Below are 1,153,433 nucleotides of genomic sequence, written 5' to 3'. Positions count from 1 at the left end.
ACCATCTTTCAGAGCACAAACCGTATCCCAACTTGGGAAGGCCATATTTCATCGGCAACAATAGATTACATCTTTGTCTCATCGGTCCTGCTGACGACTATCACATCTTTTACAGTCATCAAAACTATGGCAAGTGACCATAACCTATTGTGCACATCATGGCCAGTCACCCCAATTGAAAAGGCAACGTTCAAACCAAACGTTGAAGTCAATCTGAAAGGCAACCGCCTGTCCCTGTGTTTAAAAAACATCAATACTCTAACAAGCAAATATGCGCAGCTAGAGAATCAAGGAGAGGCTTGTAAATTACCTGACTATGGCGCCCTCCTCAACACCTTAAAAAAACAAAATCAGAATTGTGCAACACCTATTGAAAAACCGGTCCACAACTATGATCTGGTTCTGGTTGCTAGAAGACGCATACTCAGGAAACTTCAGAGAGCATTCAAAAGGGACAGCTCTGAGGTCAACAAACTAGCCTGGCTCCTCGAAAAGACAAATTACAAGTCGTGGCTAAAAGAACACTGCCTCTCCTTGTATCAAAGAGACTCGGAGGAAATGTTGAAGCTTGTGTGTTGTAAAAACTCCCGCAATTTCCGGGCACTGATTAATTCAACAGAAAGAACCAACACAGACTCAATAATCAATGGCATTGGCGAAGACACTTGGACAACTCACTTCAAAAAGCTCTTCTACGACCCAACCGCGCCATCTACCACTACACAGGACCACAGTGCCCGGCCATGGATTGAGCTTCATGACCAGGAAGACATCGTGGACATCCTGAAAAAACTGAAAACATCAAGGGCTCCGGGACCGGACGGCCTGACAAATATGCACCTAAAACAGCACCCTGAAGCATGGGCGAGGTTTATCAGTGAAGTTTTCCGAATATCAACACTATTGAAGGCACTACCTACATCCTGGGCCACCGCGGTAGTAGTGCCGATCTACAAGAGAGGAAAGAGAGAAGACCCTACGAACTTCCGACCAATTGCTCTTTTAAACGTGATAGGCAAAGTCTATGGATCTCTTCTTCTCCGCCATTTCCAAAGCTGGGCGAGTGGGGCACCCTGCAACGACCCGTTCCAATCTAGCTTTAAAAAAAAACATGGGGACCAACATCAACATCTTAACACTGAGCGTCCTAAAAAGTAAGTTGCAAGCAGGGGGGCCCAGAACATACATGACCTTCATCGACTTAAGTCAAGCATTTGACCAAATGGATAGGCAAAGACTTTGGAACAAGCTGAGAAAGTGGAATTTCCCAGCGGCCTTACTTCAGCCACTCATCGCCCTCATACGAATACCAGAATACAAGTTAGGCTTGACCATCAAGGAACCCTATCTGAAGAGATCACAACAAATCGCAGGGTCAAGCAAGGATGCCCATTGGCCCCGGCGCTCTTTTTGAGCTTTATAGGAGATTACAAGGGCGCAGAGCATTTGGTCAGAGCTTTTCCGCCTCATTTGGGAAATATAAAAACATGTCAAGAATCCTGTATGCAGATGGCGTAATCTTTGTTGATCAAACAGCAATAGGACTACAGCACCAGCTTAACAACTTTGCTAAATACATCTCTGAAAACTGTCTGGAAATCAACAAGTCCAAAACAAAAATCTTATTCTTTGGAAAGGGCAGAGAAAAAAGCGATAACTTTGCCTGGAACCTTGGAGGTGAACGTATTGAGAAGATCGCCGAGTTCAAATACCTAGGCATAACGATCGATTACACTAAACATGAAGACACCATGCAAAAACAGCTGCTGATCAAAGTAAAGAGCCTAACCTCGCAGGCAAAAGCGATAGACAGGAAGTTCGGTCATTTTTCTCTAACTCCCATCGTGGACTTCTACAAAGCCAAAGTCATTCAGTCGCTGGTTTATGGTGCTGAAGCCAAGCCAGGGATACAAAAAAAAACTTGGCTTAAGCTGGAAAGTCACTACTGGAGAGAAGTACTTAATCTACCCAATACCACACCAATCGTCCTTACAAGACGCAAACTGAGACAACTCTCACTATTAGCAATAGTGGAGAGAAATACAATGATGCTGTTTAGGAAGCTCCTGTTGGAGAACCGCCCAAAGCTACTTGAAGCGGTAAACAACGAGGTTGAGGGAGTCCGATGTCTTGCCCTAAATCAGTGGTATGAGGAACAAGAACTAAAATTGAAGCTGATCATGTGCTCCAAAAAAGAGCTAATGGAGAATCCCACGAAAATCCATAGAAAGCTAAATGAACTGGATTGGGCTACCACCTGTGATAAAGCTGCATTTTACAAGTTGGTTCTTCATCTGCAGCCCATGCACTATAAACTCCACGTTCTTCAACCATTTGTTGAAAAATATCCAAACCGGAAGATGAGTACTTTTTTAAGAGCACGCCTCAACCTGTTACACACGAATGAAATCCTGAAGCTACGCGGCTTGGCACTTTCAAACAAGTGCAGATTCTGTAAAGATCCATCCGCAATTGAAACAGTGAGGCACCTCCTCTTAACATGTTCGGGAGTCGAATCCATCAGACAACCATACTTGAAGCCAGTCTTGGCCACAGCCCACATTTTGGACAAAGACGTCTGATGGTCAAGATTAATTGGGGGTGGACGAACCACCTGGGTAACTGCCACAGTGAAAATTCTGGATTTGATCCTGGCAACCGCAGATAAAGAAAAAACAGACTAAGGTTCAATGGACATGATGGACAACGAAACACAAAACTTTCAAAAACCTTTGGGTAAAATAAAGTAAAAACATTTTTTTTTAAATGTACCTGTTTGAGTATTTGGTATTGTTATTATAGATTCTCATATGGTGGTCGGCTAAGAACACATCACGGCACAAGATCGGCCCTCCAATCCAGCACCCACTATTCTCTTTCTCTACTATAAACATACTATATTGTGCTCAGTTGTCCCCCCCACCAGAGATGCAAATAGGGGTCAATTTGCAATCTGTTACCAAAAGAGTAAGATTGAGAGCGGAAGGGATAGCTGTTAATTCAGCAGTTTTTGGTTGGAGGCAGTTTTTCAGAATGTTCCTCTGGTAAAACCCAGCCTGGTTAATACCCAACACATGCTGCCGCAGCTATGGCATGCCCCGAGAGGAATCGGTATTAAATATGGTCTGTGAGTTTGACTTTCAACTTGCAGTGATAAAACTGATGTGCCATGCACTGGGCAAGCCGTTCACCCATACATTCTACAACACAAGTTTCTGGATACAATGTTACAAATCCTTTTATTGGACCAAAATGTATAAAGATGGCATAGTACATTAGCTTTCGAGTATTTTCGCCTGTAAATGTATTTATGGCAGAGGATTCATGTTTAAATATACAAAGTGTTGCATCACATTACTTGTAAATAAATGGGCATCTATTCCAACAACCTGGAACGTAGCCTTTAGATGCAAAACAAGATTCTGCATGCTCCTCGACATACAGGACTACACATTAGCTCCTCCCCAACGCAGGCCCCACCCAAACTCTCACTAGGCGTAACCATTATTGTGACAGAATCACGATAATGCACCTTCCTAGAAAATCTCGACATTGTCCCAAAACAGCAGTAGGGCATAGAGGCAAACGATAGGGCATTCCTAGACATCTAAGGAGTGAGTGTGAGGGGTGTACTGATACCATCCCAATTAAAATTAGAAAGAAACAGGAAAAAGCACAATTCCACACACTGATTGTGCAGGTCGGTAAACCCCCATAAATCCTACCAAACAACCAACAAATTAAATAATAAATAACATCAAAGTCTGCATGAAATCAGTCTTTCTATGTCAAACACTCTGCTGTGGGCATTTAATAATAGCAGGAGAATGAACTGGAGCATTGCATTATTGCGTCAAAGGGAATCATGGCTGTTTTACTGGTGTGCATTTCAGCAGGACAAGCATTTTAACTGTTTCCCTTCATTGCTGGGTATCAAGTATCAAGGCTAACCCGTTGTAATGCCACCCTTCCTTGTGGTAGTAGGTATTCCAGTGTTATTTCTGAAGCATGAAAAAAGTGCAAAGAGCAGGGATTTGGAGGCACCCATCGGGTGTTGATGCTGTCAGGCCAGTTGCCCAGAGGACCAGAAGCAGATATTGATTGTTTATAGATGCTGCATATGGATGTGGTATCCGACACTGGGTCTAATAATTACACAGGTGCCCCAGTTGGAATGTTTATCCAGAGTCTCCTGTCCATTGTTACATTTCTCACCCTGGAAACAGGTTACCATGTTCCACAGGTCACAAAATGTGAATTGGTCACTGGCCGGCCATTGCCTAGTGATAATTTGACTGTTGGCAAGTATGGGTGAGCGGTGTACATGTAGAGAATGAGAGGTAAGTAAATGTGGATGCTTGGCTACAGGCTTACAACTTGAAATGTGTACCCCGTTTTATCAGAACAGTGAACCCTAGATTGTTTCAGAACCGTGAAGGTAGTGTTTGTGTAAATCTTACAAAGTTCAAGTTGCAAAAGCTGAGCAACCCTTTTGGGCCAGGGAAATTCCTTGGCAATAGTACTGTATGCACTGAGTCCAAGGAATACCTACAGAGACATAAGAAAGCTACACATAAAAGTGAAGTTTTATTCTGGGCATATATGGATCTCAGTGTTTCTCATTATATTGGTTGTTCATACACTGTTTACCGCTCCTGCAGCAACAGTTTGTCACTGGCTGGCGTAAGGAACTCATGGTGGCAACAGTAAAGACATATACAAGTGATCACAGTTCAAGGGTGTTTATTAAACTGTATAGGTAGGTTGGAAAACGAACTAATCTAAACTTAAATCTAAGATGGGAGCAAGCTACGACCATCAAATAATAATAAGGCAGTCCTAGTGGCGTCTTGTCAAATAAAAGGGCCTATACTAAAAAAAAAAATATTGCCAATCCTTACAACTAAATACCAAAGAGTGTGGAATAGGATTCACACGAAAGAAAGAAGTGTTCACAAATGATAAAGCTGGATGTGATAGCCGGGGTGGCCCTTCCCCACGTTTTGAGCACGGGACAAGGTCGGCACTCCGGAGCACAGCAGTCACCCAAGCTTTCCCAGCACGAGACTACAGTTCTGTTCTCAGGTATCAGGACCTTCAGTGGTTAAGTCTCTTTTCTACAAAAAGTCTCTTGCCTCCGACGACCTGATGTATTCAAAATAACAAACAAAAAGCTATTTTCTGTATGTACGTTTGGTGATAACTTTTCACCCCTGGATCCCCCCCTTTTAAGTTCAGACCCTTCTCGAATGTTAGCCTCTCTCCGTCGGGTTCACTATGGCTTTTCCCAAACAACTTCACCTGTTGTATTCACAAGTCTTAATGTCCTTTTAGACAATCCACTGTGGACATCCATCCTGTCTGGTTCACTATTGTCAACACAAAGTTCATTATGCTTTGCCCCGTTCTGCAGGCATCCCTCCGCCGGGTTCACTTTTGCCAGCCTCGCAATTCTTTCTACTTTCTCGCATATGCAGAATTCACTTCCCTTAAATTTCCAATGGTTTGCTGGTCAAAGACTTTTGACTGTAAAGAGGATTTTGCTAGACCCCTGTATGACCACTTTGATATTTTCCTTACATCTTTCCTAGGGCCTTCTGGTATTGGTAGTTTCAACAAACGGGCAATCAACTAGATTCTCTCAAATGAACACCCACATGGTGCCGGACCCCTCTGCAGCTAGTTTTCCTCTAACGTGTTAACAGTTCTTTGAACTGATATTAATGCTACATATGGTGATCCACTCTTGAATGAAATGTATATCGTATTACAGTGATACCGTAACCATTTTTTTCTTAGTGTACTGGAACAATGCTATGTGATGACACTTCCTGTTTTGTCAAGGGGTGAAATGCCATGTCTCATCACTTCCTTTGATGTCCATTGGGGGCTGGGTGAAATGATATCACTTCCTGTGATGTCACCAGAGGTCAAGCGTGTATGATGTCACTTGGTGAAATGACGTCCCTGGAAGTATATTTTAGCGTAGAATGTATTCAAATTGTTTGAAGAGAGTGGAAAAGAAACATTCCTGTTGTGCTCAATTTAAGCATAAAAAGTAACTCTAAGGCTCTCATTATGAGGTTGCCGGCAGGCCACCGGTAGTACTGGCTGCCTACCGGCAACCTCAGCTTACTGTTTCTGCAGCCGGATATTATGGGCAGTGGAGGAATGGTAAGTTCCCATTCCTGTAGAGTCCCGTTAGTAACAGTGCTGTGCTTCAGTGATGATTTTTCTGCTGGTAGGGGCATGAACTACCAGCAGGTTAGGCCTGCTGGTAGTTCACAGCCCCTACCGGCAGACATGGAGTGAGCAGATCCGGAAAAGGTGCCAGTAACTGTAGTTACCAGCCCTTATTTCTGGTCCGGCTCACTCCTAATGAGGGGCTAAGTCTAACAGAGAAACAGTACTGCTGTTGCACGGTATGTTACTGCTTATGTGACCAAAGCTGAAAGCAGTGAGGCAAACAAGGTTTGGGCTCATTCAACAGCAGATAAGAGCATGAGGCAGAAGTTTTGTTTTGGCATCAACATGCTCTCACTGAGTGTGGAGCATATAAAGCTTCTGGCAGAGTTCCCAGCACTCCTCTATATGGACAAAGTGTCAATATTTTGTGGTTGAGCCTTGGACCAGCCATTTATAGGTAATTTGTGCTAAAACACTTTCTGAAATTGAAGATTTGGCCAAAAAAACCGTTCTGTAAAGATTGAAGAAGACAATTCCACTCCTTGACATGCCTTCAATGACATGTGGACAATTTTAGCTTGTTAATGAGGCTGAGGCTTCTGGCTTATATGAGCACTACACTATTCACCCTTTGAATTATTGTGAGGTAATGGGTGATGTAATTGAATTATACCAATTGCAGCAAGTAAGGGGTTCACAAATTAGTTTGTGGAAGAATAGTTTAGAGGCTTGATGTCTCCCAATGCGTTTTCCTTCTGGAAGAGGTGGTTGGTTGAATGAACACCCTTCACCCATTTCTTCATCAGAAAACCTTTGTACACGTAGGTATTCTGAGGCCCCACGATTCAAAATAGAGGGTACATTTTCTACTTGCTGTACGAGAGGGCGATCTCCACTCTTTGATTGGTTTGATTTAAATTCACACAGTGTGTGTGCCAATGTATATTGGCACACACACTGAAGATTGGCAAGCATTTTCAAAACAACACTGCAAGTGAAATGGTGCCAAATGGGGCAGAAGGTGAACAATTAAGATGATGTGTTAGAAAGCAAGACAACACATATTCTTGTTAACATGCGTGAATCTAAAGAACATCATTCAGATGTCAGGTGCATGCTGCGAAATGTAGGTCCACCCACTTGGCTTGTAACTCTGAGTTGTGCAGGGTATGGATTGGTGTGATGACCTGGTGTATTTTATTTGTGAAAGCAACCCCTCTAAAAGTGTGGTAGAGCACATGAAATTAACTGCACTATGTGACATGCACTCTGTTCTTGTCTACCTTGCTTTTTCAACTGTCGTTTTCTAGCTATGTTGTGTTTCATATGCAGAAAAGAGAGAATGTCCACTTGGACATGCATAACTTTTTTCTGGGAGGAAGACGTATCAGGCAGGTAGAGCACCTCACATTCATATGTTTGTTATGTGTGAGCGATGCCTCAAAGTTTGGTGAAGATCCAGAAATATATACTGAAAAGCTATTTGATTGACAAGTATTATCCAAAGAGGCCCAGTGCTATGGAGGACCTATGCTTGTATGAGGTAGCTGAGCACTATGTAGATGGCACACGGAAAAAGGGACATTTCAAGTTACATGATTGTCCAAGGTGCCTGGTGAGAATGGTTTTACTTTTGCATCTTGCAGTTGATTTTACTGTGTCATAGTGAAGAAGATTTGCTTGGTACTTTTGAGTCTTATCAAGCAGTATTTGAGAAGAAAAAGGTATGTCTTTTATCACAATTTTTGGAAGTTACTTACAGATGCTAGAGGAGAAAATCCGCCAGGAGGTGAAGGTGGCAGCTGAAATTGCACAGGCAACTCCTGAAGGAAGTCAAGAGTTTGTTGATAAGTCAAAATGCTGTTGGAAATCCATTTGTATGCAATGAGGCTGAAATTGCTATGGGACAAGTAGAAAATGTTATGCAACAAGCTAAGGATTATGAGCTTCAACTTCCGGGTTTAGTGGCAAAACAAAAAAATGAGCAGGAAGCAATATTCAAAGACGTCAATGCACGTTTCTCAAGGCCTTGACCTTGAAAGAAAAGTATGTTCATGCTCAAAATGCTGTCCTTTGTCGCGCTATGTAAGTGGACATGTTGGAATAGGAAAACGTTTCTTAATTCATGCCCTGAATGAAACGACCAGCTGTTCTGTGTCTTGTGTTGACTGCTCCCACTGGGTTGGCAGCATTTAATATAAGAGGTGTTACTCTGCATCACTTGTTGATGTTACCTGTTGAACATGACAACAAGCTGGAATTCTGTACAAACCCTGGAGAATCTGCTTATGAAGTTTGCAGGATTCTCTGTAAAATGAAAGGTCTCATTGTCGATGAAGTTAGCATGGTATCCTATTGTATGGTTGCTTTTGTACTTTTGAGGATTCAGTAGGTGCAGAAGAGAGACTGAGGAACTGTTACGCTCACCTGGTTCCCACAGGGGCGTCGATTGGACCCGGACAGCTGCGGTCTCCACCAACGTGATGCGTAGTGCCGAGATGACTGTCTGGACTGGCCCGCCTAATCTCGTCTGCTTGATCCGTAGAAGTATTCTCCTGAAAGTGGAGAAAGGGATGTAGCCACCCGTGGATTTTAGTGATGGCCCTCTCCCACTGTTCTCGTTCTCCCCTCTTGTCACCTCCTATATCTCCTTTAGTAACCTCACCTTATGTTTTTAAAAGATGAGCTCTCCATCCTGCATGTGTCACGGCTCGCTCTCTTCGCTCCCGTTCTCGCTCCCTTCGTTCCCGTCCCCGCCACTTGGGGGCATGTTCTGGGGTTTATTCCTTACTGGACATTTCCTTCGAACCCTATGCTACAGTGTTCTGATGAATGGGGAGCGTTAAAACCTTATTTTCCCAGTTACTTCCCTTCCGGATCCATTCCTGGTTTTTGGCAGCCAGCATGCTATTTAAATCAAATGACTATGTTTCCCAGAATGCCTTGGCTCACTGTTTCACCTCCTGCTTCCCAGAATGCCTGGCTCACTGCTTCATCTCCTCCCTGGCATCCGGCATGCTACTTAAATCAAATGACTATGTTTCCCAGAATGCCTTGGCTCACTGTTTCACCTCCTGCTTCCCAGAATGCCTGGCTCACTGCATCATCTCCTCCCTTGCAGCACAACGCTGGGAGGAGGATAGGCAACAACTGTGGCTGCAGGTGCAGCAGGCGGCACGCCTGAGGGGTGTGCTCGTTAAGCAGCTTTAAAAGCCTCAGTTTGCTTCAGTCCGGCGCTGGTCATTGTAGCAGTGTACCTGTTGTGACTAGTCCCTGTTTCCTGTACTTAGTTTCTGTGCCTTGTACCTAGTTCCAGTTCCCTGTTCATAGATATTGAGCCAAGTATCTATTTCCAGTTCCTTGTTCCTAGTTTCTGTGCCTTGTACCTAGTTCCAGTTCTTTGTTCATAGATATTGTGCCTAGTATCTAGTTCCAGTTCCTTGTTCCTAGTTCCATGCCTTGTACCTAGTTCCTGTTTCTAGCTTTGTGCCCAGTTACTAGTTCCTGTATCTTGTTCCTCTGTCCTGGATTTCGGATTTATGCGCTTATTTGATTTATGCTTTCTGAATTTACCTTTCTGTCTTCCTCTGTCTGCAGACAGCCTTTCTCTGTACTTTACTATTTGATGCAGCCCAGTCTGCCGGTGTTTTCTGTCCCTTTATGCTGTCCTGGTTACTGAAAAGCATGATGTATTAATATTTACTTTTGTAGAATTAGTACAGCCTTTTCTCCTTGTATTGGTTGGGAAAGATTTCCTTTTGTGATATCATTTTCCCTGCTCCTGATCCTACTTTATTGAGATTCCACTCCATGTTTTCCATTACACTTCTGCATTAATTTTCCATTGATTATTAGGTGTGGGTTTGTTGTTACAAGTTCCAGAGTGTTCCCCTTTTAGTTTTCCTCACGATTTATTATCACAATTCAGACTTGCCTTTTACTAGGGTTTATGTATATCATTTTCCCTGCTCCTGATCCTACTTTATTGAGATTCCACTCCATGTTTTCCATTACACTTCTGCATTCATTTTCCATTGATTATTAGGTGTGGGTTTGTTGTTACAAGTTCCAGAGTGTTCCCCTTTTAGTTTTCCTCACGATTTATTATCACAATTCAGACTTGCCTTTTACTAGGGTTTATGTATTTTGTTATCTTTAACCCTTTTGCTTTTACAGCCTTCTGGGTCCCTGTTTGATCTACAGGGTTCGTGAATTACTGACATTCAAGTGGTCTTTCCGGTCCTCGTGAGTACTGTTTATAATTTCCTTATTCAGTATTCTACAGATTGTCAGTTCACAGAATCTGTCCTTGCTTGCCCGCTACGTGGGTTTAGCGCTGTCAGTATCTGTAAGAGCATAGTGGGTAAAGAGTTTGCCGACTTTCCTTTCAGTCATAAGGAGGTCCTAAGTGTTTACCCCACATCCCTTTTCCTATATTGGTAATACTGTTTTACCTTATTGACGTTCCTGGGTTTTACATATATACACAAGACTTGGGTATTATATACACGTTGTTAGATTCAGAGTTGTTCACAGTGCAACTGTGTGCATTTTCCCTTTTGCCATAGTATGCCTTCTTCCTTTCTTAACAGAATGACCAGCCCTTCTTCCCGTTTGTATACGGCCAGATCAAGAAAGAAGGGTAGCAAGGCTACTAAAAAATGTGTACAGAAAGTTTTGACTACGTTTGCCTGTGATAATCAAAACACTGATCCAGACTTAAATGAACTCCTTGACACGAATGGGTATTTACGTGCAAAATATTATACCCATCGCCTGGCTCATCATACATTGCCTGATCCTAATTCTGTTTTTAATTTTGATCCAGATATGTCCGCACAAGCCTTAGCAGCGGAAAATAAAACACTGTTAGATTTACTAAATATGAGTACATCTGTTGTTGAACCCCATGATTCCGGTTGTGCTTTACCTCAGATTGAACAGTTTCATGATTCAAACATAAAGAATGAAGGGATTCATTACATAACTTCTGTTTTCAGCCCTCAGCCAACTGCTTACTCCTCTGCACAAGTACTTACTGTAGTCCCTAATGTCAAGAGGTCTGATGTCAGTAGTTTACTTAAGGGTAACACAGACCAAGTCGGTAAGCGAGAGTATAGATCACAAGACCTGCAAGCAGTAAATAACGATGTACAATCAGTACACGTCCAGATGACTAGGGCAGGTTCCAGCCCCGATGCCACCATGCCTTCCCTTGTGACTACTGATAGGGATGTACAGTTAAGCCTGGGCATGTTAAGAGTTGAATTTGAGGAATTAAGACGAGAATACATCAGTTTACTAGAGGAGAATAAAACTTTACGAATTTTTCTGACTACACCTCAAACTTTATCCGTTGATGAAGTGAATACTGTTCAATCTCTGAGTGAGGAGGTTTTAGTAGGTCATGATACTTGTCAATATGAAAAACCTATTGGGAGTGAAAGTCCTCTTTCTTGCACAACACTTATTCAGAGCACAGATTCTGACAATTGTTCTACCGTTGGTCAGGAATTGCTGTTAGTAGAAGATTTACAAGTCACTCCTTTGCCTAAGAATTCCTCTATAGCAGTCATTCATAATTCAGAGTTTGAACACATACATGCTTCTGTATCCCAAACACAATCCACAATGGTTGCGTACACAGAATCAGTCATTACTGTAGGCTTAGGTTCAGCCCTTGATCCAGCTGCTGAGACTGAAGTAAACACTCAAGCTGATGTGGAAAACGATGCTACCTCTGTGTTCCCTCCTCCTTCTGCCAATTCTTGTCACAATGAACAATCAAAGACAGTACATAATTCTTGTTTTGATGGACTCATTCCACAGTATACTAAAACAAGGACCAGGAAAGTGATTCCTGAACTGTTGATTGATAATCTGCCACCTTCAGAAGTTAAGACAAAGGAATGGACACTTGACGAAATCCCGATTAACAGAGACTTTGGAAATGACTCTGTGTCATCCACTAAGGAAAGGTACGGCATGGGTCCAGCTCAGTCTTTGGTTAATGGTGTCATGGAGTCAACCGCCTTAAAGGTGCTTTCCATTCCTGAGCCACAAATATGTCTGTCGACTTCTGGGACTTCAGTCTGTCCTTCTACAACTATTGACTCTTCGACTACCCAGTCCACGGCTCTGCAGTCATCATTGTCAAACGTGTCTTCAATCAATGAACAATTGCTATGTCTGCCAGTCACTCAAGAGCCTTCACCATGTACGTGGTCAGAGCCAAAGACCTTGACAAGTTTGTCTTCAGCTAACGAGACGGCTCCAGCTTGCATGCCCTCAGCCTCTGAATTTCCTCTGGCATGCCTGTTTTCAGATACAGTGACTCATCCAACAGTTTATCCTTCAGCCATGAAGCCTCCGGTAGCACATCTTGCGTGCCTGTCTCCGGTCCCAGAGCCTACTGCTAGTTTGGCTTCAGTTCATGAAGGACCTGTATCCTGCTCAGCCTCGCTGCCAATATCGGAGGTGAACCTGTCTGCTCTGTTTGATCATGTTGCAGATTCATCTACTTCAGAGCTACCTCCTAAATCCCAGCCATTTATTACGGATGAACATCCAATCTGCCCATCCTATGCTTCAGGAGGATCACCAGAAGGCCTGCCTTTTACACAAGCTAATTCCTCCAACTGCTTGTCTAGAATTAGCACCTCCCGCATATGCTACATCTGAGTCTGAGACTTCTGCCAAAAACATCAAGCTGGTTCACGACTTGGGAGAGCCTTACATGCAAGGCCGTTGGACTTGCCTGGAGTGTTACAAGAGGGTGACGGATACCATCAGCCATGGCCTAGACATCGAACAAGCAGCCAACCAGGATAACGGGCCGGACGGTTCACATTTGGGGGCCGGTTTGGACAAGCCGCTTGACAGCCCTTTTGTTGCCGAATCTCACATGAGCCTGAAGGAAGGGACGGGCACGGTTCCCCAACTGCTGCACCATTCGGGTGCAAGTAGCCAAAGGAAGGATATGACTGCTGCAGTTCAAGATGTGCCTGTTATTGCTCCAGCTGCGAGTGTGCCTGATGTACCAAGTACTGTGTCTATCACTCCTATCGGTATGCCAAACGTCCCTGCGGTTGTATCCCACGTGCAACAAGGTGGCCATATGACTGACATCAGGAATGCCAGCCTTGTACAACCCATTGGACTTCCAGACCCCCAAGGTGTGGAACAAATGCAATCAAACCTTGGTCACCCTCAACCACAGGCCTTGAACCAGTTACCACCTTCTTTGTCTGAACATGAACATTGTCTGAAATCCGCTGTTTTCTCACCTCCTGCGTGTTCGCTCTCAGCAGGGGGGCTACCAGAGAATCTATCATTGTCCAAAGCATGCACCAGCCAGCCTCCCTCCTCAATGATGTATGAGTGTTCGCTCCCAGAGACTGACCTTCCTGGACTTTCCAACTCTGCTTCGGGTCCTGCAAATCCTTCATGCTTTTCTTCAACCCATGAGTCCTTTCCTCACCGAAAACCTGCCTATGACTCTTATAGACTGCAGCCTGATTCTATTCATTCCAGTCCTTCTGCTTCTGCCTGTGGATCATTGTTTTCGTCAGTGCCACCTCCAAAGACAAAGCGCTCCAGTCATGGAAGGAAGATGTTTTGTGCGAGTAACGGCCGCCTGGAGTCGGCCGTGGGAGAGGGTATAGTGTCACGGCTCGCTCTCTTCGCTCCCGTTCTCGCTCCCTTCGTTCCCGTCCCCGCCACTTGGGGGCATGTTCTGGGGTTTATTCCTTACTGGACATTTCCTTCGAACCCTATGCTACAGTGTTCTGATGAATGGGGAGCGTTAAAACCTTATTTTCCCAGTTACTTCCCTTCCGGATCCATTCCTGGTTTTTGGCAGCCAGCATGCTATTTAAATCAAATGACTATGTTTCCCAGAATGCCTTGGCTCACTGTTTCACCTCCTGCTTCCCAGAATGCCTGGCTCACTGCTTCATCTCCTCCCTGGCATCCGGCATGCTACTTAAATCAAATGACTATGTTTCCCAGAATGCCTTGGCTCACTGTTTCACCTCCTGCTTCCCAGAATGCCTGGCTCACTGCATCATCTCCTCCCTTGCAGCACAACGCTGGGAGGAGGATAGGCAACACCTGTGGCTGCAGGTGCAGCAGGCGGCACGCCTGAGGGGTGTGCTCGTTAAGCAGCTTTAAAAGCCTCAGTTTGCTTCAGTCCGGCGCTGGTCATTGTAGCAGTGTACCTGTTGTGACTAGTCCCTGTTTCCTGTACTTAGTTTCTGTGCCTTGTACCTAGTTCCAGTTCCCTGTTCATAGATATTGAGCCAAGTATCTATTTCCAGTTCCTTGTTCCTAGTTTCTGTGCCTTGTACCTAGTTCCAGTTCTTTGTTCATAGATATTGTGCCTAGTATCTAGTTCCAGTTCCTTGTTCCTAGTTCCATGCCTTGTACCTAGTTCCTGTTTCTAGCTTTGTGCCCAGTTACTAGTTCCTGTATCTTGTTCCTCTGTCCTGGATTTCGGATTTATGCGCTTATTTGATTTATGCTTTCTGAATTTACCTTTCTGTCTTCCTCTGTCTGCAGACAGCCTTTCTCTGTACTTTACTATTTGATGCAGCCCAGTCTGCCGGTGTTTTCTGTCCCTTTATGCTGTCCTGGTTACTGAAAAGCATGATGTATTAATATTTACTTTTGTAGAATTAGTACAGCCTTTTCTCCTTGTATTGGTTGGGAAAGATTTCCTTTTGTGATATCATTTTCCCTGCTCCTGATCCTACTTTATTGAGATTCCACTCCATGTTTTCCATTACACTTCTGCATTAATTTTCCATTGATTATTAGGTGTGGGTTTGTTGTTACAAGTTCCAGAGTGTTCCCCTTTTAGTTTTCCTCACGATTTATTATCACAATTCAGACTTGCCTTTTACTAGGGTTTATGTATATCATTTTCCCTGCTCCTGATCCTACTTTATTGAGATTCCACTCCATGTTTTCCATTACACTTCTGCATTCATTTTCCATTGATTATTAGGTGTGGGTTTGTTGTTACAAGTTCCAGAGTGTTCCCCTTTTAGTTTTCCTCACGATTTATTATCACAATTCAGACTTGCCTTTTACTAGGGTTTATGTATTTTGTTATCTTTAACCCTTTTGCTTTTACAGCCTTCTGGGTCCCTGTTTGATCTACAGGGTTCGTGAATTACTGACATTCAAGTGGTCTTTCCGGTCCTCGTGAGTACTGTTTATAATTTCCTTATTCAGTATTCTACAGATTGTCAGTTCACAGAATCTGTCCTTGCTTGCCCGCTACGTGGGTTTAGCGCTGTCAGTATCTGTAAGAGCATAGTGGGTAAAGAGTTTGCCGACTTTCCTTTCAGTCATAAGGAGGTCCTAAGTGTTTACCCCACATCCCTTTTCCTATATTGGTAATACTGTTTTACCTTATTGACGTTCCTGGGTTTTACATATATACACAAGACTTGGGTATTATATACACGTTGTTAGATTCAGAGTTGTTCACAGTGCAACTGTGTGCATTTTCCCTTTTGCCATAGTATGCCTTCTTCCTTTCTTAACAGCATGGCATGCAGGGGCGCGTAGCTAACAGTTACTTCACTGGTTTGAGGGTGCTTGTGGAAGTTCCGGAGCAATATTGACTCCGGGGTTTATAAGTTCAATATGTCCGATGTTCACTCTTATTCCATTCCCTTGTTGAATTGCAACTGGTTCAAAAGAATATTGCCTGGAGGCAGCTGATGGCATTCAGGTAAGAGTCTGTATTACCCAACACTGTCCGGTATAAGTTGCATGAGTTTAACTTGTTGTTTTCTCCCTTTATAGGTGCGGCAAATGAAGATGAGGCGTATTAACGGGTAATGCCTCCGGTGATAAATCAGGTAAGCCTTTGATGGTAAGAGATTGTATTTGTCGGCTCTCTTGGCTCACCTTGTTGTTTCTTTTGTTTATTCCCCCAGGTGCTGGAGTTCGGCGAAAAAAATGATGGAGGCAGCACCGGATCGAAAAATGCTGCAAGGACTGGTGAGTATGGTGCGGCGCTGCAGCTGGCGATGCGACCGTGCAGAAATAATGTCCTTTTCAAGTTCGAAGACGTGATAGATCCGGAATCAGGTAAGGATTGAAATAATGTTGTTGTTATATCCTTTCCTTCTTCTTTCCTCTTTTGCTAGGAGCTCAGGATTCGAGACGGGCGTAGCTGAAGACTGGATGCTGACTGCAGGCAGGGTGAGCGTTACGCTGCTGGATGCCGAATAACGCGAAGCGTGTGTTGCTGATCCGGCGTGGTTTAAATAGCCTCCAAAGTAGTTCCAGGTAAGAAGTTCCCCAGAACCACACCCGAGTAAAAAATAATCCCTGTAACAAAATAGTCCCATCCAAGCCTCACGTTGGCTTGGATTCAGTTGCAGCATGGTCTGCATGAGGTAAGTAATGTCTATGAGCCTGGCGCCTATGGCGCCAGGACTGAACCCAGACAGCCCCTAGCCGCGGCTACTGGGGTTTTAATAAATATCTGGATGCCTGCTCCCGGGGCTGATGGGCTTGGTCCGGATGCCCTGGGGTAGGCGTCATGACAGCACTCCCCCCCTGCCCCCCCAAGGCCCCTCCTAAAGGTGTTCTTCCCCTCGGTCCTGGTTTGTCTGGGAAGTTCTGATGGAATTTTTTCACCAACCGAGGTGCATGAACGTGATCCCTAGGCTCCCATGACCTTTCCTGTGGTCCGTAACCCTTCCAGTCGATTAAATAAAAAAGTCTTGATTTAATCATTTTAGAGTCCAGGATATTTTTAACTTCGAATTCGGGTTCCCCATATATTAGGATGGGGTCGGGTGGTTTGGCTAGTCTTGTCCCGGGTTGAACTGGTTTCAGGAGTGAAACATGAAAGACAGGATGGATCCGCATATTAGTAGGTAATTCCAATTTGACGGCCACCGGGTTGATAATGGCCTTAACAGTGTAAGGCCCAAAATATCTAGGATTAAAAGTCTGTGTCCCTTTTAGAGGTATGTGTTTTGTGGCCAGCCAAACTTGATCTCCAATCTGGTATTGTGGGGCTTCACTTCTATGTTGATCAGCATTTTTCTTGTATTTCTCTTTCGCTTGTTTCAAATGTTCTGTTGCTTCCTTAAAGGCTTGTGTAATAGAGTGCAGATGATTCACTGCGGGCATTTCTAAGTGTTGAGGCAAATCGAGTTCTGATGTTCGAGGATGATGTCCATATATGGTATAAAAGGGGCTTTGTCCGGTTCCAGAATGTACAGAGTTATTGTATGAGTATTCGGAAATCCATAAAATATCCTTCCAATTGCTTTCGGTTTGGTGTAGCATACAACGTAGGTACTGTTCAAGAGTCTGGTTGGTCCTCTTCGTCTGACCATTGGTCTGGGGGTGGTGACTGGTTGATAACCTCACGTCGATTTGCGCTAATTGACAACATCTTTTCCAAAATTGAGAAATGAATTGGCTACCTCGGTCAGAGACCAATACAGAAGGAAATCCATGTATTCGAACAATGTTTTCGAGAAATTCCTTGGCCAAAATTGAAGAGGAAGGTAATCCCTTTTAAGGAATAAAGCGGGCCATCTTGGAAAAAAGATCCACAATAACTAGAATGGTGTTAAATCCATTACATGGAGGTAGATCAGTAATAGTCTAAAGACAAAGTATGCCAAGGTGTAGGAGGAATATCCAAAGGTTGTAAAAGACCAGCTGGTTTCTTCTTTTGACTTTTGTTTTGGGCGCGGATACCACAAGATAGCACAAATGACTTTGTCTTTTCAACAGGTGGGCCACCAGAATTGTCTTTTAAATTTAGCTTCAGTTTTTGCGATACCTGGAGGCCCTTCCATCAGAGCATCATGATAATTGGAGATAACTAGTTCTTGTAGTTCCTTGTGTGGTAGAAATAGATGCCCTTGATAGTAAGGTAGGTCATTGCTGACTGAATGATCTTTGCCTTTCTTTACCCAGTCCTGCAGGGCTGCAAGAACGAGAAGTTGTTGGATTTTTAAATGAATATCTTCTAAAGTCTGTAGAGTAGTTATGCCAAGAATTCTTTGTTCTGAAATGATAGGCACCGGTTTCGGGTTCAAATATGCTTCTCCCATCCCTATTCGGGATAAGGCACCTGTCTTGCCGTTTTTACAACCAGGTCGATAAGTGATCACGAAGTCGAATTCGGCAAAGAATAATGCCCATCGAAGTTGACGCGATGATTGGGCCTTGGCTGTTTTCAAATACTGCAGATTCCTGTGATCGGTGATTACAGTGATGGTATGCCTAGCACCGAGAAGATAATGCCGCCAAGCCTTGAAGGCGGACTTGATGGCTAATAACTCCTTATCAGTTACCACATAGTTTAACTCGGGTGCTGAGAACTTTCTTGACCAGAAAGCTACTGGATGAAGTTGACCGGTTTCAGGATCCTTCTTGGACAGGACAGCTCCCATGGCTAAACTGGATGCATCGGTTTCAACTATGTATGGAAGCTCTGGGCGTGGATGCTTTAAATCAGGTGCAGACGTGAATTTCGACTTTAGCTCTTGGAAGGCTCTTTCAGCCTCTTCAGTTCACAAAAAACATTTGTTTTTTTGCAAAAGTGCTGTGATGGGTTGTACAATATGTGAGAACTAAGGAATAAATCTGCGATAGAAATTAGCAAACCCAAGCATGCTTTGTACACCTTTAACTGAACTGGGTGATGGCCACTTGAGGATTGCGTCCACCTTTCGAGAGTCCATTCAAACTCCTTTTTGGAGTCAGGATAAATCCAAGGAATTCAACTTATGTAGAATGAAAAACACATTTCTCCAATTTTGCATATAACTTGTGCTTGTGTAGTTTCTCGAGGACTGCACGAACGTGCTTCGCATGGTCTGATTCTGAGAAGGAGTACACTAGAATATCGTCTATGTATACGACAACACAGATGTCAATGAGTTCACGAAGGACATTGTTCATAAAATACTGGAAGGCTGCTGGTGCATTGCACAACCCGAAGGGCATCACCTGGTATTCGAATAACCTGTACTTGGTGCGAAAGGCAGTCTTCCATTCGTCGCCTTTCTTTACACGTACCAGATGATATGCCTCTCGGAGATCTAATTTAGTGTAGATGCAAGCGTCCTTTACTTGGTCTAGTAATTCGGGGATCAGAGGCAATGGGTATCGGTTCTTAACCGTGATCTGATTTAATGCGCGGTAGTCTATGCACGTTCTGAGGTCACCTTCCTTTTTAGGCACGAAGAACAAAGCTGAGGATGCAGGGGACTTGGATGGACGAATGAAGCCATTAGCAAGGTATTGGTCTAAGTATTGTCGTAGGTGAAGGTTTTCGGGTTCCGTAAGGGCGTAGATTCTACTACATGGAGGTTGTGCACCGGGTATGAGGTCGATTTGACAATCGTATGATCTGTGAGGTGGTAAGGTGTTTGCCTGTTCTTTTTGGAAAACATCCTGGAATTCTTGATATTCCTGAGGTAACTGCACGACTGGAGTAGTGACTGTGGCCAGGCCTTTGTTCAAGGGCTTTTTCAGGTAACAGGTGTGTGCACAATCCGGGAAGGTTATTCTCTTCTCTCGCCAATCAATACAAGGATTATGTGTTTCCAACCAAGGTATCCCCAGTATTATTTGGAACTGCTGGGCTTTGATTAAATCAAACACAATAGTCTCTCGATGCCCATCCTGACTCAACAGTGTCATCTCTGCGGTGGAATAAGTTACAGGCCCAGAGACAATTTCAGTTCCATCGACTGTGGTGATGACATCCCAGGTGGTCTTTTTGCAGAGAGGTAGATTCATCCTAGAAGCCAATTCGTGGTCCATATAGTTTCCTACGGCCCCGCTATCAATGTATGCCCTTACTGTGTGCATACGTGATGGCTGCCTTGGATCAATAAGGACCATTGGTATGATGAGGTGCGAGGTCGGAGTATCCTTCTTCAAGCTCGGCAAGCGGACCTCTACGCTTGTCAGGCGTGGTCGTTTTCCCGAATCAGGCTCTGTCCGATTTCTATCAGCAACTCCGACTACTTTCTTGGATGGTTTTATAGGGCAATCCCGTAGAAAATGTCCTGAGGTCCCACAGTACAGACACAATTGCATCTGCCGTCTCCTTTCTCTTTCTTTTTGAGTTAAGGGTCCCTTAACCCCCCGATCTGCATTGGTTCTGATGCATCTGTTCCTTTGGGGGTAACATTGGGTTTAACCAATACCCGATTCTCGAACTTAGCTCGATCAGCCTTTCTATTCTGAAGTCGGTGGTCTAACTGGACCACTAAGTCTATATATTCTGTGCAATCCTGAGGTGGGTTCACAACTTGGGCCAAAACATCTTTGAGTTCACCCCGAAGTCCACGATGAAATAATGTAATTCGTTTTACCTCTGGCCATCCGGTTTCCACCACCAACCTATTGAAGGTTGCGATATAGGTTAGTAGATCCTGGTTACCTTGTCGTAAGGATAAAAGTTTGTTATCCAGGGTCTGTCCCTGTGAATGTCTAGCAAATAGTCTTTCCATGCTTAATTGAAAACCTTGAAAATCCCGAAGAAGAGGGTCATCCTGGTTGACTAGTGGAATTGACCAATCCGCTGCGCTGCCACTAAGGTATGATAGTACAAAGGCTGCTTTGGCTTGGTCGTTTGGAAAAGCTCCAGGTCTGCATAAAAAGTGCAAGCGGCATTGTTTCATAAACACTGCAAACTTTTTTGGGTCTCCAGCAAAACGTTCGGGTGGAGCTAAAGGAATGCTCCCTGGTAGCACCACTTGCACAGGATTGCTCGATGAAACAGGAGTTGGATTCCCCCCCGAGTCCAGGTAATGGTGTTTGCCCATCTTGGTTCTGCAGCAATTATCTAGCAAGATCATCAGTGCGCTCCTTTGACACAATCAGTTCTCTCCTGAGGGCATTAGTTTCTTGGCGCGCGGAGTGCACTTCTGCCCTAAATTCCCCTAACAATAGGGCTAGTTGGTCGGTTTCTGAAGTTTTCATTACGCCCGGGTGGGGATTTGTAGATAGGCTTTGCGTTCTGTTACGCTCACCTGGTTCCCACAGGGGCGTCGATCGGACCCGGACAGCTGCGGTCTCCACCAACGTGATGCGTAGTGCCGGGATGACTGTCTGGACTGGCCCACCTAATCTCGTCTGCTTGATCCGTAGAAGTATTCTCCGGCAAGTGGAGAAAGGGATGTAGCCACCCGTGGATTTTAGTGATGGCCCCCTCCCACTGTTCTCGTTCTCCCCTCTTGTCACCTCCGATATCTCCTCTAGTAACCTCACATTATGTTTTTAAAAGATGAGCTCTCCATCCTGCATGGCGCGTAGATACCAGTTACTTCACTGGTTTGAGAGTGCTGGAGGAGTTCCGGAGGAATATTGACTCCGGGGTTTATAAATTCAAAGAGTTCAATATGTCCGATGTTCACACTTATTCCCTTCCCTTGTTGAATTGCAACTGGTTCAAAAGAATATTGCCTGGAGGCAGCTGATGGCGTTCAGGTAAGAGTCTGTATTACCCAACACTGTCCGGTATAAGTTGCATGAGTTTAACTTGTTGTTTTCTCCCATTATAGGTGCGGCAAATGAAGATGATATTAACAGGTAATGCCTCTGGTGATAAATCAGGTAAGCCTTTGATGGTAAGAGATTGTATTTGTCAGCTCTCTTGGCTCACCTTGTTTCTTTTGTTTATTCCCCCAGGTGCTGGAGTTCGGCGAAGAAAATGATGGAGGCAGCGCTGGATCGAAAAATGCTGTGAGGACTAGTGAGTATGGTGCGGCGCTGCAGCTGGCGATGTGACGCGTGCAGAAATAATGTCCTTTTCAAGTTCGAAGACGTGATGGATCCGGAATCAGGTAAGGATTGAAATAATGTTGTTGTTCTATCCTTTCCTTCTTCTTATCTCTTTTGCTAGGAGCTCAGGATTCGAGACGGGCGTGGCTGAAGACTGGATGCTGACTGCAGGCACAGTGAGCGTTACGCTGCTGGATGCAGAATAACGCGAAGCGTGTGTTGCTGATCGGGCGTGGTTTAAATAGCCTCCAAAGTAGTTCCAGGTAAGAAGTTCCCCAGAACCACACCCGAGTTAAAATAGTCCCTGTAACAAAATAGTCCCATCCAAGCCTCACGTTGGCTTGGATTCAGTTGCAGCATGGTCTGCATGAGGTAAGTAATGTCTATGAGCCTGGCGCCTATGGCACCAGGACTGGTTCCTATTATGAGCCTGGTGCCTAAGGTGCCAGGACTGAACCCAGACAGTCCCTAGCCGGGGCTGCTAGGGTTTTAATAAATATCTGGATGGCTGCTCCCGGGGCTGATGGGCTTGGTCCGGATGCCCGGGGGAAGGCGTCATGACAGGAACTGTTTGGTGGAAAACACGTTATTGTTTTTGGTGATCTCCTGCAGTTAACTCCTGTCAAAGGTCAGCCTGTTTTTAAGATCCTGCGTAATAGATACATAATGGTATTTTGGCAGTATAGGAAATGTGAACCTCTGGTCATATTTCCAATATCATGAACTGACTTATTAGGCAGATATCCTAAAAGATGTCGGTGTGGGTGTATTTAGTGATGGCACATGCAAGGACTTCGTAGGTAGGCACATTTCCAACATATACCGCAAAGGGTGCAGTACTTCTGAGATTGTTGAATTTGCAACAAAGGGAAATAGAATGCATTTGGTTATTGTCTACTATTGCAGAATGTGATTGATTCCACTCTGTAATGATGGCAAGTAAGCATGAAGACATTGTAGAAATAAAATGTGTAGATGTTTTGGAAGGCCAAGCAGTGCCATTAGAATTAAATAGAAAAGAAAAGGCACATCTGGTTGACTTAGAAAAAGTCAATATCATGGATAGCAGGATAAGAATCCAACTTAAAATTGTGTCAATCCTGGGTTATGTTGAGACGTAACTTGAAAGTGGAGATAGGACTTGAAGAGTAGTGCACAAATATCAACGTTTAAGTTCTGATGTTGCACTAGTGGATGTTGGGAGGACTGTCTTTAAGGAAGGTTTGTCTTTTGTGGCATTGTCTCATGTGAGAAGTTTGCAAAGATTATATTCAATAGCGTTTGAGAAGTCTAAAGTTGCTGCTGATGTATAATGTATTGTAGAATATATGTCTATGGTTATAATATGCTCCTCACCTGGCTGCACTGCCAGTTCCTGGGAGGGCTAGTTTTAAAACAAAGAGTACATATGGTGTTACTGAAAGACAAAGGGACGAAATTGTCCCTTTTAAAAAGCAAATATTGGTGAAGGAAGAGAACATTACAGTTTCTTTTGATGGATTCACTGAATTGGCTTTCAGTAATATAACAGGAGTTGAATGCTATTGCTCTTTGCCGTTTCAGATGTCAACAGTAATGAAAATGAGTAACCGGTGAGGGACAGTTGTATCAAACACTCTGATTGGGTCTTGCCGGGTCGTTACCCAACAGACAAAGACTCTCCTGCTGTCTGTCCCAGCTTCATGTCCCGCAGAGTTCCGTCACTTTCGCCGACAGGCCCCCATGGAAAGGGAAAAGGGACTATGTGTACCTGTTCCATGGCAGCCATTTTGTTTGTTTACTTTTTTTCTATTTTCTTAATAACCTCCTTGGAAAAGGTGAAGGGAAGGGACTACGTGTAGTCCGTTCTCCCTGATCCCTGGTGGCCATTTTGTTTTCTTTTTTTTTCTCTAGTTGAGAAATGGTCAGAACGCTGTGTCTCAACTAGAGAAAACATGCTATTAGTAACCTGGTACAACATGCTGGAGTACTAATAGCAAAAGAACCCAAGGAGGGTGGGCATTACCAGTCAGGTAATGCCCCTGGGGCGATAGTTACACGCATGAGTGTAACTGCATGAGTAAACACTCATGCAGACAATATTCTCTGTGGGGAATTAACCACTTTGGAAACGCTGATTAAGGCAGCTCCACATGATATGCACTGTGTATTTGCAATTTGTTGTGGTTGCAGGTGCAAGTCAACATTCATATTTTTCTGAAACCTCTCAAGATGCACATGAGTTTCCCCATGTTAATGTTTGAAGTTCTACAAAACGAACATGTTACTGTTGACTTATTTTTGGGTTTGTCATATGAGGGGTTACATGTTTGTTCTGGTTGTCATCAAATTATGGACTGTGAATGGTTAGAGCAGTTTGCGTACCTTTCAGTACCAGAACCCGACATACTGTTTCGTTTTGTGACCTGGTTACCAACGCTTACCAGGACATTGTCTGTGGTCAGCGTGTTGCTTACTACAACTTAAGAAATTTGCACGGTCAAAATGATTTGATTATTTTGTTGCAGCAATATAGAGATGACGGGACAAACATTAATACCAATATTTTGAAGTTTGCTCAGTCAGATTTCAATATTGCAAAAAACATTTGTAAGTTTTGGAATAATATTCCACAACGGAGTAAACATTCACAGTGGCCACTATACCAGTTGGCTGCGACGAGAAACAAAGTGGCTTCTGTTTCTTTCAAGCCTAGATTGCCTAGATATCTTAAAATTGCTTAATTAATTTGATTGGAAACAAAATGTACAGTGTAGTTTTAAATAAAGATTATTTATTTACTATTTTTACTATTATACTCTATGGATATGACACTCAACAGTATTTTATTGCATGCATAAGAAGTGTCATTAATTTTAAACAAGTACAAATTGCATAATGGTAATTGTTTCACTATACAAATTAGTAAATTTAATCAATACATATAGTACTAGCATTCTGCAATCTTTTCTTTCTCCTTTTTATGTAAAATGTGGTGTGGGAATGCATATTTGTACTAACATTTCCTATGGATAATTAGGTTGTGTGTTGTCCTGGCTACATTATTTCTGGAGAGAGTTCAATTCTTAGGTCAATGTGTTCAATGATGGCAAAATATGAAGTTAAAGTAATAAGAATAGATGCACTCTGTGATGTTTTCATGAGACACTTAAAAAGGAGTTCCTTCTTATAGATATGGAAGACAGTTATGTAAGGTAAAGTTCTTGTCAAAGAAGTTTACGAGAGGGACTAGTATTCATGTGTCTAGCTGGCCCACTGTGAACGCACACAATTGTAGATGTGTTTTTATATGAATTATTAATTACAGTTATGTGTAGATGAGTCCAGGATTTCAAGTGTTTAATTAGCAATTTAGAACTTTTTTGCCAAACAGTATATTGATTGTGCAAATTGTTTCTTTTCAAATATGATACTAGTTTATCATGGGAATTCATGAAATGTCTGAATTATCAATAGCAGCAATATTGTACCTTTGTATATAATACGTACCTCATTCTTTTTCATTCTACTGAATTAGCATGTGATTTTGAAATTAATGTAGTCTTACATTAGTAAGATTAATTGATGGCTCTACAGAATTCCCTAATATGTACGACACAATTTAATGTAAGTGTCAAAGTTTTCCTTTAAGGGTTGAAACATAATCCTAAAACGTTTTTGGTAATGTCTAAAACATTTTCTGGACATGTTATGTATTTACTACTAGTCTAGTTTTTATATTCTTCTGTTATGTTCTTATTGAGAACTAGCAAAAAGTACCCATTCTCTGAACGGCTTCTGTGGACAGATATGACAACACTCTTATGAATTATTGAAAATCAATGATCCTGTAGGTCGCTTTTCCGATTCGCCTTATCGCTTGATGTGCTTTGCACTCTGAATTAAACCTCACTGAGAATCGGCATGTGTGGCTGGCTGACCCCAGAGCAGACATTGGGGGAGGTGATAGTTGGTGTGCGGGTGCATATTGGGACCAACTGTGCTGTCTCCCCACCTGTTGCCTCACCTCTTTGCAGTGCATTGCAGTGAAAATGTCCCAGAAATCGTGCATTATAGGTTTCAGTAACCGGTTCTTCTACGACCACATTGATGTTCGCCGATTTCAGGCAACCGTCTCATGTGTGAAGGTGCTGAAATCTTGGGAAAGGGATGGGCGGTCCACATGCCATGTAGCCAGTTATCTCTGCAGGGTCCTAACAGCAGTGATCCATATGAGATTTCGAGGTGGGAGTATTTTACTCCCCATTTTTAAACTTTGAGAGTAAATGTGATTTTAAGAGAGTAAAAATGACTTTTCTCCTTTGAAAGAGAGTAAAATGTATGTGACATCCAGCCGACATGTGCAAAAACTGTATGGAAATCATTACTATACGGCAGCTTTCTGCATTGTGACAGAATACACCTTTCATTATTTCTCTAAGGTCTGGCCATTTCATCTCTCCTGTATATATTTAAATGTTGAAAACACAAAAACCCAGCCAATTACATACTAACGCAAACATGAATCCTACTGTGTGTTTTGAGGTTCGATAGCAGAATTGTCTTTTTGGTGTTTAATGAAAGTCCTCATTTCCCTACCTGATGGTATGCCAATGTTATGATACAACAGTGCAGGGAGGCAAGGACTCCATGCTAAATTCTATATCTAATCTCATGGTCAAATGGTTATGTATGTAGTGCTTTTGGCAAAGCGCTGTACATATAACATATTTATCACAATTATCACCAAATTGAAGTCAGTACTCCTTTATCGACCTCGAATGGATGAAAGGCTGAGGTGGCTTTGCTGGGATTCGAACCCGCAACCTACAGATCGCACACAGACCGCAGCAACGAGTGCTCAACTCGCTGGGCTATCTTATTGGCTAACATCCTTTAGAGGTCGGTTAACTGAGTATTGACTGATGTATAATAATCACAGTGCCTAGATGTTGGACGAACAATCCGTGAAGTGCTACATAACGTTAAATACCTATCTGGAGTATCACAGGACAGGTTTAGCTGAGTTTCTGTTTCAATTACAAATGTAACTTTAATTTGTTTGTTTTTTAACAGCGCTTGCATTTCCTGGCGAGTCAGATTTTTAATGTTTGAATTGCAGTCTTGAAGATTTCAGAGGCTAGAACACCTGTGATTGGTGTAATGACAATCACTCATCCTGGAGCAAAGACTCTGCTTCCACTGACCATTTATAGTAATCACTCCATTGACTGCAAGGTTGAATGGGTGCAAACTAGATCTTGCATAGTCCTCATTTTACACACTATCTTTATAATTAGAGTGTACATTAAATTGTAAGTGTAAAAATGATCTGCCTCCGCATGATTATGCACACAGCACAGGAACTCTGAAAAATATTATTGTGAAATACTGATTTACTTTCACTGGAAAAGAAGCATAATTTGTTACAAAATGTTAATTCTCAATTGCAGATTAGTTTTCCATCTTATTAATTATACAATCCTAAAATGCTTGGAAAATAAATATGCACAGTGCTTCTGTTTGCTCCATGAGTAGTAACACACCAGAAGCTGACTGGAAATAAACCATTCCTTTAATCACAGTGTGCAGAAAGGCTTCAGAGAAATACATTGTTTCAGAGGCTTTTATCCATGGCTTGCATTTACATCCATCTAGATAAAAATCAAAAGAAGCGTTCTGGTTTGGTCAAGTAACCTGACCTTTGCACTGGCCTCTGCTCTAAACTTGTGTCTAAATTTTCACAGGAACATAATAAAGCTGTCGGTTTTACAAGATTTGCATGCGTAAAAAGGCCTATACGCACCTTATCTGGAGGCATGCCTAACAGGTAACTATGCACAATTCCTCGCCAAGCCACACACCCAACCCAATGTGATTTTTTTAAAATAGAATTATTTTTGATTTATTAACATTTTAAACATTTTTTGGAAATGTATACATTTTATTTTTTACGAGTATAGAATATAGAGGAGTATAATAAATGTTAATTATTGTATCACTTTTTCATACTGTTATTTGATGTAGCATACAATTTAATATATTACTTTTTTTTACTATTTTGAAAGTTGCGGTACACTAACAGAGCTGCGTTAAATATTCACACATCTTTCCGATTAATTTAGTTAATGTTAAACTATTTGTAGTATTGTACATTAAAATGCAAAAATCCAATTTTTATCTGGAGTTTTTTTTACTCCTCAGTGAGGTGATTTTTCCTCCACTGCCCATTTATATTTCACAAACGGAGATAGTTGGGTACATGAAACATACATTTTTTTTGTTTCTGATATGAAGGGCTAAAAGAAAATATATGTGTATTTTTGTATTGGTTGTATGCTTCGTTTAATTATTGATGCACTGTTTTCTTTATTGTCTTTAGAATGAGACGATATTTCCATATCAGTCAGTATCACAGTTGTTCGGAAGAGTAGTTGACTCCTGAAGGTAAGAGTTTATACATGTGTCACGTTTGTATAATTACAGGTATATGGAAGATATAGCATGACAAATCCCTTGAAATTCAGTGAAAAAGCTTTAGATGAAGTGACATTAAGGTGCTGAGTTAATGCATCGAAACCCATGAAATTTGTTAGGTGCTGGAAGCTGCGCCATTTTTCCTATGCTAACCCATTGCGCTGCCCCCAAGCACACTGATGACATCACAAATGACATCACATATGGCATCATGAGTGACATCTCTGGTAAAGCAGATCACGTGGGCAAGAAATAGAGATGCAACATTTGAAAAGCATGTTTCTGCATATAAGGGTGGATTCGGCTTGGTTGAAGTTTGCATTTAATAATACTGTCAGTTTACAACCATAGTAGTGTTGGACATCAGAGTTACTCTGTGTTGATTAAGCATTCACCTTGATGAGATAATCTAATACCTAACAGTGCCCTATGCAAAGAACACATTTGAGTACTCTGATGACACGTGTAAAGTTATAATTAAAGAATACAACATAGACAAGCACCCTTTTTGCAGTTTTCATACTTTTTCTGTCATTCCTACGCAGGCCTACTCATCTTTCGAATGCCTCGTCTGCAGGCTCTCTCTCTCTCCTGGCCATTCCCTTACTGTGGCTACCATCTACCGGCCACCTGGTCAGATCTCCTCCTTCCTCTCTGAGTGGGCAGACCTCTCCTCCTCCCTCTTGGTCTGGACTACTCAACTCCTCCTTCTTGGAGACATTAACATCCACCTGGATGCTTCCTGTCCTTCCTCTGGACTCTTTGCGACCTCTGTGACTCTCTCCCACTCTTTATTCTCCCCTCTGGCCCGACTCACTCTGCAGGGCACACTGGATATTCTAATCTCTTCAATCCTTCCCCTTTCAATCCCTCTCACCACCCCTCTCTCCTGGAGTGATCACTTTCTCCTTTGCGCCCAGCTCACCCTCTCTAACCCGCAGACAATGCCAACTCCAGCACTGCCACCTACCTTCTCGGTTATCTGAGCCATGAAGCGTGTGTCAGTTGAGGCCTTCGCAGCCACTTTCTCCTCGCCCCTCCTCCCTTGGCCGACTCACATCTGACACAGCCCTTTCCATGCTCCACTCTGCTATACCTGATACTCTTAATGTTCTTGCACCTGTCATGATGATCCGCTTGAAGCCCAAAGCCAAGTGCAACTCTTGGTACGACTCCGACTTCGTCACCCTTAAATGCAAGTGCAGGGTGGCTGCGAGGAAATGGCATGCTTATGGTACACCCTCTGACAAACTGGCCTGCCGCCTGCTCCAAAGGCAATACCGACTCTCTGTCTGCACCAAGAAGAGATCCCACATCCAAGCCAGTGTAGGTGCCTTTCCCCGTCTTACTACGTGTGAGAGAAAAAATAAAATAGCAGACAAAACCCCTTGTCGGGGAAAGAGGCACTGAGATCCGGCTGCAAAAGTTCAAAGGATGGTTTATTTCTCCAGCTAGGAAATAACCCAAAAAAACCTCTCCCTTTTTTCATTACATCTTATTCATATTTATATTAGTCAAAGTAACTCTAACAAAAAATGCTAAATGGACCCGATTGGTCAGACGGTGTGGTGCTGTAGGTGTGGGTAGCATCTCTTCCTCCTGGTTGGCTGAGTAGCTGACGGACGTTAAACATCTTGTGCTCCATGCAGGTCAGGGTCCGGTCACTGTGGTCACTACCTAAGCTAACATGTTACATACTAAATAACAAATTATTTAAAACATTTTATGCTACTTGTCACATTTCTACATAAGTTATACACAATGATGATTGTCAGTACAATTGGGTCATTCGTGGCTTTAATTGAAGGCCTTGACCTTCATTGTGCATGTAGAAGAATCAGGCTATGTTTCGCATCTCTTCTAGGTTTCAAACTCATTGGTACAAGTAAAAACATATATAGTAATAAAAATGCTAAAGGTTAGTAGTGGGTGTGTTGGGTGGGTTTCGCAGCGCAGGCGAGGGTCTGGCACTTGAAAGAAATACCTTACAGGGGGTGCAGGGTCAGGATGGCAATAAATTGTTCTAATGGGGGTGGGTGGCTTGCACGTTTATGAGGACGAATCGAACAGAAAGTGCTTAGCTCATCCTTGTTCACATGCCGGTTCTCAGACGAACAGTGATCTCAGAGGAAGAAAACTGTAGCATATTGATTGTTTCAACTTTCTCCAGCTTCAGCGTGAGAATGGAAGCGCAGAGTTTTCCTTCGCAGGGGGAGTGCAAGGGTGGGGGCTAGCCAGCTGCCTGCACGCCTTGTGTGTGTGTCTCTGTCCTTGGCTGCTGCGGTGGAAAGGGGAGCTGAGCATTGCTGTACTATCGCAGTGAGGCCTGTTTACCCAAGATGGAGTCGAAAGGGGGCACAAAATATGGATGCCCCGTGTCCTGCTCAGTAGTCCCATCTATGCAGCAGTCAACCGTGGTTAACTTTACATAAGGGCAAGGGGCAATCCCACTACCGGAGGCACGTGGTCCAAGCCTTGTACTGAGGAGCGTACGACACGAGGGGGCCTGAGGACCCCTCTCTCCCATACATTCCCCCCTTTCGTTACATCTAAAGTAACAAACTACTTTATCTTGTTCTTTCCGTTCCCCCTTCGGTAGCGCTCCGCTTCAGCCACAGCCTCATCCCAAGCAGGTGTACCCTTTATTGGCATCCATGCTTTACACAGACTTCTTAAGCTGTTACCTCTTCTTGCGTATTCTTCTGGGGTGACCATTAAGTATATCCCACCATCCCCATCTAAATCTATCCATACCTCGTTATACCACAGCAAGTTTTTTGGTTCTCTAATGGTAGTGTAATGTAGATTATCGACCACATCCTCATACTGCCTGTAGATGGCAGTCATCCTATACTGTGGTGTGGTGTATTCTCCGGTTTGTACTTGGGCATCTATCATGGTAGCCACCGTTGTCTGTCGGCCCACTGTTACAATCATCATTGCTGAATTAGGCATATTATTTTCACAGCATCTTAGTCCCAGTTGGCACACACAGAATATTAGGAGAAGGAAGACTATGATGGGAATGAGTATCTTTGCTGCGATGTTCACCCATGATGGTATCCAGCTGAACAGATCATCGAACCACGTGTTGTTGTCTACTCCACCTTCTGCTCTCATTCTTTCTCCTAAATTATGCACTGCTGTTATCACACGTGACAGTGTCCCGTTATCAGCATCGGAAGTTGGTACGAACGTGCAACACGCCCCCCCAATTTCTTTGCAAACACCACATCCATCGCTGTGATAATATCTAAGACATATCTGTTTTGCATCGTCATCAGGCGCAGTGCACGGAGCTCTATTTTTATGATGTTGAATCCTTCTTCAGTGTCGTTCGGCAGCTGGATGAGCTCCCAGCGTGTTATCTGCAGCCATTTCGCGTTTGCCCTTGCTTGAACGCCTGCTGCTTGGAACGAGGCAAAGAATGTTTCTGCAGATGAGAAAAGCTTATACTGTTGTGGGATTTCAGCAAGAAATTCTGATGATTTGGACGAAATATAATTGGATCTTTTGCTGCGTGACAACTTGGTTTTCAAAGTTTCTTCTGACAATAGTTCGTATGTTGGGGGCTCTGTGATTGTCTCATCGGGCGCTGTCGATGGTTCAGCCGATTGCCCTGCTGTCGATGTGTCAGCCGAAGGCCTTGCTGTAAACTGGACGTGGCTCTCTGGTATCACCATTACTGCTGAGTGAAGTGTGGCTAGGACACAAGTGCCCCTCCAGGATGCTGGGAGATGCAGGTAAACTCGTTTGCCACAGATCCAGTATATGTCCATTAATGCAGCAGTGCCTTTTTTCATGACTGGCATTATTAAAGTCTTATTGCACTGCCGCACGGTTCCCATGTTCACCTTTCCTTCTCCATGGAAGCAAAGTTTGTGCTGTATTTCCTTTTGAATATTTATGGGTCTCTCCAGGGGTGTGACCCATGTCAGCTTGGTGATATGCTGTGTCCAGATGGGGATGCACGTTTCTTTTGCCCATTCGCATATTTCATCTGGCAGCCCTCGAAGCCCCTCAGCTTTGCATTCAATCGTTTCATCATGCCACTTGTCATCTGCATATCTTGTGCCTTTTATAACGAAAAATGGCTCCTGGAGGCAGATTACTCCTTGTCGTCTGCTGGTGCAAGTTTGTTCGTTTTCCAATTTTTCCTTAGTGACTGTGTGTGCTTGAAATGTCTTTTTTATTCTACACAGCATCAGATGAATCAAACATTGGGCCTCAGACAAGGGTACTTCCTGTGGGATTAACATTTTTGGGGTTCCAGTTGCGTGAGGAATAAGTGAGCACACATAACAACTTTCGTTACTTGCTTGCTTTGCTGCGGCGCTCATGTCTGAATACCATTTGTTTGATTGGTCAGGGTGTCGGAGGTCCTCTATTTCATCTAACCCCAGGTTATGATAAATATCGTATCTGTTTTTTCCCACCCCCTTTTTCTCCTCCTTCTGTTTTATAATTGGGTACCAACTCGTGGATATTGCAGCGGGAATATTCTAGACCATGCTTCATCTATATTGTTCATGGTGACGTGTGTATTCAGTAGTGGTTTCTGGTGCAGTGTGTGTACGCATGCTTGTATTTCTGGAATTAGTTAACCAATAGTAATCATCATTTACATTCCATCCAAGCTCTATTTCCTTGGCTCCAGTATTATTCAACAATGGAATAGCAGTTTTGTTTACGTGCAAGTGTTCAAGGGGCAAAGTTATATTTTTACTATTCAATTCAATGTTATAAGTGTCCTTCAAAATAGCGGTCGCTTCAGTCCATATTAGTTTCGACCCTGGTTTTGTCATATCAGTTCCGCTCCCCCCTTTGTTCATTTCATTTGCCACATATAAAACAACATTATACCAAATAAGATAAAACATCATTATTGCAAATAGTATGGCAGCGTATTTTATAACACATTCCAAATTATTTAATCTACTGGCCCTAGTGGCATCCCTATTTCTATCTAACATTTCAGCTTTCTCAGCCATTTCGTCGCATTGGCTCATGTTAAACCTATGTGGGCGAGACAAATTCGTTAAGTCATATGAAAGAAAAATAATTGCAATTATTCATTCTTTTTCATTTCTTTACTCAGTTAGGCATTTAACAATTCCTTTTTATTTCATCATAGAAACAATGAGGAAAAAATTGAAAAAACAACACGATTTATATGAGAAGAAAAGAGAGAGAGAGAGAGAGAGAGAGAGACAAAATATGTAAAACCTTTGCTTTTCCCCTATTCTTTCCCTGTCTAAGTTGCAATTTTCATCATGTCAACCTGTGCCAGTGATGGCATCCACACAGTCAGTTTCATTTTGGGGAGGTGTAACACTGTGTGCCCTTTTTACGTCTGAGAGGTGCACCCAGTACTTTAACCCTGTAACTTTAACTGCAGTTGGGGTGCTGTACACCACTGTGTATGGACCATGAAATCTTGGTGAATTCCACCTTCTTACAAAATTTCTAACAAGAATTTGCTCTCCGGGCTGTCTGCTGTCGGCATGGAGGTGTCTGTTGCTACATCTTCAGTAAATGGTGAAACAATTTGTTTTGCTATGCTGCGTACTGTGCGCGTTAGCTGTGTTAGGTATTCCTTAAACTCTTCTCCCAGCACTGTGGCAGCCCTGTGCGCATCGGACGCCCTCCTAACAGGAGAGGGCGGCGTGTGCATTCTTCTTCCCTTCACGATTTCGTGTGTGCTTAAATGGTGATCCTTGCATGGTTGGTTTCTGAGTTGGAACAGTGCTAGGGGCAGACAATATACCCAATTTTTTTTCAACGTGCTGCATAATTTCGATAAATTGCTCTTGAGCAGCCCGTTGATCCTCTCCACAACTCCATTGGCCATTGGATGATAAATCGAACATAGTTTGTGTTTCACCCCCACGAAAGGGAGGTTACTTCTTTGAACAAAGTGCGTGCCGTTGTTTGAACGGATCACGTCACAGATTCCCCACCGTGAGAATACTTCTCGCACAAGGAACTTGGCAGCACATTTTGCATCAGGATGGGGACAGGGGCCCGCTTCCACCCACCGTGAAAAAGAGCATACCACCACAATCCAGTATCTTGCTCCGTTACATCTTTCTCCCATATCGGCATAATCGATATGTAGTTCTCTAAATGGACCTGTAGGGCGTGGCAAAGTGCCACGCAGAGTTCGCAATGTCATTCCTGAATTGTAAGTTTGGCATGTAGTACATTCAATCACAAATTTAGTCAAGTATTTGTGTAGATTAGGAACAAACCAATCCTCTTGAATATCTGAGGCAATGTGTTGTGTTGCAACGTGAGCTGGAAAATGCAGTTGTTGGAATGCTACTTCTAATAATTCTACGGGCATCACTACCTTGCCTGTCGTTTCCTGTCTCCAAATGAGATCTGTGGCTGATTGCTTACACCCTCGTTTGCTCCACAACTCCTGTTCTTCCGGTGGAGATCTTCTATGAAGTTCTATCAATTGTGCTATGGGCGTGTTATTGTATGCATCTGCTGGTTGTTCTGCTGTGGTTGTTTTTACAATGTACTCTGATGTTGGTGTCTTATTGAAGTACGAGGCTTCTTTCGCTGCTGCGTCGGGTGCCGCGTTCCCCAATGAGACGGCGTCTGTGTTATGGATATGGGCTTGGCATTTAACCACCGCTGCTACCGATGGTTCTGCTAAAGCTTTTATTAATTCATTTCGCAAAGTGGCATGTTGTACAGGGGACCCGTCTGCTCTTCTGAACCCTCTCCTTCACCAACGTGATAGCCCTGAGTGAACTGTGGTGGTGACATAAGCTGAATCTGAATATATGGTCACGGCACAATCTTTGGCTGTGTGTAACGCGCTGATTAGCGCAGTCAGTTCGGCTGCTTGTGCAGAGTAGTGTGAGGGGAGGCGTTTTTGAACAATCACTTCGTATGTGTCTTCTTCCATGCGCACTACCGCCATCCCCACATGTTTCTCTGAGTTTATGGATTCTGACCCATCTATGAAATAAATTTCTCCTTCTGTAAGGGCGTTTTCGCTTGCTTTGGGAATGTCATCGCCCTCTCCCTCATATGTGCTACAATCGTGTTCCTGTAAATCCTCAGTTGTGCATGGCTCTGTAATGAAGGTAGCTGGGTTCACTGTCTTGCATCTGACCACATGTACATTTGGACTTGATAATATTATTTCATAAGCAGAGGCTCTCTGTGTTGTGAGGGTAGATTTTGATCTTTCTAAGATAGCAAATAACGAGTGTTCCGCATATACCGTCACTGAACATCCCATTACGATCGTGGCACTTTTCTCAATGGCGAAGGCCGCTGCAGCGAGGGCCTGTTCGCAAGCGAAATGTCCCTGCATTACTGGGTCTAATATTCCACTGTAGTACGCTAATGGTTTGTGGCCTAGCAATGTCTTTTGGGTCAATACTGCTGTCATTAATGTTCCATTGCTGTGTGAAAACAGGAAAAATTCCCTTTCGTAATCTGGATTTGCAAAGACTGGGGCGTCTGAAATAAGGTCTTTTAATCGAGAGAATTGAGCAATTGTCTCCTGTGTCCATTTTATTGGGGCTCTGTTCTTTTGTGCTTCTTTTAGTGCTTGTAGCATTGGCCGTGTATATGCTGCGTAATCGAGGATCCATGCTCGGCAATAGTTACATATGCCAAGAAATTTCTGCATGTCCTTCACTGTTTTTGGTATGGTAATGTGTCAAATGGCTGCTGCTCTGTCTGGTAGTATTATTTTTCCATCTTTAGATATTTGCTGGCCAAGATACACAACGTCAGCAAGGCAGTATTGTAACTTTCCTTTGTCCACCTTGTATCCCTTGGCGGCCAATACGTTAAGCAGTGTTATCGAGTCTTCTCTACACTCTTCTTCTGTTTTGCTGCAGACGAGTAAATCGTCTACGTACTGTATAATGGTGCTCCCTACATCTATGTTGCCAATGTCTTCTCGTAGTACTCTGTTAAAAATGCTTGGGCTCTCGCAATACCCCTGTGGGAGTCTGCAATGTTCATATCTGCTGTTTCCTAATGTAAAAGCTGTAAGGTACTGCGACTCTGGTGCGAGTGGCACAGAGAAAAAGGCATTTTTCAGATCAATGACAGTGAAGCAAGTTGCCTCTTTTGGTATACTACACAATATTGATGACGGGTTAGGCACTAAAGGGAACTCTTTTTGGATGCCGTCATTGAGTGGGCGAGGTCTTGGACCATTCTCCACGCCCCTCCTTTTGCTTTCTTAATCGGAAAAATTGCTGTGTTGCATGGGGAAGTTGATGGCACTAAAATACCTTGGCTTAGGAGTGCATTCACTGTTTCTCTAATACCTTCCTCTGCTTCTTTGGCTATTGGGTATTGTTTCACTCTGGATGGGAGGGCACCTGGTTTCAGTTTTATTTTTATGGGAGTTACCTCGTGCAACAATCCTACATCGTGTGGTCCTGTAGTCCAAATTTCAGGTGCTACCCTGGCCATGTCTTCTTCAAATATTGTCAGTGAGGCCTTTATGTTAGCCATTAGTGGGTTGTGTATTTCTCTGTATTCAATCATAATGTCACATTGTATGCTTATTTCCATTATTATTTCTCCATCCCCTTCGTAATCAGTAAACAATTCTTCATCAGTTATATCTTTTAGCATTATGTTTGGCTCTATACACAGCACACTTCTCCACTCGCGTCCTTGCGTGTCCAGGCCTATGACCACAATGCGTTTGTTAGAAACTTGAACTGCCTCAATGTCTATAGACATAATTGTGCCTGGCACTACATCTGTTGGTGTGATTGGGCGGAATATGAAGTCGGATGGTATTCTCCACTCTTTTTGGGTTATTTCAGGCACTACTCGGGCTAATACCTGTATTTCATAGACGAACATGTCCATGTCAATGGGAATCCCTCTTACTGCAACTTCCTTTGTAATCGTGCTTATTATCAAGAGTGCCCGTACGGGACATACCCCTGGCGTCGAACACACTATTCCTCTTTCAGTAAAGGCTATGGTCATGTTTAACTTACTGAGCAAGTCTCGTCCCATCAAATTGATTGGCGCGTCTTCGTAATACAATAAGGGTGCATGCACTGTTTTTCCCCCCACTGTTACATCAAGATCTTTTGTATAAGGAACTTTTAGAATAGCCCCAGAGAACCCCTGCGTCTCCAAATTTCTTCCCGAGAGCTGAAACCGCCCTTCTGTGAGGCATGATTTTTCTGCTCCAGAGTCTACCATAAAGATAAACTGCTTGTTTCCTATCTCTGCCGCCACTAGTGATTCCTCATTTGCACTTTGTGTGGTGGATAGGACTGGACACGCAAGTGCTCCCTGTGGGCTGTCCTAGTCTTGGTATCTTTGCTGACCTGGCATTGAGAAAACGTTGTCACCCACGACCGTTACACCGCGTAATGGTGCAGGGGCACCGTTTGCGGCCGCTGCAAAAGGGTTGTTTATGTTCCCTACTGGGTTTTGTCTCGCCATGGGCTGTAGTGCGTTTTGCTGTTGTGGCTGCTGCTGCTGCTGTTGTGGGGCTTGCTGTCTCTGTTGCATTTGGGGGTCATAGCAGTATTGATCCTGTTGTCCCCCCCTCCCCATTGGAGCTCCACAAGGGCTACCTGGGTGTGGGCAGCCCCACCCCTGTTCATTGTTCATGGGCTGTTGTTGTTGCTGTTGAAAATACCCTGATGGTCGCATTATACAATTTCGTGAATAATGTCCCCATCTTCCACAATTCCAACACGACCCCTTTTGTCCTCCCCTTGGTCCTTGCCCATCATACCCTCTGTTTCCCATTCCTCCGTATCCTCCCCTTTGCCCGCGGTACCCACCTCTTCCTTGGGCCGGCCTGTTCTGCCACTGCGATCCTTGGCATGGTTGTTCCTCTCCGTTCCACTGTCCTTGGTCCTCTCCAACCCACTGCGCTGCTATCCCGACAGGCCTTCCTCCCGCGTTTTCCTCTCCTTCGTTTCCTCTATCTGCTGTTGCACTGGCAGTAATGGCGGCAACCTTCACTAAATTCATCTGTACCACTTTTGCTTCGTCAGCCAGCCTCTTTTGCGTGACCTCCTTTTCCTTCTCTTTGATCCTCCTCCAGTGGTGTACAATTATGCTCTGAATTTCAGGCCACCCTTTGGCTTCGATCCGAGCTATTTTGTCCAAGGCCTTCTGCACCTCTTTCGGCAACCCCTTTTTAATGATAAAATAGAATAAAGCTGTTGATTGATTCCATGCCATACCAGTTTCGCTTCTCCATAAAACTTGCACTCGCAAAATGAATTGCGCAGGATCCTCGTTCTCCTCCATTGTACACTGAATCACTGCATCTAAATCTGGAACGTCTGGAAATGCATGCCGCAACGCATCCCACACTTGTGCTCGAACATTGTTAAATGGTGATCCATCGTGTCGGTCACAGCTCATTGTTACTCCCGGGAACCCTGCCCTTTCCCAGATTGTGTCAGCTTGGTCCCCGATTTCTGAAGCTAATAGACTTTTTACATCACCTATAGCTAACGGCACACCTGCCGTGTTCTTCTCAAATACATGTATCCACTTACCTGCCCCTCCCGTCAGCGGGGGGAGGAGTTTTAACAAGTTGGTTTTGTCCATTTGGGCCCACGGAATGTAGTTTGGCCTACCTGCTCCTTTATGTATCAGTGGCATTTGTAGTTTTTGTTTCTTTCCCGTTCTGCTTGTCTTCCCTTTTTCGTTTTACTTACCAATATGTTTCCTATCCTCCCTGTTCGTTGTCTTAATCTACCTTGCCATAGTGGTGGCGATAGTGTGTCTGGGTAATGGCGGTTTGGCAGTGGGGAACCCTCCGCGGCAGCTGCCTCTTCGTATTCATCTAAATCGTCCCATATTTCTTCTATTTCTGACTCTAGCTCATTATTATCCTCCCAGTTTTCCTTGGGTTAATTTCCTTGTCTTTCACCCTGGTCTCCACTTTGTTGACTCTCTGGTGTATCTGGGCGTATAATTCTCACTGGCTTATTATTCAATTGGAACAGGAACTGTCCTGACTGCCACTCTAGTTCTTGCTTCTGCTGCGATGACGTCCCTTGCGATACTATAGACTCCCCTGATACCGAGGCTGCTGGGGTTGCATTGCTTGTTGCCCCTATCGGGGGTGTGAGATCTGCCAGTGACAGCGGGGGTACCTCCCCTCCCCCTGGCAGCATTTGCCCTTTGTCACATTAAGCTCTTAACCGTGTTATTTCCATTTGTGCGTGTGCTAGCTGACAGTTCAAATCACCTGTTAAACGTGCTATGTCCACAGGAGGTGCGCTCGTGGGGTCATACAGGCCTCCCTTGTCATATGGTGGAGGTTCGGGGGCTGTTGCCCCGCTCTGGGCCGTGGCAGTGGGTGGTATATACAGGGGTTCACTAAACCCTACCGCTGGCCTAGTCATTAAGGGATAGATTTTTGTTACTTCGTTTTCGGTTGTAGTTGTTGAGCTTTCCCCTTTTGGTGTCTCGCCTACTTCTTCAGGGTTTTTCTGCTTTTCTGTCATTCAGCTTGTACCTACCTCTGCCGTGGGGGCAACTTCCTCAAACATTCGCCATAAATCTAACACTTCTCTCCGGTTCTGTAACTGTTTCCCTTTGTATCGCGCTAGCAAATATGTTGATACTAGGTCCAACACTCTTTTGTCAAATGATCCTCCTTCTGGCCAAATTGGTGTAACCCCGTCTCCCTTTTGCTCAGTGATCCACTGATCGTGATACTTCTGTATCCTGTCGCTATAAAGTGGAAGGTGCTGGCAAATATGTGCCAGTGGTGTTACTCCCCCCATGGCAATGTTTCTTTTATTTCTTGTGTATTCCAGTACCTTTGAATCTCTTCCCACCTCTAACTTGGTATGTCAGTTACAATATGTAGAAATAATACTTTCTTTATCAATGCTCACAATTACCATATGTCACATTAGCCTTCTGAGAGGTGTTACCTGATCACCCCTCACAGTTTATTTCTTCTGCTTTACCTTATATCAATCACAAATTACTTGTATCAAAATACTTTAGCGTGCTCAACAAGACATATACATAAAAGCAGACCAACAAACATATAATCATGCAACATACACATGCACTGCCTGCGCGTGTTTGTTCTTTCCCTATTCCCGTTACTGTTCCTTTTTTTTTTCTTCTTCCCTATATTACCTACTATTTCGCATTCACTCCCCACCTCTTTCACCTTTATTATGTCTCAAGATTTCTTACTTCCACGGAAAAAGAATATTCTAAAAACTACTCCGAGCCTACACAAGACCCCTACTATTTTTCTCTTTATCTCTATTCTGTACTTGGTCGGGACAAATGCTACGCGGCGCCGCCTTCTACCCCCTACGGGCTAGGATAACACTTCTCTTCTTCTTCTCACTTCTTACAACACCTAATGGCCATATAAAGGATAGATCAGAAAAGCCTCACCATCACTCACGCAGACCCTATTCTTGGCTACCTTCCCTTTGTTGCTAATTCCCTTCTTCCCGTATTTCCTCTTACCTTCCTTTGGGGTCTTTGCAACCGGGACTCCACGTGTTCAGTCAGGTACTCCGAGGGTCGCCGCTCACGGCCGGACCTCGCTCAGGTCTGTCCCCCAACCAAGCCGTGGCCTGCCTTCGCGAGCAGCTGTTTTCGATCGGGTATTCGTCAACCGGGAACCCTTGACCCTTTCTTCTTGGTGTGCACAGTCTGGTCAACCGTGGAGGCGATGGTTCTGCTGGGGAGCGCCCTGGATCTCGCTGCCGGGCGGCGCAGGCCTCAAGGCGGCACCTCTCTAAAGCACGTCGGGGTCACCAAAAATGTAGGTGCCTTTCCCCGTCTTACTATGTGTGAGAGAAAAAATAAAATAGCAGACAAAAACCCCTTGTCAGGGAAAGAGGCACTGAGACCCAGCTGCAAGAGTTCAAAGGATGGTTTATTTCTCCAGCTAGGAAATAACCCAAAAAAAAATCTCCCTTTTTTCATTACATCTTATTCATATTTATATTAGTCAAAGTAACTCTAACAAAAAATGCTAAATGGACCCGATTGGCCAGACAGTGTGGTGCTGTAGGTGTGGGTAGCATCTCTTCCTCCTGGTTGGCTGAGTAGCTGACGGACGTTAAACATCTTGTGCTCCATGCAGGTCAGGGTCCGGTCACTGTGGTTACTACCTAAGCTAACATGTTACATACTAAATAACAAATTATTTAAAACATGTTATGCTACTTGTCACATTTCTACATAAATTGCACACAATGATTATTGTCAGTACAATTGGGTCATTCGTGGCTTTAATTGAAGGCCTTGACCTTCATTGTGCATGTCAAAGAATCAGGCTATGTTTCGCATCTCTTCTAGGTTTCAAACTCATTAGTACAAGTAAAAACATATATAGTAATAAAAATGCTTGAGGTTAGTAGTGGGTCTGTTGGGTGGGTTTCGCAGCACAGGCGAGGGTCTGGCACTTCAAAGAAATACCTTACAGGGGGTGCAGGGTCAGGATGGCAATAAATTGTTCTAATGGGGGTGGGTGGCTTGCACGTTTATGAGGACGAATCGAGCAGAAAGTGCTTAGCTCATCCTTGTTCACATGCCGGTTCTCAGACGAACAGTGATCTCAGAGGAAGTAAACTGTAGCATATTGATTGTTGCAACTTTCTCCAGCTTCAGCGTGAGAATGGAAGCGCAGATTTTTACTTTGCAGGGGGAGTGCAAGGGTGGGGGCTAGCCAGCTGCCTGTACGCCTTGTGTGTGTGTGTGTCTGTCCTTGGCTGCTGCGGTGGAAAGGGGAGCTGAGCATTGCTGTACTATCGCAGTGAGGCCTGTTTACCCAAGATGGAGTCGAAAGGAGGCACAAAAGATGGATGCCCCGTGTCCTGCTCAGTAGTCCCATCTATGCAGCAGTCAACCGTGGTTAACTTTACATAAGGGCAAGGGGCAATCCCACTACCGGAGGCATGTGGTCCAAGCCTTGTACTGACGAGCGTACGATGCGAGGGGGCCTGAGGACCCCTCGCTCCCATACACCAGCGTCTCTGCGGCATCTAACAACTCGGCCAAACTCTTTAAAATCTGCAAGGAGCTGGCCAATCCAGCTGCAGTCTCTACCTCTCCTGTCCCCTCGCAGGCACTCTGCACAGCCCTGGCTTCTCATTTCATCTCTAAAACTCAGGACATCCTGTCCTATCTCTCTTCCTTTACCCCTCCTCCCTCTACTCCCTGCTCTTCCTCTGGCCCGTCATCTGCCACCTCTCCTCCCTCCTTCTCTTCCTTTCCCCTGTTCTCCCTAGACAAGGTTTCTAGAAAAGTCTGATCTATGAAAGTCTCGTCAAAACAGGTTCACTGCTGTTCTTCCAAAACCATCAAAGACCACATTGACACCCTGGATCCTGCTCTGGCTGACTTCTGCAACCACTCCTTGACCACTGGAGTCTTCCCTTCCCCCCTGAAGCACTCCCTTATACACCCTCTTCTTAAGAAACCCTCTGCCAACCCTTCCTGCCCCACCAACTATCGCTGAATTGCCATCACTCCTTTCCTGGGCAAACTCCTGGAAAAGCTTGCCATCTCCCAGCTTAATCTTCACACTGAATATGTTGGTTGTCTTTGTGATCATCAGTCTGGCTTCAGAGCTGCCAGAAGCACAGAAACTGCTCTCCTGAACATCTGTGAAGACCTGCTTTCTAACTTTGATTCCAACGCCCCCTGTGTCCTCATCTTACTTGATCTCTCTTCTGCCTTTGACACAGTCAACCATGCCATCCTGCTCAACTGTCTCTGTGATAACCTGGGTATCACTGATTATGCCCTGGCGTGGCTGACTTCTTTCCTCTCCGATCGACCCTCCCAGGTCCAACTTGGTTCCTTCCTCTCCTCTATCTCTACCTGTGGTCTTCTCCAGGAGTCTAACCTCTCTCTGTGGCTATTCAACCAATACCTGGCACTTCTTGCCCACCGCATTGCTGCTCTCTACCCCAACTTTCAGTGCTATGCAGATGACACTAAACTCATTTTCAGGCTCCCTTCTGTCACCTCTTCTCCTTCTCTCATCTCTGACTGTCTGTCTGCTATCCAGGAGCAGTATGCCGTCAATGATCTCTGCCTCAACACCAGTAAGACCTAGATTCTCCTCATTGGCACACCTGCTCCCTCCTTTACGTCACTCTCTTGGCCCTCTTCCTGCTCCCACCTGTGAGGCTAAAAACCTTGCAGTCATCTTGGACTCCGCACTCTCCTTCTCTCCTCACATCTCTGACATCTCTAAGAAGTCACACTACCAGCTGCACCTCCTCAGAGGTATTCTTCCTTTCCTCTCCTTCCCCCAGAAGCTCACTGTCTCCAGAGCTCATGTTCTCTCTAGGCTGGGCTACTGCAACATCCTCTTTCTAAACCTGCCTGCCTCCACTCTCCGGCCTCTGCAACTCATCCAAAACAGGACTGCGAGACTTGTACTCCTTGGCCTCAAGCCCAGGGAATGTATCTCTCCAGGACTGAAATCTCTGTACTGGCTCCCAGCGGCGGCAAGGATTAAGTTCGAAACCCTCTGCATTGTCCACTAGGGCTTCTGGGGCCTCAATACCTTCAACTCTCTCTTCCTAAATATGTTCCTTCTCGAGCTATTTCCTCATTCGCCTCCAGCTCCCTCAGGGTCAGTTGCTTCTCCAAGCAGCAAGTTGGTGGTAGATCTTTCTTCTTCTGGGGCCTACCACTGGAACAGCCTCCCTGCCTCTCTGAAACTTGGGGAGAACCATCTCCGGTTCCAGAAGCACTTTTTGACTTTAATCAGTATCAAATGCAATTGAAATGTGTTTTGTGTATATTACTTGTGTTTGCAAATAGTTCATGTCAAATGCAATAGGTTTGAATGCATATATGTGAATATACTTCTCTCTGTGTTTGCTAAAACCTGCCAAAGTCAATAGGCAATACTGCACAAAGGTTTCAGTTTACCTTGGATTGTAAGCTGTTCAATCACAGATATATGTATGCAATATGTGACAGGTCTTGGACTTTCTCCAAGTCTGCCCTCTACCTGATCATTCCTCCTGCAACTTCCTTCCTGATCTGGCCCTTCTCCACCTCGGTCCTCTACCTGATATTTCCTTCCTCATCCGCTCTGGCTCACTTCCTGCTACTCGCTGTCCAACTCTCTCAAAAAACCTTTGCCCTTGATATGTTGTTACCCTTTCATGTCTTGGTGATTATGAAATTGGAGCAATGAGGGCCTGACTGGGGACGACACCTTGGCCCTGTTGCGACATGGAATTGGATGATTTTTCGTGTAGAACCTCTGGGCCAAGGCTTAATCAAGGGATTGAAATCAGTCAGCCCCTTTATGACAGCCACCTGATCCCACTGTTTCTTTGCTGGGTGAATGTGTGTAGTTTTCTCTCTTTCCTGCTTCCTAGTTTCGATCAATGGGATTGTGTCTGTGTTCTGACTTGCTGACCGACCTTGATCAGCACCCCTCCCTCCTCCATTCTGTGCTTCTCTTGTAGTTCTCTTATAGTTCATGTGATGAATCCAATGGAGTCCTCACGGATTCCCCGGAGGTAGCCTCCTCCCATGTGGCAAAGGAACTGCCGCCACTACCTGATCCTGACCCTGAGGGTGGCTATATGAGGGAGGATCACATGGGAGGAGATAGTCACCGGGGAGATGTCATGGCTTCATTGGATGAGGCACGGTATCCCCCATTTTCCCCCCTGATACCAAACTCTGTAATGGCCTATTGCCATACTACTTTTCCTTCATGTATGTTTGTTTGTTTATTATTTGTATAGCGCACCAGACCCGAGGGTATTCATACGCATTGCAAAGATTCATCAAGACTTAGTTACACATACAAAAAGAAAATATATATGTTGCATAGGATCCCTCCAAGCTTAGTTACACATAAGAAGGAGAAAGTACATTCAATATATTTACACAATGAAAATAGTACGGTTACAGCTATAGTATATTTACAAGGATGGGCTGAGGTAGTGGCAGGCCAGAGTGGCCTATGGGGAGAAGCGAAAATTTGTATGGTAGTGAAAGAAAGAATGTTGATCGGTGACAGGGTGGGTCAGTTAGCCAAGGTGTGGCAAGACTGCTAGTGGTCAGAGTCTTTAAGCCACTTTATTATGCTAAGTCGGAATTTTTGGTAAGACTGCTCCAGTCTAAGGGAGGAGGGAAGTGAGTTCCAGAGTTGGGCTGATTTGACCTGGAAGCTGCTACCTCCCACTCTGGACAATTTGAATCTGGGAGTCAGAAGGCAATTCGTATTTGGAGAGTCTAGTTATTCTTGTCATGGTTTTCATGCTAATTCTGTCCGAGAGGTAGAGTGGAGCTACCTTGTTTATACATATATGAGTGAGCGAGGCAACTTTTAGTTTGATTTTGTCAGCTGTGGACAGCCAATTATTGGCTCTTCTCGTTTCAGAGATGTGATCTCTCCTAGCCATTCCTAATGCCATTTCTAATGCGGCTCTGAGAGCGTTATTTTGCAGAAATTGGATTTTCTTGGTTATTTGTTTGTTTGCCCCTATGTACATGGCATTACAATAGTTGAGATTTGATAGAATAAGTGCTCTGGCAAGGGTAATGCAGCTGTCATTGGAAAAGAAGGCTTTACCTGCTCGTATCAGTTTGCAAGTATGGGCTGTGGCAGACTCCATGGCATTTACCTGTTTGTTAAAGGAGAGAGTGGAATCCAAATAGAACCCCAAGGTTTTGACTTCCTTGGTGACTGTGATGATGTTTTGGTCAATGTTGAAGGCTGAATATTTAGGGCTCAGTTTTTTGAGGGAGGGTGAAGTGCCCAAGATGATGATCTCAGTCTTGTCATCATTCAGGCGTAGTCCGTGGGTGGCCAGGTAGGAGGATCTGTGTATCAACTGCATAGTTAGTGTAGGTGATACCCAGATGATCCAGATCATCGAAAAGGGGATTTGTGAAGATGTTGTATAGAGTGGGTTAGACACAGGATCCCTGAGGCACACCACACGTGATGGGAATAGGGTCAGCTGCGGCCGTGGGTGAGAAGACTCTCATGGTTCGGTCGCTAAGAAAAGATTGTATCCAGGCAATGGCTTCTGTAGAGAAATATGCCACTGAGTCCTCCAGATGACTACATAAAACCTGGTGATCAACCAAATCAAAGGCGGCCGATAGCTCCAAGTGTAGAAGAAGGGCTGAGTCTCCTTTGTCCCTCAGTTCATCTATCTGGGCCTACAAGTCTATTAAGGAAGTTTCTGTTCCGTGCTGAGGCTGGAAGCCAGATTGCCTTGATCCTAGTAAGGAATTCCCCTCCAAGTGTTTTGGGATTTGTGAGTAGGCCATTTTATCTAGGATTTTCAGAAGAAAGGTACCGTAGTGATGGGTCGGTAGTTTTTTGGAATTGAAGGGTCTAAAGTCTGTTTTTTTAGTAGTGGGCGTACCCGGGATTCCTTGAGGTTAGTTGGGATAGTGTTGGATACAAATGACGCGTTGATAAGTTTTGTGATTAAAGGTGACAGATCTCTGGCTGCATCCTTTATAAGTTGAGCAGGGCATGAGTCGTCCTGACAGTTGGATGGTTTGAGAGATAGTATGGTTTTTTCAGTTTCAATTATGGTGACTTTGGAAAACTTGAACCGGGGTGGTTTGACAGTGTTTTTGGAAGGGTCTAATGAGGTTCTGATAGGTGTGGTACTAGTTAATGAGGCTTCTTTTATTAGCAATTTTTGCTTGTAGAGTCATAACTTTGTTTGCCAGTGCTTGTTGAATGTTCGAGCACCAAAGTTTGTCCTTGGTGCAATTACCTGGCACAGGGATAGGGGCTTCCATCTCTTTGAGGATAACGAATAGTTCTTTAGTACTAGAGTTGGCTTGGGAAATTCAAACATTATAGGTTTCGCGTTTAGCTAGTAATATTTCATTTTTATATAAGCTTGTGATAGCGCTGAGATTAGTCTTGTTTTCTTCGGACGGAAGAGTTTTCCAGGATGTTGCGCATAACCTTTTTTTGGCACATAGTGCTTTCAGGTGTGGTGTGTACCAGGAATTGAGGTGTGCTTTGGGTTTGCTTTGTCAGAGTTTAAGTGGTGCAATAGCGTCTAGGGAGGTGGTCATAGTGTGATTATATTCCCTGACCAGGGCATCTGGTCCCAAGTTGTCTGCTAGTGAAAGAGCTGGTCCTGCGGTGGCATGGAGCCAAGATTCGGTGATCGCTAAGAAGTCAAGGATTTCTGCCTGTATAATGTCTGCTATTTTAGTAGCATGAGCAACCATATATCTTGCATTTATTAGAGCACCCTTGAGACTTTTACAGACTGGAGTTGGAGCCGATGAGCCTAAGGTGATTTGGGATCTATGGGTAGTAGGGTTAGAAGTAGTAAGTCTGGGATGAGCTTTGGTTTTAGGGAGGGGTGTAACATGTAAGGGGGACGATCTTTTGTTACTAGGGGAGAGAGTTCTCGCTGGTGGGTCATAGAGTTTGGAGAGTCTAGATCAGAGTCTTCCATTTCTGTCAGGCAGAGTACATGGATATGACTTCAGTGGAATGTCTGGTAAGCTATATTTAGTTGGCCTGTGTTCACTTGTAAGAGGAGGTACTTGGGTCATGTTAGGGTACAGATTGCAGTAATGCTATTCAACCAGTGTAGTCAGTAGACATGCTATGACTATCACAGTAGTAAGGAGAGGCGATAGACTCCTTGGAGTGTGCATGTTTCGAGTGATCTTGGGCACTCTGATCGTCAGGTGGCGAGAGAACACTATATGAGTGGGGGTGGGCAGGGCTCAGGTAGGGTTATCAAGGCATTCAATGCAAGTACTGTAGGTAAGCAGTAACCAAGTGGACAATGCATGTTCAATGTAAGTAACTGGCAGTCAATGTAAAAACAATGCAAATAACGAGGTGGTCAATATGAATACACTGCGAGTAACCAGGTGGTCAATGCAGATACAATGCAAGAAAGCAGACAGTCAATGCAAACATGGTATGTTAGGCAGGTGGACAGCAACCAAGGTAGTTCCTGCAGGTACAATGGTATAGGCAGATAAACAGCCATGAGTCTGAGCAGGTATGGGACAAACAATGCTGCGAGCGCTGTCGATGCAGAAGCCAAGTTTTAATTGCCAAGTATAGTGGCATAGTTCTAGTCAAGTATAAAAGCCAACCGTAAGTATGCCGGGCGGTAATGGCTATATTCTGCAAACAATAAACTTACAGGTAGTCGCTGAGTGGGCTAATCTGGTGGTAGGTTCATGCAGGTCAGAACAAGGAGTAGGTGAAGCAAAATCGGGTGTGGAAGGGAGCTGTGTGCCTAGAGACGGCATTCATGGTATAGAGGAGGGTAACAAACTAAGGCGTGCACGCGTCTAGCCAATAAACGATAACACATATTGGGCCAGGGGCGTATTCATTCATAATGTTTTTAAACAGTCTCTTAGGATTGGATGCCGCATGTAGAGTAATAGAACATGTAACGGTCGTTCCTAATGAACTTACGAATCTCGGGCATGCAAATGGTAAAAAAGTAGGGTGGAACTGCAGGTGTCACCAAATTACGGTAGTTGGAATCACGGGCGGGAAGTGCTATGGTTATAATCATTAAAAGGATATCATGCACATTATGGATAAGATAAGGGCAGCGTTATACAATCCATATAGATGTGTGCGGGGAGTTGTTGTAACATACACCACCTTAGTGTGCGGTTTAAGTTGATGCAGAGCATTCCCTAATGGATGAACATGTAATAATGTTACTTGATTAGCAGCAGCGGTAGTCGGTCAACGCTGATGTGGCTAGAATTGAGGGTAGACGACAAAATGCTGTCCGATCACGTAGCCGGCGCAGGGTGCATACCCTAGTACAGTGCGCCCCACAAAGGTGCGTGTTGCGAAAAGCGAGATAGTAATGATAGGTAAGTCAATCACATAGGTAGCAAATTATGTTGGAGTCTGTAGCCGTTGTCATCGGACGTAGCATAGGGCTGTTAGGAGTGGGGTAGAGCAGACTGTGGCGGTCACAGGTCGACCATCTGGGGTGATTACTGTGGAGCCGTTTAGTAGTTGAACAGGTGTTAGTGTTGCAGGACTGCTTCGCTCTTATGTGTATGATACATGAGCAGGATGATCAGTGGTGTGTCTCAATAAGGTCGGTGACTCAGTACTCACGGTTCTATGAAGAGCATTTTGGGCAGTCGGCACGTCCCGACACAGGCACAGACAGGCCAGTGCCTTTATCTATGTGCCTTAATCAGGTGGCCCGGCTCACGCCTTCCGGATGGGCTCTTTCACAGAACTGATCTTCCATGTGAAATCATTGAGGAAGACCCTCCAAGTACCATGCAAAAGAAACCATCAATGCACTTCAGTTCCCAGAACCACCTAAGTACTGAGACAAGGAGGATCTATTTATTGTTCACTTGTTAGGCGCTTATACAGGAAGTAAATACTCTTTCAAAGCGCCCACAGGGCAACAGAAAGGGGACAAGGGGATGTGAAACAATTAAATACATAAAAATATTAAATACATTGGGGGGGGGAGGATGAACTTACTATGCTGGGGTGCTCATGGGTGAAGTGGTGAAGTGCTATGCAAGGTAAGTGCGAGCCCCCAGGGTGGAGGGTGAGCTGAGGCAAGTGCTGAGGATCAACAGAAGCTGGGGGCAATTCGGTGTGGGAGGTCAGGGTCCCAAAGATGCATAAGGGCCCTGAACACCAAACAAGCAACTGTGAGATTAGCAGAGGAGAGAGGGGGGAAGGAGGAGATGAAGAGGAAAGTCTTGATGAGCTTCCGGAATTTAAGAAAGTCCTGCTCAAGATGAAGAGGTCGGGGGGAGGCTGTTCCAAAGAAGGGAGCCAGCTGAGGAAAGCGATCGACCTCCTGCCCTCTGTTTAGCGAAGCGCTTTACACACAAAAGGTTGGTGCCAGAGGAGCGCAGAGGTCTAAAGGGGGAATATTTAATGAGAAAGAGTTGCGGATAGTTTGGTCCCCGTCCCCAGACAGCCTTGTGGATGATACTGATGCATTTAAATTTCATCTGTGAAGATTTACAGGGTGTTGGTCACCGCTAATCTCGAGGGCAGACAGTTGTTCAAGCAGATCTGGGAGGAGAGACTGGGACTAGCCCTGGATGACCATACGTGGGAATTGGTCTTTAAGTCAATCTTTTCGGGCAGGTTATATACGGCTGCCATGGAACATAACTTCAAGATTCTCCATTCCTGGCACCGTCCCCCTGTCACCCTGTCATGAATGTTTGCTAAGGTGTCGCCTTTGTGTCCTCGGCTGTGTTCGGGCCGCGGCACCTGGTTCCATATGTGGTGGGAATGCCCGATTATCCAGGTCTATTGGGCCGAGTTGCTCAGTTGGATCAAGGATGTTACGGGAACAAGCCCCGCCCTTCACAACCATAGATGTTTTATTGAGCACTCCTGGGCCGGATAGTGATTCCTTGCCATTTTCTAAAGTGATGGGTGCTATGTTGAGGGCGGAGAGACGGGCTTTGGCCCAAAAGTGGAAGAGTCCCTCTGCCCCCACTAAGGCAGAGTGGTTTAATAAACTGATTGCTATTTTCCCTTATGAGAAGCTGACAGCCATCGCTAACGACACCATGTCATCTTTCCTGGAGGATTGGACTGTGGTTTATCCTTAATACAGACTGTGAGGATTTGAAACTTTGACCTACTTTGGGGAGCATTGTTTTTGGGGGGTGCATGAAGTGGCTGGGGGTTTACCAAGTTGTGACAGTTCAACACTGCTCCGGGGAACTCACTTTGTTTTGGGTTTTTCTGTTTTGGGTCGCTCGGTAGGGTTGGCATTTGCGTCCTGCCATGTCCTCATGCCTCATGTACTGGCTTTGTTTGGAATCCTGGTATGCCTTTGTTGGGAGGGGGGGGTGGGGCGGGGAAGGAGTTGGGGGGGAAACTGGACATGTTCTGTTTTTTTTTTTCATGGTCTGTTATTGTTGGGAAATGCCTGGGGTGGCTGGCGACTTGTTGATTGATGAAAAACGCAATAAAAAATAAAGTGGAAATTTCATCTGTGAAGCAACCGGGAGCCAGTGAAGACTTTTTAGGGCAGGAGAGATGCAGTCCCTAGGCTTGAAGCCAAGGATAAGTCTCTCTACCCCATTCTGGATCAGCTGGAGGGGTCACAGAGTGGAAGAAGGTAGATTCAGAAGGAGGCTATTGCAATAGAGAAGCCTAGAGAGAACCAGAGCTCGGGTAACATTGAGCTTCTGGGCGAAGGAGAGAAAAGGAAGAATTCCGTTGCGAAGGAAGAGCTGAAAGTGGGACTTCTTGGCAATGTCCTAAGTGTAAGGGAGGAAAGAGAGAGAGGAGTCGAAGATTACTCCAAGGTTTCTGGCTACAGAAGAGGGGGCAGGAGGGGAGCCCATGGAGGAAGGACAGAGTGAAGGGAAGAAGTCAGGAGCAGGGGTCCCAATGGGAAGGATCTCCATTTTGCTGGCATTGAGGATGATGGAGGGTCAGCAGGAGGTTTGAAGAAGAGTTGTGTGTCATCAGCATAACACTGGAAGTTGGGGGAGAAGGAGTAAATGAGGAGTGCCAGCTGAGTAACGTAGATGTTAAACAGCCAAGGCGAGATAATAGAGCCCTGGGGTACACCACATGTGGAGGAAGAAGTAGGAGAGGAGAAGGTGCCCAGGATGACATGAGAGGAGCGGTCAGTTAGAAAGGAGGTCAGCCAGTCCAGTCCCCGCTCAGAGATACCAAGGGTGTCGTGGAGCCTTTGTATGACGATGGAGTGTTTCACTGTGTCAAATGCAGAGGAGAGATCAAGAAGGATGAGGACAGCTGGGGATTTGGAATCCAGGGATGCAAGCAGTTCTTCACGGGTGTTCAGATGCACAGAATCCAGATTGATGGTCTTAGATACCACCAAACAAGTTCAGTGTAAGAGTTGAGTTGGGACAGGGCCAATGAAGGAATTGACACAGGAATTTATACAGAGCAGCAGTAGCATCAAACGTGATTTGCGTGCTAGTTGGTTGAAAACACATGTGCGCTGAACCTTTAAAAATGGTAAACGACCTTTGCGAGAGCGCTCAGGAGAAGACGTGGCATCCCCAGTGAAGGCAGACAGAAGCTGGAGGCATGAGCCGGTTTGTGGAAGCCGGTGGCACGGGCCAGTGTGGCGGAGCAGAGGAGCTTGCCATCAGAGAAGGAAAGAAACGTGGTGCGAGCAAGGTGTACTGTAGAGATGCCAGGAACTGCGAGAGGATTCCTGGGCATCCAGTAGCTACAAGAAGCATTGTTGTCCTTACCGGGAGCTGAGAAGAGGCCGGCATGCAGGTGCGGAACAGCAAGGGGAGCTGGAGAGACGTTGGACCCGCCCAGAGTGGGAAGCAAGCGGCATGTACGAGTAAGACCGAAGACAGTACAGAGAGCCGGTGAGTCTGCCCGAGCAGAGTGGGGACCCTGGGGCATTTCGGCGACCGCGCCAAAGGGAATTTGAACATTGTGAAGTTATGGAAAGGGAAATACAAAAAAGATTTTAAATCGAAAGGGTAGAGTGCCAACCCAAACCCTCATAAGGAATTAATACAAATATGGGGAAAGCTTAAAAGAACAGTTAAAGCAAGTAGATATACCAAGACGAGAAAGGTATATGCTACTTGGATGTAAAGAGGAACTATAATATATGGGCAGTCCTGGCAATGATACACAAGGCAGTTGAAGCAAAAGAAGAGAAGTCCTGGCAGGGTAGTACACCAGGCAATTGTTAATGCAAGAGAAGACCTGACAGGAGAGTTCACCAGGCAGTTGTGAATGCAAGAGAAATCCTGGTAGGAGAGTACACCAGGCAAGTGGAAGTGCATAAAGAATCCTGGAAGGGGAGTATACCAGGCACATTGTAAACCTACAATGAGTGTCAAGCAGAAACAGGGTTTGTTAAAGCAGGACCTTGTATTAAAAGAAGGGACTTTTTATTAAAGAAGAACTTACACGGCTGAACCGTTTCTATCTAACAGGATTGTTTTGGGCCAAAAAAGACTCAATAAAATGTAAGACCCAGAGACATTTGTGATACCAGTGAAGAATCCATAGGAGAGGAATCACCCTGTGGAACGAAGGTCCTTTCCATTTTGGAAAAACATGTACGTTGGAGCTATTCTATTTTTGTCTAAGAACATGTTTGCAAATACCAGGTTAAAGACGTTTTCCTTTTCACTTCATTATTTTGTTTATAGTGTGAGGGTCAGGATAGAACACTTGGACACAAGGATGGCTTTTGATTTACGACATCCTATATTATTTTTAAATGTATAAAGTGCACAAACAGCCCACAAGCATTGTGGTGCTGTTACAGGAAGGTGACTTAGTTACATAGAGCATACATAGGTTGAGGAGCATTACATACAGTTAGGTATTTTGACAAATGGTGCTTTACATAGCATAGTGTATGTAACTGAACAGCTGTGGAGTTCAAGCAAATAGCAGTGTTTTGATAGCTTTTTACGGAAAACTAGATGCAAGGTTTCAGCTCTGAAGTGGGGTGGAAGGGAGTTCCATTGCATGCATCAATGGGGTCCCCTCGGTTTCCTGGCTTGGCCAGATGAAGCGCTAAAAATGATGGGGCTTCCCAAACTCCTCTATATCTTCCAGGCCCTCCCGATCCAAGTCCTGGAATCTTTTGTTCGCACACTACACCAACTGATTACCCCGTACATCTGGAAAAAACCTCCCCGCATAGTGTTGAAAACAATGATGCTCTCAGTCAATGGTGGACTAGGCCTACCAAACTTCTGCATGTACTACTGGGTGACCCAGAATACGGGACGTAAGGTACTGACAAAGACAGATCCTTAGTGTTTGGTTTTAGGTAGGGAAACTCCTCTTAGAGCAGGGTCAGAGAAGCATTTTCTCAACCCGTTTAAGTTAATGTCTTTAACCAAAAACATGACATCTTTGTGTCCGGCTTTCATTTTTGACCCCTCAAATTCCCCATCAAGAACCGCTATTCCTGTTTGCATGAACCGCTATTGTTGTTGGCACTTTTCAATCCCGTCTCGTCTTCAAATATCTGGGTTGCGGATGAAAGGAGTTAGACTATCTGAATATTAGACTAACTCGGGGGACAGGGGGGCGATGTAGTTGGCCTGAAACAAAGCTGTGAATGGGCGAGATCCCCCGGGTGATCCTCCAAGTATTGCCTCCAGGAACAGTGTGATTCCATCATACAACGCAGATGAAATCTACAACATCTATTTTTATTTTACAAAGGCATGGGATCTATGTTATTTAATCATTCTCTACAACATCTCCTTTCCTAAAAAATCACCTGTAAATGATCAAATACCTAAATCTATACCCAAGATACTTCGATCATGCAACACTAAACGCTCAACGACCAAATCTTACTAGTAATTAAAACCAACACCTGAGCCAAGATATGGAAGTGAGGCACGCCCCTTACCACTCCACCCATAAACGTTAAACCTTTGCCTAAGTACTAAAATGTTACATCAATTTGCACATTTGAATCAAGTTCTCTACTAATCACATGTAGTTAAATGTAGAAGTCAATGAGTTAAAGAGGGATGTGCAGGTTTACAAGATATACCTTCCTTTGATATTTCTAGAGATTCCTTCTGCTCAATCTCAAAATATGTGAAGTGTAAAGCAGCTTCTTTTGCATTATTAAAGTCACATTAAGAATCGGGGCTTGAAATGCAACATCCAGTTTGTGTGTGACAATTGCTGATGGGCAATGCTTGGCATGCATGAATCACTGATACGCCATGTCATTTATAACGCACCTGTACACAAGTGTTTCTAGGCGCGACAAAACAAGGGAGGGAAGACAGAGTGAGGACAAGACAAACAATCTTACTAGGCCTTGTGTCATTCAGATCGTGCAAGTGCGAGAATAAGAAGTGCAAGGGGAAAGGGAGGGGGTGGAGTGAAAGAGAGAGGGTACGGAAAAACAGGACAGCAATGCTCTGAGTAAGTGCAGCCAGGGCAGCACGGCTCAGGGTAGTGCAACGAGAACAAGGGTCTGTAGGGTTACATTTACAGCCGCTAAATGCGTGGTAGGCCCAAAGGCAGTGCAAGGGTGACTAATCAAGAAAGAGCCTGGTACCCAGGGAGACTCTGAGGGGAGCCAAGCAACCAGTCAGCACAACAGACAGGTAGGTCAGTAGGAGAGGGAGAGAGAGAGAAAGCGGAGGAGAAGAGGAAAGTTTTGAGCTGTTTCCAGAACTTCAGGTGGTCCAGCTCAGGTTTGAGAGGGGCAGGGAGGCCGTTCCAGAGGGAGGCCCCTGCAGAGGAGAAAGAGATCTACTCCGCACTCTCTGTCTGGAGAAGCATCTAACCCGTAGAGAGTTGGAGGTAGTTGAGCGAAGGGCTCAAGAAAGAAGGTATTTAGGAAGAGAGCGTTGGATATAGGGAGGGCACCGGCCCCGGAAAGCCTTTTGTACAATGCAAAGTGTCTTTAACTTGATCCTTGCAGCCACTGGGAGTCAGTGGAGAGATTTCAGGGCTGGAGAGATATGTTCCCTAGGCTTGAGGCCAAGGATAAGTCTTGCAGTCCGGTTCTGGATTTGTTGCAGAGGGCAGCGAGTAGAGGAAGGCAGATTGAGAAAGAGGCTGTTGCAGTCGTCCAGCCTAGAGAGAACCAGGGCTCTGGAGACACTGAGCTTCTGGGGGAAATTGAGTAGGGGAAGAGTCCCTTTGAGGAGGTGCAGCTGGTAGTGGGACTTCTTGGCGACGTCTGAGATGTGAGGAGAGAAAGAGAGTGGAGTCGAAGATAACACTAAGGTTTTTTGCCTCGCAGGAAGGCGAAGGAAGAGGGCCCAAGGTGGGCGGCCAGAGTGAGAGAGAAGAAAGCATGGGCATGGGTCCCAATGAGAATGATCTCTGTCTTACTGGCATTGAGGCAGAGATCGTTGGAGGCACACCAATCCTGAATCACGGTTACACAGTCAGGAATGTGAGGAGAGGAGAGGAAGCTGAGGGGAGCCTGAAGGAAAGCTGAGTGTCATCCGCATAATGCTGAAAGGTAGAGGAGGAGGTAAAGATCAGGTGGGCAAAAGGGCCCAAGTAGAGGTTGAAAACCCAGGGTGAGAGAATAGAGCCATGTGGAACGCCACAGGTAGAGAGAGAGAAGTGGCATAGAGAAAGGGACCAAGTTGGACCTGGGAGGGGTGGTCCAAGAACAAGGAGGTCAGCCACTCCAGGGCCTGATCCATGATGCCCAGTTTCTCATGGAGTCGATTGATCAAGATGGCGTGGTGGACCATGTTGAAAGCAGAGGAAAGATCAAGGAGGATGAGGACAGAAGGAATGATGTAATCCAAGATAGAGAGCAGATCTTCACGGGTGTTCAGGAGAGCAGTTGCCATGCCTCTGGCAGCTCTGAAGCGAGACTCATGGTCATGGAGACAACCAACAGATTCAGTGTGGAGAGTAAGCTGGGAGATGGCCAGCATTTCCAAGAGTTTGCCCAGGAAAGGGGGATGAGATTGGGCGATAGTTTGCTGAGCAGGTAGGATTGGTAGATGCCTTCTTTGAGCAGAGGGGGAACAAGGAGTGCTTAAGGGGTGAGAGGAAAATTCCAGTGGTGAAAGAGTGATTACAGAAATCAGCCAAGGCTGGAGCAAGCGTGTCAATATGGTCCTCGATGGTTCTTGAGGAGCAGGAGAGCACCTGTTTGGAGGACACTTTGATAGATCGGACTTGTCTAGAAACCTAGTCAGGTGTTGTCAGAGAGAAAGAGGAGGAGAGGGAGAGATGGCCAAAGGGAGTCGAGAGTGGAAGAGGAGATGAAGGACATGTCCTGAGTTTTAGCAGAGAAGTGAGAGGCTAGAGCTGTATCGAAGGCTGGGAGGGAACAGGAGAGGTAGAGACTGCAACAGGATTGGCCAGTTCCTTGCAGATTTTAAAGAATTTGGCTGTGTTGTTGGAGGCTGCAGAGACATGGGCTTCTTGGACAGGACAGAGAGTCTGTATTGACCTTGGAGCAGGCCAGTTTGTCAGAGGATCTGCCCGAAGCCCTCCACTTCTTCTCAGCTACCCTGCACTTGCGTTTCAGGACAGCGAGGTTGGAATCATACCAAGAGTTGCACTTAGAGGTAGCTTTCTGCCGGATTCTCATGACAGGGGCAAGGATGTCCACAGTGTTGGAAATAGAAAGATGGAAATTGGAAAAGGCTGTATCAAGGTGTGAGTCAGCTGAAGGAGTAGGAGGAGCAGAGAAAGTAGAGGCAAAGGCATCCACTGACACATGCTTCATGGGCCGAATGATTGAGAAGGTAGATGGCAGTGCTGGGGGTAGCTTTGCCTGAAGGATAGAGAGTTTCAAATGAGAGGAGAGTAGAAAGTGGTCAGTCCAAGAGAGAGGAGTGGTGAGAGGTTTAGAGACTGGGATGTCTGAGGTAATGAGAACATCCAAAGTATCTCCCATAGAATGTGTCGGGCCAGAGGGCGAATGGGAAGAGAGAGAGTGTTGCAGAGGTTGAGGAAAAGCCCAGAGGAGGGATTAGAAGCATCCAGGTGGATGTTGAGATCTCTGAAGAGGAGAAGTTGAGAAGTAGAGGCGAGGAGGGGAGAGGTTGGCCCATTCAGAGAGCAAAAGGGCGACCAGGCCAGGTGGCCTGTAGATGGTGACCACAGTTGAAGAGAGACCAGGAGAGAGAGAGCCTGCAGACTAGGCATTCAAAGGAGTAGGCCTGCATAGGGATGACAGAGGCCGGGACCCACTCTGGAAAAATCAGGGCTACTCCACCTACAGGACGGTTGGCTCTGGATTCAGAGAGAATCTTGTAGCCCACAGGGAGGAGAGTATCAAAACTCGTGAGAGAACTGGCCATAAGCAATGTCTCGTGGAGAGCAAGGACATCTATTTCCAGTTCTTCGAGGAGGTGACAGATGTCAGAGTTGTTTTCGACAGCAGACCCAGAGTAGCGACGTGTAGCAAGTTGCCACATTTGAAGACTTCCATGGAGGGGTAAAGGCTTGAGGTACACCCTGCAGAGGTGGACAAGGGGCCCGGGGGTGGGCAGAGGAGGAAGATAAGGGTGGCGGAAGGAGTAACAGTGAGGAAGTTGATAAGACGTGGGAAACACCTATCAAAAAGGAGGAGATTGGGCTGAGGGCACTGAACCAAGACGGTGCCGTTCACATAGACATTAATGATGGTCTTGGAGGAGTGGAAGGGGGCCAATAGGACCTCCCACCTTGTGCCACCGTTAATGGGAGAGGGGGAGAAAGAAGAGAGAACCAAGTTCTGTCATTGATAAGTGACAAAATTCAAGACACAGCAGAGACGAGACTGGTGATTGATGAGAAGATGAGCTGACGAGAAAAAGTGATGACCTTTATGCTTGACGACATTGTAGTGGGTGAACATGGGACAATGCATGTTGTCAGGCTTGAACTCACTGATACCCTATAGGTATTAATAGGAGCCAGCCCTGACCTTCTCCCCTTTCAACTCCTCCACCCTCAAGGATAACCTGGTGTCTGCAAAGGTGACCAAACTGCTTATGGGTAGGTATGGCAGAGCAATAAGGCTTCATTCAATGGCGGAAGGAGGGTGGTGGTGAGGTATGGTTAGTCCCAATAGACACCACAAGAGAATACACTACACAGGTATACTTCAAAATGTATACTCTATTATAGGGTTACACATAAAACACACAAAGTTAAAATACGTAGTTGAGTTATAAAACAGTAGCGCACCATATAAGTGTAAAGGCACAAGGGTGGAAGGAGGCTTAACAGATATGGGAATAGCATTCCAGTTTAGGGTTATTTGGCTCAAGTGGGTGCAAGCAGAGTGTGAGGGTTATGGTTAGGCAGAAGTGAGAGAGAGGCAGAGCAAAGAGCATGGTTAGTGTCTAGAGAGGGTAAATAAGGTGGGGCCCGACATGATAGCATTTAAAAAAGGAGGCAGAGAAAGTTGAAATGCAGCAAGCGTTCAGTTAAGAAGAAGGGGAATGTGCAAAAATACCAGAGTTAAGAGAAGTCAGAATCAAGAGCTGCCAGCTCCAGAGGTAGCATCATAGCTGCTGTGCTCCTTACCTGCCTCCTGTTGTTTGCGGACTTTGTAAAGATCTTCAATTGAAAGCCATGCCTGAATCCATATACCCTTTCAGTCACCTAAGAGAACTAGGGGAGAGAGTGCAATTTGGGGTTATGGATGTAGAGGACACTGGTGTGAGCTTTGTGGATCTGGTCCCTTCTGAAATTACACTTGTTAAGAACGGTAGGGTCGCTAACAAGCAGACTAACACAAATGCAGGACTCCCTGGCCAGCCTCACCCGCAAGTCTGAAACCAGCATGCCAAAGGGGGAAGATTTGCTTTTAAAATTGGAGAAGCATATTCAATGTTTCACATTACAGCTGGACCAGATGTGACCTATTATTCACATTTTTCAGATACCGAAAGATACAGAGAAGGGTAGACATGGTGAATCATGTCAGGAAAACCTCCAACAAATCTACTTTTACCACAGGGGAACTTGATATACACTGAAATATCTCACCACACTTCAGCTCCAGGACCCCCAAAACGGGTGGTCAGAATACTCCCCAACAGATCATCAAGAAATCACTCCTATTGCCTACGAAGGAACACATTCCTAAAAGTGCCAGAAGCTTAAAAACCTGACTCTAATGGATAGTAAGACAATGAGTTTCAGTGACCTTAGTAGCAACATCATGGACCAGAGGGTGCTCTTCAATGGAGTTAAAAGTAGAGCATGCGGACAGAAGATGAACTATTTTAAGGTCCACCCTGCCTACCATCTTCTAGATTAACAATGGTCCAATAGTCTGGTTACAAGCTTGAAAGGCCACCCCCTCGCCCAAAACCGTCAAAGGACTTACTGCAAAACATGGCTCTTGTTCCTATTGAAAAGCCCAGGCTCATTACAGCTTTCTCAGTCAATCTACTTTGTTTAATATCTGTTTCTAAGGATGGGTTCGGTCTAGTTAACCATGGGTGCTTTGTGAGTTTTGTCAAATCCTCTGTGATGTTTTACTTTGTTCTGTTTACTGGGGTGTTTGTTTTTTGTAGTTGGGGTTGTCACCCTTTTGCCATTCATACGTATGCTTTTTTTAATTAGAGTGTCTGGGTGGTGCATTGCAGGATGTCAGGTCTTCGATTTACTGTATCAATTTATTTGGGCTTTCTAAGACGTAATTTCCAGTCCTTACCAAACAATTGGTATTTATTTGAGGGTTCTGAGTGGCACACAGGCGAGGAGCATGTCAGGTAGTTTATCAATATGCATACCAACCTGCCTGTGAGATATGGGCCAGTACCGTGCATTTTACAACACATACATTTACCTATATTCTGAAGGAACAGCCGCATGGTTTTACCAACAGTACATGATCTAAGTGCACCACATTACCCTCTGAAGTGGAAGAAAATCTTTATAGGAAAAAAAGGACAGAAATATAACGAAGTTGCACTGGGGCTGAGAGGATGAGAATAGGGGAGCTCAAAATGGAGAAAGATTAACAGATGGAGTGCAGGAAATGCTTAGAGAATGAGAACAAGTGTAGAGACTTAGAAATTGAATTTGAGAAAGGGGAGAATGGATCTAGGACAAGTGAGGCCAGTAGAAACAGAAGGAAAAAACCCAGGAAGGGAGAGAAGGGTGCACGGAAGTGAAGAGAAGACCAAGTACATTAACTAATGGAGAAAATAGCCAGAGAATCGGGGAGCTTATTGATGAAACAAGGAGAACAGAAGGGCGAAAACCCAGGAATTGAGAGAGAAAATCCAGGAATAGAGTACTCCTTTTATCGACAGAGTGAATAGTTATATAGTGGTTATTGGTGGCCAAAAGACCAGAATCAATCTCCCCTATCGCCTTAGTTCGAATTGTACATAATAATGTGGCATTATGCATCCATTCCACGGGCAACACTGGGGGTAGCGGCCTGAGTTAACAGCCCAAGTGAAGGGTGATTAACAGGACCCCCGGGCTGTAACCCTCCCTACCCCCCAGTGTAGCCCATGTAATGGGCGCATAACGTCATTAGCACCCTGGTTTACAAAAGCGGTAACCCGGGATGCTAAAAAAGTATTTTCATTAATTGAACAGGGGCATCCTGTTCTGCAATGAAATTACTTTGCCAAAATGGCCACCATGGTTATAGAAGACTGTGCTCTGTATGGAGCGCCTCTTCTATTACCATGGCGGCCAGACAAGCGAGATGAACTGAAGCTTCTGCGGTGCCACCGCACCAACAATCGGGTAAGTGGGGCAGGGAAGGGAGGTTGGGAATAGACTACAAAAAGGGGAGGGTTGGGGAAGATGGTGCTTCAGGACGGGGGAGGCAGCCTGTGGGTTCTGTGGAACGCAGGCTGAGATCAGAGGTTTCAGCCTGCAATCCACAGCACCTGATTGGCTGCGCCCCTTGCCCCGGGTGTTAATCGATCTGCGTGTTCCTACATCCATTATTAGAACTGTCCAGAACAGAACCATCACATTTGTCCATCTCAAGATCTAAAACTACAGGATAGTGGACATGTTCAGCTCCCATAGTGATTGGTAAATCATCTGCTCACCACCGGTCACTCGGCCTGCATAAAGCATAGTCAATTGGTACAGTCAGTGTCCATACAAAAGTACCTTTTGCTTGAGCCCACAAAGATTATGATTGTCCAACAATTTTATCAATGATTAAACCTGATTATTAATGTAGGACAATTGGATTGTAATTGGCCTTATGTCCCAAGATTCGGATTCATTAATCGCAAGATTGAACCTATTTGCGCATTATAATAACCTAACCTAATATTATACTTAATTCATCCCTTTGGTGGTGATCGCTAGAAATCAACATCCGAGTAAATAAGTTATCTAGTTAAAAAGAACAAGACCAATCACATGTGCATCCATTAGAATTATTATAAATATTACATAAACATCCACCACCTACCTCTTCTAGGTCAAAAGTCAAGATTTGAATATTATCTGTTGAACAGAAATCTAAATTAAAAGACCCAGCAATATGATTGGATATGGTTTAGACAATGGCCTTGTTTCCTGTAAGCAAATAAAATACAAAGTAGAAATATACTGACACCAGTCAGACTCCACAATGTTTGTAGCAAGACCTGCATGTTCCATGATGTAATATGCCACATTGGAGCTTTCGGTGGAGTGCTAGATTGCTAGCCAGACAGGCCAGTACCTATTTTGCTATTAGTCGTCAAAGGCTGAGCATTCTGAGAAGCACCCTTACAATTGCCAAAATTAAACTGGTCTGCTCTAAGAACATCTCTATGAATATCTATAAACAGCCGTTAAGATGCTTCGGGTAATGACTGCACTTATAAGGAAAACTAGAGTGGCGCTCAAGGAATCCATTTGTTAACTCTGGTACCCTTGGTGCTACCAAGTTATGATATTTTCCATCCCTGAAATTGCACAATGATGTTCAAATAGTAGAACATAAATCTGTTAACTGGCCCTTGGGATGCAGAAAATGTATTGTTAACTTTAAGTACACAAGGGGTCATCACAAGTATGTGGTGCGGTAAAAAACTGCAGTAACGTGACAGTAATTCCGTTACTGCCACACTACGGGTTTGGCAGTGAGGTGGAAGATATTTCTCCAGCAAAAGGCTGGAGGTAAATCCGCCACCTTACTGCCAGAAAATCGGGGGAATTCCCGCTTGCAGAATTACTGTCGGTGGTCATTCTGCCTAAATCCCCGTGGAGTCCTGTGGACCCCAGAAAATGGGGACTTGCACCACCTACCACCACTTGTAATCCGGTCATAAATCTCACGGACCAGCTGGTGGTAACAGCTATTCCATTTGGCAGTAGTTCTGCAGAATATTACCGGCATACTCGTAATGACCCCCCCACTGCCTCTATTTGTCACTGCATTATCTTGTGAAAGAACCCATTCTGTACATTTTACTCCATTTACTTTATCCAATCAAGAAACGATATTTTAACAGTTTGAGTACTGCAGGATTAGCTTGTAAATCAACAGGGTCAACACATTACACTGTGGGGCTGATTCATGGAATTTGTGCGCCGATAAACGAGGATTTGTGCGCCATTCTACCCGCAAATCCCTTTTTAACAAATAGGGACTTGCGGGCAGAATGGCACACAAATCCCAGGTTTTTCAGTGCACAAATTCCATGAATCAGCCCCTTAGTGCCAACTGTAGGTGATTCAATTGATTATTGATAGGCCATAATACTAAAAGATATCCTCTCTACATCGGTCGTCATGGTAAGCGCTGTAGTTAGTTGATCTTTCAACCAGGGCAGTTCATGGTTAATTCACTGAATGTGTTCAAATAACATTGAAGTATATTTTAGCAATTCATCCATATTACCAAAAAGTGTACATATATCGAACACTTGTGACAGACGCTAACAAATTAGCTGGGTTGTCACTCATAACAGGAATGATAATGGTTCTACCTCTACTCGAGGAATCCAAAACAGCTGTATTCCTATAAATCATACCAGCATTATTATTACAATTCTTAAGCCTCAATTGGGGGGATCCATTCTGCCTACACAGACACATTAAATGATTAGCCTTATTTTCAATGACGTCTTTATCCTCATTGGATAGGGAAGAAAGTGGCACAAAGCGCGTTGTCAAGGCTATACCTATTTAAATAATAATGGCTCCCAAGGAGGAAGCATCAAATGCTTTGCCATTGGAAACTATATCACTAGGTGTGTGAACCTCGATTGGTAAACAAAATGTGAACCCCCTTCTGATCCAAATTTCTTGTTATTCCAAACTAGTCAATGTGAAGGCAAGTGTTCCAACTAATGGCATGGGTTCTGAGGAGTTTGCAATGGAATTGGGCACTAGACAACGGTGTCCTTTTCGCTTTTCGTGGTCACTCTTGCCCTGGGATATCACCACACATAAAGATACTTAAAAGTGAGCTTAAGGGGGGTGATTTTGAGCTGTTCCTAGTTCCCCCTTCAGAGCCCGAAAAAAAGTCAACACACTTCACTCAAAGGCAGCTGGGGAGCCAGGGTTCCTGAATGAACAACAAACACTGTGCTTCATTGTGGCTATTAATTTTATTTGCTGCTATTCTTTTGCTGGTGGAAGTAAATAAAACAAACCCCATAATCTCACATGTTAATTTTGACTGATGTTGGTTTGAAGCAAGAGCGCTAAGGGAGTCGGCGGGAGTCTGCCTGTACTGTTCATGCCACTACTGTGTGGAGGAGGTGCTCCCTGCCTTAACCCAGACCTTGAAACGTTTAATTACTGTTCCTGTGGGTGAAGTAGTCATGTGAAGGGAGAGCTCTAAGGGAGTCAGCGGGATTCTGTCTGCGCTGTGGGTTGCATTGTCATTTTATTTATTTATTTTATTGTTAATTCATAAAGCGCTTAATACCAGTGAGTGGGTTTCTAAGCGCAAGATCAGGATTCAAATCTGTGTTGCGCCGCGTTGTCTTGCTTCGAAGTCAAATGCTTTGCCCCTGTGCTATCATTCCTCATGTGGAGGAAGAGCTCCCTGCACTAACCTGCACATGGAAACATTTAATTTTTGAACTGGTGCGTGAAGCTTGCATGTGAAGGGAGTCATTTCCGCTGGTGATGTTGAGTTGCACAACCAAATGAAAGGATACCAGGGTAAGGGAGTCATTCCCCCCTCGTTGTATCAAATTCTGAAGCCAAGATACCAGGAGAAAGAAGTCATTCTCTTGGTAAGCAAGGCCATGGGAAGGGAGTCATTTCCCCTGGTTGTGTTGAACTGTTAAATTATGATACATACTAGGAGAAGGGAGTCATTCTCCTAGTAACCAAAGTTGTAAAGACTTTCTGATAGTCTGTTGGAAGATAGGCAGTGTATCTGCCAAGGAGAGCTGCTTGTTTTTGCCTTTTGTTATGAAGGACAATTTTGACTGCGGGAAGGGAGTTGTTCCGCTAAGAGGAAGCCAACATCTGGAAGCAAACGTCTACACCCAGGCCAGAAGAAGGGAGTCATTCTTCTGGACCAAGCAATCATCATGCCACCTTTGTGTCTGTCTCCTCCTTCTGCACCCTTACACTACCTACTTGGATTCGGTTGTTTCTGCTTTGATCCCCCCTGCAAAGGGTTTACTAAAAAGTAGGTATGTTTATAATAACACCTAATTAGTACACCTAAAAATTGTATGGTAATTGTATGGCATTTTCAGCAGCATTGTTTAAGGCCATAAAAGATTTGATCACATAAATTGGGCAACTCTCCTGGAGTAGCTTAAAATATCTGCATTTGGGAATCAATGCACACCTTTTTTTTAGGATTGCAGACCTAAGTGTGAAGCCAAGTGTTCCTACTAATGGCATGTGTTCTGAGGAGTTTGCAATGGAATTGGGCACTAGACAGTGTCCTTTTCTTTTTTTGTGTTCATTCTGGCCCCGGACTATCACCAAACATAAATAGACTGAAATGTAGGCTTAATACTTTTTACTCAGATGATGTCGGTGCTCCTTACAGATTCGGAGTTCACTCTAACTCTGCTCCTTGAGTGCTTGTTGAAATTCGGCATGGTGTCTAGAATGCAGTATATTTTGATAAGCAGGAAATCCTAACCTTATCCAGCAACTATTTAAAAAACATTTCAAGACTAGTAAACTAGTGGGGGTGGTAAATACTTTGGGTTTTAAAATAGTTTGGGCAACAGTCCCCATTTTCTTCTGAGAATGTAGAAGTTATGGATGCTGTAAAAGGGGACATTAACCAATGGAAATTTGACCTTATGGTGTTTGGGGGGATATTGGTACGATAGAAATGGTGGTTCTATAAACAGCTTTATGTAGTTCATTCCTGTGGTTTGCATACAATTAATTCAATATATCAAACTCCTTTCCTTGTGCCTGTCTGCCATCGTACAGGTTAACGCAGTACAGTCTAAATCGTTTGCTCTTGGTAGGGGCGCACGACAAGACTGCCCACTATCGCCCATACTTTTTGCCTTGGTGATCGAGCTTATGGCTGACATTATTCGACATCACCATAGAAAGCAGGGACTTCAGATAGAATGGACGGAAATTATCTCGCTATATGCAGATAAAGTGTTACTATACATCAAGGATCCTCAAAACAATCTGGACCCCATCATGGAGGACATTATGCACATAGGCCAATATTGGGGATTCACTGTGAACTATGATAAATCCGCAGCATTCTCCCTAACCAACAGCAATCACGACCCAGAGGGACATTCCCTTTACAATGGGCACCGGAAAGGTTCAAATACATAGGCGTCATGGTCTCCAGAGACAGAAACAGACTGACGTGCGATAACTTCACTGCTCACGCAATGTATGCACACACGAAAATTGATCTTTGGTCAAAAGTGCTGATGTCCCTGGCCGGTTGGTTAGCATTGATAAAAATTGTGTTGGTACCCAAGCTACTGTACTTGTTTGTCAATGTGCCAATGTTGCAATTTCTCAATGTTCCAAAGCAGTATTTTAAAGACTTACACAGTGACATGTCTAGATTTATGCGGCAATCTGGGGGAATTAGGAAAAAATGGCAAGACCTGGCGAGGCCTTATAACAAAGGGGGTTCACTAGCTTCACTAGCCCGCACATGGAGATATATTGGTTAGCAGCCCATTTGCAAGTTTTTGGTATGGAACAGACGTGCTCCCACCACATGTTAAACTGGAGAGGGCAGCAGCAGGGAAGGTGAACATGAAATCCTTGATACTAGATATCATTTACAAGGATGACTGCCCATTTGATCCTGTGCAGGCAACATTATTCGCTTGGGGAGCCATTTTTGCAATAATAACTGAAGTGAGCGTACCATATTACCGATGGTGGCCGCTGTGGAACTTCCCAGACCTCTCGCCTACGTGGGATGTTTCGCTTACATCGAATTGGACTAAACTGGGGGATCGGATAATAGACGACTTGTTTCCCCGAGGGTCGGTTTCTGACGCCCCATACTCGGCGGGCGGAGTATTAAGGTACACTTACGGAGCTGCTCCAGTTTTATGATGGCAGCCATGCGCAAAACATGGGAATGCAATCCGATTGAGCCTCCTGAGAATTACTGGTTGTCTATATATCCAACTCTTATGGTTGCCGTAGATTACTGGCTGCCCCATACAATGGTATTATAGATGGGGCCCTGTAGGTGGTGCAGCTGGGCGGCAGAATTGGAGATGGATATGACGGATGGACATTGGAGCTCAATGTGTATGCTTAGTAAGACAGTGTTAATGTTAATGTTGATGTTAAATATTTTTACAGGGCGCAACTCACCCATGGGCCTTAGTGCACAGCATGTAAGAGGAGAAACAGGAAGTCTAGAAAACCAAAAGAAGACGGGAAGAAGTAAGGAGCTTAGTCATTGAAATTAAAGAGATACATTTTTAGACATCTGTTAAATGAGGATAGTTCAGGGCAAAGATGAAGATCAGTGGGCAGCGTATTCCACATGCGAGGTGCAATAGAATCAAAGCAGGTGCCGCCAAATTGAGCCAGTCTACAGCGAGGCTGCTTGAGTCTATTAGAGTTGTTAGATTGGAGAGGACGGGAGATACAGGGTCGCCTAATTCTTTTCTTCAGATAAGGAGGTGTGTCACTGAGACACTTGCAAGTAAGGAGAAGAATTTTATAGGTGACACAATGTTTAACTGGAAGCCAAGTCAGGGATCTATGAGCCTCAGTGACATGATTCCTTCTTGCCAGACCACAAACATCTCGAACAGCATTATTCTGAGCCACCTGTAACAAGGCCAAGTTGGGCGCAAAAGTGCCTGCCAATAGACTATTTCCATAGTCCAGTTTACAGTTGACCAGAGCAACAGCGAGGTTAGCAGTTGTAGAGAGGAAGGGCTTGATTTGCCTAATAAGGCGAGTAGTGTATTCACAGGATCTCTTCACCTGTCTAACGTGCTTATTCATGCCAAGAGAGGCATCAAAATAAACACCAAGAGTCTTGGCCCAGGGGCTGGTTTTAATAGAGGCATCGGAAATATCAAAGGCGGCATACTGAGTTTACCAAAGACATAGGTAGTGCGGCATCATAAATTTGGTTTTGTTCCCGTTTAGTGCCAGTGAGTTGTTAATCATCCACTCCTCAATCAGAGTATAGATAGAAGTGATCATCGACCGATCCCTCTCATAGTCGCCAGCCAGCTTGATCAATATCTGGGTATCATCGGTGTAGTTAGTGTAACCCACGCCAATGCTATCCAGAAGATCGAAGAAAGGACGAATATAGAGGTTAAAGAGGGTGAGAGAAAGGCAAGCACCTTGCGGAACACCACAAGTAAGGAGTTTGGCAAGTGAATTAAAGCCACCGGAGGCTACACCGGCAGAGCTGGGTCCCAAAAAGGAGGCCAGCCATCACAAGACGCTACTGGAAGAGTTAGCGATGGTCCCCAACCTCTCCAACAGCAGAGAATGGTCAACAAGGTCAAACGCTGCTGAGAGGTAGAGGAACATCAAAATAGCAACCTGACCAGAGTCAACCATATGGCACAGGTTGGCCTTAAGATCCAACAGAGCAGTCTCAGTGCCATGAAGCACTCTAAAGCCAGATTGCAAAGAGCCCAAGAGCCAATTTTTCTCAATATGCTTCTAAAGCTGCAGGTAAACAACCCTGTCCAGAATCTTCAACAAGAAAGTTGCAATGGTGATAGGATGGTAGTTCTCTACGGCAGCTGGGACAATAGAGACCTCCTTGATTACAGGGTAAATCCAGACATTTTTGCGAGACGCCAGTACTGTAGAGGTGACAAAGGAGGAATTAACTAATTTAGTGACAAAGGGGGCTAGACCGTCAAAAGATTCTTTAATTTTAGATGGTGCACAGAGATCACAAGGGCAGGAAGATGGCTTCAGATTGCGGACTATATTAGAGAGTTCAGCTTCGTTATTTCTTTAAAGTTAAAAATAGGGATAGTGCAATTAAATGTTTCAGTGCACTCAATTCCATGGAATGGGCATTGGTCAAGGTGGCATGACCAGTGCGTAGGAGAGTGATCTTATCCCGATGGGCATTAAGTTTCTTACTAAAGGCCTGTTGAATAGCAGGGCATCATGATCACTTTTTGTGATAGGAGGAAAAGGGTTATCTTTCCATTCAAATTCCTTGAGAATGGTGAAGAGTTCTTTTTGGGAGGAGTTTGCTGTTTCAATGCATTCTTGATAATAGTTGCATTTAGCAGCCAAGATGGACAGTATCTACTCAGAGGCAGCTCTACGATAAGCTGCCAGAGTCAGTTGAAGGATTTCTCTGCCAGAACTGCTCTTTTTGTCTTGTACATGTTCGAAGTTGAAGAATCTTATCAGAGAACCATGATTTACGAATGATTTCAGTCTTCACGGTTTTAGTAGAAAGAGGTACAAGAGAGTTGGCAATGGTTGCAGTAGTCTCATTGCATTGATCACGGAGAGTCACACCATTGTTGGGGGGGGGGGTAAGATTGGCCAGTAAAGGCAAAGCTTGTTCACAGAAAGCCGCAGGGGTGATCTTATGGCTATTCCTAACAACCATGTCAATGAATATGAGATTTAATGAGTATAAAATCCTACATATGTTGCATTTCACACCACGCAAGCTATGGAAACTATGCCCTGAGAATGATGATTACTGCCCGAGGTGCGGTGGGACAGATACAGGTTATATACACATTCTATGGTCTTGCATGGAGCTCGAGGGATTCTCCGAAAGGGCCTATGACACATTTTGCACTGTAATTTGGAAGTGGATGGAGAAGTTGCCTATGAGTGTTCTATTTGGGGTTTGGCAAGAGGTCCCGAGAGACAGCTGAGGTCCTTTTTGAATATTGGTTGCATGGTAGCTAATCGCTGTATTTTATGAAAATGAAAAGACTCACACCTGCCTAATGTCAGGGACAGACTGAGGGAATTAGCATGAATCAATGACTGCGAAGATACGTATATAACAATGCAGACAATTTCGTTGCAGCTGAAAGACTTATGGGGGGAATTTCGAACATTCCTTGTTAAAAATTAAAATAGTGATATGTAACACTGTGACTGAACCACATGGTTGATATTGCAATGATTGTGCCTATGAACAAGCCTGCAGCAGTGAAAAGGGCGCTGCTTTACTGTTGGGCTGTCTGGCGTTTCAATATTTTACTTTGCTTTTGCTTTGTTCTACTCTGTTTCTTTGAACTGCACATAGTCCTCTACTACTGTGTGAAAACTGCTCCTGTGTGTTTAAGGGCTGTGTACACGCCCCCCCAGGAAGTGAGGACCAGCATCTGGATAAAAGCCTACCCCCGCCGCCCTCGTGGCGATAAGCCCGGAGCAGTGAAAAGGGCCCCGCTTGACTGTTGGACTGTTGGACTGTTGGGCTGTACGTTGGTCGTGGAATGTTTGATAGATCTTGATTACTTCCTTCGGCTGGGTAAGCTTCTGAATCCCCAATACTTGTGAAACTTGTTAACTGTAAAGCTAATGGTGGTTCATTAGCATGCTTGTACATCGTCTTAATTGACACAGTTGCATGCCTCCTATTCGAACTGTACGGCTACTGGACTCCTGAATTCTGCAGAGTTTGGGGTTCCTGGTTAATTAACTCTGAGCTGCCGCCTGATCAGCTTTTAAAAACTTTATAGCGGTTCATACGGCTTGGTCTGTTTGTTGTTTGCTCGCTGACCAGCCTTGGAATTCTATTGTATGGAAAACCTGAACCGTCAGTCCTAGGAAAGTGGACTGGCTGAGTTTGCAGTGAAGCGATATTCTAAAACTTCTATTCTGAACAATTCGAATCTGTTTAAACAGATAACTCTTTACTGTGCTTAACCATATGGACGGGGTGAATTATTGAATTTAGAACTTTGAATTCGCGGATTACTTGCTGCGGTTGGGGGCTGGAGGATTTCTCATCCCCTGTGTGTCGAGGTGATTCTAATTGCAAACAACCTACGCTGAGTGGCTGCGATAGATTTCTCCCCTATTTTGCGATTGTTCTATTTTTTGTTTTTGATATTGGAAAAAGTTGTAAGTTTAATGCATGGTTTTTAAAACTTTCCGCTGTACGTTGCACTTTATTGCATGAACGGCCCTTGACTTTATATCTGCATAATGAGTATTTTTTGATATATTGATGGGGCCCTCATCTGATTAACATTTCCCACACTGCTCGAAGGGATTAAATCGACCCTGTGATTAACTTTCTGATATATGACCTAGTGTTTTGTTATGTATGAAAAATCAGTTCTGTATAAAATTCTTTTTTCCTCACCATAATTAGGTAAACTGTCGGGATTGTTTCAGACTCTGGTGTATTGGTCTGTTTTATTTATCTTCTTTTGTATCTAGGCTATTTTATTCTTCTGTTTTCACCTTAGAACTCTGCCCTGTGTTGTACAACGGGCAGGATTGTATTTGAAGGGGATTTAACGGGTTCCCTCGTTCTATTTCTTTTCTTATATTTAGGGTGTATTTTTACTCTGTCATACCACTGCCTTTTCAGATTTGTTGTGATCTTGGGAGACTTCTTTGGCGTTAAATCACTTCACAAGGGCAGTGACCCCTCTTTGAAAGTGATATTATCTAAATTCTCTGGACACTCTCTGCATATTTAAATTTCTGGTGTTTCATACGTAAGAGGCAGGTAGACTTGGTTATAAGTAATACATTTGGAGGGTAATTATATCTCTCTTATGGCTCGAATGAGGCTTAGGAGCCAATGAGCCATAGAGGAGATAATTGATCCTCATCAACCCATAAATATTTCAATAGAGGAGATAATTGATCCTCATAAACCCATAAATATTTCAATGGATATGAATACTTTGGAATTGCCTGTAGAAAATACATTTGTAGGTGGGGAAGAGGTACTAAATGGGGAAATGGCTATGGTACCAGACACTGATTTGGGGGCTCCATGCAAATCTATAGGGTCGGCAGTGGCCCAAATACATAATCACCAAAATATGGATGCTCTAATGACTCCAGAAAATAGGCCACATTTCTCGTGGAAAGATGCTATGGGTCTTAGCTGCTTTTTCAAAGGGAAGGATGATATTTTTATTAATGCTTAAGAGGATAGATTAGCAGCTACCCTTGCCCAAAATTTAGATGATGTGGTACCACCATACTCGGGTGATACGCCAAACAGAGGAACCTATAATGATGGGGCACCAATTAAGCAAACTAAGGATACCCCAACGGTACCCAAAGTTAATATAATGGGACATACTAAGGAAGATTCTAGTCTATGGGAAGATGAGGACTGTGAGAACAAAAAGGACATTCTACAAGAACATGAAACCTGTTTATAATAATAGTGGCACAATTAACAACGATTCTACACCCAATAAGTCTATTCCTGACTTACCTACCTCCAATAAAAACTTGAAGTTACAAATTGGTAAAAAAAGATATTTGCCCAGAATCTAATGAAAAGAACCAGAGTTCTGGTAAAAAATTATTCAAAACACTGACACTAGGATCCTGGGTCAATACCCCAAACCACAAACAAACTAAGAAGCAACTAGGAGGACCCATTGCTGGAAAAAAAGATTTAAAAGTTTTGTTGGTAAAAAAATGGCAACCAGTACTGAAATAAAACCAATTATATCAGCGATATCAGAAGCCAGATTAGATAATTCCCATTTGGCTGAAGTTGCAAAAAATATTGAAAGTCCATGATGCTACACATAACGATATAGATGATCTTAGTATCATTGAATGTGCCAATCAGGCAATTGCTGACAGCAATTTGGGACATAGAGATAGCGAATCCAACAATGTAATTCAGCAGACATGTGATGCCTCATACATGGGATCTCCATCTGAACTCACCAATTTCATCGACGAATATACAGAGAAACAGAATTGGCTAAGAGAAAGGGGGCTTCTGCCGGAAGTTGCCAAAGACAATCCTGAAGATACAACAATGCATCATACTCTAAAGGAAGCAGACAAAAGGATTAGACTCACCCAACCGAGTCTGCTCTAAACATGGTTTTAAGTTCCTTTGTCAATCCATATGACAACATTTGGGCAGAAGTTTGATCTCATTCCGAACGTCTTACAGAAATCTATACGAGATGTAGAAGGTTTGGAAGGTTAAGATTGTCTGTTGAAGCATATGAGGGAGGTTGAACTGACTCCCATTAACCCTATGGGAGTTGGACCCCCTATTAGCCCTATATTATCAGTCGACCCAGGGGGCCAAGCTGCAATGAAGGGGGACCTCGATAAGGTTAATGTGGTAAAAGTAGATCATATTAGTGGAAGGGTTATAAAGGGACAGGATATTTTCTGCCCGCATCACTTATAAGAGCTCCCGAACTTGATAAAAACCAAGACATACATCGGGAGATAACCCTGTTTCCAATAAGGAGTCCACCATTATTGATCTAACTAAAGATGAAAGACCTGTAAAAGAAAGATTATAGCTGGCAAAAGACTTACTCAACAAATTAGGAAAATGAAAAGAATTTCAAAAAACGGAATTCCATAACACATTGTAACGCTCACCTGGTATCCATGGGGACGTCACTCAGCCTGTTCTGACCTCTTACGACCTCGAACCCTTCCCTGGAGGCTATTCGACTGGAGACTGGGCCTGAAACACAGGATTGGTAGAGTTTAACTCCCTATTGTCTCTGTGTGCTTGAACCCCTTCTTCCCTGGCGTACAACCCTACCCTTTGATCCACAGCTCACCTTGTTTTCTTGCATAGTGTGCTCTTCGGCCTGCTTTCAGAGCAGGGGTGCATTGATTGATGTAGGCTCGTTGCTGCCTAGTTACTTCACTGGCAAGAGTCCGACAGGTAAGTATGAGTCTTTTGAACAGTTCTCTAACTTCGTTCCTTTCCTTCCTTAGATGATGGCCGGCGTCCGGGGATGGCGGCGTGCTGCTGAGATGAGTAACGCTGAAGGTGAGTGAGAGCGCGATGCACCCCTTTCGTATTTTCATTGAACTGTGTTCTTTTTCTGTGTCTTTTAGGTGCCGCAACGTTTTCAGCGTGGATGCCGGTTATGGAGAACAAATGCGGTGGGTAAGCGCGGTATGTGGTGCCTCTAGATGTTTCCACGCTAACCTGGAGTCTCTTTTCCCTCTTGCAGATGGATGAGAAGTTCCGGAGACAGAGTTCTCCCAGAGCGGCTGGGATTCAGGTAAGCGTTTGAAGCTCGTACAGTATTTAAAAATAAGCGAAGATTTGCAGAATGCTTACTAATGCCTTTTTTCTGGTCTTTTCCCTTTTCCTTAGGAAGCAGCATGCCGGGATGGGATGCCTGCAGAACAGAAGGAGCGATGAATGATGGGCAGAAGCGCTGCACGGTAAGGCTGTTCCTAACGGTGTTCTTGTTCTTGCAGGAGCTGAGCGCAGAAGAAAGATGCAGGCCTACTGGAGACCGATCCGAACACGATGAGTGTCACGCTGCAGGTGCAGAAAATGCAAAGCATATTTCTCAGCCTGGGTGTGGCTTAAACAGCCTCTGGGTATCCCAGGTGTCTCTGGGCTGAACCACACCCAAAAGACTAGACCGCACATGCAGTTCTGGGAACCGAAATATGTGGGGGCATCCATCTTGTCCCCATCAATGCACTCCAAGTCCAATCCCCAATGTTATCCTATGGGAGTGAGTGAGTCTGGTGCCACAAGCGTCAAGTCTGACTCCAAGTGGGTCTTTGGTGGGATGGAGAGGCCCTTGAGGGCCATGTAGGTGATCGTGGCCTGGCTCCATCCTGACACCTTGGAGGGCTGGGGACATGAGGGGCAGGAATCATGACACACCTAAATATTTTTAAAAAAATTGACCGTACCGGAAACATTGCAATGTATAAGGAGGGGAATTCAAAAAGGTGGGGAAATTAATGTTTAGATATCGGAACTAATTGATAATGAAAAGGTTACAGCAAAGAAGCAAGGGAATGTTGCGGAGACAAAAGGATCTCCCGTCTGCTATTTCCCTTTTACCGAATACTGTAGAAGAAAAAGATCCAGGCTCTCGAAGGGGAGATACAGGAATCCAGACAGAGAAATCCCTGATACCAGAACCAGAGGCGGTAACTATAGGTACGTTTACATTAGTACATCAAGGAAATGTTGCAGAGACAAAAGGATTTCTAGTCTCTGCTGCTATTCCCCTCTTAGTGAATAATGTGGAAGGAAAAGATCTTGGTTCTCTTAGGGTAGATACAGGAACCCAGACAGAGCAATCCCTGATACCAGAAGCAGGGGCGGAAACTATAGGTAAGGTAGCATTTGCACATCTAAGGGATGATCTAACCCTCCATAGGCCCAATAGAGCATTCAGTGAACCTGATGCTATTAATAAAGAGGATGGAAACCATACATTTGAGGGTCCTAAAGACAAGAATCAGATGTCTCAAAGGTCTGCGCACTCTGCCCAGGCCAATGAGATGGCCCCAGACATTACGAGCCCCACTCTCGTTAATATTGCTTCGGCAAGACGACTTCTATTAGATCTACCTAGTCAAGGCATCCAACAGGTTGAAAGACCCTATACAGGATCAGATGAGATATGCGGCTGAGGCCCATATGAGAGGTAGTAGATTACCCATGGGACCCCCAAGTTGAACCAAAACTTCTGGGTGACTTATATGTGCCCAAGTTATTAGAGGGTTCAGGGATGTGGACTACTAAGACAACATCTTTTGAGGCCCAAAATAGAAAAACCATGGGGCCGCATAATATAAAGAGAGGTCCAATTATTATTATTTTTTTAATCTTTTTATTAATTTTCAAATATAACTTTAATCAACATCGGTAACTCCCCCCTCTCTCCCTCCCTCCCTTCCCCCATCCCCCAGAGTCCCCGAGACTCAAGACGACTAAAAACATGGTTATCACACCTTAAAAATCAGTACAGAGATACAGTTTTAAAACAAGTTTAGGATGCAGATGTTATGGGGGCTCCATTGAAGCATATAGTCACTCTGCAAGTACTGGAGTACCGGACCCCAGTCCACCAAAAAGTTCTTGGTAGCGCCCTGGAGTTTGCATGTCGTCCACTCCATCGTGATAAAATGCCACACCTTTCTGACGTGGGGGGGGGACTGTTGCTTCCACCCATGGGCAACCACCAACCACGCGGATATCACCAGGACCATAATCACCTTCCGCTGGCGCTTGGTGTGTGATTTCTGCATGGGGTCCCAAATGCCCGCCAGCCAAACCCCATCTCCAATGTTCTCCAAACCCTGAACCATTTTCCCAGCTTAGGCTCTCATCTCCTTCCAGAAGCGAGCAACAACTGGGCATGTCCTCCAGATGTGTCTCAGTCCCCATCCTGGCGACATCCTCGCCAACATAAACCATCCGTCTCCGGATACATTTCCTTCAGTCTCTTTGGTGTAAGATCCCATTGTAGCAGGACTTTTGCCACATTTCCCTCAGGTGGATGGATCTTGTCAGCATTTTAACACTCCGCCAAACCTCTTCCCAGTGGGATCGTGGGATATCCACTCCCAGTGTCTCCTCCCACCTCCTCATGTATTTTCATTTAAGCTCTTCCCCTTGCGAGTTCAGATGGGCGTACAGATTGGATATCAGTTTGCTCGTACCGGAGTCTGTTATCAAGTAATTCTCAAATTCAGTGAGGCCTCTCGATCCCGCTTCTTTATTGATCGGGGAAGAAAGCCAGTGGGTCAATTGAGTGTATTGGTACTTGTCTGTTCTCGCTATACCTATTTCTTGAACACAGTCCTCAAACAACATAAGTGCTCAATCTCTAAACATATTGCCAATCCTTGTGTAGCCCGCCTGTTTCCATGGCAGGAAGGCCTTTGGGTCCATTACCGGTGGGAAGTCAGGGTTATGGAAGAGGGCAGTAAACGGTGAGGGGTGTGATGTTAAGTTCCCCCTCTTTACTGCCGAATCCCATGCCCCTAGAGGAGCACTCAATATCTCGCTCAGATGGGTATTCGCATGTCTATGCCTCTTGTGGGACCAGAGGAGATTAGAGAGCGGGTCCCCGCAGTTGCGCCGCCTCGTAATATCTTTTAAAGTGTGGAAATGCCTGGCCCCCCTCCTTTACAGCTGCTGTCAGGGTAGCCATTGCCACCCTTGGCCTCTTGCGTTGCCATACATATGCTGATGTCATCCTGTTGAGAGAACAAAAAAATGATCTGGGGAGCCTGGAAATAGTACAAGACTTTGGGAAGAATCGTCATCTTGACAGCTGACATTCGTCCCCACCATGAGGTGGATAGTGGTGTCCATCTTGTCAGCAATTTTTGGAGGTGGGTGAGGAGTTCTGGATAGTTTGCCTTGTAGAGTTGCTGGATGCTGGAGGTAAGCTTGATTCCTAGATAGGTTATACTGTCCCATGCCAATTTCACTCCTTGCTCCCGGGCCTGAGATGGTCCCAAAAGTCTCCAACTCATTCATAAGTGTGGCCAGAGAACTGGAGGGGTCCGTCATGGATACCAACATGTAATCTGCAAAAGCCATGATTTTATGTTCCAGCCCGCCCATCTGCACTCCCTTAATTCGGCTTTGCTGTCGTATCCTTGCCAGAAAGGGTTCTAAAAAGAGAGCGTACAGAAGGGGGGGATAGTGGGTGCCCTTGCTTTGTGCCCGTTGTCTGGGCTACAGACTTGGACAAAAAGTTGTTGACGGCAATTCTTAGGGAGGGGCTGTTATAATCTGCCATGATCATTCTCATGTATGAGTCTCCAAAGCCCATGCGTGCCATCGTTCGAAATAGTTGCGACTATTCAACTCGATTGAATGCTTTCTCAGCGTCAAGGGCCACCAGAACAGCCTCCAAACCCGTCCGCTCGGCTTTTTCTATTATGTGGCAGACTCTCCTGGTATTGTCCGCTGTTTGCCGTGAGGGGACGAAGCCCGACTGGTCTGCTTCCACCAGAAAGGGTAGATGCCCTGTCAGCCTGTTAGCCAGCAGATTGGTGAAAAGTTTTGCGTCCAAATTTATCAGGGCAATCGGTCTATAGGACCCCGGGAGGGAGGGATCTTTATTCGGCTTCGGGAAGAGCACTAGTTTTGCCTCGTTCATTGAAGGGGTGATATTACCCCGAGTTTTGAAGGTGTTGAACAGGCTCGTAAGTCTGGGGGCTAATACATGCCAGAATGTCTTATAAAAATGTATCTGTAAACCCGTCTGGGCCTGGTGCCTTGTTCTTGGGGAGTTGTTTGATGGCACTGAGAACTTCCTCCAGGGAGATATCTTGGTCTAGCACTTCCCGGGCTACTTCGGTCAATTGCGGCAGAGGCACTTCCCTGAGATATATTTCTTGGTCTTCCTCTTTTGGGTTGCTGGTGGTATGTAGGTCTCGATAAAAAAAGTTCTCATAATCTCACCCATTTCTTCGTTTGTTGTTTTCCTGGAACCTGAATGGTCCACCAGTGCCATTATGGATCTCTCCCTGGTCATTTCCCGGAGTTGTCGAGCCAGAAGGGCTCCTGTCTTGTTGGCAAGGATGTAGTATCTTTGCTTCATCCTCATGAGGGAGTGGCCCACCTTCCGGGTATGAAGGAGCTCCAGTTGGCCCTGGATGTGCCGCATGGCCCACCTCTTGGCTCGGCTTGGAGTCGCCGCTGCCCCTCTCTGTGCGTCTCGCAGCTGTCTTTCAAGGTCTCTTTCCCATTGCGCTAGCAGTTTATCCCTCTTTGACTTCAGGGCTATTAGTTCTCCCCTCAACCACTTTAAAGGCATCCCATACTATGTATTGGGGGGTCTCCCCGTGTCATTTTCGTTGAAGTATATTTCTATCTTCTCTTCAATTTCCTCCACCAGCCTTGTGTCTTGTAGGAGCTCCGATGGGAAATGCCAGGTCCAGACTCCACCCTCCCTGGCTTTGAGTGCTAAAGACAAAGTTAGTGGGGCATGGTCCGAGAGGACGATGGTGCCCATTTCTACCTCCCTGATTGTGCCTAGGAGATTAGTGGAGACCCATATATAGTCTATTCTCGATAATGAATTGTGCACATGATAGTAATGCGTGAAGCCCTGCCGATCCCCGTTAATTGATCGCCAGGTATCGTGTAGGGAGAGGGAGTTGAATGCCTTCTTCAATGCCTCCGAGGGGGCTTTGGAGCCCTCGCTGCATCTTCCCGTCCTATCTTGGGTGGGGTGCCTGGCCAGATTCAGGTCTCCCCCCAGAATGATGTCTCCCGTTGCAAATTCTTCAAGCGTTCGCAGCAGCTCGTTTAGGAATACCTCTTGACCCACATTTGGGGCATATACTGATGCCAGGGTGATCCGCCTCCCCTCGACCGTGATGTTCAAGATGATATATCTCCCTTCCTTGTCAGGTCTGTGGCCATAAATCTGCGCTTTCAAAGTGTCTTTTATGGCAATCAGGACCCCCGCCCTCTTTCCTTCAGCATTTGATTGGAAAATATGCTTCGCCCCTTTTATCTTCACTCGGGTTTCATCACTTCTCTTTATATGTGTCTGCTGGTACATTAGAATGTTAGCTTTCTGTATCCCTGCTTGTCTGTCCAGCTTGGCCCTCTTGATGGGAGTATTCATGCCCCTTACATTCTGTGAGAGGACCGTCACAGGAATTTTATGCATCGTATTCATGGGAAGGCTGTTGTGTAGGTTTTTCGAGGTTGCCCCATTCTCCTGGTGTACTCTGTGTTCTGCCAGATGTTTGTTTGTCGTCATGAGCTCACAATTTCCCCATAATCCCTTCCCCCCAACAAAATCCCTTGAGGAAAGAACTGGGTTGCTACGTGCCCTGAGAAAAAGTGTCCAGTGCTACCAGTTCGTAAATCCCCTCATAAACTCATTGCGGGGAATCCTAAACCCCACTGAAGAATCCATTCGAGGTCTTCTGCTTCCTCTCCTCGGCCTGCTGATAGACCATCAGATGATTCCATTGTGACCTTTTAGTTTGGGTGGAATACGCCAGGGCGACACCTGACTTAGTATGAGCTCTTGGTTAGCGTCGACGTGACCTTTTGCCGGCTAAGCTTTTCTATCAGTTCCCTTCTTGTGGACCGTCTCCAACCCCTCCCGCTGCTTTTCCCCCCTGGGTTTCCTCTGGGGTTTCGAGTGTGCGCCATCCCCTCCACTCGATATGCCCAGAATCTTTTCTCCTTCCTCATGGGAGGTGATCCTGTGCTGGGATCCCTCCCATGTAAACAGGAGGCCAAACGGAAAGGTCCTTTTATATTTCACTTGGGCAGCAGATAAGTGGCGCACCACCGGACCCATCATCCGCCTATCGAGAAGGGTGGACTGGGCCAGATCCTGGTATAGTTGTACCTCTTGGCCATTCACTCTCACCGGGGGGGGGGGGAGTCTGGCTTTTCTCAGAATCTGTTCTTTCTGGGCATAAGAGGTTATGGCCACAAACACGTCTCTGGGCCTCGTTCCCGGTTCGAGCCCCATTTTGGGGCCCACTCTACGGATGCGGTCGATCCCCACTCCCTGGCACCCCTCCTCAGCCAGGATGCGTTACCGTCAACTTCAGGTCAGGTTCCCCTATGGTTTCCGGCAGATTTTTGATTCTCACATTGGACCTCCTCGATCTGTTTTCAGGTCCTCGCATTGTTGTTCTAGATACATAGTCGTCTGGGCCACCCTATCCAATGTTTCTTCGGATTTTAAAGAGTCCTCCTCTAATTGCTGCAGTTTTATCTCCATTGAGTTGGTTCTCTCCCCCAATATGGTAATATCTTGCCTGATTTCTTGGATTGACTGAACCATCTCGTTCAAGAGTAAATTGCTCTTGAACCGATTTGAGCAGCTGCAACTGAAGTTCCTTAAAGCAGGTTTGCATGTCCTCTTTGTTCATGAGAGTTCCCTCCATCCTATTTCAGGTCAAGGTGGAACCCAGTGGGGGGGGGGGGAGTCGTCCGGCGTAAGCGTTGGGTCGTCCCGCGTCCCCCAGAGCTGTTTCAGATTCCTTCCCTGATTTCTCTGCGGGGAGGATTGTGCTGTGGATTTCAACCATGACTTGGACATTTATACACCTTATCAGGCCTGGTGGTGGTTGTCTGTGGTGGTCTCCGTGGGTGGGCCCCAGTGGACCTGATCTAAAAGTTCCTAGAGAGAGACAAACCGCGGTTCAGCGGGTATCCCGTGGCGCCTTCTAAGTTATAGTGAGAGACGGGAACCGCCTGCAGAAATAGGTGCTGCGCGCCATGTTCACCCATCCGTCACCTATGGTGTCCAGAGCGTGGCCCCTCTGCAGAATGTCTTTCTGGTGGTCCTCCTCCCTCCACTTGTGCCCCCTGCACCCAATACACTGTGGAGGGTTAGGTTGATGCAGGCCTGTTAGTGTGTGAAAGGTAGACACTGTTTTTCGGTGTATTCCGTAGTATTCAGTCGTGCAATGGAAGGCTTGCTTCTGCTGCAGGCTGCCCCCCCCACCAGACACCCCTCCTTAACACTCCTCTCCTGAGGATGCAGTGGGCTCCACAAGGGGCCCTCCCTCTGGCTCAGCACCGTGACACCGGACGGCCGCCAGTATGCGCGGGGGGGGGGCAAGTCGTCACGAGGACCTCCGCCAGCGCACCACCTTGGCGCGCTGATGAACTGCAGGGCTCCCGGCAAGTCGCTTCAGGGCTCCGGTGATCCGCCGACATGGCGGGGGATTCCGGCGTCATCCGGGGGGGGCGCGGGTCCACCCAGCCCGCCGACTGCACTCCTCCTGGGGGACCCACCTGCGTCTTGTTGGTCTCTCTGCTGCCCGTCTCCTGCGCTCCCCACGGGGGACGGATGTGCTTCGGATCGGGGGAGTGGGCATCCACCAAGACGGTCTCCCCTCCCGGCGGCCCGCAGATTGCTCCTCGGCAGGTGCACCACGCTCCCCTTCAGCTTTGCGCCAGTTCCCGCCCCGGGCCGCCTCGCAGCGGTGCCGTGTATGATACAAGCTGGGAGCATGGTTTTTCGATGTGCTGCGTTAGTCTTGGACCCCCGGGCTGGCACAGCTTATGCTTCCATTCAGTCAAACTTCTTTATGTCCTCGGAATGGCCCGAGGTGCTTGATGATGGGCTATTAATCGCGGCCTTACGAGGAGCGACAGGTGGACGCGTCTTCACTCGGCGGCGGCCATCTTGGATTCCGAGAGGTCCAATTTTAAGGGGGCAAGGGGCCCGGAAGATCAATGAACAAGATATGATTGAACTAAAGGGAAACGATGAGCGATCCCGTGCAACGATGAATGGCGAAGGTGAACAACTTGACGCCTTGCAGCTAATAAGTCTCTGGGAAGACGAGATCCCAGTTTGCCTCAATCGCAACGTTTTGAAAATCTTCTCCCAGATTCCAACTTTATCTTTGCTGTATACTTATGATCTTGATAGAATATTCTTCCCAATTAAAGGCTGCTTTGACACAAGTAATGTAGACACTGCCCCAGCCCCTCCGTGACAACGTGGTGCTCCGCCATCCTCTGCACTTGCAGGTGCTCCCCCGGATGGCAAACAGGACGGATGCTACATCAGGGCCAGTACGCCAAGCCAATCAGGTGGACTACAACCTGCATGGGGAAGCTGTGTGGCTGTCACTACCACAACCCCTCTGGCACAACGTGGTGCCCCACGTACCGGCAGCCAGAAAACATGCAGGCGGCAATGGAAAGACTGCTAGTGTATTCCCCTGAGGCAGCAGAACCCTGCCGAAACTGGGTAATTTGAAAAGAGTATCGGAGGACCCGTAACAAGACATTGGTTCATTTTCCGGGCCAGCCCAGAGCTGCGATAACAGCCGCTATCCGCTTGGAGCCTGCTGGACAAAGGCTGTTTTCCTCGCATACAGATCCAACGAACAGCCACTCTGAGATCAGCCGGCACAGGGAGGTAGCATCTCGGGGAGGTGCAAGACGCAGCGGCCATACGGGGTCACTGACCCAGTGCCAACCCACCCAACCCACAAAGCCACAAAGAGTAAGCCTGGCCCACATTGGTCTGCTGCAGGTTAAGAAGGGCACAGGGGCCTGCGCTGATACCCGGGCCGCAAATATAAGACACAGGAAGTCCATCTTACGACCAATACCAGCGCCTACCTGCAGTGCATACAAGCCAGATGCCATGAGAGCCTCAGAGGCAGCCGGGGGATGAGGGGGCGGTAACACGATCCCCACCCTCCTTTCACAGGGTGGCGCTCCACCGTCCAGAGGACAGAGAGCACCCGGCGGCACACGACGCAGACCAGGGAAACCAGATGAGGACACAGTACCAGAAATTCAGCAACGTGGGGAACAGAAGGAGTCCAGATAGTGCTGGTTGTTGCGCAAGCAGGACAACACAAAGCACAGCAGAAGGACCAGGGAAATTCATGAAGAAGGTCCCCTCGAGATCAGCACACCGGCAATGGACGTCTGCTGACTTGGCCACAGCCCCAGAGGGAACAGTGAGTAAAGACCGAATAATATGAACAGAGTTTTTTAGCCCACAATGCTAGTCTGAGCACAGAGTACCATGCTCAAAAAAATGTCAGGCTTATACTGCCTACTCCCCTGGGACCTGTTGCGAGCCGCACTGTGTGTGGTTATAGTATCTAACTCTTGCAGACTCACTCCCCGTCTCCGATACCTGGGGGGGGCAGGTGTTGAAGCATGCTAAGTGTCTCGGGGGATAGAATTTGATGCACAAAGCCCAGGCACTGCCAACATACGAAGGCGGTTTTTTATTGGCATGGAGGGAATATGACATTACAAGACACAAGCAAGGCTAAATCTTTGCTAGAAAACTGTACCAGGCTAACAAATGCAGGCCTATGCTGCCTATCCTCCCTGGGCCATTTGAGTGCTGCTTTGTGGTAAAAAAACATATCGGGGTACTAATCCTGTTGATAGTGGGAGCCCCAGAACGCCAGAGTGACACTTCCCACCCCAGCATTTCTACAGCACACAATAAGACAAAGATGTACATTTTTCCTTTTCGTTACCGTCATAAAGATCTCTAAGGAATGCAATTGTCAGCGGCACAGCCCAAGGAGAAGCTATGACAGATGGTTGCGTGAAAAGTTTTAAACATGGAGCTTACTAGTCATGTTGGCCCGGGAGCCATGTCTGAGCTGAATGTCAAAAACCAACACCCCTAGGGTCAAAAGGGACATGCATTTTCCCTCTGAACACCAGCCCTGGGCGCAACGCACTACCATGGGAAGACAGAACAAGCACTTGCATTGGAAGCAAGATGACACAGAGCAATGCAATCTACTGAGTTCCAGTGATTTTTCAGCTCGAGAACCCACCTCTGAGGACAAAATTAATAGCGCCCCACCAGGGGCCGTATCACAAGTGAATCAGTCGGAGGGAAAGGCAGGATGCCTCCTCCTTTAACCCAAGGGCATGGAAGGGCACAAGGCCCAAGCCGAGATCAGGTTGGCTGCAGGTGGAAACACAAGAACCCACATCCCAGTGCCCCCTCCTTCAACCTGAGGGCATGGAAGGGCACAAAGCCTAAGCCTACACCATGTTGGCTGCAGGTGGAAACGCAAGAACCCATCTCCGAGTGCCCCCTCCCTCAGCTTAAGGGCTGGGTGGGGCGAGGCAAGGTACCACGTTTTTTAAGAACAGGTAGTTAGCGCATCTCGCCCTGCTTCCCGCACCAAGGTTAAGTAATACACCCCTGATTAACCAAGCTGGAGATGCAAACACAGATTAGTATGTCACTATAAAATGCAGGCCAATAGCATAATTATGTGTTGTCAGAAATTACCATATCACACGTACAGCAGGCTTGATTAAAGGGGAGTACGGGGAAGTCAATAAGCCAATAAGCCAGAATCCAGCATATAAAACGAATAGGAATAAAATACACAAAAAGGCGCTCCGCTAAGCAGGCAGGAATAAAAGACACAAAGTAATTGGTCATAAAAGAAAGCCCGTGCTTCAAACCTACCACCTACTAATGCCGCAAAAGTCACAGAAATAATAAAGTCATTGTGTAAGCCTAGAAGGAGGTCGACCTTAAAAGAAATTACACAGGAAAACTGGCTAGCGAAGGCTGCTAAAGGAGGCTAAAGCGCATAAAAGATTGGCATGAGACAAGCGCCGTACCAAAGAGGCGGATGTGGCAGACAGGCGCAGGAGATCCCCATGTGCACCACCCACTGAAACCGCAGGAGGCATAACCATAGCCAGGCATGGCAGCAATGGTTGCTGGGGGGGAGGGGGATCTCCATCCCGCACCCCACAACAAAGTGACCGATGGAATACAAAGGTATTTCAGGTAGTAATAATTCAGAGGGGGTTCCCACAGAAGAGCTACTTTATTCAAACAGTGGGCCCGCGAGTTCCAGATAGGGGGTCAGGGAAGCCAAAACAGCACTCAGAGAAATGGTTCATTTATAGAGATCAAGGAGGGAATTCAACTTGGCGGTCCCCGGGCAGTATAAGGAGCTACACAGGATATATTTTGAGGGGACCAGAGGGGACGTAAACCCCCACAGGGTGGCGGCAGGGATCAGCCTCTAGTTGGCCCTACGTGGAAGTAGTGTCCCCGCTCACCTGATCCCTTGTTCCCAAAAATATTTGTGTGATATTATTATGTTTGGTTGGTTTTCTTTCCACCACAGCTTATGATATAATAAAGCTTGTGGCCAAAGTTTTTCCACCCTCCCTCTTGTTTGGCCTCATGTTTATGGCACTGTCATTACTGTCACCCGTCACACCCTGCATGGCTCCCTCACACCAAAACACTTCCAGGCTTATAGTCATGGGCTCTTCCCCAGAGGTGGAAGGCCCAGGGCCATAAAATGGGAGGTGGGCTTGGTAGGGGAGGGGGATACGGAAGCGGGCAGCATCTTTCAGGTGTGTTGGGGTGGGCCACTGGCCCACAGCACAATAGGGACCCAGAGTCCAGGGCGCCCATAAACTGCGAGGAGGTGGCAGGGGCAGGTGACAACAGGTAGTCACTGCCCCTGACATCCACATCAAAGGTCCGCTCCCATCCGGGCGGATGGGAGACAAAAGGCTGGTTGATGCTTCAAAGAGAAAGGGGGGCTGCCTGCCCTCAGGGCAATTCTGGCCTACATCTGGAGGAGGGCAGACAGCCTCTTGTCTTCTTTTCCCCGGCCCCTGCAGCATGGCAGGAGCACTGCCGCCGCCGCTCTGCGAGAGATGGGCAATAGTAAGTTTAAAAAAAAACTCCCTCCCACCCTTTGGTAGACACACTACCAACTTGTGAATAGTGGTCAACAGGACAGGCACCAATGAAAAACTTAAAACTAATGATTTAAGAGCTGGCAACAACCAAAAGCATTAGTGCACAAGATGGCTCGAAAAAACAAGTTACCACAGGACATACTGTTCTAATGTAAGTGGTAAGTATCAATCAGCACCAACGCTGCAGGTGGCAACTTCACAGAAAGTAAGTATAATAAGCCTCTCGGAATATAATTAAATAACAAAAACCACAGCAGCAGGTTGCCGGCTCAAGGTGAGTTGTAGTTAACTGAAGCGCAGTGATCCACCTACAGGAGGTGAAAACTCTAAATTAACATAAAAGGAAAACGCTTTTGCAAAACCTATGTAGGTTCACAGGAACATGCAAAGTAAAAAGTTATCATGTACATCTAAAGAATCATTTGAATAAACAAACCAATTGGGCAGGTTGCCTTACTTGAAGTAGAGTTGGTTGTATGCTGAAGCTCAGTAGAAGCCACTCTGGTTTTAATCTAAATAACCAAACCACATTGGGCAGGTGGACAAACCTGAAGCAAAAGTGCAAGGAAGCCGAGGAGCGGTAAAATGCCCCAATGGAGTCCGGTAAATATGCAAATCAAATGGGCAGGTTACCAAACTTTAGGTAAAGTCGGAGGCAAGCTGAAGTCTAGTCCATGCCTCACGGGAATGAATGAAATTACCAACCCATAGGGGCAGGTGTCCAAACTATAGGAAAAGTTGAGGAAAAGTAAAGCCAAGGAAACACCGCAAGGTTCACAAATAGAAAAACCAAACCACAGAGGCAGGTTGCCACACTTGAAGTAAGTATGGACACAAGCAGAAGCCCAGTAATCCGCCAGTAAGGAGGAAAAGCATAACATACCAAGAAGGCTACGTCTTAAGAGGCCTTCAAAATTGTCAAATAATAATAATAATTCAAAGGCCAAGAATGGAGATAAACACGGGCAAGGGATCGAGAATCCAACTAGGAAAACGCTGGCTCATAGAACCCACCCCCGAGGAGAAGCAATGCAATAAGAATGCATAGGGGTTGTTTCAAACACAAGTGGATCATGAGCAAAGTAAAACGCCAAATTTAACACCAAATTGGGAGACAAAAAGGCTAAAACGCCTTAAAAAATAGTCAAAAGATAATAATATACAAATACAATGGCTCAAAGAACCCACCCCCGAGGAGAAACAATGCGATAACAACGCACAGGGGGTTTGAAACACAAGTGGATTGTGAGTTAAGTGTACGCCAAAAGGCTAAATCACATTCAAAATGGTTAGTTATTACAACACGGGCTCATAGAACCCACCCCCGAGGAAAACAATGCAATAACAACACATAGGGGGTTTCAAAACGCAAGTGGATCATGAGCAGGGAAAAACCCTATTAAGGCTCTAAGAACCCACCACCTTTGAAAAACAATCCAATAAAAGCGCTTGGGGAGTTTCAAAACACAAGTGGATCATGAGCAGGGAAAAATCCTAGTAAGGCTCTAAGAACCCACCCCCGAAGAAAAACAATCTGATACAAGCGCATAGGGGGTTCAAAACACAAGTGTATCGTGAGCAGGGGGAAAATCCTAGTAAGGCTCTAAGAACCCACCCTGTCGAAAAAATAGTCCAATAAAAGCGCTTAAGGGGGTCTCATATCCAAGTGGATCAGGAGCAGGGTAAATTCATAGTAAGGCTCTAGAACCCACCCCGTTCATAAGGAATCCAAGAGGAGTGCTCAAGGGGGTCAAAACGCAAGTTGATCATGAGCAGGGTAAGTTCCTAGTAAGGGTCTAAGAACCCAACCCCGTTGAAAAAATAGTCCAATAAAAGCGCTTAAGAGGGTCTCATAACCGAACGAATCGCAAGTGGATCATGAGCAGGGTAAGTTCCTAGTAAGGCTCTAAGAACCCCCTCCCTTTGAAAAACAATCTGATAAAAGCGCATAGGGAGTTCAAAACACAAGTGGATCATGAGCAGGGAAAAATCCTAATAAGGCTCAAAGGACCCACCCCCGATGAAAACAATCTGATAAAAGTGCATAGGGGGTCCAAAACACAAGTGGATCATGAGCAGGGAAAAATCCTAGTAAGGCTCTAAGAACCCACCCTCTTTGAAAAACAATCTGATAAAAGCGCATAGGGGGTTCAAAACACAAGTGGATCGTGAGCAGGGGAAAATCCTAGTAAGGCTCAAGGAACCCACCCCCGAAGAAAAACAATCCAAGAAAAGCACATACACAGGCTTGAAGAACCCACCCCTGAGGAGAAACAATGCAATAACGCATATGGGGTTTCAAAGGCAAATGGATCATGCGCTAAGCAAATGCCGTATGGATAAAATGGCTTCCAAAAATTGTCAAATAAGAATAATAGATAGGTGGTCTTAAATCTGTTAATGGGGGAAATCAAAGGCTTCAGAGAGTTGGGCTTCGAAATTAAGTCCCTGAAAATAGATCAGAGCCAACCTAAGGGACAAAAAGACACGGAATATAAGGGGAATTTGATAATGGTCCATCGACTGGAAAGAAATTCCCGGGACCAGCAGAGGCATCTTCCGAGAGGGCAGTTTAGAGAAATCCAAGTTTGGGCCCAAATCACTTGCGCCCTGTGGAATTGATGATAATATAGGAAGCCTATATTCTGTGGTCGAAGTGTACAAAAAGTAGTAGTGGAACTATGTTCCCTACTGGACTGCACCGCTCCCACACACCCCATTGCTGCCCCCCCCCATGCACAACGCAAACCCCTAAAAACATTCACCTGCTGCTTAAGGGCACGTCCAATGCAGTGCACAGAAAGTGCAAGTTTCATCTTCTTCCTACACATTTATTTTTAAATGAAACTGTTCCGGAACAGTTTCTTTTTCAAATAAAAGTATAGAAACGGTAAAACCTATTTAAAATAAGTAGAGGAGCACCGCTCCCGACCTCTCCCGCCCACTTCGACCACTGCCTATATTCCTGTTCTGGCCAATCACGTACAGTACATTTGAAGTGTATCTCGAGGAACACCAGGGGGAATATGCATTTTTTCACAAACACTGATGCAGCGCTTATGCTTATAGATAACAATTGCATCTTCCTTCAAGAAACATGGTTGCTGGTGGAACCATTTGTAGATGCCTTCGAAGTAATTACACAATTGGCTAGACCAAGTAAGGGTGGAAGGCCATCAGTAGGACTTATTATTGCACTTAAGTCAACTCTGGGTTTTTCTACTTCGGTGATAGATGGCGTTCCTCTGGGAATTCTTGTGGTAAAGGTGGGCTCCAAGGATCGATTGGTGGATATTCTACTGTTTAATGTCTATGGGCATTCTGGGTTGGCACCTCTTGAGGTTTTCTTAGAAAAGATCACAGAACTAATCCTAGACTGGAAATTAGCATCTACATATGGCAAAGTGATCCTCGCTGGGGATCTAAATTCCAACTGCCGTACTTCCTCTGATGAGGGTTGTAGGGACTTGGGAGAGGACATGCAGGATCTATCAGATATGGCCAGACATTTCAATGGGGTAGACTGCGGAACCTCTCCCTTGACTCCATGGGCTTAGAGTGCCTCAATGTAACACTGGACCTGACTAGGCCTTCCATACCAACCTGGCAAGGGGAGCGAGGTCATCGACAACAGACCATATTATTGTTGAGGAGTCTCTAGCCAAACTATCGTCTGGCTTTTCTGCGAATCTAAATACATGGAGTGATCATAGTACTCTGAAAGTAAACTTCTACCTCCTGCTTAATACGATTCGTGCAGGCGGTGGAACAAATTTAAAAACCTTGGGACAAGGCAGAGGAGTCAGATGGTCACCTAGGGACATAGAAATCCTAAATGGTGAACTGGTAGATACCCTGAACTATACCGCCTATCTTTGGAAACAGGAGGTTTTTAATGCCCCTGAATTTGATTCCTTTTTGACGGATTTCCATGGAAGGGTGCACCATAACCTCAGTATGGGGCCCCCGATAAGAAAGAATACACACATCTATGATGAGGGAGTGGCTAAAGCAAAGTCTCAAATGCTTAAGATGCTCAGAGTGGTACGTAAATCTAATACTGATCAATTAGAAAAAAAATATTTGACTAGAAATATCAAGCAGAATTAAAAGAACTTCTGCATCTCAAAAAAAGCCACTATGTAGCAAAAAAGATGCCGAAGGAATGTTAGGTGTAGGGCTTTTTGGGGACTTATTAATTCTCAAGATATACCACTTGTGATAGATCAAGTGAATCGAGTCTCGGAGGGACATTGGGTCCACTTTATTATGGAACTACATGGGAATAGGCTGGATGATTCCCCCATTAAAAACCGAAGGGGATTGTGAGAGTGGGAAGCTCTGGGCTCCTGATATTGAGTAAATTAATTAAGGTGGTGAGAAATGTGCATGCTGCAGGCCCAAATGGGCTCAAAAATGACACATTGAAAGCAATGCCAGTAGTATGAGCCCAAATTCTTACAATGCTATTTAAAAACATTGTAAGAACTGGTGTGCTACCATCTAGCTGGCAGACAGCCCATATATTACCTATAATACCCATATAATACCTATCTTTAAGAGAGGTGACCAGAATGCAGCCAAGAATTATTGGCATATAGCACTGATAGACGCAGGTTGTAAACTATTTGCGTCACTGTTGCTATCACATGTAAAAGATTGGGTGGCAAAGAGACATATTTTAAACAAATACCAGACTGGGTTTAGGGTAGGGCACTCAACAAATCTAAATGGGCTGGTTATGAGGGCCCTTCAAGAACCTTATATGTCGCTAGCATTGACTTGTCAACAGTATTTGACTCTGTTATTAGGTCATGACTGTGGGCCAAACTTGCTAACTGGGGTATCCCTGATGGCTTACTAAAGTTAATTATGGCCATGTATGAAAACTCAGGGATACATGTTCACCTAAATTTAGAGGGTAATCTGTCCAGAAGGATTAGAACTATGGTAGGAGTTAGACAGGGTTGCCCTTTAGCACCCTGTCTCTTTAACCTCTATGTTGCGGATGTTGGAGAATACCTGGAAAAAGCATGTTTGGTAAATTGAAAATTGGGTGAATTTAGGATATTGTGGTTAGCAGATGCTGATGATTTCCTACTTTTTGACCAAACTAGAGTGGGATTACAGCGCCTTATCGATAAATTCGCACAATTTGTGGAAATTAATGGCTTGAAAATAAATCCCAGTAAAACCCGCATTCTGACAATATCTAAAGGAAGAAAGGGAAAAAAGATGGGCTGGAATATAGGAGATCAACGCATTGAAAGAGCACGGAAAATCCTATATTTGGGCTTTCAAATCATGGCGCAATCTTCAAATTCCGAACTCCGTACTTTTCTTAAACAGAAGATTATACTCCTAATGACTTAGATTGTCAAGCTGGACCGGAAATTTGGTAGAATCTCTCTGACACAGCCGTTGATTTTTATGAAGGGAAAATAGTCCCAAAGGTTATTTATGGAATGGAGCTCCATTTCTTGGAACTACAGACCTTCTGGGAATCTATTGAATAGTTATTTGGAGGAGAGTCTTGAAAATACCTAATGCCATCCCAATGTCGGCAATTCGATTTGAATTGGGCTTGGTGTCCTTGAAAGCGAGATCTCTGTGGCGGTTGATGGCTCTATTCGGCAAACTACTAAACCCGATATCCGAAACCCTCTCTTTTAGGATTTAGGGAAATTAGTCTCTACCCAGGGACAATCCACATGGGAATAAATATCTGTGCAATTTTAGAGACTTTTGTGATGAGACCCTACAAGATCTGTCAACGGATAGGGAAATGTTAGTGAATAACCCAGATAAAGTTAAAAAAACTCATTTATGAGAATGACTGGATCAGTACAATGGAAAGATTCCACAGTTATTCTTCGCTTACCCATCTGAAATATTAACATAAAAAAGAGGAACAGTCTCCTTTATGATGAGACAGTTCCCGAATGATTATCATCGCTCCCTCCTTCTTAAATTAAGGTGGACAATTCTTACAACCAAAGAGGTAATGAAGAGAAGGGCACTAGTTGACGATACTAGCACCCTCTGTAGATTTTGCCACAAGATGGGGGTTTTAGAAACCAACCGCCACCTCTTTCTTGAATGTACTAGCTTAAAATAAAAAATATGTCTATATATGGAGAGGTTTGCCATTATGGGCATCTTGGAACAAGACAATTGTATTTGGTCAAGATGCCTTTCAATCTGTAATACGGGGGAAGGATTGGCAGTGGCAGATTTCATTAAATCTTTAGATCTTTACATGGACCTTGCTCCGCCAGTGGGAGATTCTCAATTTTAGATATAGACTTTACTGTGGGGCTCTGGTAAATAAAAGTTTCCTTCTTTTTCTCTCTTTCCTCTCTTTGGGGAGTTGGCTATTGTAAGTAATTCTGATAATTAGGCTGATCATATTTGGGGTATACTGTTATTCTGCATGCATAGTATTTAAGAAAAGAGGCAATGTATTTTATGTAATTGATTTTAAAAAACTATTGCTCTCTTCTGAATAGAATTTTTATAGGATGAGATATTGATTGCATTTTATGATTGTATTTTTATAACTCATGAATTCTGTATAGTAAATGTAATGAAAGTTTCAGAACTTGTTGGCTAGATATGTCTGGTCTAACGTGGCGACATGTTAAGCTCTGTACTATCTGTATTCTTTTAGCCAATTCGTTTAGTGCAGTAGGTTGCGTCTCGCTGGGTTGTGGTTTAGCCAAAAGAGACCACAAAAACAGGTAAAGTTGAAAAATAACCCAGAAAAGAGACTGCGCCCCAGGTTGCAAAGTGATTGATTTATTGCATACAAAGAGTTGCCCTTCCTGATGACACGTGTTTTGGCCTTTCTTTAGGCCTTTTTCAAATCAGGGCTGCTTAATCGAAACAACAAAAGCATAGGATATTACAAAACATATTACAGAAAAGAAATCAAGAAGCACGCACAATTACAAGATAATATCACCATTGTGCAATAATAATATGTGCATAAACAGTAGTGTGAAAAAATAATGAATAGAAACATATGAATATAACTAAATAATAAAGCCAGATAAAAAGGGGAGGGGCGTTGGGGAGGATGCAAGGGAGGGGAACAAGAGAAAAACAGAGATAATGTTTAGTTTGTTGGTTTTGTGCATGTTAAGTATCCATGTGAAGGTTCCAGGAAATGAATAAGTGTTGCCATGTTACCTTGTTATCTTGTATGCCCCTTAATACGTTAGAAAGCGTCTCCGCTCATCATTATCCGGGTTAGATCCCTTAAAAAAGTGAATAGGTCGATTGTCACTCTGTCTCAAAGACATTCTTTATAAATATGGTGATTCGAATATTATTCATTCCCTGACTGTTCACATTGGTTATAAGTATTTAGTTAGGGGTATCAGCCTTCTATCTGTGATAAAGTATCTCTCAAGAATTCTCATCCTAATTCACATAAAATACACAGGAATCGCCCTGTGCTTATGAAATACAATCACTTATATCTACAGTTGTGCGTGCATATTCGCGCCGCGTTTCGATTAAGCAGCCCTGATTTGAAAAAGGCGAAACACGTGTCATCAGGAAGGGCACCTCTTTATATGTAGTAAATGTAATGGTTTCATATGTAAACCATATACAATAAAAAAAAAAATAATAATAATAATGCTAAAATGATGCTGTGTTTATTGTGTTTGCCAAACTTAAAGTAAAAGAGAAATGGTGTTCATGGTGCAGGGCCATTTTGCTTAGGGTACTGGAAATGGGTAAGGTTCAGTTGGGATTGTATGAGAAAAGATGTCACACGGGTGTAAATTAGCAGATTTTTAAAGTATTTTAGTGCTTTGACACTACCATAAAACTGCCCCTTACTGTTGGATTAAACAAGTGAGCAGGAGCAATCCAAACTGCATGCACAAGGAAAGAGGTTCTGTTGAAACCTTTCAGGTTAGATGTCAATTGTACAGGGAGAAGTGTTGAGAAGTGCTTTGATTCTGAATCTGTCCCAGAGGCAGCTTCTAACACTGTCAGGGTATGAAAAGATTGCATCCCTGATGTGGGATGTTCCATGAGGAGGCTTCACTGTGGAGCCATCAAGGTTATTGACGAAAAACTGTATTGGAAATCTTGAATTGAAGTAGTTAGGTCAAAGGTGTCCCTGGGGAAGATTCTATTCATGCCGGCTTTCGTGTGGGTACAACTACCTTCTGACTTTCTGAAGTTCAAATATAACCTGCATAATTGAGATCGTAGCCAATGCTACAGTCAATGCACATTACTGGACTAATTGACTGTGTGGCCTTCCAGTGCCACATTTGAAACACTGTTTTTGCACATTGATGGGTTTGACTTTGATGGCGATGAAAACTTTGCAGAAACATATAATTCAAGTGCACTACATTGATGAAGGTAATGCCAAACGTAAAGTGGAGTCAGAAATTAGGCATATCAATCTGAGTCGCTTAATTCTACAGTAGGATTAAGGCCAGAAAATGGGACATGAGCCTAACATTTTTCATGCAGAGAGTGGTATGTAGGCACCACAGGTCACCAGCCAAGATGTTTCAATGCTCTCTGAGGATTTGACGTAACTACTGGTCTTGTGGAGTGAGTAGTGGGACCAATAGGCAGAGGAGGTACCTGGTAATTCGTGTTGATTACATGTCCCTTCACAGCTTTGTAATGTCAGCAATTTTCAACAGTATTCCTCGTTAGATGAAAATATTCATCCACTGCAATCATCTACAGGGCATTTGCCTGCACCAAAAAGAATATTCTAAAAGTGGGTAAAACTTCCAGTCGAGCGATCGATGGAGGATTGGATTCACAGCCGAACCGTCCTAGCCTCCCACAGTAAAATAAGTTCCAAAGGCTCGACAAATCTAGAGAGAGAGAGAGATCCAGAGCTCGACAAATAGAGCGAGAGAGACAGAGAGAGAGAACAAATCGAGAGAGAGCGAGAGAGAGAAAAAGAAAGAAAGAAAGAAAGAAAGAAAGAAAGAAAGAAAGAAAGAAAGAAAGAAAGAAAGAAAGAAAGAAAGAAAGAAAGAAAGACAGACATTTCCCGTTTTGGCCTTAAAAGTACGTCTACATTCCTGATTTTATTTAGTAAATCAATTATTCCCTAGCCCTACAGCCCCTATTGGCGTGCCACCCAAAATGTTAACAGAAAAGTTAAAAAAAACATTGTTTTTGTAATATTGTATATTTTTCTTTAGATGAGGTCATCACTAATTTATTTTCAGACAATGGTTGTAAAGATGGTACAAGTATTGTTAGAAAAACCCACATCTCAACAGTTCTAATAATCACATACAATTCCCCAATTTACACCCCGAAAAAAGAACAATCTTGTCACCCTTGCTCACCAACTTCAGACGTTTCCACCCATTTCATCCCTTACAGGGCCTCGTTTAAGAACGGTTCTGAATTGTGTCCACAAACCCAGTATCACGTCTGATGTTGCATGTTTTGCCACAGTTCATTGTGAAACATGCCCATGACCCCCAACCAAAAGAAGTACACCAATCTCTTTCCAGTTGCACTTTAATGACTTTACATCCAAAAGTAAGTAGGCTGCCAAACAAGGCAGCCAACTCGTATTTCATCTTCTCCTTGAGACCAACATTGCTCAAGTTAGCCACCATTGAAAACCTTTAGGAGGATTGAACATCTGCGATCGTTTGGATATTCAATTCTAATACCTTACAGAACCGTTTGATTCTAGGGTAGTTAAGGATTGCATTGTTTCAAGTGCCAATCTCTGAGTCTCCGGACTAGCACCTTGTTGTCTCTTTTATCCATCATGATTGCATCTTAGATTTGGTGCATACGGCTTTGTCAAGTAGCCTAGCCTCCTCTGTCAAAAAGGCTGATGCAAAAGCCTTGCTTGCCCCTTACTCAAACTTTGGACCATTGTGGTCTTGTCTGCTTTGTTTAAATGTCTACTTGACCAAGAAAGTGCCCTCTGACAAGGTCACATGTGGGAGACTACGATGGTAGGGTGGTGACCCTGGATCCAGTGACAACCACCTGCTCTGTGATACTGGCCCCATGGGTACTATACAGGGAATCAGCTAGATCCCCCATCCCTGCCCTAGACTATTTTGTAAAAGATTCAGCACCACCCCGAGATCCCTGTTGGGCCTCAGAAGCATATTACAAAAAAAGAGAATCTGGGAGGTTGCGGAAGGAGCCGCAACTGGAGCCACGGCCATCAGACTCTGTAAACCATGCAGCAAGAATAATTAATCCATGTGTGTTAGAGTGAGACAAGCGAGCAAGCTTCACTTGTGGGCATGACCACTGGATCCACACACTGCTCTGCCCTGCAATTGTTTTACAAAAAACACACTGCATGCCTTAGAGAGTAGTATGCCACCTCAAAACCTGGAGGTCCCAGCAGGAAAACGAATGACAGACACAGGCAGACTAATTTAAAGATGGCAGACAGTCGATTTTTAACCTCAGTGTGCAGAGCTGCAGGGTGCCTGTGGAATCTGTCGTTCATCCAAGCTTTGGCCAATCACCATGCTTCCTTGCAACACAGGACCCTCTCCGCCCCCCCCAGCCACTCCACACACACACACAGACACACATACATACAGACACACGCATGCACATACATACACACACACCCACCACACCATTCACCAATATGTCTTTCACACCACCTGGCCCCAGCCCCTAGAGCTTTAGTGAGGAGGTGTTGGAGAGTGCAGATTAGTGCCTGGTGGAGCAGTGAGGAGGAGGAGAGGGAAAGGGCAGAGATTGGAGTGGAGGAGAGGTCAGAGGGGAGAATCATCAGAGGTGAAGAAGAGAGGGATCCCGTAGAGCCTAGCCCAGGTAAGATGGAGAACTAGATTGTTTAGTCCGACCAGGAGATGAAAGCTGACGGTATCCTGGGATTCAACTGGGACCCGGTCAGTAGACCTTAGGATACCAGGTGCATGTACATGTTAGGAGAGTCCAGGAGGAGCAACACACTACCCAGACGACTACTGACCAACCTCATGACAGAGTTAAGAAAGATGTATACTGGACACTATTACTCCCAGAGACTGTAGGGGACTGTTTTGCCCGCTGTGGAGGTAGCCCAGATGTAGGGAGAGAGGGAAGGACTAAAGCCAGGGTCAAAATAGTTGAGGGCACGTTGAGTGCCGATTGTGTGCTCTAACGCCTCCCAAGAGGATCAGTTAAACATTATCCCTACATTGATTGAGAAAAATAAACCAAGGTAAATCTTAAATGGTCACAAGCAGTTTACTTACCCCCTGGCCAGGCGTCCTCTCTCATTGCCATTCTCATATAGGTGTGCTACATAGTGACCCTGTTTCTAACCAGCCACCAAGAAAGGTTGTCTGTGTAGTATGCACTAAATATATTGTGTATATAAATACACATCTAAAGCATAGGGCAGGGATTTAAAGGAATAGAGTCACATTGACTGTGGCCTTTAGACACTATACACACCAAATTTCTTCTATTCCCACCCAACAGTTCTCACAAATCACAGAACTGTTCCACTACACATTGCTATACGCATCTTCCATTAAGTGTGCATTTAGCTTTTTTGATACAAAGTTTGTTGTATAGTAAATGGACTTCTTTCCAGCTGAACCATCCCTGGTTTTACATGCCATGGGTCCTTGACCATCTGCATTTGTGATAACGCTGCCACCACACATTTCAATCTCAATAGCTCATGGGCAGGGCTCTCAGCCTATCCAGCTAGTTTCTTTTATCTGCCTTGTTTGCTTTCATTGCACTGTGCCATTGGCTGGACAGTGCGGCTCTTTTGTCAACACTACTGTTTATGCTGGGAGGAACAGCCCCAATCTATTTATTTATTTATTCATTTATATTGCGCCTTAGACCCATAGTCAAACGGCCACAGATTCAAACAATATTGACCAGCAAACAAATAATCACACCAAAAACAATAATCAACAAAGAAACGCAGAAATGGAGAACAGAAAGACTGAGGTAAAAAAATTCAATAATACATGACAAAGCTATGCTCGCAAAAAGAGAGAATCAAATTCCATAAAAGTAAATAAGTGGGCTACAAGGTGATGTTGCAGGGCAGAGATGAATCGCCTGCCTCAATGTGTAAACTGGATATATATAGTCAACCCCACATTTTCAAGTAAGATGACATATCTGCTTCCACAAAGTGAGTTTCTGATGCATCAGCAATTACAAACCACAGAAACGTAGACCATTTGAAACGATAAAACATGTTAAACATATAAATTGATCCTAACGTCATTTTGTACATAGTAAGATCATGGCTTTAAAATTAAGAAAGCATGTACCCAGCGTCAAATGTTACTGGTTCATTAACTCCTAACCAGCTCTCCCTGTCTTGCCTATGCATCCTCTGCATAGTCGAGCACGATGTTCAGGTTGGATTGCACATTCAACAAGCTTTTGCATACACTCAGTGGGAAAGGTTACTTTTGCCACATCCCACTACTATGCAGTCTCTATTACTAAGGGAGCGCCAATCACTCCGTACCCTACAAAGGACTCAAGTCATATGATCTTATACATCGCTCCCCACTTTCTGGGGCAGCCAGGCTAGAACTTTATTTCTTTGGGCTTCTCGTGGTTCATTGTCCATTGGCTTCTCCACACACACTTGTAATGATTATATTCCTCTCATCCAGGATTCAGCCGTGTAAGTTTCTGTCTCGAGTTTTTCCTATACGGATGTCCCTTGAAATAGGAGACTAGGTGTCCTGGGGTTGGGCTTACAAATCTGGTTGGAGATTGATGAAACAATGCGGCTCCGCAAGGAGTTTCTGCTTGGATGATTACAGTTCAGTAACATGGATGCCCACATTAACATTTTTCTGATGGCATTTTCAACCTGAAAAAAACAAAATGCTTGCATCCCTGTACTCAAGCATTCCCTCATTCGCTGAGTCTCTGCTTTTTAATTTGGGTTATTGGATGTTGGTAAAGCACCACCTGTACGTCAAAACTATTTCATTGCAGTACGGCTAGGAGGAAGATAGGATGTCAGGAGGGGAGACAGAGCTTGTGGGTCTTGTTTGACATTTTACCCATCCATTGACTCCCTCTGGCCATGCTAATCCCTATGAACATTCCCACCCACTTCCTGCCACTCCTCACCTCACACACCCACCCCTCGGACCTCTCTGAGCTAGCTCGATCACACAGAAACATCAAAATGTGTGCTATGTAAGGGTCTATCGATGTTATTCTGCAGTTAATGGTTAATTGCAGCTGTGTATGGTTTCATGGTAAAAATAAAATGTCTAAACCAAGTGTGTGTTCAACCACTTGATTTGTAAGCTATGTGTGTGTCCTGGCATCTGTTCCTTACACTGAAGACCTAGCAATCGCGCAATAGCAAAGCCCACAGTTTAAACTTTGTATAGGTATTAGATATGCATTTGTCAGACACTGATATCATATGCCCACGTCCAACTCACACCATTTCCATCTGTTGTCATCTTGTGACCAGGTTGCTATTGCCTCGCAAATGCATATCCCATGTGACAGCCATGTTGGCTTTGCCAATGTTTGTTGCATTTGTTTTCGAAATCGCAGTATGTCTGCTGATGCTACAGTGAATGTTTAAAGCCCAATTCGGACTCTTTCCTGAAAAAATGCACCGCTTGCGTTTTAAACATTACAAAAGCGGATCCCACTTTAATGCCGTTAAGGGCAACTCCAAAACATAGCCTAACTCTTGTGTATATTCTTTTAGAACAGTTACATTAAAAATAGACTGTTCCCATAAACTCGTAGATTAAAAAATGTTTACAAAAGATAATAGCACTTTTTCAACATTGATTGAATGCTAGCATTTCCTGCATGACGTGCACGCTGCCAAGGCCTGTAGAAACCCCAATAAATGATTAACCATTGGCAAATGTAGTCATTACTTAATAAATGATTGGAGCACATACAACCGATTTCCACAGGGATGCGGAGGTTGTATCGCAGTAGAATTTGAATGCAACAGATTTCTTTTGCCAAATTTGGCTGCAAATATCTGTGGGGGGTTGGGGTAAAGGTAACAACTATGTTGGGGGAAGTGAGGGAAGGCACTGCACTGGGTCTCCCCACCCCCCATATATTTTCAGCCAAATGGGATAAAAGAAGAAAACAAAATGACAGTATCGAATTAGACGAAAAAAAACTGCGAAATCACATAGAACCATTTCCACAAACTGATCACTTCATAAAACCATATAAATACATTCTCAACATGTGCTAAATATATTTTCACAACTCATTGTTGGCCACTGATACCCGCTGCCTGTTGAAGTGGCAAGCCCTGTAAGTGTTCAGGGCAGCTTCTGACTGGGAGGGGCAGAGCGCACACTCACCTCCGGGATCCGGTGAAGGGCCCCACAGCTCCTCAAGGACCAAAAGAAGTGCTATTGACTCTCTTTAAATTTCAAACAGCTTTGAACACTCAAGCTCATTTTGGTCCCTTTAAAGACCCAACAGAGCTGTGCTTGATCTTCTCTCAACTTCCAGATAGCTCGAGTACTTTCGAGCTACGCCAATCGGAATATCGCCTTTCTGTCCCGAACATTTTGCAGTCAGGAGCCATTGCCACCTGTTCAACTGCACCTCTGTGTGGGATCCATTTGAGGAAACCCGCTGCTGAAGCCTAATCTCTGCTTTCCAGGCATCAAGACCCTGTTGAACCTTTGAGCCACGCTAACTTGACGTTCCATGCCTGCCCCAAGCTTCCTCGAGCCTGAAGCCATTGCTTGTCGATGTACACGGCTGTATTACATCCTGTTGAGGCAGGTTGAACCTGACTCAACGCTTCGGAAAGCAGGCAGACACTTGATTCGACACCTGAAAGAAGATAACAAGTTATAAATCTGTTGGTCTGTCCCCATGGCCATCTTCTTTGGACCCTAGTGACAATTCAAACCCCATTTTATGCCTTAAAAACATATTCTTGCTTTTGACTTTTCTACAAGACTGTTTACCCGCAGACCCTCTTCTTCAATGCCCAGCATGCCCCTTTCTCACACTTAACATACCATTGTTGTTTGGATGTTTCCATACTGGCTCACGCCCTTCTGAAGAGTGTACAGCCTGCCCACGGCCAATGCTGCCTTCAGAGGCAAAGGAGCCATACTATTTATGCTGTGTCTGTTTCACCTCTATGCTCGAGATCACTGCTGTTCTAGTAGAAGTGTGGGGCTGAGCTGAGTAGTAGCTTAGAAGCCACTGCTCTTCCCTGTCCTCTTGCAGGACAGTAATAATTGTGTCACAGGCCTCGTCCTCCAGGCAGGAGTCTACACCTGGTTGCTTGATCACTCTGGTTCCCAGGAGTTGCCACCTCTTGTTTACTGTTTCTGCCCCAGGTGACCCTCCAAGTCAAACAATCACACCTCCTACTGCATCTCTTACTCATGCCCCTCCTCTTACTCATGATCCCGCACCACCTGTTCCTCCTCCAACTCTTCCTGCCTTATACTGCTCTTCGACCTCTTCCTGCCCCTCTTGCAGTCTCCCATTGCTTGAACGCCAGCGTACCTCCACATGTTGGAGTAGTGCACTTTTTTTAATATTGTGGATAATAAGGTGATTGGGGCAATGAGGGCTGGCATTGTCTAGCCTTTATGTCTCTATGTATCCATATTCCTGTGTATCCACCAACTGCACTTGTGGGTTATGCCCTCTCCCTTCTAAAATTCCAATTGAGGACAGTTGTGGAATATCTGAGTTCAGCCCCTGCACAGGTCCCTCTTATTGGCAGCAGGCACGGGATTCATAGTGGCATTCAGTGCCAGCATTCTGGCTACCTAGTTCTTTGTGAATCGACTCTCCTGCCTTTGATCATGTATAGTAAAATGAATATGGTGGTGTGTGTGCATGTACTGGGTGTGAGTGCCTCATTCCTACCACGTGCATATGTTTTGTTCTGAGGCCTGGTTCGTGATCCATGCCGGCTTTTTCCCTCTGATGAGCCTAAATATGGGACTACTGATCCAGGCCTCCATCTGCAGACTCAGTTCAGACTATTTGGCGAGTCTTTGTTTCATCAACCAGATGTGTGTCTGAGGTTTCTACCCCAGCTTTGGAGTTGCTGCGGAAATACGTAGAATGTACATGTGTTCTTGGTCTCTTTTGTTAGTGGTAGGAAGAATGTGGGAGCTCTGGCGGACCCCTCTCCCTTTTCCCTCCTCAATGGGTCATATTATGGAGCGATTGGCTTCCCCTTGACTCCCCGGTCTCCATTTGCCAGTGTCGCCACAGTAACTTTAAATCGCTATAACTTCTTTGACTTATTCATGTACTTCAGAGAAAATGCGACCTGTTTTTATTGTGGCCAAAATGTCGTCAGTGTTTATCTTTTCTGATGACGGAACGTTTCACAACGGCAATATTACACCCAGCAGACTGACGCACAACTTTCTCAACCAGACCGGACGCAAGAGCACTGTACGATGCAACAATTCATACAGTGGTAGAAATATGAAGTTCTGCTTTTTTCAGAAAACTTGTGAAAATACATTCGATCATGAGGACAGATTGGAGCAGTGATAGCAGGATCATTGAATAAAACGTGTGTATATATATATGTATATATATATTCAGTGAAAAAACCTAAAGGGATGTTATGGTAAAAACCTATGCAATTCAATGGAAAACGTTGTTAAAGTGACGATATAGTTACAAGTATAATGGAAAACCCCCCAGAAATGTGCCCATTATGGTAAGCTAAGCAACCGTGAACTGCTAAGACTAACACCCAGGGCTTGAAAGATGTCCTCACAAATGTCATTGATAACTTAATTGATGACATCACATATCTGGGCTACTTTAATCAGTGACATGTCTAGGCTACTTATTGTTTTTACTGACAATGAGAATTTAAAAAAAATCTAAAGGTGCTATACATCTAGACATGGACATTAAAGATGACTTTACAAATGTCATTGATGACATCACATTAAATCTATTTAGATGAACAGTCCCTACAAGGGGATGTGTTTATAATGTTGTTAACAAGATGTCAGGGGTGATTGGGAGACCTATCATGACCTACTTAATGTATTAAAGAATGTATTCATCTAAACAAAACATATTCAAGGGTTATTACAGGAATCATATCCTACATACACATAGGCAATGGCTGCAGCATGCACCATAAAAGTACCATATTTTTAATCTGCTAATTTCCGATAGTAAAATAATAAATGCTACCGTATCAGAGTTTTGAGTAATGGAAAACTTGGAATAAATAGCTAACTATTCAAAACTTACCACACACTTGTGTTAGTAAGAATAATACATATAAAGACCCAGAATGCATGAACATTAGAGGCGCACACACAGGGATTTACAGGGAAAACTAAAGTAAGGAAGAAAGAAAAAAACAGCACCAAAAAATGACACTAACATTGCTTATTTCCCCATGTATGTGCACAATGAGCTCAGATCAAACTATAATTAAAGTACTTTAAGAACATATGAGAAGGTTATATACTTGCATAGGACCAACAATGTTCCTTTCCCAACATGACATGTTCATTTTGACAAGGGACATTATAACTCCATGTTTTATTACTACAGCTGCATCACATGCAAGGCCCAATCAAAAAGTGTATTTCTCTTCATTTGCAATTGGCTTTTTAATGTGGCAGGTGCAAGTGAAATGCTGATGTACATTTTGGCATTCACAATGTACTTTTCCAGTTCCTTTCTGCAGTCTGGTTTCATTTTAATTTGTGCATATTCCTTGTTTCAATTGTAGAAATACACACAGCTTTAATTCACTAGGCTTGGCTGTGTTAAAGTTTGGAGGCTGGCTTTTCATTCTGGCAGTGTGCCTTTCCATGAGAAGGATGTATTTCAGCACATTAGGGCTGAACATGGCCTTTCTGTTCATTTTATCCTGGGGCTGCCATCATACCCACAGATCCCTCCCCTTTCTCTTTCATGACGGTGACACTCCTGGGAAAGAGCAGGGGGTTCCCTAAGATTTTTTTAAAAAGTTTTTTTCTGTTGGAGCATGTCGTTTTCCTTCCTCAAGGAGTGGGCACTCTGGTCTCCAACTCCTTGTTTTTGCATTGCAGGGGTGTGGTCACGGAAACCCTCCCTCCTTTTATATTTGTTTCCTTGGTTCTTTTCTAGGGTCCTAGTTTTGAATATCCCTGTCAATGGACAGGATGTGCCAGTGTTTCTTTAAAATTCTCTGGTATTTGCAACTGTCTTGGTTATATTGGGTTACAAATCTGATACACTCGTCAGTGTCTGCTTGTTGTCCTTTTTTTGGGGTTGGCGCAAATTAACCCTCAGGGTAGCACTAGCTTTGGTTATGGCAGAGCTAATGTTTGTCAGTGATGCAACTCAACCACGTGTGTTTAAGCAGCACACGGTGTAGTGACTCGCAGGCATCCCGTTCAGGCCATTTTGTGAATAGGATTTTGTACATTCTCTAAGTATGGTTCACTACTGCAACCCACCCACGTGTGTCTAAACTTGTATATAAACCCCTACACAACTCACAACCACGAATTCCATCTCTTCACCACTGTAACCCACCACAGTAATGCACCTCGCTTAGGCAGGATCACATGAAATGTAATGTAACAATAAGTAACTTGCAGGGAGGCTAATGAGCAACTGTAATGTTTTGGAAAGCAGAGGCGCCCGCCATTCATTAGCATATAGCCACAAGGCATTCCACTACCATTCATGTTTGCTTTTGCTGGTCTCCTGTAAACCAAGGGGGCACTACTAGCCTTTCGTCGCAGAATCTGTACAGTAACAGCCATCAGATAATTTGGTTGCAAAGATCAAGCCTTAAACACAATCTATAATTTCTTTCTTCCCAGCAGCACTACTCAGTGCATCCATTCATCATTGTCTAGATGCCATATTATAATCCGGAAACATATCACATTTGGTGAACCCACAATCATTACCATTACACAATTATGTACTTAACTTTATCATCAAAGTCATTATGGAACTTACTGCGAACTAACACATTCTCCTGTTCCCTTCCTTCCCTTGTTTTGCTATGTCTCTCTTGCTGTACCATGTTATTATTTAAATTTGTATGCAACGCATACACCAATCACACACAAATCTGTAATAATTATACTGCATACTGATAATGGGCAACTGATTATGTACATATGATGAATTGATGTCAAGACACAACCCATCCCTTTTTTAAACTTATGCACATGTCACTACACACACTTTTCACTAAATCACTCTGCACCTGTCACACTTGTGTTTGGATACGATAATCTATCAATATGTGAACAAACAATGTATGATGGATGATGACCACAGGCTTGATAAAGACCTTGATTGGTAAAAACAAGTGTTGGCACACACAGTGATAATAAAGACCTAATAGCACTAATATACAACGAGTGGACTACATTTCTCATCGCTATAGGACTCCACAGAACATAGGAATCCTCCTAGAAATACAATCTATGTGTTAAGCGCCAATATTGTAGGAATGCAGCACACACCCACTCATCCCTCACTTGGGGCGCAAGAGCATTGCCCTAAGGATTCCTACAGCCGGCGGCTTTTTAACAACACCTACGTGCAAGGATGAGTTTGACGCAGTAGCTAAATGTTCCTGGTGCTCTCACCTCCTTCCATCTCATGGCTATCCTTGGCAACCCGAAGGCAAGAATGCCCCCGTGAAATGCACTGTGGGGTTTACGTCTATAGGACTATAAATTCAACATGTTATACCACCCAGGGAAGGAGGCAATTCCGGCAGACTACTTGTCCAGACACCGACAGGGCCAGCGGGGGTGGGCTCATCCATTGCTGATGCATATCTCAATCACGTTGCACACCACATGCAACCTTTCCCCGTTGACTGTGCCACTCTCAAATGCAAATTGGAGGGTGATCCGGCTTTGCACATAATTGCCTTCTTTGTAACCAAAGGGAAGATGATGCATGCCTATCCTATCCTAGTGCAGGATGAACTCACAGTTCATCCTGCACTATGACTTAATAAGACTGTGGACTACCACAGTCTTATGAAGGGATGTAGAGCTGTGTTACCCAGCACACTCAGGCAGCGTGCGGTCAACCCCGCTCAAGGAGGACACCCTGAGGTGGTATCCACAAAACATCTACTAAGACAGAATGTCTGGTTCTCCAAGTTGGACACCATGGTGGAGGACACGATGCAAAGCTGTGCCACATGTCGCATGATGGCCCCGCAAACCCCATCCCAGCCCGCTACACATGTCTCCTCTCTCGCAGGGAATTTGGGAGGAGTTGGCTGTGGATTTCTTTGGCCCTCTATGCAACGGATCTTATGTACTGGCACTGAAAGATGAACATTCTCATTTTCCTGAAGGCCAGGTGATCGAGTCCGCATCTGCCATTTGCATCGTACCCGTACTGGATCACATGCCTTCAGCCCAAGAAATTCCCAAAGTCATCAAATCAGACAATGGTCCCCCATTTACAAGTCAGGACTTTGCGAACTTTGCAAGATATATGGGTTTTCAACAAAGGACGATCACCCCATTATGGCCTCAAGCGAACAGAATCGCTGAACACTTCATGGCAAACATTAAAATTAGCTCTACAAGTAGCAAACATCACCAACAGTCCATTTGAAAAAACCTTATACATACTAACTGCTGAGGGAATACCGACATACACCACACAGCACCACAGAAGTGTGTCCAGCTGATCTCATGTTTGGGAGGGCTGTATGCACCCGCTTGCCAGAAGGCCTGATCAGGCATTCCAAGAACTCAATAGAACAACAGGTCAGTGCTTGTGACCAGGTGGAGAAGCAGAAAATGAAGGACCAGGCTGATGCACGTATGGGAGCCAAAGACAATGACCGAGAGGTTGGAGACCAGGTTGTGGTTTGTCAACCAGGAGTCAGAAAGGAGAACTCCATGTTATCGCTGGTGCGGCTGGTCATAACGGACAAGAGAGGCATGATGGTGGCAGTGCAAGGAGGATCTCGAAAAACAATCACCCGCTACACCTCACATTTCAAGAAGTGCCCACGTGGAGACGCACACCTGTGGTACCCCACTCGGGCTGATCCGAATAGCTCAGACTTTGACGACTCAAATCTGGGGGATGGAGAGATGTCAGAAGAGGAAGAGGTGACCATCGGACCAGCCAACGATCCGGAGATTGCAGCGTCGGGGCAAGAGAGACGCCCTCAGCGGTCTCGTATAAAGCCCTGCATTATAGGGAGATGGGGTAAATGGTTCATCTAATATGTTAAAGAGGGGGGAGATGTAATAGTGTGCATATTGGGCCATAGCCCACCCTAGGGAGGGTTCCGGGGTGTTGTGGTTAGTTTCGGTTTGCAGCTAAAGCAATCAATACACTCCCATGTCCGCTGTCTGTTCTTTATATAACCAGCGGAGCAGCCCTACGCTGCAGTGCTCTGGTTGCACTGACACCCTGGTTCAGGTTTGCAAATGTTGAACAATCGATATAAAGGGCCATGCTATGCATGGCCTCTTCAATTTGGGGGCACAGTAACGCAGGAAGGACTGGAGTCTAAAAAGAGCCCTTTCTGTACTTCACTTTACACTGCTCCTGACCTATGACAGGGAAGTCCCAGTACCAGTGGCAATTGCAAGACGGGCGGCTATCCTCATCCTATCGATTTGCCACTCGCGCCACATGCTATGAAGCAACAGTTTATGTACTAGCTGAAGGGCCTGATTCAGACCTTCATATAAAATAAGAAAACCCTAAAATAAGGAAAGTGTGCTTCCAGGGTTGCTTGACACCTTTCTTGTTTTTACATTAAACTCTAGGTAGCTTGGCGTGAAATTCACTAATTTAAACTGCCTCTGTAAAGGGCAAAATTGTTGAACGAATTCTGATGGCGTCACATGACCTTTAAAAAAAGAAAAGACATTACTGTGCTTTTGTTTCCTTCTCCCATTAATATTGGGGTGTAAATAGAAACACATAGGGTGTTCAGACCATGGAATGCAGATGTCTCAGAGAAGCGCCACAAGAGAAAATAACAGGTTACTATTTAATCCCATAGCTGGGATATGGTCTATCATGTTCGGCGTCTGTGCACCTCTTTAAGCTGAGAAAGGCTTTTGCCCAGTGATGACACAGACTGGCAGGGCACAGCAAAACCTACATTTTGGTTTTGGGGCTAACTGGTGATGCGAGGGACCACTTTGGAAAGTGGGCAGGGCAAACCTGGAGGCTCCACCCCCTCTGTTCTACCCCAAGAGTTGGGGCCCAAGTATCAAATGGTAGCGGCCCAGCATTAGACATAAGAACACACAATTACACATCCACTCACTCATTTAAACATCCCATTCAACGTGAACTCGCTCATTTACATGCACATTTTATTTTATTTAACATTTATAAAGCACTCACACAGCCCGCAGGCATCGAGGCGCTGTTGCAGGAATTGTTTGTTTTTCTTACTTGCGTAATTGTGTTTTTTTGTTTTTTTTGTCTTAGTTACGTATTTATAACGCGCTTAAACACCCAGAGGTTTCTAAGCGCGGACCCGGGGATCGAACCACATCCCACCCCCATACATCATACACTCATTCACACATACATTACAGACACACTGCTTGAACACACACATAATGAGCTAACATGCAACACCCTTTAACACTACTAGTTTCAAAAAATGCATCCCTCGTCTCTCTGCCTAACAAAAAGCAAGTGTGCACGTCAGCCCCTTCCCCTCAGATGCAAACATTGTTATAATAATTTGGCATTTATATAGGCTGCGCACCCTTAGGTATCTGAGCGCTGCTTATTATTACCCACGGTGTGTGGTGCTCATTTATCGACCTCGGAAGGATGAAACGCTGCGTTTGGCCCCGCCGGGATTGGTGCTCATTTATCGACCTCGGAAGGATGAAACGCTGCGTTTGGCCCCGCCGGGGCTCTACTCGTTGTGCCACTTGACCCGCCATGAGGTAGTCCACTCCATTCTCTTTGGTGGCCACTCTAATCCTCTGCAGAAGATCTGCCATCTCATCTCATTCTCCATGCTTATTGCCCCTGGGACCTTCTTGGGACCCTTGGACCAGACCTTCTTGGGCTGTTTGCTAAATTCAATTTATCTTGAAACGTCCTTTGTGTTTTTAAATGTCTGTCTGCCGAATTAAGCCTTTTCTTCTCCCATTTTTCTGTGTTTGTTGTAGTGCTCCACTCATTGACTGTACATATATGTTCGCTTGCATCCTTGGGGAGGGGACTGATGTGTACATTTGAGTTTTGTTAGGTATAGAGGTGAGGGAAGCCTTTCTTGAAACTAGCAGCTTTAAGGTTTTGCTGCGTTTGTGCAAATTAATTTTTGTGCACAAACACTGTAACACTTTAAAACCACAAATTTCAGGAAAGCCTATGGCACGGCCTGAAGGGGCTGAGTGCACCAGGGCTTAACATGGCAGAGTGAGGCCAAGCCCCCGCCCACCTCCTTCTCCTTTGGAGAAGGAGCAGGAAGCAGGGATCACCGGGAAGGTGGCCCCATTGGAAGAGGAAACCAAGAAATAAAGGGGCTTTGGGGACAGGAACGGGGGAAGACCCCTCCACTGGGTAGTATTCTGAATGGAGGGCAAAGGTATCCTTGCACCGCCATAGGTGACACCAAAGGCCCCTTTTGGGGCCTCTATATCTAGGGGATGCGCAGGGGGAGTGCTCTCTTTTCCCGCTCTAACCCCTTGCTGCGGGATCAACTTGGTCGGCTCCTGAAGATTGCCAAATTGAATTGAAGATTTACAAGTGCGGCGGAGGAAGCTTACCCGAAAAATGCAGTCTGCCCGCAGAGGACCAAAGCTGCGGCTCGCCAGGACCGTCGGGCTGCTGGAACTGGTGAGGTGAGATGCATCCTGGCATGTGGCAGGGACCACGGAGGCTGTCTGCTGTTGGGATCGCCACCGCCAGTAAGGACTGCGGGCGGCTCGATGCAGGATGCACAACGATTTGAATTAGTGGGCATACGAACTGGACTGCAGGGTCTGTCCGGGCCAAGTAGCAGCGTACTGCTTGAATTGGAGCCAACTCGTGCAAGAGACACGGTCACTAGAGGAAATGACCCGTAAACATGTGGGAGCATGGCAACCATCTTGGGTTGCCACAGCAACCGATAAACAATAGCGTTGTGGTTAGGGAGACCGTAGTAACATGGACAGGCGTATCCAGGCGGGCACACAATATATTCTTCGTTGGTCAGAACGGCAATTGGAATGCCACCAACCGGCCAATGAGGAATATGAGCAATATGTACAGTCAATGAGTGGAGCACTACAACAAACACAGAAAAATGGGAGAAGAAAAGGCTTAATTCGGCAGACATTTAAAAACACAAAGGACGTTTCAAGATAAATTGAATTTAGCAAACAGCCCAAGAAGGTCTGGTCCAAGGGTCTCAAGAAGGTCAAGAATGAGATGAGATGGCAGATCTTCTGCAGAGGATTAGAGTGGCCACCAAAGAGAATGGAGTGGACTACCTCATGGGCCAAGCAACGGCTAGAGAAGAGAGCAAGCAGGGCGACATATTGGTGCTGGAAGAGGCAGAAGGGGAAGATTGCATTCCGGATATGCAGCCACAGCGGGCTGAGACTGAAGCAGCGAATCCATCGACAAGTGGTTGGTCACAGCTAAAGAAAAGGAAGAGCGAGATCATGGGGGAGTATTCAGAGGCACCAGACGGATTGGAGGCTGCTTTTAAAAGAAAGAGCATCGAGGAAGAAGACGACCTTCCAGCATCCAAGAGGTCTCAAAGAGTGAGGAAGTCGTTGGTGAAGCCAGCTGAAGCAAATGTTGAGAGGGAAATGCTGAAACCGAGGCAGCAGATGAGCGCCAGAGGAAAGAAGACACTGGGGGCCTCAACAGCAGCGGCTGAAAATGACGAACTAGATGAGAAGATAGTAAAATTGTTGAATTGCGTGTTGAAAAAGTGCTGCAAAGTTTGCATGATAAGTTGTGCGTTGACAATATAAATTCCTGCTGAGACAATTATGGTTTAGAGGCAGATACCAGTGTGGAAAGCAATACTAAAAAGGGATGGTTAATAAAGTGGACAATGACGCAGAAACACTTGCGAGGGGTGCGCAAGTGCAAGACATGAAAGCAGCATTTAGTTTACAGCAAGCGTGTGGCTGCTGCAGCAAGCAGCCTAGACCAAGCAGGAAAGGAAGCATTTGTCCCATTACAGATAGGTGTCCTAGGGTTGGCTTGGGGCCTCAAGAGAAGGGGCAACCAGGCAACAGATGGCCAAGAGGACAAGCTGGCTTCAGCAGTAAGGGACTGAAGGAACCCAGGGTATACCCCTATGGCTACGAGAGCAGCAGGCCTAGTATGACATGTACCTGTGGAAATCCAAGAGAAGATATGGAGTAAAGTGTTTACCAATATGTTCACCTTGTTAGAGCTGGAGCAGGTGGGGTTAGGTATAGTAAAAGAGGCAAGGAAGGATGATGAGAGGCAAGAATGCAAGAAGGCAGTAAGGAAAAAGAGGAACATTACGAATTGGCTGTATGCATTCAGGAGGTATACCTCCATACTGGTGGAAAGATATCCTGGGGATGCTGCTGCACTGATGACATACAAGCAGCGCATCCACGAGACAAACAAAGAATATGGGGGAGATGCATGGCTAATAAATGATGAAGGGTTTAGGCACAAGATGCAAATGCATCCCCTGATGAATTGGGATGCCGAAGTTTCAGGGTACATACATAAAATGATATCCAGGAATGGGCACAGGAACAATGTAGGGGAGGAGCAGCAGACAATTCGGAGGAAGTACTCAAGTTGGAGGGGTAGGAGCTACCACAACAGCGATCGAGGAAGGGCAGCCCTTTTGCGGCGAGGTTGGTGGCTGGTTCAGAGGTTATGAATCAGAAAAAAAAACACCGCCTGCTGGAAATTCGAAAACAGGAACTGTACTTGGTGAGCCAGTTGCAAGTATAAGCATGCGTGTAGCAAATGCGGCAGAGACCATATGGTCGCCCAGTGTGGTAACAAGGATTAGCAGGTCCCAAAGAAGAAAGGGGAAACAAAACATAAAGGAGGAGGGACCTATGTTAATGAGAAAGCCCCAACAATGATCTAACTAGAAACATTGCGGCTGCTTCTTAATGCTTATCATGACAAAATAGCAGATGAGACACTCCTAAAATACTTCTTAGATGGGTTTAGGATACCGAGTCACAATGTTTTTAGTGGCTCGATTACCAGGAATTTAAAATCGGCAAACCAGACATAGTGGAACTAAAGATTCAAAAAGAAATGAGGCTTGCCAGAATAGAGGGACCGTTCGAAACAACACCATTTGACGAAGAAAGAGGAAGGTCAATTTAGGCTGATCCATCATTTGTCATACCCCAAGGGAGCTTCAGTGGGATAGATAGATACAGAGCAGTGTATAGTGGGTTATACATCTTTTGACGAGACGCTTGACCAGGTGAAGCAAGCGGGCAGGGGAATTCTGTTGGCCAAAACGGCCATGGTGGCCGCATTCAGACTATTGCCAGTCCATCCAAAGAGCTTCAGATTACTGGGTCTCCAATTTCAAGGGCAGCTGTATTTTGACAAATTCATGCCTGTGGGCTGCTCCGTCTCCTGCTGTTATTTTGAGCCATTCAGCACCTTCATAGAGTGGGCCATGAGGGAACTACTAAAATGACTTTTTTTGTGGGAAAGGAAGTAGAGGAAGGATGCAAGGCAGCATTAAGTGCATTTGAGAAATTTGTAAATCAGCTGGATGTCCCATGAGCTCATGAAAAAATAGTTAGGCCAACAATGAAATTGACATTCCTGGGAATTTAAATTGACTTAATTGAAGGTAACGGTAAGCTCCCTGCAGCGAAGGTGGAGCAATACAAGAAGATAGTACAGGAAATGGAAGAGAGAAAGCCGAGCTGCAGACATATCTGTGGTAACTTAACTTTGCAACATTTCCTTCACCTCGGGAGCCTTCCCCTCCCCTCTGAAGCACTCTCTTGTGCACCCTATTCTCAAGAAACCCACAGCTGGCCTTCTTGCCGGGCTAACCATCGCCCAATCTCCATCACTCCTTTCCTGGGCAAACTCATGGAAAAGCTGACCATCTCTCAGCTTAACCTTCACACCAATTCTGTTGGTTGTATCCATGACCATCAGTCTGGCTTTAGAGCTGCCAGAAGCACGGAAACTGCTCTAGCGAACATCAGTGAAGACCTTCCCTCCACCATCCCTTCTGTCCTCATCCTCCTCGATCTTTCTTCTGCCTTTAAAACAGTCAACCATGCCATCCTGCTCAACCATTTCGTGACAACCTGGGTATCACTGATCAGGCTTTCGCCCGGTTGACTTATTTCCTCTCTGATCGACCCTCCCATGTCCAACTTGGGTCCTTCCTTTCCTCTCTCTCTCTTTTTACCTTTGGCGTTCCCCAGGGGTCTAACCTCTTTCTCTGGCTTTTCAACCAATACCTGGCACCTCTCGCCCACCGCATTGCTGCTCTCTGCTTCAATTTTCAGTGCTATGCGGATGACACTCCACTCATTTTCAGGCTTTCCTTTGCCACCTCTTCTCCTTCTCTCATTTCAGACTGTATGTCTGCTATCTAGGAATGGTGTGCCACCAATGATCTCTGCCTTAATGCCAGTAAGACGGAGATTCTCCTCATCGTCACACCTGCACTCTCCTTTCCTGTCACTCTCTGGCCGGCCTCCCTTAGCTCTCCTCCTATCCCCACCTGCGAGGCTAAGTACCTTGGGGTCATCTTCTACGCCACGTTTTCCTTTTCTGCCCACATCTCGGATGTCTCTAAAAAGTCAAACTTCCAAATCCACCTCTCCTTCCCCCAGAAGCTTACTGTCTCTTGAGCCCTGGTTCTCTCTAGGCTATATTACTGCAACAGCCTTTTTCTAAATCTGCCTGCTTCTACTCTACGCCCTCTGCAACTCATCCAGAATAGGACTGCAAGACTTGTCCTTGACCTCAAGCCCAGGGATCGTAACTCAGCTGAAACAAGGGGGGTTGTCCTACCCTCTATGGATCTTAGGGGTGCGCAGGGTATGTTCTGTGCACACTGGTTTTAGACCCTTACAGGTGCCCATGCAGTTTGGGCAACCGTTGAAAGAAACAGCATGCTTGCTGCTGTCAAACAGATATCTCTGATACAATATTCATGTACAAAATTCCAATTCTTTTATGCAAAATTGCAGCTTTTTATTAATTAGCTGATGCTTATTTTCTTTGTGCAAAGCATTTTAGTAGACTTTTATATATGACAATCTATAATGTCCATTGTGGAACACAAAAGCATAGTTAAACATTCACTATGACATAAATGTAAAGGTCAAAGGCATGGTAAATAAAGCATTCATTTGTACATTTTAACTGGCAGTTTGTTTGTAAGAAAAAATGTTCCATGCCAATGAATGTAGAAAACACAGGATGAAAATGCAGATGAAGGAGACGTTGGAAATCGGTCTCCTATGCCCGGCTAAAGTCTGACCTCATATTTGGTCCTGACCTCATATTTGGTCCTGACCTCATATTTGGTCTACGTCTGGGTGTGATGTTAGGAAATGAAAATGCAACACAGGATGAGAGCCCGATAGTATTTTGGGGAAGCGTGCTGCTGACGTTTCGGCAGAAATGTATGGTAGCCTTCTTCTGGTGCCAAAGAAAGTCAGGAGACTCACTGAGAGGCGGAAGTAGCCTGTGTGGGCGTAGGTTGAGTGGATGGCCGGGATGCGGGCAGGCGGCCTGTGGACAAACCATGCCGGACCCTCGGGGTGGATAGCGGGGTCGTTAGTAGATCCGCGAGAGTAGAACCTGAAACTGATAGGTGGGGTCCCACCAGGATGGAGCGGGGGACCGTATCACGAGCAGTCCGGGAGCGAAGTCATCGGGGCTGGATGGCTCTGAGGAGAAAGAGCATCTGGTACGCCCTGCAGTCAGTCGAGGCGAGCAGAACTTGGACCGGCGTCTCGAAATGGCAGGGATCGTAACTCTCCAGCCCTGAAATCTCTTCATTGGCTCCCAGTGGCTGCAAGGATTAAATGTAAGACCCTTTGCATTGTCCACAAGGCTTTCTGGGGCCTGGGACCAACATTCCTTCAACTCTCACCCATAACTTACTTCCCACTCTAGCTCTTTGCTCCTCCACCTCCCTCAGAGTCAGTCGTTTCTCCAAGCAACGAGTTGGGCGTAGATCTCTGTCTTCGCCTGCAGCCTTCCTCTGGAACAGCCTCCCTGCCACTCTGAAACTTGAGGGGAACCTTCTCAAGACCTTCCCCTTTGCTTCTGCCTTCTCTCCTCCTCTCTCCTGCTGATCTGTCTGCCTCAGCACTGTGCACCTGGTTACCCTCTGATTTCGGGCCCAGGTACATGCCCACCCTGCCACACACCTACACTGCCTCCTGGCAACCCTTGCACTTGGGTCTGTACCTGTAACCCTACCGTCCCCTTCTCTGCACTTTTTAGACTCCCCCTGTCTGTGCCTTAAAGCTAGCTACCACTTGTTGTTTTTTTGTCCTTTGCTCAGCACTTTCCACTTCTCCCCCCGCCTGCAATTTCTCCCTTCCCTCTCCCGTGCACCTGCACGTTCTCAATGTCACTGGGCCTAGTAAGATCGTTGTTTTGTTCTCCTTCATTCCCCTCCCTTACCTCGTCACGCTCTGAAAGACTTGTGTATGAGCGTGATACAAATAAAATATCATATCATAACTTTGCAGGGAAGGTCATCACAGCTGGCAGAGCAAGACAGGTTTGAATCCTGGGTCCGCGCTTAGAAACCTCTTTGGTATTAAGCACAGTATAAAAACAATTAAATTATAATTATAATAATGGCACAGGAAACACTCGTGGAGAATTCATTGACCCCAGGCACATTGCAATTTTACAAGGGTCATTTTTTCAACTTCATGAGATTAATGAAGCCCAGGGGAGCAATTCAAGAGCAGGACATTATAGAGTTAATAAAAAACGGCCTTTAAGGTCAAGAAGAGAATGGCATGGGCAGCAACGAGTTTAGCAGCAGTAGCATTTTTCAGCAGGACCAGAGGAGTCAAGGACCCCACAAAAAGCGAGGTTATTAGGGCAGCCATGAAAGGCTGGTGGAGGCTGGAATGCAGGGAGCCAGATCGCAGATGCCCCATTACATTCCCAGACCTGACCGAAATGATGCTCAAGATTGCACAGGTATGAGCAAGCGATTTTCAGATTAAACCTTTCAGAGCAGCTTTCGTTTTAGGATTTTTTGGGGCCTTTAGAGTAAGTGAAGTTGCTGAAGCCAACAAGGCAGGTGATGGCCAAGGGCGCTTGAGGGAGGCCCACATGGCATTACAAGAACAGGAGGTTAGGATTTTACTGAGAAGGACAAAGACGGATCAGGTAGGTAAAGGGCAGTGGGTCTGCTGCAGTGCATACAAGATGGCAGCTGCTGCCCAGCGTGTTTGCTAAGGAATTTTCTGGCATTCAGACCTATGGGTGCAAAGAACCTGCTGGACCAATAAAACGGGATACCATTAACAGGTTTTTAGTTCTGGGCAGTGATGGGCATATTGTTGAGAAGAGTAGGTAGGGGCCCAAAATATTACGGCACCCACTTATTCAGAATAGGGGCAGCCACCACGACAGCAGGGGCCGGTGAGCATTCAAGGAACTAAGGTTATCGGGCGATGGAGAGATCGGATGCCTACAGAAAGTATGTTAGGATCGAAGGGATGTGGGGCAGGCCAATTATGGTTATATATTTTTCTCCCCCTGTGATAGAGGATGCCACAAGTAGCAGAAATATTGCCTGGGTGATTGGTCACTCGTTCGTAGTGAGAGCAGCAGAATGAGTGGACTTCAGGTGGAATAAAAGAAATAGCCACTTGGAAAAGACAGAAATTCGATGGTTTGGTAAGCAAGGCATGAGATGGGATGAACTTAAGAGCAAGGTGTAGAGTTAGACTGAGAAGGAAGCCCCTCCCGAAATGGTGGTTATTCATCTTGGGGGTCTGTGTGCTGGGGAACCACTGTCTATTAAAAATGGTAGGGTTGGCAATCCTACCGGTAAGCCTATGGCTTTGCCAGTGAAGAATGATTTTTCTCTTAAGAAGCAGAGTATTTCTGAGATTTTGGACCCTAACCTAAAAAATTGTATTATGGAATAGGAGGAACTTTATTTTAACTAATGTAAATAAAGCTGAGCGGTGGGAATCGAGACCTTTAAGGGAATTATTCTTTAAAAAACACGTTTTTCCACTGGTTGAAAGTAAGAGCGGCACCTGGGTGCATTCAAACGCATGACTTTAGATTTCTTCGCAGGACTCGGGTTAAGGGTTGGTTCACAGAAGATAATTATGATTGTATCATTATAGGTTGTGGTTCTAGTAATCTTTCCGTCTCTGTGTGGGTTTATGGACTCTAAGATCAAGATTAGTTTATAATATGGTCCTTGGACTGATCAATGGGATTTAATATCCATAGCTGATATTTTTCTTTCTTTAATTTAAATTGGCCAATGTATTGTATGTACATGTCTTGTGTTTTTTGTTCGTATTATGTGCAAATGTGCACATAGATGCCTGCAGACCTTTGGCACGTTATAAATAAAATAAAAAAAATAATAAACAAATAAAGAAAGTCACCTGCCTCAGATTGGCAGGGGGTGGCTGCTGAAAGAAATGTGCCACACGTGTTTGGGTTCTTGATCAAGGACCTGGGGTCTTGCAAATTGATTTGGTCCAAGATGATATCTAGGTTTTCTTGGAGAAGGGCAAAATCACATTCAGCAGTGGAAAAGTCGAGGAAGAAATTGAACATGGCCATGGCAAGGTTTTGCAGGGGGCTGGCTTTTCAACAATTACGCACAGGCTGATAAACCTAGGAGTGCCTAGGTATTATGAGAAGAACAGGGTTCATCCCTCAGAAATTGGTTTGACCCTCTTTTTGTTCAATTTGGAAGGCGCTCTAAGAGAACGAGGTTGTGAATAAAAAAGCACATTTTTACACCAATGGGTGGCAAAGGGGCGAAAACCCCTTTTTGTTTTGGCGGTTACTCAGGTGACCAAGCAGTGCCAAAACGAACCTCCTGACGGGGGGCAAGGATGACCAAGAGTAAATTGCCCCTTGTTAGTCTAGTACGGCGGGGGCGCAAGGTTTGAGAAAGAGATGCACCCCTCAGTGGTCGTCAGCTTCCAGACTTGGCTGGTGGAAAGGAAGGCATAATGGCGCTCACTGCAGCCCAACAGCAGCGGCTGCCAGTGGGGTTTCCCCTGAGAGGGCGGTTCAGGGAGGTTCAGAGAGTGAGACCTAAGTATGCATGTTAAAGATTTGATGAGGAGAAAAACAGAGCTGACTGGAAATTAATAAAGAGATCAAAAGGAAAAAAGGGGGTGCAGATGATGAAGAAGAGTAAACAAAAGGGTGCAGCTGTTCGTCTGGGTTATTAAAATATTAATGTGTTTTTGAAATGTATGGTTTGAAATATGTAATAATAAACTATGGCCTTGTTTTGCCACAATCGGATGAGCTTGGTCTGGCTTCAGTTTTTTTAAATGTAGGCTACAGAGGCATTGGGAATATGTTGCGAGGCGAACAGTACCCGACTGCCCATGTCATGCTTCTCTCCCCTCCCTGACTAACAAAAAGCTTTGTGTGGAAGCCCTGCTCCTCAGCTTAAATTTCAGGGGGGAGGAGGAGCTGAAGACCGTTTAGCTCAATGACGTGGCACGCCTGAAGACTGGCACAATCTCACGTGCAGTCACCAGGCTGTACCCACATCCTTTTATTGTTTGTTTTTTAATATTCGAAACGTTGCTGCTTTGGATTTTGTTTTTGGTGGTTCCATCTAAGGATTGTCTCACGCAGAAGAAACGAGATATAAAAGGAAGTGGGTAACTGTGTAAAAGTTTCATTGCTTAAATAACCAACAACATCCTAGTTCAGCATGGCCTAATGCATTCAAGACAATATTGTCACTATATGATGAAGCAAGTGACATATTGTGATGCTAAGCGCTGCCGATTGGGCCGGCTCTGGCTCTCACCGGATCCGAGATCCGGCACCAGAGGTGTAGCTGGATCTCGGGATCCGGCCAGAGTCAGCTCTGGAGGAAAAGAAAGGGCCTGTGAGCAAACTGTAACTTCCTCTGGTGACCATGTGCAAGGGGTCACAAGAGGAAGTTACAGCCCTCAGCCACGACCCAGTTTATTTATTAATGCAATGTTTGTCGCATACCTGTATCCAACAAACATTGCATAAATAAATAAATATGCAGGTATCCGACAAACATTGCATGAATAAATAAATAAATACCACTGCTATTAACATTGAATCTATCACAAACGATGCAGCCACCCAACTGCTTTCAGAGGGGAGCTCCAGGAGCTGTTTAAGGTGTGGTTCAAGTAAAAGAAAACGTTGCTTATGGCGAACAGAAATCACCCTGTTTGAATAATACCCAAGGGGGACTTTTAAAAATAAATTAAACGGGATGCAAATTGTGCATTTTAAAGAATATTTACTCAGCAGCACTGGTCAAAATTATCTACATAGTGAAGTAACTCATCACAAGTGCCATGGAAGTGGCTTAAAGTGGAATTGCTATAAAGTTTGGAAAAGAAGCAGCATGAAAGAAATAGCGCCATTTTAAACTATTATTTTGTCCAATTCCTTTGATCAGAGGTCAGCTGCCAGCTACGCCCCCCTAAACAATGCCTCCTCGCCCTCTCCCACCCCTTTGTGAGATCCCCCACCATTTTTTTCCATTTCCACCACTGGTGATGCTGAATGTTCTGGGGCAGCACCAGCATAGAGCCGTCTTACATCGTCTGTTGCTTAGCAACTGACCCACGAAGAATGGGCGAATCTGCTGTGGACTCTGCGGGCTGTCATAATTCATGCCCTGGCTCTCGCGGCCCTTACACGTCAGGAATTGTACAGAAACGAAGCCCCTAGGCAGATTTCTGTGAACTACAAGACAGAAGTCTTTTTCCTGTGTTTATTGTTCAAAATAGATATCTAACAAGGATGAACAAGGACAATAAACTTTGTTCTGGATCTTTTGGATCTTTTTACTTTGAAAAAATTGTACAAACAATTAAGTCAAATAAAAAAAATAAATATCTAAAAACATTACTTGTACACCATGTCTGCCTCGCAAAAGTATTTACTGGCTATTTTGGGCCTATTGAAAATAGCATGGAGCCTGTGTGGTGGATAATAAGAGGACCTTCTACAAAATTGCTACTGACACAAAACGCGCCTTGGAGTCACAATAATTCCCTAAAAATTCCCGATCTTCCCATTAAGGACTTTTAAAACCCAGAATATGTACACGTAAATTGAACGCCTGTCTTTGAGTCCTGTAGCTGCAGCAGCTAATGTTTACTAGTGGCCCAATGCTAGAATGGCCAGGATTGGCCATGTGAAGACAGTAGGACTGGCTTTGTAAATGTAAAGGGTCTGCATTTTCTTTAACCCGTGGATGCGTCACAAACAATGTAGCCTCTACGTTTACAACGCCAGATCTATTGGCTTTGCCCATGCTTATTCCTAGAAGAGGCTAATTGTACGCACGTTCTGATTGGTGTCAGAGAGTGTTCCATAGCGCAGGGCCTGGCAGAGAGACCTGCTTTGGATGATTGGTAAACCAAAACAAATGCTGGCAACCAGGAATGCGGGATATATTAAGTAAGCTGCGGCTAAACAGAAACGCATGAGGTGCAGTAGTTCAATTGAATGCTCTCCAAGGTGTTTCTTTTCCTATCCATAATTAAATAATTATTTTACTAACGGGACAGATGTGGGATTTGCAGGATGTCACCGGATCGGAAAATTGTCTTATGGAAGATGATCGAGGTTATTAGAGGAATGACTCGGGGCAAGTGAATTACAGAAGCTAGCTTGATGGTATGTATGCAAGAAGCTCAGGCAGAAGACGCCTAGATTTCCGTCCTAATAGAGCACGTTCTCATTTTCGACCTCCACTTCTGCAAAATATTTCGAATCCTCACCAGGGCTTGCAGAAGACATTCCGCCAGGTTTCTCCAATAGCTTCTTTTGTTGGATAGTTTGAAAAGCAGTTGCATATCCTCAGCACATGAGCTCAGGAATAGTTTGTTTGAGTATTCTGTTGAGAAGACGGATGATATACATGTATTCCCCAACCCCAAAGGGACCAAGTTAGAAGTGAGGAGTTTCAGCCACAAAACCTTGCATTCATAGGAATGTGTGTCAGAAAATCAGACATTGGCAGTGTAGGTGTTTTACTGATGTACCCTGTCTGGTCCTGAAGGTGTTTGTGGGGGTGCCTTAGGTGGCTGGCCACCCACACCAGCTACATGATGTTGAGCGTGCGGGCAGTAATGAGAGGATCACCTGCTCTCCCCCGCAGCACTGGGGACCGCCACATTACATCATTACCACTATTGGCCCATCAAGGAATCTGCACCAAGATGTGTGGTTGAAAGCTTTGTAAACTGAGGACTTGGCTCATGCGGACCTACGGATAGCGGGGAGACAGTTTACCGTCCTTAGTTTCCAGCAATGCAACACCACTGCAACTGTTGCACGTACTGCTGACTCCGATCTGTGAACTTTGCACACATGCTTCTACCCGCAAGCATGGGGGTGAGGGTGCCAACAGGGTGGACCAGCCTTTTAAAGACAATATCGTGTAGTGATGCCTGAAGTGAGGAAGTCACACCTTAACACACCTTATTTAGAAAATCCTTAGGGCACATACATTCCCAAATACTTCCTAATCCTAATATGCAGATGCCTCTCATAGGGAGAAGGCCGATTCAAGCAGAGGAAAAAGCACACCCCTATAAGAGAACCAGATGATGTCTGTAGTTGGAGAAGGGAGGTGGACTGAAGAGGTGGCAAAGGACTGGGAGATGAGGGTGCAGGGGGAGCGGTAGGTGAAGGATCAGGTGAAGGAGATAGAGCAGAAGAGGTTGGAGACAAGGTGAACAGCAAGGAGGAGGGGAAGGGCAATTGAGGCTGAAGGAGATGGGCACCAAGGAAGAAGGAAGAGGGCAGAAGAGGGTGAAGGAGGTACATATCAATGGGAAGAGGATAGAGTAGGAGAGGTTTCAGTAGAGCGAGAGAGATGGGTGAAAAGAAAGAAGTAGGAAAGCCAGGCAGTGGCCAAGTCCCTTTGAGTTTTAGGAAACGTCACAGCCACAGAGCAATACAACACAAGTCTTTTTGGTTTTGTTGTATGGAGAAGTGGGAGGAGCAACAAGCATGTGGTGGGAACATCAAGGTTTTTAGTTGAAAGCTAGCCCGAAGACTCCCGGTGAGGTCTAGCAACAGGCCCTCAGGAATTGAGTGAACATCAACTCAGCAAGGAGGGAAGTGACACCGGGTTGGGGGGTTATAGGTTCTGGATCCTAAGAGAGGGAGAACCAGACCCCCTCCCCGCAACCAGGCATTCAGAGACAGTCCTGGCCAAGCAAACCTCTAAGATTCACTGGGGAACTTGTGGAATAGTCAAGTGCTCCAACATTGATACCTGCAACATATGAGCAGTGCTACTCAACTTGGGGGCTACTTGGAGAAGCCGCCCTTTGACCGGGACATCAATAGTCAGGGCAACCTTTGTGACAAAGACCGTGAGTGATGCTAGGGAGAGAGCGAGAGACCTGGTGGGACTTTTGAAAAGCTTTTCAATGTGAGAAGACTTTGTTCTGCCATTGAGGTAGTCAATAATGTACATAGTCACAAATAAAGCTTTGCTACCTGCTATGTGGCGTCTACTTGACTTTATGATGAAGCTGGGAAGGTACAACATGCCATTATGGAGGCGAGGATGGTGAGTCCCTCCTTCTGTGTGTGATATTTTTCACAGATGGGCCTAAGTGTTGAGCAGGCCAAGGCTACCCTCTCCTGCAGAAGTGCATGCTGAAAGGGGACTTAATGGGGCTTTGAGGAAATGCTGCATTGCTGATGTCTTTTTGTGCGGCTAAGTGCCTTTTTCCTTAAGACTCCAGGGCCACCACTTTCAATGATGAGTGGATGTTAAGCAGTAGAATTAATGGCCAGTAGTAAGGTTGCCATCTGCCTCCCAGGGGGTGCCGTCATGTGAAAGGCTGGCAGATCCATTTTAACGATTGTTGGCGACCAGGGAGCAGATTTGTTGGGGCCTCCACAAACTGATCAAATGAAGGGATCACAAAGCGCATCTTGTCATATTTAACTGCAATACATTTAGGTTTCAAGCTGAATGAACATTTAGAAATTATTAATGTTTAGAAATCAGAAATGGCACATACCAAGACAGCACAGCATTATTTGTCATGAATCCCACCTTAATGCCACCATTGCCAAAACAATAAGGTTTGAACATATGTTTTACAAGGTAAGGAATGACTTAACCTTGCCTGGTTTGCCACTGAAAGATACCCCAGATAAATACACCCCAAAAGTCTGTCTGCACAATCACACGTGTGGCATTAGAGCAGTCTTGAGGTAAGCTTTCTCGCCTGTAAGGATAAGAAGCTCATTACAATGGTGCCCTTTCCGGATGCCACAGTGCTAGCCATGAGATATGAATAGAAATGCATGTGACAGCCCTAGGGGCGTGATTCCTATTTTAAGGAAAGGGCACCAGGCCAAAAAAGAAATAACTTGCACTAGTCCTTCTGTCTGCATACACAGGTCCAACCAGCAGAGTTCCAACAAGAAGCCATGGTGTTGCCACCATGCAGACGAGGTAAAAAGCGGAGGTACGGCATAACTTCCGGACCAGCTCCCTTAAGTACTACCAAAAAACACTTGACAGGAAGAAGGTGTAAAGACTGGAGGGGGTTATCTGTACTCCTACCCTCTATATGGCAGAATAGAAGCACAGAGCACCTCAGCCAAGATTCTCTATATGGTAGTATGAACAAGCAACCAAGGCTTAAGCTCTCAGGAGGTGATGCAGGCTGGTTCTTAAGTATAGTGTAGTCCCCATGTACCCCACAAAGGAATAACCACACACTATGTTATGTGCTAACACACTTTGTACTTTGGCAAATCTAATATGGCAAATATATACAATGTCTATGTGCTACCACACTTAACTATTGACTCTTTTAAAATGCACCAACTGCTGAAAGTTCTAATGGCATACAAATCAAACAGTCATGTGTTTCAGCATAGGACATAGGGAGGAAGACACATCAGGTTGCACAATGGCAGAATGGTTCTCTTGCTACTAAGACACAGTTCTGTGTGAGGTTCCCCCCACCTGGGCAATCTGTAATAAAGTGTATGAACAAGCCCAGTCCATTTATGTTTAAATAGTTGAGTTTCCTGGTAAAAAATGTTCCACTATGCCAATGTACCTGAGTTTAGCAGAGTTTCTTCTACGGTTTGTTGACAGGTTTCTCGTGAGTGGACTCCCTTTAAAGCCAGAGCCATAGTCGTCGAGATTCCGCAAAGAAAATGTGAACCAAAATACCTTCAGCTATCCCTCCGCAAATAACTCCCCTCTCGAGCTCTTCGCTCCTCTACCTCCAAATCCCTCAGAGTCAGTTGTTTTTCAAAGAAACAAGCTGGGGGTAGATCTCCTTCTTCGGCTGGAGCCTCCCTCTGGAACAGCCTCCCTGCCACTCTTAAATTTGAGGAGAACCATCTCCGGTTCCGGAAGCACCTCAAGACCTTCCTCTTTTCTTCTGCCTTCGCTTCCCCTCTCCCCTGCTGATCTGTTCTCTCTTGGCACTGTGAACCTGGCCACCCTCTGTCCTCCTGGTTCAGGTACCTGCTCACCCTGCCACCCTCCCGCACTGCCTCTGGGCCACCCCTTGCACTGGGGTCTGTATCTGTACCCATACAGTCCCCCTTTTTCTTCCTGCACTTATCAGACCTACCCTGTCTGCTGTCTTAAACCTAGCACTTGCAAATTGCTGGCTGCACTACCACTGTTTGTTGCCTTTATTATTTATTTATTGTTATTTATCTGTTTCTCCTCTGTTTCGCACTTTCCACTTCACCCCCCTTCCATGCACTTTTCCCCTTCCCCTCTCCCATGCACTTGCACATTCTCAATGTCACTGGGCTAGTAAAATCGCTGTTTTGTTCTCCCCTGTTCCCCTCCCTTGCCTTGTCGTGCTCAAACACTTGTGTACGAGCGCAATAGAAATAAAATATCAATATCAATAACACTGTCGTCGGGACAGCAGCTTTGAATTTCGCGGTGCTTGTCAATGATCGATCGTGGACGTCCTGCATAGATGAGGTGTGGAGTGCACCTCGATGACAGAGTTTGGTGCGACAAAGAGGACTCAGTGATGAGTTTAGCCCTGGCAGCGGTGTCGGTGTTGGCATCGACGATCGGGACTCAACCACAGCTGGATCGTCACTCGTCGACGTCTTTGTGGACTTCAGGTGGTGGGAAACCCACTGGTGGATTCTCCTCGGTTGTCGGCGACCTTGACTTTCTCTGGCGGGACAAAGCGGTCGACGGAGATAGCAAAGGAGCCCTTGGTTTAAATGTTCTTAGGCAATGGTGGAGTGTTCCGGCTCCGGTCACCGAGCAGCACGGTGTCAAGCTGTCCCGGCTTCTGGGCAACACGATTTAATGGGCTTCCAGCGTTCATGGAAATCCTCCAAACCCCGGTCGATGGTGATGGATGCCGGCGCCCTTGATGTCCTGGTGCATTACTTCAGATTTTCTCGGCGGACCCCGTCTCCGGTCAACAGCCTTTTGGGACTGACTTCCAGGATGCCTTGATGAAGATCAGCTTCTGCACAATGTTCCCTCGTAGCTCAGGCAGAGGTCTCCTAAACGGGTCCTCTCTTGGATCAGTCCTCGACAGACACGACAGATTTCGGATTTTGTTGACGGTGAGCAGCAGAAAACCTTCTTCTTCCAGCTGGGCTTCAAGGATCAGCAGCTTCAAGTTTCAACTTCAGCTTCTGAACAATTTTGGTAAGTGAGAGGTCCCCAGATATACAGATCTGTCCCTAATTCACACTGCTGAGCCAAGCTCAATCAGCCAATCAGTCAGCAGGGCATTCATGCAGGCAGGCAGCCAATCAGGTTCACAGTGAATTCAGGCCATTCACTTCCACCCAGACACCCATAACAGGGAATGTGAATTTGGGGCAAGCACACAGCCTTTCAGCACACCACACTGCAATCATGTCAGTTTCAGGCAGGGCTGTCTCATTCATTGCGTCACACACACAGAAACCAGACACCCATAACATGGAATGCATATTGATCACACACTCCATTCACCCAGGTCCCGCCCAAGGGTGTACCCACAACATGCAGTCACTGGGAAGGCTCCAGCCAGACTGGCCTGGACTTCCCCACAATACCATGTATGTTTTTTCCACCCAACAGCCAGTTAGGGTAAGGGACAGAGTCAGGGCTTCCCAGGACTTTGGTAAAACAAGGTAACAGGTCATGGAAACCAACAGGCCACAGGGGCCATCTTGTCTTCTATCAGGAATCCATTGATTCCTATGGCAGGGCCTTGGTATCCCAAAATGGAGGATATTCAGAGCACCTGTCAAATTCAGCATAGAGCTGTCACCAGGCCATACCCTGCTTTCTGGGCCACACACAGGTGCCCAAAAACATATACCCATGGGTGCTATAAGGTTATCCCAATGATCTCTGTTCACCACAACCAAAAAGAGGAAGGGCTGCACTACCAGGTGTCCCACATGGATTCCTAGCAGAAAGCAACACAGAACACACGTGATAAGTGGGTACAGGACAAGGATATGGAGGCACTATCCCTCCAATGCATTTCCAGCACCACAGGAGGTTATGTAAGCACAACAATGGATTGAGAAACTTCCTAGTGATCCCAATGCAATCAAGTAAATGGTATAAACATAGCAAAAAAGGAGTCAATAAATGCCAGGATTGTTAAGGCAAAATCTGATTGCAAAGAACTCTTCAAAATATTAGGAACAATCACATATCCCAGGTCCAACGCAAGAGCCTATTCTTAAAAATAAGCTTTGGTGTACAGGAATCCAACAGGCCATGTGGAATAAATTGGAAAAAATCAGAGAGACTATAGAGATTTTAAAAAAAACTCTTTGAATATGAAAGGGCAGGAAGATAATATACACCTCTTGGCTGCAAAGGACAAAGAACAATCCTCCTTTCGTTTCATGCCGATTTACAAAGATGAACTGGCCAAAACTATTGTTCAACTTCAGAGTACAAGCTGTAAAGGAGATCCTTGCTCCGCCATTATGATTAAGGAATGTTCACCTATCTTGATCCCGGCGCTTACCAAATTTGTGAATGCTTCCTTTTCGCTTAATCGAGTGCCAGACAACATCAAAAATGCCTGGATCACCCCACTCTTGAAGAAACCCAATTTGTGCCCACTAACATCATCCAACAATAGACCGATCACCAACACCACCTTCTTGTTAAAAATCTTGGATCAAGTTGCTTATAACCAAATCTCCATATTTTTGAAGCAAAATAAGATTCTTCATAAACATCAATCGGGCTTCCGTATTAATCATGGAACAGAGACGGCCCTTCTTCCCCTCAAATCTCACCTTTAGCATGGCATGGATAAGGGACACATTGCTCTCATTAGGATTTTAGATCTCTCAGCAGCCTTTGACCTGGTGGACCATTCCATTCTGTCCACCAGGTTAAGGGATTATGCCAACTTTTCCTCTGAGGCTATCCAATGGAACTCCTCTTTTTTGAAGGGTAGACAAGTAAGGGTTACCAGCGAGCTGGCAGAAGCAAACCCCATGACATATGGGGTCCCACAGGGAGCCTGCGTCTCGCCGTGTTTCTATAATAGGATTATTTTGGCAAACTACGCGGATGACACACAATGTGTACCACCAATCTCTGGTACCCACCAAGAGGATGAAATCCACATTAATTAAATTTATTTAAAAATTCAAAATTGGATTGTCTCAAATGGATTAGCCTTAAATAGTGCCAAAACAGAACTTCTCTTGGTTGGTTCAGCAAGCAAAGTTGAGAAACTAGGTTCTGACTATAAGAGATTTAATTTAGACAACTGTGTCATTGAGGTTCTGAACAAGGTGAAGGCTATTGGTATCTATCTGGACAAACATCTGAATATGAAGGCACAGGCCAATAGTCTGATTTCATCATCCTCATATTTTATCAAACTCTTTCGCCATCTGTGCCCTCTTATATCTGAAAAGAACTCAGAAACCCTGGCCGGGGCTATAATAGGTTCCAAATTGGATTACTGTTGGAGCCTGTAAGTGGGTTCCGCAATCAGATTTTCAACACCTTCAGGTGATCCAAAACGGGGTGGTGAGAGTGGTCATGGGCCTCCCGAGAAGAGATCACGTTTCTGAGGTTAGAAAAAGTCTTCACTGGCTCCCGATCAGAGCAAAGGTGTCTTTTAGGCTGCTTCTTATTACCCATGAATGTATCATGGGTCAAATGCCTATTTATTTGACAGAAGCCACTGTCATCAAACATAATATGAGGGCTTTAATATCAGACAATGCCAATCTTCTTATTGTTCCCTGCAATAAATCTAATGGGGCACAGCAGGGGGCCTTTGGCCTAGCGGCTCGTATGGCTTGGAATGCCCTCCCGCCCATATTGAGAACCACAGCCTCCACAGAACTTTTTAAGAAGCAACTGAAGACTCTGCTTTTCTCCTAGAGCAATTTCCACTCACTGAATATATTTTGCCCTTGCTGAGAAGTATTTTCAATCATTCTCACTTTTTTTGTTGTGTATGTTCTTCGTATCTTAGTCTGCACCCATCAGCCTTCGGGTACCTGGTGCACGTTATAAATACTAAACATAAACATAAACAGACACCCTAGAATGATAAATCCACCTGCAAAGTTATAAAGCATACCCAAGCTGCCATTGCTAGTACCAGTTAACATCAACTTCAGACCTGTGGAGATCAAAGTATCACAACTGTCAAACAAGTTTACGTATCAGGAACCCGACGATGTAAACCTACTGTAGAGGAGGAGCCAAGTACCCCCACTCCAACTACCCCGCCTACATTACCTGACACTTAGAAACCAAAATATGATGTATACTGAACAGTTAAACCAACAAAGAGAAGAGAGAGGGCTCTGTGCAGTTGCCATAATAATACCTATACCTGAGAGAATATGGGAAGTAAAGTACCCATTGAGGAAACCATATTTGCATCCAAGACAATATGATGGCCATTTGAACGAGATTCCTGATGAAACAAAGAAACTGAATGACCAGGATGAATGGTGACGTCATACAAAGTTGAATCAACACCCAGATAGAAAGATAACCAGATCAGAGAGGCAGCCGATTTATAAGACCAAAGAAGTACCATAGATAAGTGACATCTTGGGATCAAGATGAAGAAACTTATGCCACAAATGTGATGAAGATATTTAGTTAGTTTAAACATGTACAGATGCAATGAAAGGCAAGCAGCAAAGCAATCATGAAGCTGCCACATACTTAAATAGATTAGACTGCGGCAAGCGCCAACATATACCTATATACCTCATAGATACATATGGATTGAGTGATTAATGAAGTTTCCACTACATATAAAGCAGTACTGAACAATGCAAGAAGGCCTCATTTCTGTGTCTCAGTTATAAAAAGCGATTGCATTAAACAGAATCCATTTCAGCTAAGGAGTTCACTAAGCCAAGAAAGCCAAGGTCTTATCAAACTAGGAGTTGGCTGACATTGGATACAATTAACGTGAAAGTACAGAAGCTCCTGTTCAAGAAGGTCAAGCGAAAACAAAAGACGTCAGAGGACTATTGAAGAATAAAATCTCAATTCATGGTCTCCAGTCATGTGATGGAAGAAAGTTGGATGGACAAGATGGTCACACCTACGCACAGAAGCCAGATAGCGCCGATACTCCTTAAAAATTCTCAGAGAACAGTACAAACTCAAGGCCAACTTCAAAGTACTAATTGACACTGGACCATTGAGGTGATGATGGATGATAGTTTAATTGGAGGGAGGCTGGTGCAAAGACAAGCTTATCCACACCTGGTTGTTGAGTCTGTGTGCTGCTCACGTAGGTGGAAATTATTGAGGGGGGTTAGAAGCCAACCAAGTATAGGGGACCATGTAGTTAGGGGTCCTATAGTTTGTATAGCCAATGGGACGTTGTACATTTAGTGATGTTCATAGTGGCCATTTTGGAGGGAGGGCTTAGTGGCCCCACCTGATGTTAGCTATCCTATTACCTTTCTCCATTACTCCAAACAGATGTAGCACCTATGCTTAGTTATTCACTTAGACCCAATCCCGCTTCCTGATAAATTTTAGTAGTTTGCCACGTTGGATGACGTTGGTAATGACGTAGGTCAACACGTCAGCTATGACCAATTATGGGTTTAAGAACCCAGCTTTTTAATGAAATGATTGAGAGTCAGAGTATCAAGTGATTGCTGATGTTCGTTGTACTCCCTTTTTAAAGACTTGCATTAAAACAGACAAACTTTGCCAAACTAGTTGTGTCGTCTTGATTATTGATGCATGAGAATAATCTGCATACCCACCCTTCTCCAGGGTATTGCTGCTCATCTTAAAGGGCTGGAAGCCTCCAGTTCACCTGGTAGCAGAGATTGATGGTCAGATGAGATATCATCGGCCGTCGACATAAGTAATTTTAGAGATTCAGCAATATTGCACAACCTTTGCCATATAGCTGACAGGACATGAAGCTCTACGCACATAGTGGTTAGAATAGGTAAAACCCCTGCAGGGAAAGGTTTGACGAGACCCCTATTTTGACAAAGAAACTCCTCCCACATCTAGGAGAAGCGGATCGGAAAGCGGATAGAAGAGGCGGTAACGAAGGCGGTGATCCCGAGGGTCCAAAGATGAAAAACATGAGAACGGTGAGTGAATAGACCAAAGAGTGTGTCAAAAGGGATGCATGCATTGTAAATAATGGAGAGTAATGGAGGGAAGTGGGATAAAATATAATGCAAGAGTAAGAGTGTAATATATATCTATATGGGAGATGAGATATTTATTGACTTGATCATGATCAAGTAATATATGAGGGAAAATATTTGTGAGTGTAGCCACGCTATTAGCATATGCCCTGTTCCTAGACTTTAAAGAGTGCTAGCAGAACTTTGATTCAGAGCCCCTTTACGTGGGACATATAGGAGACGAGATAAGTTTAAAGAATTTCTGAAAGGAATTAGTTTAGGTTCTAATCAGAGCAGATCTAGAGGGTAAGACGAGTCTTAGAAGAAGATCATAGGCAGTACGCACATGTGACCGGTCAAGTCTGTCTGTTTTGTTTTATGTGGTTAAAAGGTGTGATGACGTCAGAGTTCAAAAAACAAATGTTTTAAGTAATTAAAAAACGTGAAGTTGAGACGCAAAAAGTGATTGTTTTAAGATTAAACTTTGATGTTTTTTATTTTTAATATAACATTTTATTGTTTTTTAACAACACAAAGAAAAACATACAGCCCCGAACAACGGGGTAACCAATATTTCCGTTTCCCGCCCATTCGTAGTATCACATCTTGTTCCACTTACAGAGGAGCTTGGTACAACCCCGGACATTTAACCACATTAATATTATGCAAACTGATTCCCTTACGAATCCTTGGGTTTTAGCGCATTCTGTCCATGCACGTTACTGTTCAGTGTGCGTCTTCCCATTTTTGCCATATTTTCTGAGCTTTCTCAGGACACCCCCGGGCTGTATACACTCTTTTTTCCATCGCAATACAAATGTCCACATCTGTTAACCATTGCTCATAAATCGGTGCTGTTGCAGAGCCCCAGAGTTGCGCTATATTTCTTTTCAGTATTGCAGAGGTGGTAGATAGAAATGCTTTTTCATAACGTGTTAGCTTGATGTCCTCTTCTATTCCCAACAGTAGTTGTTTGGGGCTCACGTGAATTCTTTTGCCCATTACTCTTGACAGTTCGCTGCAACATTGCTGCCAGTATCGTTGGATGACGGTACATTCCCACAGTATGTGATAGTAGGAGCCTTCCTCCCATTTACATCTCAGGCAGTGCGGGTCGGTGGCTTTCCCCCAGTTGAATAGTGCTACCCTCGGGTAATAAATTCTGTGCAGTACCTTCAGTTGTATTAACCTGAACCTGGAGGAGATAGCCACCTCTCTGGGGAACATTAATGCAGCCACCCAGTCCTCAGGAAGTATGGCGCCCACTTCCCTCTCCCATTTGGCCTTCAAACCTGATAGTTCTTTCGTGGCGAAGGAGGTTATGGCACTGTATAAGGTAGACGTGACTTTGTGTCTAATTATTTCTGGGAACAGGTTGCGTTCCAGTGGGGAGTAGTCTGGCATGTCTATCATATCGGGGAGATGGACCTGTAGCGCATGTTTGAGTTGCATATAGTGGTATTGTTCATTGGAAGGGAGCGTAAAAGTGGTGGCTAAAGCTTCAAATGGTATTATTTCGCTTTCTCTCACTATCCCCTATATTCGTAATGCCTAGTTGGGACCAGGAGCGCCATTTAGGGAGCTTGTTCACTTCTGGGAGGTGTTTATTATTCCATAGTGGTTGTGCTAGGGTTAGCTTCCCGTCCCAGCCTAAGTATTTATGAGTATCTGACCATATTAGAGTTATATGTGTCTGCATGGATGGGCCTGCAGCCCGGTCTTTTTGGCAATAGAGGTATTTCATGATGAGTCTTTCTTGTGGGTTGGAATCCGGCATTCAGTTGTGCGGTAGTGTGGTGTCCCCTTGTAGTTTATCATTTATTATTGCCATTTGACTGGCCCAGTAATATGTTTGCAGACGGGGGAGTCCGATTCCGCCTTCCCATATGGATCTTTGTAGGGTTGTGAGTGACAGGCGTGGGTTTCCCCCTTTCCACAGCAATTTCCTGAGTATTTGATCTATTCTATGAAACTCACTGGTCGCAACAGGCAGTGGGGCATTTTGCAATATATAAAGAAAGCGGGGGAGGGCCATCATTTTGAAAAGTGCAGCCCGTCCTAATAATGTAAGTGGTAAGGACATCCAATGTTGGACATCATCTTTGAACTTTAACGTTATAGGGAGTAAGTTCTTGGGCACATAGTCTGACAATTTATGTGTAATTTGTATGCCTAGGTATCTAAATTGCTCCCTTTCTATGCGGTATGGGCATTCATCTGGTACTGCTTTGTCTAACTGCCTCACTGGGAACAGTATGGATTTCGACCAGTTGACACGGAGGCCGCTGAACCTGCCGTATCTTTTTAGCAGCTGCGTCACGATAGGGCAAGAGTCAGGTGGGTCCTGTAGGTATAACAGTAGGTCATCTGCATATAAGGACACCTTGTCCTCCCAGTTTTCGATGGTTGTTTGTTAGCAAGATTAAAGTTTAAAAAAATTGCACTGTGACGGGATTGGAGCTTGCGACGGTTGGTGCTTGCTCATAAGTGTATACTGATTAAGATTAAGACATAACATTGAAAAACGAACTAAAGCATAAGCAAGTGGTAGCAAAGAGAAAAGTAAAGGTTAAGAAATGGAAGAAGTTACGCCATTAGCGTATCTTTGCAAACAGCTACCAAAGCATGCACTTAACCTTAAACAGTACAGTGCAGAATGGGTTAAAGGAACCGCAGATAAAATGTTTATGCCATGGCCACAAGGCGGGTCATTATCGAGAGCAGTTCTGCAGCATATGACGACATATTTGCATGCTGCGTACACAGGAAAAAAGTTTGAAATGTGCCTACCGAGTCTAGAGCTTTGAAAAACATATGAACACGAGAAGGGGAGGAGCCTCCTTTAGATTGGATACTCAATATATGCAAGGAGGAGGGGTGAAGAGCCTTCTGCTCTGCCCGCCCAGTCTAAAATGAAAGACGAGATTAAGAAAGACGAAGGATTATACCCATTAAGGGAATTTAAAGCAGCGACGGGATATAGTAACCCGTTGTATGAGTCACCAACGCAAAGTAGTGACGAGGGCTCAGAGAAAGACACCAAGAAAGATATAACCTCCAAAGTCCTGAGGGACAAGGAGAGACACGATAAGGAGAGAAATGATCGAGCAAGTACATCTCTAGATATAAGGACAGAAATAAAGAGATGGAAAGGAGATAAGGACAGAACTGATGAGATAGCGCTTGAACAGAATGAATGGTTGGGAGATCAGATTTTACTTAAACTCGATGGTAAAAGCATCGAAGTGGTAAGAAAAAGAGGAGATCAAGACGAACAAGACAGAAAAGATAGAGAGGGAGGAACGATTGAAAGATGAATGAGCGAAAAGAAAAGATAGACAAAGACAAGAACAGTTATATCAAGATGAGCAAGCTAAAAAACAAGAGAGCAAAAGAGCAAAGAAAACGCGATAATAAAAGGAGAACAGCCGATGAACAGGAATGGCTAGAAGGAAAAAGCATAGAAGATGAAGAACAGGAAAGCATAAGAAAGAAAAGAATAAAAAGACGAAGGGATGAGGAAATTCAAAGGGCATATGAATGAAGGGACATGAAAAAGAAAGAGGAAAATAGAGCAAGAGAAGATTTGAGAAAGCGCGGAGAAGTCAATGATGACATGGAACGTAAAAGAAGACAGAGAGCACGCGATCTCGACTCTTTGGAAAGGGAAGTAAGAAATCCAAATCCACAGTTAGCATGGGAAGACAGATAAATTATTTCCTGAGTCCGAGTCATTAACAGTCTCGAAGACAAGTTTGACTCACAAAGCATTGGGGACACAATTGATAAAGTATACTATGAAATACAAGCCCAGAAAGAATCACAAGGGAAAGGGAAAAAATTATCGTCTCGAGAGCACTCAGTTTGTATGACACAGAGGAAGCCTCCTGTAGTGCGAGACATAAGGAGCTGTCTTTAGACAGACTAACGTTAAATAGAGATGATGAGGAGAGAAGTTGCACGAGTTGGGCACAAGAAGTATCAGACGAAGAAGGGGAAATCTTCCAGAGGGAAAAGAGAAGTGACATATGTGGTCCAGAGGGATGTTCACCTATGCATAAGGAAGTAAGATGGTCAGATTCAGAAATACCTATGTCTAAGGCACCAGAGCCACTGACATAGTCCAAGCAACATAAGAGACAACCCCATGATCAGAGGGGGGAGTCCCTGCCTTATGTAAGCAGGCTAAGATCATTTCCAGGTAGACGGTGTAGAGGAGGTCCCAAATATGGCCTGCACTCCAGCCACTCATGTTGAAATGCCAGAAGCATACTCGCCAAGATATGTGACATATAAGGAGCAAATGAATCAACAGAGAGCCACGGTGGGGCTCTGTCCAGTACCCATCATAGGGACATGTATACCTATTGAAGCACCAATAACCAGACAACCGTGGGCTGCAAAGTATCCACTGAGACAACCATAACAGCAGATGACACGATACGAAGACTACTTACAGACTGTCCCCGAAGAGGCCCACAGAGCTTTAATGGAAGGCAATTGGTGACGATATAAGAGCCTAGACGTGACATACAAACAACCATAAAACGACAAGCAAAAGAAAGTACATAAGGACGAACTGTAAAAGAATAAAGATGTGACAAACATATAAGAAGATACCACGTTGCAGCACAAAGAGCGTACCCAGGATCGAATCGTGCAACTGACTGAATGCATGTAAATAGACTTGGAACACAAGCTAAGTAAACGACACTGCTTGCAGTGCTTAGTAGAAGAATAGAGTGGCATGTGTCAATTATATCTCTTGGGTGGCTAGGCCGAACAAAAAGCAAAAAAAAGTACACAAGGACGAACTGTAAAAGAATAATGATGTGACAAACGTATAAGAAGATACCACGTTGCAGTACAAAGAACGTACCCAGCTGCAACTGACTGAATGCATGTAAATAGGCTTGGAATGCAAGAAGCTAAGTAAACGACACTGCTTGCAATGCTTAGTAGAAGAATAGAGCAGCATGCGCCAATTATATCTCTTCCTCAAAGAAGCACGCTATATGAGTGCTACTCCATTTTGTAAAGCAGAACTAAGCCCAGTCTGCAAGGGGGTCACCAAGGCCGAGATTCATATTCCTGCTAAAGCCAGAAGGGAAGAGCGGAATCGAAACTCAGCAAGAAGTAGCTCATGCTTGTGAATTCGAGGTCAACTCCAGGAAGGGAGGAGAGCGGCTACTCTGAAGACTCAAAACGTCAGAGCATGACTGCCAGCCAGTGAAGGTCGAGATAAGAAGCCTCAGGCAGGTGGCTAGGCTGAACAAAGAATCAAATATACAAAAAGAAGGAAAATGAAGCAGATTCACAGTGAACAGACAGGTGACCAGCCAAGGACAAAGAGGTACCAACGTCTGATGTCACCCAGAACCCGAGGATGCCATAACTCTTCCTGATAAGAACTACAGTTTCGAGGCCATCCTCAGCCAACTAATTGACACATAGCCCTAAAGGTACTGATTGATGAAAGGGAGGCAGGGTGAATCTCGGGGGCACTCCGCATCTGGGTGTCTACTCTGCATGCTGCTAATTAAAGTGGAGATTTATGTCTAGGGGTGTAACTCACCAAATAATCTAGGGTCCTATATCGAACCAATAAGACGTCGTAGTTGTAGTGACATCTATCACAAGTGATGTAGTGGGATGGGCGTAGACGCCCACCCAATCAGAATTACCCAATCTGCATGCTCTGTTACCATATACAGATATAGCACCTATACTTACCTTTCCAACCAATAGAAATTGCATGACAAACTTATGAGTTTTGCATGTCAAATGATGACGTATTTTGCCTATAAAAGTTGCTGTCTGAATGAAGAAGTTGGGAGTTCAGGCGAGACAGGCGATCACACCATTGATGATTACCATTTGTTTCCCCGATTTTTGTACTTGTCATTAAACAGACTTCCCTTTGCCAAACCATTGAGTTGTCCTTATTGAAGTGTGTCCGAGTAAATGAATCCTGCACCCTAACCTCCTCAAAGTGCAGCTATCTTGTCTTACAGGTACTAGAGGGTGAGTTCTGACCTATGGGCCCGTCAGAGGATGCTCTGCCTTCCTGTACACTTGGTAGCGTGAGGATGGTTCGACCATCAACTATTGATTGATTAATATTAAGACACACATAGACCGACGGCACGAAGTAACTCTAGGCAATATCACAAGTCCTTCGCCATTCAGCTGAGTAGACTGAGAAGCTTCCCGTGGACAATGATAGAAGTAAGTCCATCAAATCTGCAGTAGGTCTGAAGGAACTTGCCTTTCCAAGCATAACCCTTCTCATTCCCACAGGCAGCGGATCGGACGAACAGACCGCAAGAGGCGGTAATGACGGAGGGGCTGGTGATCCCGAAGTTCCAGAGAGGAAAAGATGCGAGTGGTGAGTGAAACAACAAACTCATTACTTTGGCAAATGTCTTGTAAGCATTAGAACAAGTAAGGGAAAGGTAACGGAGGGTGGTGGAGAAAAAATAAAAATAGTTAGATGTAGAGAAGACTGTATATATATATATAAGAGGTTAATGACTTGAGTATGATAGATAAAAAAGTGGTTAGCGGGAGGACCCCCGAGAGAAAAGGTAAGGTTACCGGGAGGACACCCGAGAGAAAAAGTAAAGTTACCGGGAGGGCACCCGAGAGAAAACAGTAAGGATTTGCCTTGTTCCTGCGCTTTAATACAGCAGTCAGAAGAAACGTGAACTCAGAGCCCACATAATAGGGGACGATTAGGCTACGGTGACAGTTAAAGATGGCACAAATGGAGTTCGTTTAAACCCCATGTCGGGGTATTGATTAGAAGGCAGGTATATGTGTGTCCAGCTGGTGTTCGTCTAGTCTGTCAAATGTCTGTCATATGTGTCCTGTTATATGTGAAATGTAAAGAACTGTATCATTGATTGTTTGAAATGAAGTTTGGGCTTTTCACGATTCCGTATCTAAGAGGGAATCGCCAATGAATTGATGTTCTTGTGTAAATTGATGATATAAGAATTTTGGCGGGAAAAGCTTGGATTGGAGCTTGCGTATTGGTGCTCGCTCACACTATTGGAAGGATAAAAACTGCATAAGTATTGTTGATAATGAAATTGAGAACGGAGGAGGTTACCCCACTTACACATCTGTGTAAGCAGTTACCCAAGCATGCACCTAAGCTTAAAAAGTACAGTACTGAGTGGGTTAAGGGTACCGCCCACAAGATGTTTATGCCGTGGCCACAAAATGGGTCCTTATCTAAAGCCGTCTTACAACACATGACGACTTACCTACATGCCACATACACAGGCAAAAAGCTAGAGAAACTCCTCGCTGTTTTAGAACTTTGGAAGATTTTTGAACAGGCGAAGGAGGAAGAACCACCTGCAGACTGGATATTAAACCTATGCACGGAGGGAGGTGACACGCCTATCGCGCCACCAGCCCGCCCTGAGCCAGTCATCGATGGAAGTAAAACAGAGGGACTCTACCCGCTAAGAGGACTAAAGGCAGCCATGGGGTATAGCAACCCCGCATATGAGTCACCTACGTACAGTAGTGACGATATCAGAGAGAAGGACCAGGAAATTAAACTTGCCTCCGCATTCCCCAGGGACAAGGAGAGACACAATGATGAAGGGAAGGACCAGGCACAGAGTTGTGCACCTCTCATTAAGGAGAGAGAGGGAAAGAAATGGAAAGGAAGTAAAGACAGAACAGATGAGATAGCATTCGCAAAAGACGAATAGATGGGAGGACAGATATTGCTGAAACTTGATGGAAAAGGAAGTGATGATATGAGACCGAGAGAGAAGTCTGATGAGACGCAAAGAAGAGAGAGAGAAAAGGAGAAGGAAATGAGGGACGAAAGAATAAGAAGAAAGAATAGGCTGAAGCGAGAACAACTATATCGCGAAGAGCAAGAGAAACAGCTCGATCGCAAACAGAAAGCAGCCTATGCCCAGTACAGACAGAATAAGCAAAGGTTGGAAGAAGAGCAAAGAGTACGTGAGAAGAGGGTGAAGAGAAGAGAAGAGGAGGAAGTTAGAAGGGCAAAGGAACATAGAAACGATAGGATGAGGGAAGTAGATAAGGCTAGAGAAGAAGTGAGGAAGCGCAAATAAATAAATGAGGAAAAAGAACGTAAACGCAGACAGAGGGCACGAGATCTGGAATATTTGGAGCGGGAAGTTAAAAAACCCAATCCTGCAAATGACTCGGTACCAGGTACGAGTGGGACAAATATTGTGGATGACTTCGACACCAGAAGCATCAGGGAAACGAATGATAAAATATACAATGAAATGGGGCTGGAACAGATTTCCCAAGGGGAAAGGGAAGATGAGCACTTGGAAAGCACTCAGCTTTATGACACTGAGGATGTCACCCTAAGTAGTGGGAGCAGGAGACTGTCCCTGGATAGGCTAGAAATTAGTAAGAATGAAGAAGATGCAAGGAGTTCCATGAACTGGGAACAATCAGCGTCCAACTCTGGTGGGGAAACGGAGGAGGGACACACGAAGAAGGGAGACAATGCGAGAAGCGGCTCCCAAGGGACCAAGGGGTATGATGGTCAGACACTAGCGAGTCCGCACCTAAGGCATCAGGGTTCGCCACGCAGCCTGGCTGACATGAGGGAATATCCCGCGGTCAGAGGGGGGAACCAGCACCTGCCTATGTAGACAGATTGAGGACATTGCCAGGTAGATGGCGATGCAGGAATGTTACACCAGCGATAGACAGGAGAGCTATGGGGAAAGAGAAGCAAGACTGCGCATTTCAGTTCCTGCTGCTAGAAAAGGGGGGCGCAAGACCACAGCATATTCCATGGCCAAACATGGATCGAGAGAACTTAAAAAACATGCTTCCAATGCTGATATCGGGAGCCGGGAAATGGATACACGAGTTAGAAAAAATGACGGGGGGTGTCACGTTGGCTATAGCGGACATTAAAGGTCTCCTGATCGCCATACTGGGTGAGAGAGCAGATGATGTATGGAAGCGGGCTGGGTACCCTGGGGTAACCATAACTAACACTGCCAGTGACGGAGCACCATTCAATAATTGTAGAGCAGCAGTGTGGAAAGTGCTGCGAGTGCTGGACCCAGACACTTCCAATATGGAGCTATAATGACTCAGAAAATTAAATAGTTAGAGGATCCCTTGATTTACATCCAGAATTTTCAAGACGTGTGGGTACTCGAAACGCATGAATCTTGGACGAAATCTATCCCTGTATTCTACCACATATTGTGCGAAGGGTTGCCAGAACCAGTGCAGAAACGGCTCAAGAAATTTGTAGGAGTAGAAGCTAAACCATGGGCCAAAATACAGTTGACAATTGCACACTACTGTAGATTGTTGCAAGAAAACAACCGAAAAAAGGAGGCAACTCATAAAGGTGAGCAAGCGAAGCTGGTGCAAAAGAAACTCTCAAAGTATGCTCTCGAGGGAGCCATGCTGACAAACCCAGCTGAGCCAAGCATGCAACAAGTGACTGAACCATTGCAGAATAACCAGAGTAGCTCAGGATTTTACTCGAGGGGTAGGGGATTTGGAGCAAGAGGATGGCAGAGTAATCAGGGAGGATTTCAACGTAATCAGAGAGGTATTCAGAATAATCAAGGTGGCTTTCAGAACACGCAGATGGGCAGTCCAGCTACGCCAGATGGACAGATGGCCCGACCACCGCCAGTGTGCTGGCTGTTTGGAATGACAGGACATGTGGCGCGCATGTGCAGAAGCCAAGGCATGTGGCAGAATGGCGAAGGGACGGGAACAGGCATGGTAAATCAGCCTGCCATCCCACAACAAGACAGTGCACAGAATCACGCAGTGCAGCAGCAGGCGCCAGGCTTGCAGCAAGGTACTCTGCAAGGGGTTCAACCCCCGAATATGGGGAATTTGCCACAGGGGCAATCCCAACAGGCACCGCTGCAAATGTTGCAGGGCACTAACTCCGGAGGGGGAGTCAACCCTGGAAATGAGGGCAATACACAAGTATATAACAGACCAAACCTATATATATAATAGGACAGCTCACAGGAAACTCTGATGTGCTCTATCCTATCAGTGACACCAGACCCTAACAGGGAGCCTAGGGTAAATATCATAGGGGGGAAAGAATATTCCTTCTTAGCTGACACGGGCCCAACACGCTCGTGCATACGAGAAGGCAAGTTTTCCTTGTCCAGCCAGGCCATAGACACTCAAAGTTTTACAGGAGCTCACAGTAGAGTTCCCTTTACGGACAATCTCCCAGTCTCTGTGGGGGAATGTGAGATGAATGTGCCCTTGTTATATTCACGCCAGACCCCAGTAAACATTTTGAGTCGAGATTTAATGACAAAGTTGAATATGACTATATCATTCACAGAGGAGGGCATAGTATGCTCCACTCCAGGAATGCATTATTCTAACGTATGTGAAATGGTCAGAGCGTACTCCAGACGTATAGCCATAAGAGCCATGCCATTAGAACCGGAAGTCTTCGCATATGGCATGCGTGTGCTTATGGCGGGACTGCCAGGCCTTGCAGATAGGACTATGAGAACCCCTGATGAGTTTCGATTCAGACCAAGGATACCTATGCATGAAGAAGAGGGACAAGTATTTCCCTTCTCGATACATATTGCAGCAGTACGAGGGAAGGTAGTAATGGTTGAAGGGTACGATGATGAAGGCAGACAATGGTGTGCAATTAACGCCATTGAAGAAGGGTATTGAGTGACTGATGTCACCGATGATGATCTGTTCGAATAACACCCTGACTCAGAAGAGACAAGGGTGGAAGTAAGTCTCATATTCTGGGTCAAAATGATCAAACGAGAAGTGCCACAGAGAATGATGTTGGCGCTGATCCGCCCTGCATACTTTGATGACGACATGGCCCAGGTGCCTGCCTCAGTATGGACTACAGGAGGACCCTATGATGTAGGACTCCTGAAAGGAGCAGGAGAAATGAAAATTAAATTGAAACCAGGAGCAATTTTACCAAAGGCACGACAATATCCCATGTCCAGAGAAGTGGATGAAGGGATTGCAAAGACAATTTCCGCCATGATGGAGCAGGGCATCCTTGTGATGTCAGAATCACCATGCAATACAGTGATTTACCCCGTCAAGAAATCAAATGGAGGGTCGTGGCATTTAATCCAAGATTTAAGAGCATTAAATGATATTGTTGAAGCCGAGTTCCCTATAGTCCCTAATCCATCTACGATCTTGTGTAACATACCGATCGAGGCGAAATACTTTTTTTTTTTTTTTTTTTTAAATGTATTTTATTTTATAACGACCACACAGTGCAACAGAACATAAATAGAACACATCAAGCCACAACAAAGGCCAAACAACAGATATGAAAAAGAAAAGAAAGAAAAAACAGAACAAAATTAACTTAACAATCCCCTTCCCTCCCCCCTATGAGCCTGTAGGGTGTCCACCATCATTGTCCGTTCCGTGTGGTGGGGTTCCGTCGCTCTCAGATCCAGCCGAGGTCGACCCCGTACTAAACAGTTCAGCCAATAGCACCTTCCATGCCGTGAGGGAGCTCACCTCTTCCTCCCCTCCCGCCCTGCTGGCCTCCCACCATGCTGTCGTCTCGGCGGCAGCCCATTTCTGGAGGTCACGCCACCATACCTCCACCCGTGGCCTCTGACAATTCTTCCATCCCATGGCTATTCTGCGTTTGGCAAGTGTATAAGCCAAATCTTTAAGCTTCTCCACGTGCGAAGCTTGCGCGCCCTGGGGTACCCTCCAAGCAAACAGGCCCAGGCCGAATCTATCTTAAGTACAATGCCCCTCCCTGCCAGCTTCTGCGCCACTTCACCCCAGTAGGTTGCAATCACAGGGCAGGCCCAGAACATGTGAATCATATCAGCGTTCTCTGTGTTATACTTGGGACACGCCTGGCGCCCAGCGTCTCGAAATCTGGAAATTCTCAGGGGGGTCATGTATGCCCTATGCGTGATATATAGTTGTATCTGTTTAAACCTGGCATTCCTCGATACTTTTTTGTGGTACCCCAGGGCGCGCTCCCACTGCCCATCCGCCATCGGGGCCCCCATCTCTGTTTCCCATTCCAACCTCAGGTACCCCAAATCCTTCCCAACCTTTGCCATCAGCATCTCGTACAGCCTGGAGACCTCATGCCCGCCCTCGGATGCGTCATACATGATCTCCAGCGTCGCATCCGGCTCGTCAGCCAATACGGTCTCGGGCCAGGTGCTCCGGACCTCCCTGACCACTCTGTGGAACGTCATGTATTGCCCCGCATGCAGCCCCGCCCCCGCCTCCAGATCTGCGAACTCCGCCAAGGCCCCATCCTGCCAAATGTCCCCCAAAGTGACCAGCCCCACTGACTCCCAGTATGTTCGCAGGATGGCCCTAAGTTGTCCGTCTTCCCCTGCCAAGGCCACCAGCGGCAGCTGCGGCATGCACGGCAGGGGATCCCCCATCATCCGGCAGGCTCTTCGCCACATGTTCCTGCCCAACGCTAGCATCTTAGGACGCCCCCTCATCCATGTGCTGGATACCCAAATAATCTCTCGCAGGTAGAAGGGGGAGCAGTCCTTTCCCAACAGTCTATGTTCCGGGGTTTCGTCGTCCGAAAGCCACTTGGCCACGTACTGCAGCTGCGCTGCCACGTAGTAGGCCTCAAAGTTCGGCAGCCTCACGCCGCCTTTCTCATAAGCCTTCTGCAATTTCCACAATGCGACCCTGTTACGCGTGCCCTGCCATAAGCTGCCATAAGAAATCTCTACATACCCCATGTAGTCTAGCAAAAAACCCCTTGGGTATCATGTATGGAATGTTATTGAAATAATGCAGCAGCCTAGGTAGCACGACCATCTTAAGCATAGCACCCCGGCCCATCATCGCCAAGGGTAGTTTCTCCCAAAACCTCATGCACTTCTCGATCCTCCCCACTGCCAATTCAGTATTGTGCCTGTGTTCCTCCCCGGTCGTGTGATATACGTCTATGCCAAGGTACCGAAAGGTGCTTGTCGCCCATGGGATTCGCAATACTGGCAACCTCTCAGCCGGTATCCCCACATATCCGCCCAGCGGGAACAGGGTGGATTTCCGAGGGTTGACCGCTATACCAGAAAGCCAAGCAAACCTCTCCATCACCTCCAAGACATATTGCAAGTTCTCTTCAGGGTATTGGAGGTACAACAGCATATCGTCGGCATACAGGGATATCAGATGGCTCTCCCCCCCCACCTCTATGCCCACCGGGTCATACTGTTGCCGGAGGTAAATTGCCAAGGGCTCAAGGGCCAGGATGTACAACATTGGGGACCAAGGACATCCCTGCCTGGTGCCTCTACCTAACTGCCACCTATCCGACACTACTGCCCCCGTACGAACTCTGGCTAGAGGCGCGCTATATAATAATTCGGCCCACCTCCTGTACCCTGGCCCCATTCCGAAGTGATCCAGTGCCGCCAACAGCCACGGCCAACGAACAGAGTCGAACGCCTTGACCGCATCCAGCGCCACTATCGCCATTTCGCCGTCTTTGCTACATCCCCATTCGACCACTCTGTGTAGGCGTCTATGGTTGTGGGTAATGTTCCTGTCCGGGACATAGCCCGTCTGGTCAGGGTGAATCAGCTTGCCTATCACTCTCCTCATTCTAGCCGCCAAGACAGCTGTTAGGATCTTGCTGTCCTGGTTCAGCATTGACAAGGGTCGATAGGAGCCGCAACCGTGTCCCGGTGTATTGTGCTTGGGGAGTGGCACTATGACCGCTTCCCTGAGTGATTCTGGTAGCTGTCCCAGCTCAAACGCCTCATTAAACATGTCCAGCATGGGTGGGAGTACCTCCTCCCCATACGCCTTATAAAACTCGCTGGGGAACCCGTCCGCCCCCGGGCCTTGCAAGTGGGCAGCTGTCGCACTATTTCTCTGAGCTCTTCCAGAGTGATCGGAGCATCCATCTCCTCTCGCTCTTCATCGCCGATTCTGGGCAGGCCTATATCCCCGAGTACTTCATCTATCTCCTCTCGGCTCCCCCCTTCCCGATCTTCATACAATGTTTGGTAGTATTCTGCGAATGCCCCATTTACCCCTTCTTGCGTATCGATCTCCGCACCCCCTTCAGTGATGACCGATCGGATCGGAGCCCTAGGGGTTTCGCTCTTATATAGCCAAGCGAGGAGCCTGCCTGTCTTGTCCCCACCCGCATGCAACCTCTCAATGTACTTCGTATAATTCAGGTTACAAAGTCTGTCCCAATGCCCAGAGCACCGCTGCTGCAGCTCAGTAACTACTTCCACATCGGTCCCACCCTTCTCCAATTCTTTTTCCAGCTCGATCTCGGCCTCTCGCAGGTCGGTCAGGATTCCGCCCATTAATCCCTTGGACTTCGCGATAGCAACTCCCCTCATCACCACCTTAAAAGCCTCCCACAAAGTACCAGCCGATTTGACACTCCCTGTGTTCGACTCAAAGTACGCGACTATCTCCTCCCTCATGTCCTCCTTGAATACCGGATCCCGTAGCGCTTCCGCCCGAAGGCGCCATGTTGGAATCCGTGCACGTGGGGGGCGCAGCCGCCAATGCATGATTAGGGGCGAGTGGTCCGAGAGGACCCTCGCCCTGTAGTCAATCTGTTCACACTCCGTAAGAATGTCTGGAGTGGCAAAAAAGTAGTCGAGCCTCGTGTGCAGTTGGTGCGGAGCCGAATAGTGCGAATACTGCCTCCCACCCGGGTGTCTCGCTCTCCACACGTCTACCAGGCCTAGATCCGCTAGCAGCGACTGCAACACCTTGGCCGCTGGGCTGGGCCTAACCATTTTGTCATCCGACCTGTCCTCCCTGGGGTTAAGCACACAATTAAAGTCTCCACCCCAGATTACTGTGCTCCCCATCCCTTCACCGAGTCTCGCGCACAGTGTCTTGAAGTAAGTCGCTGTGTCCTGGTTGGGCGCGTAAGTGTTTATGATACAGACAACTCTACCTTCCACAATCCCCCGAACCATGGCCAGCCGCCCGTCCGACTCCACAACCTCCCCCAAGAGCTTGAACGGGACATGTGGTGCAACCCAAACCAGCACACCCCTGGCATACGCAGAGAATGTGGATCCAACCACTGTCCCCCTCCATTTTCTCCGCACCATTTCAAGTTTATCCCGTGTCAAATGCGTCTCCTGTAACAAGGCCACGTCTATCCTCTGCCTCTTCAAATACAACATGACCTTATTACGCTTCAGGTAGCTATTCAACCCTCTAACATTCCATGTCAATACCTTAAGGTCTCCCATGATTTATCCGTAGCTCCCACTTCCCCCTCTGGTCTGATCGCCTCCCCCCAGTCCCGACTACATCCCTTCTCAGTTTCTTCCCCAGGCTCACATAACAACTAACACCCCCCACCCCCCTAACCCAACCAACCGCCCAGCTCCATCCCTGGATCTCAGGCATCCCCGTGTTCGGTTCTCCACGGAAGCCCCCGTAGAGAACCCGACAGGGTGTCACACCTCACACAGTGACTAACCTAACCACACACTGGGGTACGAATAAAACGGCCCTCGGATGCCCCCTACACATTTATATCCGCGCTCGCGGACCATGTTAGAAACAGTTAAAAAATGCATCCCCATCACAAAGTGGCAAAGACTATATTCCAGTCCAAATGTTCAAAGTCCGCCAGGCCCACTGTTTCACTTAACTCTCCCTGCTCCGTCCGCCATCTGCTCATCAGGCTCCTGAGGGCAGTTCTGCGCATCGAGCCATTCCATGGCCTCCTCAGGGGTGTCGAAAAACAGCGTCTTAGCCTTGAAGAAGACCTTAAGTTTGGCTGGGTAGAGTAACATATACTTGAAACCGGCCGTCCGCAGGCGCCTTTTGACCGCCCCAAAGTTCATCCGACTGCGCTGCACTTGTAGAGTGTAGTCGGGGTAAGCAGAGATGGTTGCCGCCCCTCGCCGTATGGTGCCCCCTTTACGAAAATGTTCCAGAATCTTCTCCCGGTCTTTGTAGTTGAGGATCTTGGCGATCACGGGCCTGGGCGGATTACCCGGCGGTGGCCTTCTGATCAGGGCCCTGTGTGCCCTCTCCACTGCAAATCCCTGCGTTAGGGCACCTCCGGTGATCTCCTGCAGCAGCAAAGTCTCAATAAAATCTGTGGGATTCTGGCCCTCAGCTCCCTCCGGTAGGCCCACAATCCGGATGTTGTTTCTGCGGGCCCGACCTTCTGCCTCTTCAGCCCTGCTTTCCAGGTTGCCTACCCTCTGCACCAGGGCATGGATCTCTCGTTTGTGCGCGGTGCATTCCGCCACAGTCGGGCCCATCTCCTTCTCCAGGGTCTCTGTGCGCTCGGCCAGGGTTCGCACATCTTGCCTCAGGAGGTTAACGTCCTCCTGTACCGCCCCGACCTGAAGTTCCATCGCAGTTTTCAGTTCGGCCACCGCAAGTTGGAGTTTGGTCTCCCATGTCGCCTTCAGATCTGCGATCGCTGCCAGGACCTCCTGGTTCGTTCCTCCTGCGGCCATCTCCTTGGGCTGGGCCTTTTCTTTGCTCCTGGTCCCCTCGGTGCCAGGCGATGTCTTGGCAAATTCGTCGAGCGTGGGCTGTTTATTCTTCGCCCTCAGGAGCTTGTTCGTCATATCTTCGATCAGGAGCGTCCCTTCGATCTCGCTTAGGCCCCAGGCCTGGGGGCACTATGTCCCCCCGTCGCCACACAGTTTCGGCTACCTCCAGTCAAGCTTGCTTTCGCTGGATCGCGCTGAACGTGAACTGAGGGAATCGCCTCCAGAATCCGGTCCCCGATCCTTTGTCCCAACATCAAGCGGCGGCAGCCATTTTGTCTGCCGGCGAAGCTCCGGCCCAAAAACTTCACGCGGCTCCTGAGGACACAAGCGCTGCACAATCCCGTATGAAAATGCATCCACATGTGCAGCCGAGCTTCGCATTTACAGTCATCACCGTCTATGCCACATCGTAGCGGCCGTTGCGCGGATTCAGCCGGATAATGTTCGGATCAGCGGGAGCTCCCGTTCAGGCACGTCCTTTCACATGGCGTCCAAGCCACGCCCCCCGATCGAGGCGAAATACTTCACGGTGATTGATTTGAAAAATGCTTTTTTCTCAATCCCGCTGCACCGTGACTCACAAGATCTGACGTCCTTCACATTCAGACAAATGCGTCTGAAAAGCACGAGGTTGCCGGGTTGCCGCAGGGGTACTGTGAGTTCCCATCCATTTTCAACCGAGTCTTGCAAATGAACCTAGGTAACATTACAGTAGACAGTGTTGTTTTGCAGTATATGGATGACATTCTGATCTGCAGCACCACTGAAGAACAATGCAAGCACGATTCTATCCAGGTTTCTGACTATACTGGCTGAAAAAGGATATAGGGTTGACGAGGAAAAGTTACAATATTGTCAACAAGAGGTGCTTTACATAGGCCAGCTAATCTCGCATGAGGGGAAAAGGATCATCTCAGAAAGGGCTGAAGCTATCATGAACACGGCTAAGCCACTCACTATAAAAAAAAGCAGAGCTTCCAAGGCCTGTGCAACTATGTTAGGGCATGGGTCTTCGATTAGAGTTCGTATACCAAGCCCTTGCTCCAGGCCCTGAAGAAGGCCCGAGTGACAAAAGAACAAATTGAATGGACCGAAGAGGGGTTCACAGAACTAAAGAGAGCAATTTGCGCATCTCCAGTTCTCGGGATTCCTAATTATGCAGAGGAATTCTACCTGTTCTCGCACACGAATGGCAATGTTATGACAGCAGTACTCGCTCAAGAAACCTTGTTGGGGTACAAACCCCTCGTGTATTACAGTGGGAATCTGGACTCAGTAATAAGAGGCCAGTTCCCATGCGAACAAAGCTTAGCTACCGCAAGCGTTCGCCATAGAGAAAGCAACAACCATTGTAATGGGATGCTCCATGACATTATATGTTGAACACTCATTATTTTCCATATTAGAGAAAACAAAAGGTACATTGACATCTCAAAGGGCCTCTGCCTATGAGGTGATCATATAGAATCCATCGATCAAAATAGTTCGATGTAAAACAGTGAATCCAGCCTAGTTCATAGCTGAACCAGTCACTGAAGGTGAGCCGATACATGACTGCGCGAACTGCGAAGAATTCTATGATGAAATCCCCAGGGTAAAAGAAAATGCCCTGGCGGGAGGTGAGGTCATTTTCATTGACGGTTCTTCGTGAATGGACCAAGAAGACGGACAAAGATATACGGCGTTGCTGTAATAAAACATATGGCAAATGAAGAATTTCGAGTGCTCGTTAGTGCACGAATACCATCTCATTATTCAGCACAGGCTGCAGAATTATTGGCGTTGATACTCCCCATAGAGAATCATGCAGACAAGGAAGTAACAGTGTACAGTGACTCCGCCTATGTGACGTCCACAGTGCATGCAGGACTAGCGCACTGGAAGAGGAGGGGCTACCTCCGAGCAGACTGCACGCCAGTGTAGCACGCAGCCTTATTGGACAGGCCGATCAAGGCACTACAGCTCCAAGTGGGCATAGCGGTCATGAAATACGGCGCCCATACTCACGGGACAGATTTCGTGTCACGCGGAAATCAAGCAGCAGACACGGAAGCCAAGCGTATGGCATACAAAAATCAGATAATCATGGAAGTAGAAGTGGCACGCACCCATGAGCGTATGATGATAGTTCGAGCCACTCCAGAGGCTTGTAGTAATATGGGGCAAACTCAAATGATGGAGCTTCAAGTGGAGGCACCACATGATGAAAAGAACCTGTGGAAACGTCGACGGTGTTTTTTAAACCCCTCGGACGGATTGTGGAGTCAAGACAGCACAGGTAAACCAGTAATGCCTGTAGCCCTACTAAAGATATCACTAGAACAATTACACTACCCGTTACATATGACAAAAGAAAATCTAGCTGCAATGCTCGCAGAAGACTGGTTCATTCCGAATTTAGCAGAGCAGGTTGCATTTTTTATAGTGATCTGCATAATTTGCCAGCAGTTCACAGCTGGGCACACATTAAAAGTAGTGAGAGGAGTCATCCCCCGGTCAAATGGGCCATTTCAGCACTTACATGTCGATTATGTCGACATGATTCAAGTATGCAACGGGTACAGGTACTTAATTGTAGTGGTGTGTCCATTCTCTAGATGGATAGAAGCAGGTCCCTGTACACACCCAGACTCAACCTGTGCTGCCAAATTCCTAGTAAGGGAAGTATTCCCTAGATGGGGGGTGTGTGAGGTGATGAGATCAGATAATGGGGCTCATTTTGTAAAAGTTTTTGAACAGATTAACTTGTTGCTTGGTATAAAGCACAAGTTCTCGTCGGCGTGTCATCCAGAGGGTAATGGCATATGTGAGAGGCTCAACGGCTTGCTAAAGGAGAGGATAGCCAAGTTGAACCTTACTATAAAGAAAGGATGGCTGCACTGTCTACCACTGGCATTGTATGCACTTCAGAACCAACCAGGCTCCGACCATCATCTCACGCCGCATGAGATAGTCACGGGAAGGAGAATGAGGACCCCCCCATACCCCTCGAGAGCTAGATGTGATGCCCAGTCTACCCGAGAGGTCCTGGGATCCGAATTGTCAGAATATGTGAACTGCATGACATCAAGCATCGCTGTCATTTCAGACCAACTGCAGCGACAACAAAAAGGGTGCAGCACAACACCAGACGCAGCTCAAGGACTACGTACGCCAATCATCTTCCCCGGTGACACAGTTCTTGTGAGAAACCACACAAGGAAAAGGTGGGACGAGCCAAGATTCAACGGCCCGTTCATCGTGGAAGACTGCACTCCATCAGCCGTGAAACTGCAAGGCAGGAGAGCTTGGATCTTCCTAAATGACATTAAACCTTATATCGGTGAGATCCCCTTAGCTGCACCACACCGCGAAGAACCTACAGATAACGGGGAAGAAACTCAGCACGTGCAGACGAGAGCTATGACGAGGAAGGAGGATGCATGAGCAGGAAAATCAAGACAAAGAACCTGGAAGCAAGTTGTGGCTTAAAACTGGACAGTTCCTCCAAGCAAAGGGGGATAAGGACATAACAAACACTCTGTGCATTCTAGTTGCAGGGAAAAGAAGAGAATCGCACATCTAAGCCACATCACATTGATGATGCGAACTTTTGAATCAAGCCATATCCAAGCATTTTCAGCAAATGAGACTTTGATGAACTAACAGCAAAAGTTAAGAACATCACACAGTCACCTGAATCAACCAACACCCAGACTTTGCTTTGCAGAACGTATGACATCCCCAACAGACATATCACAAGGGATGTGCTGTCCTGTTTTCAGTTAATACTAGAGACATACCCATCGCTTGTAGGGAGAGCTACCAGCATCACAGACTTTGTCCAAGATCCTGCCAACAAGAAGGTGTTCTGGCAACTACTGACTGTCATCACAGAAGCCTTCATTGTCCTACCTGAATACGGGAATATTGACACAGATGCTTCCTCCACAGGTGATAATAAATGAACTCACTTATACACTTTTCTTTCGCATCACAGAGGAGTGCCCAGGACTTATTGGGAGAACCACGGATACCCTAACATTCATCAGAGATCCAAGAAACAATGAATACCTGAACCAAGTGTGGATGAAGCTAAACTATGTGGTCGCAATCCACGCAGCAGGAAAGTGCAGAGACTGTTCTCGTTGAAAGAAAGGCCTGTGATCCAGAACCCAGCCAAGCAGGACAAATGTCCCTGTCACCCGAGGACAGTCGCCTGGCGCACAATGTCATGTTCTGTCTAGTCACCGACTATCCAGAAATGGCGGGAAGGCCTGCAGATGTTGACATCATCACCTTCCTCAGAGACCCAGCTAATGTCGCACATATGGGCACACTCCTCCATGGAATCATGCTCCAGGAGGAGCTATCCAATGTTCAGCGAGAATACCTGAGGAGATTCCAGTGAAACTTTCCGCCGTGGGACAGATCGAGAAGAGCAGAGAAGAGAACTTCACCGTTTTGGTTATTTTTATTTTTCATTTTTATGTTTATTTTTCATTTTTTGATTTGATTTTGAATGGTATCATTTTTCCGTGTTCCATTTTCCATCTTTTACCATTTTTCCAATTTTTCTATCTTTGTCGCATTTAAACAAGACTCCAGCATGTCTTCTGGACTAAGGCAAATTCGGTGGGTGGAGTGGGAATTGACCTATTTTGAATATGCTCAATGAGTATGACTCACCAAAGAGGCTAGTCTAATCTTTTTCCATAGTATTTAAGGGAGCTACATAGCAAGGGAACTACATCCCACAACAAGAGACAATCGCCACCCTAGAGAGGGGGGACTCTTATGAAGCACAAGTCACTTTACGTCTAAGACCTCCTCAAAGACCATTATGGAGTAAATGAAAAGAAGAGATTGTTCTAGAACTTTAACTACTGATATGATTGAAATGGCGGCCCAGAACAGTAACCTAGTCCTCCAACAAGCAGGGGGGGGGTGCCCCAATTCCCTGGAAGAAAATGCTGCAAATTGTCTTATCGGACAATAATGTGCACATGTATAGTTATTATTATTGTTTTTCTGTCATTAACAATCAGAACTACATTCTTTATTAGTGCACAAAGCACTCCAATTTCAGTGCACCCACCAGATAATGTACGTACAAATCCCACAAAAGCACCCTACCCTATATAGTCATTTCGATTCCTAGAAAAACTGACGATAAAGTAAACGAACTAAAATGAAATGTAATTAGCAGTGATTCATACACATTTGAGGTAACAAATGAAGAGAAAAGATGGAGACAGGGTTAGCATGGAATGAATGAAAACGTAGCAATGACTACTACACGCACACACACACTGAATGCACACGAACAAGGGCAAGTGTCAATGGCTACAGAACCTCGAATGATGGCAACAGAAAATAAGAGACTGCCTACCGAACAACCAGTTCCAAAAAATAGTGGAAGCAACCAAGAGGAAGCAAGCGAAAGGCCAACTGAAAAGGATATAACCAAAGCACTCAAGAAGACAGACTGCTACAAAAGAATTCGCTGCAAAGACACAAATGCTGATAGACCATTTGTTCCCGGTTATAGCCAGAGCAAAGGAAGTGCATAAGGAGCTGAAAAATAGGGCCACAGTGATTATCGCAGCAAGCACATCAGTTCCCACGAGCACCAGGCCCACGATGAGGCCACACGGTGGACAGACGATACATAGATGGTGGTTAAAGGAGCCCTACCGAAGAATGCAAGAGGAGAAGAAACACACAAAACCTTCTCCTACCACAGCCTGAGAATCCTCCAGCAAGAAAAAGTCACATAGATGCATTTATAGACGTAGTTATAGCTAACTACAAAAAGACATTAAGAATCAAGAGAAACCCACATGAAGACAACAATGAACTAAACGATTACCTAGACAGCACAGTACATCTAGGAAACAACATTTGGTACCAACACATGAAAGAGGTCGGAAGAAGAAAAGCTGAAGGAGAATGCTACGTTTCCGCACTCCTACTGTACAGCATGGGAAAGTCCAAGATCTTTGTGGCTGTAGAAATTGATGTCCCGACAGCACACTGTTTATCACACGTAGCAATGTGCAACACAAGAGGACAATTCATGGGAAGAGATGACTCACTGATATGGGCAACAGAAACAGCATACCCTGATGAAGACGACTATATCCAAGACATCAAGACAAGAAACAGTGCTCACACCAGGAATCACGTGATTAGGTATGCAAAGCCAGAAGCACAAGGAACAGGAACAAGATGGGAGATAAGCCCAAGACTGAACGTCCAAGGGAAAACTCCAAAAGAAGCGCAAATATGGAGAAATAGAGGCCAGATGCAGATTTGGGGAACAGTGCTTTCCCCAGATGGATGGGAAGCAGGAGTAGTGATATGCCGAGCATGGATGGTCCTTGGAGCCTGCAAGGAAGCAATAGAAAACTCTCAAAAACTGTGCAAACCACTATGGCCAAAATTGGTGAAGTTACCAACATGGGTCAAAGATAGAGGGGGTCCCCTGCAGGTAGTGCCACTGGAAAGCCCGAAATTATGCTTTAGGAACAATGGCACAAGGAAGATGGGAGAGAATCAAAACTGCGGACAAATCTTTGAAGCCCCGGGAATGACGCAAGGGACTGCAGTAATCATGGACGATTACTGGACGTGTGGATCCAAGGCATACATAAGACTACCGAAAAACTGGGGAGGCATATGCACACTAGTGAACGTCCACATTCCTGCACTAGTGATCCCGAAAAATGACCTGAGTATTGACAGTTTCCCGAAAGCAGATGCTCATCTAAGGAAGAGGAGATCTGTAGAATTGGTATCCCGGATGAAGAGAGAAAATTACTTTTCTGCCAAATCAGAAGAAGCATTCCATGCAATCCCATACGAGCACAGGCTGTTTAGCCTCACCTCAACAGTATTCACAACACTGCTCTTGCCCCACGTCCAAGTTGGAGTAAATACGAAATGGTTGCAGATAACCAGATGGGAGTTATTGCAGACGATCAACACTACCATAAAAGGATTCAACGCAATCAAAAAAGAACTGAGAGCAATCCGATTGATGACCCTCCAGAACAGATATGTACTTGACATGATCACAGCAATGGATGGAGGTGTTTGCACAAAAATCGGAGAATCATGTTGCTCGTTTATACCTTCACATGATGAAGAAAATGGAACCTTAACAGAAGCCATAAGTATGCTGGCAGATCTGCAGAATCAGATGATCAAGGAAACTGACGTATTGGATGATGACAGCTGGTTTGGAACACTGTTTCTATGGGTCCCTCAATGGATGCCAGACATTCAAAATTCTGGGAGCCCTGCTAGTAATGATACTACTAGGATTTTGTGTTATCAAGATAAACGTAACACAATGCCAGAAAACGGCAAAGAAAGCCATTGGGATGAAAATTATGGTCGATGTCGAACCACGATGGAAGCCCAGAGACCTAACAGATGAGGAAATAATAAACTTTGTGAAGGCCAGCGAATTTGCGCCAGAAGGAACAAAGTTAGCATACCCCAGAAAACGAAGAAGGTATGAAGGGAAATGGTTTTACTGCAGCCCAAATGGGCAATGCCAGCTAATGACCTGGAACAAAGACGAACACGTAAAAACAACAGGAAGTTTGAAAGGAGTGATAAAAATATGGACTCCAAAGATGCACACGTTCACACCATCATGTACAAACGCAGATGACGAAGAAGTGGATGTGGAAGAACAAAGCAAGAATAATTTAAAGGAAGGAGAAGAAGTGGTTGATAAACCGACCAGAGGGGGGTGTGTAGGTGAGGTCCCAAATATGGCCTACACTCCAGCCACTCATGTCGAAATGCCAGAAGCATACTCGCCAAGATATGTGACATATAAGGAGCAAATAAATCAACAGAGAGCCACGGCTGGGCTCTGTCCAGTACCCATCAGAGGGACATGTATACCTATTGAAGCACCAATAACCAGACAACCATGGGCTGCAAGGTATCCACTGAGACAACCATACCAGCAGATGACATGATACGAAGACTACTTACAGACTGTCCCCGAAGAGGCCCACAGAGCCTTAATGGAAGGCAATTGGTGATGATATGAGAGCCTAGACGTGACATACAAACAACCATAAAACGACAAGCAAAAGAAAGTACATAAGGACGAACTGTAAAAGAATAAAGATGTGACAAACATATAAGAAGATACCACGTTGCAGCACAAAGAGCGTACCCAGGATCGAATCATGCAACTGACTGAATGCATGTAAATAGACTTGGAACACAAGCTAAGTAAACGACACTGCTTGCAGTGCTTAGTAGAAGAATAGAGTGGCATGTGTCAATTATATCTCTACCTCAAAGAAGCATGCTATATGAGCGTGACTCCATTTTGTAAAGCAGAACTAAGCCCAGGCTGCAAGGGGGCCACCAAGGCCGAGATTCATATTTCAGCTAAAGCTTGAAGGGAAGAGCGGAATCGAAACTCAGCAAGAAGTAGCTCATGCTTGTGAATTCGAGGTCAACTCCAGGAAGGGAGGAGAGCGGCTACTCTGAAGACTCAAAACGTCAGAGCATGACTGCCAGCCAGTGAAGGTCGAGATAAGAGGCCCCAGGCAGGTGGCTAGGCCGAACAAAGAATCAAATATACAAAAAGAAGGAAAATGAAGCAGATTCAGGGTGAACAGGCGTAACCAGCCAAGGGCAAAGAGGTACCAACGTCTGATGTCACCCAGAACCCGAGGATGCCATAACTCTTCCTGATAAGAACTACAGTTTTGAGGCCATCCTCAGACAACTAATTGACATTTAGCCCTAAAGGTACTGATTGATGAAAGAGAGGCAGTGTTAGGCTCACCTGGCTCCCACAGGGGCGTCGGTCAGACCCGGACAGCTGCGGTCTCCACCCACGTGATGCGTAGTGCAGCAATGACTGACTGGATCTCCCCTCCTAATCTTGTCTGCTTAACCCGTAGAAATATTCTCCTGCAAGTGGAGAGATGGATTTAGCCACTTGTGGATTCAAGTGATGGCACCCCCACAGTCCTCCCCAACTAATCACCTCCGAAATGCCCTCACAGCAATCTCACCTTATATTCTTGAAAGATGAGCTCTCCTTCCTGCGTGGATTTGCAGGGGCGCGTCGATTCCAGTTACTTCACTGGTTTGAAGGCTCGGGAGAGTTCCGGAGAGTATTGACTCTGAGGTACCTGGTGAGGACCAGTAAGTATTAAGTTCATAGAGTTCAATATGTCCGATGTTCACTCTTGTTCCCCCCTTCCTTTCTTGTCTTGCAGCTGGCTCGTGAAAAGATGCTCTTGTGGCAGCTTGTGGCGCTCAGGTAAGAGTCTGTATTACCCGGCGCTGTCCGGTAAATGTTGCACGAGGAAAACGTGTTGTTTTGTCTCTCTTTACAGATGCGGCACGTGAAAATATGGAGAGTCACAAAAGGATGCCTCCGGTGGTAAATGAGGTAAGTCTATGGTGGTAAGAATTAGATTTGTTGGTTCCCTCGGCTCACCTTGTGGTTTTCTTTTGTCTCCTAGGTGCCGAAGTTCGGCGAAGAAATGATGGAGGCAGCGCCGACCCGAAGGATGCTGTGAAGACTGGTGAGTATGGCGCGGCGCTGCAGCTGGAGGTGCGGCGCGTGCAGAAATGATGTTCTTTACAGGTCCGGAGACAAGATGGATCCAGAATCAGGTGTGGAATAGAAATAAGTTTGTTTTCTAACCTTGTCCCTTTCTTTCCTCTCTGGTTTAGTAGCTCCGGATTCGAGGCGGGCGTGGCAGAAGACTGGATGCAGGCTGCAGGCACGGTGAGTGTTACGCTGCTGGATGCAGAATAACGCAAAGCGTGTGTTGCTGCTCGGGTGTGGTTGAAATAGCCTCGAAAGTAGTCCCAGGTAAGAAGTCCCTAGAACCACACCTGAGTAAAAAATAGTCCCTGTAGAAACATAGTCCCTTTCAGGCTTCATGTTGGATTGGAGTCATTTGCAGCATGGTCTGCCTGAGGTAAGTAATGACTATGAGCCTGGTGCCTTAGGCGCCAGGACTGATTCCTACTATGAGCCTGGCGCCTAAGGCGCCAGGACTGAACCCAGATAGCCCCTAGCCGGGGCTGCTGAGGTTTTACTAAATGTCTAGATGCCTGCTCCCGGGGCTGATTGGCTTGGTCCGAATGCCTGGGGGTAGGCATCATGACAGGCAGGGTGAATCTCTGGGCACTCTGCATCTGGGTGTCTATTCTACATGTTGCTAATTAAAGTGGAGATTTATGTCTAGGGGTGTAACTCACCCAATCACAATGTACCAAATAATCTAGGGTCCTATAGCTTGTAGAACCAATAAGACATCGTAGTTGTAGTGACGTCTATCACGAGTGATGTAGTGGGATAGGCGTAGACACCCACCCGATAAGAATTACCCAATCCGCATGCTCTATTACCATATACATATATAGCACCTATACTTAAGTTACCTTTCCGACCAATAGAAATTGCATGACGAACTTATGAGTTTTGCACGTCAAATGATGACAAATTTTGCCTATAAAAGTTGCTGTCTGACTGAAGAAGTTGGGAGTTGAAGCGAGACAGGCAATCGCACCATTGATGATTACCATTAGTTTCACCGTTTTTTGTACTTGTCATTAAACAGACTTCCCTTTGCCAAACCATTGAGTTGTCCTTATTGAAGTGTGTCGGAGTAAATTAATCCTGCACCCTAACCTCCTCAAGGTGCAGCTATCTTGTTTTACAGGTACTAGAGGGTGATTTCTGACCTATGGGCCCGTCAGAGGTTGCTCTGCCCTCTTGTACACTGGCGATGTGGGAATATTACCCCGGCGGTAGATAGACAAATGATGAGAGATGAGAATGAGTTTGGAGCGTCACAATTCACCTTTTTGGAAAAGGGAGGGGCCAGGCCGCAATATACACCATGGCCCCAGATGGACAGAGATAATTTAAAATGTAAACTCCAAAATGTAACTTCTGGTGCTGGAAAATGGATATATGAGTTAGGAAAAATGACAGGAGGGAACACGTTAGCTATAGGGGATGTTAAAGGTCTTCTAATTACCATACTTGGTGAAAGAGCTGATGACGTGTGGTCAAGGGCAGGTTACCCTGGTGTGACTATAGCCGAAGCGCACGATGGAGCACCGTTGAATAACTGTATAACAGAGATTTGGAAAGCGCTTTGAGTGCTATATCCAGACACGTCAGATATGGGAGCTATGGTGACAAGAAAAATGAAGGAAGGAGAGGATCGGTTGCTTTACATTCAAAGTTTTCAAGACGCATGGGCGCTTGAAACAAGGGAGACTTGGGGGAAGTCCATAGCTGTATTTTATCATATATTATGCCAAGGGCTGCCAGAGCAGGTACAGAAACAGCTCAAGAAATTAGTGGGGATTGAAGCTAAACCATGGTTGTAAATCCAGTTAACCATTGCAGATTATTGCAGACTCCTGCAGGAAAAGAATCGCTAAAAGGACTATGCACGATAAGGTGAAGAAGCAAAATTAGTTCGGAAAAAGCTATTTAAGTATGCCATTGAAGGGGCAATGTTAACTAACGTAGGTGGATCAAATTCAAGAAAGGCAGTGCACATGCCACAAGTAAATCACCAAAGACAGTTTGATCAGACAAATAATGGATATACTCCACGAGGAAGGGGATATTGAAGGAGAGGTTGGCAAGAAAAATCAAGGGTATTGGCAGAATAGTCAGGGAGGTTTTCAGAATGGACAACAAGGGTTCCAGAATATGCAAAATGGTAATCAAAACATGCAATATGGGCAGATGGGGGAGACAGCCGATTGTATGTTGGACATGTGGAATGACAGGGCACGTAGCTCGCATGTGTCGAAGACAAGGGATGCTACAGAATGATCAATTTTCAAGACAGGGAATGCCTAATCCACCTGCATATTCGCAGCAGGGCGGAAATGGATTTGTGCAAAATCAAACAGTGCAGCAGAAAGTGCTGAGAGTGCAGCAAGGCTTGCAATCACAGCAAGTAACAGGTAATCAACAGCACGGACAATCGCTGCAATCTCCTATGCAACTTCAGCAGAACACAAACACAGAACCGTCTATAACACGTAGAATAGGAGGCGTTACTGTTGATGGAGGAAATCCATTCACGGGTGATGGAGTGAGACTGAACCCGAAATATGGCAGCTCACTTGGAGATCTGATGTGTTCCGTCCTATCTATTAGACCGAATCCTCATGAGGAGCCAAGGGTAGACGTAATTATAGGCGGCAAAGCTTTTTCCTTCTTAGTGGACACGGATGCAACACGCTCGTGCATACGTGAGGGTACATTTTCAATGTCTGGCGATGCAATGAATACTCAGGGCTTTACAGGAGCAACAAGTCGTGTTCCTTTTACAAAACAATTACCAGTCTCCATAGGAGAATGCGATATGAAAGTGTGTCACTGCTTTATTCGAGGCAAACACCTGTCAACATATTAGGACGAGATTTAATGACGACAATGAATATGACCATTTCATTTACAGATGATGGCATAGTATGCTCAACACCAGGAATGCATTATTTAAACGTATGCAAAATGATCAGGGCATACGCAGGGCAAGTAGCGCTTAGAGCAATACCATTGGAACCGAAAGTGTTCCATTATGGGATACGTGTTTTGTTAACATTGCTTTCAGGTCTAGTAGGGAGAACCATGAGAATACCAGATGAGTTTCTAATTAGACCTCAGATACCCATGGACGAAGAGGAGGGGCGAATGTTCCCCTTAGGCATAGAAGCAGCTATATTTCGAGGAAATATGGCTTTGCTTGATGCAACTGATGATAAAGGTAGACGATGGAGCACAATAATTGCCTGAGGAAGGTTGCAGAGTGACTGACGTCACTGATGAAGACCTGTTTGGAGATGACAGATATGATGATTTTGTGATATTTTAAATGTGTATTAGTAATTGGGTAAAAGCGATTAAGAGAGAAGTTCCGCAGAGAATGATGCTAGAAAAAAAGCGTCCTCAATATTTTGATGAATATATGGTGAAAGTGCCAATTTCATTATGGACCTCTGGCACTTATGATGTAGGCTTACTGAAAGGAGTTGGGGAAGTAAAGATTAAATTGAAACCAGGAGCAATTTTACCTCAAACACGACAATATCCCATGTCTCGAGAGGCAGATGAAGGTATTTTCAAAACAATTTCTGCCATGATGGATCAAGGTATTTTAGTGACGTCAGAGTCACCGTTTAATATGTCAATTTACCCAGTGAAAAAAGGGAAGGGGTGTTCTTGGAGACTTGTGCAAGACCTTCGCCCAATAAACCAAATTGTAGAGGCTGAATTCCCTCTAGTCCCGAACCAGTTTACGATTTTATGTAATATACCTGTTAATGCACGATATTACACATTGATTGACTTGAAAAATGCGTTTATCTCAATCTCATCGCACAAAGACTCACAAGATTTGACATCGTTACTTTTAGACAAGTGAGATTAAAAAGCACAAGGCTGCCATGAGTACCCATCAATTTGTATCCCCATCCTCCAGATGGACTTGAGCAATATTGCTTTAGAGAGTGTTGTGCTGCAATACGTAGATGACATTCTAGTTTGCAGCACCACAGAGGAAGAGTGCAGACGCAATTCTGTTCAGCTGATGATTATACTTTCTGACAAAGGATATAAGGTTGACAAAGAAAAGTTACAATATTGTCAACAAGAAGTGTTGTACATAGGCCAATTGAATTCACATGAGGAAAAGGTCACACTTGAAAGAGCTGAGGCCATTTTAAAAACAGCCAAGCCACACACGATAAAACAAATGCAGAGTTCTCTAGGACTATCTAAATATGTAAATATGGGTCTTTGACTACAGCTCATATGCAAAGCCCCTTTTACAGGCCTTGGGAAAAGCACAGGCAACGAAAGAAAAAATCGTGTGGACTGAAGCAATTGAAGAAGGGTTTGATGAATTGAAAAAAGCAATCTGCACAGCTCCAATTTTAGGGATCCCCAATTATGCAGAGGAATTATTTTTATTCTCACATACAGATGGTACTTTTATGATAGAAGTACTCACACAGAGAACCACGTAGGGGTACAATCTCCCTTGCATATTATAGTGGAATTTTGGACCCAGTTATGAGAGGTCACTTTCCATGCGAACAAAGTTTGCAGGTGCTGCGTTCACCATAGAAAAGGCTACAAGCATAGTGGTGGGATGCCCCATGATGGTATTTGTTGAACACGCATTATTTTCCATTTTAGAAAAACCAAAAGGCACGTTGACTACTCAAAGGGCTTCTGCCTATGAGGATATCATATCAACTCCAGCAATTAAAATAGTTCGATGTAAAATAGCGAATCCAGCCATGTTCATAGCTGAGCCAATTACTGAAGGAGAACCTATACACGATTGTGCAAACTATGAAGAATTCTGTGATGAGCTCCTTAGAGTAAAAGAGAATGCACTCGCAGGGGGAGGGATTGTCTTCATTTACGGGTTTTCGAAAATCGATCAAAATGACAGGCAAAGATATACAGGTGCCGCGGTAGTGAAACATTTGGAAAATTGAGAATTTCAAGTGCTTGTGAATACTCGATTGCCAGCTCATTATTCAGTGCAAGCTGCAGAATTATTGGCATTGATACTCGCAATTGAGAATCATGCAGACCAGGAAGTAAGTGTACAGCGACTCTGCCTATGCGACGTTGACGGTACATGCCGGATTAGCGCGCTGGAAAAGAAGGGGCTACCTCCGAGCGGACGGCACTCCAGTGCAGCACCCATCATTATTGGTTAGGCTCATTAAGGCACTACAACTACCGGTGGGCATAGCAGTTCTTAAATGCGCAGCTCACATGAAAGGGACGTATTTTATTTTGTGTGGAAATCAAGCAGCAGATGCTGAAGCCAAGTGCATAGCAAATACATATACAGGGATGGTGAATACCGAAACCATTAACGTAAATGAAAGGATGACTGTGATGATGAGTGTGGACAAGGGATATAATCGTATGTCTAAAACACAGATAGTGGAGCTTCAAGGAGCGGCACTGCAAGAGGAAAATAACTTATGGAAGCAAAGAGGGTGTTCGTTAAACCCCTCCGAAGCATTGTGGGGACAAGACAGCACTGGTAAACCAGTGATGCCTATAGCCTTATTAAGGGTACTTTAATAAGGCTATATCTAGCGCATACAACTAGGGAGAATTTTGCTGTAACCATTGCTGAGGATTGCTCCATACCGAACCTAATGGAGCATGTTGCATTTTTATGGTAAATTGTATTGTTTGCCAACAATTTACAGCTGGGCATGCACTGCGCATAGTAAGGGGAATCATCCCAAGACCTAATGGCCCTTTGCAGCGCTTGCATATAGACTATGTCAACATGATACAAGTTTGTAATGGATATAGATATCTATTAGTTGTAATATGTCCTTTCTCTAGATGGATAGAGGCAGATCCATGCACGCACCCAGACTCTACCTGTGCAGCCAAGTTCTTAGTGCGCAAAGTATTTCCCATTTGGGGAGTGTGCAAAGTAATGAGATCAGATAATGGACCTCACTTTGTTAATACAGTTTTAGAGCAGATCACTGCTTGGTATGAAACACAAGTTTTCTTCGGCTTATCACCCGCAAGGAAATGGTATCTGTGAAAAGCTCAACGGCCTTTTAAAATAATGAATAGCTAAGTTGAAGCTTACTTTGAAAAAATGTTGGTTGCACTGCCTACCACTGGCATTGTATGCATTGAAGAACCAGCCAGGATCTGACCACCATCTTATGCTGCCCGAAATCGTGATGGGAAGGCGAATGAGAACGCCTTTAGTGCCTCCATCCCGAGTTTGAAGTGATGCTCAGCCAACGTCAGAAGTTTTAGGACTTGAATTGCAAAACTACTTGAACTGTTTAAAATCTAGTTTTTCTGTGATTTCTGGACAGTTGCAGAGACGAGGGTGCAAAGCAGTACAGAACACAGAGGGAGATGCTTCAACAACCCAAACTACTGAATTTCTATGTCCAAGAATCTACCCAGGAGATAAAGTCCTAATTCGTAACCACACAAGGAAAAAGTAGGACGAGCCCCGTTTTCACGAGCCCCGAGGACGTGACGCCATCTGCTGTCAAAGAGCAGGGTATGCAAGCTTGGATTTTCCTGGGAGACACAAGGATCTACTCCAGAGAAACCCCTCTGCTTGCACCCCACCGTGAAGAAGCTACAAACATCGGGGAAGAACCACAGCACGTGCAGACGAGATCCATGAGGAAGAAGGACGCATAACCAGACAAGTGGAAAGAAAGGAACCTACTAATGGACTGTGGCTTAATTTGGACACTCCCTTTTCAGCTACAAATAAAAGGATAAAAGGACACATTTGAACACTCTGTATCTTAGTTGCCGAGTAAAGGAAGATCTGCATGCTTAAAAGCCACAGTAGCCATTGATTTTGGACTAAGGCAGACTTAAGCCTTGATAAGAATAAGGATATGTCAAATTTTGATCGTGGACACAGCAACTGGAAAAGGGTACAGTACCCTGATTCCTTTTACACTGAGGTATTGTTTAGTCTTATTCATGGTGTTACCCAGTGATGACCTTTCTAGGTTCGTACTTACGTATTTTGAGTTGGTGTTACGTTCTTATCCATCATTGGTGGGGAGAACTTGCCGCATTCCAGCTTTCATTCGGTATCCTGACAATGAGAAACTCATAGAAAGATTGCCTATAATCATCATTGAAGAATTCTTGAAGTTACCTGATTTCAGTGAGGAAAACACAAATGCCCCTATCAAGCGACGCAGCATATTGACTGGTCAGTGTGGTGTTCTTTCGTCTAATTGAAGAATACCCGCATCTCGTTGGAAGACACACAGACGTAGTAACCTTCTTAAGAGACCCAAGAAATACTGCAAACTTAAATATGATCCTGGAAGGAATCATCATCCAGGTGGCAATCTATTCTGAAAGAAATCAGAGCTTTGTAGAAACTTTCCTCTGAGGGATACATTGAGGAATTGAATGAAGGACAAAACTCTTTGTTCATGCTGATAGGGAAGCAATATGTCATCTGGACTGAAGCAGATTTGAGGCATTGATTGGGAACTAATAAATGAAGCAGATTTCATAGAAGCTCACTAAGGAACCCAGATGGATGATCCTGCAAATCGACCAGTAAGAATAAGCTATACTGATGCATTCAGAGATGTAGTTATAAGTAACTACATGAAGACTTTGAGGACCAAAAGAAGTACGCAAGAGTATAATTATGAACTGAATCATTATCTGGACAGCACAGCACACTTAGGAAATAACATATGGTACCAACACATGAAAGACGTTGGAAGAAGGACATCAGATGAAGAATGTTTTGTATGTGCACTCCTGCCATACAGCATGGGGAAGTCAAAGATCTTCATAGTTATTGAAATAGATGTCCTAACTTCACACTGCATAGTGCACCTAACTTTCTGTAGTACAAGAGGCCAATTCATAGGTCGAACAGCCTCTCTCAAATGGGCAAATGAAGTAACAGATCCAAATGAAGATGACTATGTTCAATACATGAAGACAAGAAACAATGTCAAAGCAAAGAATATTGCAATCAGATATGAGAAACCTGGAGTAAAAGGAACTGGAGTAAGAAGAGAACTAAAAAAGAAAAGGAAAGTTCCATGGCACTCTACAGAAGAGATCCGTAGATGAAAGAACAGAGGCCAGATGCAGATTTGGGGAACTGTCTTATCACCAGATGGCTGGGAAGACGGAGTAGTAATCTGCAGAGACTGGGTAATAATGGGTCACTACCAACCAACAATCGAAAATGCAAGCCATTATGGCCAAAACTTGCTAAACTACTGACATGGGTCGAAGACAGAGGAGGACCCCTGCAGATAGTTCCATTGTACAGTTCTAAATTGTGCTTCAGGAATAATGGTACAAGAAAAATGGGAGAAAATCAGAACTGTGGTTGAATCTTCGATGCATAAGGAATGAATATTGTGACTGCAGTAATTATTAATCATTATTGGGCATGTGGATCCAAGGCCTATATCAGACTGCCTAAAGACTGGGGAGGAATCTGCACATTGGTGAATGTCCATGTTCCTGCATTAGTGATTCCTAAATGTGGCCTGACCATTGATAGTTTCTTGAAAGCAGATGCTCACCTGAGGAATAAGAGATCTGTGGAGCTGATAAATCAAATAAAGAGGGAGAATTACTTTTCAGCTAAGACAAAAGGAGCCTTTGATGCTATTCCATATGAACATAGACTGTTAGTCAGACTTCTTCAGTGTTCACGTTGATCTTCATGCCAAGGATCCAGGTTGGAGCAAATACCAAGTGGCTTCAGATCACAAGATGCAAACTGCTACAGATGATTAATACTACCATAAAGTGATTCAATGTAATCAGAGAAGAGCTGAGAGCAGTAAGATTGATGACCGTCCAGAACAGATATGTCCTAGATATGATCACAGCTATGGATGGAGGTGTTTTTGCCAAAATTGGAGAATCATGTTGCACATTTATACCTTCTCATGGTGATGAGAATGGAACATTGACAGAGGCCATAGATATGCTAACGAAGCTACATGGCCAGATGATAGAAGAAGTTGAAGACATTGCTGATGACAGCTGGTTTGGAACTCTCTTCTCATGGATTCCACTATGGATGGCAGATATGTTCAAGTTTTTATGAGCTTTATTATTATTAGTAATGCTTGGATTCTGTGTGATCAAAATAATAATCTCACAATGCAAGAAGACAGCAAAGAAAGCCATAGGGATAAAGATTATGATTGATGTTGAACCAGGATGGAAGCCTAAAGATCTGACTGATGAAGAAATCAGAGACTTTGTGAAGGCCAGCATTCATGCACCTTTGGGAACAAAGTTCCTGTATCCAAAGGACCATAGGAAGTATGTGGGGAGATGGATCTACTGCAGTCCAAGTGGACAGTGCATGCTCATTACATGGAACAAGGATGAGCATGTGAAATCAGCTGGATGCTTGAATATATGGATCCCTAAGAAGCATTTCTTCAGACAAGGGTGTCTGTATGTGGAGGAAGATGTGAGAGTGGTCGATAAATCGCCCAGAGGGGGGAGTGTAGAGCAGGAGCCAAGTACTCCCACTCCAACTATCCCACCTACATTAGCTGAAACATATTAACCAAAATATGTGACGTATACTGAACAGTTAAACCAACAAAGAGAGGATTGAGGGCTCTGTGCAGTACCCATAAGAATGCCCATACCTAAGAGAATATGGGAAGTAAAGTACCCATTGAGGAAACCATACTTGCCTCTAAGACAATATGATGGCCATTTGAACGAGATTCCTGATGAAACAAAGAAATTGAATCACCGGGATGAATGGTGACATAATATAAAGATGAATCGACACCCAGATAGAAAGATAACCAGACCAGAGAGGCTGACGATTTATAAGAACAAAGAAGTACCAAGGATAAGTGACATCTTGGAATCAAGATGAAGAAACTTATGCCACAAACGTGATGAAGATATTTAGTTAGTTTAAATGTGTACAGATGCAATGAAACGCAAGCAGCAAAGCAATCAAGATTGCGGCAAGCACCAACATATACCTATATATCTCACAGATACATATGGATTAAGTGAAGAATGAAGTTTCCACTACGTATAAAGCACTACTAAACAACGCGAGAAGGCCTAATTTCCGTGTCGTAGTTATAAAAAGCAATTGCATTAAACAGAATCCATTTCAGCTAAGGAGTTCACTGAGCCAAGAAAGCCAAGGCCTTATCAAACTAGGAGTTGGCTAACATTGGATACAATTAACGTGAAAGTACAGAAGCTCCTGTTCAAGAAGGTCAAGAAAAAACAAAAGACGTCAGAGGACTATTGAAGAATAAAATCAAATACATGAAAAGGCTCAATTCATGGTGTCCAGTCACGTAATGGAAGAAAGTTGGATGGACAAGATGGTCACACCTATGTACGGAAGCCGGGTAGTGCCCATACTCCTTAAAAATTCTCAGAGTACAGTACAAACTCAAGGCCAACTTCAAAGTACTAATTGACACTGGACCATTGAGGTGATGATGGATGATAGTTTAATTGGTGGGAGGCTGGTGCAAAGACGAGCTTATCCGCACCTTGTTGTTCAGTTTGCATGCTGCTCACGTAGCTGGAAATTACTGGCAGGGGTTAGAAGCCAACCAATTATAGGGGACCACATAGTTAGTGGTCCTATATTTTGTGTAGCCAATGGGACGTTGTACATTTAGTGATATTCATAGTGGCCCCCCCTGACGTTAGCTATCCTATTACATTTATCTGTTACTCCATACCGATATAGCAAGTATGCTTAGTTATTCACTTGGACCCAATCCCGCTTCCCAATACATTTTAGTAGTTTACCACGTAAGATGACGTTGGTAATGACGCAGGTCAACACATCAGCTATATCCAATTATGGGTATAAAAACCCAGATTTTTTATTAAATGATTGCGAGTCAGAGTATCGAGCGATTGCTGATGTTCGTTGTACTCCCTGTTTTAAGACTTGCATTAAAACAGACGAACTTTGCCAAACTATTTGCGTCATCTTGTTTATTGATGTATGAGTAGAATCTGCATCCCCACCCATCTCCAGGGTATTGCTACTCATCTTAAAAGGCTGGAAGCCTCCAGTTCACTACTGCACTCCATAGAAGGGCTGCCTCTGATGCAGCAGCCTGCCATTACGACCCTTGCATAGCAATACCATGAATTGAACCATATATATGCTACCCATACCAAAAGATGTTAGCAGGAAGAAAGGTTGACGGTAAAGAAAGTCCGAGCCGTCAGGCTCAGGGAACAAGATTGTGGATCTGAAAAAAGCCCTTAGAGAGGGAATTTTAAAGGGACACAGGGGTTTAGGTGGAGAGACTCCCTTGTTTGCCATTAGAAGACAGATAAGGTAGCCTGATGTTGGATTGAGTGCTGGAGTGTGACACCAAGGGTTGACCATATAGTGCCATCCTCAGTTTGTTACCCCTAAGTGTGAGCCTAGGTGAATTTGGAAGATTAATCTCACTGTTTGGTTTCATTCCTTCACAGGTTACTGGTCAGGGAAGTTCCAGATATCCTTGCCTACAGTTGTTCTCGGTGGTTCTAAGAGCTCTGAAGAATCCAGCTTCCACATTCCTTTCATGTAGGGACCCATATAGAACATGCTAGACAAGGTCCCCTGGTCACACTGGGCAAAGGACTGTTTAACCCAGTCCTGACTTCCATTAGTACATTTGTGTCAGAGGTCAGCATTGGCAGAGTTATGATTTAATTTCACTTTGTTAGAGTGCCTTTTCTGATCATTTCTATACTGAAAGGAAATTGAGTTCTTGGAATGAGATCATTTTCAAGACTAGGGAGGGCGGCTGTGGTTGTTTCAAGAGGTAATCTGTATCAGTTATTTTGGAGCAATGTATACCTTTTAACTATTTTCTAGTTGGTTTATGAGGAGCTGTTATGTTATAAAGACCTACACACAAAAACAAGCCATCAACGAACGGGCACCTAGAGCCAGGAACCCTCTCCACATTTGTGTCGCACCTTCCATCATCACCTTCTGCAAAAGATTCAAAATGTACCTCTTTCCCAACAGCTAGAGAGAGAAAATTACATAATCACAATAAGTTCAGACTAAATGCTAAATACATGTTTAGGGTTGAGTTCAAAATATACAATATATACAGAGGGTGAGAGAGTAGGGGGCAGTAGGACAAATCAGTGGGGTGGAATGAAGCAGAAAACCCCATACAGGGAATGGAAGTGTAGTCTGAAGGCCTCTCAGAGGCACACATTTAAGGCTGTGTTGCCTGCTTTTTGGGATGCCAATTTTTCGATCATTTATTTTATATTCAGGAGGGCATTGGCACATAAGGCACTCCTTGTTTTGTTTCACTCGATAGCAACCATGTCATCAGCATATATGAAGTAGCTGGTGTAAAATGGATAAGGTGTTCCTGACCAGAGAGGAATATAGGAATTCTTTACCTTTTTGGGTATTGGTTGGAAATAGTTTATTAGCTTTTAATCTTCTTTCAGTAAGTGTTGTGTCTTGGCAACTCAGTTAATGTATTATAATTTCATATGGTTCAACACTCCCGAATCTTTTAAAAAAGGTATGTGTGTCCACTTTCAAAGAACCGAGTCAGTCCCAGAGCTGGGTTTTAGTGTTAATGGTCTGGTGTGCCAGTCCGACTTGGCTAGAGGCTGACTGTTTGATTATGAATATATATTTATATTTTGAAAAAAGTTTTTTTACAAAAGAGTTGAGATTAAACCAACAAATCCATAATGTCTGCAAACATTAGAAATGATAACATTAAGGTAACAAAATAAACTGTTTTTGGTTTACAATGTTTTGGTTTTGCTATCAAATGCTTAAAGTGAAATTATTCTAATGTGTTTTGTGAATATTTGTCTGCGTTAAACAAAAATGTTAAACTGTTGCTAATTATGTTTCTTATGTGTATTACATTTGAGTTGCTTATGTTAGTATTTACATTTTCTTATTTAATTTAGCACACATATTTGCATCTTTGTATCCATAGTATGTTTGTTGTACTTTAGATGTTACTACATTTGTACATTATAAATATGTATATATTGATATTAAATGTCACTAGGTTTTTACTGTATACAATATTTTAATAGCTTTTTTAGTTTAGTGTATGTTTTATGTTTTTTATGTTGATTGCTTACTAAATGATATATTTGCAATAATTACATTTACTTTGTAAATTAATGCTTAATTTTCTTTTATTATTGATAGATGTTTCTGTGTATTTCATTTTTTTATTGCACTTTTTGGAGGAATCCTGCTGTGTATATTATAATCTCAGCTTATTATTATATAATAATATTGTATTACAAAACGTTGTTAAACTTTAACAGTTATTATAGGTGGACATGTAATCTACATTTTTATAGTTTTATGTTTTATACAATAACTGGTTTGCATGTGTATAATTATTACTTGATATTATGTGCTTGTACGTTTGTGGGTGAGTTAAGCTTACCATGATATTTGATTTTAATATACATTTTATAATGAATGGTTAGTTTATTATGTTACCTTGAATTATCATTTATAATGTTTGTAGACTTTATATTTTTTTGGGGTTAACCTTAACTCTTTTGTAAAAAAATGTTTTTCAAAAATGTTTAACTTTTTTTATGGTTACATGATTGTTTTTGATTTGTAATGTACATAATTCCCATGTGCGTGGACATTTTGTATAAACACTGACTATGTGGAATGTACATACTCTCCATATAGGTGCGCATTCTGCAAAGAAGCTGTAAAATCATTCGGAGTGTGTATGATGTTGTTAGGCAGAATCATATACAGTGCCCTTAGGGACCACTGCACACAATTAAGACTACAAGTGGTAATACAATTTCACCTTTGGTACAAGCCTGTACTACACAGAAAGAGTGGTAGCAATGGCTGAGCAGCCAGACTTATCTCAAGAGCAAATGAGCAGTAGTAGAGATTACACAAAGGACTACAATTACTGTGACTCAAGCAAACACTGACTCAAGGTTTCTGGTTAAAAAATATAAGTGCATTTATTTTTTAAACCATCTGTTCACAAAACATTTCACTTCTATTAAAATAAAACCACACTTCAAATACACTACGCACAACCAATTCCCCTTGTGGAGATAAATTCCAGGTAAGTACATTGGGATTTGACAGACCAGTGTTGTGAAACAAAGACGTTACCGGGAGTACATATGCGATCACTTCTTGACAGTAATGACAGTTCGGTCTTACGAAGAAATGTAACCGTAGTCAAACACACTTAGCACATGAATTCACACAAGAAAATTGGGGATAAGAATCATATGCAATACTTTTGTCAAAGCAGATAGAATCAGAGGGCAACTTCTAACCAGTAGATAAAAGTCAATAGGCATGCGCCAGTGTCAAGTGTAACAGGGGTCCTGTTGCCGAGGATCACACGGTTAGTACAGTTCACGATTCGAGATTGCCAGGAGTACTTAGATATTGTCACTAAAGGGAGGCAAAAGTTATAAGAGGGAAGGACGAAAAGGACAAGCCTTTGGTGAGGAAGAAGGGACCACCCCAATTCCATGAAGTCAGAAACAGTACCTTATTTGTTGAAGAAAGCTGGTGCCACGGCAGTTGTTCCTGGTAGTTCGTGCAGACTCACAGTTCCTGGAGCTTCAGTCATGGGGACAAGAAGGACGATGTCTGGAGCGATCTGCACTACCCAGGGTTGAGGTCAGCAGCAGCAAAGTAACGGTGAATAAAAGGTGCGCTCCTTTAAAACAGGAGAGGTTCTTCAGATGACTATCCGGACTACTACAGCAGTGTGCAGCGATTTCGACCACGAAGATGATCCTCTGGCTGTGGAAGATGAGCTGGTTGATCCCACCAGGTTGACTCCAGACTGGATCTTCTCTTGTCGTTGAAGGGTAGATAGCTCAGGAATGCAGCAGGGCTTCACCGGGACTCGAGACTTGCAGCAGCCGTCTTCTTCTCCACTTCTGTTCGGCTCTTTGCAGTTCCAGTGGCGACTCTGACTTCAAGCCCAAGAGTCCTGCCTTTTATGCCAAAATCCCCCATTCACACAGCCTGGCTGTCAATCACTCAGCAGGGGGGTTGTCCGGCCCGGACAACCACCTCAGCCAATCGAAACAAAGTGCGACTTGGGTCTCCAAGTAGAACCTGTGCAGGGGGTGACTAAACCCCTCCCTCAAATTCAGCCCACCTAGAAACCCAGACGCCAAAGGAGGGCTTCTGGACAGAAGCCCGCCAAAGGTCGGCGAACAAAGAAGGCAAACCTGGTTTGGCGCGAAAAGTAAAACACAAGAAGGACTTTAACAAAAAGAAATGGAGACTCAACCCGACCAGAGCCAAAATAAAAAGTATTTGGTCAAGCGGGTTTATGTTTGAGGCTAATATAATAGCCTAAACAGTACCATGTTTATATAGTATAATCGCGGTAGAAAAGTTAGGGTAGATACCCACTGCCACCAGCCAAGTCTTAATGTTAAGAGAGCAAAACAAAGCTCAGAGAGGCACAGACAAAAAGGGGTAGGAATTAGCCCTTTCCTATACTCCATGTAAAATGGGGTGTACTGGGTCTGTAGTTTAAAGTGACTATATAAAGTTAATGGTAACTTTACATGTTTCTGGGGACAGTAGTCAGCCCCAGAAAAAAGGAGTCAGGGGGAAGTCTCAAAAGACAACCCTCTGTCACTGCACTGAGGGTGTTGTGTAACACACACAAAAAGAGGGGCTCATGGAGTGGTGTGGCTCCAGAGCCCAAGATCACTCAAAAAGTAGAAATACACATGGCAAAACACATGTAAGAGTGGGAAAAAAGGCTCACCATACTCTTACCAGGTGGAAAAAATAAACCCCAGAAATCCAGCAAAGCTGATGAGAGACTCACTAGGTGAGGGAAATTAGCCATAAATGAGAATTCTCCCTAACACTTGCCCCCCCCCAGAGTAGGGGACAGGAGGATTTAATCCACTCCTGGATGGATCTCATACCTCTAGTTGGTTATAAACATCCTAGAGAGACCATCAGCATTTTGGTGGTGACTTCCTGCTCTGTGCTCAAAGGTTTTCCTTTGTAAGCTATATGACCTACACACCCTTTAAGATACATCGCTCTTTTTAAATCTATAGGAGATCTGGTTGACCAGTCCCTCAGAAATTGGTACAACTCCTGAACCTGTGATAGGCTTTTCAAGGGGTCCTCATAAAGGAGTCCCTTAGATCTAGAGGGGCCTCCAGGGTGCCTCACCACCTCTCTTTTGGGAGCAGGTTGGGTCTCAGGTATCTTGGTTGGAGGGGCTGGGGATAAGCAAGGTACATGCTTCCCCTTCCTCTTAGATCTAGGATTTGCTTTGGAGTCTTCTGTAGAAGGTCCAACCGTCTGAAGGTTTTTGGCCTTAGACTTTTCTTTTCTGGTTTTCCACCAGCACTGAGAATTACCAGTTCTATTAGGTCTAGAGAGGGGTCCAGTTGGTCTATCCACCTCTTCCTCAGAAGCAGGGGGAGTCAGAGACTTTAAAACTGGGGGAACAATGATGGAGCTTGGTTTGGGCTCCCATTTCCCTAACATACTAGTCTCAAATTTGCCTGGGTTAGAGGTCAACTTACTAACACCAGGGCTTGTAGTGGGGTTCTCTATAGAGGTTCCCACAGGCTCAGAGGGGTCCCTTAAGGTGGCCTCTCTAGCCAATTTGGTTCGGTTCTGCTTTTCCATACTGGGAGGCCTGGGGATACTGGATACTACTCCTATAGTTTTTAGATCATTCCCCAACAGGACTCTCCCAGGCACCTCACTCTGAATACTGACAGGGATCCTCACTGTCATTTTGTTATACTGAATGAGAGCTGGGAGAATCGGAACCATTTGGACAGGGCCTCCAGCAATTTTGGTGGGGCCTTTGGGTGCTTTAGCAACATCCTCAGGCCTGAAAAATCTTTAGTCCACAACTGTTCTGCTGGCCCCAGTGTCTCTCATGGCAGAGGTGTCCTGGCCATTGACAAGAACACTGTCCACATAATACTCCTTAGAGTTTTCAAGAATGGAGTCATGCACATCACTATGTTGTTTCTTACCCAGACCCTTGGACTTTAAGGATACAGTTGCTTGAAGAGCCAAAGGTTCTTCAGCAAACAAGTGAAGGTGAGCACTAGCCATCTGTACCTCTCCCTCTGGGGAGAAGGCTAGCGAGGTAGTGCTGACCCCTGCAGGGTTACCCTTGCATCTGGGATCTCCTCTCACATGGTCAGTTGACCCACAACTAAAGTATTTACCAGATGCTCTCTGGAATGGGGGTCTGTCCTGACCTACCTCTGGTTTGGCACCAGGAGGTACACTCGCCCTATTAGATTTCCCTTGTGGCTTACCCTGGTTATGTTTGGATGGGAGGTATTGGAATTCTCCTTGTTATCTTTCTTTGGCTGCTTTCCCTCATCCTTCTTCTGAGTTGTCTCAGAATCCTTGTGAGTAGCCCTGTTGGCAACCCACAAGTCAGCAGCCTTAGCTAACTTCTTAGGATCTATATCCTTTGAATCAGTTAAGTGCTGTCTAAGCTCAGGAGAGCAGGCATCATAAAATGACTCCAACATAACAAGATTCCTCAAACCTTCATAAGTGTTCACTTTGTAATACTTAATTCAACCATCTAAGTGTTTCAAACATTCACACACCCAGGTATCCCAAGGGGTACCATCATGCTTTTTTAGGTTCCTAAACCTCTTAAGGTACTGGGAAGGGGGACTTCCCAAATCTAGCTATCAAAGCTAGCTTCACACACTCATAATCCTGCTTATCCTCCTCCCACAACCCAATTACAGCATCACTTGCAACAGGGGGGAGCCTAGAGAAAAGCCAAGGAATCAACTGATTCCCTGTGATACCCTGAATCCCATGATTATACTCAAACATTGCTAACCAATCCAAAACATCAAGTTTAGTCTCATACATACCAATCATTTCCTTTGGCATACGGGGTCTCTTAGGGCTGGAAGACCTATAAGATTCTGGGAGAGAGGCCTTTTCCAAAGACAATTTTTTCATCTCTGAAGAATGCGCCATCTCATTTCCCTGGGTCTTAACTCTTGATGTTTCATGGCAGTTTGTGCCTCAATACGTTTCACTTCTAATTCCAGTCTCATTTTCTCAAGGGCAATACATTCAGGAGTTGAGTGTAGGACCTGATGGGGTCCCTGTGGACAGAGGTTGTGGTTTCTGAGCAGGTAGGGGAGTTGTAGGGTTTCCTAACAAGGACTCATCTACTTCTTCTAATCCAACACTCCAGAATCAGAAACATCATTATCCCCATTTGCTGGAGTGGTAGGCCCTTCTGACCCACTCTTCAGACTTTGTTTTTCCAATAATTTAGCAACCAGTTCAGATTTCCTTTCTTTACCAGAGAGGCTCTGTTCTCTACACATGGTTCTTAAAACCTCAGCAGTGTAGTTTAGGAGATTCTCTTCACTGTAGTTTTCCATACTTGACATGGTTTTTCAGTTAACAGATATAGTGGTTTTTAGCCTTGTGGTTAGTTGACCCAAGGTAATAGCAGCACTGTAAGTGTAATCACTATACTTAAAAATCCCACCCTTGCCACCAGTGTTAGACAGAATCATATGCAGTGGCCTTAGGGACCACTGCACATAATTAAGACTACAAGTGGTAATACAATTTCACCTTTGGTACAGGCCTGTACTAGACAGAAAGAGTGGTAGCAATGGCTGAGCAGCCAGACTTATCTCAAGAGCAAATGAGCAGTAGTAGAGATTACACAAAGGACTAGAATTACTGTGACTCAAGCAAACAATGACTCAAGGTTTCTGGTTAAAAAATATAAGTACATTTATTTTTAAACCATCTGTTCACAAAACACTTCACTTCTATTAAAATAAAACCAAACTTCAAATACACTACACACAACCAATTCCCCTTGTGTTGATAAATTCCAGGTAAGTACATTGGAATTTGACAGACCGGTGTTGTGAAACAAAGACGTTACCGGGAGTACATATGCAATCACTTTTTGACAGTAATGACAGTTCGGTCTTACTAAAGATAAGCGTACCCGCGGGAAGAAATGTAACAATAGTCAAACACACTTAACACATGAATTCACACAAGAAAATTGGGGATAAAAATCATAGACAATACATTTGTCAAGGCAGATAGAATCACAGGGCACCTTCTAACCAGTAGATAAAAGTCAATAGGCCTGTGCCAGTGTCAAGTGTAACAGGGGTCCTGTTGCCGAGGATTCCACGGTTAGTACAGTTCACGATTCGAGATTGCCTGGAGTACATAGATATTGTCACGAAAGGGAGGCAAAAGTTATAAGAGGGAAGGAAGAAAAGGACAAGCCTTTGGTAAGGAAGAAGGGATCACCCCAATTCCTTGAAGTCGTAAACAGTACCTTATTCGTTGAAGAAAGCTGGTGCCAAGGCAGGTGTTCCACTTAGTTCCTGCAGACTCACAGTTCCTGGAGCTTCAGTCATGGGGACAAGATGGAGGATGTCTGTAGCAATCTGCACTACCCAGGGATAAGGCCAGCAGAAGCAAAGTAATGGTGAATAAAAGGTGTGCTCCTTTAAAACAGGAGAGGCTCTTCAGATGGCTATCCAGACCACTACAGCAGTGTCCATCGATTTCAACCACAAAGAGGATCCTCTGGCTGTGGAAGATGAGCTGGTTGATCCCATCAGGCTTAAGGGAAGAAGACTCCGGACTGGATCTTCTCTTGTCGTTGAAGGGTAGAAAGCTCAGGACCGCAGCAGGGCTTCACCGGGACTCGGGAGTTGCAGCAGCCTTCTTCTTCTCCGCTTCTCTTTGGTTCTTTGCAGCTCCAGTGGCGACTCTGACTTCTAGCCCAAGAGTCCTGCCTTTTATGCCAAAATCCCCCATTCACACAGCCTGGCTGTCAATCACTCAGCAGGGGGGTTGTCTGGCCCGGACAACCACCTCAGCCGATCGACACAAAGTGCGACTTGGGTCTCTAAGGAGACCCTGTGCAGGGGGTGACTAAACCCCTCCCTCACATTCAGCCCACCTAGAAGCCCGCCAAAGGTCAGCGAACAAAGAAGGCAAACCTGGTTTGGCGCGAAAAGTAAAACACAAGGACTTTAACAAAAAGAAATGGTGAATAAACCCCACCAGAGCCAAAATAAAAAGTATTTGGTCAAGCAGGTTTATGTTTGAGGCTAATATAATAGCCTAAAACAGTACCACGTTTATATAGTATAATTGCGGTAGAAAAGTTAGGGTAGATACCACTGCCACCAGCCAAGTCTTAATGTTAAGAGAGCAAAACAAAGCTCAAAGAGGCACAGACAAAAAGGGGTAGGAATTAGCCCTTTCCAATACTCCACATAAGATGGGTAGTACTGGGTCTGTAGTTTAAAGTTACTATATAAAGTTAATGGCAACTTTGCATGTTTCTGGGGGACAGTAGTCAGCCCCAGAAAAATGGAGTCAGTGGGAAGTCTCAAAAGACAATCCTGTGTCACTGCACTGAAGGTGTTGTGTAACGCACACAAAAAGAGGGGCTCATGGAGTGGTGTGGCTCCAGAGCCCAAGATCACACAAAAAGTAGAAATACACATGGCAAAACACATGTAAGAGTGGGAAAAAAGGCTCACGCTCTTACCAGGTGGAAAAAATAAACCCCAGAAATCCAGCAAAGCTGCTGGGGGACTCACTAGGTGAGGGAAATTAGCCATAAATGAGAATTCTCCCTAACAGATGTACATACTCTACATGTCCATGTACATATTGTATAGACACTCTACATTTATTCTGAGCATGTGTAATGTACATACTTTGTATGTCTGTGTACATATTCTATAAAATATGTACATTCATTTTGAGCACATGTAATGTACTTACTCTACATGTCTATGTACATTTTGAATATAAGATGTACAATCATTCTAAACTTGTGTAATGTACACGCTCTAAATGGCTGTGTGCATTTTGTACAGAAGCAGCATATTTATTCGGAGCTTGTATAATGAACATACTGTATATCCTGTATACATTTTGGATAGAATTTGTATATTCATTAAGAGTGTGTGTAACGTACAAACTCTACATGTCTGTGTACATTTTGTAAAAAAGCTGTACATTAATTCTGAGCTTTCTTAATGTATATATTGTATATGTCTGCATACATTTACCATAAATGAGGCACATTCATTGTGAGAGTGTGTAATGTACATATTCTGCATGTCTGTGTACATTTGGTACAGAAGCTGTGCATTCATTCTGAGGGTATGTAATGTACGTACTCTACATTCCGTGCACATTCATAGGAGCATTGCTTGTAGGAGCTTGTGTCTTAAAAGCCTTTTGTTGCAAGAGCTTGTGTCATAAGGCTGTGTGTCGAAGGAGTGTCGTAAGAACGATTTTTGTAGTAGCACATGCAGCTGGAAAACCTGTTGTAGGAGCATGTGTCGTAAATTAGTTTGTCATAGGAGCATGTCTCCTAAGAACATGTGTCGTAGAAGTGTGTGCTGTAGGAGCGCTTATTGTATGAGTGTGTGTTGTAATAGTGTGTGTTTTAGGACCATATGTCGTAGTAGTGCATGTGGTAGGAGATGTATAATAAAAGGTTGTTAAACCTCATGTGCTGTCAGAGTGATAGTTGTAGAAGCGTGTGATGTAGGAGTGTGTGGTTAGAGGGTGTGTTTCATGAGCGTGTGAGGTAGGAGCGTGTGTCGTACAAGTGTATGTCCTAGGTGCACATGTTGTGAGAGCTTGTGTTGTAGGAGCGTGTGTTGTAGGAGCGTGCATGTGTAATAAGAGAGTGTGTTGTAGCAGCGCTTGTAGGATTGTATGGTAAGAGGATGTCGTAGAAGCACTTGTTGTGGGAGTGCTTGTCGTAGCTGCCTGTCTTGTAGGAGCGTGTGTCCTCGGAGTGTGCGTACTATGAGTGTTATTAGTGTAGATATCCAAAATGTTTATTTCACACGCATACATGTAAGGTTTTAATTATAAAATGTACCCTTATTATGCTCATGAAATGTATTCCTCCTGTATGTATGAAAGCTCACATTAGTCAAGTCTAACTTTTGTTGTGCGTTTTCAATATGTACAAAAGGCGTATATAACATTTACAGTTCATACTTGAATTAATGTGCACAAACTGCAGAAAGAGGCATAGGCATTTGACAGTTCGTACATTACAAAAGTTCAATCTCTTGAAAACTCACATTAAGGTCAGCCTTCACTTTTGTGTGACTTTTCAGGAGATTTCAGTTGCTTAATGTAACACATTTAAAATTCATACGCCTCCTTGTACAGTGTGTGCACATTAATAACATCTGAAAACTAACGTCAGCCCTGACTTGCTTAATGTATAAACAGTGAAACACATGCGTTCTTGCACAGTCAGTATGAACATTTCACATTCATTCTGGGCATGTGTGATATATAGATGCATTTAAAATGTTAACTCAAAATTGGCCAAATCGATTTTCAATTTTTTTTTCCAGTGCACCACTTGCAGATGAAATGTATGTGCATGCCAAAAACTGAGAAAATTGAAGAGGCCAATTTTGAGATATTTGGCCTGAAAAACTATGTATTTTTCTTGTGGGAAAGCCCCATTTGAAATGCTGTTCAAAACCTGATCAAAGTTTTAAAAAAATTCTATTTTTAAGCCGTAAATGTACAGCTCTGAAATTTTGCATCCACAGGCATCTGCCTTGAAATATCACAGTGGATTATTTTCTGATTTTGTGTATGCAAGGTTTCCAAAGTTATTCAGGAAAGTTAGTTTCTGAAACTCCATAGAGACTTGGTCTTAACCTTAGCTATACCTTGGGCTAGCGCGTAGGGAATATATATATATATATATATATATATAAGGAAAGAAAATAAGCTGTGCACTCCTCCACCACCAAATTGCACAAAATCACAGGAATCAAATCCTTTGGCAGCACATAGGGCCTCATTACAAGTCCGGCAGTAATCGTGCCTGTAAAACCGGCAGGTTGCTGCCAGACTTGCACATTTTACTGAATATAACGGCGCCTGGCTTGCCGGAAACACCGGGGGATTACAACCCCAGCGTTCCAGGAAGTCAGGTGCCAGTAATTGTAAATCCCCATTCCCATTTGAGTCCTATAGGACTCAATGGGAATGGGGACCACGGAAGCAATGGCACCATTAATAACGGTGCCAGTGCTTCCGTGTAACTCTGCGGGTGGGTGCCGTTCTGCCCGCCAGGTGTGACCCAGGCAGGACAGCACCCGCCTACAGAGTTGTACTCTGCTGGTCCGGTAACAAAGGTGCCGGTAGGCTTACCGGCACTGTTATTACCGGACCGACATAGTTAGAATGAGGCCCACAGTCTTTTATTGTCGGTCCCTCATAAGGGACATAAAAAAGCCAGTATTATGCTTTTTGCAACAACTTGTTGCTTGATCACATACACACATGTGTGTGTGTATATATATATATGCAATGCATCGCTCTGGACTGAACTGAAGGTGAACTTTCAGAATGACTAGCACTGTGGCTTATTTGCCTTGTTAGCTGAAATGGCCTATCCTATTAGGTAGAATGATTTATTTCATTCCTTTTTTAAGCCCACCATAACACTGGAGTGTTTGATATATATATGTGTGTGTTTATTTATTATATTTATTTTTTTTTATTATTTTTTTTAAATAATAATATACTTTCAGCCTTTTGTCTTAGTATATACAACATAGGAAGAATTGCATAAATTACATAAAATTACACATGCAGAGTCCAATTATACATTACTAATGTGGTAGTACAACTGAAAGGATAAAATTCATCATGTATTATTACAATCATCATTCCAAACACTTTAAAATCTCTAGAATTTTCCAATAAAATTTCACCATATAAAAGATAAGATTTATATCCTCTCCAATCATAAAATTCATCCATAAGTACGAAACATTATTAAAATCACTCAAATTATCATAGGACTTTAGATAGTTATTGCGCACTACCGATAGACTCTCACAGTTTACCATTAAATGTTCGAGCGACTCAAGGACTTGTCACACACACAAGCGGCCAATTCTCGCAATGCTACATAAGCCTAGTCGGGCACTTTGGATCTCCTAAGTCTCACAGTAATTAAACTTCATCTTAAGGAAGTGTCTGAGCATCTGTGGACTAGGAAAAGCCATAATGTATTTTAGTGTAACTGTTCGCTCCATCCTGTTTCTGCAGAATGAGCCACTGTGAGATTTTGTGGCTAATTCGACTATGTGACATTCATGACTATATATTGCTATCTTCTTTTTAAACCACCTTTTGAACTGTAGGTATTGTCTCATTGATAACGCTGTTACATACCCAACAGCCCACTTATGGTATAATGTTTTAATTACACCCAAAGTCCCCATTTTACTACATCTATCAATTCTTAAATAGGCCTGAATGTAGCTTACAATAATTGTGTTATTCTCTATTGACATGAGTTTCGCATAACACATTACAGTTCCACTTACATACTCATGTGAGATACTTTTTATATCAAACTCAAGATAAAAATATTCCACTGTAATACACTGAGGTAGGCAAAGCAGTTTGCAAAGTAGCATAGCTTCAAACTTTTTAAACATACTCTGATATTTGTGACCCCATATTTCAATACTGTATAATAGTATTTTAGATGTATACAACATTAATACTGCGTGCACTGAGAAACCAGTGCATCTTTCGATGAAACTACTAACTGCATTAGCTGACATTAAGCATTTAGCCTTTGTCTGCTCCCAATGTTTATCTTATGTAAGTCGATCATCGACCATGACTCTGAGATATTTGTATTCTTTTACCTGTTCTAGGAGAATGTTATTTAGATTCCACACACATTTCTTTGGTGCTTTTTTAGCTGAAAAAAACATCTTGCTCTTTGCAATATTGATTTCTAGACCATTCATTTTAGAATATAGAGCCAATGCATCTAACATGGTCTGTAGACCTGTAGGTGTGAGATCCAACAACAACAGATCATCTGCGTAGGCTAGCCACCCCTTCACAGGGTAAGATATCAAGTCAGCGAAGCACTGCTGTATATCGGCCAACCATAGGTTGAAGATAGTGCCCGCCACTATACAACTCTGTTTAACATCCCGGCAGGCAGATATAGGGGCAGACAACTTCCCTCGAGCATTTAATCGTATGCGCACTGTGCTTTCCAAATATAGCAGCATGAGCATTCTTAGGAGCCCTTCAGGTATATTCTACTGCTGTAGCTTGTTCCACAGCCTGTTCCTAAATACCGAATCATATGCTGCAGAAAAGTCAATGAATGCACAATATACATTAATTCCCCTTCATATTCATATTCAATTGCTGACGTCAATATCAACAAGTTGTGTATGGTACTGGATCTAGGCCGAAAACCTGTCTGGTTAACAGGTAGAATATTTTTAGAGGTGAACAAGTCATTTAAGTCAGCTAATAGAACTCTGGTAAACATTTTAGACGGCACATCTGACGTGGCCACCATCCTGTAATTTATGGGATTGCCCCAGGCACCCTTTTTATATACTGACAATATATGACTACATTTCCAGGTATCTGGTATTATACACAGAGTTCCAATTACTACAAATAATTTATGCAGAGCGGAGGCCCACAATTGCGGTGAAAGTTTCAGTAAATTATTACATGCACCGTCTGGGCCAGCCGCTCTAGATTTGTTCAATTCTCAATAATCAGAATAATATCTAGTTCAGTTGCCTTACATATCAATGGAGCATTAGGCATAGGTGACACTAGCTTGTTCTCACTAGTTGAGCCTAGGGTTGATATTATATGTTTTCTCCATTGCTATTCAGATATGCAATTAATTGTTAACTCCCTTTTTTTGGACTCTTGAATGACTTCCCGTATTGCGGTCGAGTTATTAAATAGAGGGAGATTCGCTATTTGTTGCCACCTCACCTTTTGACAATTAGCTATATGATATTTCAGCCATCTAAAGTAGCACTTATTGATGGATTTAATTTGGGCAGAGACCTTGCTAGCATATAGGTGCCCTGGCCAGGATTCTATTGCTACAGCAATTTCCTTGCACATTTTCTTTTTAGCTATACTAATAGCTTTATCATTGTATTGTCTCTTAGACATGTTCCTTTTTGAACATTCATGGACAGATTTGTAATTGCGGTTTCCACACACTTTATTGGCAATAAGAGCCATCATCTCAACAAATCGTGGTATTATGCTATTATCTATTCACTTATCCTCTTGCTTACATGACATAAGATATTTAGGTATAATTTCTACTATTGCTCTATTTGCCACATTAAGGTTCGTTGCATGGCATAGAATACGATTTTGACTCTCGTTCACATAGAGTTGTCCGTTCTGATCATACTGATATGTATTACTCTGATCTACAGGCAGTCCCAGTATCGAGCAGAGGGGAAGATGGTCGCTGCCATATCCTTTATATAACAGACACCTTCACTATTACAAAACATATAATCGATCGTTGACACGGAGCGCCCATCAATACAAGTGAAGGCCATCTTTGGATCGCTAGGGGTATTTCCATTAATTCTGAAGAGCCCATACAAGGATAACATCTTGGACCATTGCAGCCCTTGTCAGTTCATACGTATTCCATTAACCGGTGAGGATTTCTGAGTGGTATAGAATAACCTGCTTGCGGGTTTTAACTCAGTTGTAGCATTAAAGTCACCCATAATCCAAACAGGATATCAGTGACTTTAATTACTTAAAATTCCTTCAACTGTTTTTATAGTCCCTGCTGTTTCTACTATATTTAGGGGATCATATATGTTCAAGATTATTCAAACAAATTGTTAGTTAATTAATTTAACTGCTTGCACGGTCGGTGAAGATCCTCTATGGCCCATGGTAGTTTAACAGATACTAGTAATCCACCTTTCGGTCTTCCTTTTTGACCCTTTGTTGCTAATTGTTGCACCGTCACTCGACCATCAAAGTATACTGTATTAATCAACCATGTTTCTTGTAGGTCGAAAATGAAAAACATATCCAACATCCCCACCAGCCCTTCTTCACCAAAAAGATGTGTATGCCCTCGGCTATTTCATACATATATGAGATCAACATCATTGATACTCCGAGGAGAAGTCTTGTTTAAAGGATACTGGTATCCACTGCCAGTATCCATCACATTGTGTGATGTTAGAAGAATCATTGGTTATCTTACTCACTGTTACTATTATTTTGCTCGTACACCCTCTAAAAGTGATTCTTATAATCTCCCTAGTACCAGGTTTACCACCCCCTTGTCCATTGGTGACCCCACCATCGCCAGAATGGGCAAGAGGAGTTGTCCTAGATACAACATCGCTCCCTGTGGTCACATTACTATGCAGCTTTGGTTTAGCTGCTCGAGATTTTGTTACTGGCATTAGCTCAATTTTACATAGGTAGCTCAGCCTAAATAGCTCCTCTTCGTAACACAATATATAAACTAGAGTTTTTTCAGTTTTAAAACACACATTTGTTACAAACTTAGCTACTAATTCCACTTGGTCAACGATTCTAATATCGTCAGATGTTATTACTCTAAGCGGAACTATAGGGTGTAGTACACGTAATACAGCAGTACAATTCAGTGGAGGCTGCTTACAATCATAGGAGACCTGTTCCAATTGCGGCACTCTGACCTTCTCACTTTCCAAGATCACATTCCCCACAGTTAAGGGTAGGGGTTTATAGGTCTTAGTATTCCATAGATCTGGCAGTTTGCTTTGCGACTTAATGTCAATACTAGTAGACTCTTTACCACCAGGCTGAGGCTGGGAGGCATTACATATCTTAGAGCTGCATGCACTGCAAAAGGGTTATATACATTGTTTTGGATCTCACTGTAGATTCCACTGAAACCGTGTTTTCAACAGAGGCCCTTACTTTCTCTATAGGTGTTCTACACAACTCAAGTGGTAACTCTGAGGTACTAAACTGTGTAATCCCATTGCTTTCCTCTTGTATACTCACGCCTTTCTTCGCATGTTTTAAGTATTTATGTAATTCTATTTTATTATTATACATAAAGGCCTGCTGTATAGGTTTTGTCTTCATTTTCTTTAGTATAACTTTTCTTTTTCTCACTAGTGTGATCTACTGCACAGGTATTCGTTGTTTTCCAATCTGCATTTGGCGTGGGTGGGGTCATACTAGTGCTTTGTTCCCTAATTGGCCTTCTACTGCGATTTATACTCTTGTGAAGTAATAAGGATTGGATGTCTAACTTTTTTTCTAATCTTTCTATGAGTATTGTGAGCAAGTTCTCATGCGTTAAACGTGTCACTAGATGACATGCTTACTGAACTAACCTCATTCATACTTGTATTTACTTGCTCACTTGGATCTAATATTGCCTTGAATTTCTCTTCTATATGGTTAATCTTGTCCTTGTCTCTACCTAAGGTATTATTTCCTCCAAGTGTATTTTGAGGATAATGTTCATCCAATGATTCAGCTTTTACAACTCAGGGATATAGTAACCCAGCTAAAGGATTTGAAGTCAGCATCTCACGCTCTAATGTTGGAGTGGAGTATTCTTCATTAAGTGAACCCTCCATGAAATTTCACAAGAACTCTACATCTGTTTCCTCTATTTCGTCACTATTGAGATCAATCTTAAAGGGCTGAACAATAGGGCTTCGATTAGTATGCACCAAAACATCTACACACTGTTGTTTTGGTGCCAGATGTAGTTCATTGCCAATTTCCTTGTGCAAGATTGCATTCTTACCATCATTACCATCATTTCCCCCATTACTATCTTCATCTGGGGCTTCAGCAGTACCACACATCACATCAGCTAGCAATTTAGAACTAACACAGCCCAGTACTTCATTCAGTTCATTCGCAATTTCCTTGGCTGCAGCACCTGTATCAACATTTTCACAGTTAGATATTTTCAGAAAATATTCTGTTAACTGCTTATAGGCAGTACTAACTTTTCGATGGCTTCTAGGTTTGAATATCACCTTAGGTATGCATATTCGACGACCACGTAGTGTCTTAAGAGGACTCGTTTCAACTAGGGATTCCTCCATAGTTATAATTTCGCACAACGCTGCCTAAATACTCACAATAGGAACAGCCGCTGTAACCGCAATAGCACACGTTGAACGTGAGAAACACTTAGTAACTGCTCACGATATTTCAACAATGCAAAGAGTATTTTGTCAGCAGTTCAAGGAGCATAAACAAAAAGATACACAGTCGACTGTATTAAACTGTTAACATTGGTTAAACTCTACCCTTTCCAGTAACTGATGTTAACAACAACGATTGAATGGTATCTGTATGAAAAATGTATTATCTTACTCTTACTTAACAGAGGACAACTGGCCAGTCGTTGTTAGTGTACACCATTGTTTTTTCAATGCCAATCCACATTAACACACGCGTTTGAGGTTCTCTAATCACTATGCAGCACTAAACGCAGAGATATTCAATTGTACTAGGATCAACACTTCTTAACCATAGGGCAGTAAAAGGGGGTTAGCCGCACTCCACACCTCCCACCGAGCAGCGAACAGCAGTCACTACTTGGGAGCTACTTACCGGAGCGCGCATGCAGGAGCGTGCAGCCTCTGGGCAATGTAGTCTTCCTGGTGCAGGGGGAGTGGCCACAAACAAATTAACCTAAAAATAAGGATGAAGGATTGTTACACTACTTTTACTTGGTGTAAACATAGCGGTATAGGTTACAAGTGTCCCAATGAGGATTCTAATCCAGCGAAAATGAATAGCATACCACTTCAGTAATGTCCAAATATCTTTCAGCCGTAGAACGTAGTTTCCTTTCAGCAAACAGTTGCTACTTGGGAGCTACTTGCCGGAGCGTGCATATATACACATATTGTGACAAATTGAGGGAATTCGTCCCTTCTCCCCAAAAGGACTGACTCCTACTCCCCCTCTGTGAAGCTAGGGAGGTGAGCCCATTCAGCAACACCCCCCAGGGGTCGAGACAAGTGGGACCTCACTGGGAGAGACTTCCTCTTTGGGGACAATGACTATCGTTCCTGTGAGGAACCCCCAATTCGCATCCCATGGTGGCATACTTGGGATGATTGACAAGTGCATAAAACAGTATACAATCCAGAGACTTGGGTGATGTTACGCTCACCTGGTCTCTGCAGAGGCATTGGGGCACGGTTGCAGCCCTCCCTGGCGTTCAATCTCCCCCTTCTGGTTTCGTCCCCTGCGGATCAGCTATGGGTGGCGACAATTGGTGGCACTGCTCCTGCGTGGATATGGGAAAACGTGAATGCGCTGATAGGTGACTGTGGTATCTCCCAACCCCTTCGAACCAAGGTGCAATTTCTGTGGGCACGTACTCGCCCATAAGACTCACCTGGTAAATGTGAATGATGAGCTCTCCGTCCTGCTACTTCTGGCAGGGCCTCTTGTTGATGGAATCTAGTTCCTTCACTGATTCCCGAGTAATAGTCCAGTCCGGCTGCGACTAAGTTCCTCTTTCTGCTTCCTGTCAATGAGTTTTGTCATTTTCCTCTCTTTCTGCTTTCTTTCAATGCCTCTTGTCTTTTCCTTCTTTCTTTTCCCTCTCAATGTCTTGATGTTATTGCTCTTAATGTTGTTGTTTTGCCCTGAGTAACGTTCCTCTCTGTTTTCTCCCAAATAGGTGGAAATGCGGGTTAACAACGGCTGTGGAGGCGTGGAACGTGGCTGAGTGGAAGATGGAGGCGACCGCAATGTCTGGCAGCAGGTGAGTGATGGCTTTAGGAAAGGCGCAAGGTTTTAATGGCAGCGTGCTCTTAACGTAATGTCTGTTAAGTGTCTAACCTTGTCTTTTGCCTTTCTTTTGCAGCTGCTGCGAGTTTGGATGGAGTGCATCGTGCCACAGTGCCAGGAAGAAGATGTCTGCGCTCTGAGATGTTTGCAGGTGAGCCACGATGCCTGGAGGAAGCATACAGGTGAGAGCAGGATTCTCCAAAGGTAAGTATGGATGAAGATGGCAGGATCTCTCCAGGTAAGATGACCGTAACGCTGCACGGAGGAGCAGAATAACGCGAAGCAGGCGCCTTGGGGTTGGGCTGTTTTATGTAGCTGAGCTCTTAAGGCCACGCCCCCTAGCACAGTCTTGCATGCCACACCCTGCCACTTCTAGAAGTTGCATGTGCATATACAGATGGAGACCACACCCGGACTAGTTACACACAAATGAGAGTTCTTGAGAGTATTCTTACCCATAATAAAAGAGTTCATGTTCCATTCTAAGCACTTCTGCCCATAATGGAAATGTCTTGTTTAAGTTCTTCCATGAGCCTACCGCCAAAGGCGCCAGGACTGTGTCCAACCAGGCCCCCCGTGTATAAACGTCCCAAAAGGACGTGCGTGACCCATGTTGCCCTCTGCTCCCTCTACTTGATGGTGCCACTCCTGTGATCCTGGGCCAGTGGCCATGACAGGTGAAGAGAAAACTAAAATATACTATTGCTAGCCAGAAAGAGGGTCTGTCCCTTTACACAGAAATCGCCATTTAACTGGGAGGAGGAGACGCTGATGTGAGTCGAGGCAGAGAGACTCATTTGCATTCAGGGGATGCCCCCTGGCCACGTAACACCAGAGAGGGGAGGAGTCCCAGGGAGCCGCAGAGCCTGCAAGCTTTGAAACTGCTTTCGGAGGAAGAGCAAAGAAGTCAACGCGCCAGGTCCACCAAGAGGGAGAAATCGACGGTGGTTGTGTGACCACCACGACTTTGCAGTGTGAAGGGCCCATTTGAACAACGTTGAAACCAATATGCTGCAAAAGAAGCAAACCGCCCGGAAACCCGCAGCTTTCATGGAGAGGGAACACAGAGAACAGGACTCCAGCGAAGATGGATATGTGAAGGAAGGAGGCAACCGAGCAGACTTCGAGCTAAAAGATGCCCCAGAGGAGTTTAACCTCCGTGTCCAAGGGAACAGGGATAACGGGAGACCTCGGAGGCCAAAAGGGTATCATTATGGAATAGCTGAAAGTCGTCTAGGTAGAATTTATTCGAAGCAACATTGAAGGCAAAGAAGTGGAACTTTAATAATGAGAAAGAGAGAATAATGATAAATGTTGGGAAAGAGATCAGAAAGACGGATACATATACCCTGGGAAGAGGGGTGAATATTATATGTGATAAGGAACAGAGACTGTGGAGTCAAGATGAGACAAACAAAACGGAGGGGGAACCTTAACTATCAGGAAAGCATAGCACAGCTAAGGAAACGTGTGCTACTAAAGTAAGGTACTTCTTTGTAAAGAAAAAGATAAGAGAGAGAGACAAAAGCGGCTCATGGAAAGCAATTCATAAACATGAGATAAACCCCACAGAGCTTATGAAAGAATTACAAGGACTGATCACAAGAGTGACAGGAGACTTGAAGCAAGAATACCTTAAAAGAAAAGACAATCAGGAGAGGGGCACATTCTCCTGACCTTATTTTTGTTCGAATAGTGATAGGGTCAGTTAGGATACATTTTTTTCGACAGCAAACCTTTTTTTTGTTTTGACTTCCTGACAAAGGACAAGCAACTTAGTTAGTTACATAGGCAGGGAATAACCACATAACAGCAAGGAAATGTAGACCTTTTTCTTATAATTTAATAAACATCCAATCAGAATGCCAATACTGTGTCCCCTTCCTTCTTCTGCTCCTTCACAATATATGTATATTCAGTGAAAAAAACTCAATTAAGAGAGAGCTAAGGTGACCTGGTTTATCGCAAGAAAACCCTTGAAATTCAGCCAGTGTGGGAATGCCCCCCTTTGATATCACTTATGATGTCATTTTGTATCTCACATTGAACCCTTTCTGTGATTTCATGTATGTGCTCATGGGCTTTGTAACGGGGGTCGGGACTCCGAGTTAAGATGCTCATCACTTCCCACACCCACTGAATTTCGAGACCCAGAATCCCCTGCCCCCCACTAGATCGCACAAGCCATAGCTTAATCCCATTGATTACCAGTGGCCTCAGGGTCAACTACCCTTTGGCCATGTCCATTGGTCCAATCTACATGTTGACCTAATATTTGAAAACACTGTGTGGCCTCATGGACCACTGGCCATGACCTTCAGCTATGACCACTGGCCACAGCCTTGCGTGTTCACCGAAAATGTTGCACCAATGATTGAAAATAAAGGAAGGCTACAGGCCTTGGGCGCCTTTTTGGAGGGGCCCGGGACACCTTTCTGAAGAAACTAGACTTCATTTCTGGGTGGCTAGCTTAGGTTAAGCGCTTGCTCTTGACATTGGGCAAACTTGCACTTCACAAGTTTGAATCCCTAGCAGTCCAACCCCAGATTTTCATCCAAGTACAATAGGTTGAGCATAGTTAAAAGTGGACTCCGTCATGAAACATTACCGACGAATCTGATATTTCTTGTCAGCATAAGCAATTCAAACTATCCATGACTAATTTATTTTGAAATGTGAGGTCGGATCTGAATGTAATGGTCCTGGTCCCGCCTGTGAGGGGAAGGTGGGGGGGTGGCCTGTTACAATTGAGCAGTAACTCATTTGCTGTGACTAGTTTGCAATTTCGTATTTTGGGACATGACATTTGGAAAACCAACACCTGTACGAATCTGTTCCTGGATGTGTGCTGGCTCAGAGGTGTAGACAGGGTAGGGCCTGGGCGGGCAAGGCCCATCCAAAATCTGTAAATGCCTAAGTGTGTCGTGTTGCACCTGCTCAACGTTAACTATCCGTTCTTGGGGTACCTGCCCTACTAGAACTTCTTACAAAATGTCATTATTAGGACACACCTGCTTTAACATTGTTCTTCTCTGTGCAGAGTGCAGGAGGGTGTTGGTGACCAACATCCTGCAGTTGATGTCATTTTGGTAATCGTTTTGAAACGTTCCTAGGTTCTTATTTTTTCTGCTTGTGGTTGGATTGTGATTGGATGAGAGGAGCCCTCAGGAAGCAGATAATTGAGATAGTGGTTACAGCTTCTTGCAGAACTGTGCCACACTTCAACGTCAACCAGCGGCCGCCGAGACATTGAGTGTTTATCATTTCTTTATTTGAAAAGCTTAAGATTGGGCCAGACCAGAGGATGGATAAAATAACTGCGAGCGCGTTGCTATTTGTTTGCGGTAAGTAAGGTCTCTTTATCTTTTCTCTGTTATTACTTAATGTTTCATTTCATAACTCCAAAATTACAGTTTGGCAAGCTGAAAACATGGGCTCGTTCATAGGGGTACGCGATCAGAATAGGCGGGCGGGAGGAGGGGGGGCTGCGGGTGACCCAGCCCACGTGTACTATCGGAAATAGGACGGGACTGTTAATCGCATTTGCGCTCAAGGATGGAGACAGGCCATGGCACACTGGACGTCTCTGGCATTATGATGGCACAAGCACACCCCTTGCTCTTTTGGAAAACATTTTTGGTGAATAATAAAAGTCTCTGAACTGGTGCCTATGCCTACGTTGTTGCTGTATATTAGGCTGCCAAGTCTCTAAACTGGTGCCTACGTTGTTGCTTTGTATTAGGCTGCCAAGTCTCTGAACTGGTGCCTATGCCTACGTTGTTGCTGTATGTTAGGCTGCCAAGTCTTTGAACTGGGGACCTGTACCTACGTTGTTGCTGTATATTAGGCTGCCAAGTCTCTGAACTGGTGCCTATGCCTACGTTGTTGCTGTATATTAGGCTGCCAAGTCTCTGAACTGGGGACCTATGCCTACGTTGTTGCTGTATATTATTCTGCCAAGTCTCTAAACTGGTGCCTACGTTGTTGCTGTATATTAGGCTGCCAAGTCTCTGAACTGGTGCCTACGTTGTTGCTGTATATTAGGCTGCCAAGTCTCTGAACTGGTGCCTACGTTGTTGCTTTATATTAGGTTGACAAGTCTCTGAACTGGTGCCTATGCCTACGTTGTTGCTGTATATTAGGCTGCCAAGTCTCTGAACTGGTGCCTATGCCTACGTTGTTGCTGTATATTAGGCTGCCAAGTCTTTGAACTGGGGACCTGTACCTACGTTGTTGCTGTATATTAGGCTGCCAAGTCTCTGAACTGGGGACCTATGCCTACGTTGTTGCTGTATGTTAGGCTGCCAAGTCTCTGAACTGGTGCCTATGCCTACGTTGTTGCTGTATGTTAGGCTGCCAAGTCTCTGAACTGGTGCCTATGCCTACGTTGTTGCTGTATGTTAGGCTGCCAAGTCTTTGAACTGGGGACCTATGCCTACGTTGTTGCTGTATTTTAGGCTGCCAAGTCTCTGAACTGGTGCCTACGTTGTTGCTGTATATTAGGCTGCCAAGTCTCTGAACTGGTGCCTACGTTGTTGCTGTATGTTAGGCTGCCAAGTCTTTGAACTGGGGACCTGCACCTACGTTGTTGCTGTATATTAGGCTGCCAAGTCTCTGAACTGGTGCCTACGTTGTTGCTGTATATTAGGCTGCCAAGTCTCTGAACTGGTGCCTACGTTGTTGCTGTATGTTAGGCTGCCAAGTCTCTGAACTGGGGACCTATGCCTACGTTGTTGCTGTATGTTAGGCTGCCAAGTCTCTGAACTGGTGCCTATGCCTACGTTGTTGCTGTATGTTAGGCTGCCAAGTCTCTGAACTGGTGCCTATGCCTACGTTGTTGCTGTATGTTAGGCTGCCAAGTCTTTGAACTGGGGACCTATGCCTACGTTGTTGCTGTATTTTAGGCTGCCAAGTCTCTGAACTGGTGCCTACGTTGTTGCTGTATATTAGGCTGCCAAGTCTCTGAACTGGTGCCTACGTTGTTGCTGTATGTTAGGCTGCCAAGTCTTTGAACTGGGGACCTGCACCTACGTTGTTGCTGTATATTAGGCTGCCAAGTCTCTGAACTGGGGACCTATGCCTACGTTGTGCTGTATATTAGGCTGCCAAGTCTCTGAACTGGGGCCTATGTTGTTGCTTTATATTAGGTTGCCAAGTCTCTGAACTGGTGCCTATGCCTACGTTGTTGCTGTATGTTAGGCTGCCAAGTCTCTGAACTGGTGCCTATGCCTACGTTGTTGCTGTATGTTAGGCTGCCAAGTCTTTGAACTGGGGACCTATGCCTACGTTGTTGCTGTATTTTAGGCTGCCAAGTCTCTGAACTGGTGCCTACGTTGTTGCTGTATATTAGGCTGCCAAGTCTCTGAACTGGTGCCTACGTTGTTGCTGTATGTTAGGCTGCCAAGTCTTTGAACTGGGGACCTGTACCTACGTTGTTGCTGTATATTAGGCTGCCAAGTCTCTGAACTGGGGACCTATGCCTACGTTGTTGCTGTATATTAGGCTGCCAAGTCTCTGAACTGGGGACCTATGCCTACGTTGTTGCTTTATATTAGGCTGCCAAGTCTCTGAACTGGGGCCTATGCGTACGTTGTTGCTGTATATTAGGCTGCCAAGTCTCTGAACTGGGGACCTATGCCTACATTGTTGCTTTATATTAGGCTGCCAAGTCTCTGAACTGGGGCCTATGCCTACGTTGTTGCTGTATATTAGGCTGCCAAGTCTCTGAACAGGTGCCTATGCCTAAGTTGTTGCTGTATATTAGGCTGCGAAGTCTCTGAACTGGGGACCTATGCCTACGTTGTTGCTTTATATTAGGCTGCCAAGTCTCTGAACTGGGGACCTATGCCTACGTTGTTGCTGTATATTAGGCTGCCAAGTCTCTGAACTGGTGCCTACGTTGTTGCTGTATGTTAGGCTGCCAAGTCTTTGAACTGGGGACCTGCACCTACGTTGTTGCTGTATATTAGGCTGCCAAGTCTCTGAACTGGGGACCTATGCCTACGTTGTGCTGTATATTAGGCTGCCAAGTCTCTGAACTGGGGCCTATGTTGTTGCTTTATATTAGGTTGCCAAGTCTCTGAACTGGTGCCTATGCCTACGTTGTTGCTGTATGTTAGGCTGCCAAGTCTCTGAACTGGTGCCTATGCCTACGTTGTTGCTGTATGTTAGGCTGCCAAGTCTTTGAACTGGGGACCTATGCCTACGTTGTTGCTGTATTTTAGGCTGCCAAGTCTCTGAACTGGTGCCTACGTTGTTGCTGTATATTAGGCTGCCAAGTCTCTGAACTGGTGCCTACGTTGTTGCTGTATGTTAGGCTGCCAAGTCTTTGAACTGGGGACCTGTACCTACGTTGTTGCTGTATATTAGGCTGCCAAGTCTCTGAACTGGGGACCTATGCCTACGTTGTTGCTGTATATTAGGCTGCCAAGTCTCTGAACTGGGGACCTATGCCTACGTTGTTGCTTTATATTAGGCTGCCAAGTCTCTGAACTGGGGCCTATGCGTACGTTGTTGCTGTATATTAGGCTGCCAAGTCTCTGAACTGGGGACCTATGCCTACATTGTTGCTTTATATTAGGCTGCCAAGTCTCTGAACTGGGGCCTATGCCTACGTTGTTGCTGTATATTAGGCTGCCAAGTCTCTGAACAGGTGCCTATGCCTAAGTTGTTGCTGTATATTAGGCTGCCAAGTCTCTGAACTGGGGACCTATGCCTACGTTGTTGCTTTATATTAGGCTGCCAAGTCTCTGAACTGGGGACCTATGCCTACGTTGTTGCTTTATATTAGGCTGCCAAGTCTCTGAACTGGGGCCTATGCCTACGTTGTTGCTGTATATTAGGCTGCCAAGTCTCTGAACAGGTGCCTATGCCTAAGTTGTTGCTGTATATTAGGCTGCCAAGTCTCTGAACTGGGGACCTATGCCTACGTTGTTGCTTTATATTAGGCTGCCAAGTCTCTGAACTGGGGACCTATGCCTACGTTGTTGCTTTATATTAGGCTGCCAAGTCTCTGAACTGGGACCTATGCCTACGTTGCTGCTGTATATTAGGCTGCCAAGTCTCTGAACTGGTGCCTATGCCTAAGTTGTTGCTGTATATTAGGCTGCGAAGTCTCTGAACTGGGGACCTATGCCTACGTTGTTGCTTTATATTAGGCTGCCAAGTCTCTGAACTGGGGACCTATGCCTACGTTGTTGCTGTATATTAGGCTGCCAAGTCTCTGGACTGGGGCTTAGGCTGCGTGGGCAGGTACTATAGAGCAGATCCACAGGAGCAGTGCAGTTTTGCAATTCCATTTGCGCAGGGACACGACGTGCTTGGACAATGACATATCGCTCTAGCACTTTTTTGACTAGGGTAATTTTCTTGCACTTGCAGTGGGGAATTGTGCAAGAAATGTATTTTGCGTCCCATATAAATGACTTACAATTTGCAACAGGTCTCCTGGAATATGGACCACTAATATCAGCAAAAGTTCAGAAGTGATCACAAGTGTTCCCACCTGAGGTTGAAATAGGATGGAATTACAGGTCACGCGGTCCTCTACTTTAAAAAACAATACGTGGGGTACTGTTGCATAGTTTTTTGGTCAAACAGGGGTTCAAAACGGTGTGCTGCAGATCATGCTCTGGCAGAGTGCGCAAGCTTCCCAGTCCTGTTTTTTGCTTAGAATTCTGGAAATTGCCTTTGCCCTTTTCAATCGAGGACTACCAATCCCAGAATTCCACGAAAGAAACAGGATGGTAGACTCAGAAAGGGAACGTGGAAACTGGAGAGCTCTGCATCGGGGTCAGAGTTCGTTGAGCTATCTCGCCAACACAGCTTTGTTTCGACTTGTTTCATTTAACTGCTTGGGACATAAAGAATTTTCAGTGTGATGCAGGGTCTCAGCTGTGTGTGGGAAATTGGGGGTAGCTAATCAGAGGCGTGGCCAGGATTGTCTAACATGTGGGGCCTGAAGCTAATGTAGTTTGGCTCCGCGCAGTGACATTAACATCTGTTAATGCCCACACAGCGCTGCTGAGTGGGCATTTACAGACTTTGGCTGGGCCTTGCTCACTCAGGCCCTTCCTTGTCTATGCTTCTGGCTATGGTCCTTCGTATGTCTCTTATGAGGAGCGGATGGTATTTGATTTGAAAGGGGAAGTGTGCAAAAAGCTGCATACTTGGGGCGACAATGATGGGTGATTATATGATGCATTTCCTTTCACGGTTTGTTTCTGGCGTAGTAGTGAAGCTGTAAAACAGATGGTGAGGCCCACCTTTCTAAAGGGGCTTTTATATTGCGGTGAACTGGAGGAGAGGCAGGACGCCAAGGAAGGGGTTTCTCGTCATTTCACACAGGGTCGGCTTTAGTGGCGGCAGTGCTCCAGGCAGCAAAACAAATATTTGGCGCATCAGCGTTCTATTGTTAGTAAATGTGTTCTGCTCCGGTGAGCATGGCACATTTATTTTCAATAGGGCGCCTGCCGCGCATTCTCTCACCATACCAGCTTGGGGGAGACCTTGAAAGACTCCATCGAGCTGGAGTGGCAGGGGGGGGGAGAGGGCAAAAGGCAGGGCGCCCTGTGTGTCCCTGCCCTAAGAACGGCCTTGGTTTCACACCAGAAGGCATAAGCAGGTGGACGGGGGAGCAGGCTGGTTGGGGCAGGCACTCATAGTTACACTCTTTTTTTTTGTTTGTTGCATACTTGATATGATATGATAAATCATTTCTAACATGCCTGTACACTAGTGTTTCTATGTGTGACAAGACAAGGAAGGGGGGACAAAGGGGAGGACAAAACAAACGATCCTACTAGGCCTTGTGTCAAGGCAGGGGGAGGGGCGAGGGGAAGTGACAGAGAGAGGGAGAGTGCAAGAAGCAAAGCTCAAGTAAGTGCCTCTGGGGTGGCCGGTTCTAAGTAATTGCAAGTAGGCAGGGGACTGTAGGGTTGCAGATACAGTCCCTAGTGGGCGTTAGCCCAGAGGCAGAGCATGGGGCTACTGGTCGTGAAGGATCCTGGTCCTCATAAGGTACAGAGGGAGGCCAGGTAACCAGTTAGTGCAGCAACATCAGCAGGAGAGAGAGAGAAAGCAGAATCGAAAAGGAAGGTCTTGAGTTACATCCGGAACGTGAGGTGGTCCTGCTCAAGTTTGAGAGAGACAGGGAGTCTGTTCCAGAGGGAGGCACCAACCAAGGAGAGAAATCTACCCCCCACTCTCAGCCTGGAGAAGCATCTGACCCCCAGAGAGTTGGCGGTGGATGAGCGGAGGGCTGTAGAAGGAAAGTGCTTAGGAAGAGAGAGTTGGATGTAGTGTGGTCCCCGGCTCTAGAAAGGCTTGTGGACAATGCCGAGGGTCTTGAACCTGATCCTTGCAGCCAACAGGAGCCAGTGGAGAGATTTCAGGGCTGGAGAGGTACAATCCCTGGGCTTGAGGCCAAAGGCCAGTCTTGCAGTCCTGTTCTGGATTAGTCGCAGAGGGCGGAGAGTAGAGGCAGGTACATTTAGAAAGAGGCTGTTGCAGTAGTCCAGCCTAGAGAGAACCAGGCCTCTGGAGTCAATGAGCTCTGGGGGAAAGTTAGGAAAGGAAGAATACCTCTGAGGAGGTGGAGTTGGTATTTTGACTTCTTAGAGACGTCAGAGATGTGAGGAGAGAGAAGGAGAGTGTGGAGTCGAAGATGACCCTGAGGTTCTTATAGAGAAAAGTGTTCTTTAAAATTCACTGTTTGGACCAATTTTTTCCAAATTGTCTTGCAGGAGATCCACGAAAAAACCCATTTAAAGGGGTTGGAATTGCTCACCCAGTGAAATATGGGACCATTTTTAACAACCATTCTAGGGCCCTTTTGGAACACGGTCTACCCCTGCCTTTGCTCATGCCTGCCCACATTCACTGATCCAGCTTTGCTGTATGCAGCGATGGAGCAGTGCCACCGCCGGGACACACTATCACTTGTGCTCTCACAAGTCTCTCCATGTGCTTTGTGTCTCCGGTGATATCTAACAAATTGCCACCAAGATCATGGACACAGCCTTCATGCAGCCATAAATCAGAAATGCAATGTAAACGCCAGGCACAATTTAAGATTCTTTTTTTATTATTACTATTCTAAGGTTTATTCACATGTTGAGTTGTGTTGTGAGGATAGCTCAGGGGCAATGTGCTGGTCTTGGAAGCAAGTGCACACTAAGCAGCTTGAGTTTGATGCCTGGTCCTGTCATTAGACGCTGAACTCTGGCATGAAGCGAAACATAAAAGCCAAATTTAATTTTTTGTTTTAAAGTTCATTTCATCAGTTAAGTAAAAGTCATAATTTACGGTCAATTCATTTATCAACAGAACATAAGGTATATGCATTTATCAATAGCAATGCAAGCCTATAAATATTGCAACATTTACCACCTTTATTGCTCTAACGTCAGTTGCTTTTATCTTCCTCATAGTGGATTTTAATACTATTGATATCGTGTATTTGCATTTGTTTGAAGAACAGGGATGTCAATTTCGGTCAGAAATGACTTATAATTGTGCAGTAACAGAAGGCGTAGTCATTTCCCGGGAAGGTATCTGTACAATAGCACAAAGAGGAGAACCAGTGGTGAACCAGTTTACGAGGGTGTGACCAAAGTGGGACATAAACCAGAGACAAAACAAAGAAAAAAAAGATGTATTGGAAAATAGGTGACTTACAAAGGTAACATTAACCTAGGGGGGACAAGTGCTTCAAACTAAAGAGGAGTGCTATATAACTTTACAAGATTAGATGTAGCTCTCATCATCATTGTGCTTGGTCAGCTGGACCCAGATATTTCTTAAATTGCATTCTTGGGGCGCAGAGGATGATGTGGTCCACCTACACTCTCCCACATCTTCTTGGAAGGGCCTTCCATGCCCTTTTAGCGCTGCTTCTGTTCCTAACTGTTCTTATCCTCCACTATATCCCATGGACTCAGCCCACCCCCTTCCCTCTGCTAGCCTGACTACTCTTCCCTGCTCTCCCCATCCCCATTAGTCACTCACCTTCCAAATGCCATTCAGGCCGCTTCTCTTTCGCCCATTGCACTCCCTGCAACCTCATCTACCCTATGCACGTCCCATCTGCTCCACCAACTACATCCCCTACATATGCTTCCCCTGTTGACCTCACTATGGGTCTGTGGAATGCCCAATCCCGCAGCCAAAAAACTCCTTTCTCACGAATTGTTTAGATTCCCATCACCCCAAACTAATAGTGATGAGTATCACCGAAACCTGGAAGTGTTGGTCTCATGATCAGCAAGTACACATCATCAGCGCCCCTTTCCCTCTATGATTCCACTTCCTCCCCCTTTGAGCATATCTCGGTCTATTTCCCAACCACTACACACAACCTCTTCTTCTCTAAACTTTACCTCTTACTTGAAACGCTTCCTGCTAATGTCCCTGCCATCACAATGGTTGACCCCGACTTCCCCAATGTGACTAAGACTCCAACTTGATAAATGACAACTCACTAATCAACCTACATAACCTTCCAATCCACAGAAAAGGAAGCTTTCTTGATCTCATATTCCTATTTTGATCCCTGGTCTCCCCTGCAATTGACACCCCATCTGACCACACTCTCATTCTCTTCACTCTCTATATTCCCCTGCTACTCTCCCACCCCCCATCATCTATCACTAAACATAAATTCAAGCCTGACTCCATGGTACGATACCTAAACCAAGGCAACATTTTGCACCAAGCTCTCACCTTCTTTCACCTGCTCACTTCATTGAACTAGCCTTCACCAAATTCAATTTTGCACTGTTTACCCCCTTCAGGTATCACTACTTTGCCCACCCTTTTATCCCTTTCCTGAACCATGTATTACCCCCACAGGGCAATGCTGTGAAGGCTGTTCTGGCAAAGACTGCCCCCCACCCACTCTTCTAAATATCTACAAGGACTTTCTACTGACCACTGCCCTTGACACAGCCAAATGTTCTTATTATATTAATTTAGTTTTCTGTTTTCGCTTGCACCCACAAACACTAGCATGATTCTCCAGGTCATGGTTTCCCCATCAATTTTATTTTTCCATTTCCTCTTTTCCCTCCACTGAGGTTTTTACCCCCTACACCACTAAAATCACAAAACAATGAGACGCCGTGCCCACCCTTTTATCGCACACACACCCTCCACAAAACTGGTGCAGTTACACCTGTCCGAAATAAACTACCTACTGACCCTAAAACCCCCTCATTCTACAGATCTGTCGCTCACCTTCAACCATATAGTGAACTATCTAGAGGTACACTCACCTGATGACCCCTCCAATCTGAATTTTTGTCAAAATACTCCACCAAGACTGTACTCATCCACGTCACCAGTTGTCATACCACTGCCAACACTCTCACGTTTTCCTTTGACATTGTGGATCCCCTCCTTCCTTCAAACTCTTCTCCCCTTTTCTTCCAGGAAACTATACTCGACTGGGAGTCGTCCTACTTTTTGGACCACTCCTTCTCCCTCTCATGGGCTTCCAGCACCTCCTGTCCAACACCCCTTCTTGTGGCATGTCCCTAGTATCCGCCTGGGGCCCACTCCCTATGCAAACTCATTTCCTTCTTTGCCTTTTACTATCATGTCTTCCCTGACGATACTCCGATATTATTCTCCTTCCACACCTTAGCCCTTGCTATATCTGAATGCAGAAGCAACTGACTAACCACCGGGTGGCTCTGTGTTGCCTCATGCTAAACTCTGTCTTGAAAGACAAAAGAGAAATCCTGTCCCTCCCTGCCTCCAGTGCCAACCCCACTCTCCCTTCTCCCATCCCGTTCCCCCTGAACTTCCCACCGCTCACTCATGGCTTGCAACCTTGAGGTTCTCTTTGACAGCGACCAGCAACTCCATTAGTTAATCACAGCCCCTTTCACGGCAGCCAGACTCAGATCCCTGAACATTCGAAACATTTGCACACACCTCATGCACCACTCAACTAAAACTCTTATCTGTATTCTTGTGTTGAGCAAACTGGACTTCTGTGTATGCCTAATTCTTGGTCTTCCCTTCAGCTATTTGGCTCCCCTCAACAAAGTCCTCAACTTTACAACACACACTCTTTTCAACCTGCCCAGTTCCTCTGCCATCTCTACCTATGTGCTCCACGGCTCTCTATGCAGAATCGCTCTCTTAAAATTCCTTTGCTCCTTGACTCTTCACGACCTATCGGTCCTGCCCCAGCTATGCCTCCTTCTGCTTTTTTCCCCTACTTTTCCCCACTCCACAGGAATGCCGCCTCCACCCCCATCGACCATGTTCGGTCTGGGTGTTCCATCAGACTGCACTGTGGTTCTAATCAGATGGGCGTGTTCCTTTTCACAATAGAGACCAGCCTTGCAGACTGGCTGATGCTCGCATGCGGTAAGTTGGCAGACCATCAAAGCGTTCGCAGCTCACAGACTAGGCCTCTGATCCCTACTTGTGAATGTCTGACTGAGTGGGCTGGTCTCTCCCCTGTTCGTTTATTGGGGCGGGGGCGGGGAGTGCTTACTTTGTTTATCCCAATGGTGAACCTTTATGTACAGTACCCTGCGATAGATGTGTTGTTGGGTGCAAACTGGTCAAGTGGGAGCCCAATGTATCAGCTGGGGTCCCCGCTTTGTTATACATATGCACAGAATGTGTCGCATTCACTAGGAAGCAGGATGATGAGGGACATATGGGGGGACTCTGTGGAACCCTATATGCTGCCTCCAGTGTTGACTCCGCTTAGTGGGCAAGCCACCCCGATCCGTAGAGCCTGGTGATGCGTGCCAATGTGACTTTGTCACTGTTGGCACACAGGGATATGCTCGGAGACCATTGGGATTAATTTTATGGGGAACCTGACAGATCAAGGTGCTCTTTGATTCCTGTGTGGCACAATTGATTTTGAAGCCTCATGCGTTCAGTTCATATTGGTTATCGGATTAATATGGTATGAACACAGGGTGTCTGGATTGGAAGTGTTATTAATCCAAGTCAGCTCGGGCTATAGGCTATGTTATTTCGTTGTGTTTATTTGTTATGTCAAAAGACACAATTCTTGCCTTCCTGCACATCTTTGCCCATTTTCATAGTGTCGAGATCAAGAACTGTTTGTCGAAGATTTGCGATGAGATTTAAAGCAGAGTAAAATGGATGCCCTTTCATGTGTTAGTAAATTTGCTTGTGACCGTGATTGTTTGGAAAGTGCACCGTATGTTTTGTTTTGGGGGCAGGGGTGGTCACTCATTAAAGAGGAAATTAAGCATGAGTCGCCCATGTGGCTGTCTGAGTTGGTCACACTTATTGACTTTGGCCTCCAGCAGAGAAAGAAAGATAAACGGAGCCTTCATTTCCCCTCAAAGAAATGTTGGTAAATAAGTGAAATAGAGCAAGTTGTGAAGACCTTGGACACGTTTTGCAACTCATTTGCGCCGTTTTCTTTTTTAGAATACTAGCTTTGTTTACATTTGAGGGTTAAGTTCTGTTTGTTTGTTAGGTTACGTTCTATATTTCGTCTTGTGTCTAATCACAACTGGGTGATTTAAATGTGGTTTTCAATAAGACAACACATCCCTCTAGTATGTGATTAAATAAATCACTAAATGAATCGTACTGTTAAAGGTATTTGTATTTATTTTATTTGTAGCGCGCACCAGGCCCAAAGGCATCCGGGCGCGAAAACTTAATAGGCAAAGTTACAGAACTGAACAACATATACAAAATATACAACATAGCGTAAATTACAGTATAGTACAATAAATTGTATATATAAGGTATATTATAATAGACATAATTACAGAGGTAAGTAAAACCATAGTGTTACATAGACAATCATATTGGGCAGTTTATCAGAGGAACATATTAAGCGAGACAGAGTTAGTGCAGGCAGATAACTCTAAGTGAATGCTACAGGCAGAAGGCTGAATCAGATTTGAGCGAGAAGCCCTGATTTCGTTTTCAGTTTGAATGAAAACTGTGTTTTCTTAAAAAGGTGTAGTAAAATAGTGTGTGCTATTTCACCTGAGAAACATAGAATTGACTTATGCACAAAAGCAGATCCTGGCTGGCATTTGAAATAGGTGGATCTTTGTCTTCTGGTAGGATCTCTATTGTTTTTCTCCAGTTGTGAAAGTGGCAAGATTGTCTCCAACAGAGGAACCTATGACGTGGCTCAGGATATGCTTACCATCACGGTGTAAAGAAGCATTGTATCAGGAAATCTGGAGTACATCCCTTGCAACTGCAGGGAAACAAGATCACCCACCTTGTTTGAGGAATGAGAGGTTGGGAGGATCCTTCTACTTGGTTATCAATGTTTGCCAATTGTGTCAGTCAGTTATTTCCACGTGTGAAAGTTTCATGGATGCACATGGTCACACCTTGCACAAAGGTGCACATCGCGGTGTCTCCAGCGACTGTGCGTATTATGATCTATGCTATAGAGGGTTCTTTGTAGGCTTCTGGGTCTGTGGTCACTCAGGCTATGTTCCCTCATATTGTCTCTTAGTCTCCTGTTCATTGTTGCTATGCCTGGTTTACACAGACATAATGCCGACATAAATGGTAACACACTCTCAATGACCACTGGTTCTGTTTTTGGCGAGGGGAATTCTCTGAATGAAATAAATGAGCAGGTAGACATGGGAATTAGAGAAAATAGCCTTCAGGTGGAATCCTGGGATTTATCTCACATGGTTTTCCTGATGCTTTTCAGAAGCTGGAGGGCAAGGTCTTGCCACCTCATAGACAATATGCTTGTGCCATTGAGCAGGAACGAGAATGTGGTCCCTGGTGGCCCTATGCATACACTTTTGGAAAGGAACACAGAACATCTCAACCATTGTCATTAAGAGATTTCTCATAAGGGGTTACATGTTCTATCTAAGAGGTATCCAGTCCACGGATGTTCTTCAAAAAGAAGTTGAAGACTCTGCTGTTTACCTAGGCCATGGATTTTTTGGCTCTTTGACTCTCGCTATCCTATATATGTGGATATTATTTAACTGGTCTTTTACGTTCTTTTTTGTATGTCTGTCTACACCCTAAAACCCAAGGGTCCATGCGTGCCCACTATACATTTTTTAAAGTAAAGACTGAGTCAACATTCCCGGCATTGTTACTTTTTGTGATCAGAAAACCTTTGACTTGCGTGTCCAGTCCAGGTGTGGAATATGAACATTATTTCGGTCATGGGTCAGCAGAGGGTTGGTCACTGTTAGGGTAAGGTAATTTCTCTATTCAGCAGGTTTCTCATTGGGTTATCACCATCTACATCTCATCCAGTGTCTTAGATCCCAGATGCACTGAGACGGTCTCCAAATACACTCGGCCTTGTCACTTTACTCCAGAGTAAGAGAGAGAGGTCCTCAGGAGGTGGAGCTTGGCTTGTGATAGGACCTGGGGATGGTGATAGAAAACAACAGACAATTTCTCTGTGTTAGTCCTGGCAAATAACCCTCTGGACTGTGTGTCCGGATTCGTTTAGATTCATTATCATCTCTCATGCCTGTCCCTTTCTTCAAGGACTCTTCCTCTGTTCTCTTATTAGACATCTGTGATTCCATAGCCACCTACTTCTCCAACCATCTCCCCTTCCTGCCAAGGTCGTGAGTGGTCGCAGTTGGGGATGGGGTGTTATAGCTTCCTGGATTTTGTTGTGCCGATTAAGGTGCTGCTGACTAAACGCTTGGATGATTTTCCATGTCTGGTCATGATGAGTGCCTTCAACCGGGTGAATGGACCTGTCATTTCACTTTGCGGGGTGCATCCGCATTTCCCTTTCACCCTGGTAGCTGGTTAATTGGTATAGGGATTTGCCTCTGCGAGATAAGTCCATGCTCTCCTTCCTAACAACCCGACGTGGCCATAAGCAAATGCCTGCCCTTTGTCGTCTTCTCTCATGTGAATAGCTGCAGACTCTCTTTTTCGGACTCCTTTTGCGCCACAGCCGATATTCTGCGACACTCATTAGGGAGCACCCCCACCACTCAAACTTCTAATATTGCATGAGTACCAGGAGTTCCCAAACTTTGTGAATCGCCTGGCCCTCCTCAGAAAAAGGCTCTCGGGCATAACGGATAAACAGCTCCAGACATGGGCCCAAGGTCAAAAGGGCTTTCTCCATCGTCCTCATGACCATTACATGTCTCAGAGGAACCCCTCAGTGCTTTCTAGGTCCCTCATCCTGCCCTTGGAAGATGGACAGGAGAAGGATTCTCTGTTCCATGTGATAATGTCGCAGTGAAAAAGATCACCAGGTAGGTGACTTTTTTTTCCTTGAGCCCTAAAATTCTTTACCCAAATATTCTAGTAGGGGTATAATTATATATCATTACCTCCAATCCTAGAATATTTGGGAAAAGTGTTTGATTGTCTGGAGGTCGCAAGTCAGTGGCCATTTTCACAGTGGCATTTTTATCACTGGATACCGGATTCTCCTGGTGAGATCCAAATGTGGTGTTCCTGCAGCACTGCAGACATGTAGGAATAATGCTAGCTGATCCACATACCACAGATACCTGATAATGTGAGTCAGATCGATAAATATGCGCAGTCTGGCCAGGATTATATGCAAGACCACACTCCTGGCACAATAGACTAGAAGGAACTTTTGTGAGGCCGTATTACATCTCACAAATTGTCCTTTTAAGGAACTGGATGTGTAATGTCTCATACATATGGTAGCAGGTACAGAGAGGCCGGGGACTTGTAGAAAATGCAGAACATCCCATTGTCGTTGGTTAGGAAATAAGTACGGATATCCTCTTCAATATCTGTCCCAAAGACAAGAGTCCTCATTACAAGTCCGGCGGTAGCCGTGCCGGTATAACCAGCAGGCTGCAACCAGACCCGTAGTGAATTACCGGCGCTGGATTTACCGGGGCATTACAACCCTGGTGTTCTGGTAAATCCGGTGCCGGCAATTCTGTTAATCCCCATTCCCTTTGGGACCACGAAACACCGGCACCATGTTGTAATGGTGCCGGTTTTTCCGTGCATCTCTGCGGCTGGGTGCCGTTACGGTCTCCAGTTCAGACCTGGCGGGTGGTACGGCACCAGCACCCAGAACTCGTAGTTTGCCGGTCCGGAAAACGGTGCCAGTACGGTTTTACCGGCACCATTAATTCCAGACCGGCAAACATGTAATGAGGTCTTGTAGCGCAGCAGATTTAAACTTCCACATACCACGCTCAGCCCGGGTCTTACCCCACTCTAGGGAGATCATAATTGGAGAGTGATCTGAGTAGGTGTTATGTGTGTATGTCAGTTTACGTCACATGGCCCACTAAGTGGTCTGACACCAAGAACATGTCTGTCCTCGAAGACATGTTGTGTACAGTGGAATAATGTGCAGTTTCTCTCTGTTGGGTGCAGCGTACACCATATGTCTAATAGGTGTAATCTTTAAAGAATATTAAGTATGTTAGTCGCCACCTTTGGAGCTGGAACGGTCCAAGGTCAAATCTAAAATGGTGTTCAGATCACCTCCTCATATCACCTCTGTGGGCATGTAAGGTGTTAGCAAGTCTATCTTATCATAGAACCCTGGGTCATCAATGTTAGGTCCGTAGGTATTTACCAACAGAACCGTTTTGTTGAGAAGTTTGCCATGTACAATAACGTATCTGCCTTCTGGGTCAATATGTGTGTGCATTTGGATAAAGCCTTTCCTGTATGTACCAGGTTTAGTACCCCTCTAGAAGGTGTAGAATATGCAGTATGGAATCTGTTTGACCCCCAATTAGCTGCTATACTAGTATTACCCACTCCCGCAGTAGGTGTGTCTTGTGGAACCAAAATCTATACCTTGTAGCGATTTAAGTAGGCCACAATTCTCCTTGCTTTGGAGTAATTCCCCAGTCCACGTATATTCCAACTCATAATTTTGATAATCTCCAGGGTGATTTAAGAGAGTACCATAAAACCTGCATGAGTGCAAGTGTCGCTCTGCTCCTGTTGTATCCCATGTGTATCTGTTAATTACTTTATGTATTTCGCTGAACATTTATTTCCCATTTTCCCCCCAAATTGCCAAGCCCCCACCACCCACATCACCCTCCCAATCAGGGGCATGAATTCCTCACTCCCACTATCCCCACTTCCCGAAACTGTTGTACACTCCCACAACTTGTGTACTATCACAGTAACCAACAATACCCTGCGACCTTGCATGGGGGCTGCCGTTAACCTCGCCGACCCACCAGGAGGGGGGAGGCACCGGCGATCTGGTATGTGGGTATAACTACCTTTATATGCAAAATAAAGTACAATTAATCCACTTTCTTGCTTGCTTAACTATGTAACTATCAACACATGTTTATCATAGTAAAAAAAGAAAATTAACCCAGAGTAGGCAGTAATCATCAATCCCTCAGCAGTCTACTTGACCAAAATGTTCCCACCAGGTGTCGGAGAACATGATGGCCCACTTCCTCCTGTCTCTCCCTCGTTAACAACAATAGGTATATTAACCTCGATAAAATTCACAGCATCTTCCGGAAGAGTAAATAATAGTGTAGTGCCTTCCCCGGTCTGGTGTATGATCCGCAAGCATGCTGGGTATAACATTACATATGGTATGGCCCTTTCCTGGAGCATTCGCTTCACTGCCATAAATGATCTCCGTTCTTTCTGAACAGCCAGCGAGAAGTCTGGGTATAGATGAATGACAGTGTTGTCAAGGCGTAGTGTACCTTTCTACCTGTCTAGACGCAATGCTGTGTATTAAGCAGTTTCGCTATTATGGCCGGGGGGGGGAGCACCAGGCTTGGGATGGGCCAAAGGTGTTCTGTCGACCCTCTCCACAACAAACATTGGAGAGATGCCCTGTTCACCAAGTAATTCTTTCAGCAGGTGTTCAATCCTCTGATAGCTCTATTATACAGATGTTGCTTCTCCGTGACCGTGCTTCCAAATTATCGCGTTTTGTCAAAGCTCTTTTCAGGTCGGTAGTGACTTTCACCATTTGGTTCTTTAGAGTGAGTAGGCCATCTTCCGCCCTTCCACCTCTGTCATTCTAGAAGACACTCTTTCAATTTACCATTCAACATATTAACATTGGCTGTGATCCCATCTAGTTTGTCATTCATAGAAGCAAAGCCAGCCTGCATACTGTCCAGCCCTTGTTTGAGGCTCGTAGGGTCGGCGGAAGGCTCACTGATGGCTATCTTGGTCTGTGTCGCAGTCGTTTTTTCAATGAGGGAGGGAGGGGTTGGGCTGTCTGGTATACACACCAGAGTGTTCAGCTTCTTTTGGTGACCTCCTCCTTTGGGCCTTGTTCACTTTGCTGTTTCTGCAAGAGTCGTCTACCAGCGCCCATGGTTTCTCCGTTGAGATCAGTTGCTGAATTGTAGGCAGGGGTGGTCTCTGTTCAGTATGTCAGCTTTCGTGGGGGTAAGAATTGCTATTTATGCCTGGTGTCTATAAGTCAAACTCCAGAACCATGCACAGAGTCCCCCGTTACCCGGGGAACATTTGCATAGATTATATTTCACTGCCAGTGCCTCATTTATTTCTCTTCTCCGTGGTTGCCCTCCTGGTCATAGAAGGGCCCTCCTGGTCATAGAAGGGCCCATCACCAACCTTTATTCTTCTGGTCCACATACACACATTGCACCCATTAATAATTTCACTCACAAAAAAATCATGTATATGCAAACAAATTCACAAACACCCAAGCCCTAATATGCACGTGCACACACACTGCACGTATTATCTCTCAAACACATCCACACTCACAACCCCTCGCATGCATGCATGCATGCATGCATGCATCAGTTTCTTTTTTCAACACAAACCTAGTCGTCAGTACTCCAAGTCTGGACTTCAGCTGCCCACATACTGATCCACATGATGTGTGCCTGAAGCCTCTGCAGTCTGAGCATTTCTCCAGGCCTTTACTTCTTATCTCTTCTGGGCATGTGGGGGACTTGGGGTGGGAGAGGAGGAGTTGTTCAGGCCAGAGTACCACGGAAGCACGAAGAGGTAGTGAGTCTGATTTTACAACAGCATTCTGGGTGTAGCGGGCTAGTGGGTGGACTGTGGAAGATAACAGATGCACTCAAATGGGGATATGTGGTGCTCACAAGAGTGGAGACATAGTCAGAATTTTCAATGGAGTGGATGGTGGTGTTGTGTAGCAAGCAGAGGAAGGATCACTGTGCACAATTCTGTAATTAGGCACATGCTTTCATATGTAAGTCTTGACTGGCACAATTAACGTAAAGCCCACACTCCACATAAAATAGAAAATGTTGCTTTTTCCAATACCTGCCACAAGCTCTGCCAGTTGCCATGCCGACCAGATAACTACTTTCACACACCCCTTCTCTCTCATGTTTGTAGCAATGGTTTTTGGGCATCTATATTAACAAAACGACACAAAAATTTATGATTGAGGCACAAACTATTCCAAAGTACAATTAAGGTAGTTAATCACTTGGCAGGTCTGAGAGGAAAAAGTCAATATGTGATTTGCTTTGATGTTGATCACTGTGATATTTTGATTTGATGGAATGGTGCATAGTTCAGTGCTAGCTTCTTGGATCTTTTAACTTCCCATCTGTAAGGAATCCTCATTAAAATGATGTACCATGTGGTATGATCCCTAATGTGCATAGCCACCTTTGTGTGTACTGCTTGGTCGGCACCTTTCAGCAGTGTATTCGAAGCCTGTGACCACTGCAGATTCACATGAGTTGAGAGAGTATCTTGTGCCTGCATTGAAAAGGGCCATGGACTTGATGAATTCCTATGTCTGCTGTATGGTTTGTTATGAATGTTGATTTCAGTGCTGGCTTTTGGTATTTCTTCTTTTCCTCTCTTTTTTCTCCTTCTCTCTTTTTCCTCAGCGTTCTCTTTTCTGTATGATGTATTCTGCTAATTACTGATGAGTTGTTTAATATGTTTTGCCTTTAATTGACTTTTTATATGATTAATTGTTCACCATTAGCCTTGTTTCCGCTTCAATACTTGTTGTTGTGATAATAAAATATTTAAACTCGAAAAGGGCCATAACGACCAGGGGGTGTGTCGATGAACGCACCTTAGCGCAAAGCTCCTGGGTGCCTGGAAAAGGGTGCTGAGTCCCCCCTTTGAACCTCCCCAGAGGTGATTTGAACTGCTCACCCACTGCTCCACCAGATGGCGTGCACATGGGGCCCATCCGCAAGCATATCGGGGTGTCTCTCGCAGGAGATATGCCAGAATAAAGCCCAGTCCAAGGAAAGGTGGCGGCGGGCCCTGTGACACAGCTCCAGGCAGCTGGATCAGAATTATGCTGGAACCCGCAGGGTCTTTCGGGCCTTGGCCCTCTGTTATTGAAGGGCCCACCAAGCCGGGGACGTGACAGCACACTGGTAGGGTGTGCGGGAGCACCCCGCTGAAACCCCCGGCAGGTCAAGAGGAGGAAGCGGAGGCCAGAAAACATCCCTGCCACCCCGGAAAGGCGGGTACTCGCAATGTGACGGGGAGGACACAAAGGAGACGAGATCCCAATGAGGCTCAGGAACTTGAAGTGCCCAGGTTGCAGGCCTCGCTGAGGACCACAGGGCCAACAAAGAGGTGGGCAGCCAGATTTATGGGCAGATCGGCCCTGTGGTGCTGGAGCCTCCCCGTGAGGATTGAGTCTTGGCAAGCCATCATCCTATGATACAACACAAGCGAGCCATCAATCTGAATGGTGCCCCCCCCGCCCCAGATCTGAAAGACAGGTGTGTGTCCATCGCTCTGACCCAGTGGGCTGTGGTGATTCCCATGAGATTGTTTGGGTGCGTGCTTTCAGGGGGAGGTAGTAAGGACCTCAGAGGCGGAATTGGGTCTTCTCCCCCTGGGCCTGCTTACGTGGTCTGCGCTTGACTTGGAAGAGTCTCCCTGCATCCTCAACAATAAGCCCGGTGGGCCAGGAGAACTGGTCGAGGTGAACTTGGTGGGCATATAGCCTGCCTCCCCCTGTATGGACTGGAGAACCTCCCTACAGCAATTCCAGTACATGCAGGGCCCTTCCCCACTCCTTGTTGTGCACCTCAGAGCTACGGTGGAAGACACCAAAGACCAAGCATCTACATAGAAAGACATTGCCTCCCTAATGGAATAAATAAGGGGAATGTGAGCAGATATAGGAGCCAGGCTTGACAAATTAAACCAGCGAGTCGACACGATAGACGAGAGTATTCAACAGGTCGAGAACAACCAATCCTCCTTGAACACCTTAGATACACAGAAGTACATGCAATTATTGAAATTGGAAGGGAGGGAGACTAAAATAACCCTAACGATGGATGATTTAGAAAATAGGGAAAGCAGAAATAACCTATATTTCTTTGGAATTATGGAAAAGGAGGGCAAAACAGAGAGAGACTTAAGGAGAGCTATCCACGAAGCTGCAAAAATCCTGTTTGGCGATGACGGTATTGATGGACCTAAAATTGACAGAGCTCATCGAGCTGGGGGAACGACCAAGGATCCAAGGTCAGTGTTAGCTCGGTTCTACCACTAACCCGAAAAAATGAAAATTCTCCAAAAAGCACTGCAGGTGGGTGTGGTACACCAGGGTGAAGCCAGAATCACCATTTTCCAGGAACTGTAATCATTTACCCTGGCGAGACGCAGGATGAGTGGGCTATTAACTAAATGGCTCAATGAAAAGTTCATCTGGTATAGGTGGGAGATCCCCTTTTCTATTTCCTTTGAGAATGAAGGCTATAAATACCATTTAATTACTGAGGACGACATACAAAGAGCCACAGAAGAGTTGGTGGTAACCCAGGAGAATCCACTGCAGGGGACTGAAGGTCAAGCCAAGTAAGAGCTGTGACACATTAAACAGCCTAATAGGCATTGAATGCCGGGCTCACAGAAGTTCAGAAAGCTAAATACTCCTCATAGGGGACTCTCAGAAGGTATGCTGCAATTCAGCTGGACCAGACTATACACAGTGTCCAAGGGGGGCCTATAATCATCTAGTCACAGGTGTGAGAAACCTGAGGCGGTTCTCCCATGTTATTCCCAGAGTTCTCTGACTCAGGTGGCCAGGGAAGGGCCATCGCTCTTGGGGGCGGACAAATGAGGGAGGACCACCTGGGAAGGGGCCCCTTGGAGACTGTGGGAGGAACTCCCTCGGGCGGGACATGGTATCCCCCCTTTCCAATACATCCCTACCCGACATCCCCTCAGTCATCATGGGATGTTATCACCCAAAACCCATTCACCCACAACAATACATCTGCCCCGTTTACCCTGACAAAAGCCCACATGGTTTTTCCATAATCCCTAAGAAAAACTATGACTCCCACAATCGCTTCATCCACTATAAAAACCCAAAGACCAAGACTAGGAAGATTGCCTATAATGATATGCATCGACCCTGTCCCACTAATAAGACCAAGCAGGGTCAGGCGCTCAGTCACCATCTGCCTTGAGGAAATATGTGCAGTGCCATTTCATGCCCCCACCCCCATTTCTGAACAATACTTAAGAAGAAGAAGGGGAAAAGGGAGCGATGAAGAGTACACATAGGAGCCAATGGCAAGGTGAGGCCTCCCTCCACAATCATTACCACCTGAAACCTGTTAAACCTCCCAGTCAGTATAAAAGGCAGAGCACACAGGCACACGTTTGACGAGCTAGGGAGGCTGAGAGGATCATGCTGGCCAGAGGAGCCAAGGAGAAGCTGCAGAGACCCTGGGAAGGAACTCTGAGAAGGAGGACAGGCTGCCAAGTCACTGTGCCTGGGAGTGCAGGAGAGGCTGTAGTGTGGCAAGAGAGCTGTGCTTCCAGGCAGCTAGACCATGGGCAGCATGAGCTATCTGACAGGACCCAAGCCAAGGCTCATCCCCTGGGTGTAACATTAAAACCCAGGCCTCTGAGGGGCAGGTTGGACAACCCTGACCCCAGAAAAGCCCCATTGGAAACCGCACAACTCCCTGAACCTGCAGAATGCCGTTTTGGGGAGCTGGCAAAGTGGAAACAAAAATGAGACTGATGCATTGTGGACCATGAAGTCCTTTGACATTTTGTTTTTATGGACTTTTTGTGAAAAGCGAGAGGGTCCAAGCCCGACTGAGGGAGGCCCATGTGAGAAGCTAAAGGAGGGGTCTGAGCCTGACTGAAGGAGGCCCATGTGAGAAGCTAAAGGAGAGGTCCGAGCCCGACTGAGGGAGACCCATGAGAATTGGAGCAGGGTGGAACACGAGAAGGAGCAGAACTTCTAGGGCAAAGACGAACCCACTGGAGCAGAATGACCAATGAATAAGCAACCGTGATGTTCCCTGCAGGAGGTTGTTGCTTTTGAAAACCCAGGAGAGAGTCAAGTCCTAGAAAGGAAGACTGCATTGTGTTTCAAGGATGCTAGCGACCCTCCAGGGTAAACAGAGTTGGGGAGGCGATACCAAGCCTGTGGTATTAACTTTGACTCCTGAGTTGAAGCCGCAAAGTGAATGCACTCTGAAATGCATAATGGTCAAGATTTACCCTGGCAAAAGGGGAAATGAAAAGGTGAATGCTTCAAGAGGAAGAATTCTTTGAACTTTTTGCTTATACTACAGAACTACCAAGACCAAGAGACACTAGGGCAAATAACACAAAATGAGAGTGGAAGTGAAAGTTGAAGTCGTCCTGCGGAGGTCCATAGTAAAAGCCCTGCACAATCGAAAGTCTTTGACATCGGTGAAAGGTGTGAGCTTGACTGAGGGGGACCTGGAATGTGAAATAAGTTAGGGGAAGGGAACCCCAAACTAATGTGAATAAAGCTTGGGGAAGGGAACCCCTGTGAGTGCTGTGATTGCGGGAGAAGATGGCCAAGCCTATGAGGAGAGGGGAAGATCAAGGGAAGAGTAATTTGGGGCAGGGGGTTTGGGAGAAGGGAAATGTTGAACTGTTGAATTGTGAGGTTTATTGCAATCATTCTCGTTGTTTTTTACATGGGGGGCTCAGAACTTGAGAAGGGACATGGAGTTTTCCCAGGGGCCAGGAAAGCTGGTGGCGGTCGGTCTGAGGTCGCATTGGTGGTCAATGAAGACTGGGCGCATGGGGGACTGGGGAGTGTGAGGTGGAATGGGTGATAGAAAGTTAGATGTTCGGGGAAGCTATTTCAAGTGTCTCTATCATTGAGGTTTGGTTCGAGTTGGTACACAATGTCGATGAAAGGGTACATTGCACAGGGGATGAGGAGAAATGCGGAAGACTGTGAGGTGATAGGGGAGACCAAACAACAAAATGGTCATGGGGATTGACATAACTATTTGTTCCTTAAGTTCAAGGCAGGGTAAACTCAACAACAAAGAGTTCCCTGCTGCTGAGGGAATTCCAAGGGCACAGTTGGATGTTATGTTGGTGCAGGAAACACACTGGGTATCAGGAAAACAGCTATCGTTGAGGGCAAATATAGTGGGAGGAATTTATAGAGACTTGACCAATTTGAAAAAGAGGGGAGTGACATTTCTTCTGTCTAACCACCTGAATTTTAAGGTGGAGGGCACTGATGGCGGACCAGGAAGGGAGGATCATATTCATAAAGGGCAAACTAGGGGGGATCCCTCTGACGAATGGATCGGTTTACTGCCCAAATGTGGGACAAGTTTAAGGAGTTTTTCGAGAGTCCTTTGGTAGTGGGAGGGGACTGTAACATGGTCTTGGATCCTGTCAAAGATCGTCATAGAGTGGGGAGTGGGGAGTATTAAAATGAGTGGGGAGTATTAGTGGGCATTATTAAGATGCCAGGTCAGGGACAATGTCTCTGAGCAATTCTGTAATGTGAATAGGGAGCTTGAAAGAACCGTGAGGAGAGGTAGATCTTTTACATACTATTCTCCGATATATGATTCCTACTCAAGAATCGATATAATACTAATCATTCACATACTGAATAGACAGATCACAAGTTCACAAGTAGAGACGGTTCCATGGACTGACCATGACTTAGTGGAAATAGTGGTGGGAAACTAGGCTGCTGAAAACCGAGGGGGAGATGGATATGTAATGATGGTCTCCTTAAAGGTAAAGAGATAGCCCAAGTCTGGCTCACAGAGATTAAAGACTACTTTGAACACAATAACAATGAGGAAGTGGGGGTCCAAAACCTATCGGAGGGATTCAAAACCACTATACGTGGGTTGCTCATTAAAATAGTCTCCGGGAAGAACAGGGAGATGGTGCGACAAGAAGAGGATTTGCGGATAAAGATAGCAGGAGCCCGGTTAGGCTACCAGGTGGGATCTTCCCTCCACCCCGGGGAAGTTCATGAAGTCAGAAGTTATGAGACGCAGCTTAAAACATTGTTAGTACAGGACATTGAAAGAAAGCTGCTGTTTCTTAAGCACAAATATCATGAGAAGGGGGACAAAGCCGATAAAATTCTGGCTTGGAAATTACGGGAGGAACGGAAGAGAAAAATGGTAACCAATTTTCAGGTTCCGGGGGGTCCCATGGCTTATGATGCAAAGAAGATTGAGAAGCAATTTAGTGCTTTCTTCGATCGCCTCTATACTATGGAATACAGGGGAGATGGATCTCACATAATGGACTTCCAGGAGCGGTAGCCGCAAATATAGATAACCCAGTGGAATTGGATAGACTGCTTATTGTACTGTTAGTGTGTGTGTGATTACCTTTCAGCTGCTATGAGTGCATTGCTATATGTGTGCGCGCTTTCTTAAGCGTACTGCAATCATTACTGTTGTTTCTGAGCAGATTTGGAAGTCCTTTCTTGTGCAATTTCTGTGGGGATATTAAAATTCCTGACCTAAACACGGCATGCAAGTCGCTGGAAATTTGCTTTTGAGGCAGCCTGAATTAGAAAACCAGCAATATACTTCACCTCACTGCGCAGGGAAACTACATCGCCCAGTAGCCCCATTTCTCCTCATATTGGGTGACCAGGCACACCAGCGCCGGCAAGCTGAGTCTAGCCCGGTCTTCGCCGGTCCATGCCGGATGCACAGCATGTACACTTTGGCTTGCGGTTTCTTGCTGTCATTAAGTTCTTTATATCATAACCATGGGACTCATACCAGAACTATTGCTGGTATTAGCTGTGCAGAAACTAAGCCGCGAAAGAATAGTTAAAAAATATATTGCACAAACATATCTCGATATGGACCCAACGCGACACGGAAAAGTGCCCACCCCATTGAGCCCAGAGCAAACCGAAAGCCCCTCGACAACATTGCCTGGCTCGGCTCCACCAACTACTAATGAATTTAGAAGCCCCACACTCCTGTTACAACCTAACTTACCAGGGACTCAGGCTAAATCAAATGAACTGTCCATCTTTTGCAAATTATGATGTGTCGAAATGGGAGAGAACCCCTGTCCACACCGCTACTACCTCCATCAAGCACCATTGATCAAGGAGGATGTACCTTGGACATAGAACACTCCCTCCTGGTAGAAATGGGAAACTAGATTTGGAATCTCTCTGGGTCCTTTAAACCCACCCCTAAGAGGGAAGAACAAAAGATCAATACCATAGAAAAATAAAAGGCAATGTATAATATCCAAAAACCTGCCATTATGAAAATGCACTGCTAACACTTGCTCCCTTGCTAAGCATGCTATAAGCATTCCTGATTACATAATGGATAATAAGTTGAACATTATGTGTGTCACCCAAACATGGCTAAATGATTCATGTGGCCCTAAGATTAGCATGGCTACCCCACTCGGTTTCAACTTCTTTGCCAGAAACCATAAGCAGGATAAAGGAGATAGCATTGCCCTCCTGATCAAATCAGACTGGCAGGTGCACAAATCTCCTATCGAATGTGACAATTGCGAGATTATCCACATAAAGTTAGTCTCAAATGTGAACTGCTGCATTAACATTGTGCTTTTATATCGCCCACCCAAAACCATGCCAAATTTCAATTATACTCACCCTCCTGAATAGACCAAGCAGCTCAACTATAGTCCTTGGGGACGTTAATTATTGGTTGGGCAATCCAAATGACAGCGATGCCAGAGACTTGGAAAAACAGCTAAACAGCATGGATTTTAAAATCATTACTAAGGAGCCAACACATCTAAGCGGGAATGTCTTAGACTGGATCGCCACTAGAAATATCGCCCTGGAAATCACTGATACGAGAGCTTGCCCTTGCCCGTATCACTACTTTGTAGTATGTAGTATTCAATTACCCAGCAAGCCATTAAAAAACACCCTCTGCCTAAAAAAATAATTAGTAGGAACTTGAAAAGCAGAAATGCGGGAGATCTAGAAAGATGTCTTGAGCAGATTATGGATCTCACTCGGGATACAGACCCACCTGAACTCGTAGTGTATACCTTCAATTCAGTTTTAAAGTTTCTTGGATCGAGTCGCCCCACTAAAATCTAAAACAATTCGGGATAAAAACAACAAACAATCCTGGTATACATCTGCCCTGTTCCATCCTAACGCAAGAAAAAGAAAGTTTGAAAGAATCTGAATAGAGGATCCTACTTGTTAAAACAAAGAAGCTTGGAAACAAATGCAGTATACATATATAAGCAAAGGCCAAAATATATTTTTACGATACAGAAATCGAGTTGGCAGGACACGACTCAAAAGAATTGTTTGAAATCAACCAGGCATTAAAGAAGCCCATATTACAACCTCCACAGTTCACGCCCACAAACGAGGAGTGTGATGAGGTACAACAATCATTCGCAAACAACATAGTATTTTCTCCGATTCAAAGATTTCTATCTCATTCAAACAACTTCCTGATTTCAAGATGGCTGCTGTGGCGTGAGGGTGTATCTCCTGAGCTCTGGCAGGCCGATGATCAGCAAGCCTGAGGGCTGGTGGTCTTAAAAGAACAGATGCCACTCTGAACACCCTGCAATGAATGTGGAGGGTGTTATAGCGGAGGAAACAGCGGATTAACCGCAGGAAAACATGCTTTCAATCAGGGAAAATCATTGAACATTGGGTAGGGCACGGCCCATGCATGAGAGGCTCTAATCTGTTGACATAGACTGAACAGCGTGTCCCCTTGGATATGTCTGGCCCCTCAACGATGATGGGACTATAAATCAAAGAGGCAGGTACAACGGCACAGGCCATGATCCCACTCTTTAGAAGATTCTGGAAGGTGGAAGACAGCGTAGGGCCGACAGATGGTGAGTGGCGGTACATCCGGACAGCCATGGCCGAGAGCAGACAGGTGCCCAATAGGGTTCGGGGCAGTATTACCACCAGCAGTAATTGCACCAGCAGTAATAGTGCTGAAAACAGGTGGTAAGGGAACATTTTTACCTCCAGCAAAAAGCTGGAGGTAAAACTCCCACTTACCACCCGACTCATGATTGGGCCAATGCTTAAATGCACCGGTGATAGCGTTACTGCCATTTAAGGGCTACTGCCCAACTCATGATGGGGCTCTGAGACTGAACAAATCGACCTTGACTCTCCCGATGGAATATCGTGGATTTGTCCTTCCCAATCTCCAGGGATATTATTGGGTGGCCCAGCCTAGGGTCTTGTTCGAACATATGAGGGAGGACCAGAGGACTTATTGGATGTACCTGGAAGACCTAGAGGAACATCCTTGAAAGGTGAGGGACTTTTTGTGGGCCCACAAAAGGATATTTCATCTAACCTGAAAAACCATCCGACTATGGGCGATATAGCAGAGAAGAAAGGAAACTAGCAATTTGTCATCACGACCCTCACCCCTGACCTCATGTGGGGCCCCCAGATTGGCCGCGACCAGCAGAACTCTAGGTACTCTCAACAATGGTCGGATGGGGGACTAGATTGAGCGGGCCAGCTTTCCCGTCAGGGTCATTTTTTAACTCTCGAGGAACTGAGGGAAAACTTGCTTCAGGGAAAATTTCCAATCTTCGATTATATAAGGCTGAAGGGGATATTCATGCCGTCCAAGTAGGGGGGCTGCTTGTTAAGAGACCTTATGCCCTTTGAGAAGGTGCTGAATTTAACAGTGAATAAGAAAGGGATGGTATCACGGCTATATAAGGTACTCAAAATGGCTGATCTTAGAGGGTGGCAAAGATTTAAGAGGTTTTGGTAAGACCTGGCAGAGAGGGAAATCTTGGGGAAAGAATAGGACCGAATATACAAGATAATTTTCCATGGGAACTTGTTCATTGCCACGATGGAACATAACTTTAAAATTCTTCCGGGGTAGTACAGACTTTCAAAGATGCCCCAGAGCTTGTGGTAAGGTGGGGCCCTTCACCCAAATGTGGTGGAGATGTCCAAAGGTGCAGCTGTTTTGGGTAGAGGTCTTGAGCTGGATCAAAGATCTAACTGGGGAACAGCTGGAGCTGGACCCCCTCCAGATGCTGTTAGGACTCCCGGCTATTGTTAGGTAACAGTTTAGATTGTCTAGGCGCTTAGAGCCGCTAGGATAGCTATTGCCCTGAGATGGAAAGACGGAAATCTCCAGACGAAAATGTATTGGGAAGAAAAACTCCAGGGCAATATGATCATGGAGTAATTGACGGCCATAGTTAATGACTGGCTTGGTACATACCAGGAGGACTGGGACCCCCTGATTACTAAATGGGAGGAGGAAGGGAGAAAGAACTGAAGGGGTGGGTGAGGAGGAACAGCCGGCAGAAAGCCAACCCAAGAGGAATATGAAGACGGGGTAAGGTGGAGTGGCTAGCAATGGGAAGGTGTAACAGGGACAAGCCCTGGGGGAGAGCAGCTAAAAGGGATTGGAGAATGAGAGATTACATTTGGGGAGGGGATAGAGGGGCCAAGGCCATCAGTGTATCCTGGTAAGCCCATGATAAGATGGAACCCCTATTTCTTGTGCAGGTTTGTTCAGTAAAAGAAGCACCCCAAAGGACATATGGAAAGGGTATGTGTACACTACAGTTAGTCACTTTGAGCGAGGGGAGTGTTAGGGAGGGTTAGGGGAAGTTATAGATTATTGATGTTGTGGGATGTATCAACCCACTAATCCAAGCCCTGCAACATTACTGTGCATTGCTGGCAGCAGAAACCTCAGAAATGGCCACCGGAAAGCATGCTGCTCGCTAGAAATCATCACAAAGTGCGCAGTAAAAAGCTGAATAATAGACCGCCATCCACTTTTGCCTATGTCAGTGGTAACACGGGTGAGCACTGCCAAAACCCATCATTTGGCTGCCCACAGAGCAAAATCAGTGCAAAAGAAATACAGAGATGTTTAAAAAATCTGTTTTTATTTGGTGTCAAATTTGCAAAAATCATGGCTCACAAACCACCCAAAAAGATCCCACCTCCTTGTTGGGTGGTCAACATCATTCTCCTTCAAGAATCTACATAAATATAAGGTCCACAGAAGTGTATGTTATCTGAATAAAGTCCACTTTTGAGGATTGCTTGCTGGAAGAAATCTGTCAAAAAATTGGTGTAATACCGTTACTCACCTCTATCAGAAGCCGGCGATTTAAAACCAATTTGTTTGTAAAGTTGAACATTGAACTCAAACTATGCCAAAGAAAGACTTGCTATCAGAAGCCTAAGAGGTGGATACAATTCAAAACTATATTCTGAAAAGGCTTGAAGTAAGAAATTCTTTGATGTATTTGTGAAAAAATGTGAGTTATATTTTAAGGCAAGACAATTTTTAGACATTGGGTTGAGGAGTTAAAGTTTCCCACACTGTGCTTCAAATAAATTCCACACCTCCTCCCTGAACAAATGAAACTTCCCCCTGCCCTTGGCTAAGAGATTGCCAGGCTGGTGTGAAAAGGAACTAGGAGGGGCACCCTGGCCTGTTGCTCTCATGGCAGACAAAGGAGTCTTTCGGCTGAATAGGAATGCTAATTCGGGTGTGACTGACAACAAACTGCTGGCAGGAAGAATGACATGTGACCCTCTGAGTCAGCCCAGCTCTGGAGGCAGACCAGACTGAGGATGTGGATTTAACATTGGATTAAATTTATGTTTAAGGAAGTACTTCTAAGATATTGTACCGCACTGACAAAAATGTGAAACTTTGAGATTGTTAAAATGAAAAATTCGCTCACAGTTTAAGACTAAGCTGGAATCCGTGCAATGTTCTGAGACTAAATCCCGGAATTATTTTCATATTGTAGCTACTGTGTTGATGCTAGGAACATGAAAAATTACAGAAATGTGCTCAGATGGGATATGCATGCATGTATAAACACTGGTGCAGAACTAATATTGAGAAACCCACCAAAAGCGCGAAAAAGTTGTCATTTCTGAACCAAATCTCTTAGGACGATGAGAGTTGAACAGAAATGTAGCTTAGGCTATCTGTCATGTAATTTATGTAGTATTAAGACGTTGTGCATCTTGTAAATGTTATTTTTGAAAAATAAGATATACTGTGCAGAGAAAAGGGAAGGGTTTCTCCCCTAAGCCATAAACATGACACATGATGACACAGGGTGACACACTGCTCCCTTCTCCAAACAAGGGACAGGGAATCCTATGACCTATCAGATCCTTAGAGGGTTGGGCATAGAGAATCAGCCTCCCCACCCACTTTGGAAATACATAAATAGGGTACATAAATAGGGACTGCTGAGGACAGGCAGGACACACACTTTTCCACACATCAACCGATTTCTTGGCGAAGCACCCTGCAAGAAGATCCAGACATAGATCCAGAAACCGGACTCCAGAACTAAGCTCTAGAACCAAACTCTAGAACCTTGAGGCAGAGAGGCATAACCCACAAGCTGAACCTTTTTCAGAGGCCTTCAGAATCTTTTGCAACCTGATTCTAACCCCTAAACTTCCACGGGGCCTAACCAAACCATTCAACAGCCTGGCTGAGCTGTTTTGCTATTCTAGCTAAGAACCCTGTGCTAGAACCCAAATCCAGACCCAGAGAGCAGAGCTGTATCCAGAACCTGTCAGCTCCAGTCCAAGAAGCCACGCAGAACCCAGCGCCTGAGACCTGTCCGGTGGTGAGAGAATCCTAGCCAAACCGTTGACCAGATCTTTGACGGGGCCCACTCCATTCCAAAGCATAGGAGTGAGTATCCAGTCTAGAACTGCACATAACCAATCTCTTAGTTTAAAGTAATCCTATTCCATCCATTTAACCTGTCCAGAACTGCATTATAGAACCTCTTTTGTCTATCCTAAATTCTTCTCTCCTCCACATAATTCTTGATAATTGTAGCGATAATCATCTATGCGCTGATATTTTCAAGTGTTCCAATTCCTTACAGTTTTGCTGTAATCGCGTTTCCCGCACGCGGAAAAATTGCTGCGAATGGCAATTTAGCTCAATTCCACCATATGTCAAAATAGCTGTTTCTTGTTTTCAACTGCTGAATTTCGTTTTCAATCTGATAGTCATTCATGAATCATCACTAGTGATGACCTGAACCAATCCAAAGTAATTTCTCTAATTCTGAATCCCAGTTAGTGAATTAAAGTCATTTTTAGCATTTTTCCCATTCATTGCCAACCACATTTAAAAGTGATTGATCTGTTTTAAAAGCATACCTGTTCTCTCTAAGCTTGCTGGGGGAACTGGGATTGAACTGCATTGCTGATTAATATTCCTGAAACCTGTGTGCCCTCATTTCCACCTCTTCATATTGAATAATAGTGGGGGGAGTGAGTAGTCACAGAGGAAAGAGTGATCATATTGCCTTGTGATTGAAATCATACCAAGTTTTATTTCTGTGCTGCATTCTTTCCTATTATTGCATTTCCTTGAATCCATATAAAGTATTCCCTGCTAACTTATCCTTCCTATTCCTACTCCTAAGTGATTAAAGAGATTGCTGATATTGTAATATTACCCATTGCTGCTCATTGTTCATATTCATCAGTTTGCTATTCAGATATTATTCCTATTCATAAAAGTGTGATATATATATTGTTCAATTCTTCAAATAAATCTGCTAATTTGCAAAACAAACCTACTGCTTGCTCAGTGAGGTCGGGGAGATTCAAAGAGAGGGGCGTTATATAAGAGTTCATCATCCAGATTTAAAGAACTTTTGATATAAAAATATATAAATTAGCGTTTCCATTGGGCATCCCATACTAGGCATTGACTTAGTCGGAATGCTGGATTGAAGTCACTTACAGATTTGGGGCTTGTAGTGGCACTTCTGGATTAGATCTACACTTGTGCAGCTTAATACAGTGTGCTAACTAATAGGATACATAAATCCTGTTGGACCACCACGCTGTGTTACGCTGTAAAAGCACCCCTCAAAAAGGAACGCTCTAAGGAAACGGTCTGTTTTGCAAATAAAATAATAAACTTCTGTAAATCAGGAAGGAAATCAATTTCCAGAATGGCAACATTGGTAGACATCAAGATAGCTAGAGAGCACCTTTTATATAAGCTATTTGTGAGAGGTGAGTGGACTGAGCAGGACCAGATGTGTGGTGGCAGGCGATTACACAACAGGTCACTGCAACTGGGTTAGATACCTGGAGAGATAAGGGTCCTTTACATATTGGAGGTAAGGTTGTTATTGTTATACTGTATAGGCAATAACGCGCATCATGTATAGCCCATACTTAAGGGCTGAGATTGAAATCAAGGGGAAAGCAATATGATTGAATTACCACATTGGATAGGATTCAAAAGGAGAAAATTCAAGATATTAGCAGCCTTACATCACGACTACAGAAAAATAAGAATTGATTGTGCCATTTACGGCAGTTGCACCCCTTGAGGAGCGGTGCATCCATGCAACCAATTGTAATTAGACTTAAATTTGTAAGTGAAAATTTAAAATGTAAGCATAATGCCCAAAGGCAAAACACAAGGTGACTAGTGTTGTCTATACAGGACCGTTCTTTTACAAAAAATATGTATATGCACATGTGGCAAACAGCATCAAGAGACACATAGGCATTTGGACAGTATGACTTCAGAGAAAAACCGAAAATTCATGATTTATTTATTTTATTTTTATTTTTATTTATGATCATTGTTAAGACCGATTGATACAGTACGTTACTGGCAGATTAGCCGTGCTTCAAGTTGTCTTAGTTTCAGGGTCAAATTGCCGCCACGTTGGGGCAAAGTTACTTTTGCCATGCCGGCAAACCTGATTTCGGACTTGTTGTCCAACTGATGATTTATTTGCCAATGTGTGGCCAAGGGATATTTAGAAGCTTGACTTGAAATAGTGGATAGATGCTCATGTATCCTAATTTTAAGTGGATGAATTGTACTACCAATGTAGTATTTATCACAGACACACAGTATACAATATACACAAAATTTGGAGTTACAATTGATAAATGCATTCACTTTAAACATACCCAATTTGCCAAAGTCAATTTGAGAGACCTCTAATGCATAACAACACATGGAGCATTTACCACATTTATGAAAGGCATGATTACTATTCTGACTTTGCCAAGGTGTAGCTGGTTGCTGGCTAGGCATGAATGATGACGATACCAAGTTTTTGAGATTGCTTGCCTTGCTGTAAATAAAATATTTTGCAACCCAGGTGAAATATTACAAGGCCAAACCCACTGTACCCTGTCCATCAGATATTACTTAGGCAGTGACATTCTCAATCGCTTTGCCATTAGTTTGGACCTAATAAACTTCAAAGCTTGTTCCCGATTAGCGGATAATCCCATGGGCTTTGAAGATCCAGAGAAAGCATTTAGGTCAGCTCAACTGCTGCCTTATGCAGTTGAAATTCAGATTGGAGAGGAAGTCACCATCCCAGAAAGGACCCGACAATTCTCCCTGGAAGTGAAAGTTAAAAGAGGACAGAAATTGAAAAACCCTGATGCCTATGTTCATCTAAATGCTTTTCTCCAACAGCAAGGGTTAGGGGTAAACCCAACACCATTAGTCAATATAGAACATGACACCATTCCAATAGAGGTGGATAACAGCGACTTAAAGAGTATCACTCTAGCCGCAGGCACCATTATTGGAATGGTGGTTGATGACCGACATTATTCCATTGATCTAGGTAATGAACTGTTAGGACCACTCCCCAAGGACTGTTTTGACAGTGACAGTGATGACAACACAACACCAGACAGGATCTTCACCCGGCATGGGAGAACTTCCTGGTGTACACCTCCTGCCCTTATGGTAAGGAAGATGTGACTTGTGACTTCAGGAGGGATGAGGTGATTTTCCAGGTCCATGAGGGCTGCCTCCCCCACCTGAAGCCACCAGTCCAAATCAGCACTCTGACCAGGGACTTCTCCACCCAGCTGGAGGAGGCTGCTGAGATTGCGAAACCAGAATTCTTTCCAGGCTTCAGGCAGATGGTTGAAGAGAGAGTCAACCTAGCTGATGCCTGTGAGACTCTGGAGCAGAAGCAAAAGTTTTAACAAGTTTTCTTGGATTTTCAAGATCTCTTTGCGGTGGACTCATATGACTGTGGTCGCACCGACATCCACACAACAACAGTTCCCACGGACCCTGGCATGACTCCAGTGTTTGTGAAGCAATATTGCTTGCCTCTCGCTTCAATGGAGTCCCTTACTGAAATAATTAAGAACCTTGAGTCCCGTGGGATAATTCGTCCAGTCCACAGCACCTTCGATAATCCGGTGCTTGGGATTTACAAACCAAACTGCCAGTGGAGACTCTGTGCTGACCTACGAGAGTTCAACAAACGGGTCCATACTTCCCTATGGCCTCTTCCCTACATTGACCAAGGGCTGGCCCAGATCCAGGGGTCAAAGGTATACACTGCAACAGACCTGACCAATGGATACTGGACTGTACCTGTCAGTAGGGAGGACCAATACAAGCTGGCTTTTCCCTTTGGGGGCCAGTAGTACACATGGACCCGGACTCCCTTCGGATACCTCAACTCCAGCAATGAATTCAACATTTTCCTACATAAGGCCATGCCCGGCCTGGGTGAGAGGGGTAACCTGGCTTATGTAGATGATGTCCTCATCAAGAGCTCAACTGTTGAGGGGAAACACAGCGGAGATCCATTATGTTCTGACACAGTTGAGGGCCGCCGGAGCAAAACTTTCCTTTCAGAAAGCACAGTGGTGTAGAATCCGTGTTAATTTCTTGGGGCATGGGATTACTCCTCAGGGTCTCGGTACCCAGGAAAAGAAAGTGGAAGCCCTCCAGAAACTAAAAGACCCCACAACTCTGCAAGAACTAAGGAGCCTCCTTGGACGGACTAATTACAGCAGAAAGTTCATTGAAGGCTACGCAGAGATCACCAGACCCCTGATTCATCTTTTGAAGGGGGGGGTCAAGTGGGAATGGGGTCCAGAACAAGCCGAGGCAGTAAGACAACTCAAAAGAAGCCTCTCACAAGCGCCTTGCCTATCCTACCCTGCCAGAAACAAGAAGTTCTTCTTGGAGGCAGGGTTCTCTAATACATGCTTGACTGCAGTGTTATACCAAAAGCATGACAAGGTCAATATAGTAATCTCCTATGCGAGCAAAACTTAATCGTCTGTGGAGGAAAAATTCAACGATTGTGAGAAGGCACTCCTGGCAACGGTGTGGGTATTGAAGAATTACCGCCCGTTCATCCAGGGTGAACACATCATAGTGGAAACTCCACACCAGCCTCTGCAATATCTCCAAAGTGACAGAACCCGGGCCAGAAATGTGAGTAATTCCTGAATTACTTCCTGGATTCTGTCGATGCAAGGCTTTCCTGTGCGGGTCAGATATGGCCAAAACAAGAAGTGTCTGGCTGACTTGCATGATTGTGCCAGCGAAAACTGTCTTGAGGACGAAAGTCTAAAACTAAAGGACAACATGGAGGCATACCTCAATTCCCCCCCACAAAACTTTGAAGAAGACAAGTGTGAGGGAATGCCCACTGTCTATGTGGATGGATGCTCTTACCATGTTGACAACAACAGGGAAAAGGGACTTGTGGCCGGCCTAGGGAATGCATGGGTGAATGAGTCCACAGAACCCTCCGCTGGGTACAAGATTGGTCCCCGAAGTAGTCAAGTGGCAGAGTTGAAGCTGTGCATCAAGCCATCCTCACTGCTGTCCAACATCAACTCCACGAACTGGTCATAATCACAGATTCAGATTATGTACGGAACGTGTTCGTGGAGCATCTGGTTAACTGGAAAACCACAGGCATGTTATGTGCTGATAACAAACCCTTGAAACATGGGAAGTTAATTCAAAATATTAATGATCTGGTCACCTCGAATGGGATGACCATCTACTGGAAAAAGATCAAGTGTCATTCCAAAGTAGAGGGACCAGACAAAACTGGAAATGACTTAGCTGATCAGCTGGCCAAAACCAGGGCCATCCAAGGGGATCTAATAGAGGTTGAGCCCCTGTTGGGGGAAATCTAGGTCACTGCTATCATTAGGTTCCAGACAAATGCTCACAATGATCTCTCAACTGCACAATGGAGTAAGGAGACCCCAGATGCTGATTTGATTACGGCTCAAAAAGGGGATCCAATAATTGGTAAGTTTTATCAGCACATTGAGGACCCTGAGAACTTTCCCCTGACGGATACCGATTACATTGGGAAAGAGGACCTCATAGTGTTGATGAAATGTCCAAAAATGTTCCGAATCCAAGACGGTTTGTTGGTGAGGAAATCCCTAGCTGGCCATGATCAGTGGGTGGTTTCTACCTCATTCCAAAGCCTGATGTTAAGTCACGCCCATGATGCGGCCACAGCCGGTCATAGGGGTTTTCATACAACACTTGAAATCTTAAGAGTGGTTGCAAACTGGCCACACATGGGGCAGGACCGCGACCAATATTTGAAAGTGTGTCTTGTGTGTGCACAATTTCAGCCAACATCCCTCACACACCGTGCGCCTCTCCAAAAGAGGGGGATGACACTGCCATGGTCAGATTTGCAAGTAGATTTCATTGGGCCCGTGATTCGCTCCTCTAGGGGTAAATAAGTATATGTTGACCGTGACATGCTTATTTACTAAATGGGTGGAATGTCTCCCGCCCCCAAACTGCAAGGCAGAAACAGCAGCTGCCCTGATGATCAACCACATCTTTTTGCGTTTTGGACTACCCCAAAGGATCGAGTCAGACAGAGGTAGCCATTTCACCAGCTAAGTAATGACAACAATGTGGGAGATACTTGGGGTTAAAAGGAAGCTACATATTGCTTACCGGTCAGCCTCTAGTGGTGCAGTAGAACAATACAACAAAACCATTGTGAGCATATTAAAAAAGTGTGTGGCAGATTCTGGGCCAAGTTGGGATATCCGATTACCTCTTGTCCTAATGGCCATCAGATCTACCCCTTCATCTGCAACTAAAATGTCACCGTTTGAGCTGATGACTGGACGCAGGATGGTACTTTCCCAGCATCTTCTCTATAGGACCCAAGAGCAGACATTGATCAATGCCTCCACAACTCATGAGTATGTTGAAAATTTAAGAAAACACCTTCAACATGCTTTTGCCTATTCTCAGCGAAATCTAGAAAGATCAGCCGACAGCATGAAGACCCACTATGACTTGAAGACTACCAGAAAAGAATACAATGTAGGAGACTGGGTCTACTTATACAATTTCAAAAGGAACCAGGCCAAAAGCGGAAATTTCTGCCTACCTGGAAAGGACCTTTTGAAATTGTAGACAAAATCTCACCAGTCGCCTACAAGATCCGCATCCCCAAAGGCAGTTTGGCAGAAGGGGAACATAAGTGGGTCGATATTAATCAGCTAAAGTGTTGTCATCCTAGGCACACTCTGCAGCAACTGGAGGAGTCTTCTGGAACCCCAGGGGGGGCCGCTCCAGATCCATAAAATTCCAACCCTAAAATATTCCACATATAGTCTATAAAATACAATAATGCAAATGTCTCCTGATTTATCAAATGTATATCAATAGTGGTGGGGAAATGTCTACAAATATGTTTTTTTTGCTTTGTCATCCTAGGAGAAATAACCTATAGTTGACTGGAAACCACGGAGACCAACCAAGTAGAACGACCCGGGGACCGGGAGCAAAGATCCGAGGGGCCCGGAGTATCACTCAATACTCCCAATAGGATTGGCGAGGAGAACTGATCGATCCACCCCTGATGGAGGAAAAGATGCTGAACTTTGCCATTCGTGGAATCCGGAGAGATGAGGCTGACATCCCAGTCTTGCGAGTTTCCATTGGTGGAAGATCAACGCCCATCGCTGGAGGGGGAGCTTGTGGGATGTATCAACCCACTAATCCAAGCACGGCATCATTACTGTGCATTGCTGGTAGGAGAAACCTCAGAAATGGCCACCGGAAAGCATGCTACTCGCTAGAAATCCCAAGAAAGTGCGCAGTAAAAAGCTGAAAAATAGGCTGCCATCCACTTTTGCCTATGTCAGTGGTAACACAGGAGACCACTGCCAAAACCCATCATTTGGCTGCCCACAGAGCAAAATCTTTGCAAAAGAAATACAGAGCTGTTTCAAAAATCAGTTTTTATTTGGTGTCAAATTTGCAAAAACCATGGCTCACAAACCACCCAAAAAGATCCAACCTCCTTATTGGGTGGTCAACATTATTCTCCTTCAAGAATCTACATAAATATAAGGTCCACAGAAGTGTATGTTATCTGAACAAAGTCCACTTTTGAGGATTGCTTGCTGGAAGAAATCTGTCAAAAATGGGAGTAATACCGTTACTCACCTCTATCAGAAGCCGGCGATTTAAAACCAATTTGTGTAAAGTTGAACATTGAACTCAAACTATGCCAAAGAAAGACTTGCTATCAGAAGCCTAAGAGGTGGATACAATTCAAAACTATATTCTGAAAAGGCTTGAAGTAAGAAATTGTTTGATGTATTTGTGAAAAATGTGAGTTATATTTTAAGGCAAGACAATTTTTAGACATTGGGCTTAGGAGTTAAAGTTTCCTACACTGTGCTTCAAACAAATTCCACACCTCCTCCCTGAACAAAGGAAACTCCCCCCTGCCCTTGGCGAAGAGAGTGCCAGGCTGGTGTGAAAAGGAACTAGGAGGGGCACCCTGGCCTGTTGCTCTGAGTGCAGACAGAGGAGTCTTTGGGCTGAATAGGAATGCTAATTCGGGTGTGACTGACAACAAACTGCTGGCAGGAAGAAGGACATGTGACCCTCTGAGTTGGCCCAGCTCTGGAGGCGAACCAGACTGAGGATGTGGATTTAACATTGGATTAAACATATGTTTAAGGAAGTACTTCTAAGATATTGTACCGAACTGACAAAAATGTGAAACTTTGAGATTGTTAAAAAGAAAAATGTGCTCACAGTTTAAGACTAAGCTGGAATCTGTGTGATGTTCTGAGACTAAATCCTGGAATTTATTCATATTGTAGCTACTGTGTTGGTGCTAGGAACACAATAAATTACTGAAATGTGCTCAGATGGCATATGCATGCATGTATAAAAATTGGTGCAGAACTAATATTGAGAAACCCACCAAAAGCACGAAAATGCATTCATTTATGAACCAAAGCTCTTAGGAAGATGAGAGTTAAACAGAAATGTACCTTAGGCAATCTGTCATGTAATTTATGTAGTATTAACAAGTTGTGCATCTTGTAAATATGTTTTTTTATGAAAAATAAGATATACTGTGCAGAGATAAGGGGAGGGTTTTTCCCCTAAGCCATAAACATGATACATGATGACACAGGATGACACACTGCTCGCTTCTCCAATCAGGGGACAGAGAATCCTATGACCTATCAGATCCTTAGAGGGTTGGGCATAGAGAATCAGCCTCCCAACCCACTTTGGAAATACATAAATAGGGACTGCTGAAGACAGGCGGGACACACACTTTTCCACTCATCAACCGATTTCTTGGCGAAGCACCCTGCAGGAAGATCCAGACATAGATGTTAATGTCAATGTAATGTTCAAGGACATTTGTACCACGCACTATCCCCACCGAAGTGGTACCCTGGTGCTCTGGCGGCTCTGAAAAAGGGGAGGAGAGGGTGTGGGGTAGTGGGAATAAGCTGGAAAAGTGCAAGAGAGCAGTGATGTGCTGTTGGCAGCCTCAGCCCGGTGGGTCCGTTGGCTAGGCTTGGGGTGTTTTACGGTCTGTAATCGTTGTGTGCTGTTGTGCAAGTCTATGTGTGGTTTGTTTTGTTTTTGCATTGTTGTGAAGTTTGTGTGGATTGCAGTTTGAGAGGTGTATGCAGAGGGATGGAATTGTTAGTTTGTTGGTTAGTTGGCATTGCTGTCCATTGCAATTATGGGATTCCATCTAGGTGCGTGTGTGCATGTTAAGAATAACATTTCTATCTAGGTGCGGCGCGAGCTAAAGTTCAGAATTCCATACTAGTGTGGCACATGCTAACAGTCACACTTCCATCTGGATACGACGCATGCTAGGGTTCAGAATTCCATGCGAGTGTGGCACATGCTAACAATCACATTTCTATCTAGATGTGACGTGAGCTAAAGTTCAGAATTCCATGCGAGTGTGGCACATGCTAACAATCACATTTCTATCTAGATGCGACGCAAGCTAAAGTTCAGAATTACATGCGAGTGTGGCACATGCTAACAGTCACATTTACATCTCGATGCGGTGCAAGCTAAAGTTAAGAATCCTGAGTGTGGCACATGCTAACAGTCACATTTCCATCTAGATGCAGTGCAAGCTAAAGTTAAGAATCCTGAGTGTGGCACATGCTAACAGTCCCATTTCTTTCTAGACGCGACTCATGCTAAAGTTAAGAATCCTGAGTGTGGCACATGCTAACAGTCCCATTTCTTTCTAGATGAGACTCATGCTAAAGTTAAGAATCCTAAGTGTGGCACATGCTAACAGTCTCATTTCTTTCTAGATGCGACTCATGCCAAAGTTAAGAATTCCATACGAGTGTGGCACATGCTAACAATCACATTTCCATCTATATGCGGTGACGGACATTAACCTGTCCGGTGGCGAGAGAATCCCAGCCAAACCCTTAACCAGATCTTTGACGGGGCCCACTCCATTCCAAAGCATAGGAGTGAGTACCCAGTCTAGAACTGTACATAACCAATCTCTTAGTTTAAAGTAGTCCTATTCCATCCATTTCAACCAGTCCAGAACTGCATTATAGAACCTCTTTTGTCTATCCTAAATTCTTCTCTCCTCCACATAATTCTTGATAATTGTAGCTATAATCATCTATGCGCTGATATTTTCAAGTGTCTTGACGCACAACAATCAGAGCGAAAGGCGCACTGTTTCTTGTGGTTGTCCCGTTGGGTATCTTGTAGTTTCATAGCCCTTAGTATAAGTCCATATTGATTCCAAATCTTCAAAGCGCAATCTTTATTTTGAAATCTTGATTCTGTTTCTGAAAAATCTACCTTCACAAAAACTTCTGTAACTTTTAAACCGCACATCCTAGAACCGACTGTCATTTTGAAGCTAATATCCTAAGCTTGCTAACGAACCTAAAACGACATTCCAATTCCATAGTTTTGCTGTAATCGCATTTCCCGCATGCGGAAAAATTGCTGCGAATGGCAATTTAGCCCAATTCCACCATATGTCAAAATAGCTGTTTCTTGTTTTCAACTGTTCAATTTCGTTTTCAATCTGATAATCATTCATGAATCATCGCTAGTGTTGACCTGAATCAATCCAAAGTAATTTCACTAATTCTGAATCCCAGTTAGTGAATTAAAGTCATTTTTAGCATTTTTCCCATTCATTGCAAACCACATTTAAAAGTGACTGATCTGTTTTAAAAGCATACCTGTTCTCTCTAAGCTTGCTGGGGGAACTGGGATTGAACTGCATTGCTGATTAATATTCCTGAAACCTGTGTGCCCTCATTTCCACCTCTTCATATTGCATAATAGTGTGGGGAGTGAGTAGTCACAGGGGAAAGAGTGATCATATTGCCTTTTGATTGAAATCATACCAAGTTTTATTTCTGTGCTGCATTCTTTCCTATTATTGCATTTCCTTGAATCCATATAAAGTATTCTCTGCTACCTTATCCTTCCTATTCCTACTCCTAAGTGATTAAAGAGATTGTTGATATTGTAATATTACCCATTGCTGCTCATTGTTCATATTCATCAGTGTGCTATTCAGATATTATTCCTATTCGTAAAAGTGTGATATATATATATTGTTCAATTCTTTAAATAAATCTGTTCATTTGCAAAACAAACCTACTTCTTGGCTCAGTGAGGTCGGGGAGATTCAAAGAGAGGGGCGTTATATAAGGGTTCATCATCCAGATTTAAAGAACTTTTGACATAAAAATATATAAATAAGGGTTTCCATTGGACATCCCATACTAGGCATTGGCTTAGTTGGAATGCTGGATTGAAGTCACTTACAATGTTATGATGAAAAATGTGTGAAGTGTTATGCGTGAATAAAAATGCTAATAAAATTCACAGTTTAAAAAAATGAAAAGAGCCATCTCTGAGATGTGACATCATTCAGTACTGAAGCATTCAAAATAAGAGGCAGAGTAGGTGAGGGAGGGTATGGTGCATCTTCATTAAAAAAGGGTCTACTATGATGAATCCTGCAGAGTCATCACTGCCCACCAGCCTAAAGTATCTTCCCATGTGGCCCGGCAAAGGAAGTCACTAACTGATCCTGACTCTGTGGGCGGTAATATGAGGGAGGATCACATGGGGGGAGACGGCTGTCAGATGTGATGACTTCTGTAGGAGGGACGCAGCATTCTTCTTTATATGAAGAGGAAAACCCTATAATACCTAATTTTCTGATGGCATGTTGTCCTTCTGTAAAACCCTCCCAAACTACTATGTATGAAACCCCTCCCCAGTGGAATAACCTTTACCTCTCGGGTATGCATGGTTTACATTCAACACCCCATGATTGTAAAGAGTGTTACCTGGGTAAAGGTTTTCAGCAAAACATCAATATACCCAATGTTCACATAACACCTCCTGGTTCTGACAGTTACTATTCAAACAAGTATCTGAAACAATATTGCCTAGAAAAGTCTAGAACAGATGTGGACTCCAATTCCCATAACCATTGGTGAACTGAGATGAAGAAGATGAACAAGTAGTCAATGGGGAGGAAAAGTGACTCCAAGTGTGATGTGCATTCTAGTTGTCCAAAGTGGAATCAGCTGAGCGGCATATTGAAACTTGGTTACCTGAAGCTGGGGGATCGAGGAAGGAAAAAGAGGAGAGATGCTGCAGAGTATGTGGTGTGGGAAGTGTGACTGGTCACCGAGGTAGTTCACAGGAGAGGAGCTGTGGGGAACACAGTGAACTGCCTGCAGCAGATTGGCAGCGTTCTAGACTGGAGAGGAGAAACTCCAGTAATGCGATGGTGAATGACGCGCAGCAGGGTCAGAAGAGGAGAGCCTCTGCAGAGCTGTGCAGTTTCTGGTGCTGAAAGAAGCAAATGCTGATCTGAGAAACTAATGAACCTCTGTGCAGATGGAGCCAGCCCCATGAAAGATGCTCGCAGCAACAGCACAGTTTACCGGTGAGTCAGCCTGAAAGTGAAGGGGGCCCTGGGATCTGCAGAGACTTTAAAGAGTATTTGAAGAATACTTTTGAATATAGACCAGATAGATAGATAGATAGATAAAGAGAAGGGAAACATGGTACTATTCTCCTGACATGTGATGTCAGTTGGGGGACACCTAGAACCAGCATTGCCATCAGCCAGAAGACATTGTGAGAGAAATAAGGAGGTAAGAGTTATGCAGTTCTCCTGACAGGAGATACTAGCTGGGGGAAATCTGGGACAAGCATTGCCAAGAGTCAAGAGAGGTAGAAAGAATGGTTGACAGACAGAGCTTGAATAACCCCTCATATATGAAATATCTGCATGGGGGAAATTAGTGCAACTAACCACTGAAGTGGACGAGTTGTGCTATTGAAGAAGAGTGATTGAGTGACACCCAGCAGGAGAGTGTACCAGGAGATCTATATGAGTCAAAAAGGAGATATTCCTGGTCGAGAGAGAAAACCAGGATATCAAGAGTTTTTCAGTTAAAGAAGTTGAGAGATTCATGGGAGGGGAGTATACCAGGAAAAGAAGAGTGTTCCATGAAAGAGACATTTGGTTTTGCCATCCTGAGACAAGTGTTCTATGAAAGAGACATTTAGTTTTACTGCCTTGAGAAAAGTCTTCTATAAAAGAGACGTTTGGTTTTGTCATTCTGAAAACAGTGTTCTATGAAAGAGATGGTGGTTTTGTCCTCATCAGAAAAGTGTTCTGTGGTAAAACATGCTTTTGGCTAGTCTGACAACCGTATTCTATGGATGAGACAATTTTACTTTACTAATCCAAAGAGATATTTTAATTTCATTTGGACAGAACATTGTTGGAACAAATATATTTCCACTAGGCTTCCTGAATTGGTTCAGGGGAAGGGAGCCAACTCCTGAATACAAGGATTGCTTTACTGGAGTTACCTATTTTAACTTTCACTCTCTTTCCTTTGTTGGGTTGGAACTAGAGTTCTGTACCATCCACAGTTTTATATATGTTAGTGTGAGGGTCAGATACAATTTGGATACAAGGTCAAGTTGCTTAAGTTTTAGTTTCATAGGTAGGGACATTCTCATTAGGATAAGGACAGAGAGACCCATTGCCCACCTTTCTTTGTTTAATAAACATGGCAAATGTTAGCGCATACCCTAGAGAATTGCGAAATCCTTCCTCGTACACTATCGGACCACTCCCCGGTGATGTTGGAGATCGTTTTGAAAGATGCCCCAGACCAACTAGGAGGTGGAGAATGCCAAGAGACATACTAAAAGACCCGAATGTTGTTGAAACCCTGCACATTGAAATTGCCAACTTTTTTACAGACAACATTGTTTCTGTAGAACACATATCGTCAGTATGGGAGGCTTTCAAAGTCTGGGCGAGGGGGGCCCTAATATCTAAGACCACTGGTCTTTTGAGGGAAGTGCGCCGTGGGCTGAAGGGGGTGGAGAAAGAGTTGAACACACTAGAAGAAATCCACAGCCGCACGCATGGTGGAGACACCCTGACTGCAATACATAAGTTACTTAGGAATTTTGACCGACTGGCAATAAGGGAAGTACAATATACAGCAGCCCCCACCAGGGCTCGCAGATATGGAGAAGGAAATAAAGCAGGGAGAATGTTGGCCAACTTGGTTAAATACGAAAAACATATGACCCCGATTACAGCGATCCAAACGGCACAAAACGAGATAATAACAAGTGAACAGGGCATAAATGATGAGTTTGTTCAATTCAAACATTTGTATAAGAATAGAGATGGGAAATCCCCCAATGAGATTAAAAGATATCTTGCTATGCTACATCATCCCACAATCCCAGAAGAAAGCAAACTAGCACTTGAACAACCTATCACTGCCGAGGAGCTTACTGAGGCGATAAAGGGGCTCACGTCTGGAAAGGCACCCGGCTCGGATGGGCTCGGTGCTGAATTCTATAAAGAATTCCGGGAATAATTGGTGCCTGTGCTGTTAGAGATGTGGGGAGAGGCTCTGGGGAAATAAATGCTACCCCCGACAATGCGTGAGGCCATCATTACAGTGTTGGCCAAACCCAGACGCCCACCACAAGACATGTCATCCTATAGGCCCCTGTCCCTGATAAATGTAGACGCCAACATTTTCGCGAAGGTGCTGGCGAATCACATGTTACCCATAACACCTACGCTGGTTCATGCAGATCAAAGTGGGTTTATTCCCCATAGGTCCACTACCCTAAATTTGCGTAGGCTATTCGGCATAATGTCACAAATCAACCCGAGCAAGCAAGCAGTCGCAGTGTCCCTTGACGCCGAGAAGGCATTTGACTCGGTCTCCTGGGAGTACCTCTTTTTGGTGCTGGAGCCGTTTGGGGTGGGCCCCAACTATATCAAGTACGTCAGGCTGCTGTACACGGCCCCGGGTGCAAGGGTGTGCACAAATAGAACTATATCTGAGCTGTTTGAGCTGGGACGTGGCACCAGACAGGGGTGCCCCTTCTCCCCTATCCTATTTGCGTTGATAATAGAGCCCATGGCGGCTGCGGTTCGTCTGAGACATATTAACAAGGGTGTACCATTGAAAGGTGCCACTCAAATAATATCCCCATACGCGGACGATACCTTGCTGTACGTCCGCGAACCAGACAAAAACATTGCTCCTATTATGGCAGACATCAACGAATTTGCGGAGTACTCTGGGTACACGGTGAACAGTGCTAAATCAGAAATGTTCCCGCTCACCCCATCCACAAACTGTCCGGCTAGGATGTGCGGCCTTAAGTGGTCGGAGCGACACATCAGATACCTGGGAGTCCTGGTTTCAAGTAATAGATAGACCCTATCTGCTGACAACCATGACAAGGTGCTACAAACACTCCGTAACAAATTACAGACCTGGAGACACCTCCCAATCTCACTACACGGTAGAATTGCCATTCTTAAAATGATTGCACTCCCAAAATTGCTATATCTGTTTGTAAACATACCTATATGGCCGGGTAAGGAATTTTTCTCTAAACTTCGTTCCATGGCAGTGTCATTCCTTTGGAACGGGAAGGTGGCTAGGATTGGGTGGGAAAAGATGATAGAACCATATGAAAAAGGGGGAATAGCAGCACCAGATTTTGAGCTCTATTACATGGCGGCACAGGCGCAGTTCGCAAAACATTGGTACGACGAGGCAGACAATACACCCACACGTGGATAGAAGAGTACACTACTACACCCATAGACGTTAGATCAGTTATCTTTGATACAAGACACAAGGACTCATGTGAATTTGACCCTGTTAGCTGCACAGTGAGAGCCTGGGGGGTCATAAACAAGAAACTGGACATTGAGATCCCCTATAACCCTGAGGCCCTGTTATGGAAATCCCAAATATTCCCCCCACATTTGACATCAGCATCCAGGAAGCCTGGGATCCCGATACAGAGATGAAGGTGGGAGATATGTACATAAACGGGAAGTTCGTGACCCTTGCAGTATTCTTGAGGGGCGTGGGAGGAGGATCCCTCAGAACATTACAGTACTATCGGATGAGGTCCGTATTTAAAGCACACTGGCCATCCTTCCCTGATGAACCCCCCTCTCACCCGTGCACACAACTGGTTACAACACAAGGGGGGCTTGGAATCTCCAAGTTGTATACGACGATACAGACCCACACTCCTACAATCAACCGAGTGAAAGAGAAATGGGAAGCTGATATGAAAATGCTTATTCCTGAAGAGAAATGGGTAAGGTACTGTATGCTTACAAGAAGGGTATCCCTCAATGCGGGATTGCGCCAAATACAATTTAAAATCCTTAATAGACTGCACTATACCCCGGCCAGAATTGCTAAATTTACGCCGGGTGATACAGGTGACTGCCCCAAATGTAAGACCCCGCAAGCGGGATCCTATCATATGTACTGGGAGTGCCCGGTTGTGGTTCGATTCTGGGAGAAGGTTGCAGCTACGCTGACAGAATTTACACAAATCCCCCCGTATTTGTCCACCCAAAAATACTTGTTCGGGGATATTGGGAAATGCTCTGAAAAAATCAGAAGGCTGTTTAATGTGTCATGTGCTATCGCCAAAAAATGTATACTGCAATCATGGAAAAGCCCGAACTCCCCTGCCATGAATACCTTTTTACGTGAATTAACTTATACAAATGAATGCGAGGAACAATATGTGCTAACCCAACCGAGCATGAGCCGACCAAAGGAAATCTGGAGCCCCTTCAGGGCGTATCTATGTGACCTGCCCTCGGATAACGAAACAGCTATGTAGACTGTAAATTATTGAACTTTTGATGAAGACATTGTTGTATGTAAGACCATGTGATGTATTGATTGGGTGCAACTGTAACTGCTGAGACCTTACTAAAAAGTTGTTTAAAAAAAAAAAACATCGCAAATGTTGAGAATCCTACAATTTTGTGTCCCTCTCTCATTTCTGAACCCTTATACTATTCAAGATGAAAGTAAGATGTGTGCGTGAATGACTAAGTGAGAGAGAAACTATGAAAATACAGAACATATAACAAATTACTAGTAAAATGAAGCACTGAAATAAAGTTTAGTGTTGAAAAAACATGCAGCTGTGTGAACATAAGTGATAGAATAATGACATGCCGAAAAGCTGCCCATAAGGGCATTCCCTGTCCTTAATTATAAACCTTAACTGATGACAAAGCATGGGTGAATAAAAGGTACATGATGTTCGTAGGTAATACTAAGCAGCGCCCTAGCAGGCTCACTGCTTCACCTCAGCTGCTGCCATCTACTATAGTGAGTAGGGTGACCAGGTTTTCAAGATGAAAAACCAGGACACCCAACAACATAAAAGAAGGACTACCCACTCACAGCCCATCCCCCAACCCTGCTACCCCTCCTCAAACTGCCCCTCCACCCCACCTCCCTACATCCAAAGGTGTTTCCAGAACTGCTCTAATCCTATAAATTGCACGCTTTAGACTGTGGATATAAGCTTATTAATAATAAAAAGAGCGTTTGCTTTGAAACATATTACAAGCCTTGCTCTTCATTCATTTACCAATTGGCCATTGTGGTACAGTCAGTTGATGCATGTGCCTGGTACCTATATGGTTAGGGGGTTCGAGCCGTGCTTTCCATGGCAAAATTCTCTGCATTTCTGAATGTATACTTACTTTATTATTGTTGTCTAAACCCGGCCCCCCTTTTCTCCCAAACTGCGACAGGGCTTTTTAAATTGAAAAAACTCTCGGGAGGGGCGAGGGGGCTGAGGGCTCAATTCTGGGTCTGTACCGGCAAAACCGGGTTGTCTGATTACCCTAATAGTGGGTGGCTCCTTTCTTGGGTCTTTGTGTGGCCCCGTTCAAGCTGCTCTCTTGCTGCGAGATGTTATGGATGCCACTTGGGTCGCAAGGCTGTACAGCAAAACGTACCTAATTGGACTCTCAGGGGCTTTTGAAAAGTGCATAGAGGAAATAGCCTCGTTCTGTCCTCCTTGGAAACAATGGTAATGGTAATAATCAGTTAATATTACTAATTGCTGTTAAGCATCGTTACTGGGAGGCACATAGGCATATTAGGTAGCACTGGCTGCCACTGCGTTCCACCAACCAGCATTATTTTGATTATAAGCGCAGTGGAATCCCCCGAATGTACATATATATTAATTATCACATACTTTTATTTTGGCATCGCCATAAAAAGTGTAACAAAGCAACAGTCAAAATACATACATATACACATAAATACATACTAGATATGCCAGAAGAAAACAGAATACCATAAAATAATCATCCTATTTGGGTCAACAAAGATGGTTGGACTTGAGGGCAGAGGATCTAATCCTTTTGGGGAACAGGTAGTCCACTCCTTCTTGAGCCTGCCCTTATACCATCAGGGTGGTTTTGAGGCACTTGTTTCTAAGCAACCAGGCAAGGTATACATATATAGGTTGCAAGAGCAAATGTCACCTGCTTGTCGGCTGTGAGCCAGGACAGTGATAATGCTCCTTGTACATGTCTGATATTATGTTTCAGCAAAACAGGCTTCAGTAAATTGTTTCTGAGATCCAAATAATAACAGCATTGTCACGTTGACGTCTCCATAGTTACGGGGGGTGGGTCCATGGGAAGGGGAAGTGATGTTGGGGAACGGGATGTGATGGGAGGCGGGACCAGGGGCAGTTAGCGTGAGGAGAAATAAAGAATAGACGTGTGTAGCAGCGCTCCGTCTCTGTCTCCATTTGTGCGCGCCACACTCAGCGGTCCAAGCATACCCACGCCATGACACTGGCGATGAGGCGGGTGGCCTCCCGCGGTGCGCACATGGAGCTGCAGTCAAGGCGAGGGTGGATGCGAGGCGAATGAAGAAGGCCTCCACTGCCACATATGCCAGAATGCAATCAGAACGTCGGAGACCCGCCACAAAGGAGCTAATTAGGCGGCAACTTCAGACACCGAGCTGCGGTGATGGGAAGTGAAGCTGGGGGACTCCAGCAGACAAGCACGTGCCGGAAAGAAGAGAAGAGCAGCCAGCAGCACGGTAGGCAGGGGAACTGCAGGCCCAACACGGGGAGACTCACCAGAGCAAGGCCCTCCCTGACAAGTCCACAAAGACACGGATGGTGCTCGTGCCCTGAGAAGCGGCCATCTTTGAGGATTGTGAGAGTGAAGGCACACTTTCACAGGAACAGTGACACTCACAGGGCAGGAAGCCCTGCAGGGATTAGTGCTCGTGCCCAGTGAGGTGGCCATTTCCCCAAAGACAAGGGAGCTGGGTCCGGGAAACCCCACGCCGGCACAACATAAAAGAGAGACCAGAAGGTCAAGATGTCCGGGCAGGACAAGGATCAAGGGGCACAAGCCCAAGGCCAGGGACAACCGGGACGCGACCCCCAGGTCGCGCACCAGGTCCCATATAGGCTGCCAGACACATTGGCGGGCCAGGGGCATTCAACGTCACCGACAAAAGCAACATGGGTCCAAGGTGGAAAAAATGGATCGGAGACTTTGACTTATACATGGGTGCTACGGGGCCTATAGAAGATGCTTGCCAAAAATGTCTCCTCAAACTGGCAGTGGGCTCTGCTACTCGTGACATCATCGACAAAATGCCCTCTGACTCCACTGACTCTATTCAAGACCTGAAGGACACTCTAGCTGTGTACTTCACCTCTCACACCAACGTGGACTACGAGAGGCACCTATTTCACAGCACTAAGCAACACAAAGGTGAGACCATGGACGCCTACATCATGCGGCTGCGCACAAAAATAAAACACTGTGACTTGGCAAATTATTCCAACACTGAAATCCTAAGGTCCCAAATTATAGCAGGGTGCGAATCGCAGAAATTTAGGAGGAAACTGCTCCAAAAGCAGCGCACCCTGAATGAGGTACGCTAGCTCGCGCAGAGAGAGCCACAGACTCACAGGTGGAGAGCTTCAACAACCCCATACCCGGATGAACCATACACAGACTACAACCCGAGAGGAGGTCGGAGGAACTCTTCTGCTATAAGTGCGGGTTTGAGTACCCCCATGAAGGGAGTTGCCCCTCTGTCGGTCAGCGGTGCGCCACTTGAGGAAGGACATTTCAAGTCTGTGTGCAAGCTCCTCAGTGACAGAGGAAGAGATTGTGCCAGAGAAATGCTACCCCGACACAAGGCAAAGCCCCAACCTTCCCCTGGGAGCCACCCTGGTGCCTCCTCTCAAGGACCATCTAATCAGGCCGATGCCGATACCCGGGAACAATACTCGGGGGAAGACAAGCAAAGAAGGGAGAGGAGAGACAGAAGGATATACGTAATGAGAGCAAGACTGGAGCGACGATCAAGGTGCCATGTGCGCTACCTGGTAGAACAGTCACCATCTGACTCAAACCCCAGCTCTTCGGGGAGCGACTAGAAGAAGAAGGCATACATATATGCTTTAGGAAATCCCACGGCCACGGCACACAGCCCTACATTGATCATTAAGTTAAATGAACAACCCACTGAATTCCTGATAGACACTGGCGCCACGGTTAATGTGATCAGCAAAGCCATCTTCAAGGAACTCCCTGCGAGACCCAAACTGAGCCCCGCCATGGTGGACATCTATGCGTATGGCACCAAGGCTCCCCTTAAGTGCCTGGGACAATTCGAGGGCACGTGTCGATAAAAGGGGCATGAAAGAAAAATACCCATTCACGTCCTGGCAACCAAAACAGACAGTGGATGCGTGCTAAGCTTCAAAGCTTGGGTCTCATCCATATCCTCTACAACATTATGCTCCATAAATATATCAATCAGCAACCTATATCCATGCATTTTCCGAGGAACGCAGAAAGTTTAGGAACAGACCAATCAAACTACATATAGACGATTCCATACGCCCAGTGGCCCAACACTACCGAGGGATCCCGATCAACATTCAAAGGAAAGTGGAGGACGAATTACACAAGCTGCTCAAGCAGGATATCATCAAGCCGGCCACCGGCCCCACCACATGGTTATCCCCCATAGTACCAGTTCCGAAGAAAGGATCGGAAGGGATCCGGCTCTGCGTAGACATGAGACGCCTGAACCAAGCCATATGGCGGGAAAGACACCTGGCCCCACGCATCACTGACATGATTCATCTCCTGAATGGGGCCAAGGTGTTCTCGAAACTGGACCTACAGAAAGGCTATCACCAACTGGTGTTGAGCCCGAAATTCGAAACATAACCACATTTGATACCCACCTAGGACTCTTCCGCTACAAAAGGCTAGGTTTCGGGGTGTCCTCGGCCGCAGAAATATTTCAGGCCGAGGTACACTATGTAATCAAACATATACCAAACTGCCTCAATTACAGCGACAACATCCTGGTCTTCAGTACTGACGTCAATAAGCATGATGAAGCCCTAGTGAAAGTATGCAAGGCCCTGGAAGCAGCCAACCTCAACCTCAATCGGGACAAATGTGAATTCCGCAAGAGTACACTAAAATTCTTTGGGCAGATCTTTTCGGAATTGGGCATGTCTCCAGAACCCGACAAAGTGGCCGCACTAAATCACACTGCACCGCCTGCAAATGTCTCATAATTGCGTTCTTTTCTTGGGTTCACGAGCTACTGCTGGCATACCCCACGACAAACAGAAAAACAGAAAATGAGAGTTAATAACCCGCCACCTAAGAAGTAGCGTGTTCAGTGACAACCTACACAACCAGTGCTTTGCATACAATGATCTCATCATGGGGGTGGTAATATCGTCCAGGTACTTTTCCCTGCCTAAAGTTAGTTTAAATCGAGCATATTCTCTTGCCTGGACCATCGATGTAAAGTAACTCTTGATATCACATTGAGACTTGAACCAGTATTTGTGTTTGACCTTGGCCTTCGTCTGCGAGTTTATTAATTTTGAGTTAGACCATAATTGCGACATGTCCAGTGAGCCCAGTTCTTTCCTCACATGCATGCATCACTGGATGCTACTACCACCAGATCGCAGCAGTACAGACGCATACCCAATATAAAGTGGGTCTGCTGACCAGAATGTCTGCCAGCCTTTGCTGTGTTCGTTCAATGTGGAGAGGCATATTTTGAGTACTCTTGGGCGCCCATAATATTTTATTCAAAAAGCATTTTCAATGGTTTGCAGTTGCGCACAGTTAGCATAGGCCCAAATATCTGCTTCATATAGAGCTGCTGCCCTAGCGTGCCTATTATAAAGATTAGGTGAGGGAGACAAACTGCCACCACCAAATGAGCTGGCTAGTTATAACAGGACGTTGCATGTTCACTCCATTGTAATCCCTGTCTTCTGTACTTGTGCAGACCAAGAACCCTTATTTGCAAATCTGATGCTCAGATAGTCGAAGGTATCTACCGGCTCAATAGATAGCCTTCTATGGATACCCTCAGCTTGGGGCACTTCTTGCTGTCGGCCAAACAACATACCATGGCTTTGGTCTTTGAGATGTTAATTGTGAGGCCACTGTCGATGCAACCTTTATGGAATGCATCGACTTGCTTTTTTAGTTTTGGAAATCAGAATGGCATCGTCGGCAAAGAGCAAGAGGGGTATGAGATCAGAACCCATTCTTGGAGCGTCCGTTTCTACCTGGGACAAGCCACGAATCAGCTTATTAATGTAGATGGAAAATAGTGTGGGTGCCAATACACAACCCTGCGGACGCCAAGGTCTATGTCAATGGGGCCCGTCGTCTTCCCTGCCAAGTTTCATCTTACCTTCCCAGTGTTACCAGTGCACAGGCTCACAATGGAACGTAAAAGGCCTGCCGGTAAACGATTGGCTGGTAGGTCCCTCCAGAATTTATGACGTGGAACTCTGTCAAATTTAGCCCTGAGGTCAATACAAATATATTCGTTTCAATTTAGCCTTATTCAGAATTTCCATAAAAGCACATCAGACTACATCATTCATAAAACGCAGTGCAGAAGAAGGCAAACCATTACATTGGAGTTACGTAGAGTTACAGTCCTGCAGCGGACTGTGTGCAACCTGTGCTCCTGAAGTCTCTCTACCGCTTGTACTATTGTGCGTGGACCCACTGTTGAAAAGCTTTTCCGTGCCGGGAGCGGCCACATAGTTACGTAGAGTTACAGTCCTGCAGCAGACTGTATGCAACCTGTGCTCCAGAAGTCTCTCTACCACTTCTACTATTGTGGGTGGACCCACTGTTGAAAAGCCTTTCTGTGCCGCGGAGCGACACAGAGTTACGTAGAGTTACAGTCTTGCACCGGACTGTGTGCAACCTGTGCTCCTGAAGTCTCTCTTCCACTTCTACTATTGTGGGTGGACCCATTGTTGAAAAGCCTTTCCTTGCCGCAGAGCGGCCACAGAGCTACGTATAGTTAAAGTCCTGCAGCAGACTGTGTGAAACCTGTGCTCCAGTAGTCTCTCTACCGCTTCTACTATTGTGGGTGGACCCACAGTTGAAAAGCCTTTCCGTGCTGCGGAGCGGCTGCAGAGTTATGTAGAGTTACAGTCCTGCAGTCCTGCTAGGACTGCCTGGACTGCTGGACTGCTTCAACTGTTGCTCTATCTCTGCCTGGCCGCCGCCTTACCTTGTAAACAACTGAATAGCTGAGAAGTGCCCGTAGACGTGGATTAGATGGGGAAGCGGAAGCGGCACCAGAACTAGCTCTCCCTCCTGGTGCGTGGTCGCACCATTGTCCGCATTCACAGCAACCACGGCAGAGCGTGATTCCGGAGCTGGCCCCGGTCGCACACAGAAGCGAGTGTAGTGATGACGAGGCTCGCCTGGAAGAACCAGGTAAGCCTTGGCTCTCTCTGCCCCCTTGGCTACCTAACCAGCCCAGCCCTTCTAATTTGCTAGTGTTTGGACATACCAATCAAACGGAACATACTCCTGATCCCTTGAATTCAATTGAACCCAGGGTCGAAGGTTCTGCACTTCACGTGGCAAGGAACATTGTTCATTGTGGGGCTCGCTCTTTTCGAGATCTTGCCCCTTTGCCCTCGAACCTTGACACCCTTGCTCAAAGACCAACTGAGCCTAAAGAAACCTGCACACGTCCATTAAAGATGCCGGACCTTCCCCCCACTACGGCACATGTGATTACAACAATCCTAGCCCAAATTCATGCTATGCCTGATACGGGGAACATTCCACTCTTACCAATAAGACGGCAAACTGATCATACTCTTGACGAGCCTGGAGAGATGGCAGTTTGCCGCCCAGGGACGCCACCCCATCTCAGTCCGTGTGTGGGCACTGTCTTTCCCTCGGGTGAGCCGGTGCATCTCGATCTGGTCGACATGGTAGGCTTGCTCAATGAGATGGGCAGCCTGCCGGTGGAGGGGAGATGAGTCGTTTGTCCTGATGCAACCAAAGACTCGACTTCACTTGCCCCTGTCCCAGCTAAGAAATCCCCAGTCCTTTTCAGCGCAACACATCACTCAAACAAGGGAAAAAACTTTCAGTTCGAAAAAGCGAAAAGACATTACTTTGGAAAACACAACAACAGGGCCAGCAGGGACGAAGGAACTTAAATAAACCTACAAAACAAACTCAGAAATTGCCAGATACCTTTTTGGAGGATAAAGAAAAAGGAAAGCCCTCTCTACCCTCAAACAACATCAGTAATAAAATAATTTCCTTAAAGCCCCAGAAGTGGGTTTATAGGAAAATTAAAGGAAGGGCTTGCTGCTGTCAGAAAGTTTTAAAAACTTCTTTCTAAAACAGAAGTTGATCGGGGAGGAAGCATCGGCAGTATCAGCCCATGACCTTCAAGACGCAGAACTACTGGAGGGAGCGGGGGTTGTACTGGAGGGTGAATTACAAGCTCCCTTGCATGATCAACTTACAGAGAGTAAAGAAAATAACTGTTCTGTAAAAATATCTCTATCATCAGACTCTAGTCCGATAATCCCCAAGCCAGATGCCCTCAGGACGGAGGATAAAAAAATCATGAAATATACCATCTGAAGGGCCGATTCCATCCGAAGTGCCGATCCAAAATAATACAGGGCCAATAATCTCAATACAAGTACCGGCTGAGAAAGAGACGCCACTATTGAATCCCCAGAGCCTCAGTTCTCGGCCCCCCGCTTTTGAGAGGAGACCATCGGATGCAGGCTTTCCTGTCTTTGAGTGCTTGGAAGGTTTAGGTACTCAGCCATCGATTATCACTCAAGCACGTTCATCAGCCACCATGAGAAGGAGCAGTAGAGTCCTTAACTCACTGCACCGATCCTCTTCTCACTTGGAGAGCCATGAGTTCGCACCGAATTCCCCATGCAGAGGTGACAGGAGATCTGAGGACTTCTAGGATCCAAGATCAAATGGTACACCAAAGAAGCCTGATTTGTTGTCTATCATGTCCACTGTCACCATCGCTCTTGCACCCTTTTCAAAGTTATACGAAGCAATAAATGATACCATGAAGGACCACACAACGCTTATAGCCTTGATGCACACTAAATTTATCTTTCTGGAAGGATACATCATGGCTATGGAGAAAACTTCAGAACAAGTATTTAAAACCAAAGACGTTCAATTAGAAAAGGGTTGCCAAACCACATTCGACTTTGTAGTGGAACAGGGTGTGAATAGAAGCCCCCCCAAAACAACCTTGTCTTGCCAAATTGATTTTACGAGAGAGACATCCAAAAGATCAACGCAAACATCTTCATACCTAAATCCTCCACAAGTCCGAGAGACTCAAACACCTCTGACTCCCGGCGAGAAAAGCTCCAAGCCAGCTGGTGATCAAGCAAGAGGACCCACCAACCAATGTGTTCTCCTGAAAACAGCAGGACAGGTGCAGAGTCACCCCTCCTGCCAACAAATCCGGAAGGTCATCATCGAAGAGTGCAATGAAGGAACCAATAATAAAGACTACTGGATCTTCGAGAAAAGAAACCCCAGACCCACAGATTTATTGAACAGACCTAGTAATGGCCTAAAGGGCAACCAATTTCATCAGGACAAGGACCTAGAGGGATAAACATCAAGAACCCCACTGAAGGCTTTTTGCCCCAACCAGCGAATGACAACGTTCTGGTTATCGAACGCAAGCTCCCCGTAGGCGCTTCCCGTGAAAACGGAAATTCGACCAGCGCACTTTCCAGGCACATAAGTGAGTCCTCGGAAACCCTTACAGATCTGATCAACCTCTCACAATATCCAATCGAGGACATGCAGGCAGACTGTTTGCAAACAGGGCCAACTGGAAACCTTGAACATAACGATAGAAGCTGTGAGAAGTCCAGATGTACTCGACTCCTCGCTATTCTTAACACTGTCAGAAAAGAAAAACGGCATAACGGAAAAGGCTAGGTTCCCTTTCCCTCGCTCAAAGCAATGCCAACCTTGCCATCCTATCACGCAAGAACAAAAGCCCAAACCTTTGGATTGCAACATTGGAGGGGCAAAAAAGGATCAAAACATCACTGCCAAGTTAAACCTGACCCAGACCAACAAAGGCCTGCCCTACAACAGAGGGGGCTCTGAGAGCAATCATAGACACCCCATGCCAAGAGCCGCGATAAGAAGTCACCTTACATCTCGACTCCAGTCTGACAATCACAGACGTGATCAAAACACCTTGCACCAGAGAAACGACCAAAGAGGAAATAGGTTGTTTAAGTTAGAAAGCATACTAGATGAAAGTAACAAGATCATCTTGGAACTGAAGAACTATCATACAGATTCTACACAGTATACCTAACTTATGCCAAGTAGTGTCTAACGATATAAAAATCGTAGAGTTTGGCATAAAACATCGAACTGACTGTGTTTTTCTTCACAAACCATCTCGGGTGGTACAAAGGATGCTGACTGAAGAGACGGACACCTTGCGAGTTCTAGGCTTCGATTTAACGCCAGTGGAACAAGAGTTCATTGCCGTCCCAAAGAGGAAAAGACCTTCAACTTCTGAAGTTGCACAGTCAAACCAAAAACGTAAGGAATCGCTTAGTCAACCCTTGAGCGAAAATGGTCGCCAAAAATCCCCTGAGGCTCCAGTTTACTTAGATCCGCTGGGTATAGGAAGGAAACCAGCTGGACCAAGAACAGCCATTTAAATCACTCTTCTAGCAGAAAACCAGAATCCTGCTTCATCAACATCCTGGAGGTCGATGGGGAATGAAACAATCGTGCCTGTGGTTGAGGGCTGGTCATGGATTCAAGACGTGCTTTGTAACAGGAAAACATAGCCACTCGGTTTGTTGCCAAAGGCCCCCAGGGATTCTTGGGTAAATAAATAAAAACTTGGAGCCATCTCATTGTGTCCAAATTGGCAAAGGCCAACCCTTGAAGCTGACCTGTTGGAACACCAGGGGATTTCACCATCTAACGACTCCAAGCGACGTAAACCTGGGCGTCTATGATACATTATGTTTTCAAAAAACATGGCTCATTAACTGTTCATACATAGATGGCTATGAAGTAACTGCTGTTTCGGCAGCAAAGGGAACAAAAGGACGTCCCTATTCCGGCCTTCTGATAGCAGTAAGAACTGGAATTGGGTTAACTGTAATCAAAACCATACATTCGGACCTTTTCTGCTTGGTAATCATTGTTGAGTGGTCAATGAATCATGAAGCCGACGAGGTAAGAAATTGCAGCAATTTGATGATACTAACATGTTATTGGAACCCGCAAGCGATTTCAGACAAAAAATTCATCAAGCTACTTGCTTCAATACTAGACAACTCTCTGGTGGACAACAAGATCAACCACATTTTAATCTGTGAGGATTTAAACGCTATTTGTGGCTCTGTAAAGCAAACTTCCAATCCTCAAAAAGTAAATATCTCGGCCTCACGAAGAGACAAAAAATGGTCAAGGCTTATGAAGGACAGAGACTTTTGCCAACTGAAAAAGGAGGAGGGCACTGCCCCTACTAACACCCCAACATGGGAAAGAGAAAATCAATCTGCTGACCTGGACTACATCTTTGTCACTCCTGATCTACTTCAAGTTACTAAATCTGTGCCGTCATAAGAACCGCAAATAGTGATCACGACCTTCTAGAATTAACTTTACATCTTGAAACTGCCGGTTGGTCCTCTATAATGACGACTGGAGTAGAGAAAAATAACGCCGGGAATAGGCTGCATCTGAAATCAGAAGATATAATATCGGCCACAAAATCTTATACTGCCATAAGAGAGATTGGAAAAGAACCTTCAAAAACTATCGACTATAGACCACTGCTAGCTCCAGTCAACAGCAGTTCGTCCAGAAATAACCAAACCAACCTGAGACGCCATTCATACGATGCCACCCTGGTCGAGAAACGAAGATAGATGAGATGCATAAAATGGCAGGCTGCAAAATCAAACTATCCTGGTTTCAAAGCTAAAGCTGCTAAATCCATAAATGAATATAAATCTTGGATAATTAACCACAGACACAAGTTATTACAACAGGATGCAAAGCAAATGCTAAGAGTCCTTAGTGGGAAAAAATCCAAAGCATTCTGGTCTCTGATAAAACCATCATCGAATATCAACTACAAGACACAATCAAACAGCGTGAGCGAACGAGCTTGGACATCCCACTTCTCTGCCCTTTTCATGGATTTGAATTAGAGTTCATTGTTTGTGAATTCAAATGAAGCCGGTTCATCATGGGCTTGCGAGTATGAGGCAACTGACATCATGGAAAAGATAAAAAAGCTCAACAGATCGACGGCCCCCGGCCCTGATGGTCTGACCAATGTTATGTTAATCGAACATCCACATGTTGTTTTCAGAGCCATTTCTAAAGAAAGGACAATACCAGACTCATGGAAATTAGCAACAATAGTTCTCATCTATAAGAATGGAGATAAGACAGCCCGAAGAATCATAGACCTATATCGTTGTTGGACGTTATAGGGAAAATCTTCTGGAAAAATATGCAGCCTGGACCCTGCACGCAATTGCAATCGACCCGTTCTAGCCCGGATTTGTTCAAACTGTGGGAACTTCTGTAAATCTAATGCTGCTAAGCAAATTGACAGATAAGTCCCACTCCTGTAAAGGCCAGATCTTCATAGCATTCGTGGACCTTTCCAAGCTTTCGACAAAGTTGATCTGAAATTGCTGTGGGCCAAGTTGTAGGATTCAGGATGCCCCGAAGAAGTCATAGGTCCTTTGAAAGCGCTCCACACAGGTACCAAGATCAAAGTTCAGTTGAATCAATCAGGGCTCTTATCGTCCTCAATTCCAACTTACCAAGGAGTCAAGCAGGGGTGCCCCTTGGCCCCTGTTATTTATACTTTTTTCACCTCGGACATCCATCAATTCGAGCCTGCATTGAGATTCTTCCCACCAGCAATTGGAGAGGAGAAAGTGACGCGTTTGGTATACGCGGATGATCTCATATTGACCGACCAAACAAGAATAGGTCTGCAAAGACAGTTGGACAGTTTACATAGATACGCCATTTTGAATCATCTGGAAATAAACCAATCAAAGACTAAAGTTATGTGCTTTAAACAAGGAAACCAAAAGAAAGAGTCTTTTACATGGACTGTGAATTCAAATCCTATTGAAAAAGTCGAGATCTTTAAATATTTGGGAACGATCACTAATAACAGTTCTGTCGAGACTCCGCTTCTTGAAGATCTACAAGTTAAAGGTAAACACTTGGCTAGCCAAGCGAAAATAATGGATGCTAAATATGGCCGATTCTCATTGGTGGCAGCTATAAATTAATACAACGGGAAAATTCACCCTTTCTTAACATACACAGTGGAAGGTATCTTGGACATCCCTGTTGAGATTTCGGGAAGACTAGAATCAATTATCTGGAAAAAGATTCTAAACCTCCAAACTCAACTCAAATTGATGTGATCCTCAGGGAATTAACTTTATCATTGATCCAAGCAGCAGTTGATTGGAAAAGGCTCACCGTGTTTCGGAAAATAATTACACCAAACGGTCCGACAGTGTTGAGAATAATCAACAGCGAGATTAAGAAAAAAACCATCCCGAGATTGGCCAATTGGGTAAGCCATATCAAGTCGACCTTGGACGTTTTGTGTTGCTAAGAAGAGGACCTAATTGTAAATCCGATACATGTGAAGAAAAATCTGCTTCGCCTTGATTGGATTAGAACCTTGCAGAAGGCCAACGCCTCAAAATTGGTTAAGGAGGTGCCACAGACGGTCTTGAAATGTAACGAGGTGCAGCCTTATCTCTTGACATTTCCAGACCGTTCTTACAGGGTAACTTTTATGAGAGCACGCCTTAACCAAATTCAAACTAATGAAATTCTGGCTATAAGAGGGCTTTGTCAGTCGAACAGCTGCAGATTCTGTACAAATCGTTGTTGGTGGAATCAAACATGTGATGATCAACTGTCCTGGCTTGATCGACCTACGACAGCAGCTCCTAACACCCCTCTTTCACTCACTACAAACTTTGGATGATGACCAGCGATGGACAGCATTGATGAGTGGGGTGACAACTCCATGGGTGATCGCGGTAGTAAGATTTATTCGGAAAAGTTTACCCATTAACTCCAGCAATTACTTCCAATGAAAGGACTCAGGGATTGCAATGTCTTTTGAATACTTGGTGGAAGGATTGAAAAAGGAAATTTAGTAATGGGATTATGGAATTTTATACTCTTGTTTTTGTAAAAATTGCAATGCAATTAAACCAAATAAAAAAAACAAACAAAAAAAACAGTGACAATACAAAGAATAAAAACGATTTATACAGTCAAGCAATTATCAAATTCAGATAATTAATATAACACAGTTAACCTCGTAAAAAAAAAAAACAGTGTGCAACACAAATCCTGTCAGGACTTTTATAATTATATTGAGCTTATCAAAGCAACTAAATCTTCCTAGGCGATGGTAGCACATCCTCTGCCATCATCATAATAAGATTCCTCCACCCAACATGCAGAGATTCTGAACAGCTGCCAACACGAGACAAGATGCTAGACCTCCTGTTCTAAGCTCTTAGCAGGTATTTTGCCACAGTATTCAGTACTAAACTGTCAGACAGCGCATATTTAGAGCCTTTACTGTAGACCTAACATACTTGCTTAAAACGTTTTTGAATGTCCATGTACAAGGGGCAAATTAGTAAAAGAAATGGGGGTGACGTTGGGCCCCATTACGAGTCCAGCGGTAACTCTGCCGGTGCTACCAGCTGGTTGCCGCCAGACTCGTGACATTTTACTGACCTCTAGCTTGCCTGTGCCACCGGGACATTACAAATCCTGTTGGACCGGCAAGCTAGGTGCTGGAAAATGTTGTTCCCCAGTCCCATAGAACTCCACGGGAATGGGCTCACGGAAGCGTTGGCACGATTGCTAACAGTGCCGGCGCTTCTGTGAAGAGTCTGCCTACCGTGGCCTCAGACCTGACGGGAGCAGCGATCCTGGCAGGCAACCTAGTAATTTGCTGGTCGGGAAACAAAGGTGCCGGTGAGCTTACCGGCATCCTTGTTTCCGGACCGTCAAAGTCGTAATGAGGTCTATTATCTTTGCGTCTTGCAATGGTGACATTTTGGCACATGACCTTTATACCATTTATTATGGACAGTAGCCAATGGTAGGATTCCTACCTGCATCTTGACATAAAGTGCTCACATATATAAACAGAAGTGAAATGCAGAACAACGTTGTTATTCTCAAACTTTAGATTAGTCCAGCTGCAAGATCTGTGGGTGAGAGCCAATGGGACAAGCCAGGCTAAGTCTTATGTTTGTGCTACTGTGGGAATAGAGGGCGTGGGGCCTTAGCACACTTCATTTCCTTCTGTAGCTGGAACAGGGAGATAGCCTCTGTTCATGTGGCTCTAAAACTGCATGGCGGCAGCAGACAAAACGCAGCATCTACTGTAGTAGTGCACTCTCTGTAGGTTGATGGACTTCCTCCTGAGGGTGCATTTCTAGCCATCCTAGGTGCAACATCTACTGAAGCAGTGGACTCTCTTCAGGCTGGTAGCCCTCCTCCCGGTGGTGCACTTCTTTCCTTCTTAACATCATCAGATATTGTAGTAGTGGGCTCTCCTCAGGCTGGTCTCCTGATGGTGCACTTCTTTCCTTCTTAACAGCATCAGATATTGTAGTAGTGGGCTTTCTTGTGGCTGATCTCCTGATGGTGCACTTCTTTCCTTCTTAACAGCAGCATCTACTGTTGTAGTCGGGTCTCTTCAGGCTAGTAGATGTCCTCCTGATGGTGCACTTCTTTCCTTCTTAACGGCATCAGATACTGTAACAGTGGGCCCTCTTCAGGCTTGTAGGTCCCCTCCCGGTGGTGCACTTCTTTCCTTCTTAACAGCATCAGATATTGTAGTAGTGGGCTTTCTTGCGGCTGATCTCCTGATGGTGCACTTCTTTCCTTCTTAACAGCAGCATCTACTGTTGTAGTCAGGTCTCTTCAGGCTAGTAGATGTCCTCCTGATGGTGCACTTCTTTCCTTCTTAACAACATCAGATACTGTAGCAGTGGGCCCTCTTCAGGCTTGTAGGCCTCCTCCCGGTGGTGCACTTCTTTCCTTCTTAACTGTATCAGGTAATGTAGTAGTGGGTTCTCCTCAGGCTGGTCTCCTGATGGTGCACTTCTTTCCTTCTTAACAGCAGCATTTACCGTTGTATTCAGGTCTCTTCAGGCTAGTAGATGTCCTCCTGATGGTGCACCTATTTCCTTCTTAACAGCATCAGATACTGTAGCAGTGGGCTCTCTTCAGGCTGGTAGACCGCCACTTGATGCAATTCTTTCCTTCTTAGCAGCACCATTACTGTAGTAGTAGACTCTCTTCAGGCTGGTCTCCTGATGGTGCACTTCTTTCCTTCTTTGCAGCATCATCTACTGTAGTAGATTTTTTCTTTTTTTTCTTTTTTTATTGTGTTTTGATTTATAAAATGAATTATAAACCTTTCAAATCATACATGTAGTACAAAAACGAAAGAAACAAGTTAAATCAAATTGCATAAAAGAAAGAAAGAAAAAAAGATAAAATACAATGTTAAACTCTTACAATTAATGAAAAGAAATATGACATGGCATGAATCCTCCATACACTTCTTTATCTCATTGTATACAGTGTCAACTCCAAGTTAAGATGACGGGCCCATAGTTGCCTTATGCCAGCCAGATTTCTGTTCAGCAAATACAACCTCAGTCCCAAGATTACTAATGACGATCCCAGCCACTATTGTATCTGGCCATTCAGTAGGACAGGAATCCCATTTTGGGAAGACGAGGTATATTGCCTAGTGATGCCTAAAGGGCTTCCAGCCTTATTCTTAGAATTCTTAAAAAGGCACACAATGATAGTATCAAGGTTTGGCAATCGCCCCCCATTAGCCTAACCCATGTGAGCTCTGACAGCTTTGTTGACCCCAAAAAGTGTACCCTTAACTCTCACAGTGCTAACATTCCAAAACCAGATGCTTTTATACTTTCCAGAACATCACAATTGTTACACAGTCAGTCCTAGAACTGTCCCATTTACCTATCAACTCCAACATTAAAAAATTGTTTAGACGGAAGCGTAGGTATTGTATTCAGGAATTGGGACATGGAAAAAGGGATATGTATTTCATAATATCCTCCCTTTTCCTTATGAACTTTGCATATTCTATGTAGATAGTGTAAAATGGCAGCAGATCAGTTGTCTCACACCAGTCATATTTAAACAGCTTCTTTTTAACTTTGCACATGTTGTTAGTTAGCTCCTCCTTTGTGGAGCCAATTTGTAGTAACATTTCGTTCATAGATGTTTTGAAGTTGTTTATTGTGGCTGCTGTGTTTGAAGTCTGATCACCACCCCACTGTTGATAAAGAGAGTTTGTTGGAGCATTTAGCAATCTGGAAAACTCTGCAAGTTTCCTCCATTTTGCTCTAGCGGCTAATGAGATCAGACCAAACTTGTGTCTGAGGACTGCGTTAGGAGTCGAGCTTGCCAATCCTAGAGCTTTTTTCATAACAGCCCTTGTAGTGTATTCAAGTAAGCCCCCATATCAAATGGTGAGATGTGTAACCCGTACAGTAACGTTGGTTCCACCTTTAACAGGTAAAACAACGAGTGGCTGCAAGGAGTACCGACACAACTGAGAGTAGATTCTCTTCATCTTTGCCAAGAGTGGGGTATATTTACCCTTTAGAAACAGCTTCCATCCCGCCATTGCGCTACTGTTTGCCAAACAGTAGCCCAAGCACCTTAGGGATTCCACTCTTTCCAGAGATTGGTCTCCCACTCTCCAGTTACAGGTATTTTGGTGGTGGATATTATGACCATGGACCTTTGTCCATTTACCATTTACCTTTCAGTTGTTATCTAAAGCTATGAAAAAGAGAAAGCTTCCTATGCAGACCGATTGCGGTTTGGCCAAACAGTACAATGTCATCTGCAAATGCGATCCTCCAATATCAGACGTATATAGATTGCACAGGGTTGAAGCCAAGGCACTACTCCATGTATGTAGGTATTCGATCTGTCAAGGCTCCTTCCCGGCTTAACCTAACCCTCACAGTGGTCTTGGTGTGAAATAAAGCCAAACGCTGCACCATCTTTACTGGCACCTTCCCTGCAAGCAACTTTGTCCAGAGGGTATGCCTGTTAACCGTGTCAAACGCACTTGACATGTCAATGGAGGTCATATATACGGTCCACACAACCTCCTTTTTGACAGCAGCCAGAGGATGTGACATGAGCCAAAGTCCACATGATAGCATAAGAGTAGGTTTTCTGACTAAATTTGAGTCTTGAGATCTTTCAATAATAAAGTAGCAAAACCTTTATTAGAGGAGTACAGCAAAGCATTTGGTCTGTAATTTTGAGGTTCAGCTGTACCCCCATGCTTATATATAGGTATGATGTTGGATCCGCGCCATGTGTGTGGAATGCTATGTGTAGTGTAAATATCCCTAAATAGTTCTCCCAGTGGGCGCAACCAGGCTCACAGATCTTTCTTTATCAACATCGATGGAATGCAGTCCGGACCTGGTGCCCTAGATAGGTTAGCTCTATCAATTGCCCACATTAGGTCCTCTTTGTCCCAGGGGTGTTCTGTTTTATCATCTATTCCATCATAAATAGCATTGCTCTGGGCTTCCCCTCTTGGCAGACTATATTTAGCACACAAAAAGTCTACCCAGTCTTGTCCGTAATCGGACACTCCAAGCTAACTTTTGGACCCTTAGGTTTTCCTCCTATAAGTGACCAAAATTTTGATCCATTGTTCTCAAGTACCGTTTTTAAAAGCCGCTTATGGGTTGCCACAATTTGCCTCTTAAACTCAAGAAAGTCAAGGCTTCCAATTTCTTTGGATGTTAAGGCCCGTACTGCATTTCTTTTAGCTCTTTTTGCATCCTTAACCCTTTCATCAGAAGTATATAAGTGCTCCCTATTGGAGTTAGCTTGACCTCTGTTAGTGAGATGTTTCATGCAATGTAATACGGTGTGGTTAAAAGTATTAGCAAGGAATTACTCAGCATCACTGCCCATGTTACTCAAAAGGAGCTCCAAGTTTAACATGACATTTCTGCAAGCTGTGGCATTCCATTTTATCGTGAGACCGCCCCTGTCTGGGGCCAAAAAGACAGTACAGGGATCAAAACATGCCAGAGAGTGGTAAGCGTAGGGGCAGTATTAGTGGAAAATAGTCACTGCCAGAAGCTGCACCCTTAGTCAGTGGTTCACAAATCCTGCATAGTTCAGACGCGACAGAGAAATGGCCAATCCAAGATTTATATTGTCCTCTACACCAAGTGAAGAAACACTTTCCTATCTCCTTTCCACAGGCAGGCATATGGTTAGGTCCCAACACACCAAGTATGTTGTCCACAGGGCTCCAAATTCCACTCCCCTGGTACATTTAGACATCTTCTCTACTTCCTGACCTCTCTTGCTCTGAACCGCTACACATTTTGCGTTTAGATCTTCCCTCAAGATAGCGTGCAGATTTTGTTTTTTCCACAACCATCCCAAGAGCAGGTCATTTATTTCAGCATGTATGTCCACCAAAGACAGATTTTCACTGTTTCAGTAGACATTTACCAGCAGAATATAAGCTTGCAAACTAGGGAAAAAGATCTTCATTGCAGTTAGGTCGTTTGTATCGGTTGTTGCCACCCGTGTGAGTGGAATTTAGGTTTTGGTCAACGGCAATAACTAGATCACTTTTAGGGCATCTTGTAATGCCTTTGAAACCTTTTTACAGTATGTGTAGTAACCCCTTTACTTCAACCTTCTCTAATGACATTGATTCCTGCATGAGGATTATATTTGCATCAGTCAAACATTTAGAAATGGACCCACTCAGTTTCTGAAATCCACATACAGTCCACAAAACTATTTTAAGTGGTCCTGTGTTAAAGGCTATTTTTACTCAATTTTGGCTTTTTAAATATTTCTAATGCAGCCTCAAGTCACGACCAGTCCTCAACCCCGGTTTTTGCTGCAGCATTAGTGCCCCTTTGGTTGTCGACAGTGGGCACTGTCTGATGTGTTAAAGCTACTTGCTCCAGAAACTCACTCACGTGTTTTTAATCACAAAGTTCCAACAGCTCGTAACCCAGAGTTTTCAGGACTTCCCTCTCTTTCCAGACAATGGGCCTCATTACGAGTAAGGTGGTCCGGAAATAACGGTGGCGGTAAACCCGCCGCCACCGTTGTTTCCGGATCGCCTGATCTCGAGTCCTGCAGGCGGAGGTGTCATTCCCGCCAGGTCTGACCTGGCGGGTTTAACACCGCCCACCTGCAGGCAGACATGGAAACACCGGCACCATCACGAGATGGTGCCGGTGTTTCCATGGTCCCCATTCCCATTGAGTCCCATAGGACTCAATGGGAATGGGGATTAACCGAATTCCGCCTCCGGAATTCCCGGGACACCGGGGTTGTAATGCCCCGGTAATTCGAGGAATCACGGAGGCGGAATGGTAATACGAGTCCGGCGGTAACCTGCCGGTTTTTCCGGCTGGGTTACTGCCAGACCCGTAATGAGGCCCAATATGACCAAGAAGATTAGAGGTGTAATAGCATACTGCTTTCTCTGCTCCTTGTTTTGGAAAGGGGACTTTTTCATATCATCGGAGTGCAAGGCTCACAAGGTCGGTATTGCTTGACATCTTTTAATCATTTGACCCCTGCTCATGTGTAACTGACCACAGATTTGCAGGTTTCTTGTCTAATCCATTGTGATGCCTTGAAAACTATCATTTGTCAATTGATCTGCTTTTGCATTTATACATGGCTCCCGAGTGTTCTCTTGGTCCACAAAAATTGTTTTTCTGAGCAGAGGGTGTCTGGGCTTCACATGAGTTTGTCAGTGATGTATTATGTTCTGCTCTTTCCAGGTTTGCTGTTATTGATTTCTGTGTCTCTGTTGTTAATTTAACAGCCTCTTTGTTACTTGTGGTTGGATCTCCTAGAAATCTGGTAATTTTACTTTGTTTCCTCTTTCCATTTTTCTTCAAGGCCTTGCCCATACTTTCCAGATTTGAGTCTGAGACTTCCTCATTAGTAGGAAATAGTTCCAAATCGTGGTCCTGCTCTTTGTCAGTCAATGCATTCATGCATTTTTTTGAGTTTATCCTTCGATCTCTGTTTTGGGCTGGTATGTTTTTGGTCTTTTTCTTTTCACATGTCTTTCCCTTTTTTTTCGTTGTCTATTTATTCTTATCCATTGTGCTTGCTCCTCACTTATTGGTGAGGAGTCCCCGAGAGGTTCCACATGGGCCCTTGGAGTTTCTTCATGTTCTACACCTGTGGCTGCCAGATTTACTTCATCCACTTCCTTTGCTTTGTTTTCATGATTTTCCTCAGACAACAGAGATGTTAAAGGAGAGGGACTGTCAGGTGACTCCCTTAAGTGTGTTTGTGAGTCAACCAACACAATTTCCTGTGGTTTATGTGCCCCATTCATATTACCCATCAAGTCCATCTGCACCATTTTGCAGGTTCCTCCGTTACATTTCACAGCGTCGATTTTACCCATTTGTTGCCGTTCCATCGATTCTTCCAAGAGTAATTTTACATTTTGATCCACTGAGTGCAGCTTTGTTGTGTTTACCTGTACTGCTTCTTTAATGTTATTGTAGAGTCTAAGCAGTGACTCTAAGACAAGGTGTAATGCCGAAATTGAAACTGGCCCCAGTAAATCTACCTGTGGCAGAATATTAGATGCACCCCTCGCATGGTGATGTTTTTGTGCAAGAAGTCGTTTTCGTTTGTCACTTTTTTCAGAATTGGCCTTGGTCTGCCTAAGGTTAGTTGTTCTTGTGGACTATATGGACTGTGTAAGGAACTCTTGGTGGCAACAATAACAAGTGATCACAGTTCAAGGGTGTTTATTAAACTGTGTACGTAGGTTGAAAAAATGCCTAATCTAAACCTAAATCTAAAATGGGAGCAAGCTTCGACCATCAAATAATAATAAGGCTGTCCTTGTGGCGTCTTGTCAAATAAAAGGCCCTACACTAAAAATAACTATTGCTAATCCTTACATCTAAATATAAAAAGAGTATGGGATAAGGTTCAGAAGAAAGAAAGAAGTGTTCACAAATGATAAGTCTGGATGTGGTAGCCAGTAGTCTCCCTTGCCCACGTTTTGAGCATGTGACAAGGCGGGACTCCAGAGCACAGCACACGCTCGAGCTTTCCCAGCACAAGACTACAGTTCCGTTCTCAGGTATCGGGGCCTCCGGTGGTTAAGTCTTTTTTCTACAAAAAGTCTCTTGCCTCGGAGGACCTGGTGTGTTCCAAAAATAACAAACAAAAAGTTCCTTTCCATAGGTATGTTGAGTGATGACTTTTCACCTCTGTATCCCCCTCTTCCGGTCTCAGATCCACAAACGTTCCTAGCGATATCAGGACCTTTGGTGGTTAGATCTCTTGCTTCTGAGGGCCTGGTATGTTAAAAATCAGAAACAAAAGTTCCTTTCTGATTGCACTTGGGTGATGATTCTTCACCTCTCAGTCCCCCTCTTCCGGGCTCACACCCCCTCTTGAATTTCAGCCTCCCTCCGTCAGGTTCACTATGGCTTGTGTTGAAACGATTTTAACTCTTATATTTACCTCTCAGTGGGTGACGCCCTTGCATCCCCATCTTCCGGGCTCAGACCAGTCTCGAATATTTACCTCTCTCTGTCGGGTTCACTACGGCTTTTCCCCAAATCAATTTCACCTGTGGCATTCACAAATCTTAATGTCTTTTTAAACAGTTCACTGTGGGCATCCCTCCGTCGGGTTCACTCTAGTCAACACAATGTTCATTTGGGACATCAGGCTTCGCCCTGTTCTACTGGCATCCCTCCCTCGGGTTCACTCTTGCCAGCCACACAGTTCTTTCTCACTATACAGGATTCATCTCCCTTAGCTTTCCAATTACGTGTAGGTCAAAGACTTTTGACTGTACGGGGGGTTTTGCTAGACCCCTGTATGAACACTTTGACCTTTTCGTTGCGGCTCTTGTAAGGCCTTCTGGTATCGGTAGTTTCAAGAAACGGGGGATCAACCAGAGTCTCTCGAATGAAAACCCACGTGGTGCCGGACCCCTCTGCAGCTGGTCTTCCCTTAAGACATTAACAGTTCTTTGAACTTTCCTTAATTTGCCATTTGCAACTTTAGTTCAACACAGTTCGGTTTCCTATCGGTTCTCCCCTTGACTCACCAACTGTGATGAACCGCTTGGCTTTTCTTGTCTCTGGAGTCAAGGATGATAGCACGCTAGCAAGTGTCTCTCCCTGTTCTGCTTATCAGTTTAGGAGGGCTTCATGTACTGTTTACATCTGTTGCAACGAATGCTGGCAATTGCTCACAATCTTATGTTTCCTTTCACAGAGGCTTTGCGGGTCTGTGTCGGAAAGGGCAAGGTCGCTTCTCGCCTTGTCACCCCTTCAATTCTCGCCGCCTTTGTCCTCCTTTACAACTGCTGTGCTTGGATAGCTGTCTCGTTGTGCTGTCTGCCTTGCTCGTCGTGTGCTCTCGTGCTCCTCCTTTTATCCCTGTGGGGAAGAGAAAGGGCTGTCAGGTGTGTGTGATTCTTGTTAACAACCTGACTCTGCCTGACCCTTGTGTCGGGAAATGTCAGGTAAACGACTGTAGTGTTAGTCCATTGTTTTCTACAGTGTAATAAACTGTGTCGAGAAAGGGGCGGGAGGCAGAGTTTCCAAGTATCCTACAGCATAGGATGGGGAAAAGGTGTCATGGAGAAATATATTCTTCATACTGGGGGGGAGGTAGGTGGATTGGTAAGGGCGAATTTGGTAAGGTTTGTGAAATAAATAGGGGGTGGTGATGTTTTGTCAAAGCAGATTGGGAGTTCGGAAAACAACAATCAGAGGGATGTGGAGAAGAACGACTGGAGTATTCGGGTAGGACACCGGGAAGTAGGGATTCTAGGAGATAGAGTTTCCAAGTGCAACAGGTTTTGGGTTCCTAAGGGATTTGTCATGTACAGAGGGGCTGTTGGATCTGGGCAAGAGAGATTCATTGGGACTAAGAGAGACAGATGTGGCACAACCTACAAAGGTCTCAGGGATCTCGTCCTCCTCTCCTTCTTCACCTGGGGTATTTCCCGAGCACAACCCCGGGTACCCCTACCCAGGTGATCCTCTCTCGCTCGTCCACCCCCAGGGTTGGGATTTGAGAGTGCCAGCCCTTCCCTGGCCAAGGGATTCTTAAGGTCTACTCGGGAGAATACCCTCCGGTTTCTCACAACTGTGAAGGCTGCTTACCATGGGGCACAAAGTATGATCTTCTGTTAATTGATCAGCCCCATTTATGTAACCAGATCCAGTTTCCGACTTCAATCTCCTCGAACGATATGTACACTTTGTAATCCCCTCTGTGCCTTTACAAAGGCGCCCGAATGAGGGGTCAAACACAGGCGAGTCATCCAGTTGTTTTTCTTTGTGTTCATCCGTGTAATTTCCTCCCTTTTTGTGTTTAACTTGTCACACACCTTTGAAGATGCATTTTCCTCGCTACCCCCATTTACCAACATGGTTTGAGGCTCATTTTCTGTTAACACCCCCCAGCGTAGGTGATACAGCTGTTTCCCACCACTAGTACAGGGCGGTTTTGCAGGGTACATTTGTGGCGGGTGTTGGGGTTGTCGTAACCCTATAGTAACAACATATCGCTTTGGAATTGTATGCACCTCCCCATCACTTCAGACGCAACTATAATTAATACCTGGATGAGAGGAGGGATCCGAACAGTGGAAGTCATGTGTGTTAACGACTGATTAGTTGAAGTGCAACAAGTTCTACTCCCTCCTCCCCCAGCGTGGTTCGTCATTGTGGCTGCAATATCACTGCCTTGGGGGGAATTTAAAAAATGATGGCTGGAATTTCCCATTGGACCCGCCTCTCACCCTGTCCTCTCATACATTGGGCCTCATTACGAGGTCAGCGGTAACCTGCTGGTGCTACCGGTGGGTTTCTGCCGGCCTCGAAACACTGAATCCGCTGCTTGACTTCCCAGCGCCACTGGGACATTACAAGTCCCGGCGGAGCGGGAGTCAGGCTGCAGATTCAGTAACTCCCAATTCCTGTGGACTCCATGGGAGTGGGGAGACGAAAGCACAGGCACCGTTGCTAACGGTGGCGTTGCTTACGTGACGACTCTGCTTACCGTGGCTGATGCGCCCGGCAGGGTCAGACCTGCTGGGTGCTACGGCCCCTGTAGGCAGACTCGTATGTGGCACTCCGGAAACAAGGGTGTCGGTAAGCATAACGGCACCCTTGTTTCAGGACCGCCACACTCGGAATGAGGCCCATTGTCTGCTCCAGTGGATGCCGGGTGATGTTATCTACTTTGTATAAGCTGGAAATGGGTCATAGACTGATTGTTTCGTCCACAAATTGAGGAAAATGGGACTCAGACTTCAATGTGGAACTTAAGGATGATATCTTGCATGGGATGTTTAAGCTGACTCATGAGGTTTCTCTAAACAGATTCATTTGAACATTCTGAATAGATATCACTTCACTCCTGCCAGGTTGCGGCTTTTCAAATAAGGAGCGACAGGTGGCTGCCCTCAATGTGGGGAGAGGGATGCCAAATATATTCACATGTTTTGGTCCTGCCCATCATTGACTCCATTTTTGTCCTATTTCATTTATTTACTTTATTTATTTTATTGTTTGCTTGTTAGGCACTCATACAATAAGATACAACTGTTTCAAGGTGTCCACTGGGCAAGGAAGGGAGCAGGAGTGGGAAATACATTAAGTACATTAAAACACAATATATAAGAGCAGTGAGGGGAAGAGGAAAACAGGACGAACCTACTATGCCTTGTGAGTATTCAGAATGTGCAAGTGCAGCAATGAGGAAGGCAGCAATGACGAAGGCAGGGGGTCAGTGCTGTGGAGTCTGAGTTCATGGGAGAGCCACAGATGAACTGCTAGGAATGTTGAGTGATACACGGCTTGGAGCCACGAGGGGTGTAAGTGCGAGCCACCAGGGCAGAGGGTGTAAGTGCAAATGAAGATAGACAGAAGCTGGGCAGATTGGGTGAAAACCTTCAAACCGATACAGGAGTTCAGTTGGACCGCACCCCACTGGCATGCCTGTTTGGTGCCTTTGGCAATACCTATGTTGACAAACATAAATAGCTGAATCTCAGCCTTTTGTGGGCTAAACGTTGCATATTGCTGAAATGGATACAGACTGTACCCACTATTAAGGAGTAGTGGATGAGAGATGCGGTCTAGGAAAATGAGAAAGAAGAGCTATGGGCAACAATGCTACCCAGGGTGAGATGTGCCACGGACATGTGTGGTACCTTTAAAGATAATCTATTAAGAACTTATCGTATTGATACTTAAATTGTTCAGCCTATCCTTGTAAATGTTTTGCAGCATGAACCTATGGTCATTGGTTACTAATCAACTGCTGATGTGTACAACTACTACCTCACAACGTATCTATGCAACAAGGTATTGCATGTTGTATTCTTTTTATGTATAATGTGCATTGTTTTTAAGACTGTTCCAGATTATTTGATGAATCTAGTTTTTCTCATCCAGGTTTTGACTTGGCATATTTGCATCTTTTTACTTTCGGATGTCTTGGTCCTTTGCTCAGAAGTGTTTCTACTATAAGCCTTCTGTGTTCTGTTCTCATTCTTCAAAGAGTTCGACTCTGGGGTATTGGTACTTGTTAGCAGTAAAAGGATAATTATTTTGCCCTCTGACTCCAGAGCTAAGAGAGGAGCACTCTTAACTTCCGGCACTTTGGTGGCGGTTGGTGTTGTGGATGGTTTGGGAGTTTGTATTCATGGTTGTATTCTTGATGTCGTAGATTCGGGTAGGATCGATTCAAGTGATTTGGGATTGTTGAAGTCACAAACCAGTTGTGAGACCACATATTTTAGAAGGGCATGCAAGTAGGTGGTTTTGAACTCTCTACTATTAGTTTCGACCTGCTGAGAAATATGTGTGAATGCATGCTTCAGTTCATGAGCAAAGTTTCTAGGAGACTAGTCCTCCACACACACCATATTGTGCGTGGCCGTGTGGGACTCCTGAGGGCTTCTATGGGTGGAAAAAGGTTTTAGTATGGCCACCTTGTACGTGGACCATTTGTCGTCATTTCGATCCTCTAGCTCTGCGAAGAAGCTGGAGAACTTTGGAGAGAATGTCCACTTTACATGCTTCATATTATTTTGGTCAGCCTTTATTCCGAATGAAGTCATCATTTATTCATACAGTTCCTGAGGTTCCCACATGGAATATTTGAATTTTTTTTTATAGGAGGTTATGAACTTTTTAATTGTCTTAATTTGTTTGATGTGATCTTTGAAAGGTTTTGGTGCTTTGCCCTGTTTTTCTTTTGGTACTTAGGTCGAACATTCCTTTAGAGTCAGAACCACTACTAGAATTCTCTTCCCTGCTGACATCTTGGGTCTCCATTTAGTTGTTTTGGGAATGCAACCATGGTGCATGGGGAAACGTTCTTCTCTCTCTTCCTTTCCACAGGAGTCCTCTGAGTAATATTCCCAGAATCCATGTCCAGGTGCATTAAAGTAGGGAGTCTCATCTGCTGATGAATGGTAATATGTATTGTCTCTCCTGCCTGGCAGCAGTCTAGAAGGTTTCTCCCTCCCTGTGTGCTAGGTACTAGGAGGCTTTAAGAATACCCCTCCTGAGCTGTGTCCATAGTTTTTCCAGGTCAGCTGGATGAGCCCAATGGTTGCTCTGTTGAATCTTCTGGAGTTTCAGATCCATCAACTCTCCATGAGACTTGTCACTACTGTCACATGATCTATGCTAATATCTTTTCCCCTTCTGTCCACTGCTGACATGCACAGTGGGCTACTCCTACCCACCTTTTCATCGGTAGGGGAAGGAATCCCTCTCCTTCCTATGGGGAATAAACATCTTCCCAGTCAGAGAAAGTTTGGGGCGGAGGAGTTATACACCTCACACCTTCTAGTTCTTTGGAGGTGTCTGGCACAGGACATGCATCTACATGGACAGTGGAAGATTGGGTAAAGTCACAGGTGCAGCAGAATAATTCCCCTTGTCCATGTCACCTGTGTCTGTGGTGTGTCAGCTCTGGGTTAGAGATGTCACTCTATTTTTCCAGAATTCTTGGTTTAATTTCTCATTCCTGTCCGTATCAGCAATCAATTGCTGTTTACAATGGGCAAGTTCTCTTAAATCACTCATACTGGACTGATCAGGTTCCAGTGTTTTGCTATTAGAAACCAACAGCTCATTTTGCTTTTGAGCTTGCCCTAGAAGGGATGCATTCTTCCACTGGTAAGCCTGCACTATGCTTGAGTTTTAATTATTCTTAGCTTGTCAGCTCAACATTTGTTTGCTTAGGACTTCTTTGTGCTCAACTGCCTTAGCAAGGTGAGTCTCTTCTTGCTTAAATCAACAGTTTAGGAACAGATTTTACTCTTTGATTTTTACTAACTCAAGGAAGACGTCTGACGTCCCTCTTCATGTCCTCTTGTAAGGATGCCAGATTTAATAGTTATTGCTTCTGTTATCTCCAGAGCCAAGAGTATCTCACTTTCATTATCTGGCTTCTCTACTGCCTTGAAACGCTTATCTCTTAATTTAACTGATCAAAATATATTTGTAAATCTATCTTTTTGAGACTTAACTTGTCATTTTTATCTTGTAATTCTTTAATGTGTTGCTCTACATTAGGCCTGTAGACATTGGCCATAGGGGTCTGAAAGAGTCACATTTTGGCCATTAATATTCTGATTTTCTTCATGATGGTCTGTAACCTCACCTAGCATTTGATCCAGCATACCCTATTGCTGCTCAATAAACGCATTGGTGTGACTTCAGTGCTTCTTGAAACTTCTGAATAGCCTGCACCCTTTGTTCATGCAGTCCTTGGATGTGCAGTAGCTTCTCAGAAGCGTTCTGGGCAACTCCCCAGCACCTCTGCATTTCATTATCTATAGCTGTGTTCCTAGCTTCAACCAATTGAAGGTTAAAGAACAAATCAGCAGATAGAGGTTTCATCTCAAGATTCTCCCTTTTTGTGAAATACACGTGTAGCATCTACAGACACTGTGCCAATGGGCCTTGATCATCCCATATATCTAAAATAGACAGCTGCTGTTCTATCGGTCTTTTCTGACTTCCAGGCTTCCATTTCTGTGGCAGCCCATTAGCCCCTTAAATATAATTTGGTGAGTAAAAGTACTTGGGATATATCTCTATCAGACAACATTTTATTCAACAAACAAATCACAACATTCCTGCAAAAACCTTGCTTGGTTGCAGTCCAAACCAATTACATGGTCACTCAATTATCAATTTACATTTATTTTATTTTATTTTTCTATTGCAAACCACTTGTCTCTTTGGTGAGATTGCAACATCAAGTTGTGTAATTCCCCAACAACCAAAACACCCTCAAACAAACCTGTGATCTTGTGCACAACTTTGTACTGAAGACTGTAATGCATAAGCACCACCAGCGCCCCCTAATGGAAGACCCAGATGAGCCGCCAATCTGTTATAGATTTAATTTAATTGGGGGGCACCTGGCTCAGATTGGTTCTCCAACCCACAACAAACAAAACCCACACAAGTTGAATTATTTTTAGGTAGTATAACTGTCATTCTGAATCGTGCCAGGGCATTGGACCTCCCCATTCCCATTGAGCCCTATGGGGCTCAAATGGGAATGGGGAGTAAAGGTTTCCAGCCCCTGGCAATGGGGAAATATAGGGTCCGCCAGGGTTGTAATGGCTCTGTATTTCCCCATTGCCAGGGGCTGGAAAAATGTGCAAGTTTGGCTGTAGCTTGCCGGTTTTACAGGCAAGGCTACCGGCAAACTTGAAATGAGGCCCACCTTTTACCATATTCTGTTTCCTAGTGATATACATTTAAACAGGGTTTCCAAAATGTACCTTTAAATATAAAAAGGGGTATGGGATTTATTTCAATTGTACAGTCAGTCCTCCTGGATAAGGCATGTGATTCAGCTCTCATTGGAGAATCAACAAGATTGGTAAATGATTCTAGTGACGTCACTCCTAGAAAACACACCATGTCTCTCATAGCCCTTCATGGACTGTCCAAAGGGTTTGGCATAGACTACGTTTCTACTACACCCTAAGACATGGGGCCTCATCATGTGTTTGGCGGTAACCCTTAAATGTGGCGGTAACACTATTACCGCCGCATTCAAGGGTCAGCTAAATCAGGGCCTTGGAGGATTTACCCTCAGCCCTGAGCTGGGGCAAATTCGCTGTGATTTAGCCGATTTTTGGTGCTATTACCGCTGGCGGTAATAGCGCCCGGACATTCCCCATTGGGCCCAATGGGGAATGGGGACTTACCGGTCTGCCAAACCCGTGATCCGGCACTAATAACTCCAGGGGTTTGGCGGTAGGGCTAATAGCCCCAAAGCTAATAACGCTGGGGTTAGCGCCCAACTCGTGATGAGGCCCATGATGTTTTTTGGTCAGATACTGGAATTCAATAATTCTACAAATCTACTTTTTAATTGCTTCATAGGTTTATAAATTATCTGATATTGTATCTCCTTTTAAGGAAATTAATATTATTAATCCGGACTTAAAGGATAGTTCCGGGACTTTTTTTTTATTGTCTCTACGGTTCGGCCATGTGTTTTTAAGCATAACTCGGTAGATCGTAGAAAACTTTCCTATGGACCTTACCCGACTTTTCGTCCATTAACGCACTCGAAATCAGCCGCCATTTTCTGATAATCCTATCATTTCCCCCCATCGACCTGGCTCACCTGCTTTTGCGGCACTAAATCAAATCCCCCGCCCCTGAAACAGACTTTATCAAAACATTCATATTCCCCGCCTCTATCCGTGACGTGACTGTGCTGCGTAGGCAAACGCGCCCAGGCGTCTTCTACGCGACTCCACACAGAACCCGGAAATCAACACAGATCAGCTCACAACACAGCGTGCCACAATTGGGAATATGAAACTGTACTTTTAAATCAAACCGCAAGATTGTAAATTTGGTAAAGTACATTTATTTGACATCAAATGTTTTGAGAATATTCAGCGATTTTCATTTTTATTTGCTCACGTTCCAAAAAGTTCGTTTTGAGGCACGCGATGTTCCTTTGCTGTACACAGGGTCTTAGATCATCTCACAATACAGCGCCACAATTCGGAATATGAAACTGTGGTTTAAAAGCAAACGGCAAGATTGTACATTTGGCAAAGTACATTTATTGGACATCAAATGTTTAGAGAATATTCAGCGATTTGCATTTTTCTTTGCTCTCGATCCAAAATAGTTCGTCTTGAGGCAAGCGATGTTCGTGTGCAGTACACAGGGTGTTGGTTTACGATAAAATAAGCTCTTCGGTCGCACTGATAATCGCATGGCTGTTCCAACAACGAGGCACTAGGCCACCACAACGGTCTGTATGTTGCATCTAGCCGTTAGTACCGCGTAAGGGCATACTTGTACTTGCCGATCGTCCCATAAAATGGTCAGGGTGGTAACGTTGTTCACGCGGAGAAGCAGCTGGCGGTTGAAAAAGCCATCCGCTGGTGTCTGGTACTCGTGACACATACAATAATGAAGGATGTACCTGTTTGAAAAACATAAAAAATGAAATTAGTCTCACCATCAGATCTTTATAAAAATTATTCATTTTATATATTAGGTCGGGAAATTATTTCATAGCTAGGACAGTGCAACTGGGTATTATACGTCAAGGGGGGGCTGTAGGACACTGAGACAGTCCCCCAGTGCAGGGGTTGACAGGGAGGCAGTGCAGGTGGAGAGTGGAAGGGCCCAGGACCGAGGTCGCAGACAGTGGACCAGTTGTAGCAGGGGAGAGGGAGAGAGAAAGCAGAAGCAAAGAGGAAGGTTTTGAGGTGCTTCCGTAAAAGGAGATGGTTCTCCTCAAGATAGTGCGCGGTACAAAACAATATGCCACATAGAACGAACAAGTACAACTTAACCCGTCTTTAAAGCTACTGTATAGTAATTAAATTGCGGTATAAACTCATCTAAAGAGTTACTTAGATTATATTTGCATTTTCCATTGTGTCTGTGCGTAGGGCAGCCCCGAAATACCACTCCTTCTATGCCGACGTTATTTCTTATAATGAACAAACATTAAATGGCTATCGTTTCTGAAATTTTATTCATTATCGTTTCTTACGTTATTGCACCACACCCCCAAAAAGAAGTCTTTCGGGATGGTCCCGGCCTGTCAAGGTCAAATAACAATAGAACCTTATACTGAGTCGTGGGCCATTCCGGCACCCGAGCAAAAAATCAAAGCAGCTGACCTTCACTTTAAACGAGCACACATTCCTAGTTAGCTACATTCAGTGTAAGGCCATCTCACAGGACTTGAAATTTACACTCCATCTTTGCATTTTGTCTGCGTGCTTTGCAGCCCCAGAGAACCATAAATACGCAGACATTCTATATTTTTTGAAAAATGATTTATATTACTGTTTGGTTTAATTTAATGCGCAAATGAACAAGGTTGGATAGACACATTGCATGTACACTGAGCAATCACTTTTATTTACACAATACATAGCTACACATATTCAATGGGCCTGCGACATGAGGAGACTCGAGAGCAAAGTCACAGGTGACACCCGGGTGGTTCGCACTACTGCACGGTGAAGGGAGGGGCAAGGGTGGAGAGACACATTGCATGTACACTGAGCAATCACTTTTATTTACACATTACATAGATACACATATTCAATGGGCCTGCAACATGAGGAGACTCGAGAGAACAGACAATCAAATGACAATCATTTAAACCGTGATGTGTATTTCTCAATGAGCTCTGCTTTAGGTGGACATGGAACAGAGGCAATGTTGGGTGGCAATGCAGTTGTCCCCTGCACAGGTTCGTTCACAACGCCATGTATGTGCCTATCTAGGACATCAACAATAAGTCTTTCAATAAACTCATATTGCATATCCTCAAACACTGGTTTGATCACCCATTGTTTACTTCTTTTAGTGAAGGCCTTATTGTAGCGAAGCGTCCCTAAAGTTCCGGTCGTCCTACTTTGTTGACGGCCAACATTATGGTTATGTGCCAAGACCGCTAGAAGAGTCCGATTTATCATGCCCTCCATGCCAAAATGCAATCGTTTTGGCCTGTACTTTAGGCACATATTGTGGAACACCTCCAAATCTCCTGTGTGGCAGAATTCCGTGAGTTCCCTCAAATCTCTTGTTATAGTTTTATCAAATACAATCTTTTCAATGGCTTTGTGAGTGGGTGATGAAGGAATCAACCACTTCTTCTACCGTGCCTCCTCTGTAGACAAATGGCCATGTTCACAATTGTGGAAATGTTGGTTTGTGGTCCAGCGGTGAACGTTGCTACAGTGTAGCATTACTGACCGCCATTTTTCCAGTAGAATTTCCAACGACCCTCCACGTGTTTTTGAGCTCCACCAAAGATGGTTGCTGATTGACTTGGACCACTGTGAAATACCTTGCATATCTTTTTTTTTACCTGCAGCCGACATTTTTTTATTGATTGTTTTTGCAAGATGCCAAACGTCAAATTGGTGATTTATATTTTTGTACTCTTCTCTCATTGTCTTGGCAATTGAAACGTGTCTGTCCGTGGCTATCAGGTCGATCACCATTCCCCGCGATTGTAGTTCTTGCAATGATGCTACAAAGCCAACTTTCTCCATGGCCACTGAGGATGTGCTTTGTGACACCTGCACGACCACCGAACTCACAATTTTCTTACTTTCCATGTCCTGAAAGTGGTAGGTGCAGTACTTGGCTGAAAATCCTGGGCTGTCGCACTGTCCATCACCGGCTAGCCAGAACCGTTTGCCCACGAATGTACTATCAATAGACATTTTTTCCATTCTCCAAGCTTCGCTAATGGCTGGAAATAGATAATCGGTTTGGTATTTGTAGAACTGAGTTTTCGCAATGAAATGGATTCCCACAAACTGAAAGAAAGACTCTAACTTTTTAAAACTTGAACCACTAAAAAGTGCAGCCGCTGCACAAAGTAGATTGCCTGCTGGCAGTTGCCCCAGCATGGGTTGTGCAGACCATGAGAAAGGATGATATTTTGTACAGGTGGCATGTATTTTAAGGTTAGTGCCTCGAATTGCACGAGTCACATTAATCAATGGCTCCCCACATACTTCCCCACCAACCGAATGCCCACATTTCATCCGAATAATAATATCAATCAAACAACTATCGAATACAATGAATTTGGCCTCTTTCCTTATACTGTCACTCTGCATCCCAGCTGGTTCGGCCTGTAACGTTGAGGACATGTCACTCACATGAAAGGTAGAATCTCTGATATCCTCTTCCGCTATGTTCAGTGATATTGATGGTGTTTCATTGTCGTCCACTTCATTCTCTTCCATTGCAACATCTGTTCCTTCTCCGGCGATGGGTGAATAAAACAATTTCTTCAACTTTCTCGCGGTCTTAGTTTTTGCGGGTGTGGATTCTGTGAATTGATCTCCGACTGCATCGGAACTACCAGGAGGACATTCACTATCGATGGCTGGATGTGGTATAGCTCCGTTGTCAATCACTTCATATTCTTCCCATTGGCACGATGCATCTCCAGTCTCAAGTCCCTGCCAAAAGGTTTGACAAGCAACATCTCTCGTTCGCTTCACTGTCTGTGTAGATCTAGTTCGTACACTCACTCGCAACTAGAGGACAGATTGGAAAAGGGATGTTCAGTTTAAACACAACTTACAATATTGAACTATTAACAGTGAAAAACAACATAATATAGTGACCAGGACACTAACCTTCTTTTGCTTTCTTTTCTTTGAAACTTTCTTGCCTCGAACTTCAACATCGGGACGCTGTTGCTCCGACTCGTATGTGCATGTCTCCACTTCCTCTTGCGCTGCAACGACTATATTTTCATGATAAGCACATCCATCACGCACTGACGCTCCATCGACTCCCTGAAACATAGAACTTTCATTAGTATGTATAATAATATTGAAAACACAAAATGTACTTGGGGACCAATACCCACGTACATCTCAATAGCAAAACACGAATGAACGCTTTGTGTAGAACATTCAAACGACAATTATTCACGCATTGTTGATCTAGTTAGATGGAACTGTCAAGATCCATACCTCGGGCTCCTCATAGACTTCCATTGATGATATTATTGAAGATGATGCTTCAGTAACTCCCTGAAACACAGTAATTGCATTAGTATGGTTTTCTATTTTGTTAAAAAGAACATACACTTTGTGCAGGCGTCAACGGCTCATCTAAATAGACCTGCACAAATGATCAGTTGTCTAAAATAAATAATGGATATCTAAATATGATTCGATTTGCTCGATCGTTGGAAGTGTCACCACCCAGAAATCTGCATCAACTACTAGGGGTGATGTTCTTGTAGAAGAAGCTCCGTCATCTCCCTGAAACATAGTACTTGCGTTAATAAAGAAGGAAGTATAGCGGATGTAATCACGTCATATGATTTCGCTTGATCGAACTGTCAGTATCCATACCTCGAAATGCATAAGAACATCAAGGGACGATGTAACTGCGGTGCACACTTCTGCAAGCTGTTGCGCCGACCCGTAACTGCATGCTCCCCCTTCTTCTTGGACTAATGCTCCATCGACTCCCTGAAACATAGGACTTTCATTAGTAATGAACACAATATTGAAAAAAGAAGACACATAGGAGGGCGACGACAGAAGGACCTATCAATGGCTAAAAACGAAAAAAAAATTGTGTGTAACAATCACGCTACAAGAATGCAAGATCTGATGATCTCCATCGATGGAACTGTCCGGAAACGTACCTCGAGCATCTGAGTGACATCAACGGTTGTCATCAATGCGTTGGACTCCTCAGCATCTCCCTGAAAGACAGTACTTGCATTATTTTGGATAACAATAATTATAACTGAAAACAAAGACTAGAGGACGAGTACAAGGGTGTACCATTAGGTAAAATAATTACACGATAAATTAAAACTATTGATTTACATGCCTAAAACAAGTCAGTGGCAGAATAGCCAAGTAAGATTACCCGATAGGCGCTTGAAGTGGCTGATGACTGCAATAACGACACGGATGGAGAATCTTCCGCCTTCATATTGAGTGGATACATAAATGGGGAAATTATTGTTAGCTAATGCTACACACTACCGCAAGGCCGAGAGATAAATACATAAACTTGACTCACCAGTGGAGGGATGTGGACGAATAGAGTGGGAATAGCGGTTGAGAGCAATTTTCGCCTCGCTCGCGGTGTGTTCTTCTTTATTAGCAATGATGTGGAGTACATGTCTGAGCTAAAGTGCCTGCTGCAGATGCGGTATCGATCACCCCTCTTGTCCGCAAAGACTTCTAGGACTCTACTTTCAAGCTCAGACGGTGGATATCTGCAATATCTGACCCATTCTCTTATCTGATCTATTGTCTTAGGGAAAACATGCATTATAGTACCTTCAGATTTATTATGGGTCTTCGAAGGGCAACCGCCAATGGAACAGGCAGGCATTGTGGAAAGTTCTGAAAAGTAAAGATCAACAATTCTCTATGAATACCAATGTGTTAAAAAATTAAATGACACATAAAAGGTTCAATGCAAGGTTCGCTTTGGTTCTTGGAAGTATACACGTTATTCACATGCGGATAAGTATTTGAATAACTTTAAAAAAAATAGAAAAATAATTTGACTAAACTCAGAACATGTGACTAGTTACTTGCATGTTCTGTCTTGAACGAAAAGAAATTGGACGCAAAATGATTATGGTACATGGCCTTACCTTGACGAACAAACAGTTAGATGCAGGGATCAGAGTAGTTTCTTGTCGTAGAACAGGGAGCAGTTCACAGGTTGCAAACTGACGAGTTTCCTCGAAGTGGTCACGGAAGTTCACAGAGACGAAGAGCAGATAACCAGCACCTTCACGGGTTGACTAGCAAAGCGCAAAGAAGTTCTCATTAGAAATATAAAGTGGGTTATAAAGAATTCGAAACAGGGGTGTGTTTGTGAATGAATGACGTGTATATGTCGTGGCATTATGCGGTTTGCAGGGGGCCGTCCAGCGTGAGGGGGGATGCTTGGCAGGAGACACGGGTCTGGAGGTAGACATGGGAACAACAACCCATGCTCTATAGACCACTTTGAAGTGTACATGGTCTTTGGCACCTCTTGGCCTTTATCGCTCCCTGACAGCTCCACTTGGCAGCACAAGTACCCCGGTGCGAACTGCCTTTGATAGGGCGGGGGGGTGGATTGGGGCGGTGGTCGTGCAGACAAGAAACAGGAAGACTCGTGAATGGAGACACACTTATGTGGATTGCAGGGGGCCGTCCAGCGTGAGGGGGGATGCTTGGCAGGAGACACAGGGTCTGGAGGTAGACATGGGAACAACAACCCATGCTCTATAGACCACTTTGAAGTGTACATGGTCTTTGGCACCTCTTGGCCTTTATCGCTCCCTGACAGCTCCACTTGGCAGCACAAGTACCCCGGTGCGAACTGCCTTTGATAGGGCGGGGGGGTGGATTGGGGCGGTGGTCGTGCAGACAAGACTCGTTTGCCGCAGGGCCTCACCAAGGAGAGGCCATCTAACTGCATGTAAGAGGCAGGCTGCAGGATCTAGTACATGGAAGGCAGGGGGGTGAGTTTATAAATACCTCACCCTCCCAGGAGAATATATGGGTGCAGTTCACCCTGGAGACCCTGGATGCCTAGGCAGTTAGTCAGCAGCAGGCTGGCCTGTGGTGGCAAGGCGGCACGGGCCAGAGGGGGTCATCTCTGTACCCGGTGCCCAAAAGGATGATTTATTATGATCAACCATATTGATTATTTACCTATAACCATGTTTTGTATCAATAAAATCCAACGGCCTTTTATTGCCAACGCTTGAACAAAGTGGTGTGGTAAGTATTTTTGGGGGAGGAGGCAAGGCCGGGAGGCATGATGCCAACCCGCAAAATAACATATGTATGTCTGCTGCATATGGGTTCAACGGTTATGTGGATTGAAGGTGGGCGGCCAGCGTGAGGGAGGATGCTGGCCGGAGACATGTGGTGTGACAAGACAAGGCACAGGAAGACTATTCAATGGAGACACACTAGATTCATTTAAAAAATCAAAACAACCATTGTTAAAATATATGTTGGGTTTTATTTTAGATCTTAATTTCAATTGAACATAAATAATAAACATTACACATTGTAAAGTTCCGGTTGCAGCACATCCAGGGAAAATCCGCAGTATTGTCCACTGTCGCTGGGGAAATGTTGTCTAATGGCAAGTACCGCACAGGCAGGTATTACTCTCCGAACGCGGTGTCCGAGCCTCCCGTGAAGCCACCAAGTGAAGCAACGATAGGCCACCAGCCTGTACCACCTGTGAAAATGAAAGATGCAAACTGTATTAAAATGACAAAACTTTCTTATCACTGTCGATTCAGGTAAAAAATGTCATTCTGCTTTGAAAAAAATTCTATCTAGAAAATGCACAATATGGAACCAATTTACATGCATTCGAATGATATGTAGATGTAATTTTATATGTGGAGACGACCATGAAATAGTAGTGGCATCACTGACATCACAACCAGAGTATACTTACTCGTTACTCGGATTACGCGGACGAACAGTGCCGCGAAGTTCGTGCATAAGCACCATCATCATCCTCAACACGGTCCGTGAGAGGCAGGCTTCCCTGAACTCTGGCAGCTCGGTGATGCATTGCGGACTTGGCTCGCCTTCCGAAATGTAGGCCAAGCACCCGGAATTTTCACGGCAGCAGCAGTTCTCCTCCTCAGTTGGCATTAGCTCGCACCGATTGCACGTGCACCAGGTGGAGACGCCGTCCATGCGACATGGTCCAGGCTCTTCATCCGTTGACTGGTCCTCCCAACTGCCGTCCGAAGCCCCATCGTTTTCGCGTGCTTGCCTTTCCAGTAGTTCTTCCTCGGTGTACTCGGGCTCGTACATATACGGCATTATTGTAGCCATTGTGTGGTAAAGAAAGTAAAATAATTTACAGAGATGGTACAGGTGTTCACAAGGCCTAGAAGCGGCGAATGTAGCTGACCAGAGCACATAAACGAGTCACAGAATACTCAAAGTAACACAGAGAGAGTAATGGAATCGAAAATCTGCTGCTGTGTGTTGTGAAACGGTGTGTTTATACTTATTGAGGAAAGAGGCGTCCTGCCATTTCCATGGCGACACTTCATTAGCTGAGGCGCAGCGATTGTTGACACGAAACGTGCTTTGGCGTTGGGAAATGGGCGGTACGCGTCTGCTGATGTCAGGGTCAGGGGCGGGGGATTTGATTTAGTGCCGCAAAAGCAGGTGAGCCAGGTCGATGGGGGGAAATGATAGGATTATCAGAAAATGGCGGCTGATTTCGAGTGCGTTAATGGACGAAAAGTCGGGTAAGGTCCATAGGAAAGTTTTCTACAATCTACCGAGTTATGCTTAAAAACACATAACCGAACCGTAGGGACAATAAAAAAAAAGTCCCGGAACTATCCTTTAAATCCAGTTATAACTTTTTTTTTCATTTTATGGACGCAATTCTGGCGAAATGTATATTATTGTAATATTCTTAGGTCCAAATCCTCATTCCTGTCGGGTCACTATATTTGATTTATTTCTATGACTTTTAGATACTGAATTATTAATATATTTATGATTCCCATTATTAACATTGAAAGCAGTCATCGTAATAAAATGCATTCGGTTTTCTCTCCGCAGTCCATATGTAAAACACTTTGGTTCGGTTTCCCTGAAATTGCATGTGGGATGTACACATTCAGATTGTATCTGGAGTCCTGGTCATTCTGAAGCTTGGCTCCTTCTCTGCTAAATACAAGCTAAATTGATAGGCCCCACCAATATTTTCTTCTGCAGTTGGTCTTCTCGTGAACCCCTGTGAAAACAGAATACATTGCATGATCCCTTACTGTCGCCAGATTTGAAGAGATGCACTCTTCACAGGAATTTGACATTTTGATGGAATTACACTGTCAACCTATTGGGCAGATCTGGTTTTGGAATAGTCAAGAAGACCACTGGAATGGATGGATTTAGCTGTATTTTAAAAGTTAATTGTTAAATTGTTAATTGTTAAAATAGTCCTCATGAATATAAAATACGTCTGAAGCCAAACCCAAGGCCTGTGCTTGAATTTTCAAAACAAAAGCATCTCATTTTAGTCTCAGCAGAGTTCATTTCATACTTGCAAAAACACAGGTCACATCTGAATGTATTGGCTGTGGTGGACCTTGTTTCTGAGGTACAGTCATTTGTATAAACACGTGTATCACTATTATGTGAATCCGTTAAGTTGAAAAGCGCTATCCTGCAAGAAGTGGTTTTATCATTCTTTACAATAATGTGACTTTTACAGTACACAGAAAATGACTTTTTTACATTATTTTAGGCAGCCTGCCCCCAATTTCGTTTTTGGGGCAAAGACCCAGTTGACCGCTGACTCATTTTGGCAGCACCCCTTTATCACCTCTTGACTTGTGTATAAACTTTGCACATGCATTTATAACATTACATAATGTGCCTTGAAGTGGCTTGCTGGTTACTGTGGGCTTAAGGAGTGTTAAGCAGTAAGGCACAAACAAAATTGAATCGGAGAAGAGAAAAATGTTATTTTAAGAAACGTGTGAAGATTCACTCTTTTCAAATGTCCTTGTTCACAAAGTGACCTGTGGACATTCAGTGGCTGTGTGCCAGTGCAAATGGTGTGCTGGCCCGCACACACTTATATAGTTCAGAATACGAGCCTCTGTGCAGGTGTTGAAAGCCATTTCACCAGGACAGGCAGATACATGGATTGTGATGATGAAATTAAAAAAAATATGTATATAGTGAGGCAACAGTGGTTAGGTATTCCCAGGGTCGTTAAAACATTCAGGGAGGATCCTCCCTTTCTATGCAATGTTCACCCCCCCCCTCACCCCCTCTGCACTTGGTGCCAACGTGCGCAGAGGGATGGGTGGTGACTTCATCCCACAGACAAGTGCATCCCTTCCCTCAATTTGTTCCCCTTTGTGAGTCACATGCAGATTTTTTAAACTTGCTCGTAAAAGGGATTTCTAAATAGGACCCGCGGTGTCAATATGTTCTTAGAAATGTCCTTGTATTGAAAACCTGACTGAACCTTTAGGAAGTTTTTCCCTCGCGCTGGAGTGCATAGGCCGATGTCACGTTGTTTGCCCTAGTCATTTTTTTAATAAAGGATCGATAAGGGAAAAAGGATCTTATAAATCTTTTTATTTACCATTGAACACCCATACATGTTGACTAATGCATGGGGGATTCCTCGTTTGCATTTCAAGTTTGGCTCTGTGACACCTGTGACTAGACCTTGCTTACTTTAAGATAACAGGCTCTAGGGCCATTGCCATTCATGTATGTTGCTTGACCCGTCTCGTTTAGCTACATAAGGAAATAGTTGTACACAACCTAATTTGTCTGTTTTCAAAATGTAGAAGAATTCCAAAGTAACCTTATGGATCAATTGGTCTTACATTTACTAAACTAAGAAATAATAGGTCCTATCCACATCTCAATTGAATAAAGACATTATGCATTTTAATGTTCATGCAAAGCAGCCTGTACTTTATCTCCCACTTAATAATGCTTGATTTTTTTTTCTTTTCTTAGGTTTGCTTCTGTTGGATGTGAAATATGTCACATTTGCATCACCAAATGACACAGTCGCAATGCACGATGGCGGCCTAAACAATGGGCAAATAACAACAACAAATCCACAGTGGCAGAACAACACCACCCAGGATTCTGGATCTTCAGCAACAAATCCACTGGGACAGAGCAACACCACCTGGGATTCTGGATCCTTGAAGACAAGTGGAATTATCAATAAACCAGACAACAGCGAAATTAACAATGCTTCGGATCCATTTAATACAACCCTTGCTATCTCAACTGCAGGCCCTCTGACAAACAACCAAACTGAAACTGTCACCCCTCTTTCCCAAGATGAAACCAAACTGCCTTCGAACCCGACAACCACTCCAGTGACGACTACACATAAACAAAGTAATGGACGCTGCTTACCGGCAGTGACTTTGTCTTATCTTTGCCAATTGCCTGTCACTTTCTCTTATTATTGCTTAATGTTGGTGTATTTTTTGGTTAAGTATGCAGCCAGGGAATTCTCCAGTACATACATGTTGACAACATGCATGCATTACACTTTGGCAAATGCCATAAAGCTTACAACAGTTTCCCTGATGCTCAAACGGCTGCAGGAAAAGTTGTAATTGTTAAGTAAGGCTGCAGTAGTGTGCTTTACAAATTAACAGCACAAAGTACCACAAACTGCTTCTGCGCAGTTCTCTTAACTCATCCCTTTCCCAGCATTTTAAGTTTCATCTTGACTACACGAAAGCCACTTAATTCTTTAACGGATCAAAAATGTGGTAGCCTTTAGAAATACGGGATATTTTGTTCACCCCCTTTTGCTAAGAGGCAGTGAAAAAGACAAAGGCCATGTACACAGAGCTCCTGGTGAGCTATATGTAATAATTGGTGTGAAATGGCAGGCTCCATCTTTGCAAACAAGATGGATGCCAGCAGCATTGGGTGCCTGCCCCTAAAACTAAAACTGATGCGAGATTGGATCCAAGCCCCTGTCTATCTTCGAGCACAAGGGCATAGCCTTCTGAATACCAGATGGTGGTTTCGGATAATTATAGGTGAGCAAACTCAAGAAATGAGCAAATTGTACAGGGGAATTTGTCACGTCCGTCGCCTTTAGTAGTCTCATTCAATGCACCAGCAAAATATATACCTCCTGCAGGTGGAGGGCAGATAATGTGAACCTATGATCTTAAACTCTCTGGTGAGTAATAAATAGTATATTAACACAAATAAAGTGGAATTAGAGCAGCAATCCCATAGAACCACTTCTGCTAATCTATAGTCACAGAATAAATTCTATAGGAAAACCGCCCAACATCTCATGTACATCAAATTACCACTCCTTCCTTAGAAAACGGACTCTGTTGCCCAAGTCACAGTACTTTGGAGTTATTACGCCATTCCTGCGGTATCAAAATTACTGTAGGGGAAGGAAGATATGATTCACCTACCCACTTCACCAGTTACCCAAACATATTCCTTCAATGATCATTCATCTTTCCAAATATATATAAACACTGTCAATGGGACACATTCTAGATCAAAAGGCTACCTTTCTTGGTCTATTTCCTGGTCCTACCGGATTAGATGCCCATCTTCAACAAAATAAATACACAGCATTCCTTGCTCGACACATCCGTCTCCCTATGCTTGCTCACCTTTTACATGTCTGCATTTAGGCATGGGGCACATACAGTCCATCCCTTAAGGCTGGGGTCTGCAGCCTGCAGCCCTCCAGAGGCTTTTAAAATGTAATTCCCACGCTCCTTCACCATTGACTTTGCTGGCTAGGACTGATGGCAGTTGTAGTCCAAAGCATCTGGAGAGTCAAAGGTTGCAGATCCCTGTCCTAGGGTAATCTGAAAGCCATAAGAATGGCATAAAGTGCACTCTTTTTTTCAACACTATTAACCAATAAAGATGTAGACACTTGAGCACTTGACTAATGCTCAGTGTGTCCAAGGAGGTGGCCAGTGGTACGAACAATGTGGATCTCTCCCCGCCTCGGATGTTCACAAGTTAGATCTGGCAAAGCTGATGCAGGCTCAATTGTGGATAGAAATTGGGGAGGCTTATTGAAGACAGCTGCAAGGTATTCCTCAATATTGATCTGCTGGCTTTTGAGGGCGTTGATACTGCAGAAAATGAATATTGCAGTTAGTGTCAGGTTGGCCCAACCAATAAGGTACCATCACCAACTGTCTCATTCGAGTCACTGGGAAGAAATATCTGCAATGTGGCCATGCCGTTGCGTAATTACACTCTGGTCTCAACTGACCAAACCTCCATTGAACTGTATCTAAAAACTCCATTGCTGCTCATTTAAAGAGAACTTCACCCCATTACGAAACACTTTCAGTTGAACCAGCTACAACACCAGGGCCGAAACTTCCATACAAATCAAGGCCTTCTGAAGTCCATCATTTTCTGCCTCCTCTATATGGAATCACTGAACAACAAGAGCCAACCACCTTGTAGCGACACCGCTTTCTTCTCTGATTATCACACCTGTGCTATCAGCGTCCCTCAGCACCATTGTTAGTTACCCATGCCTCCTACATGGCTGCCCCCGGGTTAGTAGAGAAAAGGTGCTTTAACCTGTTAACGACCTAGATTTTTCAATGGTATCTGCTGGCAATCAAGGTCAGACTGTAGAATGGTTCACAGTGAGGTGTTCAGACTGTAGAATGGTTCACAGTGAGGTGTCATCAATAGAGGCTGCCCCCTTAGAACATTAATTCTGGCCACTCTCCAAGCAATCCTGATCCAATCCAACTTCATATACAGGAGCAGTATGGCCTGCATGACCGTGCCCCTTGTCTTCAATTTCGTCACTGTTATCTTCACCCGATCACCAAATTGTTGCATTTCACTCTCATTGTTCCGAGCATCCATGAACTCAAGCCTGGACTCAAAGAAAGAGACTGATTTCTCTATTTTTTATTTTTTTGCACATGGCCTCAATGGTGGCCAGGAGTTCCCTAATTCCACTGACTATGCTATCACTGACTACAGGGACATCATTTTCACCTCCAGCCTTTCTTTGTGCACAGTTATGGGCCTCAACAAATTAAACACATCCTCTCTGGAGCATTGCCAGCCATGCCTGGGGCCAGAAGATAACTGCATCCCACCCTTAGCAGGCTAGATCTGAGAATGCTGTGTGCTAGGAACAGTTCCCCAATGGGCAGTCCACTCCCTTTCTTGAGATCTCTAGGGCATGGCTATTCCCAAATAGGAGCATCTGTGGATGTGGTGGCCCCGGCTAAACCCCTGCACGCCTCCAACAGCTTCCAACAGCTTGTCCCCATAATCTGCATCACCCCAGAGGTCTGCCTGCAGCACTTCAGCAAGGGCTCTCTAACAGGCCCTGCCAAGATTACACAGGCAGGCCTTCAAATTGTGCATTTGCCATCCACTGTAACATGAGTGGGAATAGACACGCCATCGCTTTAGGGAAGTAGCAGAGAGTGGGTCTCAAGGTGATCTTGAATTGCTTGACCTCGAGTAGCATCTTGGGCTGGAACCACACATCCAAGGGTCCACATCTCCAAATGAGGGGGGGCAGAGGAGTCTCTGATCTGTCTTTAGCCTTTCTGATCCACTTGATAATTTCTTTGGCCAATGTGTATGTCCAAGTGTCTGCGTTGTCCCATGTACAAATTAATTGAATCCTGAGGGAATCAGCAAGCACTTGATGGATCCAACTTTATTTGGGTGCTCAAATATATTCTCATCCAAGAGACCTGGGCCATGGACCCACTGGAGTTTCAAGGGTATCAGATTTTCTTGGTACCAGCATCTAAAGGCCACAGAGGAAGACAATTTGGAGGGTTTGCAATACTGTTGGATGCAGCATTGAATTGGCAGGCTGAAGCATGTGAATCAGGCTCTGTTGACCTACAGTAACTTAGCGAGGGGCATTATCTCCTGTTGTTTCATATTTACAATCATCCCGGTGTTATAACAGAGTCAACCACATTGGAGATTCTGCAAGGTCTTATAGAAAGGGGAAGGCAATGAACCAAAGAAAGTTATTATTATTTTGGCAGGTGATTTTAACCTGCAATTTGGGCCGCTGAAGCAGATGGAGGGCCTTTCGGATGACCTCGATGAGGTGTGGGATGTTCTGGATTTAAGATCCACCTCTCCGAAAAGGAAACCCCCAATGCAATTGAGACCACTAGAATCTTATTTGGGCTTGGATTGAGAGCCTGCAATGGCCGACTGGGTGGAAATCAGCTGGCCAAAGGTACTTATTATGGGCATCAAAGTTCTTTACATATAGATTTTATTTTAATTTCATTGAGAGACTCGGTTATGGTACATAACTTTGAGGTTCTGGAGCAGTGAGTGATCATAAACCAATTATTATTTCCCTTAGAGTCCTCCCCGATTCTAAGCATAGCCACCAACCTCAAATAAACACTTCAGAAATAGCTGTAATGGGACATGTCCGTCACGTCATCAAATGGGCTAATTTGAGTACTCCTGCACATAAATCTGAAATTTACAATAACCTGTTATGTGGATTGGTAAATTTGCTCGGAAACGAGATCCATGATGTGGAAATGATGGATGGCTTTAATCAGTTGATCCTTGATCTCCACATTTAAGTGACTAAATCCAGTTAATTAATTCCGAAATTAAGTTATTAAGCACAACTCTTGGTGTGATGCAGATTGTAGGTCAGAAAAATATGAGCTAATGAGCTGTACTGGGATCTGTAAAATGCATTTGGATGAGCTTTGTAGCAATTACAAAGCTATCTTAAAGAGGAAAAAAGATGTGTTTGTGAAGAATAAGTGGACAGGACTTATGCTGGTTATTAGCCAGGGAAATACTAAAAGGTTTTGGGAATTAGTGACAAGGGGTCTGTGGGTGGGAATGAAGTTACCGGCAACATAACCCCAACAGTATGGAGAACCCATTTAATGGAATTGTACGAGGATAATTCATCAGAGGTTGAGCCCCATGGAAATCTGATTAGCACATCACAAGGCAATGATAATCAGTTAATAGAAGGGATTCAGCTTCAGCTAAGTTTAACTGAGGTCCAGAAAGCCATTAAATCACAGCAAGGTAGGAAAGCACCGGGCCCGATTATTTCCCAATCGGCCTATAGAAAGATGAAATTATTATTTGGGCTAACACGTTGTGGTGATGGTTTATTGCAGTAATATGTTTGTATTCAGTTTCATCTTCTTGGCAGTATGCAACAATTGTCCTCATTTACAAAAAAGGGGGAAGAGAAAACCCAGGGAACTTTAGACCCATCTCTCTACTGCATAGTGCAGGCAGAGCTTTTGCTAAATCAATTATTTTGCATCTCCAAGACTGGTCTATTGAGAAGGATATCATCAATCCCCTCCAGACAGGAAAAAGTACTTTGGACAAGAGTTTTCATGTGTTTCTTCTGGTCCAAAAATACACTGCTTTGAGGAGATCAAAATGTTATGCAACCTTTATCGATCTTAAGACTGCATTCATTGGTGTCTCCAGGCCATGTGGAAGGTCTTGGCCAGTAGAGACATTCCCAATCATCTTCCAAACATAATTTAACAGTTGTATTCAGATAACAAAGCAGCGGTTCAATTGGGTTTGGGGGTAGAAATCACTGAGCCCTTTCCCGTCAGGTGAGGGGTAAGGCGGGGCTGTGTGCTTGCTTCTCTTTTGTTTTCCATCTATATATCTATATTGATGAAATAATAAGAACATTACGCCAGAATTGCTGAGATCAACTTATGTTGGGGGCAAATTACGTCCCAGCCTTATTTTTTGCAGGCGATCTAGTGATTTTGGCAACATCCCTTATGGGTCTGAGAACAACTTTGAACGTGTTCTTAAAAGAATGTGAAAGGCTACAGCTTGTAATTAACATTGAAAAGATCAAACCTCTGATGTTTCGGCCAACATTCTCAAAAACTCAGAAAATTAATGTATCCATTATTGTATTTGTATTTATTGATTTATTAAGCGCCTTACGCCGAAGCGCTGTACAATTGAACAACATAATACATAAACAAACAATAACAGCTAAAGCAAATACATAGTGAATCATTCAACAAAAACAGTGAAAAGAGCAATTAACTGAGGGGGATAGGTAGGGAAGGGGAGAGGGAGAGGATGGGAGGGGAGTGGTGATGAATGGTAGGAGGAGGGAAGGGGGAGGGTGAGAGGGGAGTAGGAGAGGGGGGGGAGGTAGTTAGGGGAAAGAATAAGGAGGGGGGAATCAGGAGGGGGGAGGAGCTTCAGGGAGGGGAATGGAGGAGGAGAGATTTGAGGGAAGTGCGGAATGAGGCAAGGGTGGGGGTAGAGCGGATAGCAAGAGGGACAGAGTCCCAGTGTAGAGGTGCTAGGAGTTGGAAGGAGGGGAAACAGGAGGAGGCACAAGGAGAGAGAGGAACAGTGAGAAGGAAATGGTCAGCAGACCGAAGGGGACGGGAGGGAGAGTAGAAGGAGAGAATGGAGGAGAGATAAGGGGCAGCAAGGCCATGGAGAGATTTGAAGACAAGGCAGAGAAATTGAAATTAACGGCAAAACTCTTGAGCAAGTTTGTTACTTTGATTGTTTGGGCACTCACTTTGCAGACAATGGTCATTGAATGGAGCAAGTGGCCAAATCTTGCACTAACTTGGCAAAATATATTGGGGCAATCAAGACGTTTTTTGCCAGCTGTGGAAGAGGTGCAGTAACTCTGAACTGTATAGAGCCCAAGAGAAAGCAGCTGCCCTGTCCTGGATAGATATTTGGGGGTATATAAACTATGAAAAGCTCCAGGTGGCCGAACACCTACTTCTTAAGCATCTTCTAATGCTCCATTCAAGATGTCCAAATGCGCTGATTCATTTGGAGCTTGATCTTCGACCAATCAGGGATGAACTGGACTTAAGACCAGTGTTATAGTGGCTCAGAATCTTTGTGTCTCCCAACCTCACAGCCTATACGGAATAACTAGCCCACATTCTGAACATGGAGGGTGGAAGATCATTGCCATGGATGATGCATGTTAAACAAGTTTTACATGATTTAGACCTGGACATTCTGTGGTCAGATCCATCATCTATTAGCAAATCTTGTGTAGCTTTGCTTAAAAAGGAAGCCCTTGACCATTAAACAGGCAGACTAGTGGAGGCGTGTAAACTGCTTAATGCAAGCAGGGAGGATCTACAATGTAAAAAAGAGCCTGACTGTGTGAAAAATATCTGGATGAGGTACAACCCTCTATAGCACAGTCCCTTTATTTAAAGACACAATTTAACATCATTAATCTTGCTTGTCTTACAAGTGGTTGGACGGCACAGGGTGATGCCACATGCCCAGTATGTAGACTGGATAGAAAAGCAGCCTTGCACTTCCTTTTTTATGTAATGGTTACAGGGGTTTGATAGAACGCTATCTAAAGCCTTTGCACCATGTTGCTAATATACGCTTTGCTAACCAGCCCCTTTTATATATTAAACGTCAAATCTCAGCATAGTGTGTTGTTTGAGCAAATACATTCATAAAGCTTAGCTATGTAGAGCTAAAGTCTTAACCATAAAGCCATAAAACACACCAAATAAATAATATGGCAATCTACCCCCGTCTCCCCTGGAATTGTTTTAGAACAATTGTTTGCTGTATACATTTTATTGGTTTTACCATCCTGGTTTTAATTTTATATTTTATATTACTGGGGATAGATTAACCCTAATCAATAAATGGCATGATTAACTCTGAGGAGTACATTTATTGGGCACCACTATATTGCTTATATTCATGATCTGTATTCCTTCATTTGACAAGTGTACCACCCCAGTGAAACTCCCCAATTGCCACTGTCTTGGTAGAGCGGGTAGCACCCAGCGAACGCCGGGTGCTTGGAGCCAGAAGCGAGAGCACCACAGAGCCCGCTCCTGCCTCACTGGGTAAGTGACAAAACAATAAAAGTAGTGTTATTTCAATGGTAGCCCGAAGGCCTCCACCTTTCCTATATCGCTCATGTCTCTTCACAGCGCCAGACTAGAGGCACACTCAACATGGTATTCTTTTCCCACTGATTATATCAAGCCAGTTCCCTTGGCTGTGGTTTCGCTAGATAGTAGGTAGGGATAGTGGAAATCCCATTCATCCATTCATGCGCGTCATTTGACGAGGCATTTGGCTATTTTTGTACAACCGGAGTGGCTCATTCCAGTTTAATGACTGTCCATCAGCTGACATTTTATTGGTTTTTACAAGCTGAGGGCATAATCATATACAACACCAAAACATACTATAAGCATATCTGGTGCAGTACATACAACAGATGTACATATTTGTAACAATAAATCACTTGAGTCACCTCCTAACAATATTACCTAACAATATATTTAAACAATTACTAACATTTTACATAATAATATTGGTGGGTAGACGCCTCATTGGAGTCATGGTCCAACGCAGCCGACGGGATGATGGTTCAGAGTCTGATTCCGGATCTCTGAACAGAATCAATTTAAGAGTCGGTTTTGAGAGAGCATGGTTAAGGGTATGGTTACCCCTCCATGGCTACAACCGTCATTAACCATACATCTTGGTTTAGTCATCTGTTATAAGGAACTCCATCATTCTCTTCGTGCCTTAATGCTGAGATCTTGATGCCTTGCAGATCACCAATTAGACTGGGTGATTGAGCATGTCTTGCAAGCGATTTACGATGCCCATCTTCATCTGCCTTTTCTCTCAGCTCGATCTTGGTGTGTCAAAACCAGTGCAGTGTTTTGTTTTATGAAAGGAAGCAACCACAACTTCATAACAAGGTTTTGTTGATCCAGGAAATACCTCAGCTGGAATTGTTTGGTTTCAATTTACCATTACTCTTGGCACACCTATCTACCACACCATGGTCAGCATAGATGGAGATGTTATACCCTTTGTGCCTACTCTGTGAGAAACTCATGGTGACAAGTAAGACAGACACAAGAAAGCACAGTTCAAAAGTGTTTATTGAACAATGGAAGTGTTATGCAGGTTGGAAAAATGCTTAATATGAACCTAAATCTAAGATGGGGACAGGTGTCGACCATCTAATGAAAAATAAGGCAGTCCTAGTGGTGTCAAGTCAAATAAAAGGGGCCTATACTAAGAAAACCTATTGCCAATCCCTTACGCTAAATACAAAGGGTGTGGAATAGTTTTAAAGAAAAAAGTGTCTGTAAATATGTCAGGATGCAGTAGCTTGGAACTCCCGTCCCCACGTCTGAAGCACGGGTAAGATGGGTGATTGGAGCACAGCACACACTCGAGCTTACCGAGCACAAGTTAACAGTTGCAATGGCAGTTCTCCGGACCGTCAATGGCCAAGTCTTGTTTCCTTTTAGAAAGTCTCTCGCCTCTGGGCCTGATATGTTCAAACAACAAAAACAAAAGTTCCTTTAAGAAATAGTTTGTTCCCAATATTCGTTAGGTGATGGGTTCACCCTGGCTCCCCATCTTCTGGGCTGACCCTTCTCAATTGTTATCCAGAGTTCAGACGGGGTGATTGCTTCACCCTGGGGTCCCCCTCTTCTGGGCTGACCCTTCTCATTTCGTATTCCTTAACTTTATATGTCAGTCCTTTTTATGAAGTTTGGATGATAGCTTCAACCCTGGATCTCCGTCTACCGGCTGGGACCCCTCTTGACTGCTAGTACTTGGGTGATAGCTTCATCTCAGGCATCCCTCATTCGGGTTCACTCTTGCCGGCTCTTTGACTTCTGCTTTCTCTTTTCTCATTCCGGGTTGACAACTTTTCACCCTTGGATCCCCTCCGTCGGGCTCCGATCCCTCTTGATCCTTAGCCTCCTTTCATCAGGTTTACTATGGCTCTTAAACAGGGAGATAGGGGCTCACCCCTCTTTACTTTCAATGTTCTCTTTTATATCTTTTATACAGTTAAAAGGTTTCGGGATTCACTTCCCTTTCTTTCACAGTGCTTGTAGATCAAAGTCCTTCGATTGTACCAGGATTTTGCTTGACCCTCTATATGACCACTTTGTGGAACTTCCCTCCTGTTTATCGGCATAGGCTTGCCCCGTGTACCATTTACATCTGCTGCAGGACACTTGAACTATTGTTTGTGGTCTTAGGCTCTTTTCCACAAAGGTTCCCTAGGACTGGGATAAAAAGGGCGAGGTCACTTGTCTCTGTGTCGCCTTTCCCCTTCGTTTGAACTGCCGCCTGGTAGCTGTCTTGTTGTGCTGTCTGCTGTACTCGCCTTGCTCGTCTTGTGCTCTTTGGCTCCACCTTTTATCCTTTTGGGGAAAGGAAAGGGCCGTCATGTGTGTATGGCTTAAGTCAATTGCAGACTTTGCCTGACCCTCGGGTCAGGACATGTCAGGTAAATAGGCTTATTACAAGTCCATTGTCTATCACAGTTACAAAAAGTATTTGTATTGAAAAAAGCCGGTGTTGGAGGTTTTGAGTGTCCTATGGGGTAGGATGGGGAAGGTTTGCGAAGTGGACGAGAATTGCCATGATGCAGAATAGAAAATTGGGGATCGTGGGACCAGTAGTATTCTGTCATAGGAGATTGGCGCTTCAAAAGATGATGGCGTAGTCGACAGGGTTTGGTGTGTAAGTGGAAATAGCGGGGTTTGTGACATGAACAAAGGGGATTGTGGGAATCATAGTGTTTTGTCCGATCAGGTTGGGAATGTGGAAAATGCTAATCAGAGGGATGGGAAGAAGAAAGATGGGGAGTATTTGAATGGAGACTGGTGAAAAAATGATTCTGGGAGTTAAGCTTTTTGGGTGTAACAGGGTTTGGGACCTTAGAGGGTTGATTACTTATGGAGGGGGTGTTAGATCAGGGCAGGAGGGTTGGTTCTGACAGGTGGCAGGGAGGCAGATGCAGTGCAGCCCATGAATGCCTCAGATATCTCGCCCTCCTCTCCTTCTGTGGTAAGATACTGCGTCTCTCTTTGGGCATTCTCCTGAGCATAACCCAGGGCTCCCCTACCCAGGTGATCTTTTCCCGCTCGTCTGCCTTTCGGATCGGGATAAGAGAAGGTCCTCCCTTTCTTGGCCGCCTGAATAAGGGACTTTTGAGGTTTGCTAGGTGAGATACCCTCAGGTGTTTCACAACCCCCAAACAGACTCCTTCTATACAGAAATCATCCGACAGGGATAGTTATCAGTGGGACCATGCAGAGATAAGAGTCACCAGGACTGAGAAGGGTTAAGACATTCATAGTTACTCCCGGTGTTTAGCAGGGCTTCATTGAATTTCATCACTTTGACATTCAGAGCACTGGGTAGAATAGAAATCACATTGTGTCAACACCGGTCTTGGGCATTTGTGATGCATTGTCTTAATTGAACAGTCAGATTCCCCAGGTCTGCACCAGTTCTAAGTCAGCTGCTAGGCGTCGGCCGAGGCAGAATTCCAGCACCGAACAGATGGAGGGGAACAGAGAGGGGACCACCAAAGCAGGGGCATACACAGAAAGGTCCCGGCTCGCATCCAGAGTTGGTGCCAACCCCAGGGGGCATGCTGCATCCAGTCACGCTGTGTGCCCAGCCCAGACCTGCTTCGTGCACCAGCCCGACTGACCCAGCCCGACTGACCCAGCCTTTGGAGACAATACCTATCCTGAAGTTACAGATCTGACTTGCCGACTTCCTTACTTGCATTGTTCCACATGACAGAGACTGTTCACCTTAGAGACTTGCTGCGGATATGGGTACGGCCCGGCACAAGATTTACACCATCTCCAATGGATTTTCAAGGACCAGTGAGAGCTCACTGGACGCTGCTGGAACTGCAACGCTTTCAAGGCTCGGGCCCCTCTCTTGGGGCGAACCCATTCCAAGGTCCCCTGCCCTTCACAAAGAAAAGAGAACTGTCCCCGGAGCTCCGGGCAGTTTCTCCAGGATCGTTAACGTTACTGTTCTGCATGCAGCAAGGGTGCCAGTCTCTGCCACTCTGGGTTCAGGGATCTGAACCGACTCCCTTTTCGATTAGCTGAGGGCACTCACCCATCATTTAGGACCGACTGACCCATGTTCAACTGATGTTCACATGGAACCCTTTTCTAGTTTCTTTTGAATATTTGCTACTAACACCAAAATCTGCACCTGGGCCGCCTCAACCCAGTCCCTCACTCCAGACTTCCGTGCGCACCACAGCGGTCCTCCTACACATCACAGCATAGCCCCAGCAGCACTGAGAGCCGGAGATGGCCAGATATGGGCCTGACATTACCACGCCATGCATTTTCAGGGCTATCTCCCTTGCCCCATGGACATTGGAAAATTGCTGCCAGGGTGCTCTAACACTCTTTGCCAGAGCAGAGAGACATTTGTCACCCTGGGCCTTCCCAGCCGGCCCGAGCCGGTCACGTAGGAAATACGCCCTGCAGGGGCTGGGGATCCGCCATTCCTGGTGACTGACCTGCCCACTGTGCTGAATCCTCCGGGCGGACTTCATGGACCCCACCTATATACCTATTCATGGTTTCGCACTTTCTGGTAGTTCTTTTCAACCAACCCTTACAGTACTTGTTGGCTATCTGTCTCGTGCCCGTATTTTGCCTTAGATGGAGTTTACCATCTTCTTTGGACTGCATTCTGAGCACCTTGACACCCAAGCACCCCAACGACGGGGCCACTAACAGCTGAACACCTGCTCCCGCTTTCACTCTCTAACTCTGGTTGCCCTCCTGGGGCCCTCTTCCTTCGCCTTCCTGTGAGGAAAAAACCTTGGTGTCATCTTCGACACCACTCCTCCCCAGAGGTATTCATCCTTTTCTCACTTTCCCCCAGAAGCTAACTGTCTCCAGAGTCCTGGTTCTCTCTAGGCTGGACTATTGTAGCAGCCTCTTTCTCAATCTGCCTTCCCTGACTCTCCACCCTCTGCAACTAATCCAGAAAAGGACTGCAAGACTTATCCTTGGCCTCAAGCCCAGGGCCTGTATCTCTCCTGCCCTGAAATCTCTCCACTTGCTCCCGATGGCTGCAAGGATCAAGTTCAAGAACCTCTGCATTGTCCACAAGGCTTTTTGGGGCAGGGGCTCGAACTACACCCAACTCTCTCTTCCAAAATACCTTCCTCCTCTAGCCCTTTGATCATCTACCTCCAAATCTCTAAGGGTCAGATGCTTCTCCAGGCAGAGAGTGGGGGGTATATCTCTCTCCTCTGGAGGTGCCTACCTCTGGAATGGCTTCCTTGCCCCTCTTATACTTGTGCCGGACCACCTGAAGTTTCGGAAGCAAGGCAAGACCTTCCTTTTCTCCTCTGCTTTCTCTCTCTCGTTCCCTTGCTGAACTGCCTGTCTGAGACACCGACTGGTTGCTGGCTACCTTCAGACTCTCACTGGGTACCAGGCTCCTCCATGATCAGTCTCCCTGCACTGCCTCCAGGCCTACCGTGCACTTAGGGGCCATCACTTTAACCTCTACAGTCTCCTGCCTCCCAGCACTTACCCAAAGCCGCTCTGCCCTGGCTACACTTACTCAGAGCAATTCTGCCCTGGCTGCACTTCCCCCATACCCCTCCCTTGCACTCCCTCATTTCGCTTGCCCCTACATTTTGCATTGCCAGACTTGCACAATATGTATGACACAAGGCCTAGTAAGATTGTTTGTCTTGTCCTCCCTCTGTCTTCCCTCCCTTGTCTTGTCGTGCCTAGAAACACTTGCGTACAGACGCATTATATATAACTTAGTTCATATTGTATCATGTCTGCGGGGTGAGCCTCAGTCAGAAGAACTTGAGCCCCCTGAGCGATGCTGGGGAACTGATTTTCTGTATGCAACATTTCTCGCCCCCTCCACTGGGCAGGGCTTCAGCGCTGGGCTCTTCCCTCTTCACTTGCCATTACTGAGGGTATCCTTTTATTCTTCTTATTAGTAATATGCTAAATTCAACAGGTTGTCACGTCTGATCTGAGGTCCTAGTCGGGCAGGCAAAGCTATGGCCACCGGCCTCTGGACAGGGGATGTCGCAGGTGGAGGGGAGTTGCTCCAGAGGCCTCTGGGTTGGCCGAGTGTGCATTTTCCTGATCTGTGCTGATGCCCACCTGGGGAGAGGTTGCCGGCCGGATTTGGTTGCAAGGCCTGCGCTCCAGAACCACCCTGTGCAGGCAGCCGTGGGACACCACAGACAGACATACGTGACATTGCCAACTGTGGCATCCTTTTTCCATAGGCTCCTCCTTTTGATTTTTGGGACAATGTTGGGCCAAATGACCTGTCTCCATACAAGAAAAGCAGATGGGTGGTCACGGTTTAATCCCTCTGGGTTTCTGGGTTCTTCCTTAACCTTAATATCTTTTTTCTTTATTTCTACCCTCTCTTTCGGGATTCACTCTCGTGTTTTAGAAAGTCCACCTTGTTCTATTGTCAGGTTTTGTGAGTGGTAGGTTGGTTTTTGATCTTTTCTATCTTAATTTTTGTATTATGTATGGAAATGTTTTATTGCATCCGAATGATTTTGGGCAGTCTCGATAGCCGGTTTAGGGTCGGGCAATTTAGTTGCAATACGGCTTTCCGTAGAAAAGGTGGTAACGAGTGGTAAATTGTTGCAAGGTGATAGTTTCTATGAACTCCTCTAGAGTGTTAAAGCCGACAAATAGGGAAACAGTGTTTTTAATTAATTCTACTACTTTTGTGGGTGGGGTCTCACTGGGGTTTAATCTGATGGACCTTCGTGCTGGATGATCCAACACTTCAAGATGAGTAGCAATTACTCTGGAGATGGAGATGCAGATTTTATTCATACATCATTAATCGAAACGACTTAGATAGTTAGCAAAAGGAAGACTGTTTTAATATCAATTATCTAAAACAGGGAGCATAACGAACAGCAACAAGCTCGATCGATCCTCTTACTCAATTCATTTTAGTAAAAACTAAGACTTTATGCATAATAATCATCATCACTGATGTCTAACCTACGTATTACCAACATCATCCTACGTGGCAAACTACAAAAACCTATGTGAGTGGATGATTGGCTCTGAGTAAACATCTAAGTATACGATCCATACTAGTCTAAAGAAGTGTGAATGTGTGATTGGTTATTTAACATCCGGTGGGGCAACTAAGCCTTCCCCTAAAAATGATCACTACGAACGTCACTAAATACACAACGTACCATTGGTTACACAACTATAGGACCCCTAATTGCGTGGTCCTCTGCAATTAGTTGGCACTCTAACCTCTGTCAATGCTTTTCCACCTATGTCTAGCAGCAGGCAGGCAGGCCATCCAAGTGCTAGTGAGGTCACTTTAACATTAGCTTCCCACCAATTAGCATATCAATCCATCACCGCCTCAGTAGTCTACTGGCAATTAGGCTTTGAAGCTTGTCCTTGAGAGTGTTCTTAGCTCTGGGAAATTCAGGGAGTGAAGGCACACTCTGCCTTCATGCGTAGGTGTGACCATCTCGTTCGTCCAACTTCATCCTTCCACGTGACTGGAGACCATTGAATCGAGCTTCTAGTGTATTAAAATACTATTTTTTTTAATAGACCTCTGACGTCTTCCTTGTTCTGCTCATGCCTTCTGAACATGAGTTTTGTTCTTTCACACGTTTTGTATCCAATACCAGTCTACTCCAGTCTTGATAAGACCTTGGCTTCTTTGGCTCGTCCAGCCCTGTTTGCTGAGATTCACTTTGTAATTCTATTTGCTTTTTCAACTGCGACACACTGAAAATTAGGCTTTCTCTCTGCCTTTTTGTTAAAGCCCAGCACTGCCATATTGCATAGTGGAAACATCCATCCTTCACTTATCCATATCCATATATATATATATATATATATATATATATATATATATATATATATATATATATATATATTCGCGCTTGCCGCAATCTATTCACTATAAAGCTTGAGGCTAGCTTCACAATTACTTTGCTTGCTTGCGTTTCTTTTGCATCTGTACACGTGTAAAATAACTTGATGTCTTCATCAATTCTGTGCCATAAGCTTCTTCACCTTGATCCCAAGACGTCACCCATCCTTGATGCTATCTTGATGCCTTTTAGAATATCTGCATTCTCTGGGCTCTGCATCTCCTAGGTACGTCATTTCAGCTCCGCATGACGTCATCTTTCTCCTTTACCGTTCATTTGCTCTGCTTCTTCAGGAATCTCATTTAAACTACCATCATATTTCCTTGTGTGCAGGTATGGTTTCCTCAATGGGAATCTTGCCTCTTAGATTCTCTTAGGTATTGGTATTCTCAAAGGTACTGCACGGTTTTCATACTCTGCCCTTTGTCGTTTCAACTGCTCAGTGTATGTCATATACTCTGGCTTCCAATCTATAGGTAATATGGGCGGGGCGGTTGAGGTACGGGTACTTGGTTCCTCCTCTACACTCCCCCCTCTGGGCGATTCATCGACCACTCTCACATCATCCTTCTCATTCAGTCATCCTGGTCTAAATATAGACTTCTTTGGAATCCATATCTTTATGACACCCCTTAGGCATCCTGCCATTTTCACATGCTCATCTTTATTCCATGTCATAAGCTGGCACGGTCCACTTGGACTAGAATAGATCCATCTCCCTGCATACTTCTTATGATTCTCTGGATACAGGAACTTTGCCCCCTCAGGTGCATGGATACTGGCCTTCACAAAATCTCTGATTTCTTTATCTGTCAGGTCTTTGGGCTTCCATCCTGATTCAACATTGATCATGATCTTTATCCCCATGGCTTTCTTTGCTGTCTTTTTGCATTGTGAGATTATCAACTTAATCGCACAAAATCCAAGCAATATCATCACTATCAGGGCTCCAAGAAACTTGAAAATGTCTGCCATCCATTGTGGAACCCAAGAAATGAGTGATCCAAACCAGCGGTGATCAGCAATGTCATCTACTTTGTCTAACATTTGACCATGGAGCTTCGTCAGCATGTCTATGGCCTCTGTCAAGGTTTCATTCTCATCATCATGAGAAGGTATAAATGTGCAACATGATTCTCCAATTTTTTCACAAACACCTCCATCCATAGCTGTAATCATATCCAAGACATATCTGTTCTGGAAAGTCATCAGTCTTATGGCTCTCATCTCTTCTCTGATTGCGTTGAATCCCTTTATAGTTGTGTTGATCATCAGTAGTAATTCCCATCTGTGATCTGTAGCCATTTGGTATTTGCTCCAACCTGGATACTCGGCATAAAGACCAACGTGAAGACTGATGCAGTCTGGCTGAACAATCTGTGCTCAAATGGGATAGCATCAAAAGCTTCTATCGACTTGGCTGAGAAATAATTCTCTCTCTTCATCCTCGTCATCAGCTCCACAGATCTCTTTTTCCGCAGGTGACAATCTGCTTTCGGGAAACTATCAAAATTCAGATCACTTTTTGGAATCACCAATGCTTCAACATGGATATTCACTAATGAACATCATCCTCCCCAATCCTTGCGTAGCTTCATGTATGCCCTGGATCCACAAGCCCAATAGTGATCCATGATTACTGCTGTTCCATGTATCATTCCTGGTGCATCAAAGATTCTACCACAGTTCTGATTCTCTCCAACTTTTTTGTGCCATTATTTCTAAAGTGCATTTTGAACTTTCCAGAGGCACTATCTGCAAGGGTCCACCTCCGTCTTCGACCCTAGTCAGTAGCTTAGCAAGTCTTGGCCACAATTACTTGCAGCCATTCTGTGCCATATCAATGACCGGTTCATAACATCCAATGACCACCCAGGCTCTGCAGATGACCACTCCTCCTTCCCATCCATCTGGTGATAACACTGACCCCAGATTTGCATTTGGCCTCTGTTCTTCCATCTACTAATTTCTTCCGCAGATTTTCCTGAACTCTCAAGTTTCTTGTTCACCTCCCATCTAATTCCAGCTCCTTTTACTCCATGCTTCTCATATCTGATCACATGATTCTTTGTGTGTTCTCTGTCTCTTGTCTTTGTATCTTGTACATAACCATCTTCATCTGGGTCTGTCCATTGAGTTGCCCATTTGAGGTAGGCATCTCAGCCCATGAACTGGCCTCTTGTTTTGCAAAGTGCTATGTGCGAAAGACAATGTGCTGTCTGGACATCTATTTCAATAGCTATAAAAATCTTGGATTTTCCCATGCTGTAAGGCAGGAGTGCACACACAAAGCATTCCTCCTTCGAAGTCCTTCTCCCCACTTCTTTCTTGTGTTGGTACCAAATGTTATTTCCCAGGTGAGCTGTGCTGTCCAAGTAATCATTTAGCTCGGAATCATCTTCTGCAGTACTTCTTTTAGGTCTCATTCTTCTCATGTGACTTTCCATAATCATTACATGAAGTGTGTTAGCATAACTTCTTCTAACTGGATCAATTATAGGCACACCTATCAGTGCTCTCTGAGTAGGAGAAAGTTCATAACGTCTTATCTTCTCAGCAGACGATTTAGGCATGAAAATGTCTTGCAAAATCTCCATGTTTGTCTTTCTTTTGGGAATCATCCCTGGGTCATTTATCATAGGACCAGGTATACTTGCATGCATTATCTGTGTAGGTTCACTTCCTAACACCTTCTTCTCCTGTCTGTCTTGTAAAGCCTGTGTCTTATGTCTAGAAAGAGTCTTTATGACACTTCTTGCATGTGACTGATTGCTAAGAACTTTTATCTCTGATTCAGGCAAGGTATCATCTTTCTTTGGAACAGGAGGAATACCTACTTAGGGTCTGGGCTGCCTAGTAGTTGCCACGATTGCACCTTCCTTCTGACAGGAAGATTCACTGGAGTTTTAGCCCCATGAACATCTACATATTACGATGTGCATACTGTGAGTGAAAGCAACACTATAATGAACGGAATGCAAGCATTAATTATACACAAGTAGGATATCTTACAGCATTGATTCTGTGGATAACCTGGACGTCTCTCTGCATCCGGCATTATGATATTACTATTGACCCCACCCATTTGTTTTGCCTAAGGAAGGAAAAAGTCAACTTTAATACATCACCATTATATACTGTTTCTGGAAGCTTGTTAATTCGGCTCAGCAATTTGTCCTAGTTGATCGAGGACACAATCCTCAAAAATCTCCTTGTATCAGTTTTTATCAGATGAAATGTAGGTGTCTCTCCAGCAATTAATAAAAGCAATATCAGTAAGTCTAGATAAGTTTAACGATGTACACTAGCTTGAATCTGATTTAGACCAGATGACATGATGAAATTCTTTCAGTTTGAGACAAAAAGTTCTGTTTTACCAGCAACCTCACGATCTGTCCCTCGAGGGAAAATTTCACTTTGACCTCAGAGTTCTTGCACAATAAGCGTTCACTTGTAGTACAATGCCTCTGAAGATTTATCTCAATGCTGCATTATTTCTCGGGTCACTTAGGAATGTGTGCATATCAGTGTGCCTTCAAAAAGATGCAGATATTCTTCAATCAGACGATAGAAACAACACTGACTAGTCTATGTGCGTCTTCAATGGATAGGGGCATTTGCACTTTCCCCACTATATTCTGGTAGCTGCAAGATTTGCTCAATTATTGCTGTGAATAGTCTCCTTACGATGAGGCCATTCTTAGGATCTTGCAGAAAAACTCATGCACAAGTAGTTCTCCCAACGTAATTTGTATTACAGTGCAAAATGAAGACAAAAATCTTGAATATGATCCTTGAGACGTTGCATTGGGCAATACCATATGTGCTCCCAAACAGGAACTCAGTGTGGAATGAATCAGGGTACTGCACCCTTTTCCAGTTTTCGAAAATGAATGCAGAGTTTGGCATATTTCTCTTCTCATCAAGGCTTAAATCATGCCTTAGTCCAAAGTCAATGACTCTAGTGGCTTAAAGAACAAAAGATCTTCTCTTAACCCTGAAATGACTGTACAGAGTCTTTGAATCAGCTTCCCTTCACTCTTTTACAAGTGGATAAAAAGAGTGTCCCGAACCAAGCCACAATTCACCAAAATCTTTGTCTTCACTTGACAGCTTCTGCGTCCATTTTCCTTGTCATAGATCTAGTCTGCACGTGCTAGGTTCTTCCCCAATGCTTGCACTTGCTTCCGGTAGGGGTGGGGGCAGAGGGGTTTCTCCAGCATAAATGTTGATGTCTTCTAAAAAAAGTCCAAGCTTGCCTGCCCTGCATTTGACTGCAGACAGCCTGACAATAAAAGAACCGTTGAAGCAGGGTTTGTCCCACTTTTTCCTTGTGTGATTTCAGATTAAAACCACATCCCCGGGGAACAGTTTGTGAACACGTAGTTCTTTAGATTTGTCTGTTGAAGCATATCCTTCTGTGTTCCGTACTGCCCAACACCCTTATCACTCCAGCTGGCCTGAAATAACAGAAGTACTTTGAGTCACGTAGCTCTATTCCTAACATTTCAGAGGTAGGTTGAGCATCACTTCTAACTCTGGATGGAGGCGTGAGTGGTGTTCTCATTCGTCTCCCTGTCACAATTTCATGGGGGGTGAGATGGGGGTCTGAACCTGGTTGGTTCCTTAATGCATGTAATGCCAGTGGTAGGCAATGCAGCCACCCTTTCTTCAAAGTAAGCTTCAACTTGGCTATCCTTTCTTTAAGCAAGCCGTTGAGCCATTCACAGATTCCATTTCCTTGTGGGTGATAGGCTGAAGAAAACTTGTGCTTTATACCAAGCAACAAGCTAATCTGCTCAAATGTCTGATTCACAAAATGGGGGCCATTATCTGTCCTTATTATTTCACTTACTCCCCATCTAGGAAAGACTTCTCGCACCATTAATGTTGCTGGACAGGTAGAGTCTGGGTGTGTACACAGACCAGCCTCAATCCATCTTGAAAATGGAGTAACCACTACAATCATGTTTCTGTATCCATTACATACTTGCAACATGTCGACATAGTCGATGTTCAAATGCTAAAAGGCGCCATTGGGTTTCGGGATTACTCCCCTAATTGTGCACAGTGAATGCCCAACCATACATTTCTGGCACACAATGCAATTCACTACATATAATGCAACGTGCTCTAACAAATTTGGAACAAACCAATCCTCTGCAATAGTTGCATTGAGGTTCTCTCTAGTTCTGTGCGCAGGGTAGTGTAGCTGCTCCAGCTTCACCCTTAATAAGGCTGCAGGGATCACCGGTTTACAAGTGCTGTCTTGTCACCACAATGCTTCAGAGGGGTTTAACGAACACCCTCTTCGCGTCCACAAATCTTTCTCATCTTGAGGTACTTCCCCCTGGACCTCTATTAATTGTGTTTTAGGCAGATCAGTATATTTTCAGACACATTCATCATCACCACTATTTTTTCTTTTACATCAGTCATATCAAATGTCACCACATTTTCTGAACATGCACCGAGTTTGGCATCATCGTCTGCTGCTTGGTTTCTGCATGAGATAAAGTCTGCCCTTTTAGTGTGAGCTGCGCATTTAACAAATACGATGGCCACTGGGAGTTGTAGTGCCTTAATAAGCCTATCCAACAAGGCTGCCTGCTGCACTGGAGTGCCATCCGCTCTGAGATAGCCTCTCCTTTTCCAACGTGCTAGTCCTCTGTGCAGCGTTGACGTCAAATAGGCGGAGTCACTGTACACTGTTACTTCCTGGTCTGCATGATTCTCGAGCACGACTATCAGCACCACTAATATTGCAGCCTGTGCTGAATAGTGAGACAGTAATCATGCACTCACCAATTTCTGAAACTCTCCATTTGCCATGTGCTTTATCACAGCGGCACCTGTATAGTTCTGTCCATTGTCTTAATTGATCCTTGAAGAACCATCAATAAAAACAATTTCTCCACTTGCCAAAGCATTTTCTTTTTCTCTTGGGATTTCATCATAGAATTATTCATAATTTGAACAGTAGTGCGCATGCTCATCCTCTTCCAGTGGTTCAGGTACAAACATGGCAGGATTCACTACTCTGCATTGAATTATTTTGATGGCTGGATTCGATATGACTACTTCATAGGCAGAAGCCCTTTGAGAAGTCAACGTACCTTTTGGTTTCTCTACAATGGCAAATAATGCATGCTCTACAAATAACGTCATGGGGCATCCAATCACTGTACTTGCAGCTTTCTCTATGGCGAATGTGGCGGGAGCCAAAGACTGTTCGCATGGAAAATGGCCCCTTATTACTGGGTCTAGAATCCCACTGTAATATGTAGGGGGGTTGTACCCCAATGTGGTTCTTTGTGTAAGGACTGCTGTCATAACAGTGCCATCTGTGTGTGAAAACAAAAAAAATTCCTCAGCAAAATTAGGAATCCCAAAAACTGGAGCTGTACAGATTGCTTTTTTCAACTCCTCAAACCCTGTTTCCATGTCCTCAGTCCACACGATTTGTTCTTGTGTGACCTGTGCTTTCTCTAAGGCTTGCAATAAAGGCCCTATACATGAGCTGTAGTCAAAGATCCATGCTCTGGCATAATTAGATAGACCAAAAAATCTCTGCATGTGTTTTATCGTGTGTGGTTTTGCTGTTTTCAGGATAGCCTCAGCCCTCTCAGGAGTAACTTTCTTTCCTTCATGTGAAATCAATTGGCCAATGTACAACACTTCCTGTTGACAATACTGTACCTTCTCCTTGTCAACCTTATATCCTTTGTTAGCAATTATAATCATCAACTGACCAGAATCGCGTCTGCACTCTTCCTCTGAAGTGCTGCAAACCAATATTTCATCCACATATTACAAGACAACACTTTCTAAATCAATATTGCTCAAGTCCATCTGGAGGACTCTATTGAAAACGCTGGGGACTCACAATACCCTTGTGGTAAACGAGTGCTTTTTAGCGTAGTTTGTCTGAACGTAAATGACGTCCGATCCTGCGAGTCTTTGTGCAATGGGATTGAGAAAAACGCATTTTTCAAATCAATCACAGTGAAATATCGGGCTCCAACAGGTATATTGCATAAGATCGTAGCCAGATCAGGAACTAGAGGAAACTCTGCATCTACAATCTGGTTTATCAGGCATAAATCTTGAATTAGTCTCCAAGACACCCCCTTAGATTTTTTGATAGGGTACACTGCGGTATTGCATGGTGACTCTGACGTCACTAAGATGCCCTGATCCCTCATGGTGGAAATTGTCTTAAAAATACTTTCATCTGCTTCTCGAGATATGGGATACTGTCTTGCTCAAGGTAAAATTGCTCCTGGTTTCAGTTTAATCTTTACTTCTCCAACTCCTTTCAACAGGCCTATGTCATAGGGGCCCGTGGTCCATAATGAAGCTGGCACTTTTGTCATGTCTTCTTCAAAATACTCTGGACGTTTTTGTGCTAGCCTCATTTTCTGAGGCACTTCTCGTTTGATTGCTCTTACCCAATAAGTAATGCTCATCTCAAATATGACTTCATCATCAGATGGATGATCTCCAAATATATCCTCATCAGTGACGTCAGTCAATCTGTAACCTTCCCCAATGGCAACTGCTGCACACCATCGTCTGCCCTAATCATCATTCCCATCAAGCAGAGCCATTTCTCCTCGCACTATGGCTGCTTGTAGCTCAAAGGGAAAAGCTTGTCCCTCTTCTTCAAGCATAGGTATCTTTGGTCTTAATAGTAACTCATCAGGTATTCACATAGTTCTGCCTACTAGGCCTGGCAGCCATGTCAACAGAATGCTTACTCCATAATGGAAAACCTCTGGTTCTAAAGGTATTGCTTTTATGGCTATTTGTCCTTCAAATGCCATAATAATTTAACACATGTTTAAATAATGCATTCCTGGTGTTGAACACACTATGCCTTCATCAGTAAATGAAATTGTCATGTTTAACTTCGTCATTAAATCTTGACCTAATATATTGACAGGTGTCTGACTCGAAAATAGCAATGGCACCGACATATCACATTCTCCTATAGAGACTGGTAATTCTTCTGTGAAAGGAACTCTGCTTGTAGCTCCTGAAAAACCTTGAGTATTCATGGCATTTCCAGACATCGAAAATGTTCCCTCTCGTATGCACGAGCGTGTTGCCACAGTGTCTACTAAAAACGAAAAAGATTGGCCTCCTATACTGACATCTACCCTTGCTTCCTCATGAGGATTAGGCATCACGGATAGTAATGAACACATTAGGTCTCCCAGTGAGCTGTCCTATTGTGGGTACAGCCTCATTCCATTACCTGTAAAAGGATTCCCTCCATCAACAGTGACACCCCCTACTGTAGGAGTCATTAGCTGTCCTGTGCTTGTGATCTGCTGAATCTGCATAGGCAAATGCTGCGACTGCCCTTGTGGCGGATTCACTGCGGCTTGCTGCGTTTGTAAGCCTTGCTGTACTCCCGGCGTTTGTTGCTGCTGCATCATTTAATTCTGAGCAAATCTGTCTCCATTCTGCTGTGAATATGCAGGCGGGTTTAAAGTCCCCCCTCTTGAGAATTGGCCATTTTGCACAAACCCATGACTTCTGCACATGCAAGCAAGGTTCCCTGTCATGCCACATGTCCAACATATAGGTGGCCTCCTAATTTGCCCATCCTGCATGTTTTTTTTTAAATTTGGTTTTATTCAGTTTTGTTAATTGTAAGTCATATTACATAAAACACATTTCAAATTTAGGAATACAGAGCAGGGTCAGGAGTTCCAGTACTATCATATGCATACATCTTTGACATATTTCTGCCCTCCAGCTGCTGTAATACAACATGACTTCCCTTTTTCCCTCTTCCCTCTCCCTTACCCCCATGGTTCGAGCAGGCATCGAATGAGTCTTTACAGTGTGTGACAATAGAGGGTCATCGAGTTTCAGATATTTTTGGGTTTAGGTATTTACAGTAGGGCGGGTGTCCATTAACCATTATGTATTGCCGATGGAGACACTTTGTATGCTTTGCATTCTTGCGCGTTAAAGCAGTTTGAGGCTTTGGTTTGCTAGAAAGATGCTTATTTGGGAAGTCCATCCATAGGGCCTCGCATTGCACTGCTCCTCCATGCAGAGATGCTGTTATTCGTTCCATTACTGTCATGGGTACGAGCCTAAGTAGTACTACCAAGTCATCTTCAAATTTAATTCATGATGGCAAACGGGGAAAACAGGCAGGAGCAATGTGGGTTAGAGCATGGTGAGCAAGGATAGGGTTAACACCCATTTCACCAATAGGTACTCCCTGCGCCCATAGAATAACATGAGACTTCCTGTTTCCACTAACATGGATCCTTTGGTGCCAACCCGGAACTAGGTTGAATGTTTTAGTCTTTGGGCGTGGCTGTCTATAAAAGCCACGCCCAATGAAAAAACCATGCTTCGTGTGCATTCTGTAGCTTCGAGCACACACTTACCTGATTCCTGACTCCAGAGGCTTCTGCAGTATTTTGCAGCGCGCACGTCCGGCAAATCCATCCTCAGCCCTGCGGACTCTCGCGCCTGAAAAGAGAAGGATAGAGAGGTTAGTTCACTTGCAAAGGTCCGCTGTTTTCCCCACTTACCTTTCCACCGGCCGCTTCAGGAACTCGATCCCCCGGAGTGTTCCGCGGCTCTCTCTTCAACTCACGGACTGGCAAGTCACTCCTGCTTCGCCTTCTCAGCAGTTGCTTCCGGGATTTCGACACTGAGCAATATTTTGACAACCTGCACAAGAGAAAAGCAGAGGAAAACAGGTTAGAACTTGAAGAGCCTGTTAGTAGCAATCTCCATAGACAGAAATAATATGAACCTGAATTTTTCACATGCCCTAACCCAGTGGAGTAACTGGGAATCCACAGGGACACCGCACTTACCTGAACCGATTTTAGCGATCCAATTGTGCACATCTACCAATCAGGCAGCTCGAAGGGTCCAGTGAGGTAACTGGCCCCGGGTACACTTCAGGAGAATCACAGAACTCTGCTAACCAGAACGGCAGCGTTTAACACTGCAGTGCAAGCGCATCAGCCAGCAAAACCAGTATCAGGCCAGAGCATCAGTCAACTGGTCCCGCACCATAGCGCTCCTGCAGATGCAGGACGGAGAGCCTACCATCCTAAACTAAGAGGCAGAATTCCCAATACCTTGGGTGAGTGGAAAGCAGGGCAGAGGTCGGCAGACTCCATCGCTCCTGCAGAGATTCAGGTGAGCGTGACAATTAAACTTATGTTAGAGGCAACATTGATCCATTCATTTTTACCGGGGGCTGATTTGGATTTCCATTTTATTACTAGTGTGGCTCGAGCAGCTAATAGTAACTGAGATACCAGACCTCTGATCCTGTTCCATTCGTCCTCATCTTTCTCCAGACCAAACAGTATAAGGTAAAGGTCTGCCACTCTAGAAACACTGTCTATAGCTTTAATCCAACCCAGGACCTCGTCCCAAAAAACCCTTATTCGGGTACAGCCCCACCACGTGCCGATAATCAGCATTTTCACCACATTCCTGCCAACATCTTGGGTTTGTCGTTTCGAACATTTTAGAAAGCCTAAAGGGGTCATTTTGCCACCTATATAAGAGTTTGATTGCGTGTAACTTGTATTGGTTTCAAATGGATATTTGTGTTGCAGCTTTGAATATTGTTCCCCATAGGTCTGGACTAATCTGTGTGCCCAGATCTCTCTCCCATCTATCCCTCAATGGTTCTGTGGTCCCTTTCCCTGCTTCTATTAATTCTTTATACATTATTGATATTAGACCCTTCGTTTCCGTCCTAGAGTCCAGCATCTTTTCAAAGGGGTGAGGTCTCTCTTCTACTTAGTCTTCCATACTGGTTTTGTTACGATGCCTTTTATTTGAATATATTGAAAGGTGGACAGTGGGCCTATTCCCAGAGCCTCAGTCTGTTCCGGGAGAGGGACAAAAGAGTCATTTTTCAGTAGTTGCCTGACCCTTTCTAGGCCGGCGTCATACCATGTTTGATATCGTTCTACGTTAGGGATGTGATCATTGATTCCTGGGGACCATAAGTGGCTCAGAGTGGATGGCCATGTGGTGATTTTGTGCATATCTTTACCCTTTCTCCAGATGTCCCATATGGTACTCAGTATTGGATGGCCTTTGAGTCTGTTTTGAAGTCTTTTCTTGGGGGCCCAGAGCCATTCCGAGACCATAGCTGGGGATAAGTGGTGGCTGTCCATGTGAACCCATTGGGTATCTTTGCGGTTGCGTAGGTGGGGGATCAGGACTCGCAGCTGTGCCGCTTCGTAGTATATTTTTAGGTCAGGGAGCCCTACCCCACCCTTTTCTTTGGGGAGTGTCAGGGTGTCATATGAAATTCTCGCCTTCTTCCCCTGCCAAAGGAATTTCACAATGGTGTTTTTGGTCTCAGAGAAGAAACTGTTTGGCATCTTGACAGGTAACATTTGAAAGGGGTACAAAAACCAGGGGAGGCATACCATTTTGACAGCATTGAGTCGTACAAGCCAAGATATCATCAACTTATTCCATCTAGCTAGGTCGTCATGGAATCCTTGGAGGAGGGGGGGGAATTAGCTTCATATAGATCCACCAAGTCTTTGGTAATCTGTATCCTAAGGTATTTCAATTTAGAGTGTTCGATCTTAAGGCCCGTAGGGAGAACTTGTTTTCATTTTCTTCCATCTGTCCCTGTAGTGGAAAGAGTGTGGATTTCGTTTTATTTACTTTGAACCCTGAGAGTTGACCATATTTTTCTAGCAGGGAGAGGGCTCGGGGAATGGATGCCATGGGATTAGTAATGTGCAAAAGTATGTCATCAGCGTAAAGAGTTATCTTGCATGCCATTGTTCCCAGGTGGATACTTTCTACCAAGGGGTCAGCCCTCATTGTCAGCGCCAGGGGTTCTAGGGAGTGTGAAAAGAATTGCAGAAAGGGCGCACCCTTGTCGGGTTCCGCATTCTAGTTTGAACCATCTGAAGTACGCTCCATTCACAAATATGGATGCCTCGGAAGTTGTATATACTGCGCGTATTCCCCTTCTAAACCTAGGGGCTATGCTTATCTTACGTAGAACTGCTATCAAGAATCCCCACTCTACTTTATCAAAGGCTTTCTCTGCATCGATCGTGAGGAGAGCTGGGTCATTAAGCATGGTCCGGGATGTATGTATGAGGTGAAGTGTTTTATGCATTGTGTCTGTTCCCTGTCTCCCCAGTATGAATCCGACCTGGTCGGGATGTATGATTTGTGGCATTAATGTCTCTAACCTAGCGGCCAGAATTCTCGTGTAGATTTTTGCATCAAGATTAAGTAAGGAGATGGGACGATATGATCCACATTTCTTGGGATCTCTCCCTTCTTTAGGAATCACTGTGATTAGTGCACGAGTGAAGGAATCTTTCCCAGTCTCTAATATTTCATAAATTTTGTATTAAACTAATGTTACAATACAAAAATCAATAAAAAAAAAAAATCATTAAAGAGTTCCGCCATGAATGGCGTTAGTTGTGTACTAAAGGATTTGTAAAATCCGGCTGTGTAGCCGTCTTCACCTAGAGATTTGCCTACAGTTAACCTCTGTATTGCATCTTGGACTTCTTGTTCGGATATAGGGGATTCCAGGAGCTCTGAGTCCTGGTTTGGTATCTTGGGCATGTTGATCAAAGTCTCCGTTTCTGATTGGTCAGGGTTTGTTTCTGAGGTGTATAGGGTCTCCTAGAATTTAGCAAAACATTCTGGGATAGTAGGGGGGGTGTTTGCTGTGGGCGGGGTGTCCTTGATTATTTCTAGTACTTTTCGCTCAGCTCTCTGTACTCGGAGTCTGGCGGCTAGTAGGTAGTGCATCAGCTTTGTAATTATGGGGAGTGGAGAAGAAAGTATATTCCTGGTCGTTTCAGTGCATGACCCTCCACCCATCTATCAATTCATATGTCTCCATCAGTTCCGCAAGATCTGTGCGGTCGCCCCTGATCTGGTGTCTCGTGTCAGGGTTGCCAGGTTTCCTATCTTTAACTGTGTCTGCCCACTGGTTGAAGTCGCCTCCTAGGATGATGTGACCTGAGGCTTCTAACAGTATCTTGGGAATTGTCTGGTAAGGAACCTAGTTTGACCTGTGTTTGGCGAGTAAAGTGTTGCGATCATCACATTCACTTTGCCTATGTTTCCTGTTATCAATAGGGCTCGTCCTTCTACATCAGACCATATCTTGGTCTCCAGAAAGTCTATAGCCTTTCTGATGAGGATTCCCACACCTCCCCTTCTGAGTGGTCCAGATCCCCAGAACTCCGTCCCCACACGTTTCCCAAGGATTTGCCTCTCCTCACCTTTTGCATATTTTGTCTCCTGTAATAGGAGAATGTCTATTTCAGCTCTTCGGAATTCTCTGGCCACAAGTGATCTCTTAGTTGGTGAGTTGAGTCCCTTCACATTAAGTGTCCCTACCCTCAGGGTATCCCTCCCCTTTGACTCAATGTTCAAAGTCATTCATCGTTTTTATGAGGGGATAGCTTTTGTTATATGACCGATGTCACATACCTGCCCCAGATTTCACACTGTATCGAGTGTCTTGAACTACCAAAGTTGCTGCTTCGACCCCTTCCCCAAGCCCTGCAATTCCTCCCCCCACCTACCCCACCCCCCCATCCCTTCCATGTTGATGCCGTCCGATAGAGCCCGGTTGGTGGCACCAGACCTGCATCGAACCACCTGTGGGGGCTGTTACATCACACCCCTTGACCTGATGTGACATCTCAATATCCATTGAGCCCTCCCAGTGCCCCCCCCCCCAAGTACTCATGTCATGCTCCCAATGATGTCCTTTATTTGACCCCTTATTTCAATCACTTTGTGAACAGTGGGTTTAGTTCTATTTTACCCAGTCGATGACTGTTCAGTTGTCCCCCTCTGGGGAGAGGTTACCTCTTGGGTATTTTCTTGAACCTTTCACACGTTTTCTCCTCGGGCCTTGAATGCGCCATTCTCGGTCTTCCCGTCTCGGTTCCTCTTGATTATTTCCTTCCTCCCCTCGGGGGCCAATCAGTTCGAAGATGCAAGCCTTGATGTCTTTTTCGGATCTCAGGCTAGTCTTGGTTCCCTCGTATTCGAAGGAGAGGCAGAAGGGGTAGCCCCACCTGTACCGGTTATTCTTTTTCTTCAGTTGTTTTGTGAGGGGTCCGCACCTTCACCTGAGGGCTAGTGTCAAGGAGGAAAGGTCTTGGTATATGGAGATTTACGCGCCTCCTAAAGTGATAAACTCACTCCTTCTAGCCTTCTCGAGTACCCTGGCCTTGTCTTGGAAGCGAGGAAATAGGGCGAGAACTGATCTCGGTCCGCCCAATGGGCCTGCAGCCCTGTGGATTTGTTCTGTTATGGGTTCGTCAATAGCATTGTCTGCGACCAGAAGGTTGATAATGTCATGAAGTGTTTTCCGCAGATCAGCTTTGGTTTCCCCTTCCCGTTGCGGGATTCTGAAAATGCGTATGTTGTTCCGTCTTTCTCTGTTTTCCAAGTTCGTCCAACTTGAGCTTGAAGTCTTCTTCTTGTTGTTCTAGTTCAGTCATCCTCTGGTCGAGTTGTGCTTATAGAGTATCTATGGATGCCTGGTTGTTCTCTACACCTTCAAGAGTTCTTCCATGTTATCCAGCCTTTGCGTAATTTTGTCTATCTTGCCTCCTATATTAGCCCGCATATTTTTAATTTCTCCCAACAGGGCTGCGATGTCGCCTTTTGTGGTGCCAGTGCATTTCCTGTAGTGCCACTGGTCCCCATGTTGGGTTTGTCTGTTCCACTAGGTCTGGAGGTATACGCAAATGGAGCCAATTTCTGTTTCATGCTCATAGCCTCCGGAGGGTGACCCTGACGTAGCGTTAAGGTTCTTGTGAGAACCAGCGGGGTTGTATGTACACAGGAATTTTGGATGCGATAATGTCGCGTTTCTTGGAGTCCTGCCGAAGTGAGCCCTGACTGCAATCCTTTTCTGGGGTACTGCAACGTGGTTCTTGCTGGGAGTGTTGTCGCTTTCCCCACTGTATGTTGGTTTGGTCGGTTTGTTAGTGTCTCTTTCTGGAGTGTTGGTCCAACGTTCAGCGAGTTTCTTAGCCTTGTACTTGGTGTATGTGGTGGGTTGGATCTCCCACTTTACCACTTACTGTCCTGGGGGCAAGTCATGGGGCAAGTCATGGGGTCGCCTTGTGTGAGTTTGTTAGAGGGTGTCTCCAGAATGATTCCAGGATCCGGGTGCAATGGTAAAGCTTCACTGGGTCACTCCTGCCGTATTCGCGGCCGTGTTTAGGTGTCTTTGGGCTGTTGTGTACTCCTGGGAGGTCCAAAGGCGACTTTTGTTCTGGGCGGATCTTCTGTTGATTTTGTCCGAATGAGGGGGCCTTGCTTAAGTTAGGCTTGTCCTTGGTCTATATGGGTACCTGAGTTCTACCCTATTGGGGTGCACAGGTTCTCCTTTTATTCATGCAGTTAGGCAGAGGGTTGTGGTAAAAGAGTGATATTTGTGTGGTTTCTGGATGTCCCCTGTGAGTTCTGGTCCGCCTGTGAGCACACAAGGTCACTGTCCCTCCGTTCGCTGCACACTTGAGGCAGCTTGCTGATAGTGTGTTAATGCGCTATTTTTCCAGTATGTAATCCCCCCTGCACACGTGCTTTGCCTCGGGCGTTGGTACTAGGGCTTGTTAGGTGATTACCCTGCATGCTCTAAAGGGCCTCGGCGCTATGCAGGTGCAGGGATTTTGCTTGTGTGCTGCCGCCTCAGGTCCTTCGTCAAACGGCTCACTGCGTGTATTACGCGGGCACGTTCTATGCAGCGCGGATCATGGCGGGTGCGGTTGGGGGTATCGGGTGCCGGTCCTTGGGTGGTGTCCCCCTCCCAATCTCTTTGTGCCTGGGGATCGCCTCAATGGGGTTCTTGGTCTGACACATATGCCGGGATACTGTATCATGCTGCTGCTTTAAGCTCTCTCAATGGGTATAACCCATCGTCTTTCTTATCCTCGTCTTTTGTTTCAGACAGGGCAGGCGGAAAAGAGGGCTCCTCACCCCCTCTTTGCGTACATTAAGTATCCAATCTATTGGAGGCGGCTCATCTCGCTCCTCTTGGTACATCTTCCAAAGCTCCAAGCTTCTCTAGCTTCTTTCCTGTATCTGCTACCTGAAGATATGTCGTCATATGCTGCAGGACTGCCTTCGATAGTGACCCTCCTTGCGGCCACAGCATTTTATCATTTTATTTATTATTTTATTTATTTATTTTATCATTTTATCTGCGGTTCCTTTAACCCATTCCGCACTATATTGTCTAAGCTTGGGTGCATGCTTTGGCAACTGCTTACAGATATGCACAAGTGGAGTAATATCCTCCATTCTCAAGTCGTTTACTCTTAACCTGTCCGACACTCACTTGCTTTAATCACAGATTTAAAGGTATGTTTAAAAAAAAAACATAATATGAGTGTGCACCATTCGTTGCAGGCTCCAATCTCGTTAATCACAATTTTTACTTTAATCTTGCTAAAAAACAACCACCAAATTCAATTCAAACAAATCGATTCGTTTTTTCCACTCATGACATCATACTTTTCACAATCACATAAAAGGAAAAGACGAACAAAACACACTCGACCGGTCACAAATATCTCTTACGATCTTCTCTTTAAGACTCGTCTTGCCCTCTAAAAATGCTCCATACGGAACTTAAATCAATCTCTTTAGATCTGTCTTCAACCAGATCTGTCTCTTACATCATCCGCTACGGGACTCTAGAATGAGATTTCTTCTGATACGTTCTTCAAAACGCAGGCCAGGGCATATTCTACTATCATGGCCTCTCTCACAATAGTTCCTATTGCTTGGTCACAATGAAGTAAATATTTTAACCACTATATATATATATATACCACTCTTATTCTAACATTATATTTATCCCACATGCTTCCATTACTCATTTTTTACCTTTACTCATCACCCACTCGTTTTGCTAACTGTCTCAGTTTTTACTCACCATTTGCATTTTCATCTTCGGACCCTCGGGATCGTATGCCTCTTTTACCGCCTCTTCAACCTTCTGTCCGATCAGCTTCTTGTAGACATAGGAGGGGATCTTGTCTGAAACCAGGGGACCCATCACACCAGACTTGCAAGGTTTGAAAATTACACTAACCACTAAGGGGAGCTTCACGTCTTTTCAGCCGAATGACAAAGGTCGTCTGATATTTCTGGGACTCTAAAGTTTACTTAGGTCGATCGATTTTGAACAATCTTCTACTACCACGTGTGCTGGATGATCCAACACTTCAAGATGAGTAGCAATTACCCTGGAGAGGGACGGGGATGAAGATTGTATTCATACATCAATAAACAAAATGACTCAGGTAGTTAGCAAAAGGAAGACTGTGTTAATCTCAATTATCTAAAACAGGGAGCATAACGAACATCAACGAACTTGCTCGATCCTCTTACTCAATTCATTTTAGTAAAAAGTAAGACTTCATGCATAATATTTGTCATCACTGACGTCTAACCTATGTATTACCAACGTCATCCTACGTGGCAAACTACAAAAATCTATGTGAGTGGATGATTGGCTCTGAGTGAACATCTAAGTATACGATCCATACTAGTTTAAAGAAGTGTGAATATGTGATTGGTTGTTTAACATCAGGTGGGGCAACTAAGCCCTCCCCTAAAAATGATCAATACGAACATCACTAAATACACGACGTCCCATTGGTTACACAACTACAGGACCCCTAATTGCGTAGTCCTCTACAATTGGTTGGCACTCTAACCTCCATCAATACCTTTCCACCTACGTCTAGCACCAGGCAGGCTGGCCATCCAGGTGCTAGTGAGGACGCTTTAACATTAGCTTCCCACCAATTAGCATATCAATCCATCACCAGCTCAGTAGTCTACTGGCAATTAGGCTTTGAAGCTTGTCGTTGAGAGTGTTCTGAGCTCTGAGAAATTCAGGGAGTGAAGGCACACTCTGCCTCCATGTGTAGGTGTGACCATCTCGTTCGTCCAACTTCATCCTTCCACGTGACTCGAGACCATGGAATCGAGCTTCTAGTGTATTAAAATACTATTTTTTAATAGACCTCTGACGTCTTCCTTGTTTTGCTCATGCCTTCTGAACAGGAGTTTTGTTCTTTCAGACGTTTTGTATCCAATACCAGTCTACTCCAGTCTTGATAAGACCTTGGCTTCTCTGGCTCTTCCAGCCTTGTTTACTGAGATTCACTATGTAATTCGATTTTCTTTTTCAACTGCGACACACTGAAAATGAGGCTTTCGCTCTGCCTTTTTGTTAAAGTCCAGCACTGCCATAATGCATAGTGGAAACTTCCATCCTTCACTTGCCGCAATGTTTTCACTATAAAGCTTGAGCTAGCTTCACGATTACTTTGCTTGCTTGCGTTTGTTTTGCATCTGTACACTTGTAAAATAAAGTGATGTCTTCATCAATTCTGTGGCATAAGCTTCTTCACCATCATCCCAAGACGTCACTGTAGTGAAGTGACTCCCAGCCTTCTTAGGTTGACTTGCTAAGTTTATTATTATCATTACAAGCAGTCAATCAATAAGTTACATATAGGACAATAAAACACTGGCAGCCCATCACCCAGGCCTCTGGCTGAACAACTGACCAGGTTAGAACATTCTCCCATGCATTCCATCACTCAGGCATAAACACTCCACATGACATCACAACATTCCTTCTGCAAAGCCAAGCCATACACAACACATCTCCTCCCTTTACATTGCACATCACTACAGCAAAGCGTTACACAACACATCTCCCCTCTTCCGACAATAGCGCAAGACATTACACAACACATCTCCACACACACCAACATAAGCCATTCACACCGACTCGCATCATCAGGGCTAGCACACAACACGTGCTCTGACACTCTACCACTCACCTCTTACCTGATGCACTGGCCAGGCACACCAGGACCAACAACAAATATCACTGTCACACTTCGGACCCTGATGAGGGTGGAAAGAGTCATAGAAGCGCACACAGTACAGCTAAACACAGCCGCACCGCATGTACACAGAGCAAAAAAATCAAATTATTTGTGGTAAATAAACCATAAAGTCGGGTAGTGTTTGACCATGCAATGCCTAATACCACAGGCATGCCCTTACCAAAGTCGGGGGTGCTACCACCCGTACACACATACCCCTACACCTACTGGGGGCGCTACCACCCAGATACCAAACCAATCACCTTGCATGACTAACTTCAGTCACACCCCGACAAATGGTGGCGCTACCACCTCACACAGCCATATGTGGAATAACCATGCATAACCTATTATAGTCACGCCCCGATGGAACTGGTGGCGCTACCACCAGAAACACACATACACTGTTTAACCATGCGTGACTCATCACAATCACGCCAACACCAAACTGGAGGCGCTACCCCCAGATACCATACCATGTGGCACTACCTCTCAAATACCCTTGTGGCATACCCATCCATATCCATACTGAATGTTAGGCTGAAGGCGCTACCCCCAGCATCCACATTGAGAGGTAAGATGTGCTGACCTGGCACTCACACCATCAGCAACCATACTTATAAATTTCATTTAAGCTTCACCCAAAACCAAAAACATGGGAGGCGCTACCCCCTCAATCACCAGACAACCATATCAACACCCATACAAGGGATACTTGAAGGCGCTACTCCCAAAATGACTAAACTGCCCGGATCCATACAGATCTTCCATACCCTACTCCATACATCACATATTACACAACATGTAGTTCACATTGCAATATTTTCAGCATTAGTTTGGATGCTCGTCCTCATCCTCGTCCCATCCTTGTTGCCATTGTAGTGAAGTGACTCCCAGCCTTCTTAGGTTGACTTGCTAGGTTCATTATTATCATTACAAGCAGTCAATCAATAAGTTACATATAGGACAATAAAACACTGGCAGCCCATCACCCAGGCCTCTGGCTGAACAACTGACCAGGTTAGAACATTCACCCATGCATTCCATCAGTCAGGCATAAACACTCCACATGACATCACAACATTCCTTCTGCAAAGCCAAGCCATACACAACACACACCCATCCTTGATACTTTCTTGATGCCTTATACAATATCTGTATTCTCTGGGCTCTGCATCTCCTAGGTACGTCAGTTCAGCTCTGCATGACATCACCATTCTCCTGTACCGTTAATTTGCTCTGCTTCTTCAGGAATCTCATTTAAACGACCATCATATTTCCTTGTGTGCAAGTATGGTTTCCTCAATGGGAATCTTGCCTCTAGGATTCTCTTAGGTATTGGTATTCTCAAAGGTACTGCACGGTTTTCATACTCTGCCCTTTGTCCTTTCAACTGCTCCGTGTATGTCACATACTCTGGCTTCCAATCTATAGGTAATATGGGTGGGACGCTTGAGGTAGGGGTACTTGGTTCCTCCTCTACACCTTAGTTTTTGTAAATAGAAATTATTGGTTTGGCCTACTCTTTTAAGGAGTCCTTCCCTGATGGATAAAGGTAGCTTCTAAGGCTGGATTAAGTAACTGGTAATAGGTCTGTAGCTCACCTTTTAATAGAGGTCCCAAGTAGAATTTCTTTACTTTTTCTCCCCATCCCAGCTGTTCAGCGAATCGCTCGAAATTCAGAAATAAATTCCCTAGGTCTACTCCTTCCTGGTAGGGTTGTAATACCCCTTGAGATAATAGGACCCTGGCTTGTAATTCGACCAACTTCGTCAGATTTTCTTTAAGTCGAGCTTCAGCCTGCATCTGATGAGCGGCCAGTTGAGCCATGGCTATTTAAATCTCAGCCATATTTTCAGGATGGGTGACGGTTGCCTCTGTTGGGGTTTCGGACTCAGAGAAGAAAAGTGTCTCAACCCCTTCAGAGAAGGTTTCAAAGTCGTCTGACCCTTCCAAGCTTGTTTTTGATGGAGGGGGGGGGGGCGTTTGGACCAGAAAGAAAAGGTTTGGGAAATGGTGGATTAAGGCACACTCTCTAATTTATGTATGGGACGGTTTTATTTTTAAGGCTATTCGGTTCCACAGTTGTTTTTGATAATGGGCTATCGGTAGAATGTCCAATAGCACCTGGGTTTTGAAAAACAAATCCTGTTGGCTAACTGAGATTTGAAGTTCGGAGAATAAAGTCTCCTTAATGGTGGATATTCGATCAGAATCAAGGACTTCAATAATCTTATTCTCCCCTTCCGGTGGGATGACAAGCATGGGTTCTCAACTTTTATCAATTGAGTCAGATCCCATCCCTCACACCATATCTAGGGGAGGCATGGCATCACAAGTATGACACTGACACAATGGGTACAATTTGTAAAACCTTTATTGAAATGGTTGGGGTTGGAGAAACTCCTATTCTGCCCTGTAAATAAGATGGGAGTAGTCTCGACCATCAAATAATAAATAACACAGTCCTAGTGGAGTCTGTAAAATCAAAATGGCCTATGCTAACAAAACATAATGTCTGCCCTATCTCTTTTACAACAGAGTGTAAAAAGGAGAAATGTATGCAAAAAGGAAAAATCAGTGTTCAAATGTGGTTGAACCAGCTCTCCTCCCTACGTTAAACCTCAGAGAGGAAGGCTGCACCTGTAGGCAGGATAACACTCTGGCTCGACTTCCAATACAATAAACAGTTCTAAATCATGGATCGAGGCCCGTCTGGCCTTCCATGTTTAAGTCTCCTTTCTCGACTTCCCAAAAATGTTTCAACCAAAAAGTTCACAAAGGTCCCTCTGTGTTGGGCTCAGACCTTTCACCACACAGTTCTCGTAGGTCCCCCTCTGCCTGGCTCAGACCTCTCATGATAAAGGTCAACACAAACTTGCAAGAGGGGCTCCCTTTCCCAAGCTTACTTCACTTCGGGTCTCCATCTGTCGGGCTCGGGCCACTTTCAGATGCCGAAGGCTTTTGAATATGCGTGACTTCCTTTTCAGACCACGTCAGGACCACTTTGACTCAAAATGTACAGTTCAACGTTCACTCTCCCCTTGTCTAGGAGTTGATCTTCTTTATGTCACTTTTGCTGTATATTCACTTTATTGCTTCCAACAATTTACTTTTCATAGAGACTTTCGAGTGGGCTACTTCCTTTCGCTGGACCACTCCGTTACTTAGTATCACTGAACTCGCCGCTGTCTTTTACTTCAAAGTTCATTCACAGGTCTGCCTTTCCTTGCGTCTCATTCACACACGTGTAGCCTTCACTTGTGATAACATTTTACTATTTCAAACTGTAACAGACAGCAGTCTTTCAGGTCGCTTGCCAACTCACCGGCTGTGTGCGTCTCTTCTTTGCTTTGTGATTTCCAATTCACAAATCAAGCTTAGTAGCACAGTCTTGGCCTCACCTCTTCAACTCTGCCGTTCACCCTGGCATCCTTGAAATACAATGCAGACTTGAGAAATGAGAACCAATTGGTATCAGGTGTATGCACTTAGAATTAAGTGCTTGATTTTGCCTGACCTGATTGGCGGGACATGGCCAGTATGATGTGTGAAATTTGATGTTGTTACTCTCTGTCACCCTCTTCCTCGGCTCAGTGTTTGTGTAAAAAGGGGCAGGGGGAGTTGGGACTTCAGAGCATCCTAAAACATAGAATGGGTTGGATAAACAAAATAGGGGGAATAACGCATCTCACAATCGCTGTCTCACCCCCACTCCCTGAAGACCTCACCCAGGTGATCCTCCGCCACTGGTCCACCCCCAGGAACTGGATCCAAAAGCGATGGCCGTGTCCTGGCCACCTGGATGACAAGTCCCTGAGGACTAGCGGGTGAGACACCCTTTGGTTCCGCACAGTATTCATGTCTCGAACGCAACCGAGGTTAGGCCTGCGGCTCTCCATCCGGCTGCTCTGCCGTTAATGATCCTTCCACAGGTTTACCTACAGGAACCTTGTTACAACTTTTACTTCCTCTAGATTGCCAAGTTCGATCATCTTCTCAGTGCCCCACTAGGGCTGTTTATGACCCCAGGTGGGCCAATCTGAGGACCTCACAAAACCATCCAATCAGTACTAGTTACGGGTGGTGCATACAAAGGGCAGGAACTTAACACCAGTTTATGATCCATACTTACTGGGAATTCCTCATTCATGGGAAATAATTGCAACATCTGGTCCCTATCATCAATGGGGTTCAGTGGGTTACCCACACCTGTCGGCGAAGGGTAGACCCACGCTGATCCATTCAGTTTAAAATGTGTGCAGCCCTGGACATCTAAGGGCATCACAGATCTGTTATTGCTCAATCTAGTGTGGCTGAATGCCAGTTGCCCCTCTAAGAAGTAGAACGCCAACCGCTGGGCTTCGCGTAACTAGTTAGCATGGAGGAGTCTTGTTAGTTATCAAAATTAACTCGACATATCGCTCCACCAAGTAATAATGGCCACGCACCACCACCCACAAAATTGAGAAAGAGCTAGCAATCTGTCAATCATTTCCATGTCTTGGCCGGGTGAGGTTTTCAGTGTTGTCAAATTAAGCCATAGGCTCCACTCCTGGTGGTGCCCTTCCATCAATTCCTTTGGATTTCACCTTTGCAACCATACTCCCCCTGGAACCCAACCACTTTGGTTTCCAGAAAGGTACTTGGCGGGTCATGGGCGGGTCATGGGAATAATGCTGCCGGATCGCTAGTCGGTATCTTTTATGGTCAGAACTATGGCGCTATTTTGAACGTCTCTGAACCTCCGACTTTCGTTCTTGATTAATGAAAACATTCTTTGCAAATGCTTTCAAGTTGGTTCATCTTGCGCCGGTCCAAGAATTTCCCCTCTAGCGGTACAAAACTAATGCCCCCAGCCGTCCCTCTTAATCATTGCCCCAGTTCTGAAAACCAACAAAATAGAACCAGAATCATATTTAAATATTCCTAGCTGAAGTATTCAGGCGACAGGCTACTGGCCTGCTTTCAACACTCTAATTTTTTCAAAGTAAATGCTTCAGACCCCCAGGACACTCAGTCAAAATTTTCAAGGGGACACATAGAGCAAGGGTTGGGACAGGTGGTAGCTCACCTTGCAGCGACCGCCAGCTCCATCCCACGATCCAACTGCAAGCAAATTTAATATGCACGCTGTTGGCACTGGAATTACCATGGCTGGTGGCACCAGACTTGCCCTCCAATGGTTGGTCGTTAAAGGTTTTAAAGTGTACTCATTCCAATTCGTCACTACCCCTCTGAGTTGGGAGTGTGTAATTTGCGTGCCTTCTGCCTTCCTTGGATGTGGTAGCCATTTCTCAGGCTCCCTCTCCTGAATTGAATGCTGGTTACCCATGGTCACCATGGTAGGCACTGAAAGTATCATCAAATGTTGACAGGGAAGACATCCAAATGTATCATCGCCATCATGGGGACGTGCAATCGGCCCGAGGTTATCTAAAGTCACCAAATCGTTCATCGGCATTTATTGGCTGTCGAATTACCACAGTTATCCAAGTAACAGATGGAGGGATCAAAGGTTGTGTGCACTTAGACGTGCATGGGTTCATCTTTGAGACAAGCATGTTACTGGCAGGATCAACCAGATAGCCGCACCTGCTGGAGGTTGGCAATGGAGAGAGCCGTGTGCGTCTGCCTTGGGCTGACCTTCACACCCTCGGTGGTGAATGGGACCCAAGCATCCGAGTGTACCCCCAATCCTTGGATTGGGTGGAGGGGTACGGGCATTGGACAGGTCAACCACACAGGCCCTGGTGGCACAGCCTGCTCTGGGGGTTGAAGGGAGAGTGTGGGCCCAAATATAACTTAAAGCAGGAGGGTTTTTTCCATGCACCACCACTGGTGTGGTGATAGGGGGGGGGGTCTGCACCCCACGGAATGTTTTTTCCAAAATGCTGGAGAAAGATGATCAGTGGAGAAGGGGCAACAGCATGGCTTACAGGACCAGCACTGAGGCTAGCACCACACCGACCACGTCCACTCTGACCAGACCATTAGAGAGCTGATGGGCTGCTACGCCTTCGCTCTGCTTGGAGGGGAGAACCACCCACCTAAGGGGCTCTCCCCAAGGGTATGCCCTTGACACAGTCCTAAGGTGGGTGGACATTAAGCTAATTGCTTGAAAAAACAGCAGAGGCCAACTAAGTAGTCCAAGCCTAGACAAAGTTCACCAAATTGATCCCATGGAGTGCAGGGAGGCACATGGGCAGGTCGCCCTGCCATCCATGTGCAAATCAGCTGAGGCTCTTTTGTTAGCCGGGCACCCTGCTGCCTTGGAAAAGCCCCAAAGGCATTTTTCCCCGCAGTGGTCCATCAGGGCATCCCCAGCAGGCCTAGCTCTGCTGGGACATCGTATGAACTGGGGGGTGCAGTGGTTTCACCACAAAGCCAGGTTTGGGCGGTGAGAACCAAGTCAGGAGTTTGTTAAATGTTATTCTTCATTTGCGAGGCAGAGACCTATAAAGGTGAAGGAATGGTCACCAGGTCAGGCGGTTACAGTTTTGCTCCGGATTGTGAACATGTCTCCCTGTTAACTTGTCATGCAAGAAAATAAAGCTGCCCCTGTTTTTGATACTGTCCTAAAATGATTGTGCAAGCCTGGTGTCTCTGACATATTAGTACCCAGCAAGGGTGAATGATTCGTCATCGTGCAACATGATTGGCCCTTGCACGGTCGTTACCTGGCCAACAAAGCCTTTGTCGCACCGCTCTCACACGTGAGAACTGCTTATGATAGGATATGTATAACGTGCTTAATACACAGAGGTTTCTAAGCGCGGACCCAGGGATCGAACCTGTGTTGCTCCGCGTCATCATGCTTCCAAGGTGAGCACGTGGCCCCTGAGCTATCCTCCCGATACATTCTATAGCAAATGTGCCGGTGTCCATTTTGGTTCTGTGATGTCGGATCGTTGAAATCAGGCGAACATAACCTTTGTCAGAATGAAACAGTTTACAATACAACTTACCCGCCTTTCCGGATAACTCATCCCTTACCTTAAGTTGTGCTGTACACCGCTGCTTTCAGAAACGAGTCAACACACTGATCCATCAAGCAGCTCTGCGTCATCCCTGCTGCAAATCCATTCCAGACAGAGCGCCAGAAGTGGCCACCTGACTGATTGGTAATGGAGAAGGAACAAAACCAAAATGGCACTTCCGCAAACCAATTGCTGCAGCCGTACGTTTTCCCAAAAGTACATTTTAAATTAACTGGTGAAAGGAGTGTAGAGGAGTCGCTCCGAGACAGCCTAATGAACACACGAAGAAGTGCCACCCTGTTTAACTTTGGAGCCTTCCAGTAATGAACTGTGCTCCAATGTAGAGTTCAGCAGACTTGCTAATATAAACCAGTAGCGTTGCCAGGAATCAAATTTAGGAGGGGCACAGAGGGGGCCAAAGACAAAAGTAGGGGCTGTGGATACTTTCAAAGGATGGCTAATCCATAAAGGATATTCCCCTGTTTTTTTAAATGAATCACTAACAACCTTGGCTTCTTATTTGCGTCATTTTTATGCAGAGGTACATAATGTGTCTAGTGCTGAATATCGGCCATAAAGCACAATCTCCCTTCGCTCGGGAATAAATCGTCATTTAAATAATCCACCCTACACTCGTAAAAGCAACTTTTCTTTGGCAAAGCTCTGTACATGGAACATATTTATCGCAATTATCACCAAACCAAAGCTGGAACTCCTTTATCGACCTCGAAAGGATAACTTGGCTTTGCCGGGAGTCGAACCTGCAACCGACAGATCATGCTCCGATCACAGCAACAAGCCATCAACCGGCTGAGCTATCTTATTGGCTAACATCCTTCAGAGGTCCGTAAACTGAGTATCGACTGAGGTATGATAATCACAGTGCTTAGATGTTGGACGAACCATGTATGAAGCGCTACATAAAGTGAAATACCTATCTGGATTATCACTGGGACAGGTTTTGCTGAGTTTCTATTTAAATAAAATGTAACTTTCATTTGTTTGTTTTTGAACAGTGCTTGCACTTCCTGGAGAGTCAGGTTTTGGATGTTTTAATTGTAGTTTTGAAGATTTGAGAGGCTATGTAACACCTGTAATTGGTGTACTGACAATCAGTCATCCTTGGGCAAAGACTCTGCTGCCACTGACCATTTATAGTAATGTACCCCATTGACTGTATGGTTGAATGGATGTAAAGTAGACCGTGCATACTCATCATTTTACACACTGTTTTTATAATTAGAGTGTTAATTAAATGATGAGTGTAGACATGGTCTGCCTCCGCATGATTATGCAGACGGCACAGTAACTCTGAAAAATACAATTGTGCAATACTGCTTTACTTTCACTGGAAAAAAGCATAATTTGTTAAAAAAGATTAATTCTCAATTGCAACTTTGTTTTCCATCTTATTAATTACACCATCCTAAAATGCTAGGAAAATAAATATGTACAGTGCTTCTGTCTGCTCCATGAGCATCTACATACAACACAGCAGAAGCTAAATGGAAAGAAACTATTCCTTTTATCACAGCGTGCAGTTTCGTTTTTTCAAAGGCTTCAGAGAAATACATTCAGTTTCAAAGACTTTTCTCCATAGCTTACATTTACATCCATGTAGATAAAAATCAAAAGAAGCGTTCTGGTTTCTGTCAAGTAACCTGACCTTTTCACGGCCCTCTGCTCAAAATGTGTGTGTAAATGTACACAGGAAAATAATAAAGCTGTCGTATTTACAAGATTTTGATGTGTAAAAGGCCTAGTATGAACCTTATCTGGAGGACTGGTTATGCCCAAAATATGCAAACATGCATGCCTTAAAACAAGTTACACCAACCATTCTATTTGCGCCACATCTATACAACTTTTGTCCGATGCCAGACTCAAAGCACGCCAAATCATCACTGTCACTGGACACTGAAATTCCTCATCCATCAAGAGCTATTGGCAACCATTACCAACTGAGCGTCGGCAATGGTCTTCAATCCTCCACCAAGCTGGATCACTTACTTTAACTACAGAGTCTCCTAGTGTTAATCCTCCCCAAAACCTTCAATTTTGCACACCTTTCTTCATCCTCTTCTACTTATTTCTCTAGTAATACCCCTACACATCGATTCACATAATTTCCTCTCTGTGCACTGCTTCAATCTTTTTTATTTTTAATGCTTCAAGTTACTGCCTAAATGTTTTTGACCTTCCACTCTAGTTCACCTTGGAATGCTTGGGGCATGACTTAAGTTACTCAGTTCCTTTTTTTCATTTATTTATTTAGTGCCCTAAATTATGCCCTAAATGTTACTGCCCTTCCACCGTAAAATGCTTATTTCAGCATTACTTTAGTTGCTTGGTTTCTTCAAACATAAATAGAATGTTGTTTCCCTAACAAAATACATTTTGAATGCTTTGCAACTTTTTAATGTGTGCCTCAAGTTATTCTAACTGTGTTCCATAAATGCATAAAGTTATTTTTCTTTTCCAAACGGGCTCAGTGATTCCAATGCTGTTTGTTTTAAAATATACACCCAATATGACTGCCAGCTGCCTGTGCATGGATCAAAATGACATGTCTAGTGTCATCGTTCTATTCCAATGCGAGTCACCTGGCGGCCATTTCCATTCGGCTCTGCAATGATCCGAAGTCACTGACATGGTGGGAAACTCAGTTTTTCGTTTGATTGCTATTAGTATCCCAGGAACATGTCTGGGAATGCTAAGCAATAGAACCCTTTGAGGAGTGCGGGGGGCATTACCTTAAAGCCCTCCTTTCGCTCTGGCTTGTAACTGTCACCTGAGGGCATTTTCCCGGCTGGTAATGCCCCCATCTTCGGGTTCTATTGCTTTAATAGAACTCTAAGAAAGATTTCCCTTTGAATTTTCATGCACAGGTTACACACAGAGGTGGACCTCTTTACTACTAATTAATTTCCGGGCCCCAAATCATCATTTTATTTAATTAAAAAAAAGCCCATGTACCATCATATCCTCTGAGGCATGTCCTCATCCACCCTGTGGTCAAGACAAGCTTCAGAATTCTGCTTTATCGTCTTTTTTTAAACATTGAGCTCACTATTGTTATGAGACCCATCAGGAACTTCAAATAAGGAAATGCAGGCCTGTGGATGTGATTCATAGAGTTAGCAAGAGGAAGGGCTAGGCTTTACTAATTATTTAGCTTTTTGCGTGCGGATTCGGTGCACAAACCACATAATGTTTTTGCCCAAAGAGCCCATATCGGGGCATGGCCAAGTGGGGAAGCATGGAGATGGTCCCTATGAGCTCCAGGTCGACCCCCTGCCTGTGGCTGTCCAACCCCGTCCTCGCCGTGGGAAACTAACTGAGCGGCTTGGTCCTCATCCCGTAGACCTGCAGACCGGGGTCTGAGGGAACGGGTTGAATGTATGCCCTAGGTGAAGGTGCTGCAGCGGCTCGCCTGCCCTGTGCTAAGTCCCATGAACATGGCTGCCATGTGAGCAGGAGAGGAGGAGCTGAGGCCTGGACTGCCTTGAGGACATTCTGCAGGGGGGTGCTGTTAGGCGGGTGGCCGTGCAGACTTCATGGGGGCAGCCCGGGAGAGTGGAGGCCTAAAGGAGCGGAGGATGGACCTGCGCTCTGGTGTGTAGGGAGGAGAACAGCAGGGAGCTGCGCTGGCCCGGAGTCAGCTTGGAGGAGCAGGAGCAGGGAGGTGAGCCTGAGAATGGTGGCCTCCCTGTAGGTGTTGGAAACAGCTGTACACTGCCTGGGGCTACCTCTCGTCCCCCCTCCCCGACCACCCTTTTATTGGCTGAAACTGCAGTGAAAAACCCAGAGGACACCAGTTGAGGAACTGGAGACCCACAGTGGGGGCAAAGAGCACTGGCAAGCCCCTATGAATTGAGCCATCTGGGGCAGGTCGCTGAGTGGAGACATGGGCTGGCAGGGCCACATAGCCCTTCTCTCAGACAGGGGAAGCACAGACAAGCACAGAGGGCCTGCGGGAGGTGAACAGAGCGCACAGTTTGGTGGGAACCAGCAGCACAAGCTCTGGGGTTGCCTCTGCCATCCCCACTTCCCCTTCAGCCGAAACCAGCATGAGCCTGTGCAGCAGTGGAGACAGAGTCCCTAAGGAGTACTGGTTGAGGAGCTCAGGACATGTGGTGGGGGCTGGCGGCATCGGCAAGCCCCTGAGTATTGAGGCTACCTGGAACAGTCGGCTGAGTGAGAAATGGCCTGGCACGACCCCATAGCACTTCTCCCACACAGAAGAAGTACAATCAAGCATAGAGGGTCAATGGGAGGTGAACAGAGGGCACAAGCAAGTGGGTACACCTCACAAGGGGACTGTTCAGTGAGCAAGGAACATGGCTAAAACCCCAGGCAAGACCAAGGGTGGCCAGACAGCAGACTCCAAAAGCCTTATGATGGAAAGGGGGAAGAAGCAGATAACTCAGGTGGATCCCCAGGTCCACACACCAAGGGAACACCTGGAAGAAAGTACTGTGCTGGCAACAAAGGCAGACATCCAACAGCTCATGTCCTTCATGACCAGAGAACTTAAGACCAACACCTCTGAGCTGACAATTTCCATCGCAGAAATGCAGAACCATGTCAGTGAAGATGAGAAACACATAGACCATCTGGAAGACAGATTTTGTGAGCAGAACTATGTGCAGGGGAAGATGGGTTATAGGGTCTGTAGGGGAGGACTGGCCGCGAGGCCCTCCTCACCTGCAGCCTCCTCCCCAGGTGAGGACCATGACTCGGTGGCCGTCCCCTCATGCCACCCGGGCCCAGGTGGAGGAGGGGTCACCCGCCGACGACATTGCCCACACATATCCGTTCCCTGAATATACCCAAATTCAGTTAGGCCTAGAAGCCATCTTGTTTAGCAAACATGGCGTGAGTTCAGCACACTGTAACGAGGCCCCCACCTTTGGAGGACCTTTCATGCATCTCTGCCGCCGCAGTAGCCCTGGTAGATCCGCTGCGAGCGCGTTCCCATGAGAAAGTCGGATATGAGCTAACCCGAGATGCTAACACTGTAACAGTATTCTCGTCCACAATGTAATATCGCACCCTGCATGACCTGGTCCGCGAGGCCGGGGGGACGGGGAAAAAAGCTGAAGCATCACTATCTGAAGAAAGTAGAAAATAATTCGAGTATTGGTATTAACAAACTACCTCGGTTTAAACAGATCCTGTACACTGTGAATAAACCATAAAGATGTAACGTTACATGATACCACCCCAGGTCTGGACTAGTGCTGCTACAACCACAGAAAAAAATGTCGACCAAATGTATAGCCTTTACTTACTCATATATGTTTTCTTAATCACCTAAAGCAGCGAGCATCAATTTCTGTAGGCCATAACCTAGAACGACCTCGTGTAACGTTTAATGTACATAAAATAATCACATCATGTAGTAAATATAATGTTAGGTAACGAAAAGGTACTCAGACCGACTGTATTAAAGAAATGTGTAACGAAATGGAAATATATATGTGTGTTTAAATAACATCAAAATAAGGCGGAACGTTATAAAAGGTCTGCATTTAAAAGTCAGCAACGCACGAGGAAAAAACCTTTGTGAGTATATGCAAGGCCATTCTCCCTCCCACCCTGCCAAGCCTGCCAGATAAGGAAGCTAAGGCCTGTGCCGCGCTCCCTCACCTCCCCCAACCAAGCTGGAGCCGCTTCAGAGAGTCAGAGGCCCCGGTACCGCACCCAAGGCCACAGCCCACCACCTGTGTTATTTACAGCACGGTAATAAACCCACGTTTTGAATCCTCTGATCTACCAGCACCCTCTCGTAAAGTCCACAACCCTCCCCCTAGACCACCCCAAGAACGACCCCCATCACTGGGATAAGACACAGAGACCCATTTATATAATAACTTCTAACGCGGCAGACAGGCATGTACCAGTCGGCTCAGGCCCCAGAACTCAGCCCCTCGACCTAGAATACCGGTCAATAGGACACAGGTAAATCTCACCCCAACCGACAATCACCGGACCTCTCAAGAGGTGCATTCCTCATGTGTTGCGTTTATTGTATAAGACAAACTGCCGAGCGATTTATTGATGAACTTAGATGTCGTGTCTTGAATAACTGCAGTGTGCATGGCCTAGGGCAAACGAGTCAGGAGAGGTATTCATCTTTGTCACAGGCTGCCCCAGCATACCAACACCGCTCGGATGACCTCAAGCTGGCCTGCCAGGCCCAACCCAACCCACGAGGCTGACCAGTGACGTCCTCACGCCAAGACCAACCACGCTGCAGCAACACCTATAGTTAGTCGACGCCACCCAATCCCAATTAACTTGTGCCCCCTATAGTGTGTAGGTTCTGATGACGTTTTTTGTATTAGAAATACGCCTGTCTTTGCTATTGTCAGACAGAGCGCTCTCGGAGGTTGCAGAGTTCTTTGCATGCCCTATTCTGTGGATAAACTCCCACTTACGCTCACCCGCACTCTGTCTTGGTCTTATTCCCACTACGGGAGAGTCCCTTATTGTCTCTCATTGCGGGGAGGATCGTGCTGAAATTGGGGGCGCTTCCTTTCAGGTCCAACAATTGAAAGAGCGAGTGGAGAACCTGCTTGCCAAAAAGGAAGATCTTGCGAACAGGTTGCGCCGTAATATCATCAGGAGAAGGGGCAGACGCATGTGATGGATGTGGACCTGGAAGGTTATGTACAAGAGATCATTAGACAGGTCCTGCATCTCCCAGATTCTACAGCTGTACCTTCGGACCGCACCCATAGAGTGTACTCCCCTCTCCAGAAGGAGAAAGGCCTCCTCCCGGATGTCTTGACTAGGGTCCACCTTTTGAAGACTAAGGAGGAAATAATGAAAGCTACGAGACGCTATTACAGAATTAAATTCCGGGGCTCCTCACTCCATCTCTTCCAGGGCCTGGCTCAACTGCCCCAGGCGAAATGAAGGGATCTCAGATCGGTTATGGTGTGGCTGCAAGAGAAGGAGATCAGGGACATAGGTGGGTGTCATGGTCCATACCCCCAAACTTCAGGTGCAGACCAACATGCCCAGGGCTTTGGGTTCCATGGGGGCCTTAAAGGCCCCAAAGGGTCTCACAGGGGCCTCCTGGACTCGGTCCTGGCGCCATTTGCGCCAGGCTCATACTGCCATCACCAACATGACAAGTTTCAAACCCAGTGAAGCATGTGTAAATTAACCTGAAGCGGGCTGAAGGGACTACGTGCCTAAGAAACTATTTGCTTGGGTGTGGTTGCTGGGACTCCTTTCCCTAAGGACTACTTTCTGAAGACTATATAAGCCACGCCCTTTGTACAGAACACGCTTCACGTTATTCTGCACTCCTGCAGCGTAACGCTCACCGTGTCTGCAAACTCCAGGCCAGACTTCAGATACGCCGTCCAGTTGTCTCGAGCTACCTGCAAGGAAGAAAGAGAGAAAAGAGAGCAGTACAAGACACCTGATTTTCCATCTCTGTATTCCTGGAGTCTCTGTTACTGCTAAGCTGCAAGGGAGAGGACACCAGGTTAGCTGCGCAGACCACGCAAGCTTCATCACTATTCAGCGCAACGCTAATACTTACCAGAAGCCTGCTCAGTCCAGCGGTCCATCGGAGCACCATCACGCGATCGCTGCCCATCATCCGATCGCCGCTCCGGAGCTGCCACATCTGTAGAAACATAAAAGAAGACATCAGGTTAGCCGCGCAGTAGGGAAAGCCTTATTTAGACTTAAAATCTGGCTCAACGCTGCTACTCACCTGGAGACAGCAATTCTTTGCGGACCCGCAATACATCTTCACGCAAACTCTGTTCTGGAGATTCCACACCTGCAGAATGCAAAGAACAGCAGGTTAGTTGTGCAGAGAACAAAACCGTGGAGAAAGAATTTCGCATAGCGCTGGCACAAAACTTACCTTTGGAAGCCAGCTACCATTCCTGAAAAGGACCTCGCTCCATATTAAGCATGAGGGGAACCCTGTAGGAAGGGGCACAGGAGTGGACTTTACAACTTGAACTCTTAAGCAATCAATACCATTGGAAAGATACTTGCCTATTGAGTCACAGTTGTTTGGAACTCTGCAGGATCAGTGAAGTAACTAGATCCTAGAACTACTACGCACCCCTGCATAGAGACGCAGGACGGAGAGCCCGCCATTCACAATAAAAAGGTGAGACATAGCAGAGGGGTGCAAGAGGAGGTCACGGGAAGCGGGAGTTGCCCTTGTCCTTATGGTTGGGTAACATTTGATTTAACATTTTTAGGCAAACCTTCTTTCGTGATGAAGTTAGAGGGGGGCACAAGGAACCACTCATCACCAGAATGTCCAGCTCCGTTCGGCGCCCCCGTGGAGATCAGGTGAGCGTAACAGAACGCGAAGCCTCACACAAACTTCTACCTGGGTGCCATGGAAACCTCAGAGACCGACCAATTAGCTCAGCTTTTGGGGGAACCTAGAGCAGAGGTGCATTCGGCTCGACAACAGACTAACGCTCTAACAAGAGAACTGATTATTGAAAAAGAGGGTACCCATGATTTAGCCCGGCAACTACTTCAAGCCCAGGCTGGCCACACGCCGTTGCCAACAATGGGGGGCTCAGTCCCAACTCAGCCAAGTAATCCAGTGCAAGTGGTCTTTCCGGGAGCCATACCTTTGGCTCCACCAGAACACTTTACGGGGGATCCCAAACGGTTTGCGGTTTTTATGAACGAGTGCCGCCTACACTTCCTATGCAGGCCAGGGGCCTTTCCGAATGATCAAGTAAAAGTGGCTTTTGTTCTTTCATACCTCAGTGGGAGTGCGGCAGACTGGTCCACACCACTGGTTAATCAAGACGACCCCCTTCTTCGAGACTTCCAGGGGTTTCAGCAGAATATGGAGAAGCTGTTTGCCCGGCACTCCCAAGACCAAGCTTTAGATAACAAACTGCTGTCTCTACGTCAAGGGAACCAGGATCTGTTAACTTATATTGCCACCTTTAACATATTAGTGGTGGAAACCAGCTGGCCGGAAGAAAAAAGAATCACGTTATTTCAACGTGGGCTGAGAGGCGAATTGAAAGATGTCTTCGCTCAAGTGGTCAATCCACCCCAACATTGCGCGAAATACATTGACTTAGTGGTACAACTAGATCACAGACTGCAGAATCGGAAAGCTGACCGAGCTAGATTTGAGAATCGAGTGTTTTTGCGTCCGAAAGATAACACCGCCAAGACTACCAACACATCTGAACCCATGCAAATTGAAGGTGTGCGAGGGCCATTATCTAAGTCTGAGAGGGATAAGAGAAGACAACAACAATTGTGTCTATACTGCGACACGGCCGCCCATTTCCTCCGATACTGTCCAGTGAAGCCACCCAAGAAGGCATTCGGGGTTGCCGATAAGGTCAGCGCCGAACCTGAGTCGGAAAACTACTCCGCCCGGCAAGCGTAGAGGTCCGCCTGTCGAGCGAGAAGAAGAATTCCCATACCTCACATCTAGCTTTGCCAATCATCCTCATTAGTCACCAGCACCCGTCTCGTATGCACGCAGTCAGGGTCTCGACAGTGGAGCTATAGGTAACTACATGGATCAAGAATTGGCTTCAAGGATGTGTCTACCTCTTTGCCCAAAGGCAACAACTTATTTGGTCACCACCGTCGATGGAACGGAGATCTCTTTTGGTCCTGTAATGCACTCGACGAAGGAGATGACGCTGTTGTGCCAAGATGGGCATCGAGAAACCATAGTGTTTGACTTAATCAAGGCCCCCCAATTTCAAGTGATTCTGGGTATGCCGTGGTTAGAAACGCATGATAAGAGGTTGACCTTCGCAAACTGTGCTCACACCTGCTATCCAGAAGAATCCCTGAGCAAGACAATTGCTACAGTCACAAGTCCGGCAAATCAGCTACCCCAGGTATATCAGGACTTTCAGGATGTTTTCCAGAAGGACCAAGCCAACACCTTACCACCCCATAGACCATATGATTGCCAGATCGACCTAATCTCTGGAGCTCAGATCCCATGCTGTAGAATCTACACCCTCACGGAACCTGAAAATCTTCAAATAAGAAAATATTTGGATCAGTACCTGGCTAACGGCTTCATTCGTCCATCCAAATCTCCAGCGGCCTCGCCCTTATTCTTCGTCCCCAAGAAGGAAGGAGACCTAAGAACTTGTATCGACTACCGCGCATTAAACCAGGTGACAATAAAAATACGGTACCCCCTGCCTCTAATCCCGGAACTGCTGGACCAAATAAAAGAGGCTCAAATTTACACTAAGTTGGATCTCAGAGGGGCGTACCATCTTGTACGAGTTAAAAAGGGGGACGAATGGAAGCCCGCCTTCCACACTAAGTATGGGCTCTTTGATTATGAAGTGATGCCCTTTGGGCTTTGTAACACCCCAGCAGCGTTTCAATATTTTATGAACGATGTCCTTCGAGAGCTAATCGATGTTTGTGTCGTCGTGCATATTGACGATATCCTGGTGTATTCAGCTTCCAAGCAGGATCATGTTAAACACATCAGCGCCGTACTTGAAAAACTTCCACAACATAAGCTGTATGCTAAATTGGAAAAATGTTTCTTCCATGTTATGGAGGTCGAGTTTCTTGGTTTCGTTCTAACTCCAAGTGGTGTTCATATGGACTCAAGGAAGGTAGATGCTATCCTCAAATGGCCCTCTCCTACTTCAATCAAGGGAGTTCAGAGCATGCTTGGATTTGCAAATTTCTATCGCAGGTTCATCCCAGGCTTTTCGCATTTGCTGCATCCCATCACATCCTTATTACGAAAGAATAAACGCTTTCAATGGTCGAATGAAGCGGAAAAGGCCTTCCAAGACTTAAAAGAAAATTCACTTCAGCTCCAGTTCTGAGACATCCTCGCCCAGATCTCCCGTATGTAGTAGAAATTGATGCTTCCAGTTTGGCGATGGGGGCTGTTCTTTTTCAGAAAGACCCAGAGACAGGTCAACTTCATCCAGTGGCCATTTGTTTGCGAAAATTCACAGCACCAGAACTGAACTATGTTGTAACCGACAAAGAGCTTCTGGCCATCAAGGCAGCATTCAAAGCTTGGCGACATTATCTCCTAGGAGCCAGACACACCATTACTGTAATTACAGATCACCGAAATTTACAATACCTAAAGTTGGCCAAGGCTCAATCCTCTCGTCAGCTCCGATGGGCATTATTTTTTGCAGAATACGATTTCGTGATTACTTATCGACCAAGTTGCCGAAACGGCAAGGCTGATGCACTGTCCCGCATACGGATGGAAGAAGCATACTCAAATCCGGACCCTGTACCCATCATTCCAGGGGGGAGAATCCTCGGAATCACTACCACACTGACCCTGGACGACATCCACAAGGAAATTTCACATCTCCTCGATTCCAAGACCTTACAAGACTGGTCAACCAAAAGCAAACATCATTCAATTACTAATCATTTACCTTATTTCCAAGGACGTCTCTACTTGCCTAGTAAGGAACTTCAAAAGTAGGTCATCTCAAATTACCATGAGTTATTGGTGGAAGGCCACCCTGGAATTGCAAAAACCAAAGCCAAGATCAAGAGACATTTTTGGTGGCCGACATGGCGTAAGGATATCAAACAATTTGTGCTTTCATGTGGCATTTGTGCTCAGAACAAGGCCCAGAAAAAGAAACCATCTGGTCTACTGCAGCCCCTAGATGTTCTACCTACCCCCTGGCATACGTTGTCCCTTGATTTCATCACAGATCTACCTCCCTGTAATGGCTTCAAACCCATACTAGTGGTGGTGGACCTATTTTCCAAAATGGCTGATTTCATTCCGTTAAATGTTTTGCTCTCCGCTTCAATTTTGGCAAAGGAATTCCTAGAACAAATTGTCCGGATACATGGATTTCCCTTCGTCTTAGTCTCAGATCGGCAGTCAGTTCATCTCACAGTTTTGGAGAAAATGTTATCAGTTGGCCCAAATTGACGTAAGACTTTCGACCAGCCACCATCCCCAAACGGATGGATAAACCGAGAGAACCAACCAAACTTTGAAACAATACCTAAGATACATGTTGCATTAAACTGAAAACAACTCGAAGGACATTCCAGCACGGGGCAAACTCCATTCTATACAATATATGGAATGCATCCAAGAACCTCAGAACTCGACCCACCTCAACATCTGGAAATGCCTGCCGTAAGCAGTCTTCACACAACCATCACCCAAGCCTTCAAAAGAGCAACAGAACATTTAAAACAAGCTAAAGAGAGATACAAGAGATTTGCAGATCAACATAGGAGCGAAGCTCCGAAATACCCGGTTGGAGATGAGGTTTGGGTAGCCTCAAGACATATACCACTGAAAGGAACCCACACATTTAATCCCAGATATTTGGGACCATACACCATCAAGGCCATCATCAATCCTGTGACAGTAAAACTGGAGCTACTTCCAAACATGCAAATCAACCCTGTATTCCACGTTTCCCTTTTGAAACCAGTACAACCAGGAACTCGGATAACGAAACCGCCAAGACCCATTTTGGTAGATGGGGAACCAGAATTCGAGGTGAAAGACATTATGGACTCAAAGTGGGTCAAATCAAAACTTTTCTATCTAGTTGACTGGAAAGGCTATGGTCCCCAAGAAAGATCATGGGAACCAAGTGACTATATTGATGCACCACGCCTAGTAAACCGTTTCCATCTAAACTACCCGACCAAACCCGGACCAGTAGGACAAACCACCTTGGGAGGGGCTTTGGGGGGGGGGGGAGTGCTGTCACCGTCGATACCCGCAAACTTCAGGTGCAGACCAACATGCGCAGTGCTTTGGGTTCCATGGGGGCCTTAAAGGCCCCAAAGGGTCTCACAGGGGCCTCCTGGACTCAGTCCTGGCGCCGTTGGCGCCACGCTCATACTGCCATCACCAACATGACAAGTTTCAAACCCAGTGAAGCACGTGTAAACCAATCTGAAGCGGGCTGAAGGGACTACTTGCCTAAGAAACTATTTGCTTGGGTGTGGTTGCTCGGACTACTTTTCCTAAGGACTACTTTCTGAAGACTATATAAGCCACGCCCTTTGTACAGAACACGCTTCGCGTTATTCTGCACTCCTGCAGCGTAACGCTCACCGTGTCTGCAAACTCCAGGCCAGTCTTCAGATACGCCCGTCCAGTTGACTCGAGCTACCTGCCAAGAAGAAAGAGAGAAAAGAGAGCAGAACAAGACACTTACCTGATTTTCCATCTCGGTATTCCTGGAGTCTCTGTTACTGCCGAGCTGCAAGGGAGAGAACACCAGGTTAGCTGTGCAGACCACGCAAGCTACATCGCTATTCAGCGCAACGCTAATACTTACCAGAAGCCTGCTCAGTCCAGAGGTCCATCGGAGCACCATCACGCGATCACCGCCCATCATCCGATCGCCGCTCTGGAGCTGTCGCATCTGTGGAAACATATAAGAAGACATCAGGTTAGCCGCACACTGGGGAAAGCCTCATTTAGACTTAAAATCTTGCGCAACGCCGCTACTCACCCGGAGACAGCAATTCTTCGCGGACCCGCAATAAATCTGCACACAAACTCTGTCCTGGAGATTCCACACCTGCAGAATGCAAAGAACAGCAGGTTAGTTGTGCAGTGAACAAAACTGTGGGGAAAGACTTTCGCATAGCGCTGGCGCAAAACTTAAAGCCAGCTACCATTCCTGAAAACGACCTCGCTCCATATTAAGCACAAGGGGAAATCTGTAGGAAGGGGCACATGAGTGGACTTTCCAACTTGAACTCTTAAGCAATCCATACCATTGGAAAGAGACTTACCTATTGAGTCACAGCTGTTTGTCACTCTGCAGGATCAGTGAAGTAACTAGATCCTAGAACTACTATGTACCCCTGCATAGAGACGCAGGACAGAGAGCCCGCCATTCACAATACAAAGGTGAGACATAGCAGAGGGGTACAAGAGGAGGTCACGGGAAGCGGGAGTTGCCCTCGTCCTTATAGTTGGGTAACATTTGATTTAAAATGTTTAGGGAAACCTGCTTTCGTGACGAAGTCAAAGGGGGGGCACAAGGAACCACTCATCACAGGAACATCCAGCTCCGTTCAGCGCCCCCGTGGAGATCAGGTGAGCGTAACAGTGGGCCTTCCCCTTTCGATTGATTTTTTAATATGAAAGTCAACAATATTCTATTGTGAAGGAAAAGGAAGTGAGACATATGCTGGGCCTGGCGGGCTCGAGCCAGAGCGAAAGCTTCGAATTGGGACAATTCCTGGGGAAGGGGAGGAGAAGACCTTGAGGATGGCAGCTCAGAGGAGAAATGGGACAGCTCCAGGGGGGAGCCATCCGCTGCAGTAGAAATTGAGGTTACCTGAGGGAGGGGGTGGCAACTGAATGAGGAGCCGAAGATGGGGAACTGAATAGGCAGGGGGGGTAGATCCATGTTGTGGGGAGGAATGCCCAAAGGCCCTGGGGAAAATTGCAAATTGAGGGGTGCACCCATGATCAATTTGGAGAGTGGAGCACGGGGTTTGGAGGGAGGCTGCTTAGAGCCATTTGAGGTAAATAGTTTGGAAAGGGGAAGGTCACCGCTGGGAGGGAGAAGCCTCAGATGGGGGATGACCCAGCAATGTTACTTAATGTTAACAGAGTTGTAGTAATGTTCAGGTTGAAGTTACGCATTTTAAGTTTTTACATTTTTTTTTTTTCAAATTGAATTTTATTGGGTTTTTACATCAAAAGTGAACAGTCAGGTGAATACATAACTGAGCAAACTTGGTTATATCACAAGATCATCGCGATCTACTTCAATAACAAACCGATAGTAACATACATGTCTACTCTCGATGGATGTATAGTACGAACCCTCGCCCCCCCCCATGTCCAATCTTTGACGACTTCCGGATATCGGCGTTAACTGTAATTGTCTTAGGTGGCGGTGTGACGTTGATCTCTGTCGGTGTCATAGGTTCTATGCGAAGGTTGTGACAGGGATGGCTATTAAGCAGTACGTAGATCGCTATTCGGTTTACGGATATGGGCCGTTGAGTGGCGTTATGGTTAGAGCTGTGAGTTGGTATCGGCCGTACTTGTAATATATTGTTCAGTGAAGTCCATCCAGGCTTCCTCCTGCCCGGCGGCCTTATCATGGAGGGCCGCGGTTATTTTCTCCATTGTATATATATTTATAGCGATTTGCAGCCAGTCTTTTTTGTCAGGTAGGCGCGGGGACTTCCATTTGATGACTAGGGCAGCTCTTGCCGCAAACAGGAGGGGAGATATCAATCCTTTTACGTGTACCACTCTGTCTTCTTCTTCTTCAAGGCCAAATAAGATCAGGAGAGGGGATAGGACTCATTCTATGCCATCTAATTGCTTAATCCATCCCAGGACCTCTTGCCAAAAGATGTGTACCTTTGGGCACTTCCACCACATGTGCCAGTAATCAGCGTCCATGTCGCAGTGTCTCCAGCATTTTGGGCTAGATGTTTGAAACATTTTCGAGAGTCTGCAAGGATCATACTGCCAGCGTTGGAGCAGTTTCAGAGCATGTAATTTGTATTGGGTCGCGATTGAGACTTTGGCTGGTGTTTCGCAGATTTTGTCCCAGGTGTGTTGTTCAAATTCTCTGTTAAAGTCCTTTTCCCATCGCTCTTTGAGGCGAAGACTTGGAGTTTGATCTTTGGTGATGAGGGCCTTGTACATGCGCGCTATTAAACCTTTCGATGAGTTGGTCGTGTCCAGTATCGATTCGAACGGTGTCAGCTCTCGTCGTGTGGTTTCCTTCCATTCCTTCCTTGACATGACCCCTTTTAATCGTAGATACAAGAAGATTGGAATTGGATGGATTTGAAGGGCCTCCTCCAGTTCTGAGGTCGAGATGAAGTTCCCGTTTCTCCACAGTTGGCCTACTCTCTCCAGGCCGGCATCAAACCAGGTCTGGTATCTGCCGTGTTCGGGGATTTCCTCTCGGATCCCGGGGGACCAGAGATGACTTAGTGGAGAAGGCCATGTCGTGATTCCGGTCATCCCTTTCCCCTTCCTCCAGATGTTCCACATGGTGCCCAGTATTGGGTGGTCACGTAAGCGTTTCGTGAGTTTTGCTCTGGGCACCCATAGCCACTCTGCAAGGGTAACATGGAGCAGGACATCATTATCTAGTTGGACCCATTGGAGGTTCTTTCTATTGCGCAGGTGTGGGACCAGGATCCTAAGTTGGGTCGCCTGCTAATATCGTTCGATGTCCGGGAGGCCCACTCCGCCCATCTTGGGAGTATCAGGATATCATATGGTATCCGGGGTTTCTTTCCGTCCCACAAGAATTCCAGTATGGCTTTCTTGGTCTGTTTGAAGAAGTGGTCCGGGATTGCGATGGGGAGGACCTGGAAGGGATATAGGAAGAGTGGGAGGGTCACCATCTTAATTGCGTTCAAGCGGCCTATCCAGGAAATGGTAAGGGTTTTCCATTTTGCGAGATCCGTTTTGAGAGCGCTTAGGAGTTGCGGGAAGTTTGCCTCATAGAGTTGAGTTAGATCTCTTGTTCAGTTGATTCCCAGGTATCGTAATGTGGGGCCTCTGACAATCCGGCCAAGGCGTTCGAGGTCATGTTGCTGCTCCGGAGATTGGTCATGGAGCGGGAAGAGAGTGGATTTGGATTTATTTATCTTAAAGCCGGAGAGTGCCCCATATTCTTCAATGAGGCGTATCGCCCTTGGGATTGACGAGAGTGGATTTAGCACGTGGAGCAAGATGTCGTCTGCATACAAGGCTAGTTTGTATTCTCTGCCATTCACCTGCATTCCTTCAACGGCGGTGTCTGCTCGGAGGGCTCGGGCCAGGGTTTCTAGTGAGAGCGCAAAGAGAATCACAGAGAGGGGCCAGCCTTGTCTCGTTCCTCTCCTGAGAGGAAACCAGTGGGAGTACTCGGCGTTCACCGCTACATCGGCTCTTGGAGCTGTATAGACTGCCTTGATTGCTCATCGGAGAATGGGTCCCAGGCCTATTTGTTTTAGCGTGGCCTCTAAGAAGTGCCATTCGACTCTGTCGAATGCTTTCTCTGCATCGATCGAAAACAGTGCTGGTGCGTTTGGGAGGTTTCTGGCCTCATGTATGAGGTGGAGGGTCTTGCAGTTGGAGTCTGCACCTTGTCTACCTAGGATGATGCCTACTTGGACGTTGTGAATTATTGTGGGCATGTGTGCCTCGAGCCTCGCAGTGAGCACCCTTGTATAAATCTTGGCATCAATATTCAGGAGCGATATTGGGCGGTAGGAGGCGCATTGCTTGGGGTCCTTTCCTTCTTTGGTGATCACCGTTATTAGGGCTTCAGAGAAGGAGTCGGGTGCCACACCAGTGCTGAGGATGTTGTTAAAGAGGACCACCATAAACGGGAGGAGTGCATTCTGGAAAGTTTTGTAGAACCCTGCGGTGTATCCATCGTTCCCCGGTGCTTTCCCCATCGGAAGTCTTTTAATTGCGTCTGTTATTTCTTCTCCCGTGATAGGAGTTTGCATGGCTTGCGTTGTTTTCAATGGGAGGGTCGGCATGGCTACTTTGGTCAGATCATCTGTTATCGCCTCTGGGTATGGTGTATCTTGTGAAGTGTAAAGTCTCTCATAGAAATTGGCGAAGGATTCAGGGATACTGGCGGGACGATGGTCTGGGAGTGCATCTGTATTGTGCACCGTTGGAACTCATCGTTCACAGCGTTGGCCTCGGAGTCTTGCAGCGAGTAACGCCCCTGCTTTGTTCCCATGCTCGTAGTGCTTTTGCTTCAGGCATTGAAGTCTGTGAATAATGCTATTTGTTTCCAGCTGCTGTAGTTCTCTTTTGGAGTTAGCTTGTTCGATCTTCTGCGGTCTTTCGGGGTCCGCTGATTGAGCTGCGAGATCAAGTTGGGCGATTTCATTTCGCAATCTGTTTTCTATGAGCAGGCGTTCTCGTTTTTTCGCTGCTCCCTCCCTAATGAGAAGTCCCCTCCATGTGGCTTTACCTGCCTCCCATACTGTGTTGATGGGAGTTTCACCTACGTTGTTTTGCTCGAAGTATTGAGTGATGTCCAACTCCAGCTGCTCTCGAAAGACTGTGTCGTTGAAAAGCGTTTCGTTGCATCGCCATTTGGAACTCCGCCAAGGGAGAGCGATCTGATCTATAGTGACCACCACCATGTCATGGTCCGACCAAGTAATGAGCGATATGGTAGCTGTCGTCATTGCTGGGGCTATTGCTGCGGTTATGTAAACGTAGTCAATTCTAGAGAACGTGGCATGAGGCGTGGAGTAGAAGGTGAAGGCTGTTCGGGTTGGATTCATGCATCTCCAGGCATCCGTGAGATTGTAGGCGTTCATCATATCTACAATCCGGGAGTGTCCGGTCCCCTATGAAGGGGTTGTGGACGGGGTGCCTGCTTGTCTGTCCATGTCGGGTCTATCCACGTGTTGAGGTCACCTCCTATTATTACTTCACCCTCTGCCTCATTCATGACCTTGGGGATTGCCTGTTGAAGGAACCGGGACTGTCCGGTATTAGGCGCGTGTATAGACGCGAGTGTGATGATGGTGTCCTGTATCTTGCCAACTAGCACCAGCATCCTACCGCTCACATCTGACCAGGACCTCAAGAGCTCAAATCGAATTGATTTACTGACGAGAACACCAACCCCGGTTTTTTTAAGTGGGCCGGAGCCCCAATATTCAGTGCCCCATTTGGGGTGGAGTACCCTCCTCTCCTCTCCATTACTATATCGAGTTTCTTGCAGAAAGAGTATATCTAGATTGGCCCTCTTGAACTCTCGGGAAACTAGCGATCTTTTGGTAGGGGAATTTAGCCCCTTAACATTTAGCGTGCCAATTCTGAGTGTGCCATGCCTGTCACCTGATTCGTCATGTCCACCAATGAGTGGTGAGTCTTGTGAGTTTGTTGGTCACACCGCCTGTGTACGTATCACAAATCGCCGCAGAGGAAGTCTTTTGATGGTTGTCCCACATCCAATGGGACTTCAGAAGCTTTTTGATTCCCACTCTCCTCCCCCTTCCTGGGCATTGAACTCAATACCCGTTGTCGGCCGTTCCAATTTCCAGCACAACATTTCCCCTACAAGGAACTGCAACCTGGATTGATGGCGTCTGAGGCGAGCCAGGTGCTTGCAACAGGCTTACTATCGGACCACCCGTGAGGGTCGTAACCACACGACCCCCAGCACGAATATCATCTCACCAACAGTTTGAGCCCCCCCATTCTTAAAATGTCAACTCGAATTACAATTTACCACACAACAACTATTATCACTTAGTAATGAATGTAGTGATACATGCGATTTCGGGTTCCCTTGCGGCCAGTCGATCATCTGTCCCGGGTCTGGAGACAAATTCGTCACGGGCCAGCTCTGGTGGCTGTGATGTGCCGGTTTCCAACGTGACGGAGGGACTCCGGGACCATGATTCCTGAATAGGCCGCGCCGGGTCAGAAGATATGTGCCTGCCACTTCATTTGGCATTTTCATGCGTGTCGTTGGGTCGTCTGTATTTTCTAGCTCCTCTGACCTTCTTCCGTCTCGGGCCTCGGGGTCCCTGCTGCGCTCCCTCTCGTGATGATTCGTCTTGTGACCCCTCTTTGGGGCCGGTGTCGAGGAGATCCGCGATGCAATCGCAAATCTCTTCTTCGGAGCAGAGTATTATCTTCCTGCTGCCATGTTCGAACGTTAGGGAGAAGGGATAACCCCATCTATATCTTGTGCCCTGGTCTTTGAGCCATCTGGTTAGCGGTCCACACAGGCGACGCAGGGCTAAGGTGAGTGAGGATAGGTCCTGGAAGATGGTTATTTGGGCTCCACCAAGGGTGAGGGTGTCGCCTGATCTGGCTTTAGTGAGAATCCTCATTCTGTCTTGATATCTATGAAATCTGGCGAGGACTGATCTCGGACCCCCTGGTGGGCCTCCCGCTCTGTGTATTCTTTCGATTGTGGGTTCGTCGATATTCTCATCTGCGGTTAGGATTCTAATGATGTCATGTATCGTGTGTTTGAGGTCCTCCTCTGTTTCTCCCCCCCGTTCTGGAATCCCAAAAAATCGCAGGTTATTACGCCTCTCCCTGTTTTCTAAATCGTCTATCTTCAGCCGGATGTCTTCTTCTCGTTTCTCTATATTGCGCCTGCGGAGGTCCAGCTGGGTTTCTAGTGTGTCAATTGAGGCTTGGTTGTTCTCAACACTTTCGAGTCTCTCCTCAATATTGTCCACCGTCTGGGTCATTTTGTCGATCTTGCCACCCAAGTTGGCGCCCATGTTTCTGATTTTGCTGAGGAGGGCAGCTATGTCCCCTTTGGTAGCCGCTGCCTCTGTTTCGGAGAGATCCGCTGACATTGTGCGGGCAGTTCTAGGTTCGGGGTGCGGAGGGGTATAGGCGTATTTGGCTAGTTTGGATTTGGTGCTCATGCGGTGTGTAGGTGCGAAGAGGCACTCGCCCCTGGAGCAGGGGCACTACCCTCAACACCAAGTCAATGAGCCAGTACTGGAGTGCATTGCAGGGCAATCTCTGGAGAGTCCTGGGTAATGAGAGTCCAGCGTTGGGAGGAGGCACACGCCCTGGGGTCAGGGGCTCTACCCTCTGGATGCGTCACCTTGTGTTCATTTCAGTTCCGTGCAGACCTCAGGTTCAGTGCGGGTTCCATAATGTGCCGGAGTGAATGCGGATTGACTCGTGGACCTTGTTGGGTTTGCGTGGACGGGGGTCTCAGATCAGGAGGCTTGGGTCCCAGGAGTGTCACTTGGAAGGTGTACAGAGGAGGGCACATGGCCCACGGGTGAGGGCCCAACCCTCTGTGCGGGTTCAGTGTCGGGAGTTTGGAGGACGAGTTGAATAGGGGAGGCCTAGCTGGCATCCAAATCCAGATCCAATGGCCAGAGGCGTTGGGTGCGATCCTCTTGGTCAGGGTGTGCGTTACGTGGCTTGCCCAGTCGACGGAATGGGGCTGGTGACACCGTACAGAGTCCCACGAGGGACGAGGGATATTCTCCAGGAAATGGCGGGAGCAGCCTCCCCAGGCAGATGACTGGGGTTACGCCACACACTCTCTCTCGTGAGGGGCCACTGTGCATGCGCGTAAGGTCGAGGTTGGGCAGGCCTCTCGGGGAGCAGGCACAGCGTCTGTAATGGGCTAGTGCGTCGGTGTATGGGGAGGGGAGCACTCTTATGGACGGGGGACTCAGGCGGTGCCAGGCATGACGGAGTTGCCGCGTGGATCGCGGAACGGGAAGGGCCGCCTCCTCCTCTGGGGTCGTGCGGTCTCCTCGCTCCACGAGGGCCTGGGGGCTGCGGGGTGAGGTGGGAACTGCCTTGGGGGCCCGCTGCGCGACTCCGTAGTTCCGCGGGAAAGCGGAGGGCGGAGCCAGCAGTCCCAGGCTTCGCAGGTCCCAGTGCCCGTCGTGAAGTCGTGCTGAGGGCCTGGAGGGAGAGGCGCGATCCCGGAGGCTGTAGTCGGGCTACAGAACTCCGATTTTCACCAGATTTTCGCTCAGCATGTGGGGGTCCGGTTCCCCTGTCCCATGGATCCGTTGTTATGCGGTGGGGGGCCAAAAGTGGGGGCTCAAGCCACTTTTGAGGGTTGCAGGTCGGAGCTCACACGGAGGAAGACCGCATCCGTGCGCCCCCTGGCGGCCAACATAAGTTTTTACTTTTTGCTATGTTTGGACCACATTGAAGTGAAGTCGGTTGTGTTTTTTCTCTGATGGGAAGGTGAATGCTGTGGATGGGATCACGGAGGTGGGATGAATGTGGGCGGGTGAGGAGGGTGGGGTCTGGAGCTGGAATGGCGACATGGGGCTGGGGGGGGGGGCAGATCCTACTCTTGAGCCATGGGTGAATTACATGTGGTAATACTAAATGTGCAGGGCCTGAACTCTCCCACTAAGAGGAAATCAGTCTTCCACAGGTTATTGGAAATGAATACAGGGGTGGCGCTCTTACAGAAGACCCTTCTTATACCATCTGATGAAAAGCGTATGTGGCATAGGCTCTACCTAGGCCAGTTTTTTGCCTCAGGTGGAGTGACGAGGAGAGGGGTGGTGGTCCTACTTCACAACAGTGTTAAGTTCCAAAAGAGAGCAGTATATAGAGACACAGAGGGTTGGCTTCCCATGGTAAAAGGTCTCTTCAATAACAGACTTCTTACTATGGTATCTCTCTAAACTCCCAATGACAGTCAGGATGTGTTCTTTCAGTGATCCCGGAGACACTTGGTAAACTTTGCTGAAGGGGAATTGATAATGCGAGTGGATTTCAACGCCATACTAGATCTCACACTGGATAGGTCCTCCCCAGTCACCAGGGTGCACCAAATAAACCAGCAGGCACTGGGGCAGCTGCTGAGAGACCCGGGGATAGTAGAAACGTGAAGGCTTTTCAATGGGACAGGTAGTGGGTACACATATTATTCAGATGTGAACAGAAGCTTCTCAAAAATTGATATGCTGCTAGTCTTGACTTCGCTAATACCTTTGGTTGTAGGGGTGGAGATCGGTAGCAGAATCCTGTCTGACCATGCGCCAATCACAGTCACGATACCTGATATAAGGCCTCTCATGGAGGAAAGGAAACCTTGGGTGCTAAATGAACTTACACTAGGGGACCCGGTCATTAGGCAGGAAATAGTAGACGTTCTTCTTAATTACTTTAACTAGAATCGCAATGGGGAAATGACTTGGGAAACCACTTGGGACACGTGTAAAGCCGTCATGAGAGTGGAATTCATCAGTAAGACCACAAGATATTTGTATTTATTTGTATTTGTATTTATTATTCTAATATAGCGCTTTACTCCAAAGCGCTATACAGTTAACAACATGAATACATAGAACATGATAACAGTAGAAGCAATTTAAAAAATGTGAATCAAACCAGTAAAACAGTATGTAGAACAATTAGCGTGTGAGGTAAAAAGAAGGCGGTGAAGGGGAAGGAAATGAAGAAGGAGAGAGAATTAATGGGGAATAGAGTGAGGAAGCAAGAGGAGGGAAGGACGTAGGAGAGAAAGTGACAGGTATATTGGAGGGCCAAAGAAATACAATGGGTGGAGTTAGAGGAGAAGGTTAGGCTCTGTGAGGAGAACCACCTAAAAACTCATTTGTTAAGGACCTGTAGGGAGTTGGGGATCCCTTGGAGCCAATTTGAAGTGATTCTGGCTGCCCGCTAGGCCAAAACGATCCTCAATACCAGACAGATGTATTATACAAAGGGGAATAAAGTGAGATGGCTATTGGCAGCAGAATCGCGTAAGCATAGATCAAGAAATTACATAACCACACTAAAGGACCTGACAGGGGTAGCCAGATCCTGAGGGGTAGAGAAACAGAAGGTGGTGGACTCCTATTTTGAGGGGCTCGTGAAGGGGGAAAGGTTATATCCAGAAACCCAGGAAAGGTACCTGGCTGAGGCCAACCTGTCTAAAATCACACAGGAAATACGGGAGGAGGTGGATCACCCAATACTAGGTGAGGAAGTGGACATGGTTATACGATCCCTCCCGAACCACAAAACACTGGGGCCAGACAGGTTCCCCAATTTCTTTTACAAACCATTTAGACCAATACATGCAGCCTGCTCAGCCACTCTGTATAATTCACACCTAATCTACAAAGACTCATTCCCCCCGCGGAGCCTGCGCTGAGTCGGGGCAGAGTCTGAGGAGTCCGAGGATCGGAGGAGTGGAGGCGTGCGGCCCCCTGGTTCGACATCTGTCCTGTGGCCACAGCTTTACACGACAATTCGCGAAACCCGCGCTCAATGCAAGCTGGTTTCTCCAGCAAGGATCACATCTGGCGACCCACATCGCGACAAACATCGAGATCCTGTCCCTGTCGCATGCGTAACTGCTTTGCATGCTCCATCTTCCGTCGCTCAAAGTTTAAACAACTGCACTAGTGTGGCTTGTGCGGCATCAGCCTCACCACCATCAGCCTCACCACCCCCACCACCCTTTACTTCATCCTCACCGGCAAGCGAATCACCTACCCCTCAGGTGAGTGCCTCCCGACGTAAATACTGTGATATACACAAGAACTGTTTTGGCAACTGCAACGAGGCGTTTTCAAGCTCTGTTACCTGTGTGCCTTTGTCTGCACCCACTGCTTGGCCGAGTGTTGGGGAGACTGGCGGGTCAGGCAGGCCCGCCGTGTGCGCTTGTGTTGTAGGCGGCGGCGGCGTGGGCTGTAGCGGCGCCCTCGCTGCTTTGGGCGTTCTTGTCCTCACTGACCGCCCCGGGTCGTCTGGGGCTGAGGAAATCTCGCTGTGTGGCGGCGATTCTGCTGGGCGGGCCGAGGGGTGGAGACCGCTTGCCGCGCAGCAGTCCTGCGCGTGCGGATCCCTCTGTGAGCCGGGCAGTCGTTGCGACGTGGACGCTGTGTTTAACACAAGCGGTTCACAGCCACGTCTTGCCAAATCCTCAAGACTCTCAGGACACATCAGCACAGCTATTAATGGACACACAACTACAAACCCGGAGTCACCCCGATTCAGATTTTATAGTGCCTTGGCCTCACCGGGTAATCCTGACACTTCATCAGCGCGCAGCCAGAAAGAGGCGTGTTCCTATGAAGATCCAGCTGTACTCTCCAGTAGTCCTACGTGTGGTATTAAGGTGCCCGTGTGCCATGCACCACGACAAAGTGAAGAGAGGGGTGCTGACCCACGTTTGGACGGTGGTCTGGGTGGCGCTTCGCCCCATCTGATACTGAACTCTTCTATTCACAAACTCACATCATGGTCTGAGAGAAGAAATTCACTTGAGGTGGCCAATAAATTGTTACTTGACCTCACTCGTCTCAACAAAGAAAGAGCTGTTAAAAACATACCAAATGGAGATTCGGCTCTGCATGCTCATGTAAACGACCATTCTGGCTCGGACGTTTGCCCTTCTACAACGCAGCCCCCAGTGATCACCTTAAGGAAACAGAATAAGGACCCAACTGACTGTAATTCGTATTGCCCAATCACTCTGCTTAACAGTGACGTTACAATATTTACTAAGATTCTGGTCACGAGACTACAGGGCGTCCTTCCAAATTTGATTCAGCTGATCAGATGGGGTTCATTGAGGGCATGTAGTTCGGCAATAAATGTATTTGAATGGGGTAGGAGAACGAAGCAACACTTCACGGTCCTAGCATTTGATGCCAATAAGGCGTTTGATAGCATAAACTGGGAATTTATCCAGCTGACGCAGGGAGCCTGGGTTTGGGCCTCGCTTCACAGTATTGGTGTTGGCAAACTTCCACTTCCCCAGCACGAGGGTGAGGGTGAATGATTTCATCATGGATCGAAACAATATACGGAGAGGGACCTGACAAGGGTGCCCCTTGTTCCCCCTCGCTATTGTGCTGGAACCGCTGGCGGCAATGATACAGGGAGATGCAGAGATCAGTGGGGTGGATGGGCGATATTGAACACATAAAATGGCACTATATGCAGATGACATCATGATCTTTGGAGCAGACTCGGAGCACACTATCGCTAGAGTGTTCTGGGCCCTGGCGGATTTTAAGGATGTGTTGGGATTCTCAATCAACCCAAGTAAATCGAATGCCCTTAATATAGCAGAACAGCCAGAGGTAATTGGGAGGGTCCACGAGGGTTGCCCCTTTGAATGGCAGAAAAATGTGGTCCCATACTCAGGAGTAAGCCACCTATGAGGGGCTTTAAAAGGCAAATAGCCTAGGTTTATTATGAGAGGCTAAAAGGCATCTTACCAAATGGGAGACACAGGAAATTCTTGGGTAGATAGAATTATAGCTGTTAAAATGACCCTCCTGCCCAGCGAGCTATATTTTTTCTGGTCCCTCCCAATTCCGATCGCAGCAGCGTAATTTCAGAAAAACAGGGGAGAATGTTTTCCTTCGTATGGAGTCAAAGGCGCCCGCGAGTCAGCCACAGGGTAATGATGAGGAATCTGCTCTGGGGTGGAGTGGGGGTTCCTGACATTCAGCGGTACTTCCTGGCGGCGCAGACCAGGCTTATCCCCAAGGGGAGAAGAGATGGAGGGAAATGGATTAAGGGGTGACTACTATACCACTGAAAATATTGCCTTTTCTGACAGGGGACTCTTGGAGACGGAGTGGGGGAGACTTCTGCCCTCCTCAAAACTCTCAATGCTCTGCTGGGATAGGGGGCTCGGGAACAGGGGGATACCTGGGCCAATTATCCCAGTCTTCTTTCATGCAGAATTTAGTCCGGGGGTTAACCAAAAGGAATGGGAAGCCTGGGAGACACAGGGGATGCTATGCTTACAGCCTATGTACTCTGAGGGCGTAAAGAAGGCCTTCAAACAACTCAAGACTGACTGGGGGGTAGGAGAGGGAGAAAGATACTGCTATATCCAAATTTGTCTTTGGATTACCCAGAGACAGGTTAAAGAAGCGGGCATTATAGAGGCGGGCGGAGTGGAATTGCCGATGGTGGAGGGAATTGAGGTGAGACAACTCTCCAAATTATATAGATTGCCAGACCCAACGGCGGAGAATGAACTGCTGATTTACATGAGAAAGTGGGAGCGGGATTTAGGGATTGCAATCCCGGAAGGATCATGGGACCGGATCTGGAAAAGAGTCCACAGGGCCAGAGGTGTTGCTAGGTCTGGACAAGATCAGGGGCTAAGCTAATGTCTGGACTGGCGGGATTTGGGGCTAGCTATAGCCTTTTGCTTGTGGCCCCTGAGTTATATCCGGAGCTACAACCAAAAGATCAGGGGCTACAGCCCCATTAGCCTCCCACTAGCAACGCCTCTGCACAGGGCATCAAAGTGCACAATTATTAAAGAAGGGATGTACAATATTATACAGAGATGGTATATGACCACAGAAATGTTTCATACGATTACCCCTTTGACCCCACTGACATGCTGGAGAGGTTGCACACAGATAGGGAATATGACTCACATGTGGTGGACATGCCCCAAGGCTAAAACCTACTGGGAGGAAATAGTCGGGAAGACTAAGGACATCACTGGAAGCATGTTCCCGATGTCTCCATTATTCATAATATTAGGGGTTGTGGATGAGGGAGGAGCGCATCGTATGTCAGGGTCAATGCCACTTTGATTAATCACTTGCTGAATGTGGCTAGACCAGAGGTCTTCAAACTGTGAAGCGCGCCACCATCGGGAGGTGCGTCTGCATCCCTGGCGAGGGGGGTGGGTGCGAGAGCCCAGCATCAAAATGTTAAAAAAAAAAACATTTTCTTTTTTTCCTTTTTTCTTCGATTGGAAGAAATGGGCAGGGGCAGATCACACAGTCAGACTGGAGCATAAAACTATCTCAGGCACCATTGAAAAAGTGGCCTGCAGTTGCAAATGGATATTGATTCCTTTAGTCACAGACTGGTTCAATAGTACCCAAGGGGGTGGTTTTTGTTAAAATGTAAGCAAATTGTGATATTTAAAGAATATTTATTCGGCAACAATGGTCAAAACTACTAGCTGCATAGTGAAGTAACTCATCAAACTGGTCCACATTGCCCAACAAAGAGGCCCTTTTTGACTGTCCCACACTAGCATTTTGTATTTTTGGTACAGGCATTACACTATAGGCCAGTCGGAGCCTGGCGGCTCATCCATAATGAGCGAGGGGGCATCCATCCAGTGGCCCCATCAGCCCATTATGGAGGAGCTGAGGAAGCCAACCCAGTGAAACACTGAGCACTGCTTGAGCTGCTTTTTCCAGCTGAGGGAGTGCTCCTGGGCTGGCTGAACTGTCAAAGGGAAACACTGTTTCCCTTTGAGAGTTAGTTCAGTTCCCCATCTGCATATGCTCACTTAGCCATGCAAGGCTGGGGGCGTTTTTCTTCACCAGCCTTGCATAGCTCATTGGAAATGCTGGAAGCGGCAATGCATGTCGGTATGTACGAGGGGAAGCTCCTGCGCCTCCTCGCACATGCAGACAGAGCAGCCTGGAGCGGGGCGTTTCAGCACCGATGTGCAGGCACCTGCAAAAGGTACATTTATGCTCATTTATCTTTTATTCAAATATGTGTATGGATGCGTGTAGGCTTGTGTTATGAGTGAGTGTATGGTGATGGGTGCTTGTGTGAATGATAGAGTGATTGCTGTGTGTGTGTGTGTGTGTTTTGGTCCGTTGAGCTGATTTTGGAGTGTGGGGGAAGGAGGGTTGTACAACAAAAGTATTTTAAAAATGGCTTTGTTGCGCAATCTCCCTACCCACCTGCCAAAATCAGCTCTCCTTCTGAGGTGCTCTAGAGCCCAGGGGACAGCAATGGTATTTCTTTTACTGGATATCTATCATAGATGTCCAGTCAAAAATGCCATGCTTTACCCCTTGCCCTCCAGCACCTTGCATACCCACATAATCATGTTGATTATGTTAGGTACTGTGGGGCCGAGGAGACAAGGATAGTGTCTTTTTACTGGACATATATCATAGATGTCCAGTAAAACATACCATGCCTGCCCGCTGTGCCCCCCAGCACCAATTGTAAACTTTTTGACTTTTTACCTATTTTTTTTCGAGTATGCTCTAAAATATAGCATTTTAACCCATTATATAAAAGAAAACTCAGGGGAACACCCCCCAAACCACCCTTGATTGGTTCTGGCTCCCTCACTGCGCTTGGTCGCTATGGCATATCTGCTGGAAATATTTTTGCTCTGCCACTTAAAGAAATTCAACAGCCTCCATTGTCCCTGGGACTGTGCTGGGAGCAGAGTAGGGCAGCCAGGGATAGTGGTGGGAGCAAGATTGGAGAGCCCAGGGTCTGTGGTGGGGTGGGGAGAGCCCAAGGACTGGGCTAGGAGTGGGAAGAAGGAGCCCAGAGACTGTGATGGGAGCAGGTGGGAGAACCCAGGGACTATACTGGGAGTAGGGTGCGGGGATGGCGCACAATATTTCATATACATTTGGACTTACTGCCCATTTGGCATTTTTGGGGGACCCAGCCTGCCCATATCTTGCTCAGGGGGGCCCAGCCCTAAAACATTTGAAGACCGGTGGGCTAGATGGTCATTAGCACAATTTTGGAAAGACCGGGGTTGTGGTGGCAGTCATGGCACAGTGGTGGATAAAATGTGGGAGGTGGTAGTTATGGAAAAGATCACGGCCCTCCTGCACAATCGCTTCCCATATTACTATTGCACTTGGGCCCCATTCATCGCGTATGTGAATGAAACGGAAAACCTGTACTATAGGCTGATGCTCCTGAAACAATTTGTACTGGTTTGAGGAACTGCTGGGAATTGCCATGTCCGCGGCAGGGAGTGGGTAACACCTGGAACTCACCCACTTAGAGGCGTTTATGTTTGCACTATGGAGAACGGCAACACCACGAACTTACCCTCTCAGAGACCTATATATATATCCTCACGATATAGAAATGTGTTTTTTTTTTCTCTTTCCTTTCCCTTTTTTCTTCCTTTTTAAGTTGACGTTGTTGGGTATAGTCAAGCTACCTAAACTTTAATGTTAATGGCCCTCATTACGAGTTTGGCGGTAGCAATGCCGCTAATCGCGGCATGGCTGCCGCCGAAATCGCGTTGGGGTCCGGGTCCTTGGAATGAGGACTTACCGGGCCATTCCGAGTTCGAAAGGCCCGGTAATTCCTCCCTCCAAGGACCCGGACACGGTCCTTCTCCATTCCCATTTCAGCCCCAATAGGGCTGAATGGGAATGGGAGAGGGAGCAAACAACGGGCCATTACGAGATGGCCCGTTGTTTGCTCCCTCTTCCCCTCGAGGGACCCGGTAAGCATGCCTGGTTTTCCCAGGCGTGCCTACCGTGTCCCGCGAGGGGAACTCGTAATGCGGGGGTACGGAGTGAACGGCGCCGGCACCTTTTACGGCGCCGTTCACTCCGTACTGCCAGGGTCGTAATGAGGCACAATGTATTGAATGTTAGTCACGATCGAGCTGGCTCCCCACTGGGCCCAGGAAGTACTTTCATAGTTCTGTAGGCATTGATTAAGAAAGGAAATGGGAAATGGAGATGTAGTGGATTGTCCGAGTTAATTGGGAAGACGCAAAGCATGTAATATGAAGGTTCATGGAATATTTTGAATGTATGCTGTTATACACAGCTATGTTTCAAAAGAAAATAAAGATTATAACAAATTATTTTTTTAAAGGCCATGTCTCACCACTCTGGAAGATATTCCCACCGACCCCTGGGTGAAGAAGGCGACTCTATGGGCCTCTTTAAAAAAAGAAAATGTTGCCACATTTTGCTGCACCATATCTGCGGGTCACGCTTCGGATCAGTGGATCCAGCATAGCTGATTTGTCTCTTATTATCCCTGATGCCCTATGAGGGATGATGAACTAAGCAGGCATAGTGACTGTCAGGAATATCCACTTCCAGGAGTACTCAGGGCCTCTTCCCATATCTGGTAGGATGCATAAATCTGGGTGATGGATCTGGTAGGCGGCCCATGAATTAAAAACCTCATGGAGGAAATACAATAAGGACCATTTTGCTTTAGATTGAGGCATAATCCGCACCTTCTCTTTAATGTACGGCCTTGCGTCAAACTGGTCAGTAAAGAAATGTCCTTTTTTTTCTACATATTTATACTAATATGTGCAGGCCAGCACAAAATAAATCTGTACATGTTGAGTGCATTCAATCCTTCCATGGGCCAAAGGCTTCCTTGTTTCACTTTGCTGTAGAGTCAGTGTCAAATGCAATGTAAGCCCTAAAACCATGTTCTGGAATTTCATCCACACTTGCATTGGGGAGATGCTCAATACAGTAGCACTTTCCTGGTAATGGTAAGATGCATAAATCTGGGTGATGGATCTGGTAGGTGGCCCATGAATTAAAAACCTCATGGAGGAAATACAATAAGGACCATTTTGCTTTAGATTGAGGCATAATCCGCACCTTCTCTTTAATGTACGGCCTTGCGTCAAACTGGTCAGTAAAGAAATGTCCTTTTTTTTCTACATATTTATACTAATATGTGCAGGCCAGCACAAAATAAATCTGTACATGTTGAGTGCATTCAATCCTTCCATGGGCCAAAGGCTTCCTTGTTTCACTTTGCTGTAGAGTCAGTGTCAAATGCAATGTAAGCCCTAAAACCATGTTCTGGAATTTCATCCACACTTGCATTGGGGAGATGCTCAATACAGTAGCACTTTCCTGGTAATGAAGACCTCTTGAAATGGTTGGCTCGGAGATTGTGCACTTTCTCATTCCAAAATTATGGGGTAGGACAGCAAGGTTCTAGTGAATATTCAAGTATGCACTTGAGTAAGTGTGCCATGGCCCCATTCTTAGACTCCTCTGGAAGTCCTTCTTTGTAGATGTATTGCCACCCTGATCACCCTTCCAGATCTTCAGCCTTGAAGCTTGTTATTTGCAATTCTTGCAATTCTTGCTTCAGATTTATGATGGCGATAGTCAAACTTTGAAGAAGGTCTTCCTGTTCAGATATCTCAAGTTTCATGTCCGTCTTGTGTCTGTCAACGTGCTCTACTCTGAGGTTTAATCCATGCCTTTTTAGGAATAGGTATGGCCCTGGCCATAGAGGTTGATGTGACGTGCTATAAACCCCAAACATGTAGCAAAGACCATTGGCACTGTGTGGCTTGGTTTGGTACTGCGGGTGCCCGCTTGAGCTTCATCAACCCCACTCAGCTTGTCCCAGCACACCTGCGCTGTTTGCTGCTAAGTAGTGACTCCAACATGTTAAGCATTTGACAGCCAGCAGGATGTGGATTTGTATTCAGTGCTTAGAATCGATGCAGGGGGGTGAGCCGATTGAGATATCCAACCCATACCATTAAATAGGTGCATGTCCCCAAGTGCAGATCAGGTCATTTTAGTTTCAAAAGAAAGCACACAATATGATTGACAACATCGAGAGTGCATGAAATAGAATTCTACAAGATAGTGCAGAATGGCCATGGCACATGTCATTTGCACAGTCAGTTCATGCTCCCTGCCCGGTCGTATGTTTCATATTCTTCTGGGGAACTCTGATAAAAGTAAGAATAGTCTCTGTATCTGAATTGATGAATTTGGTACAATTGTCTTCACAATTCCTATATTAAAAAGTTGACATTCAGTAGAAATCTCTGATTAATAATACTCATTCCGACGTTAAAAGCAAAGCTATTGTAAGAAATGTGCCTAGGGCCTTCACTGATTAAGTCTATAATTATAGCATAGAACGTGCTCGTCTGAATATAGATTTCCAACATGTTAAATCACTGTACATCTGTAAGAAAATATCAAAACAGTAAATAAGGAATGGAATCCTTTTCTCCAATGATCTTATCTGAAAGTAATATAGCATGGACCCCTAAACAGCCCTGCGAAAATTCAAGTTAACCATGTGCAATTATTTCTTTATTGGATCCAGTTGCTTCCATATGGATTTTTGGACATTACTGTACTGGCATGGTGAAACATGTGCACAAACAAGGGGGGGTCCTGGGAGTGTCTGTCTACCGGCCTATATCCCAAGTTAGAGTTTCAACCAGAGTCTTCAGCTCACCATCCTTTCACAGAAGAGAAATGTCCACTACATATCAGTCTTTGTCCCGCCCGCTTGAGCAGTCCAGCACCGAAATGCCTGGCAATTCTCTTATGAACAAGAGTACCAACAGCACCCCAGACACGTGTTTCAGCCTGGCTGGGCCTCGTCAGTGAGGTGCAGCTGTGCCTCTTTAAGAACAGTGAGCAAGGGTTCCACATTTGGATTACTCTAGGAACTTAGGGTGAAAACCCAAAGCTACTTAATATGCACAAACAAGGGGGGTCCTGGGTGTGTCTCTCTACCGGCCTATATCCCGAGTTAGAGTCTCATCCAGGGTCTTTAACTCACCATCCTTTCACAGAAGAGAAATTTCCACTGCATATCAGTCTTTGTCCTGCCCTGGGGCAGTCCAGCACCGAAATGCCTGACAATTCTCTTCCGAACAAGAGTACCAACAGTAACCCCAGACACATGTCTTGGGCTGGCTGAGCCTAGTCACTGAGGTGGAGATGTGCCTCTCTAAGAGCAGTGAGCAAGGGTTCCACGTCTAAAAAATTTGTTTGAGACTCCCCTGCAACTTTGGCCGGTAGAGAGACTCCCAGAATCCCCCTGTTTTGCATGGTGGAACATACTACATGACATCAGTTGCATCTTCCGATTGGGCTCGAAATATAATGATTTTTGTTGGTTTTAGTTTCTATGTTTATTTAACCAATTGAGTTTGCATTGTTAAAAAAATATATATATATACATATATTTTAATGACTAAAATGCATACGCTACAACTGTAGAATTCTTTGCAATGGATTTGCTCTCAATTCCACAGTGGTATGTGCCGTTTTTTTGACAATTCTTTGTTTTATGGCTGTACTCAATTGTCCTTCTTTATTTTGATTTATCAGGTACAGGGACTTCGAAAAATGAACAAGCAAAACGTGCAAGTAAGCAGACTCTTTTTACCTGGTCTTCTAATCTACCCAAAGACAAATGTTAGCCAATGTTTTTCTATACTTAGCAAAACTGAATTCGTGTCCTTTCAATGTTTCTGGTTATTTCACTTGCACATGTCATTACGATTTGGGTCTTCACAAATGGGTAACTGATTACCACACATTTTGCAGCATTTCTGACATATTGGGGGCAGGAGGGGTGATTTTCGTGCATTTACATGTGCAAAAACAATGCACCTGACTCCAAACAGGGTCACATACAATGTTTGCACTTTTTAGTGCAAGAAGTGTAACTGCCACCCACAATGTACGTATGCTGGAGGCATTTACAATGGACTGCTGGGGGTTCCCCTGGTTGGTAAGTGGTGTGTATGTATTTGTGTGTTGTGCATGTGTATGTATGTGTCATATGTGGTAAACGGAAGGGAACAGAGTCATACCCGGAACCCAGGGCTTGCAGGGGTGTTGACCACATTGGAAAATAAGGTTTCCCTGCAATGCCGAAACCGCACTAAGGGAACCCGGCTTAGGTGGAAATGGCCTGCGGGGAAACACCACCAATCCATTAAATGCGCGGAGTGCTAATATTCCAGCAATTGAGTATCTATTTATACAGGAGCAATGACCTCCTATGGCATTTCCATGCAAAACGATATGCATAAAAAATATATAATATCAGATACTGACTGTTTTAAACATCACTACACTCATAAAAAAGACCACAGCATCTTGAAGACTGGTCTTGAGAAGCATTATGCGATGGATTCGGCACATCAGCACCAGCTGAGATTTTATTCACATTTGATTGGACGTTTCATGTTTTTGCTGCAAGGCATGTGTGTCTTTGATTGATCACTGTTGCACATTACACATTGGCCCTCATTCCGAGATTGGAGGTAGCCATGGCGCTATTCGCGCCATGGCTGCCTCCAATACCGGGTCCGGCACCGGTATGGTTGAATGGGGACTTACCGGGACATTCCGACCTGTGCGGACCCGGTAAATCCCCATCCAACCAACTATTCCCCATTCCCATTGAGCCCCCTGAGGGCTCAATGGGAATAGGGAAGGCGCTAATAACGGGCCCGCGAATAGCAGGCCCGTTATTAGCGCCTTTGTCCCTTAGCGGAAGCCTTAAGGGATGTGTGGTCAGACCACATGTCCTTTACGGTTCCCACTAAGGGACCTCGGAATTGGGCGTTAAGGGATTACCGGCACCGGTCTCCTTACCGGTGCCCGGTATCCCTTACCGCCCAACTCATAATGACCCCCATTGTCTCAAAGTGGGTCGGAGCTGTGGCTCTGTGTTCCCAGGTTGAAATCCTGTTGAGTATTGTTGTTTTGACATGGGGCGATTGCCCTCCATGATCTCAGAGGGGTACATTTTTCATGTCAGTACTTCGAAGGATTGAGAAATGGGTGCAGGAAGGTTTACAGATTTGAAAGATGCATATTAATAACAGAGCATGATTCAGTTGTATTTGCCCCAATCATAATGGAAGGTTACAATTACCAGCATAGGAAGGATTGCTATTGTAAAAATGTAAAAAAAAAATGAAATAACTCTAGGGGGTTGCAACTGTATCATCGTGACTGAAAGAGACACAGTGACACAAAATGCATGATGCACTCAATGGTTTGTAGTCTTTGTTCCATACAGCTTTCAGCTTCGTTTTTTAATTTTATTAATGCGTTTGGCTAATGAATTAAGCCTTTTGCATACAGTACCACATACTGAATAATTCTAAGAACAACAAAATATAGTCTACATTTAAAATCAAAAATACAAAAAGAGAAATCATCAAACAGCTCATAGCCTTCTACTAGTACATATAATAACATCAATACATAAATATCCTCAATCAATTCATTTACTGCAATTTGATAGCCAACAGTTGATACAACATACCTATTGACTTTGAATTATTATAATCGATAAAATATTCATACAGACTGCCGTCACTTTATCCATATTTGACTGCTATGTGCATCTGTGCCAATTCCATTCATGCCATGCCACATTTCAGCCATTTGGGGAATTCAAATCAATTCCAAGATTGATACTATACATTGCCGGATCTCCCTAATGTGCATTGCTGCAGCGTAATCACAATGGAGTATGCGGCTACAATTGTAGACCAAAACTGGTCTGTTACAATGCTTCCTGGCTGTGGGTAAAAACGCTAATATTCCTTAAAATAAAAGTTAGTTGCCTTTCACATGCAGTTAAGATATGTCTATTAGTTTCTACAGACTTTGCTCACAAGCAACGTAATCTTTTTTTCACGTGGAATGTTCTGCCACGCACCAATATACTCCATAACCGGCAGAAAATTTAAACTCACATACATTATAAAGATCTTTAAAGGGCTAGTACAACTCTTAATCAAGTAACTGCAAGGCTTAAGGTATTGGAAACATTTATTTATTTATTTATTTATTTGTTGTTTGCTTGTTAGACACTTATACATAAGAAAATACTGTTTCCAAGCACCCACAGGGCAGGGAGGGAGCAAGGGTGGGGAAAACATTAAAAACACAATATTTAAGAGCAGGGGGGGAGGTAGAATGGATGAACCTACTATGCCATGTGAGTATTCAGAACGTGCAAGTGCAACAAGGAAGAGGGAAGAGGGAAGAGGGAAGAGGGATTAAGTTTTGGGGAGTCCGAGCTCATGGGTGAGCCACAGATGAAGTGCTAGGAATGTTGAGTGCTACACAGACTGGGGCTGCAGGAGGTGTAAGTGCGAGCCTCCGGGAGGGGGTGTGTGTACATGCAAGTGCTGTGGATAGACAGGAGCTGGGCAGGATAGATGTGGGAGGTCAGGGCCCCGAGGATGCATAAGGGCCCAGGACAGCGATCTCAGCAACTGTGGGATTAGCAGAGGAGAGAAGAAGGGAAGGAGGAGGAAAGTCTTAAGGAGCGTCCAGAATTTGAGAAGATCCTGCCCAAGGAGCAGAGAGAGGGGGAGGCTATTCCATAGGAGGGAGCCCACTGAGGAAAGTGATCAACCACCTACTCTCTGTTTAGCCAAACACTTTATACACAGAGAGTTGGTGCCAGATGAACATAGTGGTCTAGAGGGAGAGTATTTAGTGAGATAAAGTTGAAGATAGTGTGGTTCCGGGGCCCAGACAGCCATGTGGATGATGCGCAGGGATTTGAATTTAATCTGTGCAGCAACCCGGGAGCTAGTGAAGACATTTTAGTGCAAGAGAGATGCGGTCCCTGGGCTTAAGGCCAAGGATAAGTCTTGCTGCCCTATTCTGGGTTAGCTGGAGGGGTTGCAGAGTGGAAGATGGTAGATTAAGGAGGAGGCTATTGCAGTAGTGAAGCCTAGAGAGAAGTAGGGCTTGGGTCACATTGAGCCTCCGAAGGAAAGTGAGAAAAGGTAAAATTCCTTTGAGAAGGAATAGCTGAAAGTGGGACTTCTTGGCAGTGTCCTGAGTGTGAGGGAGGAAGGAGAGAGGGGAGTCAAAAATAACTCCAAGGCTTCTGGCTTCAGTTGAACATGCAGGGCAGAGCGCACGAGGAAGTCCAGAGTGACGGGAAGAAGGAGGGAGCAGGGGTCCCAATGGGAAGGATCTCAGTTTTACAGGCGTTCAGGCAGCGATTCTTGGAGGCGCACCAGGACTGGATGGCAGATAGCCAGTCAAGGATGACGGTGGGTGCAAGAGGGTCAGCAGGAAGTTTGAAAAAGAGTTGTGTGTCATCTACATAACACTAGAACTTGGAGGAGAAGGAGGCAATGAGGCGTGAAAGGAGAGCAAGGTAGATGTTAAAGAGCCAGGGGGAGAGTATAGCGCCCTGGGGGACACCACAGTTGGGGAGGGAAGGAGGAGAGGAGAAGGTACCCAGGATGACTTGGGAAGAGTGGTTAGGGAGGAAAGAGGTCAGCCAGTCCAGTGCCCATTTACATACTCTTCATAGAATTGTAACTTCTCAAGTGTCTCAATAGTTCTTACTCTATCTCATTCTTGTGCTTTGGACTTTAATTTGTGTAAATAATAGCCAATATCTGATGCCTTTACCAGTGGTAATCAAATATTCTCCAATGACCTTGCACTAACTCAGCCAATTCAACATGTGCACTATTGTCCCTTCCGTATTGAGCATGCACCTTAAATATCCACAATATGTGTGGTGTATCCGTTGTGATACTGGCTCTGTTTATTTTTAGGAAAAATTGACTACAGGTCAATTTTCTAATGGTATATAGAGACATAGTACCAAGTTCCATTCTCATGGCAGCCACTGGAACTGACATTGGTAAACCCAGAAGTGACCTCAGTATTTTCCCTTCCAATTGGTCTAGCCAGCCCACATGCTTTTCTGGAATCGTTTCTGTGCCATATAAAATGCAGGGGATGATTGATTTAGTGTACACTTCTTTAAGACCCCCTATTGAATTTCCACCCACTCTTTTAATAAAACTCCTCAATTCCAGCCATCGGCGCAACGCTTTGGCTTTAATATATGCATAGTATTGCGAGTGTGTAGGGACACAAAAAAACGGCAATCCAAGTTAGACATAAGTATTGACTAGTTCCTGTCTAGTACCATCAATGTGTCATTTAAATCTCGTAGAGGAATGGCCTTGTCCCTTATGTGCATAATTTTGCTCTTTACATGGTTGATTTTTAATCGATTAGCTTTTGCAAATTGAGCTAACATATCAATGGCTCTTTGCAAGCCAAGGGGTGTGTGGTCAAGTAAAACTGTGTCATCAGCATACATAATCCACGGCACTGCAACCACACCAATACGAGGTGGAAAAGTTTGTGTCAGGCCTAAATTCTCCCCCATGTCTGCCACATAGAAGTTTAATAACAGGGGTGAAAGAACGCACCCCTGCTTCAAAACTCTATTTGTATGAATGGGGGAAGTAAGATCCCTCCTTTGTGAAATTCGAACCGTGACTGTTGTGTTAGAATAAAGGGCGTTTATAAAATATAATAAATATTTGTCAATGCCCCATCTTTCCAGTTTGGACCATAGAATGTGCCGATCCACACAGTCAAATGCTGTCGAATAATTGATAAAACATAAGTAAAGGTCACCATCAGACCCATTTATGACGTCAGCTGTTAATAAACGCAGTGCCCAAATAGCTTGTATCATGGAGTAATCCTTTCAAATCCTAGCTGATGTAGTTTCAGCAGCTGTTTGTCACTAGTCCACTTACTCAGCAATTGTAATAGTGTATTGGCAAACATTTTGCTGCTTGTGTCTAACATAGCTAGTAAACTATATTTATTGGGATCTGTACGGGGAACACTTTTATGTATGGGGACCAGTATTGAGCTAAACCAGCTTCGGGGAAGCACACCAAAGGTTCATATTTTAGTGAACATTTTGTAAAATAGTCTAGCCCAAAACTGTGGATTGGACTTCAGTACGACATTGGCTAAAACATCTGGTTTAGGCTTTAGCCTTGCCAAGATGTCCAATATATCAGTACGTTCAATATTCGAAGCTGGTCCTCCCGTGTATGCAAAAAAAGATTAATGTTTGAAATTACATTGGTCCCAATATAATCCCTTCACATGTACCTTCCAATCTACTTCCGCTATAGCACAAATTTGCTTAGTAGCCATTGTGGCCAAATAAGTTCGAAAGAGATACCAACATTTCCGAGAATTGTGTGTGAATCAGACAGCACCATTTTCCATTTTGTTGATTCAAGGCTGGACCTATGGCTACATAACCATTTTTTATATTCGGAACACATAGTCCCAATCTCAGATTGTAATTCAGAATCTTGCTATTCTTGGTGGCCTTTCTTTCGTAACTGACGCTTTTCCATGTGAATTTTATAGTCAAAAGTTGAGGGATTATCCCTACCTTGCACTGTCTTTTTACCTGCCATGTAAAGCCAAGGCTTCATTAGTGCATGGAGTGCAACCAAATCTCCTTTACAGTGCTTAATTGCTTCTTGCGTAGGAGAAGCTAATTGTGCGATACATTAATTGGCCCTTTTTAAATTGGCTGCTGTCCACACAATTCTGTTGCCCTGGGCAGTAACTGGCACTTGGCCTAGTTCTACCTCCATAATCTTCTGACTATACAAGTGAAACATAACATTCAGCATTGCATGGTCACTAAGTGGTGTGAACAAAACTTCATACTTACAGTGCAACATATCGGTTACAAAAATACAATCCAGACATGAAGCACTAGTACCATTAGTCCATGTAACAACCTCTAGCGTAGTCTCATTGTTGCTGGGCAACAACGGTATGAGATTAAATTCAAACAATGCTTTCGACCACCTCAAGGCCTTCTGAATTAATACTCGGGTGTGTTCTGATAGTGATCTCCCATGTTCATCAGTTATCCCTTCACTTTCCAAATGTGTACATTGAGCCTTAAAGTCATCAGCTATCATTATACATCCTTTAGGATTAGTTAGCCTCCACCTGATTAACAACTCTGTCACCCATTTCAGCAATAAAATGGGGTTCATACCATCTGGAGGGTAACATAAATTAATTATTACTACAAAACTATTAGGAACATTTTTAATGTTGACTGCTAGACCATTCTCACAATCTGCACCTGTACTATAACCCACTGCCTCATAACCATGTCGGAGGCCAATACATAGGCCACCCTTCCGCCTCCCGATCGGGGCTCTAGTTGCTGGTTGTACGAATATTTCATAGCCACCCATTGTGAAGGTCGTCAGCAGCCAAGTCTCTTGCAAGAGAAATATATCCGTCTTAGCCAGAGAAACATACCCTGTTATCTGAGAGGTCAACAATCTAAATCCCCTACTATTCCATGATAGGATAGGGTGCAAAGAAATCTGTGCCAGAGGTCAATACGATGATTCATCTACAAAAGATGTCTGAACCTCATTAGATTGAAATTGCTGGGCCAATTTAGGCTCTTGGGCTCAGGTATCCAACCTCTTTTTGATTTATTATCTGGTTTCCGATGGTTAGCTCCTGTAATGTTCATGAATGACACTGTCTTGATTTCTTTGGATATGACTGCCAATGAAGATCTATTAGTAAGAGCTTTGTCAGGTGCTAAGATTTTACATCTGCGCTGTGGCATGGTTTTATTGTTTCTCCTTCTTCGTTTCCTTGTCATTTTAGGCTGGCTGCTAAGTAACATGACACTATCAATTGGAAAATGAATAACTGACTCTTCATACATCTCCTTACCTTAATTTGCGTCCAGAAACGATGTAGAATGTTCAGAGATTGAGGGCAGAGTATTAGGCATACTAGACTCAATTAATGAGTCCTCTATATCTTTCCGATATCCACATCTACTATGTCTCCCATCAAGTCCCTTCTAGCGCACTATTAGAAAGTATGTATCACATACACTACCCTGGTCAAAATCTTCTTGATTTCTCGCTGTTCATTGACCAACGTAGAACATAGGCCAATGATTGCATCGATTGTAAGAGCGATAGTATTCAGGCTTGGCCTAAAGTTAGAATCATTGATATTAAAATCGTCCTGAGTAGTAATTTCTGAACTATCAAGATTTGAGTGTACAACGTCAGCCACGCCGATTCACTATAGTTTCAAGATCAGGCGTTGCTGACAAGTTAGTTGGAGGTAGTGATGTGGATACATCATTATTAAGTGCCTTTCCTGGTAATGATGTATGTCTTAGGTTCAGGCACATCCTCAACAGAGAGTTATTATCAATGCTAGCCATCATGTTGGGCTACTACCAGGGGACATCCAGTCCTTTTCGTAGAAAATATTGGAAATACATTGGTTATCTACTCATGTTCCAATGGAATTCGGTCTACAGATCGGGTGCATCTTCCGGTATTCAAGTCTTCCCAGACCTTTTTCCGTGCTCTTCCTCAATACTACAGGGGAGTGAGACTCTCCATCAGTGCACCGCATTCATTATTCAGTGCTTATATTGGCCATGGCGCCAATGGGGTCCATTGGCACCCGTGGATGATGGCATTGAGTTATGGTCTGGCTCCTTTTATCCATATTCCAGTTGCGATTTACTAGGCTCTGCAAAGGGTAAATACAAGGGGGCAGAGGTTTAGTCAATGTTTTCTTAAGTCTCAAGCCTACTCTTCTAGGTATAAGGCTAATGAGTAGTAATACAATATGTATAGAAACATTCTAAGCAAGTCACAATACTTCACTTCAGAAGGAAGCCACTTGCCTTCTTCCAAGGCACTCCCTACAAATGTACTTTACTTCCTTGCTTTTCAGCCTCTTTGCACAACTTATTTTCCTTTTGTTCTTACTGTAGTGATTCACTACCTTTAGCAGGTGTGTGGCCTCATGTGTTGGCCCAATTTGTTAGCTCTGATGTATTTTACTGTGCCCAGCAACCAGTTTTGTAGATTTGCGGGGCAACACAATGGCCTGCTGTAGCTGTGGCCACAAATTAGAGTACAGTGGCACAGGCAGGTGTATACATGCGTAGTAAATAGCAACCTGCAACAATAACATTTCTCACTTCACCACAATCAATAAGTTCCAGTACAGTTTGCAATAGTTGGTGGTGTCCAGGACCATCAATCCGGATTCCGAGCATCCAATGTCACGGAAACTGCTTTTCTGAACATTTGTGAAGAACTGTTCACATCTCTTGACTCCAGCTCCCCTGCTGTACTCATCCTACTTGATCTCTCCTTTGCCTTTGACATGGTCAACCATTCCATTCTCATACAAAGGCTCCACGATACCCTTGGTATCTCAGACCGGGCACTGGAATGGCTGACATCCTTCCGATCTGACCGCATATCCCAGGGCATCCTGGGCTCATTCTCCTCTCCTACTTCCTTCTCCACTTGTGGTGTCCCCCAGGGCTCTATCCTATTACCTTGGCTCTTTAACATCTACATTGCTCTGCTTGCTCACCTCATCTCCTCTTTCTCTCCCAACTTCCAGTGTTATGCTGATGACACACAACTCTTTTTCAAACTGCCTGCTGACCCTTTTGCACTTTGCCGATCTGCCATCCATTCTTGGTGCACAGCCAATGATCTCTGATTCAACGCCTGTAAAACTGAGATCCTTTACATTGGGTCACCTGATCCCTCCTTCTTAACCTCACTCTGGCCTTCATCCATGGGCTCTCCCCCTGCTCCCTCCTCTGAAGCCAGAAACCTTGGAGTTATCTTCAACTCCTCTCTCACACTCAGGAAATTGCCAAGAAGTCCCACTTTCAGCTCTTCCTTCTCAAAGGAATACTTCCTTTTCTCACTTTCCCCTAGAGGCTCAATGTTACCCGAGCCCTGGTTTTCTCTAGGCTTGACTATTGCAACAGCCGCCTCTGGAATCTACCGTCTTCCACTCTGTTACCCCTCTAGTTAACCAGAATAGGGCAGCGAGACGCATCCTTAGCCCTTAAGCTGAGGGACCGTATCTCTCCTGCACTAAAAAGTCTTCACTGGCTCCCAGTTGCTGGACGAATTTAATTTAAATCCCTCTCTAACAATCACAAGGCAGTCTGGGTCCAGGGAACACACTATCTTCAACTTTATCTCACCAAATACTCTCCTTCTAGACCTCTACGTTCCTCTGGCACCAACTCTGTGTGTAAAGCATTTCGCTAAACAGAAAGTAGATAGTCAATCACTCTCCTCCACTGGCTCCCTCCTATGGAACAGCCTCCCCCGCTCACTGCACCTTGAGCAGGACTTCCTTAAATTCAGGAAGCTTCTCAACACTTTCCTCTTTACCTCCCCCTTCCTTTCTTCTCTCCTCTGCTAATTTGCACAGCTGCTGTGATTGGTGTCCTGGGCCCTCATGAATCCTCGGCCCCTGACCTCCCACACCCAATCGTCCCAGTTCCTGTCTACCCCTCAGCACTTGCCTTACACTCCCTCCGCCTTGGAGGCTCGCACTTACCCATCACAGCCCCAGGCTGTGTAGCACTATCCTCAACATGCACTTCTACCATGCACTTATCTGTGGCTCACCCACGAGCACGAACACTTTACCACTTCCCCCTTCCTTTCTGCACTTGAACGTTCTGAATGATCTGATATGCTATGATAAGGCATTTATAACAATCCTATACACAAGTGTTTCAATGCACGATGAGGCAAGGGAAGGGAACAAAGGGAGGACAGACAGCGATCCTACTAGGCCAGGTGTCATTCAGATTGCACAAGTGCGTGGGAAGCAGGCAGGGACAGTGCAGTACATGGGAATAGATATTAACAATAAGTAAGTAAAGGCCAGCATGGCCAAAAGGCATAGTAGGTTTGTCATTTTTCCCCCATACTGTTTTTTTTATTTTTGTGTTTACTAATGTGTTTCACACTCTGTTACCTTCCTTTGCCCCATGGGCGCTTTGAAATCGTATTTACTTGCTGCATACGCGCCTAACAAGTGAACAATAAATAAATAAATAAATTAGCTGCCACTAAATTCATGTTAAAAACGCGCTGCGAGTAGTTACAAGGATCGCGCTGGTACTTACAACATACAATTTGTGGCCTGGGAGAAACAAACGCCTGCCCTTTATTTCCGCAGCTGCTGCCACTGTCGGCCTCTCCAGGGCTCGGAATTAATCAGCAAGCAGAGGCAGAAGGCGGAAAACAGTACTTACAGTGTAGGGGCAACTGCTCCAGTTCAGAACGTAAACAGGAGCAACCAACCTCCGTCCCCAGGGCCCGGAATTCAAAGAGGACAAGTGCATACTTGCAATGTGACAGTTGCTCGCCTTATTCAGCCGCCCCAAAGCCACTGAAACCACTAGAAACACTAAAAACACTCCTGCAATGCTCTGCCACTCTCTGCTGAAGTAAGGTGGTTTTATAAAGTGAGAAGCACCCCCTTGTGCATGAAAACGGAAGACAGACCGCAGCAATGAAACAGTTGTATGCACCCCTTGCATTTCAAATCACCCAGCATTTCACCCCTTAAGGGGCATGCCACTGACCATAACCACTCCTTGTTACCGTCTCACTGCTGTGGCATGTCTGCAGCCGTCTAACCTTAATTGGACTTTAATGTGCTTAAATGCAAATTGAAAAAAAGAAAAACTACAGCAGGGCTCTTCTGAGCGTGGCCGTTAGTCTCTGGTTGCTGATGCGGTATGGTGGCATTTAGTTTCTCCAGACCAGACATCCATTCAACTTTGGTTGGAAGAGATTTTATGGATTTTAGTACTCATTTCTGATCTCACAAAAATACTCAGAGCAACTTGTACACTCTTAGGTATGCTCCCTCGTTATTTATGTATACTTCATTAATATAAATCAACGGATATGTGGGCTTCTACCTCATCAAGCTAAGGATAAACCTTCTCGATAAATGGTACAAATCTTATTTTTATTTGGATTTTCATTAAAGCAAGGGACAGGTCACCTCAAAAAGAAAACATACATTGGTATGTGACCAAACCTATTAGGTTTGATTATGAACAAAACAAATAATAAAAATAAAATAAAAAATTAGGACCTATACTAAAACCGTACACTAATTCCCTTATATCCAGCTGTAATTATAGAACTCATCAATAACCCTAAAAAGTTGGTACAAATGTTCTTTTTAATAGGTAGCTTAGACAGCCAACACATGTTTCGACCTATAGCAGCAGGTCTTCCTCAGGGTTAAACCCCAGTATTTGCTGAAGACCTGACGACCCTCAATAGTGTGGGTGCAGCTAACACAAACTTTACAAGATCTGAACACCCATATTTGAAAGAACTGCCATCTCTTCTGTCTGGTATTTCCAGCACCACCACTAACTGTGACTTTTTGGTATGGTGTTATGCTGTTATCTTGTTTAGTATAGTCCATTATGATATGATAGGTTATTAATAACACGCTTAATACCCAGAGGTTTCTAAGCGCGGATCTGGGGATCGAACCTGTGTCGTTCCATGTCGTCTTGTTTCCAAGGCGAGCACGTTGCCGCTGAGCTATCCTCCTGAGGAATGCACTGTGCTAATTTGACCTCACACTCAGTCCGATTGTGATGCGCAATATTTTTGCTTAATTACACCCATAGTTAGCATCCCAGTTTTGCCTTGCACTGTCTAACCTGCACTGTCCTAACTATGTCCAAATAATCATTGGAATAATTGGTTGAGACTCCGCCCTACCTCCTCCCGAAACAGGTTGCTTAGCCCTAGGTCAATTGCTACTCCTACTCCCTCACAGAGCGTTCCTGACTGACCCAGGAGGCTGCTACTAAGGTGCAGGCCACAATACTGCCCTAGATACCCTCTCACCGAGCATATAGTCATGATTCGTCTGCTATTCACCACCATGTTTCCATTTTGCATTGTACAAGACTACCTACCCTGTTCAGGTAGCTCCTACATCACTCATGGAAATGGCCTCTCTAGAATAGCCTGCCACTGGCACTACACCATCCCTTGCCCTACAACTTTTCTACCTACCACACCTCCATTTCTGCCCATCCAGGAATACATCAATACCAAAAGCACTACTAAAAGATACCATATCAAAACTAAAAGCTTCCAACCGCAAAGGAGACAACTTCCCAGCCCACCTAGTTAAACTCTGTGCTCCGCTCCTCATCCCTATTATCACAAATGCCTCATTCAACACAAGTACAGTCCCAGCAAGTATAAAAGAAGCGTGGGTGACACCCCTGCTGAAAAAAAACATCTCTTGATGCAATGGTACCCACCAATTATCGACCAATAACCACGGTACCGTTCTTGCTCAAGATTATTGACAAAATAGCATACAACCAAATCCAAGCACACCTTGAACAAAACCAGCTCCTTGGAGCTAGACAATCAGGATTCAGGCCCAACCATAGCACAGAAACAGCTCTCCTGGATCTGAAAATCCAGATTATACCATTAGGGACTCAGGGAAACTCTGCATACTACTGTTGTTGGACTTATCCGCAGCATTTGACTAAGTGGACCATGATAAACTATGTGACACTCTAGCTAAGGACTTCTGCTTCTCTAAAGATGCCACCCTCTGGGTGAAATCCTTTCTAGCTGAACGCACATCTAGAGTACGCATTGAGAAAGAGGCTGCTGACCCCATACCTCTGTAACGCTCACCTGATATCCACAGGGTCGACACTCAGCCGGTCCGGACTTCCGACCACTTCGAACCCTTCCCTGGACTTGCTCAACCAAACACTGGGCCTGAAACATGGTATTATCAGAGGTCAATTCCCTATTGTTCTTGCTTGTCTGGCCCCCCTTTTCTTCCCTGGGTCCCAACCTTCCCCCGGACCTCTCCTCACCTTGCTTTTTGATGTGGGGCGCTCTCCGTCCTGCCTTCGATGGAGGGGTGCGTTGTGTGATGCGGGCTGGAGGGTGCCTAGTTGCTTCACTGGCACGGGCCGGCGGACGGGGCTTGCTGCGTCTTCAGTCCGACCGGTAATTGGAATGAGTCTTACAAACGTTCTGATGGCTCTAGTCCCTTTAATACTGTGTCTTTCTTTCCTTAGGTGATGAAGGTCTTGCGGATGGTAATGAGCTGCTGAAGCAAGTAGGAATGCGGAGCGTGATGCTTATTGGCTTCCTTAGTACTAACCAATGTTCGTCTTTTCCGTGTCCTTTTAGGTGCCGCAGTAACCCAGCATGGAAGCGAGCTGAGGAGATGAGCTGCAGTGAGAAAGCGCGATGTGCGGCGCCTCTTAAATGTTTAACGCTAACCTGATGTGTCTTTTCCCCTTTTTCAGATCAGCGGCATGCTCCAGAGCAGAAGTTGTCCGATTGACGGGAGTTCAGGTAAGGATTAAACTCTATTTGCAAATTCGAGAGAGCTAAGTATTGCAGAATACTTACTAACGTCTTTTCTTCTATTCTTCTCCCCTTTGTTAGGACGCGGCGTGCCGAGATGGAGATGACTCTGCCATAAGAATCTGCAAGGCTGGGAAGAGCTGGACAGAAGTTGGATGATCTTCGAGGTGAGTATTGGCAACAAAGTTCTTATTCTTGCAGGTGCGCTGGTGCTGAAGAAAGAAGTGGGCCTCTTCAGGAGATCCGAGCACGGTGAGTGTCACGCTGCAGGTGCAGAGAAACACAAAGCATGTTTCTCAGGCCGTGTGTGGTTTAAATAGTCTGTAGGTATCCCAGGTATCCCTGGGCTGAGCCACACCCGAAAGACTAGACCTCTCATCCAGTTCAAGGAACTGAATTACATGGGGGCATCCATTGCCCCATAATACATTGCAAGTCCAATACTAAGTGATCTCAGGACTGTGTGTGAGCTTGGTGCCAAAGGTGCCAAGTCTGAGTCCAAGTAGGTGTCTGGGGAGATGGAAAGGCCCTTAGGGGCTGACTAGGTGGCTGTGACCTGGCTCCAGCCTGATATGCCAGGAGGCTGGGGGCAGGAATCATGACAGCACTCCCTCCCAAGGCCCCTCTCAAGGTGGCTTTCCCCTCAGGTCCCGGCTTGTTTGGGTGGTTTTGGTGGAACCTCCTAAGCAGATGAGGTGCATGGATGTATTCACAGGGTTCCCATGTTCCGTCCTGGGGACCGTACCCTTTCCAGTCCACTAGATAGTATAGTTTTGATCTTACATACTTGGAATCCAGGATGTCCTTGACCTCAAATTCTGGCTCTCCTGCGATCTCTATTGGCTTCGTGCTGGTTTCACACGGGTCCCAGGTTGAACAGGCTTTAAGAGAGACACGTGGAACACAGGATGAATTAGCATATTAGCTGGTAAGGCCAGTTTGACAGCTACTGGATTTATTACAGAGGTGATAGTGTATGGGCCTAGGTATCTTGGACGGAAGGTTTGGGTCCCTTTAATGGGTACATGCTTGGATGCCAGCCAGATTTCGTCTCCCATTTGGTAGTTAATGGCTTTGATTCGGTGTTGGTCTGCAAATTTCTTCTGACGATCCTTAGCTAGGAGTAGGTTTTCTGCTGCCCTTTTGAAGGTTTGTGAAATGGTTGTATGTAAGGTTTTAATTGCTGGCATTTCTAAGGTCGTAGGGGTGTCCAACTCGGAAGTGCGTGGGTGTTGACCATATATGGTATAGAAGGGTGTTTGCCCAGTACTGGTGTGTAGGGAGTTGTTATAGGCATATTCAGCAATCCATAATATTTCTGACCAGCTCTCCTCAGCTTGATGGAGCATACAGCGTAGATACTGTTCGAGCATCTGATTCATTCGCTCAGTTTGACCATCCATTTGTGGATGGTGACTGGTGGATAGTCGATTTGTCAATGTGAGCCAAAGAGCAGCACTTCCTCCAGAAATTGGACACAAACTGAGTACCACGATCCGAAACCAGTACCGAGGGGAAACCATGGAGCCGTATGATGCATTCCAGAAATACTTTTGTTAGAGTGGAAGCGTTTGGGAGCCCCTTTAGAGGGATGAAGTGTGCCATTTTTGAAAACAGGTCCACAACTACTAGAATGGTGTTGAATCCCTGACTGGATGGTAGGTCAGTAATAAAGTCGAGGGATAACGAGTGCCAGGGTGCTGGTGGGATATCCAACGGTTCAAGAGTCCTGCCGGTTTCTGTTTGGATTATTTGTTTTGAGCGCATACTCCACAAGATCGGATAAATTGAACAATGTCTTTACGCCACGTGGGTCACCAATAATTCCATTTTACTTTGGCTAAAGTTTTTGCGATCCCCGGGTGGCCTTCGATTAAGGAATCATGATAGGTGCACATGACTTGTTCTCATAGTTCCTGATTTGGTAAGAACAAGCGGTTTCTAAAGTAGGGAAACTGGTCCCTTATCGTGTAATGTTCCCCTTGTGTGCACCACTCTTGTGATTGCTTAGGACTCATCAAGTTTTGGATTTTTTCGTGCAGTTCTTTCTGAGTGATGGTTGCTGTAATTCCCAGGAGTTTATCACATGGGATAATAGGTATCGGGTCCGGTGGTTTGTAGTCCTGTTCTTCAATACCCATACGGGAAAGGGCATCGCCCTTCCCGATTTTGACTCCAGGTCGAAATGTAATCACGTAGTCATATTCAGCGAAGAATAGGGCCCAACGTAACTGTTGTGAAGATTGCGCTTTAGCAGTCTTTAGATACTGGAGATTTCGGTGATCTGTTATGACAGTGATGGTGTGTCTTGCACCCAGAAGGTAATGGCGCCAGGCCTTAAAGGCAGACTTGATGGCTAGGAGATCTTTATCTGTGATGGCGTAATTGAGCTTGGGGGGGTGTAAATTTACGTGACCAGAAGGCAACCGGGTGTAACTGACCCGTTTCAGGATCCTTTTGCGAGAGGACGGCTCCCATGGCCATGTTTGATGCGTCCGTTTGCACCACGTATGGGAGTTCTGGGCGAGGATGGCGTAGAATTGGGGCCGAAGTGAATCAAGCCTTAAGTTCCTGGAAAGCTCTTTCTGCTTCCTCTGTCCATTGAAATTTTTTATTGCTCTTTTTTAGTAACGATGTGATGGGATGTACTATCTGTGAGAATTCCAGGATGAACCGGCGAAACCTAACATGCTCTGTACTCTCTTGAACGAGTTTGGTGATGGCCAGTTTAGGATCACGTCTACCTTGTGTACATCCATACGGATACCCTTCGGACTAAGAATGAAACCAAGGAACTCCACCTCGGAAACATGGAATGAACACTTTTCAAGCTTGGCATAGAGCTGATGCTGGTGGAGTTTTGCCAGTACGGATCTAACGTGCTTGACGTGGTCTTGTTTTGATGCGGAGTATACTAGGATGTCGTCAATGTATACTAAAGCACAGACATCAATTAATTCCCTTAAAACATCGTTCATGAAATATTGAAATGAAGCTGGCGCCTTGTAAAGGCTAAAGGGCATTACTTGATATTCGTACAGGGCATACTTGGTACGAAAGGCGGTTTTCCATTCATCGCCCTTTTTAACTCGGACAAGGTGATATGCTCCTCTTAGATGTAGTTTTGTGTAGATTTGGGCGTCTTTGACTTGGTCAAGCAGTTCAGGAATCAATGGCAGGGGGCAACGGTTTTTGACGGTAATCTGGTTCAATGCGTGATAGTCGATGCACGTTCTTAGGTCCCCTTCCTTTTTCAGTACGAAGAACAGAGGACTGGCTGCCGGGGACTTCGAGGGACGGATGAACCCGTTTGCCAGGTATTGGTCGAGATAGGACTTCAGGTGCTGCTTTTCTGGTTCTGTGAGTGCACAGATTCGACCACAAGGGATCTGGGCGCCGGGTATCAGGTAAATCTGGCAATCGTATGGTATGTGTGGAGGTAGGGTATTAGCTTGTTCCTTCTGAAACACGTCTTGAAAATCCTGGTACTCTCTTGGTAGGGTCCCGACCGCCACTGTTCCCAGCGTAGAGGTTCTGGCGTCGATTGATTGTTTCTCTTGACAATAACACGTTTGAGCACAGGTCTCGGAGAAGGCCAGCTCCTTTGCTCGCCAATCTATTCAAGGATTATGAGCTACCAACCAGGGCATCCCTAAAATCAGTCGAAACAGAGGTGCCTTGATGAGGTCGAAAGTGATAGATTCTTGATGCCCATCCTGGCACAGAAGGGTTAATGTTGCACTGCATTGGGATACTGTACCCGAGGCTATTTCCGTGCCATCGACTGTGATTACAGTGTCTGTGGTTAACTTTGGACATAAAGGAAGTCCCATCTTTGGTGCAAGATCTTGGTCTATGTAATTCCCAACAGCTCCACTGTCTATGTATGCTCTTGCTGCGTGCATCAGCGATGGTTGTTGGTGATCAATTAGGATCACAGGTAGTGCAAAATGGGAGGTCTTTAGTTCACGTTCCTTGCTCGACAAGTGGACCCCTACACTTGCCGGGTTGGGCAGTTTTCCGACTCTTTGGTGGGGTCTTCCTTGTCCGTAGCTCCTACTATCCTTCTCGGTGGCTTCACTGGGCACTCCTTTAGAAAGTGACCAGATTTTCCACAGTACAAACATAATTGCTGTTGCCTCCTCCTATCTCTTTCTGCCTTAGTCAAGGGTGACCTGACGCCTCCAATCTGCATTGGTTCCCCTGAACCTTCTGTTGATCGAGAAACAATGTCCCTTGAATGCACATAAATAGGGCGAGAGTAGGGACTGATCTGATCTGCTCTTCGGTCTTGCAATCTTTGATCTAGCTGAACCACCAGGTTAATAAATTCTGCACAGTCTTGAGGAGGGTCCACTACTTGTGCGAGGACATCCTTTAGCTCTCCCCGCAGACCCCTATGAAATAACGTGGTTCTCTTCTCTGCAGGCCATTCAGCTTCAACCACAAGTCTATTGAACGTGGCGATGTATGTCAATAGGTCTTGGTTCCCTTGACAAAGGGATAGAAGTTCGTTGTATAGCGCCTGTCTATGAGTACGACGGGCGAAAAGTTTCCTATTGAAAACCCCATAAATCGCATAACAGAGGATCGTCTTGAGTCACAAATGGTACTGACCAGTCTGCAGCACTTACGCTCAAATAAGATAGCACAAACGCGACCCGTAATTGGTCAATTGGAAAGGCCCCGGGCCTGCAAAGGAAGTGCAGACGGCACTGGTTCATAAAAGTGGCATATTTCTCAGGATCCCCAGTGAATCGCTCCGGTGGCGCCAAGGGAACTGCCCCAGGAAGGGTTATCTGAACAGGGCTGGCTGATGGTACTGGCATTGTAGGCACGTTTCCCGGCAATGGTGCATGTCCTGCTTGCGACTGGAGAAGTTGTCGGCTTATGTCATCTGTTCGTTCCTTAGCAACTATCAACTCCCTCTTCAGGGTGTTGGTCTCCTGCCGGGCTGCGTGTACTTCAGAGCGTAACTGTCCCAACATTTGGGCTAACTGGTCGGTTTCTGACGTTTCCATGACACCCAGGTGGATTTTTGGTGTGAGGCTTTGCGTTCTGTAACGCTCACCTGATATCCACGGGGACGCCACTCAGCCGGTCCGGATTTACGACCACTTCAAACCCTTCCCTGGACTTGCTCAACCAAGCAGTGGGCCTGAAACACAGTATTATCAGAGGTCAATTCCCTATTGGTCTTGCCTGTCTGGCCCCCCTTTTCTTCCTTTGGTCCCAACCTTACCCCGGACCTCTCCTCACCTTGTTTTTTGATGTGGGGCGCCATCCGTCCTGCCTTCGATGCAGGGGTGCGTTGTGTGATGCGAGCTGGAGGGTGCGTAGTTGCTTCACTGGCACGGGCCCGGCGGACGGAGCTTGCTGCGTCTTCAGCCCGACCGGTAATTGGAATGAGTCTTACAAAAGTTCTGATGGCTCTAGTCTTTGCAAATTCGAGAGAGCTAAGTATTGCAGAATGCTTACTAACGTCTTTTCTTCTATTCTTCTCCCCTTTGGTAGGGCGCGGCGTGCCGAGATGGAGATGACTCTGCCGTAAGAATCCGCAAGACTGGGAAGAGCTGGACAGAAGTTGGATGCTCTTCGAGGTGAGTATTGGCAACAAAGCCCTTATTCTTGCAGGGTCGCTGGCGCTGAAGAAAGAAGTGGGCCTCTTCAGGAGATCCGAGCACGGTGTCACGCTGGAGGTGCAGAGAAACGCAAAGCATGTTTCTCAGGCCGGGTGTGGTTTAAATAGTCTGTAGGTATCCCAGGTATCCCTGGGCTGAGCCACACCCGAAAGACTAGACCGCTTATCCAGTTCAAGGAACTGAATTACATGGGGGCATCCATTGCCCCATAATACATTGCAAGTCCAATACTAAGTGGATCTCAGGACTGTGTGTGAGCTTGGTGCCAAAGGCGCCAAGTCTGAGTCCAAGTAGGTGTCTGGGGAGATGGAGAGACCCTTAGGGGCCGACTAGGTGGCCGTGACCTGGCTCCAGCCTGATATGCCTCCACCTTAGAGACCCCCAGCAACTTTGTTGGATTTTGAGGATTTGTTTTACCTGCAGAGAGTGTGACCCTTTTTTCCCACTCTCTCAAGTATTTTAATGTGATTTTGTACACTGTGTTTCTTTGGGTTGTGGAGACTGACAAACTCCATAGGCATCATCTTTTACATTGGGTCACACATCACCTTCAGTGCATTGGCCCAGGGAGGTCTTTCCGATTTCCCAAAGGTTTAAATACCTTCTCTTGGATAAACTACTGTTTCCAAGAGCAGTAAAGTGAAATTTACTTTACTTACATTTGTAAATTTCTAGACCCAGCACACACTCTCTTACAATAGGGTGCTGGAGGGGTTACCTAGTATCCCCTTTGTCCAGCTTCTCATGTAACATTTTTTTTGTTACCCTTTTCTCACTGAATGTGTGGTGGCAGTGGTTTTGTTTTAACTACCATGGTGTGCCCTTACAACCGGCTATGTTCGCAGCCGCAGTAAAGCACCCAACATGTTTCTTATGTTATGTTATGTTACTTTGCATTTATATAGCGCCTTATGTACCATTGGTATGGTCTCAAGGCACTGGTAGGTTGAAGGCCCTCGGGAACCGAAGTTCAGATCAGTAGAGAGAATTGAGAGAGTGAAAGGTGCTTGTGAGCACTGGTTATGTGTGCAGGAGGTGTGGCAATCGTGTGATAGCTGCTTCTTAGCTGTAGGTGTGGAGGCTGAGAGATCAGGAGTATGTGTTTGTTCTGGCAGGTTGTTATCCAGCCTGATTTGGCTGCGTTAGGCCTGAGGAGAAACACCTAAGCCGGAGGGTATGTAACCAGTAGTGTTTAGTTAGGGTGATGAGGAGTATGAGGCAAATGATGGTATGAGAACAGCTATACCGAATGGTGTCATAGTATCGCTGTGTTCTATTTGAGTGGTGGTGTAAAGAAGCGAGTAAGCGTGGAGATGTGGATATGGTGGTTTACCTTAGCTGCTTGAGACAGAGCCCACTCCAATAGTTCCATGTACTCCATCCGTTCCATGTACTCCATCCGTTCCATGTACTCCGACTGTCCATGCATTATGACTGTGTCAAGCACTCAAAGCCGTTCGTTTTAATGCTCTTTCAAACCATTCCATGTAGGTCACGCCATTCTATGCATTCCAATCCGTTCCATGTACTCCAATCCGTTTCATGCACTCCAGTCCATTCCATGCATTCCAGTCCGTTCCATGCACTCGTGACAGTTCCGTGTACTCGCATCCGTTCCATGCCCTCCCCTTCTTTCCAAGCACTCCAGTCCATTCCAAGCACTCTAATCCGTTCCTAGGACATCAACCATTTTATGCACTGCTGCTTTTATTAGTTCTACCTCACATTATCCTTTCTCCATGCATCATCCATCCACATACGTCATCTTCACACGTTCCGTCCGCTTAACTGGTTCTAACCATTTCACATGTTCTATCCACTTCACCTGTTTCATCCACTTTACCGGTTCCATCCACCTACTTCATCCATTCTACCATTCTACCCGTTCCACCCACTTGACCCATTCTATATCAGTTCACCCGTTCCATCCACATACTTCACCTGTTCCATCCACATGCTTCATCTGTTCCAACCACATGCTTTATCTGTTTCATCCACATACTTCACCCGTTTCTTCCACCTATTTCACCCGTTCCATCTACATGTTTCACCCATTCCATCCATATACTTCACCTGTTCCATCCACATGCTTCACCCGTTCCAACCACATGCTTCATCCATTTCATCCACATACTTCATGCGTTCCATCCACATACTTCACCTTTTCCATATATATACTTCATCCATTCCACCCAGTTCATCCGTTCCACCCAGTTCGTCCGTTCCAACCAGTTTGTCCGTTCCAACCAATTCATCCGTTCCAACCAGTTCATCCGTTCCACCCAGTTCACCCGTTCCACCCAGATCTTCCGTTCCACCTAGATCATCCGTTCCACCCAGATCATCCGTTCCACCAAAGTTCATTTGTTCTACCCAGTTCATCCGTTCCACTCAGTTCATCCATTCCACCCAGTCCATCCGTTCCACCAGTCCATCCGTTCCACGCAGTCCATCTGTTCCACCCAGTTCATCCCTTCCACGCAGTTCATCGCTTCCACGCAGTTCATCCGTTCCACGCAGTTCATCCGGTCCACCCAGTCCATCCGTTCCACCCAGTCGATCCGTTCGACCCAATTGATCCGTTAGACCCAGTTCATCCGTTCGACCCAGATTCATCCGTTCCATCCAGTCCATCCGTTCCACTCACATACTTCACATGGTCCAATTTCATACTTCCTCCGTTCTGACCATAATTTTCATTTTATCCATCCACTTCACCCGTTTCGTCCACATACCTCAATCGTTCTATTCAATATATTTGACCTGTTTTGTCCACATACTTCACCCGTTCCTTCCTCATACTTTACCCATATCGTCCATCAACTTCACCTATTCTTCCAGCTCCATCCAGCTCCATCCACCTCCATCACCTGTTTGATCCGCACCCGACACCCGCTCTGCACTCTACACCCGCTCCGCACTCTACACCCGCTCTGCACTCTACACCAGCTCCACATTTTACACCCGCTCCTCGCTACAACCGCTCCACACTCTATACTCGCTCCACACTCTACCCCCACTCCGCACCCGCACCATGCTCTACGTCCGCTCAACGCCTCACATCGGCTCAACACCTCCGCACCTTACATCTGCTCAATACACTAGATCAGCTCAACACACTACATCTGCTCAGCACCATCAGGCCCTACATCCGCTCCACACCCTAAACCTGCTCAACATCCTACATCCGCTCCACTCTATTATCCACTCACATCCTACAACCGCACCATGACCTATATCCATACCACAAACTATGCATTAATCCGCCCTATGCACTCATCCGCTCTGCGCCCACATCCGCTCTGCGCCCACATCCGCTCTGCACCCTCATCCGCTCTGCGCCCTCATCCGCTCTGCGCCCTCATCCGCTCCGCGCACTCATCCGCTCCGCGCACTCATCCGCTCCGTGCACTTATCCGCTCTGTACACTCATCCGCTCTGCGTACTCATCCGCTCTGTGCGCTCATCTGCTCTACGCGCTCATCCACTCTACGCGCTCATCGGCTCTGTGCACTCATCGGCTCTGTGCACTCATCGGCTCTGCGCACTCATCCACTCTACACACTCATCCGTTCTACACACTCATCCATTCTACACATTTCATCCGCTCTGCGCACTCATCTGCTCTGCGCACTCATCCGCTCTGCACACTCGTCCACTCTACGCGCTTCATCCACTTCGCCGACTTCGTTAGCTCTACTCACTTCATTCGTTCACCCTTATTAAATGGGGGTTTTTTTGTGTTTTTTTTACTCATTCTAATTTGTTTGTCCTTTTTAGTTAACCAATAGAGGTTATTAGTTTTCGATCTCTCGTTCGGATCATGATGCTACATTGCTATTTATGATTTAGCATTTGGCAAAGTCAGTGCGATGCTGTTATCCAGTTTGAGTTAGTTTGAGTTCGGGGTCGGTTCTAGGGGAAGAGCCAAGTTTTCAGTAATTTGCAGAAAGACATGAGGTCTTCAATGAGTCGGATGTGGGGTGGGAGTGCGTTCCACAGCGTGGGGGCCAAGGCTGAGAAGGACGATCCGCCTAACCTGACTGAGTTTGTTATTGGTATGACTAGGAGGCCGGCTGAGCTTGATTTTAGAGTACGTGCTGGCTGGTAGGATTTTCGTTTGTCTTGAAGATATTGAGGTCTGGTTTTATGCAATGCTCGGTGCGAAATGCATAAGGTTTTGAAGGTCACCCTTTGGGCAACCGGAAGCCAGTGCAGAGTTTTGAGGGCTGGGGAGATGTGGTCTCTCGGGCCAAGCGCTAGTAGCAGTTTGGCTGCATCGTTTTGTGCTCTTTGTAGTTTAGTCAGTTGGTATGCATGGATTCCGAGGTAGAGGGGGATAGCATAGTCCAGTCTTGATATAACAATTGATTGGACCGGGGAGAGTCTGTTGGAAATGGAGGGTATGGAAAAATGTGTCTAAGAGTTTTAAGGTGGTAGTGGCAGGACTTTGAGACATTGTTGACTTGGCGCGAGAGTGTTAGATCAGAGTCCAGGGTGCATCCAAGATTTTTTACTGAATTAGAGGGGGTCGGTGAATTGCCCTTGGCAGATGGCCAGGGTAGTGGGTGGGGAAGAAGTTCGGTGTTGCCACATACCATGATTTCGGTTTTGGAGGTGTTTAGCAAGAGGTGGTTTGTGGTCATCCAGAGCTCTATGTCGAGGAGGCAGGAAGCAAGGTCAGGTCGGCAGTTGGGTTTTGAGTTCAAGAGTTTTAGGATTAGTTGAGTGTCAGCAGCATAGTTGTAGCACAGGATGTTGCGTGAACTAATTATTCGTGGGAGGGTGGCCATGTAGAGATTGAATAGGAGGGCTGATAGGCATGCTCCTTGTGGAACTCCTGTGTCGACTGGTCGGGTTTGGGAGGAATAGGTGGAGAGTAGGATTATTTGGTTCCTATTTTTGAGGAAGATTGCTCTCCATTTGAGAGTGGTTCCACGGATTCCTAGGGAGTGGAGGCGGTCAAGGAGGACTGAGTGGTTGATTGTGCCGAAGGCGGCGGATAGGTCAAGAAGGATTAATGCGGCACATCCCGCAGAGTCTGACATGTTTTTAAGGTCATCCCAGATGTTAGGGTGGTTTCGGTTCTGTGTTGGGCTCTGAAACCTGATTGAGCGGCGTATAGGAGAATGTTGGCTTCGACGAAGGCATTTAGTTGGGAGTAGGCAGTTCGGTCGATGAGTTTGGCAAGGAATCCTGTGTTTGAGATGGGGCGGTAGTTTTTGGGCTCGAGAGGGTTGATGGAAGGTTTTTTTATTAGCGGTCTGACATGAACAATTTTGAATGCATCTGGAAAGATTCTCGAGGCAAGGGAGTCATTTATGATGGCTCTTGCGTGTTCTCCTGCGCAGGTAGATGCAAATATTTCATTGAGGGTTGTGGCCGGCCAAAGGGTCCAGCGGAGAGCCGGATGGTTTGCGGGCAGAGAGAAGTTTGAGAAATTGGTCAACTGATATTGTACTAAAAGAGTCAAACGTTGGTTGGGTAACGGTCCTAGGTGGTGGGTTGGCCGGTATGGATGGTGGGCTGCCTGTTTGTTCTTTCGAGAGCTGTGGTGTAAAAGTGGAGAGAGAGTGAGTCGCACAGCGATTGTGAGGGGGTCGGTACGGTGGTGGTGCATGATGGTTTGGTGAATTCGGTGATGATTTTGTGAAGTTCTTTGCTGGGGTTTTTACAGTTTAGGATTCAGGAGTTTTAGTGGGCTTTTTTTGCTTTCCAGATTTCGGCCTTGAACTGATGAAGGTGCCTGGCCAAGGTGGATCTGCTCAGGGGAGTTTTGTCTTTCCGCCATTTGCGTTCTAAGTATTTATATAGTTGTTTACTGGTCTTCAATTCAGCTGTGAACCAACTAGGGAAAAAGCCACGGCGGGCTGATGGTTTGCAGGAGGGTGTGAGCTGCATTAGTGAGGTGTTGAGCCATGAGTCAAAGGCGTCGGGGGTTAGTTGATTATTGGGTAGGCAGATAGGTGGGGGAGACTGGAGGAGTGCGTCAGCTAGGTCAGGAAGGAATATTAGTTTCTTCCAGCATTTGCGCAGATTTGGAGGTTCAGGCTCGGGTACGGGAAGCGTTTTGGGCAAGCGAATGGCGAAAGAGACAATGAAGTGATCGCACCAGATGATAGGAGTGGGGGGGTTTAGATAAATCTGGTTGTGGGAGCTGAAGATGGCATCAAGAGTGTGTCCTTTATAGTGAGTCGGGCCGTTTATGTGTGGTTGGAGGTTAATTGCGTCTAGGCCGTCAACCAGAGAGTGTGTCATAGGGTTGGTGGGAATGTCGAGCCATATGTAGAAATCTCCTAGAAGGGTGAGGTTGGGATGGTTTAGTTGGAGGGTGGCAATCGAGTCACAGAGGTTGTTTGAGAATTGTCTATCATAGCCAGGGAGTCTGTAGATTATTAGGAAGCTGTGGGAGAACGAAGGGGAAAGGGATAGTTTAACGAGGAGTGATTTGCAGGAAGGAATGGAAGGTTGGTTGTCGCTGATTGAGGCGTGGAAGTGAGACTTGAAGGCAAATGCTATTCCTCCTCCTCTAGAGGGACGGTTCAGTGGAATGATGGAGTAGTCGGGGGAAGGCTTCATTGGCTAACAGGGGCAAAGTCATTGCAGAACCAGGTTTCGGTGATGAAGACCAGGTCTGGTTTGTCAGAGGCGAGGAGGTCAAAGATGCTGTGTCTGTTATTTGCTACGGATCGGGCATTAAATAGTATGCAATTCACTTCGGTAGAAGAGGTCGCTGACTGAGCTGCAGAGATGGGGGGTGGTGGGGTAGAGGGTGGAAACTGGAGAGCGAGAGGGGTGGGTAGATGATCGTCGATGGGTAGAGAGGGCGAGCGGAAAAGTTGGTGGGTTTCGGGTGGGAGTGGATGGACGCGTTTGTTGGGGTGATTGGGTTTGTCATGGGGGAATTGAAGGTGGAGAGTGGGGGGTTAGGAGTTTCAGTTGTGGTCGGTGAGAAATCGAGGGAGAGGGTTTTCAGGCAGGGTGAAGCGTGGGGGGAAGAAGGTGAATGGGGGTTGTGGTGGTGGGTTGAGACCGGGGGGCGATGAGCGCTGAGAGATTGAGGGGGACCAGGTACGTTTCCTCTTTAGTGTCTTTGTTGCGATTGGTGTGTGTGAGTGTCATACCGCCGAGTTCCTGGCGTCTATGGAGCCGCTGGCGACGCGGAACCTAGCTTCGTTCGCTTCGGCCACGCCCCCTGTTTCCTGGTTCCCTTTTTTCTGATTCTGATTGGCTAGACGCTCCGCGGCCCGGTGTTTTAACCAGCCACTTCCGGGTCACGGACGCGTTGCAACGCTTCCGGTTTCGTCCGTAGGCTGAGTTGCTTGCTACCTGTGGCTTTCGTGCTGCTCTCTCGCTTGCTGCTGGTCGGGTCCTCGTACCCTGTCTGAACCTTTCTGTTATTCTTTCCGCTGGACCTGTCTGCCTTTTCCCTTTCTCTTTTGGTTCGCAGTAATTCTCCCTTGCCCTCCTTCCATCTTGCTTCCCCTCCCACCTTCCCATCTTCACTTACCGCTTTTTCCTTTTCCTGTCTGTTACTCTCTCCGCTCTTCCTTCGCCTACCTTCAGTATTGCTTCTGTGTCCTCCCGTGTACCAGACTCCGGCCTGTTCCCCTGGACTGCCTTTGCTTGCTGCATTAGTACTTCCTCACTTAGCCTGTGTACCAGTTCCTCGGACCTCTTAATGGACTGCCTGTGTTTCTGAGTCTTCGCTCCACGTGTTGTCTCCAGCCACTTCTACCAGATCTTACCTTATAAGTACTCCTGGTTCCACATCTACAAGACACCCAACGATACTACAGGGGTTTTTTGTGCCTAAGGCTTTTTCCCCTCTTGGTCGATCCCGGGGGTGGGCCCCCTGGTCTCCCTTCTTGGGGAGCACGGTGGCTTCCTTCCGGGGTCGTCCCTATCTTCATAAAAAAAAGGTGTCTACTCGAAGAAAAGAAAAGAAGGGTTCTTGGAAGGAAGAAGAAGGTGAGGAGTCGGGGGAGGGGGAGATTTCAGAAACTACACTTTCGGACGAAGATATCACCGACCCCGGTGACAGTTTGCAACGCCTAAAAGAGATGGCCACCCCACAGCAGGTACAAGAACTCGTAGCCGCTGTACAAAGTCTAAGTCTAGAGATGCAGAACCTTAAGACTGCTAACGCCACCCTTCAACAGCGTATGACGGACAGAGAAAGACCTTTAGCCGATCTACCTCCACTTCCCCTAGTATCAGGGAAGTTCGATGGATCCCCAAAGAAGGTTAAAGAATTTCTGGACGCATGCAATCTTCATTTTACCTTTCGCCCTCAGACCTTCGCCTCAGATCACGCCAAGGTGGGGTTTATGATCACCCACATGATCGGAAATGCCCTGGCTTGGGCTACCCCTCTAGTAAACCAGTCAGACCCGGTTTTACAGGACTACGATGCCTTTAAGGCCCTGATTCAACAAACCTTTTTGCGAACAGAGAGTACATACTTGGCCTCGGAGGACCTCCTTGACATCCGTCAAGGGAATTCTGATTTACTGACATACATCACCACTTTCAAACAGGTGGCTGCAGAGGCAGGTTGGCAGGAACAGGCTCAGTATGCCATATTTCGGCGAGGTTTAAGGGAGGAATTGAAGGACGAACTTGCCCGAATAGAAAGACCGGTGTCTTTCGCCGAACTTCTGACAGCTACCCTCCGAATTGACTTCAGGATGACGGAAAGACGTCAAGAAAAGAGGAAGACCAGGCTAAGCGTACCCCCTCCCGTGGAGACTCCTTCACCAGCATCTATACCCTTCCAACGGACAACTAAAGAAGAACCCATGCAGATTGGAACCACCAGAGCCCCACTGACACCGGAAGAAAGGAAACGGCGCAGGGAGGGTTCCTTGTGCATGTACTGTGGATCTTCATTACATTTATTAAGAGATTGTCCGGAAGTACCACCCAGAAGATCGGGAAACGCTCGCCCTCGGTAAACATGGGGACGCATTACCGAGGGGCTGCTTTTAGTCCCTACGCACCACTTTCTGTATCCTCTACAGAAACATCAGAGGACTCCCGGTTGATGGTGCTCACAGTTTCTCTCAAAGTAGGCCCCAAAGAAGTAACCGCTTTAGCACTACTCGACTGTGGAGCAGCAGGAAACTTTATGGATACCCATTGGGCAGAACGACATGGAGTCAAGAGGATAGCCAAAAACGAAGATCAAAAGGTGGAAGGAGTTGATGGCGAACCTTTGAGCTCGGGTTTGATCACTCATACCACTAAAGCACTTACTTTATCCATCCAACAACACACCGAAAGTATCGCATTCGATATCATCAGAGCTGCTCACTTCCCTCTTATCCTGGGTATCTGTTGGTTACGCAGACACAACCCCTGTATTGACTGGTCTAGAAACCTACTTAGCTTTCAGTCCTCACTATGCAAATCGGAATGTTTGCCAGAACCAAGATTCGAGACCGTCAAGACCACTAATAGCTGCGAAGTCAAAACGGTGCACTGTCTTCCCCACTACCTGAAGGAGTTCAATGAAGTGGCAACTGAAAAGATACCCGTAGAGCTCCCTCCTCACCGGCCTGAAGACTGTTGCATCGATCTCACCCCAGGTGCATTGGTACCCTTCGGTAGGATGTTTCCACTATCATTAGAAGAAAAACAATACCTCCGAAAGTACCTGGACAGCAACATGGAGAACGGGCTAATTAGACCTTCCAAGTCCCCTGCAGGGGCATCACTGTTCTTCATCTCAAAGAAGGATTCTAAGGAGTTGAGGCCGTGTATAGACTATCGCGGCCTAAACAAGGTTACCATAAAGGACCGGTATCCTATGCCATTGATAACCGATATCCTACAAGCTGTACAGGGTGCTACCATCTTTACCAAACTCGACCTGAGGAATGCGTATCACTTACTCCGGGTGCAGAAAGGAGATGAATGGAAGACAGCATTCCGGACTCCTTTCGGACTTTTTGAATACCAGGTCATGCCGTTCGGATTGGTAAACGCCCCGTCGGTATTCCATTCCAACGATTTATGGACAGACTATTCTCAGATCTCCTGTGCCAAACCACCTTGGTTTATTTAGATGACATACTGATATACTCTCGTACACCTGAAGACCATGTGGAACATGTTAGGGAAATATTCAGAAGACTACAGAGAAACCAGTTGTCGGTTAAACTCACCAAATGTGTGTTTTCAGCCTCCTCCATTCCTTATTTAGGATACATTCTGTCAGACCACGGAATCTCCATGGATCCAAATAAGGTGTCTTCCATCCTTGAATGGCCCTCACCCACCTCAGTCAAAGAGATACAAAAATTCCTGGGGTTAGCAAACTTCTACCGGAGATTCATCCCAAATTTCTCTCAAAAGATATTACCCATCACCTCGCTCTTAAAGAAATCTGCAACTCCATTTAAATGGACAACGGAGGCAGAAGACAGCTTTGGTACTCTTAAAGAAGCCTTCTGTTCAGCACCCATTTTACAACAACCAAACCAACATCTACCCTTCATTCTAGAGACGGACGCTTCTTCAGCCGCAATAGGGGCTGTGCTTCTTCAAGAAATCCAGGGTACAGAACATCCGGTGGCTTATTTCTCGAAGACCCTAAACTCCAGCCAAAGGAACTACTCGGTTATTGAGCGAGAACTTCTAGCCATGAAAGCGGCCTGTGTAGAATGGCGTCATCTACTTCAAGGAGGAAGGTTCCCGTTCACCATAAGGACTGATCATAAGAACTTACAGGTTCTCAAACAGTTCGAGTGTTACAATACTCGACAGGCCCGATGGGCTCACTTCTTCGCCCAATTCGAATTCAGCATAACTTACATCCCGGGAAAAGATAATGTTGTAGCCGACTCTCTTTCCCGCCGGTGTGATTACCTGTCAGAGTCAGAGACGAATCTTGAACGGATGTTTCCTCAGTCCAGGACTATCGGAATAATTTCTAAATTCCTTCAACAGGTACAGGAGGATTCTGGAGGTCGTTTTGAAATTGAAAAACACTCTAAAGATCTGGCCTATGAAATCAGGAACGGTCTTTACCTAGTAGGAGGAAAACTTTATCTACCCACTCCGGCTTTTCGTAAAACCGCACTTGTCTGGTGTCATGACTCTAAACTAGGAGGACACAGGGGTGTGGCTGGTACTCATGACTATCTTCAAAGACATTTCTATTGGCCTACAATGAGAAAGGATGTAGAGCAGTACGTTCAGTCATGCATCATCTGTCTGAGGAGTAAATCATCCCGAAAAAGACCAATTGGTCTACTGGAACCTAATGCTGTACCCAAGGGTCCCTGGAGCACAATTTCAACTGATTTCATAGTGGATTTACCTCCGTCTGAAGGATGCACCTGTGTCATGGTAGTAGTGGATTCATTTACCAAATTAGCTCACTTCTCCCCATTACCTGGCGTCCCTACGGCAGCCAAGATGGCGGAAGTGTTTCTCCAAGACATATTCCGGTTACACGGTCTACCTAACAAGATTATTTCAGACCGGGGTAGTCAGTACACCTCCCAGTTCTGGAAGGCCCTGTGTAGCAGACTAGGTATTGAAAGAGCTCTCACCTCTGGATTCCATCCACAATCCAATGGGCAAACTGAACGCTTGAACGGAACCCTGGAGCAGTACTTAAGATGCTTTATCAACAACCAACAAGACAACTGGTGCACACTACTCCCTCTAGCTGAATTCTCTTATAATAACTCCACACATGCAGCTCTGGGGTTCAGCCCTTTTTTTGGTACTTATGGTTTTCACCCTCGCTCCATTCTTCCTGTCTCGGGCCTTTCTACTAACGTACCTTCAGTAGATTCTTCACTCTCCCTCCTTAGAGAGACACACAAGAAGGTAGAAGAAGGCCTTAAGTCAGCCCAAGCCCGATATCGCATTCAAGCCAATAAACATCGTAGACCTGTACCAGGATGGGATGTGGGTACCCAAGTTATGCTCTCCACCAGATATTTACCTCGTTGGGTACATCCCTCCAAGTTATCTCCAAAATATCTAGGGCCATATGAGATCATACAGAAAATCAATCCTGTGGCTTTTCGCCTAAGACTACCCAATAACCTAAAAAGGGTGCACCCTGTTTTCCATGCTTCCCAACTTAAGTCATTTCATGCTGATACATGGGCACGACAGGTTGGACAGACTCCTATTCCCCAGGGTTCCACTCGAGCTGAATATGAGGTCGCCCAACTCTGTGACTCCAGGTATCATAAGGGCAGGCTGGAATATTTGGTTAAGTGGAAGGGCTACCCTTCTTCGGAAAACTCTTGGGAACCCATCACACACATTAATGCTCCTGTCCTACTTCGCAAATACCACTTTTTCCATCCAGGGAAACCCGGAGGAGGAGCGTATAGGAGGGGGCATACTGTCATACCGCCGAGTTCCTGGCGTCTATGGAGCCGCTGGCGACGCGGAACCTAGCTTCGTTCGCTTCGGCCACGCCCCCTGTTTCCTGGTTCCCTTTTTTCTGATTCTGATTGGCTAGACGCTCCGCGGCCCGGTGTTTTAACCAGCCACTTCCGGGTCACGGACGCGTTGCAACGCTTCCGGTTTCGTCCGTAGGCTGAGTTGCTTGCTACCTGTGGCTTTCGTGCTGCTCTCTCGCTTGCTGCTGGTCGGGTCCTCGTACCCTGTCTGAACCTTTCTGTTATTCTTTCCGCTGGACCTGTCTGCCTTTTCCCTTTCTCTTTTGGTTCGCAGTAATTCTCCCTTGCCCTCCTTCCATCTTGCTTCCCCTCCCACCTTCCCATCTTCACTTACCGCTTTTTCCTTTTCCTGTCTGTTACTCTCTCCGCTCTTCCTTCGCCTACCTTCAGTATTGCTTCTGTGTCCTCCCGTGTACCAGACTCCGGCCTGTTCCCCTGGACTGCCTTTGCTTGCTGCATTAGTACTTCCTCACTTAGCCTGTGTACCAGTTCCTCGGACCTCTTAATGGACTGCCTGTGTTTCTGAGTCTTCGCTCCACGTGTTGTCTCCAGCCACTTCTACCAGATCTTACCTTATAAGTACTCCTGGTTCCACGTCTACAAGACACCCAACGATACTACAGGGGTTTTTTGTGCCTAAGGCTTTTTCCCCTCTTGGTCGATCCCGGGGGTGGGCCCCCTGGTCTCCCTTCTTGGGGAGCACGGTGGCTTCCTTCCGGGGTCGTCCCTATCTTCATAAAAAAAAGGTGTCTACTCGAAGAAAAGAAAAGAAGGGTTCTTGGAAGGAAGAAGAAGGTGAGGAGTCGGGGGAGGGGGAGATTTCAGAAACTACACTTTCGGACGAAGATATCACCGACCCCGGTGACAGTGAGAGGGTAGGGGGGTCAGAGGGTGAGAGGGATGAGGCTTCCGTTCTTGCTAGGGCTAGGCATGCAGTTTCTAGGAAGGGGAAGGAGTGTGGCTGGGAGGGGATGTTGATGGGGGTGCAGTAGATGCGAGGAGCTGAAACACTAAATAGCCACTGAAAGTGAAGTTTGCCAGTTGCGAGTTTTGACCGTCCCAGTGCATTGCAGGAGTCCCCCGATGTCCTCCCTCTTGTCCCCACGACTCAGGCCCAGGAACAGTGAGACCTGCATAGCTGCACAGGAACAGGAGTCATCTGCTGCATCTTTTCTTCATCTTTAAAGGTACTGTACAAAGTCTGAGAGTACTTACCTCTTGCTGTAGAGTTGCATACATCTTCTACTACTCACAAGTCTAATTAGCTTGTGGCCCTACATTTGATTCTTCTTTTTGCCAAAGACTTCTCAAACATTTTGCAAAAACTTTTCCATTTACCTACCAGAAGTGCTTCATCCTATATGAGACTTTTGCCTATTGACTTTGGCCTAGCCTATTGTACAGAATGACTCTTTCTGGAGGGATCCAAAAGTATTTGCCTGCTTAAGAAAATGTGTGGTCTCTTGTATGTTCTAGATAATCTTTTCCTTTGACTTATTACTTTATGATTCTAAATGCAACAGGGATCTATTAATCTGTGTAACTGCACTACAGCTCACATTGACCCCTCTTGAGATAAGCCTGGCTGCTCAACACGCTACCAAAACTGTGTGGTACAAGCTCATACCAAAGGTTGGGTTTCCTATACCTGTAGTCTGGGTTGTTTGTAGTGTTACCACAGGGTACTGCATACAAACGTTGCCTAACACCCACCTTGTATAATGCGTACACTAAGCTCCTCTTCTCGGCCTTGGATGCCATGGGTGTCATCTACACCAACTTTGCAGATGACACCCAGATCCTTATACCGATCTCAGGGGACTATGTCCAAGATACGATGATCATCAACAGGATATATGCTATAATCCAACATTGGATGGCTCTGAATAGCCTCTGCCTTAACGATGAGAAAACGGAGCAGCCTTAGGAATCAAGAAGGCCGACCATATTTCCAACATTAGGAGGGAGACTCATTGGTTGCCAATTAAGGCCAGAATCATCTTTAAATCACCATGTTTCCCACAAATGCCTTACCAACAAAGCTCCCATCTACTTAAACAATTCAATATGCAAAAAAAGAGTCTAACAGAATGCTCAGCTCCAACAATTAATCTCTCCTTGCGGTCCCATGTTTCAAACGCTCCAGAGCAGGAGGTAGCAGCTTCCCAGTCATGGGCCCGAAACTCTGGAATGAGCTTCCATTAAACATCAAAAAGGAAAACTCCTTCTTTGGTTTAAAAAAACTTTTAAAAACCAGGTTATTCAACCAATACTAACTATACCTTATATATCCAATATATCCACCCTCCGTAGGCCTAGATAGTTGCCTCCCCAGAAAAGATATTTACCAGAACCTGTAAATAGCGAACGTGATCATGTAATGCATAAACCTATGTAATTTTGTACCAATGTTTTATTGAATGTAATTGTAATACTGTTGAACTCTACTGTAATATGTCTGTAACAACTCTGTGATAACCGAGGGTTTGGGCCTTTAACAAATGAAATAAATAAATAAATAAATAAACCACCACCATTTTAGCCGAACAGAGAAATCCTCCGACTCTACACCCATGGACATTCTGCACCAGACCATACAGCGTGAAAACCTACCTCAAGTGACCACAGTTGACTCATCTAGTCACCTGGGAAAATCGGAGTGAGGGGGGAAGTAATTGCAACGCCTTCATCTCCCCCTGTTCTCCTTAGAATCAACCTTAGAATAAACTTTGGTTATTCTATTCCAATGCCTTTGATCATCAGATCTAAAAGCTTGTATCTAAAAGATAGGAATATATTTTTACTGACCTGTAAAGTTGTTGAATATCTGCTGGAAAGTTTCACTACCACAATAACTCTTCCTATGTCAGTCCCCTCTCCTAAGAAGAAGCTTTGTGACTTACATCATAGGGATTGGATAAATAAAGTTAGGGCATCATTCTTGTGAACTCATTTCATTCTACTGCATCACTACCTCCATTTAGTTGTCTAAGTGATTGTATGAATTCCTCCAAACCTAAAGGTGACTGTATATATGTTTGATAATTGAGCATTTTGTGATATTACTACATGCTTATTTCATTTCTTAGTTTGTATTTTTGGGCCTAAAATAAAAAAAGTTTTTTGTACTTACCTTTCTAAATTGAATTATTGTGTGCTTCACTTTGTGGACTCACTGGGGAGTCCTGACCCCACTCACTCTCTCCCGACACTAAGCCTTGACCACTCTCCACGCTTGACTTGAATGGGTTTGGCTAACCTCCAGAGTTCCCCTGTGCACTATAAATAGGGTGGCCTCCTAAAATGTGTACACCAGGCCAGATTCAAGATATTCATCTTAACAGCGAGTCACGCCTCCACCATTAAAAGGTATGGGGAATATAACCGTGGCTGGTAAGTAAGCCTAAGGACCAACCCATAGATGGGCAGTGTGGCGGTTCAGAATAAATATGCAAACACACTGAGGACATTTCAAATACGGGTTATGAAAGAATAAGAATAAGGCCTAACTTTCCCTATTGGCATGGGGGTTCCCTACCTATCAAACTAACAAAGGTGCTCGTCAGTCGTCTGTCACAAAGAATAGGTCCACAGTCCAAAACTAACCCTAACTGACCCTACCAGCATTCTAACAACTAAATACATGAAAATGGTTCCCTTCTCCTGGGCTTTGCTACTTGTAAATGTTCTTCTTCCCTGTTCTTCTCAATAGGTGATTTTTAAAGAACTTCTTGTGACTTCTTTAATCAGTTCATGTAACCATTTTTGAGACTTTTGTTCCTACTCACAATTTGGTTTCTTCAACCTTGGACGAATACTTTGATCTGTATTAATGGGATTTGCATAACTTTGGTTCCCCGGTTGGGATTGGCCCTGTGGGTGATTATAATCCACTTATTTCCTGTATAGTCCTTCTTGTTTTGTACTAACTCTAGAGATTATTTTATATTTCAACACATGCTCTTTCATTTAGGTACCCCTCTTTCCTTTTCCAATGAAGGGGCACTTTCCCCTTTTCCCAGGGTAGTGATATCCAGACTCTACAATTCTCCCTTTTGGGGTTTTCTTTTCTTCTTAATTCATAGCATTCTTTCTCTTCATAGAATTCTCCTGCTAGTTTTTATAGTCTCTCTCTTTTGACATATTTAGCACTCTGCCTTTCTCCCCAGGCCATTGTTTCTTAGTTTTATTTTCTCTCTCAGTGTTATTATATTCAGGTTTCTCTCATTATCATCTTTCCACTTTCTTACTTTCCATGTTATGCTCTCATTGATTTGACTGGGATGGGTATGAGCAGTCCCATAACGATTCCCCTGTGGCCTCATCACGGATCCCCCGTTCTCCCCATTACCTTGGATTCTCTTGGTCGTCTCTGGGGCCTCTGTTCGCTCGGGGTTCGTTGTGCTTTTCGCTTCGTTGGCTTCTCCGTTTACTCTGGTGTCCCATGCTCTGTGCTCTCCTTCTGGACAGATTGGCAGTCCTGCAGATATCCGGACCTGTCCTGGTGCACCTCTAACGATCTCTGCCTCAACGCCTGTAAAACTGGGATACTTCCTATCGGGACCCCTGCACTCACATTCTTCCCTTCACTCTGGCCTTCCTCTATGAGCTCCCCCATTCTACTTCCTCTGAATCCAGAAACCTTCCAGTCATCTTCAACTCCTCTCTCCTCCCTCACACTCTGGACATTGCCAAGAAGTCCCACTTTCAGCTATTCCTTCCCAAAGGAATTCTCCCTGTTCTCCCTTTTTCCCAGAGGCTCAACGTTACCCAAGCCCTGGTTCTTTCTAGGCTTGACTATTGCAATAGCCTCCTCCTGAATCCACCTTCTTCCACTCTTTGATCCCTCCAGCTAATCCAGAATAGGGCAGCAAGACTTATCCTTGGCCTTGAGCCCAAGGACCACATCTCTCGTGCCCTATAAATTCTTCACTGGCTCCTGGTTGCTGCACGGATTCAATTCTAATCCCTCTGCATCATCCACAAAGCTGCCTGGGCACGGGGACCTCACTATCTTCAACTTTATCTCACTAAATACTCTCCTTCCAGACCTCAACGTTCCTCTGGCACCAACTCTTTGGGCCTCATTACGAGTTTGGAGGTAGCCATGCCCTTAATAAGGGTATGGCTACCCCCAAACCCGGGCCGGGTTCCCTGAATGGGAAATACCGGCCATTCTGACCTTGGAGCACCCCGTATTTCCCCATTCAGGGAACCCGGAACCGGTCCATCCCCATTCCCATTCATTAATGACGGGCCCGTTGTTAGCATGCTGGGCCGCTCGCGGGACCCACTAAGGGCGTCTGGTAAAACCAGGCGTCCTGAGCGGGTCCTGTGAGCAGACCTCGTAATGGGGCGGTAAGGGGTTAACGGCTCCCGCGCCTTTACCGGCGCCTTTACCGGTGCCTTTACCAGCGCCGTTAACCTCTTACCAGCCTCCTCGTAATGAGGACCTTTGTGTGTAAAGTGCTTTGCTAAACAGAGGGCAGGAGGTTGATCGGTGTCTCCCTACTATGGAACAGCCTCCCCCTCCCTTTGCGCCTTGAGCAGGACTTCCTTAACTTCCGGAAGCTGCTCACGACTTTCCTCTTTATCTCCTCCTTCCCATCTTCTCTCCTCTGCTAATCTGACAGTTCCTGTGATTGGTGTCCGGGACTCTTATGCACCCTCAGGGCCCCTGACCTACCACACCCAATCGCCCAGCTTTGGTCTACTCTCAGCACTTGCCTTGTTACTCCCTCCGCTTTGGAGGCTCGCACTTACACTCAACACGTCTCTAGGCCATGTAGCACTTATCACACCATGCACTTCATCTGCTGCTCACTCATGAGCATGGACACTCCAGCAGCTACCCTCTCTGCCCTCCTACTTGCTGCACTTTCACGTTCTGAATACTCACAAGGCATAGCAGGTTCGTCCTTTTTTCTTCTCCCCTCCTCTGTTGTGTATTTTTGTTGTGTATTCAATATGTATCACTCCCTTGTTCCCTCCCTTTGCCCTGTGGGTGCTTTGAAACAGTGTGTTCTTGCTGTATAAGCGCCGAACAAGCGAACAATCAATAAATATGTGGTTTTGACCCCTTAGTGGTTTCGGCGCTGTTTTTTGGACCTCTCGTCCACCACATAGACCCCTGGTCACGTCACCTCCAGAAGTTTCTTGCTTTCTCCTTCTCAAAGGGCCCTGCACGTCCAGTGCTCTGCTTTCGGCTCCGGAGCAATTTCCAAACTTGCAGGCTCTGCAGGTTGCTGAGTCTCCTCCACTCTCAGGTGTTATGTCGCCCTGGGGATTGCCTGGATGACATTCGCGTCTCTCTCCCTCCACTTGATGCAGCGTCTCTCCCTGCTCCAGCCTCCTCCTACCAGTTAAAAGGGGATTTTCATTTAAAGTGGTATGCTCTCTTTCTTGTTAACAATAACTATGTTATTTCTCTCTTCATAAAAGTCTCAGTATTGTATATTTTTCTTGTCGGTCTGATGTTTCCAAGTAGGCCGCTTCTGGGTATCCTTTTGGGAGTTCCTCAAGGGAACAGGAGTCCTTGTCCACATAAAGGGAGTCTCTCCCAGTGAGGTCCCGTTTGCCTCGACCCCTAGGGAGGATGTTGCTGAGTGGGCTCACCTTGCTAGCCTCAGGGTAGGGGGCTCTCCCCCTTGGGCAGAAGGGATGAATTCCCTCAGATGTGTCACAGCAACCAAATAGAAACACCACAGGACATGTGCAGACCCAACTAATTCATTAATGTCACAGTTTATGAATATAAATGAGTTCATAATTGTGCATCTGGTAGATTAGATACAAAGATACTATCATGTCATTTATAAATAAATCCCTCTTATGCGTTCAGCCTTTAGATGACACAATAAACTGTAATTTTGGTATATACCCAGATGTACCCCACCCCCTCCCTTTGGCCCCGCACTGGTAAAACCTCCCCCATGCCTTATGTGGCACCTGTGGATGCACTCGTAGGCAACGCTTGTATAGCACTTCAGAAGACACCACCATCCATAAAGGATCACCTGTGTGGCAACAGGGAAACAGCGTGAACATAGCACTACAGCTGCCACACCACTATCTTGCCAGGAACTCCTGTGGGGGGCCCTCCAGATGTAACACTATTGTAGCGCTCACACGGCACACCTATGTTCTGACAGGAGCACCTGCGCAGGCACTCCAGATGCAGCGCTAGTACAGTGCTTTAAGCACACCCGCCATTTCCATTACAGGAGCACTCCTGAAGGCATTATTTAAATGGTGCTAGTGTAGCACTTTAAGAACCAAAGCACCATATTAAGTGCATGAGCCCACGTGTGGCATTGAAGAAGTAATATACTGGATGACCACGGTTCTGGGATCACTCCCTGCAAAGCTCAAATACCAGCTACCAAAATACTGAGGTGTGTGTGTTTTAGACACACATTACCAACACAAAAAAACAGTAAGCTCTGTCTAGGGGGTTGAGAAAACCCCACACCTGAAAAAAAATCACTCTCAATCCATTCCAACCACAGGAAATAGGCAACATTCTCACGTATTTCACTCAAACTAGTCCCTCCTCTGTCCTCTAACAAGCAATCTGTCAATCTACTCACAGACAGGTGCCGAATCTCACCGGGGTCCGCCCCTGGGGTAACTCCAAAGGCATTCTCCCTCACGAGAGGTTCCTCTATCTCTAGTAAGGCAATCACCAAAAAGAAGAATCTGTATTTATGGGTTGAGGGGCTCCCTCTGCTACCTAAGGGGAGGGATCCGTGGGCTTTTTAAAAGGAAAATGTTCTATTTCTTCGACATAATTTGTGGTCTTCATGCCAGAACCTCTAAACATTCAGGATCCTGTCACCAACTAACTCAACAGGGAGTTTCCCCATTCCCAACTGTCAGTGGACACAATTCGGAACATACGTTCCCTTTCCATTGGCTTACATGGGTGCCACTCACACATGGATCTTCTATTGCATCACTAAGACAGGCAGCTGTGCTCCCTGCTTTGGAAACAGAGTCTCCCAGTCAAAAGCAACTGGCCAGTGACAGGCACTGATCACAGCTCAACAAGGAAGGGAAGAAAAGTAATCTGCCGTCATCAGTAGCAGATCCCAGTGGAAATTGCATATAAACACAGTTAGAAACAAAACCTCGTCCTAATCCACATTTAAGCATGTGGCTAGACAATCAACAGAGACGCTTGAAAGTAACCACGTTAATTATGTCTTTACCATCGTAATGGAAAAAGCATTGGCAACCTCAATAGGCAACCTTACAGCTTCAGTCTTTGTGTGGCTTACAGGTCGCAGGTTCAAATTCTGGCAATGCCAACTGAGCCTTTCATCCTTCTGAGGTCAATAAATGAGTACCATTTCCGATTAGGTGATATTGTATGTAAATGTGTTCTATATAAAGCGCTTTGACAACAGAGCCATATAAATAGCACATTGGGCCTCATTACGATTCTGGTGGTCAGCCTGCCGGTGGTAATGGCGGTTTGCCTCCAGACTAAAAAACAATTACCGGCGCCTGCCGTCCCGGTAACACTGTGGTATTACAACCCTGGTGGCCGGGAAGTCAGGCAGCGGTAATTTTGTAAGTCCCTGTTCCCATGGAGTCCCAGACTCCATGGGAATGGGGACTACGGAATCACAGGTATCGTTTGCAATGGTGCCGGTGCTTCAGTGAAACTCTGCAAGCAGATGCCGTCGGGCGGGACTGAACTCACCCGCAGAGTCCAAGTGTGCCGGTCCGGTAACAACAGTGCCGGTAGGCTCACAAGCACTGTTGTTACCGGACCGGCAAACTTGTAATGAGACCCATTATCATTATGGACAGGTATACACACCATTGTGAGCTTTTCCAATAATAAAGTGCATAATTGTCCAGGTGTTGGATGATATACTCCGGTATTCACATGGTATGGGATGTATTGCTTTCATATAGCAGGTGTTGCTATCAACAGTACAGTTGCTAGTACCATTTCCAGGTTTGCAATCAAATACTGACGTTCCTGACAGGAATTGATAAAGAAATCACAGATAGCCACACTCTTGTTCTCCATGGCAACACCAAGGTAATCATACCATTTTGAGGGACAGGCCGAGTTGGCACTTCAGTTTCAGGCTCCATTATGCCCATTTAACCCAGCAAAGAAAGATCCCATTGTGGTCAGTTAGTACACCAGTGCAGGGTTTGGAAAGCAGCACCAGCTCTACTTTTGGAGTTTGATTGCAGTCAATATTGTGCAACCTATTCTCATCTCCTCATCTCATCTCCTAGGACACACGTTAAGCCTCAAACATGTTCAGATTCTATGCTCCTGGCATAAAAAGAAAAACGCAATTGGGAAACAACCAGTTGATATTGGTCTTCATCGTGTATCTGTGACCGAATATTATTATTGGGAGAGTAGGCATTTATGCATTGAATTATACATGTTTATTTAGCTATTCCGAAGCATGAAGAAAGTATTTTTTTTTTATTAAATGATTTATGATTTATATCAAACCTTTATCATATATCAAAAGTGTCCACGTAAAAAGAAAGAAAAAACTCAGGATCAAATCATAGAATCCAATGAAAGAATAAAACGAAAGGTGGAAAAGGTTGATTTTGAAACCAGTCTTTAACCAAGTGGATCAGATTTACAGCTCAAACACCTCCTTTAAAAAGTTCAGCAAAGAAATCGTAGCCGTAAGGTTCTCCCCTCTCAAAAGGATGGACCACATTTCCTTCACATCCAATGTATTGTGGGCTTCAATTAACTTGCTCATGTGTCTAATACTTCAGTCAGTTAAACCATGGAAAAGCAATGTGACATTCTTTAGTGACTCCACGTTTCCTGTTTCCGGGCAGAATCTACATCCCCCCGTCTCGGATATCCCAAAGATTTTTAATAGTTGATTTTTAGGGCACAGGTCAAATCTGAAACGGAGAAACTGATTTCTGTACCAGCCATTGGTGGCCTTGGCAAGATATTTAGGAAGTGTACCCCAAGGTTTCGTTTCTTCTCTTAAAATGTCTATGAGGCGATGCAAATTTCTTTCCTCTTGGGTGTTAATCACCCGCCAAAGTTTCATTTGAACCTTTCCTGGAAAGTTGGTCAATTCGTCCAGATCAGACTGCAGTTTTTCTAGTCTGCTGCGACAGCAGTCAAGCCACTGCCTCATAAGGACATTATCTGCTCTGTAGTGCTTACTTTTCAAGATTTCATATAGAACTGCTGGAGAAGGAATCATAGTTTTCTGGAAATGTGCCAGTGAATTCCACGTCACACACACATGTAATGAGAAATTAGACATAGTTCATATCTAATCATGGCGGTAGAAGCTTTGTTTGGTAGGTTCAGTATCTTCCTCCAGACGGCTCCTTCCAGGGTAGACCATATTTTCCACGAAGTTAGGAGAAACGCCTTTGCCCCAAAGGTTAATGAAGGAACCACCTTCTGATTATGGAACGTCAATACTGGAAAGATGGAAAACTTGCAGAACTTCTTATGAATCCTTCTTCCTTGTCCGGCCAAGATTTTAAGCCTGTATTTCAGGGCCAGGTGTTGTGGTTGATCGCACGTGCTGTCGTTTATCAAAGCTCCCATGCAGGTGTTCTGGGAAGTGATTCTCAGCCGTTCATGTTCACCGTACCAGCAGAGTGAAGATCTCCCATTGCCTCCTCGTGGACCCAATGACATAATACTGGTCTTGGTTGAGTTCATCGAAAGGCCGTTTAGTTTCAGATATTGGTTAAGGGCTACTAAAGACCTCTGTAAGCCTATAGGTGCTTTGTCCACTAGCACAATGTCATCTGCATATAGTAGTCTTGACGCCTACTCATCTTTGATGTATGTGGGAAATGAGTTTACCATATTTAAGCATTCACCTATGTCAGAAAGGAAGAGAATGAATAGAGTCGGGGCAAGTAGACAGCCCTGTTTTAAGCCCCTGAAGGTGGGAATCGGGTTTGTAAAGACACCCACAGCATTCAAGCGCACTTGTATGGAAATGGATTTGTAAAGAGATTTAATGGCGGCCAATACTGGGGGCGGGCAGTTCCATGATTCCATTTTCTTCAAAAAGACGTTGGAGGCCAATGCTGTCAAAAGCTTTGCTCAGGTCGACGAAGGCTAGGTACACTTTTGTTTTGCTATTGTGTGTCTTTCCTTTGAGTACATTTAGGAGGAAAAGATTTAATTCCGTGCCAGTCCCCTTCAGGAAACCCATTTGCCGTGGGTCAAATCTATTTGTAGACTGTATCCATAGCTGGATAGCAAATCCAGCCAGGTTTCTTCAGGAACAGTGTTTGCTAAAGAGGCAGTTCGTAAGGGATCTGTCTTGTTCAGTAATTGCCATGTAGCTCTTGCATCTTTTTTGAGTATGGTCGCTAGCATCTGCTCCGAATCTGCCTGTAATAATGAGTCTTATGTCTCGCGAGTCAGTTCTTATACTTATGTTTTCTTTTTTTTAACAGAAGTAGAAATTGGTCAAGTACCGGATGAGTGATATTTTTCAGTTCTTTGCATAGCAGGTTTTTCAGTTTCTTTACTGCAACATTGAAGGTTTGTCTATGAATTGATGTAGTCGTAAAGAGGAATGTGGATTTGCAACTGGGTATCTGTGCGCTAGTGATAACTGTTTGTATTAGGATCGAGTGGTGTTTGTTCAAAGCAGTGCAAGCGGCAATCCTACTCCCGCCAACCAATCCACCCTGGCTGGTACTAATAAAATGATTCAGTGGGAGATGGGGTGGGAATGCGCTTTACACCATTACAATAAGGCGAAACAATAATAGTTGGATGCTTTAATTAGAAAACGAACAGCTGACACGTGTTTCGACACACAGGTCATGCAGTTGACATGGAAGGTACTAGTGCAGCCGTAATGGCGGATTCAAATATATTGCTCGTACGATCGAGTAGCATCAATGTAAAGGGACAATCCCAGAAACGGGTCAACTGCATGACACTCCTAATTACCTAGACCAATAAGCTTTGGGGGTTAGACTTTACTCATATTCGTTACAGACATCAGACTAATTACAAAGCTTTTACATTGGGGTCATGCATATAAAGGGAGATCTGAATATAAAAAGTCAAAACCCTAAGGGAAGGAGATCAGATCATGTATTCTTGCAAGCAAACAACTCAACGATTCAACCAGGAAAATCCATGATAACTTACAAAGAGCTGAAGCAGAACTATGGGAGAGAAGAGCCCAGCATGCATGAAAGCCAGAAGTGGACAGAGTATATAATACCCTGTTACTAGGTTCTAAAGGCTTAGCAGTGGATTGGATTGCCTGTTCCAGACATCCAGTTCTTTGCCATGCTCCTCCCAAGACAGAAGGGGAAGCATGAGCCAGAGGGATCCAAGAGATTCACCAGTTTAACACGGACTCCTTTCGGATTCTCTACCAACCAGTTGAGAAAGAAAGTGAAGTAATGTCTGTTTTGTGTATTTAAATGCTACATCCCTTACAAAGGGAATATTGTATCAGACTATTTCACTCTGCAGATACAAATGTATAAACACATGTTCCTGGTATTTGCAGCTGCAAGGAGCTACTTCAGCCTGCGCTATGGATGTGGTCATTTGATGTTGTAGATTGAAAGTGGAATTCAGAGGCTTTGTACCGTATAACCACCTTAATCAAATTAATATTCCAAATTAGCGTTTCTTTTCTTAGTGTTCAGAAAGTTGTAGAGGGCCTTGTTTGTGAGAGAATTGGGTCTTGGGAAACTGTGTTTCAGATCCTTCCTACTTTTACTTGACCTTACTCAGAAGTGACTATAATATTTAATTCAACGTTTCGTTTTTGCAATTAAGAAAAACCTAATTTTAAATTCAACTTCTAATTATTTCTAGTGTTTCCCCTGAATCAGACATGTTCGATGTGCGTATATTTTATATGCAGTGTTATTCCAAATATCTGACTGCCATGATGTGTGTATATTGAAGTGATATTGTGCTATATGATGTTATTGGGAGTTATACCATGCGCTGCTGCCATTTGCATGGCCTCCAGATGCTCTGCTGAGAGAGAGGTGGTAGATAGGTTTAGTGAGGAGAGAGGTGCACATGTAAGATGGCTTCTCTCTTGTTTTGATGCAGGAAGAGCGCTGCATGCAGGCCTTTTCTAGGTGTTCTATATTAAGAGTATAGAAGCATTTGTGTCTGATGGAGAGCCTTTTGTGCCGATCATGCTAGAAGTGATTGGCTCAGGATGTGGTATGTAAATTGGTTGTAGAGGTGTACTTTTCTGATGTTTAATGTCTGTTGTGGGGCTTGTTTGATAACCATGTGTAGGTGATTTACTTGGTATACAAATTGGGTGTTTGAATTCGAGTGGGTTGGAGGAGGCAGCAGTCAGAGGCCTTGATGGCAGACACACATAACATGGCATAGCAAGGCATGAAACAAGTCATGAATGTCATCACAATGCATTAGAAGTCATAGAAACACCTGGAAAAAGGCTTTGCAATCTGGTGCCCTCACCACATTCCTACAACTAGTCTCTTGCAGCTAGCTTCCATTTAACTTCCTCATATTGCCACTGTCACACCTTCTCTCTCTCCATCTCTCTCTCCTTTCCCTCTCAAATAGATACATTTTAACATATGAGCCACAAGGATCTGGGAATTTGCAGTTATGGAAGAGGGTAGACTGGAGACTCCACTCGGTACCATAAGCTAGACGCTACGCTAATGGGAGGCATTGTGTGTTCTATATTTTGAACTACTAGATTTAATTCGAGTGCTTTCATTTCTGTTCCTTGTGATGGCACACTGTATATTAATTTCTCTTTCACTGTAGCGTTTTGGTTGACTTCCCCTATGTTGTGATGAGGGGATCACCTGCATTTTACATAGAATAAATATTCTAACCATAACCGTGTGTTTCTGGTCCTGGATTGTGGGCTGGGATTGTTATCCTAGGAATCATTAAGCTAATGTTAGTTTTGATCGTCCAGAGACCCAAATCAAATAATTGTGTGAATCTGGTTTTGGGGTGGGTCATTAGATTGTCCTGAAAGGAGTTGTCACTCAAGTAATCATAGACATTTAAAGACTCCAGTATATACAGGTAACACACATCGTTGCCATGTTCCATTATGCCCAGGTAGCAGAGCAATGCTAGATTCTAGTTGCCCAGTTAGAAAGGAAGGTCAGATTCCATTGGTCCATTTAATACAAAATCCAGATTTTATATTAAATCCAGATTGAACAGACCCGGTTAAAATATTAAGGCTAAACATGTCAATTAGACACCTTTAGTTTCTGTTGATTTTTCATTATGCATTTTTATAAAATGATTCGAGTTAACCTTCCCATTACAGACTCATTGATTGTTTTGATCCCTTGGTTTGCAATGATAAGCACATTTGCAACATTATACTGGGCTCCAACGTGCTTACCTGCTGTTGACCTCAGTCCGGACACTGCATTTTCCCACTTCAGCAGAGTGAGCAGTGCCAACACAACGTCAGAGTGTAGAACACTGTTGGAATTAATCCCTATAAAGGATATTGGGATTGGCAGCCTCTGCTGCTGCAGATTGTGGGCAGAGGGTGATCCTTGGGGATTTCTTTTTTGTCCTTGCAAGCCATTACCAATTCATTAGGGCCATGGCATGCTTAATGCAAGAGGAAGCACTGCACATTTTGGCCATCGGTATGACTGCTCTGGTGACAGCGACTTGGAAGGGCTGCAGTGCCAGGGCATTGATGCTGCAGTCGGTTGGTAGCCATTTCTATGATGGCTATCTTGCCAGCATTTCTCTCAACAGGGCCTCTCTGCCCAGGACCCACAACTCCACCTGGACCTTTCTGCCTCCCCCCCACCCCATATATGACCAGTGGTCCGGCCAGATGATCCAACATGGAAAGATGTTTCACTTCCTTACTATGTCACGGTGTGATGTTTCTTTGGAAACTGTGTTTTTGTCCACAAGTGTGTCTTGTCAACACTTTCTGGGTATGCTGTAGATGGTCTCAGGAGGTTTAGCCTATTTCTCAGACTGCTTTCAACAGAGCTGTGTTATTCAATGCAAGATTGTGCATGGCGACTTCTGGCAAACATCACAACTGTGCTGAGGCCCAGGTGGTGGAACCTGCACTCCTTGGTGCTTGCAGTGGATGATATATTTTCATCACCTTTTATGGATTTATCACTGCATCTGGTGGGCTGTGAATCAATCTCCCGTACCACCAGTGCTAACTCTAGCCTACTTTTCTTATTTTATTTTCGGATATTGTGCCCTGTTTTCTGCTTAGCAGTCATTAAAGCTCTTTTGTACAATGAGGTGCGATGAGTATTTTAGGATGGATTTCACTCTGACTTGCTCTGTCCCTCCCTCTGTACTTACATGTAAGAATTTCAAGGTTTGTTCTTTCAAACATTAAACAACACTGATCAGGAAGATTTCAGCCCCAAAGGCTTTCCTGAGAATTAAGTCTGGTGAGAAAGATGCATTTTTTCAGAACACATTTTCCTGCAAATGTTATTTTCCCACTAGAACAAAGTGAGGTTTGCAATGATAATGGATTTGAAATAAGCGTGTTGATTTTCCTTGTCCCATGTGGGACTATTTTGAGAAAATACTTGACTTTACAGGGTCTTACCCTCGGGAATGATTGACCCTCAAGAAAAGCGAACTAGTATGATTAGCTTCCTCCGAACAAAAGGAAAATATCATACATGAAATGTAGTTCACATTTAGAATGTTTAAAAAAAACAATATGTTAGGAATTAGCTGGCTTTTGCAGAATAGTTAAAGATAATATTAGATTTGTTCTTGCAAACAAAAATTTACGAAAATATCATGTCAATGTTTCTAAAATGGCCATCTCTTGTCTTGTATAACTTACATTGCAAGGATACTTATGATTGTATTGCATTTTATGTAGAAGAAGGAAATGACTCATTTCTTTATCACGGAAATGGTATTTTTCGTGTTACCACCACAGTTTTCAGTAGCCCTGTGTGCTGCGTTTCCTGTGCTTCCTTCCTCAGCTCTGCTGCATGCTCCATTTCATAACTGGGAGTGAGAGCTAATTTTACAGAGCTGCAGTGAGACCACTAAGACATCACACAGCCAGAGCTAAGTGGCCGGAATCTCACCAGAAACTGAAAAGAATTGATTCAGAAGGGGTTAACACAACTTTGATATAGGAGCAGAGGTCCATGCACTTACACAACGAATCTTGATTTACACAATCTGGAAGTTGGTGTTCGCATCTAATTACCAGAGTAGCAATCAGACGTGAGGTCCGCCTGGTATTTTTTCTGTAGTCTCAATGAGTTTGTTGCAAGTGGCGTTGCATTGTACCTGTTGCCCGTCGTACTGTTCGCCTACATGCACTAACAGAATCGCATTTCCAACACCCTCCCGCTCACCCTCTGCTCAGTCCTGTCCCCAACCTCTCTGCAAAGGTCTACCCTCACGGTAGAGCACCCCATGACAGAGCCGGATCCGAAAATGCCCAACTCGCCTGCTCCCAGACCGTGACCGGGTTGGCATTGGAGGCTTGTGATGCTTCTCGTGCTGCGTCCAGAGTGCCATGCTCTCCTGCCCCCATTGAGACCAGAGCGCCATGCTCTCTTGTCTCCATTGCGACCAGAGCGCCATGCTCACTTGCCCCCATTGTGAACAGAGCGCTGAGTCCTCATGCCCCCACCCCACAGCAAGTACTGTTTCCTGCTAAAATCACCTTCACGGAAGCAGAGCCTGTACCATGTACTACCCACAATCTCGCCTCGGCCTACCCTTCTAGCAGGCACAACTCCCTCTCACCCGCACTTTACAATACCACAATGTCTGCCATTGGAGCCCTTCACGCCCCTCCCACCTTCTATGGCCAGATCAGTCCCATGCATCACACTGCCCCAGTGACCCTACCAGCTATCTGTGCAGCACAGCCCATATCTCCCATTCACCTTACTACATATTCGCTGTCACCTCAAAATTGTATGCTCTCACCTCCATAGTGCCCCAGCCCTCAAATCACAGTCAATATCAAAAAGACCACAGCATTCTTGAGCATAGCACCAGAACCCGCCAAAGTATGCTCTCTCCCATGTACACAGCTACAAGCCACCCGCTCTGTACCACCGTCTCACAGCACACATCAACTCACACCTGCAATCCAGGTCTCAATGCTCACTACACTCCCATCAGAGCACCTCAAGATATGGAGCCCATCAACCTTCTCACGCAGCTCTCCATACCATGCTAACCATGAGCCTGGTTCATCGGAACAGTAGGCTCTGCTCCAGAACCCACCTATCTCAGGCCACATCACACCCTCAATCAAGTCAGGCCAGGAATAGCCGCCTCGGAGAATGCTCCTATCCTGCCATGTTCCCAAGACCCAACCTCAACTTCTCTTACCCAAAACCCTGCTCTTCACTGATCACACTACCTAGAAACGGTGCCCAGACCACCAAGCTACTCAAGCACATGCATACCCTGCCCCTCCAACTCTCAAAAGCTCAGAAACCTACAGGGGATAACCCTTCTAGGTCATGGATAGCCACCCCACTTGCTCCCACGATCCTAAGCCTCAATACACCACCCATTTCCAACAAAATGGACTCTCCCTTCACTTGCCCATTAGGGTCCGTGATCAATGCCAGAGCCATCCATGCGCATGCACTGAACATTAACGACCTCATATGCACCCACAACCTAGACTTCCTTGCCATCTCAGAAACATGGCTGCACCCAGCCTCTGGCCCAGCACTATCCCTTGCCATCCCCTCCAACAGACTCCCTGCTAAAGATTCCATCCCTATCACACATACCACAGTACCAATGGCTGGTCACTGCAACCTTTCTCTCAGTCGAGTTGTCCCTTTCACACACTGTAACCCTGACAAGCTTTGTCGTCTACCGACCTCCTGGCCAGGAAGATAGCTCAGTGGCAACGTGCTCGCCTTGGAAGCAAGACGACACAGAGCAACACAGGTTCGATCCCCGGGTGCGCGCTTAGAAACCTCTTGGTATTTAGCATGTTATAAATAACCTATCATATCATATCAATGACTCATCTGACTTGTCTGTATCTAACATAGCCAATCCACTCAGTGCTCTGGGCTTCCGGCACTGTGTCCAGAATCCCACCCACATCCAGGGCTGCACATTAGATTGGGTAGCCAACCTCAACTTCCAGGTAACCATCCTATCCAACACACCTTGCCCCTGGTCTGACCACAACATAGTTTCCTTCACCAGTTTGCTTCACTTGGAGCATACCACACACAGGCTTGTCCCTCCTTGCCCCTGGCTTGGACACGTAGCTCCTGAAATCTCACAAAGGATAGTATTGTGCCACTACTGCAAGCTCTCCAGCCCAACACCTGCATTGCAATGACTCTTCTGCACTTTGTGTCCTTTACACAAGCACCCTGACCTTGGCAGTGGACGCAGTGGTCCCACTAGCTCCTAGAAAATCCAAAACAGCCAAACATGCCAACTTCTTGGTCACCCCTGAACTCACAGAGCTAAACGCTTGGCCAAAGCCAACTGGAAGAAAACACCCACAGACACCTTTAAAATGAAATTCACTGCAGTTGCCAAACAATATAGGCAAGCAATCATAGCAGCAAAATCTACCACCTACAATCGTAGAATTGCCAGTGTAAAATCCAACACCAGATAGATTTTCACAATCCTGAGGGAATTAGTAAACCCAGCTTCCACCCCACACACCATCGTCAAAGATAAGGCCCGGGGCTCCAAAATCCAAATAGTCATGTTGGAGAAGATTGAAATCTTACACAAGCAAATCCTCCACAAGCTATCCCTACTCAAATCCCCTGTTATACCTATGTCCTCCCACCGCCCAGTGACTACACACAAGACCAACCAGACCCCACTTTTTCACTTTAGCACCATCTCTAAGACTGAAGCAGCGTCCATCCTAAAGAGCCTAAAACCCTCCAGGTGCAAAGGTGACATCTGCCATGCATCTATTACTAAGGACTGCACAGATGTACTAATCCCATTCATCATGACATTCCTTAATGCCTCATTCTCCTCTGGCCAAGTTCCAGACAACCTCAAAGAAACCTGGGTACTCCCTCTTATTAAAAAACTCTCACTGGATCCTGCAGCCCCAAACAATTACCGGCCCATCACCACTTTCCTCTTTTTTTTAGAAATTTTTGACAGTGCCGCCTACATACAGATCCAACAATTCCTGGAAACCCACCACATGCTGGGTGCATGACAGTCTGGCTTCCAACCCAGCCATGGCACAGAGTCTGCCCTGATTCATCTAAAAAAAACAGCTTAACGAGATCAGAGATCAGGGGAAATCTGCCCTCCTTCTCCTGGATCTCTCAGCTGCCTTCGATCTGATCGATCACCAGATCCTCTGCCAACACCTCACCATCATTGAAGCACACTTCTAGCCTGAAGTCACCGGATTTGTGGCCTCCTTCCTCCAAGGCAGATTCATGAGAGTGTTTGCGGAGAACCACAGTGTCCCTCCTGCCCCCATATCGTGCAGATTCCTCAAACGATCGTGTGTATACCTGATGCTCGACCACATCTTCACCAGACCCCTCTTTGTTCTACTTTGTCTTATCCTACACAAACTATGCCGATGACACAAAAATCCTCCCACCTCTGTCTGGCAACTATTTAGAAGACACCCTCTCTCTAAAAATGTCTATGCTACAATACAGGACTGGATGGCCCTCACCGCCTCTGTCTTAATGACGAAAAAGACAGAGCTCATCTTGGTGGGGCCACCAGCCATGATCAAGAATCTGAATCCCCAATACACATCCATCTGCATTGAAGCATCCAAATTCCTGTCTAGTCATAAATAAAAATCCTGGGTGTGTACCTGGGTGTGTACCTTGACGCCACACTCTCGTATGTGCGCCAAGTGAATGCCATTGCCTCTTCATCAGCACACACAAATAAATTGAATAATGCTGATAGGTCCTTCCGCCCCCAGTACAGTGGTCTCACTATTGCTTCTGCAATCATGGCGGAACATTGCAGAGCTGTAGGTGATCCAGAACAATGCCATTCGAGCGACGCTCAATATCCCAAGACGCAAGCAGATCTCTGCCACCAGGAAACATGCCCACTGGTTCCCAATAAGAGAGTGCATTATCTTCAAGTCACTATCCATAACCCACAGATGTACATCTAACTCTGCCCCCCCGCCCACCTGACCCAGAAAATCTTCAGAGATTAGTCTAACAGACCCAGCAGAGCAGCCTACAACAACAAACTACAGCAACCGAACTACAAACGAGCTAATGCTGAGCCGAGCCGAGCTAAAGCTTTCCAACCTTTGCATCTGAACTGTGGATCTCGCTCCCCCTTCCTGAGAGCAGAGGAATCTTACTGTGCCTTCAGGAGGTACATACATATGGTGGATGCATAATCTGTGGCTTGAACTCTTATGCTGATGATTGCTTATTGTATGTGTAATTGGTTTTGTAACAGCGCCTTGATGCCCCCGGGCTTAGTGCACTTTATAAATAAACAAATAAAATAAATTGCCTTTTTAGATGCCCATCAGATAATTTGCTACAAAATCATGTGGTTTTGCAACAGTATGAATAACAGAAATTATATTTCTGTTCGTATATATGGAGTTCAGGAGCAACGCTGACATTTAAATCAAAGCATGCTGGAACTTTATTCAACCATTGCAGTATGGCATGCACCATATTTGAGGACAATTGCTGAACCAGGCCCTTCAAGGCTTCGAGATCCAGACTGTGAAGATGATTGTAATTGTAATTGTTTATTTATATAGTGCTTATACAAAGGTGGAGTGCTTCAAAGCGCTTCAAGGCAGGAGGGGCACAAGGGAATAGAGTAATCATTCTTAGGCCTCGAAGTTTCTGAATTATTTTAAACAGAAAACTAGCATACTAGGCCTGACAGGATTTCTCCTTGTGCAAGTGCATGAAGTGTTACAGTTGGGGGTCATGGGGTGACAGGACAGATGAACATTTCTAGTCCTAGATCATTTATGCATGAGTACAGACAGAGGTGCGAGGAAGAGGGTTTGGGAGGCCTGCTAGGATGAGAAGTTATTCAACCTTTTTATTCTCTTACATGGCAGTGGTTTTCAGAATGTTGTTGCAGCTAGCAACTCACTCGCTTGTTCCAAACAAGTTTAAAGTGGAATTGGTTGTGTTATCACTAGATGCAGAGAAGACCTTTGATCGGGTTCGATGGGAGTTTCTATTCAGAGCAATGGAGAGAAAGAACTTTGGTCCTGGATTCTTGAGCTGGGTAAAATTGCATTTTTTGGTCTGCTTGGTTTCTGGCAGGGGTAAGGAATATTGATTACCTATTTGAAGGAAGAAAATGCTTATCTTTTCGAGATCTGAGGAAAAAATGTGGTCTTGATGAATGCACTTATGGGGTATATCGAAAAGTACGAGGTGCAGTGAATTTGTCAGCACTTGAGTCATCAGACTTAATAGTTACTGTTAAGAGCATAGGAGGACAGGGCCATATGAAACCAAAGATGTATAATCTCCTGCGCAGATATTCAGGGGGGAATGACAAGCTCTTGACCTCCTGGTCGCATTGCCTACAAGACGAAATGACACAACAGCGTTGGGAGGCACTGTGTAAAAACATTAAGAATGTTCTTAAATATTGGTGAAAGAGCGCGACAAGTAAAATTACTGATTAAAGTATTTTGGACTCCGGAGCGTATGCACAAGAAAGGTTTGAGCTCAACAAAATGCATGTTGGGGATGTGGACTTTCGCGAGGCTCTCTTAAACATATGCTTTGGAACGGCTACAGAGTGACAGCATTTTTTAAAGGGATTACCTATGTGATGAATAAAGGTTTGAGTGAAGAGAGGGAGTTTAACTTTGAAACTCTGATTCTGGATGAAGACACTGATCTAGAGGACCTACTGTATCACCAAGTAACATGGATCTTGAAAGGTTCTTTGGTTGCGAAAAGGATAATTCTACGTAATTGGAAATCGTCTGTATTCCCAACATCAGAATCATGGATGGAGGAAATGTTCTCAGTATGTAATATTGAAAGAGTTGTAATGTCTTTGCAGAAGAAGTAGAGGCTATTTGATAAAGTATGGGGTGGTTTTCTTAGTTTGGAATTGGATAAACTGGCAAAAATAGAGAAGAGTTGGCGATCTGAGGAAATCTGGATATTAAGATAAGTCTATTTTTTATAATTTTATGAACTTGAGCTAATATTCATAGATTGAAATATGTATCTGACAACATTTTCAGATTGAGTTTTCCTTCTTGGTGTGGGTTGTTTGTGTTTTCTTTTCTTTCGTCCTCTTGTCCTCCCTCCTTCATTTAACCTTCTATGTTTCAGATCATATTAAAAGAAGGGGGAAGCTTGTAGTTTTTCCTTTAATATATAGTTTTTGTTAAAGATAGGATGTATTTACTGAAATGTATTCTGATATCTATTTGTATTGTTGAAAATTGAATAAACTCATTTTAGATTACTCACTCGCATCAAAGAATACAATCATTGTGACAGATTAACTTCCGGGACACCAGTGGTCCAGGGATGAATATCGGTTTCTAAACCATCAAGCAACCCCACACCTCTAGTACACCAGAAGAGATCCGGACAGATTGGAATACAAGTAAATTATAGGACCTCCTTGTCCAATTTTTGGTAACGTGGACGGAACGGCAGGCTTATCTCCGCAATGGTCCCATACCCTCTGATGTACCCAGTGAGACCTAGAAAGGCTCTCACCTGTGTCTGTGTGGTGGGGATGTCCCAATCCTTTACAGCCTGTACCTTCACTTCAAGAGGCTGTTTCTTATCTCCACCGACCAGGTGGCCTAGGTAAGTCACGGTACCCTGCGCTTTATGGCACTTCGTGGCCTTGATAGGCCTGCATTCTCCAGCGCCTGAAGCACTTGTTTCAGGTGTGATAGATGATCCTCCCAGGTGTGGCTGAAGACAGCAATGTCATCTAGATAGGCGATGCTGAAGCTTTACAGTCCAGCTAAAACCTGATTAACCATCCTCGGAAAAGTGGCATGGGCATTCTTCAATCCGAAGGGCATCACAGTGAACTGATAATTCCTGCTGGGTTAAGAATGCCGACCTCTCTTTCGCTCCATCTGTCAAGCCGACCTGCCTTTACCCCGCTGTGAGGTCAAAAGTACTCATGTACTTGGCAGCGCCAAGCTTGTCAATGAGCTCATCTGCCCAAGGAATGGGGTGAGCATCTGTCTTCGTGACAGAATTGAGCCCTCTATAGGCCACACAAAAGCGAACTTCAGCCTTCCCGCTACTGGTCTTTTTAGGGACCAGTACCACTGGGCTGGTCCACGGGCTGTGAGATGGCTCTATCACTCCTAGGGGCAACATCTTGGAAACTTACTCCATGATCGTGTCCCTGACTTTATCGGACTTCCAGTGAATTCTACTCTTCACCAGCTTACTGTCTCCAGTGTCCACATTATGGGTGCACCAATCCGTGCGACCCCGTGTCAGCAAAAACCGACCAGCATACTGTCCCAGTAAATGGTCACAGTCTGTCAGTTGCTATTCTCTCAGGTCAGTTGCAAGATTGACACCTTCAACTCACCCTTCTGTGGCCTCAGTGTGCAGCAGGTCTGGGAGGGGATCAGTCTCTTCCTCATTCTCTCCGGTAGTCACTAACGTCATCACCAAGTCATCCCTGCTATAATGGGCTTTAAGCCGGTTGACGTGAAAGACCCTGCACTTCTGTTTAGGTACTTTCACATCAATGAGATAATTCACCTCACTGACCTTTTCCAGCACAGTAAGGCCCAGTCCACTTTTGGATAAAAGATATCCACTTTTTTGTTCTGAAATGCTGCTAGATAAGACAGAAAAGTACTAATCAACTCGTTTACTATGACACAGTTAAATACAGCTTCATGTGGTTGAGGGATACTTTCTCATGTCCCACTAGGCTTCCTGGATAATCACGTAACTTGAAATATTAATTTGTTCGTGTGCCGTCCACATTGTGATATGAGTTGCATTTGTGCTTGTATAAAATAGCCGGTTTCTCCATAAGACTGGGCCTCTTTGGATAGCATGTGTCAATCAAATTGTTTTTAAGTATGGCATCATTTTAAGGCGGTTATTTTGCCAAATCTTCAATTTCACACAGTGGTTTCAGCACTCGTTTCCTAGAAATGGCAGGCCCAAGGCTCAACCGCAAATTCTGACCCTTTTTCCATACAGAGTAGTGCTGCTGGTAAGTCTGTCAGAGGCTTCATATGCACCACACTCGTTTAAGAGAGCATTTCAATGCCAGAACTAAACAACCTCTGACTGCAGCTCTTATCCTCTGTCAAATCAGCCAAACCTCATTTGCTTCGCTCTTTTCAGCTTTAGTCAGGTAAGCTGTAACATATCGTGCAACAACAGTACTGTTATCTGCTACACACTAAATATCAAAGTTGGTGCTCCAAAGCAGAGGCATAAAAGGATTGCATTCATTGATAAACTGGGAATTCTCATTGTGTTTGAGGTTATACATGTTTTAAATAATTTTTAAGTCACATGGTGTTGAACCAAGACATTACACTGTTCACCTTACCAGATGAGCAAACCGGTCCAGGGAATCCAAATCTACACCTTGTGCATTATTTCTCTTTACACTTATATATTATTTGACAATATTTATCACACTTGTGCATTTGGAAACGTAAGATCTTTTATCACAACTCTGCATTCTCAGCCACTGTTGAAAGTTCACATGTCACGGATTTCTCAATAAACTCCAAAACAGTGCTATCTGGATCATCACCAAAGTTTGGATCATCTCTCATCCATTAAAGGATATCAGCAAGAGGTGCTCCATGAGCCTGATAATCCTTCCACCCAAACAAGGTTCAGCATATCCAGAGGGAGCATCCTCTTGGCTGCATATGAAAAATAGCTAGGAAACGATGGTGGAAAAAGCAAGACACAAGAAACAAGGTCTATTACACAGAGATCAGCTCATATCATGTGCTGAATCCCATTTTGGAGTGGTTGCTTTCACAAATACACCCACCAGATCAACCCATGTATACTCACAGCTGAGAGTTGCAAACCAGGTGAGTGGGCCTATGTTTCGCAGCATGCAGCTGACTTCTGAATGATGCCTGTACCAGTACTCTTTAGCTCCACGTAAGTTTGCAAGAATGTTGGTAATCTTGCTTTGTAATGCCTCATCCGTCACTTTCTCTTTTCGCATTCTGCACCATCTCACTTGTAGTGAAATTTTCAGTGTGTGTGTCACTAAATAGCAAAGAGTGGGGAACTCACTCTAGCACAGCAAGTGTGACATGTACTCGGTTTGTCCTGAATAGTGAGTCCTCAGAATACATGCATGTACAGTGATATTCTGATGCAGAAATGGGAAAAGGGCGTTCCTCCAATCGGCCACCTCTTCCAGGAGGAAAAAGCATTGAGAAGCATCGAGCCACTAAACTTTCTCCCACAAACTAACTGGTGAAACTCTTGCCTGCTGCAGTTGACATAATTTAATTGCATCACCCGTCACCTCACAAGAATTCAAAGGATGAACAGTTTAGTGCTCATGTAAGCCAGAAGCCTCAGCATCACTAATAAGCTGAAATTGTCCAACTGCTATTGAAGGCATATTAAGAAGGGGAATATCATCTTCAATCTGAAGATCAGTGTAAAACTCATTATTCCTTGCCAAAAATCCAAGTGCTCCTTTCTTCTTTTTCACATAAACATTTGTTTTCCAGATTCTTCTATGTTTTCTTGTTACACCATTCCCTAATATCAACAATGAATCCTCAATCACATTTTCTTTCAAATCTAGTGGTAAATACAGCGCTTTCCGCTTCACTCCCTGAACAAGTTTTTTTGAAGGAAGCTTTGGAGACTTTGACCCTAATTCATGGAATGATTTGTGTGGAAAATAGGGGGCGGAAAATAGGTGGCATGCGCGCAAAATCAAGCGCAAGCGCCAGTGTGTGTATTCATGGAACACAATGCGTGGGGGCTTACCCTGGACTTCCAAGGAATCCGCGCTGGTTCAACACATCACTGCGACACCATCAACACCTTGCGTGAGACTCGTAGTGAAGGGGCGCTGTGTTCTGTGCACTCACCTAAAAGGGGGTGGAACATGTGCAATGGGTGAAAATATGGGCGTAACGAGGGATGTATCAAAGTTAAATCCTTGCACAACGATCATGGATTGGAAGGGCTGTCACTGCTGTCGCCACCTTCCTGTGTAGAATGCGAACATGGTGGTAGTAAGGTTGGTTGACCACGTAAGGCCCTGGCCAGGTCCTCAATGGCAGCAGCCAGGCGGGACCCAGATGAATGCATCTGGAACATGAAGCCTCGGAGGACTACATCCTCCGAGATGGTATGCCACACCAGTTCCATCTGCTGTTGGCAAGGTGTACTGCGGGCTACCTCTCGCACTTCCATTGAAGCTCTGAGGGCCAGTAACTCTCACATCAGGAATGCCCTGTGGGCCTGACCCTCTGCAACAAGGAGTGCCTGCACAGACCTCAGGTCGGCCCGTCGGCTCCTGTTGCTAGCCACCATGTGCAGCCTGTGTGAGCGGCATGTGGACCGCAATGCCTGCAGCTGGCGCGCTTCCTGTGTTTCTCGTGAGAACATGGAATTGGCCACCCTATCCATGCTCTGAGCCAACACCTCATAGGAAGCAGCCTGTTGCTGTGCAACACGCAATATTGACTGCTCCCACACATTATCCCCAGCCAAGATACGTCCACCACGTGTGCGTGCCCTATGGCTGCTGGACCCAAGGGAGCGTGGCCCTTGATGTGAAGCCGCTGTCTGTGGCTGCAGGACTGCATCCCTCCATTGGTCATCTGTCCCAGGACCGGACGCCAATACAGCGGAGCGTGGCCTTGCAGCCATAACCACCACAGACACATGTGGCAACACTGACTGGCCCTGTGAGGGGACATTACCCCCTGCAGATGCACAGGCTACATCAGCACCATCACTTGATGCCCTCACCTCCGACAGCATATGGGTATGGATGCCCGGCTCACCACCAGAGCCACTGGTTTCATTGGAGGTGGACTCATACTGAGTCATGCCCCGGATGGACTGTAGCACCAGTGGATTCTCATGGGCTGCCAAAACACGTCCTCCACTAGTGCTCTGTTGGGGCTCGGCCTCCTGTTCCTCCTCTACCTTCTCCCCTGAATCTGGTGGCTCATCACCTGAACATGGACACATAAAGACATGAAGAATCATGTTAATTGTCATCACAATGCTGTCCTGCAACACATTTACATGCATGTCAACATGCCATAATTTGCATTCATACACTACGTACAAAAATCCCTGAAATCATAGTGTCTGCACACTTGGCACCACATCCCATGTCCCTGACCATGTAAGCACTGCAGACATTCCCAACAGACATGTGTGGTGTCCCAGGTGTGTGATGTGGAGAGAGTGAGGACATGTGCACGGAGATAGGAAGAGGGGACAGTGGCACACAAGAGGGACAGGGCCATGCACCCATGGGGAGGGGTGTCCAGTGTGGCAGTTCAGCATGGATGAATCCAGACTGATTTCTTACAAGGGGCTCAAAAGGCCATAGCCGCAGCAGGGATTTGCACGGTGTAGCAAAATGCTCTGACACTCATGGCACAATGTCCTGCACACTGACAGTGTGCATGGAAGGTATGTGTAGCATGAAGCCACCTATGGACATGTGTGAATGGAACCACTACTACATGCAGTGCATGATGAATATCATGTGCCTCAGACACAAGCGCTTGACTGGCATAGCTGAGTCACTAACATCACTGATGTAAATAGACAGATGCCACGTTGTGGATGCATGCTGGAAATGTGTATTAGTATCTGACAGTTGTGGATGACTACTGTCATAAAGCCATGTTCAACCAATGTGTAGCACATGTGTTGTATGCACTCTGCAGTACACTAAGCTCGAGTCAGTAGACCATGACATGGTTCACCCATGGCAGTCATACAAATGCAGGCAGAAGTGCCACACATTCATACAAATTCATTCAATCTATATACACATATTCTGGATGCACACGCTTCTTCACTCACCGGACATTTCCTTGTATTCTGGCAGGCCTCCCACACCCTGGATCTGATCCACGTGAATCAACTCGCTCAAGGCCTCTTTATGTGGAGTGAGCTCCTCCTCCTGCGGTGACCCACCTCCAGTCACCATAGCAGAAGCAAGGTTGGCACCCAGCTTCCTTTTGGTTCGGTGGCTGAGGTCATTCCACCGCTTCATGACCTCACAAGCGGTGCGCCTCTCATTCCCCAAGGAGTTGATGTAATCCCTGACTCGCAGCCAGTGGACCATACACTGAGCAGGCATATGTGTGCTACCTGGCCCCATGTACATGTCACGGTGGTGGTTGCGCATGTAGTCCATGAGGGCCTTGAGGTCATCTTCATTGAAGCTCCTCTTCCACTCCGTGGCGGTCTCCTTTGCCGTGCTGTGGGATTGAGCCTTTCCCTGTTTTGCACGCTTCTGCCTCTTTGAAGGTGGTGCAGACCCTGTGTGGCTGAGACCATTCAGGGCATTAGGGGCTGGACCACTAGTGGCCTGGGCCATGGCATCACCCACTGATGTTGGGTCATTCACTGACCCTGCAGGTCCCTGACCCAGGGTGCTGAGGTCAGGTGTTTTGCGTTGCGGTCCCTTCCCCTTGGACACACGGGCATCAGCTGCCTTTGTGCATCCGTGTCCCAGGTGGGGACGACAACAGGTACTGCAGTTGCTCCCTGACCGTGGTTGTTGGGGACAGGAGCTGCCCCTGAAGGTGCCTCAACCTGGAAGCAGGGGAGAGCAGATGACCCTGCAGGTGCCTCAACCTGGGAGCTGGGTCCAGGTGTTTTGCGTTGCCGTCCCTTCCCCTTGGACACACAGGCATCAGCTGCCCCTGTGTGTCTGTGTCCCTGGGCAGGGGCGGACAACAGGTACTGCAGTTGCTCCCTGACCCTGGTTTTTGGGGACAGGAGCAGCCCCTGCAGTTGCCTCAACCTGGGAGCTGGGTTCAGGTGTTTTGCATTGACGTCCCTTTCCCTTGGACACATTGGCATCAGCTGCCCCTGTGTGTCCATGCCCCTGGGGGGGGGGGACGAAAACAGGTACTGTAGTTGCTCCCTGACCCTGGTTGTTGGGGACAGGAGCTGCCCCTGAAAGGTGCATCAACCTGGGAGCAGGGGAGAGCAGATGACCCTACAGGTGCATCAACCTGGGAGCTGGGTCCAGGTGTTTTGAGTTGCTGTCCCTTCCCCTTGGACACACGGGCATCAGCTGCCCCTGTGTGTCCGTGACCCTGGGGGGGGGGACAACAGGTACTGCAGTGGCTCCCTGACCCTGGTTGTTGGGGACAGGAGCTGCCCCTGCAGGTGCCTGACCCTGTTGAGGGTGGTGCACAGCTCTCCCTGGGAGCAGGGGAGAGCAGATGACCCTGCATTTACCTGACCCAGGCTGCTGGGGACAGCAGCATCACCTGCAGCTCCCTGACCCTGTTGAGGGTGGTGCACAGCTCTCCCTGCACCCCCCCGACCATGGCCACCTCGGCCACCTTTGCCAACTTTCCCTCTTAGGGCCTTCCCAACCATGGTACAGATGGATTAGTACAATGGGAGGTGCACCAAGCAATTGTCCTGGGCAATTGCAGTGAGGGGGCAGGGTATGTGATGTAAAATGTACTAGTATGGTCCAGCAAGGCTCAATTTAACCCCTGGTGAAAAAATAAGTGGGACACGTAACGCACAGGCACCCCAAATATCAAAAAAGCATGTACGCGACCCTCGGTAGCTAACGTGAAAAGAAAAAGCATTACGCAGTATGCTGTGGCACTCGGCAACACAATAAATGCATACGCAAAGCCCACAAAAGCCACTGTGTTGTCAACAATAGGGATATGTGATACACAGGGGCAGCCAGAGTATGAATAATGCATGCGCAACTCACTGTTAGCCTCAAAAAAAGAAAAAGACACGCATGTGTGCGTGGAGGCAAATCCCCCACCAAAATAAGAAGTTTGCACTGTCACAGTAGTGAACAAAATGCGTGGTACCCCAAAAATCTCTGAAGTTCACACGCCCATACGCTCCAACTCGCACAAGCTGTGTGATATTCTCCTACGCACTCCTTTATCCCGAATCTGAATGCCAATGCCCATCGGCCAGCGCGTGTCAACGCCCAACGGCCAGTGCGTGTCATGTAGCTTACGCGATTAGGCCCTTTCCTCTGATTTCACATGTACATGCTAATTTTGAATGCACAAAGTATCCGTCACTCTGTTTCCGGCTGCCCACACGAGTAACATGGAAGACCCACACGCTCCTGCCTACAAGCCATTTTACCTGCCTCCTATTGCCCTGAGCTGCCTCCTGTGATCCATCTGCTGCTGCCTGCCCACTGTGTGTGCCTGCTGCCCACCTGCCCTGCAATTTGAGTGCCTGCTGTCAAGCCATTGCCAGTGCTCCTGTTGTCGGCTCTGTGACCACCTCAGCTGATTCAGAACACTCCCAACGTGCCAGATCATCACCACCGCTCCACAGCCCAGCCCCAGGACCACCTTGCCCATCCACACCTGCCTCGGGGTTGCCATGTCTGAGCAAACATCTCCAGAGGCAAGTGGCAACCCCACGGCAGCGAGGCAGAGGGCTGTCAGCTTCACAGCCAGGGAAGTTGACATCCTGGTGGAGCAAGTACTGGGGCATTATGATGCCCTCTTCAACGCCTCAATGCAAGTTGTCAAGGAAGGACGGAAACTGATCTGGGACCAGATCATGGGTGCCATCAACACGGAGGGGAGGACCTGAAATCCAGGCCCCAGAACAAGGCCGTTTGAGCACCACCGACATGCAGGTCCTGGTCACCCAGGTCAGCGATTTGCAGCACCGTCTGGAGTCGCAAGGTGTCACGCCGCGGGGAAACTGGCGGCTTTGGAAGAAGTGGAAGCTGCGACCGCCATAGCGGATTCCATTACGTTTTTTGTTTTGAGCTTGCGGTGCAGGTCTAGTCGTCGTTGCGACGTACCTGAACCGGTATTTAATCCTTTCCACTTCCGGGTTCAGGTGCGTTGCAACGTACAGTGTTTCGTCCTGTTCCTGCGCCGCTGCTACTTTTCGAAATCCATACCTTTCCCTTCCGCTTCATTAGTTTCTTTCCCTCTTCCAGTCCTTTCGCTCCTTACCTGCTCCGGTAATTCTTCTCGCCTTCTTTCTCTCTCTCCCTTGTTCTATTCCGTTCCAATCTATTTCCTTCCCCCCCTTCCGCCTTGATCTCTTCCGTCTATTCTTTCCCGTCTTTTCTAGTTTTCCTCCTGTGTTCTTTCTCCTCGCTGTTCCTCCAGTTACCCCCCTCTGGCCTCTCTGTGAATTCCCGGATTCCGACCTCTGTCTGTTTTCAAGGATTGCCTCGTCCAGCCCTTTTCTGCTAAGTCTGCTGATGATTACTGTGTACCGACCTCTGTCTGCAAATTGGATTGCCTCGCCTCATCCTCTACAGTCTACTATTTAAGAACTTTCATCGTGCTGGTTCGTTCCCTGTTCCTCCTTCTACTGCTTCCTCAGGAGAGTCCATTACATCACTACGCTTGAAGATCTTTATCCTCTGGGGGTTTTTTCCCCTTTGTACAGCGACTGAGGAGGGCTGCCACAGATCACCCAAAGGGTGTCACTGTGGCGTCCTACCTTGGTCGTCCCTCTCTTAAAAAAAAAACAAGGAGGGAAGGCTCGAACTAAGGTCAATCCAACGCTAACTCAACGTCGGAGAATTCAAGGTGAGGAGGAAGGGGAGGAAGGGGAGTCTCAGGAGGAAGAGGAGATTACCGACCTTCCTGACAGTTTGCAACGCCTAAATCTAGACATGGCCACTCCACAGCAAGTACAGGAACTGGTAGCAGCCGTCCAAAACTTGAGCCTAGAAGTCCAGAATTTAAAGGGCACTAATGCAGTTCTACAACAGAGGATGGCTGAGCGAGAACTACCGACAACCGATTTGCCTCCATTACCGTTAGTCTCTGGGAAGTTTGATGGGACGCCCAAAAGGCTTAAAGAGTTCTTAGATGCTTGTCACCTACATTTTTCATTTCGTCCACATGCCTTTGCTTCTGGCCATACCAAGGTTGGGTTTATGATAACCCATATGTCTGGCAATGCCTTGGCTTGGGCCACCCCTCTGGTCAATAGAACAGATCCAGTGCTTCTGGATTATGAGGCTTTCAAGACCATGATGAAACAAACTTTCCTTCGAACAGAGAGCACTTTTTTAGCCTCCGAGGATCTATTGGACATCCGACAAGGGAATGCAGACTTAATGTCCTATATCACCTCCTTTAAACAGATCGCTGCGGAGGCTGGATGGCAAGAACAAGCTCAGTACGCCATCTTTCGGAGGGGTCTGCGAGAAGAGCTAAAAGATGAACTAGCACGTATCGAACGCCCCTTAAATTTTGCCGATCTTATCACTGCAACACTTCGGATCGATTTCAGGCTGTCTGAACGGCGAGCTGAACGACGTAGGATTAAGAGTGGTCTTCCGATGCCCCCAGCTACTTCTTCTTCAGCACCCCTTCCTCCTACTCGTCTCTCGCGTGAAGAGCCTATGCAGATCGGCACTACCCGTTCTCCTCTCTCTGCAGAAGAACGAAAGAGGAGGCGTGAAGGAAACCTATGCATGTACTGCGGATCTTCTAATCACCTGCTTCGAGAATGTCCTGATGTGCCTCCTAGACGCTCGGGAAACGAGTACCCTCGGTAAATTTGGGGACATATTACCGAGGGAAGGAGTCCAGTCCCTTTGTTACCCTCTCAGTCACCTCTTTGGAATGCTCTGACGATGATCGTCTTATGGTAATGACAGTCACTCTTCTGTATGGCCAGACCTCAATCCAGACTCAGGCTCTTCTGGATTGTGGAGCCGCAGGAAATTTCATCGATACCCACTGGGCAGAGAGTCAAGGACTGACTCGGATAGCTAAGACCGAGGATCAAACGGTGGAGGGTGTTGATGGCGAACCTTTGAGCTCAGGCCTTATTACCCATTCTACGGAAGTCCTCACCATGCGTATCATGCAACATACTGAACGCCTTTCTTTTGATATCATCAGAGCTGCTCATTTCCCCTTGATTCTAGGCATTGGATGGTTGCGTCGTCATAACCCTACCATTGATTGGTCTAGGAACCTGTTGAGTTTTCATTCAACCTTCTGTAAAGCAAGCTGTTTGCCGAAACCAAACTTTTCTACGATACAGACTTCCTGTGGGATGGAATCGAAGTCCATACATTGCTTACCATCCTATTTGAGCAGTTACGCTGAAGTGGTGGCAGAGAAGATTCCATTAGAGCTTCCTCCTCACAGACCTGAGGATTGTTGCATTGATTTGCACCCCGAGGCTTTAGTCCCTTTTGGTCGCATGTATCCCTTGACTTTGCAAGAAAGACATTATTTGAGAGATTACCTAGACAAGAACTTAGCCAATGAGTTAATCAGACCTTCTAAATCTCCTGCTGGTGCCTCCCTATTCTTCATTCCCAAGAAAGACACGCAAGAACTACGACCCTGTATCGATTACAGAGGATTAAACAAGGTAACCATCAAGGACAGATATCCTATGCCTCTCATCTCTGAAATTGTTCATGCCGTCCAGTCGGCCACAGTGTTTACTAAACTAGACTTACGCAATGCATACCATTTACTTAGGATCCAAACCGGAGACGAGTGGAAGACTGCCTTTAGGACACCTTTTGACTTATATGAGTATCAAGTGATGCCCTTTGGCCTGGTAAATGCTCCATCTATCTTCCAACGTTTCATGGACAGACTTTTATCAGATATTCTGGGACACTCTGTCATCATTTATCTTGATGATATATTGGTCTTTTCCCACTCTCAAGTAGAGCATAATACGCATGTCAGGGAGGTATTTCACAGACTCAAAGAAAATCATCTCTCTGTCAAACTGGAAAAGTGTGTGTTTTCGGCCACGTCCATATCGTATTTGAGGATACATACTCTCCTCTGAGGGTATTGCCATGGACCCTCAGAAGGTCAATGCCATCCTAGATTGGCCGTCTCCTAAGTCCGTGAAAGACATCCAAAGATTCCTGGGGTTATCGAATTTTTACCGGAAGTTTATACCCAACTTCTCTCAACAAGTACTCCCGATGACCTCACTCCTTAAAAAGTCTTCCTCTCCCTTCAGGTGGTCTTCGCATGCCGAAGAGAATTTTCAACAACTCAAGCAAGCCTTCTGTTCAGCTCCCATATTAAGACAACCTGACCAGCTCCATCCTTTTATCGTGGAAACCGATGCATCCTCTGCTGCAATCGGAGCAGTGTTACTACAAGAGCATGAAGGGAAGGAACATCCAGTGTCCTATTATTCCAAGACACTTAACCCCAGCCAACGTAACTACTCTGTGATAGAGAGAGAATTGCTGGCTATGAAATTAGCTTGCACAGAGTGGCGACACCTCCTCCAAGGTGGAGAACACCCTTTTACACTTCGAACGGATCACAAGAATTTGCAGGTATTGCGTCAATTCGAATGTTACAACACACGACAGGCAAGGTGGGCACGTTTTTTTGCCCAATTTGATTTCAACATTACTTATATCCCGGGTGAGCAAAACTTAGTGGCAGATGCCCTGTCTCGACGAGGTGATTACCTGTCAGAACAAGAAACTACTACTGAATTGATGTTTGCAAGATCTCGGATAATCGGAGCGGTGTCCACATTCCTGCAACAAGTTAAGGACGATTCTGGAGGGAGGTTTGAAGCAGAAAAGGATAACGTCAAGACCGATTATGTAATCAAGGAAGGTCTATATATGGTTAAGGACAAGTTGTATCTGCCAACTACGTCTTTAAGGAAGACAGCATTATCCTGGTGCCATGATACCAAGATTGCGGGCCACCGTGGAATTCGGAATACTCAAGAACTTTTATCGAGATATTTTTTCTGGCCTCGGATGAAGGAAGAGACTAGACACTACGTTCAGTCTTGTGTTACCTGTCTTCGTAACAAATATTCCACACAAAAGCCTTTGGGCTTGTTACAATCCGACGCCATACCCACAGGTCCGTGGACCACAATCTCGACCGACTTCATTGTAGAGTTGCCAGTGTCTCAGGGTTGTACCTGTATAATGGTAGTAATCGATTCTTTCACCAAAATGGCACATTTTTCGCCTCTACCGGGTGTACCATCAGCATCTCGCATGGCAGAAGTCTTCTTGAGCGACATATTTAAGCTACATGGAATGCCTACTAAGATCATCTCAGACCGTGGCAGCCAGTACACTTCTCATTTCTGGTCTGCTTTATGCAAGCGTTTAGGCATTGAAAGGGCCTTGACCTCGGGATTTCATCCACAATCAAATGGACAAACTGAACGTCTTAATGGTACATTAGAGCAGTATCTCCGGTGTTTTGTTAACCAACAGCAGGATGATTGGGTCCAATTGCTTCCTACGGCCGAATTTTCATATAACAACACCTGCCACTCTGCCTTGGGTTCTAGCCCTTTTTTCTGTATGTACGGGTATAATCCCCGTACCTTTCTTCCCTTGGTCAACATTGAGTCCTCGGTGCCCTCTGTGGAAGCTTCCCTATCTAATATTCGAGAAGCCCAAACCAAAGCTCGACAAGGACTCTTAGAGGCAAATGAAATGAACCGATCCCAAGCAAATAGACACAGGAGACCAGTACCGAATTGGGAAGTTGGATCTAAGGTACTTCTGTCCACTAAATTTCTACCACGTTGGGTACACCCATCTAAACTGTCCCCTAGATTTATTGGACCTTACAAGATAACACAAATGATCAACCCTGTAGCATTTCGCTTACAGCTACCTGCACAACTAGGTCGAGTACATCCGGTGTTTCATGCCTCTCAATTGAAGACCTTCATAGAAGATAAGTGGTTCCGAAGAAGGAAGAACACTCAGATCCCCTCAGACCCCACTGGAGACGTTTATGAGGTATCCCAAATTTGCGACTCTAGATTTCATAAGGGTCGTCTAGAATACCTAGTACACTGGAAAGGTTACCCTAAGTCTGAAGATACCTGGGAACCCAAAGCCCATTTAAATACACCTCTCCTGTTGCGCAAGTTCCATTCCAGACATCCCAATAAACCCGGTGGGGAGACCCTTAGGAGGGGGCATACTGTCACGCCGCGGGGAAACTGGCGGCTTTGGAAGAAGTGGAAGCTGCGACCGCCATAGCGGATTCCATTACGTTTTTTGTTTTGAGCTTGCGGTGCAGGTCTAGTCGTCGTTGCGACGTACCTGAACCGGTATTTAATCCTTTCCACTTCCGGGTTCAGGTGCGTTGCAACGTACAGTGTTTCGTCCTGTTCCTGCGCCGCTGCTACTTTTCGAAATCCATACCTTTCCCTTCCGCTTCATTAGTTTCTTTCCCTCTTCCAGTCCTTTCGCTCCTTACCTGCTCCGGTAATTCTTCTCGCCTTCTTTCTCTCTCTCCCTTGTTCTATTCCGTTCCAATCTATTTCCTTCCCCCCCTTCCGCCTTGATCTCTTCCGTCTATTCTTTCCCGTCTTTTCTAGTTTTCCTCCTGTGTTCTTTCTCCTCGCTGTTCCTCCAGTTACCCCCCTCTGGCCTCTCTGTGAATTCCCGGATTCCGACCTCTGTCTGTTTTCAAGGATTGCCTCGTCCAGCCCTTTTCTGCTAAGTCTGCTGATGATTACTGTGTACCGACCTCTGTCTGCAAATTGGATTGCCTCGCCTCATCCTCTACAGTCTACTATTTAAGAACTTTCATCGTGCTGGTTCGTTCCCTGTTCCTCCTTCTACTGCTTCCTCAGGAGAGTCCATTACATCACTACGCTTGAAGATCTTTATCCTCCGGGGGTTTTTTGTGCCTTTGGCTTTTTCCCCTTTGTACAGCGACTGAGGAGGGCTGCCACAGATCACCCAAAGGGTGTCACTGTGGCGTCCTACCTTGGTCGTCCCTCTCTTCAAAAAAAAACAAGGAGGGAAGGCTCGAACTAAGGTCAATCCAACGCTAACTCAACGTCGGAGAATTCAAGGTGAGGAGGAAGGGGAGGAAGGGGAGTCTCAGGAGGAAGAGGAGATTACCGACCTTCCTGACACAAGGTGAGTGTCCATGTGTTGCTACCTCCACTGTGAATGTGCATGTTGATGTATGGTGGGAATGTGCACCATGGCCTTACAGCAAGTATGCCTCTTATACGGATGTCTGAGACAGTGCTGCACATGTGTTCAATGAAGCATGCGTGATTCCAACTGTGTTACCTTGGCAATGTGTGTTGTACTGCAGCATATTACGATGTGCACATGGTTTCTTACATGTGTCTGAGATCTGCCCGTGTGAGAGGTGTGACACATGGGTGTTCTCGTTAACATCATGAACAGGCATGGTGTACATGTGTAGGTGACTGGCATGTGACTATGTGACTGGCCATCACTCCTGGATGGATGCAACTGGTGCATTGCAATGTGTGCCCTAGTCTTGTTGCCTGATTGATGTTGAGGGGACTTTGATATGATGGTTCAGTGCATTGCTTCAGGACTGTCAGGTGATGTGTTTGCATGACATGTGTATGTACCATGATGCATGTGTGTGTAACATGCACAATTTGTAGGTGGTGAGAGTGCCATGTCCAAGGATGTGATTCTCTTTTGTGAAGGACAGACATGTATGTGCATGTATGTACATTGCATGTACCTGTGTGTTGTGGAGGGTGATGATGGTTGTGACCTTTGGCAGTGTACTTCATGGGCATATGTTTTGTGCCAAACACACATAGGTACAGTACCCTGATGTTTGTGTTCTATGTCTCCTTATCGACAGTGGCGTTGGAAGAAGAGGGCAGAGAAAGTGCTGTGGAGCATGACAGTAGTATACCTCCACCGGGCAGAGACGCAAGGCCCAGCCATGCCCCTGGTCATTTCATCATCGGGGAGCGAGGAGGCTGGTGCAGCGACTGATACATCGGGCACAGCTGCTGAGGGGAGGTCCAAGAGGGCAAAGGTGGACGTGGACTCCTCGGCAGTGAGGGGGACAGGTGAGCTCACACAGGGGCAATCCACTGCGGAAGATGCTGGGGAGGCATCCAGGTTGGTGGGGGAGGAGGAAGAGGAGGAGGCTGTATCAGCCTAGCCCATGGGGCCAGGCGGGGTGGTGAGGTGGGTGTGACTGGTGCAGTCTTGACTCAGGGGCAGGAGGCAGTGCAGGTCGCCGTGGAGGTGCCTGTGCCAAATCCTGCCCTTGCACCAGTATGCACCTGCCGGCATGCCCCAGGCCCGACCCATCCGCAGGTGTCAGATGTTTCCAAACAAACCGGCACCCCAATGTCTGCAGATCCTGCCATTCGAGACAGGGTGTAACCGCTGCTAGCTGGTATCACGAGGCGTACAGGCGCCATTCGTGATGATGTGCAGGCTCACAATCGTGGGCTTGCACATCATCACAATGAGGTCTGGCGTCTCCTGAACTGGCTAGCAACGTTACTGGTCTCGACTTGGATGCGTGGGCTGGCAGCTTATGTGACTCCCCTCCTCATCTTGTTCCTCTGGTCGCCAGTCATCCTCCCGGGTGCCTTCTGGCCCAGGTACCACCAGGTCCCCCTGTGTACCTGTCCCACCCATATAACCCCGTCTGGTGGACTTGACATCCCTGCCTGAGTTGGGAGTCAACGTTGGATCAGCCGAGGTGGTCACGATGCCGATCCAGGCTACGACAGGAGCTGTGGCAATGGAGGGAGAGCAGACCCTCAGGAGCAGGGCATGTGCCAGATCATCAGCCCGGAGGCTGGATAGGCAACGCAGACAACGGGCAATAAGGCAGCAGCAGGCTCTGAGTAGGAGGCTTCATGACTCAGGGCATGCCATCAAAAGGGGTCAGGTATCCAGCGTCAGGCAGGACGTAAATGTGGACCTTCATATAAGGATGTCTTCCGTGTTGGAGAGGTATGGGTAGAAAATCGGGGCAGAGAGTCTGCTCGGGAGGAAGACTCACCATAGCCAGGGCGGAGATAGCATTGCGTCGGGCAGAGATGCAGGCTCAGGACCTCGAGGAGACTTGCAGCGAGTGGGAGGGGTTGGAGAGGACCATGCTGAAGTCCCTGCAAGCCCTTGACATGAGAGCGGAGGCCCGCCTAAGGGAATTGGATGCAGTGTACGATGATGCCCTGCCTGAAACATTGAGGTAGAGTGGTTAGGAGAAGGACTAGCCCACTGCCTTGTAAATAGTTTTTTAGATATAAGTTTCCGTTGTTTTTTTTTAATTATTTGGAGCTTTTGGACTTTTTGTACATAGTTCTTCATGTGTGGTTTTGCTTTTTTTTATTTTATCATTTGGAGCTCACTTTGGACTTTACTCCACACTTTGGAGTTTACTTGGTTTTTGTAATTTTGTGTTCACCATGCGGTAATGTTTTTTTTTTCCTCATTTTGCTGCTGTAGTAAAGAACTTTCATGGACATGGACATTTTTGCATTCTTTTGATTTATTCATGTACATATTTTGAACTATGCTTTACAGTGTGTATGAGCAAAATACAACTTTACAATATCATTTTATTTCTTAACTGACAGTCATTGTTTCTCAGATATTTTTTTCAGTGTGCCGCTTTATTAGTCCATTTAGTGCCCCTGGTACTGACCATCGTTGCTCATGCGTGTGCTTACTTGTATGCATGTGTCATGTTTGCTATCCATTTTGCGTGATGAAAATACACATGTGGCTGACCAGTGGAGGAGTGTGAAGGGGGAGTTTGGGTGTGCACAGTCAAGTGCCATTTGCTTTTACATGTGCAGAATCACTGTGTATTGGCCCTCACTGTGTTTGTGAGGGATGTGGTTGGGGTGACTATGGGAGTGTTACTGTTCACGATATTTGCACATGATTTGCTTAATGCTGTGTAACACACATATCGTGCTTTCCTTTTCACCAGCATGTGTTTGTGCAGTTATCATTGTCTCTGGTGTTGGTCTGCATGTTGCACTGGCATGCAATATCGGCATTACGTGGTTTTACACATTACCATGTACTCAATCAGAACTCAAGTCATTCCTCTTTGCTTGTGCTTTCTGTCCTACTCTACCTTGCTGAACTCCTGTCTGAATCTGCACTGGTTACCTGGCTACCCTATGTCCTTGGGCCAAGGGCCCCTCGCCCGCCACTTGCACACCCGCACTGCCTCGCTGCCATCCCCTGCATTTGGACTGTTTTTCTGTATACCAACAGCCCACTACCTGCACTTGACACCTGATGTCTGCAATTAGCCTTGCACTTGCCACCAGCTGGCCGCAGTTTGATTTCCTTAGTTGTATTTCTTTTGATGTCCTGCTCATGTACTGTACTGCCTCCTCCACCCTCCCCCAGCACTTTTCTCCTTCCCCTCTACCCATGCACTGGTGCCATCTCAATGTCACCTGGCCTACCAAGATGGTTGTCTCTGTCTTCAGTCTGTTCCCCCTCCCCTTACTCGTTGTGCCTTCAGACTCTTGTGTATAGGTGCATTATGAATGCCATGTCATTTGATATGATTTCATGTCATGTCCTTCACACATGGGAGGAACAGTGATGTGTTTATTAGGATATCTGTTCTGGTAATGGCAGCTCATTGAGGCTCAGGCCGTGACACGCCTGGGCAGTGTCTGCTAATGTGGCACAAATTGAGGCTGCTTTTTATTCTGTAATTGTGTGACTATTTCTCTATGGGGATCATTGACATGACATTGTCACATGGACAGGAGGGCCTCACTTTACCATTAACTTGTCAGATGTGTATGTTGGGAGATGGCTGCAGACAACAATTATCTTTGAGCAGCTGCCACACTCAAGGATGTGGCCCAGGTGTATCCATGTATGTATGTTTGCAGGATACATTTTGCCGTGGATGTTCATGGTGGTGTCACAACACGGCAGTCTCGTCAAAAGGGGTATGCTTCCAGAGGATTGCGAGGTGCAGATGCAGTAATTGGCTGTGGTGTTGCCGGGGATCGCAGGGTGTTTTGGAGCGATTATGCTGGGGTGCGGCCAGGCAATGTGCAGAGTTTTCACGTGATTTGACTGGGGTGCGGCCGGGGTACGTGCAGAGTTTTCACGCGATTACACTGAGGAGCGGCCGGAGTACGCGCAGAGTTTTCACGTGATTGCGCTGGGGTGCGTTCGGGGTTTACGCAGAGTTTACTCGCGATTACACTGCTGTGTGGCCAGGATACACACAGAGTTTTCATGCGATTACGCTGGGGTGCGGCTGTCATGATCACTGGGTTTCCCTTCAGAGATTTTCTTTGGTTACAGTGCAGCAGGGCATTTGTGGGTTAATGCTGAAATAGTCCGGGGTAGTTACTTGCAGAACACTTATTAGATTTCAACATGGCTGCCAACGAAATTCCTCGAAATAGAATTCGCAGTCTAGTTGCAATCACTCACACCTCACTGGGTATTTAAGCCCCTCTCCTTTTTCGTTCCGCGCTTCGCGTCTGATTTTTCTTCAGAGACGCTCACCGCGGTTCGGAATTCCTGCAGCGTTCCCTCAGTATTTTTCCCTTCTTTTGCCCGTATTTCCTTTCTCACCCTTGTCCGCCCTTTGTCCTGCCCATGTCATTGTTTTTCCGGGTATTATCCTGTTCGAGTTTTCACAGAGAGCAAGTTAGTCAAATTCAGTCGAAACCGGAGTACAGAGGGTTACACAGTCACTGCAAGTATTGTTTCCCTTATTGGGAGTTGTTCAAGATTCAGTTTCTTGCTATTCAATCACTGAATTTCAAGGTAACCTAGGTTTTGAGTTAGTTTTGGAATGTTTGTGGTGCACCAGTGAATCTTATGTGCTTCGCCTTGAATTGTGCCATTATGGTTAATTTATGACAAGTCGTTGAGTTTCTCAGTAAATTCGCTCTCCCCAGCAGGCACGCGTATTCTAGTATTCAGTTACGCTTCATAGGCTAGTGTTCACTCAGCACCACGCGCACATGTTTTGTTTTTCTCCTCAGCAGGCACACATATTCTAGGAATTAGTTACGCGTCACTGGCTAGTGTTCTTTCAGCACCATGCGCACATGTTTTTTCATGACTAGTCTAGGTGCAGAATTATTTTCCTGCTGCACATTAGGCGCGCATTTTTCTGTGAAGAAATTTTGAAACATTATTTAGCATTCCCCCGCAGTTGTGTGTCACTAATATTAATTGAACTAATTCATTGTCCACACAGCAGTTCAGGAGAATTAATAGTGTGAGTCCTTCTGACTGTTTCCGTGTTTCTCTCAGACCCCTGTCAGCTTTCTAGTCAGCGACTTCCATTCAGTGATATCACTAGCCTCCCGTTCCCTCAGTCTTCAGAGCAAGCGCCCCTGCCAGTTGCAGGATGGAGAGCTCACCAAATAAGAACCTAAGATAATAATAAAGAACAGTGGGAATCAATAGTTATATCCAGTTATAGGAAAAGGTTTTCTAATAGTTGTCCCTGGTTCTCTCACTAGACAAAAGGTTCAAGAAGAAGAGTAGCGATAAAAGAGATAGTTGAATACAACGCACCCAGAGAAGAAAGTTATCAGCATTTAGTGGTGTCCCCGCAGAGTCTAAGGTAAGCGTTACAGCGGCTGGGGTACGCGCAGAATTTTCACGCGATTATGCTGGGGTGCGGCTGGGGAACGTGCAGAGTTTTCATGCGTTTTGGCTGGGGTGCGGTTGGGATACGCACAGATTTTTCATGCGATTACGCTGGGGTGTGGCTGGGGATCACGCAGAGGTTTTGTGCAATTTGGCTAGGGTTCGGCCAGGGGATTGCAACGTGTTTTCACGCGATTAGGCTGGGGTGCGGCTGGGGATTATGCAGAATTTTCATGGGATTTGGCTGGGGTGCGGCTGGGGATTGCAAGGTGTTCTCACACGATTAGGCTGTTGTGCAGCCGGGGATCGCAAGGAGTTTTCACATGATTACGCTGTGGTGCAGCCAGGGTACGTGCAGAGTTTTCACGTGATTGCGCTGGGGTGCAATCAGGGTACACGCAGATTGTACTCATGATTACGCTGGGGTGCGGCCTTGGTATGCACAGAGTTTTCATGCGATTATGCTTGGGGACGGCTGGGGTACGCGCACAGTTTTCACGCGATTATGCTGGGGTGCGGCTGGGTAACGTGCAGAGTTTTCACGTGATTACGCTGGGGTGCCACCGGGGCTCACGCAGAGTTTGTGTGCGATTTGGCTGGGTTTCGGCCAGGGATTGCGAGGTGTTTTCGTGCAATTAGGCTGGGGTGTGGCCGGGGATTATGCAGAGTTTTCACGAGATTTGGCTGGGGTGCGGCCGGGGATTGCAAGGTGTTTTCACACGATTAGGCTGTGATGAGGCCTGGGATCGCGAGGTGTTTTCACGCAATTAGGCTGTGGTGCGGCTGGGGATTGCGCAGAGTTTTCACACGATTACACTGGGGTGCGGCCGAGGTCTGTGCAGAGTTTTCACGCAATTGCGCTGGGGTGCTCTGTGTAAGAGAAAGCCAGAAAAGCAGAGTGCGTCAAATGGGCACGAAATGAAAGAACTATAATAAAGAGGGCGCGAGAGACACGAATCGAGAGAAAAGGGTGCAAGCGACCCGGCAGAGTGGAAAGTGTGCAAGTGTTCATGGGACAGCTGGAAAAGGTGCCCGTGGGCAAGGAAAGGTAAAGATAGTGCAAGTGTGCACGAAAAAGCTCGAGAAAGTGCCAGGGAGCACAAAAAGGACAAAGAAGGTGCAAGTGTGCACGGAGGAAGTTAAAGAAGGTGCCAATAGGCACAAGAAGGAGAGGATGGTGCAAGTGTGCAGGAGAAGGAAAGAAAGGTGCCAGTGGGCACGAGAAAGAAGTCAAGATAACAAAGGGGAACAAGAAGGGGCACAGAAAGCCCCTGAAGGCAAAAGAATAATAGATGGAAGAGCAGGAAATAAACGAGACGGTTTAAAGCTGAAAGTGGTGGCGCTTAGGAGGAGCAAAGAACATGGCGTTTACAAAAGTCTCTGATTCTACCCCTTGAAACAACTGTATATGAAAGAAAGGTACATCCTGAAATAACTGAACTAGAGTTTTGTAACACAAGAGGGATCAGGGCTTGGGGAAGGGAACCCTAAGAGGCCTATCAAAGTGGAATCTTGATTATTTGGTGTTTCCTTTTGATTGAGCTCATTCTTTTGAAGACCACCGAAAACCAATCCTGGTTTGCTATTTTTGTTGAACTTCCGCTTTTTGCTTTTGAAAGACTTCCTAACACATTTTTGTCAAAGAGTGAGGGCAAGCATTGGTTTAGACAAAGATAGATTTTTATTTTGGACTTCCAGACTTCGACGGCCCTTAGAAACCTCCGTTTAGGGAACCATCCCTTTAGATATTACGGGCAGCTGCGGAACGGTAAGTTCCCATTCCCATGGATGGAATGGGAAGCACTGCAGCACCGGCACCGTTGTCAGTTAATCAGTGATTTTTCTGCCAGTTAAGGGCCTGAACTACCGGCAGGTCAGGCCTGCCGGTTCTTCACTGCCCTTACCGGCAGACTCGGAGTAATCCGGTCTGGAAAAAAAGCTGGAGCTGGAATTACTGGCATATTCCCAGCATTTTTTCTGGACTACGTTACTTGTAATGAGGCCCTAAGACTCCTCTTCAGCGATTCCCATCCGCCCAGGCTGCCCTAACTGCTATGACTGCACTTATCGTGCTTGCCGCTCGGTAGCCCTTTTCTGGTAGAGAGCAGGTGCAAGTGGTGGGAGGTAATGAAAGCCCCTCATCCTGGCCTCCAGGTCACCATGCAGTGACTGCGCTTATGGTGCTGACTGCACAATTTAGCCCCCAACACAATCGTAAAACCACTCATTTTGTCTTAGACCTACCTTTATGCAAGTAATAGATTGCCATTCACTCTGTTCACCCATCAGTAATGACACACACGCTACCCCCAACAGGAGCATTCAACTGGAGCGCGCGCCCGCGCACACACACACACACACACACATCCCCCCCCCCATTTGATATTTCACTTACCGTAGGGCAGTGAGCACTTCTCCACAGAACTGGGACTCAGTTGGGGGCACAGGGTGAGCAGCACAGGGCATCGTTCATCAGCCTTCCTTTACCCTCCTGCCTCCTCACAATCCTGCTGAGGGCAGGGTCAGCATTCTGACCCCGTCCCAGCATGAGACCGGCAGGGAGAGCGAGGGCTGAAGAGGCATTTGTTTCTGTGCATGGACAGGATTTCCAACGCCCATTCAGGGAAATATATGCGGTGACACTTGGGGACATAATACTAATGTCTTTTATAGGGCTGTACATGAGAAAGAGCACCGTGCTGATAGCCTCCTGCCCCGGCCCTTGTACAGCTCAATGAAACACAATGGCAGCATTAATAGTCTTTGCATTTGCAAATAATCTAAACACTTTAAATTCTTTCCAAATGCAATGACTATGGAGGTCATTACATTTTCCCTGGTGCAGTGAAAATGCCAGTAAAAGTGCCAGTAATTCCCGCACCCTCGTTTTTACTGCACCAGTGAATTACAAGTTTGCCGGTGGGGGCACTGATTTACCTCCAACCCTGAACTGCCAGTAAATCAGGCCCCCACCAGCAAAAAATGCTGCAATTACCTCCATGCAGTCCTATTGAATGGGGATTTCCTGCCGTTGCCGGCACCTGGAATATTCTGGAAATACCGGGATATCAGGTGGCGGAAACGGTAGGGTCAGTTTGCTGGTGTCCCACTGGTAATTCCTGATAAACTCATAATGACCGCCTATATTTTTATTCTGAAATTCAAACAAAACGTTTTCTTGTTAGTCAATTGTTTTGTGTCTGATAAATCAGGGGGGAGTACCCTAGTGTCAATCTGTCCCTGATTAAAATGGGATTTGCGGATTGTTTTTACTATGTTACTTTTAATCCTATTTTTATTTTTTCAAGAATTTTATTAGCATTTGGGAAAAAAACAAAAAGCGCATCCCCATAACCCCCCAAGTAGAGACCGCACAAAGCATAGAATAACAGCGCTCCCCAGTCCAACCCACTCCAGACTTCCAAGTCTTCCCACCCCGCCCACCCCCGCAGCCACCAAAAAAAACCCAAATCATCACATTAGCCCATCACAGGAGCATAAGCGCAAAACCACCTAGGCCTACAGTGCAGTGCCATCAAGTCCCGAGTCCTTATGCAGTCCGCTTAGTCCAAAGACTTCCAGTGTTCACGGCAACTACTCCCCACCAGAAGCACAGAGATCCGACCAGACGTGCTTCAACTGTGCCACTCAGGCTGGACCCATCTTGGCCTCCTCCCTGGGCCACCAGCATCCCATCAGCGCATCTCATAGCCATGTCTAAGCAGTGTACATGGTCCAGCCAATTCACCGTCAGTTTTCATATCCCTGTGCGACAATACAGCAAATCCCCCCCGTGTCCCTGCGGTAGCATAGTAGCCACCCAGAGGCCAATGGTGCCATTGAGCCGGGCCATATCGGTCCCCCCTGAAGCCCCTGCTCCTGCCCTCCTGTTGCCTCTGCACCCCTATAGAGCCTTCCATCAGGGTAGTAACATCTGCAAAAAGGTGAGTTTACGGAGTATGCGTTTCAGGCGGCTTGAACATTGCCTGCACCAACGCATCCCAAACCTCAACATCTACACTCCCTTCTCTCATCACACTATGCATCGCCCTATGCCAGACAGCAAACTCAGCTAAAGCCCATCTCTCCAGGTCTGCCCACCAAGCTTCTATTCTGGGGCCCTCGGCCTGTTTCCAAGCCATTGCGATCCTTTGCTTGGCCATTACACAGATAAAGCCTTTCATGAGTGTGATGTGCGCTCTGTGCTTCTTCCCCTTTGGATATAGGCCTAACAGAAAGGCCTCTGCTGGCCAAGTGTACATCTGTATCCCCCTCAGCCGCTTTGCCCATTACTCCGTGCCAAAATCTGCCAATGATCGGGCAGGTCCAAAACATGTCAAAGAAATTTGCGGCTTCATGTGTGCACCTCGGGCACTGCAGTGTCCCCGCCCCACCAAATCTGAAATCCTGTGATGGGTCATATAGGCTCCCTGCGTAATATAGAGCTGGTTAAGTTTGAATCTGGAGTTCCTAGAAACCCTCTTGATGTATGCCAGTGCACGTGCCCATTCAGTGTCTGTAAGTGACCTGCTTAAACCGGCCTCCCACTGTGTGCGTACTCCCAAGGTCGTCTCCCTGGTCCTGTTCAGAAGTAGTTCATACAATCGAGAAACCATGTGACCCCCTTCAGCTACATCATAGATGGACTCCAATGTTCGGTCTCCCTCCATTCCCGTCGAAAGGTCTGGCTAACGGACTTCAATAGTCCTCACCAGACTTTGATACAATAAAAATTGGCCCTCCTGTATCCCTGAGCTTTGCCTCAAGCTTGCAAAATCCATCTGTCTCCCCTCCTCCAGCAGGTCTACCAGTGTGGCTAGCCCGTGGCCCTCCCAATACTTCCTAAGTCTGGTTGCAGTGTCAGCCACTTTCCCGCGAGCACCACAAGTGGAATATTAGGGGAGTATGGGTCCCGGGCATCCAGCCTTCTCGAGACTCTTCTACACAAGGTCCTCCCTAACCGAAGGAAACCGGGCTCGGGCGAGAGACCAGTATCTGCGAACCACAGAACCTCCTTCAGAAAACACCTCTGAAGAGATGGCTGCAGAAGCATCAAATCTAGTATGGTCTCATCCGCCAGCTAGCTCACCTTGAACTGCAGCTGACCCCCCAGGTAATATAATTTGAAGTGGGGCAGTCATGTTCCTCCCCTATCAAAGTCCCTCTGCAGTGCTCCAATTACAATCCTGTTACTTCTCCCCTGCCCCCACAGGAAGGTCCTAACCGCCAAGTCCACTTTGGTGAAAAACTGCCCGGCAATAGAATAGGGTATGTTGGTGTGAAATGATATAACAAATGAGGCAGCACCACTATCTTGAGAAGGGCTGCCCTGTCCATCACCTACAGGGGCAATCCCTGCCAGAACGACATCGACCTGAGGGAGCTGTCTGTGTGTGTTATGTACATGGGAAGCCGCCATGTCATGCCAAACATCAACACCCAGATATCGGAATGTCTCTAGGTGCCATCCCAGTCCCGAATCTGGCAGCTGTGTGCGGCTCTGGCCCACAAGTTCCATCCAATGGAAACAAGCATGACTTCTCGTGACTTATCCGAATACCGGAAAGCTCTGCGTACCGGTCCATGACATCGAGAAGATGTTGTAGATTTTCTTCAGGTGAGTGGACATAAAGGAGCATGTCATCCGCATACATTTATTTTTTTTAAACATTATTTTGATTTGAAATTTGTAAAGCGTGGCAAACCCGAGGGCATCTGGGCGCTAGTTATAGTACAGGCATGAAACAATTACAATAATTACAGTAATGGAAGCATGGCATGCCTAAGTGCAGTACAGAACAGTCGAGAATTCTAAGACACAGTAATGGAGAACATGGTTTGGGTGGTATGTCTAGGTAGAGTGCAAGGTGGTTTATAGGTCTTGCGCAAGAAGCCAGACTTTCATTTTTTGTAAAAGGATAGGTTTGAAGGGTCTGTTCTAAGGGAAAGGGGGAGGGCATTCAATTGTTTGGCCACTACAACTGGTAGGTTTCGACCTCCCGTTTGAATTTTGGAATGGTGAGGAGGTGCGAATGGGTTGACTGGGATGGGTCGGTTGAACTTATGTTTGGCAAATTTGTTAGCCATGTATTTGAGGGCAGTGGCGGTGTTGGTTAAACACTTGTAGATGCTGGAGAGGGTTTTAAATGTGATGCAATGCTGGTTGACTGGTAGCCAGTTGGCCTTTCGTCTGGCCACAGAGATGTGCTCTTTTTTAGGGATATTTAGTGCCGCTGGATCATTGGATGATGTGTACTTTTTTGACGTTGCTAGTTGCTGAGCCTGTAAAGAGGGCGTTGCAATAGTCTAGCCTGGATAAGATAAGAGCTCTTGCCACCGTGACACAACTTTCAGCGGTAAGGAAGGGTTTGGAAGCGTTGATGAAGCTGTTGCATTTACTTGTCTGGTTAGAGATAAGGATGAGTCCAGATAAACCCCTAAGGTTTTTACTTCCTTCAGGACAGGGATGGAATTCCCGTCGACTGTGAAGGATTTGTAGTTGTCGTCCAGTTTGTTTATTCGGGTTTGTGGCCCTACTAGTAACAGCTCAGTTTTTTCATCATTAAGGGAAGTTTATGTTTAGCCATCCATGCCTGGATTATTTGATATGTTTTGTTTAGGGTGTTGGTATCGGTAATGTAGTTGCCAGAAATAGGGAGGAGGATCTGCGTGTCATCCGCACAGTTGGTATAAGTAATGCCTTGTTTGTCCATACGGTCAAAGAGGGGTTTGTGAAGGTGTTGTAAAGTGTTGGTGAGACACATGAGCCTTGAGGCACCCCACAGAGGACTTGGGCTGTGGTGGTGGAAGCTAGATTGGAGAAGACCCTCATTGTGCGGTTAGAGAGGAAGGACTCAGTGGAGCCTATAGCTTTAGTGGAGAAGTGGGCTGATGAGGAGAGGTGTTGACATAGTATTTTGGGATTCAATAAATCGAATGCAGCAGATAGGTCGAGCAAGAGGAGGATGGCAAGATTCCTGTTGTCAATGATTTCATCCATTTGTATTTTTAGATCTAGGAGTGCTGACCCAGTATCGTGTTCTGGGCAGAAGCCCGATTGGCGTAGGACTAGGAGACTGTTGGACTCAAGATGTTTCTGTATTTGCAGGTATGCTGCTCTGTCCAGTATTTTAAGAAGAAAGGGGACAGTGGTGATCGGGCAGTAGTTGGTGGCAATTGTAGTGTCCAATATGTTTTTAAGAGCGGGAGGACCCAGGTGTCTTTTAGATTATTCGGGACGGTACCCTGCGCAAAGGAGTTCTTGATGAGTGATGTGATGAAGGGAGCTGGGCAAACGTCTCCTTGGCATCTCAACGGCTTCAGGCCTTTGATGATTTTGATTACTTCTGGTTCTGAGACTGGCCTGAATTGAAATAGGTTGAGGGGTTCAGACATGGGAGTGGTGAGGTCAGGCATGTCTCATATGTGTAATTTCGATTGCTTAGTGATAATTTTGTTTTGGAATTGGGTGATTTTGTCCTGGAGAGCTTTTTGGAGCTGCCTGGTGGTGTGGTTGGGGATTCGAGTTCCCGTAAGATTGCAAATAGCTCTTTTTGAGCCTGGTTAACCTTTGCTATTCGCTCATTGTAAGTGACGCTTTTTGCTAGGAGGAAGGCATGTTTATAGATTTTGCCGCTGAGGTGAATTGGTCTTTGTTGGACTCTGTCAGCGCCGTTTTCCAAGTAGTCTCAGCCGCTCGCTTGGTGGAGCGCAAGGCTTTGAGATACGGTGTATACCATGGTTCAGATGCGCTTTAGGGTTGGGTTTACGCATGCTCTTTGGAGCTATCTTGTCTATGGCAGTAAGGAGGGTGTGATTGTAGAGCTCTACCATACGGTTAGGATTGCAGACTAGTGTGTTGATGGTTAAGGATAGGGTATAGCAATGGAAGCATGTTCTCAGGTGTGATGTTACGTGTGTTTCCTGATTGTGTGGCAGGCACCAGTTGCCGTGGGGCTTTGGTTGTAGTGGTTTTGAGCATGGAGAAGAGCATGATGTTGTGGTCAGATTAGGGGCAGGGACTGTTAGATATGATGTTGGTCTTTCCGTTCATATCTACCAGCCAGTCTAGCATGCAGCCTTTGTTGTGCGTGGGGCAGGTAATGCGCTGTGTGAATCCTAGTGATTGTATAGTGTTGGCTATAGACTATGCATTATCATCTGCAAGGTTGTTGAGGCCTAGGTTAATGTCACCCATAAGGATGATTCTGGAGGAGGGCTTAGTGCTGTTACCGAGAAAAAGAGCAATGTCTTCTTCGAAGAATAGTAGTGCGCCTGGTGGGCTGTAGATAATATGGAGGGTTAGTGTAGTGGTGTTTGAGAGTGTACGCTTTGTCGAGAGCAGTTCTCCCGAATGAAATGTTTGGTTAGGCAGTACCCTTATGAGCAGGTCAATTTTGACAATGAGGGAGACACCTCCTCCTTTGGCGATAGGTCTGTCTCTCCTATAGATGGTGTAACCGTCCGGTATGGCAAGAGAGAGGGAGGGGCAGAGGCTGCATGCAGCCACGATTTTGTGATAGCTAGCAGATCCAGTTTGTTGGTGGTAATGAGATCCGGGATATCAAGGGCATGACCTGGGGGAGATCTGGCATTGATTCGTGCTCCGTGGAGATTTCCTGTTGCAGAATTACTGATGTAGGTACTCAAGGTGTTAGTGGCAGGCTCAGGTGAGCAAGGCTTGGTCACAGTGAGGGCACTCAAAACATTGGGCACAGTGTTGGCACTCAAAACATTGGGCACAGTGTGGGCACTCAAGACATTAGGCACAATGTGGGCACTCAAAACATTGGGCAAAGTCTGGGCACTCCAGACATTTGGCACACTGTTGGCGCCCATGACCTTAATAGGCTCATGCATGGTATAAGCATTAAATGCAGTAGCAACAAGTTTATGAAATCAGATGCGTTGCACCATCAATTGGAATGCCAGTGTCCACGTAGTCCATTAACAGGAACATGGCCAATTACTCCATGGCCAGGAAAACAACACTGGGGACAACGGGCATCCCTACTAGGCCCCAAAGATCTGCCTCCCAGTCCTCACTCTAGCTTGGGATTGTGTGTAGAGAAGTCTCACCCACCACCGAAACCCAGGTCCTACCCCCAAGTGCCATAGGGTCTCATGCAGCCAATCCCACTTCACAGCATCAAATGCCTTGACCGCGTCTAGCAAGGCCACTTCACAGTCCACCCCAAGCTGCCTAGCCCGATCAATACCATGATGAAGTTGTCGCAGGTTCCACCCAGTGCTCCTTCCAGGCACGTATCCCACCTGGTCAGTGTATATTAGGTCACCAATCACAATTTTTAACCTGTTGGCTAACAAGGCGGTAAGGATTTTATAATCCTGATTAATCATGGAAAGCACCCCTATAAGAGACGCAATCCAGAGGCGGCTACCCTGGCTTGAGTACGGGCACGATTATAGATTCTCTCAGACTGCAAGGGAGCAGACCATCCACGTACACCTCCTGAAATATCTCAAGGAGTGTTGGTATCAATATTACTGCATACGTTTTATGAAATTCCCCCCGGCAGCACGTCCAGTCCCGGGATCTTCCCTATGGGTAGAGACATTACAACCGACACAATTTCATTGACTGTGAGTGGTGCGTCCAGTATATCTGCCCGTGCCCCATCCAGTTTGGGTAGCCCAATCCAGACAACCGCCTCCTCAATATCCCCCCACTACTAATCACCCCTGACGTGTACAAGTCTGTGTAGTACCGGGAGAAGACTTCATTTAGCCCACACTATGCCCTTACAACATCACCTCCCCCGTTCAGTATAGCACAGATCATTTCCCTTGGCGCCTCCCTATGGCATAACCACACCAACAGTCTACCAGACTTATCCCATTCCGTGTGCAATTTATGAGCATAGGTTGCAAAATCAAATTTGCCAAGGCCTTCCCACTCTGCAATACACTTCTCTTGCAGGGTCAGTAAATGCCCATCGCTGTTGGCCACCACCTCCCGTTCACGCTCCGCCCTTTTGATCGCCGCTTCCATGCAGGAAAAGGCCTTCAATCATTCCTTCAGAAGTCCACCCATCTTGCCAATTGCGGCCCCTCTCTTCACCAGCCTAAAGGCGTCCCAGACGGTGCCAGACTTAGCCACACTGCCCATGTTGATCTCAAAATACTCCTCCATCCGATCATCTAGGTATCCCTTAAACCCCCCCATCCTGTAAAGCCTTAACCCCGAGGCTCCAGGCCGGAACCGGTGGTCTAGGGGAGGTCATCTGCAAAATCACGATATGGCATGGTCAGAGAGCACCAGCACCTTATACTCAGTGGCACTGAATTTCCTGGTAACCTTCTGTCCAATAAATAAGTAGTCTATTTGAGTATGTACCCTGGACAGTGCTGCATAGTTTGAGTAGCCCCTTTCCCCCCCATGTTGCCACCACCAAATATCCACTAGTCCCAGATTTCTCAGTAGATTACCCAAAACCCTGGCCGGGCCAGATGGCTTCCGAAATGTATTATCTGATCTGTTCAGCACAGTGTGCAGTTGAAATCGCCTCCCCAAATCCATGTAGCCCCCCTGGCTGGAAAGAGACCATAGGCACAACCCATGTCAGGACACATATGAAAAAAAGGACACACACGATGAAAAGGGAGAGCCAAACAGCTTCCCCCCACTTCTTGCCTATCTGGAGTGAGGTGTGTGTCTTGTAAAAGTGCATTATGTACTCCCATCCTCTGTAGATAAGCAATTACCCTGAGCCTTTTTACAGGAACTGTTTAGACCCCTTACATTCAATGTGACAATTTTCTAGTCACTAGCCATATCCCAGCATTATCCGGGTCACAGTCATCCCCACTGACTGATCCCTGTGCCAGAGCGAAGTCCCAAACCCCTGTTCACCGCCCATGAAACCCACAGGAACCCTCCCAGATTGTTGCAGTGTCATTACTAAGCGCTGCAGGGTCAGTGTCTGAGAGGCGCTGCTCGTCAGATTGCCCGCCTTCATTGTGCTTTGCTGCCTCATGCTTCCCAAAAAACACAAAAACCTAATAACAGCAAGCGCAACCGCACTCTTGGGAAAGTGATAGAATAAAAAGAGCAAAGGAGAAACCAAAAAAACCCAAACTCCCAGTCCAAAAACTGCCCTTCCCGGTTCCTGCCCCATCACCTGATCCATACTCAATGGCAGCCTGTGCCGCGAACCAAACTCTAGACATGAGCAGAAAAGACAGTAAAACCTCAAACCTCCCAAAACTCGAGAATACCCAAACCTCCTTCCCTCCAACCAAGTAATAATGCCCCAATAGCTACAAGCATATTCAGGCATAACTTGCATTTCATGCACACCCCTACTCCACCACCTGGTGACGCAATGCAGCTGATACCTTCAAATGGGTATCCAAAAACAAAGTGTTCTTCGTCCATAGGAGCGTGCCAGCCACAAATACGGCAGGCAGCCAAACCCCCCCCCCTACAGGAGAAGAGGGGTGTCGGCTACCAAGCTCACGCCATTTGCCGCTCTAGAATGCCCCTTAGCGGTAGTCAGCTTTTCCTCCACGTGGGGCTGCGACAACACTCAGTGTCCATTGTTCCTCCAGTCCGGTAGCTATGCAATGCCTACCGAGTCCATCCAGGCATGAGTCACTGTGGGGTCCTAAAAAAACAATCAACCATTATGGAGCACTTGGAACTTTGCCAGATAGAGTAACATATAGCAGAGGTTAGCGCGTCTCCTGTATACTTCTGGATAAAAGCTGATATTTGAGATAGATGGTGGAAGGGCCCCCTCAAATATGCACTACCGCAAGCATAACTGTCCGGCCTTGGTACTGTGGAGGTCAAATAAGCGAATCCTAGAAGTGATGGGTCAATATTAGCACACAGCAGCACAGCAGCCAGCGGCTACAGTATCACATCAAATTCCACATAATTGCACTTTTTGACATGGGCAGATGCAGAGATTGGTCCAGAAAAACACTGTGCTGATCAGGTACTGAAGCTAGGATATAAATTGAAGGGTCTGCATGCTAATGTTTAATCTGACACTAGGCCACACAACCCAATTCGTGTCACTGGGACTTGGCCACAGATGCCAGAAGTGCCATGCAAATAATAACCTACAAAACAACACATGAGGAACCCCCCACCCACAGATGCCGCCCTGCCCTATCAGGTCTGAGGCAGTTTGCACCCCTGACTGGCACGAACCCCTTGTGATGGCTCGGCCTGCATGAATAATGAATGTGCATACCTCCCCCAATTTGATGACCATTTGTCTCCCTCGCCTCAACTCTCGAGGAGGAGCAACTTGAGGAAGAGATACTTAGGTTCCTGGCGGGATGTCCTTCTGTGGCAGGTAGGTTGTAGGTAGAAAAGTGAAAGTGCTGATTGTGGGGCAGACAAACAGTAACAGTGGTGGCGACATGCTATGCCATGCACCGAGGTAGGGCAAAGGCAGAGCAGCCACCTCAGGTAAGCTGCTGCAGTGTGCCACCCACGCAGGAGGAGGGGGGAAGCATCCAATCTAAGGCAGGCAGGAATTAGGATAGAAGCCAGGGCCCACATCCTCTCAAAGCGTAGAACCTTGTGCTGCTTGGCTCTTGAGTCTGACGCAGGTGTACTTGCCCGCTATCACCCCCATGGCCACACCCAGTAGTCAGGGAAGGCAGAGAGAACAGTGACAAATGATTGGCTCACTGCAAGGAGGGGTGGAGCCATCAGATAATACAAGCACCTCCATGTCAATTATCATTACTGTTTATTATCTGGCACTTAGTGCCACCTATAAGCCAAAACTATTGCATGAGTGTACAAATAGGGAGAAATGGCATATGAGGAGGCACACAAAGCTTCTAGGTGTTGTGTGGGTGTTTGCCCACCAATTCACTGCCCTTGATCATGCTAATCCCTATGGCCATTATCACCCAGTTCCAGCCCTCCACGCTCAAAACACCTCCTCATGAGAACTCTTTTAGGACACATTAATCAAGCCTTAGCATCAAACTTTGCACCCAAAGTCCCTGCCAGTGTTTTCTCAAAGCAGTCTTCTGAGAATTTATGACTTAATTGGAGTAACAAACACGCTATTGTTGCAATAAAAATGTCTTAACCAGGTCTGCCATCAGCCACTCGATTTATAAGCACCATGTGTGTCCTTCACTGAAGTCTTGTTAAAAACAAGCCTTGACAAAGCCAACAGTATTTTCTTGTGAATAAGTACTAGACATTTGCAGGGATTGCTATTAGGCTCCCAGGTACTCACAACAATTTGTCACCTACTACCATCAATAGCAGTTAATACCGCTCTGCATTTCCTGGCAAGTGCCTTTCCTATGCCTACACAAAAGCCCAAACTGTTGGCATTGCCAATGCTTGCTGTTATATCTTCCTAGTTCCTGGCTGCCATCCCTGCTCTGGTGCCAGCATTGAGAAGCACGTGTCCAATCAGCAAACTGTTTGTTTGCCATGTGGTGTGGTGTGGTCTGCGCAGTCCGGGGGAGCAATGAGTCATTTCATTAGTTTGGGCTATTTGGTTGCAGAGCCACCTATAAACCAAAACGATTGCATTAGATTATATATAGGGAGAAATGGCATCTGAGGAGGGACACAAAGCTTGAAGGTGTTGTTTGGTTATTTGCCCACCCATTAATGCCCATGGCTATGCTAATTCCTACGGCCATTCCCTCCCAGTTCCTGCCCCTCCCCATTGTAAGGAAGGCATGGTATCAAACAGTGAAGACAGACACAAGTGATCTTCAATGGGTTGGTAAGACGCCTATCTAAACCTACATCTAAGAATGGGAGCAAGTTATGAGCATAATAACGCAGTCCTAGTGGAGTCTGTCCAAATAAAAGGGCCTCTACTAATAAACCTATTGCCAATCCTTACTTCTAAATACAAAATGGTGTGGTATAACAATGCATGTGAAAAAAAAGTGTTCAGGAAATTATATGTCAGGTTAGTTGAGCAGTTAGCTTCCATTCCCCACGCTTTCAGCACGGGGCAAGCCATCACATGCGGGCTTCGCACACACTCTAGCTTCTTGGCCACAAGGTAACAGTTCAACATATAGGCATCAGCGCCTTCCACCAAAGTCTCTGTAGCAATGACAGCCTCTTAATGCAGAGGGCCTGATGCCGCAAACAAAACACAAAAACCTGCGTCAAGGTTTCACTTTCACAAGTTCAAGACTGGTCTCCTTCCTTCGGGCTCGGACAATGGCCACCCTCGTCTGGGCTCAGATCCCTTTTCTACAATGTTCACCATTTGGTTTCCCTCGTTTGGGCTTGGGCCATGGATCTCCGTCGTCCAAACTCAAACACCCTTTTCCACAATATTCACAACTTGGTCTCCCACATTTGGGCTCGGACCATGCATATCCCTCGTCCGGGCTCAGATCCCCTTTTCCACAATATTCACAACTTGGTCTCCCTCGTCTGGGCTCAGACCATGGATCCCCTTCGTCTGGGCTAAATTCCCCTTTTGATACCAGAATCGAACACTTTCGAATGTTCAATGGGTTTTGCTTAAACCATTGCAGGACCACTTCGATTCACTTAACACAATTTACAATTCACACCGATATTCTGCTTTGTTTCCTTTCGTGAAGATACCGTACAGAGACCTTCGGTTGACCACATTCACAGTGCTGGACCACTATGTCAATGGTATTGTATCTTTTCTTCTAATGTTCAAATATTCACCAGCAATTTAACTTCACTCACGTCTTTCATCACACACGTTTAACAATGTTCCTTCCAGTGCTCATTTTACAATGTTGCCGCTTGCAACCTTGACTTCAACGCAGACCGGTCTCCTCAACTCACTGGCTGTGTTGTTCTTCGTCGCTTCTTTGTTCTTGGAGGCAAGGACGATACCACAGCATCTGCTACTCCTCCTGCTTTAGTCAGTTACACGGGAGGACCCTCAATATCTCTGACACACAATGCAGGATTCTTTAGCCTTGTTTCCTGGTCTTACGTTTTCTGCCTTGAAGGTTTCTTGAAAGTAACGGCTTCCTGTCAGCGAGGTCAAGGGTGTTGCCCCTCTCACAAACCTCTCGTGCCTACCTGTCTTTCTCCCCTCGTTCAACTGCCAACTCAAAACTGCTGTACCTTTTTGTGTTTTGCCTTGCTCAGAGTGTGCTCTCATGCTCTACCTTTTATTTGTGTGGGGAAGTGTAATGAACTCGGTTGTGAGTAATTGTTGATAATTGCCTGACCTCGCCTGACCATAGTATTGGTACATGTCATATACACAACTCGGTGTGAGTCTGTGTTCTCCAAAAGCGGGCTGCCTGTGAGAAAGTGTTCATGCAGGAAAAGGGGGGCATCGGGTTGAGTTTCTAAATATCCCATCGGATAGGATGGGATAAAGGTGTTACAAGCAAGAGAAGGATACCATGTCTCACCATTCGGTGTCCCATTCCCTCTCCCCGAGGACCATCTCCCAGGTGATCCTCCCGCACTTATCCACCCCCAGGAACTCGATCCAAAAGCGATGGCTGTGCCCTGACCACCCGGGTGACAAGTCCTTGGTGACTAGTGGGTGAGACACCTTCTGGTTTCTCACACCACCCAAGGCACCTCCTCATGGGAACTCTTTCAGCTCGCTTTCATCAAGCCTTACCATCAAAATGTTCCCTCAAAATGCCTGCCAGTGTTTTTAAAAAGCAGTCTTCTGAAAATGAATGACTTAATTTGAGCTGTAAACACGCTACAGATCTAATAAACATGTCAACCAGGTCTGCCTTCAGCCACTCGAGCTATAAGCAGTTTGCGTCTCCTTCACTGAAGTCCTATCAAACAAGCATTGGCAAAGCCAACAGTTTTGTCTTGTGTATAGGTAGTAGGCATGTGCAGGCACTGCTGTTAGATGCCCAGGTTCTCGCACCATTTTGCACCTGCTACCATCAATGGCCATTTAATACCAAGGCCTGGCAAGTGCTATTCCTAATCCCACGCAAAAGCCCCAATTTCTGGAATTGCCAATGCTTGTTTTGTGTGTGTGTCAAATGTGTGCCGGCATATGTTCTTTTTTGAGTGTCTAAATGATGATGTAAATGGGAGAAAGAAAGAAAGAATGCAAAATGTTTTCTGGCCTTGTGACTTGGCCGCACACCATGAAGTGCCAACCCCCTCCAAGTAGTGCCACCCCACCACCCAAGTTGGGCAGCAGGTGGGCCTCCAGGGGTTTGTTTGCCCACCCATAAAAACTTCTCTGTGGTGGTCATCTTGGAATGGTAAGTTCAGCCACTGATTTGAGCAGTGTATGCAAAGTATTTACTATGTTAATTCATTAAATCAATTCCCTGACAATGTGCATTTCTAACTATTTCTATACTATGTTGATATGGTGCTGGATTCTTATTGCTTTTTTAATTAAAAAACAGCTCTCGGTATCTACATTGGCATGTTATGTTATGTTAAAGGTTCTTGTACCGCGCACTGTTGCCACCTTCATAGTCTCTTGCCACTCTGGTGGATCTGTAATGCAAGGAGGGTGGCGTGTTTGTTAGTAGGACTGAAAGGTAGAAGAGCAGGAGAGCTGTGAGGTGCTGTTGGCAGCTTCAGTTTGGAGAAACTGGTCACTAATTGTAGGTGCGTTTTCACTTCGGTAGGCGTCATGTGGTGTCGGGGTGAGATTGTGTATGGTTTGTTTTGTTGTTGGGGTGTTGTGAAGTGCGTTCGGTTTGTCGTGCTGTAGACGTATGGTTGTGTTTAGTTCAGAGGTTGAGAAGGTGTATGCAGAGGGAAGAGTTTTTAGTACAGTTGGTTAGTGGCAATACATTTCCTACCCCTGGAATTCTGATTACTTGCCATCTATATCCAACCCCCTGTCATTCACTCTGGTGCATAGTAATTACCACCCCCACAAATTCCTCCAGGAGAGATGTGTTCCCTGTCCTCCGTGGTCAATCCGTGTGCAGCACGGTTTATGCCTCCAAATGCATTCCTTTATGTGTGGCGCATTGCCACCCTCGGCAGTCCATTTAAGTGTAATACATCTCCATCCCTTGTTCCCACCTTTGGGGCTCTATCAAGGTGAAGTACACTTCTGGTCTTCAACTGCCTTTCCAGGTGAGACTGTCATCCCACACCCTTCACCCCATTGCGTCACACTCCCCACCCTTAATAAATACATCTGGGTGTGTAACAGTGCCTTCTCCCATCGTTCCATTAGGTTTGTTGCATTTCCCATCTCAATCAATCATTCTCGATTGGGTCAGCATGCTGCAGAGGTTGTACCGTGTCTATTTCACGACACAACAAGGGAAATAAGGCTGAGCTATACTATCAGACTGCATGCTGAAAGTGGTTAACCTGCACAACCATGCTAAGTGTAAGAGTGGCTGATTTACATAAATAGTGTGTATGCTGGCTGAGGCCGGCCTATTCAGGTAGGTAAAATGCTGGTAGGAGTGTGGTATCAAGTTATTCGAATAGGGGGTTTCCTGGGGTACTTTAGTTGTTGTATTCCCTCTTTTCGTGCTTGTTTCTCTTAATGGGGTTGTCTGGTTTGACTTGTTGGATTGTGTTGATGGGGGTCGGTTCCTTTGTTCGGTCTCGTTTCATGTCAGGTCTGATCTTTCCGTTCCTGTTTTTGCTGGGCTCCTTTTCTGTGTAGTTGTTTGTTTCTTGGTGCATAGATGTTGTTCAATCTTTTTCATCCCTTTCAGAGCTTAAGAGCCAGTTTTTAGATGTTTTCTGAATTTTAGATGGTCTTCCGTAGTTTGTATTTCTCTCGGGAGAGATTTCCAGAGTTTTACAGTTATGCAAGAGAAGGCTGATCCGCCAAGTTTTTTTTCTTGTGTGGAGTTTCGGTTCTAGGCGAAATGTGCTGCTGGATCTAAGTGTTCTTGTTGTTGGTTTTGTAGATGGTGATTTTCTTTTGTATAAATTTCGCTCCATGGCCATGGATTGCTCTCTGTTTTATGCACATTGGTTTGAAGGGGATTCATTTTTTGACTGGAGGCCAATGTAGCATCCTTAGCACTAGTGTGATGTGGTCTCTTCGGGAGAGTTTGAGGAGAAGTCTGGTAGCTGCATTTGTTGCAGTTTCCTTAGTAAGTACACCAGCATTTCAAGGTATATGCTGTTGGAGTAGTCTATCCTGGACATGATGAGGGAGATGATGGTCAGTATTTTGTGCGTGAAAGACAGGAATGGTAGAATCCTTTTGATTGTTTGAAGATGGAAGAAGCATTTCTTAATTATCACATTTATTTGTGGTTCCAGTGGTAGCTCATTGTCCATTAGGATTCCAAGATTTCTGACGACTTTGCATGGTTCTGGTGGGGTTCTGCATTCTGTGGCCATGTGTTCTCCTGATTGTTATCTTGGTTGTCGGGTGTAATCATGATTTCTGTTTTGTCCAGGTTAATTTGAAGGTTATTAGTGTTCATCCATTGGTAGAGTTCTTCCAGACAGTCTGTTAGCGTGGGGTTCTCTTCTTCATTGCTGTTGATCTTGTAGATGATTTGGGTATCTTTTGCTTAATTATAGCATGTGAGGCCATGTCTTTTGATCAGATTGATGAGTGGCGTTATATAGATGTTGAACACTAGTTGAGATAACAAGGAGCCTTGTGGTACTCCACAAGTGCTGTTCTGCTGTGTGGATTTGAATGGTTCTAGCCATACTGTTTCTGTTCTTTCGGACAAGAAAGATTTAATTCAAAGCAGCCCTGTTTCGCCAATTCCTATTTCTTCCAGTCTCTTGATAAGGGTGTTACGGTTCACTGCGTCGAATGCTTCGGAGAGGTCTAGTAGTATCAGTGCCGAGTTCATGCTGGAATCTGCCTTGGTCTTTAGGTCGTCCCATATAGCGAGTAGTGCCATCTCCATTCCTCTCATGGGTCTGAAGCCTACTTGTGCCTGGTACAATAGTTTCTTATTTTTGACGTGTTGCAGTATTTGTTTGTAGATGTGGGTCTCCTTTAGTTTTCCCAGCTTTGGAATTTTTGAGATTGGTCTGTAGTTTGAGAGGTCTTCCAAATCGCCCGATGTATCTTTGAAGAGCAGTTTGATGTAGGCTGTTTTCAAGGCTTGTGGTACTCTTTCTGTGAAAAGTGACAATTTGAGGAGGTTTAGGTAGTATTCCGATGGTGTTCCCTATGTAAGGATCGATTTGTAGATGTCTGGTGGACAGGGGTCAACTGGGGAGACTGCGTTGTTGCTTTTGTTCATAAAGCTAATGAACTTTGATCTTGATATTTGGGGAAAGATTTTCAGCCTGTTTTCTGGGCCATGGGTTGGTTGGATGTGGTGAATGGTCTCGTGGTCGGTATATTTTGTATGATCTGATGTATGTTGGTGATTTTGCTCTTAAAGTGATTTGTGAGATCGTCGCACTGTTTTTGGGAGGAGACTGGTGTGTTATTGCATCCAAGAGGATTTCTAATCTCGATTACGATTTTGAACAGTTCTTTCTGAGTGTTGATGGCTTTTGTGATCCAGCTGTTGTAGCATTTCTTTTTTGCTGTGAGAATTTCCGCTTTGCACGATCAGATCTGTTTTCGATATGTAATTCTTTTGTCTTGGTCATAGTTTTTCCTCCATTCTTGTTGTAGTTTCTGGTTTGTTATTTTCATTGCTTTGAAGTGGGGCGTGAACCATCTGGCCACCACTTTCTTTCGTGATGGGATGAGAGGTTTGTCCAGAGAGATGCGATCGCTTGTTTTCGCTATCCATTTCAGGATTAGGTCTGTTTTTTTCATCTAAGCAAGTTGCATCTAGGGTTGCAATCGATGGCTTTGAGGATTCTAGTTTTTCTTCTAGGTAAAGGCTTTTGACCGTTCTCCAGTTTCTTTTCCAGATTGGGGGGTTCTTTTGGGGTTGGTTGGTTGCTTTCAATGGTATTTGGACCCCACACAGTATAATGAGGTGGTTACTCTAAAGTATTTGGATTAATGGTGCCATTGTGATCAGATTTTTATTGGCGAAGATTGCCTCTAGAGTGTGGCCTACTGTGTGCTTGACTCCTTTCACAATTTGTCATAGTTTCATTGTCTCAAGCTATTTAGAGTTTTCTGCAAGTTTGCGTCCCCTTCTTCGAACCATATGTTGAAGTCGCCGACAGTGATCAGGTGATCATGTTTAATGGCCAGGATTATGACTGCTTCAATGAAGGTGTCTATGAAGTTAGCGTCGTAGATAGGGGGTCTGTAGACGAGTATGAATGTGAGGTTTGTTTGTGGGTCTGAGGTCAGGTGTAGGACAAGGGATTCACAGTTTCGGATGTTAAGCAGATTAGTTGTTTTTATTTTTAGATGTTCTTTGTAAGCAATGGCGAGTCCTCCTCCTCTTTTTGCTATTCTGTTTGCCTGCATGCATTTGAAATTGTCAGGCAGACAGCTGTGCGGTATGGCTTTGTAGTTTTCAGCTAGCCACGTTTCTGTGATGAAAAGCATGTCTATTCCCCCATTGCACATTAGATCATAAATTAAGGCCTATACCATTTGGGCCAGATGTGAAGCCGGCAAGACCTGCTCTGCAAGGCTAGTTGCAAGATATGGATACTTTACCCAATTAGGCTAGATTCAGATTGTGGCTACTTTAGACAACTGGGCCAAGTGCAAACCTGGGTTACATTGCCTAGGCCAAAATACAGAGGCCCTGATTCATGGAATATTTGCGCTGAAAAAAACGGGATTTGTGCACCATTCTGCCCGCAAATCCCCATTTGTTAAACAGGGATTTGCCGGCAGAATGGCGCACAAATCCTGTTTTTTTTCGGTGCAAATATTCCATGAATTAGGGCCAGAATTTGGCCACGCTAGACAGCAAGGCCAAATGCCAACTTTTGGCTACCTTGCCCATTTAGACCCAATGCAAAACTTTTGGCTACCTTAGACAAATGCAAACTCTTTTCGCCTTTTACACTTAGGCAAAATGCTAACTCTGGCCCTCTCAGGCCACTAGACCAAATGTAGACTTTGGCTGCCTTAAACAATTAGGCCAAATGCAAACCTTGGCTGCCCTAGACAATTGGCTAGATGCAAGTTTTGGCTACCTTAGAATATTGGCTAGATGCAAATCTTGGGTAGCTTGCACACTTAGGTCAAATGTAAAGGTTTTGCTATCTAAGACAGTTGGCCAGATGTAAGCTTTGGTTGCCTTACACACTTAGGCAAAATACAAATGTTAGCTATCTTAGACAATTGTCTAGATGCAACATTTGGCTACCTTAGAGAGTTGGGCTAGGTTCAAGCTTTGGCTATGTAACACACTTAGATCAAGTGCAAACTTTGGTTACCACACACAATTAGGCTAAATGCAGATTATGACTACCTCACACAATTAGGCTAAATGCAGAATATGACTACCTCACACAGTTAGGCTAAATGCAAACAAATATGACTATCTGACACAATTAGGCTAAATGCAAAATATGACTACCTCAATGAATTAGGCTAGATGCAATATATGACTACCTCACAGAATTAGGCTAGATGCAGAATATGACTACCTCACACCGTTAGGCTAAATGCAGAATATGACTACCTCACAAAGTTAGGATAAATGCAAAATATGACTTCCTGACACAGTTAGGCTAAATGCAAAATATGGCTACCTAATACAATTAGGCTAAATGCAGGATATGACTACCTAATACAATTAGGCTAAATGCATGATATGACTACCTCACACAATTAGGCTAAATGCAACATATGACTACCTCACACAGTTAGGATGAATACAAAATATGACTACCTCACACAGTTAGACTAAATGCATAATATGTTTACTTTGTGCAGTTATGTTAGATGTCTGTAGATATGACAATAGGTAGTAAGAGTGGTGGGGTTTTACTGCAGTACAGTAATGGCTGTACTCCCCTCCCAGACCACACTTACCTTATTAGTTGCTACTGGTTGACTGCGGCAGGCATCGCAAACAAACACAGAGTTGCTTCCTCAGGAGCTGTGCTTTGCCTTATGGCCCTTTGCCGAGGGCTGCCTGGGCAGAGGCTGCCCTGGGGGTTGTTCTAAATGCACCTCTTGGGCAAATCAGAGGTCAGCTGGGCAGGAAGGAGGTGGGCGGATCAGGGAAGCACTAAGCGGGCCAAGGGGAGCAGGTAGGAGGCACAGTGTGCACAGAGTGACAGCAATGATTTTTTTTAAACACACAAAATGGGGTTTGCAGCTTCTACAGCTAGTGGCTTACCTTGGGCACACCAAGCAAAGTGGCTTGCGGTGAGGAATCCTGGGGTCTAGACCCTAGCTAGTAGTATGGCTCACCAATGGGTCAATTAGGGGTCAGCTGGGCCGAATGGGGGGCAGGGAGATCAGGGAAGCAGGAAGCAGGACATGGGGAGATGGCAGGGAGCACAGTGCATGAGGAGCACCAACCTGGATTTTCTTTTTAGAATACACAAAATGGGGTTTGCAGCTACTAGAGGTAGTGTCTTACCTTGGGCGGTCCAAGCAAAGTGGTTTGTGGCAAGGAAACAAGGGGTCTTTGACACTTGCGAGCACTACAGCTCACCAGTGGGCCAATCAGGGGTCGGCTGGGTGGCATGAGAGGTGGAGGGATCAGGGAAGCAAGAGGTGGGCCAAGGGGAGCAGGAAGAGGGCACAGTGCGCATGGAAAAATGTCAGAAAGTGTGATAGTATCTTGCTAGTGAACCTCATCCTGAATTCTTTGCATTCCAAAATGTTTCACAATTGTGATCGAACACAGAAATACAGGATTGTCATTCAGAAATGAAGGAAGCCAATGCTTTTTTGTGACTGTTTCTTCAATAACTAACAAGAAGGGCCCGATATTTAGTTGAAGAAAATAATTTGAGAACTTCATTGATACATAACACAAAAAGGCAAGTGATTTTTGTTTTCTGACTGCTCCATATTCTGGATATGAATGGCTGCCATCTTTTTGGGAGGAACATCATTGTAGTTAGGATTTCCTATTGCTGGAATTGTTCACAAAGATGAGTTTTTGCAGTGGCAAAAAAGAGCGTTATGTTCAAATGTCACTCTTAAGTACAGTATATGCCATTGTAACCATCAGTAACATAGCCAAGTATGTTCAAGATGCTCTCCCCACATGTAGCTATAGTGGCATGACTTCTGTCTAAACAGTAAGGTGAGCAAATAATTCCTGTTGGTTTTGGTGACCTCTAGGCTGGGAAAAGATGTCAAACTAGTGGCTTGGGTGTGTGGGGGGAAGGGGGGTTGTAACTCCCTCCGAAATGCACTATCACCAGTTGTTTCTTCAGTTACTGATGAACTCACGTTTCATACCTGTTCATGTATCAGCATACCTTTTCATGTATCAGTTTCTGTATATACTATAAGATAATATTTCATGTCATGAAGAGTCATAGAGAACAGATCATGATATGACTAGAGAAGCATAATGTACTCATGTAATTCTAAAGAGGCTTTTTAAAAGTATGCATGTGCTGGGTGTAATGTTGATGTATGAAGGGCAAAGGTTTTATTCTGGTTTACTATCGGCATCAAAAACTGTATATATAATACAAAATGATAGATGCATTTTAGATTGTGCATTTTCTCTGTCAGGACAGTAGGATCGCTTGTGAGTGTTCTCCCAAACACTGCTTTGTTAGTGGGTTGAGTGGTCCCCACACTCCCGTCTGTAGATTCCTGCCCTCTGCTTTTTGTTCTCAGCTCCTGTGAGCCCCCTATGTCTGGAATGTGGTGCCTTTCATGCACATAAGTTCTGACAAATGGCGCAGCTAGGGCCAGTCGACGAGAAAATAGACCCAGAGACTCCATCAAATGTTTGACCACCTGTGTTCTTTACAGTTTGCGTCAGGGCATCTTCTTCACCTTGTATTGAGGTCCTGACCCTATTCCTCAACACTCCATCCTCGCCTAACCATTTGAAGAGTGACAGCTCAGACAGGTCACAACCCCCAAGATTTTTTCCATCTATTGTTTCTTTCCTCACTTATAGTATATAAGTATCAATAGTCTCAGGGATTGGCTCCATTCTTGAGCTGCATTTGCAATATGTAGACTTTTTCCTGAGAGAAGAAGTGCCAAAGATGAGAGCCTATATTAAGTTATCTACAGCAGTCTTAGTGACCTTGGGCACATGGTGGTTGGGAAAATATTACAGGAACGCAAATTAGATCTGGAGCTGGAGCCAGGCAAGATATTCATTTCACAAATGGTAGAACTAGCCTGGACTAAGAATAATTTAATTCTCGAGAACTCATTTTTTAACAAATTACAGTACGGCCATGGGTGCCACTTTTGCCCTGAGCTTGGCAAACGTGTATGTGAATGAAATGGAAATATCAACTATTTATCAAGCAGGGAACCATTTGAGACTCAAAACTCGGGCTTGGTATATAGAGGATTTGTTGCAAATTTTTGATGGAGATGATGTGAAATTAACGGAATTCTGTGGTTGACTTCACAATCAAAAAATATATATGAATTTCACATGTAACCACAGTAATGAAGGCATACAGTTTATAGGCCATGTTGTTGGTATTTAATAAATGGTTTCTAAATATAATAGCTATAGCTTATGATAGCTCTTTTGGAATCTGTATTTACATTTGTATAGGATGTTCATTGGGTACAGGAATTTATATTCGTCACCCAGTGAAAAATCCTAAAAAATATTAACACTGTTGTTCATATAGGCCAAGATATTGGTAATATCCTATTGACAGTTTGTGTTTTGATTTGGCTTGTGCTGCCCTAAACGTGAGAAACTGCATGCTAGGGAATTGTAATTAGCGCGGCGCAAGTGGGCAAAAACGTGCGAATCGCAGTGGAATAGCGAAAATCGCAGTGAACGTGCGAAAATCGCACGAAAAGCAGCGCACGTCGATTCATGGAAGTCCGTGCGCGAGAAAACCAGCGGATGTGCGATAAAAAGTGCGCGGCGCACATTAGCGCACAGGCCATCTAACAGCGTGCGCCAGGTCACAGCGAAAATCGCACAGGCCACAGCGAAAATCGCACATAGCGCGGCGCACGCAATAAAAGTAGGCGGAACACGGGCGTAACACTCGGAATGGGGAACAACTTGCCAAAACGTGGGCGTCACGGGGGAAGTACAGGGCACAAGTGCGCGGAACGCCCACACGCTCGCCTACAACACGTATTCATGGAATAGAATAGGGGAAAAAAGCGCACGCTCAAACCAGCGCACAGGCACAAACACGACCGCCACAAGAAAGGAGGCGGTAGCGTCTCTGCGGCTGTAAGAAATGTGCGCCAAAAGGTGCGCCAACAAATAGCACCTATATACTGCCATGATGAATGTCCCATACTGTGGCCCTCCAGGAAAAATGACGTGCAAAGGGGTACCCACAAACACGGACACCCGCTGACAAAAAATACGTGTGCATGTATACCGGGGTGCGCGGGAAGTGTCACACGCGATTTGCAGGGTACGTGCATCACAGGGGTTCGCGTGAAGTTATTCACGCGATCGGGCCTGGGGGAGCGGGCTACGTGTATTACAGGGGTTCGCGTGAAGTTCCACACGCGATCGGGCCTGGGGGAGCGGGCTTCGTTGAAGTTCCTCACGCGATCGGGCCTGGGGGAGCGGGCTACGTGTATAACAGGGGTTCGCGTGAAGTTCCTCACGCGATCGGGCCTGGGGGAGCGGGCTTCGTGTATTACAGGGGTTCGCGTGAAGTTCCACACGCGATCGGGCCTGGGGGAGCGTGCTACGTATATTTCAGGGGTTCGCGTGAAGTTTCACACGCGAATAGCCTGGGCGCGTGAATTTGAGGGGTGCGCGGGAAGTTCCTCACGCGATCGGGCCTGGGGGAGCGGGCTACGTGTATTACAGGGGTTTGCGGGAAGTTCCTCACGCGATCGGGCCTGGGGGAGCGGGCTACGTGTATTACAGGGGTTCGCGTGAAGTTCCTCACGCGATCGGGCCTGGGGGAGCGGGCTTCGTGTATTACAGGGGTTCGCGTGAAGTTCCACACGCGATCGGGCCTGGGGGAGCGTGCTACGTATATTTCAGGGGTTCGCGTGAAGTTTCACACGCGAATAGCCTGGGCGCGTGAATTTGAGGGGTGCGCGGGAAGTTCCTCACGCGATCGGGCCTGGGGGAGCGGGCTACGTGTATTACAGGGGTTCGCGGGAAGTTCCTCACGCGATCGGGCCTGGGGGAGCGGGCTACGTGTATTACAGGGGTTCGCGTGAAGTTCCTCACGCGATCGGGCCTGGGGGAGCGGGCTTCGTGTATTACAGGGGTTCGCGTGAAGTTCCACACGCGATCGGGCCTGGGGGAGCGTGCTACGTATATTTCAGGGGTTCGCGTGAAGTTTCACATGCGAATAGCCTGGGCGCGTGAATTTGAGGGGTGCGCGGGAAGTTCCTCACGCGATCGGGCCTGGGGGAGCGGGCTACGTGTATTACAGGGGTTCGCGGGAAGTTCCTCACGCGATCGGGCCTGGGGGAGCGGGCTACGTGTATTACAGGGGTTCGCGTGAAGTTCCTCACGCGATCGGGCCTGGGGGAGCGGGCTTCGTGTATTACAGGGGTTCGCGTGAAGTTCCACACGCGATCGGGCCTGGGGGAGCGTGCTACGTATATTTCAGGGGTTCGCGTGAAGTTTCACACGCGAATAGCCTGGGCGCGTGAATTTGAGGGGTGCGCGGGAAGTTCCTCACGCGATCGGGCCTGGGGGAGCGGGCTACGTGTATTACAGGGGTTCGCGGGAAGTTCCACACGCGAATAGGCTGGGCGCGTGTATTTCAGGGGTGCGCGGGAAGTTCCACACGCAAATAGCCTGGGCGCGTGAATTTGAGGGGTGCGCGGGAAGTTCCACACGCGAATAGCCTGGGCGCGTGTATTTCAGGGGTTCGCGGGAAGTTCCACACGCGAATAGCCTGGGCGCGTGTATTTCAGGGGTTCGCGGGAAGTTCCACACGCGAATAGCCTGGGCGCGTGTATTTCAGGGGTGCGCGGGAAGTTCCACACGCGAATAGCCTGGCCGCGTGTATTTCAGGGGTGCGCGGGAAGTTCCACACGCGAATAGCCTGGGCGCGTGTATTTCAGGGGTGCGCGGGAAGTCCCACACGCGAATAGCCTGGGCGCGTGAATTTCAGGGGTGCGCGGGAAGTCCCACACGCGAATAGCCTGGGCGCGTGAATTTCAGGGGTGCGCGGGAAGTTCCACACGCGAATAGCCTGGGCGCGTGTATTTCAGGGGTGCGCGGGAAGTTCCACATGTGATTTGACAGTGTGGCTCCTCCCAGGTGTACCCTGTACACCCTCCACGGCCCCTGCAGGCAGCCCACACCACAGGGGACTACCCTGCATCCCTGGTCATGTCCCGCAGGCAGCCCACCCAACATGGGCATGCCCCCCAGCAAAGGCACATGTCTCCTTGAACTAATGAACACCAACACATGTCCCCTTGCACCCCCACCCCCCAGCACTGTGGGGCACCTGCCAGCAGGCCCCCACCCATGTCCAACTCATGTCTCCCACCACCCCCAAACCCCAGCCACCAGGGTCACCCTCCACCAGGGCCCCACTCATGTCTCCCACCACCCCCACCCCCCAGCACTGTGGGGCACCTGCCAGCAGGCCCCCACCCATGTCCAACTCATGTCACCCACCACCCCCAAACCCCAGCCACCAGGGTCACCCTCCACCAGGGCCCCACTCATGTCTCCCACCACCCCCACCCCCCAGCACTGTGGGGCACCTGCCAGCAGGCCCCCACCCATGTCCAACTCATGTCTCCCACCACCCCCAAACCCCAGCCACCAGGGTCACCCTCCACCAGGGCCCCACTCATGTCTCCCACCACCCCCACCCCCCAGCACTGTGGGGCACCTGCCAGCAGGCCCCCACCCATGTCCAACTCATGTCACCCACCACCCCCAAACCCCAGCCACCAGGGTCACCCTCCACCAGGGCCCCACTCATGTCTCCCACCACCCCCACCCCCCAGCACTGTGGGGCACCTGCCAGCAGGCCCCCACCCATGTCCAACTCATGTCTCCCACCACCCCCAAACCCCAGCCACCAGGGTCACCCTCCACCAGGGCCCCACTCATGTCTCCCACCACCCCCACCCCCCAGCACTGTGGGGCACCTGCCAGCAGGCCCCCACCCATGTCCAACTCATGTCACCCACCACCCCCAAACCCCAGCCACCAGGGTCACCCTCCACCAGGGCCCCACTCATGTCTCCCACCACCCCCACCCCCCAGCACTGTGGGGCACCTGCCAGCAGGCCCCCACCCATGTCCAACTCATGTCTCCCACCACCCCCAAACCCCAGCCACCAGGGTCACCCTCCACCAGGGCCCCACTCATGTCTCCCACCACCCCCACCCCCCAGCACTGTGGGGCACCTGCCAGCAGGCCCCCACCCATGTCCAACTCATGTCACCCACCACCCCCAAACCCCAGCCACCAGGGTCACCCTCCACCAGGGCCCCACTCATGTCTCCCACCACCCCCACCCCCCAGCACTGTGGGGCACCTGCCAGCAGGCCCCCACCCATGTCCAACTCATGTCTCCCACCACCCCCAAACCCCAGCCACCAGGGTCACCCTCCACCAGGGCCCCACTCATGTCTCCCACCACCCCCACCCCCCAGCACTGTGGGGCACCTGCCAGCAGGCCCCCACCCATGTCCAACTCATGTCACCCACCACCCCCAAACCCCAGCCACCAGGGTCCCCCTCCACCAGGGCCCCACTCATGTCTCCCACCACCCCCACCCCCCAGCACTGTGGGGCACCTGCCAGCAGGCCCCCACCCATGTCCAACTCATGTCTCCCACCACCCCCAAACCCCAGCCACCAGGGTCACCCTCCACCAGGGCCCCACTCATGTCTCCCACCACCCCCACCCCCCAGCACTGTGGGGCACCTGCCAGCAGGCCCCCACCCATGTCCAACTCATGTCACCCACCACCCCCAAACCCCAGCCACCAGGGTCACCCTCCACCAGGGCCCCACTCATGTCTCCCACCACCCCCACCCCCCAGCACTGTGGGGCACCTGCCAGCAGGCCCCCACCCATGTCCAACTCATGTCACCCACCACCCCCAAACCCCAGCCACCAGGGTCACCCTCCACCAGGGCCCCACTCATGTCTCCCACCACCCCCACCCCCCAGCACTGTGGGGCACCTGCCAGCAGGCCCCCACCCATGTCCAACTCATGTCTCTCACCACCCCCACCCCCCAGCACTGTGGGGCACCTGCCAGCAGGCCCCCACCCATGTCCAATCCATGCCCCCCTGCACCTGGGTCCCAACATTCCCCAATCATGTCCGTAATGCCCATCCTCCCCTGCCAAAAGGCCCAACCAACTATCACACCCACCCACATATCAAAGGCAATTACATGTTACACCCCCAATGTAAATAATGCAATTTAACACATGTCTGTCTCACACAATGGCTGCAAGTGAATGACAAAACACCCAACATGACATGCCTGAAAGCAATGAGATGATACGACACATTGAAGATTAAAAAAATAATATGTATTGAACAGCAAATAAGAAAAAACACAAAGCAAATCAAACAAAACAAGATGAATGTCCATGAAAAAATTATGAAAAAATAAAATAAGCCAATCAAGAAGATAATCCTGGGTCCATGAGCCCTACCAAATTAAACCTAACTGACTACTAACTAAAAAGGGAACTATATACAAAAAAGTGGTGCATTGTCCAATCGCAACCCAAAAAAAATTCAAAAAAACAAAGGAAACCTAACCCTAACTATACAACTATATACAAAGGCAGCGGGCTATTCGGACGGCTCACTGGTTGTTGTCATGGGCCAGGGCATCCTCGAACTCCTGCTCAATGGCTTGGAGGCGGGCATGTTCCCTGGCCCCGAGGTCCCGCAGGGATAACGCAGTGTCAAGCTCAAACTCCCTGCGAAGACCCTCGAGGCACTCAGCCCGCCTCAGCGCCCTCCGCATGGAGTCCTCCGCCCTGACCATCGTGAGCCGTTCCTCCTCTGCCCGCTGCCGCTCCGCACCTATCCGCTGGCACAACCTCTCCCACACGGAAGCCACTCCCATTCCAGGGTTCTCCTGCCCTCCGGCCGATGCCTGCACCCCTGATGTTGATGGCCCCGAGCCATGATGCCTCCCACGTTGAGCCTGCTGCTGCCTCCGACGCAACTGCCTGTGCCAGCACGACGGCATCCAGGCTGATGGAAACCACCGACGCCGTCGTGCACGTGCCCTGCCCGATGATGCCGTCACATCCTCCATCTGCTGGGGTCCAGTTGCTCTGGTGTCCACCCCTGCTGGATCTCTGACTCCCGACTGTGGCAGGGATGGGATCCCCACCGAGCTGGCTGCATTGGTCGGGGCAGGTCCACAGGGGGCCCTGGTGGCATCTGGGCTGGAAGACGGCAAGGAGAACGACTGGTGGATAGCCTGCACAGAGGAGGAGAGGGCCGCCACATTGGCCAACACATGCAGGAAACCCCCGAACATGGCCGATCCCAATTGGGCCACGTCGGCACGGTGCACTTCGTGATGACGTGCGTGCTCCTCCCGGGAAGCACGCACGGCATCACGAATCGCAGCCGTGCGCAACGCGACCCCAATCAGGACCTTCTCCGCACGGCCAGGGGTTCCCACGTCCGCAGGTGGAGGGGAGTCAGGTGACATGGACATCCCCTCTACCTGCGGACAGGCCTGGGACGGGGCATCCCTGCTGGTGCATGGTGGTGCACTCACAGGGTCAGGGACAGCGACATGCACAGGCCCCTCCACGGTGACCTGTGCTGCCTCCTGCCCCTGGCCCTGGACTGCACCACTTGCACCAGCAGGGATGCCCCCACCAGGCCCCATGTGTGCCCCAGTGGCGGCCTCCTCCTCCTCTGTGCAAACCACCAACCTGGATGGCTCCTCACCGTCTCCCACCGTAGCAGGCCCCTGTGGGGGCTCACCCACCCCTTCCGCTGCAGCCGTGGGGGCATCCCCGCCGCCTTGCTCCACAGCGCCGTCTCCGCCCTCTTCTTCACTAGCCGCTGCGTAGAGGGAGACAAAGAACACAAGCATCAGGGCACTGTACAATGGTCCCCTAGACAGGAAGCAATAGCAGATGAGCACCACTGTCAAAGTACACTTCCATCATGTCCCTCCACAACACATGGGCCAGTCCAGGCAAAACACACACAGTAACAGGCATGGTGCATGCCATGGACATTTCCATGCATGTCCAATGGACTCTTGAAACATTCAATGATATGTAACTCACATGCATCATGGCTCATGCCCATCACATGCACACACATCACCTCAGTCACATCCATCTGGCCCCAAACACACCAAACACAGCGGATACAAGGGTCATTTTGCTGCTTTACTGAATCTCTGCATTGTCACACACATGTGTCATGCATCCATGGCATGCACAAGTCACAGACACGCAGGTCAGGCACACAGACATGGCTACCATATATGTACCTGGCATCAGCACCCATCCCTCACCCCCACCCATGTTCAGGTACAGAGACTGGCATGCTCTCATGTTCATAATCTGATTAGGGCTCCCCATGCAGCATTTCAACACATGCAACAACCATGTGCATCACACATCACTGGTCGCACATGCATTACCATGATGTCCCTGCACACATACATGCATACATGGGCTATGGCACACATACAGGCAAGTATCATAGAACCAGCACACCGCAACATGCCCTGTCTCACACAGTAATGCATGGACACTTACCGCTCAACTCCAGACGGGCCTCCCTCTCAAGGATCTGGGCGTGGAGCGCTGGGCGTACGCGTTCCAGGACCCTCATCTGGATGGTACTCATGCGGCCCCGGCCCCCCTCCACGAGGCGCCGGGCCTTCACAAGGGTCCTGGACCTCAAGTCCTCCCAGCGCTTCTTGATCTTCAGGACGTCGCGGGTTGCCACCCCCTCCGCGTTGATGGCAACCACACAGTCGGCCCAGATCCTCTGCCGTCCTTCCTTGCTGGCGCGGGACGATCCAAAGAGGGCATCATACTGCCCCAGGACATGCTCCACCAGGACACCAACTTCGGTGACAGTGAAGCTGGTGCCCCTCTGCCCCTCTGGCCTGGGGTTGCCACTGGTGCCAGATGTGGAAGTGCCCGACATGGCAACCCCAGAGGCAGGTGTGGGTGGGCAACTGGGTCCTGGGGCTGGGCTGTGGAGCGATGTAATACCAGTCGGGAGTCTTCAGTTCCAGCAGGGGTGGACACAGCAACTGGACCCCTGCAGATGGCTGATGTGCAGGCACCAAATGGCAGGGCACGGTGGCAGCAGGCAGGCAGGCAGGCAGGCAGCAGCAGATGGCACGTGGGAGGCTGCTCGGGGCACTGGGGGGCAGTAACTCGGCCTTCTGGGCAGGAGCGTGGGCTTCCGTGTGTTTTCGCGTGGCCAGCTTGATACGGAGTGATTTGGCACGTGAAAATCCTGCACGTCAGCGTGAAATCCGAGGAAAGGCCCTTAGCGCGTAAGCGCGTCAGCACGCATACGCGATTCTATTGGACCAGAGTCCCTCAGCGCGTAAGCGCGTCTGTGACGTGACCCGCACGGGTGTTCCCCACTCAGGACGTGATGACGGGGCACACGTGGAGATACTGCACGTCAGAGTGTCATCGCGTGTAATTGGACAAAAGTGCGCGTACACGCGATTGGCCTATGTACGTGTATTTAATGGGTGCGCGGCCACTTACACACGCAAGTACGTCAGCGAACCTGTATCCCGTGGTGCGTGTGAATTTCCACACGCTATTGGACTGGGAACTGGATTCCAGGGCTGCGCGGGTCACACGCTGTATCCCGTGGTGCGTGTGAATTTCCACACGCTATTGGACTGGGAACTGGATTCCAGGGCTGCGCGGGTCACACGCTGTATCCCGTGGTGCGTGTGAATTTCCACACGCTATTGGACTGGGAACTGGATTCCAGGGCTGCGCGGGTCACACGCTGTATCCCGTGGTGCGTGTGAATTTCCACACGCTATTGGACTGGGAACTGGATTCCAGGGCTGCGCGGGTCACACGCTGTATCCCGTGGTGCGTGTGAATTTCCACACGCTATTGGACTGGGAACTGGATTCCAGGGCTGCGCGGGTCACACGCTGTATCCCGTGGTGCGTGTGAATTTCCACACGCTATTGGACTGGCAACAGGATTCCAGGGCTGCGCGGGTCACACGCTCGCCTAGAACACGCGCTAAGCATAAATTGCGGACTTTAACAATAACAAGCTCAGACGCCAGGATGAACATACCGTTCCTAGCAGCAGTGGCAGTGGGCTACCAAAGGAGGAGGAGGAGGATAGTCAGGGCCAGAATATTCACACCCAGAACCAGCCTTTTCGGGATGCCTGATGACCAGGTGTATGGGAGGTACAGGTTTCCACCACACATCATACTGGACCTGGTGACTGAGTGGGAGGATGACCTCACATCACCCACCCTGTGCTCCCAAGCACTCAGCCCCCTCGAGAAGGTCCTCAATGTACTGCACTTCTTAGCCACTGGATAATTTCAGCGGACAAGTGCCATAGTGGGTGGGGTGTCACAGGCCACCCAGTCACGCTGCCTACACCAGGTCTTGAACATCATGACTGCACGCCCATCAGTCCGCAGGCACATATACCTGCCCAGAACACCTGCAGAAAGGCATGCTGCCGCCCTGGATTTTTACGCAGTGGCACGATTCCCCAAAGTGCTAGGTGCCATCGACTGCACCCATGTGGCTCTACGTCCCCCCAGGGCATCTGAGCACATCTATAGGAACCGCAAGCACTGGCATTCCATCAACGTGCAGGTAGCATGTAATGCCAAGGGAATCATCACCTCAGTATATGCCAACTATCCCGGCTCCACCCACGACAGCTTCATTTACCGAATGTCCACCCTAAGCCGGGACCTAGAAGCTGGGCGGCATGGCGATACATGGCTGCTTGGTGAGTATGTATGCCACTGCACATGCATGCATGTTGGATACTGAGCAAGGTCACAACCTCACCAATGATACCAATCCCCACCTCCACAGGGGACAGTGCCTACCCTCTCAGCCCCCACATGATGACGCCAATTCGGAACCCCACCACGCCACCCCAGGTAAGATTTAACACAGCCCACATTACAACCAGGGGCATAGTGGAGCGCACATTCGGAGTGCTGAAGTCACGCTTTCGCTCCCTTGACCGTTCTGGCGGGCAGCTGTTATACGCTCCCCCAGTAGTGTGCAGGATCATAGTGGCAGCATGTGTCCTGCACAACGTTGCAACACGCCGGGGCCTGGCCGTGGACATGGTGGTGGCCCCACATCCCCAACCACATGCACAGCCGCTGCGCATGGGAGGGGAAAGGGCACGGGGGGAGGCAGCCCGTACACAGCTAGTGGCTAATTACTTCACATAGAAATCACACCCCTGTGGAGTGCACACTGCCCTGGCACATTCCATCTGACAATCAATGATGACTCAACCTGACACTGATCCTGAATGTGTGGAGAATGAACGGGGAATTCCATGTCAGCCTGAGATAGTTCACCTGGAAGTGTCACAATGTGTGCATCCCTACCCACACAGACACCACCAATGCAGTTTTGTGAAGTTACACATTGAAGCAGCTAAAATGAATACCCACTTGCAAAATGCAACAAGAGGACAGTGCCATGTCAGCCAACCCAACCCCAGCACTGCCACACGACACACCGTGCCATGTCATGCTAATTGCAGGTAAACAAAGTAATCCCCACAACATGACATCACTCTCACTATGTACAGTGGCACTATTAGAAACCTGCAACACCTGAAATGCTCACAGCAATGCCGGACCAACAACATACTTGAGCACGTAGTACCATTAACATGACATCAAAAATGTAACATATTAGTAGTCTCACCACCTGGAAATGCCTGCACTCCCACCACTACCAACTGTGCAGTGTTGGCGCCATGTAGAGTTGTAGGTGCACTGCTGCCAACATGGTCCCCATCGCCAGACTAGAGGTCCTTGTGTGGACTTGAGGAAGGGACCTGCAAATTGGGAGGTAGACACAGAAGAAGAGTTACACATCAATGCAACATGCAGTGTACAACACAACAGCAATATGCACTAGGAATGTATACACAGTATTGACTACAGACTGGCCACACAGGTCATGGGAGTCCAACGTCACTGTGTAATTCACTGTCACTTGGGCACACCCTTTGCAAGCCCATGGAAACGGGAAGCAGGAGGGGTGTGTGTGACTCAAACCCAAGCATCTGAACCAAATACATTACAAGCCTGCATGTGCCCAGCCACAATGCAGCGTATGCCCACAGGAACCACGGAAGCCAACAGATCGGAGCCAACAGATCGGAGCCAACAGATCGGAGCCAACAGATCGGAGCCAACAGATCGGAGCCAACAGATCGGAGCCAACAGATCGGAGCCAACAGATCGGAGCCAACAGATCCTCCCAAAAAAATTGGGAATAAAAGAAATCAAAATAAAAATAAAAATAAGAAAAAATTCAAAAATGGCCATTGATGGGCCCGGGGGGGTTGGGGAGGCCACCCAGGAGGTCCGAGGACAGGATGCACACCAGAACCCACCTGCGTGGATCCTGGGAAAATAAAACACCTCCATGGGCTCATGGCCCACACGGCTACCCTATTGTGGGAGTGTCACTGCTGTCGCTATTATCACCCTGTGCAGCTGCATCCGGAGGTGGTTGCACTATGGGAGGCAGCCCACGCAAGGCCCTAGTCTGCTCCTCCATGGCTGCAAGCATGCGGGTGTGGTAGGTCTGGTTCTGGAGGATGAGTGTGCGGAGGTCCCCATGCAACAACTCACGGGATGCCCGGACCTCCGCCCTCGTTGCCTGCATCTCAGCTGAGAGCGTACGGGTGAGACGCTCCAGCTGCTGTTCTGTCCTTTGGTGTGTTGAAGCCTCAAGCTCAACAAGAGTCGTCCTGAGGTGTAGGAGCTCCTGCCTCAGGGCTTCCCTGTGGCCCTGGGACTCAATGGAGATGGCCTCCTGCAGAGTCGCCAGTGCCGCCCGCCTGTCCCTTTTTGGACCCCAACATGTCCTCCCTGTGTGACTGGCAGATGGAGTCAGTTGCCTGCTCTAGTCGCTCCATCAGCCTTTCTGGGGGGACAATGGAAGTGGCCACCCTATCCATGGCCTGAGCCATCATCTCGGATGATGCAGCCTGTTGGGTAGCCATACCGTAAATGGATTGCTCCCATGCGGTATTGCCAGGTGGCGTACGGCCACCACGTCGGCGGGCACCACACCTGTCTGGGGCAAGGCGAACTGCGCCTTGCTGTGCCGGCACTGCCTGAGGCTGCAGGACTGCATTCCCCCTCTGATCTGCTGGCCCAGGAACAGGATCAGATGTCGCGGAGTGTGACCCTGCATCCGTAACCACCAAAGGCGTAGCTGCCAACACTGACATCCCCATGGAGGGTACTGACCCTGGTGCAGGTGGGTGAGACAGAACAGAATCCCTCCCTGGAACACTCACCAGCGACGGCACGTAGGTCTCATCCGAATCAACACCTGAGTACAGCTCGGGGGAGGTGCAGCCAGAGACACCCCTTGAGAGCACGACCTGCAGCACTTGTGGGTTCTCCCCCACCACCACACCACGTCCCTCACTGGTGGTTGGTCGGCCCTGGGACACCTCCTGGGTCTGCACCATCTCCACAACCCCAGCAGTATCAGGTGCGTCTTCCCCTGCAAAGACATGAAAACAAAGTAATGGAAACAGGCATTAGCACCATGGCACACATTGAGGGCTGAGAAGCAAGAGAACCAGTACTTGATTGACATGTCCCACATGACTAGAACCCTCCCATGCATGCACCCTCACTGCGTATGAAGTGCAGGCAAACGGCACACACTGATGACACCAAGATGGAAGATGAACAAATTTTCTGCATGCTGCCTGGCAGTGGCATCACACATTGGCCTGTGATTGGCAGGTGAAACACACATGCCATCACACAGATGGCATGTACCATTGCTATTGAGTGAAGATGGAGAGGAGGGCAGCACCTATTCATTCAGTCCAGTTCCCGCATGTAATAGCTTTTCTGATTCTAACAGGTCAGATTTTTCACCTGGAGCTGCCAGTCTGTAATGGTCAAATTGCACAGGGACATGTGTGTACAAATGATATCCAGGTAACAAAGTCACTCCCCTTTACCATACCCATGTCAGACATGTGACTAGTGGACAGCGACATGCCTAGTGAAAGTGGTGGAATGCAAACAAACTGACTGAATGAACAGTGAAAAATAAGCAAATCTGTTGTGTCAAGGTGACACTTCAAGGGCAACTGGCGTGCAGTTGTGCTAGATGTCTACTGTTGGCAGAAGGGATACTGCTATGGCCAAATGCAGCTGCGCAGGAAGTATTGCATGAAGCACATGGCTGACCCATACGACTGAGGCGCACACACTCTCTCCTGGCACCCAAACAGAAGCCCTCACACACACACCATGCACATGTATGACACACACATGCATGTGCACTCACCGGACAATGCCTCGTAATCAGCCAGATCTCCCACGCCTTGGATCTGTTCCTCCGTGACGTAGGTCCCAGCGACTGACTCATGTGGAGTGAGTTCCATGTCTACTACTGGAGACCCACCTCCAGTCACTAGAGTTGCGGCATGACTTGAGGCCAGCTTACTCTTTGCCCTGCGCTTTAGGTCATTCCAGCGCTTATAGCAATCATTGGCTGTGCGCCTCACGATTCCAAGGGCACTTACGATGTCCGCAACGGTCTGCCAGTGTGCCTGGCGTTGTGCAGGTGTGGTCTTGGATCCTGCAACAATGACCATCTCGTTGTCATGTCCGGACACATACTCGACAAGTGCATTCAGTTCGTCATCCGTGAAGCTGGGCTTCCTGGACGGGCCGGACTGTGTAGCCGTGTCTGGGGCATCAGCCTGTGCCGGACGAGCACTCTTCCTCTTCCGCTTGGAAGGTGGTGGTGATCCTGAGTGTCCTGCGCCGCTCTGGACACTAGGGGCAGGAGCCCTGGTGGACTCTGTATCAGGAGTGTGGGATTGCACACTCAGCATGGGAGTTGGTGTAGGCATTGGCTCGAGTGTGATGGTGTCAGGGGGAATCTCAGCAGCATGGACTAGGACCGACACTGTCCTGGCTGGGTGTGTGAGGGCTGGGGTGGATGGAGCCGCAGCTGCCCCTGCAGCCACTCCGCCCTGCCTCCTTGGTGCAGTAGATGACCTTGCTGCCCCAGATCCACGTGGCATGATGGCATCAACGTGCACCAGCGCACGTGTCGTAGCCCTGCTGACCTGGAAGTCAGCCATGGAGTCAGCCAGGTCTGGTGCCACAATGGGCTGGTCCAACAAGGGCTGAGCATGGATGGTGTCAGCCACTTCAGCCTCAACGGGAGGGGGGGAGGGGGGGGAGGGGGGGGGATGATGGGTGCCCTTGACTGGTCCTCCACACATGGGGGGACAGGCTCACCCTGCAAGTTACGACCACGTCCCCTACCGGATCCACCACGGCCACCACTTGTGGCTCTTCCACCTTTGCCACCCTTACGGAATCCTCGCCTCCCAGCCATGGCACTGATATTAATGTGCGTATGGGAGTGGCTGTAGACAATTGTCCTGGGCAATTGGGGGTCAAAGGGGTTGGGTACCAGATGGTAATTGTACCCTAGTGCTCTAGCACGGCTGATTGTAACCCCTGGGGAAAGATGACGGGTCACGCAACGCACAGGAGGCCCAAAAAAGGGAGATGACGTGCACGCAACCCCTCCTAGACCACGTGTGCAGAAAGAAAAACCTGCACTACGCTGTGGCACCCAGTAACACAAGAATGAACGTATGCGTGTCACACGCAGCCTAGAATGACCTCTGAAGGGGTAGGCAACACACGGGGCAAGCACAGAAGTTGGATACGTGCGTGACTCACCGTCTGCCAGGTAAAAGAGCGTGAAGAATGAGCGCGTTTGGCTGGCTAAACCCCCGCCAAAAGAAGATGTGTACGCTGTCTGAGAAGACAGGACAACAGTAGAAGGGGACACTGTTTGAGGGAACAGGCCCAGGTAAACCAGTAAAAGAGAAAAAAGAGAAAAAGCTGTCAGAGGTAACAGGGAATACGAACTGGAAACGCCGTGAAGTAAATCGCGTGTGAAACGACAAGAAGTACAGATTTCACCCACTCGCTCTCCACGAAAAGCACGTACAAGGAAATGGTGTTCTACATGTACCTTATATACAGGCCCACACGTACAGCGTCACTTACGCGGCGTGTACGTTCACCAATCACACGCTTTGTCACTCCTGCGTGTAGATCCATTTTCACCAATCACACGCTTTGTCACTTCTACGTGTACATCCATTTTCACCAATCACACGCTTTGACACTGGGACGTGTCACGCAACAATTTCCTGCACGTGCAGGTGACTATAGGCGCGCATATGCTGTTGACGGGTTTACGCGCTAAGGGCCTTTGCTGACGTGTGGGATTTCACTACCTATCAGGCTGTCCACGCGTTCACACATGAGAGACCACGCTCCTGGCCAGGAGGCGAAATTACTGCCCCCCAGAGCCCTGAGCACGCTCCCACCTGCCATCTGCTGCTGCCTGACTGCCTGCTGGCCACGTGCCCCACAGTGCTGGTGGGTGGGGGTGTTGGGAGACATGGGTGGGGGCCTGGTGGAGGGTGCCCCTGCACTGGTGGGGGTGGTGGGAGACATGGGTGGGGGCTTGGTGGAGAGTGCCCCTGGTGGCGGGGGGTGGTGGGAGACATGGGTGGGGGCCTGGTGGAGGCTGCCCCTGGTGGCGGGAGGGTGGGGGTGGTGGGAGACATGAGTGGGGGCCTGGTGGAGGCTGCCCCTGCACTGCTGGGGGGGTGGGGGTGCAGGGGGACATGAGCAGGTGTGCAGGGTAGTCCCCTGTTTTGTAGACTGCCTGCAGGGGCCGTGGAGGGTGTACAGGGAACACCTGTGAGGACCCACCCAGCCTAATCGCGTGTGATGATTCCCACGCACCCCTGTAATACACGTACCCTGGCTAATCGCGTGTATAACTTCCCGCGTACCCCTGTAATACACGTACCCTGGCTAATCGCGTGTTAAACTTCCCGCGTACCCCTGTAATACACGTACCCTGGCTAATTGCGTGTTGAACTTCCCGCGTACCCCTGTAATACACTTACCCTGGCTAATCGCGTGTTAAACTTCCCGCGTACCCCTGTAATACACGTACCCTGGCTAATCGCGTGTTAAACTTCCCGCGTACCCCTGTAATACACGTACCCTGGCCAATCGCGTGTTGAACTTCCCGCGTACCCCTGTAATACACGTACCCTGGCCAATCGCGTTTTAAACTTCCCGCGTACCCCTGTAATACACGTACCCTGGCTAATCGCCTGTTAAACTTCCCGCATACCCCTGTAATACACGTACCCTGGCCAATCGCGTGTTGAACTTCCCGCGTACCCATGTAATACACGTACCCTGGCTAATCGCGTGTATGACTTCACGCGTACCCCTGTAATACACGTACCCTGGCTAATTGCGTGTTGAACTTCCCGCGTACCCCTGTAATACACTTACCCTGGCTAATCGCGTGTTAAAGTTCCCGCGTACCCCTGTAATACACGTACCCTGGCTAATCGCGTGTTAAACTTCCCGCGTACCCCTGTAATACACGTACCCTGGCCAATCGCGTGTTGAACTTCCCGCGTACCCCTGTAATACACGTACCCTGGCCAATCGCGTTTTAAACTTCCCGCGTACCCCTGTAATACACGTACCCTGGCTAATCGCCTGTTAAACTTCCCGCGTACCCCTGTAATACACGTACCCTGGCCAATCGCGTGTTAAACTTCCCGCGTACCCATGTAATACACGTACCCTGGCTAATCGCGTGTATGACTTCACGCGTACCCCTGTAATACACTTACCCTGGCTAATCGCGTGTTGAACTTCCCGCGTACCCCTGTAATACACGTACCGTACCCTGGCCAATCGCGTGTTAAACTTCCCGCGTACCCCTGTAATACACGTACCCTGGCTAATCGCGTGTGTGACTTCACGTGTACCCCTGATATGCACGTTACCCGCTTTGCGTTCCTTGTTTGGCTGCCCTGTAAACTGGTCCAGAGTTAGCGCAGCCCTTTGCGATGATTTAGCGATTTTGCTGGCTTTTCCTTGCGAGAGGGCGTTCTTGGGGGCGTTACTGGCGCTGCTGCAGGGTCGCTGCGATACTCTGCGCCACGGCTGGTTTGGGAGCATGTAATCCATGAATACGCTGTGCGCGGAAATCGGTTTTATCGCACGTGCCTGGCGCAGTCAATCGCACGCGGACACTCTGCGCCAGCCGATTGCGACACTTTTCTGCGAAATTCTATGAATTACCCTGTAAAGTCCTCTTTCTATTGCCCTAAAATCGCAACACCGGGCGTTCAGAGATGTATCCTGTTTAACATAGTCCTCTTTCTATGGCCATTAAAACTTCTTTAACATAGAGCACGCGAGGAGGAAGTCTAGGAACCTCGTTCTGTTTAACACAGATTATGATAGCTGCAAATACAGCTTGGTTAGAAAGGACGGCAGTTTTAGGAAACTAATCAGCCGTACGCACCGATTGAGGAATGCTACTTAATATGTGATGGATAGCCCTTGTGCGGATTCACTGATTATTTTTCTGATTCTGAATGAAAATCAAAAAAGTAAGTGGAATTGACACGTGAAGCCTGCAGAGATACACAGCATTTTGTGGCATACATAGAGAACACGACAGATGTCGCCGGAGTTGACATTTTTCCGGCACCCGTCAATGAGGAATTACTGGGTAATTCTGACATTACCGGACCCAGTAATTCCTGAATATACACTCGTATTTCATCCCTGACGGGTCACAACCCCCAAGTAGAGGGGCGTAATGTATTAAGAAGGGACAGGCTGATACCACCTTTGAAGGTTAGAGAGATGATCATAAATTCATCTCACAAGGGACATCAAGGTATCACGAAAACTAAGCACAGAGTGAGGACAGACTATTGGTGTCTAGGTGTGATTTGCAAATAGAAAAGGTGGTATGCCATTGTGTTCAGTGTGAAGTGAAGGAGGTAGGTTTGAAGGCCAGAGACATACCCATGACAGAAATACTGATTCCACACTTACCCTGGGAAAGAGTAGTGATGGATATAGTAGACCCGATACAGAGCCTTAGTATGGCTCATTATCGTATGAGATGGGCAATGAAACCCAACACAACGTAGTGCCCAATGTGGTTGCAAAATGCAAAATGGGCGGATATTGACTGGGAAGAATGTATTTCAAGGATCGGGAAGAAGCAGCAAGGAAATAAACGTAAATATGATAAAAGGAAAATTTCAGTAAAAAGTGCAGTATGGGGAGGCTGGGTCGGATGGCCTGGCCAAAGTCACCCTTACTGTTACGCTCACCTGGTATCCACAGGGACGCCACCCAGCCGGGTTACTCGCTGGTATGTTTCTTAGCTTTGCCCTGATGTGGTCTGTGGGGAAGGTTCTGCCTGAAAATACAGGAGGACTGTGTTCAAGACTGACCGACTGGGGTAAGTATCCTCCCTCCACCCCCGTATGATTTCAGTCCCTCTGGCGCCCTCTCCTCACCTTGTGGTAGAATTAGGTATGCTCTCCGTCCTGCCTTCTTTGCAGGGGCACGTTATCTTTCATGGGTGAGTGCGGTCCAGTTACTTCACTGACGCCGGCCCGTCTGATATTGTTCAGGTAGGTCTTATTGCTGTTCTTTAGTTTTGTTGCTATCCTGCATGCCTTTCTTTGTTTAAAATGTCTCTTTTTTCTCCATTAGGTATTCAGAGCTTCAGCGCGGCGAACTGGCTTGGTTGAGCCCCGCTGGTAAATGTTGGCGCATTAAGAGCGCTATGATGTGGTAAGTAAGCGCTATGCGCAGCGCTGCGAAGTCTTGTCTTTGCTAACCTGTGTTTTCCTTTCTTGTAGGCCGCGTGTTCTTCAGCGCCAGTGGAATGTCCAGAGTGGTGCCAGCCGAGAGGCGACCAGCCAGGTAAGCCTTTTGAGCAGTTCGTAATTTGTAAATGTCTCTATTGCTTTCTTTAATGTTGCCTCTATCTTCTTCTTTCAGGTCGTTCTGTCCGGGAGGCGTGCCGATTCGAGGAAGCTGTTCTCAGTAGCTGCGAGTGTTTAAAGATGAAGACTGCAGGTGAGATGCTGCTGCTAATGATGTTCCTTTTGTCTCCTTGCAGGTTCTGCTTCTCCGAGGTTCGAGGGAATAGCTGGACGCGGTGAGCATCACGTTGCAAGCTGCAAAGTAACGCGAAGCATGTTGTCTTGCTCGGGTGTGGTTTAAATAGCCCCAATAAAATAGTCCAGGAAAAGTAGTACCTAGGCTACATGGATGCCTCCATGTTGGCTGACAACAGTCTCCGTGATAACCTGGGTATCACTGGTCAGGCTCTGGCGTGGCTGACCTCTTTCCTTTCCAATCGACCCTCCCAGGTCCAACTGGGGTCCTTCCTCTCTGACATCTTCTTCTCTACCTGTGGTGTCCCCCAGGGATCTAATCTCTCTCCCTGGCTGTTCAACCAGTATCTGGCACTCCTTGCCCACCGCATCTCCACTCTCTACCCCAACTTTCAGTGCTATGCGGACGATACCCAGCTCATTTTCAGGCTACCCTCGGCCTCCTCCTCTCCTTCCCTCATCTCCGACTGTCTGTCTGCTATCCAGGAACGGTGTGCCGCCAATGACCTCTGCCTTAATGCCAGTAAGACTGAGATTCTACTCATCGGCACACCCACTTCCTCCTTCCCTGCAGCGCTCTGGCCAGCCTCTCTTGGCCCGCTTCCTGCTCCTACTTGCAAGGCAAAAAACCTCGGGGTCATCTTCGACTCCACACTCTCCTTCTCTCCTCATATAACTGACGTCTCTAAGAAGTCTCACTACCAGCTGCACCTCCTCAGAGGTATTCTTCCCTTCCTCTCCTTCCCCCAGAAGCTCACGGTCTCCAGAGCCCTGGTTCTCTCGAAGCTGGACTACTGTAACAGCCTCTATCTTAATCTGCCTGCCTCTACTCTCCGCCTCTGCAACTCATCCAGAACAGGACTGCGAGACTTGTCCTTGGCCTCAAGCCCAGGGACCGTATCTCTCCAGGACTGAAATCTCTACACTGGCTCCCTGTGGCTGCGAGGATTAAGTCCAAAACCCTCTGCATTGTCCACAAGGCCTTCTGGGGCCTGGGGCCTAAATACCTTCAACTCTCTCTTCCTAAATATCTTTCTTCCCGAGCCCTTCGCTCATCTGTCTCCAGCTCCCTCAGGGTCAGCCGCTTCTCGAAGCAACGAGCTGGGGGTAGATCTCTCTCTGCGGCAGGGGCCTCCCTCTGGAACAGCCTTCCTGCCTCCCTGAAACTTGAGGAGAACCATCTTCGGTTCCAGAAGAACCTCAAAACGGTTGCCAGACATTTCGTCGAAAAAAATTGGTCGACCAGACAAATGGTCGAACCAATTTGGTCGAAAACCAAATGGTCGAAATTTTTTTTTTTATTATTTTAACCCTTTTTTTTTTTTTTTTGGGGGGGTCCCCCCCCAACCCCCTTTTTTTCTCTAAAAACCCCTTTTTTAACTAAACGAAAACCCGAAAAATAAATATATAAATAAAAAAAAAAATTCGACCATTTGGTTTTCGACCAAATTGCGTCGACCAAATTGCAGTCGACCAGTTTTTTTTCGACGAGTTGACTGGACACCCCTCAAAACCTTCCTCTTTGCTTCTGCTTTCTCTCTCCCTCTCCCCTGCTAATTCTTCATTGAAACTGCACTGAACCTGCACCTGGGCCACTCTCACCGACCTCGGTCCTTGGCCCAGCCACTCTCCACTTGCACTGCCTCCCTGGCAACCCCTGCACTGCGGGACTGTCTCTGCATCCCTTACAGCCCCCCCTCCCAGCACTTGTCTGCACTTACCTTGCACTTGCCACCAGCTGGCCCTATTTCTTATTTATTTTTTATTCTACTTACCTTGTTCAGCACTTCCCCCTCTCCCCTTCCCCTTGCACTTTTTCCCTTCCCCCTACCCCTGCACTTGCGCGATCTGAATGACACCTGGCCTAGTAGGATCGTTGTCTGTCTTTCCCTCCTGTTCCCCCCTCCCTGCCTCGTCGCGCCTTGAAACACTTGTGTATAGGCGCGTTACAAATGCCATATCATATCATATCATATCATATCAATAATAAAGAAGTTCCCAAGCACATTGTTTATTCATGGTGTATGAGCCTGGCGCCATAGGCGCCAGGACTGGCCCCATGAGGGCTTTTGAAGAGGATGCCAGGCTCTAGAGGCCCGAGTCCTGACTCCACCTGGCCAATGGGTTTGCCAGAGGGGGTTTTGGGCGAGGGTCGTGACAGCACTCCCCCCTAAGGCCGCTCCCATGGTGTTCCTTCTGTCTGGCCCAGGTTTGGTTGGGAAGTTCCGATGGAATTTCCTGATTAGACGTGGTGCGTGGATATTCTCACTGGGGTCCCAGGATCTATCTTGTGGTCCAAATCCTTTCTAATCGACGAGACAATATAGTTTGGTCCTAGAGTATTTAGAGTCCAAGATATCTTTGACTTCGAATTCTGGTTCTCCGTCAACAAGTATGGGCTTAGGTGGTGTCCCAATCCGTGTGCCGGGTTGCATTGGTTTCAGGAGGGACACATGGAATACCGGGTGAATGTGTAGATTAGGTGGTAAATCCAGTTTCACGGCTGCTGGGTTGATAATTGCCTTAATGGTATAGGGTCCTAAGAATCTGGGATGAAAGGTCTGGGTTCCTTTGATGGGTATGGATTTAGCGGCTAACCAAACTTTGTCTCCTACTTGATAATCAGGGGCCTTTTTCCGGTGTTGGTCAGCAAATCTCTTTTGTTTTTCTTTGGCATGAATAAGGTGTTCCTTTGCCCTTTTGAAAGCCTGAGTAATGGTTGTGTGTAGAGTCTTTACCGCTGGCATTACCAAGATGGCTGGAAGGTCTAGTTCAGAGGTACGTGGATGTCTGCCATAAAGGGTATAGAGGGGCGTTTGTCCGGTGCTTGAATGCAAAGAATTGTTATATGCATATTCGGCTATCCATAGTAGGTCTTTCCAATTCCTTTGTTCGTGGTGCAGCATGCACCGTAAATATTGCTCGAGTGTCTGATTGATTCTCTCGGTTTGGCCGTCTGTTTGGGGATGGTGACTGGTAGATAGCCGAACGTCGATCTGCGCCATTGCACAACATTTTTTCCAGAAGTTTGAAACAAACTGGCTGCCTCGATCAGAGACCAAAACCGAAGGGAAGCCATGTAGCTTAACCACACCCTCTAGGAACACTTTTGCTAAAGTGGCTGCGTCTGGGAGGCCTTTGAGAGGAAGAAAATGGTCCATCTACGAGAATAAGTCCACAACTACAAGGATGGTGTTGAACCCTTGGCTTGGAGGTAGATCAGTGATGAAGTCAAGGGAAAGAGTGTGCCATGGAACTGGAAGAATGTGCAATGGTTGTAGGAGACCAGATGGTTTTTGTTTCTGTGATTTACATTGTGCGCAAACACCGCAGGACTGAATATACTGAATGGTGTCCTTACGCCAGGTAGGCCAACAAAAGTTCTCTTTCACCTTAGCTAGGGTTTTGGCGATCTCAGGATGCCCTTCGATCAGTGAATCGTGATAGTTTGAAATAATATGCTGTTGTAATTCCTTCTTGGGTACATATAGGCGATATCTAAAAAAGGGTAAATGGTCCTTGATGGTATATTGTTCTCCTTGAGTTTGCCATGCAAGGTAGGCATCAGGATTCATTGTCCATTGGATTTCTTTTTGTAGTTCTGCTTGTGTTAAGGCTGTCGTGATACCCAAGAGTTTGTATTCAGGTATAATAGGTACTGGGTCTGGAGTTGTATATACTATATCATCTATGCCCATGCGAGCTAAGGCATCCGCCTTTCCGTTTCTGACTCCTGGTCGAAATGTGATTACATAATCATATTCGGCGAAGAAAAGGGCCCACCGTAATTGGTGCGAGGACTGGGCCTTGGCTGTTTTGAGATATTGCTGGTTTCGGTGGTCTGTGATGACTGTAATGGTGTGTCTGGCTCCCAGAAGGTAGTGCCTCCAGGCTTTAAAGGCGGATTTGATGGCCAGGAGTTCCTTGTCCGTGATGGCATAATTAATCTCTGTAGGTGAGAACTTTTTCGACCAGAAGGCCACAGGATGTAGCTGGCCGGTTTCCGGGTCTCTCTGTGAAAGAACAGCCCCCATTGTGAGACTGGACGCATCAGTTTCAACGACATAAGGGAGGTCTGGACGAGGATGTCACAGGATTGGCGCGGAGGTAAACCTTTGTTTAAGTTCTTGAAAGGCTTCTTCTGCTTCTTCGGTCCAAGCAAACTTTTTATTGTTTTTTCGTAATAGTACTGTGATTGGGTGCACAACCTGAGAGAAGTCTGGGATGAACCGGCGGTAGAAGTTTGCAAAGCCCAGTATGCTTTGTACCCCTTTCAGAGACGTCGGTGAAGGCCATTTCAGAATGGCATCTACCTTGTGCACGTCCATTCTGATGCCTCCTGGAGTAAGGATAAAACCAAGAAATTCTACTTCGGTGACATGAAAAAAGCATTTTTCAAGTTTTGCAAACAAGCGATGTTGACGGAGCTTGGTGAGGACTGAACGAACGTGCCTGACATGATCCTGTTCCGAGGCTGAGTATACTAAGATGTCGTCTAGGTACACTAAGGCGTACACATCAATTAACTCCCTTAAGATGTCATTCATGAAATACTGGAATGCCGCAGAGCGTTGCATAACCCGAAGGGCATGAATTGATATTCAAACAAGCCGTACTTAGTACGGAAGGCGGTTTTCCATTCATCTCCTTTTCTGACTAGGACCAGGTATAAATCTGGGCATCTTTAACTTGGTCTAGCATCTCAGGGATAAGTGGCAAGGGGTAGCGGTTCTTCATGGTGATCTGGTTCAATGCACGGTAGTCAATACAGGTTCTCAAGTCTCCTTCCTTTTTCGGTACGAAGAACAAAGGACTGGCTGCGGGGGACTTCGAAGGATGGATAAATCCGTTTGCAAGGTACTGGTCTAAATAGGATTTCAAATGAAGCTTTTCTGGTTCTGTGAGAGCGTAGATCCTGCCGCAAGGGAATTGTGCACCAGGAACAAGGTCGATCTGACAGTCATAGGACCTGTGCCGCGGGCAATGTATTGGCTTGGTCCTTTCTGAAAACATCCTGGAAATCATGGTATTCACTTGGCAAGGTATTAATTGCTCCCAGGGTTGATACTGTCGGCCGGGAGTCATGGGGATACAGACGTCAGGTTTCTCCTCTTGGTAATAGCAGGCAGGGGAGCAGTCACTGGGGAAGGTTAATTTTCCTGCCCGCCAGTCTATCAAAGGGTTGTGAGCAACAAACCAAGGCATCCCTAGTATTAGCCTGAACTGAGGTGCCTTGATGAGATCGAATGAAATAGACTCCCGATGTCTGTCCTGGCACAGCAAGGTTACCCTGGCTCTGCACTGGGTTACTGGTCCGGAAGCGATTTCTGTCCCACCCACGTTGGTTACCTTGTCCATAGTTGGCTTAGAACACAAAGGAAGCCCCATCTCTGCTGCCAGTTCTTGATCAATATAATTTCCAACTGCTCCGCTATCGATGTATGATTCAACGGCATGCATTCTTGACGACTGTTGGTGGCTAATTAAGATCACTGGTATTGCAAAGTGCGAGGTCAGCAACTCTTTCTTCTCACTCGACAAACTGACCTCTACGTTCGTCGAGCTTGGTAGTTTTCCCATTCCTTAGCTTCATCCTTCCCTGTGGCCCCGACTGTTCTTCTTGGGGGTTTTACTGCACAGTCCTTCAGGAAATGTCCTGGTTTCCCACAATACAAACAAAGCTGTTGTTGTCTTCTTTTGTCCCGCTCTTGTTTTGTTAATGGAGGCCGTATCCCTCCAATCTGCATGGGTTCTACAGCATTTTCAGGTACACGGGGTGTGTTTTCCCTTGGTCGAACATACACGGTCCGAGGGTCTTTCTTAGACCGGCCTGCCTTTCGATCCTGCAACCGGTGGTCTAGCTGCACGACCAGATTTATGAATTCTGCACAGTCTCTGGGTGGATCAACCACCTAGGCTAAGACGTCCTTTAATTTGCCTCGTAAGCCTTGATGGAATAACGTGGTTCTTTTGTTTTCTGGCCACCTAGCTTTGGCAACCAGTCTGTTGAAGGTAGCAATGTACGTTAACAAGTCCTGATTCCCCTGTCGGAGGGACAAGAGTTCATTGTCTACTGCTTGTTCCTGGGTATGGCGAGCAAAACGTTTTTCCATTTCTCTCTGGAACACCCCCAAAGTCATGTAATAGAGGATCGTCATGGGTTACCAACGGCACCGACCAATCTGCTGCACTACCACTCAGGTATGATAAGACAAAAGCTACCCGAGCTTGGTCGTTTGGAAATGCTTCAGGCCTACATAGAAAATGAAGGCGGCATTGATTGATGAATGTCGCATACTTCCGTGGGTCGCCTGAGAACCTTTCTGGTGGTGCCAGGGGCACTGTTCCAGGTAACATGATCTGTACCGGAGTGGGTGGTATGGCGGAGTTTTGCATCGTTGGATTGCCTCCAGGTAGAGGCGACTGTCCTGCCTGTGATTGCAAGTATTGCCTGCTAATCTCTTCAGTGCCTTCTTTGGTCACTGTCAGGTCTCTCCGGAGGGCATTAGTCTCTTGTCGGGCAGAATGAACCTCAGCACGAAGCTCTCCTAGTAATTGAGCCAATTGGTCCATTTCTGATGTCTCCATGGCGCCCAGGTGGATTTGTTATGGGAGGCTTTGCGTTCTGTTACGCTCACCTGGTATCCACAGGGACCCCCAACCAGCCGGGTTACTCGCTGGTATGCTTCTTAGCTTTGCCCTGATGTGGTGTGTGGGGAAGGTTCTGCCTGAAAATACAGGAGGACTGTGTTCAAGACTGACCGACTGGGGTAAGTATCCTCCCTCCACCCTCCACCCCCGTATGATTTCAGTCCCCCTGGCGCCCTTTCCTCACCTTGTGGTAGAATTAGGCGTGCTCTCCGTCCTGCCTTCTTTGCAGGGGCACGTTGTCTTTCATGGGCGAGTGCGGTCCAGTTACTTCACTGACGCCGGCCCGTTTGATATTGTTCAGGTAGGTCTTATTGCTGTTCTTTAGTTTTGTTGCTATCCTGCATGCCTTTCTTTGTTTAAAATGGCTCTTTTTTCTCCCTTAGGTATGCAGAGCTTCAGCGCGGTGAACTGGCTTGGTTGAGACCCGCTGGTAAATGTTGGCGCATTAAGAGCACTATGATGCGGTAAGTAAGCGCTATGCGCATCGCTGCGAAGTCTTGCCTTTGCTAACCTGTGTTTTCCTTCCTTGTAGGTCGCGGTGTTCTTCAGCGCGAGTGGAATGTCCCGAGTGGTGCCAGCCGAGAGGCGACCAGCCAGGTAAGCCTTTTGAGCAGTTTGTAATTTGTAAATGTCTCTACTGCTTTCTTTAATGTTGCCTCTATCTTCATCTTTCAGATCGTTCTGTCCGGGAGGCGTGCCGATTTGAGGATCTGTTCTCAGTAGCTGCGAGTGTTTAAAGATGAAGACTGCAGATGAGATGCTGCTGCTAATGATGTTGCTTTTGTCTCCTTGCAGGTTCTGCTTCTCCGAGGTTCGAGGGAATAGCTGGACACGGTGAGCGTCACGGTGCAAGCTGCAAAGTAACACGAAGCGTATTGTCTTGCTCGGGTGTGGTTTAAATAGCCCCAATGAAATAGTCCAGGAAAAGTAGTCCTTATGCTACCACACCCAAAACACTAGACCGCATAGCTTGATTCTTAGGAACCAAGCTATGTGGATGCCTCCATGTTGGCTGACAATAATAAAGTAGTTCCCAAGCACATTGTTTATTCATGGTGTATGAGCCTGGCGCCATAGGTGCCAGGACTGGCCCCATGAGGGCTTTTGAAGAGGATGCCAGGCTCTAGAGGCCCGAGTCCTGACTCCACCTGGCCAATGGGTTTGCCAGCGGGGGTTTTGGGCGAGGGTCGTGATACTTACAAATTCCCCCATTATGTGTGCCAATATGTTTCTGAACGTGTTGAAATGTATCATGCAATCAGGTATATTGCGGCCTCATGGAAAATATTCTTATATCATCCTGATTTATAAAAAGGGAAATTGGCTCTTATCTGAAAATTACCGGCCGATATCCCTATTAGATATAGTGGAAAAAAACTCTTTGTGTCACTTCTTTTGTTTCACATTCACAAATGGGCTCTTCATTCCCAAAGAACTGGCGTTAGGCAGACCGGTTTTCGGAAAGTTCTAAGTACCTCACTTAACGGGGTGGTGGTGAATGTTTTACAGGTTGAAGTATAGACCTTTATTTGTGGCCTTCATTGATTTGACTGCCACCTTCAACATTGCATATCAATCTATGTTATGGGTCAAATTATTTAAGTTGGGCCCGCCAGATGATATATTAAGACCATTGATAAAACTCCACTCCACACCTCGCTGCAAATGCAGCTGACTAATGAGGGCCTATTGAAACATTTAGGGGCCTGCACCAGGGGTGTGTTCTGGCTCCAGACCTTTTCAACCTGTATGTCCCCGACCTTGATGAGGGTATGGTAGGAGTCCTGGCTTTCTCTCCCAAATTGTGTCAGACTAGGATCCATTGGAGTCTGTATGCAGATAACTTGGTCATCTTCTACTCTACTCTGATGGGTCATCAGAGATCACTTACAGCCATTAATGCCTTTATGACAGAGAATGACTGATAATAAGTACAAATAAGACCAAGATTAGATCTTTCTCGAGATCAACCAAATACACACACTTCAATTGGTGGTTAGATAATGAAAGATTGGAAAAAACACATCTACGGAAATATGTGTATGTAGCGAAAGACCGTCTAAGGAGGATTCAATTAATTAGATTAAACAAAAACTGTGATAGATTTTCGTTGCTCCCTTCCATTTCTTATTATAGACAGAAAATCCTCCCTGGCCTACTCTATGTGCTTAGAGTTTTGGTTTTAAATTAACTATCTCGCTGGGACCGCATTGAAGGTTTGATCTGGAGAGAAGTTTTGGGCTTGCCGAAGTGTGTTCCTATTGCAGTGATAAGCTGGGAATTGAGCTTGTTGGCAATCCAAGCCTATGTACAATTGGCATTTTTAACTTTGTTTGCCAAAATAAAGTCTCATTTAGACAACCCACTGTTTTTAGACCTCAACTTTGCAACTTCGAAACAGTCTTCAGCAGTATTGATCTATTGGTTGAAGAAGTCCCATGAATTGTTGGTCTGCTTGAACGTATCTCCAGAGTATTCTTAGTATCTCCAGAGTATTCAATGGTAAAGAGCTAACTTTGGCAGGAAGATTGGATACGTACCAAATCTCAGATATCTAGGTATAAATTGTATAACCATCTTAAAATGGAGGAAAAGTGATTGCGACAACTCCTGTTTTATCTGCTCAAATTCCCTCATCCATTTTGGAGGAGAATATGTATGAGAGTGTGTCTTCATGTCTTTACCTCTATGGATGTTGTGGGTCCTTGTTTGAAATTGGATAAAACTAGTATCTTAGATTATGTGGCTTTTAGCCGCTTTAAACTGTAGAACACCTGTTGATCTCTTGCATGTCCCTTCGTCAAGAGAGGTATAAATATTTTGGCAAATTTGTAAATACCCACATTGTGGTACGCGGGTCAGCTTTTTGGGTGAGAATTTGCAGCGGCACATAGGTGTCTCGTATTTTAGCGGTTGTTCGTTTTTCACTGTTTGTATTTCCAAATAACAAAATCAGGTCATTGTCTTGATGTTGAAGGAATTTGTGATTTACTATTTTTATGCAGTATTATACTCGGGTAATTTTAACTGTCACATTGTTTTATCTTTTGTAATATGTTTTCGATTATGATTGCTATTTTTATATATATATATTCCGTTTCCTCGTTTTTTGTATGCATTTGTTATGTGCATAGTTTGTTTAAAACGTGCGCAAAATAAAGAAAATAAAAATAAATTGGTGTTGAGAGTGGGAATTGGGTGCGGGTAAACTTCTCAGTGCTTTAGAGTCAAGGGCTTTTAAAATGGTTGGGGGTGTGTCAGCTGATGTATGGAACAGTCCGCACAGAAGACGGGAGAGTTTGGAATTTAAATGGAGTAAACTTGTGTGTAAGAGGAGAAGGAAGAGACGTAGGAGAGGACTGGAAGGAAGAGCTGTGTAGTATGTGGAAGTGATATACATCAGCATGGAAGGCCATACAGGATGAAAATATTTTCAAGGAAGTTCAAGGAGCATGTTACTCATTGATGAGTGGTGTTCACAAGTAGTTGAATCTAGAATTAGAATGTGTGAGGTAGGATAGAATTAAAAAGTAAGGCTAGGACGATGGAGGTTGGAGAGTGGCGAGAGAGAGAGACGGTGGAGCTTGAATGCGTTTGTCTGGAAATGAAACAATAAAGGTGGTAAAGAAACCTACCTGCGTGCGTGTAAGAAGAGTCATTGCAATGCTGCGGGTCGTGTTGTCTATATAATGCACCAGGAGGCCTTTTTCCGTTGATCTGCTGTCAGTGGCTCTATTTTTGTTCCCTATCCTATTGAACTCTTTCCCATGGCCCCATGCCTGGTCCTTTTTGTTTACCTCCTATGGTCTCTTAAAGACACAGGTAATTCAAAGGACATCATTTCTAGTTACTGTTGAATAGAGACCACTAATTAGCAAAGGAGGTAAATAGTCAGAATTGAAATCCTGAGCTGTGCAGCTAGTCAGGCTACCACCCATATTAACTGGCAAGGTATGCCAGTAAGAGACATAAGGTAGGCACCAGCTGATAAGATCTGTATGAAAAATGCATTCACAGGCTCAAATCCAGGGCCAGCATAGGCTGTCTTTCTTCCGAGGTAGACACATTGAGGACCACAACAGTGTGCAGCAGTAAGATGATCTGTTGTGTATGCATTAGAATCCATGCTTAGATACTGGAGGAATCTGGTCGGAGGTGCTAAGTAAAAATGAAAAATATTATTAGCATTATAAACTGTCTGTGGCTTTCAGAGCTCTAACAGATTTGACTGGGGGTTCAGTGTTCCTCTTGATGCTGAGGTCACACTCCCCCTACACCACAGGTAGGCCCAGCCAGTGCCAGGTCTCACTTGCTGAGGCCCATGACGAGGCAGCCACCTCTTTTTCTCCATTGGCATGGCTGTTGCTCTCCCTGGCATCTTCCAAGTCCACCTCCCGATACAGCAGCATTCAGAGGGGCAGTGTTGGCAGAAGTGTTGTTGGTAGAGGAAGTGCACGATGTTGAAGACGCAGTAGAAAGATAATAGCCAGGCCACAAAGAATGGTGCTTAAGGAAAGCGAGGGCAGGAAGAAAATGTGGAGTGGTATGTAAGTACAGGGAGAAGGAGGAGCAGTGGGTTGAAGTTCAGAGCATGGAGAAAGATTGGGGTGGGAATCACATTCAGGGAGTTTTAATGGATAATGTTGCTCTTTCCCTCCAAGCTCAGAGCCTGAACGGCGTTACTTTGTCAAGTAAAAACGGCTGGTAGCAGTTGTGACAATAATGCTTAGCTACCTTTGCTCGTGTCATATATATAAGCAATGATTTATCATGACCAAATATTTCATTACAAATGAAGTGTTTTACTATTCATTTCTGAAACGTGTTGTTTTGTTGATTGTCTACGCCCCGTGCCTGCGCAGTAATTGCTTGCTTTTCTCCTGCAGAAGACCTTCGGAACGGCATCATCATTCTCTTCGTGTTTATTGCTCTCATCGTGGTCCTTTTCCTGTTTTGTTGGCTTCAGCGCAGAAAGAGAGAAGTAAGTCCCCCTGTCATCGATTTCCTTGGGGCGGGTGATTTTCCTTGGGGTAGGTGATCCCTTCCACAACGTGCCAGAATTCAGGATGACTCATCACTTTACCCGAGTAATCGGCACAAATCGTGGTGTGACTGTCGCATGTTTCTCTACGAGGATGGTCGATAAGGCTAATTATTTTAGCTCATGTCACTTAATGGCCTCATCCTGCAACCAAGATCACACATGAAGGGTAAAGTACATTAACTAACATTATTGACTGGTTCCAATGTCAGTTATACTGTTAGCTCTTGAATTTGCCAAAACCGCCACCACTCTGATTGTCTTTTCCATTGCCAGTGAGGTAACTGTTCATCTGAGGTCTTTATTGGTAGTTATGGACTATATTCTGTGCAGGCTATGTAGCTCTCCTGCTCTTAGCATTCCAGCGAATTTGACAAATAGCATTTAAAACTAAAATGAAGGTCTAGGGATGACTGTTCAGATGTCATTCTTTTTATTTTTTGTATTGCATTTCATTGTGGTAATTTCTTTTAATACATTAATTACTTGCCATGAATCTTCATTTCCCCGAATCCTATGCACGTAACTACAATTCTAAAGACGCTGCAAACGTTGTCAATCCCATGGCCTCTGGGCTTTCCTTTGATTCCCCCACTTCTGAGGGTACTTCGCAAAATCACAGATCCGACTACAGAGTAATTCTGGTGACCGTGTTTTTCAGAGGAGCTCATGGTTCCCCTTCCTACTCAGACTGGTCTTGGCACTCCTGTTCTTCTTCCAAGGATCCCTTTCCCAGTGAAGAATCCTAAGGTGCAGAGCGACAGCTGGCGCTGGGTGGCATGGTCCTTGAAAGGGAGGGTATAGTCAGGCAATGATTATCAGGAAGGGTCTCGGTCTCCACTCAGATGCAAGGTAGAAAACAACTCAGAAATCCTATGACACGCATGAGAGGGTGTTCTGAGCTTGGTCTAGGAAAGAGAGGTCCTCCATTTGCAATGTTTCCAGCAGACATTGCCAATTTCTTACAGGATGGGTTTGTCCTCGATTTAGACCCTTCTTCTGTCAGAGCCAAGGGAGCAGCAATTAAGGCAGTAAGGCAGCCATGGGTTGGTCAGGTCTCTGTCTTTGCATTCTGGCTGTATGTTTTCCTCTTTCAACTGAGTCTAGGCACCCCCTTGCATGACTTTCACTAGCATGCACACACTCTGTGCACGTGTACCTATCATGCGCCTTTTAATTTTGGTATACGTGTACCTTTAATAGACTATTGACTACTGTGAACAACTCTTAAGAGTCTTAATTCTATGGATCGGGCATTCTTATCAGAATACAGGTTTCCTTGCCCTTGTATTCTATTCGCCGTCCTGTTTAATCACATGTTACCTAGACTAGTCCATCATGGCGCATGGTCTTCCATTTATTTTTGCTGTGTTTTGCCCGTGCACGGGCGTTTTCGCTGTTGCTTCTCTCCCTGGTCCTAGTTAACCCAGGACACATTGGGTCATCGTTTGGCTCCAGTCCCTCGCATAGCAGTGAACGCGCTGGTGAGTCAATGATGACAATTTGCACACGAGCCCTATCCGTGAGCATCACTTTTTCGATCATTCCTTGCTACTTCGGATGATCGCAGAGATAGCCCACTCGACTGGCTAATTGACCCTTTGTTGTTTTTCTTGTTTTTCCTCACGCAATTTTACTCCTGGAACATCGCCCGTGCTACAGCAATACAATAATTTACAGATACGTTTTTCGTGCAACTGCAAAGTAATGGTATGCCAATTTTTAACTTCATATGACTTTTATGTGTTAATTTAGTCAGCCAGCCTCTTATTAACATAGGCATCCCTTCTCTGTTTTTTAGGGAGCCCACGTTTAATTAACCTAACATTTAGCCTCAACCACTGGTAAGTGGGGTTCAATCTTTTCCCTTGTGTAGTAAAATTACAGACCTTGTACAAGTACAACCATTCTACTTTTGTCTTTTCTCCAGTAACTAGATTTAACATAAGCCAAGATTAAGGTAAAATTATACTAGTATGTGGCTCTACACATGTATCTCTGTCTGATCACCATGAACATCTCTTCTTTTACTTAATAATTGTGTTTCTTTTCTCCTCCCCCTGTTTCTCTAATGTATTATGTTTTCTCCCACCAAAATGCGCATCTTATGTTAATTTTTTCTCTCTTGTCTGAACTGGGTTGAATTGTAATGTGCATTCGGTGTATTTGTCTATTATCATAACTTATACTTCTGTTTGGTATACCCTAACTGCCTTGCTTGCCCTGGGTCTGGGCTCTTGTCTGTTTTATTATTGAACCACGCTCGATATATGTTTTTGCCTTTCAAACATGTCTTATAATTTTGTATAAGCAGCCTCAGTAGAAGAGCTGGAAGCTCGAAACACGTGTCAGGCTGCAACGGCACTGATTAAAACTACTTAATTAATCTGCAATATGCTTGTTACTTCATGTGTGAGCGCAGTTTGAGAGCAAACCCATTCTTCTCTCAATTGGTCAGGAAGAGGTCTCCCCAGTAGCCCGAAAGCTGAAGGGTTTCACAGTTTAAAAAAACACTGTGTCCGGTCACTGGTTCCAACATGGGACCTGCCACAGATGCTCAAGTATTTGCAGAGTCCCCCTTATGAGCCTGTGGAAGGAAGCAAGGATAATGTGTCTCACCCTTACAGTGGTATTTCTAACAGACGTCATTTCCGCTGGTAAAATTGGTAAAATGGGTGCTCTGTTATGTGGGGTGCCATTATTCAGGATCAACGCGGAGGTGGTAATCTGCTCTCGTTTAGGCCCAAGGGGTCTTCACCTTTTCAGCTGGCTTGGAAAATAGAGGTCCTGTGATTGCAGGTAGTCTCTAATAGGTGCAGTCTGCGGAGCTGCTAGGGGTGGATGTCAGGAGGGCTCTGCTTTTTGGAAAAATCAGCCCCCTTTTATAGATCTCAGAACCTGTTTGTCACTTATGAGGCACGTGGGAGAGGTCAAAACCCTCTGGACTATCTATTAGCCGTTGGTTGAAGGAGGTCATTGCCTTGGCATACACTTTGGCAGGTACGGATGCAGAGACAGTCTACTTGAGCGATGGCTACGTCCTTTGGCAGAGGCCAAAAGAGCCTCCATACATAACATCTGAATGGTGAACCCCTGGGCGCCACCGTCCATTTTCTTGTAGGACTACAGACTGCATCTTTGGGCTTTGACACAGACATTGCTTCACACAGTGCTGCTTGGAATTTAGGTTTTGCCTGTAATTTCTATTAAAAACAAAGTACTTTGTGTGCAGTGAATCTGTGTGGGTGGGTGTGTGTGTGTGTCTGTCTATATCGCTAATACGGATCAATCTTTTTTTGTTTTGCTTATGAATTGTAAGTTCTGAGACGAGGAAGAGGGGAGTGGAGGTAACGCTTTAATTACTTAACAATTAAATAGGACATTACAAGGACTAGGGGAAATGAAGATTAATGTTAATTGTTTTATGCCGGGGGCCGAGTCCCCTTTCTATTGTGTTAGTTGTGGGCTGTGACCCACGTGGTTGAAGGGCGGGGCTACCGCCAAGTTGGCAGTTCGCGCTTAATTAAAGACCGATACAGATGCACATTGCAGCCTCTGTGCCTTATTGAGTTATCATACTTATTCTGCCTGAAGTCATTGCATGCTTGATCTACCTTACCTAAATTTGCGATCCTAATGCGCATTTAACAATAGCGATGAGGATTTGAAGCAGCACCAGGATCTCGTCAGAATGGGAGCGGAAACCTTCACACCGCGGTGTAGGAAACCTGATGCCGGTGCTGCCCGGACTTCATGCGAGCACCTTTCCACCCAGCAAGTAAGAAATGCTGCCATCATTGCTACCAGTTGGCATTGCCACAGAGGACATTTCAGTGTACAACATTACGCACATTGCGTAGTATATGTGCACAGAGACAAAATAATACCTGCAACGTTGACATCCTGAGCTCGTGATCTCAGACCTTCAAGTGAAGTGACATTACAAGCTGCCAAGGACTAGTTTCACAGGACCCTTAGCCACCCCAAGGCCCAAATCACCACAGTACAGGCCTCAACACCTGAAAAGCTACCAAGCACACATCATCTTCATACCAGGTTTTTAAACTGTAATCATATAGTGTCTCCTTATCATGAATATTGGCCTAGGCCCATTCGCGTTACGTAGAAAAACGTGTTGCAAAGTTCCGATTTTGGGTTAACTTCACTGCCATTTTAGACTCATTGGGCATTTTGATTTCAACTCATGTTCCATGTTCTAAAATGGTGGACTGTGTTTTCGACTTGCAGTCGAGCCGTACGACCTTTGAGTTTCGTTAATGTTTAGGTTGACTGAGCCGACTGTTTAACTTATGTAAAGAAACCTTGTGCTTCACACAAACTGCTATTCAATTGTTGTCTGCGCTCACAAGCCTCATCCTCGTATAAACACTGGAACAATGAAGAGTAATCGTTGATCGTATGCTTTAGCTGAACTGTATTGTAGTGACTCTTGGAATAAGGCTTACCGTGGATCTGAGAACCTACAGCATCATTGTATTTTCGTGGACATGTAAATCTGTTTAATCCTTTGTATAATATTGTAACATCTGTCATGTGAACTAGGCACAAACTCTAGCCCGTGAAATATTAACCTGGAGAGAGGCGGGACAATATTGCAGAAATCCAATAAATATGTCTGTGTTTAAATGTCCAGCACTCTCTCTCCTCACTGTGTCAGCTGGTACACACTGCGAGGTGTTGGGAGCCAGAATGCTATCTCTTTTGCTTTGTAAACTGTATAGTAATAAAAGATACTTGTATCTTTTCAGGCCGTGATTGGTGTATTTCATTTGTGGTACTAAGCCTCGATATATATCTTTGGTGTTTCAGATGACGTCTGAATATGGACCCTCAAGATTGATGGCACCTCGTTGAAGAAAAGACGCGGCTATCGGACCGGGATCGGATGGTGAGAAAAAGGGGGCCACTTTGTATGAGACGCGACACCTTGACAGTACTGCACGATCCGATCCCTGGACGGTGAGCACGTGGTCCAAGAAGACATCTTGACGAGGGTCCATATATCGAGCCGGCAGTTTTGCCGAAATCACCAACCACAAGGGTCCTTTGTCCTTTGTAATCCGATCAGACCTCAGTCCTTTGCAATCAGGTGAGTCATGCCCCGATTCCTAAGTATCCTGATATTTGGTTGCAGATTTGTACTCACGAGCACAAACGACACCAGGTAACACCAGTGATCAGACATGCCTCGGAAATTGTCTGCCTGTTTCAGGGGTTTATTCCGCATAGACAACATTTTTGAAATTTGGCCGACCGGCACCACAGGAGGGGTCGCCGGCATGTACTGTGTACTGTAAGTACAGCATTGGTAGTATAGTATTCAACGATATTTGGCACAGACAAACTAGGCATGCTTCTGAATTTCAGTGGCCAGTCAATGGTAGTTTTGTGATGCCCGAATAGAGTATTTAGAGTTCATATTGTTAAAGAAAAAAGCTAGACCCGCAGCATTTGATGTAATTCAGAATTGGAAAAAAGAAGCTATGCAGCAACTTAAGAGTAAAGAGAAGCATGCACGTTGTCATATATCAAATTCAGAAAAGGCATTATTGTATGATAAACAGAAACAGTCAGAGTATGTTAGAAACATGGAGAGGGCTTTTGAACTTGGTGTACAGAAAATATATCCGTCTAAAGATTTTCATGTCTCAGATGAACTAATTGATAAACATTTAAATGAACGTAGACTTGTTGCCACTGCACCACCTCCTTAAGTACCTCTCCTTGCTGTCTTACCTGTTCCCGCTGTTGCACTACTTCCTGTAGCAATCCCTGTTCTTCCCGTTGTTCCTCCGCCGCCAGCTGTTGCTCCACTTCCTATTGTTATTTCTCCTTCTGCATCTCCACCTTTACCGACTATTACTGTTCCTGAGATTCCGTCTTTGTTGCCAGCGGTAGTGTCTCCACTACCTGTTATACAGGATTTGTCTACTCTCTCTTTCCCAAGCGGTTCTGCTCCGCTTGTAGCTGATGAAGGGGCGAGTGCTATATCTAAATGAGTGACTTGTAGTACAGTTTCTAATGATAAGAAGAGAGATTTGTATGCATGGGCTAAGCAATGTATGGAGAAAGGTGAAAAATCAGTTGTCTTAGCTACACTTCTTGATCTAGAAAGTATTCCCAAACAGAATGTTTTTATTGAAGGGATGGGAATACATTTGGCTGTAATGTGGAATAATTTGGTGGACATGGATGTCCCACAAGGGTTGAGGGATTTGAATGTTTTAGCTTATTCAGGGGATACTGCGGAGAAAGTAAATGAGCATGTCGAGAGGGTTTTTGAGTTAAGAAGGGAGTTAGAACGGTTACAGAATGATGAAATAGATGGTGATAGATTGGATGCTTTGTATGTGCAGAAACGGTTCCTTCCTCCTTGTAAATCAAAGAGTGAAGAGATGCGAATTTGCACAAGGGATGTGCTTAGATGGATTTCGGATGTGTCGATATCGCACATAGAAGTATATGATACGTTTAGTCAGTATACTCCAGAAATGCAGAAGAAAGTGTAACAGGTAATGGTAGAATACCTGCAGGATGAATGTGTGAAGAAAAAGACTTGTTGTCCCGCAGAATTGATGATTATTTATAAGAGAGCCTTTGCTCCCGATACTGTTTCCACCACTTTAGCGCTCGGTCTGGCTTTATTGCTTAACAAACGATCAGAGTTGCCTACTACTCAGTTGCCTATGAGAGAGGTTCCTCCAACATTTGTTCCTAAAGTTGAGATTCCAGCTAATGCTGCAACATGCGCAGCAGCCACTTCTGTTGAAGCTCACTATGTGTCACAGTTTGTTCATGTCCCGTTCTCCAGACAGTAAGTGAACACTATTAAGCAGTCGATCCCAGACATTAGAAAAAATCCAACAGGGTTTTATAAAGAAATAGAATCTGTCTTGCATTCGTCAGTTTTCACCTTAGGTGACATAGACCTGTTGTTTCCCGTGATCCTACCTGCTGATTTATGGAAACAGATTAGGACTGTAGACGATCAAGCAGGGCTAGGTGACACATGGGTTAACTTGGTGCGTTTAGACAGAGAAAGAAAAGCTGGTGAGAGACCACCGCAAGTGATACTGACTTTCCCATACAGGATAGTAATGAAATTGAAAACTCTAGTTCCCGAGAGAAGGATTGTTTAGGACAAACTCACTGTTTGTACCCAAGGGGAATCTGAAGGTGCTACCGAATTTTTTAATCGGTTCGAACAAGTATTTTCAGACTTTAGCGGACAGGATTTAAGCACAGAGTTAGGGAAAAGGTTGTTTGTGGATACATTTGTGCGTGGGTTGTTGCCTGATATTCAATCACAAATCATGATTTCCAAAAGTGCTTGGCAAGCTAAATCGCAGTCTGAAGTATTGCATATGGCTCAGTATTATGAAAATAGAGTCAATAATGAAAAAGAGAGGATTGAAAAGAGAAAGGGAGACCTGGAAACCAAAGTTATGTTGCAGCAGGTAATTAGAGGAACCAGAGGTGGGAGTACACAGTTTAGAGGCCAGTTTGTTCCACAAAGTAATAAACAGTTGGGTCCTGTACACATTAACCAATATGCTTATTGCAGACAAGCGGGTCATTGGCGAGCACAATGCCCAATCCTTCCGCAAAGATTGAATAACACATATGGTATCATGGGTAGACGATCCAGAGGCCGCCCTGGGGTAGGCGGTCCTGGTAGAAGCCTGTTCACTCAAAATCCACAGTCATTCTCGCAAATTAGTCAGCAACCTAGTGTAGATAGTAGAAATATTTTTAATAACTCTTCAACTGCCTATCTTTCTGAAGATTTCTTCTTTGATGATATGTTGTTTCGTTAGGACAGCCCGAAGCAGGGTCTGAAACCAGTACCTAATCCCGACTATCAGAAAGGGCCCTACGTTGAGATGAAGGTGGGGAATAGGAAGCATCTATTTTTGATAGTTACAGGAGCACAGAAAAGTTCCATTGATCATTCACAGGTTCCAGATATTCCCTTGTCAGGATAGAATAACGTTTCTGTAGGGTTTACTGGCACGCCAGTGGTTAGTCCGGTTTCCAACCGGTACCGATTTCACTGAGGCCATTCACGGATCGATGTCCATTTCTTTTAACGATGAATTGTGGTGAGAATTTGTTGGGGTTAAATCTGTTGAAGGAATTAAATGCGGTAATTCATTGTTCTTCGGATGGAGTACGTTTGACAATTTCACCCCAGCAATTGTCTGCCTCACAATTTTTGACTAGACCTTTACCGCCTGAATTTAGTGAAGTTCCGGCGTGTTTATGGGTGGTTGTTCTTTGGATGGAGTACGTTTGATGATTTCACCCCAGCAATTGTCTGCCTCACAATTTTTGACCAGACCTTTACCGCCTGAATTTAGTGAAGTTCCGGCGTGTTTATGGGCGGTTGATGACAATGAGGTCGGCATTTTGCAAATTGAACCTGTTAAAATTGTTTTGAAGCCAGGAGCTAAGTTGGCACGTATTCCACAATACAAGATTTCAGTTGATGGGGAGCAAGCTCTGAAGAGCATAGTTTCTGATTTTGTCCATCATGGAGTAATCGAGGAAATTGCAGGAAGTTTGTGCAAAATCTCGATTTTACTGGTGTATAAGAAAGGGGATAGTGCGATTTCTTTCTGTTTTATTATTGATTTGTGTGCTATCAATAAGATTGTTGCCCCAAAATTTCCAATTGTTCCTGATGTAACCACGATATTAACAATGATCCCAGCTTCTGCTACCCATTTCAGTGTGGTGGATCTTAAGAATGCCTTCTTTAGTATTCCCGTACATGTGGATAGTAGATATTTGTTCACGTTCACTTTAGGGGGACGCTCGTTTACATTCACTTGTGTGCCACAAGGGTACACAGAGAGTCTGAGCATTTACAGTAGGGCTTTGAAAGAGCAGGGTGATACACTTGAGTTGCCTTCCACTTGTACATTGTTGCAATACGTTGACGAACTTCTCTTAGCTGCAGACTTAGACATTGCTTGCAAAGAGGGTACTGTGTTGTTGCTTATTCATCTAGCAGAGCATGGGCATAAAGCTCCATTGAAAAAGTTTCAGTATTGTCGACAGGAGGTCACCTATCTAGGCGATCTCCTGTCAAAGGAGGGAAGAAGATTGTCACCTGAATGGATAAAAAGCATCTCTAGCATGTCTGTCCCAAATACACAGAAAGAGGTCAGAGCCTTGATAGGAATGGCTTCTTACTGTAGACAGTGGATCCCTATTTTTTCACTAGTCATAAAACCAATGTTGGCATTGACAAAGAAGGGCATTTCTTTGTCATTACCGTGGAACTGGGAACACCAGAAAGCTTTTGATCTGCTCAAGTCTGCACTGTGTTCAGCACCAGTTTTGGGCACACCAAATTATGATAAGGCCTTCGTTTTGTATGTGCATGAATGTGATGGATGTGCTTTGGATTTGTTAATGCAGGAACATGGGGGAAGAATTGAATGTGCAGTTATTTTTCCTCCACACTTGAACCTGTTGCATGCACTTTGCCAAGATGTTTGAGAGCTGTCGCTGCTGCTGCACCCGTAAAACAATGTGAGGGTATGGTTTTAGGGCACTCTTTAACCGTAATACCCCACTCCGTAGATGTTTTATTAAACACAACGCAAACACAACACCTTACTTTCGCACGATTAACAAGATACGAACTGATCCTATTTGCACCACATTTTCAGACTAAGAGATGTTGCGTATTGAATCTGGCTGAATTATTGCCTCCTCCACAAGACATTGCTTGCAGTGACGAAATGTCACATGACTGCCTGTATACTACAGAGCAAGAAACCAAAGGCAGAATTGACTTAAATGATACACCATTGAAAAGATCCACAAGGGGAGCTGTTTTGCAATGGCTCCTGCTTCAAACTTTCGGATGGTAGTGTCGATCAAGAGACAACTCAGAATCAAGGTGTGGTTCCCAGCAATGGACGAAAGAGTAGAACAACTACCAGGCCAGTGCCTCGCCCATCAAGCAGTGGCCCGTCGCACATTCCCGAGACCATGAGAACCTCCTCCATGCCCTTGCAAGTGTGGGACGAAGTATCCGTTGACATGTTTGGACCCCTAGGGAATGGCAAATATGCGCTGTTAATTGTTGACGAAATGTCATGTTTCCCTGAAGTGCACCTCATTCACTCCAACAGTGCCCAGGCAGTCATACCAGCCCTGGACAAGAGTTTGCCATGTTCGCAGAGCACTTATGCTTCCAGCACCGCAAGATCACGCCGTTGTGGCAACAAGCGAATGGAATGGTAGAGAGATTCATGGGAAACATAAAACACACCCTTCATGTATGTTCCATCACCAATGGCTCATTCATGCAACCATTTGTACACTACTATGCGAATATCAAAACACACCCCACAGCTCTACAGGAGAATGTCCGTCTGCCTGATGTTCGGATGCATTATAAGAACCACGTTACCACACAACCCACATGCCGTGTTGACCCCCCACCTATGTTGACACTGCAAGAACCAAAGACAAGGAAAGCAAGACAAGAATGAAAGAATATGCAGACACCAGAACACAAGCACAACCAAACCCCATTCAGATAGGAGACCAAGTCCTGGTGCGACAGAATCAAAATGCCAAGGATGTACCAGCCTTCAAACCAGAACCAATGACTGTAATGCACATTCACGGCTCAATGATAACAGCCCCAAGCCCACAGGGCACAGTCACTCGAAACTCAGAGGTGACAGCAATCAAACAAACACCACTGCAATTACTGCAGGTGACTCCTCAGACATAGACTTTGAATACTGAGAGGAGGACAGAGATGCCGACGACAGTGACAGCGACAGCGTACACATGAGTGCTCGCAGTCCATCCCGGAGGACCATAAGGAGGCCATCAAGATGGATTGAAGAAATGAACTAAATAGCCTAGCTGCATGCTAAGCAAGGGGGGGATGTAATGTCCTATTTCATTGTTAATTGTTTTATGCCGGGGGCCGAGTCCCCTTTCTATTGTGTTAGTTATGGGCTGCGACCCATGTGGTTGAAGGGAGGGGCTACCGCCGAGTTGGCAGTTTGCGCTTAATTATAGACTGATACAGACGCACATTACAGCCTCTGTGCCTTATTCAATTATCATACTTATTCTGCCTGAAGTCATTGCATGCTTGATCTACCTTGCCTAAACGTGCAATCCTAATGCGTATTTAACAGTCCTACTCTGCCTTGTCACAGTACTAAGGCTCGCTACACCATCACTGGGTGTGTATCGATCTGGGTCAATGGGGATGCTACAGAAAGCACTCAGAGATTAAAATGGCTTTATTCTCGGATGGTCGGGGGTGGGGGTTGGCCATGAAGAAAAAGAACAAAAAGGGAGAAAAGACTGGAGAAAGTGATTGGAAGACAAAGCATTTTCAGAATTGTAAGTACTATGAGGTGTAAGAAGGACATGAGATTAATGATGAAGTTAAAATGAAATCTATCATTTATTTGAATAGATAATTGTACAGATTAGTTATTTAATATCTAACACATTGCTTTCATGGTCTGTAACAGAAATCCAGGGTCATCAGGCACTCATTACTAATCTGGAATTCACAGTAAAAAACACTGAAGCTGAAATGTTCGAGGGAGAAAAGGCCTTCTCTCCTGAACATTTCAGATTTTTCCCTGCCCCCACCCCCTTACTTACCTGTGGGCGGCACACCTCCTTGTGTGCCGCCGCTGTCACCAGAATCCCTCTTCGACGCCGGTTCCCATCACTTGTGTGTATGGGAACAGGCGCTGCAGGGTTCGGTTTTCTTTTGTAAAAAATATTTGATTCAGTCGGGGGTGAGATTTTCGTATAGCCAAAATTCAGACAAATATGCCATACATTTTTTTTTTCTCAGGATTTTCGGATTCCATCTTTTCACACCCTACTGGTTAGGGGCCATGAGGCATTTTTGTCATTCAGTATTCCAGCAAGGCTGCATGCTGAAAACACTGCATGATTATTTGGTTGAATTTGACCTCCAAATACTGTGCGCAAAATGTGGAGGTAATTTCGCTTCTTCAAAACATTTTGGGCCTCATTACTAAATTGGCAGCATGGTAAAAAATTGGTGGGAATTCCGTTACTGACACTTTTTTTGTCCGTATTGAAATTACTGCTGTTTTTACCACATCATGCTGGAGTTATATTGATAAAACCAGGTGCCTTTACATATGACTCAGAGTCCCATGTACAAAAGGAAACATCTTGAAACATATTTATCTCTGTTCCAGGTTACATAGCATCAGGTTAAATAGCATCAGGTTACAAGTACAAACAGACACAGAAGGACACATCCACGGCTACCCTCTCTTTAAGCCAGCCTCTCATCAACTGTCATTCAGAGAACACCCACCGAGAACATTCACAGAACATTCCACTTCTAGGCACTCATGCCATCACACGCATACTGAGCAGAGCAGATGGGGGAAAAGGTAGGTCACACCACATCTCCCTCCTGCGGAATAAGAATGAACAAACTAAAAGAGACACACACACACACACATCTTCAGCACCAAGGCTGTACATCTCTCAATCTCCAATTCTCATTCCAACTTACACCATGACTCTGAAACTCCACTCAGTAACAAAACCCTAACACTGTCCTCGCACACCACATGAACGCACGCCCACATGGCAGCGGACAAATCAACTCCAACTCTACCATCCCTCTTCGTACTAGAAAAAAAGAGAGGTGGCATACTTTTTTTTTTATTTATTTTGTGTTTGGTAGTAAAAAAAAGCAAGTTTAATCTACACCTTTACAAAAAAAAAGATTCTTTTCGTTGTCATTCCTCTAATTAAAACATTCCAGACATCTACATTTCATTGCTTGATTACTAATACTTCTAAAAACATATTTCATCATACAGAATACCAAAAATACTAAAAAGACAATTTTTTATACATACATTTTGCTAAAATAAGCCAAATTATTCATCTCAACATCATTTCATGAAATCACCCTTACAAGCATATGAGTTAGCAAGAAACCTTTCATCGGCCTCATAATAAACTTGACCTTGTTTTGTGCCCCACTAGTGGTTTACAGATGATATTAAACACCCACTATACAAGAGGGACCTTTTTACTGGAAGCATGCACCATTTCGACATTCCAAATAATTCTCAATCACATTTATGAGTCTTACTGTTGCCAATATTATTGCGGTAGACTGGCCCCACATGCAACGTAACCAGGTAAAATTCCGTTCAAGCAGTGAGTTGGACCCCAGAAATTTACCCAAACAAAGGAGCCTTTTTTGCTCGAAATAATCACAATACATAAACAGATGCTCAAGTGTTTCTGGCTGTTTCCAGCTGGAACAAAATCTACAGTAGTCCCAACAACACCCTACCTTGAACCCAGACCAGTTCTTAATACGAGATCCCGTGTGGATCAAATCCAGACGAAATCTCATATAGGTCCGTCTGGCATTCCTGTCAGGAAAGCAGAGGATATAGGACAAACGAGGGACAAGGGCATGTCTAAATTTAGCATATGTGTGAAATGAAGAATAGCCTGCAATTAGGTCAGCATTGCGAGCCCAGGCGTTCTTATAATGCCTGGTTTTCGCTTTTCCTGGGGAATTGATAAGCTCCTGATGTGACATGTTCAATAAACTCAAAATGTTAGACATACGACCTTGAAATTGTACAATGGATGCAGGCTGGTCTGCTTGGAGCATTGCCCTAAAATCTTCATAGAGCGAGTTTGGCGGCGGTGAAAGCATTTTGCAATATGTATTAACCAGTCGCCAGGTGTATTTCTCCGCCAAGGGATATAAACCCAATTCATGAAGCAGGATTGCGTTTGGCAAATAGCCAGGCAACCCCAGGACTTTTTTCCAGGCACTACCCTGCAGAATGTTCAAAGTGGGGCCCATGTCCAACAAACAGACATCTAAACTATATAGAATGATTGACTCTACTTTCATGGTGTAAAAGTATAGCAAAGGCATAAGAGAATACCTACAGTATTTTATAAAGATTATTTTCATTTGCGCAGTCAAGATATTCATCTTGGCTGACAGAATACCACGCCATTTTGCGATGGACATATTGTTTGAAATATGATAACCCAAATAGGTGATCTCATTCATAAACGCTATAATTTTAAGGTTAATTACATATTTAAACCTTGTAGGTTTCTTAGTTGTTGTGAAACTTATGATATGCGATTTAGATGAATTGATAGTCAAATTATTGCGCAAAGAATATTCATAAAAAATATTTAATTTGTTCTGCAACCCAAAGGGTACCTTATCAAACAATATGATATCGTCAGCGAACGCCAGCCAATTCAGACGTAGTTTGCCAAGATTAACAGGGAAGACATTTGCTCCCACCCAGATGTTTTCAATGTCCGCCAGATAGAGATTGAACAGTACAGCAGCCAAATTGCAGCCCTGTTTCACACCGATTTCTGTCAAGATGTTGTCAGACAGTAGTCCCTCGGGATTGATTCGGACCCTGTAAGAAGTCTTCAGGTGTAGGGCTGCAATAATTCCAACTAACTTTGGTGGAATTCCATAAGACAGCATCTTCTGCCAAAGTCGAGTGCGCAGGACACTGTCAAAGGCCGCTGATAAATCTAAAGATGCCATATAGATTGGACCATTAGCTTTGGTACGGGAAGCTGACAGTAAGTGTCCGAGAATTTGTGCATTAAGCTGGGTTCCCATAGCTTTCCGAAAGCCTACCTGTGCTTTGGAGAGAATACCTTCAGAAGTTATATATTTCTCCAGTTCCCACAATACCAGTCGAGCAAATATTTTAGCCGCCGTATCTATAAGAGCAATTGGCCTAAAATTGGCCGGATCGTTCAAGGCTCCCTTTTTATGAATAGGGATCACAATTGCGGAGAGCCACGAATCTGGAATAACGCCTGAATGGTATATTCTTTGATAACGGGGCAATCGGTATCGAGCCCAAACATGTGGGTCATCCTTATACACACAGGGAGGCAAGCCATCTGGCCCTGCAGCTTTGGAGTACTTCAATTGAGTGATTGCCCAAATAACATCACTAAGAGTCCAGGGACACTCAGACGGCATCTTCAAATGCAGATTCTCCGACTCCGAACCTCTGTGGGCAGCTGGTATTGCGTATCTTTCTGTGAAAAATTGTTGCCATATTGATCCAGATATAATCGCAGTCATACGCTCGTCCACCTTTCCCAAAGGATTTCTCAATGCAACCCATACTTCTCTAATGTTTCTTTTGCAAAGTTGTTCCAACATCTGTTGGTTTAGGAGGGTGTGAGCTGCATGACGCAACAATTTCATTTTGGACTTAAAGCGTGCTACGATGGATTTTTTTTTAGTAATATATGCTAAGGTGTTTAAATTACAAGCTCTTGCCAACCGCAGCTCTCGATTTTTGAGAGTTTTCAGCAACGCAACCTCCGCACTATATTTATGTGCACCTTTCGGTGTTTGTGCACCAATACAGGCCCTAGACAAGCACTCCAGGTGCTTTTGAATCATTCTAGCATTCAATTCATTAATTGTATCCTCGCTAACCCCAAGCGAGCTAATCTCATTAAAAACCATCAGATCTCTATTTATTAAGAACACCATTTGTGGGCAGGTACTTGGATGCCATCTCACAGTTATCATGTTCCTGTCATTTTCAATCAAAGTCGTTGCCACCATAACATCATACGGTTCAACCCGCACATGAAGGTTCGAAAGGAGCATGCGGTGATCGCTCAGTCCCACATCCAAAATCACAATGGGATCAAGCAGACCAGCGCATGCCCCTGATGCTAACATGTAATCTATAAGGGAGGACTGTTGTCCTCGATGCCAAGAGGCTTTAGTACTGAGTGGAGCTAATGGAATGGGGTATATTCCCCATGATTCAAAAAATTCAATCCATATTTTGCCTCTACCAAGAGCGTGTTGGAGGTGGAGTTGTGGAGGATGAATCCGGGGATTAGAGCCTTCTGTCTCCAGACATGAATTCAAATCTCCACCAATTAAGATTTCATGCTTAGGAAAGTATACTGAAACTCTCTCCAACATTTGGGTTAGTTCCAGTATGGCAACATCGATTGGTTCAACACTGGGATTCCAATAAATAGACAATAGAACTATGGCATAAGGGTTACATCCAAAAGACTGCAATTCCACCAGTATGCAAGTATCTCGTTTCTCCACTAATCTGGATGTTACTTTCAGGCCGTTTTTAATTAATATTGCAGCTCCGCCAGATGGCGTCGCGCAGGTACGTTGAAGGCAATGTAACCATCAAGTACGATGTCATACAGTGCCATTGTTTCCTGCAACAGTATGACATCAGGTGTGAGATGAACCGCCAGACGACCATGCCATACCATAAGATTTTTCATGCCGCAACAATTCCAAGATGCGGCACTAATACCTGGTGGTTATAAATTAGTGGATTCCGGTTTCATAGCAGCTGCCACTTTAATCAGTGGTTCCAGCCATGAGAGGCCACTTAGCACCTGTGTTAGTGAGGCCAATCTTTGAGTCAATTCAATAGTTTTCTGTTCAGAACCCACCTCTATGGGAGGTTTGACCTGCTCCTTGGGTGTCGGAAGAGCAAAGTCAAGAAACGACCACGCATTCTCCATGTCTGCAAACAGACAGGGAGAGACTCCCAATATTTCAAAATCATCCGCGAGATCCAAAATTAATTTAGTAATGATTTGAGATTGAACTCTACACAGAGCTCTATGGTTGTTGTGCGGAGCTAACTTGATCCAATCCAGGTCCTTGGGTACCAGATTCCTTAATAAAGGAATCTGCGAAAAGGTATTCATTAAAAATGACCTGTTGATCCTTGCTGACCCATTAATCTCTGGGTTGCTGGTCCATCCTATGACCTGTTTCATATCATTTGGGGTTTCAGACAAAGACTGAGGCACTTGATGGTTTTCTAATGGGGATGTCATCTCTGTTGAATCAACCTCAGGTCTGCCATAAACCACCTGAGGCAAGGGGGCAGGTAGAGTGGAAGCCAAAGTTAGATTCATCTCAGGTGCAGCTAAGTGTGCCGCAACAGCTTCTAGTTTCAACAAGTTAGGGGGACGGCCTACATCAGCATTCCCATCAGCACAGGGGACACTACCCTTTGTCGCTCCACTCAGACCGTCTGGTTCATTTTTCCCTAGGACCAACCCAGAAACCAGTGGGAACATGTTCTTGTTTGGGGGACAAAGACCATTCCCTACTTCTTGGGGTCTGTCGACCAGTTTTTTATTTACAATGGTTGGAAAAAAACTGTGAAGTTGTAGTTGGGCTTTCGTTAGGGGGGTTTTAGGGGGCTGCTCAGATAGCACTTGGACATTACCGCTTTTCAGTGCTTTAATCTGCAAGAGTTTCTTGCTTTCTTCATTTAGATCATGGAGATCCAGTGTTAGGTCAACTGAACTATCACCCAATTTTGCACCTACACAATTTGGGGTATCTTTACTAGGCTGAAGCCCCTTTACTGGTGCCACGTTCATAGATGCCTTCTTCTGGTTGCTTTTAGCTAAATTTAGACGTTTTTGGGCTCGTAAAAAGGATTTTTTTGCCTTTCGAGAGACAAAATGCTTGTCATCTTGCTCAGCTGTGCCCATAGGCTGGCAGCTTGGCAACAAGGGTACCGGGGGCTCCGCACTTGCTTGTGCGTCAATGATTGCTGTCAAAGCTGAGGGACTATCCGGAGTTGATGATTCACCACTAACTGTCTCGAAACCACCACAGAGCCCTGTAGATACCAGAGATTGAGATTTTGAGACCACATTGTAGAGTAAACGTTCCACCTGGATTAAGCGATCATGATGAAGCTTTGATACCTTCTAAGAGATCTATTTCCCCCGAGGCACCGAAATCGTTTGCATCACTGCTCACACCTTGCACCACATGCGAGTACAACCTGTAAGGTGGCCATACCATTGGGGGTCCAACATACGTCTGAGTACCCTGTGAGCGTGAAACCAAACTAGATGGAGTCAGGGTATGTGACCCAGCAAATTTCAACATCATTTTTTCAAATTGGGATAGATAGAATGACCTTGAGTTCTCTTCTGCAAGTATGAACCCCTCTAGTATAGCTATTTTTTCTTTCATAAAGGCCAAAGAACCCTGCATCTCCCTTATAGAGCAATGAGTAAGTTCATGGCCTTTATCAAGCAAATTAAGAATGTGCGAGATGACTGGGAAGTTAAATGGCTCGTGGGCAAGAATGTCTGCAGGCGAGTCCTCAGGAGTCGAAGCAGCCCTACCGATCCCCTTTAGGTTACCCAATCCCACATCCTCATTCACCGTGGAAAAAGCCCCCCGGGTATGGGGCAACTCAGTCTCTTTATTGTGAGCACATCCTTCATGCGGCTTTGCAGAACCAAATAAACTAACACCTCCCACACCCGACAAAGAGGGCCCTGGAAGATCCCTTCTAGGACCCAACTGCTCTTTGAAGCTGGAATCATTCAAATGGTGGAAATGCACTTGTTCCCGAAAAGGGAAAGAACGAGAAGCAGGAGAGGAAGGGCCGAGAGAAAGCCTTACTCGTTTGCCCAATTCATCCCTGATTGTGGGAGCAAGCATAGATGTGTCAGAGACATGGGCAAATCCCTCCTGTGAATGGGGTACAATACAATCAATATCATGAACATGAGCCAACGGGCATTCCATCTCACTATTACAATCATTGGCATCTTGTACTGAGAAGGTCAAAGGGGGGTGATCATGGACTTGTCCTGCGGTTAAAGGATCAACACTAACCGCCTGGTCTATCATTGATGAATCTTCCTGATCTGTAAGAACGGGGGGTGGGTAGGTCAAAGCCCCACCTTCTAACGGGGCTATTTTGTCAACAGCTAAATGAGCCAATGCATTAGCAACAGGTTTGGGTTCCTTCGCTGGACTTGCCAGTTCAACCTCAACTGAGGTTGACATTGATAAGAGTGATTTTTTAGTAGGTGGCAACAAGGGCAGGGTGGTGTTTGCGCTTTTAGACCCTTGATTCTTACCCGGGCCTTTGGAGAGATTGACAGACTTATTGTTGCTTCTCAATGCTCGACCCATTTCCATTACCTGGTCGCCAGCAAGCAAGGGCAGGGTACTTCACTCACAAGTACGATGCTCCTCCCACAAAATATAAACACGTCTGGGAGGGTTCAGGCAAGAGGTCAACAGAATATAACTTCCCACCCAGCTTCCACCAACCCTTTCATGTGCATAACAGCACCACAAATATGGAGCAAACACACCCCAGACAATGGATAAGATCTCATAGACAACTCAGTGTAGATAAAGCACAACAAACTCTAACCACAGCACGAAACAATACAGAGAGCACGGGGATCCCTTCAAAGCTTCAACATGAGTAAATGTGGTGACCTGAGTAAGTCCTCGTGCATCCCATTGTAATACATGCTCACTTCAAGCCATCATTTCTGTGCATAGCCAGCTGTAGCTCTTGATTCCCCGTTCACAAATCCAACCAAGCTACCACAGCCTTGTATCAATAGTTCACTTTGTGAATGCCCCAACTGAGACTCCCCAAGCCTGCCCAAAAGCACCGGACTCAAAAGGAAACGGCGAGAATCGTGGTGGCCGTGTTGAGAAAAATTCACACACGCAGAATGCTCAAACAAGCAGTTTGTTCAACAATATAATCCCCTAGCAGGTTCAAAGGCGTAAGGCCCACAGTCACCTGCTTAGGGGAAACACTATACACTACCAGTATGCTGGCAAAACTGATTTTTCCCCTTACCAAGTGCACCACATACTAGCAGCCGAGGGTTCAAAGGCACAAGGCCCACAGTCACCCTCAGGCCGTAGATCTAAATGCCCACTGAGGCAAGAAGCTCTCACCACATGTGAGCAATAGAATTGCACCAGGCAGTAATTAGGCAACTTGGTGGCTGTTTTGAAACAGCGTCGTAGCAGGGCCGAGACGGAGAAAGGGTTCAAAGACCTAAAGCCCGCAGACACCCTTTTCCCAATATCCTCTGGACCTCACCGTACGAACTACAGAGAAGGTAACAGAGTGGGCTCCCGCCAACACCTTATACATGGGGACAATCAAGGTAGGCAAAACAGGATTACAGACATCCAGGTACCACTTAAATAGAGCTTGAAACAATGATGGGTAGAAGTGGCGCACATGTAGCGAGCTTAGCTCGATTTTTCATAACATGCACCCTCTCCATGGGTGCTCACAGAGCAAAATTCTCACAATACGTGGCAGTTTTTTTTTTTTTTATAAAAGTACTTGATCCATCAGATGGCTAATTTTCATAAGTAAGCAGTAGAACTCCATTCGACAATCAAGGCGTCAGTGGAGAAGCATGACCCAGTGGTCGTTTCCCGCAATAGTGAGCCTTCACAAAGTTTTCTTACAGTCTCATGGCGCGCTGAAGTCTTACCGAAATGGTCGGGATAGACCTCCACACCACGCAACCACCAAACACAAAACACACTGCTGGCACACCGCACCGCGCTCCGCGCCTGCGCGGTGTGTATCTAGTCTGTGAGTCCGATTTGATGAACACAGAGAAGGGTCTTCGAATGAATAGATGATCCTCCTCAGAACACAATGAATCAGCAGGGATGCAAAGTAGCGTCCTCTCTCTCAGCCTCGACAAAACACACTGCTGGCACACCGCGCCGCGCTCCGCGCCTGCGCGGTGTGTATGTAGTCTGTGAGTCCGATTTGATGAACACAGAGAAGGGACTTCGAATGAATAGATGATCCTCCTCAGAACACAATGAATGAGCAGGGATACAAAGTAGCGTCCTCTCTCTCAGCCTCGACAAAACACACTGCTGGCACACCGCGAGGTGGCATACTTTGACAAATGAAAGAATACCAAACACAACCCTCATACTCACCCAGACCATCACCTCCACGCTTATGCCAAGTACCACCCCGAGACAGCAAACCTTAGGTGCCAAACACCTCTTCTGAATAACATCTGTGATACAACACATAGGTGTCCAACAACGCTTCTTGTTGTGGTAATAGGTGTCCACCACCTCTTCAAAATGCACCACTTGGTGTCCACACCTCTTAAATGACAGGTGTGTCCAACACCTCAAAAATTCCGGGTGTCCAACAGCCCTAAATGCCACAGGTGTCCAACAACCCTAAAATGGCATGGGTGTCCTACACCCTAAAATGGCCAGGTGTCCAACACCCCTAAAAGACCGGGTGTCCAACACCCCAAAATGGCTGGGTGTACAACACTCCTAAATCACTGGGTGTCCACCGCCCCAAAAATGACATGTTCTACCCATTCCTCACTTCACCTAAAACACACCAGACAAATAGGTTTGCATTGTATAAGTTTGTGCCCCACCAACTCTAGCACAATAAGTAGGTGTAATAAACATGGAAAACATAGGCATTAGTTTAGTACTCGTGTGTCCTTTGTTCAGACCTAACGTTTGAAACTGAGATTGCACCTGTGGTGAAAAACATGGTAAACCTGACACTAATTTAAAACCATAGTGCAATGTGTCTAGAAACCAAATTCATCTCAGTCAAATGTGTCCTCAACAGAGGACATGACACCCATTCCTAGCATGCACACACACCCTCACATCACCAGCCCAACTGGCCTCATATTACTCCTAAACACAAGTTGAACTAAAATTACAACATTCCAGGATTAGCCAAAGTCGCATTCCAAAGCCCTTACCTCTGCACCATTCCTCCTCCACTTTGCTGTGTACTATTACTAATCCAACGGTCCATTCAATAATTTGACCCCCGCCACAGTACCTCCGAGGTATGCATCACATAGTTCTCCAGGTGCCTCTGTGACACGCCTTTTGGCCCCTGCGCAAGCCACACCCTTCCCGTGCCAATAAATAATCATTCACTCTTATTGATGCACCAGCATCGCTTCTCCTGAACTCGAGGAGACTATCTCCCCTCTCCTTGATCTCAACACAGCCCCTGAACCCCTTCCGTGACCAATCCACACCATAGAAGCCCCTGATGCTGGTTAAAGTCATACTTGCCACTTCTTATTGTCCCACAGTGCATCACCTTACCGACATACCACTCTCTAAACAATGCCATCAGAACCAACTATCCCTCTGAGCCTGGTCCTACGACACTCCGCTCCATGGAAAAGAGGACCCAACCATGTTGGCATGCACCACCCAATGCACCCTTTACTTGGGAACACACAGACTAACGATAGTCCTACATGTCATCATTTGCAGTCTGAATGCATGACCAGACGCAGCCTGACCAATGCTCTCACGTCCCCGCTGCAAACAACCATCTGCCGTTGTCTTGCTCACTCCCTCTATACTCAACAAAGCACTGATTAGCTTGGAGCTCTCCCGTTCATCGTTCTGACCGCCTTTCAGTCACGCCTCACCTCCTGCACTGCCAATGTGCCTGTTGAGGTGACTGTTTCACCTACCACCCCATTCTGATGGAGACGGAGCTTGGATGGGCTTGGCACTGACGGCTGCCCCTTAGCGGCCTAATCAGGCATGAAGCTCACGCAGTTACCACGGCCATCTCATCCTGGCAGACTGTTAAGGTGTGCGCGGGCACCATGTCAGGTGAGCCACGCATACCGATGTCAATAAAACGTGAGGTCCTCCTGTGCATCAGGAGTCACTTCCAGTTGGACACCACACATGTCCTGTGTCTTCATTCCAGACCTGGAGTACAACCCCTGGGCCTAGAACAACTGGCGACAAGGGTGTACGAGAGGCCCAGGCGTGCCGTGGAATCAGCAGCTCTGGCACGTCTCGACCTCCCAGTAGAGCCACCACCGAACCCCTGTTGGAAGCCCGGCTCAACCTCACAGCGAGCAGCAGTGCATGGGCTGGCTGTGAGTGCGGCGCAAGGCAGCGCCCCACTAAGGCCACGCGGCCCGTTGCCCCTTCCCTGCCTGCGGCTGGGTGGAGACACACCCACCCACATCACGCTCCCGCCACCACTCACATAACTGAAACAGGAAAAGAGCAACCCAGGCCGCCCACTGCAGGGCAGATAGGGTGCAAACTGGGCCCTCAGCATGAGGGGGAGCCCGAGCATTACAGCACTGCACATAACAAAGGGAAAATACCCGCCCCACCCTCGGCAAGGCAAGCGGGCGCACGTGGCACTCCAACACAAGAAGAAGCCCCAGGGTCATGGCTGTACCAAACCCGCAAGCGGCCCTATCAAGGTGCTCGTGCTGCCGGAGGGGGGCTTAGTAAGGAGCTGACCCTACAGACCCGATCACTATCCACACGGTTACACCATCCCCACAAGTTGCCCAGGCAGGGTGCTCATGCTGCAGGGGTTTGGGGGTTGGAAAGGAGCTGACCCTACAAGCCCCAGTCACCACTTGCCGCTGGACCATCCATCAACTCGGTTTACAACCCCCGCAAGCATCACAGGGGTGCTTGTGCCGCCCAGCGGATCGGCAATAAAGAGGGCACACGTGCACACACAGGTGGAACAACCCGGCCAACATGGCGGGTGAGGAGTAGGACACTGGAGAGACACTTCCGTCATGGCCAGAATGTCCATATCAGCATCCCGGACAAAGACAGCAGGAGTTCAGGCGTGGACCGCAAAGGGCCCAGAGGTTTCACAGGGTGTCAAGTGCCGGAATTCAATGTGTCAAGTGCCCCTGCCACCCTCAGGCCATCGTGGGAGATGTGGGTGGAAAGACTAGAGATGTACTTCACCCTGACCTAGGAGGATGATGACTCCTCCCAAAGAGCTTCTATTCTACGCGGGCTGTGAATTGCACCAAATTTTCAAGACATTACGACTTTGTGACAGCTCATACGGTGTGGCTAAAGAAAAGCTCCAGGAGCTCGATTTCTGACCACTGGTCAACGGACTACGAGAGGTTCCACCTACGACAGGCCCATCAGGATCCGGCAGTCACTGGACACCTACTATGCTCGACTACGGAGGCTAGCCATGACCTGTCGGCTGGTCAACAAGACCGACGAAATAAGGGTGCAGATCATCCAACAAGGGTCATCAGCGGCGCTGCGCCACCAGATTCTAAAGGAACCTGACATACCCCTGCACAGAATCCTGGAGCTGGGAAGAACCCAGGAGCTATCCACGTCCAGAGCGGCGCAGATGGAAGAAGCGTCCAAAGGAGGATGCTCCCCGAACTGGTGCAGGCGTTATCGACAAGATGATCGCATAGGTCCTGCAGGAGACACAGGAGGCCAAGTGCGCAAGGTGTGCACACACCTCCAGATGAGCACCAGAAGCCATGCACATCACAACCAGCCATGCCCAGCGGCTGGAGCCACATGTGGCGGTGCGGCAAATGCAATCATTGTGCCAGGATGTGCAGAGCCCTGCCACAGTACCGGCAGGTAGCCGATGTGGATGAGGACGGCAGGCCAGGACTGGCGCCCCTGTCGCGGATGGAAGGAACAGGGGTCATAGAGGAAGCATTCTTTATTTCAGCAATATGCTTGGATTCAAGGAAACAGTGGAGGAAGCCCCAGTGCATAATCAGCATTAGGGATACGATGATGTCGATCCTGGTAGACACAGGAGCTTCAGTTAACGTTATGCCTGCCACAGAATTCAGAAAGCTCTCACAAGTGCCACCGCCGCTACAGCGCCCAACCATTTGCATCTTCACTTACAGATGGATCCTTGGCCCTACCATTACACGGATCCTTTGTCATGTCGGTGCATCATGAAAAAGTCACTATCAAGGCCAAATTCTATGTAATGCCCCTAGCGCAAGAGACTTTGCTCAGCTGTGCAACCGCGGAGGACTTATGACTGGTGCACTTCACCTTCCAGATATATCGTCAGGACATAGGCTGTCTGCTGGTCCAGTACCCAGGCATATTTGAAGGTGTGGGCTGCATGAAAGGACAGGAGGTGCATCTGCATGTTGACTGAGCCATCGAGTGAGTTGTGTTGCGCCACCAGGGCGTGCCCCTCCACATGCGACAGAAGGTAGAGGCTGAGCTCATCAAAATGGAGGAAGCCAGCATCATCGAAAGAGTTGACGGGCCCACGCTCTGGGTGTCCCCGATCGCCATGGCGGCCAGACCCAAGTGCCCTGAAGAGGTCTGTATCTGGGTAGATATGAGGCTGCCTAACCACGTGATCAGGAGAGAGCGACTTGCCATGGCCACGTTAGATGACATCCTAGCTGACCTGCAAAGGGCGCAACTGTTTTCGACGGCTGGGTACCATCAGGTCTCATTACACGGTGACTCCAGGGCAATCACCACGTTCTCGTCCCACATCGGCCTGTTCCGATACCGGCGGCTGAGCTTTGGTGTGTCATCGGCAGCCAAGTCCTTCCAACGTACCATCAGGGGCGTGCTGGCGGGCCTCCCAGGGGTCCTCAAAGTAAGTAACTACGTGCTGTTCCAGGTGACATAGCATCAGGTTACAAATACATACAGACACATAGGGACACATCCACCAGCCACCCTCTCTCCAAGCCATCCTCTCATCAACTGTCATTCAGAGAACAGCAAGCAGAGAACATTCACACAACATCCCATTTCCAGGCACTCATGACATCACATGAATACTGAGCAGACCAGATAAGGAAAAGGTAAGTCACAGCATATATCCTCCACTTTAAGGCCAAAGATCAGCAGAATTACTGCTCATGGTAATTCTGCACAATCCCCATGGGGTTCTATGGACTTCAAAAAGGGGGATTTACACTACTTTTTCACCCCATGGGACAGAATACTGGTAACAGTGAACGTGGTTGGTGGTAATTCAACAGATTCACCACCAAATTACAGCCAAATTTGTAATTAGGTCCTTTCTCCTTTAATTAAAGGGATGCTCTCCTTCATCAGCGTTTCAAATATATCTGGAGAGACGTGGCTCCCATAGGGAGTGGTAATGCACACAAGGCTCATTACTGATCCTTCTGTTCATCATACTTCATAGTACAGGAAGGGTTCACACTGCTGCTGTACCACGTGCATTTTGATCCTCCAAACATGCATGGCAATACATGTTTTTAAATTCTTGGAAAGACATAATATGCAGTGTTTCGGAAACAGAACATGTTTTATGAGCTTACTGTGATGCTGGAAATGCATCGGAGGGACAGGGCCTCCGTATCCTTGTCCTTTACTGCTTTTTATCGTGTGTTCTGTTGTGTTTTCCACGCAGGAGTTCATGTGGGACTCCTAGCAGTGCAGCTCTCTCTTTTGGTTTGGTGTACAGACCCTTGGGATACCCTTATGGCACCCATGGGTGGGGGTGCAACCTTGTGCCCCTAGTGTATGTTTTTGGGCACCTGTGTGTGGCCCACAGAGTAGGGTACGGGCTGGTGGCAGCTCTGTGCTGGAATGACCGGGGCCCCGAGCATCTTCCATTTTGGGATGCCCCGGCCCTGTCATTGGAATCAGTAGATTCCTGATGGAAACAAGATGGCCCCCGTGGCCTCTTGCCTTCCATTGTCTGTTACCTTGATCTTACCGAAGTCCCGGGAAGCCCTGACTCTGTCCCTTTCCCCCTGACTGGCTGTTGGGTGGAAGTTCCATATATGCTAGTGTGGGGAAGTGCCGACCAGACTGGCTTGAGCCTTCCCAATGACTGTATGTTGTGGGTACACCTGTGGGTAAGACCTGGGTGAATGGAGTGTGTGACGAATATACACTTCTTGTTGTGGATGTCTGGTATCTGGTGTTTGACACAATGACTGAGACAGCCCTGCCCGAAACTGGTATGAATGCAGTGTGTAGTGTTGAATGGCGTGGTACTTGTCCAAATCCACATTCTGTGTTGTGAGTGTCTGGATGGAGAAGAATGGCCTGAATGCACCGTGCGCCTGAGTGGCTGACTGACTGCTGAATGCCCTTCTGAACGATTGGTTACCTGAGTGTGACCCAGCAGAATGAATGGGAGATCAACTAGTATATCTGGGGGCCTCTCACTGCTAGAAATCATTCAGAAGCTGAAGAAAAACTGGAGTTGAAACTGAAGTTTGACCTTGAAGCCCTGCTGCAAGAGAAGTAGTGCTGTTGCTCTACTTCATCGAACTGAAAGCTGCTGTGTCTCCAAGGACTGACCCAGAGAGGACCATCGTGCACCAGCTGATCTTTGCCAAAGTTCCCTGGTAGACAGACCTACGAAAGGCTGCCGACCGGCGACGGGGACTGCTGCAGATTTCCAAGGAGACGTTTCCGGACTGTTGTCCGTCACCATCGATGACTGCCGTTGCTGACCGGAGCTGCAGTGCTCCCGTTGCTTAAGAACGTTTGATCCAAGGACGCTCTCATCAGCACCGTTGCCCGCCTTATCCCACCGCAAAAGACCAGGCCATTGACGCACCGAGGAGCATCACCCGGTGGGTTTCCCGCCACCTGAAGACCACAGAGACGCCGACGATTTGACGTCCTTGCTGGGCCACAGTTCTTCAAACTCTTTGCGGTCCTTAACTATCCACATCGAGGTGCCCCGCATGCAGGACATTTACGCTCCGCCGTCGATGAGCACCACTAGGAACGATGCTGCCACTTCTCTGCCGTAGTTCACCCTGTTCATCGCCGGACGTTCGACGACCCGTGGCTCCTGCCTTAAAGGGAGTGCACTCAAGAAAGGCCTTCGATTTCCCGACGAGGAACTCAACAACACCAGGTACTTTGGGGTTGCTGAACTATTGGAAAGACTTGTGAACAATATATGGACTGGGCTTGTGATATATCTTTATTCTACAGGTTGCCCTTTTGAGGAGATCTCCACACAGAACTGTGTCTAGGTAACGAGGCCAGTACTCTGCCAATTGGTCTAACCAACTGCTTTCCTCTTATATCTATTGTTGGTTTCCTTTACAAACTGATTTGTGTGACATTTCACCGTACAGTTGATGCACTTTAAAGAGATTGAATAGTGATTGTGGTACCACGTAGAACTGTATATATTTGCCATTGTAGATAACCGAGTACAAAGTGAGTTATCGTGATTGTGTACATAACCTTGAACATTAATTACATAAAGACTGTGTTTTAACTAATACAGTGTGCAGATATTCCTTTGTGGGTGTTTGGGGACTACACTGTACTTAAGAACCAGCCCGCATCACCTCCTGAGAAGCTATGCCCTGATTGCTTGTCCATTGCTACCAACAATAGAGAATCTTGGCTGGGGTCCTCTGTGCCTCTCCTCTAACTTCAGAAATACAGACCCCCGTCCTGTCTTTACACTTACCGGGTCAGTAAACTCATAATTAGGGGACTAGCCCTGAGACTTCTATTCACAGTAATGGTGTGAATCAGTGTATGGCATGAAATGCATTTAAGGTGTAGTCCATGGCAGGGCACCTCACTGGTCATGCAATATGTTTCTGGTAAAAGCTCAGGCTATATCAGACTTTCAATTTCGAACTCAAAATGTTTTTTTCTAATCTCAAAGTCATGTTAAATCGAGGTGTTGGTTGCTTTTATGACTTACAAAATACAAAGTCGTGAGTTGAGCCCCCACTGCATGACTGCCTACTTTCTGCCACATGGCATTCAGCTCCATGCCGAGTGTGCCAGCATGCTTGTGGTAAACACCACATGGCACACATAATTCTTCCTGACTTGCCTGGCATTTTGGCATTTCCCAGATGGTGGTAAAGCGCGTTTCGCGTGTTGAGCGATAAATAAGTGGAGTCAGAGGACACACAGGACCACCCCATGCCAGTGAATGTTAATAACATGCTCATGCTTCAGTGCACATCACAGCACGTAGGCACACATGAAGGCTGATATAGAAACCAGAATCCAACCAGCGTGAACACAATCTGAGTACATCAAAGCAGACCACTTAGGTATTGCTCTGGTCAAGTCCTAAAAACTAAAAGTGGGGGCACAATTAACATACCAATTGAATGTGGTGTCACCAGAAATTAGCATATGAAGGTGTTCTCAGAAAAAAGAGGGGTGGGGGGGCTTCTGGAAAAAGTGGGGGGACTCCGTCCACCCACGTGTACCCTCGACCTGAATTGTATTTAAATGGAACTATCCGAAGATGCCCGACAAGAGGCCAGCCAACAAAAGTGCAGCCAAACCCTACAAGAACACATACTGCAACAAATGTTGCAAGTCTGGGGCTGGGCAGGTTTATCTAGAGAAGACTGACAAGCAAGTGATTTTAAAGGGTTGTTTCTTTGTAATTAAATATTATTTCAACATTGTTGGAGTCTAACTTTGCTGTGAGGTGACACTTGGTCATTTTGGTTCATTTTAAAACCTAAAGTAAGTTACTAAAGTATTCTGACTTTGAAACAGAGCCAATGTGTGTGTGCTTGTTGTATTACTTATTTATTTTTATATTTATAACACACGCAAGACCTGCACGCGTCAAGGCCCTGGTGGCATAGTTAAGAGGGCAGGGGAAAGCAGGAGGGGAAGGGAGAATCGTTGCAAGGTGGGTACAATGTCAATGATCAATGTCAGCATAACTTTATTCGGCTATATAGCCATGAAAGTACACACAGTAAACACACATTTCTGATACAAAACATATCCAACATTTGAGAACAGACAAGATAAGTGAGAGTATGTGCGGAATGATCGGAAGGAGCCAAGATCCCCCAAAGGCCCCTTTAGCTAAACAGACAATTTTAAACATAACCCCCTGTTAGTCAGTGATGGTTACGGAAGGGCATATTAAGCCTTTTTCCCCCCAGAGGGATGGTATTTCCCCCAGTCAGTAGTGGCCGCGAGGGTCCGAGGCCCTCGGGGTGCAGACACAGTTCTATAACACTGTACGGGGGTGGGGTATGAGACTTATAGGCTTTCAGTATATTCCAGACCACTTCATTGTTACAGAAATTTAGTTCAACAGAGTCAGCTTCCCCCCATTTGGACCTTCTGACACAATTCACAATGTGGTCCTTAGTCAAGAATGGGCACCCCCCCATGGTTCTCAACCAGTGTAGGCTTTTGTTGAGAAGTGACTCCCTCGGTTCTGGACGACTTGAGAATGGTTTCGGAACTCCTTGCAGTGAAATAGTTCTAGAGTCCAGTGGCCTCCCATGCTTGGCTGAGGAGAGATGAAAGTTTAGGGATGTGATCCGCGCTGGGGCCTTGGAAAATTGGTGCCCCTTGTGCACTTGATTGGGCAGTAGGAGCTTAATCGGTGACCCCTCATTGATTTTTGCTTGCACGTGATTAGGCTCCGTGTTTGCTTCCATGACGACGGGCAGGGGGCAATGGGCACCCGTATCAGTGTATAGAAGATAGGGGGAGGGGTCACAGACCTGGTCGGCTCCAGTGCGTGAGTCACCCCCTTCTTTACCCTGTTTACATATTAATTCCCTTGTCGCTGTAGCTGCTGCGGCCAGGGTCATCAGTAAAGATTTAATCTGAGATAGCTCAGCCAAAACTTGGTGGCAGTTACAGCAACAAACAGGATGGCCCACGTTATCATCCACTCTCCTCTCGAGTGTAGAGATGTCCATTGGGATAAGCGTTGAGGTAGTGGTGGGCCCAGGCGTGCTGGACAGAGAGGGAGTAGCACAGCGCAGGAGGGGGGATGCGGGATCAGCTTCAGGTTTGCCCTCGCTCCCCATGAGCATGTGGACTTCAATAGGGTCTGTGGCAGGGAGGGGCCCTACCAGAGGCTGTACACATTGTACAGATTGTGTAGCAAGGGCGACAGGAGTTGAGCAAACGGGATTGTCCAGCCGGGGCCCGGGGGGTAAAACAACCATGCTCAGTGCGGGTAAGGGGGAGGGCTCTACCCTTGGACTACCCAAAAAATGACGGATCTCATTGATCAGAAGGTGGGCATCCCCAAAAGCTATAGGTGCTGTGACCTCATGGGTGGTTCGTGGTACACAATGTGTTGTCGAAGCAGCTATGCGGCCCGCTTTCAGTTTACTCTTTAGCTGTTTGATTTTCCTCATTGCTCTGGGAGGGGGGCATGGGCCGAGCTCAGGTCCAAAGAACACAGGGGGTACAGGGGCTGGGGTCCCCCCAGTGTCTTGAACAGGGAGGTCCAGCATAATGGCCCCAAAAAATTGTTTCTAAAATAGGACAGAATGACACTGTGAATGATATGTCACCTGGGTTACCTCCTTTGCAGACAGAATACAGCAGCAAACTCTATATGGTGTGCAGCGGCTTCAAACTCCAACCTCCCACTATTCAATGTTGGCGTGTCATCTTGGCAGGCATACCCGGAGTGCAACGCTTCCCCTCTGCGGCCCGCGAACACCCCTGCGGGACGCAAACACCCCACCCCCTTTCCCCTCGGGCTTCACCCGGCGGGCTGCAAAGTCCAGGAGAAGTAGTGGAGGGGGCGTGGCCAAGGTAAGGAGGCCCTCCTGGGCCAAAACAAAGTCCCCCCGCGCCCTTTCCCCGCAGGCTTGATCAATGTCACTTGAATAAAATAGTTTTTTGTCGTTTTCTGAAAGGCCAGTACAAAGGCTCAGAACTTAGGTGGAGAGGAAGGTCATTCTACAGTAGGGCGCCAATGACTGGAAAGCTAGAGCCTCCAGCTCTGGTGCGTCTGAAGAACGGGGCGGCAAGTCTGTGGCTGTAGCGAAGTCTTGTTGGGCTGGATGAGTTGTTCTTGCAAATAATCTGCACAAGGTAGGGGGGAGCAGAGTTGGATAGGCAGCAATGAGTGATGAGGAGGACTTTAAAGTTGATCTGTAATTGGTAGCCAGTGCTCGTCTTGTCTATACCTAGAGACATGTTCGCGTCTGGAAAGAATCATAGATGCTCTGATCGCATTGTTCTGAATAGTTTGTAGTTTGTTGAGGTTACACTCCATCGTACCAGCAAGGAGGAGTTACAGTAGTCAAGCCAGGAACCAATTACTGCCCTGGCTACTGTCAGGCGAGCTAGTTGGGAGAGAAAGTGTTTGGCTGCATTCAGAAGTTTGGTGGTGTGGGCCGTGGAGGATTCAATAGCATTGATGTGGCCCATCATGTTGAGGCTGGAATCAAGGTAATGACCAGAGGGGAGACTGGGTTAGTGCAGGAGTCAATAGTGAAGGCGTGTAGGCAGGGTTAAGTTTGGCTAAGCCTGGCAAATCTGTGCATTTGCCTGATTTTGTTATAATTGGTAGTTATAATTTGGTTTTATGTTATTTAATAGTCATGATGTGTTTGTCTCTGACTGGAACTATTGAGTGTTTAACGATGTGGCTGAAGTGCTCACTCACCACCTAGTCTAGACAGTGTTAAGTCTCAAGCCATTAACACACGTTACCCTGAGGTGGTGCACACCTAACATAGACTGTATCATTGCACCTGTGACATGTTGAATGGGATTTAGCAACTGATGCACTCAGAGGGCCTTAGGGAATTTCATGAAGTTGACTTGTTTTTATTTTCTTTCTAATATCTGAGGAAAGATGAGCGGGTGCAGAATTATGCAATCTTTTGAGGCAGATAGAGAATTGACCTTTAGAAGAATCTTTTTATTATGCTTGGTGCATTGTCTTCTAGAGCACATTTGTATTTTATGGAAGAGATCGTGTAATGTTGGTTTGACTTTGTAGTAAACAAAATCACTAGTGCGCATGTCTTTGTAGAGAGGCAGATCTACACGTCATGTATAGCGCACACCCCCTCACCTCCATCATACTGGAAGAACAGCAAAAAGGCGCTGTGTTTGACACCTGGTATCATTGCAATACCACATTGAAGGATTGAGAGACGTTATGTGTTCAGATAACTGTTTTGAATGTACCCTCAAACTGATGCGGTAGACATGAGCCTGCAGCCACCGCTGGATATAGAAGAACTATAAGTAAAGTCGGACAGAAGAAAAGTGATGCTACTAAAGAGGGAAGATATGTGTACACTAAACCTGATGTATGGATATCTAAATAAATAAGATGCAATTGAAGCAACTAAGTAAACTGTTGTAAAGGCTTTGGTGGCCTAGTGTGGAATGTGAGGGGTGTCATCGCTGGAACTTTCATGTGGAATGTTGGAGGGTGAACGAAGCCCAAGGTTCCAAGGCTGTCAGTTGAGCCCTTGAGATTGGAGGTGAAGGTCTTGTGGGGGGTTTGCTTTCCTGTATCTGAATAAACCATGTTAGAGCTTACCTTTGCTGTGTGATGGCCTTATATTACTGCCGATGAGTTATCAGTGTCAGCAACCCCCCAGTCCATGCTGCTGCTCAGCGCTGTCATCCCGTGCTGCTCAATGAGGCCCTGAGGTATCATTCCAGAGGAGGAGTGTGAGTACCAGGTGAGGGGCAAGGAGCGTTCCACGGCCCCTGTGGATAATCCGCCCTGTCGTATCAGAAGAAGGGTGAAAGCAAAGAAAAACCCATTGACTTTAGGAAACAAGCATTGCGAGCATCGGCGCACATCTGAAGAAAGAATCCTAGCATGTGCGGCCATTGCGGTTGGCCTGGAGCTTGGTTGGCATTTGTGCATGATCCGGCAGCCATACAAGGATTGGCAAGGCATTCTGTGTGGGTGCCACCATATTAGGATTGGCCTATCGTCTCGTAAAAACGTTTCAGTCCGTAATTTAAGGAGAACAGCGTGTGAGGGGAAAGCGGCATAAAATGAAAAAGCATCTTGGACTTAACAACTAGGCACATTGTGACTATAAAAAGCGGGCAACCCCTGCAGGTGAATAGGTGGAAAACATAACACAAGTGTGGTAAAAGTACCCCTGTATTTATTCATTTATGTATTTATTTTTTGCTTGTTAGGTGCTTATACAGCAAGTAAAATACAGTTTCAAAGTGCCCACAGGGTAAGATTGGGGGGGGGGCAAGGGAATGAAACACATTACATAACACAATAATTAATAAGAGCAGAGCAGTGGAGGGAAAAGGAGGAAGGACAAACCTACTATGCCTTGTGAGTATTCAGAACGTGCAAGTGCAGCAAGGAAAAGGGCAGAGGGAGTAAGTGCTGGGGGGTCCGGGCTCATGGGTGAGCCACAGCTGAAGTGCTTGGTTGTTGAGTGCTACATGGCCAAGGGCCACCTTAGGAGTAAGTGCGATCCTCCAGGGCAGAGGGTGTGCCAGAGCAAGTGCTGAGGGAAGACAGGAGCTGGGCCAATTGGGAGTGGGAGCTCAAGAGCCCTGAGGATGCATAAGGGCCCCGGGTACCAATCACATCAACTGTGGGATTAGCAGAGAAGAGAAGAAGGGAAGGAGGAGGTGAAGAGGAAGGGGGGGTTATTCCATAGGAGAGAGCCAGCTGCGGAAAGCGATTGATCACCTACCCTCTGTTTAGTGAAACACTTTACACACAAAGAGTTGGTGCCAGAGAAATGAAGTTGTCCATAGTTGCCAACATGACCCATTCCAATCTGTAGGAGCTTATCCAGTCCTGGGTTTTCCTTTGTATTCTGGGACATGCAGTTCCACTTTTCTCATTATAAAACTTGAACTACAAGTCCCAGAATGCAAAGAAAAAACCAGGACTGGATAATCACCTACAGATTGGATTGGGTCATGTTGGCAATTATGGTGGTCTAGAGGGAGAATATTTAGTAAGATAAAGTTGAAGATAGTGTGGTCCCTGGGCTCATACAGCCTTGTGGATGATGCAGAGGGATTTGAATTTAATCTGTGCAGCAACCGGGAGCCAATGAAGACTTTTTAGGGCAGGAGAGAGGCAGTCCCTGGGCTTAAGACCAAGGATAAGACTCACTGTCCTTTTCTGGATTAGCTGGAAGGGTCACAGAGAGATAGGAGGTAGATTCAGGAGGAGGCTATTGCAATAGTCAAGCCTAGAGCGAGCCAGGGCGTGGGTGACATTGAGCCTCTGGGGGAAAGTGAGAAAAGGGAGAATTCCTTTGAGAAGGAAGAGCTGAAAGTGGGACTTATTGGCAATGTCCTGAGTGTGAGGGAAGAAGGAGAGAGAGGAGTCAAAGATGACGCCAAGGTTTCTGGCTTCAGAAGAAGGCGCAGGGTGAGAGCCCAAGGAAGAAGGCCAGAGTGAAGGGAAGAAGGAGGGAGCAGGGGTCCCGGTGGGAAGAATCTCAGTTTTACAGGCGTTGAGGCAGAGATTGTTGGAGGTGTACCAGGATGGCAGATAGGCAGTCGGGGATTATGGAGAATGCAAGAGGGTAAGCAGGAAGTTTGAAAAAGAGCTGTGTGTCCTCCGCGTAACAATGGAAGTTGGAGGAGAAGGAGGTGGTGAGGTTTACAAGCAGAGCAAGATAGATGTTAAAGATCCAAAGCGAGAGGATAGAGCCCTGTGGGACACCACAAGTGGAGAAGGAAATAAGAGAGGAGAACATGCCCTAGATGACTTGGGAGGAGCAGTCAGTAAGGAAGGATGCCAGCAAGTCCAGTGCCCGTTCCAAAATGCCTAGGGTATCGTGGAGCCTTTGTGTGAGGATGGAATGGTTGACTGTATACAAATTAACTGGTGTGACTGTTTTAGCTCCGGTGTCAGCACCACTGGAAACAGAGCGGGAGTGGTGTGGGCTAAGTGTTAGCAGCCATCATGTCCATGTCTGGTATACCAGGTCCTGTTATGTTTATGCTGACTCCTGGACCTCCCAAGATAAAATGGACACAGTGGAAGAAAGGATTTCTCCATTATATAAGGGCATCATGTGGACCTTCGTTCTCCAATGAGAGGAAAGTGCCGCTCCTAATGCATTTTTAGGGGTATGAAGGACAAAGAATATATGATACACTTCCTGAAGTAGGGGACAAACTTAGCAGCAGTAATGTGACCAATGAACTAGACTTGGCTTTCTACAAACTGGATGCTCACTTCAGCCCTAAAACCAGTACCGTTCTGGAATGAATGAGTTTGGGATCGAGAAAAGGGAGAAACTGTGAAAGAGTATGTCACAGCTTTGCGTTATCTAGCCTTGTCATGCAAGGTTGGGTCTAGCTTTGATGAACACATAAGGGACCAGTTCATGACTCATTGTTGTAACAATAGGATCACAGAAGAACTGTGGCTCAAAGATGAACCGAGTCTAGATGAGGTTCTTGAGATTGCACAGAGAGTGGAATATTCCCTGGTGTGTCTGGCGAAGCTCGTCAAGGCCGAAAATAATGGATCTAAGGGCGAAGTGTTAAAATATTGGAGAGTAAGCCGAAGAAGAAAGTTTAGAAGAAAAAAGTGGGGTTGAAGATAAGAACCCATGGTTTAAGGAAAAGGCCAATATAAACTGTGTTTTCGCTGTGCCAGTAGTTCACATTTCGCAGCTTTCCCAGGATGTCCAGATAGGAAGGCTGTTTGTGCCAGTTGCAAGAGAAGAGGTCACGTTTCAAGATGCTGCAAGAATATTCAGAGGAAGGTGTTTTATGTGACTGAAGAAGACCATGGTTCCTCCACTGAAGATGAGGAATCTCATAAAGAGACAATGATTGTTAGTTAACACTGTTAATGTTGTTGTGGATGATGAGGAGCACCCATATGCTAGTGTTCATGTGAATGGTGTTCATGTGTTGATGATGGCAGATTCAGAGCCAAATTTTCTCTCATGTATAGGCATGTGTTCAAATGGGAAATCCTTGAGAATGTGTGTGACCTGGAAAGGGCAGATATTTCCCTAGGTGGATATAATTTGGATACAATTGATCTCTTGGGTTATTTCAACGCTGAGCTGAATTTTAAAGGAAGATGTACACAAGGAAAGGAGTATGTCACAAAAAAGGGACCACGCTGTTGGGGTGGCGAGCTCAGAAAAATCAAAGGATAAAATTGGAGCCCAATGCGAGGGAGCAAGTGTTACATGTCGGGGAGCGGTGTGCCAGAAATACAAAAAAGGGTTTAAAGAGGGAATCGGGAAGATGAAAGGTATGAAACATAACATCTTCATGAGGAAGGGTTGTGACCCTGTTGCGGCAGGATTGCGTCCCGTTCCACTGAGCATGGGAGAGGGTGTCAGGAAGGAGCTGCAGAAGTTGTTTGAGATGGTTGTGATAGAGAGAGCGGGTTTTACGCAGTCGGTTTCTCGTTTATTTGCGTTGAAAAAGGCAACAGGTCAACTGCGCTTGTGTGTGAACCTGAGGGAGGTGAATAAGTGTGTTGTGGTAGTGAGACACCCTTTACCTAATATGGGTGAATTGTTAACATCACGCATTGTGCATTGCAGTGACGCGGCTACTAAGTGGATTCTATCCATTGTTGGCCCCAGGAGCGCTAGAGTTGCTGTAGAGAATGCCAGCTGAATACCCACGCTTACTACCTGCGGCATACCACAGGGTTGATGCATCTCGCCATTGCTGTTCAATGTTTATGTCATGCCACTCCTTGCTCTCTGGATGGCCTGGGTGTGCACTTTACCAACTACGCAGATGACACCCAGGTCATCGTAGAGTTAACAGGCTGTCATAGCATGGACTTCAATGCCATCAATCACATGTATAATTCCATTCAGGATTGGATGACTACAAAGTCCATTGCTCTCAATCCCGAAATAAATGTACTCCTGATATTTACATCACGACAAAGACTTAAAACTATGTCTCCTGGCTACAATTGCTTTTCTATAGCAGGAAATCAAATCCAAGTGTCCAAGAAGGTGAAAACATTGGGTGTTGTGCTGGACACAGAGTTATCCATGAAACCCCATGTTGCCTCTGTCCGGGCCATACATTTCACTCAAAAATAGATCCCTTCTAGCCACAGCCCTGATTAAGTCATGCCTCGACTATTGTAAGAGCCTGCTGGTAGGGACATCAAAGGGGAATCTTCAGGCTTTGCATGTTGCTCAGAACGGGGCAGTTAGAGCTGTCCATGGTCTCACTCGGAGGGAAGATGTCACAAGTGACAGACAAAGTCTCCATTGTCTTCCTTTCAAACAACGTGTCTTGCACAAGTTACTCTCCCTGACCTACAAGTGCTGTCATGGTGAAGCCCCACAATACCTTACCAACCACCTCACCAACCTCATGTGTTGACATGCACAGGAATACAGATTTCTGCTAGAAAAAAGGATATTTGGTTGGGTCAGAATCAAGGATGCAACATCGAGAATCAACTGCAAGGCTTGAAAGGAGTCAAAGAGGATAAGCTACATACGCAGGACATATTTATCTTAGATTAAGTAAAGAAGTGAACAGTTGCCAGGTATTGTTCAATTAAGGATTCAGAAAGTAAATGCAGAATGGAGCAACCAAGTCTCCAGAGACCAAGGAGAGTAATAGCACCCAATATAATTGAATCAAATAGCACTAAATAGAAGGACAAAATGGACAAAATCATGGTCTCCTCACACATGGTATAGGGCCAGAAAACAAGGCCTATTCATGAAGCTCCACACGAAGAATGCAATGTACCTTCACTCCCTTTAAAGTTCAGAGGAAAAGTCAGCAAGGTCAACTACAAAGAAGAAGCCTTGGCTAAGGGCCTTACGGATGGGAGATGGTAGGCTAATTAACTGAGAAAGGCAGTTGTCTGACGTTGTTCCCTTGCACCTGGGTTTCATTGTTTACTGCTGCTAATGAGGCGAATGTCCAAGGTAGGTAACAGAATGCCAACCAATCATGAGGGTCATAATGGTGGGCCATACATTGTTGCACAGGCCTATCAGCTGCAGTTATTATGTTATTATCTGTATTTTACATAGTTAGAGGTAGTTCAATGCGTGACTACCAGATAAGGGACGTCCAACGATGATAATAACATTTACTCAAACTATATGTATACGTTTCCCCTAACCAATCCCTCCACCCAGTAGGTTTTTACTTTTGGCCACATAGGATGACATCGTAGCTGATGTATGTTGAGTTATAAAACCTTTTGTGTAACTGAAACGCATTGAGGATTTGTGAGCTACAATCTCTTTGTTCGCCAGGTTTCCCTTCTTTATTGAACTGACAATAAAGTAGTATTTTGACATATTCCTTTAGTTTCTCCAGTTATTTTGGCCTGAGGTTATTTATTGTGCTAATCCCATTCGGCATTTGGAATGCTCCAGGTGCTATTGCACATTTGTTAGCGGTGCAGATGGTTCATCATCAGCCAGAAGATCACAGAGATTCCTGTGGAGGGAAGAAAAATCATGCGTGCAAATCGAGATGGTCGGCAGGTGCCTCTTCCTGTCTGGGCACCCCGTAGACTGTAGGCGAAGTGATAGATTGGAGAAGAGTTGGTACTGAAGGGCTCAAACTAAGCAACAGACCTAAGTAGAACATCAAAAGTGTCAAATAAAAGGGGAGGGATTGTATTGCATTGCATGTGTCGATATAAATATAGTGGGGAAACGTAACAGGATTTTTTTAAGAGCGAAAGAATACCTCAATACATATTCTCAAGGAGATAGAAGGGAATGCATCACACTTCAAAATAGGGTATTAAGAGAGGGGATTCCTGCGGCAAGGCCAAAGAAGGGTGCGTTTCACACTCAAAAATGGGGTAAAATGGAGATTAGATACTTTTACTAGGGAGAGTAAAAAAGATGATCGTAGAAATTGCTGTGCACATTTTTGTTTGAGTTCATGAATATGTGAGAATAAGAATTTGATTTATTTAAAAAAGAACACCTGTTTTTAATAGTCGGTTTTATTGAGGTTATAGATTGGAACTATAGAACGATAGTAATAATTTGACTGTTCACTAAATCCTAAAAACAAGTGATTGGCACCAATCATAGGGAGGTCACAGTTGAGGGAAGAAATATAGCAAAATAAGATTCTTAGATAGTCAAATAATTAAACAGTAGGACAGTTAGAATTGATAGAACTGTAACGATGAACCAAAGAGAATATGATTGTATAGGCTTGGAATATGTTTGAAGAACCATTTTTGATGACTGGGCAGTGATTGATGGTGCTTGCCCGAATTGTTGTGGTATATGAATTATTGTGGAAAAAGGAAAGAATAACATTAATATAATATTAATTAATTAAAGTAATAGCAGAATAAAAGGTCCGGTAAGCATTGACAGTTAAAAATGACTTGTCATCATGGAGGACACTCCTCTTCTACACTTGTGCAAAACATTACCGAGGTACGCACCTAAGATTAGGAAATATCATGCTGAATGGGTAAGAGGCACGGCTGACTTAATGTTCATGCCTTACCCTCAAGAGGCATCCCTGTCAAGAACAGTATTGCAACAAATGACAACATACCTCCATGCTGTTTATACAGTGAAAAAGTTACAAAAAAGTTAGCTATTTTAGAACTATGGAAAATTTGTCAGAGCGAGAAAGAAGACCCACCCGAGAAGGAGTGGATGCTTAATCAGCATGAGGGGAGGGCACAACGCCCTCAGCTCCTCTTTCTCCTTCTGAAGACAATATTACAACTACTGAGAAACAGGGATTTTATCCTCTTTAGAGTTGAAAGCAGCAGTGGGCTATATTAATCCGATATATGCACACCTCACTTATAGTAGTGAAGATAGTACAGAAGAAAGTAAGATTAAAGAGCGCAAATATATGTCCGAATGTAGTAATTACGAGGAGCGTAATGACAGACGGGACAGACTGATAGAAGAAGAGACCAAAATACAAAAAGGTTATTTTTCTAAGATGAAGGCTTGATTTTTCACAGGAGAGAAAGTTGGTACCAAGCCGTTTGTGTCTTCCTTGTAATGTGCTGTTTGAATGAGAGGTGTCTGTGGTTGTCGAACCCAAGGGACTTTGCATAGGTGGCCAGCTGGGGTGTAAAGCCCTCGAAATGCATAGCAGAGAGCTAGGTCTGGATGTCCGGGTGTTGAGTGTTGTTGGTCAGCAGTAGGAATTCAGTCTCATTGTGGTTGAGCTTCAGGTAAGCACTGGACATCCATGACTGGATCATTGAGAGGCAGTCCATCAGCCTGTGGATGTCTTAATGCATCCACACAACACACAATCCCCTTGATAACTGCAGGCTAGACATGAAATAATGGATAACGTACAACAGGATAAGACTAGTATAAAGGCTGATCTGGTCCATGCTCCTTGTGGAATCTCCATTGATAAACAAGACTAAATTAAGGGGGGGGGCAGTTCTGACCTTGATGTCTTATGGGGAGGCTGATAATGGATGAATGCTGCAAGAACCTTTTCAGAACCATTGCAAGATTTACTTTCTATAAACTAAACTGCCCTCTCACCCAATAACATTATGAAGCGGTGTGAGTCTACGCAATGTGTCCCTGATATCCGGGACTGGGGCAATTTTTAACAAAGCAGTTGGCTGGAAACAAATCGACTTACAGTATTGCACGTTGGAATACCGGGAGGCATAGTTATTTCTTGTATTGCAAGGGCTCTATGCCTTTGCTCACCAAGTATGACATGCTCTTGTTACAAGAAACCTGGCTTGTCTCTGCAGTTCATTTTTATGGTTACCACCTTTATCAACTACATTCCACTCTATTTTAGTTTTGGTATTTGTAATTGTAATCAAGGTTTTAAAATGAAATGAAATTATGTTTTTAGTAATGTATTGGAGATGAAGTTATTTATTGATTACTTAATCATGTTATGTATTTAAGAAATAGCATTGTACATATAGTTCGATGTTTTTGTAAAGGTTATTTTAGAACCAAAACAAATAAATAATAAAATAAAATAAAATAAATGGTGGCCCACCTCAGGCATTGTTTTGGTTGGTGTTTAAATCAGGCATGGCTTTGGTTGGTATTTAAAACAGCTATAAGGGAAGAGAGTATTAAACACTTTAAATAGGGACTTTTCAGACACTGCAAAAACAAAATTAACTGTATTTAGAAGGTGTGCATAAGAATAAAAGCTGATGTAAGACTTAGCGCAGCCTGATTTCCATATGGGGATTTAAACTAAACTGATGACGCAGCACTACTTTGAACTACATTTCTTATAAACCCCTTTGAAGCCAAACCTAGAAGAGGAGAATAGATAGTGACCTAAACCTATTAGTAAAAAAATAGAATGATGCTCTCAAATCTGTTCCATCCGAGGAAAGACAGCTCTTAATCATGAGTACTTCCGAGCCTTAATTCATAAAAAGCTTGATGAAGCAGCCCTTCTAGCAAAATGTTGAAATCATTTTTTAGGTATTCCAGAAATGCTACCACTGCCAGTGGTAACCTTAAAAGTTATTTTTAGATAATTTTTCTCCTTCAATGTGAATGCAGAAATGGAAAATGTCATTACTAGTTCATACCATTACTGTGAAGTTATTAATACAGAAGAGGGTTGATCCTTTTATGCATTTCCCTTGGAAAAATTAGTGAAGGGAGGCATCAGAGAATCCCGCATTTTCACTCCCTTGCCATCTCCTATTTTAAAATATGTTTTACTGTAATGTAGGGAAGTTGTTGCACTTTCCTTCTATACTGTAATAGAAAGTAGAAATAATGTTTGGGGATCAGTTTGTAATTTTACCACCTCCTCTGAGGACTTGAGCTTGAACCTTTCATCACTGGATCAGGTGTGCTCGTAGATGCTGTCTCTGTCTGTTCATTCTTTAAAATTTTTAGTCTCCTTAAAAGTTCAGCTTCCTTCATTTGTCTCTCTTCTTCTTTTGTCGTAAAACTTCTCATTGTTTTTTGTCCAGGCTTTCTCCATTCTCTGGATGATACGCCGATGAAAACTTGTGCTTTATAACAAGCAACAAGCTGATCTGTGCAAATACTGCATTAACAAAATGAGGACCATTATCTGACCTCATAACTTCACACACGCCCAATCTGGGAAACACCTCCCTCACCAGGAATTTGGCCGCACACGTAGAGTCTGGGTGCATACATGGACCTGCATCTATCCATCTAGAGAATGGACCACAACAATTAAATACCTGTACCCGTTACATACTTGAATCATATCGACATAATCAATATGCAAGTGCTGAAAAGGCCCATTAGGCCTTGGGATGACTCCCCTGATCACACATAGTGTATGCCCAGCCGTGAATTTCTGACAGATTATGCAATTTATCATGAAAATGCAACATGTTCTGACAAGTTCAATATAAACCAGTCTTCAGCAATTGTTGCTGCTAGATTCTCTTTTGTTATGTGCGCTGGATAGTGTAACTGTTCCAGTGCTACTTTCAGTAGGGCTATAGGCATCACTGGTTTACCAGTGCTGTCTTGTCGCCACAAGCTCTCGGAGGGGTTTAAAGAATACCCTCTTCACTTCCACAGGTTCTTTTCTTCCTGCGATGCCTCCCCTTGTAGTTCCATTAACTGAGTGTTTGACATATTACTATAGCTTTCCGGCTCACTTCGTGCAACAATCATTTTCTCATTCACATCAGGTATTTTCACATCCATCATTATTTCATCATCGGTTGCTACATGCTTGGCCTCAGCATCCACTGCTTGATTTCCGTGTGAGATCAAATCTGTCCCTTTCGTGTGGTCTGCACACTTCACGACTACTATGCCCACTGGGAGTTGTAGTGCCTTTATAAGCCTGTCCAATAAGGCGGCGTGTTGCACTGGCGTGCTGTCCGCTCAGAGGTAGCCCCTCCTTTTCCAGCGTGCTAAGCCTGCATGCCCTGTCAAAATCACATAGGCAGAGTTACTGTACACCGTCACTTCCTGGTCTCGAGCACGAGTATCAACGCCCATAATTCTGCAGCCTGTGCTGAATAATGAGAGGGTAACCGTGCACTGATGAGTAATCAGAATTCCCCATTCACCGTGTGTTTCAACACAGCGGCACCTGTATATCTCAGTCCATCATTTTGATCGATCTTGGAGAACCATCAACGAAGACGATTTCTCCTTCTGCCAGTGCATTTTTTTTCACTTTGGGGATCTCATCATAAAATTCTTCATAGTTTGCGCAGTCATGTATTGGCTCTCCTTCAGTGACTGGTTCTGCTATAAACATAGCTAGGTTCACTATTGTGCATCAAACTATTTTAATCGTTGGGTTTGATATGACCACCTCATAAGCAGAATCTCTTTGTGATGTCAATATGCCTTTTGGCTTCTCTAACATGGTAAATAATGCGTGCTGGACGAATAACGTCATTAGGCACCCCATTACAATGGTTGTAGCTTTCTCTACAAGTGTCATCCACACTCCAGCCGCCCTCTTCGTAGTATCGTAGTACCCGGTACTTTCACACCAAAACATATGACTCATGATGAACAATGGAACTAGCAGAGAGCAGCGCTTGGGCTCTGCCCAGTACCTATCCGAGTAACAGTACCTATTGAAGTGCCGACACCTAAGAGAACCCGGACAATAAGGTACCCATTGAGAAAACCATATGTACAGTCAAGACAAAATGATGATTGTCAGAAGGGAATACCCGAAGAAGCCAAGGTGATAATAAAGGAAGATGCATGGTGACGTCATAAGAAATCGGACGGACACAAACATAGATGATATATGACCAGGGAATGCTGAGAGAAGACAAAGTCAAAAGGAGATGCTATGGATAAGTGACATCTTGAGCCCAAGGTAAAGAAGTTGACGTCAAGATGAAGAAACTTATGCCACATACCAGATGAAGATATTCAGTTAGTTTAAGCATGTACAGATGCAAGAAACCGCAAGAAGCAAAGAAATCGTGATGCTTGCATATAAGTAAATTGAGTGCAGCAAACGGCAAGCACCAACATGTACAAGTATATACCTCAAAAGCACTTTATACATGAGTATAATTCAACTACGCACATGAGCAGAATTAAACAAGGTTACTAAAGGTTTCAGGAGGAGAGTGTTGCAGCAAACAAATCGAGAACTAAGACAGAGCGATGCCCAGCTAGGAAGGACCATGCCTAGAAGCCAAGGTCGTATCTGGCTGGAAAAGTCTGACAGTGGCTACAATTAAGGAGAAGAGAACAGAGTATCCTGTGCAGATGGTAGAAGATTGCAGAATTAAATCAAATACACGAAAATACATGAAGAAGAGGCTGATTTTTATGGTGTCTAGTCACGTGACAAGGCAGGCTGGAAGAGTGACAATTTCACACCTACACATGGATCTCTGCCATTCCCATTCTCCTTAAAAGTTCTCAGACCTAGAAGCAGACTCCATAGTCACGTGACAAGGCAGGCTGGAAGAGTGAGACTTTCACACCTAAGCATGGATCTCTGCCATGCCCATACTCCTTAAAAGTTCTCAGATCTAGAAGCAGACTCAGGGCCAAACTACAAAGCAGTAATTGACGCATGATCACTCAGGTGATGATTGATTGTAACATAATTGGAGGGAAACTGGGATGCAGACTAACTCCCTGCACCTGGCTGGTCGTTCTGCATGCTGCTAGACGTAGGTGGAAAAGTATGAATGAGGTTGCCCCACCTGACCATGATTATCCAATCCCCTCTCCTCGTTAACATATACAGATATAGTACCTATGTTAAAGTTACCTTCCTATAACCAATCACGTTGCATGTTAGGTTTTTAAGATTGCACGTCAATGATGGCGAGTTTTTGCCATAAATACTGTGGTTTTTCTGAAATTAAGTGGAGTTGAAAGCGAGAGAGAAGATCGAGTGGTTGCTGATGTTCATTGTGCTCCTGTTTTATGAACTTGTCATTAAATAGACTCCCTTTGCCAAACTATTGAGTTGTCATAATTATTTGATGCAAGAGCATGAATCTGCATCCCCATCTATCTCGAGGGTACTGCTACTCATCTTAAAGGGCTGTTTGGAGATCCCCAGTCAGAGGGCTGGCTGGAGACCATCCTGTTCAGAAGAGTGGTTATTCTATGGTGTCCAATTTCTAGTTGTTTAGTATTTTGTCATAAAAGTTGCATCTCATAATAGCAAAGCTGGCACCCCCACCTCATTTCTTACTTATGTAGGGTTGATAATAATCAATATTCCTGCATGGAATGGGCTCCATTGTTTCAGAGTTGTAAAATAAATTTGTCACATTTTTGTTTTTCAAAAACAAGGAAATAGACAACAAAGTCTCCCCTTCTTCATTTTAACACACAATTCATATTAATTCAACTTCAATGAATTTAGCAATAGTTGACTCGGTTCTATGTGATTCTATCGAGTTTGAGCTTATGGCCCTTAGGAACGTGCATATGGTAATGGATGGGATTATACCAGAGTAATTCTGACTCCAAATAACCGAACCAACTCAGGAAGATAGCAAAGTACTGTTTTATTAACAATTATCCAAAACAGGGAGGTTACAACGAACATCAATGGACGTACGCTCAGTCTCTCAATGATCTCCACACAAAATATGGTTCTTATACACAAAATGCATCAGAGTCATATCATACTATGTGGCAATAGTAAAAAATCTATCAAGGTCGGGATTAGTTAAGGGAAACATCTAAGTATACATTTCTATAGGAGCTAGATTGGTTATTGACTGCCCGTTATCAGGTGGACAAATTATGCCTACCTTTAAAAATATGTCATTTCAGCAATATTAGATACACAGTTTCTCATTGGTCTTCAAACTATAAGGTCCTTCGCTATATGGACTTATATAATTGGTTGACACGCTTGTGCCATATCTAGAACATTCAGTTCATTTAGCAGCATGTAAGCCCTGACCCAGGTGCAAGGAGATAGGACATAAAACTACCTCACCACCCAATTAGAAGGCATGAGTGATGAGAGATGCTGGGCTGCCATGAAATTGTCTTTATACTTGGCCTTGCAGAGTATCCTTGTCTTTGAGAATGCATGGTAGTGAGGACACTCGCTATCGTGTCTGAAACTCCAAGTTCAAACTCTATTTCCATCCTTGGCTCACATGACAGGAGACCACAATTTGGTCCATTTTGCAGCTTTTTAAATACTCTAAATGAATTAAAGATGGCATCCCTTTTGTGTTCTGTCTTGCATGTTAACGTGAGAAGGTTCATCCCCTGCACACTTGTTCTTCTTCAGAGTAGATAGCTGACCTCGATTTCTAGTATCTTGACTTCAGGCCAGGCAGCCTTGCAACGCATCTCCATGAGCCTGCTATTCTTGCTGCAACACAGTTCTCCACTCTCCTGCTTCATGGTGTCTGGCTTACTTAATTCATGGTACCAATGTCCATTTTCTATACAATGGCGGCTTCGCCTGCACTCTATTCACTACTCATAGCTATCTTGTACGATGACTTAATCTACCTGGTGTTTCAGCATCTTTTCACTTGAGAATTCACTTGGTCATTACTTCGTCATTGGTGTTTAGGATCTATACATCACCTTCAGCCAGTATCGCAAGATGTTGTGCACACCTTTTATGACGTTACTAGCTCCTCTTTGCTCTTTCTCATATTCCTTCTTGGAGTTCCTCATGCGGGTTGTCGTCACTTCGGGGTACATTCAATAAGGTTCTCTTAATGGGTATCTTCTTCCAAACGCTTGCTGTTATATTGGCATGACGGCTGGTGTCAAACACGGCATGGTCTCATGTCTCCATATAGGGGAGGTAGGGGTGCGGGCTCTCCTGCAGATGTATACAGCTGCTCCTCTACACGTTTTTTTACATCACAGGAGAATTTATCAAATTTATTTTTTTCTTTTATAACATTTTCCTGAATATTTATGCAGGGGAGACCTCCCGCAGTCCCCCACAAATTCCCACTACCATTTTAACTACCCTAATCCACCCCCTCACATACATTTGCGGCAAAACTCAATGAAAACAATGTGAAGAACTCTTCTTCGGTAGATAATCCACCAATTGAACCTCCCTATCCCGTTGGCTCACTGGCCAAAGAAAGCCTTTTTTTTTTTTTTTTTTTTTTATAACTCTGTTTATTGCTTTCCAATAGAACACATAACACACAAAGATCACCAAAACTTGGTTACAGCATGACAAAAGTGTTGTAGTACATATATAGAGATCACAGGTAAGCCTGGGAAGGGCAGTGTCAGGCAATAGCTCCAGTTTATGCGTGGTGGGATAGAGTCCACCCTCCAGAGCGATACCTTGTTCATCCCTCACTCATCTCCAACCCACCCCCCCACGCACTTTTTGTATTTTCCAAGGACAACCTCTGGCATTATAGATTCACCTTTCCAGGGACGCACATCTGTTGACCTCTGCAACCCAACGGCTGAGGCTTAGTCTTTTCTCAGAACTCCACATTGCGGCTATGAGCGTCTTCCCCAGCCCCAATGCTACTGCAAGGAATGTTTTCTCATGTCTGTTAAATTCCACTTCCCCATAGATTCCAATAGCACCAATTTCAGGTCTTGCGGAACTTGAGACCCCCGCACCCCTAATGTCTTACAAATGCACTTCCGCCAGTAGTCCTGAATTGAATTGCAGCTCCACACCATGTGAAAGAAAGTACACTCTGCCCTCCCACATATCAGGTACACCCCACTACCCACCAGCCCACACCGTGCCATTGCTGCCCAGGACTAACATGCCTGGTGTAGTATTTTAAACTGGATTAAGCAAAACCTGGTAGCTATTCCGATATTCTGTGGAAACATGAGAGCTTCCACCCACTCCTTAAGCTCCAGTGGACCCACATCCCTCTCCCACTTCTATTTAAGTCGTGACAACTCCGGGGCGCCAAAAGCAGTGAGCACCTGATACAGTTTGGAAGTGACCTTAGTTGGAATTTGTTCTGGGAAAATGTTACCCTCCAGGGGGGAGCACTTTGGCACCTCCTCTAACACGGAACTGAGAGCCTATGGCATGCGTTGATTGCAGATGTCTATAGTAATCCTTGTTTGGTAATTTAAGCATATCCTTTAGTGTACCGAATGCGAGAAGACGACCCTTCAGTAATACATCTGCAAGGACCTGAACCCTTTTCTCCTCCCAGCTCACAAAATGGCCCATTTTCAGGACTTCAGGGATTTGCCTATTTTTCCAGAGGGGCTGGCCAGTGTTGGTTTCCCTCCCCAGCCAATGTAGTGGTGAGCATCCGCCCAGGTTTGCCAGATGTGCCGCATCATCTCCGGCAATTCTGCAGTCCCTTTGCTATCCCCGTACAGTACTCGTAGGTGTGTGTTAGGTCCCATTCTCCTTCTCCACCACTATATGGGGAATCCTAGGGTCACCATCAAGCCATTCATTCACTACTCCCAGTTGCGCTGCCTAGTAATAACTGCAGAGGCAGGGCAGCCAAATTCCCCCTCCCAAACTGAGAGTTGAAGGGTTTTGAGAGCAATGTGAGGTTGTTCCTCCCCCAGAGCAACCCCCGGAGAATGCCATCAATGGACATGAAGACCGCCTTAGGGACAAGGAGTGGGGCGTTCTGAAGGTTATAAAGGAACCTCGGGAGCGTCAGCATCTTGAAGAGGGGCGCCTTGCCCTACAGTGTTAGTGGAAGGGATTGCCAGTGAACCGCATTGGCCGAGAATCTATCTTTCACCGATTGCAGGTTGAGGCATATGAGGTCCCTGGCGTTCGGGCCCACATGGATGCCTAGATATTCGAGACCCGAGATTGAGATTGAGTATGGGCACTGCCTGGGGATCGCCTGCCCCCCACCGAAGAGGAAATAGAACAGTCTTTTCTTTATTCACCTTAAGTCCACAAAACCTCTGATGTTCTGTTAGGATATGTGTTATCACTGGGCAGGAGGTGACAGGGTTGCTTATATAAATGATAAGATCGTCCGCATAGAGCAAAACCTGCATCACCCCTCCCCCAATGGCCAAGTGAATCCCATCCATTCTACTGCTGTCCTACATTTTCTCGCCAGCAATTATATGGCCAGCGTGAACAGCAGGGGAGAAAAGGGGCAGCCCTACCTGGTCCCCCACCCTAGAGTGAGAGCCCTAGAAGACAACCCATTCGCACGCACGACTGCCTCCAGAGACTCATATAATAGCCTGACCCATGACATGAAGCTGTCCCCACACATTGTGTATAGGCGCTATATACATAAACTATCATATCATCATATCATATCCCCAAATCCCATGAGGCCCATCATGTCCCATAAGGTGCCCCACTCAACCAAGTAGAACGCCTTCTCGAAGTCCCCAGCTAAGAGCACTAATGGGTGTGATATCGCCATGGCCTGACTGACAGCAAACTGAACCCTACGCAGGTTAATCTGTGTGGATCTAGAGGGCATAAATCTGCATTGATCTGGGTATATTAGGGAGTCTATAACTCCCAGTAGTCGATTAGCTAGAACCCGCGCCAGGATCTTGGTCTCCCCATTAATCAGTGATATCGGCCTGTAAGAGGCACAGATTTTCAGTGGTTTTCTGGGCTTGGGGAGCACTACGATGCATGCCTTCCTGAAGTCCGCGTGGAGGTATCCATTCTTTTTGCATTGTACAAACATGCGGGGCATGGGCCCTATCACCAACAGTCCCAGTTGCTTCCAAGTTTCCACTGGAAACTCATTCGGTCCCCGGGTGTTGCCAGATTGAAGCTGGGAAAGTGCTGCCGCCACCTTCTCCTCTGTGATCTCAGAATCGAGTCCCAGCGTCTGCTGTTCCGAGAGGTGGGGGATCGTTATTGAGTCGAGGATATTTGGTCTGTCTATCATGGGCCCTGCCATCGGGGGGGCTGTACAGCTCCTCATAAAAGGACGCAAATGCCCCAGCAATTTCCAAGTCCTCCGTTAGCATCCCTTCTCTGGTGGCTGTATGGCCCATACATATTCCTTACCCCTGTCCAGCCTTTCCAACCAGGCCAGAATTTTCCCTGTCTTGTCCCCAGACTCATGAATTTGGCTATGTACCGTCCAGTGGGGCGTTCTCGCATTGTTCAATGTCATATTTCTCAGAGCATCTTGCGCTGTGACTAGAGCTTCCTGTGATGCCTGGGACCCCGATTCCAGAAACTCCTCCTTCCTCCTCACCTCAAGCGACTCAGCTTCCTCTATTTCCTGGGTTTGTTGCCGGCATTGAGCCACCACAAGAGAGAGAGCCTCCCCTCGAAGCATCACCTTGTAGGCCTCCCATAGCGTGATTGGGTTTTCAAGTGATCCCTGGTTTAAGGTGAAACATTCAGTCATCTTACGGGATAGCCCCTCTATTACTTCTGGCATGCCCAAGTGGTATGCGTTAAGCTGCCAAGCTGCTCTAGGCTTTGTCCGCCTGCTTTTTTCCTCCATGAGTAGGGGGGAGTGATCCGAAATGCCCCTGGCCAGAAATGTCACGGACAGCAACCTGTGTACCATGCCATGTGGGACAAAGAAGTAGTCTTTCCTAGATAGGGACTTGTGTGCGTTGGAGAAGAACGAGAAGTCAGATTTTGCCCTGAGCAATGCCCTCCAGGTGTCCACCAGCCCAATGCAGTCGTGAAGGAGTGTGGCTTGGTCGGGAGGGCAGGGTTTCTGTTGCCCATCTGTCTCTTCTCGCATCCATAACCTCATTTAAGTCCCCCCCACAGCACCCACATGTCCGCTTGGTCAATGATTATTGTTGCTTGGAGATCGTTCAGCAGCTAAAGCATGAGAGGGGGGTGCGAAGACCTCCACGATCAAAGAAAGCCTTTTGACTTATCCCTGCAATATAATCTCCAGATCACGCAGTGTTCGTATTGCTTGTATATGTACTGCATGCTTTACCAATCTCCTTCAGTTTTCACTCACATGATACATAACGTATGTACACAATAGTCTCTAGCCTGTATTCACTCTCTCCGGGTACAAGAGTCGGTCTTTACTAAGGACCAATGGCAGCCCTTCTTCTTCTTCTTCAGCATACAATGCGTGATACAGACAAGCATGAATATGCAGCTTTTGTATATGAAGTAACCATGGCACCCATGTAGCTAGAGCTTTCCATAGTGTAGAACATTAAGACGTGGCGAAACTAGCCATCAGGAGTCAGGGATTTACTTTCCTCCTGGTAGCTTTCTTGAGTTAATTTGCAGACAATAACAGTTGGCAATGGACAATTTCAAACTTTTCGGTCCTGACCGCAGTAAGCGGAAAACTGCCATTGACTGCATGTGCAGTTAATAATGGTATTAGAATTTAATCTGCAGTTGAAAGTTAAAAGAAAAAGAAAATTACCAAAAACGAATTTCGAAGTAATGTGAAAGGCAGGTAAATGTACATGAGTGTTAGATAAATTGAAACTACAGAGTCAACAAAGAAAACACTAAACTGTTTAAGTGTCATGTCATTACAGTACACAAGTGTACATACATTTTTAGGAAGAAGATTGTGCCTTATCCTTTGATACTTAAGAATTACACAAAAGCCATGGACACATATATATTCAGTGTATATTTTCTCCACATCCATTGCCTGCACGATATTGGCAGCAAGTCAAAACAGGGAAGTGTGCATGTATTATGCTATGTTATGTTAATTAATACCATGCACCAACACCACCCAAGGGCAGTCTCCAGGTGCTCAGGTGGCTCTGCAAGAAAGAGGACGGTGTTGGTTAGTGAGGGGTGAATGATAGGATAGATCCAGAACCAGAAGAAACTGGCATCTGTGTGTGTTGGCTTGCAGACGGTAGGTTGCGTGCACTTGCTTGTTGTATCTGTACTCATAAGGTCCAATGCCTGGGATGTTTTCTGTGTGGCTGTTTGATGTGTTGGGGTTTGCTGTGTGCTTTATATGTAGATTGCTGGTATTTAGGGTAATGCGCACTAGCTTGTTGTATCCGTACGGGTAAAGGTCCAATGACTGGGATGTTTTCTATGTGACTGTTTGTTGTGTTGGGGGAGTGTATGTGTGTTTTATGTGTAGATTGCAGGTGTTCGATACTGTAGATCACCCCTTACTTGTCAATACTCTTTCCTCCTTTGGTTTCAAGGGCTCTGTTCTCAACTGGCTCTCCTCTTACCTCTCCCACCACTCTTTTGCTGTCTCTTGGGGTGGTCGTACCTCCCCTACTCTCCCTCTTGACTACAGCGCTCTACAAGGCTCTGTCTTTGGACCCTTCTTATTCTCTCTTTACATCTTCCTCCTTGCCCCTATCATCTCATCCTTTGGGATTTCTCACCATTTCTATGCTGATGACACCCAGCTATTCCTCTCCTTTTCTTCCTTCACCTCTGACCTACATCCAAATCTCTTTTCCTGTCTTACCGCCATTAAACACTGGGGGGCCGATTCATGGAACAAGCGTGCGCCGAAAATCTTGGCGCAAGCAGACGCAAGCAGGCGCAAGCGCAAAAAAACGATTCATGGAAGTCCCTGCGCGTGTTTACCTCGGGATGTGCGCCAAACCCGTGCATGGCGCACAAGTCACTGCAACATCCCGAAAGGCGTGCGCGACGCGCACAGTGAAAGCGCACTACCTCGGCGCATACACCAGAAAGTGGGCGGAACACGGGGCGTAACGCGCGGAATGGGGAACAACGCGCGAAAATAAGGGCGTAACTGGGGATGTACTGCAGGGAAGCAGACGGAACGCCCACACGCACTCGAACCACACGTATTCATGGAATCGAATAGGGCAAAGCCACGCACAGCCAAAGACACGCACAAGCCGAAACACGTCCGCCACACGAAGGCAGGCGGTAGCGTCCCTGCACATCACAAAAGTGGCAACATACAGCAATTGGGCCTGTGCGAGCGGGGCATGTGTATTTCGGGGGTGCGCGGGAAGTAACACACGCGATTGAGCGGGGTACGTGTATTTTGGGGGTGCGCGGGAAGTTACACATGCGATTGAGCGGGGTACGTGTATTTTGGGGGTGCGCGGGAAGTCACACACGCGATTGAGCGGGGTACGTGTATTTCGGGGGTGCGCGGGAAGTCACACACGCGATTGAGCGGGGTACGTGTATTTCGGGGGTGCGCGGGAAGTTACACATGCGATTGAGCAGGCTACGTGTATTTCTGGGGTGCGCGGGAAGTTACACACGCGATTGAGCGGGGTACGTGTATTTCGGGGGTGCGCGGGAAGTTCCACACGCGATTCCATCAGGGTACGTGTATTACAGGGGTGCGCGGGAAGTTCCACACGCAATCTCATCAGGGTACGTGTATTTCGGTGTGCGGGGGAAGTATCACATGCAACATCAGCAGGGTACGTGTATTCCAGGGGTGCGCAGGAAGTTCCACACGCGATCTCATCAGGGTACGTGTATTTCAGGGTGGGGGGGAAGTATCACATGCAACATCAGTAGGGTACGTGTATTCCAGGGGTGCGCGGGAAGTTCCACACGCGATCTCATCAGGGTACGTGTATTTCGGGGTGCGGGGGAAGTATCACACGCAACATCAGCAGGGTACGTGTATTCCAGGGGTGCGCGGGAAGTTTCACACGCAATTCCATCAGGGTACGTGTATAACAGGGGTGCGCGGGAAGTTCCACATGCGATCTCATCAGAGTACGTGTATAACAGGGGTGCGCGGGGAGCACCACACGTGAAGTGCACGTGTGGGTCCTCCCAGATGTTCCCTCTACACCCTCCACGGCCCCTGCAGGTGGCTCACACCACAGGGGCCTACCCTGCACATGTCCTGCAGGCACCCCATCCACCATGGCCATGCCCCCCAGCCAACCCACATGTCAACTTGCACTACTGCCCACCAACGCATGTCCTCCTGCACCCCCAGCCACCACGGGCAGCCTCCACCAGGCCCCCACCCATGTCTCCCACCACCCCCACCCCCACCCCCCAGCCACCAGGGACACCCGCCAGCAGGCCCCCACCCATGTCCAACTCATGTTCCCCACCCCCCTCCACCCCCCAGCACTGTGGGGCACCTGCCAGCAGGCCCCCACCCATGTCTCCCAGCACCCCCACCCCCCAGCCACCAGGGGCAGCCTCCACCAGGCCCCCACTCATGTCTCCCACCTCCCCCACCCCCCAGCACTGCAGGGTCAGCCTCCACCAGGCCCCCACCCATGTCTCCCACCCCCCTCACCCCCCAGCACTGTGGGGGCACCTGCCAGCAGGCCCCCACCCATGTCCAACACATGTTCCCCACCCCTCCCACCCCCCAGCAGTGCAGGGGCACCCTCCACCAGGCCCCCACCCATGTCTCCCACCACCCCCACCCCCCAGCAGTGCAGGGTCACCCACCACCAGGCCCCCACCCATGTCTCCCAGCACCCCCACCCCCCAGCCACCAGGGGCAGCCTCCACCAGGCCCCCACTCATGTCTCCCACCACCCCCACCCCCCAGCACTGCAGGGTCAGCCTCCACCAGGCCCCCACCCATGTCTCCCACCCCCCCACCACCCAGCACTGTGGGGCACCTGCCAGCAGGCCCCAACTCATGTCTCCCACCCACCCACCCCCCAGCAGTGCAGGTGCAGCCTCCACCAGGCCCCCACCCATGTCCCCTATTACCCCCACCCCCCAGCAGTGCAGGGGCAGCCTCCACCAGGCCCCCACGCCGGTCTTCCCACCACCCCCACCCCCAGCCACCAAGGGCCACCCGCCAGCAGGCCCCCACCCATGTCCAACTCATGTTCCCCAAACCCCCCACCCCCCAGCAGTGCAGGGGCACCCTCCACCAGGCCCCCACCCATGTCCCCTATTACCCCCACCCCCCAGCAGTGCAGGGGCAGCCTCCACCAGGCTCCCACCCATGTCTCCCAGCACCCCCACCCCCCAGCCCCCAGGGGCAGCCTCCACCAGGCCCCCACCCATGTCCCCTATTACCCCCACCCCCCAGCAGTGCAGGGGCACCCGCCACCAAGCCCCACCCATGTCCAACTCATGTTCCCCACCCCCCCACCCCCCAGCACTGTGGGGCACCTGCCAGCAGGCCCCCACCCATGTCCAACTCATGTTCCCCAGCCAACATGTCATCACAATCTAGATCCCTGGTCCCTATGGTCAGCCTCCAAATGCAAAACACCCACCCGAGTATTGCATCCACCCACTCATAATTGGCAATTACATGACAGAACACCAATTGCAAGTTCCGAAACAAACACATTTCCCTCACATACACCCAATGGGTGTCAGTGAATCTCAAAACCCATATCATGAAATGCATGAAACCAATGAGATACCACACATTGAAGTATGATAAAAAAATATGTATTAAAGCAAACATAAATAGAATCAAAAATAAAGAAACATAAATGTGAATGTACAAAAATGAAAAGAAGCATTTCCGTGAAAAAAAGCAAAACCAAAAATCAAATTCCAAAGTAATGGTGTCCAAAGTCACTGTCCACAAAACAAAATCCAATGGGAAATAAAAAAGAAAGCCATTGCTCCATGGTTAAAATGTGAAAGAAAAATACAATCCAACAGTGACCTATGTACATGGGAACAAGCCAGGGTCCATTATCCCAACAAAAGAAAGGAAACCTATCTAACTACACTAACTAATAAAATAAACTATATACAAAAATGTGGCCAATGTCCGAAAGGTCCAAAATAAATTAAAAAAAAATGAAACCTAACACTACCTACATAACTATGTACAAGAGCAGCGGGCTAGTTTAACGGCTCACTTGTGGATGTCCCGGGCCAGGGCATCATCGAACTCCTGCTCAATGTCCCGGAGGCGGTCTTCCTCCATGGCCCCGAGGGTCCGCAGGGCCGTCGACGTGTCCACCTCAAAACCCCTGCGGATTGCCTCGAGGCACTCGGCCCGCCTCAGGGCCCTCCGCATGGAGTTCTCCGCCCTGACCATTGTGAGCCGTGCCTCTTCCGCCCGCTGCCGCTCCGCATCTATGGTGTGGCCCAACCGCTGCCACAAGGAAGACACTCTCTGTCCTGGGTCCTCCTGCCCTCCGGCCGATGCCTGCCACTCCGATGTTGAAGGCCCCGAGCCTTCATGGCTCCCACCACGATGCTGCTGCTGCTGTGCCTCTGCCTGTGCACTGCCTCCTGCTGGCTGCACATCCTCCGCCGGCTGGGGTGCAGTCGTTGATGTGGCCACCCCTGCTGGACGTCCGACTCCCGACTGTGGCAGGGATGCCTCCTCCACCAGCCTGGCCGCACCGTCAGAGGCAGCTCCACAGGGCACCCAGGTGACTGATGGGTGGGAAGATGGCATTGAGGACGACTGGCGCGTAGGGGGTTCAGTTGAGGAGGGGGTCGTAGCAAGCCCCATCATACGGAGGAATCCGGCCTGTGTGACCTGTCCCAGCAGGCTGACGTGGTCAACGAGCCATTCGAGATGACGTGCAGTCTCCTCATGAAAAGACTGCAGGTGCCCTCGCATGGCCCGTTGACGCAATGCCACACCACTCAGAACAGGCTCAACCCGGACCCGGATAGCCACGTCTGCAGGCAGAGGAAGGCCAGTTGACGTGAGCTCATCCCCTGCCTGAAAACGGGTCTGGACGTAGGCATCCCTGCTGGTGCAAGATGATGCAGGGACAGGATCAGGGACAGGATTGCACACAGGCACCTCTGCGGCGGCCTGTGCTGCCTCCTGTCCCTGGTCCTGCACTACACCACTAGCACCAGTGGGATCCCCACCTCCAGACCCCATCTCTGTTGCTTGCACGGCCTCCTCCTCCACCAAACCCCCCACCAACCTGGATGACTCCGTGCCATCTTCCCCTGTTGGGCCCTGTGGGGTCCCAGCTGCCCCTTCTGCTGCCGAGGAGTCCAACTCCAACCTCCGCCTCTTGGACCTCCCACCGGCAGCTGCGGCCTGGGACGCGGCACCGGACTCCTCACTCCCCGACGAGATGACAACATGAGAGGGGAGCCGGGCCTTGCGTCTCCGGCTGGCGGTGGGATCCCCGCCGCTGTGCTCCACAGCACCTTCTCCGCCCTCTTCATCAGTTGACGCTGCAGACAGGGAGAAATAAAACACAGGCATCAGGGCACTGTACAATGGACACATACACACATGACAGTTGTGGCATTGGCAAACCTCAGACATGTCATCACAATCCCCAACACACATGTCATTTCAACTCGCACACATGCGCCATACCACAGCCATATCGCAACTGCCAGCACCATCCATACACATACAACAGCATGAGCAGGCAAAGGTGAGCCAGACATCACATGCAACACAGGAGGCGCACCACACATGTACACACACCACCACACTTGCATGCATGTGCACACCTCTGCCAAGTGTCGCAGTGTTCAGATGGGCATCCATGTCACATCTGCCCATCAGGCTTCCACATGCCGCTGTCACATGCATCCATGTTGCATCACTGTTGCACCCTTGTCAAATACACACACATGCACATGTACACAGTGCTGATACATGCAGCTGAAAACAACATACATGCGTGACATCACGGACATGTCTACTTACATACACATTCATCCAAACATGTGTGCCCACACAACTGCATTTGGCATACAAGCCTACACACACAAGCACCATCCATGTCTCACACATTCCAGCCCTCGCATGTGTTAGCCCCACGGCCCTGTACACCCCCACCCATACTCGACCCCATACAAACAGATGTGCAACCTGCACACTACTGAAAAATCACCACACGCACATCTCACAATCAGGATGCATGTACACTTACCGCTCGACTCCAGACGGGTCTGCCTCTCAAGGACCTGGACGTGGAGCGCTGGGGATATGCGTTCCAGGACCCTCATCTGTTCTTCCGACAAGTGGCCGTGGTGCCCCTTGGCATCCGCTGCCTTCAAGAGGCGCCGGGCCTTGTTCAGGGTCCTGGACCTGAAGTCCTCACAGCGCTTCTTGACATGTTGTAAGTCGCGGACTGCCACCCCCTCCGCGTTGATGGCGGTCACGATGTCAGTCCAGATCCGAGTCCGTCCTTCCTTGTCGGCGCGGGAACTTCCGAAGAGGGCATCATACTGCCCCAGGACTTGCTCCACCAGGACACCAACTTCGGTGGCACTGAAGCTGGTGCCCCTCTGCCTCTCTGGCCGGGGGTTGTCAGTGGTCTCAGATGGTGTTTGCCCCGACATGACAACCCCAGAGGCAGGAGTGGGTGGGCAACTGGGTCCTGGGGCTGGGCTGTGGAGCGATGGAATCCCAGTCGGGAGTCTTCGGTTCCAGCATGGGTGGTCACAGCAACAGCACCCCTGGCTGATGTGCAGGCAGCAAATGGCAGGGCACGTGGGCAGCAGGCAGTCAGGCAGCAGCAGATGGCAGGTGGGAGCGTGCTCGGGGCTCTGGGGGGCAGTAGTTCGGCCTTCTGGGCAGGAGCGTGGTCTTCCGTGTGCTTACGCGTGGCCAGCTTGATACGGAGTGATTTGGCACGTGAAAAATCTGCACGTCAGCGTGTAATTCGAGGAAAGGCCCTTAACGCGTAAGCACGTCTGCACGCATACGCATTTTCATTGGACAGAAGGCCCCTCAAGCGCAAGCGCCCCTGTGACGTGAAGCGTACAGGCGTGCATGGGCATTTCAGCGTGCGTGAAAAACTGCACGTCCGCGTGTGATACGAGGAAAGGACCCATGCGCCTAAGCGCGCGTGAAAAACTGCACGTCCGCGTGTAATTCGAGGAAAGGCCCTTAGCGCGTGAGCGCGTCTGTGACGTGATGCGCGCGGGTGTTCCCCTCATTACACGTGATGACAGAGCACACGTGGATTTCCACCAATCGCGTGTGAAAGTTCCTGCGCACCCCGAAACACACGTACCCAGGCCAATCGCGTGTACGCTCACTTCCCTCCGATTACACGCGATGACACTCGGACGTACAGTTTTACCACGTATCCGAATACGGGAAACCCGCGCACGGCAAAAGACGTGCACAGGCGTCAACGCGTCCGCCACATGAAGGCAGGCGGAAGCGTCCCCGCGCACAGCATAAAAGTGCGCGCAAACAACAAACGCGTATATACAGCTACGATGAATGCCCCATTTGTCGCAGCACTGATCGTGGGACACCGCAGGAGGAGGAGAATAGCCAGGGCACGCATTTTCGCACCACGGACAAGCCTTTTTGGGATACCTGACGACCAGGTCTACGGCAGGTATAGGTTTCCACCCCATATCATCCTAGACCTGGTCAGGGAGTGGGAAGATGACCTTACATCCCCCACCCTTTGCTCCCAAGCATTGAGCCCCTTGGAGAAGCTGCTCAATGTCCTGCATTTTTTGGCCACTGGGTCATTTCAGCGGACCACTGCCATAGTGGGGGGGTCTCACATGCCACGCAGTCACGCTGCCTACACCAGGTACTGGCAATCATGACAGCGCGCCCCTCAGTCCGCAGGCACATATACATGCCCAGAACACCCGCAGAAAGGCAGGCCGTTGTCCTGGATTTTTTCAGGGTGGCACACTTCCCCAAAGTGCTCGGTGCCATAGATTGCACCCATGTGGCCCTATGTCCACCTAGGGCCACTGAGAACATCTACCGAAACCGCAAGCACTGGCATTCCATCAATGTACAGGTGGTATGCGATGCAAAGGGAATCATCACCAGTGTCTATGCAAACTACCCTGGCTCCACCCATGACAGTTTCATATACAGAATGTCCGCCCTGAGCCGGGCCCTGGAAGCTGGGCAGCATGGCGACACATGGCTCCTAGGTCAGTACAAATGCCCTTGCACATGCATGCAAGTCACACACAGACAAATATCCAAACCCTAATAATCTCAACTATTATCACCTCCCCAGGAGACAGTGCCTACCCTCTGAGCAAACACATGATGACGCCAATCCGGAACCCCACCACACCACCCCAGGTAAGATACAACGCCACCCATATTGCAACCAGGGGCATAGTGGAGCGCACATTCGGAGTGCTCAAGTCACGTTTCTGCTCCCTTGACCGCTCTGGTGGGCAACTACGCTATGCACCACCAGTAGTGTGCAGGATCATTGTGGCAGCATGTGTCCTGCACAATGTTGCAACACGGCAGGGCGTCCCGGTGGACATGGTGGTGCCCCCACACCCCCAACCACAGGCACAGGCGCTGCCCATGGGAGGGGACAGGGCACGTGGCGAGGAAGCCCGGACCCAGCTTGTGGCCACATTTTTCACCTAAACTCCCACCCCTGCGGAGTGCACACAGGCCTGGCACATACCAGGTGACAATCGATGATGACAAAGAGACAGTCAACTGTCACAACCCTAACACCCTGAGATAGTTGCCATGGAAGTGCCACATCGTCTGCATCCCTAGCTACTTAAACACAAGCTATCCTGTGTGACCAAAAGGCACACATATGACATATGACATGATATGGCCCATACACAAGTATTTCAAGGCGCAATGAGGCAGGGAGGGGGGAACAAGGGAAGACAGACAACGGTACTACTAGGCCAGGTGTCATTGAGATCGTGCAAGTGCAGGGGTAGGGGGAAGGGAAAAGTGCAAGGGGAAGGGGGGGGAGTGCAGTACAGGGGACGTAGCCCAAAAAAAATACATAGGTCGGCTGGTGGCAACTGCAAAGGTAAGTGCAGACAAGTGCTGGGAAGGGTGGGCTGTAGGGATAGAGAGACAGTACCACAGTGCAGGGGTTGCCAGGGAGGCAGTGCAAGTGGAGAGTGGCTGGGCCAGGGACCGAGGTCGGTGAGAGTGGCCCAGTTGCAGCTCCAGTGCAGTTCCAGTGAAGAATTCTGCAAGGGAGAGGCAGAGAGAAAGCAGAAGCAAAGAGGAAGGTCTTGAGGTGCTTCCAGAACTGGAGATGGTTCCCCTCAAGTTCAAGTGAGGCAGGAAGTCTGTTCCAGGGGGAGGGCCCTGCCGCGGAAAGAAATCTACCCCCAGCTAGTTGCTCTGAGAAGCGGATGACCCTGACATGCAAGGTGTGCATCACACACACCTGCAAAACAGGCCATGGCCATCACTGTCATGTCACTCAAACCCTCCCAAACCACAACATGACATGGCAAGCAATACCCATACACCAACACAGTAACGATAAGGTACACATTGCCATGTCCTAAATGTACAGTGGCATCAGACAATGATGCCTGACCCGGAATCAGATGAAATGACAGACCAACAAAATCTCCCACCCAAAATAAGTCATTTCCAAATGCATTACAAGAGTCGTAGAAGTAACATAACAATGAATGTCTGTCTACATGCACATTGTGCATTGCAAAATCAACACTGCAGCGTCCTACTCCTGCAACACACTGTTCAGCGCACAGCACAGTGAACAGCCATTGTGTGTGATGCACACCCTGAGCATCACATCTAAGTGACAGACCACATCAAACAGCAAATTAGGCATGTACAGGATCCATAATCGGTCATAGAACATGTGCTGCAGGGACACAGTGGGCACCAGAAGGCAAACAGTGTACACGTGGATATGCAAGGGTGGGAGTACATGTAGTGCATCAGAGTGCAAGTGTGTGGTTCTGCAAGGACATGCACTCCACATATGCATGTGCACTCAAGTGACCATTAGTGTTCTCTACACATCACATGTGAACATTCACCATGTGTACACCCTAGCATGTCAAACCACAACTATCCCCTCGCACCTGAAAGGAAAACACAACACATGAACAGGCACAATGATGCAACAACCAAGGTAGCACAGCAAAACAATGTCACGACAGGATGTGAAACATGTGTGGTAGATGACATAGGATGATGCACCATGAACGGATGTGTACTGTCACAGGTCCCCTGTACAGGCGCGGGAGTGTCACTAAACAACCACCCCCACCATGTCCCGGGTGCCTGCAAGGTCAAACTCACACAGGCCCCTGAGACCCTGGTGGGGAAGGAGGTTTAGGGATATGCAGTCGGGACAGGTGTTGACACACTGGATGACTGGAATGAGTGGCAGGAGAGGGGAGGAGGAATGACACATGAAACTAGGGAATGCACGAAAATGTACTACCTGTATGAACACATACACAATCCAAACAAACTTGGACATCATTGTCATGGCCTTCTGTAGTCCAGGCTCAGGAGTGGTACGAACCAACCACCCCCTCTAGGGTTTTGGCGGCTGCAAGTTTGGGGCTTACACAGGCATCAGCAACCCCAGCGGGGAAAGAGGGTCAGGGAACGTTGCTTGTATAGGTACGGGAAGCAGGAACACCGGGTAGAGGGTACAGGGTTCAAAATTGCAAAGGATCACGGGTGATTAGGGAGAAAAAACATACCAAATTGAACCACACATACATCCATGCATTAGTACACTCCCCAGCAAGCCTATGCAGAGCAGTTCGAAAGAAAAACAACAAGACACTTAGCTCTGGTTTTGAGTGCTGGCCTCCAACCTGTACGTGCCAATTACACAAAAACACAACACCAAACATGCCCCATAGCAACAAACTACTCTACAAACAGACAATCTGGTGTCGATGCTTCGTACCCATATATAACATCACCCCTGTGACGGGTCATACACAGTCAATGCAGTAAGTCAGCCGCTGGTGGGTGCGTGGCAAATGGAACACCAATGTGTCACAATTCACACAACATGCAATGTTCCCTGGGTAAGCAGACAGACCCATATAGCAAGCCATGACTACAGAGCAAGTTGCGTACCACCATGACCGAAACAAAGTTGGCAGTGCATTTATCATAAAGTACATGGAAAAGACATGCACTGCACCCGAGTATGTCCCTTGCTGTATGTCCCTGTGAGCTGCCCCTTTCCATGTCTCGGAAGGCTACATGGTTGATACAGGTGCCTCAATGGACCTTGGTGTACTGGAGGGTATGTGCCACTGCCCCTGCATATGTCCCAGACAACCCTACTATCAACAGCCATCAGTCCACAAACACATCTGAGCTGCATTGTGTGCTTCAACACCAATATTCGTCTAAGCTCACCCTCAGTGCTGTGACTAAGCCTGCATGTGCAACTCGCCTGGTGCAAGCTTTGCTGTGTCGTGGCCCCCCTGTGATGCTCACCTTGCCTGGAGTTCCTTGGAACATGTCAGCAGTTCTAGGATGTGGGTCTGCAATCCCTGTGCCTCTGCTTGTGCACACATGAGCATGTGGGCACCAACAAACGGGTCCAGAATTCCTTCGTCCAATGGGCCATGTCTGCTGGCAAAGGTGCTCTGGAGGCTCATCCCCCTGCAGAAAGGGCATGAAACACATGATTAATGCTTCAAAGTCATCTGTGTGTGTCTCATCAGGCATCTCATTACTTGACCATGTCAGAGAGTCACATCACAAATCACACCATCAGTCCGTCTTTCACATCCAAAGTGTGGAACACTATCTACAGCATGAATTGCAACAAGCATGTGTACAGGAAAGATATGAAACATACTACACAATGCATAGCAATCAATGTACACATTAATCATGACACACCCCATCTAGCAAAAGCTGAACAGTGGACAATAACACCAAAATCATCCCCACTATTGGTGTCAACACAAGTCACACAGCACCAGACATGCCACAGATATGACAGTCCAAAGCCCTTGTGTAATATTCTGTAACACCGAACCATCCTTGCGAGCCCATGGATAAGGGAGGCAGGAGTGGCATATGTGAGTCAAGGACCCCAAGCAGCAAACACATACACAAGACAAGTCTGAAGGGCCCAGCTGGAACAGACAGTGGATGCCTTCAAAAGCCACAAAGCACTGCACCGTCACATGAAAGCACAATAGACTAGCAATTTTAAACTAAATCAACTATTAACTAATTACACTAACAATGGAAAACCTACATTACCTAATTAAACTAACTATCAAACAGAAACTTAACTAACTAAACTATAAGAAAAATCAAAAATGGCCACATACGACCCGGGGGGGAGGGGAGGCACCCAGGAGGGGGGAGGTACAGGGTGCTGCTCAACATCCACATGCGATGATGCTGAGCCAAAAAAAAAACTCCATGGGCTCCACACCTGCACAGCCCGACCTATGTGGGAGATAGATGGTCGTCCGAGTCTGGCTCATCCTGGAAAGGAGGACGTGGCACAGTAGCCTGGCCACGCCTAGCCGCAGCTTGCCCCTCGTCGGCAGCAAGTCTGCCGGACGGGTGAGCCTGGTTCTGTGTGGCGATGTGACATAGGTCTGCATTCAGAACCTCACGTGATACACGTGCTTCCTCTTGCAAGGTAGCACGTGTAACACGGAGTTCCTCCTGCAAGGCCTGGCTGGACAACCGCTGCACCTCCCGGCAAGCCTGTAGCTCAGCCGAGATGGTACGCTCAAGCTGTGCAAACCTCTCCTCTGCCTGCTGCCTCTGGGACATCATAAGGACACCCAGAGTGGATCTGAGGGAAGCATACTCCTCCCTCAGGGCATCCATGTGCGCCTCTGCGTGAGCAGCAATTGCTTGACGCAGAGACGACATTTCAGCCTGGCCTGCCCTGTCTGAGGCCGCCATGCCCAGCCTGAGCGAGCGGGCCGTGGACCGTGCCGCCTGCTGCTGGAGAAGCACCTGCCTAGCAGGGGGGAGCACAGATCGGGCCACACGCTCCATGCTCTCAGCGATGTTCTCCATTGCTGCCCCCTGCCGTTCGGAATTGGTAGTCATGTCTTGCTCCCACTCAGTATACAGCGGTTGCGCGCAGCGACCGCGTTGCCGGGCTTGACCCCTGCGGGACCCAAGGACCGGGGGTCCTTGCTGTGTTGGCACCGCCTGCGGCTGCACGACTACATGCCCCCGTCGACGTGATGTCCCAGGCACATCAGTGACTGGTGTGGAGGGTGACCCTGCGTCCCGATCCACCACGGGCGGAGGAACCAAGACTGTCTGATCCCTCAGTGCAGGTGTTGTAGACAGAGGAGTGTCCACATCAGAATCACTCACCCCTGACACATGGACTTGATGCTCATCCAACTCAACATGGACGTCAAAGTCGTCATCAAGGCTGGACTCATAGGCAGCCAGAGACAAGATGGACTGCAGCACTTGGGGGTTTTCGTGGCCTACCACCCCACGACCCCCACTAGTGCCGGGTTGATGTGGTGTTACCAACCCTGTGTCTGGTATGACAACACCATCCTCCGCCTCCATTGCGTCATCACCTGAAAAATAGAGAGATTAAAGGTCACTACACATGTCAGAATCACACGACACACACACACACCAACAGCAAAGGCATCCGGCAGACATGTGACACACAACATATGACCTGGCATGCATGCTGGGTCTACTTTGAATAGCTTCTGTGATCAGACCTGTTGAAAGGTGGCAGTTTCCGTGGAAGTGGGTCTATGCAGTGCAGAAAATGTGTACGCCACTCACTACCTACATGTACAAGCACTCCATGGTGTGTGCCAGGAAATGTGAAGGCAGTGCAATGTCAAATTCACACATCATGTGCATTGTGCATTCAATGTGTACCATATCTAGAAGCCAAGCACCCCTCCACCCCAGTACCAAAGCAGGGATGCCTAGCATGGTATCAAAAGGCTGACCATACACCTGTGTATTGACAGGCAGTGTTGACTGGCATCAACAGCTTAATGTGATTCAAATGACAACACTGCAAATGATGCTGGGACAGTAGGCAGGACACATGATGAAAACTCCAGAGGCCTCCCACGTGTGAAGAAGACACAACAAGAGTTGGACAGAGTCATTGGCCATTGAACAGGCTGAGGCCTGTGAGCCACACGGATTGTCAGAGCCTAAACATGTGTGCAACGCAGGACTGAGCCACAGTTGACATGGGAAGGCTGATGAGATGGCAGGCAATGTATGTAACCAATGACTTATATTACAGTGATCATCCAGTCAAGGACACATAGGGGCATGTGTGCAATGCACATGGAGCATAAATGGGCACTCATGTCCCTGCGGGACATCTGACCCATGCACAGTACAAGTGAGATACCCTGCATCGAGTACTAAGGCTGTACCACACGGCATATGTCTGGCAGATTCTACGCTGGAAGTTAGCATCTACACAGGACACATGAACAAGAAACTACACATTGGCAAGATTGAAGCAGACCAGTGCAAAGGTGGAACTGGGGTGCAGAGTGGCGGAGGAGGGGCAAGGGACCATGGCTACATGGAGTCCCGCATGCAGGCACAGGAGACATGCATGACGGAAGCATTGCATTACTTACACATCAGAACCTTGTACACATCACATGTAGCAGCAATCATGCACAACACATCCCACAAGTGAAACACACACGTCCTCAACAAACACGCATCAACACTCACTGGACTGCGCATCAAAGTCCAGCATCTCTCCCACTCCATTGACCAATTCAGGTGGTATGAACTCCGCAACGAGAGCTTCATGAGGAGTGAGCTCTTCCTCCTCTGGTGCAGGCCCACCGCCAGTCACCAGAGTCAAGTTGTAATTAGAGGCACGCTTAGCCTTAGTGCTGCGCTTGATGTCATTCCAACGCTTTTTGCACTCCTGCGCCGTGCGCACCTCATGGCCGAATGAACTGACATGTTCCGCAACATGCTTCCAGTGGGTGTCACGTTGGGCAGCCGTAGTCTGACTATTGGCACCCACTAGCATGTCACGGCTGTGGCCCCACACGAAGTCCACGAGGAAGTCCAGTTCCTGCTTACAGAAAGGCTTCTTCCTCGATGTGCAGGAGGTCGTGGCTGTGTGTGGGGTCCCAGCCTGTGCTGCAGGTGCAACCTTCCTCCTCTTGGACTGTGGCGCAGACCCTGGCTGGCTAATGCCGCTGTGACCAGTATGGCCAGTGGGTTCGGTGGATTGAGCCAAGGGAGTGGCAGGTGGAGGGATGTCCAAAGGCCTGACTTGTGTCAGTGGCAGCTGGGTGCCCACTAATGGACCCTGCGCAGCAACATCAGCTGTGGCAGGGTCATTGACCGCAACGGTCCTGGTTGGCAGACTCACAACCGGGGTGCTGTTGGGTGCATCTGCCCCTGCACTTGCCAACACCCCGGCTGTTTGGGGTAGCAGATGACATGACTGCCCCAGGGACACGTGTCTTGGTCTGAGCAGCCCGGCGTGCCCCTATGGTTTCCCCCCTGGCCTGTTGGAGATCTACCAAGGGCTCTTCAAGTGCCAACGCAGCCTGCGCTGGCAGACCCTGAGCCTGGGTGGCGGTGTCCACAGCTGCACCTGCAGCTACCACTACCCTTGGGCCCGTGGCAGTCGATGGAACGGACTGCCGGGTCGTACGGGTGCCAGTGCCAGATGCAGGAGCTGCATCCCCCGGAACCACAGGGGGAGGTGCATGACTGCACCGACACATGGTACAACATTGTGCTCAAGTGGCGCACCCCTGCCTCTTCCCCCTCTGTGGCTGCCCTGGACACCCTGGAGTCCCCCTACTCCCTGGTCACCACGGCCACGTCCCCGACCATACCCGCCACGAGGAGTACACCCAGCTGAGGCGCCCCTCACCTTTGGTGCCCACCCAACCATGGCACAGATGTAGTAGTGCTGGCACAGATGGAGTGGTGCCAATGGGAGGTGTACACCACAATTGACCTGGGCAATTGGGGTGAAGGGGGTGGGAAGCAAGATGTTAACAGCCCCCCTGCACCTGCAAGGCTGTATGTGACCCCGGTGATGTGGTGACGGGTCACGCAACGCTCAGGCACCCCAAAACTGCAGTAAAACCGTGCACGCAACCCTGCAGCCTACGTGCGTGGATTCAACCTCCCACAGTACGCGGTGGCACCCAGTAACACAAATAACGCGTACGCGTGGGACACGCAGGCTACTATGACATCGAAAATGGGTGCGATACACAGGGGCACCCGCAGTGGGAAAAAGAGCGTGTGCGACTCACCGTCTGACTAGCGCGATGCAGAAAAACACGCGTAGCCAATACCCCCGCCAAAAGAAGAGATACGGCCTTGATAGCTGTGAAGTTGTGATGGCGCGCAAAACAACAGGAAGCAGCAACACACGTCGGTCTCCACGAAAGGCACGTACAGCGAACTGCTGGGCCCGCTCACCTTTAACCCGTGCTGAGGGAAACGCACGCGCGCGTCACGTCAGTTACGCGCATGGGCCCTTTCCTCGTATTACACGCGGACGTGCAGTTTTTCACGCGCGCTTACGTGCATGGGCCCTTTCCTCGTATTACACGCGGACGTGCAGTTTTTCACGCGCGCTTAGGCGCATGGGCCCTTTCCTCGTATCACACGCGGACGTGCAGTTTTTCACGCGCGCTGAAATGCCCATGCACGCCTGTACGCGTCACGTCACAGGGGCGCTTGCGCTTGAGGGGCCTTCTGTCCAATGAAAATGCGTATGCGTGCAGACGCGCTTACCCGCTAAGGGCCTTTCCTCGAATTACACGCTGACGTGCAGATTTTTCACGTGCCAAATCACTCCGTATCAAGCTGGCCACGCGTGAGCACACGGAAGACCACACTCCTGCCCAGAAGGCTGAACTACTGCCCCCCAGAGCCCCGAGCACGCTCCCACCTGCCATCTGCTGCTGCCTGACTGCCTGCTGCCCACGTGCCCTGCCATTTGCTGCCTGCACATCAGCCAGGGGTGCTGTTGCTGTGACCACCCCTGCTAGAACCGAAGACTCCCGACTGGGATTCCATCGCTCCACAGCCCAGCCCCAGGACCCAGTTGCCCACCCACTCCTGCCTCTGGGGTTGTCATGTCGGGGCAAACACCATCTGAGACCACTGACAACCCCCCGCCAGAGAGGCAGAGGGGCACCAGCTTCAGTGCCACCGAAGTTGGTGTCCTGGTGGAGCAAGTCCTGGGGCAGTATGATGCCCTCTTCGGAAGTTCCCGCGCCGACAAGGAAGGACGGACTCGGATCTGGACTGACATCGTGACTGCCATCAACGCGGAGGGGGTGGCAGTCCGCGACTTACAACATGTCAAGAAGCGCTGTGAGGACTTCAGGTCCAGGACCCTGAACAAGGCCCGGCGCCTCTTGAAGGCAGCGGATGCCTAGGGGCGACGGGGCCACTTGTCGGAAGAACAAATGAGGGTCCTGGAACGCATATCCCCAGCGCTCCACGTCCAGGTCCTTGAGAGGCAGACCCGTCTGGAGTCGAGCGGTAAGTGTACATGCATCCTGATTGTGAGATGTGCGTGTGGTGATTTTTCAGTAGTGTGCAGGTTGCACATCTGTTTGTATGGGGTCGAGTATGGGTGGGGGTGTACAGGGCCGTGGGGCTAACACATGCGAGGGCTGGAATGTGTGAGACATGGATGGTGCTTGTGTGTGTAGGCTTGCATGCCAAATGCAGTTGTGTGGGCACACATGTTTGGATGAATGTGTATGTAAGTAGACATGTCCGTGATGTCACACATGTATGTTGTTTTCAGCTGCATGTATCAGCACTGTGTACATGTGCATGTGTGTGTATTTGACAAGGGTGCAACAGTGATGCAACATGGATCCATGTGACAGCGGCATGTGGAAGCCTGATGGGCAGATGTGACATGGATGCCCATCTGAACACTGCGACACTTGGCAGAGGTGTGCACATGCATGCAAGTGTGGTGGTGTGTGTACATGTGTGGTGCACCTCCTGTGTTGCATGTGATGTCTGGCTCACCTTTGCCTGCTCATGCTGTTGTATGTGTATGGATGGTGCTGGCAGTTGCGATATGGCTGTGGTATGGCTCATGTTTGCGAGTTGAAATGACATGTGTGTTGGGGATTGTGATGACATGTCTGAGGTTTGCCAATGCCACTCATGTACAACTGTCATGTGTGTATGTGTCCATTGTACAGTGCCCTGATGCCTGTGTTTTATTTCTCCCTGTCTGCAGCGTCAACTGATGAAGAGGGCGGAGAAGGTGCTGTGGAGCACAGCGGCGGGGATCCCACCGCCAGCCGGAGACGCAAGGCCCAGCTTCCCTCCCATGTTGTCATCTCGTCGAGGAGTGAGGAGTCCGGTGCCGCGTCCCAGGCCGCAGCTGCCGGGGGGAGGTCCAAGAGGCAGAGGTTGGAGTTGGACTCCTCGGCAGCAGTAGGGGCAGCTGGGACCCCACAGGGCCCAACAGGGGAAGATGGCACGCAGTCATCCAGGTTGGTGGGGGTTTTGGTGGAGGAGGAGGCCGTGCAAGCAACAGAGACGGGGTCTGGAGGTGGGGATCCCACTGGTGCTAGTGGTGCAGTGCAGGGACAGGAGGCAGCACAGGCCGCTGCGGAGGTGCCTGTGTGCAATCCTGTCCCTGATCCTATCCCTGCATCATCTTGCACCAGCAGGGATGCCTACGTCCAGGCCCGTTTTCAGGCAGGGGATGAGCTCACGTCAACTGGCCTTCCTCTGCCTGCGGACGTGGCTATCCGGGTCCGGGTTGAGCCTGTTCTGAGTGGTGTGGCGTTGCGTCAACGGGCCATGCGAGGTGACCTGCAGTCTTTTCATGAGGAGACTGCACGCCATCTCGAATGGCTCGTTGACCATGTCAGCCTGCTGGGACAGGTCACCCAGGCCGGATTCCTCCGTATGATGGGGCTTGCTACGACCCCCTCCTCAACTGAACCCCCTACGCGCCAGTCGTCCTCCGTGCCATCTTCCCACCCATCAGTCACCTGGGTGCCCTGTGGAGCTGTCTCTGACGGTGCGGCCAGGCTGGTGGAGGAGGCATCCCTGCCACAGTCGGGAGTCGGACGTCCAGCAGGGGTGGCCACATCAACGACTGCACCCCAGCCGGCGGAGGATGTGCAGGCAGCAGGAGGCAGTGCACGGGCAGAGGCACAGCAGCAGCAGCAACGTGGTGGGAGCCATGAAGGCTCGGGGCCTTCAACATCGGAGGGGCAGGCATCGGCCGGAGGGCAGGAGGACCCAGGACAGAGAGTGTCTTCCGTGTGGCAGCGGTTGGGCCACGCCATAGATGCGGAGCGGCAGCGGGCGGAAGAGGCACGGCTTACAATGGTCAGGGCGGAGAACTCCATGCGGAGGGCCCTGAGGCGGGCCGAGTGCCTCGAGGCAATCCGCAGGGGTTTGGAGGTGGACACGTCGACGGCCCTGCGGACCCTCGAGGCCATGGAGAAGGACCGCCTCCGGGACATTGAGCAGGAGTTCGATGATGCCCTGGCCCGGGACATCCACAAGTGAGCCGTCAAACTAGCCCGCTGCCCTTGTACATAGTTATGTAGGTAGTGTTAGGTTTCATTTTTTTTTGGATTTATTTTGGACCTTTCGGACATTGGCCACATTTTTGTATATAGTTTATTTTATTAGTTAGTGTAGTTAGATAGGTTTCCTTTCTTTTGTTGGGATAATGGACCCTGGCTTGTTCCCATGTACATAGTTCACTGTTGGATTGTATTTTTCTTTCACATTTTAACCATGGAGCAATGGCTTTCTTTTTTATTTCCCATTGGATTTTGTTTTGTGGACAGTGACTTTGGACACCATTACTTTGGAATTTGATTTTTGGTTTTGCTTTTTTTCACGGACATGCTTCTTTTCATTTTTGTACATTCACATTTATGTTTCTTTATTTTTGATTCTATTTATGTTTGCTTTAATACATATTTTTTTATCATACTTCAATGTGTGCTCATTGGTTTCATGCATTTCATGATATGGGTTTTGAGATTCACTGACACCCATTGGGTGTATGTGAGGGAAATGTGTTTGTTTCGGAACTTGCAATTGGTGTTCTGTCATGTAATTGCCAATTATGAGTGGGAGGATGCAATACTCGGGTGTGTGTTTTGCATTTGGAGGCTGACCATAGGGACCAGGGATCTAGATTGTGATGACATGTTGGCTGGGGAACATGAGTTGGACATGGGTGGGGGCCTGCTGGCAGGTGCCCCACAGTGCTGGGGGGTGGGGGGTGGGGAACATGAGTTGGACATGGGTGGGGGCCTGCTGGCAGGTGGCCCACAGTGCTGGGGGGTGGGGGGTGGTGGGGAACATGAGTTGGACATGGGTGGGGGCCTGCTGGCTGGTGCCCCACAGTGCTGGGGGGTGGGGGTGGTGGGAGACATGGGTGGGGGCCTGGTGGAGGGTGCCCCTGCACTGCTGGGGGGGGGTGGTGGGAGACATGGGTGGGGGCCTGGTGGAGGGTGCCCCTCCACTGCTGGGGGGTGGGGGTGGTGGGAGACATGGGTGGGGGCCTGGTGGAGGGTGCCCCTGCACTGCTGGGGGGTGGGGGTGGTGGGAGACATGGGTGGGGGCCGGGTGGAGGGTGACCCTGCACTGCTGGGGGTGGGGGTGGTGGGAGACATGGGTGGCGGCCTGGTGGAGGGTGCCCCACAGTGCTAGGGAGTGGGGGTGGTGGGGAACATGAGTTGGACATGGGTGGGGGCCTGCTAGCAGGTGCCCCACAGTGCTGGGGGGAGGAGGGGTGGGGAACATGAGTTGGACATGGGTGGGGGCCTGCTGGCAGGTGCCCCACAGTGCTGGGGGGTGGGGGTGGTGGGGAACATGAGTTGGACATGGGTGGGGGCCTGCTGGCAGGTGCCCCACAGTGCTGGGGGGTGGGGGTGGTGGGGAACATTAGTTGGACATGGGTGGGGGCCTGCTGGCAGGTGCCCCACAGTGCTGGGGGGGTGGTGGGGACATGAGTTGGACATGAGTGGGGGCATGCTGGCAGGTGCCCCACAGTGCTGGGGGGTGGGGGTGGTGGGAGACGTGGGTGGGGGCCTGGTGGAGGGTGCCCCTGCACTGCTGGGGGGTGGGGGTGGTGGGAGACATGGGTGGGGGCCTGGTGGAGGGTGACCCTGCACTGCTGGGGAGTGGGGGTGGTGGGAGACATGGGTGGGGGCCTGGTGGAGGGTGCCCCACAGTGCTGGGGGGTGGGGGTGGTGGGGAACATGGGTTGGACATGGGTGGGGGTCTGCTGGCAGGTGCCCCACAGTGCTGGGGGGTGGGGAGGGTGGGGAACATGAGTTGGACATGGGTGGGGGCCTGCTGCCAGGTGCCCCACAGTGCTGGGGGGTGGGGGGAGGGTGGGGAACATGAGTTGGACATGGGTGGGGGGCCTGCTGGCAGGTGCCCCACAGTGCTGGGGGTGGGGGTGGTGGGGAACATGAGTTGGACATGGGTGGGGGCCTGCTGGCAGGTGCCCCACAGTGCTGGGGGGTGGGGGTGGTGGGGAACATGAATTGGACATGGGTGGGGGCCTGCTGGCAGGTGCCCCACAGTGCTAGGGGGTGGGGGTGGTGGGAGACATGGGTGGGGGCCTGGTGGAGGGTGCCCCTGCACTGCTGGGGGGTGGGGGTGGTGGGAGACATGGGTGGGGGCCTGGTGGAGGGTGCCCCTGCACTGCTGGGGGGTGGGGGTGGTGGGAGACATGGGTGGGGGCCTGGTGGAGGGTGACCCTGCACTGCTGGGGGGTGGGGGTGGTAGGAGACATGGGTGGGGGCTTGGTGGAGGATGCCCCTGCACTGCTGGGGGGTGGGGGTGGTGGGAGACATGGGTGGGGGCCTGGTGGAGGGTGACCCTGCACTGCTGTGGGGTGGGGGTGGTGGGAGACATGGGTGGGGGCCTGGTGGAGGGTGACCCTGCACTGCTGGGGGGTGGGGGTGGTGGGAGACATGGGTGGGGGCCTGGTGGAGGGTGCCCCTGGTGGCTGGGGGTGCAGGGGGACATGCGTTGGTGGGCAGTAGTGCAAGTTGACATGTGGGTTGGCTGGGGGGCATGGCCATGGTGGATGGGGTGCCTGCAGGACATGTGCAGGGTAGGCCCCTGTGGTGTGAGCCACCTACAGGGGCCGTGGAGGGTGTAGAGGGAACACCTGGGAGGACCCACACGTGCAATTCACGCGTGGTGCTCCCCGCACACCCCTCTAATACACGTACCCTGATGGAATCGCATGTGGAACTTCCCGCGCACCCCTGAAATACACGTACCCTGCTCGCACGGGGCCAATCGTGTGTGGAACTTCCCGCGCACCCCTGGAATACACGTACCCTGCTGATGTCGCGTGTGAAACTTCCCCCGCACCCTGAAATACAAGTACCCTGCTGAAATCGCGTGTGGAACTTCCCGCGCACCTCTGAAATACACGTGCACTGCTGAAATCGCGTGTGGCACTTCCCACGCACCCCTGAGATATGCGTACCCTGCTCACACGGGCCCAATCGCGTGTGGAACTTCCCGCGCACCCCTGAAATACACGTACCCTGCTGAAATCGCGTGTGAAACTTCCCCCGCACCCCGAAATACACGTACCCTGCTGAAATCGCGTGTGGAACTTCACGCGCACCCCTGATATACACGTACCCTGCGGAAATCGCGTGTGGAACTTCCCGTGCACCCCTGAAATACGCGTACCCTGCTCGCACGGGGCCAATCGCGTGAGGTACTTCCCGCGCACCCCAGTGATACTCGTAGCCCGCTTGCCGTGCTGGTACAGGGTTAGCGCAGCCCTTTGCGCTGGATTGGGTATATTGATGGCTTTTCCCTGCGCGAGAGGCGTTCTTGGGGGCGTAACTGGCGCTGCTGCAGGGTCGCTGCGCCACTGTGCGCCACGGCTGGTTTTGGTGGCTGGAATCCATGAATACGCTGTGCGTGGAAATGGATTTTAGCGCACGCGGCTGGCGCAGGGATTCGCACGCGCACCCTGTGCGCCAGCCGCGTGCGCCACTTGTGCGCTGATTTCTATGAATTACCCCATGGATGTCATCTCACTATGTCTCTCTAAACACAGACAAGACTGAAGTCTTATTCTTTCCTTCTAATACACTTCCTCCTCCCTCTCCCCCTCCTTATATTCATTTTCCCCCTTCTAATCTTCCCATCTCCACCCATGCTCGTAATCTAGGCATTCACTTTGACTCTTCCCTCTCCTTCACCCATCTTATTTCCCTCACTTCTCGCTCATGTCACTACCACCTCTTCAATATTCGTAAAGTACGCTCTTCTCTCACCTTCCATGCTACCAAACTCTTAATCTCCTCCCTAATCTTTTTTCGCCTCTTCTTTTGTTCTCTCTTCTTTGTACTCCTCGCTTCCCATCTCGCCCCACTCAAATCCCTCTACCACTCTGCCATCCATACCCTCTGTCTTCTCTCTCCTCATGACTCTATCTCCAACTCACTCTCTTACCTAGGCTGGCTTCCCTTCCATTCCCAGCTTAAATTTTACTTTCTCTGTCTTGTCTTTAATAGCCTGATTCATGGAATTATTTGCGTGAAAAACGCAGATTTGCGCGCCTTTCTGCCCAAAAATCTTCATACTTTAAACAGGGATTTTCAGGCAGAAAGGCGCGCAAATCTGCGTTTTTCACGCAAATAATTCCATGAATCAGGCTGTAAATCTCTTCATGATCTTCCCCCTCCATATCTCTCCTCTCTTCTCTTATTTTACACCCCCTCTTGCTCTCTTCGATCTGTTGATCACTTCTTCCTTTCTGCCCCCTGTGCTTCTTCTCGTTTCCGCTCCTTTCAGGTCCTCGCTCCCCTACATTGGAACTCCCTACCTCTTTCTATTCGCTCCATCCCCACCTATACCTCCTTCCGCTCCTCCTTGAAATCACTACTTCTTCACTCCCCTCCCCAACACCTTTCCCCCTTCCCCTTTCACCATTCTCTTTCCCCTCTTGTACCCCTGTCTTACTTCTCTTTACCTTCCCCTTCTCTCCTAATTCCTTCCTTCTTCCTACTAACTCACTCTACTCCCTTCTCCTTCTTCCTCTTGCTTTCCTTCCCTACCTCCTTCTCCCTTTTTCATCCTCATAGGCAAATTGTTGTACATGCTGTTTTACTGGTTTGATTCATATATATTGTTATTGCTTCCGCTGTTTCATGTTCTATGTATTCTTGTTGTTAAACTGTAAAGCGATTTGGATTAAAGCGCTCTATAAAAACAATAAATATAAATACAAATAAAAATGTCTAGGTTTTACGCATGGCTAATCTTCACAATTCTATCTAAGTGTGATGCGTGCATAATCTTCACAATTCACACTAAGTGTGACGCAAGGCTAAACTTCCCCTTTCACTCTAAGTGTGACGCACAGCTACACCTCACAACTCTATCCAAATGTGATGCATGGCTAAACTTTGCAATTCTATCTGAATTGCACGCATGGCTAAACTTCACATTTCACTTTAAGTGAGAGGAATGGTTAATCTTCACATTTCACTCCAAGTGTGACGCATGGGTAAACTTCACTATTCTATTTAAGTGTGATGCATGGCTTAACTTCACAATTCTATCTGGATGGAACGCATGGTTAAACATCACCTGGAAAGAGGCTTAACTCCTAGATTTGGGATATTTGGATGGAGGGAAACGCCTAAGTATGGCACAGAACAGTAAAATAAACCGACCTAAAGGTTGGTACACAGCAGTGATAGGAATACTATTTACTACATTATATCAAGAAAGGTTGCCTGCAGAGTTGCAAGTGCAGTGCATCTTATAGCCTTTGATGGTGTCTGGAGAAGTAAATGGCCGAAGTGTGCATCTGTGGTTTATTCTGATCTGCCTGGAACTTGATGAGCTAAAACCAGGCATTGGAACTGTTGGAATGACCGTGAAATTAGCTACTTTTCTTTCACATATCTATACTTTGTCTGACCACTTATTTCTATGCTTTTGACCTTTTACCCCCAAACATTTTTCCCATTTTTTTTTTCATTAGGATTGCTCACAGATCCATTTAGCATTTTCACTATCTCGGAAATTACTGAGAAAGCGCTGTGCGTAAAACACACACTGCTTTGAGGTATGTCCAGTCTCGGTGAAAGACTTCCGGTTCACGCTATGTCTACATAATACAGAAGCAGAACTACTTGAAAGATCAACATATATGATTATCTTATGTGTGAACCCCTTACTGCAGGGTTTTACCTAAGAAGGGTCACACGCAGTGGTCGTCGTTTACTGTCGCGGAAGTGTGAAGGAATACTCTCAGGGTGTGAGTGTGAGTGTGCGTGCAAATGGCCTTTATTTGAAAAGTATCCAACAACTTCACCTCCCCCTTCAGAGAAGTGACTACTGAGAGCATTCAAAGAGCAGCCTGATGTAATCAGCCTTCTGGTAGCAACACGTTATCAATACATATACTGATGACAAGCATACACCATTTTTTTTCTTTCTCCCCTGTTCCCCTCCCTTTGCCTGGTCGCGCTCCTAAACCCTTGTGTACAAGCGTGATATAAATAAAATATCATTTCATTTCATACAGTGTTTTAAAAGTTTTGGCAAGCACTTTTGGTGGAATCAAAAATTACATATACGTATTCATGCACATGTGCCCTCACATATACATGAATATATATGTAATTTTCAGAAGTAAAGGGTGGGTAGTCAGGGGCGCAACACAACCTACATTTCGGTGGTGCTAACTGGTGATGGGAGGGGCCACTTCAGAAACTGGGCAGAGCAAACTTGGAGGCTTCGCCCCTTCTATTCTACCCCACGGGTTGTCTGGCATGGGCCTGAAGTATCAAATGATAGCAGCCCAGCATTACACATAAGTGTGCGCACGCGCACACAAACACACAACTACACATTCACTCACATCCGCCTGCACTTTTCCCCTTCCCCTCCACCTGCACTTGCGCAATCTCAATGTCACCTGGCCTAATAGGATCGCTGTCTGTCTTCCCTCTGTTTCCCCTCCCTTGCCTCGTCGCGCCTTGAAACACTTGTGTATAGGCATGTTATAAATGCCATATCATATCATTCACCATACACTCGCTCATTTCCATGCGCACCCAGCCCCCATATATCATACACTCATTCACACACACACTCACTCATTCACAAATACATTACATACACACCCCATCTACACATAAAACAATAGAATGTATCCCTCATGACTGATTTCAGCCTAGCTGCACACATAATTGTACACTACCATGTACACCTCAACGATCTTCAGAATGCAGATATCCCCCACAATAAAATCGGCTTAGCTGCACACATAATCTCATATACAAGCACCACCACCTGCAATTTGCGGTACCGTAATTAGCGCCTTCCCCATTCCCATTATGCCCTATGGGGGCAAAATGGGAATGGGGAAGGGCCTTGTTGAATGGGGAATTACCGCCCCCGCTCACCTTGGAGTAGGGCGGTAATTCTGCCATCCACCAAGGCGGACACGGTAAAATACCGGCGGCAACCATGGCGCTAATAGCACCATGGTTACTGCCTACCGTGTAATGAGAACCAAAGTTTCAGAAAAGGCTTCCCTTGCCTCTCTGCCTAACAAAAAGCAAGTGTGCACATCTGCTCCCTCGCTCGGATGTGAAAGAACACATAACGCTGTTATCTGTTCGCTGGCATCCACGGGCGCAGAGGCTGATGTGTGCATTTTATTTTTGTTAGGCCAGAGACTTGAGGGAAGCCTTTCTTGAAACTACCAACTTTAACGTTTTGCTGCGTTTTGTGCAAATACATTTTTCTGCGTGAACACAGTAATACTTTAAAGCCGCCAGTTTCAGGAATGGCTTTTCTCCCCTCTCTGACTAATAGAAAACTATGTGCGGAGGCCCCGCCCCTCAGCTCACCTTTGGAGGGGGATGAATCCTGGTTAGCTCGATGGCGTTGTGCACCTGTGTGGAGTTGAGGGAAGAGAGGCCACGGGAGGGTGGGGGAGGAACCCCCACAACAGCAAAAAGTGTGGGGTGAGGGGAGGAACCCCCACAACAGCAAAAAGTGTGATGCATTTCAGGTCGATCAAAAGTGCATGACCAAGCTCCAGCCTTTCATAGCTTATGGCACCTAAGATCATAGCAGGGAGTGTTGCAGGCATCACATACCATGCCAGTTCCCCACTGCGCTAGATACAGTGCACTGAACCAGATCTTTTTTCTTATGTGAGAAAGAATAAAATCCAAAGTAAACCAAACTCTGACACATGATTTCATTTCTAACTGTACACAAATTGAAACCAGGCTGTCCATTATAAGTTTATCAATTTTATGTAAGTTTAATCGATTAAATTGTGCTGAATTGTTTTCCATGTATCTTCATATTAGACGTTTTTTCAATACATCCATCAGTTGGTACATGTAACTGTCCTGTAATCACTGTTTGTCTTCCATATCTTTTCTTTGTCTTATCGTACGCGCCCTGATGCCTGCGGGCCGTTGGCGATATACAAATAAATAAATAAAACAAACATCGGTTGCAAACCACCTCCACAAAGATCATACAAGCGGAATCATATGCCAATCTAGCGCTCTCTCTCCATATAATATCCAATGTCTAGTTTTGTATAGCGCTACACACCCAGAACTGCATGATGTTCAATTTATCGACCTCAGAAGGATGAAAGACAGAGTTTGCAGTGCCGGGATTCAAGCCTGCATTAGCCTGCATTGGCTGCGGACAAATGTCAGAACGGGTGCTCAACTCACTGTGCTAGCTTGCTCTAGCTCCCTCTTTCTCGCTGTACCCGGCTCTAGCTCGCGCTCGATATCTCTGTCCCTTGCTATGTGCATGGGATTGCACTGTCGGGTATGCATTTGCTTGAGCCACCCCAAATATTGCTGACAGCTGTGTGACGGTAGGACAATCAAGATATCTTGAGGGGTGTGCTGCTGTGTTCTATTGCAAATACAGCTAATAAAAAACACAAACAAGGAAGCTATCAGTTGTACTAACATTGTGAAATTGCTTCTTTTTTAAAGCGCAATTGTCCTTTCTAATTATCATTTCCAATATACATTTTAGTCATAATAGGAGCATTACACTTTTCTTACTTAGCAAAATACACTTTAAAAACCTTGAATAACCATATAAATGATTATCCAATAGGATATCGTTCTAAAATAGACGGTCTGGTACACTTCTTTTGCACTCTTTCTAAATGGGAAAGAAAAATGGGACAAATAACATCAGTGAGGGTTGCAGTCTGATTTGCATTAGGTTAAACAGCATTTTGGGAACATAAGAATGACCACAGCTCTTTATAGTTGATCACTATGTCTGTGATGAAAGGGGTGAATGATTGAATCACTAAGAACATAATGCACACCGGGCTTGGTAGTAATTTACTTTTTCACAATCCTCACCCTAATATTAAAATGTTTGTATCATATGGCCATATAGATTGATTTAGACAACTTCAGGATTTCGATGCATGGCCCACCAGCATGGCCACTCTATATTTTAAAACACTGGCAACCCATCGCTCAAAGACATTCATCAATCACAAACTGATTTTGTCCTGTTTTGACAGTGGTATTGTTATGCATAAAAGATTGCAGGCTTTGAGAACTCTCAATGTTTTTAGGCAGTGCACAGTGAGATTGAATTATTTGCCATCGACCACACTTTGGTTAAGCAGTGTGCCCCAAGCCCCTTGTTTTATGGCCGGTCTCTGGGTGACTGTTGTGATACATTGCACAACCCCAATTAACCAAATTTAAGCATCACGGAAACTTTAAAAAAATGACCATCTGCGAGAATAACGTATGCTCAGGTACTTTCTGCACCCATAGCCAAAATCAAAAGCTGGAACCCATAAATACAAACACAGTAAGTGAACATATATCTTAAAGTGAAATACACAAATTTAGTTCATTTGACCTTCCCCTTAGAAGAAAGTGCACAAGACAAAATAGCATTGGACTTTAAAAAAAAGTATTGATCACCTGGAAAATAACCTTAGAGAGGAAAGGTTCCAATAATTTTGCTGGCAACGTATAATAGGTGCGCACCTTTGAAACCCAGCAATCTGTCGTGAAATATTCCCTGGCAAACAAAATCCTTATACGAAACAAGTGCGTGTTGTCTTGTGGGTAAGTGTCTGCACTGGGAACATGACAACCTGAGTAAAATCCTGGTAGCTAAAAACCTGAGCAAGCTTTCCAACCACAAAAAAACCCATGTGTTGAGTCCACCCCGTGAGAAAAAGTTATACCCTTCACCCACATGTTTCCTTTACTTGTGCCCTGAAAAGCAGCCACAATCAGGGGAGAATAACTGCACCAGTGTCCAGGATTACAAACTCTCTTCCCACATCGTGGGCAAATACTTACTTGCCCCTTCATCATTTCCCCTCCTCACCCTCATGTCTGGCTTTCAACAATACTCAGCTTTATAAAGATAGCTTGAAAAGTACACATTCCATAGTGTCACTCAAATACATAAATTCTTATTGAACTAGCTTAGGCAAAAGTGTACAATTTTGCCATTATCCCCCTCATCCCCTCCTGACTGGCAGACTACAAATACCAAAATGCAATTCAGCAAAAGGCAAGAAAATGGTGTCTGAGTGCAATACTTTCAAGGGCTGACAGTCGCACGGTTTGAAAGAAAAAAGCGGGTGCCATTTTATTTATTATTATTTTTTTCTGTTACACGCCAGACCCTGGGGTATCACGGCATGGTTACAGACAGCTTTTTTTCCCCATGTGTTTTTCTTAGTGTATTATGAGATATTTATAATGAAGAAAACACTCCGCACTAGACTGTGGACTGTTTCCCATCCACTTAGTAACCAGGACCAACCTCCCTTAGCTTCAAAGTGAGGAAGGGGCCAGCTCCCTCAGACCACGTTGCTCTAAGTGGTCTTGCAACTGTGTCACACTTATTAGACACCATGGCTTGAGGGGGCTGGCCTTTTCCTTGCTTTGAAGCTAAGCAGTGTTGGTCCTGGTTATTGCATGGATGGGAGACCCGAGTCACCACTGATTTTTCACCCCCAATGTCACTGTAGCTGTAAACATATATATATTTTTAAATTATGTTTAAAAGACTGCAGGCTTTGAGAGCTCCAAATGTTTTTAGTTAATCCCCTGTGCGATAAAAATATTTGCAGACCATCACACACTTTGGTTACGCATCATGCTACAAGCCCCTTGTTTTATGGTCGGTCTCTTGGTCACTGTTGTGATACATCACACAACTCCAACTAACCACTTTTAAGCAGCACATTAAAGGGAAAAAAATGATCAGCTGCAAGAGTAACATATGCCCAGGTACTTTTGTCCTTGTAGCGAAAATCAAAAGCTGGCACCCATGAATATATGCACAGTAAGTGAACATATATCTTAAAGTGAAATATACAAATGTAGTTCAATAGACCTACTCCTTGGACGAAAGTGCGCAAGACAAAATAGCATAGGACTTTTAAAAAGAGTAATGAACACGAGAAAAATAACCTGAGAGAGGCAATGTTCCAATAAATATGCTAGTAAAGTATAAACATTGCTGTCCTTTTAAACCCTGCAATCTGTCGTGAAATATTCCCTAGAAAACGAAATCCCAATACGAAACAAGTGCTTGTGGTCTTGTAAGTAAGCGTCTGCACAGGGAACATGAAAACCCTGGTAGCCAAATACTTGAGCAAGCTTGCCAATCTAAAAAAAACCCCAAGGGGTTGCATCCGCCCTCTGAAGAAAGGTTATGCTGTCCACCCACATGCGTCCTTTACTTGTGTCAACAGCCACAATTTGGGAAAAATATCTGCACCAGTGTCCATGATTGGAAACTCTCTTGCCACATCGTGGGCAAATACTCATGACTTACTTGCCCTCTCATCATTTCCCCTCCTCACCCTCATGTCTGGCTTTCAACAATACTCTGCTTTATAAAGCTAACTTGAAAAGTAAACATATCATAGTGTCACTTAAATAAATAAATCCTTATAGGATTATGTTAGGCAATAAGTGTACTATTGTGGCATTATTCCCCCCATCTTGACTGTGAGACTACAAATACCAGAATGCAATTCAGCAAAAGGCAAAATAATTGTCTCTGAGTGCAAAACCTTCAAGGACTGACAGTAGCACGGTTGAAAAAGTTAATGAGGATGCCGTGTGTTATGAGATATTTAAAACTAAGAAAACACACAGTATTCGGACTGTGGACTGTTTCTTATCCATGCAGTAACCAGGACTGACCCTGCTTAGTTTCAAAGAGAGGAAGGATCCAACCGCCTTAGGCCATGTTTCTCTAAGTAGTCTTGTAGGTGGGCTCTTGTATTAGGCAACATTGCCTTGGGATGACCCCTTTCTTGCTTTGAAGCTAAGAAAGGGTGTGTCCCAGTTACTGCTGGGATGGGAAATCCACTGTTACTGTAAAAATATATTTTATTTTTAAATTCTTGACTGGAAGACTACAAATACCAGCATGCTATTCAGCAAAAGGCAAAACATGGACTCTGAGTGCAAAACGTTCAAGAACCGACAGAAGCAAGGTTTTTAAAAAAAAGAAATGTGGATGCCCATTCAGTCGCCCATCCATGCAGTAACGGGACTGACCCTGCTTAGCTTCAGGATTGGTCAGAAAATACTATTGACAAGATAAACATTTGAATTAATAGTAGCTATGAAACTCAGATCTCTTTTTTCAACATTTGATGCACAACTGTGGTGTTCACAAATGTCTCATATTTTATATATTCTGTATTATGTTTTGCTATAGTATGCTGATGTGCAAAGATTTAGTTACCAAATGTACTATGATGTAAAAAAGCATTTTGAGCATCCTAGATAGCGATGCAAAATAGATGGACTAAATAAAAAGAAATACATTTAGGCCAATTTAAAAAGGCCAAAGAATGAGTACGATCTGTTGTGTACTCCCACATACGAGAAAACACTAGGAGTCTTTCTAGGAAGGTAATTGTAATTGTAATATCCAACAAACAATACATGTATAACCATGCAACAGTGATGCATGTAGAAAATACCTAGGCAGGACACCCTTTGTTATACCTGCTTGCCTTCAAAGCAAGGAGAGGGCTGGTCCCTTCCTCTCAGTGGTCGTTGAAGTTTGGCTTGGTAATTGGGCATCATGGCCTGAGGAGGCTGGCCTCTTCCTCACTTTGAACCTAGGCAGGGTCTATCCTGGTTACCGCATGGTGGGGAAACCTGAATGGAAATTGTGTCACTGGCCATGGCAGTGATTTTTCAACCCCAACGTCACTTTAGCTGTAAAAATATATTTAAAAAAAACACAAAAATAATGTAACCGTGGGTATTGAACTACACATACCCTCTGCTATGCGTAGACCTTCAAAGCCTCAAATATTGCTGCAAATATTGGAAAAAACAGCAGAAAAAGGAAAATGCTTTGAAGCCCTCACCAAGTGCCCCCCTCATCTGTGACAGCTTCCCAGATGACCGCACCTCTCCCTTCCCCCACAACACACGCTGTTTCTTTGATGCAGTTTGCTTTGAGCTTTCAGCTATTTGAGGCTATAGCCGAGGCTACAGAAAGCTTTGTGTTACAAACTTAGTCCTTAGACCCACTCCAACTCCCGAATTCCACTTGGTGCCCTCTAGCCACACCCCGCCTCTAGCCTGATGGCATTTGCATATTTTTGACCTGCAAATAGCTTTTCTCCTGCATTTCATTTTCCCATATCCTCGGCTATAGCCGCGGTTATGTCTCGCATTGGGAGAAAAACAAGATGGCGGTTGTTTCATTTGTAAAAAACTCTGTTTTGGGTAAATCCCAGAGACATAGGTATTTATTTTTGAGAAGGGGCACCCCTTTTCCATCAAACATTAAAAAAAACTGTTTTGTCTTCTTAATAACATTTATATTTTTTAATGAATCTTTACGAAACTTTGCAGTCTCGGAGGGCCCGTGAGTCCTTAATCACTTTCATAATTTCGGTCAAATCTGTTAATCGAATCAAAAGCTATTAGAGATAGGATTTTGAGGGGTTCTTGTGGGAGTCTGACTCACCTTAATTATAGGGCGACAACTGCTGCCCTCAAATATATATACATATATATACATATTCACTGAAAAAACATTGTTAAAGGGATGTTATTTTTAAGATGCACTAATAAAAACCTATGAAATACATTAAGAAAACTTTTTTTAAAGGGCGTTATGGTTGCAAGGTAAAATCGAAAAACCAAGCACATTTTCCAGTTATGGTAAGCTATGCAACCATAACTCGTGCCACCACCAGGCACTGCTAAGAGTAATGCCCAGGATATCAAATCTGTCCAGCAGTTTGCACTGTAGCCTCAATCAAGATTTTTTTCCATTCATGTCTATCCGGATTTCAAAGGTTTTAGGACCCCCGCTATGACCCGCCCACCCCTTTGACAAAACTGCACCAAACTTTGCAAAAATAATTGTTGGGTCTATACTTTTTTTGCAAAGTGTCATGCAAATTTGTCAAACGTTGACAAAGTTGTAAACCTCCCAAATACTGTTCTTGCTATGGGAAGTGCAACTTAACCATAACTGCAGGGCCTGTAAAGTATTTATGTATGGTTATTCGCACAGCAATCACTCACATTCTACAACAATTTGTATACATGGGAGGGGATGAGTGGGGTTAGAAGATGCAACTAACGTGCATCTAATGTGTATGTGTAAAACCAGATCCTTATTTTACGTATGCAGTGTTAAGTAAACTCCATGACACCTTTTCATAAGTATTAATAACTAAACACCCTCGACTATAGTCTGTCCATGTACAGGTAACATTTCTGTTATGACTAATTTCTGACTTTCTGAAAGACTGAGTGAAGTTAAAGGGCATCTGATGACCTGGCGGGAGATGCTAGACTCTGCCATTTGAATGTTGATTTTTTTAATTTTTCCCCTCAATTGGAGCCCACTTCTCTACTTCCACTTTGCAATCAATCCTTAAATGACCACATAGATTTTATTTTCATCAATGTATCTTTAAATGAAATCTGACTCTAATTCACTCATTGCACATTTACAAACTCACTAACCAGTTGCCCTATAATTGGTTGTGTGCAGAGTTAAGAGTATTACGGCTGGCTGGTCTGATGTCCTGCTACTTAAAGTTATGACATGTGAAAATGGAAGCACATGTGCCAGAGCATGAAGTTACACCTTGACATTACCAGGTGCTGAGCGCCGGAACGAGGGGCTTTCCAGTTTTGTTGGAATCAGGGAAATGTACGACTCAAGCGATCAGAGCCCATCATGTGTCATAATGTAGAATTGATCTTGCCTTGCCATAGAGAAGTAGCCAATATGTCAACATCAGCAGCATTCCACAGCCCAACGCAATGAATCCTCAGATTCCAACAGCAGACAAAGACCATTGTTGTGATCATGCTCAGGCTCTCCTGATTCTGTTCTGGAATGTGTTTTCCAAGAGAAATAGTCATGCTTATTTTTTGTGGTGATTGTTAGTCTTTCTTCTTTTTAGTATCAAATTATTGCTTTTTTTCATTCAAGTCGTTTTGGTGCCCTATTGTCTATGTTAAATTACACATCTATCTGCTGTGTTTCTATACACTTAGTTCTAATCGGCACACAATGATGGGAGTGTTTTCACTCCAGGAAGGTGTCTTTATGATTTCTCTAACCAATAACAAAAATGAAGCTGATGGTCATAATTATTTGAGTGAATATGAATGTGATTCATTACATTGCATTGTGAAATCTGTCCTTGAAATAATTCCATCAGGAATCAGTCCAGCTATTATTTGGTCTTGTATTGCCCAGATTTCTGTAGGGTATAATGGAACATTTGTTATATTTTGGGATAAATATCATAAAAGCATTAAAAGAGCACGTTTGTGATTTATTTAAAAACAGGTTTTTTCTTTTTTTGTGTGCAATCTCTCACTGCTCATGATGGTTCCACTACGTGGCACTGCCTTTACTGAAACACATCTAATTACATTAATATGTATGTTTCTTTCAGAGAAATTCCTTTAACTTGTACCACGCATCGAATGACAATGCAGGAATTCCCTTGAGTTCTGAAGCAGTGGAGAAACAAGCAGCAGAAAACCTGAGTATGTTTAAGATTTTACTCATCCAATGGTTTATCCAATGTGCAGTGAGTGCGCACACTGTTATTGTGTATGTATCTACGGATGTGTTGGATTTATATACTGTAAGCAACAAAGAATTGTACAGGAACGTGGGAGAATAGAGGTCGAGAAGGACAGAGAACCAGGGGGTGGATGAGATCTAAGAGGGAAGCGTTGCCTGGCAGAAGAAGGCTTGTATCCTTGTTTTGTCCTTCCGCCATATCTTTGATTCAAGTCTGTCGAAGCTGCGGCTTCTGGTGTCGCAGAGGCCTCTAGAGTCAGGTGGGTAGAACCTTGTTTGCCGTCATTGCAGCGATGTGGTCGTAGTTCTTTATATCTGATATAAGACAGGCTAGAGAGGAGGTCAGGACACAGGCGGCAGAGCGATGTCCCATCCAAGTGTGAGAGGGCCGGGGTCTGGTCTATGGTTCTTATGTCTGTGGTGGGGATGAAGGGCTTGGGTTTATGAAGGAGTGAGAGCCTCCGAGGGGCTCTTTGGGTTTTCTTTGTTATACTGGTGTTGAGGGAAACATGTTTGATGACAAAGCTAAGGAATTTAGAACTGGTTGTAAGCTGATGCCTGAATCCAAGTTTCATTTTCATCAGCCAGTTTTGGTTTTGAGCATGCTTGGTAGAGTTCACTGAGAATGTTGAATTCTTTAACTGAGGGTTACAGTTCCGGGTACATGTAAACTTCCACAATGGGAACGTTTTCATGCCTCTAATGTGTGCACTGCAATGATGTTACTAAATGGCCCTATGTTATGCATTCAGACACTGAGAAAGCCATTTTTTAAACAGTTGTGATGATTTGCCAGGTATTGTCACTTATCCCCGGGGGGAGCCCTTTCCCATGAGGCTAGGGAGGTGCAGCCGCTACTCAATAGTCCCCCTACGGGTGGTTTAATGCAGGAGGAAGTCATGGGTAGGGACTCCCCTTCAGGGGACAAGAACGATCACCTAGGGTACAGCCTGTTGAACAACGTCACACCCCAACCTTCCCTAACTCCCCCTTCCATTCCAAGCCACTTTCTTGAGAGTAGCCCAATGTATTACTGTAAAGCTTAGGATACAACCAAAACAGAAAATACCAGGATGAAGAAGAGCACAGAAGACATGAAGATTACTGACTGTGCTAGTACTGATACGAGGTGACCTTGAGGAGGCATAAAGATCAGGATGTCAAAAGAAACAAAGGAGTTTGACAATCCACCAGGGCAGGACTGGCAACAATGTATAAATGAGACGATATGATATGATAGGGTATTTATAACGCGCTTTATATCCAGAGGTTTCTAAGCGCAGGCCCGGGGATGAAACTTGTGTTGCTCCGTGTTGTCTTGCTTCCAAGGCGAGCACGCTGCCCCTGAGCTAACCTGCCAAAACAGTGGACTAAAGAACTTGTCAGGCCCAGCCGGGAGAAGCAGCAGAGGCAGAGACTGTCCCATGTGGGAGTATCAAACCTGGACGGCAGACCTGAGTAAGAGAATAACGCTGGCGAGCAGCTGAGAGAGTCTTCCTTCAGTCTGCCTGAAACTGGCACAACCCAGGAGAAGCAGAGTCGAGCAGAGCTGCACACTGAGATACTGCGGTGCAGCGAGAGCAGAGGAGAGAGGCCTCAAGAGCCGGATAGACGATCCTCAGTCCCAGGAAACCCCAGTGATGTACCAAAGCCCTATTGAAGGTAACCGGTGGTACAGGAGACCCAGAGGCGACACGAGGGTGCAAGCAGGGCAGGCTCAGATGATTCTCCCTCGGCTAATGAGCAGTGATATTGCTGTTGAGCCTAAGAAGGCTCAGCCATATGTCCAAACTAATCTCCCTTGTAGCAGTGGCAGGGATATGTCCACTGACCACCAGAAAAGGATTTGGGTCACAAGTGAAGCACGTATCTGAGAACAGCTTCCTCATATGAGTAGCAGAGAAAAACCCACTGACCACGGAGAAGGGTCTGGGACCCCAATATAAGTTAAGCAAGCATCCAAGGAAATCTTCCTCATAGGAGTTGCAGAGATAAGCCCACTGACTTCCAGAAAAGCGTCTGCAACACCACCATAAGTGAACTGAGTACCTGAGGAAATCTTTGTCGTAGCAGTGGCAGAGATAAGTGCACTGACCACCAGAGAAGGAATTGGGACTTTGCTAATGCAGTTAGAAAGTGGCAAAATAAACACGCAGTCTGAAAGATACGGAAAAGTACTCTCAAATACCAGGAGCAGGGAGTCATTCTCCTGCTAAAGAGTGTAAATCCTCTTGAATAGACTCAAGACATGCCAGGGGAAGGGAGTCATTCACCCTGGTCCTGTTGTGAGCTATACTGGAGTGTGCAGACCAATACAGGAGAAGGGAGTCATTCTCCTGCTCCAGAAAGTTGAGTTGTACGAAGGTTTTGTTGAAACCACAAGCCGGGGGAAGGGAGTCATTCCCCCAGGCACCCTTTTACAAGAGAACATTTTTGGAAACAACACCCGAATACCAGGAAAAGGGAGTCATTCTCCTGGTCTTTACAGTTGAGTTGTACAAGGTGTGTTGGAACTAAAGGCCAGGGGGAGGTAGTCATTCCCCCTGGCATCCATTTGCAAGAGAACCTTTTGTGAACATCACTCAAATACCAGGAGAAGGGAGACAGTCTCCTGGAGAAGGAACTTTCTGTTGGATTTTATTCTTTAGTTGTAGTGTAAGGTTGTGAAACAGGATGGTGGAGTTTGATATTGATGGACATGCTGACAGATCGTCTAGTATTAGTTTGAGGAGGGGAATCCCCTCTTAGAAGATGCAGATAGTGAGGGTTTCTTTTTACTATTAGTAAATGTTTATAACAAACAATATGCCACCCATGTGTCAGCATCCTTCTTCGACACCCTTACACAGTACACCATGTGTTTTACTGCACACATTGGGAAAACAAGCCACCTTTTGAAGAGTGAATAAGGGAACACAAATCCAATATTTGTTTAGGTGACATGAAGTCATCTGTGACATGATGTTATAATAAAGGACAATATTCAATTTCTCAAATATGTTTGTGTAGATAGGTTTTGGATTTATTTTTTGTAACTCTTTGTACTGTCAGGAGGTCCCTGTAGAATATGCAGAAGACTGGACTCTGAAAGGATAGTTAACAGGATTTTATTGATGCAAAATTATTCCAACAGAGGGAAGCAACAGGTTAATGATGAAACCCAAAAAAGAAATATTTAACATGTCATGTGACAGTGCCTGAATTCTGTGCGTGTTGTAGGTTTCACAGTAGTTCCCAAACCCTTGAGAGTCTCTCAGTCCGTTGTAGAGTTCTAAAGCCCCACTGTCAGCCCTGGTTCTGCCAAAGTTCTCCAGGTGAGCCAGTTTGTTAAGATGATCAACCAGAGGTACACGTGTAACTTCTTTGTTGTCATGAGACAGAATCAGAAATAGCCTCTCCACTTCCTAGTCCCTCGCTTAAGCCCAGGCTGGTTCCCCTCATTCCACAAACTGTGGGGTCTCCTCCCCTTGATCACCCTGATGGTTAATCTTCTGGCCTCCTTGCCTAGGTCTCATTAATCTATTCCATGTCAGATTGTATTCCATCTTCCTGCTGCTCTTCTCCTCCTGTCAACCCCTGCTCCCCCTGTCTCTTCTCCCCCTTTTGCCTCTAATACCTCCACACTCTCCAACCACCTACCACAACTTTCCCCAACAACCCACATCAACCTACTGGGGATTCCATCTTTAATAGTGCTCTCCCTTCCTATGATGGCGTCTAGAAGAGTGGCTGCACCTGTGTGCTTTAATTGGGTAGGTCTGCGATCAGTGGCTGCTTCTGAGTCCACCTAGCCTCACTTTGGGCTCAGAGGGCTGAACTAAGTCTTTATCTGGGTTATCCGCCAGATCTTGGATCCTTCTCTCCCATTCCTGCTACCCTCTAAGGGTTCCTCGGGTGGACTCAGGACTCCTGTTTTCTCAGCATGTTAATTTGTACTGAAAACCCCATTGGTAAGTTTTCTAAACTCCCTAAATGTTCATAACATGCTGGTCCATGATAAACACACAACATGGTGCCCTTAGCATAAAAAGAACCATATGCCAGGAGATCTTTTTCTGGTATGTGTGTAATCTTTGTGGTTCAACCTGCAGTCAGAAAACCACAAGCATGCAACAATGTAGCGACTGCAGGCTTCCAAAGCTCACAGAGTGTATCTAGCTTCTACTTTGTGGATTAACCACTGGTTCGAAAGTCGCAAAGTCACAATATTATAGCAGTTAAAGGGGTGTTTCTTTTCTCCCCCTATGGATTTGGATCAGCCTAGTGAGGACTTCAGGCTCTCTCCAGTGGGCAGGGTGTGCTTTCAAGGGTGCTCTGTGTCTGTCCCCTACCATATGTCGGGGATCAAGGGAGGATGACTTGAGGAGCCTCCCCATATCTCCCCATACCCATAATCCTCTGGCTCGCCGAGGCCCCCTGCCCCCCGAGTTACCCTATTGGGTAGTCTTGAGATCCAGACAGGGTACCTTGTCACAGTACCAAATGGGGATGAATAAGGCCAGGGTTTTTTTATCAGTCCATCATTTATACTGCTGCTGAGTTTGTGTAACGTATGGGAGGTGCTTCCATGCACTTTTTTTTTAGGTGACCAGAAAGAAGTGTGATGACCTCTGACTTCAGCTTGAGGGGGAGAGTGCATGACTTTAAGCGGCAGACATTTCTGCCACTTTTTTTTCAACACTTTGCACCACACCACTGTACTCCAATGACTTCCACCTGGTCCACTCACCATGCCAGGTCTACTACTTTGAGATCCTTTGGCCTGGTGTTCCCTCATGCTAGGACAAATGCAACCACTAACTACTACAAGTACTTCCGTGGTAAAGGGTTGTTTCCAAAAATTTAGCAATGTCTTTTGTTTCACAACATCAAGTTTGACTACTTATTTTGGGATGAGAAGAAACACATTGGTGCTATTTATTACACACTTGTGATTGCCAAACCCAATGGGGGTCATTCCGAGGTTGGAGGTAAGGGAAAAACAATGCTGGTAAAGGATTACCGGCATCGCTTACCGCTACGGGCTATTCTGACCAACCAGACCGCTATTTACAGCACCGTAAAGTACGATGCCGTAAATAGCGGTCTAGGGTCACGCGTGCAACACACCATGCCAATATTAGCGGCATGCCGTAAACCGGAGCTGATCCCAAGTAATGCGGACATGCAAATAACGGCCTCCTGAGGCCTGAAAAGTACCATACCGGCATGGAGTAATTACCAGCATCTCTGAGAAGGTGTTAAGAACCCTGAGCAGTGTTTCCAAGAGCCACAGGTGCACACAATCAGCACAGATGGAGGCAATGGAGTCTGGCACAACACAAAAGGAGCACACCCACACACCACACCCCCTCCCACACCAAGATGATACCAATAGTAGTAGCATTACTGGAGCTGGAGGCCCTGCTTGCAAGGCAGCAAAAACAACAACAACAACAGCAACAACCAAAACCACAGCCCCCAACACAGAGGATACACAGGAGGAGAAGGAGGGTGAGACAGGCCCAGCATGCCCCACCAGTGCAGCCACCGTTACCACGCCGGCAGCCCCAAATCCCTCACATCAGAGCCACCCCCTTCATCCTAACACCAGAGCAGATCCACACCCTGTATCGGCTTGACCGTGACACGATCACCACCATAGTGGACCTGATACACGACGACATAGTGAGCCTCATAGAAATAACCACCGCTATCCCCCCTCTACTGAAGGTAGTGTCTGTACTCCACTTCTTTGCCACAGGCACATTCCAGCACACAGTGGGGCACATGCATGGCATATCACAACCCTTATTTTCCCAGATACTGAACCAAGTGCTGGGTGCCCTCCTCAAGCGCACAAGGGACTAGATATCCCTATCATGGACACCCCAGGAGATATTCGATACAAAAGTTGCCTTCCATGCACTGGCAGGCATGCCAAATTGTAAAGGTGCCCTTGACTGCACCCACGTGGAGTTGGAGTTCCGCGTGCCATGGAGGCGGCGTATCGCAACTGCAGGCAATACCACTCCATCAACGTGCAGATGGTATGCAATGCGAGCAAGATCATCACACATTGCTGTGCCCGATATCCAGGATCAACTCATGACTCTTTGGTCCTGCGGAACTCCACGCTACCACGCTATATGGAGTGTCATTCTGGACGATGTGCCTGGCTGCTTGCTGAGTTACCTGACTGGGCCATGGCAGTGCATCGGGGTTGTGAGGTGGGTGCCTGCATACTCCACCTGGGTGGGAAGTGGGGGGGGAGATGCATACTCCACCTGGGTGGAAATGTTGACACCAGTGCACGATGTGCACCTCACCGAACACTGTGCCCCAGAGCCAGTGAAAGGGCACATGACTACCAAATCCCACAGTGATGAAGTAAGGCCGACACCTAACACTACATGACTAACAGGTGACCAGGCCACATCCCACAACACATGCACCACTCATCAGCGGCCCTCACACACCATAAGGGCATCTAGCACTATGCACTGTATATACACTATGTCGCTGCCTCCAGCATATCACCACACCGGAGAATCATCCCTGGGAGTGCATTGAACTGAGCCTAACAGGGATACCACAGCGTGGTACGAATATGCTACTGACAACAGCCAACACTCCCTACTACCAAATCTCACAGAACACAACACATCAATGATTTCACTCCAAAACTGCTGCATGCATATACGATGCACGTGCAACAAGATGTGAGTGCACACCATAACCCATACTGAGGATGCTACCCACTCCATCATCCCATTGCACAGGACAAATAGCAGGGTCAGAAATGGGGCCAATGCATCAAGGGACATGTGTGTATGGGCAGAAATTACCTGTTGCCATGTAAGACTAGTACAGTTGTCCGTCATGAATGTACAAACACCTTCATTCCCCTCTCATTCAGGTGATGGTGGCTATCCCTTGAAGCCGTGGCTCATGACTCCTGTCCGAAACCCACAGAACAGGCACGAGGAGGACTACAATCGTTCCCATACCCGTACAGGTGTGGTGATTGAGCAGACCTTTGGCCTGTTGAAGGGACAATTTCGTTGCCTCAGCCGGTTGGGTGGGGCACTTATCTACAGCTATGAGAATGTGGCCAAGATCACCATGTCATGTGTAATGCGCACAATATGTGCATCCATCGGAACGTACCCCTGCCCCCTGACATGGAGCTGCTACTACCTGATGATGATGAAGGGGAGGAGGAGGAAGAAGTGGCAGGACAGCATCACGTTGCCGATGCACAGGAGGGACGTGCCGTGCGGCAATCATTGATTGGACAATATTTCTGACACACAAGTCAGCAGAGGGTGTGAGGATGTCAGGACATCGGGCACTGGGTGTGGGGATACATGTACACTATGCACTGTGAAACATTAAATGACACATGCGCAATGATGAATGTCCACTCTGTTGTTTTTTTTATGAAAAACCGGTGTATTGAATTAGAAGGTTCAAACGTGAAAAACAAACCCTCCACCACCCTCCCCCTCCCCCCACAACTCCCAAACACACCCTCACCCCCCTCCACCTCCCCCCACAACTCCCAAACACACCCTCACCGCCCTCCCCCACAACTCCCAAACACACCCTCACCCCCTCCCACCACAACTCCCAAACACACCCTCACCCCCCTCCCTCTCCCACCACAACTCCCAAACACACCCTCACCCCTCCCCCTTCCCCTCCCACCACAAAACCCCACACCAGTCCCATAAGGACCACATGGGCCACATGTGTATGTCAGCATTGTCACTGTGCGCTCCCAGAGCCAGGGGGAGGCATGTCCTGGCGGCGCGATGTACGTTGTGAGCGACGGAGCGGGCTGGTCTGGGTGGAGGAGCATTGAGACGTTGTGTCCTCCTGATGGGGCTGTCGTGAAGGAGGTGCTGCCTACAGGGCATCTGCAATCCGGCCAAGGACCTCGCAGAGCCGGTTTGTGCTGACTGTGATGACCTCGCCCAGTGCCCTAAGTTCATTCCGTCACTCCTCCCTGGCCTCCCGATTGTCTCGGATGAAGTCATTTATGAGGCCTGTGAGCTGCTGAGAGCACTCTGCATCAATGGCTGATGTGTCAGATGTGGTTGGCCCGCTGGGAATTGGGCTTGCATGTCTTTCCGGTGCTTCGCTAAGGGAAGTGGATACAGGACTGGCATGTTCCAGTGTAGCTCCTTGCCCTGTAAGCCCTGGTGTATCACTCTCATCAGAGTCACTGTATGAGACCTGGGGGTTGGTTTGGGCATCAGGGGTGTGGACAATCTCATCAGTGTCCTCCTCAGTTGCTCTGCATATAGATGAGGGGCTGTCGGGAACATCGAGGGGGCCCGTGGCTGCAATCTCCCCAGCCACACTGGACTCCTCAGAGTGCGGCGTGGGGCATGTGTCCTGCTCCAGTGCAGGGTGGGGTAGGGGTGGGGGTTGTGCACCCTCCATGGGCCTTGCTGGAGCAGGTGGTGTGGCTTGGGGTGTCTTCCTGCTTGCAGGTAGACAGCGGGCCCTGACTTGGTCACTGGAGGTACTGGGCTGGTTGCTTGCCTGGTCCTCGCTGTCATGCTCGCTGCCTGTGGGGGTGGAAGAGAGAGACGGCAGGAGCGATGATTTGAGAGTCAGCATTTGGGCATGCCTACAATATAACAATGGGATTCTAGTGGGTTGTCGCCATTTGGGTGGTGAGGGGCACATTGATCTATGCTTGGATGATAAATGCATGCATATGTCTGGGTCACTCATGTTGGCCAGGTACTGTGCTGGCTCACATGCACACTGTTTACATCAACTGCCCTGTGTGCCTCACGGAAAGGGGCTCTTCGTGTGGTATGTGCCATATAGGTTACAGCCTTGCACCTGGCATTAGCCTGGGTCTAACTTGTTTCGGCATGATTTAAAGGGGGCGGGGGTTGGCCAACCATGACGTGACACCTTGCCCAGCCCTTAGCATTGACTTTCATAACAAATGCGTTGCCAGTATTGACTTTGGACACTCACCTCCATTGACGGATGACGTTGCCCCGCACTCCATGTCGCCAACCCCTTCAATGGCTTCTGGGCCTATCATGGCTGCACACGTCTCCTCCCACGGCATCAATTTAATGGGGGAACCTGGCCCTCCTCCTGTCTGGGCCTGGCTTCTGTTGGCCGAGAGGATGCTCCGCACCCTCAGCCGCAGGTCGTCCCACCGTTTTCGGCAGTCCTTCGTGGTGCGGGGGGTGTTGCCCACGGCGCTCACCTTCTGTGCTACCGTGGCCCAGATCTCTTTCTTTTTAATTACCGCCACCCTCTGCATGTCACCGTTGCAAACAGTGTCTGAATGCTCGTGGAGAGTATCCACCATCATCTGGTGCTCATCTGGGCTGAAGCGCTCCTTCTTGAGGCGGGAAGCTCCCTTTTTTGGTGCTTTTGGCATGATGCTGGTGTTGATGGTCGATGTCTGTAATCAGAAAATGGCTATGGGTCCTGTGTGGTTAGGATGGCAATGGATTGTGTTTTTAAAGATGGCCGCCGTGCTCCTTCCAGTTCCTGTGCGATGACGCTGTTTCCAGTTCCGCTATTTAACGGTGACTGTAAATAGCGGTCACCGCTGATTACGGTCACCGCTATTTACGGTCACCGCTATTGGTGCTTTGCTCTATGGCGGTAGTGTTATGTACGGTGCGCTTCATGCCGGTAAGGGCTTTTTGGGGTCCTTTTGCGGCATGGCGCTAGGTGCATTACTGGCATGGCGCAAAGCTCGTGCCCGCAAAGTCGTAATAGGCCGCTTTTAGCGGTCTATTGCCAGCTCGGACAAGCTATTTGCACCATGCCGGTAATGACCGGTACTTACCTCCAAACTCGGAATGAGGCCCAATGCATGTTATGCTCCACTCCTCCTGAATATCTCCTGTCAGAAGTGCAACCTTCCTGCCACTCTTGCTTCCCCACTTCCATATTAACCAACTGGTGGCAATGGTTTTCTCTCACTCTTACACTTCTTTGGCTTTGGCAATGTGGGTTTGAGCTAAATTCGCTAATAGCCACTTTTACACACTAGAAATAAGATTTACAAACACTTGGATTTGTAATTGCCCTCTCTTGGCGTTTTAACTTGCCTTGATATTATTCTCTTTTGGCTTGGGCAATTGTTGTGTGTAATGGTTTATTGTAATATTGCCCTCTCTTGTTGCTGGCAATTATTCTGACCCACATAAATACAATCACACCTTTCTGATCTGCTTGTCAAGTTCTTATTCTGCCACCTTCTCTTTAAGTCAGCTTGGGTTTCAAATGGATTATTATACTGCTTTATATCCGTTCGGTATTCAAAATAAAAACATTTTTAGCCACCTCACTCTCTTTATTAGTTCTGTACTTAATGCACGCAGACTTGGCCAGCAGGTGATCACAGTGCGCTCCGCTGTCACAATACACTAGGCATGTGCGTCCCTTTACTCCATTGCTTCAAGGTCTTCGGCTTCTGCTGCCCTGTGCAGCCTGGAAAACTGCCTTTCTCGGTTCTCTACGGGCTCGCGCCAGATGAATAAGGAGCTCTCCTCGCTCAAAAGGCTTTCCAATATCTGGACATGATGAATGAACTACTACAAGACCAAGAAAGCTATAAAAGACTGAGGAAGGACCCAACAAACGACATCAGACTTGAAATAGAAAGCACAGTACAGTACGTCCATGACCATGAATGGATTACAGACAAAGAATCCAAGTTGCTCACCACAAGTCAAGGACGCATACCGACAATATACGCACTCCCCAAGATACACAAAAATGGGGAAAGACCGCCAGGAAGACCTATAGTTTCGGGTTGTGGATCCATACTTGAGCCCTTGTGCAAATATATTGAAATTCTTTTTAAACCTCTAAGCACATGCACTGAAACGCACTTTAGGGACACAACCCATATGATTAAGATCTTTGAGAATCACATATTTGATCAAACCACCGAAAAACTAGTAACAATGGACATTAAGTCCTTATATACTAGTATACCCCAAGACCAGGCAAATAACTGCATGCAAGATCTACTCACGGAATTTGACTCACAGAAACGAGTTCCACACAACTTTATTCTAGAACTTATGACTTTGACACTGAATAAAAATTACTTTGAATTCAATGGTCAATTTTATTTACAGACTAAAGGAACCACGATGTGGGTAGCCTTTGCCCCTAGTTTAGCGACCCTTTTCATGTCCAACTTTGAATCAGAGAATATCTTTTCCAACAGAAACCGCTATCGAAACTGTGTAACAAATTGGAAGCGTTATATAGATGATATTATCTTTATTTGGAATGGATCAAAGTCAGATTTGGAACTATTTCTAATTTGGTTAAACAACATTGATATGAACATCCAGTTTACAATGGAATTCAGTATGAAAGAGATTGCCTTTCTAGACCTCGTAATCAAAGATGAATCAGGCAAACTTAAATGTTCTTTGTACCGGAAGACCAGTGCACGAAATACCTTGCTGCTCTACTAGAGTAATCATCCACGTCACCTTCGTGACAATTTGCCATATAGGCAGTTTCTCCACATTAGGAGAAACTGCACCGACCTAAACGATTTTTATGATCAATCGGACAGTTTTGGCGCTCAACTGATTGAGAGAGCGTAACCCAAAAAGCTTATCAACAAGTCAAGGAAAAGAGCACGGTTCACGGATAGGGATATATTACTATCCCCTGATACTGGGCCTCATTCTGAGTATGGCGGTAAGGGATACCGGTCACCGTTAACGAGACCGGTGCCGGTAATCCCTTACCGCCACATTCCAAGTTCCCTTTGCGCCCTCGTCCTTAACGCCTGCGTTAGGGACGAGGGCGCAAAGGGGCTTTTTAGCCAATAATGGTGACCGTAAAGTACGGTCACCGTTATTTGCAATTTCCCCATTCCCATTGAGTCCTATGGGGGCTCATTTGGGAATGGGGAAGGGCCCTGGGGAATGGGAAATTACCGCCCTGGTCAACTCAGAATAGGGCGGTAATTTCCCATTCCACCAGGGCGGTGCCGGTACGGGTCCGGTGCCGACCAAGGCGCTACTACCGCCATTGGTTAGCGCCGGACTCGGAATGAGGCCCACTGTGCCCAAATCTATCTTCAGAAACTGAAAAAGAAAAAATGACTTGTGTCATTACTCATGGACCACAAACCTTTCAGATTAAGAAACTTATCTCGAAATACTGTCCCATTGTAAAACTAAGCCTTCCAGATACCCCACTGCCCAGGTTTGCTTTAAAAAGGGCTAAAAACATCTGGGATAAATTGGTACATTCCAACTTCAAGAATGACGCACACAGAATGGGCCTATGGGTCTAAGGACCACAGTGGGCTTTAGAGGCAGCAGTTAGAGGCAGCGGCACCGTGGTCACCATGCCCTACCCAGGAGAGCCATATCATTGGTTTTCCCCCCTCCCCCCATCAGGAAAAAAGTGTGCTTTTTGAGGGGGGTTGGTTCCTGGTTACCAAAAACAGACTACAGCTACCAGAATTCCGTGAGACCAATTGAGATTATTTTGTAACACCTGAAAAGACAGCCTCCCTGAAGATTGTTAAAGACATGAAAGCGCTTGGAGGAGAACAGCAACTTGAAATGCAGCAGGTATTCAACACTGGGAACTAGAGTGCGTGTCTCACCCACCCTCTGTTTCTCTACATATTGGTCCGGCGCTCACGTGGGTGCTCACTTGAAGGTCTCTGCTGGTGCCACCCCCTGAACAGGAAAGAATTATTGAACTGTGAAATCGAAGTGGTCCTACAGCGGGTTTCCTTAAATCCTGTGCATATTCGAAAGTCTTCGATTGTCTGTAAACTGAAGTTGGTCTGAGCCTGGCCAAGGGCGACTAATTGTTGAAAAGGGATCTGAGCCCGGAAGAGGGACATCCTGGATGAAAAGTAACACACCCGAGAAGATAGTTGTGGCAAATGTTAACCTGAATGAGGGATGCCTAAAAAATTGAAGTTAGTTTGAGTCTGACTGAGGGAGGCTAAAGGTGAAAGAAGGATCGGAGCCCGGCTGAGGGGGATCCAGGTTGAAGAGTAAATCGTCCGATGTGAATATCGAGAAATGAACTTTCTTTGTTGTTTATGGTGCATCAGGTCCTCTGAGACAAGAGACTTTGCATCAAAGAGACTTGGGCACAGAAGTCCCTGATAAAGAGGAAAGGAACTGTACACTCGAGTTAGAGAAGCCCAGGAGTGTGCTGTGCTCAAGAGGCCCTTTTTATTTCATTACACTCCACTAGGACTGTATTATTATTGTTTGATGGTCGTAGCTTTGTCACATCCTAGATCTAGGTTTAGATAGGCGTTTTTCACACCCTTGATAAAGTTCATTAAACACACTTGAACTGTGATCACTTGTGTCTGTATTACTTTGATACCATGCCTTCCTTACAGGACGACGCAGGATTCATCACAGTACTGCATGCATTTTGTTTTGTGTAGCCCTGCAGTGAATATCCTATTTTATTCCAACTCACGATTGGGTGCTATCATGAAAGTAGTGGTATTTAAAATACCACGCCTTTACCATTACTACCATATTCACAATGAGCCCCGTAGTGCATGATAGCTTTTTTACAGATGATGGAAATCAGCTGGAAGGGTAATGCAGTGGGTCACAGTAGGTGCCGCTTGAAAGGCTTGGAGTTGTTTGAGGGAGTGTTCCAGTGGTAGGGGGCAAGGAGGGTGATGGGGCTGCAGCAAGTGGTAACATGGGTGGATGAGGGCCAGTGATGTTAAGCCGAGCATTTGAAAGAGGATTAAGTCCTGGTAAGTGTCAGGAAATAGAATCAGCAGATTGCAGAAGGAGAGGGGGGCTGTGGCTTATATTCGTTCATGAGTCCACTTGCTTTCCTCTCTAGCCACTGATTTAACCATACAGGAATTGGGGATGATGTGAGCTTACACACATGGTGTGGTTTGTTATGGGTGGATAGTAAGATTACAGACCTTCTGTCTTTACCAGTCCTCTAGAAGGCAGAATGCTTACCCTGATGGCCTGTAGCCTTGGGTGCCTATGGTTGATTAAATATATGCAGGTCTATATCACACTTATTCTCCAAATGCGAGATCTGTAAAGATGGTGGACTGCTCCCAGCAATGCATATAGCATGGAGATCCCAGTACCGCCTAATGCAATAACAACAAGGAATCAGGCTGTCTGGATGCACCCAGACCCTAGGGAGCAACGAGAAAGAACATCCAGGAGGACAGGAACAGGTCGATAGGTGAATGAGTTGTCTGTCAATCCCTATTAGCAGTACATGATGCTAAAGGATGCAAACTGGCCAAGGGGTGGAAATAGTGATTGTAAAGGGGATTCAGTGTGCAACAAGACAGATGACTGAGACTGAAAAAGAGGGGAAGAAAATGGTCCTGGCATGACCCAAGACAAAAGACTTGTTTAGGACCTGCCACCCCAACCTGACCTGCTGCAGCCAATACAACAAGCCCTTCAAGTCAATGGCATTAAATTCTGCAGACAGATCCCCAAACAATCAACATGCTTAAACCATCAAAACAGCCATGCTGTGAACATCTTTTGCCAAAGACACAAGCACTCGTTTAATTCTCTTATTGTGCAATAGCCTTATTTAAAAAGGTCCCAGCAGGTTATTCATTTGAACAAAAGGGCTGATTGGCACAACAATCATCTACCCCAGTAATTATTTGCACTACAGTGTAGCATGGATTTTGATGGAAAATGTTTAGGGTCCAATGGATCTTCTAATTTTTTCTTCATAGTTACAGTGTCATGCTTTGGCTCCTGGGGGAATGGTGTGGCTAGTAAGGGAATTTTTCACTTGCTTTAACTCCTGGGTGTAATGCTGTGGCTAGTAAGCTATGCAATGCCATCTCCACTTTCATTGTGGAAAAAATTACTACCATCCGCAATACCATTAAAGCCCACTTCCAGTCAACCTCGAAGGTCCTAGCGGCGACCACACCTCCCCCTACGACAGGTTCCTGGTCCACCTTCCCTCTCTTCTCTAATGCAGATGTGTTATCCGCTATCCTAAAACTAAAGTCTGCATCGCCGGATGATGCTATACCCTTTTGCAGGAGTCCTCACCGGACATAATTAACTTGATCGCCTCTGCCATCAACATCTCCTTCACGACAGGGGTGATACCCAGTTCTCTTAAACAAGGTTTGGTCATTCCTTTTCTAAAAAAAACCCTCACTCAACCCCGAGGTGCTGGCCAATTACTGTCCGATCTCTCTTCTCCCCTTCCTAACGAAAGTTCTGGAGGCGCTGGTGTCTCCCCTTCTCTTTGCCTTCCTGGAGTCCTCTCATGTTCTTGATCCTTTTCAATCTGGCTTTCGGCCTGGTAGAGGCACTGAATCAGTACTCAACTCTGTCATGGACGACCTGCAATGCTTGGCCGATCAGGGCGGTGTCGGGGCAGTCCTGTTATTAGATCTTTCGGCTGCCTTCTACACCGTCGACCATGCCCTTCTTATCTCCCGGCTTTTTGAGACAGGGATTGATGGCCAAGTGCTAAAATGGTTTACTGGGTTCCTGGTAGATCGTTCACAATCTGTGTCCCTTCCTCCCTTCCGTTCTGCCCCAGTTCATCTATCATGCGGCATCCCTCAGGGATTAGCTCTGTCCCCTATCCTATTTAATATCTACATATGATATCTCCTACTCCTCATCGCCTCTCATGGGTTCTGCTTTTACTCCTACGCGGATGACGCCGAGATTTTGGTTTGCCTTGACCTAAACAAAACCAAAACTGCATCTCGCCTTAGGCGCTGCCTTGAGGATTTAGGCATCTGTATGTCACAAAACTGGCTGAAACTAAACGGCAGCAAAACTGAGGTTCTTGTGGTAGGCACATCCAATCCTCAATCTTTCTGGCACTGAGTTTTGGCCCTCCTCCCTAGGTCCTCTTCCTGTACCGGTACCATCAGTACGCAATCTTGGCGTGCGGGTATCAGCCGCTCTGACTATGGACGAACAGGTCAACGCGGTATGTAAATCCGGCCATTTTAAGCTTAGGATCCTTCGTAAGGTCCTTCCATTCATCCTGGTCATCAACCAGGCTCCTGTGGTCACAGCTCTGGTGCTGAGTGTGCTGGATTACTGCAACTCACTCTATTTAGCACAACCTGCCCACCTGATAGGACAGCTTCAGCTTCTGCAGAATGCTGCGGCTCACTCCATTTTCTATCCCCCCTTTGGTGCTCACATGACCCCTTTGTTGCGCCAGCTGCATTGGTTGCCAGTCGCTCAGCGAATCCTGTTTAAATCAATGTGCATGGTGCACAGGGCCTTCTATGGCATCAGAGCCGAATACTTGCAGGCCATGTTTACTCCCTATTTACCTACTTGTGCCCTTCGCGCTCAAGGGTCTTGGCGACTGTCGGTACCTTGTTTTAGATCGGTTCGCAAAGGTGGCCGTGCGTTTTCAGTAGCTGCGGCCAAGGATTGGAATAATCTACCTCTTTCCCTGCGCAAGACCGTCAACCATCTTACTTTCCGCCGATCCTTGAAAACATTACTGTTTTAAATTATGCTCCTGTCCTTCAGCTGGCTTTTCTGCTCCTCTTCTCTCCCAGCGCCATGATACCTACGGGTGAGCGTGCGCTTTATAAAACAATAACATTACATAACATAAGGGGCTTATTCGCTTCCTTTGACTCCTAGGGCGGTGTTGCGGCTAGTAAGGGAATCCTTTAGTTGCTTTGATACCTGGGGAAATGCTACATCTAGTAAAGGAATTCTTCACTTGCTTTGACTCCTGGGGGAGTGCGGTGGCTAGTAAGGGAGTTCTTCACTTCCCTTGACTTCTGGGAGAGTGCTATGGCTGGGAGGGGGATCCTTCACTCGCTTTGACTCCTGGGAGTGTGTCGTGGCTAGAAGGGGGGATTTTTCATTTGCTTTGTCTCTTGTGTGAGTGCTGCAGCTAGTAAGGAATTCTTCACTTGCTTTGAATCCTGGTGGAGTGCTGTGGCTGGGAGTGGGATTTTTCACTTGCTTTGACTCCTGGTGGAGTGCTGCGGCTAGCAGTGGGATTTTTCATTTGCTTTGACTCTTGGAGTCCTGCAACAAGTAAGGTAATACTTTACTTGCTTTGACTCCTGGGAGATTGCGGTGAATGGAAGGGGGATTCTTCACTTGCTTTGACTCCTTGGGGAAGGGCTGCAGTTGGGGGAGGGGGATTGTTCACTTGCTTGGACTCCTGGGGTGATGATGTGGCTGGGAGGGGGATTCGTCATTTGCTTTGACTCCTGGGGTGATGTGGCTGGGATGGGGATTCATCACTTGCTTTGACTCATGGGTGGGGGGGTTCTGCACTTGTTTTGACTTCTGTGGTAGTGGCATGGCTGGGAGGGTATTCTTAACTTGTTCTGACTCCAGGAGAAGTGCTGCAGCTAGGGTTGAGGGTTCTATGCCCTTGTTCTGGCACCTGGGTGAGTGTTAGGCTCAGGCGGTGGGGGCGGGGGTGGATTCTGCACTTCTATGACTCCTTGGGGACTCTTGGGGTTCAGGATTCTGTACTTTGTTGACAGGTAGATGAATAGGTCATTCATAGCTACGGCCTCGCACCCCAGCCCAATATTGCATAGGTGAGAAATGCTACTCACTGAGGCGAATATACCGGCCTGATCCTAGGCAGATACTTGAGGAATTGGACCTGATGTAACTAAAAGGGGGAAGAATAAGTAAACTCACTATCACCTAACACACACGAATACAATAGACACAAGCAAATATGCACTCACCATGAAGAAACGCATACACTAGGTTAAACATGCATTTATACACTAAGAATATCACTTGCAACTGTAAATACATGAAGAACATAACATAAGTGTAAGAAAGTGAAAAGCACATCACAACAATAAGCAATGTATACGCTGAATTGCAACGCAAACGATATATGTATATAGCTCACTAACATAGAAACACAGCAGTAATTGGCAGCCATCTTTTACAAAATGTAGGCAGCAGCACACTTTGAAATTAATGAGAGGCTTCATGGAACTTGAACTGCTGAATTTACTGTAATACAGATTTGTGCATGGCACAGACAGTAGCATCCAAGGTTACTGAGAAATTAGGGAGGGTTTGAATGGCTGGGAAGAGAACACAAGATAATAATTCCTAATGCACAAGGCATTTTTCTGTAAGATTAATTAAAGAACAACCAGCCTTTGAAGAGCAGGTGCAGAGCCATTATGAACTAAACCCTTCATATAGAATAGGATCGACTAAGTATCTAGTGGCCAGAAAGGTAAAAGCATGTGCACTCATATTAGCTAAAATATTGGTAAATGCAGGGTGAAATAATTCAGAAACTTGGTCCCATCACACGCGATCCATAATTCAAGAACAATGTCTGTTCATTAGTCCCAGACACAGAAAGGCACCTGCTTCGACTCCCCACATATTCTTAGAAATGCTGTCCCGAGCACGGCCGACTAAAAAAAGGTCGCTCTGGATCGTGGCCTGGGATTAAAGTATAGTATCTTTTTTACTTGAAAGGAAAACAGTTCCTAGGCCTCTCTTCCCCTACTCCCGTGTTGATGACCTGTTAGTTGCCCAAGGTTGGTCAGTAAGATGCCAACCAATGAAAACCCCCAATGTTAGGCTGCTCATTATGTATTATGCCAACCAGCAGCTTATTGTAGAGATGAGATGTATTCGCTATTATCAATTTAGAGGTGGTCTCAAGTGGAGCCATCAGATACATTATAACCAATGAGAAGACTAACCACTATATATTGTATAGATAGTTGATTCCCTTAACTAATCCCTCCACCCCATAGGATTTTGTAGCCAAGAATGTAGTATGACGTCAGTAGTGACATTTTCTTATTTATAAAGTGCTGTTATGTATGGAGACCTTTGAGAGCTCCAAGATTTTACTGCTTGTATGCTGTCCCTGCTTTAAGTGGATTGTTAATAAAGCGGGTTTTGCCTTTCACTTTGACTATTTCCTTTATTGAGTGCAGGGTTTCCAAGCCTCTCCTTTCTGCTTAAACTGGGGGTTTCCCAGACCACTTTTACAACTTGCTTTGACTCCTGTGGGATTGCTCTTGCTAGGATGAGTGGATTTTTCACTTGCTTCGATTACTGGGGGAGCATAGTAGCTGGAGAGTTTCTTCATTTGCTTTGATTCCTTGGGGTCCTGCGCCTAGATGGGGGGATTCTACACTTGTTACAAGTGAACAGTGATCACTGTACTAATGCCAGGTTCTTCAGAATCTTGGCTTGTTCGCCATTGGTGAGGCATACCATTTAGTGACTTTTGAGTACAACGCAGGATGGGAGGAAAACACAGAAAACCTATTCATCTGAACCCACAGCTGGCCCTCTACCAGGTGTTTATCTGCGTTCTACAAAGAAATGTTTTCCAACTTAACCTCAAGTGCAATATTCATCAAGCATATATATGCATTCCAGTTTTTGGTTTAAACCAAAAATTTAAATAAAACGCCACTTAGTTGAAAAGTTTTTTTTCTTGGTGTAAACCGATAGTCACTGATTTCTCTGCTACTGCACTTCTCAGAACAATACATGTTGAAAAGAGTTTTTCCCCATACGCAACCTAGCGGTCCTGAGATTGTCGGGCCTGGGATACTTTGCAGCACTTATTTATTTTGTACAAGGACATCGATAATGTACTGTTACTTTGTAACCAAAGACTGCAACAGCAGCTGATAATCTCTCCCGCTAGGGTTGCTACTTTTCCATTTCAAAGCCAACACCTACTCACACTCCCCAGTTCCAACAGCAACCCCAGACATGTGTTTCGTGAGAAAGGGGTCCACGTCTGGATTCCCCTAGTAACTTAGGGTGAGACCCAAAGTTACTTAAATTATGCAAAAACAAAGGGGGTCTCACCCTAAGTTACTATGGGAAACCAGATATGGACCCCTTGCTCACTGTTCTTAGAGAGGCACAGCTCCTCCCTACTGATGAGGTCCAACCAGACCGGAACACTTTTCTGCGGTTGTTGTTGGTACTCTTGTTCAGAGGAGAATTGCCTAGCATTTCGTTGCTGGACCGTCCCTGGGCAGGACAAAGACTGATGTGTTTTGGCTATTTCTCCTCTGTGAAAGATAGTGAGCTCAAGACTCTGGGTAAGGCTCTCGTAACCAGGACTAATGTCCGGCAGAGGGATTCCCAGGACCCTCCCCCCCTTGTTTTTTGCATATTTTATGTAACTTTGGGTTTCACCTTAAGTTACTAGTGGAAACCAGACAAGGACCCCTTTGCTCACTATTCTTAGAAAGGCACAGTTCCACCCTACTGATGAGGTCCAACCAGACCGAAACACGTGTCTGGGATTGCTGTTGGTACTCTTATTCAGAGGAGAATTGCCTAGCATTTCGGTGCTGGACTGCCCCTGGGCAGGACAAAACTGATATGTTTTGAATATTTCTCCTCTGTGAAAAATAGTAAGCTAAAGACTCTGGGCAAGGCTCTCGTAACCGGGACTAATGTCCGGCAGAGGGAGTCTTAGGGCCCCTGGTTGTTTTTTGCATTTTTTTAATATTGTGAACTTACAGCTGAAAACACAGACAAGATTTTACAGACATCTCAATTTACCCCATTTCAAGTATGAGATGACTTGAACTTATGTTAGATTAACATCAAAAAAGTGTAAGTAATGCACAAAAGGTGGTGGTTGTAACACTAAAGCTTTCCACTGATGGGAATAAAACTGAGCAAATCTATTTTGCCCCTTGGGCTTCATTACGACCTTGCCGGTATCATGGTGGTAAATCTTCCAGTATACCAGCAAACGCAATTACCATTTCCGGTACTCGACCCAGCTGCATTACCGCTGGATTACGAGTGCTGTTGTTTAGGTATACCATACAGGACCAGAGGTCACACTACACGTTCACCGTTCAGAGCATCCAGGGCCCAACAAACCCTCCACCGGTATACAGACAGAGGACTCAGCAATGGGAAAGTTAGAACTGTCCTTTATTTTTTTGTTGCGCTCACCTGGTCTCTGCGGGGACGTTGGGGCACGGTTGGAGCCCTACCTCGACTTGGCTCCCTGGATCGACTCTCTTCCCCAGCTGCTGCGGAATCAACTGCTCTGGATGCTTATATTGCCCCGTAGAGAAGATAAGAGGCAATGAGAATGGCGTGGTCGTGTCGTGATTCTCCTTGACCCTTTCGTGCCAGAACGGAGTGCGCAAGCATTTGCCCATGCAAGCTCACCTGTTTATTTGTAATGCTGAGCTCTCCGTCCTGCTTCTTGTAGCAGGGGCGCTTGGAGTGGACCTAGTTGCTTCAGTGGTCCGTGGAAGTTGCGATCCAGACCGGCTGTGACCAACCACTTAGAAGGTGAGTCTTTTGGCAATGATTATTGTTTGTTAATTATGATGTATTTTGCCGTGATTGTAGTTCGTTATTCTTGCAATGTCTTTTGCCGTGATTATAGTTCGTAATTCTTGCAATGTCTTTTCTCTTCTCTATAGGTGTGAAGATGGCTGCCCGGAGTCGCAGTGTTTGAAGCGAGTCCAGTGATTCCCCAGAGGATGATGAAGCCTTTGAATAAGATGGTAAATTGGCTTTTAGGGTAGAACGCTAGGATTAGGTATGGCACGGCCGAGTGTTATTTATATGACTCCTAACCTTTTATGTTCTTTTCTCTTGCAGGAGAAGTCTGGCGGCGTCGAGCAGAGGCTGGCTGTTCGGAGGCCGGTCCGCGGCTGCAGGATGGAGGTTCCGCAAAGATGAAGAATGGAAGATAAGCTCCCACGTAGCTGGACGTCCGTATCAGGTGAAGAAGCGCTCCAACTCCGATGGCGATGGGAGTCAGGTAAGATGCGATGCGCTGCAGACTGTGGAGTGCAGGAGATAGGTGAGATGCGCGTGCAGCGATGATGTAGCTGGAGACAGGTAAGGTGTGCTTTCAGCGATGGTGCAGCTGGAGCCAAGTAAAATGCGCCTTCAGCGATGGAGTAGCTGGAATCAGGTAAAATGTGCCTTCAGCGATGGAGTAGCTGGAATCAGGGAAGATGCACAACGAGGTGAAGAGCAGAAAACAGGTAAGTACGGTGGACAGCAGTACGCTGCAGAAAGCAGACTAACGCGAAGCGCCAGTATGTGGGTGGGTTGGCCTTAAATAGGCTAGCCCCGGCCCCTCCATTCGGCCCCGCCTTGTGGCTCCACCTTTCCACTCCCAGAGGTTCTTGCACAGAGGTTCTTGCACATGCTTCTCAATGATCCTCTATGGCCACGCCCGGCCCTGATGCACGTGCCTTAGGCACAAAGTGTGCAAAGCACACTTTTCTATGAGCCTGGTGCCAGAGGCGCCAGGACTGGGTCCATTTGGACCCTGTAGGTGATGAGGAAATGGGCCCTTGCCCAGTGGCCATGACATTTTTATAACATACAGGAAATTGCAAGAGCTCCAGCAATCACAGCTCCTGAGCCCATGTCAGGAACTTTTCTCGAGGTCTGACATCACAAGTCAGGGCTCTTCCCCAAAAACCTAAGAGCATGCATGATTGTGTGGTTGGGGTGGTATTGCCTATAGCCGGCACCTATAGATGTTAGCTAACTGGCCCTCTCATGTCAGGTGGATTTGCCTTAGACTTGCCCAGAAATTATATATTATATTGTTGCAGGGTCGCAGGATTATCATTGGCCCTTTCCCTTTGCCATCCACCCCTGGATTTGGGTTCCCTGATTGGTTGGAGCTCATCTGCCTAGACCTGGGACCCATCTCTGTTCTCAGTGCTCTGTGTTCCTTCTCAAGGTGATGAGAAAGACTTTGTGTCTCCATTGTTGCAACATTGTAAAACAACACATGTATCAGTTTGTGTCTGTTTCGCTGGGAAGTGCACCTCTTCCCACCGCGGGTGAATGGCCATTGTTCGGCTGAGCCGCACCACGTGGGTGAAAACCATAAAATGAAGCTTTCTGGTCTGCAATTAGTGAGGATTTATTCTGCCATTTTGCAGGTGGCTCCTTGTCTCTGGAGCTTAGGAATGTTCTGCTCGTCTCTGACCTTGGCTGCGAGCACACGCCCTGGATAGTGTGCTGCAAAATCTGTTTTCTTTTGTCCCATATTCTGAAGCATGTGGCTTTGTGTAATTCTACTATGGTTATGCTATGATTTCTATGTTTCTATATTGTATTAGTTTCCTTATGGGTTAGTGGTACTCGGTCCTTCCAGGTTCCTCATATGATCCTGCAGTTCCATATTGCTAGTTGCAATAAGTGGCTGCAAGCATTATCTGCGTCTCTTGATTATCTTGCATTTCTGCATTTGGCTAATGAGAGAAAATAATAAAGGCTTTCAACAGTATGTATATGTATCTATCCTCTATCTACAGAACTGTGTAAGCATGTTCTTCCTGTGTGCACGTGTGTGTCCATGTAACTTCTTGCATGGATGCGAGTTGTCTTCATGACTAAAGTTACTATTTCGTGGTATCTCTAATGGTGTCAGCACAGTTAGATAATTGTCATTAGTCGATTAGGTCCAGGGAGGCACCTGCTTCCAAGATCAGTGAGGCACCCGTATCCAGGTAGACATCAGTTGCATAAGGTTTGAATGGTTGTCTGAGAGAAAATTTGTTCACATATGTTGGTGTCACTGGCCCTCCTGGGGGCTGGCGAAACAGTGACTGGCATCTTGAAATTCTGGCTCATCGGGCTGTCATGCTTATGGGGGTAAAGAGGGGCATTCCAGCGACCCTCTATTCAGTCCCCCATCTGGTCGACTTGTCGGTGACTCTACCAAACCTATTCACTTTTGCTAGTGGTAGCTATACCTTTGTTATTTCTCCAAGAAGTCCATAGTAATTTGCATGGTCATTAAAACTCAATGCCATGTAACTGCAGTCTCCTTCTGGGTTACACCATACCCATTTCGACCAGTACCTCTTGTTGTCTATGGGATTAACAAATGTTATCATCTCAGTCGGGAACAATGGGCACTCCTTTATCTGTGTGCTTATTTTATTTATTTCTTCTACTATCTTATCTTCTTCAGCATTTTCCTGTTCCTTTGGCTTCCTCCTCCTTCTTGGAGTGCATTTTCAACAATCTTGTAACTGCTTCTGTGAGTGTGCCATTTGCTTCATCGTTTGCAGGCACGAAGGTACAGTGAGAAAACCTGATCTTTGTGCAAACTCCTCCTTCCATTGCTGTGAGAAGGTCTAGAACATATCTGCTCTGGATAGCCATCAACCTTACTGTTTGGAGCTCTTCTTTTATTGTGTTGAAGCCATTTACAGTTGAGTTTATTGTCTGCATCAGCTCCCATCTCGTAAAGTGGAGCCATTTTGTGTTTGTGTATGTCTGTACAGCTGGAACTACTGAGGCAAAGAACATCTCTGTCCTACCGAACAATCGACATTCAGGTGGTACACCGTCCAGTGATGCTTCCGATGCTGATGTGAAGTAGTTCTCCCTTTTCACTCTACTCACTTCTACTGACCTCTTCTTTCTTCTTACATTGTCCATTTTAGGGAAGTCTTCTGTTTTGATGTCCTTTTGTGGTACTGCTAGTGCTGGTCTGTTGATGTGCACCAATGAACATATTCCTCCCCATTTTGGTGGCAGCTTCTCGTACGTTTTAGATCTGCACGCCCAGTAATGATCCATTAATATGCCGTCCCACCCATCATGCCTGGATGCTTTTCTGTGTACTTGTATTCTTTGTTTTCTCCAACCTTTACTGCACCATCATTCTGGAAACACAATGCTGCTTTCTTCAGTGGTATTATGGATATCAGGTAATATTATCCCCACCAAAAATATCTCCGTACATATGGTCGTCGGGAACGGCCATAGGCGATATTTTTGGTGGGGATAATTTATGGGGTAAATGGATGGGAGGATTGCGGGGGTGTCCCCCGCTCCCTTTTAAAATATATGGGGGTTGCGGGGGTGTCCCCCGCAGGTTCCATGGGGTAATATCGCCGCAAAAATATGTCGAAATTTTGTATGGTGATATTTTTGCAGCAATATTATCACATGGAACCGTATTATGGGCATTGGTATTATGGGCATTGGTCCAGCTTCATTGTCCACCCAGGTCAGTAACTTCTTTCAGGCATTTATAATTTTCTGCTTGTACTGTGTTTACTGGAGCTTGTAGGCATGTGTGTGCTTTTCTGCCTACTACTCCCACCTTCCATCCTTCAGCAGTGTACACTTGGCCATACACAAGCATCTGTGATAGTTTTCAACATCCTGGTTCTCCTCCAACTTCCTTGGGCCCCTTGTTAGGACTTGGCAATTCTTTCAGTGTTATTGTTTTTGTCTATCCTTTCTGTGGGCCATCAGTTATGTATTGTATAGCCTGGACTTTTTTCCAGTACTCGTGCATCATGTCAAGTGTCTTTATATAGCTGTCTTCATAGAGGAATGCTGCCTTGGGCATCTATCGCAATGTTGTTGTTCTCCCTTGGAATCTTTCTCGGGTTGTAAACATGGACAGGTACATAAGGCATTGTGCTCTTGCTGCTGGTATTTCAGTTGCTACAAACGTTCTGGAGGCACTCATGGCATAGGAGATTAGTGAGCAGACATAGCAGCTCTCCCCTGTGGTTTGTCTACCTCCTTTAGTCATGTGCTTGTACTACATGTAATTAGATACTCTAGCAGTATCAGTGAGGTAGAGATCAAACCCCATGACTACATAAGCATTGCGTCTACCTCTGTTTACTCTACTTGCAGTGCTTACCTTTCCACCTCACATGGTCGTTCCACAGCTGGAGTTGGGGTTGTGTTAGTAGAGGATACAGCGGTATGTATTACTGGCAACATATGACACTCGCCAAATGATGAGGGTGAAAATATCAATCGAAAATAAGACAAAGGACACAATAAACAATCTTTTAATAATATCCTCCATCACTTACACCTCCTTGAAGTCCTGTTTAGTCTTGAAGATGTTTGTTGCCAGCTTGAAATGTGTAAACCAAGCGTTATTGTATTAGTATTTTATTAATTCAAGCACCGCAAACTTGGTGTTGGGTCATTGCAAGGAGAAATAAGGTTTCCCAAACAAGTCTTGTTATAGGGTCATGGAGTACTGAAAGTACAGGTGGGTTGCCTGCCTCTTGGTATGGATAAACTTGGGCCAAATAAGTTATGAAAACACATTAAAACATATTAGGATTGCGCCTCCTTGCTCTGTCTGATCTCCTGACAAATTGGAGAAATTGGCCTTGGAAAGTTTCTGGATGAATGCTGTCAATGTGCGGATAGAAAAATACATAAACATACCTTTACCTCTGAAATGTATTCATAAAAGTACCTATTTCTTTCCCTAGAGGAAGATAAAGTCGACATCCATCACATTCAGCCACCTACCGAAACATCGGCCACCAGAGAGCCCACAAAACAAGACCCTGGCAGTGAAACCCAAGGCAAGTGAACAGTGAAGAAACTTGAGCTGTCGAACAACCGTACACATGCATAACAGCAGTAATCCAATCATTGACACAAGGTGGCCTTAAATGTGTGCTTGTTGTGTGGTGGTTTACATTTCTTTTAAGAATGTAATTTTCATTGCATGAATCAAAGAAGGAAAATCATTGATGACACCCCTTTATAAACTGCCTTTGCTAGTTTGGTAATTTTGTATCTTCACTGGTTGAATTAATTCTGATCATCCTCGGTAAATAATGACGGAAAGTCAGGATTGCATGAATGGCAAAAAGGTAGGTAGTAAGCATTGTGTGTTTCTTGTTTAATTCTTTAACAGCAAGAAAAACATGTTTTGAAATACAAGTTACCACTTCCGGAATAGTCCTCCCATCTTCCTGTCTAATGGTCTGCATCTTATGTATGTGTTCTGTTGATTCCAATGTCCTTTTTTCGATTCCATGTGTTAAAATCACTGCACAAATTCCAGTTTACACAAAAAACGTGGCAAAAAGGCAGTGGTTTTGCAGCCGCAATCCATGTAATGGGTACGGGGGACACCCCCACCACCCCCTGACCCATTATACCATTTAAGGGGAGCGGAGGACACCCCCGCAACCTCCGCTCCCCTTAAATGGTATAACGCGGTACACCTTCATCGGGTCAAATCACTGCATTTTTTCCGTGATTTTTTGTGCAGATGACTTTTTGGCCATGATTTTATTACTGCATACACTTTTTTTCAGCAGCACCCATCAGGCACCAATCATCGGCACTTTAGGAAGAAACAGTAGAAAAACTATGATGCCAAACAACAACTTCAAAATCTTCCAAAAAGCATCCGGTGTAGACACTGAGACACAAACACAGATACTTTGGGCCAGGAGACCAGTTTGTTTTTCCACCTTATGCCTTTCATACCATATTTGTTCTTGTTATGACTTGCTGTATTTAGGTTGATTGTTTGCACCCCTCACTAATCTGCTCACCATCCAAATTTCTACCTTACACTAAACTCCCCACCACCTTGATGATTCTGGTCACGGGAATGTGTTTCTCTATAATTTTGCTCCCATTTGCCTCATTGTAAATGTGCCCCACATTACTCTTCCATCATGTGCTCCCGATGTCCAGTGTATCTGAAGGACACCACTATCAAGATGTTGTCCAAGAGGCACCCCCACCGAGACATTGTCAAGGCCACACCAGATCGATGCTCCAAGTGGTCCCCGGGCCATCCACTAAACTCCACTAACATTCTCAATAGCTACACTAAAAACACTATGTATGTGTATGCCAACTAAGCCACTCCAACATGACAATAGAATAATTCTTCCAAAAGACGTCAAACAAGAGAACACTTCACTTCTACAACAATCTTACATAACACAGTCCCGGTAAATGCATCCTCGCAAGTCTGGCAAACACGGCTTCCCACTAGACACAAATGCCTCTATGCTCACGGCATAGAATACTAGAAACTCACCCACATGCAGAGCTCAGCATACTTCTGGTATGTATGCATCAAGCCAATAGTAAAGCTATTTGCATTATCCCTCTGTCACCACTAAGCTAACCCACCCTCCTCTTTCCGATTTGCCAGAGTTCCTGGAGAACATGCAAATGGCAATGGTGCACGGTACAAATCCCAGTAATATTATACAACAAAGCAGCATAAATATATTTGAGACATTGAGTGGCAGTGGAGCATGTCACTCACCTATGAGTCATTTAAAAGAATCACAACTTTATTTTGTAATCTACTAGGAATGATAAGAATTCTATGGCATGAAATGAAAGCGTCTCACTATGCATGGTCAAATTTGCGGCAGAACTATAGTCGAAGCATTGCAAAACAAGCAAACAGTAAAATGTTTGGATGACTAAAGTGAAGTCTGGGGAGCCCCCATCATAAAAGCAAGAGGTCTGGCTCAGGGGAAATCCCCACGCCCTAGTAACGGAGGAGTCCAGAAATGTGACAAAACTACTGCTTTCATAATGAAGTTTCAAAAAAGCAGAGATAATACGGACATCTCATATTTTCCAATGCTCTCAATGGGTTACAGGCTTGTCATGGACTTTTATTCTGCTGTGATGTCATAAACAAATGATAGATTTCACAAACCTAGGGTGGGATGGGATTGGTTAGTATGGTAGGCTACATATGGAAGATCTATGGGGTTAGTCATTTCATTGGCTAAAGTGTCTGGAGACTCCTCCAGTGACCACCTCCTAAATGTTGCAAATACAGACATGTCAGGCTAGCGTACGGCTATTGGGTCTTGCAACAAAGTGTGAACTATCGTGGAAGGTGGGTAAGGCTTGGCCAGTGTGAGATTTTTCAGCCTTGGAAAGTTACCAGCACATGAGCACAATAGGGGGTTGTGAGAAGGGCTCCAGCGGGCTGCCTGTTCCAATCAGGTTACCACTCTCTGACTCCCCTGCCCACAAGCAAGGACATTCTAGCTTTCAACTTCATGCTGTATTACTTTTATATCACCTGTCTTCATTTGGGTCGGAACAACGGTCTCTGTCTGGCTCGAATGGAAAGGCTTAGTCTTCCAGGTTCATATCACGTGTACAGGGACCACAAACTTAATTTTTCTGCTGACATTTAGGGGGATTTTCAGCTTTTACATATGTAGGTATCCTATCTCTTCTACTAATGTGCAACTTTCTCTCCCTCACCATCCCTGGCAGGAATATGCACAATGGCTGCACTGGCAGCATAGTCTGTGTTTCTCAGTGAAATCAGTGTGTGAGATCTTTCTCTGTGTTCTTGAGCCTTTTCAGTACCTTCCATTAATTTCAATGCGGCTGTGGCTTCCATCTTGGTTTAAATGGCCACTCAGTTTAATTGTGTTCTGCATCAAGCAACCAGTTATATGTATTCTTGTGTGATTGGCATTTCTGCATAAGAGACAAGGTGTGTGTGATCTCTTTCTTAGTGATGATCAGCATGTTCTTCATGTCTAAGAGCAGTTTGGCCTACATTTGTGTGTAGCTCTGTTTAGGGATACATGTGCTTCATGTCTAACGCATCTATGTGTGTGTGTTCATCCATGTTGCCTCTTCATGATTACTTCGGTAATGTCATCCAGTTATGGTCTGTAGGTTTGCTTCAGTGAGTGGCGTCTGTCACCTTGAAGGTATACTGGTGGGGTGTTGGGGGGGAGTATAGAAGCCACTAGGTCCACCTCTTTACAGAAGTATTAGGCAAATCAGCTGATTTAAGTAGATCTTCCAACCTGGCTCCAAACCAATAGGCCTTGTACGCTGTGGCTCATCCAGAGAAATGGGCTCCATAAGTAGAAACATCAATATCGACCTGGATCATAATGTGCTTGACCCATCTGGCTAAGGAAGGGAAAGAAATTCAAGGATGAGAATAAGCTGCTGGAAGATTAACGTAAACCCACTGTGGCCTGTGCATATTGTTTGAGAGAATTCCCAACGCACAATTTGTATCATTCAGGAATCAATACTTTTAGAAGCAGTCTTATGTGAGGGGTCAGAAATGTGAGACAGACAACTTTTGGATGATCATTCAAAATATGCCAATTTATTAAACGATAAATGTTATTAAATGCCTCACTATCCCTACTCTGATGAGGATTTCCCTGCCTATCAAAACTAAAGGGAAACACTCTAACACAGGATGTCTGGCCTTCACACTTAAATATCAAATACACAAGGAATATATATGGCAATTCAAATAACATCAACAATGATATTCAGAGTTTCTATATAACCTTTTAGTAACCTGGGTTAGTGAGCTCCATTCCCCAGGATTCAAGGTAAACTCAGATCCAATGTTCAACAATAAGAAACAAGGAAATCCATGTATGTAATACAGTCTCAATCCAGTTCTTGATGGTTTTAATGTTGAAGTATAGTTTTGTTGCCCAAAGTTCCAATGACAGAAAATCTTCTCCCCTTGGTGATAACTCTTCCCACTTCACCAAAATAGTATCAATGTCATTCCCAGCCACAATGCTTTGACACAACTTCCAGTAGTCCAAGGAGAATTACCACAGTTCAACGGAAAGACAACTTCTGCAACTGTTAGTGAAACACAGGTCTTGATTAACAGTTAATATGTCTCTCTTTACAAGATTTGGAGTCACAATAGGTATCTTTGTCTGGATGTCTTCACAGCACTTCTACTTCCACTTCAACAACCTTGGCCTCATAGTATTCCACTTTCATTTGTGCTAATGAAGACTCAAATCTACTGACAACCAAATACACCACCATAGCTTCAGTACTTTGGGACACCACCAGAACTTCAGTAGTGTGTGACTTCAAACAGGTTTCGGTTATGACATGATCCGCTTTGGGTACTTCGACACTTTCAAGTAGACAAGGCACTCTTGCTCTGAATATCCCTTTCCGGAAGGGGCAGCCTCTTTGCCTCTCTTGTCTGCCTGCAACCAACAACAACCTAGAATTGCCCTTGTGACACACTTCTGTCTTTCTCTTATGGTATCTGGCAATGTAGGTTTTAACAACTTCAAAGAATGTTTATCACCAGCAAGTTTCCCTTCCCCAATCTTGTTTCACCCCTTTGCCTACTGTTAGCCAGAATAATTACCCAGAAGCTTTGTTGCCACTCCCTTGGCTTCAGGTAATGCTTGTACACTTGTATCTTGGACAATGCTTTTGTGATTGGTTCACAGTGCTGTTTAGACTGTTCTTTGACTTTGGGAAAGGCTGGTTTCAGTTTAAATTGGGGAATACCTTGTTCACTCTGGGCTTGCTCTATCCAACTTCAAATAACAATGTTTAAAGACTTGGCTTCTCATTTTTAGCAATTGTTGACTGCTTTCATAAAGATTCAGAAGTCACATTTTCTCTCTGAATCATAATTAGGAACACACAACCACGTCTTCATGTCCTTTATAAAGTTTTAGGTTTAACAATTGATTTTCGTATCGTTTGCTCTTCAGGCGAGTGAAAGAGAGAATACCTGATCATAGGTGAGTGCTACATTTCAAGTGTACCATTGTTAAAGACTCAACAAAGAAGTTTGCTAGGTGGCTAGCTCAGAGGCAAAGTGTTTGTCTTGGAAGCAAGACAACGTATAGCAACACAGGTTCGAATCCCAGACTCGTGCTTAGAAACTGGTCCCGGATATTAAGCGCATTATACAAGAACAATTATAATTAATTTTAACATGCATCACTTCTACTCTTACGTGATACTGTTGCCGGCAGTGCTCATGCTAGGAATCAGAACGCTAGGTTTAACTCACCGGCTTCGGTGTTCCTTCCTCTGCGTGTTGCACAACTTCTACAACTTCTGTATTTACTTGGGACCCACACCCTTCCTCGCTGAAGGTGTCTCCGGTCTGGCCACTCAATTAAGGCGCTCCTGAGACCCATGGCTTCATGAAAGCTGCTCACCGTGGTCTACCACAGGCTTCCATTGTGCTATCTCTGCAATTAGGATCACATGGGGATAGGCAGCCTTCCTGCACGCCTTCCACTGTGCAGCCTCTGAACACCAGAGTTTGGGGAAACAGGACCCTGACAGGACAAGCAGGTGAAATCTGCTGCATCAGAGTCCAGTGTCCCTTTGTTTCTCCCACTTCCGACTAGATTGCCAACACTATGCCTTCTTCCTTCTGCATCTGCTACTACTGCATACACTCCAGCCACAGTTCCACCTCCTTCTAATTGCCTGTACCCGAGGCAGCATTTAAGCCTCTCATGTATGGGTCATCAGGCTTAGTTGCCTGACTACTACTATAGCATGACTCTTCAGCCCTCTTCCTTGTCCCAGCACTTATAGGATTATGGGACTTGTAGTCCTCAACAATACAATCGACTTTCTGACTTCTGTTTTGCAAACAGCGATCCAAAGTGTGAGGTTACGGGGAAAGTTAAACACGGGGGTTTCCCCATCTTCCTAGCCTGTTCCCCCATGTCATGTGATACTCCCGCAGTATACCACCCCCAGGGTCGCTGTCAGGAAACGTCTGCCTTTCCCTGGCCACCTGGGAGGAGACTTTAGGCAGGGGTTTAGCGAGGGATCCGTAGGAAATATCACACTTAGTACAATTAAACACATGAAAAGGAACTCCTGAAGGAGGGATGGGAGACATTCGGACAAAAGGATCCAGTGCATGAACATCAGACACTCTGTGGAGATTCACCATGCATGGCAATTTACTAGCTTGGCCGGCAGGGATTGCAAAGAAAAATGAATATTATTTGGACAGGCTCTGAATACAGATAAAACAAAGTCCACATCCCCCAAATGGAAATATTTGTGATGTCGGGGGCTGCAGCATCTGAACGTCATTCAGTAGATGGCACATCGCAAAATGTTTACCAATCAGAACACAGACAATTGATTCAGGATGTGTAGGAAACAAAGATTGCGATACATTAACCAATTGCGATAAGTGAAGGAGGAAATGCAAGCAGCAAGAAAGATCACAGCATGAACTGCACCCGCCTTAAAGGGTTCCAAACATATTTGATCACACCAACAAACCCAGGACTTTGGAACAGAGGTATAGGCCCTCTCCTTACTCAGGGACCATTCATATTTAATGAAAGATAAAGCTGATCACTGTAGGTCTTTGGGTGACCATCTACCTGTGAAATTAGCCACACCATTATTTGTAGATTGTTTCCAATACAAGGGGAATTGATGTACAAAATGGCCCTACTCCATGTTCAAAGAAATGCGCAATTGACTATAGCCTTGGATGTGATCTCTAACTGAAAGAAATAGTCAGTTATTAGTTCAGACAGGATGCAAATAGCTCTATCTATAATGGACACAATGCCTTCTGAATATCATGAAAGAGGCACTGCTCTAGCCACCTATCACAGCTGCCATTTAGGTCATGTGAGCACCAATCTTCCGTAACATTGTGCGTACTGTGACAAATTATGCACACACCTTCAAACTGATGATGTAGGCAAAACCTGCAAAATTTCACTGCTAGATCCAAAAGCATCTGATTTTGTTTTGCCCTCTAATTTATTGATGTACTGAACAGCTGACAGATTGTCCTTCCTAACTGAATCACATAGTTTCCCTGATTTTAGGCGAATGCATGAACTGCAAATGAACCTGCAAGAACTGGTGAAAAACTATGGGCAGTTGAGACTCCAGAAGAGACCACTTTCCTTCCGTCGAACAACATCATCACCTATCCCCCCCAACCATGCCCACTTGTTTCTAATTCTAACTATTGATATGGGGCTGAACTGGATATGGATTTTCCATGTAATGCCTCCATGTGATGATGCCATTGTTAAGATCAATTTCTAGAATCTGGCCTGGTGGACAGATTTTAGGAGGCCACCCTAGTTATAGTGAACCGGGGAAGTCTGAGATGTTAAAAAAACCCAATCAAGGTAAGCATGGAGAGTGGTCAAGGCTATTCTCAGATGAGTGTGAGTGAGGTCAACAGTCCACAATGAGTCCACGCAGTGAAGCACACAATAATTAAATGTAGACAGGTAAGTACAGAAATACTCTATTCAAGGGTCCTATTATGTTCACAAGGTGTCTTAAAAAGACACTTGATAGCATTAGTTTAGATTTCTATTTTACTTTTATTGTGAATATCTTTTACGATGGTAGTTGAATCTTGGAATCCCTGCAGTTGATCATGAAGCCCAGACATTGTCATTTCTGTTGCGGCTCTCTCTCTGCTTGCAACAAAACCTTGATTCTGCAATAAAGATACCACCATCTTCAAATGATATGTTGCTTCCTATGGGCTGCAGGTTATTATAAAAGTGTTGTCTGAGTAAATTAATGATTAATAAAAAAGATTCCCCTTGCCTTGGGAAATCCTGCCAAGGGCCAAACAAGCTTGATAATAAAAAAAAACATAGAGCAGGAGATAAACCAAGGGACAGAGAGGAAAAATGATAAACTGTGTGTTACCATTGACAACAATAATAACCCTACATTGATTAGCTGTGACATATGCATCTTTTAGGTATTGGCAAACTAACCATTCGCTGGGCCTGAACATGTCTTCTAACAACTCAAGCACCTCCATCTTGATATGGTTATAAAGCACACATTGGTTTGGTGTTTTCCAATTGAATACAGGATAAAAGTATATGGTGCTGTCGAAGTTTCCTGCGATTGCGCAACTTTTTCTGCTGCTTGTTTCTGGAACATATATACGATCTCCCGATGAACTAGGTAGGTCTGTTTCTGGAATAAAGAATCAAAGAGTTATTCATATTTGGAAAATGTAAACATCACTTACTGACGAATATATATGCCTTGATCCATTGTGACCAAGCTGATTTTCCTTTATGTAGTCTCTGTTTGTAGTTATTCTAGAAACAGTAGACGTTACCCGGCCTAGACCCATCTGTTGAAGTTTGAACATTGAAAATTCATTGTAACCACAGAAAACTACAAATCAGCTATTTCAGCAGTCCCAAATATACTGCCAAAATAAATTGGACGGAGAAAAAAATAGATGGTGTATTCTCCTCAAAAAATAAAACGGCAACTAAACAGAAATTAGCACCCGGGGGAAGGGAGCTCAGCCAATCAGGTGGCTGGAAACATGGGAAAGCGCTGCCAGAGAAGAGATTCAGATACTATTGTACTTGGATGTTATAACAATAACAATTGCGCAGTCCATACATCTCCAGTTTTTGATGATCCCCATTGGACTCTAGGTGTGGGTAATCAGGAGACAGTGGGGGTTGCTACGAGTTGGGCGGTATTCCGGTGGTAAATCTGCTGGAATACTGCCCAATGGATTTACTGTTACCTCTACTTGGTCCAGCGGTATTACCGCCAGATTAGAAGTGGTGGTGGCAGTGCAAGTTCCCATTTCTTTGAGTCCATACGACCCAATGAGACATTTTCGGAGGAATTACTGCAGCAATAATAGGAGGTTTCCATTCATCATATTCTCGTCAGTCTCACTTAGATAGTACTTGATCCTGCTGGCTTGAAAAATTTCAAAATTTGATGTACTCCGTTCCCAACGATGATTCTTTTGTTAGCATTTACTTTTCCTATGTTATTATCGAAGGTTTAAAATGAACACCATATGACTAATTTCAGAATGGCTCGTGCTAAGTCATGTGATATTTTAAATATCCAGTTCGGGTGTAATTTTTAAAGACACTCTATGTTGGATATTCAGTAATTTTAAAATGATAAAATGATCCTACATTCTTTGCAAACACCCCAAATGAGTTGTTCCTGTAAACCGCTACTGACAAAGGCTGTACATTAAACTGTCATATGTTTTCTGCCCTTCCTTAATTCCTCAATCTCAGTTTCCACCCCCACAGACTTGCCATGCCTGCAATAGCCTCATGTAACCGTAGGTGCCTCTAACAGGAGCACTGTGTGTAGCATGCAATCAACTTACATGACCCTGTACACCTTTGCCAGAGAATACATTAGATCCTAGTCCATGGATAGGAAGTCCATAGAAGCAACTACTCAAAAGTCTAAATGTACATTCATGTATTTCCGTGTATATTAGCTTGTGCTGGACACTTCACCTGGTCAAGTAGAATGTATTGCAGGTTTAAGCAACCACTTTTTTTTAAGTGTAAGCAGTTTTATCTAAAAGTGAAACTGGAGGCCAGATATGTAATACAAATGAAACTTCACAGAATTGTCTGTTTTACAACAATTGTAAGGCTTAAGTGCCAAGGACGAGACTGCTCGTCCTTTTTGCATAGACTTACATAATAGACTGGCACTTAAGGGTTAAATCAAATGAAACGTAATGTGCAAGCTACTGCAACAACTGCATCACATTTATGTTCATGCATGTAAGCACATAGGTCGCCGTATGCATTTCTGCTGAAGAACTGCCTTAATTGTAGATACACGATGTCAGGCATCAAGTCCTGATTCTACACATGTATCCAAACAGTGTGTAATGGTACATCCTTCTTGTGTACATTTATAAAGCATAAAGTGATTCTGCTTGTGAACATCTTGTCATGAGCATACATTAGAACAAGGCGAGTATGAGTAGACCATAATGCTCCACGGAAGTGTGGTATTCCTGCAGCATCACTTTTAATAATTGGTAGGCCTTTCAGAAATTACATGCACTCACTGTCATGTGCTAACATTGGAAACCTGGTTTATATCTGACAAAAAAGGTTGAGAAATGCTGGCACTATGGTAATCGTTTCTGCAGTGATCCAGTGGCATGAAAATGCAGTACCACCAAATATTTCACTAATTTGTAGTCTTGATGTTGCGGTTTGTTGCCAGTTGCACTTAAATTCGATCCAACATATTAAATATTTCAGGAACTTTCATTCAGTATGCTTTCTAAATGTACTCCCTCATCTGATATGCCAAGCATTGACCTTCCATCGCCAGATGGCTTTTTTTCTCTTCTATATTTTTGTGCAAAAGGGGCAAATGCTTGGCATGACTTGGGACCATACATAACTACGGATACTGCAGTGTTCTGTGACGTGGAAGGACTTTCTGCAGGTGATTTACATTCTGACCCATATTCTCACCCTCATGTGTGGCATAAATGTTGATCTTGTATTTATATCTGTGCTTTATGTCGCGTGAGCCTAATCTAAGAGCAATGGAGCGCTGCAGAATAGTACAAGGAACAGGATGGCCATTTACGATGGGTCCAGAATGGAGGTAGAATCAGAAACAGAGTTACTTACGTCATGATTTGGAATTCGCTGATGATCATGGTTCTCCAAAACTACAACAGTGTTCAATTGATCCTTATTGCCACCCGCATAGTGCTACAGTATGCTGGCACAAAGGAGAAATACTGTTTCCTGTTCTTTTCCCTGCAGGCTAGTTTAGTTTCCAGCATAGCATTGGTCTGGCTCCTACAGGGGCATGTACCACTAGAGGTTTTAAGTTTGACCGCAACGTAGGCGGACGTCCAGGTGATGGTTGCTTGGTCGGTGATACAGGCAATGTTGAATAGAATATTGATGGGATAGGAAGCCAGTGAAAGTCATGCAGGAAGAGCATGATCTGGTCGAATTACTGTAGAACCTATGGCAAGTTGGGCTGCAGTGTGTTGGAATGCTTTGCGAGGAGCCAGTTGTACCACGAGGAGAAGCCCATTGAAGATCTTGTTAGCCCCAGTAATGTGTGCAATCATGGATGCGTGTACCACAGTCCAGGGAAGTCCTGGGGAGGGAGGGCTTAATCGTGGGGAGCAGCGTGACTTGGTACCGTGCTGTTTGGGCTCTCTTGTTGATGTGATTCTAAAAGGAGATGTTTGCTGTCAATACTGAATTGAAGGGATTTGGCTGACATGGCAAGTTGGGGGGTGAATCCATCCAGGTGCACTTCATGATGTCATCCCTGAATGGCGTCTTCTTTGGAGGGCTGGCAGTATAGTATGAATTCAATTTTGATTGTGCTTATTTTTAGGTATGCACTTGGCATCCACGTTTGAATGGTGGCAATGCTTTTCTGAAGGCAGCAATGTCGTGGGAGCAGCTGTGTACTGGTGTAGCAAGATGTCTGGATCATCACAGAGGGATCCCAGTGGTTCCATGTATAGATTAAAGATCACTAGGGAGAGGATTGAGCCCTGTGCCACTCCAAAGGTGACGGGTGGCCGTCAGATCTGAAGGTGCCAATCTGGACAGCCTGGTATCTGTCCAAACGGTAGCAGTTGTCATGAAAAGCCGATTACGTCCGTTCTGGACTTCGTGGTCCATGACCCATAGAAGACTGAACTCCGTGATCCTTCCAACATGGGTGTTGGATATGGAACGCAATTTACCAGCCTTTACGCGTTACGTTCAACTTCCGATAAAACAGCCACGCCCCTGCGTCTCTGCGTGTCTCAACACTACCGCTACGAGTAGTCAGACGTGTGTTGCCGAGTTTGTTCGGGGCCCCCTTCCGAGTCCTGTTTCCCACTTTACTGCATATACTCCCTTTTCCATCCCCTTTCCTTGTAATAATAATAATAATAATAATAATAATAATAATAATAATAATAATAGTTCTACCTTCTTCCGAGCCCATCTTCCTGGATTTCTCCTGTGCTCGGCTAACGGGTTCACGTGCCTTCGAGTTAGGGTACTGTTTCCTTCCTGGTTCCCGGTCCTGGATATCTGAACGCTACTTGGCATAGGACTTGCAATCCTCACGCTGGAATCCGAAGACCTGCACACGGGCCTGTGTAAATTCCTGACCGTGCAAAAGAAAGAAGCCACATCCAAGAAGGTCACAAGCAAGGAGAAACAGGTGAGAAGGGGAGAGACTTGTGACAGATTGAGATGCCTTAAACCTGATACAAATACAAAGATGGAAGCCGCGGTTCAAGACCTCATGCAAGGTATGCAGGAATTAACCACTGAAGTCCAGAACCTTAAGGCAGAGAACGCTGCATTGAAGCAGTTAGTCTTATCTCATGACTCTGCAGCCAAAGAAAGTGTCTTGTTGGGAGGAGTAGTGGGCAACTACGACGGCTCCTCAAAAACCCTCTGTGCCTTCCTTGATTCCTGTTTGGTACATTTTACCTTCAAGCCATACTACTTTTCCACCCCAAGAGCAAAGGTGGGATTTATGATATCACACCTCACGGGCAATGCCCTGACCTGGGCAACCCCCTTAGTCAATACGGGTGATGCACTCCTGGATGATTACGATGGGTTTGTGGAAGCCCTAAAGGCCATGTTTGATCGTCCAGAACTTGTTTACACTGCTCAAGAAAGACTGCTTGAATTTCAACAAGGGTCCCAGGATATGCTAACGTATGTGACCCGCTTTAAACAATTAGTGAAAGAGGCTGATTGGTCCCCAGAAGCCAGCTTTACCCTCTTTCAAAGAGGCCTAAAGGACGAGTTAGCCAGGGTAGCCCGCCCAAGCTCTTTCCAAGCTCTCATGGACCTCTCTCTACAAATCGATTTCTGGATCCAGGAATGAAAGGCAGAGAAAAGGAAGTCTAAGCCAACATCCCAAAAGGCAGCTACTGACCACCCATAGAAACAAGAAACCGCTGCATCTCCAGCCCCGGACCCAGAACCCATGCAACTAGGAGCCTTCCAAGGACCCATTACCCCACAAGAAAGGATGCGTCGGATTCATACCGGACTGTGCATGTATTGTGCCTCTGACAAACACCTTGTAAGAGAGTGCCCTATCGCACCACCTCGGCATTCGGGAAATGCCAGCTCCCGATCCTAAGTGGGGCACAGTTTCGGGAGAAAGATGTCTGCTCCTCACCTATTCCTTCCTGGAACTCCCCAGGACAGAACAATCTTGTGATTTTACAGGCATTCCTGTCACCTTCCAAGACAGAATCCTACCCCATCCTGGCTTTAGTGGATTGTGGAGCCATCGCCATATTCATAGATCATGATTGGGTCATCAGTCATCACCTTTCTCGCCAAACAAAAGAGACAATGCAACCTGTTGAAGCCATTGATGGGAGACCTTCAGGACCCATAAACCACCAAACCAAGGAGATTCTTCTCTTGATAAACAGAGAGGATTAGAATTGACATCATAAGATCTGCCCACTGTCCCATGGTTCTAGGCATGCCCTGCTGCAGAAACACAATCCCTACATCAATTGGGCAGCAGGCTCCTTGTTTCTTGGCTCAGAACATTGTATGCCCCACTGTTTGTCTCTTACCAAGAAGACTCCCAAGAAACCCAGTAAGTTTCAGTAACAGTCTCCAACATTGTCCGGATTCCCGGGGCTTACCAGACATACTCAGATGTGTTCTCATCAGCCATAGTTCAGTCTCTTCCACCCCACAGACCTGAGGATTGTGCCATTGACACCGAGCCTTCAGCAGTGATTCCCTTTGGAAGAATGTTCATTCTATCCGAACCTGAAAAAGGGCCCTCCGGGAGTATTTAGACACCAACTTGACAAATGGAACTATTCGACCATCCAAGTCCCTAGCGGGTGCTTCCATCTTCTTCATCCCGAAGAAAGATTCCAAGGAGCTTAGGCCATGTTTGGATTACCGTGGCCTTAACCAATGCACCCTCAAGGACCGTTACCCATTACCTCTTAATTCGGACATCCTGGAAGCTGTGAGGGGTGCAGTCATCTTCACGAAACTAGATCTCAGGGGTGCCTACCATCTTATTCGTATAAAAGAAGGTGATGAATGGAAAACGGCCTTCAGAACACCCTTTGGCCACTTTGAGTATCTAGTTATGCTTTTTGGACTTGCTAATGTCCCTGCAGTTTTCCAACTTTGCATGGATCGGGTCTTTTCTGACATGTTGTTCCTTTTTGTCATTGTATACCTAGACGACATACTGATTTACTCCAAGGAACCTCGGAAACATGAAGAACACGTTAAGGCAGTTTTCCAGCATTTACGAGAACATAAGCTCCTGGCCAAACCTGAAAAATGCCTTATTCATGTATCAACTGTTCACTATCTTGGATTTGTTCTTAGCCCAAAGGGTATCGGAATGGATTCTTCCAAGGTCGACTCCATTTTATCATGGCCTGTTCCTACCACTGTGAAACAAATTCAATCCTTCCTGGGGCTCGCTAACTTTTACAGGAAATTCATACCCGCATTTTCTGATATTGTACATCCCATTGTCACACTACTAAAGAAAGACACCTCCTTTCAGTGGTCCTCAGCTCAAGACTATGTGTTTCAACGGTTGAAGTCAGAGTTCACACAAGCCCCCATCCTGGCTCAACACGACACAGTCCGTCCCTTCCTTGTTGAGACTGATGCATCTAATTACGCCATCGGAGCAGTTCTGAAACAAGAACTGCCTATCTCTCCCGCACTTTGACTCCCAGTGAAACTCGTTATTCCGTCCTGGAGAAGGAGTTGCTGGCCATTCGACAAGCCTTCACTGACTGGCGCCATCTCCTTCTGGGAGCCAAACACCCGGTACAAGTCCGTACGGACCATCGGAATCTACAAGTCCTACAATCCTTGGAGTGCAGAAACAGCCGCCAGGCCTGCTGGGCCTTCTTTTTTGCCCAATATCAGTTTCAAATCCATCACTTTCCTGGAACACATAACATGATAGCCGATTCCTTATCCAGACGTCCTGATTATGAACCCCTTGAGGACCGGACCTTTCCCAAGATGTTTCCCAACACAATATTCGAAGCTCAAGCCATTTCTCTCCTGGAGGATATTCGAGCCAAAACTCAGTCCTCCGAACTTTGGAAGTAGTTTAAAAGAGACAATCGATGGAATCTCAAGATGAAAGACGGATACCTATTCAAGGATACACGGCTAGCCATTCCCACTCCAGGGCCAAGACATAAGATCACAAACCTATGCCATGATACACTCCATTCAGGACACCGTGGAATCTCCAGCACACTCCGTCTTATACAGAGACAATTCTGGTGGCCAAGGATGAAAAATGACATATGAACCTGTGTTCAGACTTGTGCAGTTTGTAATCAGAACAAACATGATAATACAAAACCAGCAGGTCTCCTACACCAACCAGCAATACCAACAAGACCCTGGAAAATCATTGCCACAGATTTTATCGTGGAATTACCTTCTTCTAGAGGATACACAACCATAATGGTTACCATTGATTTGTTCACACATATGGCTCATTGTACACCTCTTTACAAACTCCCATCCTCATCTGAACTAACTGGGATTTTTCTAGAACACATATTCCGACTTCATGGACTACCAAAATCATTTCCGACAGAGGGTCCCAGTACATATGCCAGTTTTGGAAACAACTATGTCGGATATTGGGGATCCAACGTGCCTTGTCCTCGGGTTATCATCCACAGACCAATGGAGCTACAGAACGAGTAAATCAAACCCTGGAACAATACCTTCGTTGCTTCGCCACCAAAGTCCAGGATGATTGGACACTCTTGATACCTGTGGCCAAATTTGTTTACAACAATTCAGATCAATCAGCTATCAAGACCAGCCCTTTCTTCTGTAGCCAAGGATTTCACCCTTCAGTTCTACCATCCGTTCTCCCACATCCTACCCCAGTTCCTGTGCTGGATTCCTGGATTGAAACACTGTACACAAGGAAGCAAAGGAACATCTGGAAAAGGCCCAAAAAGATGTTAAACAATATGCATACACCAAAAGAAGGCCTGGTCCTTCTTATTCTATAGGAGATAAGGTTTGGCTATCTTTGAAACTCCTTCCTCGTCACCTACGAGCAAATAAATTGGCTCCCAGATATTACGGACCTTTTTCCACAAAGGAAATTGTTAATCCAGTGGCCTTTGGACTCCAACTACCGCAGTCGTGGAAAAGGATTCATCCAGTCTTCCACACTTCTCTGTTGAAACCATATGTACAGTCCACTCGAACTGCTCCGAGATCTCCTCCAGAGATTATCGATAACCAACTTGAATACGAGGTCTCTAGGATTTGTGACTCCAGGTAACAACGAGGTCAACTACAGTATTTGGTCGAATGGAAGGGATACCCTCCCAGCGAGCATACCTGGGAACCCATCTCAAACATGAATGCCCCCCGGCTGATACGACGATATCATCTTATCCACCCAGGCAAACCCGGAGGTGCGGGGCTTCAGAGGAGGCATACTGTCATGAACCGTCAATTACGTCCGTTCCGGACTTCGTGGTCCATGACCCATAGAGGACTGAACTCTGTGATCCTTCCAACATGGCCGTTGGATACGGAACACAGCTTACCAGCCTTTACGCACTACGTTCAACTTCCTACAAAACAGCCACGCCCCCACGGCTCTGTGTGTCTCAACGCTACCGCTACGAGTAGTCAGGACGTGTGTTGCGGAGTTCGTTTGGGGCCCCCTTCTGAGTCCTGTTTCCCATTTTACTGAATATACTCCCTTTTCCGTCCCCTTTCCTTGTACTACCTTCTTCCGAGCCCATCTTCCTGGATTTCTCCTGTGCTCGGTTCACGGGTTCCCGTGCCTCAGAGTTAGGGTACAGTTTCCTTCCTGGGTCCCGGTCCTGGATATCTGAACGCTACTTGGCGTAGGACTTGCAATCCTCACGCTGGAATCCGAAGACCTTCACACGGGCCTGTATAAATCCTGCACCGTGTGAAAGAAAGAAGCCACATCCAAGAAGATCACAAGCAGGGAGAAACAGGTGAGAAGGGGAGGGACTTGTGACAGCAGTAGAATGAGTTGAGAACTGTTTCCACAAAGCGCATTCTTTGTTGCATCATCTGCAAGACCTGTACCTGCCCACCTGGTTGCGGTCGTTTCACCACATTTTGTGAAACATGCATGTTGCCGCATTTGTTTAGGGGTAGCAGAATATGGGCGCATGTAATATTGATTTTTATGGTAGTGGGAGGCGGAGGAGGAGTGGGAAGGGAGAGATGAGGGCATGCGGGAGCTTTCTTCGCATTAAAAAGACGTCATTACAAATGCAGTGAAATGGCCACCTCGATCAAATGTCCCTGATCCACAAGATCATCACCTTGACATCCCTTAGCTATCTATCTTGCTGAGATGTTCAGCATCTCTGGAGGCCTAAAATTCACAAGAAGCAAGAAGATGTGCAGACTTGAACTCCTCTTGTGTAGGAAGGAAAGAACCACAACACAGGACTTATCTGTCTATGCCCCAAGTATCTGGAACCTCTGCCTGTCAAAACCAGACTCTCCCTCTTGCTTCTACATTTCCGGAAGGAGCTCAAGAACCCCCTCTTGAGGGAATGGCTCCTCCTTAACACCTTAGTCCTACCCCTCCACTCAGCATCGAACTTGAGACTGGGTGACCTGCCTGTCCACCACACCCCAGTTCCCTTCACTGGTTGCTTGTAGATCCCTTGCCGCCAAATTGCCAGTCCTGCCCCTCGCCCGTTGTTAGGTTCCCACTGCTTTGTATGGATCCCTTGCAATCAGCATTCCCTCGTCGTGTATTTTTTAAGTGCTCCATTTTGTTCCAAAGCGAATTCCACCCTCAATAAAAGCCATAATAATAACAGTTGTGCAAGTAGTCTGATCGGAGTCCAGCATATTGATGAGGGATGATAGTTGCTAGGGGGGGCAGGAATCTCCTCTGTCCATGGTATGGAAAGCATCATCGCTGACCTGGATGATGGCTGCTTCGATGCTGCATTTAGGACAGAAATGAATTGGTAGTCCTGGAGCTATGCCGACCATTTGATTTTCTCCTGAGGTTGATTTGACCAATGAACGGGAGGCTGGGGATTGGTCGGTAGTTGGTGAGGTTTTCTGGGCCCTTTGTGGTTGCTTAAGAAGTGGATGGTTCATTCCTGTTTTAAGCTGCTTAGGAAAATGGCAGGTTTAAGGGAGGCAGCAAAACTAAATGAGACTATTTTTTTATTTTTTTGCATCCTTCAGCCCAGTGCTCTTTGTGCAGTGCGTGTTAAGTACCACAGAACAACCGTGGGACATTTCGGCTGCAACTCAATGCGTACTGTAAAAAGCATGCCGAAGTGTGCATGTGTCATTAAGCCACATGTTAGTGTATGTGCTATGTGTATGTGCTACGCGTAGCACAGTTTGGCATCTTCAATGCAAATGTTTCAGGCAATTAATAAAAACAACACTTGCCCATTTTACCCGCATTTCTTACAGTGCGCTTACAACCCTATTAGGATGCAGCACACCAGACCTAATCGAAGGGCGTGATCATGTTTCTGTATCAGTAGCAGGGCTTTAAGTGGGCCGGGGGCAGCCGAGGCCTGATAGTCTTTAGAAAGGGCTCCTGAGACGGGGCCCTGCTGGGGCCCACCCCGACTAGTCCCAGCCCGCCGACACCCCAGGCAGTAGCTGAAGCGCTGAATGGTTACACGGCTGCCTGCAGGCGTCAGCACTTCGGATTAGGAAAAAAGAAAAGTAATTGCCTTTTCTTTTTCTCTAAACTGAAGTACTGACACCGGCAGACAGCCTGTGTAACCGTGGCTTCGGCTACACGGGCTGCCTGATGACTCTGTACTCAGCAACAGGAGGAGGGCTGGAGGGTCTGGCTCTCCTATTGTTTCTGAGTAAAGAGTCCTCAGGCAGCATGAACGCCCTTTAACTGTGTCGTTGGAAGCCTGATTCCCTTCGAATTATGGTCTTCCTAGGGTGGCCTGAAGAATGTCCTGGGGGAGAGGGGCCCAGCCTCTTTGAAAAATAATGAAGATGGCTGATTTTAATATGGAAAGGGATTAAGGTGACTGCTTTTAATAGAAAACATAAGCAGTAGATGATCTGCGCATATGGGTGATGAAGGCCCAAATGGTGTGTTGGAGACATTGGACAGTCCTACAGAAGCCTTCTTCAGTCAGATGGTTTTCATCTTATCACAGGCTGGAGGAGGAATGACTTCAGGGGAATGTAGGGAGACCAAAAGCGGAGTGAAAGTGCATATATAGAGTTAGAGGGGGAGGGAAGATCGGAAAGAAATGTTATTTCAGAGATATTTTTGTCTTACTGGGAGAATCAAAACATGTTGTGTTCCAGCGAGAATCATTTCCACGATAATGAACCGACAGCACTGTGGGTTCCTGCACCGTGGGTTCCTGCACCATGGGATCCTGCACCGTGGGTTCCTGCACCGTGGGTCCCTGCACCATGGGTTCCTGCAGGAATGTTGAGGCAGATGAAACCTGTGCAAAATCTTGTGTGTATAAAGAGTTACCAATGGACCACTGCCTTTGACCGCAATTGATTTACCTTAATTGGTGCAAAGGGGGAGACTGCCTATGGCCGAAGATTATGGTACTTAACTACTTTAGGTGTGGTAAGATGTAGTGGAACAAAACACTTGACATTCAATGCAAAAAACGTTAGTTAAGAAACAGTAAAGGTGAAGCAGTTTATTTTAACTAGACCCATGAAATTCAGCGGGCGTTGGTAGCAACAACCACCTTATCTCAGAGCCCCCCCTTGATGTCATACATAATGCCCACTGGCATTTATCATGCTTTTTATCTGACTTGCAATTTCAGTACTTCCAACATCTGCCAAATTTCATAGGATGTGTTGTGATAACCCATTCTATTTTCCATAAACTGAAAGTTTCAAAGACGAATTTCCAATCTAGCACCTAACAGGAAATTTTGACGACAAGAAGACCTACTCTTCTTTAAAACACAAGAAAAAACTATGAATCTCCCATCTAGCAAACCTTTTCTAGAAACATCATGTTAATTCATTAGAAAGGAATAACCACACCCAAATCTAGCGTCTATCAATGAATCACATTGAAGAGAGGGATTCCAAGCCTTATACCTGGTGAAATTTCTCTTCTATGAACAGAATGTTTTCAAGAGAGAAATAGGAAGACTCACCCATAAGCCATTATAACTTTTAAAAAAAGAAAAGGATGAATAGAGGAATGCCATCATTTTCCATAACCCAATCTTATACAGGTGGCATTTTGAAGAAATCAATTCCAAGTCAGGTCCATAAAGCAAGCTAGCTTCTATGAACAGAAATATTTCTAGAGTGAAAAATCAATGAACTTGCAGTTCCCAGGCACCTAGGCAAGGTCACTGCCACCACCACGGTGTGCATTTTGGACCTTGGAAAGTAAATATATCTATACTAGCAGTAATAACCTAGAAAGACATCCTCCATTCAAAGCCCAACAGCTGGATTGATTCCCATAGAAAAACATATGCATCGTGTGAATCCCCTTCCTTCCTCAGGACTCCCACACTGATGCAGTGGGGACACGGGTCCTCATTGCACTTAACGACACAGGATCATTTGATTAAATAAGTCAATAGAGTAAATTGGGTTTATACTACAACCTCACATAGCAACATGGCTCGTTGTACAAAAACCTTAATACATGGCACTGGTGTGGGTCCAATCTTCTCGAGAGATTCACCTAGCTGTTTGAATGACATATACCTTCTGTCAGACAGGACAACCAAATGTGCGTTTGCCTCCAAGGGTGGACTGGGACCCAAAAGAGGCTCTGAAAACCATTTTCCAAGTGGCCCTATATTACACATTTTCAGCAAGCCCAATCCTTTTCCTAAGGGAATATTTGGAAATACCACACAAGAGGTCCAGGGTGGAGAGGGCTACCAGGAAATTTCCAGAGTTCCCTGTAGGTCAGTCCACCCCTGTTTGCCTCCTACTAAGTTCTTCCTGTGAAAAGAGCTAGATAGATTTCTACAGCTCAGTGGTCTGCATCCTTCAGCTCTCCAGATGTTCTGAACTATAAATCCCATGTCACTATGGTGGCATGGGATGATGGGAGTTGTAATCCAACACATCTGGAGAGCCAAAGGTTGCAGATCCCGGCTGCAGCATGACATGCATCTACTGCATACATTTTACTGGAATGCGGAAAATGGAGGCATGCACACAATTCCTGTGAGTTTGGGTGTAGATCAGATGCTTCCTGGGTCTCATGAATCCAGTTACAACGGACAGCACGACAATGGTAGAGGAGTACGTGCTCTGAGAGCGGTCAAGTCCTAAAAATAAAAGTGGGGGGACTCATCAACAAACGCAATGGGATGTGATGTCGCCAGAAATTAGCATATCTAGGTGAAATATGCACATTTCATTAAATTTGCTTTGCATAACCACCCAAATTGCACAGGCTTAATGTCATTTACCTTTCATAAAATCACAACACACACACAAAACCGAGAGAGGATATTTTCTTCTAATAGTGTTTTTTAAAACGTTAAAAGGTGTGCATGTTTTAAATTCCAAGAACCAATGCAAATTCTTTCCGTGGACCACGCAGTACCGAAATTGTACATTGCACCTTTACTTGTTTGCTATTTTCCATAGTGCAGTGGTGAAGTTTCCAGCTGGCAAACCTGACGACTGCAGTTGGATCCCCAGGTTGGCTTTAATTAATAATTTCAATGGAGAGTTCAATGTTTCTCATTTCATCTGGGGGGGACTAAGTCCACCCTCTGAAACAAGAGGGGGACTCCGTCCACCTGCGTGTACCCTCGACTTTAGCCCTGCAAGGATGATGAGAAACTAAAAGTGGGAGATGGTAACGCTTGAGTTGACTCTTCATGGCACTGTTAGATCGTGTTGGTAGCTATACATTCCACCCTGTTTAGCTGGTCTTGCCTATTACAGGAGGGAGCCTGCCGTGTCCAGATCTGTCTTGAGCCAACACCCAAAGGCCACTGTCCAGCCGAAGCTCACACACCACACCACCTCTGCAGGAGAATACAAGTCCTTTTTCGGCCTCATGAGAGAGTTGCAACTTGAGTCCCAGCGTATGGCAAACCCAAAAAGGGATGGATGGGATGAGCCAACACTTCTGACCCCTTTGGGTTGCTCTGATAACGTTGATCTCATCTCTACCATCACATAAACTGAGTGCTAGGATCAGAAACGATGTATAATATGGACACTGCAATTCCACAGAGGGGTACAACGGCGAGTATGGCCAAAACAAGAACATTCAATATACTAAACTATTCTACTATAGAATAGTACCCATCAAAAAACAAAACAAAAAATCAATATTTTGAATAATGTATAGAACATATCTTTGTCGGTGTAAACACAAATGTTAAAACACATGCTCCTTTTCTCATGTATCTATGTGAAGGTCTTATTTGTGTTTCTGACCCAGAGCCATGTCTAACTGTGATTAAGCTACTGGTATCCAGCATGTGGACACTGTCAGCCATGGCTCTGAGCCATTCCGCTAAGCCTTTGGATGCTTGCCAAAGGAGGCATAATCCTAAAAACACAGTGATGTACTATTTAATTGGATTATGCAATGAGGAATACAAGAAAGCGGGCCCTCCAGTAGGCCTGCCTTTCCTTAGAGAGGTGAATAGAATTGTGTGCAGGTGCATTTGAATCAGATGCCATTAGCTGTGCTAATGACCTCGAGAGTACAGTGCTTTACTAATTGCCCAGCCTCTGCATGCCAGGAACTCACATCTCTGCTGAGAGACAAATTGATGCTGTATTTGGAGTGTGCTTTCAGACAGGGCAGATGCTAGTTTTAATAATGCCTTCAACAGGGATGGGCTTTTCCTGAGTTCTTTTGTATGTATGTCTGCGATGGATGAAGCAGGACATTAGCTGGAAAGCAGCAGAGTGCTGTATATAGGGGTTGCACTCAGGGGGTAACAAATTGGGTGCAGGTTAGAAGAGGAGCTGGGACGTGCAGAGGGACTAGGGGAGGCGGGGAAATCTGTGGTTCCATGTCATTTTGCTGTAAAAAATACTTTGAGGTAATTTACTTTGAAGTGATTACTTCGAATTTTCGCTTAGATTTTTTATTAAAATAATTTGCAGGTTTCCCCCGTTCCCCTTCACTAGTACCCCTAGCCCAAGCCGCCCCCATACCCTCTTTTTACCCCTTAACCCACAAATATATATATATGTATATATATATATATATATTCAAAGTAATTCGAAGAAATCATTTTGAAGTAAATTACTTCGAAGTAGTTTCCATCGTTGAAATCACGGGATACCAACTCTGCAGGGTGAGATGTAGGTTGAGTATAGCAATCGGCGATGGCCGAGATATTCTTCAAAGTGCATTGAGGTAATTCCAGAAGTGTGGGATTAAGGGGCCAGTTTTATTGGAGATGGTAACTTGCTCTAGAAGGAAAAGGCCTCTTTCCTGGTTCTTTCCCTTGTGCAGGTCTTTGCTTCCAATCTGGCAATGTTGTGGCTTCTGGTGCCCGGTGGCTTCTGGAGATGAAGAGTTTCTCAGCCAGGTGGAGTGTTCTGGCCTTTGAGGATTGGTGAGAGACCTATATGGCACTGTTTGAAGTGACTGCATTTACTGGATTTTCTTGTCTGGTTAAACCTATGTTTTGACAATTTTCCCAAGTCCTTAAATCTATAACTCACCAGGGAATGCAATACCTGAATTTGCTCCTGTGACCCGTCAGCTCCCACGGTATCAGGGGGAATTACAATGTGCACTAAATTTCTTCAACTGACAAGTAACCTGTAACTGGCTGGCTCTGTGGAGCCCCCCTGATTAGTGGTGCTTATAATGTTGGAGGGGGTACATACTGGCTGCATCATGAGTGGTGTCACATTCTCGTCATCCTACTAAAATCCATTTGGTCTAATTAAGAGTATGGTGGTGTGGTAAAAAGCAGTAAAGTGGTTTTAAACAGAATCCCCACCATTTATCAACACTTTACCACACCACCATATTTCTATATCGGAGATCAAGTGGAAGAAATTCTCCAATGTATGGCTTGAGCTCTTTACTCCACTTAACTCCAAACAATTGCGGCTTCACAGCAGGTGGAATTGCTATCTGTCTGAACTCCACACAGCCCTATATTTTCTATTTATTCAGCACTTATGAATTTCCATGAGATTTACGGCCTGGAGCTATTTGTCATGCAGGATGTGGCATTCATTTTGAAAGGAATGGATCCCTTTGCTATTGTTAAGGGCCTTATTCTGATATGTTTCTCTAATGTCTATTGAGTGTGGGTAATATTTCTCATTTCAGGGAGCTATATTCTGTGTTTTCCTAAATAAATGTGTGCAGTGTCACCTGTTCTTGTCAACTTCAATTTACTGCGTACCTATTTTCTAATGTACCTGCCTAGAATAAGGGCAGCCTGGCTGCCTCAATTGAGAATATTTCTAACTTTTACAATGTTTAGACAGGAGGGTGGGGCATTGGCCATATATCCCATATTCACCTGTCTGTCACAGGAGGGAGAGAGAGTCTACTCCTCTGGATTCCCCCCTTTGGTCGATATATTTGAACACATACTTGTTATTTAACCTCCCCCGCTAAAATGTACCTATGCATCCCTATCTCAATCACCCCCCCCCCTCAACTCAGTGCTCTATCGTGGAAGACACTTCTAAAGAACCAATAGTGTCTTCAATCATGTTGTATTCTTCTAATCTATTGTATATCTATCCTTTTTTTTCAAAGGTGTGGCATATTTTGCTGTCTTTTATCATGTGTGTGTATATTTTGTGTGTATGTATGTATTCCGAGAAAGTAACATTGTTTACTTCCATCTTGTTCCCGCCCCTGTTACCCAATTAAATGTTAATTAACATGCACAATGAGTGACCCTGCCACTACGAGAACCAGGAAATATTGTTAGCCAACATTTATATATTCTTTGAGGAGACCCATCAGCCCATTGATTACTGTAATTCCTCTTTCTTCTTCTCTTTGTAGTTCATTAAAAAATGCATATGTACACATTCTCTTCTTCCTCCACCCCACAACATTTCCTTGTCCCGTTCCCATTTACAAGCTGCTTGAAGTTAATTTCCTGGCCATCATCTTGCTTAACTGCCCTTAGAACATCTTCCATTGGGTTTTCTGTTCTTTTCCATATCCGGTCCAAGGATCTTTCATCAGTCCATTATTGCTTTTTTGGCTGCTGTGCAGTACGTTCAGGGGCCCCTTAGTTCATTTAAAGGCCATCCTTGAAAGCGCGTTGTCTTCTTCTTTGAGCAAGATATTCAGTCAAGGGGATAGTTTCATAATTGGAGACATAAGGATGGGGGAGTCCATAAAGACGATGGTTGTTGTTTTTTGTTTCTTTTAGTTCAGTAGCAACTGGGCATCTTGCTGTGTCCCCTAAGCCCTTTTTCATGTCAGTTAGGTCCTTTATCCCTGCGTGTAGGCTTGTATGCATAGGTCACTTGAAGTGGACGGTGTTCTCTGTCCATCTGTAATATAAATCAAATTGTGAGTTTCTTTAAAAAATAAGGACTATTTATTATCAGCACTTCCTCCTAAAATCTAAACATCACTACTTCAATGCTTCTTTTTCTTTAAAATATGACTACCTCCTAAAACACTTACTACTAAATTTCTTTGTCTTTTAATTTAATCAAGTTGCTGCTCCTTTTCCTGGTATCCAATGATTCCCTCGAATACATAGCATCGAATGCAAAAGCCTCAAAAACAAATGCATCGAAAAAATGCATTTTTTTTGTAGGTAAAGTTTTTTTAAAATTAAAACGGGGTTTAAGGGGTAAAAAAAACAAGGGTTGGAGGGGGGACCCCCCATTAAAAAAAATTAAAAAGAAAATGCATTTTTTCAATTCATTTTTTTGTTGAGGCTTTTGCATTCGATGCTTTGGATGTGGAGGCTATCACTAGGAACCCTTTTCCCTTCTGTTCCTATTTTAAGTATCACATTTATTCATCTATGCTGTATCTGGATGTGCCTGTGACGTGGGGCCAAAATGCACAGACCCACAAGTCGTTTACCCTCACTTGCCCTACCCTTTTCAATGGTTCACACCCCACTTTGTCCTTAATACCGTGCTGAGCTCAAATGTCATCTCCAAACACTTCTCTTAATTGAAAAAGGAAAGCCTCTCCTCTATTCTTGATAGATCTCATTGTAAACTGTTGCCTCATTACTAACACTACTGGGGGTAAATTGTCCACCTTTCTTTTGTAACCAAATAAATTCATAAAAATTAAACATACAAGACAAAACAACAACAACACAAAAGGAACAGTCTTCTGCCAATCTTCCTCTGTGTTCTTGGCGCATCCATAGATAAAATATCCTTTACTTCCTGTAGAAACCAAATAGAGGCAAGCGTCATGATATACTAACAAATCAGACTCTACTTTACTTTTTTTTTAGGTCTTTCCCTATCTTTGTACGTAGGGTATTGGCCTTGCCGCTGTATATTTCCTTGATGTGAGGATGCTAGGGTAATCTCTGTTTGTGTATGGCCAGATAGAATGCAATCTCATCTTTTTTTAGAGTAGAGGCGATGGTGCACTGTGCCTTATTCTTTTTGATGTAAAATGTTGGCAGGTCTGCTTTTGAATTTTTTAATGTAAAATGTTCTCTGTTTCTTTCCTTTTTTTGTCCTTTTTCTGATGTCGCCGGACCGTGGTCTCTTCTTTCTATACTGTGTCTATCCTGGCCAACTATAATTAACTTAGTGTTGCCCTTCCTACTCTAATATGCCTACCCTTGATGCTGAAAGTAAGCGCATGTCCTGTTTGAGTGCAGGCAGGAGTGACATTTATGCATACAATGTTTGCCTGTTACTGCAATTTCATGACCCAATATTTGTTGCTCCTCTACTCAAATATAACACATATTAAACATACTTTCAATACTTTACATTGACATAATCAAAAAAGGGTTACTCTACCTTCTTACATCCAGGGGTCTTCTCTACCTTCTTCAATAGATATGGCCATGCATATATACATATACTATACGTTTACCTATATATACTACACTCTACTTAAGAGAAATGCTATCATTTTGAAACCACTGCATACCTCAATATCTTTCACTTGTACTCACCTGTGTTCTCTTTCCTTTGATACAAACCAAAGAAAAGATTCACACACTCCCTGTGCCACAGATACTTACCTTTTCTCTCTCTGTTCATCTCCCTTTTTCATTCACTTGTACTTACATCTTCTTATGATGTTCCTTCCAATTGTATCACTACACTAAACTTCACTAAGGCCATTTATAAATTCCTCTTGCACTCCAAAAATGACACATTTTCACCTGCAACATAAATCAATATGTTTTACTCACACATACATACAAAATAATGTTCGTATTACTTACTCTCATACGTTGCTCCATAATGCTGGCAGGAGTTGTCTCATTATATTTTTCTTCACAAACCCATCTTCCTGAACCTACCAGTTGCATGTTACGCTTTGTCTTTTTATTTTGTATAGTGTCTCCTCCATAATTTTCTAAATGTTCCAATATATACTATAAAAATAATATGCACTCCATGTTCTCTTATGTTGTTCTAGCAGGATGTGGTGTTAGTGTTGCTTAAGCTGGTACTATAATTGCTTTGTGGGAATATTGTCTACTATTGTAGGGGAGTGTATATGCATGGTCAGTGTGTGTGTGTGTATGTGTGTGTGTGTGTGTGTATGTCGCTCCCCCCTCTTTGTGACCATAACATAACAAAACCATAACATGATATCCCTATGTTTTCCAAATCTCATGCATGATGCGCTCTCTTTCGACATCTCCAAGTTCTTCTTCTATTCACTCCTAATAAATTACTCATCATAGATCAGGGGTCTCCAACCTTTACGTTAGCTAGAACTACTTGTAGTGGAGGCCAACAGTGGAGAGCTACCAGCGGGCGATATCGGGGTGGGTATGTTTATAAACCTCGGAATTTTTCCCAATATTTTTTTGGCCTGATTATTTCCCCTCTATAAATATATTAAGAACTTCAAAAGCCTCTTTGTTGCATTATTATTTATTAGTAGCTGTCTCATAAAAAGACAGATATTTGTTGGACTACCACACAACTATCCTGTCATTTATGGGCCCCTTCCTTTGCATCTTATGCAGACTCTCTACATGCTGGGCACACTAGTGTTTTCCCAATGTGCATTTCACAGTCCCATAAAAAAACGAAAGTAATTTCCAAACTGAAAAATGCTGCTTGTGTTCACTAGTTTTGTTTGAATTTTTTTTTGTCAGACACCACACATACTCGTTATTTGTGTGCCCCTCTGTGTTTCAGCACAGATTATATTTATAAAGATGTTATATGCTTGTCAAACTGGTTAATCACAAATAAATTATTCTGTTGTGCTGACAGCAGTTTTTAGGAAATTAAACTGGGTTCATGAGTGCCAACTTTTGATTTTTACTACAGGGGCAGAAATATCTCCACCTCCGCCCTGAATATAAGCAAGCACCCAGCCAAACCCATCCCCTGGCCAACCACCACTGGCCATTTGCCCATAATTTTTCCAAAAAAAGTGAATGGTGGGGGGAGATGGGTGATAATAAACACATGGAAACTCAGCGCACCTCGTACAGCTTCTGATGCGCCTCCACATCTAAAGTGTCCTATGGCCTTTCTTTCCTCCGGGAGAAGGTAGGACAGCAGCCATGACTGTTTGTGGGGGAGGAACAGGATGGCAGGTTTGGCTTTGCTGGGATGATGAAAATGACCCAAAGTGGGTGACGACCCCTAGAGGACGGTGGGTTAAGATGTGGGTGTTTTTGGAGAGTGAAGGGGAGGATGCTACTGTTCTACAAAATGATCAGTACGGATGCCAAATCCTCCTGGTGTCTGTTTGCAATCCTTAACTGCTAAATAAACTTCCATCAAACAAGCCTTTGTCAAATTCATCTTTTTATGTTCTTCACCAAGAGCCATCACTATTCCTTCAGTATTGTTCCCTCACTTTTTTGCAGCTCCTAGTTTGCTTATACTCATTGGTCTTTCTTTCTCATCCATTGGTACCTTTGATCATCTGAATAAAAACTCTTTGGTTACCCTTAACAATCTGCCCTTTATTCTTGAAAGCCATGCTCAGCATTGTGTGTGCTCCATGTTTGCCTTAAAGTGCTAATTAAGCATTATGATCCGAGCGGTGGGGGCATTACCTGAGTCGGTAATACCCCCGCCGCAAGGGTCATATTGCTTTTAGTACCCCAGCCCGCAAAAATTGCATGACCAGGGAACTAAAAAAACGATCAAGAAAATGGCCGCCAGGAAAGGGAAAACGGAGTCCGTTTTCCCTTTCCATGGCGGCCATCCTGAGTGGACGCACTGGGAACACTTCGGGTCCCAGCGCGTCCGCTCCTGAAAAAAAAGACAAGAAGGTAAGTGGGGTTGGGGTTGGGCTGGCGGAAGGGAGGGAGAAAGGGAGGGGGAAAAAACATACATGGGTCCCCGGCGGAGGACGATGGAAGCCTTCAGCTGTGTGGAGGCTCAGAGCGAGGATGGTCCCGCTCCGGAGTCTCCACATGGCTGGAGGCTGCCATCGTCCCCCACCAGTGACAAAGCAAGCTAAATGTAAGTGGGGTGGGGTTGGGGAAAGGGGTAGGAGAAACAAAAACAAAAAACCACTTACCCGAGTCCCCGGCGGAGAGCGAAGGCAGCTTCTCAGCCGTGGAGGCTCAGTGCGGGGATGGCCTTGCTTTGAGCCTCCTCATTGGCTGAGGGGCTGCCACGCCCCCGTCAGGACCAATGGCCATGGAATACTGGCGGAAGGATTCACGGCCTGGTAATGCCTCGGCGAGGGCCACCAGAATGGTTCTCTCATTCTGATTGTGCCCTCGCCAGGTGCTAATGCAAATTCTTGTCTATTTACATAATTAACCCCTAAAATAGTGCATGTTATCCCCTGGTCATTTACATCTCTCCCCAATATGTCTGTTAATATGTTGCAAAAAATGTAATAATGGTATCAAAAGATCATTCTCCCCTATCCTATAGTGTGTTTGTGCTGGCGAGAGTGCTTCCCCCCATTACTATTGCTTCCCCAATTCTGGGTATAAGTGTTTGTGTCAGTGCATATGCATTTCATAGCGCTACTGCAAAAAGCGCTTATCATTTTGTTAATTCCTGCTGTATTCATGTAAGGGTTTGCCGTGCCTGATCTGGTGGCACTTACTGTTGCATTAACATTTTCTGTCGTGTAATTTGGATCTATAGTTGTACTCTTATTCTTGGCGCATGTCTGACACCATTTGTTATCTTGGGCATATTATTTCAATGATTCAGTGCTATGCAGTGCGGGATATGCTGTCTCCCCTCTTTCTGTCCTCAGTTACTTTTCTGACTGATGTCCTCAGTGTCTGGTTATTTGTAGCACTCTCACATGCATTCATTGAAATCTATATCTCACTCTTGCTCTCCCATGCCTGTTTCTTTTCTCACCGCTGTTTCTCTCCCTCTCCTTTCTCAATTGCTTCCCCATTTGCCTCTTCTGACTTGCTTCCTTGCCTTCTTATTGTTACAAATTCTATGAAAATAAACTGTGTGCATCTGCTCTCCTTTTTGATAATCTACCGACACATCCAATCCCTTCCAGTTGTAGCAGTAATTTCTTTGCTACTTAGTTGAAGGGCGTGAGACACCTCACTATACTCATTCGTTATGTGCTGGAAAACCCTTGGGCAGGGCACCTTCTCTTTCCCAAATTACTTTTCATAATGTGCCTGCATTTAAAATGGTTTCTTTCCATTGCTCACCATGCCTTTCCCCCTTATATGTGTGACTACCCTGTGCACACTTATAGTATATGCCTTTTAAAAATGCCCCATCTATTACTAATAAAAAACCCTGCAATGTTGGAAGGGGATAAAAAGTTGAGGGGGGGATTCTTATGTGTGCTATTTGAAAGGGGATACATTTGAGTGTGAAACTGTTTCCTCAAAATATGGTTAATCAGACATACATTTTGGGCAAAACAAAAATATTCAAAAATATAGACCCCCACCAAATCAGAAAACAGGGTAACAGATACCCTACAATCCCATGCATAGCAATCAAAGGCACCCCAGAGAACACCATCTAAACATGACATATAACAAAAAATCAAATCCTTTTCTTCTTTAAAAAACATCCAATCTGAAGTCCCTCAACTCGGTTTGCTCCCTTAAATTAAAAATGATATCCCCCTAATCAAAAAACACAATTCTTACTAATATATCTATAAAAAGGAAAGTTAATTCAATGAGTCCTGGCTCTAAAATACTATTTCAATGAGAGTGGCACTGAACACCTGCTCACTTAAAACTCTGTATTAAAAATACATGTTTTCAAAATATATCATTACAGCCATTCTAATACTTTCTCTACTGACAATGTTAGTCCAAAACTATTTACAAATTGCTTCTTCCTAAAAATATAAAATATACAAATCTTAAAAGCCTATCTTTGCTCAACAATGTACACCAATTATATAGATGCACACATATATATCATCTCTAGCCCAGTCCAAATCCCATATTTTTCTAATCTATTTTTCACATATGCACTATCATTATGTGCTTCAGATCACACCACCAAAAAAGAGATTTGTCTTTTTTTATTTGACCTACTTTATAGCCCTTTTTCTTCATATATGCACAAAAAACGTCTTATAGACAGTTGGATCTATGCCACTTACGCCCTACCTTATAAAAAGGTCCACCCTCACATTACATTGCAACATTACTCAATGTATACATACTTCTGATATTTACTTAGCTCCTTGATTCGAGGGCCCCTTACATGACCTATATTTTTCATACATAAAAATAACTTCTCCTTTTGTGTAAGATTACTGCAGCATGTGAGAAACACGACAATCAGTGCTTCCACTCACTGAGCTATTCAGCTCAGCTTTTTGTTCATCTCCTACCTTTCTTAAGGAATGCAGGCTGTCTGTTTCTGCCGTGCCTTTGTCCTTCTTTGAAACCTGGTGAACAAGGCAAAGGTATGCTGTCTGTTGAGGCAGTCATAAATCTTGTACTGCCATAGTAAAACACTGTATGTGGATTTTCTAAAGTCTTTCTCTTATTGCTTAAAATAACACATTATGTGATGTGCACATGCTGAGGCCTATATAAAATTACATTTGTAAAAATTGGCTTTCTTTGCTCTGAGCTAACACAATCATAAAAACATATATGACAATACACTTAACAAACACTTAAAGAACATTTATGTATTTCAAATTAGCGCAAATACACCCCAAAATAAAAACATGCACAATAATTCTACGACCATCTTGTCTTATCCCCCTGATAGACGTATCTCATCTCAAACTTTACTCTATTTTTGGAGTGTAATACACATTCTTCCGTATTGGCACTTTGCCTCAGGAATCCCTATCATATATTCTTTTTTTAGAGTTTAATGCATATTATTTGGCTCCTCTTAAAACCCAAAACGGAGGTATCTTTCTTTCTCTTAACTCTAATCCCGTTTCCCCCAATTTATATATTAGGTACAATGCAATCTTCCCCTTTAGTTTTTTGTTTTCTGCACAATTTTAAACTTTACCCAAAATCTCCTGTGCTTGCACAGCCAGGCACAGCGAATAAAAGGACATCTTCAGCCTTCCCTCTTGCATCTCATCTTTGTTCTGCAAAGGATCTCCATGCCCTGCAGTGTCACATCAGTAAGGACCTCAGGCTTCTTCTCGCTTTAATCTGTGCAAGATTTAAATTGTCCCTTCGTAGTCACCATATGTTGAAGTGGTCACTTCTCAGTCATAACTCAATGAAAGCCATTCAGCGACGTAATTGTGCAGAAAACAAAAGCCTTTATTTTTCAACCGGTTGGGAGAATGCCTTATGCCATGGATGATTAGTTAGCATGGAAAGACTCACAGTTTGTCCATTTTAAACACACTTTTATAGAAAACAAAGTATTGCACAATAATTCAATGACCTCATATTATGCTAATTAGCATGACTGGTTGCTTTCCACACTTAGTGAATTACAAAGCATATGTTGCAACTTTAAAACTAGAAAAAGTCAGTTCTGGGATGATGCACATTTCAGCACATTCTGCTAAGGACATGAGATTTGTTTCAGCATTTGTATTAGCCAATTTCCCTTCTGTATCATTTTTCTGACCCTATTCCAGTTTCATTTGTGATCAGCACCATTGAAAATTATATATTCTACTATTTAAACTAACAATATTTCTAACGTTTGCAATGTTTAGACAGGAGGGTGGGGCAGGGGCCCTAAATGCCATATTCACCTGTTTGTACCAGAGGGCGAGAGAGTCTACTCCTCTTCAGAGTGAAGCTGCAGTGGTGGCGGGCATCACTGCCACCACAATCAGGTAAGTAAGGCTGGGGAGGGGAGTTGGGATTACTTAAAAAATTATGGGAAGGGAGAGTGAGGAGAAGATGTCAGTGCGGTGGGGGAAGAAGCCATCGGGTTCCATGGAATGTGTGGTGAGATTAGCAGTTTCAGTCCGCGATCCAAGGAACCTGATTGACTGCTCCCACCACCCCAGGTGCTAATTACGATTAACACTATATTCACTACTCTGTGACAACCTCCTTAAATGTCAGTGATGCCTAGTTCTATCTGTTTCCTCGCCCGTTCTTCCCTAACACAGATTATGGATAGATGAGTCTGTTCACATTATTTATTTTTAGGATCCAGCCACCGGGGCTGACCAATTAGGATGCAGGGAACCCAGGCCAAACCGTGAAGCGTATGCCCATGTTCACTGATCTCATGTTTGTTGCTGGCAGCCATTTTACTTTTCTGCATTGCTTCCCCTTCCCTGACTCTTCACACATTGGCCTGGGCTTGCTTCCTCCATGCAGGTCTTCAGTATTATTCCATGCATTCTCAGTGATGGCCCCACTCGCATTCCGCAGCACCCCCTGTCTCTTGGTCTGAGTGGATCTGCAGCACAGGTCCTATACGGCCAGATGTTCTGTGCAGTGCGTACTTTGCGGTCCATTGTGCATGCTTTGTACTTTGTTAGTGCACATTTAATTCCCTGGGCAGAATAACAACCTGGGTGAAAGCGTGGCTACAACCATGATCGGTAAAGGCTCTGTGCCCTCACTAAGGCCATCACGATGCTCGAGTATTGTATGACCCAGTAAGGCAGGCTGTTACTAGCCTTGTTTGCCTCCTGCCACGATGCATATCTTTAAAAACAAGGCAGAATTGGATGGTATATTTAGATCAAAGCCCCAAGGCTTACTATCTTTGGGATACCTGGGGAAACCGGGGAAGGCTTCCCAGTTATCAGAGCACAAACACAGGCAGATTGGGGACACTATGCGTGAGGGAGCCATTTTGCAGTGCCATTTTCTAATGTTATATACCCTCAGCACACTTGATTTTACATGCAACTCAGTAACCCAGTTAACAGATACATTATCAGTGTACAAATGTTTAGTTGGTAAGCACCTGTTGCTAATTCAACAATATTTAATCTTGAAATGTAATTTCATCCTGAAATGCATTTTTACCCCTTTTACTGACATAACTTGCTGGTTGTTCCCAAGTATTAAAGGCTATAATGCAACTGCCTATCATGCCACTTCTGTTGATGTCACATCCAGTGGTGTCACACATATGCATTTTAGGGGTCCTTGCATGTTCTTTGCTGCACAGATTGTGCGGAATTCTAGGGCTGCCCCCTGCTGGATACTGGTTTGAATCCTGGCAGTGTTGGTGCCACCATCCATCCATGTAAACTTGATATAATGTATATCATTCAATAATTGAATTAAATGTATTTATTTATTTTTGCATTTATTTCAGTGCACCGTACCTTGAGGCATCTGGGTGCTAGTTACAGGAAGTGCATAGTACATTAGTGAAGTGCAAAAATACGCAACTGTTACAGGCAAAGATGGATGTGCATATACCGACTGGCCAAGCCTCACCTCATGGTAAGGGGGCCTAGATCAAACATACAGTTACCGGTAGTTAAAAGCAACATTGGTCTGGGTGCACAATTCGGAAAGCCGCAACTCATGGTACGGGGCGGTACGGGGCGCTACATCAAACATGTAATTATAGGTAGGTAAAAAGCGACATTGGTCTTGGTGCACAATTTGGAAAGCCACACCTTATGGTCTGGGGGCTACATCAAACATGCAGTTACAGGTAGGTAAAAAGCGACATTGGTCTTGGTGCACAATTTGGAAAGCCGCAGGTGAGAAAAACATATTTGAAAATGTGCAGGTGCTGAGCATGGAGAAGGGAGGAGGATGGTGGGGAGGGAGGGCAGGGAGGAACATTGGTAAGATAAAAAGTGCAAAGACAAGTTAGTATAATGCATGACAGGAGGCCAGGCATGCCATAGAATAGTCCGATGAGAGTGGCAGCAGACTGGAAGAACCACGTCACATAGGAGGACTACATCAATCAAATGGACAGGCAGATACACATAAGTTGTGGGAGAGGGCTTGGGTAGGGAATAGGATATCGTACGGATGACGAAAGACAATAGTTCAGGCAGGTCAAGACACAAACTGAGGAGGAGGGGTTACTGCCACATCTTATCTTGCATGTAGTGTGACGCGGTGGCATGGCGGCACTTTAGGTGGATGCCAGGTGTGGTGTAAGATAGATGGGCACTGGAGGTTGACGTGATAGAAACACACCAGGTGCCAAACTTGCCCTGGACAGGCACCAGACAGGCTTTGAGCCTCAAATATGGGTCTTGGAATGGGGATGCCGGCACAGCCTGCCAGCAAGGCGCCATGGATAATAACGCTCGATCCATCCAAGCTGCTGTTCGTCTGTAGGGGCATAGAGGTGGCCTCAGTGTAGGAAAGTTGCAGGCTGCAGGAAGCACTGCAGACTAGTTGGTGGTTGAGCTCATGGTGGCGGCCATCTTCATGGGAGCAAGTGCTCCAGCAGAATACATTGCATTGGATTAAATGTATTTATTTATTTTTGCATCGGCCTCCGATTAAACAATGGCCATGGCCTAAACTGACTTGTGAGCTACACTGTATGAATGGTCACTTACCATTTTGTTTACTCATTAAACCCTAAGGCCATAAAATAAGCTTCTGTTTGTTGTTTATTAGTCCGTTATCAAGTGTGTAGGGGATCCAGCTACGCGGAAGAGTGTATTATGTAAGCACCTTTGATTTAAACGATGCAGTCGATGGTTTTTGTTATACTGAAGATGTAGTTTTGACCTAAAAGAGTAGTGGAAATTAGGGTGGCACTGCAATGGCCGCCGGATCAGCCATATATGGCATGCCCTATCGACATCCGCTATCCTGTTTAATCAGCTGCACTAACAGGGAATGCTCCTTTGGCTCAGCGGTGCCCACATTTACTGTTTAGCAATGACCCTTGTAGTGTAAGTGTGTGATGAAGTAGATGTTTCGGTGTAATGACTGGAGAACAGAGGGGAACTTTAGAATAGCAAAGAAACAATTCTTGTGACGTCCAACAAGATTGAAATAAGTGGGGAATCACATGGAAGGGGCTGAAAAAACAATTGCCAATTCCGAGACATGAGGGCTAGCTGTTGAGATGTTCCTAGAAAGAAATAAGACTTATGTGGCTGATTGAATGCCAGGAGGTTAGGTCGAAACTCTTAAGCTGCTGCTGTGGTGTGAGACCTGTGAACATTTTGACTTTCCTGTGTTGGTTGACCAAACTTTAACCCCAGTCAGTCCCTATGCATCACCTCATTAGGGATGCAAGACTGCGTTGTGCAACCCGGAGAGACCTTGGGCCTCTCAGGGTGGGGTTCTCCAAAAGCCCCTGGTGTTTCTATGACCACGTCATCATGTTCAGTGAGCTGTGTGAGCACATAGAAGATGATGGAAGCAAGCCTATGCAATCAAATAACATGGTGAAGAGTAACCTGTTCCCTGGTGCAGATCTCACAGTAGAACTTGGTTTCCTTTTGTGAAAGGGTGCGGATGTGGCCAAGTATGATCCTGGTAACTCTGTGAATAGGAAGCCTGAGGCAGGCGCAGCCAAGACCATATTTCGCCAATGTGTGAATAGGGTGTCTCGATTTGCCACGGAAAGAGCCTGTTTCCCAATATTTAGGTGCCAGTCAAAAGTTTGAAATGGTGCATGATTGTGGTTTGAATTCGAGTGCACACTCCGCTGCCAATAGTGCTATAGAATAGGGGAACCTGTACCTACACTTTGTCAGTAGGCGGGACGGGTCATGAAGCTCTTTTGAAATATCTGTCTAGAAACACACTCTACTGGTGAGTGCGATGGTGCGATGATGTCTCTGCACCCTCCCCTGACCCAGTGGGCACAGCTGCGTTGAAAGCCTCCAAATACCCTCTGCACTTAGAAGAGGTCTTGCTGTTGGCCCTCCATGACCTGACATGAAGAGGCAGGAGACTGGACAACCAAATACTGGTAACTTTTAAAGCCAGGGGCCTACTGTTACAAAATCAATCTAAAAGGAAGGGACATTCAACACAGAACGCTGGGACACTGAGTAACCCCAGGCTTACCGCGCCTGTATTGCTAGGGTCACCGTCTGGCAACTTGACTTATGCCAATGGCTGCCATACTTGTGCATCATAGTCCAGCCTGAGGAGCCATTGTCTTCTGTGCAGCAGCACCTTCAGTGGCTCCAAAGTAAGCTTCTCTGTGTGTAAACCTTCTTTCACACCACCAGGAGTATTACTGGAGACATTCTTCACTGTTGAACTTTTTCACAATTTCACAAAGCTTTGACAGCTCATGACTGGTTTTCTTTAACCACAAGGACAAACTTATCGTATTTGCATCAAGAGCATTGAACTCTATAGTTGAAGTGTATTACCTTTAGAATAAACTGGACAGTGGGACATTTGTAACCTTGAACTGATAAACCTTGGTGCCCGGAGGCCCAGTGGAGCATGAACTCTCCCAGTGACCCCAGCTGGCAATGTCATGTAGAAAAAACACAAAGGGGCTCGTTTTCGTTAGGAGTGTAATACAAGAACCATGCGTAAACGCCTTCTGTAAGGCTTTTACGCATGTTGCTTACATCACGCCCCATTTTCATTCATTTCTATGGTGGAGAGGAGGAGCGGAATGCAACTTGGGTTTCCACTGTTGCCACAAATGCTGGGGATCCCTATGGGGTCCGGCAACTTTATCTGCCAGCAAAAATCAGGCAGACCCCGTAGTGATCCATTGTAAATGCTGCCTGCCATTCAGACATGGCAGGTGATATGATCTGATATGTCATTTTTAACGCACCTGTATACAAGTGTTTCTAGGAGACAGAGGGAGGACAAGACAAACGATCTTACTAGGCCTTGTGTCATTCAGATCGTGCAAGTGTGACATTGCAAAGTGCTGGGGGAAGTGCGAGGGGGAAGTACAATCAGGGCAACATTGCTCTGAGTAAGTGCATCCAGGGCAGCACAGCTCTGGTTCAGTGCATGGAGGCAGGGGATTGTAGAGGTTACAGTTAGACCCCCTAAGTGTGTGGTAGGCCCAGTCGCAGTGCAGGGGAGACTGGTCATGGAGGAGCCTGGTACCCAGTGAGACTCTGAGGGAAGTCAAGCAACCAGTCAGCACCACAGGCAGGTGGTCATCAGGGTAGGGAGAGAGAGAAAGCAGAGGAGAAAAGGAAAGTCTTCAGCTGCTTCCAGAACTTCAGGTGGTCCGGGTCAAGTTTGAGAGGGAGAGGGAGGCAATGCCAGAGAGAGGCACCTGCAGAGGAGACAGATCTACCCCCCCACTCTCTGCCTGGAGAAGCGTCTGACCCTCAGAGAGTTGGTGGTAGCTTACTGAAGGGTTCGAGAAGGAAGGTATTTTGTAAGAGAGAGAGTTGGATTTAGTGCGGGCCAGCCCTAGAAAGCCTTGTGGATGATGCAGAGGGTCTTGAACTTGAACCTTGCAGCCATCGGGAGCCAGTGGAGAGATTTCAGGCTGGAGAGATACGGTCCTTGGGCTTGTGGCCAGGGATAAGTCTTGCAGTCCGGTTCTGGATTAGTTGCAGAGGGCGGAGAGTAGAGGAAGGCAGATTGAGAAAGAGGATGTTGCAGTAGTCCAGCGCTCTAGAGACAACCCCTGTGTGATCTGCTTGCTGTTGTGGGTGTTTGGTTCGCAAACTACACGGGGGACACCCAGATAGTTTTCGAGCACACGGGGGTTTATAGTGAGGATGTAATTAGAGTCACCAGCGTGAGGCAATATGAACATGAATGGCGGTAAACTCGTTGGCCTTAAATGAATCAAAGACAGAGCTGCTTATAATAGGCACTCAACAAAAACTAATAAAGCTTGATTGTCAGTACAAATGTTTCATGATAAATGGCAACACCATCTTAGTGTAAGAAAATGTCAAAACCTTAGGAGTCTTTTTTGACTCCCACTTGTCATTTAAGAAGCATACCTCCTACTTGAAATCATCCTGCTTCTACTACACACATCTACTCTTGCAAATTCGTCCTTACCTATTAGAGGCCAACAGAGCCTTGATTGCTACTGCAATCTTTAACACTAAGTTGGACTACTGTAATAGCCTCTTGATGGGTACTTCTAAGTCCAACATAAAAAGGCTCCAGGTGGCTCAAAATGGAGCAGTCTTTGGACTGGGTCAGTGCTCTAATTAAATTCAAGGGTGCTGTTTTGGTGCACATGTGTCTTTCGGGCAATGCACCCCTTTACCTTTCTTCCAGGATAAAGAGACCTCCCGTAAGGAGGACTCTCCGCTCAAATGGTAACTTGATGTTGTACCAGCCGCATGTGGTTCTCAAGAAAACTGGCTGCGTAAGTTTTAATGCCTTGGCACCTGCTACATGGAACTTTCTTCCTTTTGATCTCAGGAGCTGTGGCTCCATTGCTCTTTTAAAAAAACTGTTGAAAACAATGTTGTTTGATGGACGGACACGTTAGGTAACACCGCTCCCCTCCTCCTCCTAACTAGACACTTTCTGCCCTGAGGCCTGCAGGCGAGTGGCGTTATATAAAAATTAAATAGATCGATTGATAGATAGATAGAAGCCCTGCACTTCCTCCACTTGCTCTCAGCCACCCTGCACTTTCGTTTCAGGGCTGTGAGGTCGGAGTCATACCAAGAGTTGCACTTGGAGGTAGGCTTCAGACAGTTTCTCATGACAGGGGCAAGGATGTCCAGAGTGTTGGAGCGATGCAGGTTAGAGAGGGCTGTGTCAGAGTATGAGTCAGCCGCATGTGTAGGAGGAGCAGAGCAAGTGGAGGCAAAGGTATCCACTGACACACGCTTCATGGGGCGAATGACCGAGAAGGTAGGTGGCAGTGCTGGGGTGCCTTTGCCTGAGAGACAGAGAGTTTCAGGTGAGAGGAAAGCAGAAAGTGGTCAGTCCAAGAGAGAGCAGTGGTAAGAGGGTTAGAGAGGGGGATGTCTGAGGAGATGAGAACATGCAAGGTGTCTCTGGCAGAGTGTGTCGGACCAGAGGGTAGGATGGAGAGAGAGAGAGTGTCACAAAGGTTGCAGAAGAGCCCAGAGGAGGGATTAGAAGCATCCAGGTGGATGTTGAGGTCTCAGAGGAGGAGAAGTTGAGAGGTAGAGGCAAGGAGAGAAGAGAAGAGGTCAGCCCTCTCTGAGAGGAAGGGGAAACCTGGCCTGGTGACCTGGAGATGGTGGCCACAGTCAGAGAGAGGCCAGGAGAGATAGAGAGCCTGCAGACCAGGCATTCAAAGGAGGAGTAGGTCTCCGTAGGAATGACAGAAGCATGGACCCACTCCAGAAAGATCAGAGCTAGTCTACCTCTGGGTGGGCGGTTCTTGGCTCAAAGAGGATCTTGTAGTCGTCAGGGAGGAGAGTGTCATAACTCGTGACAGAGCTGGCCGTGAACCATATCCCGGTGAGAGCGAGGACATCATGATCAAGTTCTTCCAGGAGGTGGCGGTTGTCAGAGGAGTGTGTGACAGCAGAGCGAGAGTTGAGAGTAGCGATGTGGAGCAGGTTGCCACATTTGAAAGGCTTCCGGGGTGGGGTACAGGCTTGAGGTACACCCAGCAGAAGTGGTATATGGGCCCTAGAGTGGGCAGAGGTGGTAGCCGGAGGTGGCATAGTAGCCAGAGAGGAGGAGGAAGGTGTCAGAGGGGTGGCAGAAGAAGGAGGTGGGGGAGGAGCCAGAAAGGTGGTAATAGGTGTAGCAGGAGAAGGAAGAAAGTTGATAAGATGTGGGAGATGGCTATCGAAAATGAGGAGATTGGGCTGAGGGCCCTGGACCAAGACGTGCCATTCAGATAGACATTAATGATGGTCTTGGAGGAGTGGAAGGAGGCCAAGAGGACATCCCACCGAGTGCCCCCATTAATGGAAGAGGAAGAGATAGGAGAGAGTTGAGACCATATGAATGGTCCATAGGTCTGGTGAGGGAATGACAAAGAGAATGTCGGTGAGAGTATGCCTGGAGGAAGCACTGATGTAGGTATCAGCGATAGGGAGGCCTATGTTGGAGACCAGGATATCCCTCTTGAACTCCTTCCTTCCAGACTTAATGAGAGGGATAGGATAGGAGATAGAGCAGCAGTTAGAGAAGGTCTGAGAAACAAAAAGCACCATAGAGGGTGTGAGGAGGAAAGTAGGAGGAGGGACCCAAAGAGAGAAGGAGAGACGGACAGCCCAGCGCTGCACAACACAGGATGCACAGAGGGGGGCAGGGGTACACAGTAGGGAACACACAGGAGGAGCAGACAGGTGACACACAGCAGTACAACAGTACCCTTAGCGGGGTAGGGACCAAGCGAGTGGGAGAGAGCCTAATGGGACACAGTTCACGGTACACCAGTAACCTCAGTGGTTGATAACGTAGAGAGTGTGAGAGAGCCTAATGTGACACAGTTCACAGTACAGCAGTAACCACCGTGAATGGGACCTATAGAGTGGGAGAGAGCCCAGTGGGACACAAGTCACAGTACAACTGTAACCACAGTTGAATGGGGACCTAGAGAGTGGGAGAGAGTCTAATGGGACACAGTTCACAGTACAGCAGTAACCACAGTGAATGGGACCTATAGAGTGGGAGAGAGCCCAGTGGGACACAATTCACAGCACAACAGTAACCACAAGTGAATGGGGACCTAGAGAGTGGGAGAGAGCCTAATGGGACACAGTTCACAGTACAGTAGTAAACCACAGTGGATGGGACCACAATTGAGGGGACTTAGAGAAGGGACCCAAAAGACAAAGTACGGCTAACCGCTAAAGGGAAGAGCCTAAGATTGCGCAGACATGGTACATTATGTCAGATGGTTAGGTGGAAGTACGTGCAAAGGCCAAGTATTTTAGTAGGGAGCAGTAGTGGGTCCCACTTCCCGCATCTTTCTTACCTTTCGGATGAGATGATGGTTGACGGCAGCACAGCATACTCGCACTCTGCGCCGCATCCCATTGTCGCCAAAAACATGCGTCACACAACACTGCACCCTTAGCCTATGCGGACTTGGCCACAGAGGAACCGGTCCTTGCTTCTTAAAGGATGCGCTGTCCGGGCGTTTCCCACAGAGGGTCCGGTACTCGCTTCTTAAAGGATACGCCGTGTGGGCGTAGCGCAACATGCTTCTTTTCGATGTCTCCTGCATTCCTGCACCGCAAAACGCGCCCTTAGCCTCTGTGGGCTTTGCCACGAAGGGTCCGGTCCTCGCTTCTTAAAGGATATGCTGCGTGGGCGTAGCGCAACATGCATTGTTCAATCGGTCAGCTTATCCTGCGGTCCTGCGTCGCACAACACTGCGCTCTTAGCCAACATGGACTTTGCCACAGAGGGTCCGGTCCTGGCTTCTTAAAGGATACACTGCGTGGGCATAGTGCAATGTGCTACGTTCGATCAGCCAGCGTCTCCTGCAGTCCTGTGTTGCACAACACTGCACCCTTAGCATGCACTGGCTTTTTTAGGTGGCGTTTACTTCATTTGCACATCGGAGTGCAAATGTGCAAGGCAAAAGGTGGCATTGCACGCTTGTACGCCACCTTTTGCTATGCACTTATGCACTCTAATGTGTAAATAATCAAAATTCGGATGGGGGACCGCCTACATGTATGTTTAAACGTAATGGGCACCCGCTGGTGAATTACACGGCACACTAAAATGAGCCCCTAAGTATAACAAAGTTGCTCATATGACGAGCTTCATTGCCTTCGCTGTTCCCTTATTCAATGCTCAAAGATGTTATACTTAAATAATAGCAACCTATTGGGTTGCGGGACGAGTAATGCGAGCGAAGCAGGTGCAGCATTGCCCACTGCATCCACCATCTGCCAAGGCCTTTATAGCACTGAGAGCGTGGGAAGGAGGGTGAGCTGTGAAGAGATCAGGCGCAAGATGGCATGGGTAGAGTGGGTGCACCTGTGGTATTGACATGTGCACGCAAAGCAAATGCAGGTGATGTCCCCTTGTGATGCTGCTGCATTCCGGAATTGGCAACGGGAACACCCCGCGGCACCCGTGGTGTCACTTGGAGCAGTTGCAAACTTGAATGAGCCATAATTCGTGTGCAGTATGATGGGAGGACTGGGGCAAACTGAGACGTAAAATGAGCACTACCAGCAGGGAGGAAATTGTGGGTTTGTTGTCGGTCAGAGTGTTTGTGAGGGCCAGGCGATTAAGGCCACAACAAGAGGCCGAAGGGAGGGTGAGCTGTGAAAAGATCAGGTGCAAGATGGCAAGGGGAGAGTGGGTGCACTGCGGCACAGGCATTTGCACACAAAGCGAGTGAGCGGGAGTAAAGAACAAAGGTACGGAAAGCATCAGGGTGGGGCCATCAGAGGAAGCTAGAGTCCCTTAGTTTTCCCTCGCCTGGTCACTGACCCTCAGTGAACCCTCGGGCTCCATGATCTAATATGCAGAGTAGATCAAGGAGCCCGCGGGTTCGCAGAGGGTGAAAGACACCTCGGGCTCTGTGATCTCTGCTCTAAGCAGAGATCACTGAGCCCGAGGCGCCTTTCTGCTTTGGCAAGGCTTAATAAAAGATGCCTTCAACTGTGTACGTTTAAGCCATCTTTTATAAACGTAGAAATATGTCTATGTTTATAACAGACTGCTTGAATCGTAAACAATTCAAGGCATCTTTTATAAAGCTTTGTGACGGAAAAAGCCACCTTGGGTTTTGTCCGTCCTCAACGCTTTATAAAAGATGCCTACGTATCAAGCCGTCTTTTATAACATAGACATATGTTACAAATGTCTATGTTTATAAAAGGCAGCTTGAAAAGTACACAAACCATAGTAAGGTAAGCACACAAGTGTGCGTAACTTACTATGGTTTGTGCACTTACAAGCCACCTTTTATAAACATAGAAATATGTAACATTGCTATGTATATAAAAGAAGGCTTGAAAAATCACAAACCATAGTAGTACGCAAACAAATATATAAATGCTCAAATACATTTATATATTTGTTTGCGCACCTTACTATGATTTGTGCACTTTTAGGACACGCCCACAATGGAAGCCACGCCCCAAACGAGCCCCCCCCCCCCTCAATTTCTTACCCCATTTAAAGCACTGCAGTTAGCCATTGCGGAAACCATGGTGCCTAGTTGTGCGTAGGTCCTGCTCACACTCTGAACACAGGGCTGAGCAAAGCCCTCCTACCACAGTGTATGAAAAAACAAACGCAGGGGGACACCCTGAAATGCTGATTGATGCTGCAGATAAAGACCCACAATAATATGAAGAATAAAGCAGAACATCTGCTTTGAGAAGAAAATTGTTGCTTGAGCAGCTGCGCCTTTCAGATACAGTATTGAGTGAAATCCTTGCCTCCCACACACAGTAAGTAGGTGTGTTTGCAGACTCCGGACCAGCACCCACGGAAACCTCCATTTTACAGAAAAGCCGCTAGCCACCCACGAGAAGGAACCACTGACTGGGGGAAGCGAGCTCGAAGCCACCAGGCTGCAATAAACCACAACTGCAGGAAGGACGTGCAATAAATAGGTCAGGGCAGCGTTTCTACATATGACCACAAAACGCTAGGAACGGGGTTGCATGGCATTTTTACAAGCCAGCATGCTTCGATTTCAGCAGCCTTTGGTTTTAACAAAATCTAGAAACTGCTTATCTGACTTTGCCACCACTTGACTGCAGACCACTTCCCACAATCACCCACGCATCTGTTACTCCAGCTTCGCACGACCCACTCTACTAAACTAGGAATGGTGCTATCTCTGTGCTTAATATGTGCATTGCTGCTTCCTTGTGGCGGCTGCTGTCCCAACACCGTCATATTTCATGTGATTTAATTCATTTCTTGATTTGTTTTTGCGTAAGGAGGTTTTACTGTTGGGTTTTATTGTGTTGGGTTACATTCTCTTTAGCATACAAGGCTCTGTAAGTGTGCTGCCAGCTGGCAGGCACCAGGGTGTGTGATGCGAGATATGGTCCAGTGCACTGATCTGCAACCTTTGGCTCTCAAATCTCTTGGACTACTTTTAGGGAACATTTTCAGTTTATGTGCTAATTCCCTTTAACCTGAGAGGCCCCCAGCACTTTTGCTGCACTCTGGACTTTTTTTTATTTTAATCTCCTGAGTGAGAGGAACTTTTCACCCCTCACTCATTCTTTTTCTCTGACTTTGATTTTTATTCCTACGGTTTTAGGGAGTCTGGTAAGCTCCCTATGTTTAATACGGGCATCTGCTTTTTGCTTGGTGGCACCCAGCACCCTCTGTGCAGTGTCACTGGGGAGTCCCTTGTACTTCTCTTTGTGTCTAAATACATTTTCTTGTGAGAAGTATACCTCCCAAAAATAGTAAGATAACTTTTATCTCACTTAACTTTTCTTTTGTGGGTCCAGCACGCACCACCCTATGTGTGGTCTGGGGGGGGGGGTTACATTGCAACTCCTTCTCCCACTTCTCATGTAACTTTTTGGTACACTGACTAACTTAAATGGCTGGTGGCAGTGGTTACTTTTTAATACCTTTTGTGCAGGTTAAAAGCAAGGTGATTTCTCATCTGCAGTACAGCACCAATGGGTCACAATTTTCTTAAAATACGCCTGTTTTCTTTTTTGGCCATTTTCCATTTGTCAGTTCCTTATGGGCTTTTCTTCCATCATGTAGAGTAGATGTGAGTCCTTTGTGAGTTTTGCCTTTGGCAGGCTTCAGCCCTGAAGCCCCCCCAGGCGCCAGTGCATCTGGGAAGGTAGGAAGTTAAGGAAGAGCCTGAAACCTCGGTGTACTTTGTCTGTAGGTATGCCTGGCTGAAAGCAATTCTAACTGGGTGGCTGGCTGTCCCGGAGAACAGTCAAACCCCCAGTGATTGACAGCTATATGAGTGTGAATAAATGGATTCCAGCACATAAGGCAAGGATTTTGGAACTGCAGGCAGAGTCGACCACTGGAATTGGGAATCTGAAGCAGAAGACAAGCATAGATGCCAGAAGCAGCTTCCGGGACCGCAGAAGTACCAATGAAGCCCTGCATCTGTGCTGGACTCGTTTTCAAATCAACAGGGAGAACTCGCCAAGGATGGCTTCCTCCCTTAGGCTGATGGAACTAACTAGCCTCATGACCTTCTTCGTTTTGGACCATCCCCAACTTCTTGCAACTTTCCCAAACCGCATAACACCAATTCCTGGGATACCTGGACCCTTATCGAGTGCATCATCTTCCAAAGATGGACCCCAGCTCAAGTTTTACCGACATTGGTATGGACCTCCAGAGGCAGGGATTCTTTACCGAAATTCCCCTGACCAGACTTCAGGACCGGGTAATCGAAGAGAATCCAACCAGCGATATTAGTTTCTTCTTGGCATTGAGAAAAAGGTGCCAAAACCACAAGGAGCTACTGATGTGAGCTGAATCCATTGCTGCTGACCCCTTCTCCTGCGTGCTGCTGCTGAAACCCACCAAAGGTCCCCCCTTTTGTCACCATGACCTAGGAGCAGGAATCAGGGTCTGCAAAGTGGCACCTAGAAGGAAGCAAGCTACAATTTCTTCTTCATCTTCAAGGTACTGCAGGGCTTGGGTTGTAGGTACCGTGTGGCCTTTTCAGTGCTTCCTGGCTTGGGAAGAGCTGTTTTCTTCAAGTGAGAGTTGACCTCAACTACCCTGTACAGGCCGGACAGCCTGTGTGTTATCAGGAAGGCTCCCCTTTAGCTCCTGTGGTTAGCTAACTTTTCCTCTCAAGATTGACATCGGAACTGGCACTGTCCATTTGACTATGGCTCTGCTGGTTTCCAAAAGGTCCATCTACCTGAGCCTACTGGCTTTGGCAATGCTGGTTCCTCCATAGACTTTAATTGTGAACACTTTCATAGTTAGGATACAGACTGTCTACATCCCTCTGGGAGAGTGTACTTGTTATTAACAGTTGCTCTCTATGTTCTGTCAAACCTTAAAGTTTCACTCCAATCTCAGTTTTGTGAAGGTGATACACATACGTGTTGTTACTGACCTTACCTGACGTCACTCTGTGTGCTGGATATGTGAAGCATAGAAAAAGTTACCTGCATTATTGTTACTTTTATAAGTTGATTCCATTTCTAATTGAATGTTATTGTTAGTTGCTGTATTTTAGATTTGCTGGTGTGCCTTGTGTACATATAAAGAAATATATTTTAATATAACTTTAAGTGTTTTCTTCGGTCTATGTATGTACTGATTTCTTTGTACTGCTCTACAGCTCACATTCTCCTAAGATGAGCCTGGCTGCTCAGCCACTCTATGGACATGCAGAGTACAGGCCTATATTAAGAGTTGGGTCGTTAATACCAATAGATAAGTCTTAAAGTCTCACACTAGTTGGAATTCTTTTTAAAAGTACCTAACTAGAACTTCCATTGGCTTTAGTCAACATAGTCAATGGTGAGTGATCATGGGAGTTGTAGTCCAAAATATCTGGCGTGCCACAGATTGGTAGTGTTGGCCTGTTTCCAATATTATTTGCCTAATGTGCTTTCAGTTACATATTTTTCCACAAACTATGTCTGGAAAATATACCTTAAGCTACTACTCAGACAGGTTGTCATGAAAAGTCACAAATTACTGCTTGTTAATGTGAGCCCTTTTTTTGGTGCGTGGGACTACTTTTTGCCCCTTTCCAAGACTGTGGGCCAGTTTATAAGGGTGTCATTCTCAGAGTCTGATGGAGGTGGCCGTTGCTTCAATTTCCATCGCAACAATGAGTGGTGCACATGTTCTTGGCAAGGGTCACCCTGGAATTGTTGTATGTATGCGTTGAAGGGCATGGAAAGGTTCCTGCACCCGCCACACGGATGTGGAGGGTCACTATTCCCTCTCCACTGTGTATGGATATAGATAAAAATCATGGAACGAGCCCAGCCGAGCAGTTGCACGATTATTCGGCTTCTTTCCTGCAGTTTGCCAGGGGCCAGCAGAATGAGCCCCTTTGTGGGCTAAAAGGGACTCCTCTCTCTAATTGTTTTTTAGGAAATGTCAGATTCCTGCATCTCCCTCCACTGCCAAAAGGGCATCAGGGTAGCTCAGTGAGGGGAGCGCTTGCCCCAGGCATGGGACCTGATCAGACTTTAACTGGCCTATAGAGCAATAGAGCAATGCCCTAACCAAAAACGCAAAATGATACTGCGGGCCAGTTTTTTGGGTCAAAGTGGGCGACTTTTTTGGCCAATGTGTTGGACAATTTGCATTACATTTTATCAAAAAACTCCCCCGTGAGTACTATTCAAACTGTCACAAAAGGAATGAACCGTCGTTTGCAAACGTGGCCACTTTTTCATTGGCGCACAAGACAATGTTATGCCCCAATCCGACCCTGGACCTGTTTGCAAGTTGCTAGTTCGAGTCCCAGCAGGGCTGGAATCAGACAGAATTAGTCCTTACTTCCATTGAAGCGAGGCGGGAGAAGGCCCAAAAGTAAACGCTTCTGTGTGCTGTAGCGGCAGGCTAGCTGACACGCCTGCAGGACTTACAAGTTTGAAATAGTAACAGAGGATATAGGTGGCTTATAAAGGGGCCTGTTGACACTGCTTTTTCAACTGGAAGTCCGACATAAGAATGGACAAGGTTGTAGAGTGTGCATGATTAAACTGCCACTGTTTCTCACAAAAAGAGGTGAGTTAAACATTTGTACAACAATGACCTGTGTATGTATGCTGCATGCTACGAATTCATACTCTACGAATGCATAAATCACCAATGGTTGCTGAAACGAGGCGTAAGTGAAAGTGGTTGTTATATCCGCCCGGCGTCCCGCAACGCGGTGACGCAGGGCGTCTGAATAAAAGCCCCGCCCCAGCGCAAGGTAGGCAGTTCCGGGCACAGATTCTAACAACGTGTGGCGTGTTTCATTTCACTCCGGGTGGAGCTGCGCCACTGCGGCCTACCTCAGAGGCCTTCAACGTTCTGCCCCCGTGCGGAGCCAGAACCTAACACTGGCGAGGAAGGAAACGGGACCCAGCACACGTGCTCGGCGCCCTACCATCTCATTCCTCTTGCAACACATGACCGACCGGCATCCAGGGGCCACTGGCACCGCTCCTTGACGTGTGAGCCCACCGCACACGCAGTGCGCACGTGCGATCACGGCAGCGGGCACCTGGGGCGAGGCAGCGGCCCCATCCGCCAACACTTCATAGGTCGGCCTCAAAAGGGACCATCAAGTGATGACGACACCCCACCATGGCGACCGGCACGTCCACCCCCGGGCCCGGCACGCCCTCTAGACTTGCGGCGAATATGTCGATGTCGTCACCGCCAGCTCGCCCACAAAGCAGCTCCTCCACAATGATTCAGCCATTTGACCCATTCACGGATCCATCTTCGGTTGGCCCCCGGTGGCTGCTATGGCTCCAAAAATTCGAGATGGCAATGGAGTGCTAAGACGTAACCTCCGCCAGGAAAATGAGATCGCGCCCATTATTGAATGTGGGGGATGAGGTGCTACGAATCTTCAACTCGCTAACCATTGTGGATGGCCAGGACATTTACCAACTATCGAAAGATGCTTTGACGGCTCATTTTCTCTCACAACTCAACCCTGATTATGAAACTTTCATATTCTGCACCACGTTTCAGGCAGAAGAGGAGACCTTGGATGCCTACCACACCTGGCTGAGGAAGCTGGCAATGTCGTGTGAGTTCACGCATGTCGAGAAAGAAATCCAGAGACAACTCATTAACGGCATCCAATCGGAGAAACTAAGAAGGATGGTGCTGGGTGAGAGGGGCATCTCCCTAACACGCATTCTGGAGCTGGGTCGTCAAAGGGAGCTGGCACATGCCAGGGCTGCCAACATGGGCATGACTCTGCAAAAACTACAACCTGCCCTCGCGTCATCCATGGTGGCCCATGTCACCAATAGACAGCCCACTGGAGATGAATCTGGCGGCAACTGCTCACCGGCCAGATGGCAGCCACGGATCCCGGGACCCATGGAGTGTGGATGGTGTGGTGGATCGCGACATAGACGGCGAAATTGCCCAGTGCAAGGCACAACGTGTGGGGCATGTGGCAGAAAGGACCACTATGCCAAGGTGTGCCGATCATCGGGCACTCCACTACCGCCTCCGCAGAACCCCCAGGAGAAGAGTGGAACAAAGAAAAAGAAGCAGGCAATCACGAGGCAAGTCGAAACGACCAACTCGTCGACCGAGGAAGAAGGGGATGACATCACAGGGACTCAACAGGACCCTGGTAGAGAGCAGCGGACCAAAGGGAGGAAAGTCTACCTGGTGTCAGCCCTGGATCGTGGGCACGCTATGCAGAAGAAAGGGCTCCGGAGGTGCAAATGCCAGGTCACCCTCCAAAACCAGCAGGTATGGATGACCGTAGACACAGGAGCCTCAGTGAACGTCATGCCCACGAGCACCTTCCAAACACTGCAACCACGACCAGCCCTCAAGAACACAGACACTCTCCTGTTTGCATATGGCTGCAGAAAGCCGTTACCGGTGGTTGGCAGATTCCGCACCACCCTCAGCCATGGTGAAAGCAGGCTACCGTCCAAAATATACGTAGTGAATGCGGGGATGGAATGCCTTCTGAGTGGCGATGCGGCTGAGGATCTAGGGCTGGTACAGTTCGTCAGTCAAGTCAAGGAAGCCCAAGAGGTCGAGAACATCCTTGCACAGTATCCCAACCTGCAAAACAGGATTGGGTGTCTGAAAGCAAAGACGATCAAGCTCCATATTGATAAGTCGGACCAGCCAAAGGCCGTCAGACACCGGAGGACCCCATTCCACATGCGCGAACAGGTGGAGATAGAACTTAAAGAGTTGGAAGAAGCTGGCATTATAGAAGAGGTGACGAGGCCGACACCATGGGTGTCCCCGATGGTGGTCACAAAGAAACCTAAACAGCCGGGAAAGGTCTGCATTTGCATAGACATGCGCCTCCCGAACACTGCCATCAAGAGGGAGCGCCACATCACGCCAACCCTCGACGAAATTGTGGCTGAACTCAAGGGATCGAGAGTCTTCTCGAAGGTTGACTTGAAAGCAGGATACCACCAGCTGAAGCTACACAGGGACTCTCGGTACATAACCACATTTTCTACACATTTGGGTCTGCGAAGATACAAGCAGCTAAGCTTTGGGATATCTTCGGCGGCCGAAGTCTTCCAACAGACCATTCAAGAAGTCATCCGGGGCATACCAGGTGTCCTGAATGTGAGTGACGACATCCTGGTCCATGCCCAGGACAAAGTTGAACACTTGAGAAGACTACAGATGCTTCTGGGCCGATTAGAAGATGCGGGCCTAACCATCCATAAGGAAAAATGTGAGTTTTTCAAGACGGAGATATCGTTCTTTGGCTACAAGTCTAGCAGCACTGGCATCTCACCGGACCCCCAGAAGGTTGCTGACATACAAGCTGCGTGTCCGCCCATGACACCCACCGACGTCCGCAGCTTCCTGGGGATGGCCACGTACTGTGGGAGATTCATCCGGAACCTGGCCACTCTGTCGGAAGCCCTTCGAGAACTTACCAAGCCCAACGCGAAGTGGGAATGGGGGAAAGCGTGCCAGGAAGCTTTCGAAAGTATCAAAGAGTCGCTTTCTGTGGATATGAAAATGGCGTACTACGATACAGCGCTTCCGACTGAACTTTATGTGGATGCCAGCCCTGTCGGCCTGGGGGCCATCCTCATGCATGTCACCAAAGAGGGTGAGAAGAGACCCATCGCCTATGCACCACGAGCTCTCACAGCGACGGAGCAGCGATACTCTCACATTGAGAAGGAGGCAATCGCCGTACTGTGGGGGTGCTGCCATTTCCACCTCTATCTGTACAGCCGCAGGTTCACGGCGATCACAGATCACAAACCCCTCCTATCAATCTTCATGGGCACCTCCTCGCACCCGCCGGCCAGAATAGCCAAATGGCTGCTCCATCTCCAGCAGTATAATTTCGAGTTGACGTATCAGCCGGGAAGCGGCAACCCGGCGGACGTCCTCTCAAGGCACCCTCGGGCGGCGTCACCACAGGAGGTTCAGGAGGCCGAAGAGACCGAGGAGCACATCTGCCAGGTGGTGCGGGCCATGAGGCCGAAGGCTGTCAGCATTGATGACATCGCAGAAGAAACATGCAATGACCCCTGTTGCGATTTGCTACAGGATGCCATCATTTCAGGGGACTGGAGGTCCTTCATGAAAAACATGCACAACAGGACGGAAGAAGCAAAGGCGTTCCTCACAGGGATGTTCACCGTCCGCCAGGATCTGTCGATAACAGAGCAAGGTCTGCTGCTCCGCGGAAATCACATCGTCATCCCGCCAGGCCTGCACGACCGAATAGTGGCCCTCGCCCATGAGGGCCACCAAGGAATGGCTCGAATGAAGGCTCGAATTCGACAGCGAGTGTGGTTTCCACGGGTAGACGAAAAAGTGGAAAAACTAGTCAACACCTTTCTACCATGCCTGATAACTGGAGCCCCACCTGGTCCAGAACCTATCCAGTCGGCGGAACGAGGCTCTGGCAGGTGGGACGCAATAAGCATTGACTTCTGCAAACTACGAGAGGGCTTGTACCTCCTGGTGGCCATCGATGATCAGTCGAGGTGGTCGAATCCACAGCCGTGGAAGTGGTCATCCCGGCCATCGAGAAGATGTTCGCAACACATGGACTACCCACCACGATCAAAAGTGACAACGGCGCACCCTTCCAAGGGGAGGAGTTCAAACACTACCTGCAAGATCTGAACATCCGGTATCACCACATCATGCCAAGGTGGCCCCAGGTGAATGGGGATGTGGAACGGTTCATGAGAACAATCAACAAAGTGTTGAGGTTATCAAAAGCAAATGCCAGTCCGTGGAAAGTCGACCTCTATCATTTACTGAGAAACTACAGGGTCACCCCGCACTGCACAACTGGTGTCCCCCCAGCTGATCTCATGTTCGGCACCGTCATAAAGTCGTCCATTCCACCAGCAGAAGACGGGACCAGCTCGACAATGGGCGCACCGAAAGAAGGAGAACAGATGCCAATGCCCACATGAGTGCCAAGAGGAGGTCGAAACCCTCCAACCACCAGGTGGGCGACCAGGTGGTCATGTTACGGAACCCGACGAAGTCCAAGATGGACTCCCGCTATGAGACTCTCCCATGGACCGTCCGCGAGACACAAGGGACCATGATAACCGTGCAAAGAGGGCAAGAGGTGGAAGGTGAGAGATCAGATGAGACGGCGGCGCCCAGCTCCCGGGTTGGGAGATATGGACTAAGAACTGCCACCCAGCCGCCAGCTCGGCTCAAGGACTATGTGTGGTAGTTTGCACCACGAGAACTGTGAAAGTGAAAAGCGCCTGTATTGTTGTGTTCATAGGCATGGGCATATTCGTGTGGGTGTGTTTAGTTGTTAAGTTTATTTATAATAAAGGAGGAATGTTATATCCGCCTGGCGCCCCGCAACGCGTTGACGCAGGGTGTCTGAATAAAAGCCCCGCCCCCAAGCAAGGGAGGCAGTTCCGGGCACAGACTCTAACAACGTGTGGCGTGTTTCATTTCGCTCCAGCTGGAGCTGCGCCACTGCGGCCTACCTCAGAGGCCTTCAACGTTCTGCCCCTGCGCAGAGCCAGAACCTAACTCGAACTCAGGCAATGCCAATGAAGGCAGATTTGCATATATTTGAAAATCAAAGATCCTGAAATGTACGCCATGTGATGCCACGCCCATAGCCATTCAAGACTCCTCTGCATGTGCTTAAGAATACTCCCACATGCCCCGCCCACATGTAAAAATAAAAAGACTGGCTGCATGATCAATGCCGTGCTTTTTAGAGGTTAGCTTTGTGCACTTATGTGGACAATGCTGTGCTCTTAGAGGTTAGCTTTATGCACTTGTTTGTGGACAATGCCGTGCTCTTAGTGGTTAGCTTTGTGGACTTGTGTGGACAATGCTATGCTCATAGATGTTAGCTTTGTTTATTTGTGTGGACAATGCCTTGCTCTTATTGGTTAGCTTTGTGGACTTGTGTGGACAATGCTATGCTCACAGATGTTAGCTTTGTTTTTTTGTGTGGACAATGCCGTGCTCTTAGAGTTTAGATTTGTGCACTTGTGCAGACAATGCAATGCTCTTACAGGTTAGCTTTCTGCACTTGTGCGGACAATACAATGCTCTTAGAGGTTAGCTTTGTGCACTTGTGTGGACAATGCCGTGCCCTTAGATGTTAGCTTTGTGCACTTGTGTGGACAATGCCATTCTCTTAGATGTTAGCTTTGTTTATTTTTCTGGACAATGCCGTGCTCTCAGAGGTTAGCTTTGTGCACTTGTGTGGACAATGCTATGCTCTTAGATGTTAGCTTTGTTTATTTGTGTGGACAATGTCGTGCTCTTAGAGTTTAGATTCGTGCACTTGTGCAGACAATGCAATGCTCTTACAGGTTAGCTTTCTGCACTTGTGCGGACAATGCAATGCTTTTAGAGGTTAGCTGTCTGCACTTTTGTGGACAATGCAATTCTCTTAGAGGTTAGCTTTGTGCACTTGTGTGGACAATGCAATGCTCTTACAGGTTAGCTTTCTGCACTTGTGCGGACAATGCAATGCTCTTACAGGTTAGCTGTCTGCACTTTTGTGGACAATGCAATGCTCTTAGAGGTTAGCTTTGTGCACTTGTGTGGACAATGCCGTGCCCTTAGGTGTTAGCTTTGTGCACTTGTGTGGACAATGCCATTCTCTTAGATGTTAGCTTTGTTTATTTTTCTGGACAATGCCGTGCTCTTAGAGGTTAGCTTTGTGCACTTCTGTGGACAATGCTATGCTCTTAGATGTTAGCTTTGTTTATTTGTGTGGACAATGCCGTGCTCTTAGAGTTTAGATTTGTGCACTTGTGCAGACAATGCAATGCTCTTACAGGTTAGCTTTCTGCACTTGTGCGGACAATGCAATGCTTTTAGAGGTTAGCTGTCTGCACTTTTGTGGACAATGCAATTCTCTTAGAGGTTAGCTTTGTGCACTTGTGTGGACAATGCAATGCTCTTACAGGTTAGCTTTCTGCACTTGGTGCGGACAATGCAATGCTCTTAGAGGTTAGCTGTCTGCACTTTTGTGGACAATGCAATGGTCTTAGAGGTTAGCTTTCTGCACTTGTGTGGACAATGCCGTGCCCTTAGATGTTAGCTTTGTGCACTTGTGTGGACAATGCTATGCTCTTAGATGTTAGCTTTGTTTATTTGTGTGGACAATGCCGTGGTTGTGGTCTTAGAGTTTAGATTTGTGCAATTGTGCAGACAATGCAATGCTCTTACAGGTTAGCTTTCTGCACTTTGCGGACAATGCAATGCTCTTAGAGGTTAGCTGTCTGCACTTTTGTGGACAATGCAATCCTCTTAGAGGTTAGCTTTGTGCACTTGTGTGGACAATTCAATGCTCTGACAGCTTAGCTTTCTGCACTTGTGTGGACAATGGAATGCTCTTAAAGGTTAGCTTTCTGCACTTGTGTGGACAATGCAATGCTCTTAGAGGTTAGCTTTGTGCACTTGTGTGGACAATGCTGTGTCCTTAGATGTTAGCTTTGTGCACTTGTGTGGGCAATGCCATTCTCTTAGATGTTAGCTTTGTTTATTTTTCTGGACAATGCCGTGCTCTTAGAGTTTAGCTTTGTGCACTTGTGTGGACAATGCTATGCTCTTAGATGTTAGCTTTGTTTATTTGTGTGGACAATGCCGTGCTCTTAGAGTTTAGATTTGTGCACTTGTGCAAACAATGCAATGCTCTTACAGGTTAGCTTTCTGCACTTGTGCGGACAATGCAATGCTCTTAGAGGTTAGCTGCCTGCACTTTTGTGAACAATGCAATGCTCTTACAGGTTAGCTTTCTGCACTTGTGTGGACAATGGAATGCTCTTAGAGGTTAGCTTTCTGCACTTTTGTGGACAATGCCATGATCTTAGATGTTATCTTTGTTTATTTGTGTGGACAATGCCATGCTCTTAGAAGTTAGCTTTCTGCACTTGTGTGGAAAGGGCCTATGTCTTTGGCCAGTAGTAGCTACTACTGAAATGTGATTGGATTGTATCAGTCTGTTTTAGAGGTGGGCGGGCCCGGCCCGGACTCCAACGGGGCCTCCAGCCTGACCCTCTTTTTGGGCCTGTACCCCCGGATGCCACGGGTCTGCCACGGACTCCGCCATGGCTGCCCAGCGAAAAACAAATTGGCTTTTTCTTCTTCCATTTTGCCAGCGTGCAGCGCAGGCAAAATGGAAAGAAATACCCATTTATTTTTCTTCATATTTGACCAATTCGTTCCATTTTGCCTGCACCGCGCACCCGCAAAATGTAAAAGAATGGCCATATATGAAAAAAAAGAAAAATGGGGCCATGATGGTGGCCCGGGTGCGGAGAGGGCACCAGGGCTGCGTTTTTTTTCTCCCCTTTTCTGTTTTTTTTATACATGTTCAAATGCAGGGGAAAATAAACGTGGCCCTGGTGGTGGCTCGCCAGGACCATGTTTTTCTTGAGGAGCGAGGGATTTCATGGGTTCGGAAGGCTCGGCCCTGACTCGGCCCCACACATTAAATCCCTGGCTACCCCAGCTCTAGTCTGTTTTGCATGGGACGGTTCTCGTCCTGGTGAGGCCGCCCGACTGTAAAGACCCACACAGGTAGTCTGTTACGGGTCCCGTGCCTCGACTAACTCGTGCGCGGCAGGGACCCACCTTTATTAACTCCCCACGCATGACGTCTGAGTCACCACTGCCCTTTAAAGGGGCACACACCATACTCCTTTTTCATTTTCAAACAAACAAGAACAGATACTGGATATATGCGAACACCACACAGCATAACAATATAACACAACCAACTGGTTTAACAATATCATCATGAGCCCTGTGCCAACTGGGTGCAGTTGACACTCAGGGAGATCTACTTCAAAGTCACGCAGGTAGCTGGGCTGCCTGTGGTGCTCTCAGGCAGCATAGCGCCTCTCCCCTCCCGTGTCCTCATCTCCAGTGTCCACGCCCCCTCCTTGGTGAGTCGGACTGTCCTCTGTGCTGCTGGGCACTGGGCCTTCTCGGCTGGACTCATCCCTGTCCAGACCCCGTCACCATGGTGGCGACTTCACTCTACGGTTCCTTTCGGGGCTCGACTCTGGGGATTGCCCCATCTTTTGGAAGAAACAGAAATTCCTTGTTACTGTTGTGTGTCCATCTGATGCTGTCACCATTGACCTCTTCATATCCATCACATTGAGTGATGTAGGCTCATGAGGAAGGGACAGTTTCCCTCTCACGTGTCTCGTTCTCACCAGCACACAATCTCCTATCTCCAGACTCTGGTGTTGCAGGCTCCTCCGGTCATTGTCTCTCTCTCATTAGCCCTCCTTCACTCCTCCAGTACCTTGATTGATGCACAACCTTTTATAAGTTGCTGACACATCTTGTGTTCCATGTTGAGCCGGGCACACGCCATTGACATGCGTCGTAGACTGCATTGGTCGCAAGGTACTCCTGAAGTGCTGCCTTGGCGGCACCGAATGAGTCATCCGTAGGCCGTAGAGTTTCAAAAACATTGTGGACCCCTGCGTCAGCCGAGTAAAGCATAATCGACTTCATAGTCTCCTCATCAGCCTCACCTGTGGCTTTTAGGAACATGTCCAGAGTCTTCACCCATGCCGACCATCTGGGTCCCAGGGATGACGGAGCACCAGTAATGTCAAACTCCTGCAGCGGGGCGAGGTGGATATATGAGTGTGGTTCTCTAGCCCCTGCAGGGACACCTCCTTTTCCCCCCATACTTGTGCTACTGTGGCCAACAGTCGGGGTTCCTTGCATGCACCAACATGTGTTTACACCCTCTGTCCCCACAGGTCCCCACAGACCACCCCACCCTCTCTGGTCCCTCCATATTATTCCCTGTGTCCCCCCCTTTCTGCACACAGGAGTCTGTCCTGATACATTCTGGTTTCACCATCACCGTCTTGTGGCCAATGCTGGATTTTACTTTTATAGACTTCATTGATTCACAGTGCGTCACCCTTTATCAACTCTCTTCCTTTGCATCTTGTACTCCTGGTGGCCCTGAATCATGCTGTTCCCATCTTCATCTTGTATCCTGGCTTGCAACATTATGTGTTACTACTGACTTCTGCAATTGTATTGCTCTCCCCTCTTGCTTTTCCACTCTTTTTGAATGCTTGCTCTCTGTTCTCTCCTCCCCTCCCCTCTCCCTTTCCCTATCTCCTCTCCTCCTCCCCTTACTTTCTTCTATGCACTTACTCTATCAGAATTGTCCCTGGACCTAGTATGATAGCAACCTCGTCTGTCGCTCCCCCATCCCCTTACAGTTCCCCTCCCTCCAGCACTATCTGAAACGTTGTCAGGCCTAGTACGATAGTCGCTTGTTTTGTTCCTCCCCTCCCTTTCTACACCCCTCTCCCTCACCTTTTGTTTTCCTCCGGCTCTACCAGAAATGTCGTCAGGCCTAGTACGGCAGTCGCCTGTCTGTTTCCATTTCCTTCCCACTCTCCCCCTCCCTTCCTTATCTATGTCTTAGCTCTTGTACTATCTGAAATGTCGTCAGGCCGAGTACGATAGTTAATTTCAGATCCTTACTGTTCATGGCCTGTAAGAATGTCACTGTATTTTCCCTTGTTCCCTCCCTTGCCTTGAAGCGCTTAGAAACACATTGTGTATAGGCGCTATATAAATAAACTATCATATCATGTCATATCATATCACCTTTGTAGCCAATGTAGTTTTGCACGGGCGGACCTCGACCTGGTGAGGCGGCCCAAAGTTAAAGACCCACACACACAGGTAGTCTGTTATGAGTCCCATGCCTCCAGAACAGGGACCCACCTTTATTAACGGCCCACACGTGACGTTCACGTCACCACTGCCCTTAAAGAGGCACACACCCTATGTTTGTATCCAGTCGCATTGTGGTGTGGGCTGAGTTGCTGGGAATGCATCGCCGGCCAGCGCACACCTGCATCTTGGTGGTTGTGCCCTGTGATCCTGTAGAAGAGCATTCAATCCTGTATCCTCCAGGCCAACAACGGAAGGTAGGAAAGTGCAAGGAAGGTGCACACCCGCAATGAAATGCCACAGTAGGGATTCTGCATCACAAAACAGGAGCGCTGGATCTACTGCTGAATTCTCCAGGGCCTGCTTGCTTCTCTTTCCATCCATGTGTGTAGTATTTCACCTCAACAAATCCGAGTAGCATTTCTGGATCCTTTCAATACTGTTCAACATTTTTTCCCCCATTGTCAAACTTTATTATTTTTTCATTGTGTCGGTGAAGATCGTTTTGACTTTGCCACGTGTAAGCGCATATATGTGTTTTAATCTGTGAATTAGGTACATTTCCTAGGGCATAGTATGGCTTGCATTCTGAGCGTGCATAATGTATGGTGAACAAATGCAGGTTGAAGCAGCAGCCAGGTGCTCCCCGCATGCAGGGAGTACGTGTACATTACGCATGTCACACTCAGTGCTTTAAGTGGGATTGGAAATTGAGGGGGGTCTATTTAGGGGGTGTGGCCTAAGGACACGCCCCTGACGAGAGCCCCCCCTCGATTAAGGGCGGGGGGCGGCTGGTAAAAGAGATGGAGCTGGGGCACACTGGCATTATTACTTTGATGCACCCAGCCCCCCTTTTAAACAAAAGAATGCAGCAGGCAGCCCTTTTATTCAAGGAGCCCGCTTTAATCACGGGCTACTTGAATGAAAGGTCTGCCTGCTGCTGGTGTCTCTGTACTTGAAACAGGAGGAGAGCTGGAGGGCCCAGTCTCTCCTTTTGTCTTCGAGTAGCTAGTCATCACCCAGCATAATGCTTTGGTTAGGGCATAATGCTGGGTGATGACTAGTTACTCAAAACAAAAGGAGATCTGGGCAGTCCAGCCCTCCTCCTGTTTCGAGTACATAGACATGAGGCAGCTCGCACTGTACGGTTACAGTTGCTTCCTGCAGGTGTCAGTACTTCGGTTTAGAAAAAAGAAAAGGTGTTTTCTTTTTTCTAAACCGAAGTGCTGACACCTGCAGGCAGCCCGTGTAACTTTGCAGCCTCTACACGGGCTGCCTGAGGTGTCGGCTGGCTTGGGCTAGTCGGGGGTGGGCCCCGGCTCGGGAGCGCTTTCTGGAGATGGCCAGGACCCGGCTGACCCCGGCCCACTTAAAGTTCTGGCCATACTTTATGTATGTGTTTTTACACCTTTTCTAAACAGTCCCAAAGTGCTAAACTTTGTCAACCGATACGATATTACCTTTTAAAGGCAATGTTGATATCCCAGTCCGAAACCTGCAAACAAAGCAGGACCCTTGCTCAAATGGAACCAATGTTGTGTCTGTCAGTGTTTTAGGGGGAATGCAGAACTGCGACCACAGCAGATTAATTTCGGGATGACTCAAATCTGAAATTAGAGCATAAAATATTAAGTGGGAGAGGCTTTAGAATAAAAATATTAGCCCTCAGGACTGAAGGGGTTAAGTTCCGAAGTCAAAGACCAATGTGCCCAACCAACCCTAACACTTTAAAAGAGAAACTATTCAGGCCATAATTATGCTTCCTTCAGCAGCTGTGGAAAAGGACCTACACAAAAAGAAGTTAAAGCCAAAAGCCCAAATTTCTGTTTTGCAAATAGCTTTGAAGGGTGGGCAGTGCTTCAAGTGGCCTACAAACTCGAACTGGGGCTAGTAGGGGGGTGTGGCGGCAGGGGGCCGGCACCACAATTAAGAGGCAACACTTACCTCTCCTGAATGCTGTCTGTTAGGCCACAGCCCCGTAAGAGTTCCCAGCTTGATTTTGCAAAAGGGCCGGTCCGTGGCCTAACAGGCAGCATTCGGGTGAGGTAAGCGTTACTTCGTCTTTTAATCGTGGTGCAGACCCCTGCCAACCACCTCTTTCAATAGAGATGCAGGGATCATCACCCATTCATGCTGTGAGGGTGATGATCCCTGCATCTGGGGTGTGTAGCAGGTGGTCGATGACAAAATGAAAAGGCAAGGCTTTTTTTCTAAAGCCTGACGCTCTCGAGAGCGTCAGGCTTTCGAAAAAAGCCTTGGCTTCTAGCAGCCTTGTGGGCTGGGGTTAGCAGGGCACTTGCTGGAGCCCAGACAGGGCCCCATCTCAGACCAAATTTTCGTAAATTAGTAAGAAGCAGGCGCTTGCAAATGTCTCCATCATCTGTTGCAATGAATTACGTCAGAATTGAGGAACGGATTGGTTGCACACCGGGTCATGTAGCTCACGGCTGTCGTACTCTGTCACCATCCATGGCTGCGACCGGAGCCCTTAAGCTCGCTTGTTAATGTGCTTTCAACTCACAGCACAGGTGTGGCGCCTGAAAGGGTTGTTTACAGTGAGTGAGTCATCTGCAGAGCTGCTTTTCTAACCAATAGGAAACAAGCCCGCCAGCTTTTAGAAAAAGAACGAGAACAGGCCAGGCCAACATCCTGCTTGCAAGAGCTTCCTTCCAGCCTCCGAGAAAGCTCTTGTGAAACGCTCAATTTGCGCATTGCACTAACTTGCGGCAGGAAATAGAGGGAGGGTTGGGTTCCTATCTCTGTTGCCGTGAAATTGAAACACACTTAAACACGTAAGGAGGAAACGTCTTCGAGAATTCATGTGTTTGTGTGGTGGGAAATGCCGTGGTAGACATCGCTTTCAAATATTCTGCAAATTGAGGTACTCAGCAGATAATTCAACATAAATGAAAAATGTACCGTTAAATAAGGACTTTTGCATGCGCAAAGCAAGAGCCACATCACGTCAGCGCGTGTTTATTGTTAGCAGGCCTTGCCAGGCAATTACGCGGCGATCCGCTTAAAACCGAAGGCCACAGTATGTAAATGTTCTCCAGCTTGCTTTCATGAGCGATGTTTATTCAGACTGTTCTAAATTCTGCCTCATGTAACCCACAGGGTTAAGCCTTCCCAGTCACACTCAGAAACATTTTAATACATTTCTGAGCCCACATTTCTAAATATGGAATATATCTGTTTAGAGACTTCAAGTAGCACCATATCTTCAAAAGATGGCTATTAAGAGAATATCATTTAATACCAACATGTAAAATGTTGGCTGAGAAGCATGACAGTCAATCGTGGTGACCAATGGGGCAAGATGCCTGCCCTCCTGAGCTGAAGGAGTACTAATTCCTTTTGGGGTGCGCTATGGAAACACAGGCCTAGTCAGAGAGGCAAAAATAAAATGAGGGAACCAGTTAATGTACAGATTGCACAGTTTTCACCAAATTCTTTATAGATGTATACTAGGTATAGTCTGCAGCAAGCCAAAGAAAATTTGGATTAAAACGGGTTGAGGACTTTTGGACGCAGCAGACACCCTGCCTCCCTTTACAAGCAGAGCCCCTTAGACGTGCCTGCGTCTGCAGCAAGGTCAAGCAAAGGGTAAGCAGATTTGCTGGGGCGACATCTTGCGGGCTCTTTGACCCAGTAGACACACAGCCTCCCTCACCAAGAACACCCCCTTTAATGCGCCCGTAAAGGATATCAAGCAGTTTTGCAGAGAAGGCCCATTGCAGTCTCTTGGACGCAGGACACAACATGCCTCCTTCTAAAAGGGCAGCCCCTTAAACTTGTCCTGTCAAGTCGGTCGGTCAAAGGGTGAGCAGTTTTGCAGGGAAGACAGGTTTCAGGCTCTTGGACCCATGAGACACCATACCTCCTCCCTCTACAGGGACATCGTCTTAGAGGCATCAGCATCGGGACCAAGCCAGAGCAAAGGGCAAGCAGTTTTGCAGTTTAGGAGTGAGACAGGGCATGGTCTGGACTCTTTAGCGTCTGCATCTTTATTCAATGTGGAATTCTAATGCGATTTTGTGCCCTGACAAAAATTGTTGGAGCATCTCGGACTGATGAAATGTTATTTGATACTTGACTACCTTTTACTATTCCTCCCTGCTGACACGTTTTTTGATTGAAGGCGTGACTGCTTTGGATGTTCGCCTGTAGCCTGACCCACCATTGTTGGGCACCTGGATGTTGGCTCCTGTGAGGCCCTTGAGCATGCCTCTTGTTTCCTCTCCATGAGCCCCGCAGTACAGGCTCTTTATAGATTGCTATGATTTTGATGTTTTGGGCAGCAGGACAATGTTTAATAGAATGTTCAATGTTCTCCTAGATCAAATTCTTGTATCTAAAAGGACTTGCCATGATTTTCAGAATTTTAAGAATTGATGGTTTATGCTCTTATCAAATCATCTGAATGTAACCGTATTGGGTGCATTTTTTAGTATTACGGTCAGCATTACGTTTTTTGAATAAGCTTCTTTGTTAAAGTCTGATGTTACATAAGATTCCCTAATATACTTGCAGAGGGTGAGCAGTTGGACTTTGGCAGCCTCATAAGCTGTTGGGAGTTCCTCTGCAGCATCCTGCAATGGGAGCGGGATCCAAAAATGACTTGGCAATTGCTGCAAGGGATTTGGGCAGTTGCCTAAATGTAAGGTGAATGCCAGACTCTCACACAATGCTCGAAAAAGACTCGAACATCAAGAACCTCCATCTCAGAGGCGAATATTTTAGTTCATGAAATAGAGAATTTACTTAAGGTTCTGAGAGGACACCATAGAGCTCCAAAGCATGACAAGACATCGATGAAAATAAACCCAAACATTAAATTGTATTCCCAGCTGGGAATGAGATTTCTGAATTGTCTTCTGATATTAATTTTATTTCCAAGTTGTCAGTACGGTTGTAAATATTTCATTGGAATCAAGAAAGTATGTTTTTGGCATTTTTGGAGGTCTCTTGGATGGACTAAACAGGGTAGAAGAGATAGGTTGTTCCTGTACATGCTCATTGTTTGGCACCAGGGGATAACCGGGTTAATGGATATAATTCTGCTATTAGTTCCGACTTGGTAGTACTGGATGATATAACAGCGAGCGGAGCTCCATTGTTCTTTTGCTTAAGGTGTTGCCTTCCTAAATAGAGCCCTTCCAATAGCCTCAATTGATAGTGCTAATGTCAGTAATACTGGGGATATCACCAAGTATAACAATAAGAGAGTGCAAGGGTCCAACTGCTTGGTCCCGTTAGTAGCAACTGGAATCACTCACTATGGTTTTACTAAAACACAACCTGTAAGGGGATTTTTCTACCTCAATATAAAGCTCCCGCACTTGGTCCTTCTATGACAAATTAGAATTCCATTAAAGAGAACAATGTTGCTCAACCTAAAAGTAGCACAACCAAGGGTATAGAGGTGATACCAACAAGCCGCAGTGCAAAGTATGCAAAATACCTGTGATTGTGAAGCAATGAGACAACAAATAGCCCAAATGAGTGGAGCAGTGAACTGTGCTCATGTGCGATGAGGGTGAAATTAAAATGATTTTATGCCCTGGAAGAAATCCACCAGTTTAACCGAGAGTTAACATTCATGTGAAGGAAATAGTGAACTATAAAGATAGTAATGTAGCATCCTAATTATTTTGTAGAAAGTTGCCAGAACCAAAAATAAATTTAAGAATAAGCCAATTCAAACTCATTAAATGTTCTGCATTGTATAGTCCCCCCCAGATTTGAAAAATTAACAAGGCGGATCGAGGGGTAGCTGTCCTAGAATACTGTCATATATATGAGCTAGAGAGTAGCCCTGCCCTTTTAGAACCTCAAAAATGGACACCAAAGGTCAATCAGGTGACTCAAAGTCGGAAATTAATTACAGCAACATCCACTATTATTGCTTGCCAAACTAGGTTCTACAAATCTCTCAAAATACCTATTCATACAACATACCACAATCTATTCAAAAATATTTTCTTTTTACAAATACATACATTCTTTAGAATACATAAACAGACACTACAGTACTTAACATGGATAATTAGGTGCATAACTCTCAGGCATAGGTGTTGTAAAAGGCAACACTCCAGACAATGATGTTTCAATATGCCATGACGTCCATAGTGTATTAACGTGCATAAGAGTTCTTAGTACAACAGATTTCGAATGAACTGTATGAGGGAAAAGGTGTCAGTGTGTCTCACAATCTGACTACATATTCAGTCTGACTTCATATTACCATTGCTAATGGTACATAGAAAGTTGGCATTGATATTAATCCCCTTTTGACCCACCTGTCTAACATATACAGATCTTACATGCAAGATCTCCATATAACCCTCTACGGATGACAAATTCCCTATGGGATGAAAAACGTCACACTGTTGACGTAAAAATTGAGATGTCGACACTATGACCAGCCCATGATGGTCAGAATACATTTGTCCATAATGTTTATTCCAGAAAAATTATGAAGTGCCTTCATCAGGACGTGATCTAATTCAAAACTGAAATCAATTCATGCACATATTAAATTTTGCAACTCATTGTTCCATGTGTATCCCTGTTGATAAAAACATGGAGATTTTTGAATTTTTTTAATGTTTTTTATTTTTTATTAAAATGATATAGTTTGTTACAAACTTTTCATTTATAGATATTACCGTTTAAGTTGCTTAAACTAGGCACAGAAAGGAAAAGAGGAAGATAAGAATAACATAGAACAATCAAAATAAAACAGACAAATTGGGCAAATAATAAAAAGGAAAAGTTACTTTGTTTCAATCTGAAAAAGCACACAAGGTAAATAGTCATCAAAGGCTTTCTTTGTGATTCGTCAATGATCTATTGTCAAGTCCCAAGACGTTCTGCAAGAATTGCACTATCGTGAAAATTAATTTGTTTTATCGTCCATTCATTATTAATGACCATCGAGTATCTTTGCCCATCGGTTGGGCTGATATGTTGAAATATTTGCCAAAGATCAGCCTTTTGTGCATTAGTTCTGGACATATCATTAGTAAGTGGTGTATTGTTTCTGGGACTTTGTTGTTTTTGCAGAATCGGCAGTATAGATCTGTTTTAGGAATTTGCCGTATCAATGCACATGTTTTTCTTGTTGGTAGGTTAAGTCGGATTTCCATATAAATTGCATAGACCTTGTATTCTGGACATTTTTCCATGTACCTTGCGATCTCATTTAATGATTGTGTGTCAGATTGGCATTGGAGATTTCTGCAATTCACGGTTTTGGCATTACAAGTCTTGATCCAATCATTTCTTGCCAGTTTGATTTTTGCATGCTGTGGTCTGTTCGTAAGCGTTTTGACTGATATATCTTCGTCCTTTAAGTGTCAAAGTAGATGTCCCTTCCAGGACCGCAGAACTGTATTATTCATGGCGTTAGGATTACATTTCAAAATTTCAATAACTGGTATTTTCTCTTCCATCAGAAGTTTTCGCAAAAAGGTCTAATTGCTTCCATGTAACTATTGATGACAATGACTGTGTTGCAATTTCATGTCGAATTCTCGCCATTGGATACGAGTCAGACAGCTTTAATATTTTTCTCCAGAACATTGCCTCTAATCTTGTCCAGTTTTTTGGTTGTGAGTAGATCACTGCATCACTACCATAAGTGATTACCGGAGTCACTTTCTGTCTGTAAAAGATATAATAGGCTTGAATGAACATTTGCCAAACTTCCGGTGAAGGACACATCCTTGTCTGGCTACAGATTGAGTTTTCCTTTCTAGGGTAGTGAACCATTGCTTTTCTATTTTTGACTGATTTATCGTGATGCCAAGGTATTTAAAAGTTGACACTTCCTCCAGGCAGATCTCGTCGATGGTCAGTTTCAATGGTCTTTGCTTCCTGAATGGGTATTTCACCAGAGCCATGACTTTTGTAGTATTAATACACAGTTCATTGGCCTTCATATAATCTCCCATAAGGTGTAGACTCTGTTGCAGACCTGAGATAGTTTTGTCCAATAAGATAATATCATCGGCATAGAGCAATGCTGGCAATGGGACAGAATTCAGTTTCGGGGGGTTCAAAGCCAAGTTGTTTAGGTGTTCTTCGGAGTCCACTGTATACAGGTTATACAAGGTGGCTGCCAAGGGGCATCCCTGTTTTAGACCTTTTGATGTGTTTATCAAGGGAGTTGTTATGCCATCCTTTGAAAGTCTCACTGCAATTGAGGTGTTGGAGTATAACAGCTTGATTGGTTCTAGGATCTCAGTCGGGCAGTTCCATGCTGATAGCTTCTTCCACAACTTTGTTCTCGATATGGAGTCAAACGCCATATGTAGATCTATAAATGCTGCATAGATCGATGTTTTCTTTTCTATGGCCTTGTGCTTGATCAAGTTCATTATGAGGAGGTTTACGTTTGTTCTAACATTAGGTGTAAAATCTGTTTGCCTTGCAGAAAATCGCTTGGTTTTCGTGGCCCACTCCTTTAGTTTTTTATGAAGTATTGCAGAGAAAACTTTACCTAATGGGTCCAATAATGCAATAGGTCTGAAATTCTGCAGATTATCACGTGAGCCCTGTTTGTATATTGGGACAATGGTTGCTGTTTGCCACGATGGAGGGATTTGATTTAGTTTATTTATCATCTCTAATATTTATATCATAAAGATGATCCAGAGCTCAGCATTTTGTTTTAAGATCGCGTTTGAAAGACCGTCCGGTCCTGTGGCTCAAGAGGTGTTCAGTTAGTGGAAGATCTCAGACAGGTCCCGTTTGTTGTAACAGATTTCCCAAGTCTGTTCTGTACTGATTGTAGCTGTAGGATGATCATTGTACATAGATGTAAAATGGTCAATCCAATTCTGTTTGGTCACTTTGCTATCAGTGCTTGTTGGTTACTGTCGTTATTGTTTAAAAGATTCCACAGCGCGCTTGAATTGTGGTTCTTATATGCCTTCATGATGGCTTCTGCATCATCTTGTAATAGTGTCGCCCGATAGGATTTTCTCCAGTTCACATAAGCTTGTTTTATTTTTATCTTCTGTGAACTGATTGACATTCCATTCACAGGTTTTAAGGTGCGTATGGGCTTGCGCATCTCTTTTTTTTTCTGTGCAAGCTCAGCGTTATAGTAGTGATTGTGTAACTTCATTTCATTCATCTTATTTGGTTTTAAGAAAGGAGTCAGAAAGGTTTCATAGTTGAGCTTGTCTGCATTTGTTGTTGTTGGTAATTGGATACGATTTGTGAGGTCCCATGTTTGTTCGTAGGTCATGCGCAATCTACGGTTTTTACCAGTGACTTCTATCTGTGGGCATGGGCCTGACTTATTGGCTTGAGCCAGACCTCAGCCTTTCACTATTACCTGATGGTGATCACTTCTTGTCGTTGAGTTACTTAAACTTTCCGTGATAGATTCCATTAGCTCTGCCGATAAGTATATATAATCTATAATAGCTGTTGCTTTGCCACTGACCCACGTTGGTAAGGTTACATTCAGATGATTTTTAGGTTGGTCTACTTGTCTGAGGTTTCAGATGAAGATTTCTTTCTGCCACTTTTTTGCACGCGTAGACAGCTCGGCGTGCTCCATTCGTTGGCCGAGATTGGTGTATAAATGTATATTTAAGTCACCACATATAATAAATTTGGCATGCTGGTATTCTGCAATTGTTTCATCTATAGTAAGAAATACTCCACCTAGAAACGTGTTATCATTCAGAGTTGTGGGGTTACAGTATACATTCATAATGGATATGAGTCGATTGCTTTTGTTCGTACCAGTGGTTTGGTTATTTGGTTGAATTTGGACTATGGTGTTTTGTGTCCATGGGTTAATATCTTTACTGCTTATGATTGACCATTGTGGTGAGATTTTGATCAAAGTCAAAAGACCTGCTGCCGGTCTACCTGTGTTCCTTTTATAGCAGCGTTCAAAAAGGTATTGAAACCATCACAGCTTGGTGGATCCATCAGCCAGGTTTCTTGTAGGCAAACTATGTTGATTGTCTCTAGGTCCTGGGCTGGCTGATTAAATAGATGGCTGTTACCCCTTGTGTTCCAAGTACATAGGGACTAGTAGAATTCGTTTTTTGTTAATGGTTATGATACGGAAGATGTATCTTGAGTAGTGTTGAATGAAGCTTCATCATACTCACGATTTTATCTCCGGTTCAGCTTGTTTACAGCTGAATCCCAGGTTCAGTAGAAGTTTGGTTTGCGAGAGTATTTTTTCCATCGCATACCTGTCCCATAATTCCAGTAATGCTCTGTCTAGTCGAGTATGATCCTGAAATGTTACAAGTTTAATATCCCGAGAAGAGGTTGTTTTCAAGTGGGGTATTGCCTGTAATAATAGGAGGATATTGGTTTGATTCAATATCAGCTGCTCATTCTTGCCAGTTAGGTTTTACATTCTCAGGATATACTGAGTTCGGTCAGGTATGGGATTAATAAAATCTGGGAGGGAGATATGTTCATCAGTAGGTAATTCCTCCTTTTTATCACCTCTTTGTCGTTGTATTACTTTTCGATGATTATCAGATGCGCGCTCTCTTTGATTCTGACTTCTCGAGTTCTCTTTATTGGATTCCCAGTTTGCTCTAGATGCCCGGCGAGCATCATCAGATTCTTTGTCAGAAGAGTACTCCCTAGTTGATGTATTTTCATCTATCAGGGAGTCATCTGAAATGTCTCCACACATAAGGTCGAAGCTCTGGTGTATGGTTGCTGTATATTCGTCTACAATATTTAGACAAGAGTCATTCAGTGAGGTGTTGTCATGTCTTCCGACATCCTCGTGTTTGTCTGTGTGCGTTGTGAGGTTAAGTAGCTCTTCTATGGTGTGTGAAGCGTTCTCATCAGTGGCACTTGGAATTGTAGGCACCTGTCTTAAAACCTTCTTTACCGTTGGTGCGGTCCTTGGTTCTTTTAGTCCACCTTGTGAGTGGGAGTCAGTGACTTGGTTCGTTGAGTGTCTCACTGGTTGATTTATTGTACGTAAAAAAGCTTGTGAGCCCGTTTGTTTGGTAGCTACATTTTTTTTTCTTTTGCGGCTTTCCAATCTGTATGTTCGTGGATTTGTTGCCTGGTGTAAATGTTTGAAAAATCTCACTTCCCGGTTATACTTCAGTATTTGACTTCAGGGATACAATAGTAGGTTCCAGTATGGAGAAGTTGTCAATACCACCAGTTAAAGATTGTAAGTCTCTAGTGGCTGCAGGCATGGTGGGTATAGTTATTGTTTCTGGTGTCGTTCCAGCGCTGACCTCTGGCTGTTTATGTTGTTGTTGCATCACTTGCATCCAAGCCATGACATTAGTCATTAGTCTATTTCTCTCTTCTCTATCTCCTCATGAAATTTCAAATTGTCTGTGTTGCCATCTCAATGATTGATCACCTTCAGAGTCCAGTCTTTTTCCAAGTATATTTACAAAGTACTCAATATACACCTATTTTGAATGGATTAAAGTTAAGAGCGTCACTTGGTCGTGGATGGGATCTTTGGTATCTTCTTGTAGCTTGAGAAAAGGAATCATGGATTGTGATACCACTGCTATCAGCATATTTTGCAAGTCCATCATTGTCATTGGAATTCTTGGTTGGTTTGTTTCATCTTGAACTAGATTCTCATGGTGCGGCAGTAGGTTGCCGTTTTTTTCCCTTTAGTTTTGTTGCATCCAAATTCTGATTTCCTAGTTGTGCAAGAGGTGTGTAAAAAGACTCTTCGAAGTCATATGAAAAATGATTGGGAGGGTTTCCCTTCTCACATTTTAGCTTAAGTTCATGTTGGATCCTTTGGTGGTTCTTATTCATTCTTTGCAAGTTTTGCGTCATCGCCGGTGTGGACGCAAATTCTTGCAAGTTCCTTTCTTGATTTGCGGTCATAGGTGGCAAGTTCTGAGTTGCCATCGGAGTGGAGGTAGATTCGGGGTGTGTGGATAGTGAGATTCTGCCAAATATTGCCTTTAATTTTTCCACACTGTTCATTATTGATTCAATCTCTGTAATATAAAGTGATAATCTGGCAGTTTTGGGGTTCACTTTGCTGAATGGTTGATGTCTTGGTGTTTACTCTGTGCTGTGAGGGCAGGTGTTAAGCCATTTTAGCTTTGCAAGTCTCGCTTGTTGTTTCTTTGATGTGGACCGCTGTGAGTTTTATGTTGGTAGACACTGAGGAACCGTTGTAGGTGGATCTTGGTTGGAGCATTCTGATGGGTGTTGCTTGGTGTTTAGAGATAGTGGCTCCACATCAGAGGTAGCTAGCTTCTCTTTGCCTACGGATGTGTGATCTGTTATGGCGTATGTGACCCCTAATGCTGGCGAAGCTTGTGGTTCTATTTGTTTGTCCGGGAGTATTCTCTCGTGTGATTCTCGGGGCGGAGGCAAGCTCAGATGAACTTGTCCCTTCCCAGGATCGTTGTAGTGCGATAACAGTTTGGTGGCCATCTGGCACTTGAGCTCTTCATTTGTATTCTCTGTGTTGTTTCCGTTGTTGCTGGCTGCAATTGTCAAGTGCAGACCAGGTTCGAATTTCCCATGTTTGGTAGTACTCATCATTCTCGGGAGGGTAACCGCTTCTGTCACTGGGGCGTCTGATGGTCCTTGTTCGCAGAGGTCAATGACAGGCTCTGTACATTGTTGCAGCTGGTCATTAGTCTCGTAGTTCTTATGCACTTGCAGCGAGGGGGTTGTATCATGATACTCGCTGTGATCAGTCCCCTCTGTCTTCGTTGTATTAGATAGTGCTCCTTTGTTTTTCTTGATTAAAGTCTGTTCTAAGGTTAGCTGCTTCAGCTCATTCACAATAGGGGTGGGTGAGGACGACCCCAGCTTGCAGCGTAATCTTGCCTTTGGTCCGGCAAGAGATTTGTAAAACCTATATTGAATTCAATTTTATATTAAGAGTCAATCTTTTAAACCCAAATAGCAACTGACTTTAAATGGTGTTCAAATTAGAGTACATGACTTTCTAAGGTTTTATATATCACCCAGTATTACTCCCAGGTTCAGACAATGTCACCTTCTCAAAGTCTGAGGGACAGAAGTATTTACTTGGTACAACAACTGCAATGGGTATTCGCACACCTTAATTCCTGAATACAGTACTGGTTTGTACAAGTTTTGAACTACTATATTTACATTTTTGGATGCAGGGGAGAAACAACTATTTTGACACCACAAGTCGTCGAATTAATAGCGAAACGGCTAAGTGTCTTCAGTTGACGGACACTCCCGTCCTCTGCACACCCTTAATACAGGTAAAAACGAGTCAAAAAGTTAGGAAACTTAATGGATTGTTTGATCTCTCATAATCAATATGGATGTAATTGTATAAAGTAATTATAAGAATAGATTTCAATTATATTCATTCAATTTAATTATGAAAATCCTAAGATATTTTATTAATAATCAGTATAAAGTGTACATAAGAAAAGCTCAATGCATTGTTGGGAAAAATACATCCCTTCTTCAGGAGAAAATAAACTTAACAATCAGTAAATTCGATGTTGGTTCTTCAAACTCCAACAGTATCTACAAGGTAAGGGAAAAGTTGTATCAGTAACTCGTGTTGCTATGTACACATTTGATATTGAGCAATACACTAAAAACCTGAAATAAATTCACCTTTGTGGCTCAATGTTCAACCATAGTTGATGTACATTCTATTTCATCAGTTCACCTTGCTACCAACCAATGTGACGAGTATCTTGATCTGTTTAACAAGTGGGAAATCATATAGATCAATAACGGCTTAACTCACTAATGTGGTCGTGTGTCAGAGGGGAGTCATGCCAGTTAATAACGTGCTGTACCTTTTGGGTGATCTCTTAGCTGCTTAGGCTTTTGTTCGCAATACGGGTGTGAAGTTTCAACTGTCTGTCACTCTTTATCAGTCTCAACCTGTGAATCATATATAGCAGGTCTTACTATTGTGTCCAATTACAGATTGTCATAACAAATATTAAGTAACAAGTAGCAATTGAGTGTAGGGGCAATCTCATACCCTTGAGTTTGGATCTTTGGAGTGTCCCTTCGCTAGAATTCATGGAAGCGTCTGTGAAAGTAAACGCCGTGCTGCAGAGCAGCCTCTCCGTTCTGTAAATAAACCAGAAACGTCCTGTTTAGTTTTTAGTTCCGTGAGGTTTTCCCTCGGTGATCTGACCACTATTCAATTCGGTCTTACTTACTTCCTATTGAAGTATTTACTTCTTGCCAGGTCTGTGTGAGATAAAATTGCCCTTCACTTTTCGATCATACTGACTATAAACCAAAACATATGTGAATTTACCCAATGTGTCATTCCCCTGGGACCAAGTTCAGTGAATGAGTGTAATGACTCACCTAAAACACTAAATACCATGGGTTATCAATGTAGACTGCACATTTCCCTCCCACAGCCGCTTGGCAAGCATGTCCAAATCGGGAATGCCTACCACCAATAAAAAAGGACACTCTATTAATGACTCAACCTATAGACAGCAATTTAATCACTATTAAGTTTGCCTACCAGGGCTTTATTTAAAGCTAATCCTTCTAAGGACAAATTAACTCAGAATGTCCACAAAACTCCATAGACCCTTCAACAACGTAAGATTACTAAACGCCCCGGGTATGTATGAAGCTCACCATTCTGCAACGGACGGATCCATCATCTCATTCCCACTTACTAACAGACTACCAATTCCTCACGCTGCCCCAAAACATCTCAAAGGAGCAAGTGATTTTGCCCCAAGGTGCTACTTGCCTTATATGCCCCCACCAGGCTTTGCAGTCTCGCTCTCCTAGAGCGCGCCTCTTTGGCCCCCTCCTTTAGGCATTCTTGTGAGCTCTGACATAGAGATTATAAGACTGCAGTGCTTCTCCTTAACTTGTCCACTTACTTCAATATCTTCCCATGAGAACATTTGATCTGTGCTCTGATCCCACAAATTTGCTCTAACTAGGAACTCACAGACGCTGTGACAACAGTGGAACAATAGCATCAAAAGCAGGCGTAAAGTAGTTACTCCTTCCTTAATAACTTTGTTTCCAGGATGTTTCCTGTGTTTACAGGTGGAGTTGGGGCATGGAGCTGGAGTCTTCTTTCCTCCTCCCTTTCCCGCTCCACGTGCAAAACCAAATGATTTCCACTGGCATGGCATTTTCATTGTGGTGGGAAACAATTGGATTTCCCTGGAATCCCCCATTTTTAGCACCTGCTAAAACACTGTAGATTCCCATAATATCCACTGTAGAGCCTCACGGAAGAATACATTGCGGGAGGCATTTACATCTGCTGCACTACAGAGTGTTTGCTTTTTTGCCAGGTCTAACTGTTTTATTGCACTTCGAAGCGAAGCAGGACGTTTTGGCGCGTGTATTCTGGGGCAAGATGTTTCGGCGCCGCCGTTTGCCTGCAGTTCCTGTGTTGGCACACCCAGTTGGTTGCTGCGTGGACTATGAGATGCAGGGATGTTTTGGCACAGTGACATACTTCTACTAAAGCGCTGGAATGCCCAACATAGCCATCTAGTGGAAACAAATTACCCCAAATGATATGACAGTTTCTGAAATATGTATTTGTGTTTCAACGGGTTTTGTCACTAGTTTGACACAATGGGAGGACATTGTTAAGCACACCAAAAACAGCTTTGCCTCACTTGGCTATACTTACCCCCTTACTAGCACACATAACGGGGTGCTTCCAATCTGCAATGACAAACGCCTCATGTTTAGCTTCGTGCCTCTCCCTCTCTCCCCACTAACTGCAAAACTTCCCTCTCTCCTACAGGACCTCGCAACCAAACAGTTGTCCAAATGGCAGAAGTCAGTATACACAAGTTCCAATTACATTTCACTTGGGTGATTAGCTCACGAGTAGCATTATTCAAGATGACCATTATAAGACCTAGTGGAATTGTCCACTCTCATTAAGAAGGACCTTTCAATATAATGCATCCAATATGTAATTAAAGCCCTGTGCCATCACTGACCTATTGCAAGGCAGTAGCCCCCGCCCCCAGCGTAGGATGCTTAATGGCTCCTCCGTGTGCACCTTGGGTCCAATTTGACAGATCAGGTGGGGTACATGCAGTGTCAATCTAAAACGAGCATTGGCAGCTAAAGAATTGCCCACATATGGTGAGCCCCTTTGGGTCATTAGGGTAGGACTACCTCTGTCACAACAGATGACACGGGAATCCCATTTTACATTGATGGCCACCAACGGACCCGACAAGCTTTCCTTGGTTCAGGAGAAAAGATGACCCATCACCTGTCCCCGTGAGGCAACACATCATGGCTGCCCAGTGGAGAGCTCAGGTGAGTCCACAGTGGCACGAAGACAATGCAAGGTTTTTCTGCAATCAAATTCAGTGATTGATATATCCCCAGGGAAAGGAAGATATGTTACATCTCAACTGGTTGCGTATCACTTGCTCACTTGTTATAGATCTAGAATTCCACAAAATAATTCAGAATGTGTTAGGATATGCAGGCAGATGTTCTCTCAACCCGCCAACCAATTTTTCTTTTTCTGAAGTGCGTCTGCAATAGTGATTCAAATGGTTGAACATGTCTAATGCCATCTGAGAACGGTGTCTGTAGGCTTCACAACTCGATTCCAGAATAAAACGTGGGCAGGCAATGCCGTCACAGGCTGGTTCCTCATCCTTGTCCAGTTCTACTGCTTTCAATTGCAGTACCTTGCGTGCAGCAGCTGTTCCCCGCAGCAGTTGGCCTTCTAGAGTTCTCCACATATCTGCTGCAGGTCCCCTCTAGAATGCAACTTCCCTCCCCCTGGCTAGGGTGTCTCAGCCCTTGAGGCACACTCCTTTCTTTTGCATTTTTCCTGGGGACTCTCAAGGTTACGCGGCCACTGAAAAAGAAGACATGCTTCGGTTCGACCTTGTAATTAATACTGTTAAACTATTAGTCTATAGCTGGGAACATACTATGTGAGAGAATTCAGTGCTTGTGGCAAGTACACATATGGCTGTGTTTATTACAAACTGAACAAAAAGGAAGCTAATACATTAAATGTTGCAATGTTTATTTTGTCTATATGAGAGCTAAGGGATATATTTAAAGCGAGCTAAATCTATGCCGGTCTTCTCTCCCATTACAACCCCACCTGTGAAGTCCTTGGGTGGCAGCTCTTGGCAGGGATAATAGTAAACTAGCACCTGTCGGTGCGGGGCCACTGCAAACTTCTTAAAGTTTATGGTGCCCATTTGGCACAAGGGCCATTTACACATTGGCTGCATGTGAGGGCCTGATTCTGAACCAGGCGCAGGGAGCGTGCTGAACAGCATGCTTCACTCCGCCTTTTCCCGACGCCCAGGCACCACGCCTATTCTGAAGTGGGCCTGGACGTCAGCGCAGTGCACCAAAGTGCACTGTCTGCAATCCGCCTGCTTTCTGTGATATCAAGCTGATTGCAGTCGCGGCAGCATTTTCGGTAAATTGCATATTAATCGCAATTTACCGAACGTTCGATTGCCGAGTTTCCACGAAGAGCTCCAAACGTGCACCTGACCCACAGGATCACTGGAGCTATAAAGGCACTCCTAGCTTTACAGCTTTAACTAAACATCTGCACCAGAGGTCTGAATGCTCTGACTCACACAGCTATGATTGCATGCTTACCCTTTAATCTGTGAATGCACACCCATCCCAGCACAGCTCTGAATGCAGGCATCTCCCACACAGCTTTTATTTACCATTTTCATCAATACTTCTCTATGTGCATGCCAAAAGCGCAAAAAAATCTGCCTGAGCACTGCAAAATCTGGCTCAGAATACATGTGGCAAACACACAGAGGTTTGCATGTTAACGGGTGTGTATTCGAATCTGACTGTGGTGCTACAGTGTGTGTGCACCTAGTTGTTGTTTTGATTGAACGTGGCATAACTTATATGTATGTGCGTGCATATATATCCGTGTAGTTATGGTTAAGTTGCTTAACCCACAGGAAGACCACTTTTTCAGCAGTTTATAACTTCGCTCCCGGTGGAGGAATCTGCAACAAACTTTGATAAAAAAAAGTATATGGCCCGCTCTGAATTTTTTCAGCAAGTTTGGTGAGGTTTCCTGCAGGGGGGAAAAGTTATAGCGGGGGGTCCCAATTTTAGTTTTTTTAACATAGACTGAATGGGCAAAAACTTTGCGCGTGGCTACAGCCCGAACGGCTGGACGGATTTGCACCAAATTTGCAGCAGGAGCTGGGGCATGGGTCAGAAAGCGTGCTTATGTGTATTTGGTGAGAATCCGACCAGTACTTTTTTTGCAAACAACTGAAATGTACGTCTCTAATAATTAGTGATATCTGGGTCCTCTCCGTGGACCCATTTCCCTGTTCGCTCCGCGGGCAGAAGTGTCATTGGCCTGCGGTACGGCGTGCTGTCGGAGAACTTTGGACGCAGCCAGTGGTTGGCTGGAGGAAAGCGTGCTGTGCGTCAACATTTTTTGGCTAACACCGTCATGGTGTATCGGAGGACAGTGCGCTGGTGGTAGGATCTGGAAAATATACCATACACCATGTGTTGGCTGCAAGAAGGGAGGGAAAGGGTGCGGGAGTGAGAAGGGGTTCATGTGACATATGTAAATAGGTGGAAGAAGATGGAGGAGTGCCTGCAGTATTCGTACGTATTGCGCCAATTCGCGGGTACCTAGTCGGGCGACTACTTTGGGTGGTGATTGGAGGCAGCTGTCGTAACGGCCAGATAGCTTCTGTCAAAACCTGTTTGCAGCGTCCTCTTTCCGTGGTGAGTGGTGGCAGGTGAATTTCAGAAGGGGAGTGAATTGCACATGACATAGGTTGGGTGGTAGCACGGGTGGCTGTGCTTTGCGGATGGATTGCGATAGTTGGGTACATGGTGGCATGCATGGGTGCATGAAGTTGCGGTGGGTCTGTTGAAGGATTTGACTTTTGGGTGCTTGGCCAAAGGCCGTAGGCCATAGGACATGCACTCAAGAGCCTAGGGCTTCAGCACACCCACTGCAGCAATGCATTTCTGACTCTGCATCCGGTGGAGGGTGGTGCTTGCATAGTGTGGTGTGTGCAGATTGGTTGGAGTAGGGCCAATGTTGCGTACAGTATGTGGGTAGGCTGGCAGTGACACAATACTTTGTGAAAGGAAGTGGGTATGCCCATAGTATGTGAATGAAAGTGCCCAAGGGTGCAGGAGACAGTGTTTTCTTTCTACATTATGTTAACTGTTGCATGTGTTTGCTGAATAGCTCCATGGCGGTGCGCAGGTTAGTTAGGAGTGCTGGTGGCAGTGGTGTGTTTGTGGATTGTCGTCGTTGGTGACATGGTGACATGCATGGTGGCATTACGTTGCAGCGGGTGTGTTCAAGGCCTAGACTATTGTGTGCATGGCCGAAGGCCGTAGGCCGTAGGCCATGCACTGAAGAGCCTAGGGTTTGAGCACACCCCCTGCAGTTATGCATTTTTGACTCTGCATCAGTTAGAGGGTGGTGAGTTGTATGGAATGGTTGTGGAGCACATTTCAGATGGAATAGAGCAGCAGAAGTGAGCTGCCATGCGTGTATGTTTGGTTTCGCAGGTGAGGTCACTGTTAGAACATGGTAAAGTCTTTCATGTGTGGTTGGAGATGGTGCAGTGAAAAGTCACGCAATGTGGGCACTGGGTGCAGTGTTTGCATGCTGTCAGTATGGAAGAGGGTATGGTTGAAGTGCAACGTATATCTGCTAAAATAGTGTGCTGTGTGCACATTGCTTGGAGTAGGGGCAATGTTGTGAAAATTGTGTGGTTAGGATGGCAGCGACACAATACTTTCTGAGTGGAAGTGGGTAAGACCATAGTATGTGAATGAAAGGGCGTAGGGGAGCCAGAGACAGTGAAATGTTTGCAGAGTATGGTGACTGTTGCATTTTATGCTGTACAGCTCCATTGTGGTGCAGAGGTTGGGTAGGAGTGCTGGTGTCAGTGGTGCGTATGTGCATAGTGGTAGTTGGATGTCATGCTGATATGCAGGGTTGCATTACGGTGCAGTGAATGTGTGCAAGGAGCACACCCACTGCAGCAATGCAGGTTTGACAGTGCATCAGGCACGGGGTGGTGATCTTTGGAGAATGGGTGTGGAGCACTTTGTACACATGCTACAGCAGCACAAGTTAGTTGAAAAGCGTGTATTGTGCGTCCCATGGTTGTGGTGATAGTTGCAACATGCTACAGTATGTGGTGTATGGCAGGAGATGGTGCAGTGAGAAGCTGTGCAGTGTGGCCACAGGGTGCAGTGTTTCTATACTGTAAGTATGGAAGAGGGTATGGTTGAATTGCAGCTTATATGTACTTGGTTACTCTGCTGTGTGCAGATTTATTGAAGTAGGCCCAATGTTGTGAAGATGTTGTGCTTAGGTTGCCAGTGACACAATACTTTGTAAATGGCAGTGGGTAGAGGTGGTGCAGGCTGTGGTATGTTTGTAGAGTCTGCTAATTGTGACATGTTTTTGTGAATGGGTGTTTTATGGTGTGGGGGAGTTGGGTAGAAGTGCTGCTACGTATGTTACGTTTGTGCATAATGTTAACTGCCCACATGGTTGCATGCATGGATCCATAGTGTTGTGGTGGGTGTGGGCAAGGGCTGCACTGTTGTGTGCATAGCCAACGGTGTGCTGGGTGCGCCTCAGGATTTTTGTGGATGCTGCAATCGTGCATTCTTTAGCAGAAGTTTCTGGTGGAGGGGATTTGGAATCAAACGGAAGGTGTACTGAGAGTGTTTAACAGTAAATATGGAGTGGTGTACAGAAATGATAGTGTGCAATGCTAAGGTTTTGTATGTGATTGCTGCATGCGTGTTTGAACATTTCACTGCACCCAATGAGGGAGTGCTGCAAAAATGCCAGTGCAAAGGGAAGAAGTAGTGTGTCTACTTTACTCGGCCGTGGCCGTGGCCCTCACTGTAGATGGGAAAGCACACATGCCACATCCTGCCATTATGAGCATGGTGGCCATGGAAAGGGAATTGTGGGAAATTGGCAATTAGGTGTTTTGGGTGTGGTTGACAGGAAGGGGTGGTACCATTTTTTCCCAATACTGTGGCGTGAGGTTGGTAGAGATGGAAAGACGCACAGTGCTTATCATCGGTGATACCTTTGTGCGCCATCTGCACAGGTGTTGTCTGCAAACATATGATATGATATGGCATTTATAATGCACCTATACACAAGTGTTTCTTGTACAAAGAGGTGTTGCTGGTAATTTCGGGTTGGAAGAAGTGGACGCTATCTCGGGCTGTCAGTATGACTGCATTTTTAGTGGGATGGTTTGCATTTGCAGATAGGTTGCCTCCGTCACGAATGTTGACTTTGTCGTGGTGCATTATGGAAGTCTACATTTGGGCTACATGGCATGTTGCCGTTTAATCCGTCACCTGAAGAGGTTGCTGAACGCAGTGATGCAGATTTTTCCTATTGCCAAGGTTGTTTTCTCATGCATAACACCAAGATGAGTATGGGCCCATGCCGGTGTAATTTGTCCCCAGCCAGAGGTCAGAAGGTGTGTTATAAACAGAAGCATTTGTGAATTTATGCAGACTGCTGGCATGTTCTCCACCCACTATGAGATCATGAGGTCGCAAAATATGCAGTGGTTCCATTTATTTGTGCGCCATTGGCAATGCCGTTTTCTTTTATACTGAGAAAGAAGCATTGAGCAGAATGTGATAAAAATGTGAGGAGAGGCAAACAGAAACGCATATAAAGAGAAAAAACAAAGTTGCTTGCACGCATGTAAAAAAACAACCAAAATAAAAAAAAATCTACATCGACTATTGGAAGACCCAATCCCCTACCCAGCTTGATATTGCTTCCCCCGCCACCCCCCATCACTATCACGAAAAGGTAGCGGATTCCGCTGTACTTTCAGGATTACACGTGTCATATCCTGGGTGGCCATGTCGATGTATGTGGATGGAGAAATCGTGCATACTTTTACTGAACTTTGTAGTGGACGTGCTTTGGAATGGCACAACACTTGTACTGTGAATGTGTAACAGTTCATTTGAAGTGTTGTACAGGAGTGACAGTGTTGGATGATGGTGGCTTCGATGCGATTGGTGGATGCGTGTGTCCCTATTTACGCGTAACCCAATGAGGTAGTGCTGCAGAGAAGATAGTGCAAAGGGAAGAAGGACTGCTCAGCTTTACAGGGTTGCGGTCCTCATGGTATTTTGAGAAGCGCACATGCCACAATCTGCCCTTCTCACCATGTTGCCCAATTGACATGGTACTGTGGGGATTATCCAATAAGGTACTGTGGGTGTGGTTCACAGGAAGGGGCGGTCCAAATGTTGTACATTATACTCTGCGAACTGAGGTTGTCTAACATGGCAAAACGCATCGTGTTGACTTTGGGTGATGCTTTTGTGGTACATCTGCATAAGTATGCCCTGGAAAGACACTTTGATGGCAATTTCGGTTTGGAAGGAGTGGAGGCATTGTGGTGCACTGTCTATGTCCGCAGTTTCACCGTTGTGCTTGCACTTTGCAGAGAAATGGCCACTTTTGCTACTGTCGATGTTATCGTTATCCACTTCGGCGGTATGCATATGGGTTACGTGGCTTGCTTAGATTTTTTCCATTGACTGAGGAGATTGCTGGATGTTGTGAAGATGCTTTTTGCCACTGTCAAGGTGCTTTTCTCATTCATAATACCATGAACAGTATGGGCCACTGCTCATGGATTTTATTCCGAGCCAGACGCAGGAAGGTGTCTCATCAACAGAAGCATGTATACTGTTGTGTCCGCTCATGGAATGTTCTTCTGCAACAATTACCTCATTAGTTGTGGAAATGTGGCGTTTTTCCAAGAAACTGCCATTTTATTGTCACCCATTGGCAATGCAGGTTTGTTTGCCCGTCTATAGGATGCAGTGAAGAGTTTACTGTAATAATGTGAGCATAAGAAGGCACAAAAGCAAATAAAAACCGAAAAAAGGTGTTTCTCTAGAACCATAACATTTTTATTTCTTTAAATAAAAAAAGGCTCTTTTAAGAGCCACTCCTTACCACGAACTCCCCCTACCATGGTTGTAAGTTTTTCCCCAATGCCCGCATGCAGCACGAAAGCCACATCTGGGGATTTTGAGGATGGCGGCCATGGAAATGGGACTGTGGGGATTGTCCAATCAGGTGATTAGGTTGTGCGGCAATAGGAAGAAGGACTCCTGCTTCACTCTGGCCCAGCCCTCGTGGTACTTGGGGAAGCACACGTGCCATATTCTGCGCTTCTCACCATGCTGGCCTATGAAAATGGGACTGTAGGAATTGTCCTAATCAGGTGCTCAGGATGTGCGTCAAAGGAAAGTGTGTCAATAGGAAGAAGGACTCCTCCTGCTTTACTGGGTGTGGCCCTCGCCACATGCCACGATCTGTGCTTCTCACCATCCCGGCCAATGGAAATGGGAGTGTGGGGATTGTCCAATCAATAGCACAGCGTATTGTTCCCACTGCCGAGGTGCTTTTCTCATGCATACCATCAAGATTACTATGCACCTCTTCCAATCATTGCTGTCGCCAGCTAGAGGTCGGAAGGGGTCTCATCAACAGAAGCATGTATACTTTTCTGTCCATTCGTGGGATGTTTTTCTGCAACAATGACACCATTAGTTGTGGAAATACAGAGTTGTTCCAAACAAATGGCATTTTGTTGTTGTCCATTGGTAATGCAGTTTTCTTTGCTCGTCTACAGGATGCCCTGAAGAGTTTACTGTAATAATGTGAGCACAGAAAAAGAAAAAATCAAATAAAAACCAAAAAAGGTGTTTCTCTAGAAGCATCTACAAAAAAAGCTCTTTTCAGAGCTGACCCTTACAACAAACTTCCCCTACCCTGGTTGTAATATATTACCCCACAGCTGCACTCAGCAATCGCAAGCCGGCAGGCGCAGCCGGCCCTGACCCCAGTGGATCATACAGAGGGCCGATACTCCATGTGGACCTCACTACTGAGTGGCACCTCCGATGCCATCAGCACCAGGCAGGAGCCTGCGGTGCACCCCTGATGCAGAGCACATGCAAGGTAAACCCACGAGGGCACCCCAGCTCCATTAGGACACGTGCCTATCTTTCAACGCAACGCTCATCCGAGCCCACTTGATACGCTGCATGTATATTCTGCTGCAGCACTATTAAGGCTAGAATGAAAGAAAGTGCTTCATTGAAATTGTCCCCATCCACGGGCCTTGTGATTGCCCAGAAATCATTTTTGTATTGTATTTTGCCACTCCAAAATGGCGGCTCCACGTGCAACGAAGCACTGCCTAACCGGCTGACCAGGCGGCCGTCGGCAACGCAGCCTCATTCGCCTCCAGCCTGCATTAGCAGGCCAATCGCAAGCCGGCAGGCGCAGCCGGCCCTGACCCCAAAGGCCCGCACCTAAGGCCCTGTTGGCACCCCTGTTAGCGCACCGGAGCGCGGTAGCGTCCACCAATCTATGACTCTCCTCCGCATTTCCCTACTCGAGATCTGACTTTATATGAAGTTTATACAAGCATACTACGGTATTGTTTACCCCTATTGTATATGTATTGTCTCTCTTAACAATCCCTTGGCGAGCATCCAATATAATAACGACATGCAATGGATATGCTATGTCAACCACCTACCTTTACCACTAGCTCACCTACTAGACAAGTCTTTCTCTGCCCATACATTCACTCCTTGGTAGTCCATGTGCAAGTATCAACTATGCCACATTTGTCCCCCTCCAAAAATTACATCTAGTAAACCTAGGGCAGCCTTACTTGACCTATTGCCATTTGTAACTAATTAGACATACTGCTAATTCTAGCCTATATTATATGCTCTCTTTACACCTTATTTATTCCTCACTGCCAACTCGAATCTAGGCAATTGACTGTTTGTCTATTCTAAATTAGTGCCTTTCTGGCTCCAACTACAAATCACTTCTTCATCATGTGTGGCATTTGCTCAGCCCCCACAGCACAGCGCATGGTTCTTATGCATCCGACTCTACCAGATCTGCTAGACTCGCGTTGCTACACATACTAATGGCCTGTAGCCCGACACTACAGAATCCTAATGTTTGCATATGCTTTGTAGCCCCAGTGTGAATTCTGTATCTAGGTGAACCCTGTCTGCACATGCATTTTCAGCCCTAGTGTGAATTCTGTATCTAGGTGAACCCTGTCTGCACATGCATTTCAGGGTTACCAGTCATTTGGTCTAAAAAAAAAGGTCGACAGGACAAATGGTCGACACCATTTGGTCGAAAGCCAAATGGTCGAATTTTGTTTTTTTTGTATTTTCACTTTTTTTTTTTTTTTGGGGGGTCCCCCAACCCCCTTTTTTTCTAAAAAAAAACCTTTTCCCCTAAACGAAAACCTATAATAAATATATATAAATAAATAAAAAAATTCGACCATTTGGCTTTCGACCAAATGGTGTCGACCATTTGTCCTGTCGACCCTTTTCTTTCGACCAAATGACTGGACACCGCATTTCAGCCCTAGTGTGAATTCTGTATCTAGGTGAACCCTGTCTACACATGCATTTTTAGCCCTAGTGTGAATTCTGTATCTAGGTGAACCCTGTCTGCACATGCATTTTTAGCCCTAGTGTGAATTCTGTATCTAGGTGAACCCTGTCTGCACATGCATTTTTAGCCCTAGTGTGAATTCTGTATCTAGGTGCACCCTTGTCTGCATATGCATTTTGCATCTTTGCAACTAACTAGCACGCCTCCCCTGCTCAGTAATCGCCTTGCCTGCTCCCTGCTCCTCTTAATCACCATAATACTGTCCAACATGTTGCCTCAACATCCAACTACCATGTGCGCGACCTTCCCTAACCCCAATTCATCCAACTGCTTACCGCTAATGATAATTGAGGCACCCCTAGTGCTACCAGCTAGCATCCCTTGCCCCACTATAGACAGGAATACCAGACTCAGAGCTAGATTAGCCAAAATCCACGAGCCACTCGCCCGCTCCATGCCCACCACAAAGAGACCCAGCACCACTCCCACCAACCCTAACAACTTCAAACCTAAATTATCTCTGAACCACCATACTAAATATCCACCTCATCCCACTAACCAGAGAAATACTAAACCCACACAGAAATTGTCGGCCTCTACTACCACTACACCCATAGTGAGACCCATAGTGAGCCCCCAAATCAAGGGAGCTCTAATCAACGCTAGATCACTAGTAGCTCACGCAACCGAAATTGCAGACTTAATTATCAATGAAGACCTAGACCTCCTTGCTATCACAGAGACCTGGCTCCATCCGGCAGCAGGCCCCATGCTTATGTTAGCAGTCCCTGATAATTACACTATCTTGAGACAAGACCGACCTAACTCTAGAGGAGGTGGTGTTGCCATCATTCATAAATGTAGCCTTCCTATAAGAGCAGCTACCACCATCAGTGTCCCTTCCTGCGAACTACTCTCAGCCAAAGTTCCCATTACCAATGCCCAAACCCTTAACATCCATGTGATCTATCGCCCTCCAGGCCCATTAGGTACATTCAATGAGAATCTTAACACTATCCTATCTACTAACCTAAAAAACACCAAACAGGCGCTCACCCTTGGAGACTTCAACATGGGTTTCAACGACCCCGAAGACCAAGCCGCCATCACCACGCTTAACACCCTCACCGAATTAGGATATACTCAAAGAAGCCTAAAACCCACCCAGGACAAGGGAAGAATACTTGACTGGGTGGCTGACTATAACTGTTTAGCTAACATTACTGACATCTCACCACTAGCCTGTACCGACCACCACCTGGTATCATTCTACTGTCCACCACTAGACCTCCTCTTATGCAGTCCAGTAGGGCCCCACCCACTCTCACGAGAAACAAAAAGAGCATCACGGTGGAGAGACTTATCCCCAAACTACTCCCCACACTCAACTCACTCCCTGACAACCTGGATCCTGAGACCCTGGTTGAGGAATATAATAAAATTATGTCCACTTCCCTGGACTTAATCGCCCCTCTCAAACTCAGGCCAAGCAAGCCCAAAACACACCTGAACAATTGGTTTACACCATTCCTCAAAAACTTAAGACAGAAAAAAACACCAGACACCTGCATTAAAGATAAGAACTGCTGCACCGACATCCAAAATGCCTTAGCCAACAAAATCGCTACGTTACAAAATAAAATATCTTGTAAAAAAGCATCTTTGAACAACCCTGCCCTGTCCAAGCTACCCGAGATGCAGACTACAAGTGAACATACCCGATTCAATTTTACCAAAGTGACCATCCTCGAAGTTGAAAAAATCATCTTGTCATTGAAGCCCTCTAACTGCCAGGGAGATCTATGTCCAGCACAGCTCATAAAAGACGCTGTCCGCGACCTCTCCCCATTTATCACAAAGCTAATCAATGCCTCCTTCTCCACTGGGTCCATCCCAACCAACCTAAAACAATCCTGGGTTCTACCTTTACTAAAAAAACCTACCCTTGACCCAGCTACCCCCACTAATATCAGACCCATAACAACAGTACCGTTCCTTCTGAAAATCCTGGACAAGGTCGCCTATGTTCAAATACAGAAGCACTTGGAAGAACACCACCTGCTAGGAGCCAGACAATCAGGCTTCCGACCCCAACATGGGACTGAGACAGCTCTCATCGACCTTAAAACACAGATTGATCTGCTCAGAGACAATGGCCAAGCAGCATTACTCCTCCTCCTCGACCTCTCTGCAGCATTTGACCTGGTCGACCACTCGGTCCTTTCCACTCACCTACACACGGCCGCCCATTTCTCCCCCAAGGCCATTACATGGATTAGATCCTTCCTCGATGGCAGAACCATGAGGGTTTTTTCGCCTATAGATGCTGCAGACCCCATACCCATCACCTGTGGCGTACCTCAGGGCTCCTGTGTCTCCCCTACACTGTATAACATATTTACCAAGCCCCTTTTCGATGATCTGGATCATCTCGGTATCACCTACACTAACTATGCAGATGATACTCTGATCCTCCTTCCGCTTTCTGGAGATTATGAAAAGGATTTGGCCTTGGTGAATTGGGTTTACATCATCATCTAGGCATGGATGGCCACTCACGGTCTATGCCTGAATGATGATAAAACTGAACTCATCACCTTGGGTACTACTGCCAGCCTAAAGAAATTAAGCCCAGCTTACTCATCTTTCATGATTGATGGCAACACCATCAGAGTGGGACACGAAGTCAAAACACTGGGCTTCTACCTGGACTCCAACTTCTCCTTTAACAAACAGGTGAACTCACTAGCCTCCTCCACGGCTTACACGTGTAAATTGATCTGTACAGCCAAACCTTTTCTATCCGTCACCAGCTGCCTGACCTTGGCCAGAGCCCTCATACTATCCCGCTTAGACTACTGTAACGCGCTTTATCTAGGATCCTCCAAAGCCATTACTAGCAAGCTACAAACCCTCCAGAATAATGCACTCAGAGCGGCCCTGGGCATCTCCAGAAGAGACCACATCACAGCACACAGCCAGCAGAACAACTGGACCCCTATCATAGACAAAATCTCCCTAGAAACTGCTTCACTCACCAACAAGTCCCTCAATAACGCGGCCCCCATCTACCTGATCGACAGATTTCACAGACTGACATCCTTGAGACCGACAAGGACAGCATACAGAGACTGCCTCTACGTCCCTAACTACAAATGTTCTACCATAGGAGGTAATAGCTTCCCAGTGAAAGCGGCTAAACTGTGGAACTCCCGACCACCCACTCTTAGAATGGACTTACCCTACCAAAACTTCTGTTCCAAAATGATGTCTTGGCTGAAGACAGCCGCTATCTAAAGATACTGAGCCAGGATCCGCCTCTCCCTCTTGTCATTCGGACACACAATTGTTAACTGTATATATGTATATACTGCTTGCTTTCCTTCATTATTACTGTGTATATGCCATGTATATATTTTACTGTCTGCAACTAAGTTTTGCAAATTCTTGTATCTGCTGCGCCCTGTTACCCTAGGGTATTCCGGCACATTACAAATAATAAACAACAACAACAACAACAACAACACATACAGGGATTTTCAGGATGGCGGTAATGGAAATGGCACTGTGGAGGCAGAGGGATTGCGCAATAACGTTTCTGGGCGTGGTGTGTACGCAGAGGACTGTTGTACAGAACTGATACTGTTACATGGGGAGATCTTCAATGTTATTGGTGGATGTGTGTGGAACTTTTTAACAGTACACAATGATGGTGTGCTGGAAAGAAGACAGTAGAAAGGGAAGAAGGAAAGTTTCTGCTTTATTGGGGCACAGCCCTCGCTGTCCTTCGGAAAACGCACATGTACATACTCCCGTTGTCAGCTTGCTACCCATGACATTGGGGCAGTAGGAACTAGCACACCTGCGGGTGTGGGTCACAGGAAGGGCCGTTCTTAATTTTCTACATTACTGTGCGCACTGAGCCGGACTGACATGGTTGCAATTACTTGCAAACGTAATGTAGCACAGCCCATTTGGTCCAACATCACTTACACGCCAAACCTTTGTGGCCTGCTCCTGTGTTCTGAAAAGCTGCAAACAGATTGCGGAGCAGCTCTGGGGCGTGGCCTTTGTAGGGCTGGTGTGGACACCTTGCACCCGGAAAAAAACAGGCCTACATTGTTCAAAAACCTACATACTTGTAGAACGGCCCATTGTGGTGTGTTTGACAGCATGTACTTTCCAAAAAACACTCCCTACGTTCCTCAACACTGTCCTTTGCCGATGTCCATGGGTCCGGATCGTGTAATCGAAGTAAGGGCCCACGCGCAGTGTTGGTGCGGTTGCATGTGACGGCGCCACTGCTCTCCTTACGAACTGCTGTCCGCAGGATGCGTTTTGGGTGGAATACGTTGTGCGCATGTGCATACCGTTGCCACTTCTGTAGTGAATAATAGGGCTCCATATGTGTGCCGAGAACTTTGGGAGATGCTGGTTGTTTATAGGGCATAGAAGGACACAGAGGAACAGATACACATGCGTGTACTTGCACAACGACCAAATGTCCCCTCCCACACGTAATCGTAGGTGGAGGACAAGATGCGGACATGCAGAGCGTGCTGACATCATACAGATGCCTCCATTGTCATTGTGGATGGGCCGGGCAACTGCGGTGTCTGTAGGACACCTACCTTTTCCTTAATTGTGGTCATTCCAACGAGGACTGTGTGCCGCTGAGTGAGAATGGCATTTCACAAAAAAACAATATCACATATACACTCAACAACCTTTCACTTATTAACGTTTACTTGTACACATTCATACAAACCATTAGGAAAGGGAAGGGGTAGCATAAGTGGATACTTATTGTGGGGAATTGGGGATTTCCTCAAATATTGGATGTGAGGGGAGGAAGACATTCAGGTATCACCTAAATATCTCCCATCACACAGATTTTGATGGGATGGCTCCCTTTGCCATGGGTAACGGGTACATGTGCAGGTCTGCTAGTGCTGTTTCGTTTTGTCAATAATACCCTCTTGTACGCAACCTTTCTGGTGGCACAATTGTTCAACAATTTTTCCCCTTTGGCTTCCAGCCTGTCCTTTTTGCTATACACAGAGTTTCTTTCCTTTGCTATGGGTGTATGCTGTTGTGGAAGGGTTGCCGCTTGTGCTGCCTTGTTTTCCTTTCCAATATGTTCTCTCACAGAAAAGAAAATGTGTTTGGTGTACAAATAGCAATATATATTACATAATGTACACTTCACAGCACTATGCGAACCAATGGGATTAGTAGTGTAAGTCATTGCGTCATGAGGGGAATTTTCTTCCAGCCACTCTAAGGTGCTTGCCATTGCTCTGTAATAAATGAAACATAATGCTTCTCTACTATTGTTTACTGCAGCTCTTATGCAGTTAGTAGACAAACTTCAGTGTGCTTACTACATTGTAGTGACGTTCTGGTCTTGGTACTTTCCAGTCCGTACTCTCTGAAAACACGTTGTCAAAGGGACGTTATGGTTAAGTTACGCTACTAAAAAACTATCGCCTTTACTGAAAACACTATGCTAAAGCAATGTTCTGGTTACAATGCCCTACTATGAAATTCACTAACAAAAAATGTTGACGTTATGGTTCAGTTGCACTAGCAAAAGCCTATGAAATTCGATGGAAAAACGTTACAGGGACGTTACGGTTACAGGTAAAACCAAACCCCCCCCAAAATTCGCCAGTTATGGTAAGCTAAGCAACCATAATTCGCGCCACAAGTGTGCACTGCAAGAACTAACACCCATGACATCAAAGATACCATCACAAATCTCATTGATGACATCACTGTTGACATCACATGTGTGGCTCCCTCTTTTTTGTTCACTGACGTAAGTAGGCCAGGTGCTTTTCTTCACTAACAGTGAGGAACTAACAATTTAAAAGGTTCTACTTTGTGTACTGCAACCTGCTCATATGTTCTTACACTACTTTCCTTAGAGTTCACTCACATCATAAGATATATATACAAATAGGGGGAGAAGAAAGCGTACAACACAGCAGTCATTTCTGTGCATGAAGACAATCAGTTATGTTATGAACAGTTTCTGGTAATACTCCTCCTTTTTTGCTTGCTTTAATTTGCTTGTATATGCTCATATTTGTATGCATTGTGGTCTCTTTATGTTTTCTGTGCAGTGGTGCAATTATGTAGTTATTAAGGCAATGGTAGATACTTCTTACATGTTTCACAGTACCCGAAACTCTAAAATGAAAGCATTCATGATTTCACTATGTAACATGGAAAGATTTTGAAGATTACATTTCTATGGGGCATGGTGCAGACAATGCCTACGTTTCCAAATGGGTTGGTTCATGTACTGCAAGGAATTCTGTAATATAATGGTGTGTATAGCAATGCATTGCTCAATGAACTACTTATCTCATCATAGTTCTTCCAATGATCATTGCTAGTTTTCTACCACCTTTACAATAACAATCCCTTGTGGAGGCTTTCCATGAAAACGAAATGCACATGTGATGTCATCAGTGATGTCATCAATGAGATTTGTGATGGCATCTTTGATGTCATGGGTGTTGGTCCTTGCAGTGCACACTGGAGGCGTGAGTTATGGTTGCTTAGCTTACCATAACTGGCGAATTTAGGGGGGTTTCGGTTTTACCTGTAACCATAACGTCCCTCTAACAACATTTTTCCATTGAATTTTATAGGTTTTTGCTAGTGCGACTTAACCATAATGTCCCTTTAACAACGTCTTTTGTTTGTGAATATATATATATATATATATATATATATATATATATATATATATATATATATATATATTTCCATGATGAATAGCATACTTGACGCCATTCCAACGAGCAGCACTCCTCACTCATATGTTCCAAACAGTTTGTCGCGCACGAAAACAAACACAAAACTGCGTGGGTTGTGCAGAAATAACAACCTTTATTCCAAAATCTGCTGTTCTTAAAAGGAATCAAAATATTCCAGTCATATTGTTGCCAGACGGCAGCCTGACATGTTTCGCCACAACCTAGTGTCTTGTTCACAGTAACTCCTCCTCATGAGGAAGTTCATTTTAAAAACACCCAAGTGATAAACATAGCAAAGGTGACAACACACTCTGTATCTGGTGGCCATGTTTGTTTGGGCTCACAAGTATAGATAACGGTTCACAGAATTACTTGTAATTTGAACCTGTTCTCTTTAGGTATTATCTTATATTGTTTGTATGTATGTGTAAGAATAAATGCCATATACTTAAATACACACTCCTGATTTTGAAAAAAGGGATTTTAAAGCGCAACACTTTTTTTGTGTTTCTCATAAGCGTACGCGTTCATGTAAACAAGATACAGTTACAACCATGATGTTTAGCTATGGCTTACTTATACAATTATTTGACACATTTAATATACAGTCTGATGCAAGTAGTCCTCATTTTTTCAATCGAGCAATGATTAACGTTTGTAAAAATGAAGGTGCGCAGTGTGTTCCATAAGGTCATAGGCTATATGCGGCTATCAAAGTGCAAAGTGCCACATCAATTAAAAGTATGTTAGCCCTTCGATGTTATAACTAGGATGTTACCTTTTATCTATATATACACGTGTTTAGTTATACATATCTATTTAAAATCAATAAGATGCAGAGCCCAGTGCTCCAATTCTATCACTTAATATTTCAAAGCAAAGAAGGTTTCTTTAAAACTAACTTAGATTATATATAGATTGCACATGCCTAAAACAGCAATTACATATAATAAAGTGCATTGTGCATTCCTATGATATGTAGGCCGCATATGACCATGCAAACGCATAGTACAAAGTGTATAGTGCATTCCTATGATAAATATACCACATGTAACCAGAAAGGAACATAATATGAAGTGCAACGTGCATAATGCAACAGGAAGTTAATATCCAAGCACTTCTAGCTCTAAGAAAAAATGGATATTTCATTATGATAGGGACTCTTCATATAGAATAAAAATACAGTGATTGTACTGCTTAAATATCATACTGTTGGTGTCACACCCATCCACCTTATACGTCATACATACAAACATTTTTACAATGGATATGGGGACACACACACACACACACACACACACACACACACACACACACACACACACACACACACACACCCCACCCCCCCCCACCCCCCCTCCCCCCTAATCGTCTCAATGTCGGAAAGCCTTTATATGACTTTTTCGGTAACTAACACCTCGTTGAGAATCGGGCCCTCAGTCAGGTCTAAACGACCCTCGCACCAAATGGCTCAGCGTCGAATTGGCTTTTGCACAACTCTGCGTGTGCCAAAAGGGGCCCATTGGCCAAAGTGGTGCTGCAAAACGGCCAGCGCCAAAATGCTCATGCCAAAATGTGGCCTACCGCTTCAAAGTGCCAATGAGAAAGCTAATACAGAGTTGGCCAAAGTGCATGGAAATGCAAATGTAAGCGGTCCCGACAATGCAATTTGTACTTTTTAGAAAGTTAGTATTTGCCCTTTTTTAATTGTCTAAAGTTTAAAGTACTTGGATATTAAAATACTTGAATGAATGGCTACATCTTAAATTCCCTGTGCCCTATATGAAATTGATTTTTCTACTGGAATTGCAAGGTCTATAGTTGACATTGGAACACTTCCAGCCAACAGGATGTGTGCCTTTGTTACAAAGTGTGCGTGTAACCAATACGTCTAGATGTTCCTGCAGAGTATTCGCCAAAGACCCCACAGTGACAGAAAGTGGTATTAGGCACAAAAGAATTCCTGTCTGACCATAACAAGACCACAAGGTGATTCTGACTATGGGTTCACTTGACCGTCCAATCTCTGCAGACCATCGAGTCCAGCTAGCATTAAAATGTGTTTGGCCATCGATCGGCCATACTTCTGCTTCGTACTGGGTTGCTTTGTGTTTTACAAAGGCTTGAGCTTCCATCTTCGGGCGGTGATTCTTTCCCAAACATTGCATCCATTTTGGGATGGATCTCCACTTTGTGCTACTTTATTTCTAAAGGCCCTTTTGAACATGAAGACACACTGCAAGTCTCAGGACACAATAGTTAGATGGGCGGCGCCAGCATCTTGCTTCGGAGGGCTATAGCCCTCCCACCTTGAGGCAGAACAGATCAATCTGTTGTGGCGACCAGCCCATGGCTATGATAGCAAAGGCAAGAGCCTGTCAAATTTCTCACCTCGGAGAGCGGTGTAATCATTAACGTGAAGGCAGCAGGGAATGCACAGTGGCAGAGGACAAAAGCCTGCTCAAGCCATATCTATAGAATCCCTTTGATGGGTGCAGCATTTGGATGGCCCAGGCCACCAATGATTAGCATCTATGCGAAACTACATAGCTTCTGAATGGGGTGAAAGATGCATCTAAAGTGAAAAAGGAAGGTGCTTTTGCTACTCAGACCTCTCAGATCAGAGGAAGGGGGTAACGGGGGTCAAGAGCTTAAAGGGTTTAATGGCCCAACTCACACCAGCTTTCAAAACTGCTATCCGGTACCCTCAAAATCTTGAGGCTGGCTCCGCCCCTGAATAGCTATGGTATGAAATGGTAATGTTTATTTGTAAAGTGCCTATACACAAGGCAAGTATTTCAAAGCGCTCAAGGAGGTAGGGAACAAGGGGAAAACACAAGACATTCAGAGTCCTTGAATTTCTGAATGATACAAGGCTGCACAAACAGAGTAAGTGCATATAATACAATTAACAGTGTAGATAACAGAAAATTGGTCTGACAACGATTCTGCAGTGCATTGAGGCGCCACCATGCAAGCAGGGGAGAAAGGGAAGTTAGATAGACGATCTTCAAGGCATGGTACATTCAAATCATGCAAGTGCACAGATAGTACAGGGGATGGGGGGACTCCAAGTGCGCCAAGTTAGTCAGAAACTGGGTAAGTGCTGAGAGAATGCTATTCTCATGGGTCATTGACCAAGTGCTGTAGCAATGAGGTGAGTGCAGACCCAGAGGCAAGTGCGTGAGGACTAGTGAGGGTGCCAGGGAGCTGTGAGACTCTGAGGTACACCTGGCGGACAGTGTGTAGGAGGGAAAGGGAGAGAGGGGTAGAGCGGAGAGAGAGGTTAGCCTGGTAGAGGCAGAGAGAAGGAAGAGGAGAAGAGGAATGTCTTAAGGAGTTTCTGGAATTTAAGGAGATCAGGCTCAAGACAGAGGGTGGCAGGGAGACTATTCCAGAGGGAGACCCCTGCTGAGGAAAAAGATCTCCCTTCAAATCTCTACTTGGAGAACCGGCTCACTCGCAGAAGGTTGGAGGGAGATGAGCAGAGGGCTCAGACGGACAGTATTTAGATAGGCATCATTGCAGATAGTTAGGTCCCAGGCCCCAGAAAGCCTTGTGGACAATGCAGAGGGTCTTGAACTTGATCCTTGTAGCCACGGGGAGCCAGTGGAGGGATTTCAGCGCCAGAGAGATGTGGTCCCTGGGCTTAACCCCAAGGATAAGTCTTGCAGTTCTGTTCTGGATGAGTTTCAGAGGGCACAAAGGATAGGCAGGGAGGTTGAGAAAGAGGCTGTTGCAGTAGTCCAGACTAGAGAGAATCAAGGCTCTGGCAACAGCGAGCCACTGGGGGGTGGTGACAAAAGGAAGAGTACCTCTGAGGAGGTGCAGCTGGTAGTTGGACTTTTTAGAGATGTCTGAAATGTGAGTGGAGAAGGAGAGAGTAGAGTCGAAGATGACCCCAAGGTTTTTTGCCTCACAGGTGGGTGTGAGCTCAGGGCCAAGGGAGGCCGGCCAGAGTGAGAGTGGGAAGGCAGGAGCAGGAGTCCCAATGCAAAGGATCTCAGTCTTACTGGCGTTGAGGCAGAGGTCATTTGCAGCACACCATGGCTGAATTGCGGACAGACAGTCAGAAATTAGCAAGGTAGAGGAGGTGGCTGAGGGTAGACTGAAGGAGAGTTGCGTGTCATCCGCATAAAACTGGAAGTTAGAGATTAAAGGGGCAATCACACGTGCCAGGGAAGCCATGTAGACATTGAAGAGCCAAGGGGATAGGTTAGAACCCTGGGGAATGCCACAGGTTGAAAGAGTGAAAGTAGAGAGAAAGGACCCAAGTTCTACCTGGGATGGGCTGTCAGAAAGGAAGGAGGCTAACCATGCCAGAGCCTGCCCTGTGATTACCAGGCTGTCACGGAGATGTGCGATCAGGATGTTGTGGTTTACTGTGTCAAAGGCAGAGGAGAGTTCAAGGAGAATGAGGACAGACGGAGTATTAGTGTCAAGATTTGAGAGCAGGTCTTCACAGGTGTTCAGAAGATCAGTTTCTGTGCCTCTGGATGCTCTAAAGCCAGACTGATGGTCATGGAGGCAACCAGCAGATTCATTGTGGAGGGTGAGCCGAGAGCTTCTCTAGAAGTTTGTCCAGGAAAGGGGTGATAGAGATGGGACAGTAGTTTGCTGGAATGGAAGGATCGGCAGAGGGTTTCTTAAGCAGAGGGTGCACAATGGAGTGCTTAAGAGAAGTTGGGAAAACTCCAGTGGCAAAAGAGAGATTGCAGAGATCAGCCAAGGTTGGAGTGAGAGAGTCAATGTTGTCCTTAATGGTTTTGTAGGGGCAGGGGTTAACTTGTTTGGATGAGGTCTTCATAGACCGGACTTGTCTAGCGACCTCATCAGGTGTGATGGGAGTGAGAGAAGAGAGGAGAAGTTGTGGAGGGGCCAAGGGAGGCTGCAGAGGTGTTGGTGTATGAAGTGGTGTGGAAGTGAGAGAGGAAAGGATGTTTTGGGTTTTTGTGGTGTAGTGTGCAGCCAGGACCGAGCAAAAGTCTTGGGTGGGTGTGACAGAAGAGGAGGCTGCTGCAGGATTGGCCAGTTCCTTACAGACCTTGAAAAGTTTGGCTGTGTTTTTTGATGCCGCAGAGATGCGGCCTTGAATAAAGACTCTTTTCTTGGTGTGGATCCAGAATCGATATTGTCTTTGAAGGAGGCGGAAGGACAGTTTGTCAGAGGGTCCGCCTGACGCATTCCATTTCCACTTAGCTGCCATACACTTGCGTTTAAGGGCAGCCAGATCAGAGTCATAACAAGAGTTACACTTCTTGTAAGGCTTCAGTCTTACTCTCATGACAGAGGCAAGAGTTTCAAGGGTGTTAGAGAGAGACAGATTGAAGTTAGCGAGGGCTTTGTCAGGGTGGGAGTCAGCCGCACGAGTAGGAAGCAGAGAGTAGGTGGAGGCAAAGGCAGCTGCTGTCACTCTTTTCTGGTGATTTTGAAACCGAGTGGCCGTGCCGGGTGTGTCGATGCAAGAGGAGAGCTTCAAGTGTGAAGAGAGAAAGAGTGGTCTGTCCAAGGAAGAGAGGTAGTGAGAGGGTTAGAGAGAGAGCAATGTCAGTAGAGATATAGCATCCAAAGTGTGGCCCGTTGTGTGTGTGGAGCCAGAAGGTAAGATACAGAGGGAGAGAGAATTGCATAGGTTGCGGAAAGGTCCTGAGGAGTCAGGAAAGTGCAGATGGATGTTGAGGTCACCTAGTAGGATGAGTTGAGAGGACAAGGAGACTAGAGAGGAGGCCAGGTCAGCCCATTCCAAGAGGAAGAGAGTGGACTGTCCTGGTGGCCGATAGAAGGTTAGCAGAAGCAATCACATACCAATCGTATTCGTGTCCATGAAAATGTCCCAAAGTGTTGGTTTAGAAAAAAGAGGAAACTTAATGTCAGCAAGGTTATTTTTAGGTGCATTCACATGGTATGCACGCTAAATCGGATACAAAGAAATGTACCTCTTATGTCATGTAAGTCTTCTTAAAAAGTGTGAAACACACCTGTGATCGCTGCTCCTGCCAGAAAGATAGGAGCAAGTGAGTAAACGGTGGTATCTCTATTTGTTTTCGAGTATCCGATAAGCTCAAGTGCTTACCTCTCTCCTTTGTGCTGAAGCTCCGGAGGCAGACGCATACGCGAAATCGCGAGTGCGTGTGACTCCGTGAGCATTTATACGTTGCCATGGTGACGGGGTGAGTTGACGCGCTGCAGCGGGAAGGCCGCCGCACATATGCCTCGGGCCCCACTACCTCTCCGTGTAAACACGGATGGACGGGGCTGCCTCCACAATAACAATGTGGATTGCTTTGCATTGTGCACCGCTCCAAGGTAAATAAAAAAGACAATGACACTTTTTCCTGAAAATGTGCACCAACAAGGTACTGCAGGACCCATGGAGCGGGTCAACAAGCAGACGCTCCATGGTATTCGCTCGTAGCAACAAGCAAATAGTGTATCTCGTGAAAGTAGTGCATATGTTGAACTCGCTCCAGGGAGGAGTGGAGATGGTGCTGAGTTTGGTGCTAAAACCACCTAACTCTGTAGGATCATTGCCAGTTGTTGTCCAACACTGAATTTTGTCTGTTGTCCTAGGTGTCCATATTGAAATACTAGTGGTCAAAGTGTAGCGTGCCAAATGGGATACCTAATGATATGGAAGGAAAAAAATGCCAAATGCAAAATGAAAAATCAAAAATCAAAAAGTATTTCATACGCTGATAGTTATTCAGTTAGGGTCAACACTAACTGTTGTCTACGCTTCAGTTTTTCAGAAAGGATCAACATTCAATGTTATCTACACTTTCTGTAAAGCATACTGTGTTGTCTCCTAGTTACATAAAACACATGTAGTTAATCTCTTCGTTAATCCCTTTGGGTGCCAAAGAGTTCAGTCGATCGATCCAGAATGTTTCCCGTTGGTCCAGTCTTTTCTGTAGGTTTTCATGTTTATCTCTCCTCTGGACTGTTTTTAAAATCACAAAGTTAATCTGCGCCAAGTTATGTTGTTTTTCTTGCCAATGTCTGGCTACTGCTGAGTTGGCAATATGGTTCATTATACAGGATCTATGTTCGTTCCATCACACCTTAGCTGTGCGTTGTGTCTGGCCTACATTAAAGAGGCCGCATGGGCATTTGATCCCATAATTTATGCTGTGTGTGTCACATGTGGCATAGCTTTTGAGTTTGATTTTTTCTCCAGAGTATGGATGATTGACTCGGTCGCCTTTCATGATATAGTTACAGTTACTGCAATTTAAGCAAGGGAATGTCCCAATGCGTTCTGTAGTTTTCTTTTTCTGTGGAGGTTTGATGTTGACCAATTTGTCTTTAAGGTTTTGACTGCGTTGGTAGGAAAAGGTGGGGATCTCTCTGAATAGGTGTTGAACTCTCTGGTCGCATGCCACCGTGTTCCAGTTCTTCTTAATTATGGCTTTGATACGACTACTCTGTCTTTAGTACTTGGATACAAAGACTAGGGGCAGTGTGGAATCTTTCTTCATTTTGGGTTTCAACAGGCCTTCTCTATTCTGTGTGGCTGCCCGTGTCTTGGCTGCCTCCACTTCCTTTTGTGAATATCCACGCTCGAAGAATTTCTTACCCATCTCTTTGACCGCAGTTTGATAGCCTATGGGGTTGCTGACTATTCTTTTGACCCGTAGCATCTGGCTATAAGGTAAGTTTTTGATCCGACTTGGTTGGTGAAAGCTTAGTCTTTGTAATAGGTTGTTACGATATGTGCTCTTCCGGAATATTGTAGTTTGGTATTCGCTGTCTGTGATTTTGATTTCAACGTCCAGGAAATGTATGGTGTTGCATGAATATTCTTGCATGAATTGAATCCTTGGATCTATATTATTAAGGAAATTAAAGAATTCTAAAAGTTTTGATTCCGTACTTGTCCATACACCAAAAATGTCATCGATGTATCTGATCCAGATGGCTAGATCCTGATGCCACAAGTGATTGAGGAGTACATGTTCAGTCTCAAACTTATGCATGAAAGCATCTGCATATGAAGGGCCATAGTAACCCCCATTGCAGTGACTGCAACTTGTAGGTAGTATGAATCTTTGTATCGGAAATATGAGTTGTTGCCAATTATTTCCAAGAGTGCCATAATGAATTCCTTCTGTGCAGGTATGTCTCCTTCTCGTAAAAGTATCCATTCTACTGCCTCTCTGCCCAAATCGTGAGGAATTGAAGTTTAGAGACTCTTGACGTCTATAGTAAAACAGATGGTGCTGGAGTTAAATGGTATTGCCTTCAAGTATTATAAGAAATGTGTTGAATCTTTGATGTAGGTGCTGGTTTTTTGGATAAGAGGTTGCAGAAAATAATCGATATATTTCCCTAGTGATTCCAAAATGATATTTATTCCTGCCACAATCGGTCTTCCTGGTGGTTTTTGCAGGTCTTTATGTACTTTACGAAGAGTGTAAAAGTGCGGTATCCGTGGATGTAAATTTATTAAGAGTTTTTTGTTATTGTGATTGATCCATTTCAGTTCTTCTGCTTTCTCTAGCAGTTTCTCTAGACTGCATTTGATTTCCTCTGTTGGATCTGTGACAAGTAGAGCATAGGTGTTGGCATCACTGAGTTGTCTAACTCACTCTTGATCGTAATCGCTGGTGTTAATTAGGACAAAGCCTCCTCCTTTGTCTGCAGATCTTATGGTTATGGATTCATCCCCATATACATTTTTGATCAGTTTAAGTTCATGGGATTTCATATTGCGGTTTTTCGGGTGTTTGAATCTAATTTTCTCAAGATCTCTTGTTACCTGTTTTTGAAATATATCTACCGATGGTACCGAGATTGGTGGGATAAAATTGCTCTTCCTCCTAAATTCCTTGAGATCTAAGGTGTCTATATCTCCAGGATGTTCTTGTTCAAGTTCGAGCTTATCGGATACTCGAAAACAAACAGAGATACCACCGTTTACTCACTCACTCCTATCTTTCTGGCAGGAGCAGCGATCACAGGTGTATCTCGTGAAAGTAGTGCACGTTTTAAGAAGACTTACATGACATAAGAGGTACATTTCTTTGTATCCGATTTAGCGTGCATACCATGTGAATTCACCTAAAAATAACCTTGCTGACATTAAGTTTCCTCTTCCTTCTAAACCAACACTTTGGGACATATTTGTGGACACGAATACGATTGGTATGTGATTTATATTACTTCTGCTCATGAATTTAATTGAATTCTGCTTAACCTTGTTGTTCTTTTGAAATTATGTTTGGCAATGAAAGTGAATGTTGGGCAAAGCATAATTTAGAATCTATACAATATGTACAGCCCTGAAGATGGTTTATAACCAAAATGCATTGGCACATGTACATGGAAAAGCTAACCATTATGTTTGCCTGGCCTCAAGAAATTTGAAATAGAAGTACTTAATGAAGTACACATAGAGGAATGTGAATAAACAATTCCTATGATAAATTCAAACAGTTTTTTTGCAAGTAAATTATTTTTCAAACTATACAAGTACTAGACCACATACTTGTGTAGCCCTGACAGGGGCCAACTGAGAGCACGAGTTTTAATAGGGTGGAGTCACCTTATTTTCTTCTCTGCATATTTTTTGGTCCTGATGCCATAGGCCCTTCTTTGACTGGTAGCTCCAGGCTAAAACAATCACAGATATTTGAAACATATTATATTTAGAGTGTGGATATAAAGAAATTAAGCAAACCATGTGGTGCCCACCTACATCCTGCACAATATGGAGCAGCTTGCCATCATTGAAGGTCTTCCGCAGGGACGCAGGTGGTGGTGGTCCCCCACGGGAGTCTCAAGAGATCCAGTGGGATAGTGGAAGGTGGCAGAGGGGCCAAGTCCGACATGGGAGCCAGGACAGTGAGGCAGGGCAAGGGTGCCTGTGCAGAGGAGGAGGAGGGCCCAGCAGGCAAGGGAGCCTTTGCATGGGAGGAGGAAGGCACAGCAGGCAATGGATCCTGTGCAGAGGAGGAGGAAGGCACAGCAGGCAAGGGGGCCTGTGCAGAGGAGGGGGAAGGTGCAACAGGCAAAGCAGCCTGTGCATAGGATGAGGAAGGCACAGCAGGCAAGGGAGCCTGTCCACGGGGAGAGTTAAGGTTTGAGAGGTGAGGTAGGAGCCTGTTGAAGAGAAGAAGGTTGGGTTGAGGACCCTGAACCATGACGGTTCCATTCAGATAGACATTAATGATGACCCTGGAAATGGTGAAGAGATCAAGGAGGACCTCCCAGCAGGTGCCATTATTAATGGGAGAAGAGGCGATAGGAGAGAGAAAGGTGACCATGTGCCGGGTCCACAGGTCGGGTGAGGTAACTACAAAGAGGATGTCTGTCAGAGTCTCTCTGGCGGAAGCCGTGAATAGGTGTCTGCAATAGGAAGGCCTGGGTTGGAGCCCAGTATGTCCTTCTTAAGTTTCTTCCTGCCAAATATAGTGATAGGAGAGGGATAGGAAATAGAGAAACAGTTAGAGAAGATAGCAGGGATAGATAGTCACATAGCTAGCAGCAATGGTGAGGAGGACACTTACCAGGCTGATGTACTGAGGCACACAGAAGGTGTTGGGGGTGAGGGCAAAAAACACAGGGGGTGGGGGACAAGATGGTACGAGGGGGGACACTGAGGACAAGGTAGGGTGTGCAGGACTTAGTGCAGGATGTACTCAACAACAACCGCTGTTTGTAAAAAGCGAGTTAGTAACAATTGAGCACCTAGCAAGAAACAACTGTAAGAATGTTAACAGCAAGTACATCGCCAAGTTCAATTTTAGCTAAGGCAGAAAGACACCCAGTGCAGTATGTGCACTCAGTCAAGTTCCATCCTAGCTAAGGCAGATGGAAACACAAAGCAGCAAGGGCACACAGCCAAGTTTGAGATGTTGCTAAGCAGAAAGACCACAGCGCAGCAAGTAAGCTGAAAAACACAGTTCTGAGCCTATCCACTTGGCACAGTAGGCCAGTGGGAACAGGTGTAGGTCAACCAGTAGGAAGGAGGCACAACTAAAAACGATTTTCAGGCAAACAGGCACTTTGAAAGCAGGAAGGAAGCACAGCCAAAACTATTTTCAGGCCAACAGGGACTTTCGAAGCAGGAAGGAGGCACATCTAAAAAACGATTTAATGATTTTCAGGCAAACAGGCACTTTCGAAGCAGGGAGGAGGCACAGCTAAAAACGATTAAATGATTTTCAGGCAAACAGGCACTTTCAAAGCAGGAAGGAGGCACCGCTAAAACGATTTTCAGGCAAACAGACACTTTCGAAGCAGGGAGGAGGCACAGCTAAAAACGATTTAATGATTTTCAGGCAAACAGGCACTTTCAAGCAGGAAGGAGGCACAGCTAAAAACAATTTTCAGTAGACAGGCACAGTCTTGGTGGAAAGGAATAGGAAGTGCAGCGCGGCAGTACAGTAGTTGGTGACAGTGAAAATGAGTCACAGTGAGTGAAAGGCAGCATGCAGAGTCACAGTAGAGCATGGGATATCTAGAGTTGGATGATTTGGGAGGCAGAGGAAATGAATTCAGTGCCGCAGAGGGCAGCCATTAATTAGCAGTACTCACGTGATGCTCAAGTAGGGACGACACAGTCATGAGGGGCAATGAGTGTACATTTATCAGCACAGTGCCTTATTCTTGAAGATAGCAAAAGAAGTTACAATGCCAAGATGGACTCAGCCAAGGTGAGGATGTTTGGTAAGGTTTCTTGGCCTATTACTTCACTTTTTAGTTCACTATTTGTGTTTCTAGACACACAAAAAAAGACCTCAGTAGTGCACTTGTCTTAGCCTGCGTTTTCCCAAGGACATGCACTTAACAGGAAAATGGAAAGCTCATCCTGTGGCTGAAGGACTATGGCTAAATGAGAGCGGAATGGTGTGAGAGGAAGTCAGTGTGTGACTTTCAGCATTTTAGAGCATGGCTAATTGATGTGGCACTTATGGCCCGTGTGTCACACACTCCGTCTAACATTGTGGACGAGTACAGGTGCCCTAGCATAGATTTGATGTTGTGTTTTATTATTGTTTTCCTAGTACAATAAAACCAATGTCATATCACAGCAACAAAAAAGAGATGAACAAGGGAATGTGTTTTTAAAGAACAATTCAAGAACACACATACATCATGGTAAAAGAAACCTACGAGGAGACAATCATAGATAAAACATTTAATAAAAAGTGTGCCTTCGTTTTCTCTGCAAAGTCAGGCAGTTTCCGTCCAGCATAATCTTTACAGAAATCAAGTTACAGACAAAAAATGCTTCCACGGCAAAGGATGCTTTAGGGGTTTAGACTTCCTGAATTTGGGAACCTCGCATCTGACATTAAAACTCAAACCTTAATAACCACCGAAAACCTTCCGATTACCTGCCAAATGCAACGGGCCAGCAAGGCAGACCAGTTTAAAAATGAGCTGGTCAGGAAGAAGCAACCAAAACAAAGCCGTGATGTGGTGTCATGTCATCAATTCTGGCCTCATCCAGTAGTGGCGTGAAGCACCTCCCATTATGCGCCAAGGGGGCTAGCGGGCAACACCAAAGAACGAGTTAGTGTAGCCCAACCGGCCCCCAACAAAACATCAAGCGGACAACTGAGTGAGTGCCAGCTAATGAGATCCACAGCTGCATGGCCTCAAGAGGGAAGTCATGGAAATGAGCGTGCCTTCAACATCTGGCACATGGAGATCCATACAGAGGTGCAGGACCAGACAGAAGCCCAAGGGCCTGGGCAGGGGGTGGGCACATTCTATGGCAGTTCTTCAACCATCAGTTCTACGAAGATAAATTGGACAGGAAAGACACACTTATTGTGCATATTTCATTTGTAAACGTGGCTGGCAAGGCACCTCTTTATCCACTTTAGCAGGTACTTTAGATGTTCAATATTTGAGACTGACAACATCTGCAGATGCATCTGGGTGCCACCTGCGCACTGAGTAACCAGGGTGCCCAGATGTTCCTTGAAGCAACATGTTCACATTGAAAAGACATATGAGGAAGTGTACAAAAAAAGTAGTGGAACTACCCCCCTTGCATTACACCCACCCCTGCCCCCCCCCCCACATGCCTCACCCCCTCCGCCTCCACTCTTCAATACAAACTCCCTCCCACATGGCTTCATGACGACACTAGACTCCCGTTCCCCCATTGTACTATCAAAACTGAAAGAAACTGCATCTTGACACACCCATTGCTTCCAGGCATTGTTCCCCACAGCCCGCCATTATTATGCCCCCCTCCCCTATCCAGTCACCCACTATTATCACCACGCAAGAGACAGGAAAATAATACAGTCTTCCCCATTGGTCACACACCCATTTAGCAAAAAAATAATATACCTTCAGAAGATGGAATATTGGCTCAAATTAATTTAATCGTCAAAAGTGCGCTCGCTAACAATTTGACACGTTTTGACTGAACCTCAGGCAATCCCACCTTGACTTCATATTTGCATTTTCTGGATGAAAGAAAAGAAAGACTGTGCCACTTTATTGCAGATATACAGCATATGCAGATTTCAGACCGCGTATGTTGCCTGGCTGTGACAGGGTTTTCCAATTTCCGGTCGTCCACTCTTAACTGCTCCCATGGAACACTCATCCAGTCAGCACATGGAGCTTCCATGATGTCTGCTTCCATGATGTGCCTGCTTACTCAGGCACGGAAGTGTAGGATGCAACACCTTGTTCCAGTGCTTTTCCCGAGCTCGCCGTGCCAAGTTCGAGCATTTGCTTTCGGGGAATCCCTGCATTTAGTGGCACAGAGAGTTTTGGGAATCACTGGTGCATCCCGAATCTTTCAGTGCTTGGGCTTCCTCCACGGCGAGGAGTTACTTGACGTCCAGGCCTGCCTTGTCCTGATGGTGTATGGGAAGCGACCTCTATTGTGTTTTGGCACCTGTTGTATCAAAGAAATGATCTACTATTTCTGAGTAAGGGAAATCTTCCCGGATGATCAACGTTCATCATTTCGATGGGCATCCTCCAGTGGACTGTATCTGTGGGGAATTGCTCCCTAGTCAGCAGGCTGCTGAGAATTAGTTTTATTCATCCCTCTCAGTCCCACTATGAGTCCTTATGAGAACTAAGTAGCGTTCAAGCAGGAGTGTGAGAACTCTGCTCTGACCCTTATGACGCATCATGGAGCTTTCCCTCCACCGCATCATGAAGCTTTCCCTTCACTGCATCATGGAGCTTTACCTCCGCCGCATCATGGAGCGTTTCCTACGCAGCATCATGGAGCTTTCCCTATGCCGCATCATGGAGCGTTCCCTATGCCGCATCATGGTGATTTCCCTATGTGGCATCATGGAGCTTTCCCTACGTCACATAATGGAGCTTTCCCTACACCGCATCATGGAGCTTTCCTTCCACCGCATCATGGAGCTTTCCCTTCACCGCATCATGGAGCTTTACCTCTGCCGCATCATTGAGTGTTTCCTACACAGCATCATGGACCTTTCCCTCCGTTGCATCATGAAAGTTTCCCTCCGCCACATCATAAAGCATTCCCTCTGCTGCATCAGGGAGCTTTCCTTCCACCACATCATAGAGAGTTCCCTACAAAACATTATGGAGCGTTCCCTCCACCACAGCATAGAGCGTTCCCTGTACAGCATCATGGAGCGTTCTCTACGCTTCATCATGGCGCTTTCCCTACGCCTCATCATGGCGCTTGCCCTACACAGCATCATGGCGCTTTCCCTATGCCGCGCCATGGAGCTTTCCCTACGCACCGTCATGGAGCTTTCCCTATGCCGGGTCATGGAGATTTCCCTATCGAGCATCATGGCACTTTCCCTATGCAGCAGCATCATAGAGCTTTCCCAACACTGCATCATGGCGCTTTCTCTAAGTAGCATCATGGAGCTTTCCCTACACTGCATCATGGAGCTTTGCCTATGCCATTTCACAGAGCGTTCCCTACGCGTCATCATGGAGCTTTCCCCATGCCACATCATGGAGCTTTCCCTACGACACATCATAGAGTGTTCCCTATGCGGCATCATGGAGCTTTCCCTACGTGGCATCATGGAGCTTTCCCAACGCCACATAATGGAGCTTTCCCTACGCCGCATCATGGAGCTTTCCCTCGACCACATCATAGAGTGTTCCCTACGCGGCATCATGGAGCTTTCCCTATGCTGCATCATGGAGCTTTCCCTACGCCACATCATAGAGTGTTCCCTACGCGGCATCATGGGGTTTCCCTACACTGCATCATGGATCTTTCCCTCCGCCATATCTTGGAGCTTTCCCTACACCACATCATAGAGCGTTCCCTATGCCGCATCATGGCACTTTCCCTATGCCGCATCATGGCGCATTCCCTACGTAGCGTCGTGGGGCTTTCCCTATGCATCGTCATGGAGCTTTCCCTATGCCGCGTCATGGAGATTTCCCTATGGAGCATCATGGCGATTTCCCTTTGGAGTATCATAGAGCTTTCCCAACACTGCATCATGGCGCATTCCCTAGACTGTATCATGGAGCTTTCCCTATGCCGCATCATGGAGCTTTGCCTATGCCACATCATAGGGCATTCCCTACGTGGCATCATGGAGCTTTCCCTACGCCACATAATGGAGCTTTCCCTACGCCGCATCATGGAGCTTTCGCTCGACCACATCATAGAGTGTGCCCTACGCGGCATCATGGAGCTTTCCCTATGCCGCATCATGGAGCTTTCCCTACGCCACATCATAGAGTGTTCCCTACGCGGCATCAAGGAGCTTTCCCTACACTGCATCATGGGGCTTTCCCTACACTGCATCATGGGGCTTTCCCTACACAGCATCATGGAGCTTTCCCTCCGCCGTATCTTGGAGCTTTCCCTACACCACATCATAGAGCGTTCCCTATGCCGCATCATGCCACTTTCCCTATGCAGCATCATGACGCATTCCCTACGCAGCGTCATGGAGCTTTCCCTATGCATCGTCATGGAGCTTTCCCTATGCCGCGTCATGGAGATTTCCCGATGGAGCATCATGGCGCTTTCCCTATGGAGTATCATGGAGCTTTCCCAACACTGCATCATGGCGCTTTCCCTAGACCGCATCATGGAGCTTTCCCTATGCCGCATCATGGCATCATGGAGCTTTGCCTATGCCACATCATAGAGCATTCCCTATGCGGCATCATGGAGCTTTCCCTATGCTGCATCATGGAGTTTTCCATCCACCACATCATAGAGCGTTCCCTATGCCACATCATGGAGCGTTCCCTATGACGCATCATGGAGCTTTCCCTATGCATCATCATGGAGCTTTCCCTATTCTGCAACATGGACCTTTCGCTCCGCCACATCATAGAGCGTTCCCTGCGCGACATCATGGAGCTTTCCCTATGCCGCATCATGGAGCTTTCCCTCTGCCACATCATAGTGTGTTCCCTACGTGGCATCATGGGGCTTTCCCTACGCAGCATCATGGAGCTTTCCCTCCGCCGTAACTTGGAGCTTTCCCTGCACCACATCATGGAGCTTTCCCTACACCACATCATAGAGCGTTCCCTATGCCGCATCCTGGCGCTTTGCCTACGCAGCATCATGGTGCTTTCCCTACACAGCGTCATGGAGCTTTCCCTATGCCGCGTCATGGAGATTTCCCTATGGAGCATCATGGAGCTTTCCCTCCGCCACATCATAGATCGTTCCTACGCAGCATCATGGAGCTTTCCCTATGCCGCATCATGGAGCTTTCCCTACGCCACATCATAGAGTGTTCCCTACGCGGCATCATGGGGCTTTCCCTACACAGCATCATGGAGATTTCCCTCTGTCGCATCTTGGAGCTTTCCCTATGCTGCATCATGGAGCTTTCCCTACGCCACATCATAAAGTGTTCCCTACGTGGCATCATGGAGCTTTCCCTACACTGCATCATGGGTCTTGCCTCCGCAGCATCATGGAGCTTTCCCTCCGCCGCATCATGGAGCTCTCCCTATGCTGCATCATGGAGCTTTCCCCACACCACACCATAGAGCGTTTCCTATGCCGCATGATGGCGCTTTCCCTATGCAGCATCACAACGCTTTCCCTACGCAGCATCATTGAGCTTTCCCTATGCAGCGTCATGGAGCTTTCTCTATACCGCATAATGGAGATTTCCCTATGGAGTATCATGGAGCTTTCCCAACGCCACATAATGGAGCTTTCCCTACGCCGCATCATGGAGCTTTCCCTCGACCACATCATAGAGTGTTCCCTACGCGGCATCATGGAGCTTTCCCTATGCTGCATCATGGAGCTTTCCCTACGCCACATCATAGAGTGTTCCCTACGCGGCATCATGGGGTTTCCCTACACTGCATCATGGATCTTTCCCTCCGCCGTATCTTGGAGCTTTCCCTACACCACATCATAGAGCATTCCCTATGCCGCATCATGGCACTTTCCCTATGCCCCATCATGGCGCATTCCCTACGTAGCGTCGTGGGGCTTTCCCTATGCATCGTCATGGAGCTTTCCCTATGCCGCGTCATGGAGATTTCCCTATGGAGCATCATGGCGATTTCCCTTTGGAGTATCATGGAGCTTTCCCAACACTGCATCATGGCGCATTCCCTAGACTGTATCATGGAGCTTTCCCTATGCCGCATCATGGAGCTTTGCCTATGCCACATCATAGGGCATTCCCTACGTGGCATCATGGAGCTTTCCCTACGCCACATAATGGAGCTTTCCCTACGCCGCATCATGGAGCTTTCGCTCGACCACATCATAGAGTGTGCCCTACGCGGCATCATGGAGCTTTCCCTATGCCGCATCATGGAGCTTTCCCTACGCCACATCATAGAGTGTTCCCTACGCGGCATCAAGGAGCTTTCCCTACACTGCATCATGGGGCTTTCCCTACACTGCATCATGGGGCTTTCCCTACACAGCATCATGGAGCTTTCCCTCCGCCGTATCTTGGAGCTTTCCCTACACCACATCATAGAGCGTTCCCTATGCCGCATCATGCCACTTTCCCTATGCAGCATCATGACGCATTCCCTACGCAGCGTTGAGCTTTCCCTATGCATCGTCATGGAGCTTTCCCTATGCCGCGTCATGGAGATTTCCCGATGGAGCATCATGGCGCTTTCCCTATGGAGTATCATGGAGCTTTCCCAACACTGCATCATGGCGCTTTCCCTAGACCGCATCATGGAGCTTTCCCTATGCCGCATCATGGCATCATGGAGCTTTGCCTATGCCACATCATAGAGCATTCCCTACGCGGCATCATGGAGCTTTCCCTATGCTGCATCATGGAGTTTTCCATCCACCACATCATAGGGCGTTCCCTATGCCACATCATGGAGCGTTCCCTATGACGCATCATGGAGCTTTCCCTATGCATCATCATGGAGCTTTCCCTATTCTGCAACATGGACCTTTCGCTCCGCCACATCATAGAGCGTTCCCTGCGCGACATCATGGAGCTTTCCCTATGCCGCATCATGGAGCTTTCCCTCTGCCACATCATAGTGTGTTCCCTACGTGGCATCATGGGGCTTTCCCTACGCAGCATCATGGAGCTTTCCCTCCGCCGTAACTTGGAGCTTTCCCTGCACCGCATCATGGAGCTTTCCCTACACCACATCATAGAGCGTTCCCTATGCCGCATCCTGGCGCTTTGCCTACGCAGCATCATGGTGCTTTCCCTACACAGCGTCATGGAGCTTTCCCTATGCCGCGTCATGGAGATTTCCCTATGGAGCATCATGGCGCTTTCCCTCCGCCACATCATAGATCGTTCCTACGCAGCATCATGGAGCTTTCCCTATGCCGCATCATGGAGCTTTCCCTACGCCACATCATAGAGTGTTCCCTACGCGGCATCATGGGGCATTCCCTACACAGCATCATGGAGATTTCCCTCTGTCGCATCTTGGAGCTTTCCCTATGCTGCATCATGGAGCTTTCCCTACGCCACATCATAAAGTGTTCCCTACATGGCATCATGGAGCTTTCCCTACACTGCATCATGGGTCTTGCCTCCGCAGCATCATGGAGCTTTTCCTCTGCCGCATCATGGAGCTCTCCCTATGCTGCATCATGGAGCTTTCCCCACACCACACCATAGAGCGTTCCCTATGCCGCATGATGGCGCTTTCCCTATGCAGCATCACAACGCTTTCCCTACGCAGCATCATTGAGCTTTCCCTATGCAGCGTCATGGAGCTTTCTCTATACCGCATAATGGAGATTTCCCTATGGAGTATCATGGAGCTTTCCCAACACTGCATCATGGAGCTTTCCCTACGCCGCATCATGGAGCTTTCCCTACACTGCATCATGGGTCTGTCCCTACGCAGCATCATGGGGCTTTCCCTCCGCCGCATCATGGAGCTCTCCCTATGCTGCATCATGGACCTTTCCCCACACCACACCATAGAGCGTTCCCTATGCCTCATGATGGCGCTTTCCCTATGCAGCATCACAACGCTTTCCCTACGCAGCATCATTGAGCTTTCCCTACGCAGCGTCATGGAGCTTTCTCTATACCGCATCATGGAGATTTCCCTATGGAGTATCATGGAGCTTTCCCAACACTGCATCATGGAGCTTTCCCTACGGAGCGTCATGGAGCTTTCCCTAGACTGCATCATGGGTCTCCCCTACGCAGCATCATGGAGCGTTCCCTATGCCGCATCATGGTGATTTCCCTACATGGCATCATGGAGCTTTCCCTACGCCACATAATGGAGCTTTCCCTCCACCGCATCATGGAGCTTTCCCTTCACCGCATCATGGAGCTTTACCTCCGCCACATCATTGAGCGTTTCCTACACAGCATCATGGAGCTTTCCCTATGCCGCATCATGGAGCGTTCCCTATGCCGCATCATGGTGCTTTCCCTACGCGGCATCATGGAGCTTTCCCTCCGTTGCATCATGAAAGTTTCCCTCCGCCACATCATAGAGCATTCCCTCCGCTGCATCAGGGAGCTTTCCCTCCACCACATCACAGAGCGTTCCCTACGCGACATCATGGAGCGTTCCCTCCACCACAGCATAGAGTGTTCCCAGCACAGCATCATGGAGCGTTCCCTACTCAGCATCATGACGCTTTCCCTATGCTGTGCCATGGAGCTTTCCCTACGCAGAGTCATGGAGCTTTCCTTACGCCGCATCATGGAGCTTTCGCTCAACCACATCATAGAGTGTTCCCTACGCGGCATCATGGAGCTTTCCCTATGCCGCATCATGGAGCTTTCCCTACGCCACATCATAGAGTGTTCCCTAAGCTGCATCATGGAGCTTTCCCTACACTGCATCATGGGGCTTTCCCTACACTGCATCAAGGGGCTTTCCCTACACAGCATCATGGAGCTTTCCCTCCGCCGTATCTTGGAGCTTTCCCTACACCACATCATAGAGCGTTCCCTATGCCGCATCATGGCACTTTCCCTATGCAGCATCATGACGCATTCCCTACGCAGCGTCATGGAGCTTTCCCTATGCATCCTCATGGAGCTTTGCCTATGCCGCGTCATGGAGATTTCCCTATGGAGCATCATGGCGCTTTCCCTATGGAGTATCATGGAGCTTTCCCAACACTGCATCATGGCGCTTTCCCTAGACCGCATCATGGCATCATGGAGCTTTGCCTATGCCACATCATAGAGCATTCCCTACGTGGCATCATGGAGCTTTCCCTATGCTGCATCATGGAGCTTTCCCTCCGCCACATCATAGAGCGTTCCCTATGCCACATCATGGAGCGTTCCCTATGACGCATCATGGAGCTTTCCCTATGCATCATCATGGAGCTTTCCCTATTCTGCATCATGGACCTTTCCCTCCGCCACATCATAGAGCGTTCCCTGCGCGACATCATGGAGCTTTCCCTATGCCGCATCATGGAGCTTTCCCTCTGCCACATCATAGAGTGTTCCCTACGTGGCATCATGGGCTTTCCCTACGCAGCATCATGGAGCTTTCCCTCTGCCGTATCTTGGAGCTTTCTCTACACCGCATCATGGAGCTTTCCCTACACCACGTCATAGAGCGTTCCCTATGCCGCATCCTGGCGCTTTGCCTACGCAGCATCATGGTGCTTTCCCTACACAGCGTCATGGAGCTTTCCCTATGCCGCGTCATGGAGATTTCCCTATGGAGCATCATGGCGCTTTCCCTCCGCCACATCATAGATCGTTCCCAATGCAGCATCATGGAGCATTGCCTATGCCGCATCATGGAGCTTTCCCTACGCCACATCATAGAGTGTTCCCTACGCGGCATCATGGGGCTTTCCCTACACAGCATCATGGAGATTTCCCTCTGCCGCATCTTGGAGCTTTCCCTATGCTGCATCATGGAGCTTTCCCTACGCCACATCCTAAAGTGTTCCATACGTGGCATCATGTAGCTTTCCCTACACTGCATCATGGGTCTTCCTTACGCAGCATCATGGAGCTTTCCCACCGCTGCATCATGGAGCTTTCCCTACACTGCATCATGGGTCTGTCCCTATGCAGCATCATGGGGCTTTGGCTCCGCCGCATCATGGAGCTCTCCCTATGCTGCATCATGGAGCTTTCCCCACACCACACCATAGAGCGTTCCCTATGACGCATCATGGCGTTTTCCCTATGCAGCATCATTGAGCTTTCTATACGCAGCGTCATGGAGCTTTCTCTATGCTGCATCATGGAGATTTCCCTAATGGGTATCATGGAGCTTTCCCAACACTGCATCATGGAGCTTTCCCTATGAGCGTCATGGAGCTTTCCCTCGGCCGCATCATGGAGCGTTCCCTATGCCGCATCATGGTGATTTCCCTATGTGGCATCATTGAGCTTTCCCTACGCCACATAATGGAGCTTTCCCTACACCGCATCATGGAGCTTTCCCTTCACCACATCATGGAGCTTTACTTCCGCTGCATCATTGAGCGTTTCCTACACAGCATCATGGAGCTTTCCCTATGCCGCATCATGGTGCTTTCCCTACGTGGCATCATGGAGCTTTCCCTCTGTTGCATCATGAAAGTTTCCCTCCGCCACATCATAGAGCATTCTTTCTGTTGCATCAGGGAGCTTTCCCTCCACCACATCATAGAGCGTTTCCTACGCGACATCATGGAGCGTTCCCTCCACCACAGCATAGAGCGTTCCCAGCACAGCATCATGGAGCGTTCTCTACGCTGCATCATGACACTTTCCCTACGCCTCATCATGGCGCTTTCCCTACACAGCGTCGTGGCGCTTTCCCTAAGCTGCGCCATGGAGTTTTCCCTATGCAGCGTCAAGGAGCTTTCTCTATGCCGGGTCATGGACATTTCCCTATCGAGCATCATGGCGCTTTCCCTATGAAGCATCATAGAGCTTTCCCAACACTGCATCATGGCGCTTTCTCTGCGTAGCATCATGGAGCTTTCCCTACACTGCATCATGGAGCTTTGCCTACGCCATTTCACAGAGCGTTCCCTACGCAGTATCATGGAGCTTTTCCCATGTCACATCATGGAACTTTCCCTACGACACATCATAGAGTGTTCCCTATGCGGCATCATGGAGCTTTCCCTACGTGGCATCATGGAGCTTTCCCAACGCCACATAATGGAGCTTTCCCTACGCCGCATCATGGAGCTTTCCCTCGACCACATCATATAGTGTTCCCTACACGGCATCATGGAGCTTTCCCTATGCCGCATCATGGAGCTTTCCCTACCCCACATCATGGAGTGTTCCCTACGTGGCATCATGGAGCTTTCCCTACACTGCATCATGGGGTTTCCCTACACTGCATCATGGCGCTTTCCCTACACAGCATCATGGGGCTTTCCCTGCACAGCATCATGGATCTTTCCCTCTGCCGTATCTTGGAGCTTTCCCTACACTACATCATAGAGCGTTCCCTATGCGGCATCATGGAGCTTTCCCTACGCCACATCATAGAGTGTTCCCTACGCGGCATCTTGGAGCTTTCCCTATGCCGCATCATGACGCATTCCCTATGCAGCGTCATGGAGCTTTCCATATCCATCGTCATGGAGCTTTCCCTATGCCGCGTCATGGAGATTTCCATATGGAGCATCATGGCGCTTTCCCTATGGAGTATCATGGAGCTTTCCCAACACTGCATCATGGCGCATTCCCTAGTCTGCATCATGGAGCTTTCCCTATGCCGCATCATGGAGCTTTGCCTATGCCACATCATAGGGCATTCCCTACGTGGCATCATGGAGCTTTCCCTACACCACATAATGGAACTTTCCCTACGCCGCATCATGGAGCTTTCCCTACGCCACATCATAGAGTGTTCCCTATGCGGCATCATGGAGCTTTCCCTACGCCACATCATAGAGTGTTCCCTACGCGGCATCATGGAGCTTTCCCTACACAGCATCATGGAGCTTTCCCTCCCCCGTATCTTGGAGCTTTCCCTACACCACATCATAGAGCGTTCCCTATGCCGCATCATAGCACTTTCCCTATGCAGCATCATGACGCATTCCCTATGCAGCGTCATGGAGCTTTCCCTATGCATCCTCATGGAGCTTTCCCTATGCCGCGTCATGGAGATTTTCCTATGGAGCATCATGGCGCTTTCCCTATGGAGTATCATGGAGCTTTCCCAACACTGCATCATGGTGCTTTCCCTAGACCGCATCATGGAGCTTTCCCTATGCCGCATCATGGCATCATGGAGCTTTGCGTATGACACATCATAGAGCATTCCCTACGCGGCATCATGGAGCTTTCACTATGCTGCATCATGGAGCTTTCTCTCCGCCACATCATAGAGCGTTCCCTGCGCGACATCATGGAGCTTTCCCTATGCCGCATCATGGAGCTTTCCCTCCGCCACATCATAGAGCGTTCCCCGCGCGACATCATGGAGCTTTCCCTATGCCGCATCATGGAGCTTTCCCTATTCCACATCATGGAGCGTTCCCTATGACGCATCATGGAGCTTTCCCTATGCATCATCATGGAGCTTTCCCTATTCTGCATCATGACATTTCCCTCCGCAACATCATAGAGCGTTCCCTGTGCGACATCATGGAGCTTTCCCTATGCCGCATCATGGAGCTTTCCCTCTGCCACATCATCGAGTGTTCCCTACGTGGCATCATGGGGCTTTCCCTACGCAGCATCATGGAGCTTTCCCTCCGCCGTATCTTGGAGCTTTCTCTACACCGCATCATGGAGCTTTCCCTACACCACATCATAGAGCGTTCCCTATGCCGCATCCTGGCGCTTTGCCTACGCAGCATCATGTTGCTTTCCCTACACAGCATCATGGAGCTTTTCCTATGCCGCGTCATGGAGATTTCCCTATGGAGCATCATGGCGCTTTCCCTCCGCCACATCACACATCGTTCCCTATGCAGCATCATGGAGCATTCCCTATGCCGCATCATGGAGCTTTCCCTACGCCACATCATAGAGTGTTCCCTACACTGCATCATGGGGCTTTCCCTACACAGCATCATGGAGATTTCCCTCTGCCGCATCTTGGAGCTTTCCCTATGCTGCATCATGGAGCTTTCCCTACGCCACAGCCTAAAGTATTCCCTACGTGGCATCATGGAGATTTCCCTACACTGCATCATGGGTCTTCCTTACGCAGCATCATGGAGCTTTCCCTCCGCCGCATCATGGAGCTTTCCCTACACTGCATCATGGGTCTGTCCCTACGCAGCATCATGGGGCCTTCCCTCCGCCGCATCATGGAGCTCTCCCTATGCTGCATCATGGAGCTTTCCCCACACCACACCATAGAGCGTTCCCTATGACGCATCATGACCTGTTCCCTATGCAGCATCATTGAGCTTTCCCTACGCAGCGTCATGGAGCTTTCTCTATGCCGCATCATGGAGATTTCCCTATGGGGTATCATGGAGCTTTCCCAACACTGCATCATGGAGCTTTCCCTATGCAGCGTCATGGAGCTTTCCCTAGACTGCATCATGGGTCTTCCCTACGCAGCATCATGGAGCTTTCCCTCCGCCGCATCATGGAGCGTTGCCTATGCCGCGTCATGGTGATATCCCTATGTGGCATCATGGAGCTTTCCCTACGCCACATAATGGAGCTTTCCCTCCACCGCATCATGGATTTTTCCCTTCACCGCATCATGGAGCTTTACTTCCGCCGCATCATTGAGCGTTTCCTACACAGCATCATGGAGCTTTCCCTATGCCGCATCATGGAGCATTCCCTATGCCGCATCATGGTGCTTTCCCTACGCGGCATCATGGAGCTTTCCCTCCGTTGCATCATGAAAGTTTCCCTCCGCCACATCATAGAGCATTCCCTCCGCTGCATCAGGGAGCTTTCCCTCCACCACATCATAGAGCGTTCCCTATGCGACATCATGGAGCGTTCCCTCCACCACAGCATAGAATGTTCCCAGCACAGCATCATGGAGCGTTCTCTACGCTGCATCATGGCGCTTTCCCTATGCCTCATCATGGCGCTTTCCCTACACAGCATCATGGCGCTTTCCCTAAGCTGCGCCATGGAGATTTCCCTATGCAGCGTCATGGAGCTTTCTCTATGCCGGGTTATGGAGATTTCCCTATCGAGCATCATGGCGCTTTCCCTATGAAGCATCATAGAGCATTCCCAACACTGCATCATGGCGGTTTCTCTACGTAGCATCATGGAGCTTTCCCTACACTGCATCATGGAGCTTTGCCTAGGCCATTTCACAGAGCGTTCCCTACGCAGTATCATCGAGCTTTCCCCATGCCACATCATGGAGCTTTCCATATGACACATCATAGAGTGTTCCCTTTGCGGCATCATGGAGCTTTCCCTACGTGGCATCATGGAGCTTTCCCAACGCCACATAATGGAGCTTTCCCTACGCCGCATCATGGAACTTTCCCTCAACCACATCATAGAGTGTTCCCTACGCGGCATCATGGAGCTTTCCCTACACTGCATCATGGGGTTTCCCTACACTGCATCATGGCGCTTTCCCTACACAGCATCATGGGGCTTTCCCTGCACAGCATCATGGATCTTTCCCTCTGCCGTATCTTGGAGCTTTCCCTACACTACATCATAGAGCGTTCCCTATGCGGCATCATGGAGCTTTCCCTACGCCACATCATAGAGTGTTCCCTACGCGGCATCATAGAGCTTTCCCTATGCCGCATCATGACGCATTCCCTATGCAGCGTCATGGAGCTTTCCATATCCATCGTCATGGAGCTTTCCCTATGCCGCGTCATGGAGATTTCCATATGGAGCATCATGGCGCTTTCCCTATGGAGTATCATGGAGCTTTCCCAACACTGCATCATGGCGCATTCCCTAGTCTGCATCATGGAGCTTTCCCTATGCCGCATCATGGAGCTTTGCCTATGCCACATCATAGGGCATTCCCTACGTGGCATCATGGAGCTTTCCCTAAACCACATAATGGAGCTTTCCCTACGCCGCATCATGGAGCTTTCCCTACGCCACATCATAGAGTGTTCCCTATGGGGCATCATGGAGCTTTCCCTACGCCACATCATAGAGTGTTCCCTACGCGGCATCATGGAGCTTTCCCTACACAGCATCATGGAGCTTTCCCTCCGCCGTATCTTGGAGCTTTCCCTACACCACATCATAGAGCGTTCCCTATGCCGCATCATAGCACTTTCCCTATGCAGCATCATGACGCATTCCCTATGCAGCGTCATGGAGCTTTCCCTATGCATCCTCATGGAGCTTTCCCTATGCCGCGTCATGGAGATTTCCCTATGGAGCATCATGGCGCTTTCCCTATGGAGTATCATGGAGCTTTCCCAACACTGCATCATGGTGCTTTCCCTAGACCGCATCATGGAGCTTTCCCTATGCCGCATCATGGCATCATGGAGCTTTGCGTTTGACACATCATAGAGCATTCCCTACGCGGCATCATGGAGCTTTCACTATGCTGCATCATGGAGCTTTCTCTCCGCCACATCATAGAGCGTTCCCTGCGCGACATCATGGAGCTTTCCCTATGCCGCATCATGGAGCTTTCCCTCCGCCACATCATAGAGCGTTCCCCGCGCGACATCATGGAGCTTTCCCTATGCCGCATCATGGAGCTTTCCCTATTCCACATCATGGAGCGTTCCCAATGCGCATCATGGAGCTTTCCCTATGCATCATCATGGAGCTTTCCCTATTCTGCATCATGACATTTCCCTCCGCAACATCATAGAGCGTTCCCTGCGCGACATCATGGAGCTTTCCCTATGCCGAATCATGGAGCTTTCCCTCTGCCACATCATCGAGTGTTCCCTACGTGGCATCATGGGGCTTTCCCTACGCAGCATCATGGAGCTTTCCCTCCGCCGTATCTTGGAGCTTTCTCTACACCGCATCATGGAGCTTTCCCTACACCACATCATAGAGCGTTCCCTATGCCGCATCCTGGCGCTTTGCCTACGCAGCATCATGTTGCTTTCCCTACACAGCATCATGGAGCTTTCCCTATGCCGCGTCATGGAGATTTCCCTATGGAGCATCATGGCGCTTTCCCTCCGCCACATCACAGATCGTTCCCTATGCAGCATCATGGAGCATTCCCTATGCCGCATCATGGAGCTTTCCCTACGCCACATCATAGAGTGTTCCCTACGCTGCATCATGGGGCTTTCCCTACACAGCATCATGGAGATTTCCCTCTGCCGCATCTTGGAGCTTTCCCTATGCTGCATCATGGAGCTTTCCCTACGCCACAGCCTAAAGTATTCCCTACGTGGCATCATGGAGCTTTCCCTACACTGCATCATGGGTCTTCCTTACGCAGCATCATGGAGCTTTCCCTCCGCCGCATCATGGAGCTTTCCCTACACTGCATCATGGGTCTGCCCCTACGCAGCATCATGGAGCTTTCCCTCCGCCGCATCATGGAGCTCTCCCTATGCTGCATCATGGAGCTTTCCCCACACCACACCATAGAGCGTTCCCTATGACGCATCATGACACGTTCCCTATGCAGCATCATTGAGCTTTCCCTAAGCAACGTCATGGAGCTTTCTCTATGCCGCATCATGGAGATTTCCCTATGGGGTATCATGGAGCTTTCCCAACACTGCATCATGGAGCTTTCCCCATGCAGCGTCATGGAGCTTTCCCTAGACTGCATCATGGGTCTTCCCTACGCAGCATCATGGAGCTTTCTCTCCGCCGCATCATGGAGCATTGCCTATGCCGCATCATGGTGATTTCCCTATGTGGCATCATGGAGCTTTCCCTACGCCACATAATGGAGCTTTCCCTCCACCGCATCATGGAGTTTTCCCTTCACCGCATCATGGAGCTTTACTTCCGCCGCATCATTGAGCGTTTCCTACACAGCATCATGGAGCTTTCCCTATGCCGCATCATGGAGCATTCCCTATGCCGCATCATGGTACTTTCCCTACGCGGCATCATGGAGCTTTCCCTCCGTTGCATCATGAAAGTTTCCCTTCGCCACATCATAGAGCATTCCCTCCGCTGCATCAGGGAGCTTTCCCTCCACCACATCATAGAGCGTTCCCTATGCGACATCATGGAGCGTTCCCTCCACCACAGCATAGAATGTTCCCAGCACAGCATCATGGAGCGTTCTCTACGCTGCATCATGGCGCTTTCCCTATGCCTCATCATGGCGCTTTCCCTACACAGCATTATGGAGCTTTCCCTAAGCTGCGCCATGGAGCTTTCCCTATGCAGCGTCATGGAGCTTTCTCTTTGCCGGGTCATGGAGATTTCCCTATCGAGCATCATGGCGCTTTCCCTATGAAGCATCATAGAGCTTTCCCAACACTGCATCATGGCGGTTTCTCTACGTAGCATCATGGAGCTTTCCCTACACTGCATCATGGAGCTTTGCCTACGCCATTTCACACAGCGTTCCCTACGCAGTATCATGGAGCTTTCCCCATGTCACATCATGGAGCTTTCCCTACGACACATCATAGAGTGTTCCCTATGCGGCATCATGGAGCTTTCCCTACGTGGCATCATGGAGCTTTCCCAACGCCACATAATGGAGCTTTCCCTACGCCGCATCATGGAGCTTTCCGTCGACCACATCATAGAGTGTTCCCTACGCGGCATCATGGAGCTTTCCCCCTGCCGCATCATGGAGCTTTCCCTACCCCACATCATAGAGTGTTCCCTACGTGGCATCATGGAACTTCCTTACACTGCATCATGGGGTTTCCCTACACTGCATCATGGCGCTTTCCCTACACAGCATCATGGGGCTTTCCCTACACAGCATCATGGATCTTTCCCTCTGCCATATCTTGGAGCTTTCCCGACACCACATCATAGAGCATTCCCTATGCCGCATCATGACACTTTCCCTATGCAGCATCATGACGCATTCCCTACGCAGCATCATGGAGCTTCCCATATCCATCGTCATGGAGCTTTCCCTATGCCGCGTCATGGAGATTTCCATATGGAGCAGCATGGCGCTTTCCCTATGGAGTATCATGGAGCTTTCCCAACACTGCATCATGGCGCATTCCCTAGACTGCATCATGGAGCTTTCACTATGCCGCATCATGGAGCTTTGCCTATGCCACATCATAGGGCATTCCCTACGTGGCATCATGGAGCTTTCCCTACACCACATAATGGAGCTTTCCCTATGCCGCATCATGGAGCTTTTGCTCGACCACATCATAGAGTGTTCCCTACGTGGCATCATGGAGCTTTCCCTATGCCGCATCATGGAGCTTTCCCTACGCCACAACATAGATGGTTCCCTACGCGGCATCATGGAGGTTTCCCCACGCCACATCATAGAGTGTTCCCTACGCGGCATCATGGAGCTTTCCCTACACTGCATCATGGGGCTTTCCCTACACAGCATCATGGAGCTTTCCCTCCGCCGTATCTTGGAGCTTTCCCTACACCACATCATAGAGCGTTACCTATGCCGCATCATGGCACTTTCCCTATGCAGCATCATGACGCATTCCCTACGCAGCGTCATGGAGCTTTCCCTATGCATCGTCATGGAGCTTTCCCTATGCCGCGTCATGGAGATTTCCCGATGGAGCATCATGGCGCTTTCCCTATGGAGTATCATGGAGCTTTCCCAACACTGCATCATGGCGCTTTCCCTAGACCGCATCATGGAGCTTTCCCTATGCCGCATCATGGCATCATGGAACTTTGCCTATGCCACATTATAGAGCATTCCCTACGCGGCATCATGGAGCTTTCCCTATGCTGCATCATGGAGCTTTCCCTCCACCACATCATAGAGCGTTCCCTATGCCACATCATGGAGCGTTCCCTATGACGCATCATGGAGCTTCCCTATGCCGCATCCTGGCGCTTTGCCTACGCAGCATCATAGTGCTTTCCCTACACAGCGTCATGGAGGTTTCCCTATGGAGCATCATGGAGCTTTCCCTACGCCACATCATAGAGTGTTCCCTACGCGGCATCATGGGGCTTTCCCTACACAGCATCATGGAGATTTCCCTCTGCTGCATCTTGGAGCTTTCCCTATGCTGCATCATGGAGCTTTCCCTACGCCACATCATAAAGTGTTCCCTACGTGGCATCATGGAGCTTTCCCTACACTGCATCATGGGTCTTCCCTACGCAGCATCATGGAGCTTTCCCTCCGCCGCATCATGGAGCTTTCCCTCCGCCGCATCATGGAGCTTTCCCTACACTGCATCATGGGTCTGTCCCTATGCCGCATCATGGAGCTCTCCCTATGGTGCATCATGGACCTTTCCCCACACCATACCATAGAGCATTCCCTATGCCGCATCATGGCGCTTTCCCTATGCAGCATCATGACGCTTTCCCTACGCAGCATCATTGAGCTTTCCCTACGCAGCGTCATGGAGCTTTCTCTATGCCGCATCATGGAGATTTCCCTATGGAGTATCATGGAGCTTTCCCAAAACTGCATCATGGAGCTTTCCCTACGCAGCATCATTGAGCTTTCCCTAGACTGCATCATTGGTCTTCCCTACGTAGCATCATGGAGCTTTCCCTCCGCCGCATCATGGAGCGTTGCCTATGCTGCATCATGGTGATATCCCTATGTGGCATCATGGCGCTTTCCCTATGCTGCGCCATGGAGCTTTCCCTACGCAGCGTCATGGAGCTTTCCCTACGCCGCATCATGGAGCTTTCGCTCAACCACATCATAGAGGTTTCCCTATGCGGCATCGTGGAGCTTTCCCTATGCCGCATCATGGAGCTTTCCCTACGCCACATCATAGAGTGTTCCCTACGCAGCATCATGGAGCTTTCCCTACACTGCATCATGGGGCTTTCCCTACACTGCATCATGGGGCTTTCCCTACACAGCATCATGGAGCTTTCCATCCGCCGTATCTTGGAGCTTTCCCTACACCACATCATAGAGCGTTCCCTATGCCGCATCATGGCACTTTCCCTATGCAGCATCATGACGCATTCCCTACGCAGCGTCATGGAGCTTTCCCTATGCATCGTCATGGAGCTTTCCCTATGCCGCGTCATGGAGATTTCCCTATGGAGCATCATGGCGCTTTCCCTATGGAGTATCATGGAGCTTTCCCAACACTGCATCATGGCGCTTTCCCTATACCGCATCATGGAGCTTTCCCTATGCCGCATCATGGCATCATGGAGCTTTGCCTATGCCACATCATAGAGCATTCCCTATGCGGCATCATGGAGCTTTCCCTATGCTGCATCATGGAGCTTTCCCTCCGCCACATCATAGAGCGTTCCCTATGCCACATCATGGAGTGTTCCCTATGACGCATCATGGAGCTTTCCCTATGCATCATCATGGAGCTTTCCCTATTCTGCATCATGGACCTTTCCCTCCGCCACATCATAGAGCGTTCCCTGCGCGACTTCATGGAGCTTTCCCTATGCTGCATCATGGAGCTTTCCCTCTGCCACATCATAGAGTGTTCCCTACGTGGCATCATGGGGCTTTCCCTACGCAGCATCATGGAGCTTTCCCTCCGCCGTATCTTGGAGCTTTCTCTACACCGCATCATGGAGCTTTTCCTACACCACATCATAGAGCGTTCCCTATGCCGCATCCTGGCGCTTTGCCTACGCAGCATCATGGTGCTTTCCCTACACAGCATCATGGAGCTTTCTCTATGCCGCGTCATGGAGATTTCCCTATGGAGCATCATGGCGCTTTCCCTCCACCACATCATAGATCGTTCCCTACGCAGCATCATGGAGCTTTTCCTCGGCCGCATCATGGAGCTTTCCCTACACTGCATCATGGGTCTTCCCTACGCAGCATCATGGAGCTTTCCCTCCGCCGCATCATGGAGCTTTCCCTCCGCCGCATCATGGAGCTTTCCCGCCACTGCATCATAGAGTGTTCCCTACACAGCATCATGGAGCTTTCCCTATGCCGCGTCATGGAGATTTCCCTATGGAGCATCATGGCGCTTTCCCTCCGCCACACTATAGATCGTTCCCTACGCAGCATCATGGAGCTTTCCCTATGCCTCATCATGGAGCTTTCCCTAAGCCACATCATAGTGTTCCCTACGCGGCATCATGGGGCTTTCCCTACACAGCATCATGGAGATTTCCCTATGCTGCATCATGGAGCTTTCCCTACGCCACATCATAAAGTGTTCCCTACGTGGCATCATGGAGCTTTCCCTACACTGCATCATGGGTCTTCCCTACGCAGCATCATGGAGCTTTCCCTCCGCCGCATCATGGAGCTTTCCCTACACTGCATCATGGGTCTGTCCCTACGCAGCATCATGGGGCTTTCCCTCTGCCGCATCATGGAGCTCTCCCTATGGTGCATCATGGACCTTTCCCCACACCACACCCTAGAGCGTTCCCTATGCAGCATCATGGCGCTTTCCCTATGCAGCATCATGACGCTTTCCCTACGCAGCATCATTGAGCTTTCCCTACGCAGCGTCATGGAGCTTTCTCTATGCCGCATTATGGAGATTTCCCTATGGAGTATCATGGAGCTTTCCCAACACTGCATCATGGAGCTTTCCCTACGCAGCGTCATGGAGCTTTCCCTAGACTGCATCATGGGTCTTCCCTACGCAGCATCATGGAGCTTTCCCTCCGCCGCATCATGGAGCTCTCCCTATGCTGCATCATGGAGCTTTCCCCACACCACACCATAGAGCGTTCCCTATGACGCATCATGACGCGTTCCCTGCGCAGCGTCATGGAGCTTTCTCTATGCCGCATCATGGAGATTTCCCTATGGGGTATCATGGAGCTTTCCCAACACTGCATCATGGAGCTTTCCCTATGCAGCGTCATGGAGCTTTCCCTAGACTGCATCATGGGTCTTCCCTACGCAGCATCATGGAGCTTTCTCTCCGCCGCATCATGGAGCATTGCCTATACCGCATCATGGTGATTTCCCTATGTGGCATCATGGAGCTTTCCCTACGCCACATAATGGAGTTTTCCCTCCGCCGCATCATGGAGTTTTCCCTTCACCGCATCATGGAGCTTTACTTCCGCCGCATCATTGAGCGTTTCCTACACAGCATCATGGAGCTTTCCCTATGCCGCATCATTGAGCGTTCCCTATGCCGCATCATGGTGCTTTCCCTACGCGGCATCATGGAGCTTTCCCTCCGTTGCATCATGAAAGTTTCCCTCCGCCACATCATAGAGCATTCCCTCCGCTGCATCAGTGAGCTTTCCCTCCACCACATCATAGAGCGTTCCCTACGCGACATCATGGAGCGTTCCCTCCACCACAGCATAGAACGTTCCCAGCACAGCATCATGGAGCGTTCTCTACGCTGCATCATGGCGCTTTCCCTACGCCTCATCATGGCGCTTTCCCTACACAGCATCATGGTGCTTTCCCTAAGCTGCGCCATGGAGCTTTCCCTATGCAGCGTCATGGAGCTTTCTCTATGCCGGGTCATGGAGATTTCCCTATCGAGCATCATGGCGCTTTCCCTATGAAGCATCATAGAGCTTTCCCAACACTGCATCATGGCGGTTTCTCTACGTAGCATCATGGAGCTTTCCCTACACTGCATCATGGAGCTTTGCCTACGCCATTTCACACAGCGTTCCCTACGCAGTATCATGGAGCTTTCCCCATGTCACATCATGGAGCTTTCCCTACGACACATCATAGAGTGTTCCCTATGCGGCATCATGGAGCTTTCCCTACGCGGCATCATGGAGCTTTCCCCCTGCCGCCTCATGGAGCTTTCCCTACCCCACATCATAGAGTGTTCCCTACGTGGCATCATGGAACTTTCCTTACACTGCATCATGGGGTTTCCCTACACTGCATCATGGCGCTTTCCCTACACAGCATCATGGGGTTTTCCCTACACAGCATCATGGATCTTTCCCTCCGCTGTATCTTGGAGCTTTCCCGACACCACATCATACAGCGTTCCCTATGCCGCATCATGGCACTTTCCCAATGCAGCATCATGACGCATTCCCTACGCAGCGTCATGGAGCTTTCCATATCCATTGTCATGGAGCTTTCCCTATGCCGCGTCATGGAGATTTCCATATGGAGCATCATGGCGCTTTCCCTACCCCACATCATAGAGTGTTCCCTACGCGGCATCATGGAGCTTTCCCCCTGCCGCATCATGGAGCTTTCCCTACCCCACATCATAGAGTGTTCACTACGTGGCATCATGGAACTTTCCTTACACTGCATCATGGGGTTTCCCTACACTGCATCATGGCGCTTTCCCTACACAGCATCATGGGGCTTTCCCTACACAGCATCATGGATCTTTGCCTCCGCCGTATCTTGGAGCTTTCCCGACACCACATCATAGAGCATTCCCTATGCCGCATCATTGCACTTTCCCAATGCAGCATCATGACGCATTCCCTATGCAGCGTCATGGAGCTTTCCATATCCATCGTCATGGAGCTTTCCCTATGCCGCGTCATGGAGATTTCCATATGGAGCATCATGGCGCTTTCCCTATGGATTATCATGGAGCTTTCCCAACACTGCATCATGGCGCATTCCCTAGACTGCATCATGGAGCTTTCACTATGCCGCATCATGGAGCTTTGCCTATGCCACATCATAGGGCATTCCCTACGTGGCATCATGGAGCTTTCCCTACACCACATAATGGAGCTTTCCCTACGCCGCATCATGGAGCTTTCGCTCGACCACATCATAGAGTGTTCCCTACGCGGCATCATGGAGCTTTCCCTATGCCGCATCGTGGAGCTTTCCCTACGCAACATCATAGATGGTTCCCTGCGCGGCATCATGGAGGTTTCCCTACGCCACATCATAGAGTGTTCCCTACGCGGCATCATGGAGCTTTCCCTACACTGCATCATGGGGCTTTCCCTACACAGCATCATGGAGCTTTCCCTCCGCCGTATCTTGGAGCTTTCCCTACATCATAGAGCGTTCCCTATGCCGCATCATGGCACTTTCCCTATGCAGCATCATGACGCATTCCCTACGCAGCGTCATGGAGCTTTCCCTATGCATCGTCATGGAGCTTTCCCTATGCCGCGTCGTGGAGATTTCCCGATGGAGCATCATGGCGCTTTCCCTATGGAGTATCATGGAGCTTTCCCAACACTGCATCATGGCGCTTTCCCTAGACCGCATCATGGAGCTTTCCCTATGCAGCATCATGGCATCATGGAGCTTTGCCTATGCCACATTATAGAGCATTCCCTACGCGGCATCATGGAGCTTTCCCTATGTTGCATCATGGAGCTTTCCCTCCACCACATCATAGAGCGTTCCCTATGCCACATCATGGAGCGTTCCCTATGACGCATCATGGAGCTTTCCCTATGCATCATCATGGAGCTTTCCCTATTCTGCATCATGGACCTTACGCTCCGCCACATCATAGAGCGTTCCCTGTGCGTCATCATGGAGCTTTCCCTATGCCGCATCATGGAGCTTTCCCTCCGCCACATCATAGAGTGTTCCCTACGTGGCAGCATGGGGCTTTCCCTACGCAGCATCATGGAGCTTTCCCTCCGCCGTATCTTGGAGCTTTCCCTACACCGCATCATGGAGCTTTCCCTACACCACATCATAGAGCGTTCCCTATGCCACATCCTGGCGCTTTGCCTACGCAGCATCATAGTGCTTTCCCTACACAGCGTCATGGACCTTTCCCTATGGAGCATCATGGCGCTTTCCCTCCGCCACACCATAGATCGTTCCCTACGCAGCATCATGGAGCTTTCCCTATGCCTCATCATGGAGCTTTCCCTACGCCACATCATAGAGTGTTCCCTACGCGGCATCATGGGACTTTCTCTACACAGCATCATGGAGATTTCCCTCTGCTGCATCTTGGAGCTTTCCCTGTGCTGCATCATGGAGCTTTCCCTATGCCACATCATAAAGTGTTCCCTAAGTGGCATCATGGAGCTTTCCCTACACTGCATCATGGGTCTTCCTTACGCAGCATCATGGAGCTTTCCCTCTGCTGCATCCTGGCGCTTTGCCTACGCAGCATCATGGTGCTTTCCCTACACAGCGTCATGGAGCTTTCTCTATGCCGCGTCATGGAGATTTCCCTATGGAGCATCATGGCGCTTTCCCTCCACCACATCATAGATCGTTCCCTACGCAGTATCATGGAGCTTTCCCTCGGCCGCATCATGGAGCTTTCACTACACTGCATCATGGGTCTTCCCTACGCAGCATCATGGAGCTTTCCCTCTGCCGCATCATGGAGATTTCCCTCCGCCGCATCATGGAGCTTTCCCTACACTGCATCATAGAGTGTTCCCTACGCAGCATCATGGGGCTTTCCCTACACAGCATCATGGAGATTTCCCTCTGCTGCATCTTGGAGCTTTCCCTATGCTGCATCATGGAGCTTTCCCTACGCCACATCCTAAAGTGTTCCCTATGTGGCATCATGGAGCTTTCCCTACACTGCATCATGGGTCTTCCTTACGCAGCATCATGGAGCTTTCCCTACACCACATCATAGATCGTTCCCTACGCAGCATCATGGAGCTTTCCCTCGGCCGCATCATGGAGCTTTCCCTACACTGCATCATGGGTCTTCCCTACGCAGCATCATGGAGCTTTCCCTACACTGCATCATAGAGTGTTCCCTACGCGGCATCATGGGGCTTTCCCTACACAGCATCATGGAGATTTCCCTCTGCCGCATCTTGGAGCTTTCCCTATGTGGCATCATGGAGCTTTCCCTACACTGCATCATGGGTCTTCCTTACGCAGCATCATGGAGCTTTCCCTACACCACATCATAGATCGTTCTCTACGCAGCATCATGGAGCTTTCCCTCGGCCGCATCATGGAGCTTTCCCTACACTGCATCATGGGTCTTCCCTACGCAGCATCATGGAGCTTTCCCTCTGCCGCATCATGGAGCTTTCCCTCCGCCGCATCATGGAGCTTTCCCTACACTGCATCATAGAGTGTTCCCTACGCGGCATCATGGGGCTTTCCCTACACAGCATCATGGAGATTTCCCTCTGCCGCATCTTGGAGCTTTCCCTATGCTGCATCATGGAGCTTTCCCTACGCCACATCCTAAAGTGTTCCCTATGTGGCATCATGGAGCTTTCCCTACACTGCATCATGGGTCTTCCTTACGCAGCATCTTGGAGCTTTCCCTACACCACATCATTGAGCGTTCCCTATGCCGCATCATGGCACTTTCCCTATGCAGCATCATGACGCATTCCCTATGCAGCGTCATGGAGCTTTCCCTATGCATCGTCATGGAGCTTTCCCTATGCCGCATCATAGAGATTTCCCTATGGAGCATCATGGCGCTTTCCCTATGGAGTATCATGGAGCTTTCCCAACACTGCATCATGGCGCTTTCCCTAGACCGCATCATGGAGCTTTGCCTATGCCGCATCATAGAGCATTCCCTATGCGGCATCATGGAGCTTTCCCTATGCTGCATCATGGAGCTTTCCCTCCGCCACATCATAGAGCGTTCCCTATGCCACATCATGGAGCGTTCCCTATGACGCATCATGGAGCTTTCCCTATGCATCATCATGGAGCTTTCCCTATCCTGCATCATGGACCTTTCCCTCCGCCACATCATAGAGCGTTCCCTGCGCGACTTCATGGAGCTTTCCCTATGCCGCATCATGGAGCTTTCCCTCTGCCACATCATAGAGTGTTCCCTACGTGGCATCATGGGGCTTTCCCTACGCAGCATCATGGAGCTTTCCCTCCGCCGTATCTTGGAGCTTTCTCTACACCGCATCATGGAGCTTTCCCTACACCACATCATAGAGCGTTCCCTATGCCGCATCCTGGCGCTTTGCCTACGCAGCATCATGGTGCTTTCCCTACACAGCGTCATGGAGCTTTCTCTATGCCGCGTCATGGAGATTTCCCTATGGAGCATCATGGCGCTTTCCCTCCACCACATCATAGATCGTTCCCTACGCAGCATCATGGAGCTTTCCCTCGGCCGCATCATGGAGCTTTCCCTACACTGCATCATGGGTCTTCCCTACGCAGCATCATGGAGCTTTCCCTCTGCCGCATCATGGAGCTTTCCCTCCGCCGCATCATGGAGCTTTCCCTACACTGCATCATAGAGTGTTCCCTACGCGGCATCATGGGGCTTTCCCTACACAGCATCATGGAGATTTCCCTCTGCCGCATCTTGGAGCTTTCCCTATGATGCATCATAGAGCGTTCCCTATGCCGCATCCTGGCGCTTTGCCTACGCAGCATCATGGTGCTTTCCCTACACAGCGTCATGGAGCTTTCCCTATGCCGCGTCATGGAGATTTCCCTATGGAGCATCATGGCGCTTTCCCTCCGCCACACCATAGATCGTTCCCTACGCAGCATAATGGAGCTTTCCCTATGCCTCATCATGGAGCTTTCCCTAAGCCACATCATAGAGTGTTCCATACGCGGCATCATGGGGCTTTCCCTACACAGCATCATGGAGATTTCCCTCTGCTGCATCTTGGAGCTTTCCCTATGCTGCATCATGGAGCTTTCCCTACGCCACATCATAAAGTGTTCCCTACGTGGCATCATGGAGCTTTCCCTACACTGCATCATGGGTCTTCCCTACGCAGCATCATGGAGCTTTCCCTCCGCCTCATCATGGAGCTTTCCCTACACTGCATCATGGGTCTGTCCCTACGCAGCATCATGGGGCTTTCCCTCCGCCGCATCATGGAGCTCTCCCTATGGTGCATCATGGACCTTTCCCCACACCACACCATAGAGCGTTCCCTATGCCGCATCATGGCGCTTTCCCTATGCAGCATCATGACGCTTTCCCTACGCAGCATCATTGAGCTTTCCCTACGCAGCGTCATGGAGCTTTCTCTATGCCGCATCATGGAGATTTCCCTATGGAGTATCATGGAGCTTTCCCAACACTGCATTATGGAGCTTTCCCTACGCAGCGTCATGGAGCTTTCCCTAGACTGCATCATGGGTCTTCCCTACGCAGCATCATGGAGCTTTCCCTCCGCCGCATCATGGAGCTCTCCCTATGCTGCATCATGGAGCTTTCCCCACACCACACCATAGAGCGTTCCCTATGACGCATCATGAGGCGTTCCCTATGCAGCATCATTGAGCTTTCCCTACGCAGCGTCATGGAGCTTTCTCTATGCCGCATCATGGAGATTTCCCTATGGGGTATCATGGAGCTTTCCCAACACTGCATCATGGAGCTTTCCCTATGCAGCGTCATGGAGCTTTCCCTAGACTGCATCATGGGTCTTCCCTACGCAGCATCATGGAGCTTTCTCTCCGCCGCATCATGGAGCATTGCTTATACCGCATCATGGTGATTTCCCTATGTGGCATCATGGAGCTTTCCCTACGCCACATAATGGAGCTTTCCCTCCACCGCATCATGGAGTTTTCCCTTCACCGCATCATGGAGCTTTACTTCCACCGCATCATTGAGCGTTTCCTACACAGCATCATGGAGCTTTCCCTATGCCGCATCATTGAGCGTTCCCTATGCCGCATCATGGTGCTTTCCCTACGCGGCATCATGGAGCTTTCCCTCCGTTGCATCATGAAAGTTTCCCTCGGCCACATCATAGAGCATTCCCTCCGCTGCATCAGGGAGCTTTCCCTCCACCACATCATAGAGCGTTCCCTACGCGACATCATGGAGCGTTCCCTCCACCACAGCATAGAACGTTCCTAGCACAGCATCATGGAGCGTTCTCTACGCTGCATCATGGCGCTTTCCCTACGCCTCATCATGGCGCTTTCCCTACACAGCATCATGGTGCTTTCCCTAAGCTGCGCCATGGAGCTTTCCCTATGCAGCGTCATGGAGCTTTCTCTATGCCGGGTCATGGAGATTTCCCTGTCGAGCATCATGGCGCTTTCCCTATGAAGCATCATAGAGCTTTCCCAACACTGCATCATGGCGGTTTCTCTACGTAGCATCATGGAGCGTTCCCTACACTGCATCATGGAGCTTTGCCTACGCCATTTCACACAGCGTTCCCTACGCAGTATCATGGAGCTTTCCCCATGTCACATCATGGAGCTTTCCCTACGACACATCATAGAGTGTTCCCTATGCGGCATCATGGAGCTTTCCCTACGTGGCATCATGGAGCTTTCCCAACGCCACATAATGGAGCTTTCCCTACGCCGCATCATGGAGCTTTCCGTCGACCACATCATAGAGTGTTCCCTACGCGGCATCATGGAGCTTTCCCCCTGCCGCATCATGGAGCTTTCCCTACCCCACATCATAGAGTGTTCCCTACGTGGCATCATGGAACTTTCCTTACACTGCATCATGGGGTTTCCCTACACTGCATCATGGCGCTTTCCCTACACAGCATCATGGGGCTTTCCCTACACAGCATCATGGATCTTTCCCTCCGCCGTATCTTGGAGCTTTCCCGACACCACATCATAGAGCGTTCCCTATGCCGCATCATGGCACTTTCCCAATGCAGCATCATGACGCATTCCCTACGCAGCGTCATGGTGCTTTCCATATCAAACGTCATGGAGCATTCCCTATGCCACGTCATGGAGATTTCCATATGGAGCATCATGGCGCTTTCCCTATGGAGTATCATGGAGCTTTCCCAACACTGCATCATGGCGCATTCCCTAGACTGCATCATGGAGCTTTCACTATGCCGCATCATGGAGCTTTGCCTACGCCACATCATAGGGCATTCCCTATGTGGCATCATGGAGCTTTCCCTACACCACATAATGCAGCTTTCCCTACGCCGCATCATGGAGCTTTCGTCCGACCACATCATAGAGTGTTCCCTACGCGGCACCTTGGAGCTTTCCCTATGCCGCATCATGGAGCTTTCCCTACGCAACATCATAGATGGTTCCCTACGCGGCATCATGGAGGTTTCCCTACGCCACATCATAGAGTGTTCCCTACGCGGCATCATGGAGCTTTCCCTACACTGCATCATGGGGCTTTCCCTACACAGCATCATGGAGCTTTCCCACCGCCGTATCTTGGAGCTTTCCCTACACCACATCATAGAGCGTTCCCTATGCCGCATCATGGCACTTTCCCTATGCAGCATCATGACGCATTCCCTACGCAGCGTCATGGAGCTTTCCCTATGCATCGTCATGGAGCTTTCCCTATGCCGCGTCATGGAGATTTCCCGATGGAGCATCATGGCGCTTTCCCTATGGAGTATCATGGAGCTTTCCCAACACTGCATCATGGCGCATTCCCTAGACTGCATCATGGAGCTTTCACTATGCCGCATCATGGAGCTTTGCCTATGCCACATCATAGGGCATTCCCTACGTGGCATCATGGAGCTTTCCCTACACCACATAATGCAGCTTTCCCTACGCTGCATCATGGAGCTTTCGCTCGACCACATCATAGAGTGTTCCCTCCGCGGCACCATGGAGCTTTCCCTATGCCGCATCATGGAGCTTTCCCTACGCAACATCATAGATGGTTCCCTACGCGGCATCATGGAGGTTTCCCTACGCCACATCATAGAGTGTTCCCTACGCGGCATCATGGAGCTTTCCCTACACTGCATCATGGGGCTTTCCCTACACAGCATCATGGAGCTTTCCCTCCGCCGCATCATGGAGCTTTCCCTACACTGCATCATGGGTCTGTCCCTATGCAGCATCATGGGGCTTTCCCTCCGCCGCATCATGGAGCTCTCCCTATGGTGCATCATGGACCTTTCCCCACACCACACCATAGAGCGTTCCCTATGACGCATCATGAGGCGTTCCCTATGCAGCATCATTGAGCTTTCCCTACGCAGCATCATGACGCTTTCCCTACGCAGCATCATTGAGCTTTCCCTACGCAGCGTCATGGAGCTTTCTCTATGCCGCATCATGGAGATTTCCCTATGGAGTATCATGGAGCTTTCCCAACACTGCATTATGGAGCTTTCCCTACGCAGCGTCATGGAGCTTTCCCTAGACTGCATCATGGGTCTTCCCTACGCAGCATCATGGAGCTTTCCCTCCGCCGCATCATGGAGCTCTCCCTATGCTGCATCATGGAGCTTTCCCCACACCACACCATAGAGCGTTCCCTATGACGCATCATGAGGCGTTCCCTATGCAGCATCATTGAGCTTTCCCTACGCAGCGTCATGGAGCTTTCTCTATGCCGCATCATGGAGATTTCCCTATGGGGTATCATGGAGCTTTCCCAACACTGCATCATGGAGCTTTCCCTGTGCAGCGTCATGGAGCTTTCCCTAGACTGCATCATGGGTCTTCCCTACGCAGCATCATGGAGCTTTCTCTCCGCCGCATCATGGAGCATTGCTTATACCGCATCATGGTGATTTCCCTATGTGGCATCATGGAGCTTTCCCTACGCCACATAATGGAGCTTTCCCTCCACCGCATCATGGAGTTTTCCCTTCACCGCATCATGGAGCTTTACTTCCACCGCATCATTGAGCGTTTCCTACACAGCATCATGGAGCTTTCCCTATGCCGCATCATTGAGCGTTCCCTATGCCGCATCATGGTGCTTTCCCTAAGCGGCATCATGGAGCTTTCCCTCCGTTGCATCATGAAAGTTTCCCTCCGCCACATCATAGAGCATTCCCTCCGCTGCATCAGGGAGCTTTCCCTCCACCACATCATAGAGCGTTCCCTACGCGACATCATGGAGCGTTCCCTCCACCACAGCATAGAACGTTCCTAGCACAGCATCATGGAGCGTTCTCTACGCTGCATCATGGCGCTTTCCCTACGCCTCATCATGGCGCTTTCCCTACACAGTATCATGGTGCTTTCCCTAAGCTGCGCCATGGAGCTTTCCCTATGCAGCGTCATGGAGCTTTCTCTATGCCGGGTCATGGAGATTTCCCTATCGAGCATCATGGCGCTTTCCCTATGAAGCATCATAGAGCTTTCCCAACACTGCATCATGGCGGTTTCTCTACGTAGCATCATGGAGCGTTCCCTACACTGCATCATGGAGCTTTGCCTACGCCATTTCACACAGCGTTCCCTACGCAGTATCATGGAGCTTTCCCCATGTCACATCATGGAGCTTTCCCTACGACACATAATAGAGTGTTCCCTATGCGGCATCATGGAGCTTTCCCTACGTGGCATCATGGAGCTTTCCCAACGCCACATAATGGAGCTTTCCCTACGCCGCATCATGGAGCTTTCCGTCGACCACATCATAGAGTGTTCCCTACGCGGCATCATGGAGCTTTCCCCCTGCCGCATCATGGAGCTTTCCCTACCCCACATCATAGAGTGTTCCCTACGTGGCATCATGGAACTTTCCTTACACTGCATCATGGGGTTTCCCTACACTGCATCATGGCGCTTTCCCTACACAGCATCATGGGGCTTTCCCTACACAGCATCATGGATCTTTCCCTCCGCCGTATCTTGGAGCTTTCCCGACACCACATCATAGAGCGTTCCCTATGCCGCATCATGGCACTTTCCCAATGCAGCATCATGACGCATTCCCTACGCAGCGTCATGGAGCTTTCCATATCCATCGTCATGGAGCTTTCCCTATGCCACGTCATGGAGATTTCCATATGGAGCATCATGGCGCTTTCCCTATGGAGTATCATGGAGCTTTCCCAACACTGCATCATGGCGCATTCCCTAGACTGCATCATGGAGCTTTCACTATGCCGCATCATGGAGCTTTGCCTATGCCACATCATAGGGCATTCCCTATGTGGCATCATGGAGCTTTCCCTACACCACATAATGCAGCTTTCCCTACGCCGCATCATGGAGCTTTCGTCCGACCACATCATAGAGTGTTCCCTACGCGGCACCATGGAGCTTTCCCTATGCCGCATCATGGAGCTTTCCCTACGCAACATCATAGATGGTTCCCTACGCGGCATCATGGAGGTTTCCCTACGCCACATCATAGAGTGTTCCCTACGCGGCATCATGGAGCTTTCCCTACACTGCATCATGGGGCTTTCCCTACACAGCATCATGGAGCTTTCCCACCGCCGTATCTTGGAGCTTTCCCTACACCACATCATAGAGCGTTCCCTATGCCGCATCATGGCACTTTCCCTATGCAGCATCATGACGCATTCCCTACGCAGCGTCATGGAGCTTTCCCTATGCATCGTCATGGAGCTTTCCCTATGCCGCGTCATGGAGATTTCCCGATGGAGCATCATGGCGCTTTCCCTATGGAGTATCATGGAGCTTTCCCAACACTGCATCATGGCGCATTCCCTAGACTGCATCATGGAGCTTTCACTATGCCGCATCATGGAGCTTTGCCTATGCCACATCATAGGGCATTCCCTACGTGGCATCATGGAGCTTTCCCTACACCACATAATGCAGCTTTCCCTACGCTGCATCATGGAGCTTTCGCTCGACCACATCATAGAGTGTTCCCTCCGCGGCACCATGGAGCTTTCCCTATGCCGCATCATGGAGCTTTCCCTACGCAACATCATAGATGGTTCCCTACGCGGCATCATGGAGGTTTCCCTACGCCACATCATAGAGTGTTCCCTACACGGCATCATGGAGCTTTCCCTACACTGCATCATGGGGCTTTCCCTACACAGCATCATGGAGCTTTCCATCCGCCGTATCTTGGAGCTTTCCCTACACCACATCATAGAGCGTTCCCTATGCCGCATCATGGCACTTTCCCTATGCAGCATCATGACGCATTCCCTACGCAGCATCATGGAGCTTTCCCTATGCATCGTCATGGAGCTTTCCCTATGCCGCGTCATGGAGATTTCCCGATGGAGCATCATGGCGCTTTCCCTATGGAGTATCATGGAGCTTTCCCAACACTGCATCATGGCGCTTTCCCTAGACCGCATCATGGAGCTTTCCCTATGCAGCATCATGGCATCATGGAGCTTTGCCTATGCCACATTATAGAGCATTCCCTACGCGGCATCATGGAGCTTTCCCTATGCTGCATCATTGAGCTTTCCCTCCACCACATCATAGAGCGTTCCCTATGCCACATCATGGAGCGTTCCCTATGACGCATCATGGAGCTTTCCCTATGCATCATCATGGAGCTTTCCCTATTCTGCATCATGGACCTTACGCTCCGCCACATCATAGAGCGTTCCCTGCGCGTCATCATGGAGCTTTCCCTATGCCGCATCATGGAGCTTTCCCTCCGCCACATCATAGAGTGTTCCCTACGTGGCAGCATGGGGCTTTCCCTACGCAGCATCATGGAGCTTTCCCTCCGCCGTATCTTGGAGCTTTCCCTACACCGCATCATGGAGCTTTCCCTACACCACATCAAAGAGCGTTCCCTATGCCGCATCCTGGCGCTTTGCCTACGCAGCATCATAGTGCTTTCCCTACACAGCGTCATGGAGCTTTCCCTACGGAGCATAATGGCGCTTTCCCTCCGCCACACCATAGATCGTTCCCTACGCAGCATCATGGAGCTTTCCCTATGCCTCATCATGGAGCTTTCCCTACGCCACATCATAAAGTGTTCCCTACGCGGCATCATGGGGCTTTCCCTACACAGCATCATGGAGATTTCCCTCTGCTGCATCTTGGAGCTTTCCCTATGCTGCATCATGGAGCTTTCCCTACGCCACATCATAAAGTGTTCCCTACGTGGCATCATGGAGCTTTCCCTACACTGCATCATGGGTCTTCCCTACGCAGCATCATGGAGCTTTCCCTCCGCCGCATCATGGAGCTTTCCCTCCGCCGCATCATGGAGCTTTCCCTACACTGCATCATGGGTCTGTCCCTACGCAGCATCATGGGGCTTTCCCTCCGCCGCATCATGGAGCTCTCCCTATGGTGCATCATGGACCTTTCCCCACACCATACCATAGAGCGTTCCCTATGCCGCATCATGGCGCTTTCCCTATGCAGCATCATGACGCTTTCCCTATGCAGCATCATTGAGCTTTCCCTACGCAGCGTCATGGAGTTTTCTCTATGCCGCATCATGGAGATTTCCCTATGGAGTATCATGGAGCTTTCCCAACACTGCATCATGGAGCTTTCCCTACGCAGCGTCATGGAGCTTTCCCTAGACTGCATCATGGGTCTTCCCTACGCAGCATCATGGAGCTTTCCCTCCGCCGCATCATGGAGCGTTGCCTATGCCGCATCATGGTGATATCCCTATGTGGCATCATGGCGCTTTCCCTATGCTGCGCCATGGAGCTTTCCCTACGCAGCGTCATGGAGCTTTCCCTACGCCGCATCATGGAGCTTTCGCTCAACCACATCATAGAGGTTTCCCTATGCGGCATCGTGGAGCTTTCCCTATGCCGCATCATGGAGCTTTCCCTACGCCACATCATAGAGTGTCCCCTACGCAGCATCATGGAGCTTTCCCTACACTGCATCATGGGGCTTTCCCTACACTGCATCATGGGGCTTTCCCTATGCAGCATCATGACGCATTCCCTACGCAACGTCATGGAGCTTTCCCTATGCATCGTCATGGAGCTTTCCCTATGCCGCGTCATGGATATTTCCCTATGGAGCATCATGGCGCTTTCCCTATGGAGTATTATGGAGCTTTCCCAACACTGCATCATGGCGCTTTCCCTAGACCGCATCATGGAGCTTTCCCTATGCCGCATCATGGCATCATGGAGCTTTGCCTATGCCACATCATAGAGCATTCCCTATGCGGCATCATGGAGCTTTCCCTATGCTGCATCATGGAGCTTTCCCTCCGCCACATCATAGAGCGTTCCCTATGCCACATCATGGAGCGTTCCCTATGACGCATCATGGAGCTTTCCCTATGCATCATCATGGAGCTTTCCGTATTCTGCATCATGGACCTTTCCCTCCGCCACATCATAGAGCATTCCCTGCGCGACTTCATGGAGCTTTCCCTATGCCGCATCATGGAGCTTTCCCTCTGCCACATCATAGAGTGTTCCCTACGTGGCATCATGGGGCTTTCCCTACGCAGCATCATGGAGCTTTCCCTCCGCCGTATCTTGGAGCTTTCTCTACACCGCATCATGGAGCTTTCCCTACACCACATCATAGAGCGTTCCCTATGCCGCATCCTGGCGCTTTGCCTACGCAGCATCATGGTGCTTTCCCTACACAGCGTCATGGAGCTTTCTCTATGCCGCGTCATGGAGATTTCCCTATGCCGCGTCATGGAGATTTCCCTATGGAGCATCATGGCGCTTTCCTCCACCACATCATAGATCGTTCCCTACGCAGCATCATGGAGCTTTCCCTCGGCCGGATCATGGAGCTTTCCCTACACTGCATCATGGAGCATTCCCTCCGCCGCATCATGGAGCTTTCCCTACACTGCATCATAGAGTGTTCCCTACGCGGCATCATGGGGCTTTCCCTACACAGCATCATGGAGATGTCCCTCTGCCGCATCTTGGAGCTTTCCCTATGATGCATCATGGAGCTTTCCCTACGCCACATCATAAAGTGTTCCCTACGTGGCATCATGGAGCTTTCCTTACACTGCATCATGGGTCTTCCCTACGCAGCATCATGGAGCTTTCCCTCCGCCGCATCATGGAGCTTTCCCTACACTGCATCATGGGTCTGTCCCTACGCAGCATCATGGGGCTTTACCTCCGCCGCATCATGGAGCTCTCCCTATGCTGCATCATGGAGCTTTCCCCACACCACACCATAGAGCGTTCCCTATGACGCATCATGGAGCTTTCCCTATGCAGCACCATGACGCGTTCCCTATGCAGCATCATTGAGCTTTCCCTACGCAGCGTCATGGAGCTTTCTCTATGCCGCATCATGGAGATTTCCCTATGGAGTATCATGGAGCTTTCCCAACACTGCATCATGGAGCTTTCCCTATGCAGCGTCATGGAGCTTTCCCTATGCCGCATCATGGAGCGTTCCCTATGCCGCATCATGTGATTTCCCTACGTGGCATCATGGCGCTTTCCCTACGCCACATAATGGAGCTTTCCCTCCACCGCATCATTGAGCGTTTCCTACACAGCATCATGGAGCTTTCCCTATGCCGCATCATGGAGCGTTCCCTATGGAGTATCATGGAGCTTTCCCAACACTGCATCATGGATCTTGCCCTATGCAGCGTCATGGAGCTTTCCCTAGACTGCATCATGGGCCTTCCCTACGCAGCATCATGGAGCTTTCCTCCACCGCATCATGGAGCGTTCCCTATGCCACATCATGGTGATTTCCCTACGTGGCATCATGGAGCTTTCCCTATGCCACATAATGGAGCTTTCCCTCCACCGCATCATGGAGCTTTCCCTTCACCGGATCATGGAGCTTTACCTCCGCCACATCATTGAGCGTTTCCTACACAGCATCATGGAGCTTTCCCTATGCTGCGTCATGGAGCGATCCCTATGCCGCATCATGGTGCTGTCCCTACGCGGCATCATGGAGCTTTCCCTCTGTTGCATCATGAAAGTTTCCCTCCGCCACATCATAGAGCATTCCCTCCGCTGCATCAGGGAGCTTTCCCTGCACCACATCATAGAGCGTTCCCTACGCGACATCATGGAGCGTTCCCTCCACCACAGCATAGAGCGTTCCCAGCACAGCATCATGGAGCGTTCTCTACGCTGCATCATGGCGCTTTCCCTACGCCTCATTATGGCGCTTTCCCTACACAGCATCATGGCGCTTTCCCTATGCTGCGCCATGGAGCTTTCCCTACGCAGCGTCATGGAGCTTTCCCTACGCCGCATCATGGAGCTTTCGCTCAACCACATCATAGAGTGTTCCCTACGTGGCATCATGGAGCTTTCCCTATGCCCCATCATGGAGCTTTCCCTATGGAGTATCATGGAGCTTTCCCAACACTGCATCATGGAGCTTTCCCTAGACTGCATCATGGAGCTTTCACTATGCCGCATCATGGAGCTTTGCCTATGCCACATCATAGGGCATTCCCTACGTGGCAACATGGAGCTTTCCCTACACCACATAATGGAGCTTTCCCTACGCCGCATCATGGAGCTTTCGCTCGACCACATCATAGAGTGTTCCCTACGCGGCATAATGGAGCTTTCCCTATGCCGCATCATGGAGCTTTCCCTACGCCACATCATAGAGTGTTCCCTACGCGGCATCATGGAGGTTTCCCTACGCCACATCATAGAGTGTTCCCTACGCGGCATCATGGAGCTTTCCCTACACTGCATCATGGGGCTTTCCCTACAAAGCATCATGGAGCTTTCCCTCCGCCGTATCTTAGAGCTTTCCCTACACCACATCATAGAGCGTTCCCTATGCCGCATCATGGCACTTTCCCTATGCAGCATCATGACGCATTCCCTACGCAGCGTCATGGAGCTTTCCCTACGCAGCGTCATGGAGCTTTCCCTATGCATCGTCATGGAGCTTTCCCTATGCCGCGTCATGGAGATTTCCCGATGGAGCATCATGGCACTTTCCCTATGGAGTATCATGGAGCTTTCCCAACACTGTATCATGGCGCTTTCCCTAGACCGCATCATGGAGCTTTCCCTACACTGCATCATGGGTCTGTCCCTACGCAGCATCATGGGGCTTTCCCTCCGCCGCATCATGGAGCTCTCCCTATGGTGCATCATGGACCTTTCCCCACACCACACCATAGAGCGTTCCCTATGCCGCATCATGGCGCTTTCCCTATGCAGCATCATGACGCTTTCCCTACGCAGCATCATTGAGCTTTCCCTATGCAGCGTCATGGAGCTTTCTCTATGCCGCATCATGGAGATTTCCCTATGGAGTATCATGGAGCTTTCCCAACACTGCATCTTGGAGCTTTCTCTACGCAGCGTCATGGAGCTTTCCCTAGACTGCATCATGGGTGTCCCCTACGCAGCATCATGGAGCTTTCCCTCCACCGCATCATGGAGCGTTCCCTATGCCGCATCATGGTGATTTCCCTACGTGGCATCATGGAGCTTTCCATACGCCACATAATGGAGCTTTCCCTCCACGGCATCATGGAGCTTTCCCTTCACTGCATCATGGAGCTTTACCTCCACCACATCATTGAGCGTTTCCTACACAGCATCATGGAGCTTTCCCTATGCCGCATCATGGAGCATTCCCTATGCCGCATCATGGTGCTTTCCCTACGCGGCATCATGGAGCTTTCCTCCGTTGCATCATGAAAGTTTCCCTCCGCCACATCATAGAGCATTCCCTCCGCTGCATCAGGGAGCTTTCCCTGCACCACATCATAGAGCGTTCCCTACGCGACATCATGGAGCGTTCCCTCCACCACAGCATAGCGCGTTCCCAGCATCATCATGGAGCGTTCTCTACGCTGCATCATGGCGCTTTCCCTACGCCTCATCATGGCGCTTTCCCTACACAGCATCATGGCGCTTTCCCTATGCTGCGCCATGGAGCTTTCCCTACGCAGCTTCACAGAGCTTTCCCTACGCCGCATCATGGAGCTTTCGCTCAACCACATCATAGAGTGTTCCCTACGCGGCATCATGGAGCCTTCCCTATGCCGCATCATGGAGCTTTCCCTACGCCACATCATAGAGTGTTCCCTACGCGGCATCATGGAGCTTTCCCTACACTGCATCATGGGGCTTTCCCTACACTGCATCATGGGGCTTTCCCTACACAGCATCATGGAGCTTTCCCTCCACCGTATCTTGGAGCTTTCCCTATACCACATCATAGAGCGTTCCCTATGCCGCATCATGGCACTTTCCCCATGCAGCATCATGACGCATTCGCTACGCAGCATCATGGGGCTTTCCCTACACAGCATCATGGAGATTTCCCTCTGCCGCATCTTGGAGCTTTCCCTATGATGCATCATGGAGCTTTCCCTATGCCACATCATAACGTGTTCCCTACGTGGCATCATAGAGCTTTCCCTACACTGCATCATGGGTCTTCCCTACGCAGCATCATGGAGCTTTCCCTATGCCGCATCATGGAGATTTCCCTATGGAGCATCATGGCGCTTTCCCTATGGAGTATCATGGACCTTTCCCAACACTGCATCATGGCGCTTTCCCTAGACCGCATCATGGAGCTTTCCCTATGCCGCATCATGGCATCATGGAGCTTTGCCTATGCCACATAATAGAGCATTCCCTACACTGCATCATGGGTCTTCCCTACGCAGCATCATGGAGCTTTCCCTCCGCCGCATCATGGAGCTTTCCCTCCGCCGCATCATGGAGCTTTCCCTACACTGCATCATGGGTCTGTCCCTACGCAGCATCATGGGGCTTTCCCTCCGCCGCATCATGGAGCTCTCCCTATGGTGCATCATGGACCTTTCCCCACACCATACCATAGAGCGTTCCCTATGCCGCATCATGGCGCTTTCCCTATGCAGCATCATGACGCTTTCCCTATGCAGCATCATTGAGCTTTCCCTACGCAGCGTCATGGAGTTTTCTCTATGCCGCATCATGGAGATTTCCCTATGGAGTATCATGGAGCTTTCCCAACACTGCATCATGGAGCTTTCCCTACGCAGCGTCATGGAGCTTTCCCTAGACTGCATCATGGGTCTTCCCTACGCAGCATCATGGAGCTTTCCCTCCGTCGCATCATGGAGCGTTGCCTATGCCGCATCATGGTGATATCCCTATGTGGCATCATGGCGCTTTCCCTATGCTGCGCCATGGAGCTTTCCCTACGCAGCGTCATGGAGCTTTCCCTACGCCGCATCATGGAGCTTTCGCTCAACCACATCATAGAGGTTTCCCTATGCGGCATCGTGGAGCTTTCCCTATGCCGCATCATGGAGCTTTCCCTACGCCACATCATAGAGTGTCCCCTACGCAGCATCATGGAGCTTTCCCTACACTGCATCATGGGGCTTTCCCTACACTGCATCATGGGGCTTTCCCTATGCAGCATCATGACGCATTCCCTACGCAACGTCATGGAGCTTTCCCTATGCATCGTCATGGAGCTTTCCCTATGCCGCGTCATGGAGATTTCCCTATGGAGCATCATGGCGCTTTCCCTATGGAGTATTATGGAGCTTTCCCAACACTGCATCATGGCGCTTTCCCTAGACCGCATCATGGAGCTTTCCCTATGCCGCATCATGGAGCGTTGCCTATGCCGCATCATGGTGATATCCCTATGTGGCATCATGGCGCTTTCCCTATGCTGCGCCATGGAGCTTTCCCTACGCAGCGTCATGGAGCTTTCCCTACGCCGCATCATGGAGCTTTCGCTCAACCACATCATAGAGGTTTCCCTATGCGGCATCGTGGAGCTTTCCCTATGCCGCATCATGGAGCTTTCCCTACGCCACATCATAGAGTGTCCCCTACGCAGCATCATGGAGCTTTCCCTACACTGCATCATGGGGCTTTCCCTACACTGCATCATGGGGCTTTCCCTATGCAGCATCATGACGCATTCCCTACGCAACGTCATGGAGCTTTCCCTATGCATCGTCATGGAGCTTTCCCTATGCCGCGTCATGGAGATTTCCCTATGGAGCATCATGGCGCTTTCCCTATGGAGTATTATGGAGCTTTCCCAACACTGCATCATGGCGCTTTCCCTAGACCGCATCATGGAGCTTTCCCTATGCCGCATCATGGCATCATGGAGCTTTGCCTATGCCACATCATAGAGCATTCCCTATGCGGCATCATGGAGCTTTCCCTATGCTGCATCATGGAGCTTTCCCTCCGCCACATCATAGAGCGTTCCCTATGCCACATCATGGAGCGTTCCCTATGACGCATCATGGAGCTTTCCCTATGCATCATCATGGAGCTTTCCGTATTCTGCATCATGGACCTTTCCCTCCGCCACATCATAGAGCATTCCCTGCGCGACTTCATGGAGCTTTCCCTATGCCGCATCATGGAGCTTTCCCTCTGCCACATCATAGAGTGTTCCCTACGTGGCATCATGGGGCTTTCCCTACGCAGCATCATGGAGCTTTCCCTCCGCCGTATCTTGGAGCTTTCTCTACACCGCATCATGGAGCTTTCCCTACACCACATCATAGAGCGTTCCCTATGCCGCATCCTGGCGCTTTGCCTACGCAGCATCATGGTGCTTTCCCTACACAGCGTCATGGAGCTTTCTCTATGCCGCGTCATGGAGATTTCCCTATGCCGCGTCATGGAGATTTCCCTATGGAGCATCATGGCGCTTTCCTCCACCACATCATAGATCGTTCCCTACGCAGCATCATGGAGCTTTCCCTCGGCCGGATCATGGAGCTTTCCCTACACTGCATCATGGAGCATTCCCTCCGCTGCATCATGGAGCTTTCCCTACACTGCATCATAGAGTGTTCCCTACGCGGCATCATGGGGCTTTCCCTACACAGCATCATGGAGATGTCCCTCTGCCGCATCTTGGAGCTTTCCCTATGATGCATCATGGAGCTTTCCCTACGCCACATCATAAAGTGTTCCCTACGTGGCATCATGGAGCTTTCCTTACACTGCATCATGGGTCTTCCCTACGCAGCATCATGGAGCTTTCCCTCCGCCGCATCATGGAGCTTTCCCTACACTGCATCATGGGTCTGTCCCTACGCAGCATCATGGGGCTTTACCTCCGCCGCATCATGGAGCTCTCCCTATGCTGCATCATGGAGCTTTCCCCACACCACACCATAGAGCGTTCCCTATGACGCATCATGGAGCTTTCCCTATGCAGCACCATGACGCGTTCCCTATGCAGCATCATTGAGCTTTCCCTACGCAGCGTCATGGAGCTTTCTCTATGCCGCATCATGGAGATTTCCCTATGGAGTATCATGGAGCTTTCCCAACACTGCATCATGGAGCTTTCCCTATGCAGCGTCATGGAGCTTTCCCTATGCCGCATCATGGAGCGTTCCCTATGCCGCATCATGTGATTTCCCTACGTGGCATCATGGCGCTTTCCCTACGCCACATAATGGAGCTTTCCCTCCACCGCATCATTGAGCGTTTCCTACACAGCATCATGGAGCTTTCCCTATGCCGCATCATGGAGCGTTCCCTATGGAGTATCATGGAGCTTTCCCAACACTGCATCATGGATCTTGCCCTATGCAGCGTCATGGAGCTTTCCCTAGACTGCATCATGGGCCTTCCCTACGCAGCATCATGGAGCTTTCCTCCACCGCATCATGGAGCGTTCCCTATGCCACATCATGGTGATTTCCCTACGTGGCATCATGGAGCTTTCCCTATGCCACATAATGGAGCTTTCCCTCCACCGCATCATGGAGCTTTCCCTTCACCGGATCATGGAGCTTTACCTCCGCCACATCATTGAGCGTTTCCTACACAGCATCATGGAGCTTTCCCTATGCTGCGTCATGGAGCGATCCCTATGCCGCATCATGGTGCTGTCCCTACGCGGCATCATGGAGCTTTCCCTCTGTTGCATCATGAAAGTTTCCCTCCGCCACATCATAGAGCATTCCCTCCGCTGCATCAGGGAGCTTTCCCTGCACCACATCATAGAGCGTTCCCTACGCGACATCATGGAGCGTTCCCTCCACCACAGCATAGAGCGTTCCCAGCACAGCATCATGGAGCGTTCTCTACGCTGCATCATGGCGCTTTCCCTACGCCTCATTATGGCGCTTTCCCTACACAGCATCATGGCGCTTTCCCTATGCTGCGCCATGGAGCTTTCCCTACGCAGCGTCATGGAGCTTTCCCTACGCCGCATCATGGAGCTTTCGCTCAACCACATCATAGAGTGTTCCCTACGTGGCATCATGGAGCTTTCCCTATGCCCCATCATGGAGCTTTCCCTATGGAGTATCATGGAGCTTTCCCAACACTGCATCATGGAGCTTTCCCTAGACTGCATCATGGAGCTTTCACTATGCCGCATCATGGAGCTTTGCCTATGCCACATCATAGGGCATTCCCTACGTGGCAACATGGAGCTTTCCCTACACCACATAATGGAGCTTTCCCTACGCCGCATCATGGAGCTTTCGCTCGACCACATCATAGAGTGTTCCCTACGCGGCATAATGGAGCTTTCCCTATGCCGCATCATGGAGCTTTCCCTACGCCACATCATAGAGTGTTCCCTACGCGGCATCATGGAGGTTTCCCTACGCCACATCATAGAGTGTTCCCTACGCGGCATCATGGAGCTTTCCCTACACTGCATCATGGGGCTTTCCCTACAAAGCATCATGGAGCTTTCCCTCCGCCGTATCTTAGAGCTTTCCCTACACCACATCATAGAGCGTTCCCTATGCCGCATCATGGCACTTTCCCTATGCAGCATCATGACGCATTCCCTACGCAGCGTCATGGAGCTTTCCCTACGCAGCGTCATGGAGCTTTCCCTATGCATCGTCATGGAGCTTTCCCTATGCCGCGTCATGGAGATTTCCCGATGGAGCATCATGGCACTTTCCCTATGGAGTATCATGGAGCTTTCCCAACACTGTATCATGGCGCTTTCCCTAGACCGCATCATGGAGCTTTCCCTACACTGCATCATGGGTCTGTCCCTACGCAGCATCATGGGGCTTTCCCTCCGCCGCATCATGGAGCTCTCCCTATGGTGCATCATGGACCTTTCCCCACACCACACCATAGAGCGTTCCCTATGCCGCATCATGGCGCTTTCCCTATGCAGCATCATGACGCTTTCCCTACGCAGCATCATTGAGCTTTCCCTATGCAGCGTCATGGAGCTTTCTCTATGCCGCATCATGGAGATTTCCCTATGGAGTATCATGGAGCTTTCCCAACACTGCATCTTGGAGCTTTCTCTACGCAGCGTCATGGAGCTTTCCCTAGACTGCATCATGGGTGTCCCCTACGCAGCATCATGGAGCTTTCCCTCCACCGCATCATGGAGCGTTCCCTATGCCGCATCATGGTGATTTCCCTACGTGGCATCATGGAGCTTTCCATACGCCACATAATGGAGCTTTCCCTCCACGGCATCATGGAGCTTTCCCTTCACTGCATCATGGAGCTTTACCTCCACCACATCATTGAGCGTTTCCTACACAGCATCATGGAGCTTTCCCTATGCCGCATCATGGAGCATTCCCTATGCCGCATCATGGTGCTTTCCCTACGCGGCATCATGGAGCTTTCCTCCGTTGCATCATGAAAGTTTCCCTCCGCCACATCATAGAGCATTCCATCCGCTGCATCAGGGAGCTTTCCCTGCACCACATCATAGAGCGTTCCCTACGCGACATCATGGAGCGTTCCCTCCACCACAGCATAGCGCGTTCCCAGCATCATCATGGAGCGTTCTCTACGCTGCATCATGGCGCTTTCCCTACGCCTCATCATGGCGCTTTCCCTACACAGCATCATGGCGCTTTCCCTATGCTGCGCCATGGAGCTTTCCCTACGCAGCTTCACAGAGCTTTCCCTACGCCGCATCATGGAGCTTTCGCTCAACCACATCATAGAGTGTTCCCTACGCGGCATCATGGAGCCTTCCCTATGCCGCATCATGGAGCTTTCCCTACGCCACATCATAGAGTGTTCCCTACGCGGCATCATGGAGCTTTCCCTACACTGCATCATGGGGCTTTCCATACACTGCATCATGGGGCTTTCCCTACACAGCATCATGGAGCTTTCCCTCCACCGTATCTTGGAGCTTTCCCTATACCACATCATAGAGCGTTCCCTATGCCGCATCATGGCACTTTCCCCATGCAGCATCATGACGCATTCGCTACGCAGCATCATGGGGCTTTCCCTACACAGCATCATGGAGATTTCCCTCTGCCGCATCTTGGAGCTTTCCCTATGATGCATCATGGAGCTTTCCCTATGCCACATCATAACGTGTTCCCTACGTGGCATCATAGAGCTTTCCCTACACTGCATCATGGGTCTTCCCTACGCAGCATCATGGAGCTTTCCCTATGCCGCATCATGGAGATTTCCCTATGGAGCATCATGGCGCTTTCCCTATGGAGTATCATGGACCTTTCCCAACACTGCATCATGGCGCTTTCCCTAGACCGCATCATGGAGCTTTCCCTATGCCGCATCATGGCATCATGGAGCTTTGCCTATGCCACATAATAGAGCATTCCCTATGCGGCATCATGGAGCTTTCCCTATGCTGCACCATGGAGCTTTCCCTCCGCCACATCATAGAGCGTTCCCTATGCCACATCATGGAGCGTTCCCTATGGCGCATCATGGAGCTTTCCCTATGCATCATCATGGAGCTTTCCCTATTCTGCATCATGGACCTTTAAATCCGCCACATCATAGAGCGTTCCCTGCGCGACATCAGGGAGCTTTCCCTGCACCACATCATAGAGCGTTCCCTACGCGACATCATGGAGCGTTCCCTCCACCACAGCATAGAGCGTTCCCAGCACAGCATCATGGAGCGTTCTCTACGCTGCATCATGGCGCTTTCCCTACGCCTCATTATGGCGCTTTCCCTACACAGCATCATGGCGCTTTCCCTATGCTGCGCCATGGAGCTTTCCCTACGCAGCGTCATGGAGCTTTCCCTACGCCGCATCATGGAGCTTTCGCTCAACCACATCATAGAGTGTTCCCTACGTGGCATCATGGAGCTTTCCCTATGCCGCATCATGGAGCTTTCCCTATGGAGTATCATGGAGCTTTCCCAACACTGCATCATCGAGCTTTCCCTAGACTGCATCATGGAGCTTTCACTATGCCGCATCATGGAGCTTTGCCTATGCCACATCATAGGGCATTCCCTACGTGGCAACATGGAGCTTTCCCTACACCACATAATGGAGCTTTCCCTACGCCGCATCATGGAGCTTTCGCTCGACCACATCATAGAGTGTTCCCTACGCGGCATAATGGAGCTTTCCCTATGCCGCATCATGGAGCTTTCCCTACGCCACATCATAGAGTGTTCCCTACGCGGCATCATGTAGGTTTCCCTACGCCACATCATAGAGTGTTCCCTACGCGGCATCATGGAGCTTTCCCTACACTGCATCATGGGGCTTTCCCTACACAGCATCATGGAGCTTTCCCTCCGCCGTATCTTAGAGCTTTCCCTACACCACATCATAGAGCGTTCCCTATGCCGCATCATGGCACTTTCCCTATGCAGCATCATGACGCATTCCCTACGCAGCGTCATGGAGCTTTCCCTATGCATCGTCATGGAGCTTTCCCTATGCCGCGTCATGGAGATTTCCCGATGGAGCATCATGGCACTTTCCCTATGGAGTATCATGGAGCTTTGCCAACACTGTATCATGGCGCTTTCCCTAGACCGCATCATGGAGCTTTCCCTACACTGCATCATGGGTCTGTCCCTACGCAGCATCATGGGGCTTTCCCTCCGCCGCATCATGGAGCTCTCCCTATGGTGCATCATGGACCTTTCCCCACACCACACCATAGAGCGTTCCCTATGCCGCATCATGGCGCTTTCCCTATGCAGCATCATGACGCTTTCCCTACGCAGCATCATTGAGCTTTCCCTATGCAGCGTCATGGAGCTTTCTCTATGCCGCATCATGGAGATTTCCCTATGGAGTATCATGGAGCTTTCCCAACACTGCATCTTGGAGCTTTCCCTACGCAGCGTCATGGAGCTTTCCCTAGACTGCATCATGGGTGTCCCCTACGCAGCATCATGGAGCTTTCCCTCCACCGCATCATGGAGCGTTCCCTATGCCGCATCATGGTCATTTCCCTACGTGGCATCATGGAGCTTTCCATACGCCACATAATGGAGCTTTCCCTCCACGGCATCATGGAGCTTTCCCTTCACTGCATCATGGAGCTTTACCTCCGCCACATCATTGAGCGTTTCCTACACAGCATCATGGAGCTTTCCCTATGCCGCATCATGGAGCATTCCCTATGCCGCATCATGGTGCTTTCCCTACGCGGCATCATGGAGCTTTCCCTCCGTTGCATCATGAAAGTTTCCCTCCGCCACATCATAGAGCATTCCCTCCGCTGCATCAGGGAGCTTTCCCTGCATCACATCATAGAGCGTTCCCTACGCGACATCATGGAGCGTTCCCTCCACCACAGCATAGAGCGTTCCCAGCATCATCATGGAGCGTTCTCTACGCTGCATCATGGCGCTTTCCCTACGCCTCATCATGGCGCTTTCCCTACACAGCATCATGGCGCTTTCCCTATGCTGCGCCATGGAGCTTTCCCTACGCAGCTTCACAGAGCTTTCCCTACGCCGCATCATGGAGCTTTCGCTCAACCACATCATAGAGTGTTCCCTACGCGCATAATGGAGCTTTCCCTATGCCGCATCATGGAGCTTTCCCTACGCCACATCATAGAGTGTTCCCTACGCGGCATCATGGAGCTTTCCCTACACTGCATCATGTGGCTTTCCCTACACTGCATCATGGGGCTTTCCCTACACAGCATCATGGAGATTTCCCTCTGCCGTATCTTGGAGCTTTCCCTATACCACATCATAGAGCGTTCCCTATGCCGCATCATGGCACTTTCCCCATGCAGCATCATGACGCATTCGCTACGCAGCATCATGGGGCTTTCCCTACACAGCATCATGGAGATTTCCCTCTGCCGCATCTTGGAGCTTTCCCTATGATGCATCATGGAGCTTTCCCTATGCCACATCATAACGTGTTCCCTACGTGGCATCATAGAGCTTTCCCTACACTGCATCATGGGTCTTCCCTACGCAGCATCATGGAGCTTTCCCTATGCCGCATCATGGAGATTTCCCTATGGAGCATCATGGCGCTTTCCCTATGGAGTATCATGGACCTTTCCCAACACTGCATCATGGCGCTTTCCCTAGACCGCATCATGGAGCTTTCCCTATGCCGCATCATGGAGCTTTGCCTATGCCACATAATAGAGCATTCCCTATGCGGCATCATGGAGCTTTCCCTATGCTGCACCATGGAGCTTTCCCTCCGCCACATCATAGAGCGTTCCCTATGCCACATCATGGAGCGTTCCCTATGGCGCATCATGGAGCTTTCCCTATGCATCATCATGGAGCTTTCCCTATTCTGCATCATGGACCTTTAAATCCGCCACATCATAGAGCGTTCCCTGCGCGACATCATGGAGCTTTCCCTATGCTGCATCATGGAGCTTTCCCTCTGCCACATCATAGAGTGTTCCCTACGTGGCATCATGGGGCTTTCCCTACGCAGCCTCATGGAGCTTTCCCTCCGCCGTATCTTGGAGCTTTCTCTACACCGCATCATGGAGCTTTCCCTACACCATATCATAGAGCGTTCCCTATGCCGCATCCTGGCGCTTTGCCTACGCAGCATCATGGTGCTTTCCCTACACAGCGTCATGGAGCTTTCTCTATGCTGCGTCATGGAGATTTCCCTATGGAGCATCATGGCGCTTTCCCTCCGCCACATCATAGATCATTCCCTACGCAGCATCATGGAGCTTTCCCTATGCCGCATCATGGAGCTTTCCCTACGCCACATCATAGAGTGTTCCCTAAGCGGCATCATGGGGCTTTCCCTACACTGCATCATGGGTCTTCCCTACGCAGCATCATGGAGCTTTCCCTCCGCCGCATCATGGAGCTTTCCCTACACTGCATCATGGGTCTGTCCCTACGCAGCATCATGGGGCTTTACCTCCGCCGCATCATGGAGCTCTCCCTATGCTGCATCATGGAGCTTTCCCCACACCACACCATAGAGCGTTCCCTATGACGCATCATGGCGCTTTCCCTATGCAGCATCATGATGCGTTCCCTACGCAGCATCATTGAGCTTTCCTTACGCAGCGTCATGGAGCTTTCTCTATGCCGCATCATGGAGATTTCCCTATGGAGTATCATGGAGCTTTCCCAACACTGCATCATGGAGCTTTCCCTATGCAGCGTCATGGAGCTTTCCCTATGCCGCATCATGGAGCGTTCCCTATGCCGCATCTTGGTGATTTCCCTACGTGGCATCATGGAGCTTTCCCTACGCCACATAATGGAGCTTTCCCTCCACCGCATCATGGATCTTTCCCTTCACCGCATCATGGAGCTTTACCTCCGCCACATCATTGAGCGTTTCCTACACAGCATCATGGAGCTTTCCCTATGCCGCATCATGGAGCGTTCCCTATGAAGTATCATGGAGCTTTCCCAACACTGCATCATGGAGCTTTCCCTACGCAGCGTCGTGGAGCTTTCCCTAGACTGCATCATGGGTCTTCCCTACGCAGCATCATGGAGCTTTCCCTCCACCGCATCATGGAGCGTCCCCTATGCCACATCATGGTGCTTTCCCTGCGTGGCATCATGGAGCTTTCCCTACGCCACATAATGGAGCTTTCCCTTCACCGCATCATGGAGCTTTCCCTTCACCGCATCATGGAGCTTTACCTCCGCCACATCATTGAGCATTTCCTACAAACCATCATGGAGCGTTCCCTATGCCGCGTCATGGAGCGTTCCCTATGCCGCATCATGGTGCTTTCCCTACGCGGCATCATGGAGCTTTCCTTCTGTTGCATCATGAAAGTTTCCCTCCGCCACATCATAGAGCATTCCCTCCGCTGCATCAGGGAGCTTTACCTGCACCACATCATAGAGCGTTCCCTACGCGACATCATGGAGCGTTCCCTCCACCACAGCATAGAGCGTTCCCAGCACAGCATCATGGAGCGTTCTCTACGCTGCATCATGGCGCTTTCCCTACGCCTCATCATGGCGCTTTCCCTACACAGCATCATGGCGCTTTCCCTATGCTGCGCCATGGAGCTTTCCCTACGCAGCGTCATGGAGCTTTCCCTACGCCGCATCATGGAGCTTTCGCTCAACCACATCATAGAGTGTTCCCTACGCGGCATCATGGAGCTTTCCCTATGCCGCATCATGGAGCTTTCCCTACGCCACATCATAGAGTGTTCCCTACGCGGCATCATGGAGCTTTCCCTACACTGCATCATGGGGCTTTCCCTACACAGCATCATGGAGCTTTCCCTCCGCCATATCTTGGAGCTTTCCCTACACCACATCATAGAGCCTTCCCTATGCCGCATCATGGCACTTTCCCCATGCAGCATCATGACGCATTCCCTACGCAGCGTCATGGAGCTTTCCCTATGCATCATCATGGAGCTTTTCCTATGCCGCGTCATGGAGATTTCCCTATGGAGCATCATGGCGCTTTCCCTATGGTGTATCATGGAGCTTTCCCAACACTGCATCATGGCGCTTTCCCTATACCGCATCATGGAGCTTTCCCTATGCCGCATCATGGCATCATGGAGCTTTGCCTATGACACATCATAGAGCATTCCCTATGCGGCATCATGGAGCTTTCCCTATGCGGCATATGCATCGTCATGGAGCTTTCCCTATGCCACGTCATGGAGATTTCCATATGGAGCATCATGGCGCTTTCCCTATGGAGTATCATGGAGCTTTCCCAACACTGCATCATGGCGCATTCCCTAGACTGCATCATGGAGCTTTCCCTATGCTGCATCATGGAGCTTTGCCTATGCCACATCATAGGGCATTCCCTACGTGGCGTCATGGAGCTTTCCCTACACCACATAATGGAGCTTTCCCTACGCCGCATCATGGAGCTTTCGCTCGGCCACATCATAGAGTGTTCCCTACGCGACATCATGGAGCTTTCACTATGTCGCATCATGGAGCTTTCCCTACGCCACATCATAGAGTGTTCCCTACGCGGCATCATGGAGCTTTCCCTACACTGCATCATGGGGCTTTTCCTACACTGCATCATGGGGCTTTCCCTACACAGCATAATGGCACATTCCCTATGCAGCATCATGGAGCTTTCCCTATGCATCATCATGGAACTTTCCCTATGCCGCGTCATGGAGATTTCCCTATGGAGCATCATGGCGCTTTCCCTATGGAGTATCATGGAGCTTTCCCAACACTGCATATTGCCGCTTTCCCTAGATCGCATCATGGAGCTTTCCCTATGCCACATCATGGCATCATGGAGCTTTGCCTATGCCACATCATAGAGCATTCCCTACGCGGCATCATGGAGCTTTCCCTATGCTGCATCATGGAGCTTTCCCTCCGCCACATCATAGAGCGTTCCCTATGCCACATCATGGAGCGTTCCCTATGACGCATCATGGAGCTTTCCCTATGCATCATCATGGAGCTTTCCCTATTCTGCATCATGGACCTTTCCCTCCGCTACATCATAGAGCGTTCCCTGCGCGACATCATGGAGCTTTCCCTATGCCGCATCATGGAGCTTTCCCTCTGTCACATCATAGAGTGTTCCCTACGTGGCATCATGGGGCTTTCCCTACGCAGCATCATGGAGCTTTCCCTCCGCCGTATCTTGGAGCTTTCTCTACACCGCATCATGGAGTTTTCCCTACACCACATCATAGAGCATTCCCTATGCCGCATCCTGGTGCTTTGCCTACGCAGCATCATGGTGCTTTCCCTACGCAGCGTCATGGAGCTTTCTCTATGCCTCATCATGGACATTTCCCTATGGAGCATCATATGTCTTTCCCTCCGCCACATCATACATCGTTCCCTATGCAGCATCATGGAGCTTTCCCTACGCCACATCATAGAGTGTTCCCTACGCGGCATCATGAGGCTTTCCCTACACAGCATCATGGAGATTTCCCTCTGCCGCATCTTGGAGCTTTCCCTATGCTGCATCATGGAGCTTTCCCCTACGCCACATCATAAAGTGTTCCCTACGTGGCATCATGGAGCTTTCCCTACACTGCATCATGGGTCTTCCCTACGCAGCATCATGGAGCTTTCCCTCCGCCGCATCATGGAGCTTTCCCTACACTGCATAATGGGTCTGTCCCTACGCAGCATCATGGGGCTTTACCTCCGCCGCATCATGGAGCTCTCCATATGCTGCATCATGGAGCTTTCCCCACACCACACCATAGAGCGTTCCCTATGACGCATCATGGCGCTTTCCCTATGCAGCATCATGACGCGTTCCCTACGCAGCATCATTGAGCTTTCCCTACGCAGCGTCATGGAGCTTTCTCTATGCCGCATCATGGAGATTTCCCTATGGAGTATCATGGAGCTTTCCCAACACTGCATCATGGAGCTTTCCCTATGCAGCGTCATGGAGCTTTCCCTATGCCGCATCATGAAGCGTTCCCTATGCCGCATCATGGTGATTTCCCTACGTGGCATCATGGAGCTTTCCCTACGCCACATAATGGAACTTTCCCACCACCGCATCATGGAGCTTTCCCTTCACCGCATCATGGAGCTTTACCTCCGCTGCATCATTGAGCGTTTCCTACACAGCATCATGGAGCTTTCCCTATGCCGCATCATGGAGCGTTCCCTATGCCGCATCATGGTGCTTTCCCTACGCGGCATCATGGAGCTTTCCCTCCGTTGCATCATGAAAGTTTCCCTCCGCCACATCATAGAGCATTCCCTCTGCTGCATCAGGGAGCTTTCCCTCCACCACATCATAGAGCGTTCCCTACGCGACATCATGGAGCGTTCCCTCCACCACAGCATAGAGCGTTCCCAGCACAGCATCATGGAGCGTTCTCTATGCTGCATCATGGTGCTTTCCCTACGCCTCATCATGGCGCTTTCCCTACACAGCATCATGGCGCTTTCCCTAAGCTACGCCATGGAGCTTTCCCTATGCAGCGTCATGGAGCTTTCTCTATACCGGGTCATGGAGATTTCCCTATCGAGCATCATGGCGCTTTCCCTATGAAGCATCATAAAGCTTTCCCAACACTGCATCATGGCGGTTTCTCTACGTAGCATCATGGAGCTTTCCCTACACTGCATCATGGAGCTTTGCCTACGTCATTTCACACAGCGTTCCCTACGCAGTATCATGGAGCTTTCCCCATGTCACATCATGGAGCTTTCCCTACGACACATCATAGAGTGTTCCCTATGCGGCATCATGGAGCTTTCCCTACGTGGCATCATGGAGCTTTCCCAACGCCACATAATGGAGCTTTCCCTACGCCGCATCATGGAGCTTTCCCTCGACCAGATCATAGAGTGTTCCCTACCCGGCATCATGGAGCTTTCCCTATGCCGCATCATGGAGCTGTCCCTACCCCACATCATAGAGTGTTCCTACGTGGCATCATGGAACTTTCCCTACACTGCATCATGGGGTTTCCCTACACAGCATCATGGGGCATAGATCTTTCCCTCCGCCGTATCTTGGAGCTTTCCCTACACCACATCATAGAGCGTTCCCTATGCCGCATCATGGCACTTTCCCTATGCAGCATCATGACGCATTCCCTACGCAGTGCCATGAAGCGTTCCCTATGCCGCATCATGCGCTTTCCCTATGCAGCATCATGACGCTTTCCCTACGCAGCGTCATGGAGCTTTCCGTATGCCACATCATGGAGATTTCCCTATGAAGTATCATGGAGCTTTCCTAGGCAGCGTCATGGAGTCAGCGTCATGGACCTTTCCCTAGACTGCATCATGGTGCTTTCCATTTGCCACATCATAGAGCGTTCCCTATGCAGCGTCATGGAGCTTTCTCTATGCAACGTCATGGAGCTTTCCCTACGCCGCATCATGGAGCTTTCTGAGAATTCTTTGCATACATGTATCCATAAGGACCCATTGTCTCTGCTGGCAGGGCACTATGTGCTGATTGGCTTTCAGGCAATGCAATTTTTCATATTTCAGCAGAATGCTGCTGGGGCTTCCTAATGAAAATAAATGCCAAGTGGGAGAACTGCCCTCTTCTGAAGCTGGGCCAGAAGCTACTGGTGATCACGTGCGTCTGGGAACTTGCATCTACACCGTCCTGCGTGCCTCTGTGAACCGAAGGCGGTTGTGATCCCAACATAGCACTAGAAAAGGAGCAAACTCTTGCATTTTATCCGCTCACGTTATCTCGCACTTATATGGCCTCGGAGACCCGGGGCGAAACTAAATAAATCATACATGAATAAACAGGGCGGAAATCCTAAAACGAGGTCATTTTTCAGCAGATGGCGCGGTCCTGCAAACACGAGAAGTCGGGCTTTCGTGCCGGCTGGTGGAAGGTAGCCGTACCCACTTATTTCCACTTCATGTTAGACATTTCCAGGCGATGAGCTGTGCGCGCGAGCAGAGTCCTAACTTTCAATTAAAGACTCCGAGGCCCTCACACCTGTTTGACGTCTCTCTAAAGTAGGCCTGAAGCTTCCAAGCAGCTGTGCCCGTGTTCTGGGGTATGCGTTCTCCGAGCCCACCACAGAAGCCCCCGCAGTGCCTGAGAAGGCAACAATTCAGGCCTATCCATTATACTGCCGTGCGTAAAAACGGCCTCAATGTACTTACCCTATGCCCGATTCTCAACTGTGGCTAGAAATGGAGTGGAGACTGGAGCCAACCTTCTCCTCTTCCGTTTCCACTAAAATCATTCTGAGGTGGGTGGAAGCATTGGTCAGGAGCTCAGGCACTTTCCAGCGCAAAAGCTCATACAATCTTGTGTTGGGGAGAAACGTGTGTACTAATGTCACCATGAGGATTTCTAAAAAGTCTGCCATGTTTCTTGTTTACTCAAGTCTCATTGAGCTTTAGTGAAAAGCCTAGCTTTTTAACAGCGCTGGCGATTGGGCCGGCTCTCGCCGGATCCAAGATCTGCCACCAGATGTGTAGCCGGATCTCCGGATCCGGCCAGAGTCAGACCTGGGGAAAAAAGAAAGTGCCCACGAGCAAACTGTAACTTCCTCTGGTGACCCCGTGCAATGGGTCACCAGAGGAAGTTACAGTCCTCAGCTACGACCTGGTCCTCAGCCACGACTGGTTTATTTATTTATGTAATGTTTATCTGATACATGGACCCGGATTATTTATTTATGCAATGTTTGTCGGACACCTGAATCCGACAAACATTGCATAAATAAATAAAAATACAGGTATCTGACAAACATTGCATGAATAAATAAAAACCCCTATTAACATTGAAACTATTACACACGATGCAGCCACCCAACGGCTTTTAGAGGGGAGCTACAGGAGTTGTGCCGGGTGTGGTTCAAGTAAAAAAAAACATTGTTTATGGGAAACAGAAATCACCCTGTTTCAATAGTACCCAAGGGGAGTTTATTTATAAAATGGGATGCAAAATGTGCATTTTAAAGAATATTTACTCAGCAACACTGGTCAAACTATTATTCGCATAGTGAAGTAACTCATCACCAGTGGAGTTTGGAAAAGAAGCAGCATGAAAGAAATCACGCCGTTTTAAACAATTATTTTGGACATTTCCTTTGATTGGAGTTCAACTGCCAGCTCCGCCCCTTTAACCCCGCCTCCTTGGGCACTGCCCTCCTAAACTCCGCTCCCACTCCGGCACTTGTGCGATCCCCCACCAATTTTTTTCCATTTCCACCACTGCTTTTTAAGGAAAGTCTTACATGCAAAAGAAGTGCTCTGCAAAGGAGAATGTCCTCGCAGTGTCTGCCCAGAATTATTGATGGTTGCCGGGGCCATTATCAGGTTCTAGATGCCTGGCTGCCACATTTGCAGTTTAATAGAATATGATGTTTTAAAAAAAAGTGCTGCTCCTTCATGAAACAACACTTTTATATTTTCCCATGCACCTTGTAATAACTTGGTACCTGAATTAACACCTGGACCAGCATGTAAGTTATTTGTGTGTTTATTGGTAAGTATATGCCAGGAATACACCGGCACGTCCTTCATGCCATCTTAGATCTCCAAATGTCACTGTTAGAGCAGTACTTCAGAACATAACACCTCAGCACTCCACACTCACTGACATAACCACATTCCACCATCAGTGATGTCACCCACACTCAGAGACACACTACAACACTTCTCCCCCCTTACATTTCTTGAACAAGAAGGATCTTCCAACTAAAACTTTCACCCAAAACAATCCCCCACATGTACGTGTGGCCAGCATGTAAATGCACCAACGAACCAGTCTCCAAATGGGCGCCACAAAAGCTTACCACCTGGACCTAGCTCACAACCCCAACAGCATACATTAAATTACTGGATACCAACCAAACCGAAAACCAACACTAACAAACTCTGCCTCAAATAGCACTAAAACCATGGCACAACCATAACCTACGTGGCACCCCAAGAATATGCACCCTACCTGTGCCTAGAAACAAATGGACAACAAAGAACCATAACCGTGCCAGAAAATCCATGTATTTGCTAACTACACTGAAGAATACTTCCAACTCCACTGCCTACCACAAAACACAAACAATGAGGAACCCACCGAAGTAGAATAAGGGCTAACTCCTCCCTTAAACCCTGAACTGGAAGACACTTGAGGAACAAAAACAATAAACTACGCACTCCACCTGTTTCAAGCTGCCCCTTGAAACCTAGAGCTTCTGCCACCCTCCAACGTTCCCCAAAAGTACATTACATTAACACGCCAAACACGCCGTGCACCAACAACCTTCCACCCTAGTCTGCACCCTAGGGCACCAGGGCTGCCACCCCCGGGCACAATCCCAGCTCAACAAGGGCAACAACAAGCACACGATCACTAACATCAGTTCAAACAGCACCCATACAGAGAACACTCACAGCACGAACACCATCTAAAAACTATAATTGACACCAACCGCACCAAACATACGCCATACCACACCACGACACCACGAGACCCCAGGTCCCTGCAAACTGCCACACAGCAGTACACCAAATGCATACCTAGAACCACAAACACCACGACACCACGAGACCCCAGGTCCCTATAATCAACTGCCACCAGCAGTACACCAATCGCACACCTAGGACCCCTAGTCCCAGCCGACTGCACCACTGCAGCATCTCACCACACTCCTTGTCCAAAGAAGCTCTCACTCTCCAACCCACGCTCACTGCTGAATGACGAAAATCACAAATGTCCTGTGGAAATGTTGGATCTCAAAAAACAAAAAACCCACAAGGGCCCCCTCGTGCATCCCAATGCACCAACCCGACAGTCCAGGTCGACCGACCATCAGGCCCCTACCTGCAAGGAAAATCATGTTTAGAATGCGGGTACACCTACCTGCAAGGAAAATCATGTTAAGAATGCAGGTACACCTTTTAGAATGTCAGGTACACATTTTAGAATCTCAAATACTACACAAATACAATTAGAACCTGCAACCCACGAGTCGAAGTACCCACACTAAACCCACCTGCAAGAAAGAAACAAGTTACACAAGAAAATACAATTAGTATGGAAAACATCTCAAATGGAAACATCTCTTTAAAATAACACTGGACCACAACACAAACATACACCACACCCATACCGGCTTGTAAAACAGACACGCAGTGCAAATGCAACAGGCCACAACATAAACACAAGACACTGTGCAACCGGCCTCAACACGACTGCTGCTTCCTAAGGTTCCACGCAGCAACGAGTACTCCTCCTCACAAGGTGCTGCTCACGGAAATCAAAACACGACTCCTCCATGGCTCCCAACAAGATCTTGCAGCACCAATAAGTGTCCAGCCATAAACGTATGTCTGCCAATCTAATGGAGCACGCTGTCCGCACACCCAACGCTCTCCTTGTTATAAGGCCCAGACGAAAATCCACATCTCTGCTCCGCGACATTTCAAGGGTGCCCAAACACACCATTCCTGAAATACGATCCATCCTAGAGAGTTCACAGCTGCACACGGCAACTTCCAAAGGGACTTGATCGGCGTGTCTGCCTACCAGCACCAACGTTGCCACACAACCCATACCTGCACGACTCTCTTCCGGCAAAAGTGCAGTTCCTGCACAGCACATTTCAAATGTTCCATGCGTTCCAGCCGCTCACGCTGGAACTCCACTGGGTGACCCGCTACGTCATCATTCTCTACCGAAGCACCGCACAGCACGCATCTCCAACACCTCTCCACTAGGCAAACAGTTCGGTGTCCGCAACGCCTGACAAGTGTTACACTGGTAGCCTCCATGGTCCCGGGGCTCTTCCTACGGGCACCCTGGACCCCGACAGTGGCAGCGACCTTTTCCACCTACACTGCCTCCAACAAGCTTCTAGCCGACTGGACCACCCGGCCTCCAGTCGCACCTGAGGCAAAACCGTGGCTCACTTCCCCCCGCAGCATGCACCAGCGCCACGGACGGCCTCACAAACACACACGTGTGCTTTTCCTCTGCCAGCACCTTCAGGCCAGAGGGCCATCTCCGGCCCACAAAATGCCTTGTCACTTTCTGGCTCCTGCGCTCTGGACACAGCGCAAAACAGGGACCGTCTCTGCCAGCACCACCCGGCCTGCTGGAGCGTAGCACCCAGATCCCTGATACTGGGGCTAAGGTTGCTGGCTACAACCAACAAGGACGTGTACAGATGGAGGGTGGTGTTCCCGGCTCATCTGCTGCCCCCTCCTCGACAGGATCCCATCCTCGTCGCCAGTGTAATAACTTGGTACCTGAAGTAACACCCGGACCAGCAGGTAAGTTATTTGTAGGTTTATTGGTAAGTATATGCTAGGAATACACCGGCACGTCCCTTCATGCCAGCTAGATCTCCAACTGTCAGTACTTCAGAACATAACACCTCAGCACTCCACACTCACTGACATCACCACATTCCACCATCAGTGATGTCACCCACACTCAGAGACACACTACAACACACCTCAGCATTGGCTCTGAAGTGGTGGGCACTGGAGTAAATGTTTGTTTTGAAAAGGCAAGTGTGAAGAGGAAGATCATTAATGTGATTAAAATGAGTATCGTTGCAAGGGGAGTACGAGGTAGAGTTGTCTCCTTTCCTTACTGTGAAGTCTGACCTTAAAGCCCTTACGCGGCCCATGTGCTACCAGCCACATCCCTCCTCACACCTTACAATAGCTAATACTTAACATGTGTGATGTTTATTACGTAAAACGTGTCTTTTTCATATTTGCGCCTATTCATGTGCCTAATGGACCCCAGTGACATCTTAAATCATGCTTTTATGCAGCGTTCAATAGGTCTATATTGAACCAAAAGAGGTAATCGCGGCGCCCCACGACATGTATGTCAGCAGTGCTTAAAAAGATATCCTTAGGTAAATCCTGAATAAAACGTTTCAATGGTGAGATTAAAAAGTGCAAAAGGCACGACCCTTTTCCATAAACATGCACAGACCTCAATAGTCCTTTAGATTGTTGCACAACCCTGTCATTTCCTCTTACGACCCAGAGCAATACTGCAAACCTCACTTCTCTTCCGCTCGAAAGGCATTATCTGCACTTGTGTACACATATAACTAACAACTTCCACGAATTTTCCAATGAGATCATCCGTCTTTCGATCAACATTGCTTCCTGTATAACTCTGAGATGTACACAGTGCCCAGCTAGTTATACATCGTTTTCCATTGTAGTTAACTGATAAGATAACAGAATGGTTTTGCTGAAAGGATACTTTTAAGAAATCCTCCTGATGGGCCCCTGGAAAGTGGTGGAACACCTGCAGAGGTCATGAGAGGTCTTGATTAAAAAAGGATTTTAATACAATTCCTAAAATAGAATAAACAGAATTTGAATAAGAAATCAGAAGTTTTGGATCAATGAGGCCTTGACTACTATGCGATCGAAATGAAGTTTCTCAAAGGATCCAAATGATTGTAACTGTAGTCTATTGAGGTGCATCTTTCAGCCCAATCACCTGCAATCAATTTGAAGTTTCCCGTTCTGGGCAGACACAGTCATCGTGGGGGTATGACAAAAGACAGGACAAACACAATAATGTAGGATTGTCACCTTAAGGATAACGAATGTCTGCAAGATAACCGTATATTCGCGGATGTGTTGTATGCTTATGCCTTCCTTCACATGTTTTCCCATGGACACTAATACCACAAAGACCAATTGAATTCGCCCAATCCAGAATTAGCAGACTGACACGAAGTATGATGGGTTCATGCCCCAACTATCACCTAGTGCAAAATCTCTTGGCTTTCCCATCCACTATGGCCTATCATTCAAAACACACATTGCCCAGAAGACGAAAACAGCACGGTACCAGTTTGCACTCCTTTGCAAAGTCGAGCGTTTTGTCCCTGCCCCAAGCTTCAGAGCAGTTGTTGAAGCCCTGGTCATCTCCAACCTGAAGAGTGGCAACACCCTACTTCCAGGAGTCCCTGATGATGTCACATTGGCTCCTCTGACAAATGGCGAGCGGGCCCCTGTGCTAGGGCCCGCCCCTTCCACAAAGCACAGGCCCCTTTCTTCTGTGGCGGCGAGTTCTCTGCTCCCTTTCCCCCTGACTGCTGCCAGAGATCACACGTGCCATCGCCGTGTGGCTCATTGTGTATCTTAACACTGTTTGTCAGCCCTGAGGGAACATTGCATGCTTTTATGTGACAGCTTTCACAGCATAAACAAAGCCAAACAAGGTTGGTGCAAAATGAAGAGGGGTTTGGTCACTGATGAAAAAAAAAACTACGCAGTTCTTGTGGCGTGTTTTGCATGTTGTCACAGGGTTACGGCTTTGTTATATACAAATGTCAGTATCTCCTTCAAAATACATGCTGCAATGCGAAGGTTTTTAAATATTACGACAATCCACATCAGCACGTTGTTCTGTGTTGCTTTTTTTTTTACTTTTCCTTTATTTAGGAAGTTTACAGAGAATAGCCCTACCCTAGAAGGCACCACATGCCTGATTTACAAAAGCATTTTTCAATGGAAAAATCCCATTGGAAACATTTTGTAAATCGGGCACATAGGGGTGTGGTATGGTTGGGGAGTGTCACAGCATTCTTTTATCTTTTGGGGGAAAAATCAAAATAATAAACTAATATATACAGCATCTGGTCCTGCAGCGATCACAAGCAGCTCATCACACTGTTGTCACAAACATTAATTATACTCTTGTTTGTTTTTTAACACCGTCCACATTGGTCTGTTTTGCCATCTAAAGTACAGGCAGATACAAAATATTGTAAAGGCCTCTGTAATTCCATACTGAGGTGTTTACTCTCCAACCCGTGCAGCAAAAGCTTAACACTATGCAATTCTGCCATTTTGCAATGCATGGCTGTAGCAACGCCTGCACAAACAGAATGACATCACTTTTCTGCTACAAGGATGCATATGTTCTCTAGGTTTACAATATTTACCATTGATAGCAAAGCCCGCAGAGGAGGCCCAGCTGTTTCCAGTTAGTCAGACCACTAGATAACTGTAATGAAGACAACTTAATAACAAAATTGCTTTTGTCCCTAAAGTTTGCCATTGTGCACTGTGACCACAGTTAACTCCGCCCACCCAAAGCTCCGCCTCCATGACCCACTCACCTAGGGCCATGTGTCAGGTGCTGCCCACGGGGCCCTTTGCCTTAAATCTGCCACTGCTCTGGAGGCCACCCAGCGTGCTACAGCACACCCCATCACAGGAACCACGTCACCACATCCCCAAGGTGATGCAATGGCTACCTTTTAAAGCACACATCCTGTTCAAGACTGCTTGCATCAGCTACAAAGTAGTCACAACCAAAACACTGCTGTACCTGATAGAGTGGCCAATGAACCACCAGAAGCCATGACAGAGGCAAAATGGAAAAAAGAACTGCAAGTGGGAAAAAATAGGGAACACGACTTTTCCTGCGATGAACACTGTCTCAGGTTAGCAACACAGATATTCAGGAAGAACATGAAGACCCTACTTCTCAAAGAACATCTCCCCAATCACTGATCACTCACTCCACTCTACTTCTCCCCCTCTGGAGCCCCTGCCACTCTGCCCATTCCAGCTACCATTGCCACCCTAGCACTATACCTGTAGCCACTTGGGGGTGACCCCTATGTACAGAGCTCTTTTATTTTCTAGCTAGGTTTACGGTGTATACCTAATATAAATACATACATATATGGACAGATGGTTTTGGACCACAAAGGCAACATGCACCTTTGCACTGAATTCCAAAATGAAGTATCTTTTTCCCCTTGGCTACCATTGTGTGCCAGGGGGAGCATGCATGTAAGGTGGACTCGTTAACTGCACCCTGCCATCCACAGCCAACCTGCTCGAATGATTGCTAAGCATCCCTCCCGTGTACATCCCTTGATTGTGTTCCTGAATGTTGGTGTGCTGACTGGCACAGTACACCAGTCCTCATGATCCAAACCAGTTAGGGATTACACTTTATGAAGTTGAATTCTAACTCACATCTTTTGTATGGCCTGGCTGTCTGTAGATCTGCACTGAAGGTTTTCCTGCTCCGTGCTTGGAGTCCACATGCCTCTTGGCTGTGAGCTGTACTCCGATCCCAGCAGAGGTCAAACTGACGTCGCTGGCTGTTTGTGCATCTCCGGAAAAGCAGGTGGAACCCATTGAAATCAACAGCAATGATTGCCGGTATGTTGGTTCATAGTGGCCACAGCTACTGCTCCTTGCAGAGCACCTATGTTTGCAGGAGTCACATGAGGATTGTCTGAAGCCATGGGCGTAATTTTAGGGTGGGGGACAGGGGTGTTTGTCCCCCCCCAACTTTCATGGCACACCATTTTGTCCCCATTCATTTGGCTGGGGAACCTTTTCTTCAGATGTCATGTCCACCCCCCCAACATTTTCAGCAAAGTTACTCCACTGGTCTGAACCGAGCAGAACCGGGCACTTTTCTCCCCGATTCCTGTGCCTATTTCTGCTCCATGAAGAACGGTAGGAGAATCCCTGGGAAAGGGCCCGCACTGTGGAAGCAACAGTGGAAAAGGTCTTTCTGTTGGATTTTGCCGTTATGCAAAACGGGTTTATATTCCGGGATCACCTACTGGGGACAAGACCTGCATAATCAAAGAACTCATTTCCTGCTAAACATGGTGACGCTTCGATGAATGTCACTTTTGCCAATTTTACACTTCATGGAGGTAAGACATTGATTTTAAAATGTTTTAATCAATGGACTAGGGCTCAGTTGAGCAAACTCTTTCTTTTTGTATGCACCCTTGAGAAGCGTAGTGTGGAAACATGCAGTGCTTTGCAAGGTGTTGGTTTGTGTTCAGTGTTAGCTCATCAATATTTGTATTTATAAACCACTATTAAAGAGAAAGAGCAGGCGTTTTGCGAGTTGCTTTCTAAATGCCAACAGGTTTGAGGATTACGTAAGGTGTGCAATTTGAGCAGTCCACATCTTTGCAGTCGCTGATAGGGGTGTAATAAGGTTCAGTGGTGACAGTGGTGTAATAGGGTTGAGTGGTCTTCCACCAATTGCTTAGCTGATTACTCTATACATAATATAGAAATACGTTTGTTAGAATAAAAAATGTACTTACTCCCTTTATTTTTCCTCGCGTTGATATGTTACTTTAAAGCAGATTAACAAAATCGTTTCCATGTGTTTAGCAACATTTGCAATATTTGCAGATGAAGCCGTGTTTTCACGATGCTTTTCTGACTTGCAAAATTGTCCTACTTGAAAGTGTAGTTTTGAAAGGCTAAACTTCTAAATAATCATGCAAATCGATCTACAAGGGCATGCAAAAAGTGGCCATAACAAGTAGATGCGAGTTTCAGCCACCGGATTGGTAGGTTACTTTTTGAAAACGTCGCTTTATGCTATCTGCGGAATGTAATTCGGGTGAACGTGTGCGGCTTTCATTACTGCAGATTATATAGTTTACCACTAGATGGCACTGCTTGCTTAGTTAATATCCAATAAATTGCAGAAGGGTCTCAGAAGGCGACGTTCCTGACCTGCAATAATTCTGCTTCAGAAGTATGTATTTATTTATTTATTTATTGTTCACTTGTAAGACGCTTATACAGGAAGCAAATACTGTTTCAAGTGCCCACAGGGCAACAAGGAGGGGACATGGGATACAAACTAAATAATATATATATATATATATATATATATATATATATATATATATATATATATATATAATACAGTGGGGGTGGGGAAGACGTACCTACTATGACTTGTGAGTGTTCAGAAGTGGAAGTGCAGAAGTGAGAGGGAATGGGATAGGTGCTGTGATGCTGCTGGGGGAGCAGCAGGTGAAGTGCAGTGTAAGGTAAGTGCAAGACACCAAGGGTGGTGGGTGAGCCAAGGCAAGTGCTGAGGATAGACAGAAGCTGGGATGATAAGGTGTGGGAGATAAGGGCCCTGCACACCAATCCGGCGACTGTGAGACTAGCAGAGGAAAGTGGGGGCGGGAGAAGAGGTGAAGCGGAATCTTGAGACTCTTCCTGCATTTAAGAAAGTCCTCCTCAAGACGAAGCGGGAGGGGAAGGCTGTTCCAAAGAAGGGAGCCAGCTGAGGAAAGGGATTGCCCACATGCCCTCTGCTTAGCATACCGCTTTACACACAAGGAATTGATGCCAGAGGAGCGCAGATGTCTAGAGGGGGAATATTTAGTAAGAAAGAGTTGCAGATAGCATGGTCCCCGGCCCAGATGACTTTGTGGATAATACAGAGGGATTTGAATTTAATCTGTGAAGCCATTGTAAGGGAGAAGAGATGTGGTCCCTGGGCTTGAGGCCAAGTATAAGTCATGCTGCACTATTGTGGATTAGATGGAGAGGTCGAAGAGTGGAAGAAGGTAGATTCAGGAGGAAGCTATTGCAATAGTCAAGCCTAGAGAGAACCAGGGCCCGGGTAACACTGAGCATCTGGGGAAAGGTGAGAAAAGTAGAATTCCTTTGAGAAGGAAGAGTTGAAAGTGGGAATTCTTGGCAAGGTCCTGGATGCGAGGGAGGAACGAGAGAGAGGAGTCAAAGATGACTCCAAGGTTTCTGGCTTTAGAAGAGGGAGCTGGGGGAGAGCCCATGGAAGAAGACCAGAGTGAGGGGAAGGAGCCTGGAGCAGGAGTCCCAATAGGAAGGATCTCTGTTTTGCTGACATTGAGGCAGAGATCATTGCAAGTGCACCAGGCCTGGATGGCAGAGAGGCAGTCAGGGATGATGGAAGGTGCAAGGGCATCCATGGGAAGTTTGAAGAAGAGTTGTGTGTCATCAGCATAGCACTAAAAGTTGGAGGAGAAACAGGAGATGAGACGTGCCAGCAGAGTAAGGTCGATGTTAAAGAGCCAAGACGAGACATTCGAGCCCTAGGGGATGCCACAAGTGGAGAAGGAAGTAGGCGAGGAGAAGGTGCCCAGAATGACTTGGGATGAGCGGTCAGTTAGGAAGGAGGTCAGCCAGTCTAGTGCCCACTCCGAGACACCCAAGGGTGTCATGGAGCCTTTCTTGAGGATGGAGTGGTTGACCGTGTCAAAAGCCGAGGAGAGATCAAGAAGGTTGAGTACAGCAGGGGAGTTGGAATCCAGGGATGTGAACAGTTCTTCAAGAGTGTTCAGAAGAACAGTTTCCGTGCCTCTGCATGCCTCTGGATGCCTGTGGATGCTCGGAATCCAGATTAATGGTCGTGTAGACGGCCAACAAGTTCAGTGTGAGAGTGGAGTTGGGACAGGGCCAACCTCTCTAGTAGTTTCCCCAGGAAGGGGGTGATGGAAATGTGGCGGTAGTTGGCTGGACAGAAGGGGTCTGCTGATGGTTTTTAACGAGGGGGCATCAATTGAAAGACATAATCAAAATAAACATAACATTTGATTAATACTCTTAGCACTTTCACTTGACAGACAGCAGACAAAAGTTCCTAAAACAAGTGTTTATTTTTTTAAATGTTCAAATATATTTCTGTTGCTGCTTCGAAGAACATTCATCTGAAACTGTGAATTGTTTAAAGACAAATGATGACTGGGTTGGATTTGTTTGGGAAGATTTGTAAAAGCTCTTTGTCTTGATCGTGAATGTGTTCACTGGAGATGTGCCCCGGGTGCGATAATTTGCAATGCTGCACAGTAATTTCCTGCCACTTCCTCACTTAAAGTTAGGGTTGCCATCTTTGTTTGAAGCAAAAACTGGACCTGAAGCCCCGCCCACATTTTAGAAGCCCTGCACCTTGACACACCCCTTTCACAGAATAAAAAAACTGTGGACAAAAGCCAGGGTAAAGACAAAAATCATGCTAACAGTTATTCTTTTTTAATAGACTTATACTCGTTTATTTAAAAAGCAATTGTGTTATTAAATTAAAAAAATAATTAAGTAAGACTGAAATGACATTTCATGAAATTACATACCATACATTTTCTGACCTTGGAACAATGAAAAGAGCTGGTTCTGAGAACAATTGGTCCAATTTTGTCAAGCCAGAGCTGCCTACAGTTGAAATTAAAAACATTGAGACATTTATGCACCTAACACCACTGCTAAGTATTAAACATTCTGCCATTTCCTTATCTCAGGGTAAAAAAGGGGCAGGTATAATAACACACACATGCACACACACTCATGCAAACATTTGTAACTAAAAAGCAAGCGCTGTGCAACAGTCAGATTCGTTCTCATGGATCAATGTGATTATCTTGAAAAAACAAAATACTGAAACCTAAAATACTGCATTTGTTTTCTTTTTGCACATTTCAAGGTAATTATATGCAGAGGGAGACCCCCGCACTCCCACATTCCCCATACATTATTTATTACCCTAACCCCCACATAGAACTGTGTAGAAATGCACAGGAAAGAATTCAGCACTTTCAGCCTCTGCTTTTTTTGCCATGAAATTATGGGGTGATACAATTTCCCACCACTGCCGCCTTGCGCTGTGTGGTGGCTGTGAAGCAGAGATGCATATTCCCTTGCACCATGGCGGTCAGGTGTGAGTGGTGCATCCTGTGCTGAATGTTTCTCTGCATTCTGGCATTCATCGTTCTGCTTCTCATTTATCACTACAGAGCTGTAAGGGACAGAATGCAAAAAAGGAAGCAGGCCTTGATGCGCCCCCCCCATGCATGACACTGCAACAAAGAGGTGTCAGAAGTCTGCTGTGGGTAGTTTTTTGTATTGATAATTTCATTTTTGAAAATAGTCATCCAGGGTGTAATTTGGCAAAAGTGTGCATAAAATAAGAGTATTTCTTTGTGTGTTCAAACAAGCAGGTAGGATTGCACATTTCTATAAATATTTATTTATTTTTACATTTGTTAAGCACGCAAAACCCTAAGGCATCGAGGCGCTGTTACAACCTGGTACTTTTACATGATAGACAAGGACAAGTGGTGTGTGAGGCAGTCATTAGGTGAAAGCCACATTTTCTGCGCCGTTCTGAACACCCACTAAGATTGTCCCGCTCTCAAGTGTAATGGGAGGGCGTTCCAGTGCGAGGCAGCAACTGATGGAAAGCTCAAATCTCTGCTTTTTACTCTCTTGGATTTCGGCAGGACTAGCCTGTGAGCATAGGCCTTCCTGACTGGTCTGGATGACTGGGCTTTGTCAAAGCTTCTAGACAAGTAGGGCGCCGCTGCATTAGAAAGACATTTGTGGGTGATGGCCAGTGTTTTAAAGATTATCCTTTCTTTGATTGGCAGCCAGTGTGCGTTTCTTCTTGATTCCGAAATATGCTCTCTTTTTGGGATGTTGAGGGCCGCTTTAACTGCATTATTTTGGATCACTTGCAATTTGTGGATATTGCGAGTGGGGGTGCCTGCAAAGAGGGCATTACAATAGTCAAGTCTTGCTCTGATGATGGCTCTGGCAATAGTGAGACAGTTAGCTGGTGCTAGGAATGGTCTGCCAGCGTTGATACGCTTTTGTAGTGTTGTAGTTGTAGTCAACAAGCTTTTACAGGACCTAACAAAAATAAATCTGGCGCGCATTGCACCAAAATCAGACAAGACTATGAAAGAATGTAGCAACAATGCTGTTCTAGAATTTGGCACGGATCAACACACACTAAAGTGTAAAAGATATCACGGGACGCTCTGTTCCTTCAAAGCGTAGAAGGATCGAAGACAGCGATTCCACAGGCATAATTTGTTCACAAATAAGAGTACAGAAGATACAAAACACAAAATTGCCGGCAAACAAGAGCGGTTCAACTAGCGAAAAAGAGTCCAGTTCAGATGATTCTTCCACAGACTCATCGTTCGTAGAACGAGAGTATCCGAACATTCACAGAATACAGCATCGACCCAGGACGAACATAACAGAAGGTCCTGTAAATCAGGAAGAACTGCTCACGAAAATCATGCAAGACTTGCAACCAATTCTAACATCCACACTGACCTTATCTTGGAGTCCGTTCATTAAGTTGTATGAGCAAGTGAAGGACAGCTTGAACGATCTAACTACTTTAGTCGCCCTGATGAACTCCAAAGTGGTCAACTTGGAATATGACAACTTATTCAAACAAATGTTCTACAAATCAACAAATAAAATTGACAGTTCTTTGGCGACCCTGGTAGACCAAAAACAAACAAACAGTTACAACAAGAAGCTTCTGGCTGGAGTGGCCAAAGAAGCTCAGCTTATTAAGGCAACACAGACCTAATGTCCATGATGGGCCTAGTCTTCAACCTAGAGCAGAGCTTGTCGTTCATGATTGTGAATCCTCTGGTGTACGATCAGTAGTCAAGGAATCAAATAAAGAGGCTGTTAACAAAGAAGTACCAAGTGAAATGCCTGCAGAGGCTCCGACTGTACTCAAACAGGCCAGCACTTGAGAGCAGGTCAAACAATAACAGACACATCAGGCTTAATAGAAGAGCAACTAACAGAAACAACGTAGAGATCGGAGAAGTTGCCAGCGAAGCTAAGATATTCACGCCTACTCCCCTGAATGAAAATGATCATTTGGGGGGAAAATCCGCTCGAAAGAGCAACTGATCCCAGTGTTGAAATTACATCCTTTGCTATAGCAGTGGAAAGTGCTCAAAACACAGGAAGCAACGCAAATGGCGACGCTCAGATGCCTTCGACATCTGCTGATTTTGGAGGACACACCATAGACCTTGTGAGCTCCATGCTGCCTCCTCATTCAGACATAAACAACGTTGAAGATGTGTTTTCGATCTTTAAAGCGCCGCAAAAAGAAGTTGCCAAATCTGTACAACCAAAACCACCTCCAAGTAAAAAACCTAAAAATCAAAAAGGGAATAGAGCTCAGATAGGTAACAACTCGAGAAAATTCCTTAGAAACATAAGCTGTAAGCTTCACCATCAACTCAAATGCTGTGTGCACACAGGCAATTCCTATAGTTCCTCAAAATGCGAAGATAAATCATGTGGTTCAAGATGACACAAAAGATAGCGATGTAGCCAGTGGTGATTTTCCAACTGACCTCCTGGAATTATCCATCTATGAGGAGGTTGAATTGGATGAATTAGAACAGGTTCAAGAACTCAAATATGCCGAGGGTGCCATTCGTGAACCTTGAGAACCTTCTGCGATGCCACAGCTCATAAAGGATAAACCCGCAAGAGTATGCACGATGGTGCCATCCATCTGCTCGGATCCGATAACACTGACAGAGCCTGAAAAACCACAGAGCCCGAAAAACCACAGAGCCCACCTTTTGTGAGGCTCCTCCGAAAATGGGACAAACCTACGGTCCCTCAGTGTAATGTGACTCAAGTGCCTATAGCAATAAACAAAGGTCCTAAATTAGGCATTGAGGAGGAAAAGGGCACATCCCAAAAGAGCTGTTGAGGAAACAGTGAGAAATGCTAATCAGAAAGTCAATTCAAAGATGAGAGGATCTGCTATGAATGAAGGCCCCATTGGCCACAAGACAACTGCTGTGAAAAGAAATTATGAGAGGCAAATTGCTAAGAACTATTTAAGTGCAAAGTACTGCCTACGCTTGGAACGCATAGAGGTAATTGAAGATGACTTGTCCTTGAACCGGAACAATGTCCTACAATTGTTGCACTATGTACCGAGCCTGCGTATGATCAATACAAATGACATAAAAATAGTCAAATTCTTTAAAGAAAATCAAAACGATGCAGTAAAACTTCACATTGACTTCCGCATAATTTGTAATATCATATTGGATGCTGCGCCCATCTTAATGTCAATGGGTTTTGATATTTGAGTGGCAAGTCAAATTGAACCCGGAAGACAAACAAAAATCTGACGCTGACCATAAAAGAGACAGAAAGGTAAATCGGGGTCATACACTGAATGATTTAAGACAGACACTCTGGAATCAATTTGCATAATTACCTAATGCCTACTGTCAAGAATATGCCACAGTGCCAAGAAGAAATCTCGCAAGTATCAGAAATTAGAGAACCCATCAAAATAACCTTTGTTCATAAAGGTTCAATATCGGTAGGAGAAAACATCATGCCCTGCACAATTCAACCGAGTAGCGAAGCCACTGATTGGAGTTGGATCGCGTCAGCCTTGGCTGCTCAAACTCTCAGCTAATGCCATGACTCAGGGTCTTCCAGGGAGTGCACCATTGGGTGTTGGACCACTCATGGCTTTGCTCACCTGTTCCAATCCAATTGGCTGTGAAATTTGAATATAGCATGTCTGCAGGAAACCTGGTTGGTTGAGTGCCCTACAGTAGACGGCTATGAAGTTGCCTTAAATCGTCTCTGTGCAATTTGAACCTGGAAGTGTGCCTAAAAGCGTGCCCCCGCCGATCTTAGTTGAACTGACTAGTGTCCATAATAGTCTAGTATCGTCTCTGTGCAATTTGAACCTGGAAGTGTGCCTAAAAGCGTGCCCCCACTGATCTTAGAACTACAACTAGAAAGCTCTCCTAAATCCACCTAAAAGTTCGTACCAAGCATGAGTGCACCCACTCCACCAGAGTTTGTCGGAAACGACCACCGTGGACCGCCCCCACTCTCCGATCTGCCTTCCCTCCCGTCCACCCCTTCCCAAATCACCCCACCCTCCTTCGCACTCCCTGCCATTCCCCTCTCCAAACACCAAGCCAGAGGGGCATGATGGCGAGCCAATCACCCTAAGACCACTCCTCCCCTGAACCCCACCACCGACCAGCCAACGTTAACCATGCCTGCTTCCCTCACTATCATACCTGGCACATCCCGCCCTGCAATCACCCACCCCCCGCCTTGCCCTCAAACCCCTGCCACCTTCCCCCCCCGACTTCACCCTTTCCCCTCCCTAAAAACTGCACGCCTAGCCCTAGCAAGAACCAAAGCTGCATTCCTCTCCCCCTCCGACCCCCCTACCCTCTCTCACACTCCAATCGCAACAAAGAAACTAACGAGGAAACGTACCTGGTCCCCCTCAATCTCTCAGCACTCTTCACCTCCCCTGTCTCGACCCACCACCTCATTCCCGCAATCACCTCCTTCCCCCGTGGCTTCAACCTTCCTGAAACCCCTCTCCCTCGATTTCTCATCAACTGCAATTGAAACTCCTAACCGCCCACACCCCACCTTCAAATCCCCCGAACCAAACCTGATTATCCTATCACACACAGCCACCCAACCCCGCCCGAAGCCTGCCAATTTTTCTGCCCACCCACTATTCCCATCTACCATCACCCACCCTACCCCTCTCCCTCCACTCTCTCTGCCACCACCCCCTCCCGCTCCAGCACCGAGACCAACCTCGCCTGCCGACGTGAACTGCATTCTCGTTAATGCCCGATCCGTAGCAAAAAACAGACATTGCATCTTTGACCTCCTCACCTCTGTCAAACCAGACCTAGTTTTCATCACTGAAACTTGGTTCTCTGATTACTTCGCCCCAATCGCTAATGAAGCCTTTCCCCCTGACTACTCCCTCATCCCGCTGAACCGTCCCTCCAGAGGAGGGGGAGTAGCATTTGTCTTCAAGTCTCTCTTCCACGCCTCAATCATCGACAACCAACCCTCCATTCCTTCCTGCGAATCTCTCCTCGTTAAACTATCCCTCTCCCCGTCGCTCTCACACAGCTTCCTAATAATCTACAGGCCCCCTGGCTACGATAGACAATTCGCAAACAACCTATGCGACTCTAATGCCACCCTTCAACTAAACCATCCCAACCTCACCCTTCTTGGAGACTTGAACATATGGCTCGATACCCCCACCAACCCTATGACACACTCCCTGGTTGACGGTTTAGACGCAATTAATCTCCAACCCCACATAAACGGCCCGAATCACTATAAAGGACACACTCTTGATGCCATTTTTAGCTCCAACAGCCTGATTCATCTAAAGCCCCCCACCCCTATCATCTGGTCACTTCATTCTCTCGTTCACCATCCGCTCACTCGACCCCCTTCCCATACTCGAATCTGAACCTCCGAATCTACGCAAATGCTGGAAAAAACTAATAATCGCCCCGGACCTAATCGAGGCACTCCTCCAGTCTCCACCACCTCCCTGCCATATCAACAAACAACTAACCCCTGACGCCTTTGACTCATGGCTCAACGCATCTCTGATGTGGCTCACACCCCCTTGCAAACCATCAACCTGCCGTGGCCTCTTCCCCAGATGGTTCACTCCTGAGTTGAAGATCACTAAACAACTATATAAATATCTAGAACGCAAATGGCAGAAAGACAAATCCCAGGAGAGCAGGGCCACCTTGGCCCGTCACCTGTATCTGTACAAGGCCGAAATCCGGAAAGCAAAAAAAGCCCACTACAACAACCGAATCCTAAACTGCAAAAACCCAAGCAAAGAACTCCACAAAATCATCTCCGAATTCACCAACCCGGCTTGCACCACGACCGTCCCGACCCCGTCACAATCACTGTGTGACTCACTCTCCCTCCACTTTTACACCACGGCTATCGAAAGGACAAAAACCCTAACCACCAAACTGGCTCTCTTGCATCGACCAAGCAATTCTCCACCCGTACGGGCCAGCCCACCAGCTGCGACCTCTACGCAACCAACATTCGAATCCTTTAGTCCAATATCACCAGAGCAATTTCTCAAGCTTCTATCTGCCCGCAAACCATCTGGATTGCCGCTGGACCCTTGCCCAGCCACAATCCTCAAATAGATTTTCACTTCCACCTGCGCAGGAGAACACGCAAGATCCATCATAAATGCCTCCCTTTCCTCTGGTATCTTTCCCGACGCATTCAAAACGGTTCACGTCAAACCTCTAATTAAAAAACCTTTGCTCGACCCTCTCGAGCCCAAAAACTCCCGCCCCATCTCAAACACCAGGTTCCTTGCCAAACCTATTGACCGAACCGCCTACTCCCAACTAAATGCTTTTGTCGAAGCCAGCAATCTCCTAGACCCCACCCAATCAGGTTTCAGAGCCCGTCACGGAACTGAAACCACCCTAACCTCAATCTGGGATGACCTTAAAATGACGGCAGACTCCGCGGGATGCGCCACACTAATCCTTCTTGACCTATCCGCTGCCTTTGACACGATCAATCACTCAATCCTCCTAGACCGCCTCCACTCCCTAGGAATTCGTGGAACCGCTCTTAAATGGATAGCTTCATTCCTCAAAGATAGGTACCAAATAACAATACTCTCCAGCTATTCCTCCCAAGCCCGACCAGTCGACACTGGAGTCCCACAAGGAGTGTGCCTATCTGCCCTACTGTTCAATCTCTACCTGATCACCCTCCCACCAATAATTTGTTCACACAACATCCTGTGCTACAACTACGCCGACGACACTCAACTAATTCTAAAACTCCTGAACTCAAAACCCAACTTCCAACCTGACTTGGCCTCATGCCTCCTTGACATAGAACTCAGGATGACTCAAAGCCACCTCCTGTTAAACCCCTCTAAAACGGAAATCATGGTATGTGGCAACTCTGAACTTCTTCCGCACCCACTACCATGGCCATCCGCCACGGGCAACTCACCGACTGCCTCCAAATCAGTGAAAAATCTTGGATGCACCCTGGACTCTGACCTAACACTCTCGCGCCAAGTCAACAACGTCTCAAAGTCCTGCAACTACCACCTTAAAACCCTTAGGCGCATCTTTCCGTATCTCTCCTTTCCCAACAGACTCTCCGCGGTCCAATCAATTGTTATATCAAGACTGGACTACGCAAACCCCCTATACCTTGGAGTCAATGCGTACCAACTGAATAAACTCCAAAGGGCACAAAACGCGGCAGCCAAATTGCTACTTGCTCTTGGCCCAAGAGACCACATCTCCCCAGCCCTCAAGACGCTGCACTGGCTTCCAGTAGCCCGAAGGATGACTTTCAAAACCTTATGCATCTCCCATCGAGCACTGCATAAAACCGGACCTCAATATCTTCAAGACAAACTAAAACCCTATCACCTCCCACGCACCCTAAGATCGAGCTCAGCCAGCCTCCTAGTCATGCCGAAGACAGGCTCAGTCAGGTTAGGCAGATCATCATTCTCAGCGTTGGCCCCCACGCTATGGAATTCACTCCCACCTCACATCCGCCTAACCGAGGATTTATCGTCTTTCCGTAAACTGCTGAAAACCTGGCTCTTCCCATAAAACCAACACGTACCATACTAACCCAAACAGACTAACAGCAACTCAATGACACCAATCCAACAAACTACCTGATACGAGAAATTGACAGCTAATAACCCCTAATATAAACTAGAAGGACAAACAGAAGTAAACGAATAAAGTAGATCAAAGCAGTAAAAGAGTTAATGGAAAAAAAAGAAATCATACGGAAACAGTAAAGAGAATTAAACTGCTGGAATGGACAGAATGCATGAGGAGTAGTTAGAATTGATGAAGCAGGTGGAACAGATGAATGCGCTGATTGGAATAATGCATGAATGGAAGAAAAGATAAATATATAGTTCGAAAGAGTGTGGAAATCGAATGAATAAGTAAATCAGATGAGTGTATAGAATGGATGAACATCTTGAACGGATGAGTATGTAGACCAGATGGGTGTGTAAAGCGGACAAGTGTGTATCGTGGATGAGCGCATAAATACAGTGAAGCGAGTAGAATGCAGGAGTGCGTAAAACAGATGAATGTGCAGAACAGATGAGCGTAATCCGGATGAGTGTGTAGAACAGATGAGTATGTGGAGCGGATGAGTATGTAGAGCATGTGACAGTTCCAAGTCATATCTGCTGGTATCCGCAGGAGAAGCAAGTAAAGCGCATGAGTGTGGATAGCGGATGAATTTGGATGTGTGGAGAGTGTGTAGATCGCTGGAGAAGATGAATGTATAGAACGGATGAATGTATAGAGCAGATGAGTGTATAGGACGGACGAGTGTGTAGAGCGGACGAGTGTGTAGAGGGGACGTGTGTGTAGAGGGGGCGAGTGCATAGAGGGGGGGAGTGCATAGATGGGGCGAGTGCATAGAGGGGGTGAGTGCGTAGAGGGGGTGAGTGCACAGAAGGGGTGAGTGCATAGTATGTATGAGGGCATAAAGCGGATGAGTTCCTGGAGCAAAGGAGCGCATAGAATTGCATATATATCCGTATATAGTATGGTTTGAAATGCAGAGATCGTTTGAAAGAGCATATAACTCATATCACACCACCACGCTTACTCTCTCCTTTACATCACCACTCAACTAGAACACAGAGATACTATGACACCATTCGGTATAACTGTTCTCATACCAACATCCGCCGCTCACTCCACATCATTCTAAGTAAACACTGCTGGTTACACCCCCCCAACCAGGCGTTCTCCTCAGGCCTAACGCAGCCACGTCCGGTCTGGATAAACCCTGCCAGAACAAACACATACTCCTGATCTCTCAACCACCTCACCTACAGCTAAGAAGCAGCTATTACACGAATACCGCACGAGGTGCACACATACCCGGTGCTCACACGCACCTTTTTACTCTGTCTACTCTCTCTACTGATCTGAATTTCGGTTCCCAAGGGCGTTCAACCTACCAGCGCCTTCAGACCATACCAATGGTATATAAGGCACTATATAAATGCAAAATAACATAACATAGTGTAGGTAGCTGAGGTTGCAATGTCATTAACCTGGAGTGCCATGGTGAGTGAGGAGTCCAGGTAGACACCTAAGGTATTTACTGAGGCAGAGAGACTGATGCTAAGATTGTCGATGCTGAACTTTGAGTAGAGTGGACTGAGATTTCTTAGGGCTGGAGGGGGACCAACCAACAGGATCTCAGTGTTTTCAAGATTTAGACACAGACCATTAGAAGCCATCCAGGCTTGGATGGTTGAGTAGATTGCGTTCAAGGTGCGGGAGTCTTCCGTGTAATTGCCTGAGAGGGGTAGCAGGATTTGCGTGTCATCATAGTAATTGGTATAGGAAATGTCAATTGAGTCCAGGAGGTCGAAAACAGGTTTGGTGAATATGTTATAGAGCATTGGGAAGATGCAGGAGCTTTGGGGAACTCCACATATGATCGGTGAAGGGGGGACAGAGTCAACTTCAGAGAAAACTCTTATGGATCTCTCGTCCAGAAAGGAGGCAATCCAGGCCGTGGCTTGCTCAGAGAAGTTGGCCACAGAGGTCAGATGACTGCAGAGAATGTTATGGTCCACCAAGCCAAAGGAAGCTGAGAGCTCTAGGAGGAGAAGAAGAGTGGGCTTGCCTCCATCTCTAAAGGCGTCAAGCTGGTTTTTTAGGTCTAATAGGGCTGACTCTGTTCCATGACCTGGTCTAAAGCCAGATTGGTGTAGACCTAGAATTAAATTTGATTCTAAATAGTGCTGGATTTCTATATAGGCTGCTCTATCTAGAATTTTCAGCAGTAATGGCACTGTTGTAATGGGTCGGTAATTGCTCGGTGAGGCCAGGTCAAGTGAGTTTCTTTTTAGAAGAGGTAGGATCCACGCTTCTTTCAGTGTGGTAGGAACCCTACTGGAGCGAAAAGAAGCATTGATGAAGCTTGTTTTGAACGGGGTGAGGGGTTTGGTGCAGTTTTTGATGACTAATGTGGGACAGATGCCCCCTTTGCATCCAGAGGGTTTTAGGTTTTTTTGTATTTGTCATACTTCCATTTCTGTAACAGGGTGGAAATGGCAGGGTATTAGGGTTTGAGAGGTGAGTCATGGCAGACAGGGCGAGGAGGCTTTGAGGGAGGTTTGCTTAGCAAGGATTTTTGCTTGGAGGGCGGTCATTTTGTTTAACAGTGCTTCCTTGATAATGGATAGTAGAGCCAGTGCTGGGGCTTCAAGGTGAAGAGCTCCTTTGTGTTAGATTTTGCATTTATAATTCTGTTGTTGTAGCAAGTGGCCTTCCCTTGGGTAATGGCAAGTTTGTAGGTCCTAGCCACAGATGTGAACATCTCTTTATGGGCTTTAGTTGGATTACTGTTGTTTCCATGGTTTTAGAGTAGGGGTCTGCCAGTGCATCTGGGCTATTAGCCCAGTGTACAGGGCATGCAAGGTGGGGATCGGAGAGAAGGGGTGAGATGATATTTTTAGAGATTTGGCCGGAGCTTCTTGCCCAGGTAGGTGATAATGGGATACCAACATTGCGGTCATTCTGTGCTAGAGGGATGTTGAAATTGATGATAAAGTGGTTATACCAAGGGCATGGGGAGATGTCAGTGATGGATATCTCACAGTTTAAATGACCCAGCTAGTCCAAGGTGCAGCCTTTGTTGTGGGTTGGGCAGTTTATCTGGAGTCTGAGGCCTAGTGCCTTGAGGGCATTCACTTGCAAGGAGGCGTTACTGTCTGACAGGTCATTCAGATCCAAATTCATGTCTCCTATTAGGATCAGTCTAGTATAAGGTTTTAGGTTTGTGTTGAGGAGGTGTAGTAGGTCGTCCTCAAATGTGCCAATGAGACCCGGAGGTCGGTATAATAGGTTCCGTTCAATGCAACTTGTATGGGATGTAATGATTCTAAGGGAAAGTAGGTTACAATTTGCTTCTCGATTGTGTGGAAGCTCCCTGATATTGAGGTTTTCTCTGTAGATTAAGGCAACCCCATCGCCCCTGGCGTTCTGCCTGTCTGCTCTTAGGATGTTGTTCCCTGGCGGGATAGCTAATGCGGGCGCAGGACCTGTGGCAGGGTGAAGCCGTGATTCAGTCAAAGCGAAGAGTTCTAGATTGTGTGATATGATGAGATTGTGGCTGTCCAAGGCATGGGTATGCACCGATCTTGCATTGATGAGGGCAGCTTTAAGCGGTGCCTATTGGGTGTCTGGCCATTTGGTAGGGGTTTGGGAAAAAGCAAGTATGGCAGTTGATGCCTTCTGAGATGGCTCAGGTGGGGAGGATGTTGGCACAAAAGGCGGGCAGGCGGTTTTCCATAAGTTGACAGCTAAGTGCCTTATGAGGCTATTCGTACAGGTGGCTGAGGTACGGCTCACCAGTCTACCTTTCCTGAAGCGGACAGTGGGTACGGTGATGGGCGGAGTGAGGGTGAGTCTACTATGAAGCGTTTTGTTTCTTAGTCTTGTAGGCAGTGGACACGTGGAGTAGGGGATGTGGGATGTGGGATTAGCAGGATGGTATGTTCCGGTGCAACAGGCAGTTAGCTGTTTGGCTTGGGTAGTCTTATGTGAGTAGCTGTGGAGGTTGCCACATGGTCTTGCATATGGCTTATTTTCTAGTGGCATCATAGGCTGTAGGTAGATTCCAGATGTGCCTTGGGTGTACGTGACTCTGGTGGGTTACATGGATAAGGTAACATGAGGTCACGGTCACAGCCGCAGGTTTGGGCCACAACAGTATGTGCTTTGTCGTGTGATGAGTCGATACAGTTGGTTGAGTAAGTCGTAGTCAAAGGCGGATCAGGCGCTATTACGTTACAGACTGTGTCTTTAGTTGACCATGCTCGGACTGGCAGGCGAATGAGCATGGGTAGCGGCATTATGGGGTGAGACATAAGCACGCTTACCGTGAGGTGTGTCAGAAGACATAATCTTGTCTGTGGCGATGTCTTTGTCATACGCGGCAGCCTTCTTGATGGAGCAGATCACTTTGTAGGGCGATGAGGGATTTTGGGTCCGGTAAACCGGATGAATTCTTGCAGGGCGCATAGGGCAGCACTTCTCCGACGTCTCGCGCTCTGAACAGCAGAGAGAAGCAGAGAGTCTTGCTGGCGTTAGGTCATGGCCTTTGGGAGTCAGCTTCGCCTTCTGGCTTTGGTCGGCCCATGTTATAGGTGCTTCCCTTGCCCAATCAGCACCCATGCTGCTGGGTGTAGAGAAGGCGGTGTAAGAGGTGCAGGCGGCATGCATCTTATTGTAGGTTGCTCCGCATACACTGCAGTGGGGGTGAACACTCTCTTGAGTATCTGCTGCTCCCAGAGAGGAAGATGAATGCAGTAGAGCTGCAGAGTGTCTTGCTGGCCTTAGGTCACGGCCTTTGGCAGTTGGCTTCGCCTTCCAGCTTGGGTCGGCCCATGTTTAGTTTAGTTTAGTTTCTTTATTTGTACTGCACACCGAACCCTCAGGTAACTGGGTGCCCAAAGCTTATGCAAGTGTTACAGACAGTTTAGAACAATAACAAAAGAGAAAAACACAACAGAAATAAGTGCAGGTCGACCATGGTTACATGGGGGTCGAGAGATGAGAGAATCAGTTACAATACCAAGCTGCTAGTGTTACAAAAGACATAAAGAGAATAAGCAGGTAAAGTGTTTGAAGGTGAGATAGCTGATCACTGCTGTTTCTTACAGAAGAGCCAGCTCTTTACTTTGGCTCTAAAAGTCCAAAATGAGGGTTCCATTCTAAGACTGAGGGGAAGGGCATTTCACTGTTTGGCGGATAACACAGGGACACTTGCTCTCCCCCCTTTTTTTAGGAGGAATCTAGGAACGTTATAGGTGCTTCCCTTGCCCAATCAGCACCCTGCATGCTGCTGGGCATAGAGCAGGGGGTGTAAGAAGCGAAGGCGGCAGCCATCTTATCACGGGTTGCTCTGCACACACTGCGGTGGGGGTGAACACTCTCCTGAATGTCTGGTGCGTTCATCTTCCTCTCCGGGACCAGCAGAGCTGCAGAGAGTCTTGCTAACCTTAGGTCACGGCCTTTGGGAGTCGGCTTCACCTTCCAGCTTCGGTCGGCCGATGTGATAGGTGCTTCCCTTGCCCAATCAGCACCCTGCATGCTGCTGGGTCTAGAGGAGAGGGTATAAGGGGCGCAGGCGGGGGCCATCTTATCGTGGGTTGCTCCACATACACTGCTGTGGGGTTGAACACTCTCCTGTGTGTGTGCTGCTCCCGGAGAGGAAGATGAACGCAGCAGAGCTGCAGAGAGTATTGCTGGCCTTAGGTCACACCTATTCTTTGACAAATAAACCAAATGGCTTGGGAGACCTGTTGTCTGGACTTGTCTTGAAAATGCATGCGGGCCATCACAAGTAACAGCCCCAACATTGGCACCTTTTGTGCAGAGTTGGTATTTTGCAGATGGAAGGACCACTGAAGGCGAACTTGTCACCATGACCTAGCTTCCGTGGATTGCTGCATACTGGATACTGGGCAGCCCTTATCTGCAGACAGAGCTGTAAATCACAGCAAGTCTGCAGGAAGCCCATTCCACTTTGGTTGACACACCTCAAAACAAGGCCGCTCCTGCTGCAAGGGAGTCTGAAACTGAGACTGCTGTCCCAGGAGACAGAGCAATACGGACTTAATGCATGAAAACCAGACAGAGCTCGGAAAATACGGTCAGTCCAGACGAAATCCAGGCAGGTGGCAACTCCTTTTAAAGTAGACAATTTTTAATATCTTGGTTGTGTTTTGCTTCCATAGGAAGTCATTAGAAATTGTTACCGTTTCTAAAAATTGTATTCTCCATCCGTGACATCATAGCATAGCAGCGGATTATGGAAGTCATAGTCAACTCGAGCACACAACAGGGGAATACAGCATTTTCTCTGACTTTTCTTTCATTTTTAGAGTGCTGTGGGATGAGATGAGAGGCAACTTGGGTTCTCATTACAAGATTGGCTGTATTTCCTGCAGAAATACCAACAAACTCGCTTACCGTTTCACTACTCACAATCACAGTAAATCCACCTGATCATGTGTGTCTGAATGGCGGTGTTCATCCCCATCTTATAGTCCATAGGACTCCTTTGGGACTATGGAGGGTTTACCACATGTGGTAACACTGCCCATGGTAAATCTTCCTATTTTGGGAGGTAAAATGGAGGGAAAGTATGGGCTGTAGATATTTTTTCCCTTTTACTAACTCGGAAGTTGGCAGTAAAGCAGTGGTAAGAAAATGACTTCTGCTTTACCTCCCATTTATTGCAGCTTAGCTAAACTCGTAATGAGGCCCTCCACTCCACATCCCGTGCAATGCTGGTCCATAAGGGGCTGGAGAAAGGGGACGTGGAGCCGACACACTGTATACAATTAGACTGCGTAGCTTTCAGCACCCCGGTGCGTTTGACCTCGTGGATCCATACAGTTAAACAGCCCCCCCATGTCTGCCTCAATGAAAAGGCTCGCTTGAGCTGGACAGATGTTCACGTCATTTTGCTTTCACGCGTAGATTCGAGGACCTGTACTGAAAAACGGTTTGACCTTTAGCTGGAAAACCAGTGGTAAATGAAAAATACACATAAAAATACTTTATTCACAAGTTTAAGATGTATATACGGCCTGGGGCGCAACGAACCTTACATTTCGGGGGGGAGGGGGACTAAGTTGTGATGAAAATAGGTGTGGCAAAGTTGGAGGCTCTGCCCCTACGCTTTTACCTCCCATGGTCTGGTGTGAGGACCAACTATCAAATAGTAGATTTTAAAGCGCAATAGGCAGAGAGGCGATGGAAGTCTTTCTTGAAAGTTGCAGCTTTAAAGTTTTACTGCGTTTGTTCAAGTAGATTTTTTGGAACTAACCACAGTAAAACTTCAACACTGCCAGGCTTCCCTCGCCTCTCTGCCTAACAAAATGCAAGTGCGCCCATCCAGGGGTTCACCTAGGCTAAAGTTTAGACAGGGGCTAACCCTTCAAATGTTGGGAGAAGTGCTGACTTCACAGACGTTGGAGGAGTGGCAAACTTACTTGTGTAGGGCATCTAACTTCATTACTCATTGTAATGAGAGTATTTTAGTGCAGCTTCAATGTTACAATCAGTTAACTCTCTGCTTTAAGACTGAAACACCCACTTCTTGCAGATCCTGAAGGTCCTAGAAAGTGTGACAATGGCAGATGGTGTGCAATGAAGACTCAATTTTATAGCATAACAGAACATAGCAGAGTTTGGGGCAGTACGCTGGATGGCCCAAGCAAGTTCAGTGGCTGGGAGCAACAGGGGAGAAAATGTAATGTTGGTTCTATCACAGTTAGTCCGGTCTGCTAGAATCTCTGGTGCACTGACTGGCTGGTGAGACTATTTCGGCCTGTCAAATCAAGAGACTGTGGGAGGGCCAGTACAGCAATAATGCAATTCTATGTGGCAGTATTTGAGGCACTAGCCGAGGACCACTAGGGTACACCAATGTGTCCCTACACTTATTAAAATGCTCCTATTGTAAGGTATTAAACATAATCGCATATAAGCACTCCAATTTTTGCAGTTGAAGTCAGGGTGAGATTACATTATTTTTGTCCAGGATCAAACACTTACGCTAAACAGCGAAGCAGGGATTGTAACTCACTCTTTCAGTTTGGGCACAACCACCTTCTTCCATGCTTTACTTGGAACAAATATGGATACTGTCCTTTAGAGTTTGCTTGCAAAATTCACAAATTGCATAGTAAAGCATCACAACAACATGTAAATACTTATAGCAGCATGTTGGGCTAAAATGATCAGTGTCTTTATCTTATTGGTAAATGTGTATATGGTATTCTGCATTTTGTTGAATTGTTTTCGTTATTTGTTCTTTTGCTTTTATGGATTGCTTATTGTTTCTGTGTAAATTGTACAAATAAATAAATAATAATAAAAAAAGATCAGTGTAACTTTATTTTCCACATCTTGAATGGAAAACTATAAGATGCAAAAGGCAAAATATCTATTTACCCACTTTATTTTCATTGCTTTAAGACACAATAAAATAAGTTGTGTTATAAATTCACTAAGGTTTGGAGATTCATCACAAACCTCCAGCATGTTATGTATGGTTTAAGAACATTCAAATAAGGACATCAAAGCAAACTTCACTTTTTTAATAGAAGTGTAGCGATCTTCAGCTTCAAGTCAGTATTCGGCTGAACTTCGGCCTAAAACCAGGTATTTGTCTTCGACCGAATACTTATTCAAACCCCCACTCGAAGCCGAAGTTACACACCTATTTAAAAGTAGTAATCTTTGTAATATCTGTTACAGTGTTGTCATCACTAGGTTACAAATAAACAGTTTTGCAACATGCGTATGGAGTATGGGTGGTATTAAGCAACACAATGTGCACACACACACATGCACAGTAAAATTGCCCTGACACCCGCAGCACAGCTGCGTACTTTAGTAGTGTGTTGTGACTTTTGCAGCAGCGTGTTCTGTTCCCGAGAGAAGGCAGTCCACAGTTGTCGGGTTTCATAATGCATTTGTGATTTTAGGGTACGACAGGGAGATTGCATTAGTGAGAGCAGCTTTAGCTGATGGAACTGGCGGTGTATGCGATCGTCGTATCCTTTTCGCAGCCTGATAGGCCCCTTTGCTTGCCCATTGGTGTGCAGGCAGAAGGGCAGAAGAGGCCAGTTGAGGCAGCTATAACCAGACGGCCTGCGGCAGGCTCAGCTATTATCCTGTGTAAAGGGAGCAGCCACAGACACAAAAGTGTGGGGAGGAGAAGGGTGGGTGCAGAAGTTTCTGGTGCTTGTTTGCTGTGCCGCCTGTTAAAAGAAGGATGGGAGGGAGGGAGGAGGAGGTGGTCCATCTGATCAGCAGCTAGGGAAGGGGATTTGCTGGCCGTTTGTCAGCTGTCATTAGAAGCATATGACAGGGTCGATAAGCCACTGTGTGTGCACGTCCTCCCCACGTCATGGGCATGTCAGTGCTGCGGGCTGCTGTGCAGTAGGGCCCGGACCTATAAGACGGTCCCATTTGACTGTTGCATGTGTGAGATGTGGTGGGCTCCCCGGAGGTGCCACGCTGCAGAGGACCTATCCACCGGCAGAGGCTGTGCCCAACGGCAGAGGTGCATGTTCGTGAAGTGCCCGGGCAGTCCTCCCCGTCTGCAGGGACCACTAGTCTGTTTGTTGCAGAATTGTCTCTCCCTTATTTCATTTAATACAGATTAAAGCATTTATCTCTCTTCTAGTTTATTTACTGTGATTATAGATAACACCTTTTGTAATATGTCTGTTGTGCGGGTGATCCAATTCTAATCACACATTATGCAACTTGGGCGTAGCGGGTAACATCTACAACCTCCGAACAAAGGCCCACTACGTGTGAATGCGTTATACTGAGGGTGCTGAACAGAACAGGGCTGGCCCATTAACTGCATGGGAGCGAGGGAGCAGTCGTGTGTGCGTCCTCTGTCCACTTTGCTCCCATACTTATGAAGCAGACTCCGCTACTGAATTACACATGCATGTATTGCACAATTGCAGCTGGGGGAGGGTCTGCTGCAATTCAAAACTTCCACATATTGTTCACAGAGGAACCTGGGCTTCGCCCTTTGGCAATTAACACAGGGTATCTGTCACCTGGTTAAGTCTTCCGTTTTCCCACCTACTTTGCTACTCATTATGTATGTAGTTTGTGTGCACTGTGTGAAGAGACAAGCCTTCAGTTCGGAGATTACCGTTTTCTTTATTGCTTACAGAGTAAACTTCAAATACCCTGGGCTTTGTCATTCCTAAGCACGGAATGCAGGGTTGCAACACTCTTTTGTCCTCTCCAAAGGAGTGTCCCAGCTAGTCCTTTGTACAGTGCTTACTTATGTATGCACATATTAAATTATGTAATTAGCTTTAAAGTAGAGGTGGATATTTGTGTACAGTGAATGTGCCAATGGGTGGGAGGGGTGGATGGTTGGGTGGGGGGGAGTGGTTGGAGATGCCATATTTGGAATGCACATAACTATGACACAATGGGGCCAGTCCCAGAAAAGTAGAATAAATGGGTTCCAAGAGTAATATAACCCAGTTTTGGGCTAATTGTTAGACTACATGAAGGATTTGAGATTAAGATTTGGTAGCAAGAGCCATTTGCATGGCTCGCTACACATGGTACTTTGACATAGGATGCAAACTTTAACCTTTTTACATTATGTTATTATCCATTATGCTTTACGTGCTGTCTTGACGTGTGAAGATATAGGCTAGAAGCAGGATCTCAATGGCTCCCAGCAGTTTCAAACCCTGTTACATGGCTCTGGTCAAACAATGAAACATTGTGTAGTTTCCAAGTTCAGGGTTCATAGTCTGGGAAATTACTTTTTGAAGTTGTTTCTTTGTTATAAGCAGTGCATATTGTAATATGTAAATGTGTAGGTAATTGGAGGTGTGCTAGAACGTTTTATCAGGCAATGAAAACAAGCAAAAATAAACTCCCCTTCTAAATGCAATAAAGAATGGATTTATAAACTGTAAAATGTTTATTTATTTATTTACACAGTGTTTGTCTTGTCTACATAACTGTATTTATTCAAAAAGATAACTATTCAGCTTCTTGTTCAGCTTTGGCTGAATACTTGTGCAACTATTCGGTATTCGGCCGAAAACTTAAAACTACTATTCGGTACACCCGTACTTTTTTAGCATATTAAGCTATTAGATGTTATGGGTATGAACACATTTTCAAAGGGTGCTTTATTGTGTTGCTCGCTTTAACTGTCACAGATTTGCAAGGTGACTGGTGGTCTTTCAGTTGGAAATTCACCATCATGCATAAGAAAGGCTATGCTGCTGATGACAAATGAAATGTGTTGTTGAGTTCATCAGGGACGCAGCCTGTGACTCTAGGAAACGGGCAGTGGTTGACATCCGACTTGAGCAGATAGCAGATTTGCCTTGGAAGAAACAAAACGCACCCAGAAGCATGTTCCTGATCTTTTGAACTGTTAAATGGCATGGAAGCCCCGCCCCTGAGCTAACATTTCAGGGGGGTGCGTCAGCCCGGCCAGCTCAATGACGTTGCACGCCTGTTTACTGCAGAGAAGCTCGTTATAACAGTATACTTGCCTGCTCACCCCCCAAGTTGTAGCCGAACACCATAAACGGAGGCGGGGCAATTTGCCCAAGCTATAATGACCCCTTATGCAGTGACACAATGTAAAATTGTGTGTACAGTGTCTTTTTGCTTTAGGATTTTTTTTCCTTTGAGAGACCTCGTTTTCTTTTTGTTGGGAAATGTTCCCCGTTGGTTTTCCGTGAACTTCCCACATATGGAGAAAGAAATGGCTTTAAGGAAGCCACATTCCATTGATGTGATGATGTGATGATGTGATGATACCTTTGCATGGAAGATACAGGAGTTTGAGCACACAAGTGTGATTAAAAAGTTTTTCAGAACTTCTTATCTGTGGCGTAAATTTGTATAGAGGCGATACCCCACAAGTAACATAGAGTACAGTTATTCATGCTAAATAGAGCCGCAGAGGGAGTTTCTCCTGAAAAGAGCTATTAGATTTACTAACAAGTTACAACAACTTATTCCTATTAAGTCAATTGTAATTCACAGTTACTACGAGTACTACTCCGCTGATTGCATGAATAGAGTGTATAGGAGACGACAATTCATAAGTGCAAAAGAACATGATGTGACTAAACCTAACACATGCATGCTAGAATCTGCAGGCCACCTGGGGCCTTATGCAAAGGGCCTAGTGGAAGATGCTCTTCTCCGCACTCCATACTAGACCAGCTAGCAGAGGCCCTGCCTCATTAAGAGATAGGAGGACCAAACCCATACCAGAGGTGATGGCAGAGTCGTGGAGTGCTTTGGAAAGGCAAATCCACGGTATCAATATCTGGATCTTGAGGGCATCTTAGCAGTGCAGTAGGAGGTGGGGCACCACATCAGGGGTCCTGACGTTCTTCAGCGAAGGTCAAACCTCTGACCTAGTCCCAATGCTGCAGGGGACTCTGCAGCGCAGAAAAGGCGCCCAACCATGGCACTCTAGACAGGTCTGTGAACTGCCTGGCGGTGGGATATGCTGGGGGTATCGTGGCAAAATATCCACCCAAAACATTCTAAATGCAGAATCACAGCTTCATCTAGGCTGCACGGGCAGATTTTGCAAGCTGCATTCTCAGCATCGCGGGTCTTCGAGACTATGGGGGATCCTGACTGCAAGGTGGAGGTTTATACTGCATATGTAGTGATCAGAGTTTCCGTTCAGCAAATAGCAATCATAGACTGCTATACATTGCTGTCCGGCTTCTGAGCAGGTCTAACACCTGATGCAAGTTTAAATCAGGCCATTTGTGCACACTACTGATTGGTTTTTCCAGGGAGCATCTGTTTGCTGTACCCAGACCCTTTGAATTTGATGAGCTACGCCCACCTGCAATGGCGTGGATCTGTGCCGAGTCATTTTAGTCCGGGCACTCCCCCTAGTATTATTGGGGACCATTCCTTTTCATTTTGCCCCGAGGAAGGCGTTTTTCAGATTTCGAAGGCCGACAGGTGGCCCGCCAAAACGTGAATCGAGTCCTTGATAGTCGGAACGTTTTTCTTTACGTTCCTTGACTTTATCATGTCTTGGACCTTCCAATATTGCTTTGGATAATAGTAACTGTAGAACTTCACGTAGGCAGACCTGTTATTTGACATTTATTGTTTGATTTTTCAGCATTCATGTACTGGCAGATTTGTTATTTGACATTTTTTGTTTGATTTTTCAGTATTCATGTACTGGCAAAATGTGGCATCTGACATTCACTGTTTGTTCTTTTAACATTTATGCTGCAAATATTATATTCTTTCAAGGTTTTTATGATTTTTTTGTTTATTGTTATACCTGAAGTTGTCGTCTTGATTGATTGTCAAACATTACATTTCTTTAAGGTTTTCATGATTTCTTGCTTACTATTATGCTTAATGAAATACAGCACTATTTCTTACTTATCAGTCTCCTTTTTGTTCTCTCTATTTTGCTCTTATGAGTGAGTTTTGCTCAGAAGGGCCATTTAATAAGGATATCTTTAGATGCCAGTCTAGAATAAGTATGAGGATTTATTTTCTGAGCTAGTATACAGCTTTTTGGATTCTTTTGTTTTTTATTATACTAGTCCCCCACCATAGCTGTACCACTGTATAAGGGGCAACCCACATTTTTAGTCTGTTTTACTGTGCATTCGGCATGAACGAAAATGCGGAATCCCATTATACCAAACTGAAGTTGCAGGGGTGCCCCCTGCTCCCCATGTTCGGTTTAATGGGTTTGGGGGCTGCAGGGGTGTGCCTCCACTTCCGAAAGAAGGAGTGCACTGCCGGGAAATAATAAAGAAAAGAAACCAAAACCGGACCCTGCAACGCGAGTCCCTACCCACTTTAGGGGTAGGATACTTACGTTGCAGGGGGGCGGGCGAGTGGAGGATTAGTCAGGGGTTAAAGTAAGTACAAAGAGGCATAGGTAAGTAGGGAGCGGGGGTCATGGGTAGGGGGAAAGCAGCACAGTGTGATCCATGTGTTCACTGCGTGCCTCCTTTTTCAGATTCAGCATTTTCGGATTCCAAAAGAACGGGGTGGGCAGTGATCACATAGATCCTATGCTGGGACCTGCAGAGAGCCCCCCGTCTTCATGGACATTCCCCGTCCTAATTACGTGTTTTCAGACTATGGAGATAGAGTTATACCAGCATTTTATGGCCAATACCTCATCTTATGTAAGTAGGTATCGGCCGCTGCTACCGAGGTGTGCGCTTTGGGATGGTGGTATCACGGGAAAACCAGGAGGTCATCTACATTAAAGTCTATGATGGCGATGGTACAAAGAATTAAATGGCACAAGATGATTTCCTCATCCCCTCAAAACCTAGTGACAGAAGAGAAGAGCCAACAGCAACGTGCAGGCCCCACGTGATAAAAGAAAAACAGCACCTGCTGTAATGAGATCGCAGTGAGAAGAAAGAAGATTCAGAGTACAGGCATGAGCTGGGTCCTCCAGGACCGTTCCAGATGTGCAATGTCAAGAGAGAGAGCTGAGGCAAGTGGAAACAACGGCTCACAAAAGCTGTGGGATTGTGGAGGCAAGTCCTGAGCTCATTGCTGGTCCAAGTGCAATTGGTGGTGACTTCTTCATGACTCAAAGATGGCTGTCAGGACTTTTACAATGGTAGACAGCCACAGACCTGCACCAGGACAAACAAGATAGACAGAAGGCATGACCAATTTAGAAGCCACAAACGTACCAGCATTGTGGTGATGCAATCTGAGAGTGACGACAAAGCAGCATTTAGAGAGGTGTGAGGACTTCGACCATCCGCACATTGGGTGTGCGCTTGCCTGTTTTTTTTAGTTTTTTTTAAAGGAAATGTAATGATGATAGATCAACCTCCAGCAAATGTGGGTGTGTAATCCCCACACATTTTCCTATGCTCACCGCATGACATACACATTGAACCATGTGCTCTGGGTGGACACAGTTTACAGTTGGCATATGGCTTTAGTTGGAATATGACAGCCAAGAGTACATCAAGGCATCTCAGAAGGGTGAAGGCAAACCCCTCCTCCTGCCAAGGCAAGCCTAATTAACTAACAAAGGCTCCATGGATTGGCCCTTTCCTTTGTTAGCTGCTGGTGGCAGCCTTGCATACTAATCAGAGTTAATTCAAAAAGGTTTGCGGGAGGCCTGTTCACAGGACTAACAAAAGACAGGAAACCCAACAACCTTTGATATGCGCTGTGTCAACCTGAAGCCAGCTCCCACCTCTCAGTATCAAGGGCAGTGACCTGTTATGTCTGGGACAGCTGTTTACAGTAGTCATCCCCGCAGGGGGAACCCATTCAGAAGGTACGATTATGTGGTTTGGCGGCGACCAAAAGTCTGGTCTCGCTGCAGCTTCAAGGGAGACCCGCCACTTTAATGAGTAACCACAGAGAGCTCAATTAACCAGAGAGACCCTTTGATCCGCAACATAGCTTAAGATGGGTGGGACTTAGTATTACATGTTTTCACCCCTTTACCTTTTCTGTTGCAGAGCACTCTGGTTATGACCTCATGTATGCAGTATATTGTTGGTGGGGAACAAGGATTGGTTCATTAAGGTAGGCTTAGCCTACACCAATCATGGTGGCCCATTTGGCTTTAAAAGAGGACTGAGCCCCTCTTTTGGACAGATCATCTGAAGACTTAGCAAGGAGTGACAAGAATAACACATGTGTACCCTGACTGAAGGTACAGTCTGTTTTACAGCTTCTGCCAGTGAAGGAAGGCCAGGATTCCCAAAGAGGGAAGCAAGATCCCTCCCCTAAACATCTCCCAGGGAACAGAGGGAGATAGTGAATTCAGAAGACCCATCTAGCAGCTCCAGAACCGGTACCCAGTCAGCACACAGCATGCCCTGTTAGGCTCTGCAGCAAGCTTCCTAGGTGGGGCGTGCCAGAGAGTCTCTGAACCAAAGCAAGGGCAAGGCCGTTGCCTTCAACACTCTCCTCAGCTTTGGGCCCTCCGTTTTAAAAGACGACACACGCCCAGTGAAGAAGCAAGGATGACACACGCCCAGTGAAGAAGCAAGGACGAGTGCATCGAAAAGCATCAACCAGCATCCCCCTTAAAAGACATGTTTGAGCACTTCAAGTCCCTCAAGCTGCATCTGACTGCTGTTACGCCGCAGTCGTACACGCCGTCCAAGATGCGTCGACCACTGCTTCAGACCCACAAACCAGCACTGGGACAGCGATTCCTGACCTGGATTTGCCATGCAGGCCAGCCTGCAGCCATCTGTCCAGCCTCACCCGCCACACTGCTTGCTGCCTAATACCCACAGCTGTCTACCATCTTGAACTCTGTTGCAGAAGCTGCAAAGCACCCTGAAACTGACTCTACACTGTCGAGCACCAAGAACTTCTGCAAGCACAATGTCAACTAGTGTAATTTTACGACCCCTTTCTCCCTTTGTGCTGAAACCAAGTATCTTTGAACTATTGTGATTCATTACTTTACTGACTACCCTCCTGTCAGTAGTATCCAGAGTGCATCCCTTTTCCTTCTTCGAAACGGTCTGTTCTCTGCATTCCTGTACAGGGTGGGTTGTATTTTGTAGTGTGCTAGAGCTATCTGTTGAATTATAATAAAGTAGATAATTTTATACAACCTTGACTGGACAGTCCCTTTTATCATTGGGTAATAGTATTTTTGCTGTGATGCAACTAACCAACGATCCACGACCTTCCGGAGATAAGCCTGCCGTTCCGTACACGTTACCAAAATTGGACAAGGAGGTTTATAATTTACCTGTGTTTCCAATCTGTTCGGATACCTTTTGGTGTACTAGAGGTGTGGGGCTGATTGATGGTTTAAAATCCAATATTCATCCCTGGACCCCTGGTGCCCCGGAAGTTGATTCTTCACAAGAGGCCTGTATAAGGTAGAAGGTACAAGAGTTCGAGAAGCAGCGAGAGAAGAATATTGGATAAGAGAGCTGCTGTAATGGAAGCCAGGGTGCAGAAAATGCAAGGAGAACCCAGAGAGGTCCTGTGAGAAGCAGAAGGTGCATTAAAACTACCACATAGAAAGAGCGCCTGAGAGCAGGTCTGGGAAGGGTCTTCAGGTGGCTGGAGTCAAGGACCAAAGATCTATGGGAGGGGTTCAGGGTCCCAGGAGTTGCAGCCCTTCCCTATTTCCTATATGTGCTTATCCTGACCATTTCCTATGCGTCAAATAACGTCACTTGATGTTTCACTTCCTGGGTCACATGTTTTGTAGATCCATCACAGAGACTCACAAGGGTGGGCTTCAGACAGCCTTTAGGTGACCGTCGATGGTCTCCCGCTTGACACCGGCTGCCAGCCTCCTTCTCCCACCTCCAGAGCTCAAGCTTGGGGCCCAGAATGGGGAGAATGCGAGAATGCGTCGGATCTCGAGGCTCCACTTCTGCCCTGTTGCAAAATAGAGCAGCGGCACTGGTGGGAGTCCACTAGTACCTCCTTCCACAAATGACTTAATCGGCCCCTTATTGTTTGTGCTTCATCTCTTTTCTATTCCCAATTCTGATTTGCTGCACGATTGATCTGTATATGCTGGGCCGAATCAAACAAGTGTGGAAAAGTGTCGAAAAGTGTTTTAGAGCTCACAGGGATGTGAAATGCAAACTTTAAAGATGGAATGGAGAGGCACTAGGCAGGGTCATACATATTTAAGGTGGAGCCTATCTCTGATTGGCTCCTACTGCCTTATACCTGATCCACAAAGCAAAAAACTGCAGCAAATCCACAGGTGTCAGAAGCATTCGTGAGAAGGCCTTGGGCCAGTCTTTGGGCATCACCTTTGCTCATCAAAGGGTCATCGGAAGCTTCACATAACTGCGCACCTTATTTTATGCGGCCCTCTCAGTCCCAAAACCTCTATGTAGTAAAGGGAAAGGCCACGCACCCATTGTTCTGTCCACAAAATGCACGGCCTGCTCAGAGGTGCAGGATTTGGGCGTCGCTTCTCAGAATGATTGTGGCTTATGGGCAAATGGATGTTTACACACTCCTAAAGTTAGCAAAACTAAGTTGTGTTGTGTAAGGAGCTGCACAATCCTCACACTGTGGTACATGCCATTGGTAGGTAGGATAATTCTACCATATAAGCATTAGGGCAGAGCATGCCTATGAAAGGCACAAAACCAGGTATGCCATCCCCAACAGTACAACAGAACTGCTCAAAGAAGCAAAGATTGCCCCTTGCCACTGTGTGCACCTTTCTCTACTTCACCCCCATTTACAGGACTATGTAGTGCTTACCTCAGCACACACCTGATCACAGAAGCAGGGAGAGTGCTTTGCAAGGCAGAGTATCCTATTTGAGTGACATTAATAACAAGACACAATATTGTCTAGTTCTACAATCACCATCGCCCTTTTTAGTTTAGGCTATTAGCTGTCACAGCCGCCTATAAGCTGAAACTATTGCATTAGAGGACAGATAGGAAGAAATGACATATAAGGAGGGACACAAAGTTTGTCAGTGTTGTTTGGTTATTCGCCCACCCATTGACTGCCCATGGCCATGCTATCGCCAGCCATCCCCACCCAGTTCGTACCCCCCTCACTCCTCAAAATACCTCCCCATCGGTACTCTTTTAACTTGCTGTAAACAAGCCTTACTATCAAACTTTGCACTTAAAGTGCTTGTCAGTGTTTTTTCAAAGCTGTCTTCTAATAGATAATGACTTAATTGGAGCTATAAACACACTACAGGTGTAACAAAAAGTATTTTTTCAGCCACTCCATTTACAAACATTATTCGTGCTCTTCACTAAAGTCCTGTTAAATGCAAAGCCAACAGTTGTGTATAAGTATTAGGCATTTGCCAGGCACTGCTATCAGAGGCCCAGGTACTCACACCATGTGCACCTGTTACCATGAATGGCCAGTTAATACCACTATGGCTGTTCCTGGCAAGTTCCTTTCCCATGCCTACACAAAAGCCCAAACCGTTGGCAATGCCAATTCTTGTTTACATGTGCACGAGGCCTGGCCTGAAGCACAAGAACACTGCTGTAAAGTGTCCTTCTGCCCATTGGAGTACATCATTGATGCGGTTATCAGGCAGGATGTGGGAGAGCACCCACAGAAGGAATGTGTGTTGAGAGGTTTTACTGGTCCTGTTTATAGATGGCATCTTGTGTTTCTTGCCCTGGCAAGTGTGTATTTGTGAATAAGCAGGCTGGGAAACAACCACAATGTTGGTTGAGTTGTTGGAGTTCTGAGAGCATTCAGCCTCCTACCTGGGGGGAAGACAAGAGAATTGAGAAGGGAGGAAGATCCTTTGCTTTCCCAGTGAACAGAAGGGGCACTTGCTGCAAAACCCAAGGTTCTTGCTTGTGGCTGAGGACGAGAGATGCAGGACAACCAGGTATCCGTAAGCAGAAGGTGCCTGCAGGTGCCTCAGAATCTTTAACCTGAGGACTTGCAGCAGATCGAAGAACCCCTTGCATCCAAGAGGCAAAATGTTTGGTTGGTCCCGTTGATCATCAGATCCAAAACATTAGCACCCTAGGAGAAGGCGTTGGCCAATCAGGATGCTCGGAACGTGGGCCCTATTGTATGGTACAAGCCTGCACTCCGAGAAGCCTGGGTACTGCTGGCCAGCACCCCCTTACATTCCCCTCTCCTCCTTCCTTTCTCCACGCTCCCCCATACCTCTTTGCACCCGTGTAATTCCCTAGCTTGACCGAAAGGAAGGTTTCCTTAAGCAATTTTGCTATTTTATGAACTTTTCTCTAAATAATGGCTCATCTTTGACACCTCATCTTCGTTCCTGGTTATCCCACCTACCAATTGTCTTGATATTCAATCTGCCTTTTCTGTGTCTTTTTCATGCAAGGGGTTGTCTATGTTTTGGGGTTGATTTATTGTGTGGTTTTAGTTAAGAGTGCTATTTTGTATAACCTTGATTGCTTACTCTCTTGACCCACCTCACTGGAGAGAAGAGCCTGCCCTCAGCCATTTCTTCCTGAGCTCTCCTCTCTGAACAGCTAAATATGGCTACTTGATGACATCCATCTCAAATTCAGGCCCTGATATTTTGTGCAATGCTTCTCATAGTTTCCCTTTCATTTAACTACTTTTGTCTTAGTAAACCTCATTTCTCTTCTGGCTCTAGACTCCTACAGGGTCTTGCTTAACACAAATATTATAATTATGACTAGGTATTGATCAATTGTGTTACAGGGCTGGGTCTAGCCGTGGTAGAACCCCGGCAGACTCAGAAATCATGTTTCAACACGGGGCCCTGTCAGGGCTCACTAATCTCACGTGGCAGCCCCTGGCAACCCCGGCCTCTACAGGCCAATGCTTTTTTTCTAAAGCCTGAAGCTCTCGCTCATGTGCAGAAATAAATGCCTTCAATCCTTAATGGTGGCACCGCACCTGCAAAGCATCCCTTGAAGCAAGGGATACCAGCCAGTGGCCCAGCGCCACCATTATGGAAGAAAGGTGAGGTCGCTAAAGCAGAGGCCCTTTTTTTCCTAAAGCTTGAAGCTCCCGCTCATTCGCGGGAGCTTCCGGCTTTAGGAAAAAAGGCCTTGGCTTCCAGCAGCCTCAGCTTTTCAGCCTTAATGGTGATGCTGCCCCTCCCCAGCATGGCAAGGGACAGAGCCACCATTAAGGCTAAAAAGGCAAAGCACTGTTCCATGCCAGGCAAGCCTTTAGCAAATAAATGCAGAGATCAGCACCCTATCCCTCAAGGGAGAGAGGGTGCAGATCTATATAAAAGGCTGCCTGGCGGGGGTGCGCGTAGCCCATTGAGTCCGTGCTTGCCAGGGGGGTGTGGCCTAATGAGTCAGTAGGCGACCCGCTGCTGTTAGGCCATGCACCCTTGATGGCTCATTTTGAAGTGCCACTTAATGCACTGATTAAAACCTTAATTCAACCATTCACTGCTAAAAGAGGAACAGACAAACCAGCGAACACCACCTGGCTCATTCTGGTTAGGCTGCAATGGTCACGGGAAAGAGCCAATCTATTTGCACGTCCATGCTATCACCATTTTTCCTATGTCTCTGATCCGTTTCTGCACATGACAGAGACAGATCTGTGAATTACTGCTTGCGTGCCTTGAATGCTGCAGAAACACTGTGTATCTGCTTGCTTTTCTGCACCCTTCACTGTAAAACAAAGGGATTTTGCTGTGACCTCTGCTCTGCTGTGCCCGTGTGCCCATGACAGAGATCACCAAGGACAGCCGCCATTGCAAAACGGTTCAACTGCCATACCCCCATGCAGAGGCGTAGCCAGGATTGTCCAACAAGTGGGGACTGAAGCTAATGCAGTTAGGCCCACCACAGTGATATTAACATCTGTAAATGCCCGCACAGCACTCCTGAGTGGGCATTTCTAGACTTTGAGCGAGCCTTGCCCACTCAGGCCCTGCCCTGTCTGCGCCTCTGCCCCTCCATGCACTTCCACAGCAGGGGCGTTGCTAGGGGGGGGCTAAGGGGGCTATAGCCCCTGGTCTTTTGGTTGTAGCCCCGGATAGAATCTCAGGAGCTACAGCCAAAAGACTAACTAGCCCCCAGTCCCAACAGTTCCGACATCAGCTTAGCCCCGGGTCTTTTCCAGACCTAGCAACTCCCCTGTTCCACAGACTGCGGCTGAACCACGCAGGAAACCCAGATGCACCCCGTGAAATTGAGACCATTGTGGGGGAATTGGGAGGCCGACCCCCGCTTGCGTCAGGCTTTACCGTACTTGAGCAGGAAACCTGTGTGGAAACCAAACACTGGTGTGGAACATCCTCATGCTGGCAGGGACTGAAATGGGTGAATGTGGGAAAAATCTATCTGTGAAAACCATGTTTTATGTAGATTTTCTCTGCAGCAGCTTAATTCAGAAATTAGAGCGAGGTTTGAGGGAGAGGGCACTAGTCTGCAGAAATCCCTGCGCCGTAACATGAGCTTGAACGATATATATACACCCAAAGTACGTGAATAACTTTCACTCGATTTAGCTGTCTCGATTTACGTAAGCAGCGATACTCAAGATGTCGGACACCCATTTCTGCTTTGATGGCATCATGTAAGCTGCCAACGCGTAGATCCGATTGCTCAAAGCAGCAAACTTCTGTGTAAACAGGCCCACTTTGCTGTTGGTCTCCAAACAAACTCTTTTTAGGAAAACACCTGTTTTAACAAATGACAGCTGTTTCTTCCTCTTGTGGAAAGAGCCCCCCCCCCCCCCCCGTTGAAGTAGGCCTCGGAGCATTTGGCATCCTGCAGTTTACTGGCAGGGGTGACTCATGAAGGTGCGATGCACTGCCTGGCCGCCACACAGGCTAATCACATGCGTGATGTTTCCGACTGCCCTCAACACACAATGGTGGCCTTGCACGAGTGACAGCTGCTTCAATGGGTGGCTCCGAGTGAAGTTCAGGCAAAGCCTAGGCCGGCGGAAAACATGCAGGCCCACAAAATAGCAGGAAATCTAAGTGTGTGCAATAGGGATGAGCAGACAGCACTCGATTTTTCAATAATTCAGAAAACACACTGGTTCTCTTCTGCGTAGTGAAAGCACAGACTTAGATATGTTTTATTGTCATCAGTCTACGAAGCGCATGTGTTCATATTTAAACCTGCGAATGAGGAGATTCTGTAGTGGGCTCCATTGGATATCGAGCACACTTCTGCACAGTCAGACCCATGCTGTCTTCCTGTCTGCTGCAACACTCTGCATCCTATTTTCCCTCTCTCCAGCGTTACCTCCGCTCTTACACTCTGACTGCCACACTCTGGCCCTCATTATAAATCAGGCAGTACTGTTCATGTTAATGTTAAAGGTATTTATACTGCGCACCGTCACCGGAGTGTTCCCCGGACGCTCTGGCGGATCTGAAAAGCAGAGTGTGAAGAAAGGGGTGACAGGAGCTTTGTGAAATACCGCCTGATTTTACAGCAGGGGTCAAGTCCTAAAAATTAAATTGGGGGCACTCATCAACAAACGCAATGGGATTTGACGTCGCCAGAAATTAGCATATCAAGGTAAAATATGCGCATATCATTAAATTGACTTTGCATAACCACCCAAATTGCTCAAGACGAATGGCATTTGCCTTTCATAAAATCAACACACACACACAAAACCAAGGCAGGATATTTTCTTCTAATAGTGTTTTTGAAAACATTAAAATGCGTGCATGTTTTAAACTCCAAGAACCAATACAAATGTTTTCCCTGGGACTTGCAGAATCAAAATGGGATATTTCACCTTTAGTTGTTTGTTATTTTTCATCAGGTTATATAGTGCAGTGGTGAAGTGTGTGGCCTCCAAAGCTGACGACTGCGGTTTGATCCTTCATAAATTCAAAGAGAACATCCAATGCGTCTAGCTGGGGGCACTGAGTCCACCCTCTGAATAAAGTGGGCGGACTCAGTATGCCCTCGACTTGAGCCCTGTTTTACAGTATGACTCGTTGTAGGTCATGAAGTATTTTCTTATACAGTGTTTTGGGGGATACTGATGCAGTAAATACTACTTGCTTGCGAGTTGACCAGACTGACAGTTGTTCAACTTATTTTTAACTTGACGGAAGAGGATGGGAGTAAAAATGTTACTCCCAGCATATCAAAATTGAGTTTTTTTAATCCCTTAAAGGGACCCACCAGTGCATTGCACAGAGGGGAACCTCAAAGATCCACAAAGGGAATGGAAATGCCCGCATTCTCATCCCTGTTTGCATGTTTATTTATTTATTTCTTGCACTTATACAGCGCACACAAGCCCTCAGGCATCAGGGCGTTATGATCCAGTTATATGTGACCTATAGGCAGGGAGAAGTACTTAGGTTGAATCCTTAGTCAATCAGCACATATGGGAAGTAGGGTACAGAAAGAATATGTACATACAGGTGGTGCAAAGATGACAATGTTATATTAGTTCATGGGTTACACAGACAATATCAAGGCCTAGACTACTGATTTGGCTGTGATGGCAGAGAGAAGGTTGACCAGTTAGGCAAATACCTACGTTTTTAGGGCTTTTCAAAAGGCCGAGTACAAGTGTTCTGCTCTTAGAGGTTCTGGGAGGGCGTTCCATTGTTTTGCAGCGAGGTCTGGGAAGCTTGAGCCTCCCGCTCTGGTTCGCTTGAATTTAGGTTGAATCAGCTTGTGGGTGTAGGTTGTTCTGGTGGGCCTGTTTGTTTGATAGAGAACAATTCTTTGAGCTAGGTATGGTGGGGCCACTTTAGATATGCACCTGTGGTTAGTGGTGAGTGTCTTCAAGAGGATTCTTTGCTGTATCGGGAGCTAATGTATTGCTTCCTAGTCTCCGCTTCTCCGCCATATGGTGATGTCTAGGTAAATTGAATGCTGCTCGGATGGCGTTGTTTTGAATTGTCTGGAGCTTGTGTAGGTTGTGTGAGGATGTGCCGGCGAAAAGGACGTTGCAATAGTCTAATTTATCACCTATCACGGCTCGTGCTATATGTAGGCAGTTCTCTTCAGATAGATATGGTCTGGCAGCGATGAGGAGTTTGGTAGCATAAGCTGCTGATGAAGATATGCCATTTAATAGCATTTAAGTAAACCTCCATGGTCTTTACATCCTTTGATACTGAGATCATTGTGCCGTTTATGTTGAAGGCAGTTTAGGCACAAATAGGCCATAGTGAAGTCTCTGTGGGATCTCTACTCTATCGCCCAAAGGAATGAAAGGTATTTTTTCCCACAATGTCAAATCATGACCTGTGAATTTTCTGAAATAACGCATGCAATATTTCAGAAAACAGCTTTATTTTTTAACCGTTCTTGGTGTAGTAAATACCAAACACTGTGGCGGAGCCTCCCTCCCACGAGTCGCAGACATTGTCAAAGACTAGGAAGGAGATACACAAGAGGTGAAAGCAGCCATTTTGGGTGGCCACAGAGGAGTGAGAAGGAAGGAAGCGAGGGACTAACATCCTCATGCACATGACAGGGAAGTAGAATGGAAGCCTTTGCACAAGGAAGGAAGCCACCAGTGATGCGGATAGATGCCGTAAGGCTAATGCGCTAGTCTTAGGTGTGCGGTAATTATACACTTTACTTTTCAGCTTAATGGTACTTTTATATTATTCAATATCTGGAGGGTGAGAGCCTGAGGGGCCCTCGAGGATTGTGACCCGTGACCTGCATGTGACACAGCAGTGTCTGTAGTGGGAGCTTCAGACTAGTGAGCTGTCTGGCCAGCGCTATGGGGACTCGGAGATCAAGTGAGCACTGTGCAATGGAGTTATACTGTTAGGTCGGATAATATGTGTGCTATGACCACATGAGAAAGAGGCCAAAATACCCTTCTGGCGAGAGGAGGGCAAGGCAGACTGCTAAATGCCTGAAAGAAAGAACTACAACTGAAAAATAGCAAAAGAGTTACACTGGAGAAATAGCAAGTAGTCACTCAGGAGAGGACGCCGGGGGAGGAAGCCTTATAGAAAGGATAGGCAAAGACACAGTAGGAAAGTGAGCCAATAGAAGTGACTGGCAGGCGAGGATAACGTGCGCATAGAATAGCATTGGAGTCATAAATAAGGGAGGGCGGAACACCCGCCTGCTGCACCGCACAGTGGAATCACGTGGGGGGGTTATTCTGACTTGCTGCATTCCCACCCGGGGAGGGGGAAACGGGGCTGGAGTTATATACAAGGTCTCCGGGCCAGTGCTGGAAATGGAAACATTTACTCTGGGAACCCTTTCCTCCTGGGGGGGTTGGCACCCGGGGGCAGAAGGGGTGGGGCTGGATGGCAGAACAGGTGTGAACAGGACGGTGTGGCCCTAGGCTAGGCCATGCAACACAGTATCTCTTCTGGTAACACAAGCCTGGTGATTTGCATAAAAGCAACGAGAATTTGGGGAACAAAAAAATACCCCCAATTTTAAATGTGAAACATGTCTCTGATAGTGATTCACGAAGAAACCCTTTTGAGTGAATAATGGAAGTTAGACCCTGCTATTTTCCGTGGTCACAATTCTCACCGTATCAAAAAATGGCTGTAATTTGCAAGACATTTCCCAATTTGGACATCTTCTGAACAGGTTGTGAAGCTTTTGCTGTTTCTGCATTCAGTCTTGCGTGACAAGTCTCCTGAAGCGAGGGCTGCTCCAGTGTGAGAGCTTGGCAGATCTAGGAGTTGCTCCTGGACCTCAAGACGGAGAATAGGTCTGGATCACGCTTCGGCAAGACAACCTTTGCCGCAGCCTTGCTCTGTCTTGTTCCGACCCATTTCTGACTCTGCTCTGGGAAGAATAGCTGGTGTTTCACCCAATCAGAGAGGCCAGAGGATTCCCGTCAACCAAGTCATGCCAAATGTTTCAGTCACTGAGGTCACTGGAATGCTTCTCGCACCCTGAATGACCGAAGACACCACATTTTCTAGCCCAGCAATGTGGCCAGTACTCTGCGACCAGTCCAAATGTCTGAAATACAGGACATTTCGTATCATCCTGCCCCCCACTTGGCTTCTGCACTGCTGAAAGGACAAATCAACCGCGATTCTTTGCATATCATTCAGGTGAAAATAGTAGACTATAACAGGCTTCTCTGCGGTTTCACACTTTTGCACAGAATGTTACCTCTGCCCACCTTATTTATAATCTTAGTTTCAAAACTATACAGCAGATGAAAGTTAAAAGATAAAAAGAAATGAAGTTCATGAAAAAGAAAACCTGATTGGAATTAGCACCCTGGGGTTGGGGAGACCAGCCAATTAGGTGGCTAGGAACGCAAGCTGACACTGCCAATCTCAGCCCACATTCCATGCTGCCTGACATCCGGTTCCTCCTGCCGCCATCTCCCCCCCAATCCATCCCTCTTTTTTTTGTTTTTTCCCCACCTTTCCACCCCTACTTACCTTTTTTCTGCAGTGGCACCCACCGCCGCAGCCGCTCCTTCTTCACAGCTGCAGCAGGCCGACCATGGAAAGAGAAAAGGGGCTTAGTACTGAGCCCCTCCTTCTCTTCCCATGCCGGCCATCTTGGAAAAGTGTTTTCTTTCGTTCAGTGTGATGCATGCAGCGTTCCATTTAATGAAGGAAAATGCTTTTTTTTTAGCACCCCGGGTTAGCGCTTTGGCAACCCAGGGTGCTAATATCCTTAATCCCCCATTTGTATGCGAGTAACAGCCTGGAGACCTCATTAATCACCCTTTCTTCGTTCAGGCCGATAACTTGGGCTGCTGGGCCGTTACTCCCTATTCCAGCCCTTGGAATGGGGGATTAACGCCATAATCAGAACCCGTAAAGCAATGAGTGCAAAGAATTATCCCCAGAATACTGTCATGGAGTTTTCCTTTCTATTATTGCAAGTGCTAAAAATGGAAAAGAATTACTCGGGGTACCCTCTCCTCCCTGAGGGGTAGGGTTAGGTGGCAGGTGGGGTGAGGGGGTGGTGCCAAGTGGCATGGCCCCAGGCTAGGTCATCCAACTCAGTTTCTCGTCATAGAACCTAAGCCTAGCAATTTGCATACCAGCAAAGAGCATTTGGGAACATAACAGTTTCCACACATTTTTAATTTCAAACATGTCTGTAATAGTGATTCAGCAAGAAGCTCTTTTAAATGAGTGATGTAAGTTGGACTCTTTTTATTGGTCACTATACTCACCCTACCAAAACAATGGCCCCTATTAGCGCCATTTCCCGGCAGGTAGCCGCCGGACCCATAAACAGTTATCAGCGCCTGACTTGCCGGTAACACCGGGGTATTATAACCCCGGCGGCCGGTAAATCAGGCACCAGTAACATGGTGTTTCCCATTTGAGTCCCAGGGGACTCAACGGGAATGGGGAACACGGAAGCACCGGCACCGTTATGAATGGTGCTGGTGCTTCCATGAAAGTCTGTGGGTGGGTGCCGGCAAAGTTGTAATGAGGGCCAATGTCTTTTAATTTAAGACATATATACCATTTAGTTCAGCTTCTGAACTAAGCTGTGAGGGTTTGTCTGTTTCTGCATTTGTGTCGCGTGCAAGTTTTCTAAATCGTAGACGGTTTGCGTGTGAGACTCGGCGTAGCAACAGATGGGGGAGTTTCTTGAGCCTCAGCGTTCTGGCAGCGCTTAGGCAAGACAAAATTTGCCAGAGCTCTGATCCGTCTTGTTCTATCTGGCCAAATTCCTCCGCTGGTTATTGCAATGGACTAACAGACACATGAACAGGTGGGAACCTCTGTGCTCGAATAAAACACCCGGCCCGTAGCCATGTTCTGTATTTGCCAGAGAACTCTTCTGTAAACTTGAATATCCTTATAATGAACAATTGGGGGTACATTAGTCATGTAATACCAAAATATATTCAGTTAACAAGGCATCGTTTTGTTAAAGTTGTCTAGCTGTGACATCACACATGGCTCAATTAATGACAGGAAACCCCGCTCATGGAAGATTGCCACAGTCCTGTCTGAGCGTAGGAACTCCTAGCCACTTTCACATTCCAAAAACAAAAAAAATAGCTTTTCTAAACACAGGGAAGATGTTCTTACCTTCAAGATACCAAGTCACTTCCTTAAAGGGAGAATATGCAGTATCATTTGGTACTGCATTTTGTTTATTTGGGCCCTGATTCATAGAATTATTTGCGTGTAAAACGGGGATTTGTGGGCAGAATGGCTAGCAAATCACCGTTTTACACGCACAGAATTCCATGAATCAGCGCCTTAGTGTTTTATATGGCATGACTCATGCCCAGAGAGCGCCTGAGAGCTGTACACAAGAACTTAAGGGCCAGGGTACAAAACCCATGTACAAAGTCAAGGCAGAGTTTCAGTCTTGTGCTTCTCTGTGGTGTCAGTTTGGGGGGTGCGAAAAGAGAAAGTCCAAGCCTCTTCTTGGTTCAGTAGTCCACTGGGTTGAGTATGAATAATGGTGTGATATATACAAACAGTAGCAATGGGGGAGAAGTGTGCTGGCACGGGTCACCCAGGCCGTGGCAGAGAGTGCGTCCTAGGTCTTCGGACATCCTGGGCTAGGTAGGTCCAGGCAGATCAATGTCCTTGAGTTGCCATCCCCGGGGCATTCACAAGGGCCACCCATGGATCTCATTTACCCATAAGACGAGCGGTCCGGGTTCCTTTCAACTCTAGCAGATGAAGCACCATCAGCATGTCTTCAGTTCAATACAGACTGGAAGCTCAGCGGGAACAGGCTGCACCCCACTGCCAATCAGACTCATTCAAATGGACCATACATAGCAGAGATTCCAGTTGAATCCCATGTCTTTTGTACAAAAGCTTCAATGCTGAAATCAGCTGGTGCTGCAGGGAACATTAAGAAGTTGTATTTGTACAGTAAAGGGCCTGGGTGTTGACGTGATCTAGACACACCTATACAGCTAAAATAACCACGGCAGCATATTTTAGCAGTAACTCCCAAGGTGGAGTGTCCTTCATTCTCTTGAATAAAAAGCCCCTTTCGTTGGTCTGTTATGATGTGTTGATTGGGTTTGAAGGATTGTTTTCTGTGCAGCGCTGCATGCCACCGGGGAGCCTATGGCACAGTGCCCGAGCATCCTCCAGCTAAGAAAGTGTTCAGTTTATTCCAGGTGTGAGGTCATGAAAAAAGCCTGTGCTTTAAGATAGCAAAACTTGAGGGGAGGTGGGACAAATGCAGGCTGATAGACGATGATAGACGAGTGCCATTGCTTAATAGAGCAGGTGTGGAGGCTTGCGGCAGCACCAAGTATCAACTGCATATCTTCTCTGGCTACCACAGTTTGAACAGTATGCTGTGATTGGGAGCCAGGGAATGGTCCGCAATGTTCACCAATGAGGCCTCTATCTCTTAAACCCCAAATCCTCGTAGCAACACGCTCCTTGGCCTGCGAAGGTATCGCACTGTGCATGCAGTTATGCTCAGATGATGAGACAGTGCAGCATGCGTGATCCTGTCCACATAACTCCCTGTAATGCCAGGGAAGGAGGGAAGACACCGGTACTGCCTGGGGAAGGGTGCAAAGCATTCACAGAATGGTTAGAAAAATCAGAGTGTGTGAGAAAAAGAGCATACACATATAAAGATGTCCACTGAGCAATAGCCTTTTGGCGGTGTAGAGAAGCAACATCAAAGGTATGAGAGACGCTATACACTAAGACAACCGTACCAAATGTACCCTCGAATTGAGGAGGTAGACACAAGCCTGTAGACACCACTGGACGTAAAAGAACTATAAGTGTTGCGCGACAGATGAAAAGTTACGCCGCTGAGAAGAAGAGATACATGGACGCACTGAAACTGAAACAAACTGATATATGAACATTTAAACAATGAAGATTTGATTGAAGTAACAAAGTAAACATGAAGAAGTTTAGTTAAGTCCTGCGCCATGGCAAAAAAAATGTTGATCACAAATGTGTGTAAAATCAGATGATTTATTTATGAAATAAGTTTAAATAAGGCGAGTTCTTTTCAGATCCAATAACAACCTGATGGTTGCACGTGCTATGTTTCACCCAGTTCTGGGCTTTTTCAAGGCATAGAAATTTCAATAATTAGTGATTGGTTTGAAATCTGGCGGGAACTAACAAAGGTCAACCTGGCATGAAATAAGGAATATTCTGGAGTTTCGTCTTTGTTCCATTATTTCTCCAATGGAAATATGTAAATTATTCTTTGTTTTGTTGGAACTGTGGGATTTGGGAATTTTGCTTTATTTTTCTTAAACTGTTAAAGATTTCCTTTGTACTATAAATTTGTTTTTAGTTTGAAACCAATAAAACATTTAATTTAAAAAAATCGACTTTTTTTAACCCCGTAAGTAAAGGGATCGACCAGTGCATTGTGCAGAGGAGAACCTCAAAGATCCTCAGAGAGAATGGAAATGCCCGCATTCTCATCCCTGTTTGCATTTAATGCACAAATAGGCCACCGTGCAGTCCCAGTGTGATCGCTACTCTATCGCCCCCAAAGGGATGCAAGGTATTTTCCCCACAATGGCAAATCATGACATGTGGGTATTCTGAAATAACGCATGCAATATTTCAGAAAACAGCTTTTTTTTTAACCGTCGCTAGTGTAGTAAATACCAAACACGATGGCAGAGCCTCCCTCCCACGAGTCGCAGACATTGTCAAAGACTAGGAAGGAGATACACAAGAGGTGAAAGCAGCCATTTTGGGTGGCCACAGAGGAGTGAGAAGGAAGGAAGCGAGGGACTAACATCCTCATGCACATGACAGGGAAGTAGAATGGAAGCCTTTGCACAAGGAAGGAAGCCACCAGTGATGCGGATAGATGCCGTAAGGCTAATGCGCTAGTCTTAGGTGTGCGGTAATTATACACTTTACTTTTCAGCTTAATGGTACTTTTATATTATTCAATATCTGGAGGGTGAGAGCCTGAGGGGCCCTCGAGGATTGTGACCGTGACCTGCAGGTGACACAGCAGCGTCTTTAGTGGGAGCTTCAGACTAGTGAGCTGTCTGGCCAGCTCTACAGGGACTCGGAGATCAAGTGAGCACTGTGCAATGGAGTTATACTGTTAGGACAGATAATATGTGTGCTATGACCACATGAGAAAGAGGCCAAAATACCCTTCTGGTGAGAGGAGGGCAAGGCAGACTGCTAAATGCCTGAAAGAAAGAACTACAACTGAAAAATAGCAAAAGAGTTACAATGGAGAAATAGCAAGTAGTCACTCAGGAGAGGACGCCGGGGGAGGAAGCCTTATAGAAAGGATAGGCAAAGACACAGTAGGAAAGTGAGCCAATAGAACTGACTGGCAGGCGAGGATATTGTGCGCATAGAATAGCATTGGAGTCATAAATAAGGGAGGGCGGAACACCCGCCTGCTGCACTGCACAGTGGAATCACGTGGGGGGGTTATTCTGACTTGCTGCATTCCCACCCGGGGAGGGGGAAACGGGGCTGGAGTTATATACAAGGTCTCCGGGCCAGTGCTGGAAATGGAAACATTTAATCTGGGAACCCTTTCCTCCTGGGGGGGTTGGCACCCGGGGGCAGAAGGGGTGGGGCTGGGAGGCAGAACAGGTGTGGACAGGGCGGCGTGGCCCCAGGCTAGGTCATGCAACACAGTATCTCTTCTGGTAACACAAGCCTGGGGATTTGAATAAAAGCAAAGAGAATTTGGAGAACAAAAACATACCACCATTTTTAAATGGGAAACATGTCTGGGATAGTGATTCACCAAGAAACCATTTTGAGTTAATTATGGAAGTTAGACTCTGCTATTTTCATTGGTCACAATTCTCACCGTAACAAAAAATGGCTGTAATTTGCAAGACATTTCCTGTTGCCTAGGGATCTAGGCCCAAATGAAGGACGCACACACGGAGAGATAAGAGGAACTTCTTTATTCTTTCACAACCAAACTGGAACTGGCACTCGCAGCGCACGTGCCCCATAACCCCCTTGCCCAGTCAAACTCCGCCTTTACAACGGAGGGGGCTCACGAGCGTTAACCCCTTGAGTCCCGGGTAACACTACCCCCGGACAATATGTCCAAACATCAACTTGACACGCTGTGTCTCAACAAATAACTCAACACTCTTCAACAAGTCTCATCGGCTTCTTTATGAGCCGTCTCGGCCTCTCACCTCGAGTCCCCAGATCAGGCTCCTCTTCAATCACTTCACTCTGGGCCATGTCCCGGGGGTCCCCTTCCGGGGGAAACCACTCATCATCCCTCGGCATCCGTGGTTCCGGTGAAAGTGCCCTTTGGGTTCCTTCCGTGGGCTCTCTCCTTGTATATGGCCTGAACTGCTGACAGTTTCTGGTGATGGTCCTGTTCTCATCTTCCGCCGTCACCATCGTGCCTTTCATGGCAACAATCCTCATGGGGCTTGGAGCAAACCGCGGGTCTGTCTTCCTGCTTGCCGGCTGCTGTACCAGGACTTCGTCTCCCACCTGGAGCTCCGGCAGCACCGCTCCTCTTCGTGCATCGGTGCGACGCCTCGCAACCTCTTTTGCCACCGCATCTCTCTGGAGCAGATCTTGGTCGGCCGGCTCAGCCTGCACCGTACTCCTCGGGATGCGAGTTCGCACCACATATCTGAACATGAGCTCTGCAGGCGTCTTATTTGTGACCTCGTGAGGAGTGTTCCTGTAGTCTCTTAACAAGCGGCATAGCGCTTGGTGTGTATCAACGGCGTCCAGCCGTGCCCTCTGAATGGTCTTCTTAATCGATCCCATAAATCGCTCCGCCATTCCATTAGCCTGGGGGTGACGTGGTGTGATCTTCATGTGCCTGAACCCCAGGTGCTCTGCCAATGTCCCAAATTCGTGTCCACAGAACGGTGGTCCGTTGTCGGATTTGACCCACTTGGGGATCCCCCACTCACTAAAGACCTCTTCTATCGTTGCCGCAACTTGAGAGAACGCTGTGGAACTGACTCTCTTGGCAATCGGGAATCTTGAGTGTTCATCCACGAAGAGCAGAATGTAGTCGCCCGCTTCAGTGGGCCCGTAAAAATCCATGGCTACTCGTTCCCATGGGTGCTCAGGTATTTGAGTGTGTTGGAGCGGGGGCGGACGTTCTGCAGGGGCTGTGCACTGACAGGCGTGGCAGTTCTTCACCCACTCGTCCACAGCTGCGTCCAGGAAGGGGAACCACACATGGCATCTGAGCTGCTTCTTTGTGTTCTCCGCTCCCCTGTGACCTTCGTGCGCTATGCTGACCACCTCGCTCCTGAGTGTGGCAGGGATGACGATCCTGCACCCTCTGAGCAGAATGTTATCGTCCTTTACCGCCAGTTCACCATGGACCCTGGCTAGCCGTTCGATTTCTTGCTTGTTCACGCCCGGGTGAGCTAGGGTGGCTCTCTGGTGATCTTTCCACTTGTTGGCCGTCGTGAGGCTGATCGCCAGGGCTGTCGTGGGATCGGCTGCCGATGCGGCCGCTACCCTTTCAAGTGATAGTGCCGGGGGCAGCGCCTGAGCCGCCACATATTGCACATACGCAACGTCACCCTTCCGTGCCAGCGGGGCCCCTACTGGGTGTCGGGAGAGGTAGTCAGCGGGGTTAAGGTCGCCCCCCGGGCGGTGTACGATATCGTAATCATATTCCTGGAGGCGGATGCCCCACCTCTCGATCCTCGGTGGCATCTTGGTATGCGGGTTCCCAAACAATGAGAGGAGTGCCTGATGATCGGTGATCAGCGTAAACTTCTTTCCGATTATAAAGTTATGAAAATGCTCACACGCCCAGACGGCTGCCAAGCTCTCCTTCTCGGCTTGGGAGTAGGCTAGTTCAGGTGTTGATAGCGCTCGGCTCGCGTATGCAATCACGTGTCTGGGGTTAACATCCGCGCCACTGGTTTGGGCCAGAATGGCGCCGAGGCCTACGGGGCTGGCGTCGACTACCACCTCGGTGTGCCACTGTGGGTTAAAATATGCGAGGCGATGAGCCTCGGCGAGGGCTTGCTTGATGTCCGCGAAAGCCTGTTGGCAGGCCTGTGTCCATTCAAACGGCGACTCCTTCTGTAGCAGTTTCCTCAGCGGGTCTGTGATGGAGGCATAGTGGGGGATGTACCTCGCACAGTATCCTGCCATGCCAAGGAACGAGCGGACGTCCGCCACTTGTCGAGGCTCGGCGAGGTTGGTGATCGTCTCGACCTTCTCAGGGTCAGGCAGCATGCCGTCCTTGGAGAAGATATGTCCAAAGAACTTGAGTTTTGTTCTGCTGAACCGGCATTTTGATATGTTGAGCGTGAGGCCGGCACTCTGAAGGGCTTCGCATGTGTCGTGTAGAGCCCTGTCATGGGATTCCTTGGACGATCCAAAAACGAGAATGTCGTCGCTGTAATTGAGAGCCCCCTTGATAGGTCGGATGATCTGGCGTATAGTTTCCTGGAAGATCTCAGCGGCAGATGAGATTCCAAAGTTCAGCCTCCGGTATCTAAAGAGCCCATCGTGTGTCGCAAACGTGGTTATGGGCCGGGAATCAGGGTGGAGCTCCAGCTGATGGTATCCCTGATTTAAGTCCAGTTTGGAGAACATTTGGGCACTGTTCAGCAGCACAATCATGTCCTCAATACATGGTCCCGGGTGTCGCTCCCGTTGAATCGCCGTGTTGGCCACCCGCATGTCCACACACAAGCGGATCTTACCCCCTTCCTTGGGTACCACCACAAGGGGGGACACCCACGGCGTCGGCCCCGTCGCCGGTTCAATAATGTCGTCGCGGAGCAGTTGCTGGAGCGCCTCCGAAACTGTCTCCTGAAGGTGGAATCCGACCCTTCTGGGATGTTGCGGCACTGGACGCACGTTGGGGTCAATGTGGAGCCGGATGGGGGGTCCCTGTAGTTTTCCTAGCCCCACGCAGAGCTTGGGGAAGGCCTCCGCGATGTCTTCTTGTGAGACGAGCGATTGAGTTTGATGATAGGCAATCGCATCTACCGTGTTCCCCTGGCCGGGTTTGGCCGCTGCGGCAGTGATCACGTCTCCCGCATTCACGTGAATTTCGATCAGTCCGAGGTGCGACGCCGTGTAGTAGCTAAGGAGGCATCGGCTCTTGGCGAGGGACCGTATCACGTGAATGGTCGCATCGACTTGCCGCCCGTTCAGGAGAAGGCACTGGGTGAATTGACCCACCGTTTGGAGCGGGGTGGCGGCACCCCACTGGAAGATTCTGGAGCGAGACGGACTGAGCTGTGGCGGGCATGGTATCCTGGCGTAGTCTTGTTCACCCATGATGTTCGCTGTGGCCCCAGAGTCGATCATAAATTGAAATTGGCAATTCGCCATCTTGAGCGGGATCTGCGGGGCCTCCCTGGCCTCTTTGTTGTCGAGGATGAGGTTCACGAACTCATCCTGGTCGTAGTGGTCCTGCGGCGCGTAGTAGGCCGCCGCCTGGTCGTCTTGGCAGAGGGTTTCCGGCCTGTGTTCTGCAGGCGGGTTGTCGTATTCGTCTGTGAAATGTCTGGGCTGTTCGGCCTGGTCATACGGAGGGGCATATCCTGCCGCTAGGTATTCGTCCATCGCACGAACGTAACGCCTCTGGCCGAGGCCCTGTTGATATGGTCTCGGCTGGCTGTATTGCAGGGGTTGCGGGCGGAACGGCATTCTGGGGGCCGCCTGGGGCCGCATCGGTGGAAATGGTACGCCCTCCCTGCAAACGGAGTGAAAGTGTCCTTCTCTCCCGCAGTTGGTACATCGCTGGGACAGGGCTGGGCAAGACCCTGAGTGGGGGAAGGACATCCCGCAGCGGTAGCACTGTCTTTGCAGACGCGGGGTTGACATCGACGGGGCAATCGGTGGTCTATATGGCTGAGGGCCCCTGTCGCCTTGACGGGGGGGCAGTATGGCGGCCACGAATTCCCCTGAGTCCACTTTCGCGTTGTTGGAATGGCCCATGGCTGAGGCCTGCGCATCCACCCTCTCGTGGATGCGGGCGAGTTCACTGACCTCGGGCATGGTGAGCGGTTTCTTGAGGAGCTGTTTCTTGAGTGCGGGGGAGAGGCATCCCTCGATCACCCTCAGCCGGATAGCTTCCTCTAACGAGAACGCATCAAATTGGCAGTTCGCCCCTTTCACCCGTAGACGTGTGATGAATTCGTCGACGGTCTCTTGCGGGAGTTGGGTGCATTGATTGAACAGGTATCTTTCATAGTCCCGATTGACTTCGATGATAAGCAGTTTGTCCAAAGCGCCGATCAGCTTGGGAAAAGTGTCCTGGTCTGTGGGCGGAATGGCCTTGACGACCGTTTTGATCTCTCCCCCTACCAGGTTAAGGAAAATGTCTCTCATATTGGGGGAGTCCCCGTCGCCGGAACCTCTCACGAAGTGTCGAAAATCGTCCATCCAGTCGGTCCATCTGGGGCCTTTGGTGGCCTGAGGAGTCATAGTGAACGGCGGGGGCAGTCGTAGTTGAATCGACTTCGCCACCCGTGGCAGTTGAGGCGAGCCCTGGCTGGACCCCGGGTTGGAGGTGCTCATGGCGCCTGGGAGAGAAGGCCCACGGGTGCGCGGGCGGGGTCGCTTCCGCGGAGGTTCGACGGAGGAGGTCCGGCAAGGCGGATTCGGCGGAGTGCCGTGTTGCGCGGAGGTGGAGCAGGAGGAGGGGGCTCGCTGGATCGGCCACCACAGGCGGACTGCCGTAGGAGGAGGACTCCGGTGCGCGGGAGAGATCCTCGTCGCCAAATGTTGCCTAGGGATCTAGGCCCAAATGAAGGACGCACACACGGAGAGATAAGAGGAACTTCTTTATTCTTTCACAACCAAACTGGAACTGGCACTCGCAGCGCACGTGCCCCATAACCCCCTTGCCCAGTCAAACTCCGCCTTTACAACGGAGGGGGCTCACGAGCGTTAACCCCTTGAGTCCCGGGTAACACTGTTAGGACAGATAATATGTGTGCTATGACCACATGAGAAAGAGGCCAAAATACCCTTCTGGTGAGAGGAGGGCAAGGCAGACTGCTAAATGCCTGAAAGAAAGAACTACAACTGAAAAATAGCAAAAGAGTTACAATGGAGAAATAGCAAGTAGTCACTCAGGAGAGGACGCCGGGGGAGGAAGCCTTATAGAAAGGATAGGCAAAGACACAGTAGGAAAGTGAGCCAATAGAACTGACTGGCAGGCGAGGATATTGTGCGCATAGAATAGCATTGGAGTCATAAATAAGGGAGGGCGGAACACCCGCCTGCTGCACTGCACAGTGGAATCACGTGGGGGGGTTATTCTGACTTGCTGCATTCCCACCCGGGGAGGGGGAAACGGGGCTGGAGTTATATACAAGGTCTCCGGGCCAGTGCTGGAAATGGAAACATTTAATCTGGGAACCCTTTCCTCCTGGGGGGGTTGGCACCCGGGGGCAGAAGGGGTGGGGCTGGGAGGCAGAACAGGTGTGGACAGGGCGGCGTGGCCCCAGGCTAGGTCATGCAACACAGTATCTCTTCTGGTAACACAAGCCTGGGGATTTGAATAAAAGCAAAGAGAATTTGGAGAACAAAAACATACCACCATTTTTAAATGGGAAACATGTCTGGGATAGTGATTCACCAAGAAACCATTTTGAGTTAATTATGGAAGTTAGACTCTGCTATTTTCATTGGTCACAATTCTCACCGTAACAAAAAATGGCTGTAATTTGCAAGACATTTCCCAATTTGGACATCTTCTGAACAGGTTGTGAAGCTTTGGCTGTTTCTGCATTCATTCTCGAGTGACAAGTCTCCTGAAGCAAGGGCTGCCCCAGTGTGAGAGCTTGGCAGATTTGGGAGTTGTTGCTGGACCTCAAGACGGAGAAGAGGTCTTGATCGTGCTCGGGCAAGACAAACTTTGCCACAGCCTTGCTCTGTCTTGTTCCGACCCATTTCTTGCCCTGCTCCGGGAAGAATAGCTGATGTTGCACCCAATCAGAGAGGCCAGAGGATTCCCGTCAATCAAGGCATGCTGAATGTTTCAGTCACTGAGGTCACTGGAATGCTTCTCGCACCCTGAATGACCGAAGACACCACACTTTCTAGCCCAGCAATGTGGCCAGTACTCTGCGACCAGTCCAAATGTCTGAAATACAGGACATTTGGTATCATCCTGCCCCCCATTGGCTTCTGCACTGCTGAAAGGACAAAGCAACCGCGATTCTTCGAATTTCATTCAGGTGAACATAGTAGACTAAAACAGGCTTCTCTGCGGTTTCACACTTTTGCACATAATGTTTTCCCCCCTTATTTATAATCCTAGTTTCAAAACTATGCAGCAAAGATGAAAGTTAAAAGATAGAATGAAATGAAGTCCATGACAAAGAAACCATGGTTGGAATGAACACCCTGGGGATGGGGGGAAAGCCAGCCAATCAGGCGGCTAGGAACGCTGGCTGAAACTGGTAATCTAAGCCCACTTTCCATGCTGCCTGACGGCCGGTTCCCCCTGCCGCCATCTTCCCACCTCCCCATTCCTCTTTTTTTGTGTTTTCCCCACCTTCCCACCCCCACTTACCTTTTTTCTGCAGCGGCACCCACCTCCACAGCCACTCCTTCTTCACGGCTCCAACCGGCTGCCACGGAAAGAGACTCTGCCTAGCATCACTACAACTGCATTCAAAGTGCTGCCATAATTGACTCTTGCCCACACCAACTACTGCTTTAACACACTGCACCCAGAGTGTCTTAGTCTCTGCTTAACCATATTCACTGTCTCTAGACTGCCTCTTAGCAACGGTATGCATACTACTGCAACCTGCATGACCCTCCTCTTTGCTGCATATCCATCATGTGGACCTCTGGTTGCTGAAATCGAATTCAGTTGCCCATAGCCATATGTTGTCTGTTTGCACATGCCATTTCTAGCCTAAATGTGATTTCTGAATTTAGGTGAACCCCCTTGTCCACTTACACATGCCATTTTTAGACTAAGTGTGATTTCTGAATTTAGGTGAACCCCTTTGTCTATTTGCACATGCCATTTTTAGCCTAATTGTGATTTCTGAATTTAGGTGAACCCCTTTGTCTATTTGCACATGCCATTTTTAGCCTAAGTGTGATTTCTGAATTTTGGTGAACCTCCTTGTCCACTTACACATGCCATTTTTTAGCCTAAGTGTGATTTCTGAATTTAGGTGAACCCCTTTGTCTACGTGCACATGCCATTTTTAGCCTAAGTGTAATTTCTGAATTTAGGTGAACCCCTTTGTCTATTTGCACATGCCATATTTAGCCTAAGTGTGATTTCTGAATTTAGGTGAACCCCTTTGTCCACTTGCACGTGCCACTTTCAGCCTAAGTGTGATCTCTGAATTTAGGTGAACCCGTTTGTCTATTTGCACATGCCAAACTGTACAATGCACCTTAGTAAGAGCCAAACAGCCACCCTACCGTACCTCCTCATACCTCTATTACACCTTACCATCTTTATTGCTGCCATAACCATGCACCCTGTAGAAAAAGCACCCTGTCCAACCCCAGAAAGAAACACCAGACTACGAGCCACACTACCCCGCCTCTACGAGCCCATCTACCACAACAAGAGACCCACCTTGCAACACACTAAAATCCGGCCGAACCACACCACACCCTGCTACAACTCCACCCAACCCAAACTCATCTCTATAATTATCCAGGACACTCCCAATACTACCACTATATCTGGAGCTCTGATCAACGCTAGATCGCTAGTGGCCCACGCCACAGAAATACCAGACACCTTATCCTCAAACAACCTCGACCTCCTAGCTATCACTGAATCATGGCTGCACGAAGCAGCAGGCCCAGCACTTTCAATAGCCATTCCAGAAAATTACCAAATAATCAGAATGGACAGGCCCAACAACAGAGGAGGTGGCCTAGCCATTATAGCTAAAACAAACCTCGAGCTAAGACCACTGCCCCAATCACCTCTCAAATCCTGCGAACTCCTAGTAGCCAAACTACCCATCTCCAACTGTCTCACCCTAACCATTTATCTAATATACAGGCCACCTGGCCCCATTGGCTCATTCGAAGCAGACCTATCCAGCCTCCTAGCCAACAACATAAAAGACACTACCCAAATATTATTGCTAGGTGACTTGAATCTAGGATTAAACGACCCTGACGACAAACCAGCACAAGCCATAGCTAATATGCTACATGAACACGGCCTAATCCAAAGAGTGCTCACCCCCACTCATAATAAAGGTAGGAACTTGGACTGGATAGCCACTCTGCACTGCGACACCGTCATCACCAAAACCACCCTGGACAGACAACACTGGACAGACCATCACCTCATTGACTTCACCTTATTTCTCAATAAAGAAGTCGACAAAGAAAAAATCATGACACCACACCTACCTACTAGAGCAAAAAAAAACATAACCCCTGACAATCTCCTACCACTAATACTGCCAACCCTCAATGCTCTTTCCGATAACCTAAATCCAGAGTGTCTAGTAGAAAACTATAACGATGCCATAAAGAAAGGACTAGACATCATTGCCCCTCTTAAACTGCAAAAGAGCAAACAGCAAGCCCACCTAAACACCTGGTTCACCCCACATCTGAAAGAACTTAAATTGCACAAAAGAAAACTCGAATGCCAATGGCGCAATTCCCCTACAGAAGAGAACAAATTACAACTTAAACCCTGTGCAAACAACTATAAAAAAGAAATTCTTCTCACTAAAAAGAAACTATTCAATGAAAGAATCAAAAGATCTAGTTCCAACACTAGAGAACTATTTGCCGTACTAAGGGAACTAGAATCCCCCATACCCCCACCAGACAATATAATTAAGGACAAAGTATGGTGCACCAGCGTCAAAAACACACTAATTAACAAAATCAAAACTCTCCAAACTAAAATCACACTGAAAAAAGACTCCCTCACCACCAATGAAGCATCTCCCAGCAACCACGCCAAAATAACCAACCCTCCAGGCCAGAATCTCTTCAGATTCACCAAAATATCTATCCCAGAAACAGAAAAAGTTATAGCCTCACTTAAACCATCTAACTGCAAAGGCGACAATTGCCCTCCCCAGATAATCAAGGATGCTGCTAGGGACCTAGCCCCCTTTATAACCAAGCGGATCAACACATCCTTCTCCTCCAACACCATACCAAGTAACCTCAAAGAATCTTGGGTCCTGCCTCTCCTCAAGAAGCAAAGCCTAGACCCTACTATTCCCGACCAACTACAGGCCCATCACCACGGTGCCATTCCTGTTAAAGATAATAGACAGAGTAGCATACGTGCAAATTCAGCAATATCTTGAAACTCACAAACTATTAGGCACCCGCCAATCGGGCTTCAGACCACAGCACGGTACCGAGACAGCCTTAATCGATCTCAAAACCCAGATCAATGAGATTAACGACAAAGGGAACACCGCCATGTTACTCCTTCTCGACCTGTCGGCAGCATTCGACCTGGTGGATCACGCAGTCCTGTGCGAACACCTGGCCTCAGCTGCCCACTTCTCGAAAGAGGCCATAGCCTGGATCCAATCATTCTTGGACAACCGAACAATGAGGGTCTTCTCTACACTAGCCTCAGCAGACCCCATTTAAATAACATGTGGGGTACCCCAGGGCTGCTGCATCTCTCCCACCCTCTACAACATCTTTACCAAGCCCCTATTTGACAAGTTGGAGAGACTGGGTGTCTCATATACCAATTATGCAGATGACACCCAGATCCTCATACCCCTTTCGGGCAACTTCGTTGCAGATACGGCCTTGGTAAACAAAATATATCTCATCATTCAGGCATGGATGGCCACACACGGCCTATGCCTGAATGATGAGAAAAGCAAAATCCTGCTCCTCTGATCCAATACCAATCTTAAAAATCTCAATTCCAACTATAAGGCCTTCAACATTGATGGCAACACCATCACAGTGGCCAAAACAGTGAAAACGCTAGGCTTTCACCTTGATGCATCCATGTCACTAAAAAAACAAGTCAACTCACTAGCATCCTCCACCACCTACACATGCAAGCTAATCAGGGCAAGTAGAGCCTTCCTCACCCAAGCTAGCTGCATCATCATAGCCAACACCCTAATATACTCCAGACTTTACTATTGCAATGCCATGTACCTAGGAGCCAACAAATACATAACCAACAAACTACAGACACTACAAAACAACGCTCTCAGAACAGCCCTCAACATACCCTCTAAGGAACACATATCCAACAAAAGGAGGGAACACAAATGGCTCAAAATCTCCGACCGCATCTCTCTCAAAACGGCATCACTCACTTACAAATGCTTAAACAACGCAGCACCCCCATCTCGCATCCAGAATAAAGAAAAAACCTCCACCCGCCCCACCAGATCGATCAACTCCTACTGCCTACAGGTACCCAATTTCAGACTAAAGAAAACCGGCGGCAGTAGCTTCCCTGTCTTGGCAGCCCAATACTAGAACGCCCTCCCACTCAACATTAGGACAGACCAATCCTGCTATAGCTTCAGGCGAAACACCCTCACCTGGTTGCGGGCAAATGATCACGACTAACCCTACCATCTCATCTGCCCATGCCACTGTTCTAACCTGAATGCTATGCACAGCTTTAAATATGTAAATATATAAGTGCAAAATGTAAGTGCAACCCCTATGTACAGCACTAAATGTGCAAATATGTAAGCATCCATTTAACTATATGTATATATGTATATATGTACACACCACGCAATGTAATGCTATGCCTCGTTTTTCTTTTCTGTTCTTCGCATGCGTGCCTTATCATGTAACTAAGTTTTTAAGTAATCCTATCTTCCTGCCCTCTGTTGCGCCCTGTTACCTCTGGGTTTTGCGCGCCATACTAAATAAATAAACAAACAAACAAGCAAACAAACAGAGAAGAGGGGCTTAGTAGGGAGCCCGGCCTTCCCTTTCTATCGCGGCCATCTTGGAAAAGTGTTTTCCTTCATTCAACGGGATGCATGCAGCGTCCCATTGAACAAAGAAAAATGCTTTTCTTTTTTTAGCACCCCGGGTTAGCGCTTTAGCACCCCAGGGTGCTAATATCCGTAATCCCCCGTTCCAAGTGCTGGTATGGGGGTTAACAGCATGGGGCCGTCGTTATCCGCCCTCGCTTCATTAAGGCTAATAACTTGGGCTGCTGGGCCGTTACCCCCCCTCCCGTTCCAGCCCTTGGAATGGGTGATTAACCCCATAATCGGAACCCATAAAACAATGAGTGCAAAGTATTAGCCCCAGAATACTGTCATGGAGTTTTCCATTCCGTTATTGCAAGTGTTAGAAATGGAAAATAATTACTCTAGGAACCCTCTACGCCCTGGGGGGTAGGGGATGGGTGGCAGGTGGGGTGAGGGGGCAGTGCCGACTGGCATGGCACCAGGTCAGGTCCTGCAACTCAGTGTCTCATCATAGAAACCAAGCCTGGCAATTTGCATACCAGCAAAGAGCATTTGGGAACATCAGAGTTTCCACAATTTTACATTTCAAAAATGTCTGTAATAGTGATTCAGCAAGAAGCTATTTTAAATGAGTGATGTAAATTGGACTTTTTTATTATTGGTCACCATACTGAACCTAAATTTAAGACATATATACCATTTAGTTCAGCTTCTGAACTAGGCTGTGAGATTTTGTCTCTTTCTGCATTTGTGTCGTGTGCAATTTTTCTAAAGCACAGGCAGTTTGCGCGTGAGACTCGGCTTAGCAACAGATCTCGGAGTTTCTTGGGCCTCAGAGTTCTGGCAGCACTTCAGCAAGACCAACTTTGCCAGAGCCCGGATCCGTCTGGTTCTGGATCAATTCCTGCACTGGTTATTGCAATGGCATAAGTGGAACAGAGACATGAACAGGTGGCAACCGCAGTGCTCTGTGCTCAAATAAAACACCGGACCAGCAGCCTTGTTCTGTATTTGGCACAAATCTTTTCTGTAAACTTTAATATCCGTATAATGAACAATCGGGGTACATTAGTCAGGTAATACCAAAATATATTCAGTTAAGAAGGCATCATTTTGTTAAAGTTGTCTAGTTGGGACATCACAAATGGCTCCATTTATTTCCTTAGTGAGAGGAAACAACGCTCATGGAAGATCGCCACAGTCCTGTCTGTGCGTACGATCTCCTAGCCTCTTTCACGTTCCAAAAACAAAACATTTGCTTTTCTAAACACAGGGGAGATGTTCTTAGCTTCAAGATACCAATGCACTTCCTTAAAGGGAGAATATGTAGTATCAATTGGTACTGCATTGGTGTTTTATATAGTATGGCTCATGCCACAGAGAGAAGAGGGCCAGGATACAAAAACCCATTTATAAAGTCAAGGCAGAGTTTCAGTCTTGTGCTTCTCTGTGGTGTCAGTTTGGGGAGGGGGGTGAAAAGAGAAAGTCCAAGCCTCTTCCTGGTTCAGTAGTCCACTGGGTTGAGTTTGAATAATGGTGTGATATATACAAACAGTAGCAATGCTGGAGAACAGTGCTGGCACGGGTCACCCAAGCCGTGGCAGAGAGTACGTCCTAGGTCTTCTGACATCCTGGGCTAGGTAGGTCCAGGCAGATCAATGTCCTTGAATTGCCATCCCCGGGCATTCACAAGGGCCACCCATGGATCTCATTTACCCATAGGACGAGCGGTCCGTGTTCCTTTCAACTCTAGCAGATGAAGCACCATCAGCATGTCTTCATTTCAATACAGACTGGAAACTCAGCGGGAACAGGCTGCACCCAACTGCTAATCAGACTCATTCAAATGGACCATACATAGCAGGAATTCCAGTTGAATTCCATGTCTTTTGTACAAGCGCTTCAATGCTGAAATCAGCAGGTGCTGCAGGGAACATTAAGAAGTTGTATTTGTACAGTAAAGGGCCTGGGTGTTGACGTGATCTAGACACACCTATACAGCTAAAATAACCACGGCAGCATATTTTAGCAGTAATTCCCAAGGTGGAGTGTCCTTCATTCTCTTGAATAAAAAGCCCCTTTCGTTGGTCTGTTATGATGTGTTGATTGCGTTTGAATGATTGTTTTCTGTGCAGCACTGCATGCCACCCGGAGCCTATGGCACAGTGCCCGAGCATCCTCTAGCTAAGAAAACGTTCAGTTTATTCCAGGTGTGAGGTCATGAAAAAAGCCTGTGCTTTAAGATAGCAAAGCTTGAGGGGAGGTGGGACAAATGCAGGCTGATAGACGATGATAGACGAGTGCGATTGCTTAATAGAGCAGGTGTGGAGGCTTGCGGGAGCACCAAGTATCAACTGCGTATCTTCGTAAACCGTGCGAAGATGAGGTAATGCATCAGGAATCCTGCACTGTGAATGGCTCATTAAATCAGTTATTTGGAGGGGTTTGGTTGGTAATGGAAAGAAAATCTCCTGAGTTTCTGAGTGGTTGGGCCCCCTAAATTCTCTGGATAGCACAGTTTAAACAGTACGCTGTGATTGGGAGCCAGGGAATGGTCCGCAAAGCATTCACAGAATGGTCAGAAAAATCAGAGTGTGTGAGAAAAAGAGCATACGCATATAAAGATGTCCACTGGGCAATAGCCTTTTGGTGGTGTAGAGAAGCAGACGTATTCGTCATTTATAGAGCCCACCCGCTGTACTCCGTCATACTGGAAGAACAGCAAAAAAACACTGTGTAAGGCACTTGGCATCATCCCAATACCACATCGAAGGTATGAGAGACGTTATTCACTAAGACAACCGTACCGAATGTACCCTCGAATTGAGGCGGTAGACACAAGCCTGTAGACACCACTGGATATAGAAGAACTATAAGTGTTGCGCGACAAATGAAAAGTTACGCCGCTGAGAAGAAGAGATACATGGACGCACTGAAAATGAAACTGATGTATGAACATTTAAACAATGAAGATTTGATTGAATTAACAAAGTAAACATGAAGAAGTTGTTTAATTAAGTCCTGCGCCATGGCAAAAGAAAATGTTGATCACAAATTTGTGTAAAATCAGATGATTTATTTATGAAATAAGTTTAAATAAGCGAGTTCTTATCAGATACAATAATAATCTGATGGTTGCACGTGCTATGTTTCACCCAGTTCTGGGCTTTTTCAAGGCATAGAAATTTCAATAATTAGCAGTTAGAAACATTAAATAGTGCTTTTCAGAACCCCTGTTGTCACAGGTCCTAGTGGGTTAGTAGCATAGATTGTCTCATTAAATCATAATATCACATGCATTCATTAGTCAGTATTCATAGACCTTTGTATAAGTACAGAAGTAGTGTTTCACAAATGCAGTGGCCTTACCCTTTCAAGAGTTTCCTTTTTGGTTGCAGACTTGCTGTTAGGTATCCAGTATGGATATCTGCAGATTATATTTCAGGTCGCAATGGTTGCTTTCAGTGTCTTGTTAGGCCTTGGCATAAATTCCTAGGTGCCTTGTGTGCTAGAAATTAGTTACTAGATAGTGTATCCAGCGGAGTAGCGCTATATAGAATCCAGACCCAAGGAGCAGCTCAAATCCTAAACAGGAGAAGACAAAATTAAAGCCTCCTGCTATCTAGTAACTAATTTCTAGCGCACAAGTCATCCAGGAACTTGTTGCTTACGTGCTGCTAACAAGCCGAATGTCCAAGGTTGGAAGAGAGTGCCAACCAATCATGAAGGTCTATGTAATTGTGGACTATACATTGTAGCAGATGCCTATCCATTGCTGTTGTTATGCTATTATCAGTATTTAGAGGTTGTTCAAGGCATGCCTACCAGATAATGGGCATCCAATTATGATACTAACACTTATATGAACTATGGGTATATCATAGCTGACATACATTGAGGTATAAAACCTTTTGCTTAATTGAAATGCATTGAGAGTGTGTGAGCTATAATCTGTTTGTTCGCCATGCTTCCCTACTTTATCAAACTGATAATAAAGTAGCATTTTGCCATATTCTTTGAGTCTGTCCGGTTATTTGGGCCTGAGATCATTTATATGGTAATCCCATTCGGCACTTGGAAAGCTACGGGTGCTTGCACAGCGGCATGATGAGGAGTGACCTTTCTATATTCCTCTACATGCCCAAGGCATGGGCAGGTGGTGAATGTCCCAGGGATGGCAGCAGGGAGGCGGAGGGGAAGCAGGTATGTGCAGTGTGTGCGGGGGGACAGACACCAGGTTTGCAAATTGCTTCCTTGCGTGAGCTGCCAGGAACCATAGCGATTGAAGTGATTATTGAAGGTCTGGAGTCTCATTTGATCTTTGGAATCCTCTATAACACACTGAGGTCTAATTGTTTATACATAAAAAGGAAATCAGGATCTGACGTTTATTACCCTTTTTCTTTTTTATGCTTTGTATTCAACATTTACACAACAAGTATTGCAGCGATGTACACGTGCCACATTCAAACAGTCCCAGTGTGAGGGTTAATCTAAGAAAGTAGGACTAGCTAGTTGGCTAACACCAGACATATCAGAAACTGGCAAGTGCAGTCTCCCACTGACGAACAAAGGACAATTATAAAGCAAGCAGGAAGAGCAAGAGAGAATACATTGTGTGGTGGTGATGTGATCCCACAGAAAGTACCAACACAGCAACAAATGAGAAGAGGAAGAAGAAAAGAGAGAAGAAAATGTGTCTGTGTTGGGGGGGGGTGATGTGATCACACAGAAAGTACCAACAGAGCAACAAATGAGAAGAGGAAGAAGAAAAGAGAGAAGAACATGTGTCTGTGTTGGGGGGGTGATGTGATCACACAGAAAGTACCAACAGAGCAACAAATGAGAAGAGGAAGAAGAAAAGATAGAAAAAAAGGCATGCGGTGGGGATGTGATCCCACATAAAGTACCAACACAGCAATAAATGAGAAGAGGAAGAAGAAAAGAGAGAAAAAAAGGTGTGTGTGGGGGGGGGGGTGATGTGATCACACAGAAAGTACCAACAGAGCAACAAATGAGAAGAGGAAGAAGAAAAGATAGAAAAAAAGGCGTGCAGTGGGGATGTGATCCCACAGAAAGTACCAACACAGCAACAGATGAGAACAGGAAGAAGAAAAGAAATAAAGCTTGGGGCAGTGATGTGATCACACAGAACATTCCAAATGTGGCATTTATTATCCGGTGTGTGAATGTAAGCAGACAACCTCAAGATGCTCTATCGGTGTAGTAGGGCCTGAATCTAGCACTGGCGGCCAAGAGACAGATAGTTATTTGAAGCCAACAGACAAACAACATTTTTGATGTTGTACCAGAAAGGTACATCCTATGTGGCATCATCTAGCCTTAGAACGGTAGGGGGGAATTGACTATGTTCATATATTTCACCCACACTGGAAGTAGATGCTCTCTGCATTTATTTATTTATTGTTTGCTTGTCAGGCGCTTATACAGGAAATACATTCTGTTTCAAAGCGACCACAGGGAAGCAGGGAGGGAACATGGGATAGCAGTACAATTAAATACAACAAATACAGAGGGGGAAGGGACGGCAGACCTACTATGCCTTGTGAGTATTCAGAACATGCAAGTGCTGGAAGGAATAGGGCAGTGGGGTAGCTGCTGTGGTGTCGGTGCTCAAGGGTGAGCCACAGATGAAGTGCAAGTTATGGTAAGTTCTACGTGGCCAGGAGCAGCAATGGGAGGAAAGTGTGTATCTCCAGTGCCAAGGGTGTGCCGAGACAAGTGCTGAGGAAGACAGATGCTGGGGAGATTGGGTGTGAATGGTCAGAGGCTCAAAGGATGCATAAGGATCCAAGATACCAATCACAGCAGCTGTGGGATTAGCAAGAACATCCGAAGGTCCTTCTCAAGACGCAGTGGCAGGGGCAGGCTGATGCAGAGGAGGGATCCAGCTGAGGAAAGTGAACAGCCTCCTGCTCTCTGTTTAGAGAAACGGTTTACACACAGAGTGTTGAGCCAGAGGAGCCTAGAGGTCTAGATGGAGAGTATTTGGTAAGAGAGAGTTGCAGATAGAGTGTTCCCTAGCCCCAGTCAGGCTTGTGGATGATGCAGAGGGATTTGAATTTGATCCGTGCAGCAACCACGAGCCAGTGGAGGCATTTATGGGCAGGAAAGATGCAGTCCCTGGGCTTAAGGCCAAGGATAAGTCTTGCTGCTCTATTCTGGATTAGCTGGAGGGGTCACAGAGTGGAAGAAGGTCGATTGAAGAGGAGGCTGTTGCAATAGTCAAGCCTAGAGAGAATTAGGGCTCAGGAAACATTGAGCTTCTGGGGGAAAGTGAGAAATGGGAGAATTCCTTTGAGAAGGAAGAGTTGGAAGTGGGAATTCTTGGCAATGTCCTGCGGGTGAGGGAGGAAGGATTAAGAGGAGTCAAAGATGACTCCAAGGTTTCTGGCATCAGAAAGAGCAGGGGGAGAGCCTGAGGTGGGAGGCTAGAGAGAAGGGAAGAAGGAGGGAGCACAAGTCCCAATAGGAAGGATCTCTGTTTTGCTGGCATTGAGGCAGATATCATTGTAAGAGCACCAAGTCTGGATGGCAGACAAGCATTCAGGGATGAAGGAAGGTGCGAGTGAGTCAGCAGGAAGTCTGAAAAAGAGTTGAGTGTCATCTGCATAACACTGGAAGTTGGGGGAAAAGGAGGAGATGAGGCATGCCAGTTGAGCAAGGTAGATGTTAAAAAGCCAGGGGGAGAGGATAGATCCATGGGGGACACCACAGGTGGAGAAGGAAGTAGGAAAGGAAAAGGTGCCCAGGATGACATGGGAAGAGCGGTCAGTTAGGAAAGAAATCAGCAATTCCAGTGCCCGTTCCGAGATACCTGCGAGCAATGCCTTGGCGCTGGCCCAACCTGAACTCCATTTACCAGCCCTGGGAGTTCAGGTGAGTTTGCTTCCCTTCTCTGTTTGTCCCCCAAGCCCCTTTTCAGGCTTTCTTTCTGTTTTCTTACACTTTCTTTTCCATTTTTTAGGTGCTTTCTCTCATGCTCTCTCTCCGCCTCCTCAGGCCTTTTCCTTCCTGATCTTTCCCCCAACCCATACCCCTCAGACCCTCAATTGGCCGCCAACCTCACTACTGCAAGAAATGCCTTGGTGCTGGCCCCACCTGATCTCTATTTACCAGCCCTGGGAGTTCAGGTGAGTTTTCTTCCCTTCTCTGCTTGTCCCACCAACCCCTTTTCAGCATTTATTTCTGTTTTCTTACACTTTGTTTTCCATTTATTTCTGCGCTTTCTCTTGCGCTCTCTCTCCCACTCCTCAGGCCTTTTCCTTCCTGATCTTACCCTCTCCCCATAGCCTCCCTCCAAATTAGCCACCAACCTCGCTACTGTGAGCAATGCCTCAGTGCTGGACTTACCAGAACTCCAGTTACCAGCCCTGGGAGTTAAGGTGAGTTTGATTCCCTTCTATGCTTCTCCCCTGGATCCCTTTTCAGCCTTTCTTTCTGCCCCTCATTCAATCGCCACCTGCCACACCTCCCCTGAACCCGGATTGGCCTCCTAACTCTCAAATAATAACCATCCAGGGCAGCCCCCTGCCTGTTGCAGCCCCCTCAGCTAAGGGTCCCCGTGGCAAAGGGCAGCTCCTGAAGAAGCAGCTCCAGATGGTGTCGACCGGTGTCAGTAGGAGAAGCAGGCAGCCGTCAACCAGCAGCGACAGACAGGGTCGGACTGGGACAAGAAATAGGCCCGGACACCCAAAAACAAGTGGGCCACCCCTCTTCTCAAAAAAGTGTCCCACCCTTGCCTCATAAAAAGTGGCCCTCAAACCATCATCCGTGAATCACGTCAATTCACGACTTTACAGAAAATGCTACTTATGGAGGGTTCATGTGTCTGTTACATTACAACACAACTTATAAAATAACATAACTTTGCACACAAGAATGGATCACCATATGTATAATTAATATCTGTGTGTATAGATCCATATTGTCAAAATACTGTAAATGCAAGCAGACATCCAAGGCCAAATGATAATTAGACAAAACATCGGGATCAAGAGAGGGCTTTTTGAGAAGTGGAACTACCAAGGCATGCATGAGGGAAGGAGGAATTACTCCACCAGAGAGGGAGACATTCACAGCAGAAGTAATGTGCTCAATCAGATCTTCAGATGCTTCCTTTAAAAGGGCATGAGGTATAGCATTGGCAGGGGAGGCAGACTTCAAATTAGAAATAGCCAGCAGTACATCAGAATTAGAGAACAGAGGAAAGGAGGACCAGGATGCATTAGCAGGTGGGCAGTCAGTAACAGGTGTATCGGCCGTTAACAGAGGCAGGCTGTCCTTTATATGGCCACGGATAGCGGAAATATTTTCCAAAGAGAATGCAGAGAGAGAATCACATAGACCTTGTGACGATGGGACCGATGCACCACTTTTCTCAGGTGAAGATAGTGATTGAACAAGGTCAAAAAGGGCCTTAGGTTTATTAAGGGCTGCCTGTAAAAAAGCTTCTTAGTAGTCGTAACTGCCTTATGATAGGCTGTAAGAGAACAGGGGAAAAGAGATTTAGCTTTGTTGGAGTAGTCAAAGCACCATTTTCTCTCCGCCTGCCTACAACGTAGTTTAAGTGATCTGAGCTCATCTGAGAACCAGGGTTCTGCGTTACGATTTTTCTGTTTACACAGTATGACTGGTGCCAGCGAGTCGGCCGTTGCCAAAAATGTAGTCTCCAGTGCCGGCAAAGAGCAGTCCCCAGGAGTAACACAATTTGCTAACAGCTCAGCGGTTAGGTCAGAACTAGATACTCTAAGCCAAGTGCGTTTAGGAATAGCTGGTTTGGCAGGACAAGACCGGGGGGCCTGAACAGGAACGGTAAAAGAATACCAAAAAGTGATCAGACCATAGTATCGGACTAAAAATGATTGAGGAAAAGGAGTCTATGTGTGCAAAGACCAGATCAAGGATGTTTCCCCGTTGGTGATAGGTTCCATGACCCATTGGGAGAGACCTAAGTCATGCATCAGGGCCATAAAGTTGCTGACCAACCCTGCAATAGCAGTATTAATAGGGAGATTGAAGTCACCGACAATAAATAGGTCAGGGTATTTAATTTGAAGCTCCAACACAAAAGCAGGGAATTCTACACAAAACAATGTATCAGTCCCAGGGGGCCGGTATACCACCAGGACTGTAAGTGTACAGGTAGGAGACACCAAAATGAGACAAAGAACGCATTCCATTTTTAAGGCCTGGTTAGGGATAGAGTAGGGTACCTTGTATTCAGTTTTGTGGATGTAGGCTACCCGACCACCAGGGTGGGGGGCCAAACGGTCCACATGCACTAGTGCATAATTAGAGGGGAGGGCCTGGATAATTGCGGGACCAGATGATTCTGTGAGCTAGGATTCCGTTAAAAACAGAAAATCGGGTAGACTATTGCTAATAAGATCATAGAATTCCATAGAGTGAGCAGGCAGCGAGCGAGTATTAAGCAAAGCACACTGCAACTCAGCAATAGGGTTGTTTTTAGGAGTAGACAAGGTTTTCACGAAGCCAGCAGTGTCACCAAGTAGATCTCAATCAACTCTAGATTTCGTCTTATATATTTTAACATTATCAAAAGGTTACTATGCGACTTAAATCATTTGATGCAGAATGTGAAGGCGTATGTCCCAGTTATAACTCTGAGAATGCAAATCTGTTCCATACGTTATAGCCTTGTCCTGTGCTGGCATTATATTGGGTGAATGTATGTTAGAGGCTGTCAAAAAGTTTGAAACAACAAGTCACTGTGTCCCCCCTGGTTTGTATTTTGGGGGTCATTGCTAAAATGCTGATAGCCACACGTAGATTCTTGAATGTGGATTACTCCTAGCTAAGAGATGCTTATGGATGAGATGGACCCAGTTGTGGCTCCTTATAGTGTAAATGCGCTAATCAAATGTGCTCTGGGCGACCAATACAGAAGAGCTTTACATAACTTTGTTACCTCACAATTGTGGTCCTAAGGACGTTTGGTTGGAATTTCCAGAGTACCTCAAGGCATCGGCGGCCCATGAACCTGATCAAGAAGAGGAGCTATAAAGATGGAGCTGGGTGACTGTTAACGCTAGCTTGTATGCGCAGTATACCGAGTGTGCTGCTGCTGTGAACTATCATGAAATATGCAATGTAAGAGCACCACTGAGGGCATAAATACAACTTTAAATAACCAACAAAATAAGTAAACCTCATGCCGTCATCTCAGACACTGTATGTACTCACCCTTGCTTATAAAAAGATACCATTTACAGTGAGAGGCAAAAACGCAGACAGACGTATATTGTAAGCGTTGCTAACCATAGTTTCCCATTTTCATTCTTTCTTATCTCTGAGGCTTCAGTGCTGTGTCTCAACCTGAAGCAGGGACAAGGTGCAGTAGTCCTCTAACGTCTTGTCAACCAAATATGACAAAATTGTGTTTCTTGATGTGCTGACACACACAAGTGCAGCTGCAGCTCAGCAAGAAATGAACAAACAGAACATGTTTTGCGCAGGAGGAAAACAAACAAACCATGGCAAAATCGGCCCACACTAATTAGGCTGCAAATTCTCCCCAGGAAACTGCAAAGTGATTCCGGTAATGGCTGAATTCCTGAATGTGCAATCTGACCACGTACCAGTGCACACTCTTGCCACCAATGGCACTTGCAGAGCAGGTAAACACAAGTGCGTGCCGCCCCACCCCAGGCCTGTGCAGAGGGCGCTGAGCACGAGCAGAGGAGCCCAGGGCATGGTGCAGTGTCCACAATGAATCGCAACAAGAGGAGCGGCTCCTCCCATGTATTGCCATGAGACCATGTCGAGTGCCTTTTGGGCATCCAGTGTGACCACAACCGCGTCGGCACTTGGATCAATTCTGGATCAATTCTGAACATCACATTAAATAGGCGGCGGATGTTTAGTGCTGTAGAGCGACCAGGAACAAATCCACTTTGGTCGGCATGGACTAGATGGGGCATGAATGGGAGGAATCTGTTAGCAATTATTTTAGCGAAAATGTTTGTGTCCATGTCAATGAGCGACAGGGGTCTATAGGACCCACATTCGTCTGGGGGTTTCCCTGGTTTGGGGAGGACTGTTATTAGGGCTTCTCTTAAGGAGGGGGGGAGGGTATTTAATCGGAGTGATTCGGTCCAGACCCCCTACAATATGGGTGCTAGAATGGCAACATGTTCCTGGTAGAACTCGGATGTGAGCCTGTCAGGGCCTGGAGCCTTGTTCTTAGGGAGATCTGAGATTACGTGAACGATCTCATCTAAGGTGAATGGGGCATCGAGTTGTTCCTTGGTGTCCTGGGAGATGAGGTTCATAGGAATGCTTTCTAGTAGGTCATCTAAATCGTGGGCTGCGTATTCGGGCTGGGGGCCGTATAGGTTGGCATAAAAGCTAGCAGAAGTGTCAATGATGGCTTGGTCCGACCAGTGTCTTAAGCCCTGTTCATCAATAATGCTATCTATACAGGTCTTGCCGCCCTCCACCCGCACCAATTTAGCCATGGTTCTCCCCGGTCGGTCTCCCTCCCCATATCTTCGGGCAGCCACGGGTCGGGCATAGTATCGCACCTCGCTTAGAGCATGGGACTCAAACAGTTCCAGTTCTGTTCTGATTTTTGCTAGGGTTGCCGGGGCTGATGTGGAAAGGTACTCTTGTTCTAGGGTTTTGAGCCTGGTTTCGGAGTTGTTTAATACCTGCCTTATGGCTTTGAGAACCCCCGCCTCCCTCGAAATACACATCCCTCTGATGTATGCTTTAAATGCCTCCCACCTGGTCCCCTCAGGGGTATCGGACGTGTTGTTATTCTCAAAAAACGTGTTTATGTCCGCCAGGATCTCAGCTTTAAAGACAATGTCAGACAGTGCATCCGACTTAAAGCGCCAGCCGGGTCGGGCCAACAGTGTATTACCCATTTGGATCTGTAGTAGCACAGAGGAATGGTCAGAGAGTGTGCATGGGAGGATGGTGACATCCCACACCCTGCCCATACGGTTCCCGGACAACAGGAACATATCTATTCTTGAGGAGCTGTCATGGGCCATTGAGTAAAAAGTATAATCTCTTTCTTGGGGATGGAGCGTTCTCCATACATCGTGCAGGTTTAGGGAGGTCATTTGCACCAGGAGTCGCTTAGCAGCACAGGTTGTGGCCCTGCGGGCAGTGGTCGTTCTATCTAGGACATTGTCAAGTATAAGATTCATATCACCTCCCCATATAATGGGGACTTCCACATATCTCGTGAGGATAGCTGCTATCGTGTCTATAAATTCGGGAGAATCTGTATTGGGCGCGTATGAGTTTACAAGCAAACATTCTTCGTTAGCTAGAGTGCAGTGGAGAATCACATATCTACCTTCTGTGTCAATGTGGGATGTATGGAGTGTGAATTTTATAGACTTGTGGATGAGCGTAAGAACTTCCCTGGCCTGAGTGGAGTATTGCGTGTAGTACCTGCTGGGGCCCCAGGCCTGTGCAAGGTTCGATGATAGAAGTTTCAGAGCATGTGTCTCTTGCAATAGGAGCACCTTGATCCCATGCCTTTGTGCATATGCCGCGATCCTCTGGGACTTTGTGAAATTCGTCAATCCCCGAACATTCCATGTCAACATTTTAATAGTCATGCAGGCAATTTATGGGACATCCCTAGTGTAGAATCTTTCTCTGAATGCCGCCATGTGCGCTGCAATGGCGTAAGAACGCCACTCTTTAAGCCCAGTCACAACCCTTCTGCCATTTTTAATATAACATTCCCCAACTACACCACCCCCCACCCTCACTGCGCGGTACAAACTAGCAGTGTGACAATACCCACCCCCGGAGCGATCAACTGCGCGCCATCCCCAACTTGGCGACGCTTGAACTATAGCCCAACCGGGGCTTGAACACAAACACTCCGCCTTAGAAGGCATTGCAGCTGCAGTGGGGGCCGCTGTTGCCGTCTGACCCACATTTGTTGCTATTTTTTATGATAAAACATCATTACATTTTTTGGATCGGCTAATGGAAGTAAGGTTACGAAGAGAGGACACACATGTTCTAGAATGGCAAGGTCCAAGCCGCTACTGCCCCAGGGTGATACAGCACAGTAAGGCTTGGCTATCGAAGAGCGGTCCCAATGTGTGGCGATACAGTTTGGTGAATTAAGGATGTATCCCCTTCATGGTGTTATATTCTTGATATGCTGATGTTTGGGCTGTGTCGAGCCCGAAATAGGTGGCGAGGGGCCGTTCACTGGTTGGCCATGACCATTGGGGCACAGCGTACGGGCCCGGAAGCGCTGGCCTTAGTCGTTGTCCATGGGGTCCTCTGGAGGGTCCAATAGTGGGATTTGTGCCTCAATGAACTTGACCGCCTCATCGGGGACCGTAAAAAAAATAAAGTTTGTTGCGGTGGGTGATTTTTAGGCGAGCAGGGAAGAGCATCGCGTACTCGATATTCCTGTCTCTTAGCATTTTTTTCACCCCTGCAAATTGACGTCTTTCCATCTGCACCCCCACCGAAAAGTCAGGGAAGATCCTGATGATTTGTGAATCTCACCTTAGTTCCACTTTCTCTCTGGCCAGACGGAGTATGTGGTCTCTGTCCCTGTAACTTAACAGTTTTGCAATTATTGGCCTAGGGAAGTTTCCAGGTTTGGGCCGAGGTGCCAGCGAGCGGTGTGCTCTCTCAACTGTGAAGAATGGTGAGAGCACGGGATTATTGAGGAGGTCTTTGAGGAGTTGTTCGACCACGAGCTTCATGCAACCTTTTACCGCAGATTCGGGAACCCCCACAATACGAATGTTGTTTCTCCGTGACCTCGATTCAAGGTCGTCACACTTAGCTTTGACCTGTTTCATGTCGCGGACTAGCTCGGTGACTGTGTTTTGTAAGGTATAAAAGCTGTCCTCGTTGATCCTGCCTCTTTGCTACGTTTCCGTGATCCTGGCCCCATGTTGATCGAGTTTAGCTCTCAAGGAGGCAACATTAGCATTGATGTCATCTAACTTTTCATGGAAGGCTGCAAAGTTTTTGGCCATGGACTCCATCATTGCGGTTAGGTCTGGTTGCAGGGGGTCCGGCAGGTCATCGGCCTCCTGCTGCGCTGCTGAAGAGGATGCCTGGTCCGCCCTGGGCGCCACCTTGGCAAACTTATCCATGGCGCCCACCTTGTTAGCACCACGCAACCTGTCGGACATTGCTGTAGTAGAAGGCTGCGTCTAGCTTGACAGGTTTGGTGGTGGGTGCAAGTTGGGCCTCCGTAGAGAGGGTGGCGGTAGGCCGGTGGTTGTGGCGTGTAGCTTGCTTGAATTGGTGGCAGCGGTAGCGCCCGGTAGGGCGGGGGCGGCCGGTTTGCCGGTGGACAGTCCCGTCAGTGAGGCAATGAGCAGGTGTAGCCAGGGGGGGCCGTATGCTATCAGACCTCGCAGGTGTCTCGAGGCAGTCGAAGACCCTGTGGGTGGAGAGGCTGGGTGAAGTCAAGCACGCCCAGTTCGACAAGGGGCACCGTAGAATATGCGTGGGCTCACTTGGTGTTGAGTCGTAGGCAGGTTATTTCGTTCACAGCTGTGTGCGTTTATAAAGTGGGATGACTTCACCTTCAGTGGAACCTCTCAGGATGTTATACTACAGACACAAAGGGTGGTCAGTGAGGCAGTGAGGAACAGGTTCCAGCGTGTCCTGGACAGTGAGAGTCGGGAGGGGGGGGTCAAGGTAGGCCCCAGTGGGGTCTCTCCCACCCCGGTTGCAGCACAGTGCACTGGGTGAGGTGTGGGTAGGTGGGTGATCCAGGTCCCCCCACTTGAATGGAGGGGGGAAGTGTAGCCCCCCAACACCCACCTTACAGCCTTCAGGGCGGCTGGACCCGTACGTTCTCAGGCGTTCTCCTGCGCGGAAAGAGCATGCATCCCCAGGCTCACCGGAGCAATGCCCAGATCCAGGGCCAATGGGGCGCAGGGGGCGGCGGGCGGTCAGAGGCAGGCGCCGCAATCGTCTCGCAGCCCAGGAGGGTCCAGGGGGACCGTGCCGGCAGGCCCCCGATGGGGGTAGAGGACCGTAGCTGTAGGGTGCCGCCGGGGTAGGGGGGCCGCATTCGGCGATAACAGCTGACGAGAGCAGTAGCCGTTTGTCGGGGGAGGAAGGCCGCTCCTCTCTTGCAGTGTCCCGGAGCAGCGTGTAGTATAATGCAAGCGGCCCCCTGCCTCTCAGATCATGGGGCGCCGCGTCTATACGTAGGTGCCTGGGGGGGCTCCAGCCCAGCCCGCAGCGACAGCAGACGATCCGGTCACGGAGAGCCCCGGGCTGCCCCCGCCGCACGCCCACGGGCAGGGCGGTAGTTGGTGAGACGTTCCGCTCCGCAGGGCACCAGCAGGAGAGCGGATCTTTCTGGTGAGGAGGCGCCGCAGGGAGCCCTCGGGCGGCGGCGCACAAAGATCAGAGGGAGCAGTGCCACCCGGCGTGAGCGGGCACAGCCAGGCCCCGTCACGAGGCTGCGAGACGCGGCAGGCCCAGGCGTTAATTAGGCCGGTTCCAGGCAGCACATCCCCATCAAACTTCAGCCACAAAAGGAGAAAAGTGTCAGATGAAGAATCGTGGTGGTGTTGATACGAGATTCTGCAGATTAGCGCCGATAGTTAGCAGATTCTGGTGGGCCAGGACGGAGCTCTCGGGCTAAGCGCCCATTTTCTCCGGCTGCTCAACAGCGCCCCCCCTAAAACCTCAATTTCTCTGCATAAACGTCTCCTACAGAAACTCATACAACCACTTCTCTGCACAGCAATCCGCACATACTTCACCAAACTGCAACAACATACAAACAACACATAACCCAGCAAAACAGCACATAGGAATCACACCAACCTGAAAATTGCAACCAAGCTCAGCGAACGGTGCACACCGAACTGAAGATGCCAACACAACATCACAACTCTCACTCTCCTATGCCCACTACACCCTACCATCCCCCATATCCTCCCTTTTTTTCACACCCTCCTTTTCAGATCTGCCCGAGCGCCTGCAGACCACTCCGGTGGTGATGGTGCGCGGTGCAAATACCTTCAACATTAACATTAACATACCAAGAGTATTGTGGATCCTTTGTATGAGAATGGAATGGTTGACAGTATCAAAGGCAGAAGAGAGATCAAGTAGAATGAGGACAGCTGGGGTGTTGGTGTCCAGGGATGCGAGCAGTTCTTCACGGGTGTTCAGAAGAGCAGTTTCCATGCCTCTGGATGCTCGGAAACCAGATTGATGATCGCGGAGACCACCGACAAGTTCAGTGTGCAAGTTGAGTTGGGGCAAGGACAGCTTCTTCAGCAATTTCCCCAGGAAGGGGGTGATTGAAATAGGGCAGTAGTTGGCTGGACAGGTAGGGTCTGCTGAAGGTTTTTTTCAGGAGGGGCGCACAAGGAAGTGCTTGGGGGAGGAGGGGAAAGATCCAGTGGCGAAAGAGTGGTTGCAGAAATCAGCAAGTGTGGGGGCAAGAGAACCAAAGTTGTCCTTGAAAGTTCTGGATGAGCAGGGGGGAAACTGTTTGGAAGAAGCCTTCATAGAGCAGCAACTCTGGTAACATTTTCAGGTGTGACAGGGGTGAAGGAGGAGAAGGTGGAAGGAGGAGGGGCAGTGACCAAGGGAGGCAAGTGGGTGTGGGATTGATTGGGTGAGTGAGTAACAGGGGTGTTCAGGATGTCCTGAGTTTTGGTGGCAAAGTGTGTGACCAGTGCATTACAAAGGGCCTGGGAAGGAAGAGGGGAGGAAGAGACTGCAGAAGGGTTGACTAGCTCCCTGCAGATTTTGAAAAGTTCAGCCATGTTATTGAATGCACCTGATACCCAAGCCTGAATGTGGGCCCTTTTCTTGGCAAGGATTGCAAGTCTTTATTTCCTTTGGTGCAGACTGCACGCCAGTTTGTCAGATGGTGAACCTGAGGTTTGCCACCTCCGATCCGCTGCTCTGTACTTTCATTTCAGGGCTGCAAGCTCGGAGTCATACTAAGTGTTACACTTAGAGGAAGGTTTCAGGCTGATCCTCATGACTGGGGCAAGGGTGTTAAGGGTGTTGGTGATTTCTGAATGGAGATTACTGAGAGCAGAGTCTGTTGTGTAGTCTGAGTTGGGGGGTGTGGGGATGAAGATCAGGGCAAAGACAGTGGTTGACACTCATTTTATTGGGCAATTGTTTGAGAATGAGGCTGGCAGGGCTTTTGTGGGTGTGGTAGGATGGCCGAAGGGACCTCGGTGGAAGGAGAGGAGAGCATGGTCTGACCAGGAGGGAGGGGTGACCAGAAGGGGAGGGAGCAAGAGGTCAGAGTGGATGATGTCGTCTAGGGTGTTTCCAGCCGAGTGGGTTGGACCGGAGGGGAGGATGGAGAGGGAGGAACAGAGGTCAACGTACAGAGTGGATGCTGAGGCAGATGCGTCCAATTAGATGTTGAAGTCACCCAGGAGGGAGGAGGCTGGAAGTAGAAGAAAGTAAAGAGGAGTAGAAATCAGCCCATTCAGAGAGGAACAGGGTGGTAGCACCTGCAGGCCTGTAGATGGTAGCAATGGTCAGAGTGGAAGAGGGAAAGATGACCAACTTGCAGACCAGGCTCTCGAAGGAAGTATACAGTTGAGTGAGTACAATAGAAGAAGGAACCCACTTAGGGTAGATTAGGGCGATCCCACTGCCAGCATGGTGAGGTTGTGGCTTGGAAATTATCTTGAAGCTGACAGGGAGGAGGGAGTCAAAAGCAGTGACTGAGCTGTCATTGAACCAAGTCTCAGTGAGAGCAAGAAAGTTGAGGTCAGTGTCTTCAAGAAGCAGGCAGATGGCAGCAGAATATTTGTTGGCAGAGTGGGCATTAAGAGTTGCCAGGTAGAGACAGTCTCTGCCTTTGAAGGTTTTCTGAGGAGTACAGAGGCGTGGTACTCCAGTCTGGGGATGGGGGAGAGTGAGAGTGGTGAGGAAGAAGCAGCAGAAGGAAGTAAGTTAATGAGGGAAGGCAGGATCCCGTCAAAAAGGAGGTTAGGTTGAGGATACAGAACCAGCATAGTGCCAGTGTGGTAGGCATTAACGATGCAGCGTGAGGATGAGAAGCCAGCCTAGAGGACTTCCCACTTGGCCCCATTGTTAATGGGAGAGGAGGTGAAAGGGTAGAGAGTAGAGATGAGATGAGGAGTCCAAAGATCTGGAGAGGGGACATGGAAGAGGATGTCCGTGAAGACCTCTCTGGAGGTAGCACTGACGTGTGATGGTTTTTTATTCTAGACTTAGGTAGAGCAGGGGATAGGAGACAGAGTAGCAATTAGAAAAGATAGGAGAGATGGTGTTTGCCATTAGGGTGACAGTGAGAAGTTGAAAGGAGAAAGGTGACTGCACTGCAGTTCTGATCTAAAAGTTGAATGAAGTTAGAGTGCAGGATGTAAATACACACAGCTAAAAGCGAATTTCAATGAAAGGCCACAATTGCAGTGACTCAGGATGTAAATACACAAAGCTAAAAACAATTTTCATGAAAGGGTGCAGGCTGTAAATACACACAGCTAAAAACGATTTTCATGAATTTTAATGATTTTCATGAAAGGGTGCAGGATGTAAATACACAGGGAAAAAATGATGTTGAGCAGAGCACACACCAGAGAGAGAAGAGAAATGAGACAAGGATAATGACATGGAGATGTACAAGTATATAGATCAGGCTGGTAGAGGAGGAGGCAAAGTCCAACCATCACTCACTGGATGCTCAAAAGTTCGTAGGAGTGCTGAGGCCCGAGTTCATGGGAGAGCAGGATGTACCCAGCAGGCAGCAGTATAGTTTGTGGTGGTGAACTCGTGGGGGCCCCTCCCTGGGCCAGACATGTTCAGACAGGGACTTAGGTGTGGGCCTTTGGCTGTTGGCTGGCCTTCGCCTGCCGGCTGAGCTGATTGGATTCTTGTGTAGCCAGTAGCTTAATCACAGGCAAGCAGGCCCTCCAGTGGAGGTTGAAACAACATTGGCCATGATGGAAAGGGGGCCAGGATCCTGCGAACAATGATGTTGTTAAACACCGGGAATGCTGATGCTGGGCTCTGTAGTGTTCATCAGATGACGGAGGATTTTGTTTTCTTTAAAAAATAAATTAAACCCTTTTGTGGCAGATTGCTGAGATTTTTGTAGCACTCTCAGTGCGCCGCGTGACCCAGTCCCCACAATAGCCCTGCAGACTTACCTTCAGTCCCGGGGGGCGGGGTCTCTCCGGCCTCCAGGCCTCGTGGTGGGAGAGGGGGCCTGCTCGGATGGCTGTCTTTGGGAAATGCAGGGTTATACATCTAGGAAACAATGAAAGCTGTGCCAGTCAGGCCTTCATCAGGGTTTTGCAGAGCAATTTGCATTCTCTGTACACTGAAGCAATTCGATTAAATGGTCCATGCTTTGGGGCAATAGGCTGAGGAGAAACATAAGATGCTAAAAACTGGCAGGGTGCTGAATACTCGTATGAGCTTTAGTTCCTCCCGGATGTTTGTAATACTGGGTGGGGTATATTTTGTTTCTGTGTATTTGTGGATGTTCCATTGGCTCTTTCTGACATGCTATTCGCTGGAAAGGTAGGCATGCTAGCAAGATATGTATACAACTCTGCCTGGTCACCTCCTTCGACCTTTATTATGCACGTGCCATCTGGTGGATTTTAAAGCTCCTGGGGCTTGTCCTTGTAGGAATCATACATTATTTTTCTGTACTTCTCAATTTAAGGGGGTTTGTAATGAGCTGCTTTTGTTGCATATGGGCCCACTTGAGTGAATGGTTGTGGGGATGAGCTACAGATGCTGTAGCACCAGTCCCTGCCATCGTGGGATGACACTACATAATGAAGCCACTATTCCAAGAATCTTCTTTCCCCCTGGGTCACTTCCGGAGGATGGAGCCCCTACTTGGCTGTCAGTCTAAGAGAGTTACATTTTCAGATGGCAATCATAATCCAGCCCCAAATGATGTGCTGAGTGTAGATTACAGGTGCCTTTGTTCTTAGGTACCAATCGATGCCGGGTGTAGGGTTGGGTGGTCACGTTTTGGAATAAATACCCCAAAGCTTTCCTACAAAAGACACAGTTTTGGGTCTTTCTGAATTTAGTGTAGGGTGGTAGTGCTCTCAGACACAGATCCAGGTTCTTCTAGAAAACCATAAGCTACTAAGTGGACATTTTTGCAAACACAAGTCGCTGAAAAGAGGAAGCCAATGATACACGCACTACCTCGATCATTGAAACAGAGGCACTTTCAAAATGGTGGTCGTATCTATCGGAGGTGTCAAAATGGCCAGTGCTCAGGAGGAGACTGTTGCCATTATCACTGTGTATTTGTACTTTCCTGAAGGCACCTGAATGTTCTATTGCACTGGAGGCATAGGGGGGAGAATGTGTGCATTTTAAATTCAAGTGCACCCATAGACTGTAGTGCCGCCAGTGCTAACCCTCCCTTGTGATAGTCCCAACATCATGAGGGTCACACACTCTAGAAGGGAGGCACACTTCGTTACCTTGGAAAACAGGTATAACAATTGTTACCCTCCTAAGCCAATTCTGTGTTCGGTTGCACAATATGGCCAACAATTATCCACCCACCACCCAAGGAACAAGAGGGTATCATAGCACTGTGATAAAGAACGGGGGGAGGGGCAGGACAATGGAGATCACCAGTCAGTAATAAGGGCATTGCCCTTTTGTGCCTCTTCCTTGTCACAGTCCCATGACATGCCCTACCTCCCTTGGGAGCTAGATGATTATTGGCCATCATGTGAAATGCCAAATGCTGCTATATGAAGCGGTATAAAATAGGTGCTGATCGTAAAGACACACAGGATCCAACATGATTCAAATTCATGCACGTTTTTATAAAATAAGCCAGATGTTTCTACCTGAATGTAGAACCATGAACTTCCTCACTGTTGACCGTTGCCCCATTCTCCAGCAGTCCCTTCTAGCGGGACACAACGTGTTCCAGGTGGCCCAAGCAGCTGCTTGGCATACATCAGCAATGGAAAACGTCTACCAGGTGGCCCAAGCAGCTGCTTGGCATACATCAGCAATGGAAAGCGTGTTACAGGTGGCCCAAGCAGCTGCTTGCCATACATCAGCAATGGAAAGCGTGTTACAGGTGGCCCAAGCAGCTGCTTGCCATACATCAGCAATGGAAAACGTGTTCCAGGCGGCCCAAGCAGCTGCTTGGCATACATCAGCAATGGAAAACGTGTTCCAGGCGGCCCAAGCAGCTGCTTGGCAACCATCAGCAATGGAAACACCCTGTAAGTCTGTCATGGTTTCCCCCATATCTGCCAGCCGGAGCCCACCCCTACCTCTGGAGGCAGCCCAGAAACTTGCCTGAGTTTGAGAAAGCGTTACACAACGCCAGTGGAAGAGCTGGTTAAGTTCTGAGGCCGTCAGCTAGAACCCTCTTCCTCTTTGGAAAGGCCCCATTGTATATCTAACAGCGTCAGTGTAGTGGACCTCCCATGCAGAACTCAAGGTCCTTCTGTTACGTCCAGGGTTACACAGACAGAGCTTCTTTTAACTTTACTCAGACACATACATACCCATAAGCTATTACAAGAGCTCCATTTTACACAAACACCTACCTGATTTGCAAGAGGTATTTTAAAAAAAAAAGGATTCATAGACCATGTCATTAGTGGTTTTACATATATATATGCATTATTATTATGCAAAATCAAATAAGCATGACAACTGTCATAATCATTCAAAGGGAGGTTTTATTACAGAACACATCCCATTGTTAGACAATGTGAATCAATGTAAAAGCTTCCCCCTAAGATCTATCTTTCTAATGTCATCGCCAATCATAAAGGCGTAGTTCTCTGAGACATTACACAGGAGAAGTGCACTCATGGAACTGACCACCCTTGAATCCTTTGGCGGGTGGGAACTCAGGCAGCAGACATTTTGCCAGCACAGCTTGCGGTTAGGTTGACACCTTCTTTCTCATCTTTTACTTATGACCAGGTCCAAAGGCGACAAGCAAGTGAACATTCTATTGCAACACATCTTTATTGCGCTACCAAAGTCCAGAGAATGTGCTGCAGACCCATGAGGAGGATCGAGGGACTGTAAAAGAGATGGCAGAGCAACATCCTGGTTAATGTGAACATCGGACAACACCTTGACTCTGAAGGACAGAGCAGGCATAAGGAACCGCCCTTCAGGGAGACAACAAATGAATGGTTCTCTCCAGTAAGGGGAACCCAACTTACGCAAGCATGTAGCTGATCTGCTGGCAATCCAGAACAATGCTTAGAAGGCAGCAAGTGCACGTGAATAGCCAAGGCGGTCAAAGGACGTGCACTGAAGAACTGTAAGCACTAGGGGCAGAAACCTGGTAGGTCTCCATTTATAGTGCGATGTATTTTGAATCCCGTAATGAGTCAAATGGTATAGTACAACCTGTGCGATCCCCTGTATCGGAGAACACTACTGAACACCAACTGTATATGCAGGAGGGGCACAAGAAGACCCCAATCAAACCCATTGTGTAAAAAATAAGAGTCTTAAGGGGGGGTCACATGACAGAGCCATTATGTACCTATCCATGCCCCCAGAACAAAGTGTCTTGCAGTATCTGAAGTAAGACTTTAACATGAAACCCCTCAGAGAATTCTGTAGGAACAGAGTCACAAGACCAACATCCCCTTCGGCTTCACCACCTCTTTCTAGCTTCCAGGCAGTCAACTGGGGATGATGGCGGGCCTCTACAGACAGGAAAGGCCACCGAATGCGGCATGCAGACACCACAAATGATGATGCTGTAGCAGTGGCCATTCACAATACTATCAGACACCAGGGGTTCCTCCTCCAAACAGGTGTCTTCAATATCATGGGTGTACCCTGCTCATTACCTTTGGGAACACTGGGAATGATGGAAAATGCCAACATTAACCCCAGTGCCCAAGGGAATGACAAGGTGTCCAAGCCTTGTGCCGAGGCTCCCTGCTCCTCAAGCAGTACAATGGCTGACTACAGCAGCCATGCTCAGGGAATCGGGGTGACTACACATTTCCAGAAACATTGGCAAGGTCAGGGAAGGGCCTACTGAGGAAGAAAACACCATACTAAGGGGTCCACCCCGACATTCTCCAGGGATGCAAGATGCTGACATTGACAGTGGGTTAAGTTCTGTTCACTACATCAGAAACTGTGCAGATGCACCCAGGGTTCTAGATCTGCCAATTCACAAATATCTTTGCCACCATTGTCCATCCTGGCACTGAACGTTCTGCCATTCAAGTGAAATGCAAAAAAGCTGGCTAGCTTTGACAATTACCATCAAATACCTCCTTTCAAGAGAATAGACAGACAGAAACTGGGGGCCAAGCAGTCCTTCGGAGCGGCGCTTCATACCAAAAAGAGTCAAGACAACAGCACCTTGGGGATCCATGCCATGTGCTTGCATCATCCACCAGCACATTTCCATTCTCAGAAAGAAAGTCATGTGTATCAACCAAAGAGCGACCCCCAAGAATAGGAGCCAACAAGCCACCCAAAGGCCCAAGGAGCAAGAAAACAGGGGCTGACCTGTCTGTCTGAACCTAGAGCCACTTAAGCTTTGGGGCCTCACCTGATGAGACTAGATTCTGAGAACAATCTGAAGTTTCACTATCCGCTGGTGTGGACTTGTGAAGTCTAGCTTTTCAGACAGCAAACAGATCCACCAGATTCTATTAAAGAGATGGGAGCCATCACGTGGTCGTACCTGGGTGCAAGCATTGTTCGTACATTTTCTCTGGGGGATGGGAGGATCACTGACTGCAATTACAAAGACAAATGTGGGCCTGATTCATGGGAGTGTTTTATAATGGCAATGCCACAGGAAAACGTTCTGTGAATCAGCCCTAAATGTCTTCGTCACAATAATGCAATCGAGCAATGCGCTTCACATATAGAAGTTGGAAGACATCACAAACCCATCAGAAAATGATTGCACCGCTCACTATCTCTGATTCGCATGTGCGGGCCGCCGGCCGCAAACGCATTGGGCCCTCTTGTACCTTAGCAACAGTCTATCTCACTTTGCCTCTGCAAGTTGTCAAGGGTAGCACTTGTCTTCAGTGCTGCTTGTGCCCCTTATATTGGGGCACCGCATTTGGCCCTTAGGCAGAACGATTGCCCGGTTGCACCATGCAGTTTGCTAATGTTATGGCAAGGCTAATTAGTAGCAAAGCAGGAAGCCATTGTGACTCTTTGCAAAGTCAGTAATTGTGGATAGCACCGTTGCAGTCTGCGAGCAAACACTGATGTGTGGTCTGCTCCTATCCATCGCCCTCCCCCTCTATTCTGCCTTCAGTGGAAGAGGAGGGCTCTCTTTCCCGGAGCTCCAATTTATCTATCTTGAATTTAATTTGAATGATTACGCAAAGTCAAATGGAACAGCCATCTTGCAGTGCTTAACAAAACAACCCTTACGCCTCTTGGCGGATGTGTTTCGACACTAACGAGCATCGGTGAACACAGCTGTTAACCTCTTATCTGCTTCTGCCTCAGGACAGACCTAGAGTGTGGAAAAAAAGTCCACACAAGTCATTTATCAACGAGCCAGCCTGTCTACTTGACACTTGCACGCAGACGATGAAATCGCTGTCTAAATCTCAGACGGATTTCACAAACAATGCTCTGAGACACCAGACCATGCTTCCTCTCAGCTCTGAGGTGAGATGACTCCAACTGTGCTTGCTACCAAATGTAACATGTCATTAAAGATAGGGACACGTTATGGCAGTGGAGGAACTATGAATTAACCTTGCGTAAATTCCACTAGCAGATAAGGCTCACATCCATGATGTCGTCTGGCAGAGGAGTGCGCGTGCCGGGGTGCCACAATATATATATCTATATACGTGTGGGGTTTATAAAGTGCAAACCTAGCTGAGAAGCAACAGAGCTGTTGAAGGGGATACACCCAGGGGTTGCAAGTAGGGTGCAGGGGTAATTGTGATTGCAATTGGTTATTTATAATGCGCTTAATACCCAGAGGTTTCTAAGTGCGGACCCGAGGATCCAACCTGTGTTACACAGCAGATGAGCTGAGATCGGTAGAGGAAGCATGGCAGGGGGCTTCACCACAGATGGGGAGAGAGGGTTGGGTGGAGTGATCAGTGAGGTGTTCAGGCATTCCAGCTGGACACTGCCTGGTAGAACAGGTTCCAAGGTACACTCTTGCCTTCCCAGAGGATTGTAAAGGATGTGTCCCCAGCCCGAGCAAGGAAAAGCCCTTCCCCAACGAACCATCACCCATGAAATGCATAGCATGAGGGTGCTTGGAAGTCCCCCTCGAATGAATGTCACATTTTTATTTGTAACCTTTTACACTTGCTGCAGGGCTGTGTTATAATTTATTAAAAAAATCAACAAATGCAAGAATAACAGCTAAAATAAACGGAGAATGGTCTCAAATGCAGGCGTGCGCTAGAACTTTGTTCACAGCAAGCTGTTATATTCTTAAGTAGGCCAAAGCATGACAGGAGGCAGCCGGGCCAGGTGAGTGTAAGACACAGGAGTGCACAGGTAGTTAGGAAGGTTGTTGGAGATAAGTGGAGCATCACAGATGGGCAGAGACCCCGGACATCCAACACCATGAAGAAGGCAGCTGACACTGACCCAATGGACACAAGCGGTACATTGGAGGAGGAGCCAGCGGGAACGTTCAGATTACCCCAGACCTACACCCAACGCTCCATTCACTCAGAGGCAAGCGGGCAAGACAGGACATGTTATGTTATTGGGGGTTGCACCGCACACCTTTGCCATTTGCACGTTCTCCATTTGATCCGTTCCGATCCACATGATCCAGCGAATCCCTAAAATTCCCCTGTGCAAGTGTAGGGTCAGAGCGATTCTTTAGTACTGCCAGGGCTCAACAATCTGACCCAGAGCTATGATAGCTAGATTTGAAAATCCAGGTTTAAAGAACATGGCCATGTGCGCTACGCTGAGGTGCACAGAATATGGGCATATGATCTAACCAGAGGTGCATAGGACATGGGCATAAGACCTAACCTGAGGCGCACAGAACATAGGCATATGATCTGACCTGAGGTGCACAGAACATGGTCATATGATATAACCTGAGGTGTGCCTGGCCTTTTCTATTGTGGCACCTCATTGTTACAGAAATCATCCCTTTTGATATGAGATTGACCCCCCCTCTTCGCTAGCTTGACGAAAGACTTCTTTATTTTCTAGAGCTGCAATTTAGTTTTGTATTGTGTGCTTATATTTCCTCATTTATTGCGAAACATTAGTTATGTTTTAATGATCAATTCAATATCTTTATTCCTTTTGATTGTTCAGTGCTCTGCATGCCATCCAGCCAAGATTTGCACTTTTCAAATACAAATATAAATACATTGGTCTTCATTACGAGGTAGCTGGTAAGCCGCCGGTAGTAACTGTGGCCTACTGGCAACCACGGCTTACCACTTCCACCGCCCGATATCCCGTTATTACTGGGATATTACGAGCAGTAAGTTCCCATTCCCATGGAGTCCCATAGGGCTCTATGAGATGGGAACTTCAGAAGCACGGTGCCAGTGCTTCAGTGAATTATCTGCCGGTAGGGGCCTGAGCTACCAGCAGGTCAGGCCTGCCGGTACTTCACTGTTGCTACCGGCAGTCTCGGAGTATGCCAGCCTGGAAAAGGTGGCGGTAACCGTTGTTACTGGCACCTTTTCCCAGACATGCATACTCCTAATGACCCCCATTATCCCCTTCATCATCAGAAAGTGAAATAGTTTCATCCCCTGCAGTGCCTGACATATTTTCAGTGAACACTGCTGATGATTGTGATAGTATGGAAATGTAGAGCATGTGGGACACACTTCCCACTCAGTTGCTAATCCGCAATTCAAATAGGTATACAGGACCATACAATATGCACGACACTGAACACAACACACATGGTTAGGGATAATGATTCCATGCAGTGCTAGTTAAGTAACCAGTCTGTTAGCCTTGCACTATTTGTGAGAGTTGCCAGCGAATCCCTAAGATGCCCCTGTGCAAGTGTAGGGTCAGAGCGATTCTTTAGTACTGCCAAGGCTATTGTATCTCACCGTCAAGGGGACGCCTCGCAGGGCCCAATAATGAACTATTAACTTTCATCCAAATTGAAGCTTCAGCAAGACACCTAGCCATAACCAACACACTTACTATGCCGATGAGGCCTTGCTGTGCTCTTCAAGTCAAACACTGAGAATTGGAGAGGGGTTTAGTGTGGCATGTGGTTGAGAAACTGTAACCTTTAGTGACTACTCCTGGTGGTTCACTGTCATATCATGACATAATACATTTCAAAATGTGTTACTACTGTTCCGTTCTTAGGTCCGTGCCCTGCTATTTTAGAACCACAGCAGTGGAGGGCAGAGCCGCCTCTCAACAGGGCAGAGAGCACCTTTGAGAGTTTTTTTGTGTTCTCCCGACTACAAAAGAGCTGCCAAAATAAGAATTGGTTGGAGTCTCCCAATTTCATGGGAGCCACCAAAATTAGAATGTTTCGGTTTCTCCCTACTACATGAGTGTCAGTGTTTGATACGGTAAGTGAAGAATGCAACATGAGACTCTAATCGCCCCAAAACCTCCTGTAGGGTGTTCAGCATGCCATACTATTGCTACCTGTGTTACCATCGACCCGCCAGGAAGTTGGGATGACACTAAAGAGCTAGGCCACTATTACATGCTAGACATCTACAATAAATAAGAACTGGTTTACCACATTTCCACTATTACTTAGTATCCTTGAGCCTTGTCATAACCCATAAGCAAGTTCCTCACCTAATGTGAAGTGGGTCCTTTGGGTTTCCGGATCAATGTGTGATGTCAAGATGAAAGTGATAAAAACTCCAACAGCTGTAGGAATGCTTGCACTCACAAATGCTGGGTAAACTCTACCACCCGCCCAGGGATATGACGGAGGAAGGAAACCAAGCATGGCTGCCAGTGGGAGCATGAACAGAGAAGCACACAATGAAAGAGAAAAGTGTCTAATTATAATCAGGCAGGAGCTCAAGGAGGAGTGGAAGAACGATACAGTATGTACATGCGGGCTGAGACATCAACCAAAGGGCAGAACATACCTGCCCCATAAGGAAGGAGCAAGGGAGTCAGTACAAGGACACCAGGGAAAGAGTGAAAGAGCAGGGTCAAAAAGGAAACACTAATTCCACTTGGAAAAAACAGGGAAAAAAGTACTGCTGAGAATAGAGCTCACCAAGAAATATTGGCAAGCACCTAATAAATGTCCGAAATGGCTGCTACCCCGGAAGTGCTTTACTACTTTCTGTATAGTTTTGTTAAACAAGGCATCCATCTTTGACTAGTGACCTTAACTATTAAATCTAATATTTAATACTTAAATATTAGACTTAATAGCTTCCTTCACCCTCCTTCCAATGCCCATTTCCTATAAATTCCCCTCCTAAATCCATTCTTAGTGTCTCTAATCCTGATAGAAGAGCAAGCACCATGACACCTGTGTGGGTTCTCCCCGCTCCCTGAAAGCAGCCAGCATGAGAATGTTATGGATTCTGTCCGCTGCAAGCAAGAAAGCCACCATCAACATGAGAATTACAGTTGCGTATAGTTGCCAAAGCGTTCCAAAAGTGCTTACCTTTCAATTAAATTTAGTTCACTGGGTAAGGACTTGGGCAATGGAGGGTGAAGGCTAGAACATGAATTGGGGCAGGGGACTGAGAGGGGAATTAAGAAGAGTACTTACAGGGAGATGTCAGACAACATACATTAGTGTCTGAGAGGGGGGCAGCAAAGTGTGGGAGCCCTTTCAAAGTTTGAGAGCTGACTTGAGTGCAAATATGTTGGAGGTGTATTTGATTCCAGGGGACAATGAGTTCCAGTTAAAGGTGTGATGGGAAGGTGAAGAGGCGGAAGTGGGAGGATGCACAGCATGGCAGAGGGACGAAGAGATTGGTGAGAATGCTAGATTATAGAGTATGAGGAGGAGAGTACGAGAAAGAAGCACCCAGGTGGGGGAGCCAGTCCATGTACAATGATGAGATGCTTCACTAATGTGCATGTATATGACAGCTACTTCCTCCCATTTTCTCATAAAACAGACCTCGGTCCTTCCCCCACTGATTCATTTAGAATGGGATATCGGGGTGATGGCCAAGAAGGTGAGCTTCCAGAGCATCTTGGACTGAACAGTCCTGCTGCTCCCCCTGCTGACCACACTCAACAATGCAGGTGATGTGAGGCATTATGACAAACGGGTGATCATTTCGTCTGGTACCATATGTGAGCACAAACTCCTATCCACCACAGGGGGGCAGATAGCCAACACAGGCCTGGTGCCTCTTTCTCATGCCCCATGCTCTGCGTCATGGTGGAGAGCGGCTGCATCTCCAGATGTGCCAGCAGATGCTTCCTTCACAACATAGGCAAGGGTACCATCACCACCAGGGGTGGGGGGAGAGAGAGGTGGGCACCATTTGGGCTTTTAACTTTGCATGCAACCTCCAAATGTTGTTATGCATTTCAGTGCCAATGCACGTTACACACCCTTCTTACGCCGGCACACTCTCTTCTTGCAGAGCTTGCCCACAGCTAAATACTTCTCGTCATGTGCCTCCCTCTCAGGCAGGGCAAAGTTCTGCCCCTTATGAGGAGCCTTTTGTAGAATGTGTTCCGCCATGTCACGAGCATCACCCTTCCTCTACCTGCCTTTCTTTCTGTGTGCTACATATACATAGTCCACCTCCTGGCCTGAATCCGTCCTTATGTTCCACCTTAAGTTGCACCTCCTCCTACTTCCCCTCATTTACCTCCTTGTGTTCCTCCTCCTGCCCGACATCTGCCTCCTCCAGATCCACCTCCTCCTCATGTTCCACCTGCTGCCCCACATCTGCCCCCTCATGCCCCTCTTCCTCCTATTTTGCATCTGCTTCTTTGTGCTCTCCCTTCGGCTGCAGCGCCTTCTCTGCCCCCCGTGTGTTCCACTTCCTGCTTCCCCCATGTATTTCCGAAGGCGGGCAGGTTATACAGCAGTATCAGGCCCTAGCCATTTGTATAAGAGCTGGGTCACATATTCATTATGCAGCCCCCATCTCTCCCCCATTGCGCGAGTCTTACACATATATAACGACTTAGCAAAGCAGGTGTGTACTGTCCAGGCAGGAGCTCTATCGTATGCGGCGTCTCCTGTAGCGCTTCCCTTGGACAATATGGCGGCCCACAGAAGTGCCAGCTCTTCATTATCGATAATGACAGTGCACTGACCGGGAAACGAGGAGGCGAAAGGTGGCAAATTGGAGGCTGGAGCAGACGTCCCTAGCGGCACTGGCAGGTAAATTGTAGCCCCCAGGCCGGTGTCCTTCGCCGTGGCTCACTTTTAAGAGCATGCCTGAAAAGGCGTGCGGGAGAGAAAGCGGGGCCAATGGCCTCCCACTCCCCATTACCAGATGGCTGCTGCGGTTCTCACAGCTAACACCTGCTTTTCAGGTGCCGGCTCTTTCACGGCTCTCAGAAGGTGTCAAAATAATTGTACCATTAATTTGCCAATTTTCTCCCCCAAGAACAAATGGATTCGTAATCTCTGTTTCCCTGACAGAAGTGCTTCCTCAGGGTAGACGTTTTATTCCTTTGCTCAGACCTGTTGTAACCACAAGGAGGAGAAAACATCTGCAAAATGCCAGTAAAAGAATTCCGAAACACTGACTAGACAGCTGCCCTGGTATCAGTCTTGGCATCTGCATGTTTCAAGACCACGCAAATAAAATGTTTTTTAAAAAATATATAAAAAAGCATTGGCAAAGCCAACAGTTCAGCTTTGCTGCATTGAGGTGCGGCCAGGTACGATCTTGGGATTTTATGCTTTGGTATTTACACCCTTCTATTACCACCTATTGATGTCACTGCCACAGCGCTCCATTCACTTACCAGCCATGCCCATCATTTGCCCAAATACTAACCTTGTAGGCTAGGCATTGCTTTCAAATCCATCGCCGTTCCCGCCATTTCCCAGGCAGTGACATCCTCTGCTAACGGTTTTGCATTAAATGTGCTGCTACTCGCACTCTTTTCCAGGTTTTGCCATCGTATTTCCCAGTACGCATACCATATGCCAGGCACTGCCATCCTGCACCAGTTGTTCATCAATATGCGAGCGTTTGCCATCACATATCCGGGCACCCACATCATTTAGCCGATACTTCACCCATTTGCCCAGGTATTCACACATTTGCCAGGCATTTTGTTGATTTGGAAAGATCCTCACACCATCAGGGGTGGACTGACCTATAGGGAACTCTGGAGATTTCCTGGTAGGCCTCTGTACCCTGGGCCTCTAATGTGTGGTATTTCGAAATGTTCCCATAGTAAAAAGGTTGGCTTTGCTGAAAATGTGTACTATGGGGGCACTTAGAAAAATATTTCCAGGGCCTCCTTTGGTTACCAGTACACCCTGGCAGACCATTTGCCATGCATTGCCATAAATGGGCTAGCTGTACCGGTTGTAAGGCAATGCCATCATGTGGCCACGTAAACACAATATATTCCTGGCTATTGATATCATATGGCCCGGTAACCAGACCACCTGGCAAGTATTACCATCATTTGCCTAGGTATGGACACCAAATGCCAACTATTGGAATCAGTGAACGTTAGATGCCTCCCAAAGTGATTGCACTTGTCATCTTACAATTCTTTTTCAATTTCGTTATTTCTACTTCAGTGAGCAACCAAAAAAACATTTTCCAAATAGTTTTTTAATAAAGTTTGTACGCGCTCAGGCAACACGTGTTTCGACCTCAACACAGGGCGAATCGCTGCAAGACACCCTGGGAAATTACAGCAGTGGATTTAACCACATATAATATACCAGTCAACAAAGATCCAAAGAAAGGTGGGCTCAAAGGACAGACTGTGTTGGAAGATGCGTTAGCAAACACTTGATAGAGGGTTACACTTGTGATGTTTACTGATTAAATATTTGATGAAACTGAATAGGAAGTATTTGTATGAACTAGTAGCGCGATTTGATAGCCTTGAGTACGACCGGAGGTCGAAACACGTGTTGGCTGAGCGCAAACAAACTTTATAAAACATTTATTTGGAAAATGTTTCTCTGGTTGCTTATTGAAGTAGAAATAAGGTTATTGTAACAAAATTGTAACAGGACAAGTGCAATCACTTTGGGAGGCATCCAATTTTCACTGTATATTTTTAGGAGAGGGGGGGCTAACTCTCCATTTGCCATTGACTGCAGCTATCCAACTGCATCAAACCTTATGTGATACAAGCAATACAAACCTAAGTGCACCCACAATCCAGGAAAACCCCATCAATTTACTTCAGCTATTGAAATCATATGGCCAGTGGCCCATCTGCATTTGAGTTTCAGTTTTTCAGTCATTTCTTAGCCCTTACCCTTAATCTCCTCCTATCAGTTATCTTTGGAATCATTTTCCCATTTTTGTTCCCTTCGAGTTTCCCATTTTAGAATGTGGGGTGCTGGTTCTGTTGTATGCTGGCCAGCAGAATTGACCGGAAAAGGCCCAAGCTTGTAGTGTGCTTCACAGTAGAGCAAAAACCACTAACAGCAAATATATAAAATGTAGCTAAAAGATGCGTATGACCCTGTGATCATTTGTTTTCTAGAAGAACGTCATACCATCTTCCATTTTTTGTCACTTCCATCTTTTCTACGCAATGCACAATACATATACTTGGTTTGGGGGTTGGCATCCACTTAGCTTGCTCTGCCAATTCATGTCTTGTGTTAAACTGTTAAATGAGGAGATGTGGAACAGGAGATCTGCTTCCAATCCTGAGCACCCCACATCAACAACATTGTGTGATCCTGGGCAAATCATCTTATCTCTCTGCCCCACTCCCCGTATGAAACAGTGACCACCATAAATTAAGAAAAGGTTTGGAGCGCTCTGTTTTGTGTGAAATTGTTTTGGGGGTAGTTTGAGCCTGGAGTGTGGAGCTGTGCTGAAGTCGCCTTATCAATGTATTGGTTCACTGATGTGCAGCTTCTTTTAGAAGTTGGAACACTGAATGAGTACATTGCACGTACATGAACAGAGGCTCCAAACTCGGATCAGGATGCCACGGTGAGGCTGCGGATAACATGAAGCGTATGAGCAGACCAGACCCCTGTTTCTTAGGCCATGCCCCCCCATAGCACTTTTGGAACCTACACTTTTTTGATCTTGCTTAAAAAGATGCATGCAGCAATACATGCAAACGAGGGTACATGTTGTACTGCGAGAGCTAGAAACCCCTGACCGGCCCATAGAGTCAGAGCTTGCTCTATAGTACTTTAAGACGAGATAGCTGCACCTTGAGGTGGATGGGGTATAGGATTTCTTACTCCAACACCAATCAATAAGGACAACTCAATGGTTTGGCAAAGGGGAGTCCGTTTAATGACAAGTACAAGAAACGGGGAAACATGGAAATCAACAGTGATGTGATAGCCCGTCTCGCTTCAACTCCCAACGACTTCATGCAAACAGTAACAGTTATACCCAAAATTCGTCATCATTGACGCGTAACACTCAAAAGTTTGTCATGCAATTCTATTGGTTGGAAAAGGTAACTTAAATATAGGTGCTATAGCTGTACATGGTAACGGAGTGTGAGGATTGGATAAACATCATTAGGTGGGCGTCTAAGCCCTTCCTTCAAAAATGACTACGGTGGACGTCACTAAAAGTACGATGTCCCATTGGTTCTACTATATACAGGACCCTAGATTATTTGGTCCACTATGATTGGGTTGGCTTCAACCCCATGCATAAATCTCCACTTTAATTAGCAGCACGCAGAATGGTCAACCAGGTGCAGGATGCCCCAAGATTCACCCAGCCTCCCTTCCATCAATCAGTACTTTAGTGCTATGTGTCAATTAGTTGGCTGTGGTCGGCCTCGAAACTGTAGCTTCTTGTCAGGAAAAGATATGATAGCTTCTGTTTGGGAGACAGCCAGGCGTAGGTGCCTCTTCTCGCTCGACTGGTCACGTGCTAGCACACCATGAATCTGCTTAGTTTTCACTATTTGTGCATTTAATTCTTATTTGCCTTGCCACCTGCCTGGGCCTCCTTATCTCGGCCTTCACGGGACAGGCTGCTCTGTTCTTAAGTTTCGATTCTCCAGTGCTACTGTCCGCCTACCTCTCTTGGTCTGACCTCGACTTCCCAGGCACGGGCTGCTCTTGTTGAGTTTCAATTCAGCCGTCTCTTCTTGTTTTAGCTGGAATATGAAACCTGTCCTGTTTGACTCCTAGTAACCTGAGTTAATTCTGCTTTTTGTATAAAAGTGGACTCGCACTTATATAGTGTGCTTTGTTGAGGTAGATATGTAGGTGGCGCTTGCCTTTCTATTCTTCTACTAAGCATAGCAAGCTGCACTGTTTTCTTAGCTTCTTGCGGTTACAAGCATATGTACAGATGTTAGCTGGTTGAATAGCTTCACCCTGCTTACCAGTTTAAGTTTCTTTATATTTCAACATCGTCTCTCCTTCTAAGTTAATGATGTCCTTATTCATGAAGTTTCGTCTGTGTGTGTCATCTTTTGATTGTCGTTTCTTTCATTTGTGAGTCTGTCCAGGCCCTTGTGACGTCACCATTCATCTTCAATTAAGGCCTGCTGAGTTTCTTCTGAGACAGTGTTTAAGCACTCTCCATTTCGTGTCATTTGCTGGTAGGATTTTCTCATTGGATACCTTACTTTCCATGGTTGTCTGGTTATTGGCACTTCAATAGGTATTGCTCTTCTGATGGGCACTGGGCAGAGCCCTAATGCGGCTCTCTGCTGGTTTATTTGCTCATCATACGTCACATATCTCAGTGTGAATGTTCCTGGTACTTCAAAATGGGTGACTGGAGTGCACGCTATATTTGGGACCTCCTCTACACTCACCCCTCTGGTCGGTTCATCGACCACTTCTGCTTACTCTTTTGGATTCATCTTACTTGGTTCTTCTGTATCCATTTCTTCATCTTCTGGGCGTGTACATGATGGTTTGAAGGAGTGTCTCTTTGGAGTCCATATTTTTATCACTCCTTTCAGGCTTCCTGCTATTTTTACATGTTCATCTTTGTTCCATGTCATTAGCTGACATTGTCCATTTGGGCTACAATCGATCAATTTTCCTTCATAATTTCTCTGTTTCCTGGGATACAGAAACTTCGTACCCTCTGGTGCAGGCTCGCTTGCCTCCACAAAGTCTCTTATTTCATCGTCAGTTAGATCTCTGAGCTTCCATCCTGGTTTGACATCAATCATGATCTTCATCCCTATGGCTTTCTTCACAGTTTTCTGGCATTGCGAGATTATTATCTTGATAACCCAAAATCCTAGTAATGTCATTACTAGCAGGGCTCCCAAGAACTTGAATGCATCTGCCATCCATTGTGGAACACATGAAAACATTGATCCAAACCAGCTGTCATCATCAACTTTGTTGGTTTCATGGATCATCTGGTTCTGTAGGTGTGTCAGCATACCTATAGCTTCTGTTAAAGTTCCATTTTCCTCGTTGTGGGAAGATATAATTGTGCAACATGATTCTCCAATTTTTGTACAAACTCCTCCATCCATAGCTGTGATCATGTCAAGTACATATCTGTTCTGGAGAGTCATCAGTCGAATGGCTCTTAGCTCTTCCTTGATCGTATTGAATCCTTTTATTGTCGAGTTGATGGTTTGCAGTAACTCCCATCTGGTTTTCTGCAACCATTTAGTATTTGCTCCAACTTGGAATCTTCGTACGAGGATTGTCGCAAACACTGATGAGGTGAGGCTGCACAGCCTGTGTTCATATGGGATTGCATGAAATGCTTCTTCTGATTTGGCAGAGAAATAATTTTCTCTCTTCACTTGAGTTGTTAGTTCCACAGATCTCTTCTTCCTCAGGTGAGCACCTCCCCAGTTTTTCGGCAGTCTGATGTATGCTTTGGATCCACATGCCCAATAATGATCCATAATTACTACAGTCTCATGAGTCATTCCTGGAGCTTCAAAAATGTGTCCACAGTTCTGATTCTCTCCCATTTTCCTTGTGCCATTGTTCCTGAAGCACAATTTCGGGCTTTCTAGTGGCATTATCTGCAGGGTCCTGCTCTGACCTTGACCCATGTCAGTAATCTTGTAGGCTTTGGCCATAGTGGTTTGCACAGTCTCTGTGAGTTTTCTATTGCTTCTTCGCAGGCTCCAAGGACCATCCATGCTCGGCAGATCACTAATCCTTCTTCCCATCTGTTTGGTGAAAGCACTGTGTTTTTCCAAATTTGAGCTTCTTCTGGAGTTTTTCCTTGGACTTTCAGTCTCGGGTTTACTTCGCATCTTATTCCTGCTCCTTTAACTTCAGGTTTCTCGTACTTGATCACGTGATTCCTACTATGGGCTCTATTTCTCGTCTTAGTGTCCTGAACATAATCATCTTCATCGGGATAATCTGTTTCAGTTTCCCATATCAATGAGGCATCTCTTCCCATGAACTGGCCTCTGGTGTTGCACATTGCTACGTGTGACAGACAGTTTGCTGTCTGGACATCAATTTCCACAGCCACGAAGGTCTTGGATTTCCCCATGCTCTACGGTAGAAGTGCACAAACAAAGCATTCTACTTCTGAATTTCGTCTTCCAACTTCTTTCATGTGCTGGTACCAAATGTTGTTCCCTAGATGTGCTGTGCTGTCCACGTAATCGTTTAGTTCATTATTATCTTCATGTAGGCTTCTCTTGATTCTTAATGTTTTCCTGTAGTTTGCTATAACTACATCTCTGAGGGCCGCTGTATGGCTTTTTCTTGCTGGAGGGTTCTCAGTTAACCTGGTCCATGGTGCAGGCTTCTTCATCTGCAGCATTTGAATAGACACGAGGCTGGCTGCTCTTTCCTGGTCCTCACGCATCTTTTCTCTGCTGCGTGCAAGTGCCCATGCTAACCAGCCTGACACTGGTCCGGTATATGGCTGTATTGTGGACCTGTTACTTGTCCCTTGTGTTGGAACATATATGCTGGGTAATGCAGCCTCTGTCATTGTTTTGTTCTTCAGTTCCTCTTGTCATTTTCTCGCTCTGGCTATGTGGGGAAATATAAGGTCTATTAACATTTGTGTCCTTGCGGAGAGTTTTTCTGTGGCCGCTTCTGTTTTCTTAAGGGCTTCTGACACGACTGCTTGTGTTGGCTTTTATCTTAATTCTTCTAATTTTTTCTCACTATCTCCTGTGAAAGTTTTTGCGGTAGGCAGTCTCATCTTCTCTGCTGCTTTCGTTTGCGGTTCTTTGGTCATTGACGCTAGGCCTGGTTTGTGTGCATTCAGTGTGTGTGTGTGCGTGTAGTTGTGAATAATTTTCCTTCATTCGTTTCATGCTGACCATGTCTCCGGCTTTCTTGCTCATTCGTTACCATAAGTGTGTGCATATCACTATTAATCACGTTCATTTCAAGTTCATTTACTCTACCATCCGATCTCCTAGGGACTGGAATGACTATATAAGGTCTGGGTGCTTTTGTGGGTTTTATGCGTGTATCATCAGGTGGGTGCACTGAAATCGGAACGCTTCGAGCACCAATAAAAAATGCAGTTCTGATCATTAATGACAGTAAAATAATGATGAATACAATGCATGAATACATTATAGTTCAATATGTAAGGCGGCAACATTTTCTTCCAGAGAGGCGAGGGTGCCTCTCTGCTTGTGGGAGGGCCAGGTTACTGCTCTGGGCCCCCATCTCGATCATTCGCCAAAATGTCAATGTTATTGTTTCCCCACACACTAGTGTTCTTCGAGTTCTGTGTCAAAAGTGTCAGGTGCTTCCCAAGTGTCCCCCCTCTTGCGAGTGACGATTGTCCCTTTATACAGGATACAGTTACTTTGCTAAATTATGTAAAAAATAGATAAAATAACACTTCAATGAGTCACCTTTACTGTGCATGTTCAACGAACTTGAGTTCCCAGTCCACTCCTCAAATCTGCTTCAGTCCTGAGGACATGTTGGGCATTGGGCAGTATGAAAAAATGGGAAAAAATGACAACAAATATAACAAATAAGGTTCTTTACTCTGCTCCCTCGACCTGTCCCTCGGTGAAAGTCTCTTCATAATCTCCTCAAATAATCTCTCTGCTGGTTGGAAAATTCTACTTGGAGTATTATTCCATGCAGGAGCATTCCCATATGTGCGATATTGGCTGGATCTCTGATGAAGGTGAGGACGTCAACCTCGATAGGTCTCCCTACTAGTTCTGGAAAGTCAGTAACTAGGCGAAAAAGACATTGTGTGCCAATCTGCTTTCTTCTGATGACAGGAACATTCGCCCAGTCTTTGTTGAGATTTAGGATTCTATGTTCTTTCCTTGACGTAAACAATGTTTGGACTGTCTGGTCGCGTGGAGTGCGACCAAAATAATTACTTTATTTAAAAGATGGCTCAAATGTTCAGTGTTTGCTGGATCTCGAAGGAATGTTAATGTATCAGTTGTTCTCCCGACAATAGATGGACAGTCTTCGATTATGCGAAAGAAAAGTGTATTGATGAGTTCATCTATTTCCGCCTGTGGTGGAAGCACTTGTTTCCTTCTCATTGTACTCAGGGAGTACAATAAATTGTTCAGCAATGACAGTAAGCAGTTGTCATATTATTTTTTCATTTTCAGGATCTTGGAGAAAGTCTGTGACACTGGTGAATCTCCCTACCAGTGACGGGTAAGATCTTAGCACTAAGTTAAAATATATGACCACGTCCTTTGTGATGTCTCTACTGTGGGACACCATAAGTGCTTCCAAACAAAGTCTCGGTTTTGGATGAATCGGGATGCTGTATCTGTTTCCAATGTAAATATCCTTGATCAAAGTTTGTCATAGTCTTTTTCTCCTCACGGCTTGCGAGTGTCTTCATTCAAAAGTTCAAGTCAACACAACATGTTGTGGCTTATACACATAATTCTCTTCTTCACCCTGCAACTAGGATGTACAGAGTGTCCGTTTTTATGTCCTTATCCCCTTTTTTGCTTAGAGGAAGTGTCCAGGTTAAGCTACAACTTGCAAAAGTTCTTTTGTCTTTTGGTCATACGTCCTTCTTCCTCGTCATGGATCTTGTCTGTACGTGCTGTGGTTCTTCCCCATCGTCTGTAGTCTCTTTGCGGTGGGGTGCAGGCAGGGGGTTCTTCCGATGTATGGCTTGATATCACCCAGGAAGATGGAAGCTCTTCTTCCTTGCAGCTTGACTGGGAATGGAGTCACATCTTTAACTGTGAATGGCCCGTTAAACCTTGGCTCGTCCCACTTTTTCCTTGTGTGATTCCTCACCAAGACGGTGTCTCCAGGGAAGACGAGTGGAACATGTAGACCTTGAGCTGAGTCTGGTGCAGTGTTTTTAGCTGTGTTCTGCGCTGCACTGCACCCTGTTCTTCATCGCTCCAGCTGGTCTGAAATGACAGTAAGGCAAGATGTCATGCAGTCCAGATAACTTTGCATTTCAGATACTAGAATCTCTCATGTCAACTGGGAGTCACATCTAGCTCTATCTCAGGGTCTGAGGGGGGTTCTCATTCTTCTTCCTGTGGCGTAAGATGATGGTCGGAGCCAGGTTGGTTCCGAAGAGCATACAGTGCCAGTGGAAGGCAGTGCAACCAATCTTTCTCTTGTAACACTCACCTGGTATCCACAGGGACGTCATTCAGCCTGTTCTGACCTCTTACGACCTCGAACCCTTCCCTGGAGTCTACTCGATTGGAGACTGGGCCTGAAACAAGGGATTGGTAGAGTTTAACTCCCTATTGACTCTGTGTGCTTGAACCCCTTCTTCCCCGGGGACAGTGCTTTAAATGGGCCGGGGCCTGCCGGGGCCAGGCCCCGCCGGTCTCCAAAAAATGGGGCTGAGCCGGGGCCCTGCCGGGGCCCCCCGTCCAACCACGCCATGGCAGGATGCCTTATCCCGCCACAGCGGCAGCCGTGACGGGAAATGCGCCCACCAGTGTAACGTTAGGCAAGTGGACAGAAGTGCCAGCCAGCCACAGCGTCGCTGAGGCTGGCTGGCACTTCTGTCAGTCACTGTAACTTCCCTGATGACCCCATCTGAGGGGTCATTAGGGAAGTTACAGTTCCTTTGTTTGCCCTCGCCAGGTCACTGACCCTCTGTGAACCTGCAGGCTCCATGATCTAATATGTAGATTATATCACGGAGCCCGCAGGTTCCCAGAGGGTGAAAGACGCCTCGGGCTCTGTGATCTCTGCTCAGAGCAGCGATCACTGAGCCCGAGGTGCCTGTCTCCTTTGGCAAATCTTTATAAAAGATGCCTTGAAATGTGTACGTTTCAAGCCATCTTTTATAAACGTAGAAATATTTCTACATTTATAACAGACGGCTTGAAACGTACACAATTCAAGGCATCTTTTATAAAGCTTTGTCGACGGACAAAACCACCTTGGGTTTTGTCCGTCCTCAACGCTTTATAAAAGATGACTTGTAGGTTTCAAGCCGTCTTTTATGAACATAGAAATATGTTATAAATGTCTATGTTTATAAAAGGTGGCTTGAAAAGTACACAAACCATAGTAAGGTAAGCACACAAGTGAGTGCAACTTACTATGGTTTGTACACTTTCAAGCCACCTTTTATAAACATAGAAATATGAAGGCTTGAAAAATACACAAACCATACTAGTACGCATACAAATATATAAATGCTCTACTACATTTATATATTTGTTTGCGCACCCTACTATGATTTGTGCACTTTTAGGCCACGCCCACAGCGGATGCCACGCCCCCAAATGAGGCCCCCCCCTCAATTTCTTACCCCACTTAAAGCACTGCCCGGGGTCCAACCCTTCCCTTTGATCCACAGCTCACCTTGTTTTCTTGGAAAGTGTGCTCTCCGTCCTGCTTTCAGCGCAGGGGCGCGTTGATTGATGCAGGCTCTCTGCTGCCTAGTTACTTCACTGGCAAGAGTCTGACAGGTAGGTATAATGAGTCTTTTGAACAGTTCTCTAACTTCGGTCCTTTCCTTCCTTAGATGATGGCTGGCGTCCGGGGATGGCGACGTGCTGCTGAGATGAGTAGCGCTGAAGGTGAGTGAGAGCGCGATGCGCGATGCGACCCTTTCGTATTTGTATTGAACTGAGTTATTTTTCTGTGTCTTTTAGGTGCCGCGACATTTTCAGCGTGGATGCCGGTTATGAAGAAGAAATGCGGTGAGTAAGCGCGGTATGCGGCGCCTCTAGATGTTTCCACGCTAACCTGGAGTGTCTTTTCCCTCTTCCAGATGGATGAGAAGTTCCGGAGACAGAGTTCCTCCAGAGCGGCTGGGATTCAGGTAAGCATTTGAAGCTCGTACAGTCTTTAAAAATAAACAAAAATTTGCTGAATGCTTACTAATGCCTTTTTTGTGTTCTTTTCCCTTTTCCTTAGGAAGCGGCATACCAGGATGGGAATGACACCGCCGAAGATGCCCGCAGAACAGAAGAAGCGATGAATGGTGGGCAGAAGCGCTGCAAGGTGAGGCTGTTCCTAATGGTGTTCTTGTTCTTGCAGGAGCTGAGCGCAGAAGAAAGATGCAGGCCTACTGGAAACCGATCCGAACACGGTGAGTGTCACGCTGCAGGTGCAGAAAACACAAAGCATGTTTCTCAGCCTGGGCGTGGCTTAAATAGTCTCTGGGTATCCCAGGTGTCTCTGGGCTGAACCACACCCAAAAGACTAGACTGCACATGCAGTTCTGGGAACCAAAATATGTGGGGGCATCCATCTTGTCCCCATCAATGCACTACAAGTCCAATCCCCAATGTTATCCTATGGGAGTGAGTGAGTCTGGTGCCACAAGCGCCAAGTCTGACTCCAAGTGGGTCTTTGGATTGATGTAGAGGCCCCTGAGGGCCATGTAGGTGATCGTGGCCTGGCTCCAGTCTGACATATTGGAGGGCTGGGGACATGAGCGGCAGGAATCGTGACAATAACCATCTCATTTTTCGATGCCATACGCTTGGCTTCCGTGTTTGCTGCGTGATTTCCGCATGAGACAAAATCTGTCCCTTTCGTGTGGGCGGCGCATTTTACGACCGCTATTCCAACTGAAAACTGTAGTGCCTTTACCAGCCTGTCCAATAAGGCTGCGTGCTGCACTGGCATGCTGTCCGCTCGGAGGTAGCCCCTCCTTTTCCAGCGCGCTAGGCCTGCGTGCACCATTGACGTCACATAGGCGTAGTCGCTATACACTGTTACTTCCTTGTCTACGTGATTCTCAATGGCGAGTATCAACGCCAATAATTCTGCAGCCTGTTCTGAGTAGTGAGATGGTATTCGCGCACTAACAAGTACTCAAAATTCTCCATTTGCTATGTGTTTCATCACAGTGATACCTGTGTATCTTTGCCCATCACTTTGGTCGGTCCTCGAAGACCCGTCAATAAAGATGATCTCTCCTCCTGCCAAGGAATTTTCTTTACCCTGGGGATTTCATCATAGAATTCTTCATAATTCGTGCAGTCATGTATTGGCTCTCCTTCAGTGACCGGCTCTGCTATAAACATAGCTGGGTTCACTATCTTACATTGGACTATTTTAATCAATGGGTTTGATATGATCACTTCATAGGCAGAAGCTCTCTGAGAGGTCAATGTGCCATTTTGTTTCTCTAAAATGGCAAATAATGAGTGCTCGACGGATAACGTCATGGAACATCCCATTACAATGGTTGTCGCTTTCTCTGTATCGAACACTGCAGCAGCTAAACTTTCTTCGCATAGGAAGTGGCCTTTTGTTACTGGGCCCAGGTTCCCACTGTAATATGCTAAGGAACTGTACCCCAGCAAGGTTCTTTGGGCGAGCACTGCCATCATAAAGCTACCATCTGTGTGCGGAAACAAGTAAAATTCCTCTGCATAATTGGGAATTCCTAGAACTGGAGCTGTACAAATCGCTCTCTTGAGTTCAGTAAACCCTTTCTGCATTGTCTCAGACCATTCAATCTTTTCCTTTGTCACCTGGGCCTTCTTTAGAGCCTGAAGTAAAGGCTTAGTATAAGAGCTGTAATCGAAAACCCATGCCCTAACCTAGTTGCACAGGCCTAAAAAGCTCTGCATTTGCTTTATCGTGTGTGGCTTAGCCGTGTTCAATATTGCTTCAGCCCTTTCTGGGGTCACCTTCAAGTGAGATTAATTGGCCTATGTACAGCACTTCCTGTTGATAATATTGTAACTTTTCCTTTTCAACATTATAACCCTTCTCAGCCAGCATAGTCAGTAGCTGAACAGAATCGTGCCTGCATTGTTCTTCTGTGGTGCTGCAGATTAGGATGTCATCCACATACTGCAATACAATACTTTCTAATGCAATGTTGCTTAAGTCCATCGGCAGGACTCTGTTGAAAATAGACAGAGACTCACAGTACCCCTGTGGCAGTCTCGTGCTTTTCAGACGAATTTGTCTGAACGTGAATGACGTCAGATCTTGTGAGTCAAGTTGCAACGGGATTGAGAAAAAGGCATTTTTCAAGTCAATCACTGTGAAATATTTTTCCTCGGCGGTTATATTATATAGAATTGTAGATGGGTTAGGGACTAGAAGGAACTCGGCCTCAACAATGTCATTTATTGGCCTTAAATACTGGATTAAACGCCAAGACCCCCTCTTTGATTTCTTGACAGGATAAACTGCCACATTACATGGTGACTCTGACGTCACTAAGATGCCCTGGTCCATCATAGCAGAAATTGTCTTAAAAATCCCTTCATCTGCCTCTCTGGATATGGGATATTGTCAGACTCTCTGTAAAATTGCTCCTGGTTTTAGTTTAATTTTCACTTCTCCCACCCCCTGCAAGAGGCCTATGTCTAGGGTCCTGAAGTCCATACTGAGACAGCAGTGGCGGCTGGTGAATTTGAAAGCTGGTTGGGCGTAAAAGTCCCAGGGGTAATCTGGGAGCGAGCGTGCGCAGCGCTCTAGCCAGTACTACCCAAGGTGGTCCAGGGGGTTCTCCTCCGTTAAAAATGTTTGAAAAATGGCCTCCAAAATGTGCAATTTACTGTCCAAACCCACCGCAATAAGACATACATAGCATTAGGTTTTACATACTAATGGTGGTACATTTATTCTTACGTGTGCAAGTGTGATGGTGTATTTTACAGTAGCCTGTATTGAGAATAGCTGGTACTATGGTGTATGCATAAAGAAATTCATTATATAGATAGCCAGTAATGATGGAAAAATATTATCTTGTTATGCTGTTACTGGCATTCATATGCGTTCATCCTCTTACTAAGGTGGGATTTTAGGCATTTTATGAAAGGGGAGAAACTAAGCTAAAATATTAGCATGTAATTTATCAGAATCTTCAAACCTGATGCAGTTTAAAAAATTTTTATTTATCGGAACAAGCTGATTCTGACTGAGGCTGGTTAAAGAATATAACAGTACTGTGTGTATGTGCAACAATAGTTTCACTGACACATATCACTTATTTCTAATCATAAAGATGAATATCATTGCGTGAACCATGGCCCATGGTTTGCAGCTCGAAAAAATGTATAGTTACAGGAATTAGTTCAGTGAATGTCTGACACTGTCCTCCTCTGATAGCACCTTTTTAAGGTGGGCTATTACACCTAGAAGCCGAACAAATTGCATTACTACACATATAGGTGGAAATGGCATATGAGCAGGGTCACAAAGCTTGTAGGTGTTGTTTGGTTATTTGCCCACCCATTGCCTGCTAATCATTGTGGCCATTCCCACACAGTTCTGAGTCCTGCCCCTCCCTGCCCAAAACACCTCCTCATGGGAACTCTTTGAGCTCGCTTTAATCAAGTCTTACCATCAAACTTTGCGCAAAAAAGTGCATTCCAGCAGTGCTTTTTCCAGCAGTGCTTTTTCAAATACTGAGAGTTATTGAATTAAATGGAGTTGTCAACCTGCTACTGGTGCAATACACATTTCTTAACTAGATCATTTTCAGCCGCTTGATTTGTAAGTGCTGTGTGTGTCCTTTACCAAAGTCCTGTTAAAACCAGGCATTGGCAAAGCCAACAGTTTCGGCTGGTGTATAAGTATTAGGCATTTGCCAGGCACTGCTAATAGATACCAAGGTACTCGTACCATTTTGCACCTTCGACTATCAATAGGCAGGTCATTCTACAGCTGTGCCTGGCAAGAGCCTTTCCCATGCCTACACAAAAGCTCAAACTATTGGCGTTGCCAGTGCTTGTTTTATTAAGCCATTAAACATGTGCAATATGACAGCAGTGGGGAGTTGCAATAAGCATGGTTTGATCATGTGCCCCCCGCCCACGCCCCTGCCCAAATAAAAGTATCCAGTGTTACCATTCATTAACTTTTGGCGTGAGCCTTGTTCGCTGCGCCATGGCTGTGCAGGAATATGTCTCCCCACTTCATGGCCATGCAGGAATACCTCTCCCCACGCCATGGCCGTGCTGGAAAACCTCTCTGTATCACCTCTGCCTTTGCTGAAATGCTGCAGGCTCTCACTATTCGGACTGAACAGTATTTTTCCTATGTGTACTAAACTGCCCGATTGATTGTAAAAGAACACGTATGCAAGCACGTTCTACAAACTCATCGGTTGAATGTCCCTACGTGTACCTCACGATCACTGCGCAACTTCACGCATGTGCTCAGCCACTCTTACTCATTGTGCAGTGATTCTGCTGGTGTACCCAGTCTACTTTCACTATTAAGGACTACTCTGCCACTATGCATACATGGCAAAAGCAAAACAAAATAAAAAGCACCAGGGCATTTACTGCGAATCCCAGTGTGGTCGGTCTACCCACTTCTGCACCTGTGCAGGAATACTTCTGGCTGCATTACCCCCCACACCATATCCCTCACTGTGCAGCGATATGTGAGTGTGTGCGCAACCCACGTTCCACTGTCATTGTACACGAATGAGTACCACCATAGCCGTCACTCACTATGCAGTATCTGCAGTATCCTCCTCTAACAATCCTCACCAATTAGAATAACCCGCCCAAGCTTATGGCTTCCTTGCCTCCATACACAGTCATTAAAGGGCCGGAGGCTGACATAATATAAAAGATTCTGCATTACCTGACAAGCTAGCTCCTCCACGCAGCCATCACAGGACATTATCCGAGAACAGGCGTATTCGATCACTATGGCTCTTTTGTCCACTAAAATCAATAGCACAGAACCCCTTTTTTCTCCCTTCACCCATCACCTATTTTATTTTTGTATAGTGCCTCCCACCATTTGTAATGAGGTTGTAGCGCTATAGGAAACATGTGGGGATAGTTCCAGGTTTGCATGAACATCTGAGCCCGGGTGTATCTTTAGAGCTCCCTTTTTTCCTTCGCAGGATTTCGACTACATTCGTATAATCTGGGGGCTATATATTTTTAAGTTTTGCTATAATAGTGCATTTCTCTTCCGTGACTTTACCATGTTGGTGGGACTTAAAGCTGGTGCACCCAATTTTTTTTTATATTGCATCATGTCTATCATGGGACGAGATTCACCCCCCATATGCGAGGTGCAAGCCTTTATTGAAAGGTCACCCCAAAGTGAGGCAGTCTGCATCGGTTTTTAAGCATCACCACCCTCACCCTGTTTTGTGCATTGGTGTGCCCTCCACGAGGGCAACATTTAAGGCATCTGAAATGAGTAGTAGAGTTTGCAAGGTAGTTTGCGTGTGCATGCTTTGTGCAGTGAGTGTGTGCGTGTGTGCGGCTGCCTTAATTCCCTTTTCTGGTGTTAATGCACACACACCCGTCTGCTCTGGGCGTACTGCAAAGAACTGAAGGTGCAACAGGGACCAGATCTCCTTGTCCTGGGTGCACAACACGCTTACATCTCAACTGGCACAGCTGGTGCAGAACGGGGAAGGCCGCCTGATGCAACGCCCAGCACATGTGATGCATCAAAAATATGGCTTGAGTGCAAGTGGAACTACACACATGCTGTCTGCGATGAGGGGTGATGGCCACAGTCCTTGTCTATTTGCAAGGAATACTCTACGAAACAGCATTTTCTGGATTGCGGACAGGTTTGAAAGTGGTTGGAGTGGTTTTACATGCCAGAGGACCTGATGGTTAGTATTTAGCATCTGGGCCAGCCTAATGTATGAGGGAGGGGATACATGTGCTGCTCTGCTCTGCAGTGTGTGTCTATACTCTGAGCAACTGCTTCCTATTAAAACAAAATCTGCATGCATTCCTTCCCGATTGCACTGGGCACTGAGGTGCTTTGCGCAGGCATGGATCAATCTGTGCCAGTCTGTCTGTGCTCTTCCCTGGGCCCTCAGCCAGTCGATGTCAACGGCCTACCTCCTACTACAGCGTTGACATTGACACTAACTAGGCCCTCCTTGGCCCTGCTGTATTCCCCAGGTCCTGGTGGCCTGGGGAACGATTGAAGGTTCCGACATCCTTTTACTTACCGATGCACTGCAACTGAAGTGGGCCCTCTCTCTCTGCTGTCCTGTTCTGCGCCATGGCTGGGCAGCTGCCCGAAACACTTCTCAAGTAGACTGACTGAGAAATTCTACAAGGTGGCAACATCTACGTCACCAACACGCCGGCACCCATCACCAAACCCCACCCACACTCATGAATGTCATTGGCTGGCAAACAGCCAATGACATTCACTAAATACCTGTTGCTAGCCTATGTCCCAATGTAAAGTAAGAGGCTGGCTGGTGTTGCGCTGTTTGTGCACAGAATATTTACTGGCGGGGCCACCCCTCTAGCGCCCGCCAGTCTCCTACATTGTGTGCTGCAACGTAGAATGCGTGGAGCTACGAGCTCCATGCATCTACAATACAACAATGGTGCGTAAAAGGGGACGCGCCCCTGTGTTGTAACTAGTAGCCAGGCCCAGCCAGCAGGCAACATTGCAGAGCGGTCTGAGTCAGACCATGCTCTGTAATGTTGCTAATTGGGCCTCTCAGACGGCATTTATTAATTATTTATATTTTTGGATTTGCAGCAAAAAAAATGTTAAAACAAAAATACTTTTCAGTGTTTGCAGCACACTGTGGGGGGCCCTGGGTGTGGGGGAGGGGCGGCTCCCCCCCACCCTATATAAGCGGCTGCCACTGTGGGACAGGCACTTTAGCTATATCATCATCAAAATACTCCAGACGCTTTAGCGCCAACATCATTCTCTGAGGCACTTCCATTTTGATAATTTTTACCCAAAAGATGAGACTTACTTCCACCATTGTTTCTCCCGTGTCTGATTGTTCTTCAAACAGAACATCATTGGTGACTTCAGTCACACGATACCCCTCTTCGATGGCGATAATCGTGCACCATTGTCTGCCTTCATCATCATACCCATCAACCAATGCTACTTTCCCTCGCACTGCTGCTGTGTGCAGTGGCGTAACACAAGATGTGGGGGCCCCCCTGCGAGCCATGCTGAGTGGGCCCCCCAACTCAGCAACAAATCAAGGGTCGCGCCCACTCTGGGCCAGCCTAGATTATCACACTTGCGCAATACGCACAAACGTGCTGCTGAACGGATATGCCGCACACTGCACTAGGAGAAAGATATACATATGTGTTTTAATATAACATACAGCACACTGTCTGAGAAAAATTGGCTAAAAAAACAGAGTGTTTGCAATTGTTTTGTAGGGTAATACCAATCCAATAGATGCAAGTCACCAACAGAGCACAGGAACATTAAAGCTTTGCTATTAAAAATGCCATGCCACAATGAAAACATGTCCAACTGGCTGCACAAGGTAGACCAGTGTCGACATGTAATAACAATATAGTTAAGCTTGCCAGGCCACATTTAGACATATCTAGACTGGTTGCACCAAAATGGCAGTCGAAGCAATAACACTCATCAAGACTAGAACACACATTCAAGCCTGTGTCTCTGTGGCCTCTAACAACACGGCCAAACTCTTTAAAATCTGAAAACAACTGGTCAATCCTGTTGAGGTCTTTACATCTCCTGTTCCCTCCCAGGCCCTCTGTATGGCTCTGTCATCTCACTTCTACGCTAAAACTCAGGACATCCTGTCTTCCATCTCCTCTTCCTCTCCCTCTTCCTCTCTCGGGCCTCGTTTGGCCATCTCCACCTCTCTTCCTCCTTTCTCCTCTTTCTCTCTGACAACACCTGCCGAGGTTTCTAGACAAGTCCGATCAATGAAAGTGTCATCCAAACAAGTGCTCTCCTGCTCCACCAAAACCATCAAGAACCATATTGACACCCTCGCTCCAGCCTTGACCGATTTCTGTAAACACTCTTTCCCCTCTCCCGTTAAGCACTCCCTTATGCACCCACTCCTCAAGAAGCTTTCTGCGATCCTTCCTGCCCGGCAAACTATCGCCCAATCTCCATCACCCCTTTCCTGGGCAAACTGTTGAAAAAGCTGTCCATCTCCCAGCTTACTCTCCACATGGAATCTGTTGGTTGTCTCCATGACCATCACCCTGGCTTCAGTGCCAGAGACACGGAAACTGCTGTCCTGAACACCTGTGAAGTTCTGCTCTCTAACCTTGATTCCAGCATTCCTTCTGTCCTCATCCTCCTTGATCTTTCCTGTGCTTTCGACACGGTCAACTATGCCATCCTGATCAATCCTGATCAATCGACTCCATGGGAACCTGGGCATCACGGATCAGGCCCTTGAGTGGCTGACCCCCTTCCTCTTGGACTGCCCCTCCCAGGTCCAACTTGCTCCCTTTCTCCCCGCTCCATCCTCTCACTCTGGTTTTCAACCTCTAAGTGGCCCCTTTGACCCACCTGATCTCTACATTCTCCTCTAACTTTCAGTGTTATGCAGATGACACTCCGCTTTCCTTCAGGCTCCCCTCAGGCTCCTCTCATCTCCCGCTCATTCCCGACTGTCTATCCGCGATTCAAAATTGGTGTGCCTCCAACTATCTCTGCCTTAATGTCAATAAGATGGAGATCCTTCTCATTTGGACTCCTGCCCCGGCTTTCCCTCTCTCACTCTGGCCGCCCGCCTTGGGCCCTCTTCCTTCGCCTTCCTGTTAGGCAAACAACACTGGTGTCATCTTTGACTCCACTCTCTTTCTCTTCTCACATCTCAGACATTGCCAAGAAGTCCCACTACCAGCTGCTCCTCCTCAAAGGGACTCTTCCCTTTCTCACTTTCCCCCAGAAGCTCACTGTCTGCAGAGCCCTGGTTCTCTCTAGGCTGGACTACTGCAACATCCCCTTTCTCAATCTGCTTTTCTCTACTATCCAGCCTCTGCAACTAATCCAGAAAAGGACTGCAAGACTTAACCTTGGCCTCAAGCACAAGGATCGTATCTCTCCAGCCCTGAAATCTCTCCACTGGCTCCCAGTTGCTGCAAGTATCAAGTTCAAGACCGTTTGCATTGTCCACAAGGCTTTCTGGGCCTGGGGCCCGCACTACATCCAATTCTCTCTTCCAAAATATCTTCCTTCTCAAGCCCTTTGCTCAGCTACCTACAACTCTCTAAGGGTTAGCCGCTTCTCCAGGAAGAGAGTGGGGGGTAGATCTCTCTCCTCTACAGGTGCCTCCCTCTGTAATAGCCTCCCTGCCCCTCTCAAGCTTTAGCAGACCACCTGAAGTTCTGGAAGCAGCTCAAAACTTTCCTCTTCTCCTCTGCTTTCTCTCTCTCCCTCCCCTGCTGGCCTACCTGACCTACCTGTCTGCTGTACCGACTGGTTGCTTGGCTACCCTCAGAGTCTCACTGAGTCGAGACTCTTTCTTGATCAGTCACCCTTGCACTGCCTCTGGTCCTACCATGCACTTAGGGGCTGTAACTGTAACCCTACAGTCCCTTGTTCTCCTTGCACTACCCAGAGCTGTGCTGCCCTGACAGCACTTATTCAGAGCATTGCTGCCCTGTTTTTCCCCTCCCCTCTCCCTTGCACTTCCCCCGTCCCTTTCCCCTTGCGCTTCTCGCTATCGCACTTGCACGATCTGAATGACACAAGGCCTAGTAAGATCGTTTGTCTTGTCCTCCCTCCATCTTCCATCCCTTGTCTTGTCGCGCCTAGAAACACTTGTGTGCAGGTGCGTTATAAATGACTTATATCATATCATTTGATCACAGATGCCCGGAAAATATACAATACTGCAGTAAGAAATGGCTGACCGGCAGCACCCAAATGGCAGTCTACCCAGGTAATTCACTTAGCAGGACTGCTTTATCATAAATGCCCCATTAAAAAAAAGTCATACCAAACTGAGGAATGACTAGACTGGCTGCACCAAAATGCCTCTCTAGCCACTAATGCCACATATCATGCCTGCTCAGCTGTAACGCTCACCTGATTCCCGCAGAGGCGCCGGTCTTGACTGGGTGGATGCCGTATCTTCAAAGGTGATGTGTAACACACGGTTGGCTCTTTGGGCTGGACTTCTGTGCACTGTATGTCTGACTCGAAGAGTAAGATGTCTGCAGATAGAAAATATGGGATTAATGAACTGGGGTTATTGGGTGCCTCTCTCCTCTTCCCTTTCTCTTCTCCTGTAGAACCCCAAAGGTTAACGCCCTCACCTTAGGTAAGTGAACGCCGAGCTCTCCATCTGCCTCGGGGCAGGGTGCCGTAACCAGTTTCTTCACTGGATAAGGGTGCAGGCCTCTTGACCTCAGAGGACTGCTGTCCGTCGTTAACTGCACGAACGGTAAGTTCTGGGCACTTCAAATGTCTTAAAAGTCTTTTGTAATGATATCTCTTGTTTTGCAGGGTTCCGGCGATGGAGGATGGCGGGCTGATGAGAGTTGAGGATCGAACCCGCGTGAGGAATAGAAGCGCCTGGAAGCACGTAAGTAAGCGCTTGTAGCCTGCTTCACGATGCGCACTAACTGTCCCTTTTATCTTGCAGGTACAAGTTCGGAGCTTTAGAGAAGCTGAAAGGTGCTGGAATACCCACTGGATTCGGCGTGGGAAGGAGGAATGGCACGTGAGTAATAAAGTTGCCCAATGTCTTTAAACGCACCTTCTTTTGTCTTTCAGATGCGGGATGCAGCGCCGAAGGCCCCCGGAGCGTGCGAAGAGCTGGTAAGCTTTTGTCTTTCAGATGCCGGAATGCAGTGCGAAGACCTCTGGAGCATGCGAAGAGTAGGTAAGCCTTTGTCTTTCAGATGCCGGAATGCAGCGCGAGGCGTTGGTGACAGCCGATGGACCAGGTAAGAGATGTGCTGCCACTGAAGACCGTAGTGCTAACCTGTTCTTTCTTTGTCTTTACAGGTGCTGCTGAAGACTGGATTCCAGGATGGTAAGCCTTTGTTCCCTTAGGCCCAGGATCAGAAGCAGAAGACACGATGAGCGTTCTGCTGCAGAGAATGCAGAATAACACAAAGCAAGATTCATCCATCGGGTGTGGTTTAAATAGCCTCCTGGTAAGAAAAGAGTTCCTGCTTTCCAGAAGAGTTCCAGTGTTCTGAACCTAGGGAGTGGCTCCTGCCCCACCCAACAGGAAAAGTAGTCCCAAACAGAAGAGGATCAGGGGTTCAACTGGCAGGTAAGTAAGCAGCATGGTCTGCTGCAGGTAAGTCCACCCAAGCATTATGAGCCCGGCGCTTCCAGCGCTGGGACTGGGCATCTTTATGAGCCTGGTGCCACTGGCGCCAGGACAGGGTCCAAAAGGTCCCAATTGGGACTGGCTGGCACTCGGAACCGGGGTTATGGGTCTGCTTCCAAGGGAGTCGGGCAAGTCCTGATCTTTTGGAAGCAGAGATCATGACAGCACCCCCCCTCAAGGCCCCTCCCAAACCGGGCTTCTCCGGGGGTTTGGGCTTGTTAGGAAATGTTCGATGAAATCTTTTGATTAGACGAGGCGCGTGGACATATTCTGCAGGTTCCCAGGATCTTTCTTGGGGACCGTAGCCTTTCCAGTCAATCAGGTAAAATAGTTTAGATTTGGAGATCTTGGAATCCAGGATGCTTTTGACTTCAAACTCGAGTTCTCCATCAACTAGAATGGGTTTTGGAGATGTAGTTAGTCGGGTTTGAGGTTGCACGGGTTTTAATAGAGAGACGTGGAAGACCGGATGTATCTTCATGTGAGGGGGCAAGTCCAACTTGACCGCTACTGGATTTACTATGGTAGTGATGGAATAGGGACCAAGGTATCTTGGGTTGAATGTGCGTGGTCCTTTTAGAGGTAGATATTTGGTGGATAACCAGACTTGATCTCCTACTTGATATTGGGGGGCTTCCTTCCGATGTTGGTCTGCTCCTTTCTTGTATTGTTCTTTAGCCCTTTGAAGGTGAGAAACGGCTTCCTTAAAGGCTTGGGTGATTGTAGAATGCAGGTGGTCTACTGCTGGTGTTCCAAGATCTTGGAGTGGATCCAACTCCGAGTTTCGAGGGTGACTACCGTATAAAAGAAAAAACGGGGTTTTCCCAGTTCCCGAGTGGACAGAGTTATTGTAGGCATATTCGGCTATCCAAAGGATATCTTTCCAAGTTTTTTCAGTTTGTTGTAGCATGCAGCGCAAATACTGTTCCAGAGTTTGATTGGTCCTCTCGGTTTGTCCGTCGGTTTGAGGGTGGTGGCTGGTCGAAAGTCTCACATCAATTTGAGCCGACCGACAGCAACTTCGCCAAAAATGAGAAATAAATTGACTACCTCGATCCGAAATTAGAACTGAAGGAAAACCGTGCAGTCGGACGATGTTTTCGAGAAATTCTCGGGCCAGAGTTGCTGCTGTTGGCAAGCCTTTGAGTGGAATGAAATGCGCCATCTTGGAGAATAGGTCCACAATTACTAGGATCGTATTGTATCCGGAGCATGGAGGTAGATCGGTGATGAAGTCCATAGAAAGCGTATGCCAAGGGCGAGGCGGGATGTCAATAGGGCGTACGAGGCCGGCTGGTTTTTCCTTTTGACTCTTGTTTTGGGCGCATACTCCACAGGACATTATAAAGTCTCTGATATCTTTTTTCCAAGACGGCCGCCAGAAGTAGCGCTTGATCTTTTCCGAGGTCTTGATCATACCGGGATGTCCTTCCATTAAAGAATCGTGATGACACGAGATTACCTTTTTCTGTAAATCTGTGCTGGGCAGGTATAACCGTTCTTGGAAATATAATAGGTTGTCCTTCACCGTAAAGTCCTTCCCCTGCAGATGCCAATTCTGTATGTCTGCTGGAGTTACCAGTAGCCTGGCTTTATCCTTAACTTCCTCTATGGATTGTGTGGCGATTACACCTAGAATTCTTTGTTCGGGAATGATAGGTACAGGTTTAGGATTGATCAAATGTTCTTCCACTCCCATCCGAGAAAGGGCATCAGCTTTACCGTTTTTTGTACCAGGTCGATAGGTAATTATGAAGTCAAACTCGGCAAAGAATAGTGCCCAACGGAGTTGCCTAGAGGATTGAGCTTTTGCGGTTTTCAAATATTGCAGGTTTCGGTGATCTGTAATCACAGTAACGGTGTGTCAGGCCCCTAGAAGATAATGCCGCCAAGCCTTAAAGGCGGACTTGATAGCTAGAAGTTCCTTATCAGTAATAGTGTAATTGATTTCAGGAGGCGAGAATTTGCGGGACCAAAATGCCACGGGATGCAACTGATTGGTTACTGGGTCCTTTTGTGATAGAACTGCCCCCATGGCAAGGCTCGAAGCATCAGTTTCAACGATGTAGGGGAGTTCTGGGCGAGGATGTTTTAAGATTGGTGCAGAGATAAATCTAGTCTTCAAATTCTGGAAAGCTTGTTCCGCCTCGGTAGACCATTCAAAACGTTTGTTTTTCTTTAACAAGGCGGTGATGGGCTGGACTATTCGAGTGAATTCGGGGATAAACCTGCGGTAAAAGTTAGCGAAGCCTAACATTTTTTGAACACCTTTTACGGAGGATGGCGATGGCCATTTGAGAATTGCCTCAACCTTCTTTGAATCCATACGCACTCCGCTAGGTGATAATATGAATCCCAAGAATTCAACTTCAGTCACGTTGAAAACACATTTTTCCAACTTAGCGAAAAGTTTGTGTTGACGCAATCTCTCGAGGACCATTTTCACGTGTTTCCGATGTTCAGTTTCCGATGAAGAATAAACGAGGATGTCGTCAATGTAAACAACAACACACACATCTATGAGCTCTCTGAGGACATCGTTCATAAAATATTGAAAGGCGGCCGGGGCATTGCAAAGTCCGAAGGGCATGACCTGATATTCAAATAGCCCATTCTTGGTGCGGAAGGCCGTCTTCCATTCATCGCCCTCTTTTACTCGTACCAAGTGGTAGGCTCCTCTAAGATCCAGCTTTGTATATATGCATGCTTTTCTGACTTGGTCCAGGAGTTCAGGGATCAAAGGTAACGGATATCTATTCTTAACGGTGATCTGGTTCAGGGCACGATAATCTATACAAGTTCTAAGGTCCCCTTCTTTTTTTGGAACGAAGAACAAAGCTGAGGAAGCAGGGGACTTGGAAGGACGAATAAACCCATTTGCTAGGTATTGATCCAGGTATTGTCGGAGGTGAAGATTCTCAGGCTCGGTGAGGGCATAAATTCTACTACAAGGAGGAGTAGATCCAGGTATCAGGTCTATCTGGCAGTCATAAGACCTATGAGGAGGTAGAGAGTTAGCCTGATCCTTCCGGAAAACATCTTGGAATTCTAAGTATTCAGGAGGTAACTGGGGAGCCTCCGAGGAAATTGCTGCCAGTGCAACACCAGGTCGAGGGTGACAAGTAGAGACACATTCTGGAAACTGAACCGTTCTTGCTCGCCAATTGATCTGAGGATTGTGCTTCTCTAACCAAGGAATTCCTAGAATAATCTGGAACTGAGGGCCTTGATCACATCGAACACGATCTTCTCATGGTGTCCATCTTGACTTACTAGCGTCACTTCTTGGGTGGTATGCGTTACTGGTCCGGAGGCTATCTCCGTACCATCCACCGTAGTAATGACGTCCTTTACAGCCTTTGGACAAAGAGTCAGATTCATCCTCAAAACCATTTCATGATCCACATAATTGTCGATGGCACCGCTGTCGACGTAAGCCTCAATCGCATGTAATCGATCCGGATGTTCAGGGCTAATGAGGACCATAGGTATCACGAAATGCGAGGTCACGGAACAGGTTTTAACGCTCGGCAAGAGGACCTCTATTCTTGTCGGGTGAGGTTGTTTCCCTTCTCGGAGTTTGTGACCCTGGTAACTGCAGCTCCTACTGCCTTCTTGGCTGGTTTCACCGGACAGTCTCGAAGAAAGTGTCCCGAGTTTCCGCAATAGAGGCATAATTGCAGCTGTTTTCTCCTTTCCCGCTCCTTTTGTGTTAGTGGTCCTTTCAGGCCCCCTATTTGCATGGGTTCCCCGGAGTCTACTCCTTTGGTAGGAGTTGGTGGTTTGGAAAATACTCGAGCATCAAACTTGGAATGATCGGCCTTCCTGTTCTGCAGTCTGTGGTCAATTTGAACGACTAACTCAATATAGTCCGAACAGTCTTGCGGGGGATTCACTACTTGGGCTAACACATCTTTGAGCTCTCCACGTAGACCTCTATAAAACAGCGTAATCCTTTTGTCCTCAGGCCATCGAGTTTCCACTATCAGTCTGTTGAAAGATGCAATATAAGCCAAAATGTCTTGATTACCCTGTCGCAATGAAAGGAGCTCATTGTCCAAGGCCTGCCCCTGTGAATGTCTTGCAAACAGTTTTTCCATACTGAGCTGAAAAGCTTGAAAATCATGGAGAACCGGATCATCTTGATTAACTAGAGGGATCGACCAGTCTGCCGCATTGCCACTAAGGTACGAAAGCACGAAAGCTACCTTAGCTTGATCAGTTGGAAAGGCTGCTGGCCGGCATAAGAAGTGCAACCGGCACTGATTAATAAATACTGCAAACCTCTTTGGGTCACCAGAATATCGTTCGGGCGGAGCCAGAGGTACATTCCCAGGTAGGTTGATCTGCACTGGGTTCGTAGAGGATGTTGAAGGAAGATTTGCCCCTGATGCAGGTAACGGAGTTTGTCCGGGTTGTGACTGTAGCAATTGTCTAGCGAGATCGTCTGTTCGCTCCTTGGAAATAATCAGTTCCCTTCTTAGAGCATTCGTTTCCTGACGGGCTGCATGCACTTCTGCTCTTAGTTCCCCAAGTAACTGGGCTAGCTGGTCGGTATCCGAGGTTTCCATAGCGCCTGGGTGGGAGTTTTTGCAGTAGGCTTTGTGTTCTGTAACGCTCACCTGATTCCCGCAGAGGCGCCGGTCTTGACTGGGTGAATGCCGTATCTTCAAAGGTGATGTGTAACACATGGTTGGCTCTTTGGGCTGGACCTCTGTGCACTGTATGTCTGACTCGAAGAGTAAGATGTCTGCAGATAGAAAAAATGGGATTACTGAACTGGGGTTATTGGGTGCCTCTCTCCTCTTCCCTTTCTCTTCTCCTGTAGAACCCCAAAGGTTAACGCCCTCACCTTAGGTAAGTGAACGCCGAGCTCTCCATCTGCCTCGGGGCAGGGTGCCGTAACCTGTTTCTTCACTGGATAAGGGTGCAGGCCTCTTGACCTCAGAGGACTGCTGTCCGTCGTTAACTGCACGAACGGTAAGTTCTGGGCACTTCAAATGTCTTAAAAGTCTTTTGTAATGATATCTCTTGTTTTGCAGGGTTCCGGCGATGGAGGATGGCGGGCTGATGAGAGTTGAGGATCGAACCCGCGTGAGGAATAGAAGCGCCTGGAAGCACGTAAGTAAGCGCTTGTAGCCTGCTTCACGATGCGCACTAACTGTCCCTTTTATCTTGCAGGTACAAGTTCTGAGCTTTAGAGAAGCTGAAGGGTGCTGGAATACCCACTGGATTCGGCGTAGGAAGGAGGAATGGCACGTGAGTAATAAAGTTGCCCAATGTCTTTAAACGCACCTTCTTTTGTCTTTCAGATGCGGGATGCAGCGCCGAAGGCCTCCGGAGCGTGCGAAGAGCTGGTAAGCTTTTGTCTTTCAGATGCCGGAATGCAGTGCGAAGACCTCTGGAGCATGCGAAGAGTAGGTAAGCCTTTGTCTTTCAGATGCCGGAATGCAGCGCGAGGCGTTGGTGACAGCCGATGGACCAGGTAAGAGATGTGCTGCCACTGAAGACCGTAGTGCTGACCTGTTCTTTCTTTGTCTTTACAGGTGCTGCTGAAGACTGGATTCCAGGATGGTAAGCCTTTGTTCCCTTAGGCCCAGTATCAGAAGCAGAAGACACGATGAGCGTTCTGCTGCAGAGAATGCAGAATAACACAAAGCAAGATTCATCCATCGGGTGTGGTTTAAATAGCCTCCTGTAGTGCTTAGGTGTCTCCTTCCACAGCCACGCCTAGGTAAGAAAAGAGTTCCTGCTTTCCAGAAGAGTTCCAGTGTTCTGAACCTAGGGAGTGGCTCCTGCCCCACCCAACAGGAAAAGTAGTCCCAAACAGAAGAGGATCAGGGGTTCAACTGGCAGGTAAGTAAGCAGCATGGTCTGCTGCAGGTAAGTCCACCCAAGCATTATGAGCCCGGCGCTTCCAGCGCTGGGACTGGGCATCTTTATGAGCCTGGTGCCACTGGCGCCAGGACAGGGTCCAAAAGGTCCCAATTGGGACTGGCTGGCACTCGGAACCGGGGTTATGGGTCTGCTTCCAAGGGAGTCGGGCAAGTCCTGATCTTTTGGAAGCAGAGATCATGACATTAGCCTGGACATGGACAGCCATTATAATTTGTCGTATAATCCTGCGCCCCCCTACGCATCCCCCCTCCCTGCCACCCCAACCTCCAAAATCATCTCCTTGGCCCAGAATTACCTCCACGTCCCTCTTCCTTGCCCCAGAGCTTACGGTTGAGGCTCCTTGCCTCATAGGTAAGTACTGGGACGAGGAAGAGTGGGACTAAGAGTAATGAAGATTACAGGTAGCTAAATCAAGCATTACTTCCATGTACCTCTACCTCATCCCAGTACTTGTGTATGAGGCAGAGTGCTTATACACAAGTACTGTCTCATACACACTGGGACGAGGAAGAATAGGGCTACGAGTAATGAAGATTACCAATAAGTAATCCAGGCCTTAAACACAAGTATTGGTGCAACACCATTGAGTTGACTGGGATTCAGCACTCCCCCCCCCTGAAATGTTGGGCTATGTTGACCAGACCTGGCTGACCTTCAGAGCAGTTGCCAGACAAAAGGACACAGATGTTATACGGCACCTGGGTTTCTCTGTTAACAAGAACCCACCAATTACTAACATAAAGCAATTCACTGTTAGTACCTGCATTCAAATGCCAAATTTTTTAGGCAGTTGAAATCGTGATGTGGGTTTAATACTTGCATGCCAGGGGAGTGATTGGAAGGGTAGAGAGGGAACAGGAGACCCCTCATTCTCACAGCAGTCCATAAGTGGGTGCTTTAAACCTTAAAGGAGAGAGTTAACTGCTTGTAACATTGAAGCTGCACTAGAATAGTCTCATAAAAATGCATAAAGAAATTAGATGACCCAAACAAATAAGTTGCCCCTCCCCCACCACCCATGAAGTTGGCACCCCTCCCAACATTGAAGGGTTAGCCCCCGGAATGTAGGTTTTGTTGCGCCCCTGAACGCAAGCACACACACCATTCACCATATACACACACGCACACCCAGCCATCCATACATTTAAGTGTGCATTCTTTCACCATACAGGCACACCCAGGCAGCCATCCATACATTTAAGTGTGCACCCTTTCACAATACTGGCACACCCAGGCAGCCATCCATACATTTAAGTGTGCACCCTTTCACCATACAGGGACACCCAGGCAGCCACCCATAAAATTACGTGTGCACCCTTTCACCATACAGGCACACACACCCAGGCACCCACCCATACATTTAAGTGTGCACCCTTTCACCATACAGGCAAACCCAGGCAGCCACCCGTATATTAAAGTGTGCACCCTTTCGCCATACACTCGCACAGGCAGCCACCTATACATTTAAGTGTGAACCCTTTCAACATACACTCACACACGCACACATCATGGGGTTGAGGGGAGCCCTAACACTTAAAAAAGAAATTGGGCCTCATTACAACTATGCCGGACTGTAAACAACGGTGCTGGTAAGCTCACCGGCACTGTTGTTTCCGGGCCGGCATATTACAGCTCTGCGGGCGGTTGCTGTCGTACCCGGCAGGTCAGACCTGCCGGGCAGAACGGCACCCAACCGCATAGTTTTCACGGAAGCACTAGCACCGTTATTAACCGTGCCGGTGCTTCTATGGTCCCCATTCCCATAGAGTCCGATAGGACTTTATGGAAATGGGGACTTACCATTTGCCGGCGCCTGACTTCCCAGACCGCCGGGGTTGTAATCCCCTGGTGTTACCGGGAAGTCGGGTGCGGGTAAATCATTATGGGTCTGGCGGCAACCTGCTGGTAGCAATGGCACGGTTGCCGCCAAACCTGTAATGAGGTCCATCGTTTCTTTTTGAAGTCACTCTGACTTCATAAAGAAATGATTTCTGTTACAGAAATAATTTCTTTATAAATGCATTGGGAATTCAAAAAGAAAAAAAAAATGTTTTTCTACAAGTGGGGGCCCCTCCCAGGACATGTGCTGGCGGGGCCTCCCACACCGCGGGGGCTGCGGGGGCTCTTGTTACGCGAGTGGCTGTGTGTATCGTCAAGGGAAATACTTGTCCCTCTTCCTCATGCATAGGTATACGTGGTCTAAATAAAAACTCATCAGGGGTTCTCATGGCTCTGTCTGCAAGGCCTGGCAATCCTGCCATAAGCACACGCATGCCATATGCGAACATTTCTGGCTCCAATGGTATGGCCATCATGGCTATGTGTCCTGAGTATGCCCTAATCATTTTGCATACATTTGAATAGTGCATCCCTGGAGTGGAGCATACTATGCCTTCCTCCGTGAACGAAATTGTCATGTTCAACTTTGTCATTAAATCTCGACCCAAAATGTTTACTGGGGTCTGACGTGAATATAGTAAAGGTACATTCATTTTGCACTCTCCTATGGAGACTGGGAGTGCGCCTATAAAGGGAACTAGACTGTGAGCTCCTGTAAAACTTTGAATATCTATGGCCTCGCCAGACAAGGAAAACTTGCCTTCACGTATGCATGAGCGTGTTGCACCCGTGTCCACTAGGAAGGAATATTCTTTACCCCCTATAACGACATCCACCCTAGGTTCCCTATGAGGGTCTGGTGTCACTGATAGGATAGAACACATCAGGGTTCCCAGTGAGCTGTCCTAGTTTATATATAGGTTTGGCCCACTGTGCACGTGCAGATTTTCCCCATTCCTACTGTTGCTTCCCCTTCCAGGGTTCTGGGCCTGCCCTGTGCTCATCGTGTGTGACACTTGCAATGGTGCCTGTTGGGATTGTCCTTGTGGAAAATTGCCCATGTTTTGTGGTTGTGCCCCTTGTTACGCTGCTGGCGCTTGTTGCTGCACCGTGTGATTCTGTGCACCGCTCTGTTGTAAAACTGCAGGTGGATTCGCCGTGCTGCTCCCATTCCTTGGCCGTTCTGCATCATGCCTTTATTTCTGCACATGCATGCCAAATGCCCTGTCATTCCACACAGCCAACATACTGGCAGTGGCCGGATGATTTGTGTCATGACCCTTACCCCTGCCCTCACTGGCAAGTCAGCCTTCCAGTTAGAGCCAGGTCAAAGGCCTTGAAACCTCATTCAAGACTCTCTTTGAGTCAGTACTGGTGCCTTTGGTGCCAGGCTCATAACCATCATGAAGACCAACATTAGAATGGGACTATTTACTTGGGACTATTTAACTTGGGGGGGGTTCAGCCAACATGGTGGCACACACATAGCTCAGTTACAAGGAACCGAGCTATGCAGTCTAGTCTTTTGGGTGTGGCAGGCCTGGGACTACTTTACCTGGACTCCTTTGGTTGTGTGGCAGGCCTGGAACTATTTTACCTGGACTACTTTACCTGAGACTATTTAAACCACACCCAAACAGCAGAACATGTTTTGCGTTATTCTGCTGTGGGCAGCGTAACGCTCACCGTGTCCAGTTCTTTGATGCCAGCTTACCTGAAACCAAGGACGTGCAGAGAAAGAACACTACGAAACTTACCTGGAACAGTATCCTGTCCTCAATCCATCGCCGACTTTAGTTCCACTCACCTGAAGGTACGAACTCCATCACCTGGTACCGCATGCATCCTGGAATACCATAACCTGGAAAGAGGAGAAAGAAAGACAGCATTAGTAAGCGTTTACTCACATTTCCTCCCGAATGAAGAAAGCCACACAATTCTTACCTGGGCAGTCATCTCCTGGTCAGTATCATTGCTGGAACATTACGGCGCTCGGCGAGGAACATCGCAACTTGCAAGGAGAGAAAAGACACAGGTTAGCAATATAAAAGGCAAAACAGCACCGCACATCGCGCATTACTCACCAGACAGCATCGCGCACACCGCGGTTTCACCTACCGGCCCATGCTCATCTTCAAACTGTATGACAACACCAAAATACCTTTTCATACCTAAAAGGAAAGAAGCAAGACATTATTCGAACTAAGAGGAACATAAGAACTGGATATAAAGGGCCTCATTAGGACCCTGGCGGAGTGGGTTTCCGCCAGCGCTAATCGCGGCGGACCCGTCCGCCGTACTACGAGTTCCCTTAGCGCCATGGAGGTTTTCTCCGCCTGGTTTTACCAGGCGGAGAAAACCATGGCGCTACGGGACCTCGTTGTTAATTACGCCACCGTATTTTACGGTGGCGTAATTAACTCCTTCCCCACTCCCATTATACCCTATGGGGCAAGAATGGGAATGGGGAAGGGCAGAATGGGGATTGGGGATTTACCGCTCCGCCAAGGTCGGAATGGGGCGGTAAATCCGCCAACCCCCATGGCGCTATCGACGGCTTTCCGCCGTGCTTCGCGGTGCATTTAGCACCGCGAAATCCGCCAGGGTCCTAATGAGGCCCAAAGACTGTAAAGCAGCAAACCTATGCAGTGGCAGCATGCCTGGATTCCCACAGGGGGGCTTGCACCAGTGAAGTAACTTGGTCGCTGCCCACCCCCCACATCTACATCCCCCTGCCACGAGGAGCAGGACGGAGAATCCACCTTTTACAATATTAAGGTGAGGAGAGGGCCCAAGGGGGAGGAATCAGTTGAGTCCAAGGGAGGTGGGAAAACAAAAAGATAATCTCGTATTGAATCCAGCTCTCCTACATTGCAGACCTATCTTTAACCAGAGGCCTTACCAAGGGACCGGGAGAGGGTTTGAGACTGCAAATCATCCAACCAGGGCTCGGTGACGTCCCCGTGGATACCAGGTGAGCGTAATAATTTGTCCATTTGACATATATGGGTTACCATTTTGCACATTTTGAAAGCCTCCTTGATTACTTTGGAAACCTCCCTGATTGCTCAGCCATCCTCTTCCTTTAAATCCCCTTCCCCGTGGGTAAAACCCTACATTACCCTGGTTATTATGTTGTGGATTAGCCACCTGCGGAATGCTCTGTTCAGCTGCGTTAGTTAGCATGGCTCCCTCAAGAGCATACTTTGAAAATTTCTTTTGCACCAGCTTCGCTTCCTCACCCTTTCGAGGTGCCTCCTTTTTACGATTTTTTTCTTGCAATAGTCTACAGTAATGTGCGATAGTCAACTGTTTTTCAGCCCAAGGCTTAGCCTCAACTCCGACTAATTTCTTGAGTTGTTTCTGCACCGGTTCTGGCAACCCTTGGCACAATATATAGTAAAACACAGGTATTGATTTTGTCCAAGATTCATGCGTTTCGAGCACCGACGCGTCTTGGAAATTCTGTATATAAATTAACAGATCTTCCGACTCCTTCATTTTTTGAGCCATTATAGCTCCCATATCGGAAGTGTCTGGGTAAAGCACTCGTAGCCCTTTCCATACTGCTGCTCTGCAATCGTTAAATGGCGCTCCGTCATGTGCGGTGTTAATTGTGGTTACACCGGGGTAGCCTGCCCGTGTCCACACATCGTCTGCCCTCTCACGAAGTATGGCGATCAGGAGACCTTTAATATCCCCTATAGCTAGCGTGTTTCCTCCTGTCATTTTCTCTAACTCGTGTATCCATTTTCCGGCTCCCGATGTCAGCATTGGAAGCTTGTTTTTCAAGTTTTCTCGATCCATGTGTGGCCATGGAATATATTGTGGTCTTGCTTCCCCCTTTTCTAGTAGAGGAAATTGGAATGTGCAGCCCTCTTTCTCTTCTCTCATAGTTCTCCTGTCTATCGCAGGGGTAATATTCCTGCATCGCCGTTAACCTGGCAATGTCCTTAGTCTGTCTACAGAGGGCGGTGACGACACCCCCCTCTGACCATGAGGTACTACTTCATGTTGGTCAGACTGTGCGGCTAACTCTGATGCCATCGGTGCAGACTCGCTAGTGTCTGATCATCGTATCTCTCTTTCCCTTGGTAGTCATCTTTCGTGCCGTCTCCCTTCCTCATTTGCCTCATGCTCCTCCCCTTTGGAGTCGGGCATGGTTTGTTCCCAATTCACGTAACTCCTTGTGTCTTTATCGTTTCTACTGATTTCCAATCTGTCCAGGGACAGTTTCCTACTCCCACTACTTCGGGTGACTTCCTCAGTTTCATACAGCTGAGTGCTTTGTGAGCGCTCGTCCTCCCCCTCTCCTTTGGGTATTTGTTCTAGCCCCATTTTATCATATACTCTATCAATTGTTTCCCCGATGCTTCTGGTGTCAAAGTCATCTTCAATATTCGCCCTAGACGTCTACAACTGGATCGGGTTTTTTAACTTCCCTCTCCAAATATTCCAGATCGCGTGCTCTCTGTCTTCGCTTACGTTCGATATTGTCATCAAATTCTTTGCGCTTCCTCACCTCTTCTCTGACCCTATCTTCTTCCCTTCTCTTTTCATTTCTACGTTCATCTGCCCTTCGAATTTCCTCATCTCTTCGTCTCCTTATCATTTTTTCACGTACCCTTTGCTCTTCTTCTAACCTTTGCTGTTTCTGTCTGTCTTGATCATAGGCTGCTCTTGGGTTGCGATCAAGCTGTTTTTCTTGCTCTTCGCGATATTGCTGTTCTCGCCTTAGTCTATCTTTCCTTCTTATCCTTTTGTCTCTTAACTCCTTCTCTTTCTCCTTTCTCTGTGCCTCATCTAACCTCTCCTTTGGTCTCACATCATCACTTCCTTTCCCATTGAGTTTTAATAAGATTTGTCCTCCCATCCACTCGTCTTTTGCGAATCCTATCTCATCAGTTCTGTCTTCACTTCCTTTCCATTTCTTTCCCTCTCTCTCCCTGTCGAGAGATGAACTTGTTTGTGACTGATCCTTTCTTTCATCATCGCATCTCCCCTTCTCCCTTGGGACTGCGGAGGTAAGATTCTTGTCCTTATCCTTCCCTTGATTTTCATCACTACTATATGTAGGTGACTCATATCCAGGGTTGCTGTACCCCGTGGCTGCTTTAAGTTCCCTTAACGGGTATAATCCCTTGTCCTTACTTTCTTCGGTTTTCGTTTCGGGCGGGGCAAGTGGTGTGGTGGGCATCTCACCCCCCTTTGTGCATACATTTAGTATCCAATCTGCTGGCGGCTTTTCCTCCTTTGTCTGTTCATCTTCCAAAGTTCTAGAACAGCATGGAGTTTTTCTAACTTCTTGCCTGTACATGTGGCATGCAAATATGTCGTCATATGTTGTAAGATGGCTCTAGATAAAGACCCATTTTGTGGCCATGGCATAAACATCTTGTGGGAAGTACCTTTAACCCACTCAGTGCTATACTTCTTTAGCTTAGATGCATGTTTTGGCAACTGCTTGCATGAGTGTGCTAATGGGATTAGGTCTTCCGTGCTTAAATCTGTTCCCTTTCCTCTTATATAACACTTGTGTGGTTAAAACACCTTGTGACAATATGAGCAAGCACCAAACACTGCAAGCTCCAATCCAAATTTTCCACTATAATGTTTTATATTTCCAATTTTATCAAAAAAACATCAATTCATGTGTGATTCTGTCTCAGCTATCGAATCGTGCAACATTTTTAAATCACTTCTCTTAACAAAAATGTCACATATGATGTCACAACAAAACATGTAAGACAGACACTTAACAGACTAGACGGACACCAGCTAGACACAGATATCTCTGCTTCTAATCATTACCCCTTCATGGAGTCTAAACAAACCCCCTTTACAACGTCTTTAAACGTTGTGGTAGTCTAATTGTTCCCCATTATGTGGGACTCTGGGTACACGTTTCTTCTGGCCGCTATATTAAAGCGCAGGAATAAGGCGAATCCTCTCTCTTCTCAGGTGTCCGCCCTGGTAACCTCTCTCTTCTCTGGTGTCTACCCCGGTAATCTTTCTCTTCTCGGGTGTCCACCCCGGTAACCTTTATTTATTCAATTATTCTCAAGTCATTATCCCCTTCTATATATACAGGCCCTCATTACGACCCTGGCGTTGGACCATGGTGCTAATAGCACCATGGTCCATGCCGGTTACTTACCGACTCCGCCATGGCAGAATGGGGAATTACCGCCCCATTCCGAGGTTGGCGGGGCGGCAATTCCCCATGCCGCCATGGCCCTTCCCCATTCCCATTTTTGCCCCATAGGGCTCAATGGAAATGGTGAAGGCGCTAAGTACGGTGCCGCAAAATTGCGGCACCGTACTTAGCACCAAGGTCCCTTTGCGGGTTGGATTTTAACGCCTGCAAAAAGCAGGCGTTAAAATCGCCAACCCGCAAAGGGACCTCGTAATCAGGCGTTAAGGGGTTAACGGCGCTGCCACCTTTTACGGCGCCATTAACCCCTTAACGCCAGGGTTGTAATGAGGGCCACAGTCTTCTCTACTTCTGACTATTTTGTTTTTCCTCCTCCCTCCATTACCTCTTCCATTTACTTGTTTTTAAGGCGTACACTGTTTGCCAAAGCACTCAAATATTTCTTCCCTCACCGTTCTCATTGTTTGTCTCTGGACCCTCAGGATCACCGCCTTCGTTACCACCTCCTTCAGATTTTCGCCAGATCTGCTGCCCGTAGGAATGGGAAGGGATGATTACTTAAGCTACCAATGTCTACGGGAAGCTTCACGGTCTACTCAGCCGAATGGCAAAGGACTCGTGATATTGCCGAAGACCTAGAGTTACTTTAAATCAACAGACAATAGGTGTCTTATTTTAATCAATAATCAATAATCAATGGTTACCAACCATCCTCTGCCATCAAGTGTACTGCGAGGGCTACAAACCTCTGACCGGCCCATAGAGTCAGAGCTTGCTCTGTAGTACTTTAAGACGAGATAGCTGCACCTTGAGGTGGATGCGGTGTAGGATTTCTTACTCCAACACCAATCAATAAGGACAACTCAATGGTTTGGTAAAGGGGAGTCTGTTTAATGACAAGTACAAGAAACGGGGATACCTAGAAATCAACAGTGATGCAATAGCCTGTCTCGCTTCAACTCCCAATGACTTCATGCAAACAGTAACAGTTATACCCAAAATTCGTCATCATTGACGTGTAACACTCAAAAGTTTGTCATGTAATTCTAGTGGTTGGAAAAGGTAACTTAAATATAGGTGCTATATCTGTCTATGGTAACGGAGTGTGAGGATTGGATAAACATCATTAGGTGGGCATCTAAACCCTTCCTTAATAAATGACTACGTTGGACGTCACTAAAAGTACAACGTCCCATTGGTTCTACTATCTATAGGACCCTAGATAATTTGGTCCACTATGATTGGGTTGGCTTCAACCCCATACATAAATCTCCACTTTAATTAGCAGCATGCAGAATGGTCAACCAGGTGCAGGATGCCCCAAGATTCACCCAGGCTCCCTTCAATCAGTCAGTACTTTAGTGCTATGTGTCAATTAGTTGGCTGTGGTCGGCCTCGAAACTGTAGCTTCTTGTCAGGAAAAGTTATGGTGTCTTCTGTTTGGAAGACAGCCAGGCGTAGGTGTCACTTCTCGCTTGGCTGGTCACGTGCTAGCACACTGTGAATCTGCTTAGTTTTCCTTATATTTGTGCATTTAATTCTTATTTGCCTTGCCACCTGCCTGGGCCTCCTTATCTCGGCCTTCACGGGACAGGCTGCTCTGTTCTTAAGTTTCGATTTTCCGGAGCTACTGTCCGCGTCTCTCTCTTGATCTGACCTCGACTTCCCAGGCACGGGCTGCTCTTGTTGAGTTTCGATTTAGCCATCTCTTCTTGTTTTACCTGGAATATGAATCCTGTCCTGTTTGACCCCTAGTAACCTGAGTTAATTCTGCTTTTTGTATATAGTGTGCTTTGTTGAAGTAGATATATAGGTGGCGCTTGCCGCTCTATTCTTCTACTAAGCATAGCAAGCCGCACTGTTTTCATAGCTTCTTGCGGTTACAAGCATATGTACAGGTGTTAGCTGGTTGAATAGCTTCATCCTGCTTAACAGTTTAAGTTTCTTTATATTTCAACACCGCCTCTCCTTCTAAGTTCATGATGTCCTTATTCATGACGTTTTGTCTCTGTGTCATCTTTTGATTGTCGTTTGTTTCATTTGTGAGTCTGTCTGGACCCTCGTGGCGTCACCATTCATCTTCGATTAAGGCCTGTTGAGTTTCTTCCGGGACAGTGTTTAAGCACTCTCCATTTCGTGTCATTGGCTGGTAGGGTTTTCTCAATGGATACCTTACTGTCCATGGTTGTCTGGTTATTGGCACTTCAATAGGTATTGCTCTTCTGATGGGCGCTGGGCAAAGCCCTAATGCGGCTCTCTGGTTTATTTTTTCAACATACATCACATATCTCGGTGTGAACGTTCCTGGTACTTCAAAATGGGCCGCTGGAGTGCAGGCTATATTTGGGACCTCCTCTACAATGTGAAGGGGAAATCTTTTTTAGAATCAACTTTAGGTACTGCACTGTCAGCATGGTTCCATGCCTTTGACAGAGCCGGATGGATAGTGTAACCAAGCTACAGATACGGGTCGTGGTGACAGGTGAATAAGGTTGGTAAAAAATCCCGATTCTGAGACCCGTGGATCAGAACGGCAAATTTGGGGGGCGTGGCTTGACGTTTGTGCTCCTCTCCGGCGAAACTTTATAACATACATTTTGCTTTTTGCTTACCTCGGATATGCTTTTATGTGCCCCATAACATTCTCTTTGAGCAAGGTACCGCTCACTGCAGTATGAGGAGCTGGAATGCTGCAGCATTCGTGTGCCTCAAAACCTGTGGAGTCAGGCCTGAAGCCGCGTCATCCCGCAGAGTGAAGAGCCGACTTTACAGTCAGCTCTTCGGTAGCCGTGACGTTGGTTTCTCGCCTCATGTTGGGAAGCAGTTTTCTTCATAACAAAGGTCTTTTCTACCTTTTCTTCATTTTTAAAGCCTAACTATCATTTTTTGACTGCCTCTACTTCAACTTAAGCAACTTTTTCAATGATTTGTTCTTATTTCTATCACTCACTTTAATGTCTGCCTATATTTCTGGATACCTCTGAAGAAAAATGCCAAGAATGCGTTGATTTTTCTCCCCTTCCCTGGTGTTACATATATAAGTACTGCCTCTCCTCTATAACATTATTGTCAAACTAAACCATAATAAGGTCAAATCTCAATACTGATACTCTGAATAAGAAGAGGAAAGGACTGGGAGAGTTCAGTGTTACAGGGGAAAGAGGGTGCAAGATTACTACTGACATATAGGGCCTCATTACACGGTAGGCGGTAAACCATGGCGCTATTAGCGCCATGGTTCATCCCGGTAATTTACCGGTACCGCCTTGGTGGAAAGGGGAATTACCGCCACATTTCAAGGTTGGCGGGGCGGTAATTCCCCCTTCCACCATTGCCCTTCCCCATTCCCATTTTTGCCCCATAGGGCATAATGGGAATGGGGAAGGCGCTAATTACAGTACCGCAAATTGCGGTTCCGTAATTAGCTACCTGGGTCCCTTTGCGGGTTGGTTTTTAACGCCTGCAAAAAGCAGGCGTTAAATTCCCCAACCCGCAAAGGGACCTCGTAGCAAGGCGATAAGGATTTACCGGTACCGGTAAAATACTGGTACCGGTAAACCCTTACCGCCTACCGTGTAATGAGGCCCATAGTGTTTTATATGGCTGCAAAAAAAGGTCAGATAAAAGAGACCTCTGCATCATACTCTACTACCTTAAAAAGGCAGAAAAGCCAATCACCAATACCCAAAAAGATAGTATGGACCCAGTCATGCAGACCATTTTATTAGAAATAAGAGCTCTTAATCCCTTTATGGAAGACACCAATGCTAAACTGCAGCAACTAGACAATAAGCGGTCAGCTTTTGAATCTCAAATGAGTGAGGTGGAAAGGAGAGTTAGTGATGCAGATGATGTCTCTAATACAGTCACAAATTTGGAAACCACAATAGCCTCCCTACAACAACAAGCTGAGAATCTTGAAAACAGGAATAGAAGGAACAACCTTTGCATTGTTGGCCTTCCTGAAGGAATTGAAAGAGATAGCCCAATTGCATTCTTATATTTGTTTCTTCCTCAAATTCTCAATCTGACGGATTCTGTGCTGCTCAACATTTCAGAGCACACCGCATTGGTCCTAACAAACCATCTTTAAGTACTACTCGTCCACCCAGAATCTTTATATTAGCTCTCCTAGACTTCAACCATATCACACGAATTATGGAAAAAGTCAGGCAAATGAAACACCTAACATGGGAAGGTAGCAGAATTCTCATCACACAAGATGTCTCCAAGATAACGGCGGCGAGAAGAAAATAACTTTTGGCATTTAGACGGGACCTCAGGCAGCTAAATGCTAGATATGGCATTATTCATCGTGCTACTTTAAAAGTTACCTTGAATGGGCAGCCTCCACTTTCCAAAATGCCAGAGATACAAGACAGTATATCCAATCTCATAAAAGGAACAACATGGATACTTCTAACCTCATTACTTGAACGTATTCAGTACATTGCATTCTCTGTATGACATGTTTTGATCTTCTTCGCCGGAGCGGGGTTTGGTGGGCCCTCTTTTTTTTCTCTTTTAACGATTTTCATGTTTTTACTGTTTGTGACACCCTCTTCCTTTTGTTTCGCTCCCTACATGTGTCCTCCTGTTCTGCTGGGTACTTCCTCAGTCTTTATGTTAACAGATTTTATTGCCTTAATGAAAGTACAATTTTTGATTTGTTATTTATATCTATATCTACGAAATCACTCTGCAGATCGATGCATCTTAATATAATTTCCTGGAATGTTAAAGGTTTACATAACCCTGTTAAAAGGCAAAATGTTCTCTCGCATCTTAACCGAATAAAGCCCTCAATTGCATGCATACAAGAGTCACATCTCTCTAATGAAGAAGCAACTAAACTCAAGCGTCACTGGGTGGGTCAGGTTTTTCCTAGTTTTGCCAATGGGAAAAGAAATGGTGTCATTACACTTGTTAACAAATCCCTTAAATGTAAAGTACTATCTACAGAATCGGACGGGTTACAATTATTTCATTTCAAATAACACGCCAAAGGCTCTTTTTTGGAAGCTATGCTAATTGTATTTTCCAAACCTAATAAAGATACCAAACTCCGCCAAAACTATCATCCTATTTCCCTTATTAATATGGATGGCAAGATCTATGCCAAGATTTTAGCCAATAGAATCCTCCCATTTCTATCTAATCTTCTTAAACAAGATCAAGTTGGATATGTAAAATGTAGAGAATCTTCCTCTAATATTAGACTATTTCTAGACATTATTGACATATTACACAAATCAGATGACCCCCGTGCTGAAATCGCTCTTGATGCAGAAAAAGCGTTCGGTAGATTTTTGTCGGATTTTATGTTTGAGGCTCTTAGATGGCATGGTTTTGGTCCCCCATTTCTCTCTATGATTAATATCCTATATTCCAATCCCCAAACTGCAATTTCTGTGAATGGTCAAATGTCTCCTTTCTTTCCCCTATATAGAGGCACGCGTCAGGGCTGCCCTTTATCCCTAATTCTCTTCATCCTAGCATTAGAACACTTCCTAGAAGCTGTAAGACAAGATGATAACATTCAGTGAATTCCATTTGAACATCTACATATTAAAATGGCCACTTATGCCGCTGACGTATTGTTATTCTTAAAAAGCTCACAGCAGAGTGCCCAATATCTACATTCTATTGTTGCTAAGCTTTCGAAAAAACCTCTGGCTACAAACTTAACATAGATAAGTCAGAAATTCTTCCCCTTAAAATGCATTGCACACCTGAGCATACCCGTGTTCTAGATATGAAATGGTGCCCGAGGGACTCAAATACTTGGGTATCCACATTTCCGCCTCTAATAATAGTACACATAAACATAATTCGGATATTGTATTAGCCAGAGTTAATGAGTAGTATCTGCATGGTCCCCCTCTATCTCTCATGGTGGGGCTGATTGGAATCTATTAAAATTATAATTTCCCCCATTATTCTCTATGTTCTTTATATGTTGCCAATTCCCCTCCCTTCATCCCTTTTTAAATCAATAGATTCCTGCCTCATCAAGTTCCTATGGGGGAAAAATAAACATAGGATTTCTCTCAGCAAACTTAAAAAATCCTGTTCACAAGGTGGTGCTGGTTTCCCCAACTTCATGATATATCATATGGCTTTTATTATCAAACAAACTCATTGGTGGTTTACTCAAGATGAATCATTCCGTATACCTAGATGGGTTTGCCTGGAAAGAGCTATGGCGTCTCCAATATCCCTTGCTGACCTTTGCCTTATTAAAGGGAAGAATACATTTACTAAATACTCTTGTATACATCAATCTGTCCTATTTCTTAGACTATATATGTTCTCATATATAGCTAAACAACCCGCACTCATCTCTCCTTTTATTTGGCTTAATCCCCTGATTAAAATAAATGGTAAATCTATTTTTGGAAGCCATGGCTCTCTAAAGGTATCACATTTTGTAATCAACTTTGTATGAATGGTATCCCCATTACATTTGATGAATTCATTGGCAAGTTTTGCATTCCTATTTCTTCCCTAAAGCAATATCTTGCCATTATCGTTGCAATCGTCGAGAATTTTGAGTTATTGGTGCATAGTTCCGATATCCCAGATGCACAGAGATTACTTCATACGTTGAATTTCGATACTACAGCCTCAATTTATCATAAAACATTACAGCTGACTTTGCCTACTTCAAGAACTGGTTGTCTTCACAATGATTGGAAAAAAGACTGTCCACTGTTGAATAGTCCATTTTTTTGGCCCCCTCTATGGCAATACATCTCCAGAATTACGGCATCCGCTAGCCTAATCCAGACCCTGTTCTCTTTTCATCACCCAGCCTTCATCACCCCAGTCTCTCTTTTTAAATGTGGCTTATCAGCTAATGATAATTGTTGGAGCTGTTTACACTCTCAAGGTTCTTTCAAGCACATGTTCATAGAATGTCAATATTTCATACCATTTTGGAACGTGGTGTGGAATACCATGAAATGCTTTTTTAATCTTCATCAAGATTTCTGTTTTGATGTTCTTATTTTAGGTAGTTCCCTGCTGCATAGTATTTCCAGCAACAAACATGCATACTATTTGTTTGATTTATGCTTAATGGTTGCAATTCAAACTATCACTACAAATTGGAAAAACCTAAGTCATACGCATTATACATTTTGGTGGAACTCTATCTGTAATATCCCCAGATTAGAAAGTTGTAACACATCCTCCCCTGAACTGCTTAGCAAATATCAGTTGAAATGGCAATCCTTCATTGATTTCTTATCTGCTACAAATCCACATTAATGGGCCTCATTACACGGAAGGCGGTAAGCCATGGCGCTATTAGCGCCATGGCTGCCGCCGGTACCTTACCGGGTCCGCCTTGGTGGATGCCGGAATTAGCGCCATATTCCAAGGTGTGTGGGGGCGCTAATTCTGCCATCCACCATTGCCCCTTCACCATTGCCAGTCAGCCCCATAGTGCTCCATGTTAATGGTGAAGGTGCTAATTACGGTACCGCAAATTGCGGTACCGTAATTAGCGCCAAGGTCCCTTTGCGGATCCCGTACTTAACGCCTGTAAAAACCAGGCGTTAAGGGAGGACCAGCAAAGGGACCTCGTAGTAAGACGGTAAGGGTTTACCGGTACCCTTACCGGTACCGGTAAACCCATACTGCCTTCCGTGTAATGAGGCCCAATGTCTTGTATATTATTATCCAGCATATGGAACATACTATATCAGTACCTGCAACATACTCCTTCCTCTTCCCTCCCTCCCCTCTTCTGCACATGTCTAGTCTTGTCTTGTTTTTCTTGTTCGTCTTGTCTTCCCCCACATTTCTCAAAGGTTCCTGAGTTTGTATTGTATAATAGGATATCAGGATACTTGGCTACTGATGTATAAATTACCTATAACTTCTCTTATGCTATCTATATTCGAAAAATTCTTGATGCCATTTATGAATATTGATGACCTTGTATACTGAATTTTTAGTAATAAAATCTTGTAAAACTAAAAAAAAAAGAACGACAAATTTGACATAAAATAGAGCACCATTCGACAAGAGGTGCTGAGTAAGCATTTTGACACCATCTCTCTCTCAGATTGGGTGCAATTCCAGCCAAAGAGGGAGGCTAAACATTCTTGACAATAAGGGTATGCAGATTCACTCAAAAGGGAGAAATTCTACTTTCATTGATATTATAGCCAATCAAGTTTCTAGATCATTCTCTGTCTCCCGGCTCCCTGCTGCATTTCTCTCCCTACCTTCGCAGTGCGATAAAGACTATTTTGAAAAGCTTTCAGTGTGATATAGGTGTAAACATTTGTTGGGGAAAAACGGCATTTTATATGAAAACCCGGATGGTTTACAAACTTGGAAGAAAGAAAAAACTCACTTCAGACAAGGCCTATCTATAAAATCATTGCTGTGCCAAACCAGGTTCAGAAAAGTATTACCTTTAATGAAGTTATTATTCAAGAGTGCTTTGGTGGCCCGTGAGATTGGGAGATGGCCTTTAAGCCCCCTGGTGGTTTTGTGTATGCCAGAAGTCAGACCTCTTTAAGCTCCTTGATGACCCAGCATATATAACTTTCCATCAGATGTGAAACAGTACTTTAGGAGAACACCTGGTTTAACATTTGGTAGTGAGGCTGAAAATCCAGACTGTACTCTGTCAAAGCCTGCCATGGATTGCTTGGCCACTTTAGGCACTTTTAAGTCTCTAGCAAGGCTCAAGTGAAGCTGGAGACTAATGATCCTTATGGCAGTCCAGCCTCATTCATTTGTGGATTCATCCACATTGATCAACTTGATCCCTTTGCAATCTTGATTATTCACATTCTAGAATCTGAGCGCTTCACTGCGAAACTCATTTAAATAACCAGGCATTCACACATGCATTCATAGGTCCTTTGCAGGGCTATGTGGTGACCAAGCAACATCTAAGTCAATGGACCCCAGCAAAGTGCACCAAAAGGAAGCTATGGTCCCCTCAAGACTCAAGCAGTTTGCACTTGGAACAAAGGGGCTTTGCAGCTCCCCAGTCACTGGGGTGACTGTGATGCGCATGAGCTTCTAGGCTCTATGCTGCACCAGGTCATTACATGCTGGGCAGCATCCAGACAAAGGGGCTCTATGCAGCATTAAAGACAGCATCCAAAATGGGTGGACCTTGCTTCAGGCAACAACCAAGGTGAGGAAGCATCTTCTCGGTATCCGCAGACGCCAAACAACATGCTCAGCAAGCTCAGCAGGGTAGGTCTCTGCAAAAAAGACACTTTTAAGGCTCACCAATCTTAAAGGGGCTCCCATAGGGTGGCACCTCAGTGTGGGAAACAGATGACAACACTTTTTGTCGAGAACAATTGCACAAAGTCTTTTTAAAGGTAGGGCTTTTCTAGAAAATATTTCAGACAGTGAGGGGGGACTTGATCTGAGTTCCAAGCGGGCATTCAGACAGCTTGTCTGTTCAAAGACCTGCCGAAAGTGTAGAATAATGAACCTGCCCCCACTTTAAGGTAGAAATGTTGCAACACTGGAAGAGTGGCTCTACAGACCACAGACACACCAATCCCCTCATGTTTGAGAAGTTCATTGAAATACAATAAAAAAGAATATATTTGACATTGCATCTCACAAAATGGCAAATAGTTTCTCTCAATACTGAAAGCACACTATATAACCCCACTTTACATTAGGTGACATTCTCATGGACTTTGAAGCTTCCTTAAATGGCACAGTGCATTTCCTTGATTGCAAAGATGAAAGCCAGGAAAGGACGCATTCAGTCATCTTTGAGAAAGAAATGATTAATCCAAGTTTAGAATTATGTTTTGACACGTTGTCTGATTTCCATTGAGATAGAATGGGGTCAGTGAAAGTTCATGAACAGACAAAACAAAAAAATGAAACAAAAAAATAAAAAGGTGGGGAAATGAGCAAAAAGGAGTAGAGGAAAAGGAAGGTAGTGACGAACAAGGGAAGAGTCCCATATTATAAAAAATATGCCAAAAAGGTAAATATTAATTAGAAACTGGCCACCTTGGCCAGATCATCAACGCCACCGTCCTTTTTTTCTTTTTTTATAACATTCAACCTTTTGCTTAGGACATTGGCGCCATCATGCAACTAGCAGCATAGTCACCTTTCCACCTTTGGACTTGAGTTCTCTTTTAACAGAAATGACTTCAGTGAATGTCCCATACATTAGTTCCTTTGAGCACTTATGGAGAGTTACGTATATATAGAGTTAAGCACGGTGAGGCAGTTAAAGGCCTTCCCAAATCAGGTGTGTCTTCCTAAGACTTTTATCTCCAAAGGGTGTCCAACAATAACAGACATGTTTTTGTAAAGTGATCGCTACAGCAAGGGTCTGCAACTTGTTGTTCACCATATGTTTTTTTACTACAAATCCCATCAGCCCTAGCCTGCATTGTCAATGGTGAAGGATCATAGGAGTTGTAGTCCAAACGATCTGGAGAGCCACAGCTTGTAAACCCCAGAACTGGAGGAAGGTGAGATATTGCAAACCACATCTTCTCGTGGCACTTGCCTCTGTATCGAGCAGCATTGGTAAAAGGCTGCATTGGGTGTTGGAGACCAGAACAAATGTTGTGTCTGAGGTAATGTTGTTGCCCATTTCGGTTGGCTGAAGCTGAAGTTGCTTCCTATACGTTTCGATGGAGAACATTGTCAGCCATTCGTGGAAATTGCCAGCTCGAATCGAAAAGGGACCATTGCTCTCTTTTATCTCCTCAGGCTTGCCGGAAGGCGACATGAATAGTACATCCAGCACTGTGCCGAAGGATGAAGAGGTGGAGCAATTGAGCTTGGACTCGTCTCAGGCATCACTCCTTCCGCCTGGGTCTGGGAACTTGAAGACACAAGAAAAGGTCAGCACCCCTCCATCATCAGGAACATCTACAGATGACTCGAAGGAGCAGCACAACGAGAACAACAATAACAGTAAGTGGGCCGCTCCTCGCAGGGCTGGACCAGGGAATAACAATGACTCAGACACCAATGAAAACTAACAATCATGCCGATTATGACAGACTGTTTGAGCACGACACAATGGGGAGCTTTTTGGTAAAATGTGCTGCAAATTGTTCATTTTAAAGAATATTTGTTCAGTAACACTTGGCAAAACTACTAGCGACAAAACTAATAGTGAAGTAATTTAGCAAACCGGCCCACTTTGGCCAGATAACTGGACACTTTGACCAAAAAACAGTCCCACACTAGCATGCTGCGCCTACACTTCGGGCATTGCCCTACAAGCCAGTCGGAGCCAGGATCCTCAGCTGAAGGGAAGAGAGGCTGATCCTCGTAGCAGCCCACTTGGCTCTGTGGAGAGAAGGACAATTATGGAAGGTGATGTCAATTAGTCACAGTATGGAATAGATTTTCCCATGTCCTCTTTTCTGAACAAACTATGCAGAATCGACTCACACAATACATTTGCAAGCTCATTTCTTTACATTCCAAGAGTGACTGCATGGGAATGCGTGCACATGAAAGTGCAATGGATGGTGAAGGTGCCCGTCCGCTGGGTACTGGACCTACATGATGCTTTACTGCAGCTCTAGGGGAGATACCCTAAGTATATTCGCCCTCATGGGCAGTGACACCCCAATTACACTCTACTTGTAGAGGCAGATCTTGTTTTTGGGAATTATTTAACACGCAAGCTGTCTAGGTACTGTGCACATCACAGGAACACCAAGCACTAGGCAGTTTGCTTAAAAAGTGATGTGCCTTGTCCCTTGTTGACAATTCTTACACAGTGAACAGAACTATTTTATATGAGCGTGTGTTTGCGTGAAAGAGACACAGTGAGCTGTACTGGTTCTAAGAATTACATTAACTTCACCCACTTCAAATGTATTTGTACTGAATGTGTTGTATGTATTTAGCAGGCTCTACACTGAGGGCATGGGCTGTGTAACTCTTTTGTAAGTCCCCCACAGACGTACACACTGGTTGCACTCCACCTCAGGTCAATGGGCAACCAAAGGGCCAGACTCCTTAGGTAGAGGGCGTGTTTTTCTGCTCACAGGCCCTAATCTACACGTTATCTGTAACACGGTGTTGGAGTAGTCTGGGTAAAAACAAGGGGGCTTCTGGGAGTTTCTCTACTACCGGCATATATCCCGGGTTAGAGTCTCAACCAGAGTCTTTAGCTCACCATTCTTTCACAGAAGAGACATTTCCACTACATATCAGTCTTTATCCTGCACAGGGGCAGTCCAGCACCGAAATGCCTGGCAATTCTCTTCTGAACAAGAGTACCAACAGCAACCCCAGGCACGTGTTTTGGCCTGGTTGGGCCTTGTCAGTGAGGTGGAGCTGTGCCTCTCTAAGAACAGTGAGCAAGGGGTCCACGGCTGGATTACCCTTGTAATTTAGGGCGAAAACACAAAACTACTTAATATTCAAAAACAAGGGGGGTTCTGGGAGTTTCTCTACTACTGGCCTATATCCCGGGTTATAGTCTCAACCAGAGTCTTTAGCTCACCATCCTTTGACAGAAGAGAAATTTCCACTACATATCAGTCTTTGTCCTGGGTGATATGTTTTTGGAAACGTACAGTGCCTGTTTGGTCAACAAAGCAAAACGTACAAATGTGTGCTCCTGTCAGAGGCATTGCTGCGTCATGGGAAACTCTTTCCAGTGGTGTTCACGCTACTCTGTGAGCCATGCTGAATATTCTCTGCCCCTCCCCTGTCTCTCTCTCACCCCCTAACATCTTCTGCAATCAGCTAGTTCAAGGGAATCATATGCCTGTTCCTTGAAACCTCCATCTCGCAAGTTATAGGAACGCTTTTAGCACACATGAAGTCCAAGACTATGGCAGCAGTGCACAGTATAGTCCCTGAAGCTGAAACAAATGGCAGCGGTGTGCAGTGTAGTCTACGAAGTCCAAGCAAATGGCAGCAGTGCGCATTATAATCCCTGAAGCTGAGGCCAATGGCAGCAGTGTGCAGATAGTCCCTAAAGCTGTGGTAAATGGCAGCAGTGTGCAGTATAGCTCCTCAAGCTGAAACAAATGGCAGCAATGTGCAGTGTAGTCCCTGAAGCTGAAGCAAATGGCAGCAGTGCACAGTATAGCTCCTGAAGCTGAATCAAATGGCAGCAGTGTGCAGTGTAGTCCCTGAAGCTGAAGTAAATGCCAGCAGTGTGCAGTATAGTCTGTGAAGGCCTAGCAAATAGCAGCAGTGCGCAGATAGTCCCTGAAGCTGAAGCTAATGGCAGCCGTGTGCAGTACAGTCACTGAAATTCAAGATAATGGAAGCGGTGCAGTGTAATCCCTGAAGATGAAGCAAATGGCGGTAGTGGGCAGTTTAGTCCCTAAAGTTCAAGCAAATGACTATAGTGTGCAGTATAGATCCTGAAGTCCAAGCAAATGTCAGTGGTGTGCAGTATAGCCTGTGAAATCCAAGGAAATGGCAGCAGTACCCAGTATAGTATATGAAGCTGAGGCAATGGGCAGCAGTGCACAATGTAGTCCCTTAAACTGAAGCAAATGACAGTGGTATGCAGTATAGACCCTGAAGTCCAAGCAAATGGCAGCAGTGCAGAGTATAGACCCAGTAATACTTAGTAATACCTCAGTTTAACCATCTTAATAAAGATGTATCATTAGCTAACATTTCTCACCACTTCAGAACAATTACCAACACTGCTTTTCACTCCCTAGCACCCTTTTGTTCTGCTGTTAAAAAACTAATCTCAAAGCAGAACCACTGGTTTTCATCTGAAATATTATCCCTTAGGCAGGTTAAATGCACAACTGAGCGCAGATGGAGGAAAGATCCTTATGATTCGGCTATGACGACATACAAGATAGCCATCAAAGGATATAAAGAGGCTATTTTTAAAGCAAAGGAGGCTAAATTTAACGATTGCATCAGCTCAGCAAAATCTAACACAGGAGAACTGTTCTCTATTTTACATGAATTAGAAGGTACATTTGGAAAATCTAGCACTACTGTTGACAACACTTGGCACCAAAGTATTCATGATGAGTTCTCTCGGAAAATAACCAGCCATCAAACTCCTATTGCTCAGCGTGCTAGACTCCTTGCAAAACCTGTGGACCAAATGCAATCCACTCTGCCTACCATCTCTCCAGTCTCTCCTCTATATTTCACCTTTTGGGAGTTATCAGAAAAGGAGGTCCTAAACGTTGTTCAAGGAATTAAGTCAACGTCCTGTAAAGGCTATAGTTTTCCAGCTTCCCTCTTTAAAGATATCCTGGTCCAGTAAGCTCTGGGGGTTACAAACTGCATTAATTTGTCCTTTACCGAGGCCCAAGCTCTGGAATGTCTGAAAGAGGGCTAGATTGATTGAAAGAGGATTACCTGGATTCCTCACACCCTAGCAACCATAGGCCGATAATGAATTTACCATTCTTACTGAAAATCCTTGATAAGGTGCCATGCTGCCAATACCAGGAATTTGCTGAAAAACAGGAAATTCTTGCCGGAGGGTAGTCCGGATTTTGCACGAAGCACAGTACAGAAACCGTGCTACTGGACCTGAAGTATAACATTGTAAAAATCCTTGATAGGGGCCATATGGCATTGCTCCTACTGCTTGATATATCTTCTACATTTGATTTAGTTGGTCATGCTCTTCTTGCAGACAGGATTGATTGAGATTTGAAAATGCTCAGTTAGTGCTGTTCATTGGTTTACCTCCTCAATGGGCCAAGACAAGCCAGAGTTCTCAGAATTGATGCATGTGCCTCGCCCCGTATCTCTTGTCTTTGGTGTCCCACAAGGCTCATGTCTTTCACCCCTTTTGTTTAATGTGTATACTGATCCTTATGTGACCTCCTGGATGATCTGGGTGTCCAGTTTACCAATTATGTGGATGACACCCAGATCCTTCTTGAGCGAACAGGGACCTGCTCCAAGGACTTTGAAAGGGTGAATGAGCTGTATGTGGTAGTCCAATCTTGGATGGCACTGAACTCACTTGCCTTGAACGATAGGAAGATACAGACAGAGTCTTATCCTCGGAACAAGTAGCAGGCTTAAGAAAATGGACCCTCAATAAAGTTGTTTTTTGATTTGGGGCAATGCTATTCCTGTCTTTCAACTGTTAAGACACTTAGCGTCTACTTAGACTCACAAAGGTTCTTTCACAGACATGTATCACACCTGAGCTCTTCATGCTCGTACATGACTCGCCTTTTGTGGCAAATCCATGCATAACTCACGGAAAGGAATAGGGCACTGATTGCTTCTGCCACTATAAACACCAGACTGGATTACTGTAATAGCCTACTGGTTGCCACATCTCAGGCCACCCTTAGGAGAGTAAAGGTTGTCCAGAATGAAGCAGTGCGCGCAGTCTGTGGGCTTGGATGGCAGGCCCATGTGTCTGAGACTTGTCGGAAGCTACACTGGCTGGCTTCCAGTGAAACAGAGAGTGCATCATAAGGCTACCACACTGGGGTATAAATGTCTGACCGGGTATGCCCCGGCATACCTTCATTCACACATTAAGAAGGCACCTATTAGTCGTACTCTGCGATCCAACAAAGACTACCTATTGGACTATCCTCGTTTCTCGCTGAAGAAATTTGGAGCTACCGGTTTTGATGCCTGGGCTCCCCTCATCTGTAATGCCCTCCCCCCTCCACTTAGATCCATTCCATTTCTGGCCAAATTAAAAAAATCAGTGAAGACCTTCCTCTTTGATAAGGGCAGAGACTAATCTGCATGGCTTTGTATAAGCTCCCATCTGTTGGTTTCATGTTGTTAGTCAAGTCAGCACCCTAAGGCCTTCGGGTGTGAGGCGCTATAAAGGAAATATATAGAATAGAATAAAGTTCAAGCAAATGGCAGCAGTTTGCAGTATAGACAGTAAACAAGGATTGTGGATTCGCAACTGAGTACCTGTGCGCTATTTGCCACTTATCAAAAATTGGGAGAAATGAAGTACATAAATAGGTGTAAGCAGCAATCCAACTCCCGCCAACCTATCCACACAAGTTGGTGCTAATACGGGATTCATTCCGTCATATTCAGCAGGTCACACGATTCAAAGAGCAATATATTTGGTTGAGCCAATGCAGCGTTCTTTGTTTTCTTTTCGATTCTGAACGCGATTTTTCCTGGTACGACCCAGTCATTCTCCATACGGAGTCCCATGCTTATTTGCCATTTACATTCCTCTACGCCTTGAAGACGACCTGAGTGTCGAAACACGTGTCGGGCACGACCCAGTCATTCTCCACACGGAGTCCAATGCTTATTTGCCATTTACATTCCTCTACGCCTTGAAGACAACCTGAGCGTCGAAACACGTGTCGGCTGTTCTTTATTTTATTAAAATACTGAATTTTGATTGCAGTTGTTTAATCCAATGGTGTAAAGCACAATTCCACCCCTCTTTTCACTTAATCAATGTTTGCAGTATAGACCCTGAAGTCTAAGCAAGTGGCAGCAGTGCAAACTATAGCAAATGGCAGCATTGTGCAGTACAGACCCTGAATAAAACAATGGCAGCAGTGCAAAGTATAGCAAATGGCAGCAGTGTGCAGTATAGACCCTGAAATCTAAGCAAATGGCAACGGTATGCAGTATAGACCCTGGCGTTTAAGAAAATGGCAGCAGTGCACAGTATAGACCCTGAAGTCTAAGCAAATGGCAGCAGTGCACAGTATAGACTCTGAAGTCTAAGCAAATGGCAGCAGTGCGCAGTGGAGACTGTGTAGTTTAAGAAAATGGCAGCAGTGTGCATTATAGACACTGAAGTCCAAGCAAATGGCAGCAGTCTGCAGTATAAAACCCAATATATAACATGGTAACGTTCTTTGCAGCATAATGAGTAAAATCAGCACAGTCAGGATTTCAATGCACCAAGGTTCCCGTATGAGTGTTCATGGTGATTTGAGAGCATTGCTCTCCATTTAGGGAGATGCGCATTCCGTACTGAATTATATCTAAGAACACAACATTCTATCCCAACTCAAAATGGTTTACAGTGGAAAATGTATTCTCGAGTTTCAAGGAAACACCCTAAAACATGACGCGGCTGGTCTTTGAAAACACGTTTATGGAAGACTATATCCAATGTATTTGCCAGAACTCTTTATAAAAAATTAACCAAAGAAATTAGCATCTAAGACTGGCAACTTCTGGCGCCCCCTTCCTATTTGAAGAGTCATTGATATGTGAGAATCTCCCCACGCCTGGTGAGTACACTGCTTTTTAGTCATGCAATCAAGCAGATCACCGACAACTGGAAGGAGTTTAGTTCTACATTACCTCTATTCCTCGGCAGGTCGGCAGGACCAGGGGCTTTACTTTCATGAGGATATTTAGCTTCTTATTGTATTTCTTCTTGGGAAAATCTAGCCTCCATTAGTGCTCCTTCTTCTTTAATTCGAGAAAGTTCTAGTGAGCAGAAAATGATTCAAGCTAATCACTAGATTCACTCTTAATACAGATGTCTGTAACACTGCCCGAAGAGCTTTAAAGTGTCCCTTTTGTTTAAAGGTCGCTCTTCTTATAAATACTGTCAATCCTCCTGTTTAAATAATGCGGGCTTCATTGCCAGTGTAATGCAGCACCACTCTTTCACTGTATAGATATTCTTTCGTTTAAGGTAATTCATTAGTATGAAGCCCTTGTTTCTGCTGAAAGAGAATGTAGGTTTGGCAAACATGTATTTCTCAGTGTGAGGAATTCCACCATCCGCATGGTGGGTGTGCGCTTGACTGGGCTTTTTGAAATGTTTAATTAAATGGAATGATGGTAGACCAACCTCAGGAAATGTGTGGGGCTAATCCACAGACATTTTGCTATGCTCAAACCACAAATGCATAAACCTGTGTACTCTGGGCTGGACAACACCTACAGGCACCATCCGCCCTTGTCATATTTAGTTGGAATGTGACAGTCGAGGAGTGCACAATTGTATCCCCAGGAAGAGGGAGGACCAACTTTCCCCGTGCCATGGCCAGCCTGATTAACTGACAAAGGCTCCATGGATCCGGCCTGCTCTTTTGTTAAGCCCTGCAGCTGTTGGCAGCAATTATCACGCCAACAAGGGGTATTTCAAACAGGCCCACATGTGGCCTGGCTGCAGAGGATAACAAATGAGGCAGAAAACCCAACAACCTTTCATATGCAACTGTGTCCACCTGAATCCAGCTCCCGCCTTTCAGTATCGATGGCAGTGAACTGTTGTGTCTGGGGCTATTGTTTACAGTAGGCCACCGCGCTAGAATGACCACATTCATAAGATACAAGAATGTGGTTTGCAGGAGCCACAGAGTTTGGTCTCGCCGCAGCTTCAAGGAAGACTTGTCGCTTTAACAGGGACACACAGGGAGGACCATTAACCAGAGAGATTCTTTGAACACAACAGACAGGAAGATGGGTGAGACTTAGTAGCACACAGGCGTGAGCCAAGAGCTGTTTCTGGTGAGAGAAGGGTTCGCCATTTTAGTTCTTGGGCACACCTTGTTCCTGTTTTCACCCCTTTACCTTTCCTGTTGTAAAGCACTCTGGTTATGACCTCACGCATGCAGGAGATTGTTGGTAGGGACCCCAGGATTGGTTCATTAAGGTAGGCTTAGCCTACACCAATCACTGTGGCCCAGTTGGCTTTAAAAGTGGGTCAAGCCCCTCATTTGGCAGATCATCTGAAGACTTCATCAGAAGTAACAAAGAAGAACTCAACCTTGGACCCTGGCTGAAGGTACAGCCTGCTTTACATCTGTGAATGAAGGCCAGGGTATACAAAGAGGGAAGCAAGATCCCTTCCCTAAACATCTCCGAGAGAACAAAGGATGATACAGAACTCATAGGACACTCCAGCCGCTCCAGAACCGTTACCCAGCCAGCACACAGCGTGCCCTGCTATGCTCTGCAGCAAGCTTCCTGGATAGGAAGTGCCCGAAGGTCTCTGAACCTACAACCAAGGACAAATCAGCTGCCTGCAACACCTTGGGCCATGTACCTTAAAGGATGACACAAGCCCATTGAAGAAGATGGGAGAAGTGCCTCAATAAGCATCTACCAAGGTCTGCATTAAAGGACATTTTTGAGCCGACCGTTGTCAAGCCGTCATCGCTTAAAGACATCCGCGACATCTCGACCAGTGCTTCAGAATTTCCGATCAGCACTGAGATGATTTCTGAGCCCGAGCTGCTGCGTAGGCCAGCCTGCAGCCGTTCGTCCAGCTTCGCTCACCGAACTGTCTTGCCGCCTGATACCAGCATCCTGATACCAGCAGCTGACTCCCATCTGAAACTCTGTCACAGAAGCCTGCAAACCACCCTATATTCATCTATCAGTGCTGTATTAATCTATCAAAGCCCTGGACTCGATTGTAGCCTGATCTCGGTATAGCAAGTTGATGAACCACACTGTGGTTGTTTATTAGTTCTGCAGGAGAACTGCTATTAGGTTTGACCCCTGCTAAAAGTATATCGGGCACACAATCATGAACAAACAGGCATGGACTCATAGATGCATACACATGACATTTACTTCCACACACAATCAGACTTGCACACACACACAAAAGAATGAGGGAGGGTAGTGAATGATTTAGGGCCTGATTCGTGGAATTTTTAGCACGGTGCAAAGTGACTTTTCACTGCCGACCAACACCCTAATTGAGAGAGTAGTGAAAAGTGTATTTTTGCAATACACTTTGCAACGCTCTGCGAATCAGTGTGTTTGTTGGCAGTCACTTTGCAGCGTGCTAAATATTCCATGAATCCGGCCCTAAGTGACATAAGTGGATGAATGATGTGTGTGGATAGTGCACTGATAAAAGTGCATATGGCAGCACTTCTTAGTAATTTTATCACACACTTTGTGTGCATCTATTTGTTGAATTTATTTTATTGAAAGTATTTGTGGAGCATGTACCTTGTAACTGGTGAATTAGGCAGCGTTTACAATCAATAAAACATAGACATACCACATCATAGAATTGCCAGGGTGTAATCTGGCTCTGCCAGGGCATATCATGGTATTAATGGGCATATTGTTTTGTTACGTCCTCATATATGTTCTGTTACTTCCTCATCTTTGTAAATACTAATGCACTGCAATTGTTTTCACGTATGTAATTAAGTAAACTGTCTGTAACCAGCGCCACGATGCCTCCGGGCTGCTGCTCGCTTAACAAATTTGAATAAATAAATAAAATATGATTGCAATATCAGGGCATATGGTGGCACTTCATGGATACAGGATAACAGTTCCAGGTTAAAAACTGGCAGTGGCTGGGAACATGGTGGTACACAAAGGCTACATGGTGATTGTCTGTGTGTGGGTTAACTGGTATTGCCAAGGTTTATGGTGAACCAAATGTTTATATGATGTGAGTGGCCAGGGCTAAACGCTGGCAGCAGATGGCCATATAATAGCGGACATGATCTTAGTACCATTTTGGACATGATCTTAGTCACATTTTGGCAATATGATGACAGCAGAAAGGCATAAGCTTTCTGACCCTGGAAAGGAATTGGAAGTACCTAAGCAAATGATGGCTGAACATGGCCCCTGGGTGATTGTTCTTAGACGTAAAATGGTCATACTTGGGCATATAAAGACAGTTCATGGCATATGATGAAAATAGCTTTGTAATTGTTGACCATATATGACATTAAGGGGGCAGTGCCAATGCCTAGGAAGGATGAGCTTCAGCACCCAAGGCCTATGGCTGTGTGCCTTATGGAGGGCATTTGTTGGGTGCTCAGGATATTGTAACATTGATTTCCAAATTTTGTGGGAAAAAAAGGAAATATTGCTGCAAAAATACATACATTTTCTGAAATGCTATATTTTGCTCCCTTTTTAGTGTCATTTCACACAGGTTGCCGCACATTTAAGGATAACAAATGTGCGTTCTTTGTTTCAAGCGCAAAATCGCTTAAAGCTGGATGTTCTAAGTGTTCAGTCACAGACCACGTGCTCGAAATATTTCAAGATCTCGTTGCCATTTTTCAGCGACTCTTCTGGCCCTTGCGACACTTGCCCAGGTTGGCCTACACAGCGCTGACCTTGTCTCGACCTGTGTCCGTCAGGCGTGACGCAAACACGCACGCACGCGCACACACGCGCACGCGCGCACGCACGCTCATAGGATGTTCTTGTAGCAACATTTCTCACCACACCGTTGTGCTGCTAGATTTCGCCTTTCATTGTCTAGTTGAAATTACATTGATATCTGTGGGTTGTCTTCTATGACATAAACCGCCTTCCCTTTCTAGGTGCGGGTGCTACAATATTGCAGCCTTCCCCTTTTTGTTGCCCCCTTAAACCTCAAAAATGGCTTGCACCACCTGTACGCCGTGCACTGTACCTTAGGGCGTAGCTTGGCAAAGTGACCGGTGAATAAATGAAGGTATTCCTACCGGAATTGGTATTATTTTCGCGCATAGCCCGTGGTCAATCTTGAGTATCTTCTTTTTTTCGCGACTATAACAACGTATAATGCACTTCAAATGTAAAATTGCCCCTCAAGCAAGCACTAAAATACTGCACTGTAACCCTCGGGCAGTCGGGGTGACGTGCCTCTGTTCTGAACATGCTCTTGGAGTCTCTTCCTTTCAGTCCGGAGGTGAGTGTGTGTCATTTTTGAGTGAAATGAGGGCATATTTCCCCTGCGCGTTGAAAGAAAGGAAAATTGTTTGGTCTTCTGCTGTCACAGGTATGCGTGGCACGCGGCACTCGTCGTGTGTGTTTCAAAAACACATAGATCGGAAATTCCGCATGCAGTCTCCCGTGTCCTGCATCCCAAAACGACGATGCCTCTGATACAGGCAACGATGCCTCCGTTATCTGCCCGGACGTCCTTTCCTTATCTTCCACCAAGTAAAGGCTTTGTCGGCTTCGATTTTACGCACAGTATATGTAGGCACATTAAGAGATAACACGATGAATGACGTCCAGAGCCAGTAAGGCGAAAGGGAAAATGAGCTGAAACGTGTTGGGATGAGCCCCGCGTGCCTTGGCCGGGCAGGCGGAGCGGCATGAGGGCCTCACGGCTCACTGGCGCTTCCCAGGATGAAAGGAGGCTTCACTTGAACCAGGGAGCAGCTCAAAGACAGGCCGCGGGTCAGTAGTGACTGAAGGGTGCAGCCATGTGGGCGTCGGTTCACTGAGGCGTCGAAAGGAGTGCGGTGTTACAGTCCAGGGCTGACAAGGAGGGGGACCTGAAGGCTCCCCTTGGGAAACTATGGGGCCAGGAGGGACACAATGTATCCGGGCAACTGGCAGAGTCTTTGGTTCTTCCAAATACGGTAGTTACCAAGGGGTGGACTGGGACCCAAAAGAAGCTCTGGAAATAATGTTCAAAGTGGCCCCATATTACACATTTTCAACAAACCCAACACTTTTCCTATGAGATAATTTGAAAATAATATAGGTTACCTCACAAAAGAGACCCAGGTTGCAGAGACCTACCAGGGAATTCTCCAAAGTTCCCTGTATGCCAGTCCACACCTGATTTTACCTATAACAAACATAACCCGCTGTAAACCAGTGGGGCACATTTCCAGCATTGTGTGAACATTGAACTGCGTTTGCTGCAATGCACTGTTGTTTATATACTTAAGGGTACTCTATGTGGGCCCGATTCATGGAATATTTGCACGGTTGAAAGTGAATTTGCACTGCTGAAAAGTGACTTTGCACTGCTGACACAAACCCTGATTCGTGGAACCGTGCAAAGTGTATTTTTGCCCAGTAAAGTCTGGCCAAAGTCAGCGCATAGTCATTTTTGCAGTACAAAATGACTTTGCCCGGACATTGCACTGCAAAAATACACTTTGCACGGTTCCATGAATCTGGGTTTGTGTTGGCAGTGCAAAGTCACTTTTCAGCAGTGTAAATCCACTTTCAACCGGGTAAATATTCCATGAATCTTGCCCTGTGTGTTTACCTCTGAGAGATTTCTTTCGAGAAGTACTTAAGTGAGTTTGTTTTCCTTATAAATTACTGCAGGATTGGACGTTGCCTCTAAAATAATTTCTAGTCAACAGAAATAACGAGTTTCGTAAAACAAGAGGGACAGATCGATTACAGAATGTTTACAGCAAGATACCTTGAGCGGGGACTCTAAGACGTCACAGCATCTGCGTTTTAGTGCGCGGCCTAAATACTGCTGGTGGGGCCTGTCAAATAGTGAACAAATGAAAAATAAAATCCTTAAAATACAAGGCTCAAGATTGCATGTTATTTATATGAATGTACCAATTTACTGAGTTAGCTACCTAAATAACACATTTTCTAACATGTGCCAAGCTGTGGATCAACCACTACTAAGCTACTGTAGTCCAGGCTCCCTGTTCTTTGTACTGATGTGTGATGAATGCACATGGCTTTGGATAGATTCTTCAAGTTTAAAATGCTTCATTACAAGTTTTCTGGTATCTCAGTGGTAAATCCGCCGAGATATCACCAGAAGGAATTACCATTACCGCCACTGGGTCCAGCGGTATTGCCACTGGTGCTAATAATACTGCTGGATTACAAGTGGCGGTTTGGCATTGTTAGTCCCCATTAATGGAATCCATGGGGATTTCGGCTGGTATTACCGCTGGCGGTATTACCAGTGGTGGTAATAACACCAAAATGAGCACATTCTGACAGTAAGGCCATGGGATTACCTCCAGCATTTTGCTGGAGGTTTTACCTCCACTTAACAGCCAAACCTGTAATTCGGCAGTGCGGTAATGCAGCAGTAAGGTGACATTAATAGAGTTACCACTGCATTACTGCCAATTCTTCCCACACTGCCAAACTCGTAATGAGTCCCATTGTTCTTTAAAAAGAATCACAAGCAACCTAAATGTCTATTCGTACTTAAATGTTTTAGTTGCTCTATGCTAGTAAGGAAATAAATGGACGCCATATAGAGCCGAGCTTAGTGAAAGGATTTGGTCTCGGGTCTCCCATGTGAAAGAGAGCATTTACAGTTTTGAATTGCTTCATTCACGCTTAACATCAAGGGGCTGGAAGTGAAGGGACCAATGAACATAATCATGGCCTGGCTCTGTGAATCTGCCATGCCCTCAATTCAAATGGGAAATCAGGGCCAGTTTGTTGTCTGGCTGTGTCTCAGCCATGGGGGGAGTCTTGACAAACGGAAGACACGAGTAGGGTGCCTGGGAGCTATGGTCAGGTTTACACCTTTAGTGACAAGCATCGAGTCGTCGACCTGCTAATTTCTCCTGTGCACTCGCTTTTTACTGTTGCTGTGCTGTGCAGCAGTAACAGGGATCATGCACAGGAGAAATCAGGTCAGCTCAGCGCTTAGTTCGTTGGGTGACTCATGGGACAGGGGTCTGGGGGCAGCAGGGGAGCCCTGGGAAAGCCCCGGGTAGCCCCGGCCCACTTAAAGTGCTGCCTCCAGTGGTACTATAATGAGCATTATACTTTTTGGATATGCATGATGTTGTGCTGCAGCACCGAACTAAAGCAGATCTTCACAGATTGGTTAAATATTTGTTCAGTAAATGCTTCTCCTCCCATAAGCATCCGATCGGCAGCGCTCCCCATTCCGCATTCTACTCATTGGGTTCCACACTCTCACAAACCCCAACATTCCGAGACCCCAAACATGACCCCAGCGCATCCTTTTCCCATCAATGCAAAACACAAGATACACCCTCACAAAACTGTGCCCCAAAATTCCAAATGGAAGGTTAATTGAATACATAGTCATCCCACCTCCTGGGTGGACACACATCATATACTTTTCTGAGACAAAGCTTCATTGCAGTTGCTAATTTGCTGGGGGATGTTTTTGTATTTGTATTTATTTGTTTATATAGCGCTTTCATCCAAAGCGCTTAACATTATAACAACAGAATACATAGAACATTATAACAGTAGAAGCAATAAACAATCATGAATCGAACCAATAAAACAGTAGGTAGAGCAATTAATCTGTGGGGGAATAAGGAAGGGGTGAGGAAGAGAAGGAGGAGGGAAGCGAAGCGGAAGGGGTATAAGGGCGAAAAAGAGGGAGGAAAAGGGGGAGGGGCAGGGTAGAGAGGATCATAGGGAAGATTCAAGGGAAGGGGAGAGAATGAGAGGTGGGGAAGGATTCATGGAGGGGAATGGAGAAGGGGAGATTTCAGGGAAGTGCAGAAGGAGGAAAAGGTAGGTATATAGCGGATTGAGAGAGGTAAGGAGTTCCAGTGCAGGGGGGCTAGGAGCTGAAAGGAGCGGAAGCGGGAGGAGGCAAATGGGGGAGGAGGGGCGGTGAGAAGGTAGTGATCAGCTAAACGAAGGGAGCGGGAAGGAGTGTAGAAAGAGAGGAGAGAGGAGAGATAAGGGCGAGCCAGATTGTGGAGGGATTTAAAGACTAGGCAGAGGAAACAAAATTTAAGTTGGGAGTGAAAGGGAAGCCAGCCAAGGAAGGAGAGCGAAGAAGAAATTGAGTCATCCGGGGCAAGGAGACAGAGGGTACGGACGGCATTTTTCCATGAAAACAAAGTGGCTTTCCAAAGGTCACTCGTGTTTTGTATGTGAAACATAATATAACACACTTTTTGTCCACCTGCACATCATGTCTTTTCCCTGACATTTTACTGTGAGCATTGATACAGTTTCACATTTAAACTGCTTTCACTTGCACACACCTATGCAAGTCGTTTTTGTGTCACTGTTTAAAAATCCTGTTTTTCATGTGCAAGGGATCTTTGATTCCTCCTTCTTTTGTGAATTAAAATGCTGCTTTTCCTTTGGTAATGACAAGTAGGCCCCTTTTCAAAATGGCTCTTCAATATTACTTGAAAAAAAAGGCCAAATCGTTTTTTGTTTATGTGTTTAAAATCCTGCTGTTCATGTGAAAGGAACTTCTGTTTGGGGGCTTTGAATGCACCCCCCCCCCACACTTTAGTGACTTTAGTCACTGAGTGTGGTGTGGTATGGTAGTCCCAGACCATTTGCCTCAGCACCTCCCTCCATGGTAGATTTTCACTTAAGGACAATTGCATTCCACCCTTAAGTAGACTAATCACCCTTTCTTCCAACCCATTGGCCCAGGGGATATTATCAAGCTGTTCTATAGTGTTTAATGCCCACTTTCATGGGCAACACAGGCATATCCTCAGATGTAAAGTGTACCCCATTATTTGTGCTAATCTCACCTGAAAAAACCTTCTCTGTAAAACACATCATCTCACATGTGTTGGCTTCCTTTACTGCCTTGCACTCAATCTACAAATATGCATCTGGTGCCCCATCCCACACTCACCACCAGTGTTGTGCTGCATCTCTGAAGTAAAGCATGACTGCACAGTCAGATAAAATATTTATTCAGCACATGCTGCTTCTCCCACAACCAGTCACCCAGCAACACTCTCCATCAAACGCTCCCCATGTCACATTTCACTTAGCGTGTTCCACACTCTCACACACCCACCTCAACAATCCACGATCAAAACCATGACCCCAACACGTGGGTGTAAGCATGAGGATCGACTCTCAGGTAGCAATGTATGGCATCCACATCCCACCAGGACTCTGGATTATGGAACAGACAGAGGTGGTCCCAAGGCGGTGGCCTATGGTCGTTAATAACACCATTCATGAGATTCTCATATTGCTGTTTGTGGGCTGCACATTTCTCCTCTGCATGCAAGACCCGTGCAGCCCTGTTAAAAGGGCAGGCCCCTTTACAATTCAGAGTGGTCATTTGACCCTTACAGACTTTCATTGAGCGAACCTAATTGGGGCCATACATGTAGTTTTTACAAGGGTGTTTATTTGCTTCCAGCTGGCTGAGGGTCAGTGCGTGATGAGGGCTGGCCAGTGTTAAGGAATCGCCTGCACCATCTCTGTTTTATGGCAGTAAAATGGACTGCCTATCCCACCCCTAACACCATACTTGTGTGAGCAGCATTAATTTCGGTACTGCGGCTCTGCCTGCCGCTACAATTGCAGCTGCTTCAATTATTTACTACTTACGCACAATAATGGCATCATTTTCATAATGGGACCAAGGCACCCAGATTGCAAAGCACTTCCCAGCTGGAAGACAACAGAGCACTTCACAAAAACATTATACCAGAGAAGATCCAGCGAGGGGTATCGAACATGGAGATAATCAGAGATAAAATTCACGAAGAAAGATTATCTCTAGAGAAGGTCTGGATGGAATGACAATTTGAACAGACACATTTTGAAGGATCTGCGAAAGGCCTTTATAGAGAAAGAAAACTGCAGATCCTAAGCCACTGACTTCCATATTCTTTGAGGCATTCTGTAGCAGAAGACATTTTTCTTATAGCCCACCAGCAGGATTGAGTTTTGGTAATGTAGGAGAGCCGGTCTGTAGAGAAAAGAAGGCCATTGTTGATTGTGCAGCACATCCTCCCTTGTATCCTCGCTTCAACTGGAAGTCAGAGAAGAGTGATCAAGTATGGCGTGATGTACTCTGTTCTCTTAGCAGATACGATCAGATGGGCTGTCGCATGAAGGACTTCCTTCATGGGTTCAAGGGAGGTTTGTGCAGGCTGCAAAGCAGAGCAATCCCTCTTTCCAGATGTGATGGATGGTACCAGTACCTGGATCATCAATCTGATATCTTCAGGTAGGATTACAATATAGAGGTGTCATTCATGTAGTCCTTTGCTAGTTAGGTTGGCAATACTGAATCCAATGTTCAGATGAGAGTCATTAGTAAAGCCTAACAATTTACATGCTTGAACCAGCGTGGGGACAGAACCAGTGGTCTGCATTTTTTAATCCTCAGGTTGTTGCTGGTTTACAGGAGGATTTCAGTTTTGGAGAGGTTCAATTGAAGATAGAATTCATCCATCCAGAATTGTAGCTTTTCAAGAAAAGATTTCAGGGTGAAAATGCATTCAGAGGTTGATTTAGGGCCCCCCACAACTTAAATGGAAGCATAGATGCTATCAGTTTGTACAAACCCTGATCTGGCCGGTAAGAATGATGAAGACCTGTATAGTACAAATAGACTCAGTCCAATATGTAAGACAAGCGTGGTGTTGACATGCCCCATGGTCGACCATATGGAATGATGAACATAGGTCAATAAATACTCGTGGGCACATGTCAGGCTTCTCCACAATACGTAAAGCTTCATCCAGGCCCTCCAGGTGGTTCTTCCTGTTCATGTTTTGTTCCGAATCGTGATTAATTAGATTGGGGTGAGATATTTTTGTTGATATCCTTTTCTATTTGTATTACGTACACCTCTTCAATTATTTGGCCGTTTAGATACTGGTCTTTGGTTTTGTACGTTTCAAAGGTCTAGGTTTCGTTTCTGTAAGAGGGGAGATGCTTGGGCTGCTTATAGTTGATTGTAAAATGTGTCTTGTAGTAGAACGCCATTCACATGCGTCTATCTGCAAAGACAAACCACAAACATGACGACTAGTGAAGCAGCCCTTTGGGGAAATAGGTGTGCGAAGGTCACAGGGTAGATGGGAGGGATGTTCTGTTGCCACTTCTCTCCTCCATCCTGGAACAAATATCAGGTCCACTCCACTAAATGCATTAGGTCTTGCATTGCACCACAAACATTTGCAAATTCCTCTCCATCCAAGAAAGTGCTTTGCTTGACCCCTGATCTGGACTATGGAAGGTGCTGCTCCATTGCTTTCCCCACAATTAATTAGAATGTGGGAGCCTCTTGCCTGCGTACTCCAGAAGGGCAGGTCTGTGGTAAGCATATGCCTGTGGGATCCGGGATCATCCTGGTGCTCACATTTAACAGGATGGTGCACCTGAAGCCAAGGAAGAGATGGTCAGAAAGGCTGTGTTATGCAGATAACTCGCAGAAGAGCCTAACCATGACACAAAGAGACAATCAATTACCCACAATTCTGGAACAGTCCGCATACGGATATTACAAGCATAAGACTACGATCCCTCTTCGTGAATACTAGACAGTAGTAAGTTATGGCACCTAGCAAATGATGTGATGTTCCTATGAAAACCCTGTTGTAACAACACAACTAGCATGTAATTAGAAAAGAAAGGACATGCATTCATGCATATCCTTTGATGAGTATGATCATTAAAATACAGTCCGAAAATCATAAGAAAATAAGAGTGACAAATGCAATATCAAACAACCAAGTTAAGGGCATTACTTGAACAAATGGCTTTACTTGGGCTCTTTTGCCCCCTCACTCGCTGATTTCTGTAATCACTCTTTTGCCACTGGATCTTTCCCCTCTACCCTCAAGCACTCCCTTGTGCGCCCCCTCCTGCAAAAACCTTCAGCAGACCCTACCTTTGCTGCCAACTACCGCCCAATTTCCATCACCCCCTTCCCGGGGAAACTGCTGGAGAAGCTGGCCTTGCCCTCAACTCAACTGACACACCGAACTTGTTGGTGGTCTCCATGACCATCAATCTGGATTCCAAGCATCCAGAGGCACAGAAACTGCTCTTCTGACACCCGTGAAGAACTGCTCGCATCTCTGGACTCCAACACCCCAGATGTCCTCATCCTACTCGATCTCTCCTCTGCATTTGACATGGTCAACCATTCCATCCTCATACAAAGTCTCCATGATACCCTTGGTATCTCGATCAGGCACCGGACTGGCTGACATCCTTCCTAACTGACCACTCATCCCAAGTCATCCTGAGCACCTTTCCCTCTCCTACTTCCTTCTCCATCTATGGTGTCCCCCAATTTTCCATCCTCTCCCTATGGCTCTTTAACATCTACCTTGCTCTGCTGGCATGCCTCACCTCCTCCTTTTCCCCCAACTTCCAGAGTTATGCAGACAACACACAACTCTTTCTCAAACTTCATGCTGACCTCTTTGCACCTTCCATCGTCCCTGACTGCCTATCTCTCATCCAGTTCTGGTGCACCTCCAACAATCTCTGTCTCAATGCCTGTAAAACTGAGACCCTTCACATCAGGTCTCCTGCACCCTCTTTCTTCACTCTGGCCTTTCTCCATGAGCTCTCCCCCTGCTCCTTCTTCTGAAGCCAGAAACCTTGGAGTCATCTCCAACTCTGCTCTCTCCTTCCTTCCTCACACTCAGGGCATTGCCAAGAAGTCTCACTTTCAGCTATTTCTTCTCAAAGGAATTCTACCTTTTCTCACTTTCCCCAGAGGCTCAGTATTACCCAATATTATCCGAGCCCTGGTTCTCTCTAGGTTTGACTATTGCAATATTGAATCTACCTTCTTCCACTCTGCGACCTCTCCATCTAATCCAGAATAGGGCAGCAAGACTTATCCTTGGCCTTAAGCCCAGGGACCACATCTTTCCTGCCCTAAAAAGTCTTCACTGGCTGTGGTTGCTGAATCCACAAGGCTGTCTGGGCCCGGGACCTCACTATCTTCAACTTTATCTCACTAAATATTCTCCCTGCAGACCTCTACGTTCCTCTGGCACCAACTTTTTCTGTGTAACATGCTTTGCTAAACAGCGGGTAGGAGGTCGACCGCTTTCCTCAGCTGGCTCCCTACTATGGAACAGGCTCCCCCTCCCTCTGCGCCTTGAGCAGGACTTCCTTAAATTCTGGAAGCTCCTCAATGTTTTCCTCTTTACCTCCTCCTTCCCATCTTCTCTCATCTGCTAATCTCACAGTTGCTGTGATTGGTGTCCTGGGCTCTTATGCACCCTCAGGCCCCTGATCTCCCACACCCAATCGCCCCAGCTTCTGTCTACTCTCAGCACTTGCCTTGGCACTCCCTGCGCCGTGGAGGCTCGCACTTACCCCCAACATGGCTCCAGGCCTTGTACCACTTACCACACCATGCACTTCATCTGTTGCTCACTCACAAGTACAGAAACTGAAGCATCTTCCCCCACTGCCCTCCTCCTTTCTGCACTTGCACATTCCGAATTCTCACAGGGCGTAGTAGGTTTGTCCTTTTCCTTTCCCCTCCTCTGTTGTGTATTCAATATGTATCACTCCCTTGTTCCCTCTCCCTTGCCCTGTGGGCGTTTTGAAACAGTATGTACTTGCTCTATAAGCATCTAATAAGCAAACACTAAATAAATTGATAGCGTCAATGTTTCTCTCAAGTAAATTAAGGTATTTAATGCGTTCATTGATAAGTTGATTGTCCTTCGCTGTGTATGGATTTAATTCTTTTGGATTTTTATTCATGTAATTGACGCTCATTACGAGTTTGCCGGTATCCCATCGGTACTGTCTCTGCTGCCCGATATGCCAGTATTACCAGGATATTATGGGCGACGGAGAGCCAATAAGTTACCATTTCCTTGGAGTCCCATAGGAGTCCGTGGGATGCGATTTCTTGCATCGCCGGCATCGTTATTACGGGTGTCAGTGATTCAGGCATTTCTTTGCTGGTAGGGGCCAGATCCACCGGCAGGTCAGATCTACCAGGAGAACTGTGGCCACCACCGGCAACCTTGATGTGTCCCAGTCTGGAAAGAATGCCAGAGCTGGAATTACCAGCATTTTTCCCAGTATTTCTTCCAGACCGGCACACTTGTAATGAGGCACAATACTTGCGATAGCCCTTATAGATTTCTGACTTTAATTATTAACTCATTGGAGCTCTCCTAAATATTCCTTTACTGTCCTTGCAGACTCTCTTCTCACTCCGGGTTCGACCTTTCATCGTTGCAAACATTTGCGAAATGTTTTTTTTTTTTTCTGTCAACGAGATGCAACCAAAATCGCACGCTAACATGTGTTGCACTTTGCCAACAGCAGGTTTAACCTTCCATGTTGTGACAGAAAAGGGTGTGTTCGTTTCTTTTTTGCATAAATATTTTGTATTTAGAATAGCATACACAGAAGTTCACGAGCCTAAGTGACTGCTTATCTCATCTCTTGCGAGCAATATAAAGAAAAAAAGAAACACGACTCTTTCTTCACTGATCTTGTTTCCATTTAGTGCTTGACACCCAGTAAGTGCAATGGCGGTGGAGGCCCTTGGTGAGGCATGTTTCTATGTATATTCATGTCCAGGTGTGGCACGAGGTCTTTCCTTTGTTAATGTTTTGATAGGAAATATTTCTGCAAGTGCTAATCAAGCCTATCAGTCTGACAGTTTCTGAGGCCCACCCTACTCCTGTGTCCCTGTAAGAGGCACACCTCCCAAACACACAGGCAATAACAGGGCGGCCAGCAGAGGATTCTGTTGATGTAGGCTTGACTCTGATGCAGCAATGGCTACTTTCCTATGTAAAGTGATCAGGAAAGGTATATGATGGTACTCAAGGCGATATTTGTATTCACTAGAGCTTCAAGTTAGAGGAGTGTTGTTTTGCAAGGTTTTGTGTTGCCTTCGGTGTAAACAGTGAACATTGGACACTCCTGCATCTCCCCGTTATGGTGCTCTGCACAATATGAGTGGTTATGGAAAGTATCCCATTCTTTGTCCTATGCTCTCCCTTTTGAAGACCTCAAGATTTGAGGGACTACATTGCACAATACAGTGTTACATGAATCATATTTTCCACTCCCTGAGCAATTCAGCTGAAGCACAAAGCAAATATTATGCCTAATTGGTGCCAGTGATTTTGCCTGTGGCAGGTACATTGATGCCCAAGTAGGCAAAACCTATGCACGGGGAGAGCTGGTTTGAGACAACCAAACTCATTTTACATAATATATTGAATAATCAGAAGCCAAGGGCCAGCATTTAGACTTATGTAGTTAGTGTGGAAGATATCATCATAACTCAGTGCCCTCATATTGTGCAATTTGGAGCATGCAATTGGCTAAGGTTTTTTTATTTGGTGCTTCGAAAACCAGGCTTTAGCAGTTCAGAATACAGCCGTGATTACTTCAGTGCTCTAGCTTCGGCAGCCGTCTAGGCCTGCTTCTTCTTCTTCTTAATTATTGGATGCGTGGGCGGACCCACGCAGGCGCTTCCCCATCCTATAGGATGATGTGCACCGCTCCCACCAATCACCACTTGACTCCATCCAAGCTCCCAACTCCTCCCACCTCCCCGTCTGCCTCACAAAATCCAACATCACACTACTCTTCCTGCCTCTCTCCCCATCACCTCCCAGCAAAGTCCTCCCACTCAGCTCAGCCACACCCAACGCAGTTAACCGAACCCTCATCATCAATAGGCCTGCTATACTCACTACAGCCTCTTTATTTAAGAAACATCATCTATGTTATGGTGGGTTTGAAAATACATGAAATAAACACTTCTATCTGAAATGTAAGAGTAGAACAGGCCATGTCACCCGACAGGCCACACATGCCGCAGAGCTACCCAGTAGCCATCCCTGCAGGTTCACCTCCAGTAGAGAGTTATTGGAAAATGCATTGTGGGTATGCAAATTAGCTAAAAAGCATGTATTTTGCAAAATGTTGTTTTTAAATACGATCGTTAAAAGTGGGTTTAACTTTGTGAAAATAATCTTTTACCTTGAATACACTTTCAATTCATGTAAAGATGTATTCATGTTAATTAAATTGGCACTACCTTGAAGATCAATTGTTTGTGATTTAATAAGTAGGGCCTCTGAGTGCTATGCCAACCTCTTAAGGTGGATTACAGCTCTTGACCATTTTGATATGTATTGTTCTTTTGGTCCACAAATACTCTTTTGGATGTTCACACCAATCAGGTTTTGGGGGCAGTTATGTATTTTAGCTTGTCAGGAGCTGGGCAAGTGTAGTTGGCCCTCATGCCTGGAGGCAATGGAAATGGCAGTGGTGCACAATATAAATCAACTTAACATAACATGTAACCTCCAAGTACTTTGAGACTGGCATCTGAATAGCCTATTGGCTATCCGAATGATTTCCAACATGGATGGAGAAAGGCAATCAATGCAGATAAAACATAATAGCAATTTTTCCTTAGTAACCAACCAACTTGAAACAAGAAAAGATGGCAACGCTCTCACCATATTGCAAAAAAACAAGCCATGACACCTATTTTTATGCTTCTCCCAGGTTCAAGTTCAGGCTCTAGTTACAAATCATAGCTGGGGGCATTATTCAAAATAATTATTCAGGAAACTAACTTTCATGAGAAACGAAAATGTAGGGATTGTTGAGCAATGATGCCAGTTATCAGTTAATAATTCTACGGAGATCAGAGAAGGACAGGCATAACTAGGCTTGTCCCGTAAACACTTGAGTAACAATAAATGGTTGGTTCCCTGAACCCTGATACCACTACCAGTGAGATGGCAGTGTCATGAGATTCAGCCATCACAGACAAAATCCACTTTCTGTGGTCATTAACGGCCAAGAAGCTGTGTCCTGTGGAAGTGTCAGGGCTCTAGAGACCCTTCTGCGGGCTATCTATCTATCTATCTATCTATCTATCTATCTATCTATCTATCTATCTATCTATCTATCTATCTATCTATCTATCTATCTATCTGTGTTCTTGTATTGCGCCACTAACCCTAAGGCCTCAGGGCTACCTCAGCAGTATCCCTCAGCAGGATGTGCGGGAGTTTAGGGGCTGACCAGCTCTTGGAACCTTTTGAAGGTTGGAGGATCTGTTGCAATCAAGCATGAGTGGTCCACTACTAGGGAGAAGTAATCTCCTCTTTTCAAGGATTTGCATAACCACATCCAGATTTAATTCCATGTATTCTCGGACAAAGAATTACGTGTGCTGGTGAAGTGGTATGAAAGAAAATGTAGTAGAATGGCCAGGAATCTCAAACTCAAGTCTTTCCAGTAGTAGTCGCTGAATTTCCTTTAATAATAATGACAGTGTACTGCAGTGGTTCGGAAATATTATTTGGAAACCTCCTACCGGGTTACAAGGAGGCATACGTGGAAAAATAAGCACTGCAAATTGACATTGTGATTATATTACATTTTCATATAGCCCCCATGCAAGAGTGCTCCCACGCCTACTTATTGTAATAGTAGTTGTTATTATTGGCTAATTTTAGATGGGACTCAATTCATCAACCAGGGAAGGATGAAGAGCTGGCGTGACTGCTTAGATTCAGTCCTATGTTCGGCAGGTTGGAAGCAAGTGCATCTCGTGGAAGTATCTGAACTGCTATTGCAAACCCATTTATCTTTTAAGTAGTCTGAATGCCAGACAATGCATAAAGTATGAGCTTTAGGGGACATGTTATGTCATTATGTTCTCTAAGGTGTAAAGTGCTAATTTACTGACCCTGACGTGGCATCATGTCACTTGTTCTGATCTTTCTACAGATAGTTTTTTCAAGCGTTTCCTGAAATGAAATAAGCTTCTGGATATCCTGAAATACAGGAAAGTCCAAGCCACAGGGAGGTTGCTCTCGGAGGGAAATCTCAGTATCCTCACTTTTTGTAACAGAAAGAGTGGAAATGCAGAAAGTGTAAAGAGAAAGCTTTGCCTGGGAGTGATAAAGCACAGGAGGAAAATCTGTTGTGTTGATGATACGCCAGCTGGGCGACCTGATGCAAGAAGAAGAAGAGTGATGAAAGCCCTCTGAAGAGTGATCTGGGTGAAACAGGTTTTCACTGTTTCCCTATAACTGTGGTGCAGACATGAAGAGTTGATTTCCATAATCCCTTATAGATTGTTAACCTGGTTGACTGTGGTGGGAGGTTGTTGGAGTGTGGGTGCCCTGATGTTTTTGTTCCAAAGGTTGGCGAGAAAGCTGCATTAAAATACCCCATTCCCGCTCTCACTACCTTTGAGGCTACAACATCCACCCGGTTGCTAACATCTGCCACACATTTTGAAAAACGTGTTTGGATTATGGCAATCTCACCATTCAAATGGAACATTGTCTGAATGTGGTCAGAAAGTTAAGGCAACTAATGACATTCAAGTGAAATGGCTTCACCAATGGATGAAAGTAAGTGGCAAAAGGGTAGAACCCTGAGGGACACCACACCATATAATAGATGCACACATTCACATGTCGTTTTGAAGAGACTATATGATTGTGTCAACGTTTTTTGTAAATTGGGCTCCCATAATTTGGCCTATTGGGATGAATTTAATTTTAATTGGCATTAGCAGATGTTTCCCGTATCTCACACAACATTAATTTGGATTCAAAAGGAGTCATTCCAATTGCATACACTCTGTTACATAATACTGATTGTGGGATGGGGTCAGGACCATGCCACTGTGGGTGCGCTCGGGTCAAAAGTCACAAAAGATACCTCTAGCCTAAGTCAAGGACAGCTGCAGATTCCAACACTAGTTAGGCTAACCCTTGCCTAAAACTGTAAGTATAGATCATGATTTGTGCCAGTATGAATGCGCTTGTCTTAAATGATAGATATCAGGATCTTATCACATGGAATAAATCAATCAGCATAACATATTTGTGGTATTAGTTAGATTTAATGGGCATAATTGTAGTTATTAACCCTCATATATTGACTGATGTGTTGCTAACACGTGTTTCGACCTATCCGGTCTTTATCAAGGCAGTTAATTTAACCTTAGTTCAATTGATGTACTGCCATGTTGGTTGACCAATGAATGGTTAGGTGGATGTGAAATCAGACCCAGTGTTTCTTGAACGTATGCTGTTAAGTAAGCTCATTTGGAGCAGGTACGGATAAGTATAGTACATCTGTAGTCCTTATTTCTGTACATATTTGGAGAGTAATCCTTATGTAGTATTGAAATATGAGTCTTAGTGGCGCACCTCCTTGAATAGGGGCCCCTGCCTGCGTCCGGCATTCGTGTGCAGGTACCTGATCTATGCCTGTTATATTATACCGCCAAGGAGGGTGGACTGGCTGACAGTGGTGAAGGCTTTGGAAAATTCCAAGAACATTAGAGAACAGACAACACCACAATCAGCCATCCTGATGTCATCCATCTATTTCTGACCCCATTACCCATGGACATTTTTTGGGCAGTCGCCCAGGATGCCCACAGGCACAACAAAGTTCTGCAGTTGAGTCATGACTGTGGATTCCAGAAGAGTTTGCAGAAAGCGGTGCTGAGATGTCGGACAAAAATGTGCTGGGTGTTTAGGATTTTGAGGAAATGTTTTAATAATTGGACAAAATAAGCTGATTCAAATTCTCAAGAGAATGAGCAAATCACAAGTGATGAATCGTTCATTAGTACCCGGCGAGGGACAATCAGATTGTAACAATCAATCTGATTGGCCCTCTCCCGATGTTCTTTTCTTTTGTGGGGATGTGTTAGCCCCTCGGCCAATGAGGAGACTTGGAATGGGGTAATCCCTGCTGCGAGCCACCACACGGCTGGAGGCTGCCATCTTCCCCCGTCGGGGATTCAGGTAAGTGTTTTCCCTCCTCCAACCCACTCCCAATTTAATAAATCCCCTCTCTTCCCCACCCTCCCAACCCTATTTACCTGCTTTTTGGTCCATTTTGGGAGCGAACGAGCTGGGAACACTTCTGTTCCCAGCACGTCCGTTCCCGATCCACAAAAGGCCATTATGGAAAGGAAGAAGACACGTAGTCCCTTCTTCCTTTCCATGGTGGCCATTTTCTTTGTTTACATTTTTATTTTATTTTTTGAATGGCCACCATGGAATGGGTGAAGGGACTACATTTAGTCCCTTCACCCTTTCCATGACAGCCATTTTATTTGTTTACCTTTGTCCATTCTTTTTGAATGGGCGCCATTGAAAGGGAAAAGGGACTACGTGTAGTCCCTTTTTCCTTTCCATAATGGCCTTTTGTGGATTGGGAGAGGACGTGCTGGGAACAGAAGTGTTTGTTTTGTTGACTTTTTTTTTCTGTTCTGAAATGCCAGATGTTTCGGAACAGAAAAACATTGCTCTTAGTAACCCAGTCTTGCGAGCCGGGTTACTAATAGCAATAAGGCTGAGACGCGGGGCATTACAGAGTCAGGTAAAGCCCCAGGGCTTTCGTTAAGGCCCTCGCGGGTCCCGGGGCTTTACCTGACTCGTTAATGCCCCAGCGTCTCTGGGCTTATTGCTTAAGTGGTGTGATTTTATTGATGAATAAAGCGCTGGTACTGTCAAAGATCTGGACTGGACACATGTCTTGTCCTTTGAACTACCTCCGCAAATAATGGGACCCTAGATTTGTATTCTTTAAACTCCACCTTGACCCCAATGCCTATCGCGTTCTAGCCAACAGCCTAGTATCGTTTGTTAGAAAACATGTCATCCCCCAGTAACTCTTGTGACAGATAAGTTGTATATTACATGGGTCATTATTTTGCTAGCTAGCTCTTGTGAGCTGTTCAAGAGCCGGGTTACAGTGTCCACAATAAGATTTTTTTAATTTATTAAGGTACATTTGTCATGTATTAAGTGTAAGCCTAGCGTGGGATCAACTAATTGTTGTACATAGAGGACACACCCATGGGGTTTCAAGTTGAGCATGGGGGTAGCAGAGGAGCTGGAATTGGGGGTGAGAATGGATAAGGGAAGAGCTGGAGCGGGAGAAGTATGGCTCAGTGGCGCTATCAGGGATTGGCACAGTGCTCTCTACATCTGACAACAAGCCCCATTGTTTTTTTGCAGGAGTTTAATTTGCATTTTAATAGAAAAGAAAACAGAAAACATTGCATGCATCATATAATATGTATTCATTAAACAATATGTTAACAGTGGTGGAAACATATTGAGTACTGAATATGGAAAGAGGAGAGTAAAGTAGAGAAACAAATATAGCATTTCGTCCAAAGTCAATTCTACCAAATATGTTGAACAGTCAGAATAAGTCGGTTTGTTGGCAAGAGTACCAGGTAATGCTTTCGTATGGACTTTCCGTAATGTATAAACTGATCGAGCAAATCAAAGGACTGATTCCAAGAATAATCTCAGAGAAAGCTTGATTAGCCAGTTAGATCAAGAGGACTCAACTCCCTTTATAGTGAACGCAGGGAGATCTTCTCTGGGGCAGTGCTCAGCCAAATACACAACATACTGGACATGGATGTGCTCCCAATCCACAGCTCCTGCATATCCAGAAATTCTCACTAGAGCAGGGATATTTATTTTCCACACTGAGGCTGGCCAAATGTAAAATACTTTCCAATCTGATGATTTTGTGAGGGCACAGTAGCTTAAGAGAAGCAGCATATACATGAAGTTAAACAAAACAAATAAGGTCCATCCGTGGGGGCAAAATAGGAAACTGGGACAGTACATATCCTAGTACATGCTTAGTTTCAGGGTGAGTTTATTTCCTATCTTCTAACCGTGCCTGGTTTTGGGGATTATTTGCACCCACGGCTTCATGATCTGTCCAGTTCCCATGGGAAGTGGATGTTTGCCAGTAACTTGCTCTGTGGAATCCTGTTACCCAAGTGGATTTCAAGAGGGAAATAGCAGCTACAGCTGTTGTCCCATGGGCCATCAATATGCTCCTTGCTTATGGCTCAGCTGCAGTAGCGCAGATCCTGCGGAAGCCACTCTGTCTATGTTTATGTACTAGGACGCGACACTCCTTGTCGACCTATAGTTAAGGAGAAACCTATCATTCAATGGAAATGGAAACATTCTACGACTAATAACATTTGATTCGCCACACAGAACGGCATCATATTTTCCCAGAATATTGTACAGTGGGGGATTCCCAAAATTGGAGAATTTGGTGCAAATATGTGTTACGCTAAAAAAGATATAATGGGGGTCATTCCGACCCTGGTGGTAGGGGTTTAACGGCACCGGTAAGGATGACGGTGCCGTTAACCCCCTACTGCCCTATTACGAGGCCCCTTAGCGGGTCCCTCTAACAGCGGCTGGTAAAACCAGCCGCCCTTAGCGGGAGCCGCTAAGGGACCAGGGAGCAAATAATGGGCCCGTCCTATGGGGGCTCAAATGGGAATGGGGATTGTTTTTTTGAATGGGGACTTGCGGGGCCTCCTAAATTGGAATGACCCGGTAAATCCCCATTCAAGGAACCCAGACTGATTTTGGAGGCCGCCATGGTGCTAGTAGCACCATGGCTACCTCCAAACTCGGAATGACCCCGAATGTGTCAAAACAGATTTTTTAAAAACTTTTTGCGTTAGTTTCCCACATGGGAAATGTGCAATTTTTGTTCACAATCACAGCACAAACCACAGGATGGATGTGTGCCCATTTTTTAGTGGCACAATGGAAACCCTTTGTTGGTTTGGTATACATTCAGCCAGTAGTTTAGAAAAGAAATGTGTTGGAGAGGAGGGTGCCCCTAGCACCAAAAATGTATATCTATCTCCAATGATGCATTTCTCGAGCCGAGGATTTTCCTTTCTTAAACGTCACCATATTGATAATTGCAATAAGTGTGTGCAAAAGATTGAGATTCTTTTATTTAAAATGCTAGGGGCCATGTTAGCAGGGTAAATTAAGGCGATTTTCGATGTTTTGGGGCCTAGGTGTAGTGTACATTTGTTTTTGTTTTTCAAGCGCTTCCCCGACATCGACATTAGTGTTTCGAATATGTGATATTGAGAGTACAGTGTGTACTTGTTGGTAAGGGATACATATTTCTGCTGACTTCAGGAAGTAATGTCTGTTCTTTAATGTAGAAAAAATGCACGGTTCAATTTCTAAATTCACTTAAAATGTTTGCGAGGGTGGAATTAGGGGATGTAGTACTTTTGAAGGGTGGGATATGGGAGATGTTGCTTATTTGTCGGTTGTTTGGGAAAATAAGGTGCCACAGAGACGTGATCATTGCTGATGCATGCTATCCTTAACCTTCATTTTGACTGGACACGCGTTTCATGTGATAAAAATAGACCAATCGCAGCCTTAATGGCTCGCCGGCACTGAAGATCACCCTCTTCATATAAGAACCATGTATTGAGATCCATATATATAAAACGTAAGGAGCATGAAAGAGAGGTATGGTTCAAGTTACTTTTACAGACTGGGTCAGTAAGAAGCAAAAAGGAATACTCACTAGTGATTTAAAGATCGTCTCAATTTTGGGAGAGGACCACCCAAAGATCGAGATGCTTACGCTCGGAAGATCAGGATTCTTTTTTAAGAAAGCACTCAAATGACATAAAAATACCACAGGGTTTGAACTAGTAGACCAATACAAAGATGACGGAGTACACAAGTAGTTTGAGCTCGGTTTATAGTTCCTCAGACGTGAGAACTGTGGGAATAACAGAACACAGACTTGAGTGATACCCCAAATTGGTGGGGATGTTTTCACAATGAATTGTAAACATATTTAGAGATAACAGATGTTTTTTTACTGTTTTTTATATACAGACATTTTTTTCAAAGTATGAAGTGTAGAATGAGAGATTGATGAGGAAAGTATAAATGTGAATGAATGAATTAAGAGCATGGGCCATAGAGTTATATGAATTGTTTAATATATTTTTTGATACAGCATATTTGCTTGAATAAAAGAAAATAAGCTTGGGAACTATAAACCAAGCTCAAACTACTTGTGTACTCCGTCATCTTTGTATTGGTCTACTAGTTCAAACCCTGTGGTATTTTTGTTAGATTGACCTGTAGAACTAGGGACGTTAAAACAGGTACCCCTTCTCTTTAATACCGGGGAGTAAGGCAGGTCTGATACAGGTGTGCATGTTAGGAGGGTAAATGAAGACCATGTTTGAAAGGTTGGGGCGGAGGAAAGTTTACATTTATCACCAAGCATTTCCAAAGATCGAAAATCTCAATCCCACTTGAGCAGCAAAAGAAAAGAGTGAATGCTTGGAAAATGTTAAATATCATGATGAGGCAGGCTAATTTGCAGGCTAATCTGCAGATAAGGAATATCGTTATTGAATTTAGGAAAGAATTTAGGAAGCAATCCATCTTTTTTAGTTTAACAAAATCAGTAATCAATTCTGAAATTCCCTTAAAATGTTTCTGAATGCGGAATTAGGGGAATGCAGTACTTTGGGGGTGTGGGATTACTTTGTTGGTTGTTTGGGCAAATCAAGCGTGCCACAGAGGAGTGAGTGGTGCTGATGTGTGTTTTATTTTAATTGGACAAGTGTTTCACTTGATTTAACTACAAAGATCTCAATCTTAATGACTCATCAGCACTTTAGATCGTAATCTTCATATAAGACCATGTATTAAGGTACATATATAAAGCAACAATTAAAAATGAATTGATCAAAAGGTGAGGTAATGGGCATGAGATTTTGTTGAGGTTACTTTACAAACTGGCAGAGTAAGAAAGGAGAAATATATGTACTATTTGTCCAAAGTTCTCGAGCCTGGTCTTGATTCTAGGTGTAGATCTACCTAAGATTGAAATGCTTGCTCTCAGAATCTCGATATTCATATATAATCCACAATTAAGGTTCATATAGTAAAATGCAGTTGAAGGTTTTATTAGGTCAAGGGAAAAGGGTGAGTTGCAAGCTAGATTTGTAGGGATATTGGTACCATCGTTAGGGAGAAAAAATATGCTTTTGTATTTAAAATCTTGATCCTCATTACAGTGGCATGAGTGGCACCTAAAGATTGAGAGTCTTACACTTTAAATCTTAATCTTTATATATATATATAAACATCCATTTAGAAATGGCAATCCATGTATAAAAGAAAACTTAAATTTGAAGATTGTTCAAATGAAGCAAACACGTAAGGAGGATTAAAGAGAGGTATACACTCTGCTTTCCTTTGTATTGATATCTTTATCATTTTAATATCATTAATATTACATTTAATGTATAATGTCATATATATATATATATATATATATATATATATATATATATATATATATATATATATATATATATATATATATATTACATGTAATTACAAATATATAATTGATAGTATATCATCACAGTGACACTTCATTTTCCTTATTCCTGTCTCTTGTCTACTTCCTCATACCATTTCCCCTTAATATTTCTTGCTTCATCCATGCCCAGGGAAAATGACAAATGGCCATGGTATTTTAATTGATGCATGCGTCAAATTACAGTTTGTACTGCATCTTAAATCAAAAAGAAGAACGTTCCATTATACCCTCCTCTGCCATCTCCTTTCTAACCATTAAAGCATTATAATATATGGCCCTAAATCTTTGTAAACCTCTCTGGGCTCCTTTCTGTTAAAATGACTTTTTCTATAGTAAACAATTGGCCAGCTCCCCCACCCCCACCACTTATTTTAAGCTCAGGGGCTATAGGGGAATTACCATTCCAGTTCCTAAAGATTTGCTTACATAAAACTGTAGTTGCAACCAAAATGATGTTGTTTACCAATAGTTTCTGGCCTATTTCTCCTCCAGAAAGTCCTGCTTGAATATTAGCACATAATTCTATTTCTGTCTTATCTCTATGATTTCTTTCTCAAACCATATGCGGGACTTCCTCTAAAACTTGGCAGGATGCTACAATTTACATCTAAAGCACTCCTCCATGACAGATCCTTGGATTTCAGCTAGCCTTTCTGGGGTATATTGGAACTTCCATAGTACAAGGTATTGGGATTTTGGAAAAGAGGATTTCGTAAGTGACTGAAGGTCTTGCTTCAGCATTCTTTGTCAATATTTCTCTGTAATTTATTTACCTACATCCATTCTCCAGGATGATATAACCTCGTCCCCTCCAAAGTTTGAGTGTCACAGAGGATAGTACAGTATTTAGATATAAAATTGTGCTTGTTGTTCAGTGATATAATCTTCTCCACCCTTGGGACTGGTTCTCTTTTCCTCCATTTCCCTGCCCTTCTTGAAGCGCGATGTCACACTCACCTGGACTCCTAGAGGAACGTCTGCACGCGCATTGCACGAGGTTGAGTGTTGAATGCTTGTACGCGTCTTCTCTCACGCTATCACTTCCCAGGAAGCGTTTGCCTAGAATGTCGAAACGAGATGTTAACCACCCGTGAGGAGCGGGTTTGGCTCCCACCTCCCGTAACCTCCTAGTGCCCCTCTCTGTTTATGCTTCACCTTAGGTGTTTCAATGGCGGGTTCTCCGTCCTGGAACTACTTCTTTGAAGGAGCGCGGTATGTTCCAGCCTCTTCTCTGGATCTAGTTGCTTCACTGATCCCACGGGGCTGTAGCAGAGTCTTGAATAACTTGAATCAGTAGGTAAGACTCTATGCCAATAGATGCTTGGTATAGTTTGCATAAATGTCTTTGTTGCCCAAGTTCTCACTATTGTCCTTTATTTCTTTCAGGTGCGGTTTTGGGTGGTTTTCTGATAAAGAATTGCCTTCTCCTACGATGCTGAGCAGAATTCCTGTGGGTGAGCATTAGCGTGAGTGCGTGGCACTGAAATGTTTAAAAAATGGTTTCTTTCCTGTGCACGACTAACCTGCTGTTCTTTCTTTCCTGCAATGCGGGTGCGGCGCAGCCCTGGAGCGGCGATCGGGTGAATCGCTTCAATGGAATTCAAGAATAAAGCAGCCTCCGGGTGAGTATTGGCTCTCTATGCGAGTGCCTTCCTTTCTGCAGATGCGACGATCAGGAGAGTGGCTGAAGGCAAGGCCTTTCAGATGGACAGCTTCAGGTAAGGCCTCAATCGGTGTACTAATTCCTGTTCTTTTCCTTTTCTTCATCACAGGTGGCGACAGCTCGTGGTCCCCAGGACGGACGTGGCAGTTGAAGATCGGGTACAGGAGCTGAGCAGACACAGTGAGCGTTACGCTGCAGGAGTGCAAAATAATGCAAAGCATGTTCTCTCTGTAGGGTGTGGTTTAAATAGACCTGCAAGTAGTTCCAGGTAAAGTAGTCCCTCCAGCCTCACCCTGCACAAGTAATCCCAGTTAAAGTAGTCCCTCCAGCCACACCCAGGGTTAGGTTGAATGGCTCAGCTCCATTAGGCTGGGGTGTGTGTAGTCCCATGCAGTTTACCACAAAATGAAATAATATCACCCTGGCGCCAACGGCGCCAGGACTCACTCCAGGAAGTCCTAAGGCAACCTTTTGGGGCTTTATACATGCTCATGGGTGCCAGTAACTGGGGTAGGCTGGTCGGCTCCTGATGATTGGGAGCATGCACCATGACATGCAAATACATTTTCACATATTGAAAGCAAAAGGTGTTTGAATGAATACATTGATTCCCTAACCTACTGGAGTGATGTATTTGAATGGATGACTTGACTCACTAACCTATTTCAGCGATTTGATTCCACTGCCTCCAATTAAGTTGCCTACTCTTTTAGACTGTATATCCAATCTCCCATTTCTATTTATCTCTAAATAAACTGTTATAAAGTTTGTGTTATTTCATGCACTTGCACGATCTGAATGACACCTGGCCTAGTAGGATAGTTGTCTGTCTTCCCTTGTTCCCCCTCCCTTGCCTCGTTGCGCCTTGAAACACTTGCGTATAGGCGCGTTATAAATGTCATATCATATCATATCATATTTCATTTCATTTGTATAGCACCTTTCACCATGGGTATGGCCAGAACGTGCTGTCGGTTGAAAGCCCTCAGAGGGACTGAAGTCTGAAGTATGGGAAAGTTAGGAAGTGCTAGTATGCATGTGTGCATTATGGCCATTAAAGGTTATGAGGGCTTGTCTGAGTCCCTGCTAGCCACCCGTGCCTGATTGGCATGTGTATGGCTGGAGAAAAAAAATGCACACTAGGGAAATAAGCTGGAGGCGGGGTGTCATTTATGTGTGTAGCTACAGTTTGAATTTGTTGTTGTGAAATATAGCTACATTCTTATGGCAGAAGTGTTTTTCATAGTGTCTTTCGAGTTGTATGTGAAAGCAGATGCATGCAGGAGTGTGGCCGCGCCTTTGGCTAGTTCCAAAAGCGCAACATGCGAGAGGTAAAATGCATTGGTTATAATCAATTGAAATTCTAGAATTGGTACACTTGGCAATATTCTAAAATATCTGGGTTGATAAATGATGGTTGATATTTTCTGCATGCTTCCAGCTATCATTAATTGGCTACATTCAGGACACCACTTAACCGTAAAGGCAGCATTCTGCCATCACCTGCATTCCCTGTAGTGGAACACATTCTACAATTGCCTAGAATCTGTAACATGATCGCCCTCATGGACTCGACTAAGTGCAGTACCCCTCCAAGTGCTATACAGAGGTTATCACAAGAGATCCTCTGGTGCAAAGACTACCATCTGTGCAATAGAATGGCTACCATAACAAAATCCTCAGAGAGCAACACCCAGGCCACCTGCCTGAGTTATTCAAAGTGCAGCACAAAGACCAACAGCACAAGTCTCCCAAGTGTAACATGTTGGCTACCCTTAAAGGATATTCACAGGGCAAAAACCTTGGCTACACTTATAAATCATCCAAGAGCAGGAGCAATGGCCACCTCTCTAATGATGTGGTTCAACATGTTGGCCACCCTCAGAAATACCTCCAGTGTGATGCATTGCCAACCCCCCAAACTCAATCTACCCAAAATCAATCTAAGTGCAATACATTTCCCACCCCCAAAATACATCTAAGTGCAACACATTTCCTGTCCCTAAGCGTCTGCCCTTCCGAAATACATCTATCAGTCTATCTAATGAGTGCAGCAGGTAATCTATACAGTGTTCTGATTTGAAGGTAGTAATGAAGAATTGGCAGGGTTTTAATTGAGCACAGTAATGGCTGTGCTCACCGCCCATACCACCTTACCGTAGTTGTTGCTGTAGGGTGCTATGTCAGGTATCCATGGGCGAACAGGGGCAAACAGAGAAGGGAGCTGTCAGGGAGGGAGGTTCCCTTTACTGTAGCCCTTCACTAAATGCCCAGACAAGGCTGCCCTGGGAGGGCCATTGAAGAGTGATGTTCGGTGGTGGAGAGAGTGCTACCAATAGGGAACAACGGAGGGCGGGACTAGTTTAAAAATATGAAAAGACAGAGCATGAAACAAACAACATGGTAACCCACACGCAATTCACAATCACAAAGTAGGATGCTAGACACTGCAAAGATACTCACAGGCCCACAGCACCACACGATATGGAGTGTGCGATTTCCAAAGAGTTTATAGGCACTCCGGTAGCAAATAGGGTTATATATTCCTGTACTATGTTGCTCAGCTACATCTCTCCAAACTTTACATCAACTTTTGATATTTCCCCAGTAAACGTTCTTAATAAATGTATCATTTGCATACCTCACTGCAAAGTTCCTCCTCGTGTCTGGGGGGGATAGATTGTCCCATCCAAGATTTTCAATGAGAGAAAAGACTCTCCCTCTTCATCAATCAACAGCCTCACATTCTTGATAGCATGATCTGAAATCTGTTAGTTCTAGTCCTCCCTGCTCTCATGAGCTCATCAAGGATTTCCCTGCTTTCCTCTGGATTGTATAGTCCCAAATGAAGCGAGTAGTTGCTCCTCGCAGTTGCTTAAGATAGATTATAGGACATACAGCAGCAACATGTGAACCTAGTATAGAACTCCTGGGCGAGGGACCCTTTTAACCAGTCTAATCCTGCCCATTATCAATAGTGGCAATTTGCTCTATTGTTTATATTCCCTCTGTTTTTCCATAAGCATGGTTTCATGATTATCTTGTAAATTATCTTCCTAGATACATTTTTTTCACTGTTAACCATAAGTAGCACATTTTTGATTCGTCTAACAATGGGCCGTCTGCATTATTCCAGTGCATACTCAAAGTTTTAGAGATGTTTAATTGGTACACAGAAGTTCCTGAAAAGTTCTTAATGATATGATCAAATTCTTGGCTTGATTCTTTTTTAGTACTAAGAAGATATTACAAGGTCATAAAATAGAAATTTCAGTTCAAACCCCTTTCATAGAAATCCGTTTAGCTCTACTCATTCCCTTGAGCCAATGGTCTAATTTAAAGGGATAATGGCACATCTGACATGTACCAATGGTTATTACTAATTCAAAATAAACCTTGATTTTCTCCATTACCGTGGCTATGGGTTTTTGATAGTGACCTGAGTGTATCCATAAAGTTCTTCCTAACGTACATTTTCCTTAGCACTGCCCGTAAAACATCTCAGAACACTTTATTTAATGCCTTCTCTCTGCGTCCATAGATTTCAAAGAGAGAGGGATAGAATCCATGTCCCTAATGTCAATTATGGACACCAGCAGGTGGGCTTGCTGAATGTGATCTCCCCCAGAACAAAGCCTTACTGTTGTGGTCTAAACTATCCCAGAGTGACACCTGTCAGCTAAGATTTGTGTGAAGATTTCAGAGTCAACCTTTATCGGAGAAAGGGCAATATTGTACGCACCGGGTGACACATTCATGTACTTCGCTGTTTGGAGAGTGAGAGAGGGGTCTGATGTGGGGTGGAAGCAGGATCTGGAATGGACGCAGTCACGCCAGCTTCCCTCAGAGTGACAGTGGGGAGGGGTTACCAGGGAGGAGGGAGATGTGGAAGAATGAGTTAGTTGGGGGCATGGAAGGGGTATGCCCGATATAGGGAGCAGTGGGGAAAGAATGGGGAGCCAAATAAAAAGGTTCAGTATTCTCTACTAAGTGCCGGAAGTGACAGCACGAGGATTCAGAATGATTAATACAAAAAGGCAGACTATGTCAGGAAGAAGGGAGGCGTTAAAGGAGAATAAGGAGGGCGGACATGGCCAAGACCCACAGATACTTGAATATCAATACCCTCCTTAATAGGTCAATAGATAATCAATGGATGAAATAATAAGGGAAAATAAGAATGTTTTATGAGAGGCCCATCTAAAGGAGGATCAAACAGGCCTTTTAAAGAAGCCATGGATTTGGGAGATGGCATTTAGCTTTGGTCAAGCACAGGCGCAAGGGGCCATGATATTAATAAATGCTTCTGCACACATTAGGATTATGACTATCAGAAGGGATAATGCAGCTGGATGGGTGATAGCTAAAGCGGAGTCAGAAGTCCAACTTAGATTTATCTATTAAAACAAAACAAAAAACATTCTAAATAACTACATCTGTTGGTGTGTTCATGTGACATTATTGTTCCAAATTTCCTGACTGAAAAGTGGGCTCTTTCTAAAATGTGTAAGATATACATTTAAATATAATATTTCCTCTTGGGAATAGCTTTTTTGAATACTTTATCTATCAAGGGTTCCTGACTGAGTTGTAGGGGTAATTCCCCGGAAGATGTAATTTAATCCCAATGTAGTGGCGAGGGCAGCTTCACCCAAAGGTGTGATTCATTATCTGCCTTTGGAATTGCTCCCAGCTTTCATACATGCCCTGGAGCCACCCTCTGCCTATTCAGAAGGCAGTGTAGCTCTGAATGTTCCATAGCGCCGCATGTCTTGGTGTAGACGGCTAAGAACATTATAGATAGGCCCATTCGTTACTATCCAATGAAACTCATTTTATCAGCCAAAGAAGGATGAAAAGCGGAGTAGTTGAAGTGAGAGAACTAGGTTTGCCGATCCACCCCTCACACAGCTGAGCTATCCTCCTCATGATAATGATGCACACGTCCCTTTGCCGCAGCATGCCTGGCTTCCAGAACACATCATACGTCCATTGTGAGGCGTGTCACTCACATTGCATTTTATTACCTTCGTAGGGCCCACGCTCCGTTGCAGTGGGTGCACTGTGCAATGTGCGTCTCCCCAAACTCACCATGCATGACCAGTCCACATGGTCTGTATATGATCATTCCCAGGGCGTGAAATACTTGACCAACATTTGATCATCCTGTGTGTGCTCTACACTCTTGACAGAAGTAACCCACTGAAGGATGAGAGCCCACATCTCGCCCTTCTCCTCTGAAGCTCACTTATGTTAAGAAATTGTGATGGAAAGGCTAGGGCTAGCATTTAGAAAAAGATTATTGGGTTTGCCACAAACAACACGAAATTTGGGTTCACACAAAGTCTGCCCTTTATTGAAGATTCTTCATGCTGTGCGCCCACTTGACTTTGAATGTCTGTTTGTAATAATCAGAATTGTATTATCAAGGAACATTTTGTGATATGTTTTATGGTGCAACAGAGCACTTCAATTTCCCTGGACGGCTGCTGTAGAAAACAAACTGGCCAAGGTTACAACTACAATTGCTGAAAACGTAGAACAAAGGGTTATTAAGGACTGGAAAAAAAACATGTGTTAAATCGATATATATTTGTAAGATCAGACTATGAATTAACAAAATCTAACATTAGACATTTAGGGCCCGATTCATAGCAAAAGCGCAAAGTCCCTGCAAAGAACTTTGCGTGTAAAACAACTTTGCTCCTACCTGCACGCAAAAGTATGTTTTGCGCGTTCTGCATCTTCATGGAATTCTAACTGCAAAGTAACCCTATGCGCAAAGTAAATAGAGTAGCGCCTAGAACACCCATGACACGCCCCCACACAAACCAAAACCAGCGACATACCAACCTTTGCGCCTACCTTATCCCCACCATCAAGCACCCCGGCAATACTGCAGGCTGCCCTCCCACAACCAAGTCAGCCTCCCGGCGACACTGCCTAGGAACCCGCATAACTCAAAACTTCACCCTGATAACCTGAGTACCATTTCTCGGAACTCAAGGCAGCACCCGGTTAACCTGCGTACGAACCCCCGTAATTCAAGGCAGCACCCGCTAATCTGCATATGATCACATATAACTCCAAGCGGCACCTCAACTATCTGCCGGCACCCCTACATTACTATGTTAACGTTACCTTTGCGCATTGGATCCTATGCTCAGAGTACTTTGTGCCTCCAAATATGTGGCAGTGAGTTCACAAGGTTTGCATGTGACTTTTCCCGATGGGAAGTTGTGCGTTGAAATGCAGGAATACGGTTGGGTCTGTGCTTGACTTGGCGTTCGATTTCTTTGTGTGGCCCGTCCCTCAACATGCCCATGTTATTCCTTGTCCTTCCTCATTTTGCCGGGAGAATGGAGAATATGCATGTTTCGCCCCCTATTTATTTCTTTGCATAGGGCTATCCCACACTTTGCGTGGAGTGTCGCGCAAGGTGCTCAACTGCACACAAAGACGAGACGAACCCACGCAGAGTCCCGAAAATACACGCAAAGTCCAATCCATGAATTGGGAAAAAAAGTTTTGCACTCTGAAAAGTGTGCAAAGTCCCTTTTTGGCATGCAAAACATTCCATAAATCAGGCCCTTAGAGTTGGTTTGCCATAAGGTGTTGTACCATCAGGTATGTTCTAGCTGATGGCATGGCACTGTATTTAGACAGCTGATGGCATGGCACTGTATTTAGACTATTTGCAATTTGCTATAACTTATACCAGCAGATGGTATGACAGGATTTCATGTTGCCCCTTTATACTTGAAATCCTACGTCATTTTTATTGATTTTTTCCAAATATAAACCTCTTATGTGTTTTCTATTTTGAGAAACACAGGGTTTTGGCAATGTCGCACAGCCTTTATACTTCTTATGCTTGATTCATCGACTCTGCATGCTCCGGTAATAGTGCCTAAATATTATCTCACATGCACATTTGTTGATGTAGAGATGTTTGTGATTGGCCTGCGGCAATGGTTCTAAAGTCATGATGAATATAAACGGGTACACCATGAATCCTTCTCTCATACCCTGATCAAAGAATCGGACCAGAGTCAGCGGATTCCGATAACTGAGTTTCAGGCTATCAAGGAATATGGAGCCCGTGCCTAGTCTTCATACAGTTCTAAATGGCTGTGCCCAATCAATTCCATCAAATTCCTTTCTGCGTCCTAGCTAATGACAACGATGCAGCTGAGGTTGTCCTTTTCTTGCCATAATAGAGGCATACATGTTCACATGTGGTCTCTTGATGTTCTGCTGGGTATGAAACACACATGTTATTTTTAGATGATGGTTGATGTTAGTCTTTAGACCCTGGTTGTCATAATTTTGTTCAATATTTTCAAGTCCAAATGTATGAATGGTATTCGTATATAATGTTCATACGTTAGATCTTCTCGCATTTTAAATCAACAATACGAAGGCCCTTTTGCATTTCCCTCATTGGTAAACCAGATGTGTCATCCATCAATTGCATATGAACACTGCCTAGTGGATCATCTTCTTTAATATTTAGTACCTTGGTTTCATTCCATTGGTAGTGTCATCTTTGCAATCTTTCCTTTTTGCAGGACCTGCCATTCCTGTTCACCTTTAACACTCCCTCACTCTCTCTCTCTCTCTCCCTCTCCCCCTCTCCCTCGTTCTCGTTCACCCTCTTTCTCCCCAACCCTAATTTGAGCGGGGGGAGGCAGTAAGCCTGTACCATCCCAATGCCCAGGTAAGGGTAGAGCTTTGGCTTTGGTCCATGGAAAGATCTTACCCCTAGGGGGCAGACACTGAAAGGGTTACACCACTGTGCCTGAAAGTAATGTTCCACTGGTGGTCTTCTACATTATTGGCTCTCTGACTCATAAACTATTCTACTCACCCACTCTTTCGCCTGCCCATTCATCATTCAACCACTCACTTATGAATGAATTCATTTATTTTATATTCACTCTCAATTCTGCTTTTTTCACACCTGCAAGTCTGCACTCTGGTATGTTTGTGCATTCTGGATTTGCAGGTTAAACCATCACAATTGAGGAAACACCATCAACATGAATTCTTTTAATGTTAACTGTAAAAGCACAGGCACGTTTCCATTTGCTGCTGCAGTGAGACATGAATGGCTGTTAGGCGTTTGCAAGGAAGGCCCCGTCGCGGGGCCCTGGTGAGGAGCAGCTTGTGGCATACATTGTTACACTTCTTTGTTTGGAGCAACACTAAGACAGATGCTACTGCATGCCAAAACTGCTGCCAAAGAGATGGCAGTGGTGATAGGGGAATTTATGTTAAAGGGATCCTAGACTCTGACATTAACCTTAGCCTGATAATGTGTAGGATCGTTTGTGTCATCAGTACTGGGATTGGAAAATTGTCCATGTCGAGGGCAAAATCCCACAAGGAACCCAGTTAACAATAAGCTGTGTACTTCATCAAACCATATTATAAGAAGGAGGCCTGCTGGTTATTCTTTGTGTGGGTTGTTATATCTTGAAATCAAGGCGGGGAACCAGAGGCAACCTTACCAAGATCAAATTCACTGTATTTAGTGGAAGATTTGTATTCACTCCTGATTTTTTATCTCACTGCACTTTGAATTGTGGTACTGATAGTCCTGCATTTCAGATGGGAACCAAAACTACAAGACGTTACTGTACAGGAAAACAAAATGGCATGCAGCAAAATGGTTGGAACTGCAGAACATCACTTAAGACCTCTATTCGTTCATATGTTTGGAGAAATTATTGTGGCAATAAGACCCGAGCATAGCGAGGGCCTTAACGAAGCCCCGGGGGCATTACCTGGGGCAGTATTGGCCTGCCGCCTCGGGTCTTATTGCCATTAGTACCCCGGCCCGTTAGACCGGGGTACTAATGGCATTTTTTCTGTTTAGAAATGCTGCCGCGTTTCAAAGCAGAACAAAAAAAAAGTGAAAAAAAACGGCAGCCGGGAAAGGGATAACATAGTCCGTTTTCCCTTTCCATGGCGGCCATCGGGAGCGGACACGCTGGGAACAAAAGTGTTTCCAGCACGTTCGCTCCCAAGAAAAGAAGAAAAAAGAAAGAAGGTAAGTGGGGTTGCGAGGGGGGAAGGAAAAAAAAAATGAAAGAAGTACCGCGGCTATGGCGAGGGACGATGGAAGCCTCCAGCTGTGTGGAGGCTTGGAGCGGGGATGGCCCCGCTCTGAGTCTCCACACGCCTGGAGGCTCCCATCATCCTCCGCACGAGACCAAGGGATAGAAGGTAAGTGGGGTGGGGAGGGCAGGGAGGTGGGAGGAGGGAGGGGAAAAAAGTCTTACCTGAGTCTCCGGCGGGGGACGAAGGCAGCCTCCAGCCATGGGGAGGCTCGGAGTGGGGATTGCCCCGTTTCGAGCCTCCTCATTGGCTGAGGGGCTGCCACGCCCCTCGCCGGGAACATAGCACCCGGCACGCACAGCATACACCGGAATACCGTGTGGTATGGCTCGGAAAAGAGCCAATCAACAAGTTGGATTCCCGTTGCGCCAGGCATGCCGGGTACAAATTTGAATTAAGCAGCAATGTTTTGATTGTTCAGGAGTTTTTCCACATTACTCTTTGCAGTGGCCTTCATAAACAGTTACTTTGCATGCATGATACTATTGTGTGCGAGAAGAGAAACATTTACTAATCCCAATTAAGTGCATCTCAACTTTTTTGTTGCAAATGAATGGATGCGCGAGCGCATTCCTTTTTGCGTGAGGCAAAACATGTTTTGTCATTTCACAAAGGGCATTTGTGTAGATCTATTTTATGTATGTTGTGGTTTCAAAAGCCATATAGCCCAGATCAATTGGAATTTTTCAACTCTGACTTCATCTTTACCAGCAATATGCCACACCTCTGCTTCCCGTTGTGTTATGAAATTTGGGGGGTATTTGAGTCTGAAACAAGCTCCCGCAATGACCACCAACTGAGGAAGGATTTGTTGCCAGGAGGGAGAAGATGGCTCCTGAGAGGGCACCAGGATTATAAATGATTCAAGGTCAGTCACGGCTGGTATTTTCAGTGGAGATACCAATATAGTTCCCCAAATTAGCGCAGGTGTCCGAACATAGTGAAGGAGCCGAAAATAATTGGGAGAAGGTGAACGGATTCCTCCCCAAGAATATTTTTTAAATAATTTGTTGAAATTGTGCATTTTACAGGCCAATTTATGAAACATATGTGTTCTCTAGAGTAACATGAAAAAATACTGTAAATGCCATTATTCACGGCAAGTCACGGGTGATGAATATTTTCAGTGGAGGGAGCTCATTTATTTCCCCAGCGCAACGAGCGAGTGCAACATAATGTAGGGAGGTTCAATGGGCTGCTCCCTCCGAGAAAATGTTTTGAAAAATTTGATAAAATAGTGTATTTAATAGCACAATTTTGTAGACAAAATGTGGTAAAATGTAATACAATGTACAGTTGGTTCTCTAGGGAAACACATGAAAAATCTAGTAAATGCCATGTCACTATCAGTTTGCAACATTTTTACGAGGCATCACATCAGCATATATCTATGCCAGTAATAATGATCAATGTAAATCACTTGAAAGACGCTGCAGTCGCGATCTACCTAACTTTCACTGTAAATCGTTTGCGTGAGGCTACAGCCACTATCTGAGTATGCCAATACTGGTCAGTGTAAATGAGGTCCATGACCTAGAGGCCACAATATGTCTATGGCAGTAATAAATGGCAAAATGTAAATCACTTGCATGACCCTGAAGCCAGATTCTGCCTGTGCCAATAGTAAATGGCCACTGTAAACCAGTTGCATGAGGCTCTAGCCACAATCTGCCTGTGCCAATAGAAATGGTCTTTTCCACTAGCAATGACCAGCTAGGCAAGTGGGATGGGAAGGAAGACTAGTGCTTCATCGTTCCTTTGTAATGGCAGCACCTGTGCTGTGATTAAATCCACTATATGTATTTCCTGCTGAATAGTCACAATTGTAGATATTTTCTTGATCATGTCTTTCTGGTAACATTCGATTAGTGTCAGCCATCTCACGGTTTCCTTAAAAACAATCATCCCTCATTTATGGACTTTATTAGAGAATAATAGCAATTGAATATACTTTTAAAACTTTGCAGTTTATAGCTGGCTGGTGTCAGCACCCTCTGCCTCATGCTTATAGACTTGGCTATTTTATCTTGTTCAATCTCTGTCTTTAAGACCATTTTTCCACTGCCTGATCAGATCATCTGTGAAAGATTAGCAATTAGTACCCGGAGAGGGTCAATGAGCTTGTAAAACGCAAGCTCATTGGCCCTCGCCTGGGCCTTACCTGCCCCAAAATGCTCAGAGCTCTCCGCGAGCAGGAGTTCTTCCTGCGACTGCATGCCATGGAAAGGGAGAAGGGACTTCTTATAGTCCCTTCTCCCTGTTCGATGGTGGGCATTTTTTTCGTATACTTTTTTTTTTCAATGTACTTCAATGGCCGCCCATTTTCTTTGTTTACTATGGCCGCCATAACAAGAGAAAACGGACTATGTTTTCTATCCGCGACAGGCATTTCATTAAACTTCTTTGACAGCTGCGAACAAAAACAACATTAGTACCCCATTCTAATGGGCTGGTATACTAATGGCAATATGCCCCGAGACGTCAGCCCATTACCGCATAAGGTAATGCCCCAGGGGCCTTTGTTATGCTCAGGCCTGTACTATGGGCCCCGGGAGCCTTACCTTATGCAGTAATGGCTCGTAGTCATGGGGCATATTGCCTAAGTAATGCATATAATTGTGATATCCTTGTACTATGGAGCACATTCTCAAAAACACAATCCAGACAGATCATGTGGAGCACGTGAACCACACCTTCTTCACACACAGTCAGATAGCACAGTGATCTCAGTGCTTGCCCGATATCTGTGCACAGCCTGCCGTGGCAGGTTCAAATCCCGGCAAGGTCAACTCAGTGATTCATCCTTCCGAGGTTGATAAATTGAGTACCACTCTGTGGGATAATAACATCATCTGTTGTTTCAGTGCTTTGTGACCCATGGGTGTGTAGCGCTGTATAAGAAATAAATAATAATATTATTACAGCTCTCCCCATGTAGGACACTGATCAGTGAGAAATCCAACATCAGGTGTAGGGGTCTTCTTCAATGCTTAAATGGTGGGATCTATCAGCAGTTGCCTTTTACTGTTTGGGGCTTTCCATAGTGCCACATGCCTCCGTAGGGGACTTCGGGGCTCAGGGGCGGCTATTTTTATAATAATGAAATCCCTCCATTTGATTTCTCAGGAAGCACGCTGTTAACCTGTCTATGTTTATTCAAACACACACACACGCAAACACACACAGCACCCACCCCATTAAACACATGAATCCGTTTTGACGTACAGCCTTGGGCAACACATCCCCAGTGCCTCGACCTAAGCACGAGTTCCCACCACAGTGCGGCGGTGCCGCCGGGGATCCGCTCACTGCACCAGTGACTTCGTGCCGTGCTGTTCCCAGTGGCTTGCACAAGCCCAGGCCTATGCCGGCACTCATGGCTCGGCTACTTTTCATTTCCTCCCTTTTATTAAAAGCTAGTTTTCTGCTCCATTACGTTTCTATTTCCCTGGTTCTGTTCACCAGCCAGAATCTTCTAGAAATCCTTATGCTGCCTGGAGACAACATTAAAAATCTCTGGGCATTTTGCCAGGTGCCCACTTTTTGCTCGCGCCAAGCAGCACCGCCTTTTCCTTAAATGCCCGCTTTCCTGTGACTATGTGCTATGGCTCTAAGCAACGGCCAATGTGTTTTTTGTCTCGCATAGTAATCACTTGTTTGTATTATGTTGCTCTTGGTGCTGGATTCCTACCACTTCTAAGTGCTGCAATAACAGGCGTTATTACTACCCTATTCAATGGCAGGACGACAGAGTGGGCACTGCCCTGGAATATGACCATGCCAAGGGCAGACTGGCCTCCTGCCTGCAGCTAAAGTATGAATGAATGTTGGCTTTCCGCAGACTCCAGGCGGATCCCGTTTCATTCTCATCTCACTCACCTTCGGGCTGGCAGCCACATCTCTATAGAGAACATCCAATCCCATAATTTCCATGTCAGATGATGCCTCTCCCCGATACTGCTGGGGCGCGTTTCAGACAGGGGAGGGTTTCGGACACAGATGATGCATTTAAAACAGTTCAACCTTCATGCAAATTACAACGTACTATCCTTATATGTTGCACTGGATGACCCATTGGTGACATTATGCTTTACCTAGCTGACTGCAAAGTTCCTATCCTGCAAATCGGTATACAGTCTTTATACCGAAAATGATATACCGAATCGAAAACCCTTATATCGAATGTATTTATGGTGGGGCAAAGGGTTCATTTTTTGGGGGGAAACGGTCAGGGTGGGTTTTTAGGGGTCGTAAACAGGGGCTTGGGGGGGAACCCCCGAAAATATAAAATAAAATAAAAACATTCAATATTATGGTTTTCAGGGCATATGTTTCAATATATAAGTGATTCGGTATATAACATCTCAGTATAAAGACATCTAACCCTGCAAATTCAGCCTTTGGCATGCCAACATACGAATTCTGTATTCCTGAAACCTCATGAAAGAAGCTCTGCACCGGTGCAAGTGCCATTTTGCACGGCATTCACAATAGGGCAAACATTTCTTTCACTGCATTTTTGCACCAGGGTACAATTGGCCCGGGCGTTATTGCTGTGGAAGATTTTGTGTTTTGCATCTAGGGTGATGTGCACACACCACACAACACTGGGGCAAAGTTGCTGTGGTATGCCCCCTTGTTACCCGTAGCTCCCACATCTTTGCGACGCAACGCATCTGACTAGAATTGGTGTTTGCCTTTCAGATGATTCAGAGGAGGATAAGGCCCTGTGCTCCGGCAACGGCCCCATGTCAGCCCCTGCCAAGAGAAGCTCCTTCTGTGACGTCCCCTTGCACCCCGAGCCGCAGGATGCTACGGCCAGGCTGCTTGGACCCGAGGCATAAGAGGTAAAGCTGCTTCTCTTCACGCCGGCTTTTATGGTTTGGAAATGTGTTACCGATTTTAAGACAAAGCACGAGCTGGCAACGATGCCGTGATGGAAAACAGTGGATCCGGCCATTCAAGAAAATTACATTGCGCTGGAGACCAGCTGAGAGATTCCAATCAGGGCAATGCCATGCAGCCAGGATGATGGTTCAGTAATGAGATTCAAGCAGGTTATAGCATCGTTTCAGCTGCATTAGCCTGCTCTGGATAATGCACTCCATGGCAGTTTGCACAAACAGCCCAGTGCCCTGATATGTACTCGGGGCAACAGGAACAATTGGCCCCCACCCCTCGCTCATCAGAGTGGTGTGCGATGCAGCTGGACATATCCTTAGTCTGCGGCTGTGCAGTGAAGCAGCCAGTGTACACTCACAGAATGGCGTTGTGACACGTCACTGTTGAGGCCCAGTGGTGGAGCCAGGGAGGGGCACAGGGGTGTCCGTCCACCCTGGTGCCCCCTTGGTGTCCACTGCACCCCCCAGCCTCCTACTGGTACCCTATTAGCTGCCCCCTCCTCCATCAAAGAAATGCAGGCAGTAAAAAAGGCAAATGTGGCATCCTGGAAGATGCTGTTAATTGGTTGCATGGAGCAGCACTCTTTCATCTCTCAATGAAGCTCTGATTGGTACTCCATGTTGTAGGAGACTATAACAGACATGCACGAGTATATGTTTATTGGGTTACTATATTTTTCATGTCATACAACACACTCACTCGCCTGGAGTGGAATCACAGCTGTTTTCTTTGAATTGTTTTTATTTGTTATTCACATTTTGTTTGCACTGTTCATAAAGTCATTCGTCTTATTGTCTTATGTTTAAAAAAAAATGTTCTCACAACCTGTGCTGGTTGACAGGGATCAATCCATGTATTGTGTTTCCCAGTGAGATGCTCCCTTGTCAAGAACAAGGCAGCACGGGAAAAGAGATAAGACACATACAATATAAAAGGGAGAGTGATCAGCAAAGCAGACATCAAAGCAAAATGGGTTACAGCTACAAGAGGTAGAGAACTCAATGCACACATAGGGTGCATCAGGGCATGACAGCTTGTGAGCAGTGCTAGTGGAGGAAACTCAGGGTGAAGTCCTGTAATTGTGCTCCACAGAAGTAGTGCCAGGTTTAGTTTGTTCAACACTCATATGTGGACTTTGGGAGAGGAGCCCTTGTTGACTAACTCTGGGAGTTTCTGTACAGTAATGAAAACATACTCATTACCAAAGCACTCAGAGTTGGTCAGTTCTCTTGACATTAGCTTTCCTCTTTCTGTTCTTGAGGAAAGGTGTGTGCATGCAAAATAAAGTCATAGAGGGTCATCAGTGTCTTGCAGGTGCATCATGGGAATGATATTCCATCTTTCTGGAAACTGGTTTGTGCAAGGAGAGGTTCATTTGTGATTTAGGGTTATCTCTGATGATGGTGCCCTTGCCAACACCCAGTTAGTCTGCAGACAGTGCCACCAAGAGGCAGAGATGCAGAGTTGTGACATTGTCTGTGCCAGATACATGTAAGAGAAATTGGGCTAGAATGCCAGACTCTATTCATAAAGGTTGAAATTGTGTGAAAAAAGATATTTGTTTACCAGACACATTTCGGAGAGCATTAAAATGATTTGTGCATGGTGAAACCAATAGCAACCTTTGTATACCTCTTCCTAGGCGCAACTACATAGCAAAATGAGAAAGCTCCTACGGATTCAAAGGGCTCCTCCTTGCACTCTCTCCCAGAGAATACATCTTCCCTGCACTCAGTACACTCCACTGGCTGCCCATCAGCCGACGGTCTTCTGCAAAAAGGTGAAAATTAGAGTAAAGCTGTGAGCCCCTCCTGAAGGTTCTCCCACCTGGAATATAAACCAAGAATGAGACACCTTCACAGAATAACAGTCACATAGTTACATTTTAAATTTATTTATCATCAACGAAGCACTCGAGCGGAGAGAGGCGATAACATATGCTTTGCAAGTGCTCTCTGACTTACTTACAATCTTTTTCTCTTTAAATACTATTTTTTCAGCTGCATTAGCAAGACATGTAAATAACACAGGGTCCCTGAAAGATAGATCACTGGCAGGGTGAACAGAAAGCTTGGTGAGTAATCGCAGTGAAGAACAGAAAAAGACATGCAGGGGAAGCTCAACATATGTTCCTTTCTATCCTTAGCCTGGGGTCAGGGTCCACAACTGCTTGTATGCGTGCTATTTTAACCACAAGCTATTTCCTAGATTAAGAGCAGTGCCTGCAACTTAACACACACATAGGTCATTTGGGATGCTCTTTGTGGACCACAGCAAAACTATTGTGTGACATTTTTACAGCAAAAGAGAACTGGTGTTCATTTAATGTATATTTACACACCTTCTTCAAAGACGTGTGCATTACCCACAGTGCAATTCACAAGAAAGGCCCGGAATTCCTCCAAAACAAACTCACTTGCTACCGCCCCACCAGAATCCTCAGATCTGCACACCTCCTGGTAGTCCCTCCTTTCAAGTTCTCCAGACTAGGAGACGCCTGTTTCTCTGTCCTCACTCCCACATTCTGGAATTCCCTTCCCCTCGTGCTCCACCTCATAGAGGATCAACTGGCCTTCAGGAAAGCCCTCAGATACTGGCTGTTCCCCCTGACTTTCTGATCCCCCAACTCCCCGCACCCCCTCTCCTCCTCTCGTACACACGTTTCATCCTGCAGTCCTCCCCACCCCCTGCACTCTCCTCCACCGGCCTTCTGTCAGTTACTAGCCTCTTATTTCCTTCCAATGGCTCTGCTCTGCCACCCAACCATCCTTGTGGCATGCTAAGCACACATGGAGGACTCTGGCAGTCACACCAGAAACTCGCACCTGAAACAAATCCTGAGAGTGGGCCAGGGATTGCAATCATATGAGCTTGGAGGGTGGGCAATGCATCACACTTAAAATGTACCATGGGAAAATCACGCTGATCATCCTGTGGGAGGACAATCGAGCAAACCGGACCCTTGCTCGTGGTTTGAACTCCATGTAACTCTAAAGCACATGTGGGTGGGCCATGTCGCCACATGTAATCATGAAATGGGGACCTTGTTTTCGCACTAGAAGGAACTAGGCAAGGCAATCTCCCACTCTGAGAACCTCTCATCCATTTATCGAGCTCTTAAATCACCTGTGAAATGTAGCACTGCTCCTTGTACATAGATAGAACCCAGGAAGTAGACATTGGGCCTAATTACGAGAGGAGCGGTCAGGGCTTAATGGCGCCGGTATTGGTGCCGTAGCCGTTAACCCCGTACCGCCCCATTACAAGGTTCCCTCGCGGGACCCGCTCTGGACATCTGGCTTTACCAGATGTCCTTAGCGGGTCCCGCAAGGTGACCAGCATGCTAACAACGGGCCCGTCATTAACGGTCCCATTGTTAGCATGCTCCCCCTTCCCATTGAGCCCTATGGCGGCTCGAATGGGAATGGGGATGTACCGGGTCCGGGTTCCATGGATGGGGAAATAACGGGCCCTCCAAGCTCGGAATGGCCCGGTATTTCCCCATTCAGGGAACCCGGAACCGAGTTGGGAGGCAGCCATGCCCTTATTAAGGGCATGGCTACCTCTAAATTCGTAATGAGGCCCATTGTTGTTTGTACAGCTAACCCATTTCTCCTCTCGCACACCGCACCTTCACAACTTAGCCAAAGGCACGGTCTCACTCCACACAACCTGCACTCACATATAACACAAACACTACCGCACATCACTTCTGCCATAAGAATGAAGCTACTTTTAACGACAAAAATTCAAACTGTAGATCCCCACATAACTCTCTATCTTCTTAAAGACAATCCCCCCTTAGTCCATAGTATACCTCTGCTGCGCCCATAAACACTCTATTGAGACATGAGTGACTAGCAGGGTTTTGGCCACCCTCGTATAACTTTAATGGCTGAAATGCACAGATGCATAATAGCACCTCCCAAATTCCCCCAAATCTTTGAACTCTGGTCCCTCAAACCAAAAGCGTGTTGGGACCACAATTATGGTGAAATGTGCTATAACGAATGACAAAATGAATGCATAAATGAATCAAAATGTTTTCCTTTGCATTTGAGGATGCTCCATTCTGCTTACCGTGACCATGACAAACTGTGCAAAGTAACATATTGCACTATTTTGTTCACATGCACTCAGGAATAATGTGGGCCATAGCAGATATTTAAGAGGACATTGTCATGACCTTGCATGAACAGCACCAGGCATCCCTCAAGCATCTTGACTGTTCAGCAGCACACCAGGATACGATAGATCACAAATTCATATAGAAAAACTGAAAAACTGGATGTGAAATCCAAATTGAATTCAAAAGAGGAGCTTCATATATCAAACCTAAATTAAGTTCACTGTTATTTCCTGATTTATCGAAACATGTTACAATACAATCACTTTCTCAAGATAAAACAGTCTTACAAAAAACACCAGTTTAGCATCGACATGTGTGTAATCCAAAAATTCCATACAAGAGTATAAAAATAAATGATTGTAATTCTTTGTCTTGCGGGACTCCGCTCAAATAATTAAGACCAGACCTCTAGTTAAACAACTTTTGTTACAACTTTTCAGTTGTCAAAAGGGTTGTTTGATCAGCCGTACATATATGCTGAATAATTTCAATTATTATACCGATTCTCTGTGAGAAATTAAAAATGTGTATTACAGGGAAGGTCTATATACCATGTATGTGCTTCCATAGTGGAAGGATCAAGCAACATCCACTCAGGTATAAACACATAAAGTTAGGCCCATAGTGGAGCTAAAAATATGGGCAAAAGAGGAGAATGGTAGATCACCCTTCCCCCACTTATAGAGACGTGCCCTACCTCCTATAGTGTGTGTCCTGATAATCACAAAACTGAAGGAACCTATTAAAAACACAATATGTCTCTACTACACCTCATATTTTGACTAAAAATAAAAAATTACACTATCCTCATTAACAAGGTTAAAAATACCAAGCTGACCACCAAATATAAGCCAAGAAAAAAATTGAAATTCTGAAGAGCAAGAGTGGCAAACTGGAGCGTCTAAATCGGAAAAGGTACAGAGCAGTGAAGAGCCTTCATGACCAGCCAGTAAGGATTTCCTTATTGAGGATCAGGCAGCGGAAAGCAAAGCATCAAGGAGGAATTTAGATTTATAGTGAATGATGTAAAGATATTTGCATTACCAGAGGTGTATGAAAAGGCGTGCACATCTTTAGAAGTTTGTATTGTCTCCCCATAAGGCACGTGCCATTCTGTTCTCCTGCATTAGGGAACCAATATTAATTAAGCATAAGCAATAATAGCCCATTTCAGGGGATTCACTGGTTAGTTATTATTGTTATTGACACCCCACTGTAAACCCTCAGAGTGTTAGGCGCAGTTAAAAAAGAAAAACTATGGGCTGCATGGCCCATGCAACAAACTGTTGGCATAGAGTGGAGTAGACTGGAAGCCGGGGCTCCGAGCAGAGCATAGCCCCTCTTCCATTTCCATGGCAGATGTAGTAAGCAGCAGCTGTGGGGAGCTGTGATGTGAGGAGGGTAGTTAGGGAGAGATTGCGCTCACCAAAAGGTAAGAAGGAAGAGAGAGGGTGGGGCAGGCAAGGCAGAGGAGGTCGAGGGCAGACAAAGAAGGAGTCAGTGGGAGTCTGGGAGAGGAGTGGACCGGGTCTGGGGGGCGAGTGAGTGCACACAGCTCACGCAGCTCACGCCGAACACCTGCTTAGATTTTGAGATTCAGCCCGGATTTGGAGCAACCCGATTGGCTGACATGCCTGCTAATTGTATTAATGATCTAATCATGCTGCTCACATAGGTCTTTGGGCACAGGCATATCAGAATATCACGTGTCACCTTACAATCAATACATGTTTTAATGGGATGCCTCCGCTCATTATTGAAGCAAAAGTTAGCCATCATGTTTGTCCCATATTTATCCTCTAAATCTCTTCACTTTTGTATCTCTCATAAAATCGAGTATGTAAAGACAAAACAAAATATCCTTTAGTTCGCAATTTAGAATCACACCCTATACGTGTGTTTCCAGCATTCAGAACATGTCCAGTGTTTGCTTTTGTGTATGTTAATAATTTGAGATTACGGTGTTTTTCTTTGAGTTTAACATTATTTTGTCTTCCACGGATGATTGCATTACACGTCCCTCTAGACTGCGGATCTGAAGCCTTTTGTTCCCTGGATGTTTTGGACTACAACTTCCATCAACCGTAGCCTGTTTAGTCAATGTTGAGAGATAATGGGAGACATTCCAAAACGTTTGAGGAGCAGCAGCTTGCAGGCCCCGGCTCTACACCTGTCTCTTTATTGAGCTAGAGGCTGGTGTTTCTTCTTCGTCTTCTTCTTACCCTGCATTCTCTTTAACTCTGGATCCCATACATGTTTCTCATTTTTCTTTCACTGGCATGACATCCACATAACCTTGGCTTCATCCCCGAACTCGGAGCGGTTAGAAAATTCGCACAGAAAAGATGCCAGTTAGGATTTAGTCAGGATTCTCACTTTTTTCGGATCTTCAGTCCAGCGGCCTGAGGACTGAGAAGTGCATGGGAGTTCATGGGATCGTCACTCACGGGTGACCTAGGCTCTCCATGTCAGCCCCTTGCAGAAGGGATGGAAAATGTATGTTGAAGAGAGCCATGCTATCAGCTGTCAGCTTGTTGTTAGGGGGTGACTGGTGGCAGCTTTCAAGCTCGCTCTGCAGGCCAGAGACTTTCCTTCTGGTTATCCCGGATTCAGTCCCAGTTGACCATTATACTGGCATGGCAGATGTCACCCCTAGCACAATAGGGGGTTTGGAGGACATGGGTAAACCCATGTTGAACCAGTTTAACCCCACGATCCCAAATTATGGCGACTGGATTGTTTTGACACATGTGGAAAGATTTGCCCAGCATTTCATATGCAAAACATTGGATAATAATTATAGATAAGGGGTGAGTGCCCAAAACCCAGGAAGAGCAGCAAACAATCTAGGACAAGTGTGGATTTACAACATTTAGTTTGTTTCTCGCTATGGTAAGGACATATGTAAGGGTGTTGAAAAGGCACATGCTACTTGCCCAGATCAGCTGTTAAGCATTAAAGGGCCAGTATTGAAAACTGGATTTGACAGATGTGGATACGTTCTCGTAGGAGCCACTCGATATGGAAGTAATCACTGCCTGGGCTCATAGAGCCATATGTCTGATTGGGGACACTAATGCCTCCATGATACAGGAGAGGAAAAAGAGGCTTCTCCTAAAAAACCAACCCCAAGGTGGTGGGCCAACCTATTGTTCAGGTCAAGGAGGACTGAGAACGTTATCTTTGGTGATGGGGTGGTCAAAAAAGTTGGGAAATTTGTCTCCACTTTTGCTGCATTGGATAAGGCACCCACGGCACCAAAGTGCCTTTTCCCAGCACAGGTTTCTACCAGGACCATGTGCACTAGAAATTGTTCATCCACTTAAGCCCAATTCACCAGGGTCATCAGGAGAATGGGCAGTTCAATGCCTCAAGACATCGAAAATATTATGGTCAAACTGGGTCACAACCCAAACCTGTTCCCAATAAAGGCATAAAGAAAGAGGTCCAGGCGGAGGATAGATCTGTCTCCTTTCAACCTAAGCTACTTTCAGTTCTCTTTTCCAAGAAATCTGATCGGGGTTGAATCCAGTATTTCTGAAAAATACTGGCTTTGTATTTCAAGGATTCTTGGGTGTTGGATATGATTCAAGGGTATCACTTAGAATTTAAACTTTGCCCCAGGCAGAAGGTTCCTCCCTTTTCTTTCCAGGGCTTAAACAAAAATTCTCATAAGGAAGTGGTCTCATTGTTGAAGAAAGGGCCTGTAGAAGCAGACTTGGTTTTTGCAGGGAACCATTTTTAGAAAAAGGGTTCTGTTCTGCGAGAAGTATAAATCATTTTGGCCAGTTTTCAATCTGAAGGTTCTCAATCACTTCATAGAATACATGCACTTCAGGATGTAGATGGTTGCCTTTTTATGTGACATGTTGAGGCCATGTGTTTGGCTTATTTGGCTAAACTTCAAGAAAGCTTGCCTAACAATTTCTCCTGAGCACAGTCATTTTCTTTGATTCAGATGCTAACAGCGTGTAACTCAACATACTTCTTTACCCTTTGGGCTATCATTGTCCCCTTTGTGTTTAAACAAGCTATTGGCACATTGTTCTGTGTGTAAAAGGTATTAGATTATTCATCTACTTAGACAATATCTTTATTATGACACACAATTCTGCTCAGTTATTGCGCCTTATGTACACAGCCATAAACCTATTGATAAGGCTGGGTGTTGTATACATTGTAAGAAATAAAAGGCACATTCCACTCAGAATATTGAGTTCCGGGGCTTGTAGTGAATTTGAGATCCTCCACACTTCAGCTTCCCCAGAAAAGGATCTAAAGAAGGGATCTATCACATTTTGAGGGCTTGCACAACAACTCAGGGGCCATTAGCCAGAATAGATGGGCTGCTTTTAGTGGCCATCTGTATCCATACAGGACATATCACCTTCCATTAAGGGGCCATACAGTGGTAAAAATCAGCATGTTATGCTATGCTATGTTATGTTAAATTGTGTTATACGGCACACCGTTAGCATTGGCATAGTCTCCAGGCATGGCTTTGTAAGAAAGACGGTGGGAAGATGGATTAGTGAAGGAAGAGGGATAGGATAGACATTGTGCTCTTCTGTTGATGCTTGAGGAGCCAGGAGGAACTGGTGTCCTGTGTAAGTCGGGTTTCTAAGTGAATTTGATTGCATGAACTGGCTTGTTGTATCCAGAGGGGTATGGCCCAGTGCCAGGGAATGTTTGTTGTTTGCAAGTGTTTGTTATGTTGGATGTGTGTGGTCTGGCTGGCCCATAACTGTGTGTGTGGTACTTGGGAGGTATGTGGGAAAGGAACAGGAATGGGGGTGGTTAGTACATTGGCTACTCTTAATTCTTTAAAAGTGCCATTCCTTGGCTGCCTTCACAATGCTTCTGAGTTGTCATACACAGGCTAACCATCACAATACATTGGTTAATCCTTGCAGTTCTAATTGCAATACATCGGCTGTCCTCGAGAGTTCTCAAGTTCAATACATAGGCGAATTACACAACTTATCTTAGTGCTACAGATTGGCTAGCCTCACAATTTGTCCGGGTGCAACACACTGGACAACCCCAAAAATCATTCAAGTGCAATACAGTGTCCACCCCCACACCTCATGTAAGTACAGTGTATTTGCTATCCTCATAAATCCACTGTGTGCAACACATTGGTTACCCCCAAAAATCCTCCAAGTGCAATACAAGGGCTTTCCTCACATTTCATCTAAGCGCAGTGTGTCTGCGATCCTCATAAATCGATTGTGTGTGACGCACACCTAAAATGCAGCCAGTTTGAAGTTCTGTGCAGTACCTACAATGCAGCTAGTTTCAATATATATGCAGTATCTACAATGCAGCCAATTCAAGCTATGTGCAGAAACCACAATGCAGCTTGTTTCAATATATATGCAGTACCTACAATGCAGCTAGTTTCAAGATATATACAGTACCTACAATGCAGCTAGTGTCAAGATTTTTGCAGCACCTGTAATGCAGGTGGTTTAAATGTATATGTAGTGCCTACAATGCAGCTAGTTTCAAGATATATGCAGTACCTTGTGGGATGTTTTTATCCACGCATCCAAGCCCTACCTCAAAACTGTGCATTACTGACATGGAAAACATCATGATGGCCAGAGCTTCCCAGAAAATGCCCAGGGAAATGCATGAAGAATAGGCTGCCACCCATTTTGCCGATGTTATGGGCACAGAAGGGCACTGCCTAAAACCACCATTGGACTACCCACACAGTAGCCTGAAACCATTGGGAATGGCAATGCTGATTGCCAAAAGCAACCTAGAATTGTGGGGAATTCATTTTCTTAAATCCCAAAAATGGGTGCATTACCAGTACTCACCACTATCAGAAAGCCGGCGTTTTAAAACAACACCAGACTTTGTGTAAAACTGAATAAATGAACCCAAAGCAGGCCAAAGAAAGACTTACTGAGAGGTGGATCCAATCTAAAGTTATATTCTGAAGTGACTTGAAGGTTTATAACAAGACTGGCTGAGCTGTGGATGTCAGCAGTTTAAGTAAATTTGGACTGAAAGACACTAAAAATCTAAATGTTTAAAAGAAATGAGTGACCTACTTCTGAGAGTCACATAGGTTGCAATTGTTTAAATGTCATAGTTTTAAACTTAGAATCAGCATTTTAGCTGCATATGTAAAAATTGTCTTGACTTAAACTGGGGAACAAAAAGTGACATTTTATCTGAAACCTGGCTTAATGAAACTGAATTCTGCCCACCAGCTACCCCCGACAGGAGATGAGACTTGCACAACAGCTGTGTTCCCAGGCCTAGCTGCCCTTTTGCTGCTCCCATCAAAAGGGATATGACACTTCCCTGATTGAATTACCTGGGCTCTGCAGGAAATTGAACAAAGCCCTGTCCTGACTCAGGCAAATGTTTTATTATGGGGCCGTAAAAAGTGGCTTCCTCCTGGAAGGAAAAGGGAGGAGCACTGCCTGTGAGAGCAAGCTGGCTTGGCAGAACTGGAAAAACCAGAAATTCAACCTTGTGCTGGGGGGAAACCACATCCCTGTAGCCAGAATATGGTTTTAGAAAAAGATGAATAACTCATAGTACGGACTTGTCATGATTATTTAAATGATACCATAATTCTTGTGATTTTTCTGCCCACATTTTAAGAGGTTTTTAGAACCGGTGGCATGATCTGGGGGCAAGCTAGCAGTTAAGAGGGTATTACTTAAAATGTATGCATGTTAAAAGTCTGATACTTCATCAATTAATGCCTGCATGCCTTGCACACATGTGTATAAATTTGAGTAAGAATCTGATATTGGTAACCTGACCAAAAAGTGAAATATGTTGCCATTTCTGAATGCAAGCTCCCAGGAAGAGCAGATTTGGACAGGGTATACCTCCTGTGATATGTGATGGGTGCATGTAATTTTAAACAAATGTGTACCTGTGCAATTATGTCTTTTGGGTCAAAATATAGATTGTGTGTAATTTGACAGGGGTGGGTTCTCTGTATCATAAACAGACCTCATCATGATGACACTTCATTTCATTCCCCCAATCAAGGGGAAGAGGATGAAGTGGCCAATGACAAGTGGAGAGGGGTAGAGCCTAGTGATGCTGCACACACACCCATTTTCAAAACACATAAAAGCAGACAGTCAGGACAGATAGAGACATTCAATTCCATTTGCTGCAACGCGCTCTGCCGGACCATACCACATCCAGAGATCCAGACTTCAAATCCATCAATCTCCAGGGAAAGCTGTGCAGAAAGATCCACAGAGAGCAGAGCTGACCCAGACCACTGTTAGCAGAACCAGAGAGCTGACCCAGATCACTGTGAAGAGACCCAGACTGACCAGATCCGTGGCGAGGCCCATTCTATTTCTAAATATATTGGCCCTCATTACGACCCTGGCGGAAAGTGACTGACCGGACCGCCACAGCGTAAATAGCGTTTCCGCCATTGCACGAAGGAGCAAAGTGCGGCCCATTCCGACCCATCGGGCACGAGCACCACGGCATGGCGGAAATGCAAAGTCCGCGATGGCGGAAATGACCCCAAAACGGCCCACACCGCCGCCGTACGGCGCCCTAGGTGCAATACCGCCACCCATCACAGCGGATACCGCAGTGTGCGCCTACCGGAAAGTACGGTGACCGGAAATATACGGAAACGGAAGTTAAAACATGGGCCCGGAACGGGAAACATCCCGCCGTACACCTATAAAACCACTAAAACCACACAACCACTAAAAACACTACCCTGAGACACACCCCAACCCGACATCCACCCTAGCGAAACCAAGAAAAATGGGAAAAGTAGCGAAGAAAGCGTGCGACCGCAAGCGGCAGGTCCACTTCTCCCGTGAGGAACTCACCGTGCTTACAGAGACCCTCCAGGAGAATGCTGCCGTCGTCTTCTGCACGCAAATGACCAGGACGGCACTTGCAAACAAGAAGGCCATATGGGCTCTGGTGGCACAGCGGGTAAGTGCGGTGGGGACCGCACCCCGCAACCCACAGCAATGCCGAAAGCGATGGGACGACCTGCGGATACGCGTCCGCAGCATACTCTCTGCCAACCGCAACATTGCCACAGCCACCGGGGGAGGTCCTGAATCACCCATCAAGTTGACCCCCTGGGAAGAAATCTGTGCCTCCACCATCGGAATGGAGAGCATAGAGGGAGTCGGAGGGATGGAGAAAGGAGTGCAGACATCCGAAGATTCAGGTAGGTGGGCCAAATAAAACAATGCCAAATCCACAAAGTCCATCCATGTGAAGTACCATGTGTCCACATAGTGCAACAGAAACACATGTCCAGGAGAACGTCCACACACATCGGCCTGATAGCGCACGTTAAAACCCACAATAAATACATAAATAATTAAAAACCCCTAAAACACGCACTACACGTGCAGCAGGCACACCCTAACTGCAGGCTGCCAAACAACTGCACCCTCACCCCACACACAAATGAAAGCACCTGCAAGGCCCCGACCCAAATCACCCTCAGGCACCACCCCAATGCATGTGATACAATGCCATTCCAATACCCACAGACCCATTAATAACCCTCGCCCTCCTTTACTCCACCACAGGGTCCGATCCAAACGACGAGCATCAGGACACCCCTACCAGCACACCTGCAAAGAGGGCCAAGACCAACGGCCAAAGACCCTCCACCTCAGCTGCACGCATCAAGACACGGCAGCAGCACAAATCAGGTGGCAGCACAGAGGAGGGAACATCAACAGGCACCCCAGCAGCCAGCATGCCCACAACACCACCACCACAGGTCCCCCCAACGGATGCCACAGAAGGCACTGCCTCTGGTGGCAGCAGCACCATAGGTGACACCCCATTGATGGCAGCATGCTCCGACACAGAAGACGGGGATGTCGAAGTCAGATCCATCCATGACCTGTCCCAATCCCCCTGTCTGTCCCATCCCGTACAACATGAGGATACCACGCAGGGGCACCCACAAGACGACGACTGGCCATCCCCCACAAGCCCTGTGGCAAGGCAACATGAGGACAACAGCCCCTCTGTGACACCCCCGCAAATGGCCATGGCCCAGCAGAGGCAACAGTCCCTCGACCAGTTAATCGTGCAACAGCAGCAACTGGCCACGCTCCTCAAGGACCATGCCGATGAATGTGGGGGCACTAAGGCAGACATAGAAACATCAACTGAGACACTTAGGGCAGAAATGGAGAGAGGTACAGAGACACTAAGGGCACAAATGGAGAGTAGCACCGAGAGCCTGAGGGGGGAACTGCATGCGACGTCCAAGGACGTATGTGCCGAACTTGCCGCAGTGCGCCGTGTGCTCACTGAGCTCTCGCAAACCCTTAGGGACATGCATGGACGTGAGCAGGCAGAGACATCATCCGTTGCAAGTTCCGTCCAGGGCAGCCCCCAACGTAGATCTGGGAGGAACCTGCGCTCCACAGGCAGGGGTGCCCCTGATACCCGCAGAGGGGGCTTGCAATAGCGACTGCCCACTGACAATGAGCATCTTTGGACACTGGTGTTCGGGGGGGAGGTAGGAGGGTGGAGGGGGTGTGTTGGGCTCACTTGGGTGGCGGGTCGATAGGGTGTACTACATGATATCACATATGCCATAAACAGTGCACGATCAACCAATGAGATGTGTGGACATTGATCTTTGTGTACTAGGCCATCATAGGCGTACAGTCCATATTGTGCATGTCCCAGACACACACAGTGCCACGAGTCCCGTGTCCATGTATCAGCCACCAGGCGTGAGTGCTAGAAGCATACATCAATGAGATGCTGACGAATGTCACGGCCCTCCGGTGCCTCGCAGACTCCTTGAGGTGCTGCCACATCCCCACCCTCATCATGACCATCATCAGGTGCTTGCAGTTCTGCGTCAGGGGGCATGGGCACATTTCTACGTATGCACATGTTGTGGAGCATGACACATGCCATCACCATCTTTGCAACCTTCTCATGGCGGTACAGGAGTGCCCCGCCAGACCTGCTGAGGCAGCGGAAACGACCCTTCAGTAGGCCGAATGCCTGTTCAATGACTACACGGGTACGTGAGTGGGCATGGTTGTAGTCCTCCTCATGCTGGTCCTGTGGGTTCCGGACTGGTGTGAGGAGCCATCTCTTCAGTGGATATCCAGCATCACCTGTATGTGGACGATAAACGTATGATGTGGAATGCCATTGCTACGTACGCACACCCCCCCCCTTCCTGCCAGGTCATTGCCGAATCACATACCCCACATTATCATGCATGTAATGAGACTCACCGAGTAGCCAGGATCTGTTCCCTGCGTGTCGCTCCATGTAGCGTGGTATTGTAGAGTTCCTCAAGACCATAGAATCATGGGTTGATCCAGGGAATCGGGCACAACAATGTGTAATGATCCTGTTGGAGTCACACACCATTTGTACATTCAGAGAATGAAATTGTTTTCGGTTGCGGTACTGGGCCTCCATGGCATGTGGGACGACCAATTCCACATGGGTGCAGTCGATGGCACCAATGCAACCCGGTATGCCGGCAAGTGCATGGAATCCCACTTTTGTGTTGGTAATTTCCTGCTCCGAGCGTGGTAGGGAGATGTAGTCGTCTGCGTGCTGCAGGAGGGCATCGAGCACTTGCAATAGTGTCCGTGAGAACAGTGGCTGAGAAATGCCATGCAACTGTCCGACTGTGTGCTGGTAGGTGCCTGTGGCCAGGAAGTGTAGTACAGACACCACCTTCAGTAGGGGTGGGATGGCGGTTGGGCTATCTATCATGCTGACAAGGTCAGCCTGTGTCATGTCCACAATGGCGGCTATGGTGTCCCGGTCCAGACGGTAGAGGGTGTGGATCTGCTCATCAGTGAGGTTGAACGGATGTGCTCGGAGGCGTGGGATTGCGGGCTGCCTGCGTGGTGGTAGTGGCTGTGCTGGCGGCCCTTGCTGGCCCTGCCTTGCCCTCCTCCTCCTCCTGCGTCTCCTCCGTGCGGCCGGTTGTAGTTGGTGTTCGTCTTCTTCTTGGAGTTGGAGTACTTGCAGTGCTATCATGTCCCCCAGGGCCAACATCGCGAGTCCTGCCGGTAGCATTTCGGTGTGGTTGTGGGAGGAGACTGGCTGTGCAATTTATGTGTTATCAGGCTGTATGGCCTCCACCTGTGGTGATTCATTCCACCTGTGCAAACTGCTCTCCCCTTTGGCCGAGCACGTCCCGCGCACAACGCTGCAATTCGGGGAATGGCATCTTGCTATTGCAATCATGTATTTGTACCCGATGGCCGTGTAACATTGGTTGATATGTTCATTCTGCTGTGGTCCCATTGTTTGACATACTATCTGTGCAGTCGCGAACAGACTTGTGAAGGGTCAGTGGAACGTAGTACTCGAGTAACGGTGGGCCCTCATGCATCACTGTACCGAGTTGCAACGACGGGCGGGGCGTCCCATTTGTGGGTGAAGGCAGTTGCCATTTTCACACACAGCCGCACTCGATGGATTAATTAGTGATTTCAAACGGCCACAGATGCCTCTTCGACGTGATGTTGCAAATGAGGAATTCGAAGGGCGGCGCTTTCGGTTTTCAGCTGGCGGCGAGGAAATGCCCACAGGTCTGACTGCAAATATAACGTACTATTGTTCAATGTCCTTGGGACAGGGGCCATGGCGAGGATGCAATGATTGATATGAATAGTATGGGATGCGCAATAGCGACGTGGGCGATGAGGCCGGACGTTCCCAAATACATGTTACTTCACTACACTGGAATTACGGGCTGGGGCACTGTGGATTTTGCAGGCTGCATAACGCACAGACTCAATGGATATTTCTAATGTTATGTGAGTAAATATTCAGGCGTTTTTATACCGGGATGAGGGAATGATGAATGGATGCATGGGCAGGTGATTTGATACAGAGTTTGCCATGTACAGGGCTTCTTGGGATCTATCCGCCTCCCCTACGCTATGTGATGCAGGGCTGCCATAGTGGGACCATCGTCTATCTGGCCTTGTTGAGCCCTCCCTGTCTCGACGCGCCCTCAGACACTTGTGTCCATGCACGTTACCAATCCCATCTGATGGATTCTGTTTTGACAGACGCATGCACAGGTACACTCGTTTGTGATGGTGTTTACACCTCGATATAGATAGTTATGAGTCGCAAGTGGTTTTTGGGTGGTGATGGACCTTTGGAGTGGGCTAGCATGCATATGGCTGTGGATTTAGTGTGATCATTGAAGTGAGTTGTTGGAATGTAGTTCTGATGGCCATTCTGTTCTTTTTCTTTTCTTTTGGTTGACAGGTATCTCCTCCCCTTTTGCCACTGCCATCTGTATGCCACTCCTGCAGATGGGTTTTACTCCCGACACCTGCTGCTTCGTGTTAATCAGTGGAGCAGCATTACGATCTTATGGGACGATCGCCAATGGGCCACATGCCCTTACGCAGTACTGGTGGCTCGGAGCAACATTTCGGCCTTTCAGCTGGACTAGTGCCTCCCCATTGGGACGGCCCTGCGGTTCTGTGCGCTTCCATGTTGCCTTTTCGTACGTGAATGTGGCTCTGTGTACCATGATGGAACAGGGCGTCACACAAGTAGTGGCTGGTCATTTCTTGCGGATGCAGCCCACAATGGTGAAATGTGTTTTGGAGTTCATGGCCTGATGGCTGTATGGGCTTGGTGATTTTGTTGTGCATTAAATTTCTATTCTGATTTGGCCCGTGTAGCGTTCTTCTTTGCAAGTGATGTGGCATATGCCTATTTGGGGGGCGATGTATTGTGAGGAGATCTGCATTGGGTTCCAGCTTCGGAGTTTAGTTGCGTGGTACTGTACTGGGCGCGTTTGCCTACGAAGCCCGTGAGGTCAGGGATGGGGGCTGCCAATATGACTGTTTGAATGTTGTCATGCTCAGGGGCGGGGGATTGGGTTTTGTGTGACAGATGCCGGTCAGCCAGGTGGACTGGTGGAATGATGTGATTTTCGGAATATTGCTGGTCACAGGTGCCTGTGTTTGCGTGCGTTTCTTGGTGGGGGACTGTGGTCATGTCCATTGGGATGGCTTCTGTATTCGTGCCATCTGTGCCCTGCAGCTCCCATTGGCCCCTGTTGTGTTTTTTTGTTCGTTGGCATGCATGGGTGACTTGTACATTTCACTGGTTGCATTGTGGCTTCATTGCACCTACGGGGAGTTGTACTTTGTGGGCAGGGAGCGGTGTACAGGCACTCAGTGGGGCCGTTTACGGTTGATTCGCGATGCCGTACTTCTCACCATGGCGGAATGGTACATTCCGCCATGCTTGATGGCGTTAGGTACATGTCCGCTAGGGTCGGAATTGGCGTACCCTTGCGCCATGGTGGTGTTTACGGTTTGGCATGGCGCGCGCGCGCGTGCTTGGTGCAGTTGGCGTTGGCGTTCACTACGGTGTCGCTAGTGGCTTCGTGCTTTGCGGTGACGGGTCATAGTCGCACCGAGCGCTATTCGATGGCGGTATTGCATTTCCGCCATCGTTTTCCGATTTCCGCCAGGGTCGTAATGAGGCCCATTGTGAGTGACCAGCAGAACTGTGCAGAACCAATCTCTTAGTTAAAATAATATAATTCAATCTATTTTAATCTAAGTAGAACTGCCTAAAAGCTGTCACCTGTCATTTTCTAGCTGCTAGCTGTCACTTGTCACTTTGAACTTTTAAAATTTCAAATCTGAAAAACGACCTTTACCATATCGCTCATATCTCCGTGACCGTTTGTCTTAGAGACTTGCAGTAACTTTCCTCTGAAAGCTTAGAATCTTGGCTTTTCAACGAACCTAGAACGAACCATTCCGATTCTCTATACTTTTGCCGCAATCGCGAAAAACGCACTCGCGAATTTTACCGCGATTTGCAAATTTCTCCACGTGTGAAAACCGCAGCTTCATTGCTTTCCTTGCTAAAAAAATTGTTTGCCTCTTAAGAACCATCCCTGAATCATTGCTAGAGTGAGCCTGGACTAATATTAACTAGATACCACTCACCCTGAACCTCTAGAGGGAATTAGAAGCATTTTAGCATATTTTTCACTTCATTGCCAGCACATATAAAAGCATTTTGGGCCTGTGTTTCCAACTTCTGTAGTCTAAGCTTGCTGGGGTGAACTGAATTACATTTGATTGCATTTCTGAGAACTGTGTGTTTTCCTTACATTTCCTTGCATTGCATAAAGGGGGGAGGGGATTGCCAGAGAAAAGTGATTACATTGTTTTGTTGAAATCATATTGAGTATTTTCTGTATTGCATTTTTCATTCAACATTACATCCATCTGAACTTATATAAAGTATTCTCTACCACCTTATTCTTCTGTTCCTATTCACAAGTGTGCTAGTGCCAGACTATCCATTATTGATTACTGCTCAGATTAAGTGTGATATTCCATTATTAATTATTATAAAGTGTGATATATATATCGATTGTTTAAATTATCAAATAAACCTTTTAAACTTGCAAAACAGAACTACTTCTTGGCTCAGTGGGGTCAGGGGGATTCCAAGAGAGGGGTGTTATATAGGGGTAGTCATCCAGAACGCATGAACTGGACATAAAGATATATTAATAAGGGTTTCCATTCAGTATCCCAGACTAGGCATTGACTTAGCTGTAGTGTTGAATTGAATCCTCTTACAAATTGGGGGCTCGTCCGGGATGTTTGGGTTAGATCTATCACTTGTGCAGATTAATACAGTGTGCCAGCTGACCAGATACACATATCCGGTCGGATCACCACGCTGTGTTACGCTGTAAAGCACTCCTCAAAGGAACGCTCTAAGGAAAAGGTCTGTTTTGCAAAAATAAAATACAAACTTCTGTAAGTCAGGAAGGAACTCAAATTCTAGAATGACGACCTTAGTAGACATGAAAATAGCCAGAGAGCACTTCTTACATAAGTTATTTGTGAGAGGTGAGTGGACTCATCAGGACCAGATGGTCTGGTTGCAAGCAATCGCACCCCAGATCACGGAAACAGGGTCAGATACATGGAGAGACCAGGGTCCCTTACATGTGGCCCTGAGTGAACTATATATGTCCTCTAAGGCCAAGGATGAGCACAACAAGATTGCCAGGGTAGCGGCATATTTATATTTACATATGGGAGCCATGCAGGACAAATGTGCTGAAGGCCAAGATCTGGCGAGTAGGCAACTGCTGGCATTACAGAAGGTCCAATTTGACCTGGTCTCTTCTGAGCAGAGGCTGCAGGGGAGCCAGGAGTCAGAAAATGAGAGTAGACAGCACATCATTAAAATAAAGAAGGATATGGACATCCTGCAACAGGAAAAGGCTGACCAGGATACCAGATTTCTGGCCTTGCAGAAGGAGTACCAAGAAGGTTTGGACTCCCTACTGCAGAGCCAGAAAAAGCTGGAGCAACAGTTAGACTTCAATAGGGCATGTGCTGAGCAGGTAGTCACCCTGCAAAGCCACCTAGATAGGGAGAAGGCAGAGAGCAATAAACTGATTTTGAAAGACCTGGATACCCAGGCAGAGTTTGACCAGGAGCTCCAGAAAGCTGGTGCCTTCCAAAGGCAAAGGGACGACCTGGCGGCACAGATGCAGGCTCTTAGTCAGGAAAGGGATACCTTAGGCCAGGAAGTCTGCCACTTAAAAAGGAAAATGGAAGAAAATCACCTGGCCCTCCAGGGACTGGGTGACCTCCAAAAAGAACACCAGAACTTGTTAGAGCACACCAGGAAGGTAGAGGATGCTCTGGCAAGACAGGAGCAGGCCAATAGGGACACAGCTCAGGAGGTAACCCTCCTGCAGCAAAGACTGGCCCAGTGCTCCAGGACCAATCAGGAAACGCAGAGAGAGAATGAGGCTCTCTGCCAGCACAATGATAGACTCCAACAACAGGTAGCGATGCAGGAGAGACTGATAGAGTCTAGTAAGGCCTTAACTGAGGAACTGAAGGCGCAGGCTCTTGCATTGCAACAGGGAGCAGGGGCGGATAGAGATGAGGTTCGCTGGGAAAGAGAAACTCCTGAGCATAACCCCAGGAGCCCTAGTACCAGAGGCCTTTATTTCTCTCAGTCCCTGGACTCTGCCACCCCCATGTCCCCTGGCGCACATGAGCACAGGGCCACAGGGATGGCAGATTACTATCCAGCCAGAAGCATGGGGCTCATAGGCCAGTACCACCCAGGAATGGAGGGGCGGGCATCCGGGTATGGGCACCCAAGCACAGTGCAATTTAATGGGGAACCCCAGGAGAGTAGGCCCATTAAGGGCATCCTGAAAACCTCTGCCCAGTTAGGTCAGTGGGGGGGGTACCCATCAAATCCTGGCAGCAAGGAGGGATCTGAAGACTCCTCTGAGCGGTACAGGACACAGGATACCAGGTCCCCACATTCGGCCAGCCATTCCCAGGCTCGCAGAATCCGGGAAAACCTGGAAGAACAGACGGGAACCTCTGGGAGCAGTGCCTCTGAGTCAGAAGATGAATGGACCAGGGTTACCCGGACCAAAAGGGCCAATAAGACAAAAAGGGCCTTGCTTAAGGACCCCTTAAAGCAGATTAAGGCAATCAGGAGCGTCATCACGCCTTATCATAAGAACGCCAAGTATTCTGTTTGGGAGCACTTAGAGTTGTTTGAGCAAATGATGGAGACTTTCCATTTGAAGGACAGCCAAAGCTGTATCCAATATGTAAAGTGGACATTCTCCCCAGAGTACTCCAGTTTCTTTGCAGGGCTGGAGGACCGAAATCATTCAAGATGGTCCACCTATAGGGCCGCCATATTAAAACATTTTTCTGTTCACAGAAATCCCCAAGAGGCTCGCAAGGCAGCCTACAATTTGCAGTGTGGGGAGGATCAGGCCCCACAAGAGTTTGTGCAAGAACTGAAACGTGCCTTTGCGCAGACCACCAGAAGGGTGCGCACGGATAGCAGAGAATTTATTAATACGTTTTTACATGCCTTGCCCAAATACATAATGACCCAGCTCGTGAGAGATTTTCATGAGAAAAGATCTTTAGAATGGGTCATTGAACAAGCCACCCGCATCTACGAGGTGCAGAAACCGGTGGAAAACAAAAACCAGCCCAAAAACCCCAAAACTAACAGCACCCCTGCTGCTGCCAAGGTGGCAGAGGTAAAGGTCACCCCTGTTTTAGAGTTGGAGATGGGGGGGCCTAAAAACCTACCTGCACCTAATAATGCTAGGCCCAGAAGGTCCTCGGGCCAGTCACAAACAGGGAGTCAAGGAGGTAGTCCCACAAATGGGGTCCCTCGCTCTCCTGACTATGTAAGTCCCCGTTACAAGGGAAATCGACCCATCCTGGGTTATGTGTGGACTCCTCCAGCCCAAGGGGGGGGATCCAGCCAAGCACCTAACCCAGGGAACTTCCCTCCCAACTTCCCCCAGGAGGGCAGAAATTCTCCAAATCCTGGGCAGAACTTTTTCCCCAGGTATCCACCCAATTTCCAGCCCCAAAATCATCCATCCTTCTTTCCCCAATTCCCTGAGCCCAGACAACCTAATCCGGGAGAGGGGAGGCCAAGGGTGGAGGGGTACCAAAATCTTCCCAACCAGGGGTACCACCAGAGAAGGGATAGCTACCCTTTCTGGGATCAGCCCAGGGGAGAAAACAGGGCCCCGTATCAGCCTGAGCGGGTTTCCCAGTTAGAGCGCCAGGTCCAAAATATGGCACGGGATCTGGGTCGCATACTGAGGGCTCAACAGAACCCTCAGATGAGTGTGCCACCGCAGAATGCCCCAAACTCTGGACCTGGTGCTCCAGAACAATGACGGGGGCAGCACCCCGATAACTCACCGGTTCCCAGGGAGGAGGCACAAAGGGAAGGGGGGTGTAAAGCCTTGGAGGAAGCTTCCTTCCTCACTTGTAAACAGCCCCTGGAAACCCAGGAACCGGAAACAAAATCTCCTGCCCCTGAAAGCCTGCCTCCCAAGGAGCAGAGGGGGGGTAGGAGAAACAAAGGACCCAAACAGACCCGTTTTGTGGAAGAAATACAGATCTTCCAATTTGAAGGAGAGGGATCCCCACAGGATCCTGGGAAAAGGATCTTCTCCTTCAGAGATGGAGGAACGCCTCCCAAAGAAAAATGGGTCCCAAGGGATGCAAATCCAGACTGGGGAGATGTGGAGACTGAGCTACCGCCGCCCACCATCTCATCCCAGAACCAACAGCAAGAAAATCCCCTGGTTCAAACCCATCCTGGTGACTGCCTCCAAAAAGGGGGGGGCAGCCCGGAACCGGAGCCAGGGGAACCCACAATGGCTCTGATCTCCAGTTGCCAAATTTTTCTTTCAGATTCCCAAGGTTCTCCACAGAATTCTGCCCAAATCTCTTCTCTAGCAATGTCCAAAACCAGAAAGTTAGCCCACCAGTTGTCCAAAAATGTGCATTATCTGTGCCCCCTTGAGGAGAAGGAGGGAAGATATTATGCCCCGGTACAAGTACAGGGGCAGGGTACGATTTCAGCGCTGGTGGACACGGGATCTCAAGCTACCCTTCTGTCCAGAAGGGCCTTTGATGAACTGAACAATGACGGGGGCAGCACCCCGATAACTCACCGGTTCCCAGGGAGGAGGCACAAAGGGAAGGGGGGTGTAAAGCCTTGGAGGAAGCTTGCTTCCCCACTTGTAAACAGCCCCTGGAAACCCAGGAACCGGAAACAAAATCTCCTGCCCCTGAAAGTCTGCCTCCCAAGGAGCAGAGGGGGGGTAGGAGAAACAAAAGACCCAAACAGACACAGTTTGAGGAGGAGGTACAGATCTTCCAATTTGAGGGAGAGGGATCCTCAGAGGATCCTGGGAAAAGGATCTTCTCCTTGAGAGAGGGGGGAACTCCTCCCAAAGAAAAATGGGTCCCTAGGGATGCAAATCCAGACTGGGGAGATGTGGAGACTGAGCTACCGCCGCCCACCATCTCATCCCAGAACCAACAGCAAGAAAATCATCTGGTTCAAACCCATCCTGGTGACTGCCTCCAAAAAGGGGGGGGCGGCCCAGAACCGGAGCCAGGGGAACCCACAATGGCTCTGATCTCCAGTTGCCAACTTTTTCTTTCAGATTCCCAAGGCTCTCCACAGAATTCTGCCCAAATCTCTTCTCTAGCAATGTCCAAAACCAGAAAGTTAGCCCACCAGTTGTCCAAAAATGTGCATTATCTGTGCCCCCTTGAGGAGAAGGAGGGACGATACTATGCCCCGGTACAAGTACAGGGACAGGGTACAATTTTGGCACTGGTGGACACGGGATCTCAAGCTACCCTTCTGTCCAGAAGGGCCTTTGAGGAACTGAATGCAGGAAGGGGAGGGAATTACCAAATTCCTCTCACCTCACTTCCTGGACAACTCCAGAACTTTGACGGGAAGGAAATTCCCGTCGAGGGGACGGCAGATTTGGACATTAAAATTGGGCGACACAAGTTGAAACACCCGGTCATAGTTGTGACTCCAGAGGGCACCCCTTGTTTACTGGGGAATGACCTCCTGAGGAGGTTGTCACCCTTAATAGATTGTGTAAACAATGTCCTCTGGACCCAGACTAGCCGACCAATAAAATTAAAACAGAGTGTCAACCATGTTAGTTTAAACGGCACCTGCCACATGGTTGAACAAAAATCTGACCAAGTAGAATTTCACTTCCAGAATAGCCAAATTCCAGACGTGACAGTAATAGCAGTAGGACAACAGACTGGTGATGGAGGGTCCTCTCTATTTCTGAAAATCAACCTTCCTTCCAGTTTAAGGTGGTATTCCACACTGGAAGGAAACACCCTGAAATTCTTTACCAATCCACAATCAGAAACTCCCACTCCTATAGTCCAGAAAGATGTGAAATCAGCTCAGAGCCTGGCTGATATTCAGCAAATTGGAGAGCAGTTGTTCATCCCTGTTCAGTTAAATGATGGGAAGGACTCTGTTCTCGCTCGAGTGTGCGTGAACAATGGTAAGAGCTTCATCAGCGAAGCCATGTTTCGCCAACTCCCAAAAGATCCAGCCATTCCCACCTTCAAACTGATAGACAAATGGGGAATGGACCTGGAAGCACCTAATTCCAAACATCTCCTGCCAAGCAGGTGTATGCTCAAAATCTCCATTGGCAACAAGAGCATAGTCCACAATTGTTGGGTCGTGCGAGACGTCCCTGCCGCCTTTTACTTAGGCAGTGACATTCTCAATCGCTTTGCCATTAGTTTGGACCTAATAAACTTCAAAGCTTGGTCCTGATTAGCGGATAATCCCATGGGCTTTGATGATCCAGAAAAAGCATTAAGGTCAGCTCAATTGCTACCTTATGCAGTTGAAATTCAGATCAAAGAGGAAGTCACCATCCCAGAAAGGACCCGACAATTCTCCCTGGAAGTGAAAGTTAAAAGAGGACAATATTTGCAAAACCCTGATGCTTACATACATCTAAATGCTTCTCTCCAACAGCAAGGGTTAGGGGTAAACCGAACACCATTAGTCAACATAGAACATGACACCATTCTAATAGAGGTGGATAACAGCGACTTAAAGAGTATTACTCTAGCCGCAGGCACCATTATTGGAATGGCGGTTGATGACCGACATTTTTCCATAGATTTAGGTAATGAACTGTTAGGGCCAATCCCCAAGGACTGCTTTGACAGTGACAGTGATGACAACACAACACCAGACAGGATTTTTACCCGGCATGGGGGGAACTTCCTGGTGTACACTTCTTGCCCTTATGGTAAGGAAGACGTGACTTGTGACTTCAGGAGGGATGAGGTGATTTTCCAGGTCCATGAGGGCTGCCTTTCCCACCTGAAGCCTCCAGTCCAAATCAGCACTCTGACCAGGGACTTCTCCACCCAGCTGGAGGAGGCCGCTGAGATAGCCAAACCAGAAGTCTTTCCAGGCTTCAGGCAGATGGTGGAAGAGAGAGTCAACCTAGCGGATGCCTGTGTGACTCTGGAACAAAAGCAAAAGTTGAAACGAGTTTTCTTGGATTTCCAAGATCTCTTTGCGGTAGACTCATATGACTGTGGTCGCACTGACATCCACACAACAACAATCCCCACGGACCCTGGCATGACTCCGGTGTTTGTGAAGCAATATCGCTTGCCTCTCGCATCAATGGAGTCCCTTAATGAAATAATTAAGAACCTTGAGTCCCGGGGAATAATCCGTCCAGTCCACAGCACCTTCAATAATCCGGTGCTGGGAATATTGAAGCCAAACGGCCAGTGGAGACTCTGCGCCGACCTCAGGGAGCTCAACAAAACGGTCCATATTTCCCGATGGCCTCTTCCCTACATTGACCAGGGGCTGGCCCAGATTCAGGGGTCACAGGTATTCACTGCAATAGACCTGACCAATGGATACTGGACCGTGCCTGTCAGCAGGGAGGACCAATACAAACTGGCTTTTACCTTTGGGGGCCAGCAGTATACATGGACCCGGACTCCCTTCGGATACCTTAACTCCGGTAATGAGTTTAACATTTTCCTACATAAGGCCATGCCCGACCTGGGTGCGAGGGGTAACCTGGCTTATGTAGATGATGTCCTCATCAAAAGTTCATCTGTGGAGGAACACATAGCGGAGATCCGTTATGTTCTGACCCAGTTGAGGGCCGCCGGAGCAAAACTTTCCTTTCAGAAAGCACAGTGGTGTAGAACCCGTGTTAATTTCTTGGGGCATGAGATTACTCCTCAGGGTCTCTGTCCCCAGGAAAAGAAAGTGGAAGCACTTCAGAAACTGAAAGACCCCACAACTCTGCGGGAACTAAGGAGCCTCCTTGGACTGACTAAATACAGCAGAAAGTTCATTGAGGGCTACGCAGAGATCACCAGACCCCTGATTCATCTCTTGAAGGGGGGAGGTCAAGTGGGAATGGGGTCCAGAACAAGCCGAGGCAGTAAAACAACTCAAAAGAAGCCTCTCAAAAGCGCCTTGCCTAGCTTACCCTGTCAGAAACAAGGAGTTCTTCCTGGAAACGGGGTTCTCTAATACGTGCTTGACAGCTATAATACTATACCAAAAGCATGACAAGGTCAATAAAGTAATCTCCTATGCGAGCAAAACTTTATCCTCTGTGGAGGAAAAATTCAACGATTGTGAGAAGGCACTCCTGGAAACGGTGTGGGCATTGAAGAATTACCGCCCGTTTATCCAGGGGGAACACATCATAGTGGAGACTCCACACCAGCCTCTGCAATATCTCCAAAGTGACAGAATCCGGGCCGGAAATGTGAGTAATTCCCGAATTACTTCCTGGATTCTGTCAATGCAAGGCTTTCCTGTGGAGGTCAGATATGGCCAAAACAAGAAGAGCCCCTCGCGCAAGGTCTGGCTGACTTGCATGATTGTGCCAGAGAAAACTGTCTCGAGGACGAAAGTCTAAAAATAAAGGACAACATGGAGGCATACCTTAATTCCCCCCACAAAGTCTTTGAAGAAGACAAATGTGAGGGAATGCCCACTGTCTATGTGGATGGATGCTCTTACCATGTTGACAACAACGGGGAGAAAGAACTGGTGGCCGGCGTAGGGAATGCATGGGTGAATGAGTCCCCAGAACCCTCCGCTGGATACAAAATTGGTCCCCGAAGTAGTCAGGTGGCAGAATTGATGGCTGTGCATCAGGCCATCCTCACTGCTGTCCAGCATCAACTCCACGAACTGGTCATAATCACAGATTCGGATTATGTACGGAACGGGTTCGTGGAGCACCTGGTTAATTGGAAAGCCAGAGGCATGTTATGTGCTAACAACAAACCCTTGAAACATGGGAAGTTGATCCAAAACATTGATGATCTGGTCACCTCGAATGAGATGACCATCTATTGGAAAAAGATCAAGGGTCATTCCAAAGTAGAGGGACCAGACAAAACTGGAAATGACTTCTGGCCAAACCGAGGCCATCCAAGGGGATCTAATCGAAATAGAGTCCCTGTTGGGGGAAATCCAGGTCACTGCTATCACTAGGTCCCAGACAAATGCTCACAATGATCTGTCAACTGCCCAATGGAGCAAGGAGACCCCTGATGCTGATTTGATTACCGCTCAGAAGGGGGATCCAATAATTGGTAAATTTTACCAGCACCTTGAGGACCCTGAGAACTTTCCCCTGACGGATACCGATTATATTGGGAAAGAGGACCTAAGAGTGTTGATGAAATGTCCAAAAAGGTTCCGAATCCAAGACGGTTTGTTGGTAAGGAAATCCAAAGCTGGCCACGATCAGTGGGTGGTTCCTACCTCATTCCGAAGCCTGATGTTAAGTCACGCCCATGATGCGGCCACCGCCGGTCATAGGGGGTTTCACACAACATTGGAAATCTTAAGAGAGGTTGCATACTGGCCACACATGGGGCAGGACCTCGACCAATACTTGAAGGGGTGTCTTGTGTGTGCACAATTTCAGCCATCATCCCTCACGCACCGTGCGCCTCTCCAAAAGAGGGGGATGACACTGCCATGGTCAGATTTACAAATCGACTTTGTAGGCCCCGTGATTCGCTCTGCTAGGGGGAATAAGTACATGTTGACTGTGACATGCTTGTTTACCAAGTGGGTGGAATGTCTCCCAGCCCCAAACTGCAAGGCAGAAACGGCAGCTGCCTTGATGATTAACCACATCTTTTCCCGTTTCGGTCTACCTCAAAGGATTGAGTCAGACAGGGGTAGCCACTTCACCAGTGAAGTAATGACAAAGATGTGGGAGATACTGGGGGTCAAAAGGAAGTTGCATATTGCTTACCGGCCAGCTTCCTCTGGGGCAGTAGAGAGATATAACCGAACCATTGTGAGCATATTAAAGAAGTTTGTGGCAGATTCTGGGCCAAGTTGGGATATCCGATTACCTTTGGTCCTAATGGCCATCAGATCTACCCCTTCATCTGCAACCGAAATGTCACCATTTGAGTTGATGACAGGACGCAAGATGGTGATTCCTCAGCATTTGCTCTACAGGACCCAAGAGCAGACACTGATAAATGCCTCCACAACTCATGAGTATGTGGAGAATTTAAGGAAACACCTTCAACATGCTTTTGCTTATGCTCAGCGGAATCTAGAAAGATCAGCTGATAGCATGAAGACCCACTATGACCTGAAGACTTCCAGGAAGGAATATCAGGTGGGGGACCGGGTCTATCTATACAATTTCCAAAGGAACCAGGCCAAACAGCGAAAATTTTTGCCTACATGGAAGGGACCCTTTGAGATTATAGACAAAATCTCCCCTGTGGCCTACAAGATCCGCATCCCCAAAGGCGGTTTGGCAGAGGGGGAAGACAAGTGGGTGCACATTAACCAGTTGAAGTATTGCCATCCCAGGCACACTCTGCAACAACTGCAGGAATCCTCTGGAATCCTAGAGGGTACTGTCTCAGATTAATTCAGTTCTAACTTAAAATATCCTACATATCGCCTATCAAATTCTGAGTTTCTCAATGTGGGTGTTTTCGTTTTTGAATGCAAAAAGAAATGTGCATGTCCATATGTTTTGACTATAAATTTATATGCCACCCCACTATATCAATGGTGGGGGAAAAAATGTCCATGAATAGGTATTGCCGCTCTTCCTTTGTCGTCCTAGGAGAAAGAAAACCTGGAGACGGGCCAAGGAGGACGATCCGGAGACCGGGAGCAGAGACGCAAGGGGCCCAGCGTACCGCCCAATACTCCCATCAGGACCGGCGAGGAGAACCGATCGATCTGACCGGATGGAGGAAAAGATGCTGAACTGTGCCATCTATTGGAAGAAGATGAGGAAACATCCCAGGTCTTGCGAGTCCCATCAGTGAAACAGAATGGCCATCGCAAGAGGGGGGCTTGTGGGATGTTTTTATCCACGCATCCAAGCCCTACCTCAAAACTGTGCAGTACTGACATGGAAAACATCATGATGGCCAGAGCTTCCCAGAAAATGCCCAGGGAAGTGCATGAAGAATAGGCTGCCACCCATTTTGCCGATGTTATGGGCACAGAAGGGCACTGCCTAAAACCACCATTGGACTACCCACACAGTAGCCTGAAACCATTGGGAATGGCAATGCTGATTGCCAAAAGCAACCTAGAATTGTGGGGAATTCATTTTCTTAAATCCCAAAAATGGGTGCATTACCAGTACTCACCACTATCAGAAAGCCGGCGTTTTAAAACAACACCAGACTTTGTGTAAAACTGAATAAATGAACCCAAAGCAGGCCAAAGAAAGACTTACTGAGAGGTGGATCCAATCTAAAGTTATATTCTGAAGTGACTTGAAGGTTTATAACAAGACTGGCTGAGCTGTGGATTTCAGCAGTTTAAGTAAATTTGGACTGAAAGACACTAAAAATCTAAATTTTTAAAAGAAATGAGTGACCTACTTCTGAGAGTCACATAGGTTGCAATTGTTTAAATGTCATAGTTTTAAACTTAGAATCAGCATTTTAGCTGCATATGTAAAAATTGTCTTGACTTAAACTGGGGAACAAAAAGTGACATTTTATCTGAAACCTGGCTTAATGAAACTGAATTCTGCCCACCAGCTACCCCCGACAGGAGATGAGACTTGCACAACAGCTGTGTTCCCAGGCCTAGCTGCCCTTTTGCTGCTCCCACCAAAAGGGATATGACACTTCCCTGATTGAATTACCTGGGCTCTGCAGGAAATTGAACAAAGCCCTGTCCTGACTCAGGCAAATGTTTTATTATGGGGCCGTAAAAAGTGGCTTCCTCCTGGAAGGAAAAGGGAGGAGCACTGCCTGTGAGAGCAAGCTGGCTTGGCAGAACTGGAAAAACCAGAAATTCAACCTTGTGCTGGGGGGAAACCACACCCCTGTAGCCAGAATATGGTTTTAGAAAAAGATGAATAACTCATAGTACGGACTTGTCATGATTATTTAAATGATACCATAATTCTTGTGATTTTTCTGCCCACATTTTAAGAGGTTTTTAGAACCGGTGGCATGATCTGGGGGCAAGCTAGCAGTTAAGAGGGTATTACTTAAAATGTATGCATGTTAAAAGTCTGATACTTCATCAATTAATGCCTGCATGCCTTGCACACATGTGTATAAATTTGAGTAAGAATCTGATATTGGTAACCTGACCAAAAAGTGAAATATGTTGCCATTTCTGAATGCAAGCTCCCAGGAAGAACAGATTTGGACAGGGTATACCTCCTGTGATATGTGATGGGTGCATGTAATTTTAAACAAATGTGTACCTGTGCAATTATGTCTTTTGGGTCAAAATATAGATTGTGTGTAATTTGACAGGGGTGGGTTCTCTGTATCATAAACAGACCTCATCATGATGACACTTCATTTCATTCCCCCAATCAAGGGGAAGAGGATGAAGTGGCCAATGACAAGTGGAGAGGGGTAGAGCCTAGTGATGCTGCACACACACCCATTTTCAAAACACATAAAAGCAGACAGTCAGGACAGATAGAGACATTCAATTCCATTTGCTGCAACGCGCTCTGCCGGACCATACCACATCCAGAGATCCAGACTTCAAATCCATCAATCTCCAGGGAAAGCTGTGCAGAAAGATCCACAGAGAGCAGAGCTGACCCAGACCACTGTTAGCAGAACCAGAGAGCTGACCCAGATCACTGTGAAGAGACCCAGACCAGACCAGAGTCCAGTCTAAAACCTGACCAGATCCGTGGCGAGGCCCATTCTATTTCTAAATATATTGTGAGTGACCAGCAGAACTGTGCAGAACCAATCTCTTAGTTAAAATAATATAATTCAATCTATTTTAATCTAAGTAGAACTGCCTAAAAGCTGTCACCTGTCATTTTCTAGCTGCTAGCTGTCACTTGTCACTTTGAACTTTTAAAATTTCAAATCTGAAAAACGACCTTTACCATATCGCTCATATCTCCGTGACCGTTTGTCTTAGAGACTTGCAGTAACTTTCCTCTGAAAGCTTAGAATCTTGGCTTTTCAACGAACCTAGAACGAACCATTCGGATTCTCTATACTTTTGCCGCAATCGCGAAAAACGCACTCGCGAATTTTACCGCGATTTGCAAATTTCTCCACGTGTGAAAACCGCAGCTTCATTGCTTTCCTTGCTAAAAAATTCGTTTGCCTCTTAAGAACCATCCCTGAATCATTGCTAGAGTGAGCCTGGACTAATATTAACTAGATACCACTCACCCTGAACCTCTAGAGGGAATTAGAAGCATTTTAGCATATTTTTCACTTCATTGCCAGCACATATAAAAGCATTTTGGGCCTGTGTTTCCAACTTCTGTAGTCTAAGCTTGCTGGGGTGAACTGAATTACATTTGATTGCATTTCTGAGAACTGTGTGTTTTCCTTCCATTTCCTTGCATTGCATAAAGGGGGGAGGGGATTGCCAGAGAAAAGTGATTACATTGTTTTGTTGAAATCATATTGAGTATTTTCTGTATTGCATTTTTCATTCAACATTACATCCATCTGAACTTATATAAAGTATTCTCTACCACCTTATTCTTCTGTTCCTATTCACAAGTGTGCTAGTGCCAGACTATCCATTATTGATTACTGCTCAGATTAAGTGTGATATTCCATTATTAATTATTATAAAGTGTGATATATATATCGATTGTTTAAATTATCAAATAAACCTTTTAAACTTGCAAAACAGAACTACTTCTTGGCTCAGTGGGGTCAGGGGGATTCCAAGAGAGGGGCGTTATATAGGGGTAGTCATCCAGAACGCATGAACTGGACATAAAGATATATTAATAAGGGTTTCCATTCAGTATCCCAGACTAGGCATTGACTTAGCTGTAGTGTTGAATTGAATCCTCTTACAACCTACAATGCAGCTAGTTTCAGGATATATGCAGTGCCTACACTGCAGCTAGTTTCAAGATATGTGCAATACCTACAATGCAGCTAGTTTCAAGATATATGCAGTACCTACACTGCAGCTAGTTTCAAGATATGTGCAGTACCTACAATGCAGCTAGTGTCACGATTTTTGCAGCACCTGTAATGCAGGTGGTTTAAATGTATATGTAGTGCCTACAATGCAGCTAGTTTCAAGATATATGCAGTACCTACACTGCAGCTAGTTTCAAGATATGTGCAGCATCTACAATCCAGCTAGTTTCAAGATATATACAGTACCTACACTGCAGCTAGTTTCAAGATATGTGCAGTACCTACAATGCAGCTAGTTTCAAGATATATGCAGAACCTATAATGGAGCTACTTTCAATATATATGCAGTACCTACAATGCAGCTAGTTTCAAGATATATACAGTACCTACAATGCAGCTAGTGTCACGATTTTTGCAGCACCTGTAATGCAGGTGGTTTAAATGTATATGTAGTGCCTGCAATGCAGCTAGTTTCAAGATATATGCAGTACCTACACTGCAGCTAGTTTCAAGATATGTGCAGTACCTACAATGCAGCTAGTTTCAAGATATATGCAGTACCTACACTGCAGCTAGTTTCAAAATATGTGCAGTACCTACAATGCAGCTAGTTTCAAGATATGTGCAGTACCTACAATGCAGCTACGGGAACTTCTTTCTTCAAAAGTGCGTGAAGAGCTAGAATGGTGGCTCAGACATATGATAGCATGGAACGGCCGAGCAATTTTCAGGTCTCTCATGGGCTTGCTATAGACCAATTCCATCCTCAGTGGTTGGGGGATGGCGGGTTCACTTCAAAAGGATGGCCTCTGGTAGGAGATGATCAGAGCAAGAGTCATGGACACGTCAACGGTTTATATATTCTCACAGGGTCCTTTGCGTTTTGTTGCTCCGCCAAAGGCAGGTTCTAGTTTACAATAAGATTGTGGATGGACAATCAATCCACAGTTTCTTATATCAATAAAGTAGGAGCACCAGATCCAGGGATTTGTCCAACCTGGCAATGGCCTTTTGGGGGGTTGTCTTCCCGACAGATAAAAGTGCAGGCAGAATTAATTTTGGGATATTGAAACAAGTTTGCAGACTGGTGCGCTTTGGTTTGGAGGGATCCAGTGGAGTGGCGACTGTAGGGGAAAACTTTTCACAGAATGCTGTAGTGATGGGGCCCATTCAATTTGGGTCTGTTCGCTTCATGCCTCAAAACCCAGCAGGCAGGTTCTATAGTTGGAGGCCGAATCGGACGGCTCTACTGACAGACCTCTTTGAGTAGGATTGGTCTTAAGGGGTTCACTATGTTTTCCCTTCATTTACGTTAATTGCACCAGACCTGTTGGAGGTACAATTTAAGGGGGCAGCAATGGTCTTCATCACAATCATTAGCTCTCCTTTGGTACCTGGTTTTATTGGGATTGGCCCTAGATTTTCTGATTCTATTGTCAGCGTACACCTACCTACTCAAGGGTCCAGAAGGTGAACACTATTCATTGCTTTTAAACAGCAAAATGGTACTCTTGGTATGGTTTGTGCCGGGGATAGCTGGGATACTTGGTTTCAGCACAAAGGGAACAATGGGTCGTAAAATGTCACTAGGTGCCTTCGTGGGAAGGATCAGGGGGACAGAACCACAATGTACCTTGTGCTTATAAAAGGTCTTGGTGCTCGACAGGGTTGAGTCGGTTTTATGGTGCTTTGCAGCTTCTGCAACAGAGTTCAAGATTGAAGACAGCTGTGGTTATCAGGCGGCAGGCAGTTTGGCGAGCAAGGCTGGACTGATGGCTGCAGGCTGGTCTACACAGCGGCTCAGGTTCAGGAATCATTGTTTCAGTGCTGGTTGGCCGGTCTGAAGCTTTGGTCGTGGCGTCTCAGATGATGTTAGCCACTGCAGCGTAACAACAGTCAGTGGTGCAGCCGGTTGCAGCTCGAGGGGCTCAACTGGCTTGAAAATGTCCTTTAAGGTGGATGCTGGTTGATTCTTGTTGTTGCACTCCTCCTACCTTCTTCACTGGGCTTGTATCATCCTTTAAGAAAGACGACCCAAAGCTGAGGACAGTGTTGCAGGTAACAGCCTTGTCCTTAGTTTAGTTCAGAGACTCTTGGGTACGTCCCATCTAGGACGTTTGCTGCAGAGCCTAGCAGGGCACGCTGTGTGCTGGATGCGTACCGGTTCTGGAGCTGCTTGGAGGGTCCTCTGAATTCAGAATCTCCCTTTGTTCCTTGGGAGATGTTTAGGGCAGGGTTCCTGCCTCCCTCTTGGAAATCCTGGCCTTCCTTCACTGGCAGAAGTTGTAAGGCAGACTGTACCCTCAGCCAGGGTCCAAATGAGTTCTTCTTGTTACTCCTTGCAAAGCCTTCCGATGATCTGCCAAAAGAGGGGCTCTTTTAAAGCCAAATGGGCCCCAGTGATTGGTGTAGGCTAACCCTACCTTAATGTACTAATCCTGGGATCCCACCAACAATCTTCTGTTATGCTTGTGCCCATAACCAGAGTGCTTTGCAACCGGAAAGGTAAAGGGGTGAAAACATGTACTACTAAGTCCCACCCATCTTCCTATCTGTTGTGGATCAAAACGTCTCTGGTTAATTAGACTCTCTGTGGTTCCTGATTAAAGGCAGGTCTCCCTTGAAGTTGTGGCAAGAACAGACTTTCTGTCTCCATCAAATAACATACTCCTACTCTCTGAATGGGGCCCCCTGCAGGGGCTGCCTACTGTAAACACATGTACCAGACATGACAGCTCACTGTCATTGACACTAAGAGGCGGGAGCAGGCTTCAGGTTGACACAGATGCATATGAAAGGTGTTTGGGTTTCCTGTCTTTTGTTAGCCCTTTGACCGGGCCTCTCGTGGGCCTGCTTAAAAGAACTGTCATCATGGGTGTCTTGCCGCAGGAGTTTTGCTGAAAATATCCATCAACATTTTTTGTGGGGGGGGGCAAATAAAGGGTTGGGAGTAAGGGGAAAAAATAAAAAAATAAGGGGGGTTTGGGTGGAGAACTCCCCAAAAATAATGTTAAAAAAATGTCAATAAATTTTTTTGGCAAAACACCCGTCGGAAAAAAGTGGGTTGGCGAATTGACATGGAACCGACTGCACCAATAGCCTGTGTCCACCCAGAGTACACAGGTCTATGTATATGTCATGCGATGAGCATAGGAAAATGTGTGCAGGTTAGCCTCACACATTTTCCAGAGGTTGATCTACCATCATTCAATTTCATGTAAAATTTCAAAAAACCCAGGTGAGCTTTCACCCACCGTGAGGGTGGTCGAATTCCTCACAAGTTCATATCTCTCGTCATACGTAAACATCATCTACGATCACTGACTTCCCCACTTTTCCTAACAATGTTAAATTATGTGTTTTTCATTATCTGAAACAGTATTAGCTGTTGAGGGCCAGTCCAAGGACATTTGTTGGGGTTTTTTGTTTAGCTCCTTACGAAAGCCATTTCCCCGTTTCATCTCCTTCTCTGTACGCCCCTGAAGAGAGCCCATTTTTTGCTCCCAGCGGACCTCCTGGACAGCACAGCAACCCTACCCAGGATCCCCATGCAGCCTGCCACCGCTGCCCTACTAAGAGGACAGATACTATTCAGTAGCACATGAAGATCGATCTTGTCCTGAAGAAGATGGTCGGTAATCACTAACAAACCATCGAAACCGGTCGACCTCACCTGTTGTGGCTCCACCACAACATTTTATGATACCCCCAAGACCAACAGGGGCTACTGCACAAAATTGCAAAAAAAAACAGAAAGCATGGGTTTTTCCAGCACATCCCCTAGCTAGTGGGACAGTGCATTTTTAGTAAAAATTTGGTATCACCCAATCCACTCTCCGGGCAACCATCCATTTGCAAGGAACTTTCGAGTCATCAGGGTGTATAAAATCATAAAATAATCCCGATGCCTCAATTTTTGCACTTGTCATTTCTAGTCGTCTAGATCTAAGATCACGAGATTTAATCCCCCTCTCGCACTCTTTTACATAATAGTGCTGGTTGCCCCACTCCCATCCTGTTCCCCGCCCCCCACCCCCTTCCATCTGTCAGGCTGTTGGTGACCAACAAAACAACTCACACCAAGCCAGACTGCCCTCCAGTCAGGTAGCACGTCCATCATCGCCTGTGGCTAGATATCCCACACGACACCTCCCTCTACCCCCCGGCTCCCCACCGGTGGGTTTTGGGTGTCTCAACAGAGCACCAGATCAGCTTTCCACCCTGTGTCCAAGAGAACAGGACCACTGTTCAAGCATTTCCATTAGTTGTTCTGTCTTGCCCTTATTGGCAATTTGACTAACCTTTTTCCCCAGAAAACCGTCCCCTGTGTACCAGTATCTCCCTACGGTTTGGGAAGGCAGTTGCCACTCCGGCTCTTCGAGCTTTAATTTACCCTGTTGTTATTTCCTCATCTCCTTCTCTGGCATGATGGGTTAAAAGGGTGATGAAGTATGCAGGTGATGGTAGTGATACCTTTGGTGCTCATTCCTCTAGTGGGTCTATGGCTTCTAAATCTTTGGGGGCAGAGGCCAGTCTTGAAGATATTCTCAAATATTCTGACTGTCCAAGGTTTCAAACCTTTATACATTGTATTGTAAGCCTAGTGTACATGCTATGGCTGCACTTTTTCAACGACTTTGAAGTGTGCTTAATAGGACTCTCAGTGTCATGCCACAGTTACCAATTCGTCCTAGAAAGATTAGGACAGACAGTTAGGGGGTGGGCTGGCCTTGAGGCCAAGGAAAAGTCTTACAGTCCAATTCTGGATTAGTTGAAGAGGGTGAAGGGAGGAGAGAGGCAGATTAAGGAAGAGGCTGTTAGAGTAGTCCAGCCTAGAGAGAACCAGAGCTTCAGAAACATTGGATTTCTGAGGGACGGTGAGGAAAGGGAGAATGCTTCTGAGGAGGGTAAGCTGAAAGTGAGACTTCCTGGCAAGGCCAGCAATATGAGGAGAAAAGGAGAGAGGGGAGTCAAAGATGACCCCAATAAACATTGAGGGGGACGGGAGGGTGCCAATGAGAATAATCTCAGTCTTTCTGGCATTAAGACAGAAATCATTAGCAGCGCACTATGCCTGAATAGCCGTCAGACAATCGGGAATGTGAGAAGAAGCAGAGGAGTTAGAGGAGGGAAGCTTAAAGGAGAGCCAAGTGCCATCCGCATAACACTGGAAGTGAGGAGAGAAGGTGGACATCAAGTGGGCAAGAGGAGCAAGGCAGATGTTAAAAAGCCACAGCGATAGGATAGAGCCCTGAGGGATGCTGCAGCTAGAGAGTGCGGTAGCCCCTTTGAACCAGGGAGGGGCAATTTGAGAGGAAAGTGGTCAGCAAAGCCAGCGCAAAGTCTGTGATGCCCAGTGTATCACAGAGTGCGTTAAGGAGCGTGGCAAGATTGACCGTGTCAAAGGCAGAGGATAGATCAAGGAGGATGAGAACAGAAGGAGAGTTGAAATCCATATTTGAGCGCACATATTCAGAGAGAGCAGTTTCCATGCCTGTGGTCGCTCTGAAGCCAGACTGGTAGTCCTGAAGACAGCCAACCAATTCAGTGTGACGGATTAGTTGGGAGCTGGCCAACTTCGCCAAAGGTTTGCCCAAAAAGTGGTAGTGGAGATAGGGTGGTAGTTCACAGGGTAGGAAGAGTCTGCAGATGGCTTTTTTAGAGTATTGTGCACAAGCGAGTACTTAAGAGGTGATGGGAATGAGCTAGTGGCAAAAGAGTGATTGCAGAACTCAGCCAGAGAGGGAATGTTGTCCTTGATTGTTCTAGAGGAGCAGGGAAGCACCTGTTTGAGGAGACTTTCATAGAGCAAACAGTCTTGGTGACCTCATTCGGTGCTATGGGAGAGAAGGAGGAGGGTAGGAGGGATGGAGAGAGAGGGGCCAAGGGAGGCATATATACAGGTGGAGGAGGGAGGGGAGTAGAAGAAAGTGAGGACAGGATGTCCTGAGTTTTTGTTGAGAAGTAGGAGGCCAAAGCTTTGCAGAGGGCCTGCGAAGGAAAAGGGGAAGTAGAGATTGCAGTAGGATTGGCAAGTTCCAAGCCGATTTTGAAAAGTTCAGCTGTGTTATTGGTGGCCCCAGAGATGTGGGATTGGATATGGGCCCGCTTCTTGGACCGTTTGGAAAATCTTTAATGCCGGATGGAAAATCTGTAATGCAGGCGGCAAGCAAGTTTGTCAGAGAATGTGCGTCAAAACAGCCCCAACTCCGATCCGCAAGTCTGCACTTGCTTTTCAGCGAGGCTAGGTCATAATCATACCAACTGTTGCACTTGGAGGGAGGCTTCAAGCGGATCCTCATGGCAGGGCCAAGGAGGTCGACGATGCCGGAAATCGAGAGATGGATGTTAACAGGGACTGAGTCAGAGTGAGAATCAGTAGCAGCGATTGAAGGGGGAATAAAACAAGTGGCAAAGGTGGCTACTGACAATCGGTCAGATGACAGAGAAGGAGGCTGGCAGTGCAGGAAGAGGCGTAGCTGGGGAGCCTGGGAGCTCCAGATGAGAGACTGTTGTTCAAATTTGTATCTGGGTGGGCAGAACTTCGATTCTGGTATTTAACTGCTGCATTTAGCCTTTGCCTTGAATGTGACTTGCAACCTGTTTTTATCTTCACCCACCTTTTCATCCTAATGTTGCATACTGAATGTACAACCTTTTAAGCCTCATTCTGTTGCACTCCAATATGCTGCCCCCCTTGTGCGATCCTGACTTGCCCCTTGTAACTGCCCTGTGTATACTGCTGGTAGTTCTCATGTATGCCTATACCTCCGCTTTGAGTATTTAAAACTCTGCTACTCTTGTGCAAATGGTGTTAAAGGACCTTCTTCATCTGCAACTGCTTGGCTGCTAGGCCGCCCAGTGAGTTCTTTGTGCACTGTGCAGCTCTCCACTCACTCCCTGGGGCATCTTCCAAACCCCCCCATATCTATGGTTCCCTCCATCTCCCCTATCTATTCTAACTGCTACTCTATTCTCTATACTCCCTCTTTCAAAGCCTGGAAGGCAGAAGTTCAAAAGGGTCTCCTGATATAATTTGATATGGCATTTATAACGCGTCTTTACACAAGTGTTTCAAGGCGCGACAAGGCAAGGGAGGGGGGACAGAGGGAAGACAGAGACAACGATCTTACTATGCCAAGTGACATTGAGATTGCGCAAGTGCAGGGAGGGGGAAGGAAAAAGTGCAGGGGCGAAGTAGGAGGGGACAGTGCACTACATAGGATGACAGTGAAATAAATAAAGACAATAAATAAAAGTACGGCCAGCTGGTGGCATGTGTGAGCGTAAGTGCAGACATCAGGTGTCAAGTGCTGGTATGGGGCTGTAGGGATACAGAAACAGTCACCAAATGCAAGGGTTGCCAGGGGGCGAAGTGCAGGTGTGCAACTGGCGGGGAGGGGACCTGGCCCCGACATCAGAGGGTAGCCAGGTAACCAGTGCAGCTTCAGTTTCAGCCAGGAGAGGAGCAGGGGAGAGGAGGAGAGAAAATAGAAACAAAGAGTTGCTTCCGGAACCGTAGATGGTTCTCCTCAAGTTTCAGAGAGGCAGGGAGGCTGTTCCAGAGGGAGGCCCCAGCAGAAGAAAGAGAACTACCACCAAATCCTTGCTTGGAGAAGCGACTGACCCTGAGGGAGTTGGAGGCGGATGAGCAAATAGCCGAGAAGGAAGATATTTAGGAAGAGAGAATTGAAGGTATTAAGGCCCCAGGCCTTGTGGACAATGCAGAGGGTTTTTAACTTAATCCTCGCCGCCACTGTGAGCCAGTGGAGAGATTTCAGTCCTGGAAAGATACGATCCGTGGGCTTGAGGCCATGGACGAGTCTTGCAGTCCTGTTTTGGATGAGTTGCAGAGCGCAGAGAGTAGAGGCAAGCAGATTAAGAAAGAGGCTGTTGCAGTAGACCTGCCCATAGAGAACCAGAGCTCTGGAGACAGTGAGCTTCTGGGGGAAGGAGAGAAAGGAAGAATACCTCTGGGGAGGTGCAGATGGTAGTTTGACTTCTTAGAGACGTTGGAGTTGTGAGGAGAGAAGGAAAGTGTGGAGTTGAAGAAGACCCCAAGGTTTTTAGCCTCAAAGGGGTTCCATGTAATAATGTCGCCACAAAAATCTCGCCATGCAAAAATATCGCCGAAAAATGGCCGTTTTTTGTGGCGACATTATTGCATGGAACATGCGGGGGACACCCCCGCAACCCCAAACTTTTTTTTTTTCATTTTTTTTTTTTGCCCCTGTCCCCATATATATGGTCACCCAAATAATATCGCCACAACATTTTCCCGGCGATATTATTTACGGCGACCATATATATGGGGATATTATTACCTGATACCCTCAAAGGTGGGAGCAGGAAGAGGGCTAAGAGCGGCTGGCCAGAGAGTGACAGGAAAGGAGGGAACAGGTGTGCCGATGAGGGGCATCTTGGTCTTAGACGGTCCTGTTCTCAAATGCAGGCCTGCCCAGCACTGACACCTATGTCAATGCTTTTTCCAGGTAGACTATTACTGACATTCTCTTTGTTGTTCCCTCTCCAGACCTATGGACTCCCCATATGGTCTTGTCCTCTCCATTTTCTCTTCCTCTCCCATTAATGGTGAAACCAGATGGGAAGTGCTTTTGGCACACTTAAGATCCTCCAGGTGCATATCAATGCCTACTTGCATGGCACTATCATGGCTCAGGGCTCTTAGCCCAACCTCCTCCTCCTCCTTGACAGGTGTCTTCTGTCTCATTAACTTCCTTCCTTCTCCTGCCACTCCTCCTTCTCCCTCCCCCTCTGCCTCCCTCCCTCCTCCAGTGGTGGTAGCTCATCCCTGCACCCCACCTCGGAAAACATTTAAAGGAGGCAACCAGCTTCACTTAGCTTCCCTCAATTCTCGCTTCACTGTAAAAAACACTCCTCTGACATCTGTCCCCTCCTTGAATACTTTGACCTAGACATCCTCGCGCATTACTGAGACTTGATTCAATGCCAGCTCTCTCACTGCTTTTGACACTCTTCTTCCTGAGGGCTACAAGATCCTCTCCAAGTCCAGGCCTAACCGGCCAGGAGGTACAGTGGCCCTTGTTTGCCCTAAATGGATCCCTGCCTCTATCATACCTAACCAATCCTACTCCTCCTTTTAATGTCTTGTCTGCAAGCATTGCATCTCTCCTACCCATTCTATCACTATTGCCACTATCTACAGGACCCATGGGCCGTCCTCCCTCTTCCTATCTGAATGCGCTGACCTCACATCTTCTCCCCTGACTTCTACCTCTAAACCTCTCCCCCTTGCAGACTTCAACATCCATCTTGACTTTCCGGATGAGGCCTAACCCTTCCGCAACCTCTGTGACTCTTTCGCCCTCAACATTCCTCCCTCGGGCCCTACTCACTCAGGCGGGCACACCCTGGATGAACTCATCTCTGCTGACCTCCCTCTCTCTAACCCTCTCAGTACACCTCTCTCTTGGTCTGATCATTCTCTCCTCTCCTCTCATCTGGAGGTCCTGGGCTCCCCGGCTAAGTCTCATCTGGAGTAAAGAGGGATTATGGGAGTGGTTGGTGTTATTTTCACGCTGTACATTGTCTTGCCCCTGTATAAAATTAAAGAAAAGAGAAGTGCCTTGATAGAGCCATAACGTTCTGTCTTAATCTTATTACAAACATTTGTTATTAAAGTGTTGATGGTTAATTGCACTTGGACAAGCTCGTGGTGTTGCGAGGTATCAGAGGGGCACTTCTCTTCACAACCTCTCTGCTTGTGGCCCCCACATTCTAAATCCTGTTTTTTCACTTTACTGGCCATAGCTAGATGTCCTTTTTATTTGGTGGAACAGTGTGTACAGATGCAAGAAACTACAAGGGATACCATGCTACCTGTTAATGACATATTAAATCAAACTGAATTATGTTTTTTCTTTTTTGCAGGTATACAGGATACTTGGAGTCCATGGAGAGCTGCGGTCTGGCAGTTCCTCCGCTGACCTGTTCTGAACATTTTGAAACCGACCATGCAGAAGTCCCGGTGTATTCTTAAACATGAGAAACAACCATTTTATCACATTGGGTGAAGCAGAAACTGGAGGGATCCGTGTCAGATCATGTAGAAATCACGACATGCTTTCTTCGACCACTTCAGATCAGAAAGATGGCAGAAAACAAGGGCTCTGTATATTGCATAGTGTAAACGCATTCACCTTAAACATGAAACATTTGTTGAAAATACATTGACCTGCGAGCGTGAATCAGTTATCTCACCAAATGTTGCAATCTATAAATAGAGAAAACAAGCTTTAAATATTGTAGCAAGAATGTCAATGTCATTTTGACACATAAAAACATGTATGTGACCTTGTGACCTTGTCTGGCCGTTTACTGTGTGCGGAAATCCCATTGTAAATTTTTTTTTATGGGTGAATGTATTCCGTATCTTCCTTTGCCCGGCTTCTCTTGCCCTCTATAACACTGTCCCTCACCCCACCCTTGCATGTGGGGGTAATGCGAAGGCCACAAGCCCCGGAAAGAAAAACAACAACGTCCATAACCACAAAGCTTACGAACTCTGGCACCCCCACTGCTTTGTAGAAAATATTGGGACGATAAATACACATCGGGGACAATCTAAATATGGTCCATAATGATGTCTGTTGGCTTTGGTTGGTAATTTTATTTTACCGGTCACATTCGTTATTACCCACTTTTGCAGAATGGCAATTTGGCAAAATATTTTTATTGCAAATTATTTTGATGCTTTCTTTTACCGCAAAACCATAGGTGGTAAGTTAGGATAAGGTACATAGTCGGGGAGTGCAAAGGGGTTGCAGGGCGTGTCCCCCTGATTTTTGTGGTAAAAAAAGGATTTGGGCAAAACTAAAGTGGCGAAATCGGAATTTGGCAAAAATAAAACTAAGAACATTTATAGATCCTCAAAATCCACTTGAATGTGACTTGTCATAAGCAGTCTAATATTCACAACTCCACGTGCAACTGGATCTCACAGAGAGTATTCGTAGAGTCAAAATGGAATGTCCACCTAGAAGTGAGCGGTTCCAATATGTGGAGTGGGATAGATCTTCGCTTACCACCCCGCTTGATCGTACACGATCTTTAAACTGGTCGCATAGATTAAACAAGTGCTGCTTGCACTGTATGACTCTAACATCAAAGGACTGATCATAGGGATTACGTCTGTGACAGAATATCCCCCTTTGTTTGGGGTCGATACTTGCTGTAATTCTCGATGTGAAGTCATATCTCCAGTCCGACGGAATCAAAGACATATCAGAAAGGATGGGATTAGTGTCCAAATGTGTTATCCCTGTTGAAATGATGTGTATGTAAACAGGTTGCACGGACCGAGAAACACTCCTTTGCAATCTTTCCATTGTTCCTGACCTATATGTTTGTCACCACGAGTGCATCTGCACTGCAAGCATGATCAGTGTTCCAGATTCAACATCTATGCACCTTCATAAGTTCCCATAGTCTTTGCGAAAATAGTGATATTTCACAGCTCAGTGGGGAAGTGTTGAGCGCTGAACTCTGAAGTTAATTCTTCCCTGGGCGGGAAACAGTTTTACTTTGCAGAGTGCGGAGTATGGATATACCTGGCCGCTAAAACAGACCGAAAATATAGATATTATTAGTGCTCAAAGGGGGATTTGGATCTGAGCCTTTAAAAGGGAAAAATATAATATGCTAAGGTGTGCCAGAGGGTGAATGCATGGCCTATCCGAGGCCTCCATGAAAGATCTAATGTGTTGTGCATGGGGACAGCCAGGACAATGCAAAGTTTGGCGAAAAGTGTCCAAAAAGGTGAATTCGAAGCAAAATAATATCCAAAGTTCAAAACCAGTGAAATATGCCAGAGAATGTTAACTTGTAGACTAAGAGACGTGCAAAGGTACCTTAATCACCAAAGGTACAGAATGCCAGATCAAGCCAGCGTCCAATGACTAACCTGTCTCCAGACTGCCCACGATAAAGGTGAGCATTGAGTTAGGTGGGTAGTATTGCACTGGTGCAAAGAATTTGCATTTGTGTCACTCCAAGTTTGTGACTACTAAAATGGATGAGATGTACTTTGGTGTCCCAAAGTCTGGTCCTTGAAAGCCAAACCCATTCTGATTTTTCAGGATAGCCGCATGAAATACATTTCAACACAGGATATGCTATTTATATAGTCAGTGGTTATCCGGAAAGCTTGGTGCAGTTGGGGGTCCTCGAGGACTGAGGTTCGAGACCCATGACCACCTATCCTGGATGTCGTGCATTTTATCGGGTACAGTGTGTAAGGAATCTGCTGCAGACCTCTTAAACACTGGTGGTTGGCTTAGCCTTATCCCTGGCAGTGCTGTGGTTCCCTCAAGAAACCAGCTCTTTTCTTTGGGATTGATGCAAGCCTTGGTGATAGCAATTTCAGCCTGTGCCCCAAATAGGCCTCAATTAAAAGGGGGGATCCCCAGCACAAAGCATGCCACATATGGGTACAGTGAGGAAGCGTCTTCACACCATAGAGTTGAGTGCCACCCCAGAACCCTACTTCTGAAAGGAAACTAACCAAAAAAGGGCCGCTCAGAGCACAACCGCTGCAGTGACACCGGAGCCAAGCAAACAGATGGGCCCATGTGTCACAGCCACTCAAGTCCCCTGCACCTGGGCACACACAGCACAGAAAGTAATGCCCCAGGAGGTTGTGTAGGGTTTATTTTATATCTTATTTTGGGAACATGTGGAGTAGGTAGGCTATAGCACAGTCCTGGTATACTTCATGTAATCAAAAGAGTGAACATTATAATTATAACATCATTGTATGTAAATCCTTTTCTGAATATTAGCGTTGTTCCTGGATGTCATTATGTACACAATTAACTAAATACATGTTTGAAAAATAGATTGTCTTAAAGGCTTTTGCTAATTTAAGTACTTTTGATTTGAATAAATATAATTAAAGTATAACCTTGTATTCTTTGCTCTATGCTCTCTATCTGATGTTTCGAAGTGAAGCTCTGTTTTGCATAGTGGAACATAGAACTGAACTACCCCGACGTAAGCATGCCTGTTCCATTTTCTAGCCGGGCTTTGAGTCCATCTTTATGTTGACTGCTTGTAGCAGCTACAATTCATTACAGTAAGGTGAACTGGTCGTTTTGCATAGCTAGATGTGGGTTGCTAAATTTGTTCATCAACTGGCTATTTTTAGTGTCTATGATTTAGCTGTGTGAACTAAACGTTAGTTACCTGTGACCTTCCACTCTCTGGGAGGCATGTTTCTGTACAATGCAGTCTACTCATCCACCGCTTTGCATACCCAATACTTACCTGGCAGAATGCTCCTTTTGTCTTCTGATCAAAAATGCCACCCTGGAAAGACTGCCTGGACAGAGGCTCCTACCCTTCCTCCATTTTCAAATGTTTTAAAATACTAGCCCCTGACTGCAGATAATCACCTAATACTCCAATCAATGTGAATATTAGGAACAGTTCTTTCATAATTTTATGATCTGCAGTCTTGGACTGACCTACAGGGCAATAGGGCAATGGCTGAACCAAAAATGCAAAATACTAGTGTAGTCCAGTAGTTTTGGTCAAAGTGGGCAACTTTTTATGGACAGTGTGGCCCAGTTTGATGAGTTACTTCACTTACTTCACTATGCGGCTAGTAGTTTTGACCAGTGTTTCTGAATATACACTCTTTAAATTGAACACTTTGCATTACATTTCATCAAAAAACTCCCCCATGGGCACTATTCAAACAGTCTGCCACAAAAGGAATGAATTGCCATCTGCAACGGTGGGTCACTTTTTTTATTGATGCCCAAGACAATTTTATGCCTAGTCCGACCCTGATGGTCTGCAGCTATCTATGTCTTTTTTAATCCTATTGCTCGCTTCTACCTGCTAGGAAGGTGGTCAACTTGGTCACCAAGTTGCTAAAAAGGAGGCTAAAAAGAGGCCGCAATTAAGTCCCATCAAGCCCCTGCCCATCCCCACTGAGCTGCTGCCTCTGCCAACACTGTTCCATGAACGGCTTCTTTCCTCCCTCCTGTTGGGCTTCTCCCCTTTACCCCTCTCCTCCTTTCGTCATCCTTTTCACCCACCTCCCTTCATACCACTTTTTCCTTCAACAAACCTCTTTCTTCCCCTCTGTTATGCGTCCTGTCTTAACTCTTTCTCTCCCTCTGCACTTCCCTTGCCCCCCCACTTTCCCGCCCTCCACCTTCCCCTTTCTCTCCTACTCTCTCTTTCACTCCTCCTTATGCCCATTCCCCTCTTCAATCCCCTGCCCCACCTTTCCCGTCCAGCACCTACCCTCTCTCACCATCCTAATCTTCTCTACCCCCTACTGCCCAACCCTCCTACCCCATGAACATTGCTCTCTGGAACGCCAGATCCATCTGCAATAAGACTGCTGCAGTCCTAGACATGTTCCTTCGTCTCAACCTTAATTTCCTTTGTCTTACTGAAACCTGGATCCCCCCTCACAACACTACTGTCCCCGCTTCCCTATGCCAGCGGGATAGCTTAACGGCAACGTGCGCACCTTGGAAGCAAGACGACACAAAGCAACACAGGTTTGATCCCCGGGTCCGCGATTAGAAACCTCAGGGTGTTTAAGCGCGTTATAAATACGCAACTAAGACAGGTATTAAAAGCCACTACAATCAAGTCAAGGCCCTCGGTCAACAACTTGCAAAGTGTTGTGTTAACAGGTTTGATGATAAAGCACAAAAGCCTTTCCACAACTGGAAGAGCTCAATGCTGTGCTATGTTTCCTGACCAACAATCTCATGGACCACTAACACCAACTGATCCTTCACCTGGGTATTGAGAGTAGGGGTTCATTAACTCCATCCAGATGCAAGACCCACTGATGTTAGTGTCTGCGCATTACCAGTTAAGTAGGTTAAGTTTGCTCTGCACGCTGCATGTTCATGCCTGTGGTGTCACAGCAACAAAATGAAAGAATTGTTTATCAATCCGTGGTTCACCTTCTAGTGGTACATTATGGGATGCTAGGAGGATACAAGTTCCATCATATTTATTTATAATTATTTATCTGAATTTTCTGTTCAGCGCTGGCCCTGGGTCTCGGAGCACCTTTCAAGGTTCAAAGGTTCAAAAGGTGAAACAGAAGTTATGAAAGGTTTTCAGGGCAGGATAGGAAGATTAGGATAAAAACCTGGTAGCAGTGGAGGCGGAGGGGCAGGGTTATGGGTGGGGAAACAGGTATTGTTTGAGTTGTGAAGTGGATGAGATTTGCTATTATATTTGCATGTCATCTGGGTATTGTTGGAAATGGATGTTGTGTTTGCTAAGGGTCTGTCCAGTAGATTCTACGTATAGGTTGCTGAGGAGTGGAGACAGGGAGGATCCTTGTGGGACACCGTATTTAATTAGGGTGGGGTGTGATCGATAAGGGGGCAGAGAGACAAAGTGTGTTCTGTCAGTGATGTATGAGGGGAAGCTTTTGAGGACGGTGCCTCAGAGTCTCATCATGCGGGATAAGATGTTGAGTAAGAATGGTGTGGTCGATGGTGTCAAAGGCTGCAGAGAGGTTGAGGAGACCGAATAGTGCTGTGTGTCCTTTGTCTGTGGTTTTATGGAGTTCATCGAGGAGGTGAAGTGTAGCAGTCTCAGTTATGTGTCCACGTTGAAAGTCAGACTGGAAGGGGTTGAGGAGATTGTTTGTGGTGGTGTGTTGTTGAGCTGGGTAGGGAGGAAGCATTCTATGATTCTGGTGAGGTATGTTAGGATAGTAATGGAGTGGTTGTTTTCAGGGTGCAAGGGCTTGTGAAATGTTTTTTTGAGGATGGGTGAGATTTTTCCAGTTTTCAGTGGAGTGGAGAGAGACAGGAGTTGATGATTTTGAGCCAATGCGGAGCGAGGACGGTGCTATAGTTGGATGTGACTTGAGGTGGCCATCTGGCAGCAGGAAGTGTGATGGCTTGTTTTGGCAGTAAGTGGCAATTAGGGTGTCTCTGTCATATGGTGTGGAAGGTGTCACATGTTTGAGGGTAGTAGGAGAGCAGAGTAGAGTGCTTGCATGATGTGTATTTTAGAGTGAAGTAGTCCAGTATGTGCAGTAGTACCTGAAGCGTTCTATGTGCTAAATGGGATTACCACAATAACGAGATCAGGCCCATATAACCAGACAGACTCAAAGAATATGGCAAAATAATACTTTATCATCAGTACAATAAAGTAGGGAAGCCTGGCGAGCAACAGATTGTAGCTCACACACTCTCAACACATTTCAATTACACAAAAGGCTTTATACCTCGATGTACGTCAGCTATGATGTCATCCTACATGGCAAACAGTAAAAACCTATCGGGCGGAGGGATTGGTTAAGGGAACATATATACATATAGTCTGCTTAGGTGTTAGTATCATCATTGGCTGCCCCTTGTCTGGTAGGCACGCCTTGAACCACCCCTAACTTCATAAGATACAGATAATAGCAGAATAACAGCAGCAGATTGGCTTCTGCAACAATGTATAGTCCACAATTACATAGGCCCTCGTGATTGGTTGGCACTCTCTTACCAACCTTGGACCTCTGGCTTGTAAGCAGCACATAAGCAAAACGAAACCCAGACAACTGACCACTTGGCTAATTAGCCTACCATCTCTCATCAGTTAGGCCCTAAGCCAAGGCTTCTTCTTCGTAGTTGACCTTCTGACTATTCTCTTCTCCGGAACTTTAAAAGGAGTGAAAGTACATTGCTGTCTTCTTCTGGAGCTTTATGAATAGGCCTTGTCTTCTCATCTTACACCTCTTGTGAGGAGACCATGATATTGTCTGGAGATTTGGTTGCTCCACTCTGCATGTGCTTTCCATGTCTTTGATTGTACAATACTTGGCACTGGCAAATGTTCACTCCTTCGCTTAATCTAAGAGAACTATGTCTTGCGCACATGGCTTATCCTCCTTGACTCCTTTCAAGCCTTGCAGTTGCCTCTTGCTGTGACATCCTTGATCCCGAACCCAACAAAAATTCTTTGTTCGTGCATGAATTTTATTCCAGGGCCTGTCAGCTCTGCAGCCTTTACTTTTCTCCTTGAGGCTTCTTTTCTTGCTTACTATTACACAATGCCAACGTCCATTTTCTCAATATGGCTGCTTTACTTGTGTTCTATTTTCTACATTTAGCAAGCTTCTATGTGTTGCATCTACCTTGTGTTTCTGCGTGTATACATCTACTACATTTCTTGTTACGTATCTTCTCACAGTATATGATTTCTTCATATTCATATTCACATATATGTTCACTTTGTTACTTCAGTCACATCATTATTTAAGTATTCATGAATCGTTTCAGTGTGTCCTTGTGTCTTCTCTTCATGACGTCACTTTGCATCTGTCAGACTTCACTTATAGTTCTTCTAACTCCATTGATGTCTGCAGACTTCCTTCTACCGCATCAGTTCGAGGATACATTTGATGCGGGTATCTGAGCGCATAATGTCTCTCACACCTTCTATGTGGTATTGGGATAATACCCGGTGTCAAGCATAGTGTCTTCTTGTTGTTCTTCCAGTATGACGAAAGTGAGGGAGTGGGGTCTAATGACGTATACATCTGCTTCTCTACAAGTTGTATACTGTAGTGGAATGAGAAGTGGAAAGTGTGGATGATGGTTTGAAGAGAGATTCAACAATGTTAAAATTGACCAAACTGTTAAGGCAGGTTTTGCCCATCCTCTGTTGAAGATGCTACAACAACTAATCCTAATGGAGGCTAAAACACTTGGCAAAGAAAGTGTAGCCAAACCTCAGAGTGACAAGACTGGCAGAGCGACACGTCTTCATTCTCAGGTAGGGGTAGTAGGCCAACACAGAGGTACAATTAGTCCACACACATATATTCATAAAATAAACCACACTGATATGCTGAAAAATATATACTTTAATAAAGTCACACTTATAAAACAATCAGTTCAAATAGGTATGTCAGCCATAATACACAGTCTTCAAAAAATCCCAAGTATATTTAAAAAAAGTAATGCATATACAAGGACTCGTCTAACTGCAATGTCTATATGTGGGTCTTCTGCCAAGGGCAAGTGCCCAACTTAAAATAACAGGAGGTGGGAAAACCCAGGAACCATACAACCTAATAAGCCGGTAAGTACACAGGGGCCTGCACAAATAAGTGCAATGTCCTAAAGACACACACCAGCCCAAGTACAAGTGCAAGGCCCTAGAACTGATGGTCAGCACCTAACACATATGGTAGGGTTATGTTATTAACAATAAATAGAGACAATTCTACACAAGATAAAATAGGTTAAAAATCCTAAGGCCTTGTATGATAGTTACGTCATGATAGCTTCCTGCATAAGGGCTTCCGTGCATCAAACAACACAGCCTACGTTCATGTAAGATTGTTGATTATCTCTGTGACAGGGACATGCTCCCTATGTCTAGTGAATTGCACACTGACATGACTGTGTGTGGGGACTTTGTAGCTTCTCAGACTAGTGACTAGATGTTGTTTTGACTTTTCCTGTCATGATATAGTGAATGCTGAGGTTCACATGTTGTGTATGGACAGTGTTGTACATAGGACCCTGCTTAGGTGAATTTCTACTGAACTTTGACACAGAAATTATGTTGTGATGGTTGATTAAGTATTTACTGGTATAAATTCAATCTGTGTCCCAACTACATATGTGCCATTCAACCAAGTGTGACCAATGTGAAATGTATAATCTAGTGATAATATACTATACTATATGGGCTATTGGGCCCCTCAAAAGCCACAGCCCGAGGCTAGATTCAGTATATTTACATTGTGCTGCTCTTGTGCCATCATAGTGGTAAGGAACAGCAGCATTTCTCTTAGGTCTAAGTTTTCAGTCATGTGATCTCTTTATGTATGTAATGCTCCCTCATCACCTCCTTGACAGAGAAGTTCTGTGTTTTCTGCCAAGCAGGTTCCACGGATAGCATTTCATCCACCAGCCTCTGTGCCTATGTTGTAGTGAGATACGTTTGTCTTGTCCTATTTTCTACATGAGATATTTACATTATGTTGTTTTTTGTTTTGTTTGGGTTAACTGGAGCCATTGCGAAAAAACTATGCAAAGAATAAGAGAACAGGGGGAGCGGCTCTCAAGATAGTCACTTAGGTCCTGAGTTTCCTGTCCCGTCTCATCATTATATTTCAACTATGTGGCTATCGCGTGGTTCATCTGACAAAGATATGAGGACCTGAACTTTGTACTCTGCAGGAGCTGGACACAGCGCTTCCTTTTTCTTCGGACGCTGCACTAGTTGGCCACTCCACACTGTGCCCTTGGTTTTGATGGAAGGGAGGCGCTTGAATAACAGATGTTGACAATATTTTCTTGTGTATATTCTGTTGATGCACACCCTTTGATCCTATCTAACTCTCTTAATTACTGGCCCTGTTTGTACCCTTCAGCGCAAGTAGGCAAGAGAGGATTACAGGAGCAATCTGTTTGTCCTCCCCTCCCCACTCCGGTTTTCCAATCAAGACTACACTACAGCAGACTCACTGGGAGGGAGAGACAATGTATTTCAGTAACCCTGGCATCTACTAACTGAGGATTTTCAACATGTCAAGCTAGTGGTGGTGACTCCCTCTGTAGCACAGTTTCAAACTGGTGAAGATTACAGACTGAGCTTGGAAACAGCCCTCTTTCTAGTGCACTTTATCTTCCACTGAAGTTCATCAGATGAGCAGCCATCTTTGAATGTCCGAGATCATTTTAAAAGATTTCACTGCAATTAACAATCTGGGAGACACAAATACCGGCCATCCTGGTGGTCATTATGGAAGTGAAGTGCTTTTTATTGTAGTCTTCTATAGTTTTACCCCTGTCTGAAGCACTTACTTAATTTGAGGGATGTGAAGGCAGATTTGTTCCCTAAATTCACATTGACATTATTCCCTAATGGTGTCCAAGAAAGCACTAGTTCCCTGATAGTAAGCCCAGCATACAGTCCTCATCCCAATGGCAGCCCTCCAATTTGTCACCAGATCCAGCTTTTAACAAGGTACTTAAGTGTTGTCTAAGCTTCCTCTTATTCAGCACACCATAGCCTCAGTGGGCCGATGGACTCAAGATGTCTAGGGAGAGATGAAAGGCTTATATGAAGAAATGAAAACTTTTTTTCAGGCTTTTTAATCCATGATAAAGAATACATATCTAGCATTGAAGACAGAATGGAAGGCCTGGAACATTTGCAGGGAAGACTTTCTGAGTTAGAGGCGAATATCACATATTTAGGAGATAGGAGCAGGTGCAACAGCCTTAGATTCTTTGGCCTACCAGAGAACCTGGAGGGATTGGATCAATTTCCTGGTTAGAGAAATGGCTACCTTCCTTTCTCAACATCTCTTTCAAATTCCCACTTGAAACTTCAAAAGCACATTGAATCCATCTGAGCGCAAGAACAGGCAATAAGAGGTCAAGGCTGTTCATTGCTTCTTTCTTATTCTTCGAACACGTTCAACTCGCTGTTAGGAAAACTGTCCAGTTAAAACTTTACAGACATCACATTTCCATAGCACACGAATTCTCTAAGTATACAATGACAAAGAGGAAGACATTATTGGATCTTCATCCGGAGTTACGACCTACAGGCATGCATTATAACTGTCCCGGTAAAATAGATTGTTTCAACTCAAGCTGGTCACACCAAATTCTTTGATGATCTTGAAGATGCTGTTCACTTCCTTGAATCAGTGCAGGATGAAAAGAATGGAGGTTAGTAGGTGAACTATTTCTAACACTGCAGCTTCTTTGAGGCATTGCACCACAGCCCCTAAGTCATCAACCGCTGACCTTTCTTTGGAAGAAAGATGAAATAGGTTTAGGTTTTAGAAGGACACTCAACCTACGCAGAGATCAGGATCACTAGATGCACCACTAGCTCGTTGCAAATCCCCCACAGAAAGAGATAACTCCAGGACTCTGACAAAGCATTTTTCTCCCTCTTTTGCATCATGCGAAGAGAGAGGGTGATTCATTTTGAATATGTTAGCCTTTTATATTCCTTTGTCATCAATTAGCTACTTCACATTCACATATTCACATTTACATGTCTACAGCATGGCAAATGATCACAGGACTGAATGTATGTCTGCAATGGCCCCCCGTCCCAAGACCTGCAGGTTAAAGAAGGTAATTTTGTTTGTTGGTGTCGGATGGTATCTCCAGTGGGTAAACATTTGAAGTTGGCCACTTTGGGAAACCCCTGGAAGTTAAACTATGATTGCTAGTTTGTGCTAAACCAGTCTTGCAACTTTCCTCTTCTCCTCTTATCCTATTCACAAGTCAAAGATGTTTCTTGTTTGTTTGATGATTACGTTAATATTGTATTAGACACATTTCTCATATTTAAAATTGAATATAGTGACGTCCTCCCTACAAAGCTATTCCCTAGTCTTTATGTATTTGATGAAGAAGGATTCTCAATGTAGTTCCTTCGAAGGTTGAAGGTCTAAAATCACCAATTAAAAGGCAAAAAGTATTGGCACATTGGAAGAAATGAAATACTCATATTACCCTTATTCAAGAAACTCACTTTTCAGAGAAGAAATCTCCTAATTTTAAGGAGCAATGGGTAAGAAATGTTATGTCCCCCAAAGCAGGCGGCAATAAAAGGAGTAGCAATACTAATTCATGAGAAGTTACAGGTGCATTTTACCAAGATATTAGCTAAGGAAATGGGTTTTTGCAGATCTCGTGGTCAAAAAACTTATTTTATCCTTCCTTCCTTGTTTGTTTGTTTATTAATTTCTAATGTGCACCAAACCCATGGGTAACAGGGCACAGCAATAAGATAATGCAAAGCTTACAACATTACAAATTATACAGGTTACAGTAAATGTACATGGAACACAAAGTATCAGAATAAATTACACAAGATACACATACAGAGGAAAATGCTCCAGTTCATTTGGAGGGGGAAAAAAGCTAGAATCCCTAAAGCTACAATGCTAGGTAATGCAAAGCTTGGCAGCCTCGGGGTCCCGGACCTATAGGAATACCAGAAAAATGTATATGATTTATAAAGAGCTACTCAATGTAATCCCAAATTCTGGAGGAATTTATGTTGAGTTGTTCAGGAAACAGACAGGTCTGCACTATAAATGGGGGTAGGTTGTAATTCACCACTGGATCCGATATTAGATAGGACATGATTTTGCATACTCTTTCTTTCAAAGATGCATAAAGCTTTTGATACTTTTATTCCAAATGCTGGTTAAGATAATATGTGGAACGTTTGTTTTCCTGACACACTTGAGAGTATACCTTTTTCTGGCAACTGCACTTCTAATTTTCCAGAATCTATTACGTTTTCTTATGAAAATATATGATGACTTGTACTTCTAGGTCAGAAATGTGAACACTACCTATTTCAGATCATGTTCCTGTTATAGTTACATTAGACTGGGAAGGATTATTCTACAGTAGAGAAGGGCAGTGCTTCTACCCTTCTCTACTGTACTTCAATCCCAAAGCTAAAGAGACTGAATAGAGAATTTCACCAAATACATTTTCCAGATTAAAAAAGCAGGAGATATATCACTAATCACAGTATAGGATGCTTACAAAGCAGCTCTTCACGGTCACTTCATTGGCCAGGTGGCCCAGAATGTCAAAGTAGCAAAAGAAGTTTCTCCTAAGTCTCAAAAAGATATTAAGAATGTGGAGTTATAGTGCTTTTACAATACTTCTCAGGAAAGCGTAAATAACCTAATCTGAGCCAAAATAGAATGTAGTAAGCAGAGCACTCTTAGTGCATCCGGTGCTTTTTTGAAATAATGCTAGCATCTTACTTGAGAGCTAGAAGAGAGAAAAATAGATCAGCAGCAATAAGGGATCAGGGTAATACCTACATTAGAGAGGAAAATATAGCAGGAGGTTTTAGCAGAATACCACACCATCATATATTGTCCTGAATTGAGCCCCTCCAAATCTTTGGTTGAGGAATATCTGAGTAACATTCCCCACCCAAAACTGCACACTAGCGCCCCAACAAAATATAGTGATCTGAGAAGGGATATCTCAGTACACCAAATCAGGTAAACATTATTTTATTTCAAAGTAAATAAAAACAGAAAGGTCTGGGCCCTAATGCCCCCCCCCCTTGAATTTTCCTGCAGCCTTCGCTCTCAGAGATTTAAGACTGTTCAAGAATTATCAGTAAAATGGTGTAGTAGCTGGTGCTTTACACAACCCCATGATTATGGGTATACCCAAGCTGGGGGAGAACCTTTTGTCCTAATAAACTACAGGCCCATGGCATTGATTCATTCTGATGCAAACATTCTTGCTAAAGTTTTGGTTCTGCAGATTGAAGTCCTCCTCCCTAGATTAGTTAATAAGTACCAGACCTGTTTTGTCAAGTGCAGAATTTCTTCAGCAAATACGAGACTTCTATACAATATGATTGATTTATCAAAGAAGGTGAATGTATGATGGCCAGCTATTACCCTACACCACAGGAGCCCTCCCCTCCACCAGCTACACACTTCCTTTGAAGTGCACCAAGAGCGCCGCCGAACGCGGATCATCGTGCTCCTCACATTGCAGTCGCTGAGAATCCCCTACAACCACCCTCCGGTGCCTGCAGTGTCTCACAGGCATTTTTCAAGTGCACCTGATGCCCTGACTCACCCGGTAAACCTGCTGTCATTGCCATACAGGAGATTGGGCCCCGAAAATGGCCACTCGTATTTTTGTTTATTTGATTGCCTAGCACCCTTACACGAAGCTGCTGCTTGTGATTGGCTCTATGCGCCCATTTCAACGAAGCATCATCATCGGATGGCGAGAGCCGGCTCTTCCTACTCAAGGCCTTCCTAACAAGGTCAACGCTCTCAGTTGCTCACTTTGCCCACCACCGTCGTCTTGGGAGGGCAGGAGCCCTCCCATCCACCAGCTATACAGTTCCTTTGAAGTGCACCAAGAGCGCCGCCGAACGTGGATCATCATGCTCCTCACATTGCAGTCGCTGAGAATCCCCTACAACCAAAGCCACCCTTCAGTGCCTGCAGTGCCTCACAGGCATCTTTCAAGTGCACCCGATGCCCCGACTTTCCTGGTAAGCCTGCCGCCATGGCCATACACGAGATTGGGCCCGGAAAAAATGTGTGCTCGTATTTTTGTTTATTTGATTGCCTAGCAACCTTACACGAAGCTGCTGCCCTTGATTGGCTCTATGCGCCCATTTTAATGAGGCGTCATCACCGGATGGCGAGAGCCGGCACCTTCTGCTCAAGGCCCTCCTGATAAGGCCACCGCCTCTCAGTTGCTCACTTTGCCCACCACCGTCATCTTGGGAGGGCACGAGCCCTCCCATCCACCAGCTACATACTTCCTTTGAAGTGCACCAAGAGCGCCGCCGAACGTGGATCATCGTGCTCCTCACATTGCAGTCGCTGAGAATCCCCTACAACCAAAGCCACCCTTCAGTGCCTGCAGTGCCTCACAGGCATTTTTCAAGTGCACCCGATGCCCCGACTCACCTGGTAAGCCTGCTGCCATTGCCATACATGAGATTGGGCCCTGAGAATGGCCGCTCGTATTTTTGTTTATTTGGTTGCCTAGCAACCTTACACGAAGCTGTTGCCCGTGATTGGCTCTACATGACCATTTCAACGATGTGTCATCAATGGATGGCATGGGCCGGCCCTTCCTGCTCAAGGCCCTCCTAATAAGGCCTGCGCCTGTCTCCTGCCTGTCTATGCCGCATCGGAGCCGCAAGGAGACTCCCACCTGCTAAATCCTGCAACACCTGGTAAGCGATATGCATATAGCATAGTCCTCTTAACCCTGGAGTTCTAACACTACGTCAGATATTACCCATAACGTTTTTCACTCGTACTCTATCAGTGAATCCTTACAGCCCCCAGTCCTTCTAATCAGACTTGTTTGCGCATGCTCAACCTCACTGAACTGCCAAGTTATTAGCAAAACCGTATGAACTTAAATTGCCAACCTACGTCGAATAAGCGGTACCAGCCAACCACCATAACAATGCTTCGTACATATGAGCAAAGTGATCTAACCTACTACTGCTGCTAATGATTTGCTATTGCTATTGCTGTTGTTGCACTGTATTTTTACCAAAGTGAACGACTCTATTGCTGTTGATTTACTGCATTATTAGTAAAATCGAACTAGCTTATGTTGCTGTTTCACAATCTCACTAGAAAAAGCGATCCAGCCTATAGCGGTTGCTTGCGCAATATTATTTCAAGAGTGATCTAGCTTTTTTTCACTGTCCCACTGTAATATTAGCAAAGTATACCAGCCTCCTCTATCTAACTGTGTCGATGACCTACAGAGTCACCTACCAAATATAGATTGGTCATGAACAATCATCTCCTACACACTATGCTGTTGTATCAGCCAAATTAAACCAAGCGACCTTAAAGTATCGTTGCTCCTCCGGTAGCCATTCTGCTTCTACCACCGCTTTACAACTGTATACTCTCCATGCATGCCACATTTGATTCTGTCACCCATGTGGCCATTACAAGGCTTTGTCTAGCTACTGTCGGCAATACCAGTACTAATAGCCGGGTCAGCCTGCTATATTATTACTGTAACCTGCTGCCTTTAATTATTTGCTACAACGTTCTGCTTAGGCCTACTGTTGAACTAAATTGTATTTATGCCTCACTGTTAAGAATTGCTTTTGGCCTACTGCCGATACCTGAGATTTTCCCCACTGTTGAAAACTGCACTTACCTTCAGGATTTCACTCAAACCCACTGTTGAAAATAGTTTTTAATCCCATTGGTGATAAGTGCACCTGGCACACTAGCCACAACGTGAGTAGCCAACCCACTACCAGTGTCCAATACTGCACTGCAACAACCGGCTACTCATCAAAGCGCCTCTAGCCAAACACCAGCCATACATAGCCGTGCTAGGCTGGTTAATCATCACCATGTTCCCATTCTGCATTATTCAGATTAGCATACCCTGTACAGGAAGTCATTATGTCAGTTATAAAAATGGACTAGCTAAACAAGCCTGCCCCCGGCACCACCCCATACCCTGCCCCACCCCTTTCTTGCCTTCTACGCCCTCTTTCCCAACCACCAGGGAGCAGTCCTATCCCAATAGCCTCAGCAACATCACCCATAGGTCTGAACCCCCACCCTCATAATGGAGTACCCACTGACTCATGACCTCTCAGAGAAACCTTACTTCCATCCTATACTGGGTACGACTAGATGCCACAGTCTAATATCACGTACCATGCATCACTCTCACTGCCTCACACCAGCCACAAAAACTCCTAGACAGCCACCACCTAAAAGCCACCCACGCCCCCACAAGTCCAAAACAGATACCAGTCAAGCATCCATCATACTGCCCCTAAAAAAAACTAGCTGCCAATGCTCGCTAATCAACGCACGATCGCTAGGAGCTCACGCCATTGAAATACATGATCTCATCTCCGAACAAGAATTAGACCTCCTAGTAGTCACAGAATCCTGGTTTCATCAGGCCTCAGGCCCGTTGCTGTCCCTCACCATTCCACCTGACTATACCATCTTCAGGACAGATAGAACCCACACTCATGGTGGCGGTGTTGCTATTATAGTTAAGACATTGCTGCAATTAAGAGCCTGCCCCATTGAAACTATAGCAGGATATGAATTACTACTAGCCAAATTTGTCACCAATGAAAAAACTACCATTAACCTCATGGTGATCTATAGATCTCCTAACTCTAATAGCCACCCGGAAATAGACTTTCCTTTGGTACTAGCTCCACTTATTAAGCCCAAAACCAAATGCATTATCCTTGGAGACATGAACCTAGGGTTTAATGATATCCATGACCCCAAAGCAGTAGCTCTACACTCCTCACTTAAGGACTTAAGGACATGAACTTTACACAACTAGTGAATGCCCCAACCCACATCAAAGGGAGAACACTAGATTGGATTCTCTCCTTCAATACGACCATAACCATCGACTCAATCTCTAGACTGGACCGACCACCACAACATCAAGTTCACTCTTCTGGCCAAAGAACCAGGCCCTATCAAAACAAATGTAACTAACTCTTATGAAACTAGAAACATGCGTAAGCTTACGCCTGAGAACTTTCCCCACTTACTCAGTAAATCGCTTGACACCATATCAATTTCCAGCGACAACCCTTGTACCCTTGCAGATTCTTATCATGAATGTCTCACCTCCACTATCAATGCATTAACACCACTAACCACCAAAACACGGCACACCGACAAACAAACCTGTTTCTGGTTTAACGAAGACCTAGTACTACTAAGGAGAACCAAACGGGCACTTTAACATGCCCATAGAAGATACCCCACCACTGAATCTGAAATCACCTTTCAGGTAGCAAACAAAACCAATAAAACTGCCATTATCACCCATAAAGCATACAATACACGTATCAGTAACGCTGCATCGGCCAATTACGTAAAGAATGGTGTACCACCATTCAAGATACCCTAGCCGCTAAGATTGCTCTTCTGCAAAACAAAATAATATCTGAAAGGCAACTATTAGTCAATAAAGCTTCCACTAGCAGCCCCCCACCAAATCTAATGAGAAACACCAACCCACTATTTCACTTCACCCCAGTCACCCAACAACTAGTGCTTGACACGATTACCGAACTTAAAGCTTCTAAATGTAAAGGAGACACTGTCCCAGCACAAGTAGTCAAATCATGCGCCCATACTTTCACACCTATCATAACCAACTTTGTTAATGCATCCTTCAACTTTAACCTGGTCCCAGCCAGCATTAAAAGAAGCCTGGGTCACTGCTCTTCTAAAAAAAACATGTTAGATTTCACCGTTCCCACAAACTACTAGCCAATAACGACAGTACCATTCCTGCTTAAAATCTTAGACAAGGTAGCTTATTCCCAAGTCCAAGCCCACTTGGAAAGTAATCAGCTGCTTGGAACTAGACAATCTGGCTTCAGGCCTAACCAAAGCATGGAAACAGCCCTCCTTGATTTGAAAATCCAGATGGATTCCATCAAGGACACTGGCAAACTTTGCATTCTTCTTCTGTTGGACGTATCTGCAGCGTTCAACCATGTTGATCACAACAAACTGTGCTCCACCCTAGCCAAAGATTTCAATTTCTCCAATGGTGCCACCAAGTGGGTGAAATCCTTTCTAGCCAAATGAACATCCAGAGTTTCGATAGGTAAAGAAGCTGCAGATCCCATCCCAGTCCCCATTGGAGTACCCCAAGTATCATACCTCTCACCTACCTTTTACAATGCATACACAAAGCTTCTCTTCTCAGCCCTAGACAACCTGGGTGTCATCTACACCAACTTCGCAGATGATACCCAGATCCTTATACATCTCTCAGGCAACTACAGCCAAGACACACTGACCATCAACAAAATCTATGCCAGAATCCAAAATTGGATGGCCCTAAACAGCTTATGACTTAACGATGAGAAGACAGAGATTTTCATCGTGGGCCCCCAAGCCAAAATAAGCGCTCTTCACCCAGACTACTCAGCCATTAACATTGACGGCATTACGATTCCCGTACTTGAGCAAGTTAAAACCCTAGGAGTTTACCTTGACGCTAATCTCACAATGTCAAAACATGTAAGCACATTCTCATCATCCACTTCCTACACCGCCAAACTAATTGCCCTAAGCCGCCAATTCCTGACTCCTTCCAACTGCATCACTCTTGCCAGAGCCTTGATCTTATCAAAGCTCGATTATTGAAATGTGCTGCTCCTCAGAACGTCTAACAACAACCTCAACAAATTACAACTTATACAAAACAAAGCTTTACGGGCCGCATTAGGAATAAATAAATTCAATCACATCTCAAGATAAGGTGAGATTCCCACTGGCTGCCCATCAAAGCCAGAATCATCTTTAAAACAATATGCATCGCCTTCAAATGACACTATAAAAAAGCACCCATTTACCTTAACAGTGCCATAGTAAAAAATTAACCCACTAGATCCTTAAGATCTAACAACCACCTACTTATGACAATGCCCCGCTACAGAATTACCAGAGCTGGGGGTAGCAGCTTCCATTGTCTAGCTCCTAAACATTGGATTATTTAACCAAGACCAATGAGGTCGCATTCCATAATTTGTAAACAATGCTACATATATCTTGCATACATTGTAATTGTAATCCAGTGATATCAATGCATACAAGATGTACATAATTGTATATATTTGCTCACGTTAGCTGTTTGAAATGTTTTTTTCTGTACAATTGTTATCAAACTGTCGTAACCTCGCCGTGATACCCCAGGGTTTGGGCGTGTAACAAATGTAATAAATAAATAAAATAAATACATGCAGAGAAGACCTTCAACAGGGTCAGCTGATCCTGTTTTGAAGCAATTTTAAAAAGTCATGTTTTCGACCAGGTGTTAATTTCTTTTATCCTTACTCTTTATAAACACCTAAGGGAACCAGTTTTTATTAACAGGGTTTATTTCCCATATTTTTAACTATAGGCATCAGGAAAAACTGCCCTCATCCTCCAATATTATTTGAACTGTCCTTTAAACCTGTGCTGCAGTGAATTCAGATTAACCCTTGAATATGGAAGTCTGGGCACCCAATCATTTCAATTGAAAACCTCCTGTATGCTGACGATATCTTATCCTCTGTAAAAAATGTGATTAAATCTGTTGCTATATTTATTGGACAGATTAGTTGACAAAACTGAAGTTATGCCCCTAAATTCATTATGTTTTAAATCAGAATTTGATGGCATCGGCCGGGTATGGCAAGCGATTCCTATTAAATACTTAGGAATGCGGGTTACAAATGACTTGCGAGACATACTATGTTTGAATACTTACTCTATGCAAGAGAAAGTACATGAGCTGTTGGATAGGTGGTCTATACCCCACCTCTACTGGTGAGATCACTTAGAGACTGTTAAGATATCTATTACCCCGATTGTCCTACATGGGCTTTCTATATGTCCACTACAATGCCCACATTCTTTCTTCAGTTTACTAGACAAGATTGGAAAGGTAAAAAGCTGAGATTGCCTCGAGGTAGGTTACACATACAGAAAACACAAAAAGGAATGAGTTTTCCACATTTAAGAGATATCTTGCTATCTTTAAGATCAAGCATGGCCGGATGTGGGGTGCTGAGATTATGATGTGCACAAGTGTGGCTTGACTAAGAAACAAGTCTAGCCTCTCCTTTTCAAGTTCAGACAAATCCTTTTCCTAAAGGAAATAATGCTCTTCACAGACTACATGCAGTTAATGAAACAGCAGGATCTCTCCGCAGACTGATATAAATCACAGTTCCAGACTATTGGTATCCTTCTCTACATCCTCTATGGTTCAATGACAATCTTAAAGTGGAGGGTAACCCCATATACTGGAATATGGTTGTTATATGCAAACCAGATATGGTCCATGACCAATATGATTCAATTGGTGGCACTACAAGCCTCAACTGGGCTGTCGTGTAGTTGAAATGTACCTACAAATAGAATGTAGCAGATATCGCTTAGATGAAGGTGCACTTGAAACTACTTCCAATGAATCATTAGGTTGTTATGCGGCCCCTGCTCACAATAAAACGTTAATCGTGCCGGATTTAACATGTTCTAAATGGAGAGTAGAATCATTATGGGCCCAGGACAGACATCTGGTGAAACCAGATCACATTTGGCTCTTTCTGGAGGTCTATATGCTCTGCCTAGTCTTGGGTGTATTTTAGAGGACTTGCTATGCAGTACCTGAGAAAGTACTGATGCTCATTTGAAAGACCTCAAGAAATCCCCATTATATCTTGTACATTATACCCACTCATGATTGCCTATTGAATGTTAGTTGTTATGCTACACGTACGATATTTTTTGTGTAGTGGTTGATATTTGAATGTAATATTTATGTACCTTTATTTTTTTCTCTTCCTTTCTTTATTGCCCCTCCCCTCTTCCTTTTTCTTTCTTTGGTTCTATCTTTCTTTCTTTCTTATTCCTTTTTAGGTGCGTCGATTTTAATGAGTATGTACTTCAAACGATTTGTTTTTCTGGTAGCTTTATATAATGTGAGTTGTGTTGCATTTTCCTGGTTACATTTCTGGTTCATGTAGTACTTATTTGTTTAATTCCTGTCTTTCATTTGCCAATAAAATGTGTCAAAAAAGAGGAAATATTTGCCACATTTAAACAATGAAGGTGAGAGTAACATTGGTTAGAAATATACAGTTTATTAACAAAACAAAATCTCAATAATGTACCACAAAATTGGTGATCATTGTTCTGTTCTGATGAAGGCTGTAAAGAAGATTAAGGGATTTACCACTTATTCCCAAAGGGGCCGAAACACAGTGTCGACAATATAGGTTTGTATTTTAGAGCCAAGGTCATGCCCAAATGTCTTAAAGGGCATGTAGGCTGAGACATATACAAGGGGAAACAGGATATAAATTGGTTGAAGGTAGCATGCACATGTGCATTCATTTTTAGATCATGTCCCTTAGAGCAAATATAAAAATAAAATAATGAAACCTAGCCAACAAAGAAAGAACTCACAATCAGTCCTTCTTGCCACGCCCCAACCATCTGGATCTCAATCTCCGTAGAGGCTCAAAGTGCCCTTACCATCCTCCAGTTCTGCAAAACACTAAAAACATGGCTCTTCCAACAATACCTACTGGACGAATGAAAGTCCTTCTCTGCCGCAACCAAAAGTACTGCATTACTGTATAAAATGCAAAACCTACTTCTTGCACAATCCTGTTGTAAAGTGCTCCGCAGCTCTTGAGCAAGGTTTGTGCTATGACCAGTAAAATAAAAAATAAAATGGAGCTGTTATTTTTATAGGCAAAAATGATCTCACAAATTAGGAAATACTAATCCCACTAGAATGCATTATTGTGAATGCAAATAAAGTGTCGTTTTTTCAATGTTAAATACTTAGGAAAATGTAAGATAAAATCGTTTGAAAATCAAGCATTTTTTCTACAAATAAAGGAGGTATGTGTGGGTACATTAACATGACTAAATCTGCCTTGGAAAACATATTAGCAATGATTTGTTTATTTATTTATTGTTCACTTGTTAGGCACTTATACAGGAAGCAAATACTGTTTCAAAGCGCCCAAAGGGCAACAGGGAGGGAACACGGGATGAAAGACAATGTAATTACACAATGTTTAATAATTAAATACAGAAATATAAGAAGAGACAATGGGAAGGTGAAGATGAACCTACTATGCCTTGTGAGTGTTCAGAACGTGCAAGGGGAGAGGGGCATGGGATAGGTGCTGTGGTACTCATGGAGAGCAGCAGGTGAAGTGTGATCGCCATTGGAGGAGGGTGAGTGGAGGCAAGTGCAGTGGATAGACAGCATCTGGGATGATAAGATGTGGGAGGTCAGGGCCGTGAGGATGCATAAGGGCCCTGCACATCAATAAAACTACTGTGTGATTAGCAGGGGAGAGAGGGAGGGAAGCAAGAGGTAAAGATGAAGGTTTTGAGGTCCTGCTCAAGACGAAGAGGGAGAGGGAGGCTGTTCCAAAGAAGCGAGCCTGCAGCGGAAATCGACCGACCACCTGCCCTCTGTTTATCAAACTGCTTTACACACAAGGCGTTGGTGCCAGAGGAACGCAGGTGTCTGGAGGGGTAATATTTAGTCAGAAAGAGTTGCAGGTAGAGTGGTGCCCGGCCCCAGACAGCCTTGTAGATGATGCATACGGATTTGAATTTGATCCGTGCTGCGATCGGGAGTCAATGAAGACTTTATAGGGCAGGAGAGATGCTGTCTGTGGGTTTAAGGCCAAGGATAAGTCTCGCTGCCCTATTCTGGATTAGTTGGAGGGGTCGTAGAGTGGACAAAGGTAGATAGATTAAAGAGGAAGCTATTACAATAGTCAAGCCTAGAGAGAACTAGAGCACGGGTAACTTTGAGTCTCTGGGGGAAGTTGAGGAAAGGTAGAATTCCTTTCAGAAGGAAAAGCCGAAAGTGTGACTTCTTGGCAATGCCCTGAGTAGGAGGGAAGAAGAAGAGAATGTTTAATTTGAAAAGTACATATGTATCACGGATTCTGGTGAAAATGAAAAGATATTTTCCTGACTATAGTATAGCATACACATTGAGGCCGGGAGGGTAGCTCAGGGGCAACGCATTTGTCTTGGTGGGAAGACAATCCCGGGCTCGCACATAGAAACCGGCTGTGGTATTAAGCGCATTATAAAATACCAATTATAATTATTATTACTCAGGAAAGGGTTGGGTGCCTGCAAAAATACCAGGAAAAATTGAGCCAGCTTCAAAGTTAAAGGCAGCAGATTCCAAATGTAGGAAGCTGTAATAGGATAGGCTAGTTTCTGAATTCGAGTTTCTCTTGCCCTGCAAAGAAGCAATGTCGGCTGGTCCCAGATTTGGGAAGGCGCAGGCCTCACCAAGCGGCTCAAGTCTAAAGGTCAGATAATCAGCTAAATGGGTTTTAGAAAATCAACACTTTATAAACCAAAAAATACAGTTGAACAGAAATTCTGGACTTTAAAGATAACTAGTGAACGGAGTCCAGAGATGATGTTATGTTATTGGAATTGTACTGCACACCACTGCTATTTTCATGGTTTCGGGGGCTCCCGTGTATCTGAAAGAGACCCTTTCTAGCTCTTGTTAGTTACCATGCAAGGCGGTAACTGAAAAGCAGGTTTGCAGTGCACTTTGTTATTTATTTATTTATTTATGTATCAGTATCGCGCACCGAACCCGAAAGTATCTGGGTGCACTTCTTAAAGTTACACAATATTACGCATTACAGAAAGTGAGACAATACAAAGGAATAGTTAAAGTGGAAACCTTAATCAGAATAGCATTGTCCTCAGATCTTAGATAAGACAAATGCCTGAACTATAGACTAAATAGACTCTGAAGGTTTCCTTTTGCATGGTAGTCAATGTTGGAATTAACCCATCTAGGCTTTCTTGGACACAAATGGAAAGTTTTGTCTTCAAGGCAAAGCAATGGAAATATGCAAATCCAACAAGCGTGGGAACAGTCCCCTTCTAGGCCAGGACAGTTAGATATAACTGGACTAACGAGGTAACTTTATCCTATTCAACTTCAAATTGGCGTTGGCCAGACAGACCGCGAGGACCAAGAGGAAGCTCTGTAGATGGTAGACATCCTCCTCCAGCAACACACGCAAAAAGAGTTCTGGGATGTCATCATACAGATGGACGGAGACACTGCAGCCGCAGATCAGTCTTCCGAGCACCTACATTTAGAGAGTGAAAAATTCCTGAGAAACCCTTACGCACTCTACAGGCAAGGAGGGTGGCCTGGATCCCATCTAAACCCACTGAAGCCTGTTAGACAGCAAAGGTTGCAGCCACTCTGGGACCGCACCTACCATACCCATTCCTGTTCAACAATGGGAAGGAGTATCACGTGATTCACCGACCGAAAATCGCTGAGCGATCCAACAAGACTGGAGGCCCCATAGTAATCAGAGATACTGGAAAGAAGACGTCTACCCCCTGGAGAGAAGCTGTCCATGTACTTCATCAAGAGATCACTGTTAAAGGTGTTGGCTAATTCTGCAGTGCTAGAGGCCATCTTGGATTGATGGATTTGCAATAGAGATCTACAGTGTTCACCTATTTCTCTTATGCTCCTTTTAAGTAGGCAACTCAGAATGGTAATGCCCTTTCGAGTAGGAATGGAAAGTATAGGCATTTTCTGTAGTTGCATGGCGTTTATCTCTATGCTCCTGGTTTCCATAGTTTCCAGTGTTGAAATCTTCTCTTTTGTGCTGGTTCCAGTTTTCAGGACTTAAACAAAGGGATTTCTTCTGCCCAGCAACAGAAACATGACTTCATAGGCCGACCTGAAAGCTGGTTTTGATATGGCAAATTAGATTTTCAGTGATAATGGGAAGATAAATGAGTGTGTTGACAGTATATTGTGTACAAAATCTGTCGCTCGAAGTGCACGACACAAAAATCTTTCCATTCACAAGACAGGACATATCCCCGGCTGCCTGCATGTTTTCCTGCACTTACTTGATGACGCACATCTCTGCCTATCTGTGCCCAGTACCCTGACATACCTGAATTCACATTGCTGCTTATAAATCTGTAAATGGATGGGCTGCGGGGGTGCTCGGGGGTGCTGGAGGCGCTGAACGGCGCGGGTTGGGGCTGAACATGGAAAAACACACAGTGAAAGTTGACCTCACTTGCTTGGAATTTCTGCTTTACTGCGCCATTTCCAAGGTTGTCAAATTTTCCGTTCAAATGCACAAATAATGCCATGTGCTATTTGGTGTTTATATGTTATGTGTTCACCTCCTCGTCGCCACATTTTTGTCATTTAACCAGCGGAGTGCAAAAGGGGAGGGCAACAGGCGGCGTACAAGCGTGCTTGCCACCTTTTGCCCTCCTCTTTTGCACTACGCTGTGCAAATTGAGTAAGCGCTGCCTGCCATATCCGCATAGCCGGCAGCGTTTTCTATGGATCCCTATGGAGTATGCCATCTTTTTGCTGGTGCAAGTAGACAGCGGACTCCATAGGGATCCCCAGCATTTACACCCTCATGAAAATCCATGCAGACAAAATGGTGGAGTATTTGTTTGGCATAGAGGAAAGGAGCGGCAGAATTGTGGGTTACGATCCGCCCTCCTTTCCATGAAACAAATGAATTAAAATTGGGTATACTGTAAACACAATGCGTAAAAGGCTTTCGCAAGGCTTTTTCCTATTGATTTCCCACCAGGCCCGGTCAAAATGAGCCCCTCTGTTGTTCAGTTGTGGTGTAAGAGTTTCTTTTCTTGAATGTAGGTTTTGTGCTTAATGAAAACGGGTGCCCTCAGCCACATATTGACATGCTGGAAGCTTTACATATGGGGCCAAAAATAAAAATGAGACTAGACTCGTATGGGGCATCTTCTGTATAGGATAGATACCAATAGAGGCCTTCACCAGGGATGCGTCCTTGCCCCTTTCCTCTTTAATTACTACATCAGAGAGATGGTGCAATGCTGGGAAAAGGCAAGGACGAATCCGCCACTAGTGGGTTGAGTTAAACTCCAGTATTTGAACTATGCAGAAGACATGGCTATCTTGGATATGACCCAGATAGGCCTGCGGCGGGCACTGGAGAGTATTCTGGCTTTTCCGAGAAACCTTGACCTATCAATTAATGCAGGAAAATCCAAAGGTTTGGTACTTAAAAAGAAATATCGTAGAAAAAACTACTTTTCTTGCCCTTGATGAAGAGTTCTTTCTCGAAACGAGTTGGGCTTTGCTTGCTACCAAGAATAAAAAGAAGAACTTGTATAATCATGCTGAAATGTTCTTGTTTTGAATGATGTCTATTTAATATTGGCAAAACATATTTTTTGACCAGGACCTAGATAAATCATGGTAATACATTGGGTAAATTATTTGTCTGAATTCCTCAGATGCTAGATTGTGTGCAGGGGGCGGGAGTTCCCTATTTGGGAACCTGTACTTCTTTACATGGTACTTAATGTAGGCAGCTCTAAATGGAAACATTATAAATGGGTCCTGAACAGACAGAATGTTGACGTGGTAAATCACTTTAAATATCTGGGCTCTATGATCTGTGCCTCCAAAGGCAAGATGGGTCCTGCAACGATATGAAAGCAAAATTTGTCGCAGCAGTGGCTCAGCTGAGGCAGTTTGATCATAAGTTTTGGAGGTTTTCCGTGCTAACATTGATGAAACTCTATAAACAAAAAAGTATACCTTGCTTGATTTTTAGCGCAGAAGTACAGGAAACCGGTACTCCTTGGTCTAAATTGGAGGCCCTACTGTTGAAGGTTTTTGGCTTACCTAATTCTGTGCCATTGGTTGGAATATTGCATGAATTGGGACAACTCCTGATTCAAACATTTAGTGAGTGGGGGAAGTTACAATTGTTTGCAAACATTTTGATGCCCCCTGCTGCTTCCTTCTTTGTACAACCGAATGGTATGTGGTTTAACTGCTCTTGTATACTTCTGGATCAATGGGTGGCACAGTGTACTGAAATTGTATTCTAAATTGATTTGATGGGCAATCCGAACAGAACCAAAATGAAATTGTACAGACATGTCTGGATTAAACTAAGGGCGGAGGTAATGGTGCACCATTGTTTTAATGACCACTTTAGGTGGTCAATTAAACATTTTAATATAGTGTCTGCATTCTTGAAGAAGCATCCATCAAGGAAGTTTAGGGGCAAAATCCTGATATTAAAACTACACCTCATCCCGACAATGGAGGTTCTGGGTAGGAGGGGGAATGTCCCAAGGGGATTTTGTTTTAGTTGCTTTTGCCTAAACGAGGCTGAATCTCTAAAACATCTTTGCTTATTGTGCCCAACCCTTGCTCAATTGTGAATTAACAAGAAGATATTTATTGATGAGTCAGGTTGTGAAGAAGAGCTCTGGTGCAGGGTTTTAAATACAAATGACATTTCCCAAACTGTTAAAGGTTTTAGACTTTTTGGAAACGGTTGGATTTTAAATGTGTGAGAACAAGTTTGTGTTTACAGAGAATGGCCCTCATTAGGACTCCGGCGCTAAACCATGATGCTATTAGCACCATGGTCCATGCCAGAGTCCGCCATGGAGAAAGGGGGAATTACCACCCCATTCCAAGGTTGGTGGGGCGGTAATTCCCCCTTTCTCCATGGCCCTTCCCCATTCCCATTTTTGCCCCATAGGGCTCAATGGGAATGGGGAAGGCGGCAATTACGGTACCGCAAATTGCGGTACCGTAATTGCCATCAAGGTCCCTTTGCGGGTCCCTACTTTAACGGCTGGTCCAGACCAGCCGTTCAGGTCGGGAGCCGCAAAGGGACCTCGTAGTAAGGCGTTAAGGGGTTAACGGCGCCGCAGCCTTTTACGGCACCGTTAACCCCTTAAAGCCTGGGTCCTAATGAGGCCCAATGTGTTGCTTTAAGTGTATTGCATTTATGAAATAATGGTTTTAATTGTTGTGCGTTACTATGTTGTAATGTGTTGTAATGTGTTTTGAGGTAAATCAAACAATAAAACGAAATAAAAAGAAAATGTTTTGAGTGTAGAATGCCTATTGACAGAAACACAATAACATTCCATTTGTCCTGCACTCGTTGAGTAAGCCTGCGCCTACCGCACATCCATAGCCAATGGGTATTTGTGAACATACTCTTTTATTTTGAATTTAGCTGCAAAGTATCATTTGAATGGTGTCTCTATTCTGATAAATTTCATCATTAACTCGCCCCACAATGTTTTGTGCTGGTGACGCCCCCATACCAGAAGGTGAAAAAATGGAGATGAGGCACGCACTCTGGTCCCCAGTCAGGTTTACCTGCTACAACAACAGTTAGTCTTCGCCTCCAAACGTTTTCTTGACTCTATCAACCATCAGGCAGGCTGTTTTCCTTTTCCTTTTCTGGTGTGTCTGGTTAATTTTCATTAAAGTCTCTAAGGATACTGGTACATGTAGTGGCACAATCTTTTCAATTTTCAATGCAGGTGACCAGGAACCAACTCTCCTCCAAAGCACAAATCTTACCCTTGATAGGGGGAGGGGGACAACCATGTTTATGGCTCTCCATGGTAAGGCATGATGACCCTGGTGCTGTTGCCTCTTGAGCCCGGGACTCTTGAAACACTGAAGAAATGGAGATGAGGCGCGCACTCTGATTCCCAGTCAGGTTTACCTGCTACAACAACACTTAGTACAGAAGGACCTGAATGATGCTGGTTTCCAAAAACATATCAGCGTTTTGGTGTTCTGACCTCACGGCTCTGTGGTCCAAACAGTTTGGCTAGACCAATCTCTATGACAGAGAGGCAAATACCCAGATCGTGGTCAACCTCCTGGCTCCTGCAACAACACACTTAGACACATTTGGGTGTCAGTGGCATACTGATGGACCAAGGGGCTGAAGCTGCAGATGAAAACCCTCACCACGTAGACGTGGAGAGCGATCAGTCTGTCTCAGTGGCGTTTTCATGATCTAGCCATACTGCTCCTGACTGATGTGAATTACATAACAAAAGCATTTTGGCAATCCGACCATGTGCCCCTGCAAGCTAAACAAGACATTGGGTGTCATTACAATTTAGCAGTGAGGTAAAAATGGGGTGAAGTGGAGGTAACCGATTTGCTGTCACTTTACCAGCACTTCCTGGTCCCACACAATTTTGTCTTTGATGGTGACGTGGAGAAGGTACAGCCAGTATATATATATATAGTGGAGTAACACATTGACATTTTCTGAATGTTAAGAAGGTTAAAAGGAGGAGCGGAGGTGGTGGTAGTGATGAATTGATACAGTTGGAAGTCACTCTAAAAGCAGACCCCAAGGTTGCAAGCCTTTGGGCGAGGGAGCAAGGAAGTCAGCCGGGAAGGAGATAGGAGAGGAGAGGGGACTCATGGCATTGAAGCTGGGAGAAAGATGACTCCTGCTTTGTTCAGCACGTTGGTTGGCCGTTCCAAGATGGCAGGAGTGAAAAGGAGCGAAAAGAGAAAACAACTTGAGTGTCGTCAGCAAAGAGGTGATGGTGAAAGACAAAGGACAAGATAAGTCTTCCTAGGACAGAGGAATAGAGAGTGAAGTGCAGAGGTTCAGGACTGATCTTTGAGGGACTCTGACAGGGAGAGCGGTGGGGTCAGAGCCCAGGTCGAGCAGTGCCGATCTCCTCAAGGAGCTGAATCAAGAGCAGCAGGGGGGCACCTTCAGGAGGGACTAAGTCCTGTCCATTTTTAGAAAAGCAAAGCATATTTTGGGAGCATAAAAATGACTACAGAATTTCATATTTGAAATATCTCTGTGATAGTGATTCAAGCTTGAAACTCCACTGAGCAAGTAATGCATGCTGGGCTTGCTGTTTATTTAATTTATCACAACACTCACCCTTGCAGTAAAATGCCTGTAAATACCAAGCCAGGAATATCCTCACTTGTACTATGTACTATGTTTGCTTATGGATGTGAGGCTTGGGCTGTTCCACTGGAGCGAGGATGTCTCATTTCCCAAAACGCTCACAGTTCTTGTTTACCACAAATCTGCTCAAGTGCACCTCCATACTAAGGACACACATACAGGAGAACGTCTTTTGGGCTGTTTATTGTTGGTAGGCTCATGCTGTCCTGCCTGAATGATCGACTGCACTTACCCTTATATATATTGTGTATTTTGCATACTACATGCACCCAGATACCCTCGGGTTTGGTGCACAATATAAATCAATATACAAACAATAAAAATCAAAGGCGTGTTGTTATATCATGTGGTGGCGTTGGAAGTGGTTGTTGTCAAACTCCTTTTGTAAATTCTAGTTTTGCACTTTCGGTATTGGACCTCTGTACACACAAAAGCCCTGTGCAGACAATGCTCATAAAAAAACGAAACCTTATTTCTGGTGTTTAAGAAACATTTCTTGTGAAAGGTTTTGAAAAATTCCTCCGTAAGGTCAGTAGGAGCATTAATAGTTTGCCTGTTACATGCACTCATATCACTGCCATGATACAAACGAACATTGCCACTGAATCAAAAAGGAAAGGGGTTCAAGCACTGTCTGCTGATTGGCTATCAGGCTGAATTCCAATTGACACATGCCTATATATATAACAGGAACTACAACCAAAACCAAAAGGGCACATCAAATGATGCTACTGCCAGGTTTGGTGGTTGCACAAACTCATATGCAATCAGGGTCCTACTGGGACAAGAAATAGGCCTGGGCACCTAAAACAAAAGTGTCCCGCCCCTCACCTAAAAAAAAGTGGCCCTCAAACCCTGATCTGTGAATCGTGCCAATTCACGACTTTACAGAAGTTGCTACTCATGGAATTCATATTAGTGAAGGCTTGGCAAAGCCGACAGTGGTAACGTGTGTGACATTGATATGGTTTTGGAGTGAGGGGATGGGAAGTAAATAGAGAGTAGTGTTAGATCCTTCATGAGACTGTTGTTGTATAAACGAAAATGACTTCAAGAACAGTAAGACACCCAGTCAGTTTGCTATCTGCCTGCATAATGCATATAAGTCGTCTAATAACGAGTGCATGTTTAAAAACTGGCAGTCACAATATAAACAAAATGTTTGCAAATAGCTTGAAATTGAAGGCCAGGAGGTTTGAAACCACTTTGGCCCCTGATCACCACAGCATCCTCACCCTAATGTCCTGACCACTGTGAGAAACCTGAGGGTATTCTCACTGGTAGACACCGGGGATCCTTTGTTCAGGTGGCCAGGAGAGGGCAACTGCACTTGGATGCCGACCCTGGGGGGGGACAAGCAATGGAGGGGCCAATTCATAGAATTCGGCGCACAAGTGGCGCACGCGGCTGGCACACAGTGTGCGCGTGCGGTAGTCTGCGCCAGCCGCGTGCGCCGAAACACATTTCCGCGCACAGCGTATTCATGGATTCCAGCCACCAAAACCAGCCGTGGCGCACAGTGGCGCAGCGACCTTGCAGCAGCGCCAGTTACGCCCCCAAGAACGCCTTCCGCGCAGGGAAAAGCCATCAAAATCCCCAATCCAGCGCAAAGGGCTGCGCTAACCCTGTACCAGCACGGCAAGCGGGCTACGTGTATTACAGGGGTTCGCGGGAAGTTTCACATGCGATTTCAGCAGGGTACGTGTATTTCAGGGGTGCGCGGGAAGTTCCACTCGCGAATAGCCTGGGCGCGTGTATTTCAGGGGTGCGCCGGAAGTTCCACACGCGAATAGCCTGGGCGCGTGTATTTCAGGGGTGCGCGGGAAGTTCCACACGCGAATAGCCTGGGCGCGTGTATTTCAGGGGTGCGCGGGAAGTTCCACACGCGAATAGCCTGGGCGCGTGTATTTCAGGGGTTCGCGGGAATTTCCACACGCGAATAGCCTGGGCGCGTGTATTCCAGGGGTTCGCGGGAAGTTTCACACGCGATTTCAGCAGGGTACGTGTATTTCAGGGGTGCGCGGGAAGTTCCACACGCGAATAGCCTGGGCGCGTGTATTTCAGGGGTGCGCGGGAATTTCCACACGCGAATAGCCTGGGCGCGTGTATTCCAGGGGTTCGCGGGAAGTTTCACACGCGATTTCAGCAGGGTACGTGTATTTCAGGGGTGCGCGGGAAGTTCCACACGCGAATAGCCTGGGCGCGTGTATTTCAGGGGTGCGCGGGAAGTTCCACACGCGAATAGCCTGGGCGCGTGTATTTCAGGGGTGCGCGGGAAGTTCCACACGCGAATAGCCTGGGCGCGTGTATTTCAGGGGTGCGCGAGAAGTTCCACACGCGAATAGCCTGGGCGCGTGTATTTCAGGGGTGCGCGGGAAGTTCCACACGCGAATAGCCTGGGCGCGTGTATTTCAGGGGTTCGCGGGAATTTCCACACGCGAATAGCCTGGGCGCGTGTATTCCAGGGGTTCGCGGGAAGTTTCACACGCGATTTCAGCAGGGTACGTGTATTTCAGGGGTGCGTGGGAAGTTCCACACGCGAATAGCCTGGGCGCGTGTATTTCAGGGGTGCGCGGGAATTTCCACACGCGATTTCAGCAGGGTACGTGTATTTCAGGGGTGCCGGGGAGTCCTACATGTGATTTGACAGTGTGGGTCCTCCCAGGTGTTCCCTGTACACCCTCCACGGCCCCTGCAGGCAGCCCACACCACAGGGGACTACCCTGCATCCCTGGTCATGTCCCGCAGGCAGCCCACCCAACATGGGCATGCCCCCCAGCAAAGGCACATGTCTCCTTGAACTAATGAACACCAACTCATGTCCCCCACCACCCCCACCCCCCAGCACTGTGGGGCACCTGCCAGCAGGCCCCCACCCATGTCCAACTCATGTCCCCCACCCCCCCCCACCCCCCAGCACTGTGGGGCACCTGCCAGCAGGCCCCCACCCATGTCCAACTCATGTCCCCCACCCCCCCACCCCCCAGCACTGTGGGGCACCTGCCACCAGGCCCCCACCCATGTCCAACTCATGTCCCTCACCACCCCCACCCCCCAGCACTGTGGGGCACCTGCCAGCAGGCCCCCACCCATGTCCAACTCATGTCCCCAGCCCCCCCCCACCCCCCAGCACTGTGGGGCACCTGCCACCAGGCCCCCACCCATGTCCAACTCATGTCCCCCACCACCCCCACCCCCCAGCACTGTGGGGCACCTGCCAGCAGGCCCCCACCCATGTCCAACTCATGTCCCCCACCCCCCCACCCCCCAGCACTGTGGGGCACCTGCCACCAGGCCACCACCCATGTCCAACTCATGTCCCCCACCACCCCCAGCAGTGCAGGGGCACCCACCACCAGGCCCCCACCCATGTCTCCCACCACCCCCACCCCCCCAGTCACCAGGGGCAGCCTCCACCAGGCCCCCACCCATGTCTCCCACCACCCCCACCCCCCCCCCAGTCACCATGGCCAGCCTCCACCAGGTCCTCACAATCCCCAACACACATGCACGTCAGCGTGTAATACGAGGAAAGGGCCATGCGCGTAGTGGAAACTGCACGTCCGCGTGTAATACGAGGAAAGGGCCTATGCGCGTAAGTGACGTGACGCACGCAGGTGTTACCCTCATTGCACGTGATGACAGAACACACGTGGATTTCCACCAATCGCGTGTGAAAGTTCCCGGCACCCCGGAACACACGTACCCAGGCCACTTGCGTGTACGCACACTCCCCTCCAATCACACGCGATGACACTCGGACCGTATCCGAACACGGGAAACACACGCACGGCAAAAGACGTGCACAGGCGTCAACGCGTCTGCCACACGAAGGCAGGCGGAAGCGTCCCCGCGCACAGCATAAAAGTGCGCGCAAACAACAAACGCGTATATACAGCTACGATGAATGCCCCATTTGTCGCTGCACTGATCGTGGGACACCGCAGGAGGAGGAGAATAGCCAGGGCACGCATTTTCGCAACACGGACAAGCCTTTTTGGGATGCCTGACGACCAGGTCTATGGCAGGTATAGGTTTCCACCCCATATCATCCTAGACCTGGTCAGGGAGTGGGAAGATGACCTCACATCCCCCACCCTTTGCTCCCAAGCATTGAGCCCCTTGGAGAAGGTGCTCAATGTCCTGCATTTTCTGGCCACTGGGTCATTTCAGCGGACCACTGCCATAGTGGGGGGGGTCTCACAGGCCACGCAGTCACGCTGCCTACACCAGGTACTGGCAATCATGACAGCGCGCCCCTCAGTCCGCAGGCACATATACATGCCCAGAACACCCACAGAAAGGCAGGCCGTTGTCCTGGATTTTTTCAGGGTGGCACACTTCCCCAAAGTGCTCGGTGCCATAGATTGCACCCATGTGGCCCTACGTCCACCTAGGGCCATTGAGCACATCTACCGAAACCGCAAGCACTGGCATTCCATCAATGTACAGGTGGTATGTGATGCAAAGGGAATCATCACCTCTGTCTATGCAAACTACCCTGGCTCCACCCATGACAGTTTCATATACAGAATGTCCGCCCTGAGCCGGGCCCTGGAAGCTGGGCAGCATGGCGACACATGGCTCCTAGGTCAGTACAAATGCCCTTGCACATGCATGCAAGTCACACACAGACAAATATCCATACCCTAATTATCTCAACTATTATCATCTCCCCAGGGGACAGTGCCTACCCTCTGAGCAACCACATGATGACGCCAATCCGGAACCCCACCACACCACCCCAGGTAAGATACAACGCCGCCCATATTGCAACCAGGGGCATAGTGGAGCGCACATTCGGAGTGCTCAAGTCACGTTTCCGCTCCCTTGACCGCTCTGGCGGGCAACTACTCTATGCACCACCAGTAGTGTGCAGGATCATTGTGGCAGCATGTGTCCTGCACAATGTTGCAACACGGCAGGGCGTCCCGGTGGACATGGTGGTGCCCCCACATCCCCAACCACAGGCGCTGCCCATGGGAGGGGACAGGGCACGTGGCGAGGAAGCCCGGACCCAGCTTGTGGCCACATTTTTCACCTAAACTCCCACCCCTGTGGAGTGCACACAGGCCTGGCACATACCAGGTGACAATCGATGATGACAAAGAGACAGTCAACTGTCACAACCTTACCACCCTGAGATAGTTGCCATGGAAGTGCCACATCGTCTGCATCCCTAGCTACTTAAACACAAGCTATCCTGTGTGACCAAAAGGCACACATATGACATATGACATGATATGGGCCATACACAAGTATTCCAAGGCGCAATGAGGCAGGGGGGGGGAACAAGGGAACACAGAGAACGGTACTACTAGGCCAGGTGTCATTGGGATCGTGCAAGTGCAGGGGTAGGGGGAATGGGAAAAGTGCAAGGGGAAGGGTGGGGGGGAGTCCAGTACAGGGGAAGTAGCCCGAAAAAATAATACATAGGTCACCTGGTGGCAACTACAAAGGTGAGTGCAGTCAAGTGCTGGGAAGGGAGGGCTGTAGGGATAGAGAGACAGTACTGCAGTGCAGGGGTTGCCAGGGAGGCAGTGCAAGTGGAGAGTGGCTGGGCCAGGGACCAAGGTCGGTGAGAGTGGCCCAGTTGCAGCTCCTGTGCAGTTCCAGTGGAGAATTCTACAAGGGAGAGGCAGAGAGTAAGCAGAAGCAAAGAGGAAGGACATGAGGTGCATCCAGAACTGGAGATGATTCCCCTCAAGTTCAAGCCAGGCCGGAAGTCTGTTCCAGGGGGAGGGCCCTGCTGCGGAGAGAAATCTACCCCCAGCTAGTTGCTCTGAGAAGCGGATGACACGGACATGCAAGGTGTGCATCACACACACCTGCACACCAGGCCATGGCCATCACTGTCATGTCACACAAACCCTCCCAAACATCAACATGTCATGGCACGCAATACCCATACACCAATGCAGTAACGATAAGGTACACATTGCCATGTCCTAAATGCACAGTGGCATTGGACACTGCTGCCTGACCCGGAATCAGATGAAATGACAGACCAACAACCTCCCACCCAAAATAAGTCATTTCAAAATGCATTACAACAGTCGTAGACGTAATATCACAATGAATGCCTGTCTACATGCACATCATGCATTGCAAAATCAACACTGCAGCTCATGTGTGCAGTGTCCTACTCCTGCATCACACTGCTCAGCGCACAGCACAGTGAACAGCCATTGTGTGTGATGCACACCCTGAGCATCAAATCTAAGTGACAGACCACGTCAAACATCAAATCAGGCATGTACTGGATCCATGATCGGTCACAGAACATGTGCTGCCGGGACACAGTGGGCACCAGAAGGCAAACAGTGTACATGTGTATATGCAAGGGTGGGAGTACATGTAGTGCATCAGAGTGCAAGTGTGTGGTTCTGCAAGGACATGCACTCCACATATGCATGTGCACTCAAGTGACCATCAGTGTTCCCTACACATCACATGTGAACATCCACCATGTGTACACCCCAGCATGTCAAACCTCAACTATCCCCTCGCACCTGAAAGGAAAACACAACACATGAACAGGCATTGATCAGCAGAACACAACATGTACATGGGATACCACCATTACTATGTCAGACATCACACTGCAGGGCAAGGCAACAATCAACAACAACCCCCCCCCTCCCTCACAAATGACCATGACCCACTGAACAAGTTGTTTGGAGCCCCCAAACCTCAATTCCACCTGGCCACAGGATCACCGTTACCCTTCGTCATCATCTCCCACCTTGTGTGTAAAAAGATGCCTGAACCCCCTGAATACACACTCATTTCCGAAACACAAAATCCAAGGCATAAAAACGAACCCAAACACCCTCCAGTAGATGACTTGACGTAGCAGTACCTCACAAAGTCCAAGTACTACCACAATGATGCAACAACCAAGGTAGCACAGCAAAACAATGTCACGACAGGATGTGAGACATGTGTGGTACATGACATCGGATGATGCACCATGAATGGATGTGTACTGTCACAGGTCCCCTGTACAGGCGCGGGAGTGCCACGAAACAACCACCCCCACCATGTCCCGGGTGCCTGCAAGGTCAAACTCACACAGGCCCCTGAGACCCTGGTGGGGAAGGAGGTTCAGGGATATGCAGTCGGGACAGGTGTTGACACACTGGATGACTGGAATGAGCGGCAGGAGAGGGGAGGTGGAATGACACATGAAACTAGGGAATGCACGAAAATGTACAACCTGCATGAACACATACACAATCCAAACAGACTTGGACATCATTGTCATGGCCTTCTGTAGTCCAGGCTCAGGAGTGGTACGAACCCACCACCCCCTCTAGGGTTTTGGCGCCTGCAAGTTCGGGGCTTACACAGGCATCCGCAACCCCAGTGGGGAAAGAGGGTCAGGGAACGTTGCTTGGATAGGCACGGGAAGCAGGAACACCGGGTAGAGGGTACAGGTTTCAAAATTGCATAGGATCACGGGTGATTAGGGAGAAAATAACATACCAAATAGAACCACACATACATCCATGCATCAGTACACTCCCCAGCAAGCCTATGCAGAGCAGTTTGTAAGAAAAACAACAAGACACTTAGCTCTGGTTTTGAGTGCTGGCCTCCTGCCTGCGCACTCTCAGGTCCGGTTACAGGAGCACTGCAATGCTGCAAAGAGAGACACAGTCAACAACCTGTACGTGCCAATTGCACAAAAACACAACACCAAACATGCCCCATAGCAACAGACTACTCTACAAACAGACAATCTGTGGTTGATGCTTCGTACCCATATATAACATCACCCCTGTGACGGGTCATACACAGTCAATGCAGTAAGGCAGCCGCTGCTGGGTGCGTGGAAAATGGAACACCAATGTGTCACAATTCACACAACATGCAATGTTCCCTGGGTAAGCAGACAGACCCATATTGCAAGCCATGACTACAGAGCAAGTTGTGTACCACCATGACCGAAACAAAGTTGGCAGTGCATTTATCATGAAGTACGTGGAAAAGACATGCACTGCACCCGAGTATGTCCCTTGCTGCATGTCCCTGTGAGCTGCCCCTTTCCATGTCTCGGAAGGCTACATGGTTGATACAAGTGGCTCAATGGACCTTGGTGTACCGGAGGGTATGTGCCACTGCCCCTGCATGTGTCCCAGACAACCCTACTATCAGCAGCCATCAGTCCACAAACACATCTGAGCTGCATTGTGTGCTTCAACACCAATATTCGTCTAAGCTCACCCTCAGTGCTGTGACTAAGCCTGCATGTGCAACTCGCCTGGTGCAAGCTTTGCTGTGTCGTGGCCCCCCTGTGATGCTCACCTTGCCTGGAGTTCCTTGGAACATGTCAGCAGTACTAGGATGTGGGTCTGCAATCACTGTGCCTCTGCTCCTGCACACATGTGCATGTGGGCACCAACAAACGGGTCCAGAATTCCGTCGTCCAATGGGACATGTCTGCTGGCAAAGGTGCTCTGGAGGCTCATCCCCCTGCAGAAAGGGCATGTAACACATGATTAATGCTTCAAAGTAATCTGTGTGTGTCTCATCAGGCATCTCATTACTTGACCATGTCAGAGAGTCACATCACAAATCACACCATCAGTCCGTCTTTGACTTCCAAAGTGTGGAACACTATCTACAGCATGAATTGCAACAGGCACGTGTACAGGAAAGAAATGAGACATAATACACAATGCATAGCAATCAATGTCCACATTAATCATGACACACCCCGTCTAGCAAAAGCTGAACAGTGGACAATTACACCTAAATCATCCCCACTAGGGGTGTCAACACAAGTCACAAAGCACCAGACATGCCACAGATATGACAGTCCAAAGCCCTTGTGTAAAATTCTGTAACACCGAACCATCCTTGCGAGCCCATGGATAAGGGAGGCAGGAGTGGCATATGTGAGTCAAGGAACCCAAGCAGCAAACACATACACAAGACAACCATGAAGGGCCCAGCTGGAACAGACAGTGGATGCCTTCAAAAACCACAAGGCACCGCACTGTCACATGAAAGCACAATAGACTACAAATTTTAAACTAACTCAACTATTAACTAATTACACTAACTATGGAAAACCTACATTACCTATTTAAACTAACTATCAAACAGAAACTTAACTAACTAAACTAAACGAAAAATCAAAAATGGCCACATACGACCCGGGGGGGAGGGGAGGCACCCAGGAGGGGGAGGTACAGGGTGCTGCTCAACATCCACATGCGATGATGCCGAGCCAAAAAAAAATACCTCCATGGGCTCAACGCCTGCACAGCACGACCTATGTGGGAGATAGATGGTCGTCCGAGTCTGGCTCATCCTGGAAAGGAGGACGTGGCACAGTAGCCTGGCCACGCCTAGCCGCAGCTTGCCCCTCGTCGGCAGCAAGTCTGCCGGACAGGTGAGCCTGGTTCTGTGTGGCGATGTAACATAGGTCTGCATGCAGAACCTCACGTGATACACGTGCTTCCTCTTGCAAGGTAGCACGTGTAACACGGAGTTCCTCCTGCAAGGCCTGGCTGGACAACCGCTGCACCTCCCGGCAAGCCTGTAGCTCAGCCGAGATGGTGCGCTCTAGCTGTGCAAACCTCTCCTCTGCCTGCTGCCTCTGGGACATCATAAGGACACCCAGAGTGGATCTGAGGGAGGCATACTCCTCCCTCAGGGCATCCATGTGCGCCTCTGCGTGAGCAGCAATTGCTTGACGCAGAGACGACATTTCAGCCTGGCGTGCCCTGTCTGAGGCCGCCATGCCCAGCCTGAGCGAGCGGGCCGTGGACCGTGCCGCCTCCTGCTGGAGAAGCACCTGCCTAGCAGGGGGGAGCACAGATCGGGCCACACGCTCCATGCTGTCAGCGATGTTCTCCATTGCTGCCCCCTGCCGTTCGGAATTGGCAGTCATGTCTTGCTCCCACTCAGTATACAGCGGTTGCGCGCGGCGACCGCGTTGCCGGGCTTGACCCCTGCGGGACCCAAGGACCGGAGGTCCTCGCTGTGTTGGCACCGCCTGCGGCTGCACGACTACATGCCCCCGTCGACGTGATGTCCCAGGCACATCAGTGACTGGTGTGGAGGGTGACCCTGCGTCCCGATCCACCACGGGCGGAGGAACCAAGACTGTCTGATCCCTCAGTGCAGGTGTCGCAGACAGAGGAGTGTCCACATCAGAATCACTCACCCCTGACACATGGACTTGATGGTCATCCAACTCAACATGGACGTCAGAGTCGTCATCAAGGCTGGACTCATAGGCAGCCAGAGACAGGATGGACTGCAGCACTTGGGGGTTTTCGTGGCCTACCACCCCACGACCCCCACTAGTGCCGGGTTGATGTGGTCTTACCAACCCTGTGTCTGGCGTGACAACACCATCCTCTGCATCCATTGCGTCATCACCTGAAAAATAGAGATGAAAAGGTAACTACACATGTCAGAAGCACACAACACACACACACACCGACAGCAAAGGCATCCGGCAGACATGTGACACACAACATATGACCTGGCATGCATGCTGGGTCTACTTAGAATAGCCACTGTGATCAGACCTGTTGAAAGGTGGCAGTTTGCATGGAAGTGGGTCTATGCAGTGCTGAAAATGTGTACGCCACTCACTACCTACATGTACAAGCACTCCATGGTGTGTGCCAGGAAATGTGAAGGCAGTGCAATGTCAAATTCAGACATCACGTGCATTGTGTATTCAATGTGTACCATGTCTAGCAGCCAAGCACCCCTCCACCCCAGTACCAAAGCAGGGATGCCTAGCATGGTATCAAAAGGCTGCCCATACACCTGTGTATTGACAAGCAGTGTTGACTGGCATCAACAGCTTAATGTGAATCAAATTACAACACTGCTAATGATGCTGGGACAGTGGGCAGGACACATGATGGAAGATCCGGAGGCCAGCCACGTGTGAAGAAGACACGACAAGAGTTGGACAGAGTCATTGGCCATTGAACAGGCTGAGGCCTGTGAGCCACACAGATTGTCATTGCCTAAACATGTGTGCAACGCAGGACTGAGCCACAGTTGACATGGGGAGGCCGATAATATGGCAGGCAATGTATGTAACCAAGGACTCATATTACAGTGCTCATCCAGTCAAGGACACATAGGGGCATGCGTGCAATGCACATGGAGCATGAATGGGCACTCATGTCCCTGCGGGACATCTGACCCATGCACAGTACAAGTGGGATACCCTGCATCGAGTACTAAGGCTGTACCACACGGCATATGTCTGGCAGTTTCTAAGCTGGAAGTTAGCATCTACACAGGACACATGAACAAGAAACTACACATTGGCAAGAATGTAGCAGACCAGTGCAAAGGTGGAACTGGGGTGCAGAGTGGCGGAGGAGGGGCAAGGGAGCATGCCCACATGGAGTCCCGCATGCAGGCAGAGGAGACATGCATGACGGTAGCATTGCATTACTTACACCTCAGAACCATGTACACGTCACATGTAGCAGCAATCGTGCACAACACATCCCACAAGTCAAACACACACGTCCTCAACAACTACGCTTTAACACTCACTGGACTGGGCATCAAAGTCCAGCATCTCTCCCACACCTTCGACCAATTCTGGTGGTATGAACTCCGCAACGAGAGCCTCATGCGGAGTGAGTTCTTCCTCCTCTGGTGCAGGCCCACCGCCAGTCACCAGAGTCAAGTTGTAATTTGAGGCACGCTTAGCCTTAGTGCTGCGCTTGATGTCATTCCAGCGCTTTTTGCACTCCTGCGCTGTGCGCACCTCATGGCCGAATGAACTGACATGTTCCGCAACATGCTTCCAGTGGGTGTCACGTTGGGCAGCCGTAGTATGACTATTGGCACCCACTAGCATGTCACGGCTGTGTCCCCGCACGTAGTCCACGAGGAAGTCCAGTTCCTGCTTACAGAAAGGCTTCTTCCTCGACGTGCAGGAGGTCGTGGCTGTGTGTGGGGTCCCAGCCTGTGCTGCAGGTGCAACCTTCCTCCTCTTGGACTGTGGCGCAGACCCTGGCTGGCTAATGCCGCCCTGACCAGTATGGCCAGTGGGTTCGGTGGATTGAGCCGAGGGAGTGGCAGGTGGAGGGATGACCAAAGGCCTGACTTGTGTCAGTGGCAGCTGGGTGCCCACTAATGGACCCTGCGCAGCAACATCAGCTGTGGCAGGGTCATTGACCGCAACGGTCCTGGTTGGCAGACTCACAACCGGGGTGCTGTTGGGTGCATCTGCCCCTGCACTTGCCAACACCCGGCTGTTCGGGGCAGCAGATGACATGACTGCCCCAGGGACACGTGTCTTGGTCTGAGCAGCCCGGCGTGCCCCTATGGTTTCCCCCCCTGGCCTGTTGGAGATCTACCAAGGGCTCTTCAAGTGCCAACGCAGCCTGCGCTGGCAGACCCTGAGCCTGGGTGGCGGTGTCCACAGCTGCACCTGCAGCTACCGCTACCCTTGGGCCCGTGGCAGTCGATGGAACGGACTGCTGGGTCATACGGGTGCCAGTGCCAGATGCAGGAGCTGCATCCCCCGGAACCACAGGGGGTGGTGGCATGGCTGCACCGACACATGGCACAACATTGTGCTCAAGTGGCGCACCCCTGCCTCTTCCCCCTCTGTGGCTGCCCTGGACACCCTGGAGTCCCCCTACTCCCTGGTCACCACGGCCACGTCCCCGACCACGCCCGCCACGAGGAGTACGCCCAGCTGAGGCGCCCCTCACCTTTGGTGGCCTCCCAACCATGGCACAGATGTAATAGTGCTGGCACAGATGGAGTGGTGCCAATGGGAGGTGTACACCACAATTGTCCTGGGCAATTGGGGTGAAGGGGGTGGGAAGCAAGATGTTAACAGCCCCCCTGCACCTGCAAGGCGGTATGTGACCCCGGTGATGTGGTGACGGGTCACGCAACGCTCAGGCACCCCAAAACTGCAGTAAAACCGTGCACGCAACCCTGCAGCCTACGTGCGTGGATTTGACCTCCCGCAGTACGCGGTGGCACCCAGTAACACGAATAACGCGTACGCGTGGGACACGCAGGCTACGATGACATCGAAAATGGGTGCAATACACAGGGGCACCCGCAGTGGGAAAAGGAGCGTTTGCGACTCACCGTCTGACTAGCGCGATGCAGAAAAACACGCGTAGCCAATACCCCCGCCAAAAGAAGAGATACGTCCTTGAGAGCTGTGAAGTAGATGGCGCGCGAAACAACTGGAAGCAGCAACACACGTCGGTCTCCACGGAAGGCACGTACAGCGAACTGCTGGGCCCGCTCACCTTTAACCCGTGCTGAGGGAAACGCACGCGCGCGTCACGTCACTTACGCGCATAGGCTCTTTCCTCGTATTACACGCGGACGTGCAGTTTCCATGCGCGCTTACGCGCATGGGCTTTCCTCGTATGCGCGCTTACGCGCATGGCCCTTTTCCTCGTATTACACGCTGACGTGCATGTGTGTTGGGGATTGTGAGGACCTGGTGGAGGCTGCCCCTGGTGGCTGGGGGTGCAGGGTCACATGCAGTGGGGGGGAGTAGTGCAAGTTGACATGTGGGTTGGCTGGTGGGCATGGGCATGGTGGGTGGGGTGCCTGCATGACATGTGCTGGGTAGGCCCCTGTGGTGTGAGCCACCTGCAGGGGCCGTGGAGGGTGTAGAGGGTACACCTGGGAGGACCCACACGTGCAATTCAAGTGTGCTGCTCCCCGCGCACCCCTGTAATACACGTACCCTGTTGATATGCGCTCACCTGTAATACACGTACCCTGATGGAATTGTGTGTGTAACTTCCCGCGCACCCCCGAGATACACGTACCCCGCTCAATCGCGTGTGTCACTTCCCGCGCTCCCCAGAAATAAGCGTAGCCCGCTCCCCCAGGCCCGATCGCGTGAGAAAGTTCACGCGAACCCCTGAAATACACGTAGCCCGCTCCCCCAGGCCCGATCGCGTGAGAAAGTTCACGCGAACCCCTGAAATACACGTAGCCCGCTCCCCCAGGCCCGATCGCGTGAGAAAGTTCACGCGAACCCCTGAAATACACGTAGCCCGCTCCCCCAGGCCCGATCGCGTGAAGAATTTCACGCGCACCCCTGAAATACACGTAGCCCGCTCCCCCAGGCCCGATCGCGTGAGAAAGTTCACGCGAACCCCTGAAATACACGTAGCCCGCTCCCCCAGGCCCGATCGCGTGAGAAAGTTCACGCGAACCCCTGAAATACACGTAGCCCGCTCCCCCAGGCCCGATCGCGTGAGAAAGTTCACGCGAACCCCTGAAATACACGTAGCCCGCTCCCCCAGGCCCGATCGCGTGAGAAAGTTCACGCGAACCCCTGAAATACACGTAGCCCGCTCCCCCAGGCCCGATCGCGTGAAGAAGTTCACGCGCACCCCTGAAATACACGTAGCCCGCTCCCCCAGGCCCGATCGCGTGAGAAAGTTCACGCGAACCCCTGAAATACACGTAGCCCGCTCCCCCAGGCCCGATCGCGTGTGTAACTTCCCGCGCAACCCCAAAATACACGGGCCCCGCTCGCACAATTGCTGTATGTTGCCACTTTTGTAATGCGCAGGGACGCTACCGCCTGCCTTCGTGTGGCGGACGTGTATCGGCTTGTGCGTGTCTTTCACTGTGCGTGGCTTTGCCCTATTCGGTTCCATGAATACGTGTGGTTCGGGTGCGTGTGGGCGTTCCCTCTGCTTCCCTGCAGTACATCCCCAGTTACGCCCTTGTTTTCGCAAGTTGTTCCCCATTCCGCGCGTTACGCCCTGTGTTCCGCCCACTTTCTAGTGTATGCGCAGAGGTTGTGCGCTTTCACTGTGCGCGTCGCGCACGTCTTTCGGGATGTTGCAGTGACGTGTGCGCCATGCACGGGTTTGGCGCACATCCCGAGGAAGACACGCGCAGGGACTTCCATGTATCGCACGCGTGCGCGTGCGCCTCTTTTTTTCCGCTTGCGCCTGCTTGCGCCTCCTTGCGCCTGCTTGCGCGTAGATTTTCGGCGCACGTTTGTTCCATGAATCGGCCCCGGAGTGTCATCTGGGCAAGGGGCCCTTGGGGCCTGCAGAAGGAATGCCCTCGGGCGAGACGCAGTATCCCCTTTTTTGTGATACACTCTTACCCGACAACCTCTCTGTCTTTATGGGATATTGCCACCAAAATCCCATCCTACCCCAGTACTTTCCTTTAAGAAAAGTCAGGAGAAAACACATTCATCCACAACGATACACCTGTTCTCCCCTTTCTGACAATAACCTGCCCTCCTCTTCAGTGAAACACTAAAAAAAATCTTAATCCCTGTTTTTTGTTGACAAACCTTTTTATATTTATTCAACCGTCTTTCTCCCAAAATCCAAATCTCACTCCATTTCCCAGAATCCCCTTCATTCAATCTGTTCCCCGAATACTGTGAAGAAGCAGCAACACGAAGGAATAAGGATTACCCATAGGAATCCCTGGGCCATTGACTACTATGGACGACTGCCATGTTGTCCCGCTAACGAAGGCAGGCAGTGTCAGGCATTCCCTTCCAACCACTCACACCTCATTATAATCACCACTCCCAGGGAGTATAAAAGGCGGAGCAGGAAAGCACATTTTGAGCGAGTTGGGGATCCTGGAAGGTGCATCAATGACAGAGGAAGACCAGAAGAGCTGCAGAGCCCCGGGGAGACCTGGAGAAGGGGAAAAACACCCTGACACTGGCCCTGTGAGTCCAGGGGAGACTGCACTGTGGAGAGGGAGCTATACCTCCAGAAGGCAAGTCCAGGGGCAGCTGGGGTTGCCAGGCAGTACCTACAGCAGGACTCCTCCCCTGGGCCAGTCAGGCGGACCCAGTTCTATGAGGGTCAGCAGAGGAGACCGTAACCTCAAAACAATATCCCCTTTTAGCTCCTGCAGCTCCCAATGTCAAAATGCTGTTTCGGGAGCTGAGAAGTGGGAGCAAAATCCGGACATTGCGTTCTGGGATTGGAGGTCCCAAAACCCTTTTTTTGTAATTTTTAAGAGGAAATTTGAGCCCGGCGGAGGGAAGTCTTCTTCATGAACTTTACAGTCTTGAGAGGGGTCCAAACCTGGAAGAGGGGAAGCTCTTTTTGAACCTTATGAACGTTGTGAGAAGGGTCTGAGCCCGGCAGAGGGAGACCCTTATGAGCTTTGGAACACGGTCTGAGCCCGGCAGAGAGAGGGCCTTTATGAACCTTGGCAGAGGAGTCCGAACCTGCCAGAGGGAGACCCCTTGTTGACTTTTGGAGAGAACGTTTGGGAACAGGGTCAGAGCCCAGCAGAGGGAGGCCTTTTGTGTACCCTAAGAGGGTTTTAAGCCCAGCAGAGGGAGACCCTTGTGAACTTTGTGAGTGAAATTGGCACCAGAGACAAAGTGGTCCACGCCACGTGGGCGCTCATTCGAAGGTCTCTGGCTGGTGCCCCCTCTCCTGACCAAGGAAAGTATTGAACTAAGACTGTTGAAACTACAAGTACTAAGAGACCCTAGGGGAGGCTGATGTGACATGTCAAAGTGGTCATAGGAGGATCAAGTCAAACCCCTCATACAGACACCAGACTTTCACACAGTTTGGAAGAAAAGTGAACTATGTTACTGGGGCAAATGTGAAACCAACTGAGGGATGCCTGTGAGTTCATTGTGCTGATAGAACTGTGTGAAGCCTGACTGGGGGCTTAAGGGAAAGCCTGACCGAGGGCAGAGACCCAGATTTAGGTACGGGAAGAACCTAAGGGGTCTAGAATGACTTTCCTTTGAACTGTGTTATTTCGACAAGTGTGAACCCGACTGAGGGATGTCCACAGTGAGTGGCTGGTCTGAGCCCGACTGAAGGAGGCCAACATTGTGAGAAGGATCAGAGCCCAGCTGAGGGGGATCCAGGGTGAAGAGGAATCGGCCGACGTGAAGGTTAGCAGAAGGAACTTTTGTTTTGTTGTTTATGTCACATCAAGCCCTTTGAAGCAAGAGACTTTGCATGAAAGAGACTTGGGCACAGAAGGCCCTGCTATTGATGAAAGGAACTGTAACCTTTGTTCTGGAGAATCCCAGGAGTGTGCAGTGCTTGAGAGTCCTGCCTTTTCCTGTGCTTAGAATGTGGGGAACGACGATCCTGGCTTTAACCTCTTGACTTATCATTTTGTGAACAATTCTTTCTTTTCTTGTGAACATTACCCCTCACTATTTGGTAGCATAGCGGTAAGGATTGGTAGTAGTTTTTTTTTTAGTATAGGCCCCTTTTATTTGACTAGACTCCACTAGGACTGTATTATTATAATTTGATGGTCGTAGCTTGATCCCATCTTAGATTTAGGTTTAGATAAGGTGCTTGACAAAAAATGAGGAACCTTTGGAGTGGGTATTCCTTTGATTGGACCTCAGTGCCCTTGGGTATGTTTTTGTGTAAGTTACCTTATGTCTGGTCGCATGGAATAGTAACAACGGAGTACTCGGTTCCTCTACTCCGTTAAATTGAAAAGCAAAAAATAAACTGTTACTTTAACATTGAGCCCATGCGCCCACTTTTATTTTAGAAAGAAAAAGACCCATAACTCCTTTCTCAGGGGCTCAATGTTAAAGTAACAGTTTATTTTTAGATTAGGTGCTTATCTCAACCATTTTACAGTTTAATAAACACCCTTGTACTTTGATCACTTGTGTCTGTCTTACTTTGATACCATACCTTCCTTACAACACTTACAGGTTATCTTCATTTCTCTTAGTCATACTCTTCCTCGTCATGACACCTTCCGCTCCCACCCTGTCTTTGCGGTAGGATGTCCCATGGGGCAATGGCCTCTTGGGTATTACAAAAGAGGATTGAAGATAATAGACTGTATTTCTACTACCTCCACAAACAAGTAAGGTGGGCCAGGTCATGTGGCAGGAAAGCTCACATGTAAGTACTGTGAATGCGGTAGGGTAGGATTAAGGCTAATCAATTTATGGTTAGCAATCAGTGCATTAATAAAGTTGTTCATGATGTAGCCAAGTTCATTACTGCCTAAAACAACGATTTACACACATCATTGTGTACCAGTTATATCAATTGCTTTCTTACTCCCTAGACATACGAAAGCAGTGTGTCCCTTTTGTGGATAAGGCTCATCACGCTATTTTAAGGGATAGAAACAATGGACCAGCCACGCAGAGCTGTCTGGACACCTTGCATGCCTGCATGGGGTAACTCTCCAATCCCATGCTGGCGGGTCAAAAAAGCTATAAAGGTGTAAGATACTTAGCTGATTTGTTAAATGTGATTTTATGCATAGGGAAATCTACAGCTTTAATATCCCTATAAGAGCATAAGCTACAACCAAAGGACACTTGGATGCCGAAATGACGTGACTGCAGCAGGTTCAACAGCAGAGCACACCTGCTACAGAATCCGTCATTTGACACTGAGGGCCTCATTATGACTTTGGAGGTAAGTTCGGGTACTTAGCGGCATGGCGGAAAGAACGAGACCGATCCCGTCACAGACCGCTAATTACGGCCTATTACGAACTTGCGGGCACGAGCTTTCCGCCATGCCGGTAAAGCACCTAGCTGCATGCCGCTAAATGGCCCCATAAACCCCCTACCGGCATGCTGCGAGACGTACTTAACAACACCGCCACGGAAGCAGCGACGTCTGTAAATAACAGTGACCGTAATTTACGGATGCCGTAAATTACGGTCACCGCAAAATAACAGAACCGGAAATAAAGTCATCGCACAGGAACGGGAAGGAGCGCGGGGGCCATCTTTAAAAACACAATCCATTGCCATCCTCCTCAGGCAGCACCCTTGGGAGCAATCTACAGTTTGGAGAAGGCCTACACACCCGGTTGCAATGACAAAAGCACCAAAGAAGTCAGCGGACAGGCTCCACAAACAGCAATTTAGCCCCGAAGAGCTGCAAGCCATGGTCGACACCCTGGAGGAGCATGCTGACGTCGTGTTGCACCGGGAGGCATTGCTGCACAAAAAAAACATCTGGGCGCAACTCACCCAAAGGGTGAGCGCAGTAGGCACCACCCCCCGCACCCCCAGTGACTGCTGCAAGCGGTGGGATGACTTGCGGATGAGGGTGCGGAGCCTCCTCTCTGCCAACCGGAGTCAGGAACAGCAGACCGGAGGGGGCCCAAGTTCCCCAATGAGAATGGAGCAAAGGGAGGAGACATGCGATGCACTGATTGGGACCACATCCATAGAGGGCGTCGGCCAAATGGAGTGTGGGGCACCATGGTCTGCTGATGGAGGTGAGTGTCCAAAGTCAACACCGCCAATGGCAATTACATGATAAACACACACCCAAGGGCCGTCCAAAGCACCTTGTCATGGTGCCCTCCCCCCATCCAAATCATGCTGAGCCAACTGCCACCCAAGCAAGTAACAAATGCAAGTACAAAACGCACATCACACATAGTGCACAAACTGGCACATCCCATGATGCACATCGTGCAGATGGGTTGGCAGTGTTGGAGTCAGACTGCACAGTACCAGGCCTGGATGAGTGACTCCGACACCTGCGTACATATCAGACACATGTTGCAACGCCCAAAAGGCCACAAACCCCAAATGACTGAAATGTGAATGCAGCCATTAATGTAATTAGCATCTCAAACATTCACTCATGCCTTCCCACTCTTGTACCCCCACAGACACTGAGCATGAGAGCGAGGAGGCCGAGACGAGCCGTCCCACCACCTCCACGGGCAAAGGCAGGGTCTGCCGCAAACCAGCCCGGACAAAAAAAAAACACCCCAGCTACCCAAAGGTCCATGAGGATGCACCACCCCCATCCCTTCCCGCATCGGCGCCTGCCACAATGCCCGACCCAAGGTCAGATGAGTCAAGCATTGCTGGGGAGGTGGCAGCCACAGCCCCACTGGTAAATGTGGACAGCCCCTTGTCCATCTGTGGGGCATCTGAGGAGGACTTCTACCCCACTTTCCACACCCCAGAGCCCAGCAATGTCCCCCAGGTGTCGTGCAGTTACTCAGAGGAGCCAGACACACCTGGCCGAAGTGCACGTGGCGATGCACAGGGAGACGCTGATCCCGGGCCCAGTTCCCCAGTCGAGGACCTGTCAGGGCATGTAGGCCCAATCCCCTGCAGGGATGAAAGACCACCACTGGATGCATTTCGTTTGCCACAGCTCACTGCCCTCATCACTGAGGCGATGGAAGAGAACCGCTAGGGCAGGGTGGAGTGGCTAGAGGAACTCAGGGCAATGCGTCAGGTGGTCACGGAGAGCACGACCCGGTTATGCGACGTCCTTGGACGCATTGCAGATGCCCTTGAGGCTGCGCATCCCAATCAGCCGCCTCAGCAGGAGCACACCCCCTCATCCAGTCGCTCCACCCCGGCAGGCCCACCGCGACGCACCATGCATTCTCAGCGGCGCCGGGACATGCCTCCCCCGGGCCCCAGGAGCATGGAGTAGTCAGCATTTCTGCCACATGTGGTTGTGATGGACAACATGGGACTACTGTTGTGGAGTTGGGGGGAGGGATTGTTGTGGAGTTGGGGGGAGGAGGGTGGGGGTGAGGGTTTGTTGTGGAGTTGGGGGGGAGGGGGGTGGGGTGGTGGAAGGAATGTTCACACTTATGTTTTTGAATCGACAATACACCGTTGGAGTTGCAAAGTTACACATGTGTGGACATTCATCATTGTGCATGCGTATTGTGATGTATGACAGTGCATGGTCTACAAGTATCCACACAGGTAATGCCCTGTGTGCCAATGTCATGGCACCCTCTGCTGACTTGTGATGCGGTTTTGTTGTCCAATCAATGTTTGCCACACGACATGTCCCTCCTGTGCACCGGCTCAATGATGCTATCTTGCCCCTTCCTCCTCCTCCTTCACTCCAACTTCATCTGGTGTTAGCAGTCCCTTGGACACCTACTCATTGCAGTAGCTGGGTCCCCCACTGGACCAGCTTAGGCAACTAATCTGTGCACTGTAAAGGCAATTGGCTGCTTCATCTGCCCGCATGCACGGGTATGGGCAGTATTGTAAGCCTCCTTGGCCCTGTTCTGTGGGTTTGGGACAGGGGTCCTGTACCATGTTGTCAAGGGACAGCCACCAACACCTGCATGTGTAGCCAATGAAGGTAAGTGTCTTGACTGTCATGGTGGAGTACTGGACTTGTCTTACATGGTAGCAGGTCATTGATGCCCATACGCACATGTCCATGGATGCATTTACCCCATTCATGGCCCTAATATGTGTCCTGTACAATGGGATGCTGTAGGGGGGAGGGTCTTCGAGATGGTCTATGAACAGTGGCCCGCACATCTCGTGATACGTGCTTCATTTATGCATGCAGCAGTCTTGAGGTTAGATCCATGAATTGCAGTGTACTGTGTGATTCCGTAGTTGGGTGTGTTGGCTGTAGTCAGTGGCATATCCATCATACTGCTCTTATCCGTACTATGGTGATGCAGCCAGACAACTAAAGATGCAGACAGGCACGTCGTCCTGCATGTCGCCCCATGCGGCAGGGTAGCATGGGGTTTATCTGACCCATTGAGTCATGAGTTGGGCCTGGATGTTGGGCCCACCCATGTGTGATGGTGTTGCTTGCATTGCATTCCGTCTGCACGTTGGTGGAGTGGTATTGCTTGTCGTTGCGATATGCCACCTGCATGCCATGCGGGCCGGCAAATCCACGTGGGTGCAGTCAGGGGCACCCATGCAATTTGGCATGCCTGCCAATACATGGGGTGAAACTTTTGTGTCGTATTTCTCCTGGGTAGTCCATGGTAGGGATTTTTAGTCCCTTGTGTGCTTGTGGAGGTGATCCAGCACTTGGTACTGCGTCCGTGAAATGGACGGGTGTGATATGCCATGCATGGGCCCCACTGTGTGCTGGTAGGTGCATGTGGCATCGATGTGGGGCACAGGGACCACCTTCAGTTGAGCAGGGATGGCGGTGTGTATTTGTATGATGCGCACTTATCTCTCGTAATTAGTCAGGGCAACTATGGTGGTGATGGTGGCACAGTCAAGCTGCTAGAAGGTGAGTATCTGCTCAGGGGTTCGCTTGAGGGACCGGACCTGATGCATGGGAGTGGGGGCTGCTGGGGTGGTGACGGTGGCTGCACTGGTGCTGCATGCTGGGCCTGTCTCACCCTCCTTCTCCTCCTGTGTCTCCTCTGTGGTGGGGCCTGGTGTTGTTGGTGTTGTTTTTGTAGTTGTGGCCTTGCAAGCAGGGCCTCCTGGTTCATGTACCACTATTGGTATCATCTTGGTGTGGGGGGGGGGTGTGTGGGTGTGATCCTTTTCTGCTGTGGCAGACTCCATTGCCTACACCTGTGCTGATTGTGTGGACCTGTGGCTCTGGGAACCACTGCTCAGGGTTCTTTACACCTTCTCTGAGATGCCTGTATGTACTCCATGCCGGTATGGTACTTTACGGCCTTGAGGAGGCTGTTATTTACGTGTGCGCGTTACTTGTGATCAGCTCCGGTTAACGCCATGCCGCTTATATCGGCATGGAGTATCGCGAGCGCGACCCAAGACAGCTATTTACTGCATCGTACTTTACGGTACCGTAAATGGCGGTCTGTATGGTCGGAATAGCCCTAGCGGTAAGCGATGCCGGTAATCCTTTACTGGCATCGTTTTTCCCTTACCTCCAACCTCGTAATGACTGTTTGAGTCTCAGACAAGCAATCGTCTCGCTCGATGGCTCAAAGTTGTGTTTCACATAAAGAACAGTTTTGCAGTGTGGGCATATAAGCGGCTAGAAAAAGATCTGACATTTGCATGGATGAGGCGATGTTCTCAATAAGCGCTTGCAAAGAGGGCATAGTCCCTAGGATGTGGTATGAGTTCAAACAGAGAGCCCATGTGAACGCTTATATTCTTTTCTGGAAGGGGGCCATAAGTGAGTGATAACGGCCTCCCGTTGTTGATTATGCGGCAGAGGATGCCCTAGAAGTTGGACTAAGAAACAGGAGACAGTTCTTTAAAACATAACCAAAAGCAACGGACGCGCAATACAGAAAAATACACAAAAAACTGAGCCACACTCTTCATATCCCGAGCCAGTTCTGGTTTTACTTTTCCCTTTGCATATTGGGAATTGTAGTTTCCCTTCCTATTTAGGGCCCGATTCCCAGGCTTCTCGCATTAAGGCTTTACCATTGCACTTTGACATAATGACATGGATCCTTTAACCCTGACAGTTTACTCCTGTACTCTTGTGTCATTTTATTCTCCCGGCAACCAACATCACTTAAAATAAATTAATAAATACATATGCACCCTATCATTAGCTCTGATATAGAATTGGAAATCACTTTCTTTTCTTCAAGAAATATTTATTGGGGGGCGTAGTGGATGTGTGGGCTGGGGAGCGAGCGTTGTGGCCGCGGAGTAGGGAGTGCGGTTTGCACGGCTTTTTCCCGGAATGTGGCACATTGATCGTATATAGCCGGAATCTGCTGAAGAAAGGTATCTTGTGTCTTCACTAAGTAAACATGTAATCTTTCCCTGAAATGCACCGTTGTATGCTGCACAATGTTTATCCCCTTCACACGTAACAGTTGATCTTGTTTCACACCCCTGATATATTGTAATACCGAAGCCAACCATATGAAATGGCATGTGCAGCATTCAAGTGGGCTAATAATGCCATCCTATGCCTGGCAAAGTCACCGTAAGGTAATGTCCAAGACCACCTGCATCATCATATGATGATTGCAGTATGCAAGTGGGCTAATAATGCCAACCTATGCCTGGCATAGTAACCGTAAGGTAAAGTCCAAGACCACCTGCGCACCTGCACCATCATATGGCAATTGGGCTAATAATGCCATCCTGTGCAGCATTCAAGAAGGTGAGGGATTGGGAGTTCTACTATATTCTGCACCTTTTGCTTTGCTTTGATACATTTCCTTTCAGACTGCAATGAGATCGGATGTGAGAATGATATAACTTCTGTCATCTAATGTGAACACAGACTAGGTATATGGTTAAAATATGATTTATTGTGCACCTCTGTCTACCTACCAAATTCCAGACAGAAATTTTTATGAGTTTTTTTTTGTTTTGTTTTTTTTTGTCAATCTTAGTCAGCTGACGTTTAATTTTTCTTGAAGTTAAGATATGGATTGACACGGTGAAGATTGCAGCTTTGTGTCATGGAAGCCTTTTGGGGGAATGTAGTGTCCAGGAATAGGTCACTTATGACAATGCTGTATCGGGTTTCTAATGTCATATGGTAGGGTGCAGGCATACAGGTATTTTGTAACACAATGTGCTACATTTGCTCACATTCTAGTGACGATTCACGCTCAATTGCTCTTCATGCCTGCAGTAGATGGGATCTGCGAAGTTGTCATCTTTGGTAGATTAATATGATTCATTGGTGGTTATAATATGAGGTTTTGTCTAGACATGAGATTGACACACATGGGGAGATTGCGCTCAAGAGCTATGGTTAATGGGATGTAAAGATGTAGTGATCTGCAGTCTAGCAGGTTAAATGGGATGATATAATAGTTAATAGGGAGAAGAGGGAAATGCAGTGCAATGGTAGTCATGTGTATTTATATGGGATTGATGGGCCTACAGCTGTGGTGTTTTCTTCCAAATATGCCATGCTTGGACGACGACATTAAGGTGCAGAACAGTTGGTTCTTTGGGTACCGACCAGAGCTCATTTGTGGTGTGGTATTTAGCGTTTTGAGTATGAAATGTTGCGTCTACTCAGGATTGCTTTTATTCGTGCTATCATTTGCTGGAGAGTTGTGGGAATTCATTTAGGCCAAATAGTATTTTTAAATTCATTTTGGATTTCACCAAATGTGGTCTGTGGCACATTTTTGGACTTTCTATAGGCTGACCAAAGGGTGGGTGAGGGGGTAGTCCCTTTCTGCGTATAGCTGGAAGGGATGTTCTGGATGGTTGGGTGGTTCAAGCCCAGGAGGGTTTTTTGTGTTTTTAATTTTTTATTTTATTTCTTAACTTGACTATAGGTTTAGGTAGTATTGTGTCTTGTGAATTCATTGCAAGGATTGGGAAACGGAATCTACCCATGTCTTACACTTATCAGAGGAATTTCAAGGTGGTATCTTGGAATGTGAATGGTGCACATTGCGCTGTCAAGAGGAAGGTGATTTAGAGTAAACTAGGGGAGTTGGGAGTGGATGTCGCGATGCTTCAGGAGACTCATCTGTTGGATGCAGATATAGATATGTGGAAAAAGGAGTGGGTTCGTCGTTCACTACTGGTTCTAGGGGTGTGTGTATTCTTTTTAGGAAGAGTCTCCAGATCACTGGGGTGAAGTGTGTGAAGGATGGGGATGGAAGGATAGTATGTGTCACTGCACATATTCAGGATGCTCAGTATTGTTTCTGCAATATATATGCTCCGAATGGGGGTGATGGTAGTTTTTTTGTAGCATTAGCGCAAATGTTGCAGAATGTAAATGCGATTAATGTAATTTTGGGAGGGGACTTCAATGTTGTTTTGGAACCTGAACTTGATAAAAGTGTGGGGGGTGCGGACAGTGCCAACGATCTGAAAAGAACAGCATTAAAGAGACTAATTGCTGAATGGAACCTCACAGATGTTTGGAGATTGCAAAACCCTTCAATGAGGCAATATACTTTCTTCTCTGCAAGGCATAATGCTTACTCGAGAATTGACCTTCTTATGACATCTGGCCTCTGTACACAATCATTCCGAAGGGGAGACATCGGATCACTACTTATTTCAGATCATGCTCCAATCTCCATAGACTTGCAATTGACCTTCCCGGTTCCTAAGTCTAACACCTGGTGGATGAATGTTTCCCTCTTGGACGATGATGAAATTGTGGACAAAATTGTTCAAGAGGCGAGATTCTTTATATCTGTGAATTGGACTGGTGAAGTCAGGGTGGAGTTTGTGTGGGAAGCCTTTAAATCATATATGGAGGATTGTTGATTGGTTTGTCAAGCAAGAAGAAAAAAATGAGAGAGGCAGAAGTGAAAAAGATTACTGATGACATTCAGGATCTTGAGAGAAATAATATGCAAGACTTTTCAGGAGAGACTTTAGAAGTATTAAAGCAGAAAGGAGACGATTGGAAGATTTGTATTCTTCAAAGGCTGAGTGGTTGCTTTTTAGAACCAAAAGTAACTACTATGAAAAAGGTGAAAAATGTGATCGGCTTCTGGCACATCGATTGAGGGTTATGGATAATGGCAGATCCGTCAATGCAATGGAAAGACAGGATGGGTCGGTGACTTTTGATCCTGCTGAGATTAATGTGGCATTTCTGTCATATTACAAAACCCTGTACTCTTCAGAAACCAACTTATCGGAGAGTACAATTGGACAATTCATTGAGGACTGCCATCTGAAGAAAGTGAGTTTGGAATCTTTTGAGTTTATGGAAAGAGATTTGAGCGTGGAGGATCTCAGGTTGGCTGCTTATGCGTTGAATTCTGGGAAGTGTCCAGGACCGGATGGACTACCAGCTGAACTTTTTAAAATTTTCCCAGAAGAGGTCTTTGCTTTGATGTTAGAGATGCTGTGCGCCTCTTTGAGGAATGGGTGCCTTCCAAGTTCAACAAGGCATGCTTCAATCTCTGTTTTTCTGAAGGAGGGACGAACACCGATGAAAACTGGCAGCTATAGGCCGATCAGCTTATTGAACACGGACAACAAGATTTTCACCAAGGCGTTAGCTTTGAGGATTGAGAATGCACTGATGGATATCATAGATGTAAGTCAATCTGGATTTGTAAAAGGGAGACATGTTTCAGAAAATATGAGACGATTGTTGCCGACACTATATGAAAGCAAAGAACACCATAATGATGTGGTGACGTTATCCTTGGATGCTGAGAAAGCTTTCGACCGTATTGAATGGACATATCTTTTAAGTACATTGAAAGGCTTTGGTTTTGGAGATAGCATGATCGGATGGATAAGACTGCTGTATTCACGGCCAACTGCTTGTGTTCGGACTAATGGCATGTATTCAAGCGTATTTGAACTTGAGAGAGGCACGAGGCAAGGATGTCCACTGTCACTGATTTTGTTTGTGATCGCCATGGAATTGCTGGCTGTGAGGATAAGAGAAGAGGATAGAATTGAGGGAGTATGCTTTGGTGCCGCCTTCCAGAAAGTTTGGTTATATGCAGATGACATGTTGGTGGTGGTTCAGAATGTGGAGAGCTCCATTCCTGCGCCGATGAGTTCAACAAGGTTTCCGGATACAAGATCAATTGGACAATGTCGGAAGCGCTGCCGGCATCAACCACTTGCACTGTTTTGAAGATGCAGGGCTTTCCCTTTAAGTGGTGTCCGAACAAAATGAGATGCCTTGGGATTTGGCTAACGAATGATGTCTCGAAAATAATGGATGTCAATATTACACATATGATTCAGTCTTTGGAGCTTGACATGAAGAGATGGAGTGCACTTAAATTGAGTCTCTGGGGAAGAGTGAATGCCATCAAAATGACTTCGACACCACGAATCAACTATGTGCTCGGTGTGCTTCCCTTGGAAGTTAAAAAAGGCCATTGGAGGAAAATTGAGAGTTTAATCCAGTCTTTTCTCTGGGAGAACAAACAGCCACGCCTCATTTTGTGGAAATTACAGCTGCCCCAAGAAAGTGGGGGTTTAGGGGTTCTGGATTTTGAGAATTATCATTTGGCCTTTGGAGCCAGGCATCTGGTTCCATTTATTGAAAATTCGGAGGATGTTTGGACACTGGCGGAATCAAGTAGTTCTTCTCCGTTGCCGCCTAGGGCCATGCTGTCCACGGTGGATGGATCTGGTTATCGCTCATTTCCACCGACGAAATTCCTGAGAACTTGTTGGAGGGAACTATGGAAGAAGAGTAAACGCAAGGTATGTGATAATGATTACATCCCTATCTGGCTGAATCCAGGTATTTTGCTAAATGGGAAGCCGATATTGTGGTTGAACTGGCTTCTGAGTGGTGTACTATGGCTGAGTGATCTGATTGAAGACGGCAAATGGATCAGCTATAGAAGACTTGCACAAATTAAAGATCTCTGAGACTGAACAATGGTTGAATACAGAAAACTGAGAGGTTTGCTGCGGAACCAAGGGACTGTTAATGGCGGTGGCTGGCAGTTATGGCTACCTGAATATAAGGCATTAGGTGGTATGGCGTCCAAGGTATATAGAAATCTGGGCCACCAGTACATGCCAGCAGAGGGATTGTTAACTAAGTGGTCCGAGATCCTTGGCTCTGAAATGACTGTGGAGAGGTGGAGGTATCTTTGTAAAAACGTGACTCTGACTTCCATTAATCTTGGAGAACAATGCCGCCAAATCAAAATTCTTAATAGAGTATTTTGGACTCCCCAAAGACTTTATGCGAGAGGGATGATTGACTCAGATGCTTGTTGGAGGTGTAAGCATGATGTCGGCTCCTTTGAGCACTTGATCTGTGACTGTTATGAACTGAGGACATTTTGGAGGAAGGTCACTGAGAAGATTAATGAGGTTCTATTGATGCAAGAGGATTTTGATTACAACACTATCATCTTGGGTGAGGATGATAATGTGGACAAACTCACTTATCCACAGAAATGCTGTTTTTTTAGGGCTGCAAATTCTGTGAAAAAAAATTGTTTTGAGAAAATGGAAATGTGAGGAGAGGCCGACCTATTCAGAATGGGTGGAGGACTTGAGGCAGGTTGCCAGGATTGAGAAGGTGATCCTTTGCAGAACCAAAGAAATGAAATTGTTTGATGAAATGTGGGGTGGGTTTTTGGGAGGCATGTGATAATAAGTTGGTCTGTTTTGCATTTTTAATTCTGTGAAGGATGGGGATGGTTTGGGGGGGTGGATTCTTTGCATTGAATTCTACAATTACAATGCTGGTAAGTTTGATGTTTGTATGTTTTCTGTAAATTTCAATAAAAAGTAATAATAAAAAAAAAGAAGAAATATTTATTAATTTAGTTACAATATTTTGTCAAAGCTAATAGGTGTAATTTAACTGTTTGCTCTAATGTTCTGAGACTCTCACATAAACCACATTATACCCAAGCCTTTCTTGAAAGCTCTGCTATTTATTATGTCCCCTTACTCCTGTGCTGCGTTCACTTTCCCAGCGCAGTGCTACACGATTTGCAGTAGACACCAAAAAGTGAAGAATGGAAAGTTTTGAATGAATTGTGACTGCTTGCATTGGTCAGTGCATTATAGACTCTTTGCACCATTACAGAAGGGAGCCAGCCATATGCAAATCAGTCCTGTTTTTCTCCACCAATAGGAACACTCCAGACCGAACTGCAATGCCACTGAATGGGAATTCAAGCAACTGCATGCTTCGGCCTTGTTAGGAATCATCAGTGAGGTGCAGTTTTATTTCCCATGCAAAGCCAGTATGGTACACTTACAGTGATAACTTCTTGTGTCATTTGTACATTGGGATATTCCATAACTTCTGTGGCATAATGCTTAAAGCAGCAGCAGAGAGTTAGAAAATATTCTGAAATCTGATAACAGAGTGGTATATTTAATGGAGGGATTTATTTAGAGTGCCAGATGGATAGCCTTTCTTTCAGTAGATCATTTTTTGCAAATCTTAGACAAATCTGAAACTCTATGTGCCCATGGAATTGGTTGTAGTTCCTGAGATCCCCTGACCAAACCCCTAGAACACACAACAAAAGAGGCCCAAACCCAGGTGCTATTGGTAACCATAATATAAAATCCAGACTTGGAAGCCCACCACATGATTGATAAGGAATTACTACCCATTCTGTAACAAGATGAACGTTTGGAACAACCAGCCAATCTGATAGAAATTATGCTAAGAAGCAAACTATGTACAAATAGCGCAGAAGATTGAACCATGCTATGCAAACACAAAAGATGCCAAAATGGCTACATACTCATCATTTCGGATACAATCAAGATACAGCACACATGACAGGACAATAAAATGATGGGGCATTTTACCTGTGCATCCAACAACATTGTGTATTTGATTATGTACATGAAATACCCCAGAAGGAGTTGCTATGCAGGGAAAACTGAACAACAACTACATAAACTCATGAACCTCCACTGACAAAGCAATGTACAAAGGAAAGGTCACTTGATGAGCATTTTTCAGAAGCAAGTCATACCTCTGATGACCTTAAAATTGCGGTATTTTGGGGTAATTTCAGGAATGATAAAAGCCAGGAAGACATATGAATTCAAATGCATGTAAATGTTCAATACACTGACAGGGGGCGTGAACATACATCACAGTCAGTTTCATGAGTGACTATCACGATTAACAGACTCTCATTCTTTCCACCCATAGAGCTGTGGGGCTCACAATATTCAGACCCACCACTTTTTATTCATGTTTCCAAAGCCCTTCACTGGCATCTGACTGACACTACTGAAGTGGGAAAATGGGAAAACACCCTCCCCCCCATTCTCATCTAGACCCTGGCCTAGAGGATCACGGCCCAAGCACCTCCCGTGAGAGGGGTTTGACCCACTCACCTCCGTACCAGAAGACAAGGTACCATGTGTTCATGGCCCTCATGCACGAGGAGCATGCCCACTACCATGCCCTGGCCAAGCCGACGCCTGCGACATGGACCAGATCGACTAAAACAACAGCCGCAAAGGATCAACATTGTTAGAGATGCCATGGCGACATAGCCAACAGACAAGAACACCCATGCCACCATGCACCCTGGTCACTCACACACCAACCCACACGAAGAACATACTCAGTGCTATGACGTAGCGGACTGACACACTCATGGACATGCATCGTTGTTATTTTTCACATAGGCCTCCTACAGCACCGCAGAAACGCAAGATGCCTGAAGAGCTTGTGTATACACTTGCAGACGCTTCATGCTACCTTACCCCCATAGAGATACCATCATATATATATATATATATAAATATATATATATATATATATATATATACTACTACTTGTGACACTCTGTCACCCTGCGGCACCCATGTTAGTAATTATACATCGCCTCCCAGAAAAACTAGGCCCGAGTAGGCCGCAAGCAAGAGTCCTCAGGCCGGAGCCTCTAAGACGAAAACCCTCTTGAGACGAAAAGCAATGCGCTGACCATGCAGAACAAGTCCCAGCGAGAGCCCCCCGCCAAGGCCACAATGTTGCAACCCACATGCCGAGCTCTCAGTGTCAAGGTTACACCTGCCGCAGTCAAGCACCCCTTTGGGCCGAAAAAACAAATTAAAATGCTCATAATTCTGCTCCAGCTACGGTCTCTGCACACATGACCAAGCCAAACTGACAAGATGCCAAGCTCGTGAGACAGAAAGTCACCGGGGTACCACGTCTGGAACGCAGGCTGCAACAACGAAGCAGCAAGTTGGACACCTACACCGATGGGAAAGGCGTGATCATCAGCCACTAGCAAGACCTGTCCATTGTCCGCCACTAACACATAGTTGCACAATGTTGCCAACATCAGGTACCTCGCGGGCTGGGAACAGCGATGGTCCCAGGCTTGGGAGCTCACGAGGGAACCAATCAGAGTACGAGGGGCTCCTCACTGACGCCATTTCGGTTAGCCAGGGACACCAAGGGTCCCTGTGTAACCAATTTATTGTAGCAAGTGTTAGGGACAACCCAAGTGTGCCACCTGACCTGTCCTGATCCACCAACATTCCTCCATATAAGCATCTATACTAACCCTACCACTCGGGGAGCCAACCCGAAGTGGCGATACGTTTTGTGATGGTTTTTCCCAGGTGATGCGAGCAGCGCATCATACTACGGTAAAAAGGGCCTGCAAGCCCCACTAAGAACGAGAGCGTCTCCCCGGATGCATACGGGCGGAGAACGATCCCTGTCATTACTATAATAAACAGCAGTAATTACTTTGCTCTTGCGTGTGCCTCATACTCCTTTTGGGACGCGGGAGGAGTTGGGGCCTCCCCAGCCCCGGAGGTCCGCGGACGGCATTGCCAGCCCCCGGGATATCACCCCGACAAGTTGGAGAGACAAGTTGGAGGCACTGCTGGGATCTGTTTGAGGTCCACTTAACCTACCCTAAGAGCATAACTACCAGGCCTCAGCAGCGAGGCAACCCGACAGCACGGCCTCCTCTGCCATTGCCCCCTTTTGAGGACTACAGGACCATCGCTGAACTGCGAGAAGACCGGACAGGGCAATCCAGACATTGGCCCTCGGGAGCCGACTTGAAAAGTATCCCGCCCGCAGTTCGCGAGTGTCCAGACGTGGTCCAGACGAGGGGCGGTGGCGAGCCGCTTTGGTGAGTATGGCACAACCAATCAGCAACGTAATGTTGTGCGGGAGGGGGGAGGAGTTGTAAAGAGGGAGGGGGGCGGTTGTAACAGTGTGTGGAAATTGATTTTGACTGTTCCGTGGCAATAGAGGTGTGAGGTGTAACGGGACAGGCATGAGGACTGTCCCCTACAGCGTCACAAAGTGGGTTGGTGGGGCCTCAGGTACCCATGTGTGATGGTTAGAGAGTGCGGATTGGTTCGAGATCGCGGACACCTGTGTAGGAGGGGGGGTGTGGCTTTCCTATGAGTTGACGTTGTAGATCAATGAATAGATGAGGTTCCCTACTAATTGAGTGTTGAAGCTCGTTAAGTAGATGACGTTTTCCCGCAGGGGGTAGCCTGGTTGTTTACCGAGTGCGGTAGATAATTGGCTGGTTAAGCTCCTCTGGAGTGGGGGCGTATCACATGCGAGGCGACGCAGCATGCGCAGACCGATTATGTTTAGTAAATTGATTGTTGATTACCTTGCTCCAGACGAGGCGAGAAGACAGCTGTGGGGTTAGTGGGGGATAACAGTGTGAGAACAAGAGCGCATTTGTGAAGTTTTGAAATTTATAAGTACTTACAGTGTGTTGTAGAAGCTGATGACGTCACCCATAGGGTTTGTATAGGACATCGCGATGCACCCCGCGTCCATCTAGTGGTGGCCGGGGACAGAGGGTGCGAACAGATAGGAGGCAAGGAGGAGAGGCTGGCGTGCACGGAGAATGCCGGTCGCAATCAGACGGGGAGGGGCCAAGGGGGAGAAGCAGCCGCGCATGGAGAACGCTGGACGCGCTCAGACAGGGAGGGGCCACGGGGGAGAAGCGGCCACGCACGGAGAACGCCGGCCGTGCTCAGATGGGGAGGGGGCACAGGGGAGAGGCGGCCGCGCACGGAGAATGCCGGCAGTGCTCAACAAGGGTTTGCGAAAGTAGAGGGTGTGGTTTGAGGGGAAAGAGGAAAAGGGGAGGAGGAGGAGTTGAGTTGAAGGTGTGACAAGTACAAAGGAAGAGGAAGGTGGGGCATCCCAGAGGCACGCCGCACAGGGCACATCGCCGCAGGGGGCTTTGTGTGCCATGGCCGAAGGGGGCCATAGTTATAAGTAACAACTCTACCATATAAAAGATTGCTTTCTTTCCAGCGGACAATCGAAGTCCCCAGTTTACGGGGCCAGGTAAAATGTGACATTTGGAAAAGCAAAAGTTGTAACATGGCCCTGTACTATGGCTCGGGGGCAGGAGCGGGGTGGAGAAATATGGGAAGCGCGTTAACCACTCCACTCCAGCACATCTGCACGACATTGACACCACACAGGGAGAAAATAATTAAATACAGTATCGAGTGGACAGACACAAGGAATGGACAACAAAGTAAGAGCACCGTGGCCGACTAACGGCAGCTTCGATATGTATACACAACATAGTTTGCTAACATACATTCACAATACCTACAAGGGGAAGAAATCAGCAAGTCACTTAGAAGTTTTTGATCTCTGGAAAATGTCCCAGGGAACTAGAGCGGGGGACTCAGGTATGTACACAGTACAGGGGGTAAAAGAGGAGAAGGGGATAAGGGAGGAAAACCAGGTAAAGGAAGAGAAAAAGAAAGGAGGGGGTGGGGATAAGAAAAACAAAAATGCACCTAGCAGTGAAGAAAGTGAAGAAGAGGCAGAAGGATCATTTGCGGTAGCAGATGCGAAGGTCAAACAAGAAGGGGCAGAAGATGTGCAAGTGGCTAAGGTAGTAAAGAAGGAGGAAGGGGGGTTGTACCCACTAACAGAACTTAGAGAAGCGGCCAGACAGCAATTAACGGCTGCTGAAGGATACTCCAACCCCGCATACAGCCCCCCGCCATACGCACCCACGGATGATTGGAAAAAGAGGACGGGGGAGGTAGGTACGGTAGATTCAACAACTACGCAGGTAAGGAAGGGGGATGACAGTAGGTCCTTGGGGAGGTTTGCAGACATAGGACCAGAGGAGTGGATAGCAGCGCAGGTGCTTCTGAAGCTCTGAGGAACATTAACTAAGGAAGAGGAGGATACTGTGAAAAGGGTAAATAAGGAAGAGAAGGAAAACACACAGACAGGGTCGGAGGTAAATGAAGAAATTAAAGGGCGACTATCACAAGAGGAGGAAGAGATATTGGAGGAAAGGTTGGGGGATTTGAGGAACGTATGAAGTGCCTTGCTCAAGCAGTTCGAGGAAGAGACACGGAAGAGGTTGAATGAAAAGAAAGGACATAAGGAAGAGATGGCGAGAATGAAGTTGAAGGAGGAAGAGCGAAAAAAGGAAGGAGAGCGCATTAGGGCAATAGCAGAAAGAATGGCGCGCGCAGAACAAAGGGAGATGAAAAGGAAGGAGGAGGAGAGAAAAGAGAACGATAGGGAAATGGGAATGTGGAAAAAGAGGATTATAGCTGAAAGTGCACAGAAGTATGAAGAAGGGATGGTAATAGAAAGCATACTAAGAAGGGAAGGGGGAATAAAGGGGAGAAAAGAGGACAAGGAAAGTATACTAGCAAAGGTAAGTGAAGAAATATTGGAAGAAATAAAAAGGAAAAGAGAGAAATAGGTGGTGAAGTAGTGGAAAAGAAGGAAGGGGAGGAAAGAGATAGGAGGAGGGGAAATGGAGCAAGGAAATACACATGCCATGACAAGGAAATTGCATCAACATCAACATAGATAGCTGAGGGTAGAGGAGGTGAGTACACAGATGCAGATTTAATAGATCTAAAGACAGTGACAGTGGGGGGAAAACACACAGAGTGGGGATTGACATTAGCTGATGGGTTTTGCAGCGAAGAAGGGGAAGGTTCGAGCATCAATGGAAGTAGGGAGAGTTTAGACGAACAATACATAACGCGCACTAATTGCGAGTCACCATGGGCATGCGCGAGAAGGGGAGGATCAAGTGCAGGAGAACCAAAGAACAGGGACACGATAGGGAAAGTGCCACACCCACTAACACCCACACCCGCACAATCACCACGCCCCTCACCACACCCACTGACAGCAGCCCCCGTGCACACCCCATATGTTGGCAGGCTTAGGGATCTCCCAGGACGCAGGCAGGAAGAGAGAGCAAGCATGCCAACGGTAGGAACAAAAGGACACAAAAAGGAGAGGAGGGATATAGGAAGTGAAAGGGTAAACACCTGTAACATCGACAGCATTGAAGAGCTACCAGACATGGAGGAAAATGATGAATATAATGACATAGCACCAGAAAGGAGGATGATGGAAGAGGAGAGGGGGTACAATTTAATGCCACTACTAGAGAGGGGAGGAACGAGACCACAATACATCCCCTGGAAGCATGCAGACAAGGAAAATATAAAATGCAGACTCCCATCGTTGAGTGCAGGAGCTGGGAAGTAGATATATGAGATGGAAAAACACACTGCGGGACAAACATTAGCAGTGGGAGACATGAAGGGCCTTCTCATTTCCATACTGGGGGATGCTGCTAATGACATATGGAAGAGGACGGGATTCCCCGGGGTGACAATACATGACACAGCACATGATGGAGCACCATTTGCCAATTGCAGACATGCGCTTTGGCAAGCATTGAGAGTACAATTCCCAGACACTTCAGACATAGGAGCAATTACATCACGAAAGATGCGTGAGAATGAAGATCCTGTTGAATACATCCAGGAGATTCAGGAGAAGTGGCGCTTGGAAACACGGGAACCGTGGGACAAAACACTAGCAATTGTTTACCACATACTAGTACAAGGGCTCCCGGAGCAAGTACAGAGACAGTTAAAGAGGTTAGTGGGGATGGAAGCTAAAGGATGGCCAGAAATACAACTGACAATAGTACACTATTGCAGGATGTGGCAGGAAAAAATGAAACAAAAGGAGGAGGATAGGAAGGCCGAGGAAGCAAAGTTGGTTCGTAAGAAGCTATCGAAATATGCCATGGAGGGAGCACTGATAACAGCCCCCGTTCAACCACAGGCAACAGTAACACAAGACACATCACAACTACAAGTAGCACCACCACAGCAAGCACAAGTAATGACACAGCAACTGCTTCCTCCCCCGACATACAAACAACAAATGGGGGGAGGTTATATGCAATTGGGAAATGGGTACTCAAACAACTACAGAGGGAGGGCGGGCAAATGAGATGGAGAGGATATGGCCCACCCATCCACTAGCAAGGTGGAGGGTTCCAAGGTTACAATCAACAGGGACAGCAGGGGTATCAGGACTACATGGAGGGACTTCAATGGCAAGCGCGGGAACCACCGACATGTTGGATATGTGGGATAGTAGGACACATGTAGGATGAGACCAGCACAGGCAGCCTGGGGGGAACAGGGACAGCAAGGGCCTATGGGGGAAAAACAGGTTTACCAACAGCAGGGGATACAGCAACAACTACCACCACAACAAACACAAATGCCACAACAACAACAGACATTGCAACCGCAACAGCAACAACAACCACACATGCAAGCACCCCCCCACCCCCCTGCAGCAACAGCCAAGTATACAGCAGCAACAGCAGGTCCAAACTGGCCAACAATTAGCACCAATACAAGACAATGCGATAACATCTACTGACACACCTGTAGCCCAGAAATAGCTTGGGAAGGTGACAATATTGGGTCACAACCCATACACAGGAAATGGACAGTCACTATACCCACAATAGGACAGCCCACAGACGTCCTTGATGTGTCCCATCCTATCAATAACACCTAACCCTGTGGAGGAACCACGCATACAGGTGACGATAGGTGAGAAAAAATGTTCCTTCTTAGTTGACACAGGGGCCACTAGGTCATGCATAGGAGAGGGGAAGTTTTAACTGTCAGGCAAAGCTATGAACACTCAAGGATTCTCTGGGGCTCGAGGGTTGGTTCCTTTCACAGATAACATCTCCCTATCTGTAGGTGATCATGATATGTCACTGCTATACTCAAAAAAGTCACCAGTGAACATATTAGGTAGAGACATCATGAGCAGACTGAACATGACTATCTCCTTTACTGACAAGGGAATCATTTGTTCTACACCAGGCATAGGCATGCTCACAGCACGACAAATATTACTGGCCTATTGCGGCAAAACAGTAGCAAGAGCAGAACCAATTAATGGAGGACTATTCCAATATGGGACAGACATGGCAATAGCATGGCTGCCAGGAATTGAAGGGAAGGTTTGGAGGAGGCCAGCAGCTTATGTTTTCTGACCCGAAACACCATCCAGTGAGATGGAAGGGAGGAGGATATCACTGAGCATTGAGAGCATTGTGGCAACGCAGGACTACATCGCGGTGCATGTCCAAGACAGGGAAGGGAGGGAATGGAGGGCAGTTATAGCTCTAGCAGAAGGGTGCTGACTAACACAAGTATCTGATGAGGAGCTCTTCTCAGATGATAATGGTGAGGGGGAGATGGTGTTTCAAATGAGCGTCCACATCTGGGTGACCGTAACATACAGAGACGTAGCACAGAGGATGGCACTGGCGCTAGAAGCACCAGCAGCTACAGTAGTGCCATTTTATGGGAAGGATATGGCAAAAGTACCTGCATCTCTATGGACCACCAGTCCATATGACGTGGGCTGCAGTTGGAGGTGTGAAAATAAAGTTGAAAAAAGGGGCCATACTGCCGAGAGTAAAGCAATACCCGCTATCAAAAGGGGCAGATAAAGGAATATATGAAACAATAACCACCCTAATAGAAAGAGGTACACTAGTACCATCAGAATCCCCATGCAACACTGCTGTGTACCCTGTGCACAAAGCAAAGGGAGGGTCTTGGCGTTTCATCCAGGATCTAAGACCCCTCAACCACATTGTAGAGTCAGGATACCCTATAGCGGCTAACCCAGCCACTATACTATGTGGGATACCAACAGAGGCATCACAATTCACTGTGATTGACCTCAAAAACACATTTTTCTCAATACCTCTACACCCTGACTCACAAGATTTGACAAGTTTCACATACCGCAACACTAAATGGAAACACACGAGGTTGTCCCAAGGGTATTGCGTGTCACCATCCATCTTTAACAGGGTGATACAAATGGACTTGGGAAACATTGAGATGGAGAGCACAGTGCTACAATATGTAGATGACATAATCATCTGCAGCACAACAGAAGAGAAGTGCAGGATAGACTCTGTGAAGATGCTCACTGTGTTAGCAGAAAAAGGGTACAAGGTAGACAAGGAAAAGCTACAATACTGCCAAGAACAAGTGCTCTACATAGGCCAGCTCATCTCACAAAATGGAAGAAACATTGCACCTCAACGGGCACAGGCCATAACAAACACACCACAACCACAGACAGTGAGAGAACTACAGCAGTTCTTAGGCCTATGCAATTACTGCAGGGCTTGGGTTTTTGATTACAGCTCATACACAGGACCACTGCCTGAGGCACTAAAAGAAGCACAGAGAGGGGAAAAGAATTTGAGATGGACAACAGAAATGACAGAGGCATTTCAGGAACTAAAACATGCCATATCCACTAGCCACCCCAAATTATGAAGAACAATTTTTCATCTTTTTAGATTGTAGCTCAGCAGTGATGAGAGCAGTACTGACACAAAAAACTAGCATGGGGTAAAAACCAGTAGCATTTTACAGCGGGCACCTGGACCCTGTAATGTTAGGACACTTCCCGTGCGAGCAGAGCCTGGCTGCCGTAGACTTTGCGGTGGAACAATCATCCTCAATAACAACGGGTTGCCCAACTACACTTTCTGTGGAGCATGCCCTTTTTGCCATTTTGAATAAACCAAAATCAACACTGACCACTCAAAGGGCATCAGGATACGAAGTTATCTTGTCCAGGCCTGAGTTAACAATTGTAAGGTGCAGCAACATGAACCCAGCAAGGTTCATAGCAGAGGTAGTAGAAGATGGCAACTATGCGCATGACTGCACACAAGCTATCAACACATATTCCAGCACAAGAAAAGTTGAGGAAAATGCCCTGGGGGGGGGGAATACTGAATATTGATGGGTCCTCAACAATCGACCAAAGTGATGGGGTCCGCAGAACAGGCGCAGCAGTGGTGAGATTGACAGAGGATTGGACGTATGTTCCAGTGAAATGAGTCCAGCTGCCACAACACTACTCTGCCCAGGCAGCAGAGTTAGTGGCCTTAATTTTAGCACTAAAAGAAAGCAATGACAAAAGAGTAACTATATATTCTGACAGTGCATATGTCACATCAACTGGTTCCATGCGATATTTTCGCCGCAAAAATATTGCCATGCAAAAATATTGCCATATTTTTGTGGCAAAAATAACACATGGACCCTGCGGGGGACACCCCCGCATTATTTTATTATGTGCATGGGACACCCGCGCAACCCTCGCACCTAATATTTTCGCCACCAAAAATATCACCTATGGCCGTTCCCGACGACCATATGTTCAGCAATATTTTTGCTGGCGAAAATATTACCTGATACCGATCAACTGTACACTCTGGGTTAATTAAATGGCAGCAAAGAGGATTTAGAAGGGCAGACGCACCCCAGTGCAACATGCCCTGCTACTTGCTGAACTAATTGAAGTAATTGAAGACCCCAAAGAAGTGTCAGGCCGATACAAACGGGGATGATCACATTTCCAAAGGTAATGAAACAGCAGACGCACATGCTAAACATGCTACGTACTACGGGGAGATTTGGATCACCCCAGAAAAAGGGGAGAGTGGGGCCAACACAGATGATTATGAAAGATGGGTACACTCATATCCCTGAGAATGAAATAATGGCGTTACAGGCAGCAGCACCCATGGCAGAGAAAGAACTATGGGTTAAAAGGGGATGCACAATGTCCCCCACAGATGTGTTATGGCAGCAAAACAATACAGGTAAAATAGTCATGCCCCTGGCCTTATTGAAAACAGCCCTGGCCCAACTACACCATCCCGCAAACACAGGAAAAGAGGTGATTGCAGCACGAATTAAGGAGGGATGGTTCTGTCCCAAATTAACTTCACATGTTGCAAATTTCATTAGTAATTGTCTCACTTGCCAGCAGTTTACGGCCGGTCACACGCTGCAAGTGATCAAAGGTATTATACCCCGGCCGGAAGGACCCTTCCTACACCTCCACATTGACTATGTTGATATGATCAACGTATGTCAAGTGTACAGATACATGATTGTGGTAGTATGCCCATTCTCAAGGTGGATCAAAGCCGGTCCATGCACCCCTGCAGATGCCTTTAGAGCAGCAAAGTTCCTGGTGATTGAGGTGTTCCCAAGGTGGGGGTATGCGAAGTATTGCAGTCAGACAATGGCCCACACTTCGCCAACTAAATGTTTCAGCACATAACAGCTCTTCTCGGCATCAAGCACAAGTTTGCATGTGCATACCACCCACAGACGAATGGCGTGTGTGAATGCCTCAACGGCCTCCTAAAAGAACAAATAGCAAAGATTCAGCAATCTACCAAAAAGAGCTGGCTCTACTGTCTCCCCTTAGCACTATTTGAGTTAAGAAAGAGGCCAGGGTCGGATCACCACCTCACACCCCATGAGGTGGTGACCGGGCGCCAGTTGCACCTCCCACTGACACCACCGTCAAGGGCCATAACAGATTGCCACCCTGCCACAGCTCGAGAGGACGCAGGGCGGGTCGAAGACCACCCAACAAGAAGATAATACAAGTGAAGGACAGGAACAAGCAGCACAGTGGACAGTAAGAGAAGGAGATCACGTCCTCCTTTGTAATTTCAATAGAAAGTGGAATAGCCCAAGATTTACTGGGCCCCACCAGGTTGAGAAAGTAACTACTAGAGCAGTGAAGCTACGGGATAAACAGATCTGGACTCACCTGCACGACATCAAGCCCTACAAAGATCAGATCCGCCCTTGCGTCGACGACAGGGCCAACGCAGCAGCAACAGCAACGGAAGACAACGCAGCAGCAACAGCAACAAAAGACAATGGTGACACAGCCCCTAACCCCTCCCAAACCCCAGACACCTCTAAGGAATCAAATGGACAATCGCCCATAGCCCACCCCATGATCACGAGATCACAGAGCAAATAAAACACTTCCCCACCCAGCCGCACCCCTGCCACTACCTAAATAAAAGGACATTGGCCCTCATTAGGACCTTGGCGGAGGACCATGGCGCTATTAGCACCATGGTCCATGGCGCTAAGCTGCCAACTCCGCCATGGTGGTTGGCGGACTTACCGCCCCATTCCGACCTTGGCGGGGCGGTAAGTCCCCAATCCCCATTTACCCTTCCCCATTCCCATTTTTGGCCCCATAGGGCATAATGGGAGTGGGGAAGGCGTTAATTACGCCACCGTAAATTACGGTGGCGTAATTAACAACAAGGTCCCTTAGCGCCATGGATTTTATCGCCTGCTAAAAGCAGGCGTTAAAATCACCATGGCGCTGAGGGAACTCGTACTCAGGCGGTAAGGGGCGGCATGGTTTACGCCGGCGTAAACCCCTTACCGCCTGGGTCCTAATGAGGGCCATTGTCTAACAAACTGTCATATCGCACCACACTTGTAGACACGTGCATGTTCTCTTTCTCTTTTTTGTCTCGCACATGCAGGTACTGCGTACAACTGTTTAAGTATAAAGAAAAGTGAAGTAACTAACATTGCGTTTTGCCCAGGGGTAAATGCTGCCCACAGATGACGACACACCCGAAGCACTGTCACACCAATTTGTATATGTTATAAAAAGACCAAAATATTTAAAGAAGAGAAAAATATGTGTGTATTACAACACGTTCCTTCTGGCCATAGAGCAATCATTCCCCCATCTCCACAAACATATACCAGCCCTAAGAGATAGGTTGCTAAGATACGCGTGAGAGCAGCTTTTCGCTTGGGCATTAAACAATTATTTGATAGGGAGAGCTAGAATAAACAGAACTAAGAAAATTAACGCCTATTTTTAGAAATTTTCAGGCGGGCACCCATATCGTCAAATATAAGCTGCAGGACTGCAGCAAAGGTAAGAGGAAAATGCCAGTGATATTAGCTATTGTGTTAAAAATTATAGGTTTGCTGTTTATCAATGGTCTATTTGCTGCCACTGTCTGGCAGGTACACTATACTTCTCATGTATTGGCTGCACCCCCTACTAATGAACCCCCAACCACGGCTGCAACAGGTATGGTGTCAGGTGGTACGAGCAGAACAAGATCAAACGGGGGGAGGATTAAACGTAGCAAATATGTTGATAATAATGGGGTTGACAGATATTTTACAGATTCCGCACATGTCTCAAACAACATGTGGTATCAACACAGGTCCAAAATTGGTAAGGGGACAACTAAGGACAACTGCTATGTGTGCTCACTGATCCCATGCGCCATGAGCGCCTCCAGAACATTTGTGGCTACTGAAGTACCAGCAACATCAGTAGAATGTCTGATATACCTGGCCCTTTTCCAAACAAAAGGACGTTTCCAAGGGATGATGGCAATAATAAAGTGGAAGACGAGAGACACATACTCGTATGAAAATAATTTCATCAAGACACTCCACATGTACAATAACTACTGGCAGCTAACAGAAGGACTCCAGTACGTGACGGATGGGCCAGACAAAGGAGAGACGAAAGAAGTAACGCTGAATTACCCACCATGTGAATGGCGCGTAAGTGAAGTTGCCGGAGTAATGGGGTGCTTGGAAAGACCCCAGCTGCTAATACATTGGAAAGTATACACGAAGGAAGGATGGACGGGGTTGTTGGGAGCAAAATGGTAACACTGATAAAACCAAATATAGCAAAAATAGACAAAGAAAACAACAAGTGTTTCAATGGATGGATTAAGACAACCGGACTGGTGACCTGGTTAGAGAAGGACGAAGACCCGGTATCAATACTTCCACTAACTGCACCAACACTATGTTATCAACACAACAGAGACGTACATGATGGAAGAAACAGCAACTGCAAAAGGATAGTGACCATAACTAACGAGGGTGCCGGTACAGAGGTTTTAATGGACCACTATTGGGCCTGCGGAGATAAGGCATACCACAGCTTGCCGCCATCTTGGAAACGGACTATGCACCATACCATCCTTAGTGGTACCACAGAAAGATGTGAACTTGGCGAGCTTCCCTATAATGGATGAAGGGAATAAAAGGAGGAAAAGATCTGTGATGGATGAAGGAGGAAAAGAAAATAACGACACAAATATATTGTCAAGAGTAAAAAGACAAGGAGAGCCACTGACGGGAAACTACCTGTGGGGAAGATCCGAAACAGCTCTCAGTGACATTCCGCCAGGACACAGACTGTTTAGCAGAGCGGCAATGTTCTTCTCATCAATAATACATCCAGCACTGCAGGCATATGCAAATGCAAAATGGCTCCAAATAACAAGATGGGAGCTAATGATGACAATAAACTCCACCATCAATGGATTTAATGCAATAAAAGAAGAATTGAGGACAGTACGAATGGTAGCACTACAAAATAGATATGTGCTGGATCTCCTTACTGCAATGGAACGAGGAGTTTGTGCAAAAATTGGAAAATCATGTTGCCCATTTAACCCTGCTAATGACACAGATAACGGCACCCTCACTGAGGCAGTATCACAACATGCCAAGATGCACGCCAAGATGGAAGAAGAAGCTAAGGGAGTGAAGAAAGATGGTAGCTGGTTTTCTTACTTGTGGTCATGGATGCCATCATGGTTGTCAGATGGCCTTAAGATAATAGCTGGGTGCATGATATTGGGAATGGCTGCCCTTTTAGGATTAAGGTTGTGGAGAGCCCGGACAGCACGGACTGATGAAATGATCGGCATGCACGCCTTAATGCCAGCAGAAGACAACAGAAACACAGATATAATAATAAAGGAAAGGGAGAGATTGCGCAAGCAAATATTAGAAAATGATTCGCACCCACCGTCTGTTAAGGTAGAAAACCCAAGGAACCCGAACAGCTATGTTGGGAAGTGGGTCTACTGCAAATCCGGTGGCGGATGTGCGTATATGTACTGGTCATTTGAAGATCATGTGAACCAGTATGGACACTTAGGAGGAATAACAAAGGTATGGAGACCACACAGAGACAAGAGAGCAGATAATTTTGTAGTCGACCAGAGGGGGGAATGAAGTGGGAAAATGGGAAAACACCCTCCCCCCATTCTCATCCAGACCCTGGCCTAGAGGCTCACGGGCCAAACACCCCCCGCGAGAGGAGTTTGACCCGCTCACCTCCTTACCAGATGACAAGGTACCATGTGTTCGTGGCCCGCATGCACGAGGAGCATGCCCACTACCATGCCCTGGCCAAGCCGACGCCTGTGACATGGACCAGATCGACTAAAACAATAGCTGCAAAGCATCAACATCGTTAGAGATGAAATGACGACATAGCCAACAGACAAGAACACCCGTGCCACAATGCACCCTGGTCACTCACACACCAACCCACACGAAGAACATACTCAGTGCTATGACGTAGCAGACTGACACACTCACGGACATGCATCGTTGTTATTTTTCACATAGGTCTCCTACAGCACCGCAGAAATGCATAAATGATATCATATGGCTACTTCTGTCTGAGACCATCCCAATATTAATAAAGGTAAAGATACATCACTTGTAAGAAAACAAATTGGCTGGCATACTACATGGTGGGCAGCACGACACTAAGGGATTCAATTGGTTGGCTTCTTGCTAACCAACCTTGAACATTTGTGTTAGTACTCACAAAGGGAGCAGTTGGATGGAATGTTCCCCTTCTGTGCAGCCAGGGAACCCCAGTCTATAAGGACGAGGTCTCCTTAATGAAGGAGACCTTCCTATTGAAGCACCCCTCTGTAAGTTTAAATGAGGAAAAACAGAGGTGCTATTCAAGCGAAAGAGCAAAAATACCACTAGGTATGCAACAAGCTGGGAAGAAAACAGACATAGATCAGTACCAGTAATCCAACTCCGATAAAGATATCTGAGGTGAAGATAACACTGACCAGGATAGAATAGTGTTTAGTCAATGTTTTCGGGTTCGTCTGGTTGCAAAAACCTCTGTGGCCTCACACTAAACGAAACGACAAATGAGAGAGAATTAAGCCACCGGGAAGGAAGAAAGGACTCCAGGACATAGGCCTAATTTACTGTGTATCTTACAGAATAGGAAGGAGTGAGGGCCCAGAAACAGAAGTAGTAGATTGGTCAAGAAATTCCAGGAAGACAATAACAAATCCAAATGGAAGGAACAAACAAAAAGGGGAATTGAGATTAGTGAGATTAGTAGGGACCTAACCCGGACGGCATGAGGACACACTAACGATACAAATTCAGTGCATGTTGGATTAAAGCTGCTTAGCATACACAGTTCGGTGCACCAAAACAGTTTCAGCGATAACGGAAGCAATAAAAGGAATATCCAAGTTCAGTCCGTGTTGCATGCAGAAGTCGTTACCTTAAATCACCAAGCAAAAGTACCAAAACGGAATCCAGGGACAGGTCGGTAAAGCTGAAACAGGATCACAATGAAAGCCAAGCATAGGAAGCACAAACAAAGATACCGGAGTACTAACTTCAGTCAGAAGCGCAGGCACCATGAAAATGCCGTTCTTTATGTCATTGTGGGAGTTCCTGCAACGTGATGATGTTGCGCTTCGCGTCAGGTAACCATGGCTACACAAGGTTTTACCCGATGTGAGCGTGCAGCAGCTGGGGAGCACTGAAAATGTGAACATGGCGGTGGCGTAGGTGCCATGGCAACTGCCAACACCTTATGAGAGGAAAGACAGGGCTATGCTATTTGCGTGGCACGCATAAGCCGAGTCTCTGAGTCATAACAATTTGACAAGTCATTGAGATACACGCCAGACAGATAGTAGGGGGAGTGCGGCCCAGGAACTGTCTTCTATTCATTAAAGAAATTCCTTAGACCATGAGCTCAGCATTCTGTATGTTTTTGGCCTTGGGTCTGTAAGTGCTTTTTGGGAGTACCACAGATGTCCTATCTTTTGCTGGTACCTAATAAATAGCCAATGTCTTCCAATTCTGCATCCTGTGTTAGAGGACTGTGTATGCAGTGAAATTGCCTCTTAGTTATGGGGATTCGAACTATTATTAATTGTGTGCCGTGTTTTCTGCTGCCTCTGGAGACTCTCTTGAGTTATTCTTCATGGGGTCCATTTGGCTCACTGTGCCATGACCTTCGGCTAACAGGGGTTGATTGTGCTTTTGTATGCTAGAATTAATTGGGGAGTATCCTGCCTATGGGCCTCATTCCGAGTATGGCGGTAAGGGATAGCGGCCACCGCTAACGAGAGCGGTGGCGGTAATCCCTTACCGCCATACTCCGAGTTCCCTTTGCGCCATGGAGGTTTTAACACCTGCTTTTAGCAGGTGTTAAAATCCATGGCGCTAAGGGACCTTGATGTTAATTACGCCACCGTAATTTACGGTGGCGTAATTAACGCCTTCCCCACTCCCATTATGCCCTATGGGGCAAGAATGGGAATGGGGAAGGGTAAATGGGGATTGGGGAATTACCGCCCCGCCAACCTTGGAATGGGGCGGTAATTCCGCCATCCACCAAGGCGCTGCCGGTCCGGGTACGGCGTCAACCAAGGCGTTAATAGCGCCATTGGTTAGCGCCGTACTCGGAATGAGGCCCTATGTCCTGCCTATGTCCTTGTGTCTTTGATGCACCGTTTCCATCCAACCTATCTCCTTCTGGCCTTGGCATTAACTGCTAACTGCTTAATGAGCTCTGCACAGCTCTATATTTCAGCGAATTTAGCCTTCTGAGTTCTCTGAAGGTCTTGAGCCTTTTATCTATTGAAAAGCATGCTCCGGCATCCATTTTAAAGATTCAATGGCTTTGATGTTAGTGAGCTATACTTGCGTGTCGTTCGTGCTGCAATCAGCTTATACACTAGTTCTGTTACATTCTTTATGTCTCGTGGTTGCTATGTTAACATTTTTGATGTCTAAATGCACATTTGACCTAGTGTACGTGTTCTTCATGTGGAGAGCATATCTACTTCGTGACTAATGTGTGCACCTATTAATGTGGGGAAAACTGTGGGCAAAGTCTCAATAGAAAAGCTTTCCATCTGTATCAATAGTTGGGGAGGCCTATTTATGTCAGCTGGAGGGTGACGTCACCTTCCTGATGACACTGACCTGTACCAGGCCCCTCCCCTCACTGTACTGTTTGCCCCCAACAGAGAGAGAGAACTAACTGTCTCCTATGGGGCACAATGTTTTGCCTTGAAACCTTTTGATTTAATAATTGGAAACGAATTATTGCAAGATGCATTCTTCTCAATGCTAATTTTTAGTCAGAGAAAGCTAGCTCAGTGGTTCAATGAGTCCACTACTGGGAGGTGCATAACCTGAAGGTCACAGGATTGAATCTAAGAAGTGATGACTCAGGTTTTTCGTTGGTGTGTAAAAGTGGTGTCATTGAGGGTGTGGATTGGCTTGAGGCAGATCACGCTTGTCACAAAGATGCTTGGGTTATTCCACGTTCCATTATCCAGTCACGAAAATTAAGTGAATAGAAATGCCAAGGCAAGTATGGCAGGCTCGGCAATGTTCTTACGATTAAACAAGCCCATTGAGGTACTGACCAGCGCATCCTCCTAGATCTGCTTCTATATTTCTTTTCATTGGCAGATAGACAAATCTCTATAATAATCTTCCAGGAAGCCACTACAGAAGCTAAATCTACATACTGTTTGAGGACCGATCTAGTTATTTATGGATTATTTTATTTATTTATTTGACATCTGCAAGGGTTCCATACACAAGTGTTTCAAGGTGTCACAAGATAAAAAAGGGGGGGGGGGTTTGTGTGGTGAGACAGAGAAAACAACAACAATAAATGGTCCTACTCGGCCTTGTGACATTCGAACCATGAAAGTACAGTGACAATAAGTGTAGAGGGAGGGGGAAGGGGAGGGTTGGGAAAGGGAAGGGGGAGGGGAGACGTGCAGGAAGGCTGGGGCGCCAGGGGCTGGGCAAGTGCTGAGGGGAGTCCAGGAGGTCAAGTGCCAAGGGAAATTGGGGTAGGGATCAGCAAGTGCGAGGAGGGGTGTACCAGATTCAGACTAGTCAGCGAAGGGTGCCCGAGGGCAAATGCTCGTAAGGGGTGCTGGGGTAGACTGGGGGAAGAAGGGCCTGGCCCCTGTAAGGCACATAAGGGAGCAAGCACCAGTCGTAGTGGCAGGGGGATGTTAACAGGGGAGTGGGTGCGAGAAGCAGGAGGAGAAAAGGAAAGTCTTGAGAAATTTGCAGAACTTAAGGAGGTCCGGCTCAAGTCTGAGAGGGGCAGGAAGGCCGTTCCAGAGGGAGGCTCCTGCCGAAGAAAGAGATTTACCCCCACTCTCTACCTGGAGAAATGTTTTATCTGCAGAGAGTTGGAGCCAGAGGACCGAAGGACTCTGGCAGGGAGGTTTTGAGGAGGTATTTAGGGAGAGAAAGTTGGATGTAGTTAGACCCCTCCTCCCACTTATTTCAGAGTCACAGGCAGTCTCATGTGAAATTTTTTGCAATTTACCATAATTCCTCCTTCATCAAATGAATCAAATTGCTACTCTGTACATCATGAAGGTACCCAGACCAAAAGGGATTCACTGTGTGACAAATAATTACTTAAAACGACTGATATTGTGAATCCAGCAAGAGCTCTGGGTGACCATCACCATATTAGAACGGCCCTCATTCTTCCGTGTCACTTCACGTTATGCCCAAACTTTGCTTGACAGAGACTCTATGAGCTTATCACATGTCACAAGCTAGACGGGACCCCTACAAATGTTTCTTTTTGATGGCTTACCGGTTGTATTTATATTTACTTTTTTGGCCAGAGGGACGTCTGCTTAAATCCCTCTGCCAAAGAAACCCTTTTTGGAATGTGCTGCTCTCATACCCCATATGGCTACCAGGGCAGGGGTGACTTTAAAACACCCCCTGTTGGCTCCAGGATGATTATAATACCCGATAATTGTCACGGGAAGTAGGCTGTAGCATCTGTCATTTAGTTTGGGCTTCACCGGGGCAGTGATTTCTACTGCATTAGTAGCACAATGTACAATCTATTGTAATGGTAATGTATTTTTTAAGCCTGACCCCTGGCCAATTTGTTTTGGGCTATTTCTTTGTCTCCGTGAACCATAAAACATGCCTAAAATGGCTGCTGTGCTGATGTGGGCTCACTCTGACCCCAGCCAGCACCCTCTAGAGTAGTTTAATGGGTATATAGAGAACTGATCTTTGAAGAGCAGAGTATTGAGAACTTTCCTGATTCGCAGGGATAGAGGGAGCGAATCAGATGTTTACAGGAAAGTTGTTCTACATTGTGGGAGCATAGCAGGAGAATGCTTGTTTTCTGGTCTTCTCATTCTTGCACTTCTTGGATTTCAGAAGGTGATATTGTCCTCCTGAGATGGTGATTCTTTCAGCTATGTATGATGGCGTCTTGGACATTAGAGCTTTGTAGGTGATGCAAGCTGTCTCGAGGGTGATGCAAGCTTGGAGAGGTAACCAGAGATGTTTCTTTGGAGTGGGGAAAATGTGGTTACATTTCTTCAGTCCTGCAATGAGTCATGCAGTACCATGCTGGACAGCTGTAAGAGGGGCCAGAGTAGGGCGTGTGGGTGGCACCTGCATGGCAGGTGTTGCCACCATCAAGAGGGAAGAGCACCAGGGTTTGGGTGATGGATCTGAAATCTGAGGCCAGGATGAAGGATTTCATTTGGACAGGAGTAAAAGCTGGTACCATGCTGTTTGTATTTTCTTGATGATGTGTGCTTGAAGAGAGGCCACAATCAATGTTGAAGCTGAGGTACTTTGGACTAGGGCAAAGTTGGGAGAGTCGTGATCATGATTCAACTGTGTCATACAGTTTTGAACCCCCAGCAAGGGTTAATTCTGTTTAGGTACACATGAGTACCAAGTAGGCACATGAGATCCAAGCTTGAATGGTGGAGAGACCGTGTTTCAATTACTGAATGTTGTCATGGCATTTGCCCTTCAGGTGTAGCAGTGTGTCATCAGCATACTGGTGGATTTGGATGTTGAATTGGGCCAAGAGCACCCCCAGTTTCTTCATGAAGAAGTTGAAGGTGACAATAGAGAGACCACTGCGCATTGTTGGGATCTGCTGGTGTCCATCTAGATGAAATAGTCTCTGCTGGTCAGGCAGGGGCAATAAATGTGTATGTTTTGAATGTAATTAATATAAGATTTTGTGAGTGAGTGAATATGAGAACAAGTGAGTTGTGTGAAACCAGGTATGACCATGTGTGAAACAATACACAACACAATACGCTTTTATAAACCTCTCTTAAATAAAATCACGAAGCGTCCTAGAAATAAGGATTGAAGGTGTTACCTACGACACAGTGATCTACTTTTTAGAGATCAATTGCCACTGTTTATGAATTAGGCAGTTAATGCACAATTGTGGTGTTCTTAATAATGTATGTACCCTTTTGTATTTTGGAATAAAAAATGTGTATACATATATAAACTATTTCGTATTAAATCAATTTTTTGTTAATACAGAACACAGCAAGAAACAGTAAAAAATAGGGACCACCTGGAGTGAGCAGCTACGAGTAGCACTAGCTGTGTTGTTATATAATAGTGAAGGGTTAATCCCTTGAATTTGAGGGTATGCTAGTGCTATATATCCCTTTATCTCTCTCTTTTGTTTGAACAGGCAGGAGTCAAACCATTGAAGGACTCTGGCATGGAATTCCATGCAGGAGGACATGGTATTGTGAAGCGCTTTATGATCAAACATGTCAAATGTGAGTGAATGCTCAAGCTGGAGCAGAGGCATGGCTCACCCTTGTCCATGATGGGGATTATTTATTTATTTTTAATGAAAGTATGTATTTATTAGTAATACAAATCACAGAGAAATCAATGTATTTTTGGAACAAACATGCTTATAGAATTTACCATTGATAACAGAGCAGAGGACATGGATTCTTTGCAATAGAGTGATAGAATGTGACTTGAAGACAAGATGTTGCAGGGCAAGGTGGAAACATCAACCAGGGACGAGGACATGACAGAATAACATAGGAATGGGATGGTGGAGAAAGTGATGGTTTAAGGACTGAGGGGTGATGGAAAAGTGCTGTAGGGTTGCCCATGAAGGGTAGGGAGAGTGGAAAATAGGGTAATGCAGTAGCATAGAGTGCCAGGAAACAGGTTCTTCAGAAAGAAGGAGAGATTTAAGGTTGGATTTAAATAGTGGTCTAGTTGAAGTAGTACAGAGAGGGAGAGGAAGAACATTCCAGTGTAGTGGAGCAAGGAGAGAGAGAAAGAGTAGAAACGAGAGGAGCACAGGGGACTTGAGTGGTGACAAGGAGGTAAGCTGATGATGATCTTAATGAGCAAGGAGGAGAGTAGGGAGTGAGATAAGCAGATAGGTAGTGTGGGGGTGAGTCCATGAATAGTTTTCAAGATCATGAGAAGAAATGTATACTTAGCCCTTTGTTTCATAGATAGCCAGCCAATCTGGCGACAGGGCTGAAGAGATACTGATAAAGCGAGAAAGGTTAAAAAGTGTGCGGACTGTGAAGTTGAGGCCTTTGTGCATAGCTGGAATGGCCATGGAGGAGACTGGCACGTTAGTCAGATGTGTAAAGAACTAAGGAGTATATTAGCTATTTAGCAATATTGAAACAATGAAGATGACAGATTTCTCTGATATTGAGGAAGTTGAGTCTGGCTGCAGTGGCAGATTTGGAGATAAAAAGTGAGAAGTTGTGTGATGGTAGAAGAGGACACCAAGGTTACGAGAAGAAGCAGAATAGGGAAGCTTGTCAGGAGAAAGGAGGAGAAGAGGAGGAGAGGCAGAGATAACCTGTTTGGCTTTGAAGTAGAGAACTTCAGTCTTAGTGGAGTTGAGCATGAGCGAGTGAGAGACGCCATTCAATATTGGATGGCAGAGAGACAGTTTGACATTTTTGACAACAGCTCAAGTGATAAGGAGTGAAAAGAGCAGAATATCTGAATGTCTCAGCAAAGAGTTGATAGGAGAAGCCATAAAAAGAGATCATGGTGCCAAGAACTGAAGTATAGAGAGTGAAGAGAAGTGGACCAAGGACAGACCCTTGGGGAACTCCAACAGTAAGGGGGGTTATTGGGGAAGTAATACTTTTCCAGGACACCTGAAGGTGTCTGGGGCAAGGTATAAAGCAAACCAACTTGAGGGCCTTATCTCTGATGCCAAGGAGAGATATTGTAGAGAGAAGGTCAGAATGGTCGACAGTATCAGACAGAGAGGTCGAGAAGAATACGAATAAATCAAAGGTTTGCATGCTGAGAGGAATAGATGTAGTTGCTAACATTGAGGAGAGCTGTCTCGGTAGAATGCAGAGGTTCAAAGCCACATTGAAGAGGGCCTCAAAGGTTGTATCAAGGAACTCAGTGAGTCGATTGAATACTACTCGCTCTAGGATTTCGGAATAGTAAGATAGAAGAGAGACAGGAAGAAAGTTGGCAGGACAGTTAAGATTGAGACTAGGTTTCTTAAGGAGAGGGATGGCAGTAGCTGCCTTATAGGATGAGGGAAAAGTAGCATCATCAAGAGAGGAGTTGAAGAGGGAAGTAAGATGTGGAGCAACACTGGGAGCTATGTGCTTCACAATTTGCAGGGATAGTGGGTCAATGAGGGCTCAGGAAGGGTTAGCCTAGAGGAGTAAGGCAATAATATCACTTGGGCTTGTGGAGGCAAATGAAGACATAGTAGTGGGACAGGAGAGTAAGAGTGGTGGTGAAAAATGAGCAGGAGGACGGGGCAGAAGATAATTAGCGTGGCTATTGTGAATGGTAGAAATTGTAGACGCAATGTAGAGAGCAAGGTCAGTTTCAGAAAGATTAGAGGAGATGGAGGTGGGTTTGGTAGGTGAGAAAATTGAGTTGAGAATTGAGAGATTTTTGGAGGGGCCTAGGTTGGGAAGACTGAGACAAAATGAGAGAGAGATAGAAGTCACATTTGGCAGAGTCAAGAGTAAAAGAATAGCTTTGAAGAGCAGTGAGATAGAGTTGGAGATCACAGCAGTTTTGCTAAGTACAAAGTTCTTTCCATATTAATGTTTTCAGGGTGCAGATGAGAGGTGATTTCATTTAGGAGTGAGTGTAGTAAGAGAGTAGTGACATGAAAAGGGATCATAAAGAGAAGTGTTAAAGTTAATGAAGGCTTCTTCAGTGGGTAGAAAGGTAAGTTCAGCATAGGATTAGTGAGAGTGGTGTAGGTCAGAGAGGTAGTCAGGGAGTTTGGAGGAGGGAAACTTGCACTTCGTAATAGCTGTAGTATAAGGAGAGAGTGAGGAAGAAACAGGAGTGGAGATTGAGGCAAAGACGATAGAGTGATGGGAGGGAGAAGTTACAGTGGAGATATTAGAGGTGGAGAGTTGAGAGGAGATGAGAATAAGGTTAAGGGATTTTCTATTTGAATGGGTGAGCAGAGAGTGGACAGAAGAGCGTGAGTGGTTAAGTAGAAGAGAGTTGAAGTAATTGGATGGAGCATCAGAGAAAGAGGGGAGGTTGAAGTCACCAATGACAATGAGGGGGTGAGCGGGAGGGAGAGAGTGAATAACATGTATGCCATAAGGGCAGTGATTGTGCAGATGGAGGAGAATACACTATCACAGCTCCACCTCTGATGGTAACATTCCCTCCCAAGCCCCTCTGTGTCCCTCCGAGGTATCCTAAGGAATTATCTGGTCTGACATGATCTAAAGTGTCTGATATTTGGCATATACTATTTATACTACTTATGAGAATGCAGTTCTTTACAGATGGCTGCGTTAGAATTCTACTCATGTGTTGGCAACAATCTGTGTGTTTAGTTCCTGCCTTAAAATATTCATACAAAAAGCAATACAGAAACAGAAAAACACACAGATGTATACTACAGATAGACTCCCAGGTGCACCCAGTCTTCTCTTTGCACATCTATCCATGCTAACCCACTACTATTGCCCCCTTCCTTCGGCCCAAACATGCATTAATGTGTGCACTGGCTTTTCCTGCACGACATGTGGGCGGAAGATGGCAGCCCCATGAATTTACAAACCTTTCTGAAAAAATAAGCTTTAATATTCCCCCAAAGCCTCTTTGCCTGACTCTCTTCTTACATGCATAGGCACCTGTACTATGGGTGCTTAATTCAATTAACACAGTACCAGCTGAATTTAAAAAAGCACTAACAAAGCCAGTAGGGCTGTCTTTATTTAATTCCCTGTGCACACTCATGTGTCGAGGGACAGCCGCACATGTGCAAGTGCTTTGTGGGTTTCTAGGCGCCACCTCACATGGGGAGGTCTGCCAGCGCCCTGTCCACAATTTGTGGATCCCCCCGCCCTGCTTGCCACAAATGCAAAACATCAGGGGGCTCAATTCTGTTGTTCGGCTGATAAAAGAACAAGTATCAGCCCAACAACAGAACTGAGCCCCCAGCTGTTCTTTTAAAGTGTGTTTAAGGGCTCCTTGCCTCCAGCCCTATAGCGCCTGTTAAAGAATCACAGCGTCATTCTTTATTAGCTGTTGTTTACATGACACTGAGCTGGAGGCAATGTGCCCTTTATTTGCTGTGCTGTGGGAGCGCCCTTGTGCGGCTTCACCCGCTGAGTGCACCGTGAGCCAGCGCTGGGTGTGGTAGTGCCATAATGAGACAGGAGCAGCATCAGTTGCTCGGATGCAGCCAATTCATACATGTGCTGTCAGCCTATGCCCTGGTCGAACCTTATGTGTTAGGTGTAACCTTCACATACTCAGGCGTAGCTCATATACTAAATGCAGCATTCTATGTAAGGTACATTCCCACATGCCCATACACTCCACAACATGCCACGGTGTGCGATACTATCCCTCTATTCTCAGGTATCCTTAACACATAATAGAATGATTGCGTCTTTACAAAGTACACCTGCACCAAAGGGCTACATTTCCCAGAATGCATCAATCTTATTAATTGCAATAGGTAAAGCATGGCGTAGAATACATTCTGGTTCATTATATACAAATGTCCAAAAGAAATACATGTCCAACCAAGCCCTCAAGCATGGTGGATAGCCCCCAGAGGACTTAATATCCACGAATGCATTCTACATCCCTTAGTAGGGATATTTGGTCACTCATTACTGATGTCACCACAAGATTATTTGCAGTTGGTGAGCAGGTGCAAGTGGCTCTAGGTCAAGTGGTCTAAGCCCAGCCCACCTGACAATCACTGCTAAACTGTTGCTGCCTTCCTATTTGGCGGCGCTTTTCCCCTACTTAAGCAGCCCTCCAGCCTCTTTTCCTTTGCAGTTGGTGAGCAGGTGCAAGTGGATCTAAGTCAACTGGCCTAAGCCCCACCCACCTTCTTATACTTGCCTCTTTCTTACTGCTCTTAACTCTTAGATAAAGGGCTTTGCTTGCCCGGTTGTCCGAAGTGAATGGGAAGAGGAAGAAAAGCACAATTCCTGCATGGAACTGTTCAGACCAGGAGGACCCAGGGCCCGAACCCCTGCTCAGACAACAGGCAAGTTTTTTCTCCCTCTGTCACCACAGGCCATCCTCACCATCATCAGGCACCGCCAACATCAACAAATTGCCCCTCCTCTAAAACACAGACTGAACAATGCAGCAACCTCACCCACGTGAGCCTCAAGCCCATCAGCACACCCTCACAGTCCACAACATGGAAGTTGATGCTCGCCAACGTCGGCTCAGCTATCACCCATGCAGCAGATATCACCGACCCAATCACCACACATGACCTTGACACCATCACTGAAACTTGGCTGACACCCACCTTCACCCACATCCTAGACGTCCTTGTCCCTGACAACTACAGCATCCAACACAGAGACCGGCCTAACAAGACAGACAGAGGCTTCACAGTCATTCACATGACCTCATGGCCCTGCACCAGACTTGACGTCAACAACATTGGCTCATTTGAAGTCCTCTCCTGCCACTTCCCACTCTCCCCGATGGACACAGTCACCTTCCAGACTTGACGTCAACAACATTGGCTCCTTTGAAGTCCTCTCCTGCCACTTCCCACTCTCCCTGATGGACACAGTCACCTTCCATCTATCTAAATACCACCAAAACCCAACAGTGGCTTCATTGGAGACTTCACTGACCTGGCGACCACCATGTCCCTCACGCACGCCAACAACATCTTACTAGGTCGACATCAAACTCCCAGACAACAAGGCTATGAAATCGATGAAGGAAGCTCTCCTCGGCCTTCTCGACACCCTCAGCCTCATACAGCACACGAGAGTTCCAACACACGAGAGAGGTAACATCCTCGACCTAATCATCACTGCACTGCCTTCCCTCCACTACAGCTCTCCTCTCCTGCTTGACTGGTCTGACCACATGACCGTGCCTTTCAACATCCTGCACACCACCGACGTCAAGCACTCACAGCAGAAACCCATCTGACAAACATTCTAATCCTTCAACAACTTCCACCACAGAAGACCTCACCAACCTCCTACTCACATAGACCAAACTCCCTCAATGGAACTGTGACTCAACACCACCCTCTCATCCTCCATCGACCGATATGTGCTTCTGAAACAACGCACATGCAAATCCAAAACAGTCAGCACTCAGGAACATGCAAGAACTCAACCTCAGCAAAAGAATAATCAGGAAACAAGACAAAACCTGACATATCTCAAGGACCGCATCCGGCCTGGTGCTCCTCAAGGAACTCTGAGCAACCCGCAGAGCAACTAATGAACACAGTCAAAGTCTCCTACTATCAGAACACCATAGCAGAACCCAACAACAAAAGCAGAGCCCTCTTCAAGTGGTCAAGCGCTGCTACCCAACATTTCCATACCACACGCCATTAAAAAATCTGCCAGCATCAACACCTTCTTCATTGACAAAATTAGCCAAATTCACCAGCACAAAAACACCAGCTCTGCATCTAAAGACCCACCTCGTGTCCTTCCTTGAAATCTTCACGCATTAGACAACTTTCAAGACACTATCTACAGAGGACCTGGCAGATACCCTGGCCGCCCTTAAAGCCACAGCGTATACAGATGACATCCTCCCTGCATCCATCCTCAAGACCCTCCCGCAGAAGCTCTCCTTCCCTACCTGGAGATCATTAACAGCTCCGTAACTCAAGGCACCTTCCCATCGACCCCAAAGACAGAGCAAATCCTCCCTCTGCTAAAGAAACCCACTCTTTTATTTTTTAAAACATGTCTTTATTAACTGGTTCACATCATCACATCATCAAACCACTGTACGCCATGTGATACGACATATATTTGCATACATTTGCCATGTAAGGAATTTTCTACCCTGTTGAGGATACATGCTTTAACCCACAAATGACTTAGGGGTTACAGTTCCAGAAGGTTCTGACCGCATCTTAAACTGGTCCCATCTCAGTTGAGTGTTCTTTATTAATTTAACACACTGTCTTGTGACAACAGGTAGGCCGTGAGAGGATCCCTGATGTTCTTTGGTTGGTTCTGGGGCCCGCAGACAGCAGCGTAGTCTCTATCTGTGCCACTCAGCCAGACTAAATCCTTCAGCCATTTTGACGTTCTTGGCGGAGAAGCACTAGTCCACTTCATCAATGTGCACTGCCTGGCGGCTATCATACATGTCACCAACAGTTTACGGTACCGCTTCAGTACTCCAGGGGACCACCCAAACATGCCACACAGCATTGTGCACAGGATTTCCTGCCCCGGCATCTCTGACATTCCGACAACCTAGGTTACTGTTACCCCATCATCCATCTTCCCTTCCTATGTAAGATCATTGAGAAAGCAGTAGCTGTGCAACTGCAGCAACACATCGACACCAACAATCTCCTCCAAACCTACCAATCCGGGTTCAGACCCAGATGCAGCACTGAGATGGCCACCACACAGGTGGCCGACGTTGCCCTAAACATGCTTGATGAGGGCCACTCCTCTCAAACACTTTCGACACAGTAGAGCACCAGGTGGTCATGGACAACCTACATCAGCGCATGGGGATCAGCGACCTTGTCCTATGCTGGTTCAAGTTCTACCTTGCCAATCGCCAGCTGTTTGTTCAGATGGACTCCTCTAGATCGTCACTGCTACCTATCACCTGTGAAGTCCTGCACGGTTCCATCCTCATCCAAGTGATCTTCAACCTATACATGGAGCCATTTGGAGCTCTCCTAGCCACACACAACACCCACATCCACCAATACCCCAACAACACACAGCTATATCTCAATATCAACTCCATCAAGGATATCCACAAGCTCAAAACCTGCCTTTTGCTGATCCAGTCTTGCATGTCCATTGCATACTTGAAGCTCAACTCCTCCAAGACCAAATTCCTCCTCTTCACCAATAACACGAAACACCTAGACACACAGATCAGGCAATCAACCATGAACCCTGAGGGCTTCACACCTCAGCTCACCTACTGCGCTAAGTACCTTGGGTTCCACATCGACAAACGCCTCTCCTTCAAGACACACATAGCTATGAAAACTCAGACAGCGTGGTATCAGCTCTCCCTCCTGCAGAAAGTCAAGCCCTTCCTCGCTTCGGACAGCTTTAGATCCGCCATTCAAGCACTGGTCCTATCCCACATGAATGGGGGCATGCCCCTCTTCGAAGGCCCCCTGTCATCCTCCCTCGTGCCACTGAGAAGTGTCCTACACGCGGCCGCACACCTCATCAAAGGTCTTTGCAGATACCACCACATCACCCCAGCCCTCATCAGCCTTCACTAGCTCGCACTGCATGCATAAATCACCTTCAAGTGTTGCTGCATCATCTATGAGGCAGTTGCCCTCAAATCACCCAGCTGCATATCCCACTCCCACTTTGAGAGGAACCCTCTTTCTACCTTATCCAGAAAACTTAAAACTCACCTGTTCATCTAACTGTTCTCATCTTTCGTTCTATGATTTCTGACTATGTCTGATACTCCCCTACTCTGTGATCTATGAATGTAACTGCTGTACCTCGCGGAGAAACTCAACATCTCCGGTGGACAGTGCACCATCAGAAGCCAGGGCACATGCAGACTTGAAATCCTCCACTGCGAAAAGGAAAGGACCAGAAAACAAGCCTATTCTGCCTACGCCCCAAGACTATGAAACCTCCTCCCCATCAGTATCAGACGCTCCTACAGTTCAGAAAAAACTCAAACCCACCTCTTCAAGGAGTTTCTCCTCCTCAACAACTAGGCCATCATGCCACCACCTGACTCGCTAGACACTGTTTGCCCCTCTCCTCCCCACCACCCTGTACAGCTGTACCCCTCCTCTGTGCCCCTCTATATCCCACCCCCACCCGCTGTATATCATTCTGTTGTTAGCTCTGAAAATCTCTCTGTTACACATCTGTACTGTTGCCGACCACTGTGAAGCGCTCTGTTGCTTCTCGAAGCTAGGACCACGCTCAATAAATACAATAATAGTAATTGAAAAGATTTCAATCAGTATATCTCATCACACAAAATGTTATGCCCTCATCACTTTTTCCCCACCCTATGAGCATTCCACTACCGGGCGACAGGGGCCAGAATACATTGGGCCTCATTACACGGTAGGCGGTAAGGGTTTACCGGTACCGGTATTTTACCGGACCCGGTAAACCCTTACCGCCTTACTACAAGGTCCCTTTGCGGGTTGGTAATTAACGGCTGCTTTTGGCAGGCGTTAAAAAACGAACCCGCAAAGGTACCGGGGTGCTAATTACGGTACCGCAATTTGCGGTACCGTAATTAGCGCCTTCCCCATTCCCATTATGCCCTATGGGGCCAAAATGTGAATGGGGAAGGGCAATGGAGGAAGGAGGAATTACCGCCTTCCCGACCTTGGAATAGGGCAGTAATTCCCCTATCCTCCAAGGCGGTACCGGTAAATTACCGCATGAACCATTGCACTAAAAGCACCATGGTTTACCACCTACCGTGTAATGAGGCCCATTGTCTTGCACACTGGAAAAGCGCACATAATATGCCAGGCTCTGCCATAGTACATTTTTGTACATTGAACTATAGGCCCTCGATTGTGTTCTTTTCCATAGTACAAATAACCACATGACACTGTTTATCCCAGAATGTACTGCAACACACTTAATAAACAAGCTAGACAGGACTGTGCCATATAAACCAGCTGCCCTCTCTCAATAAAGGTGTACCAACAGGGCAAACTGTTCCAAGATGCACCCTGCTTCACATATTCCAGGTGCCCCATCTCCACCACAGCGCACACACGACTACCTGTCAAGACAGTGCTATGCTCAGTATAAAAGTGCCCTTATTTCTATAAATGCACATGTCAACACTCATTGTGGATGTCCACATAGACAACCTGCTCAAAAATCCACAAAGTCACAGTGCTCAGAGTTTTCACCAAAAATACCACTTATCACATCGCACACACACCCACCCTCAAGTGTTTAAGTCACTGAGCCAACTTACCTACTTACTGTTTTTTTTTTAGAAATCTCCCTCATGTGCCTTCTAAATGTACGCTGTGAATTCCTGAGGTTTTCCTGATATGCCTTGAAATTCTCCCTGATGTTCTCTGAAATGTTTTGAGCAAGTCTCCCACATATTTTCTCCAACTCTCCCCAATGGACAATGCGAACTTCCCTATTGCCAATTGCACCTCATCCAGCCCTATTGCCACCCCTATTGCCAGGAGTTGGTATGAGAATATTCCACTGGGATGAAGCTACTGGGAGGGTGCTCGAGAAGAGGATGGGGTTTGCCCTGGTTCAAGGTGTCCGGCCGAGTGTGAGCAGCTGTGAAAAGGCAGCAAGAAGGGAAATAGAAGGGGAAGAAAATACCCCACGATTAAGCAGCCAGGAGCTAGAATGCACTCTGGGGAACCCAGACGACCCCCCACTCCATTACAACATCTCCTGAATCTTCTAAAGCTCCATTCAAATGTCACTGAATGTTGCTCCCAGATAATCACACATGTTACAGATGTTCACCCTCAATGAGGCTGAAACGTTCACATTGATGTTCCCTCCCCCAGTACAATGCATTGGGCGAAATGTACATTTTACTGCATCCATACAACAACACAATCACAAAACGGTTCAAAAGTGCAGACTCTCATTCCATGGTTTCCAACCGATCAACGGCATGCATTGTGCCGAATTTAGTGCTGAAAAGTTCATACTCCAGTTCCAGGTCTTTCAATGACCAGCACAGGGTGCTGGACGTAGTGCTGAACATTTCAAATTCCAGGCCCACATCTTCCATTAGACCAGCACACTGCATTATGAGGTTTGCAGTGATGAAAAATATGGATTGTGGTCACAGGTTTTGCAGTGAACTGTGGGCGATGTAGTGCTTTTTTTTTGCTGAGCCTGGCAAATAAAACAGATTATTGATGAAGGCTTCTCGGGTGATATTACCTAGACGTTCCAGTCTTGAACTGCCAGATATTCCAGCCACAGTTTGCCACAGACAGAGATCCCAGCACATATGCCTACTTATCACAGAACTCGGAAGAGGTATCCACTGAGCCTGCATGCCCCATAATGCACCTTTCTGATTTGGAAGGATTGTGAACTGCAAACAAAACTGTGACCTTTGCCGTCCTCCTAGTCCTATCCTGTTATGCTCATATGACTGTGGGTTGGGCATCAGTGGGTGTTGGCTGCAGTAAAGGCAGGAGGCATCTGCTGGAGGGGGTGAGGGGTGGTGATGGGCTTTCTCCTTCCTGTGCCTTTGTCTTCTTGCATTTCTCCCTCTGCCTTCCCACCTTGACCTAACGACCCTTTCATTGTAGGAGACACACTGAACCACTATGAACCCTGGAGCACCTGCTGCAGGCATGATGTGACTGCTTCTTAGGCATGCCATCGCTCTTATTTTTTTCTTCCAAATACAGTAGCTCAGGGCTACTTAAACCATACTTAAAATTAAGATCTTTAAGTGAACAACGATGTCCATTAAAATTAGATCTCAGTGCAATATTACTGTAACTAATTACGAAACGCAGAGTAGACAACTGCATCCCTCCACACCAACCATCGACAGTGCCATATCACTACAGACCATTTTATTATTGCATCCCTTCAAGACCCGGGCATCTTGGCACCTTTCATCGCAAGGACTTTGGGATTATACTTTTGATACCTTTGAGGCATTGTCCAAGTAGGCACTGTCCAAACATCCCTAGACATTCTCCTACTAAATGTAGCATTGGTCTTTCCCAGGGCTTGCCGCGTCAGGCCATCAAGTGAGGCTCATCACAAGGCTGTAATGAAACGGCAAGCCATACCATTCCTTATAGCCCGCAAACTGACCAATAGGAAAGGCGTATTCACCGGTCCAGGGTTCTAATATGAAATAGTGCCCGGAACCATATTAACAGGAAAGAAAGACTGTGATCATAATAAAAAAAAAACACTCCCACTTTGAGAGGGACCCTCTTTCCACCTTTTCCGAAAAACTTAAAACTCATCTGTTCATCTAACTGTTCTTACCTTTAGTTCTAGGATTTCTGACTATGTCTGATACTCCCCTCCTCTGTGACCTATGAATGTAACTGCTGTACTTTATACACTATGTGTAGCAGCGCCTAGATGACCACAGGCTTTGTGCGCTACTATATAGAATAAATAGTATGACATTTTTAAATGCCCTCCTCTAAGGTCTCTGAATATAGATGTTATTTATCGAGCTGGGAAGGATGAAAGGTTGTGTTTGCCTTGTTGGGTTTTAAACCGGTAAATGCAGGTTGCATACGCATCTCTGATGTGGGTGCCTTGCTCTCTAAGCTGCTTCACTGCCATGTAAAGAAGGTATCTTTCAAATATGTTCATACCACTAATAGGTATGAGCACATATGGGAAGGCTCATGATGGTGTTATATATAATGCATGGCAGCCTGAAATACCAGTATAAAACCTGTACAAAAATGTCTTATTACATTCCAGTTGTGGCATCACTGCTGACCTACAATAAGAAAATTACACTTCAGCTTTGTAGTCGCAATTTCTCTCTTCCGGAGCAGAACTTTTCCAATAGAATGGGTCTCTTTTTTATTGTTCAGTGCTGTGCGCTCTACAAATCTTGTTAAATTACATTACATACCTGCTGCTTGAACCAGAACAGAGCAGAACTTCAGAAGTCACTGCAGCACCCAATTGAAGCGTGACAAGCTTTTCAAATTGCTATTTTGTAAAATCCCTTTCTGTGACACTTGGAAGACATTAACTGACAAGGAATGTTTAGTTGGAGTTTAACATATGAGAGCAAGTATCTGCATTTTATTGCTTCTTCTAAAGCACAAAACGAAAACGTTTTTTAAATGCATTTTATTAAACTGTTTGAACTATTTTTCTGCAACACATTAGAAGATGCAAGCTAGTTGTTTTTTTAAATCCAAACAGATTCTACATAGATTAACTGGAAGAACTCCATCAGTAACTGGAAGACCTCCTACATTAGATTAAGCGAGAGGCCAGTATTACAGAGGGTGAAAGTGTGTTATAAGGAAATCCATACTACCTACTAGGCAGAAAATAGATAATCCAAGTCACCCCAGAGTCCCACGACCTTATTAAGGAACTCAGCCTTCGCCCTCGTTCCTCTATTTGGTTTTGTCGCAGGACTCAGTGACTTGCAATATCGTATAACGTACGATACGATAGGGGGTCCTTCATCCCATATATACTGGGTTTTATGGGTCGATGTTTCCCAGTTATAGTTGCGCTCCTGTGTGCAGCCACCAAATGAAATGCCCCTCTTCGTTTCTTGGAACTGTTGCTGCATTTTGCAAGAAACCTACTTGGAGATCAGAACTGCCGGGAAGGGTGCTCAGATCACCCCATGTTCTTGTGTCTCTCAGTGTTACCCAGGCTTATGCTTTTGCTATATCTCCTGGAGAGGTGCTTGATGCCTGGACGGAAGCTTCACTTTTATGGGATGCCATGAAATGGGTCGAATTTATCCAGTTTGCTAAAGCCCAGCCTCATGAAACCAGACATAGCATACCTTGCCAAAAGAATGCCAAAAAGTGAAACGGATTCGTCATTGTTCCGTGTTCCAAACTCAGTCCGAATGACAACACCCTAGCAAGTGATCCCCTGCTAGAAGACTTCATGGCAACTTTGGAAAGGAGATGCATACTTTCATATTTCAATATTCCAAAAGCACAGAAGGTTCCTCTGCTGGGAGGTACGAACCTTGCACTACCAGTTTAAACTACTCGTTTTTGGGATAGAACGGCATCACGTACTTTCACATAGGTGTTGTCACTCGTGGCCACGCATCTGTGCGTGCACGATCTACACAGCTACTCATTTAGCTCATAACTGGGGCCACGCCAAACCTCGCTACAGCCATACTCAAAATAAATTGCGCTGCACCTTGAATCAATGCGCCAATATCAGGTCTAGTGCCATCACAAATAAAGAAGTTGCTGGGTTTCATCGGAATGGCTGTGCAATCTTGCCTGGGCAATACTACAACTCTCCAGCAGCCAGACAGGTCTTGACCATTCTGATCCTGCTCTGCACACAGTGAAGTTAGAATGGGGGCTAACCACGGGCACCCAACGAAACCAACTTTATGAGGCCTTCCGCTCGAGGCATGCAGTTATTCAGGTTGTTCACCGTAGGGCACACAACTCCATAAACTAACAATGATAATTGAGGCAACACCCACACTATATCCAGGCTTGGACTGGCCTATAGGGCAATAGGCCCAGGGCCGAACCAAAAACACAAAATGCTGGTGTGGGGTAAAGTGGGCCACTTTTTGGCTCAATTTAGGCCGGTTTGATGAGTTAATTCACTCTGCGGCTAGTAGTTTTGATCAGTGTTGCTGAATAAATATTCTTTAAAATGCCCAATTTTCACCACACTTTATTAAAAAAAAAAAAAAAAAACTTGCTTGACCTTGGTTACTATTTAAACACTGCCACAAAAGGAATGAAATGCCATTTGCAACTGAAGGCTACTTTTTCATTGGTTCGCGAGACAATTGTATGGCCCAGTCCTACACTGAATATATCCCGAAAAAATAGGAATATTGCAAAACCTAAACACAAAGGCAACCTCTGAATAGGGGTTAACTGTGCAAGATCAGTCAATAAGAATGCTCTCAGCAGGAAACCACTTGTTCTCCTGGAAATCACAGAAGCATGGTTCTATAACCTTCCTAGACTACAGCGCTAGACACCCTACCACCCGCTCCCCTGGAGCCACGATTGCAACCAGGCAAAAACAAGGGAAGAAAGAACATTCAGTGTCCACTACATCCTTAAATGCAGTGTGAAAATGTGTACCCCATAAAAGTCATTGGAAGAGTTACTAATGACATGTCAGATGCAAATAACAAGGTGTGTATCCTCGTTGCCTACCACAACCCTGGTAGAGGGCGTCTAGTTAAGAAGAACAGCTAGAGGTAGTAAACGACTGTCACACTGCCCCAAAGAGATCCAGATCATGGGATATGAACCTATCAAGAAATGTACAGAAATCATCTTTAATTTGCAAACAAGGACCTGGTGTCTATCAAACATAGTTATTTTATTTAATATGGATTATGCATATACATCCCCATAACATTATGAATAATTCACAGTTTATCTTGTTTTCAGTCAATCACAAGAAGAAACCAAAAGATATGGACAAAATGTGTAGTGCTCTCCCGAAACAAAGATCTCCTAAGGAAGTGCAAAGAAAAAAACGTAAAAGGCCAATTATTCAAATCCTTTTTGTATGACTTTTGCAATATCTTTTAAAAAGTGTCGAGATGCATGTTTCAACCTCGATTTATGTTTGGCTGCATGGGTATTCTTAAGCACTCAAATCCATCTATGTAAAATGTGTCTAAATTCAATATGCAATTACAACAAATGTGTAACCTCGTGCACCATTCACACGGTTTCCTGCCAACCGTTAATGTGACATACCTGGTAGTATTTTCGCGGGTATATTTTAAGATGGCCATTTATTGCCCCACTACAGACACAGACAATGGCCCTCATTACGACCCTGGCGGAAATCGAAAAACGATGGCGGAAATGCAATACCGCCATCGAATAGCGCTCGGTGCGATTATGACCCATCACCGTAAAGTGCGATGCCATTAGCGACACCGTAGTGAACGCCAACGCTAACTGCACCAAGTACGCGCACGCGCGCCATGCCAAACCATAATTACCACCATGGCGCAACGGTACGCGAATTCTGACCCTAGCGGACATATACCTAACGCCATCAAGCATGGCGGAAAGTACCATTCTGCCATGGTGAGAAGTACGGCATCGCGAACCAACCGTAAAAGGCCCTACTGAGTGCCTGTACACCACTCCCTGGCCACATTGCACAACTCCTCGTAGGTGCAATGAAGTCACAATGCAACCAGTGAAATGTACAAGTCACCCATGCATGCCAACGAACAAATGAATCTAGGGGCTCCAAGTGCCTTGTGAGTGGCCATCCATATTTTCCATGGCACCATTGCCGTACTGATGCAGCACAGGCATGTGAAGGTTCAAGTCCAGCAACATGAACTGAAATATGAGACAAACAAAAACAGGCCCCCCATCGCTTGACACCAGTGTAAGGCAACATTCAAAGCAGTATCCTGAGTGAGACTGCACCAGCCCTGTACTCCTGCCAGTAAACAAACCAACCATCAGCATAAGCATGTACCACACAAGTTGGCAGAGTGACTGAGCAGCCAGGCTCATCTCAAGAGGGGCCAATGGGAGCTGCAGGGCACAGATGGCACGAATACAGAAGCTATTCCAATGGACATGACCTCAGTCTCCCTCCAAGAAACGCACGCAAACACAGGCACCTGTGACCAGCCATATTCTGATAATCACATCATTCCACCAATCCACCTGGCTGACCGGCATCTGTTACACAAAAGCTAATCCCCCGCCCCTGAGCATGACATCATTAAAACAGTCATAATGGCAGCCCCTATCCCTGACCTCACTGGGCTTCGTAGGCAAACGCGCCTAGTATAGTACCACGCAACTATACTCAGAAGGCGGAACCCAATGCAGATCTTCTCACAATACATCGCTCCACAAATAGGAATATGCTACATTACTTGCAAAGAATAACGCTACACGGTCAATATCATAATCAAAATTTAATGCACAACAAAATCACCAAGCCCATACAGCTATTAGGTCATGAACTCCAAAATATATTTCATTATTGTGGGCTGCATCCGCAATAAATGACCAGCTTCTTCTTGTGTGACGCCCTGTTCCTTCATGGTACACAGGGGCTACATTCACGTTCAAAAAGGCAACATGGAAGCGCCTAGAACCGCAGGGCCGTCCCATTAGGTAGGCACTAGTCCAGCTGAAAGGTCGATATGTTGCTCCTAGCCACTAGCACTGCGTAAGGGCATGTGGCCCATTGGCGATCGTCCCATAAGATCGTAATGGTGCTCCACTGATTAACACGAAGCAGCAGGTGTCGGGAGTAAAAGCCATCTGCAGGAGTGGCATACAGATGGCAGCGGCAAAAGGGGAGGAGATACCTGTCACCCAAATGAAATGAAAAAGAATGGTATGGGCACTTAATTTGAATTACTCACTTCAATGATCACACTAAATCTACAGCCATATGCATGTTAGCCCACTCAAAAGGATTATTCCCACCCAAAAATCACTTGCGAATCATAACTATACAAATCGAGGTGAAAACACTATTACAAACGAGTCTTTGTGTGCATGCGTCTGTTAAAACAGAATCCATTAGATGGGATTAGTAACGTGCATAGACACAAGTGTTTGAAGGCGCGTCGAGACAGGGAGGGTTCAACAAGGGCAGATAGACGATGGTCCCACTATGGCAGCTCTGTATCACATAGCGCAGGGGAAGTGGATAGATTCCAAAAAGCCATGTACATGGTAAACTCTCAATTAAATCATCTTTCCATGCATCCATACATCATTCCCTCATCCCGGTATGAAAACGCCTGATTATTTACTCACATAACATGTGAAATTTCCTTTGAGTCTGTGCGTAATGCAGTCTGCAAAATCCACTGTGCTCCAGCCCGGAATTCTAGTGTTGTGAAGTAACATGTATTTGGGAACGTCCTGCCTTATCGTCCACTACGCTATTGCGCATCCCATACTATTCATATCAATCATTGCATTCTCGCCATGGCCCCTGTCCGAAGGACATTAAACAATAGAACTTAATATCTGCAGTCAGACCTGTGGGCGTCTCCTCGCTGCTAGCTGAAAACCGAAAGCGCTGTCCTTCGAATTCCACATTTGCAACATCACGTCGAAAAGGCATCTGTGACCGCTTGAAATCACAAATTCATCCATGTAGTGCGGCAGTGTGTGCAAATGGCAACTGCCTTCACTCACAAATGGGACGCCCCGCCCGTCGGTGAACCTCGGTACAGTGCTGCATGAGGGTCCACCGTTAATCGAGTACTACATTCCACTGACCCTTCACAAGTTTGTTCGCGACTGTAAAGATAGTATGTGAAACAATGGGACCATAGCAGAATGAACATATGAACCAATATTGCACTGCCATCGGGATTAAATACATGATTGTAATAGCAAGATGCCATGCGTCGAATTGCAGCGTTGTGTGCGGGACGTGCTCGCCCAAAGGGGATTGCAGTTTGCACAGGTGGAATGAATCACCACAGGTGGAGGCCATACTGCCTGAAAAGACATAAATTGCGCACCCAACCCCCTCCCACAACCACACCCACTCCAAAATGCTACCGGCAGGACTAGCGATGTTGGCCCTGGGGGACCTGATAGCACTGCAAGTACTCCAACTTCAAGAAGAAGACGAACACCAACTACTACAACAACCGGCCGCACAGAGGAGACGCAGGAGGAGGAGGAGGGCAAGGCAGGGCCAGCAAGGCCCACCAGCACAGCCACTACCACCACGCAGGCAGCCCGCAATCCCACGCCTCCGAGCTCATCCGTTCAACCTCACTGATGAGCAGATCCACACCCTCTACCGTTTGGACCGGGACACCATAACCGCCATTGTGGACATGACACACGCTGACCTTGCCAGCATGATAGATAGCCCAACCGCCATCCCACCCCTACTGAAGGTGGTGTCTGTACTACACTTCCTTGCCACAGGCACCTACCAGCACACAGTCGGACAGTTGCATGGCATTTCACAGCCACTGTTGTCACGGACACTATTGCAAGTGCTCGATGCCCTCCTGAAGCACGCAGACGACTACATCTCCCTACCACGCTCGGAGCAGGAAATTACGAACACAAAAGTGGGATTCCATGCACTTGCCGGCATACCGGGTTGCATTGGTGCCATCGACTGCACCCATGTGGAATTGGTTGTCCCACATGCCATGGAGGCCCAGTACCGCAACCGAAAACAATATCATTCTCTTAATGTACAAATGGTGTGTGACTCCAACAGGATCATTACACATTGTTGTGCCCGATTTCCTGGATCAACCCATGATTCTATGGTCTTGAGGAACTCTACAATACCACGCTACATGGAGCGACACGCAGGGAACAGATCCTGGCTACTCGGTGAGTCTCATTTCATGCATGATAATGTGGGGTATGTGATGCGGCAATGACCTGGCAGGAAGGGGGGGGGGATGCGTACGTAGCAATGTCATTCCACAAACATCCTTTATTGTCCACATACAGGTGATGCCGGGTATCCACTGAAGAGATGGCTCCTTACACCACTCCGGAACCCACAGAACCAGCATGAGGAGGACTACAACCATGCCCACTCACGTACCCGTGTAGTCATAGAACAGGGATTCGGCCTACTGAAGGCTCGTTTCCGCTGTCTCAGCAGGTCTGGCGGGGCACTCCTGTACCGCCATGAGAAGGTTGCAAAGATGGTCATGGCATGTGTCATGCTACACAACATGTGCGTACGTAGAAATGTGCCCATGCCCCCTGACGCAGAACTGCAAGCACCTGATGATGGTCATGATGAGGGTGGGGATGTGGCAGCACCTCAAGGAGTCCGCGAGGCACAGGAGGGCCGTGGAATTCGTCAGATTATCATAGATTCATGCTTCTAGCACTCACGGCTGGTGGCTGATACATGGACACGGGACTTGTGGCACTGTGTGTGTCTGGAACATGCACAATATGGACTGTACGCCTATAAAGGCCTCGTACACAAAGATCAATGTCCACACATCTCATTGGATGATTGTGAAATGTTTATAGCATATGTGAAATTATGTTACACACCCCATCGACCCGCCACCCAAGAAAGCCCAACACACCCCCTCCACCCTCCTACCTCCCCCCCGAACACCAGTGTCCAAAGATGCTCATTGTCAGTGGGCAGACGCTATTGCAAGCCCCCTCTCCGGGTATCAGGGGCACCCCTGCCTGTGGAGCGCAGGTTCCTCCCAGATCTACGTTGGGGGCTGCCCTGGACGGAACTTGCAACGGATGATGTCTCTGCCTGCTCACGTCCATGCATGTCCCTAAGGGTTTGTGAGAGCTCAGTGAGCACACGGCGCACAGCGGCAAGTTCAGCACATACGTCTTTGGACGTCGCATGCAGTTCCCCCCTCAGGCTCTCGGTGCTTCTCTCCATTTGTACCCTCAGGCTCTCGGTGCTTCTCTCCATTTGTGCCCTTAGTGTCTCTGTACTTCTCTCCATTTCTGATCTAAGTGTCTCAGTTGATGTTTCTATGGCTGCCTTAGTACCCCCACATTCATCAGCATGCTCCTTGAGGAGCGTGGCCAGTTGCTGCTGTTGCACGATCACCTGGTCGAGGGACTGTTGCCTCTGCTGCGCCATGCCCATTTGCGGTGGTGTCACAGAGGGGCTGATCACCTCATGTTGCCTTGCCACAGGGCTTGTGGGGGATGGCCAGTCGTCGTCTTGTGGGTGCCCCTGCGTGGTATCCTCATGGTGTACGGGATGAAACAAACAGGGGGATTAAGACAGGTCATGGATGGATCCTACATCGACAGCACCGTTTTCTGTGTCGGAGCATGCTGCCATTAATGCAGTGTCACCTATGGTGCTGCTGCCACCAGAAGCAGTGCCTTCTGTGGCATCCATTGGGGGGACCTGTGGTGCTGCTGTTGTGGGCATGCTGGCTGCTGGGGTGCCTGTTGAAGTCCCCTCCTGTGTGCTGCCACTTGATTTGTGCTGCTGCCGTGTCTTGATCCGTGCAGCTGAGGTGGAGGGTCTTTGGCCGTTGGTCTTGGCCCTCTTTGCAGGTGTGCTGGTAGGGGTGTCCTGAAGCTCGTCGTTTGAATCGGACCCTGTGTTGGAGTAAAGGAGGGCGAGCGTTATTTATGGGTCTGTGGAAATTGGAATGGCAATGTATCACATGCATCGGGGTGGTACCTGAGGGTGATTTGGGTCAGGGCCTTGGAGGTGGTTTCATTTTTGTGTGGATTGAGGATGCAGTTGTTTTGCAGCCTGCAGTTAGGGTGTGCATGCTGCACGTGTAGAGGGTGTTTTTAGGATTTTTAATTATTTATGTATTTAAAGTGACTTTTAAAGTGCGCTATCAGGCCAATGTATGTGGACGTTCTCCTGGACATGTGTTTCTGTTGCACTATGTGGACACATGGTACTTCACATGATTGGACATTGTGGATTTAGCATTGTTTTATTTGGCCCACCTACCTGATTCTTCGGATGTCTGCACTCCTTTCTCCATCCCTCCGACTCCCTCTATACTCTCCATTCCAATGGTGGAGGCACAGATTTCTTCCCAGGGGGTCAACTTGATGGGTGATTCCGATCCTCCCCCGGTAGCTGTGGCAATGTTACGGTTGGCTGATAGTATGCTCCGTACGCGTATCCGCAAGTCGTCCCATCGCTTTCTGCATTGCTGTGGGTTGCGGGGTGCGGTCCCCACCGCACTTACCCGCTGTGCCACCAGGGCCCATATGGCCTTCTTGTTCGCAAGTGCCATCCTGGTCATTTGCGTCGAGAAGACGACGGCAGCATTCTCCTGGAGGGTCTCTGTGAGCACGGTGAGTTCCTCATGGGAGAAGTGGACCTGCCGCTTGCGGTCGCACGCTTTTTTCGCAACTTTTCCCATTTTTATTGTTTTCACTAGGGTGGCTAACGGGTTGGGATGTGTCTCAGGGTAGGATTTTTGATGGTTGTGTTGGGATTCTGATTTTATAGGTGTACGGCGTGCTGTTTCCCGTTCCGGGCCCATGTTTTTACTTCCGTTTCCGTATATTTACGGTCACCGTATTTTGCGATTACCGCTCATTACGGTGACCGCTATGATGGGTGGCGGAATTGCACCTAGGGCGCCGTACGACGGCGGTGAGGGGCGTTTTGGGGACATTTCCGCCATCACGGACTTTGCACTTCCGCCATGGCATAGTGCTCGTGCCCGATGGGTCAGAATTAGCCGCACTTTACTCCGTCGTGCAATGGCGGAAACGCTATTTACGCTATGGCGGTCAGGTCAGTTACTTTCCGCCAGGGTCGTAATGAGGGCCACTGGCCCTCATTACGACCCTGGCGGAAATCGAAAAACGATGGCGGAAATGCAATACCGCCATCGAATAGCGCTCGGTGCGATTATGACCCGTCACCGTAAAGTACGATGCCATTAGCGACACCGTAGTGAACGCCAACGCTAACTGCACCAAGTACGCGCACGCGCGCCATGCGAAACCGTAATTACCACCATGGCGCAACGGTACGCGAATTCTGACCCTAGCGGACATTTACCTAACGCCATCAAACATGGCGGAAAGTGCCATTCCGCCATGGTGAGAAGTACGGCAACGCGAACCAACCGTAAATGGCCCTACTGAGTGCCTGTACACCACTCCCTGGCCACATTGCACAACTCCTCGTAGGTGCAATGAAGTCACACAATGCAACCAGTGAAATGTACAAGTCACCCATGCATGCCAACGAACAAATGAATGTAGGGGCTCCAAGTGCCTTGTGAGTGGCCATCCATATTTGCCATGTCACCATTGCCGTACTGATGCAGCACAGGCATGTGAAGGTTCAAGTACAGCAATATGAACTGAAATATGAGACAAAACAACAACAGGCCCCCATCGCTTGACACCAGTGTAAGGCAACATTCAAAGCAGTAACCTGAGGGAGACTGCACCAGCCCTGTACTCTTGCCAGTAAACAAACCAACCATCAGCATAAGCATGTACCACACAAGTTGGCAGAGTGACTGAGCAGCCAGGCCCATCTCAAGAGGGGCCAATGGGAGCTGCAGGGCACAGATGGCACGAATACAGAAGCTATTCCAATGGACATGACCTCAGTCTCCCTCCAAGAAACGCACGCAAACACAGGCACCTGTGACCAGCCATATTCTGATAATCACATCATTCCACCAATCCACCTGGCTGACCGGCATCTGTTACACAAAAGCTAATCCCCCGCCCCTGAGCATGACACCATTAAAACAGTCATAATGGCAGCCCCTATCCCTGACCTCACTGGGCTTCGTAGGCAAACGCGCCAAGTACAGTACCACGCAACTATACTCAGAAGCCGGAACCCAATGCAGATCTTCTCACAATACATCGCTCCACAAATAGGAATATGCTACATTACTTGCAAAGAATAACGCTACACGGTTAATATCATAATAGAAATTTAATGCACAACAAAATCACCAAGCCCATACAGCTATTAGGTCATGAACTCCAAAATATATTTCATTATTGTGGGCTGCATCCGCAATAAATGACCAGCTTCTTCTTGTGTGACGCCCTGTTCCTTCATGGTACACAGGGGCTACATTCACGTTCAAAAAGGCAACATGGAAGCGCCTAGAACCGCAGGGCCGTCCCATTAGGTAGGCACTAGTCCAGCTGAAAGGTCGATATGTTGCTCCTAGCCACTAGCACTGCGTAAGGGCATGTGGCCCATTGGCGATCGTCCCATAAGATCGTAATGGTGCTCCACTGATTAACACGAAGCAGCAGGTGTCGGGAGTAAAAGCCATCTGCAGGAGTGGCATACAGATGGCAGCGGCAAAAGGGGAGGAGATACCTGTCACCCAAATGAAATGAAAAAGAATGGTATGGGCATCAGAACTTAATTTGAATTACTCACTTCAATGATCACACTAAATCTACAGCCATATGCATGTTAGCCCACTCAAAAGGATTATTCCCACCCAAAAATCACTTGCGAATCATAACTATACAAATCGAGGTGAAAACACTATTACAAACGAGTCTTTGTGTGCATGCGTCTGTTAAAACAGAATCCATTCGATGGGATTAGTAACGTGCATAGACACAAGTGTTTGAAGGCGCGTCGAGACAGGGAGGGTTCAACAAGGGCAGATAGACGATGGTCCCACTATGGCAGCTCTGCATCACATAGCGCAGGGGAAGTGGATAGATTCCAAAAAGCCATGTACATGGTAAACTCTCAATTAAATCATCTGTCCATGCATCCATACATCATTCCCTCATCCCCGTATGAAAACGCCTGATTATTTACTCACATGACATGTGAAATTTCCATTGAGTCTGTGCGTAATGCAGTCTGCAAAATCCACTGTGCTCCAGCCCGGAATTCCAGTGTTGTGAAGTAACATGTATTTGGGAACGTCCTGCCTTATCGTCCACTACGCTATTGCGCATCCCATACTATTCATATCAATCATTGCATTCTCGCCATGGCCCCTGTCCGAAGGACATTAAACAATAGAACTTCATATCTGCAGTCAGACCTGTGGGCGTCTCCTCGCCGCTAGCTGAAAACCGAAAGCGCTGTCCTTCGAATTCCTCATTTGCAACATCACGTCGAAAAGGCATCTGTGACCGCTTGAAATCACAAATCCATCCATGTAGTGCGGCAGTGTGTGAAAATGGCAACCGGCTTCACTCACAAATGGGACGCCCCGCCCGTCGGTGAACCTCGGTACAGTGCTGCATGAGGGTCCAGCGTTAATCGAGTACTACATTCCACTGACCCTTCACAAGTTTGTTCGCGACTGCAAAGATAGTATGTGAAACAATGGGACCATAGCAGAATGAACATATGAACCAATATTTCACTGCCATCGGGATTAAATACATGATTGTAATAGCAAGATGCCATGCGTCGAATTGCAGCGTTGTGTGCGGGACGTGCTCGCCCAAAGGGGATTGCAGCTTGCACAGGTGGAATGAATCACCACAGGTGGAGGCTATACAGCCTGAAAACACATAAATTGCACACCCAACCCCCTCCCACAACCACACCCACTCCAAAATGCTACCGGCAGGACTAGCGATGTTGGCCCTGGGGGACCTGATAGCACTGCAAGTACTCCAACTTCAAGAAGAAGACGAACACCAACTACTACAACAACCGGCCGCACAGAGGAGACGCAGGAGGAGGAGGAGGGCAAGGCAGGGCCAGCAAGGCCCACCAGCACAGCCACTACCACCACGCAGGCAGCCCGCAATCCCACGCCTCCGAGCACATCCGTTCAACCTCACTGATGAGCAGATCCACACCCTCTACCGTTTGGACCGGGACACCATAACCGCCATTGTGGACATGACACACGCTGACCTTGTCAGCATGATAGATAGCCCAACCGCCATCCCACCCCTACTGAAGGTGGTGTCTGTACTCCACTTCCTGGCCACAGGCACCTACCAGCACACAGTCGGACAGTTGCATGGCATTTCACAGCCACTGTTCTCACGGACACTTTTGCAAGTGCTCGATGCCCTCCTGAAGCACGCAGACGACTACATCTCTCTACCACGCTCGGAGCAGGAAATTACGAACACAAAAGTGGGATTCCATGCACTTGGCGGCATACCGGGTTGCATTGGTGCCATCGACTGCACCCATGTGGAATTGGTCGTCCCACATGCCATGGAGGCCCAGTACCGCAACCGAAAACAATTTCATTCTCTTAATGTACAAATGGTGTGTGACTCCAACAGGATCATTACACATTGTTGTGCACGATTTCCTGGATCAACCCATGATTCTATGGTCTTGAGGAACTCTACAATACCACGCTACATGGAGCGACACGCAGGGAACAGATCCTGGCTACTCGGTGAGTCTCATTTCATGCATGATAATGTGGGGTATGTGATGCGGCAATGACCTGGCAGGAAGAGGGGGGGGTGCGTACGTAGCAATGTCATTCCACAAACATCCTTTATTGTCCACATACAGGTGATGCCGGGTATCCACTGAAGAGATGGCTCCTTACACCACTCCGGAACCCACAGAACCAGCATGAGGAGGACTACAACCATGCCCACTCACGTACCCGTGTAGTCATAGAACAGGCATTCGGCCTACTGAAGACTCGTTTCCGCTGCCTCAGCAGGTCTGGCGGGGCACTCCTGTACCGCCATGAGAAGGTTGCAAAGATGGTCATGGCATGTGTCATGCTACACAACATGTGCATACGTAGAAATGTGCCCATGCCCCCTGACGCAGAACTGCAAGCACCTGAAGATGGTCATGATGAGGGTGGGGATGTGGCAGCACCTCAAGGAGTCCGCGAGGCACAGGAGGGCCGTGAAATTCGTCAGGTTCTCATAGATTCATGCTTCTAGCACTCACGCCTGGTGGCTGATACATGGACACGGGACTTGTGGCACTGTGTGTGTCTGGAACATGCACAATATGGACTGTACGCCTATGAAGGCCTCGTACACAAAGATCAATGTCCACACATCTCATTGGATGATTGTGCAATGTTTATAGCATATGTGAAATTATGTTACACACCCCATCGACCCGCCACCCAAGTGAGCCCAACACACCCCCTCCACCCTCCTACCTCCCCCCCGAACACCAGTGTCCAAAGATGCTCATTGTCAGTGGGCAGACGCTATTGCAAGCCCCCTCTCCGGGTATCAGGGGCACCCCTGCCTGTGGAACGCAGGTTCCTCCCAGATCTACGTTGGGGGCTGCCCTGGACGGAACTTGCAACGGATGATGTCTCTGCCTGCTCACGTCCATGCATGTCCCTAAGGGTTTGTGAGAGCTCAGTGAGCACACGGCGCACAGCGGCAAGTTCAGCACATACGTCTTTGGACGTCGCATGCAGTTCCCCCCTCAGGCTCTCGGTGCTTCTCTCCATTTGTACTCTCAGGCTCTCGGTGCTTCTCTCCATTTGTGCCCTTAGTGTCTCTGTACTTCTCTCCATTTCTGCCCTAAGTGTCTCAGTTGATGTTTCTATGGCTGCCTTAGTACCCCCACATTCATCAGCATGGTCCTTGAGGAGCGTGGCCAGTTGCTGCTGTTGCACGATCACCTGGTCGAGGGACTGTTGCCTCTGCTGTGCCATGGCCATTTGCGGTGGTGTCACCGAGGGGCTGATCACCTCATGTTGCCTTGCCACAGGGCTTGTGGGGGATGGCCAGTCGTCGTCTTGTGGGTGCCCCTGCGTGGTATCCTCATGGTGTACGGGATGAAACAAACAGGGGGATTGAGACAGGTCATGGATGGATCCTACATCGACATCACCGTTTTCTGTGTCGGAGCATGCTGCCATTAATGCGGTGTCACCTATGGTGCTGCTGCCACCAGAAGCAGTGCCTTCTGTGGCATCCATTGGGGGGACCTGTGGTGCTGCTGTTGTGGGCATGCTGGCTGCTGGGGTGCCTGTTGAAGTCCCCTCCTGTGTGCTGCCACTTGATTTGTGCTGCTGCCGTGTCTTGATCCGTGCAGCTGAGGTGGAGGGTCTTTGGCCGTTGGTCTTGGCCCTCTTTGCAGGTGTGCTGGTAGGGGTGTCCTGGAGCTCTTCGTTTGAATCGGACCCTGTGGTGGAGTAAAGGAGGGCGAGCGTTATTAATGGGTCTGTGGAAATTGGAATGGCAATGTATCACATGCATTGGGGTGGTACCTGAGGGTGATTTGGGTCAGGGCCTTGGAGGTGGTTTCATTTTTGTGTGGAATGAGGATGCAGTTGTTTTGCAGCCTGCAGTTAGGGTGTGCCTGCTGCACGTGTAGAGGGTGTTTTTAGGATTTTTAATTATTTATGTATTTAATGTGACTTTTAAAGTGCGCTATCAGGCCAATGTATGTGGACGTTCTCCTGGACATGTGTTTCTGTTGCACTATGTGGACACATGGTACTTCACATGATTGGACATTGTGGATTTAGCATTGTTTTACTTGGGCCACCTACCTGATTCTTCGGATGTCTGCACTCCTTTCTCCATCCCTCCGACTCCCTCTATACTCTCCATTCCAATGGTGGAGGCACAGATTTCTTCCCAGGGGGTCAACTTGATGGGTGATTCCGATCCTCCCCCGGTAGCTGTGGCAATGTTACGGTTGGCGGATAGTATGCTCCGTACGCGTATCCGCAAGTCGTCCCATCGCTTTCTGCATTGCTGTGGGTTGCGGGGTGCGGTCCCCACCGCACTTACCCGCTGTGCCACCAGGGCCCATATGGCCTTCTTGTTCGCAAGTGCCGTCCTGGTCATTTGCGTCGAGAAGACGACGGCAGCATTCTCCTGGAGGGTCTCTGTGAGCACGGTGAGTTCCTCACGGGAGAAGTGGACCTGCCGCTTGCGGTCGCACGCTTTTTTCGCTACTTTTCCCATTTTTATTGCTTTCACTAGGGTGGATGACGGGTTGGGATGTGTCTCAGGGTAGTATTTTTAATGGTTGTGTGGGAATTCTGATTTTATAGGTGTACGGCGTGCTGTTTCCCGTTCCGGGACCATGTTTTTACTTCCGTTTCCGTATATTTACGGTCACCGTATTTTCCGATTGCCGCTCATTACGGTGACCGCTATGATGGGTGGCGGAATTGCACCTAGGGCGCCGTACGACGGCGGTGAGGGGCGTTTTGGGGACATTTCCGCCATCGCGGACTTTGCACTTCCGCCATGGCGTAGTGCTCGTGCCCGATGGGTCGGAATTAGCCGCACTTTACTCCGTCGTGCAATGGCGGAAACGCTATTTACGCTATGGCGGTCAGGTCAGTTACTTTCTGCCAGGGTCGTAATGAGGGCCAATGTGTTCTGATTGAATGAGATGTCTGAAGCCATGGTGGCATGGTTAGAAATATAAAGAAACCCGTGCAACAATTCCTGGCAAACATTACACCCCTGGGTTTCTCACCAATTTTCAACCAATTTATAAAGCTGGCCAAGGCTTACAAGCCACGTTCAACTCTGCCCTTATATGCCCAAAGTGCTGGTCTGTTCACTTCCTGATCACCAGATGCCTTCCCATCCCATCTCTCCCACACCAATTCAACCTTAACGCCTTATAAAAACCTATATGACAGATAGTTTGTGGTTTGACCTGAATTCAACTAGCCTGAAAAGACGAGGAAGTGAAATTGAACATGTACGGCAGAAGTCCAAAAAGCAAACCAATTCACAAGCCTCTGAAATACCCCCTAGGAGCTACAAACAGATATAACAATAAAACAAAGGGATTCATTTGCTAGAATCATTTCTGGATCCGGGGGCCTGCACTATCTACAACACTCCCTTCCTAAATACTCTCCTTCTAGACTCCTCCGCTTGTCCTGCTCCAACTCTCTGCGGGGGAGCCGCTTTCACAACCAGAGATTTGGGGGTAGATCTTTATCCTCTGCAGGTGCCTCCCTCTGAACAGCCTCCCTGCCTCCCTCCACCTTGAGCCAGAGCACCTTAAGTTCTGGAAACTCCTCAATACCTTCTTCTTCTTCTTCTCCTCCTTCTCTCTCCCTCTCCCCTGCTAACCTCTTTTCTCTTTCTCTCCACCCTCCTCCCTCCTTCTCCTCCCTAACTCTGTTAATTTATTTCTGACTCGTTACCTGGTTCACCTCCAGATCCTACAGGTCCCAGGCTTCCCTGCCAGTCGTTTGCACTTGCCTCCGGGCCGCTGCACTATGTTCAGCATTACTGCAGTTCAGCTTATGCTGCATTAGTGGGGCAACCTATCTGCACTTAACCCAGGGCCCTGCTGAACTGGATGTGTTTTGCTCTTCCACCACCCCCTTCCTCGCATCTCCGTCTGTACGCATGCATGACCTAAATGTACTAGGACTATTAAGTTCATCTGTCCTGTCTCCCCCAACCCACCTTTTTGTTCCCCCTCCGTAGCTTGGTCGCAACTGTAACATGTCATGGACTTGCACTAGGAGAAATGCAGTCAGGCCTAGTATGCTAGTTTTTATGTTCGATCATTCAGAAACTTCAAGGCCTAAGAATGATTAATGTATTCCCCTGTTCCCTTCACAGCTTGAAGCGCTTTGTAGCACTCCAGCTGTGTATAAGCACTGTATAAATAAAACATTACAATGACTGAATACTGATTAATGCTTTACAGTACTCAATTGGCATAAATTGTCTAAAACATCAATCACTTTTTTATTAATACTGCTCAAACTATACTGTAGTGCTCTGCATGATGCAACCCTCGCTACTTGGATTTTAAATGTTTGTTTGTGTCCGAAAACTATGAAAAAGGCTGCAATTAATAATCAAAGACACACATCTTGACAAGAAAACCATTCCTGAATAATTCCCAACATCTAGGCCTTAACATTGAGAAAACTGAAATACTGCAATTCATAAACTATCCTTAAAACCAGGATTGCTACATACAGAAGTCCAATCTTTTCAAAACAGAACTCATGCTCCTCCATGATCATCTTTCGTACACAATCTCAATCCCTTAGTCCGACGGAAGGGGCTCATGTCCACCAACTCCCTCCTTTGTAGGACACCTCAGAATCACGATGAACAGTAAGCCTGATGTCTGAACCTCAGGTGTGTGCCATTGTCAAGAGCTGTTTTTTCCAACTGTGCAGCCTCTGACGCAGCGTATCATCCCCACCTATTCATAGGACCATGGCCATGTTATTACTAGCCCTAACAGGACTTGACTATTCAAAAAGCCTCATTACGATCCAGGCGGTAAGGGGCTTACAGCGGCGTAAACAGCGCCGACCCTTACCGCCTGATTCCGAGGTCCCTTAGCGCCATGGAGGATTTAACACCTGCTTTTAGCAGGTGTTAAAATCCATGGCGCTAAGGGACCTTGTTGTTAATTACGCCACCGTAATTTACGGTGGTGTAATTAACGCCTTCCCCACTCCCATTATGCCCTATGGGGCAAAAATGGGAATGGGGAAGGGTAAATGGGGATTGGGGATTTACCGCCCCGCCAACCTCGGAATGGGGCGGTAAGTCCGCCAACCACCATGGCGTAAACATAGTTTACGCCATGGTGGTAAAGGTACGACCCAGGCGGTAACTTACCGCCTGGGTCGTTATAAGGCCCTATATCTCAGTCTCCAAAAATATCTCATGGAAGAACCAGAAACAGTACAAAATGTGGCCACCAGACTTCATGATGAAACGGTTTGAACAAATCACACCTTCGCTTTGCATGCTTGACTGGCTCCCCGTCAAGAAAATTATACATGTCAAAGCCAATTCCATCACCCACTGTCCTTACCACGGTGACTGCTCCGCTGCCTTCACAATGAAATTCCAGCACTAAACACCATCTAGGACAGGGTTCTGCAACCTGAGGCTGTCTAGATGCTTTGCACTACAATTCCCTTGATCTCTCACCATTGGATATGCTGACTAGCTCTAATGGGAGTCGAAGCCCAAAACATTAGGGGAGCCAAAGGTTGCAGACCCCTGATCAGGCACACTAGGGTGCGGTACTGCTGGTTTAGCACGAGTTCCTAACTTCAACTTGAAATGACAAGCAGGATTCTCATTCTCCCTATTGGTTACACAACTTTGGCACTCCCTACCTAAGCCTCTGCACATGAATAGTGAATCACCTGATGTTCAGGAAACAACTTAAAGGCATACTCTAGTAAAGAATTTTATTGTCCCTATGGGTCGGCCATGTTTTTTTAAGGCTAAGTGGCTCGATTTTAGAAAACTTTCCTATGGACCTTACCCGAGTTTTCGTCCATTAAACGCACGCGAAAACAAGCACCTGGGAGCCGCCATTTTCTGATAATCCTATCTTTTCCCCGATCGCCCTGGCTCACCTGCTTTTGCGGCACTAAATCAATTCCACCGCCCCTGAGCCTGACATTATCAAAACATTCATATTCCCCGCCTCTCCCCGTGACGTTACTGTGCTGCGTAGGCAAACGCACCCAGTCGTCTTCTGCGCGACTCCACACAGAACCCGGAAACCAACACAGATCAACTCACAACACAGCGCGCCACAATTGAATATGAAACTGTACTTTACAATGAAACAGCAACACGGTACATTTGGTAAAGTACATTTATTTGGCATCAAATGTTTAGAGAATATTCATATGAACTCCGGAAGACATTTATTTTCTTTTATCTGTATCCGCAATAACTGTTCCGTTTCATCTTGGGTCACGCGCTGTTCCATTATGGCACACAGGGTGTTCATTTTCGTAAAAAGAATCACTTTGGAAGCACGGTGAACCGCAAGGCTGTTCCATCAACTAGGCACTAGTCCAGCCTAAAGTTTGTTATGTTACTTCTAGCCACTAGTACAGCGTAAGGGCATGTGGGCCCTTGGCGATCGTCCCATAATATGGTGATCGTGCTCCAGTTGTTGACACGAAGCTGCAGGTGTCTGCTGAAGAATCCGTCCGCCGGTGTCTCAAACAGGTGGCAGTTGCAGAACGGGATCAAATACCTGTTAAGAAAACAAATAAATGATAATTAGTCTCACTAGCCGAACTTCATTAATATTACTCATTTCATTCATTACGGCTGATCAGAAACTATTTGCTTGCAAGGGTAGTTCAATGGAGTATGTTCTTCTCTAACATAAATGCGAAAAGTAACAAGATAAATCTAGGGCAACACACAATGATAAACGACACTCTACATGCATGAGGAATGATATGATATATGATATGGCATTTGTAACGCGCGTATACTCAAGTGTTTCTAGGCGTGACGAGGCAGGTGGGGAACAAGGGCAGACAGACAACGATCCTACTAGGCCAGGTGTTTTTTTCTGATCGCGCATGGGGATGGGCTGTACAAGGATAGTTGAATACAAATTAAATAATAGGGCCAGCTGGTGGCAAGTGCAAGGTAAATGCCGGGACAAGGGGCTGAAGGATACAGAGACAGTCCCGTAGTGCAGGGAAAAGTTGCTGGGCCAAGGAGCCAGATCGGTGACACCAGTGAACCTGCATGCCCATGTGCCCACTACAAACAGTTTCAACATCTTTTACAGTCATCGTTCATTCATTTATTCATGCATCCATTCACTAAATCTTTATTCCGGTATAAAAGCGTGTAAAGATTTACTTACATTATATTTGAAATTTCCATTGTGTCTCTTCGTAATGCAGTCTGTAAAACGGACCATGCTCTTGACAATGATTTTTCGTATACTGACCTAAAACTGAAACTCGGTCTAGTTTCTGAATTTTCTGCCTTATCGTCTCTTACGTTATTGCACACTCCCTTCAAATGTAGTTCTTTCTGCATGGTCCCTGTCTCAAGGTCAAAAAACAATAGACCCTTATACTTCCAGTGCGACTTGTGGGCCTCATCTGTGCACTGTCCTTCGCATTCTTTATTTGCAACATCACATAGTATAGGCATCTGTGAGAACTTGAAGTTTAGAATCCGTCTATGTAGTGCGCCTCAATGTGCAAATGCGAACTGGCTTCTCTCCCAAATGCCACGGCCTGCTTGGCTGGCGCGTTCTAAGTGCCCCAATTTTGTCCCCGTTGTCTGCGAGCTTTGCAGCCTAAATTGAAACATTTAATTTTTTGCGGAAGGTCAGGGAAAGTATAAAGTACCACAGGAGTTGAGTTAAAAGTGAAATTTATTGTTTGTTTGTTTGTTTTATTTTTTGCAATACGCAAGCCTCCCCTCCGTTAACAGTGCGCAGCATTTACATTTACATGAGATGAGACATGAGAAAAATATATACATACACATATGTGAGGTGAATAGAGAGAATTCAAAGATGACACCCAGCTTCTTCGCCACCCATGATGGTGAAGTTGGGGGTTAGGTTTACTGGTACACTGTACAATAACATTTATTTACAAAAATACAATCCTATTGCAATTATTTAAACCGCGATTTGTACTTTACAATCAGCTGTGCATCGGGTGGGCATGGCACAGTCGCAATGTTTGGTGGCAATGGATCACTGCTCTGTACAGAAACGTCCAAAATTCCATATCTGTGCTTCTCTAACACAGCAACAATAAGGCCTTTCACAAAGTCGAACTGCATTTCATCATAGACTGGTTTGATCACCCATTGCTTACTTCGTTTTGAAAACACCTTGGTGTAGCGAGGCACCCTTACTTTGCCCCTAGTCCTAGATTGTTCACGTCCGACATTGCTGTTATGGGCCAAGACGGCTAGTAGAGTGCGATGTTTCATGCCCCGAAAGCTAAAATGCAAGCGTTTTGGCCTGTACTTTAGGCACATATTGTGGAACACCTCCAAATCTCCTGTGTGACAGAATTCTGTCAGTCCTCTCAAATCTCTTGATAGAGTTTTGTCGAAAACAATCTTCTCAATGGCTTTGTGTGTCGGTGATGATGGAATCAACCACTTCTTCTTCCGTGCCTCCTCTGGGGACAAAGGGCCATGTTCACATTGGTGGAAATGTTCATTTGCTGTCCAGCGGTGAACGTTGGTACAGTGGTGCATCAGTGACCGCCATTTTTCAAGTAGTATTTCCACTGACCCCTCGCAAGTTTTTGAGCTCCACCAAAGATGGTTGGTGATAGAATGTGACCACTGCAAAATACTTTCAAAACCTTTTTTTTTTCCTGCAGCCGAGATTTTCTTATTGATTGATTTAGCAAGATGCCATACGTCAAATTGATGTTTAATATGTGGGAACTGCTCTCTCATTGTCTTGGCAATTGAAACGTGTCTATCCGTGGCTATGAGCTCGATGTCCATCCCCCTCGATTGTAGATGTTCCACTGATTTTATAAATCCTAGTTTCTCCATGGCCACTGAGGATGTACATTGTGTTACCTGCACGACCTCCGAACTCACAATTTTCTTACTATCCATGTCCTGAAAGTGGTAGGTGCAGTACTTGGCAGAAAACCCAGGGCTATCGCACTGTCCATCGCCGGCTAGCCTGAATCGTTTGCCTTCGAATGTACTTGCTAGAGTCAATTGTTCAATTCTCCAAGCATCACTAATGGCCGGAAACAGATAATCACGTTGGTATGTGTAGTACAGCGCACTAGAAATGAAATGGAGTCCCACAAACTGAAAAAAAGCCTCTAACTTATTAAAACTGGAGCCACTAAAAAGTGATGCAGCTGCACACAGTAGATTGCCTGCTGGCAGTTTCCCCAGCATCGGTTGTGCAGACCATGAGAACCTATGATTTAATCTACAGGCGGCTTTTATTTTGACGTTAGTGCCTTTCATTTTACGAGTCACATTAATCAATAGCTTCCCACATACTTTCCCTCTAACGGAATGCACACATTTCAGCATACTTATAATTTCCATCAAGCAACTGTCGAATACAATGTATTTGCTCTCTTTCATTAGACTGTCATCCTGCGTCAACGTTGTTTCAGCTTTTGACGCTGTGGAGATGTCAACACATTGGAAAGTAATATCGCTGCTATCAAGTATTGTTGCGTCTATGGATGCTGCGGCTGGTTCATTCTCTCTCATTTCAACATCTGCTAATTCAACATTGATGGGAGAACACACCAATGTCGACATATTTTTTGGTGGCAATTTTTTGGCTGGTGTAGATTGTGTAAATTGATCTGCAACTACTTCAGAGCTATCTCCAATACATTCAATAACATCTTCTTGTAGTGGTCCGGTCGCACAGTAGCTATGGTCCAATGCAACTTTGCTGTAGTCTCCAAACAGAGCTAATTCATGTTCTGGCCATTGGACATGAGCATCTCGAGCCTGAACACGCCTCGCCTCAATTAATAGTTCCTCCATAGTGTACATGGTCTGGCAAGCCACATCTCTCATTCGCTTCAATGTCTGTGTGTGTATAGTTCTGATGCCCACGGGTAACTGGAGGAGAGATTGGAAAAGGGATGTTCAGTTTAAACACAAGATGGAGTGTAGTAGAATTGACTAGAAAAAAACATAAAATAGTCCCCACCACAAATTTTTTTTTAAAGTTATGAACTGTTTGTAACTAACCTTTTTTTGTTTTTTTTTCTTTGCAACTTTTTTGACTCGACCTTCAACATCTGCACGCTGTAGCTCCGATTCGTTTCCGCATGTCCTCCCTTCCTCTTGCGCTGCAACGGGTATATTTTCTGTATCAGCATAGACAGCAAGGAATGAGGCTCCATCGTCTCCCTGAAACATAGTACTTTCATTACTATGTATCAAAATATTGTTAGCATAAAACACGTGAGGACGAACACACAGGTACATCTCAATAGCCAAATACGATTTAAACATTGTGTGCAACAATCAAACGACAAGTATTCGACCAGTGATGATCTATTTCGATGGAACTGTCAGTATCCATACCTCCGGCTCTGCATGGACAGCCATGAATGGTTGTATTGGAGAGGAGGCATCCGCATCTCTCTGAAACACAATACTTGCATTAGTATGCTTTTCAATATTGGAAACATAACACACACTTGGGGTCGACGGCACAGGTACATATAAAGAGATAACTGAAAATGATGCATTGTCCAAAAGAATCAAGGAAAATCCAAATATGATCACATTTCATCGACTTATTTCAACGATTCCTTTACATCTGCATCATCTCAATGAGATGTTGTGATTGAGGTGGAAGCTCCGTCGTCTCCCTGAAACACAGTACTTGGATTAGTATGGTTTTCAATATTGGAAACATAACACACACTTGGGGTTGAACGCACAGGTACATATAAAGAGATAACCGCGAAAGATGCATTGTCCAAAAGAATCAAGGAAAATCCAAATATGATCACATTTCATCGACTTATTTCAACGATTCCTTTACATCTGCATCATCTCAATGAGATGTTGTGATTGAGGTGGAAGCTCCGTCGTCTCCCTGAAAGACAGTACTTGGATTAGTATGGTTTTCAATATTGGAAACATAACACACACTTGGGGTCGAACGCACAGGTACATATAAAGAGATAACCGCGAAAGATGCATTGTCCAAAAGAATCAAGGAAAATCCAAATATGATCACATTTCATCGACTTATTTCAACGATTCCTTTACATCTGCATCATCTAAATGAGATGTTGTGATTGGGGTGGAAGCTCCGTCGTCTCCCTGAAACACAGCACTTGCGTTTATAGGGAAGAAAGTATAGCAAATGGAATCACGTTATATGATCACGCATGATGGAGCTGTCAGTATCCATACCTCGTGCTGCTGAAGAATATCTATGGATGTTGCAAATGTAGTGCGCACTTCCGAAAGCTGTTGCGCCGATTCGTATACTTGAATGTCAGGCTCTGCATCAAGTGTAGGGGTTGACGCTCCATCGACTGCCTGAAACATAGTACTTGCATTAGTGAGGATTACAATTGTGAAAACATAACATACACCTGGGGTCGACAGCACAGGTACATATCAACGGCTAACCACGAATGAAACATTGTGTAGAACAATCAAACGACAAGAATTCCAGCTCTGATGATGATGCTCGATGGAGCTGTCAGTATCCATACCTCCTGATGTTGAAAAACATCTAGAAATGTTGTAGATGTGGCGGACGCTTCAGCATCTCCCTGAAAGACAGTACTTGCATTAGTATGCTTTTCAATATTGGAAACATAACACACACTTGGGGTCGAACGCACAGGTACATATAAAGAGATAACCGCGAAAGATGCATTGTCCAAAAGAATCAAGGAAAATCCAAATATGATCACATTTCATCGACTTATTTCAACGATTCCTTTACATCTGCATCATCTAAATGAGATGTTGTGATTGGGGTGGAAGCTCCGTCGTCTCCCTGAAACACAGCACTTGCGTTTATAGGGAAGAAAGTATAGCAAATGGAATCACGTTATATGATCACGCATGATGGAGCTGTCAGTATCCATACCTCGTGCTGCTGAAGAATATCTATGGATGTTGCAAATGTAGTGCGCACTTCCGAAAGCTGTTGCGCTGATTCGTATACTTGAATGTCAGGCTCTGCATCAAGTGTAGGGGTTGACGCTCCATCGACTGCCTGAAACATAGTACTTGCATTAGTGAGGATTACAATTGTGAAAACATAACATACACCTGGGGTCGACAGCACAGGTACATATCAACGGCTAACCACGAATGAAACATTGTGTAGAACAATCAAACGACAAGAATTCCAGCTCTGATGATGATGCTCGATGGAGCTGTCAGTATCCATACCTCCTGATGTTGAAAAACATCTAGAAATGTTGTAGATGTGGCGGACGCTTCAGCATCTCCCTGAAAGACAGTACTTGCATTAGTGTGGATAACACTAATTATAACTGAAAACAAACACCAGTGGACGATAACTAAGGTGTATATCAATTGGAAAGCAGTAACCAAACATTCGGTAAAATAATGACACTATAGAATAAAACTATTACTTGACATGCATACAACAAGTATGTAGCGGATTAGCCTAATAAGATTACCTGATACGCGCTAGAAGTGGTTGATAACTGCGACCACGTCAAGGATGTAGAATGTTCTTGCTTCAGATTCAAGGGATAGTCAAGAAGTTGTGAAGGTCAATTAATGATTGATAATGAAATGCCAATATTGAAAATAGCCATGTAAGCCGACAGAATACTTGAAAAATGCTCAATACAGCACAGTTCCCTGTCCCCATATATATATACATTGCGTTTGTGGGTTATAAAATCGAAAAAGAATATATTGATAAATGTCATTATTCAAAAAACTATACACTCATATCAATATCGAAATTATTACAAGGGATAGAACACTTACAATATCAATTAATCCATTTGGCTACACACTACCGCAAGGCCGAAAGCTAAATCCGGACACTTGACTCACCGGTGGCGGAATGTGGACGAATAGAGTGGGAATAGCGTTTTCGAGCAATTTCCGTGTAGTTCGCCGTTTATTCTTCTTTGTTACCCAAGAAGTTGTGTACATGTCCAAGGAAAAGTGCCGGCTGCAGATGGGGTATCGATCGCCCCTCTTGTCCTCTAAGACTTGTTGGACTCTACTTTCCAGCTCATCCAGTGGATATCCGCAATGTCTGACCCATTCTCTTATTCGATCGACAGTTTTCGGGAATACATGCATTGTAGTTCCTTCAGATTTCGCATGGGTCTTCGAAGGGCAACCGCTAATCGAACAGGCAGGCATTGTTGATAAATCTGAAAAGTAAATATCGACATTATTATACAATATTCAAGAATAAAGATTTGATACAAAAGTAAATGAATCATACTATGATCAATGCAAGGTTTGTTTTGGTCGCAGGAACTGCACCAGTTCATTATGTGCAGCTTAGTATTTGCATAAATTGCAGAAATGTATAAATGATGTGACTAAAATCTGAACATGTGACTCATCCCTTGGATGTTCTGTATTGCACGAGAAGGAAACATGCTTACATCATAGACTGGATCCCCGAAGGATGCAATTCGATGACAATAGACACAGATGAAAATAAATAGATCTATTGATAGCATAGCAATGGAAACTCTAGTCAATAGCAATGAGACCAATGAACATAGCACTATTGTGTACTCTACTCGCAAATAGATAGAAATTTAAAAATCTGCGAAATATGACTAGGATACATGGCCTTACCTTGACCAACAAACAGTCGGATTCAGCAAGCAGAGCAGTATGTTGCAGGAGAATAGGTGGGTGGCCACAGGTAGCACACTGATGGGTTTGCTCTAAGCGGTCACAGAAGTTCACGGATAGCACGACGACGACCAGATTAGCGTAGATCTCGGTGGTTGCCAGGTAACACGTTCAGGAGTTGACTTGCAAAGCACAAAGATGTTCTCATGAGACATATCAAGTGGTTTATAAAGTATTTGGAACAGGGGTGTGTTTGTGAATGAATGACGTATGTAGGTCGTGGTCTTAGGGGGGTGGCCTGCTTCAAGGGGAGGCCTGGCTGGAGACACAGGGTCTGGGGAGGCCATGTGACCGATGGCCCCTTGGCGTGGGACACCTTTTGAAGTGTACATGTAGTTTGGCACCTTGGCCTTTCGCGCCCCGGACAGCCCCCCCCATGCCAGCGAGCATCTACCAGCGCAAACCGCCTTTGATACAGGGGGGTGAGATGGATGGGCCTGGGGCGTGCAGATAAGGCACAGGAAGACTGCTGAATGGAGACACACTTATGTGGATTGCAGGGGGGCGGCCTGCTTCAAGGGGAGGCCTGGCTGGATACACGGGGTCTGAGGAGGCCATGTGACCGATGGCCCCTTGGCGTGGGACACCTTTTGAAGTGTACATGTAGTTTGGCACCTTGGCCTTTCGCGCCCCGGACAGCCCCCCCCATGCCAGCGAGCATCTACCAGCGCGAACCGCCTTTGATACAGGGGGGTGGGATGGATGGGCCTGGGGCGTGCAGATAAGGCACAGGAAGACTGCTGAATGGAGACACACTTATGTGGATTGCAGGGGGGCGGCCTGCTTCAAGGGGAGGCCTGGCTGGAGACACGGGGTCTGAGGAGGCCATGTGACCGATGGCCCCTTGGCGTGGGACACCTTTTGAAGTGTACATGTAGTTTGGCACCTTGGCCTTTCGCGCCCCGGACAGCCCCCCCCATGCCAGCGAGCATCCACCAGCGCGAACCGCCTTTGATACAGGGGGGTGGGATGGATGGGCCTGGGGCGTGCAGATAAGGCACAGGAAGACTGCTGAATGGAGACACACTTATGTGGATTGCAGGGGGGCGGCCTGCTTCAAGGGGAGGCCTGGCTGGAGACACGGGGTCTGAGGAGGCCATGTGACCGATGGCCCCTTGGCGTGGGACACCTTTTGAAGTGTACATGTAGTTTGGCACCTTGGCCTTTCGCGCCCCGGACAGCCCCCCCCCATGCCAGCGAGCATCCACCGGCGCGAACCGCCTTTATATCAATATACAGTATATCGCCTTTATATGAATGATAGTATATCGTTGCTTATCAATAACAAATGCCACATACCGCAGATTCTTGTGAGCACAGACCCACACTTCAACCAGTGTATTATAGTGGCCCAAGACCCGAAGGTCTGTATAATCCAATGGTAATTGATAGTATAGATATATGTGATTCATTTAAAAAATCGAGACAAACGTTGTTAAAATAAATGTGGTGTTTTATTTTGTATCTTATTTTCATGACACAAAAATACAAGACTTTAAAGATTATACAGGTCAGGTTGCAGCACAGCGAGAGAAAATCCCCTGTACTGACCGCTGTCACTCGGGAACGTTTCTCTAATGGCACGAACGGCACAGGCGGGTATCACTCTTCGAACGCGGTGTCCAAGCCTCCCGTGAAGCCACCATGTATAGGAACGATAGGCCACCAGCCTGTACCACCTGTGAAAAGGAATGAAACAAACTGTTTTTAAAAGACCCAGATAAGTTTAATAAACGTTTGTTGTCAATGACAATTCTTGTAACTAATGGCATTTTACACGGACAAATGCTATCTAGACAATGCACACTATTCAATGCCTTACATGCGTTACAATGATATGTAGATGTAATTTTGGATATAGTAGAAGAACATGAAATAGGAGTGGCATGACGAGCAGAGTATACTTACTCGTTACTCGGATTACGAGGACGAACAGTTGCTCGAAGTTCGTGCATAAGCACCATCAAGATTCTCAACACGGCCCGTGTGAGGCAGGCTGCCATGAAGTCTGGCAGCTCGGTGATGCATTGCGGTCGTTGCTCGCCTTCCGAAATGTAGGCCAGGCATCCCGAGTTTTCTCGGCAGCAGCAGTTCTCGTCCTCGGTTGGCATTAGCTCGCACCGATTGCATGTGCACCAGGTGGAGACGCCGTCCATGCGACTAGGCCCAGGCTCTTCATCTGTTGAATCGTCCTCCCAACTGCCGTCCGAATCCCCATCGTTTTCAAGTGCTTCCCTTTCCAGTAGTTCCTCCTCGGTATACTCAGGCTCGTACATGTAGGGCATTATTGTAGCCATTGTGTGGTAAATAGAGTAAAATAATTTACCGAGATGGTACAGGTGTTCACACGGGCTACAAGCGGCGAAGGTAGCTGACCAGAGCACTGAAACGAGTCACAGAATACTCAAAGTAACACAGAGAGAGGAATGGAATCGAAAACCTGCTGCTGTGTGTTGTGAAACGGTCTGTTTACACTTATTGAGGAAAGAGGCGTCCTGCCATTTCCATGGCGACACGTCATTAGCTGAAGCGAAGCGAATGTTGACACGAGACGTGCTTTGGCGTTGGGAAATGGGCGGTACGAGTCTGCCGATGACAGGCTCAGGGGCGGGGGAATTGATTTAGTGCCGCAAAAGCAGGTGAGCCAGGGCGATCGGGGAAAAGATAGGATTATCAGAAAATGGCGGCTCCCAGGTGCTTGTTTTCGCGTGCGTTTAATGGACGAAAACTCGGGTAAGGTCCATAGGAAAGTTTTCTAAAATCGAGCCACTTAGCCTTAAAAAAACATGGCCGACCCATAGGGACAATACATTTTTTTACTAGAGTATGCCTTTAAGGCATGTGTCTTCAATTAACTAAATTGGAGAAAAGGCAACAAATCAGGACTACTCTCTGTCTTATGTCTTGGTTCATTCAAGACTGTACGCATAGATCACCATACACTAGAATACCCGCAATGGTGATTGGTCTGCGCAATGAAGAACAATCCCATCTAGCGGTACCTTATCCGGATGCTCATCTCCTCACTTAAGACACTCAATATTAGACCACAATATCTTAAGCAAATTAAGGACTTAACTGTCTCACCTATACCTCCCACACTAACTCGTCACTGTTAAAATATTTCAATGTTACCCAACATTCACTCCCCAACATGTAGCCCACATGGTCTAACCAACCAAACACAGACTCCTATCCTATTAATTCATTATCAAAACCCCCCACAATACTGCACCCATTAATATTTGCCTAACCCTGGGACCACCCTTAGCGTAACTCACCACTTATCACATGTCCTTCACCGTACAGGCTGTAGACAGAAGAGATACTTCCCTATATATTTCCCGATTCATGATAAAATCTTAGACAACAGAGCTATTCCTCTAAATGTCATGCACTGTATCTTACAGGCTCAAGCTTTATATGTCAATGTTAACCCCCTAAACCACACTTCCTGCACCGTACATGGTCAGGCCATAGAAAACAGAAGTATCCTCTTAAATTTCATGTACTGTACTATACAAGTTCATGCTTTAGATGGCAATGCTATCCCTCTAAAGGACACATCCTGCACCGTACATGGCCAGACCATAGAACACAGAAGTATCCCCCTAAACTGCATACACTGTAGCATACATGTTCATGCTCTAGCCATCAGAGCTATCCCCCTAAATGAATAGCACAGACTCCACAAGAAAGTAGAACATGACCAGGAAACCAAAGGGAGCCCACATGGCCAATGAATATGCCTTTTTGTGGCTTTCGAAACCAGTTTAAAAAGTGTGCAAGCACATTTTGTTGACCTATTTCCCCAGATATCGTACCAACTTGTCTAAAAGTTGTACATGCAGGAGTACAAATCAGTCAACATCCATTTATTATAAAAAGGCCACCTCTCTCCCCCCTTCTACTCCTAGTTAGTGTAACTATCATGTTAATTGCTATCAAATACCTTTTTAATGGGCAAGGCTCCTGGAGACCCCCATGGGAAATGACTCATAATGTGGGCATAGAATAATCCCTAACAGCCCCTTCCTGCCCTTATAAGGCCAGCCCTTAAAATGTGGATGATTAAAGCATGGCTGATCTTGCTCTGGTTCCACCATATAGCTGTGGCACACAGACTTGTAAGGATGTTGGCCCAAGAGCCATACCTATCAAGAGGCCAGAGAGACTGCAAACTCGAAACTGTAGTGTTATTGGAATGCCCATCCGATCCACCAACCAAACCACATGTCTGTCACTGCTAGCACAGTGCTCTTCATCATCCTTCAGTTGCCAGTCCCCTTTTAGGTATAGGTGCTGCACATTTGAAAATTCCTCACTCTAGCTTTTATCCTTTCTTCTCCTCATTTCATCATGAACAAACCCCTGCAGTGTTGCAGCATTACTTTGATACCGAAGTCCTGTTGCTGCCTCATAATCTTTTGAGAATAGTTTAGATATTGTGGGAGACAGCAGGGTAGACATCTAGGGAAAAGGAAGGAGGAATTCTTACCTAAACCTTAATTGCCTGACATACTCCTGAGAAACAACTGTTCCTGCCTCAACAGAATATGTCCCAGCAGGCCACTGAGCACTGATCCTGAGCATGGCAGGTTACAAAGAGATTTGAGGGGTCTCTCATGCTACCAGTCAACATACAAAGGAAGGTGAAATTGGCGTCTCTGGTCCTCAAATTCCAAGCAGTCCTTTCTCTGAACCAAAGGTTTTTTCCTCCCATAGCCCTTAGCATGCATCTTATGGTAATTAGTAGAGTTTCCAGACTGCCCCTTTCCCTCATCTGCCAACTCACAGATACTTGGTTTGTTGTATGTGAGATACAATGTACCTATTTGAGACAGAGACAGAAAGAGAAACACTGCGAGAGAGATAAACATAGAGAGAGGGAGAGAGTGCGAGAGAGTGGGAATGACAGTGGCAATGTGGGCTAATGAAAAGGTACTTGTCTACAAGTGGCCAATGAGGATGTGTGCAAAGCTGCAGGTTGTTTTACCTTGATAGGTCTACTGCCACCTTTTCCCATCTCCCCTGTAAGATCTCTTACCACCTTACAGTACAAACACAAATCCACTGAAGCCAACCCTCAAAGGCCTACACAGTAGCACATCAACACTAACCAACCCACAACAAAGCGCTCTGCTTTCAACCTATCACACTCACCCACATCAGCAGCCAACCAGAGCCAAAGGATTGTATTCTATCAGCTCTTGGGCTCTTTCTTATTGATATCATATTCCCAAGTTTCTCTGCTTTAGTCAGCAGAGTTATGCCCCTAAATGAAATGTCCTGCACCTTAAATGGTTAGTTTATAGACAGCAGGGCTATCCCCCTAAATTGCGGACACCATACAGTACAAGGTCAGGCTGGTGACAGCAGAGCTATCCCCAAATAACACATCCTGCACCATACATATTGTACCCTATTGTGATTCATATGTAGGTATCCCTATGAAGCTCATTAACAGCATCATATTACAAGCACCCTCACTCACCACATTTGGACGAACTAAAAATACTATGCAGAGATGGAACCAAGAATTAGCTTTCAAAGTCAGACAGAGGTCTTCATTAGATATTGCACAGTGAAATAATTAGTAAAGAAAGCCAGAGTTCAGCTCATTCTCAAAATGAAGAAAGAAGGAACATGTTTAACTTCATTGGCTGAAGGAACATTATTCGTGCAATGTAGATCTGGAATTGCTGTCTTATCCAAAAAGACCATAAACCTCCTGGGATCAGGGAACTCAGAATGGTTTGAAAAACAATGCACATGCCGAGAGTTGCATTTAACAAAAAAACTATAAAACAAATCCTTTTCACATGTAACCGTTAAGTTAGACCCCAGGCTGTCTTAAGGTGGGCCTTGCTAGTTTCCTAAAATTACTGGTGTTATATTAAAAAGCATATTGAAGTGAGAAGTTTGCAAACACACAATTGGGAAACAGGTTCAGTATTGCATTTTCCTCACGTACAGTCTAAGCATGTGTTTTGCAGCCTCTATGTAGTGCCAGGGCATTGAAGTGATTTCAATCCAGCTGCTAAGGTATCCTGGCTGATATACAATGTGGCACTACAACATTTCCTCTCAAGATTTAACTAGGCAGTCTCCGTTGTTATCTCACTATGCCTCAAGGTTCACCAAGGCTTCTTGGCCTGCATACAGTGTGGAAAATACTAAATACATTACCAATTTGTGAACAGTGGATTCTTCTCTGTTATTCCAGTGTGTCGCATGCTCGGTAAGGAGTACCACCCACTTGATCTTAGACTCCCAAGATTTACGTTGTCAGTGCCCTGTGCCCCTCATGCATTAGGCTTCTTGAACAGTAGGGTCCGACAGCTCTTGGTGAGAAATGGTACTGGAGGGCTGTCTTCTGAATTTGTAGATGTGAATGCATTGCTGGACCTGTACTCAATGTCAGCCGTAGTATGTCTTAAAATCAGTATCTATGTTCAGACCTCTGGCTTCTAGGTTGAGCATCTTCAGGAACTTGAGCTCCCACGTCCTTCTGTGTTTGGTATTTGAGAGACCACCTTTTAAAACCATCCCTGAAAGATCCTGCAATGAATGGCCATGCTGTGTCTATTGTCGACCAACTGCTGTTTCTGTTTTGTGGTTTGAGATTGTGTCTGTATGTAGGTTCATCCTTTCATGCAGTTCTTGGCAGGTCTCACCCACTTACTTCCCTTGCATGCATTCTTTTGCATTGGATGAGGTATACAACATTGGATAATTTTCAGTTGTATGCCCCTTGTATCTGTATTGTTCATTTCTGCAGGATTATTATGGCAAATCTCCATATGTTGCAAGGGTATGTTCCAGGTCTTCTTTGTTCTTGATTTAATGGAAATGTACTACTGGTCAGAGACTGTGCTAGGTTTCTCGGGTAGCTTGTATGTAAGTAGGGGAGCTCCTAAAAAGGTGTCTCTCAGCTCATCATCCCTGCTAACAATTGGTTGTAGGTTCTTAATAATCCTATTCAATTGTGTTAATCATGAATGGTAGGTGACAACCAAAGGTATTTGTTCTGTCTCTCGGCTGTCTCTGTATTATAGCAGGTTTTCTCTGGGTATGTTCAATGCACAATTAAATGCCCTGTCTATTATTCTGGCTGAATGTCCCTTTCGTTAGACGGATGTGCAGAGTGAGGCAAGTGGGCTGTCCCTTCTTTTCCTGTTGGAGCATACGCGTTGGTATCAGATGTGCTGGCTGTAGAAAATGAACATTTTTGTGTGGTTTGGTGGATACTTGTCCAATGTAGGAATGTGTTCCTGTCAGTGGGTTTCTTGCATACAGCTGTTTCTAGATGACAGTTAATTCCAACTGAGATGGTTGTGTCTATCACATGTATGCTCTTCTTGGAGCACTTCTCAGTAAACTTAATTTATCAGTGGAAGCTATTTAGTGATTCAAGGAACTGTTAAAGATAGTTTCCACCTTCTGTCCAAATGTCATCAATGTAACACAGGTATGGTTAGTGCTTTCAGGGATTTTTGTTGTAAGAACTTATGTTCAAGGTGTGCCATGAAAAGGTTAGCATATTGAGGTGTCATTTTCGTGAGCAGGGCCATTCCGGTCTTTTGTAGAAAGTGACTTCCATTAAAGTAGAAATTGTTGTGTGTGAATATGAATCTCGTAAAATCTGTGGTAGCTGTGGTTGGAGTGTCTATCTTGGTGATCACTTTTTGCAGGAATTTCGACATGCCGCAATTACATCTTCATTTGGAATGTGGGCAGAAAGTGCGATGACATCCAGGGTTGCCACAAGTGCATCCGATGGTACATAGTCTATCCCTTAAAACATTCTAAGGATATGTGTTGTGTCCTGAACAAAACTTTCTGTGCCCATCACCACAGGTGTTAGGAAGGATTTAATACATCCAGAGATGGCTTTAGTTGATGTATGTACTCCAGAGACTATCGTCTGCGCTGGATTTCCTGGCTTGCAGATCTTTGGGAGCAGATAAAAGATCCCAAGAGTTGGATTGTTTGGCATCAGATGTTGGAAGTGTTCCTTGGTGCTGCATGGCATGGATTTGATGATTTGTTCCAGAATTTTTTGTACTCTATGGTGGGGTTGTCACTAAGTTCCCGGTAATAAATTGTGTCAAGAAGTTGTCTGTATGCTTCCATTTTGTATATCTGTGTATTGTGAGAAAACGAAGGGTGTCTCACCTACTAGTCCCAGGGGATCTCTCTCTCAGGTGGCCAGGGCACAGCCTTCGCCTTTGGATCCAGACCCTGGTGGTGGACCAGTGCGGGAGGATCACCTGAGAGAGGGATGTTCAGGGAGTTGGCGTGAGGCAACGGATGGCGAGATGCGGTATTCCCCCCTTTCCGGTTCCCATGATCCATCCTATTTTATAGGATTCTCCAATGTTCCAACTCCCCCCCTTCTGCACAAACACTGGGCTGAGGAAGAGGGCAACTGAGAGTAAAGAGGCTAATCCTTACATATCTCATTGGACATATCCCGCTTATCGGGTCTGGCAACGTCAGGCGCTCAACTTTAATCATATACATCTGATACCCATTAGCTCTCCTCACATGGATAAAAGGTGTAACATAGAGACACACTCTGAGCAAGGTAAACATAAGAAGGAGCATAACTTCCGGGGCGAAGGAAAACCTACTGGAGCAGAGCGACCGATCGAGGGACTATAGGAAAGGGTAAAGAAAACCTGAAGTTCTCTGCAGGAGGTCGTTGTCTCCGGAAAGCCTTGAAGGAGACATGGAGCAGCATTTTGTTTCAAGGACGCCAGCGACCCACCTGGGTGAACGACAGAGTTGGGGAGGTGAGGCCAAGCCTGTGGTCTTAACCGTGACTCGTGAATCAAAGCCGCAAAGACAAGAAAATAACACGCACAACTGGTGAGTTAGTGAAAGACATTAAAGGCCGGTTTGTGTCAAGGGATGATTGAAGCCGCAAGAGTGTATCTCACAAGGGAAGGTTGCGCACCTGCTGATGAGACGCAAAAGAAAGCTAAACAGTGATTAACTTTTTAGTGGCTGTTAACTGTGCAGCCTGCGGGCGAGTTGCACAATACAATAATTGCATAGATAGATAGATAGATAGATAGATAGATAGATAGATAGATAGATAGATAGATAGATAGATAGATAGATAGATAGATAGATAGATAGATAGATAGGAAACAGAGTGGTTCGGCGAAAGGAAGTATCCCACTCAAAAGTCTCTGCAAAATGTAAAATGTTTTGTCATAAAGCGGCAAAGTGAACAAGCTCTGAAATGCGTAATGATCAAGATTAACCCTGGCAAAAGGGGAAGTGAACCGGTGAATGCTCGAAGAGAAAGATTTCTTTTGAACTTTTGTGCTTATGGTACTGAACTACCAAGACCACTGGGGCAAATAACGTAAGAGTGTGAGCTGAAGAGAAAGTAGAAGTGGTCCTGTCGAGGTCTATAGCAAAAGCCTTGCACATTCAAAAGTCTTCGACATCAGGAAAAGGTCCGAACATGACTGATGGTGACCACAAGTGTGATAAGCTATGGAAAGGGAACCCCTAAAGAATGTGAATTAAGCTTGGGGAAGGGAACCGCTGCAAGTGTTGTGATTGCAAGTTCCGAGCTTGACCGAGGGAGAACTACGTGATCTTTTTGCTTTGAACTTTTTGCTTTGAGAGGTCCGATCCCGACCCAGGGAGATCAGCGTGAACTTTTGTTGGACTGTGAAAGAACTTTTGAAAGCTGCCTTTGTTTTGAGAACCTGAGCCAGAGTGCGTCCGCCTTACTTTGTGCTGTCCAATGTGTGGAGGAGAACTGACTCAGCCATTTTGATCTTTTTTGTTATAACACTGAATTTCCTTTGCATATATATTCCCCTTTACACACTTTTTGTATAAGAGATAGGGCAGGCATTAGGTTTTGTTACTATAAGCCATTTTGATTTAACAGAGACTGACTTGGACTGTGTTTTCTTTATTATTTGATGGTAGAGACTACTCTCATCATAGCTATAGGGCAAAGCAACAGTTTTTCCAAACCCCAAAAACTGAATAAAGGTTTTGAAATTGTACCTCTTGTGTCAGTGTCATACTTGTGATACCATGCCTCCCTTACAGTATCCTGTGATGAATTGTGGGATTCTGTCACTTTTACCCAGGGGGGAGCCTTTCCTTATGAGGCTAGGGAGGTTAGCCTGCTATGTAATACCGTCCCTAGGTGTAGAGAAAAGCAGGGCCTCACTGGGAGAGACTCACCATTAGGGAACAAGGACTCCCGTTCTGGTAAGGAACTCCCTCAGTCAAAGGTCACTACACCACCTTCAATTAAACATCATGAACAAAACCTTGAAATTTGTTACTGTCAACCAAGCATGTCATTAACATTTATGAGAGAGAACCTTAAAGAAACTGGGATGAAGAAGAGCATTTGAGGCATGTTGAATATGAGACAGAAAACAAAGAAGGGCTTATCCAACATGCTAGTAAAGCCCCCTGATTATGTCATAAAAATAGAAGGCGGGCGCTGGATGAAGTGAGAGACCGGAAGTTTCGAATCAGCTGCTGTGATCCCTCTTCGAGAAACCACGATGTGCAGCATCCAAGCGGAGAGGTAGAAGTCGAGAAGCCTATGGGGCTATGCACGAAGATAGAGCTGCAGATTGTGGAACCAGAGCAGCTCACCAGAGAGCAGCGCTGGAAGGAAAACGAGATTGAGCACAGTAAAAGAGGATGCATAGAGAGACGTCCCAAACACGAACGGTTTAAGAGTGGTGGAATGACTGTAGAGGAGACTCAATGGACAAGTCAATCCATAAAAGATGACAAAACCATGGGGGAAGAACCACGGAAGAGAGAAATAAAGAAAGGGGAACTGAAAAATCAGTCACTGACACTGTTAACAAAGCAAGAAGCTATCCTGTCAGAGAGAAGAAGGTCTGAGTCCTCACAGGACCAAGGTGACGTTACCCCTTCAAAGGAGTGGTAACTGGGAAAACAGTAGAACCGTGTGGGAACCTGGAAAGAATAAGAACCATTATTGGCATATTCGCAAGCATCCCAGTCAACCAGAAGGGATGAAGAGAGAGGACGAGAGTTATAACTGGAATACTCATAACCATCCCAGTCATAAGGGGAGATTGAGAATATCATAGAAGGGAGATTTTAATGGTATACTCACACACATCCCAATCAACCAGAAGTGTTGAATAGAAGAAAAAGAAAGAGTGTTATAACTGGAACTTTCATACTCAACCCAGTAAAAAGGAACCATTGAAATTACTCAAAGAGAATGATGATTTGTATAGGAACACTGGAACTTGTCCCAATCCAGAGAAAACTGAAATAGGATATCAGAAAGAATATTTGGGCTTTATAACTTGTGTTGGAAAAAAGGGGAAAGATCAACAATAAGAGGTTGGAAAGATTGGCAAGAAACTAGAGACAAAGGTGTGGAACTGTTCTCCCAGAGAAAAGAGGTAACAGATGAAACTGAAGAAAGGAAGAAAACCCAAAAGAAACAATTGAAGAAACTTTGTCAAATCTGGGAAAACCTACTAGTGGAACTAAACCATCTGATAAGAGTGGTGGCCAAAGAACATTTATGTACTGCCTAAACTGATAAAAGTTTGGAAAATACCAAAACCGGAGAAGGGAGTCATTCTCCAAAACGTTAGTCGTTTGAATAATGGTAGGGCCAGATTAGATTTGTTTTTGGACAGTCTACAGTACCTGATTTAAGACTTACATTGACGACTGATGAGCACCTTAGTTAGGTTGTTAGTCTGGTAGGTTGCTCGGCAGGGAACACTCTTAGATCAGGGAAAGATAGGAGTTATACTTTTTCTGTTGAATACAATTCAGTCAAAATGGAAAATCAGAGTCTGTGTTCTTCTTCTGCCCCACCACAATCACTGACCACAACCGCAACACCATTGTCAGCTGGTTATTATTAGAATTTCCTTGTTTGGAGTGCTCTTATTGACCTTCTTTCCGGGGGTGAGGTTCTGTTTAGTCACCTGTTGCTTGTTGAGTATGTAACTGTCATGATCTCTGCTTCCAAAAGATCAGGACTTGCCCGACTCCCTTGGAAGCAGACCCATAACCCCGGTTCCGAGTGCCAGCCAGTCCCAATTGGGACCTTTTGGACCCTGTCCTGGCGCCAGTGGCACCAGGCTCATAAAGATGCCCAGTCCCAGCGCTGGAAGCGCCGGGCTCATAATGCTTGGGTGGACTTACCTGCAGCAGACCATGCTGCTTACTTACCTGCCAGTTGAACCCCTGATCCTCTTCTGTTTGGGACTACTTTTCCTGTTGGGTGGGGCAGGAGCCACTCCCTAGGTTCAGAACACTGGAACTCTTCTGGAAAGCAGGAACTCTTTTCTTACCTAGGCGTGGCTGTGGAAGGAGACACCTAAGCACTACAGGAGGCTATTTAAACCACACCCGATGGATGAATCTTGCTTTGTGTTATTCTGCATTCTCTGCAGCAGAACGCTCATCGTGTCTTCTGCTTCTGATCCTGGGCCTAAGGGAACAAAGGCTTACCATCCTGGAATCCAGTCTTCAGCAGCACCTGTAAAGACAAAGAAAGAACAGGTTAGCACTACGGTCTTCAGTGGCAGCGCATCTCTTACCTGGTCCATCGGCTGTCACCAACGCCTCGCGCTGCATTCCGGCATCTGAAAGACAAAGGCTTACCTACTCTTCGCATGCTCCGGAGGTCTTCGCACTGCATTCCGGCATCTGAAAGACAAAGGCTTACCTACTCTTCGCATGCTCCGGAAGTTTTCGCACTGCATTCCGGCATCTGAAAGACAAAAGCTTACCAGCTCTTCGCACGCTCCGGAGGCCTTTGGCGCTGCATCCCGCATCTGAAAGACAAAAGAAGGTGCGTTTAAAGACATTGGGCAACTTTATTACTCACGTGCCATTACTCCTTCCCACGCCGGATCCAGTGGGTATTCCAGCACCCTTCAGCTTCTCTAAAGCTCCGAACTTGTACCTGCAAGATAAAAGGGACAGTTAGTGCGCATCGTGAAGCAGGCTACAAGCGCTTACTTACGTGCTTCCAGGCGCTTCTATTCCTCACGCGGGTTCGATCCTCAACTCTCATCAGCCCGCCATCCGCCATCGCCGGAACCCTGCAAAACAAGAGATATCATTACAAAAGACTTTTAAGACATTTTAAGTGCCCAGAACTTACCGTTCGTGCAGTTAACGACGGACAGCAGTCCTCTGAGGTCAAGAGGCCTGCACCCTTATCCAGTGAAGAAACTGGTTACGGCACCCTGCCCCGAGGCAGATGGAGAGCTCGGCGTTCACTTACCTAAGACATCTTACTCTTCGAGTCAGACATACAGTGCACAGAGGTCCAGCCCAAAGAGCCAACCGTGTGTTACACATCACCTTTGAAGATACCGCATTCACCCAGTCAAGACCGGCGCCTCTGCGGGAATCAGGTGAGCGTTACAGAACACAAAGCCTGCCGCAAAACTCCCACCCAGGCGCTATGGAAACCTCGGATACCGACCAGCTAGCCCAGTTACTTGGGGAACTAAGAGCAGAAGTGCATGCAGCCCGTCAGGAAACGAATGCTCTAAGAAGGGAACTGATTATTTCCAAGGAGCGAACAGACGATCTCGCTAGACAATTGCTACAGTCACAAGCCGGACAAACTCCGTTACCCGCATCAGGGGCAAATCTTCCTTCAACATCCTCTACGAACCCAGTGCAGATCAACCTACCTGGGAATGTACCTCTGGCTCCGCCCGAACGATTTTCTGGTGACCCAAAGAGGTTTGCAGTATTTATTAATCAGTGCTGGTTGCACTTCTTATGCCGGCCAGCAGCCTTTCCAACGGATCAAGCTAAGGTAGCTTTCGTGCTTTCGTACCTTAGTGGCAATGCGGCAGACTGGTCGATCCCTCTAGTTAATCAAGATGATCCGGTTCTCCATGATTTTCAAGCTTTTCAGCTCAGTATGGAAAAACTGTTTGCAAGACATTCACAGGGGCAGGCCTTGGACAATGAGCTCCTTTCATTGCAACAGGGTAATCAAGACCTTTTGGCTTATATTGCGTCTTTCAACAGACTGATAGTGGAAACTCGATGGCCTGAGGACAAAAGGATTACGCTGTTTTATAGAGGCCTACGTGGAGAGCTCAAAGATGTGTTAGCCCAAGTAGTGAATCCCCCGCAAGACTGTTCGGACTATATTGACTTAGTCGTTCAAATTGACCACAGACTGCAGAACAGGAAGGCCGATCGTTCCATGCTCGAGTATTTTCCAAACCACCAACTCCTAACAAAGGAGTAGACTCCGGGGAACCCATGCAAATAGGGGGCCTGAAAGGACCACTAACACAAAAGGAGCGGGAAAGGAGAAAACAGCTGCAATTATGCCTCTATTGCGGAAACTCAGGGCACTTTCTTCGAGACTGTCCGGTGAAACCAGCCAAGAAGGCAGTAGGAGCTGCAGTTACCAGGGTCACAAACTCTGAGCAGGGAAACGACCTCGCCCGACAAGAATAGGGGTCCTCTTGCCGAGCGTTAAAACCAGTTCCGTGACCTCGCATTTCGTGATACCTATGGTCCTCATTAGCCCTGAACCTCCGGATCGATTACATGCGCTTGAAGCTTACGTCGACAGCGGTGCCATCGGCAATTATGTGGATCATGAAATGGTTTTGAGGATGAATCTGACTCTTTGTCCAAAGGCTGTAAAGGACGTCATTACTTTGGTGGATGGTACGGAGATAGCCTCCGGACCAGTAACGCATACCACCCAAGAAGTGACGCTAGTAAGTCAAGATGGACACCATGAGAAGATCGTGTTCGATGTGATCAAGGCCCCTCAGTTCCAGATTATTCTAGGAATTCCTTGGTTAGAGAAGCACAATCCTCAGATCGATTGGCGAGCAAGAACGGTTCAGTTTCCAGAATGTGTCTCTACTTGTCACCCTCGACCTGGTGTTGCACTGGCAGCAATTTCCTCGGAGGCTCCCCAGTTACCTCCTGAATACCTAGAATTACCTAGAATTCCAAGATGTTTTTCCGGAAGGATCAGGCTAACTCTCTACCTCCTCATAGGTCTTATGACTGCCAGATAGACCTGATACCTGGATCTACTCCTCCTTGTAGTAGAATTTATGCCCTCACCGAGCCTGAGAATCTTCACCTCCGACAATACCTGGATCAATACCTAGCGAATGGGTTTATTCGTCCTTCCAAGTCCCCTGCTTCCTCAGCTTTGTTCTTCGTTCCAAAAAAAGAAGGGGACCTTAGAACTTGTATAGATTATCGCGCCCTGACCCAGATCACCGTTAAGAATAGATATCCATTACCTTTGATCCCTGAACTCCTGGACCAAGTCAGAAAAGCATGCATATATACAAAGCTGGATCTTAGAGGAGCCTACCACTTGGTACGAGTAAAAGAGGGCGATGAATGGAAGACGGCCTTCCGCACCAAGTATGGGCTATTTGAATATCAGGTCATGCCCTTCGGACTTTGCAATGCCCCGGCCGCCTTTTAATATTTTATGAACAATGTCCTCAGAGAGCTCATAGATGTGTGTGTTGTTGTTTACATTGACGACATCCTCGTTTATTCTTCATCGGAAACTGAACATCGGAAACACGTGAAAATGGTCCTCGAGAGATTGCGTCAACACAAACTTTTCGCTAAGTTGGAAAAATGTGTTTTCAACGTGACTGAAGTTGAATTCTTGGGATTCATATTATCACCTAGCGGAGTGCGTATGGATTCAAAGAAGGTCGATGCAATTCTCAAATGGCCATCGCCATCCTCCGTAAAAGGTGTTCAAAGCATGTTAGGCTTCGCTAACTTTTACCGCAGGTTTATCCCCGAATTCTCTCGAATAGTCCAGCCCATCACCGCCTTGTTAAAGAAAAACAAACGTTTTGAATGGTCTACTGAGGCGGAACAAGCTTTCCAGAATTTGAAGACTAGATTTATCTCTGCACCGATCTTAAAACATCCTCGCCCAGAACTCCCCTACATCGTTGAAACTGATGCTTCGAGCCTTGCCATGGGGGCACTTCTATCACAAAAGGACCCAGTAACCAATCAGTTGCATCCCGTGGCATTTTGGTCCCGCAAATTCTCGCCTCCTGAAATCAATTACACTATTACTGATAAGGAACTTCTAGCTATCAAGTCCACCTTTAAGGCTTGGCGGCATTATCTTCTGGGGCCCGACACACCGTTACTGTGATTACAGATCACCGAAACCTGCAATATTTGAAAACCGCAAAAGCTCAATCCTCTAGGCAACTCCGTTGGGCACTATTCTTTGCCGAGTTTGACTTCATAATTACCTATCGACCTGGTACAAAAAACGGTAAAGCTGATGCCCTTTCTCGGATGGGAGTGGAAGAACATTTGATCAATCCTAAACCTGTACCTATCATTCCCGAACAAAGAATTCTAGGTGTAATCGCCACACAATCCATAGAGGAAGTTAAGGATAAAGCCAGGCTACTGGTAACTCCAGCAGACATACAGAATTGGCATCTGCAGGGAAAGGACTTTACGGTGAAGGACAACCTATTATATTTCCAAGAACGGTTATACCTGCCCAGCACAGATTTACAGAAAAAGGTAATCTCTTGTTATCACGATTCTTTAATGGAAGGACATCCCGGTATGACCAAGACCTCGGAAAAGATCAAGCGCTACTTCTGGTGGCCGTCTTGGAAAAAAGATATCAGAGACTTTATAATGTCCTGTGGAGTATGCGCCCAAAACAAGAGTCAAAAGGAAAAACCAGCCGGCCTCTTACGCCCTATTGACATCCCGCCTCGCCCTTGGCATACGCTTTCTATGGACTTCATCACCGATCTACCTCCATGCTCCGGATACAATACGATCCTAGTAATCGTGGACCTATTCTCCAAGATGGCGCATTTCATTCCACTCAAAGGCTTACCAACAGCAGCAACTCTGGCCCGAGAATTTCTCGAAAACATCGTCCGACTGCACGGTTTTCCTTCAGTTCTAATTTCGGATCGAGGTAGTCAATTTATTTCTCATTTTTGGCGAAGTTGCTGTCGGTCGGCTCAAATTGATGTGAGACTTTCGACCAGCCACCACCCTCAAACCGACGGACAAACCGAGAGGACCAATCAAACTCTGGAACAGTATTTGCGCTGCATGCTACAACAAACTGAAAAAACTTGGAAAGATATCCTTTGGATAGCCGAATATGCCTACATTAACTCTGTCCACTCGGGAACTGGGAAGACCCCGTTTTTTCTTTTATACGGTAGTCACCCTCGAACCTCGGAGTTGGATCCACTCCAAGATCTTGGAACACCAGCAGTAGACCACCTGCATTCTAAAATCACCCAAGCCTTTAAGGAAGCCGTTTCTCACCTTCAAAGGGCTAAAGAACAATACAAGAAAGGAGCAGACCAACATCGGAAGGAAGCCCCCCAATATCAAGTAGGAGATCAAGTCTGGTTATCCACCAAATATCTACCTCTAAAAGGACCACGCACATTCAACCCAAGATACCTTGGTCCCTATTCCATCACTACCATAGTAAATCCAGTAGCGGTCAAGTTGGACTTGCCCCCTCACATGAAGATACATCCGGTCTTCCACGTCTCTCTATTAAAAGCCGTGCAACCTCAAACCCGACTAACTACATCTCCAAAACCTATTCTAGTTGATGGAGAACTCGAGTTTGAAGTCAAAAGCATCCTGGCTTCCAAGATCTCCAAATCTAAACTATTTTACCTGATTGACTGGAAAGGCTACGGTCCCCAAGAAAGATCCTGGGAACCTGCAGAATATGTCCACGCGCCTCGTCTAATCAAAAGATTTCATCGAACATTTCCTAACAAGCCCAAACCCCCGGAGAAGCCCGGTTTGGGAGGGGCCTTGAGGGGGGTTGCTGTCATGATCTCTGCTTCCAAAAGATCAGGACTTGCCCGACTCCCTTGGAAGCAGACCCATAACCCCGGTTCCGAGTGCCAGCCAGTCCCAATTGGGACCTTTTGGACTCTGTCCTGGCGCCAGTGGCACCAGGCTCATAAAGATGCCCAGTCCCAGCGCTGGAAGCGCCGGGCTCATAATGCTTGGGTGGACTTACCTGCAGCAGACCATGCTGCTTACTTACCTGCCAGTTGAACCCCTGATCCTCTTCTGTTTGGGACTACTTTTCCTGTTGGGTGGGGCAGGAGCCACTCCCTAGGTTCAGAACACTGGAACTCTTCTGGAAAGCAGGAACTCTTTTCTTACCTAGGCGTGGCTGTGGAAGGAGACACCTAAGCACTACAGGAGGCTATTTAAACCACACCCGATGGATGAATCTTGCTTTGTGTTATTCTGCATTCTCTGCAGCAGAACGCTCATCGTGTCTTCTGCTTCTGATCCTGGGCCTAAGGGAACAAAGGCTTACCATCCTGGAATCCAGTCTTCAGCAGCACCTGTAAAGACAAAGGCCCTCATTACGACCCTGGCGGAAATCGACTGACCGGAGCGCCACAGCGTAAATAGCGTTTCCGCCATTGCACGAAGGAGCAAAGTGCGGCCCATTCCGACCCATCGGGCACGAGCACCACGGCATGGCGGAAGTGCAAAGTCCGCGATGGCGGAAATGACCCCAAAACGGCCCACACCGCCGCCGTACGGCGCCCCAGGTGCAATACCGCCACCCCTCTTAGCAGTCACCGCAGTGTGCGCCTACCGGAAAGTACGGTGGCCGGAAATATGCGGAAACGGAAGTTAAAACATGGGGCCGGAACGGGAAACATCCCGGCGTACACCTATAAATACACTAAAACCACACAACCACTAAAATCACTACCCTGAAACACACCCCAACCCGTCAACCACCCTAGCGAAACCAAGAATAATGGGAAAAGCAGCGAAGAAAGCGTGCGACCGCAAGCGGCAGGTCCACTTCTCCCGTGAGGAACTCACCGTGCTAACAGAGACCCTCCAGGAGAATGCTGCCGTCGTCTTCTGCACGCAAATGACCAGGACGGCACTTGCAAACAAGAAGGCCATATGGGCTCTGGTGGCACAGCGGGTAAGTGCGGTGGGGACCGCACCCCGCACCCCACAGCAATGCCGCAAGCGATGGGACGACCTGCGGATACGCGTCCGCAGCATACTCTCTGCCAACCGCAACATTGCCACAGCCACCGGGGGAGGTCCTGAATCACCCATCAAGTTGACCCCCTGGGAAGAAATCTGTGCCTCCACCATCGGAATGGAGAGCATAGAGGGAGTCGGAGGGATGGAGAAAGGAGTGCAGACATCCGAAGATACAGGTAGGTGGGCCAGGAAAAACAATGCCAAATCCACACAGTCCATCCATGTGAAGTACCATGCGTCCACATAGTGCAACAGAAACACATGTCCAGGAGAACGTCCACACACATCGGCCTGATAGCGCACGTTAAAACCCACAATAAATACATAAATAATTAAAAACCCCTAATACACGCACTACACGTGCAGCAGGCACACCCTAACTGCAGGCTGCCAAACAACTGCACCCTCACTCCACACACAAATCAAAGCACCTCCAAGGCCCCGACCCAAATCACCCTCAGGTACCACCCCAATGCATGTGATACAATGCCATTCCAATTCCCACAGACCCATTAATAACCCTCGCCCTCCTTTACTCCACCACAGGGTCCGATCCAAACGACGAGCATCAGGACACCCCTACCAGCACACCTGCAAAGAGGGCCAAGAACAACGGCCAGAGACCCTCCACCTCAGCTGCACGCATCAAGACACGGCAGCAGCACAAATCAGGTGGCAGCACAGAGGAGGGAACATCAACAGGCACCCCAGCAGCCAGCATGCCCACAACACCACCACCACAGGTCCCCCCAATGGATGCCACAGAAGGCACTGCCTCCGGTGGCAGCAGCACCATAGGTGACACCCCATTGATGGCAGCATGCTCCGACACAGAAAACGGGGATGCCGAAGTCAGATCCATCCATGACCTGTCCCAATCCCCCTGTCTGTCCCATCCCGTACAACATGAGGATACCACGCAGGGGCACCCACAAGACGACGACTGGCCATCCCCCACAAGCCCTGTGGCAAGGCAACATGAGGTCAACAGCCCCTCTGTGACACCCCCGCAAATGGCCTTGGCCCAGCAGAGGCAACAGTCCCTCGACCAGTTGATCGAACAACAGCAGCAACTGGCCACGCTCCTCAAGGACCATGCTGATGAATGTGGGGGCACTAAGGCAGACATAGAAACATCAACTGAGACACTTAGGGCACAAATCGAGAGTAGCACCGAGAGCCTGAGAGTCCAAATCGAGAGTAGCACCGAGAGCCTGAGAGTCCAAATGGAGAGAAGCACCGAGAGCCTCAGGGGGGAACTGCATGCGACGGCCAAGGACGTATGTGCCGAACTTGCCGCAGTGCGCCGTGTGCTCACTGAGCTCTCGCAAACCCTTAGGGACATGCATGGACGTGAGCAGGCAGACACATCATCCGTTGCAAGCTCCGTCCAGGGCAGCCCCCAACGTAGATCTGGAAGGAACCTGCGCTCCACAGGCAGGGGTGCCCCTGATACCCGCAGAGGGGGCTTGCAATAGCGACAGCCCACTGACAATGAGCATCTTTGGACACTGGTGTTCGGGGGGAGGTAGGGGGGTGGAGGGGGTGTGTTGGGCTCACTTGGGTGGCGGGTCGATAGGGTGTTCAACATGACATCACATATGCCATAAAAAGTGCACGATCAACCAATTAGATGTGTGGACATTGATCTTTGTGTACTAGGCCATCATAGGCGTACAGTCCATATTGTGCATGTCCCAGACACACGCAGTGCCACGAGTCCCGTGTCCATGTATCAGCCACCAGGCGTGAGTGCTAGAAGCATACATCAATGAGATGCTGACGAATGTCACGGGCCTCCGGTGCCTCGCAGACTCCATGAGGTGCTGCCACATCCCCACCCTTATCATGACCATCATCAGGTGCTTGCAGTTCTGCGTCAGGGGGCATGGGCACATTTCTACGTACGCACATGTTGTGGAGCATGACACATGCCATCACCATCTTTGCAACCTTCTCATGGCGGTACAGGAGTGCCCCGCCAGACCTGCTGAGGCAGCGGAAACGGCCCTTCAGTAGGCCGAATGCCTGTTCTATGACTACACGGGTACGTGAGTGGGCATGGTTGTAGTCCTCCTCATGCTGGTCCCGTGGGTTCCGGACTGGTGTGAGGAGCCATCTCTTCAGTGGATATCCAGCATCACCTGTATGTGGACGAGAAACGTATGATGTGGAATGCCATTGATACGTACGCACACCCCCCCCCCCTTCCTGCCAGGTCATTGCCAATTCACATACCCCACATCATCATGCATGTAATGAGACTCACCGAGTAGCCAGGATCTGTTCCCTGCGTGTCGCTCCATGTAGCGTGGTATTGTAGAGTTCCTCAAGACCATAGAATCATGGGTTGATCCAGGGAATCGGGCACAACAATGTGTAATGATCCTGTTGGAGTCACACACCATTTGTACATTCAGAGAATGAAATTGTTTTCGGTTGCGGTACTGGGCCTCCATGGCATGTGGGACGACCAACTCCACATGGGTGCAGTCGATGGCACCAATGCAACCCGGTATGCCGCCAAGTGCATGGAATCCCACTTTCGTGTTTGTAATTTCCTGCTCCGAGCGTGGTAGGGAGATGTAGTCGTCTGCGTGCTGCAGGAGGGCATCGAGCACTTGCAATAGTGTCCGTGAGAACAGTGGCTGAGAAATGCCATGCAACTGTCCGACTGTGTGCTGGTAGGTGCCTGTGGCCAGGAAGTGGAGTACAGACACCACCTTCAGTAGGGGTGGGATGGCGGTTGGGCTATCTATCATGCTGACAAGGTCAGCCTGTGTCATGTCCACAATGGCGGCTATGGTGTCCCGGTCCAAACGGTAGAGGGTGTGGATCTGCTCAGCAGTGAGGTTGAACGGATGTGCTCGGAGGCGTGGGATTGCGGGCTGCCTGCGTGGTGGTAGTGGCTGTGCTGGTGGGCCTTGCTGGCCCTGCCTTGCCCTCCTCCTCCTCCTGCGTCTCCTCCGTGCGGCCGGTTGTAGTTGGTGTTCGTCTTCCTCTTGGAGTTGGAGCACTTGCAGTGCTATCAGGTCCCCCAGGGCCAACATCGCGAGTCCTGCCGGTAGCATTTCGGTGTGGTCGTGGGAGGAGACTGGCTGTGCAATTCATGTGTTTTCAGGCTGTATGGCCTCCACCTGTGGTGATTCATTCCACCTGTGCAAACTGCCCTCCCCTTTGGCCGAGCACGTCACGCGCACAACGCTGCAATTCGGGGAATGGTATCTTGCTATTGCTATCATGTATTTGTACCCGATGGGCGTGTTGGATTGGTTGTTATGTTCATTCGGCTATGGTCCCATTGTTTCCCATTCTATCTGTGCAGTCGCGAACAGACTTGTGAAGGGTCAGTGGAACGTAGTACTCGAGTAACGGTGGGCCCTCATGCATCACTGTACCGAGTTGCAACGACGGGCGGGGCGTCCCATTCGTGGGTGAAGGCAGTTGCCATTTTCACACACAGCCGCACTCGATGGAATAATTAGTGATTTCAAACGGCCACAGATGCCTTTTCGACGTGATGTTGCAAATGAGGAATTCGAAGGGCGGCGCTTTCGGTTATCAGCTGGCGGCGAGGAGATGCCCACAGGTCTGACTGCAAATATAACGTTCTATTGTTCAATGTCCTTGAGACAGGGCCCATGGCGAGGGTGCAATGATTGATATGAATAGTTTGGGATGCGCATTAGCGACGTGGGCGATGAGGCCGGACGTTCCCAAATACATGTTACTTCACAACACTGGAATTACGGGCTGGGGCACTGTGGATATTGCAGGCTGCATAACGCACAGACTCAATGGATGTTTCTAATGTCATGTGAGTAATTATTCAGGCGTTTTGATCCCGGGATGAGGGAATGATGAATGGATGCATGGGCAGGTGATTTGATACAGAGTTTGCCATGTACAGGGCTTCTTGGGATATATCCGCCTCCCCTACGCTATGTGATGCAGGCCTGCCATAGTGGGACCATCGTCTATCTGGCCTTGTTGAGCCCTCCCTGTCTCGAGGCGCCCTCAGACACTTGTGTCCATGCACGTTGACATTCCCATCTGATGGATTCTGTTTTGACAGACGCATGCACAGGTACACTCGTTTGTGATGGTGTTTGCACCTCGATATAGATGTTAACGAGTCGCAAGTGGTTTTGGGGTGGTGATGATCCTTTTGAGTGGGCTAGCATGCATATGGCTGTGGATTTCGTGTGATCATTGAAGTGAGTTGTTCGAATGTAGTTCTGATGGCCATTCTGTTCTTTTTCTTTTCTTTTGGTTGACAGGTATCTCCTCCCCTTTTGCCACTGCCATCTGTATGCCACTCCTGCAGATGGATTTTACTCCCGACACCTGCTGCTTCGTGTTAATCGGTGGAGCAGCATTACGATCTTATGGGACGATCGCCAATGGCCCACATGCCCTTACGCAGTACTGGTGTCTCGGAGCAACATTTCGGCCTTTCAGCTGGACTAGTGCCTCCCCATTGGGACAGCCCTGCGGTTCTGTGCGCTTCCATGTTGCCTTTTCGTACGTGAATGTGGCTCTGTGTACCATGGGGGTACAGGGCGACACACAAGTAGTGGCTGGTCATTTCTTGCGGATGCAGCCCACAATGGTGATTAGTGTTTTGGAGTTCATGGCCTGATGGCTGTATGGGCTTGGTGTCTTTGATGTGCATAAATTGCTATTCTGATTTGGCCCGTGTAGCGTTTTTCTTTGCAAGTGATGTGGCATATGCCTATTTGGGGGGCGATGTATTGTGAGGGGATCTGCATTGGGTTCCAGCTTCGGGGTTTAGTTGCGTGGTACTGTACTGGGCGCGTTTGCCTGCTAAGCCCGTGAGGTCAGGGATGGGGGCTGCCTATATGACAGTTTGAATGTTGTCATGCTCAGGGGCGGGGGATTGGGTTTTGTGTAACAGATGCCGGTCAGCCAGGTGGACTGGTGGAATGATGTGATTTTCGGAATGTTGCTGGTCACAGGTGCCTGTGTTTGCGTGCGTTTCTTGGTGGGGGACTGTGGTCATGTCCATTGGGATGGCTTCTGTATTCGTGCCATCTGTGACCTGCAGCTCCCATTGGCCCCTCTTGTGTTGCTTTTGTTCGTTGGCATGCATGGGTGCTTTGTGCATTACAATGGTTGCATTGTGACTTCATTGCACCTACCGGGAGTTGTACTTTGTGGGCAGGGAGCGGTGTACAGGCACTCAGTGGGGCCGTTTACGGTTGATTCGCGATGCCGTACTTCTCGCCATGGCGGAATGGTACATTCCGCCATGCCTGATGGCGTTAGGTACATGTCCGCTAGGGTCGGAATTGGCGTACCGTTGCACCATGGTGGTGTTTGCGGTTTGGCATGGCGCGCGCGCGCGCGTGCTTGGTGCAGTTAGCGTTGGCGTTCACTACGGTGTCGCTAGTGGCTTCGTACTTTGCGGTGACGGCTCATAGTCGCACCGAGCGCTATTCGATGGCGGTATTGCATTTCCGCCATCGTTTTTCGATTTCCGCCAGGGTCGTAATGAGGGCCTGAACAGGTTAGCACTACGGTCTTCAGTGGCAGCGCATCTCTTACCTGGTCCATCGGCTGTCACCAACGCCTCGCGCTGCATTCCGGCATCTGAAAGACAAAGGCTTACCTACTCTTCGCATGCTCCGGAGGTCTTCGCACTCCATTCCGGCATCTGAAAGACAAAGGCTTACCTACTCTTCGCATGCTCCGGAGGTCTTCGCACTGCATTCCGGCATCTGAAAGACAAAAGCTTACCAGCTCTTCGCACGCTCCGGAGGCCTTCAGCGCTGCATCCCGCATCTGAAAGACAAAAGAAGGTGTGTTTAAAGACATTGGGCAACTTTATTACTCACGTGCCATTACTCCTTCCCACGCCGGATCCAGTGGGTATTCCAGCACCCTTCAGCTTCTCTAAAGCTCCGAACTTGTACCTGCAAGATAAAAGGGACAGTTAGTGCGCATCGTGAAGCAGGCTACAAGCGCTTACTTACGTGCTTCCAGGCGCTTCTATTCCTCACGCGGGTTCGATCCTCAACTCTCATCAGCCCGCCATCCGCCATCGCCGGAACCCTGCAAAACAAGAGATATCATTACAAAAGACTTTTAAGACATTTGAAGTGCCCAGAACTTACCGTTCGTGCAGTTAACGACGGACAGCAGTCCTCTGAGGTCAAGAGGCCTGCACCCTTATCCAGTGAAGAAACTGGTTACGGCACCCTGCCCCGAGGCAGATGGAGAGCTCGGCGTTCACTTACCTAAGACATCTTACTCTTCGAGTCAGACATACAGTGCACAGAGGTCCAGCCCAAAGAGCCAACCGTGTGTTACACATCACCTTTGAAGATACCGCATTCACCCAGTCAAGACCGGCGCCTCTGCGGGAATCAGGTGAGCGTTACAGTAACATCTTGCATGTTTTCTGGGACAGGAAAGTTCCATGTAAGTTCAAAGATTTAAGTCAAGCCAGCATGGCAGCATCTATTTCAATCATGTTGTTTGTTCCATCATAATCCGTGGCACCCCTTTGTTTGTTATTTTGGCCATGAAAGTATTCTTTGAGATGCAGGTGTTGGATGTAGTCTTCAGTTTCCCCTCAGAGTTGGATTTTGACTAGTTCCTGGCTGAGGCAGAAGGTCAGTCCTTTTTTAAAAGATGTTTTATTTGTTTTTGGTTCATTACAAACCTTTACAAAACAGTAAAAGGAAAAACTTTTGTTTCCATTCTTTTACAAGTGTTCTTAAAATAAACATCTTAATATCAAAACCTTTATGTTCTATAAACTACATAAACGCTAAAATTCATTTTTAAGCTTAAGGTCAGTCCTTTGGAGAGTATAGACTGTTCATCACGTGTAAGTGCATGCCCTGAGAGGATGATGACTGACAGTTGATTGGTGGCAAAGTCTCCCATCGGTTTCTCAGTGTTGGTTCTGTTTGTTGATAGTTGATTGGTGGGGAGATCTCCCATTGGGTCCTCGGTGTTGATCCTGCCTGGTGTGTGAATCACTCTTTCAGGGGGAGCTGTGACCTTTCCCCATACCCGAACAGTAACCTGAGTATTTTCTACAAATCCACACGGAACAGAATGAGGCACCTAATTATACTCCATTAATATATTAGTTCACATTAAAGCCCTCATTATGGATGTTTATTCGCCACATGTGCCCATAGCAGTAGATGTGTGTTTCGATAGTAATGATGTTGCTGCTATGAGGAAATGGGAAGATGTGGGAATCTCTGACTGGGGAGATGTGTACAGAAATGGGGTGTGTAGAGGATTGTTGATAAGGTAAAAGAGGATGGGTTACATAAGGGTCAAATCCTGTGGTACATGCAGATTACTAAAACAGCAAAGAAAAAATGGCCTAACTGGCCGGAGGAGCCGGAACCTGACAAACTGTTAATTTTGCTCTATGAGTTGGAGGACGCCTGGAAGCCTGTGTCACGGCTGTATGGAGCTTTATTATCTGCTGTGACTATTAGTATGTCAAAGACATGGGGATCTGATTTGGGTCATTCACTGGAAGACAAACAGTGGGAGTGGGCGAGGGTTTTTGCCAAGCATGTCTCCAGAAATGCTAGACGTAGATTAATACAGTTCAATATCCTCCACAGGACATACATGACTCCCGTTAGGATTGCGAAATTGAACATACATGCTTCTCCTCATTGCCCCTGGTGTGGTAATGAACCTGCATATATCTTACATATGTTTTGGGTGTGTCCGAGGGTTCATGATTTGTGGCTACTGATTAAGTTGGTGCTAGAGAATGCTGGTATGTGTAGGTATCAATGGGCTCCTGAGGAGTGCTCATTAGGTGTATATTCCCGACCTCATAATATCAGGCATGTGGTGAAGCTGATGGATTTGGCTTGTGTCCTTGCTAAGAGGAGAATTGCTTTGGCATGGAAACAAAAGGATGGCCCGCAATATTTTCTATGGTGGAAGGACTTGAAAGTTTGGTGTGCGGCAGAAACTGTAACGTGGTATGGAGCCACGAAGAAAGGACTTCAGGAATTGACTACAAATATAGAAGCATGGAACGCCCTCCTCCAGGCGGTCCTCTGCTCTTCCGATGATGACCAGAGATGTATAATAACCAATGGCCGGTATGACCTCATATAGCATTATGAGCACGAGTGTGCGGAGAGCGCCCACAGTTCCATGAGGTATCCCCTCATTGCCACTTGTACATGAGGGCCTGATTTATATGCATTGGATTGTCTCCCACTGCTGTGAAGATGTTGCCTGACTGTTATTGGCGCTTATTCTGGAATTGGTGGTATGGTATGTTTCTGGGTTCATGACATATGATAATATATTTATGCCAATAAACAGATTTTAAAATAAATTAAGGTTTGCAGATTTGTGGCTGGGTGATACTACTACATGCAGTCATTTTTGTCAGTGCATGCAGGAATGCTGAAAATCCTCCTGATTATTGGTATGTCGTTGGCTGGGCAGTAATCTAGGCAGATGCCCTGAAATACTGTGTGTAGTATTGCAGGAAATCTGCATGCAGTATTTGTTTGGGGCCATTTCAGTCTTGGTTTTCGAGGTGCAAGGTGATTGAATAGAGAAGCAGCTCTCCCCACTACTGCACTGTTTTTAATAAAACACTGACGGGTAAGCAGAGACCCCTTGGTGCATTGAATTTGAAAGGGCGAGAAGGTGGGCATCAATGGTTCACCCTGCAGCGAGGACATTCATTCCCTTCAGGGGTAAAAGGGCGTACCAAACATGTTTTACCATATTACCACCTACGCTATGATCTGCGTTTCAAGTGCAGGTCGCAGGTTCAAATCCTGGCCAGATCGACTCAGCCTTTCATCCGTCCGAGGTTGATAAAGTGAGTACCAATTTCGATTGGGTAATAACAAAAAAAAAAAAGTTTATGTAAATATGTTCTATGTAAAGTACTTTGGGTAAAAGCGATATATAAATAAGACATTAGTATTGTATGTGCATGATGCAGAAAATTATATGTCAGGCATAGCATCACTTTAGCATCCGACTTTGACTTGGCAAGACACAACCACATGCTCAGAATCTCATCTATTAGAAAGGATGTATACATACATTGAGCCTCATTACGAGTATGGAGGTAGCCATGCCACTTTTAGCGGCATGGCTACCCGCATACCCGGTCCGGGTTCCTGGAATGGGAATTACCGGGCCATTCCGACATTGGAGGGCCCGGTAATTCCCTTTCCGGGTACCCAGTCCCGGTACGTCCCCATTTCCATTTGAGCCCCCATAGGGCTCAATGGGAATGGGGAGGATGGTAACAACGGGCCTGTTAATGACGGGCCCGTTGTTAGCATCCTGGTCTGCTAGCGGGTCCTGCTAAGGATGCCTGGTTTTACCAGACGTCCTTAGCGGGACCCGCAAGCAGACTTCGTAATGAGGCGGTAGAGGGTCAATGGCACCTGCAGCTCTACCGGCGCCGTTAACCCTCTACCGCCTGGGTCGTAATGAGGCCCATTGTGTCTTTTCAATTTATCTTGTATTAAAATAGCCAAACTTCCCCAGGGACAATACATCATTTGGGGTACATGCTATTTTGTAACTTTGTTCTTTCTTTTCAGTTTCTTTATCTCCCAAGTTGGCTCTATGCGGGCTCCTTATAAATCTGTCTGCATCCCGAGTAGAGCCTCCTGATAGGTGAGGGGCACTGCAATCACGCAGGAAGCACTCTATCAGCCATCTGTGCAGTGCTCTCTTTAATAAGGGTATTTTGCACACAGGCAGGTGGGTGGGTTGCGTGAGCGACTAGGCTCCAAGCTCAGCTTTATTGTACGGCTGGCCTTAAACCTGCACACATGTGTCTGCATGCAGGCAGCATTGCAATGTTTTTTTTTTTTTAAACATCTTTTTCTTGAGGTAGTGGCAGGTACACAACTCGCTCCAACAACATAACATGAAAAATTCATACAATGGCACATTTGCATTTTCACAGGTGATACATATTCACATGGGGTCTTCATTGTCCGACGGCAGTTCACATAAGTATGTCCTGAACGGGCCCCAGATGTCCTTCGGTCGGCTCATTCTCGGCTGAGTCAGTACATATTGTTCCTCATTCTCATTTACATATGTCAATTCTCGTAGAAAGGTGTTCATGCTCGGAGGTGTAGGGCTTTTCCAAGCCTGGAGGATGCATTTTTTAGCAACTGCGCAAGAAACATTAAAGAGTCTTCTAGTTCTCTCAGAGCACTTCCCAATATCACCAAACAGGTATTTTTGTGGAGACAGGAATGGGGATATTTGTGTGAGTTCCGCCAGCAACTCAGCCAACCCCCCCACCCCCCCAGAACCGCTGCAGCTCAGGGCAGTCCCAATACATGTGGAAGGACCCTGCTTGTGGGGCGCCGCACTTAGGGCATTCGCTCGAGGAGTCTGGTACAAACCTTGACACTGTGGCCGGCGTATAGTGCAGTCTATTAAGAATTTTAAATTGTATCTGGCGCAGTCCTGCATTGAGCGAAACCCTTTTAGTGAGTGAACAATACTTTACCCATTTCTCATCAGGAATGGGTATCTGCAAATCTATTTCCCATTTTATTTTCACATTGTTGGTCGTGGGGGTGTGGGCCTGCACCGATGCATATAATTTGGAGACTCCCAGACCCCCCTGAGTTGTGATCAATTGTAAACATGGGTGTGAGAGTGGCTCATCAGGAAGTAGGGGCCATCTAGCCTGGAATGCTGATCTCATTCGGTAATATTGGAGTGTTCGAAGCGGTCCTCTCCCCAGGCCCTTAAAATATCTGTTAAGATAACAAATTTCCCCTCTATGAACATGTCCCCCACTACCATTTCTCCATTGGGATCCCATGCTTCCTGCATGTCTGTGTCAAACGTGGGAGGAATGCCGGGAAAGTTCCACAAGGGAATCTGTGGGTTATACGGCTTTTCAATTTTAAGTCTCTGACATATTGCCCCCCAACCCCGGACAGTGCAGCTCGCCGGATCATATTCACACACGTCTCTATGTCGTGGGGCAAAGATAATTGATCTCACATCCGAGGGTGCAACTGTGTGTGTCTCTACCCATGCGTGAGGTGCTTCTTCTGCCGTCTCATACCAATATCTCACGAATTGCGCCTGAGCAACTAAGTAATAAAGTTCAAAGTCCGGGGCAAATATGCCTCAGGAACTGTATGGTTCCACCATTTTCTCTCATCCCATTCTAGCAGTCTTCCCGTTCCAGAGAAATGTGGTCACCATTGATGGCAGCCTGGAGAAGAATTCCCTGCCTGGCCATATCGGGATATTCACAAACAGGTACAGTAGTTTAGGAAGGACGGTCATTTTTAGCACTGCTATCCTGCCATGTAGTGAGATAGGGAGGTGCCTCCATATTGCAAGCTTGGCATTAATTGACTGTAGCGCCCCTTCGTAGTTGTCGGTAAATAAAGATTGTCTGCTCCTGGAGACCAGAACGCCTAGATATCTGATATATCCCTCTGACCATTTAAGGCCCTCCGTCATTTCCGGGCATTTAGTACAAGGGGTGAGTGGGAAAATTTCTGATTTAGAACTGTTTACAGTCTAACCAGAGTAATCAGCAAATTCGTGTATATCTGCCATTGTAGGCGCAAGGTTTTTGTCGGGTTCACGGATATATAACGGTGTGTCATCCGCATAAAGTGAAATCAGCTAATTGGAGCCTTTCATGACTATGCCTTTATCTTTATGGCGCAATCTGACTGCAGCAGCCATGGGCTCTATTGTAAGAGCAAATAGGATTGGTGAGAACAGGCACCCCTGTCTTGTGCCCCTCCCCAGTTCGAACATGTCAGACACGGTTCTGTTAGTATATACTCTAGCCCTGGGCTTTGTATAGAGCAGACGGACATATCTGATAAAATTGGGTCCGACCCCGAACGCCTCCAACACCGAGAAGTGGTACTCCCATGAGACCGAATGAAATGCTTTCTCGGCGTCGAGGGACACCGCAACCGCCTGCCTGCCCGGGTCAATTTGTGCCATGATCCCAAACAGCCTGTGGAGGTTCAACGCAGTAGACCTCTTGGGAATAAACCCATTTTGGTCCGGATGGACCAGTGCTGGAACCATGGGTAACATACGATTGGCCATGACCTTCGCGAAAATGTTTGCGTCGGTATTTATGAGCGAGAGGGGCCTGTAAGAGGACATATCCTGGGGTGGGCGTCTGGGCTTAAGAAGCACCGTAACAATAGCTTCCCTCATTGTAGGGGGCAATTCGTACTGTTCGAGGACCTCCTCCCAAGTTCTGAGTAGAATAGGGGCCAGCTCCTCATGGAACTCCTTATAAAATTCGGCCCCCAGTCCATCAGAACCCGGGGCTTTACCCGACGTGAGATCCTTGATAGCTTCAGTGATCGCTTCTATTGGGACAGGTAGCTCCAAAGCCAATCTATTTTCATCTGGGAGCGTCGGGAGACCCAGTGAGGCCAGGTATTCTTTTATCTCAGTGGGGGTTTTCTGGTCTCTATTCGTATAAAGTGTTTTGTAGAATTCAACAAATTCATCATTAATACCTTTATCGCTTGTGACCATTACAGTTGGAGCTGTTTGAATAGCGGCTATCGGGGCGTTATTTGTTTAATTTCTAATCAGGTTGGCCAGCATTTTCCCCGCCTTATTGCCCTCTCCATAGTGACGCGCCTGCAGGTGGGCCGCAATGTATCGTACCTCCCTCGTGGCTAAATTGTCAAAGGTCCTAAGAAGTTTATGAATTCCAGCAAGGGTGTCCCTATCATGAGTGCGGCTGTATACCTCCTCCAGCTCTTTCAGTTCCACCACTTCGAGGTTCCGTCTCAGCCCCTTCAAGAGTCACGTTGATTTGGACATAAGGATCCCTCTAACCCAAACCTTGAAGGTTTACCAAACCGTGGATATCCAATCTACCGTCCCCAAGTTGTCTACAAAGAAGTTGGTGATCTCCTCATGTAGTGACTCGGCCATGTTTGCATCACCCAACAATCCCCCTGGCATTCTCCACCTTCTAGCCTGTCTGGGAACATCCTGGAAAACGAGGCTCAGTAAGACCGGAGAGTGATCGGACAGCGTGCGGCGGAGGATCGTGCAGATTCGCAGCGTATTCGAGATGTCAGAGGATATGAACCAGTAGTCTATATGCGATTCACTGTCGTGCACTGATGAGTAATATGTATATTGTCTATTATCCGGGTGCAACACCCGCCACGCGTCTATCAGTGACAACTGTGGAAGGAGTTGGTTCAGGGTTACCGCTGTTTTCGTGGGCGCCCTCACTACGCTAGTTGACCTATCCAACATGGGGTCGAGTGCAACATTAAAATCGCCGCCCCATATAATAGTTGTGTGCCGTGTTTGTTAAGAGTGTCGAATATTTTCAGATAGAAATCTGGGTCATCTATGTTAGGGCCATAGGTGTTAACCAGGGTTACTTGTCTGCCGGCCATTTCCCCCCACACCAACACATATCTTCCCATTGGATCGGCCTCGTGCCCCTCAGTACAGAATCCCAACGCAGGATGTATGAGTGTTATGACCCCCCTGGATTGTGAGGAATATTCTGTATAATAACGTAGCTTGCCCCATTTAGCCATTATGTTTTGGTTAACCGCTCCCTGAGCGTGTGTCTCCTGGAGCATTAAGATTTGAGGACCGTGTCTAGTGACATAGTTCCCTACCTTCCTGGCTTTCATTGGGTTGTTTAGTCCTCGGACATTCCAAGACTGTCATGATCACTACTTCCAAGGAGTCAGGAACAGCCCAACATCCTTGGAAGCAGGCCCCTAACCGTTATTTTAGGCACCAGCCGGTCCCCACTGGGACCTTTTGGACCTTGTCCTGGCGCCGGTGGCACCAGGCTCATCAAAGTCATCGGTCCCGGCACTGGAAGCGCCGGGCTCATATTATGTATGAAGATGCTTGGGTGGACTTACCTGCAGCAGACCATGCTGCTTACTTACCAGCCACTTAGAAGTCCTCTGTGAACAGGAACTACTTTCTTACCTGGGTGGGGCAAGCTCCACTCACTGGATACAGCACTGGAACTCTTCTGGAACTGGAACTCTTTTCTTACCTAGGCGGGGCTGTGGAGGAAGACGCCTCATCACTCCAAGGCTATTTAAACCACACCCGATAGATGAAACGTGCTTCGCGTTATTCTGCATCTGCAGCAGAACGCTCACCGAGTCTGTTCCAGCCTTTCTTCTTTCGATCCTGAACCTGCAAGAATTATACTTACCATTCCTGTATCCAGTCAACAACAGCATCTGCAAAGACAAGAAACAACAGGTTAGCAAGGCAACCTTTACACGCAGTGCTTACTCACCTGATCCATCGGCTGCGGCTATTTCTTCACGCTGCACCTCCGCCTGTGAAGACAAAGCATTGTTATTACTTACCGGCACTCCACGAATTCCGGATTTCTTCACGCTGCATCGCCGCCTTTGAAGTCAAAAGAAGAGACATTAGACAGGTATTTACCTACGCCCATCGCGCTCGTCACAATAGAAAGCCTGCAAATACTCCGGCGTCTCTTCAGCACGAACTAAGCAGCAAGGGAAAAAGACAGTTTGAGCGCTTGCATTTACTTACTCATTTCCAGGCGCTTCACTCCATCTTCCATCTCCAGAGTCCTGCAAGACAAAAAGGGAAAAGCATTATACAGAGTCCTGTTCAATATTAACGTGCCACGCACCTAAAGACTATAAAGACTAAAGAGGTGTCCGGAAACTCACCGCTCGTGCAGTTAACGACGGTAACGATCCTCTGAGTTCAAGAGGCCTATGTTTCACCAGTGAAGGAACTGGCAACGGCACCCTGCACCAGACGCAGATGGAGAGTCCAGCATTCACCTATTTAAGGTGAGCACGTTGACCTGGGGGCTCTACGGAGAAGCTAGGAAGAGAGGGAGAGAGAGAGGGACATTCAACAACCCAGACCCTTAACCCCCATATTCTTTACCCTGCAGAAACCTCACCCTTCGAGTTCGACACACAGTGAGAAGAGGTTCGACCCCAGAAGCCAATCGAGTCCTGCACATCACTTTTCGAGTCGCAGACACCTTCCTGCCAAGACCAGCGCCTCCGTGGGAATCAGGTGAGCGTTACAGAACGTGAAGCCCACCGCAAAACTCCTACCCAGGCGCAATGGAAACCTCAGACACTGATCAATTAGCCCAGTTGCTCGGGGAATTAAGAGCAGAATTACATGCAGCTCGTCAGGAAACAAACTCTCTAAGAAGAGAGCTGATAATTTCCAAGGAGCGAACAGAGGACCTCGCTAGGCAATTGCTACAAACGCAGGAAGGACAGACACCTTTGCCCGCTCCAGGAGGAAGTTATCCTTCTGCATCATCTTTAAATCCAGTGCAAATCAATCTACCCGGTAATGTGCCATTGGCTCCGCCCGAACGCTTTTCTGGTGACCCAAAGAAATTTGCAGTGTTCATCAACCAGTGCCGCCTACACTTCTTATGTCGACCAGCTGCATTCCCAACAGATCAGACCAAGGTGGCTTTCGTGCTTTCTTATCTCAGTGGCAGCACAGCAGATTGGTCGATCCCTTTAGTCACCCAGGACAATCCGGTTTTACATGATTTCCAGGCCTTCCAGTCCAGCATGGAGAAACTGTTCGCAAGACATGCACAAGGGCAGGCCTTGGACAATGAACTTCTTTCATTACGACAGGGTAATCAAGACCTCTTGACTTATATAGCCTCATTCAACAGACTTATAGTGGAAACTCAATGGCCCGAGGATAAGAGAATAACGCTTTTCTACCGAGGCTTGCGTGGAGAGCTCAAGGATGTGTTAGCTCAAGTTGTGAATCCTCCACAAGAATGCTCAGACTATATTGACTTAGTTGTCCAATTGGACCACAGATTACAGAACAGGAAGGCTGATCGTTCCAAATTTGATACCCGAGTGTTTTCTAAACCACAGACCTCTACTAGGGGAGCTGACACTGTGGAACCCATGCAAATAGGGGGCATGAAAGGACCTTTAACCCAAAAGGAGCGGGAAAGAAGAAGACAGCTGCAATTATGCCTCTATTGCGGAAACTCAGGGCACTTTCTTCGAGACTGTCCAGTGAAACCAGCTAAGAAGGCTGTAGGAGCCGCAGATACCTGCACCACAAATTCTGAGCAGGGAAACGACCTAGCCCGACAAGTGTAGAGGTCCTCTTGCCGAGCGTTAAGATCTGTCCTGTGACCTTGCATTTCGTGGTGCCCATGGTCCTCATTAGTCCTGATCGTCCGGATCGTTTGCATGCAATTGAAGCTTACATCGACAGCGGAGCAATCGGTAATTATGTGGACCGTGAAATGGTATCAAGGATGAACCTACCCCTTGACCCTAAGGCAGTAAAAGACGGCATTACTACAGTGGATGGCACGGAGATAGCCTCCGGACCAGTAACGCACGCCACCCAAGAAGTGACGCTAGTGAGCCAAGATGGACACCGGGAGAAAATCGTGTTCGATGTGATCAAGGCCCCTCAGTTCCAGATCATTCTGGGAATCCCTTGGTTAGAGAAGCACAATCCTCATATTGATTGGCGAGCAAAGACGGTTCAGTTTCCAGAATGTTTTACCACTTGTTATCCTCGGCCTGATGTTTCACTGGCAGCAATCTCTTCTGAGGTTCCCAAATTACCTCCCGAATACCAGGAATTCCAAGACGTCTTTCGGAAGGATCAAGCTAACACCCTGCCTCCTCATAGGTCTTACGACTGTCAAATAGATCTGATACCCGGAACGACTCCTCCTTGCAGTAGGATTTATGCCCTCACCGAGCCAGAGAATCTTCACCTCAGACAATATCTGAACCAATACCTAGCCAACGGGTTTATCCGTCCTTCAAAATCTCCAGCTTCCTCGGCTTTGTTCTTCATTCCGAAAAAGGAAGGAGACCTTAGGACTTGTATAGATTACCGCGCCCTGAATCAAATCACTGTTAATAACAGATACCCGTTACCTTTGATCCCTGAACTCCTGGACCAAGTCAAAGACGCATGTATATATACAAAGTTGGATCTCAGAGGAGCCTACCACTTGGTACGAATAAAAGAGGGCGATGAATGGAAGACGGCCTTCTGCACCAAGTATGGGCTGTTTGAATATCAAGTTATGCCCTTTGGACTTTGCAACGCTCCTGCCGCCTTCCAGTATTTTATGACTGATGTCCTTAGAGAACTCATAGATGTGTGTGTTGTTGTCTACATTGATGACATCCTCGTCTATTCATCATCTAAAGAAGAACATCGGAAACATGTTAGAGAGGTCCTCAAGAGACTACGTCAACATAACCTTTTTGCTAAACTCGAAAAATGCGTTTTTAACGTAACTGAAGTTGAGTTCCTGGGATTCATATTGTCACCCAACGGAGTCCATATGGATTCAAAGAAAGTCGATGCAATTATCAAGTGGCCTTCACCAACCTCTATAAAGGGAGTCCAAAGCATGTTAGGCTTTGCTAATTTTTACCACAGATTCATTCCTGAATTCTCTCGAATAGTCCAGCCCATCACTGCTCTGTTAAAGAAAAACAAACGTTTTGAGTGGTCTACTGAGGCGGAACAAGCTTTTCAGGACTTAAAAACTAAATTCATTTCTGCACCTGTTCTAAAACATTCTCGTCCAGAACTCCCCTACATCGTAGAAACAGATGCTTCAAGTCTTGCTATGGGGGCAGTTTTATCACAAAGAGATCCGGTCACACATCAATTACATCCTGTAGCCTTTTGGTCCCGCAAATTCTCGGCTCCCGAGATCAACTATTCAATTACAGACAAGGAACTTTTAGCTATCAGATCAGCCTTTAAAGCCTGGCGGCATTATCTTTTGGGAGCCAGACACACAGTCACCGTATTGACTGATCACCGCAACTTACAGTATCTGAAGACGGCCAAAGCTCAGTCTTCCAGGCAGCTTCGCTGGGCTCTGTTTTTGGCTGAATTTGATTTTATAATTACTTATCGACCTGGCAGTAAAAATGGAAAAGCAGATGCCCTTTCCCGGATGGGAATAGATGAACATTTGACCAATCCAGAACCAATACCCATAATCCCTGAACAAAGGATTTTGGGTTTGGTCAGCGCTCAATCCTTTGAAGACATCAAGACCACAGTCAAATCACTTCTAACTCCGGCCGACTTACAGGACTGGCAATTAAGGGGAAAAGAATTTTCAGTGGATCAAGACCTACCTTTTTTCCGAGGACGATTGTACTTACCCAGTGAGAAGATACAAAGACAGGTAATCTCCTGTTATCACGATTCACTAATGGAGGGTCACCCGGGCATAACCAAAACCATGGAAAAGGTCAAAAGACATTTCTGGTGGCCATCATGGAAAAAGGATATTAGAGACTTTGTAATCTCTTGCGGTGTATGCGCCCAAAATAAAAGTCTGAAGGAGAAACCAGCCGGCCTCTTACACCCACTAGACATCCCTCCCTGTCCATGGCATACCCTGTCCATGGATTTCATCAGGGACTTACCTCCATGCTCAGGGTATAATACCATTTTAGTAGTTGTGGATCTATTCTCCAAGATGGCTCACTTCATTCCCCTGAAGGGCCTACCTTCAGCTTCAGTATTGGCCCGAGAATTCTTAGAAAACATTGTTCGGTTACACGGTTTTCCCTCGGTTTTGGTTTCCGATAGGGGAAGTCAATTCATCTCCCACTTTTGGCGAAGTTGCTGTCGTTTAACCCAAATAGATGTGAGACTTTCTACCAGTCACCATCCCCAAACTGACGGACAAACCGAAAGGACAAATCAAACTCTAGAGCAATATCTATGTTGCATGCTCCAACAAACTGAAAACCCTTGGAAGGACATTCTTTGGATTGCTGAATACGCTTATAACAATTCGACTCATTCTGGAACCGGAAAGACTCCCTTCTTCTTATTATATGGACACCATCCTAGAACCTTTAACCTCGATCCTCCCCCAGAATTCGAGGCACCTGCTGTGGATCACTTGCACTCGGAGATCACTCGTGCTTTTAAGGAAGCCACTGACCATCTGCAAAGAGCTAAAGCTCAATTCAAGAAAGGAGCAGATCAGCACCGTAAAGAGGCCCCTCACTACGCAGTGGGAGATCAGGTCTGGTTATCCACTAAGCACCTACCTCTAAAAGGACCCCGCACTTTTATCCCGAGATACCTTGGACCCTATTTATCGCTGCCATAATTAATCCAGTGGCTGTTAAATTGGAATTGCCTTCGCATATGAAAATACATCCAGTATTCCATGTCTCCTTACTAAAACCAGTACAACCAGGAACCCGATTGACCGAACTCCCAGAACCTGTTTTAGTAAATGGAGAAATTGAGTTTGAAGTAAAGAACATCCTAGACTCCAAAATCTCCAAATCTAAATTATATTACCTGGTTGATTGGAAAGGATACGGCCCCCAGGAAAGGTCTTGGGAACCCTCAGAACATGTCCACGCACCTCGTCTGCTCAAGAAATTCCATTTGAATCACCCCGACAAGCCAAAACCCCCGGAGAAGACACACTTGGGAGGGGCCTTGAGGGGGGGTGCTGTCATGATCACTACTTCCAAGGAGTCAGGAACAGCCCAACATCCTTGGAAGCAGGCCCCTAACCGTTATCTTAGGCACCAGCCGGTCCCCACTGGGACCTTTTGGACCTTGTCCTGGCGCCGGTGGCACCAGGCTCATCAAAGTCATCGGTCCCGGCACTGGAAGCGCCGGGTTCATATTATGTATGAAGATGCTTGGGTGGACTTACCTGCAGCAGACCATGCTGCTTACTTACCAGCCACTTAGAAGTCCTCTGTGAACAGGAACTACTTTCTTACCTGGGTGGGGCAAGCTCCACTCACTGGATACAGCACTGGAACTCTTCTGGAACTGGAACTCTTTTCTTACCTAGGCGGGGCTGTGGAGGAAGACGCCTCATCACTCCAAGGCTATTTAAACCACACCCGATAGATGAAACGTGCTTCGCGTTATTCTGCATCTGCAGCAGAACGCTCACCGAGTCTGTTCCAGCCTTTCTTCTTTCGATCCTGAACCTGCAAGAATTATACTTACCATTCCTGTATCCAGTCAACAACAGCATCTGCAAAGACAAGAAACAACAGGTTAGCAAGGCAACCTTTACACGCAGTGCTTACTCACCTGATCCATCGGCTGCGGCCATTTCTTCACGCTGCACCTCCGCCTGTGAAGACAAAGCATTGTTATTACTTACCGGCACTCCACGAATTCTGGATTTCTTCACGCTGCATCGCCGCCTGTGAAGACAAAAGAAGAGACATTAGACAGGTATTTACCTACGCCCATTGCGCTCGTCACAATTGTCATGATCACTGCTTCCAAGGAGCCAGGACCAGCCCAACGTCCTTGGAAGCAGGCCCCTAACCCTGATCCTAGGCACCAGCCGGTCCCCACAGGGACCTTTTGGACCTTGTCCTGGCGCCGGTGGCACCAGGCTCATCAGAAGCATCGGTCCCGGCACTGGAAGCGCCGGGCTCATCATTGGTGTGAAGGTGCTTGGGTGGACTTACCTGCGGCAGACCATGCTGCTTACTTGCCAGACTCTTAGAAGTCCTCGGTGAACTGGGACTACTTTCTTACCTGGGTGGGGCAGCTCCACTCCCTGGATACAGCACTGGAACTCTTCTGGAAGCAGGAACTCTTTTCTTACTTAGGCGGGGCCGTGGAAGGAGACGCCTCATCACTCCAAGGCTATTTAAACCACACCCGATTGATGAAACGTGCTTCGCGTTATTCTGCATCTGCAGCAGAACGCTCACCGAGTCTGTTCCAGCATTTCTTCTTGGGATCCTGAACCTGCAAGAATTATACTTACCATTCCTGTACCTGAGCAACATCAGCACCTGCAAAAGACCAGAAACAATAGGTTAGCAGAACGAACTTTCACACGCAGTGCTTGCTTACCTGATCCATCGGCAGCGGCCGTGTCTAACGCTGCACCTCCGCCGGCAAAGATAAACAGTATTATTACACTTGCTGGCACACTGTGCACTCCAGATTCTTCACGCTGCATCTGCACCTGCAAAGATAAACAGCATTATTCTACTTACTGGCACGCAGTGCATTCCGGATTCTTCACGCCGCATCTTCACCTGCAAAGACAACAGCAGTGTCACACTTACCGGCACGTGGCGAATTCCGGATTTCTTCATTCTGCATCGTCTCCTGCAAAGACAAAGAAAGAGACAGTAAGAGCGCTGCCATACTTACGCAACTCCAGGCGCTTCAGTGCCATGCATAAAACACTATAAAGACTAAAGGTGTCCAGAAACTTACCGGTCGTGCAGTCAACGACGGTACCCATCCTCTGAAGTCAAGAGGCCCACGTTTCACCAGTGAAGGAACTGGCAACGGCACCCTGCACTAGACGCAGATGGAGAGCCCAGCATTCACCTATCTAAGGTGAGCATGTTGACCTGGAAGGGGGGTTCAACGGTCAAGCTGGGAGGAGAGAGATAGGGACATTCAGCAACCCAGACTTTTAATCCCCATATTATTTCACCTGCAGAAACCTCACCCTTCGAGTTCGACACACAGTGCGGAGAGGGTCGACCCCAGAAGCCAACCGAATCCTGCACATCACGTTTCGTGTTACAGACACCTTCCTGCCAAGACCCGCGCCTCCGTGGGAATCAGGTGAGCGTTACAGAACGCGAAGCCCACCACTAAACTCCTACCCAGGCGCAATGGAAACTTCAGATACTGATCAACTAGCCCAGTTGCTTGGGGAATTAAGAGCAGAAGTACATGCAGCTCGCCAGGAAACGAGCTCTCTAAGAAGAGAACTGATAATTTCTAAGGAGCGAACAGAGGACCTTGCTAGGCAGTTGTTACAAACGCAGGCAGGACAGACACCTTTGCCCGTTCCAGGAGGAAGTTACCCTTCTGCCTCAGCTTCAAATCCAGTGCAAATCAATCTGCCCGGTAATGTGCCCTTGGCTCCGCCCGAACGCTTTGCTGATGATCCAAAGAAATTCGCAGTGTTCATCAACCAGTGCCGCCTGCACTTCTTATGTCGACCAGCTGCATTCCCAACTGACCAGGCCAAGGTGGCTTTCGTGCTTTCTTATCTCAGTGGCAGCGCTGCAGATTGGTCGATCCCTTTAGTCACCCAGGATGATCCGGTTTTACACGATTTTCAAGCCTTCCAGGCCAGCATGGAGAAACTGTTCGCAAGACATGCACAAGGGCAGGCCTTGGACAATGAACTTCTCTCATTACGACAGGGTAACCAAGACCTCTTGACTTATATAGCCTCTTTCAATAGACTCATAGTGGAAACACAATGGCCCGAGGACAAGAGAATAACGCTTTTCTACAGAGGTCTGCGTGGAGAGCTCAAGGATGTGCTAGCGCAGGTTGTGAATCCTCCACAAGAATGTTCAGACTATATTGACTTAGTTGTTCAACTAGACCATAGACTACAGAACAGGAAGGCAGATCGCTCCAGATTTGATACCCGAGTGTTTTCCAAACCACAGACCTCGAATAAGGGAGCTGACACTGCGGAACCCATGCAAATAGGGGGCATGAGAGGACCTTTAACCCAGAAAGAGCGGGAAAGAAGAAGGCAGCTGCAATTATGCCTCTATTGCGGTAATTCAGGACACTTTCTTCGGGACTGTCCCGTGAAACCAGCTAAGAAGACTGTAGGAGCCGCGGATACCTGTACCACAAATTCTGAGCAGGGAAACGACCTCGCCCGACAAGAGTAGAGGTCCTCTTGCCGAGCGTTAAGATCTGTCCCGTGACCTCGCATTTCGTGATACCCATGGTCCTCATTAGTCCTGAACGTCCGGATCGTTTGCACGCAATTGAAGCTTACATTGACAGCGGAGCAATCGGTAACTATGTGGACCGTGAAATGGTGTCAAGGATGAATCTACCCCTTGTCCCTAAGGCAGTAAAAGACGTCATCACTACTGTGGATGGCACGGAGATAGCCTCCGGACCAGTAACGCATGCCACCCAAGAAGTGACGCTGTTGAGTCATAATGGACACCGGGAGAGAATAGTGTTCGATGTAATCAAGGCCCCTCAGTTCCAGATAATTCTGGGAATCCCTTGGTTGGAGAAGCACAATCCTCAGATTGATTGGCGAGCAAAGACGGTTCAGTTTCCAGAGTGTTCTACCACGTGTTATCCTCGACCTGATGTTTCACTGGCAGCGATCTCTTCTGAGGAGATTCTCAAATTACCTCCCGAATACCAGGAGTTTCAAGACGTCTTCCAGAAGGATCAAGCTAACACCCTACCCCCTCATAGGTCTTACGACTGTCAAATAGATCTGATACCTGGAACAACTCCTCCTTGCAGCAGGATCTATGCCCTCACCGAGCCAGAGAACCTTCACCTCAGACAGTACCTGGACCAATACCTAGCTAACGGGTTTATCCGTCCTTCCAAATCTCCAGCTTCATCGGCTTTGTTCTTCGTTCCGAAAAAGGAAGGAGACCTTAGAACTTGCATAGATTACCGCGCCCTGAATCAGATCACTGTTAAAAACAGATACCCGTTACCTTTGATCCCTGAACTCCTGGACCAAGTCAAAGACGCCCGTATATACACAAAGCTGGATCTCAGAGGAGCCTACCACTTGGTAAGGATCAAAGAGGGCGATGAATGGAAAACGGCCTTCCGCACCAAGTACGGGCTATTCGAATATCAAGTGATGCCCTTTGGACTGTGTAATGCTCCTGCTGCTTTCCAATATTTTATGAACGATGTCCTTAGGGAACTCATTGACGTGTGTGTAGTTGTCTACATTGACGACATCCTCATCTATTCATCATCGGAAGAAGAACATCAGAGACATGTTAAAAAGGTTCTCGAGAGATTGCGTCAACATAGTCTTTTTGCTAAACTTGAGAAATGCGTCTTCAACGCAACAGAAGTCGAGTTCCTGGGATTCATATTGTCACCTAACGGAGTCCATATGGATTCAAAGAAGGTTGATGCAATTATCAAGTGGCCATCACCAACCTCTGTAAAAGGAGTTCAAAGCATGTTAGGATTCACTAACTTTTACCGCAGATTCATTCCTGAATTTTCCCGGATAGTCCAGCCCATCACCGCTCTGTTGAAAAAGAACAAACGTTTTGAGTGGTCTTCTGAAGCGGAACAAGCTTTTCAAGACTTAAAAGCTAAATTCATTTCTGCACCTGTTTTAAAACATCCTCGCCCAGAACTTCCTTACATCATGGAAACGGATGCTTCTAGTCTTGCTATGGGAGCAGTGTTATCACAAAGAGATTCGGTCACAAACCAACTACATCCGGTTGCCTTTTGGTCCCGCAAGTTTTCGCCTCCTGAGATCAACTATTCAATTACGGACAAGGAACTTTTGGCCATCAGATCGGCCTTTAAAGCCTGGCGGCATTATCTTCTAGGAGCCAGACACACAGTCACCGTAATGACTGACCACCGCAATCTACAATACCTAAAGACAGCCAAAGCTCAGTCTTCCAGACAACTTCGCTGGGCCCTGTTCCTGGCAGAATTTGACTTTATAATTACTTATCGACCAGGTAGTAAGAACGGAAAGGCGGATGCCCTCTCCCGGATGGGAGTAGATGAACAGTTGCTCAATCCAGATCCAATACCCATAATCCCAGAACAAAGGATTTTGGGTTTGGTCAGCACTCAATCTTTTGAAGACATCAAGAACACGGTGAAATCGCTCCTAACTCCGACCAATTTGCAGGACTAGCAATTAAAGGGAAAAGAGTTCTCAGTAGATCAAGACCTACCATATTTCCGAGGACGATTGCACTTGCCCTGTGAGAGACTACAAAAACAAGTAATCTCCGGTTATCATGATTCTCTAATGGAGGGGCACCCTGGCATTACCAAAACCATGGAAAAGATTAAAAGAAATTTCTGGTGGCCATCATGGAAAAGGGATATTAGAGACTTTGTAACCTCCTGTGGTGTGTGTGCCCAGAATAAAAGTCAAAAGCAAAAACCAGCCGGCCTATTACAGCCACTTGACATCCCTCCCTGTCCATGGCATACCCTGTCCATGGATTTTATCATGGACTTACCTCCATGCTTGGGATATACTACCATCTTAGTAGTCGTGGATCTATTCTCGAAAATGGCACACTTCATACCCTTGAAGGGTCTGCCTTCAGCCTCAGTATTGGCCCGGGAATTCTTGGCGAACATCGTTCGCTAACACGGTTTTCCTTCGGTTTTAGTCTCCGATAGGGGAAGTCAATTCATCTCCCACTTCTGGCGCAGTTGCTGTCGTCTAGCCCAAGTCGATGTAAGACTTTCAACCAGTCACCATCCCCAAACGGACGGACAAACCGAAAGGACAAACCAGACACTAGAACAATATCTACGCTGCATGCTCCAACAAACAGAAAACCCCTGGAAGGACATTCTTTGGATCGCGGAATACGCGTAAAACAATTCGACTCATTCTGGAACCGGGAAGACTCCTTTTTTCCTATTATATGGACACCATCCTAGAACCTCCAACCTGGATCCTCCCCAAGAAATTGAAGCACCTGCTGTGGATCACTTGCATTCGGAGATTACCTGTGCTTTTAAGGAAGCCACTGCCCATCTGCAAAGAGCTAAAGCTTAATTCAAAAAGGCAGCCGATCGGCACCGTAAAGAGGCCCCTCACTATGCTGTAGGAGATCAAGTCTGGTTATCCACAAAGAACCTGCCTTTAAAAGGACCCCGCACTTTCATTCCGAGATATCTTGGGCCCTACCTCATATCTGCCATAATCAATCCGGTGGCTGCCAAATTGGAATTACCTACGCATATGAAAATACATCCAGTATTCCATGTCTCCTTATTAAAACCAGTACAACCAGAAACCCGATTGACTGAACTCCCAGAACCCGTTTTGGTAGACGGAGAACTCGAATTTGAAGTGAAGAACATCCTAGACTCCAAGATTTCCAGGTCTAAATTATACTATCTGGTTGATTGGAAAGGATACGGTCCCCAGGAAAGGTCGTGGGAACCCTCAGAACACGTCCACGCACCTCGTCTGGTCAAGAGATTCCATCTGAATCACCCCGACAAGCCAAAGCCCCCGGAGAAGACACACTTAGGAGGGGCCTTGAGGGGGGATACTGTCATGATCACTGCTTCCAAGGAGCCAGGACCAGCCCAACTTCCTTGGAAGCAGGCCCCTAACCCTGATCCTAGGCACCAGCCGGTCCCCACAGGGACCTTTTGGACCTTGTCCTGGCGCCGGTGGCACCAGGCTCATCAGAAGCATCGGTCCCGGCACTGGAAGCGCCGGGCTCATCATTGGTGTGAAGGTGCTTGGGTGGACTTACCTGCGGCAGACCATGCTGCTTACTTGCCAGACTCTTAGAAGTCCTCGGTGAACTGGGACTACTTTCTTACCTGGGTGGGGCAGCTCCACTCCCTGGATACAGCACTGGAACTCTTCTAGAAGCAGGAACTCTTTTCTTACTTAGGCGGGGCCGTGGAAGGAGACGCCTCATCACTCCAAGGCTATTTAAACCACACCCGATTGATGAAACGTGCTTCGCGTTATTCTGCATCTGCAGCAGAACGCTCACCGAGTCTGTTCCAGCATTTCTTCTTGGGATCCTGAACCTGCAAGAATTATACTTACCATTCCTGTACCTGAGCAACATCAGCACCTGCAAAAGACCAGAAACAACAGGTTAGCAGAACGAACTTTCACACGCAGTGCTTGCTTACCTGATCCATCGGCAGCGGCCGTGTCTAACGCTGCACCTCCGCCGGCAAAGATAAACAGTATTATTACACTTGCTGGCACGCTGTGCACTCCAGATTCTTCACGCTGCATCTGCACCTGCAAAGATAAACAGCATTATTCTACTTACTGGCACGCAGTGCATTCCGGATTCTTCACGCCGCATCTTCACCTGCAAAGACAACAGCAGTGTCACACTTACCGGCACGTGGCGAATTCCGGATTTCTTCATTCTGCATCGTCTCCTGCAAAGACAAAGAAAGAGACAGTAAGAGCGCTGCCATACTTACGCAACTCCAGGCGCTTCAGTGCCATGCATAAAAGACTATAAAGACTAAAGGTGTCCAGAAACTTACCGGTCGTGCAGTCAACGACGGTACCCATCCTCTGAAGTCAAGAGGCCCACGTTTCACCAGTGAAGGAACTGGCAACGGCACCCTGCACTAGACGCAGATGGAGAGCCCAGCATTCACCTATCTAAGGTGAGCACGTTGACCTGGAAGGGGGGTTCAACGGTCAAGCTGGGAGGAGAGAGATAGGGACATTCAGCAACCCAGACCTTTAATCCCCATATTATTTCACCTGCAGAAACCTCACCCTTCGAGTTCGACACACAGTGCGGAGAGGGTCGACCCCAGAAGCCAACCGAATCCTGCACATCACGTTTCGTGTTACAGACACCTTCCTGCCAAGACCCGCGCCTCCGTGGGAATCAGGTGAGCGTTACACAATAGAACGCCTGCAAATACTCTGGCGTCTCTTCAGCACGAACTAAGCAGCAAGGGAAAAAGACAGTTTGAGCGCTTGCATTTACTTACTCATTTCCAGGCGCTTCACTCCATCTTCCATCTCCAGAGTCCTGCAAGACAAAAAGGGAAAAGCATTATACAGAGTCCTGTTCAATATTAACGTGCCACGCACCTAAAGACTATAAAGACTAAAGAGGTGTCCGGAAACTCACCGCTCGTGCAGTTAACGACGGTAACGATCCTCTGAGTTCAAGAGGCCTATGTTTCACCAGTGAAGGAACTGGCAACGGCACCCTGCACCAAACGCAGATGGAGAGTCCAGCATTCACCTATCTAAGGTGAGCACGTTGACCTGGGGGCTCTACGGAGAAGCTAGGAAGAGAGGGAGAGAGAGAGGGACATTCAACAACCCAGACCCTTAACCCCCATATTCTTTACCCTGCAGAAACCTCACCCTTCGAGTTCGACACACAGTGAGAAGAGGTTCGACCCCAGAAGCCAATCGAGTCCTGCACATCACTTTTCGAGTCGCAGACACCTTCCTGCCAAGACCAGCGCCTCCGTGGGAATCAGGTGAGCGTTACAAAGACAATAAAGTTATCTTCACCCTGTCACCCATTTCCCCATACATAGAATCCATGCCGTGCCATTACTTCCACCATATCTTATGTTTACCTGCTGTGGCCGCATCGTGCACCCGCCAGACCTGATTTCAACCAACCTGGAACTGAAATAAAACCAATCTAAATCCCAGGTCCCAAACATGCCCTGGCAGCAATAACATTCTGTAACTTCCAGACTTCCCCAACCCCACCCTCCACCGACATCATCCACTCACATCATCCACCCCAACTTGACGATGTACCCTTAAACCTTTTAGGAACTTTCCTGTGAGTGCCATGTTGTCGTCACAAGGTCACCAGAGCGGGCTCACGACCCGCTTCGAAGGTTACTCAGATCCCCCCAGCAGGAGCAGAATTCCGTTGAACATCAACAAAGCAGCTACAGAGGATATGTGCGCACCAGGTTCAATCAACAGGGCCCCGGTCTCCCCCTCCCGGAGGTGATCTTCCGTTCTGGTCCGGTCCACGGCCTCTAGGTGGTAGGGGTATAGTTGCTTCCACATACGCCAGAGCGGCGGCTGGAGTCTCAAAAAAGTGTGCTCTTCCTCCATACTGGATTCGCATTTTAGCCAGGAATATTAGCGCATACGGTACCTGATGTGCCCTCAGTAGTCACTTGACCTGCACATATGATCTCCGGCTAGCCTGTACTCCCGCAGCAAAGTCCGGATAAACATGTATGCGGTTCTCCTCATATTGTAGTGTCCCAATTTCTCTGGCTTTTCTAAGTATTGTATCTCTGTCTCTGTAATTCAACAGTCTGGCAATGATAGTGCGAGGTTGGGCTCCGGGTTTCGACGCAGGGGCCAGAGTGCGATGTGCTTGCTCAACCAGGAATTGGCCTGAAAAGGATTCTGGCCCAAAAAGAGTCTTAAGAAGGTTTTCCACTTGCTGTTCCATAGTGCCTTTCCTGAACTTTTCAGAAACCCCCACAATCCGAATGTTGTTCCTTCGGGTTCTGGATTCTAGGTCTTCGCATTTACTCTGCAACGCGTTCATGCCTGCCTTAAGCTGCGCTATGTTGCGATCGTGTCGCGCAATGGTGTCTTCGCTTG

The 1,153,433-nt window shown here is 46.6% G+C and overlaps 1 protein-coding gene across 2 annotated transcripts; it reads left to right on the top strand.

Moving 5' to 3' along the window:
- The first annotated feature begins 191,256 nt into the window (after nt 1-191,256).
- On the top strand, nt 191,257-988,263 carry LOC138516235 (ras guanine nucleotide exchange factor P-like). Of its 2 annotated transcripts, XM_069631211.1 has the most exons (9): nt 191,257-191,390; nt 279,899-280,294; nt 354,964-355,002; nt 484,061-484,155; nt 571,099-571,192; nt 597,493-597,588; nt 895,841-896,047; nt 943,170-943,312; nt 985,227-988,263. In XM_069631211.1, the coding sequence occupies exons 1-8, from the start codon at nt 191,351-191,353 to the stop codon at nt 943,307-943,309; spliced, it is 1,107 nt and encodes a 368-aa protein (XP_069487312.1). In that variant the 5' UTR covers nt 191,257-191,350; the 3' UTR covers nt 943,310-943,312; nt 985,227-988,263. The 2 variants fall into 2 exon arrangements, with proteins under 2 accessions (XP_069487312.1, XP_069487313.1); XM_069631212.1 differs by lacking the exon at nt 895,841-896,047.
- The last annotated feature ends 165,170 nt before the right edge of the window (nt 988,264-1,153,433 follow it).

The sequence above is a fragment of the Ambystoma mexicanum genome, chromosome 6q, assembly GCF_040938575.1.
Source record: "Ambystoma mexicanum isolate Mex_15411 chromosome 6q, UKY_AmexF1_1, whole genome shotgun sequence".
NCBI classification, from domain to species: domain Eukaryota; kingdom Metazoa; phylum Chordata; class Amphibia; order Caudata; family Ambystomatidae; genus Ambystoma; species Ambystoma mexicanum.
The sequence above is the reverse complement of the archived record's forward strand: the minus strand, read 5'-3'. Positions and strand labels throughout refer to the sequence as shown.

Coding starts and splice junctions, on each gene's coding strand:
- LOC138516235 (XM_069631211.1), top strand. CDS start 191,351: ATGGATAAAATAACTGCGAGCGCGTTGCTATTTGTTTGCG. Junction 597,589..895,840: donor CCCTGGCAGTGAAACCCAAG/GCAAGTGAACAG, acceptor TTATCTCCTCAG/GCTTGCCGGAAGGCGACATG. Junction 896,048..943,169: donor CAACGAGAACAACAATAACA/GTAAGTGGGCCG, acceptor TTTGCCTTTCAG/ATGATTCAGAGGAGGATAAG.